This window comes from Heptranchias perlo, chromosome 11 (genome assembly GCF_035084215.1).
Source record: "Heptranchias perlo isolate sHepPer1 chromosome 11, sHepPer1.hap1, whole genome shotgun sequence".
In the NCBI taxonomy this organism is placed as follows: Eukaryota; Metazoa; Chordata; class Chondrichthyes; order Hexanchiformes; family Hexanchidae; genus Heptranchias; species Heptranchias perlo.
This window is the reverse complement of record NC_090335.1, coordinates 18,268,940-19,380,597: the sequence shown is the minus strand read 5'-3', so window position 1 is coordinate 19,380,597 and position 1,111,658 is coordinate 18,268,940. Positions and strand designations below refer to the sequence as shown.

Genomic DNA, 1,111,658 nt, shown 5'->3' with positions numbered 1-1,111,658 from the left:
TGCAGAGAGAGAGAAAAGCAGAGAGGGGGGGGGGGGGGGAAGAGAGAAAAGCAGAGAGAGAGAAAAGCAGTGAGAGGCAAAAGCAGAGAGAGAGAAAAGCAGAGAGAGCAGAAAAGCAGGAGAGAGAAAAGCATGAGAAGATGAGGAAATGCAGAGAGAGAGAAAGAGAGAGAGAGAAAGCAGAGAGAGAGAAAAGCAGAGAGAGAGAACATAAGCAGAGAGAGAGAAAGCACCTACGAGAGTGAAAGCAGAGGAGAGAAAGCAGAGAGAGAGAAAGCAGAGAGAGAGAAAGCAGAGCAGAGAGAAAGCAGAGAGAGAGAAAAGCAGAGAGAGAGAAAAGCAGAGAGAGAGAAAAGCAGAGAGAGAGAAAAGCAGAGAGAGAGAAAAGCAGAGAGAGAGAAAAGCAGAGAGAGAGAAAAGCAGAGAGAGAAAAGCAGAGAGAGAGAAAAGCAGAGAGAGAGAAAAGCAGAGAGAGAGAAAAGCAGAGAGAGAGAAAAGCAGAGAGAGAGAAAAGCAGAGAGAGAGAAAAGCAGAGAGAGAGAAAAGCAGAGAGAGAGAAAAGCAGAGAGAGAGAAAAGCAGAGAGAGAGAAAAGCAGAGAGAGAGAAAAGCAGAGAGAGAGAAAAGCAGAGAGAGAGAAAAGCAGAGAGAGAGAAAAGCAGAGAGAGAGAAAAGCAGAGAGAGAGAAAAGCAGAGAGAGAGAAAAGCAGAGAGAGAGAAAAGCAGAGAGAGAGAAAAGCAGAGAGAGAGAAAAGCAGAGAGAGAGAAAAGCAGAGAGAGAGAAAAGCAGAGAGAGAGAAAAGCAGAGAGAGAGAAAAGCAGAGAGAGAGAAAAGCAGAGAGAGAGAAAAGCAGAGAGAGAGAAAAGCAGAGAGAGAGAAAAGCAGAGAGAGAGAAAAGCAGAGAGAGAGAAAAGCAGAGAGAGAGAAAAGCAGAGAGAGAGAAAAGCAGAGAGAGAGAAAAGCAGAGAGAGAGAAAAGCAGAGAGAGAGAAAAGCAGAGAGAGAGAAAAGCAGAGAGAGAGAAAAGCAGAGAGAGAGAAAAGCAGAGAGAGAGAAAAGCAGAGAGAGAGAAAAGCAGAGAGAGAGAAAAGCAGAGAGAGAGAAAAGCAGAGAGAGAGAAAAGCAGAGAGAGAGAAAAGCAGAGAGAGAGAAAAGCAGAGAGAGAGAAAAGCAGAGAGAGAGAAAAGCAGAGAGAGAGAAAAGCAGAGAGAGAGAAAAGCAGAGAGAGAGAAAAGCAGAGAGAGAGAAAAGCAGAGAGAGAGAAAAGCAGAGAGAGAGAAAAGCAGAGAGAGAGAAAAGCAGAGAGAGAGAAAAGCAGAGAGAGAGAAAAGCAGAGAGAGAGAAAAGCAGAGAGAGAGAAAAGCAGAGAGAGAGAAAAGCAGAGAGAGAGAAAAGCAGAGAGAGAGAAAAGCAGAGAGAGAGAAAAGCAGAGAGAGAGAAAAGCAGAGAGAGAGAAAAGCAGAGAGAGAGAAAAGCAGAGAGAGAGAAAAGCAGAGAGAGAGAAAAGCAGAGAGAGAGAAAAGCAGAGAGAGAGAAAAGCAGAGAGAGAGAAAAGCAGAGAGAGAGAAAAGCAGAGAGAGAGAAAAGCAGAGAGAGAGAAAAGCAGAGAGAGAGAAAAGCAGAGAGAGAGAAAAGCAGAGAGAGAGAAAAGCAGAGAGAGAGAAAAGCAGAGAGAGAGAAAAGCAGAGAGAGAGAAAAGCAGAGAGAGAGAAAAGCAGAGAGAGAGAAAAGCAGAGAGAGAGAAAAGCAGAGAGAGAGAAAAGCAGAGAGAGAGAAAAGCAGAGAGAGAGAAAAGCAGAGAGAGAGAAAAGCAGAGAGAGAGAAAAGCAGAGAGAGAGAAAAGCAGAGAGAGAGAAAAGCAGAGAGAGAGAAAAGCAGAGAGAGAGAAAAGCAGAGAGAGAGAAAAGCAGAGAGAGAGAAAAGCAGAGAGAGAGAAAAGCAGAGAGAGAGAAAAGCAGAGAGAGAGAAAAGCAGAGAGAGAGAAAAGCAGAGAGAGAGAAAAGCAGAGAGAGAGAAAAGCAGAGAGAGAGAAAAGCAGAGAGAGAGAAAAGCAGAGAGAGAGAAAAGCAGAGAGAGAGAAAAGCAGAGAGAGAGAAAAGCAGAGAGAGAGAAAAGCAGAGAGAGAGAAAAGCAGAGAGAGAGAAAAGCAGAGAGAGAGAAAAGCAGAGAGAGAGAAAAGCAGAGAGAGAGAAAAGCAGAGAGAGAGAAAAGCAGAGAGAGAGAAAAGCAGAGAGAGAGAAAAGCAGAGAGAGAGAAAAGCAGAGAGAGAGAAAAGCAGAGAGAGAGAAAAGCAGAGAGAGAGAAAAGCAGAGAGAGAGAAAAGCAGAGAGAGAGAAAAGCAGAGAGAGAGAAAAGCAGAGAGAGAGAAAAGCAGAGAGAGAGAAAAGCAGAGAGAGAGAAAAGCAGAGAGAGAGAAAAGCAGAGAGAGAGAAAAGCAGAGAGAGAGAAAAGCAGAGAGAGAGAAAAGCAGAGAGAGAGAAAAGCAGAGAGAGAGAAAAGCAGAGAGAGAGAAAAGCAGAGAGAGAGAAAAGCAGAGAGAGAGAAAAGCAGAGAGAGAGAAAAGCAGAGAGAGAGAAAAGCAGAGAGAGAGAAAAGCAGAGAGAGAGAAAAGCAGAGAGAGAGAAAAGCAGAGAGAGAGAAAAGCAGAGAGAGAGAAAAGCAGAGAGAGAGAAAAGCAGAGAGAGAGAAAAGCAGAGAGAGAGAAAAGCAGAGAGAGAGAAAAGCAGAGAGAGAGAAAAGCAGAGAGAGAGAAAAGCAGAGAGAGAGAAAAGCAGAGAGAGAGAAAAGCAGAGAGAGAGAAAAGCAGAGAGAGAGAAAAGCAGAGAGAGAGAAAAGCAGAGAGAGAGAAAAGCAGAGAGAGAGAAAAGCAGAGAGAGAGAAAAGCAGAGAGAGAGAAAAGCAGAGAGAGAGAAAAGCAGAGAGAGAGAAAAGCAGAGAGAGAGAAAAGCAGAGAGAGAGAAAAGCAGAGAGAGAGAAAAGCAGAGAGAGAGAAAAGCAGAGAGAGAGAAAAGCAGAGAGAGAGAAAAGCAGAGAGAGAGAAAAGCAGAGAGAGAGAAAAGCAGAGAGAGAGAAAAGCAGAGAGAGAGAAAAGCAGAGAGAGAGAAAAGCAGAGAGAGAGAAAAGCAGAGAGAGAGAAAAGCAGAGAGAGAGAAAAGCAGAGAGAGAGAAAAGCAGAGAGAGAGAAAAGCAGAGAGAGAGAAAAGCAGAGAGAGAGAAAAGCAGAGAGAGAGAAAAGCAGAGAGAGAGAAAAGCAGAGAGAGAGAAAAGCAGAGAGAGAGAAAAGCAGAGAGAGAGAAAAGCAGAGAGAGAGAAAAGCAGAGAGAGAGAAAAGCAGAGAGAGAGAAAAGCAGAGAGAGAGAAAAGCAGAGAGAGAGAAAAGCAGAGAGAGAGAAAAGCAGAGAGAGAGAAAAGCAGAGAGAGAGAAAAGCAGAGAGAGAGAAAAGCAGAGAGAGAGAAAAGCAGAGAGAGAGAAAAGCAGAGAGAGAGAAAAGCAGAGAGAGAGAAAAGCAGAGAGAGAGAAAAGCAGAGAGAGAGAAAAGCAGAGAGAGAGAAAAGCAGAGAGAGAGAAAAGCAGAGAGAGAGAAAAGCAGAGAGAGAGAAAAGCAGAGAGAGAGAAAAGCAGAGAGAGAGAAAAGCAGAGAGAGAGAAAAGCAGAGAGAGAGAAAAGCAGAGAGAGAGAAAAGCAGAGAGAGAGAAAAGCAGAGAGAGAGAAAAGCAGAGAGAGAGAAAAGCAGAGAGAGAGAAAAGCAGAGAGAGAGAAAAGCAGAGAGAGAGAAAAGCAGAGAGAGAGAAAAGCAGAGAGAGAGAAAAGCAGAGAGAGAGAAAAGCAGAGAGAGAGAAAAGCAGAGAGAGAGAAAAGCAGAGAGAGAGAAAAGCAGAGAGAGAGAAAAGCAGAGAGAGAGAAAAGCAGAGAGAGAGAAAAGCAGAGAGAGAGAAAAGCAGAGAGAGAGAAAAGCAGAGAGAGAGAAAAGCAGAGAGAGAGAAAAGCAGAGAGAGAGAAAAGCAGAGAGAGAGAAAAGCAGAGAGAGAGAAAAGCAGAGAGAGAGAAAAGCAGAGAGAGAGAAAAGCAGAGAGAGAGAAAAGCAGAGAGAGAGAAAAGCAGAGAGAGAGAAAAGCAGAGAGAGAGAAAAGCAGAGAGAGAGAAAAGCAGAGAGAGAGAAAAGCAGAGAGAGAGAAAAGCAGAGAGAGAGAAAAGCAGAGAGAGAGAAAAGCAGAGAGAGAGAAAAGCAGAGAGAGAGAAAAGCAGAGAGAGAGAAAAGCAGAGAGAGAGAAAAGCAGAGAGAGAGAAAAGCAGAGAGAGAGAAAAGCAGAGAGAGAGAAAAGCAGAGAGAGAGAAAAGCAGAGAGAGAGAAAAGCAGAGAGAGAGAAAAGCAGAGAGAGAGAAAAGCAGAGAGAGAGAAAAGCAGAGAGAGAGAAAAGCAGAGAGAGAGAAAAGCAGAGAGAGAGAAAAGCAGAGAGAGAGAAAAGCAGAGAGAGAGAAAAGCAGAGAGAGAGAAAAGCAGAGAGAGAGAAAAGCAGAGAGAGAGAAAAGCAGAGAGAGAGAAAAGCAGAGAGAGAGAAAAGCAGAGAGAGAGAAAAGCAGAGAGAGAGAAAAGCAGAGAGAGAGAAAAGCAGAGAGAGAGAAAAGCAGAGAGAGAGAAAAGCAGAGAGAGAGAAAAGCAGAGAGAGAGAAAAGCAGAGAGAGAGAAAAGCAGAGAGAGAGAAAAGCAGAGAGAGAGAAAAGCAGAGAGAGAGAAAAGCAGAGAGAGAGAAAAGCAGAGAGAGAGAAAAGCAGAGAGAGAGAAAAGCAGAGAGAGAGAAAAGCAGAGAGAGAGAAAAGCAGAGAGAGAGAAAAGCAGAGAGAGAGAAAAGCAGAGAGAGAGAAAAGCAGAGAGAGAGAAAAGCAGAGAGAGAGAAAAGCAGAGAGAGAGAAAAGCAGAGAGAGAGAAAAGCAGAGAGAGAGAAAAGCAGAGAGAGAGAAAAGCAGAGAGAGAGAAAAGCAGAGAGAGAGAAAAGCAGAGAGAGAGAAAAGCAGAGAGAGAGAAAAGCAGAGAGAGAGAAAAGCAGAGAGAGAGAAAAGCAGAGAGAGAGAAAAGCAGAGAGAGAGAAAAGCAGAGAGAGAGAAAAGCAGAGAGAGAGAAAAGCAGAGAGAGAGAAAAGCAGAGAGAGAGAAAAGCAGAGAGAGAGAAAAGCAGAGAGAGAGAAAAGCAGAGAGAGAGAAAAGCAGAGAGAGAGAAAAGCAGAGAGAGAGAAAAGCAGAGAGAGAGAAAAGCAGAGAGAGAGAAAAGCAGAGAGAGAGAAAAGCAGAGAGAGAGAAAAGCAGAGAGAGAGAAAAGCAGAGAGAGAGAAAAGCAGAGAGAGAGAAAAGCAGAGAGAGAGAAAAGCAGAGAGAGAGAAAAGCAGAGAGAGAGAAAAGCAGAGAGAGAGAAAAGCAGAGAGAGAGAAAAGCAGAGAGAGAGAAAAGCAGAGAGAGAGAAAAGCAGAGAGAGAGAAAAGCAGAGAGAGAGAAAAGCAGAGAGAGAGAAAAGCAGAGAGAGAGAAAAGCAGAGAGAGAGAAAAGCAGAGAGAGAGAAAAGCAGAGAGAGAGAAAAGCAGAGAGAGAGAAAAGCAGAGAGAGAGAAAAGCAGAGAGAGAGAAAAGCAGAGAGAGAGAAAAGCAGAGAGAGAGAAAAGCAGAGAGAGAGAAAAGCAGAGAGAGAGAAAAGCAGAGAGAGAGAAAAGCAGAGAGAGAGAAAAGCAGAGAGAGAGAAAAGCAGAGAGAGAGAAAAGCAGAGAGAGAGAAAAGCAGAGAGAGAGAAAAGCAGAGAGAGAGAAAAGCAGAGAGAGAGAAAAGCAGAGAGAGAGAAAAGCAGAGAGAGAGAAAAGCAGAGAGAGAGAAAAGCAGAGAGAGAGAAAAGCAGAGAGAGAGAAAAGCAGAGAGAGAGAAAAGCAGAGAGAGAGAAAAGCAGAGAGAGAGAAAAGCAGAGAGAGAGAAAAGCAGAGAGAGAGAAAAGCAGAGAGAGAGAAAAGCAGAGAGAGAGAAAAGCAGAGAGAGAGAAAAGCAGAGAGAGAGAAAAGCAGAGAGAGAGAAAAGCAGAGAGAGAGAAAAGCAGAGAGAGAGAAAAGCAGAGAGAGAGAAAAGCAGAGAGAGAGAAAAGCAGAGAGAGAGAAAAGCAGAGAGAGAGAAAAGCAGAGAGAGAGAAAAGCAGAGAGAGAGAAAAGCAGAGAGAGAGAAAAGCAGAGAGAGAGAAAAGCAGAGAGAGAGAAAAGCAGAGAGAGAGAAAAGCAGAGAGAGAGAAAAGCAGAGAGAGAGAAAAGCAGAGAGAGAGAAAAGCAGAGAGAGAGAAAAGCAGAGAGAGAGAAAAGCAGAGAGAGAGAAAAGCAGAGAGAGAGAAAAGCAGAGAGAGAGAAAAGCAGAGAGAGAGAAAAGCAGAGAGAGAGAAAAGCAGAGAGAGAGAAAAGCAGAGAGAGAGAAAAGCAGAGAGAGAGAAAAGCAGAGAGAGAGAAAAGCAGAGAGAGAGAAAAGCAGAGAGAGAGAAAAGCAGAGAGAGAGAAAAGCAGAGAGAGAGAAAAGCAGAGAGAGAGAAAAGCAGAGAGAGAGAAAAGCAGAGAGAGAGAAAAGCAGAGAGAGAGAAAAGCAGAGAGAGAGAAAAGCAGAGAGAGAGAAAAGCAGAGAGAGAGAAAAGCAGAGAGAGAGAAAAGCAGAGAGAGAGAAAAGCAGAGAGAGAGAAAAGCAGAGAGAGAGAAAAGCAGAGAGAGAGAAAAGCAGAGAGAGAGAAAAGCAGAGAGAGAGAAAAGCAGAGAGAGAGAAAAGCAGAGAGAGAGAAAAGCAGAGAGAGAGAAAAGCAGAGAGAGAGAAAAGCAGAGAGAGAGAAAAGCAGAGAGAGAGAAAAGCAGAGAGAGAGAAAAGCAGAGAGAGAGAAAAGCAGAGAGAGAGAAAAGCAGAGAGAGAGAAAAGCAGAGAGAGAGAAAAGCAGAGAGAGAGAAAAGCAGAGAGAGAGAAAAGCAGAGAGAGAGAAAAGCAGAGAGAGAGAAAAGCAGAGAGAGAGAAAAGCAGAGAGAGAGAAAAGCAGAGAGAGAGAAAAGCAGAGAGAGAGAAAAGCAGAGAGAGAGAAAAGCAGAGAGAGAGAAAAGCAGAGAGAGAGAAAAGCAGAGAGAGAGAAAAGCAGAGAGAGAGAAAAGCAGAGAGAGAGAAAAGCAGAGAGAGAGAAAAGCAGAGAGAGAGAAAAGCAGAGAGAGAGAAAAGCAGAGAGAGAGAAAAGCAGAGAGAGAGAAAAGCAGAGAGAGAGAAAAGCAGAGAGAGAGAAAAGCAGAGAGAGAGAAAAGCAGAGAGAGAGAAAAGCAGAGAGAGAGAAAAGCAGAGAGAGAGAAAAGCAGAGAGAGAGAAAAGCAGAGAGAGAGAAAAGCAGAGAGAGAGAAAAGCAGAGAGAGAGAAAAGCAGAGAGAGAGAAAAGCAGAGAGAGAGAAAAGCAGAGAGAGAGAAAAGCAGAGAGAGAGAAAAGCAGAGAGAGAGAAAAGCAGAGAGAGAGAAAAGCAGAGAGAGAGAAAAGCAGAGAGAGAGAAAAGCAGAGAGAGAGAAAAGCAGAGAGAGAGAAAAGCAGAGAGAGAGAAAAGCAGAGAGAGAGAAAAGCAGAGAGAGAGAAAAGCAGAGAGAGAGAAAAGCAGAGAGAGAGAAAAGCAGAGAGAGAGAAAAGCAGAGAGAGAGAAAAGCAGAGAGAGAGAAAAGCAGAGAGAGAGAAAAGCAGAGAGAGAGAAAAGCAGAGAGAGAGAAAAGCAGAGAGAGAGAAAAGCAGAGAGAGAGAAAAGCAGAGAGAGAGAAAAGCAGAGAGAGAGAAAAGCAGAGAGAGAGAAAAGCAGAGAGAGAGAAAAGCAGAGAGAGAGAAAAGCAGAGAGAGAGAAAAGCAGAGAGAGAGAAAAGCAGAGAGAGAGAAAAGCAGAGAGAGAGAAAAGCAGAGAGAGAGAAAAGCAGAGAGAGAGAAAAGCAGAGAGAGAGAAAAGCAGAGAGAGAGAAAAGCAGAGAGAGAGAAAAGCAGAGAGAGAGAAAAGCAGAGAGAGAGAAAAGCAGAGAGAGAGAAAAGCAGAGAGAGAGAAAAGCAGAGAGAGAGAAAAGCAGAGAGAGAGAAAAGCAGAGAGAGAGAAAAGCAGAGAGAGAGAAAAGCAGAGAGAGAGAAAAGCAGAGAGAGAGAAAAGCAGAGAGAGAGAAAAGCAGAGAGAGGGAGAGAAAAGCAGAGAGAGGGAGAGAAAAGCAGAGAGAGGGAGAGAAAAGCAGAGAGAGGGAGAGAAAAGCAGAGAGAGGGAGAGAAAAGCAGAGAGAGGGAGAGAAAAGCAGAGAGAGGGAGAGAAAAGCAGAGAGAGGGAGAGATAAGCAGAGAGAGGGAGAGATAAGCAGAGAGAGGGAGAGATAAGCAGAGAGAGGGAGAGATAAGCAGAGAGAGGGAGAGATAAGCAGAGAGAGGGAGAGATAAGCAGAGAGAGGGAGAGATAAGCAGAGAGAGGGAGAGATAAGCAGAGAGAGGGAGAGATAAGCAGAGAGAGGGAGAGAAAAGCAGAGAGAGGGAGAGAAAAGCAGAGAGAGGGAGAGAAAAGCAGAGAGAGGGAGAGAAAAGCAGAGAGAGGGAGAGAAAAGCAGAGAGAGGGAGAGAAAAGCAGAGAGAGGGAGAGAAAAGCAGAGAGAGGGAGAGAAAAGCAGAGAGAGGGAGAGAAAAGCAGAGAGAGGGAGAGAAAAGCAGAGAGAGGGAGAGAAAAGCAGAGAGAGGGAGAGAAAAGCAGAGAGAGGGAGAGAAAAGCAGAGAGAGGGAGAGAAAAGCAGAGAGAGGGAGAGAAAAGCAGAGAGAGGGAGAGAAAAGCAGAGAGAGGGAGAGAAAAGCAGAGAGAGGGAGAGAAAAGCAGAGAGAGGGAGAGAAAAGCAGAGAGAGGGAGAGAAAAGCAGAGAGAGGGAGAGAAAAGCAGAGAGAGGGAGAGAAAAGCAGAGAGAGGGAGAGAAAAGCAGAGAGAGGGAGAGAAAAGCAGAGAGAGGGAGAGAAAAGCAGAGAGAGGGAGAGAAAAGCAGAGAGAGGGAGAGAAAAGCAGAGAGAGGGAGAGAAAAGCAGAGAGAGGGAGAGAAAAGCAGAGAGAGGGAGAGAAAAGCAGAGAGAGGGAGAGAAAAGCAGAGAGAGGGAGAGAAAAGCAGAGAGAGGGAGAGAAAAGCAGAGAGAGGGAGAGAAAAGCAGAGAGAGGGAGAGAAAAGCAGAGAGAGGGAGAGAAAAGCAGAGAGAGGGAGAGAAAAGCAGAGAGAGAGCATTTCTATCGTGTCTTTCATGACCAGACATCCCAAAGCCCTTTTCAGCCAATTACATTCTTTTGAAGTGTAGTCGCTGTTGTAATGTATGGAAGCGTGGCAGCCAATTTGCACACAGTTAGATGCCACAAGCAATGAAATAATGACCAGACATTCCGTTTTAATGATGTTGGTTGAGGGATAAATATTGGCCAGGACACCGGTGAGAACCTCCCTGCTCTTCTTCGAAAATGCCTTAGGATCTTTTGTGTTTAACTGCGGGGGCAGTTGGGACCTCGGTTTAACGTCTTATCCGAAAGATAACACCTTCAACAGTGCAGCACTCCCTCAGTACTGCACTGAAGTGTCAGCTCGGATTGTCCTCAAGTCAGTGGAGTGGGACTTGAATGTACAACCTTCTGACTCAGAGGAGAGTGCGCTATCACGGAGTCAAGGCTGTCACAGTAGGTGTCTTATCCTCATTGATCTGTGGCTTGCATTATTTAAAAATATACAAGGGCACAGAAACTGGTACAACTCATGAAAAGATTTTATAATCATTCTACAACAATACAGTTGAAGGATAATAGATTAACAAACTGCAGTTTGTTAGTGTTAGTGGTGGAGGCCGTAGGACAGCGGCTTTTCCTGAAAGATAAAAGAAAACCAAAAGTGCAGCTACAGTGGACTGGTAACTAGAGCCCTGGACTCATAATCCAGAGAATGGGAGTTCAAAACCCATCATGGCACTGTGAGAATCTTGAATTCAGTTTTCTTTTAAATCTGGAAATAAAAAGTTGGTATCAGTAAAAGTGACCATGAAGCTGTTGGATTGTCGTAAAAACCCAACTGGTTCACTAATGTCCTTTAGGGAAGGAAACCTGTCGTCCTTACCCGGTCTGGGCCAATATGTGACTCCAGTCTCATACCAACGTGGTTGACTCTTAACTGCTCTCTGAAGCAGCCTAGCAAGCTGTTCTGTTGTATCAAACTGCTTCAGTTCAAGAAGGCCCACCATCACCTTCTCAGGGCAACTAGGGATGGGCAATAAATCAAATGAAGAACAGAGCCGTCAAATTACAGTACCAGGTGAAGCTGGCAGGTGATGTAAAGTACAGAACCTTGGCTAGCAGGGCTCCAAGCAGTTGTTCCAACTGGTGGCTCTCAATTAAAATGAATTTTGTTACCAGACCAAAGTGTGTATTTTTTTTTAAAAATCATGTACCCATAATTTTTTAAGAGATTTTGACTTATTTTGTCAAAAACTAGATGAGCCATTTTTAACCGTGGAACCCGAATTTCTCAAAAACAATTCTGACCAGGATCATTTGGCCTGAAACTATGGAGCACACATTCACATTACCAGTAAGAAAATAGTGCTTCACAAAAATCTTACTGCAGTTACTGGACGTTGCCATTTTAAAAGTTTCTTTCTCCACGGATATGCCTAAAGAACTGGGGGAGGGGAACGGGGAGGAAATAAAGCAAACACCAGCCATAACCATGGATTCCGAAACTGTGGGAAGAAAATCATTTGGAAGGGAGCATAAAACAAAAGCTAGAAACCAGCTGAAAAGGAAACCAGATTAAGGGCTGTGACAGTTCCACTGAAACTAGTTGCAGTACTGGGACATTCCACCTAACAGTACAGTTCTGCAGTACTGTATGTTATCGTGTATGTATTTATGTATTTTCAGCTCTCTAGAAGTCAAACTATTCAGGTACTGTTGTAAACATTTCAGTGACTTGATCATCATCGTCGGTTGACTATGATTGGAGATCCTGTGATTGTCCTCCACACCTAAGGCGGGGACTTGAACCCTGGTGTTGTGTTTGGGATTGTCCACGGCTGCATCACCCCTTGCAGGCTGTGGATGCCCCTTGGCAAATTCAAGGATTAGCTCATCCGCCTTTCGATGGCATTTCCTCCATCAGACGGGTCCCACTCCCCTCCTCCAGGAGCTCGTCTGCCCGAAATTGGTGATGTGTCTGGAGGTGTCCAGGTTACTTAAACATCCTATACTCAGTGCTGACCAGTTACAGGCCTGCTGTCTGGAGGGAGGCAGCTCATGTGGAGCATAAACACTGGCATGGGCCTATTGGCCTGTTTCTGTGCTGTACATTCTATGTAATTCTATGCTGTCGTTACAGGTAGCAGATTTTAACTCCAGATAAATTACTATAATTTTCAGTCTTTTAATCAGCATGTATCAATATACGAGTACAGATAGATAAAGACAGGTTAGATAGTTCCTGGTGCTTAGTGATGGCAACCATCTATCTCAAAAGACGATGGTGTAAGTGCCAAAGCAGTCCAGTTACTTCGCCGTGTCACAACATCGTGACTGGACGAGGAGACCAGTTCTCGAACGATTGCCCTTGCCATAGACGGTGCAGTCGTAAATCACAGGCTCAGGAGCCGAAGCCCGCGCAGTACTTAGAATTGAACAAAATAATCATTTAATTCTGTATACAGATGTATACTGACCATGACATTTAGGATATGGGGCTGGAATTTTATAACAACATACACCTCACTTACCCTGGCCATCCTCTTTAAACACCAGCTCACGTTTTTCAGACTCATTTTCATTCTTACCACGTCGCCTGTTTTTACCTCCCTTACCTGGATTTAAAAATAAAAAGAGTTAGCCTGGGCGTGGAACTGTTAGTAAAGATTCTCACCTCACCGAGCACTCTTGGCTTTCCAGACAGATACATGAAGCTCAGCACAGACCCATTGAACTTCTAACTCAATACAGTTATTAACCAGTAACAAAGTTTACTTCAATACTGCGGTTAGTGAGGGTTTTTTTTTCTAACCTGTATAAACAAATATCCCAAGGCAGAGTCAAACCTTTAGTGATTGAAGGCTGTGACAATTCCAAGTCAGTGTAATTTACAAAATTGGCAAAACAACAGTGAGATTGGGAAAAGTTTTAATATTTTCAAATAGAGTATTCTATATTGCTGCTTCAAAGATGGTTTTAAAATGCAATCAAATCCTGGAATTAGTACGAAGAATATTTAATCAGCAAACCTCAACAATTTTCAAGGGAATCAAAATAGTATTCAGCTTTTTAAAAAATATATAAATGTAACACTTCACGTTTTGACTATTTTAATTGCATGACTACTTTATTGTCCTTCAGAACCAGTGAACCAGTTCCAGAATCTCTATAGAAACATTCGGCTCCTATTCTGAACCCACCTTCCCCCACCAAAGAGTTCAGATGAATTAATCTACACTGTTGTAGCCCAAAATATTTAAGTTTATTTGAGAGAGAAAAAGAAGTTTGGAAGATTTCACAGGTGACGACAGACAAGTTAGGGATTTAGGTATATATGTGGCAAACGTAGATTAAATCGTAGTATTTTTTTTTTTTAAAAAGTGTCCAAGAACATCCAGGCTTTTTTCTATAACTTTTCTGGACCATGGAGCCTCAACGTTTAAAGAAATGTTTCCATTAATTGGTGTATATTTTAAGTTACAATAGTAACAGATCTTAAATGTTCTAATTTAAAATGTATCCACCAGTAAGGCAACAGCACCAAAACAATCATTTCCAACCTCCAAACCCATGAAATTCTCAGATGTGGAGATGACGGTGATGGACTGGGGTGGACAAATGTAAGGAATCTTACAACACCAGGTTATAGTCACCACACTCACCTGAGGAAGGAGAAAGCCTCCGAAAGCTTGTGATTTTCAAATAAAACTGTTGAACTATAACCTGGTGTTAAAATTTCATGTAAGGAATCTTACAAGACAGAATAGCAAGTAAGAAATAAAATAACAAAAGAGAATCAAGTTGCCAGGACTTTGTGGTTAGATGCAGCCCACAAGCCATAGCTTGGGTACCACTGTCCTAAAATTCTCAATGGAGGGGGAGTGGGGGAAAAAGAGAAAGGTACACAAATTTGTAAAAGCAGAATGATTGTTGAAAAAAGCCCATCAAGAAAGGAAATGGTATTCTAGGAGATACAGACAAAAACTGGTATCAGTAAAAGTGACCATGAAGCTGTCGGATTGACATAAAAACCCAACTGGTTCAGGAATGTCCTTTAGGGAAGGAAACCTGCCGTCCTTACCCAGTCTGGTCTATATGTGACTTCAGTCTCACACAGACATGGTTGACTCTTAACTGCCCTCTGAAGTGGCCCAGCAAGCCACTTGTATCAAACTACCAGTAGCTCAAGGCTGCAGCAGCCCACCACCGCCTCAAGGGCACCTAGCGATGGGCAATAAATGCCAGCCTTGCCAGTGACACCCAGGCCCCGAGAATGAATCAATGTGGATGATGAATCTTTAGAAGGCATTTGTTAGGCCACAGTTGCGGAGTATTGTGCAGTTTTATAGGAAATATTGGAGCCATGAAGGTACAATGTAGATTTACTAAGGTGATAGGAGGGATGAGACTTGGAGAAACTAGGAGCAGAGAAGATTAAGAGGGAAATTTTCAAAATTATGAAAGGGAGTTTGAGGGCATAAATTCTGAAAGAATTCCACTGGTTAGTAACACTGGGCAGCACAATTCTATACTGTATTTCCTTCAAGAAATAATTGGAACATGAGTAGACTATTCAGTCCGTCAATCCATTCAATTATATCATGGTTGATCTGTATCTCAACTCCATCAACCTGCCTTGGTTCCGTATCCCTTAATACCATTATCTATCGATCTCAGTCTTTCAATTGACCCTGCATCCACAGCTTTTTTTGGGAGCGGGTGTTCCAGATTTCCACTACCCTTTGTGTGAAGAATTGCTTCCTCACATCACCCTTGAACAGCCGAGCTTTAATTTTAAGGTTATACTCACCAAAAGAAATAGTCTCTCTCTATCGACCTTATCAACTCCTTTGATCATCATAAACACCTCAATTACATCACCCTTTAATCTTCTAAACTCAAGGGAACAGCAAGTTTACACAACCTCCCCTCTTAAATTAACCCTTTTAGCCTCAGTATCACTCTGATGAATCTGCACTCCCTCCAAGGCCAACATTTCCTTCCTGAGGTGCGGTGTCCAGAACTGATCTCAGTTCTCCAGATGGGCTCTGACCAGAGCTCGGTACAGCTGGTACAGAATTTCCACCGCTTTTAATTCCAGTCCCCTCGAGATAGAGAGAGAACATTCCTTCAGCCTTTTTAATTATTTTTTGTACCTGTCCTGTGGTTTTTACTGATTTCTGTACTTTGATCCCTAAATCTCTCTGCTTATCCACATTTCCCAGCTCCTGGTCGTATAGAGCGAGAGATAAATTCGCACATTATAGGTGAAACGGTGATAAATATTCCGATTTATTTCTTTCGGACCTAAACCAAATCTCTGCTCTCAGGCTGTGGCTGGAGGCCGGGAGGAACTGGTCCGACACCCGGCCTTATAACCGCCAGCTGCGCACCGACACTTCCCAGTGAGGGGGGGGGGGGGGGGGGGAGGATCCAGGGCCTCACAACAGGGCCGGGAACCGCGAACAAATGGCCTCGGGGCGGGGCGGGGGGGGGGTTGGTCCGGGTCCGAGTCCGGGAGGAGGAGGAGGCCCGCGGCCGCCCCTCAAGAACTGCGTCTATCGCACGTGGAGGCGGATCTCAACTGGGCCCGGCCGCCTCCTCTCCCGCCGGACACAGGCCCGTCGAGTCCGGGGCTTGAGGGAGCCTGAACCGCGGCTTCCCCCCCACACACACCCCGCCCCGGGAGGGGAAGCGGACAACCCGAACACCGGCAGGCCAGGCCGGCCCGAGGGTGGGGTGGGGTGGCGGCGGCGGCGATCCCCGCTGGGCCTGAGGCCCGGGCCCCGCTCTCACCTTTATTCTTGGGCATGGTTGACGGTCTCGGGTCCGCACGCCGCTCGCCGCAGGTTCCGGCTGCTCCTGGTCCCGCACTGCGCACGCGCCGCCTTCGCGGGGGGGGGAAAAAAAAACTTTATTTAAAAAAAAGAGGAGGGACACGAACAGGGGGATGAGGCCGCTGGCCACGTGATCCGATGACGTCACGGACACTGCGCCAACGTCCGGCCAAAGGGGGCGGGGCGGCCGCTGCGTTCGGGGAGGGATCACGTGGCACACGCCGTATCCAATCGGAGACCGCGCTTACGGGAGAGGCGGAGCCGGTTTTAACCGTCATAAGCGTCACTCGGAGGGAACGCACGTCAGGCAGTGGAGCCGCTGTAATTGTCGATCCGCGGGAAATTAGTTCGACAGGTAATTCTTATTGGGAACACAGACCACTCATTGGGACACAGACCTCTCCCAAGAGCCTCTCATTGGGAACACAGACCTTTCCCAAGAGCCTTTCATTGGGAACACAGACCACTCATTGGGAACACAGACCTCTCCCAAGAGCCTCTCATTGGGAACACAGACCTTTCATTGGGAACACAGACCTTTCCCAAGAGCCTTTCATTGGGAACACAGACCACTCATTGGGAACACAGACCTTTCCCAAGAGCCTCTCATTGGGAACACAGACCTTTCACAAGAGCCTCTCATTGGGAACACAGACCTTTCCCAAGAGCCTCTCATTGGGAACACAGACCTTTCACAAGAGCCTCTCATTGGGAACACAGACCATTCATTGGGAACACAGACCTTTCCCAAGAGCCTCTCATTGGGAATACAGACCTTTCCCAAGAGCCTCTCATTGGGAACACAGACCTTTCATTGGGAACACAGACCTTTCCCAAGAGCCACTCGTTGGGAACACAGACCTTTCCCAAGAGCCTCTCATTGGGAACACAGACCTTTCACAAGTGCCACTCATTGGGAACACAGACCTTTCACAAGTGCCACTCATTGGGATCACAGACCTTTCACAAGAGCCTCTCATTGGGAACACAGACCTTTCACAAGTGCCACTCATTGGGATCACAGACCTTTCACAAGAGCCTCTCATTGGGAACACAGACCTTTCCCAAGTGCCACTCATTGGGAACACAGACCTTTCCCAAGTGCCACTCATTGGGAACACAGGCCTCTCCCAAGTGCCACTCATTGGGAACACAGACCTCTCCCAAGTGCCACTCATGGGGAACACAGACCTCTCCCAAGTGCCACTCATTGGGAATAGTGACCTCTTCTAAGAGCCACTCATTGGGAACACAGATGAAGGAATGGCGATATATGTCCAGGTTGGGATGATGTGTGACTTCGAGGAGAACCTGGAGGTGACCATGTTCTCATGCACCTACTGCCCTTGTCCTTCCAGGTGGTGGAAGAGAGTAATATCTGATACTCGCATAGGCTCCAGTCCCACCCTCCAAGTGATCTAATTGGCTGATACTGACAAGCTCCAATGCCAGAGAAAAACAAAGGCCTTGATTTTGACCCTCCCCCGACGGGCGGGATAGGGTCAGGCGAAGGGTTAAAATGACGGAAATCACGATCCAACCCACCACATTCTTGGTTGCCGCAATATTAATGGCGGCGAGTATCAGGACCAACAAGTGAACAAATGTAAATCGACGATGCAATTAGGACCCCAGTGTTAGTTGAACTAGTGCAGCACAGGATTCACGTGGGTTGGCAAGGTCTCCAGGGGAATGCTGGCGGGATTGGTTGCAACTTGACCAGTGTGGTGACGGTAAAGGAGGCCCGATCTGAATAAAGCTGCTGCACTCGCAAGTGGTCTCTCAGTTCATTGTGGACTGTGATTTTATGATAACTGTTTGCTTTGACTTGTGGTTTTGATACTCTTTGTTGGAAGAGATAGAATTTGATTATGGGTGCTGCTATAGCTGCACTCTATTGGAGTGAGGAGGAGGAGGAGGGTTAGGGGCTCCAGCAGCAAGGCCATGCTGAAGAAGGCATTGCAGTTGGGCAGCAGAGAGGACAGCAACAGTAGGGGCATGCTCGCAGAAGGCCTTCCCCACCTCACAAGATGTACAAACAGAGGCCATTGGGATGCTGAAGTTGAGGTTCAGGTGCCTTGACAGGTCCGGAGGCTCCCTGTAATACTCCCCAGCCTGAAGATCCAGATAGTTGTGGCAAGCTGCGTGCTGCATAATATCAGGCAGCAAAGGGGACTGGAGGTGCAGGAGGAGGAAGGCGCTCAGGACTCATCATTTGATGAGGGAGAGAATGGTGAGGATGAAGTTGGAGGACCTGACGCACGGCGTGCAGATCATCTTGCAGCCCAAGAAGCAAGGGATGCTCTCATAGCTCGTCGTTTCACTTAGACATCTGTAACATCCACCACTCTTACATGACTGCGCCCCCTTGCACACACAGTCATTCAATCCTTACATCCTCCAAACTGTCACCGTGAAAGTATTGCTCCAACTTCCACACCTATGACATAAAAACCAGGCACTGAAGTTGCCTTCAAATCATGGGGCACACAAGAATGGCAGAAGTGATAAAGATTTTAATGCACTCCACAATTCAAATAATAAAAAGCCAGTCATTGAAACACCCAAGTTTGAACCTTAAGTGATCTATCAAGCCGCACGTTTCCTACTTCTATGAAGTGCTACTCCAGTGGCTTGAACAGAGATGGTGTTAGGCTGCTGAGATGCTTGCGAACAATGACCTCTGGGTGCTCGAGCCCCTGAGGGCCCTGCCACTGACTGCTCCTCCAGTACTTCTGCGGGATTTCAGGCACCACGTTGGGTGTTAGTTGAGGGGGGTGGCAATGGATGAGATGTACATACATCCTTTAAGAGGTCTACACATACCTCCCCCTTCTCCCTCCCCGGGGGCAGCAGCACATCAGGTCTGGAAGCCTTGGAAGCCCCAATCTAGTCTGTCCACCAAACTAGTCTACAGTGGAACAGATGTTGGAGCCCAGAGTCTACATAGCGGCCGTACGAGCCTGTAGGCAGGCAACAACGGCTGGCAGCAGCAACTCCTGCTTTGAGCGCCTGGTTGCAATTTCCATTGGACTGGCCACACGCTCCATGATAGATTGCAGAGTTGAAAACCCCTGCGACATCACCCCACATATGGTGGAAGTGGACTCCTCAATCTTCCCTGCCATAGTGGACAGAGTGTCTGGCAGGACTGCCAACACCTCACACAATTGTTCCTGTGCCTCCAGTATTCTCCTTTTCATTGCTGGCCCCCTGGAGTTCTACATCTCCGTGCTGCTGAGCAGAGCTTGAAGAGGACGGCTCCCTCCAGCTTGTATTCTCCTGGGCTGTCCCTACCACTGCTATCTGCTCCTGCTCACTTGTGCTGAGACTCACCAGGTGCCGGACCAAATATCTGAGTAATGCGTCCACTCAAAGTGCTCTTATCTGTGCTGGTGCCTTCAACGCATATGGTGTGTGATGGTGCATCCTTGGGAGTGATGAGGTCCTCCAGGGGGGTCTTTATCCTTTGCGGGCAGGGGCTGGTGTTCTTCCTGCGAGGAAAGAAGAAGAAAGAAGAAAGAATGAAGATTTAGTAATGGTATTTAGAAGATCTCCATGCGCACATGAAGCACTGGTTGATGTGTTGAAGTCAGCTGAAGGTGAATTTTGATTACGGGAGATGAGAGGATGAAAGATTAATGCAGTCACCCTGCTCCTGTGGTCCGCCAACCTCACCATCACCAAAGCTCAGGGTGCTGGAGGTGCCATTTATCTCGAGTGCCTCCTCATCTGCAAGGGTCACTTCCACTATGTCTCGTAGTCCTCCGCCGGTCCTGGCTCTCTCCCTGGCATTCTGCGCTCTCTTTTCCTGCAAAGGAGCTAGGGCAGCCCTATGAGTGTGCAGTAAGGGTGTGTGCCTCCTCTGCATCTAGTGCACACAGTGAAAGTGAGAATCAAGCAGATGTAAAAAGAGTGGGGATGTCATGCGTTTGCGGAGATAGGCTGTAGTGTAAGTTGAGGTTTGCTGAGAGGAGGTGCAGGTCGCATATCAGAGGAGATGGGATGAGGATGGGCTTACTGGCAGCAGTGAAAAGAGGAAGCCGGCAGGTGAGCATGTGTAAGGAGTGAGGATGAGAGGTGGTGTAGTGCACCATTGTGATTGGTGGTGAGGAAAGTGGTTCAGGGGTGAAGGGTAGTGTGAATGGTGTAGGAGGGAGTGGAAGGTGGTGCATTGCAGGAGATGGATAAAGAAGGACATGTCCTGACCTTGTCAGGCCATTGAACCATTTCCTGCACTGAATCCATGTCCTGTGTGTCACGCTCCTGCTGATAACTTCCTCAGGCACCTCAATCTAGGCTCTCTTGGTTGTCACAGCAGCTTTCATTTTACCACTTGTGGGGAACAACACATCCCTCCTTGCCCTCACAGCACCCAGCATTACTTCCAGGGCTGCATCACTGAACCTGGGGGTCACCTTCCCTCTCTTGCCAGACTTCCTTCTAATAGTCAACGATTATTTCAGTGTTCAAAGTCCTCTCCCTCAGTCTCCCTTACCGAGGTGGACGGAACCTTAAACTAGTGGGTGGAAAATTGCGTCACGCGGGAGGGCGACACACCAGCAGAAGCAGCATTCCCTCGTTAAAATCGGCCAGCTTTACACTGCCACAACGCTGTGGGTTCGTCACCTGGTACACTCTTGCACGCCGCATTCCGGTCTCCGGGTTAATATCGGGACCAATGATTTTTTTCTTGTGAAATGCTGACAGGCTGACATTAGGGTTGAAATACTTAAGCTGTCACCTTTAGGAGTTGACGATTGCTACATATGAGTCTCATATCCATCTCACTTCAACAGTTCATCAGATCTGCTGCAACAGGGCAGCTTTGAAGTGGGGATACTGCTCACACTTTGTACTTCCTGGAAGCTCTGGAACTTCCACTGTAATACGTTAGGTCACTAATAGATGGCAGTGCTAATCCATTAACCTGCTAAAAGTCGTACTACTTAATCCAGAGACATAATGCTGACAGATACTTATCCAAATCACAGCACAGATTGTTGCCTCTGAAATTAGGCTCTTTTTAGGGACAAAAATAGTTTTTAGGGCAAATATTTCTAAGTTAATATAGTCTTTATTTGATACTATTTCTTAAGAAAAGTATTCAAATAATCTCTTTTGTCTTTAAATCTCAATTACTAATTTATTTCTACATATCACTTTTCCAAACTGTATATCTATTTATTTCCTCTCAATCCTGATGTCGGTCAGGCTGAATCTGTTTTTATTTTTACCATTTTTCTCAAATTGTGGGCAGGCGTCTGTGTACTTCATAGTGTTCAACGGCTGTGGTTGTGCCACATTCTGCAACAAGCCGTTTTCTGATATAAATACATCTGTGCTGTACTCAAACTATGCATTGCATTTTTCGACCTCTCTTCCCTTGGTCCTTTAGAGATGGTGCTTAATATTTGCATTGTACTGCTAAGAGTGTGAGGTGTGCAGAGCGAGCATTGATGCAACAGCTCAGACTTGACCACTGCTATTTTCTATTAATTAGAAGGAATTCAGGTTGCGGCCACATTACACAGTGGCATATAACACAATTTACTGTAACTCTTTAAAAAAAAGTCTTATTCAAAAAAATCCAAGTCCTAAGCAACATTTCAACTCTAATGTAGAATCACAGTTGCTTCACAACTAGTGAAGAGTCTGGTTTCATTGAGAAAGCAAGATGAAGAACCAAGGCATATTGTTCAAAATGTCATCAAGATTGGCAAGAGTGAAAGGGCCCATATCCCTCGATACCCATCTTACCCATGTAAAGATTCTATTTACATGGGTAAGATGGGTATAGAGGGATATGGGCCAAGTGCAGGCAATTGGGACTAGCTTCGTGGTATAAACTGGGCGACATGGACATGTTGGGCCGAAGGGCCTGTTTCCATGTTGTAACTTCTATGATTCTATGATTCTATAATGTAATTCAGAAACTATGTCAAGAAGTGATAAAGGTAATGCTGAGTTTGGGTTTTAAGAGCCTGAAGATTGCAAGACTGAGGGACTTCAGCAGTTCTACAGTTTTAAAGTCATGTGGAAAAATGACAGTAGGAGACTGTGCGATAACTTGACTAACTGCTGCCCCATCTCCATCTTCCCTTTCCTCTCCAACATCCTTGAAGGTGTTGTCACCTCCCAAATCCATGCCCATCTTTCCCGCAACTCTTGAACCCCTCCAATTAGGTTTCCGCCCCTGCCACAGAACTGAAACGGCCCTTATCAAAGTCACAAATGACATCCAATATGACTGTGACCATGGTAAACTATCCTTCATCATCCTTCTCAACCCGTCTACAGCCTTTGACACGGTTGACAGCAACATCCACCTCCAACACCTCCTCCGTCGTCCAGCTGGGTGGGACTGCCCTCGTCTGGTTCCATTCCTATCTATCACATGTCACTCCGCTTTTTAAGAAAGGAGAGAGAGGGAAACCGGGGAATTATAGACCAGTTAGCCTAACATCTGATCTGCGGAAAATGCTGGAGTCTATAATTAAGGATAGGGTGACTGAACACCTCGAGAATTTTCAGTTAATCAGAGAGAGCCAGCATGGATTTGTGAAAGGTAGGTCGTGCCTGACAGACCTGATTGAACTTTTTGAAGAGGTGACTAAAGTAGTGGACAGGGGAATGTCAATGGATGTTATTTATATGGACTTCCAGAAGGCATTTGATAAGGTCCCACATAAGAGACTGTTAGCTAAGATAGAAGCCCAAGGAATCGAGGGAAAAGTACGGACTTGGTTAGGAAGTTGGCTGAGCGAAAGGCGACAGAGAGTAGGGATAATGGGTAGGTACTCACATTGGCAGGATGTGACTAGTGGAGTCTCGCATGGATCTGTCTTGGGGCCTCAATTATTCACAATATTTATTAACGACTTAGATGAAGGCATAGAAAGCCTCATATCTAAGTTTGCCGATTACACAAAGATTGGTGACATTGTAGGCAGTGTAGATGAAAACATAAAATTACAAAGGGATATTGATAGATTAGGTGAATGGGCAAAACTGTGGCAAATGGAATTCAATGTAGTCAAATGTGAGGTCATCCACTTTGGATCAAAAAAGGATAGAACAGGGTACTTTCTAAATGGTAAAAAGTTAAAAACAGTGGATGTCCAAAGGGACTTAGGCGTTCAGGTACATAGATCATTGAAGTGTCATGAACAGGTGCAAAAATAATCAAGAAGGCAAATGGAATGTTGGCCTTTATATCTAGAGGACTGGAGTACAAGGGGGCAGAAGTTATGCTGCAGCTATACAAAACCCTGGTTAGACCGCACCTGGAGTACTGTGAGCAGTTCTGGGCACCGCACCTTCGGAAGGACATATTGGCCTTGGAGGGAGTGCAGCGTAGGTTTACTAGAATGATACCCGGACTTCAAGGGTTAAGTTACGAGGAGAGATTACACAAATTGGGGTTGTATTCTCTAGAGTTTCGAAGGTTAAGGAGTGATCTGATTGAAGTTTATAAGATATTAAGGGGAACGGATAGGGTGGATAGAGAGAAACTATTTCCGCTGGTTGGGGATTCTAGGAGTAGGGGGCACAGTCTAAAGATTAGAGCCAGACCTTTCAGGAGCGAGATTAGAAAACATTTCTACACACAAAGGGTGGTAGAAGTTTGGAACTCTCTTCCGCAAATGGCAATTAATACTAGCTCAATTGCTAAATTTAAATGTGAGATAGATAGCTTTTTGGCAACCAAAGGTATTAAGGGATATGGGCCAAAGGCAGGTATATTGAGTTAGATCACAGATCAGCCATGATCTTATCAAATGGCGGAGCAGGCACGAGGGGCTGAATGGCCTACTCCTGTTCCTATGTTCCTATCCATTCGTAGCCAGGGAATCACCTGCAATGGCTTCTCTACCTGCTCCCGCACCGTTACCTCTGGAGTCCCCCAAGGATCTATCCTTGGCCCCCTATTTCTCATTTACATGCTGCCCCTCGATGATATCATCCGAAAACACATCAGGTGCCACATGTACACTGACGCTGCCTAACTACCTCACCATGACCTCTTTCGACCCCTTTACTTTGACTCTCTGATATCACACTGCTTGTCTGACATCCAGTACTGGATAAGCAGAAAATTCCTCCAACTAAATATTGGAAAGACCAAAGCCATTGTCTTCAGTCCCCGCCACAAACTCCGTTCCCTAGTCACCAACTCCATCACTCTTGCTGGCCAGTCTTTGGCTAACCCAGACCACTTGCTACCTTGCTCTCCTATTTGACTGAGATGAGCTTCCGACCCCATATCCGCTCCATCACCAAGACTGTCTACTTCCACCTCTGTAACATCGGCCATCTCCACCCTGCCTCAGCTCATCTGCTGCTGAAACTCTCATCCATGCCTTTGTTACCTCCAGACTTGACTATTTCAATGCTCTCCTGGCTGGCCTCCCATAGGAGCAGGAGTAGGCCATTCAGCCCCTCGTGCCTGCTCCGCCATTTGATAAGATCATGGCTGATCTGTGATCTAACTCCATATACCTGCCTTTGGCCCATATCCCTTAATACCTTTGGTTGCCAAAAAGCTATCTATCTCAGATTTAAATTTAGCAATTGAGCTAGTATCAATTGCCGTTTGCGGAAGAGAGTTCCAAACTTCCACCACCCTTTATGTGTAGGATGACATCTTCCACCCTCCATAAACTTGAGCTCATCCAAAACTCTGCTGCCCGTACGGTAGCATAGTGGTTATGTTACTGGGCTAGTAATCCAGAGGCCTGGACTAAAATCCAGAGTCATGAGTTCAAATCCTGCCACGGCAGCTGGCGAATTTAAATTCAATTAATTAATTAAATTCAATTAATTAAATAAAAAAAATCTGGAATTAAAATACTAGTATCAGTAATGATGGCCATGAAACTACCGGATTGTCGTAAAAACCCATCTGGTTCACTAATGTCCTTTAGGGAATGGGGTTGACAATTGTAAACAATTTTACAACACCAAGTTATAGTCCAGCAATTTTATTTTAAATTCACAAGCTTTCGGAGGCTACCTCCTTCCTCAGGTGAACGATGTGGGAGGGAAGGAAGCCTGCCGCCCTTACCCGGTCTGGCCTATATGTGACTCCAGACCCACAGCAATGTGGTTGATTCTTAATTGCCCTCTGAAATGGCCTAGCAAGCCACTCAGTTGTAAAATCTCGCTACGAAAAGTCATAATAAGAATAAAACCGGACGGACCACCCGGCATCGGACCACTAGGCACCGGACACGACAACGGCAAAACACCAAGCCCAGTCGACCCTGCAAGGTCCTCCTTACTAACATCTGGGGACTTGTGTCAAAATTGGGAGAGCTGTCCCACAGACTAGTCAAGCAACAGCCTGACATAGCCATACTCACAGAATCATATCTTTCAGCCAACGTCCCAGACTCTTCCATCACCATCCCTGGGTATGTCCTGTCCCACCGGCAGGACAGACCCACCAGAGGTGGCGGTACAGTGATATACAGTCAGGAGGGAGTGGCCCTGGGAGTCCTCAACATTGACTCTGGACCCCATGAAATCTCATGGCATCAGGTCAAACATGGGCAAGGAAACCTCCTGCTGATTACCACCTACCGTCCTCCCTCAGCTGATGAATCAGTCCTCCTCCATGTTGAACACCACTTGGAGGAAGCACTGAGGGTAGCAAGGGCACAAAATGTACTCTGGGTGGGGGACTTCAATGTCCATCACCAAGAGTGGCTCGGTAGCACCACTACTGACCGAGCTGGCCGAGTCCTGAAGGACATAGCTGCTAGACTGGGCCTGTAGCAGGTGGTGAGAGAACCAACACGAGGTAAAAACTTACTTGACCTCGTCCTCACCAATCTACCTGTCGCAAATGCATCTGTCCATGACAGTATTGGTAGGAGTGACCACCGCACAGTCCTCGTGGAGATGAAATCCCGTCTTCGCACTGAGGACACCATCCAACGTGTTGTGTGGCACTACCACCGTGCTAAATGGGATAGATTCAGAACAGATCAAGCAGCTCAAAACTGGGCATCCATGAGGCGCTGTGGGCCATCAGCAGCAGCAGAATTGTATTCCAACACAATCTGTAACCTCATGGCCCGGCATATTCCTCACTCTACCATTACCAACAAGCCAGGGGATCAACCCTGGTTCAATGAGGAGTGTAGAAGAGCATGCCAGGAGCAGCACCAGGCGTACCTAAAAATGAGGTGCCAACCTGGTGAAGCTACAACTCAGGACTACATGCATGCTAAACAGCGGAAGCAACATGCTATAGACAGAGCTAAGCGATTCCACAACCAACGGATCAGATCAAAGCTCTTCAGTCCTGCCACATCCAGTCGTGAATGGTGGTGGACAATTAAACAACTAACGGGAGGAGGAGGCTCTGCAAACATCCCCATTCTCAATGATGGCGGAGTCCAGCACGTGAGTGCAAAAGACAAGGCTGAAGCGTTTGCAACCATCTTCAGCCAGAAGTGCCGAGTGGATAATCCATCTCAGCCTCCTCCCGATATCCCCACCATCATGGAAGCCAGTCTTCGGCCAATTCGATTCACTCCACGTGATATCAAGAAACGGCTGAGTGCACTGGATACAGCAAAGGCTATGGGCCCTGACAACATCCCAGCTGTAGTGCTGAAGACTTGTGCTCCAGAACTAGCTGCGCCTCTAGCCAAGCTGTTCCAGTACAGCTACAACACTGGCATCCACCCGACAATGTGGAAAATTGCCCAGGTATGTCCTGTCCACAAAAAGCAGGACAAATCCAATCCGGCCAATTACCGCCCCATCAGTCTACTCTCAATCATCAGCAAAGTGATGGAAGGTGTCGTCGACAGTGCCATCAAGCGGCACTTACTCACCAATAACCTGCTCACCGATGCTCAGTTTGGGTTCCGCCAGGACCACTCGGCTCCAGACCTCATTACAGCCTTGGTCCAAACATGGGCAAAAGAGCTGAATTCCAGAGGTGAGGTGAGAGTGACTGCCCTTGACATCAAGGCAGCATTTGACCGAGTGTGGCACCAAGGAGCCCTAGTAAAATTGAAGTCAATGGGAATCAGGGGGAAAACTCTCCAGTGGCTGGAGTCATACCTAGCACAAAGGAAGATGGTAGTGGTTGTTGGAGGCCAATCATCTCAGCCCCAGGGCATTGCTGCAGGAGTTCCTCAGGGCAGTGTCCTAGGCCCAACCATCTTCAGCTGCTTTATCAATGACCTTCCCTCCATCATAAGGTCAGAAATGGGGATGTTCGCTGATGACTGCACAGTGTTCAGTTCCATTCGCAACCCCTCAGATAATGAAGCAGTCTGAGCCTGCATGCAGCAAGACCTGGACAACATCCAGGCTTGGGCTAATACGTGGCAAGTAACATTCGCGCCAGATAAGTGCCAGGCAATGACCATCTCCAACAAGAGAGAATCTAACCACCTCCCCTTGACATTCAACGGCATTACCATCGCCGAATTCCCCACCATCAACATCCTGGGGGTCACCATTGACCAGAAACTTAACTGGACCAGCCATATAAATACTGTGGCTACGAGAGCAGGTCAGAGGCTGGGTATTCTGCGGCGAGTGACTCACCTCCTGACTCCCCAAAGCCTTTCCACCATCTACAAGGCACAAGTCAGGAGTGTGATGGAATACTCTCCACTTGCCTGGATGAGTGCAGCTCCAACAACACTCACGAAGCTCGACACCATCCAAGATAAAGCAGCCCGCTTGATTGGCACCCCATCCACCACCCTAAACATTCACTCCCTTCACCACCGGCGCACTGTGGCTGCAGTGTGCACCATCCACAGGATGCACTGCAGCAACTCGCCAAGGCTTCTTCGACAGCACCTCCCAAACCCGCGACCTCTACCACCTAGAAGGACAAGGGCAGCAGGCGCATGGGAACAACACCACCTGCACGTTCCCCTCCAAGTCACACACCATCCCGACTTGGAAATATATCGCCGTTCCTTCATTGTCGCTGGGTCAAAATCCTGGAACTCCCTTCCTAACAGCACTGTGGGAGAACCGTCACCACACGGACTGCAGCAGTTCAAGGCGGCGGCTCACCACCACCTTCTCGAGGGCAATTAGGGAGGGGCAATAAATGCCGGCCTTGCCAGCGACGCCCACATCCAGTGAACGAATAAAAAAAATAAACTCGCACCAAGCCCCATTCACCCATCACCCGTGCGTGCTGACCTACATTGGCTCCCAGTCTGGCGACGCCTCAATTTTAAAATTCTCATCCTTGTTTTCAAATCCCTCCAGGGCCTCACCCCTCCCTGTCTCTAAGCTTCTCCAGCCTGACACTCCTCTGAGCTCCTCCAATTCTGGCCTCTTGCGCATCCCCGATTTTAATTGCTCCACAATTGGCAGCCGTACCTTCAGCTGTCTGGGCCTCAACTCCGGAATTCCCTCCATCAACCTCTCCTCTAAGATGCTCCTTAAAGCCTACCTCTAACCCAAGCTTTTGGTCACCTGTCCTAATATCGCTATAGGGTTCAGCGTCAAATTTTGTTTGATAATGCTCCAGTGAAGTGCCTTAGGACATCTTGCTATGTTATAGGCACTATATTGTCGTAACACAGTAGGTGCAGAAAAGATAATGTGGCATATTTGAAGCAAAGAGAAAAAGAGCAGAAGCAATGTGATATTAATCAAATAAAGACCTTTGCGATGGAAAAAAGTTAGAGACTAGAGGTGCAAGAAGGATCACCTAACAGCTGACAAGCTTTTGCTTGAATCCCAGGAATGTGAGGAAGGTGTTAGGAGAGCCTCTCTGGATTCAAAAGAATTCAAAGCAAGTATTTAAAGAACTTGCGCTTTTGACGACCTCAGGAGATCCCACAGCATAATCTGCTTTAGTGATGTTGGTTGAAGGATAAATATTGATCAGGACACCAGGAGAACTTTCTATCTCCTCTTCTAATAGTACCACAGGGTCTTTTACCTGCACTCGAGGGGGCAGACGGGGCTTCGATTTAACGTTTCATCCAATGACGGCATCTCCGACCATGCGGTATTCCCTCAATACTGCACTGCAGTGTCAGCCTGGATGACGTGCTAAGTCGCTGGTCAAACTTAGGCTTTACAGGGAGGTAAAAAGTTGCTGAGGGAGAGAGGTGTTTGGCACAAAACCTCTTGGAGGCAGCCTTAGCAATGAAGATAATAGGAGTTTCATTTGAGGTCAAAGGAGATAGCGATGCCAAGAGTTTAGATCAAGAAGGACCAGGATTGATGCCATCAAAGGTAAGCAATAGCTGATCAGACAAGAGGGGCACAAAGAACCTATCTTTGAGGAACTGAAGGAAATAAAATTTTTATTGCTCTAATTGTTTAAATAGGAGAAACTATTTCTACTAGCAGGAGGGTTGGTAACCAGAGAGGACAGATTTAAGATAATTGGCAAAAGAACCAGGAGGGAGATGGAGACTTCTTTTTAAAATGCTGCAAGTTATGATGACCTGGAAGGGTGGTAGAAGCAGATTCAAAAGTAACTTTCAAAAGGGAATTAGATATATACCATAAAGGAAAAACTAGCAGGACAATAAGGAAAGAGCAGGGGAGTGGGACAAATTGGATAGCTCTTTCATAGACCAGCACAGACACAATGGGCTGAATGGCCTCCTTCAGTGCTGTAAGATTCTATGATTCTACAAGAACAACTGAAATGTATAAAGTAGTTGAGCTAGATTTTCCTTCCAAAGTAGGTTGAAATAATTCCACAAATTAGCACTTATTGATTAGTCAATCAAAAGAAAAGCTCTCAAGTTGCAAGTAAAATGACAGCACGATTTTAATAAGTTTGAAATTTTATTTTGTATAAATTTCAGTTTTTCATGATTACAAAAAATTGCCAGCCCATAAGGAGGAACACAAGTAATGATAGATTTCTGATTCCACTCCTAGTGACATCTGGAATAGGCCAGGTTAACATTAGAATTCAAATGAAAACATTCTGATTATGTACCAGAATGAGGCACAATTAAGTCAGTCAATCTCTTTCAGCATTGACTATTCTAAATCGATCCAGTTAAATGGCAGCATCGCCGAGGAAACACCAGCTGAATCCGACTTCAGACTGCTACCAAATTCACACTTTGGTAAAGACAATATAAAAAAAATTCTTGTACATCCACTTCAGTGCTGTGCCATGCTGTGGAGTCTGGTATAAAGTTTGATTTTATAGAAGTGTAGAAAAATATTACATCTGTGATACAGCTTCATTTTAAAAACTCACCAAGTAGATTTTGAATTTCAAAATAATTACATCCCTCATCTTTACACCTTCCCTTCGAGCTATAACTGGATGACAACACTTAATGAGCATTATTTGAATCTATTGCAATCTCATCCCATCAATTATGAGGAATCTATTAAAGGCTGCAATACCTTGAAACTATTATTTTATAAGGATGGAAAAGCTGAAGATATAATGGATACACAATAAAAAATTGATTTCTATTGCTCCTCACTGCGACTGAAATGCTGATGTGAAACCATTTGGAGAAATTTCAATGTTTTGTTTAATGCCACAGTGATTGGCAAAAATACGACCATTACCCTCACCGTATCATGCTAAGCTATATGTAATGAAAGATTTTACTTTATAAACATTCTCTCAAGTAAAAGTTCTCACAAATACGTGCCCTATTAGGTAGGCTGCCTTCTCAAGGATCTATGGATTACAGTATCACATTTGATAGTTGTTTAGCAATTGACCCAGGATGCAGGCAGCCTTTAGATGTCCCTCGGCTACCTAACAGTACTCAACAAAACTTTCAACCGTGGAATACTGATCAGATACGAGTGTGAAAATAACCATTGATGCAGACATACGAATAGAGGACTATGCGGAGACTATGTAAAGGTCATAACATTCAAAAATGGCACAAGGCTTACAGTGATAACATGTTTAGGATATACATTAACTCAAGTGCTCAACTTTTTAAAAAAAATCCCTAATTGCAACAAAAACATTCCAGGTGGACTTACACATTCCCAGTAGAAATTCAGTATGTTTCAGAGTGCTTTTCCTATTGCTAATTTACAAATACAAGTAATACAGTGTTCATTGTAATGCCAAGTTTCTATGCTTTTACCCAAATAACCTTTGTTCCCAAGTATAGTTCTGCTTCACATTCCATCCAAAATTTACAATATCCTGGTATCCAATTGTTCAAAGCAGGACTAGCAGAAGACAAAAAGCAGCATATAAAGATAACTGGGATAGTTTGCTCTCTGTTCTTTGAGATACATGTTAATGTCTAAGGCTGCTGTGAATCCAGTTTTCAGCAGAGGTCACTTTAAAGAGCAGTTGAGGTAAGTTTCTTAACGCCCCTTCGCTGGGCCAGGTTTGAGCAGGCGACTGGTTCTAGAACGGGCTGTAATGGTGTGCGGTTCAACGCAGAGTAAGTAGCAGCCATGGCCCCCTAGAAAAACACAGAGCCGTGAGTGAAGACAAAACACTAATTTACCAAGAGGTGCATCAATAGCAGCAAAGACTATTACACAGATCAATTCATCTCACTGATGTTTGTGGGAGCTTACTGTGCACAAATATGCTGTTGAGTTTGCCACACAAAACAGCAACTACACTTCAAAACAATTTCATTGGTTGTGAAGTGCTTTGAAACATCTTGAGGGCATGAAAGGCAATTATCTAAATGCAAGTTCTTTATTCCTTTATAGATACAACTATGACAACAGTATAAACCCCAACAGGGGTCATCTTAAAATGGTGAATGTTAGTGTCATTACATTATTAACTTTTCTCTCAATTAAAATATGGAAACAAATTGGTGTGTACAAAAACTAGCTGTTGGAAATACTAAAATTGTGACAGATATTCCACGACATAGTCTTAGATTTTTAAGCAATAGATAACAGAATGCAAAGTATGTGCTCAATTTCAAAAGTAGATGTTTGGGGGGGGGGAAAAAAAGAGGAGGAAGAGCGAGCAACGGGGGGAGGGAGGAGGAGGAGAAGCAAGAAACGCGGGGTGGGGGGAAGGAAAAGAGGGGAGGAAGGAGGAGAGAGCGCGCAAGCAAGCCAGCAAGGAATGGGGCAGAGATACAGGGACCAATAGTTCTATGAACAACTGATGAATTGCTGTATTCACCTTTACTAGATGAGGTGCATCCTGTCTGTTTAGGTGAAACTGTGGCAGTTTATCCCGATGGACAATCCAGGGGTGTCGGAAGACCTGGGCAGTGGACAGTCTTTGTTGTGGGTCTACATGAAGCATCTTTGATACAAGATCCTGTTGGATCAAAAGGAAAATTTATATGCTTTTAACATTAATAGGCAAGCGAATACTCTGTCCACTTCAGTGACTACCACACCAAAAGATAATCCTACCTCGACTGACTAATTAATAAGCTGCAGGAAGAAGCTACGAAAATTTTTGCTGCTCCTCAATCTCCGTACTGACACTGACCAAAGCCAAGCATGAGAGAATGGTGAAGACCTGATTGAGACACCACAGACCTGACTGCCTGACAAGAAAATGAGCTTCAGTTGGATCTGCATTAATGGAGATTTGTGAACAGTGAAAACTCACTAAACCTTACAATACATTTCTATTTTAAAGAAGTACTTGGGATAATCTAGATTTTTGAAGTATAAATGCACCAATTAAACTGGCAAATAACTTTATTTCGTGTAGACACTGCTGCCAACAATGGGAGAAAAACTAAGCTGTGATTCTGCGCAATTAAGGTGGAGAAACGATCTGACCAAGATGTAACAGAAAAGTGGCAGCCTGGGTTCAGTGAGTAGCTCTCTCGCCTGAGTCAGAAGGTCGTGGATTCAAGTCCCACTCCAAAGACTTGAGCACATAATCTCAGCTGACACTTCAGTGCAGTACTGAAGGAGTGCTGCACTGCTGGATGTGCTGTCTTTCACATGAAACATCTGCCCTCTCAAGTGGGAATAGAAGATCCCACTGCTTTATTTGAAAAGTATGGGAGTTTTTGCGGTGTGCTGGCCAACATTTATCCATCAACAAGCAGCAAGGAACAGATTACCTCATTACAATGTATTTCCCTACACTGCAACGGTGATCACACTTCAAAAGGAATGCATTGGCTGAAAAGCACTGTGGGACGTCATGAGGTTAGGAAAGGTACTATAGAAATGCAAGTTCATTCATCCGTATGGCACCAACTTCTAAGGGACAGGACCCTAAGTCTCTCTGCCCCCCACCCCCCCCATCAATCCCGGTAATGTTACTGATTTACTGTGGGGGGAAAAAAAAAATTAAACTGTTTATTACATTGGATTCTGGGATTTTTTTTGCAGTTGCAACAGGTATTCAATTCCGTGATCCCACCCATTTTTCCATAAAAAGCGAAACATTCAACTGGGTCAAAGTTGAGTAAACGGAGCAAGAATGTCAAATTCAGTTCTGGAACATTCCTGTACAAACTACCATACTTCAGTATCAAATAAAAACCTGCTGTTACACAGTCACATTTATTCAACCCATTCTCCTCCAAATTCTTACTTCTGCCACCTTAGTGAATCTGAGTTTTTGCTACATCCTTGGATACAGTACAGATTCAAGTGCTTGCAATAGACTTGCAAGCTTTGCCTCAAACTAAGTGTTATACTCAACTTACAGTAAGAAAATCAAATTGTCTGGTGCACTTACCTTAGCAACTTCAGAAACTGTATCCCAGTAACCTCCAGTCAGCTTGAACTTTCCACTACCTATTCTTGCCAATATTTCTTCAGGAGTGTCATCAAGACCATTAGCAAAGGGGGTGTAACTGAAACAAAATTCAACTTTTGGTCATTAAACCATAAAAATGCAGAATTCAAGATAATGACATCTGTAGACTAATCAGGAGTCACTGAAGGGATAATGACATCTATGGACAAATCAGGAGTCACTGAAGGGATAATGACATCTATGGACAACCAGGACACATGTAAATAGGTTTTGTTGAAATAAGTAGTACTAAAGATGTTGTGCGTGTTGGATGCAAGGGGTTGGGAAAACAAGAAAATACCTGTCATAAAATACCACCTTGGTTACTGAATGGTGAATGTTTAAGTAAATGTACACACATGAAGTACATTTACATGTATTGCATATGTGCACAAGGTCTTTTCTACTAAAATTAGTGGATATGGCTAAAACAGCACCGTCGTAGCCACACTTGTGGCTAGTCACTGATTTCTGTTGGACAACACTGGATTGGTATATATTTAAAGTAAGACATGCATATGAAGAATGAATCTTATTTAGACAAAAGAAACTTGCTCTATTACATTAAGATGCTACAAAAGTAGAAAAATATTGATTGCATGAACTCCACTATAATTTTATTTTTTAAGTTGCTATTCCCATTTTCTTACGTAACACGTGGCAAACTATACCCAAGCATGATTCACCACCTTCAGCATAGGGGAGAAAAGTCCAAGAGGAATGCCATTTAGTCATTTTCAATACTTTGATTAGTAACATCCTGGGGTAGTACACAAACTTACCCTGTGAGCATAGTGTAAAGGAGAATACCAAGACTCCAGATATCACAAGCTGCATCATATCCTTGCCGCTTTAAGACCTATAAAAGTATAATACATGGTCTGAAATAATGAAGTTATTAGTTTTACAATCCCTGTTGTATATAAAACCATAATAGGAGTACTGTGAGCAGTATTGGACTCCATATTATGGGAAGGATATTGATGTTTTAGAGGGGTACATCACAGATAAATAAGAATGCTGCCTGGTATGAGGAACTATAAGTATGAAGAAAGGTGTGACAAAGTGGGTCTTTTTTCATTAATCCAATGCAAATTATGGAGTGATATGTTGGTGTTTAAAATTATGAAAGGATGGGACAGGATAGATAGGAGAAGATTGTTTCTAGTAGTTAGGGGTCTACAATGAGGGGCCACAGATACAAGATTAAATGCAAGAGATTTAGAACAGAAATTTCTTTAGAGTTGGGAAGTTGTGGAATTCACTTCCAGGGTCAACGATTGAGGCAGAAACTATGTCACCATTCAATATCAGATTGGATAGGTGGATGAAAGAAAAGGGGTTGAAGGGATATGGGAACAGGATGGGTAAATGTGATTAGGAATATATGCTCGCATAGAGAACACACACTGGCACGGACTGGTTGGGCTGAATGGCCTGTTCCTGTGTTGTATGTATTATGTAATTCAGCAAAATAGCTAAGGCCAAAAATACTTGAGTTAACAATTCTAGTGAACAATGTATTAGCAATTACAACACTGAGCGAGAATAAAATTGCTAGAAAAATTGCTAGAACATAATTACTGGAGTGTTTTTTGACAGGCCAAACCACGCTCAGCCATTTCTTCTCAATCCTGCCCATCCCCCTCAATTTAGTACCCAATGTATTACTATAGTTAATAACTAATGAACCATTCTGACTCTAAGGTGAAGCTCGACCAAATGAACACATTTTATTAGCGAATTGCCTAAAAGTTCAAGGATTGGAATGGCAGCTCCACTGATCTTGTTAAGAAGCCAACTTAGATGCACTTTTGCCCTTATATAATGACATTGTAAGCCTTTCAACTTTTATATTCATCACAATGACATCAGAATTTCAGTTATACCCTCATAATATTGCAGAATTCCCTACTGCATATCTATAAATAAAAGTCTATTTCTCAGAGGCTCTCTCCATTGTGACCCTTTTGATCCCATAGGTTTGAGGAGAAGATTTATTATACAAGGATAGGTTAGTCAAATGTAAGCAGATGCAACAGCTTGACTTAGTTGACAGCATTATCACCTGAGTCAGTAGGATGGAAGTTCAACCCCTACTTCAGGATTTGAGCACATAATATAGGTGCCCATTTCTTTTTGATTACGCCTCTGAAGCGCCGTGGGCCATTTTTCTACATTAAAAGCGCTATACAAATGCAAGTTGTTGCAGTGCTGTTTGTAAATTTCTGACTTTCAGAAAGAGTAGTTAACTGAATCTATCTGCCAGTTCAGGTGGATGTTAAAGATTCCATGACAAAATGGCTCTCACATTTGTGGACATTACATTTCAAAGTAATTCCTTGTACATGAAGCACTTTTGGGAACATTTGAGACACAAAGTGATACAGCATACTGTTCTTTCACTCTTGGAATCCGAGCTTGAATGTCTTCTCTGTTGCCATTGGCCCCATATAAAATGATTTAGAGCCGTCTTCACCCAGTTCCTACAGGGCTTGGGGAATCACAGACAACCTCATTCAGGGCAACCACAAGAATGGCTGGTCTGGAAAACGTAAATGCCAATGATGCAATCAGGGCACTATTCTAAGGTTGTGGTTAAGGTAGATTGTTGGAGCAGAGTAGAGGTGGATTTACTTTGCAGCAAGCTGTGGTGAGACACTTAGGATTGCTTGATGCTGACACTGCATGAGTGTTCCAACCCCGATTAACATCCCTCCCCTTGAGCATAAAAATTCACTGGAAGAAAATTTAGGGTTTAGGGAAGGCAGCTGTTCAACAATTATTAGAAGTGATTTAAAAAAAATTCTTAATCCCCTCCCCATTTTATTGTGCTCTCTCTAACCAGGAAGGCTCAAAGTCTTTGCCAAAGCCAGTGAGGCCCCTTGCTTGGGATGACATGTCCTTCGTCTCTATAGGGAAGTGCCTGCTGTTCACTGGGAATCTCTACTAGCACAACTGAAATTGGTAGCTCAACATGAGTGGAAAGTGGAGACGTAAACCTGCATCTTACCATCCCCTGCCAAGCATTTGGTGTTCTGACACGCTGCGCCACCCCAATAAAGTGTGATCAGCATTAAACGTTTCATTGTTCCAAAGGGAACTTGAATTAAATGTTTTAGTAACGTTTCAGCAAAAGAAATAAAATAGGTCTCACCTCAGGAGCAACGAAATTAGCCGTGTAACATGGAGTCATGAGGAGGCCATTCTCAGCACGCAGCTGCTTGGCAAACCCAAAATCGCAGATACGAATCGATTCTGGATTGCCCGACTCGTCCACGTACAAGATGTTACTCGGTTTCAAGTCTCTATGCACCACCTACATGCATTAAAATACAATAACACAATCAGAGAAATTTTCCATTGCTTTCATTATTGATGCACACTCAATTAAATACTTCCTGAGAGTTACGCTGGTGCATTACCAAGATCTACACTAAAAATGTCTGAATATATATGGTATGGTCTCGAAGTTGGTAAATGCACTTTGAAGTGCATCAGAAAGATTTGAAGTTTGTCTCTGTTCTGTGCGGAGTCAGCGGATATCTGCTGAGTCAGCAATGGAAGCACTATAACTGCCCCGTGTCTCTAGGTTAGAGAATGGACTGGTCAGTGTCTCCAGGTTAGACCATAAGAGATAGGAGCAGGAGTAGGCCATTCGGCCCCTCGAGCCTGCTCCGCCATTCAATGAGATCATGGATGATCTGATTTTTACCTCAACTCCACTTTCCTGCCTTTTCCCAATATCCTTTGACTCCCTTGCTGATCAAAAATTTGTCTAACTCAGCCTTGAATGTATTCAATGACTCAGCCTCCACAGCTTTTTGGGGTAAAGAATTCCAAAGATTCACGACCCTCTGGGAGAAGAAATTCCTCCTCATTTCCGTCTTAAACTGGCAACCCCTTATTCTGAGACTATGTCCCCTAGTTTTAGATTCCCCCATGAGGGGTAACATCCTTAGCATCTACCCTATCGAGTCCCCTCAGAATCTTGTATGTTTCAATAAGATCTCGTCTCATTCTTCTAAACTCCAATGAGTATAGACCCAACCTGTTCAATCTTTCCTCATAAGACAACCCTTCCATACCCGGAATCAACCTAGTGAACCTTCTCTGAATTGCCTCCAATGCAAGTATGTCCTTCCTTAAAAATAAGGGCACTAGAACTGTATGCAGTACTCCAGGTGTGGTCTCACCAGCACCCTGTACAATTGTAGCATGACGTCCCTGCTTTTATACTCCATCCCCCGAGAAATAAAGGCCGATACTCCGTTTGCCTTCCGGATTACCTGCTGCACCTGTATGTTGACTTTTTGTGTTTCATGTACGAGGACACCCAGATCCCTCTGTACTGCAACATTTTGTAGTATTTCTCCATTCAAATAATATTTTGCTTTTTTTATTTTTCCTCCCAAAGTGGATGACTTCACATTTTCCCACTTTATATTCCATTTGCCAAATTTTTGCCTATTCGCTTCACCTGTCAATATCCGTTTGCAGACACTTTGTATCCTCATCGCAACTTGCTTTTCCACCTATCTTTGTATCAGCAGCAAATTTGGCCACAAGGCACACTGTTCCTTCATCCATGGATATATATTGTAAATAGTTGAGGCCACAGCACTGAGCCCTGCGGCACCCCACTAGTTACAGACTGCCATTTTGAAAATGAGCCTTTTATCCCGACTCTTTGTTTTCTGTTAGTTAACCAATCCTCTATCCATGCCAGTATATTACCCCCATCACCATGAGCTCTTATCTTGTGCAGTAACCTTATCAAATGCCTTTTGGAAATCCAAATATACTACATCCATTGGTTCCCCTTTATCCACCCTGCCAGTTACTTCCTCAAAGAACTCTGATAAATGTCAGACATGATTTCCCTTCATAAAACCATGTTGACGCTCCTTGATTGTATTATGAGTCTCTAAATGTCCTGCTACTACTTCCTTAATAATGGATTCTAGCATTTTCCCAATGACAGATGTTAGGCTAACTGGTCTATAGTTACCTGCTTTCTGTCTCACTCCCTTCTTGAATAGGGGCGTTACGTTTGCGGTTTTCCAATCCACTGGAACCTTTCCAGAATCTAGTGAATTCTGGAAGATTACAACCAATGCATCCACTATCTCTGTAGCCACTTCCTTTAAGACCCTCGGATGCAAGCCATCAGGTCCAGGGGACTTGTCAGCCTTAAGACCCATTAGTACTTTTTCTCTAGTCTTAGTGATTGTTTTTAGTTCCTCCCTCCCCTTTGCCCCTTGATTTTCTGCTATTATTGGTATATTATTAGTGTCTTCTACTGTGAAGACAGATACAAAATATCTGTTCCATTCCTCTGCCATTTCCTTGTTTTCCATTATTATTTCCCCAGTCTCATCCTCTAAGGGATTAATGTTTACTTTAGCTACCCTTTTCCTTTTTATATACCTGTAGAAGCTTTTACTGTCAGTTTTTATATTTCTTGCTAGTTTACTCTCAATTTATTTTCTCCCTTTATTATTCTGTTAGTCATCCTTTGCTGGTTTTTAAAGTTTTCCCAATCTTCGGGCTTACCAGTAATCTTTGACATGTTGTATGCTTTTTCTTTTAATTTAATACCATCCTTTACTTCCATAGCCATGGTTGGTTCACCCTTTTTGTGGAGTCTTTCCTCCTCACAGGGATATATTTTTGTTGCGAGTCATGAAATATCTTTTTAAATGTTTGCCACTGCTTATCCACCATCATACCATCTAATCTGTTTATCCAGTCCACTTTAGCCAATTCCGCCCTCATTCCTTTATAATTGCCCTTATTTAAGCTTAATACAGTAGTTTCAGACCCAAGATCCTCGCTCTCGAACTGGATGTGAAATTCTATCAAGGGAAGGTTGGAGAACGGACCGGTCAGCGTCTCCAGGTTGGAGAACGGACCGGTCAGCGTCTCCAGGTTGGAGAACGGACCGGTCAGCGTCTCCAGGTTGGAGAACGGACCGGTCAGCGTCTCCAGGTTGGAGAACGGACCGGTCAGCGTCTCCAGGTTGGAGAACGGACCGGTCAGCGTCTCCAGGTTGGAGAACGGACCGGTCAGCGTCTCCAGGTTGGAGAACGGACCGGTCAGCGTCTCCAGGTTGGAGAACGGACCGGTCAGCGTCTCCAGGTTGGAGAACGGACCGGTCAGCGTCTCCAGGTTGGAGAACGGACCGGTCAGCGTCTCCAGGTTGGAGAACGGACCGGTCAGCGTCTCCAGGTTGGAGAACGGACCGGTCAGCGTCTCCAGGTTGGAGAACGGACCGGTCAGCGTCTCCAGGTTGGAGAACGGACCGGTCAGCGTCTCCAGGTTGGAGAACGGACCGGTCAGCGTCTCCAGGTTGGAGAACGGACCGGTCAGCGTCTCCAGGTTGGAGAACGGACCGGTCAGCGTCTCCAGGTTGGAGAACGGACCGGTCAGCGTCTCCAGGTTGGAGAACGGACCGGTCAGCGTCTCCAGGTTGGAGAACGGACCGGTCAGCGTCTCCAGGTTGGAGAACGGACCGGTCAGCGTCTCCAGGTTGGAGAACGGACCGGTCAGCGTCTCCAGGTTGGAGAACGGACCGGTCAGCGTCTCCAGGTTGGAGAACGGACCGGTCAGCGTCTCCAGGTTGGAGAACGGACCGGTCAGCGTCTCCAGGTTGGAGAACGGACCGGTCAGCGTCTCCAGGTTGGAGAACGGACCGGTCAGCGTCTCCAGGTTGGAGAACGGACCGGTCAGCGTCTCCAGGTTGGAGAACGGACCGGTCAGCGTCTCCAGGTTGGAGAACGGACCGGTCAGCGTCTCCAGGTTGGAGAACGGACCGGTCAGCGTCTCCAGGTTGGAGAACGGACCGGTCAGCGTCTCCAGGTTGGAGAACGGACCGGTCAGCGTCTCCAGGTTGGAGAACGGACCGGTCAGCGTCTCCAGGTTGGAGAACGGACCGGTCAGCGTCTCCAGGTTGGAGAACGGACCGGTCAGCGTCTCCAGGTTGGAGAACGGACCGGTCAGCGTCTCCAGGTTGGAGAACGGACCGGTCAGCGTCTCCAGGTTGGAGAACGGACCGGTCAGCGTCTCCAGGTTGGAGAACGGACCGGTCAGCGTCTCCAGGTTGGAGAACGGACCGGTCAGCGTCTCCAGGTTGGAGAACGGACCGGTCAGCGTCTCCAGGTTGGAGAACGGACCGGTCAGCGTCTCCAGGTTGGAGAACGGACCGGTCAGCGTCTCCAGGTTGGAGAACGGACCGGTCAGCGTCTCCAGGTTGGAGAACGGACCGGTCAGCGTCTCCAGGTTGGAGAACGGACCGGTCAGCGTCTCCAGGTTGGAGAACGGACCGGTCAGCGTCTCCAGGTTGGAGAACGGACCGGTCAGCGTCTCCAGGTTGGAGAACGGACCGGTCAGCGTCTCCAGGTTGGAGAACGGACCGGTCAGCGTCTCCAGGTTGGAGAACGGACCGGTCAGCGTCTCCAGGTTGGAGAACGGACCGGTCAGCGTCTCCAGGTTGGAGAACGGACCGGTCAGCGTCTCCAGGTTGGAGAACGGACCGGTCAGCGTCTCCAGGTTGGAGAACGGACCGGTCAGCGTCTCCAGGTTGGAGAACGGACCGGTCAGCGTCTCCAGGTTGGAGAACGGACCGGTCAGCGTCTCCAGGTTGGAGAACGGACCGGTCAGCGTCTCCAGGTTGGAGAACGGACCGGTCAGCGTCTCCAGGTTGGAGAACGGACCGGTCAGCGTCTCCAGGTTGGAGAACGGACCGGTCAGCGTCTCCAGGTTGGAGAACGGACCGGTCAGCGTCTCCAGGTTGGAGAACGGACCGGTCAGCGTCTCCAGGTTGGAGAACGGACCGGTCAGCGTCTCCAGGTTGGAGAACGGACCGGTCAGCGTCTCCAGGTTGGAGAACGGACCGGTCAGCGTCTCCAGGTTGGAGAACGGACCGGTCAGCGTCTCCAGGTTGGAGAACGGACCGGTCAGCGTCTCCAGGTTGGAGAACGGACCGGTCAGCGTCTCCAGGTTGGAGAACGGACCGGTCAGCGTCTCCAGGTTGGAGAACGGACCGGTCAGCGTCTCCAGGTTGGAGAACGGACCGGTCAGCGTCTCCAGGTTGGAGAACGGACCGGTCAGCGTCTCCAGGTTGGAGAACGGACCGGTCAGCGTCTCCAGGTTGGAGAACGGACCGGTCAGCGTCTCCAGGTTGGAGAACGGACCGGTCAGCGTCTCCAGGTTGGAGAACGGACCGGTCAGCGTCTCCAGGTTGGAGAACGGACCGGTCAGCGTCTCCAGGTTGGAGAACGGACCGGTCAGCGTCTCCAGGTTGGAGAACGGACCGGTCAGCGTCTCCAGGTTGGAGAACGGACCGGTCAGCGTCTCCAGGTTGGAGAACGGACCGGTCAGCGTCTCCAGGTTGGAGAACGGACCGGTCAGCGTCTCCAGGTTGGAGAACGGACCGGTCAGCGTCTCCAGGTTGGAGAACGGACCGGTCAGCGTCTCCAGGTTGGAGAACGGACCGGTCAGCGTCTCCAGGTTGGAGAACGGACCGGTCAGCGTCTCCAGGTTGGAGAACGGACCGGTCAGCGTCTCCAGGTTGGAGAACGGACCGGTCAGCGTCTCCAGGTTGGAGAACGGACCGGTCAGCGTCTCCAGGTTGGAGAACGGACCGGTCAGCGTCTCCAGGTTGGAGAACGGACCGGTCAGCGTCTCCAGGTTGGAGAACGGACCGGTCAGCGTCTCCAGGTTGGAGAACGGACCGGTCAGCGTCTCCAGGTTGGAGAACGGACCGGTCAGCGTCTCCAGGTTGGAGAACGGACCGGTCAGCGTCTCCAGGTTGGAGAACGGACCGGTCAGCGTCTCCAGGTTGGAGAACGGACCGGTCAGCGTCTCCAGGTTGGAGAACGGACCGGTCAGCGTCTCCAGGTTGGAGAACGGACCGGTCAGCGTCTCCAGGTTGGAGAACGGACCGGTCAGCGTCTCCAGGTTGGAGAACGGACCGGTCAGCGTCTCCAGGTTGGAGAACGGACCGGTCAGCGTCTCCAGGTTGGAGAACGGACCGGTCAGCGTCTCCAGGTTGGAGAACGGACCGGTCAGCGTCTCCAGGTTGGAGAACGGACCGGTCAGCGTCTCCAGGTTGGAGAACGGACCGGTCAGCGTCTCCAGGTTGGAGAACGGACCGGTCAGCGTCTCCAGGTTGGAGAACGGACCGGTCAGCGTCTCCAGGTTGGAGAACGGACCGGTCAGCGTCTCCAGGTTGGAGAACGGACCGGTCAGCGTCTCCAGGTTGGAGAACGGACCGGTCAGCGTCTCCAGGTTGGAGAACGGACCGGTCAGCGTCTCCAGGTTGGAGAACGGACCGGTCAGCGTCTCCAGGTTGGAGAACGGACCGGTCAGCGTCTCCAGGTTGGAGAACGGACCGGTCAGCGTCTCCAGGTTGGAGAACGGACCGGTCAGCGTCTCCAGGTTGGAGAACGGACCGGTCAGCGTCTCCAGGTTGGAGAACGGACCGGTCAGCGTCTCCAGGTTGGAGAACGGACCGGTCAGCGTCTCCAGGTTGGAGAACGGACCGGTCAGCGTCTCCAGGTTGGAGAACGGACCGGTCAGCGTCTCCAGGTTGGAGAACGGACCGGTCAGCGTCTCCAGGTTGGAGAACGGACCGGTCAGCGTCTCCAGGTTGGAGAACGGACCGGTCAGCGTCTCCAGGTTGGAGAACGGACCGGTCAGCGTCTCCAGGTTGGAGAACGGACCGGTCAGCGTCTCCAGGTTGGAGAACGGACCGGTCAGCGTCTCCAGGTTGGAGAACGGACCGGTCAGCGTCTCCAGGTTGGAGAACGGACCGGTCAGCGTCTCCAGGTTGGAGAACGGACCGGTCAGCGTCTCCAGGTTGGAGAACGGACCGGTCAGCGTCTCCAGGTTGGAGAACGGACCGGTCAGCGTCTCCAGGTTGGAGAACGGACCGGTCAGCGTCTCCAGGTTGGAGAACGGACCGGTCAGCGTCTCCAGGTTGGAGAACGGACCGGTCAGCGTCTCCAGGTTGGAGAACGGACCGGTCAGCGTCTCCAGGTTGGAGAACGGACCGGTCAGCGTCTCCAGGTTGGAGAACGGACCGGTCAGCGTCTCCAGGTTGGAGAACGGACCGGTCAGCGTCTCCAGGTTGGAGAACGGACCGGTCAGCGTCTCCAGGTTGGAGAACGGACCGGTCAGCGTCTCCAGGTTGGAGAACGGACCGGTCAGCGTCTCCAGGTTGGAGAACGGACCGGTCAGCGTCTCCAGGTTGGAGAACGGACCGGTCAGCGTCTCCAGGTTGGAGAACGGACCGGTCAGCGTCTCCAGGTTGGAGAACGGACCGGTCAGCGTCTCCAGGTTGGAGAACGGACCGGTCAGCGTCTCCAGGTTGGAGAACGGACCGGTCAGCGTCTCCAGGTTGGAGAACGGACCGGTCAGCGTCTCCAGGTTGGAGAACGGACCGGTCAGCGTCTCCAGGTTGGAGAACGGACCGGTCAGCGTCTCCAGGTTGGAGAACGGACCGGTCAGCGTCTCCAGGTTGGAGAACGGACCGGTCAGCGTCTCCAGGTTGGAGAACGGACCGGTCAGCGTCTCCAGGTTGGAGAACGGACCGGTCAGCGTCTCCAGGTTGGAGAACGGACCGGTCAGCGTCTCCAGGTTGGAGAACGGACCGGTCAGCGTCTCCAGGTTGGAGAACGGACCGGTCAGCGTCTCCAGGTTGGAGAACGGACCGGTCAGCGTCTCCAGGTTGGAGAACGGACCGGTCAGCGTCTCCAGGTTGGAGAACGGACCGGTCAGCGTCTCCAGGTTGGAGAACGGACCGGTCAGCGTCTCCAGGTTGGAGAACGGACCGGTCAGCGTCTCCAGGTTGGAGAACGGACCGGTCAGCGTCTCCAGGTTGGAGAACGGACCGGTCAGCGTCTCCAGGTTGGAGAACGGACCGGTCAGCGTCTCCAGGTTGGAGAACGGACCGGTCAGCGTCTCCAGGTTGGAGAACGGACCGGTCAGCGTCTCCAGGTTGGAGAACGGACCGGTCAGCGTCTCCAGGTTGGAGAACGGACCGGTCAGCGTCTCCAGGTTGGAGAACGGACCGGTCAGCGTCTCCAGGTTGGAGAACGGACCGGTCAGCGTCTCCAGGTTGGAGAACGGACCGGTCAGCGTCTCCAGGTTGGAGAACGGACCGGTCAGCGTCTCCAGGTTGGAGAACGGACCGGTCAGCGTCTCCAGGTTGGAGAACGGACCGGTCAGCGTCTCCAGGTTGGAGAACGGACCGGTCAGCGTCTCCAGGTTGGAGAACGGACCGGTCAGCGTCTCCAGGTTGGAGAACGGACCGGTCAGCGTCTCCAGGTTGGAGAACGGACCGGTCAGCGTCTCCAGGTTGGAGAACGGACCGGTCAGCGTCTCCAGGTTGGAGAACGGACCGGTCAGCGTCTCCAGGTTGGAGAACGGACCGGTCAGCGTCTCCAGGTTGGAGAACGGACCGGTCAGCGTCTCCAGGTTGGAGAACGGACCGGTCAGCGTCTCCAGGTTGGAGAACGGACCGGTCAGCGTCTCCAGGTTGGAGAACGGACCGGTCAGCGTCTCCAGGTTGGAGAACGGACCGGTCAGCGTCTCCAGGTTGGAGAACGGACCGGTCAGCGTCTCCAGGTTGGAGAACGGACCGGTCAGCGTCTCCAGGTTGGAGAACGGACCGGTCAGCGTCTCCAGGTTGGAGAACGGACCGGTCAGCGTCTCCAGGTTGGAGAACGGACCGGTCAGCGTCTCCAGGTTGGAGAACGGACCGGTCAGCGTCTCCAGGTTGGAGAACGGACCGGTCAGCGTCTCCAGGTTGGAGAACGGACCGGTCAGCGTCTCCAGGTTGGAGAACGGACCGGTCAGCGTCTCCAGGTTGGAGAACGGACCGGTCAGCGTCTCCAGGTTGGAGAACGGACCGGTCAGCGTCTCCAGGTTGGAGAACGGACCGGTCAGCGTCTCCAGGTTGGAGAACGGACCGGTCAGCGTCTCCAGGTTGGAGAACGGACCGGTCAGCGTCTCCAGGTTGGAGAACGGACCGGTCAGCGTCTCCAGGTTGGAGAACGGACCGGTCAGCGTCTCCAGGTTGGAGAACGGACCGGTCAGCGTCTCCAGGTTGGAGAACGGACCGGTCAGCGTCTCCAGGTTGGAGAACGGACCGGTCAGCGTCTCCAGGTTGGAGAACGGACCGGTCAGCGTCTCCAGGTTGGAGAACGGACCGGTCAGCGTCTCCAGGTTGGAGAACGGACCGGTCAGCGTCTCCAGGTTGGAGAACGGACCGGTCAGCGTCTCCAGGTTGGAGAACGGACCGGTCAGCGTCTCCAGGTTGGAGAACGGACCGGTCAGCGTCTCCAGGTTGGAGAACGGACCGGTCAGCGTCTCCAGGTTGGAGAACGGACCGGTCAGCGTCTCCAGGTTGGAGAACGGACCGGTCAGCGTCTCCAGGTTGGAGAACGGACCGGTCAGCGTCTCCAGGTTGGAGAACGGACCGGTCAGCGTCTCCAGGTTGGAGAACGGACCGGTCAGCGTCTCCAGGTTGGAGAACGGACCGGTCAGCGTCTCCAGGTTGGAGAACGGACCGGTCAGCGTCTCCAGGTTGGAGAACGGACCGGTCAGCGTCTCCAGGTTGGAGAACGGACCGGTCAGCGTCTCCAGGTTGGAGAACGGACCGGTCAGCGTCTCCAGGTTGGAGAACGGACCGGTCAGCGTCTCCAGGTTGGAGAACGGACCGGTCAGCGTCTCCAGGTTGGAGAACGGACCGGTCAGCGTCTCCAGGTTGGAGAACGGACCGGTCAGCGTCTCCAGGTTGGAGAACGGACCGGTCAGCGTCTCCAGGTTGGAGAACGGACCGGTCAGCGTCTCCAGGTTGGAGAACGGACCGGTCAGCGTCTCCAGGTTGGAGAACGGACCGGAAAGAGAAAAATCTAACAGCCTCAGGGTCCCTGCTCCTGGAATCATGGAATGGCTCCAGCACAGGAGGCAGCCATTTGGCTCATTGAGCCCATGCTGGCTCTTTGCAAGAGCAATCCAGCTAGTCCCACTCCCCCATCCTTTCCCCGTAGCCCTGCAATTTTTTTCCTTCAAGCACTTATCCAATTCCCTTTTGAAAGCCACGATTGAATCCACCTCCACCACCTTTCAGACAGAGCATTCCAGATTATAACCACTCGCTGAGTAAAAAAGTTTTTCCTCATGTCGCCTTTGGTTCTTTTGCCAGTTACCTTAAATCCGTGTCCTCTGGTTCTCGACCCTTCTGCCAATGGGAACAGCTTCTATCTACTCTGCTTAGAGGTGTTCAAAATCATAAGGGGTCTATCAAATCTCCTCTCAACCTTCTCTGCTGTGAGAACAACACCAGCTTCCTCAGTCTATTCATATAACTGAAGTCCCTCATCCCTGGAACCATTCCAGTAAATCTTTTCTGCACCCACTCCAAGGCCTTCACATCCTTCCTAAAGGGTGGTGCCCAGAACTGGACACAATACTCCAGTTGTGGCCGAACCAGTGTTTTATAAAAGGTTCATTGCAACTTCCTGATGGCTATTTAGCACTTACCCTTGAAGTACACATTTGTGGACTTTAGGTGATGCTAGGATTGTGCTCAACTTTGATTAGTCCCATGGTTGAATAGGCTTTTGATGCTTACTGCCCAGGATATGTTAAGAATGGATACTTAGTGAGGGACTGGATAGCAGCCAATATGAGTAAAGGGAGACATTGGAGGGAGAAAAAAAAACAATTTCACACAGACTTCATCAGTTCCTTATGTGCTTTGCTTTTGTGCTAATTTGAAATTGATTTTGCAATTTCAATAGAAGTTATCCATCAAAATCTTGCTAGTAGATTTCTTCAAAACATTAATTTCTAGAGACTGGCTGACAGCAGTTTTCATTTTGGAACCTGAGTTTCAAGCCAACCTAGACCAATGAAATGAAAGTCTCCTTTCTCTACCGGCACTAAAGGGGTTTAAGTGAAATTAGTTTGGTGTCAATCAAATTCCTAGGAAGGTGAGTCATTATCACAACATTGTTCTTATTCAACACTAATTGGCAGTCATACTAAGCGACAAGGATGGGAACTGTGGAAGAAGCATTGCATCTGTGCAGTTGAGTGCGCGTGCTCTTCCCAATTTGAGGATTAAGACATTATTGGGGAAAAAATGCAGTTTTATTCTGCACCTATCCATGCTATACCTCATCTTTCAGTGCTTGATGTTGACACTGCAAAAAAATGTTCCATTCCCCAGCTGACATCATTCACCTTGAGAACAAAAACAAAATCTACAACTTATTGGCATATTAACAAAAACACATATACCCTGAAACTCTCAGCAGTTCATTTATATTAAACCATTCAATGTGGTGTCTTCATTTGCAGAAGAAGAACACTTCTTAAAACCATTTGTTTTAATCTCTGGTGTTCTCCCTCTGTGCTCTGTACATTCACTGGCTGAGAGAACAGGCTAGAAAATGTGATCCAGGTATCTGCCAATATCATTCCTTAACCAGGTACTGGAGCTGTGCTAGGTGACTGTCACTCAGCTTTTCTCCTCTATCCTTGTGCACAATTGCTTGGCCTCCATCTAACACCGCTCGGAACAGCACACAGGGGTCAAACATGATGTGGGGAAATTACAGATGCAAACTCGCTTCCACTCTACACTGTGTACAAAACCACCACAGGACTGGGACAAATCTGAGTGAAGAAGTCAGCAAAGCACTTAAATGTACATCGAAGAGCAGTCACAAATGAAGAGTGATTGCAATTTAAGGTAGCTTATTAAAATGTTAAATTTACTCTTATCTAATGAAGGGCAACGTGGCCATAACCCAAAAATGTGATCTAGGGTTGTGGAGCAGGTATAAGGTCAGAAATTAAGGAAATGCAACGCTCAATACTGGAATCAGGATAGATTACTCCACTTCCCAACAGATAATGGAGCAAGGGGTTTGAAGTTTACCTTGATGAATGTCAATTTTCATGTACAGCTGAAGATTCTATGCAGCTGCAGTACGTAAAGGAAGATCAAATTTGATGGAGTTGAACAATATGCATAATTTAAATTTGAGTTACTTTCCAGAGGATCTGAAGAGTGAACTGGCAGCAAGTACCACCAGCTACTGCCAATTGGGTTGCATTACTGTGGAGCATACAAAGGGAAAATTAATGAGGAAGCTGTTATGTAGTTCTCCAGCAGAAACCCCAGTGTACTTCATAAAGTTGGGCTCTGCAATTATTTCACTGACTGACTGAACAATTATTACTCAGTAAGGCAGGAGCTGTAAAGAAATGCATGGTTGCTAGCTTCCAAACTGGCTCTCCAATCTGTGGCAGATATTCTAGTGCTTGAATCATACCAGAGGGAGGTACATACAGTCCAAGATTCTCAGCTGCCATTTAGCAATGGGTTATAGATCGCTATCTTGAACCCAACCGAACATATACTTTTACCCTTGCTCTTCGACATTTGATTTCCTACACCAACTCCACCATTGCTCAAGTCCTTCCATTACATGACTGGATGTCAATGGACAGAAACTAATTTTTGAGCTACATTTCATGAACCTGTGACTTGATTCACTGTTACAATAATCTGCAACACATGATGTGCTTGGTAAACCAAAATCTTTATTTGGAGTGTATCCAGAGAAAACATCTCTTCCCATTTTTCAGGATTATTTTTCTGAGACATGGGTGTTTTGATTTGGATGGCTGTTTTGCCATACTTCATCTATGCAGGGAACAGTGGAAAGGAACCTCCACCTGGAGAAATAAAACAACGTTTTCTCCACAGCCATACAGACCCTACATAATCTGTCATGACTGGCCAAAGTTAGGAAATCGACCCATGTCCTCGCAAACAACCTCAGTGGCCGAGACCTCAAAACCTGAAATACTGGCTGTTATAGAAAATTCCACCAGATACTGGAAAGAATCAATTCAAAGCAGAATTCTCAGGACATAACAGGCCAATTTGAGGATACACAAATATTCTGTTCAAAGTAAATATTACTAAGAACCAGGTGGTGAGATATATGGCCCTTTTCCTCATCTTTCCTTAGATACGGGCACACTCAGATTTTCTTGAACATTTTCCGATTAATATATCACTTGCAATGAGCTCACTGTGTAAAACAATGGCCATCGACGTGTTATCATGTGGATAAGGTTAAGGCTTTCAGTACCACTAGAATCTCCATTCTCCTGTCATTGCAAAGGCAAAAACTTGTACTTCAGCCTATTCATATGGACAGAAAGATCTTGCACGACTGAAGTTTGCGTCAAAATCCAGCATTCAGAGGGGGACTGAGGATGTTTGAAGTTTTGTACAAAAAAAGGGGAACATCTCACATATTACCTCTACTTTATTGTGTCTTTGGAGCTCTTACTGATCCAGTATTGACTACTGTGGCATCCACCATGGCTATCCTTTTCCTACCAGTCAACACTCCCAAAGGTGAGGTACTGATGCTACATTTGTTGTGACGACTTGTTCTTCAGCACTAGATTCTACTACAGCAACCCTGACTCCAAGTGGCATTAGTGTTTTAGGGCAAGAGGCCAAGAAGGTGGACAGCATTTAAGGAATAAAATACTCAAGACCAGGAATCATACATATAATTTTAAAATGGCTAAATTCAAAAGGTATGAGGGAAGGACTAAAGGCAATAGATTGGGGTAAGTTACTCAGACACTTTAGTAGAGGACAAGTGGAACACCTTTCAAGGAATAATGCTGAACGTGCAGCATAAATAAATTCCTAAAACTAACTAGCTCACACTAAGCAAACGTGACCCTGAATGGATTAACAAGTAAAATGGAAGATGACTAAAAAATCCTGCAGGGAGCAAGGGGAAGGGCTTCACTGGGATGAATATAAAAAGATGCAGAAACACGTTAAAAGGATGATTAAGAGGGGCAAAGAATGACCTAGAAAAAAAACATAGCAGCACAAGCAAAACAAGTGAACAAAATCTCAGTAGAACAGCAGGAGGAAGAAGAGGTAAAAACCCTAACAGATACAGGCAAGCTTGAAATGGAGAATGAATACAAAATAGTAGATACAATTACTTCTTCCAAGTGTCTTCACCTATGCCCCACATTCTGGAATTCCCTCCCTAAACCCATCTGTCTCTAACTCCCTCTCTTCTTTTAAGACCCTATTTAAAACCCACCTCTGAGCAAGCTTTTGGTCACTTTGGCTTGGCATTTTTTTTTTAAGATTACACCTCAACTGCTTTGGGTTGTATTTGCTAGGTTAAAGGCGCTTTATAAATGTAAATTGCTCTTGTTGCATTCATAACAGAAAACACGAGCAACATGCTGTCCCCAAATGGAGTTGATCCAAGTAAAATAAAGGACTTCAATGTTAATGAGATGGAAGCCTAAACAGGCTAAAAGGGCGCAAAACAAATCTCCAAGGGTAGATGGTACTGGAGCTGGAGCAAATTTGAGAGGCACTGGCAATTATGACGGAGTTATTAGATACTGGAAACAGGCCAACTTGGTGCCCATATTAAAAGAAAGAGGGTAAAAGAGACAAGCACCTACAGATCCAGTTGTCTTACTTCCATTCAGTGTTAAATAATGGATTTGGTTATCAGGTGAAAACCTGAAGATTATCTGCTCAAAAATAATTGAGTCAGCAGCTGGCAACACAGCTTCAGATAGAGGAGATCCTACCTGACCTACTTCCTTGAGGAAGTGGGAACCCAAATAAACTGATAAGCCCTACGAAGTGGTGATCCTAGGCATGTGACAAAGTTCCACACAAAAGGCTAGTATTTAAAATTAAAGCTGTAGGGAGTCAGGATAAACGCTAGGAATGAATAAGAAATTGGATGAAGGGTAGAAAGCGAGTAATTGTTAGGAGTTATGTTGGGGTGCCCCAGGGATCGGTGTTTTTAATTTACATAATATTAGATTCAGAAACAATGCGAAGTGGTCAAATATGCAGATGGTGGATTCTGAGAATACAGCTCAGAAATTACAGAATGAGTTGGATATAATGTGTAAGCAGGCAAAAAATGGCACATGGAAATTTAATGTGGACAAGTGTAAAGTATCATAAATAAGAAAAAATAAACACATGTACTCCAGGAATGGTGTTGAATAGCCAAGGACAAAACTAAGAGACTTAAGCATTTCAGTAAACTTAATACTCAACAGTTCAACTACTGCATGGCAGCAATCAACAAAAGCCAACAGATGTTGGCAGTAGATAGCCAGAATAGTAGTCTACAAGTCAGAGGAACTTGTGACCAAACCGTACAGCACTCTGATCAGACTGATCAATGAGGTACAATGGTCACGAAAGGCAGTGTAGATAACAGTCAAGGGGCATCAAGAGGTGATCTTATAGAGGTATACAGGATAGTTAAAGGGAAGAAGGTAAATTCAGAATAATATAAATTGAATCAGAGTAGGGCATCCGAGCTAGTAAGAGGCAAATTTAGGACTGATCTCAGAAATTATTCGCACAGAAGAGAGATCAACATATGGAATCTACTTTGAGCAACAGCAAACTCTGAAATCTTTTAAGAAACAATTGGATGACAGGATTTTTCTGGACAGATTAATTCAGATGGATCAAATGCCTTCTTCATCCATAATCATCTTGTGACTCAAATGCCCTCTAAGAGTTTTGAGCTGATGCAACGCATCAGTGTACATTTGCCCCATCCCTAGGAACTGCATTTGAGCTGGATTCCAAAGGCTCTCTGCATGGAGTTTCAAGTACTGACATTGCATTTTCGAAGATCTTTTTCCAGCAAGTTAGTTTGGAATAGGTTTTGCACCTCAAAGTCAAAACATTGGGAGATAATTAATTGTAGTCAATCACTGGAAAGGACTTCTAGGAAGATGTTCCATTCTTGGATCTAGGTGCTGGCATCAACTGAAGTCAATACTGAATTAAAAACTTGATCCAACCAACAGGATGCCTCTTGATCAATAAGTACAGAGATAAAATGCGTGAATCCAGAAGACAATAATTATACAATAGTTTCAAACATTTCACAAACTTTTGAAGGTAGACTTTACAGAAGATTGGGGACAACTTTGAATGCGAGTAAAATCTCAAAGACCAAAACTGAAATATGAACGCCATTCCTGGTGTTCTCAAAATACAGCTGTTGCCAGTGGAAGAAAACCCAAGGTGTATTCCTTCAGAGCTACTGTACAGTAGGGCCTGAAGACATGGTTACATGGATGCAGTATGACACTACAATTGTTACTGAGACTAACCCTATAGATTCCCCCTCGGCAGAATGGAAGAACCTCTCCATTTGTATGACATAGTTGAATGAGTAATTTATGTCGTGCAGAGATTTCTTACATCAAAATGATAAAATCTGTAGAAAGATTAAACTTTAGTGGTCCCAACTACACAGTCAATCACATCTTTAGGAAGGAACATTCTAATATTAAAAATTAAAATTGGAATTTCCACACAGCAATACTTGACACTTCATCTGAATGAAAGTTATACTATCAGGCATTTGGATTCCAGCTTGATCAGTATAAAAGCTATGCACTGGAATGCCTCCTTCTCTGAATTTATTTTAAATTGTCAATCATGTTTAAATTCTGAAAGGGATCAATTTAGCTACAAAATTGTTCTCTTGAATTATCTAAAAATTAACATTTAAAAAAAGTCTGTCCATGATATTATTACAACACTAGCAGGCTTAAAAGAATGAACAGTATATTTTCTCTACTATTCTACTGCTAAAAGCAATATTGGAAATGTATTAAATTCTATTTACCCCCTGTCCATGCAGATAGTCCATAGTTTTTGTTATGGTGTACAGTACAGCACTGGCTTCGCGCTCAGAGAAGAACTTTTGTCTGAGAATCTTGTCCAGCAATTCTCCCCCTTTCATGAGTTCTGTCACTAGATACACAAATTTACCATCATGATAGACCTGTAGAAATGACAACAAAAAACATGAGATGTACAATCAATACAGAGCTAGAGCATTTACAGAATAAATATCCTTTCCACACTCACTATTTTTTGGAATACCGTGGAATGGTGAAAAATTGTGTTTTATTCATTGTTACTGATACATTACAATACTATCAAATAGCAGGATATACAAGAGTAACTCAGAAAATTGAGACGGCAGCATGGCTGAACTTAATGAAAATCTGCACTTACATCTTTCAAGGTAATGATATTGGGATGCTGCCCATAGCGAAGCAGAATGTCAATCTCCTCAGAAGGATCTCTCTTGCTTCTATCAATTATCTACAAAATAAACAAACATTATAGTTTTGTGCAGGTAAGGGTAAGCATTAATGTGTATACATCAACACCTAATTTACTAACTGAACATCAAACTGCTGCATACCATTACGCAAGTGTTTCCTGATGTCTGGTTTACCAGTTAATAGCTGATTTATAACATTTTCCAGAGGTTTGTGACATGTGATTTGCACAAAATTGCTTTGCCAGAAGTGATCTTTGAGTGTTACACAATTTGCATTTAAATGTATAAAAATCATAACCTATAAACACCACAGTGAAACAGTAATGCAATGGTATGACTGGAGCTATATTAGAGACAACAAAATTAACAGCATCAACATACCAGATTTCCCCCTTTCTGTAGGCTTCTTGATGCAATACACCAGATAACTCAAAACCACATAAGTGGTTGGAAGGTGACACTGCTTGCACTTAAGCATTCTTAAAAAAGAACAGGCATGCAATATGTCCACTGAGAACATGGGATGAGATTCCACAATGAAGCAACATGAAGCAGATCATTAGCCAATTCTTATACCTACTGAATTTCTAGAGATTTCCAACATTCTATTGAGTAAAGTGACAGACATTGTGCTAAATTCTTTTTGATCCTTTTACTGGGCATTTCCCAAAGTTTTGCTCAAGTCTTAATACTTTATAAACTTCGTATTGTTTTCATTATTATGAGAAAGTGGAACCTGTCCCGAACTCTGCCTCCTGCTCCTCACGTTAAATAGCCATGAAGGGAGTGGAAGAAAAGCCCATCAGCTTGCTCCTCTAATGTTTCAACTCAATCAGCCCAACATCTAACTGCATCTTGATCTCCCCTATCAAGTTTGATTCCAATACCTTACCTGGTAGGTCATTTCAAACATATCCTTTTAGTAAAGAAGTTTTCTAGGATCAGTTTTAACAACTTTTCACTAATTTAAATGCACGTCCTCTTGATTGACTGCCTCAACTAACCTTCACTAATATCCTGGGTTGACCTTATCGACCTCATTTAATACTCTCATACTTCGCTGAGATCCTCTCTTAAATTCTGCTCTTTTGCCCGAGAGCTTAAGCTTCTGTAATCTTTCATCATACCTTACTTCCACCTCTGCCCCAACCTCAGTCCATCTGCTACTGGAGCCCTTATTACTGTTGCCACTTCTGACTTGATTACTCAAGCTGGCTGGAATTGAAAACCCCCAGCCTCCATAAACTTCAGCATATCCAAAACTTTATGCTATGCAGCTGATGGTTGCTTTTCTATCTTCACAGATGGGCTTACGTGAAAGGTACTCTTCAGTCTGGAGTGGTCATTTACTATTGGATTCATCCTGAGTCGCACTTTACTTGTACGGTAAAAATAGTAAATGCATGAAAATAGGTGCTTACCTTGACAGCATAATCCATATTAGTAGATCTGTTTACACATCTCTTGCAGATTGAATAAGAACCCACACCAATGTCCTCTTTCAGGTCATAATTGTCTGCAAACTGAATACTGGTTCTGTGTAACTGCAAAAAAAAATGAAGCCAGTCACCAAACCTTTTTCAACAAATGTTGCTTTCTGCATCATGAAGTAAAACTGTCATGAAAGTTAAGGGCAATTTTTAAAAATTATTTGAAGAGCAGGATCTGTTAGTTATTTTATAACTATTCAGTTCATTTTAGCATGGGTCAGTTGAAAATACAACTTGATCATAATACAACGTGCTTAACTTCATCTTTATGTCACCTTCCACTGACCCTGGCCCTATGTATCCCCTACATTTGTCAGTTTGCCTTACTTACCTATTTGCTACTTAAAAAGAAATATTAAATGTGCTATACTTGAAGTGCCGTAACCTACAAGGCTACGGACCATGAGCTGGAAAGTGGGATTCGGCTGGATAGCTCTTTTTTGGCCGGCAAAGACACAATGGCCGAATGGCCTCCTTCTGTGCTGTAAATTTCTATGATTCTATAAATGCAACCTGCTGTAACAAATAATAAAAACCATAGGTGAAGAGGATTGCAATAGTCCAGAGAAGATAAGTGATTGAATTGACAGGACATGCAGAAGCAGATGCTATGGCCAGCAATCAGATCATCAGGATCATCTTCATAAAGAAGTTTAGAACAACCTAACCACGAGGAATGAGACTGGAGATCAACACAGGATAAAATGATGCTCAGAACACTTCTCAGAAGTGTCGACTATGGGAGACCAGAATGAGGTGGTCAAAATTCTGCCATATGAGCAGGACTGAGATGTAGGAACAGCACCAGTGTCCAGAGATAAAACAGGTAATCAGCTCAGGGACAAGACACCAGCAATGGATGTTATCTGTGGAGAAATTCTGACAGCAGACTAATACATGGTAGTGGACATACTCCAGAGGATGTGCAAAAAGGTACTGCAAGAAATAGAATGCCTGAAGAACAGACAAACGGCATCAGTGTCAAGGTTTCCAATAAAGACGAACTAACCAAGTATAACAGTGGGAGGGGGATTACCCTGTTCCACACTGCAAGTAAAGTAATGTCCTCTGCAGGGTAAAGGATCACGTGAACCAGAAATTGAGAGCAGAATATTTCAATCTTTGAAGTTGCAACATAGAAATCTTTGAAAATTATTGAACAGTATGTAGAAAGACAAAAATTGATCAACTTTTTTTCTAAGTCACGTGACAGTCTGCCTGCAAGATCTTGAGACATTATGGCATACCAGAAAGACTATAAACGTGATCAAATGCTGCCATACGAATGCCAGTCTCTGCTGGAGAATGTAGGAAGCTGGTGAACTGAAATCAGTATTCAGACAGGTGTGAGATGTCTTGGTTCCTGTTTAAGGCGCAGTATGAGTGGAAAGAACACGGGCCTTAAATAGGGAAAGAAATAAAATATGGACTACTAGGATTGCTCCAATGGTAGTGCATCACCTCGCAATTAAAAACAGATATACAAACTAAGACTACTCCAGGACAAAGGTCAGACCTTAAGGTCAGCAAGAACAAGTCCAAAGTGCTTAGAATCATGGTGCCACAGAGAAGTAGCAAACACTCCCATCGAGTTCGGTGATAAAATGGAAGCAGAGAAGAAGTAGATGGCTTTTTCTACTTTGGAGACATGGTTAACACCATTGGTGATGATGAGGACATCAAGACGACAATATGGAAGCAAGAATTTCCTTCAATCTGACATAGCAATCAAACATACACAAAAGGAAGATCAAGCTGAAAATGTTTCAATGCAATGTGTGAAGTTATTCATCTATACAGCTGAGAACTGGAGATTGGCAAAAGAAAGAAGTTAGATCAACCACCAACTGAAGGTACTTCCTGCATCAGATATGTCTTGAATAAAGAGCAATTGGCAAGAGAGTGATGAGACCTCTAACCTAACATGAAGAATGACTGCCAGAGCAAAATTAGACATGAGCACAAGCAGTGGCGCAAGACTGCCCTTGACATCAAGGCAGCATTTGACCGAATGTGGCACCAAGGAGCCCTAGTAAAATCGAAGTCAATGGGAATCAGGGGGAAAACTCTCCAGTGGCTGGAGTCATACCTAGCACAAAGGAAGATGGTAGTGGTTGTTGGAGGCCAATCATCTCAGCCCCAGGACATTGCTGCAGGAGTTCCTCGGGGCAATGTCCTAGGCCCAACCACCTTCAGCTGCTTCATCAATGACCTGCCCTCCATCATAAGGTCAGAAATGGGGATGTTCGCCGATGATTGCACAGTGTTCAGTTTCATTCGCAACCCCTCAAATAATGAAGCAGTCCATGCCAGCATGCAGCAAGACCTGGACAACATCCAGGCTTGGGCTGATAGGTGACAAGTAACATTCGCATCAGACAAGTGCCAGGCAATGACCATCTCCAACAAGAGAGTCTAACCACCTCCCCTTGTCATTCAACAGCATTACCATCGCCGAATCCCCCATCAACATCCTGGGGATCACCATTGACCAGAAACTTAACTGGACCAGCCACATAAATACTGTGGCTACAAGAGCAGGTCAGAGGCTGGGTATTCTGCAGCAAATGACTCACCTCCTGACTCCCCAAAGCCTTTCCACCATTTACAAGGCACAAGTCAGGAGTGTGATGGAATACTCTCGACTTGCCTGGATGAGTGCAGCTCCAACAACACAAGAAGCTTGACACCATCCAGGACAAAGCAGCCCGCTTGATTGGCACCCCATCCATCACCCTAAACATTCACTCCCTTCACCACTGGCGCACCGTGGCTGCAGCGTGTACCATCCACAGGATGCACTGCAGCAATTCGACAAGGCTTCTTCGACAGCACCTCCCAAACCAGTGACCTCTACCACCTAGAAGGACAAGGGCAGTGGGCACATGGGAACACCAATACCTGCACGTTCCTCTCTAAGTCACGCACCATCCCGACTTGGAAATGTATCGCCGTTCCTTCATTGTCGCTCAGTCAAAATCCTGGAACTCCCTAACAGCACTGTGGGAGAACCTTCACCACATGGACTGCAGCGGTTCAAGGCGGCAGCTCACCGCCACCTTCTCAAGGGCAATTGGGGATGGGCAATAAATGCTGGCCTTGCCAGTGATGCCCACATCCCATGAACAAATTAAAAAAACTGAACTCGATGGACCAATCTAATCACAGGCGTAACTATCAACTAGCTGAAAGAACTCAGTAAATGAGGAGTTAAGTAAAAAGCCTTTTTAAAGAAAGACTTGCATTTATATAGCACTTTTCACGACCGATGTCACAAAGTGCTTTACAGCCAATGAAGTACTTTTGAAGTGTAATCACTGTTGTAATGTAGGAAACGCAACAGATAATTTGCGCACAGCAAAGTCCCACAAACAGCAATGTGGGAATGACCAAATAATACCTTTTTTTAAAAAAACTGTTGGTTCAGGGATAAATACTAGACAGGACACAGAGGAGAACTCCCCAGCTCCTCTTCGAAACTGTGCCATGGGAATTTTTTTTTAGTCCACCTGGGTGGTAGGCAGAGCCTTGTTTAACACCTCATCTGAAAGACAGCACCTTCAACAATGCAGCACTGGAGTGTCAGCCTAGATTTTGTGCTCAAGTCTCTGGAGTGGGACTTGAACCCACAATCTTCTGACTCAGAAGCAAGAGTGCTATCACTCAGCCACGGCTAACACAGTTAACCCTTCCAGTTCCCATGAAGAGAACTTATGGCATTTCATTGTCTGCTTCCAGCTTCTGACAGACTACTCAAACAAGATGAAATTTGACCTTGTTGCTCCAGTAAAATGTTGCTTTCAAGGGTCAGGTGAAACTGCAGGTTGGTGAAGGCACAACAAAAATGGGAAAGTTTAACCAGTGAAATTAGTAAACTAAAAAAAAAGTTCAAATGCTGAATATTGATAGTAAATGTAAAATGACAAAATGTGATGAGACTGTCCAATATGTTTTTAGCACTTATTACTTGCAATAGTTTTGAAGGGTAAATATTACTGCAATAAAAATTTTTGATATCAGAGTAGCATTTGTACCATTGTTATGAATTTCAGTACCCGTGAGCTGAAATCTTATAGGCTAGTCCAGGGAGCGCAGAACTCTCTGCAGCACTTTCTCTATAGTTCAACACTGAAGACACCTTAAAGATTTCATATCACCAGTTTCAGAACTCGGCCACGGGCCAATTTAAAAAGATTGAAAATTCCCCTTTATAGTGCATCTTGCTGTGCAAGTTTACAAGGACTTGGTCATTACATTTTGTTGAAATTGGAACCCTAATCAAGTTTAACAATATTGGGTAAATGACAAATCACGTTTTGCCAGGAGTACTGCCTGCAGTCACCCTTGAAAATTAATTCTTTATGTGAAGCACTACCAGACATCTTGATGAGATATGGTGCTATATATAAAGTATTGCACCATTAGAAGTATTTACAAAAGCAGCTCCTCTGGTTTTAAAAAAATGGGTTTTATACTCCAAATATTTTACTTAGATTCAGCATCTTAGGCGAACTCTCGCTTTCAATGACCGATATCTAGATTATTTTTAAATTGAGCCTTGAAAGTGAATAAAAAAGCAGTATCATTGCGTTTTGCCTTACAGGCTGTACCCTGTGCCCTCATGCAATCATCCTCAAAGGCGGTAGAATAAACATTTCACTAGACTGCGCCTTAGGCTATAGAAACAGATTAAACAGTCAATGGATGTGAACAGCAGGCACTGTAGATTTATAGTAGTTACACGTTCCCTAAATATTAGCCTTTACGCGGTTAGTTGCTGATACCCCACAGAGTTTCTCCCTGGCCCATCTTTCTCTGACTGCTTCAGAGCAACTACTTTTTTTTTTAAAAAGCAAAAGCAGAGAAATAAATTTCTTTTAAATGACAAACGGAAATTTAAATATGCCTCAAATAGAAGTCGCGGCCAAACATACATACACATAAAATCCTTGTATTTGAATTCATTGGCCTGGCCCCTCCCTCAGGTACCTGATCAGATAATGTCTATATTCTGCAGCTTATACATCAAAACAAGCTGCCCATTATCTGTGATGGAACCAGTTTTTGCCACTGCATTAATGCCATGTCACAAAGAAGCCGATAACACGATAATAAAACAAAGTATGTTATTCCTGTGTATCACAATGTGGTTCCCGAAGAATTTCATGTGGAGCAGCAATTAGTGCTGAAAATGATTTATGGTCTCATCTCCCAATATGCAAGCAAAGGAGAACATAACTCTTACTTTTCAAAGACATTGAGTTAAGATATTAGTTTTCAATGAACCACCGGTGGCAAACTTCTATTAAACATGTATTTGTTTTTTACCTGTACAACTGGATGTATAGATGTTTGCATGGGCTGGGGTTCCTCCTCTGAGGTAATAGCCACAAAACTGAACCCACGAAAGAGTTGATGAGCATTGGCACTGGGTGGAATACCAGGGGAATCTAAACACAATGTTATAATTGTCAATAGGCTTCACATGGGTCATTTTCACCTCAATGTTACTAAAACTGCATCTAAATCAACACACATTTCACATGCTGCAGCTATTTACATCACAAGTTGGAAAGTTGTGGATCTTCAATTGGAGTAGTTGATCATCTATTGCTGGTTGGCTCTACCCTCGCCCCCCACAAGCAAATAAAAACAGCCACAGAACAAAAAGTAACAGTTTGAGTTTTTCATTCAACAGTCATGCAGTATGGAGCGTTCTTCACAAGTTGAACTAACAGGTTTAAAAAAATTGCTGAGGATTATGTAGTTATATTTACAATGAATTTTCACAATAGTTACCTTTTGGTGTTTTTGCTGTAAATTCTGGATCAAAATAGAAAGTATCCTCTGGTCTACCAATTGCAGGTTTGAAAGGTGGCTGTATTTCTCTTCTGCACAGTTTCTGAAATAAGTAGTAAATATATGTAGATTGGCCAACATGAACTTTGTAAGGAGTAATTTTGCAGAAGAATGGCACTAAAAAAAAATTCCAAAACTGGATTAAGATTGAAAAGGCTTCTTCCCAAAGTCTTCCTTTTCAGAATATAAAAAGGGAACATTGACAGCAATTAGCTTACTTTGAATATCAGAAAACATCAAAGAAATTCTGTACGTGCACCTAGAAGATTTATTTTGGAAAAATGTAGTTGTGTACAAAATAAATGTTTTCACATTAAACTTTAAAATAAAGACAATTCATTTTTTGAACTCCTGCCTGAAAAATGAGGCACGAAAAATAATTGCACAATACTTACATTCCAATCAATAGTGGAAAAGAAAGAATGTCTCTTAATTTCTTCAACACCATCTGGACCAGCTCCTGGCAATATAAGAGTATGGTTTAGTTGTGATCCTTCTCCCCTGCCCCATTCCTTCATAATAAAACAGCGCAGTTGGAGAATTTTCATTCTAAAAGTTAACTATATGAGGAAACAAGGGGCAAATTTTATTACAATATTTTCCTTTCTTCCTCACTAATGTTACCACCAAGTCACACTGATGCTATCAGGCATTGGCCCTTAATAAAGGAATCGCTACCCATCATGGCCATTCTTATTCAGTATCACAGGCCCTCAGAGAACGCGAGACCATTAAAGGTGGCAACATGCACAACCAGTTTCGCAGCATGTCAGTGGCAAATTTTGCCAGTCAGAACTGTCTGAAAAACCTTCTGCCATTTCTGCCACTAAATTGCTGTATTCCAATCAGGATAGTTCCTTGAAGGCAACTGCAAGATCTTTAGTCTCAATATCTGCCATCACTAATATATTTTTCAAAGAAGCTGTACTTTCGCCAAAATATTCAGCAGCTTCGAAATGCGCCACTTTGTTTTGCAGTGGCACTACCTTCAATAGTATAAGTGCTTTGTATGAAATCCCGATTATCCATGCTATTATTCACATTCTCACTTATCCATCAAAATTTTCACAGTGGGCTGGAGGCTGGATTAACATGACAAGACAGAAGCGAGGGGGAGCAGCGCACTGATCTGCAATGCAGGAGGAGCCGAGAAGTCCCTTGTATATGGCTCTCATTATGTCTTCCATTTTATTATTCTTGAGCTAACAAAACATTTGAAAAAGAGATAGAATGCAAGGAGAACCATGTCTGAAAAGAACTGGAGAGCTGTGACAGCTATTGGGAAGAATTGCTGCAGGAAATGGATGCAAGAACATGAAAGCCCATGAGAGGAAAACAATGATTAGAGTGGTGATAGGGGCACTACAATCAGCTTTTTCTGGCAATTTAAAAAGTTAATACAATTTGGAACCAAAGCTTAAATATTTTTTTAATAAGCAATCCAACATAACCGTGTTTTTTAAAAAAAACTTTTCATCTGAAATCTTAATTTGCACTACCTATTGTGACCACTGTGCAACAGTATGGCTTTACACCCTTTGAGGGAAATAGTTGCATTGAAAAATATATATCAAGATATCACCATAGACTGCCTGCACACTGTTGAATTATCATGCAGTAATAGTGTAAATACCTAGCCTGTTTCCAGGGCTGCGTTTGAAAAGCATTCGCAATAGACTTTGGGAGTCCGTACTTAAAAATTGTGGCATTCCCAATTTTGCTCTGCAAGAAATAACATAAGCAGTAAGAAACCTTACTTTGCAGAATAAAACATTTTGAAGTACAATTCTGTTGCCATTAAAAAAATAACAATTTACTGAATCAAATACACTGAATTATTTTATTACTTACTTCAGGATCATTGTCATAGTTTCCTTTCTGTCCTTCCCTTGAAAGGGCAAAGTGCCTGTAAGCATCTCAAACTAGAGAGAGAATTACAGAGTTTTACTCTAGCACCATTTTTGAATAAATTGAAGGAGCTAGAAATATTTGACCAATGTGATCTTTAAAGGAGCTATATACTATACATGCAGCATAAATCCTTTGACTGAAAGAATCACTAGCATGCTTATTCTAAGCATCTCTTGTAGCAGGGCTGCTTTTATTTTTTTTAAACTTTCTAAAATCAACATTTTTCATAAAAAACGTTACTGCTGTATTGAACGAACTGCACTGTGGAGCACCCAATCATGGAATATCCCAGCTATGCCCCAATACAAAAAGTAGCAGTCGTTGCAGCATTTGAGAGCTTAGAAAAATATACTCCCGAGACATGGACTGGTCAGGCTAGAGTTATTGCAATTACATGATTATAGCTCCTTTAAAATGATTCAGGTGTAAAAATCCATTTAAAATAAATCTGCAGAGCATCATATCCCAACAAAGTAGCTAGCCATTGGCACTAGCTCATAGGACTGGTCTAATGGAAGACATTGTTAAATCACAAAAATGGTTCGATGCCATCCAAGCCCTTTTCACTATCTCCATAAGTTTCCAAATGAAAAGATCCATCTGGTTGCTGGAGACATAAATCAGATCATCTACCGACTCTATGATTCCCCAAGATCCAACTGGCAGAAGGGTCAGATCTATTTCCTTCTACCATTTTTTCACTAAGGAAGGAGACAATATCTCTGGAAAAGGTAGATCTCTACCACCTTATTTCTTAATGGCATTTGAAATCCAAAATGAAGTACCAAAAGTTTCATCCAAGTGTAGCAAGCTGATTGAAACAAGATCAGGCACAAGAAAGTTCAACACCTTCAAACTGGAAGCAGATGGCAAAATTATAGGAACCATGGAGAGCTATTCTGGGTTAGAAACTACAGTAACATGATCTAAGGGGATTAATACCTCAAAGAGAGAAGCATTACAGTTAAGAGAGATCTGCCTAAAATAAGTAAGTGGAAAGCTCAAGGAGTTTTGGGATTGATAATTCAAAAGGGTCAGTGTCCATTGGAATCTTCAATGTGTAGAAAACCATGTGCCTATACTTTGGCAAAAATTGGCCAAAGTAGACCATTCAGCCTCTTGATCCTGTTCTGCCATTCAATTAGATCAGGGCTTATCAGTAGCTTAATTTCATTTATCCACCTTGTCTCCATATCCTTTAATACCCTTCCCTAACAAAAATCCATCAATCTCAGTTTTTAAATTTTCAATTAACCCAACCTTGACAGCTTTTTGGGAGTGTGTTTTCCAGATTTCCACTATCCTTTGTGTGAAGAGTGCTTTCTGACATCACAACTGAATGGCCTAGCTCTACTTTTAAGGTTATGCCCCCTTGTTCTGGACTCCCCAAAACAGGAAATCGTTTCTCTATTTATTTTTAATATTCGATCATGGGATGTGGGCGTCACTGGTGAGGCCAGCATTTATTGCCCATCCCTAACTGCCCTTGAGAAGGTGGTGGTGAGCCGCCTTCTTGAACCGCTACAGTCCGTGTGGTGAAGGTTCTCCCACAGTGCTGTTCGGTAGGGAGTTCCAGGATTTTGACCCAGCGACGATGAAGGAACGACGATATATTTCCAAGTTGGGATGGTGCATGACTTGGAGGGGAATGTGCAGGTGGTGTTGTTCCCATGTGCCTGCTGCCCTTGTCCTTCCAAGTGGTAGAAGTCGCGGGTTTGGGAGGTGCTGTCGAAGAAGCCTTGGCAAGTTGCTGCAGTGCATCCTGTGGATGGTACACACTGTAGCCACAGCGCGCCAGTGGTGAAGGGAGTGGATGTTTAGGGTGGTGATGAGGTGCCAATCAAGTGGGCTGCTTTTTGTCCTGGATGGTGTTGAGCTTCTTGAGTGTTGTTAGAGCTGCACTCATCCAGGCAACTGGAGAGTATTCCATCACACTCCTGACTTGTGCCTTGTAAATGGTGGAAAGGCTTTGGGGAGTCAGAAGGTGAGTCACTCGCTGCAGAATACCCAGCCTCTGACCTGCTCTTGTAGCCACAGTATTTATATGGCTGGTCCAGTTAAGTTTCTGGTCAATGGTGATCCCCAGGATGTTGGAGGGGGATTCGGCAATGGTAATGCTGTTGAATGTCAAGGGGAGATGGTCATTGCACGGCACTTGTCTGGCGCGAATGTTACTTGCCACTTATCAGCTCAAGCCTGGATGTTGTCCAGGTCTTGCTGCATGCGGGCACGGACTGTTTCATTATCTGAGGGGTTGCAAATGGAACTGTGCAATCATCAGCGATCATCCCCATTTCTGACCTTATGATGGAGGGAGGTTCATTGATGAAGCAGCTGAAGATGGTTGGGCCTAGGACATTGCCCTGAGGAACTTCTGCAGCACTGTCCTGGGGCTGAGATGATTGGCCTCCAACAACCACTACCATCTTCCTTTGTGCTAGGTATGACTCTAGCCACTGGAGAGTTTTCCCCGATTCTCACTGACTTCAATTTTATTCGGGCTCCTTGGTGCCACACTCGGTCAAATGCTGCCTCGATGTCAAGGGCAGTCACTCTCACCTCACCTCGAATTCAGCACTTTTATCTACCCTATCACATCCTTTAATCATCTCCAACACCTCAATGAGATCACCCCTTAATCACCTATACACAAGGGAATCCAAGCCTAGTCTATGCAACCTGTCCTTATAAATTAACCCTTTTAGCCCAGTATCATTCTGGTGACTCTGCACTGCATCCCCAAGGCCAATATATCCTTCCTACGGTGCACTGCCCAGAAATGAATGCCGCACTCCAAATGCAATTTAATCAGTGTTTTATACAACTGTAGCATAACTTCCACCCCTTTGTATTCCAGCCTCCTTGAGATAAAGGCTAATATTCCATTAGCCTTTCAAGTTATTTTTTGTACCTGCCCTGTGTCCACTAGTTTTTAAGTGAGTTTTGTACATGGACCCCTAAATCTCTCTGCTCCTCCACAGTTCCAAGCTTATTACCATTTCTGATCTACATAAGGTGCAAAGTGAATGACCTCAAACCTCCCCACATTGAACTCTGTCACAGTTTTGCCTACTCAATCTAGCAATGTCCCTTTGCAACTTTCTGCTTTTTCCCAGGCAGCCTGGGCATTGAATACTTGTCAGCATCAGTGCTGCTCGTTCAGGACCATATCTTGAGAATGACAGGAGGGACACCATCTGCACTCTGGAAGCACTTTGAAATCCTAGCAGTGCCAAAGGAAAACTTCAAGACCATATACCAACCAACCAAAAAACTTGATGCAGAGAATAAAAAACACAAAAATGATACAAACTTTGGAACAGAGAAGGAAGTAACTAGAAAAGGAAATATTCTCCAGAAAATAAGATTAATGTTGAGGACTTCTTGTAAATGTAAATTGGTTCCCAAAAAAATCCACAATGGAATGAAACACGCTTTCCACATTTCAGGGAGAACGACAGTGAATAATTTACAAGAAACACATTTCCATACAGCAAATAAATGAAGTCTCATGTGAACATATTAAAAAAGCTTACCATTAGAACACCAAAAGACCACCAGTCAGCACTCTGAGTGTGACCCCGTCGGTTGACTACCTCTGGCGCCATGTACTCCACAGTACCACAGAATGAGTAGGCTTTCTTCTCGTGATCAATAGACTCTTTGCTCAACCCAAAATCTAATTTTAAAAGAGTTTGCTTTAGAATTTGTGGCATTTCAATGGCCTGATTTGGACAATGTTTGTACAACGACTTTGTCACTTCTGATCTGAAATCAATAAATCTGCAATTTACAATTTATTCCAAGGGAAGACTACTGAACCCATGAAATTGACTTTACACAAAAAAGTAGGAAAGGGAATGAAAGCAGTGAGGTGTGTCTTAAATATAGGCATACTTGAACATTTGTAATTTTTTTTATATAAAAGGAATGGATTCTAAGCACAAAAACATAACAGGCAGATTTACAAGTCGTCAAAGGTATGGCATACTAGCACACAAGAGTGAAGAGCCATAATAATTCCAACTCTTGAGAAAGGAAAGAGGTAAAAGGGATGAGCACACTGAAGGAATTATTCCCAGTTTGATTTGGTTATTCCTCCACTAAAATCATATTTTGAGATTTGAATTTGAAGTTCCCAAAATTTTTTATCCAGTTTATCTAGTAAGAAAATATTACATGATGTTCAAAGATCTTTATTATCTTAGCTAATTAGCAGTCCTGCATATTAACCCTATAAGGATCACAGCGGCATTACCCCTAACTATCGTATAGATACATAGTGGGCATAAGGAAACACCCCAACCCAAGAGGACGCTTATGGGAGTGACTAGTACCGGTATATCCGAGAGAATATCCAAGGCAAAACCCTAAACTTGTAATAGACTACATTTAAAGGCCAATATCAACAGGAACTCCAGGGAATTCTGTACTCAAGCTAAGTTTAGTTCAAAAAGCATTTAGCTCATACATATGCTGACAAATCAGCAAGAATAATCATGCTCATTAGCCAGTAATGTATTGTCATTCATGAGTCTTAAATAACAACTTTCATTTTTATAGTGCTTTTAATATAGAAAAAAGTTCAAGCTACTTTACAGAAGCATCAAAAAGGAGATACTAACAGGGATGACCAAAAGCTTGGTCAAAGGTGAGTTTTAAGGAGGGTCTTAAAGGTGGAGGGGTTTAGGGAGGGTATTCCATAGCTCACACTACTAAATGCACAGCTGCCAATGGTGAGGTGAAGGGAGGGTGGGTGGGATACACAAGAGGCCAGAATCGGAGGAGAACACAGTTCAGGGGTGAGGGCTGGAGGAGGTTACAGAGATTGGGAGAGGTGAAACCACAAAGGGATTTAAACATGGAGGATGAGAATTTGATGGTTGAGGCATTGGGGGTCCAAGAGCCAATATAGCTCAGCAAGGACAAGGACGATGGGTGAGTTTTGGATGAGAAGTCTGTGGAAAGGGTGGGGGGTGGGCGAAGAAAGAGGGAAGGATGGGAGGCCAGCCAGGAGAGCATTAGATCAAGGGTCTTACCTTTGATATTCTCTCGGGTATAGTGGTGCTACAGTTACTCCCGTAAATAGCCTGAACATCTTATAGTTAGATATTAGGCAGTAAAGGCACACTTCTAAACATATTATACAGTAACCGGAGGAGTAACAATAGTATCCCCATCTGATCTGAATACTTGTGCCTTCCACGCATGTTTTCCTTCAATCTTTTCAAAGAAAACATCTGGAGAGTGGAGGCCAGATATGAATCATTAAGTTGTTTCACTTCATAGCAAGTGAATATTCAGAACAATTAAGATCAGACTCATTTAATTTAAATCAATACATCCTGTCTTTGCGTAATAATACAAAATATTGAACATGCTATACTTCCTCACTTCACTTAAACAAAATGCCTCCTAATCATTCTCCTTGAGAGTCTGGCCAAAGGTTGCCCGTGCAGCATTTTGAAGACATGAATGACTTTTCAGCCTTCACCATTTATGTCTGTCTTTTCATCAGCCCATGTTCAAAGCTAGAAGGGACCAGAATCTCCCAACACAATTAGCGCTAGGTGTTTATCGACTACTGACAGGTTAACAAATTATTTACACAGTCCATGGGGAAAACACCAGAGCTCATTAGCTTTTTAATCACCTACCATCTCAGTGCCATTTAAAATCTCATGCGAATAAGCTTTGCTTTAAAAACCAAAGATGTAAGAGTAACTTATCCTCCAAATTCTTTGTGGGAGATAAATGTTCAAAATATGACAGGCACTTTAGTGTTAAGTTTTATGTTGTATCCAGCCCACGCTCTATCTCAGTACAGAGAAGCAAAACTGACAATACCTGTATTAATAAATTTACTCACCTGTCAGTTTAATATGGCCTTCTTCATCCAGCAAAATACTGAAAGAACAATTACACTTGATTCCATGAAAGGTTTTTTAAAAAAAATTAATTTGAAATACAAAGAAACCTCAATAAGTTAACAATTTTGACAAGCTGCATTTCAGTAAAAATAACCACAGGCAAAACTAACTTCAATTGTTTATAAAGGTGCACAAAGAACCAAACAGAAGATATCCTGCACAGCATTTGAGTCATTAATTACACAGGTCGAAATTTATAAACAACTTACTTTTCTGGCTTTAGATCTCTGTAGATAATTCCCAGACTATGTAGATGATCTAAAGCAAGTGCCAATTCTGCAAGGTAAAACTTCACATCCTCTTCAGTGAACATAACCTTGAGAGAAAGCAGATATAATTTGGGTTGCACGGTAGAACAGATTCAAATAGTCAAGACTGTTTAAAATTGTACAAAATACAAGTATAAAAAAATGTGGAAATGTTTGGGACACAAAATCTAACCCTTCAGTGTGTTAAGGATTTTGTTAAAGTTTTGCCATAATCAACCTTCAACCTTATCTGCTTACCCAGATAAAAATGGCAAGTCAAGTCATTGCAGGATAGAATGTTTCTAACTGCAGATACCAGAGTAATTGTATAAAAACAAAGATGCTTGGGACCAACAACTTTCACTTACACAAGGCCTTTAAACCAAAAGGAAAAGTCCCAGAGTTTGAAACAAAAATAACCAAAACTGAAAAAGAGGGAGGAGAAGGTTTAGGAGTAGTGATTGAAAAGGAGATCATGAAGTTGGTTTTGAGGAGGTCTTTGAAGGAGGGAGAGGGAGGGATAGCAAGTTGTGGAATGTTGGGCAAAATGGCTGAAGGTTGTGCAGTCGAAAGTGGAGTGGATTAGGGTGGGGGGACGCAAAGTAGGCCTTGGTTGGAAGAGCAGTGGGCACATTAGGAACATAGGCCTGGATGGTTGCAGAGGTAGGAAGCAGTGAGTTCTGGAAGGGATTTGTAGGTGAGGACAGGGAATTTTGATATTGATGAGTGGGCAGATAGGGAGCCAAACACTGTTTGCAAACCCGGGGGTAATAGGAGAACAGAATTTTTTCTCCACCCCCCCCCCGCCCCACCCGTACATTCTTAGGATGTAGGCAATGCTGGAAAAAACACATTTATTGACCATCCTTAGTTGCCAAGTAATACTTCTACAATCCTGTGGTTTGCTAGGCCACCATGGCTCTAGGAATCAATACGTAATGTGGACTGCAGTCAATGAGAGGCCAGACGGGTAGGGGTAGGAGGTTCTCCTGCATTTTGCATCACAAAGTACTTGCAGGAACATATACAAACATAAATATTTAAATAGCACTACATATTGAGACACTTGGGGATATTTGTTGATAGGAGGCCACATAGGATTGAGCAAATTACATGCAGAGATGCTCATCACTGGGGTGGGCTATTATGCATAACATTGTGGGATTGTCAAGCATCATCTTGTCTCTCAAGACCCACTTATCCTTTGATCAGTGAGGGGAGATGGAAGAACACAGGACCATGTTTCCATTAATTCTTCTAAGTAGGCCTGGAGGCAGTAAAGACAGGAAGGCACTTATGCATTGAGGCCTTGCAGGATAAATTGTTATGAGGCATGAAACTTCTTGACCAGTTGCTGAAGCCCATGTCTTGTGAAAGAAGCTTGCCTGCTTTTTCCATACGAAAATGTCAGATAGCAAGGCCAGCTAGTCCATCTAGCCTGTCCCATACAGTTGTGATGCCTTATGCACCAGGTCAAGAGACTCCCTAGCCCCTAGGTACCATGTAGTCTCCTGGGAGAGGCAAAAAAAAAATCAAACATACTGCCAATTAGCGGGGGGAAACTGGAAAATTCCTCTCCGATTCCTCTTGGCGATTGAAACTAGTCTAGGAGACCACACTGAACATTCATGCTGTGTCTTGGATTCACTGGCCAAGTGCAACACTGGGAGATAGCAGTTACACTGTAATGTGGAGGGCCAACATTAGTTAACTTCAGACATATAACCCCTTTACAGACTACTTGTGCCAGCATTACGATAGGATATATCCAAATTCCAGCTGGTCTTTCCAACAAGGGGTTATAAACTGTACAAGGTTGGTAAAGAGGCCCTCACCTCTGTACTCAGTAGGGTTTGTTTTATCTCAGGTAATCCCCAAAAGTAGGCCACCCAGTAGTAGAGAATGGAGTTTGGGAAGCTGAACACACCATGCCACAACTGAATTATGTAAAAGGAGGCAGGGAGTACATTTACTGAACTCACTACTTCAAGCAGTTCCTTTGTCGAGTTGAGAGTTTCAGTGTTACTGTTACACTAAGCCTGAATAAATGCACTCAATGTATTTCAAAGCATAATATATTCATTGATTCTTTTGGTCAGTTTCTAGACTTGGTATACTCTGCCATTTTAGGTAAAAATACATTGCACAGCTAAAGTTCTTACCTCTTTGGATAGCCGCGTAAACAAGTCTCCTCCCCTGAGAAAATCCAACAGAAGGTAGAGCTTCCCTTCAGTCTGGAAAGCTTTGAAAACATTAATTTTTATGGGCATGAGTTAAAAGGAGTCAGCAGTGAAGATTACTCTGGTAATAAACTAGAATGGGTTCAAAGCGCTTCATACAATTTTTATACTAGTTAACGACCTGTGTTATCACTGATCTTATAAATGAATTGCACTTCAGTTTTGTCCTTATACAAGGTTTAATTTTAGGTTTTCCCCCTAACAGGTATCAACAGTGAACCATCAGAATAAACTTGAGGTTTAGATTTCAGCTCTGTAAACCTGGATGCTACCCCTTTTTTCTATTTACCTTTTGCATCATCAAGCTAACTTGCCATCATGTTTTTAGGTTTTCACTGTTGGTATTTTCTCAGATTCAGCATCACTGGCCACTCCGATAAGTATCCCCTACTTTTTCCTGCCCACTATCTAGGTGAGCAAAGGAGAGACCCAGGAATAGTAGAGAACCCTTACACTGTACACGAATTACTGGAATGCGTCACTTGCCCTCACACCATTCTCCTCTCCCCAAACAGTAGATTGAATATACACCATCAGAACAAGACTCAGGATATAAACCAACAGGCTAATGGTAAGTGAACAGCGAGTCATACATTTCACTATTTGACTTACAGCTTCAAATAATAAAGATGCCGCTCACCCACTCTATACACGGAGTGATATTGGTCTACGCCAGTAGTGCCAAATCGGGCTCATAGCGAATAGACAGCCCATTTTACATGCACTCCATTTTCTTTTCCATTGACTTCAATGGACGGCCAATTTGCTATGTGCCCGCCTTGTACTACTCGCGTGGATCGATTTCACCTCCATAGGCTTTAAAATAGCTCACTTCTTACATGTGAAACCAGCCTAGCTTCTCAGCTGGCCAGCACAATCTTAAACACAAAGTTTTTCTGCTAGTTGCAAAGCAGGCTATCTACTTGTGTGGCTCAGTTCCAAATCAGCTGATACATTTACCCACAAGCCATCAGTGCAGGTCCAGAGGAGACTGTTCATGTGTCAAGAACATGTTTGAATTGTAAGATGCATCGTTTGTAGTCTTAAAAATCAAAAGATTTGTACTGTACCTGAAAAAGCTAATTGATTTCTAACAAAATGAATAGTCTAGCTTGTGTGTAGACATGTATGCATATACCCTCTTCCCCCTCCAATTCTTCCTAAAAAGTGAAATATTTGCATTTATGTAGCGCTTCTCACGACGTCCTCAGGACGTCCCAGAGCGCTTTACAGCCAATGAAGTACTTTTGAAGTGTAGTCATTGTTGTAATGTCGGAAATGCGACGGCCAATTTGCACAGCAAGGTCCCACAAATAGCAATGTGATAATGACCAGATAATCTGTTTTTAATGATGTTCTTCTCCTCTCCTATGGATGCCAACCCTTGCTGAGATACAATTTCACCAGCATCTCCTCTGTACCTTCAAGTGTCATGCTTCATATATTGGAGTCTAGACAGCAGTCTTTTTGTCTTGGGCTGGGGGAAGGGAGGGACAGCAACATGTCACTTGAGCCTCACTTGAAATGGACTAAGGAGGCATTAAAGGACAGTGATGGGAGCAGGAGCCACTTCCTGAGGTGCAAACTGAAACTGATGCATCCCTAATGCTACCCTTGATCAGGAGAACAAATTCTACAAGCACACTTCTAAAAAAGGTATAGTATAGTCCATGCTCCACCAGACATACTTGACAATAAAACAACCAACCATTCATCCAGTGAAAACCCCTCCCCCCGCTTATATATTTGAAAGCTATTGTTCTGGAAGATGTCGGCAGAATATAAATAGCTTCTGTAACTGATAGCTGGTTATCGATCACAAAGGGACTCCCATCCATACTTACCAAGATTACTGTAATTTAAATTTGGTACCTTTACATAGACTTCTTGTTTTAAAGAAAAACAAACTCACCATAGTGTAATTTAACGATGAATGGATGATTCACTTCAACTAATATGTCACGTTCCATTTTAGTCCGAACTCGATCTCTTACTGAAAAGAAAGTACAAAATAATATAGAATGCAAGTTTATTAATGCAACTTACAAGGCTGATGGTGACAACAAATGTACACATCATATTAAATACGATTGATACCACTGAATGTTTATTCAGTCACTAAATTATCATTGCAGACAGAATACTATAAACATTAAACTTCAAAATACACAAGTGCAACACTTATACTTGAGCATTAAGGAAATTAACAACCCATCCTTTTTTAGATGTTGACAGCTACATTCTCCACATTTTCTCCTATTAATGCATAGACTTTGGTTGCTGGTGAAGTTTTCCACTGCTGTTGCAAAACTTGGTTTTCAACATACTGTGCTACAGCAGTGGGACATACTAGGAGTTGAGCAGTGTGCGACATATAAGTAGTGTTACTGTGAGGACACCCCACTGCTTAAATTCGGAAACAATCATCCCAGATATAAATTTCAGTCAGAATCTGGGGTGTGGCTGAAGTACAGCTCTATCAAAATGTCATGAGCTGGGCTGATTTATTCTGAATAAATGAGGCACTGGTTGTCAGAGACCAGTGCCACCAGCAATAAAGTTTTCCAGGAGAGAACTTTCAGATCACGTGAACTAAGAACTTCAGAGAGAACTACACAAGTTTGGGAGGAACTGGATTGAAATCCCATGGAGGTACCAAAGGTGGTGAAAAGGTCAACCACATTCATGAAATGTGAAATCAGAGGATGGCCTAAAGGGAAACATGGAAAACTACTATAGCCACCACGCAGACAAAGCTGGGCTTTAACCGCACAGTAACAAGATACTGAAGATCCTTCATCATTAAAGAGACGGGGGTGAGGTGTTTCAGTTCACAATTAAATTCTTCAAACAGTGCAAGTCCTATTTTACAGGCGGCTTTCTGGAAGCGAGAATGTCTACTAACAAAGGTGAAAAACCTTGGCTCCAACATTTCCCTCTAGCTTCCAGGCCAAATTTTCCATGGGGACCCAGCCAGGTTCCATTGTATATTGAGAAGTGCCCATTCTGTGAGGAGGGTGATCAAGGAGCCACTCAGCCATCAGATGTACAAGAACTAAAGTTTCCACGGTTAACGTAGAGTAAGGAACATAAGAACAGCAGTAGGCCATTCAGCCCCTCGAGCCTGCTCTGCCATTCAATTAGATCATGGCTGATTTGTACCTCAACTCCATATCCCTTGATACCCTTACCTAACAAAAATCTATCAATCTCAAGTCTTGAAAGCTTCAACTGGCACCACACCCATAGCCTATTTTTGGAGTGGAGGGGGTGGGGGGAATTCCAGATTTCTACTACCCTGCGTAGAAAAGTGCTTCCTGATTTCCCTGCTGAATGGCCTAGCTCTAATTTTAAGAATATGTCCCCTTGCTCTTGATTGCCCACCGGAGGAAACAGTTTCTCTGTATTTACCCCATTGAATCCTCGTATCATTTTAACCACGATCAGATCACCCCTAATTTAAAAAAAAATTTGTTCATGGGATGTGGGCATCGCTGGCAAGGCCAGCATTAATTGCCCATCCCTAACTGCCCTTGAGAAGGTGGTGCTGAGCCGCCTTCTTGAACAGCTGCAGTAGGTGAGGTGAAGGTTCTCCCACAGTGCTGTTAGGAAGGGAGTTCCAGGATTTTGACCCAGCGACGATGAAGGAATAGTGATATATTTCCAAGTCGGGACGACGTGGGACTTGAGGGGAACGTGCAGGTGGTGTTGTTCCCATGTGCCTGCTGCCCTTGTCCTTCTAGGTGGTAGAGGTCGCGGGTTTGGAAGGTGCTGTCGAAGAAGCATTGGCGAGTTGTTGCAGTGCATCCTGTGGATGGTACACACTGCAGCCATGGTGTGCCGGTGGTGGAGGGAGTGAATGTTTAGGGTGGTGGATGGGGTGCCAATCAATCGGGCTGCTTTGTCCTGGATGGTGTCAAGCTTCCTGAGTGTTGTTGGAGCTGCACTCATCCAGGCAAGTAGAGAGTATTCCGTCACACTCCTGACTTGTGCCTTGTAGATGGTGGAGAGGCTTTGGGGAGTCAGGAGGTGAGTCACTCGCCGCACAATACCCAGCCATTTGCAACCCCTCAGATAATGAAGCAGTCTGTGCCCGCATGCAGCAAGACCTGGACAACATCCAGGCTTGGGCCGATAAGTGGCAAGTAACATTCGCGCCAAACAAGTGCCAGGCAATGACCATCTCCAACAAGAGAGAGTAACCACCTCCCCATGACATTCAACGGCATTACCATTGCCGAATCCCCCATTATCAACACCCTGGGGGCTCACCATTGATCAGAAACTTAACTGGACCAGCCACTAGCCCTAAATCTTCTACACTCAACCATAATTATCACCCCTTCTGCTATGACTTTGTGTAGAACCTGCAGATCAGGTGAAGAGGAAGTACATAGTGAGAAGGAAAGTACATTGAGCCTCTGTACTGACTGCCCTACAATCTTTTAAGCTGAAGATTGTCTGGTGATTGAGAGGTACTGAAAACGCCCTGAACTACTTCTGAATGGTAAGAATGCTTGAAGTACATGAACAAAGTTAAGCGGCAAGGGGGTATACACGCGCACTCCGTATATGAGGTACATATTTGGCATGGTTGAGCACAGGACTGTAATTAAAATACCCGTGTGAACTTACAATAGTGCAACAGCATAATTTTCCTGAATTTAATAAATGAAGTTTAGTCACAAAAAAAACTTGATGGATCACAGCTGCTGTGCCACAATTAGAATCAGATTTCATAACCATCAGCTCACAGGCCTGTCGAATATTCACACAACTTAAGAAAATTAGCCGATCCCAACCGTTCCAGGCGATAGCATTCATTCATGCCCCAGTGAGCAGATTCTCTCCCTCCTCTTCCACTGATAAAATGCTGTCAACTTTGTAGGCCCCTAACACCCACTTTAAATATATCTTACTTCATGTCCACCAGTTTTATGTCATACTTTTTGTTCTTTCATTCTTCATTTTCTCCCTCCACATCTCCCCGCCTCCCCACCCCAGTTTCTATTCCATAGGCAATCCTCCTCTCTCTACCCCTTGCACCCCAAAAAAAATTAAGACTAAACAAACTATAAAAATCTCTGGAAACAGCACTACTTTGCTACACTAGCCATTCTTGAGTGTTATAGTATATATTTTCCCCCCATCTCTACTGGAGGGGCAGAGTACAGCTCCACAAACCGGGGTAATCAAATTCAAAGGACATCCTCTCCAAATAAAAAGTATTTTACCGATGAAGTCTTGTATAGGGGAGCTCCAGGGGAGAGGGTACTGTTAACATTTTTGGTTTTGTGTGTACTTTGCTGGCAGTTAGGTACAATTTATCCTGTGTGAGGTCTTATGCAGAGGCTGTGGGGTTCAATGTGAGCTTGTTGAAGCTTAGGCTAGAACCTTCTAATGCAAAATTAGACTAAAATACTGTAATTCACCCACTGCATAAATTGCAATCCATATGACTTCCTCTATTCAACAGTTAGCAGTAATTCAGCTTTACTGGAAGACCCATGCATATTCATAAAGCAGAATTGCAAATAATGCAAGTAGATGGAAAAATGTTACTGTCTATTCAAAGCAGGGTGGGGGGGGCTCACATCAGAATACTGAAGGCATTGTCAACATGGTAGCGCTGTACAATAAGGCCATTCACACTGAAAGACAATCTCTTGAAAAATCTCATTAAATATTTGAAGTAAATGAAATATTTACCTTTTAAGGTAGCCTTTTTAAGCACCTTCATAGCGTAAAGTTGTCCAGCATCGGAACCATGGGCCTTCCTAACCAGAAACACCTAAATATAACAAACAGCACATTTTATACAACAATTTGCATTTATAAAGTGCCTTTAACGTAGAAAAACATCCCAGGAGCTTCACAAACGTAATCAGACAAAAATTGACAGAGCCAAAGCAGGAGTCATTAGGAGAGGTAACCAAAAACTTGGTCAAAAAGGTAGGTTTTATGGAGGGTTGTACAGGACGGGAGAGATGTGGAGAAGTTTGGGAAGGGAATTCCAGAGCTTGGGGCCGCCAACAATGGGGCGATGGGAGTAGGGGAAGATACAATTACAAATGGAATAATGGATAAATTGTACATACACCTGTAAACAGTTTATTTGGATCAGTATATGATTTAGTGATTCAGTCAAGCTCAGGAACGAGTAGTAATGGTAAATTGCCTCCCCCCCATTAATGTTTATCCCTACAGAAGCTTTCATCAGTAAAATAGAATACTACATGATGCTAAGAGAACAAATACATTAAACACACAACATCACAGAATAATCCAAATAAATAGTTTGTGGAGACTAGTTCATGAGGGAAGTTAAAAGATCACCACAATCACACCAACTGCCTCACTGTTACCTATTAAATCTACTTACTTATGCCCAGGCAGCTGCAGCTGAGGGCCTTCTATCAATCACCAGGCAAATACTCCAGGAAGGAAGCACTTACCTTTCAGATCATGATCTACTTGAGCCAGAAATTCTATATATTCTATTTTCCAATGCATTTGGAAGCAGGGAGGCTGCAATAGCTGCACTGCCAATCATCAAAAGGTTAGGATACAACATTACGTTGTACAGATCAAATAGGCAGCCATTGACTGTAAAAAAGATCGCCACTGCGAATCCCAAAGGCAAAAGGGACTAGGATCAATGGTCCTCTATTGTGGGTTTAACCTGCAAACTGGACCAGATTATTTGAAAACTTGTCAGGTTTCTTGAAATCTCTGCAACACATCAAATGTTGTTGGGTTTCAATAAGTACTGTTGCATTGATGCACAGAACATGTAAAGAGTTTTGCACAGGCACTCTCAATTTTAGATATGTTCATAATTGACACTGAATCGGAGAATTTTGTGTCTAGATTCAAAGAGGAGGTAAGCTTATCTTCATACCGCACAAGATCAGTTAGGTTCAGTGGAAGTCATCATACCACGTCCATAAAGTTGTCACACACCATGGAATTCACTGGAGTGATTTGGGAAGATGGTGATATCAGATAGGATGGTGATATCAGATAGAGGACCAAATGCAAGAGTGGCATGTACAGCTCTGTTTTGGGTCAGTTAAAACAAGCTTGCTAGTTTTCTAGCTTTGACATTATATGAAGCTTACACTGAAATTAGGATTCAAGAGCACTTAGTTCCAGTAGAATTTTTCTATGCAATTTGAAGCTTTGTCACCTTATGCTGTACAGAATCAGTCCCTGTTCTTTCCCATTTTTCCTATAATAGTAATGTGGATCTAAAACTTTCACATCCACACTTAGTTTCTTGCTTTCTCTGCACATAAATATGCAAGATAATGTGGATGACCAAGGTCTAACCAAGGATTTATTTCCTTCAGTATTGAGCAAATAGAATTTCTGGACCTTAAGTTCATGGCCGTACTGTCTGCTGACTACATGCCAGCTTTTCTATGGCATAGTTTTATTTGTCATCAGTTTGTAGCAGATGACAAATGCCAGCTGTTCATACATTACTGCCTTATTGTTGAAGTAAGTGACAACCAAAGGGAGCTATTCGCCATTTGGATCATTGCTTCCATCCACTACAAAGCAAAAATGAATTTTCTCCAGATTAGTCGAGAGATTGAATGTTGTTTGTGAGGTCAAAGCTTCTCCAATGCCCCACATCCGCATGAGTTCAAGCAAACTATTTAGTGGTCTGGATTTTTAAAATTAGAACTGTTGCCCACCACTATCTGATGCTTTCAGTAGAAATTATGCTTTGTGATAAAACTGGCCCAAAATACCTCACCTTGAGTAACTTCAATGGCTTGGAGATGCTGGCAGAGTTAGAAACGTGAGTTGGGGCTGGACAAGTGAGCATGGTGCATGTGCGAGCCTCGGTGTCTTGTGCAGTCATTCATCCCACATCCAATGCCAAAATCATTGCTGCAGACGGTACATGTTAGGTCCAGACAAGATAGAATACTCCTGAAGGTCAATTTTCCAGATGCAGCAATATCTGAGTTCTTCGATGAAGTAACATAGGGCTGATGAAGGTAGTGCAGTTGATGTGTATATGGACCTTCAAAAGGCATTTGATAAAGTACCATATAATAGACTTGTTAGCAAAACTGAATCCCATGGAATTAAAGGGGCAGTGGCAGCGTGGATACAAAATTGGCTAAGGGACAGAAAGCAGAGAGTAGCGGTGAACGGTTGTTTTTCGGACTGGAGGGAAGTGTGCAGTGGTGTCCTCCAGGGGTCAGTATTAGGACCAATGCCTTTTTTAATATATACTAATGACCTGGACTTGGGTATACGAGGCATAATTTCAAAGTTTGCAGATGACACGAAACTCAAATGTAGTAAGTATTGAGGAAGATAGTAGCAGACTTCAGGAAGACAGACAGACTAGTGAAATGGGCAGACATATGGCAGATGAAATTTAATGCAGGGATGTGTGAAGTGATGCAGTTTGAGGCACAATAGAAATTAAATGGTACAGTTTTAAATCGGGTGCAGTAACAGAAGCCTGGGGCTGTACGTACATAAATCTTTGAAGATGGCAGGATAAGTTGAGAAGGCTGTTAAAAAAAAAACATACAGGATCCTTGGCTCTATAAACTATGCCTTTAAAGAGAGTACAAAAGCAAGGGAGTTATGCTAAACCTTTATAAAAACACTGGTTAGGCCTCAGCTGGAGTACTGTGTCCAATTCTGGGCACCACACTTTAGAAAGGATGTCAAAGTCTTCAAGAGGATGCAGAGGAGATTTACTGGAATGGTACCAGGGATGCAGGATTTCAGTTACGTGGAGAGACTATAGAAACTGGGGTTGTTCTCCTAACAGCAGAGAAAGTTAAGGGGAGGTTTAACAGTGTTCAAAATCGTGAAGAAGGTTTTGATAGAGTAAATAAGGAGAAATTGTTTCCAGTGGCAGAAGAGTCGGTAACCAGAGGGCACAGATTTACAGCAATTGGCAAAAGAACTAGAGGCGCGATGAGAATTTTTTTTTTAAAAACACAGCAAGTTATGATCTGGAATGCACTGTCTTAAAGGGTGGCAGAAGCAGATTCAATATTAACTTTCAAATGGGAATTGAATAAATACATGAAAAGCACAAATTTGCAGGGCTATGGGGAAGGGTCAGGGGAGTGGGACTAATTAGATAGCTCTTTCAAAGGGCCAGCGCAGGCACGATGGGCCGAATGGCCTCCTTCAGTGTTGTATTATTCCATGATTTGATCTTCAAGGAGATGTTTGTCACTTCAACACTTGATTTTTTAAAAATCGTTTTACATGTGTAATGCAACACACTGCACCATGCAGGGCTCAAATAGAACCAAAGCTGCTAGAATGCCGATAAACAAACTAGTCTCATTTTTTTTAAGCAATTAGTATTTTTCTGCGCTTACTTCAATTTCTATCTTTCTGGGTGTCTTCTTCCACTACATTCTGGGTGCCTTTCACTACAAGCATTTCTTCATTTCATTAGAAACTTTTTATTGAAAGTACTTGGATTCAAACTTTTCTTGGTTCAGGCCTTCACATTTTGGAAACTTAAACTGAAGATATTTTTTAATCATTTTTTTCATAATTCTTCAGTTTTTGCATTTTCTTTAAAACACTTGCTTCAAGGTAAACTCAGACTCTCAATTACTTCAGAATCTGAACAAAAGTTTAACATTTTTAAATTTCTGCAATTTATTATCACTCGTCACTGTCTCAAGCCAGACTGTGCACTGTAAATGTGCTTCCTTCTCAAGTTCAATAAGCCTGAGCATGAGCTCAAACAAACTTTTGAATAATTTAGCAGTCTATGGACTTTGTTTGGGAATTGTTGCCCTACTTGATCTGAAGCATTCAGTTGCAAATTATACACTGATAAAACTGGACCAAAATGCCTCATCCTTAGTAGCTTCAATGTCCTCAGAGATGCTGGCAGTTAGAAACTCTAGCTGGAGCTAGATAAGCAAGAACTGTGCATGTGCGAGCCTCTTGATAAAAATGTTGCTTTAGTCATTTGTATGGTATTTCAGCTGCACGGTGCAGCTCACACATCTGCTTTGACTACTCAAACATCTAGCAGTGAATACACAAGCCTCAGTTCAGCCAGAGAAAAGAAAAAAAAAGTCACAACACCTACAACTTGAGATTTGGGCTTGCAAGAATCCAGCAGTTTTTTTTGTCTTTGTGAGAAAGCTATTAAGAACCTCCTGGATGTAGGAGGACTGGAAAAATTACCATCCATACATTGTTCTATTCCTCCTCTGTAACCGAGTGCCTTAGGTCCAGCTCCCCACCACATGTTGCTGATCAGTTAGCAAGTAAAATTACAGGTTACAAAAAATAACTTGTGTTATGACAGCCTCAGTGATGATCATCTTCCCCAAGCCAATAAAAATTGCCAAATCATCAAATACTGAGAGGCAAACTGCAGGAAAATGCAACACTATGCTGAGGTCAACAAAAATTCAGATCAGTATTCATGATATAGATGTAAAACAATCAAGTTTATATTAGTTAATATTCTGATAATGATCAAGTATTTTCAGGTTATGCTGAGACATACCTTTCCAAATGACCCTTGTCCCAGAACTTTAAGTAACTCAAACTGTGAGGGGTCAGCCTTTTCACAGCCTTCTTTCACAAGGCACGTAATTGGTATCTCCTGTTCATTTTCTTCTTCTTGCTGGAGAGGGAAAAAAAAAAAATTCACCTTTATACCATATCAGATGCTCACGCAAAATCAATCAATGCGGCAAGTAAATGTCACACTGAAGTACTAAGAAAAAAGTATTGTCTGCAAAATGACAAGCTGCATGTATATAAATAGAAATAATTAAACTGGACACTTAATAGCAAGGTTTGCGAGTAAATTGCACCCTTTGTTAAAACACTAGTGATCTTGGCTCTGAAAATCTGTATGAAGTCTGCGGAACGAATCGTGAGTGAAGTGAAAACCAGCTTTAGTCAAGAATTTAGAGTCTCTCAATGATGTGCATTCTCTACACCCTGTAGGACCACAGCACAACTTGATACAATGAGGAAACCACATGCTGGGAACGCAAGCAAAAAATGATGTTGTAGATTATTGATGTCACACAGTGTCTTACCCAAGCCACATATACTCTCACAACCTGCACTAGTTTGCTTTGACCTGTGGCTAAACTGAAACAAACCAATTCTCCACCCCACAAGTCCATCAGATACGTGGAATTATGTTGTGCGGAGGATGAAGACTGAAAGTGGTCCTGTAGAATAGATTACCCATCTTTTCATTCCAGATCCTCTTCCACACCGCAGTAACAAATAAAGCAGAACAGATTTAGGAGGTGGCCCTCGTGTAGGAGCCACAACACCAGCTGTCAGGACCAATCTGCAGATAATGCCGTGATTAAATCTATGCTGTAATGTTTACTCAGTGTGACGACTGAATCATGTGGCAAGCTTGCCTATGTTACCTTCCCAGGAAGCAGTTGTGTGACAGGTGGAGTGTCTCTCAATCTGATTTCGGGTTTCTTCCTTGTAAGATGGTAGCAGGGCTGCACCCCACACCATTTGTCGTCTTGTTTTGTCACTTGTTTTCTTGGGTTCCTGCACTACAGGTAATGAACACTTGCCGGAACTGTCTTCATTACTCAGTGAGACACACACGATGGCTTTGTAAACATCAATACAATGGAAACATTCCAGTTCTGATGTGGCAGTGGATAAAATTATAGAACAATTTCTTGACCCAAATCAAACTGGGAAGAGACCTTACATAAGATCTCAACGAGTCCTGCACTACTAGACTGCTAAATCAAATAAGACAGCTGGAAAAATGCCCTCATCACCATCTACGAAAGAGACATATCTGAAGACTCTGAACAGTAGGTAAATTAGCTTGTGAGGAACTAACTTAAGTTCCCAACTCGGAATGACGAGGGCCTAACTGAACACAGCTTCCACGCAGCTTGCAAAATAAAAAAGCGCCAATCCAAAAATGATCCAAACAGAAGCGGGCCATAAAAAGGCTGAAATAGGGAACTGGGTGCCGCAGTGGGTTCAACACTGGTCGTTCACCTCAGACCTGGGTTCAAATTTAGTCCAGAGGTGGTATGAAAGTCTTCTGTCTGCTGGCCGTAAGGGTCCTACATAAAATGAGTTTGGACAGTCTCAATTCAGTTCTTCATGGGCATAAGCATAAAACTATCCCTAATTTGACACTGGTACAGGGTGGTTGGTGTGGGAAATGGAAAAAATGTCACACTAGTGCAGTAGTTCTTCTTGGGTTGGTGATGAGGTACACTATTAGGACAGTATCAAGGAAGTGTTAGCTTACATCTGGCTGTGCTAAAACTGACCAGGGAGTGCTTGATGTGGATACTGGGTGCATGCCCCAACATTAACATATCCCACCTCAGGGTGCAAAAAAAATTCTTAAAAAAAGCTCAAATTAATGCAACACAAAAAAGGGGATAGAATTGCAAATGTGATTATCCTTCCTGAATATGAACGTGTCGTTGACAGGTCCCAGAATCATACAAGAGCAGGCCAGAATGAAAAGCTGACTGCATTGTCACAATGAAATGATGCCTGCTGCATGGACTGGTTTGTTTTACGAAATAAATAATCTTTATGAAGCATGGTTACCATCTGTTTCCTGTTTTTGAGCTAATTTTGTATCTAGCAATCTATTTTGCCACTATTCCACTTTAGCTATTAACTTCCAGTGTGGAGCTGTCAAATTATTTTCCCTACAATTGACCTTAAACTGACTGGTCTTTAGTTTCCAGAAAGATTTCAACTCTAATAGGTACAAAATAATTTTCTGGCATCATATTGCTCAACTTACATTTGACTGCTCTTGAAGCTTTTATTCATTATCAAAACTCATTTCAAAATTATGCAAAGCATTGCAGTTTGCCCTAATCTTTGAAGATTATTTTTGTCCATTTTTTTCTCTTCAATTTTCTACCCGTCTCTACCTAGGATGCCAACTCATACAGGTGACGTACTGGGGGCTGCCAGCACCAAATTGGCCATTCTTCATAAGCAAGTCTAGGTCACAAGAATCAAACAATTCAACAATGGAGGGCATCACAGCAGAATCCAATTTTGTCCTTGCCTGAGCTCTCAGGCCCCATGAAAAGCACATAATTTCCCTACAATATTCTGCAAAATGCAACTCAATTCTGAGCCCAAATGGTGCAGGAGCCTTAAACCAATTCAAATAGCACTAAAAGGGTTGCAATGATAGTAATCGCACTCCTATATTCTGTAAATACACAAAAGAAATCTTGATCATAAAAATCACTCAGATAGAACCATTTTATGTCAATTCATGGGGTCCAGACAATTTATAAACTACTGAAGCTTTGCTCTTGCAGTTTGGTAATACTCCAACTACCTTTTATCCTATATTTAACACAGTAGAAAGGTTATCCTATAAGTAGGTGCGATTGTAAAGGGTTTGCTTTAGCCCAGAGTCTTTCAACTGTACCAGAGCACAGTAGCAATCCCAATAACCCTTACAATGATCTATTACTGTACATAGGCAGCAAATATAGATAAGTGTATGCAACAATCCAAAATAAGGAATATCTGTATGGTTTAGTGAGTGCACGCATCCTTGATGTATCAGTCAGGTAATGAGCCACACTAACCAGGAGGGTTTCAAGTTTTAGGTTTTGATCCTTAGTCTGTGTTCAGTTAGCTGATCTCAGCTAGGGCAGTGGATTAGATAGTCTGCCAGAAAATCCCACTCAGTTGATATGTGACTGGTTGGATAGGGCTTGTGTGAACAGTATGGAGTTTGGTTGTGATGTGAACGTGAAGGCCATATCCCCGAACACTCATCTGGAACCAAACCAGAGATCTTCTGGTCTATATGCCTTGCTGCTGTATGGTGGTGCTTTTATCCATTGGATTGTAAGGGGAGTCCTGGAATTCAACTGTCATCTAAATTATCATGATGTGGAGATGCCGGTGATGGACTGGGGTTGACAATTGTAAACAATTTTACAACACCAAGTTATAGTCCAGCAATTTTATTTTAAATTCACAAGCTTTCGGAGGCTTCCCCCTTCCTCAGGTGAACGATGTGAAAATTTTCACATCGTTCACCTGAGGAAGGGGGAAGCCTCCGAAAGCTTGTGAATTTAAAATAAAATTGCTGGACTATAACTTGGTGTTGTAAAATTGTTTACAAATCTAAATTATCCTTATGTTAAAGGCAAATCATGTTTAACTAACTTGATTGAGTTTTTTGATGAGGTAACAGAGGGTTGATGAGGGCAATGTGGTTGAGGTTGTGCATATGGACTTTCAAAAGGCACTTGATAAAGTGGCACAATAGGTTTGTCAGCAAAACTGAAGCCCATGGAATTAAAGGGGAAGTAGCAGCATGGATACAAAATTGTCTAAGTGACAGGAAACAGAGTAGTTGTGAACGGCTGTTTTTCGGACTGGAGGAAGGTATACAATGGTGTTCCCCAGGGGTCGGTATTAGGAACGCTGCTTTTTTTGATATATATTAATGACCTGGACGTACCGGGCACAATTTCAAAATATGCAGTTGAGAAAACTTGGAAGTGTATTAAACAGTGAGGAGGACAGTAATAACTTCAAGAGGACGTAGACAGGCTGGTGGAATGGGCGGTTACGTGGCAGATGAAATTTAATGCAGAGAAGTGCGAAGTGATACATTTTGGTAGGAGGAATGAGGAGGGGCAATATAAACTAAATGGTACAATTCTAAAGTGGGTGCAGGAATAGAGACCTGGGGGTATATGTGCACAAATCTTTGAAGGTGGCAGGACAGTTGAGGAAGCGGTTAAAAAAGCATACGGGATCCCGGGCTTTAAAAATAGAGGCCTAGAATAAAAAAGCAAGAAAGTTATGTTGAACCTTTATAAAACACTGGTTCGGCGACAACTGGAGAATTGTGTCCCATTCTGGGCACCGCACTTTAGGAAGGATGTGAGGGTCTTGCAGAGGGTGCAGAAAAGATTTACTAGAACAGTTCCAGGGATGAGGGACTTCAGTTTCGTGGATAGACTGGGGAAGCTGGAGTTGTTCTCCTTAGAGCAGAGAAGGTGGAGAAGAGATTTGATAGACGCGTTCAAAATCATGATAGGTTTAGATAAAGTAAATAAAGAGTAACTGTTCCTGTTGGTGGAAGGGTTGAGAACCAGAGGACACAGGTTTAAGGTGATTGGCAAAAGAACCAAAGGTGCCATGAGGAAATTTTTTTTTTAAAAACATAAATGCAGTGAGAAGTTATGTTCAGGAATGTGCTGCCTGAAAGGGTGGTGGAAGCAGATTCAATCGTGGCTTTCAAAAGGAATTGGATAAATACTTGAAGGAAAAAAATTTGAAGGGCTACAGGGATAGAGCAGGGGAACGGGGCTAACTGGACTGCTCTTACAAAGAGACAGCACGGGCTCGATGGGCCAAATGGCCTCCTTCTGTGCTGTAACCATTCTATGATTCTATAAACCCTGCCAGTGAGATGGCACTTTCCAAAGCAGACCAAATTGCCCAACTCATTTACTAAAGAGTCACCACTGCAATTGCAAGTTTCCGTAAAATGCCAATTGATATCACTGTAATGAGCAGAGAATGAATTAAATGAAATGTGTCAGCAAAAGGTCAGACACTGGAGGAAATTAAGAATGTGATGCAGCGCCATCCCTAATTTAAAAGGTCAGCAGGTGATTCATTTTCGAATGCATCATGCAATGGACCTGTGACAGGAAAGGATGCCAACTAATCTCACTACAGCCAGTAATATTTGCAAATGATACAGCTGTTAGCTGCAGAATAAAAATAAAACCTGCATGACGTCGTTATATCTCAGTCCAACAGTTAAACCTTACAGCAAACATAGGGAGATGGAAATGGAGAAAGTACATTACAACAATGGAGAATAGCATGCAAGGTCAGCTAAAGTTAGGAAGAGAAGAGCACAAGCGAAAAAAGGCAATGACCACAGACGACAACTCATCACAGCCATCCCCAGAGGCAAATCCCGAGCATCCTAGATAAAGACAGAAATGTCCAATGCTACAATAACCAACACATTACAAAAGGAAATGTCGTATATATTCTGCTCATGTCAGAGGAAAGAGAGTAGTAATATGATGGGTCAAAATTTGCTGTCAAAATAATGGCGAGGCTAATGGCGCTCACTGTAATATATGCATAAATGGTACAGCAACTTCAGGTGAGGAACAGAATATTCAGAGCTAACATCCAAAAGTTGCTATCTGAGTTGGGCCACTCTGCAGTTAGCTTCATGAAAAGACATCGACATGCATTGAATGTCATGAAGTTGCTATATCTGCGTGGTATTTACAAAATAAACCTGCCGCAGATATTTAGGGCTCGTAATTACTAGTGCAAGTACCGTTTTAAAAACGTAATAATTCTTAATTACTACCAATCACTGGCACTGAAAATGAACTATTGCAAGTGTGGATTCTCATTCCTTCAGGTTTAGAATTTTTCAGGGAGATTTTAAAAATGTCAAATTTTAAATTTAAATTTTTCTTCTTACTTTTCCTTTGTCTTTTTCTCTCCATCCAATCTCTCTTTCCCTCTATTTCTCTTTCTGTACCTGATTTGACATTGAATTCACCCCCTTTAATTCACCCTCCTTTTCAGTCTTTCCGCTGTTTATTTCCCAATCCTTCAATCTAATTGGTTAACGAGATATCCTGTTGGTCGCGCTGTTCACTCCGGTCCCAGATGCCGTTTCCCTCGCCGTGCCGTTTTAAGTTCGCACTTTCAGAAACTTTGTGGGCAAAATTTTTTTGAACTGAAGGGTGCAGGGTCAGGTCTAACAGCAGACGCCATTACATGCCCTGGCTACAGCAAAATCTGGCCTGATGAATACAGACTATAAACCTCACCTTACCAGTTGTACTTTCTAGAGTTTTGCTTTTAACGAGAGGTGTAAGTTTAATTTGACATTTGTTTGGCTTCTCAAATTTTCTTGATGGTAATAAATTCTACTGGTACTTTAGCCTAAACTAAATGGTCTGGCAGCATGGTATTTTTCTCCCTATGGTGAAGGACAGGGGAATGTGGTGAGGGGCAATCCATAAACAACCTCCAGTACAAATAACATTGTAAAAGTGTAATGGTTAATCTTACAGCATGACAACACACTTAATTTAAAAAGAGGGGTGCATGAATCTGCCTATGGGAACTGTCTTTTAAATAAAGTATGTTTGGAGACAGCCAATTGAATGGAATCATTCATTAAAGCTCCAGACACAGATGAGATAGTTTTATGTGGAAATTTGTACATCCTCAATGTGTTTTGTGGTACAAACTGCAGTTACTCAAGGTCAATCAAGAAGATTTAAACTGTATGAAGAGTTTCTTTTTAGAATTAGGTGACAAAATATATTAAAAAATCAAAACACCTTTATCAGATATAAAACAATTGATAGGAAACATTTCGTAAGTTGCCAGATACTAAAATTTTTTTTTTTTAAATGTTTCTTCCAACTGTAGAGGAACACCAGGAAACAAGGTAACGTAAACTACTAAACTTATGCATTGTGACTAATATTCAACTAGCTGATGGCTTAAGTGTAAAACCAATTGTTCTACCAAGATTACAATTTATACAGTTGGATTACAATTACATTTGAAAGTGTTGCCCTGGGTATGGGATGAGGATTGAAACAAATTTCTGAAAGGGTAACTTTGGTTCAATTTTAAAAGGAAAATCTTGTAGTTTGTTCCAATTCAGAATGTCATCAATTTATTCCAAAAATATGAAAGCAAATTATCCTCACAGCCTGCTCCATTTGTCTCTTGCACATGTTCGACAACTTTGGAAATTATGCTCCACCTTTGTCATGTTAACATCAGCAGAGAACGTTATTAGAATAAGTACGTAGGTGTGCATGGGGCTTGTGGGGGGGCGGGGGTTGCACAATGTTCTAGCAACACATGTAGCTAAAGTTTTTTTTTGGTGGGTGAAAATGGAAGAGATGTTTTACAATAAGATATGCATACAACACATTGGTGTTCCTTTCCTTCTAGGGATTTAACCTCTACTCTTGCATGGATGATTCAAAATGGACTTGGCATTGAGATAAATCCCAAGTGTAAACTTATCCTATTGCTGGTCATGACAAGTTCTGGGAAACTGATAAAAATGAAGCATTTTTGTCTGTTAGCTTATCAGTTGGTTTCTTTATTACTGGTCACAGTGCATAGCAGTTCAACTTTGGTTTCTGCACATTTCAGTGGGGCAAAGTCAATTAATGTGCATGAGCTCTGATTCCTGTTAGATAAAAGGGAGGTTAATATGTCAATTCTTTAAAGAGCCAAGCTTTTTACTCCAAAAGGTTCTGAACGACCAAACACCACGTTTGAATATTGCAAAATGGCAGCCAAGCAATGTAATTAAAGACACTAGTTTATTAATGTCTTTTGCTGTGATACGTTTTCACAAGATCTTGAAAATATACCAGTGAAGCCCTCGAACACAGATCGAAGCATCAACCCTCCTGACAGAAAGGGTGGCCTGTAGTTCTTTGATGGACAGCTGCATGGCCAGGAGCCTCTAACTAGGGGGCGGGGTTACTGGCAGTTGCCTGAGCCCAGTGTAAAGCCAACTTCACTAATATGATTCAATGGTAGTATTGTGCAGTGTATAAAATGAGCAATTGTTTTTCGGGGATTTAGTTATGTTGAAACGTTGTTCAGGCAAAGTGCGCCATTGCTTGGTTATATCATGAACAGCAAAGTTTGTAATTTAATGTAAATATATTGTTTTGCAATGAGTACTGTTCATTTATCCATTCTATGTTAAATAAATTGCCTATTTATAGACTGAGCCTCAGTTTGAAATGTAGCACATTCCAGTAAGCCAGCATACAGAGGCAAAGATCCTGTTTGATCCCTGGGCCTTGCTACTGTTTGCTTAAATAGCGGCCAGGTAGAAAGACGCTCCTGCTCATAGAGAACGCAAGGTCCGCTTAAGAGTGCAAGCAGTGACACTCAACCCAGGTAGAATATCTGGCATAAAACAATTTAATAGAAACAAATGTTCGGCCCAAATTCTATCTGCTATAGACATAACAAATGATGTGCCATCCACCAACAAATAGGGAGAATAAGCTGTCACTACCTCTAAGCATCACTATGTTGATATGCATATTGATTTTCTTCTTTGCAGAACTGTTAAGGTGGCTGTGTATCATTTATCTCATCTTGCCCTCTCTCCAGAGTAAAAAAAAGGATAGCTACCCAGCCTGCAAATTCCAAGATAGATAAACACAAGATAAACAGAAGAGCACATTAAAAATATAAGCACAAGGAGTGTGTGATGGAAAGCAAAAACTCTAGCCAGGTACAATTTGTTACAGTTTGTTATTGCACAAGGTTAAGTTTCTACAGGATATGTATTGAAAATATATATTTTTTTAAATCCTCTATCAGTTTTTTTTGCAACTCACATTAAGTTGATTTCCAGGGTAGAAAGAAAACATTTTAACATTGCTGTTAAGATGAAGTGTATTAAGCCCAATGTGCTATATTCAACGTTGGACATTGTTGCATTTCAGAAGCAGTACAGCAATGCCACTATAGGTTGACAATTGGATTTATACTAAAAGAAAAACTTGCACTTACATAGTGCCTTACCATGTTCTCAGGATGTGCCAAAGTGCGCTCTCTCTCTATATATATATATATATATATCTCATGAAAATCTTGCATATGCATACACTTCCTGTCCACAAACTTCATTTATCACAATTTTTTTGATCAATATTTAACATTGAAATTCTCTTTGTAATAATTTATAATTGAACTAAGAAAGCAGTTGTCCATATTCCCACCCCACTCCAACTTTTGTGGTGGAGCCTTCAGCTCCTACTTTTTGGAACCCCTTTCCCAAATCCTTCATCTCTCTTTCACCTCCCTCAGCTTTAGAACAACAACTTGCATTTATATAGCGCCTTTAATGTAGTAAAACATCTCAAGTCACTTCGCAGGAGCATTACCAAACAAAATTTGACACCAAGCCACAGAGGTGTAATGGGACAGGTGACCAAAAGCTTGGTCAAAGAGATAGGTTTTAAGGAGCATCTTAAAAAAGGAGGAAAGAGAGGCAGAGAGGTTTATGGAGGGAATTCCAGAGCTTAGGGCCTAGGCAGCTGAAGGCACGGCCGCCAGTGGTGGAGCAATTAAAATCAGGGATGCACAAGAGGCAAGAATTGGAGGAGCGCAAAGGTCTTGGAGGGTTGTAGGGCTGGAGGAGGGTACAGAGATAGGGAGGGGTGAGGCCATGAGGGATTTGTAAACAAGGATGAGAATTTAACAAAAAACCGAGGCCTTCCCAGACTGGGAGCTAATATAGGTCAGCAAGCTAAGGGGTGTTGGGAGAACAGGACCGGATATGGGCAGAGTTTTAGATGAGCTCAAGTTTATGGAGGGTGGAAGATGGGAGGCCAGCCAGGAGACCATTGGAATAGTCCATTCTAGAAGTAACAAAGGCATGGATGAGGGCTTCAGCGGCAGATGAGCTGAGGCAGAGGCGGAGACGGGCGATGTTACGGAAGTGGAAGTAGGCGGTCTTGGTGATTGAGCGGATGTGGTTGGAAGCTCATCTCAGGGTCAAATAGGACACTAAGGTGGCAAACACTCTGGTTCAGCCTCAGACAGTGGCCAGGGAGAGGGATGGAGCTTGTGGCTAGAAAATGGAGTTTGCGGCGGAGACCAAAGACAATGGCTTCGGTCTTCCCAATATTTAGTTGGAGGAAATTTTTGCTCATCCAGTGCCGGACAAGCAGTGTGGCAAATGAGAAACAGTGGAGGGGTCGAGGGAGGTGGTTGTGAGGTAGAGCTGGGTGTCGTTAGCGCACATGGTATCTGACGTGTTTTCGGATGATGTCACCGAGGGCATGAGAAAAAGGAGGGGGCCAAAGATAGATCCTTGGGGGACTCTGAGGTAACGGGAGCAGGAAGAGAAGATATTACGAGGATGCTACCGGGACTTGATGGTTTGACTTATAGGGAGAGGTTGGATAGACTGAGACTTTTTTCCCTGGAGAGTAGGAGATTAAGGGGTGATCTTATAGAAGTCTATAAAATAATGAGGGGCATAGATAAGGTAGATAGTCAAAATCTTTTCCCAAAGGTAGGGGAGTCTATAACGAGGGGACATAGATTTAAGGTGAGAGGGGAGAGATACAAAAGGGTCCAGAGGGGCAATTTTTTCACTCAAAGGGTGGTGAGTGTCTGGAACGAGCTGCCAGAGGCAGTAGTAGAGGCGGGTACAATTTTGTCTTTTAAAAAGCATTTGGACAGTTACATGGGTAAGATGGGTATAGAGGGATATGGGCCAAGTGCAGGCAATTGGGACTAGCTTAGTGGTATAAACTGGGCGACATGGACATGTTGGGCCGAAGGGCCTGTTTCCATGTTGTAAACTTCTATGATTCTATGATTCTATATTGCAGGTGATTTTCTGGCTACTACTGGATAGATAAGAATGGAACAAGGAAAGCACAGTTCCACCCAGTTGGACAACGGTAGAGACACGTTGGAGGAAGAGGATGTGGTCAACCGTGTCAAAGGCTGCAGACAGGTAGAGAAGGATGAGGAAGGATAGTTTACCTTCGTCGCAGCCACATAGGGAGTCATTTGTGACTTTGATAAGGGCCTTCTCAAAACACATCTTCAACTCGGCTTTCGTTCAGCTATCCTAAACCTTCTGCAAAGGGTGGACACTTGCTCCTCTTCTCCTGTGAGGCACTTTGGGAATTTTTCTACATTATAGTAATAAATAAATTTAAGCGGTAGCTTGATTCACCAGTTGCACCCTCATTTCCGAATCAGTAGGTTGTGGGTTCAAACACCAATTCAGGACTTGAGCACAATATACACTGATGCTTCTGTGCAGTACTGCATTGGTAGGGGTGCTGCCTTTCGAATGAAGTATTACATCGAGGTCCTGTCTGCCAGTTCAGATGGATGAAAAAGGTCCCGTGGAACTATTCAAAGAGCAGGAAGTTCTCCCAGTGCCCTGGCTAGCATTCGTTCCTCAACCAACACCATTACCATAGATTATCTGATCATTTAGTTCACTGAGTTCATTTAGTTTTCTGGAATGTTACGGTGTAGAAATTGGTGCTGCACTTGCCTACAAAACAATAGTGACTGCGCTTAAAAGTAATCCACTAGCTGTGATGCACCTTTGAGATGTCTTGAGGACATGAAAGGCCCTGTGTTCGCTGACCTACATTGTCTCCTAGTCCAGCAATTCTCATCCTTGTTTTTAAATCCCTTCATAGCCTTGCCCCTCCCATCTCTAACTTCATCCAGCCCTACAACCCTCAGAGTTCTCTGTGCTCCTCCAAATCTGGCCCCCTTGCATCGCCCCGATTTCCTTCACTTCACCATTGGCGGCCATGCCTTCAGCTGCCCAGGCCCTAAGCTCTGGAATTCCCTCCATAAGCCTCACTGCCTCTCTTTCCTCCCTTAAGGCGCTCTTTAAAACCTATCTCTTCAACCAAGCTTTTGGTCACCGGTCCTAATATCTCCTTATGTGGCTCGGTGTCAAATTTTCATAGAATTAGAAAATTTACGGCACAGAAGGAGGCCATTTGTCCCATCATGTCCGCGTTGGCCGAAAATGAGCCACTTTCCCAATGAGCCTAATCCCACTTTCCAGCACTTGGTCCTTAGCCTTGTAGGCCATGGCACTTCAGGTACACATCCAGGTACTTTTTAAAATGAGTTGAGGGTTTCTGCCTCTACCATCCGTTTAGGTAGTGAGTGCTAGGTCCCCATCACCCTCTGGGTGAAAATTTTTTCCTCTCAGCTCCCCTCTAACCCTTCCACCAATCATTTTAAATCTATGCCCCCTGGTTATTGACTTCTCTGCTAAGGGAAATAGGTCCTTCCTATCCATTCTATCTAGGCCCCTCATAATTTTGTACACCTCAATTAAATCATCCCCCCCAGCCTCCTCTGTTCCAAAGAGAACAACCCCAGCCTATCTAATCTTTCCTCAGCTAAAATTCTCCAGTCTTGGCACCATCTCCTCTGTACCCTCTCTCATGCAATTACATCCTTCCTGTAATGTAGTGACCAGAACTGTACACAGTACTCAAGGTGTGACCTAACCAGTGTTTTATACAGTTCCAGCATAACCTCCCTGCTCTGAAATTCTATGATGTGGAGATGCCGGTGATGGACTGGGGTTGACAATTGTAAACAATTTTACAACACCAAGTTATAGTCCAACAAATTTATTTTAAATTCCACAAGCTTTCGGAGGCTTCCTCCTTCGTCAGGTGAACGGTGTGGTGTTGTAAAATTGTTTACAACTGAAATTCTATGCCTTGGCTAATAAAGGAAAGTATTCCATATGCCTTCTTAACCACCTTATCTACTTGTCCTGCTACCTTCAGGGATCTGTGGACATGCACTCTAAGGTCCCTCACCTCCTCTACACCTTTCAGTATCCTCCCATTTATTGTGTACTCCTTTACCTTGTTTGCCCTCCCCAAATGCATTACCTCACACTTCTCTGGATTGAATTCCATTTGCCACTTTTCTGCCCACCTGGCCAGTCCATTGATATCTTCCTGCAGTCTACAGCTTTCCTCCTCACTATCAATCACACGGCCAATTTTTGTATCATCTGCAAACTTCTTAATCATGCCCCCTACATTTAAGCCTAAATCATTAATATACCACAAAAGGCAAGGAACCTAGTACTGAGCCCTGTGGAACCCCACTGGAAACAGCCTTCTAGTCACAAACACCCATTGACCATTACCCTTTGCTTCCTGCCACTGTACGATTTGTTATTGAACTTTTGTTCGATAACACTGTGAAGCGCTTTGGAACGTTTTACTACGTTAAAGGCGCTATATAAATGCAAGTTGTTATATAGTTCTTGCTGTATGACCTTTTGAAATGTTTTCATTAAAAGGACAGCTTCCTTTTAATCAAGAAAACTTGATATCATGGGCATCCCATCATGTGTTGTGCCATTTGAATGCAAAGATTTGCACAAGTGTCAGACTATTCACTTAACAAATTCAAGTACCAAACAGGAATGTAGCTACTATGTGCACTGCCTTCAAAGCCTACTGGGATCGCTGATTGGGAGCACAGTGCAGAGAGTATGCCTATTCAAAGAATGCCGATCCTCCAATACTGATCATCTTTCTTCTTCAGTTGGCAGCATTCACACAATGCTGGACATTGACTATGTAGAGCTCAGGATGAGGAGGCAAGTATGGGGTAGTTGGACAAGAGATATTGCTCAACACCAAAATGTCCAAGAGCCATGAAATGCAAGGCCAGTAGGGACTAAAACTTCAGCAATGGGTATGTAATGATATTGTACGGTCTACTTGAAAAATGCCCAGTATAATTTTGTCCCCAAACTTGGTTGGGTCTGGAGAAAGCATTTTCAGCTATACATCAGCAGGGTGAAGCACTGATTGGGGTGGGGGGGGAGGGGTAATACAAGGTTATGATTGGTAGCGTATTTGCTTAATTCCAAATTTGCAACCAATATTCCAAAATGTCCAGTAATAGTGAAGAGGGTTTTCAAAATTATTCTCGCTCCCGATTTTCTGTGACTGCTTGGAAATCAAGGGAAAGAGGGGTATGACGTACAAAAACAGGTTGCTAAAAGAGAAGACCAACAATCGCCACTTGGACTTGTACTTTGAGCAGGAACACGCACGTTGGTGATTTGATTGGGTACCCTGAGGTACGAGGAACAACTTGGTCTCAATTGCCACTCATACAGACTGCCAATTGGCTCAGGGTTTCAGCCACTGAACTATCCACCTCAGCCAAAATTTGTGCCGAGTCATACTCTATGGTTCAGGTACCAATGGACAAGTTGCATCATGTCTTGACAGGGGAATTGACAGTGGGCTCCACCCAGCTTGCTGATATACCAGAGAGAGTTATGTTGTCTAACCAGTAACGTGTCTACATTTCACAACAGCTTGATATGCCTTAGGGAGAATTGCACCCTACATAGCTCAAGTCTGTTAGGTTAGGTGCGCTTGCCTACAGTAAGTTGGCTCTGGGCCCACTCATATTGTTTATGGTTCTTTTCCATATAATAATCCATTACTAGTGTCAATTGAGGGGATAACGGCTGTACCAAGGTCCCGTCAAGGGCACTGTCTTTCCAGGCCACCACCACAGATTCAGAGCAGTGGCCTAGGTCTATTTCTATGATTGTTATCCTAATCACCAATAAGGAGTCACTATCAAAACGGGTTCAATTTCAGAGATTTCATGAAGCCGTGAGCATCCGAGACAAAGACAGCTGCTACCATCGGACCAAACTACAAAAGGATAGGACTCCTGGCATCCAAAAAAAAAAAATCTATATTCAACTTGAGGGTGAAACAGTAGATCAAAAGAAAGGAAAAGTAACATTCGCTTTGCAGAAAAAAGACAATTTGAGTAAGAGTTCAGGCTGAGGTCCAAGTATAGGATAATTCTCAAACTAAAAATTAAAATGTGGCTCCTTGAACACTAGCGACTAGAGTTGCTAATCTCAGCCAGGGTGGCAGTGGAAACCAGCTGCTATTCCCAACGGGAGGTGGAGAAAGTCACTGCAGGTTAGCTCTTGTACATCTGCTAGCAGCAGCACTGGCAGAGGCTTTAGTGGCCTCAATTAGTTAAAACCCTTCTGGTGCTTTCGGAGACTACAAAGGAGCAGGATGGAAATCTGTTCTCCTAGCCTTGAGTCACCTCAGTTACAAAACAAGGAGATCAGCACCTGGAAGATTTGATCTTTGATGGCCTTAGTCTTCTGTAAAGCTTTTTTTTTTAAAAGGTCTATCCATTTTTAATTAAAGAGAAACAGATAAAAGTAGTAATTTGCATTTCACCCACTCTTGAAAGCTATAAGGCTTGCATTGCGTCAGTCAAGTGGGAAATTTTATTTTGGGTAGCCTGGCTGATGCGTGAATCAACTAATCACTATGCTCAAGAGATCCAAACTTATCTACCAACAAATCTATACAAGTAGGGTTTCACTTTACCCAAAACAGAGTGCACACTCACTCCCTACAAGAACACAACTTGTTCAAGTCCAAAAAGCTTATTCACAGGTTAGAGACCCCAATTAAGTGTTTTCAGGGATAATGTTTAACCAGCTAAATCCTCTCATCTTAGTAGAACAGAGCAAGTGGTACACTTCTCGATACTTGTCCAACTAGGATCACCCTACCCATTAGGGCACCGGCCTGCAGCATTATCAGGAGCCATGTAAGGAGAATGCCAGCCTGCAGTGACAGAGCTACCCTTGAAGTTCCATTAATGAGCTAAGCAGGCTGGCCAGTCAACAATGAACAGTGCCCTGGCACAGGTACTGTATTACCTAGCCCGCCACATAGGATTGACCCAGTTCCAGGCTTCCAGAAAGCTGATATATTTCCCATAAACATATCAACCTGCCACCTCTTTCCGCCGCCACGGCTCCCACCCCATGGAAAAGAGTCATTAGCTGGTCACTGGACCACTAAAAACCTCAATATCCTTCCCACTGGTTGGTGGCCTATAGAAGCAGTGTAACGGCACCTCTATTGTTTCTTAACTCTAACCAAATAAATTCTGTCCTTGACCCCTCCAGGACATCCTCTCTCTCCAGCACTGCAATATTCTCCTTAATCAATACTGCCATCCCCCCTCCCTATCTTTCCTGAACACCTTGTATCCAGGAATATTTAGTACCCAATCCTGTCCTTTTCTGAGCCAGGTCTCCGTTATCACCACATCATATTCCCAAGTGGCTATTTGCACTTGCAGCTCACCAACCTTATTTGTCACACTCTGTGCGTTTACACACATGCACTCTAAACCTATCTTAGACCTTCTTGTATTCTCTCAGTCTGATCCCACCTAATATTGTACTATTTCTTACTCTAGTGCTATCTGTCTCTCCCAATTCTTTGTGCACCTTGTTTCTCCTTTCTAATGCTACATCCTGATGCCATTCTCCCTGCCTAGTTTAAACACTCCCCACAGCACTAGTGAACCTCCCCGCGAGGACATTGGTCCCAGCTCTGTTGAGGTGTGACCCGTCTGTCTTGAACAGGTCTCGCCTGCCCCAGAACTAGTTCCAATGCCCCTCTTGCACCATGTCTCTAGCCACATATTAACCTGCTTTACCTTCCTATTTCTGTACTCACTAGTGCATGGCACTGGGAGTAATCCGGAGATTACTACCTTTGAGGTCCTGCTTTTTAACGCCACTCACCCAGAAGACTCCTGCACACCCTGCCTCTTCCTACCTTTTCAGGTGGCCACCCATTTGCTATCCTGAACTGTCTGCAGCTGAGGAGTGACCACCTGGAACGTACGATCCAGGAAACCATCAGCCTCCCTTATGCTCTGCAGTGACTCCAGTTGCCCTTCAAGCTCAGAAACACTTAGTTTGCGCTCGAGTAACTGGAGGCATTCTCTGTATGTGGCCCTCCAGGACACATTAAGAGTCCTGAAGTTCCCACATGGCGCAAGAATTGCAGGCAATGGGTCTCAGCTGCCAGTCCATTACATTTAGATACTCGATTATTATTTACTTACCCTGATTAACCTACCCTTTCATTCCAGGGAATCTGAGAGCTCTTCCTCTCTGTTCACTGTGACATCACTGATGTCACTCACTCTGTTCTTAGTGAATGGGGCTCCTCCCCTGGTGCTCAGTGCCACTTCTCTCAACTCTGCTCCTGCTTTTGTACTGATACCTGGGGTTCCTCCCCTGGTGCTTTGTGCCACTTCTCGCAACTAAATTATCTATTTATTTATAGTTAATTACTTTTTAAGTCAATTTTTTTCACTTTTTAAAAAAAATGTAGCCTCTCCTCCCCCCACTACACCTAATTCCCATTCTCAACAAGTTCAAGTTCCCAATTGGCTCACGATCCACTCTGTTCCCGATGCCCGATCTTTGCTTCAGCCCTTGCAGATAGAAAACTTTTGTCTCATAGGTTGTTCCAGTCTTCACTTGGCAGTCAAATCAGTACTTTACTATGATGGTATACTGATCTAATTGGAGTCAGGGCAGATAAAGGGGCACCTGTGCCACCTGTCATGCCATCAAAATATGGATGAGCTAATTGATGAATTAGCCAACAGGCATCCACAAACTGCAAACCGCGATGCAGCTGCCGTACAGAACAAGTCGATGAAAGAGCAACCGTGGATAGTCCAAAACAACACCAGGGTTCAAGTCCCTGCCTTAAAGAGGTGTGGAGGACAGTCACAGGATCTCCGATGATAGTGGACCAACAACGATAATCAGGTATCAAAAAAGATGTAAAAATACAGCAAGCGATCAACCAAGGTTGCAACACAAACACAGCAGTCTGATAACATTGATGACATGGCAGAAGGAAAAAGATTACTGCAGCACAGTAATAATGGAAGGGTCAATGCCAACCACAAAAGCAGTGTCCGCAGAGTTGATCAATAAAATTTTGAAGCATTTTAAAATATTAGAACAAAGTGCATGTATAAAATTGCATCTGTTTTATCAATCTGAGCTGAAGTTTAAACAGATAACGCTGCAGGTTTCATGCCCAGAAAATAGGAACACACTTTAGCCAGGTTAGTTAAAACCAAACTTGCACTTCAGTTATTCACATCACAAAGATATACAAGAAACAGCTCAGACTGCCTATTAAGTATGATGTGGTGTCCTTGTGTAAGATAAATTTGTACCATTGCTTAAAACCACAATTCAAAGAGGCTGAAACTAACTTCATAACATCATATTAAAGTCCGGTTTAATACTTTTCTCCGCAGTTATGCCTAGTAAAAGGACTGCTCCAGAAATTAATATTGACATCTTAGTTTGGACAGATAACAGCAAAAATTGTTCTGGCTTCATTTCCATATTTCAACATGCAACTATTTTACGTAGCTGAAATTTCAACTGCATTGAAAGGCACAATCTTATCAGCCTTCAACTATACTCTGCTCAGTTTCCAAATAACCAAGCATCACGAGTAGAAGGTAATGTAAGCTCCTACAGACTACAGTGAATTTGAAGTCAAAACTGCCACTGGTGTCTTATGATGTCACAAGCAGCTTAATTTTTATCCATCTGGACGCTTACCAACTTGCTACCTTTGACATACACAGATTATATCAATGGGAGTGGCACCTTTTCATACTGAAAAATAATAGGCCAAGAAATACTTACTGACTGGAGTTAACTACTTGCATTTATATAGCACCGTTAACGTAGAAAAACATCCCAGGTGCGTATTCAGACAAAAATTTACACCAAACCAAAAGGAGGAGATATTAGCTCAGATGACTAAAAGCTTGGTCAAAGGGGTAGGTTTTAGGGAGAGTCTTAAAAGGAGGAGGGGTGGCAAAGTTTAGATAAGGAATTCCAGAGTTTGGGGCCTAAACAGCTGAAGGCACGACCGCCAATGGTGGACGAAAGGAGTGGGGGTGGGGGGTGATGCACAAGAGGACAGAGTTGGAGGAACACAGTTCTTGAGGATTGTAGGGCTGGAGAAGGTTAGAGATAGAGGGGATTAAGAAAAATGTGCAGATGCTAAGATTGCATCCTTTATATCTTTAAAGTGGTTGGAGAGAGATATAGGTTTAGGCTTAATAGCTGCAAACTCATTTTCTGGATTAGGGAGAGGAAGACGTCTTAATATTCTTTCTTCAGGTTTCTGTGCATTATTTCCCTGAATAAGATAAGCAAGTAACTGGTTTAGACATCTCAGTTTAGTGTTTACTGAACTAAGAACATGTAACGAGGGCCCTATAGTAAACTCACAGGATACGACCATATAATGAACATATGTAGCATAAAAGAATATTTAAGACTATTGTTTTGATGATTACCTTTGTTACCTCATGTTAGACTTGTCAAAACCACAATGTCCGATGCGTGTACAATATTAACTTAATATCTATGCTCATGTCTGATACAATTGTATAGAGAAGCAGACTGACCTTGGGACCTAGACATTATGACAGACATCTTTGTAGTTAGATAATTTAAAATATATATTTTTAAGCAACAACAGTCAGGTAAAACCTAAAGAAACAAAGATAAGTTGCAGTTAGAGCAAAATGTGGAACAGTCAGAGGATAGGGATAGAAGGCATGAACAGTGATGTTTTGATAAGAAATTGATTTGATCTAGGCAACACGAAGGTGCTCCATGTTGCAACCTACTCGGTCCCCAGGCTGTTGGTAACTTTCAAAAGGGAATTGGATAAATACTGGGAGGGAAAAAAATTTTACAGGGCTATGGGGAAAGAGCAGGGGATTGGGACTAATTGGACAGCTCTTTCAAAGTGCCGGCAGAGGAATGATTAGCCGAATGGCCTCCTCCTGTGCTGTACCTACACTACCTACTATGATACCTGGTATGTGTGGTTTTGCTACTCACTGGCTCATTGAATTTATTAACTGACAAAGCCTGAAGAAACTTGAAAAGAACTACAGATTCACATGTTCGCCAGAGGGGCGAAGCTAGTGAACTGACAATTCTTTCTATAAATTATGTTTATATGGTATAGATTTCAATTCTCAATGAATTTTTAAAAAGACACACCAAGTCATGACATTTTAAAGCACTGACTTACAAGATGATGAACTGCTTCGTCTTCTGACATGGGCTCATCCACCATTTGCTGCCCATCCTGCTGCAAAAGTTTAAAAGAAAAAAAAAGTTACAGGCTGTCAAGTAAGTTTAATTTTTTTATACTTCCACTACATGCAAAATAAATATTTTTTTTTAAATTTAAAGGTCAGAATTTTCTATCAAAAGCTAGTCCTATTGAAACTTACCAATCTGCTTCTGCTGGGAGAAAGAAGGGGGGAACCTTCACGGAAGGAGAACAGACTAAATGTGAAGAGTTTTATTTAGCAGAGAGATCTGATTCCACTATTTAGTCACAGGGACGTGAACTTTCATGGTAATTTTGTCAATCAGGAAACCAAAAATTGCTAAGATCCAATGTAAACAACCTTTTGACAATTGATTTAAAAGAAGTTCATTCATTGAAGTTCCATGTTTAAGCCACATTCAAATATACTAGAAATTAACTTAGAATAGAGGAATAGAAAGTATTGCATTTGAAGACAAATAATCCACTCTCCATTGGTTATACACCATTCACCGTGATTAACCTAAACCACAGTAATGTCTCAGAAGCTCTTGAAGGAAGTTGAGAACCTGACTCATAAGGCTTCACAATTTCAGTCTCTGAACCAGACAAATTCCTTCCATTTACAGCTGTGTAAGTCTGCAGAGGAAGATAGGAAATTTTGCAGTGATCTTCAGGTTCTACATATGCAGCTCTTTCAACAGCAAAATCCTCAGTCTGAGACTAGCCAAAGCTTTTCCATTTCTGAATTAAGGCCCTAGAATCTAACAAGACTATTACATTTTCTCAGGTGAGTGGAGTACTAATGCTGACATTAGGCTTGTTTAGTGTGTTGGTACTAATAATAGTGTGCCCTGGCCAATATTTATCCCTCAAACACCTAACAGATTACCTGGTCATTATCGCATTATTGTTTGTGGGACCTTGCTGTGCACAAATTGGCTGCCGAGTTTCCTACATTACAACAGTGACTACACTTCAAAAGTACTTTATTGGCTGTAAAAGAACTTTGGGATGTCCTGAGGTCATGAAAGGCACTATATAAATTCAAGTCTTTCTATTTAATGAATTATGGAAAAAATAGCACTTAAGCCAATAAACTTTAATGTCCTGTCAATGTGCTTTGTGAGCAACAGTCTAAATTCATCACCTCAAATTATTCCCACTAGTACCAGATCTGTAACCAACCTACTTCACTCTAGCATTATATGTGGTAACTCTATCCAGATATAACCAAAGTCTGGAAGGTCAGGAACTCTAATTGTACTGCTCGGTATTTTTTCATTTTTAAAGTATATTACAAGAAATATTTTATTTGTCTATAATGCTTCACTAAAATTTTAATTATTACACTACAGTATCACCCGATCTGAAATGAAGCTTTGGTAATCAGAGGGAATACTGTCAAGAGATAGAACAGTGCATAAAACCTCAAGATTAAAAGAAGTCCACTGACAAAAACAGACTTTGGAGGCTAGGTTTGTCTCCTACTGAGACAGTCTATCAACTGGTATGACCCCACATCATTATACATTTTCTAAGAATCCATTTGCAATGATATTTAAGGTCTGGACCTCATTGCTGGAAGAGCATAAAATCAGACAAACTGGGAAAAACTAGTGTTAGCCAAATAATCTACAGCCACAAAGCATTTTAAGCACACAGTTGATAACGACAGTGGTATCAACATTTGTCTCCAGGTGAACCCATCCTGAATTTGAAGAATCTGCAGCAAGTATCAAAGATTGATTATGATGCAACTGCTTGATTCAAATACTCAAGTGCAGAGGCAAGTTTTTTTTGGGGGGGCAACTCGCCAAGGCTTCTTCGACAGCACCTCCCAAACCCGCGACCAATACCACCTAGAAGGACAAGAGCAGCAGGTACATGGGAACAACACCACCTGCACGTTCCCCTCCAAGTCACACATCATACCGACTTGGAAATATATCGCCGTTCCTTCATTGTCGCTAGGTCAAAATCCTGGAACTCCCTTCCTAACAGCACTGTGGGAGAATCTTCACCACACGGACTGTAGCGGTTCAAGATGGCAGCTCACCACCACCTTCTCAAGGGCAATTAGGGATGGGCAATAAATGCCGGCCTCTCCAGCGACGCCCAAATCCCATGAACGAATGAAAAAAAACAGGGGGGGAGAAATGGGGAACACAGGAATATAGGAACAGGAGTAGGCCATTCAGCCCCTCGTGCCTGCTCCGCCATTTGATAAGATCATGGCTGATCTGTGATCTAACTCCATATACCTGCCTTTGGCCCATATCCCTTAATACCTTTGGTTGCCAAAAAGCTATCTATCTCACATTTAAATTTAGCTAGTATCAATTGCTGTTTGCAGAAGAGAGTTCCAAACTTCTACCATCCTTTGTGTGTAGAAATGTTTTCTAATCTCGCTCCTGAAAGGTCTGGCTCTAATTTTTAGACTGTGCCCCCTACTCCTAGAATCCCCAACCAGCGGAAATAGTTTCTCTCTATCCACCCTATCCGTTCCTCTTAATATCTTATAAACTTCAATCAGATCACCCCTTAATCTTCTAAACTCGAGAATACAACCCCAATTTGTGTAATCTCTCCTCGTAACTTAACCCTTGAAGTCCGGGTATCATTCTAGTAAAGGGAGCATTTTGCAGGGGCTGATCCAGATGAGGAAAGCTAGTGCTGGGGATTCAATACTTCCTTTCCTCCCGCAATATTCTTGGTGTTTTTGTGGGGTGGGGAGGAGAAAATGGAGAAGGGAGCACTGTACAGGTCAACTTTGCAGGGATTACAGTCTGGCCATTCCCATCAGCCCCAGAGACCGAAGGTTAGCGTGAATTTTTGCACTATTGAACCGTCTGTATGGCTCCTCAAATTCATTTTTTTTCTCACATTTGTTCTTGGCAACGCTGGAAAGACTGAATTTAATGCGAACCCCAAGTTGCCCAAAGGGCATTAGGAGTCAACTATACAGTATGGGACTAGAGTCACATGTAGGCCAGACTGGGTAGGCATGGCAGATTCCCTTTGTCGAAGGACATGAACGAACCAGTTGGGTTTTTATGACAATCCGACAGCTAGCATGGTTGCTTTATCTGATGCCAGCCGACAAACCACCAATGACAAATGAATCATTTCAAATGTCCAACTTGCCATGATGGAATTCAAATTCACTATCTCTGGGGTACTAGTACAGTACCATAACTGCTAGGCAACTATACCCATACAGTCTCCTTCTCGCCAGAAAGATGAGACTTCCATCCCATGGATCTGGGTCAGATTCAAACATGGGTTCCAGAGGTGAAAGAGCATTTTGTTAACCCTCTATGCCAAATTGTTAAAACTCACTAGTGCATATACAGCAATAGGCAGTTAACTGGGACAAAAGGGGTAAGGAGACTGGGGTTTTGCTCATTACTGCAGGAAACCATCTGTATTAAATGTCTAACTCCTGCACAGAGGGTGCAACACATTTACCTGTCCTTTTAGTTAAAATAAACTTTGTGGCAGTGAACTCCTGTGAAAAGCAAAACTGTGTAAATGCACTATGACTCTCAACAGGAATAAGACCTTGGAGGCAAATACAAGGTGGGATGTGGTTTAGAATGAGTGATAATGCAAACAGAAATGTTTCTTAGGACAAGGACCTGCCTTTTAAACCATCAGTATTTTTAAGTTGACCCAAGACACTGGAAATAAACTTAGTCCAGAATAAACAATAGGCTTAAAATCACTGAACTGCGGTTGCATTTCTGCGTCATGTCTAATCTTGCATTATTCCCATTTTCTTGGAAATTTTTAGTTTAGTGTGTCAGCACATTGGAAATTAGCACATTGGAAACTAGAACACGAACTGCATGAACACTGGGATTGGGAGCAGCAAGGTTGAGGGGTGATATAATCGAGGTATTTAAAATGAGTAAGGGGTTTGATAGAGTAGATAGAGAAATTATTTTCTCTGGTGGGGGAAATCCAGAACAAGAGGACATAATCTTAAAATTAGAGCTAGGCCATTTAGGAGTGAAATCAGGAAGCACTTTCACATGAAGGATAGTGGAAATCTGGAACACGCTCCCTCAAAAGGCTGTGGATGTTAGGTCAATTGAAATTTTCAAGATTGACACTGATTGATTGATTGATTGATTGATTTTTGATGGGTAAGAGGAGCAAGGCACATGGAACAAAGGTGTGTAAATAGAGTTGTGGTACAGATCAGTCATGATCTATTGAATGGCAGAACAGGCTTGAGGGTTTGAATGGCCTACTTCTGTTCCCATGTTTCTAAACCCAAGTGCTCCAGAGAAAGCTTTTGGTTAAAGGATCCTGAAGATCTCACTAACTGACCAGCACCTCCACTAGTCATTGGTCGACAGCCTCAGTGAAACATGTTGCAGTGAAATGAGAGAAATCTGTGATGGACAAAGCAGATTACACAAAATAAACAGGCAAGGCTGATTTTTAAAAAAAAATATGGACCCTCTCTCAAAGTGAAATTGTTCAGAGAACATGTTTACCGGATAAGAAACTTTCAGAGAGCCAACTAGTGTAGTTTTGTAACTAGGATTGTAGAAAAGCACACTGGTATGATTTTTTCATATTATGTCCACTTCAGTTGTAGCAAAATTATAGATTTTGTCTTTCCAAACTTGGCTTGCATCTAGAGAGCACTCTGAAGTGATGGAGTTATGAGCAGCATACAACTGTATTGGTTTAACTGTGCAAGCTATCTAGTCCCTAAGCTCTGGAATTCCTTCCTAAACCTCTCTGTCCTCCTCTAAGATGCTCCTTAAAAATCTGTGACCAACCTGTCCCAATATCTCCTTTTGTGGCTCGGTGTCAAATTTTGTCTGATAACACTCCCGTCAAGCGCTTTGGGAAGTTTTACTACGTTAAAGGCGCTATATAAATACAAGTTGTTATCTTCTTTTCCATACTGGCACCAATAAGTAAAGAACTTGCATTTATATAGCATCTTATGGCCTCAGAATGTCCCAAAATGTTTTATAGCCAATGAATTACTTTTGAAATGAAATCACCCATACAGGTAAACACAGCAGCCACTTTGTACACAAATTGCCACAGACAGCAATGAGATAAATGACCAGTTAATCAGTCTTTGATAGTGTTGTTTGAGGGATGATATTGGCCAGGAAGTAAGGAGAACTCCCCTGCTCTCCTCTAAATAGTGCAATGGGATCTTTTAAGTTCACCTGAACAGATAGATGGGGCCTTGGTTTACTGTCCCCTCCAAAAGATGGCACCGCTGATAATGTAGCACTCCAATGAAACATCAACCTAGATTACATGAAGTACTGGAGTGGGGCTTGAACTAAATAAGTCTACAAATACTGATGACTCACACTTCTCTCTTTGTGGTAAACCAAGATGATGTTTGTGAGGATACATCTCCTATGCCCTGGCCAAGACATCAACTTTACTAGTTTCTACCAGAATACACAGGTGATCCATGCAAGAAGCAATTCCAAGTATAAATACCTAAACACATCTTAAGTAACAAACTGACCCAATTCACTCTCAATTGAGATTTCGCTGGTTGAAATAAAAAATACCTTCAAGAGCTAGTGCTTTGCATGGCACACTAAGGGCAGTCAAAAAACATTATACATATATAAATTCAGCATACCTACTGGATCTCTAATTATATCCTAGAATTAAAAGCAACGACTCGGATACAAAACACTTTTGATTACTCCATCATTTAAAAGGGCACAGCTACATGGGAGATCTACAAACCATATATATCCTAATATCCACAGGAGGTTGAATGCTTGCTTTAATCTCTGTACAATTCAGGCCTCAATGATAAAACCAAACAATAATAAACCTCAAAAGATTAGACTCAATCCCACTGCAAACAATAATGATGCTACCAAGCCCCCACCCTGAAATGCAGTATGCACTGCCTGAAAGGGTGGTGGAAGTAGATTCAATAGTAACTTTCAAAAGGGAATTGGATATATACTGGAAGAAAAAAACTGCGTGGCTACGGGAAAGAGAAGAGGAGAGGGACTAATTGGATAGCTCTTTCAAATACCCGGCACAGGAACAATGGGCTGAATGGTTTCCTTCTGTGTGTATGATTCTAAGATGGTTAAGATGACCCTGCCAGAAATCATATCTACCATGACAAGCAAATTCCAGGCCTTTGTCTGAAATAAATCAAGACACATGCACAAAGTGCAGCATTGATGATTGTAATGATGGAGAAAGGAATAGAGGGTATGCTGATAGGGTTAGATGAAGGGTGGGAGGAGGCTCATGTGGGGAACAAACACCGGTATAAACCAGTTGGGCTGAATGGCCTGGTTCTGTGCTGTAAATTCTATGCAATTTAGCAGGCATTGGCTGAGCCGTAGCACTTGATTCAATGCACAGAAATGCAGATTGCTGCTGCTCCACAAAGCAAGTGTCCATTCCATGCCAGAACAAATATTACAGGAGTAGACATAAAATGTCTCCAGGGTAATGACTCACATCCATCTATCAATTTGATAAAAGGAACTGATTGATCTTCTAGCTATAAGCATTGACAATGACACAGTAACTGTGCCGATTGACAGCATTACACGTATAATTCACCTTTCCATTCTAGTCAGTACTAAAAGGTTTAGATATTAAAGGAAACTGATCTCTTCCCATCTCATCTTGTGGATGGGAAATGCAACTGCATTTAAAGATGAATGCCCTAGGAAGCCAACTTAGTTTTAGATGATTGTATATCTGAAGGCCTTTCATAACCAACAGGACTCTACTTTATTGTGCCAGTAAAAAGATCCAGAGTCAGCTTCCTCCCAATGGAGTGGTGGGACAATGGACTTCATTCCCTTCCCCTCTCACTGAACAGCCAAACTAAACTGTGCTGCGGTGGAAACAACCAAGTGGAAGCCAAGCAATTCTCCAAAGAAGAGAGGAAAAAACGACGGGCCTTGTACCAACTGCGAGCAACTCGGTCCTTCAGCAGAGCTGCTCTCAACCGGTCACTCCCAGCAGCTGGTTCAAAGCAGCTCTGCTGAAGGGCCGGGATGCTCACAGTTCACACATGGCTCAGTGAAACCTAGAGGAAATATGTAGAAAAGGTGGAGAAATCGGTTTAAAAATTGCCGAAGACTTAACATTACACTATCGGATGACACTATTCAACCCTGAGCTGAGTTATAACCCCATGTCCTAATCACAAAGACTGCCAACTTCCACCTCCATAACATCATCCACCCCCAACCCATCTGCTACTGAAATTCTCATCTATTCCTTTGGCAACTCCAGTCTCAACTAGTCCAATGTTCTCCTGGCCAGCCTCCCATTCTCCCTAAACTTCAGCTGATCCAAAACTCGACTACCTATATTCTATGCCTCACGAAGTCTTGCTCACCCATCACTCCTGTCCTCACTGACTTGCATTGGTTCCCGGTCCAACGCGTCAAATTCAAAATTATCATCCTTGCGGTTAAATCTCATCATGGGCTCGCTCACCCTCTGTGTAACCTCCTCCAGCCCTACAACCACCCAGCCCCGAACTCTCTGCTCCTCTGGACTCGTGTATTCCTCCTCCCCTTTGCTCCACTATTGGTGGACATGCCACCTGCTGCCTAGGCCCAACATTCTGGAATTCCCTCACTAAACTCCTCCACCTCCCTCTCCTACTTCCTTAAACCCACCACCCTGATCAAGCATTTGTCACCCCTCCTAATATTTCCTCCTTTAGCTAAGCATCCAAATTTTGATTACACCTCAAAGCACTTATGTTAAAGGTGCTATATGAATGCAAGTTGTTGTTTGTCTGCAGCAAGTGTGTTTACATAGTTGCCACCTACTGTTATTGATGTGCCATGGACCAAAGTCTGTGCTCCCACTGGCTGGCTAGCCTTCACCTTCCCCATGAACCTCTCTTCCAGCCCAACCAGACTTTTTTCATTCCTCCTGGTCCCTGACCGCAAACCCATCTAGAGACTTCCCACTCACTCCTTTGAGACAGATCATCCCCGACTCACCGCACCCTTCAGCCTTGCCTCTCACCCTAGTCTGCAGACAAACACACAGACTCTCCTGTATAATAAATATGCTTCCTGGGGCGAGGAAGAGGTTAAGCGTGTTGGGAATTATAATTTGTATTTTAAAAAACAGTTGTTCACATTGAGTCTGGGGTACACAGTCCTCCATGTTGGGCTCACCAAGCCCTGTCAGCAATCAAGGTGTCAACTGTGGCTCAGTGGTAACACTCCCACCTCAGTCAGAAAGTTGTTGGTTCAAGTCCCACTCCAGAGACTTGAGTACAAAATCTAGGCTGGCACTCCAGTGCAGTACTGAGGGAGTGCTGCACTGTAGGAGGTGCCGCCTTTCGGATGATACCTTTAGCTGAGGCCCTGTCTGTCCTCTCAGGTGGATGTGACATTATTTTGAAGATCAGGGGAGTTCTCCCCCATGTCCTGGCCAATATTTATCCCTCAAGCAACTCCACTAAAACAGATTATCACTTTGCTGTTTGTGGGAGCTTGCACCATGCAAATTGGCTGCTGCATTTCCTACATTACAACGGTGACTACACTAGCAGAGTCACAGACGAACAAGGTGAGCGTTATTAAAAAGGCATCAGCTATGAGAAACACTCCGCCAGAAATAGATGATCTTCCACTGGGGATAAAACAGATAGTGTTGCCTGAATAACCCCCCAGCAGAAAACAGCTGATCTTTTACTCAAGAATGAAGTAAACCAGCAGATTGGACTGCCTACTTTCAGTGGGAGCTCATGCTTGTACTTCCCACAGTTGGATCTGATGAATCTGAAAACAAAGAGCATTATTTGTGATTTGCTATTACTGATAACAGAGTTTAATCAACTGGCAACTGTATCTGAACCATTTATTGGTGGAATGTGCTTGTCCAATAGTTAACCAGAAAACATGTCAATTAAAGGAAAAAAATTTGAATTTTCAAGTGAGAATTCAACATTATATAATAAAAATTGCACAACTTACTTAAAGTTATCCTTCGGCTACTTTAATCAAGCAAGAGATGAAAAAGCCCAATAAAATAGAATTAAGAAAGATTTTAAAATCTATCACCCAAAGCAAGTGAAAAATAGAAAAATTAAGTTACAAAGCAATCACAGTATGTGGTGGAGGGGAGGCAAAATGTCATGACCCACAAAAACAATGCTGAATGTGGTTAGTAACATTTTAATGGGTTGGGTGCATAATTGGCAGATTTTCTTGGATCACCTAGGATAGAACGACCATCACTCATCAGGCACTAAGTCCCATCAAAATGTTTTAGTGCTCAGGAGTGACCAACAACTCTGTGATTTCTCTGTTCCCTCTAATCTATTCTTCTAAATAGCCCTCCTGACTATCTTTCCTTTTCTCTCCCATGGCCCCAACCCGCAAGCTTTTGGTTTGCACAACCAATCGCTATGTTCTGATTTATCGCATTCTCAACCTTGGTGCTGTCCTACACCATGAGGCTTGTGCCTTCACCTAGTTTACTCAATAACGTACTTCAGATAGTTATTCTCTGCGTCACAGAAACATATATTCATTGGTTTAATTTTTTTGCCAATGGAAGCATCATAGTTGACAGGAGTTTACAACAGATTGCCGCAACGAGACCATGTGACTTTATGAGCAGCAATTTTAGGGTTTATTTTACTGAATGATATGGATAACTACCAAAACTTACATATATGAAAAGGAATACTTGAACAATAAATGCAGTTTTAAAGTCAGAGTAGAACTTAATTGCAACAAAATGAAAGACAACAAGACTGAGGTAAGAGGACAAATCAAAAGGGGTCGTTATCATTGAAAGTTACTACTGAATAACCAGTGAAATGGGGTAAACTGCTCGTGACAAATGAACCCTCTACTACGTGGATCTGTTTAAATTTTGCATCAGGAACACATCCAATACGTCTATAGGATGCAAGTCATTCTAATGGATTAAAAACCTCCATCAAGGGTTTTTTTTCTATTCACTAAAAGTGAACCAATCAGATCACTGAAAAGAATCAGAACAATCTGGCAGCTATGACAATACCCTCATTTTATTTATCTTTCTTCCTCCAAATGTTAAGGCTCCCAACATACAAACTTTACTTCCTAATAGCTCCTCCTTTACTTTTCCTGGTTCTCCTCACCTTTTTTCTCCTGTTAGAAGTCTTAGCTCATGTTATAATCCCCCAAACATCCATTCTTACCCCAAGCTCTTTTACAGGGTTTTGCACACAACCGACCAAACAAACTCCTTGCACATCATCTCAATGCTACCTACAGGCAACATCGTGGCCCTTACTGGCATGTTCCATTTCTGCTTTCTTTTCAAACACTTCTGGTATGACTCCATATGCGAGTCAGAAAGTGGGGGGTGCGGCAAAATACTGTCACAGTCAGACTGACACCCCAAGACAAGAGAACAGCATGTCGTCTGGGGAGAAAAACAGCGAAGAAACAAACCAAGCAGAAAAATTTAAAGTACAAGACCATAAAGGGCAGGAGAAAGGGGAAGGTAAGAAGATAGAAACAAGGAAGGAGAACATAGGAATTGCGAGATGAAAAAAGTCGAAGGTCCATCTAGTTTGCCTTCTACCATCCTGGTAGTCATATGATAGAATGATAATTAAGGTGTTGACCATCATAGCAATCAATCTCTTAATTAGTCTATAACAGATCCAGACAGGACACAAGGAAAATCCCAGTGGTGGAGAGCTTTGGGAACCATCGGTCCAAAGTCACTTGTTCCTCCCAAGCATGCTACAGTTACCACATGTCATCTCAAATTACTGAGGGGGTGGAGTAGAGCAATAGGGAAATAAGTGGAAAAGTCAAGGGGAAGACTCCAAGACAGAGGAGAAAAGATGATGTGTGCTGAATGAGACACTAGAGTGTCAGCAAACATACAATGACATGATACAAGAGTTGCATCACCAGATACTTCAGTGCATCTGTGCAAGTGGGTGCATGTGTAGAAGGGAGAAGGGGAAAGAACTATGGTGGTTGCTTCCCTACACCAGCCCAGCTATATACTAAGTGAGCAGAGGAAGGAAGCTAGGGCATCAACCATCACTGCTGCAAGCTAGGTTCTCGCACTTCCATTGGTGACGGGCCCCAGACTGTAGCAATACACAGCATCTTCAAGTCACACAACAAAACATCTATCAGAATTACCCATTGGTCCCCACCAATGTCAAACAGGTTAGAGCAGGCAGTGTGCCCTGGAGATACCATCACCCTGGAGAGTTGACAATAAGCAGGCAAGATGGTTATCCAGAGGTGGTGGGTGTATGGAATTCGCTGCCCGATTTGGTGGTAGAGGCAGGGACCCTCAACTCTTAAAAAGTACCTGGACCTGTACCTAAAGTGCTGTAAGCTGCAGGGCTATGGACCGGGTGCTGGAAGGTGGGATTAGAATGAGCACCTGGTTGTTCTTCGAGCCGGCACGGACACAATGGGCCGAATGGCCCCCTTCTGTGCTATATCTTTTTTTAAAAAAAGTTCTGCACTCCATATTATAAAAATGATAGAGACATTGGAGAAGGTGCAAAAAAGACTCAAGGATGATACCAGAACTGAAAGGATATCCTTATCGGGAGAGGCTGAACAGGCCGCGGCTCTTCTCTAGAAAATGGAAGGCTGAGGGGTGACCTGATAGAGGTTTTTAAGATAATGAAAGGGTTTGCTAGGGTAGATGTAAAGAAAATGTTTCCACTTGTGGGGAATAATAAATAGTCACTAAAAAATCCAATCAGGAATTCAGGAGAAACTTCTTTACCCAGTGGTAAGAATGTGGAACACGCTACCACAGAGTAGTTGAGACAAATAGAATAGATGCATTTAAGGGGAAGCTAGATAACCATGAGGGAGAAAAAAAAAGATATGCTGATAGGGTTAGATAAAGTAGGGAGGAGGCTCGTGTGGAGCATAAACACAGGAATAGACCATTTGGGCCAAAGGCCTTTTTCTGTGCTGTAGACGCCAAAGTATCCACAACTGGCTTAATTCATAAAAAACACTTATTGTAATACTAATGTGCACTTATAAGTAGAAATTCAAACCATTTCTCAAGTCCTCAAAAGCCTACAACAGCACCTACAGGATGAACAGTGGCACTGGGCCATATAAACTGAACATGCTAGATGTAACTGGGCAATGATTTTATAATTTTCCCCCATAAATATTTGCCTTTTTGTCACCTATAACATGAACCCATCTTCTACTTTCAAATGCTAACTGTTTCTGGCATTCAGTTTATACTTTTCATTGTGTATCAATACATCACTCACATTCATATATTTTTTAAAATATCAATGCAAATTTTATACAGAAATGCTCCAAAGTTTTTAAGTATACCTCAGACTGTGGAGGACTGTTATGTTGTGTGGCAATACTAGCCTGACATCGGGTGTAGTCACGCAGTGTAGTGCCCCTGCTTAGGCCCTCAGTTGGTTTCTGGCTGTGGAGAAGTTTACATAGGGGAAACGATGTTGACTGTGAGGCAAGAAAATACATAGAGGAAAAACTTCATCTCTTGAAAAAGCTAGTGAACAATTAAAATTTTCAGGCAAAGTATATGCAGCAAGCTAGACTTTGCAAGATCTTCAGAATATTAAAAGGGAGTTATCACATTTTCTATCTGCAGGTTTTATGACAGTTCTGGTTTCTATTTATGCATAATCTTGGGTACTGTACATTAATGACAATAGAACAAAAATCAGTACCACTGGGGTTTTAAGAGAAACAATATCAGCCAACAAAACAATTCAATAGTGTCGTGATTTTGGGGGAAAGCTTTAATACTAAATTTAGTCATGCACTAAATTATACCTTCATCCATATCAATCCATTCCACAACTTTTAAAAAGTCAAACAGTGTATGCTACTCATGTTTTTTTTCTAAATAAAGCACATACATGATAGCAGTCAGTGAGTTTAAGGCAACAATTCATATTTAAGGTTGTGCCGACTTTCATTAAAATCTAAAACATAATTTCTGCAGTCCATAACATCAAGGTTACAAAATCGCTACCTTGCAACTGACTCTGAGCCATTATCCCATATTTTCCCATTAATGCAAAGAAAACATAAAAATTCTCACTTTGGCAATTGTTTTATTTTATATGTAATTTCTACTCTTTTTAATTGATACATAAACAGCACCAACTCCTTGACTCGTACTTAGAATCTGACTTGGCAGCAGCGTTTTATTGCTAGACCTCAAATCCCCTCCCCAAACAAGTACGGTTCCAACACAGTGCACCTCAGAATGATAGGTAAAGATTGTGCCTTAAGTTTCTACATGGAGTATTCCCAACCTCGGACATGCCATGCCAGGAGGCAAGAAAGCAAGTTGCACCACTCATTCTAAAAAAACTTCTAATGTTATCTGAAGAATGAGGCTGGTTATTTGTGCAGCCCTTTGGCTAATGAGAGATGTCAGCCACATAGATCAAATAGGTTAAAAGGAAGTTTTAAAAAGCTACAGAAGTTAATTGTTAGAATCAGATCTAAAGTTAACAAAAAAATAAAATGACCCAGCTTTTGATCAAACAGGGTCTGACATTTTAGATTTTGTAGCCAGTAGCAAATTGCAAAGATTCAGTTTTGCATCAGTTACTTGGTAAAAATAATTTTAAAAAAACATTTCAAAAGAAAGTTCTTAATGGCTTCTGTGTGATACTTTCCCTAAGAAATCCCATGACAAGAATAAAAAGATCAGTTGTCAAGCTTGGATTTAAACCCTGTCGAGTTGTTTCAACAGCAGTAGCTCATTTTTACTAAGCTGGGTAAAGGCACAATCATCAGAAATCACACTACGCCGAAGTGATCACTTTAAACTTCGCACATTTGGGGGGCAAAACACACACAATAAAATAGAGAACACATTTCAAGGGCTGAAACCTTGAAGCAAATTAGGTCATTAAAATGCCAAACTGAAAACATAGACCCTGGAACTTTTGATGTGCTTGACAGACTTGGTAATATCATGCACTTGGCTACGAGTCAGTGGTCAGTCAGCAGGACGGAGGTTGACCCCACGTCCTACTTAACCTCAGACCGGGGATCACTCGGTTACCAGTGCGGCCGAGTTATTAAAACCTCTTTCCCTGACCCCTGGGACAGACAAGACACACAAAACTACAAGGCGCTTAACCAAAACTACCCTTATAACAAATACCAAGATCTGGTCACGATTACAACCAGGTGAAACCAGACAGAAAAATAAATAAAAAGCTAACTTTGCAAAAAAAGAGGGGGGGCAGAAAGAGAGAGAGAAAGGAGGGCAGAAGGGGGGGAGGAAGAGAGAAAGGAGGGCGGAAGGGGGGGAGGAAGAGAGAAAGGAGGGCGGAAGGGGGGGAGGAAGAGAGAAAGGAGGGCGGAAGGGGGGGAGGAAGAGAGAAAGGAGGGCGGAAGGGGGGGAGGAAGAGAGAAAGGAGGGCGGAAGGGGGGGAGGAAGAGAGAAAGGAGGGCGGAAGGGGGGGGGGGGAGGAAGAGAGAAAGGAGGGCGGAAGGGGTCGGGGGGGGGGGGGGGAAGAAGAGAGAAAGGAGGGCGGAAGGGGGGAAAGAGAGAAAGGAGGGCGGAAGGGGTCGGAGGAGGGAAAAGAGAAAAGAGAAAAGAGGACGGAAGGGGTCGGAGGGGGGGAAAGAGAGAAAGGAGGGCAGGAATCGTCGGGGGGGGGGGGGGGGGAAGGAGAGAAAGGAGGGCAGAAGGGGTCGGAGGAGGGGATGGGGAAGAGAGAAAGGAGGGCAGAAGGGGTCGGGGGGGTAGAGAGAAAGGAGGGCAGAAGGGGTCGGGGGGTAGAGAGAAAGGAGGGCAGAAGGGGTCTGGGGGGGGTAGAGAGAAAGGAGGGCATAAGGGGTCGGGGGGGGGTAGAGAGAAAGGAGGGCAGAAGGGGTCGGGGGGGGGTAGAGAGAAAGGAGGGCAGAAGGGGTCGGGGGGGTAGAGAGAAAGTAGGGCAGAAGGGGTCGGGGGGGTAGAGAGAAAGGAGGGCAGAAGGGGTCGGGGGGGTAGAGAGAAAGGAGGGCAGAAGGGGTCGGGGGGGTAGAGAGAAAGGAGGGCAGAAGGGGTCGGGGGGGTAGAGAGAAAGGAGGGCAGAAGGGGTCGGGGGGGGTAGAGAGAAAGGAGGGCAGAAGGGGTCGGGGGGTAGAGAGAAAGGAGGGCAGAAGGGGTCGGGGGGGTAGAGAGAAAGGAGGGCAGAAGGGGTCGGGGGGGTAGAGAGAAAGGAGGGCAGAAGGGGTCGGGGGGGTAGAGAGAAAGGAGGGCAGAAGGGGTCGGGGGGGTAGAGAGAAAGGAGGGCAGAAGGGGTCGGGGGGGGGGTGGGGAGAGAGAAAGAGAAAGGAGGGGGAGAAAGAGAAAGGAGGGCAGAAGGGGTCGGAGGGGGGAGAAAGAGAGAAAGGAGGGCAGGAGTCGTCGGGGGGGGGGGGGGAGGAGAGAAAGGAGGGCAGAAGGGGTCGGAGGGGGGGATGGGGAAGAGAGAAAGGAGGGCAGAAGGGGTCGGGGGGGGGGGGGTAGAGAGAAAGGAGGGCAGAAGGGGTCGGGGGGGTAGAGAGAAAGGAGGGCAGAAGGGGTCGGGGGGGTAGAGAGAAAGGAGGGCAGAAGGGGTCGGGGGGGTAGAGAGAAAGGAGGGCAGAAGGGGTCGGGGGGGGTAGAGAGAAAGGAGGGCAGAAGGGGTCGGGGGGGTAGAGAGAAAGGAGGGCAGAAGGGGTCGGGGGGGTAGAGAGAAAGGAGGGCAGAAGGGGTCGGGGGGGGGGGGGGGGGAGAGAAAGAGAAAGGAGGGCAGAAGGGGTCGGGGGGGGGGGGGGAGAGAAAGAGAAAGGAGGGCAGAAGGGGTCGGGGGGGGGGGGGGGGGGGGGGAAGAAGAGAGAAAGGAGGGCGGAAGGGGGGAAAGAGAGAAAGGAGGGCGGAAGGGGGGAAAGAGAGAAAGGAGGGCGGAAGGGGTCGGAGGGGGGGGGGGGGGGAAGAGAGAAAGGAGGGCGGAAGGGGGGAAAGAGAGAAAGGAGGGCGGAAGGGGTCGGAGGAGGGAAAAGAGAAAAGAGGGCGGAAGGGGTCGGAGGGGGGGAAAGAGAAAAAGGAGGGCAGATGGGGTCGGAGGGGGGAGAAAGAGAGAAAGGAGGGCAGGAGTCGTCGGGGGGGGGGGGGGGGGGGGGGGGGAGAGAAAGGAGGGCAGAAGGGGTCGGAGGGGGGGATGGGGAAGAGAGAAAGGAGGGCAGAAGGGGTCGGAGGGGGGGATGGGGAAGAGAGAAAGGAGGGCAGAAGGGGTCGGGGGGGTAGAGAGAAAGGAGGGCAGAAGGGGTCGGGGGGTAGAGAGAAAGGAGGGCAGAAGGGGTCGGAGGGGGGAGGGGGGGGGGGGAAAGAAGAGAGAAAGGAGGGCGGAAGGGGGGAAAGAGAGAAAGGAGGGCGGGGGGGGGGGGGGAGAAGAGAGAAAGGAGGGCGGGGGGGGGGGGAGAAGAGAGAAAGGAGGGCGGGGGGGGGGGGGAGAAGAGAGAAAGGAGGGCGGGGGGGGGGGGGAGAAGAGAGAAAGGGGGGCGGGGGGGGGGGAGAAGAGAGAAAGGGGGGCGGGGGGGGGGAGAAGAGAGAAAGGAGGGCGGGGGGGGGGGAGAAGAGAGAAAGGGGGGGGGGGGGAGAAGAGAGAAAGGAGGGCGGGGGGGGGGGGAGAAGAGAGAAAGGAGGGCGGGGGGGGGGGGAGAAGAGAGAAAGGAGGGCGGGGGGGGGGGGAGAAGAGAGAAAGGAGGGCGGGGGGGGGGGGGAGAAGAGAGAAAGGAGGGCGGGGGGGGGGGGGGGGAGAAGAGAGAAAGGAGGGCGGAAGGGGTCGGGGGGGGGGAGAAGAGAGAAAGGAGGGCAGAAGGGGTCGGGGGGGTAGAGAGAAAGGAGGGCAGAAGGGGTCGGGGGTAAGAGAGAAAGGAGGGCAGAAGGGGTCGGGGGGGTAGGGAGAAAGGAGGGCAGAAGGGGTCGGGGGGGTAGGGAGAAAGGAGGGCAGAAGGGGTCGGGGGGTAGGGAGAAAGGAGGGCAGAAGGGGTCGGGGGGGGGGTAGAGAGAAAGGAGGGCAGAAGGGGTCGGGGGGGTAGAGAGAAAGGAGGGCAGAAGGGGTCGGGGGGGGGGTGGGGAGAGAGAAAGAGAAAGGAGGGGGAGAAAGAGAAAGGAGGGCAGAAGGGGTCGGAGGGCAGAAGGGGGGGGAAGAGAGAAGGGAGGGCAGAAGGGGGGGGGAAGAGAGAAGGGAGGGCAGAAGGGGGGGGAAGAGAGAAGGGAGGGCAGAAGGGGGGGGAAGAGAGAAGGGAGGGCAGAAGGGGGGGGAAGAGAGAAGGGAGGGCAGAAGGGGGGGGAAGAGAGAAGGGAGGGCAGAAGGGGGGGGAAGAGAGAAGGGAGGGCAGAAGGGGGGGGAAGAGAGAAGGGAGGGCAGAAGGGGGGGGAAGAGAGAAGGGAGGGCAGAAGGGGGGGGAAGAGAGAAGGGAGGGCAGAAGGGGGGGGGAAGAGAGAAGGGAGGGCAGAAGGGGGGGGAAGAGAGAAGGGAGGGCAGAAGGGGGGGGGAAGAGAGAAGGGAGGGCAGAAGGGAGGGCAGAAGGGGGGGAAGAGAGAAGGGAGGGCAGAAGGGGGGGGAAGAGAGAAAGGGGGGGTCGGGGAGGGGGTCGGGGAGGGAAGAGGGGGTCGGGGAGGGAAGAGGGGGTCGGGGAGGGAAGAGGGGGTCGGGGAGGGAAGAGGGGGTCGGGGAGGGAAGAGGGGGTCGGGGAGGGAAGAGGGGGTCGGGGAGGGAAGAGGGGGTCGGGGAGGGTAAGTCGGGCTCTCAGTGACTACGCTTACCTCACTCTCGTTCTCCACAGCCATTTTCTGCCAGGGGTCCACCAGCTGAGCGAGCGGCATCTTCACAGCCGGACCCGACCGCGCTCCCGTCAGCCTCGCACCCGGGGCCGCGCGGGGAGGGGGAGGAGGCTCGAACTCGCCGACCGGACTCGCGCGGAACAGGGTGGGTTCGCGCGCACCGACTTTTAGTCAGAAAGCAATGGGGCCGCGCTACCCGGGGCCTAGCCTGGCCTGGCCTTTTATCCCCGCCCCACGCGTTGCCTCTCCTGGGGCCCGGGTCTCGACCCGTCGCCCTCCCTCCCTTCTTCTCTTTACCCTTTTCTCGCCCCGACGCCGCTTCCGCTCTCAATATGGCGAATTGGAACAGCACTACCTGTGCGCCAGAGCGAGGCTCCGCGCGTCACCCTGACGACAGCCACCGAGGGGCGGGGCCAGCGGGGGACCTGGGCGGGGCTATCGTCATCTGCCAATCATCAGGACCACCAGGTGAATCGGACGCCAACTGGAAGGAATGTCGAACTGCAGCCGACTTCCGGAACACCTGGTTCACTGTTAAAACCTTCCTGGAAGGCAGCAGGGTTCACCCATTGTAAAAATGGACAGTTCTTGCCCCTGAGGAACATCCGCGACTTGGCAAGATCGATCATTCTGAGAGAGGGTGCAGAGGAGATTTACTAGAATGGCCCCAGGGATGAGGGTCTTCAGTTACATGGATAGACTGGAGAAGCTGGGATTGTTCTCCTTGGAACAGAGAAGGTTGAGAGGAGATTTGATAGAGGTGTTCAAAACCATGAGGGGTCTAGGCAGAGTAGATAGAGAGAAACTGTTCCCATTGGCGGAAGGGTCAAGAACCAGAAGACATAGATTTAAGGTGATTGGAAAAAGAACCAACGGTGACATGAGGAAAAACTTTGTTACACAGCGAGTGGTTAGGATCTGGAATGCACTGCCCAAGAGGGCTCTGGATGCAGATTCAATCATGGCTTTCAAAAGGGAACTGGATAAGTATTTGAAAGGAAAAAATTTGCAGGGGTACAGGGATAGGGCAGGGGAGTGGGATTAGCTGGATTGTACTTGCATAGAGCCAGCATGGACTCGATGGGCCGAATGGCCTCCTTCCGTGCTGTAACCTTCCTATAATTCGATATATCAGTGACATCATTATCCTCACCCCTCTCTACATATGTATGTGTGTATATATATTGTATGTTTCATATATATACATATGTATATATATTATGTTTATATATGTGTGTGTGCATATATATGTACAGACAGACACACACATATATATATACACACATATATAAAAGAAAGAACTTGCATTTATATAGCACCTTTCATGACCTTGGGATGCCCCAAAGTGCTTTACAGCCAATGAAGTACTTTTCAAGTGTAGTCACTGTTGTAACATAGGAAATGCAGCAGCCAATTTGCGCACAGCAAGGTCCCACAAACAGCAATGAGATAAATGACTAGGTAATCTGTTTTTAGTGATGTTGGTTGAGGGATAAATATTGGCCAGAACACCGGGGAGAACTCCCCTGCTCTTCTTCGTAATAGTGCCGTGGGATTGTTTACACCCATCTGATAGGGCAGACGGGGCCTCAATTTAACGCCTCATCCGAAAGACATCACCTCCGACAGTGCATCACTCCCTCAGTACTGCACTGAAATGTCCGCCTAGATTTTGTGCTCAACCCTGGAGTGGGACTTGAACCTTCTGACTCAGGCGAAAGTGCTACCACTGAGCCACGGCTGACACTTCCATATATATCCTGATATATATATATATATATGTATTGAGTTAATTATTATATATTTATATATGTGTGTGTATATATATGTGTGTGTGTTGTATGTATATGCGTGGCTGTATATTGTATGTATATGTATATATGTGTGTATGTTTATGTGTGTCTGTTATATATATTGTAAATGTGTATGTTTGTATATTGTATGTATTTGTATATATATATTTACATGTGTTTCTATATTGTATGTATATGTGTGTTTGCACGTGTGTATCTATAGTATGTTGTATATATACCCCGATCTGTATATATACTGAAGGACCCTGCAAGCTTTCGATGGGTGTCCTTGGAGTCTGCAAGTTAAAATTGTGGTCAGTCAGATTGGGGCGGGAGGCCAACGGGTAAGTCTCCAGCTACATTGTAACTGCTCCCCCTGCCCGGTTTCTACCAGGCAGGGGAAGAGGGGGATAGGGAGTTAAAATTCCCTTTTTTCACCAAGTTGATTGCTTTTTGTTCTTGTGTTGTTGAAAAAATAAAACAAAATTCTCATCATATAAAAATAAATTTGTAAAATAAGAAAAACACTCATAAGCTGCACCAGGGTGCTCTCACTTTTTCTACAATATATTCTAGTGCCAGTGTTTTAACTATGTATTTACAACGGATAAATGGAGTTGAGGTACAGATCAGCCATGATCTAATTGATTGATGGAACAGGCTCGACGGAGCTGAATGGCCTACTTCTGTTCCTATGTACTGAGAACAAATCTCTCTTGGCTCATATCAGGCTCAGCTGTGATGTTCCTTTAGCCTCCCGACACCATTGTCATGCTTGAACAACGGTCACTCGGGTGAGGTGCCATATGGCAGAACCATACTCAACACTTTTAGAAGAGGTTAATATTTGTAATATTTGTTAATATCTGCTGCCCGTATCCTAACTCGCACCAAGTACTGTTCACCCATTACTCCTGTGCTCACTGACCTACATTGGCTCCCGGTCCAGGAACGCCTCGATTTTAAAATTCTCATCCTTGTTTTCAAATCCCTCCATGGTCTCGCCCCTCCCTATCTCTGTAATCTCCTCCAGCCCTACAACCCTCCATGATCTCTGTGCTCCTCCAATTCTTGCCTCTTGTGCATCCCCGATTTTAAGCGCTCTACCATTGGCGGCTGTGCCTTCAGCCGTCTAGGCCCTAAGCTCTGGAATTCCCTCCCTAAACCTCTTTACCTCTCTCTCCTCCTTTAAGATGCTCTTTAAAACCTACCTCTTTGACAAAGCTTTTGGTCACCTGTCCTAATACCTCCTTATGTGGCTTGATGTGAAATTTTGTTTGATAACGCTCCTGTGAAGCGACTTGGAATGTTTTACTACATTAAAGGCGCCTCCTCCCCGCTTATGAAGGACCCGTGAACGGACGGGTGGTGATGCAAATGCATGAAGCTTCTCGTGACGATTCGGGATTATTCCTCTTAAATTTTTCTTCTGCGTCCTTGCCTTTCCGATTGACGTAACCGAATGTGTGTAGATTTTTTAAAATCAACCAGCGCTAAGACGAATGGTGCACGATTTTACCAAGTGCAATTCGGGATGTTACATCAGGAAAAGAAGAGCCCCTGATTTCATTGAAAGAACTGGCAGTAGGGTTAGCACAGGTTAGGGACAGAGTTCACACGGCAATCAATTCAGAACAACAGGGACTATAAGGAACAACTGATCTCAGAGGCAATCACTTGCAGTATGTATGGAGGGTCTTTTACTTAATCAGGTTCAAAAGTGGGTTGAATGATACAGAAAACAATTGGATCCCAAATTTTATATTAGACAAGCAAATCAAAATCTGGAGTTATGATCTGGAATGCGCTGCCTGAAAGGGCGGTGGAAGCAGATTCAATAATAACTTTCAAAAGGGGATTGGATAAATACTTGAAGGGGAAAAATTTGCAGGGATACGAGGAAAGGGCAGGGGGAGTGGGACTAATTGGGTAGCTCTTTCAAAGAGCCGGCACAGGCACAATGGGCTGAATGGCCTCCTTCTGTGCCATATGATTCTATTCTATATCAATGCAAGTTGTTGTTGTTGTTGAGAAAATTAGCCAGCAAAAGAATAATTAAAATCGTACAAGGCTAAATATTTCACGGTCCTGCACCCGGCATAAAGCTGTGTTGGATGAGAGCTCGTAGCAGAGAATCAGCTGCAGAGATCAGTGCTCCTGAGTCTCAGCACTCCTGGTGATTAACTATAATCATTGGACGACCAAAAATGTAGCAAATCAGGCACACTCTGGAAGTCCCCCCTCGCAAAACTCGCCCAAGAGTCACAAAAAAAAGAGAAAATTAAATTTTGAACTATTAAGTGAAACGAGCCAGTTGATCTGCAAATACAATCATGTTTAAGCTTGTAACGGAACTTTTAGTTATCAAACTGATTAAGAGGAAAGAAAGAACTTTCAGGATGATCCGAAACACATTTGCAACCACGTGTAACTTTTAAAATGCAGCCACTGTTGTTGAGCAACAGCCAATTTGTGCACTGCAAGATCTCGCAAACAGCAAATGAATGAACGAGCGGATGATATATTTTTGGTGGTGATGTCAGTTGAGGGATGAATGTTGGCCATGACACCGGCAGAACTCCCCTGCTTTTCTTCAAGTAGTGCTATGAGATTTTTTACATCAGGGTCTCCGGGTGTGTGTGGGGGGGGTCCGGATGGTTTGCCATCCGCTTCGGCCCCCGCACGCACAATACCCGCCACCAGTAAAAATCGGCTAAGATTTTTTTAAACAGGACAAAATGTCACCAAGTGTTTTAGTTGGGTCTTTACCTCGATGAATGCTTTTATGCTTCCTCGGTTGATTTTTCCATCACCTTGATAAAACGCTGTCTTGGATTAAGACTAGTGGAATACCACAGGATGTCAGTAATTTAATTATCATATCATTGATGCATTAAAACCTAATACCTTCCATATTGAGTCAATGCTCTGTTGTAACAATTTCATATCACAATGATAATCACTAGTAGAAAATGTATGGATAATTCTACAATTTGCAGTCACTATTCTTTAAGGAAGGAAATCTGCCAACCTTCCCAGTCTGGCCTATTAGTGACTCCAGTCCCATACCAATGTGATTGACTCTTAACGGCCCTCACCACCTTTAGGAACGGGCAATAAATTCCGGCCTTGCCAGCGGCCTGAACATCCGAAGAATGAATAATAATTGATTTTGCTAATATAGTACCATTTTGTTGGCAATACAGTATTTGTATCAACTAACAGATTTTCAACCTTATAATGTGTTAAATTTTGAGGACTGCTGTCGTCTGACGCAGAAAGATGAGTTGTCAGATAAAGTGTTTCCTGGCACATTGCAGTGGGGGACAGGATGTTGTTCTGACTGTATGAAAACAACTGAACCTGTGGCCATTTTCTTTTCAATTCTTCTTTATGATATTTACTGTGTATATCTTTTCAGCTTATCCTTTTCTTTTCTGCCATACCCTTTCATTTCTGTTTCTACTTTTATTATTTAGTTGAATTAATTTTTCTTTGCCCACCTTTATTTATTCAGTTTACTCTTTTATTTCTGTCCTTCGATGGGGAGAGACTGAAATGATTGTAAAATGATTCGGTTGGGACACCTCAGCCTCATCTTTGGTCTCCACGCTGTCTCTGGGTCAGGTGCAGTGATCAATGTAATATTATTACATATTCCTGCCATGGCAACAAGGTCAGTGAGTGGGGTGAGTCTAACATACAGCTGCAAGCGTTCTGAATTAGCACATTTTGAGGTTGGTAGTTCCGATGAACTCCTTTAATGTCTCCCAATTATGTTTATATTTCTGAAAAACTATGGGGATTATCATTTTCCAATTGACAATTTACTGTTTTGTGATATTAAAGGAAAGGAAAGATCTTGCAACTACATAACTCCTTTCATGACGTCCTAATGCACTTTGCCGTCAATTAAGTACTTTTGAAGTGTAATTACTGTTGTAATGTACAGAAACGCGGCAGCCAATTTGTGCACAGCATGATCCCACAAACAGTAACAAGATAAATGAACAGATTCAGGTATCGGTTGAGGGATGAATATTGTCAGGACACCGGGGAGAACTCATGTGGCTAATTGGGAATTCAGATGTGGCTAATGGCATTTCTGATTAGTAAATATAAAATGAGTGATAGATACCGTCGTTGTGCATGTGATCTCAATACTCATATTCACACGGCATATACATGTGAACTTTAAACTTTTTGGTGCGTTTGTTGGTGAAATGGTCAGATGAAAAGCAGAGTGTGCGAGTGTTTTATGATCGTTGTGAGTGCTTTACTTCCTTGGTCACTGAATGGTGGTAGATGTTTGTCAAGTAAATATACACATGTGAAAAGTACATCTACCTGAATTGTGTGTACGGTGTTTTCTACTAAAATTAGTGCATGCTGCTAAAACGGTGTCGACGTAACCACACCTGTGGCTAGTCAGTGATTTCTATTGGACAACACTGGACTCGGGGTTCTGGCTCTTTTTTAGGCCTGATGTATCACAAACAAATTCCTTTTGTTATATGCTTTATGAAGTTTTCTTCTACAGAAACCTTCACTCCTTCCATACCCTCAGAGCAGCTGACATTTCTCACTAATTTCTCAGTGGAACTCCTTGAAGGCTACAATATCACTACTTATTTTTTTTCTCATTGCACCTCACTGCACAGAACAACCCACATTGACTTTATTAACAGTCTCTTGGCAGAATTTATTTTTGGCTCTTGGGGACAGTTTTGACTTCCCCTTTTGCAAACCGCTTCCCCTCGTCCTTCACCACATCCTTGATGAGAATGTACATTTCCTCCAGAGGGAAACTTGCTTGAGGGTGGCTTGGAAGGAGAGAAGGGGAAAAGTCTATCCTCAGACATTTTTACTTCTATTTTTGATGTCACCATGTTTTCATGTTCAAAATGACAACCTTGTGTTATTTGCATTCATGATGGTTGACCGATTGTTGTAAAAAACCCAACTGGTTCACTCATGTCCTTCAGGGAACCTGCTGTCCTTACCTGGTCTGGCCAAATGCAACTCCAGTCCCACATCAAAGTGGCTGACTCTTAACTGCCCTGTAAAGTGGCCCAGGAAGCCACTTGGTTGTATCAAACCACTGCAAAGTTCATGGCAACTAGCAATGGGCAATAAATGCCAGACATTCCAAGCGATGCCCACATCCCGAGAATGAATAAGAAAAATAAGAAATGAATAAGAAAAAAAACTCATGATATTTATAACCTTTCACCAAGTTGAAAGTAACTAATTTGCAGTAAAACATAATCCCACGATATTAATGACTAATGATTATTGGGGGAACCTTATTTTTAAAAATTGGCCTCTTGGTTTCTAACATAACAGTGACAATGACCCCCTCCCTCACCATCACACAAAGAAGTATTATTTATATATACCACATGCAGTGGTTCAAGAAGAAAGGTCAACTAGGGATGTGCAACAAATGCTGACCTTGCCAGTGATGCCCACATCCTGTGAATAAATAAAAAACTAATAAATGGATGAGTACTACTATAGTATATTTTTCAGAAAGGGTCAAGGTGAACATTCATATTGGATTTTTATCACCTCTGTGTTGACAATAAAAAAAGAAAAGAAAGATGTTTAGTAATGTAATTCTCCACTGGCAACCAAAAATTCAGTAAACACCAGAAGCCTTCTAGAAAGAAAGAAAGAATGAAATTGCATTTATATAGATCTCAGGACACCCCAAAGCACTTCACAGCCAATGAAATATTTTTGAAGTGTATCCACTGTTGCAATTTAGGGAAACGCGGCAGCCAATTTGCACAGAGCAAGATCCCACAAACAGCAATGTGATAATGACCAAATAATCTTGTTTTTTTTAGTGATGTTGGTTGAGGGAGAAGTATTGGCCAGGATACCGGAAAGAATTCCACTTCTCTTCTTCAAAATAGTACCATGGGATCTTTTAGATTCACCTGAGATGGCAGACAGGGTCTCTGTTTGGCATCTCATCCGAAAGATGGCACCTCTGACAGTGCAGCACTCCCGCAGTACTGCACTGGAGCTTCAGCCTGGATTATGGGCTCAAGTCTCTGGAGTGGGACTTGAATCCACAATATTCTTACCCAGAGGCAAGAGTGCTACCACTGAGCCATGGCTGACACTACGTAATGGCTAGGTGGGAAAAAATTGTTGGAAAATCTGGTGTGTATTAAAAACATTTGTTACGGTCTGAACCAATAGGCCCGAGGCTTGCCCGAAATTGGGCCTCAGGCCTCATTATAATAATATGAGTCTGGAGTCACAACAGCTGCCGGCAGCTCACCCACTTTAATCCATCCAATTTGAGCCGCCTGCTTCGCTGGCAGTGGCCCTCAGGTAAAAATCCCAAGGAGGGAAAGGGTAAGTTGAACAGGAGGGTGGGAGCTGGGGACCAATTGCAGCCAACTGCGGCCCCCAGGAGTACCACTGAAGCAGAAGGAGCATTCCTGCTCCTCTTGGCTCCACATGAAAGTTTTAAAACACACATACCTTTTGTTGGGGGCCACTTGTTAGGCTGTATCCATGAATGCCTAAGTGGAATCAGGCCTAGTGCCGGTTCCATTTAGGGCAGCCCAATTTCAGGAAAGTGTCTCATTAACATATGGAAAGGACCTAATGTCATGGACGCCTGAAAAATCGCTCAACTCAACATGGGGTCGGACATATTTCAGACATTTTTATGGTGCGGGACATAGCCTATTGAAATCGGCCATTTTCGCCCCCATTTTTCACCCAGAAAACAGCGCAAGGAGGTTCAATTTGTACCCCAATCAATTATACAAAGGCTGCTCTGTCACCTTGTAAAAACCCAACTTCATCAGCGCTGTCAACCATTTCCTCAAAGGACACCAAATATTGGTTAGGATCTAAACTGAGCTCCGGGATGCACTTATGAAGCACTTATAAATAATTGAGAAATATTTACTAGCAAGTAGTGACTAGTTTTGCCTAGAGTACAATGCTCAGTCAGCATTTTATAAAGGGAAGCTGTGAAATATTTATGATTCCAATAGATCTGTTTTAAGAGCTTTAAATTTTAGTGGTCTATTTCAAATATTTTTTGCACCTTCATTTTAACACCAACAACAACTTGCATTTATATATCGCCTTTAACGTAGCAAAACGTCCCAAGGCGTTTCACAGGAGCTTAATCAGACAAAAATCAACACTGAGCCACATAAAGAGATATTAGGACAGGTGACCAAAAGCTTGGTCAAAGAGCTAGGTTTTAAGGAGTGCCTTAAAGGAGGAGAGAGAGGCAGAGAGGTTTAGGGAAGGAATTCCAGAACTTAGAGCATAGACAGCTGAAGGCATGGCCGCCAATGGTAAGGCGAAGGGAGTGGGTGATGGACAAGAGGCTCGAGTTGGAGGAACACAGAGTTTTCGGAGGGTTGCAGAGCTGGAGGAGGTTACAGAGATAGGGGCGAGGCCATGGAGGGAGGTGAACACGAGGATGAGAATTTTAAATTTGAGGCATTGCTGAGAAGACATCTTTGGCATGCATGGTGTCATTAAACATAATTGCTCATGTGATGTTTTCATTGCAATGGAGGAGATTAGTGCAAATGTGACCCTTAACTTTATTCAAAAACATTGGGTTGAATTTCCAGGCCTCCCACCACAGAAATGGGGTGGGCACTGACCTAGAGCCCTGTCGACGCCATCACTGTGGCAATGTTTACTGGGGTCTATCACTGGGCGGCGGGAATGCCTGCACCCTCCCACAACAACAACAACAACAACAACAACAACAACACGCCTTTATCCAGCACCTTTAATGTAGTAAAATGTCCCAAGGCGCTTCACAGGAACAATTATCAAACAATATTTGACACCAAGCCACATAAGGAGATATTAGGACAGGTAGGTTTTAAGGGGCATCCTAACGGAGGAGAGAGTGGCAGAGAGGCGGAGAGGTTTAGGGCCTAGTCAGCTGAAGGCACGGCCGCCAATGGTGGAGCGCTTAAAATCGGAGATGCGCAAGAGGCCAGAATTGGAGGAGTGCAGAGATCTCGGAGGGTTGTAGGGCTGGAGGAGATTATAGATATAGGGAGGGGCGAGGCCATGGAGGGATTTGAAAACAAAGATGAGAATTTTAAAATCGAGACGTTGCAGGACTGGGAGCCAATGTAGGGTAGCGAGCACAGGGGTGCTGGGTGAAAGGGACTTGGTGCGAGTTAGGATACAGGCAGCGGAGTTTTACTGAGCTCAAGTTTATAGAGGGTGGAGATGGGAGGCCAGCCAGGAGAGTATTGGGATAACCATGTCTAGAGGTAACAAAGACATGGATGAGGGTTTCAGCAGTAGATGAGCTGAGGCAAGGGCGGAGATGTGCAATGTTACGGAGGTGGCAGTAGACAGTCTTGGTGATTGAGCGGATATGTGGTTGGAAGGTCATCTCAGAGTACAATAGGATGCCAAGGTTGCGAACAGTCTGGTTCAGCCTCAGACAGTGGCCAGGGTGAGGGATGGAGTTGGTGGCTAAGGAACGGAGTTTGTGGTGGGGACCAAAGACAATGGCTTTGGTCTTCCCAATATTTAGTTGGAGGAAATTTCTGCCCATCCAGTACTGAACATCGGACAAGCAGTGTGACAAATGAGAGACAGTGGAGGAGTCGAGGGAGGTGGGTGAGGTAGAGCTGGGTGTCGTCAGCGTACATGTGGAATCTAACATTGTGTTTTCGGATGATGTCGCCGAGGGGCAGCATGTAGATGAGAAACAGGAGGGGGCCAAGGATACCCCCGGAGTCAGGCGGTAGGCTTGTTTAACGGCAACAGGACCCCATTTGCCATTTTTGGACTGAACTGGGCACTGCACAGCACTACGACCGGTATCCGCTGGCAGCCTGGGCGAGAGGAGCAGGAGTGCACCTCCAGATTCCACAAACCCAACCAGGGCCTCTGCCACTCAAGCTTCCCCATCCTTCCTCCAGACAGTGTTCTGGTGCTGATTTCTAAAACTGTACAATTGTAATAATATGAACATAATAAGACTGCAGTGTTCCTATCATTCCCACTACTGACGGGACTTTTGAAAAGATCAAAAATCAGTTTTTCAGACTGAAGGTTGTTTTAAAATTAGTTAAGTACATTTGTTTAATGTGTTCCTACATATTCAGTTGCCTTCAGGGACATACTCCCACCTTGACAAGAATGGAAAAAGGCTGGTAGGTGCTTGACTGCCTGAACTGAACATATGGTGGGTGTTATAATGAATGACTGTTCTGGTAACGTGGCTGACATGTGTTTGAATGAATCACTGATCTACAGCAAACGACGTGACTGGCAAATTGTTTGAATGAATCACTAATCTCCACTGATAACTTGGCTTTTAACGTTCTCTTGTACTTACAGATGCAACGTCTTCATTTATTAATTATTTCCACCAAACTATTCGCTTGCTGTTTGACGTGAAACATTCATAAATCATATAGAGCGCAACGTCACTTAGTTCCACATGACGTCATTGTGACAAAGAAGGACAGATGGCTCTTCGGGCATTTCTCCATCTCAAATCAAAAAAAGACTTACAGTGCCAGTTTTGAAAGAATAGTATCCACAGTTGTCTATTTGTTCATATTACTTAATGCTGCAATCCTTTGTTTTGTACAGTTGCCAAGTAATTTAGAATGTTATGACAATTATTAAATATTCTGCAGCCTTCCTCCACATCGAGTTTAGTCCCACCATTTTTCCTTCAAATCTTTCCTCCCCTACACTAGTTTTTGTTCGCATTTCCTTCCCTAATCTATTTGCTTCTAAGAGAGAATTCCAAACTGAATTGAGATCATTAAATGATCTGAATAAATGTAAATCTTGCCTGTTTAGGATAATTTCAAGTTAATACATCTCCGCCCTTTTTTTTCTAAAGAAATGAATGGCAGTCTATGGACTTGATGGTACAATGAGATAGAACATTAGTTTTTCAATTTAGCTGGGTTTGAATTTAGCTGGGTTTGAATCCAATCCAGACTGCTGTATAAATTTACCAAGGCTCCAGGCCAATTGGATTTTTACAATCCAAATCATGGTGAAAGAGTGGGATTAATTGGATAACTCTTTGAAACTATTTCCTCTGGTGGGGAAATCCAGAACAAGGGGGCACAGTCTTAAAATTAGAGTTGACCATTCAGGAGTAAAATCAGGAAGCACTTTTTCACATAAGGGGTAGTGAAAATCTGGAATTCTTTCCCCCAAAAGGCTGTGGATGCTGGGAGTCAAGACTGAGATCGATGGATTTTTGTTAGGTAAGGGTATCAAGGGATATGGAGCAAAGGCAGGTAAATGAAGTTGAAATACAGATCAGCCATGATCTAATTGAATGGCAGAAGAGGTTCGAGGGGCAGGATGGTCTACTCCTATTCCTATGTTCCTCGGAGCGTAGGTCCTATAATGTTAAGGAAGCTAGCTGCGATCTTTTTTTTAATTCGTTCATGGGATTTGGGCGTTGCTGGCGAGGCCGGCATTTAAAGCCCATCCCTAATTGCCCTAGAGAAGGTGGTGGTGAGCTGCCTTCTTGAACCGCTGCAGTCCGTGTGATGAAGGTTCTCCCACAATGCTGTTAGGAAGGGAGTTCCAGGATTTTGACCCAGCGACGATGAAGGAACGGCGATATATTTTCAAGTCGGGACGGTGTGTGACTTGGAGGGGAACGTGCAGGTGGTGTTGTTCCCATGTGCCTGCTGCCCTTGTCCTTCTGGGTGGTAGAGGTCGCAAGTTTGGGAGGTGCTGTCGAAGACGTCTTGGCGAGTTGCTGCAGTGCATCCTGCACATACTGCAGCCACTGTGCGTCAGTGGTGAAGGGAGTGAATGTTTAGGGTGGTGGATGGGGTGTCAATCAAGTGGGCTGCTTTGTCCTGGATGGTGTCGAGCTTCTTGAGTGTTGTTGGAGCTGCACTCATCCAGGCAATTGGAGAGTATTCCATCACACTCCTGACTTGTGCCTTGTAGATGGTGGAAAGGCTTTGGGGAGTCAGGAGGTGAGTCACTCACCGCAGAATACCCAGTCTCTGACCTGCTCTTGTAGCCACAGTATTTATATGGCTGGTCCAGTTAAGTTTCTGGTCAATTGTGACCCGCAGGATGTTGATGGTGGGGGATTCAGCGATGGTAATGCCGTTGAATGTCATGGGGAGGTGATTAGACTCCCACTGAGTGAGGGGCTGTGCTGGGAGTGCAATATCATTGAATTTACCTTCATAGGATATTATGCATTGTAGGCTTTTGTTTCTCGTTCTGATGTGGAGTTTGTATAGTCTGGTTCTTAGTATTGTCACATATATTTCTCTATTTTACAACAGTGACTACACATTCAAAAGTACTTCATTGGCTGTGAAGCACTTTGGGACGTCCTGATGTCATGAAAGGCGCTGTATAAATACAAGTTCTTCCTTAACAGCTTGTGTGAGAGATAGGAAAATAGATGAAAAAATACACAGCTGCATAATATTTTGCATTAATATTTTGTCATTTTCAGGATTATTCCTTATTAAAAATCATTCTAAACTTATTTGTCTGATGTCTTTCTTTTGTAAATCTTTTTTGCTGTTAATAATGTTTATTTTAGAATAATGTCGATCTTGCAAGGTACTCTGTCATCAAATCAAATCCCAGAGAAGGTGAGGTGGCATAGCAGGTCACAGAACCAGCCTGGAGTGCCGTGATACAGGGAGTAGGACAAGGGTTCAGTCCCCTGTCCGGTGAGTTCCTCAAGTCAGTAGTTTTACTATTGGGCAGGGGGCATTAAGCAGGCCTCACAAGGCGGGGGGGGGAGAATTTTCCATGGATTGCTGTAATGCACCTTCTGGGAGTAAGTTGCCAGGCTGTCTTCAGGTGATGCATAGGACGGGGAGATAAGAGAAGAGAAAATAATAGGAGAGTAAATACACACACGCGCGCAAACGCATATACACACATGTATACATACATACACTTATCGCAAGATAAGGTGGTTAAAAAGGCATACGGGATACTTTCCTTTATTAGCCGAGGCATAGAATATAAGAGCAGGGAGGTTATGCTAGAACTGTATAAAACATTGGTTAGGCCACAGCTTGAGTGCTGCGTACAGTTCTGGTCACCACATTACAGGAAAGATGTGATTGCACTAGAGAGGGTACGAGGATGTTGCCAGGGCTGGAGAATTTTAGTTTTAGAGAAAAGATTGGATATGCTGGGGTTGTTTTCTTTGGAACAAAGGAGGCTGAAGGGAAATTTAATTGAGGTATATAAAATTATGATGGGACTAGATAGACTGGACCTATTTCCTTTAGCAGAGGGGTCAGTGACCAGGGGGCATAGATTCAAAGTATTTGGTAGAAGGATTAGACAGGAGCTGAGGAGAAATTTTTTCACCCAGAGAGTGGTGGGGGTCTGGAACTCACTACCTGAAAGGGTGGTAGAGGCAGAAACCCTCATCACATTTAAAAAAGTACTTAGATGTGCACTTGAAGTGCCGTAACCTACAGGACTACGGACCAAGTGCTGGAAAGTGGGATTAAACTGAATTGCTCTTTTTTGGCCGGCACAAACATGATGGGCCGAATGGCTTCCTTCCGTGCCGTAACTTTCTATGATTCTATGATTCACACACAAACAACACACAGACACAAACAAACTCACATACACAAACAAACTCACGTACACAAACAAGCACAAACATACACACACAAACAAATACACACACAATAAACCTGAGAATGATAGCAGCGATGCTGCCTGACCTGCTGAGTGTTTCTAGTATTTTCTGTTTTTATCTGAGAATAAAGTATTCCACTAACTTGTCAAAACAACAAAGCAAACGCTAATAATTTACTTGTTACTTGTGCGGCAGTGAAAGAAGAGGGAGGAGCGGAAGTTAATTACAGCAAACAGCTAGATCCCTATAATAAATAGGGATATAAGAAAAACAACACGGGGCCTTTATACTGCACTGGAAATGGAAGTGAGGCTCATTAATGTGATTATTAACACCCGGTGACATCCAGAATAGCAGACAGGTACTGTTGTGTAAACACTGCTTCCATAAATGCGAACACAACTGCACACGAGTGATAAAGTTGTGTGTTCCTACACTTGATTTGTCAGCTGTACTATCAAGCTAATACTAAGTGGATGCATCAAAAGTGTGGGTGTTTGTGTATTTGTTTATTTTTACCACATCAATGCTTGTTTCTTTGAAGATGGAACAGTATCCAGTGTAGTCCTGTGCTATGACTCATCATTTTCCATCGAGTGTTTTCACATTGGTTGAAAAACCACTTTCATGATCTAAAAATATTGTGACTTGTGTATTATGGAATTTATTTGGACTCATAGGGGGTAATTTTAACTTTCAGCAATGGTGTAAAACGGGCACTATCGGATTGACTGCCCGTTATACACCTCTCTCGATTTTCCGTTCCATTGACTTTGTTTTACACCCCCGCCAAAAGTTAAATTTAACCACATAGGGGGCAAAATCTAACTTCAGCAGAGGTGCAAAACAGGCAGTAGCAAATTGACTGCCTGTTGCACACCCCTCTTACGATTTTCCTTTCCAGCAAAGGTTGGCATTCCCAAAGAGGCCTGGACCCTCAGGGAAAAGGTCAACTTTCCACCAGAGGAGACCGTTTCACTATGTTGGAAAATGCAACAGCTTCATGGTCACTTTTACTGATACCAGCTTTTTAAACTGAGTTCAAATTCTCAAACCAACATGGTGGGATTTGAACCCACCTTTTCTGGATTATTATTAGTCCAGTAACATAAACACTACGCTATGATACCCAAGTGCCTTGATAGCCCTAATAATTAATATAAAATCGGTTGTGGCTGCTGAACCAGGTACAGGAGCAGAGATTTGGTAGTCATTATGGAAGTGGAAAGCAGAAGAACAGCAAGGGCTGGATTTTCCTGGAAACTTGCATTGGAATAATTGCGTAATGCTGATTTTCGGTGCAGAAGATCAAAAAAATTAGAGTGCGAGTGACTTATTGATCTTTTTGCGCTGATTCCCCGAAACTCTCCGGCATTCATTAACATAACCCCGCCCCATGCGAAAGACCAGAGAACGCAAGATTCCTGCATTCATGCCAGTTCTGAATGGGCTGTAAATTACGCCTCAAAGTTTAAGCTCAGCAGGACCCAAAGTCATATTTCTGGTATTTTATGCTGATTTTGTTTTATATTACTTCTTCTCACTGAGACCTGCTCTGTATTTTCGGAATCTCTGAACACATTTTTTATGGCATCAGAACAATTTGCATTACAAACTGAAAAACTTCCACCATTGCATTTTCTTAAAGATGCTGAGCATGACATGCAGTACTGAGGAAGTGCTGCACTGTCGGAAGTGCCGTCTTTCAGATGAGACGTTAAACCAGGGGCCTGTCTGCCCTCACAGGTGGACGTAATAGATTCCATGGCACTATTTTGAAGAAGAGCAGGGGAGTTCTCCCAGGTGTCCTGGTCAATATTTAACCCTCAACCAACATCACTAAAAATACAGATGATCTGGTCATTTATGTCATTATTGTTTGTGGGAGTTTGACTGTGAAACGCTTTGGGATGTCCTGAGGTTGTGAAAAGCATTGTATAAATGCAAATCTGTTCTTTTCTTTTCCTTTCTGAATCATGGGTTTATTTTGGCAACTTGGTTGCCAACTGTCACCATCATCAAGGCAGCTTGCTCCACTGTACAGGCTACTGTTGGTGGCAAGCCAGCAATGTATCATCAAGAGATTTTGTTTCTACCTCCAGCACTGCCGCCAATAGCATTGTCAATACAAAAGGATTTCCATCGGAGTGGGAAGTGGCCATGGTGTTTTGGACACAGGCAGGTTGTGTGGTTGAAGTCCTCACGACTGCCCCCTGTAGTCCAGTAAAATAGTATTTAGATCGCGGGACTGCAGGATCTTCCATAGCTAATGAGGAATGGACTGTTGCCAGTGACTTTAATACAATAGATCGTTTAAATGTTTAAGAGCTCATCCCCCCTCAACTGGATAAAATAGCCGACCCACGGCGTCAACGGCAGCCATTTGCATCATCAACCTTGGAGTACCGGGAAGAACAAACTCTTCAGGTGGATCTCAGTGCTTCTGGGGGCTGTTCCTTTACGTTATAATATTCAAACATTCCAGTAAACAATAAACATTTCTGTCTCAATCACTTGACTGATTCTCTGAAAGTGGAACTGCATTATCACCACACAGGGAGGACAGAGCCTAGGCTCTGGCTTCTACAAATGTTGCTTTAACCTTCTAGCGAACAGTTGTAATGGCATGGATGGGCATTTATAGCCGTTCTTGCTCAATGCTTCTTATCAGCTTAAGTATATAATTTCACAAGTTAATTGAGAATGAGGAAGACCATTCGGCCCATTTTAACTCATCCATCTATTGGAGTGTCTAATTGGTTCTTAAGTGACTTTATAGTTTTTGCCTCCACTAATCTCTGTAGAAGTCAGTTCCAAATATTGATCACTTTTTGGGGGTAATTTTAAGTTCTTTTGCCGGGCGAGAAACAAGTGAGGGCGAATCGGCCACCCATTTTACACCTCACCCAACTTTGAGGTCAACGGAAAAAAAAATCAGGCGAGTTGTAAAACGGATGGCCAATTCGCTATCTTCGCCTGGCAATAAAAGTTAAAATTATCCCCATTTGTATCAAGATTTACTTTTTACTAGTTTGAACTCGTGTCCTAGAAACATTCCTTTGACTGTCAGTATCTGACCGTGTATCAGTCAGGCAACTGCTTTGATCCAGAGGCTGAATTACTGAATGCTAATGAATGCAATGCTGGCTTAGATGTTAATAAATTTATTCCTTTTTTATCCAATCCTGGAATTACAAAGAACCCTGTAACAATTTCAAACATGAATATTATTTAATGTACATTTGGCAATTATTTGGGAGGAAGCAACTAGAGATGACAGATAATCAGTGGAAGGGAGCAAACCTCCAATCTGTCAGCTTTCCATCCTCCTACCCATCTCCATCTTTTTGGGTCCCATTGCTCAGCCTGTACTACAGGCCGATGCTCTGTTCTCCTGGCTGGCGATATTGGGAATTAGTGTTGCTTCCACTCTCTCTTCAGCAAAGCATTGGTATTAGAAGGTATGGGTGATTAATATTGCGATGCTACTATTGGTAACACACAGGGGCTGATTAACACACAGAGCCCATGCCCAGGGGCCCCTTGGAAATATGGGGCTTACAAAAAAAAAGCACACAACCAGTGGCTCAGTTTCATTTATGAGGGCAGACTGAGGTATTCTTTCTAGGATTAATTTCTTCACTCATTCTTGGGGTGTGAGTGTCGCTGGTAAGGCCGGAATTTAATACCGATCCCTAGTTGCCTTGAGAAGAAGATGGTGGGCCTTCTCCCTGAACTGCTGCAGTCCGTGTGGTGGCATTTTGATACAACTGTGTGGCTTGCTAGGCCACTTCAGAGGGCAGTTAAGAGTCAACCACGTTGATGTGAGAACAGAGTCACATACAGGCCAGACTGGATAAGGATGACAGGTTTCCTTCTCTCAAGGACATTAGTGAATCAGTTTGGTTGTTATGACAATACGACAGCTTCATAGCCACTTTTACCGATACCAGCTTTTTATTTCCAGATTTTTTAATAAACTTAATTCAAATTTTCAAACTGCCATAGTGGGAATTGAACTCACATTCTCTGGATTACTAGTCCAGGAACATAAACAACACACTGCCGTACCAACCTAAAATGACACATCGAAAAATGATCATCTCTACAGTTTATGAACAATCCTATAATTTGCCTGTATGAAAACACTTTTGTTATGATGTTGGTCTGGATTAAATGCAACAGAACGTTTATAGGAAACCCTTAGTAACTCAAAGTTACTTAGTAAAAGGACATTAAGGACATTAGCTCACAACAGCTGCTTCCTGCCCAATGGAATCAGACACTCACCCCAATTAGTTTATCAGTGAGCAACTGAACCATACATAGAACCATATAGCACAGAAGGAGGCCATTTGGTCCATCATGTCTGTGCCGGCTCTTTGAAAGAGCTATCCAATTAGTCCCACTCCCTTGCCCATTTTAATGCCCATTGCCCTGCAAATTTCTCCTTTTCAAGTATTTATCCAATTCCCCTTTGAAAGTTATTATTGAATCTGCTTCCACCACCTTTTCAGGCAGTGCTTTCCAGATCACAGCAACTTGCTGCGTTAAAAAAATACAAACCAGAATGGATTGGTCTATAGTGAGTCAGCTGATCTCAGCTGAAAGGTGGTGGGGGTGCTATAATTGGTTTGAGCAACCGCGGATTAGAGAAAGGAAAATTGACCAGGATTCCTACTCCTGATCACTATCAAGTGACTCACTCCCATCATGCGCATGGACACTAGACGAGGACAGTAGCAAGGTGGTCTGTGATGCCCTCTGTAGTCAAATAGCCTGCTGACAGCATTAAAGCTCACACTTCAGCTAGGTTCTGATATAGCTGTAGCCCAATGAGGAGTCAATACCTTTGGGGGAGAGGAGCAGAAGGATGAAGGAGAACATTGGTGAGAATGAGAAAAATAAAACTAATACTTGAAAATATTTAGGTGAGCCCTACATTTATATCAGTGAAAATCTTCCAGATATCTGCAAGCATTTTTAATTTGCAGAGTAGAGTACAGCTTAGCTGCTCCTGTTTTATGACAGTAAACTTGTGGTGAGAGCTGGTGATCATCTCCCAGAATAATCTAAATGTTTCCTGCATGTCCTTGTTTTTTTTCCTTTTCATTGATTATCATCTCCTTTGTTCAGGAAGGATACCTGCATTAAAAGTTGGACCCTGTTCAGAAACTTCACAATGGATTGCCATCTACAAACAGATCTCAGCCTGAAGGGCATTCAGTTAGCACATGCCATGTGACGTACTGGTAGCTCCACTAACTGCGCTTTTTATTATCAAATTGTGAAATCAAATGGTCTAAATTACAATTCCAGAACTAGGGGAACATGACAGTTACTGTCTCCTGTATTGCATATAAACTTCAGAAAATAAATCCAGAGATTATTATTTGTCTTGTTTCCTCCTTGTTTTTGAAGATTGTGTAACATGACAACAGGGACAAGCAAGTAGCAACAGCAACATAGATAAATGTTTTACATAAGGGTTGCTAACAGCACAAGATGCCTGGGTGTGAGTTCAGAGACTTTCCATGGCCTAGCTCAGGGCAGCAGACAATGGCTAAACTCAAGGGTCCCAAAATCCAGCTGTTCGTAGAATCAGTGAATGCGTAAAATGAATATTATGGTAGCAGAATTTCACGTATCTGAGGTTATGCTGACTTCTTCCATTTTTTGCTTGCTGGATCCGAAGTTCTGCCTCAAAAGGAACAGGAGTAGGCTTTTCAGCCGCTTGAGCCTGCTCTGGGACCATTCAATTCGATCATGGCTGACCTGTACGTCAACCCCATTTACCTGCCTTAGCTCTATATAAGAACATAAGAAATAGGAGCAGGAGTAGGCCAATCAGCCCCTCGAGCCTGCTCCACCATTCAATAAGATCATGGCTGATCTGGTCCTAACCTCAAATCTAAAATCATGTCCAATTTCCTGCCCGCTCCCCGTAACCCCTAATTCCCTTTACTTCTAGGAAACTGTCTATTGATAGCCATTGATAGCCTTACCCAACAAAAATCTATCGATCTCAGTCTTGAAAGTTCCAACTGTTCCGGTATCCACAGCCTTTTTCCAGATTTCTACTACCCTTTGTGTGAAAAAGTGCTCCCTTATTTCCCTCCTTAACGACCTAGCTCTAATTTTATGATTGTGCACCCTCATTCTGGAGTCCCCCACCAGAAGAAATAATTTCTCTATCTACTTTATCAAATCACTTTATAATTTTAATCACCTCAATCAAATCACCCCTCAATCTTCCATACTCAAGGGAATACAAGCCAAGTTTATGCAACTTGTCCTCATAATTTAACCCTCTAAGCCCCGGTATCATTCTGATGAATCTGCGCTGCACCCCCTCTAAGGCCAATATATCCTTCCTGAGGTGCGGTGCCCAAAACTGAATGCAGTACTCCAGAAGGGGTCTATCCAGAGCTTTATACAACTGAAGCATAACTTCCACCCCTTTGAATTCCATTCATCTGGAGATAAAGGCTAACATTCCATAAGCCTTTTTGATTGGTTTTTGTACCTGCAGGGGGCGCAGTCAAAAAGGCCTGCAAGCTCACCATCAGCTGCAATCCTTAATGTAATGTACCTTAAGTGTGAGGGTAACTCACTCCCAGTGCACTGCATTTCCCATGGGGGAAGGCAAGTGAGAATGGGCTCAGGGCAGCGTCTGTTCTTTCCCCATGCTCACGGATCATTCGGTGCTGCTGTTGACGAGTAATGTCAGCCGCAAGTATGTTTAGGTGCCAGCCTTGGCTCAGTGATAGCCTGCTCATATCTGAGTCAGAAGGTTGTGGGTTCAAGTCCCCACTCTAGAGACATATGCACATAATCCAGGCTGATACTTCAATGCAGTATTTTCAGATGAGGTGTTAAACTGAGGCTCTATCTGCCTTTTCAGGTGGATGTAAAAGATCCCATGGCACTATTTGAAGAAAAGCCAGGGTGTCCTGGCCAATATTCATCCCTCAACCAAAAACAGATTATCTCATTGTGAAAGGTGCTGTATAGTTTACTTACTTATTTTGTTTGTGAGTTAAAAATGTGAACATGCAACTTAATCGAAAACTGTGCGTGTAACACAACCTGTTTAGGAGATGTTTTGATTATTCTGTGAGAGATTGAGATGTCTGCAATGCACAGTCTTTATAAATTCTACTGACGTTTATGCAGCCAGGAACGAGTATTGCAGAATTAAAGTCCATCCATTTTGTATTCATATGAGATATTGATCTTTTAGAGAAAATATTAAATATCCCCAAATTAATATCTTTTTGTGATAGCTTGACTATTTCATTTCTTGAATGTTAAAGGAGTAATATTGAATTGTTCTGTCACTTCATTTCATGAACTAGTACGCTTAACTCAGTCAGTTCTACTCCATCCCCCTCCCTCCAGGGCCAGGTGGAACGAGAGTGAGTCAATGGCACCTGTTCCATTCCCACGCACTCCCTGTGAAACAGGATCAGGCTGCGGGTGGTTGGGAATATGCGGCTGTAGTTTGCTTAGTCCACCCACACTCATAACAGCAGCCTTAGTGGGGTGACAGACGTCTTGATCCACTTTGTGACTAATTTAAAAAAAGAGAAAAATCATTTGGCAGACTGCTGGTGATAGAGTCACAACGAGGGGGGGTGGTGCACAGCTCCACTCGTTATAGCATCCACAGCTTTTGTGCACCATGTGTAATTTTTGTAGTAGTTGAGTAGTGGTTTTGATACAACTGAGTGGCTTGCTAGGCCACTCCAGTGGGCAGTTAAGGGTCAAAGACATTGGTGTGGGACTGGAGTCACATATAGGCCTGACCAGCAATTAAAGCCGGCGGGATGACAGTTAAAGAGCCAAATGTACCTCATTGAGGTAGTTAAGGCAATCTGTGATAGATTAAGTAGATAGAAAGATTTTTAACTTACCTGGGCGACTTGCCCACCGCTTCTGATTTACGCTTGGTGAAACCTACCTTTGAAACCTGCTCCGATGTCCGATGTCTCCCGCTCCAATGTCCCCCTCTTCACCCTCCTGATGTCGCCCTCTTCACCCTCCCGATCTTCCCCCGATGTCCCCCCCCCGATCTTCCCCCCCCCTCCGATCTTCCCTTCTCCCCCCCCCGATCTTCCCCTCTCCCCCCGATCTTCCCTTCTCCCCCCCGATCTTCCCCTCTCCCCCCCACCCCCGGTCTTCCCGTCCAGCGCCAGATCTTCCATTCTCTACCCCCCCCCTCCACCCCCGGTCTTCCGTTCCAGCACCGGATGATGTCTGGCTCTCTCTCTTTCTCGCTCCCTCCCACCTGCCTCGCGTTGCAGCTCCTGATGGCAGCCAGCCTGTCAATGAGGCTAGCTGCCCGGCGCGAAACCCGGTGAGGACGTTAACCAGTATCAATCAACGTGCGATCGCGTCGGAAACGGTAAGTTTGGTCCATGCGGGTTTGCCACGTGCCCAATCACCGCCACCGCCCCCCCCAGCTGCCATCCCCCCTCCCCGCTAATATCAGGGCTATGTTCTCTGGATTATTAGTCCATGTCTCGACATTACTTGTCCAGTAATATAACCACGACACTACCCAGTTGAACAATGAAACCGTAAACCTGTTTTTACAGAATGGTGTAACGGTTTTGTTAGATTTAGTGCCCGGAGAAATCGCCCCTCAATGTTAGCAGTCCTAAAATCAATAATTCCCAAATAAATTATATCACCTTCTAATCTGCACTGCTCAAAAAGATGATGGCCAGATTAAAATTGGAGACCAACAGTGATATCAGGTGGTGGTACGATCATCAGAACAGCAGGGATGCAGGAAACACTAGACTGGGTCAGATCCAGTCCAAGATCTGCATCAGAGGCTTGCAACTCTCCCATTACATAGAATCATAGAATCTAACAGTACAGAAGCAGTCCATTTGGCCCATCGTGCCTGTGCTGGCTCTTTGAAAGAGCTATCCAATTGGTACCACTCCCCTGCTCTTTCCCCATAGCTCTATAAATTTTTCCTTTTTAAAGTTACTATTCAATCTGCTCCAAATCTGCATTCCAGATCATAACAACTTGCTGCGTAAAAAAATTTCTTCTCATCTCTCCTGCTAGTGGAAACCGTTGCTCCGTATCTACTCTATCAAAACCACCCATAATTTTGAACACCTCTATGAAATCTCCCCTTTACCTTCTCTGCTCTTAAGAGAATAATCCAAGCTTCTCCAGTTTTTCCACATAACTAAAGTCCCTCAAAACTGGTACCATTCTGGTAAATCTCCGCTGCACTCTCTCCAAGACCTTGACATACTTCCTAAAGTGTGGTGCCCAGAATTAGACACAATGGGCCCGATATTAGAGGGTGGGTAACGCGCCCAGTGAAATCGGGGTGCTCCGCATGCAATTGCAGCTTGATTGAAGGTACTTACCTTTGCTTCCAGGTTTCCCGCTGGAAAGCTGCGTAGTGGGCAGACTGTGCATGAACAACATTGGCTGTCAGCTGGAGGAGCCCTATTTAAAGGGGCAGTCCTCCACTGATTGATGCTGCAGAAAATAGGAAAAATTACAGCATGGAGCAGCCCAGGGGGAAGGCTGCTCCCAGGTTTAATGATGCCTCACTCCAGGTATTATTGGATGGGGTGAGGAGGAGGGGGAGGACAGAGATCTTCCCCCCGGCTGGCAGGAGGAAGTGGCCTGCCTCTGCCACCAAGAAGGCCTGGCTCGAGGTGGCAGAGGAGGCCATCTGCACCACCAACATATCACCCACCTGCATACAGTGCAGGAGGCGCTTCAATGACCTAAGTAGGTCAGCCAAAGTGAGTACACTTACTCATTCCCCTACACTCCGTCTGCCACATCACAGCCCCCACCCTACATCTCCTTCTGCACTGCCAACATTACTCTATCACATCACTGCTCACACCCACTCAAAGCTCATCCTCATCTTACCTGCACTTACTCACCTCGCCAGTACTCATCCCACCACTACCACTCAACCCAATCCTCATACAATCTCATGGCTCTATCTCATACTCACCCTCTCATGCTTCTCTTTCACGGTCAGCCTCACTCAACCTGCCACTACCTGTGCTGCAGCCACAGGGCATGCATCACATATGTGCAGTAGGAAGCGTAAGGCAAATGTGTCGTGAGCATGAAGGGGATGCACAAGGGTGTTTGAGGGTTTGTCATGGTTTTTACTTATATTGAATTTCTGATCAACTCACATTACATATTATATTGTCACCACTACTGCCACGTCTTTGCGAATCTTGTCTGGTTTGTGCAATAATGTCCTTTCCTGAGGATCACTATGAAGACCCACACCTGATGCCACCCATTGTGTCACTGCAGACTGGGTGTAGGTGTACTTGCAGGGCTCTTTTGTGCAGACAACTGAGATGGCGGCGATGTCCCCGGTGGCACCCTGGAAGGATGCGAAGGAGAAGTTGTTGAGGGCAGTGGTGACTTTGACAGCGACAGGTAAGAAGATGGTGCTCAGGCCAGCAGGGAGCAGCTCGGCATGAAGGAGGCTGCAGATGTCCACAACTACATGTCGAGTGACTCTGAGCCTCCACGTGCACTGCTGCTCAGGTCCAGGAAGCTGAGCCTCGGTCTGTAGACCCTGTGGCGAGGGTAGTGCCTTCTGCGATGCATCTTTCTCTGCGGTTGCCCTCCCTCCTGCTGTGCAGGTGGATGTGTCACAGCACTGTGTTGTAGAGCTCCACGTGTCAGAAGTGGACGGCGTGGCCAGCGAGGCTGGTGATGCTGTTCATCCTCCAAGGAGGTCATGACTGCAGCTACGGTGGCCCCCATCTGGAAGATGTACATTTGAGGGGGTCCGCAAGGTAGGTAAATATGTCTGGACACCAGGGTAAGTGTGCAAGTTTGTGAATTTTATTGTTAGGAGGAGGGTGGTGGAGGCCAAACTTTGTCCAAAGTGACAGAGTGGCCTCCTGCAATAAGTGAGGGTCTCCCCCCCCACCTGTCAAATGGACCTTTGCAGCTGCCACAGGCTGATGGCTGCAACACGTCCATTTGAACTGGGAGTGTTTCCCCCAGTACGGGAAACAGTCCCAGTTGAGTTGAAAATCCCAGCCCTCCTAAAATATCAGGTCAATCAGGTCTGTAAACGACCTGAAGTACCTGGTTAATTACTTCAAGTGGCACCCCTCCAGCTTTAATTGCCGGCGGGAGTCCCACATGCGGGGGCTGCGCGTGCATGTCAGCGCGTCACTGGGGAACCCGGAAGTGGGCGGGTTGGAGCCGGGCTCCGGACCCGCTCCGGGAATCCCCGATTTTCGCAGCCCTCCCGCCACGAACGCGCCCGCTCGGGAGCGTGAAAATCGAGCCCAATATGGGTCAGGCTTGCTTCAGTGGTAGCACACTCACTTCTACATCAGAGGTCGTAGGTTCAAGCCCCACTCCAGGGACTTGAGCACATAATCCAGGCTGACACTTCAGTGCAGTACTGCACTGTCCAAGGTGCAGTCTTTCGGATGAAATGTTAAACTGAGGCCCCGTCTGCCCTCTCAGGTGGATGTAAAAGATCCCATGATGCTATTTGGAAGAAGAGCATGGGAGTTCTCCCAGTGTCCTGACCAATATTTATCCCTCAGCCAACATCACTAAAATAGACTATCTGGTCATTATCACATTGCTGTTTGTGGGACCTTATCGTATGCAAATTGATTGCCGTGTTTCCCTATATTACGATGTGGAGATGCCAGTGATGGACTGGGGTTGACAATTGTAAACAATTTTGCAACACCAAGTTATAGTCCAACGATTTTTATTTAAATATCGTTGGACTATAACTTGGTGTTGTAAAATTGTTTACAATTCCCTATATTACAACAGTGACTACACTTCAAAAGGTTGTAAAGCACTTTGGGACATCCTGAGGTTGTGAAAGGCGCTATATAAATGCAAGTTTTCTCTTTGCTTATGGGCCATAAAATGAGCACTCTCACCTTGGAGCTCGGTGCCAGGTATCCATTATTCTGTTTTGTTTGAAGCGCGTTGCGGCTGGAGCAGGAAGATCGTGAATTCAGGTACAAGATTACTGCGCTGACCCTCTCGAACAAACCGGCATATGAAAGCAGTTTGAAATGATACTTCTATGGCTGTTGTGTTAATTGGAATAGAAAAACTCCCGAGTGCACTGACGCTCCTGTCAAGATATGTTGACCGGGGGGGGGGAAGAGAAACAAAGGAGACTGATGGAAAAGATAAGGAGGAGCAAACTCAACACAGGAATCGGAGGGAAGGGAAAATGAGAGGATGGGAAATTAAAGGGGCAGACACCGTTTGCGTGAAAAAAGTAATCGGCAAACTTTTTTTTTGTTTGTTTACGAACAAGCGATATAATGAAATCGGATTGAAATCACCGGGGAGAGTTCAGTGATGCAAAAAAGATTTACAGCTTAAAATAGATGGCTGCTCGGAGTGGAGACAGTGTTTACGTTTGCCACCAGCGCCGGCTGGTTTGTGTGACAGCAGGTTTACTGTCGGTGGGGGCATTGGACATATAAAAGGACCATTAAACTTAGGAAGGCATTAGACACACGATACTGTGACTCATCCAGATATATAAAATGTATGGACCCGTGATCACCATGTGACAGCATATTTGTACCGTGACTTATTCAGATGTGTAAACTTTGCAAATGAAAATGTTCTTTAAAAAGACTGGAGGCATACTGTGGGTATTTGAATTCGCAGCTACATGGTATTGACACTGGAAAGTGATCCAGTTACATTAGCACAACGTTATAGAAGTAGTGATGGAGAACTTTGTGATAGTCTGTGCTCTATGATAGAAAGAAGGAAAGATGAAACGTAAGAAAGAAGGGAAGAAGGAAAGAACATAGGAATATAGGAACAGGAGTAGGCCATTCAGCCCCTCGTGCCTGCTCCGCCATTTGATAAGATCATGGCTGATCTGTGATCTAACTCAATATACCTGCCTTTGGCCCATATCCCTTAATACCTTTGGTTGCCAAAAAGCTATCTATCTCACATTTAAATTTAGCAATTGAGCTAGTATCAATTGCCATTTGCGGAAGAGAGTTCCAAACTTCTACCACCTTTTGTGTGAAGAAATGTTTTCTAATCTCACTCCTGAAAGGTCTGGCTCTAATTTTTAGACTGTGCCCCCAACTCCTAAAATCCCCAACCAACGGAAATAGTTTCTCTCTATCCACCCTATCCGTTCCCCTTAATATCTTATAAACTTCGATCAGATCACCGCTTAACCTTCGAAACTCCAGAGAATACAACCCAAATTTGTGTAATCTCTCCTCGTAACTTAACCCTTGAAGTCCGGGTATCTTTCTAGTAAACCTACGCTGCACTCCCTCCAAGGCGAATATGTCCTTCCGAAGGTGCGGTGCCCAGAACTGCTCACAGTACTCCAGCTGCGGTCTTACCAGGGTTTTGTATAGCTGCAGCATAACTTCTGCCCCCTTGTACTCCAGTCCTCTAGATATAAAGGCCAGCATTCCATTAGCCTTATTGATTATTTTCTGCACCTGTTCATGACACTTCAAAGATCTATGTACCTGAACCCTTAGGTCCCTTTGGACATCCACTGTTTTTAACTTTTTACCATTTAGAAAGTACCCTGGTCTATCCTTTTTTGATCCAAAGTGGATGACCTCACATTTGTCTACATTGAATTCCATTTGCCACAGTTTTGCCCATTCACCTAATCTATCAATATCGCTTTGTAATTTTATGTTTTCATCTACACTGCTTACAATGCCACCAATCTTTGTGTCATCGGCAAACTTAGATATGAGACTTCCTATGCCTTCATCTAAGTCGTTAATAAATATTGTGAATAATTGAGGCCCCAAGACAGATCCATGTGGGACTCCACTAGTCACATCCTGCCAATTTGAGTACCTTCCCATTATCCCTACTCTCTGTCGCCTTTCGCTCAGCCAACTTCCTAACCAAGTCCGTACTTTTCCCTCGATTCCATGGGCTTCTATCTTAGCTAACAGTCTCTTATGTGGGACCTTATCAAATGCCTTCTGGAAGTCCATATAAATAACATCCATTGACATTCCCCTGTCCACTACTTTAGTCACCTCTTCAAAAAATTCAATCAGGTTTGTCAGGCACGACCTACCTTTTACAAATCCATGCTGGCTCTCTCTGATTAACTGAAAATTCTCGAGGTGTTCAGTCACCCTATCCTTAATTATAGACTCCAGCATTTTCCCCACAACAGATATTAGGCTAACTGGTCTATAATTCCCTGGTTTCCCTCTCTCTCCTTTCTTAAAAAGCGGAGTGACATGTGCAATTTTCCAATCCAGTTCCTGAATCTAGAGAACTTTGAAAGATCATAGTTAGGGCATCTGCAATTTGCTCACTTACTTCCTTTAAAACCCTGGGATGGAAACCATCTGGTCCTGGGGATTTGTCACTCTTTAGTGCTATTATTTTCTTCATTACTGTTGCTTTACTTATATTAATTTTATCGCGTCCCTGTCCCCGATTCAATATTAGTTTTCTTGGGATTTCCAGCATGCTATCCTCTTTTTCTGCTGTAAATACTGACGCAAAGTAATCGTTCAACATGTCCGTCATTTCCCCATTGTCAATTACAATATCCACACTTTCAGTTTTTAAGGGGCCAGCACTGCTCCTGACCACCCTCTTTTTCCTAATGGAACTGTAAAAGTTCTTTGTATTGGTTTTGATATCCCTTGCAAGTTTCTTTTCATACTCTCTTTTTGTAGCTCTTACTATCTGTTTTGTGACCCTTTATTGATCTTTGTATCTTTCCCATTCGCCAGGATCTGTGCCATTTTTTGCCTTTTTGTATGGCCTTTCCTTATGTCTTATACTGTCCCTTACCTCTTTAGTTGTCCATGGCTGTTTTTTTGGCAAGCAGAGTTCTTGCCCCTCAGAGGTATAAACCGATTCTGTATCACGTTAAATGTTTCTTTAAACATTTCCCACTGATCATCAGTCATTTTACCCATTAACAGATTTGCCCAGTTTACTGTGGACAGTCTCTGTCTCATCCCATTGAAGTCGGCCTTACCCAAGTCTAGAATCTTAGCAGCTGACTCACTTCTTTCCCTTTCAAACACTACATTGAACTCGATCATGTTATGATCGCTATTGGATAGATGTTCACGTACAGTTAAGCCGTTAACTAAATCTGGTTCATTACTCATTACTAAATCTAGTATGGCTTGCCCCCTTGTTGCCTCTAGGACATACTGCTGTAGAAAACTATCCCAAATACACTCAAGAAATTCACTACCTTTCTGACAGTTGCTAGTCTGCTTTTCCCAATCTATGTGAAGGTTAAAGTCCCCCATTAAGACCACTATGCCTTTCTTACATGCTTGTCTAATCTCTGCATTTATACAATCTAGCACTTCAGAGCTGCTGCCAGGGGTCCTATACACAATTCCCACTATAGCCTTTGATCCTTTCCTATTTCTCAATTCAACCCATAAGGTCTCTGTTGGCTGCTTACCTCTCGTTATATCCTCCTTTATCATTGAAGTGATTTCATCTCTAATCATTAAGGCTACTCCTCCCCCTCTTCCATTTTCCCTGTCCCTCCTGTAGACCTGAAAACCCGGTATATTTCGTTCCCAATCCTGACCATCCTGCAGCCATGTCTCAGTAATAGCTATCATGTCATACCCTCCAATTTGAATTTGAACCTGTAGTTCATTTAATTTATTCCTTATACTCCGTGCATTTGTATATATGACTCTTAGTTGGCCACACATCCTAGCCTGACCTTCAGCTTTGATGCTGGGTTAATCGCCTTACACCTTCTAGTTTTCACTTTATCTGAGGTGTCTAAAGTACACTTTCTTTCTGCTGCTCTACGCTTTTCCCTTTCACTTGTTCTTGAACAACTGTTTGTACTACTTGTATTGTAAATTTCCCCTGGGTCTTCCCCTCTCTTGCTGCTCTCAACTTTACTCCCTTCTGAAAAGAAATAAGTAAGGAGGTTTGGAAAGAAAGAAGGAAGGAAGGAAAGAAGGACAGAAAGAAGGAAAAAAATGAAGTAAAGAAAGAAGGGAGGATTGAAAGAAAGAAGGAAGGAAAGAAAGAAGGGAGGAAAGAAAGAAGGGAGGAAAGAAAGAAGGGAGGAAAGAAAGAAGGGAGGAAAGAAAGATGGAAAAAAAGAAAGATGGAAAAAAAGAAAGATGGAAAAAAAGAAGATTGAAAAAAGGAAGGAGGAATGAACGAAGGAAAGAAATAAGATAAGAAAGAAAGATGATATTTTTACAGTGCATCTCAGGACCTCAGGATGTCCCTTGCAGGCAATGAAGTACTTTTGAAGTGTAGTCACTGTAATGTAATGAACAACTAATATGTTTTTAGTGATGTTGGTTGAGAGATAAACATTGACCAGGACACTGGGGAAAACTCCCCTTCTCTTCTTTGAATAGTGCCATGGGATCTTTTACGTCCACCTAGGAGTGCAGACAAGGCTTTGGTTTAACATCTCACCCGAAAGACGGCACCTGCGACAGCATGAAGCTTGTGAAATTTTGTGCAGTGCCTAAATTCCAGCTCCATTAGAATTAACAGCAAGTCTTTGAGTTTTGTTGAGGGTCATCGCAGGTCATGTGGTGAGCAGAAAAAACAAAAACCTAACAAAGTAAAAAGACCAATTGGAGTTTGGGATGACGATAAAACTAGGCAGTAATTCATTCAGTAAAACATTCCTTATCGTTTGCTCTGCCATCTGCAGCAGTGGCTTTTTTTCCCACTTCTGGAAGAAAACCCAGTATTTGACAAAGAGAGACAATTAAGAGAAGGAAGGGAACAGAAAGAACTACACATTCTGTTTCATTCTGCTGCATTTACAACCTGCTCAAACTCCTCTTTGGATCATGCATTCGTGGACTGTTCAATGGTTAATGTCAGGAATTCCACTCACTTGAAGCAACTCTTCCCATTATTAATCTTTTAAAAAACAATTTAAATATGTCTATTAAAATAGTACCGATTTTGCCTTTTACAAGTATCTAAAAATGGTCTGATTCTTAAATAATATTTAAATATGCTACTGCTCCAGGAGTAAGTTGTTTATCAGGTTAAGGTAAACTAATCTGGGCCATACACTTACACAAGAGGAATCTCTATCTCTGGATTCTTTCACTATCATATCTCTCCATTACATCAAAGAATATTTCCTCTCTGTTGTTCTCTGCGCACCCCTCCCCCCCCCCCCCCCCCCCCCCCCCGCCCCGGCCGCTGCTTGATGGGGTAGAATTTCTGAGATGGGCACACCCGGCTGGGAAAAAGTGATCACTGGGGCATCTACCTGTTATACTGTTGGGGTCTTAACTCTTGGGGTCTGTGCTCATGTTGAGATTCCACCCATACAGCTGGCTGCACCCGGGAGCTCGCGTTCTGGGAAATGAGGGTTCCTGCACTGATGCAGCTCTGTCACGGGGAACCTAAATAGGTTTGCAGTCATCCTATCAGATTTCAGTCCATTACCTACTATTACATGGCCATGCTGAATCTTTCCGCTCTTGAAAAACATCAATAATTCACATCCTCTTTTAAGCACTGCTTCAAATTTTCATGCCTCATGAGGTGACCTTGGCAATGTGACATGAGTAATAGGTTTGTCCTGTGCAATAAATACTGCAGCTTTCAATTGTCTATGTTTCAGGGGCCTATAGATAAATCCTATCAATCCAAGCAATAAACAGGCATTCGAAAGGCAATAGTCATTTTGTTCTGTCTTTAACTCAGCTTCCTCCTGTCACAGTATCTCAAAATGTTTGGAGAAGTAACTGCTCTCTGGGATCCCCCTGCATTTCAGTGGAAAATGTGACAATGTGCTGTGACTCTATTCCAGTGTCACAAAAAGCAAGAGAAAGATGTTAAGAGAATGCACAGCTTTAAAGGTCTGAATAAGTAACAAAAATGCTATTTGTCTATTTGCAAGCTTGTCAAATACAATAATCTGTAATCACTGTAATTATCTTTTGTCTTAATGTTTTAGTACCAACAGTGAGAGAGATATTTATTTCTAACTGCACCAAAGCCTTTTCAGCAATGCATCTGTTTACTTTATATTCTAATAAATGCTTATTATTGAAAGAAGGGATTAAAGACATAACTTCTCGAGGCTCTGTTCCTGGCAGTGGAATCTCACTAGGCAGAGAGTGCTATAGCAATACAGGGCTGTCTTGCTCCTGTCCAGACAGTCCCCACTACAGGAGAGAGACTTATAAAAATGACACCCTATTTATAATTAAGTCACTTATACTTACCTCAGTGTGGAGCCAGGAGGAGCAGGAGCACTCTTCCTGCCTCCACATTAATACTTGGGCCACTGCCAGCCCTTGCTTGCTTCCTCCTGATCGCCTTCTTCCCCCACCAAAGGACTTACCTGAAAACCGCTGCAGATGTCTGAGCTGTCTCCTGGCTGAAATTCGATAGACCCATACTGGCAAACTACATCGGAGCGCGCAGCTCACTGATCTGAAGATAATAAGCCCGAGGAAACAGATTGTAAGAGCTTCTACAAGTATGTAAAAAGGAAGAGGGTAGCAAAAGTCAATGTTGGTCCCTTAGAGGCTGAGACAGGAGAAATTACAACGGGGAATAAGGAAATGACAGGGACTTTAAACAAATATTTTGTATCTGTCTTCACAGTAGAAGACACAAAAAACATACCAGAAATAGTGGGCCATGGGGCAAATGAGAGTGAGGAACTTAAAAGAATTAATATTAGTAGAGAAAAAGTACTAAACAAACTAATGGGACTAAAAGCCAATAAATCTCTTGGACCTAATGGCCTACATCCTAGGGTTCTAAAAGAGGTGGCTGCAGAGACAGTGGATGCATTGATTGTGATCTTCCAAAATTCCCAACTTTCTAGAAAAGTCCTTGTGGATTGGAAGGTAGCAAATGTAACACCGCTATTTAAGGAAGGAGGGAGAGAGAAAACTGGGAACTCCAGGTCAGTTAGCCTGACATCAGTTGTCAGGAAAATGCCGGAATCCATTATTAAGGAAGTGGTAACAGGGCACTTAGAACATCATAATATGATTAGGCAGAGTCAACATGGTTTTATGAAAGGGAAATTGTGTTTAACAAATTTATTAGAGTTCTTTGAGGATGTAACTAGCAGGGTAGATAAAGGGGAACCAGTGGATGTAGTATATTTGGATTTTCAAAAGGCATTCGATAAGGTGCCACATAAAAGGCTGTTACATAAGGTAAGGCCTCATGGGGTTGGGCTAATATATTAGCATGGATAGAGGATTGGTTAAAGGACAGAAAACAGAGAGTAGGGATAAACGGGTCATTTTCAGGCTGGCAGGCTGTAAGTAATGGCGTGCCGCAAGAATCAGTGCTTGGGCCTCAGCTCAATCTATATTAATGATTTAGATAAAGGGACCAAGTGTAATGTATCCAAGTTTGCTGATGATACAAAGCTAGGTGGGAAAGTAAGCAATGAGGAGGACACAAAGGACATGATTTTGACCCCGAGCCGGGAAGGGGGTGGGGGGGGTCAAATTGCGGACGGGAAACCCGGAGGTACGGGTTTCCCGCATGTCCTTACGATTTTGACGTAAGGATGTCTTTTTTTTGTCAGTTTGCCATCCAACTGGCTGGCTGGCTGGCCTCAGTCAGACAGGAGACCAGCCAGGGAGAGGACGTGTTCAGGTAAGTCTTTGATTGTGTGGATGGGGGGGATGCATAGTGGCACGGGTGGGCATGGGTGAGTGTGGGTTGGCATGGGAGGCATGGGTGGGCACAGAGGCATGGGTGGGCACAGGTTAGCATGGGGTCATCAGTCATGGGGGGAGGGATCGGGGTCAGTCACGGGGGGGGTTTCGGGATCGGGGTCATTGCAGGGGTCCACGATCGTTGGGGGGGGAAGATCGGGGTCGGGGGTCCGTGATCATTGTGGGGGAGGATCGGCGATCGGGGTCGGGGGTCTGTGATCCGCGATCGGGGTCGGGGGTCCGCGATCGGGGATAGGGGGGGATCCGTGATCGTTGAGGGGGTCGCTGCAGGTAGGCTTGTTGGCCCTGGGGGAAGCACTCCTGCTCCTCCCGGCCCACAAGCTATGCCAGAAAGGCCTGTTAGTCTCGGGCCTTCTCGCCTTCTTTCTCTAGGTGTGAAAGAGAAGGCCCGGGTGTCCCAGCTCCCCGGTGTTGAAATCAGAAACTGTAGAAAAATGGAGGCCCGAAGCCTCCTTGAAAGGTTATAAGGCCCGACATGCCTCCTGGGAGCGGGTTGATCGCCCACCCCTCGTCCCGCCCCGGTGAAAACCGGAAATGGGCGGGTTGGAGGCGGGTCTGAAATAGTTGAAATTTTCAATGTCCCCCCGCCCCTAACCCACCTGTTTTTCACTGATAAAATCATGCCCAAAGAGTCTGCAAAGGTATAGAGACAGGTTAAGTGATTGGGCAAGAAGGTGGCAGATGGAGTATAATGTGGGGAAATGTGAGATTATTTACTTTGGTAGGAAGAATAGAAAAGCAGAATATTTTTTAAATGGTGAGAAACTATTAAATGTTGGTGTTCAGAGAGATCTGGGTATCCTCATACAAGAAACACAGAAAGATAGCATGCAGGTACAGCAAGCAACTAGGAAGACGAATGGAATGTTGGCATTTATTGCAAGGGGATTGGAGTACAAGAGTAAGGAGGTCTTGCTACAATTGTACAGGGCTGTGGTGAAACCACATCTGCAGTACTGTGTACAGTTTTGGTCTCCTTATCTAAGGAAGGATATACTTGCTTTAGAGGCAGTTCAACAAAGGTTCACTAGATTGATTCGTGGGATGAGAGGGTTGTCCTGTGATGAGAGAGATTGAATAAAATGGGCCTATATTCTCTGGAGTTTAGAAGAATGAGAGGTGATCTCATTGAAACATATAAGATTCTGAGGGGGCTTGACAGGATAGATTCTGAGAGAGAGGTTGTTTTCCCTGACTGGAGAGTCTAGAACTAGAGGACATACTCTCAGGATAAGAGGTCAGCCATTTAAGACTGAGATGAGGAAGTATTTCTCCACTCAGAGGGTTGTGAATCTTTGGAATTCTTTACCCCCGAGGGCTGTGGATACTCAGTTGTTGAGTATATTCAAGGCTGAGATCGATAGATTTTTGGACCCTAGGGGAATCAAGGGATATGGAGATTGGGCGGGAAAGTGGAGTTGAGGTCGAAGATCAGCCATGATCTTATTGAATCGTGGAGCAGGCTCAAGGGGCAGTATGATCTACTCCTGCTCCTATTGCTTATGCTCTTGTGTTCTTATCAATTTATGATAGTTCTTGGGTCTGCCTCTTCTGGTCCGCAATTCCAAGCGCTACCCGGTTTGTGCCTGAAAACGGATGCCAACAAATTTAGTCTCCGCTATACCAACATATGTACCTTATTGGGCCTGCAAGAATAAAATTGGAGGACGTGATGGACTGCCAAATAAAGTGATGTGTAATCTGCTTTAAATGTGCCTTTTGAATTCCTACATATCGATTCAATGATATGGTTGGGGCAATGGGTTGATTTATACGATAATACAAGAATAAAAGTACCCACCACATTTAATCTGAACAAACAAATACAATTCACTCCTATTGATGCTTATTGTTGTCACAACTTTGGAATAAATGTAAAGCAAACTTTTGGTCAAGAGGTTTTAGCTTTTCCTGATGATTCCTATCTCAAACTGTGTATATATTTTCCCAAAGAATCCTATCTCACAGGCTGTGCACCTATTTCGTAATGATTCCTATCTCACATCCTGTATATATTTCCTAATGGTGCCAATTCTACCTTGTGTATATATTTCCTAATGATTCCTATCCCACACTCTGTGTATATATTTCCTAATTTTTTCTATATCACACTCTGTGCATATATCTCCCTAATGATTCCCATCTCACACTATATATATATATATATATTCTAATGTTTCCTTTCTCACACTCTGTGTACATATTTACCTAATGATTCTCATCTCACACTGTCTACATCTTTACCTAATGATTCCTATCACACACTGTGTATATATTTCCTATATCACACACTGCATATATATTTCCTATATCACACACTGTGTATATATTACCCTAATAATTCCTTTCTAAAACCCTGTGTACACAATTTTCTACGGATCCCTATCTCACATTCATTGTATATATTTTTCTAATGATTCCTAACTCACACTGTGTATAGATTTCCTAATTTTTCCTGTCTCACACTCTGTGTATATTTCCCAAATGATTCATAACCCACACTGTCTACTAATTTCCTAATTTTTCCGATCTCACGCTCTGAGTACATATTTTCCAGCGATTATTAGTTCAAACTCTGCTTATATAATTCCCAAATAATTCCTATCTCACATTCTGTGCACATCTTTTCCTAATGATTGCTATCTCACACTCTCTGCTTATATGTCCCTAATGATTCTTATCTCAAACTGTGTAGATTTTTCCTAATGCTGCCTATCTCAAACTCAGTGTTCATATTTTCCTAATGATTATTTTCTCAAACTCTGCATAAATATTTCCCTAATAATTCCAATCTACAAATATATTTCTGTAATAATTCCCATCTCTCACTGTGTACATATTACCCTAATGATTCCTATCTCACACTCTATGAACACAGTTTCCTAATAATTCCTATCTCATACTCTGTTTATATATAGTCATTATGATTCCTATCTCACATTCATAGGATAATTTTCCTAATGATTCCTATCTCATACTTTGTGTATATATTTCATAACGATTCCTATCTCTCTCTGTACATATTTTCCTAATGATTCCTATCTCACACTCTGTGCTTATATTTCCCAAATGATTCCTGTCTCACACGGTGTATAGATTTCCTAATGATTATTTTTTCAAACACTGTGTATATATTTTCCTAAGGATTCCAAACTCACGCTCTGTAAATATTTCCCTAATGATTCTGATCTCACAGTCAATGTATATATTTCCCAAATGATTTCTATCTCATATTATGTGTATATATTTCATAATTTTTCCTATCTCACGCTTTGTGTACATATTTCCCTAATGATTCCTATCTCACACTGCGTATATATTTCCTATTTTTTCCTAAATCACACACTGTGTATATATTATCTTAATGATTCCTATCTAACCCTGTGTACATAATTTTCTAAGGATTCCTATCTCACATTCACTGTGTATATTTTCCTAATGATTCCTATCTGATACACTGTGCATATATTGCATAATGATTCCTATATCGCACTGTGTATAGATTTCCGAATTTTTCCTATTTCACACTCTGTATATATTACCCCAATGATTCCTATCTCGCACTCTGTGTCTTTATTTCCTAAGGTTTCATAACTCACACTCCGGCTCCGATATTAGTGGGGAGGTGGGATGGCAGCGGGGGGGGGGGGGGGGGGAATTGGGCGCATGGGTAATCTGCCCAACAAAATCTGTCCGTTCCCCACACAATTGCGGGTAAATTGGGGCCACTTAATGTGGCTTCCAGGTTTGGCGTCCAAAACCTGCGCAGCGGGCGGCCATGCTCACCCGCATCACAGGCTGTCACCAGGGTAAAGGCGGCTCCTAGATTCAGTGATGCCTCACTCCAGGTGCTACTGGATGGGGTGAGGAGGAGGAGGGATGTGTTCTACCCGGTGGACGGGAGGAGGTGGCCTGCCTCTGCCACCAAGAAGGCCTGGCTCGAGGCGGCAGAGGAGGTCACCAGCAGCAGCAACGTCTCCCACACATGGATCCAGTGCAGGAAACGCTTCAGTGACCTAACTAGGTCAGCCAAAGTGAGTACACTTACTCATTCTCCTACATTCTGTCTTCCACATCACCGTCCCCACCCCCCAACTCATTCTGTACTGCCAACACTACTCTATCACATCACTCCTCACACCTACTCAAAGCTCATCCTCAACTTACCTGCACTTCCTCACCACTTCCTCATCTCCCCAGTACTCACCCCACCACTACCACTCAACCCAATCCTCATACAACGTCATGGCTCTGTCTCATACTCACCCTCTGATGCATCTCTTTCACAGTCAGCCGCACCCAAACCAATGCATTCATTGGTTGGCCACGTCACCATCACTCACTCACGCGTCTGTATTTTCTCCCCTTATAGATGAGAGCCCAGAATGCTCGGGAGAGGACGAGGACTGGAGCAGGACCACAACAGATAGTCATCCTCACAGACGCGGAGCAGGAGGCGCTGGAGCTGAGCCACACCCTCGAGTGCCTGTCCATCGGGGACGCCGAGACTGGCACCCGACAAACGTCTGGTCACAGAACTTTAACATTCAGCACACACAATATCAATTGATGTTAACATGCCTTGCCAGCTTCAGCACCTCACCATCTGTCATCATGCTTAATATTGCCTTCTGTTCTCTTACAGGGCCTTCAGCGATTGCTGTGACGGCAGAGGGCGATTCCTCAGAGGACCTGCCGGCCTCTGAGGGGGCATCATCACATCTGAGTGAGCCATCCACCAGCGCAGATACTTGCACCTTGGTGGTTCCCCGTCCGCAGTTAGTTGGGGTCGCACATGGTGAGTTACCACACACGTGAGCACGAGCAGTCACTGGTGGCGGGGCAGCTGTGGAGAGTCTGTGTCGGTGGGAGCACTCTTCTCCAGGCTCTGCTCAGCTGGACACAGATGCTGAACCCTGGGGGCCATCCATTAAAAGGAGAATGATCGAGGGGCAGCAGCACATTTGCGAGGTGCTGGAACAGGTGCCACGCGCACTCTCCACAATCGCGCAGAGGACGGAGGAGTCCAACTCCTGCATGAGTGGAATGGTGGCACAGGTAAGGGAGGGAATCTCTGAGATACTATCACAGGGATGTGAGGGCATCTCTGAGATCATCTCCTATAAGGGGAGAAAGTATAGAAGCGTGAGTGAGTGATGGTGACGTGGCCAACCGATGAATGCATTGGTTTGGATGCGGCTGACCGTGAATGAGATGCATCAGAGGGTGAGTATGAGACAGAGCCATGACGTTGTATGAGGAGTGGTAGTGGTGGGGTGAACACCGGGGAATTGACGAAGTGGTGAGAAAGCGCGGGTAAGCACGGGAATGTCTGCAATGGAGAGAAGGCTAGCCTCCATGGAACTTCAAGCACGGCTCACAAATGAATCTATTTAGGCCCTGACAACAGACGTTGAGACTCAGGGTGAACAACATTCTGCAGCCATAAATAGGCAGGCAGATACACTAGCACTGGCTGTACAAGGCTTCACACATGTCCTCCAAACTGTCATCCAGCAGAGTGGTAGGAGTGTGTGGGCCTGGCCCAGGGGAGGGATGATGGCGAAAGGGGACATGGAAGTGGGGACGCCACTCAAAGCACCCCCATTGTCTCACCCGTGGCTGAGTCGGCCCCTGCACAGGTGCAGTTGGAGCAGGCCTTGGACTGGCACGGGCACCGAAACCTAGAGGGCATGAACAAGAGCAGCCTGCCACTACCTCTGCTGCAGCCACAGGGGAAGCATCACATAGAAGTAGTTGGAAGCAAAAGGCGATGGTTTTCTAAACACAAAGTGGATGCACAAGGGTGTTTGACGGTTGGTCATGTTTTTTATTTATATTTGCTTTTTGTTAAACGCACATTAAATATTATTATTGTCACCACCACTGCCACGTCTTGGCCATGCTTGACTGGCTTCTGTAATAAGGCCCTTTCATGAGGTTCACCATGAACGGCTACACTTGATGCCACCCATTGGGTCACTCTACAGTGGGCGTATGTGTAGTTACAAGACTGCTTTTTGCAGGCGGTGGGGTGGGGGGGATTTGCTGGTATGGCCGCTGCTCTATCCAGGTGGTGAGGACTGGACTCTTCACACTGTCTGATGTTAGGAGAACCATTCACATATCAGTGACTCCCTGGCCTCATGAACAGCCTGATGAGCCGCTGTTCTGCCCATGGTTTCCTCCTCCTCCTCCTCCTCCGCCTCCTCCTCCTCCTCATCCATGTGGGTGGCAGATGTGGATGGGGCCTCCTCCAGCGGCACTCCTCTCTCTTGTGCCATGTTGTGCAAGGCACAACACGTGACTATAATGTGTCCCACTCTGTCTGGTGCGTAGTGAAGCGCTCCCCCAGAATGATCAAGGCACCTGAAATGCATCTCGAGCAGCCCTATAACATGCTCAATTGTACACCTGGCAGCGTGATTGAGTGATGGTTGCATGGTGACCTGCTGCATCCATTGGTGTGGGTGGGGTTGAGCGTGAGGGAGATGCATGGGAGGGTGCATGTGCAACATAGCCATGATATTGTATGAGGATTGGGTTCGTGGTAGTGTTCGAATGGGGACAGGGGCAGTGAGTACGTGCAGGCAAGGTGAGGATGATAGTTGAGTGGATGTGAGGAGTGATGCGAGAGCATTGTGGTGGCAGTGCAGAAGGGGTTGTGTGGTGGTGGAGCTGATGTGGAAGACGGAGTGTGGGAGAATGCGTAAGTATACTCACTTTGGCTGACCTGGTTAGGTCATTAAATCTCTTCCTACACTGGACCCAGGTTCGTGGCACATTGCCGCTGCTGGTGACCTCCTCGGCCACCTCCAGCCAAGCCTTCTTCATGGTGGAGGGAGGGCACTTCCTCCCATCGGATGGGAAAAGGATTTCCCTCCTCCTCCCCACCCCATCCAGCAGCACCTGGAGTGAGGAGTCTGAAAATCTTGGGGCAGCCTTCCCTCTGGCCTGCTCCATGGTTCAGCATTGGTTGTTTGCTGCAGGAGAAGCATTGGTGGACTGCCCCTTTAAATAGGGCTCCTCCAGCTGACAGACCTTGCTGCGCATGCGCAGTCCGCCCACCGCGCAGCTTACCAGCGGGAAACCCGGAAGTACAGGTAAGTGTCTCCAATTAGCCTGCGATTCATTGCGGAGCACACTGATTTCACCGGGCGCGTTACCCACGCACCCATTCGACCCCCCGCTGAGAACCCACCGCCTTGCTAATATCGGGCCCAAAGTCTTGCAGCCAAAACTTTGTCTGAAGTGACAGAGTGCTCTGCTGCAATAAACGAGGTTTTCTCCCCACCTGTCAAATAATCATTTGCATCTCCCATTGGCTGCTTGCTGAAACACGTCTGCTCCAACAGGGAGTGTTTCCCACAGCACGGGAAACACGCTGAGGATCCTTCAAAATTGCACCCCTGCCAAAATGTCTACTCAATCAGGAATCTCAAGTACTTTAAATAACTCTAAAACTATGTAAATTATCATCCCGCCGGCTTTAATTGCCGGTGGGACTCCCGCTCCGGATTTCTACGATTTTAGGAGCCTCCCCGCCCCCAATGCACCTGCTCCGCCACCCGAAAATCGGCTCCTCTGTGTACATATTTTCCTAATGATTATTATTTCAAACTCTGCTTATATAATTCCCAAATAATTCCTTTCTCACACTCTGCACATCATTTCCTAAGGATTCCTAACTCACACTCTGTATCTATATTCCCCTAATGATTCCTACCTCATACTCTGTGTATGTATTTCATAATGATTTCTTTCCTGCACTCTGAGTACATATTTTCCTAATGATTGCCATCTCACACTCTATGCTAATATGTCCCTAATGTTTCTTATCTCAAACTGTGTAGATTTTTCCTAATGCTGCCTATCTCAAACTCAGTGTTCATATTTTCCTAATGATTATTATCTCACACTCTGTGTATATATTTCTCTAATGATTCCCATCTCACACTGTGTACATATTTCTCTAATGATTCCTATCTCAGTCTGTGAACACAGTTTCCAAATAATTCCTATCTTATACTCTATGTATATGTCTTCCTAATGATTACTGTCTCACATTTATTGGATAATTTTCCTAATGATTCCTATCGCACACTCTGTATATATATTTCTCTAATGATTCCAAACTCACACTGTGTATATATTTCCTTATTTTCCCTAGCTCACACTCAGTGTCAATATTTCACTAATGATTCCTAGCTCACATTCATTGTATATATTTTCCAAATGATTCCTATCTCATACACTGTGCATATATTTCATAACGATTTCTATCTCACACTGTGTAGATATTTACTAATGATGTCTATCTCAAACTCGGTGGTCATACTTTCCTAACGATTATTATCTCAAACTGCGTATATATATTTCCCTAATCATTCCTATTTCACATTCTGTGCATATATTTCCTTAATGATTCCCATCTCACATTGTGTGCATATTTTCCTAATGATTCCTATCTCACACTTTGTATATATATTTCCCTAATGATTCCGATCTCATATTGTGTATACATTTCCTCATGATTCCCGTCTTGCATTCTGTGTACATATTTTCGGAATGATTCCTCATGCAGCCTATCTCAATCTCAGTGTTCATATTTTCCAAGTGATTATCTCAAACTCTGTCTATATATTTCCCTAATAACTCCTATCTAACACTCTGTGTATATATATCCCTAATCATAGAGTCATTGAAATTAACAAAACAGAAGGAGGCCATTCGGACCAATGTGTTTGGGCCGACCGAAAACAAGCCACCCAGCCTAATCCCGCTTTCCAGCACTTGGCCCGTAGCCTTGTAGGTTATGGCACTTCAAGTGCATTATGATTCCTATCTCACACTGTGTATATATTTCTGAACTTTTCCTTTCTCACAGTCTGGGCTCGATTTTAGGATCGTGTTTCCGGCGGGTTCCCAGCGGGGTGGCCCCGAAAATCCCGATATCCGGTCACGTGACCGGATCGCGACGAAATCCCGGCCACTTCCGGGTACCGCGCTGACGTGCGGGGCTGCGCGCGCAAGCCCCGCTGGTGGGAATCCCGCAGGCAATTAAAGCCAGCGGGGTTCCACTTGAGAGTACTTACCTTGCTCGTTGTGGTCAGTTAATGAGCTGAAGCAGCTGTCAAAAGAGGAAGTGTGGGATTTTCGGTTCAAGGCAGTGAGTTTCCCACACTGGGGGAAACAGTCTCCCTCCAACCAGGCGTGTTGCAGCCAGCAGCCTGTGGCAGGTGCCAAGGTGCGGTCCACGGGGGAGAGCCCTCACCCACGCAGGAGGCCAGCGCGTCACATAGGGCAACCCCTGCCCTCCACCACCCCCCGCCAAGCCAGAGGACAGACCGACACGAAACTGCAGCCCCAGTCCGAGGAACCACACACCTACCCTGCACAACCCCTCAGACCAACACCTGCCAGTTGGGTGGTGTGTGGAGACCCTCGGAGGACGAAGAGCATGACCAGCACCAGCAGCCTCGCAGTCCACGCCGTCCGCCGCAGAGACGTGGATCCCCCCAACACGGTGTTGTTGCACGCCCACCTGCACAGCAGGAGGGAGGGCAACCGCAGAGAGAGACACGTCGCAGAGGGCACTACCCTCGCCACAGGGTCCACAGACCGAGGCGCAGCTCCCCGGACCTCTCCGACCAGCAGTGCAGAGGGAGGCGCAGATTCACTCGACATGTAGTCGTGGAGATCTGCAGCCTCTTTCATGCCGAGCTGCTCCTGGCTGGCCCCAGCACCAACTGCTTACCTGTCGCTGGCAAAGTCACCACTGCCCTCCACACCTTCTCCTCCGCATCCTTCCAGGGTGCAGCCGGCTACACCGCCGATGTCTCTCAGTCGTCTGCGTGGACGAGCCCTGCAAATACACCTGCACCTACTCTGCAGTAACACGATGGGTGGCATCAGTGGTGGGTCCTCATAGTGATACCCAGGAGCGGGCATTGTTGGACACAACGGACAGGATTTGCGGAGACATGGCAGTGGTGGTGTCAATATAATGTGTGCTGTTTGTTGCTCTGAAATTCAATATGGGTAACACCCATGACAAACCCTCAGACACCCTTGTGCACCCCCTTCATGCTGACGAGACGTTTGCCTTACACTGCCTACTGCACATATGTGATGCATGCCCTGTGGCTGCAGCACAGGTGGTGGCAGGTTGAGTGAGGCTGGCCGTGAGGGAGGTGCACGAGAGGGTGAGTATGGGATGGAGCAATGAGATTGTATGAGGATTGGGTTGCGTGTTAGTGGCAGGGTGAGTACTGGCGAGGTGAGTGGGTGGAGGTAAGATGAGGATGGGGTGTGAGTGGGTATGAAGGGTGATGTGACAGAATAGTGTTGGCGGTGCCGAAGGAGATGTGGGGTGGGGGCAGTGTTGTGGCAGACGGAGTGTAGGGGAAAGACTTCATGTTCTCACTGCGGCTGACCTACTGCGGTCATTGCAGCGCCTCCTGCACTGTATGCAGGTGGGCGATATGTTGGTGGCGCAGGTGACCCCCTCTGCCACCTCGAGCCAGGCCTTCTTGGTGGCAGAGGCAGACCGCTTCCTCCCGCCCGCCGGGTGGAAGATCTGTGTCCTCCCCCTCCTCCTCACCCCATCTGATGATAGCTGGGGTGAGGCATCATTAAACTGGGAGCAGCCTTCCCCCTGGGCTGCTCCATGCTGCAATTCGCCCCATTGGTTGCAGCATCTGTCAGTGGAGGACTGCCCCTTTAACTGGAGAGCCTCCAGCTGACAGATCGTACTGCGCATGCGCAGCCCGACCGACGCGCAGGCCAGCGCCGTGGACCCCGGAGGAGCAGGTAATTGATTCCTATTAGTGGGTTGCCTGCTACGATCGCGTGGGCAACCCACTAATTTCGCCGAGCGTGTTGACCACGCTCCCGGAGGACCACCCGCTGGGAACCCGCAGGCCTGCTAAATTCGAGCCCTCTGTGTCAATTTCACATTTTGTATATATTTCCTAATGATTCCTATCTCACACTGTGTACATATTTTCTGAATGACACCAATCTTACACGCTGTGTATATATTTCCCTAATGATTCCTATCTCACACTGTGCATATATTCCCATTTAACACTTTGTGTCAATATTTCCTAATGATTCCTAATGTGTTCGTATTTTCCTAACGATTATTATCTCACTCTCTGTGTATATATTTCTCTAATGACTCCTAATTCACACTGTGTACGTATTTCCTAATTTTTCCTATCTCACACTCTGTGTGTATATTTCTCTAATGATTATTATCTCAAACTCTGGGTATATATTTCCCTAATAATTCCTATCTTACACTGTGTACATATTTTCCAAAGGATTCCTAACTCACACACTGCGTAAATATTTCCCTAATGATTCCTATCTCAAACTGTGTATATATTTCCTAATTTTTCCTTTCACACACTCTGTGTACATACTTTCCTAAGGATTCCTAACTCACACACTGTAAATATTTCCCCAATGATTCCTATCTCACAGTCAATATATATATTTTCCTGATGATTCCTATTTCACATTTATTTTATATATTTCCCTAATGATTCCTATCTCATGCTCTGAGTACATATTTTCCAAATGATACCCATCTTACACAATGTGTTCATATTTTCCTAACGATTATTATCTCAAACTCCGTGTATACATTTCGCTAATTATTCCGATCTCACACTCTATGTATATATTTCCCTAATAATTCCTAACTCACACTGTGTACATATTTCCTAACATTTCCCATTTCACACTCTGTGTACATATTTCCTAATTTTTCCTATCTCATACTCTGTGTGTATATTTCCCTAATGATTGCTATCTCAAACTCTGCGTACATATATTCCAAATGATTATTATCTCAAACTCTGGGTATATATTTCCCTAATAATTCCTATCTTACACTGTGTACATATTTTCCTAAGGATTCCTAAATCACACACTGTGTACATATTTCCCTAATGATTCCTATCTGTAAGATTCTCAAAATTCACAGATCCCCCAAAACTCGGAGAAAAACCCTAAAGAAATTCACCTTTTCCCTGAGCATGGAGAAACTTTGGCCATTGACTGAAATCCTAAGATGGAAGGATAGGTGAGAGGTCACCAGACGAATCCACAACATACACATGGAATGTGGGAGAATTACTGCTTCAGTCATGTCTCTGTTTTAATGCAAAACCTACAGCAGGTGGTCGACACTCAGCACTAATTCGAAAGGCAGTCGGCCATTGACAGAGGTAACTGCTCCAGACATGGTGGGACCATGCCTTTGTTTTAAAGCAAAACCCAGCAACACCTAGGACGTTGAATACAAAAGGAAGCCTCGTGTGACAAGCTCTAAAAATCGGAATTAACAATGACCCATCGGGAGAAGCAATTGCAACATGATGAGGGACCATCAAAAAGCCATCAAAGATTCTTAAGGACTTTGTAATAACTGTTTAAACCGACATGAAGTGTTTTTTTTAAAAAGTGTCGAAGACCATTGTAAGAGAGGGTTATTAGAAGTGGAAACTCGAAACCCCTCTCTCGCTCTCTCTCTTTGGCTTGCTAGCGCTTGTGTGCTGCTGGTTTTGTTCTGCCTGTCTCTGGAAGGAAGAGCAGCTTCCAGCGAACAACAGCTCGGGAGGCGACAGTTCAACAAGGCGAGGGGGCAACAGGAAAGCAGCTCTAGAAGCAGGCCGACATACAAGAAGAAACCAGAGCAACAGCCCCAGTGACCATCAGACACCTCGCGGCGACAAGGGCCTTACGAAATAACCAACCGAATATTGCCACCAACCAACCGGGTAATATTGGGCCACCGCGACCAAAGAAAACCAACTCGGGAGAAAACCGAAGATCCGCAAAGTTTCCACTCTACAATCTATTTTCTGACTTACCTCTGGGTGAATTACTGTCAAGGATTCGTTTGGTGAGCATTATCTCTGGCCCTTTAGAGTCCAACCTAGCGAGTACAGTGGGATTGGGAGGGGTGAGGTATCTTTCTACTGTAATTTCCCTCGTGTGTACCAAAGTGTTCCCCATTTTATTAGAGTGTTAAGATTGTTGTGTTGTATTTTCTCTCTTGAATAAATGTCAAAGTTTCTTGCACCAAAACCAGTTGTCTGCTGCACTTTGTCACAACCCCCAAATAAGTCCAAGGTCTAGAACCCAGTGAGTGGGAGCGATTCGGACCGCTCAGAAGTCAGAGGTGAAGCTGACACACACCACCACCCCCTACATATCTCAAACTCTGGGTATATATTTCCCTAATAATTCCTATCTTACACTGTGTACATATTTTCCAAAGGATTCCTAACTCACACACTGCGTAAATATTTCCCTAATGATTCCTATCTCAAACTGTGTATATATTTCCTAATTTTTCCTTTCACACACTCTGTGTACATACTTTCCTAAGGATTCCTAACTCACACACTGTAAATATTTCCCCAATGATTCCTATCTCACAGTCAATATATATATTTTCCTGATGATTCCTATTTCACATTTATTTTATATATTTCCCTAATGATTCCTATCTCATGCTCTGAGTACATATTTTCCAAATGATACCCATCTTACACAATGTGTTCATATTTTCCTAACGATTATTATCTCAAACTCCGTGTATACATTTCGCTAATTATTCCGATCTCACACTCTATGTATATATTTCCCTAATAATTCCTAACTCACACTGTGTACATATTTCCTAACATTTCCCATTTCACACTCTGTGTACATATTTCCTAATTTTTCCTATCTCATACTCTGTGTGTATATTTCCCTAATGATTGCTATCTCAAACTCTGCGTACATATATTCCAAATGATTATTATCTCAAACTCTGGGTATATATTTCCCTAATAATTCCTATCTTACACTGTGTACATATTTTCCTAAGGATTCCTAAATCACACACTGTGTACATATTTCCCTAATGATTCCTATCTGTAAGATTCTCAAAATTCACAGATCCCCCAAAACTCGGAGAAAAACCCTAAAGAAATTCACCTTTTCCCTGAGCATGGAGAAACTTTGGCCATTGACTGAAATCCTAAGATGGAAGGATAGGTGAGAGGTCACCAGACGAATCCACAACATACACATGGAATGTGGGAGAATTACTGCTTCAGTCATGTCTCTGTTTTAATGCAAAACCTACAGCAGGTGGTCGACACTCAGCACTAATTCGAAAGGCAGTCGGCCATTGACAGAGGTAACTGCTCCAGACATGGTGGGACCATGCCTTTGTTTTAAAGCAAAACCCAGCAACACCTAGGACGTTGAATACAAAAGGAAGCCTCGTGTGACAAGCTCTAAAAATCGGAATTAACAATGACCCATCGGGAGAAGCAATTGCAACATGATGAGGGACCATCAAAAAGCCATCAAAGATTCTTAAGGACTTTGTAATAACTGTTTAAACCGACATGAAGTGTTTTTTTAAAAAGTGTCGAAGACCATTGTAAGAGAGGGTTATTAGAAGTGGAAACTCGAAACCCCTCTCTCGCTCTCTCTCTTTGGCTTGCTAGCGCTTGTGTGCTGCTGGTTTTGTTCTGCCTGTCTCTGGAAGGAAGAGCAGCTTCCAGCGAACAACAGCTCGGGAGGCGACAGTTCAACAAGGCGAGGGGGCAACAGGAAAGCAGCTCTAGAAGCAGGCCGACATACAAGAAGAAACCAGAGCAACAGCCCCAGTGACCATCAGACACCTCGCGGCGACAAGGGCCTTACGAAATAACCAACCGAATATTGCCACCAACCAACCGGGTAATATTGGGCCACCGCGACCAAAGAAAACCAACTCGGGAGAAAACCGAAGATCCGCAAAGTTTCCACTCTACAATCTATTTTCTGACTTACCTCTGGGTGAATTACTGTCAAGGATTCGTTTGGTGAGCATTATCTCTGGCCCTTTAGAGTCCAACCTAGCGAGTACAGTGGGATTGGGAGGGGTGAGGTATCTTTCTACTGTAATTTCCCTCGTGTGTACCAAAGTGTTCCCCATTTTATTAGAGTGTTAAGATTGTTGTGTTGTATTTTCTCTCTTGAATAAATGTCAAAGTTTCTTGCACCAAAACCAGTTGTCTGCTGCACTTTGTCACAACCCCCAAATAAGTCCAAGGTCTAGAACCCAGTGAGTGGGAGCGATTCGGACCGCTCAGAAGTCAGAGGTGAAGCTGACACACACCACCACCCCCTACATATCTCACAGTCAATGTATATATTTCACTAATGATTCCTATCTCACACTGTGTATAAGTTTCTTAATTTTTCATTTCACACTCTGTGTACATATTTATGTAATGATTCCTATCTCACACTGTGTAGATATTTCCTAATGATGCCTATCTAAAACTCTCTGTTCATATTTTCCTAACGATAATTATCTCAAACTCTATGTATATATTTCCCTAATAATTCCTATCTCAAACTCTATGTATATATTTCCCTAATAATTCCTATCTCAAACTCTGTGCATATATTTCCCTAATAATTCCCATCTCAAACTCTGTGTATATATTTCTCTAATAATTCCTATCTCACTCTGTGCATATATTTCCCTAATAATTCCCATCTCAAACTCTGTGTATATATTTCCCTAATAATTCCTATCTCACTCTGTGTATATATTTCCCTAATAATTCCTATCTCAAACTCTGTGTATATATTTCCCTAATAATTCCTATCTCACTCTGTGTATATATTTCCCTAATATTTCCTATCTCAAACTCTGTGTATATATTTCCCTAATAATTCCTATCTCAAACTCTGTGTATATATTTCTCTAATGATTCCTATCTCACATTGTGTATATATTTCTGAATTTTTCCTATCCCATATTCTGGGCTCAATTTTAAAAGGGTGGCGGGATGGCGATGGGGGTGCGGGGGGGGGTAGTCAATGGGCGCACGGTAAACTTGGATAATAAAAGCTTAACTTTCCCCATTAGACCGCGACTTAATTGGTGGCCATTAATCTTGTTTACGGGTTTGCCGTCTGAAAGTTGCGCAGTGGGCCGACTGCGCACCTGCATGACTGGCTGTCAGCTGCAGTGTCTAGGTTTAAAGGGCCATTGCTCCAATGGATTTTGCTGGATCAAAGAGCCAGAAGACCCAATGAAGCAGCACAGGGGCAAGGCTGCTCCAAGATTCAGTGATGCCTCACTTGAGGTGCTACTGTCCGGGGTGAGGAGGAGGAGAAGGGAACTATTTAACCCCGCCGACAGGAGGAAGCGCCCTGTCACTGTCACCAAGAAGGCTGGCTCGAGGTGGCGGAGGAGGTCACGAGCAACATCTCCCATACTTGGGTCCAGTGCAGGAAGTGTTTCAATGACCTAACTAGGTCAGCAAAAGTGAGTACACTTACTGATTCTCCTGCATTCCGTGTCGCACATCACCACCGCCGCCCCCCCCCCCCCCCCCCCGAAGTCATTCTGCACTGCCAAGTCTACTCCATCACATCACTCCTCGCACCCACTTAAGGCTCATCCTCAATTTAACTGCACTCCCTGGGCACTTCCTCACCTCCCATTTGTGACTCCACCACTACCATTCACCCCAATCCTGATCCAATGTGATGTCTCTGTCTGATTCTCACCCTCTGATGCACCTCTTTCACGGTCAGCCTCACCCAAACCAGTGCATTCATCGGCTGATCAATTCACCATCATTCACGCAACTGTACTTTCTCCTCTTGTAGGTGAAGAGAGTGCAAAATGCACGCGAGAGTACGAGGACTGGAGGAGGGCCACAACAAATAGTGGTCCTCACAGAAGTTGAGGAGGAGGCCCTGGGGATCAGCCACACCCTCGAATGCCTGACCCTTGGGGATGCCGAGATTGACACCCCACAAACATCTGGTGACACAACTTTTACATTCATCACACACAACATGAATTGATGTTAACAATGCTTGACATGTTGAACACCTCAGTAATCGCAACATCTGTGATGGTGCTTAATATCTCCTTCTGTTCTCTTACAGGCCCTTCAACGACCGCAGCGACGACAGAGGGCGACTCCTCAGAGGACCTGCCGGCCTCTGAGGGGGCACTGTCACATCTTAGTGAGCCATCCACCAGCGCAGATACTCACACCTCGTTGTTCCTAGTAGTCATTTAGTTGTGTTGGCACCTGGTGAGTCACCACACACAAGTGAGCATGAGCAGACACTGGTGGCAGAGGCAGCTGTGGAGAGTCCGCGTTAGTGGGCGCACTCATCTCCAGGCTCTGCTCAGCTGGACACAGATGCTGAACCCTGGGGGCCATCGTTTAAAAGGAGAATGATCGAGGGATAGCAGCACATTTGCGAGGTACTGGAACAGGTGCCACGCTCACTCTCCACAATAGCGCAGAGGATGGAGGAGTCCAACTTCTGCATTAGTGGAATGGTGGCACAGGTACGGGAGCCATCACGTCCCCTATCCTGATGGTGTCAGTTTGAGGGGGTACGAAAAGTTGGTAAATATGCGTAAACAGAACAATTCTGAGTGGAAATCAAGAATTCTCAGTCTAAACACAAAGATTTCCCAGCCAAAAGTTTGTCTGAGAGAACTGAGTGCCCTGCTGCAATAACTGACCTTTTATCCCCATCTGTCAAACAGGGATTTAAATGGCCAAATGGCTGCCGGCTAAAACAAGGCTCCTTCACCATGGCGTGTTTCACACAGCACGGGAAACACGCTGATGCAGCGTTGAAATCGTTTGCCAACATAATTAATTACATTCATGCAGATTTCAAGTTATTTAAGTGCTTGAGTTGTTGGTTTAAATATCTGGATGACTCTGGGTTGTACGCGTTCTTCAGTGTGTTGGAGCTGGGATTCCTGCCCGCTCCAGAAGATCCTGATTTTCTTTGCCCCCCCCCGCCCCCAACGCACCCGGACTTCTGTTTTAAAATTGAGCCCTCTGTGTGCATATTTACCTATTGATTCCTCTCTCACTCTGTGTATAAATTTCTCTAATGATTCCTATCTCACACTGTATACATATTTCCTAATACTTCCTATCTCACACTCTGTGTATATATTTCCTAATGATTCCTATCTCACACTCTGTGTACATAGAATCATAGAAGGTTACAGCACGGAAGGAGGCCTTTCGGCCCATCAAGTCCACGCTGGCTCTATGCATGAGCAATCCAGCTAGTCCCACTGCCCCACCCTATCCCCTTAGCCCTGCACATTTTTTTATTTCAAGTACTTATCCAGTTCCCTTTTGAAGGCCATGATTGAATCTGCCTCCATCATCTCCTCAGGCAGTGCATTCCAGATCCTAACCCACTCGCTGTGTAAAAAAGTTTTTCCTCATATCACCTTTGGTTCTTTTGCCAATCACCTTAAACCTATGCCCTCTGGTTCTTGGCCCTTCTGCCAATTGGAACAGTTTCTCTCTATCCACTCTGTCTAGACCCTTCATGATTTTGAATACCTCTATCAAATCTCCTCTCAACCTTCTCTGTTCCAAGGAGAATAATCCCAGCCTCTCCAGTCTATCCACGTAACTAAAGTCCCTCATCCCTGGAATCATTCTAGTAAATCTCCTCTGCACTCTCTCTAAGGCCTTCACATCCTTCCTAAAGCGCAGTGCCCAGAACAGGACACAATACTCCAGTTGTGGCCGAACCAGTGTTTTATAAAGGTTCATCATGACTTCCTTGCTTTTGTATTCTATTTATAAAGCCCAGGACCCCGTATGCTTTTTTAACCGCTTTCTCAACCTAGCCTGGCAACTTCAACGATTTATGCACATATACCCCCAGATCCCTCTGTTCTTCCATCCCTTTTAGAATTGTGCCCTCTAGTTTATATTGACTCTCCTCATTTTTCCTACTGAAATGCATCACTTCGCATTTTTCCGCGTTAAACTTCATCTGCCCATGCCACCAGAGTGTCTATATCCTCTCGAAGTCTATTGCTATCTTCCTCACTGTTCACTACCCTTCCAAGTTTTGTGTCATCTGCAAATTTTGAAATTGTGCCCTGTACTCCCAAGTCCAAGTCATTAATATATATTAAGAAAAGCAGTGGTCCCACCACCGACCCCTGGGGAACACCACTGCACACCTCCCTTCAGTCCGAAAAACAACCCTTCACCACTACTCCCTGTTTCCTGTCATTTAGCCAATTCTGTATCCATGTTGCTATTGCCCCCTTTATTCCATGGGCTGCAGTCTTAATAGCAAGTGGTCTACCATGCGGCACTTTATCAAACGCTTTTTGAAAATCCATATACACCACATCAACTGCATTGCCCTCATCTACCCTTTCTGTTACCTCATCAAAAAACTCTATGAGGTTGGTTAAACATGATTTGCCTTTAACAAATCCATGCTGGCTTTCCCTAATCAATCCACATCTGTCCAAGTGACTGTTAATTCTGTCCCGGATTATCGTTTCCAAAAGTTTCCCCACCACCGAGGTTGAACTGATTGGCCTATAGTTGCTGGGTTTATCTTTACACCCTTTTTTGAACAAGGGTGTAGCATTTGCAATTCTCCAGTCCTCTGGCACCATCCCCGTATCTAAGGATGTCTGGAAGATTATAGCCAGTACCTCTGCAATTTCCACCCTTACTTCCCTCAGCATCCTAGGGTGCATCTCATCCGGACCAGGTGACTTATCTATTTTAAGTACAGTTGGCCTTTCTAGTACCTCTTCTTTCTCAATTTTTAGCCCATCCAATATGTTAACTATATCTTCCTTTACCGAGACTCTAGCAGCATCTTCTTCCTTGGTAAAGACAGATGCAAAGTATTCATTTAGTACCTCAGCCATGCCCACTGACTCTATGAGCAGATCTCCTTTATGGACCCTAATCGGCTCCACCCCTCCTCTTACTACCTGTTTACTGTTAACATGTCTGTAGAAGACATTTGGATTCCCTTTTATGTTGGTCGCTAGTCTATTCTCATATTCTCTCTTTGCCCCTCTTATTTCCTTTTTCATTTCCCCTCTGAACTTTCTATATTCTGCCTGGTTCTCACTTGTGTTATCAACCTGACACCGGTCATACGCCGCTTTTTTCCGCTTCATCTTATTCTCTATCTCCTTTGTCATCCAGGGAGTTCTGGCTTTAGTTGCTCTACCTTTCTCCCTCGTTGGAATGTACCTTGTCAGTACCCAAATCATCTCCTCGTTAAAGGCTGCCCACTGTTTAATTACAGTTTTTGCCTGCCAATCTTTGATTCCAATTTATCAGGGCGAGATCTGTTCTCATCCCACTGAAATTGGCCCTCCTCCAATTGAGTATTTTTACTTTAGAGTTGACAGAGTCCTTTTCCATAGCTATTCTAAACCTTGTGATACTATGAACGCTGCTCCCTAAATGCTCCACTGACACTTGCTCCACTTGGCCCGCCTCATTCCCTAGAACCAAGTCCAGCAATGCGTCCTTCCTCGTTGGGCCGGAAAAGTACTGGCCGAGAAAGTTATCAAAAATTCTTCCCCCTCTTTGCTCCTTATATTACTACTATCCCAGTCTATATTAGGATAGAAAGAGGGATGAGGTCCTGCAGGCAGAGTTTAAGGAGTTAAGAAAGAGATTAAGAAGCAGGACATCAAAGGTAGTAATCTCCGGATTACTCCAGGTGCCAAGCGCTAGCGAGTATAGAAATAGTAGGATAGAGAAGATGAATGCGTGGCTGCCATATTTACGGAATGATTCCAATCTTACATGCTGTGTATATAATTCCCTAATGATTCCTATCTCACACTGTGTATATATTTCCTAACTTTTTCTTTCTCACACTCTGTTTACATATTTTCCTAATGATTCTTTTCTCACACTCTGTGTGTATATTTCCCTAATGATTCCTATCTCACACTGTGGGCTCGATTTTAAAACAAAAGTCCAGGTGCATTGGGGGTGGGGGGCAAAGAAAATCAGCTTTTCGAGGAGCAGGAAGAAATCCTGGCTCCAAGACGCCGAAGAATGACCCAGAGCCATCTGGGTGCGTGCGCCGTTTCCGAACCTGGAACTCCCGCCGGCAATTAAAGCCAGCAGGACGATATTTAAGGCAGCAATTGAACTATTTGAAATAGTTCAAAAATAAATAAATGCAATTTAGAATGAAGGCAAGTGATTTCAACGCTGCTTCAATGTGTTTCCTGTGCTATGTGAAACATGGCATTGGAAAGTAGTCGGATTTCAGCCGGCAGCCATTTGGACAGCCTATTTGACAGATGGGGATAAAAGGTCAGTTACTGCAGCAGGATACTCAGTTCTCTCAGACAAACTTTTGGCTGAGAGTTCTTTGTGTTTAGACTGAAAATTCTTGGTTTCCACTCAGAATTCTTCTGTTTACGCATATTTACCAACTTTTCGGCCCCCTCAAACTGACATCAGGATGGGGGGGCACAATGGCTGCATTCACTAGTACATCCGAGGAGGAAGCACATCACCATCCTCGCCAGGCACTTCCGGAACTTGTAGCTCCACAACAAAGTGCTGTGCCACAGGCACCTGCCCAAGGGCACAGAGGGGAACAGTCGCGAGACCTACTTTGCAGGAGGCACTACCCTTGTCAGAGGGCCTACAGACCGAGGCTCAGCTTCCTGGACCTCTCTGAGGAGCAGTGCATACGGAGGCGGAGAGTGAGTCACCAGGTGGTCGCAGACATCTGCAGCCTCATTCGTGCCGAGCTGCTCCCGGCTGGGCCTGGTGGCATCTTATTACCTGTCACTGTTAAAGTGACCACTGCCCTCAACTTCTTTGCCTCCGGATCATTCCAGGGTGCCACCGGGGACATCTCCGGGCTCTCTCAGTCATCTGCACACAAGTGCATAAGGTATGTCACCAATGGCTTGTTTTGCAGGGCCTCGCAATACGTCAACTTCCCCATGGATGACCTCAGCCAGACGGAGAGGGCAGTGGGATTCCACTCTGTGGCTGGCTTCCCCCATGTACAGGATGTAATCGATTGCACCCATACAGCAGTACGAGCACCTCCACACAAGCCAGGACTGTTCATCAACAGAAAGGGGTGTCACTCCATGAACACTCAGCTCGTTTGTGGCCACCGCAAAAGATTTCTTCATGTGTGTTGGCCAGATTCCCTGGCAGCTGCCACAATTCATTCATTCTGAGGGAATTCAACATCCTGGACCTCTTCCACGCACCAAGCAGCCTTAAGGGCTGAGTAATTGGGGACAAGGGATACCCTCTGCACACGTGGCTCATGACACCTCTGAGGAACCCCATCAGCGAGCAACAGCGTCGATACAACGACAGCCACATTGCCACCAGGTGTATAATTGAACATGCGATAGGACTGCTCAAGATGTGATTTCGGTGCCTCGATTGTTCTGGAGGAGCGCTTCAATACGCACCAGCGAGAGTGGGTAACATTATAGTAGTGTGCATGGCGCAGAAAAGGGTACCGGTTGAGGAGGCCACATACCCTCATCCGGCATCCACATCTACCATGAACATTGAGGAGGAGCAGCAGGAGGAGGAAGAGGAGGAAGAGGAGGAGGAGGAGGAGGATGAGCCCACGGGCAGAGCAGCGGCTCACCTGGCTGCTCGTGAGGCCAGGGAGTTACTCATATGTGAACAGTTCTCGTAAGATCAGAAAGTGAGAATAGTCCAGTCCTCACACCACCTGGAAAGAGCAGCGCCAACACCCACCCCCCCACCACCCTGCACCAAACAATCCTGCAACTACACATACACCCACTGTAAAATCACCCACTTGGTGGCCTCAAGACTCTCGTTCATGATGAAGCACATGAAAGGGCGCTATCACAAAGAGCAGTCAAGAATGGGCAAGATGTGGCATTAGTGGTAAGGCTGATAACATTTAATGTTTGTAAACAATTTTACAACACCAAGTTATAGTCCAGCAATTTTATTTTAAATTCACAAGCTTTCGGAGGCTTCCCCCTTCCTCAGGTGAACGATGAGGAAGGGGGAAGCCTCCGAAAGCTTGTGAATTTAAAATAAAATTGCTGGACTATAACTTGGTGTTGTAAAATTGTTTACAATTGTCAACCCCAGTCCATCACCGGCATCTCCACATCATGATCAACATTTAATGTGACTTTAACAAAAAAACAAATATAAATGAAAAACATGACAGTCTGTCAAACACCCTTGTGCATCCCCTTTGTGATTACAAACCCTTAGCCTTTCTCTTCCTACTACTTCTATGTGGTTCATCCCCTGTGGCTGCAGAAGAGGTAGTGGCAGGTTGCTCATGTCCATGTCCGGACAGCTTAGATGCTTTTGGCCTACGCCCTCTGGGTTTTGGAGCCTGTGAAGGCCCCGCCAAAGACTGCCCCGCCTGCACCTGTGCAGGGGCAGACTCGGCCAACTGGAGAGGAGGCAACATTGTGGGTACTGGTTGAGAGGTGGGCAATGGGTGAGACGTGGATATGCTTTGAGTGGCAGTCCCACTTCCATATCCCCTTTTGCCATCATCCCTCTCCTGGACCAGGCCCACATTTCTCCTACCACCCTGCAGGAGAATAGTTTGGAGGACATGTATGCCTTGTGAGCCCAGTTGTAAAGATTCTGTCTGCCTGTTTAAGGCGGCAGAATGTTGTTCACCCTGAGTATGAATGGCCGTTGTCAGGGCCTGAATGGACTCATTTGTGAGCCGTGCTTGAAGCTCAACGGAGGGTAGCCTTCTCTCCATTGCAGACATTCCCGCACTTACCTGCAACACTATCTCAGACATTTCCGCAGTTCCCTGTGATACTATCTCAGACATTTCAGCAGCTACGTGCGACACTATCTCAAGACAGTTGCTCACGTCCCTGTGACACTAACTCAGAGATCCCCTCCCGTAACTGTACCACCATTCCACTAATGCCGGAGTAGGATTCCTCCATCCTCTGCGCTATTGTGGAGAGTGCGCGTGGCACCTGTTCCAGCACCTCGCAAATGTGCTGCTGTCACTCGATCATTCTCCTTTTAAAGGATGGTCCCCGGGGTTCAGCATCTGCGTCCAGCTGAGCAGAGCCTGGAGAGGAGTGCACCCACTGACGCGGACTCTCCACAGCTGCCCCAGCCGCCAGTGTCTGCTCGTGTTCACTTGTGTGTGATGACTCATCAGGTGCCAACCCAACTAACTGACTACTACGACCCACTGAGGTGTGAGTATCTGCGCTGGTGGATGGCTCACTAATATGTGACGGTGTGCACTCAGAGGTCGGGAGCTCCTCTGAGGTATCGCCCTCTCCTGTCACTGTGGTCATTGAAGGGACTGTGAGAGAACAGAAGGCAATATTAAGCATCATCACAGATGTGTCATGTTGCGATGAGGTGTTCAACATGCCAAGCATTGTTAACATCAATTCATGTTGTGTGTGATGAATGTTAAAGTTGTGTCACCAGACGTTTGTGGGGTGCCAGTCTCGCCGTCCCTGACGGACAGGCACTTGAGGGTGCGGCTTTCGGACAGCAAACCCGGAAACAAGATTAATGGCCACCAATTATGTTGCGATCGCATGGGGAATGGTAAGTTTTTATTATTCGCGTTTGCTGCGTGCCCATTGACACCCCGCTGCCATCCGTCCGTCTTATTAAAATCGTGCCGTGTATATATTTCCTAACTTTTCCGATCTCACACTCTGTGTCAATATTTCCCTAATGATTCCTAATGTGTTCATATTTTCCTAACAATTATTATCTCAAACTCTGCGTATATATTTCCCTAATGATTCCCATTTCACACTCTATATATTTCCTAAATTTTCCTATCTCATACTCTGTATATACATTTCCCTAATGATTCCTATCTTACACTCTGTATCTATTTCCCTAATGATTCCCATCTCACACCGTGTACATATTTTCCATTGTTTCCTAGCCCACACTCTGTGTACATATTCTCCTAATGATTCCGATCTAACTCTCTGTGTATGATATTACCTGAATGATTCCTATCTCACACTGTGTATATATTTCCAAATTTTTCCTATCTCACACGCTCAGTATCTATTTCCCTAATCATTCCTGTCTCACACTGCTTATATATTTCCTAATTTTTCCTATCTCACACTCTGTGTACATATTTTTCTAAGGATTCCTATCTCACACTGTGCATATATTTCATAATGGTTTCTATCTCACATGCTGTGTACATTTTTTCCTAATGATTCCTATCTCACACTCTGTACTTATATTTCCCTAATGATTCCTGACTCACACTGTGTATATATTTCCTAATTTTTCCTGTCTCATACTCCGTGTATATATATCCCTAGTGATTCCTAACTTGCACTGTGCAGATATTTCCTAATTCTTCCTGTTTCACACTCTGTGTATATATTAATGATTACAATCTCACACTCTGTGCATATATTTCATAAGGATTCATAACTCACTCTGTGTACATATTTTCCTAATGATTCTTATCTCACGCTGTGAAGATATTTCCTAATGCTGCCTATCTCAAACTCTGATCATATTTTTCTAATGATTATTATCCTAAACTCTGCTTATGTATTTCCCGATTAATTCCAATTTGACACTCGGTGCACATATTTATCTAATGATTCCCATGTCACATTGTGTGCATATTTCCCTATTGATTCATATCTCACACTCTGTACATATATTTCCCTAATGATTCCTATCTCACACTCTGTACTGTGTATATATTTTGCAATTTTTTATTTCTCATGCTCTGTGTACATACTTTCCAAATGATTCCTATCTCACACTCTGCCTATATATTTCCCTAATGATTCCTATCTCACACTCTGTGTATATATTTCCCAAACGATTCCAAACTCACACACTGCAGATATTTCCGAATTTTTCCTAATTCACATACTGTGCACATATTTTTCGAAGGATTCCTAAATTACACTCTCTGTACATATATCCCTAATGATTCCTATCTCACACTGTCTACATATTTCCCTAATGATTCCTATCACACATTGTGTACATATTTCCCTAATGATTCCTATCACACATTGTGTACATATTTCCCTAATGATTCCTATCATGCATTGTGTATATATTTCCTAATTTTTCCTATCTCACACTCTGAAAATATGTACACAGAGTGTGGGATAACATGTTCATATTTTCCTAACGATTATTATTTCAAACTCTGCGTATATATTTCCTGAATAATTCCTGTCACACTCTGTCAATATTTCCCTAATGATTTCTATCTCACACTGTGTATATATATTTCCTAATTTTTCCTTTCACACACTCTGTGTACATATTTTTGTAATGATTCCTATCTCACACTCTGTAGATATTTCGTAATGATGCCTATCTAAAACTCTCTTTTCATATTTTCCAACTATTGTTATCTCACACTCTGTGCATTTCCCTAATAATTCCTATCTCACACTATGTGTATATATTGCTCTAATTCTCATCTCACACTGCGTACATATTTTCCTAATGAATCCTATCTCACACTCTATATATATTTCCCTAATGATTCCTATCTCATATTGTGTATATATTTCCTAATTTTTCCACCTCACACTCTGTGTGCATATTTACCTAATGATTCCTCTCTCACATTCTGTATATATATTTTTCTAATGATTCCTATCTCACACTGTGTATATATTTCCTAATTTATCCTATCTCACATAATGTGCATATATTACCCTAATGATTCCTATCTCAAACTCTGTGTACATATTTTCCTAATGATTCCTAACTCACACTGTGTAGATATTTCCTAATTTTTTCTTTTTAACACTCTGTGTATATATTTCTATCTATCAATGTGGACGTATTTTCCTAATAATTCCTATCTTACACTCTTTGTATATGTTTCCTGAATGATTCCTACCTCACATTCAGTGTATTTATTTCCCTAATGATTCCTGTCTCACACTGTGTATATATTTCCTAATTTTTCCTTTCTCACCAGACATTTGTGGGGTGCCAGTCTCGGCGTCTCCGACGGACAGGTACTCGAGGGTGTGGCTGATCTGCAGGACCTCCTCCTCCACATCTGTGAGGACCACTATTTGTTGTGGTCCCTCTCCAGTCCTCGCCCTCTCGCGTGCATTTGCGCTCTCTTCTAGAAGGGGAGAAAGTACAGATGTGTGAGTGAGTGATGGTGAAGTGGTCAGCCGATGAATGCACTGGTTTGGGTGTGTCTGACTGTGAAAGAGATGCATCAGAGGGTGAGTATCAGACAGAGACGTCACGTTGGATCAGGATTGGGGTGAGTCATAGTGGTGGGGTCACAAATGGGGAGGTGAGGAAGTGCTCAGGAAGTGAAAGTAATTTGATGATGAGCCTTAAGTTGGTGTGATGAGTGATGTGATGGAGTTGTCTTGGCAGTGCAGAATGAGTTAAGGGGGCGGGGAGTGATGTACAGCACGGAATACAGGAGAATCAATAAGTGTACTCAGTTTTGCTGATCTAGTGAGGCCATTGAAATGCTTCCTGCACTGGACCCAAGTGCGGGAGATGTTGCTGCTGCTGGTGACCTCCTCTGCCACCTCGAGCCAGGCTTTCTTGGTGGCAGAGGCAGGGCGCTTCCTCCTGTCGGCTGAGTAAAATAGTTCCCTCCTCCACCTCACCTCTGCCAGTAGCACCTGAAGTGAGGCATCGCCGAATCTTGGAGCATCCTTGCCCCTGTGCTGCTCCATAGTGTTTTTTTGGTCTTTGCCCCAGCAAAATCCATTGGAGCAATGGCCCTTAACATACAGACGGTCCAGCTGACAGCCTGTCATGCGGTGCACAGTCTGCCCACTGCGCAGCTTTCAGACAGCAAACCCGGACCCCACGTTCAGGGCCACCAATTGAGGCGGATCGCGTGAGGAACGGTAAGATTTTATTATCCAGGTTTACCGGGCGCCCATTGACCACCCCCCCACCCCACCCCACCATCCCACACTCTGTGTACATATTTTCGTAATGATACCTTTATCACACTCTGTGTATATTTATTTCCCAATTATTCCTATCTCAAACTCACTCTGTATATTTCCCGAATGATTCCTATCTCACACTCTGTGTACCTATTTTCCTAATGATCCTTATCACACACTGTGTATACTTCCCTCATGACGCCGATTTTTTTCTTATTCGTTCGTGGGATGTGGGCGTCGCTGGCGAGGCCGGCATTTATTGCCCATCCCTAATTGCCCTTGAGAAGGTGGTGGTGAGCCACCTTCTTGAACCGCTGCAGTCCGTGTGGTGAAGGTTCTCCCACAGTGCTGTTAGGAAGGGAGTGCCAGGATTTTGACCCAGCGACGATGAAGGAACGGCGATATATTTCCAAGTCAGGATGGTGTGTGACGTGGAGGGGAATGTGCAGGTGGTGTTGTTCCCATGTAGCTGCTGCTCTTGTCCTTCTAGGTGGTAGAGGTGCTGTCGAAGAAGCCTAGGCGAGTTGCTGCAGTGCATCCTGTGGATGGTACACACGGCAGCCACAGTGCGCCGGTGGTGAAGGGAGTGAATGTTTAGGGTGGTGGATGGGGTGCCAATCAAGCGGGCTGCTTTGTCCTGGATGGTTTCGAGCTTCTTGAGTGTTGTTGGAGCTGCACTCATCCAGGCAAGTGGAGAGTATTCCATCACACTCCTGACTTGTGCCTTGTAGATGGTGGAAAGGCTTTGGGGAGTCAGGAGGTGAGTCACTCGCTGCAGAATACCCAGCCTCTGACCTGCTCTTGTAGCCACAGTGTTTATATGGTTGGTCCAGTTAAGTTTCCGGTCAATGGTGACCCCCCAGGATGTTGATGGTGGGGGATTCGGCGATGGTAATGCTGTTGAATGTCAAGGGGAGGTGGTTAGACTCTCTTGTTGGAAATGGTCATTGCCTGGCACTTGTCTGGTGCGAATGTTACTTGCCACTTATCAGCCCAAGCCTGGATATTGTCCAGGTTTTGCTGCATGCGGGCTCGGACTGCTTCATTATCTGAGAGGTTGCAAATGGAACTGAACACTGCAATCATCAGTGAACATCCCCATTTCTGACCCTATGATGGAGGGAAGGTCATTGATGAAGCAGCTGAAAATGGTTGGGCCTAGGACACTGCCCTGAGGAACTCCTGCAGCAGTGTCCTGGGGCTGAGATGATTGGCCTCCAACAACCACTACCAACTCCCTTTGTGCTAGGTATGACTCCAGCCACTGGAGAGTTTTCCTCCTGATTCCCATTGATTTCAATTTTACTAGGGCTCCTTGGTGCCACACTTGGTCAAATGCTGCCTTGATTTAAAGGGCAGTCACTCTCACCTCACCTCTGGAATTCTGGTCTTTTGTCCATGTTTGGACCAAGGCTGTAATGAGGTCTGGAGCCGAGTGGTCCTGGCGGAACCCAAACTGAGCATCGGTGAGCAGGTTATTGGTGAGTAAGTGCCGCTTGATAGCACTGTCAACGATACCTTCCATCACTTTGCTGATGATTGAGAGTAGACTGATGGGGCGGTAATTGGCCGGATTGGATTTGTCCTGCTTTTTGTGGACAGGACATACCTGGGCAATTTTCCACATTGTTGGGTAGATGCCAGTGTTATAGCTGTACTGGAACAGTTTGGCTAGAGGCGCAGCTAGTTCTGGCGCACAAGTCTTCAGCACTACAGCCGGGATGTTGTCGGGGCCCATAGCCTTTGCTGTATCCAGTGCACTCAGCCGTTCCTTGATATCACGTGGAGTGAATCGAATTGGCTGAAGGCTGGCTTCTGTGATGGTGGGGATATCGGGAGGAGGCCGAGATGCATCATCCGCTCGGCACTTGTGGCTGAAGATGGTTGCAAACGCTTCAGCCTTGTCTTTTGCACTCACGTGCTGGACTCTGCCATCATTGAGAATGGGGATGTTTGCAGAGCCGCCTCCTCCCGTTAGTTGTTTAATTTTCCACCACCATTCGCAACTGGATGTGGCAGGACTGCAGAGGGGAAGATCGGGGTGGGGGGAGGAGAGGGGAAGATCGGTGGGGGGGAGGAGAGGGGAAGATCGGTGGGGGGGAGGAGAGGGGAAGATCGGGGGGGGGGAGGAGAGGGGAAGATCGGGGGGGGGGGAGGAGAGGGGAAGATCGGGGGGGGGGAGGAGAGGGGAAGATCGGGGGGGGGGAGGAGAGGGGAAGATCGGGGGGGGGGAGGAGAGGGGAAGATCGGGGGGGGGGAGGAGAGGGGAAGATCGGGGGGGGGGAGGAGAGGGGAAGATCGGGGGGGGGGAGGAGAGGGGAAGATCGGGGGGGGGGGGAGGAGAGGGGAAGATCGGGGGGGGGGAGGAGAGGGGAAGATCGGGGGGGGGGAGGAGAGGGGAAGATCGGGGGGGGGGAGGAGAGGGGAAGATCGGGGGGGGGGAGGAGAGGGGAAGATCGGGGGGGGGGAGGAGAGGGGAAGATCGGGGGGGGGGAGGAGAGGGGAAGATCGGGGGGGGGGAGGAGAGGGGAAGATCGGGGGGGGAGGAGAGGGGAAGATCGGGGGGGGGAGGAGAGGGGAAGATCGGGGGGGGGAGGAGAGGGGAAGATCGGGGGGGGGAGGAGAGGGGAAGATCGGGGGGGGAGGAGAGGGGAAGATCGGGGGGGGAGGAGAGGGGAAGATCGGGGGGGGGAGGAGAGGGGAAGATCGGGGGGGGGAGGAGAGGGGAAGATCGGGGGGGGAGGAGAGGGGAAGATCGGGGGGGGGAGGAGAGGGGAAGATCGGGGGGGGGAGGAGAGGGGAAGATCGGGGGGGGGAGGAGAGGGGAAGATCGGGGGGGGGAGGAGAGGGGAAGATCGGGGGGGGAGGAGAGGGGAAGATCGGGGGGGGAGGAGAGGGGAAGATCGGGGGGGGAGGAGAGGGGAAGATCGGGGGGGGGAGGAGAGGGGAAGATCGGGGGGGAGGAGAGGGGAAGATCGGGGGGGGAGGAGAGGGGAAGATCGGGGGGGGAGGAGAGGGGAAGATCGGGGGGGGAGGAGAGGGGAAGATCGGGGGGGGAGGAGAGGGGAAGATCGGGGGGGGGAGGAGAGGGGAAGATCGGGGGGGGGAGGAGAGGGGAAGATCGGGGGGGGGAGGAGAGGGGAAGATCGGGGGGGGAGGAGAGGGGAAGATCGGGGGGGGGAGGAGAGGGGAAGATCGGGGGGGGGGAGGAGAGGGGAAGATCGGCGGGTGGGGGGGAGAGGGGTGATCGGAGAGGGAGATATCGGGGGCTGAGAGGGACATCCGAGAGAGAGACATCGGACATCGGAGCAGGGTGGAAAGGTAGGTTGATTTTGTGTTTTAACTTTGTGCAATGGTTTGTTATTTAATTTATTTTGTTTCTTTTTGCCTGATCCGGCCTAGAAGCCGTTGGAAAGCCACCCAGGTAAGTTAAAAATCGTTCTAACTACCTAATATGTCACAAGTAAAGTGCCTTAAGTACCTCAATGAGGTACATTTAGTTCTTTAACTATCATCCCGCCAGCTTTAATTGCCAGCGGGACTTCTGGATTCGGGACGCCCGCGCGCACACAGGTGCGTCTGTGGGAAACGTGGAAGTCGGCGGGTTGGAGCCGGCTTTCGAACCCGCTCTGCATTTCTGCAATTTTCGCAGCCCCCCCCAACGTACCCGCAATTTACATTTAAAATCGAGCCCTGTGAATCTATTTTTCTAATGATTCCTACGTCACTCATTTCATACATTTCCTAATGATTCCTATCTCACATTCTGTATATATATTTTCCTAATGTTCCCAGCTCACTCTCTGTGTATATACTTTCATTCCCCTCCTTGTTGACACATTTAGTGTTAAATATTTTCAGGCAGTTGTAAGGACACGAACAAAGGATATTTGTGCTACTTATGCAACATTTTTGTAAATGTAGCAGTTATTTGATTTTATAAATTTCTCTTCGAAATACTTTCGTAATTTCTGCAGAGACTATGCAAATGTCCGGATCACATGTTCTTGTGTGGTCGCTGAATGCAAAGCAATTTTTATGTTCCCCCTGTCAACTGCAGATATTGTCATAGATCTGTTTTTATCAACTTTAGTGGGGAGTGGGTGTTTACTATATTTAAAAAGAAATTAAAGTAATAGTTTTTATCATACTTTCACTTCTGTGTGATGAGAGGGAGTGACATGATGGGGAACAGTGACAGTTCCAGTTGCCTTCACGTGAGGAAACCTCTGGCTTGCTTGTAACGTCATGACTCCTGCAATAGATCTGAATCGTGTGTTAAGATTAAGCTCTATTCTGCTTTCCATCATGTAACCTTCAGTTCTCATCACTGATGAAAGGTCATTCTGGGCACGTACAAATATTATCAATAAATAGTGCCTCAAGCTTTATCTCAAAACATTACTGCAGCCACAAGGCTGACTAAGGCACAATGGAAACATCAATACAAACCCAATTATTTCTGTGACATGCAGTAATGGAGTACAATCACAAAATAAGAATCAACTTAAGTAATGTGAGATAAATCAAATTTGATCTTGGGAAAGGAGTCTGACAGGAAAATGTACATAAAACCAAAATGTGCCTTAATACTGGGCATTTAGAAAAAATATTTTCCAACTGCTTCAATACAAGCTTAAATTTTCTGAGTTTCTCTGCAGCTGTCAATTTTCTCAACCATTCCTTCAACTCCATCTTTTAATAACTTTGTCCCCAGCAAACTTTTACTGTCTTCCCATCCCAGTTGCTCCCTGGAATGGCCTCCATTTTTCTCCCCTCGAGTCCAAGGGTCACAGCGTTGAATACACTGAACCAGACTGGTGTCAGCCTTGGCTCAGTGGTAGCACTTTTGCCTCTGAGTTAGAAAGTCGTGGGTTTAAGCCCCACTCCAGAGACTTGAGCACATAATCCAGACTGACACTCCAGTGCAGTACTGAGGGATTGCTGCACTGTTGGAGGTGCCGTCTTTCAGATGAGCCGTTAACCAATGTCCTGTCTGACCTCTCGGGTGAATGTAAAAGATCCCAGGGCACTATTTCAGAGAAGAACGGAGGAGTTCTTCCCAGTTTTCTTGCCAATACTTATCCCTTAACCAACACCATGAAAACAGATTACCTGGTGATTTATCTCACTGCTGTTTCTGGGACCTTGCTATGTGCAAGTTGACTGCCGTGTTTCCTACATGACAACAGTGACTATAATTCAAAAGTACTTCACTGGCTGTAAAGCGCATTGGGATGTCCTGAGGTCGTGAAAGGCGGCATATAAATGCAAGTTCTTTCCTTTCCTTCCTTTAGATCTGATGCACAACTGATTTAGCCATCCATCACCAGATGTGGCTGGATCACATCAAGTGCTATCAGGCCAAATCGTAGCCAGAGCATCTCCAGCAATGGCTTCTCTTCCCGCCTCCAAACAATACCTTTGCAGTCCCCCAATGTTCCATCTTTGGCACCTCCTCTTCCACATGCTGCCCTTTGGCACCATCATACAAAGTCATGGGGCATGATTTTGACTGCGAGCCAGGAAGGGGGCCGGGGGGGGGGGGTGCAAATTGCAGACAGGAAACCCAGAAGTACAGGTTTCCCGGGCATCCCTATGATTTTGACGTAAGGAAGTCTTTTTTTGTTTGTCGGTTTGCTGTCCGACTGACCGGCCTGATTTTTTTTTTATTCGTTCATGGGATGTGGACGTTGCTGGCAAGGCCAGCATTTATTGCCCATCCCTAATTGCCCTTGAGAAGGTGGTGGTGAGCCGCCTTCTTGAACTGCTGCAGTCCGTGTGGTGAAGGTTCTCCCACAATGCTGTTAGGAAGGGAGTTCCAGGATTTTGACCCAGCGATGATGAAAGAACAGCAATATATTTCCAAGTCGGGATGGTGTGTGACTTGGAGGGGAACGTGCAAGTGGTGTTGTTCCCATGTGCCTGCTGCTGTTGTCCTTCTAGGTGGTAGAGGTTGCAGGTTTGGGAGGTGCTGTCAAAGAAGCTTGGCGAGTTGCTGCAGTGCATCCTGTGGATGGTACACACTGCAGCCACTGTGCACCGGTGGTGAAGGGAGTGAATGTTTAGGGTGGTGGATGGGGTGCCAATCAAGCGGGCTGCTTTGTCCTGGATGGTTTCGAGCTTCTTGAATGTTGTTGGAGCTGCACTCATCCAGGCAAGTGGAGAGTATTCCATCACACTCCTGACTTGTGCCTTGTAGATGGTGGAAAGGCTTTGGGGTGTCTGGGGTCCGCGATCGGGGTTGGGGTTCCGCGATCATTGCGGGGGGGGGAATGGGGAATGAAATCAGAAATCAGAAACTGTGGGAAAATGGAGGCCTGAAGCCTTCTTGAAAGGTTTTAAGGCCCAACCCGCCTCCTGGGAGCGGGTTAGTCGCCCGCCCTTCCTTCTGCCCCGGCGAAAACCGGAAATGGGCGGGTTGAAGGTGGGTTTGAAATGGTTGCAACTTTCAATGCCCCCCCACCCTCAACCCACCTGTTTTTTTACTGTTAAAATAGTGCCTATGATGTCAGATTCCGTGTGTACACTCACAACATCCATCTCTACCTCCCCCTCCACCGCCTATGCGTCATCAGACTGCTTATCCAGCCACAATTTCCTCCAGCTAAGCCTTGGGAAAACCAAAGCCACTGTCTTCAGTTCTTGCCAGAAGGTCTGTACCCCTGCCATTGATTCTATTCCCCTCCCCGGCCACTGTCTCAGTCCTCCCTCAGTACTGCACTGGAGTGTCAGCCCAGATTATGTGCTCAAGTCTTTGGAGTGGGGCTTGAACCCATGACTTTCCGACTCAGCGGTGAGAGTGCCATCGCTGAGCCAAGGCTGATGTAAAGGATAGAAACAGTGCTTCAGAAGAACAGGGCGAGCTCTGCACTGTCTGAATATGAAGTCAATGCAGCAAACCTATCTGTGGAAGTGGAGAGTATAATAAAGGAGTATTTCATTGGTGTACAGCGGAAATACTTATCAAACAATTGCTAAAACATAAAAATTATTTATTATTAGCACCACTAAAGGCCCACAATCTAAATGCAAATTCATGTACCTTAAAGCAACAGTTTAATCAGAAGCAGAGAAATAGCAATGCAAAAGCAACTGCAAGGCATTGTAAATAGGGGCATTGAATACAAAAACAAGTAAGTTAAGCTGAACCTTTATAAATTAATGGTTAGGCCTCAGCTGGAATATAGTTTACAATTCTGGGCACCAAACATTAGGAAGGATGTCAAGGCCTTGGAGAGGGTGCAGAGGGTTTACCAGGATGATGGACTTCAGTTTTGTGGAGAGATTGGGTAAGCTGGGATTGTTCTCCTTAGAGCAGAGGATGTTAAGGGGAATCCTAATAGAGGATAGAGCAAGTAGGGAGAAACCGTTTTCTCTGGCAAGTGAGTTGGTAACCAGAAGTCATAGATTTAAAATAATTGGCAAAAGAACTAGAGGGGAAATGAGGAGAAATTTTTCCATACAGAGGTTTGTTAAGATCTGGAACGCATTACCTGAAATGGTACTATGGAAAGCAGTTTCCATAGGAGCTTTCAAAAGGCAATTGAATATGTACTTGAAGAGGACAAGTTTGCAGGGTTATGGGGAAAAAGCTGGGGTGTGGGACTAAATTGGACAGCTCTTTCAAAGAACTGGCACAGGCCTCCTTCTGTGCTGTAAGATTCTATGATTCTATAAGGCATCTTTTGACCATGAAGCTGTTGGACTGTCATAAAAACCCAACTGGTTCACTAATGTCCTTCAGGGAACGAAAGCTGCCATCCTTACCCGATCTGGTCTAAATGTGACTTCTTTCCCAGACCAATGTGGTTGACTTTTAACTACCATCTGGAGAAGCCCAGTAAGTCATTTGGTTGTATCAAACTGTTACACCTGCAGCAGTTCAAGAAGAAGGCCCACCACTACCTTCTCAAGGGCAACGAGGGATGGGCAATAAATGCTGGCCTTGCCAGCGATGCCCACATCCCAAGAATGCATAATAAAAAATAAATTGGAGGCCACTTGCAATATACCACTGTAAATCTCCAGATTACAGTTTCCAAGTTGTCGCTGACAAAAAACAGGAGCATCTTGTTATAAACTGGTAGTGGACTCACTACCCAGATCCCCAATATATTTCTGCTCCACCTTCAGCAGATAATTCTCCCGGGTCTGTTAGAAATATCAACTATTAGGTTGGAATACTTAAAAGTTGCCTCCAGGCAAAAAAACCATTACAGTAGACCTTTCTGGTTTGCAGGTAGGTTTAATGAGCAACAGATGATTGAGTTTGAATGCAAAACTAAAGCAATGTTTTATGCTTCAAGCTGCACGTAAAATGTATTACCTACTTATCTGTTACCGCCAATTCAATTTTCAGAAATCACCCTCATTTCCTGCGCAGAACACTCAATCGTTTGCCAGGGTTTCTAAAATAGTGCAGTCAGCTGATCCAGCTATGGGCGCTTAAACTAATCTTTTCCGCATTCAGTGCTATAAAGCACGTTGATATAAATTATGACGTCAGCCTAAGAATCTCCAATTTGTGCTTTCACTTAGTACCATTCCAGTTAATAATTACTTGCTACAATTTTATACCGGTAATTTGGCTTAAGTGCCAAGATGATGAATCTGCATAATTCCATTGAAATTACCATTTATTATTCATTCTTGGGATGTGGGCATCACTGGCAAGGCCGGCATTTATTGCCCATCCCTAGTTGCCCTGAGAAGGTGATTGTGGGCCATCTTCTTGAACCACTGCAGGTTACGATACAACTGAATGGCTTGCTAGGGCACTTCGGAGGGCAGTTAAGAGTCAACCACATTGGTGTGGGACTGGAGTCACATATAGTAGGCCAGACTGGGTAAGGACGGCAGGTTTCCTTCCCTGAAGGACATTAGTGAACCAGTTGGGTTTTTTACAACAATCCTACAGTTTCATGGTCACTTTTACTGATACCAGCTTTTTATTTCCAGATTTTTTTTTAAACTGAATTCAAATTCTCAAAACTGCTACGGTGGGATTTGAACTCACATTCTCTGGATTATTAGTCCAGTAATAAAACCACTACACTATCCCACCCATCTTAACTCCTTGTTGGCAGAAGATTACAAAGAGTGAGTGTTGAAAATAACATTCCTGTGGTTTAGCAGCAACTATTAATGGGTCATCCATAGTTACCACCATGAAGGCCTTCATTCCTACACACAATTCAGCTCAACTTTTTTAGACTTATAAGTGAAAGACTATATGGGGTAAATGATGGGTCCTTATGATTTTGTATGGTCATCAGGGTTGGGAGGTCATTGGGGGAGCCTTCGGGGTCAGGGGTCATCGGGGTCGGTGGTCATCAGGGGCTCAGTCGTGGGGGGGGGTCGGAGATTGTGAGGGGTGTTGGTGATTGTGGGGGGGGGGGTCGGAGATCATGGGGAGGGGTTGGTCAATCGCGTGTGTGGGATCGCGGCAGGTCATAGAGTCATAGAGTTATACGGCACGGATAGAGGCCCTTCGGCCCATCGTGTCCGCGCCGGCCATCAAGCCCTGTCTACTCTAATCCCAGTTGAACCTGGGGAAAACACTCTTGCTCCTCCTGGCCCACAAGCAGTGCAAAAAAGGCACTCACCTGTTGATCCGGGCCTTCTCACCTCCTCTTACATGGCAAGAATCACGAGGCCCAGGAATCCCAGCCCCCAGGAGTTAAAAATAAAAAACCTATTAAAATGGAGGCACGCAGCCTCCTTAAAAGATTTAATCAAAAGCAAAATACTGCGGATGCTGGAAATCTGGAATAAAAACAAAAAGTGCTGGAGAAGCTCAGCAAGTCAGGCAGCATCTGTGGAGAAAGAAACAGAGTTAATGTTTCAGGTCGAAGACCTTTCATCAGAACTGGAAGAAGTTAAAGAGTTGAAGTTTTTGAGCAAGTGCAGAGCCAGGGAAAGGGGGGGAGGGAGGGGAGGGGAGGAAAGAACAAAAGGGAAGGTCTGCCGGTCGCTTGCCATTTTAATTCCCCTTCCCACTCCCACTCTGACCTCTCTGTCCTCGGCTTCTTCACTGTTCCAATGAAGCTCAACATAAGCTCGAGGAACAGCACCTCATCTTTACAACTTTCTGGACTCAACATTGATTTCAATAACTTCAGATCATAACCACTGCTCCCATTTTTTCGTCAGCTAGTGCTGGTAATGGTTCTGCTGCTGCCATTTACAGCTACTCCTGATCAATCTTTTGTTTCTTAACCTGTCCCATTACCACCCTCCTTGCCTTGCACCATCATCCCTTTTTTCAATTAATCACTCGTGCCCTCTATCCTATCACAGAACCTTCCCTTTTGTCCTTTCCTCCCCTCCCCTCCCTCCCCCCATTTCCCTGGCTCTGTACTTGCTTAAAAACTTTAATTCTTTTAACATCTTCCAGTTCTGACGAAAGGTCTTCGACCTGAAACATTAACCCTGTTTCTTTCTCCACAGATGCTGCCTGACTTGCTGAGTTTCTCCAGCGTTTTCTGTTTTTAGTCCTTAAAAGATTTCACTGACCGACCCACCTCCTGAGAGCGGATTGGTTGCCCGCCCCTCGACCCGCATAATTAATATTCTCTCTCAATAAAACAACAGTATCCTCCACATTTTATAAAGATTGAGCACTTACGGATTTTCAAAATATGGAAAGCTCGATGATGCTATAAATGTGAACATCACTTATTTCCTCTCCCGCTCCTACACTTTGGTTTGTTACACACAGGCCAGGCAACGTCCAGAAAAAACAATCTGTAAGCCAATAGTCTGTGGAGGCATATTTAAGGAGTCTTTAAATCACAGAAACACAGACAGAAGGAAAAATGATAATACAATCAAATTTGGAATTCATCATACTACAATAACATGTTCAAATAAGCAGCTGAGAGGACTGAACCTAATATGGTATCCTTATTGGTACAAAGGCGTAGAATAATTAAGGCAGAAGGAATTAGTTCAGTAATTGCAGTTGCTGAATACATTTAGTTGATTTGGGAATTTTCTATGTAACGGAGCGGGTTAGTTCAAAAATGTCATTAAAGGGTCCCAGAATGCAGTTCGTGTTTAATTGAACAATTAGTTCCATTTGTTGCGAGTTTATCAGCCAGCAAATTGTTCCCCTGATGATTCACAAGCCAAGATGCGGATCAAAGCAGTGAGTCATTTACTGGCAAGGACACACGTCAGACAAATGAGCAATTTTATTCCTTATGCAATATTTCTGTAAGGAGCAGAACATAATTTTATGGCTGCACTTATACTTCTTTCTTGTAAGTTAATAACTGTTGCAAGATGTTGGGTTCCCCGGCGAAACAAATGGTTTAAATATATTTGTTATTGGGAAAAGAAAATGCTAGAAGACCTTTTTCACTTCATTTACTTCACTCATAAGAACATAAGAAATAGGAGCAGGAGTTGGCCATAGGGCTTCTCGAGCCTACTCCACCATTCAATGAGATCATGGCTGATCTTCGACCTCAACCACTTTCCTGCCCAAACCCCATATCCCTTGATTCTCTTAGAGTCCAAAAGTCTATCGATCTCAGCCTTGAATATACTCAACAACTGAGCATCCACAGCCCTCTGGGGTAGAGAATTCCAAAGATTCACAACCCTCTGAGTGAAGAAATTTCTCCTCATCTCGGTTCTAAATGGCCGACCCCTTATCCTGAGACTATACCCCCTAGTTCTAGACTCTCCAGACAGGGGAAACAGCCTCTCAGCATCTACCCTGTCAAGCCCTCTCAGGATTTCATATGTTTCAATGAGATCACCTCTCATTCTTCTAAACTCCAGAGAGTATAGGCCCATTCTATTCAGTCTCTCCTCATAGAACAACCCTCTCATCCCAGGAATCAATCTAGTGAATCTTTGTTGCACCGCCTCTAAGGCAATTATGTCCTTCCTTAGGTATGGAGAGCAACACAATACTCCAGGTGTGATCTCACCAAAGCCCTGTACAATTGCAGTAAGACTTCCTTACTCTTATACTCCAACCCCCCTGCAATAAAGGCCAACATACCATTTGCCTTCCTAATTGCTTGCTGTACCTGCACGTTAACTTTTTGTGTTTCGTGTACATGGACACCCAAATCCCTCTGAACACCAACATTTAATAGTTTCTCACCATTTAAAAAATATTCTATTTTTCTATTCTTCCTACCAAAGTGAATAACCTCACATTTCCCACATTACATTCCATCTGCCACGTTCTTGCCCACTGACTTAACCTGTCTATATCCCTTTGCGGATTCTTTGGTCACGATCTTAAAATGAAAGTGTGGGGGCGGGGGGGCATTTTTTGGAGTGGGCAGGAATCCTGGCTCCAACCCGCTGAAGAACACGCACGACCCAGAGTCATCTGAGTGCGCACGCCGTTCCTGAACCCGGAAATCAAGTAGTTAAAGTACTTGAAATGTCCATAAATCCAATTAACAATGAAGGCAAGCGATTTTAGCGCTGTCTCAACGGGTTTCCCGTGCTGTGTGAAACACGCCATGGGAAAGTAGTTGGGTTTCAGCCGGCAGCCATTTGGCCATTTAAATCCCTATTTGACAGATGGGGATAAAAGGTCAGTTATTGCAGCAAGGCACTCAGTTCTCTAAGACAAACTTTTAGCTGGGAGGTCTTTGTGTTTAGACAGAAAGTTCTTGATTCACACTCAGAATTCTTCTGTTTACACATATTTACCAACTTTTCGGAACCCCTCAAACTGACACCAACAGGATGAGGGGGTGCGATGGCTGCATTCACCAGTACATCTCAGGATGATCAACATCACCGTCGTCACCAGGCACGGCGGCACTTCTGCCACTTGTAGTTCCACAATACAGTGCTGCACCACAGGCACCCACACCAGAGCAGAGAGGGGAACAACAGAGGGACCGATGTCACAGGAGGCACTACCCTCGTGAGAGGGTCTAAAGACCGAAGCTCAGCTTCCTGGACCTCTCTGAGGAGCAGTGCCTATGGGCGCTGAGAGTGAGTTGCCAGGTGGTGGCTGACTTCTGCAGCCTCCTTCATGCTGAGCTGCTCCCAGCTGGGCCTGGCGGCATCTCATTACCTGTCGCAGTTAAAGTGACCATTGCCCTCAACTTCTTCGCCTCCGGATCATTCCAGGGTACCACCGGTGACATCGCCGGGGTCTCTCAGTCGTCTGCACACAAGTGCATAAGACAGGTCACCGATGGTTTGTTTCGCAGGGCCTCGCAATACGTCAACTTCCCCATGGACGACCTCAGCCAGACCAAAGGCAGTGCATTTCCACTCTGTGCCTGGTTTCCCACGTCTACAGGGTGCAATTGATTGCACGCACATAGCAATCTGAGCACCTCCACTCGAGCCAGGACTGTTCATCAACAGAAAGGGGTGTCACTCCCTCAATGCTCAGCTCGTTTGTGACCACTGAAAAAGATTCCTTCACGTGTGCGCCAGATTCGCTGGAAGCTGCCGTGATTCATTCATTCTGAGGGAATCCAACATCCCGCCCCTCTTCCACGCACCAAACAGCCTTAAGGGCTGGCTCCTCGAGGACAGGGGATACCCCCTACACACATGGCTGATGACACCTCTGAGGAACCCCATCAGTGAGCAACAGCGTCGATATGGTGACAGCCACATCGCCACCAGGGCTATAATTGAACATGCGATAGGACTGCTCAAGATGTAATTTCGGTGCCTCGATCATTCTGGGGGAGCGCTTCAATACGCACCAGCGAGAGTGGGACGCATTATCGTATTGCGTTGTGTCCTGCACAACATGGTGCAAAAGAGGGGGGTACCGGTTGATGAGGCCCCATGCCATCATTCACCATCCACATCTGCCACCAACACTGAGGAGGAGCAGCAGAAGGAGGTGGAGGAGGAGGAACCCACCGGCAGAGCTGCGGCTCACCTGGCTGCTTGTGAGGCCAGGGAGTCACTAAAATGTGAACACTTCTCATAAGGAGATCAGAAAGTGAGAATAGTCCAGTCGTCAGACAACCTGGAAAGAGCAGCGCCAACACCATCCTCCCCGCCGCCCCCGCAACTACACATACACCCACTGTAAAGTGACCCACTGGGTGGCATCAAGTGTCGCCGTTCCTGATGAAGTACATGAAAGGGCGCTATCACAAAAGGCAGTCAAGAATGGGCAAGACGTGGCAGTAGTGATTAGAATGATAACAGTTAATGTATCTTTATCAAAGACCAAATATAAATGAAAAACATGACATTCTGTCAAACACCGTTGTGCATACCCTTCGTGATCACAAAACCTTAGCCTTTCTTTTCCTACTACTTCTACGTGGCTGCAGCAGAGGTAGTGGCAGGTTGCTCATGTTCATGTCCTGTCTGTTTAGATGCTTTCGGCCTACGCCCTCTGGGTTTTGGAGCCCGTGATGGCCCGCCAAAGACTGCTCCACCTGCACCTGTGCAGGAGCAGACTCGGCCACCTGGAGATGAGGCAGCATTATGGGTTGACGGGTGAGACATGGGAGCGCTTTGAGTGGCGTCCCCACTTCCATGGCCCCTTTTGCCATCATCCCTCTCCTAGGCCAGGCCCACAACACTCCTGCTGGAAAACAGTTTGGAGGACATGTGTGATGCCTTGTAAACCCAGTTGTAAAGTTTCTGTCTGCCTGTTTAAGGCGGCAGAATATTGTTCACCCTGAGTCCAGACGGCCATTGTCAGGGCCTGAGGGGACACATTCGTGAGCTTGAAGCTCAATGGAGGTTAGCCTTCTCTCCATCGCAGATATTCCCGCACTTACCTGCGACACTATCTCAGAGATTCCCTCATGTACCTGTGCCATCATTCCACTAATGCAGGAGTTGGACTCCTCCATCCTCTGTGCTATTGTGGAGAGTATGCGGGGCACCTGTTCCAGTTCCTCGCAAATGCGCTGCTGTCCTTTGATTATTCTCCTTTTAAAAGATGTCCCCCTGTCAAGGACAGAATCTATTTGGTTAGAGTTAAGGAACAATAGGGGTGCCATTACACTAATTGGACTCCTGATGCTCAACAGTCCAGCTGCATGTGAGCTGGGTGTCCCTGGTAGAAGTTGCGGCCCAAGCTAGAAAAAAAAAGATTTCCTATACGTTGTAGTACCCGTTTATGCTGAGTGACTGTGCCCTTCTGTGATACCCTACGATGAACAGCCATCATTTATGCTGCAAATGGGCCGTTAATGAGCTTGGTGACCTGGCCCTTCCCGAATGTGACTAGCCAGGTGTGGAGTAAGCCTCAGTTCTTTGTTCTTGATAATTACAAGGCCCAGGGGCACCTGACGCACTACAGGCGTCCCTGGGCTGCATTATTAGTCTCAGAGTGCTGATTCAATATGTGTGCTCCAAAATTTCACTGTAGCTAAACCGGAAGCATTTACGATACGGATTCCCCGAACGTCACATGTCAGCCTGCACCAAGCTTGTAGCAATAGATATTTATGGGACTTAGGAGCAGCTAAATGGGAGGGAATGTTTTATCAAACAAACAACAAGTTCATCTTTGTCCTCTAATTCATGAAAGATTTTCGACAGTCCTAAAGGCAATGAAGTGAATGATATCGAAATGACAAGGTGTAGTGGCATAATCTGATGTTTATGGGGCAGAACTTGCTCCCGAAATAACAGAGGAGCTCGACAGGACTGCCAGTTTCTAATGGTGAATTGAAGGGGAGAATTTCCCGTGTTTGCATACGCTCAGTAAAATGCTAAAGTCGTGAACTTGCTCCTCGTGATGAGCGGGCGATATGACAGCTTCGAATTAAAGGGCCATCGCACGCTGCAATCAGGGAAATCATTGAAAAAGTGTAAGTGTGCTCATCTACCCAGCTGGAAAGTAACTAATTACGCCACCAAACAGGTGCGCTTAAAAATACCAGGTCTAAACTAACTTTTAAACGGCACAGATAGTCTTAATGACTGCCAAACAACTAAAAGCTAACTTTTAAAAATGTGGAGTCTCATATTATTCCTTATTTTAATAGTTTTTGGTCATTAAAAAAAATTCTAAAAATAAAAGAATTAAATTTTTTTTTTACTTTTCCCCTCTGTCTCTTTAATTTAATTCAGTTATTTCTTTGGCTTTTCATAAAAAAAAATTAAATTTTTATTTACAATGACATACAGAATAACAACTTTAAATGCAGCCTGAATCTGTGGGCGTGACTTCTCTTCCTCACAGATGTTGTGGGCATGACTTCTCTTCCTCACAGATGTTGTGGGTGTGTCTTCTATTCTCACAGACTGTTCCATACGCTTCAACTCACGCTGCTCAGAGGCTGAGTTAATAGCGCACAATTTTTTAAAAGTTCAAAATCAAGCAAGTCAACACCACAGAGCCCGCAATAAGTACTTTCGTTAATTTAATTTGCAGGAATATATTTATTGTAAATTTTTTAAAGAGCAGGGGGGTCGCACTTTGAACAGAATTCCATACATGGAATTGACAGCAAAGAAATAGGCCATTTGGTCCAACTGGTCTATGCTGGTGTTCATGCTCCACATGAGCCTCATCCCACCCTGCCTTCTCTCTCTATCCCTCTATTCTCCTCTCTCTATGCCTGAGACCTCTCCTTCAATGCTATCTGCTTCAACCACTCTATGTGGCAACAAGTTCCACATTCTCCCCAGTATCTGTGCAAAGAAATTCCTCCTAACTTCTTTATTTGATCTGTTAGTGGTTATTTCCTCTGGAACTTTCCTCCCTCTTGAAGTGGTTTAGAATTGATGTGTATTTGCCAACTCAGAAGTGAGCAGCAGAGAAAATCTGTCTTTTGCCAACTTGACTCATTCTATACAATTGGTCAGAACAAAGTCTGAAGTGTGAATATTTTTCTCCCTCTTTGTCCCGCCCTGAAGTCCTGAGCCTTTAATTACTTTAGGCCAGTTTTCAGGCTCCAAATGAGTGCAGGGAACCATCCCCATGCCTGTAGACAGAGGCCCGAGGATCGCGAGAAATTGGTCCTCGTCTACATAATCTCAGCGAGCTGTGGGCACCTGTCACACCTCCAAGGGCAGCTCGCCCAGGTAAATCCTGGGGGAGGACAGCAGGAGGGGAGGTCGATCGCGGCTGGTAACGGCCGTCAGGAGTTTTGTGGAGCCGCTAGGAACACTCCTGGCTCCACATCAATTAAAAAAATAATCTCAATTACCCTTTGCGGCTAGGCTGCATCCACGTCCAGAAAACTTGAGCGGAGCAGGTCCGATGACTGCTCCACTCAGGGCAGCCCAATTTTCCTGAGGGGTTCTAAAACAGACATTAGGTCCCTCATTAGCATATGCAAGGAGCCTAATGCCTGTTTTAAGAAACTGTCCCGGACGCTTGAAAATCATCCATAGCCAATTTTTCAGGCGTCCTGGGGTTAAAGGGCATCGCCCTGCGAATTGGTCATTTTTGCCCCCCAATTTCCATCGGACATGATGGTGACCAATTTCTACCCCTGGGTTCCCTTCACTTTGGTTTGCCACAGCAAAATTCCAAGGCACAATAGGTCCATCAGACATGTTTGTTGTCAGAAGCAAAGTTTCCTCCCAGTATCTCCAGGCTACATACTAGTCATCAAGTTTAGCAAAATGTTTGAGACCAGTCACAGCAGCGTGGAATCAGAGCTGGAGAGAAACCTTTTAGCTTTTATAACAGGTTTTTCACCAGTAGAAAGAAAGAATTGCATTTATATAGCGCCTTTCATGACCTCAGGACATCCCAAAAGCGTTTCACAGCCAATTAGGTATTTTTGGATTATAGTCACTGATATAATGTAGGCAACACGGCTGCAAATTTGCACATAGCAAGATCCCACAAGCAGCAATGAGATATATAGCCAGATAATCTGATTTTTAGTGATGTTGTTTGAGGGATAAATATTGGCTCAGGCACCAGGAGAACTTCGCTGCTCCTTTTCTAATAATGCCAAGGGATCTTTAACGTCCAACTGAGAGGGCAGATAGGGCCTCAATATAATGGCACCTCTGGCAGTGCAACACTCCTTTAATGCTGCACGACCTTCAACCCACGATCTTTTGACTCTGAGGTGAGAGTGCTACTGCTGAGCCAAGGCTGACACAATATGCTGATTGCTATTAGGTCTGACATGGGCCTATTATCCAAAGGGCCTACAGTTATGGCAAACAGTTATAGAGGGACAATCTAATCAACATAAGAGAGGGTTTTGTTCGTTTTATAAGTGCACATTGTCAAGGTCTTGAGATAGATGTGTGGCAGCCAATATCAACTGCCCATGTAGGACTCACGGAGGATCAGGAGATGGACAGTGGAACTTATGCTAGTAGGGCTCCTGATTGTGGTCCTAGCACACAGTTGCAGGAATCTGTAATATTGAGGATGGCTTTACTGTAGGAAATGATTTTGAAAGAATCTAGATTTCTTTTGCCCCTATAAATGGGGTATTGACATCTGCAGTACCTGGAAAATTATGTTTATGTTTTGGAAAGACAGCAAGTCGTGCATAAAAAGTCATTCATCTTTCATGACTAGTTTTGTTTCCAAAGTAAGATTTAAAAAAAATATCAGCAATCAAATTTTAATTTCTTAATTTGTCCATTTCAATCCTCCTTACATGGTACTTTGAGAGAGTGAGGGAAATTGAGGCAAAATAAACAGACACCTACCTCTCTCCGGACTGGGTGGGTTGTATTGTTTCTGTGCCATCAGCTGCTGACAGTAGGCCAAAACCTGGAACCGGATTTAGGAGTCTCTCTCCCCGTTAAGCCTCGGCAAGTACATTACTTTTTGGACTGAGCTAGTTTCCCATAGTGCCTCAACCCAAATTAACCATGTGAGGGTGACCCACTTGCCATTACCTCGATGACATGCAGTGTTGGATGCAGCTAGGAAGAAATCAAGGAGCTTGCCCATGTCTGGTGTTAATTGTATCCATATGATTTATATCAATTAGTGTTAATTGTATTCAGGTGGTGCATATCAATTGGGGATTCTCTTGTATCCATTTATATGAGAGCTGATCGATGGTGTGGAGTGGGTAATGTTGATCTCTGTAAATAAAGGGTTAGAAGCAACTGAAGGCCAGGCTCCAATAGTCTATCCTTCACCACCTGGCTATCCAGTTTACTACATCTGGGTCTAGGCTACCATTATGGAGAGTGCTAGAATTTACAGCGCTACAGCTACAAAGCCAAAAAAATGATTCAACAGATTTGGACGTCACTGCAACAAGCAGCCACATCAGTAAAAGGCAACAGAATTTCTCTTGGGGTGTCCATAATTGTTATGTTCGGACAGTGTTGTCCAATACATGAGCTACATGTGGCTAACTGGGAATCCAGATTGGCTAATTGCATTTCTGCTTAGTAAATAAACAATGAGTAATAGACACCATCGTTGGGCATGTGATCTCAATACTCATATTCGCACGGTGTATGTATGTGAACTTTAACCTTTTGTGCATTTGTTGGGAAAATGCTAAGATTAAAAGCAGAGTGTTTTTTGATTGTTGTGATGCTTTACTTCTTTGGTTACTGAATGGTGGTAGATGCTTGTTAAGTAAATACACACATGTGAAGTACATTTACCTGTATTGTGTGAGTGTGTGTAAGGCATTTTCTACTAAAATTAGTGCATGCGGCTGAAAGGGTGTCACCGTAGCCACACCTTTGGCTAGTCAGAGATTTCTATTGGACAACGGTGAGAACAACTACCAATAAAAAGTACAGGAATCCCAGTTATTTCTTGTTTTGATTACTGGGCATTCTGACAAATCATGATGTTTGAGTCTCCAAACCAAGCTACTGAGAGATCCTCTAGGGTTAAGAGTTTCTGTTTGCCTGATATAGAGTACACACTCTCTCCCCATAGGGACGCACCCCACTTAACTGAGGCTGAGAACTTAGTCCCAGATTGGCAACAGGTTTAAGAGCCTTCATCTGACCATTGGAGTACTGCTGGAATTTAATCAGCTAACTCCATACAGCTCTGGTAAGACTCCCACTGATTGACTAACAAGGACTAGCCTACCCAATGGAGCATTAGTTTGCATGGTTATCTGAAGGTGAATAGAAATAATCCCAGCCACTAATGACAGGTCTACCTGTCCAGCTCCTGTTAGTGAGCCAGGTAATGTGGTTAATCTTCAGCAGAGCCCTAAAGTACTGCACACCTCTCTGACTTAGACATTGGATTGTCAAGTATGTTGCAGATAGTTCCAATCTCTCAGTGGCAGGTATGTCATCTTAGAGTCAACTCAACCCCATAGAGACGTTGCATACCCTCCCAGAAATAATTTCTAGTTGGTCATTAGAGAAGGTTTGAGTGTGGGGACAGCAGAACAAGGCAGCTGATAGCTTTAAAAATTCCTGCCATTCCTATTCATTTACATGTAAACTTTAATGGAAAGAAGTGAACTGTATTATTTCCTCATTATGTTTATTACATTGGAATGGATTCTACAACGTGAACTTTAGGGAAGGAAACCTGACGCCCTTATCTTGTCTGGCCAATATATGACCTTCATTCAATGGGAGCTAGATTGCAGATAGCTTCCTTAACATTATAGGACCTATGCTCTGAGGAACATAGGAACATAGGAACAGGAGTAGGGCAGTCAGCTCCTTGAGTCTGTTCCGCCATTCTATTAGATCCTGGCTGACCTGTACGCTGACCCCATTTATCACCTTTTGCATCTTACCCAACAAAAATCTATCGATCTCAGTTTTAAAAGTTTCAATTGACCCCCAGCTTCCACAAAGCCTTTTGGGTGAGAGAGTTCCAGATTTCCACTACCTTTTGCTTGAAAATGACCTGGACTAATTTTAAGATTATGCCCTCTTGTTTCAGATTCCCCCATAAGAGGAAATAGTTTCTCTGGGCCCGAATTTAGCAGGCCTGCGGGTTCCCAGCGGGTGGTCCTCCGGGAGCGTGGTCAACACGCTCGGTGAAATTAGTGGGTTGCCCGCGCCATCGTAGCAGGCAACCCACTAATAGGAATCAATTACCTGCTCCTCCGGGGTCCACGGCGCTGGCCTGCGCGTCGGTCGGGCTGCGCATGCGCAGTACGATCTGTCAGCTGGAGGCTCTCTAGTTAAAGGGGCAGTCCTCCACTGACAGATGCTGCAACCAATGGGACAAATTGCAGCATGGAGCAGCCCAGGGGGAAGGCTGCTCCCAGTTTAATGATGCCTCACCCCAGGTATCATCAGATGGGGTGAGGAGGAGGGGGAGGACACAGATCTTCCCCCCGGCGGGCGGGAGGAAGCGGTCTGCCTCTGCCACCAAGAAGGCCTGGCTCGAGGTGGCAGAGGGGGTCACCTGCGCCACCAACATATCGCCCACCTGCATACAGTGCAGGAGGCGCTGCAATGACCGCAGTAGGTCAGCCAAAGTGAGAACACGAAGTCTTTCCCCTACACTCCGTCTGCCACAACACTGCCCCCACCCCACATCTCCTTCGGCACCGCCAACACTATTCTGTCACATCACCCTTCACACCCACTCACACCCCATCCTCATCTTACCTCCACCTACTCACCTCGCCAGTACTCACCCTGCCACTAACACGCAACCCAATCCTCATACAATCTCATTGCTCCATCCCATACTCACCCTCTCGTGCATCTCCCTCACGGCCAGCCTCACTCAACCTGCCACCACCTGTGCTGCAGCCATAGGGCATGCATCACATATGTGCAGTAGGCAGCGTAAGGCAAACGTCTCGTCAGCATGAAGGGGGTGCACAAGGGTGTCTGAGGGTTTGTCATGGGTGTTACCCATATTGAATTTCAGAGCAACAAACAGCACACATTATATTGACACCACCACTGCCATGTCTCCGCGAATCCTGTCCGTTGTGTCCAACAATGCCCGCTCCTGGGTATCACTATGAGGACCCACCACTGATGCCACCCATCGTGTTACTGCAGAGTAGGTGCAGGTGTATTTGCAGGGCTCGTCCGCGCAGACGACTGAGAGACATCGGCGGTGTAGCCGGCTGCACCCTGGAAGGATGCGGAGGAGAAGGTGTGGAGGGCAGTGGTGACTTTGACAGCGACAGGTAAGCAGTTGGTGCTGGGGCCAGCCAGGAGCAGCTCGGCATGAAAGACGCTGCAGATCTCCACGACTACATGTCGAGCGAATCTGCGCCTCCCTGTGCACTGCTGCTCGGAGAGGTCCGGGGAGCTGCGCCTCGGTCTGTGGACCCTGTGGCGAGGGTAGTGCCCTCTGCGACGCGTCTCTCTCTGCGGTAGCCCTCCCTCCTGCTGTGCAGGTGGGCGTGCAACAACACCGTGTTGGGGGGATCCACGTCTCTGCGGCGGACGGCGTGGACTGCGAGGCTGCTGGTGCTGGTCATGCTCTTCGTCCTCCGAGGGTCTCCACACACCACCCAACTGGCAGGTGTTGGTCTGAGGGGTTGTGCAGGGTAGGTGTGTGGTTCCTCGGTCTGGGGCTGCGGTTTCGTGTCGGTCTGTCCTCTGGCTTGGCGGGGGGTGGTGGAGGGCAGGGGTTGCCCTATGTGACGCGGTGGCCTCCTGCGTAGGTGAGGGCTCTCCCCCGTGGAGCGCACCTTGGCACCTGCCACAGGCTGCTGGCTGCAACACGCCTGGTTGGAGGGAGACTGTTTCCCCCAGTGTGGGAAACTCACTGCCTTGAACCGAAAATCCCACACTTCCTCTTTTGACAGCTGCTTCAGCTCATTAACTGACCACAACGAGCAAGGTAAGTACACTCAAGTGGAACCCCGCTGGCTTTAATTGCCTGCGGGATTCCCACCAGCGGGGCTTGCGCGCGCAGCCCCGCACGTCAGCGCGGTACCCGGAAGTGGCCGGGATTTCGTCACGATCCGGTCACATGACCGGATATCGGGATTTTCAGGGCCACCCCGCTGGGAACCCGCCGGAAACACGATCCTAAAATCGAGCCCTCTGTCTCTCCTACCAAACCAGGCACCATGCCATCAATTTACGCTCATGCATAATGTTACTGGACCAGTAATCCAGAGAACTGGAATTCAAATCCCACCATGGCAGTTTGAGCTGGTCTATATGTGACTCCAGTCCCACACTAAGGGTATGACTTTAGCCCCCAGGATTGGGTGAATTGGGGGCGGGGGCAGAGAAAATCAATGTTTTGGGAGCAGGCAGAAATCCCGCCTCCAACCTGTCCATTTTTGGGTTTAACCCAGGCAGATTTGTCTGCGTGTGCACAGCAGTCACCAGGAAGTCCCCCCCCCCCAACTTAAATCTGGAAGGCCGATAATTAAAGGGGCAAAATACCTCATTACGACACTTAAGGTACTTGATATTTTGTGTATTGGACACTTAAAATGATTTAAACCTTACCTGTTCGGGTTTCCCTTCGCTTCTGATTCACATCAGGTGAGAAGGGCCCGATCCATGAGGTGAGGGCCTTTATTGCACTGCCTGTGGGCCAGGAGGAGCAGGAATGCTTCATCCAGGCCAAACAAGCCTAACTGGCAGGATCGGACCCCTGCAATCAGCCAGCCCCCAACCCCCGATGTCAGACCCCCCCCCAACCCCCAATGTTCGATCCCCAATATCCGATCCCCCAACACTTGATGTCCAAACCCCGATGTCCCCTCTCCGATCTCTAACTTCTGATGTGACCTCTAACCCCCTGATCTCCAACTTCCCGATGTCTCCCCTCCGATGTCAAACCTGGGCCCCTGATGACCTCCCCAATCACCGTCGACCACCTTCCCGATGTTGTCCACGTCCTCCCCACCCCCTCTGACTTTCCCCAAGCCCCATGAGCTCTCTCTCTCTTCTTTCCCCCCCCCCCTCTGATTTGCTGTTCCTTTCACTGCCGACAGGCAGCCAGCCTGCCAATCTGGCTGTCTGGCGCGTGGGAAATCCGGAAACCATATTTAATGGCCTCCAATTAATTTGCGATCACGTGGAGAGAGTTAAGAATTTTTTCACCGGGTTTCCCACACGCCCATTGATCCCCCCGCTGAGGTCGGCTGCCATGATAAAATCATGCCCTGAGAGTCAACCACATTGGTGTGGGACTGGAGTCACATATAGGCCAGAAGGACAACAGATTTCCTTCCCTAAAGGACATTAGTGAACTGGTTGGGTTTTTACATACAGCAGCACTAGGTTCCCAGTTATCACACTATTGTATCTGTCACGTATATGTGTGCTTTTTTTAATTATAGCACTAATCCTTCAGCCCATATATTCAGTACACTGCAGAGGGAAAATGAACTGTTCCGTCACTTTTCAGGCTTTTATACACATTCCACAACAAACACTGCCCTCTGGTGGGTACAGTGCACACATCCAGTAACATTTATAATAACAGGGCCTTGTGCTCTTAAATAAAAGCAGAATATGCTGGCAGTACAGAAGGTCCTTTAAGCATCGAAAAAGAGCAAGTACAGGTAAATATTTCAGATGGAATTCCATTCATTAAACCGATGCCATATTTGCCCTCTCAGGTGGAGTTATAAGATCCCAAGGCACTATACGAAGAACAGCACCGGAGCTCTCCCCAGGACGTTAATCCCTCAACCAACATCAGTAAAACAGATGATCTGGTCATTTATCACATTGCTGTTTGTGGGACCTTGCTGTGTGCAAATTGGCTCCACGTTTTCCTACATTACAATAGTGATTACACTTCAAAAGTAATTTATTAGCAGTAAAGTGTTTTGGAATGTCCTGAGGATGTGAAAGGCGCTATATAAATGTACGCTTATTCTTTTACTGTCAGAACCCATGTAGGATGGCAAGAAGTGCTTTATAGGCTGATCAATATAAAGGATGGGAGGTGGGGAAGAACAAGTAACGGGCAAAGGTACAGATATGTTAACTACTTTTATAAAGAGGCAGCTAATGGAGCAGTGTAGGAGGCCAAAGATGGACCAATTGAAGCAGGGGGAGTTGAAACGGTGAACTACAGGCGAGTCAAGGTCATGCTTACGATAGATGTAGATATTCAGCAAAGCAATCCCCCTATCTGCCTTTCTTCTCCCCGTTTCAAAATCGATTACACCTTGTGCAGTCACGACTACCGGATTGACGGAACTACGTATAAATCAGTGTCTCATGAAGAAAGAGTGTTTGGGGACCTGCACAATGTTATGGGAAGGCAGGAATGGATAAGTGTTGCAAAAACGCTTACTTCACTGTATCTAGGCAGAAGTCTCAGAAACTTCTTTCCAAAACCTTTCATTGGAAATATGCACCCCTCCATCACTTTCACACCCCAACAATAACTTACATTTATATAGCGACTTTAGTGTAGTAAAACACCCCTAGGCGCTTCACAGGAGCTTTATCAAACAAAAATTGACATCGAGCCAAAGAAGGAGATATTAGGACAGGTGACCAAAAGCTTGGTCAAAGAGGTAGGTTTCAAGAAGCATCTTAAAGGAAGAGAGAGAGGTAGAGAGGTTTAGGGAGGGAATTCTAGAACTTAGGGCCTAGACAACTGAAGGCACGACCGCCAATGTCAGGGATGAACAAGAAGCCAGAATTGGAGGAGCACAGAGTTCTCGGAGGGTTGTAGGGCTGGAGGAGGTTACAGAGATAGGAAGGGGCGAGGCCATGGAGGGATTTGAACACAAGGATGAGAATTTTAAAATCGAGGCGTTGGTGGATGGGAGCCAATGTAGGTCAGCGAGCACAGGGGTGATGGGTCCCCTTGCAAGAACAGCAAAACCTCTGACCCACCATGTGCAACACAACAGTAGACTATATATAGTCTCAAATCTACCGTGCATTCATTGCACACCAGCTGTATTATGGATGGAAACCAAAGTTGAAACAAAAAAGCCTGTCACTGACCTGCAGCCTGAACTTTACAAACTGTCCTCAGAATCACCTCAGAAGGTCATAAGTAGCTACAATTATCTGGATTTGCCTTATAAGGATGGGCCAAGTTTGCAGGTAAACTCTACAATTGTGCAGCGGACTACCCATGATCAATGCTAACATGTAGCCGCTAATTAATATATATATTAAGGATTAAACATGAGAGTAATCTGTGTGTTATTGAACTGGAGTGTAACAATAATGAATTTAAGAGAGACAGAACCACCATAGTTTAAGCAGTAGTGTGACATTAACATCCTGTAACAGTCTGCTAACGATCTCTCCAAAGCAATTAAAAGTTGCCTCCAATACCCAGCACAAATCTCCCACCTGTTCCTTCCAAGCTACAAATATACCATCCTTATGCACGGTTCCTCCTCTCTGCATCCTTGCTGGGTTGAAATTAAGACCTGTCACTCTCTTCTATGTATTTTTCCAAATGATAGGTTGGTAGCTCTCTTTGAGTTGAAAGGTTGTGGATTTGAGCCTCACTATAGGATTTAAACACATAATCTAGGACAACAGTATTTTATTATATTATAAATCTAATTGTGAGGGGAACATAGTGCAGTGGACCAGAAAGCAACATGGCTGGTTTGACTTTATTTTCGAATGATTTGATTGGTTGGCTTCATGATGTAGATTTTTTCCCCTAATTGGCCTAGGTTTTATCTGGGTTTTTGCTTCTTCCAGAAGATCACATGGTTTTCAGGTGGGGTGGGGAGTGTATATATTGTGATGCACAAGTCATTGCAGTTATGTCTGATAGGCTGGATGGACCAGTCTCACAAGGGACAGGAAACAGAGAGTAATGGTGAATGGTTGTTTTTCGGACTGGAGGGAGGTATATCGTGGTGTTCCCCAGAGGTCGGTACTCGGACCACTGCTTTTCTTGATATATATTAATGACTTGGACTTGGGTGTACAGGGCACAATTTCAAAATTTGCAGATGACACAAAACTTGGAAAGGTAGTAAACAGTGAGAGGATAGTGATAGACTTCAAGAGGATATAGACAGGCTGGTGGCATGGGCGGACACGTGGCAGATGAAATTTAACACAGAAAAATACGAAGTGATACAGTTCGGTAGGAAGAACTAGGAGAGGCAATATAAACTAGAGGGCACGACTCTAAAAAGGGTACAGGAACAGAGCGATCTAGGGGTATAAGTGCACAAATCATTGAAGGTAGCAGGGCAGGTTGAGAAAACAGTTAAAAAAGCATATGGGATCCTGGGCTTTATAAATATAAAACACTGACCACAACTGGAGTATTGTGTCCAGTTCTGGGCACCGCAGTTCAGGAAAGATGTGAAGGCGTTAGAGAGGGTGCAGAAGAGATTTACTAGAATGATTCCAGGGATGAGGGACTTTAGTTATGTGGATAGACTGGAGAAGCTGGGGTTGTTCTCCTTGGAACAGAGAAGGTTGAGAGGAGATTTGATGGAGTATTCAAAATCATGAAGGGTCTAGACAGAGTAGATAGAGAGAAACTGTTCCCATTGGCGGAAGGGTCAAGAACCAGATGACATAGATTTAAGGTGATTGGCAAAAGAATCAAAGGTGACATGAGGAAAAACGTTTTTACACAGCGAGTGGTTATGATCTGGAATGCACTGCCTGAGGGGGTGATGGAGGCAGATTTAATCATGACCTTCAAAATGGAACTGGATCAGTACTTGAAAGGAAAGAAATTGCAGGGCTACGGGGAAAGGGTGGGGGAGTGGGACTGGCTGGATTTCTCTTGCATAGAGCCAGCGTGGACTTGATGGGCTGAATGGCCTCCTTCCGTGCTGTAACCTTTCTATGATTCTAAGTTATGTTAAACTTGTATGGAACCTTGGTTAGACCATGCTTAGAGTGCTATGTACAGTTCTGGTCTCCATATTACAAAAAGGATATGAAGGCACTGGAGAAGGTGCAAAAAAGATTTACAACAATGATACCAGAACTGAGAGGTTAGAACTATCAGGAATGACTGAACAGGCTGAGGCTGTTTTCTCTAGAAGAGAGAAGGGTTAGGGGTGACCAAATAAAGGTCTTTAAGATTATGAAGGATTTGATAGGGTAGACGTAGAGAAGATGTTTTCACTTGTGGGGGAGTCCAAAACTAGAGGCTATTAATATAAAATAGTCACTAATAAATCCAATAATTCAGGAGAAACTTCTTTACCCTGAGAGTGGTTAGAATTTGGAACTTGCTACCACATGGCGTAGTCGAGGCGAATAGCAAAGATGCTTTTAAGGGGAAGCTGGATAAGCACATGAGGGAGAAAGTTATAGAAGGATATGCAGATAGGGTTAGATGAAATAGGGTGGGAGGAGGCTCATGTGGAGCATAAACACTGGCACAGACCAGTTGGGCTGAAAGGATGTTTCTGTACTGTAAATTCTATGTAATTCTATGCAACTCAAGGAGCTGAAATTCCACTCAGCACTAGTCTGAGTGCATTGCTTAACATGCTCCTGTGTCGATTCTAAGTATGCTATTTTAATGAAGCTGTTAACCTGTTAAATGGGTCAACAGCTTTGTTAAAATAGTGCACATTGAAATTTTATGAGTGCATTAAGTAGTGCAATAAAATAATGCTCAGCAGAATGTCAGCCCCATTAAGTCGTCAATTATCTTAATTATTTCAGTTGTATGAATTGCTCTTTATATCATCGAATCATACAGCGCTGAAGGCCATTTGGCCCATCGTGCTTGTGCCGGCTCTTTGAAAGAGCTATCCAATTTGTCCCATTCCCCGCTCTTTCCCCATAGCCCTGCAAATTTTTCCTTTTCAAGTATATAGCCAATACCCTTTTAAAAGTTACTATCGAATCTGCTTCCACCACCCTTTCAGGCAGTGCATTCCAGATCATAACAATCACTGCCAAAAATAAATGTCTCCTCATCCCCCTGCCTGGTTCTTTTGCCATATAGAGTTTATATTTATTCAAAAGGATGTCCTGAGGGGTGCAGTGTTCTTTTTCACCCCAAGTTTCATAAGTGTAATACTGTATTTTGTGATTTGCAGCACTGTGCATGGTGATTCCTCTTTATAATCAGTTCCATTGCAGGTGGAATGTTCTTTATCATCATATGTTTGAAATGGTTTCTCAGTATTTGAAGTTCTTGTCATTTGTAGCTCTATAAATGTCACTATTTGTAATTATTACTGGCGTTCAATAAATCTTAACTGTTAGGGAGGATAATCCTTTACGCAATATTTGAATACTGTATGATTATTCCATCTACAGGCAGGATATCCAAATCCAAATCTAATTTTGGATAGTTTTGTTTGGAAGTGTATTGGGAATCAAAGTCCAAAATGGGCATATCCAAAGGTAAATCCCTGGCAATGTTTGGTGGTTCTTATTTGTTTAAAAAAAAAGCTACTTTTTTCAAGAAAGGAGATCTCGCAATAAATCAAGTTTACTTATGACAGATAAACGGCTTGGATAGAAAAGCTGAAAAGGAAATGGAACATAAGACAAAAATAAAAGTAAATGAATCAAAATGAGGAAAGCCAGCTGTCAAATCAGCCGGTGAAGACTCCTACAAGCTGTTAAAGGGAAGTGAAGGCTATTCACAGTCGACTTTCTTGCGTGCAATTTTTATTTTAATTAGTTAATGCATTTCTGTCAAATTGTTGTCTGTGTTTATTAACATGGTAATTAACTGAAATTAAATGCACGTGAGTTAAGGAGCAGAATAAAAACAGTGCTCAGAGTAAATGAAACCCCATGGAGTATTTGATCTTTTTTTTTATCATGAACATTAATTATTTGACATTTTACCTGCATAACTCTGATGACCTAAGAATATAAAATAAGGAACGAAAGCAATATGGCCATTCAGCTCATATTTCTGGATTTATCTTAGCTCTTGATTCATTTCACCAAGTATATTTTCTGCTCCCTTGCCTTATTAAGCCCAACCTTATATTTATATTTCCTTTCTAATTATGAACTTGTAATCCTTTACTATCTCCCCGAACAAATAGTATCAGCAGGAGTGGTGTTTGACTGGCGGGGTACCCCGTGCATAGGTTTGGTTTGGGGTCCTTACGTTTTGCTAGACAAACTGATCACTGGATCCACTCGGGGCCGCTGACTGACTCGGGGCCGCTGACTGGTTTGGGACCCCTGACTGGTTTGGGACCCCTGACTGACTCGGGACCCCTGACTGACTCGGGACCCCTGACTGACTCGGGACCCCTGACTGGTTCAGAACCCCTGACTGATTCGGGACCCCTGGCTGACTTGGGGCTCCTGACTGACTCGGGACCCCTGACTGACTCGAGACCCCTGACTGACTCGGGGCCCCTGACTGACTCGGGACCCCTGACTGGTTTGGGACCCCTGACTGACTCGGGGCCCCTGACTGGTTTGGGACCCCTGACTGACTCGGGGCCCCTGACTGGTTTGGGACCCCTGACTGACTCGGGGCCCCTGACTGGTTTGGGACCCCTGACTGGTTCGGAACCCCTGGCTGACTTGGGGCTCCTGACTGGCTCGGTGTCTCTGACTGGTTCAGGACCCCTGACTGACTGACTCGGGGCCCCTGACTGGTTCAGAACCCCTGACTGACTCGGGGCCCCTGACTGACTCGGGGCCCCTGATTGACTTGGGACCCCTGATTGACTTGGGCCCCTGACTGACTCGGGGCCCTGATTGACTCAGGACCCCTGACTGACTCGGGGCCCTGATTGACTCAGGACCCCTGACTGACTCGGGGCCCTGATTGACTCGGGGCCCTGATTGACTCAGGACCCCTGACTGACTCGGGGCCCCTGATTGACTTGGACCCCTGATTGACTCAGGACCCCTGACTGACTCGGGGCCCTGATTGACTCGGGACCCCTGACTGGTTTGGGACCCCTGACTGACTCGGGGCCCCTGACTGGTTTGGGACCCCCGACTGGCTCGGGGCCCCGACTGGCTCGGGATCCTGGGCAGTTGCGCTTGCGCGGCCCGAAAGCTGCCCCTGACTCCAACTGTTACGACTGGGATTTGCAGGAAAAATGGATGTCACAGGATTACAAAGGATGGTGTAGAAATAGCTGAAGGCCAAGTGATTGGACATTTAATGGGTCAAACCACTGGAGCAGCAATTAGAAAAGCAAACAGAATGCTGAATAACATTCCTAGGTCCGTTCAGTATAAGTTGAAAAATGTTGACTGAGAAATCAGATCATGCCTGATTCGGGACGCGGTCACGGTGCTGCGAGATGGTGGTGTTGGGCCTTCTTTTTGATCCGCTGCAGTCCGTGTGGTGAAGGTACTCCCACAATACTGTTAGGTAGGGAGTTCTTGGGTTTTGATCGGTGAGGCTGAAGGAACTGTGATATATTTCCAAGTCAGGATGGTGTGTGACCTGGCGGGGAATGTGAAGGCGGTGGTGTTCCCATGCACCTGCTGCCCTTGTCCTTCCAGGTGGTGGAGGTTGCAAGTTTGGGAGGTGCTGTTGAAGAAGCCTCGCGAGTTGCATCTCATAGACAGTACACACTGCAGCCACTGTGCACCGGTGGTGGAGGGGGAGGATGGGGTTATGCTAATAGATGAACTGCCGACCTGACGTAAAGGGTTGATGAGGGTAGAGCAGTTGATGTTGTGTATGTGGGCTTTCAAAAGGCATTTGATAAAGTACCACATAATAGACTTGTTAGAAAAATTAAAACCCATGGGATTAAAGGGACAGTGGCAGCGTGGATGCAAAATTGACCAAGGGAAAGAAACAGACTGGAGGGTTCGCTTTTAGGACCACTGCTCTTTTTGATATATATTAATGACCTGGACTTGGTTTTAGAGGGTATAATTTCAAAGTTTGCAGATGACACAAAACTCGGAAATGTAGTAAACAATGTGGAGGATAGTAACAAGCTTCAGGAGAACATAGACAGACTGGTGAAATGGGCAGACACATGGCAGAGAAGTGTGAAGTGATACATTTTGGTAGGAAGAACAAGGAGAGGCAATATAAACTAAATGGTACAATTTTAAAGGGAATACAGGAACAGAGAGATCTGGGGGTGTATGTACACAATTCTTTGAAGGTGGCAGGACAAGTTGAGAAGGCCATTAAAAAAGCAATCGGGATCCTTGGCTTTATAAATAGAGGCATAGAGTACAAAAGCAAGGAAATTATACTAAACCTTTATAAAACACTTGTTAGGCTTCAGCTGGAGCATTATGTTCAATTCTGAGCACCACACTTTAGGAAGGATGTCAAGGCCTTGGAGAGGGTGCAGAGGAGATCCTCTAGAATAGTACCAGGAATGAGGGACTTCAGTTATGTGGAGAGACTGGAGAAGCTGGGGTTGTTCTCCTTAGAGCAGATGGCATTTGATAGAGGTGTTCAAAATCATGAACGGTTTTGATAGAGTAAATAAGGAACAACTGTTTCCAGTGGCAGAAGAGTCGGTTACCAGAGGACACAGATTTAAGGTGATTGGCGAAAGAACCAGAGGCGACATGAGGAAACATTTTTTTAATGCAGAGAGTTGTTATGATCTGGATGCACTGCCTGAAAGAGTGGTGGAAACAGATTCAATAGTAATTTTCAAAAGGGAATTGGATAAATACTTGAAGGGAAAAAATTTACAGAGCTATGGGTAAAGAGCAGGGGTGTGGGACTAATTGGATGGCTCTTTCAAAGAGCCGGCACAGGCCGAATGGCCTCCATCTGTGCTGTACCATACTATGATACTAAGTGGACTGCTTTGTTGTGGATGGTGTCAAACCTCTTACGTGTTGTTGCACCTGCACTCATGCAGGCAAGTGGCGAGTATTCCAAACATACTCCTGACTCGTGCCTTGTAAGTGTTGGAGTGGCTTTAGGGAGTCAGTAGGTGAGCCACTTGCCACAGGATATCCGGCCTCTGACCTGCTCTAGTAACCATGGCATTTATGTGGCTGGTCCAGTTGAGTTTCTGGTCAATGGTGATCCCCAGGATGTTGATGGTAGGAGACTCGGAGATGGTAATGCCACTGAATGTCATGGGGACATGATTATGCTCTCTCTTTTTGGAGATGATCATTTCCTAACACTTGTATGGCGTGAATGTTACTTGCCACTTATCAGCCCAAGCCTGAATGTTGCCCAGGGTTTGCTGCTTGCAGAAATGGACTGTTTCATTATTATAAATACAGATTATCTATTATATCTGCATTTCTAGAAATATCTGATGCAATGTACAATTGTACTTCTTAATTGGTCCACAAGGTGGTATTGTCAAACAACGTCACTTAAGAACAGTATAAGCATTTGTTTTGATGGTATTTGTCTCATTAGAGGACATGATGTGAGCCCACAAAAGACAAGCGTGCTACTGGGTAGTGAATTAATGTTGAATTGAATCACCCCTGGATTTTTAAAAACGAATTTCAATGATACCAGGTTGTGTTCGAGGTTTTAATTTCTGAAATCATTTTAAATTTGTTTCTGAATTTCAGGCATAGACATGGAAAGAGAAATGGTTTTTCAACTCATTAAACCAAATCTACCTGCCCCCAAACGTGAATCAAGTAAAACTCTTATTTCCCAAATAGGCAGATTAAGGACAATCACAGAGTGTACTGTTAACTAGTGACACTAAGTGGGTGATTGTAACCCTACCAGCCTGGTAGAAACTGGGCGGGTGGGCAGTTAAAATCGCCCAGGTTACTTACAAAAGCTGACCATTTGGGATTTGAACCTGCTCAACTGAGCAGCCGGCAAGGATGCCCACCCAAAACCGGTGGGATCCTTTTTTAACATAGGCCTGATGATGTCATCAGGACTCGACTGGAATTTTAAGAGGTTTCGACAGTGGGGAAGGAGGATCTAGGACCAGAGGAGGGTCAAAAACATCAGTTTTTAACTTTTTTTTAGTACTTTCCTTGTGGGGCCCAGAAGAGCAGGAATGCTTCTCAGGACCCCGCAACGAAAGCTTACGCCTTCCATGCCTCGGTCTCTCCCCCTCCCTTCCTGATCGCGAGACCCCCGTGAGATGGCCCCGGCACCCGATCCCGCCACCTACCTGATCTCGGCGCATGGCCCATGGGCCGTTTGAGTTTAGGCTGAAACAGGCAGGAAGTCAGCTGCCGGGATTTAAATGAGGCCCGGGAGCTAAAATACCCCAGGCCTCATTTCTGGAGCAGCGGGTGATTTTCTAACTCACTCTGGTATTCACCCGTCCAAAACTGGCCTGGAGTTAAAAATGGACCATAAGAAAAATTGTATTTTGTTTTGTTCATATTGGGGAAGATTTCCTCTGTGCACTTGGTGTAATGAAATCATGTGATGCAGTTATGAAGAATGGGTTACATTTCCCTACACAGAGGAATTAAAAAGAAAATTATTCTTAGGATGTGGGCATCACTGGCAAGGCCGGCATTTATTGCCCATCCCTTGTTGCCCTGAGAAGGTGGTGGTGGGCCTTCTTCTTGAACCGCTGCAGTCTTTGTGTTGAAGATACTCCCACAGTGCTGTTAGTTAGGAAGTTTATTCTTTGTAGTGGTTTTATACAACTGAGTGGCTTGCTAGGCCACTTCAGAAAGTGTTAAGAGTCAACCACGTTGGTGTGGGACTGGAGTCACGTATAGGCCAAACCAGGTAAGGACGGCATGTTTCCTTCCCCAAAGGACATTAGTGAACAAGTTGGATTTTTACGACAGCCCGACTGCTTCAAGTTCACTTTTACTGATACCAGCTTTTTATTTCCAGATTTTTAAAACTGAATTCAAATTCTCAAACTGCCACGGTGGGATTTGACCTCACAGGATTATTAGTCCAGTAACATAAGCACGACCCTACTGCACCTGTATCTTTGCTGATTGAATATACCATGGGGCCCGGAGGAGCTTCCCACAAAAATAATTCCAAACTTACCTTGGTTGGGCCTCACCGGCTCCATCGCCCGTGGAACTGGGCGGAGTGTGTATGCTGCACAGTCCGACCAGTTCTGACCTAAATTGGCAATTGAGGCCCGAGGACTGCGATCTGCATATTAAAAGGGGCCCGCCGCCTGAGACAGGCGGGAGCTTCGGGCACCGAGTGGTAGACCCCTTTCACTATGTCTCCGGCCTCTTCGCCTGTGTTAACAGGGCGGTAAGACTACCAACCCCATTTTGAGGCCGTTACCGCCCTGTTAATGCCAGGTGATAGAAGTGAAAATTCACCCTAATGAGCTTTCACAGCAAAACCAAAAAGGTTTTATGACAGGGCCCACAGTACAGCATAAACTGTGTGCTTGGGTCCTGAGCTTTAACTAGGAGCCATCCGGTACCATATACAGTGACTACCAGAGATTGGCCTTGAATGGCATTAATGGGGTAAATTTTAACTGCGAGTTGGGAAGGGAGCGGGGAGGAAGATTTCCAGGTGTGAAACCTGGAAGGTAAGTGGGTGGGTCGCGATCGCAATCAATTGCACTTTTGGGTTCTGCGCCCAGTAGCCAGCCTGATTGACAGGCTGTTCGGGGGGCTGGGGAAGAGATCGGGGCTGGGGGGGGGGGGGGGCAGAAGAAGATCGGGGGGTGGGATCGAGGAACAGATCGGAGGTGGGGGGGGGGGGCAGGCAGAAGATCGGGTGGGGAGGCCGGGTAGAAGATCGGGGAGGGACTGAGGAAGAGATCGGGGGCCGAGGAAGAGATGGGGGGGGGGGGCCGAGGAAGAAATTGGGGGGGCCGAAGAAGAGATCGGGGGGCTGAGGAAGAAATCTGGGGGCTGGGAAGGAGATCTGAGGTCGCTAGAGGTTGGATGGAGAGTCAGAAGTAGGTGGGGGTCCACCATAGGGGGAGTCCACCATCGGTGGGGGGAGGGGTTGGCCGATCGCAGGCGTCTTGTCGGCCTGGTGAGCTTGTTGGGCCTGGATGAAGAACTCCTGCTCCTCTGGGCCCACAAGCAGTGCAATAAAGACACTCACCTCATGGATCCGACCCTTCCTGCCTGCTTTCACCTGACGTGAATGGGAAGCGATGGGAAACCTGAACGGGTAAGGTTAAATTTGTTTTATTATTCCGATACACAAAATATTAAGGGGGAAAATATTTGTTAAGGGTCCGTTTTGGGTGGTGGTAGTGCAATGCCCACTGCAGGCAGGATTCAAATTTGGACCCACCGGAACACTTACATGCAATCGGCCGGCGTTCCTTCCCAGGCCTTGAACCTGGAATCAATGCAATTCGCATTTTCCACCACCAGAGGGAGCTCAATCTCTTAAAGGGAGGATGTTTCTTAGAAATCTCTTAAAGGTTGCTGGTACCTGTTATTTGCTGAAAATAACAGTCTACTGTCTGCACGGAGTCTGATCAGACATTGCACATGTAAAACATAGATGCAGGTCCCATCCCTATGTTTACACACTGATGAGTTATGTTAAAACATTGAATAAAGGTTGCGCACTATTAAATCCCACATCCTCCAATCTGCACGCCAGACCTCACCAATCTGCCGATTTGAGTTTGTACCAGGCCTGTGAGAGTGCATGCACCAAGGTTCTCTGCTGATGCGCTAGAGGCCTTGGATGCAAGAGGTGGACAGAAGGAGGGACATCCTATATCCGCGGGGGGGGGAGCAAGAGGCCCTCCAGACATATACTAAAAAGACAGTGGGAGGCAGTGGGGGAACAAAGTCAATGCCAGGCGCACAGCATCGTGAACATGGATGCAGTGCCGGAAGAAGTTCAATGCTTTGACATGAGTGGTCAAGGTGAGTGAGGTCAACTGTCAAGTGGTGTCTCCTGACAACTGCACCATGTACTACACCCCCATCCCCCACATATCAACAAACTCTTTCCATCAGTACTCAACTCTTCCAATCAGATGCTTCCTCACACCCTTGCACATTACCACTGTTTCAAGCCGCCCATCCACAACTCACAGGCCATCCACACTGGCAGCTATTCAACCATGACAGGCACATTACCCAGACACACGTCCCGCTTTCTTGCAAGAGAAGGTGGTGCAAATCAAGAAGCAGCAAGTGGCTGTGGCATTTGGCCCCTTGAGCCTGTTCCACCAGTCAATGAGATCATGGTGGACCTGTGACCTAACTCGATTTTCCTGTCTTAGCCCCATATCCATTAATTCCCTTGGTTCACAGAAATCTATCAATCTCAGATTTAATATTCACAAGTGAGCTAGCATCAACTGCGGAATCGTTTGCGGAAGAGCATTCCAAACGTCTCCCATCCTTTGCGTGTAGAAGCATTTCCTAACTTCACTCCTGCACGTCCTGGCTCTAAATGTCAGGCTATGTCCCCGTGTCCTAGTATTCAAGTGTAAGAGACCTCCAAAAATAGTTACAAATGTCTTGGCAGCCAGAGGCAATAATCCAGCCACTAACCTGTAAATCCTGCATGGACCCTTTAAATAGCGCTGGGGGGGGAGGGGTGGTCCTCCAGGCACTCTAAGACATGTTCAGATGGTCGGGATTAAGACTGTGCGTTGAGTTGAGCGTTAAGTGCCAAAATGGTGTCTATCGCTTTAAATCAGCGTTGCACACTGATTGAAGCCATTTTCTCCCGACTTTACATGATTCTAGCATTCGTTATCTGCGTTTGCGCTAACTCCTATACCAAGATGGTGTCTGGCGCACGTCACGCAGGAAATATGCGTGCGCATCCAAGACGCCATCTTGGATGTTGGAGAGGTCGTGTAGCGCCGAAACAACGACCCAATTTAGCGCCCAAAGTGCCTCAAGTATCTCAATGAGGTACATTGCCCTTTTAAGTATTGGCTCGCTGGCTTTAAATGGGAGCGGGACTTCCTGGTGTCTGCTCTCCACACGCAGACAAACCTGCCTGGGTTAAACCTGGAAGTGGGCGTATTGGAGCCGCAGTGCGGTCCTGCTCTGAAAATGTAGGATTTTTACTCCCCACCCACCCCCAACCTACCTATTCTTGGGGGTTAAAATTTACCCTAATGTGTCAGATTGCTACCTGCTAATCGATTTTGACTGTCAGGCTATTGCATTAACAGCACATTGCTTCTGTTATCTCTTTAAGTAACATTTACTGCTAAAATGAGCTATTTGCTAACTTTGACTTTGGGTTTAGTACAACGACTAAATAAACATTTTTGTGGTGACTACTAAGTAGAGAGAGAATTCAAGGGCAAGTCGATCTGAGGTGTATAACCATTCGACAACATTTTGGCATCATGTATTAATGTGATGGAGTGAATTAGCACATTATCCTTTTACCTCTTGGACCTAGATCCAAAACTGGCTAAAGGGCTGAAAATCTGTGTCAACTATGATAGTAAACCTTCTCTTTGCTTTTGACAAAAAAAGCTGACTGAGGTTTGGAAATATGCCACAGTGGAGCCAATCCTCACAGAATAGAAGAACGTCTGTACTTTAAGATATCCCTGGATTTGGCTACAGATTTGGCTACCAATGACTTGTTTGTGGGATCTTGCTGTGCATGAATTGGTTGCCGCATCTTCCTACATTACAACAGTGACTATACTTCAAAAAATACTTCTTTGGCTGTAAAGCCTGAAGTCATGAAAGGCGCTATATAAATTCAAGTTTTTTTCTTTTTTATCAATGAACTTACAGAAGCACTAACTGCATGTAATATAAGAAAGATAGTGCAAAGTTTGGCCAGCTAATTCGCAAGGAACAATTTACGACCTTCTAAAAGCTAGGTGTAGAAATTGGTCCTTGTTGCACCCTTGTTCCTGGCAGGAAATGGGGGCATAAAGGAACAATTTGAGGGCGCAATATCCCATGGCTGATCTGCGCCTATGTTAAAAGCACCGACATAGTGGTAAAGGCATCCCGAGCGGTCAGCTGAAACAGACGTTAGGCCCCTGACATATGTAAATGATGGGGCCTGACGCTTGCTTTAGGCCATCTTGCAGAAATTGGTTTTGATTGAGCAAAAAACAGAAAAAACAGGATAAAAGAACAGGAAGGTCGTAGGATTCACCAGCCAACCTACTTGAAGAAGAAAAGGACGAGGACCTGCTGTTTGACTAATGTTGCTGAGTGGCTTTGGTTGCCTGCTATACATTGAAGTAGCAAACATTTAGAGCTTGACAAATATTAACACTTGTGATCTAAGTGTATATTGATTATATTTAATGTAAGACGTTTGACCTTATAAGAGGTCAAACTGTAGAAGATGAAGAAAGTGAAGATCTTGAAGAAGTGAAGAACCAGAGGACACAGATTTAAGATAATTGGCAAAAGAACCAGACATGAGGCGAAATTAAGTTTTATGCAGCAAATTGTTATGATCTGGAATGCAGTGCCTGAAAGGGTGGTGGAAGCAGATTCAAAGTAAATTTCAAAAGGGAATTAGATAAATACATGTAAAGGAAAAATTTGCAGGGCTATGGGGAAAGAATAGGGAGTGGAACTAATTGGATGGTTCTTTCAAAGAGCTGGCACAGGCACAATGGGCCAAATGGCCTCCTTCTGTGCTGTATCATTCTATGATCTCATTGCCTGATATAACAATATTAAAATAAGGCCTCTGTGTAAAGGTTTTAATGTTCCAATTCTATGTTTACTTCCCTGGTTGTTTCTCCACAATTTGTGAAACTTTAACTAGAGTATATGCTGTCATTGTCTTTGAATATGTATTATTAAACACCCACCTCTGCAGAAATTTCTTAAAACAAGTTCCCCTTTCTTTTTTTAACACAGCATTCATGTAAAAGCAGCATGTCTTCCTTGGCTGTGTTATTGTCGCAAAACATTATTTAATAGCAAGAATAAACTGGAAGGTATGCATTATTGATGAATAATGCAAATCGACATTGCTACATGTTGCTTACTGCATTGTCGCCCACTCTCATACCAATGCATTATTGATTAATGCTTTCATTTATGAATTCACTGTAAAAGTGAATTAATTTTTTGAACCCAAGGGATTTGCAACTCTTTAACATGTGATATGGTGCTCAGATGCTTGGCTACATTTTGATAGACGTGGTTTTGCGCCTCCTTCAGTCATTTCTGTTGGAGAAGCATGGGCTTAGGGGTGATTTGATCAAGGTTTATAAGATGATTAAGGGAATAGTTTGTGTTCAATTTGACAGTTTGTTCCAATTAAATAGCTCAGGGAGGACCAGGGGTCACAATTTTAAGTTACAGAAGGCCAGAAATAGGTTGGATGTCAGGAGGTGGTTCTTTTTCCTGAGAATAGCGGACCTCTGGAACAGGCTGCCAGCTCATACGGTGGACGCCAATTCGCTGAATTCCTTCAAGCGAGAGCTGGACCTGTTTCTGGGTGGGGCGGAGATCACCTCGTACAAGAGGTAGGAACTGCATAGAATTATCAGGGCCAGAGTGATCTCCTGGATTAGTTTTGATCGCCCAAGAGGTTCGGAAAAGAATTTCCCAGATTTCTTTTCCCAAATTGGCCTGGGCTTTTATTTGATTTTTCGCTTCTCTCAGGTGATCACATGGTTTTGAGTGGGGTGGGAAGTGTATATATTGTGATGCACAAGGTATCACGATTGTATGGGTCAGGCTGGATGGACCAGAGGCTCTTTTCCTGTTCATCATTGTTCGTGTGTAAAACTCTTGGATGTCTAAAGTGATTTGCAAACGATAGACCAGTATGGGCTGAACATTGCAATGCAGAGTAAAGGAGTGAACAGAAGATAGGTTTTGAACAAAAAAGTACCAGCCATAAAACAGGCTTTGCATCAGTACTGTACTTTTTAAAGCTCTGCAAGGACCTTTTTTGTTTCATTTGGGGCTGTGAACACTTGAGAGAACTTTTGAGAAAATGCTTCCTTTGTGTTCATCAGAGCAACAACGGGCCAGTTGGTGCTGTACACTTCATGTCCATCTTCCGTGAATCTTATTTACTACCTGTTATGCCTTGTCAGGCACAAGTCAACTTCATCCTGAAGGTCATTTACAGATAGTATGCACCTGCAAAAACTGAGTTTCGTAAATTTTATGAATTAGCACTCCTAGCGCACGGCCTTGCTCATAGGAGGGCAGAATGAATGGTCAGTGCTACCAGGTCAAAACACCCAACTTGTGGCCAGAATTTAGTTCTGTCGGAATTTTTGATATGCACTCCTATCGCATGAAGCTGTGTGTGGAAATGCTGAATAGTAAAATTTACCCCGTTGTTCATCCAGCAGCGTAGGTGTTGGTCTATTGTGCATTTGTACAATGCAGTGTGGGTGTTGGTCTATTGTGCATTAGTACAATGCAGTGTGGGTGTTGGTCTATTGTGCATTAGTACAATGCAGTGTGGGTGTTGGTCTATTATGCATTAGTACAATGCAGTGTGGGTGTTGGTCTATTGTGCATTAGTACAATGCAGTGTGGGTGTTGGTCTATTGTGCATTAGTACAATGCAGCGTGGGTGTTGGTCTATTGTACATTAGTACAATGCAGTGTGGGTGTTGGTCTATTGTGCATTAGTACAATGCAGTGTGGGTGTTGGTCTATTATGCATTAGTACAATGCAGTGTAAGCAGAGTTACATGCATCTTGCGAATCTCTAAGCCTCTCCGATAGGTCCTGACTGGGTTTGCAGTCCTCCTTTAGCTATTGCCTCCCTGGAAGTATGCCAGTGTAAATGTTAATTGGTACAATTATGTTGTGGAGCGAGACTGTGGCTCAGTGGTAGCAATCCGGCCTCTGAGTCTGAACGTTCGAGCCCCTATCCAGACAGTCCCGGCGAGTGGAGACTAGAACATGGTCTCTAAATACTGGGTTGACATCTGGAGGGGTACTCGCGTCTGGATGGAATGACCACTGGCTCAGGGATAATATTCCCGCCTCTGAATCATAAGGGTTGGATTCAGACCCCACTCCAAACTGTCCTTGGAAAGCGAAGATGGGAGCTGGATTGATGTCCGGAGGTGGGTACTTGCTTCTGATTGGTAGGTGGGGCTCTTTAGCCCTGGTTGCAGGATGAGATAAACAGTGAGGAAGGCAATGGGAAACTGCCTCGGCTCCTCTTCCCTAGCAAGTGGCTCAAGAATCTCATGTGTGAGACTTGAGTTAGGACCTGCCATAGGGCAGGACACAATGGATGGGACAGACAATTATGTTGATAGCAAAATATTGGAATGCTTTTGTAAAACAGTCGGCTAATTCGCTGTCCCCTGTTTTGCTCTACCGCGCAAGATGGATTTCAACCCCTCTGTTCTCACGGATACCCTGAAGTGAAGACTTTCATCCAGGAAGGTGAGGAAATTCAGCCAAAGATTGTGCAATGTGCAAATCTGCTATGGACACACTTAGAAGGCGAGAATATCAACAACAGAAGAAGAGGAGCACTGTTTCAGGAAAGTCAATCCACGACAGTAGGCAAATGGACAACAATGGCTGTGCAATACATGTGGTACAAAATGCAATGTTCTGAGCAAAATAAATATAAATTCTAATAGCTTTCAAAGCTTAACAGGCAGGTATGTTGAATACAACAGGTTTACCTACAGAGATCAAAAAACTAAGAGTGAACTAATCTACTAAGCGCCTTGGGACGTTTCACTACGTTAAAGGCGCTATATAAATGCAAGTTGTTGTCGTTATACATCTTTCATACAATTACATGAAATTTACAGCACAGAAACAGGCCATTTGACCCAACTGGTCTATGCCAGTATTTATGCTCTACACGAGCCTCATCCCATCTTACTTTGTCTAACCATAACAACATATCCTTCCATTCCTTTCTTCCTCGTGTACTTAACTAGGTTCCCTGTAAATGCAACTACGCTATTCACCTCAAATACTCCTAATGATAGCAAGTTTCATATTCTTTTCTTCTTCACCGAACATCTTTGCTTAGATAATTTCTCTGACCCGTTCCCATAATACTGTGGGAAATCTTTTAGCTGGTTACAACTGTTAGCAATGGTTAATTGATCAAATATTGGACAATATCCTTTCTAGAAAGCCAGACCTGTGCTCTGTCATATCACACTGCATCACATAGTTTCCTACTATTTATATTTTGTTCATTGCTTTCCTCCTAACTTTCTTTTCCAGTGAATTGTTTTCATCGGGGAGTTGTTACAGCATAAAAGGGACCATGATAAGTCAGCCAAGGCTGTTTTGAATGATTCTTTTTCTAAGAATTGTTTATAATTTATAAGTTGTGTGCAGCATTCCTGTTTTATGTATTAGTGTTGCACAACTGAGCAATTACTTTTTATTTTGGCACCAAACTCTTGAAGTGTTGCAGGATTTATTAATATCAGTCAGACCCCCAACATAATTGCACCAAAGGCATTTAGGAAATTACTTTATTGACAAGTCTTAAGTGCGTGCTCACTGCACAGACCATCACCTGCTGGAAACAGTGTGCGTAATGCCCACGATATTCTGTGCATTATTGCAGATACGTGTACCTAGCAGGTGAGGATCAATGCCAGGAAAATGCCCTTGTAAAATTTACCAGTTTATTTTTGTTAGTTGTTAAGCTATTGTGGACAGTAGCAATTTATTGCAAACTCAGTTGCCAAGGCACCATTTTGTTTCTGGTATGTTTCACTGAATTTTATTGCGGCTCTTTCTTCACTTTATTTCTCTGAAGTTGCTTGTTCCTTTAAAAACTTACAAATTTTGTCACTGTTGCGTATGGATTGTGTATTGTGTTGTGCCTGGTTAAGTACACCAAGCTGCTGCGAATATCCTGCGCTCCAAGGAACTGACCTTGCAAGAGAGCGTGTGGCCAGCACATTTGGATGAGATTGCATCACTCTCAGTGCCCGGTGAATGACATGCTGGGAGTGCACCGGAGTCGAAGGAGGGGGTGAGTTTTAAAGTGCCGGCAGCTCTTGAAGGGCTGCTGCTGTCCCATAGCTCTCCTCTTCCTGAAGTGAGGCAGAAATAGCAGCAGCAAGTGCACGTGGAGGTGCTGCTGGGGAAGATTCTTCAAAGAAAGGTGGTTCTTTTTGTTTGGAACTGACGACCACTCCAGTGAATGACAGCTGCCTGGATTGAGGCACCAAAAAGAGAAAATGCTCTCTCACGTATGCACAGAGTCTGGGAGCAGGTGAAGAAGAAATTTGATGGTGTCAGGAAAGTTGCCAGGGAAAGTGTACTCACATTTAGCTAATTTTATAATGCTCCCATGTATGGCATCTTAACAACACTTAAGTTTGGGGCAGCATCACAAAAGGACAAGACACAACACTCTAGCATCTGTTCATGTAGTTTCCAATGCCTAAGCACGCTTATGTGTTACCAGGGCGCTTTGTTTTGCTTCCATGGCAATGTGGTTGTTGTGTGGACCATTACACGGAGCAAGCAACACACACCAAGTGCTCTGCCAATATAAGGGGGTGATTTTAAACCCCAAGAATGGGTGGGTTGGGGGTGGGTGGGAATTAAAAATAATTGTTTTTTGGGTCGCGACCGCAACCCGGCTTTATTTCCGGGTTTAATGTCGGAGCGTAAAAGTACAGGCTTCCCACTGGGAGTGCAAAGTCTGAAAATTCTGCGGTTGTGACCCAAAAAAACAACTATTTTCAACTCCCACCCGTCCTCAACCCGCCCGTTCTTGGGGTTTAATATCACCCCCAAGGTATCTGCATGCTGCATGTTTACAGGCTCGCATAAGCTGGATGATGGTCTGGGCGCAACTTCTTTCACATTTCTCTTTCCAACCGATGCCCTGCCTGCAGGTGAAGGTTGCACATAAAAAGTAACAGCATGAGTAGATCAGGGTGGGGATCGTCTAACCTCCAACCCTGGAGATTCTTGGTATAGAGGCAATAGAAGGAGTGGGGAAGCGGTGTTCGGGGACCTCTCTACCTGAGGGCTAGTATCATCCTTTGTTTTTCATTCTTTAACTCCTTATTCACTCATCCATTCCCTCACACATATGCAAGTATTGCAGATAGCACACGGGAACGTGTTGCCAGGCAAGTTGTTTTTCAAGTAATGCCAACGTTCAAAAACATCTGCTGCTGCTGCTCCTGTAGGCTCCCAAGACAAGGATGTCGAAGAGTCCAATGTGTAGTCACTGCCAAACACCTTGCGCCACACACCCTTACACTTACATCACAGGTACAGCCACTCTAGGAGGGTCGGTTAGTGAGTTGGGGGAAGGAGCGTTTGAAGTGTAGAGCATGAAAGAGGAGAAGCAAGCGTAGGTGGCATTGAGGAGGCACAACCTCCTGGCCAAAGGGCCAGCTCAAGGGCCACTGCAGCTGCTGAGCCCAGAGGTTTGGACTTCACAGGGCCAGCCTACAACCAGCAGCCTACACCTCATTCCCTCCTTACACTGGGGCAATACTTAGAAGCATTTTATTAGGAAGAAGAAGACTTGCCCCATACACTGTCACAAAGGGGAAGCACTGAAATGGGTCCTGATGGTTCTTTTGATAAGAGGCATATAGGGAGAAATACTGTTGTATTCATGGGTCTGGATGTAGGGCTGGGCCCAGTTGAAGCAATGCATTAATTGGCAAGGGCATTGGGTACATAAGAATATAACTGTTGCACACTGAATGTTTCAGGCACTTCGCTAAATGTGCCGTCTATCAGAGCCTGTGCAACAACTGTTGCTGAGTGACTGGTTCTTTTAGCAGGCAAGTCTTCTGTCTTCTGGTTGGGGTTGGTCTTCTGTTGCTGATTGCTGTTGCTGATCTTCTCCTCACTGCTCTATTGCAAGGTCCCTCTGGAGCGAAAAGTTATGTAAGATGCAGCAGGCAACAATAGAAAGAAAGAACTTGCATTTAAATAGCGCTTTTCACAACTTCAGGACATCCCAAAGCACTTTAAAGCCAATTTAATAATTTTGAAGTGTCGTCATTGTTGTTATGTAGGAAACACAGCAGCCAATTTGCATACAGCAAGGTCCCGTAAACAGCACTGAGATACATGATTAGATCATCTGTTTTAGTGAGGTTGGTTGAAGGATAGATATTGGTTGGAACACTGGGAGAACTTTCTTGATCTTCTTTGAATCATGATTTAGGATCTTTTATGTCCATCTGAGAGGGTCTCACCTAGATTATGTGCTCAAGTCTCTGAAGTGAGGCTTGAACCCATAACCTTCTAACTCAGAGGCAAGAGTGCTACCACTGAGCCAAGGTGTTGTTACACCGTTGTGTAACAATAACTTTGGACATCTGAACTGCTTACATGGCAGCACACCCCTGATCTGTCCAGGCATCTGAAACTTTGCCAATGCTTTGCTCCATCAAGACCAACGTAGCAGTGCACACTTCATTATTGAGGCCGTTTTGTTGGGTGTCTTAATGGGATAAGCAACCATGGCTGAAAAATAGTGTTGGTCTCCCAGCAATCATTCATTCAAGTCTTCCTAGCGCTTGAAATAACAGTGGAGTCATGACAAGTAAAGGAATTGTGACTTCAACATACATTATTCTGGAGCAATGGTCAAAGTTTAGCCGCACATTCATGGAATGGAATCCCTACCTATTCATGAAAGGGCTGTAGGGGCCTTTACGGCCACATGTAGACAATGTACAAGAAACTTCCGTGGGGGCAACAGGCACTGATACCAGATGGAGTGCAGCTTTAAGAAGCTCCCAGTAAGTTTGGTACTGGTAAAACAACATAATAGCAATGAAGCAGTGAAATGGATGGAAACAAATGCAGCACCAATTGGCAACATGTCCGAAACAGTGAGTCAGTTTCAATAACAAAGACTCAAAGTGAGGGAAGGGAGAATCTGGAGTGCTGTTCAGGCAGCAGATTGCATGTCAGGACCTAACTAAACCGAGCGCAAAACAAGTGCTTCCAGGTTGCATTCTGGTTGCCACGTGCATAATGCAACCTGCGCCTCGGTGTTCCATAATGCAGGGCGCCAGCAACATTGTGTTGTTCCATCATGAATGCAGACATCACACTGTCAGCCCCTGCACAAATATATGTATCTTAATTTTAATATTTAATCATGAAGTCAAAAGAAAATAACTTTCATGTATACTGCGCCTTTCATGTCCTCAGGATGTCCCAAAGCACTTTACAGCCAATGAATTACTTTTGCAATGTGGTTACTGTTGTAATATAGACAAATGCAGCAGCTAATTAGCACAACAAAGGTCCCACAAACAGCAATGGGATAAATGGCCAGTTAATCTGTTTTGGTGGTATTAGTTGAGGGATAAGTGTTGGACAGGACACTGGAAGAACTCTCTGCTCCTCTTCGAAATAGGGCCATGGGATCTTATACATCGACCTGAGCAGGCAGATGGGGTCTCGGTTTAACATCGCATCCAAAAGATGGCACCTCCGATAGTGCAGCACTCCCTCAGTACAGGTGTGAGCCTGCATTTTATGCTCAAATCTCTAGAATAGGGTTTGAATCCACAACCTTCATAACTCAGAGGCGAGAGAGCTACACTGAGCCACAGCTGATACTTGTAGAGGTTCAAAAAAGAAGGCAAGATAGCTGGAGCTGTAACAACCCCACCCTGTTTCATTGTTTTTTTAAGAATTCAGATGTTCTTAATAATGCAGCCAAGCTTTGCATTTAATATAGAATTTAGCTCACAGCCAGCAGGGTATCAAGACTGTAGCTGGCAAGGGATGTTAATTTCTGCATTGTTGGTGACAAGAATTCAGTTGAACAAATTAGTATCAAAAAATCCTGATACTTGCCCAAGAACACTGAAGTTCCTGGCCTAGAAACTGAATCATGCAGCGCCTGTTTTTGCAGGCGAAGAAAGGGCACTAAAGGGTCCAATAAGGCATGTGACATTCATGCTGAGAGAACCATATTAGTAAGGGCACCCTGGAGTTGTCCAGGGCATATGCCTGAAACCAGATTTAGGCCAATTTCTTATTCAACTCCAGGGCCTAAGGTTGGTTTCAGACCACTTAACCAAACTGGATTACGCCTGACCTTGGTGTGCACCATGTCTAAAGCAACCAAACCAACTAATCTTAAAAGGACCGCTGGAGACTGCCACAGGTTATTGAAAAGAATTTTACTTTCCTGCATGCGGAGCCAGTAAAAGCAGGATTACTCCTCCTGGCGCCACATTGAAGCTGTGGGCTGCTGCCGGTCACCACTTGTCCCCTTTTATTCTCTAAAGTGGTTTTATTAAGGTCAGGCCAATGCTACAGATATTGAATAGGTAATCAGCATTTCTGCGACAAATAGTAGTCTGGTATTATTTAGTAGGAAAATCCACAACTACATGATAATTATTACACGAACTAAAGCAAGGGTGACAAACATACGGCCCACGATAGAGTTTAATTCAGCCCGTGGTGTCGTGCTTTGTGTTGCCATGTGTCCCTAAATTGGACACGAATCTCCTGGGTGCTGTTAAACTTCACGTCGCAGCAGCGCGCCCACCTCCCTGCTCCATGATGTCATCACCCCCCACCCAGGTACAAGGAGCTGGCACTCGCTTAGGAGTGAACGGAAGGTGAAGGGCAGACGGAGAAGGAGCGGGGCTGGGGAGACTGAGAATGGGACTCGGGGGTGGGGGTGGTGCTTGGGAAACTGAGATTAGGACATGGGTGGGGAGGGGGAGACTGAGATTGGGACTCAAGGGGGAAGGGGAGACTGAGATTGGGACTCGGGGGGGAGGGGGAGACTGAGATTGGGACTGGGGGGGAGGGGGAGACTGAGATTGGGACTCGGGGGGGAGGGGGAGACTGAGATTGGGACTCGGGGGGGAGGGGGAGACTGAGATTGGGACTCAGGGGGGAAGGGGAGACTGAGATTGGGACTGGGGGGGAGGGGGAGACTGAGATTGGGACTCAAGGGGGAAGGGGAGACTGAGATTGGGACTGGGGGGGAGGGGGAGACTGAGATTGGGACTCAGGGGGGAGGGGGAGACTGAGATTGAGACTCAGGGGGAGGGGGAGACTGAGATTGGGACTGGGGGGGAGGGGGAGACTGAGATTGGGACTGGGGGGAGGGGGAGACTGAGATAGGGACTCGGGAGGGAGGGGGAGATTGAGATTGAGACTCGGGGGGAGGGGGAGACTGAGATTGGGACTCAGGGGGGAGGGGGAGACTGAGATTGAGACTCAGGGGGGAGGGGGAGACTGAGATTGGGACTCAAGGGGGAAGGGGAGACTGAGATTGGGACTGGGGGGGAGGGGGAGACTGAGATTGGGACTCAAGGGGGAAGGGGAGACTGAGATTGGGACTGGGGGGGAGGGGGAGACTGAGATTGGGACTGGGGGGGAGGGGGAGACTGAGATTGGGACTCGGGGGGGAGGGGGAGACTGAGATTGGGACTTGGGGGGAGGGGGAGACTGAGATTGGGACTCGGGGAGGAGGGGGAGATTGAGATTGGGACTCGGGGGGAGGGGGAGATTGAGATTGGGACTCGGGGGGGAGGGGGAGATTGAGATTGGGACTCGGGGGGGAGGGGGAGATTGAGATTGGGACTTGGTGGGGAGGGGGAGACTGAGATTGGGACTCGGGGGGGAGGGGGAGACTGAGATTGGGACTCGGGGGGAGGGGGAGATTGAGATTGGGACTTGGGGGGGAGGGGGAGACTGAGATTGGGACTTGGGGGGAGGGGGAGACTGAGATTGGGACTCAAGGGGGAAGGGGAGACTGAGATTGGGACTGGGGGGGAGGGGGAGACTGAGATTGGGACTCAAGGGGGAAGGGGAGACTGAGATTGGGACTGGGGGGGAGGGGGAGACTGAGATTGGGACTGGGGGGAGGGGGAGACTGAGATTGGGACTCGGGGGGGAGGGGGAGACTGAGATTGGGACTTGGGGGGAGGGGGAGACTGAGATTGGGACTCGGGGAGGAGGGGGAGATTGAGATTGGGACTCGGGGGGAGGGGGAGATTGAGATTGGGACTCGGGGGGGAGGGGGAGATTGAGATTGGGACTTGGTGGGGAGGGGGAGACTGAGATTGGGACTCGGGGGGGAGGGGGAGATTGAGATTGGGACTTGGTGGGGAGGGGGAGACTGAGATTGGGACTCGGGGGGGAGGGGGAGACTGAGATTGGGACTCGGGGGGAGGGGGAGATTGAGATTGGGACTTGGGGGGGAGGGGGAGACTGAGATTGGGACTTGGGGGGAGGGGGAGACTGAGATTGGGACTCAAGGGGGAAGGGGAGACTGAGATTGGGACTGGGGGGGAGGGGGAGACTGAGATTGGGACTCAAGGGGGAAGGGGAGACTGAGATTGGGACTGGGGGGGAGGGGGAGACTGAGATTGGGACTGGGGGGAGGGGGAGACTGAGATTGGGACTCGGGGGGGAGGGGGAGACTGAGATTGGGACTTGGGGGGAGGGGGAGACTGAGATTGGGACTCGGGGAGGAGGGGGAGATTGAGATTGGGACTCGGGGGGAGGGGGAGATTGAGATTGGGACTCGGGGGGGAGGGGGAGATTGAGATTGGGACTCGGGGGGGAGGGGGAGATTGAGATTGGGACTTGGTGGGGAGGGGGAGACTGAGATTGGGACTCGGGGGGGAGGGGGAGACTGAGATTGGGACTCGGGGGGAGGGGGAGACTGAGATTGGGACTTGGGGGAGGGGGAGACTGAGATTGAGACTCAGGGGGGAGGGGGAGACTGAGATTGGGACTCAAGGGGGAAGGGGAGACTGAGATTGGGACTGAGGGGGAGGGGGAGACTGAGATTGAGACTCAGGGGGGAGGGGGAGACTGAGATTGGGACTCGGGAGGGAGGGGGAGATTGAGATTGAGACTCGGGGGGAGGGGGAGACTGAGATTGGGACTCGGGGGGAGGGGGAGACTGAGATTGAGACTCAGGGGGGAGGGGGAGACTGAGATTGGGACTCGGGGGGGAGGGGGAGACTGAGATTGGGACTTGGGGGGAGGGGGAGACTGAGATTGAGACTCAGGGGGGAGGGGGAGACTGAGATTGGGACTTGGGGGGAGGGGGAGACTGAGATTGAGACTCGGGGGAGGGGGAGACTGAGATTGGGACTCGGGGGGGGAGGGGGGAGATTGAGATTGGGATGGGGGAGGAGGGGGAGACTGAGATTGGGACTCGGGGGGAGGGGGAGACTGAGATTGGGACTTTGGGGGGAGGGGGAGATTGAGATTGGGACTTGGGGGGGAGGGGGAGACTGAGATTGGGACTTGGGGGGAGGGGGAGACTGAGATTGGACTCAGGGGGGAGGGGGAGACTGAGATTGGGACTCGGGGGGGAGGGGGAGACTGAGATTGGGACTTGGGGGGAGGGGGAGACTGAGATTGAGACTCAGGGGGGAGGGGGAGACTGAGATTGGGACTTGGGGGGAGGGGGAGACTGAGATTGAGACTCGGGGGAGGCGGAGACTGAGATTGGGACTCGGGGGGGGAGGGGGAGATTGAGATTGGGACGGAGGTGGGGGGGAGACTGAGATTGAGACTCAGGGGGGAGGGGGAGACTGAGATTGGGACTCGGGGGGAGGGGGAGATTGAGATTGGGACTTGTGGGGGAGGGGGAGACTGAGATTGGGACTTGGGGGGAGGGGGAGACTGACATTGAGACTCGAGGGGGAGACTGAGATTGGGACTCGGGGGGGAGGGGAGACTGAGATTGGGACTTGGGGGGAGGGGGAGACTGAGATTGAGACTCAGGGGGGAGGGGGAGACTGAGATTGGGACTTGGGGGGAGGGGGAGACTGAGATTGAGACTCGGGGGAGGGGGAGACTGAGATTGGGACTCGGGGGGGGAGGGGAGATTGAGATTGTAATGGGGCAGGAGGGGGAGACTGAGATTGGGACTCGGGGGGAGGGGGAGACTGAGATTGGGACTCGGGGGGGAGGGGGAGACTGAGATTGAGACTCAGGGGGGAGGGAGAGACTGAGATTGGGACTCGGGGGGGGAGGGGGAGACTGAGATTGGGACTTGGGGGGAGGGGGAGACTGAGATTGAGACACAGGGGGGAGGGGGAGACTGAGATTGGGACTTGGGGGGAGGGGGAGACTGAGATTGAGACTCGGGGGAGGCGGAGACTGAGATTGGGACTCGGGGGGGGAGGGGGAGATTGAGATTGGGACGGAGGTGGGGGGGAGACTGAGATTGAGACTCAGGGGGGAGGGGGAGACTGAGATTGGGACTTGGGGGGAGGGGGAGACTGAGATTGGGACTCAGGGGGGAGGGGGAGACTGAGATTGAGACTCGGGGGGAGGGGGAGACTGAGATTGGGACTCGGGGGGAGGGGGAGACTGAGATTGGGACTTGGGAGGGAGGGGGAGATTGAGATTGGGACTTGGGGGGGAGGGGGAGACTGAGATTTGGACTTGGGGGGAGGGGGAGACTGAGATTGGACTCAGGGGGGAGGGGAGACTGAGATTGGGACTCGGGGGGGGGGAGGGGAGACTGAGATTGGGACTTGGGGGGAGGGGGAGACTGAGATTGAGACTCAGGGGGGAGGGGGAGACTGAGATTGGGACTTGGGGGGAGGGGGAGACTGAGATTGAGACTCGGGGGAGGCGGAGACTGAGATTGGGACTCGGGGGGGGAGGGGGAGATTGAGATTGGGACGGAGGTAGGGGGGAGACTGAGATTGAGACTCAGGGGGCAGGGGGAGACTGAGATTGGGACTCGGGGGGGAGGGGGAGATTGAGATTGGGACTTGTGGGGGAGGGGGAGACTGAGAATGGGACTTGGGGGGAGGGGGAGACTGAGATTGAGACTCGAGGGGGAGACTGAGATTGGGACTCGGGGGGGAGGGGGAGACTGAGATTGGGACTTGGGGGGAGGGGGAGACTGAGATTGAGACTCAGGGGGGAGGGGGAGACTGAGATTGGGACTTGGGGGGAGGGGGAGACTGAGATTGAGACTTGGGGGAGGGGGAGACTGAGATTGGGACTCGGGGGGGGGGACGGGGAGATTGAGATTGGGATGGGGGAGGAGGGGGAGACTGAGATTGGGACTCGGGGGGAGGGGGAGACTGAGATTGGGACTCGGGGGGGAGGGGGAGATTGAGATTGGGACTTGGGGGGGAGGGGGAGACTGAGATTAGGACTTGGGGGGAGGGGGAGACTGAGATTGAGACTCAGGGGGGAGGGGGAGACTGAGATTGGGACTCGGGGGGGGAGGGGGAGACTGAGATTGGGACTTGGGGGGAGGGGGAGACTGAGATTGAGACACAGGGGGGAGGGGGAGACTGAGATTGGGACTTGGGGGGAGGGGGAGACTGAGATTGAGACTCGGGGGAGGCGGAGACTGAGATTGGGACTCGGGGGGGGGAGGGGGAGACTGAGATTGGGACTTGGGGGGAGGGGGAGACTGAGATTGAGACACGGGGGCAGGGGGAGACTGAGATTGGGACTTGGGGGGAGGGGGAGACTGAGATTGAGACTCGGGGGAGGCGGAGACTGAGATTGGGACTCGGGGGGGGAGGGGGAGATTGAGATTGGGACGGAGGTGGGGGGGAGACTGAGATTGAGACTCAGGGGGGAGGGGGAGACTGAGATTGGGACTTGGGGGGAGGGGGAGACTGAGATTGGGACTCAGGGGGGAGGGGGAGACTGAGATTGAGACTCGGGGGGAGGGGGAGACTGAGATTGGGACTCGGGGGGGAGGGGGAGACTGAGCTTGAGACTCAGGGGGAGGGGGAGACTGAGATTGGGACTCGGGTGGGGGAGGGGGAGATTGAGATTGGGACTCGGGGGGGAGGGGGAGACTGAGATTGAGACTCAGGGGGGAGGGGGAGACTGAGATTGGGACTTGGGGGGAGGGGGAGACTGAGATTGAGACTCGGGGGAGGCGGAGACTGAGATTGGGACTCGGGGGGGAGGGGGAGATTGAGATTGGGACGGAGGTGGGGGGGAGACTGAGATTGAGACTCAGGGGGGAGGGGGAGACTGAGATTGGGACTCGGGGGGGAGGGGGAGATTGAGATTGGGACTTGTGGGGGAGGGGGAGACTGAGATTGGGACTTGGGGGGAGGGGGAGACTGAGATTGAGACTCGAGGGGGAGACTGAGATTGGGACTCGGGGGGGAGGGGGAGACTGAGATTGGGACTTGGGGGGAGGGGGAGACTGAGATTGAGACTCAGGGGGGAGGGGGAGACTGAGATTGGGACTTGGGGGGAGGGGGAGACTGAGATTGAGACTTGGGGGAGGGGGAGACTGAGATTGGGACTCGGGGGGGGAGGGGGAGATTGAGATTGGGATGGGGGAGGAGGGGGAGACTGAGATTGGGACTCGGGGGGAGGGGGAGACTGAGATTGGGACTCGGGGGGGAGGGGGAGATTGAGATTGTGACTTGGGGGGGAGGGGGAGACTGAGATTGGGACTTGGGGGGAGGGGGAGACTGAGATTGAGACTCAGGGGGGAGGGGGAGACTGAGATTGGGACTCGGGGGGGGAGGGGGAGACTGAGATTGGGACTTGGGGGGAGGGGGAGACTGAGATTGAGACACAGGGGGGAGGGGGAGACTGAGATTGGGACTTGGGGGGAGGGGGAGACTGAGATTGAGACTCGGGGGAGGCGGAGACTGAGATTGAGACTCGGGGGGGGAGGGGGAGACTGAGATTGGGACTTGGGGGGAGGGGGAGACTGAGATTGAGACACGGGGGGAGGGGGAGACTGAGATTGGGACTTGGGGGGAGGGGGAGACTGAGATTGAGACTCGGGGGAGGCGGAGACTGAGATTGGGACTCGGGGGGGGGGGGGGAGATTGAGATTGGGACGGAGGTGGGGGGGAGACTGAGATTGAGACTCAGGGGGGAGGGGGAGACTGAGATTGGGACTTGGGGGGAGGGGGAGACTGAGATTGGGACTCAGGGGGGAGGGGGAGACTGAGATTGAGACTCGGGGGGAGGGGGAGACTGAGATTGGGACTCGGGGGGGAGGGGGAGACTGAGATTGAGACTCAGGGGGAGGGGGAGACTGAGATTGGGACTCGGGTGGGGGAGGGGGAGATTGAGATTGGGACTCGGGGGGGAGGGGGAGACTGAGATTGGGACTCGGGGGGGAGGGGGAGACTGAGATTGGGACTCGGGGGGAGGGGGAGACTGAGATTGGGACTCAGTGGGGGAGGGGGAGATTGAGATTGGGACTCGGGGGGGAGGGGGAGACTGAGATTGGGACTCGGGGGAGAAGGGGAGACTGAGATTGGAACTTGGGGTGGGGGGACTGGGGAGACTGAGATTGGGACTCAGGGGGTGGGGTGGGGTGACTGAGATTTGTTTTCCTGCTCCTCCACGTTCCACAGAAAGGGAAGTAAAAAAAACTTTCCTTACCAGTTCTTCTTTGCATAATTAAATTGATCCAATGCTGATTTCAGGAAGCTGCCAATGATGTCTAAAAGCAATGAGGTCTAATATGGCGGGTGGCACGCCGCTGGTGCAGATTAGGTGCAATACATTGTGCCCAGAAATTGATATACATTGAACCCGTTTTACCTCCAAACAACAGGCGAAACGTATACCATTTACTACTCCAATGTTTCCAAATAATTTTTGCTGAATGTGGCCCACGCCATCGGGATATCAGATCAGGCCCACCATGTAAATTAACTTTGACACCCCTGAACTAAATAATATATGAGCCGGGGTTTTTATTCATTTTAAAATTTATTTTCAGAATGTGGGCATCGCTGGCAAGGCCACATTTATTGCCCATTCCTAGTTACCCTGAGAAGGTGGTGGTGGGCCATCTTCGTGCACCATGACAGTTCATGTGGTGAAGGTGCTCCCACAGTGCTGTTAGGTAGGGACGTCCAGGATTTCGACCCAGCAACGATGAAGGAATGGTGCTATATGTCCAAGTCAGGATGGTGTGTGACTTGGAGTGGAACATGAAGGTGATGGTGTTGTCATGCAACTGCTGCCCTTGTCCTCCTATGGAGGTCACAGGTTTGAGAGGTGCTGCTGAAGGCCTAGGCAAGTCACTGCAGTGCATCCTGTAGAGGGTACAGACTGCAGCCATGGTACACGGTGGTGGATCTTTAGGCTAGTGGACGAAGTACCGATCATGCGGACTGCTTTGTCCTGGATGGTCAATGGTGACCCCCAGGATGTTGATGGTGGGGGATTCGGCGATGGCAATGCCATTGAATGTCAAGGGGAGGTGACTAGTGTTAATTGTATCTATGTGATTTATATCAATTAGTGTTAATTGTATTCAGGTGGTGCGTATCAATTGGGGACTCTCTTGTATTCATTTATGTGAGAGCTTTTCTAGGTAGTGGAGTGGGTAATATGGATTTCTGTGAATAAAGGCTTGGAAGCAACTGAAGACCAGGCTCTAGTATTGTATCCTTCACCACTTATCCAATTTATAACAATTAGGCTCTCTCTTGTTGGAGATGGTCATTGCCTGGCAATTGTGTGGCACGAATATTACTTGCCACTTATCAACCCAAGCCTGAATGTTGTCCAGGTCTTGCTGCATGCGGGCATGAACTGTTTCATTATCTGAGGAATTGACAATGCAGCTGAACACAGCCAATATCAGGTTACAGCCCCATTTCTGACCTTATGATGGAAGGAATGTCATTGATGAAACAGCTGAAGATAGTTGGGCCTTGGACGCTGCCCTGAGGAACGTCTGCAGCAATGTCCTGGGGCTGAGATGATCAGTTTCCAAAAACGACAACATCGTCCTTTCTGCCAGGTATGACTTCAGCCACTGGAGAGTTTGCCCCGGTCCCCGTTGACTTCAGTTTTACTAGGACTCCTTGGTGCCACACTCTGTCGAAAGTTGCCTTGATGTCAAGGGCAGTCACTCTCACCTCACCTCTGGAATTCAGCTCTTGTGTCCATGTTTGGACCAAGGTTGCAATAAAATCTTGAGCCGAGGCATCCTGGCAGAACTCAAACTGAGTGTCGTCGAGCAGGTTATTGATGACTAAGTGCCGCTTGATAGGACTGTTGACGACTCCTTCCATTACCTTGATGATAATTGGGAGTACATACGAACATACGAATTAAGAGCAGGAGTAGGCCATTCGGCCCCTCGAGCCTGCCCTGCCATTTGATAAGGTCATGGCTGATCTGATTGTGACCTCAACCCTACTTTCCTGTATACCGACTATAACCTTTGACTCCCTTGTTAATCAGGAATCTATCTAACTCAGCCTTAAAAATATTCAATGACCCTGCTCCACCGCTCTCTGGGGAAGGGAGTTCCACAGACTCACGATACTCTGAGAGAAAAAAATCCTCCTCATCTCTGTCTTAAATGGGAGAGCCCTTATTTTTAAACTGTGGCCCCTAGCTCTAGTCTCTCTCACAAGGGGAAACATCCTCTCAACATCTACCCCTTCAAGTCCCCTCAGGATATTATATGTTTCAGCAAGATCACCTCTCATTCTTCTAAACTCCAGTGTATACAGGCCCAACTTGTCCAACCTTTCCTCATAAGATAAGCCCCTCATCCCAGGAATCAGTCAAGTGAACCGTTTCTGAACTGCCTCTAAAGCAATGATGTCCTTTCTTAAATAAGGAGACCAAAACTGCACACAGTATTCTAGATGTGGTCTCACCAATGCCCTGTACAACTGTAGCAAAACATCTCTACTTTTATATTCCATTCCCCTTGCAATAAATGACAACATTCCATTTGTCTTCCTAATCACTTGCTGTACCTGCATACTAACTTTTTGTGATTCATGTACTAGGACACTCAGATCCCTCTGTGCCTCAGAGTTCTGCAATCTCTCTCCATTTAAATAATATACTGCTTTTCTATTCCTCCCATCAAAGTGGACAAGTTCACATTTTCCCACATTATACCCCATCTGCCAAATTTTTGTCCACTCACTTAACCTATCTATATCCCTTTGCAGACTCCTTATGTCCTCTTCGCAACTTACTTTCCTACCTACCTTTGTGTCATCAGCAAATTTAGCAACCATACATTCGGTCCCTTCATCCAAGTCATTGATATAGATTGTAAATAGTTGAGGCCCCAGCACTGATCCCTGTGGCACTCCACTCGTTACAACCTGAAAATGACCCATTTATACCTACTCTCTGTTTCCTGTTAGCTAACCAATCCTTTATCCATGCTAATATGTTACCCCCTACACCATGAGTTCTTATTTTGTGTTGTAGCCTTTGATGTGGCACCTTGTCAAAAGCCTTCTGGAAATCCAAGTACACCACATCCACAGGATCCCCTTTATCCACGTTGCTTGTTACTTCCTCAAAGAGCTCTAATAAATTAGTGAAACGTGATTTCCCTTTCACAACGCTGTGTTGACTCTGCCTGATTGCATTGAGATTTTCTAAGTGCCCTGCTATAACCTCCTTAATAATAGATTCTTGTGTTTTCCCTATGACAGATGTTAAGCTAACTGGCCTGTAGTTTCCTGTTTTCTGTATCTCTCCTTTCTTGAATAGAAGAGTTACATTTGCAATTTTCCAATCAGATGGGACCCTTCCAGAATCTAGGGAATTTTGGAAAATTAATACCAATGCATCTACTATTTCTGCAGCCACTTCTTTTAAGACCCTAGGATGAAGTCCTTCAGGACCTGGGGACTTGTCAGCTTTTGGTTCTAATATCTCTAGAGGACCAACGCTCACTTTACTTACTCTTTTCCTTTTTAAATACCTGTAGAAACTCTTACTATCTGTTTTTATATTTCTAGCTAGCTTTCTCTGATAGGAATGATAGGATGGTAATTGGCTGGGTTACATTTGTCCTGCTTTTGGAGGACAGGACATAACTGAGCAATTTTTCGATCTTCTGCTTTGTTCAAATTTTTCTTTCAATTCTGGACAAGGTTTATCAAATAACATATTGCTTCATAGTTCCTTCTACGTCCCCTACATGGTTGGTGGTTATGTCAGCTGAGGTTATTTTTAAATGGATTTCCAATAATAACTCGGTCTCAATGAGAAAAGGGATGCTCAATGGTGAGTTTTCTCATTGGAAGCAACTGTACTTGTGCAATCCTTGTGCATCTACCTAATAGCCAGGCCAAATCAGTTCTACGTGGTTGTTCTACTGCCATATATACAAATGACATCGTTTACATACTGCTGTATACATTTAGCTTTATAGCTGCAGACAACTTTCAACAAATGACTTTCTTATGTGATGGGACTGTCAGAAACATTCTCACATAAATACAGCAAGGGATTTCAGATACTGAGGCTTGTAAATAAAAACTCTTAAATGAGCTGCACGTATTCATTTTGAGCTAAGTAAATCTTTTTAAATTCACTGGAATGTTTGCCATTTGCATTTTCCAGTAATAGGAGAACGTTCTTCCTGCATTATTCTCGTTCCAGGTAAGGAAGCGATCCAGAGAAATCAATGCCTTGGTTTTGCATCTTACTGAAGTCACATGAAAATGACATGATAACCTTTTGCAAGACAATGATTATTTTTCTTCTTTTGCCAATTCTGGCAGTCTATCTTGTATTGACAACAAGGATATCTATCTGGAGATGTAATTCCAAAACCTTGGTCCTGGTAACTTCTGACAGTAATCTGGTCAACACACTTAGAATCATAGAATCTTGCAGTGCAGAGGAGATTTACCAGAATGGTACCAGGGATAAGGGACTTCAGTTATGTGGAGAGACTAGAAAAGCTGGGATTGTATTCATCTGAATCCGGATGACAAATATCTAAAGTTTTAGCTCTTTTAATTGTGGGTTACAGCTCCCCTGAAGAGGAGGTTTCATTATCTGAACTTTTATGTTTGTATAAATGTCTTTCCTCATTAATTACATGTACAATTCTTAATGCCAGAACATAGGCTGTAATTTCAATATAAAACTGATGCACTGCGAAGTAGTCCTGCATCCTTCACACTTACTTTTTGGAGCATTCTGGAGAAGTGTCAGAGCTTTATCCTTTATCCTCCAGCCATTGGTAGTAGTTAATTTATTAGATTAGTTGGATACTGTTGGCTAGGGGCTGCAGAAGGTGACCTGAGACGTCAGTTGCTGATACACACAGGCAGGAACGACTTTTGAACTGAAGTAACCTGGGTTCAGTCCTGGCCTCAGCTGGCTGGAACCGGTTTGAATTAACTAAGTTTTGTGAAAGACAAAGGAAATGTGATAAGACACAAGTCCTTATTTAGAAAAGGAGTAATGAGGTAATGCTACCTAAGTCCTTGGGATAGAGCCAATGAGGAGAAGACACAGGCAAAAAGCGAGTAGGTCTAAACCAAAGGGAGAGAGACAGCACAGCTTGAAGAGATAAGATTCGGAATAAGAATGAAGGATCTGGGGTGTGGAGCCAGAGCGAAGACTCCGGAGACCAACCATCGCGGAAGTGGAAGACCCTACGTCAGACGTAGAGACGACGTCAAAAGAGAGAGAGAACGGAACGCCTGGCCAGCGCAGCTCTTCTTTTCGGGTATTATCCTTTATATTCTGTGACAACTCAGGGAGTGTCAGAGAAACCTAGTGGGTGTGCGTTTAGATCTTAGTTTGGGTATAAAACTGTATAACCTGGTGTAAACTGCATGTCTATATCTAACCAGACATATAAGCTATATGTATATTTCTAACGGCGTGAATAAAGTGAATTGAGAGTTAAGAGAGAATTGACTCTTCTCCTCTGTGTACTAAGCCAGTAACCGTAACTGGTGACCTCCGGTCAACAATACAGTCTAACCTCCGTCTGTGGTACATTTCTTAGCGTCCCTTTAAAATTGTGTAATATCTCGTACTCATTCTAACTTGGCTTGTATTCCCTTGAGGTTAGAAGGTCGACGGGTGACCTAATCGAGGCAATTTCTGGCCAACTCTGGATATCTAAAATGGGGGAAGGGTCATTGTCCATTAGGGTTGTGAGCCTTGGAGGGCAAAGCATTATGTTGTTGAAGGACTTAAGTTTCTGTAGGAGTTCCTGGAAGGGACTCTGCAAATATTGAGGTGTCATTCTCACAGGGCCAAGTCATTATCAGCTGTTTGGTCTGGAAGTTGTGTACCTGCACCACAAAGGCTTTGGGACTTTGGTGCAGCTTGTCATGGTCTATATTATCTAGTCCCATTTTTAGTATTTCTGTTCGAAGAATTACCCTGTGAGAAAAATCCTTTCCGATTGACATTAAGATCAACAGAAACTCTTGCTTGGTGATAGAGTATAACAAAGGAAGCCACAACCTGTCGAGATTGAGAGGAAAACATTCCCTGCTTTTGAAATGTATGTTTCTCAAAGGCGTGATACATTCAACGTTAATATGACACTTTGAGACGATGAGGAAAACAATTGGTTCCTGGGTTACACTTCCGCTTCAAGCATTTTATAGAGTGTGAAACACACAGTCTGCAGTGTGCTACAAGGCAGCAATGCATCAAGGGATTAAGATAAGAATGTAAGGCAGCATAGAACGAGTAAAGGCTGTCAAGCTTATTCCATAGAAACATAGAAACATAGAAAATAGGAGCAAGAGTAGGCCATTCGGCCCTTGGGGTCTGCTCCGCCATTCAAAATGATCATGGCTGATTGTCCAACTCAGTACTCTGTTCCTGCTTTTTCCCCATATCCCTTGATCCCTTTAGCATTAAGAAATATATCTATCTCCTTCCTGAATACATCTAATGACTTGGCCTCCACTGCCTTCTGTGGTAGAGAATTCTCTCAATAAACCGTCCGCTTAACCATAGTGGGCTCTGCACCCCCTTCCCATTTGGGAGAGGGTCAGCACCAGAGCAGGAGAAAGACATGCCCCGTTTGTCAGCACCGTGCTTCTGAGGAATTTCCAAACCATCCATCAGTCAAAAGTCAAGTGGGTACACTGTTGTAGCGGTTATGTTACTGGACTAAAAATCCAGTAAACGTAAGTTCAAATCCTACCATGGCAGTTTGAGAATTTGACTTCAGTTTTAATAAAAACTGGAAAGAGAAAAGCTGGTTTCAGTAAAGGTGACAATGAACTGGCAGATTTTTGTAAAAACCCAACATTTACATATCAAACTTTCCAGCATTTTTCTAGACCAACAGCACTTCTTTCGTGTTGACATGCAAGCAATCAAAATGTCAAATCTTCGGCCTCAATGGCCCGTTCCCAACCTCCCTCAAACGGAGAGGCAAATGTGACGCTCTGAAATTCCATGGGATTTGGAACAGGATCAGGGTGTGGGCAGACTGTCAGGTGGAAGTCCCACATTGCCTCACTTCCAGCGGTGGAGCAGGCCTCCAGGTATTCCAGGTCCAATGCACTTTTCCACGTGACAAGTTTGGTTTCCGCTTCAGGCATAGTGCTCCATAGTCCACTTAATGCTGACACAAATAATATCATAGACTTGCCTTATGTCCAACAGAAAAGTGAAAAGTCCTCGGGAAAATCCTTCTGCTTCAGAGCAATGTTTACGTCCGGAGATACATAAATCTGACTGGTGAATTACATCCAGACTTCCAAGCAAGAAAATTGGAGAGCATCTTGGAAAAATTAGAGCTTAATCCAAATCGCCTTCCAAAGAAACAGCAGGATCAATGTGCATTTTATTAGTGGAAATGCTGCAATTTTATATTTATATCTGGAAATAATTGCCGAAACTATTTATTTACATTATTTGGAATTTTTTTCTTCACAAACTTCTTAAGTTACAGTTTGTTTTTAAGTAAAGGTGTAACAGCAATTAGTACTTTGCTTGTCTTGTAAACATACATAACAGGAAAGTGGCCTGGGTTAGAGATAAGTCAGCCTGTCTGAGTTTAGAGGATCAATTTGCTTCGAATTGAATCATTCAAGTTTCTCAGAGCTAAAGCCAAGCCTAAAACAACCTGCAATCCATCTTCAGCGGTGCCCACAGTATCCTGAATTGTCATATCCCTTCAGCTATAACCCAAATGGAGGAACACTGGGGTTAAAGTTCGTATGTCAGCGATTTGGACCTGTGATGGAGCCATTCATCATCAAAGGCAAAGAGGCTAGGAACCGGCAGGAATGCTGATGTTTCCACTGCTCACTATTTGTCAAGTTGAGCAAAAGGGTTTGAACCATTCATAGCAGAGTGGTGACTATCGCAATTCGGCACCTTTACAATCAGGAAATTAGCCTCTTGACTCCTCTAACCTTGGCTCAGTGGCAGCACTCTCACCTCTGAGTCAGATGGTTGTGGGTTCCAGTCCCACTCCAAAGACTTGAGCACAAATGCCAGGCTGACAACCCAGTGCCTAACTGAGGGAGTGCAGCACTGTCAGATGTGCCATCTTTTGGCTGAGACATCAAACCAAGGCCCTGTCTGCCCTCTCAGGTGGATGAAAAAGATCCTTGCATAAAAGCTGTTCATCGCTAACACCTTCCAGTTCTGATGAGAGGTCATCACAGTGTCAGCCATGGCTCAGTGGTAGCACTCTCACCTCTGAGTGACACTCCAGTGCAGATGGAGTGCGGCACTGTCAGGGTGCCGTCTTTCAGATGAGCTGTTAAACTAAGCCCCCGTTTGCCCTCTCAGCTGGACATAAAAGATCCCACAGCACCATTCAAAGAATAGCAGGAGAGTTCTCCTGGCCAATATTTATCCCTCAACCAACATCAGTATAACAGATTATCTGGTCATTATATCATTGCTGCCTGTGGGAGCTTGCTGTGCACAAATTGGCTGCTGCATTTCCTACATTAAAACAGTAACTACACTTCAAAAGTACTCAATTGGCTGTAAAGCGCTTTGGGACACACCTGAGGTCGTGAAAAGTGCTATATAAATGTAGATCCTTCTTCCATTTTTTTTTCTGTTGGGTCAAAGGATGCCGTGCAAATGGTGCCTGGCTGATGCTGTCAACTGTCTGGCACTTCTTCTGGTGTGTGTGTGTTGGCGGGGGGGGGAGAAGAGGGGGACTGGCTTGATGTGACTATGGCCTGAGAAACAGCAGCCTCACCTGTGCCTTTTTCAGCTAAGCTGCTGAACCATCCCTCATCGTAGGAGCGGCAGCAACGAGGCTTACGAAGCTTTGTGTAGAACTCGCCCAACCTGATCCTCCAGCATACTGAGGCCGTACAAGAGAACCTGTGGTACATTACAACTCAAATACCAGTAGTGTGAGATTTCATGAGAGACACTCCCGCTGTCCAAAGGATGTCCTGTTACTGGGGTTCTGCTGCAGAAATCTGACTGGTTGCCATATACTGTGCGCTGGGACTGCAGTTCCAACAGGCTGCTAGGCACGATGTGGACAGTGCACTCCTCTGCAGTCACTTGCAGGGTCTTTTGTACAAATGTGTTCAAATACCAACCTTTTTACAAGCAGGTGCAGTGAGGTCACCAATCCTAGCCTCTGTAGCTGAGGAAGGATGCAAAGATGGACCTGTGCCCAGCGGGCTCCTGCTCCTCCTCACTCCTGTTCTGTCATTCCCTTTGGTGCTCCCTACTTCAAACTCATTGGGGGTGAAATTGGTCTCGGGCGGTAGTGCTAAAACATGTGATGGCGAATCGACTTCCTGTTTTACACACTGCCCGATAGTCTTCTCCATTGAAGTCAATATCGGGCGGGGCTAACAAAAGAAATTAAGGATAGTATTAGATCCAAAGAGGAGTCATATAAAGTTGCCAGAAAAAGTAGCAAGCCTGAGGATTGGGAGCAGTTTAGAATTCAGCATAAAAGGGCCAAGAGATTGATTAAGAGGGGAAAAATAGAGTATGAGAGTAAACTTGCAAGGAACATAAAAGTGGACTGTAAAAGCTTCTACAAGTATGTAAAAAGAAAAAGATTAGTGAAGACAAATGTAGGTCCCTTACAGTCAGAAATGGTAGAATTTATAATGGGGAACAGGGAAATGGCAGAGCAATTAAACAAATACTTTGGTTCTGTTTTCATGGAAGAGGACACAAATAACTTCCCAGAAATGCTAGGGAACCAAGGGACTAGTGAGAAGGAGGAATTAAAGGAAATTAGTATTAGTAAAAAAATAGTGCTGGAGAAATTAATGGGACTGAAAGCTAATAAATCCCCAGGACCTGATAATCTGCATCCCAGAGTACTAAAAGAGGTAGCCATGGAAATAATGGATGCATTAGTTGTCATCTTCCAAAATTTCATAGATTATGGAACAGTTCCTGCAGATTGGAGGGTGGCAAATGTAACCCCACTATTTAAAAAAGGAGGGAGTGAGAAAACAGGGAGCTCTAGACCGGTTAGCCTAACATCAGTAGTAGGGAAAATGTTAGAGTCTATTGTAAAGGATGTGATAACAGGACACTTAGAAAATATCAATGGGATTAGACAAAGTCAACATGGATTTATGAAAAGGAAATCATGTTTGACAAACTTATTGGAGTTTTTTGAGGATGTAACTGGTAGAATAGATAAGGGAGAACCAGTGGATGTGGTGTATTTGGATTTTCAAAAGGCCTTTGATAAAGTCCCACATAAGAGGTTAGTACGCAAAATTAAAGAACATGGGATTGGCGGTAATATACTGGCATGGATTGAAAATTGGTTAACAGACAGGAAACAGAGAGTAGGAATAAATGGGTCTTTTTCGGGGTGGCAGGCAGTGACTAGTGGGGTACCGCAGGGATCAGTGCTTGGGCCCCAGCTTTTCACAATATATATCAATGATTTGGATGAAGGAACCAAATGTAATATTTCCAAGTTTGCTGACGACACAAAACTAGGTGGGAACATGAGTTGTGAGGGGGATGCAAAGAGGCTTCAAGGCGATTTGGACAAGTTGAGTGAGTGGGCAAATACATGGCAGATGCAGTATAATGTGGATAAATGTGAAGTTATCCACTTCGGAAGGAAAAACAGAAAGACAGAGTATTATTTAAATGGTGATAGATTGGGGACTGTTGATGTACAAAGGGACCTGGGTGTCCTTGTGCACCAGTCACTGAAAGCAAACATGCAGGTGCAGCAAGCAGTTAGGAAGGCAAATGGTATGTTGGCCTTAATTGCAAGAGGATTTGAGTATAGGAGCAAGGATGTCTTACTGCAGTTATACAGGGCCTTGGTGAGACCACACCTGGAGTATTGTGTGCAGTTTTGGTCTCCTTACCTAAGAAAGGATATACTTGCCACAGAGGGAGTGCAGCAAAGGTTCACCAGACTGATCCCTGGGATAGCAGGACTGTCGTGTGAGGAGAGATTGGGTCGACTCGGCCTGTATTTACTCGAGTTTAGAAGAATGAGAGGGAATCTCATTGAAACACGTACAATTCTGACAGGGCTAGACAGACTGGATGCAGGGAGGATGTTCCCGATGGCTGGGGGGTCCAGAATAAGGGGTCACAGTCTCAGGATACAGGGTAGGACATTTAGGACTGAGATGAGGAGAAATTTCTTCACTCAGAGGGTGGTGAACCTATGGAATTCTCTACCACAGAAGGCTGTGGAGACCAAGTTACTGAATATATTTAAGAAGGAGTTAGATAGATTTCTAGACACAAATGGCATCAAGGGGTATGGGGAGAGAGCGGGAATATGGTATTGAGATAGAGGATCAGCCATGATCATATTGAATGGCGGAGCAGGCTCGATGGGCCGAATGGCCTACTCCTGCTCCTATTTTCTATGTTTCTATGGGGCGTAAACGGGCAGCTCGTTCACGATCACCCATTTTGCATTGCCGCCCAAGAAACCAATCTCCCCCCCCACTGTCTAAATCTCCTGGCATGGATATAGCTGTACTGGTGCTAGGGATAGGTGGAGTGTACGATGCAGGGTGCTGTTGGATCTGGCTCCTTCCATTCCACTGCAGGATTTGGGCTGGTCCTTGACAGACTCCCATAGAAATGGAAGTCAAACATATGTTAAAATGATGACTACAAGACATCAATCAAACAGTGCTCACGTGGCAATGTCCTGTATGCCGTTGTGTTATGCTGCGAGTGTAGGGGAGTGAAATTGGAAATCCATTGGAAATGAAAATCGGGCGTGGTGTGAAACGGACTGCCGACTCGCTACGAGTGTGTTTCGCGTTACTGGCGAAGAGCAACTTCAACCCCTTTGCCTCCCGACACTCACGGGAACAGCATGCAGCACCTCTCCGCCTATTCTCAAAGGTCTTCTCCAGTCAGCCAAGTCTAAACATCACAGTCACATCGCTTCATCAGTTCAATTATCTGAAGAAAAGTTTAGAATTTGCTTTAGAATTAAGATTCCTTTGGAATGAGAAGAAATCTATTCACGATCCCAGCAAAGAATTCTAATCCACCTCTCCCATTGTACAGTAAGACCTGATTCAAGTATAACCCTAATTCAAGCATGACATTTCTTGGCAAATTGGCAGCAGTTTTATATTTATCAAAGTCCAATGGTATTTCCTCTTGAAGTTCCCATTTAACAAGACTGAACCTCTCACATAAATATACACAGACACTATCATTAAAACTGTGTCCTAAACTCTGTACTGGATTAACCCTGGGAGCACTGAAAGACCATTTCAGTGTTTTTAATATGTATTCTCAGCAATACAAAATGTTTATACATTTCCAGTTCTGAATATTATAAAGTACTAGTTGACCTCCAGTGTTATTGCAGATAGGGAGTCAAGATCAAGTGTAGCCTCAGGTGAACCAATGTTAAAAGAGGGTGAGGGATAATTGGACCAGCGTAAACAGGCAAAAGTCAATTCCCATTTTAAAGTTATATATTCTGTCCTTATTTTACATGTTGAATTTATGTAACTATTTACTGTTAAATAGCAAAACCTCCAGTAATTTGCAAAGCGGAGAAGTAGAGTTGGTCAGAGCATTGGAATTTCTATTTCCCCCTTTTTCTCTTCTTTGCTCTTTACCCCGTCTAGGCCCCTCTCTCCTGTCGTCATGCCTCCTTTAATTTCTCCCCTCTTGGGTACTCTGCCCCCCCAAATCCCTACCCCAACACTTCAGTACTCCTCGACCTTCCTACTCTCCTGCTGCAGTCCCAGGATTAACTCCCTCTTAGATATGCCTACAGCTTTCCTCTGTGCCTTTCTTGGCATCCTCCGAAGGGCTCATTGAGGGACTCGTCGCTGCCTCCTTACGAACAGCAACCCCAACTGCCCCATCCTACTTTCTCGCTGACCTTCCCACCCAGCGCACAAGCTGGGGGCTAATCTTGCCAATCTCATTCCCGTCCCACTCACCCCTCCCAGTGCTGACCCTGGTTACTCTACCAGTGGATCAGCTATCACCCCCCCTCTTCACATCTCCCTCCAGAATGTCCATTCACAAGGCCCTTGCCGTCCATGAGCTTATTGTGGATGATTGCAATGACATCATGGCCTTGACAGAAACCTGGCTAATGGGTTATGACACCTTCCCCCTTAATGAAGCCTCCCCACCTGGCTATGCATTCCACCACTTGCCCTGCCCTGATCGCTGCTGTGGTGGTGTGGCCCTTATCACCAAATCACACCCTGGTCTGTCCCCCTATTCCTCTGGCACCTTCTCCTCCCTTGAGCATTTCACCTTGTTCCGCCCCTCTCACCTCTCCTTTAAAATCCTTGTTCTCTTCCGCCCACCCAAGTACCGCGCCAAGTTTCTCACTGAGATATCTTCACTGCTTTCCTCCCTTAGCCTCTGCACCAAGCGACATCTCACCATCGATGATTTCAACCTCCATCGCAACTCATCATACCCTCTCTCCTCTCAGTTCACTGCTGTCCTATCCTCCCTTAATCTCTCCCTCCAAATAAATTCCCCTACCCATATTCACGGCCTCCCCCTCGACCTTGCCACCTCACATGGCCTCTCTACTCCCATTGTGTCAATCACGGATAAGGCCATCTCTGATCACTTCCTTGTATCCCTCTCCATCCACCTCCCCCTCCCCCCTCCCAAACCCACTTCCTTCTGTGTCCGCCCCTGGAAAAAACTCTCCGCCAAGTCACTTACAACGGCACTTTCAAATTCCCGACTGTCTAGCCTTTGGCCCTCCATTCAGCACGATATTTCAACAGCTACCGATCTGCTCAATCACACCCTCACCTCCACCTTTGATGCCTTCTCCCCATTAAAATCATTATTCTCTCTCACCCTGGTTATCCCCCCTGGAATGGCCCCCATCTCTGCTCCCTTAAGTCCAAGGGACACAGACTTGAATGTTTATGGTGGACAACTGGTTTAGCCATTCATTGCCAGCTCTGGCTGGACCACATAAAGCACTATCAGGTCCTGCTCTCCTCTGCCAAAACTGCTCACTATTCCAGAATCAACCCGGAATGCAAAGATAACCCCAGGTTTCTCTTCTCCACTACAAACCATCGTCTTAAACCCCTCTCCCCTGCCTCCTCCACCAGACTGATTCCTGGGATGACGGGATTGTCGTATGAGGAGAGATTAAGTAGACTAGGCCTGTATTCTCGAGAGTTTAGAAGAATGAGAGGTGATCTCATTGAAACATACAAAATTCTTACAGGGCTCAACAGGGTAGATGCAAGGAGGATGTTTCCCTTGGCTGGGGAGTCTAGAACCAGGGGTCACAGTCTCAGAATAAGGGGTAGGCCATTTAGGGCTGAGATGAGGAGAAATTTCTTCACTCAGAGGGTGGTGAATCTTTGGAATTCTCTACCCCAGAGGGCTGTGGAGGCTCAGACATTGAGTACATTAAAAACAGAGATCGATAGATTTCTAGATATTAAAGGCATCAAGGGATATGGGGATAGAGCAGGAAAATGGCGTTGAGATAGAAGATCAGCTACGATCTTGTTGAATGGCGGAGCAGGCTCGAGGGGTTGGATGGCCTACTCCTGCTCCTATTTCGTATGTTCACCCTCACCTCCAACAACAAGTTCGAGGAGCTCATGTAATTCTTTGTCACTAAGATTGGGACCTTTGGCTCAGCTGCCTCTGCCGCTTCCCTCCCTTCCCATAGCCCACCAATCCAAACTTCTGCTATGGTTCCCCTCTGCTCTCGCCCTGAACTCGCATCTTTCTCTAGTTTCTCCCCTATCTCCCCTCATGCCCGAGCTCATCTTGTCCATGAGGCCCACCTACTGCTCCCTTGACCCTATTCCCATCAAACTGCTGACCACCCAACTTCCCTTTCTTGGCATCCGTGTTAGCTGATATTATTAACAGTTCCCTCTCCTCAGGTACTGTCACCCTCCCCTTCAAATCTGCCGTCATCACACCACTCCTCAAAAAACCCACCCTTGACCCCTCTGTCCTTGCAAACCACTGCCCCTCTCCAGCCTTCCTTTCGTCTCCAAAGTCCTTGAATGTGTTGTTGCCTCCAAGTCCAAGCCAATCTTTCCCGCAACTCCAAGTTTGAATCCCTCCAATCAGGTTTCCGCCCCTGCCACAGTTCTGAAACAAGCCCCATCAAAGTCACAAATGACATCCTATGTGATTGTGACGATGCTTAACTATCCCCCCCATCCTTCTTGACCTGTCTACAGCCTTTGACACGGTTGACCACACCATGCTCCTCCAATGCCTCTCCTCCGTCACCCAGCTGGGTGGGACTGCATTCGCCTGGTTCCATTTTTATCTATCCAGTCGTAGCCAGAGAATTAGCTGCAATGGTTTCTCGTCCAGCTCCCAGCCTGTTATCTCTGGAGTCCCCCAAGGATCTATCCTTGGCCCCCTCCTATTTCTCATCTACATGCTGCCCCTCAGCGACATCATCCGAAAACAGAACGTCAGGTTCCACATGTATGCTGACGACCCCCAGCTCTACCTCACTACCACGTCTCACAACCCCTCCTTTGCCTCTGATTTGTCACACTGCTTGTCCAACATCCAGTACTGGATGAACAGAAATTTCCTCCAACTAAATATTGGGAAGACTGAAGCCATTGTCCTCGGTCCCCGCCACAAACGCTGTTTCCTGGCTACCGACTCCATCCCTCTCCCTGGTCACTGTCTGAGGCTGAACCAGACCGTTCACAACCTTGGAACCCTATTTGACCCTGAGATGAGCTTCCAACCACATATCCGCTCCATCACCAAGACCGCCTACTTCCACCTCCGTAACATCGCTCGTCTCCGCCCTGCCTCAGCTCATCTGCTGCTGAAATCTTCATCCATGCCTTTGTTACCTCTAGACTTGACTCTTCCAATGCTCTCCTGGCTGGCCTCCCATCTTCCACCCTCCATAAATTTGAGCTCAATAAAACTTTGCTGCCCATATCCTAACTCACACAAAGTCTAGTTCACTCGTCACTCCTGTGCTCTCTGACCTACTTTAGCTCCTGGTCTGGCAATACCTCGATTTTAAAATTCTCATACTTGGTTTCAAATCCCTCCATGGCCTCGCCCCTCCCTATCACTGTAACCTCCTCCAGCCCTACAACCCTCCAAGATCTCTGCGTTGCTCCAATGCAGGCCTCTTGCACATCCCTGATTTTAATTGCTCTACCATTGGCGGCCGTGCCTTCAGCTGCCTAGGCCCTAAGCTCTGGAATTCCCTCCCTAAACCTCTCTACCTCTCTCTCCTCCTTTATGATGCTCCTTAAAACCTAACCTCTCTAACCAAATTTTTGGTCACCTGTCCTAATATCTCCTTATGTGGCTTAGTGTCAAATTTTGTTCGATAACATTCCTGTGAAGCGCCTTGGGACATTTTACTACATTAAAGGCGCTATATAAATGCAAGTTGTTGCTATTCATCTGCAGTACAGGCTTAGGAATAGTAAAACTGAGGTGCTACAGCACCACCAATGGTAGGAGGGTGTAATTACAGTGTGACAACTTACATAGGCAGTTTCCATTATAAATGTGGACACGGGAATTTATAATGGAAAAGGTTGACACAACAGTGTAACAACAGGAAGCAAGGTTTTGTAGACACAGATGTAAGAGTTTTAATATATTTTACAATGGTGGTTCCATTCAGAGTGTCGGCAAAGAAAGAAATGGGCATATGTAGAGTATGAACATGCAGTGGTATCCAATCTGTGCTGCTAGGACTACCTGCCAGTCCAGGCCTTGAAGCCCAGGCAACTCAGCCCCATTTGTGCTTATATTTCATATTTGTTGGTTCTTGTTTGAATTTTGTGAGCCTTGGAAAGGGTTGTTTTGAGAATTGTTACCTCACCGATGGATTAATCCTAAATCAGAATACTAAGATCTATTATCAATTGAAACATGGATTTAGACTTGAAATGGGGTTCCCAAGATAAGCACCTACACAGCCCATAAAGACAAAAGCTTGGACACCTTGCATCAGCATAACCCATACCCACCATGGAATTATTGAACATTACAGCACAGAAGCAGACCTTTGAGCACATCAAACCTGCAGTATTAATCTTCTGCATATGAGCCACCTAGTCTAATAATTCCCCATTACCTGTAATATTCCATTCTTTCAAGTGACTGTTTAATTCCCGTTTTAAAAAAAAATGATGGCCTCTACTCCAACAATGGTTTGACGCAGAGAATCCCACATTTTAGCCAAAATGGTTCTAGGTTCCCCTTTAATTTTTGTTCCCCCTCTGAGAAAACTGAAATTTATTACATGACTTCTCATTTGAGTTCACAGTGAATACTGTATCACGATAGCTGGCAACTTTTTCTTCTAGTCAGAACATATTCGCTCTTTAAGGCTGAACCCGCTAAGCTTTCCAGTGATTAGCCAAGTTGACAAACAAATAAACTTCACATAAACAGTTCCACTCAGAAAGCCTTTAATTTACCCAGCCTAACAGAATTCTTCAGTTAAGTACAACCTGTTTAATTGAAATATTGCACATGTGAACACAATAACCAATGTGCTAAAAGTAGTATAGAGGAATTTCAACTTCTTATTATGTAAGAGTGCTGTCTTTTTAGCTTTAGGCCCTGAGTTTTGAATCTAATACAGAATAACAGGATAATCGTCAACCCTCTCTGTGAGCTGTAAAGGCCTGATGTGAAATAAGTTTCTGAGTCTGAATACAATTCCAAATGGTCACCAGTGAACGTAAGAAAACTGTCCATAATTCAATGGTAAATTGACTGACTTGTTCCAAGATGTCACAGGATAATTATTTGCGCTGCTCGGTAGCCCTTCTAGTGCTTTAAAAATGGCTTTAAAGAATTTCTATCCCTAGTATTTAATGTCCTTTTCTCTCTGCATTTCTGAAAGTTGTTAAAGCAAACAGAGTTTAACAAACAATCTGCTCAGGCACTGCACAATATGAAGTCATATTTCATGCCTACCAAGCCACTCAGTTGTATCAAACCCCTACAATGAATTGCAGCAGTTGAAGAAGAAGGCCCACCATCACCTTCTCTGGGCAACTAGGGATGGGTAATAAATGTCGGCCTTGCCAGCAATGGCCACGTCCCGAGAATGAATCGTTTTTTTAAATTGTGAGAGACCCAGCTTAGCTCCTTCCGCAGGCGAGCAGCCTCTAATGGTTACGGTATCTTATATATGTAGAGGTGGTTAATGGGAGAATCCCTGCCTGCCATAGTTGATGTGTCGTAGGTAGATCATTGGATGTTTTTAGGCTTTTGTGAGGTGGCCCAATGTATTGGAGGTCACACGTTCTTTGTTTCTTTCCATCTCTGTAATGTCCCTTGGATCTTGGATCTGCAATGTTGACTCGTTCTACCTTCTCCTCTTCTTCTGAATCTTGAGATTTCTCTTTCTCCTTCTCAGGGTTCTGCATCTAAAGATCCCACCACCTAGAAGGATAAGGGCAGCAAGTGCATGGGAACACCATCACCTCCAATTTGCCCTCTAAGTCACGCACCATCCCAACTTGGATATATATCGCCGTTGGGTCAAAATCTTGGAACTCCCTACCTAACAGCATTGTGGGTGCGCCTTCACCACTCACACTGCATTTGTGCAAGAAGGTAGCTCACCACCACCTTCTCAGGGCAACTAGGGATGGGCAATAAATGCTGATTTTGCCAGCGACACCCACATCCTGAGAATAAATAAAAAATAAATAAGCAGTCTTACACCCTGCAAAAAACATCTCCTCAGCTTGCCAACACTATAGCACTTCATTTTGAATTAGTCATTTTCATCCATCTCAAATCATGACCTTACTGGTTTCCTCTCTTACTCTTGCTGTGACAAATATTTTTTTCCTCTTTCCCTCTCCCCTCTCCATTGCAACTCTTTTTGTCTTCATACACCACACTTCCTCCACCCGTCCAAGTTTTCAATCATTAAATATCGGCAAAGCAAGTTTATCAATATGCTTTTATCTATCCATCTGGAGCGCCTGGGATTACTTTGTTTATAGGTTAGGGAGAGCCAAGGGTCATGGTTATAAGCCAGGTAGGGGAGAAGTACGTTGGATGTTAGGCAGTTCTCCTTTTCCCAGAGAATAGTGGACCTGTGGAACAGGCTGCTGGCTCGTGCGATGAAAATTCCTTCAAGCAAGAGCTGGATCTGTTTCTGGCTGGGGCGGAGATCACCTCAAACAAGAGATAGGTGCCCTGTGCTATAAGTCAGGGTCTATGTGAACTACTGGACTAGTTTTGACTGTTTAAAGGAGTTGGAGAGGAATTTTACAGCTTTTTATCCCTAGTTGGCCTGGGTTTTAATCTGGTTTCTCCCCTCTTCTAGGAGGTTAAATGGCCCCGGGTGGGTAGCGAGTTTCTGTATCATGATGTATGAGGCTGTATTGGACAGGTTGGGTGGACTAGGTGCTCTTTTCCTGTCTGACATTTTTGTAGATAGAACCATTCTACAATACAACTCCTACAGCTACCCCCATCTAAGGGGCAGCGGCACTAGTTAACTGATTTAAGATAATTGGCAAAAGAATCAGGGGGGAGATGAGGAGAAATGTTTTTATGCAGCCAGTTGTTATTATCTGGAATGCACCTCCAGAAAGGGTGGTGGAAGCTGAATCAATATTAACTTTCAAAAACTGAATTGCATACATACTTGAAGACGAAAAATTTGCAGGGCTACAAGGAAAGAGCAGGGGTGTGGGACGAATTGGTTAGCTCTTTCAAAGAGTCGGCACAGTCATGAAGGGCTGTAAGATTCTAATGTGGTTCCTTTAACTATCTAGCATAACACACTTGTTGTTGAAATAACATGAAAAATGAGAATCATTTTAAAATAGTATGAGGGCAGCGTCTCCCACCTTATTGGAACAGCTGGAATAATTGTACATTGTGGAACTAAAAGACAAGTTCCGACAATGGATAGGAGTAACCACCAATTTGTTAGTGTTAATCCTATCCAGGTGTTAATTAATTAAAGCAAATCCTATGACATATAAGGGCTCTCATTAAATTCCTTATTATTAGTACTAAAATTCTATGTATGACAGCACCAGGACAAGTCGTGCAGTATAATAAAGGTTTTCTGTTCTTTGATGACTCCGGTAAACAGGATGTGTGATTCTTTCTTTGGCGTCTAACACATGGTACAAATTCAGCGTCACTGATTGTGCAACTTTGTACAAACAATGATCTCATTATGGATTCAGTTGTTTTGTTATGAGAAAGCAAAACATTAGTTAGTGTGTATCTTTTCAACTTTTTTTTAACAATTAGAATGCTTTCATTGGCCAATTTTAGTCACATAGCTGCCCGTCACTGAATTAGTGAAGATTTTCCTGATATTTTTTGTCCATCAGTCATTGATAATTTGTTTAGTTTCTGTTGAATTGTGTCTGTTTCATTAACAAACTACTACATATTTGTGAAATGTTGTCTAAATTAAAACAAAACATAGGTTAATGCTTTCTGGAGTGTAGTTCCGGACCAAATAGAAGGACACATTTATATAGCACCTTTCAAGACCTCAGGATGTCCCAAAGTGCTTTACAGCCAGTGAAGTGCTTTTGAAGTGTAGTCACTGTTGTAATATAAGGAAACGTGGCAGCCAATTTGCGCACAGCAAGGCCCCACGAACAGCAGTGAGAATAATGACCAGATAATCTGTTTAAGTGATGTCGGTTGTGGGATAAATATTGGCTAGGACACTGGGAGAACTCTCCTGCACTTCTTCAAATAATACCTTGGGTTCTTTTACATCCACCTGAGAGAGAAGACAGGGCCTTGGTTTAACATTTCATCCAAATGATGGCACTTCCCACAGTGCAGCACTGGATTGTCAGACTAGATTATATGCTTAAGTCTCTGGAGTGGGGTTTGAACCCATGACCTTCTGACTTAGAGTTAAGAGTGCTACCACTGAGCCAAGGCTAACAGATGGTAGTAAGAAGATGTGTTTTGACAGGTGGACCTCATCAGCTCTAGAAATTGATTGGAAAAAAGGCAGACAACTTGGGGTTGATTTTCGTCCTCGCCCTAAGAGGTAATCTGGTGGAGCAGGTTGCCTGCCCTTTTATAGAACCGGCCCGATTTTCATTCCATTGAACGTTACCTCCATATCTCTACCGTATTAGCTATACTTCAAATCCCATGCAAACGGCTCAGGCCAGAAAAATTGAGCAAGCTCCTTCCCTCACAGTGACCGTACACTTCTGGTATTCTGTGCCTGGCCGGAGCCCAGCAGCACTCATACATCAATCTCTTGTAAACGTCATGCAGCCTGGATTGAAAAATAAATAATATTGGCCCTGATTTTAAGCTAACCCGTACAGTAGCAACAGGGTGGGTTCGGGTCGGATGCCCGTTTTACACCCCATCGAAGTCAAAGGAGAGTAAAATCTAGCAGGGTGTCACACGGGCATCCGACTGGAAACTGCCCCCCCCCCCCTCATTCTCATCGGGTGGGTTACGTTAAAATCAGGGCTAATTGACGAATGCTATATCAAAAAAGAGTTAATGGTGAACTGGGAGCAGACTTGGTGATGAACTAAGGTCAGCCAAGGACAAAATTACATTCAAAGGGGAACTTCTTCATGAAAACAGCTTGGGAACTCTTTTTTTATTTTGGCAGGAAGAACTAAACAGTGGAACATCATTTTTGTAATGATGATTAGTGAATGGGAAGTTTTGGTCACAATTCTGATCATAAGTATATATATTTTTGATATCTTTGTATATGAAATTGGCAGTCACTTTAAATTTTGTTCACTGCCACAGTTAACATTCGGATTGATATACGCAGGTCGCTGCAGATGAAATCTATGGCTTTCATATTCAATTAAAGGGCGTTCTTCCTAGGTGAGTACATATTGTTTGTAAAGCTGATCAACAGTAGACGTACTTCCATTTGATAACTGGCTTTGACCTGCAAATGGGTCTGTTAAGATTTTGAAAGATATGTTTTTGATTTCTTTTGTTCTCAGTTAAATTTCAAAGGATATTAGGCGCATATATACTCGGTGAGCATGCTCCTGGTTCACCAATTCTTTTGAGGCTATCAACGGCAAAGGAAAATAAGCAAAGAGTTATTGCTATAATATGTAAAGATACCTTAAGGCTTGTTAAGGTTACGGTTTGTTTATTGGTGTGTACAGTTTTGGTCTCCTTACCTAAGGAAGGATATACTTGCCTTAAAGGGGATGCAACGAAGATTCACCAGATTGATTCCTGGGATGAGAGGGTTGTTCTATGAGGAGAGATTGAGTAGAATGGGCCTATATTTTCTGGAGTTTAAAAGAATGAGAGATGATCTTATTGAAACATATAAAATTCTTAGAGGGCTTGATAGGGTAGATGCTGAGAGGCTGTTTCCCATGGCTGGAGAGTCTAGAACTAGGGGACATAGTCTCAAGATAAGGGGTCGGCCATTTAAGACCGAGATAAGGAAAAATCTCTTCACTCAAGAGGCCTGTGGCTGCTCAGTCATTGAGTATACTCAAGACTGAGATCGATGGACTTTTGGACACTATGGGAATCAAGGCAAATGGGGATAGGGCAGGAAAGTGGAGTTGAGGTAGAAGATAAGCCATGATCTTATTGAATGGCAGAGCAGGCTCGAAGGGCCAGATGGCCTACTCATGCTCCTATTTCTTATGTTGTTATAGAATCATTGAATCATAGAAATTTACGGCACAGAAGGAGAACATTCAGCCCATCGTGTCTGTGCCGGCCGAGAAAGAGCTATCCAGCCTAATCCCACTTTCCAGCTCTTGGTCCATAGCCTTGAAGGTTACAGCACTTCAAGTGCATATCCAAGGACTTCATAAATGCGATGAGGGTTTCTGCCTCTACCACCCTTTCAGGCAGTGAGTTCCAGAACCCCACAGCCCTCAGTTTGGGTTCCGCCAGGACCACTCGGCTCCAGACCTCATTACAGCCTTGGTCTAAACATGGACAAAAGAACTGAATTCCAGAGGTGAGGTGAGAGTGACTGCCCTTGACATCAAGGCAGCATTTGACCGAGTGTGGCACCAAGGAGCCCTAGTAAAATTGAAGTCAATGGGAATCAGGGGGAAAACTCTCCAGTGGCTGGAGTCATACCTAGCACAAAGGACGATGGTAGTGGTTGTTGGAGGCCAATCATCTCAGCCCCAGGACATTGCTGCAGGAGTTCCTCAGGGCAGTGTCCTAGGTCCAACCATCTTCAGCTGCTTCATCAATGACCTTCCCTCCATCATAAGGTCAGAAATGGGGATGTTCGCTGATGATTGCACAGTGTTCAGTTCCATACGCAGCCACTCAGATAATGAAGCAGTCTGTACCCGCATGCAGCAAGACCTGGACACCATCCAGGCTTTGGCTGATAAGTGGCAAGTAACATTCGCGCCAGAAAATGACCATCTCCAACAAGAGAGAGTCGAACCACCTCCCCTTGACATTCAATGGCGTTACCATCGTCGAATTCCCCTCCATCAACATCCTGGGGGTCACCATTGACCAGAAACTTAACTGGACCAGCCATATAAATACTGTGGCTACAAGAGCAGGTCAGAGGCTGGGTATTCTGTGGCGAGTGACTCACCTCCTGACTCCCCAAAGCATTTGCACCATCTACAAGGCACAGGTCAGGAATATGATGGAATACTCTCCACTTGTCTGGATGAGTGCAGCTCGAACAACACTCAAGAAGCTCAACACCATCCAGGACAAAGCAGCCCACTTGATTGGCACCCCATCCACCACCCTAAATGTTCACTCCCTTTACCACCGGCACACCATGGCTGCAGTGTGTACCATCCACAGGGTACACTGCAGCAACTCGCCAAAGCTTCTTCGAGAGCACCTCCCAAACCAGCGACCTCTACCACCTCGAAGGAAAGGGCAACAGGCACATGGGAACAACGTTCCCCTTCAAGTCACACACCATCCCGACTTGGAAATATATCGCCGTTCCTTCATCCTCGTTGGGTCAAAATCCTGGAACTCCCCACCTAACAGCACTGTGGGAGAACCTTCACCAGACGGACTGCAACGGTTCAAGAAGGCGGCTCACCACCACCTTCTCAAGGGCAATTAGGGATGGGCAATAAATGCTGGCCTTGCCAGCGACATCCACATCCCATGAACGATTAAAAAAACATTTCTCCTCAGCTCCCCTCTAAACCTTCTACCGGTTACTTTAAATCTAAGCCCTCTGGTTATTGACCTCTCTGCTAAGGGAAATAGGTTCTCCCTATCCACTCTATCTAGGCGCCTGATAATTTTACATACCTCAATTAAATCTCCCCTCAGTCTCTTCTGTTCCAAAGAAAACAACCCCAGCCTTTCCAATCTTTCCTCATAGCTAAAATTCTCCAGTCCTGGCAACATCCTCGTAAATCTCCTCTGTACCCTCTCTAGTACAATCACATCTTTCCTGTAATGTGGTGACCAGAACTGTACGCAGTATTCTAGCTGTGGCCTAACTAGTGTTTTTTACAGTTCTTGCATAACCTCCCTGCTCTTATATTCTATGCCTCGGCTAATAAAGGAAAATATCCTGTATGCCTTCTTAACCACTTTATCTACCCGTCCTGCTAGCGTCAGGGATCTGTGGACATGCACTCCAAGGTCCCTCTGTTCCTCTACACTTCTCAGTATCCTCCCATTTATTGTGTATTCCCTTGCCTTGTTTGCTCTCCCCAGATGCATTACTTCATACTTCTGCAGATTGAAATCCATTTGCCACTTTTCTGCCCACCTGACCAGTCCATTGATATCTTCCTGCAGTCTATAGCTTTCCTCCTCACTATCAACCACAAGGACAATTTTTGTATCGTCTGCAAACTTCTTAATCATGCCCCCTACATTTAAGTCGAAATCATTGATATATACTACAAAAAGCAAGGGACCTGGTACTGAGCCCTGTGGAACCCCATTGGAAACAGCCTTCCAGTCACAAAAACACCCGTCGACCATTACCCTTTGCTTCCTCCACTGAGCCAATTTTGGATCCAACTTGCCACTTTCCCTTGGATCCCATGGGTTTTTACTTTCCTGACTAGTCTGCCGTGTGGGGGAATGTACTCTGGGTGGGAGACTTCAAAGTCCATCACCAAGAGTGGCCCGGTAGCACCACTACTGACCGAGCTGGCCAAGTCCTGAAGGACATAGCTGCCAGACTGGGCCTGCGGCAGGTGGTGAGCGAACCAACACGAGGGAAAAACTTACTTGACCTCGTCCTCACCAATCTACCTGTCGCAAATGTATCTAACCATGACAGTATTGGTAGGAGTGACCACTGCACAGTCCTCGTGGACACGAAGTCCCGTCTTCGCACTGAGGATACCATCCAACATGTTGTGTGGCACTACCACCGTGCTAAATGGGATAGATTCAGAAAAGATCTAGCAGCTCAAAACTGGGCATCCATGAGGCACTGTGGGCCATCAGCAGCAGCAGAATTGTATTCCAGCACAATCTGTAACCTCATGGCCCGGCATATTCCTCACTCTACCATTACCAACAAGCCAGGGGATCAACCCTGGTTCAATGAGGAGTGTAGAAGAGCATGCCAGGAGCAGCACCAGGCGTACTGAAAAATGAGGTGGCAACCTGGTGAAGCTACAACTCAGGACTACATGCATGCTAAACAGCGGAAGCAACATGCTATAGACAGAGCTAAGCGATTCCACAACCAATGAATCAGATCAAAGCTCTGCAGTCCTGCCACATCCAGTCATGAATGGTGGTGGACAATTAAACAACTAACGGGAGGAGGAGGCTCTGCAAACATCCCCATCCTCAATGATGGCGGAGTCCAGCATGTGAGTGCAAAAGACAAGGCTGAAGCGTTTGCAACCATCTTCAGCCAGAAGTGCCGAGTGGATGATTCATCTCAGCCTCCTCCCGATATCCCCACCATCACAGAAGCCAGTCTTCAGCCAATTCGATTCACTCCACGTGATATCAAGAAACGGCTGAGTGCACTGGATACAGCAAAGGCTATGGGCCCCGACAACATCCCGGCTGTAGTGCTGAAGACTTGTGCTCCAGAATTAGCTGCGCCTCTAGCCAAGCTGTTCCAGTTCAGCGACAACGCTGGCATCTACCCGACAATGTGGAAAATTGCCCAGGTATGTCCTGTCCACAAAAAGCAGGACTAATCCAATCCGGCCAATTACCGCCCCATCAGTCTACTCTCAATCATCAGCAAAGTGCTGGAAGGTGTCGTCGACAGTGCTATCAAGTGGCACTTACTCACCAATAACCTGCTCACCGATGCTCAGTTTGGGTTCCGCCAGGACCACTCGGCTCCAGACCTCATTACAGCCTTGTTCCAAACATGGACAAAAGAGCTGAATTCCAGAGGTGAGGTGAGAGTGACTGCCCTTGACATCAAGGCAGCATTTGACCGAGTGTGGCACCAAGGAGCCCTAGTAAAATTGAAGTCAATGGAAATCAGGGGGAAAACTCTCCAGTGGCTGGAGTCATACCTAGCACAAAGGACGATGGTAGTGGTTGTTGGAGGCCAATCATCTCAGCCCCAGGACATTGCTGCAGGAGTTCCTCAGGGCAGTGTCCTAGGCCCAACCATCTTCAGCTGCTTCATCAATGACCTTCCCTCCATCATAAGGTCAGAAATGGGGATGTTCACTGATGATTGCACAGTGTTCAGTTCCATTCGCAACCCCTCAGATAATGAAGCAGTCTGAGCCCGCATGCAGCAAGACCTGGACAACATCCAGGCTTTGGCTGATAAGTGGCAAGTAACATTCGCACCAGACAAGTGCCAGGCAATGACCATCGCCAACAAGAGAGAGTCTAACCACCTCCCCTTGACATTCAATGGCATTACCATTGCCGAATCCCCCACCATCAACATCCTGGGGGTCACCAATGACCAGAAACTTAACTGGACCAGCCATATAAATACTGTGGCTACAAAAGCAGGTCAGAGGCTGGGTATTCTGTGGCGAGTGACTCACCTCTTGACTCCCCAAAGCCTTTCCACCATCTACAAGGCACAAGTCAGGAGTGTGATGGAATACTCTCCACTTGCCTGGATGAGTGCAGCTCCAACAACACTCAAGAAGCTCAACACCATCCAGGACAAAGCAGCCCGCTTGATTGGCACCCCATCCACCACCCTAAATATTCACTCCCTTCACCACCGGTGCACAGTGGCTGCAGTGTGTACCATCCACACAATGCATTGCAGCAACTCGCCAAGACTTTTTCGACAGCGCCTCCCAAACCGCGACCTCTACCACCTACAAGGACAAGAGCAGCATGCACATGGGAACACCACCACCTGCACGTTCTCCTCCAAGTCAGTCACGCACCATCCCGACTTGAAAATATATTGCCGTTCTTTCATCGTCGCTGGGTCAAAATCCTGACAGCACTGTGGGAGAAAAACTTTACCAGATGGACTGCAGCGGTTCAAGAAGGCGGCTCACCACCACCTTCTCAAGGGCAATTAGGGATGGGCAATAAATGCTGGCCTCACTAGCGATGCCCACATCCCATGTATGAATAAAAAAAATGTGGGACCTTGTCAAAAGCCTTGCTAAAATGCATGTAGACTATGTGAAATGCGCTACCCTCATCGACCCTCCGTGTTACCTCCTCAAAAGGTAATCAAGTTAGGCAGACACGACCTTTCCTTAACAAATCCTTGCTGACTGTCCGTGATTAATCCGTTCCTTTCTAAATGACGATTAATACTGTCCCTCAGAATTGTTTCCAATAATTTGCCCACTACCAAGTTTAGGCTGACTGGCCTGTAATTACTTGGTCTATCCCTTTCTCCCTTTTTAAACAATGGTACAACGTTAGCAGTCCTCCAAACCTCCAGCACCACGCCTGTAGCTAGAGAGGATTGGAAAATGATGGTCAGAGCCTCTGCCATTTCCTCCCTTGCTTCTCCTAACAGCCTAGGATACATTTCATCCGGGCCTGGTGATTTATCTACTTTTAAAGGTGCTAATCTCCTTAATACTTCCTCCCTCACTATGTTTATCTCATCCAATATTTCATACTCCTCCTCCTTAACTACAATGTCTGCATCGTCCCTCTCTTTTGTGAAGACAGATGCAACGTATTCATTTAAGAATCATACCCACATCTTCTGCCTCCACACACAGGATACCTTTTTGATCTCTAACAGGCCCTACTCTTTCCTTAGTTATCCTCTTGCTCTTTATGTATTTATAAAACATCTTTGGGTTTTCCTTGAGTTTATTTGCCAATATTTTTTCATGCCCTCTCTTTGCTTTCCTAATTTCTTTTTTAATTTCACCACTGCACTTTCCATACTCCTCGGCTTTCTGCAGTATTGAGCTCTCGGTGTCTGACATAAGCTTCCCTTTTTTGCCTTATCCTACCCTGTATGCTCCTTGACATTCAGGGGGCTCCAGATTTGGGAGTCCCACCATTTTTCTTTGTGGGAACATGTTTACTCTGAACCCCTTGAATCTCCCCCTTGAATGCCTCTCACCGCTCTGACAGTGATTTACCTTCAAGTAGCTATTTCCAGTCCACTTTTGCCAAATCAGATCTCAGCTTCGTAAAATTGGCCTTTCCCCAATTGAGAACTTTTACTCCTGGTCTATCTTTGTCCTTTTCCATAACTATGCTAATTCTGACTGAATCATGATCATTACCACAAAAATGCTCTCCCACTGATACTCCTTCCACCTGCCCAGTTTCATTCCCTAAAACTAAATTTAGAACTGCCCCGTTTCTTGTTGGGTTTGCTACATACTGGCTAAAAATGTTTTCCTGAATGTAATTTAAGAATTCTGCACCCTCTGTACCTAATTTCCTTTTTAATTTCACCTCTGCACTTTCTATACTCCTTTAGGCTTTCTGCAGTATTGAGCTCTCGGTGTCTGACATAAGCTTCCCTTTTTTGCATCATCCTACCCTGTATGCTCCTTGACATCCAGGGGGCTCCAGATTTTGGAATCCCACCCTCTTTATGTTTTTATGTTCCGTATTTGAGGAGCAGTTGATATGAAGACCGATTTTTCACCTCTGTGCTATACATGTGCCTGAAGTGCACTGCACCTGTGAAGGCCTCTCTGTGCCCGATTTTGCTTTCCGTTAGAACTGCCCAGGCACACACCTGGCACAGTGCTGAATGGCCTGCAGCTGCGATACTGTCTATTTTCACTAGGGCCTTCTGGCTGTTGCTGGAGAGCTGTAGTCCGAAGGCCCCAAGGACAGAATCCCAGAATCCTATTGGGCAACGTCAACAGCTATGCTGCTCCTCGCTGATCAGAGGAGGGTCTTGACACAAACTCCACCTCTGGCTTTTTTGGGGTGCCCCTGTGTTTGGGCCCCATTGATGCACATGAAAGAAATTGAGGCAGAGAGGCCACTAGCAGCCCCTTCCACCTCATTTCACCACCAATGCTGGGACCGTGCCTACTGCACACACTGACCCAGGCCCAAACATGGGGAAATGTATCGTAAATCTCAGGGCAACATAGAGGATGCAGAACATGACTTAGCAGATCTCTGATAGGACTATAGGAATTGTTAGATGAAAAACGACCGTGGTCCTTCCAGTTGGCCTTCTATCATCCTGCTTGTCACATGCTACAACATGATAATGGAGTTGTTGACTAATTATAGCAACCAATCTCTATCAATTAGCCGACAACAGACCCAGACATGAGTCGAGGAAAATCCCAGTGGTGGAGAACTTTGGGAACCATCGGTCCTAAGTCACCTGATCCTCCCAAGCATGCTACAGTTACCACATGTCATGTCTCAAATTACTCTCTCTTTTCTTCTTCACAATTCCAAGGAGCTAAGCATTTCCCAGTGATGGCAGCGAGGAAAATTGGCCCTGTATTTTATAAACTGTTGTAATCAGCTATATTTTCTCTTGGCAATGTTTATCTGTTTTTTTTAATAAACCTGTTTCATAGTTTATAGCTTAAGCCTTGTGGTCTGACAGAATATTTATCCTAATGTGTTCTGTAGTCTAGCAGAGCTAGGTCATTATCTCATTGCTGTTTGTGGGGCTTGCTGTGTGCGACTTGACTGCCGTTCAAGAAAATGGCCCTCCACCACCTTCTCAAGGGTAACAGGGGATGAATACAGTTCTTGTCAGCAACGCCCACATCCCGAGAATGACTAATAAAAAAAAGTGATGCAGATAATGTGTTCTAAAATAATATGAGGTGTTATGGCCTTGAAAGATGGGGTGTCACAAGGTTGTCAATTTTACATTGTATCTTGAAGGTGTGTCCTCCTGAGGTATGTGTACGCATGAGATGCAAAGAATGAGCCGAACGGTTGTGTGAGAACTTGGTATGGATGATGTGGAACAAGCAACACTTTGGGCCATCAATGAGATACATGTGCTCTGGGGAGGGGTCCTCAAAGTGTCAAAGTGGGCAACCTTCCTCAGACCCACCTCATGCAGCTACATTTAGCCATCACTTGTTCTGTGCTGTTAACTTGCCAGATTCCTCTAAATGTTCTGTTTTCTTATCCATCTAGGTCACAGGTCCTGGGAATATAGGAAATTGAAACAGGAGTAGGCCATTCGGCCCCTCGAGCCTGTTCTGTTCTGCAGGTAGAGAGCACAGCATTGAGCCTGGTTACCATCTGCTGCCAGGAATGGTGCCCTGATGTCCTCTGGGGAAGGGGCCATGAAGTAAAGTGGGCAACCCTCCCCACACCCACCTCATGCAGCTACATGTCCAATTAGTCATCCCTTGTCAGAGGGTGAGCTTCTGTGCCAATCTTTCACTGGCTCACAGAATATGTTCTGTGCCTTCAAAGTGGATTTCTGTTCACTTCTTTGATGTCCAGAACTTCTTCTCCCCATAGCCTTAGGCAAGGTCGACAAATATCCAAAATTCATTTTGAAACCTGATCAGGCTGAAATCTGCAAACCATCGTTACCAAACAACAAACAAATGCTGGGCGATTGCAGGACTATTTAGACACTTCCCCACAGCGAATAATTGATCAGTAGTCTTAAAGTTTAGCAGCTAAACATCACAACTGTCTATATTCCTGACTACAGGAGATCAATGAGTCAAGATTAAAACAAAAATTTCACCTTCTAAAAAGAGAAAAATAAAAGTGAAGTCAGATTTGCCTGAGAATGATTAGGAACATAGGAACAGGAGTAGGCCATTCAGCCCTTTGAGCCTGTTCAGGCATTCAATTAGATCATGGCTGATCTATACCTCAACTCCATTTTCCCGCCTTTGTTCCATATCCCTTGATAACTTTACCAACAAAAATCTATCGATCTCAGTCTTGAAATTTTCAATTGACCCAATATCCACAGCCTTTTCTGGGGGAGAGAGTTCCAGATTTCCACTACTCTTTCCCTCCTGAATGGCCTAGCTCTAATTTTAAGATTATACCCTCTTCTTCTGGATTCTCCCACCAGGGGAAATAGTTTGAAAGATTGTAAAAATGATTTCAATCCCTGCTGCAGCTGTTACTTCAATCTTGAGAAACATTGTGTAGATGGTGCCCACTGTTTATATTATTTAAAGAAAAAAGATTCACTTTGACACTTCTGCAGGTCATTGGTAAAATCCAAAGCACAGAATGTCCTTTGCAGCTTTGAAGGGTCAAAAATTTGACTTATTCCCTTAAAATAAAACTCAAAAGATTTAATGGCAATAAAAGTTTATCATGGTACACAGCTGCATCAGTTCTGCTCGATACACATAAATACTTGTTCATTCCAAACTAAGTTACTTCTGCTCATTTTAAATGTCAATGGGCTGATTCATTCACATCCCAGCAATCCAATTGGATGTGGTAGAGATTTAATGCTTGAAAATAAGGAAAGCTGGACCATTTTTTTCTCTAGAACAAGCTAACGATGAGGGAATTTCCCTTCTCTAAATCTTTCAGGAATTCTTACTGTTTATTATAAATTTCTCTCTTTTCTCTCAGTCTTTCTCTTCATACGAACATACGAAGTAAGAGCAGAAGTAGGCCATTCGGCCCCTCGAGCCTGCTCTGCCATTTGTTAAGATCATGGCTGATCTGACTGTAACCTCAACCCTACTTTCCTGTCTACCCACTATATCCTTTGACTCCCTTATTAATCAGGAATCTATCGAACTCAGCTTTAAAAATATTCAATGACCCTGCCTCCACCGCTCTCTGGGGAAGGGAGTTCCACAGACTCACGACCCACAGAGAAAGAAATTCTCCTCATCTCTGTCTTAAATGGGAGACCCCTTATTTTTAAACTGTGTCCACTAGTTCTAGTCTCTCCCACAAGGGGAAACATCCTCTCAGCATCTACTCCTTCTAGTCCCCTAAGGATATTATCTGTTTCAATAAGATCACCTCTCATTCTCCTAAACTCCAATGCATACAGCCCCAACTTGTCCAACCTTTCCTCATAAGATAACCCCTCATCCCAGGAATCAGTCGAGTGAACCTTCTCTGAACCGCCTCCAGAGCAATTATGTCCTTTCTTAAATAAGGAGACCAAAACTGCACACAGTATTCCAGATGTGGTCTCACCAATGCTCTGTACAGCTGTAGCAAAACATCTCTACTTTTATATTCCATTCCCCTTGCAATAAATGACAACATTCCATTTGCCTTCCTAATCACTTGCTGTACCTGCAAACTAACTTTTTGTGATTCATGTACTAGGACACCAAGATCCCTCTGTACCTCAGAGTTCTGCAATCTCTCTCCATTTAAATAATATACTGCTTTTCTATTCCTCCTATCAAAGTGGACAAGTTTACATTTTCCCACATTATACCCCATCTGCCAAATTTTTGTCCACTCACTTAACCTATCTATATCCCTTTGCGGACTCCTAGGCCCCGATTTTCGGATGGTGGAGCGGGTGCGTTGGGGGCGGGGGGTCTCCTAAAATTGTAGAAATCCGGAGCGGGTTTGGAGCCCGGCTCCAACCCACTGACCTCTGGGTTCCCCAGTGACGCATTTGGTTGCGCGCGCCTCCTGAATGTGGGAGCCCCACCGGCAATTAAAGCCGGCGGGATGATGATTTACATACTTGTACACATAGTTAAAGTACTTGAGCTATCTGATTGAGTAGACATTTTGGCAGGGATGCAATTTTGAAGGATCCTCAGCGTGTTTCCCGTGCTGTGGGAAACACTCCCTGTTGGAGCAGACGTGTTTCAGCCAGCAGCCAGTGGGAGATGCAAATGATTATTTGACAAGTGGGGAGAAAACCTCATTTATTGCAGCAGGGCACTCTGTCACTTCAGACAAAGTTTTGGCTGAAAGACCTTTGAGTTTTCACTCAAAATTCTTACTTTCCACCCAAAACTCTGCTGTGCAAACATATTTACCTACTTTGCGGACCCCCTCAAACTCACACCGTCAGGATGGGGGGCGCCATGGCTGCATTCATCACTTCATCCGAGGACGAGCAACATCACCAGCCTCGCTAGGCACGGCGTCCACCTCCTCCACGTGGAGCTCCACAACACAGTGCTGCGCCACAGGCACCTGCACAAGAGCACAGAGGGCAACAACAGAGAGAGCGACGTCGCAGGAGGCACTACCCTCACAACAGGGTCGACAGACCGAGGTTCAGCTTCCTGGACCTCTCTAAGAAGCAGTGCATACGGAGGCTCAGACTCAGTCGCCAGATAGTCGCAGATATCCGCAGCCTCCTTCATGCCGAGCTGCTCCCGGCTGGGCCGAGCAGCATCGCTTTACCTGCCGCTGTCAAAGTCACCATTGCCCTCAACTTCTTCGCCTCCAGCTAATTCCAGGGAGCCACTGGTGACATCGCCGGGGTCTCTCAGTTGTCTGCACACAAATGCATAAGGCAGGTCACCGGCGGCTTGCTTCGCAGGGCCTCGCACTACGTTAACTTCCCCATGGACGACCTCAGCCAGACGGAGAGGGCAGTGGGATTCCATGCTGTGGCTGGGTTCCCATGGCTGCAAGGTGTAATCGATTCCACCCATATAGCAATACAGACACCTCCACACGAGCCAGGACTGTTCATCAACAGGGAGGGCTATCACTCCATCAACACTCAGCTTGTTTGTGACCATCGCAAGAGATTCCTTCACGTGTGCACCAGATACCCTGGCAGCTGCCACGATTCCTTCATCGTCCGGGAGTCCAACATCCCGCCCCTCTTCCACGCACCGAACGCCCATAAGGGCTGGCTCCTCGGGGACAAGGGTTACCCCCTGCACACGTGGCTCATGACACCTCTGAGGAACCCCACCACCGAGCAACAGCTTCGATATAACGATAGCCACATCGCTACCAGGTCTACAATTGAGCATGTTATAGGGCTGCTCAAGATGCATTTCAGGTGCCTTGATCATTCTGGGGGAGTGCTTCAATACGCACCAGACAGAGTGGGACGCATTATAGTCATGTGTTGTGCCCTGCACAACATGGCACAACAGAGAGGGGTGTGGCTTGAGGAGGCCCCATCCACATCTGCCATCCACATTGAGGAGAAGGAGGAGGAGGAGGTGGAAGAGGAGGAGGAGGAGGAGGAGGCAGAGGCGGAGGAGGAGGAGGAGGAGGAGGAGGAACCCATGGGCAGAACAGCGGCTCATCAGGCTGCTCGAGAGGCCAGGGAGTCACTGATATGTGAACGGTTCTCCTAACATCAGACAGTGTGAAGAGTCCAATCCTCACTACTTGGACAGAGCAGCTGCCACACCAGCCACCCCCCCCAACTCCTGCAGAAAACAGTCCTGCAATTACATAAACGCCCACAGTAGAGTGACCCAATGGGTGGCATCAAGTGTGGGCGTTCATGGTGAACCTCATGAAAGGGCAATATTACGGAGCCCAGTCAAGAATGGCCAAGACGTGGCAGTGGTGGTGACAATAATAATATTTAATGTGCGTTTAACAAAAAGCAAATATAAATAAAAAACATGACCAATCGTCTAACACCTTTGTGCTTACAAAACTTTCGCCTTTTGCTTCCGACTACTTCTACGTGGTGCATCCCCTGTGGCTGCAGCAGAGGTAGTGGCAGATTGCTCCTGTTCATGCCCTGACCAATTAGATGCTTTGGGCCTACGCCCTCTGGGTTTTGGTGCCCGTGAGGGCCCCTCCAAAGACTGCTCCACCTGCACCTGTGCAGGGGCAGACTTGGCCACCTGGAGAGGAGGCACCATCGTGGGTACTGGTTGAGAGAGAGGGCAACGGGTGAGACAATGGGGGCGCTTTGAGTGGCATCCCCACTTCCATGTCCCCTTTCGCCATCATCCCTCCCCTAGGCCAGGCCCACACCGCTCCTACCACTCTGCTGGACGACAGTTTGGAGGACATGTGTGAAGCCTTGTAAGGCCAGTGCTAGTGTATCTGCCTGCCTGTTTAAGGCGGCAGAATGTTGTTCACCCTGAGTCCGAACGGCTGTTGTCAGGGCCTGAATGGAACTCATTTGTGAGCCATGCCTGAAGCTCCATGGAGGCCAGCCTTCCCTCCATCACAGACAGTCCCGTACTTATCCGCAACACTATCTCAGAGATGCCTTCACGTCCCTGTGACAGTATCTCAGAGTTGCCCTCCCGTACCTGTGCCACCATTCCACTCATGCAGGAGTTGGACTCCTCCATCCTCTGCGCGATTGTGGAGGGTGCGCGTGGCACCTGTTCCAGCACCTCGCAAATGTGCTGCTGCCTCTCGATCATTCTTGTTTTAAAGGATGGCCCCCAGGGTTCAGCATCTGTGTCCAGCTGAGCAGAGCATGGAGAGGAGTGCTCCCACTGACGCGGACTCTCCACAGCTGCCTCTGCCACCAGTGCCTGCTTATAATCACATGTGTGTGGTAACTCACCATGTGCGACCCCAACTAACTGCGGACGGGGACCCACTGAGGTGTGTGTATCTGTGCCGGTGGATGGCTCACTCAAATGTGACGGTGCACCATCAGAGACCGGCAGGTCCTCTGAGGAATAGCTTTCCGCCGTCACTGCGGTCGTTGAAGACCCTGTAAGAAAACAGAAGGCAATATTAAGCATGATGACAGATGTTGAGGTGCTGAAGCTGGCAAGGCATGTTAACATCAATTGATATTGTGTGTGCTGAATGTTAAAGTTCTGTCACCAGACGTTTGTCGGGTGCCAGTCTCGACGTCCCTGACGGATAGACACTCGAGGGTGCAGCTCAGCTCCAGCGCCTCCTGCTGTACGTCTGTGAGGATGACTATCTGTTGCAGCCCCCATCCTGTCCTCGTCCTCTCCCGTGCAATCTGGGCTCTCTTCTCCTATAAGGGGAGAAAGTAGAGACGCGTGAGTGAGTGATGGTGACGTGGCCAACCGCTGAATGCATTGGTTTGGGTGCGGCTGACCGTGAAAGAGATGCATCAGAGGGTGAGTATGAGACAGAGCCATGATATTGTGTGAGGATTGGGTTGAGTGGTAGTGGTGGGGTGAGTACTGGGGAGATGAGGAAGTGGTGAGGAAGTGCAGGTAAGTTCAGGATGAGCTTTGAATGGGTGTGAAGAGTGATGTGATGGAGTAGTGTTGGCAGTGCAGAATGAGTTGTGGGGTGGGGGCGGTGATGTGGAAGACGAAATGTAGGAGAATGAGTAAGTGTACTCACTTTGGCTGACCTAGTTAGGTCACTGAAGCGCTTCCTGCATTGGATCCAGGTGTGGGAGATGTTGCTGCTGCTGGTGACCTCCTCTGCCACCTCGAGCCAGGCCTTCTTGGTGGCAGAGGCAGGCCACTTCCTCCTATCCACCGGGTAGAACACATCCCTCCTCCTCCTCACCCCATCCAGTAGCACCTGGAGTGAGGCATCACTGAATCTAGGAGCAGCCTTTCCCCTGGGTTGCTCCAATGTGCTATTTTGGATGTTTGCTCCAGGAGCAGCCATTGGAAGACTGCCTGTTTAAATAGAGCTCCTCCAGCTGACAGCCTGTGATGCGGGTGCGCAGTCCGCCCGCTGCACAGGTTTCCGACACCAAACCCAGAAGCCACGTTAAGTGGCTCCAATTGACCCACGATCGCATAGGGAATGGACAGATTTTATTGGCCGGGTTACCCACGCGCCCAATTGCCCCCCCCTGCTGCCATCCCGCCTCCCTGCTAATATCGGGGCCCCTATGTCCTCTTCAAAACTTACTTTCCTACCTACCTTTGTGTTATCAGCAAATTTAGCAACCAAACATTCGGTCCCTTCATCCAAGTCATTGATATAGATTGTAAATAGTTGAGGCCACAGCACTGATCCCTGTGGCACTCCATTCATTACATCTTGCCAACCTGAAAATGACCCATTTATGCCTACTCTCTGTTTCCTGTTACCTAACCAATCCTTTATCCATGCTAATATGTTACCCCCTCCACCATGAGCTCTTATTTTGTGTAGTAGCCTTTGATGTGGCACCTTGTCAAATGCCTTCTGGAAATCCAAGTACACCACATCCACAGGATCCCCTTTATCCATGTTGCTTTTTACTTCTTCAAAGAGCTCTAATAAATTAGTCAAATACGATTTCCCTATCACAAAGCTGTGTTGACTCTGCCTGATTGCATTGAGATTTTCTAAGTGCCCTGCTATAACCTCCTTAATAATAGATTCTAGCATTTTCCCAATGACAGATGTTAAGCTAACTGGCCTGTAATTTCCTGCTTTCTGTCTCCCTCTCTTGAATAGAGGAGTTACATTCGCTATTTTCCAATCTGATTGGACCCTTCCAGAATCTAGGGAATTTTGGAAAATTAATACCAATGCATCTACTATCTCTGCAGCCACTTCTTTTAAGACCCTAGGAAAAAGTCCGTCAGGACCTGTGGACTTGTCAGCTTTTAGTTCTAATATTTTTTTCAGAACCCTTTCCCTGGTGATTGTAAATGTTTTACGTTCCTCTCTCCCTTTCACCTCTTGATTCACAATTATTTCTGGCATGTTATTTGTATCCTCTGCAGTGAAGACGGATGCAAAATATCTGTTCAATTCATCCGCCATTTCCTTATTCTCCATTATTAATTCCCCAGACTCTCTCTCTGGAGGACCAAAGCTCACTTTACTTACTCTTTTCCTTTTTAAATACCTGTAGAAACTCTTACTATCTGTTTTTATATTTCTAGCTAGCTTTCTCTCGTACTCTAATTTCTCCCTCCTTATTATTCTTTTCGTCATTCTTTGCTGTTTTTTATATTCTGTCCAATCTTCTGACCTGTCACTAATCTTCGCAGAATTGTATGCTTTTTCTTTCAATTTGATACGATCTTTAACTTCCTTAGTTCGCCATGGATGATACGTCCTTCCCCTGGAGTCTTTTTTTCTCACTGGAATGTATCTCTTTTTACACACTTTAAGTCATTTAGGCACCTGGTTCAATTAAGATGTAATTACATGTAACAACAACAACTTGCATTTATATAGTGCTCTTAATGTTGTAGAATGTCCCAAAGTGCTTCACAAAGGTGAAAGTAAACACTGTGAAATAAGAGGAGCAGATTAAGAAAGATAACCAAAGATGTGGACAAAGAGGTTTTTTTTTAAGCAGTGACAACTCTTGTGGTTGCCATATTTACAACTGACTTCACACAAAGGGTAGTGGAAATCTAAAACCATCTCCCCAAACGGCTGTGGATGCTGGGTCAATTGGAGCTTTCAAGACTGAGATTGATAGATTTTTGTTGGGTAAGGGTATCAAAGGATATGGAACAAAGGGAGGGAAATAGGGTTGAGGTACAGATCAGTCATTCATGATCTAATTGAATGGCGGAACAGGTTTGAGGGGCTGAATGGCCTACTCCTGTTCCTATGTTCCATTCAGCCTGTTTGAGTTACGCTCTTGCTCAGCGAGAGGATGCAACAGCACTCACTTGGCTACTTTTTATTGCAGCAACAAATAAAATGGAAATGAAGAGTAACTTCCACAGAAGATCAACTCTCTGCAGCTGGTTCACAAGGAAAAGAGAAGCCAATTTTATGGAGCAGCAAAGCAACTGGAATCCCTGGCCACCACTGCGGAAGAGAAGGAAATGAGTGTGATAATGACATAACCTTGCTCCGCTGATGTGAGATGGCAGGATAACACTAGACACGTGTTTCTCAGATCAGGCTGTAAATTTGATGTTAAATACTTCAACAGAATATAAGAGGCCGGACGAGGAAATGGAAAGGGCACTATAATGTCACATTTCTGTGGCAAATGAAAAAAAAAAGCTGCTAATAATGCAGCAGCTGATGGTGACATTTGAAATGAACTGCAGGCAGTTCTGAGAAAGACAGGGAAATGACATCTGTAATTGTGATAAACCAGAGCTGTTTCCCTTTAACTTTATCTTGGTTTTTAGCCATGAGTCTGGAGCTGGCAGTAAGAGCTATAAGGATTGCACACACATATTCTTGTGTGGAAATTTAAGTAGCATGACTAAGAGGAAACGATTGGTTAGTGGTCAAAATAAAGGGCCTCAGACTTTTAGTGAGTCTCAATGACAACTCTACCTGTTTCAAACATTATCATTGGTAATACATGGGTGACAACAACTTGCATTTATATAGTGCCTTTAATGTAGTAATGGGTCCCAAGACGTTCCACAGGAGCGTAATCAGACAAAAAGTGACGCCAAGCTGCATAAGGAGATATTAGAAGATGTGGCCAAAAGCTTGGTCAAAGAGGTAGGTTTTAAGGAGCGCCGTAAAGGAGGTGAGAGAGGTAGAGAGGTTTAGGGAGGAAATTCTACAGCTTAGGGCCTAGATAGCTGAAGGCACATCTGCCAATGATGGGGCGAAGAAAATAGGGGATGTACAGGAGGCCTGAATCGGAGGAACACAGAGCTTTCAGAGGGTCATAGAGCTGGAGGAGGCTACAGAGATAGGGAGGGGCGAGGTCATGGAGGGATTTGAACACAAGGATGAGAATTTTAAATTTGAGGTGTTGCTGGACCGGGAGCCAATGTAGGCCAATGCACACACAAAGGTGATGGGTGAACAGGACTTGGTGCGAGTTAGCATACAGGCAGCAGAGCTTTTGGGTAATTGCTAAATTCCTTCCTTATTCACAATATGAAGCTATCACAATTTACATAGAAAATACAATCAGATCTTTTAGAATTAGTCTGTAGGTCTATTTATATCTATTTTAGATATTAAAAATCTGACATCTGCACATACTTCCTGTAACATTTTTCTGCCAGATATACCCTTTTGTCATCATACTTGATCGGCTTAAAATATTGCAGCAGCAAGTCAAAACTGAAGAGATAGGGAACATTTGAATCAAAATCGAGGGAAGCAGTTGGAAAACTGTCAATGAGAAATATATCGTACTGTCTGTCTCCTCCTGATCTGTGATTCCTTGTGCTGATCTGCTTTTGCCTACATTGATCTCTCCCAATTTGTTTCTCCACAGTTTCTTCCACCTATTTAACAAAAATATTCTCAGGATGTGGGCGTCACTGGCAAGGCTGGCATTTGTTGCCCATCCCTCGTTGCCCTGGTATGGTGCTAGCAACTGAGTGGCTTGCTGGGTCACTTTAGAGTCAGGAAGCAACCAAGTTAGTGTGGGACTGGAGTTACATATAGGCCAGACCAGGTAAGGACGTCAAGGTTCCTTCCCCAAAAGGACATTAGTGAACTAGTTGGTTTTGTTGACAATTGGACAGCTCCATCGTCACTTTTACTGATATCAGTTTTTTATTCTTTTTAAACTCAATTCAAAATTCTCAAACTGCCTTGGTGAGATTCAAACTCATTCTACTGCATTATTCATCCAGGCCGCTGGATTACTTGTCCAGTAACATAACTACTACATTACCATACCCTTGATATTTGTGCCTCCCCTTATCTTTTATCATCTGTGTTCTTGTCTTTCTCTCTCCAGCATGTTTGACCCTGTATCTCTCACCCATTTTTGGTGTTGTATCTCTGTGTGTAGTGCCTGCCCCAGTCTGTTTCTGACCCAAATATGCCCTTATCTGTTTCTCCTACCATGTTTACCTCTACCCCCAGTGTCTGCCTCTGTGTGTGCCTGCCCAATATATTACCTTGTCCCTGTCTGTACCTTGATATGTTCCCCTGTTTTTATCTGTACCTTGTCTTCCCCCTATCTCATCCCACATTTTTCCTTGTGTGTCTCTCTCTGTCCTTATGTCTCGCTGTGTCTCCTACCCAAACTCTCCTTCCTCTCCCGCCCCACAGATACTCCTGCTCCTCCTCCATGACAGTGCTCTTGAGAAATCTTCTCCATGTACGTGTGTGTGTTGGGAAGGAGGGGGCAAAATTTCCTCAAGGTTTCACACTCCCACACACAGTCTGAACTCAGCTCAAAGCTGAAGGAGAAACAAAAATCGCTCCAAAGAGTTGCGCCGGAATTTCCTCGGGTGTATCTCCTGATCAGCTTCTTATAACTTCAGCAGAAACTGTGTTTATGCATGGCGTCTGGGGTTTCCGCCAATCTTCCGCCGAAGTTATGACGGTCAATCGTGAGATGCCCCCAGGAAATTCTCAGCGTTGTTGTCAGCTGCTGTAATCAACACTCAAACTTTCAGTGGTCTTCAAGCTCAAAGCTACTCACTTCCACCAGTCTCAGCTGACCTTGGGCAACAGCTGCACTTTACACTTTTTCCACTCTAACTTACCACTGGTGCATTGCAAGCATAAATCCAGGAAATTCAGGGCTGCAGCACCACTGGCCCTACATTTAAATATATTATAAATAGGTGCATGAATATTCAGCAGGTGGATCACAGGAAGGGTCAAATTGTGTTTGGAAATTCAGGTCGATCAATTTTAAGGGCGGAAAACTGTTGGAAACAGCTTCAGTCCCAAATTTGCTGTCCAGGAAAATGATGTGTCCTGATTTTCCACTGGAGAACTGCTGAACAAAATATGAAATTTCAGGGCCCCTGTCTGTCTGTCTCTCTTGCAAAGATGTTAGCAATTCAAATCTTTGCCTCACAGGCATCAGCAATTATACATTTACCTTTTCTAACTGTCAACATCATATTGGTGAGACAACGAGTTGGCTTCAAAATTCAAGTGACTTATTTTTAAAAGAAAATCAACATTAACATGAGGACGGCCCAGATTAATGCACTTTCTAAACTTTATAAAACATATAAAAAAGCCCAACAAGTGTATGATCAGTACAGTATCATCTCTCACACACACAGCTTCTTTATTGAAAAAATACACTCGATATAGACTCTACCTCAATAAAGCTTTTGAAATTTGTCCTTGAACTTTTCTTCAAATAATTTTGAAAAACTGCTAGAAGCCGAAGAAAAATATTTCATCAGTGCAGCTGCCTGAATGTTAGTGATGAATCCTGGGAAATTATCCATACTGCATATGCTCAGACTGCACAATCCAAATTCAGTTCACAATGCTCTGGACAAAAATACCAAGCACAAGTGTGAGGTAATCCACTTTGGTCCTAAGAAAGATAATTCGGAGTATTTTCTAAATGGTGAGAAACTAGGAACTGTGGAGGAGCAAAGAGATTTTGGAGTCCAAGTACACAAATCATTTAAAGCCAGTAGACTGGTAAAGAATGCAATCAAAAAGGCTAATGGAATGTTGGCCTTTATCTCAATGAGGCTGGAATACAAAGGGGAGAAAGTTATGCTTCAGTTGTACAGAGTCTTAGTCAGACCCCATCTGGAATACTGCATTCAGTTTTGGGAACTGCACCTCAGGAAGGATATATTGGCCTTAGAGGGCTTGCAGCACAGATTCAACAGAATGATACTGGTGTTTAGAGGGATTACCAGAGTTTGGAGCTAAGGTGGGTAAATGGAGTTGTAATGCAGATCAGCTGAGATCTAATTGAATGGCAGAGCATGCTTGAGGGGCTGAATGGCCTGCTCCTGTTCCTATGTTCCTATGTCCAGGCTTTTGGAAGAGTGTGAGTCGTCCAAGTAAAAACTTTAATGAAGGCTTTAAAAAACACAAATACAAATTCAATCGATATATGTAACCGTGTTATTGTAAAAAATGTAAATTTTTGATTTTTAAAAAATATTATTTAAAGCCTTATTTTGGACATTAGAATTTTTTGTTAGTTAGGAAAAAATGACGTATCAAAAATTTTAAGATGATAAATTTTCTGAAAGCATTTTAAGAGATTTGTGAGGAAAAGTTAAGACAGTGTCACAGTCAGCAGATTGTGCAATTACCAGGTAATGGGCGCTAAATTGAGCCGCCTAGTACCTGTTGTTTTGGTGTTATGCGACCTCCCGAAGTGCCAAAATGGCATCTTGGTTGCGCACGCACGTTTCCAATGTGATGTGCGCCGGACGCCATCTTGGTATAGGGTTAACGCAGGCGCAGAAATCGAACGCCGGAAGCATGTAAAGTAAGGAGAAAATGGAAACAATCAGTGTGCAATGCTGATTTAAAGTGATAAGAGACCGTTTTTGGACTTAACGCTCAAATCAACGCACAGCCTTAACCCCGACCATCTGAACATGTCTTGGAGTGCCTGGAGGACCCCCCACCAGCGCTATTTAAAGGGACCATGCAGGATTTACAGGTTAGTGGCTGGATTATAGCTTCTGGCTGCCGAGACATTTGTAACTGTTTTTGGAGGTGTCCTATACTTGAATACTAGGATGCGGGGACATAGCCTAACATTTAGAGCCAGGACATGCAGGAGTAAAGTTAGAAAATGCTTCTACATGCAAAGGGCGGTAGAAGTTTGGAACGCTCTTCTGCAAACGGCAGTTGATGCTAGCTCACTTGTGAATTCTAAATCTGAGATTGATAGATTTCTGCAAACCAAGGGTATTAAGGGATATGGGGATAAAGTGGGTATATGGAGTAAGGCCACAGGTCCACCATGATCTCACTGAATGGTGGAATAGGCTCGAGGGGCTAAATGCCACTGCCACTTGCTGCCTCCTGATATGCGCCACCTTCTCCTGCAAAAAGCGGGACGTGTGTTTAGGTGATATGCCTGTCATGGTCGAATAGCTGCCAGTTTGTGTGGCCTGAGAGTTGTGGGTGGGCAGCTTGTAACAGTGGTAATATATAAAGATGAGAGGGAGCACCTGATTGGAAGAGTTGAGTACTGATGGAAAGAGTTTGTTGGTATGTGGGTGATGGGGGGGGGGTGTAGTGCGTGGTGCAGTGGATGCGGCTGGTGTTGCACCAGGAGACGCCACTTGGCAGTTGACCTCACTCACCTTGACCACTCGTGTCAAAGCATTGAACTTCTTCCTGCAATGCACTCCATCACTTCATGATGTTGTGCGCCTGGCATTGCCTTCGTCACCCGCTGCTTCCCACTGCCTTTTGGGTATATGTCTGGAGGGCCTCTTGCCCCCCCCCCCCCCCCTTCCCCCGCAGATATAGGATGCTCTTCCTTCTGTCCACCTCTTGCACCAAGGCCTCTAGTGCATCAGCAGAGAACCTTGGTGCATGCACTCTCGTAGTCCTGGTACAATCTCAGATCGACAGGTTGGTGAGGTCTGGCATGCAGATTATAGGATGTGGGATTTAGTGGCGCGCACCTTTATTCAATGTTTTAACATAACTCATCAGTGTGTAAACATAGGGACGGGAGCTGCATCTGTGTTTTACATGTGCAATGTCTGATCTCCGTTCAGACTCCACACAGACAGTAGACTGTTATTTTCAGCAAATAAAAGGTGTCAGCAACCTTTAAGAGATTTCTAACAGACAGCCTGCCTTTAAGAGATTGGAGCTTCCCCTGCTGGTGGGAAGTGTGAATTGCATGGAATCCTCGTTCAACGCCGATTTCTAACGCTGCTTGAAGGTAAGTCCTCAGGCCCGACGAAAGTCTCATCCTGCCCGCGCAGGGGCCATTGGGCACGGGGTAATAGAAGATCGCGCTATTCCCTCCCAAAAACAGGCCCTATCCAATTTTTTCCCCCAATGTGTTTACATGGGTGGTTTCCATTATACATATAAAAAGTGACCATGAAGCAGTCGGATTGTCGTAAAAACTCAACTGGTTCACTAATGTCCACGAGGCAAGGAAATCTGCCGTCCTTGCCCAGTCTGGTCTATATGTGACTCCAGTCTCACACCAATGTGGATAACTCTTAACTGCCCTTTGAAGTGGCCTAGCAAGCCACTCAGTTGTAGGAAACCACTCAATGGTTCAAGAAGATGGCCCACCACAGTCTTTGGAACTCTCTTCCACAAAGGGCAGTTGATGCTAGCTCAATTGTTAATTTTGGATCTGAGATTGATAGATTTTTGTTACCAAAGGTATTAAGGGATATGGGGCTAAGGTGGGTATATGGAGTTAAGTCACAGATCAGCCATGATCTCGTTGAATGGCAGAACAGGCTCGAGGGGCTAAATGGCCTACTCCTATTCCTATGTTCTCAGGGTAACTAGGGATGGGCAATAAATTCCGGCCTTGCCATCCACTCCCACATCCTGAGAATGAATTAACAAAATGTGAGCATAGCAATGCATAATGGAAATAAAAGTCAACATACAAGTGTGACAAAAAGAGTGACAACAGGAAGTAAGGTTTTGCAGACAGGAATCATGTGCAGGTGTAAGATTTTTCATAAGATGTAGATTTAGACTGATACAGTATAGCTTTTGTTTGATATGGTACATATCAGGCAGTCTGTCATGGTACTCACAACCCCTCAGATAATGAAGCAGTCCGTGCCCACATGCAGCAAGACCTGGACAACATCCAGGCTTGGGCTGATAAGTGGCAAGTAACATTCACGCCAGACAAGTGCCAGGCAATGACCATCTCCAACAAGAGAGAGACTAACCACCTCCCCTTGACATTCAACGGCATTGCCATCGCCAAATCCCCCACTATCAACATCCTGGGGGTCACCATTGACCAAAGACTTAACTGGACCAGCCACATAAATACTGTGGCTACAAGAGCAGGTCAAAGGCTGGGTGTTCTGCGGCGAGTGACTCATCTCCTGATGGAATACTCTCCACTTGCCTGGATGAGTGCAGCTCCAACAACACTCAAGAAGCTCGACACCATCCAAGATAAAGCAGCCCGCTTGATTGGCACCCCATCCACCACACTAAACATTCACGTCCTTCACCACCAGCGCACCTTGACCATCCATAAGATGCATTGTGTACCATTCATAAGATGCATTGCAGCAACTCACCAAGGCTTCTTCGAAAGCACCTCCCAAACCCACAACCTCTACCACCTAGAAGGACAAGGGCAGCATGCTCTTGGGAACACCACCACCTGCACGCTACCCTCCAAGTCACACACCATCCTGACTTGGAAATATATTGCCGTTCCTTAATCGTCGCTGGGTCAAAATCCTGGAACTCCCTTCCTAACAGCACTGTGGGAGAACCTACACCACACGGACTGCAGCAGTTTGAGAAGGCGGCTCACCACCACCTTCTCAAGGGTAATTAGGGATGGGCAATAAATGCTGGCCTTGCCAGCAACGCCCACATCCCATGAACGAATAAAAAAAAACCTCCTCCAGGCCCATACTATCAATGGCCTCGTGGCCAATGCATGGCATCATTTGTGAAGCTTTAACATGGTCTCTGGCTTTGATCACCACTTATTGTTTTCCTGGCCCTCCAGCTCCATAGAAAGGTTGATTAGACATACGAGGGTGGTGAAATTGCTTTTTCAACCCACTCCATTCTTTTTCCATTTGAAGTCAACAGAAAAGAAATGGGGCGGGGTGAATTATGGGCTGCCGAGGAGCTATCGCCCATTTCATGCTTGCTCCCAAGGCCAAGTTCACCCCCATGACACCTTCATCAGTCATTTATATGTGTGACTACCTACACATTTATCAATTTCTTTGTAAGCAAAAACATTTTGTACTTCAATTTATTCTGCTGCAGTGCTTAATATTTCAGATTTAGTTATATAATCATTTGTAAACTGTATAGAACATTTCAATTCAGCAGCCAAATAAGCACTTTTCTTCTATATTTATGGAGACAATTTGTCCTAATCACATTGTAGTTTTCAATGAAAACAATATTTCATTCATAAATTCCACTCACTCACGATTGTAAATTCCACCATCAAATACGTTCTTCACGGTCTTTTTAAGGAAAAGGTTGAAATTTGACCTTGTGAGGAATATAAGGGGCAGGTTTGGCTTTTCTGAGATTGGGAGCAATTTAAGGCTGAGGAAGACCCTTCCTTATACTCCTTTCATCAATTTTCATAATGCTTCTGACCTATGAGAAGTTAGAAGCTATGGCAGTACACGATGAAATCAGGAATTGTTGTCTGGGACGTGTACTCCAACTCCAAGATTCATGAATGGGAAGCTCACTGAGTTTATCGCTCCGAAATGAGGAGTGATGTAAGGTGTTCCTTGTCACCCTCTCTTTGGGTGCCTTTATCAATGCTGTATTGGATGTCATCATAAAGGAAGATCTCGGAGTGACTGTTCCAGGCATTTCTGAAAGAATTGTGATGCTCCTTGACACAAATGATGTTGTATTGTTGGTAGACTCACCTGGTGATCTAATATGTTCCACCCTCTTCCTGAACAATGGGGCTAATGATTGGCATATGCTGCTAGGTGTTTCATAGTCCAGTGTTGTCCAATTGAAATTACTGACTAGTCACAGGTGTGGCTACTGGGACACCGTTCTAGCCACATGCACTAATTTTAGTAGAAAACACCTTATATACACATACACAATACAGGTACTTCATATATGTATATTTATTCAACAAATATCTACCACCATTCAGTAACCAAGGAAGTAAAGTACACACAACGATGAAAAAATACGTGCACACTCTGCTTTTCGTTTTACCATTTTACCAACAAACGCACAAAATAGTTAAAGTTCACATGCATACACCATATGAATATCAGTATTGAGATCACATGTCCCACAATGGTGTCTATTACACATTTTTTATTTACTATTCAGAAATGCAATTAGCCAATCTGGATTCCCAGTGTGGCTGGTGGCTAATATATTGGACAACATTGTTCTAAGCCACTAAAATCAGAGTATCCCTTTTAAAAAAAACATTTCCACTTTTATTCAGATGTAGATGGAATAAATATGAACATGGCAGGATAAATAAAATAAAGCAGGAAAATGGGGTTGCAACAGAGGTACGCAGTACCACACTAGAGGAGGGGTGAGCTAGAATACCCTCCCTGGTTATATTCCAGCGGCACGGGAAGCACTATGGTAGCAGGTGGATGACTGCTGTTATAGGGCTGCTACCGGTTTCTGTCCAGAGTGACTTATGGTTGACACTCATGTTTGCTTTTTCACTGAAATTACCAGACAGTGGAAAATATCTGCCATATTTCAGAAAATGCAATCACCAAAACTAAAATTCAACCAACTTCAATTTGCTAATTAACAGCAAACTAAGAAAATCATACTTTATGAATTTCCTGCTATGTTGCCCGTTGCTCCATCTTCCTGCAGGGTCTCCCATTGTATAGGTTTAGCCATGGGTTAGTGAAGGACACAAAGGGCTTCCCTTTATTACCAGTCTCTACAGCTGATCATGACTGATCCTAGACTGGGGTGGGTTATGAGTAAACTTAAGTGAAAAGTATTGTTTTTTGTAAAATATCCTCAGCTAAAAATGTATCTTTTTTGAAACACAAACAGAATGTAGCTGTGTTATTTTCTTCAGAAAATAGCATTTTCTGTATATGAGTAATTTGAGACATGACATGTAAGTGCAGCATACTTGGGAGGAACAGGTGACTTTGTATCTATGGTTTCCAAAGCTCTCCACCACTGAGGGTTTTCCTCGCCTCATGACTGGGTCTGTTATAGACTAACTGATAGAGATTGATTGCTACGATTAGTCAACAACTCTATTATCATTGTATCATGCAACTACCAGGATGGTAGAAGGAGAACTAGATGGACCTTGGTCTTATTTCGTCTAGCAATTCCTATGTTCCTATGTACTTTGGGAATTAAATGATTATAATTGAATTTTGATAAGATTTACTAACACTGATTTTCTGGTTTTGAAGTTCTAATACTTCTTGTCCTAAGATATTGATGGAACAACTAGGGTAAATTTGGCTAGGCTCCCCTCCTGACATGGAGTCTCGCTCGACAGGAATGCAGAACAGAGAATCAGACGTGGAGGTCAGCGCACCGCGAATCATCTGGAATTACCTCTTTGACTGATTCTGTGATCTATGCTCATGTCGAGGCATGGAGCCTCTCTTGAGGCAGGCATGGGTTGCTGAACTGAGCGTAGACATGAGTACGTCCAATTCCCCGAACCAGGCTCCCGTTGAACAGGTTCCACATTGGGAGCCTTGCCTTATTAAATTATATTGTTTAAAAATAAAACTTTCTTCGCTTACGGTAATTTGTTTCAAAGCATGATCGATTTCCTATCAAACACTATTTATAATCTATTTGGAGAATATTGGGAAAGGAATGACATCGACTTTAGGCTATATAATAAAAAGTAAACACCGAAGAAAGTTTGGAATTGGATCGTGCAGTGGGTGTTAGCGCATTGTCCTTTTGACTTTGAGGCCTGGGCTTCAATCCAGCCCAGAGTGATAGGACGAAAGGCTCTTCTCTGTGCCAGCTTTAAAGGTCCTGAGAGATCTAAGTTTGGGCAGCTTTTACCCAGTTCTGAATGGGCTCAAACCCATGGTGCAATGCTGGCCATAATTCAACACTAATTAGCACAACTAAGAAAGAAATAAAACAACATACTTACAAAAGATTTTCTTTCTGGTTTATAAGGCAAGAGCTGTTTTGTTTGGAAGCGCTCTCATTGACTTCATACCTCATTTTTAATTGGGGCTCATGCAATACTTTGGTTTACAAAGGATCATAGGCTCTGAGAAATGTGAAATCTGGGAATCCTGGAATCCGTTTTGTGAAATTGCTGAAAATGCTTCCAACATTTGTGTCATTAATGGGCCCTGTGTCTGTATAAATATTAAACAAGAGACTGCAGTGTGTTACATTTAAAAATATCAAGAATTTCACTTAAAAGCCATGGTATGTAGATTAAGAGATCTGCCATGATTGATCTATTCCTTTATTCCTCTTATTTATGTACGTATTCCTGCATAGTTTTTTGATTCTATCTGGCTCTTGGATGCCAGGGTCCCGAAATCCAAATTAAAAGATGACTAATAAAAAACCTGCTTATTCGTGCAGTGTAAGCGATATATTTAACCGGTGCTATACCTGAATTAAAAAAAAAAAACAGGTCGCAAATCTTCATGGCAATTTTGAGCACTTTAGAGCAACATAAGCAGAACCAAAACAAAATAATCAGAATTGCTTGATCCCCATGACAATGCTATGATTGGGAGGAGAAGTGCTTCACTGCTGGCGCTGGCTGGTGGGTGGAGGAGTACGATCGAGGAGTAAGATGAACTGACACAGTCAAGAGTGGGGGAGAGGGATATTCACTGAGTGCGGAGCCAACAGCAACCTTGGAGGACTGACAGTTTATAAAGATGTTATGATTTTGGCTGGAAGGAGATCTCTCCCATTGACAGCATAATCACATGACCCCTTTTGCTCATACAGTAATGCTTGGCAAATGATTTGCAGTTCTATTGTGGGTAAGCAAATCTTAGGACAACACTCTGAATAATATTACAGGGTCATTCGATACAATAACTCCTGCAGTTAGCAGGTGGAATGCCATCCATCTGTTTCTGGGATTTGGGTTTTGAGTCTAGCCTGGCCTATTTAAATGAAACATTTAATCTTGAGTGGAGAAAATGTCAACGCTCTAAATTTAATGAGTTGAGATAGATGTAAAACTTTCTACAAGTATGTAAGAAGAAAAAGATTAATGAAGACAAATGTCGGTCCCTTACAGTCAGAAATGGGAAAATTTATGATGGGGAACAAGGAAATGGCAGAGCAATTAAACAAATACTTTGGTTCTGTTTTTGTGGAAGAGGACACAAATAACTTCCCAGAAATGCTAGGGAACCAAGGGTTGAGTGAGAAGGAGGAATTAAAGGAAATTAGTATTAGTAAAAAAATAGTGCTGGAGAAATTAATGGGACTGAAAGCCGATAAATCCCCAGGGCCTGATAATCTGCATCCCAGAGTACTAGAAGAGGTAGCCATGGAAATAATGGACGCATTGGTTGTCATCGTACAAAATTCTACAGATTATGGAACAGTTCCTGCAGATTGGAGGGTGGCAAATGTAACCTCACTATTTAAAAAAGGAGGGAGTGAGAAAACAGGGAACTAAAGATCAGTTAGCCTAACACCAGTAGTAGGGAAAATGCTAGAGTCTATTATAAAGGATGTGATAACAGGACACTTAGAAAATATCAACGGGATTAGACAAAGACAACATGGATTTATGAAAGGGAAATCGTCTTTGACAAACCTATTGGAGTTTTTTGAGGATGTAACTGGTAGAATAGATAAGCGAGAACCAGTGGATGTGGTGTATTTGGATTTTCAGAAGGCCTTTGATAAAGTCCCACATAAGAGGTTAGTATGCAAAATTAAAGAACATGGGATTGGCGGTAATATACTGGCATGGATTGAAAATTGGTTAACAGACAGGAAACAGAGAGTAGGAATAAATGGGTCTTTTTCGGGGTGGCAGGCGGTGACTAGTGGGGTACCGCAGGGATCAGTGCTTGGGCCCCAGCTATTCACAATATATATCAATGATTTGGATGAGGAAACCAAATGTAATATTTCCAAGTTTGCTGATGACACAAAACTGGGTGGGATTGTGATGTTGTGAGGAGGTTGCAAAGAGGCTTCAAGGCGATTTAGACAAGTTGAGTGAATGGGCAAATACATGGCAGATGCAGTATAATGTGGATAAATGTGAAGTTATCCACTGCGGAAGGAAAAACAGAAAGGCAGAATATTATTTAAATGGTGATAGATTGGGAAATGTTGATATACAAAGAGACCTGGGTGTCCTTGTACGCCAGTCACTGAAAGCAAACATGCAGGTGCAGCGAGCAGTTAGGAAGGCAAATGGTATGTTGGCCTTCATTGCAAGGGGATTTGAGTACAGGAGCAAGGATATCTTACTGCAGTTATACAGGGTCTTGGTGAGACCACACCTGGAGCACTGTGTGCAGTTTTGGTCTCCTTACTTAAGAAAGGATATACTTGCCATAAAGGGAGTGCAGCGAAGGTTCACCAGACTGATCCCTGGGATGGCAGGACTGTCGTATGAGGGGAGATTGGGTCGACTAGGCCTGTATTCACTCGAGTTTAGAAGAATGAGGGAGGATCTCATTGAAACGTATAAAATTCTGACAGGGCTAGACAGACTGGATGCAGGGAGGATGTTTCCCCTGGATGGGGGGTCCAGAATGAGGGGTCACAGTCTCAGGATATGGGGTAGGACATTTAGGACTGAGATGAAGAGAAATTTCTTCACTCAGAGGGTGGTGAACTTGTGGAATTCTCTACCACAGAAGGCTGTGGAGGCCAAGTCACTGAATATATTTAAGAAGGAGCTAGATATATTTCTAGACACAAAAGGCATCAAGGGGTATGGGGAGAGAGCGGGAATATGGTATTGAGATAGAGGATCAGCCATGTTGAATGGCGCAGCACGCTCGAAGGGCCGAATGCCCTATTCCTGCTCCTATTCTCTACGTTTCTATTCTAATGGATATTTGCCCACTGTATAAAACTGTTCAGAATTTGGACCTAATCTAACAATCTCAGTTCGATGTAATATGGTGACATGAAAAATGAAAATAGTGGGTGCTCTTTTGACAGTCTGTGTGTAGCACCTTGTAGGGACTTTTATATTGATCATTTCGAAAGAGCTTGCACTGCTCAGCAGTTCAAGAAGAAGGCCCACCACCAGCACCACCTTCTCAGGGCAACTAGGGATGGGTGATCAATGCTGGCCATTGCAGCAGCGCCCACATTTCAAGAGTGAATTTTATAAAAATTGGCAGGTCGTTAAATATAAAGGAAGTATGAAGAAATCCTTTATTTACAAAGGCTTGTGTGTGTGAAGTTCTCTGGACACCCTTCTGTCTTAACACCATTCCTTTCAGGATAGGGAAGTACTTTTCTCAGAAAAAAAAAATTTCAATCACATAGTTTTTCCTAAAAAGGCTGTGGAATGGATTATTACAGAACACGTTGAGAATGAAGAATGGAACACTTTGCAGCTACTTCAATTGCTCTCATTGCATTTTTTTAAATAAAAAAATGGGCTGAAAAATCTCTTTATATATTGCAAAAATAATAACAGAAATCCACCTCCGTACAGCTGAGTCTTGACAGACATAATCCGGCTCGCCAACAAATGTTATGCTTGGATCAGGATTTGTGAGCTACAGATAAAAATATCCAATTTGCAGTTTCTTTGTACCACGGCCCACTTAATCAGTCAGCAGTAACTCAAAAACAAAATCAGAGTGCACTTAAACTAAAGGGGTAATTTTTATTGAGGCTCTGTGTCTAGCCTTGCAACACAAGAGATAGGCTGAAGATAGAACACCAAAGGACAGCTTCTATAATTCAGGCTCCAAACCAGGAACTTCACCTTGAAATATTACCCCTTCTATGTGTAATTTGCACAGAAGCGATTGGATTTCTTATTAAGTGCTGCTGTCCCTCGGTGAAATTTAGCACTGGATTAAAGAAAGAAACAAAGAACTTGCATTTATATAGTGCCTTTCACATCCTCAGGATGTCCCACAGTGCTTCACAGCCAATGAAGTACTTTTGAAGTGTAGTGATTGTTATAATGTAAGGAAACATGGCAGCCAATTTGTGCACAGCAAGGTTCCACAAACAGCAATGTGATAATGACCAGATAATCTGTTTTAGTGATGTTGGCTGAGGGATAAATATTGGCCAGGACACCAGGGTAAACTCCCCTGCTGTTCTTCATATAGTGCCATGGGATCTTTTATATCCACCTGAGAGGGCTGATGTTTCATCCGAAAGACGGTACCTCTGACAGTGCAGCGCTCCCTCAGTACTGCATTGAAGTGTCAGCCTAGATTATGTGCTCAAGTCTCTGGAGTGGGACTTGAATCCACGACCTACTGACTCAGAGGCCAGAGGGCTACCACTGAGACAAGGCCAACACTTATATATAAAGGGGGCACCCTCCATAAACTTGAGCTAATCTAAAACTCTGCTGTGGGTATCCTAACTTGCACCAAGTCCCATTCACCCATCTCCCCTGTGCTCGCTGACCTACATTGGCTCCTGGTCCGGCAACGCCTCGAATTTAAAATTCTCATCCTCGTTTTCAAATCCCTCTATGGCCTCGCCCCCTCCCTATCTCTGTAACCTCCATCAGCCCTACAACACTCCGAGATCTCTGCATTCCTCCAATTCAGGCCTCTTGCGCAGCCCCGATTTCCTTCGCTCCACCATTGTTGGCTGTGCCTTCAGCTGCCTAGGCCTTAGATCTGGAATTTCCTGCATAAACCCCTCCACCTCTCTCTCCTCCTTTAAGACGCTCCTTAAAACCTACATCTTTCACCAAGTTCCTGTACTAATACCTCCTTATATGGCTCGGTGTCAAATTTTGTTTGATTATGCTCCTGTGAAGCGCCTTGGGAGGTTTAACTACATTAAAGGTGCTATATAAATTCAAGTTGTTGTTGTTGTTGTTGTTGTTGTTGTTGTTGCAAAAAAATTGCTGCAGCCTTTACAAAGGTTGAGAATATTTTACATAGTCAGTTTGGGGCTAACAAGTGGCTGCTTAGCTGGGAGGTGTAGGCTGGAAACAATGACTGTGGGTAAGTGAGGGAGCACCGCAGTACCCAAAACCCCTAACCGATGACTGGCATGGTGGAGGATTGCCTATTTAGCACTCTCCTCAGAGGACGACAATGAAGCAAACTTGGCTGGAGGTGGCAGCCAGTGTCCATACTGTGCGCGTTACCTGCCTGCCCTGGGAATTGGCGTGGAATATGGAGGCTCACTTTAAGGGTGGTGCCAAAGTAAGACTACTCAACAGTATCACTTACCAGCTAGGGAGCCGATAATACCTGTTTCAAAGCACCGCCTGTCGTTCTGTTGCCCATTCTGGGTCCTCACAGCCGTAGCTTTAATTGCAGAAGGCGCAGACCCATACTCCAGCATGGGATACATTCACGCTCCAGTTTACAATTCAATGTCTCAACACTGCTCTTGGTAGCAATGATTCACCCTTGACACTTACCAGAAATATCTTTTCCCCTGATTTTGGAAAACCCAAGAAACATCTGTTTATATAACATCTAAAATAAGCCAGGAAAAATGACAAATAAATAAGCCCCCGATCTTAATCTAACCCACGAGGCAGTAACTGGAGCGTTGACTTATTACTGGAGCGTAAAATTGGGATGGGGTGTAAAATGGGCATCCGACCCAAACTTGCCCAGTGCTCACCAAATGTGTTAGGTTAAAATTCAGGGCTATAATGTGTGTCCCATTAGAGAAAAGTTTCATTGGGGTGTTTAACAACAACAGTTTGCATTTATACATTGCCTTTAATATAGAAAGACCTACCAAAGTGTATTACCGAGGTGTAATCAAAAAATAGACGCTGAGCCAAAGAAGGGGATATTAGACGAAAAGTTTAGTCAAAAACATGGGTCTTAAAGGAGGTGGAGAAGCGGGTAGGTTTAGAGAGGGAATTCCAGAGTGTTGGACATCAAACATCAGAATTCAGTGGGAGGGGAGATGAAAAGGACCATATCAGTATGCTGCATACTTGCTGAGTGAGCTTATTGCTCAAAAGAAGTAGAACTGATTAAAGTAAGTGTAAAGCCCGCCCGGAAGATCAAGACTAGTGAATTTTAAGCAGGATCTGGTCAAGTCGCCTGTTTGTCACTAATCGCACACCCAAATCCTGCCAATTGCAAAGATACTGTGGGTCTGTAAAATTCCCCCAGTCGAATGAAAGTGTCCTATCATGGGTGATGATATTCTCCACTGACAATTGATCAATTTCTCAATGCATTAACTAGTATCAATTTTAAAATATGTTGGCCTTTAATTTCAGACTCATTGGGCTCGATTTTCCCGGGAAATTGTGGGTCGTTGTGGGCGGGGGGGCTCCGAAAATGAGGGAAATCCCGTTTGGGTTCGGGGCCTGGCTCCAACCCGACATCTGAGTTCCCCACGGACGCACCTGTGTGCGCGCGGGCATCCCGAATCTGGAAGGCCCGCGGCAATTAAAGCCGGTGGGATGATAGTTAAAGAGCCAAATGTACCTCATTGAGGTACTTAAGGCACTTTACGTGTGACAGATTACGTGGTTAGAACGATTTTTAACTTACCTGCGGGCTTTCCCACGGCTTCTGATTCACGCCTGGATCAGGCAAAAAGAAACAAAATAAATTACATAAAAAACCATTGCACGCAGTTAAAACACAAAATCAACCTACCTTTCCACCTTGCTCCGATGTCCAATATCTCTCTCTCCGATCTCTCCTTCTTCACCCCCCGATGTCCCCTCTATTCCCTCTTCTTCACCCCCCGATGTTCCACCAATCTCCCCTTCTTCACCCCCTCGATGTCCCCTAGATCTCCCCTTCTTCACCACTCAAATCTTCTGTTCTCCCCCCTGATCTTCCCTCTCCCCCCGATCTTCGCCTCTCCCCTCCCTGATCTTCCCCTCTACCCCCCTGATCTTCCCCTCACCCCCCATCTTCCACTCTCCACCCCAATCTTCCCTTCTCCCCCCTGATCTTACCTTCTCCCCCCGATCTTCCCCTCTCCACCCCAATCTTCCCTTCTCCCCCCTGATCTTACCTTCTCCCCCCGATCTTCCCCTCTCCACCCCGATCTTCCCCTCTCCTCCCTGACCTTCCCCTCTCCCCCCCTGATCTTCCCCCTCCCCCCGTAATCTTCCCCTCTCCCCACCACGACCTTCCACTCTCCTCCCTGATCTTCCCCCTCCCCCCCGATCTTCCCCTCTCCCCCCCGATCTTCCCCCTCTCCCGATCTTCCCTTCTCCCCCTGATCTTCCCCTCTTCCCCCCAGATCTACCCCTTTCCCCCCCCGATCTTCCCCTCTCCTCCCCGACCTTCCCCCCTCCCCCCGATCTTCCCCTTTCCCCTCCCCGATCTTTCACTCTCCCCTCCGATCTTCCCCTCTCCCCCCCGATCTTCCCCTCTCCTCCCCGACCTTCCCCCCTCCCCCCGATCTTCCCCTTTCCCCTCCCCGATCTTTCACTCTCCCCTCCGATCTTCCCCTCTCCACCCCCGATCTTCCCCTCTCCCCTCCCTGATCTTCCACTCTCCTCCCTGATCTACCCCTCTCCCCACCGATCTTCCCCTCTCCCCCCCCGAACTTCCTCTCTCCACCCCCGATCTTCCCCTCTCCCTCGTGATTGTCCCCTCTCCCCTCCCTGATCTTCCACTCTCCCCCCCGATCATCCCCTCTCCCCTCCCCCATCTTCCACTCTCCTCCCCGATCTTCCCCTCTCCCCTTCCCGATCTTCCACTCTCCCCCCCCGATCTTCCCCTCTCCCCTCCCCCATCTTCCACTCTCCTCCCCGATCTTCCCCTCTCCCCTTCCCGATCTTCCCCTCTCCCCCCCGATCTTCCCCTCTCCCCTCCCCGATCTTCCATTCTCCTCCCCGATCTTCCCCTCTCCCCTTCCCGATCTTCCCCTCTCCCCCCATGGTCTTCCCCTTTCCCCTCTCCGATCTTCCACTCTCCTCCCCGATCTTCCCCTCTCCCCCCCGTTCTTCCCCTCTCCCCTCCCCGATCTTCCTCTCTCCCCTCCCGATCTTCCCCTCTCCCCTGGCGATCTTCCATTCTCCCCCCCCAACACCGATCTTCCGTTCCAGCGCCGGATGGTTCCATCAGGCTGGCTGCCGGGCGCAAAACCCGGAGAGCACGTTAATCACCATCGATTACGATGTGATCGTGTCAGAAACGGTAAGGTTTGTTTATTCGGTTTTGCCACGCGCACCTTCACCCCCCCACTGCCAACCCACCACCATTTCAAAATTGAGTCCTTTCTTTGTTCACTCTTTTTTTCATTCTGGGGATGTGGGCATCGCTGGCAAGGCCTGCATTCATTGCCCGTCCTGAGTTGCCTTTGTTAAACTGAGTGGCTTGCCAGCAAGCCAGGCTATTGCACAGGGCAGTTAAGAGTCAAACACGTTAGTGTGGGACTGGAGTCACATATTGGCCATATCAGATAAGGACGGCAAGTTTCCTTCCCTAAAGGACATTTTAATGAACCAGCTGGGTTTTTATGACAATCCGACAGCTTTGTGGTCACTTTAACTAATACGAAGTTAGTTTAATTTCAGACAATGCAGAATCATCAGATTCACTGGAGTTTCACAATCCAACACGTGTCCTTTGAACCGCTCTGTGACCTCTGACCTAAAGAGCTGTACCATCTTCTTTTACAAAGGAGGGAATGATTTTTTTGAGATGGTGGGCCCAAAATATAGCCTTTAGGCTGAGATGCCTGTTGAAAGGTTGCTGATCTTTGCAGATCACTTAACTTCATGCAGATGTTAAGGGGTATGGTAGTGTAGCGGTTGTGTTACTGAATTCGTAATCCAGAGGCCTGGACTAATAATCCAGAGGACGTGAGTCAGATTGTCAGATTGTTGTAAAAACCCAACTGGTTCACTAATGTCCTTTAGGGAAGAAAACCTGCCGTCCTTACCCAGTCTGGCCTATATGTGACTCCAGTCCCACACCAACATGGCTGACTCTTAACTGCCCTCTGATGTAGCCTAGTGAGTTGTATCAAATTGTGACAAAGAATAAACTGCAGCAGTTCAAAAAGGCCAGGGCAACTAGAGATGAGGTAATAAATGTGACATTGTCTTCTGGGGAGTGAATATTAATATACTAAAAAAAAATTTCTGCTGTCACCCCATCTCTTTCAATTCTGGATGTACCATTAATAACTTTGACTCTCTGTCGAGGCTGTATTATGTTTAGTGGGTGTGACACCACTGTGGCCCATTCATCACACTTTAATATTTTAAACACTAACAGATATCTCTCTTTCTATTGTCTGAAATGGTTCTTCACCTGTTTTTACCCGCCAATGGAACTAACGCAAGACTCAATGGCAAAAAGTCAAGTGGCTAATTTCTGGGCCAATAAGATTATTCATGGAGGTCACCATTGACCAGAAACTTAACTGGACCAGCCACATAAATACTGTGGCGATAACAGCAGGTCAGAGGCTGGGTATTCTGTGGCGAGTAACTCACCTCCTGACTCCCCAAAGCCTTTCCATCATCCACAAGGCACAAGTCAGGAGTGTGATGGAATACTTTTCACTTGCCTGGATGAGTGCAGCTCCAACAACACTCAAGAAGCTCGACACCATCCAGGATAAAGTAGCCCGCTTGATTGGCACCCCATCCATCAGCCTAAACATTCACTCCCTTCACCACCGGCGCACTGTGGCTGCAGTGTGTACCATCCACAGGATGCACTGCAGCAGCTCGCCAAGGCTTCTTCGACACCACCTCTCAAACCCGCGGCCTCTAACACCTAGAAGGACAAGGGCAGCAGGCACATGGGAACAACACCACCTGCACATTCCCCTCCAAGTCACACACCATCCCGACTTGGAAATATATCACCGTTCCTTCATTGTCGCTGGGTCAAAATCCTGGAACTCCCTTCCTAACAGCACTGCGGGAGAACCTTCACCACACGGACTGTAGTGGTTCAAGAAGGCAGCTCACCACCACCTTCTCAAGGGCAATTAGGGATGGGCAATAAATGCTGGCCTTGCCAGTGACGCCCACATCCCATGAACAAATAAAAAAAATTACATCAATTGAACTTGGATATGACTGCACAGCTCAATGTTGCTGTTAAACTGTGACACAGATCAAGGAGTGAGGTAGAGGGTGGTAATCGATGGAAATTGTGTAGCTTTCCAGCACATTAACCATCAAAAAACCTGTCAATAGCAACGCTTCTGATGAAGGATCTCCCCTGAAATATACACTTACCTATCGGATGCTGACGTGTGCTTGAAGCATTTTTGGTCTTCATTTAAGAACGAAATGCGGTTGTCAGTCTTGTAATTACAATAACTGAGGTGTCTTTCTGGAATGGAATCTGAATAAAGGCTAATTTGAGTATTTTTCAGTCATTCTGTTTTTAATTGAAAGGATAACATGGACAGCTGTTCAAACAGAACAGCTGGGTGTCTGTGTACCTATATTGTTGAGTAACTGGAACAATTAGTCATTATTCACTGTACCTATTATTGTTATTAGAAATGTCGACCCCAAATTTTTTCTGGTTCTGCTCAGCCGCCCTAAGTGTGGCGGGACAGGACTTCGGCCCAGTCGCCAGTTCTACTTCTTCAGGTTAAGAGCCCTTTAAATATTTTGCGCAGGTGCTTGTGTCATTTACAGCACAGCTAGGGCGTCTGCCTCAGGTTATTAATGGTACATCCAGGTTGCATAAATTTAGTTTGTACTCCCTTGAGTTTAGAAGGTTGAGGAGTGGTCTGCCGGATGATTTTTTAAAAAATGCAAAACACGCCCGCCCTTTTTTTAAACATGATTTTATGTTTCAACTCACCCCAGTCTCGCCCCGAAGTTCTTTGTAGTTTTAGACGATCGGTGCTGCTGGGATGCAAGCTCGTCATATGATGTATTTCCCTCAATTGCATGACATTGTTACACAGCCTCCCACAGAGGGGTGGGCCTGTTATTTACCTGTCCCCACTGTAAATGGAAATCTATTTACTTGGAGAAAGTGGTTGGCTACCCAGCATAACTGTGTCCCGATCAAGCTTATGCTCCCACCTGTTATGTCCGAAAAACATTCAACTTGGTGGGGTAATGTAATGGCTGCCTTCATTTCAGACTCTCTGGTACATTCTCTCTGGATATAACATTCAATGGCAGTCATTTGGTTCGGCCACAACTGCAGTATTGCACTTTAGGAAAGATGTGAAGGCCTTACAGTGGGTGCAGAAGAGATTTACCAGAATGATCCGAGGGCTGAGGGACTTTAGTTACGTGGATAGACTGGAGAAGCTGGGATTGTCCTTCTTGGAACAGAGAAGGTTGCGAGGAGATTTGATAGAGGTATTCAAAATCATGAAGGGTCTAGACAGAGTAGATAGAGAGAAACTGTTCCCATTGGCGGAAGGGTCAAGAACCAGAGGGCATAGATTTAAGGTGATTGACAAAAGAAACGAAGGTGACATGAGGAAAAACTTTTTTACACAGTGAGTGTTTAGGATCTGGAATGCACTGCCCGAGGGAATAGTGGAGGCAGATTCAATCATGGCCTTCAACAGGGAACTTGCTAAGTACTTGAAAAAAAAAAATTTGCAGGGCTACGGGGATAGGGCAGGGGAGTGGGTCCAGCTGGATTGCTCTTGCATAGAGCCGGCGCGGACTCGATGGGCCAAAAGGCCTCCTTCTCCAGACAATCAACGTAACTTAAGTCCCTCATTCCTGGAATCATTCTAGTAAATCTCCACTGCACTCTCTCTAAGGTTTTCACATCCTTCCTAAAGTGCGGTGCCCAGAACAGGACACAATATTCCAGTTGTGGTCGAACCAGTGTTTTACAAAGGTTCATCATAACTTCCTTGCTTTTGTACTCTATGCCTCTATTTATAAAGCCCAGGATCCCGTATGCTTTTTTGACCGCTTTCTCAACCTGTCCTGCCACCTTCAACGATTTGTGCACATATATCCCCAGATCTCTCTGTTCCTCCAGCCCTTTTAGAATTGTGCACTCTAGTTTATATTGCCTCTCCTCACTCTTCCTACCGAAATGCATCACCTCGCATTTTTCTGTGTTAAACTTCATTTGCCACGTGTTCGCCCATGCCACCAGCATGTCTATATCCTCTTGAAGTCTATCACTATCCTCCTCACTGTTCACTACCCTTCCAAGTTTTGTGTCATCTGCAAATTTTGAAATTGTGCCCTGTACACCCAAGTCCAAGTCATTAACATAGATCAAGAAAAGCAATGGTCCTAGTACCAACCCCTGAGGAACACCACTGTACACCTCCCTCCAGTCCGAAAAACAACTGTTCACTACTACTCTCTGTTTCCTATCATTTAGCCAATTCTGTATCCATGTTGCTATTGCCCCCTTTATTCCATGGGCCGCAATCTTAATAGCAAGCCTGCCGTGTGGCACTTTATCAAACGCCTTTTGAAAATCCATATCCACCACATCAACTGCATTGCCCTCATCTACCCTCTCTGCTACCTCATCAAAAAACTCTATCAAGTTGGTTAAACATGATTTGCCTTTAACAATTCCGTGCTAGCTTTCCCGAATCAATGCACACTCGTCCAAGTGACTGTTAACTCTGTCCCGGATTATCGTTTCCAAAAGTTTCCCCACCACCGAGGTTAAACTGACTGGCCTGTAGTTGCTGGGTTTATCCTTACACCCTTTTTTGAACAAGGATGTAACATTTGCAATTCTCCAGTCCTCTGACACCACCCCCATATCTAAGAATGTCTGGAAGATTATAGCCAGTACCTCCGTATGAAAGAAAGAGAGAACTTGCATTTATATAGTGCCTTTTATGATCTCAGGATGTCCCAAAGTACTTTACAGCCAATGAAATACTTTAGAAGTGTAGTCACAGTTGTAAGGAAGGGAAACTTGGCAGCCACTTTGCCAAAGGTCTCACAAGTAGCAATTAAATAAATGACAAGATAATCTGTTTTTTAAAATTATGATGGTTGAGGGATAAATATTGACCATGACACTGGGAGAACTCCCCTGCTCTTCTTCAAATAGTTGTAAACAATTTTACAACACCAAGTTATAGTCCAGCAATTTTATTTTAAATTCACAAGCTTTCGGAGGCTACCTCCTTCCTCAGGTGAACGATGTGGAACCATTCTTCAAATAGTGCTGTGGGATCTTTTACATCCACCTGAGAGGGCAGGGGTGCCTTGATTTAACATCTCATCTGAAAGACAGCACCTCCAACAATGCAGTACTGTCTCAGTACTGCACTGGAGTGTCAGCCTGGATTTTGTGCTCAGGTCTCTGGAGTGGGCCTTAAACCCATAGACCTTCTGACTCAGAGCTGAGAGTGCTACCGACTGAGCCATGGCTGACACCTAAAAATGAGCAACAACGGACCACACAACCCCCTCCCCCTGTAATTGGCAGGATGTGAACCTGCTTGGGGAAACTCCAATGGATTTCCAGCTCATTCAACCCCTCGAGCCTGCTCCTTCATTCAGTTGGCCAAACATCAGTAGTGAGGAAAATGCTAGAGTCTATTATAAAGGATGTGATATCAGAACACTTGGAAGGCATTAACGGGATTGGACAAAGTCAGCATGGGTTTATGAAAAGGGAATCATGCTTAACAAATCTACTGGAGTTTTTTGAGGAGGTAACCAGTAGAATCGATAGGGGAGAATCAGTGGATGTGGTGTATTTGGATTTTCAGAAGGCTTTTGATAAGGTCCCACACAAGAGGTTAGTGTGCAAAATTAAAGCACATGGGATTGGGAGGAATATACTGGCATGGATTGAGAATTGGTTGACAGACAGGAAACAGAGAGTAGGAATAAACAGGTCTTTTTCTGGGTGGCAGGCAGTGACTAGTGGGGTACCGCAGGGATCAGTGCTTGGGCCCCAGCTATTCACAATACATATCAATGATTTGGATGAGGGAACGGAATGTAACATTTCCAAGTTTGCAGACGACACAAAGCTGGGGTGGAATGTGAGCTGTGAGGAGGATGCAAAGAGGCTCCAATGTGATTTAGACAATTGGGTGAGTGGGCAAGAACATGGCAGATGCAGTATAACATGGATAAATGTGAGGTTATCCACTTTGGTTGTAAAAACAGAAAGGCAGATTATTATCTGAATGGTGATAGATTGGGAAAAGGGGAGGTGCAACGAGACCTGGGTGTCCTTGTACACCAGTCGCTGAAAGCGAGCATTCAGGTGCAGCAAGCAGTGAGGAAGGCAAATGGTATGTTGGCGTTCATTGCAAGAGGATTTGAGTACAGGAACAGGGATGTCTTACTGCAGTTGTACAGGGCCTTGGTGAGACCACATCGAGAGTAATGTGTGCAGTTCTGGTCTCCTTATCTGAGGAAGGATGTCCTTGCCGTGGAGGGAGTGCAACGAAGGTTTACCAGACTGATTCCTGGGATGGCAGGACTGACGTATGAGGAGAGATTGGGTCGACGAGGCCTATATTCACTAGAGTTTAGAAGAATGAGAGGTGATCTCATCGAAACATATGAAATTCTAACAGCACTAGACAGACTAGATGCAGGGAGGATGTTCCCGATGGCTGGGGAGTACAGAACCAAGGGTCACAGTCTCAGGATACGGGGTATGCCATTTAGAACCGAGATGAAGAGAAATTTCCTCACTCAGAGGGTGATGAACCTGTAGAATTCTCTACCACAGAAGGCAGTGGAGGCCAAGTCATTAGATGTATTAAAGAAGGAGATAGAGATATTTCTTAATGCTAAAGGGATCAAGGGATATGGGGAAAAAGTGGGAACAGGGTACTGAGTTAGACGATCAGCCATGATCATTTTGAATGGCGGAGCAGACCCGAAAGGCTGAATGGCCTACTCTTGCTCCTATTTTCTATGTTTCTATGTTTTAGATCATGGCTGATCTGTATCTCAACTCCATGGAACCACCTTTGTTCCATCTGGTTCACTAATGCCCTTCAGGGAAGGAAACCTGCCGTCCTCACCTGGTCTGGCCTATATGTGACTCCAGACCCACAGCAATGCGGTTGATTCTTAATTGCCCTCTGAAATGGCCTAACAAGCCACTCAGTTGTAAAATCTCGCTAAAAAAAGTCACAATAAGAATAAAACCGGACGGATCACCTGGCATCGGACCACTAGGCACCGGACACGACAAAGGCAAACAAAGCACAGTCGACCCTGCAATGTCCTCCTCACTAACATCTGGGGACTCGTGCCAAAATTTGGAGAGCTGTCCCACAGACTAGTCAAGCAGCAGCCTGACATAGCCATACTCACAGAATCATACCTTTCAACCAACGTCCCAGACTCTTCCATCACCATCCCTGGGTATGTCCTGTCCCACCGCAGGACAGACCTACCAGAGGTGGCGGTACAGTGATATACAGTCAGGAGGGACTGGCCCTGGGAGTCCTCAACATTGACTCCGGAACCCATGAAATCTCATGGCATCAGGTCAAACATGGGCAAGGAAACCTCCTGCTGATTACCACCTACCGCCCTCCCTCAGCTGATGAATCAGCCCTCCTCCATGTTGAACACCACTTGGAGGAAGCACTGAGGGTCGCAAGGGCACAGAATGTACTCTGGGTGGGGGACTTCAATGTCCATCACCAAGAGTGGCTCGGTAGCACCACTACTGATCGAGCTGGCCGAGTCCTAAAGGACATAGCTGCCAGACTGGGCCTGCGGCAGGTGGTGAGCGAACCAACACAAGGGAAAAACTTACTTGACCTCATCCTCACCAATCTACCTGTTGCAGATGCATCTGTCCATGACAGTATTGGTAGGAGTGACCACTGCACAGTCCTCGTGGAGACAAAATCCCGTCTTCGCACTGAGGACACCATGCCAACGTGTTGTGTGTCACTATCACCGTGCTAAATGGGATAGATTCAGAACAGATCTAGCAGCTCAAAACTGGGCATTCACGAGGCGCTGTGGGCCATCAGCAGCAGCAGAATTGTATTCCAGCACAATCTGTAACCTCATGGCCCGGCATATTCCTCACTCTACCATTACCAACAAGCCAGGGGATCAACCCTGGTTCAATGAGGAGTGTAGAAGAGCATGCCAGGAGCAGCACCAGGCCTAGCGAAAAATGAGGTGGCAACCTGGTGAAGCCACAACTCAGGACTACATGCATGCTAAACAGCAGAAGCAACATGCTATAGGCAGAGCTAAGTGATTCCACAACCAACGGATCAGATCAAAGCTCTGCAGTCCTGCCATATCCAGTCATGAATGGTGGTGGACAATTAAACAACTAACGGGAGGAGGAGGCTCTGCAAACATCCCCATTCTCAATGATGGCGGAGTCCAGCACGCGAGTGCAAAAGACAAGGCTGAAACGTTTGCAACCATCTTCAGCCAGAAGTGCCGAGTAGATGATCCATCTCGGCCTCCTCCCGATATCCCCACCATCACAGAAGCCAGTCTTCAGCCAATTCGATTCACTCCACGTGATATCAAGAAACGGCTGAGTGCACTGGATACAGCAAAGGCTATGGGCCCCGACAACATCCTGGCTGTAGTGCTGAAGACTTGTGTTCCAGAACTAGCTGTGCCACTAGCCAAGCTGTTCCAGTACAGCTACAACACTGGCATCCATCCGACAATGTGGAAAATTGCCCATGTATGCCCTGTCCACAAAAAGCAGGACAAATCCAATCCGGCCAATTACCGCCCCATCAGTCTACTCTCAATCATCAGCAAAGTGATGGAAGGTGTCGTCGACAGTGCTATCAAGCGGCACTTACTCACCAATAACCTGCTCACCAATGCTCAGTTTGTGTTCCGCCAGGACCACTCGGCTCCAGACCTCATTACAGCCTTGGTCCAAACATGGACAAAAGAGCTGAATTCCAGAGGTGATGTGAGAGTGACTGCCCTTGACATCAAGGCAGCATTTGACCGAGTGTGGCACCAAGGAGCCCTAGTAAAATTGAAGTCAATGGGAATCAGGGGGAAAACTCTCCAGTGGCTGGAGTCATACCTAGCACAAAGGAAGATGGTAGTGGTTGTTGGTGGTCAATCATCTCAGTCCCAGGACATTGTTGCAGGAGTTCCTCAGGGCAGTTTCGTAGGCCCAACCATCTTCAGCTGCTTCATCAATGACCTTCCCTCCATCATAAGGTCAGAAATGGGGATGTTCACTGATGATTGCACAGTGTTCAGTTCCATTCGCAACCCCTCAGATAATGAAGCAGTCCGAGCCCGCATGCAGCAAGACCTGGACAACATCCAGGCTTGGGCTTATAAGTGGCAAGTAACATTCGCACCAGACAAGTGCCAGGCAATGACCATCTCCAACAAGAGAGAGTCTAACCTTCTGCCCCTTGACATTCAACGGCATTACCATCGCCGAATCCCCCACCATCAACATCCTGGGGGTCACCATTGACCAGAAACTTAACTGGACCAGCCATATAAATACTGTGGCTACAAGAGCAGCACAGAGGCTGGGTATTCTGCAGCGAGTGACTCACCTCCTGACTCCCCAAAGCCTTTCCACCATCTACAAGGCACAAGTCAGGAGTGTGATGGAATACTCTCCACTTGCCTGGATGAGTGCAGCTCCAACAACACTCAAGAAGCTCAACACCATCCAGGACAAAGCAGCCCGCTTGATTGGCACCGCATCCACCACCCTAAACATTCACTTTCTTCACCACCGGCGCACCGTGGCTGCAGTGTGTACCATCCACACAATGCACTGCAGCAACTCGCCAAGGCTTCTTCGCCAGCACCTCCCAAACCCACGACCTCTACCACCTGGAAGGAGAAGAGCAGCAGGCACATGGGAACAACACCACCTGCACGTTCCCCTCCAAGTCACACACCATCCCGACTTGGAAATATATCGCCGTTCCTTCATCGTTGCTGGGTCAAAATCATGGAACTCCCTTCCTAACAGCACTGTGGGAGAACCTTCACCATACGGATTGCAGCGGTTCAAGAAGGCGGCTCACCACCGCCTTCTCAAGGGCAATTAGGGATGGGCAATAAATGCCGGCCTCGCCAGCGACGCCCACATCCCATGAATGAATTTTAAAAAAATCTCTTGATACCGTTACCTAACAAAAATCTTTCAATCTTAGTCTTGAAACCTTCAATTGACCCAGCATCCATAGCCTTTTGGAAGAGAGAGTTACAGATTTCTACTACCCATTGTGTGAAAAGTTGCTTCTTGATTTCATGCCTGAATGGCCTCGTTCTAATTTTGAGGTTATACCCTCCTTGTTCTCGATTCCTGCGGCAGAGGAAATAGTTTCTTCTGCATCTACCCTATCGTCACATGAACACAGGAGTGAGAGACTCGGGAATGCATTCATATTGCAATGGTGGGCATTTTTGCTTTGCACCAATTCTAAAGTTTAGTGTAAATCCGGAGTCAGAAGGACTTGCTTGAGGAAGGAGTCAGAGGTCAGACCCAAACTCCAGATTTACACCAAAAAACTTGTACTGATGCTGATCTATATTGTTAATACTCCAGCAGAAATATGTTCCACATGTCCATGCAAAATAACGAGCAGATAAATCAAGTGACTGTTGAGCTGTTTTCAACAACAATCAAAAGGTTTCACTATCAAACTACTGTATTTAAAACCCAGGGGAAGCCCTGAAACAGATTCGAATTTTCGTCTTAAGAAGTTTACATATTGAATAAATACAAGTAAAGTGCTTATTTCATTGTTTATTCAAATTTACAGCAGACAAAAATAGTTTTGTTCCATATTTCACATTTGGATAAAATTAAAGTGCATTCTCATAAAGACAGTGCAGTTACTGAAAAAAGAAGTCAAATAAACACTAGATAAAAGGTTAAATGGACACTGAAATATAAACAATGACATACTAGTTTCCACTTTCCACTGCTTTAGGACAATGATAACAAATTGCTTGTTAGTTTTGTTTATCAGCAACTTTCTCCTTCCTGTAGCACTCTCATAGGAAGCAAATATTTTTACATGGGTTTGACCCGATACATATTTCATTCTTAATTGTAGATGCAGATTAATGAGTGCACGCCGTGCAGTTATTGTACGTATTTCACACCCATTACTGTTGTTTTTAAACCGTGCTTTGATTTCCAAGTGAATATTTGGATTAGAATGCTAGCCTTGGCTCAGTAGTAGCGCTCTCGCCTCTGAGTCAGAAAGTCAGAGAATGTTTGGGAATATTTATTATTCAGTTGAGCTATTAGAGTTAGAAATATAAAGTAACCAAGAGACAAGAATGGAGATATCCTAGGACTGTGACTGCAATTGTACAATCTGAGGGATTGTTTAATGACTCAAAAGTACCAGTCCTCAAAGCTAAATATTCTGTAACACACATATCCCACAACAGTCGCTAATAAATCCAATAGGGAACTCAGGAGAAATCTCTTTACCCAAAGAGTGGTAAGAATGTGGAAAGCGCTACCACAAGAAGTAGTTGAGGCAAATAGCATAGGTGCATTTAAGGGGAAACTAGATAAGTACGAATGAGAAAGGAATAGAAGGTTATGCTGATAGGGGTAGATGAAGTAGGGAGGGAGGAGGCTCATGTGGAGCATAAACGCTGGCATAGACCAGTTGGGCCGAATGGCCTGTTTCTGTGCTGTATACTCAATGTAACAATGTAATGTAAGTTAGTAGTAGAATAGTTAAAGCAAAAAAATCACTAGCAATTAAGTCTTGTGTAAACAGGACTGAATCCAATGAATCATAAGTTAGGTTATAGAGAATTGGTTGGCAGAGTAGGAAAATAATCACTCCTAAGCTGACATTCCTGTGCAGTACTGACGGAGTGCTGCACTGTCGGAGGTGCCATCTTTCAGATGAGACGTTAAATCGAGGCCCTGTCTCAGGTGGATGTTGAAGATCCCTTGGCACTATTCGAAAAAAAGCAGGGGAATTCTCCTGGTGTTCTGGCCAGCATTTATCCCTGAACCAACACCTAAAACAGATGATCTGGCCATTTAATTAATTGCTGTTTTTGGGACCTTGCTGTATGCAAATTGGCTGCTGCATTCCCTACCTTACAACAGTGACTACTTCAAAAGTACTTCACTGGTTGTAAAATGCTTTGGGATGTCCTGAGGACTTTCTTTCTGTGTATAGTTCACATTCATGTACATTCTGATTACCAAAACATATTGTGCTTAATGTTCATTTATAAATATTTCATATTTTCATGACATAAAATTTCCATTGTCATAAATGTAAGTAATTGCTGAATGTTTCTAATAACGTTTACATGCCTGGTCAGGACCATTCACAATTCCTCAGTAAATGAAGCATTCCATGCCCGCATGCAGAAGACCTGGGCAACACTTGGCCGGCGCAAACATGATGGGCCGAATGGCCTCATGCTATGCTGCAAATTTTCTATGCTTCTTCTATGATTCTATGAACATCCAGGCTTGGGCTGATAAGTGGCAAGTAACATTCGCACCACACAAGTGCCACACAATGACCATCTCCAACAAGAGAGAGCCTAACCACCTCCCCTTGACATTCAATGGCATTACCATCACCAAGTCACCCATCATTAACATCCTGGGGGTCACCATTGACCAGAAACTCAACTGGACCAGCCACATAAATGCCATGGCTACTAGAGCAGGTAAGAGGCTGGGTATTCTGCAGTGAGTGGCTTGCCTCCTGACTCCCCAAAGCCTTTCCACCATCTACAAGGCACAAGTCAGGAGTGTGATGTAATACTTTCCACTTGCCTGGATGGGTGCAGCTCCAACAACACTCAAGAAGCTCGACACTATCCAGAACAAAGCAGTTTCTTCATCGGCATTCCATCCACTGGCTTAAACATTCACTTCCTGTACCATCAGTGTACCATGGCTGCAGTATATACTATCTACAGAATACAGTGCAGCAAGTCGGCAAGGTTTCTTTGACTGCAGCTCCCAAACCTGCGGCCTCTACCACCTAGAAGGACAAGGGCAGCAGGTGCATGGAAACACCATCACCACCAGGTTCCCCTCCAAGTCACACACCATATTGACTTGGATTTATATGACCGTTCCTTCATCATCGCTGGGTCAAAATCTTCACCACACGGACTACAGGGATTCAAGAAAGCGGCCACCACCACTTTCTCAAGGGCAACAAAGGATGAGCAATAAATGCTGGCCTTGCCAATGACAGCCACATTTCGAGAATGAATAAATTAAAAAAATTGATAAGACATACCCATTTAACTATTAAATGAATGATTATGAATGGTTTCTGACCCTTAAATTAATTTATCCTCATCTATTAGTGAAGCTTGACATCCAATTATTGGTTTAGGTACATTGCACTATAGACAGCATCAGACCTCCTTAGAAAGCAAGCCCGTTGTTTAAGATATTTTACCAGATTAAACTATATAGTATTGCTCAATTTTAATTTTGATCAAATCCAAATTTTGAAGAGTTAAATGTCAATGAAGAGGCAGAATAATTCTGATATGTGAAGGATAAAGAGAAATAATATTCGAAAAATCTAATAGAAATTTGAACTTCATGGCAAGAGGTATAGGCTGTGATGTTGGACATGGGCAGGGACGCAAAACAGGCAGTGTCACATCGATTGGCTGTTATAAGCAGGCAATGTCACATCGATCGCCTGTTATATGCAGGCGGTGTTGCATCGGTCGCCTGTTATACGCAGGAAGTGTTGCATCGGTCGCCTGTTATACTCAGGCGGTGTCGCATCAGTCGTCCGTTATACTCAGGCAGTATCACATCAGTGGCCTGTTATACTCAGGCGGTGTCGCATTGATTGCCTGTTATACTCAGGCGGTGTCACATCGGTCGCCTGTTATGTGCAGGCGGTGTTGCATCGATCTCCTGTCATACTCAGGCAGTGTCGCATCGATCGCCTGTTATACTCAGGCGATGTCGCATCGATTGCCTGTTATACTCAGGCAGTGTCGCATCGATCGCCTGTTATACTCAGGCGATGTCGCATCGATTGCCTGTTATACTCAGGCAGTGTCGCATCGATTGCCTGTTATACTCAGGTGATGTCGCATCGATTGCCTGTTATACTCAGGCAGTGTCGCATCGATCGCCTGTTATACTCAGGCGATGTCGCATCGATTGCCTGTTATACTCAGGCAGTGTCGCATCGATTGCCTGTTATACGCAGGTGGTGCCACATCGATCGCCTGTTATACACAGGTGGTGTCGCATCGGTTGCCTGTTATACGCAGGCGGTGTCACATCAATCGCCTGTTATGCTCAGGCGGTATCGCATCGATCACCTGTTATTCAGCCCGCCTAATATCCAGACCCATTGACTCAATAGAACAGAATATCAGGTGTATGGCTTAATGGTTGGCAGATGCGATTCTGCCTGCATTGCATCCCCGCCCATATCCAATTTCATCCCGTAGACTATCAAAACCAGGATGCTGCCTGGTATGAGGAAATATAAATACGAAGAAAGACTTGAAAAATTGGGGCTCTTTTTATCAGCATTTGATAGAAGTGTTTAAATCATGGCGGTATGGCATAGAGTAGATATAAACAGACCATTTCCAGTGATTGAGGGGTCTAGCACTAGGGGACAAATATATAAGACTAAATGTAAGAGATTTATGACAGATAGGAGGAGAAACTTTTTAAACAAAGGGTTGTGAGGCTGTGGAATGCACTACTGGAGTTAATGATTGAAGCAGAGACCATGTCAACATTTAAGAATAGGTTAGATAGGTGGTTGAAAGAAAAGGGGATAAAGCGTTATGGGAACAGGATGGAAACATGGGATTAGGATACTGCTCGTGTGGAGGATAAACACTGACACGGACTGGTTGGGCCGAACAGCCTGTTTCCTTGTTGTAATTTCTCTCTCACTCTATGTAATTCCTCATTTCAAACACGTCAAGCCTCAAGCAATGACCTTGAATAGGCCCCTTCTTCCCTTGTGGGATCCAATGAAGTGCACCAGATCCAGTCCCCAATGCACAAGGCAGTGTGGGGCAGCCAACTTCTGATTAAGATCGTAAGGCTCTAAGGCATTTACTGTAACAAACAGCCTTCGTATGTGCCATACTATTGGATTACAAATGATTTATTTTGAGAATGAAGCCTAGAAATCGTTCTTGGTGATATTGCTAGAGGAATGATTTAACCCATTTGTTTGACATTGCTTTATCCTATACCTCAATGGAAGGGTTTAAAACAAATAAGTTAAGAATTGCATTAAACTGCTGGATAGAATATCACAGAAATATCACCAACGGTAATGCTTAGGGTCAAAAAGTTTAGTGGTGAAGCAAGAAACAAGTATATTATTTTGTTAATAATAGATTACCACAGCTGTTCATGATTGACTATTATTAAAAGGTGGGCCAGCTCAGTGAGTTATATTCTCTCATATGAAAATATTTATGTATCTACGAAGCCTTCTGAGAAATAAAATTGTTTAAGAATCAAAATTTTCTGAGGCAGCATGCCCCAAAAGCCCCTCCCCAGAAATACGCCTGGTACAGGATTACAGTAAACCCATTTATACTATTGTAACAAACGAGAATGGCTCCTCCAAATACTGAGTATAATTACACATCTTAAAAAAAAAACAAAGGCATCTTCTTGGGTTGAAACATCTGCAAAGAAGGACATTCTTTAATTTTATAGATTTGCACTTTCTAACCTCCTTACTGATCTCAAGAGTAAAACAGACATAATGATTCCTATTTATGATGCACCATCATCCTGTCATTTAATCACTTCCGCTCTTCAGCCTATCACAGAGAGCCCTTTTGTTCTTTTCCTGCCCCCTTTTCTCTAGCTCTGTACTTGCTTAACAGCTGTTCATCTCCAACATCTTCCAGTTCTGATGAAAGGTCACTGCAGTGTCAGCTGTGGCTCAGTGGCAACACTCTCACTGCTGAGTAAGAAGGTTGTGTGTTCAAGACCCACTCCAGGAACTCGAGCACAAAATCTAGGCTGGCACTCCAGCACAAATGGAGTGAGGCATTGTCAGAGGTATCGTCTTTCAGGTGGGACATTAAACTGAGCCCCTGTTTGCTCTCTCAGCTAGACATTAAAGATCCCATGGTGCTATTTGAAGATAGAGCTGGGGTGTTCTCCCTGGTGTCCTGGCCAACATTTATCCCTCAACCAACATTTAAAAACAGATTGTCTGGTCATTATCACATTGCTGTTTGTGGGACCTTGCTGTGTGCAAATTGGCTGCTTGTGTTTGCTATATTCCAACAGTGACTACACTTTGGAAAGTACTTCACTGACTGTAAAGACCTTTGGGACCTCCTGATGTCATAAAAGTGCTATATGAATGGGAGTCTCTTTTCTTCTTTCATCGACCCGAAATATTGATCGTTTCTCTCTCCACACATGCCACCTGACCCGCTGAGTGTTTCCAGCATTTTCTGTTTTTATTTATTTCTGATTTCCAAGTATTTTGCTTTTGATCCCTATTTATTTATTTGTACTGGCTCGGCGCATGTGCGGCTCCGCGAGGGTTAACAGGGTGAAAAGTTTGCCAAGTTTTTAATGTGAGTGATGCGGATGTGAGTTAGAGGCGCTGGTTCAGACTCTGCCTCCTCTCCTTGTCGGTTTCAGTCCCAGCTCCGCCTGTGTGTGTCAATTTCACCAGTAGCCCCTTCATTCACCAGCGTCCGGGGGGCAAATTTCCTTCTAGGTTCTCCCAAGTTTGGCTCCTTCCAATGATGAGAGCGTCTCTCCGCCAACGCTTCGATCCGGAGTCCCAGTTGATGAGACCAAGTCGCCGTGCAATGTGAGTCCTCTCAAAGAACACAACACGGGGGAACATCAAACTTCACCAGCTGTCAAGTGGCGCACACGTCCCCCAGAGATGTCTACGCAAGGTTTGTATCAAGGTGGAGGTGCTGGTGGCGGTGGAGGAGGCGGTGGAGGATGGTTGAATACAGTTTTCTCTTGCTCCTCTCCATCGGCGAAAACCATATCCAAAAGAAAATTGCGCCAGACCAGAAGCTTGGACTCGGCGATCATCAGAGGCTACGGAACCGATGCGGAGCTGGCGGCGGATGATTTTGATGCCCTGCCGAATACCTACACGAGGTCCAAGTACATGAGTGTGACCAGCCCCTCGTCTCCTCGCAGTTCAGCCGAGAGTTTGGCCGGCTCTCGCTCGCTGAGATACAGGCAGTGCTCCCCCGGCAGTAACGCCACCAGCCCCCGAGCCCCTCTGGAGAAATCGCTTTCCACCAACTTCAGTTTCGATTACGATCTGAGGGGAGGTGTGAAAAGAACCGCCGCCTGGGACCTCTCCTTCCTCCCCAGGAACCAGCCTCAGAACCTGGCCAGCAATACCCTCTTCTCCCCAAGAAAGTGGCTGCAGAGGAAAGCACAGCAACCCGACAGCCAGTCCTACATAGTCTGGAGGTCAGAGGTAGGAATTACGAATTGAACTTTTATAAATACACCCATCCCGGCTACCCAGGAGGGATTGTATGTAAGAGGTTTAATGTATGTATCATTGGCAAAAAAGGACATTGAACCATAAGTAGCATTGACTTGCTAATGGGTCAGTTGAACTCTTGTTGGCTTCACTCTGGGTACTAATTATTATTTAAGCAATAACCTGCAGGTGAATCTATGTACTAGAGAATTGAGGATGGGTTAAACTGTCAATGGTGCACACTATCCTCAATATCTCTACACTGCAGATAAGATAATTGTTGCTATTCAATCATACCTGTAACATGTCAAAGACAATGAGTCTTTTGAGGAAGAAACTGCTGGTAGTTTTATGTTTTAAAGAGCAAACGTCACTCTCAGTCCACCTTTAATCATCAGTTGATAACTATTGCGACCAACTAATACTTGCTGTTTTTTTTACTAATTGCTCTATTAATGGTGATGACATCATCAGGAGACCTGAAATGGAGGGGATCCCCATTGACAGTGTGATGGAACTGTGTTAACAGGGGTGGATATTAACCCAGGGTGTTTTTGCAGTCTGTCATTTCAACAGTTTGTGCTGTCCAAGTACATGAGGCTCAATAAGGTCCTCCAAGCTGGTTCCCTCGTTGATGCCATGCATTCTCGCTGCTAAAATGAAACCCTGACAGCAACAGGTTGAACACAATGAAAAGGATGCCCAGTTAATCATGATTCTTTTCAGTAATTCATGTTAAATGTTTTTCTGATGGTGTTGAAATTGTGCTTATTTCACCTTAACTGTTGAAGGCGGGGCGGGGGAGTGTAGGGACCAGCCTGTAACTCATGCGGGGTGATTGGAAAGGATGATTGGAAGCCTATCTGAGCCTGACATTGTCCCTAGGGATGAATGAATCATGGTTACTGTACACGTTGACAATCAATGACATATGACATGCCTGGAGATCATTCATTTTGATTTTGCCAACAAGAAAACAATATATTCCTAGTGTAGTCTCTCAAACAAGAATGGGCTAATGCCAGTTGGTCATGCATTTTCGTGTGTAACATTTTTTTTGTACCAAAGTGTTTGGAATGCCTTAGTGATTGCTCAAACCTTTATTAGGTAACAACTTAATTCTACACATGCCATATCTTACTAAATGTATCCCATTATACTTTATCTTCTTTTGTAAATGCTTTTTGTGTGTCTCTTGAGTATAACTTACAGTTTTTTTTTGTGCTGGGGCTATGTGGGCTGCATGGAAGGATCCATTCTCAGTGTTTGCGTTCTCAGGCCTGCGCATTTCGAAGTACTTCAGGGCCATCAGTCAAACAGCAAGAGGTCTACGGATTGAAGAGCCAAAAATAAACAATGATTCTGTATTTAACGGAAATTCATTTATCATAGGAAAAATTTCAAATTGTAAAGTATATAATTGGTAAAAATAAATTCACGTTATTTGTGAATTAATATGAAATAGAATTGATCAGTTGATTATTTTAAGATATCAAAAACAGCAGTTGTAGTACAAAAACATTCCGATTTCCACTTTAACCTGTTCGGTGATGTGCTGTCTTTGTACTTTATTTTCCTGATTTCCCTGCTATTTGTACGAGTCTGTTTCGGCTACAGAGCGGCTACTGCAGTACTGTCAGTGGGGTTTCAATAAAATGTAAAGGTAACCATGAGAAATGTTCATGCTATGTCCATTCCGACTGTGAAAAACACCCAGCAGTCCGATTATAGGACTTGACCTTCAAAGCATTGTGTAAAGAGAGCATTTTGAGCTCTACAACACCAAAGAACTTGCATTTATATAGCACTTTTCACAACCTCAGGTTGTCCCAAAGCACTTTCCTGCCAATGAACTACTTTTGAAGTGTAGTAACTGTTGTAATGTAGGGAAATGGGGCAGACAATTTGCCCACAGCAAGGTTCCACAAACAGCAGTGAGATAAATGATCAGATAATCTGTTTGTAGGTGTTGGTTGAATGATAAATGTCAGCCAGGAGAACTTGATGCTCTTTGAATAGTACCATAGGATCCTTTACACCCACCTGAGAGGGCAGACAGAGCCTTGGTTTAATGTCTCATTTAAAGGCGACACCTCCGACAGTGCAACGCTCCCTCATGCTGCACTGGAATGTCAGCCTGGATTATGTGCGCAAGTTTCTGGAGTGGGGCTTCAACCCACAACCTTCTGACTCAGAGACAAGAATGCTACGACTGAACCATGGCTGACAAAGTACTGGTGGATACAACTCTGTCACTGGTGATGATAGTTGTGGGAACAATTTAAGGTGATCAAATAAGAGCATCGCACACCAATAAAAATTTATTGGCTTAAGTACAATTTTTCCTATTACATATATTGGTTTAATAAATCTGGTGTCATCATTGCAATTCATTTTTTAAAGTTTAAATAGGAGCAGAGAATTGCCAATGGATATAACACTGTCTGAAACACTCTTGCAACATAACTATAGGGCACTATCAGCATACTGTAACCAGGGTTTTAGTTACTTGCTTAAAGCTGTAGTTCCCTACCAATTAACATATAATAAATTTAAAATTCAACAGTACTGACCACGATAAGATGAACTGGAACATTTTTCACAGAAAGGGTGACAGACTTGCAGAATAAGCTACTCAGGGAGTGAACAGCATAAATGGGTTGGAGAGGCAATTGACACAGTCTGGAGAGAAGGGTTTGAGGGATATGGGGACATGATGGGTAAGTGAGAGTGATCTGTCAAAAAAAAGTGATGGATCTGTTGCACTTAATGACCTTTTCCTGTCTCTAAATATTCTTGTCCTGAAATTGCATCATAGGATAACATCACACAAATGCTTAACGCATGGATCCGAAATTCCTCTCTTTGTAATTTTAGTGGACGTGTTAATCCGTCTCAATAAATCAGTTAACGTCTTCGCTAAGCATTGTGAGATACTATCCTTGCATTTGTCTGAAATTCCTCTCTCCATTATTTTATTTATTTGTCTAAAATAAATAGGTCAACATCTTAGCTAAGACAATTGAAGAAGAAATTCAGACGGATGTATTAAATGTGCATATGATAGTAACCCATGGTGAAAGCTGAGGGCCTTTATATTCGCACATTCTAATCTTGAAACAAGAATGATATTTATATTTCATTCTGTTACAGATATGTTAAAAGTAAACTGTGACATCACTATAGGATTGTTCTGGAGTCTCTAGGAATTAAAGATTAATCTTCAGGATACTGCTGCGAGCAACCCAGGAGAAAAATCATCGGGGCATTAAAAATTGTGGTTTGAAAAAAATTTTCTTTGAACACTTTTGTTTATTAGTTATAAAAATATGTGACATGGGAAAAACAGCTGTTTGACTGACTGTCAAGAATCATCAAATTGGGTAATGAAGAGTCTATTCATTTTCCAACAGGCGTGGGAAGGCAGTGTGCTGCAAGTATAGGCATGTTGGACGATTAATGGTAGGAGCGTGGGGACGGGGCACTTGGAGGCAGGAGGTCATGTGATGACACCTCCTGGAATATGGCCAACTAGAGTTGCCAACCCTAAGTCAATAAGACATCAATTGAGTACATGCAGAGAACTGTGACTGCTTTTCGAACTTGGACTATACTGCAGAACTCGATCCCTCACCTGCTAATAGTAACGAGTTTGAACAGCATAGATGGAATCCCTGACAGCAGCCAGCGAGGTGTAATTTCCTACTTATTGTGTTGAAAAGTGTAGTTGTTTATATTTACTACAATCGCTGTAGGTTGCCAGCAATGATTTCATTCAGCTTTAAGTCCCATTATTGGTACATTTAGGACTGTAATTCAGATGTTAGAGTTGAAAGGGGGGAGCATCACTGCAGCTGACCCACATTGTACCTAATAGTGAAGTGGTTCATAGAATCTTACAGCACAGAAGGAGGCCATTTGGCCCACTGTGCCTGTGCCGGCTCTTTGAAAGAGCTATCCAATTAGTCCCACTCCCCTGCTCTTTCCCCGTAGCTCTGCATTCATTTTTTTTCAAGTATTTATCCAATTAACTTTCAAAAGGGATCATTGAATCTGCTTCCACCCCCTTTCAGGCAGTGCATTCCAGATCATTACAACTCACTGTGTAAAATAAATTCTCCTAATTTCCCTTCTGGTTCTTTTGCCAATTATCTTAAATCTGTGTCCTCTGGTTACCAACTGTCCTGATTGACCTTACCGGCAGATTCCATTTGCCATCATTGACATCTTGAACGCAAATATATTAAAAAAAAGAAACTGTAGGTATGGAAAACAATCATATTAAAAATTCTGAAATAATTATTGTGATTAATCAACAAGTTTCATTGATACAGTTGCTTTTAGCAGTGTTCAGCATCATTCCTACTGTAGGCAGAGCAGCATGTCCAATGTTACATTAATGTTATGGGCTGTACGTTGTGTACATGGGAAATGTCAAACTTCAATATTTTTACTTTCGCAGGGTACGGTAGTGTAGAGTTTATGTTACTGGTCTCGTGATCCAGAGAATGTGAGTTCAAATCTCACCGTGGAAGTTTGAGAATTTGAATTTAGTTTAAAAAGAAAATCTGGAAATAAAAAGCTGGTATCAGTAAAAGTGACCATGAAGCTGTCGGATTGTCATAAAAATCCAACTGGTTCACTACTGTCCATTAAGGAAGGGAATCTGTCATCCTTGCCCGGTCTGGCCTATATCTGATTCCAGTCCACACCAATGTGGTTGACCCTTAACAGCCCTCTGAAGTGGCCTAGCAAGCCACTCAGTTGTATCAGAAGGGCAACTAGCGATGGGCAATAAATGCCAGCCTTGCCAGCAAAGCCCACATCCTGTGAACTGATATGGAAAAAAAAGGTTTATATGGGCTTTTTAATGACAACATTTCACAGTGACCATGGGTAAGTTTCTCTTCAAAGGTCTCAGTCTTTGTCAGTGATGATATATTTCAAGTTCAATTCAGCTGCTGGGCCAGATGTCTTGAGCCAGAAAGCAAACACAGCTCATCTGTACATATGTTCTCACTGATGAGTAACAGGACGGAGAGGGCAGGAGAACCACTGGGAATGAATCCTTGTACACTGACCAACAACAGGAGAGCAAAGGGGAAACAAGGGAGCAATAGGAAAACAAGATAACATCATGGCCCACGCAGAATGTCTTTGAGTTGCACCCTCGAGCTTTCAATGTGAGAAGAAAGTTTCAGCACGTAACCCTTTTTCTACCGCTTCACTTTATGGAAGAGTATTCACTGAGCAAAGATGCTACACATCGCAAAGTTGTACAGCTCTACTTCATAAGTTGGTTTGAGTTTGGTTACAGTTAAGAAACAACAGAGATGCCATTACACTACTGGGTGTATTCTATAGGCCACCAACTAGTGGGAAGGATATAAAGGAGCAAATTTTCAGGGAAATTACAGAAAGGTGCAAGAGCCATAAAGTAGTAATAATGGGGTACTTCAATTGTCCTTATATAGATTGGGATAGAAATAGTGTAAAGGGCAGAGAGGGGGAAGAATTTCTGATGTGTGTTCAGGAGAACTTTCTTGATCTGTACGTTTCCGGCCCAACAAGGAAGGATCTGGTTCTGGGGAATGAGGTGGGTCAAGTGGAGCAAGTGTCAGTAGGGGAACATTTAGGGAACAGTGATCATAGTATCATAAGGTTTAGATTAACTATGGCAAAGGACAAGGAGCAATCTAGAGTAAAATTACTTAATTGGAGGAGGGCCAATTTCAGTGGGTTGAGAACGGATCTGGCCCGGGCAAATTGGAACCAAAGATTGGCAGACAAAACTGTAATGGAACAATGGGCGGCTTTTAAAGAGGAGATGGTTCGGGTACATTCCCACGAGGGGGAAAGGTAGGGCAAACAAAGCCAGAGCTCCCTGGGATGAAGAAAGAGATAGAGAGTAAGATGAAACAGAAAAAGGGTGTGTATGACAAATGTCAGGTTGATAATACAAGTGAGAACCAGGCTGAATATAGAAAGTTCAGAGGGAAAGTGAAAAAGGAAATAAGAGGGTAAAAGAGAGAGTATGAGAATAGATTGGTAACTAGTGTAAAAGGGAATCCAAAAGTCTTCTATAGGCGTATAATTAATAAATGGGTAGTAAGAGGAGGGGTGGGGCAGAGTAGAGACCAAAAAGGAGACCTACACATGAAGGCAGAGGGCATGGCTGAACTACTAAATTAATACTTTGCATCTGTCTTTACCAAGGAAGAAGATGCTGCCAAAGTCACAGGAAAAGAGGAGGTAGTTGAGATACTGGATGGGCTAAAAATTGATAAAGGAGATACTAGAAAGGCTGGCTGTACTTAAAGTAGATAAGTCACCAGGTCCGGATGGGAGGCATCCTAGGTTGCTGAGGGTGGAAATTGCGGAGGTACTGGCCATAATCTTCCAATCATCCCTAGATACGGGGAAGGTGCCAGATGACTGGAGAATTGCAAATGTTACACCTGGGTGTAAGGATAAACCCAGCAACTACAGGCCAGTCAGTTTAACCTCGGTGGTGGGGAAACTTTTAGAAACAATAATCTGGGACAAAATCAACAGTCACTTGGACAAGTGTGGATTAATTGAGGAAAGCCAGCACGGATTTGTTAAAGGCAAATCGTGTTTAACTAACTTGATTGAGTTTTTTGGTGAGGTAACAGAGGGTTGATGAGGGCAATGCGGTTGATGTGGTGTATGTGGACTTCCAAAAGGCGTTTGATTAAGTGCCACTTAATAGGCTTGTCTGCAGAGTTGAAGCCCTGGAATAAAAGGGGCAGTGGCAGCATGGATACGAAATTGGCTAAGGGACAGGAAACAGAGAGTAGTGGTGAACGGTTGTTTTTTGGACTGGAGGGAGGTATACAGTGGCGATCCCCAGGGGTCGGTACTAGGACCACTGCTTTTCTTGATCTATATTAATGACTTGGACTTGGGTGTACAGGGCACAATTTCAAAATTTGCAGATGACATAAAACTTGGAAGTGTAGTGAACAATGAGGAGGATAGTGATAGACTTCAAGAGGACATAGACAGGCTGGTAGAATGGGCGGACATGTGGCAGATTAAATTTAAAGCAGGAAAGTGTGAAGTGATACATTTTGGTAGGAAGAATGAGGAGAGGCAATATAAACTAAAGGGTACAATTCTAAAGGGGTGCAGGATCAGAGAGACCTGAGGGTATATGTGCACAAATCACTGAAGGTGACAGGGCAGGTTGAGAAATCGGTTAAAAAAGCATACAGGATTCTGGGCTTTATAAATAGAGGCATAGAGTACAAAGCAAGGAAGTTATGATGAACCTTTATAAAACACTGGTTCGGCCACAGCTGGAGCATTGTGTCCAATTTTGGGTACCGTACTTTAGGAAGGATGTGAACACCTTAGAGAGGGTGCAGAAAAGATTTACTAGAACGGTTCCAAGGATAAAGGACTTCAGTTACATGGATAGACTGGAGAAGCTGGGATTGTTCTCCTTAGAGCAGAGAAGGTTGAGAGGAGATTTGATAGAGGTGTTCAAAATCATGAGGGGTCTAGACAGAGTAGATACGGAGAAACTGTTCCCATTGACGGAAGGGTCAAGAACCAGAGACACAGATTTAAGGTAATTGGCAAAAGAACCAAAGGCGACATGAGGAAAAACTTTTTTACCCAGCCAGTTGTTATGATCTGGAATGCAATGCCTGAGGGGGTGGTGGAGGCAGATTCAATCATGGCTTTCAAAAGTACTTGAAGGAAAAAAATTTGCAAGACTACGGAGAAAGGTCGGGCGAGTGTATTGCTGTTACAGAGAGCCGGCACGGGCTCGACGGGCTGAATGGCCTCCTTCTGTTCCATTCTATGATTCTATAAGCGTGTTTCTAACTTCTGTAGACCAAACAGAAAGAGGAACCCCTCCACCATTGTGTTACTCAAAACCATTATGTTGGCTGGGAAACCTAGAGAGTTGTTTTAAAGCACTATTGTTTTTTTAGGACTTGGAGCAGATTGTAATCGGTGAATTTGGTCTCAAGACTGTAATTTTTCCCTTCGTCCCAAAACTCTGCATAGTTCAGTAATCCACAGTGTTACTTATCAGGCCAATATTTTGGTTATCATTGTGTTTTTAGCCGGGGCTGGAAATTCATCAGGAATCCATCAATTTACTTAGCCCAAAGCAATGCAAGACTCTCTATTTAATTTCAAAGTGTTTCAGTGCAGTTTCTAATATAGTGCTTTATAGAGTTAAATCCCAAGCTAAATCATTATACTGAGGGTTTGTTATTCTACCCATTTGCTGCTTAGTTTATTTCAATCCTTCTGTTGAATGAGGGGAAATTAAATTTGAAACTGTTTGATTAAATCTTGCTTTCTCTACTCTTCATCGTCGTTGGATCAAAATCCTGAAATCCCCTACTTAACAGTATTGTGAGTGCACCTTCACCACATGGACTGCAGCAGTTCAAGAAGAACGGCCACAACTACCTTCTCAGGGCAACTGGGCATGGGCAATAAATGCCTGCCTTGCCAGTGATGACCACATCCTGAAAATGAGGAAAAAATACTGGAATCAGAATTTGTCTTGCGAGGTGACACAGAATAGGCGGCAGTGAATCGACAGCTCATTTTGCACTCCGCCTAATTTTCTTTTCCATCAAAAGATTCGCTATTGCCCGTTTTGCGCTACCGCCATTGACAAATTTCTCCCTCACTGTATGATAGTGCATCAGAATATCTGTTATAGGAATGTAGGAATTGCTAGACAAAAATAGAACCAAGGTCCATCTAGTTCGACTTCTACCATCCTGGTAGTCGCATGATACAATGATAATGGAGTTGTTGACTAATCGCAGCAATCAATCTCTATCAATTAGTCTACAACAGACCCAGACAGGAGGTGAGAAAACCGAAGTGGTGGAAAGCTTTGGGAACCATTGGTCCAGTCACCTGTAGAATATTTACACACTGCAATATTACCTTTGTTTCTAAGGTTCCTCATCACTGTGACTACTTAGAATCCTATAGTAATCATGTACAGTGGCAGAGGTGAAGTCTAACTGCTCTGCTTATGACTGGGGAACTGATTCTTAAACCCAGAACTTACTGATATTAATAATAGTTTGCTCTTCACTGGCTGTACATACATGACATGCGAACATAGGAACAGGAATAAGCCATTCAGTCCCTCGAGCCTGCTTCGCCATTCAATTAGATCATGGCTGATCTGTACCTCAACACCATTTACCTGCCTTTTCTCCATATCCCTTGATACCTTTACCTAACAAAAATCTATCGATCTCAGTCTTGAAAGCTCCAATTGGTCCCCAGAATCCATAGCCTTTTGGGGGAGGGAATTCCAGATTTTTACTACCCATTGTGTGGTAATTTAACCCTCTAAGCCCCAGTATCATTCTGGTGAATCTGCACCACACCCCCTCCAAGGCCAATATATCCTTCCTGAGGTGTGGTGCCCAAAACTGAACACAATACTCCAGATGGGGTCTGACCAGGTCTCTATACAACTGAAGCATAACTTCCTCCTCTTTGTAATCCAGCCTCTTTAAAGGCCAGTGTTCCATTAGCCTTTTGATTGATTTTTGTATCTGTAAATTATTTGTTTACTTGGACTCCCAAATCTCTTTGCTCCTCTACAGTTCCCAGTTTCTCACCATTTAGAAAATACTCCGATTTATCTTTCTTAGGTCCAAAGTGGCCTCACACTTGCCCACATTAAACTTCATCATCCATAGTTTTTCCCACTCACTTAATCTATCTATGTCCCTTTGCAACTTTCTGCTCTCATCTACATTACTTACTGTCCCTCTTAATTTAGTGTCATCTGCAAACTTGGATGTACAACACTCTATTCCTTCAAATTCATTAATAAATATGGTGAAAAGTTGAGGCCCCAGAACAGATCCCTGGGGAACACCACTTGTCACATTCCGCCAATCTGAGTACAAACACTTTATCCCCACTCTCTGTCTCCTACCTCCCAACCAATTTCTAACCCAAGTCAAAAGGCTACCTCTGATTCCGTGCACTCTCATTTCTGCCAATCATCTTTTGTATGGAACCTTAGCGAATTTCTTTTCACAGTGTAGAATAACAACCATATTGTGTGTCAAGAAATCCGAAAAGACCAGGCCACTCGCAACCCGCCTTGGCAGAACCAGTACCCCGGAAAGCGATCTGCCTATTGGCTAACAACCGGGGTCCTACTCATTGCTGGGTGAACAGAGGCATTTGGAGCAAGGAAACTTACCTAAGGTTTCGGCTCACCCAGGAATCCTCTCTCTTAAGAGGTGAACACACTATCCACTATGTTACGGCAGCCCCGTGTTGCTGATATTAGCAGGTAAACGGTTTAACACATTTGTAAGATATTCCTCTGTCTGCTATTTTAGTGGAAGAGTTAAAAATAAACAAAATTGATTTAAAATAATGGATCGAGGAATGTCACATGAACGCATTAAACGATCATCCATTAATATTGCCAAAAGGCATGTCTAGGCTTTAGCTTCGGATCATGTGGTTCGTTTCACTGGGTAAGTGACATGTGAGCGGCAATCAAGGTCTCCAAATACTTCTGCTGTCGACTGTTAATGTTCAATCTTACAGCTATTATGAAATCCACAGCAAACCAAAGGGCTTCTCCCCATCTCCCAAAATTGGGACTGGCTGTGGGTTCTGCTAAAGAGAGTGCACGGTGAGACAGTGATAGTTGCAAGTGAAGGAAAGCCATAATTCCAACCTTCCAAAGAACTATTGACTCATCACACAAATCCATGTCCAATGTAAAATTAGGTGCTCTGTAGGTTTTTACGAAAACATCCTCTACGTTTTAGGCACCGATCGTGAATTTGCTAACTGGTGGTAAAATTGGTTGTGCCCTTTGTGACCAATATATTGGGTTTCAGAGTAAAATGCAACATAAGAACAGGAGTAGGCCATTCAGCTCCTCAACCCTGTTCCACCATTTAATTAGATTATGGCTGATCTGTACCTCAACTCCATTTACCCGTCTTTACTCCATGCCCCTTGATACCCATACCCAACAAAAATCTATCACTCTCAGTTTAAAAATTTCAATTGAGTCCCAGTATCCACAGCCTTTTAGGGCAAAGAGGTCCAGATTTCTGCTACCATTAGTGTGAAAAAGTGAAAGTAATCCAGACCTATTAGATGGGGCATGTTGTTGATTGTTCCCTGTTTTAAATACTGGAGATGAGTGCATGTTCAGGTCATCAATCTGATTTACAGTGTATAAAGCTGTTGCTGCAACACAAGTCACATGCTCTTCATAAGGCAGCTGAAAGTCTTGTTTCTTGGAATTTCTTTGCACGAGTCTGAAGCCGACCCCACACTTACATCCCAATCTTCCTCATCTCTCCGGACCATGCATTCTGTCAAAATTGCTCCTCACCCAGTCACTAGGAAACCCATTTACGTAGCTAAAGACCTCCATTAAATTTTTTTCTACCCCTCTGTGGGATGGCATCAGATAGCTGCTTGATGGCTCCTCACAGTAACGCAGCTGAGATCAGCAATGCACTGTGCGGAGGATCAAACCCAATGTTCATTTCTGGAGGAGGTCGGCCCTGGCGCTTGCACAGGAGAATGACAACTCGAGCCCAGGAAATACACTCCTATTGCCGGGGACATGTGCAACTGTTACACAGGAGAGGCAAGAAGAGACGAATGCTGGAAATCTAAAACGATAAACAGTAAATGCAGATCTGATAGCATCAGTTCCGCTGAGGAGTTGTCGCCCAAAACGTTTGCTTGCCTTTCTTATTGTGCACGAGATACTCAAGCTTTGTATATTTGCTGTACTATCTGAAGAAACAAATTAATACCAGCTCCTCCATTACAGCTACAGCTAGTCCTTCATCTTAAATACTGGCTTATTTACTCTTGTGAGCATACATCCTTTCTAGTTAACAGAGAATATATAGAGGGGGTCAACATGAATGCAAACAGTACTAAGCTAGATTACGAGTGAAATCAGGAAGCACTTTTTCACACAAAGGGTAGTGGAAATCTGGACCTCTTTCCCCTAAAAGGCTGTGGATGCTGGGGGTCAATTGAAATTTTTAAGACTGAGACTGATAGATTTTTGTTGGGTAAGGGTGTCAAGGGATATAGAGCAAATCCGGGTAAATGGAGTTGAGGTACAGGTCAACCATGATCTAATTGAATGGCGGAACAGGCCTGAGGGGCTGAATATTCCTAAGTATGAGCAAACTGCCCACATTTATCTGGTGTGTTTTTTAATACTTTCGTTGGTCTGACTGAGGCTGGGACCAGAGCTGAGAATTACTTGGCTTTTGACTTGAGAGTCCTTCAGTTTTTTGTTTCAACTGCAGAATCCCTGTATTTTTTTTTAAAAAAGGAATGAAAAAAATTTGGATGGACCCAGGCCAGTTATTTTCTGTCTGCCACAGATGCAGCGAGGAAGTAGCTATTTTAGTTCCTCAGTTCTGGCTGAGTCTTGGGTCAGTGTGGATTGAATGGAACTGCTGATGGTCTCTATGAAGTTTCACTCATCTCTTGTATTTATCGGGACCCGTGACTGGAAATTTCTGTTGTTTACATACTCATTCAAGTATCATGTAGGGCTAGTATAAATGTACATGACTGCAAGTCTTGTTAACAAAATATAAAAACAAACCTGCAATTGCTATCAAAATTTTCATCAGAATCCTTTGATAATATAAGGGGAGGGGGGCAGAGAGAGAAAATAGAATATTGGAATATTCTCTCCGAAACTGTTATAGAATACTTTTTTTGCAACAAAGAAAAGCCACAAGACCCAACAGAATGTGCTAGAAGCACAGGAAATTGATTAAATGTCCATCAAAGGGATACCCTGAGAGGCTTGGAGAAAAAATATTATAAGTTTTCCGCTATGAACTGCAAGATATTAATTTAAAAAGAAGTGGCTGTCTGTGATTTCCATATTCCTGCCTGCATTCTCCGAGTCCGTTGTAACCCAAGGTGACATGCAATGACGTGGGAACTATGAATTCTGAGTACTGAACAAGTCATTTTTTATGAGTGTACTTTCATCTCATAAAAAAAATATATGTGGTTACTGCCTATCAGGAGAGCTGTATATCTTTTGTATAATGTGAATTAATAATCAAATCAGTATTTGAGATGTGTGGGACTGAGCATTCAGTATTCTTGTATCAACATTCGAAATTTGGAAGTTGTATGCTGCTCCAAAAATGAGCATGAGGACTGGGCAATAGCTGAGGTAGGTCCTGAAATGAATTTTATTTCACTGAAAAAGTACAGTTAAGTGATATTTATTTTAAAAATGTTCTTCCTCTCTCTCTCTTAGTGGAGGTGGGTCATTCTGGGATATGACTCCTTAAGCACTGGCAAGCCTTTTGGTACCTTGTGTAGGTGACCAGAGTCTAGATAGTGCTGGTGGGCTATTGCACTGTGGGGGCATCACAGACATGTCTGATCGAATCCTAATCCAATGTGTGCACTGAGATTAGGTGAGGGATCAAACCGGGGTCATTCCCGGTGTACAGTGCGCAGACCTATTGAGACACTGCTATTTTTTAAAATAAGAATCTTAACGATTGGCTAGAAAATATGATTTTTCTGAGCCCTGCCTGGGGCGTTCTTTTAACACTTTCAACAACATGACCCTACTGAACAGTCCCACATTGGAGGGAGTGTTTCAACTAACATTTCATTTTAAATAGAAGGCATGCAAATTTAATATTAGACATGTTGATTTTGGATGGGTACAGTCGTGTAGTGGTTATGTTAGTGAACTAGTAATCCAGGGGCCTGGTCTAATAATCCAGAGAACAATAATTCAAATCCCACCATGGCAGTTTGAGAATTTTAATTCAGTTTAAAAAAAAATCTGGAAATAAAAAGCTGGTTTCAGTAAAAGTGACCATGAAGCTGTTGAATTGTTGTAAAAACCCAATTGGTTCACTAATGGCCTTTAGGGAAGGAAACCTGCCGTTAGCTGTGAAACTCTTTGGGATGTCCTGAGGTCATGAAAGACGCTATATAAATGCAAGTTCCTTCTCTCTATCCTTTCCTGAAGATGCCGATTATCCAAGTACTGATCCACAGACACAGGTAACCTTTCTTTCCCTTTCCCGAGTGTCCATTCTTCCCACGTGGGTTCATCCAATACAAGGGGAGTCATCCCTAGTATTTCTGCCTTGAGTTTATGATACATATCTACTCATATGTCTAATTGTATATGAAAACTCAACCCATGTTTATCATCTATTTCACTGTAACAGAACATTCCATTGGTAAAATACAATAACATTAGTGCTTTTCCTGGACTTCTAATAATTCACTCAAAATGTTTTGTTAGAAATGTTTGTGTAAATGTCCTGAGAAATGTTCTATTTCACAGTCAAACTATAAACTGTAATACTTATCTATACACAATCATGTAATGAAATACAGTTCTTCGGAATGTGAATTTACATCTATTGATTTCTAACATTCATGGTGTTAAGTTGATGCTTCCAGTGGAAAAGTATGGGCTAATAAATGAGAGTCAGCATGAATTTGTTAACCGAAAATCGTGTTTGACTAACTTGATTGAGTTCTTTGATGAAATAACGGAGAGGGTCGATGAGGTTAGTGTAGTTGATGTCTTGTACATGGATTTTCAAAAGGTATTTGACAAAGTACCACATAATAGACTTGTTAGCAAAATTAAAACCCATGGGATTAAAGGGACAGTGGCAGTGTGGATACAAAATTGGCTAAGGGACAGAAAGCAGAAAGTAGTGGTGAACGGTTGTTTTTCAGACTGGAGGCTAGTATACAGTGGTGTCCCCCTGGGGTCAGTATTAGGATCACTGCTCTTTTTGATATATTAATGACCTGGACTTGGGTATAGAGGGTATAATTTCAAAGTTTGCAGATGACACAAAATCCAGAAATGTATAAACAATGTGGAGGATAGTAACAGACTTCAGGAGGACATAGACAGATTGGTGAAATGGGCAGACACATGACAGATGAAACTTTATGCAGAGAAGTGTGAGGTGATGTATTTTGATAGTAAGAATGAGGAGAGGCAATATAAACTAAATGGTACAATTTTAAAGAGGGTGCAGGATCGGAAAGACCTGGGGGTGCACATACACAAATCTTTGAAGGTGGTACGACAAGTTGAGAAGGCTGTTAAAAAAGCATATGGGATCCTGGGCTTTATTAATAGAGGCATTGAGTACAAAAGCAAGGAAGTTATGCTTTCCTTTTATTTGTTCATGGGATGTGGGTATTGCTGGCAAGGCTAGCATTTATTGCCCATCCCTAATTGCCCTTGAGAAGGTGGTGGTGAGCTGCCTTCTTGAACCGCTGCAGTCCGTGTGGTGAAGGTTCTCCAACAGTGCTGTTAGGTAGGGAGTTCCAGGATTTTGACCCAGTGACGATGAAGGAACGGCTATGTATTTCCAATTCGGGATGGTGTGTGACTTGGAGGGGAACGTGCAGGTGATGTTATTCCCATGTGCCTGCTGCCCTTGTCCTTCCAGGTGGTGGAGGTCACAGGTTTGGGAGGTGCTATCAAAGAAGTCTTGGCGAGTTGCTGCAGTGCACCCTGTGGATGGTATACACTGCAGCCACAATGCTAAACTCTTATAAAACACTGGTTAATTCTGGGCACCACACTTTAGGAAGGATGTCAAGGCCCTAGAGAGGGTGCAGAAAAGATTTACTAGAATGGTGCCAGGGATGAGGGACTTCAGTTATGTGGAGAGAATGGAGAAGCTGGGGTTGTTCTCCTTGGAGCAGAGAAGGTTCTGAGGAGATTTGATAGAGGTGTTCAAAATCATGAACGGTTTTGATAGAGTAAATGAGGAGAAACTGTTTCCAATGGCAGAAGGGTTGGTAACCAGAGGGCACAGATTTAAGGTGATTGGCAAAAGAGCCAGAGGCGACATGAGGAAACATATTTTTACGCAGCGAGTTGTTATGATCTGGAATGCACTGCCTGGAAGGATGGTGGAGCAGATTCAATAATAACTTTTACTTGAGGGGAAAAAATTTACAGGGCTATGGGGAAAGAGCAGGGGAGTGGGTCTAATTGGATAGCTCTTTCAAAGAGCCGGCACAGGCACGATGGGCCAAATGGCCACCTCTTGTGCTGTACCTTCTATGTTACTATGAGACTATGATCTCAAAGGGAGGGAACAATAACAGAGAGAATGACTGAAAGAGAGCAACTTAAAGGAGAATCTGGAACAACCTGAGTCTGAGACTAGGGGGAAATATCAAGCAATTGCCGGGATGATAGAAGGAAAACGAAATGGACCTTGGTCTTTTTTTGTCATGCTATTCCTATATTCCTGTGTTTCTAAGTAGGAGTGACTTCAAGAAAGATGAATGTTATTGTTGCATTCAGCACTGATTCATGTCTGCACATGTTGCTAAATACACTGAGAACAGCTAAACTGTTACACAATTAATTTCAGGAATCTCCCAAGGAGATCAATTTTAAACAGAAGGGGCCATCTCTCCTGAAAATACTCCAGCTTTTCCTGTTGTGTGTCCATCTGCTAACATTTCTGAGGTAACTTAGATTGCTATGTCCTCTGAGGCTTTATTTGTTTCAACGGTTCATTGCTGTTTGTGGGACCTTGCTGTGCATAAATTAGCTTGACGTCCTGAGGTCATGTAAGGCGCTATATAAATGCAAGTTCTTTCTTTTCTATTTATGGTTACCCCAACTATGTTATCTAAGAAATTTCTTTGACAGCACCTCCCAAACCCGTGACCTCTATCACCTAGAAGGACAAGGCCAGCAGGTGCATGGGAACACCATCACCTCCAAGTCCTCCTCCAAGTCACACCACCGTCCTGACTTGGAACATATATCACCGTTTCTTCATCGTCGCTGGGTCAAAATTCTGGAACTCCCTACCTAACAGCATTGTAGGAGCAGCTTCACCACATGGACTGCAGCGGTTCAAGAAGAAGGCCCACCACCACCTTCTCAAGGGCAACTAGAGATGGGCAATAAATGGCGGCCTTGCCAGTGATGCACACATCCCAAGAATGAATAAATAAAAGAAAATAAAGCATACTGAGTTCTAATAATCCTCTGTGTGAAAAGAATTCTTCTAATCTCTCCCTTTGCTCTTTTAGTGATAATTCTGAGTCTGTGCCTCCTCAATATCGATTTGTCAACCAGTCGAAATAATCTCTCACCAGATACTCTCTGAAAACCTATCATAATTTTGAAAAACTCTATTAGATCCCCTTTAACCTTCTCTGTTCCAATGAAAAAAGCCCCAATTTTTGAAGCCTTTCTTCACAATTTTAATCTCTTATTCCGCTTATCATTTTAGTAAATCTTCTCTGTACCTTTTCCATGGTTCTAATATCCTTCCTATAATAGGATGCCTATAATGGCTTGCAATACTACAGATGAGGCCTCACCAGTGTCCTGTACAAATTCAACATGATTGTCTTGCTTCTATATTCGCTGCCTCCATGTATGAAACCCTGAATATTGTTTGCCCACCTTATGGCTTTTGAAACCTGCTTTAAATATAATAATACTCGTATTTAGGTAACACCAATTGCGGTAAAATCTCAAAGTACTTCACACAATTAATTACTTTTGCCCACATCCTGAGAATAAATCAAAAAGAAGTACACATATGCTGTTGTATGGCAATGTATGAAATAAACTGCAGGAGAAGCAACAACACTATCTCACTACATCAGTCCGCACTGGACCCAAAGCGCAGGAAGGACCTTATATTCCTGAAACCCACAATAGATCTAACATGCTCGTTCTAAGTCACTGGACAGAAAGACCTATCAACACAGACAACATTTGCTTAATAGGAGAACTCTGATATATGGGTTACTCCAGTTCCACTTCAAATGTCACAATTAAATTTTTGAATACCAAAATACTGTTGTACTGAAGATGTTTTCAATTTTTATAATGAGCAAATCTGATCTGTTTCCAAAGCAACTGAACAAATTCCAGCAAAATTGGAGAAATATATAAAACCACACAGCATTAATTCACTGGGAATATTCTTACAATCGAGTAAGATTTGTGATCCTGTAATATTCCAATTTACGAGATTTCACACAGGCTGAGTTTCTCTGCAATGGAAACAACTTCAGGAGTAAACCAGGAGGATTTTTTTTTGAAAATGCTAAATGTAGTTGACCATGTCCACAAAGATGGTCTTTAGAGATCAGACAGAAAGTATATTTATAGGGGTATGTTAATTGAGATTTTTATGAGGATATACACAATGCATGTTTCTTCAGAAGTCATGGTGTGGGAGGGGAGTTACTGTACTTACTGTTGATTTCAGTGTAAACAACCATCTAATCTTGATTTAAACAGACTGAAGTGGTCCTTTTTTTAATACACAAATTTTAATAAAGAAACCAACTCTATGATATTTTACAAGTCCCAGAGGGAATTATCTCCAGGCCATTTTGCGTGAGTGAGCTCATTTATCATGTTCTGGATGTCTCGAGGGAGTTAGAATGATGGGATGAGCTGTTCAGTTATAGATATGTGTCGGGGAGTGGCTTTGTTTGTTGGCCAAGAACTGTTACTGTCAGTGATCCGCAAATTAGAAGAGCTCGGACAACGTTATTAGTAACAGATGATAGCCCTTAATCCTTTGGTGATTGCATTAGTATATCTGTACCTGAATCCTACCAAAACAACATTTAGTTTATTGAACTATTCTTGGGAATTGAAGGAATTGTGCTGTGCCGTGCTGTGCTGTGCTTTCCAACTATCTGTTAGGATTCCTTTATTGTTTTGAAACCTTCTGTGTGTAGTGGTGTCATCAGCTGTACAATGATATTGGGGGTGAAGCTGGAAAAGGGCAGCGACGTAAAATAGGTGGAATAGCATCGGCCACCTGTTATACACTCTGCGTGATATTCAATTCCACTGACTCCAATAGAACTGAATATCCCACGTGTCGTAAAACGGTCAGCCAATGTCAGCCTGTTTTACGTCCCCACCCAGATCCAATTTCACCCCATTGTTGCATCACTGGTTATGTGTCTGAGTGAGCATTATATTACAAATGTAAGTTATTCCTGTATGTTGAGGATCGCTGAAGATGCAGATAAACAATTTTCTCCGAATTCTTCTGCACTAGCAGTCCCAGGAACTGAACTTGACTGCAAAGTTCCCCAAAAGAAACACTCTTACGGGTAAGTTACCCCGAGGACTGAGTGGGGAAAGTGAAATGTGTGGCATTGTAATGAACTCTACAGACCAGGAAGGTCCTCGGTTCAATTCTCGCCCTGTGTTTAGTTAGCTGAATTCAGGCGATGCACCAGTTGGGCGAATATTTCTGAGAAGTCCACACAAGTGCATTTTCACCTCTCCCATCACTCTCTGCTTGTGTCCCTCAAATCCAGTTTCTGACCCACCCACAGGATTGAGACTGCCCTGGTCACAGCCCTAAATGACATTATATGTGAGAGTGACCAAGGCTTGATGTCTCTCCATCACCTTTCTGTCACTTTTGATGCTGTTGATCACCTCGAGCTCCTTCAGTTGCTCTCCTCCATCATCCACTTCTGCGGCATCTGCTGTTTTGTGGTAACTGTATTAACTGCCTCAGCATAGTAGATACTTCTCCAACAGTTTCACCTCCTGTGCCTCCGCTGTGTCCCACAACACCATCCATGATCACTCCCTTTTCTTCATCTCCATGCTTCCCCTCAACGTCAACATTTGCTAGCATGGGGTCAGCTCCCACAAGTATCCTGTTGACATCCATCTCTCTCTCTCTCACTCTCTCTCTCTACCAGCACCTGTACCTGTTCCCTAGTCCACCTCTCCCTTCATAAAGCATTCTGAAGTATTCTTTTAGGGGAGGAGTGTTAAATAAATGTAAGCTGTCAAGGAAACATTTTTCACTAGATTAGCCCCTGCTCCCTGTGTGTGTGTGTATATATATATTTAAAATTATTAAGCAGTGCATATCCCACGAAACTTTTCCGACCCTGCAAACACGATGAAATTTGGCCAACAAAATCCCATGCAATATGGCCAATGATTGAACAGAGGAGGAGGGCTGGTTTCAGGCTACCACAATGCCATTATAAAAAGCACTATTTTTCGCTCTTGCAAGATGCTGTCTGGCCTGATCTGAATTTGTGTATTAAGCTTTGAATAATGTTCCATCTCGAAAAAAGTCTAGCAGTAAATGATCAGCAATTTTAAGACACAGGGGGGTGGGCGGTGAAATTCGACTTTGGCGGCAGCGCAAAACAGGCGCTAGCGAATCGGCCGCTCGTTTCAAGATATTGCCCGACTTGACTTCAATGGAAAAGAAAATCAGGCGGGGTGTAAAACGGGCAGCCGGTTTGCTATCGTCCGTTTCGTGATATCACTAAGGTCTAATTTCACCCCCATTGTGGCGTACTGGTGGGCAGCCACTTGATCTTAGTGGGGGTGACCGGAACAACGGATGCGGCCAATGACCCCAGTTGGGGCCAGTGCCGGCTTTAGGGGCAAGCATCCAGGGCAACTGATGGTGGGTGAGTCCCATTAGGTTGAGTAGTAGCGGATGGCATTCGAAGTGTGGGTAGGAGGCGGGAGGGAAAAGGCCCATGCCTCAGCCTTTTCCCCGGTGGGCCCCCACGAGTCTAATGCCAGTGCTGGGTGGGGGGGGGTAGAAGGAGCACTCTACATTTAGATGCAATTTCAGTGCTTTTCCAGGGTGTGAAATTATTATCATGACTTGTTAACCTCCGGTGGTGTTGCTCATGAATTTATCCTCTCCCTGTTGCTGCTGCTGGGATTTGTTTCTCTGAAATCTGATTGGTCAACGTTCTAGGATATAATTGCTTGAAGGGATAGTGGCCAATGATTTTGGAATATGATTGGTCAAAGAGGTCTCTACATTATTACACCACACAATCATGAAGGGTCAGACCTTTGTAGATAATTATTTTTTTTCTTTAGGAAGCAAGGGGGTTGAGAATAAGAACGGTCTTGTGTCCATGTTAGCTGAATGTTATACATTGTTAGTTGAATTGGATTGTGGCTTTGTTCCCAGTTAGACTGCAATAACATGGAACTTTCATTGATCTCATAGGGACTTGAGCACAAAATCTAGACTTCAGTGGAGCACTGAGGGAGTGCTGCACTGATGGAGGGGCCGTTTTCGGATGAGACATTAAACCGAGGCCCCATCTGCCCTCTCAGGGGGACGTAAAAGATCCCATGGTACTATTTCAAAGAAGAGAAGGGGAGTTCTCCCAGTTGTCCTGGCCAATATTCATCCCTCAACCAACAGCACTCATTTATGAAATGCAATTGCTTGTAGTAAAAAAAAATGTTTTCTAATATTAGTGATGCCGTTAAACTTGAGCCTTACAGCAAATTGACCCATTTTGGCAGACTCCAAGCTCTGTTGAGATTTGGTCCCTGTTCTGGTATTGTTTGTAATTGTTGGTATAAAATATGAAACTGGCATAGATTAGTATGTGACCCTGTTTGTCAAAGCAGATCTTATCCAGTTTATTGCCTGGAGCAGTTCTTTTAGTTTTTGTGTAGTCAAAGGCTTTTTCTTAATAAAGAAGTAATTCCATCACATCCACAGTTAAAGTGAGAATACCCTAGCTTGTGCTGTCAGAGTGCAGGTTCCCTATTTCTTAACAATTCTTGCTTATAGCAGGTCATGTGGCTAAATTCAAAAATTATTTTCAAGGTAGTGCCCCTGCTTTGAGCTGAATTAAACTGATTTCAGCTGGGGGCAGTGGTGGTCGTTTGGACTACAGCTGGCCTTAGTGGCCCTGATGTAGAGTGGGCAAAATTGGCCAGGTTTCCCCTTCCTAAATCCGCTGCTGGAAATGTCCAAGTGTGGCCATCAGGTGAGGCTAGGAAGGGGCTCAGCTGAGAACCCTGCTATAACTGAATATCGTGCTGATGATACACAGGCTGCCTGGTGTCAATGGAACTGTAGCAAAGTCAGAGGTCAACTTCTTCAGAACAGTAGAAAGTTGGTGGAAAAAAAGGAAATAAAAATAGTCAGCCTGAGGGGGAGGTTGGTCATGATCAAAGATGGGGAGAAGAATCCGGCAAACAGCAATGAGATAATGATATGTTTTTAATGATGTTGGCTGAGGTATAAATATTGGCCAGAACATCAGGGAGAATTCCCTTGCTCTTCTTCAAATAGTGCTTTGGGATCTTTTACATCTGCTTGAGAGGGCAGACAGGGCCACGGTTTAACATCTCATCCGAAAGACAGCATCTCCAACAGTGCAGTGCTCCCTCAGTACTGCACTGAAGTGTCAGCCTGGATTGTGTGTTCAAGTCTCTGTAGTGGAACATAAACCCACAACCTTCTGACTCAGAGGCGAGAATGCTACCGACTGAGCCACAGGACTGTACACAGTATTCTAAGTGCGGTCGCACCAATTAAGAACTATAAGAACTGATCTGATTCACTGCTCATGTCAGAGGGCCTGAATACCACAGAGTTGAAATGATTATCTATGAACCTGCTTCTGTTTAGATGTTCTAGCAGATCTTTCAGTGCTGACAGCCCATTCTAACACTATGGTTGGCTCTTGATTGATCTAGTGCATAAAACATTCCTGTACTCAATGTATATTCCATTACATACGAACATCCCAAAAGGTCACCACATTTTGACAGCAAATCCAAAGGCAGTCTTGGCATTCAGTATTTAAACAGCTACCTGCAATTCATCACTTATATAGCTTATATTAATATAAACTGTGGGTGATCATTGCACTTAGTGCCTCTAAATCTTTCAGATTTAGAGTACTTCACCGTTCCATTCGTATATTCTGGTTTGCATTGAGTTCTTAGTCAACTGGATGGTTGCTACAAACAGCACAACTGTGTACTCTGCTTTGCTGTTAAATTGGCTGTGCTCTCCAGTGTTAACACAAATGTGATATCACTTTTCCTTGGGACTATTTTCAATGATTGAGAGCTGCTCCATACGACCAAGTTTCACACCAGAGCTATCGTGAAGGCCAGGCAGTCATTGCCCCATCCCTAGTTGCCCTGAGAAGTGGTTGATGCAGTCCATGTGATGAGCGGCTTTCTAGGCCACTTCAGAGGGCAGTTAAGAGACAACCATGTTAGTGTGGGACTGGGTAAAGACAGCAGCTTTCCTTCCTTAATGGACATTAGTGAGCCAATTGGGTTTTTATCTGGTCATTTATTTCATTACTGTTTGTGGGACCTTGCTGTGCGGAAATTGGCTGTCGTGTTTCCTACATTACAACAGTGACTACACTTCAAAAGTACTTCATTTGTTGTAAAGCGCTTTGGGTCATCCTGAGGTCATTAAAGGCGTGATATGAATGCAAGTCTTTCTTTAATAGAGATGCTTGTCCGTAGTCATCTGACATCTCAGTTAGAGGCAAAAGTCATACAGTGTCCTTCTATATAAATGTCAGCAGTCTGCACCAGCATTTACCTGGTGCACAGTGCAGTTATTTACAAATTTGAAACATTTTTTAGGCAAATCCAGTAAATATTATCGGCCTGAATTTTTGTGTGAAGGCAGTCAGGGTTTTCTGGCAGTACTAAAATATTTACAGTTGCAGATATATTGCACTGGCACCTATTTAAAATATTTCAATATTTCACTGACAATACTGTTGTATCATAATGTTAAAAAAAACTGGCAGTGAAAAGAAGAGTGAGGGGCAGACAGAATCGAGGGATAGACAGTCCAGTATCGAGGGACAGAGACTCCAGTATCGAGGGACAGAGAGTCCAGTATCGAGGGACAGAGAGTCCGGTATCGAGGGACAGACAGTCCAGTATCGAGGGATAGAGACTCCAGTATCGAGGGACAGAGACTCCAGTATCGAGGGACAGAGAGTCCAGTATCGAGGGACAGAGAGTCCGTATCGAGGGACAGAGAGTCCAGTATCGAGGGACAGAGAGTCCGGTATCGAGGGACAGACAGTCCAGTATCGAGGGACAGAGAGTCCGGTATCGAGGGACAGAGAGTCCAGTATCGAGGGACAGAGAGTCCAGTATCGAGGGACAGAGAGTCCGGTATCGAGGGACAGAGAGTCCGGTATCGAGGGACAGAGAGTCCAGTATCGAGGGACAGAGAGTCCAGTATCGAGGGACAGAGAGTCCAGTATCGAGGTACAGACAGTCCAGTATCGAGGGACTGAGAATCCAGTATCGAAGAGCAGAGAGCCCAGCATCGAGGGACAAAGCATCCAGTATCGAGGGGCAGAGAGTCCAGTATCGAGGGGCAGAGAGCCCAGCATCGAGGGACAAAGCATCTAGTATCGAGGGGCAGAGGGTCCGGTATCGAGGGGCAGAGGGTCCGGTATCGAGGGGCAGAGAGTCCGGTATCGAGGGACAGAGAGTCCAGTATCAAGGGGCAGAGAGCCCAGCATCGAGGGACAAAGCATCTAGTATCGAGGGGCAGAGGGTCCGGTATCGAGGGGCAGAGGGTCCGCTATCGAGGGGCAGAGGGTCCGGTATCGAGGGGCAGAGGATCCGGTATTGAGGGGCAGAGGGACCGGTATCGAGGGGCAGAGGGTCCGGTATCGAGGGACTGACAATTCATTATCAAGGGGCAGAGAGTCCAGCCTTGAGGGACAGAGTACAGGTCGGTACCGACTTCAATCCTAGCTCTGTGTTGGGTTAGTTAACCGTACCTTCGATGGAAGTAAGGGCGATCACTAACATTAATATTAGTGACCCTAAAATTGGTTTATGATTCCCACTATCTGATGTTATTCCAGCGTATTGAAAGTCAGTGTGTGTGGGCATCGTGCGTAAACAGGATCAAACTTGGCTGTGAAACCTGTCTTTCCCTCGATCAAGTAGCCTGCAAACACTCTCTGTTTACTTCATGCATGAAGAATGGCTACTTTGGTAAAGTGCAGGAGAGCTGCCAACATGCATGGAGCTGTATCCTGGCATCAGTAACCAGCTCCAAGAGATCAGAGGTAAAAGAGAAAAAAACATGCAGAATAAAGCACGGGTTGGTAATTCTACTGCTCATTCCAGTTATCCTGTTTTTTAAAAATTCATTCTTGGGACGAGGGTGTCACTGGCAAGGCTGGATTTATTGCCCATCGCTAGTTGTCCTGAGAAGGGGTTGGTGGGCCGCCTTCTTGAACTGCTGCAGTCCATGTGATGAGTAGTTTGCTGGGCCACTTCAGAGAGCAGCTAACAGTCAACCACGTCGGTGTGGGATGGAGTTACATGTAAGCCAGACCGGGTAAGGACGGCAGGTTTCCTCCCTTACTGGATATTAGTGAACCAGTTGGGTTTTTACGACAATCTGACAGCTTCATGGTCACTTTTACTGATACCAGCTTTTTGTTTCCAGATTTTTTAAAACTGAATTCAGATTCACAAACTACAATGGTGGGATTTGAACTCATGTTCTCTAAATTATTAGTCGAAGCCTCTGGATTACTAGTCCAGTAACAAAACCACTATACCATCAGTAGAGGAGCCATTGGGAAAATGGCCCAAGACACCTAAAACCACCAAAAGATTTGAGAGCCAATATTTGAGAGCCACAGCAAAATTCAGGCATTCGAGTTGCTATTTACAACCTTAATAATTAGAGTAATAAATCAGTTTTGGTGGCAACTGCTTAATTTTTATCTCTTTGCATATCATTACAAAGTAAATAACCTGATTGCTGTATGACTTCAGGATTGCAGCAAGTTAAATACATAAGAAACTTAAATTTAATTCTGGCTTTCAACAAGTATATAAATAGAACACTGATGTTAACCAGACACTGGGACTGCTGTTATGTATTTAATCCAGATGTGTTATTACTGAGATTATAAAGGAATACCTGAAGAAATGTTGCCAGGCTAACATTTCAGCAGTGGCTCAGTGGTAGCACTCTTGCCTTTGAGTGAGAAGATTGTCCCACTCCAGAGACTTTAGCACAAAATCTAGGCTGACACTCCAGTGCAGTAACATGGGAGTGCTGCATTGTTGGAGGTGCTGTCTTTCGGATGAGCTATTAAACCAAGGCCCCTCTAATGTGGACTTAAAAAATCCCAAGGCACTATTTTGAAAAAGAGCAGGGGGGTTCTCCCTGGTGTTCTGACCAATTTTTATCCCTCAACTATCATTATTAAAACAGATTATCAGGTCATTAACATATTGCTGATTGTGGGACCTTGCTGTGTGCAAATTGGCTGCTGCGTTTCTCTATATTACAACAGTGACTACACTTCAAAAGTACTTAATTGGCTGTAAGCGCTTTGGGATGACCTGAGGTCACGAAAGGTGCTATATAAATGCAAGTTCTTGATTTCCTTTCAGAGAAAATTCCTGTTACATTGTGAGTGACGACCACTGGTCGCAACCTCAAAGTTTCACTTAAGAGTGACGTACAAATGAGGATCCATTCAGACTGCATGTCCCTGTGTGTGTCTCTCTCAGTCTTGCTACACTAGCCTATCTCTCTTTTTTTTAGTTACTGCTGTTCTCTCCTTTTCCATGTGTTGTTTGAGAGCTATAAGGAAAGTTCTAAACTAAGATATTTCATTACTTCGTAGGACAGGCTGCACAAACTGGGTTTGTATTCCCTTGAGTTTAGAAGGTTGAAGGCGTGATCTAATCGAGGTCTTTAAAATGATTAAGGGATTTGATAGGGTAGATACATAGAAACTGGGGTAGTTCTTGACTTTGTGCCATTATGTAAAACGGGTGATAACGAGTCAGCAGCCAGTTTTACATCGCTCCCCATTTTTATTTCTAGTGACTTCAACAGTAACAAAAATTAGAAGAGATGTAAAACGGGCTGCCGACTCGCTATCACCCCTTTTACACTATCGCACAAAGTCAAAATCTACCCCACTATATCCTCTGGTGGGGGAATCCAGAACAAGAGGACATAATCCTAGGCCTGGCGGAAACCAGACAGGGGATTAAGGGGGGCAGTGGCAGTTAAAATGGAGCAGAGTTTGTCAAATAATCAAATGGTAATTATGAACTTACTTCTAATGGACTCACAGAAAAATAAGCATTTGCTTCTAGATGAGTGTAGCTATTCGCTCATTACTGTTTTAGATATACAACCTTTATATTCACTCATTTCTTTATAGAACGAGAAGGAAAGAACTTTATATTTCCATAGAAACTTTATATTTCTATGGAACTTTTCATTACCTCAGGACATCCCAAAGTGCTTTACAGCCAATTAAGTACTTTTTGAAGTGTAGTCACTGTTGTAATATAGGAAAAGTGGCACCCAAATTGTGCACAGCAAGATCCCACAAACTGCAGTGTGATCATAACCAGCTAATCTGTTTTAATGATGTTGGTTGAGGGATAAATATTGGCCAGGACATTGATGAGAACTCCCCTGCTCTTCTTTGAATAGTGCCATAGGATCTTTTACGTCACCTGAGAGGGTAGACTGGGCCTTGGTTTAACGTCTCGTCAGAAAGACAGCACCTCCAACAGTGCAGCTGTTTGTATACATATCTTATATTGTATATGTGCCTGCATTATTTTGTCTGCACTTGCCTTTGTTAGGGTCCTGTACACCTCAGAAATGGAACACCTTGCTTCTCCACAGTTCTCCCTCCAATGTCCCAGTTGCAAAGTGCTAAAACTCCCTTAAATGAGGCAAGTGAACTTAAGACGACTCTGAGACCTAAACTCAATATGCAATGGGTTATTAACTTGCAAACAACTAGTGGCTGCGGCAGGAAACCGAGCGCCCTGGGGCTGCCTGCCCGCTCCGTGCCAGAAGGAAGGTAGGTTCTTCGGCTGAGGAAGGGGTGAGGGAGCCGGAGCGGCAGTGGCCGAGGCTGGGTTTGTGGAGCCTGGAGATGCACTCCTGCTCCTCCCAGCCCCACAAAAAAGGAAGAGGAACTCACCTTTCAAGTCCTCTTCGACCAGACCACCATCTGATGCTGGACGGAGCCTGGCCGCCCCACACTTTGGCCTGATCTGCCCAAAATGGCAATCGGAGTCCTATTGACGTCACAGGATCCCGATTCCCATTTTTAACGGGCCCGCTGCCTGACTCCAGGGGTCTCTCTGGCCGCCCAGCGGTAGACACCGGTCGACTTTGGCGCGGCCACAGAGACAGCAGCAATGGCATGGTACACCATTGCCGACCATTTTCCGACTGGTTTCGGTCCGAATTATCAGCCCTCGGTGCGTTCATTCACAATCCTTCTCTGTGCTTTTAGCAGAGGTGTTAACCCGTTTACTTTAACAGTGAAATAAAGGAGAGAGGAAATTGACACAAAGGTGTCAAGCATTCATGCGCTAATATCGCAGAGTAATTTAAGGGTCATAATCTTCTAATAGGAAGTCAAGTGCTCAACCACTTGGGTTTCCGGGATTGGTCGCCCGACATGTCCATCCTCACGACACTCCACTTTCCTGCGCCAATTGGAAAGCGATTAGATGCTTTGTTGCCTGGTTGGATGATTTTTGACTCTCAATCAAACAGCCTTTTTCCAACATTTCCAATGTTTTTATAACTAATAAACAAAAGTGTTCAAAGAAAATGAAAAAAAACACAAATGATTTTTCATGATTTTTCTCCTGGGGTTGCTTGCAGCAGTGTCCAGGAAATTAATCTTTAATTCCTGGAGACTCCAGGACAATCCCGGAGGGTTGGCAACCTTACCACAAGGTGCTTCTTTCTACTAATGGAATAATTCAGTCAGGGTGGTCTCTGTGGCAGTGGCCGAGCGTGTTATATTCATCAATTTCCATGGTATTCCTTGGTAAGTAGAGTGCCAGGGTTTTCCTCTAGGCCTTTTTCCCTTGTATTTTCAGTCAGTTTTTCATGGATATTATCCTGTTTACACCTAAATGTGAATTCACTATAAAAATAATGAAACAATCTCAGTGTTTTTCTTTCCCGTTCTCGTGTGTGCTTACAAGAATTTTAGATTATGCTGTAATATTTTTAACTTACCACTGACACTCACTTTGCTTCCCTCCTCTCGATCTCTTTAATCTGCTATTTTTCTTTTCTAACAGGTCAGACTTGCAGCAGTTTTTTGCGTTGCTGCAGTGCACTTTCATTTTCACACTGATGCACAAACTGCAGTATAACTGTGTTTGTTCTCCCCAGAGCAGAGAAGGTTAAGGGGAGATTTAATTGAAGTGTTCAAAATTATGAAGGGCTTTCATAAAGTAAATAAGGAGAAACCATTTCCACTGGCAGGAGGGTTGGTAACCAGAGGACACAGATTTAAGATAATTGGCAAAAGAACTAGAGGGGAGATGAGAAGAATTTTTTTACACAGCGAGTTGTAATGATCTGGAATGCACTGCCTGAAAGGGTGGTGGAAGCAGATTCAATAGTAACTTTCAAAAACGAATTGGATAAATACTTGAAAAGGAAAAAATTGCAGGGCTGTGGGGAAAGAGCAGGGAAGTGGGACTAATTGGATATCTCTTTCAAAGAGCCAGTACAGGATGGGCTGAATGGCCTCCTTCTGTGCTGTAAGATTCTATCTGACTGTGCTTGGACTCCTGTCAAGTAGTTTGAGTCCAACTCAAGGATCACCAGTATATGTCACTTGCAAGTAACTTTTCTATCCTTTCCCTCCACAACCAAAGAAAAAAGTTTTGCCAAACATTTTTTTTCTCTCTCCCTGAAAAAAACAATGACCCCTTTAAACAGTTGAGATTTTTAGAAGGGGAATTAGAACCAAATAAATTAGCTTCAATCTGTTGGGAAGAGTCGAACGAAAAGACAGACATTTCTGTGCTGCTCGAGGTGTTAAATCAATCCAAAAGGGTTGTTGTGGAGAATGTTGGGTGTATAATTAAAGCAAGGTTGTCTTTGTTCCAGCATAGTTTAGCCTGCTGCTGTGGCTGTGGGTCCAGACAATCTTCTACAGCTGGAAGGAAATCGAGCTTCAGGCTGACTCAACTCCAAGAGACAGCAACAGTTTCCAGATACAACAGAGAGAAAAATACACACATCCTTGCGTGTACCAAAAAATAAAAGCAATAGATTGCAGCAGATAATTTACTCGCAACTTGGTTTGATTAGGAAAAGTCATAATCAAAACTGGAAAGTCGAAGGTTCAGGCGGCAAGAATATGGATAAATAAAACCTTTTGTAAATGAAAAATTAAAATATACATAGATCAGGTTTGGAGTGTCTTGACTTTGTTTTCAAATGAATACTTTGGCTGTATTCCAGATTCTGTGGATTGTGAGGATTTGATCCCAGTTCTAGGGTGGTTTTGTTTTACAATTATATATTTGTGGAAGCTTTTAATGAGAAGCAGTGATCTTATTGAAGCTAGTTTATTTGTTGTTGTCGTTTGTGTGCACCGAGATGACTCAATCGGTTTGATTTGAGTTAATCCATTTTTTTTGCTACTTTACAAAGAAAAGGAATAAAATGTCACCAACAAATCTCTGGAAAATAAATGCTGTTGATATCTCTAATACTCAAGGGCTTTAACTACTTTCAGCGTTCAAAACATAAACGGTTTTGAAATGTTTAACATCTGTCAAAATGGATATCCTGTAGATTAAAAATGGAAACTGCGACAAATCAGTAGTAGAAAAATATATGTAAGGAAATGCAACAATCCTCAATCGACATTAATGAATAAACTTGAGATCTTCCACCGTGGTAGTGATTTAGTGCAGAAATCAGAGTTTAAAGGTACAGGCCCTTACTTTGTTATAGATTTCAACTACTTTATCTCATTTTGCTGCTATTCTTGTCTTTTTAAAAAATGTATTCTTGGGATGTAGGCATCCCTGGAAAGGCTGGCATTTTTTGCCCGTCCCTGGAAAGGCTGGCATTTATTGCCCATCCCTAGTCACCCGGTGAGGTGGTGGTGAGCCTTCTTCTTGATCCGCTGCAGTCCGTGTGGCGATGGTGCTCCCACAGTGCTGTTACGTCTGGTTTTTTCTCGTTATTCTTCGTAATGGTTTCATACAACGGAGAGGCTTGTTAGGGGTCAGTTAGGAGTCAACCACATTGGTGTGGGACTGGAGTCAGACCGGGTAAGGACGGCAGGTTTCCTTCCCTAAAGGACATTAGTGAACCAGTTGGGTTTTTACAATCTGACACTTCTACTGATACCAGCTTTTTACTTCCAGTTTTTTAAAACTGAAATCAAATTCTCAAACTGCCATGGTGGTATTTGAACTCACATTCTCTGAATTAGTACTCCAGGTCTCTGGATTACTAGTCCAGCAGCATAACCACTACAGCTAGGAGGGAGTAACCCATGAAACCTTCACAGTAAAAATTGCTTCACCTTGTTCAACAGGAAGTATACTTAGGCTATATAGAGTAAACTTGTTAGACTATTAGGCAGTGTATTTAAACCTTGAGGGGTGAAATTGTGTGAGGTAATTCTTCTCCCACAGTCCTGACACAGTCTGCGGGATTAAGTACTACCCAAATTTGAAGTTTATTTCAGTCGCCCCTCGCTCCAACATTGGAACACACAGACTAGTGTGCTGTGTTAAAACCTTTGGCTTGTCTCTGTAGGTGGTTTATTATGAAGTTCTTTACAATGATCTGCAGATGATAAGCTTTCCTAAGTCTATATTAATGATGAGTGCCCCAATGTGGCACGGCACACAAAAGGCTGGGATCCAGTACAATGTGAATATAGATATGAACGTCACTAACCACTGCTCCCTATTAGCAACCATGTAATTTATGTCAGTTAATTAGGAGTTTTTAAATTGGTGAAGAGACAAATTTCAAAGGGATATATCAGCAGCACATAGCTTGCATATCGTGGTAATAAATTAACCACAATCTGAATTTGTCAGTACAGCATTCACAGGAAACCTGCAGAGCTTAGAAGAGAGTAATTGCAGTAATTAGTTCCTGGCATTTTTGTTTGTAGTAGCATTTAACCCAATATGTTCTAAGGCTGAACATGATCCAGATTTTTCAAACTTGTTGCTCAATTGATATTCTCAAGTGTTTCTGTCATGGTTTTTAATGTAAACTAACATTACAAGATGCAAAAATCTGTGCATACTTTATTAAATGGAGTATGTTAACAGAGAAGCTGGTGACGTGTGTGTGTGTGTGTGTGTGTGTGTGTGTGTGTGGCAGTGTCTGTCCATCTACTTTCGTGTCAGTATGTTGTGTGTCAGTCAGGTGCTACTCGAATTTCTCCCCAATATTTTGTCATTGCTGAATATGGCAACTCGTGTGTGTGTGAGCCTCTGTGCACATGTGAGTGCATGCATGCGTGCGTGTGTGTACATGTATGTGCATGCATCATTGTGTCTGTATGTGTATAACCTCGTGTGGAAGTAGTTGATATAATAGGACCAACAATTGATATCTGGGCCAGAGTGTGGTACAACTTTCGTGTAACACTCTTTAAGGTAGCTATTTTCTACTACATGATAAAATTTACTTTATTGTTACTTACCATTCTTGCATACTATGGGGTAGATTTTTATCTTGCTGCCTGGGTGTAATGCTGGCGTTGCAAATCGGCCGCCCGTTATAGAAACTGCCCGATTTTTACTTGCCTTGAAATCCTGTATGAACTATCAAAAGCTGAACCACCCACTATTTAATAAAGTATGCACAGATTTTTGCATCTTGTAATGTTAGTTTACATTAAAAACCATGACAGAAACACTTGAAAATATCAATTGAGCAACAAGTTCTAAAAATCTGGATCATGTTCAGCCTCAGAACATATTGGGTTAAATGCTACTACAAACAAAAATGCCAGGAACTAATAACAGTTTTGGCACGTTGCAATAGATGAAGAATCAAATCTGTTGACTACCTTTTCAACACCGTTTGGGAGATACAGTTGGCTGTGCATTGCTTTTGGTATCTTTCCAGCTCCTGATGAGTTTTGGAGTTTCAGAGAAGACTTCATGAGGCACTTGAAAATCTGGAAGTAGTGTTGAGTTACATTTTAGTCCGTGGTACAGATGAAGGGATTATGATCTGAAACTAGAAGGCCTCATGAAGTGAATACATCAAAAAGTATCAAATTGAACGAGGAGAAAACGAAGATCAAGGAACGAGAAGTGAACAATCTAGGCCGTTGATTCTGAACGTGGTTTAAAATCAGGTCCGCTTAAAGATGAAGCTGTACTTATTATGCCTCTTCCCACCGATGAACAAGGTATACAGAAAGCTAATTAATTTTTAGGTCACGATTGTCCTCTCAAAAAATCATGTAGCTTCATTGCCAATATATTTCACACAAAATTCTTCAGATAGTTTTGATTTGCATGTAGTCTTTGCTGGATTTACTCGTCTTGACTCGATCGTGTGAGGCCCTCCATTAACAGATGATGCAATTTTCTGATGCAGGCATTTTGATGCTATTAATGACAAGTGTAGAAAATGGTTAAGTTGTTATAATGGAAGGTATAAAAAGGCAATCTTGCAGTGTGATACGTTTATGGTCCATTTGACTATTCCTAGAAAGAAAGACTTGCATTTATCTAGCATCTTAGGTCATTTCAAAGCACTTTACAACCAATGAAGTACTTCTGAAGTGTAGTCACTGTTGTAATATAGGAAACGTGGCAGCCAAATTATGCATAGCTAGGTCCCACCAACAGTACTGCACTGGAGTGTCAGCCTAGATTACGTGCTGAAGTTGCTGGAGTGGGTCTTAGAACCCACAATCTTCTGACTCAGAAATGAGATTGCTACTAACTGAGCCACAGCTGACACACAGCCTGTTTTGGATACCCTGCCTTAGCACAATGACTGAAATACTCAGAGTAGCAAGCCAGTTTCTTTCTGGACAGTTAACATCGCTGTCCTATTTGAACTTGAGCTGACCTTCCGACCCCATATCCTCTCTATCGCAGCAGCAACAACAACAACAGCAACAGCAACAACAACAACAACACACATTTATAAAGCACCTTTGACATAGTAAAAACATCCCAAGATGCTTTCAGAGGAGCGTTATCAAATAAAATTTGACACCGAGGCACGTGAAGAATTATTAGACAGGTGACCAAAAGCTTGGACAAAGAAGTAGGTTTTAAAATGCGACTTAAATGAGGGGTGAGAGGCATTGAGGCGGAGAGGATTAGGGGGGGGAATTCCAGAGCTTAGGGCCTGGACAGCTGAAGGCATGGCCGCCAGTGTTGGACGATGGAAGTCGGGGATGTGCAAGAAGCCAGAAATGGAGGAGTGCAGAGATCTCAGAGGGCTGTTGGGCTGGAGGAGGTTACAGAGATAGGGAGGGATGAGGCCATGGAGGGATTTGAACACAAGGATGGGAATTTTAAAACCGAGGCGTTGTCGGACTGGGAGCCAATGTAGGTCAGCACAGGGGTGATGGGTAAATGAGACTTGCGGTGATTTAGTATGCAAAGATCTTCTACTTCCACCTTTGTAACATCGCCCGTCTCTGCCCATCTGCTGCTGAAGCCCCCATCCATGCTTTTGTTACCTCCAGACTTGACCTTGGTGGATTGGAATCTAAAATTGGTAGGCAAAATAGTAATTGAACAATGGGAGGCCTTCAAGGAGGATATGGTTCGGGTACAGAGTAGACACATTCCCACGAGGGGAAAAGGAAAGGCATCCAAAGCTAGAGCTTTCTGGATGACTAAAGTTATAGAGATTAAAATGAAACATAGAAAAGAGGCTTATGCCAAATGTAAGGTTCATAATACAGTAGAGAACCAAGCTAAATACAGAAAGTACAGAGGAGATCTAAAAAAGGGAATAAGAGGGGCAAAGAAAGTATATGAGTATAGATTAGCGGGTAACATAAAAGGGAACTCAAAAGTTTTTTATAGACATATAAATAGTAAAAGGGAAGTCAAAAGAAGAGTGGGGCCAATTTGAGACAAAAAAGGGGATATTCTTGTTGGGGCAGAGGGCATGGCTGAGGCACTAAATGAATACTTTGCATCTGTCTTCACTAGAGCAGGGGATGCTGTCAGTGTAGCGGTAAAAGAGAAGGTAGGAGCGATATTGGATAGGATAAAAGAGGAGGTATTTGAAAGGTTGGCAGTACTCAAAGTAGAAAAGTCCCCAGGTCCTAGGTTACTGAGGGAAGTAAGGGTCGAAATTGTGGAGACCCTGGCCACAATCTTCCAATCCTCCTTAGATATGGGGGTGGTGCCAGAGGACTGGAGGATTGCAAATGTTACACCCCTGTTCAAAAAAGGGGAGAGGGATAAACCTGGCAATTACAGGTCAGTCAGCTTAATGTTGGTGGTGGGTAAACTTTTAGAGACAATAATCCGAGACAAAATTAATTGGCACTTGGAAAAGTATGGGCTAATAAATGAAAGTCAGCACGGATTTGTTAAAGGAAAATCGTGTTTGACTAACTTGATTGACTTCTTTGATGAAGTAACGGAGAGGGTTGATGAGGGTAATGCGGCTGATGTTGTGTATATGGGCTTTCAAAAAGCATTTGATAAATAGACTTGTAAGCAAAATTAAAGCCTATGGGATTAAAAGGACAGTGGCAGCGTGGATACAAAATTGGTGAAGGGACAGAAAGCAGAGAGTAGTTGTATAGTTCCCTTCAGTTTTTCAGACTGGAGGGAAGTATACAGTGGTGTTCCCCAGGGGTTGGTATCAAGACCACTGCTCTTTATGATATATACTAATGACATGGACTTGGGTCTATAGGGTATAATTTCAAAGTTTCCAGATGACACGAAACTCAGGAATGTAGTAAACAATGTGGAGAATAGTAACAGATTTCAGGGGGACATAGACAGACTGGTGAAATGGGCACGCACATGGAAGATGAAATTTAACACAGAGAAGTGTGAAGTGATACATTTCGGTAGTAAGAATAAGGAAAGACAATATAAACTAAATGGTACAATTTTAAAGGGAATACAGGAACAGACAGACCTGGGGGTGTATGTACACAAATCTTTGAAGGTGGCAGGACAAGTTGAGAAGGCTGTTAAAAAAGCATATGGGATCCTGGGCTTTATTAACAGAGGCATAGAGAACAAAAGCAAGGAAATTATGCTAAACCTTAATAAAACACTGATTAGGCTTCAGCTGGAGTATTGTGCTCAATTTTGGGCACCACACTTTAGGAAGGATGTCAAGGCCTTAGAGAGGGTGCATTCACTAGAATGGTACCAGGGTTGAGGAACCTCAGTTATGTGGAGAGACTGGAGAAGCTAAGGTTGTTCTCCTTACAGCAGAGAAGATTAAGGGGAGATTTAATAGAGGTGTTCAAAATCATGAACGGTTTTGATAGAGTAAATTAGGAGAAACTGTTTCCAGTGGCAGAAGAGTTAGTAACCAGAGGACATTGATTGAAGGTGATTGGCAAAAGAGCCAGAGGTGACATGAGGAAATATTTTTTTACGCAGCGAGTTATTATGATCTGGAATGCACTGTCTGAAAGGATAGTGAAAGCAGATTCAATAATAACTTTCAAAAGGGAATTGGATAAATACTTGAGGGGAAAAAATTTACAGGGCTATGGGGAAAGAGCACGGGAATGGGACTAATTGGATAGCTCTGTGCCAGCACAGGCATGATGGGCCAAATGGCCTCCTTCTGTGCTGTAACGTACTATGATAGTACGATACTATGACTATTTCAATGCTCTCCTGGCCATATACTTGAGCTCATCCAAAACTATCCTAACTCGCACCAAGTCCCGCTCACTAATCACCCCGTGCTCGGCCTACATTGGCTGCAGGTCCACCAATAGCCTTGCTTTTAAAATTCCCATCCTCGTGTTCAAACCCCTCTATAGTCTATCCCCTCCATGTCTCTGCAACTTCATCCAGTCCTACAACCTTCCAAGAACTCTGATACATTGAAGTCTTTTGAATTACAAATTAAAGGCCGGATATACTTCAGATTAACAATGTTCATTTAATAGACCATTACCAACCATTTATGACACTCGGAGCATATGCCCCCCATTCTAAAAGGAGCTGGCTTCTGTCAGATTTGTGCTGAGTCACTCTTCTCAGAAATGTCACCTGGCCGTAAACTGTTTAATTAACATATCCGAGAAAACACTGGGCTGGGAAAGGAAGCAACTTGTACAGGTATGGCAGAACTTGCCTTGAAGTAAAAAGCATTGAAAACAAATGTTTCTAAAAGAAAGAAAGTCTTGCATTCATATTGCGCCTTTCAGAATCTCAGGATGTCCCAAAGTGCTTTACAGCCAATGAAGCATCACTATTGTAATGTAGGAATCGCGGCAGCCAATTTGCACACAGCAAGATCCCACAAACAGCAATAAGATAAATAACCAGATTATCTGTTTTAGTGATGTTAGTTGAGGGATAAATATTGGCCAGGACACCAGGAGAACACCCTTGTTCTTTTTCCATTAGTGCCATGGGATCTTTTGCATCCACCTTAGAGGGCAGATGGGGCCTTGGTTTAATGTCTCATCCAACAGTGCAACACTCCTTCAGTGCTGATATTGAAGTGTCAGCCTGGATTATGTACTCAAATCTCTGAAGTGGGGCTTAGAACCCACAACCTTCTGACTTAGACAAGTCATGCTACCACAGAGCCACGGCTGACACCTAGTACAGGTGATCTTTTTGAAAAGGTACATTTATTGGGTCAGTTATAAATATTGACCAACAGGTGGAGAAGTTTAACATTTGCACACAGCTAAAATATACCCTTTAAATATCCCAGGCAGAAAACCTTCTGTTTTACAAGGGCTAATTCACCCACTTCAAATGTTAGGTTATTCAAGTACTTCTGAAATGAACTTATGATTACCAGGTTATTAATCCAGTCCTTTTACTGTTAAATAGCAGGGCCACCCATAAAGTTTTTAAACACTATGTTGTAAAAATGTAAAACAGAGCATTTATATCAGAGCCTTAATTACATTACAGTGAACCTGCTGGTACAGGCCTGGTACTGGAAGTTAGGTACAGTAGAATAAAATCTTCTTAATGGATACACCCTGTGGCAAGTAAAACATACTCTTTACATAAACACTGTAAGAAAACACTGTGGAATGAATGGGAAAATGCATTGGGAATGTGTGCAAATATTCTCTTTAAATGAACATTCCCATTAACTGGTACAGATATTTCCTGTGGGAGCACCCTTTGCATAGAGTGTAGCTTATATCCTGTCATCTTTTCTCCAACCATAGAACGTACCCTCAGTTGGAGTTCAGTGAGTGGAGCTGTATGCACATTTGTGTTTGCACGCGCAGAATTCAACTTTATTCACCTCAGCACAGCCGCTCTTAGAAATGTTCCTGATACAGTCTGTACCACCCGTACAACGGGAGTATTCATTTATACGTGGCTCTGGTTAGGCTCAATCTTTCTTTAATTCACTATCAGGATATATACGTCGCTGGCAAGGCTGGCATATGTTGCGCATCCCTAACTGCTCTGAGAAGGTGGTGGTGGCCCTTCTTCTTGAACCAAGGTGGCTCTTTTTGATTTATATTAATGACCTGGACTTGGAGTACAGGGTATAATTTCAAAGTTTGCAGATGACACAAAACTCAGAAATGTAGTAAACAACGTGGAGGATAGTAACAGATTTCAGGAGGTCATAGACAGATTGGTGAAATGGGCAGACACATGACAAATGAAATTTAATGTGGAGAAGTGTGAAGTGATACATTTTGGTAGGAAGAATGAGGAGAGGTGATATAAACTAAATGGTACAATTTTAAAGGAGGCGCAGGAACAGAGAGACCTGGAGGTACACATACACAAATCTTTGAAGATGGCAGGACAAGTTGAGAAGGCTGTTAAAAAAAGCATATGGGATCCTGGGCTTTATTAATAGAGGCATAGAGTACAAAAGCAAGGAAGGTCTGCTAACCCTTTATAAAACACTGGTTAGGCCTCAGATGAAATTTACAGGGAAAAAGGGAAAAAATTTACAGGGCTATGGGGAAAGAGCAGGGGAGTGGGGCTAATTGGATAGCTCTTTCAAAGAGCCAGCACAGGCATGATGGGCCAAATCGCCTCCTTCTGTGCTGTACCTACTATGATACTATGATACACTGGTAGCAGTTTGGTAGAACTGAGTATCCCCAAGGTCCTGAATATCTCCCTGTGTCTCAGAATGGGACACAGTATGCTCGATATGATCTGACCAGAAAACTGCACAGTTTAGCCATGACTTCCTCTAACTTGTATTCTACATTTTCACTTATTAATTTAGTATTCTACTTGCTTTGTTGATTACAGTGTTTTGATGTGTTAACCTCCTAGATCTCATTCACCTTCACCCATAGCTACTTGAGTATCATTCATGGAATATGTGCATCCCCTATTTTCTCTTTATCTACAGTCCTTGGCTCAGTGGTAACATGCTCACCTCTGGGTCAGAAGGTTGTGGGTTCAAGGCCCACTCCATCTCCATAGACTTGAGCACAAAATCTAGGCTGACACTCCAGTACAGTCCTGAGGGAGTGCTACACTGTTGGAGGTGCAGTCTTTTGGATGAGATGTTAAACCGAGGCCCCATCTGCTCTCTCAGGTGGACTTAAAAGGTCCCATGACAATATTTGAAGAAAAGCAGGAGAGTTCTCCCCATGGCCTGGCCAACATTTATCCCTCAACCAACATTAGCAACATAGATTATCTGGTCATTTATTTCATTGCTGTTTGAGGGACGTTGCCCTATCAAATCCCTTTATCATTTTAATCACCTCAATCAGGTCACCCCTCAACCTTCTAAACTCAAGGGAATAGAAACCAAGTTTATGCAACCTGTCCTCATAATTTAACCCTTTTAGCATTTCCTCCCCCCAGCATCACTCTCCAAATAAGTACCTGTTGCTTTCTACCCTTCAGTCAATTTCTTATCCATTCACACGATTCAGTTTCAGTTTGCTCTGTTTTCAGCTGAAGTAGCAACCTTTTGTGCGGAACTTTGTCAAAGCACCTTTGGAGAGAGAAATGCAGGTTTAACCTTTCTGGTCGATGACTTTTCGCCAGAACATTTTGGTTGAATGTGAATTAAAAATTGGTTTCAGTCATCTGTAGCTGGAAAAAGACCTCTTTTGTCTCTGTAACTATGGGTGGCTAATATACAAAGCTATCTTGATTCATCCACATTTTCAATGAACTGATCCCTCTTTGTTCGGGTTAGATAGTGTCACTGACAAAGAGGGTTCAGTTGATTGAAAATGTGGATGTACATTCTTTAGAACTGTTCAGACCACACCTGGAGTACTGCGTACAGTTTTGGTCTCCTTACCTAAGGAAGGATATAATTGCCTTAGAGGGGGGTGCAACGAAGGTTCACTAGATTGATTCCTGGAATCAGAGGGTTCTCCTATGAGGAGAATAGATCTATATTCTCTGGAGTTTAGAAGAATGAGAGGTCATTTCATTGAAACATATAAAATTCTTAGAGGGCTTGACAAGGGTAGATGCAGAGAGGCTGTTTCCCTTGGCTGGAGAGTCTAGAACTAGGGGTCATAGTCTCAAGATACGGGGTCGGCCATTTAGGACTGAGATGAGGAAAAATTTCTTCACTCAGAAGGTTGTGAATCTTTGGCCTTCTCTACCCCAGAGGGCTGTGGATGTTCAGTTGTTGAGTATATTCAAGGCTGAAATTAATAGATTTTTGGACACTAAGGGAATCAAGGGATATGGGGATAGGGCGGGAAAGTAAAGTTGAGGTCGAAGATCAGCCATGATCTTATTGAACGGCGGAGCAGGCTTGAGGGGCCGTTTGGCCTACTCCTGCTCCTATTTCTTATGTTCTTATGTATACTAGTAAGTAGTTAATTGGCAATAGGTAGAAGTACATTTTCACACTTGACCAATATGAAAATAGCCTCCAATTAACCTGGGTAATTTAAGTGTTTTGAAAAAAATTATGTTCATTTATTTTTAGCTAAGTGCCGCAATTTATTGCCAAAATGACTTCTAAATCCTTGAAGCACCTGCTAATGACCGGATACTTATTTATTCATGGGCCCTGCACTGTAAAATGGCCCCTCTAAGCAACAATCAGCACATGGAACAGGAACTGCAGCAAGGCCTCTACTTAGCTAAGGGCACGCTCCAAGTACAAGGTGAAAACCTCTGTGGGAATCGAAAATTCCCATCATGGTTTCCCCTGCGGTCTTAAACAGTGGGAAAGTTACTGGATTTGTTTTCACTGAGATATTTTTTGTCACTGTGCGGAATGATTTGGGAGCAAGATGAGAGAATGCTGGTGCGAAGGAATTGCAGAAAGATCTCAAAATGAGAGCCTCAGAAGGAGTGCTATATGCCAGCAAGGGAATGAGTTGAATTTGTTGCCAAAGGCAGAGCGGGATGGCAGGATTCATTCGGTGGTGAACTTGGATCTTAGTAAGCCGAAGGTGTCCCTTACAAGCTGTGCCTCCAACTACAGTGAAACCTGTAAATTAGAGACACCTAAGGGACTTGCATCAGGTGTCCTTATTTTCAAAATGTTCATTGTAAACCGGATGAGCCAAATATCCTGGGATTGGCTGTATCTCCTGCAGCGTTCCTTCTTTTTTTTGCCCTCACCTGGGATCGTGCCTAATTCTGGAGCCCTGCCAGTGGGATATGATTTAATTTCATTTTCTGTTCATTGGGTTTCCTTTATTGCCATTCCAGGGTCATTTTCCATTGAGGGAGGGATGTCCTGATCCTGGGATCTGCTAAGTTATTTGGGACTGTCAATAAGTGTCTGTTTTTTGCAGGTGTTCGTTTTTTGGGAGTGTCCATTAGTGCAGGTTTCACTGTATCTGGCAGTTAGCACAACACATTTACTGTTTCATGAGGACAGTGAGCCCTCTCTGGCATTGCCACGGGGTCACGGTGAAACAGCCCTGTCTGGATCTGCACACAGAGGCGTGGATACCAACTGGCAGGGGCTGGAGGTTGCCTACGGTATCTCTCCAGCTTATTGTCTCTGCAGCTGTCCTCCTTTCCTTCCTCCACATGACAAAGGGGGAAGCCTGAGGGACACCCCATTGGTTCCTGAGGCACAGTTTGCAACAATAAACTTATTTTTTAAAACATATACAGCTTATAGCAGGCGTGTTGGTGCTAACTCGATTTGCCCGCTATCCACGTTGGATGGTTTATATGAATCTTGATGAATTTTGTGATCGCAGCTCTGCATCATGTGTTAAATAACTTAGTTACTGAAATCTGCCTCACAATCTTTGATTTTTCCAATAAGAATCCCCTCGCGTCGAGACAATGATGATTGATCGTTCAAGATCACTCATTCTCTAATTCAAAGTTGTATATTAATGGACAGCATTGCAACGAATCCTTTCTGGAATCCTACATTCTCAAACTGACACCATGACCAAAAAAAAGATTTGTGGAAGTGCTGGTGTTTTATTCATCAGGTAACTCCTAATTCACTAACCAGTGTATGAACAGAATACTGCAAAGGTCCTAACTTGTAGCCAACACCAGTCAGAGGTGATTAAATATAACAGGTAATTTGCTCACTGAACACCTGTTTCTGTCCTAAATAGTCGGAGCACTTAACACGCTGTAAGCGCCAAATTTGTAATTAACAATAACGGAAATGGTTTGCATAATTTGCCCTATTTAAATGTGGGTAGTTTAAGTATTGAGGACTGTACTTAAAAAGAAAGTTACAGAAACATTAAAAATGATAAAAGACTCTTCAAAAACTTTTAAAAAATCTTTTAAATACTATTTTAAAGAAAATGCATCCTCGGATTGCTCTGGCTCCCTTGTGGCCTTCAGCTTCGAAAAGTCTCTGGCCCATGGCAAGTCGGCCAGATTTCCCTCAGACACTCTTTTCTGCTGGCTGCCAATGAGTGATGGGGAGGGAAAATGGGGTCTTGTAACAAACTCTGCTCATCTGCCACTATTTGCATGCGGTGGGGGTGATGATGCAGACAGCAATGACAGACACCCCCGGTGGGGCAGAGGAGAAACAGGTTCCAGACCTCGTTACAGCCTTGGTCAAAACATGGACAAAAAAAGCTGAATTCCAGAGGTGAGGTGACATCAAGGCAGCATTTGACTGAGTGTGGCATCAAGGAGCCCCAGTAAAATTGAAGTCAATGGGAATCAGGGGGAAAACTCTCCAGTGGCTGGAGTCATACCTAGCACAAAGGAAGATGGTAGTGGTTGTTGGAGGCCAGTCATCTCAGCCCCAGGACATTGCTGCAGGAGTTCCTCAGGGCAGTGTCCTAGGCCCAACCATCTTCAGCTGCTTCATCAATGACCTTCCCTCCATCATAAGGTCAGAGTGGGGATATTCGCTGATAATTGCAGAGTGTTCAGTTCCATTTGCAGCCCCTCAGATAATGAAGCAGTCCGTGCCCGCATGCAGTAAGACCTGGACAACATCCAGGTTTGGGCTGATAAGTGGCAAGTAACATTCACGCCAGACAAGTGCCAGGCAATGACCATCTCCAACAAGAAAGAGTCTAACCACCTCCCTATGACATTCAACGGCATTACCATTGCCGAATCCCCCACCATCAACATCCTGGGGGTCACCATTGACCAGAAACTTAACTGGACCGGCCACATAAATACTGTGGCTACAAGAGCAGGTCAGAGACTGGGTATTCTGTGGCGAGTGCCTCACCTCCTTACTCCCCAAAGCTTTTCCACCATCTACAAGGCACAAGTTAGGAGTATGATGGAATACTCTCCACTTGCCTGAGTGAGTGCAGCTCCAACAACACTCAAGAAGATCGACACCATCTAGGACAAAGCAGCCCACTTGATTGGCACCCCATCCACCACCTTAAACATTCACTCCCTCCACTACCGGCGCACTGTGGCTGCAGTGTGTACCATCGCCAAGGCTTCTTTGTCAGCTTATCCCAAACCCACAACCTTTACCACCTAGAAGGATAAGGGCAGCAGGCGCATGGGAACACCACCACCTGCACGTTCCCCTCCAAGTCACACACCATCCTGACTTGGAAATATATCACCGTTCCTTCATCGTCGTTGGGTCAAAATCCTTGAACTCCCTACCCAGCAGCACTGTGGGAGTACCTTCGCCACATGGACTGCAGCGGTTCAAAAAGGCGGCTCACCACCACCTTCTTAAGGGCAGTTAGGGATGGGCAATAAATGCTGGCCTCGCCAGCGCCGCCCACATCACATGAATGAATAATTTTTAAAAAGATGAATGATTTTGGGGCCATGGATCCGGTGTCAGGCATTACTGCCTGAATGTTCTGCTGACCATGCTGGGCATGGCCAAAAGTGGGTAGTAAAATATTAGAAAATCTAGACCCGAGTGGCTCACTAAGCTGGGATGCTCCATCTAGTTAACTTGTCAGGAATTTAGCTCCCAACTTTGGCAGGAGGACTCGTGTAACAATAGCCTGGGCGTCAGTGCCTTGGAAGGTCCTGTACAGCCACAGGACAATCTGAATCATATAAGCCATGTGTCAGCTATGGATCAATTGGCAGCATTCTTGCTTCTGTGTCAGAAAGTTGTGCGTTCGGTGGTGTTGATGATGATGTCAGTGGTGTTGATGATGATGACGGTGGTGTTGATGATGATGTCGGTGGTGTTGATGATGACGGTGGTGTTGACGATGATGACGGTGGTGATGATGATGACGGTGGTGTTGATGATGATGTCGGTGGTGTTGATGATGACGGTGGTGTTGACGATGATGACGGTGGTGTTGATGATGACGGTGGTGTTGACGATGATGACGGTGGTGTTGACGATGATGACGGTGGTGTTGACGATGATGACGGTGGTGTTGATGATGACGGTGGTGTTGACGATGATGACGGTGGTGTTGATGATGACGGTGGTGTTGGTGATGTTGTCGGTGGTGTTGATGATGACGGTGGTGTTGACGATGATGACGGTGTTGATGATGATGACGGTGGTGTTGATGATGATGACGGTGGTGTTGATGATGTCGGTGGTGTTGATGATGATGTCGGTGGTGTTGATGATGATGACGGTGGTGTTGATGATGATGTCGGTGGTGTTGATGATGACGGTGGTGTTGATGATGATGTCGGTGGTGTTGATGATGACGGTGGTGTTGATGATGATGTCGGTGGTGTTGATGATGACGGTGGTGTTGATGATGATGTCGGTGGTGTTGATGATGACGGTGGTGTTGACGATGATGACGGTGGTGATGATGATGACGGTGGTGTTGATGATGACGGTGGTATTGATGATGATGTCAGTGGTGTTGATGATGATGTCGGTGGTGTTGATGATGACGGTGGTGTTGACGATGATGACGGTGGTGTTGATGATGACGGTGGTGTTGATGACGATGGTGGTGTTGATGATGATGACGTTGGTGATGATGATGACGGTGGTGTTGATGATGATGTCGGTGGTGTTGATGATGATGTCGGTGGTGTTGATGATGATAGTGGCGTTGATGATGATGGTGGTGATGATGATGACGGTGGTGATGATGATGATGTTGGTGTTGATGATGATGTTGGTAGTGTTGATGATGACAATGGTGTTGATGATGATCAGGGTGATGATGATCAGAGTGATGATGATGAAGGTGGTGATGATGATGATGATGGTGATAATGGTGGTGTTGGGGTGATGATGATTTTGATAATGATGGTGATGAAGATAGTGATGATGATGGTGGTGATGATGATGATGGTGATGATGAAGATAATGTTGATGATGATTGTGGTGATGACGGTGGTGGTGATGATGATGCTGCTGCTGACGATGATGATGATGATGGTGATGTTAATGATGGTGATGATGATGGTGGTGGTAATGATGATGTTGAGGATGGTGATGGTGGTGGTGATGATGGTATTGGTGATGGTAATGATGGTGATGATGATGGTGGTGTTGATGATGATAACGATTGTGGTGGTGATGATGATAATGGTGATGACGATGGTGGTGGTGATGTTGTTGATGATGATGGTGATGATGATGGTCGTGGTGGTGGTGATGATGATGATGATAATGACAGCATTGTTGAAGATGATGGTGATGATGATGAAGATGATGCTGATGATGACGATGATAGTGATAATGGTGATGATGGTGATGGTGATAGTGTTGTTGATGATGGTGGTGATGATGATAGTGATGATGCTGATGATGATGGTGACGGTGGTGGTGGTAGTGATGATAGTGTTGTTGATGATGATGGTGGTGGTGATGATAGTGATGATGCTGATGATGGTGAAGGTGATGGTGGTGGTGGTGGTAGTGATGATAGTGTTGTTGATGATGATGGTGGTGATGATGATAGTGATGATGCTGATGATGATGGTGACGGTGGTGGTGGTAGTGATGATAGTGTTGTTGATGATGATGGTGGTGGTGATGATAGTGATGATGCTGATGATGATGGTGAAGGTGATGGTGGTGGTGGTGGTAGTGATGATAGTGTTGTTGATGATGATGGTGGTGATGATGATAGTGATGATGCTGATGATGATGGTGAAGGTGATGGTGGTGGTGGTGGTAGTGATGATAGTGTTGTTGATGATGATGGTGGTGATGATGATAGTGATGATGCTGATGATGATGGTGAAGGTGATGGTGGTGGTGGTGGTAGTGATGATAGTGTTGTTGATGATGATGGTGGTGGTGATGATAGTGATGATGCTGATGATGATGGTGAAGGTGATGGTGACGGTGGTGGTGGTAGTGATGATAGTGTTGTTGATGATGATGGTGGTGGTGATGATAGTGATGATGCTGATGATGATGGTGAAGGTGATGGTGACGGTGGTGGTGGTAGTGATGATAGTGTTGTTGATGATGATGATGAAGAAGAAATTGTAAACATATTTATGTAGCCAATTCTTTCTTCCAGTACTCAGTTAACTTTTAGCTGTAGGGTCGCTTTTGTGAAATCCCGCTCTCTGTTTAGCCTAGCCTGCACAGAGAATGCACATTAGAATTCGGGTGCATTCTCCCTGTGACTTTTGGCCCATTAACGAATAAAACATCTGTGACTTATGTGTAGTATTTTTTGTTGCATTGAAATGGACATGCAAAGGCTCTGTGTTGATGGGAGTCACTGATTACTTTTCTCTGAGGTTTATTAAAAGTTTTGCTTTCACTGTTTTCCTTGGATCAGAATAATATGAACCAGCAAGCATCATTTTTCTCCTGGAATAAAGCAAATATTTAGATTGACTGCTTATCACTTCAGGGCATAAATATCTAATGGAGGTTGAGATATTTCTCATCGATGCAGCTTATATCTACTTAAATGTATCTAACTACTCATTTAATCAAAAACAGCAAATCTCCTGCTACATTCTAAGCTGATCTGTACTGAGTGGTTGTTTAATGTCCAGGTTAACGGGAGGCAATGAAGTGGACCCCTCCTGTCTCTTTTTGATTATTTTTCATGTTTTTAATTTAACCTACAGTTCAGCTAGGGAGACAGCAATGATAATGTTGATAGTTTTGGGCACTCTGTGCTCAGATGCTAGGGAGAAAGAGAGTCAAAGAGAAAGAGAGAAAGAAAGAAGCTGCATTTATAAAGCGCCTTTCACAACTTCACAATGTCCCAAATCGTTTTACAGCCAGTGAAGTACTTTTGAATTGTAGTCACTGTTGTAATGTAGGAAACTGTTGCAACCAATTTGCGCCCAGCAATATCTCACAAACAACAATTAAATAAATGACTAGATCATCTGTTTTAGATATTAGTTGAGAGATAAATATTGCCTAGGACACCGGCAGAACTCCCCAGCTCTTCTTTGAATAGTGCCATGGGATCTCCTATGTACACCTGAGAGGGCTGATGGGTCCTCGGTGTGGTGTTTCATCTAAAAGACAGCACCTCTGACAGTGCAGCACTCCTTTAGCACTGCATTGAAGTGTTAGCTTAGATTATGTACTCAAGTCTCTGGAGTGGGGCTTGGGCGCACGACCTTGTGACTCTGAAGTGAGCATACTACCATTAAACCATGGCTGGGTCTAAATTCTCGAATTCCCTACCTAACACCGTTGTGGGAACACCATCACCACAACAGTTGAAGGTGAAGGACCACCGCCTTCCCAGGGTGATCATGAAGCTGTCAGATTGTCCTAAAACCCAATTGGTTCACTAATGTCCTTTAAGGAAGGAAACCTGCCGTCCTTACCCTGTCTGGCCTACAAGTGATTCCAGTCCCACACCAATGTGGTTGACTCTTCATTGCCCTCTGAAGTGGTCTAGAAAGCAGGCCTTTTCACCACCCCTTCTCAGGACAATTCAGGATGGGCAATAAATACCAGCCTTGCCAGTGACATCCACACCCCATGAATGAATAATAAAAAAGGTGAGGGATGAAAGTGCGAGTAAAGGTAGATTAAATCATTAAAAAGGCTAAACATGTTTCAAGCTTTAGAAATAGGGCCATAATGTACAAGAACAAACAAGCAATGATACATTTGTACCAGTCAATGGTTAGACAATTAGTACTGTGTGCAATTTTGGGCACCCGATTATAGAAAGGATGTTAAAGCCATAGAGAGCGTACAGCGTAGATTCACCAGAATGACAAGCAGGAATGGGAAAATATGGTTATGAGAAGAGACTTGAGATACTGGTGCTGTTTCTATTGCAGCAGAGAAGGCTAAGAAGAGATTTAATAGAGATCTTTAAAGTTATGAAGAGTTTTGATAGTGTTTATAGGGAAAGACTATTTTCTCGGGTTACAAAGCCAGTGACAAAGGGCCACCAATAAAGAGAGGAGAGGGGTTAGGAGAAATTTCTTTATGCGCAGGGTTACCATGACATGGAATGCTTTGCCACAGGGAGTGGTAAAAGCAGAGACTAGAACATATTTCAACTGTAAAGTGGACAAATATTTGACGCAGAGCAAGATACACGGCTATGGGGAGAAAGTAGGCCAGTGGGATTAGTTTTGCGATGCTTTAGGAGAAGAACCAACACAGACACGATGGGCTGAATGACCTTGTTAAATGGCCTTTAAACTTCTATGGTTCCAGGGATGTAATGATGGGGAATCAAATTCTTCCCATTTCAGACACCAATAGGGGAGAAATTGAATCCACCCAGTTGCTCCGAGTCTTCAATAGCCTAACTGGTGGCCCTTAAAGGGACCGCTGGAGATCGCTCCCAAAAGGTAAGGAACGTTTTTAATATTTTCATTTCTGTAGAGCCAGGAGGAGTAGGAGCACTCCTTCCCGACTCCACCAAAATACTGTGAGCTGCTGCCGGACCGGGCTCGCTCCCTCCCCTCCCCTCCCCTCCTCCGGTTCACCTCCCCATCTCCACTTGCCCATTGGTTTGGCATCAGAGCTGGCCGAAATTCCTAAGGCCCCGACTGGCTAACTGCATCTGGATGCTCAAATGGCATCCACAACTCACTGGTTCAATGCAAATGAAGCCCGAGGCCCGAGTGAAATTGGGCTCATGTCTTTGGGCGTGCGTTGGGATCGCACTGCCGATTCTGTGCCAGAAACTGGCACAAGTTGAGTTTCTCCAACACCCACCCCTCGCATTGTCAGTGACAAACATCCGCAGATATAGTACAGTGTGGCACAGGGTAAAGCATCCTCTGCTGAGACTCCAACAACTTAGCTTAGAAGAGCACCCACGTAGCATCTCTTCCACCTCCTGTGGCCTGGATAACAGACTGTCAATTGGTGCCAAATTAAGGGTATTTTGAGCTGTAGGCTCATGCTCTCTAGAAACTGGATTCAGACTGTTCAAACTACTGTCTAAACTCTTTGATATAGGATCCGTACACCCAGGAAAAAAAAGCAACTTCAATTTTGATTTTTTTTTTAGCATGTCAGAATATGAGAGAGTTATAGAGTCATAGAATGGTTATAGCACCGAAGGAGGCCATTCGGCCCATCGAGCCCATGCCGGCTCTCTGCAAGAGCAATCCAGCTAGTCCCACTCTCCCGCCTTTTATACCCGTAGCCCTGCAAATTTTTTCCCTTCAAGTACTCATCCAATTCCCTTTTGAAAGCCACGATTGAATCTGCCTCCACTACACCCTCAGGCAGTGCATTCCGGATCTTAACCATTCACTACGTAAAAAAGTTTTTCCTCTTGTCACCTTTGGTTCTTTTGCCAGTTATCTTAAATCCATGTCCTCTGGTTCTCGACCCTTCCACCAATTGGAACAGTTTCTCCCTATCTACTCTGTCTAGACCTTTCATGATTTTGAATACCTCTATCAAGACTCCTCTCAACCTCCTCTGCTCTAAGAAGAACAACCCCAGCTTCTCCAGTCTATTCACATAAATGAAGTCTTTTATCCCTGGAACCATTCTAGTAAATCTTTTCTGCACCATCTCCAAGGCCTTCACATCCTTTCTAAAGTGCGGTGCCCAGAATTGGACGCAATACTCCAGCTGTGGCCGAGCCAGTGTTTTATGAAGGTTCATCATAACCTCCTTGCTTTATGGCTCTATTATAAAGTCCAGGATCCCATATGCTTTTTAACCGCTCTCTCAACCTGTCCTGCCACCTTCAACGATTTGTGTACATATACCTCCAGGTCTATCTGTTCCTGCACCCATTTCAGAATTGCACCATTTAGTTTATATTTTCTCTCCTTGTTCTTCCAACCAAAATGTATCACTTCACACTACTCTGCATTAAGTTTCATCTGCCACTTGTCCACCCATTCCACCAGCCTGTCTATGTCCTCTTGAAGTCCATCACTATCCTCCTCACTGTTCACTACACTTCCAAGTTTTGTGTCATCTGCAAATTTTGAAATTGTGCCCTGTACACCCAAGTCCAAGTCATTAACATATATCAAGAAAAGCAATGGTCCTAGTACCGACCCCTGGGGAACACCACTGTACACCTTCCTCCAGTACGAAATACAACCGTTCAACACTACTCTGTGTTTCCTGTCCCTTAGCCAATTTCGGATTCATGCTGCCACTGCCCCTTTTGTTCCATGGGTTTCAACTTTGCTGACAAGCCTATTATGTGGCACTTTATCCATCGCCTTTTGGAAGTCCAAATACACATCAACTGCATTGCCCTCATCAACCTTCTCTGTCACCTCTTCAAAAAACTCAATCAAGTTACTTAAGCACAATTCGCCTTTAACAAATCTGTGCTGGCTTTCCTTTGTTAATCCACACTTGTCCAAGTGACTGTTAATTTTGTCCTGGATTATCATTCCTAAAAGTTTCCCCACCACCGAGGTTAAACTGACTGGCCTATAGTTGCTGGGTTTATCGTTACACCCTTTTTTGAACAAGGGTGTAACATTTGCAATTCTCCAATCCTCTGGTGCCACCCCCATATCTAAGGATGTTTGGAAGATTATGGCCAGTACCTCCGCAATTTCCACCCTTACTTCCCTCAGCAACCTAGGATGCATCCCATCCGGACCTGGTGACTTATATACTTTACATACAGCCAGCCTTTCTCGTACCACCTCTTTATCAATTTTTAGCCCATCCAGTATCTCAACTACCTCCTCTTTTACTGTGACTTGGGCAGCATCTTCTTCCTTGGCAAAGACGGATGCAAAGTATTCATTTAGTACCTCAGCCATGCCCTCTGCCTCCATACGTAGATCTCTATTTTGGTCCCTCATCGGCCCCATCCCTCCTTTTACTACCCATTTACTATTTATATGCCTGTAGAAGAATTTTGGTTCCATAGAAACATAGGGTGTAACTAGTAGAATAGATAGGGGAGAATCAGTGGATGTGGTGTATTTGGATTTTCAGAAGGCTTTTGATAAGGTCCCACACAAGAGGTTAGTGTGCAAAATTAAAGCACATGGGATTGGGAGGAATATAATGGCATGGATTGAGAATTGGTTGACAGGAAACAGAGAGTAGGAATAAATGGGTCTTTTTCCGGGTGGCAGGCAGTGACTAGTGGGGTGCCGCAGGGATCAGTGCTTGGGCCCCAACTATTCACAATATTTATCAGTGATTTGGATGAGGGAACTGAATGTAACATTTCCAAGTTTGCAGATGACACAAAGCTGGGGTGGAATGTGAGCTGTGAGGAGGATGCAAAGAGGCTCCAATGTGATTTAGACAAGTTGGGTGAGTGGGCAAGAACATGGTAGATGCAGTATAACGTGGATAAATATGAGGTTATCCACTTTGGTTGTAAAAACAGAAAGGCAGATTATTATCTGAATGGTGATAGATTGGGAAAAGGGGAGGTGCAACGAGACCTGGGTGTCCTTGTATACCAGTCGCTGAAAGCGAGCATTCAGGTGCAGCAAGCAGTGAGGAAGGCAAATGGTATGTTGGCCTTCATTGCAAGAGGATTTGAGTACAGGAGCAGGGCTGTCTTACTGCAGTTATACAGGGCCTTGGTGAGACCACATCTGGAGTATGTTAGTTGCCAGTCTATTCTCATACTCTCTCTTTGCCCCTCTTATTTCCTTTTTCACTTCACCTCTGAACTTTCTATATTCAGCCTGGTTCTCACTTGTATTATCAACCTGACATCTGGCATACACCCCCTTTCTTTGCTTCATCTTACTCTCTATCTCTTTTGTTATCCAGGGACCTCTGGCTTTGGTTGCCCTTCCTTTCTCCCTCGTGCAAATGTACCTAGACTGTACCCGACCCATCTCCTCTTTAAAGGCCTCCCATTGTTCGATTACAGTTTTGCCTGGCAATCTTTGGTTCCAATTTACCCAGGCCAGATCCGTTCTCAACCCACTGAAATTGGCCCTCCTCCAATTAACTATTTTTACTCTAGAGTGTGCCTTGTCCTTTTCCATAGCTAATCTAAACCTTATGATACTATGATCACTGTTCCCTAAGTCTTCCCCCACTGACACTTGCTCCATTGGACCCATCTCATTCCCCAGAACCAGATCCAGCAATGCCTCCTTCCACGTTGGGCCGGAAATATACTGATCGAGAAAGTTGTCCTGAACACACCAGAAATGCTTCCCCTTCTCTGCCCTCCCATTATCACTACTCTATGGATCTTGCATCTCTCTGTAATTTCCCTGCAAATTTGCTCCTTTTTTTATTCATTCATGGGATGTGGGCGTTGCTCACAAGGCCAGCATTTATTGCCCATCCCTAATTGCCCTTGAGAAGGTGGTGATGAGCCACCTTCTTGAACCGCTGCAGTCCGTGTGGTGAAGGTTCTCCCACAGTGCTGTTAGGTGGGGAGTTCCAGGATTTTGACCCAGCGACGATGAAGGAACGGCGATATATTTCCAAGTCAGGATGGTGTGTGACTTGAAGGGGAACGTGCAGGTGGTGGTGTTCCTACGTGCCTGCTGCCCTTGCCCTTCTAGGTGGTAGAGGTCGCGGGTTTGGGAGGTGCTGACAAAGAAGCCTTTGCACTAATTGGTGGCCTATAGAATACACCCAGTAGTTAAGTGCTCAGGACGTGTCAAGTGCTTTCTGGCCAACATACAATTTAAAAAAAAATTCATTCATGGGATATGGGCGTCATTAGCAAGGCCGGTATTTATTGCCCACCCTGAGTTGCTTTGGGAAGGTGGTGGTGGGCCGCCTTATTGAACCCCTGCAGTCCATGTCTTGAAGGTGCTCCTGCAATGCTGTTAAGTAGGGAGTTCCAGAATTTTGACCCAACGACGATGCCCAAGTCAGGATTGTGTGCGACTTGGAGGAGAACTTGGTGTTGATGGTGTTCCTATACACCAGTTGCACTTCTCCTTTGAGGTGCTGTAGGTTGTGTGTTTGGAAGAAGCTGCTGAAGGAGCCTTGGTGAGGATGTAAATAGAAGTATAAATATGCTAAGAGGCTGCCAAGGTTGCTTATGCATGGTATAGTCATAAGTGGGTTATGGTAAGTTTCAAGAATGGACTTGTTTCTCCTTTCATATGGCTAGCCTTGACAGATTCTACCTGCAACAGTTGGGGTATATTTTGTACTCCAAAAAAGGAGTTTTATTTAACATCTTCAGACACGGCCTATACTTGAAGGGGGGTAAATTCACAACTAATCTGCGGAGACAATATTTTAGTGAGCGAGTGGTCAATCTATGGAACATGCTCCCTAGGGAGATGGTGGAAGCAGATAGTATTGATTAATTCAAATGCACATTGGACAGATATCTTTCAGGAAATAACATTTTGGGACACAGTGTATGAGTAATTTGAGATGTGACTTGTGGTAAGTGTAACATGCTTGGGAGGAACAGGTGACTTTGGACCTATTGTTCCCAAAGCTCTCCACCACTGCTGGTTTTCCTCGCCTCATTTCTGGGTCTGTTGTAGACAAATTGATAGAGATTGATTGCTATGATTAGTCAATAACTCCATTATGGTTGCACCAGGATGGTAGAAGGCAAACTAAATGGACCTTGGTCTTTTTACGTCCAACAATTCCAATGTTTTTATGGTTTTAGTTTGCTCTGTGATGTTAAATCTGTTGAAATGGCACTTTTGTTTCCATGGGTATTTCTCTACATAAATATCAAACAAAGACACACAACATGAAATGGACAAGTGTAATCTTAGTGCAGTTGAGATGAGCTGCATGAACTCACTGTGAAAATGAGAAACACTGGCTGCTTGGAGAAGTACAAATACTCCATTAGTTGCCTCGGGCAGTTAGACATTCATACACTGCTGGAGGTCCCTGTGTTTGAAAAGAATAACCTGCTCATCACTGGCATCAGCAGCTACTTTGCTTTTGCTGGATGGCCTTTAAAGGTAGACGTTTGGCTCTTAATGGAAGCAGAAAGGAGTACCTAACCTGCTGGAACCTGGTGCAGTAGAATTTGCTAATGGCGATCAAGTCTAAGGTGAGTACAATATTCCCTTATCCAGTTGCTCCCATTTAGGCAAATATTGTCGAGTGTTCAGAGACCAAACAAGTGTTCCTTTAAAAGTTCCCATTAACAGGATGCCCATAATTGGCATATCCTGTTTTCTGGGTCCCATGCCAAAAGGGATATCTGCCAATAGAAAGTGAATGATCAGAAAGCAAAATTAATTTAACTACCTGAACAATATCTGACTCTCTTCTTCCTTTACACTTGAATATTATATAGAGAATAATCAACATCTTGCAGTAATTACAAATTTGTAATTTGATTGAGTGAGAGAATGGTTTAAAACTATCTCAACCACCAAGATTAGCTTTCTAATTGTTCTGTGATGGTTATAAGTAAGAATTTTTTGCCATTATTAATCACGACCTTCACTGCATTTTGTGTCTGAGAATAAACCTAATTTTATATTTTTTGCGCTGGGAGCACAAACACTATTTTTAAAATCTAAGGCAACAAAATAAGCTGCAAAAAGCAATTTGTAAATCAATGTCAGAAGGCAGTGACTTAGGGCCAAGTTAGGCTGGAAGAGACCAAATGCAACTTGACATTTTTTAGTAGTTGCAAAAGTGTTTTTGATGATGGCTGAAGTAAGTCTGTGTTTCTGGATGTGTAGGGTTGGCCTAGAGCCAGAATTTCTATTTACAGAGGCTTTTTTTTCATTAAAAAAAAAACATTTAAGTCTTCCATCAATGGAGGACCTCCAAACCTCTGGTATTTAGAGCCCAACCACTGCATATAGGTTTGATTGTAATGTATCGAGATGTTAAAACCAAGGCCCGATCTGCCTACTCAGGTGGATATAAAAGATCCCATGCAGCCATTCAAAGAAGGGGAGGCAAGTTCTCCCGGTGTCCTGGTCAACATTTATCTCTTAACCAAACCTATCAAAAACAGATTACTTATCACAGATGCTGTTTGTGGGACCTTGCTGTGTGTAAATTGGTTGCTGTGTTTGTCCACAAAACAGTGATTACACATCAAAAGTAATTCATAGGCTTTGGGACACACCGATATTTGTTTCCATTGAAGTCAATCGTGAGAGGTGTTTAATGAGTGGCCGAACTGATATCGCCCATTTTACACTATCACCCAAAGTCAAAATTGCCCCCAATCAATTCTTCCCCCTATATAAAGGAAAAATATGCAGAAACAGTTAAAAAAGATATAAAACTTTCTACCCTCCCTTTCTCTTGCTCACCCAATTGGAAATATTGTTACCACATCAATGACTCCCACCTTTGTCGAGATACTACAAACAGAAACATCTCCAGATCCAACGCATCTGTACCATAACAGAGTCACATTCAATCTGTCTTAAGATGCAAAACTTCAATGAGAAAATATTTTGCTCTGGTGAAATAAGTAAGGGAAAATATGTAATACTGTATTTAATAATAGAAATATACCAAATCCAAATGGATAATTCCTAAAATTTGATAACATCCATTGCACGGTTTCTACTACTACTTGGGTAAAGCCTGGCAGTTTGCAGAATTCAAGGGAATCCCCAAGATGACAACGTAGAATCCTAAAGCCATCCAGCAGATATGGCAGGGTCATTTTTTAAAAGGAACAGAAATGGTTTTTGATCCAGAGGTTAAGCTGTATTTAATTTTGTACCAAAAAATAACATTTCTGAATGTAAACACAACTCTATTAATGAGATCATGGGTCATATTTTGCTCTGCTCTCTAATGTTAGCAAAAATATATACAATTAAAAAGGGATAAAACACTAATGGATTATTTGACTGTGCTACGCACTGCTCTGGCTATTCCTACCCCTTCATAAAAAGGAATGCGGATGGTGAAGAGAGAGAGAAAAATATGATATTTGGTTATTAAGGCCTCAACCAACAAGGTATCAGCCTTGGCTCAGTGGTAGCACTATCACCTTGGAATTAGAGGTCATGAGTTTAAACCCCACTCTGGAGACTTGAGTACATATTCCAGGCTGGCACTTCAGGGCAGTACTGACGAAGTGCTGCACTGTCTGAGGTGCTGTGTTTTGGATGAGACATTAAACCGAGGTCCTGTCTGCCATCTTGGGTTGATGTAAAAGATCCCATGGCACTGAAGAGTTTTACCAGTGGAGTTCTGCTGATGTTCTGGCCAACATTTATCCCTCAACCAACACCCAAATCAGATTATCTGGTCACTTATGTCATTGCTGTTTGTGGGACCTTGCTTCGTGCAACTGACACTTCAGAAGTATTTCATTGGTTGTGAAGCACTTTGACACATCCTGAGGATGGGAAAGGCACTAGATAAATGCAAGTTATTATTTCTAATGATTATCTCATGTAGCAGTCCACGCTTGTTATCTTCTTTGGATAGTTGAGCGATTGTCCCAGGCTAGGTTGGTAAAATGGAATTTCAGACTTATTTGAAGATTGGATTTGAAATATTGTGCATTCCAAACTTGCATCAATGAACTTTAATTTTTACCAGCTACGTGACTCATCAGCTGCCAGAGAAGTGAGAATGGAGAATTTTTACACATGGGTCACAATTGACTACTTTTTTTCCTCCATTTCCTTCTAATAAAATCACAGTCTCAGGAATCATGTTTTCTCAATTGTAAATGGTTCATAAACTTTAACTAAATGCAGTCATTTCTCAAACAGAAGCCCTGGAATTTTTTTAATAGATGTTTTTATTGCAGCATCTGCCTAAATTAATAATAGCTTTTTGCACTAGGACTGAAGGAAGATCCTATCATTCACTCACTCACTGGGTCTCCACTCTCTGCTGGGGCTTAGCCCTTGTCTGCCATTCACTCCCTAGGCTTCTGCTGTTTAGCCTGTGAGCAATAACATAGACGATGTATTTAATTTAAGAGCAAACTGCAAATTAAAATCAGTATGGAAAACAGGAGGTATCTAAATCTGTTGTGGTTGTGTCTTAAGATATAAAACAAATACATTTGTACCACGACCAAAAATGCAAGGAGCACTTAATTGAAAGCATGGTAGTGCAGTGGTTACGTTACTGAGCTACTAATTCAGAGCCCTGGACTAATATTCCATGTGAATGTGGTTCAAATCCCACCATGGTAGTTATCAGCTGGAAATAAAAAGCTGGTATCAGTGAAGCTGTTGGACTGCTGGAAAATCCCAACTGGCTCATTAATATCCATTAGGGAAGGAAATCTGCTGTACTTACCTGGTCTAACCTATGTCTAACTCCAGTCTCACACCAATGTGGTTGACTTTTAACTGCCCCCTAAAGTGGTCAAGCAAGCCACTCAGTTGCATCAAAACTGTTACCAGCAGTTCAAGAAGGTGGCCTACCTCCACCTTTTCAGGGCAACTAGGGATGAGCAATCAATGCATCCTGAATAAAAAAAACTGAACGTTATTGGACTCTATGGGGTAGATCTTGACTTTGTGCGATAGTGTAAAACGGGTGCTTGTGAGTCAGCAGGCCGTTTTACATCTCTTTTTATTTCCATTGGCTTCAAGGCTTCCAGATTGACCAGATGTCATTAAATTTCATCTGAAGATAGTCACATTGGAGCATGTAATATTCGCAAAGGAGTGTTCACTGATGCAACAAAACTAGTGGATTATATCTTGATTTCATGTCTTTCAACATGTTCCCACAGTTTCATGCCAACAGATCCATCTTCCCAGAAGTTTTTATTTAGCCGGCTGCAAGACAAAGTTTTGGCCTATTTGTGTTTATAGATATCTGAATGTACGTGCAAATTGTATAAGGAGAGCACGGAAGGTCTGGCATATGTGATGGGCTTAATTTTTAGTCGTAAGGAAGGGAAAGACTTCACTGATATTTCATATCACACCATAACCTGCTTCATTCAACCACTTTGTTCCAGACTTTCCTAAATATTGTGTGATGTGCTTGCAGTCGTGTGTTCACATTGGCACATACAACTCCCCACCCTCGTGGTAGCGCGCATACACACACACACACACACACACACACACACGTGTCCATGGTGATGGATCAAGCTTTAATGTGCAACTAGACAATGAGAACTGAGACCAGGGATGCAGTTGATAAACGAAACAAGCACCAAAACTCTTCCCATCGTGAAAACAGTGGTTTTCCACACCAGTTCTGAAACTCAGATTTGATATCTACTTCATTCTGGGTGATTATCTTTGCCAAGTTGAGGTAAAGGGGCATTTGGGATGGAAATTTGACAATTTTAAAGCACAGCACCTATGGAGAGAAAGTGACAAGCATTTTAGGCAATAAACCTTCATCAGAACATGTTCTGACCAAGGGCAATACCTGAAGTGTTAACCTGTCACTTTCGCTCCACAGATACTGTTGTAATATAAGAAACTATTTATCACAGAAACAAGTTCAGAAGTAAAATTAACATAGAAACTTTTTGTATAAAATGTATACAATTCCAAAATGTACATGGAAGGAACAAAGTAAGGAGTGTTATAAATTGGATAGCCAGGTTGTGAAGGATAGACTATCAGTTGCTTCCAAGCTTTTATTCACAGAGCTCCACATTATCTGCACCACACCCTACATTAGCTCTCTTATAAATGGATGCGAGAATTCCTAATTGATACACACCACCTGAATACAATTAACACTAATTGATATAAAATACATGGATACAATTAACAAGGAGAACAATAAAATCAACCAAGACACTGCCTTTATGTACTTGTGGTCAGATAGCCAGCAGATGGATATGATTTAAAATTTTACCCTGTGTTTTGCAAAGGTTCCAGTTCTACCTATACATCTAAATTACTTCCATCAATTTCAGCTAGTTCCACACTTGTACAAAAATAATCATCCTGACTCTGATCATGCATCGAGATGGGGAGCTGTGTTGGAATTTCCTGAAGCAAGGGTACTTCTATTCCGATGAACTGAAACCACAAGATGCAGATAATAAATCGAACAAACACCAGAGCTTTTCTCCCCATCCGTTTTTTCATCTATCACTAGCTTGGCTGCTGTAAATATGTATTGGTTGTATACTGTGTTTTCGTGCAGTACAAGAGCTGAAATCCCCTCAAACAATTCAACAGTTGCAGTCTTCTGGGGGACAACAATTTCTGAAGGAATTTACTCCCAGACTCTATCCACAGTAGGAATTGGAACTGACACAAAGACCCTTTAATCAATACCTTGAAATTATTAATTTTGCTTTATTGCATAGAATTACATAGAAACTACAAATGGAAACAATCCGTTTGGCTCAACCAGTCCATGTTGGTGTTTATCCTCCACCAGCAGTATCCTAACTTCATGTGCCCGCCCTGTTCCCATATCCCTTTATCCCTCTTTCCTTCAACCACCTACCTAACCGATTCTTAAATGTTGACATGGTCACTGCATCAATCACTAACTCCATTAGTGCATTCCACAGCCTCACAACCTTCTGTGTGAAATCCCCCCTAAAATGTAAACCTACCTTTCTCTCTCATAAGCTGACTGGAGTACAGGGTATTTCTAGCATTTTCTATGTGTGTTTTTTTTCCAGATGTCTATGCATTGTTTTTGTTTCTTTTAACCTTTACTGATTGGATATGAGACTGGGTTCCATTTGACAGTTCCTGTTGTCATTATACACTGTTCAAGACGTCTAGAAGTAAAACCTTCCGGATTACGTGGGGATAGAAAAATAGGAACGTTGGTTAGGCTGTTGTCGACTCAGAAAAACTGAGCGGAGCATGCACGTGCCCACTTGATGAAGAATTTTGAGCGGGGTCCAAAAACAGGTGTAAGGACTATGATTTACATATTCTAGGCACCTAACGCCTGTTTCAGGCGGACGCCCTGGACACGGATATCGCCAACGTCCACTTTAGCAGCGGGTGCAGAGATCGGACGCGACCCAAAATTGATCCCCCAATGCAAATGTTCCATCCAAAAACCAGACACAATGAGGACCAATTTCTCCCCCAACATTTCTGTCAAATCTTTTTTTTCCCTTTTCACTGCAATGTTCTTTACATGACTTAAGGTAAAGCTGCTGCAAATCTTTTCTCCATCACTTGTCTTAATCATGAGACAGATAGTCATTGTTAGCTGGAACTCTCTTAGATGACTGCTCAAACTGATTTTTTTTTACTTCAATTAAGTATAAAACAGCAGGATTACAAGTTCACTAATGTCCTTTAGGGACTGAAACCTGCCGTCCTTACCTGGTCTGGCAATATGTGACTCCATTCCCGCACCAATGTGAAAAGCAAAATGCTGCGGATGCTGGAAATCTGAAATAAAAACAGAAAATGCTGGAAATACTCAGCAGGTCAGGCAGCATCTGTGGAGAAAGAAAAGGAGTTAATGTTTCCGGTCGCTGACCTTTCGTCAGAACCACACCAATGTGATTGACTCTTACATGCTCTTTGAAGTGGCCTAGCAAGCCACTCAGTTGTATCAAAAACTGCCACAAAGAATACTGCAGCAGTTCAAGAAGAAAGCCCACTACCAGCATTCCAGGGCAACTAGGGATGCACAATAAAGGTCACCCTTGCCAGTGATGCCACTCCTGAATTAATTTTTTTTTAAATGCTTCACAAAGGGGCATTAGTGAACCAGTTGGGATGTTACGATAATCCAACAGGTCATGGTCACTTTTACTGATACCAACTTTTTGATTTCCAGATTTTTAAAACTGAATTCAAATTCTCAAACTGCCATGGTGGGATTATGAACTCACATTCTGCTGGATTACTCCCCCAGTAACATAACCACTATGCTACCGTACCCCCAGTCATGTTATCTCATTTCCCATGACATGCTGTGGTCCAGTAGAGCGATATAGAGTCCTTTTCCCTTTTGCAATATAACTTTTAACACATTTGTGGTAATTCTGAATTTACACTGTTGCACCGACATTACATAGTGTGGGTGATCGTAAAAATCCTCCACGATTGCACTAGAAGTCAATGTCTCTTACTCAGGTGATATGGTGGATCAGTAGGGGTTTTTGCATCTCTAGTTCTTCACTTTGCGAAATCCGAAATCCGAATGTTAACAACAACAACTTGCATTTATATAGCGCCTCTAGCGTAGTAAAACGTCCCAAAGCGCTTCACAGGAACGTAATCAAACAAACATTTGACACCGAGCCACATAAGGAGATATTAGGACAAGTGACCAAAAGGTTGGTCAAAGTGGTAAGTTTTAAAGTGCGTCTTAAAGGAGGAGAGAGGTAGAGAGGCAGAGAGATTTAGGGACGGAATTCCAGACCTTAGGGCCTGACAGCTGAAGACGCGCTGCCAATGTTGGAGTGATAAAAACCGGTGATGTGCAAGAGGCCGGAATTGGAGGAGCGCAGAGATCTGGGAGCGTTGTAGGGCTGGAGGAGGTTACAGAGATAAGGTTTAAGATCCTTCTAGAACCTTTTGTGTACAGAGGTTGACTTGGAGAGCGTCATCACAGATTGGCCTGCAACATTTTCTAGCAGCCTAAAAATGAGCAACATTGGAAAAAGCCTATGAGCTTGTTGGCAGGGAATGGTGTGTGGTACAGAGAAGAGAAAGGAATGGAAATTAAAAATAATCAATCAACAAGAAAAAAACCTGCAAGTTCACAAAGTGAAATTTGAATAAGAGTATTTAACAGTATTTCCTGATTTCCCATTATTTAAAAATAGAGGAGATGAGACCTAATACCATCGCCAGATCAAGAAACAGATGTAATTTATGGGAACTCCTATATTTTAAAAAAATTTCCCAACTCTCTGAAATCCATCTCAGTCCTCCTGTTCCTGGTTGTTCCAAGAAATTGGGCACTTCCAAATCCTTCATTGCAGGGGGGGGGGAGGAAAATATATAATTATGGGAGGAAGAAACTGTCAAAATCTGATCACACCATTTCTGTTCAGGCTGATCCAGGGCCAAAATTTATTTGTGAGGGAGCAAACTTTAATTTCCTCTCAGCTCGCTGTAGGCTTCCTGCAAATATCTGAGAGCTCATTCTCAATGACCGCTAGGAAAGGTCAACAAGGAAATTGAGTTCCAGCAAATGTCAAGTTGAGAGAGTGACATTGCTACAAATTTTGGCACGCTCAGCCCTGTGAAGTACTGTCAGTTCCCTTCAAGTCAATTTGCTTAGTATCAACAAATCAATTAAAACAAGCTGTAATTCTTCATTTTCATCTGAAGGCTCCAACTTCAAACTAAAGGATGTTTATCCCATAGTGTTTTTCAGCACCAGGATCTATTTCTGTAAACAACTTTATAAATCCTAATTGTTTTAAATTTTATAATAAAAAATATAGATTATCATATTACATTAAATGCATGCTGGGATAGCATGGTAACCAAACTGTTTAAAGAATCCAAAATGGCTGCACTAGTGATTTTCAGGAGAGATTAAAATAGATTTTTCAAAAAACTGTTGCAAGCAAAGTCACTTTTTGACCCAAATTGTCCAAGCAGGGCTTTGACATAAAATAACAAACTATTACTGATGTTAATTATGGCATTTAGTTTGTTTAATGTCACAAATTAGTTGGTAACATAAATTTCAGAACTCTGGTTCCACTTCATTAGAAAAAATATTATATTACAAGAAAAATCGGTTACTGCTGTTGATTCCATGTAAGTTAATATCTGCTGGCAAAAATATTAACTGAAGGGAAGGGAATAGAAATTGATACATGAAAAGCATTTCCTTTCTATACTTAGCATACTCGTGTGTTAACCAAATAATTTTAGCTGTTAACTAAATGGATGCTTTGGTCTATTACACATTTTACCTAAGGCATAACCCAAGTTACCCAGTCGCTGTCTCTATAAATTATTGGATTATATAGTGCATTTCATGGCCTCAGGACGTCCCAAAGCGCATTACAACCAATGAAGTACTTTTGAAGTCTAGTCACTATTGTAATGCAGGATATGCAGCATACAAACAGCACTGAAAGTGATGACCTGATAATCTGTTTTAGGGTGTTGGTTGAGGGATAAATATTGTCCAGGACACCGGGGAGAACTCCCCTGCTCCTCTTCGCAATACTGTCAGGGTATCTTTTACATCCATCTGAAAGGGCTAATGAGGCCTTGGTTTAATGTCTCATCTGAAATCTGATGGCACCTCTGACAGTGCAGAACTCCCTCAGTAATGCAATGAAGTGTCAGCCTGGATTACGTACTCAAGTCTCTGGTATGGGGTTTTGGAGGTGCCTTCTTTCAGATGAGACATTAAACCGAGGCCACGTCAGCCCTTTCAGGTGGATGTAAAAGATCCCATGGCAGTATTGTGAAGGAGAGCAGGGTAGTTCTCCCCAGTGTCCTCGACAATATTTATCCCTCAACCAAAGTCACTAAAACAGATTATCTGGTCATTTTGTGGCACCTTGCTGTGCTCAAATTGGCTGCCGCATTTCGTACATTACAACAGTGACTGCACTTTAAAAAAGTACTTCATTGGCTGTAAAGCGCTTTGGGACGTCCTGAGGTCATGAAAGGTGTTATATAAATGGGAGTTCTTTCTTTTAACTGATTTTTCTGGGAAACTAAACGGCAACTTTAAGGGGGAAAAATGAAATTCTTCTAATCTCTAGACTTGCTTGAGGCTAGTTAATTTTGTACTCATATCCTTCTGGTCTAAATTTAGGCTGCAGTTATACTGCCGCTACCAGTGTCTGATTGGTATCTGAGGAATGTGGTGTGCAGTCTGTAGACCTGTGGGTCCCGTTGAGCTCTACAACAAAGAAACTCAGTGCAAACGAGCGTGAGGTGGGGACAGGGGGCCTCACAGAACCTGTTTGGGAATCAGATGGGAGCCTAACTTGAGTTATTCCATCATTTCTATGTTGATGTGCATCCAAAACCGCTTGCACTGAGTGGGAGCGTAATTGCACCCTTGGTTAATTTGCTTCCATCTATATTAATTGTGCATTTCACCATTATAAAGGACTGGATGTTGTCTCCACCTTATTACTGAAAACAAGAAAAGCTTTGTCAATCTCTCCATTACAAAAACTTTTAAGTTCCAGTCTTTACATGTCCCATCTTAATAAATTCCCTCTCTTTCCTCTCCCCTAATTAAAACAACATTCTGTTCTCCAGCATGTAACAAACGCCTAAGAAATCGGTGACGTGCAAGAATGGAATGAACATTATGCCAAGCACGATGCAATGTCTTTCTTTACACCATGATTAACTGTATCCTGACAAAATAAAATGTGCACAACAGCTTTAATGCAGAAGACATTAAAATATGTTGCATGGTACTCTTAAAGGAAGACAGTCCCTTCTGATTCAAAAACTTGAAAAAGTCAGGGGTGTGACATTCGTGCCAAAAAAAAAATCAGCTGACTTAAAAACAACCAGCCCTTGTGTCCAATGAGATACTCCTTTCAAACAAGGCAACAGTTTGTATCAATTGCAAACAGAGCATGAAGTAGAAGGTAATTTATATATGGCTAGTGGATAGGGCAGAAATACAGAAACACCGTGAAATGCAGAAAACAGGACTATTGAGTCTCGGCTCAAGTTGAACGATACACTGCGTCGCAGTAATTGGAGAGCTTGTTTAATGAATGGATGTGATGAATAGAATTTAGGTCCCAATTAGTACGATTGTGAAGCTTAAAGCACTGGTTCTGGTAATTAGCAACATCCCATTAATGAGCAAAAAATACACCACAGCTGACAATGGAAGAATTGTTTTCCAGAACATGTGCTCAGGTCAGGTATAAAAAGGAATAAAGATGAACAGCTCTCGAAGTACAATACTATCTCCATATTTAACCATCAATAGACACAGGCATCAAGTGAGAACATAAGTTAGGAACATAGAAACAGGACCCTTTTCTGCCATTCAATTCGATCATGGCTGATCTGGAGCTCAACTTCATTTACCCGACTTTGTTCCATATCCCTCGCTACCCTTACCCAACAAAAATCTATTAATCTCAGTCTTGGAAAATTTCAATTGACCCTCAAAGTTCACAGCCTTTTGGGGGAAGAGAGTTCCAGATTTCCACTACCCTTTGTGAAAAAGTGCTTCCTGATTTCATTCCTAAACGATTAGCTCTAATTTTAAGGTTATGCCTTCTTGTTTTGGATTCACCCACCAGAGGAAATAGTTTCTCTGTATCTACCCTATCAAATCTCTTTATCATTTTAAACAAACTTCTAAACTCAAGGGGATACAAGCCAAGTTTATGCAAACTGTCCTCATAATTTAACCCTTTAATGATTCTGGTGAATCTGCACTGTAACCCACCAAGGCCAATATATCCTTCTTGAGGTGCAGTGCCCAAAGCTGAATGCAGTACTCCAGATGTTGTCTGGCAAAGGCTCTGTACAACTGAGGCATAACTTCCTCCCCTTTGTATTCCAGCCCCCTTAAGATAAAGGCCAACATGCCATCGGCCTTTTTAATTGCTTTTTGTACCTGTGCACTAATGTATTTGTATGTTTATCCCACTCACACATGGTGCGTGCCATTCCCTATCAGAGGGGAACATTTGTGCTGGGACATTACATTGTTTTCTAACCTTCTTACCCTAGATTATTTCAGCTCTCATATCTTAAATCACTCTCATGGGTGAATTCCAATTCCTGATACTTTTGGAGAATATTTATCTTTGTCTCAAGGTAAGCTTTTTTGGTAATGTGCCCGGGAATGCAAACAGCAAACCCCATCTGGTAATTGCTTTTAGCTACGAAACATAAAAGACCCGATTTTAACTTGGAGCTGGAATCGGGCGGGCAGGCTGCGAACCGTCCTGATCTCGGCTGTGTTGAGTCCCGGGTGATTTTAACTGCCACACCTTAGCTGCACCCTCCCGGTCAGTTTCCCGCCCAAACCCGGTTGCAAACGATAGCTCGCCGGTGGGCGGGAGCAGAATGTCAGACGACACAAGGCTGCCACCAGGTACCAAAGGAACGGTCCCCGACACTCAGGTAAGTTGTGGGGAAGCAGTTTTGGGGGGGGTCCATGCGATTTGGGGGTGGGCGGGAGTCTGGGGCAGGGGAAGCCTACACATTGTGGGGCATCGAAGAGTAACAAAAAGCTCTTTTTTTAGAGCTAAAAGGTAGCCTAAGGAAGGAAGAGCAGGAGACTTCGCCCTGGTGTTCTGGCCAATATTTCTCCCTCAACCAACAACACTGAAACAGATTATCTGGTCATTTATTTCATTGCTGTTTGTGGGACCTTCTTGTGCGCAAACTGGCTGCTGCATTTCCTACTTTACAACAGTGACTACACTTCAAAAATAATTCATTGGCTGTGAGGTGCTTTGGGATGTCCTGAGGTCATGAAAGGCGCTACATAAATGCAAGTCTTTCTTTCCTTATATAATGGCTCATTTTTGACCCATGGGGTAAGTACTAGGAATTAAAAGATAAATTCTTAAGTAAATGTCAAATGTTTATTTCCCCCAGCCCCCACTAATTTATTATTACAAGAATCCTCTTTACTTTGGGGTGGAGGGGGTAGAATGGGTTTCATTGTCTTTTGCTCATTTGTAAAATTGGTGTTAATGAGTATGGTCTTTTATAGTCTGATTGCTGACTTTTTGTCCCAGTCTTAGGTGAATATTTGTGCCAGTAAAATGTCTGCAAATAAGACAACTCAATGATGGGGGGGTGGGGGGAGGGGTGAGAGAGAAGGACCATTTACAATTATTTACAATTTCTCATAGCTCGGAGGACTACGCAGTGCATCGGAGGAACAGTTCATTGCACTGTGTAGTGCTTGGATGTGGGCTCAAACCCTCAATCTTCTATATTCTGAGGTACAAAGCTCAGTTATGGAACTGTGGGATTGTACCAGTTGCTTATCCCATCACTGAGCAAAAATAATCAGGGGGCAAACCATCCTGAACTACCCCATGTGTTTCTTAGATGCCAGCTAGCGATGCCCAGTGGACTGTGTTGCTGCCGTCCTTTTCGGGAGCATGGCGCGAAGAGGTGCAAAAAGAGGAAGAAGAGAGGAGACTGTTAAGGAGGTTCCCGCCTTCTATTAAAACGTACTTACCCTACACTATAGTGCCCTTTAACAACATAAAGTGGGAATGAGGCAAGGTTATTCATCCCATTGAGATCGGCCTGGCACTTAGATCCATGTTCAGTACTCATTCAGATCATTTCCAACTGTTTCCCTTGCCTTGGCACCAAGCCTAGATCCTCAGCCTCGACTGCCTGCTGAGCCAGGAAATGCTCCACTGATGTTATCAGGACTAACTCCAGTAAATTAACGAATAACCTACGGTCTATACCATACAAAACATTGCAAAATATGTCACACAGCAAGTATTTTATTTCAGTGCATTCATTTTTCTGAACTGTAGAACCTCCTCTTAGTGAACTAAGATATGGTGAAACATTCCTGTCTTCCAATTCCATCATAAACTCCTGTTTTAATTCAATTATTACCCACTTAATTAAAATCTGGGTCTAAATCTTATATTATATAGGTCTTAAGGAGCAATAGATCTCTTCAAAGTTCAATGGAAACCAGGGTCATTGGATGGTTAGTCTTATGCTGAGTGAATCTCTAATTTACTTTTAAATGCATTAATTCTTGCTCAGCTATGGAAATAGGCATGTTGTCAGGATCACAGTGGCTATTTTGATAAGTGAGTTGGCTCCAAATCAGGCTCACAACCCATCACAGGTGTAGCATGCAGTAAATTCTAATTCAACAAGTAAACAGTGTGACAATGAAGGGATGGCTCGCATCCTTGGTGTCTACCTGCATTTTTCTTCCAACACACTCCTGGGCCATTGGAGGCTTCTCTGCTTTGCCAGATTTTCCATGCTTCCGTCCCCCCTCTGCTATTCTGCTGAAATATTCACACACCCTGGGTCTCAGATACATCTTTTATTTCTCCAATTTCTCTCATTATCATCCTTGTGTCGCCATTATCACTTCTGTCATTTAATCATCTTCTATCCTCCACATAATCACAGACCTCTCTCTTTTCCCTGGCTCTGTTCCTCCTTATAAACTGTTCATCTGTCACATCTTCTGGTTCAGATGAAAGTTCATGCTGCCTGACCCGTGGTGTGTTTCCAGCATTTTCTGTTTTAATATCCATATAAAAATTATAACTCAAACTGACACCACCAGTACAGTACTGAGGGAGTGCTGCACTGTTGGAAGTGCCATCTTTCGGATGAGACAATAAACCGAGGCCCCATCTGCCCTCTCAGGTGGACATAAAAGATCTCATGACACTATTCGACAAAGAGCAGGGAAATTCTCCTCAGTCTCCTGGCCAGTATTTATCCCTCAACCAACATCAGAAAAACAGATCATCTGGTCATTATCACATTGCTGTTTGTGGGACCTTGTTGTGTGCAAATTGGCTCCTGCATTTCCTACATTACAACAGTGACTACACTTCAAAAGTACTTTATTGGCTGTAAAGCGCTTTGGGATGTCCTGAGGTTGTGAAAGGCGCTATATAAATGCAAGTCTTTATTAAAAAAGATAAAAGTTGGTGCAGTTTCTGATTATTGCAGTCCTGCTTCAGCTAAAATGTGGGGGTCGTTTGTCCATCGCTGTAATAACGGCAAATTTACCGAAGCAATAGATCACATGACTGACCTGAGGTAAAAATATTACACATTATGCTGATACTGAAAGATACAGATCTCGCAGGCAGAGAGGCCAGATTTTCAACTTGGCGCCTAGGCGTAAAACTGGCGTTGCGGATCAATAGAAATGAAAATCGGGCAGTCTTTAAAATGGGCGGCCGATCCGCAACGCCAGTTTTACGCCCAGATGACGGGTTGAAAATCTAGCCCAATATCTGTAGTACTATTTACTCGATACTCGGAGTTTGGTATCATGTTCGACCCTCGCCTGAGCTGTAATCCCCACATCCTCTCTGTCATCAAAGACACTTACTTCCACCTCCACAACATTACCCACCTCCACTCCTACTTCAGCCGCTCTGCTGACGAAATGCTTATATATGCCTTTGTCACCTGAAGACTCGACGACTCTAATGCTCTCCTTGTTGGCCTTCCATCCTCCATAAGCTCCTATTTGTTGAAGCTTTGTTGCACATATCCTGTCATGCATCAACTCCCGCTTGTCCATCACCCCTGTCCTCCATTGGTTCCCTGTACCCCAATACATTCAATTCAAAATCCTTCCCCTCATCTATAAATCCCTCCATGACCTTGCCCCACCCTGTCCCTGCAATCCCTTCCTGTCCACTCCTATGACTGACTCTGGCCTATGGCTGTCTTGGTCTTACTCTCTAGAACTCCTTGACCCTCTCCATTTTAAAAACCTGCTCAAAACACATCTCTTCAACCAAACTTTCGGTTGTCCTTCCTAATCTCTTGCTTTCTGGTTCAGTATCAGTTTTCCTTATACTATATCTTGGGATTTTTCTTTACAATAAAAGCACTATATAAATCCAGTTAATGATGTTACTTAACAAAGTACAAAACTTGCTTAAGTTGGAAATAGATATTTGTTGTTCTTTGCCCAAAACCTTATTCTCAGTGACTTAGGCTAAATAAAATGGATAATTTTTGCCCAACATTCCACAGTAAATTTGCAGTATTTGCTTAAGATGCAAGTACATTTATTTATTTGTTTATTCCTTTCTCCTCCTTCTACTAAACCTTTTTATCAGTTATTTACATTACTGTAAGAGATGTTTGTCTCCCTCCCTCACTTCCCACAGAGGATTTATGGTTCTTGTTGAAACAGTCGTAGTTAAAGCAGTGCCCAATTTTTCCCACAGTGATCTCTCCAATGACTGGTACCTTGATCAGGAGTCATTCACTGAGGTCTGGGTTGGAATGACTGACTGACCGACTTCAATTGCATCATCCTGTGCTCACCATCAAAGTTCTTCCTGACTACCCCTATCTAGGCAATCATCAGCCCCGCTCAGTGACGCAAGAATAACCCCTCATCACAAAAACACCTTTAGCTCAGAATTTTTAACTGTATAATACATGAAAAAATGTTTATTTTTTGTTTTTGATGTTTTGTTTTCTACTGTAAAATTTCTGGCTAGATGTCATAGAATTTACAGCACAGAAACAGGCCTTTTGGCCCAACAGGTCCATGCCAGTGTTTATGCTCCACATGAGCCTCCTCCCACCTTGCTTCATCTAACCCTATCAGCATATCCTTCTATTCCTTTCTCCCTCATGTAATGATCTAGCTTCCCCTTTAATGCATCTTTGCTATTCGCCTCAGCCACTCCATGTGGTATCATGTTCCACATTCTAACCACTCTCTGGGTAAAGACATTTCTCCTGAATTCTTGGATTTATTCGTGACTATCTTATATTTAAGACCCCTAGTTTTGCACTCGCCCACAAGTGGAAACATCTTCTCTACGTCTACCCTATCAAACCCCTTTATAATTTTAAAGACCTCTATCAGGTCATCCCTCAGCCTTCTCTTCTGTAGGGAAAAGAGCTCCAACCTGTTTAGTCATTCCTGATAAGTATATCCTCTCAGTATCATTAAGGCCAGAGGATGGTAAAGTGCCCAGTAGAAAGATAAAGGTCTGATCCACGAGCTTGCATTGAGCTTCTAGCGGCTTAGAAGGCCAAGGACATGTCCTGTGATATGGGTGTTTGTGGTGTACTCTGGGCACTGTAGTTTCACAGGAGAAGGTTGAAGGTAAATGAGTGGTGCATCTTTCTCTCTCGCACAGAGAACTTGCCAGTAGGATCCAGAAAGCCATGTTGAATTTCCTAAGTGGAACTCAAGCCCCAGGTTCCTGAGAGAGGAGCAGATCTTTCTGGGGAAACTTCTAACATTACAGTTTTGTTTTGTTTATTATAAATGTTATTTTAACTGTACATACTCACCTCAATGGGAATCAACATGGTGATGGGAAGCCTGACTACATCTACTGGGATTGCTAACTTTGGTTGGACCGTATTTTGGGACGTTTGATCACATGACCTCAGGCTTCCAACGTCCCACTCCCCCTGCTCCTGCCAATGGTTGCCTGATATGTCAACCAGACATAAATGTTGGCTACAATAGCCACAATCCTCTGCGTCCCAGAAACTGCTCTATCCATCACCTGGTTTTACCACGTTGCATGTTGTGGCCCTACAGTTTGTTGTGGGGCTGGTGGAAGCAAAAAATGTCCTTATGATTTTTATCCCAAGTTGCTCGCAGGAGTGTCCGGGGAGAATAATCTTTAATTCCAGGATACTCCAGTACAATCCGGGAGGGTTGGCGACCTTAGTCTCTACACACCCAAACACAGTGCTTTTTAAGGAAAATCCTGGTTTAACTGTTGGTTTATGTGGCTAATTGGAAATCCAGATATAGCTAATTGCATTTCTGATTAGTAAATAAAATTGAGTAATCGGCCCCGTTGTTGGGCCTGTGATCTCAATACTCATATTCGAACAGCATCTGCATGTGAACTTTAACCTTTTTGTGCGTTTGATGGTAAAACGGTAGGACGAAAAGTAGAGTGTGTGAGTGTATTTTGATTGTTGTGAGTGCTTTACTTCTTTGGTTACTGAATGGCGGTAGATGTTTGTTAAGTAAATATACATGTGTGAAGTTTATTTACTTGTATTGTGTGAGTGTGTGTAAGGTGTTTTCTACTAAAACTAATGGATGTGGCTAAAACGGTGTCGCCATAGCCACACCTGTGGCTAGTCAGTGATTTCTTTTGGACAACACTGAGCTAAAGGGGAAAAATAGTGCATTTTAGAGGTGTATCTTTATGAAAACAAGACTGAGCAGCATTTTGTTTGGGCGGGAAGGGGGGGAAGAGAAGAGCCAGAAGGAACCTCATGGTAGTAATGCGATGATACAATTTCAGTACAAATTGCAGCATTGTGTGCAATCACAAACAAATGAAAAAATGTATTCCAAACTCATTTTTATGATGAAGACATTCTGCAGAAACAAAATTGCAATAAAATGGGATTCAAAGATCGGATATAATCGATTGCCTTTTACACCATCATTATCTCGCAATCTTTCACACGTGATCAGTTGGCGTTTGAGGCTTTGGGGTTGTGTTGTCGCAGTGACACTCGGGATACATTTTTTAGTTACCCCCACACATAATGTTGTTGATGCTTGACATATTTTTTCAATTTATGCTCAAGTTGTTTGTTGGATTTCTTCCACCATTATAGCATCTGTTTCTTTTGATTAAAGCAATGTGCAACTCCGTAGTGCGCTGACTGTGAAATGTTTTTCTGAACTCTGCCTCACGTGCTGTACAAAATTTGCTGTTTGGATGAATCTCTTGATAAAGTTTCTGGGATCCCTCTGGAGATTACCAAACAAAAAAGGTAAACTAGATACCGATCCCTTCGCTGTGCGATCTGTCCTCTCTCTTGCGTTGCGATCTGCCCCCTCCCCTCCCCTCGCCTTGCGATCCTCCCTTCCCCTCGCCATGCGTTCTTCCCCCTCCCCTCGCCTTGAGATCTTTACCCTCCCCTCGCCTTGCGATCCTCCCCCTCCCCTCACCATGCATTCTACCTCCTCCCCTCACTGTGCGATCTTCTTCCTCCTCTCACCATGCGTTCTCCCCTCTCCTCTTGCCTTGCGATCTTCTCCCTTCTCTCGCCATGCGTTCTTCCCCCTCCCCCTCGCCATGTATTCTGCCCCCTCCTCTTGCTTCGCGATCTGCCCCCTCCCCTCGCGATGCAGGCTAATAGTGCTGGGGGTTGTGCAAAGAGGAGGGGCAGACCACTCCGCTGTATTAACTGTCTGAGGAGCAGGCTGGGAGAGAGGGGACCAAGTTGCACTGATTTGGGTTGGCAGATGGCGATCGATTACTCAGGACACTGACAGTGTGAGAACGGTCAGTTCACAAGGTCTTGACTGAGACAACAGAAAGATCAATTATAGCAAACTCCACAAAATAATCGTTTCATTCTAGTGCTTACCACATCCTCTCTGATTTCACTTTTAAAACTGTACAGTCAAACAGAATATTTGTCGATTTAGGATTTCCTCAACTGTTTTTGCGATTCAAATTTATTTTTGCACATTCCATCATGTCCAGATTTTCTGGCAAATGGTAGTTTAGGTCTCAAGGCAAAAGCTTTTGATTTGCCTGACATTTTGAACAGTTTGTTCCATTTGTACCATGGGTGTAGTAAACACATGCTTGGAAAGCATGAGTGCGTGAGAGAAACACATCGTACTGGAAAAGACTTGGGGCTTCTCAGAGTGACTGCTTAAAATAGCAAGACTAATAAACAGAACGGCTGGATCATTTTACTGTTTGTTTCTTGGACTGGGATTCAATTTATCAACAACTACAACAGCCTGCATTTATATAGCGCCTAGGGTTCCAACTCTGGTTGGATGTATTGCTGGAGGTTTCTTTTTTTTAAAAAAACTGACAAAAAAAACATGACCTCGCACCTCCAACCCCTACACCCAGTCAAACAGATTCTTTTTCCCAATCTCCAATATTTTTATAACTAATAAATGAAAGTGTTCAAAGAAAATGAAAAAAAACACAATTTTTTTTGATGCCCCTATGATTTTTCTCCCGGGTTGCTCGTAGCATTGTCCAGGAGATTAATCTTTAAATCCTGAAGCGGGGGGTTGGCAACCCTAGTAACATGGTAAAACATCCCAAGGTGCATCACAGGAGCGATATCAGATGAAATCTGACACTGAGCCACATAAGGAGGTGTTAGGACGAGTGACCAAAAGCTTGGTCAAAGAGATAGGAGATAGAGTTGGAGCGATGGAACGGTTTAGGGAGGGAGTTCCAAAGTTTGGGGCTTAGACGGCTGAAGGTACGACCGCCTATGGTGGGGCGAAGGAAATCGGGGTTGCACAAGAGGCCAGAATTGGAGGAAAGCAGAGTTCTTGTACACCGTATACATTTTATTCATTATGTGTAGATTTTCTTTTGATTAACTATTACCGGTAGTACTATTACTGGTAGTAGTATATAGTGACACGAGTCTTTAGCCTCCTGTGTTTTTATTACCCTTATGTTCGCTGTATTATACTAAACAAGATGCCATACATCAGTGTCTATGTTTTGTGTAATTAACTCTAGGGACAGACATGAAGGCTGGGAAATTGATTTCGGCGCGTTTTGGCCTAAGGAAGCTGGAGGCCCGAGTTTAAATAAACATACAGTACACGTTAGTATCGGGATCCGCTCTTGCCCTCATATCGCAGAATGTCCACATTGAGTTTGCTGGTCTAAAATGAGATTTTCCTGGGCTCTGGAAATATATTGTTAATCTGTGGTTAACCATCAGTCCGGTTGACATACTCCAGGCTGACACTTATTCCTGTGCAGGACTGAGGGAGTGTTGCACTGTCAGATGACACATTAAATGTCTTTCGGGTGAGACGTTAAACTGAGGCCCCATCTGCCCCCTCAGGTGGACATAAAAGATCCCATGGCACTATTCAAAGAAAAGCAGGGGAGTTCTCCCCAGTGTCCTGGCCAATATTTATCCCTCAACCAACATCTAAAAACAGCTGATCTGGTCATTATCACATTGCTGATTGTGGGACTTTGCTGTGTGCAAATTGGCTGCTGCATTTCCTACATTACAACAGTGACTACACTTCAAAAGTACTTCATTGACTGTAAAGTGTTTTGGGACCCTCTTGAGGTCATGAAAGGCATTATATAAATGCAAATCTTTCTTTCTTTTACTCCTGCGCTAATGATCCCGTTAAGAAAAACAAAATAAAATGTAGTTATAAAGAGTGACTGATACCTGACAAAGAGTTTGAGAATTTCCTGAAAACTTTTGGCGTATCTATGGCGTAAGTGCGGCGTGGCATCATTTTTTTTCCTGAGGAAAACCGTAAGTAACTTATTTGCGCTGAAACATTGCTCGATCATTTGCGTCGCTTCCAAGATGCATCTGCTGAAACCCTCTGCCACTCATTTGCATAACTCCGCCCCCCCCCCCCCCCCCACAAAAGACCAGCTCTCGCAAGTATGCCAGTGCTGCGCTGGCATAGTTCCACGCCCCCAAAGTCACCTGTTAATGGCGCGAGTGTGCTTTTGTTTTACATTTTCCTTACTGAGACCTGCCTTATACCTAAACAAAGTGCTATCAGTCTCAGCACAACTAAAATTTTTTGGTCCCCCATGCATTCAGAAGGACTCAAGTATTCACTCGAGTTTAGAAGAATGAGAGGGGATCTCATTGAAACATAAAATTCTGACAGGACTAGACAGACTGGATGCAGGGAGGATGTTTCCCCTGGCTGGGGGGTCCAGAACGAGGGGTCTCAGGATACGGGGTAGGACATTTAGGACTGAGATGAGAAGAAATTTCTTCACTCAGAGGGTGGTGAACCTGTGGAATTCTCTACCATAGGCTGTGGAGGCCAAGTCACTGAATATATTTAAGAAGGAGTTAGATAGATTTCTAGACACAAAAGGCATCAAGGGGTATGGGGAGAGAGCGGGAATATGGTATTGAGATAGAAGATCAGCCATGATCATATTGAATGGCGGAGCAGGCTCGAAGGGCTGAATGGCCTACTCCTGGTCCTATTTTCTATGTTTCTATGACCAAGCAGCTGGAATAGCCTTCCCAATGGGCGTACCCTGTCCTCAGTATAATAATGGAAGATTAAGAGGAGTAGCAGAGGCAAATGGCTCTGAGAGCGAGGCACCAGGGCAGAAGATGGCAGCCCCCTCGCTATTACCCCCATTTGTGCTTGTTTTACACCGGTATTTATGCTCCCGCATAGTCTAATGAGCTCTGCAGGAAATTTTGGCGTAAGTTCCCATCGGCATGATGGAATTGACATAAGTTTCTGCATAATTTTGGCGTTAAGTGCGATCCAGGACATTTGGGACCATTAAATCAATATCAGAGCAAAAGCTTTGGTATTAAGGCTATGACATTGTCAGAATGACTCCAGCTGAGTACAGCTGTGTAGATCACTGTCCACGGTCAGGGTGGGCAAAAAAGTTGCTTGTCATCTACTTGCTATTAATTAGGCAAAAGCTTGGCCCAGTAGCACATTCAGCTCTGAGTTGGCAGGTTGTGAGTTCAAGTCCCACTTCAGAGACTTGAGTGATTAATCCCAGCTGACACTTTAGTGCAATACTGAAGGAATGCTGCATTGTCAGAAGCGCCGTCTTTCACATAAGATGATAAACCGAGGCCCCTTCTGTTCAGGTAAAAGAACTCACGGAACCATTTGAAGGGAGCAGATTCTTCTCCCAGTGTCCTGGCTAACAATCATCATTCAACCAAACTGCCAAAAACAGATTAATTGGTCTTCTATCTCATTTTGTGGGACCTTGCTGCGTGCAAATTGGTTGCCACGTTTTGCCTACAAAACAACGGTGAGTGCATTTCAAAAAGTACTTATTTGGATGTGAAGTGTTTTGGAACATCCTGAGCATGTGAGAGGTGCTATATTTCGTTCTTCCTGTGCTTTCTTCACATGTTACTCGCTAAAGAGCAAAATGGAGAATGGTAGTCCTATACATCAATCAGGATACTGCCAAGAGCTATATCAGGGTCTAATTAAGTTTGTATATCGGTGGAGATAAGAGTATATATGTTAATTCTTATTAAAATGTGAAGCTGCTTAGCCACAGCATCAAGCATATTTTGTTTTAATCTTCAGTAAGGTTCTTGTTGGCCACATTCCACAGCTAAGCACATTTTCCAGTAATCATCCCTTATTGCTCATTTTATACTTCTGTCCACATTTAGTAACTCATTTCCTTATATAGCTCAGTCAACTAAACCCTTGTTCACCAATCACCCAAAGCACATTGTTTGAAAGATGCAGTACAAGCATGTGTGCACTGCGTTTGAACCCACCCAGCTGCAGATCGCATTAGGCAAAGTCCCAGAAACAATTGGTGCTAAAATAAAGAAAATAATCCCTTCTCACGGTGCAACGCCCACTACCCAGAGATAAATGCCAACACATAATAAACCGAATAATTTTGTATCTATAATGCTCTTGAATCCGTTGAGGTTCACCCCAAAAAAAAGAGACAGAATGAAAAAATAACAGGCACGATTTTAAAAGGCTGGCGAGATGGCAGCAGGGGGATGGGGGGTGGACGTGTGCGCGGGTAACCCGAATATTAAAAACTTAACGTTCCCCACACCATCGCAACTTAATTGGTGGCCATTAATCTTGTTTCCAGGTTTGCCGTCCAAAAGCTGCGCAGCGGGGGACTGCGCACCCGCATCACCTGCTGTCAGCTGGACCATCTAGATTTAAAGGGCCATTGCTCCAATGGATTTTGCTGGAGCAAAGAGCAAGAAGACCCAATGGAGCAGCACAGGGGCAAGGCTACTCCAAGATTCAGCAACACCTCACTTGAGGTGCTACTGGCCGGGGTGAGGAGGAGGAGGGAACTATTTTACCCGGCAGACAGGAGGAAGCGCCCTGCCTCTGCCACCAAGAAAGCCTGGCTCGAGGTGGCAGAGGAGATCACCAGCAGCAGCAACATCTCCTGCACTTGAGCCCAGTGCAGGAAGTGTTTCAATGGCCTCACTAGGTCAGCAAAAGTGAGTACACTTACTGATTCGCCTGCATTCCGTGTCGCACATCACCCCAACCCCCCCTCACATCATTCTGCCCTGCCAAGACTACTCCATCACATCATTCCTCACACCCTCTTAAGGCTCATCTTCAACTTACCTTCACTTCCTGAGCACTTCCTCACCTCCCCATTTGTGACCCCACCACTACCATTCACCCCAATCCTGATCCAATGTGATGTCTCTGTCTGATACCCCCTCTGATGCACCTTCTTCATGGTCAGCCTCACCCAAAGTAATGCATTCATTGGCTGACCACTTCACCCTCACTCACACGTCTGAACTTTCTCCCCTTCTAGGAGGAGAGAGCACAAAATGCAGGCGAGAGGATGAGGACTGGAGAGGGGCCACAACAAATTGTGGTCCTCACAGAGGTGGAGGAAGAGGCCCTGGAGATCAGCCGCACCCTCAAATGCCTGTCCGTCAGGAATGCCGAGACTGGCACCCCACAAACTTTGGTGACACAACTTTAACATTCATCACACACAGCATGAATTGATGTTAACAATGCTTGGCATGTTGAACACCTCAGTATGTTCATCGCAACATGACACATCTGTGATGATGCTTAATATAGCCTTCTGTTCTCTTACAGGCCCTTCAACGACTGAAGTGATGGGAGAGGCCGATTCCTCAGAGGAGCTCCCAGCCTCTGAGGACGCACCATCACATCTTAGCGAGCCATCCACCAGTGCAGATACTCATACCTTGGTGGGTCCTAGCAGTCAGTTAGTTGGGTTGGCACCTGGTGAGTCACCACACACAAGTGAGCACACGTAAACACTAGTGGCAGGGGCAGCTGTGGAGAGCCTGCATCAGTGGGTGCACTCCTCTCCAGGCTCTGCTAAGCTGGATGCAGATGCTGAACCCCTGGGGCCATCTCCTTGAAAAAGAGAATGATCAAGGGATAACAGCACTTTTGAGAGATACTGGAACAGGTGCCACGCACACTCTCCACAATAATGCAGAGGATGGAGGAGTCCAACTCCTGCATTAGTGGAATGGTGGCACAGGTACATGAGGGAATCTCTGAGATAGTGTCGCAGGGACGTGAGGAACTGTCTGAGATAGTGTCGCAGGTAAATGGGGAAATGTCTGAGATAGGGTCACACGTAACTGCTGAAATATCTGAGATAGTATTGCAGGGACGTGAGGAACTGTCTGAGATAGTGTCGCAGGTAAATGGGAAAATGTCTGAGATAGGGTCACACGTAACTGCTGAAATATCTGAGATAGTGTCGCAGGTAAGTGTAGGAATGTCTGCGATGGAGAGAAGGCTAACTTCCATTGAGCTTCAAGCACGGTTCACAAATGAGCCCATTCAGGCCCTGACAATGGCTGTTCAGACTCACGGTGAACAACATTCTGCCGCCTTATACAGGTAGACAGAAACTTTACAACTGGCCTTACAAGGCATCATACATGTCCTCCAAACTGTTCTCCAGCAGGGTGGTAGGAGTGTTGTGGGCCTTGCTCAGGAGAGGGATAATGGCGAAAGGGGACATGGAAGTGGGGATGCCACTTAAAGCGCTCTCACGTCTCACTTGTTGCCCCCCCTCTCAACCAGTACCCGCAATGCTGCCTCCTCAGCAGGTGGCCGAGTCTGCCCCTGCACAGGTGCAGGTGGAGCAGTCTTTAGAGGGGCCCTCACAGGCTCCAAAAACCAGAGGGCATAGGCTGAAAGCATCTAATCAATCCGGGCATGGACATGAGCAACCTGCCACTACTTCTGCTGCAGCCACAGGGGATGCAACACGTAGAAGTAGTAGGAAGAGAAAGGCTAAGGGTGTTTGACAGACTGTCATGTTTTTCATTTGTATTTGGTTTTTGTTAAAGGCACATTAAATGTTAACATTCTCGTCACTACTGCCACGTCTTGCCCATTCTTGGCTGCCTTTTATGATAGCGCCCTTTCATGTGCTTCATCATGAAAGGCGAGACTTTACAGTGGGTGACTTTATAGTGGGTGTATTTGTAGTTGCAGGATTGTTTTGTGCAGGGGGTGGGGGCGGGTGTTGGCGCTGCTCTTTCCAGGTGGTGTGAGGACTGGATTATTCTCACTTTGTGATCTTATGAGAAGCGTTCACATATGAGTGACTCCTTAGCCTCAGGAGCAGCCAGGTGAGCTGCTCCCTACCAATGGGTTCGTCCTCCTTCTCCTCCTGCTGCTGCTCCTCAACGTTCATTGCAGATGTGGATGCTGGATGAGGGCATGGGGCCTCATCAACCGGTACCCCCCTCTGTTGCGCCATGTTGCGCAGCACACAACAGATGACTATAATTCGACCCACTCTCGCTGGTGCGTATTGAAGCGCTCCCCCAGAATGATTGAGGCACTGAAATCGCATCTTCAGTAGCCCTATCGCATGTTCAATTATAGACCTGGTGGCGATGTGGCTGTCATTGTATCGATGCCAGGTATGCAGGGGGTATCTCATGTCCCCAAGGAGCCAGCTCTTAAGGCTATTCGGTGCGTGGAAGAGGTCTGGGATGTTGGATTCCCTCAGAATGTACGAATCATGGCAGCTGCCAGGGAATCTCGCACACACGTGATGAAATCTTTTGCGGTGGTCACAAACGAGCTGAGCGTTGATGGTGTGATACCCCTTTTTGTTGATGAGCAGTCCTGGCTCGTATGGAGTCGGATTGCTATATGCGTGCAATCAATTGCACCCTGTACCCGTGGGAAGCCAGCCACAGAGTGGAATCCCACTGCCCTCTCCGTCTGGCTGAGGTCGTCTATGGGGAAGTTGATGTATTGCGAGGCCCTGCAAAACAAACCGTCGGTGACCTGATTTATGCACTTATGTGCAGACGACTGAGAGACCCCGGCGATGTCACCGATGGCACCCTGGAATGATCCGGAGGCGAAGAAGTTGAGGGCAGTGGTCACTTTAACAGCGACGGGTAATGAAATACCGCCAGACCCAGCCAGGAATAGCTTGGCATGAAGGAGGCTGCAGATGATTGTGACCACCTGGCGACTGACTCTCAGCCTCCGTATGCACTGCTCCTCAGAGAGGTCCAGGAAGCTCAGCCTCAGTCTGTAGACCCTCTGACGAGGGTAGTGCCTCCTGCGACGTCACTCTCTCTGTTGTTCCCCTCTCTGCTCTTGTGCGGGTGCCTGTGGCGCAGCACTGTATTGTGGAGCTACAAGTGGCGGAAATGCATGCGGTGCCTGTCGAGGATGGTGATGCTCCTCATCATCGGATGTACTGGCGAATGCAGCCATTGCGCCCTCCCATCTTGATGGTGTCAGTTTGAGGGGGTCCGAAAAGTTGGTAAATATGTGTAAACAGAACAATTCCGAGTGGAAACCAAGAACTTTCTGTTTAAACACAAAGAACTCCAAGCCAAAAGTTTGTCTGAGAGAACTGAGTGCCCTGCTGCAATAACTGACCTTTTATCCCCATCTGTCAAAGAGGGATTTAAATGGCCAAATGGCTGCCGGCTGAAACCCGACTACTTTCCCATGGCGTGTTTCACACAGCACAGGACACTCGTTGAGACAGCGTTGAAATCGCTTGCCTTCATTCTTAATTAGATTTATATACATTTCAAGTACTTTAAGCACTCGAATTGCTGCTTTAAACATCGCAATTAAAGCCGGCGGAAGTTCCGGGTTGGGGAACGGCGCGTGCACCCAGATGGCTCTGGGTCGTGCGCGTTCTTCGGCGTCTTGGAGCCGGGATTTCTGCCCACTCCTTTTTGTCCCCCCCCTCCCCCGCCCCCAACGCACCCGCACTTTTCTTTTAAAATCGTGCCCAACATGTCAGCTGGTCTAGTATTGTCCAGCAGCCCTGCTGAGCACAGCAGAAACAATGTGAAACGGTGAGAGACACGAGGTAAAAGACAGATCTTCTTTTATTTTTATTCATTCTCGGGATCTGGGTGTTGCTGGCAATTATTGCCCTATCCCTAGTTACCCTGAAAAAGTCATGGTGGACCTCCTTCTTAAACTACTGCAGTCCGAGTGGTACATCTTTGTGGCTTTCAAGGCCATTTCAGAACGCAGTTAAGAATCAACTACCTTGGTTTTGGACTGGAGTCACATATAGGCCAGACCGGCTAAGGACGATGGGTTTCCTTCCCTAAAGAGAGTTAGTGAATCAGTTAGATTTTTATGAAATCCAATAGCTTCATGATCACTTTTTATTTCCAGATTTTTTTTAAACTGAATTCAAATTCTCAAACTGCCTTGGTAGGATTCTCTGGATTATTAGTCCAGGGGCTCGATTTTCCCGGGAAATTGTAGGTGCACTGGGGGTGGGGAGGCCCTGAAAATCGCGGAAATCCCATTTGGGTTCGGAGCCCGGCTCCAACCCGCCGATGTCTGATTTCCCCATGGATGATTGTTAAAGAGCCAAATGTACCTCATTGAGGTACTTAAGGCACTTTACTTGTGACAGATTACATGGTTAGAATGATTTTTAACTTACCTGGGGGCTTTCCCACGGCTTCTGATTCACGCCTGGATCAGGCAAAAAGAAACAAAATAAATTACATAAAAAACCATTGCACGCAGTTAAAACACAAAATCAACCTACCTTTTCACCCTGCTCCGAGGTCTGCTGTCTCCCTCTCCAATCTCCCCTTCTTCACCCCCCGATGTCCCTAAATCTCCCCTTCTTCACCCCCCTGATGTCCCCCCGATCTTCCTCTCTCCCCCCCCCGATCTTCCTCTCTGCTCCCCCGATCTTCCGTACCAGCGCTGGATGACGTCTCACTCTCTCTCTTTCTCTCGTTCCCCCCCACCACCCCGTCGTATTGCAGCTCCTGATGGCAGCCAGCCTGTCAATCAGGCTGGCTGCTGGGCATGAAACCCGGAGAGCACGTTAATCACCATCAATTACGATGCGATCGTGTCGGAAACTGTAAGGTTTGTTTTTTCAGGTTTGCCACGTGCATCTTCACCGCCCTGCTGCCAACTCGCCACCATTTCAAAATTGAGCCCTAGGCCTCTGGATTACTAGTGCAGTAGCATAACCACTGCACTGCAGTACCTTCAGCAATAGTTTACCAGGAGATAATCTGCGTACCACTAATAACAGAATAAATTCGTCCGTAGATCAGGAAATACACTAAGCAAAGTTCTGACTATTTTTTGTTTATTGGTATTGCTATTTTAAGCATTCATTGCGATAAGCCTGTGTCTTTTACAGTTGGATTACATGTTTCTGTTGCCCAGTTGTCTTTTCCACACACGTTCACTAAAGCACAGTAGGAAAAAAAAAATGGAATAAACTGTTCAAATCTTCAGGAAAATCAAAAGCCGTTGCCCTGAGACCCAACCCTCTTTTTGTCTTAAATGAAAAGGAATGCGTGGAGTGAGCCCATGAGAGACAGTCAGCTATCGTTATTTGAGTGAGATGAAAGGAACTTTCACTGCACACGGCAGTGAGTTTTCGGTTCAATGCAAACACTGCAGCAGCAGAGCTCGGCCTTAACAGTGAGAACTGCGTAGCTTCCTGCAGTTAAAATCTGAGGCCCGTATTTCACATCCTATGTGAAGTTAGGGTTGATGGTAAATATTTAACCTGTCCAAGTGAAACAACACCGTAGAGACCGTCTTTAATTAAAGTTCATGGCTCTATCTAAAATAATCCCTTTTAAAGTTTTAATGAGGCACTATCCTGTTGTCCAAAGGTATGTTTGGTGTCAGCCTTAGCTCAGCAGTGGCACTTACGCCTCTGAGTCAGAAAGTCAATGTTGTAAAGCAGCAAGGTCTCACAAACAACAAAGAGATAAATGACCAGATCATCTTTTTTGAATGTTGGTTGAGGGATAAATATTGACCAGGACAGCGGGGAGGACTCCCTTGCTCTTCTTCGAAATAGTGCCGTGGGATCTTTTAAGTCCACCTGAGAGAGCAGACAGGGCCTCGGCTTAACGACTCATCTGAAAGACGGCACCTCCAATAGTGCAGCACTCCCTTAGATCTGCACTAGAGTGTCGGCCTGGATTATGGGCTCAAGTCTCTGGAGTGGGGCTGGAACCCACAACCTTCTGACTCAGAGGCAAGAGTTATTACTGAGCCATGGCTAATACCTAGATTTTAGTATTGGTTTTGTGGTGGTGCCACACCAGATTGTCCCTTGCACCATAGATACTAGTGAACTTGTAGGTATGTTGGCTTGTTGCTATGTCATTGTGCTGAATAAAAAGTGATTTATGACAGGCTTTATTTCCTCAGCTTGGTTTCTCTGATTTTGTTCCCAGTCTCAAGTATGAGGAAGGAACAGCCATTTAAGTTTGTACCATCGCATTTGGCCCTTACCTCACAGGAGCTCAAAGCATTGGAAATGAATGTAAATGAAATTCTAAATATAAATTGAATGGTGTGGCTCAGCGCTCAATGCAACAAAATGAAATACACCAACCTCACCATCGTGTGTTGGTCAGATCAAATTTAACCCTTTAATTGTACTCTTTTTTAAAAAAAAACTGTTTTTAGGATATGGGGAGCAAGACAATCGCTAGTTAGCCTGAGAAGTTGGTGGTGGGCCACCTACTTTGTAGCAGTTTGATACAACAGAGTTGCTTACTAGGCCACTTCAGAGGACAGTTAAGAGTCAACCACATTGGTGTTGGACTGGAGTCACATTTAGGCCAGACCGGGTAAGGACAACATGTTTCCTTCCCTAAAGGACGCGAGTGAACCAGTTGGGTTTTAGGACAATCCGACAGCTTCATGGTTACCCTGGGAAGGCGGTGGTCCTTCACCTTTAACCGCTGTGATGATGGTGTTCCCACAACGGTGTTAGGTAGGGAATTCGAGGATTCCAACCCAGCAACGATGAAGAAACAGCGACGTATGTCCAAGTAAGGATGGTGTGTGACTTGGAGGTGATGGTGTTCCCACAACATTGCTAGTTCTTGTCTTTCTCAGTGGTAGAGGTCACGGGAGCAGGAGGTGTTGTTGAAGTAACCTTGGTGAGTCGCTACAGTGCATCCCATCTCTCATACACAATACAGCCACAGTGCACAGATGGTGGATGGGATGATTCATATCCTCAAATGTACGTACGTAAATGATGTGCCACCTTAGCCACAACTACCACTGTGCAGATGGTGTAGAGTGGTCAGTTATTTTATATTCCGGAAAGCCCTGGCTGACTGCATTGACAGCAATGGCCCTCTACAACAACAACTTGCCTTTATCCAGCACCTTTATAAAAGTCTCAAGGCACTCCACAGGAGCATGATCAGACAATATTTAACATTGGGCCACATAAAGAGATATTAGGACAGGTGACCAAAAGCTTGGTCAAAGAGGTAGTTTGAAGAAGAGTCTTAAAGGAGGTGAGGGAGGTGGAGAGGTTTAGGGAGGGAAATCCACAGTTGAGGGCCTAGACAGCTGAAGGCACGGCCGCCAATGGTGGGGCAAAGAAAATCGGGGATGTACAGGTGGCCTGAATTGGAGGAACACAGAGTTCTCAGGGAAGGTTACTGAGATAGGGAGGGGGCAAGGCCATGGAGGGATTTGAACACAAGGATGAGAATTTTAAATTTGAAGTGTTGCTGGACCGGGAGCCATAGTAGGTCAACGAGCACATTAAATGTTACATTAAATGTCCCATTTGAACCATTTCCTATTAGGTTCTATTGAATTTCAGGAGTTCACTATCAAAGTGAACTTGGGACACGTTGTAAATTAAAACCGGCCTGGGAGATATTTTTCTTACATCAAAGGGTTCCGTCATTAAGACCGCTAGAAGGTGAATGATGCAGCCCGATTGCAGCAGAGGCTGAAATGCTGTGGCTTAGTCATTGATTTATATTTACATGGTCACCAAGTATGTGTCTGTATGCATAAGGGGTAAATCCAGGCCTTGCCTCTGAGCGCAGCTCTGAGTGACTAGGTTGGAATAATGTCAGACGTGATGGGATCTGGAATCACGGTTGATTTTTACTCCTGATCTGATAAGGGAGAGGGAGGGGATGAACTGGATCTAAGGATGATTGCCCTGATCAAGAGCATAATCTGACACAAGTGACCTGCCAGCAATTAGGAAAAATTCCTGCTGCTACTGTACAAAACAGTTTGGTCTCCATATTATAAAAAGGATATGGAGGCACTGGAGAAGGTGCAGAAATGATTTACAAGGATGATACCAGAACTGAGAGGTTATATCTATCAGGAAAGATTGAGTAGGCTGTGACTCTTTTCTCTAGAAAAGAGAAGACTGAGGGGTGATCTAATAGAGGCCTTTAAGATAATGAAAGGGTTTGATAGGGTAGACATAGAGTAAAAATTTTCACTTGTGGGGGAGACAAAAACTAGGGGCCATAAATATAAGATAGTCACTAATAAATCCAATAGGAATTCAGGAGAAACTTCTTTACCCAGAGAATGGTTAGAATGTGGAACTCGCGACGATAAGGAGTATTTGAGGCAAATAGCACAGGCGCATTTAAGGGGAAGCTAGATAAACACATGAGGGAGAAAGGAATAGAAGGATATGCTGATAGGGTTAGATGAAGAGAGGTGGGAGGAGGCTCGTATGGAGTATAAACACTGGCATAGACCAGTTGGGCCAAATGGCCTGTTTCTGTGCTGTAAATTCTACGTAATTCTATGTAGTTAAGGAGTGGATGATTCTCCGGGTGGTGTGCAGGGTGTTAAGTGTTTTAAGATATGGGCACTGGTTGTTAAAGGAATGTGGTTAATTGGAGAACATCGTTATTGCAGGTGAATCTTTCACAACACATAATCTGGCCGAAGGGATGTACATAGAGCCTGCAATAAAGTACAGTGATAAATTAGATGTTTTAAATGTACTTCATTTTGACCTTGCTGATGTATCCCCTTCTATCTTGCCGTTTACTTCTCTGTAAAGCATCGATAACTTTTTTTTTAGCTTACCTCGGAATGGTACCACTATTATTCCAATCGAAAATGTAAACCGCGCTAAAACCCTTCCACAATTGGACTGCCAAAAGCATAGAAGAAATGACCCTGGCAGTCGCATGTCAATTTGTTGATATATTTAAGTGCAAAGATTGACCCGACTGCATCTATGATGCGACTAATTAAATCTTTACATTTTGTCACTTGATTGGGTGGGGGGAGAAAAGCATTTGAAGTTGGATTCCAAACCATAGAGAGACCAAGTTCTTCCAGGTTACTCCCACCAGCACAATGGAAGGGGAAATCTGGGAGGCAGAGGGAATAAAGTACGTAAAACATTCACATTATTTGGAAGAAAAGATACAGAGAGTCTAGAATATTAACAAAAACATACAGTTAAAATAATAAATATAAAAGAGAAATATGGGGAGAGAGAGAAATGGGGAGAGAGAGAAATGGGGGAGAGAGAAATGGGAGAGTGTGAAATGGGGAGTGAACATTGGGGAGAGAGAGAAATGGGGCAGAGAGAGAGAATGGAAAGGGAGAAATGGGGGACAGAGATGGGTAGAGAGAGAAATAGGAGAGGAAGAAAAATGGGGAGAGAGAGGGGAGAGAGAGAAATGGGAGAGTGTAAAATGGGGAGTGAAAATTGGAGAGAGAGAGAAATGAGAGAGAGAGAGAAGTGGGAGAGAGAGAATGGAATGGGAGAAATTGGGTAGAGAGAGATGGGTAGAGAGAGAAACTGGGGGGGAGAGAGATGTGGAGAGAGGAAAATGGCAGAGAGAGTGAAATGGGAGAGTGTGAAATGGGGAGTGAAAATTGGGGAGAGAGACATGGGGAGAGAGAGAATGGAATGGGAGAAATTAGGTAGAGAGAGATGGGTAGGGAGAGAAACGGGGGGAGAGAGAGATGGGGAGAGAGAGAAACGGGGGGAGAGAGAGATGGGGAGAGAGAGATGGGGAGAGAGTGAAATGGGGAGTGAAAATTGGGGAGAGAAATGGGAGAGAGACAAATGGCCTTGCCAGTGATGCCCACATCTGGAGAATGAATAATAAAAAAAATTGCAACAAAGGGCATTATTCTTGTAGTTAGTGGAGAAAGAAAAACCTTTGTGTAAAAATAAATCACTACCTCAAAATTTAATTAGGCCAAATATTGGGAAACCAAAAAGGATGAGTTCTATACATATTAATTAACCAGCACATTAATTAATGTGACTGTCCTGGGTTTAATTAGCTATGACCAATCTATTTCACAAACAACAAGGCCATTTTGTGGTCGTTAATTATACATAATTAGATGATATTAAAAGTAATCCATATTGCTAGATAAAAGTCATCGTAATTATAAGATTCTCTGTGCTGATCCATTTTTATATTAAATTAAATTTATGAGATTTCTTTACTAATACACTATCCCTTTTGTTAGTCTGGGACACCTGCTACTCCACACATTGTTACATGGGGTTTACAGTGGAATTGGGCTTATTCGAAACCACTTATCCAAACTGACCAGCTAACCAAACTGGCTGGACCCTCCAGCAAATGTCCCTTAATTGAAAACGGCTTCCATATCTGGTCTAATGCCTCACTCACATTCCTGGATAGGATAACAGGACTAAGAGCTTGCCATCTGACAGGTGATCCTACTCCCACTTCTGACATCCAATCTCTCTCTCTCTCCCCCTACCGCATTAAAAGCTTCTTGTCCCTATTTTATCGATACCATATGGTGATTAATCTTTTTAAATTCCCTCTCTTGTTCTTTGTAAGTTGCAAATTCAACATCCCACATGCTCTTAGTCCTCTCTATATCCCCACCATGTCAAAACCAAGATGCATCTCCCACTCAAAGCTATGAAATTCTCAATTTTCCCTTTCTCCGCCAAACTACATGCTTTTTAAACCCAAACTTGGCGTCATTTCATTACTAAATCTTGACTTGCCTTGTCCTCCCTCCTACTCTTTTGAATATTTCTGATATCCGGCACTACAAACTATGGCTGTTAGGTTTCTATTCTCTGTATAATTATTTCATTGATTCCTTACCAGCCTCTGATCTGAATTAGTATAATTTAATGCTGCACAAAACTGATTAAGGAGCGGCTTAAAGGAGGAGAGAGAGGTAGAGAGGTTTAGGGAGGGAATTCCAGAGCTTAGGGCCTAGGTAGTTGAAAGCATGGCTGCCAATGGTGGAGCGATTAAAATTGGGGATTACAGAGATAGGGAGGGGCAAGGACATGGAGGGATTTGAAAACAAGCATGAGAATTTTAAATGAAAAGCAAAATACATGGTGCTGGAAATCTGAAATAAAAACAGAAAATGCTGGAGAAGCTCAGCAAGTCAGGCAGCATCTGTGGAGAAAGAAACAGAGTTAATGTTTCAGGTCGAAGACCTTTCGTCAGAACTGGAAGATGGTAAAGAGTTAAAATTTTTAAGCAAATACAGAGCCAGGGAAAGGGGGGGAGGGAGGGGAGGGGAGGAAAGAACAAAAGAGAAGGTCTGTGATAGGGTAGAGGGCACAAGTGATTAAATGACAAAAGGGATGATGGTGCAAGGCAAGGAAGGTGGTAATGGGACAGGTTAAGAAACAAAAGATTGATCATTAACTGACCGACAAAATGGGAGCAGTGGTTATGATCTGAAGTTATTGAAATCAATGTTGAGTCCAGAAGGTTGTAAAGTGCCGAAATGAAAGGCGAGGTGCTGTTCCTCGAGCTTACGTTGAGCTTCATTGGAACAATGTAAGAGGCCGAGGACAGAGAGGTCAGAGTGGGAGTGGAAAGGGGAATTAAAATGGCAAGCGACCGACAGGTCAGGGTCATGCTTGCAGACAGAGCGGAGGGGTTTAGCAAAGCGATCACCCAGTCTGCGTTTGGTCTCCCCAATGTAGAGGAGACCACATTGTGAGCAGCGGATACAGTATACTAAATTAAAGAAGTACAAGGAAACCACTGTTTCACCTGGAAGTAGTGTTTGGGGCTCTGGAAGGTGGGAAGGGAGGAGGTGAGGGGCAGGTGTTGCATCTCCTGCACTCGCATGGGAAGGTGCCGTGGAGAGGAGAGCGGGTGTTGGGGGTGATGGAAGAGTGGACTGGAGTGTCGCGAAGGGAGCGGTCCCTTTGGAATGCTGAAAGGGGAGGGGAGGGGAAGATGTGTTTGGTGGTGGGATCGCGCTGGAGGTGGCGGAAATGGCGGAGGATGATACGTTGAATCTCGAGCTTATGTTGAGCTTTATTAGAACAGTGTAAGAGGCCGAGGACAGAGAGGTCTGAGTGGGAATGGGAAGGGGAATTAAAATGGCTTTCTGTTTCCCTTCTCGTGATTGATCAGGTTTCTTCCAAAACTCGCTTTCATCGCCACATCTCTTTCCTCAGCAAATGTCTTGAGCTCCGACTTATTCCACGTGGTTTCCAACTTAAATACCACATTTCGGATCCACCCGTGATTACAGATATCTCCATGATTGTCAGCGATCCTCGAACCACTGCTCTTGCCACTTCCTGAGATCCACGATCAATGCCATGCGCCGCTGCATGCACACTCTCGACCTTTCTCTTCAGCAGCACCGACTCACTCGTTATCAGAGCTGTCCTGGTCCGCAGTTCCATTTCATCCTTCGCCTCATCCGGCGCTTTAACAAAAACTTTTTTTCTTCCTTTCAGGTGTCAAGGATCGCAAGCTTCAACAACTCTTAGATACCAACGCCCCTCCTGATCATTCATCCCCTTCACTTTCCTCTGACCCCATCCCTCCCTCCAATCTCACCCTTTGTCGTATTTTCACTATCTCCTCTGACCTCCCCCTTTCTGACCCTGAACCATCAGTCCACAGCAAAGGCCTCAGCTTCATCCCTTTATGCCTCCACCTCAATGAATTTCGAGCTCGATATGATGCTGAGCTCTTCTTCTGGTGCCTTCACCTCCACGCCCACTTCTTTGGCCAGGAGTCTTCCTCCCGCACAGCGGACCCTTTCTCCCGTCTTCAGAATTCTCGTTCCACCTGGACCCCTCCCTCTGGCCTCTTACCCTCTCTTGATCTTTTCATTGCAAAGTGCCGGTGTGACATCGGCCATCTCAATTTCTCTACTCCCCTCACTCACTCTAACCTACCTCCCTCTGAATGCGCAGCAATCCGTTCTCCCAGGTCCAACCCTGACATTGTCATTAAACCTGCTGACAAGGGCAGCGCTGTTATTGTGTGGCCTTGCGGAGGCTGAACGCCAACTCTCTGACACCACCTCCTACCTCCCCTTGGACCATAACCCCACCGCCGGACATCAAGCCATAGTTTCCCAGTCTGTCACTGACCTCATCTCCTCTGGAGATTTTCCCTCCATGGCCTCCAACCTCATAGTCCCCCAACCCTGCTTCTACCTCCTTCCCAAGTTCCACAAACACGACTGCCCTGGGCGACCCATTGTTTCAGCCTGTTCTTGCCCCACCGAACTTATTTCCTGCTATCTTGATTCTATTTTTTCTCCCCTTGTCCAGTCTCTTCCAACCTACATCTGCGGCTCTTCTGACGCCCTCCGCCACTTTAACAGTTTCCAGTTCCTCGGCCCTAACCGTCTCCTTTACACCATGGACGTCCAGTCCCTCTACACCTCCATCCCCCACCAGGACGACCTGCGGCCCTTCGCTTCTTCCTTGAACGGAGGCCCAACCAGTCCCCAGTCCCCATCCACCACCACCCTCCTCCGCCTGATAATGACCAGATAGTCTGTTTTTAGTGATGTTGGTTGATATTGGCCAGGACACCAGGAAGAACTCCTGTGCTCTTCTCCTAAATAGTGCCATGGGATCTTTTACGTCCACCTGAGAGACCAGACAGGGCCTTGTTCTAACATCTCATCTGAAAGATGGCACCTCTGACATTATAGCACTCCCTCAGTATTGCACTGGAGTGTCAGCCTGGATTATGTGCTCAAGTCACTGGAGTGGGTCTTAAACCCACGACCTTCTGATGCAGAGGTGAGAGTGTTACCAACTGAGCCACTGCTGACACCGTGGTAACAAATAAAATTGCATTGCCTGATAAAAAAGGCAATGTTAAAAGGTGCGGGGAGCAACCAGGAGAGCGGGATTACAGTTGGAGGCTCGTGTGGAGAAAAACACAAGGACAGATTTCAGGGGTCAAAGGGGATGTTTCTGTGATGTAACATTCTATGATGGTTCATTAGCTACACTGACATGCTCATTACCCACTTCATTCCTTCGGCTTGCTTTCTCCCTCTTTGTCACTCAGAACCGATTAGTTCCTTGGTTCACTTTTCCTTGTAGCCACCATTTTTTCCCCATTTTGTGTGCCTGGCCCTTGTAGCTTGTAACTATTTATCTCTTTGGAGTCAAAAGAGGAGCTTTCAGTTAGTTGTGGGCTGTTCTCAGAGGATATCATGTCCATATTCCCAAGGGAGCCTGTTGCATAGATTGACCACTCGCTCTATAAAATAATTTTGAATTTACCTCCCTTCAAGCGCAGGCCGTGTCCTTTGGTTCTACTATTCTGGAGAAGGTGAAAGAGCTTGTCATGGTCTACATTATCTAGTCCCTTTAGCATCCTAAAAACAGCATTCATATCACCTCTCAATTTTCTTTTTTCCAGTGAGAACATGCCCAAGAGTTTAAATAAAACTAGGTATAATTTACTTACACTAGAGTTGCCAACCCTGCCTAATTGTCCTGGAGGCTTCAGGAATTGAAGATTAATCTCCCAGAGAGTAAGTTGGGAGAAAAATCATAGCGGCATTGAAAAAAAATTTTTTTTTTTCATTTTCTTTGAACACTTTTATTTATTAGTTATAAAAATATTGGAGATGGAAAAAAAGGCTGTTCGACTGATAGTGAAGAATCATCCAGTCGGATAACAAAGAGTCTGTTCGCTTTCCAATTGGTGTAGAAGGTGGTGTGCTGTGAGGATGGACGTGTCGGGCGACCAATGACGGGAGCGTGGCGGTTGGAGGCGGGAGGTCATGTGATGAAACCTTCGGGAATACGTCCAACCAGAGTTGGCAACCTTAACTTACACTGATATCCCACATATTCTGGTTCCTATGCACTGGCCGACAGCAGCATAAAGTGTCACATAGCTAATTAGGCTCAGAACATCCTAGTTTAATAAACAGTTGGAAATGAATGCAGAAGAGGAGGTTGACGGTGATTTTGGTAACACAGTACAAACGCATGGATTGCCAACACCGTGTGATAGATTACAACTTATCGTTGTGTTTTTTGGAATATATTGTTAATCATATTGACAACACTTGCATATGAATATCAAACAGAACAATCTGCTTCCTGTACAGCACCACGTGGGAGGCTCCGTGTAACTATAACCCGATAACCTAGGTTTAGTACATCACTCAAAATAAGTACAGACATCCCCCGATGAATCTCCTGGACATATTTCACCTTTCCTAATCAGATTTCTCTTAAATAAGATAGGATTCCTCTATTTAGTTTCTGGCGTGGCCCTCAAAGCTGTCCTTTCTATAGACAGGAAATAAGGAAACCTGAGTACACGCCATCTAGTGGGCACATTTAGCAACTGCATGGCAGCACACTGAAGACATTATCTGGCTTCAATACTTTACACAGAAGATGTTGGTAATCTTCCAACAAGCCCCAGGCAAAAATTACATTCTACCAATCATCACTCTCGATGATCACGCGCTTCAGGCTGTGGACAGATTCACCTACCCGGGTAGCACCCCATCTAGAAAAGTCCATGTCGATACAGAAGCCTCTTACAGAATCGCCAAAGCTCCCCTAGTTTATGGCAAACTCCGTGAGTGGCTCTGGGACAAGAGAGGTCATTAGCCTGCAAACCAAGCTCAAAGATCACAGGGTTGCTGACCTGGACAACATATGCACACCACATTAAGAACTGAATCATAGGGTCACACTCTTGCCTCTGAGTCAGAAGATTGTGAGTTCAAGTCCCACTCCAAGGATTTGAGCAAATAATGCAGGCTGACATTCCACTGGATGAGACGTTAAACCGAGGCCCGTCTGCTCTCTCAGGTAGACATAAAAGATCCCAGGGTACTATTCGAAGAAGAGCAAGGGAGTTCTCCCCGTTGTCGTGGCCAATATTTATCCATCAACCAAAATCACTAAAATAGATTATCTGGTCATTATCACATTGCTGTTTGTGGGATCTTGCTGTGCACAAATTGGCTTTTGCGTTTCCTACATTACAACAGTGACTACACCGCAAAAGCACTTAATTGGCTGTAAAGAGCTTTGGGACATCCTGAGGTCATGAAAGGCACTATATAAATGCAAGTCTTTCTTTTGAATCACTTTCAACAAAGCTGCCTGAGAGGACTAATGAAGATTAGATGGCAAGACAAGATCCCTGACACTGAAGTTCTTAAAAGAGTATATTATTACGCAGCGTGCAAAATACAGCAACCTGATGGGGACCTTCTGTGACTTCATTGGCTTTGCAACGTGGAATGATAAAAGAAAAAAAAGAAAGACTTGCATTTATATAGCGCCTTTCACGACCTCAGGACATCCCAAAGCACTTTACAGCCAATGAAGTACTTTTGAAATGTGGTCACTATTGTAATGTAAGAAACATGGCAGCCAATTTGAGTACAGCAAGATCCCACAAACATGATAATGACCAGATAATTTTTTTTATTGATGATGGGTGAGTGATAAATTTTGGCCACTAACAACAATACTGTCATGATGTGGAGATGCCGGTGATGGACTGGGTTTGACAATTGTAAACAATTTTACAACACCAAGTTATAGTCCAACAAATTTATTTTAAATTCCACAAGCTTTCGGAGGCTTCCTCCTTCGTCAGGTGAACGGTGTGGAACATTTTTTACAACAATACTGTCAACTAAGGAACCACATAGGCCTCATTATTCCTGGAAAGTAGAACGGTTTGTTTAGTAGCTGCAGTTGACTGTAAGTTCTATTTGATTTTGGTATTTTTTTGTTCTCGGGAAGCGGGTAACACTGGCAAGGCCTCAAAAATGGCCTAACTCTAGTTGTTGGATCGTCTCCTTGAACAGCTGCAGTCTTTGTAGTTATAACGGTCCCACAGTGGTGTTAGGTAGGGAGTTTCAGGATACTTAGCCAGTGATGATGAAGGAACGGCGAGATACGTCCAAGTCAGGATGACGTGACTTGGAAGGCAACTTGGAGCTGATGATATTTCCACAATATTGCCGCTCTGCCTTCTCAGTAGTAGAGGTCGCAGGAGAGAGAGAGGCATTTTCAAAGTAATCTTGATTAATTGCTGCAGTGCATCCGTAGACCTGTAGCCAATTGTCCGCTGATGGTGGACATTGAGTCCGGTGACAAGGGCACCGATCAAGCAAACTGCTCTGTCCTGGATGGTGTTGAGTTTCTTGAGTGTTGTTGTACCAATCCAGGCGAGTGGTGAATATTTCATCACAGGGCAGTGTCCTAGGCCCAACCATCTTCAGCTGCTTCATCAATGACCTTCCCTCCATCATAAGGTCAGAAATGGGGATGTTCGCTGATGATTGCACAGTGTTCAGTTTCATTCGCAACCCCTCAGATAATGAAGCAGTCTGAGCCCGCATGCAGCAAGACCTGGACAACATCCAGGCTTGGGCTGATAAGTGGCAAGTAACATTCGCGCCAGACAAGTGCCAGGCAATGACTATTTCCAACAAGAGAGAGTCTAACTACCTCCCCTTGACATTCAACAGCATTACCATCGCCGAATCCCCCACCATCAACATCCTGGGGGTCACCATTGACCAGAAAATTAACTGGACCAGCCAGATAAATACCATGACTACAACAGCAGGTCAAAGGCTGGGTATTCTGCGGCGAGTTACTTACCTCCTGACTCCCCAAAGCCTTTCCACCATCTACAAGGCACAAGTCAGGAGTGCGATGGAATACTCTCAACTTGCCTGGATGAGTGCAGCTCCAACAACACTCAAGAAGCTCGACACCATCCAGGACAAAGCAGCCCGCTTGATTGGCACCCCATCCACCACCCTAAACATTCATGTCCTTCACCACTGGCGCACTATAGCTGCAGCGTGTACCATCTACAGGATGCACTGCAGCAACTCACCGGGGCTTCTTCGACAGCACCTCCCAAACCCGCGACCTCTACCACCTAAAAGGACAAGGGCAGCAGGCACATGGGAACAACACCACCTGCACGTTCCCCTCCAAGTCATACACCATCCTGACTTGGAAATATATTGCTGTTCCTTCATTGTCGCTGGGTCAAAATCCTGGAACTCCCTTCCTAACAGCACTGTGGGAGAACCTTCACCACACGGACTGCAGCGGTTCAAGAAGGCGGCTCACCACCACCTTTTCAAGGGCAATTAGGGATGGGCAATAAATGCTGGCCTTGCCAGCGATGCCCACATCCCATGAATGAATAAAAAAAAACACTCCTGACTTGAGCCTTGTAGATGTATATAGCTCCTTTCACAACCTCAGAACATCCCAAAGCGTTTTACAGTCAATTAAGTGCTTTTGAAGTGTAGTCTCTGCTGTAATATAGGAAACTCAACAGTCAATTGCGCACAATTATAAAAATTAATCTGTTTTTTAGTGATGTTGGTTGAAGAATAAATATTGGCCAGGACACCAGGGACACCTCACCTGCTCTTCTTCACCATAGTGCCATAGGATCTTTTACGTCCACCTGAGAGTATGGATGGGACCTCGGTTTAACGTCTTATCTGAAAGACGGCACCTCCGACAGTGTAGCACTCCCTCAGTACTGCACTGGAGTGACAGCCTAGATTTTGTGCTCAAGTCTCTGGAGTGGGGCTTGAACCCAAGACCTTCTGACTCAGAGGTGAGTAGAAATGCACTCTCTGAATAGTAGTCCTTGCAATTCTGGTACATACTATTAACAAATATTAACAAGAATTGAATTGAAAACAAAAAAAAACTTCCAGAAATAGAAATTGAAGTGATGTGATACCCCTTTAAAACCTTAGGATAGAACGCTGGCTGCAGCTCAGTGGGGCCACCATGTGTTTAAACACAGAGTTCTTCACTTCACTTGACATTTTATGGAATTTGACCACAGATAAAATACTATCTAAAATATGCACTGCTAAAAATGTACACAGTAAAAACAAAGTATAATTTCAGTATATAGCTTCAGTATCCAACTGGCACCAGGTTAAATTTCTAATCTAACTGCTGGATTTCCAAGAAGGAAGTTGACCAAAAAAATTACCGCTGATCGGTGTCTTAAAGCAGCTAATGTGCCTGGTGTGAAATCCTTGCTGTCAGCTGCACATGGGCATATACATAACTGCCATCAGCACGTAGTCTCATCGTGTTTGTGAATGAAGGAGGCCACGACAGCTGAGCTGATGATGACATTGTGTCACTGATCACAGCTGGCACAACAGGTTTTTTGGTTATCATCAATTATGAAATTGGAAATTCTCTCCCAAGGGTTGATGTAGTTGCCAAGTTCTTTTTATAGAAGACTGCCTGAGGCAATCAGCCTATCTAAAGTATCCCCGATGCTATCATAGAATCATAGAAAGGTTACAGCACAGAAGGAGGCCATTTGGCCCATCGAGTCCATGCCGGCTCAATGCAAGAGCAATCCAGCTAGTCCCACTCCCCCACCCTATCCCCGTAGCCCTGCAAATTTTTTTTACATTCAAGTGCTTATCCAATTCCCTTTTGAAGGCCATGATTGAATCTGCCTCCACCACCCCCTCAGGCAGTGCATTCCAGATCCAAACCACTTGGTGTGTAAAAAAGTTTTCCTCATGTCACCTTTGGTTCTTTTGCCAATCACCTTAAATCTATGCCCTCTGGTTCTTGACCCTTCCATCAATGGGACCAGTTTCTCTCTATCTACTCTGTCTAGACCCTTCATGATTTTGAATACCTCTATCAAATCTCCTTGCAACCTTCTCTGTTCCATGGAGAACGACCCCAGCATCTCCAGTCTATCCATGTAACTAAAGTCCCTCATTCCTGGAATCATTCTAGTAAATTTCTTCTGCACCCTCTCTAAGACTTCACATCTTTCCTCATGTACAGTGCCCAGAACTGGACACAATATTCCAGTTGTGGCCGAACCGGTGTTTTATAAGGGTTCATCATGACTTCCATACTTTTGTTCTCTATGCCTTTATTTATAAAGCCCAGGATCCCGTATGCTTTTTTAACCGCATTCTCAACCTGCCCTGCCATCTGCCACGTGTCCGCCCATGCCACCAGCCTCTCTATGTCCTCTTGAAGTCTATCACTGTCCTCCTCACTGTTTGCTACACTTCCAAGTTTTGTGTCATCTACAAATTTTGAAATTATACCCTGTACACCGAAGTCCAAGTCATTAATATATATCAAGAAAAGCAGTGGTCGTAGTACCGACCCCTGGGGACACCACTGTACACCTCCCTCCAGTCTGAAAAACAACCGTTCACCACTACTCTCTGTTTCCTGACACTTAGCCAATTCTGTATCCATGTTGCTACTGCCCCCTTTATTCCATGGGCTGCAATCTTGATGATAAGCCTACCATGTGGTACTTTATCAAACGCCTTTTGAAAGTCCATATACACCACATCAACTGCATTGCCCTCATCTACCCTCTCTGTTACCTCATCAAAAAACGGAATCATTTGCTGTAACAAAGCGGCAGTTGTAAGTACTTGGGCATTTACTTCAGCAGGCACAGTGTTTGGAAATGATATCCATGATAAAGTATCTGACACTCCTTTAGGAAACCTCAGTCTCAACTGACACACCAGGGCAGAGGTGCAAGATTGAGGCTCTGGTTTCAAACCCAGAGGTCCAATACGTTTTCTGGATGTCCATAAGTTTCAATACGATATGATGCATTTTGACTTTTGATAGGCATCATTCCACACTTTCAAATTATTCCTCTTCTGCTCCTCCTTGAGCCCCTTAAGAAAAGTAATAAAAACTGATCTGTTTGGGGCTCTTCTGGCCCTGGGCTCCTCTTTCCCTGCGGTCTTCACCTGGCGGGACAGTTACAGTGGCTTCACCACTCAAACCTTACAGTTAAAATTGCGGTTGGGTCCCAATGGTATCATCGGGACCTGACATGCATCAGTAAAGAAAGTCTCCCCGGCTTTTGCAGGTGTCCTTGCTGCTGCTTAGTGGAGCAGCGTTGAATTTCGGAATGGTGGGCGCCTGGATGCTTTCCAGCGGGTGTGTCTCCCAAGCAATTTTTATCTGCCCACCCATCTGGTTTCCTCTGGACATGTAGGGTTAAAATCGCGCCTCCATAGATTTCATATCTATTGATGCTTTTTGAAACTATCAGCAGTGTGTGAGAGTATGTCAGAATGTATATACATGGAAGACTATATCATGTACTCTGTAGAGAGCGAGAGAGAGAGAAATAGTGGCCGAGAAACTCCTCAGAGCTGCTCCCGCTCCGTCAACGTTGGGTAAATGGAGTTTCTGCCAAACCTCCAGTGAAGTATTGGTGGTGCAAGACACAGCTCCAGTGACTTTCCCCACCACTGCTTTTCAATTTATTAAATTAGTATTGGTACACTCTTATCAGGAAAATCAAAGCTGGCAAATAAAATATTATTTCGTTAACAATATTCTGGTTGTTGCTTCTGTAGTTTTGTTTTGATAGAAATGAACACCAGGATGAGGACGTTTTGTAAGGGATGGATTCCTCAAAAGTCACTTCCTCTCTTTGAAGTATGAATTTTCCAAAATAATTTGACAGGACGCCGGATCGATGTATGTACCAGGTTTTACATTTTCTCAGGAATATTTGGCCTTGAAATTGATTTCGGCCCCGTTTTCAGTCGTGGAATGGGCTGCTCCTCCTAACTCCTGTTAAGGGAAGTTCATAAAAAAACGTTGATTTTTGGTAGCGCTGGTTAGGCTGCGATGGAACCAAAAAGTCTGAGCTATGCAGGCCCGGATCCTGCTCTGCTCTGCGTTGACCAATTTCTCATCGGGGTCCTTAAACAGACATTAATCCAATTGATCAGTACCCCTTCCACCACTTTAAACATCCACTCCCTCCACCACCGGCATAGCGTTGCTGCAATGTGTACTATCTGCAACAACTCACCAAGGATTCTTCAGCAGCACCTCCCATCACATGACCTACACCACCTAGAAGGGCAGCGGGTGCATGAGAACACCATCACCTCCAAGTTCACTTGCAAGTCTCACACCATCCAGACTTGGAAATATATCGCCGTTCCTTCATTGTCATTGGGTCAAAATCCTGGAACTCCCTTCCTAACAGAACTGTGGGAGTAGCTTCACCACATGGTCTGCAGCAGTTTAAGCAGAAAGCCCACCAGCACTTTCTCAAGGGCAACTAGGGATGGGCAATAAATGCCAACCTTGCCAGCAATGCCCACATCCTGAGAATGAATTTTTTAAAAGTTAGCATATGCAAAGGACCTAATGCCTGTTTCAGGCAACTACCAGGGATGCCTGACTATCGCCCAAGCCAGTATGATCTTGGACCTATATTAGGCACCCAGGGAACGCAGGCTTTAGCCCCACAAAATTGGACCTTGTTGCCCCCGCTTCACGATCGAAAACGGTGCAACGAGGTCCAATTTCTACCCCATTGGCTATAGCCAACTAAATCCATCCAGTAACCATCCCCTAGGGAACAGTTTGATATACAATGCAATAAATATGGATAGGATTTTAAATGAGCTACTTAAGATAAGTGCCTGGAAAGTGTTATAAGATTGCAACACATAAGAGGGTCAAGAGCGAAACCTGAGCTTTTTTTTGTAGTTAATGTTTGTGTGTTCATCACACTGTGCAATGTCGATGCTTGATTGGACATCCACTACTGGAACTGAGCACTGCCAGATCAGGTGTGCCTCAGCCAACTACTTTGAGCCTTTGCCTGAATCGTAGGAGAGGACTTTCTACTGCAGCATTCTGACATTTTCATTTCCCACGTTGACCCAACATTTTGGCCTCTACATTCCTCCAGCTCTGGCATCTTGTGCATCCCCTACTTCCTTAACCCCACCATTGCCGACTGTGCCTTTAGCCGTCTAGGCCCTAAGCTCAGGAATTCCCTCCCTAAACCTCTTTACCTTTCACCTTATTCTCTTCCTTCAAGACTCTGCTTAAAACCTACCTCTTTGACCAAGCATTTGGTCACCTATCCTAATGTCTCTTTCTTTGGCTTGTTGTTAATTTTTTTCGGATAATGCCCCTGTAAAGCCTTGGGATATTTTACTATGTTAAGGACGCTATATAAATGCAAGTTGTTGTTATTGAGGTTGTAAATTAGTGCCTTCCCACTAAGAGTAGGGATGGGGCTGACCAAATTCATTTCTCATTGAGTTGCAGGCAGAAGAGTGCATTGGTCTTGGGTGGATTCAAAGCCAGGTCCCAAAGATGAAAGGGCAGTCTGCTAACCCATTACGCACACAACCTGTAAACCGAGGCAGAGATCATTAGGATGAGTTTTATTTTCAGTGGCAGATAACCATTGGCAGACTTCCATGACCGAACCATGTGATTTGATCATGAGCGATATTCTATTATTTGACTTGACCAGCAGTTGATAGAAGATTTGTTTTGCTGCATATCCCAGGGATATCAGGGTATATTTTCTGACCGGTCGGATCTTTCTTGTCGGCTTGACTGGAGCATGCTTCCCCATTTTGACGGTTTCCCCACTAGTCTCAAACTGCAAACAGTCTTCTAGCCAACTTTTTACACCCTCCACGCTCTCAAATCCAAAGAATGCCAAGGTGACATCCATAATGGCACTGAAGAACTTGATGTTATGGGCACTCCTCTGTTTCTGGTCTGTTCCCATCTGTTATGTGCCAATTTGTCCTGCACATGATGGTCCATCGCTTTGGGAGGGAAAAAGAGGAAGCCGGGAGCGAAAACTCAAAGCCAAGGTCACACATTTTAAGTATTTCCCTAGACGGCAAAGGTCAGGAAAATCAGACTCAATAACTTTGTCAATTTATGAAAATAACAAATGTCAGCTAAATTGAAGGATGGAGATAATTAGAGGAGTACTTTTGTGATCTTAACAATTAATTGCCTCAAAGAATATCTACTGGTTCATGTTACTGTATCAAAAATTTGTGCCTTTGGTCACTCAGCCTAACTCTCTCCATATCCCCTTTCCCCCTTCTGTTCGACATCTTCTGTTCTTGGCCCCTAATTGTAAAATGCTTTGAGAAATCTTCCTCCACAATTGCAAGACCAGAAGCCGCAGCAAGGCTGAAGATTTATGATCTCCAAGTTGAATGAAGGGAACAACTGCACTTCCATCTTTCACCCAAATAATAATTTTCATTTGGAATGAATGGAATCAGCATAATCACCAGGTGCGGTAGTGTAGTGTTTATGTTACTGGACTAATAATCCAGAGAACATGAGTTCAAATATCACCATGGCGGTTTGAAAATTTTAATTCAGGTTTTTAAAAATGCCTGGAAATAAATAGCTAGAATCTGTAAAATTGAAGATGAAGCTATCGAATTGTTGCAAAAACCCAACTGGTTCACTAATGTCCTTTAGGGAAGGAAACCTGTCGTCGTTACCCAGTCTGGTCTATATGTGACTCCAGTCCCACACCAACGTGGTTGACTCTTAAACTACCTCACTCAGTCGGGTCAACTCAGGTTGGGCAATAAATGCAGCCTTGCTGGCAATGCCCACATCCCGAGGATGAATAAAAAAAAATCTCCTTTAGCATTCAGATGAAAACCCAATCAAATGGGAACAGCTTCAACAGGAAATTTTCACTAAAATCAGATTATCTGGCCATTATCTCATTGCTGTTTGTGGGACCTTGCTGTGCAAATTAGCTGCTGCAATTCCTACATTACAACAGTGACTACATTTCAAAAGTACTTCATTGGCTGTAAAACACTTTGAGACGTCCTGAGGTTGTGAAAGGCGCTATATAAATATAAGTTCTTTCTTTCTAACTGTCTCAGTTACTGTAAACGAGCTTGTACTGTTACAAGCATGACGTTGACTAGATGTTTTAAGAGGCGCAGTGCTGCTATTCTCTTGAACGTGCAACACTGGGAATGTTCAAACTTGGTTATGTAATCTTGGGAAAAGTTACCACGTCCTGGAAATGAGGCTGTGAAATTAAGTGATTAATCTCCTTCTGCCACCATAAGCAGCCAGAGCCTCATGTGAAAGGGGATTAACTTTTGGTCATCCTTTACTTATATTTGTAATCCTTTTCGAGTTCAGTTTAAAGGGGCAGCATCTTCGTGAAAAAGACGTTTGACAAATGCTTTTTCATTTACTTATTTTTTTATTTGCAAACAACATAAATCATGCTGAGAACCATCGGTCTGTCACTTGCATGCAACCCCATGACAGAATATGCGCCTCTCTGCAAAGCACAGAGGAGGGTTTTCAGACATTTCCCTTACTGACATTGCTCCTTTAATACAAAGCATTGCCTAAGGTGCAATGTTCCTCTCATGTGGAACTTGATTTACAATAATTCTAATGAGATAATTCGCTTTTGTGTAAATCTTAATCATTTCGAATTAATAGCGATTAAAATCTTGGCAAAAATATTGAAAAGTAAAATTTGTGAATGTGTAAAACTTGTTTAGTGGTGCTTACAGAAATGCTATTCCTCAGTTGATACTGTTGGTGAAGTACCTATAATCTCTCAATCAAAAATATATGCTTTCAATAAAAAGATATTTTTATTATCAATCGTAAATTGATTGTTTTCAATCAGAGTTCTCCCTATCCTTCTGTCAGGGCCAACTGTCCCATTCAGTCCCACGCACCACACCAGCTCCATGTATCACTGAATTGAAATCATTAAGTTGATTTAATGATTTTAAACACATTAACGAGTTTGTACGTTTTCCTTTGTTCTCTATTTTAACAAAAGCATTAACCCATTCTTTTTAACCCCTGGGTGAGCAAACTTACCAAGTGGTGAAATTATAGCTGAGCAAAGAACCGAGAAAACTAGAGAACTTTACTCAGAGTTTGTAGAAATTGCAGAGATTTTAGAAATGGACAAATTTGGGGGAAATTCCATTGTTTACATTATGCCAAAAAAAGGAATAAAAAATTCCATGGGCAGCAAACCTGGAGTTTGCACCAGGATGATGTCCGCTGGGGCCCTCTAACATCAACCCCAACTAGAGTATGTGGGGTCAGTGGGGGGTGGGGGTTCTCCGCATTCCTCTGGAGACAGAGGGCACGGTGCCACTTGGGATGCTCCTTTGGTACCCGCCTGCTCCACATGCCAGGAACCTGGGGTACTGCTTACCCTTGGCGAAAGAACTGCCCAACACCGCTCACCCCTCCACAGCCCAACCTCTCTCCCATCTCCACAGCCTGAGATCTGTCCAAACCACACCCCCCACAGCCCAACCTTCCTAGCCCCCACTGCCCCCCGCACCCCCCCCCCCCCCCACATTTGCCTTCCTAATTGCTTGCTGTAAATGCATGTTAACTTTCTGTAATTTATGTACAAGGACATGCAAATCCCTCTGACTACCAACATTTCTTAGTCTCTCACATTTAAAAAAATATTCTGCTTTTCTATTCTTCCTACCATTTCACATTTCCCCACATTATACTCCATCTGCCACCTTCTCGTCCACTCACTTAACCTGTCTATATCCCTTTGTAGCATCATTGCCCCCACCTCACAGCTTACTTTCCCACCTAGCTTTCTATCATCAGCAAACTTGGATACGTTACACTCGGTCCCCTCATCTACTCACTGATATCGATTGTAAACAGTTGAGGCCCAAGCACTGATCCTTGCTGGACCCCACTAGTAACAACCTGCCAACCTGAAAATGACCCGTTTATTCTGTTTTCTGTCCGTTAACCAATCCTCAATCCATGCTAATATATTTTCCCCAATCCCATGAGCCGTAATCTTGTGGGTTTTCTTATTCATTCATGGGATATGGGCTTCGCTGGCAAGGCCAGCATTTATTGCCCAACCTTAATTGCCCTTGAGAAGGTGGTGGTGAGCTGCCTTCTTGAACCGCTGCAGTCCGTGTGGTGAAGGTTCTCCGACAATGCCGTTAGGTAGGGAGTTCCAGGATTTTGACCCAACAATGATGAAGGAATGGCGATATATTTCCAAATCAGGATGGTGTGTGACTTGGAGGGGTACGTGCAGGTGGTGGTGTTCCCATGTGCCTGCTGCCCTTATCCTTCTAGGTGGTAGAGGTCGTGGGTTGGGGAGGTGCTGTCGAAGAAGCCTTGGCGAGTTGCTGCAGTGCATCTTTTGGATGGTACATACTGCAGCTATGATGCACTGGTAGTAGAGGGAGTGAATGTTTAAGGTGGTGGATGGGGTGCCAATCAAGTGGGCTGCTTTGTCCTGGATGGTGTTGAACTTTTTGAGTGTTGTTGGAGCTGCATTCATCCAGGCAAGTGGACAGTGTTCCATCACACTCCTGACTTATAGAATCATAGAAAGGTTACAGCACAGAAGGAGGCCATTCAGCCCATCAAGTCCGTGCCAGCTCTATGCATGAGCGATCCAGCTAGTCCCACTCCCCCGCCCTATCCCCGTAGCCTTGCACATTTTTTTGTTTCAAATACTTATCCAGTTCCCTTTTGAAGACCATGATTGAATTTGCCTCTACCATTCCCCCACACAGTGCATTCCAGATCCTAACCACTCGCCGTATAAAAAAGCTTTTCCTAATGTCACCTTCAGTTCTTTTGCCAATCACCTTAAATCCATGCCCTCTGGTTCTTGACCGCCAATGGGAACAGTTTCTCTCTAGACTTGTGCCTATATATTTATGTGGCTGGTCCAGTTAAGTTTCTGGTCAATGGTGACCCCCAGGATGTTGATGGTGGGGGATTCGGCGATGGTAATGCCGTTGAATGTCAAGGGGAGATGGTTAGACTCTCTCTTGTTGGAGATGGTCATTGCCTGGCACTTGTCTGGCGCGAATGTGACTTGCCACTTATCAGCCCAAACCTTGATGTTGTCCAGGTCTTGCTGAATGCGGGCATGGACTGCTTAATTGTCGGAGGGTTTGCGAGTGGAACTGAACACTGTGCAATCATCAGCAAATATCCCCACTTCTGACCTTATGATGGAGGGAAGGTCATTGATGAAGCAGCTGAAGATGGTTGGGCCTAGGACACTGCCCTGAGGAACTCCTGCAGCAATGTCCTGGGGCTGAGATGATTGGCCTCCAACAACCACTACCATCTTCCTTTGTGCTAGGTATGACTCCAGCCACTGGAGTGTTTTCCCCTGATTCACATTGACTTCAGTTTACCTTGGTGCCACACTCGGTCAAATACTGCCTTGATGTCAAGGGTAGTCACTCTCACCTCACCTCTGGAATTCATCTCTTTTGTCCATGTTTGGACCAAGGCTGTAATGAGTTCTGGAGCTGAGTGGTCCTGGCGGAACCCAAACTGAACATCGGTGATCAGGCTGTTGGTGAGTAAGTGCTAATAGCAACCTCTTGTGTGGCACCTTATCAAATGCTTTTTGAAAATCCAAATATACTCCATCCACTGGTTCGCCCTTATCTACCCCTGCTGGTTGCACCCTCAAAAAACTTTAATATGATGCCCTTCATGACCTCAGGATGTCCCCAAATGCTTTACAGCCAACGGAGTACTTTTGAAGTAGCGTCATATTGTAATGTAGGGAAATGCGGCAGCCAGTTTTGCACACAGCAAGATCCCATAGATAGCAACGGGATCAATACCAGATAATGGGCGCTAAATTGGGCCGTGTAGTGCCTGTTGTTTCGACGCTTTTCCAGCGTGATGTGCGCCGGATGCCATCTTGGTATAGGAGTTAGTGCAGGTGCAGATAACGAACGCCGGAAGCATGTAAAGTAGGGAGAAAAAGACTACGGTCAGTGTGCAATGCTGATTGAACGTGATCGACACCATTTTGGGACTTAACGCTCAACTTAATGTACAGTCTTAACACCAACCATCTCAACGTGCTTTAGAGTGCCTGGAGGACCCCCCACCGGTGCTATTTAAAGGGACCATGCAGGATTTACAGGTTAGCAGCTGAATTATTGCTTTTGGCTGCTGACACATTTGTAACTGTTTTCGAACGTCTCCTAGACTTGAATACTAGGACACGGGGTCATAGCCTAACATTTAGAGCTAGGATGTGCAGGAGTGAAGTTAGGAAATGCTTCTGCACGCAAAGGGTGGGGCAAGTTTGGAACGCTCTTCTGCAAACGGCAGTTGATGCTAGCTCAATTGTAAATTCTAAATCTGAGATTGATAGATTTCTATGAACCAAGGGTATTAAGGGATATGGGGCTATGCCGGGTATATGGAGGAAGGTCACAGGTCCATCATGATCTCATTGAATGGCGGTACAGGCTCGAGGGTAAATGCCACAGCTACTTGTTGCCTCTTGATATGCGCCACCTTCTCCTGCAAGAAAGCGGGACGTGTGTCCGGGTGATGTGCCTGTCATGGTTGAATAGCTGCCAGTGTGGGTGGCCTGTGAGTTGTAGGTGGCCGGCTTGCAACAGTGGTAATGTGTAAGGGTGAGAGGAACATCTGATTGGAAGAGTTGAGTACTGATGGAAAGAGTTTGTTGGTAGGTGGGGGATGGGGGTGTAGTGCGTGGAGCAGTTGGTCGGAGACGCCACTTGACAGTTGACCTCACTCACCTTGACCACTCATGTCAAAGCATTGAACTTGATGTTCATGATGCTGTGCGCCTGGCATTGACTTCATCCCCCGCTGCCTCCCACTGCCTTTTGGATATATGTCTAGAGGGCCTCTTGCACCCCCCCCCCCCACCCCTCTGCAGATATAGGATGCCCCTCCTTCCGTCCAACCCTTGCACTAAGGTCTCTAGTGCATCAGCAGAGAACCTTGGTGCACGCACACTCGCAGGCCTGGTACCAACTCAGATCGGCAGATTGGTGAGGTCTGGCGTGCAGATTGGAGGATGTGGGATTTAGTAGTGTGCAACCTTTATTCAATGTTTTAACAAAACTCATCAGTGTGTAAACATAGTGATTTGGAACTGCATCTGTGTTTTACATGTGCGATGTCTGATCTCCGTTCAGACAGCAGAGTGTTATTTTCAGCAAATAACAGGTACCAGCTACCTTTAAGAGATTTCTAAGAAACAACCTCCCTTTACGAGATTGGGCTCCTCCTGCTGGTGGAAAGTGCGAATTGCATTGATTCCACGTGCAAGGCCCAGAATGGAATGCTGATTGCAGGTTAGTACTCAGGCCGGCTGAAACTCCAGTCTTGCCTGCGCAGGGGTCATTGGGCGCGGGGTAATAGTGCATCACGTTACCCGCGCCCAAATACGGCTCTTATTCAATTTTTCCCCCAATCTGTTTTACTGATGTTGGCTGAGGGATAAATATTGGCCAGGACATAGGAATATAGGAATTGCTAGACAAAAAAAGGTCCAAGTCTATCTAATTGGCCTTCTACCATCCTGGTAGTTGCATGATACAACAATAATGTTGTTGACTAATCATAACAATCAATCTCTATCAATTAATCTACAACAGGCCCAGGCATGTGGTGAGGAAAACCCCTAGTGGTGGAGAGCTTTGGGAACCATAGGTCCAAATGACACTGGGAGAAACCTCCTGCTTTTCTTCGAATAATGCCGTGGGATCTTTTACATCCACCTGAGAGGGCAGACGGGGCCTTGGTTTAGCATCTCATCCAAAAGACCGCACCTCCGACAGTGCAGCACTCACTCAGTACTGCACTTAAGTGTCAGCTTGGATTATGTCTAGGAGCTATGCTACATGGCACAGTAATCAGTCTTGGAGTTATAGCATTATCACTGTAATAGTCCTGGAGCTATACTACTTGGCACGGTATTAATCTTGGTGCGATACTACCTGGCACAGTAATAGATCTTAGAGCAATAGTAGTTGGCACAGTATTAATCTTGGCACTATACAGCTTGGCACTGGATTAAACTTGGCGCTACACTACTTGGCATAGCATTAATCTTGGCATTATACTATTTGGCACAGTATTAAACTTGGTGCTATACTCCTTGGCACAGTAATTAACCTTGGCGCTATACTACTTGGCACACTATTAATCTTGGCGCTAATCTACTTGGCACAGTATTAGTCTTGGTGCTATACTACTTGGCACAATATTAATCTTGGCGCTATACTACTTGGCACAGTATTAGTCTTGGTGCTATACTACTTGGCACAGTATTAATCCTGCGCTATATTACTTGGCACAGTATTAATCTTGGCACTATACTGCTTAGCACGGTATTATTCCTGGTGTTATACTACTTGGCACAGTATTAATCCTGGCACTATACTACTTGGCATGGTATTAATCCTGGTGCTATACTACTTGGCACAGTATTAATCCTGGTGTTATACTACATGGCACAGTATTAATCTTGGCATTATGCTACTTGGCACAGTATTAATCTTGGTGCTATACTATTTGGTACGGTATTAATCTTGCGCTATACTACTTGGCACAGTATTAATCTTGGCTTTATATTACATGGCACAATATTAATTTTGGTGCTATACTGCTTGGCACAGTATTAATCTTGGTGCGATGCTACTCGGCATGGTATTAATCTTGGTGCTATACTATTTGGCACAGTGTTAACCTTGTCGTTATGCTACTTGGCACAGTATTAATCTTGGCATTATACTACTTGGCACAGTATTAATCTTGGCATTATACTACTTGGCACAGTATTAATTTGGCGCTATTCTGCTTGGCACAGTATTAATCTTGGTGCTATGCTACTCAGCATGGCACTAATCTTGGTGCTATACTACTTGGCACAGTATTAATCTTGGCACTGTACTGCTTGGCACAGTATTAATCTTGGTGCTATGCTACTCAGCATGGTATTAATCTTGGTGCTATACTACTTGGCACAGTATTAATCTTGGCATTATGCTATTTGGCACAGTATTAATCTTGGCGCTATACTACTTGGCACAGTATTAATATTGGCATTATGCTATTTGGCACAGTATTAATCTTGGTGTTATATTACTCGGCACAGTATTAATCTTGGTGCTATGCTACTCAGCATGGTATTAATCTTGGTGCTATACTACTTGGTACAGTATTAATATTGGCATTATGTTACTTGGCACAGTATTAATCTTGGCACTGTACTGCTTGGCACAGTATTAATCTTGGTGCTATGCTACTCAGCATGGTATTAATCTTGGTGCTATACTACTTGGCACAGTATTAATCTTGGCATTATGCTATTTGGCACAGTATTAATCTTGGTGCTATACTACTTGGCACAGTATTAATCTTGGCATTATGCTATTTGGCACAGTATTAATCTTGGCGCTATACTACTTGGCACAGTATTAATATTGGCATTATGCTATTTGGCACAGTATTAATCTTGGTGTTATATTACTCGGCACAGTATTAATCTTGGTGCTATTACACATGGCACAGTATTAATCTTGGCACTATACTACTTGGCACGGTATTAATCTTGGTGCTATACTACTTGGCACAGTATTAATCTTGGCACCATACTTCTTGGCACAGTATTAATCTTGGCATTATACTACTTGGCATAGTATTAATCTTGGCACTATACTACTTGGCACAGTATTAATCTTGGCGCTATACTATTTGGCACAGTATTAATATTGGCATTATACTACTTGGTACAGTATTAATATTGGCTTTATATTACATGGCACAATATTAATTTTGGTGCTATACTGCTTGGCACAGTATTAATCTTGGTGCGATGCTACTCGGCATGGTATTAATCTTGGTGCTATACTATTTGGCACAGTATTAACCTTGTCATTATGCTACTTGGCACAGTATTAATCTTGGCATTATACTACTTGGCACAGTATTAATCTTGGCATTATACTACTTGGCACAGTATTAATTTGGCGCTATTCTACTTGGCACAGTATTAATCTTGGTGCTATGCTACTCAGCATGGTACTAATCTTGGTGCTATACTACTTGGCACAGTATTAATCTTGGCACTGCACTGCTTGGCACAGTATTAATCTTGGTGCTATGCTACTCAGCATGGTATTAATCTTGGTGCAATACTACTTGGCACAGTATTAATCTTGGCATTATGCTATTTGGCACAGTATTAATCTTGGCGCTATACTACTTGGCACAGTATTAATATTGGCATTATGCTATTTGGCACAGTATTAATCTTGGTGTTATATTACTCAGCACAGTATTAATCTTGGTGCTATGCTACTCAGCATGGTATTAATCTTGGTGCTATACTACTTGGTACAGTATTAATATTGGCATTATGTTACTTGGCACAGTATTAATCTTGGCACTGTACTCCTTGGCACAGTATTAATCTTGGTGCTATGCTACTCAGCATGGTATTAATCTTGGTGCTATACTACTTGGCACAGTATTAATCTTGGCATTATGCTATTTGGCACAGTATTAATCTTGGCGCTATACTACTTGGCACAGTATTAATATTGGCATTATGCTATTTGGCACAGTATTAATCTTGGTGTTATATTACACGGCACAGTATTAATCTTGGTGCCATGCTACTCAGCATGGTATTAATCTTGGTGCTATACTACTTGGCACAGTATTAATCTTGGCATTATGCTATTTGGCACAGTATTAATCTTGGCGCTATACTACTTGGCACAGTATTAATATTGGCATTATGCTATTTGGCACAGTATTAATCTTGGTGTTATATTACTCGGCACAGTATTAATCTTGGTGCTATTACACATGGCACAGTATTAATCTTGGCGTTATACTACTTATAGAGTCATAGAGTCATAGAGTCATAGAGTCATACAGCACGGATAGAGGCCCTTCGGCCCATCGTGTCCGCGCCGGCCATCAGCCCTGTCTACTCTAATCCCATATTCCAGCATTTGGTCCGTAGCCTTGTATGCTATGGCATTTCAAGTGCTCATCCAAATGTTTCTTGAATGTTGTGAGGGTTCCTGCCTCCACAACCCTTTCAGGCAGTGAGTTCCAGACTCCAACCACCCTCTGGGTGAAAAAGTTCTTTCTCAAATCCCCTCTAAACCTCCCGCCTTTTACCTTGAATCTATGTCCCCTTGTTATAGAACCCTCAACGAAGGGAAAAAGCTCCTTAGTATCCATCCTATCTGTGCCCCTCATAATTTTGTACACCTCAATCATGTCCCCCCTCAGCCTCCTCTGCTCCAAGGAAAACAAACCCAATCTTCCCAGTCTCTCTTCATAGCTGAAGCGCTCCAGCCCTGGTAACATCCTGGTGAATCTCCTCTGCACCCTCTCCAAAGCGATCACATCCTTCCTGTAGTGTGGCAACCAGAACTGCACACAGTACTCCAGCTGTGGCCTAACCAGTGTTTTATACAGCTCCATCATAACCTCCTTGCTCTTATATTCTATGCCTCGGCTAATAAAGGCAAGTATCCCATATGCCTTCTTTACCACCTTATCTACCTGTTCCGCCGCCTTCAGGGATCTGTGAACTTGCACACCAAGATCCCTCTGACCCTCTGTCTTGCCTAGGGTCCTCCCATTCATTGTGTATTCCCTTGCCTTGTTAGTCCCTCCAAAGTGCATCACCTCACACTTTTCCGGGTTAAATTCCATTTGCCACTGTTCCGCCCATCTGACCAACCCATCTATATCGTCCTGCAGACTGAGGCTATCCTCCTCGCTATTTACCACCCTACCAATCTTTGTATCATCAGCGAACTTACTGATCATACCTTTTACATTCATATCCAAGTCATTAATGTAGACCACAAACAGCAAGGGACCCAGCACCGATCCCTGTGGTACCCCACTGGCCACAGGCTTCCAGTCACAAAAACAACCTTCGACCATCACCCTCTGCCTTCTGCCACTAAGCCAGTTTTGTATCCAAAGTGCCAAGGCACCCTGGATTCCATGGGCTCGTACCTTCTTGACCAGTCTCCTGTGGGGGACTTTATCGAAGGCCTTACTGAAATCCATGTATACCACATCCACTGCGTTACCCTCATCCACACGCCTCGTCACCCCCTCAAAAAATTCAATCAAATTAGTCAGACTTGGCATGGTATTAATCTTGGCACTATACTACTTGGCACACTATTAATCTTGGCGCTATACTATTTGGCACAGTATTAATATTGGCATTATACTACTTGGTACAGTATTAATATTGGCATTATGTTACTTGGCACAGTATTAATCTTGGCGCTATACTACTTGGAACAGTATTAATCTTGGCGCTATACTACTTGGCACAGTATTAATCTTGGCGCTATACTACTTGGCACTGTATTAATCTTGGCGCTATACTACTTGGCACAGTATTAAGCTTGGCACTATACTACTTGGCACAGTATTAATCTTGGTGCTATACTACTTGGCACAGTATTAATCTTGGCGCTATACTACTTGGCACAGTATTAATCTTGGTACTATACTACTTGGCACAGTATTAATCTTGGCACTATACTACTTGGCACAGTATTAATCTTGGCGCTTTACTACTTGGCACAGTATTAATCTTGGCGCTATACTACTTGGCACAGTATTAATCTTGGCGCTATACTACTTGGCACAGTTTTAATCTTGGTGTTATACTATTTGGCACAGTATTAATATTGGCATTATACTACTTGGTACAGTATTAATATTGGCATTATGCTACTTGACACAGTATTAATCTTGGCACTATACTACTTGGCACAGTATTAATCTTGGTGTTATGCTACTTGGCACAGTATTAATCTTGGCACTATACTATTTGGCACAGTATTTAATCTTGGTGCTATACCACATGGCACAGTATTAATCTTGGTGTTTTAGTCCTTGTTATTACTGACAGAACCAGCATTCACTGATTGAAAGTTAAAACTAATTAAAGTTGTTGCATTGCCCAATATGGAGTCAGAGAATCGGTCTTAAATGCTGTTCCCTTAGTCTAGGTAGGCCAGACAAGGTAAATGTAGAGTAGAGAGAAAATATGTGTCTGCTATACACCCTCATTTATCACCATTACTCTTACGTTTAAATAGAATCCTGGTTAAAGCCTGGGTTTTTCTGCCACCTTCTCTTCCTTGAGCATCTCACCTTGTTCCACTCCTCTCACCTCCTTTAAAATCCTTGTCCGCTACTGCCAAATACCACTCCAAGTTTCTCACTGAGATATCTTCACTGCTTTCCTCCCTCAGCCTCTGCACCGAGTGACTTCTCATGCTCGGTGATTTCAACCTCCATCTCAACTCATCATACCCTCTCTCCTTTGCCCTCATATCCTCCCTTAATCTTTCCCTCCATATAAACTTCCCTACCCATATTCACGGCCACTCCCTCCACCTTTCCATCTCATATGGCCTCTCTACTCCCATTGTGTCAATCACGGATAAGGCCATCTCTGATCATTTCCTTGTAACCCTCTCCACCCACATCCCCCTTCCCCTCCCAATCCCACTTCCTTCTTTGTTTGCTCCTGGGGAAAACTCTTCCCCATGTCACTTACAACGGCACTTTCAAATTCCCGACTGTCTAGCCTTTGGCCCTCCATTCACCACGACATTTCAGCAGCTACCGATCTGCTCGATCACACCCTTACCTTCACCTTTGATGCCTTCTCCCCATTAAAATCATTACCCTCTCTCACCCTGGTCCTTCCCCCCGGTATGGCCTTCATCTCTGCTCCCTAAGTTGAAGGGATGCAGACTTGAACATTTATGGTGGACAACTGGTTTAGCCATCCATCCAGATCTGGCTGGACCACATAAAGCACTATCGGGTCCTGCTCTCCTCTGCCAAAACTGCTCACTATTCCAGAATCAACCTGGAATGCAAAGATAACCCCGGCTTCTCTTCACTACATACTGTCTTCTTAAACTCCTCTCCCCTGCCCCCTCCATCCTCATCTCCAACAAAAAATGCGAGGAGCTCATGGAATTCTTTGTCACTAAAATTGAGACCATCTGTTCAGTTGCCTCTGCTGCTTCCCTCCTTTCCCCTAGCCCACCAAGCCAAACTTCTCCTTATGTTCCCCCCTGCCTTAGCCCTGAACTTGCATCTTTCTCTAGTTTCTCTCCTATCTCCCCTCATGCCCTCTCCAAACTCATTTTGACCATGAGACCCATCTCCTGCTCCTTCGACTCTATTCCTACCAAACTGTAGACCACCTAACTTCCCTTCCTGGCCCCCATGTTAGCTGATATTGTTAACGGTTCCCTCTTCTCAGGTACTGTCCTCCTCCGCCAACACTTCCCCTCAAAAAACCCACCCTTGACCCCTCTGCCCTTGCAAACTACCGTCCCATCTCCAACCTCCCTTTCCTCTCCAAAGTCCTTGAACATGTTGTCGCCTCCCAAATCGGTGCCCATCTTATCCACAACTCCATGTTTGAATCCCTCCAATTAGTTTTCCGCCCCTGCCACAGTAGTAAAATGGCTCTTATCAAAGTCACAAATGACATCCTATGTAACTGTGACCATGGTAAACTATCCCTCCTCATCCTTCTCGATCTTTCTGCAGCCTTTGACATTGGCGGCCATGCCGTCAGTTGTCTAGGCCCTAAGCTCTGGAATTCCCTCCCTAAACCTCTCCGCCTCTCTACTTCCCACTCCTCCTTTAAGACTCTTAAAACCTACCTCTTCTGCCCTAAAATCTCCTTATATTGGCTCGGTGTCAAATTTTGTTTGATAACACTCCTGTGAAACGCCTTGGGATGTTCTACTATGTTAAAGGCGCTACCTAAATGCAAATTCTTGTTGTTGTTTGAGTGATACTGACAGCTGATGCCAAAGTTGTTCCTTTCTCCAGCACTGATACCTTTCATCTTGAGGAGATGTCACGTAGTCTAAGTATTTTAAAAAGCAAATACTACCAGTAAGAAGTGTGAAGCAAAAGTAAATCTGTGTTCAGCTCACATAGTAGCTGAATATCAGTCAGCAGGGATCTCGAAAACTCCTCGGCTCCCCTCTAGGCTTTCTGCATGTAAATTATTCACTTTATAAATCACCTCAATAGGTGAGGTCAATAATTCGGTAAGGAGCAATGGTGCAAAATTCGTCCATTACACAGTAAAATATTAAATCTTCTGCTTGTGGGAGAAATAGATTGTCCAAGGACGCAGTGCTGTTGGCCAACTTTTATTTGTGGAAACTGGCAGTTGTGAGCAATTTTAATAAAGAAAAGAGCATGTTTATCGACTCCAAAAAGCCATCATCCCACTCTTTTTCCTATATTTAGTGTAGCAGCTTTTGTAGATTCACATATGTGCTCAGTGATAGTGATCTGATGGCTGTGTTTCTGCACAACTACACTCTCGGGATATGATTTCCATTAACTGACCTTAGGAGGGAATGCCAGAAATGCTTTAATTACCAATGCCATTATTCACACAGTTACTAAGTGTACCAGAGAACTGTGGAAACTCTGTAAAGATTTACACACGATATACAAAGGGGCTGTCAGGAGAGTGAGAAGGACCAGATGGAGTTCATTGGGTTAGTACCAGCTTTCCTGCTCTTGCGATGAGGGGTGAAAATTCACACTGACATTTTGATTTGTGATAGTTCCAATCTTTGATTGATATTTAGACTTTTTTAAATAAAACTGTTGGGTAACCTGTGCTGATGCCCCTGTAGCGTTGGCTGATATGTTGTTCACAAGGATAGGAGTGTTACACCATGCAATGTACAATGTATTATTCTGCGACTGAGGTGGATCTGTGCCCTTTAAGGCTGTGAAGTCTAATTGCCATTAAATAAAATCAACAGGTCAATCAGAGGTTAATTATTGTTTAGTGAGGGAACTTTGCAGATCGAAAGTTTGTGTAAATTTCACGCTCCAGGTTGGAAGAACCCAGGATTAAATGACCGACATTATTTCTCTTTTTTTTTCAAGGTGGCTTTGCATCTTTATCCAAGTGCGAGGTCTGCAGTGACATGTACCACCAAGGATAACACACACACACACACACACACACACAAAACAGGATTGCCTGACTGTTCCCTGGTTATGACTTTGATTTACGGCCAATATATTATGTTCTTACACAGTTGATTTTCTTTTCACTTTGTAATCGATTGAAGTTGAATTTTCTGCGATGAATGCTCTGATTGAGGATTGTTATTCAGTGTCAATAGTGACTATAATTTTATCGATGTACGATCCCAGGGAGGCCCAGTTGTCCCTTGGAGTTTAGTGTCGTGAACATGTGCTTTGCCATTGGAGACTGCTTTGCTGCTTTGTCTTGTGCGTGTGTTTTTTAAGAACCTCATCAGCCTGTGAACAATCTAAAAGGAGCACTGTATAGTGGTTATGTTACTGGACTAGTAATCCAGTTCAAACGGGCATTCAAATCCCAACATTGCAACTTGAGAATTTGAATGCAGTTTAAAAATCTGGAAATAAAAACCTGATATAAACCCAACTGGTTCACTAATGTCCTTTAATGAAGGAAACTTGCTGTCCTTATCCGTTCTGGCCTATAAGTGACTCTAGTCCCAAACCAATGTGGTTGATTCTTAACTGCTCTCTGAAGTATCCTTGAAAGCCACTTCTCAGGGTAATTAAGGATGGATAATAAAGGCTGGCCTTGCCAGTGATGTGTTGCCCACATCCTGAGAATGAATAATTTTTTAAAAATCCTCTCCACCTGTTGGTCTGAAGTTCCCATTTAGTTTTTAGCAGACAGAATACCTGAGCCATTCTGGCTTCCTGTTTGGTGATGGCTGACTCCAGGTTCCACAGTAAAATTTGACATAACTAAAAAACTTTGGGCCAAATTTTGCTGAAAAAATGATGGTGTCTGAACAACACACGCCGTTATTAATGTGCAAATCAGCCAGCAACCTGTAGCAAGGAAGAGATACAGCGTGAAATGCGAATTGCCACAAATTGCTGGCCGATTTGCGTCGCTCTGCCGTTAGCTTCGAGAAAATGGCATCTCGTGCTTAACCTCCTCATGAGTTTTATGAAGTTGTTGCATCTGCACATTAATGGCCCATTAAACTCACCACGGAAAGTTAAGTCTAGGAATTAACAGCATATGTACCCCTTTAACGACATGATAATTGTTAATGACTGCCGATCAACCTCTCTTGGCCAGAAAGTGAACAATCATAAGTATAGAGTCTCATTCCTACAGGTTGTGAATTGCTTTAGGAGATTTTAAAAATGTCAAGTTTTTAAAAAAAATTCTTACTTTTTCTTTCTATCTCTTTTTTCTCTCTGTCTTAATCCAATCTTTCTTTCCCTCCCTTTATTTCTCTTTCTGTATCTGATTTGACACTGAATTCACCCACTCTAATCCACCCTCCTTCTCAGTCCTTCCTCTGTTAATTTTTCAATCCTTTAATCTCATTGGTCAAGGAGATACACTGTCGGTCCCATCGTTCACCAAGGTCCCAGATGGCCTGTTGCTCTCGCCATGCTGCTTTCAGCTCGCACTTCCAGCAACTTTGCGGGCAAAACATTTTAAAACTTAAACGTGCAAGAACAAGTCTAACTAACAGGGCACGCCGCGAGATGCCCCGCTCCAGCAAAATCTGGGCCTGTGAGTTTGTTTTTGATGCATCTTTTTTCCTGCAGATTATATTTTGACAGTATTGGTGAGACTATAGCAGTGTATTCTGAAGGCGGTTGAGCATCAGGAAGAACTTTTTGGTTCGAAAGTGAAGATGCTAATGATCTGTTTATTCTGTCATTTCATGCTTTCAACACAACACTGTCACTAAATGACAATTTCAGTTTCCTGTACCATCACCAATTTTTGTCGTGCCCAAAACCAAACAGGGTGCAGGATGGGGGCAGGCTAGTGGGAGGCGGGGGTCATGGTTTAAATTTTGACATTTCCTTTGCTACCGGTGAAATCTCTCTGAAATTGTTATTCCATAAAACAAACATAGAAAAAAAAGACTGTTACATAAAACTCAGACTTTTAGTTTACGGTTTTTGTTTTAGGAGATTTTTCAGATAGCCCACTCATTAGCTGGACTGTCTAGTATGAAAACTGAATGGGTGCCAATTCCTTGTGTCCTAAATTCCTTGCAAAGCAGACTATTGGTGATCTGCAGAGCCAATTTAAGGTAGGGCAACAAGCAGTCAAATTTACTTTTCCTGAAACCAGATACAGATAAAATTCATTGAAACACAACTTTGCATTTGTCTGCCACTGCTCAGCTGAATTAGAGATGTGCCAACTCAGATGTTGCTTGCGCAAGAATAGACCTTTTTATTTCCATTTTGAATCACTGGGGGTGAAATTGATCTTGGGCGGTAATTCAAAACGGCTGTTAGCGAATAAGTCGCCCATTTTACTCCCCATCCAATCTTCTTTCCCATTGACCTCCCATTAATCTATTATAAAGGATGTGATAACAGGACCCTTAGAAAATAATAATAGGATTTGGCAGAGTCAACATGGATTTATGAAAGGGAAATCATGTTTGACAAACCTATTGGAGTTCTTTAAGGATGTAACTAGTAGAATAAGGATGTAACTAGTAGAACTAGGGAACCAGTGGATGTGGTGTATTTGGATTTTCAGAAGGCTTTCGATAAGGTCCCACACAGGAGGTTGGTGAACAAAGTTAGAGCACATAGAATTGAGGGTAATATACTGGCATGGATTGAGAATTGGTTAACAGACAGAAAACAGAAAGTAGGAATAAATGGATGTTTTTCGAGATGGCAGACTGTGAGGGATCAGTGCTTGGGCCCCTGCTACTCACCAATGATTTGGATGAGGGGACCAAATGTAATATTTCCAAGTTTGCTGATGACACAAAACTAGGTGGGAATGTGAGTTGTGAGGAGGATGCAAAGCGGCTTCAAGGGGATATAGACAGGCTAAGTGAGTGGGCAAATACATGGTAGATGGAATATAATGTGGAAAAATGTGAAGTTATCCACTTTGGTAGGAAAAACAGAAATGCAAAGTATTTTTTAAATGGTGAGAGATTGGGAAATGTTGATGTTCAAAGGGACCTGGGAGTCACTGAAAGCTAACATGCAGGTGCAGCTAGCAATTAGGAAGGCAAATGATATGTTGGCCTTTATTACAAGAGGATTTGAGTACAGGAGTAAAGATGTCTTACTGCAATTATATAGGGCCTTGGTAAGACCACACCTGGAGTATCGTGTACAATTTTGGTCTCCTTACCTAAGAAAGGATATACTTGCCATAGAGGGAGTGCAATGAATGTTCACCAGACTGATTCCTGGGATGGCGGGATTGTCGTATGAGGAGAGATTGAGTCTGTATTCTCTAGAGTTTAGAAGAATGAGAGGTGATCTCATTGAAACATACAAAATTCTTACAGGGCTCGACAGGGTAGATGCAAAGAGGATGTTTCCCCTGGCTGGGGAGTCTAGAACCAGGGGTCACTGTCTCAGAATAAGGGGTAGGCCCATTTAGGACTGAGATGAGGAGAAATTTCTTCACTCAGAGGGTGGTGAATCTTTGGAATTCTCTACCCCAGAGGGCTGTGAAGGCTCAGTCATTGAGTACATTCAAAACAGAGATCGATAGATTTCTAGATATTAAAGGCATCAAGAGATATGGGGAATGGTGCAGGAAAACAGCGTTGAGGTAGAAGATCAGCCATGATCTGATTGAATGGCGGAGCAGGTTCGAGGGGCTGGATGGCCTACTCCAGCTCCCATTCCTTATGTTCTTATGTTCTTAAAGGCGGAGTGTAGAACGGGCGGCCGAATAGCTATCACCTGAGACCAATTTCACCACCACTTTAAAAAAAAAATGAGTCCTGGGGTAAGGGACATGAGGATGCAAGCACGATATGGAAGGGTGGAAACGGGCAAGATAGGAGGAAGATATTTACTCAAACCTACCTGTCAGTAAAAAAGTTAGTAGTTCTGGACTGACGGATGGATTAGAAGAATGGCACATTAGGGTAAATAGGCTGTTTTTATAATTGGCAAGACCAGAGATACCACGTTTAAGACTGAACTCGACCAAACTGAAGGTACTTTTTAAATGCTAACTGCAATGTGAGACTGATGTATTCGTAGGATTGTAGCCTGTTATTGGCTCATAGAGGAAGGGGGAAATAGTTAGAAAGAGAGAGCTTGTATTTATTTAGCGCCTTTCATTTCAGGATGTCCTAAAGAACTTTGCAGCCAAAGAATTACTTTTGAAGTGTAGTTACTGTTGTAATGTAGGGAAAGCTGCCATGATTCTCTACATTACAACAAGGTTCCACAAACAGCAATGAGGTAATGACCATATTATCTGTTTTCGGTGTTGGCTGAGGGATAAATATTGGCCAGAACTCCTCTGCTCTTTGAATAGTGCCATGGGATCTTTTACATCCATCTGAGAGGGCAGCTGGGGCCTCGGGTTAATGTCTCATCCAAAAACACTCCCTCAGCACTGCCCTGAAGTGTCAGCCTGGATTTTGTGCTCAAGTCTCTGGAGATTGGCTTGAACTCATTACTCTGAGCTAAGGCTGACACCTTTAAGTTTGAAATCTGAAGCAAAAGTCCTGGGAATTTTGATTTGGTCGCATGCCTGCTATTTAGTGGACTATTTGTTATACTGTATAGATTTTATGATGAGATTGAGCTGCAGGTGTAAGGTGAGAGGGGCAAGGTTTCCACACTAGCGTTGCTCATACATGCTGTTATACTTTGGGATGTCAACACCTCCCGTGATCAGAAACTGATACCTCCACACCTGCTGTGAATTGCAGCATATCCCACAGGATTAACAATTACCCTCTTACTCGTTTTTTTGGCAAGGAATGGCTATCATGCTTTCCTGTCCTCTCTACAAAACTGGAAGTTGCAACATTGTCAGACTGTATTGCTCAGACTAAAACCAATAATCACAATTATTTACAAGATTTATATTTCCTTGATTGTATTGGTTTGAATGCGCTACTGCCAGATCCAACAAGATCATACAATCACACAACGCAGAAGGAAGCCATTCGGCCAATCGTGCCTGTGCCGGCTCTTTGAAAGAGGAATCCAATTAGTCCCTCTTCCCTGCTCTTTCCCCATATCACTGCAAATTTTTCCTTTTCAAATATATATCCAATTTCCTTTTGAAAGTTACTATTTAATCTGTTTCCACCGCCCTTTCAGACAATGCATTCCAGATTATAACTACTCGCTGCGTAAAACAATTTCTCCTCACCTCCCCACTGGTTCTTTTGATAATTATCTTAAATCTGTGTCCTCTGGTTACTGACCCTCCTGCCAGTGGAAATAGTTTCTCTCTATCTGCTCTATCAAAATCCTTCATGATTTTGAACACCTCTATTAAATCACTCCTTAACCTTCTCTGCTCTAAGGAGAACAATCTTAGCTTCTCCAGTCTCTCCACATAACTGAAGTCCTTCATCCCTGGTACCATTCTAGTAAATCTCCTCTGCACCCTCTCTAAGGCCTTGACATCCTTCCTAAAGAGTGGTGGTCAGAACTGGACACAATTGGCAGAGTTTACTCTGTAACATTAATGGAGAACACAGAAGGCACAATGACGAAAGTTTGTTACAGAGCAGTCTCCTTCCATTTAAACTTTCTGAGTGTTGTGTATCCTGAACAAAATTTCTTCCTCATTCAACACCATCACACAACAGATTATCTGGTCACTTGCTGTTTGTGAGACCTCTTTGTGTGCAAGTTGGTTATACTGTTTATTTACAAACAACAATGACTGCACTCTAAAAGTTAAATCCATTGGTTTCAAAGCACTTTAAGATGCTGTATAAAGGCAAGTTTTTTCTTTATGTGCAATGCTCCAAGATCATTAGGAGATTTTTTACTTTATTGTCTGACTGTATTTTCCACACACTGACAGAAATGTAAAACACCAAAAGAAAGAATGGAACAACTAAACTATCTTTAATTTTGTTGGCATATGCTCACTTGTCATTCTTGGAAGTCACTGGCAAGGCCAGCATTTATTGCCCATCCCTAGTTGCCGTGAGAAGGTGGTGGTGGGCCTTCTTCTTGAACTACTGCAATTTGTTGTAGTGATTTGATATAACTGAGTGACTTGCTAGACCACTTCAGAGGGCAGTTAAGAGTCAACCATGTTGATGTGGGACTGGAGTCACATATAGGCCAGATTGGGTCAGGACAGCAGGTTTCCTTCCCTAAAGGGAAGTGGGGAAACCAATTGGATTTTTCCAACAATATCTTCATAGTCATTTTTACTGGTACCAATTTTTTATTTCCAATACAAATTCTCAAACTGCCACAGTGGGATTTGAACTTGCGTTCTCTGGAATAACAGAACCACTACGCCACCATACCACACCAGAGAAAAAAAATATTCTTGGTTATAATGTAACATTTTCAATTTACCAACTTACTGGATGTGTACATTGATGAAACCCTCATAAAATATTACAGTTGTTTTTGTAGAAACTGCATGTGTGCACACAAATGATGTTGGCACAAGTACATTTTTGTGGGGACTGTTTTCCGTGAGTATATACAGCAACGAGGTGTCAGGTAGGTTATACAACAGGTCTTTGAGTTGAACACAGGCAGGGAGACTGGTGGTGACAATGTTTTTGGACCATTCTCTACTCCTTCACAATTTACAATGGCAGGAAAGCAAATTTAATGGAGTACCGATTTTTTGAAAGGCACCATGATTTTTCTTGGCTTCATTGGGTTTATGTTGGCAAAAAGGAGCACAATAATCTGAACCTTTCATTCAGCTTCCATTTGCTACTATGAATGAGTTAGCACAGGTTATCTCTTATACACATTTTATGCTAAGACATGAAAAGATTTGCATCTAAAGTAATGTCTTACATTTCTACAGTATTTCAGATATGTTAAATAGCAAAGATTAATCTTCAATTTCTTTCCAGCCTTTAATCTAAGAGTGTTGAAATGATTTTGCTATCATTGCTTGATTAGTCTGAATGGAGCTAACAATCCCGAACCTAAACCTTGACTTTAACTCTCTGGCAAGAATAGTGCGGATGTAAAAGATTCCATGACACTATTTGAAGGAGAACAGAGGAGTTCTCCCTGGTATCCCAGCCAATATTTATCCCTTAACCAACATCACTAAAACAGATTATTTGGTTATCTGGCCATTGTCTCATTACTATTTGTGGGACTTTGCTGTGCGTAATTTGGCTGCCGCGTTTCCTACAGTACAACAGTGACTGCACTGCGTTGGCTGCAAAGTGCTTTGGGATGTTGTGAGGTGGTAAAAGGCGCTATATAAATGCAAGTTCATTCTTTCTTTCTTGTCAGAGGACCCAAATCTGTGTTTGTAGCCAATTAAGGAAATACCCAACATTTGCTCTGGTTAGGTTCTCTCATTGCGATTCTATAATTTCCTCCCAGACTCCTATCAATCACCGAAGCCAATTTGAGGACATTTTTCCTCATCTCAGTCCTAAATGGCCGACCCCTTATCCTGAGATTATGACCCCCAGTTCCAGACACTCCCACCAAGGGAATCAACCTCTCAGCAGCTACCCTGTCAAGCCCTCTAAGAAATTTAGACATTTCAATGAAATCATCTCTCATTCTTCCAAGCTCCAGAGAATACAGGCCCATTCTACCCAATCTCTCCTCATTGGACAACCCTCTCATCCCAGGAATCAATCTAGTGAACCTTCGTTGCGCCCCCTCTAAGTCAAGTACATCCTTCCTTAGGTAAGGAGACCAAAAGTGTACACAGTACTCTAGGTGTGGTCTCACCAAAGCCCTATATAATTGCAGCAAGACTTCCTTACTGTTACACTCCAACCCCCTTGCAATAAAGGCTAACATACTATTTGCCTTCCTAATTGCTTGCTGTACCTGCATGTTAACTTTCTGTGATTCCTGTACAAGAACACCCAAATCCCTCTGAATACCAACATTTACTAGTCTCTCATCTTTTAGAAAGTATTCTGCTTTTCTGTTCTTCCTACCAAAGTGGATGACTTCACATTTCCCCACATTATACTCCACTTGCCAACTTCTTGCCCAATCACTTAACCTGTCTATATCCCTTTGTAGCATCTCTACGTCCTCCTCACAACTTACTTTCTCACCTTGCTTTGTATTGTCGGCAGACTTGGATACATTACACTCGGTCCCCTCATCTAAGTCATTGATATAGATTGTAAACAGCTGAGGCCCAAGCACTGATCCTTGCGGCACCTCACTAGTTACAACCTGCCAACCTGAAAATGGCCCGTTTATTCCAATCTCTGTTTTCTGTCCATGAACCAATCCTCAATCCATGCTAATATATTACTCCAATCCCATGAATCCTAATCTTGTATAACAACCTCTTGTGTGGCACCTTATCGAATGCCTTTTGAAAATTCAAATATACTACGTCTACTGGTTCCCCCTTATCTACCCTGCTGGTTACATCCTCAAAAAATTTCCGTTTCATAAAACTGTGTTAACTCTGCCTAATCGTATTATGATTTTCTAAGTGCCCTGTTACCAGGTTTTTATGGATAGATTCTAGCATTTTCCCTATTACTGATGTTAGGCTAACTGGCTTATAAATCCTAGTTTTTTCTCTCCCTTCTTTCTTTAATAGTGGGTTACATTTGCTACCTTCCAATCCATGGGTACCGTTCTAGGATCTAGAGAATTCTGGAAGATCAAAACCAATTCATCTTCTATCTCTGCAGCCACCTCTTTTAAAACCCTAGGATGTAGGCCATCAGGTCCAGGGGATTTGTCAGCTTTTAGTCCCATTAATTTCTCCAGTACCTTTTCTTTACTAATATTAATTACTTTAAGTTCCTCACTCTCATTAGACCTTTGGTTCCCCATTATTTCCATTTTTTTGTGTCTTCTATTGACAGATACAAAATATTTGTTTAACATATCTGCCATTTCCTTATTCCCCATTATAATTTCTCCTGTCTCTGTCTCTAAGGGACCCATGTTTACTTTCGCTAATCTCTTCCTTTTTACATACTTGTAGAAGCTCTTACAATCTGTTTTTATATTTCTTGTTAGTTTACTCTCATATTCGATTTTCTCCCTCTTTATCAATTTCTTGGCCATCCTTTGCTGATTTCTAAAACCCTCCCAATCCTCAGGCTTGCTACTCTTTTTGGCAACATCGTAAGCCTCTTCTTTTAATCTAATACTATCCCTAACTTCTCTAGTTAGCCATATTTGGACCACTTTTCCCGTGGACTTTTTATTCCTCAAGGGAATGTATATTCATTGAGAATTATGAATTATTTCTTTAAATGTTTGCCATTGCTTATCTACCGTCATATCTTATAATCTAATTTCCCAATCTACTTTAGCTAACTCACCCCTCATACCGACATAATTGGCTTTGTTTAAATTTAAGACCCTAGTTTCAGACTTAACAACATCACTCTCAAACTCAATATGAAATTCTATCATATTATGATCACTCTACCCCAGAGGATCCTTTAAGATTACTAATTAACCCTGTCTCAATACTAGATTTAAAATAGCCTGTTCCCTAGTTGGTTCCTTGACATATTGTTCTAGAAAACTGTCTCGAATGCATTCCATGAACTCGCCCAGTCTATATGAAGATTAAAGTCCCCAACTTTATTGCATTACCCTTACATGCTCCTCTAATTTCCCGATTTGTACTATGTCCAACATTATAACTACTGTTAGGAGGCCTATAAACTACTCCCACCAGTGTTTTCTGCTTCTTGTTATTTCTTAGCTCTACCCATACTGATTCTACATCCTAATTTGTTGAGCTAAGATCCTTTCTCACAACTGTCTTTATCTCATTTATCATTATCAGGGCTTCCCCCCGCCTTTTCTATTTTGCCTATCTTTTCCAAAAGTTAAGCACTCTGGAATATTTAGTTCCCAACCTTGGTCACCCTGCAACTATGTCTCAGTAATTGCTATGATATCAAACCATTTATCTCTATTTGTGCCATTAATTCATAGAATCATAGAATGGTTACATCACAGGAGGAGGCCAATCGGCCCATTGGGCCCGTGCCGGCTCTTTGTAATAGCAATCCAGTTAGTCTAATTCCCCCGCTCTTACCTCATAGCGCTGCAAATTTTTTCCCTTCAAGTATTTATCCAATTCCTTTTTGAAAGCCACGATTGAATCTGCTTCTACCACCCTTTCAGGCGGTGCATTCCAGATCATAACAACTCACTGCGTAAAAAAGTTTTTCCTCATGTCATCTTTGGTTCTTTTGCCAATCACCTTAAATCTGTATCCTCTGGTTCTCGACACTTCCGCCAATGGGAACAGTTTCTCTTTATTTACTTTATCTAAACCCTTCACGATTTTGAACACTTCTATCAAATCTCCTCTCAACCTTCTCTGCTCTAAGGAGAACAACCCCAGCTTCTCCAGTCTATCCATTTAACTGAAGTCCTTCATCCCTGGAATCATTCTAGTAAATCTTTTCTGCACCCTCCCTAAGGCCTTCACATCCTTCCTAAAGTGCGGTGCCCGGAATTGGACACAATACTCCAGTTGTGGCCGGACAGTGTTTTATAAAGGTTCATCATAACCTCCTTGCTTTTGTACTCTATGCCTCTATTTATAAAGCCTAGGATCCCGTATGCTTTTTTAACCACTTTCTCAACCTGTCCTGCCATCTCCAAAGGTTTGTGCACATATACCTCCAGGTCTCTCTGTTCCTGCACCCCCTTTAGAATTGTACCATTTAGTTTATATTGCTAAATTGTGCAGTGTACAACCAAGCCCAGGTCATTAGTGTATATCAAAAAAAGCAGTGGTCCTAGTACCAACCCTAGTGGAACACTACTGTATACCTTCAGTGAAACAATGCTTCACCACTACTCTCTGTTTCCTGTCACTTAGCCAATTTCATATCCATGCTGCCACTGTCCCTTTTATTCAACGGGCTTCAATTTTGCTGACAAGCCTATTTTCTGGCACTTTATCAAACGCCTTTTGAAAGTCCATATACACAACATCAACCACATTGTCCTCATCAAACCTCTCTGTTACCTCTTCAAAAGACTCAATCAAGTTAGTTAAACATGTTTTGCCTTTAACAAACTCGTGCTGGCTTTCCTTTATTAATCTACACTTGTCCAAGTGACTATTAATTTTGTCCTGGATTATCGTTTATAAAAGCTTCCCCGCCACCGAGGTTAAACTGACTGGCCTGTAGTTGCTGGGTTAATCCTTACACCCTTTTTTGAACAAGGCTGCAACATTTGCAATTCTCCAGTCCTCTGGCACCACTCCCATATCTAAGGAGGATTGGAAGATTATGGCCAGTACCTCCGCAACTTCCACCCTTACTTCCCTCAGCAAACTAGGATGCATCCCATCCAGACTGGGTGACTTATCTACTTTAAGTTCAGCTAGCCTTTCTAGTACCTCCTCTTTATCAATTTTTAACCCATCCTGTATCTCAACTACCGCCCCTTTTACTCTGACTTTGGCAGCATCTTCATCCTTGGTAAAGACAGATGCAAAGTACTCATTTAGTACCTCAGCCATGCCCGTCCGCCTCCATGTGTAGATCTCCTTTTTGGTCCCTAAGTGGCCCCACCCCTCCTCTTACTATCCGTTTACTATTTACATCCCTATAGAAGACTTTTGGATTCCTTTTTATGTTAGCTGCCAGTCTATTCTCATATTCTCTTTGCCCCTCTTATTTCCTTTTTCATTTCTCTTCTGTACTTTTTATATTCAACCTGGTCCTTACTTGTATTATCAACCTGACATCTGACTTACGCCCCCTTTTTCTGCTTCATCTTACTCTCTATCTCTTTCGTCACCCAGGGAGGCTTTCGTTGTCCTATCTTTTCCCCTTGTGGGAATGTACCTAGACTGTACCTGAACTATTTCCTCTTTAAAGGCTGCCCATTGTTCGATTACAGTTTTGCTTGCTAATTTTTGATTCCAATTTACCCAGGCCAGATCCGTTCTCAACCCACTGAAATTGGCCCTCCTCCAATTAAGTATTTTTACTCTAGATTGCTCCTTGAGCTTTTCCATGACTAATCTAAACCTTATGATACTATGATCACTGTTCCCCAAATGCTCCCCCATTGACAGTTGCTCCACTTGACCCACCTCATTCCCCAGAACCAGATCCAGCAATGCCTCCTTCCTCATTTGGCCGGAAACGTACTGATCAAGAAAGTTCTCCTGAACGCACTTCAGAAATTCCTCCCCCTCTTTGCCCTTTACACTATTACCATCCCAGTCTATATTGGGATAATTGAAGTCCCCCATTATCATGTCTCTATAGTTCTTGCACCTTTCTGTAATTTCCCTGCAAATCTGCTCCTCTATATCCTTTCCACTTGTTGGTGGTCTGTAGAATACACCCAGTAGTGTAATGACACCTCTATTGTTTTTTTAACTCTTACCAAATAGATTTTGTTCTTGACCCCACACGGACATCCTCTCTCCCCAGCACTGCAATATTCTCCTTAATCAATACTGCACCCCACCTCTTTTTTTTTCTTCCCTATCTTTCCTGAACAACTTGTATCCAGGAATATTTAGTACCCAATCCTGCCCTTTTTTCAGCCAGGTGTGTAAACGCACCAAGCGTGGAAAATAAGTAGAATGGGCCTATACTCTCTGGAGTTTAGAAGGATGAGAGGTGATCTCATTAAAACATATAAGATTCTGAGGGGGCTTGACAGGGTAGATGGCTGAGAGGGTGTTTCCCCTGGCTGAAGAGTCCAGAACAAGTTTAAGTGGAACCCTTTCCAATGGAACAGCTCCCTCTTTTCCCAGTGCTGATACCAGTGCCCCATGAATTGAAACCCCTGCTTCCCACACCATTCCTTCAGCCACGCATTTAACCTTCTAATCTGTTTATTCCTATGCCAATTTGCACGTGGCTCAGGGAGAAATCCAGAGATTATTAACTTTGAGGTTTTGCTTTTTACTTTGTACCCTAGATCCTCAAACTCCCTCAACAGAACCTCATTCCTGTACAAGAACACCCAAATCCCTCTGAATACCAACATTTACTAGTCTCTCACCTTTTAGAAAGTATTCTGTCCTTAATCCTTGCACCGGGCAGGCAACTACAGGCCACTCAGTTTAACCTTGGTGGTGGGTAAACTTTTAGAAACGATAATCCGGGACAGAATTAGCAGTCACTTGGGTAAGTGTGGATTGATTAGGGAAAGCCAGCATGGATTTGTTAAAGGCAAATCGTGTTTAACTAACTTGATAGAGTTTTTTGATGAGGTAACAGAGAGGGTAGATGAGGGCAATGCAGCTGATGTAGTGTATATGGACTTTCAAAAGGTATTTGATAAAGTGCAGCATAATAGGCTTGTCATCAAGATTGAAGCCCATGGAATAAAAGGGGCAGTAGCAGCATAAGTAACAGGAAGCAGAGAATAGTGGTGAACGGTTGTTTTTCGGACTGGAGGGAGGTGTACAGTGGTGTTCCCTAGGTACTACGACCACTGCTTTTCTTGATATATATTAATGACTTGGATTTGGGTGTACAGGGCACAATTTCCAAATTTGCAGATGACACAAAACTTGTAAGTGTAGTGAACAGTGAGGAGGATAGTGATAGACTTCAAGAGGATATAGACAGGCTGGAGGCATGGGCGGACACATGGCAGATGAAATTTAACGCAGAAAAATGCGAGATGATACATTTCGGTAGAAAGAATGAGGAGAGGCAATATAAACTAGAGGGCACAATTCTAAAAGTGATACAGGAACGGAGCGATCTGGGGGTATATCTACACAAATCATTGAAGGATGGCAGGGCAGGTTGAGAAAGCGGTTAAAAAAGCATATCGGATCCTGGGCTTTATAAATAGAGGCATAGAGTACAAAAGTAAGGAAGTCATGATGAACCTTTATAAAACACAGGTTCAGCCACAGCTGGAGTATTGTGTCCAGTTCTGGGCACCGCACTTTAGGAAAGATGTGAAGGCCTTAGAGAGGGTGCAGAAGAGAGGAGGAGGAGGCTCTGTAAACATCCCCATCCTCAATGATGGCAGAGTCCAGCACGTGAGTGCAAAAGACAAGACTGAAGGGTTTGCAACCATCTTCAGCCAGAAGTGCCGAGTGGATGATCCATCTTGGCCTCCTCCCGACATCCCCTCCATCAGAGAAGCCAGTCTTCACCAATTCAGTTCACTCCACATGATATCAAGTAACGGCTACGTGCACTGGAGACAACAAAGGCTATGGGCCCCGACAACATCCCGGCTGTAGTGCTGAAGACTTGTGCTCCAGAACTAGCTATAACACTGGCATCTACTCGACAATGTGGAAAATTGCCCAGGTATGTCCTGTCCACAAAAAGCAGGACAAATCCAATCCAGTCAATGACTGTCTACTCTCAATCATTAGCATAGTGATGGAAAGTGTCGTCGACAGTCCTATCAAGCGGCACTTACTCACCAATAACCTGCTTACCGATGCTCAGTTTGGGTTCCGCCAGGACCACTCGGCTCCAGACCTCATTACAGCCTTGGTCCAAACATGGACAAAAGAGCTGAATTCCAGCGGTGAGGTGAGAGTGACTGCCCTTGACATCAAGGCAGCATTTGACTGAGTGTGGCTCCAAGTAGCCCTAGTAAAATTGAAGTCAATGGAAATCAGGGGGAAAACTCTCCAGTGGCTGGAGTCATACCTAGCACAAAGGAAGATGGTAGTGGTTGTTGAAGGCCAATCATCTCAGCCCCAGGACATTGCTGCAGGAGTTCCTCAGGGCAGTGTCCTCGGCTCAATCATCTTCAGCTGCTTCATCAATGACCTTCCCTCCATCATAAGGTCAGAAATGGGGATGTTCGCTGATGATTGCACAGTGTTCGCAACCCCTCAGATAATGAAGCAGTCCGTGCCCGCATGCAGCAAGACCTGGACAACATCCAGGCTTTGGTTGATAAATGGCAAGTAACATTCGCGCCAGACAAGTGCCAGGCAATGACCATCTCCAACAAGAGAGAATCTAACCACCTCCCCTTGACATTCAACGGCATTAACATTGCCGAATCCCCCACCATCAACATCCTGGGGGTCACCATTGACCAGAAGCTTAACTGGACCAGCCACATAAGTACTGTGGCTACAAGAGCAGGTCAGAGGCAGGTTATTCTGCAGTGAGTGATTCACCTCCTGACTCTCCAAAACCTTTCCACCATCTACAAGGCACAAGTCAGGATTGTGATGGAATACTCTCCGCTTGCCTGGAAGAGTACAGCTCCAACAACACTCAAGAAGCTCGACACCGTCCAGGACAAAGCAGCCCGCTTGATTGGCATCCCATCCTCTACGCTAAACATTCACTCCCTTCACCACCGGCGCACTGTGGCTGCAGTGTGTACCATCCACAGGATGCACTGCAGCAACTTGCCAAGGCTTCTTCGACAGCACCTCCCAAACCCGCAACCTCTACCACCTGGAAGAACAAGGGCAGCAGGCACATAGGAACAAAACCACCTGCACGTTTCCCTCCAAGTCACACACCATCCCGACTTGGAAATATATTGCCGTTCCGTCATCGTCGCTGGGTCAAAATCCTGGATCTCGCTTCCTAATAGCACTGTGGGAGAACCTTCACCAGACGGACTGCAGTGGTTCAAGAAGGTGGCTCACCACCACCTTCTCAAGGACAATTAGGGATGGGCAATAAATGCTGGCGTTGCCAGCGATGCCCACATTCCCATGAACGAATAAAAAAAAAGATTTACTAGAATGATGCCAGGGATGAGGGACTTTAGTTATGTGGATAGACTGGAGAAGCTGGGGTTTTTCTCCTTGGAACAGGGACGGTTGTGAGGAAATTTGATAGAGGTATTCAAAATCATGAAGGGTCTAGGCAGAGTAGATAGAGCGAAATTATTCCTATTGGCAGAAGGGTGAAGAACCAGTGGACATAGATTTAAGGTGATTGTCAAAAGAACCAAAGGTGACATGAGGAAAAGCTTTTTTATACAGCGAGTGGTTAGTCATAGAGTCATAGAGTCATAGAGTTATACAGCACGGATAGAGGCCCTTCGGCCCATCGTGTCCGCGCCGGGCATCAAGCCCTGTCTACTCTAATCCCATATTCCAGCATTTGGTCCGTAGCCTTGTATGCTATGGCATTTCAAGTGCTCATCCAAATGCTTCTTGAATGTTGTGAGAGTTCCTGCCTCCACAACCATTTCAGGCAGTGAGTTCCAGACTCCAACCACCCTCTGGGTGAAAAAGTTCTTTCTCAAATCCCCTCTAAACCTCCCGCCTTTTACCTTGAATCTATGCCCCCTTGTTATAGAACCCTCAACGAAGGGAAAAAGCTCCTTAGTATCCATCCTATCTGTGCCCCTCATAATTTTGTACACCTCAATCATGTCCCCCCTCAGCCTCCTCTGCTCCAAGGAAAACAAACCCAATCTTCCCAGTCTCTCATCATAGCTGAAGCGCTCCAGCCCTGGTAACATCCTGGTGAATCTCCTCTGCACCCTCTCCAAAGCGATCACATCCTTCCTGTAGTGTGGCGACCAGAACTGCACACTGTACTCCAGCTGTGGCCTAACCAGTGTTTTATACAGCTCCATCATAACCTCCTTGCTCTTATATTCTATGCCTCGGCTAATAAAGGCAAGTATCCCATATGCCTTCTTTACCACCTTATCTACCTGTTCCGCCGCCTTCAGGGATCTGTGAACTTGCAAACCAAGATCCCTCTGACCCTCTGTCTTGCCTAGGGTCCTCCCATTCATTGTGTATTCCCTTGCCTTGTTAGTCCCTCCAAAGTGCATCACCTCGCACTTTTCCGGGTTAAATTCCATTTGCCACTGTTCCGCCCATCTGACCAACCCATCTAGATCGTCCTGCAGACTGAGGCTATCCTCCTCGCTATTTACCACCCTACCAATTTTTGTATCATCAGCGAACTGACTGATCATACCTTTTACATTCATATCTAAGTCATTAATGTAGACCACAAACAGCAAGGGACCCAGCACCGATCCCTGTGGTACCCCACTGGCCACAGGCTTCCAGTCACAAAAACAACCTTCGACCATCACCCACTGCCTTCTGCCACTAAGCCAGTTTTGTATCCAAAGTGCCAAGGCACCCTGGATTCCATGGGCTCGTACCTTCTTGACCAGTCTCCTGTGCGGGACTTTATCGAAGGCCTTACTGAAATCCATGTATACCACATCCACTGCGTTACCCTCATCCACACGCCTAGTCACCCCCTCAAAAAATTCAATCAAATTAGTCAGACATGATCTTCCCTTGACAAAGCCATGTTGACTATCCCTGATTAATCCTTGCTTCTCCAAGTGGAGACTAATTTTGTCCTTCAGAATTTTTTCCAATAATTTTCCTACCACTGATGTTAGGCTCACTGGCCTGTAGTTCTCCGGTTTTTCCCTACTCCCCTTCTTGAATAATGGTACTACATTAGCGGTTCTCCAGTCCTCTGGCACATCCCCTGTGGCCAAAGAGGTTCTGAATATATGTGTTAGAGCCCCCGCAATCTCCTCCTTTGCCTCACACAGTAGCCTGGGATACATTTCGTCCGGGCCTGGGGATTTATCCATTTTTAGGCCTGCTAAAACCGCCAATACCTCCTCCCGCTCGATGTTAATATGTTTGAGTATATCACAGTCCCCCTGCCGTATTTCTATGTCTACATCGTCCTTCTCCATAGTGAAAACAGATGCAAAAAATTCATTTAGAACCCCTCCTACATCTGCCGGCTCCACACACAGATTGCCATTTTTGTCCCTAATGGGCCCTATTTTTTCCCTAGTCATCCTCTTACCCTTAATATACTTATAAAACATCTTAGGATTTTCCTTTATTTTGCTCGCCAGTGTTATTTCATGGCCCCTCCTTGATCTCCTAATTTCTTTTTTAAGTATCCCCTTGCACTTTTTGTACTCCTCTAGGGCTTCCTCCGTCTTTAGCCTTTTGTTTCTGCCAAAAGCCCTCCTTTTTTTCCTAATCCATTCTCGTATATCCCCTGACATCCAAGGTTCCCTGGAGTTCTTGGAACCACCCTTGACCTTTACGGGAACATGTTGCCATTGTATGGTCTCAATCTCCCTTCTGAAAGACTCCCATTGCTCCGATGCGGATTTTCCTACAAGCAGCTGATCCCAGTCCATTTTGGCCAGATCCTGCCTTATCCTATTAAAATCGGCCTTCCCCCAATTTAGAACCTTTATTTCCGGCCCCTCCCTGTCCTTTTCCATGACCACCTTAAATCTCACCGAATTATGGTCACTGTCACCAAAGTGCTCACCTACTAGCAATTCTTCCACTTGGCCGGCCACATTCCCTAGAATTAGGTCCAGTACCGCCCCCTCTCTTTGTAGGATCTGGAATCCACTGCCTGAGGGGGTGGTGGAGGCAGATTCAATCATGGCCTTCAAAAAGGAACTGGATAAGTACTTGAAAGGAAAAAAATTGCAGGACTACGGGGATAGGGTGCAGGAGTGGGAGTAGCTGGATTGCTCTTGCATAGAGCTGGCACGGACTCAATTGGCCGAAAGGCCTCCTTCCATGCTGTAACCTTTCTATGATTCTGTGTTTCTGATACAGCCTTAGGGACTCCCAGTCGCGGCTGCAGAGAACAGTGTCTATCCCCCTGACTATTCTATCCCCTACACTACCACATTCCATTTCGTTCCCCCCACTTCAATGGCCTCCTCTGCCACGGTGCCGTGGTCAATTTGCCCATCCTCCCTGCAGTCTTTGTTCTCATCCAGAGTACCTTGTATCTGGTGGACAAGGGCAAAGGCTGAGGCTCCTCCACCACTGCATCTGGGGTCCCCTTACCTGCCTGACTCGCAGTTACATCGTCCTGTCCCTGACCACTAACCAAATCTAAACCACTACCTATCCTAAGGGGCGTGACTGCCTCCTGACTCAAAATGTCCAGGTAACTCTCCTTTATTTCATATCCCTTGATACCCTTACCCAACAAAAATCTATCAATCTCAGTCTTGAAAATATCAATTGACCCTCACCATCCACAGCCTTTTGGGGAGAGAGAATTCCAGATTTCCACTATCCTTTGTTTGAAAAAGTGCTTCCTGATTTCACTCCTAAACGGCCTGGTTCTAATTTTAAGATTATGCGCCCTTGTTCTGGATTCACCCACCAGAGGAAATAATTTCTCTCTATTTACCCTATTGAATCCCTTAATCATTTTAAATACCTTGATTAGATCACCCCTCAACCTTCTAAATTTAAGGAATATAAGCTAATTTAACCCTTTAAGCCCTGGTATCATTCTGATGACTTTGCGCTGTACCCCTACCAAGGCCAATATATCTTTCCTGAGGTGCAGTGCCCAGTACTGAACTCAGTACTCCAGACGGAGTCTGACCAAGGCTCTGGATGACTGAAGCATCACTTCCAACATTCCACTCGCCTTTTTGCTTCCTTTTCTACCTGTGCACTAGCTTTTAGTGATTGGTGTACAAGGACACCTAAATTTTAGGCTCCTCCACAGCTCCTCACCATTAAGAAAACATTCCGATTTGTCTTTCTCAGATCCAAAGTGGATGCCTCACACCTCCCCATATCCTAACTCCCTCTGCCATAGTTTTGCCAACTCACTTAGTCTGTCTGTGTCTCTTTGTGACTTCCTCCTCCCATCCACAAAACTTACTGTGCCTCCTAACTTAGTGTCATCTGCAAACTTGGATGTACAACTCTCTATTCTTTCATTCTCCAACCCTGCTTTCCATTCGATCTGATCGGCTGATAAAGCTGCTTTTATCTTCTGAAACACCAGAAACCCGTCACATAGGTTAAAACATTGACTGTAAGCTTAAAATGCTCATAGCTGGCATGTTTTACTGTTCCTCGGTTAGTCACCAGGAGGTAAACAGCAGCTCTCCAGGTTGAGGACCAGACATACTTCCCGCTTCCTATGGGGAAAGCATTCTGTCGCTTTCTCCTGACATCCCAATCCAGAATCATTAACTGAGTGCCCAGCGATCCATGGGCACAAGCAAGCCCATATCTTACCACTTCACGGGCAAGCAGGGCTTACAGTGAAATATGAAGTAAAAGGAAATGGTTCCTTCTGCCAATCCCATTAATTTGTTAATCATAATCAATGGGAATTGATTTCCTGTCCATTTCTGACCCCTGCTCTCAGTAGCACTGATTAGAAGTATTTGGTGCTTTAGAAGGTAAGGTAGTGTCATGGTTATGTTATAGGACTAGTAATCCAAAGTAAAAGCAGAAAATGCTGGAAAAGCTCAGCAAGTGAGGCAGCATCTGTGGAGAAAGAAACAGAGTTAACGTTTCAGGTCAAAGACCTTTCATCAGAACTGGCAGTCGTCGCCAGTTCTGACGAAAGGTCTTCGACCTGAAACGTTTCTTTCTCCACAGACGCTGCCTCACTTGCTGAGGTTTTCTAGCATTTTCTATTTTTATTTCAGATTTCCAGCATCAGCAGTATTTTGCTTTTGAATTCAAATTCCACCATGGCAGTTTGAGGATTTGTATTGGAAATAAAACTGGTACCAATAAAAGTGACCATGAAATGGTTGAATTGTTGTAAAAACCCAACTGATTTACTAATGCCCTTCAGGGAATGAAACCTGCCGTCCTTACTCGGTCTGGCCTATATGTGACTCCAGTCCCACACCAACTCTTAACTCCCCTATGAAAGAGCCTAGCAAGCCACCTTCTCTGGTCAACTAGGGACAGGCAATCAACGCCGATTTTTGCCAGCGACGCCCACATCCCGAGAATGAATTAAGAAAATAACTGAAGCACAGAGGCCAGTGGAAAATCTTGTCAAAAGGAAAATCTGAATAGCCTAGGTCTCCTGGGTACTGAACAAAAGGCAGGCAGCCAGGAAGTGATGATTACGGGCTGAACGCTGCCAGTTGACTTAGTCTGTCCATATTAATAACCTTCTTTATTGCTGAAGTTCAGCACTTTCTTTGGAAGAGGTCAAAGAGTTCTCTACATTTGCTGAAAAGACGATGTACTCAATAAGCTAGTGGTTTGATTTAGACACTGCTCCCTCAGGTGCCTGGAAATTTAGTGTTGTGCTCTTTAAAACCAGAGCATATTCCTACATCGTTTTTCTCAAAGAGTGTTGTTTGAAAAATGAGACTGGTACATTCCATTGTCTAGTCGGAATCTTTTTCTGGGTTTTATACTTGTTTTGTGACTGCAAATAAATAATCCCAAGAGTGGCAGTATATTAAATAATAGCTGTGCAGCCAACATATATTGAAGACCACTGTACTACATAGTGTGACAGGATACAGAACAAAGTTGCATCTAACCAGATATCTACATGGCCACGCTTTTTTTGTAGGAGCACGTTAAGCGTTTACAGTATGTTTTGGGATGGTGAGGGAGTTAGCAAAAGCTATTAAAATGAAAATTACAATTATGTATAGTGAACAGTAGATTGTTGATGTCAAACTTGTGATAGAACTAATATGAAATACATGGTAAACTTTTACTGATGGTACCCTTAATGGCTCAGATGGTTAAATGCACTACCTGGTGTGGTGGAAAGCCATAAAGTCCAGGGAGATCCCAGGTTTGATTGTTAGTCTGTGCTGAGTTAGCCGATCTCGAATTAGAGGGCTGTACAATTAGCCTAGGGAACAAGCCTTTGGAGCACTGGTGGTATTCCTGTCTGTGAGAAGGTGAAGGTGAGTGGAGACGAGAATATGGTCTCCAAATACTGGGTCGCCATCCAACAGGGTACTCGCATCCAGACAGAGTGACCACTGGCTCAGGGGTAGCATTCCCACCTCTGAATCAGAAGGGATGGGTTTGGGCCCCACTCCAGACTGCCCCGGTGGGCAGAGACCGGAGCACCAGCACTGAATTGAAGTCCAGCGGGGGCATTATGTCTGATAGGCATGGGTACCCCCTCATCGTAAAGGATGGGTGGGGCAATTCAGCCTTGGTTGCAGCCCAACTAGGTGAAGATACATTCAAGGTTAAGAACCATGAGGAAGGCAAAGGGAAACCACCTCAGCTACTCTTCCATAATAAGTGGCTCAAGAATCTCATGCGTGAGATTTGAGTTAGGACCTGCCCTAGGGGAAGAACACTACAGACGAGTCAGATGTCAGAATTGTCCTGAATTCTCCTAGGCTAGTGAGGGGGGAGGGGGAAATCAGCCAGTTACATGCACCTGTTTGCTATCCTGCGATTCTTGCTGGAAGGTGTGTACATGTGGATATTGTGTGAGGACAACATCGTACTTGGCTGTGATGCTCTTCACAGTTGAATAACTTGCTGACAATCACAGTCTGGAATCATACATGAAGAATAGCCATTTCGGCAGTGCCTATGGCATGTAACCCCATCATCAGTCTGGGGAAAAACGGGAAAAAAATGATCATGAACATATATAGTTCCAAATTTCTATGCAACTGGAAAGTATGAGATCAGCATGTTGTATTTTATGCTTAAATCAGTGCTAGGCTTTAGTTAGATATATGTTTATCATATCCAAGGGTTATCCACGGCTCAGTGGTAGCACTCTTGCCTCTGAGTTCAAGTCCCACTACAGAAACTAGAGTACAAAATCCAGGATGACACTCCAATGCAGTACTGAGGGAATGCTACATTGTCAGAGCTGCTGTCTTTTGGATGAGACGTTAAATTGAGGCTACGTCTGCCCTCTCAGGTGGACGTAAAAGATCCCATGGCACCATTTTGAAGAAGAGCAGGGGCGTTCTACCCGGTGTCCTGGCCAATATTTATTCCTCAACCAACATCACCAAAACAGATTATCTGGTCATTATCACATTGCTGTTTGGGGGAATCTTGCTGTGCGCAAATTGGCTGCTGTGTTTCCTATGTTGTTACAGTGACTACACTTCAAAAGTACTTAATTAGTTGTGAAGTGCTTTGGGACATCCTGAGGTCATGAAAGGCGCTATATAAATGCATGTCTTTCTTTTTGTTTTCTTTCATCAAATGAATTATATTTTAAATGAAGAGCTACTGACTATCATGAGATTCCACAGATTACAACTGAACTTCCCAATAGATTTGTGTTTCTGCTTCTATTACGGGTTGTTGTTTTCGTATCTTCACACACTTCCCACGGAGAATAGTGTGAAGTAGTCGCAGACTGATTAAAAATCTGGCAGGTACCGTCCCCTTCCCTTTCAAATCCACCATCTTCAACCCCTCCTCAAAAAACCCATGCTTGACCCCTCTCTCCTTCCAAACTACCGCCCCCTCTCCAATCTCAATTTCCTCTCCAAAGTCCTTGAATGTGAACTCACCTCCCAAATCTGTGATCATCTTTTCTGTAACTCCATGTATAAATCTCTCCAATCAGGTTTCTGCATTTCCCTCTTTTGTCATCTCCAGAATCGACTATTCCAATGCTGCCATTCCATTCTCCACATTCTGTAAATTCCAGCTCATCCAAAATTCTGCTGCCCGTGTCCTATCCCCTTGTGTACCATAGCATAATTTAAGGACCAAATACCAAGCTAAATCTTAGACAAAAATGCTTCACTTTTTCACAAACATGTCTTAACTCAAATAAGTGAAATTTAATTTTTTAATTGGACTTGATTGTTCCAGTACGTGTCCAGTCTGTGTGCTCATTCCTGTAACTTTTTGTACAGTACGTAAAATATAACTGATCTAATTAGAGAACTTCAGTATTCCATTCCCATTATATACAAGTGTTGATCTGAATCTACTGCACAGAAACAGGCCAATCGGCCCAACTGGTTTATGCCAGTGTTTATACTCCAAATGAGCTTCCTCCCACTCGAATTACCTCTTCCCACCCTGCCCCCATATCTCTCTATTCACTTCTCTCTCATGTACGCAATGTAATAAGGAGCCAGAACTGATATTTCTTAACAAGTAAGCTGTACTTTTATTAAGTTGAGTCTTTGTATATCTTGGTTGAAACCCCCCCCACCCCTCGTCCACCCCTCCCTCATGCTCATCAGGCTAGTTTCCTGTTTAGATTGTGCTCAGTTTCCTTGTAAAGACTAAATCAAGCTGCGGTCATATTGTTAACTTTAAACAAATCCACCTCTTACACACGTAAACAGGTCAACCACAAACTACCTCTAGAATTGATTCACAAAAGATTGACTTGCATTGGCTTTGAGCTCATTGTCCCATTTATAACATCGTTAGCAAAGCAGCAAAGACATTTGACAAAAGGATCAGCTTTTTCTGAAGGGAGTTTCAGATAAAAGCCCGACTTTGTGCTGAGTGTTTTTAAAGTGAATAAGAGAAGCTTCTGTCATGTATACGATTCACCCATTAATCCGCAAGGTTCATTTCAACATTTGATCTCACAAGGTTATTTCAGATCTGAACTTGACGGCTTTGTCAATTACCATGGAAAATTAAACAGTGGCAATGTGGTTTATTCTGAAGTGACTTCGCCATTTTCCCTCCCATTTAGAATCTTTTGCAACATTGGATCAGTTTGCACTAGTCAGTAATAAATCAGCATGTTTAAAGTGTAATTGAGTCCAGTAAGGGGCCACATTCCTGAAGCTTGCGATCATTTCTACATAGGCTTGAGGTAGGAGGCAAAGCATGATCACAGATCCTTTCTTATTAACCAATGCAGACCCCTTCAATTCTATACCGTTCTACAGAGAGAATGAAAGACTTGCATTTATATAGCGCTTTACAGCCAATTAAGTACTTTTGAACTGTGGTCACTGTTGTAATGTAGGAAATGTGGCAGCCAATTTGCACACAGCAAGCTCCCACAAACAGCAATGTGATAATGACCAGATAATCTGTTTTAGTGATGTTGGTTGAGCGATAAATATTGACTAGGACACCAGGGAGAACTCCCCTGCTTTTCCCTTGAAATTGTGCCATGGGATCGTTTACGTCCACCTGAGAGGGCAGTCAGGGCTTCAGTTTAACGTCTCAGCTGAAGGATGACACCTCCAACAGTGTAGCACTCCCTCAGTACTGCACTGGAGTGTCAGCCTAGATTATGTGCTCAAGTCTCTGGAGTGGGAATTAAACCCATGACCTTCTGACTCAGAGGCGAGAGTGTAACCAACTGAGCCACGGCTGGCACTAATCTTTACACTGAAAGTGGTGTATTGCTGGAGCTACTGGTACAAATTCATATAAGTAAAATAAACCTTGTAAGTGTTGGAGCTCTAATTTGTGAGAAGACATGAATTGGCATCTTTTTTTTCATTTTTGGGATCTGGGCATCGTTGGCAAGGACGGCATTTATTGCCCTTCTCTAGTTGCCTTGAAGCAGTTTAATACAACTGAGTAGCTTGCTAGGTCAGTTCAGAGGGCAGTTAAGAGTCAACCATGTTAGTGTGGGACTGGAGTCACATATAGGCCGACCAGGTAAGAACAGCAGGTTTCCTTCCCCAAAGGACATTAGTGAACCAGTTGGGTTTTTATGACAATCCGATAGCTTCATGGTCACTTTTACTGACACCAGCTTTTTAATTCCAGATTTATTTAAACTGAATTCAAATTCTTAAACTGCCACGGTGGGATTTCAATTAACATTCTCTGGATTATCTGGACATACTCGGCATCCTATTTGACCCAGAGCTGAGCTTCCGACCATATATCCGCAACATCACTAAGACCATCTACTTCCACCTCTGTAATATCGCCCGTCTCCGTCCCTGCCTCAGCTCATTTGCTGATGAAACCCTTATCCATGCTTTTGTTACCTCCAGGCTCGTCTATTCCAATGCTCTCCTAACCGACCTCCTATCTTCCACCCTCCATAAACTTGAACTCATCCAAAACTCTGCTGCCGTATTCTAACTCGCACCAATTCCTGCTCACCCATCACCTCTGTGCTCGCTGACCTACATTGGCTCCCAGCTCACCAACGCCGCGATTTTAAAATTCTCATCCTTGTGTTCAAATCCCTCCATGGCCTCGCCTCTTCCCATCTATGTAAACTCTTCCAGCCCTACAATCCTTCGAGAACTCTGTGTCCTTCCTACTCTGGCCTTTTGTTCACCCCCCCCTCCCTTCGCACAACCATTGGTGGCCGTGTCTTGAGCCATCTAGGCCCTAAGCTCTCTAATTCCTTCTTTAAACCTCTCTACCTCTCTCTCCTCCTTTAAGACTCTACTTAAAACCTACCTCTTCGACCAAGCTTTTGGTCATCTATCCTAATCATAGAATCATAGAAGTTACAACATGGAAACAGGCCCTTCGGCCCAACATGTCCATGTCGCCCAGTTTATACCACTAAGCTAGTCCCAATTGCCTGCACTTGGCCCATATCCCTCTATACCCATCTTACCCATGTAACTGTCCAAATGCTTTTTAAAAGACAAAATTGTACCCGCCTCTACTACTGCCTCTGGCAGCTCGTTCCAGACACTCACCACCCTTTGAGTGAAAAAATTGCCCCTCTGGACCCTTTTGTATCTCTCCACTCTCACCTTAAATCTATGCCCCCTCATTATAGACTCCCCTACCTTTGGGAAAAGATTTTGACTATCTACCTTATCTATGCCCCTCATTATTTTATAGACTTCTATAAGATCACCCCTTAATCTCCTACTCTCCAGGGAAAAAAGTCCCAGTCTATCTAACCTCTCCCTATAAGTCAAACCATCAAGTCCCGGTAGCATCCTAGTAAATCTTTTCTGCACTCTTTCTAGTTTAATAATATCCATTCTATAATAGGGTGACCAGAACTGTACACAGTATTCCAAGTGTGGCCTCACCAATGTCTTGTACAACTTCAACAAGACATCCCAACTCCTGTATTCAATGTTCTGACCAATGAAACCAAGCATGCCGAATGTCTTCTTCACCACCCTATCCACCTGTGACTCCACTTTCAAGGAGCTATGAACCTGTACTCCTAGATCTCTTTGTTCTATAACTCTCCCCAACGCCCTACCATTAACGGAGTAGGTCCTGGCCCGATTCGATCTACCAAAATGCATCACCTCACATTTATCTAAATTAAACTCCATCTGCCATTCATCGGCCCACTGGCCCAATTTATCAAGATCCCGTTGCAATCCTAGATAACCTTCTTCACTGTCTACAATGCCACCAATCTTGGTGTCATCTACAAACTTACTAACCATGCCTCCTAAATTCTCATCCAAATCATTAATATAAATAACAAATAAAAGCGGACCCAGCACCGATCCCTGAGGCACACCGCTGGACACAGGCATCCAGTTTGAAAAACAACCCTCTACAACCACCCTCTGTCTTCTGTCGTCAAGCCAATTTTGTATCCAATTGGCTACCTCACCTTGGATCCCATGAGATTTAACCTTATGTAACAACCTACCATGCAGTACCTTGTCAAAGGCTTTGCTGAAGTCCATGTAGACCACGTCTACTGCACAGCCCTCATCTATCTTCTTGGTTACCCCTTCAAAAAACTCAATCAAATTTGTGAGACATGATTTTCCTCTCACAAAACCATGCTGACTGTTCCTAATCAGCCCCTGCCTCTCCAAATGCCTGTAGATCCTGTCTCTCAGAATACCCTCTAACAACTTACCCACTACAGATGTCAGGCTCACCGGTCTGTAGTTCCCAGGCTTTTCCCTGCCACCCTTCTTAAACAAAGGCACAACATTTGCTACCCTCCAATCTTCAGGCACCTCACCTGTAGCTGTCGATGATTCAAATATCTCTGCTAGGGCACCCGCAATTTCCTCCCTAACCTCCCATAACGTCCTGGGATACATTTCATCAGGTCCCGGAGATTTATCTACCTTGATGCGCGTTAAGACTTCCAGCACCTCCCTCTCTGTAATATGTACACTCCTCAAGACATCTCTATTTATTTCCCCAAGTTCCCTAACATCCATGCCTTTCTCAACCGTAAATACTGATGTGAAATATTCATTCAGGATCTCACCCATCTCTTGTGGTTCCGCACATAGATGATCTTGTTGATCCTTAATGTTTCCTTCTTTGGCTCAGTATTAAAGTTTTGTCTGATTATGCTCCTGTGAAGCATCTTGGGACATTCTCCAATGTTAAAGGTGCTATATAAATGCAAGTTGTTGTTGTTGGTTATTGTTTGTACGTATTGTATTCTCAGGATTTTGCTATGTCTCAGTGCTTTTATATAAATAAAAGTCCTTCCTTCCGTATTGTTAGCTTGTATATATTGATCTGACGGTGTGGCATTTTCCAACTTCCAAAGATGACCAGAGAACTTGGTGAACATCCCACACCATCTCCATTGGACGATGTACCACATTTAAGGAGAAATTATTAATCTTGGTCATGCAGGTTTGGAATCACAGGAAACTGTTGTCTTTTTGCAGTGAAGGCAGGACAGATGTATTGGTAGAAAGCCTGGACCATAACCATAATGGTGACTTGATGTGCATATGGCAAAGGTGGAATAAAGGGGCGCAGTCTTATCCAGCTGGGATCAGTTGTTCTTTCTCCAGCTTTTTGGACCTGTTGGAAACATCCGCTCAGAGACCTTGGAAGACCCCAGTTAAATTGTTCCAGAGAATATCACTATGTATGGACTCCTGCCACTGTTTACACGCAGTGTCTGCACCTGTTTATGCAATCTTGGAAAGCATCCAGATACTGGCTCTTGGTAACACAATCCTTAGCTTGTAAAAAAAAATAATGCGCAAGATAAACTCACAGTTCATGTTTGTTAACTTGTAACATCATTAATTCTCCTGCTGACATGTTGCTGCTGAATTGGCCAGCAGCAGCAGCAGCAGCAAGCACACACACTGTACTGCCAAGCAGGATAATCAGGATAATTAAACCTTTTGGATAGCACCTAGCACCAATGGCACATGTAGTTTTCATCCAGAGATACGTTGTTCAGTGTCGGTGCTTGAGAGCGATCCTGTATTTCACCTCTGGTGCAAGGATGCAGACGTTATTTGCAACAAGAAAGAAATAAAAAATTCCATTTATATAGTTCTTTTTATGACCTCAGGATGTCCCAAAGCGCTTTACAGCTAATGAAGTACTTTTGAAGTGCAGTCACTGTTGTAATGTAGGAAATACGGCAGCCAATTTGCCCACAGCTATCTTCCACAATCAGGATACCGGGGAGAACTCCCCTGCTCTCCTTCGAAATATTGCCGGTGATCTTTTACGTCCAACTGAGAGGACAGACGGGGCCTCGGTTTAACCTCTCATCCGAAAGATGGCACCTCCAACAGTGCAGCACTCTCTCAGTACTGGAGTGTCAGCCTAGATTTGTGCTCAAGTCTTTGGAGTGGGACTTGAACCCATAACCTTCTGACTCAAGAGGTGAGATTGCTACCAGTGAGCTACGGCTGACAGGGCAAACGGGGTTTTGTACTGAGCGTTAAAGCAAAGAAACTGGTGCCCCCAAGCGTGTTGTTTCCTCCCTCCTTCTACCGGCCATGGTAGCAAGTTACAGCGGAGATCTGACGGGAGGGGAGCTGCTTTTGTGGGAATAGTGGTCATAGGAACATAGGAATTGCTAGATGATAAAAGACCAAAGTCCATCTAATTTGCCTTCTACCATCCTGGTAGTCGCATGATACAATGATAATGGAGTTGTTGACTAATAACAATCAATTAATCTACAACACACCCAGACATGAGGTGAGGAAACCCCCAGTGGTGGAGAACTTTTGGAACCATAGGTCCAAAGTCACTTGTTCCTCCCAAGCATGTTACACTTACCACATGTCATGAATTATTAACATACTGATTAATAACATGAAGCATGTAAAAAGAAAAGGCCATTCAGCCCATCGGGCCTGTTCCTGCCACAATTCACAATCTGCTTATTAACGACTTTCTATTCCTACTTAAACCGCCAAGGGAAATATTGGCTACATTACACCCCGATGTTAAACAAAACTTCAGTGAGGAATATATAGCCATTCTTGCCTCACCAGTATTCAGCCCTAGCCTGATTTTGTCCATAGGCGACACCTTTCCTTGCCCCCATCCCACAGGACCCATCACCCTCTCTGCGTACCTGATCACCCCAGTCTATATTTAACTCTATAACCATCAATCCCCTTCCTGACCAGATATTTGTCCAGATTCTTCTTTAAGCTGTTAGCTGACACAGTATCAGTGGGTTTTGCTAGAAGTAATAAGAACACAACATTAAACTTACATAAAAGTCGCGATTCCTGTCAAAACAAAGCTTTCATTCAGCAGTTTCCCCAGCTCTACCTTTTCCGCTGTCACCCCTAAGTTGAAGATTCAGGACCAAAACCATGTTTTTGGGATGTCTGGTGAATTGAAGTAGTGCCAGGTATGTGTAGTCTCATAACCTTGTAACAAGCCAGAGGATAAAACTTTGGTCCCTGTTAATGAAAGCCAAGAATTTCCAACAGCCAATAAAAAAAGCTTTCCCTTAACACCAGTAACCATCATCATTCTGAGCACTGAGTTTTGCTCCACAGAATGACGTATGGAAGAGAATTAGTATGTTACCAGACCCAGGGGTTTTGCTGGAGAAATAAAATTCCTGATGGTCCTTGTAACAAGAACAGGCAGAAAAAACAAAGGGGGCTAAATTGGGTCATGTAGCGCCCATTCTATAGGCGCTACGCAGGCTCCTAAGCCACGAAAATGGCATCCGAGATACGCGTGCACACTTCCAGCGTGACGTGCACGTAAAGGCGTTTGCACATGCACACCTGACGAACGCAGGCAGCATGTAAAATACGGAGATTATAATGTAAATCAGTGTGTAATGCTGATTTAAAGGGACCGCTCCTATGTTAGAACTCCACGCTCTAGCCAACGCACGGTCTTAACCTTGCACAGCCGAACAGGTCTTAAATGGCATGGAGGGGCCCCTCATCAGCGCCAGTTAAAGGGATCATGCAGGAGTTACAGGTTAGTTGCTGGATTATTGCTTTTGGCTGCTGATGCATTTGTACCTGTTTTTGGAGGTCTCCTATACTTGAATACTAGGTCGAGGGGACATAGCCTAAAAATTAGAGCCAGGACTTCCAGGAGTGAAGTTAGGAAACATGCAAAGGGTGGTTGAAGACTGCAACTCTCTTCCGCAAACGGCAGTTGATGCTAACTCAAGTGTTAATTTTAAGTCTGTGATTGATAGATTTTTATTAGCCAAAGGTATTAAGGGATATGGGGCTAAGGCGGGTATATGGAATTAGGTCCCAGATCAGCCATAATCTCGTTGAATGGCGGAACAGGCTCAAGGGGCTAAATGGCCTACTCCTGTTCCTATCTTCCTATAATTCCATCATAAAGTTTCAAAACTCTACAGTGAGTGGGCTCGCTAGCTGACTCCCTAGCAAGGGCACTGGCGGAGTGGCAGGGGTGGGACAGGAATGCTGTCATCCTGAGAGAGGACAACAGGTTCATGTTCCATGGAGCCAATGCCACTTGCTGGCTCCGTTTATGCACCATCTTATCCTGCAAGAAAGCAAGAAGTGTGTCGGTGAGTGTCCTGCAAGATGTTTGGGTGATGTGGCTGTCATGGTGAATAGCTGCCGGTGTGTGTGACCTGTGAGTTGTGGGTGTGTGGCTTGCAACGGTGGTAATGTGTGAGGGTGAGAAGAAGCATTGGATTAGAAGAGTCACGTACTGATTGAAAGAGTTTGTTGGCAGGTGGGTGACGGGGGGTTAAGTGCGTGGGGCAGTGGATGAGGCTAGTGGTGCAGTTGGTAGGATATGCCACTTGACATTTGAACTCATTCACCTTGACCACTGTCAAAGCATTGAACTGCGTCCATGTTCGTGGTGTTATGCTCCTGGCATTGACTTTGTCCCATACTGCCTCCCACTGACTCGGAAGCATATGTCTGTCTTGCCACACCCCCCACCCCCCCCCCCCCCAATCCCCACGGATATAGAATGCCCCTCTTTCTCTCCACCTCTTGCACCAAGACCTCTAGTGCATCATCAGAGATCCTTGGTGCACGCTCTCCCACAGGCCCGGTACAAACTCAGCTCAGCTGAGTGGTGGGGTCTGGCGTGCAGATGTGGGATGTAGTGTTGAGCAACCTTTATTCAATGTTTTAAAATACATCAACAGATTTAAAGATAAGGACGGGACCTGCATCTGTGTTGTACGTGGGTGATTTCTGATCGCCATTCAGACTCCGTGGTGCCAGACACTCCCGATATCAGGGCTCCCTTCAGCCACTCAACAGCGCAGGTCGCACTGGCTGCACGCAGCAACCATAGAGATCACCAGGCAGCACATATGTTGCATGCTGCCTGCATCTCAACGACTGGGCACAGGTTAATTGCTCACCACGATCCCACTACCCGTTTTTGGGGATTAACCAATTTAACCCCCACATTGTCTTTCACTAAGTTATAAAACACCTGTGTGCATAACACATGGACCATTTACTGATGGTAAGGGTGGCCTGATAGTTCAAGTGATGAAAGTGCTTGAATCTCATTCAGATGGCGGTGAATTAAAGTTCCAAACTGACTTATAATTGAATCATAGAATCATAGAAAGGTTACAGCATGGAAGGAAGCCATTCAGCCCATTGAGTCCGTGCCGGGTCTCTGCAAGAGCAATCCAGCTAGTCCCACTCCCCAGCCCTATCCCCGTATCCTTGCAAGTTTTTTCCTTTCAAGTACTTATCCAGTTCTCTTTTGAAGGCCATGATTGAATCTGCCTCCACCACCCCCTGGGGCAGTGCATTCCAGATCCTAGCCACTCGCTGAATAAAAAAGTTTTTCCTCATGTCACCTTTGGTTCTTTTGCCAATCGCCTTAAATCTATGTTCTCTGGTTCTTGACCCTTCCACCAACGGGAACAGTTTCTCTCTATCTATTCTGTCTAGACGCTTCATGATTTTAAATACCTCGATCAAATCTCCTCTCAAACTTCCCTGTTCCATGGAAAACAACCCCAACTTCTCCAGTCTATCCTTTTTTTTTATTCGGTCATGGAATGTGGGCATCGCTGGCAAGGCCAACATTTATTGCCCAACCCTAATTGCCCTTGAGAAGGTGGTGGTGAGCTGCCTTCTTGAACCGCTGCAGTCCGTGTGGTGAAGGTTCTCCCACAATGCTGTTAGGTAGGGAGTTCCAGGATTTTGACCCAGCGACGATGAAGGAACGGTGATATATTTCCAAGTCGGGATGGTGTGTGACTTGAAGGGGAACATGCAGGTGGTGTTGTTCCCATGTGCCTGCTGCTCTTGTCCTTCTAGGTGGTAGAGGTCGCGGGTTTGGGAGGTGCTGTCAAAGAAGCCTTGGCGAGTTGTTGCAGTGCATCCTGTAGATGGAACACACTGCAGCCACTGTGCGCCAGTGGTGAAGGGAGTGAATGTTTAGCGTGGTGGATGGGGTGCCAATCAAGTGGGCTGCTTTGTCCTGGATGGTGTCGAGCTTCTTGAGTGTTGTTGGAGCTGCACTCATCCAGGCAAGTGGAGAGTATTCCATCACACTTCTGACTTGTGCCTTGTAGATGGTGGAAAGGCTTTGGGGAGTCAGAAGGTGAGTCACTTGCTGTAGAATACACAGCCTCTGACCTGCTCTTGCAGCCACAGTATTTATGTGGCTGGTCCAGTTAATTTTCTGGTCAATGGTGATCCCCAGGATGTTGATGGTGGGGGATTCGGCGATGGTAATGCCGTTGAATGTCAAAGGGAGGTGGTTAGATTCTCTCTTGTTGGAGATCGTCATTGCCAGGCACTTGTCTGGCGCGAATATTATATTGCCTCTGCTCGTTCTTCCTACCAAAATGTATCACTTTGCATTGTTAAATTTCATCTGCCACATGTCCGCCCTTTCCACCAGTCTGTCTATATCCTCTTGAAGTCTATCACTATCCTCCTCACTGTTCACTACAGTTCCAAGTTTTGTGTCATCTGCAAATTGGGAAATTGTGCCCTGTACACCCAAGTCCAAGTCATTAATATATTTCAAGAAAACTAGTTCTCCCAATACCGACCCCTGGGGAAGACCACTGTACACCTCCCTCCAATCCGAAAAACAACCATTCACCACTACTCTCTGCTTCCTGTTACTTGCCCAATTCTGTATCTATGCTGGTACCGCCCCTTTTATTCCATGGGCTTCAATCTTGATGACAAGCCTGTTACGCAGCACTTTATCAAACACCTTTTGAAAGTCCATATGCACCACATCAACCTCATTGCTCTCATCGACCCTCTCTGTTACCTCATCAAAAAACTCTATCAGGTTAGTTAAACACGATGTACCTTTAACAGATCCGTGCTGACTTTCCCTAATCAATCCCCCCTCTTCCAAATGACTGTTAATTCTGTCCCGGATTATCGTTTCTAAAAGTTTCCCCACCACTGAGGTTAAACTGACTGGCCTATAGTTGCTGGGTTTATCCTTACACCCTTTTTTGAACAAGGGTGTAACATTTGCAATTCTCCAATCCTCTGGCACCACCCCAGTATCTATGGATGTTTGGAAGATTATGGCCAGTACCTCCGCAATTTCCACGCTTACTTCCCTAAGCAACCTAGGATGCATCCCATCCGGACCGGGTGACTTATCTACTTTAAGTACAGCTAGCCTTTTTAGTACCTCTTCTTTATCAATTATTAGCCCATCCAGTATCTCAACTACATCTTCCTTTACCGAGACTCTAGCAGCATCTTCTTCCTTGGTAAAGACAGATGCAAAGTACTCATTTAGTACCTCGGCCATCCCCTCTGCCTCCATGCATAGATCTCCTTTTTGGTCCCTGATCGGTCCCACCCCTCTTCTTACTACCCGTTTACTGTTTATATGCCTATAGAAGACTTTTGGATCCCCTTTTATGTTTGTCGCCAGTCTATTCCCATACCCTCTCTTTGCCCCTCTTAATTCCTTTTTCACTTCCCCTCTGAACTTTCTACATTCAGCCTAGTTCTTGTAATTTCAACCTGACATCTGTCATATGCCCCTTTTTTCTGCTTCATCTTACTCTCTATCTCTTTTGTCATCCAGGGAGCTCTGGCTTTAATTACCCTACTGTTCTTCCTCTTGGGAATGTACCCAGCCCGTACCTGATCCATCTCTTTTTTAAAGACCGCGTATTGTACAATTACAGTTTTGCCTGCCAATCTTTGATTACAATTTACCCGGGCCAGATCTGTTCTCATCCCACTGAAATTGGCCCTCCTCCAATTGAGTATTTTTACTTTAGGGTGGCCCATGTCCTTTTCCATAGCTATTCTAAACCTTATGGTACTATGATCGCTATTCCCTAAACGTTCCCCCACTGACACTTGCTGCACCTGGCCCGCCTCATTCCCTAGAACCAAGCCCAGCAATGCCACCTGCCTTGTTGGGCTGGAAAAGTATTGGTCAAGAAAGTTATGCTGAACAACTTCAAAAATTCCTCCCTCTCTTTGCTCCTTATATTATTACTATCCCAGTCTATATTAGGATAGTTGAAGTCCCCCGTCATCACTACTTCATGGCTTTTGCACCTCTCTGTAATTTCCCAGCAAAATTGCTCCTCTATCTCCTTCCCACTGTTTGGTGGCCTATAGAATATGCCCAGTAGTGTAATGGCACCTCTATTGTTTCTTAACTCTAACCAAATAGATTCTGTCCTTGACCCTTCCAGGACATGCCCTCTCTCCAGCACTGAAATATTCTCCTTAATCAATACTGCCACCAACCCTCCTCCCTTCTTCCTTTCCCTATCTTTCCTGAACATCTTGTATCCAGGGATATTTAGTATCCAATCCTGCCCTTTTTTGAGGCAGGTCTCCGTTATTGCCACAAAATCATATTCACATGCGGCTAATTGCGCCTGCAGCTCACCAACCTTGTTTAACATGCTTTGTGCATTTACGCATATGCACTGCAAACCAGTTTTAGACTTTCTTGTACTCTCTCTTATTTCTCACTCACAGATGCTTGCTTTAATAGTAAAAGAAAATCTTAAAGGGACATTGTCTTCATGACAAAACAATGGTTTTATCCTGAAAATTACTGTTTGAGATATGTGCACAAATATTTTATTTTAAATGGGTGGAAGCTGGAGTTGAAATAGCAGAGAGAGCAATTCATCATCATTCGTCCTTTGATATTGAAGAAGACAAACCAGAATATCATCTCATTTTTTGCAGTGAGTTCTTTGGTGACTGATTTTTTTGTTGGGAACGAACGTCCACAGATTGAACATTGGATCACGGATACACCAGGTTGGGAATCTTGATTTTTCAAGCGAGACTTCCTCAGCTGGCATTTGCATTCAGCATCAGCGATGTGATGAGCCTCATAGTAGGAGCTGCCTTCATGGATTTTTCGCCATACTTTCTTATCTTGAGCAAGTTGTTTCCACATATGAAGGTCAATTTAGCAGTGTTCCAGTATAGCTTTTAAGTAGTCTTTATATCTCTTTTGCTGACCACCACAAAATCACATTACGCTAATATCATAAACAGTCATTTCTAAGTTACAGGGATAGATTGTAGGTGCAAGGCATGTTTCAATGGTAACACCATCGGCTCTGAGTCAGAAGGTTGTGGGTTCAAGTCCCACTCCAGAGACTTGAGAACAAAATTCAGGTTGACACTTCAGTGCAGTACTGAGAGGGCGCGGGGCTGTCGAAGGTGCCATCTTTCGGATCAGACGTTAAACCGAGGCCCTGCCTTCTCTGGTGGATGTAAAGGATCCCATGGCACTATTTCAAAGAAGAGCAGGGGAGTCCTGGGCCAACATCACTGAAAAACAGGTTGGAGCTCAGCCACTCAGGAGTGAAATCACTATTTCCACACAAAGGGTAGTGGAAATCCCGCACTCTCACCCCCAAAAGGCTGTGGATGCTGGGAGTTAATTGAAACTTTTAAGACTGAGATTGATAGACTTTTGTTAGGTAAGATTATCAAGAAATATGGAGTAAAGGCGGGTAAATGGAGTTGAGGTACAGCTCAGCCATGATCTAATTGAATGGTGGAACAAGCTCGAGGGACTGAATGGCCTACTCCTGTTCCTATTCTTGTGTCTGCTAAACGCTCAAGTTGGTGGGGTAATGTAATGGCTGCTTTTATTTCAGACTCTCTGGAACATTCTCTTTGGATATAACACTCAGCAAAAGAGGAGACCCTGATGTGCAATTGCCACAGTATGGTTGCTCCCATCAGGTGCCCTCTGGTGTTCCATGAACAATATGCAAGTACAATACATGTATACCTATGTTCCTATGAACCTGCCATCCAACTTTCATGTTGATACACACTTGACTCCATTATGCAGTGTAACTGCACCCCAAGACAGAGTTAAATTCTCTGCAAGTCCTTCTTCACTGTTTCATAGTCACCAGACTACACATTCCTATATAAATGAAGGAAAGAAGCACATAAAACTTTATGGGATATGTGAAACCTTGACTGCGTGACGGAATGGAATATGAACAGCTATAATTTTATAAGTTTGAAACTACAGTTACGATTACATAGAACTGCTTGTGGATTGGTTGTGGGCAACACTGACAGATAGAATTCTCCCAGCTAAAGGAAGTCTTGAACTCGTTCTGAAACTATGTGTTAGAGCAAAACTGAGATTGAAAATCCAGATCTGAGAATTCACTTTAAAATAAAAAATGTCCATACTGTGATTCTGTATGTGGTGAGTTCCCAATTTAGGCCACACCAATTGGAGGAGATGCAGAATGGAAATAAAGGATGAGTCAGTGGGTAAATAGAATCATAGAATGATAGAATGATACAGCTCAGTTGAAGGCCATTCAGCCTGTCATGCCTGTACTGGCTCTTTGAAAGATCCATATAATAAGTTCCACTCCCCTGCTCTTTCTCCATAGCTCTGCAAATGTGTCCCCTTCAAGTATTTATCCAATTCCCTTTTGAAAGTTATTATTGAATCTGCTTCCACCACCCCTTCAGGCAGTGCATTTCAGATCATAACAACTCTCTGTGTAAAATTGTATTCCTCATGTCGCCTCTGGTTCTTTTGCCAATTACCTTTGTCCTTTGGTTACTGATCCATCAGTCCCTGGAAACGGTTTCTCCTTATTTACTCTCTCAAAACCCTTCATGATTTTGAACCACTCTCTCAATTCTCCCCTTAACCTTCTCTGTTCTAAGAAAAACAAACCCAGTTTCTATCGTCTCTCCACGTAACTGAAGTCTTTTATCCTTGGTACCATTCCAGTGAATCTCCTCTGCACACTCTCTAGGGCCTTGATATCCTTCCTAAAGCCTGGTGCCCAGAATTGGCCACAATACTCCAGCTGGAGCCTAATCAGTGTTTTATAAGTTTTAGCATAACTTCCTTGCTCTTGTATTCTATGCCTTTACTTATGAAGTCAAGGATCCCGTAAGACTTTTTACCAGCCTTCTCAATTTGCCCTGCCACCTTCAAGGACTTGTGTACATGAACCCCCAGGTCTCTCTGTTCCTGCACCCCCTTCAAAATTATATAATTTAATTTATATTGCCTCTCCACATTCTTCCTACCAAAATTAATCATTTCACACTTCTCTGCATTAAATTTCATCTGCCACGTGTCTGCCCATTTCACTAGTCTATATCCTCCTGAAGTGTTACTATCCTCTTCACTGTTTACTACATTTCCGAGTTTCGTGTCATCCGCAAACTTTGAAATTATGCCCTGTATACCCAAACCTAGATCATTAATATATATCAAAAAGAGCAGTGGTCTCAACACCGACCGCTGGGGGACACCACTGTACACTTCCCTCCAGTCTGAAAAACAACCGTTCACCACTATTCTCTGCTTTCTGTCCCATCGCCAATTTCTTATCCATGCTGCCTCTGCCCCTTTAATCCTATGGGCTTCAATTTTGCTAACAAGTCTATTATGTGGTACTTTATCAAATGCCTTTTGAAAGTCCAGATACACAGCATCAACCCCATTACCTTTATCAATCCTCTCCATTACTTCATCAAAGAACTCAATCAAGTTAGTCAAACACAATGTTCCTTTAACAAATCCATGTGGCTTTCATTATTAACCCATATTTTCCAAGTGTCAATTAATTTTGTCCCGGATTACTGTCTCTAAAAGTTTCCCCACGGCCATCATTAGGCTGACTGGCCTGTTGTTGCCGGGTTTATCCCTCTCCCCTTTTCTGAACAGGGATTTAACATTCAAAATCCTCCAGTCCTCTGGCACCACTCCCATATCTAAAGAGGACTGGAAGATTGTGGCCAGAACTGCCACAATTTCTACCCTTACTTCCCTCAGTAACCTAGGATGCATCCCATCCAGACCAGGTGACTTTTCTACTTTGAGCACTGTCAACCTTTTAAGTACCTCCTCTTTATTTATTTTTATCTTATTCAATTTCTCTACCTCTTCCTTTACTATGGCGGCATCCTTTTCTTTAGTTAAGACAGGTGCAAAGTATTCATTTAGTACCGCAGCCACACCCTCTACCTCCACTAGAAGATCTCCTTTTTGGTCTCTAATCACTCCACCCTTCCTTTGACTACTCTTCTACTATTTATATGTTTATAAAAGACTTTTGGGTTCCCTTTATGTTACCCATTAATCTATTCTTATACACCATCTTTGCCCCCCCCCTTACTATCTTTTTCAGTTCTCCTCTGCTTGGTTCTCTGCTGAATTATGACATTTATCAAAAGCCTCCTTTTTCTGTTTCATTTTAATCTCTATATCCTTAGTCATCCAGGGAGCTCTAGCTTTGGATGTCCTTCCTTTCCCCCTCATGAGACTATGTCTAGACTGTAACCGAACTATCTCCTCTTTGAAGGCCTCCCATTATTCATTTACTGTTTTACCTGCCAATCTTTGATTCCAATCCACCTGGGCCAGATCCCTTTCCAACTCACTGAAATTAGCCCTCTTCCGGTTAAGTATTTTCATATTTGATTTTTCCTTGTCCTTTTTCATAACTACTCCAAATCTAATGATATTGTGATCACTGTTTCCTAAATGCTCCTCCCCCCCCCCCCCCCCACTGAAACATGCTCCACTTACCCCACTTGATTCCCCAGAAGCAGATCCAGCACTGTTTCCTTCCTCATTGGGTTAGAAACATACTGATCAAGAAAGTTCTCTTATACACATTTCAGGAATTCTTCCCCCTCTTTGCCCTTTACACTGTTATTTTCCATGTCCATATTGGGATAATTGAAGTCCTCCATTATCACCACTCCAAAGTTCTTGCATCTTTCTGCAATTTGCTTGCAAATTTGCTCCTCTATCTCCTTCCCACTATTTGGTGGTCTATAGTATATACCCAGCAGCATAATAGTTTCTCTATTGTTCCTTAATTCTAACCAATTAGATTTTGACTTTGAACTCCCAAGTACATCATCTCTTTCCAATGCTGTAACAGTATCTTTGATCAAAACTGCCACTCACCCTCCTTTCTTTCCTTCCTTATCTTTCCTGAATATATTGTAGTCAGGAATATTAGGTGCCCATTCCTCCCCTTGTTTGAACCATTGTAAACAATTTTACAACACCAAGTTATAGTCCAACAATTTTATTTGAAATTCACAAGCTTTCGGAGGCTTCCTCCTTCCTCAGGGGCCACAACATTCACCTGACGAAGGAGGAAGCCTCCGAAAGCTTGTGAATTTCAAATAAAATTGTTGGACTATAACTTGGTGTTGTAAAATTGTTTACAATTGTCAACCCCAGTCCATCACCGGCATCTCCACACCTTGTTTGAACCAGGTCTCCGTTATTTCCACTATATCATAATCCCATGTGGCTACTTTTTTCTGCAGCTCACCAAACTTATTTACCATGCTCTGTGCATTTTCGCACATGCACTCCAAACCCATCTTAGTCTGCTTTGCATTTCTCCCCTGTCTGATCTGTCCTATTTTTGAACTGCTTTTATTCTAATGCTGTTCATCTCTCCCAATCCTTTGTGCACCTTGTACCTTCTCTCTGATGCTTCATCCTGGTGCCTCTCCCCCTACCAAATTAGTTTAAACCCTTCCCCACAGCACTTGTTAACCGTCCTGCGAGGACATGTGTGGGCTGATGTGGTACCAAGCTATACAGAACTGGAAGGCCCAAGATTTCATTCCAGGATTGTACTGAACTTCCATCTGAGGCAGCAGCAGGCAACAGTTCACTTTCATGCCATGAGCTGGGGAGAAGATAAGTGCAGAAAATTAGGGTTCTTGATCCTGATTACAATCCAGTGACATCTGGTGGAAAGTGTATGGACATTGAGTGAAGAGGGGTTCAGACTTGGCAGTGATACCCTCCATGGTCAAACTGCCTGCCAACACTCAACTCCTGATGTCAAGAAGAGCTATTTGGATGAGGTGCCAGAACCCTTAAAACTGTATCCAACTATTATTCAGCATCTTCAGGAGAAGAAGAGAGAAAATTAATGGGAAGAAAAGAATGGAGGGAAAGTAATTCATCTGAGGGAGAAAGCAAAACTAGGTAAGGAGGTAACTGCATCTCTTGGTAGCCAGTTAGAATGTTTTTTTTTATTCGTTCACGGGATGTGGGCGTCGCTGGCAAGGCCGGCATTTATTGCCCATCCCTAATTGCCCTCGAGAAGGTGGTGGTGAGCCGCCTTCTTGAACCGCTGCAGTCCGTGTGGTGACGGTTCTCCCACTGTGCTGTTAGGAAGGGAGTTCCAGGATTTTGACCCAGCGACAATGAAGGAACGGCGATATATTTCCAAGTCGGGATGGTGTGTGACTTGGAGGGGAACGTGCAGGTGGTGTTGTTCCCATGCGCCTGCTGCCCTTGTCCTTCTAGGTGGTAGAGGTCGCGGGTTTGGGAGGTGCTGTCGAAGAAGCCTTGGCGAGTTGCTGCAGTGCATCCTGTGGATGGTGCACACTGCAGCCACAGTGCGCCGGTGGTGAAGGGAGTGAATGTTTAGGGTGGTGGATGGGGTGCCAATCAAGCGGGCTGCTAACATTGGCAGAGTCTCAGAAATATTTGCTCACCCTAAGAACCTAGAAATAATGTGGGGAGATCTATAGGCGGGGCATGGGGGAAGAGTAAATATGGTGACATTTTGGTTCAGTAGTAGCACTCTTGACTTCTGAGTCAGGTGTTTATGATCCAATCCCACACCACAATTTCAGCACATAATCCAGGCAACAATCCAGTGCTGGATTGTTGGAGGTGCCGTCGTTCGGATGAGATCTTAAATCGAGGTCGATCTGCCTGCTCGGGTGGATGAAAAAAAATTAATCGGCACTATTCGAAGAAGAGCAGGGAGTTTTCACTGTGTCCTGTCCAACATTTGTCCCTCTACTAACATTGCCAAAATAGAATAAACAGCCATTTATCACATTTGCTGCTTGTGGGATCTTGCTGTAATTTAAAATTAATTTTTGGGATGTAGGGGTCACTGGCAAGGCTGCCATTTACGGCCCATCACTAGTTGCCCTGAGAAGGTGGTGGTGGGTCTCCTTCTGGAAACACTGCAGTCCGTAATGGTGGTCTGTCCGATTTTATTCTTTGAAGTTGTTTTGATACAACTGAGTTGCTTGCTAGGCCAGTTAAGAGTCAACCACAGTGGGGTGGGACTGCAGTTACAGATAGGTCATGTGTAAACCAGTTGGGCTTTTAAAACAATCTGACAACTTTTTATTTCCAGATTTTTTTTGAAACTGAATTCAAATCCGGTAACATAACCACTACAGTACTGTGCCCTGTGTGCAAATAGGCTGCCATGTTTGCCTATGTTAACAATGACTACACTTCAAAAATAATTCATGAGCTGTGAGGAGCTTTGGGATGTCATGAAGGCACGATATAAATAAGTTCTTCCTTCTAAAAATGGAGAAAATACGAATTAAAAATAAAATACCATCACTCTTGAAGTGAAGTCTTCATTTGTAGAACAGTTTAGTTTGGGGTTGGTATGTTGAAAAATTGTGTGATAGTAGTGTAGTGGTGGTGGAAATGAAACAACGAATGGGAGGAGGAGGAGGCTCTGCAAACATCCCCATCATCCTCAATGATGGCGGAGTCCAGCACGTGAGTGCAAAAGGCAAGGCTGAAGAGTTTGCAACCATCTTCAGCCAGAAGTGCCAAGTGGATGATCCATCTCGGCCTCCTCCCGATATCCCCACCATCACAGAAGTCAGTCTTCAGCCAATTCGATTCACTCCACGTGATATCAAGAAATGGCTGAGTGCACTGGATACAGCAAAGGCTATGGGCCCCGACAACATCCTGACTGTAATGCTGAAGACTTGTGCTCCAGAACTAGCTGCGCCTCCAGCCAAGCTGTTCCAGTACAGCTACAGCACTGACAATTACCCGACAATGTGGAAAATTGCCCAGGTATGTCCTGTCCACAAAAAGCAGGACAAATCCAATCTGGCCAATTACCACTCCATCAGCCTACTCTCAATCATCAGTAAAGTGATGGAAGGTGTCGTCGACAGTGCTATCAAGTGGCAATTACTCACCAATAAACTGCTCACCGATGCTCAGTTTAGGTTCTGCCAGGACCACTTGGCCCCAGACTTCACTGCAGCCTTGGTTCAAACATGGACAAAGAGCTGAATTTCAGAGGTGAGGTGAGAGTGACTGCCCTTGACATCAAGGCAGCATTTGACCGAGTGTGGCATCAAGGAGCCCTAGTAAAATTGAAGTCAATGGGAATCAGGGGGAAAACTTTCCAGTGGCTGGAGTCATACCTAGCACAAAGGAAGATGGTAGTGGTTGTTGGAGGCCAATCATCTCAGCCCCAGGGCATCGCTGCAGGAGTTCCTCAGGGCAGTATCCTAGGCCCAACCATCTTCAGCTGCTTCATCAATGATCTTTCCTCTATCACAAGGTCAGAAGAGGGGATGTTCGCTGATGTTTGCAGTGTTGAGTTCCATTCGCAACCCCTCAGATAATGAAGCAGTCCGTACCCGCCTGCAGCAAGACAAGTGCCAGGCAATGACCATCTCCAACAAGAGAGGGTCTAAGCACCTCCCCTTGTCATTCAACGGCATTAACATCGCCGAATCCCCCACCATCAACATCCTGGGGGTCACCATTGACCAGAAACTTAACTGGACCAGCCACATAAATACCGTGGCTTCATGAGTAGGTCAGAGGTTGGGTATTCTGTGACCCCCCCAAAGCCTTTCCACCATCTACAAGGCACAAGTCAGGAGTGTGATGGAATACTCTCCACTTGCCTAGAGGAGTGCAGCTCCAACAACATTCAAGAAGCTCGACACCATCCAGGACAAGCAGCCCGCTTGATTGGCACTCCATCCACCACCTTAATCATTCACTCCCTCCACCACCAGCGCACTGTGGCTGCAGTGTGTACCATCCACATGATTCACTGCAGTAACTTGCCAAGGCTTCTTCGAGAGCACCTCCCAAACCCGCGACCTCTACCACCTAGAAGGATAAGGGCAGCAGGCACATGGGAACACCACCACCTGCACGTTCCCCTCCAAGTCACACACCATCCCAACTTGGAAATATATCGCCGTTCCTTCATCGTCGCTGGGTCAAAATCCTGGAACTCCCTTCCTAACAGCACTGTGGGAGAACCGTCACCACACGGACTGCAGCGGTTCAAGGCGGCGGCTCACCACCACCTTCTCAGGGCAATTAGGGATGGACAACAAATGCCAGCCTTGCCAGCGACACCCAAATCCCATGAATGAATAAAAAAAAGTGCAGTGGTTATGTTACTGGACAAATAATCCAGAGACAGTGAGTTCATATCCCACCAGGGCAGTTTGAGAATTTGAACTCAGTTTAAAAAATCTGGAAATAAAAAGTTGCAATCAGTAAAAATGACCCGGAAGCTGTTGAATTGTTGTAAAAACCCAACTGATTCATTAATGTCCTTTAGGGAAGGAAACCTGCAGTTCTTACCCTGTCTGACCTATATGTGATTCCAGGCCCACACCAATGTGGCTTATTCTGAAGTGGCCTAGTAAGCAGGCTCACCAGCACCTTTTCATGGCAACTAGGGATTGGGCAATAAATGCCGGCCTTGCCAGTGACGTCCACATCCAGAAAATGAATTTTAAAAAGTGTACTTATGATATTTGGGGCCAGGCTTCTGCGTTTTAATCAATGGGATTAAATGTATGAGACTGCCCAATGCCACATCTTGCAACAGACAGGCTTGTGCAGCCGTTTTATTTTGCCTGCTTTACTTTTACTGCTGGCAATGCCCAGGAAACCGGGGGTAGCGACGGGCAGTAATCAATGCTGGTGACCGTGCTGCTCTACATGGTTCTTACTGCCTGAATGCCAAAAAGAACGGAGGTAAATTAAAGAGACTCGGCATTTGATGTGCGGCGCATGGATTTATTGCAATGAACCAAACTCTTTCTCCTTATCAGCGAAAACAGCAAATTTAAAATACATCATATGCCAGCGCTCTGTGCAATCTGGTATTATAAAAATATTTGCACAGTTTATGCTCCAAATAGGTCATAGAATGTTCATAACTGCTCGCATTCAGCAGTGAGCGTGAACTAATTCAGGTGGACCTGTAGGTTGAATACCGACTGTCAGCACTTGTGTGGAAGTTTTTCGCAAACCTTTACATAAGAACATAAGAAATATGAGCAGGAGTAGGCCAATCGGCCCCTCGAGCCTGCTCCGCCATTCAATAAGATCATGGCTGATCTGATCCTAACCTCTAATTTAAATTCATGTCCAATTTCCTGCCCGCTCCCTGTAACCCCTAATTCCCTTTACTTCTAGGAAACTGTCTATTTCTGTTTTAAATTTATTTAATGATGTAGTTTCCACAGCTTCCTGGGGCAGCAAATTCCACAGACCTACTACCCTCTGAGTGAAGAAGTTTCTCCTCATCTCAGTTTTGAAAGAGCAGCCCCTTATTCTAAGATTATGCCCCCTAGTTCTAGTTTCACCCATCCTTGGGAACATCCTTACCGCATCCACCCGATCAAGCCCCTTCACAATCTTATATGTTTCAATAAGATCGCCTCTCATTCTTCTGAACTCCAATGAGTAGAGTCCCAATCTACTCAACCTCTCCTCATATGTCCGCCCCCTCATCCCCGGGATTAACCGAGTGAACCTTCTTTGTACTGCCTCGAGAGCAAGTATGTCTTTTCTTAAGTATGGACACCAAAACTGTATGCAGTATTCCAGGTGCGGTCTCACCAATACCTTATATAACTGCAGCAATACCTCCCTGTTTTTATATTCTATCCCCCTAGCAATAAAAGCCAACATTCCGTTGGCCTTCTTGATCACCTGCTGCACCTGCATACTAACTTTTTGATTTTCTTGCACTAGGACCCCCAGATCCCTTTGTACTGCAGTACTTTCCAGTTTCTCGCATTAAGATAATAACTTGCTCTCTGATTTTTCCTGCCAAAGTGCATAACCTCACATTTTCCAATATTGTATTGCATCTGCCAAATCTCCGCCCACTCACCAGGCCTGTCTATATCCCCTTGTAGGTTTTTTATGTCCTCCTCACTCTCTACTTTCCCTCCCATCTTTGTATCATCTGCAAACTTTGATATGTTACACTCGGTCCCCTCCTCCAAATCGTTAATATAGATTGTAAAGAGTTGGGGACCCAGCACCGACCCCTGCTGAACACCACTGGCTACTGGTTGCCAGTCCGAGAATGAACCATTTATCCCAACTCTATGCTTCCTGTTAGATAACTAATCCTCCACCCATGCCAGAATATTACCCCCAATCCAGTGAATCTTTATCTTGAGCAATAATCTTTTATGTGGCACCTTGTCGAATGCCTTCTGGAAGTCTAAATACACTACGTCCACTGGTTCCCCTTTATCCACCCTGTATATTATGTCCTCAAAGAACTCAAGCAAATTTGTCAGACATGACTTCCCCTTCATAAAGCCATGCTGACTTTGTCCTATTAAATTATGTTTATCCAAATGTTCCGCTACTGTCTCCTTAATAATAGACTCCAAAATTTTACCCACCACAGATGTTAGGCTAACTGGTCTATAATTTCCAGCCTTCTGCCTATTACCCTTTTTAAATAAGGGTGTTACATTAGCAGTTTTCCAATCTGCCGGGACCTTTGCCGAGTCCAGAGAATTTTGGAAAATTATTACCAAAGTATCCACAATCCCGACTGCCACTTCCCTCAAGACCCTAGGATGTAAGCCATTAGGTCCAGGTGATTTATCCGCCTGTTTGAGGAGAGGGGACAGACAAAAGGGCCATGCATCATTTTTATTTAAAGGTGCTATATAAATGCAAGTTGTTGTTGTTTATTTAGATGATGGTACGAACAAGTAACAGGGTGAAGTTTTTGGAATTTACTTACATCACTGCGCTGTGTGATTGTACGCAAATGATAAAAATTTTGCCTATCTGTTTTCCCCTCTTTGCTGCAAAGTGCTAACTCATACTGAAGATGGTTTCACAGGCACTGGCCGACCTCTAGAACCTCCCTCAAACTGGCTATCCTCTATTTGTGTGCCTAGATAGAGAGTGTCAGCAGGCTATTCAATTGTGTAGAGCAGCACATCTGAACTTGATACTGCCCTCCGCCAATGTGCAGGTGCCCACATTTTCTTGCATTGGATAGCAAATTGGAGGGGACAAGCACTGACAGATTTTTTCCAATCTCTAGATAAGGAATTTGTCTGAGATCAATACATTTTTGTTGGGTAAGGGTATCAAGGGAAATGGAGCTAAGGCGGGTAAATGGAGTTGAGGTACAGATCAGCCATGATCTAATTCAATAGCGAGGCAGGCTCAAGGGGCTGAATGGCTTATATTCCTAGGAGTGCTAAGACTAATTGTAGCACTATGGCCCTGGCTGAGATCATCTGTCTCGGCACGGAATGGAATTAATCCTGGACCTCTTGATCTGTGTAGATTATGGGGTGATCCTTTTACCCACTAGGCCACTTGGGAAGCTGACAAGAAGAGACTTGAATGATGGCTGGTGTGAGAATTGGAAATATCACGGCGATCCAATAAAAACATCAACTGGCATTTATATAGCGCCTTTAACGTAGTAAAAAGTCCCAAGGCGCTTCACAGGAGCGTTAACAAAATTTAACACAGAGCCACATAAGGAGATATTAGGACAGGTGACTAAAGCTTGATCAAAGAGGTAGGTTTTAAGGAGCAGCTTAAAGGAGGAGGCTTAGTGAGTAAAAGCATCACCCAATAATCTGCACAGATCAAGAGGTCCAGGACTAATCCCATTCCGTGCCGAGACAGCTGATCTCAGGAGGGACCTGATGGCTTGCATCCGAGGCCCTTAAAGGAAGTGGCTACAGAGATAGTGGATGCATTGGTTGTAATCTTCCAGAATTCACTAGATTCTGGAAAGGTCCCAGTGGATTGGAAAACCGCAAACATAACACCCCTATTCAAGAAGGCAGTGAGACAGAAAGCAGGTAACTATAGACCAGTTAGTCTGACATCTGTCATTGGGAAAATGATAGAATCCATTATTAAGGAAGTAGTGGCAGGACATTTAGAGACTCATAATACAATCAAGGAGAGTCAACATGGTTTTATGAGGGGGAAATGGTGTCTGACAAATTTATTAGTGTTCTTTGGGGAAGTAACGGGCAAAGTGGATAAAGGGGAACCAATGGATGCAGTGTATTTGGATTTCCAAAAGGCATTCAATAAGGTGCCACATAAGAGGTTACTGCACAAGATAAGAGCTCATGGTGTTGGGAGTAATATACTGGCATGGATAGAGGATTGGCTAACTAAGAGAAAACAAAGAGTCGGGATAAAAGGGTCATTTTCAAAATAGCAATCTGTAATGAGTGGGGTGCCGCAGGGATCAGTGCTGGAGCCTCAACCATTTACAATATATTTCAATGACCTAGATGAAGGAACAGTGTGCATTGTGGCCAAATTTGCTGATGATACAAAGATAGGTGGAAAAGCAAGTTGCGAGGAGGACACAAAGTGTCTGCAAAGGGATGTTGACAGGTTAAGCGAATGGGCAAAAATTTGGCAAATGGAATATAATGTGGGAAAATATGAAGTCATCCACTTTGGGAGGAAAAATAAAAAAGCAAAATATTATTTGAATGGAGAAATACTACAAAATGCTGCGGTACAGAGGGATCTGGGTGTCCTCGTATATGAAACACAAAAAATCAACATGCAGGTGCCAGCAGGTAATCTGGAAGGCAAACGGAATATTGGCCTTTATTTCTAGGGGGATGGAGTATAAAAGCAGGGAAGTCATGCTACAACTGTACAGGGTGCTGGTGAGACCACACCTGGAGTACTTTGTACAGTTCTGGTGCCCTTATTTAAGGAAGGATATACTTGCATTGGAGGCAGTTCAGAGAAGGTTCACTAGGTTGATTCTGGATATGGAAGGGTTGTCTTATGAGGAAAGATTGAACAGGTTGGGTCTATAGTCATTGGAGTTTAGAAGAATGAGAGGAGATCTTATTGAAACATATAAGATTCTGAAGGGACTCGATAGGGTAGATTCTAAGAGGATGTTACCCCTCATGGGGGAATCTAAATCAGAATAAGGGGTCGCTCGTTTAAGGCAGAAATGAGGAGAAATTTCTTCTCCCAGAGGATCGTGAATCTTTGGAATTCTTTACCCCAAAAAGCTGTGGAGGCTGAGTCATTGAATACATTCAAGGTTGAGTTAGACAATTTTTTAATCAGCAAGGGAGTCAAAGGATATGGGGAAGAGGGTGGGAAAGTGGAGTTGAGGTAAAAATCAGTTCAGCCATGAACTCACTAAATGGAGGAGCTGGCTCGAAGGGCCAAATGGCCTACTCCTGCTCCTATCTCTTATGGTCTTATGTTCTTATGCAGAAAGGCGGAGTGGTTTAGGGAGGGAATTCTAGAGCTTGGGGCCTGGACGGCTGAAGGTACGGCTGCCGAAGGAAATCAGGGATGCACAAGAGGGCAGAATTGCAGGAAGCCAGAGTTCTTGGAGGGTTGTAGGGCTGGGGGAGGTTACAGAAATAGGGAGAATACCCTTTTTCTAAGTTTGGCATTAAGACATATTGTGGAGCATAGCCGAGGGTGCACTGCTCTGTAGTTCTTTGGGTCACACTTGATTTGGGAGTGCTTGAGGTGGACAGAATAGGCCCCACAGTTGGAAAAACATTCCAATCACCTTGAGAAAAGCCTTTTAAAAAAATCGGCAATGAACAAAAAGAAAAACAGATAATTAAAGTGAGGAGTGGGAAGAAGAGAATTCTAGAAAAGTGACCTGTGTGTGTCAGTTGGGATGGAGGGAAGAAATTAAAAATATCCTCTGAAAAGCATTTTGTCTCCCACATTATAACACCTATAGAAGTGAACATAAAGAGATAATGTTTGATGAAATTCTACACTGACAGCTGCACTTCCCAGGCGAGTGGAGCTTTGGCCAGGCACATTCCTGAAGGGTGAAGTCACTTGCAAATGAGATGTTCTCCAGCTTGGTTGTTAACTTTTCATGGGGAGTGTGGCCCTGCACTTTATCAGCTCAGAAACCTCTTTGGTTTATTGGGTTTGGATGCTAAGAGACATGCATGTCTCATGACCGCAATTGATTTTAGAAATATTTCTCAATATACATTTTGATTTATGATTGCAGTCCTAACCAGTCTCAGTCATATATTGTATGCAGCTGATATCCTCTACCAATGGTGTAAGATTGACAGCAATATTCCATAGTGCTTTTGAAAGAGAAAGTGGAGCAATATGTAAGTCTGGGAATTATGCTGTGTGATATTAGTTTAAAAATATTGAACATGATTGCATTAAATTCCTTTGTCCACTATTTTAATAGAGGCATTAACCTGTTTAAAGTAATGGTGTGGAGATGCCGGTGATGGACTGGGGTTGACAATTGTAAACAATTTTACAACACCAAGTTATAGTCCAGCAATTTTATTTTAAAATAAAATTGCTGGACTATAACTTGGTGTTGTAAAATTGTTTACAATTGTTTAAAGTAAGCATGTTAATACCACTGGTAAACATGGTAAGTAGAGGAATTTAATATAAATAAATGTGCAGTGTTTATACGACAATTTTGCACAGTGCAATTTACAGGGCTGACGAAACACATGTCATCCTTTTCTTAAAGTACATGCTGCTATTTTAATTTTCCATACATTAAAATAATTTTACAATCATAGTCAAAGGATCCACCCACTCCTTTTTCTCATCTTTCACTCTTTTTACTGGGTATGGTCGTATGATACTTATGTTACCGGATTGGTGGGTGCTAGTTTAATGGTTATGTTACTGGACGAGTAATCCAAAGCCCTGGACTAATAATCAAGAGAACATGAGTTCAAATCCCACCATGGCAGTTTGGGAATTTGAATTTAAAAAAAATAAACCTGGAAATAAAAAGCTGGTATCAGCAATAGTAACCATGGAGCTGCCGGATTGTCGTAAAAACCCAACTGGTTCACTAATTTTCTTGAGGGAAGAAAACCTGCCGACCTTACCCAGTCTGGCCTATTTGTGACTCCAGTCCCACACCAATGTGGTTGACTCTTAACTGGCCCTAACAAGCCACTTAGTTGTATCAGGGCAACTAGGGTTGGCCAAGAAATTCTGGCCTTGCCATTGACGTCACATCCTGAGAATGAATAAAAAAAATCTACTTGCTGCTCACAGACATCACCAACAGACATGGGTTCAGCTTCCACATGTACACTTATGATCTCTCTACCACGTCTTTTGACCCCTTCACCCCCATTTTGTGCTGTCAGACTGCTTGTCCAACATTCAGTTCTGGATCAGTTGGAACTTCCTCCAACTAAACATTTGGAGGATTGAAGCCATCGTTCTCGACCCCCACCACAAACTCCGTACCCTTGCCACCGATTCCTTTCCCCTCCCTGCCAACTTTCTAGGAATAAACCAGACTATGCATATCTTCATCATCCTAGTCAGCCCTTAGCTGAGCTTCTGACCACACATCCTATCCATCGCCAAGAAGGCCTACTTCCACCTTCGTAACATTCGCCAGCTCCATCCCTATCTCAGTTCACCTGCCACTGAAACCCTTGTGACCTCTAGAAGCAATTACTCCAATGTGCTCCTGGCTGCCCGCTCGCCCTCCATAAACTTCAGCTCATCCAAAAATCTGCTGCCCGTATCCTATCCCGCAAAAAGTCCCGCTCATCAATCAGTCTTTGCTGACCTACATTGGCTCCTGGTCCTTCAATGCCTCAAATTTAAAATCCTTTTCCTTATGTTTAAATCCTTCCATGTCTTCACCCCTCCCTATCTCTGTAACCTCCCTGACCCCTGAACTCCCCATTCCTCTGACTCTGGCCTCTTGTGCATTTCCACTCCCTTCACCCCACCATTGGTGGCCCTGCCTACAGCCACCTAGATCTCATTCTTTGGAATTTACTCTATGCACCATTTCATCTCTCCAGACCCTTTTCCTCCTTGACAGTAGAATTTAACACCCACTTCTTTGACCAAGCTTTTAGTTATCCCTTCCAATCTCCCCCTCTTTGACTCAGCACCTGATTTCCTCACACCTCTGAGAAGTACCTTGGGAACTTTTTTTTTCATTAAAGGAGTTATATAAATGCAATTTGTTCTCATAGCACAAAGGTCAACTAACGGGAGGAGAAGGCTCTGTTTGGGTTCCACCAGGACTACTCGGCTCCAGACCTCATTACAGCCTTGGTCCAAACATGGACAAAATAGCTGAATTCCAGAGGTGAGGTGAGAGTGACTGCCCTTGACATCAGGGCAGCATTTGGCAGAGTGTGGCACCAAGGAGCCCTAGTAAAATTGAAGTAAATGGGAATCAGGGGGAAAACTTTCCAGTGGCTGGAGTCATACCTGGCACAAAGGGAGATTGTAGTGGTTGTTGGAGGCCAATCATCTCAGCCCCAGGCCATTGCTGCAGGAGTTCCTCAGGGCAGTGTCCTAGGCCCAACCACCTTCAGCTGCTTCATCAATGACCTTCCCTCCATCATAAGGTCAGAAATGGGGATGTTCGCTGATTATTGCACAGTGGTCAGTTCCATTCGCAACCCCTCAGATAATGAAGCAGTCCGTGCCTGCATGCAGCAAGACCTGGACAACATCCAGGCTTGGGCTGATAAGTGGCAAGTAACATTCACACCAGACAAGTGCCAGACAATGACCATCTCTAACAAGAGAGAGTCTAACCACCTCCCCTTGAAATTCAACGGCATAACCATTGCCGAATCCCCCACCATCAACATCCTGGGGGTCACCATTGACCAGAAGCTTAACTGGACCAGCAATATAAATACTGTGGCTACAAGAGCAGGTCAGAGGCTGGGTATTCTGCGACGAGTGACTCACCTCCTGACTCCCCAAAGCCTTTCCACCATCTACAAGGCACAAGTCAGGATTGTGATGGAATACTCTCCACTTGCCTGGATGAGTGCATCCAACAACACTCAAGAACCTCGACACCATGCAGGACAAAACAGCCCGCTTGATTGGCACCCCATCCACCACCCTAAACATTCACTCCCTTCACCACCGGCGCACTGTAGCTGCAGTGTGCACCATCCACAGGAAGCACTGTAGCAACTTGCCAAGGCTTCTTCAACAGCACCTCCCAAACCCGCGACCTCTACCACCTAGAAGGGTAAGGGTAGCAGGTACATGGGAACAAGACCACCTGCATGTTCCCCTCCAAGTCACACAACATCCCGACTTGGAAATATATCGCTGTTCCTTCATCGTTGCTGGGTCAAAATCCTGGAACTCCCTAATAGCACTGTGGCAGAACCTTCACCACACAGATTGCAGCGGTTCAAGAAGGCAGCTCACCACCACCTTCTCAAGGGCAATAAGGGATGGGCAAAAAATGCCGGCCTCGCCAGCGACGCCCACATCCCATGAGCGAATAAAAAAAAGATAAACTAGAAGAGCCTATTTTCAAATCTCGTAATTTTGCAACCATTCATGTATCATGATTTGAATTATTTAAGGTGTCAGCTGTGGTTCAGTGGTAGGACTCTCCCCTCTGAGTCAGAAGGTCATCAGTTCAGGTCCCACTCCAGAGACTTGAGCACATAATCCAAGCTGATACTTCAGTACAGTACTGAGGGAGTGTTGCAATGTTGGAGGTGCTGTCTTTTGGATGAGATGTTTAACCGAGGCCCCATCTGCCCTCTCAGGTGGACATAAAAGATCGCACGGCACTATTTAAGGAAGAGCAGGGGAGTTCTCTGAGTCCTGGCCAATATTCATCCCTCAACTAACATCATTAAAATAGATTATCTGGTTATTATTACATTGCTGTTTGTGGGATCTTGCTATGTGTAAATTGGCTGCCATGTTTCCTACATTACAACAATGACTACACTTCAAAAGTACTTCATTGGCTGTAAAGCACTTTGGGACATCCTGAGGTGGTGAAAGGCACTATATAAATGCAGGTCCTCTCAGGACCATGACATTAGATGTTGCTAGTAATCCAGCATACTGACGCCCAGCATGATTTTTCTGGTGGTCCAATGGCCTGTACACATATGGCAAATAAAAAGTTTAGACATTGATATTTTTCTGGTTAGTCATTTGCAGCTTCCACAAGTAACCACCTAGTTACATTGCTGAGGGTAGGGTTGTATGCAGTACGCCTGTGAAATCTAATTCAACTATAGAAGCATCAATGCAGGAGCCCCAAAAATATTGCAGGTCAGTTGAAAAGCATTAATTAGTAAAAAGAAATACATTTGTCTATCATGCTTTAGTGAGATATGTAAGGAAATTGGGATTTTTAGCTGAATTTTTGAAAATTAGCTTTGCAGAATAGTTTCTTATTTTAATTTTGATGCCAAGATGAATATGTTCACTTTTTAAATAGTACTTCTGTGATCACAAGAAGGTAGAGACAAGAGAAGACTATAACCCATTCAGTTTATAAGAAAAATAGTTTATAACCTGGACTGCCTCATCCTTCCCCCAAAGCTGAGAAGTGATGCATGACATAGAAGCCATAGGCCTTAAAGGGGCGGAGAAGAATACAAACTATGTGTGAAGGGGGAATTACTTCGGATCCAACTTATTATCACGTCTATATTACTCCAAAACTGATAGCATTTAAGAAAACAAAATGACCAAATAATCCCCAAAATAAATTTCAGATATACAATGGAGTGCAACCATGCGGAGAAATGAACCAAGTGCTTGAGACAGACTTTTTGGATGCTACGCTAAAAGTGGAGGAGTCTATAAGCTTCCTTAATCAGGAAATTCCTGTCTCCTGTCGCATGCATTCCCACAGGAATGTAGCAGTAGCTCGTCTGCACATTCAACATTCAAATTGAAGCCTCGAAAGGGTGGGGTGGGGGGGGGGGGTGGTGAGGAGGTGAAATTCCCCCCCTCCCTGTGATAATTTTATCGAAGAAGTCAGCATGAGTACAAAATGGGGTTTCCCTCATTGTACTCACACTGCCTTTCCCAGTAAAATTATTGACAGCAGGAATTTCACTCTATAGATAATGAAATATCTGTGACATGTTGAGCTAACTGCCAGGGGTGGGGTGATTGGGAGGAGAGATTTCCTCTGTTCACTATTTGTAGCACGACTTCGAGCACACATTTTATGAATTAGATCGCCTGACACAAGACTTCGCACAATGGGATGACACTTTGGGAATTCTGGTGCAAAGGTCAGCACGATTTTTCTCCACTCACAAATTCCCCGAATCTGTTCCTGTCGTGCAAAGCAGCGTCATTCTTAAAAGCCTAACCCATGATTTTGCTACAAAGGGAGAGCTGTGGAAATCCTTCTCCCAGTCATTATTATTTACTCCAACCGTTTGTCTTCTGCAGGACATTTTCTTTGAATTTACACCTGCCTCCTAAAGCTCAGATTTTACTTCACTATTGTAAGCTTGGTGTCACCTTTATTTGACTTACTTTCTTTAAGATTAATTCCTCCTTTTCGATCTTGTTTGATTACAAATGTTATGTGATGTGAATATTTACATATTAATGGCAGTGGGACGATCCAGCTCTGGCAGATTAATACTTGGAAAGTCCTTCTTGAAGTACATTTACCCCATGGGTCAACAACAACAACTGGCATTTATATAGCACCTTTAAAGTAGCAAAACATCCCAAAACGCTTCACAGGAGTGTTATCAAACAAAATTTGACACTGAGCCACATTAGTAGATATTAGGACAGGTGAGCAAAAGCTTTATTAAAGAGATAGGTTTTAAGGAGAGTCTTAAAGGAGGAGAGAGAGGTAGAGAGATGATGAGTTTTGGGGAGGGAATTCCAGAGCTTAGGGCCTAGGCAGCTGAAGGCATGGCCATCAACGGTGGAGCAATGAAAATCGGATATGCGCAAGAGGCCAGAATTGGAGGAGCTCAGAGATCTCGCAGGGTAGTAGGGCTGGAGGAGGTTACAGAGATAGGGAGGTTTTTGAAAACAAGGAAGAGAATTTTAAAATTGAGGCATTGCCGGTCTTGAAGCCAATGTAGGTCAGCGAGCACAGGGGTGATTGGTGAAGGAGACTACCCAAAATGACTTTGCCCATGGGATACTTATAACATGTGGACTAATTGCTGACCATGAGTGTGAAAAGGAGATCTAATAAATCAGTGTTTCCATTATAATATATTTACAAATAATTCTGACTTTCTAAAACCACCGTTCTACTTCCTCTTCTTTATAAATATAATGATTTCTAATCGGTTAATAGATAGGCTCAGTCCTCTTCCAGCCAATTTGAATGTTGCAATGTAAACAGGATGGTGTAGCATTCCACAGTGTCCCTGCTCACGCCACTGCTCTAATCATTTGGGGCGGGGGGGGGGGGAGGGTAGGGTATGATGAATGAGTTAATAAATACTGCTGAATCCTGATAGATAGCTTTGCCAGCAAATGTTGTTCTTGGATCAGGATTTCTGTAGGCGAGCTATAAATAGCTAATTTTCTAATCTTCATGCAATGACCAGTGTAATTATTTCAGAATTCAGTCAAAAAGAAAACACATATTTTATACAGAGTGATTAGACTTGTAAAATGTGCAGTTGTCTCTCTACACATTTTTGGCAGAATACTGTCAAGTCCTAGTGTTCTGAGTATAAGAAAATGAATAATTAGGAAGTATTTTCTGGACTGATCTAGATTGTGCGCTTCAAGGGAAAATTAATGGCAGTAAGTGTAAGAAATGATATCTACCATTCCTGTTACAATCCAAGTGTTCTCCAGATACTTGCTCGTCACAAAGGTCCACTTTTACAGGCAACCACACACTTCCTCTGAACTGAAACATGACCTTAAGTGTGAAGTATTCTGACGTGAAGAAAGAACTCGCATTTATCTAGTGCCTTTCATGACTTCAGGACATCCTAAAGTGTTTTACAGCCAATTAAGTACTTTTGAAGTGCAACAACAATAACAACTTGCATTTAATCAGAGACTTTAACATAGGAAAACGCCCCAAGGTGCTTCACAGGAGCGTAATCAAACAAACATTGACACTGAACCAAAGAAGGAGACATTAGGAACCGTGACCAAAAGCTTGGTCAACGACGTTGGTTTTAAGAAGGGTCTTAAAGGAGCAGAGAGGTGGAGAGGCAGAGAAGTTTAGGGAGGGAATTCCAGAGCTTAGGGCCTAGGCAACTGAAGGCACAGCAGCCAATGATGGGGTGAAGGAAGTGGGGGATGGAAAGAGGCCAGAGCTGGAGGAATGCAGAGTTCATGGAGTGTAATCACTGTTGTAACATAGGGAAATGCGGCACAGCACAGGTGCCACAAACAGCATTGAGATAATGACTAGATAATCTGTTTTGGTGATGTTGGTTGAGGGATAAATATTGACCAGGTCATCAATGGAAAAGAAAATCGGATGAGATGCAAAATGGTTTGCCGATTCGTTATTGCCTGTTTTACGCTACTGTCAAAGACCAATTTCACTCCCAGGGAATCCCCCAGCACCGCTAGCAGCTGGACCATTGAAGAGAACTTACATCCTAATTCAGGGAGTTCTCCGCCGCAGCTGGTATAAGGGATTCCGACTGAAGATATTGTCTTGCGTCAAAATAGGTGACTGCAAGTGCTGATTAAATAATGTTGTGATAGTCATGCCAACAACAAAGTGAACAATACCCCTTTTATTTTTGAAATGTACCCTGGAAACAGTGAGGCCAATTTTCCTGCCTGTAGTGCACTGTGTGCCCCAGTTTCCAGGGCGTTCAAAAGGGACGTTGGGTCTCCGTGACCTTTGGTGCTTGATGTGCATTTCCTGGGGTCAAGTGGACAAGGGAACGAAGCCTCCACCTGAAAAAGGAAGAGGCATTAGAATGGGATTTAAATGGTGTGATGGTGATATCACAGCATCTTCCAGTGTCGTTTTCCGGGCTAACAGGCAGACCTGTGAAATTGTCATAAGGAGACCACACCTACAGATTGGAGGATCATTAAAAGGGACAGCCAGCTACTTTCCCTTGGTTGTTATTTAGCTATTTGGACACTGGTCCATAGAGGAGACTCATTCTTCACAGCAGTACAGCTTCACTGTGTGAGTGCCAGGGATTTAGATACTGGCACAAACAACAGCCGCCCAAGCCAAATTCCCTTACATTTCTGTTTTTCAGTGGTTGAGGGATAAATATTGGCCAGGACACCAGGGCGAACTCCACTGCTTTTCTCAAAATAGTGCCATGGGATCTTTTATGACCACCCGAGGGGACAGACGGGGTCCTGGTTTAACGTCTCATCTGAAAGACGGCACCTTAGACAGTGCAGCACTCCCTCAGTACTGCACTGGAGTGTCAGCCTAGATTACGTGCTCAAATCTCTGGAGCGGGGCTTGAACCCATGAGACTATGACTCAGAGGTAAGAGCACCACCACTGAGCCACGGCTGACACTCATGAAGGTAACGGGCAAGTTCATGCGCGATAACATCATGAGGGAACATTATAACATCATCACTAAAACATACCGCTGAACTGTGCGTTTACTAGTCTCGATAGTGTAGCCAGGAAGACCTGGTGTAAAAAAAGGGTCTTCTTCACGATCAGACTAAAAACATCCAGCGAGTTTGAATTGACGTGGCCACTGGCTACGGGAGACCCACACTATGGAAGAAAGTTGCCAAAGAACAATACAAAAGTGGCTTTAATGCAAATCGAATCACAAAGGTACAACTGTGCCATTGTTTCAGAGCATCCCGGTACTTGGTGGTACAAGGTCAAACCAAGTTGTGTGACTGCATGAATGGCTGGAGTTATTTGTTTGCATATTAAATCAAATAGACCCACAGCAGTGCATTACAAATCATTTGAAACACTGAGGCTGTGAGGCCTGTGTCATTAGGAGTCTGTCAGTGGCCAAATGTCTTGTGGATTTACGACCAGCTTTCTTGTTGGCAGTCCTGCTCTCAGTTACTGCCATTGTGTTGATATAGACATAGTCACGGAGATCCTGTAATTACCCTCTGCCCACGGGTGGCACCGCAGGATTAAGTCTTCTGTGATGAAAGCCGATCCCTTTCTATATATGCATAGTACTTCATTTCCGTAAAGGATTAGGTAGCTGTGTTGGGTTAGTGCTATAAATGGCAATTAATCCACAGGCGTAATTAATTAATATTTTTAAAGTATATTCATTTTTAAATTCAAGGTTCTAAGCTCCTATTCAATCTTTTACCAAAATGTCCCTGTGTAGCTATAAACTGTGTCGTGTCAGCCGTGGCTCAATGATACCACTCTCGCCTCTGCATCAGAAAGTTCAAGCCCCACTCCAGAGACCTGAGCACATAATCTAGGCTGACACTCCAGTGCAGTACTGAGGGTAGTTCTCCCCGGTGTCCCGGCCAATATTTATCCCTCAACCAACATCACTGAAATAAAATTATCCGGTCATTATCACATTGCTGTTTCTGGGAACCAGCTGTGTGCAAATTAGCTACTGCATTTCCTATATTACAACAGTGACCGTACTTCAAAAAGTACTTCATTGGCTGTAAAGCAATTTGGGACATCCTGAGGTCATGAAAGGTGCTATATAAATGCAAGTCTTTATTTCTTTAACCATTTCGGCCCCAAAAATCTGTGGGCTTCCTCCAATCTCCCAACCATACCTCCAGCAGGAGACTGATGGAATCCACCGGAGATTGCTGCCGTTTTCAGGATTTATCAGCATACCTTAAAAGGGGGCAGGACCTCCGCCTGCCCGTAACAAGGCAAATACCAACAGGGCCGGAGCCAGGGGCCGGGAATTTTCCCACTTCCCTGGCTTGTTCGGGACTGGGCATAGTACTGGAGGCCAGTACACCAAGTGATGTGTGTAGTCTCGGTCTGCAGATGGATGTAAGTGGGCTCCACCAGGGGGGTTGGGAGGGGAGTCCAGGTCAGGCAAACAGCTTGGGCCCCTGAAGAAAGGTTACATTAAAAAAAATCTTAATTGGTCTCCTTACTCGGGGCGGTGGAGGGGGTTGCTGAAGGGACATGGCTTAGCTCAGGTCAGGGGAGGGGAGGGTGGGGGGAGAGAGAAGAGCCCCAGGTAACCAACTCCCAATGGCAGCAGGCACCTGATTGTCGCTGTACGGGGCAGGCAGCCTCCGGAGAGGTGCATGTGGTGCCACCTGCGCCCCGTGCAAATTAGGCACCTTCCTAGTGACCTGCAAACTCTGGCAGGGCCAGGGTCGGGGTTGAATGGCTGTTGCAATCTTGAATTTTCAGAGCCTTTGTACTTTTCCTGCATACTGTCAAAAATGACATCCAACTTAAAAAAAAGATAAATAACTAAATACTCAGTTACTATTCACCAACTTTCATCCAGGCCACAGGCAGCCCATTACTCCCACGTTGGAGTGCTCAGATCTAACTGGGAAAGGGGAGAGGCGGGCCAGTGGTATATGATGCAGGGTTGGGTTCCCTATGCTGAACAAGTTTTAGGCAGGATTTTCCTCTGCAGGCAGGAATGTCTGTGGTATCTGAGGAGACCTACCCGTAACTGATTCATTCCATTTGGCAAACTGTTGGACTAGGTTCATTGGTAAAACACCAGCTAATCCAGATGGGTATGTGTGGAATTGTGATACAGATCAGCTGTGATCTAATTGAATAATGGAACAGGCTAGCGGGGCTGAATGGCCTACTCCTGCTTCTATGATCCTAGAGACCCATTTGCGGGCTGTTTTTTTTGCCAGCAACGCCCACATCCTGTGAGTGAATTTAAAAAAAGGTGAGCTCTACTGCGTGGGGTGGGAGTACAGACAAGGGAAATGATCTGGACAACCCAAAGAAAGGGTAAGTTTTTCTATTTAAAAAAGTAGATCAGCCCCCTTGCACGGGGGGGACAACTATGGGATCTCGGGGAGTGTAGCCCTGGGCACCGGACCCTAGTAAAAATGCCTTAATACACTCACACAATACAGATAAATGTACTCCACGTGTATATTTACTTAACAAACGTCTAACACCATTCAATAGCCAAGGAGGTAAAGCACTCACAATGATCAAAAAACATTCACACTCTGCTTCTCGTCTTACCATTTTACCAACAAATGCACAATATGATTAAAGTTCACATGCGAATGTGAGTATTGAGATCACATGCCCAACGACAGTGTCTGTTACTCATTTTTTATTTACGAATCAGAAATGCAGTTAGCCACATCTGGATTCCCAATTAGCCACATGTGGCTTTTTTTTTATTCGTTCATGGGATGTGGGCGTCGCTGGCAAGGGCAGCATTTATTGCCCATCCCTAATTGCACTTGAGGAGGTGGTGGTGAGCCACCTTCTTGAACCGCTGCAGTCCGTGCGGTGAAGGTTCTCCCACAGTGCTGTTACGTAGGGAGTTCCAGGATTTTGACCCAGCGACGATGAAGGAATGGCGAATTATTTCCAAGTCGGGATGGTGTGCGACTTAGAGGGGAACGTGCAGGTGGTGTTGTTCCCATGTGCCTGCTGCCCTTGTCCTTCTAGGTGGTAGAGGTCGTGGGTCGAAAAAGCCTTGGCGAGTTGCTGCAGTGCATCCTGTGGTTGGTACACACTGTAGCCACGATGCACCGGTGGTGAAGGGAGTGAATGTTTAGTTTGGTGGATGGGGTACCAATCAAGCGGGCTGCTTTGTCCTGGATGGTGTCGAGCTTCTTGAGTGTTGTTGGAGCTGCACTCATCCAGGCAAGTGGAGAGTATTCCATCACACTCCTGACTTGTGCCTTGTAGATGGTGGAAAGGCTTTGGGGAGTCAGGAGGTGAGTCACTCACCGCAGAATACCCAGCCTCTGACCTGCTCTCGTAGCCACAGTATTTATATGGCTGGTCCAGTTAAGTTTCTGGTCAATGGTGACCCCCAGGATGTTGCTGGTGGGGGATTCAGTGATGGTAATGCCGTTGAATGTCAAGGGGAGGTGGTTAGACTCTCTCTTTTTGGAGATGGTCATTGTCTGGCACTTGTCTGGCGTGAATGTTACTTGGCACTTATTAGCCCAAGCCTGGATGTTGTCCAGGTCTTGCTGCATGTGGACACGGACTGCTTCATTATCTGGTAGTGACTATTGTGCTGGACAACATAGATCTAAGGCAAGGCAATATGGTTTTCCCAACCCCCACACTTCTTGTGGAATATCTGATTCCAATATATCCTAGCTGTCAACACAAAAGAGGTATTTTCACACAATATGAATGTAAACCCTTCAGAGCAGCTTGAACCATTTGTTCTATGAAAGAAAGCAAGTTACTTGTAGCTAGCCACACATGTTTGCAGCTTCTGTGGCTGCTATTGGAGATCAGTGGAAGTTGTCCCTTGTAAGCAGGTGCTTTCCGAAAGGCTATGGAATCCTCACTACATGATTTTGGGTTTGTAGCTATGAATGCTGCACGCATGTGTGTCATTGATTCTGCAGCCAGTGTTTATAAGCACTGTACAAACTGCTAGTCAGACCATCACTCTTAACTAACTTGACAATGTTAACCCGGGGCTAAAATATCTCAGAGAGCAGAATTGTCCCAGGTGTAATTCAGGAGACCAGAGTCTGATAATCGGTTCAAGCTCTAACATTCCATCATTGAAAGAAATATGAAAGGGTATGAAGGTTTTATAAAAGCGCAACAAAATGATGGGATCATTTTGTCTTTACATTACCAAATGCGTTCAGTACTGGGCACCGCACCTGAGGAAAGATATATTGGCCTTGGAGTGGGTATAACACAGATTAACCAGAATAATAGCAGGGTTTAAAGGGCTAAATTACGAGGACAGGTTGCATAAGCTTGGCTTTTATTCCTTTGAGTTTAGATGGTTGAGGGTTGATCTAATTGAGGTGTTTAAAATAATAAAAATATTCAACAGGGTAGTTACAGAGAAGCTATTTCCTCTTGTGAGGGAAATCCAGAATGAGGAAGCACAATCTTAAAATTAGAACCAGGCCATTCAGGAGTGAAATCAGGAAGCACATTTTCACACAAAGGACAGTGGAAATGTGGAATTCTTTCCCCCAAATGGCTGTGGATGCTGGGAGACAATTGAAATTTTCCAGACTGAAATTGATAGATTTTTGTTGGGTAAGAATATCTAGGGATATGGAGCCAAGGCGGGTAAATGGAGTGGAGGTGCAGATCAGCCATGATCTAATTGAATGGCGGGACAGGCTCGAGGAGCTGAATGGCCTCATCCTGTTCCTATATGCTCATGCAATGCAACAACAGGTTTTAATGTCAATTGTGTCATTGTGTTGCAGTGTGGTAGATATAGAGAAAAAAAAGTTGAAGACTATGACCCTTTACGTGATGACTGGTGATTATCATTTGCAGGTTTCTTGTAAGTTAATGGAGCATTGTTGTGATTTTTGGGGAGTTTACACTCAGACGAGTTCCAGGAGTTCCTACTGTGAAACATGAGTTTAAATGGCAACGGGCTGACGGAGAAAGTTTGCAATGTAGCATGCTTTATGTTAGTTTTTATAATAAATGTTATGCATAATACAATATTGCTGCAAATAATGGACCAGATTTTGCTCTGAGCAGCGGACAAACGGTGCCCACCATTCGATAGACTTGCACTTGCCCATAGACGTTTCATGGGCTTTTTTCACGGCAAGTTCCTCTCATGGGACCCTCAATCCAGCGCGGTGCCCTCTCCCGGGTATCTGGGACCTGTGTGAATAGGGCAAGCAGCTGTCTATCCCCTTAACCAATCAGATTGAATAATGTTAATAAGCCACGCAGAGTCAGAACCAGGAAGTCTAAGTTAGAATAGTGAATTCAATGTCAAATCAAGTACAGAAAGTGAAATAAAGAGAGTAAGAAATATTGAACTAAGAGCCAGAGATAAAAGAGACAGAAAGAAAGAGTAAAAAAAAATTTAAATTTTTTAAAAAAATGTCCAACAACAATTAAGATCTGAAGGAATGAGACTCCACAATTGTTAAAATAAACTTTCAGAGCGGTTGTTTGGCAGTCATTAAGACTTACCATGCAGTTAACAGGGTGCTTAGGCTTAAAAACTTGACGTACCTTTCTTTGGCGAGATTACTTTGTATCCATCAGGGCAGTGCATCTGAACGGAGAGTCAGACGGTGAAATCTCCTTCCCACAAGGCTTACAGAGGAGCAAGGTATCTGGTACAGCAACTTCCGGATTTCCATGTTTAACTATGCATGTGCAGTCGCCGAAAATTGCTCTACCACTTGCACTGAGATAGCGCTGAGTGCTGTGAGACTCACCGTTATTTTCAAAGCAAAATATTGATGAAGCAAATAACAATATCCCAGATTTTCCACTTCAGTGATGCTGGCGCACACTAGGAGCGGATTTCAGGAAATTCCACACTTCCATCCTGTAATTTTCCATCCATCATAAGTGGAAAATACAGGTAGCGGGAATCCGTGATTTCACTATAAACAATTAATCTCTAAAAGTATACGGTAAAACATTGTCTGCTTATGTTAATAAAACAAAAACCTTGATAAAATAAATAAATGCAAGAAAATATAGTAGTCTTGGGATACCAACTTATTATCAACATTCTGTAAATATTACATTTCAGATTCCATTTGGTTAACTAATTTTTCTTTTGCTTTTTCATTCTGCTTGAGTAAGAATGTCACTATTTTCTCTCACTGTCACTCCTCTCATCCATTGACCTGTTTTTCTATCTGATGATGTGTAAATTTTCTTGCTCAGGATGATTGACAGCTTTCCTTTGATCCTTCCATTTAGCGCCTTTCTTGATGTTACTGTCCTCTTCATCTGCCTTTGTCTCTCCTTCTTGATGGCTCCCTTTCTTGAAATATCTGGTCCCTCTTTTATTCTCTGTTTCTCAATCTCTTCTGTTATGTGTTATGGAAGAAGCTTCACTCCTAGGGGTAAATCTTGACATTGTGCCATATTGTAAAACGGGTGATAGCGAGTTGGCAGCCCATTTTGATTTCAGTGACTTCAATGGAAATAAAAATAGGGAGAGATGTAATGATTCGCTATCACCCATTTTACACTATTGCCCAAAGTCAAGATCTACCCCCTTGTTCTCAATCTCTGCTCAGTCTCTTCCACATTATCTCCCTTTCTTTATCTCTCCAGGTCATAAGATAAGAAAGCATTGAATGATGGAAAAGGATATTTTGTCCATTCAGCCTGCTCCTTCCACACAATATATGCAATCTACTGTCTCATGGACTCTACCCCACCTTTATAACTCCTGAGGGAAAGTTTTACATAGATGCATCATGATCTCCAAAGGTAATCAGGCAGTAATGTTACCTATATAGAACCCTGGTTAGACCACACTCGGGAATATTGTGTGCAGTTCTGGTTCCATACTACTAGGAACTGAGAGAATGAGGACTAGAAGAAGATCTGGAGGTAGAGGAGCTAGGAGAGTGGGGGGGATGGGAGAGACGCAGAGGGAGAGGGACTGAGGGAACAAAGACCAGAATGAGAGGAGCCGGAGGTAGAGGGGGAGGAGCTAGGAAAGTAGGGACCAGAGAGGAAATAGCTGGGAGAATGAGGACCAGAAACGAGGGAACTTGAGGCAGGAGAGGAGAAGGGCGAGCAGGTAGCAGAAGAGGAGCAGCTGAAGGCAGAGGGAGAGGAGCTGAGAGAGCAAGGATCAGAGCAAGGGGAGTTGGCAGAGGAGGATTTTTGGATGAAAAAAGATAAAGCATACAAGAACAGAGCTGAACGAGAAAGCCAAGACATGAATCAAAGGAAACAAATTCTTAGGTGAAGCAGAAAATTAAAGTATGGTGGGTTTCACTGATGCCTCCAAAGACAAAGCCATCCCTACTGACAATATACATGTTGTGGAGATGCCGGTGATGGACTGGGGTTTACAAATGTAAGGAATCTTACAACACCAGGTTATAGTCCAACAATTTTATTTTAAAATCACAAGCTTTCGGAGAACCTCTCATTCACTCACTCACCTGACGAAGGAGATAATCTCCGAAAGCTTGTGATTTAAAAATAAAATTGTTGGACTATAACCTGGTGTTGTAAGATTCCTTACAAATATAAATGTTGCCACAAAAGGCAGAGGCTGCCATCTATCCTGGCTGCAAACTCATTTTTTTTTTGCTTATTGGCCTCCTACATACCTTTCCAGGTCAATGGAGAAACTGTAACAGAGAGTAGAACTGCAACTTAAAAACAACATATTTGCATATGAGTGATTGCTATTATGTTGTTCTGGCATGGTGGAATCTGGCCCACAATATAAACAGGAGAGATTCCAAAACGCCTGGATCCTGAGCTATTACACAGCTTCTTTGAGCAGTGGTTCTGTTTTATAAATACCACGTTATTCTTTCTGTGACCCTTGCAGAGGGGTTGAGGGGCTGGGGGGCCGGGGGTGGGGAAGGGGGTGCTGTTCAACAGGTACTGGCAGCCCTTCAGTACCTTGCTCCAGCGTCCATTCGCAGACACGATGGGCCGAAGGGCCTCTATCCGTGCTCTATAACTCTATGGCCTGGACGGTGAATGTCAGCAGGCTATTCAATTACAAGAGGAAACCTGAGGAAAATCCAATCCTTTTTCGCCCAATATCCAAACATTTGCATTCCCAGCAGGTGTCAATAGATAACGATCAAGAGCAAGAACCATGGTTCCATTTTTGTAATCTCCCTGGCATGGGGCCACCAATTGTAATGCCCTCACTGTTGTCCTTTCTGAGATCAGCTAATGCAGCATGGACTGAACCGTTGGAAGTGCGAGCTACCCGTCTTATTTTGTGAAAAGTCTGCTTTCATTCACTGACCAGGTTCATATTTGATGAATGGCATTTGAGTTTTTTTTATTATTTATTCTCGGGATGTGGGCATCGCTGGCAAGGCAGACATTTATTGTCCATCCCTTGTTGCCTCAAGAAGGTGGCAGAGGGTCATCTTCTTGAACCCCTGTAAACTTTGTTTTAAAAGCTAAAGAAATAAAGGATTTATTTAACTGCAGTTAAATTTGTTGAAAGGCTTTGCACTTAGCTGTATTTCTATAGGTGGCACCCAATCTAATTTAGACCAGGGAAGGATGTTGGTCTCCTCTTACAGAAGGGGTCAAGAGTCAATTAAGTTCTGTCAATTGTTGTATACTTCATAATGGATAAGTCCAAGACTCAAAGCAGCCGTAGCTGAGCTCCTTAATTCAGCAGGATTTGCTTTAACAATCCTGGATTAAAAAGAACATTTTTGATTTAGGACAAGGGAACATATAAGCATAAAATAATCAAAAAAGAGACACAATAACAGTATTATATATAATATATTAAGACAGAAGATATATTTACTGGTGTAGTAGGGTAGTCATTACCTATTATGTCCTATTTGCCGAGCAAAAAGGGGAGGGAATGTGTAATTGAGAGATATGGTGAACGTCTGGCTGATCCAATACCTGCCCTACCCAAGGAATGGGAAGTGTTTTTTACAGGTATCTCTGGGTCATTCTACAAGGACAGTCTGGGCACTTTTTGAGTGAAGGAGGAAGAAAAGAAGAGGGTAACTGGGATGAGCCAGGGAAGAGAAAGAGCAGCCTCCCAAATTGCTGCGTCACTGGCCCAGATAGTTTATGGGATTACTAAAAGTGTTGATTTTTGGTATGTTGAGCTGCTCTTCTGAGACTTGACTTTCTGCTGCAGAGGATAAAGGGGATCATAGCATTGTGCTAGTCACTTCACCTACACCATCATATTTTAAACATATATTTGTTCTCAGGATGTGAGTGAGATTGGCACGGCTGCATTTACTGCCCATCCCTAAGTGCCCTCGAGTTGCTGCAGTCCTTGTTGCGATGGTACTCCCACAATTGTGTCAGGTAGGGAATTTCAGGATGTTGACCCAGTGATGGCGGTGCGTGACTTGGAGGTGATAGTGTTCCTATGACATTGGTGTTCTTATCCTTCTCAGTGGGAGAGATTGTGAGGGAGGGAGGTGCTATCAAAGTCACCTTGGTGAGTTGCTGCACTGCAGTCTGGAGATTGTACATACTGCACCTACAATGTGCTGGTCAGGGGGAAGTGGTTGGGTTTAAACCAGATGATCTGGTCATTTATTTCATTGCTGCTTGTGGGATCTTATTGCACACAAACTAGCTGTCACATTACAACAGTGACTATACAATAAAAGTACTTCCTTGGTTGTGAAGAACTTCCGGATGTCCTGAGGCCATGAAAGACACTATATAAAAACAAGCTCTCTTTTTGTCTTTGACGGTTTGCAGATCAAATGAGAGGAAATAGCATGTTTCAGAAACTAACCCTCTGCTGAAGTGCAGGTGGCATAGGCAGATGTTTCCTGACATGCTCAAGTAGCTGTGGCAGGGTCTATAGACCTGGATACTTGGTTGGTGGTGGGTGCATACAGGCCACCTCAGAGTCAATGGGACCTGACTCTGTACATTCCTGTGGAATTGTTCCTCATCCTTTAGCTTCCTTTGAGCAATAGGAATTCCCATAGCAACGCCCATCCTACCAGTGTAGGGTGTTTAGAAAATGTAAATCTCTTCAATGCTGGGAGGTTTAAAAAAAGGAAAATAAATCAATCAGAAATGTAAAAGTAGTCAAAAACATACACAAAAAAAGCAATGCACTAAGCTAAAAGCAAAAAAAGGAAGAAAAGTAAAAAGTACTACGACCTCACATTTATTCACAAACCAACTAAACACACCTTAAAGCAATTCACTCTCAAAGGCTCAGAATGGAGTTTGCAGATGTGGTCATCTTCTACAGGCCTTCAGCATTTCTGGATCAAACCACATAAAATGCCAAGTCGTTTGGATAACAGCAACAGCAACAACCACAACAATTTGCATTTATATAGAGCAAACCTCATTTCCATTGCTTTTGAGGGCATAATGGAGCTCTCATGTCTGTGAGAGCCTCCAACGATCCCAGACAGACCACTAAAAAACGGGTTGCACTATCCCGGCACGGGGTTGGTGCAAAGCCTATTCTGGGATTTTACCTTCATGTTTTATGATGGTTCCTACATACCATCGTAAAACATAGCCTTGAGTTCCCACGTTGTTTTTGTGTACATTTGTTTACTTCACATATCTTAAAAATTTAGGCAGCTCCCAGATACATCACTAATTATTTCAAAAATATAATTCCCTCACTGGACAGAAGACTGAATCATGTTTAAGAAAATTGTTAATAAGCGACAGTGTGAGATTGTAACACGGCATTTTCGTGCAGATCAGAAATGTTTTCTCAAACACTCTTAGACAAACATAGCACACTGAAGTATAATGTTCCCATCAGGTTATATTTCATAGGCACAAAGCACCCAATATATTGAGGCCTTCAGCAAAATAAATCCAATAATATGCTGCTAACACTGCAGACAGGAGTTTAACTTCCTGTGCTCAGTATTTTTAGTGCGCTGGTGAAAATAAATGGGTTAATGATTGTGTTAAAATAATACAAACAAGAATGTAATGGGAACAGCGCATGAAAAATTAAATCCCATAATGTTTTTTTATGGCAAAACTTTTATTTATGATTTCACACCCAGAACTTAGTGGCTGGAGGCATGACTGAGGCACAGGAAGATGTTTATGGTTGTTGGAGGCTAACCATCACTGCAGGTGTTTCTCAGGGAGGTGTCCTCAACCCAAACATCTGCGGCTGCTTCAACAATGACCTGCCCTTCACCATAAGGTCATGTCTGAGGCTGTTTTCTGACAATTCTACGGTGCTCTACTACAAGGAAGCAGCCGATGCTGGCCTACAGCAGAACCTGGATAACACTCAGGCTTGGTCTGACAAGTGGTGGGCAACATTTGCAGCAGATAAATGCCAAGCAATGATCATCTCCCAACATGAAAAGGCCCAGCAACCTCCCCCTAACCTTCAACTGCAACAACACCTTGGAGTTCCCTACCCCTGGGGGTCACCATTCACCAGTAGTTAACTAGACCAGCCATACCAATATCATGGCTATAACAACAAGACAGAGACCAGGTACTCTGGTGATGAATTGTTTAACTCCTGAACCCTCAAAGCCACTTCACCATATACAAGGCTCAAGTCAGGATTGTGATGGAATATGCACCACTCATCTGGATGCTTGCAGTTGCAAAAACACTCAGAATACTCAACACCATCCAGGACAGGAGAGTCCTCTTGAGTTCTGTGAATGGACTCAGTATTAAATTCCTGAGAATTTAAATCAACCCTCTTTGAAAGAGCTATCCACTCACTCATCTGCTTAATAGGTCAGGCCAGAAACAAAGCCTTTTGGAAATACTGTTGGCCTTGGCATCCCTTTTAGTAACAACTAGTTTCCGTCAACCTTCACAGTGGTAAATCTGTATATATAATCACTTCAAAAAAGGCATCCTAAGGTATAAACCAACCAACCGTAACCCAGATTAGGTTCTGATCACAATGACAAACAGAGATGGGCCACCAGCCCTTGAAGGTGACAACTCTTAGAACCATTCAGCACAGAAGGAGGCCATTCTGCCCATCGTTCCTGTGCCGGCTCTTTGAAAGAGTTATTCAATTAGTCCCACCCCCCTGCTCTTTCCCCACAGCCCTGCAAATTTTTCCTTTTCAAGTATATATCCAATTCCCTTTTGAAAGTTACTATTGAATCTGCTTCCTCCACCCTTTCAGGCAGTGCATTCCAGATCATAACAACTCGCTGTGTAAAAAAAGTTCTCCTCACCTCCCCTCTGGTTCTTTCGCCAATTATCTTAAATCTATGTCCTCTGTTTACCAACCCTCCTGCCAGTGGAAACAATCTTTAAATTGGCATTCTTCCCACAATTTTCTGGCCAGAGGCATGCATTTGTAGAATTTACCTAATAATAATAGCGATTTTATGGCTTGGCGATAAGTCAAATAGGTAGGGTTGAAATCAATCAAAAAGGAATAGCCATGTTGGGTCAAATGTCTTTTTCCTGTTCCAAAAAATGTACATGTAGATCCAATGTCCCATCACTGCACAGTTCAGCTTGTCTGGACATTAGCATGTAGCCTATAGATGTCTCCTCCAGTTCGCACACATTATGTGTGGATTCATGATGCAGGTATGTGTGCAGCTTGAAGGAATATATCAAGTGTTTAGATCAGCTACATTGACAATTATCAATAACACAGTATATCCTTTCTGATTTAGTGCTACTGCTCATGTCCATTAATCAGCTACAAATTTGCATTTGAAGTCTCCTAAATATGCAGTATTACTGACCTTCTCATGGGCTGATTTCAAAGTTAGCAAAATTTAAATCTGTCCTTTAACACTCCCCCCTCCCCCCCCCCTCCTCCATCATTACATGTGCTTTCCCTCTTTATGATGAAGTGCCACACATTCAGAAAATTTACAATTCAGTTAAAGTTGCTGTTATCTCCCAAGGCAGCAAGATCGTGCTTGCAGTGTGGGTCAGATCGTAACGTTACAGAGAACCAGTAACTTGCCCTGCACAGAGTTGCCAGTTTCAACTTGTGTGCTTCCTTCAAAAAATGTTTTTGCTACATTTGAAGGAAAATATTTTTTTTTGTGAGCCAAAGAATAGGTGAAATTTACCTTATTAAGTAGTTGGTACCCCTATTGCGGTTCACAACTCTTTGGCATGTTTTTGATTTTGATTATCGCTGAATTAAATGGATAAATGAGGATTAGTGTTATGTCAGACACAGCTGGCTGACATGAAAAGTTGTGTACAAAAACACAATAGATTGAAAAGCAGAGATGGAAATCATGGGTTCAAGTAAGCAGATAGGTAGTACGAATAATGTCATCTTCTGACCTGGTCGAGTTTTCAACTGCCAAAGTCCTGCTCATGAACTCCCTCCAATGACCCCTTCACCTCTTTACCTCTCTTTCCACCATTAAAGATCTTCTCAAGATGTATTTTTTTCTCCAAGCCTTCCATCACTAAATGTATACTATACTCTTTCCTCTGGCTTGGAGTTTCTGTCTTGCTACTACTCTGTAAAGTGCCTTGGTATGTTTTGTATGTTAAAGGCGATACATAAATGCAAATTATTCTTGTTGTATATGCATGCTACCTTCAAGGAAAATTAAAGTACAAAGACTTTTTTTGTAAAAAAATAACTATGCACTTGTTGGAAATTTGGGCCTATTGTAAATGCCTTCTCAGGTTCAGTGGCATTAGTCAGTCATGTAAGCAACTTACTTTTCTGGGAGTTGACTTACACTGCCCTACATCTTCTTGTATAATAGAATTATCTTGTGACTTGAACCAGTGACTTGATTCATACATGTATTTCTTTACTGTCTCCAAAGGCGGACTGAACAAATATTGATGAGATGAAGCTTGATAAAAAAATTGTAAGCTACTTTATTTCACAGCAAGTGAACATCCAGAGAAACAGTTATGATCAGATTCACTAGGTTCAATCGGTACAATTTTTCTTCATGTAATAATATAAAAATAATGAACATGTTCCATTTCCCTACATCACTGAGCCATCTTGCTTGATTTAAACAAACTAATTTCTAACTTGCCCTGCATTGTATCTTGATCGCAGCCTTTTTCTGTGCCTTACCGTTTCACTGCTTTCTGTTTCAAAGACCTAACTGTCTGCACAGCATCTTGTTTCAAAAGCCCTCCTAAGTATGTCTGCCTCTGTATTTTATCACTTGTTCCTCACAGCCGGAAAAGGAAGGTTACTAAGCGCCTGGGACCAGTTGCTCCCCAATACAATGGGTGTGAGGAGCTTATCTCTTACTGAGACAAGCTAACTAATTCCTTACTATTTATAATCTAATCGGGAAACAAATTTAAGTCGAGCTTATTAGCATCTTAACTACCTACTATGTCAGACCCATTTTTTAAAACTTGCATGAATACACTATGTTTTAAAACACAACATTTAAAGTAACCCTTTTCCTGTGGAAAAATAGTCAAAAATGACCAAATGTGACAGCACTCAAACAAGGAATGATTAATTTATTTGAGAATAAATTCTTTCTCCGTTGGTCTCCCCAGGCCACAATCAATTGTGGCCAAAATAGTTTTTGGGGGAATACATTCTCAAGATTGCATCAATGCCACTCTCAACCAGGTTACTAGGAGGAGCAACGGTCATAGATGACTCTTACTCTAATCGAGGTCTTTTAAATGATAAAGGGATTCAATAGGGTAGTTATAGAGAAACTATTTCCTCTGGTGGGGGAATCCAAAATGAGGAACGCAATCTTAAAATTAGACCGTGGCTATTTAAGTGTGAAACGAGGAAGCGCTTTTTCACACAATGGGGTAGTGGAAATCAGGAGCTCTCTCCTCCAACAGACTGTGGATGTTGGGTCAATTGAAATTTTCAAGAATGAGACTAATAGATTTTTGTTGGATAAGAGTATCAAGGTAAATGGAACCAAGGTGGGTAAATGGAGTTGAGGTACAGATCGGCCATGATCTAATTGAATGGTTGAACAGGCTTGAGGGGCTGAAAAGAACAGGAGTAGACCAATGTTCCCTCCCTGGAAGGTACCTGACCTTCTTTCACTCCGGTCCGCGCCGATGGGAGCCAAGATAAAGAACTCAGTGGTACGGTGATTTAAACCAGTATCCAATCCTTTAGCGCCAACTGGTGTTGCCATGCTTTCGCAAACTTTTTTTTAAGTGTTTGCGATTCACTCAAGAAATTTTAAAAATAAATTGCAGGATTAATTTCCCCAGTGAATCACAAACACAAAAAATCCCAGGTCCAAAAGAAAAGAAAAAGCTTGCATTTATATAGCACCTTTCACAACCTCAGGATGTCCCAAAGCTCTTTACAACTAATGAAGTACTTTTGAAATGTAGCCGCTGTTGTAATGTAGGAAACCCAGCAGCCAATTTGCGCACAGCAAGGTCCCACAAACAGAAATTAAATAAATGACCAGATAATCTGTTTTAGCTGTTGGTTGAGGGATAAATGTTGGCCAGGACACTGGGAGAATTCTTGTGCCCTTCTTCGAATAGGGCCATAGGATCTTTTACGTTCACCTCAGAGGGCAGACAGGGCCTCGGTTTAACATCTCATCTAAAAGTTGGCACCTCCGACAGTGCAACACTCCCTCCGTAGTGCACTGAAATGTCGGACTGGATTATGTGTTCATATCTCTGAAATGGGGCATGAACCCACGACCGTCTGACTCAGAGGCGTGAGTGTTACTGATGGCTAACACCTTGACTAGCAAATGAATTGCCTAAAATTGGGTACAAGCGAGCGAATCCCACGGGTTGGCAATGCTGGCTGCAAGAAGTATTGGATTGAAAAGGAAAGCAGAGTTCTCTTAGCAATGGCAGCCTGCTACATTGTAATCAACATCCTCCTTAAAGACAATTTAGTTCCACAACATTTATTACAAGTTGGTGAAAACTGCTGATGAATTGAGAGATTACTGCACTTATTTGAGCCACTCAGGACTGTCATGCTGCTCGATACTAGCAGCATAAAATGCAGAACTAACCAATTTCCACACCATTTTTCTAATTTTAGTACTTCGTACTTGTGTCTGCTTCTTTTTTGCTTAAAGTAGCGAGCGGCAGTAAATGTTTCACGGTGCGAAGGCACACGTGTGGACAAGTGCTGTACACATCTGAGTTTGAGGTTAGTGCGGTCTTCTGACTGGGAACAGCTGCTATTTTCCAGCTTGTGTCTGGTTTAACATCTTATTCGCTAAAAAGGGGTCAGGGCGATCCCTTTATCAGATTCAGATCATGAATGTGTCGGTGACTTGGGGCTGGCCGTCAGTTGAGAAACCCCCGCAAAGAGCCACCTGCATTGCACAGGGCTTATCATGAACTATCTTCCTGCAGTCTGGCCCGGGCTGTAGCCAGTGTTGAGCATATGCTGTTTCCAGTCTGACCTTAAACACACTGAAGTGGGGCTAGCAGTGAAAGATGATAATCGGCGTTGTTCACCATATAAGAAAAAATAAGGAGTAGGAGCATCTGCTAATACGACATAAATCTGGATTCTCCATTGCTGAAGTGTGAGAGAGCTGGGGACACTCTCATAATTGTTTGCTTCATGGACATTCATTCGAGTTCCATCACTTTGCTTTACAACTAACGACAAGAACTGGTGTATGCGGACAGTAAATGCATCAGCTATGGCAGACTCTGTATTTTTTGAGAAACAGATTATCTGTGTGGTAAGTGATTTTATTTTTATCCTCTTTTTAAAAAAATATAATCCTGTTTTCTTTTCCACACCCATCGGAATTGCTGGGAAGAACTCACAGCTATGTATGTTAGCTGACGTTTTGTCTTTTTATTTTTCATTTTAAAAAAAATTGATTCACTCCGTTTCATCGCAAGACTACCTACAAGTTGCCCCCCGCCCAACACAGTCTCTATTTGAGAATGTGAGTAGCATGTTTAAAAGCTCGTTACTCATTGCTGGATACAAGAATGACAGTATTAAAAAACGAATGTACACATGACCGTAGATCCCTTTAACGAGTTTCCTTGTGAAAGGGAACTGCAGAAATGGAGGAAACCCTATTAACTAATATTGCATGCCTGCTATTTCCTCTGTAGCAATGACAAGCACTGCAAACGTCTGACACCAAAATTTCTGAAACTGTTTGTATTTCCCGTGTGTTAAAAAAAATGCTAACAAGTCATACTTTGCTCTTTCGAACCATGGCAGGCTGGTTTGATGTTTCACAGAATCCCACCCCATCTTGGTATTGACGACCATAGGTTCATTTTAACAAACCCTTTCTGTGCAGTAAAGCTCCTTTAAATGATCGTGCTAGATCATGCACACTGCTGCCACTTCCTGTGGTATTACAGAGATTGTTTAACCTGTTTGCCTTCACCATTTAAATGTGAATTGTGACAATGAAGTATGGCAATTCTGAACGGATTTCCGTATTATTCACAAACTATTTCTCCGAGACTCTTTTCGCAAGAAGGTCGAGGAGAAAGATTTTCGACTCTCAAGTTAACAGATGTTTTGAGATGAGGACTGAGGGCTCCTTAAAGCAAAGATTATTTACACTATACGATCACAGGCCCAGTAAAGTTCACTAACATACCCGCATAACGACTGCTCCCTCATTAACAGCAAAGTATGTCAAAGTAAAAAAGTAAAAAAGCACTGAGAATGTCGCATTAGCTTAAACATCCACTCCCTCACCACTGGCACACGGTAGTTGCAGTGTATTCTATCGACAGGATGCACTTTAGCAACTCGAGGAGGCTTCTTGGACAGCACCTCCCAAACCTAGAAGGACAAGGGCAGAAGGTGCATGGGAACACCACCACCTCCAAGTTCCCCTCCAAGTCACACACCATCCCGACTTGGAAATATATCGCCATTCCTTTATCGTCGCTGGGTGAAAATCCTGGAACTCCCTTCCTAACAGCATTGTGGGAGTACTTTCACCACATGGACTGCAGCGGTTCAAGAAGAAAACCCACCACCACCTTCTCAAGTGCAGTTAGGGACGGGCAATAAATCCTGGTCTTGTTAGCGATGCCCATATCCCGAGAATGATTTAAAAAAGTCAAAACATCATAGGACATTCACTGTTTTGGAATACAGTATCATAAGAAGATAAGAAATAGGAGCAGGAGTAGGCCATTCAGTCCCTCGAGCCTGCTCCGTCATTCAATAAGATCGTGGTTGATCTTCGACCCCAACTCCACTTTCCCACCCGATCCCCATATCCCTTGATTCCCCTAGAGTCCAAAAATCGATCTATTTCAGCCTCGAATGTACTTAATGACTCAGCAGCCACAGCCCTCTGGGCTAGAGAATTCCAAAGATTCACAACCCTCTGCGTGAAGAAATTCCTCCTCATCTCAGTCTTAAATTGCTGACCCCTTATCCTGCGACTATGCCCACTAGTTCTAGAGTCTCCAGCCAGGGGAAACAACCTCTCAGCATCTACCCTGTCAAGCACCTCAGAATCTTATATGTTTCAATTAGATCACCTCTCATTCTTCTGAACTCCAGAGAGTATAGGCCCATTCTACTCAACCTCTCCTCATAGGACAACCCTCTCATCCCAGGAATCAATCTAGTGAAATTTTGTTGCACCGACTCCAAGGGAAGTATATCCTTCCTTAGATAAGGAGACCAGAACTGTACACAATACTCCAGATGAGGTCTCACCAAAACCCTGTACAACTGTGGTAAGAATTCTTTACTCTTGTACTCCAATCCCCTTGCAATAAAGGCCAACATGCCATTTGCCTTCCTGATTGCTTGCTGTACCTGCATGCTAACTTTGTGTGTTTCTTGTATGAGGACACCCAAATCTCTCTAAACACCAACATTTAATAGTTTTTCATCATTTAAAAAATATTCTGTTTCTCTATTCTTCCGACCAAAGTGAATAACCTCACATTTCACCACATTATACTCCATCTGCCAACTCCTTGCCCACTCACTTAACTTTTCTATATCCCTTTGCAGACTCTTTGTTTCCTCCTCACAGCTTACTTTCCCACCTAGCTTTGTATTGTCAGCAAACTTGGATACATTACAGTCGGTCCCTTCATCGAGGTCATTAATATAGATTGTAAACAGCTGAGGCCCAAGCACAGATCCTTGCGGCACCTCACTAGTCTATAGCCTGCCAACCTGAAAATAGCCCGTTTATCCCTACTCTCTGTTTTCTGTCCTTTAACCAATCCTCTATCCATGCTAATATATTACCCCCAACCCCATGAGCCCTTATTTTGGGTAACCTTTTATGTGGCACCTTATCAAATGCCTTTTGAAAATCCAAATATACTACATCCACTGGTTCCCCTTTATCTACCCTGCTAGTTACATCCTCAAAAAACTTTCCTTTTCAGAAAACCATGTTGACTCTGCCTAATCACACTATGATGTTCTAAGTGCCCTGTTACCACTTCCTTCATAACGGAGAGGGTCGATGAGAGCAATGTGGTTGATGTGGTATATATGGACTTTAAAAAGGCGTTTGATAAAGTGTCGCATAATAGGCTTGTCATCAAAGTTGAAGCCCATGGAATAAAGGGGGCAGTGGCAGCATGGATATGAAATTGGCTAAGTAACAGGAAACAGAGAGTAGTGGTGAACGGTTGTTTTTCATGCTGGAGGGAGGTGTACAGTGGCGTTCCCCGGTGGTCGGTACTAGGACCATTAATTTTTGATATAAATGACTTGGACTTGGGTGTACAAGGCACAATTTCAAAATTTGCAGTTGACACAAAACTTGGAAGGGTAGTGAACAGTGAGGAGGATAGTGATAGACTTCAAGAGGACATAGACAGGCTGGTGGAATGGGCAGACACATGGCAGATGAAATTCAACGTAGAAAGGTGTGAAGTGATACATTTCAGTAGGAAGAACAAGGAGAGGCAATATAAACTAAAGGGTACAATTCTAAAAAGGGTGCAGGGACAGAGAAGTCTGGGGGTATATGTGCACAAATCGTTGAAGGTGGCAAGCCAAATTGAGAAAGCAGTTAAGAAAGCGTACGGGATCCTGGGCTTTATAAATAGAGGCATAGAGTACAAAAGCAAGGAGGTTATGATGAACCTTTATAAAACACTGGTTCAGTCACAACTGGAGTATTGTGTCCGGTTCTGGATGCCGCAGTTTAGGAAGGATGTGAAGGTCTTAGAGAGGGTGCAGAAGAGATTTATAAGAATGATTCTAGGGATGAGGGACTTCAGTTACGTGGAGATACTGGAGAAGCTGGGGTTGTTCTCCTTACAGCAGAGACGATTAAGAGGAGATTTGATAGAGGTATTCAAAATCATGAAGGGTCTAGACAGAGTAGATGGAGAGAAACTGTTCCCATTGGCGGAAGTGTCAAGAACCAGAAGACATAGATTTAAGGTGATTGGCAAAAGAACCAAAGGTGACATGAGGAAAAACTTTTTTTACACAGCGAGTGGTTGTGATCTGGAATGCGCTGCCTGAAGGGGTGGTGGAGGCAGATTCAATTGTGGCTTTCACAAGGGAATTGGATAAGTAATTGAAGGGAAAAATATTGCAGGGCTACAGGGATAGGGCGGGGGAGTGGGTCTAGTTGGATTGCTCTTGCAGAGAGCCGGCACGGACTCGATGGGCCAAATCCTTCCGTGCTGTAACCATTGTATGAGTCTATGATTCTGTAATGGATTCCAGCATTTTCCCAATGACTGATGTCAGGCTAACTGGCCTGTAGTTCCCTATTTTTTCTCTCCCTCCTTTTTGAATAGTGGGGTCACATTTGTTAACTTCCAATCCGCTGGGACCATTCCAGAATCTAAGGAATTTTGGAAGATCACAACCAATACGTACACTCTCACTGCAGCCACCTCTTTTAGAACCCTCGGATGTAGGCTATCGGTTCCAGGGGATTTATCGGCTTTTAGTCCCACCAGTTTCTCCAGTACTTTGCCTCTACTGATATTAATTACTTTAAGTTCCTAACTCTCATTAGCGTTTTGGTTCCCTACTATTTCTGGTATGTTTTTTGTTTCTGCTACTGTGAAGACAGATACAAAATATTTGTTTAACGTCTCTGACATTTCCTTATTCCCCATTATAATTTCTCCTGTCTTAGCCTCTAAGGGACTAACGTTTACTTTTGCTACTCTCTTCCTTTTTACATACTTGTTAAAGCTCTTACAATCCGTTTTTATAATTCTTGCTAGTTTATTTTCATATTCTATTTTTTCCCCTTTTATCAATTTTTTTGGTCATCCTTTGCTGGTTTCTAAAACTCTCCCAATCCTCAGGCTTACTACTCTTTTTGGCAACATTATAGGCCTCTTCTTTTAATCTAATACTATACTTAACTTCTTTAGTTAGCCACGGATGATCCACTTTTCCCGTGGAGTTTTTGTTTCTCAATGGAATGTATATTTGTTGAGAATATTGAAATATTTCTTTAAATGTTTGCCATTGCTTATCTACCGTCATATCTTTTAATTTAATTTCCCAATCTACCATTGCCAACTCGCCCCTCATACCTATGTAATTGGCTTTATTTAAGTTTAATATTCTAGTTTCTGACTTACGTACGTCACTCTCAAACTCAATGGGTCACATCCAAATTAACCTGTTAGTGGCACAAGATACATTATAATGCTTTTACCAGATGTGATTCTGTGAGCATATTTTATAAGTGCTAAAAGGATTTTTTTTCTTCTGATAATTAACTGCTGGTAATGAGAAGAATGGGGTAAATCTCCCTCCTCGTGGTCAGTGATACTGGGGTTTGTTTTGATTGCATTCAGAGTTTACTGATGTGCTTTGCAAAACTGTGACAAATTTTAAAAAACACCTCTGTTGCCAGGGAGATGCTTGCTGATTTACAGTACATAAAATGAATTGAACCTATTCAAAAGAGCTTAACTGCAGGTTGCCATTCATGGACTGATCCCGAAATGTCTCTATTTTAATGCATTTGCATATACCGACATTCATCTGAATTGAAATCTACAGTAAATTTTCTAACCTCACCTATTCTCTGGTTACAATCATCCATCTAGTGTTTTACACGGACACTTTAACATTAGTGTGTGCCAACCCATTTCATCCTTGTAGTTTGGCTTTGCAGCTGAGTGGTTTTTGTGGTTGAGTTTTTGCTTTGAATTTTTGGTTGGGATTGGGGTTTGGGGTTGGACTAATGTGCACCAGGCCCTCCATCATTGCTAACATTTTGTTCCAAGGAATAATAAACCCATATTACCATGTCGGAGTGTCATCAAATGCTGATGCGCAGTTCTTCCATCACGTAATTGGTGCAACCACCAGAGTTCCAACATATCAGAGAACCATTTTTGTGAGCCTCACGAGATGTAATCAGATTAGCTGCTCCCTGTCCAGCGACACTAAATGCACGGAGCTGGTACTGCATGCCTTCGTGCACTGAAAACTCCATTAGAGGTTTTTGCATTGGGCTCCAATTGGTCTACAGAGAGCCTTGGTAGATAATGACTATGGGTTATGGTATGGGGAGGCGGGGAGTGAGCAGGACTGTGGCTGGAAAACCCAGAAGGCAGAGGTCCTGCCGAAATTAACGGCTCAACCTATTTTTAGCATTTTTTTTACTCTGTTTCCTGTGCGGCAGCCAGCTGGGGGCAGTCCCCAGGAACCGGAGGAGATCGGGGGTTGATGGGGGTGGGGGGCTCAGAGTGCTGCAGCGAGGAGTGAGAGATCATGGGGGAGGGGAGGAGATCACGGGGAGGGAGAGATTGTGAGGAGGGAGAGATCATGTGGTGGGGGGTTGGTGTCTGAAGATCACAGAGGATGGTTTCCCAATCGGTGGGGGTGGGGGGTTCTGAAGATCATGGGGCGGGGGAGGTCGGCCAATCGCAAGGGGAGGGAGAGATCATGGGGTCGGCCGATCGCTGGTGGGTCGACTGATCGCAGTGGGTGGAGAGATCACGGCAGAAGATTTGCTTCATGGGCTGGGGGATGCACTCCTGCACTTCCTGGCCCACAAACAGTGCTGCTGGATCTGTCAGCCCCCACCTCCCTTCAGATGTCGGGTTTCCCGAGCCCTGGGAAACCCAGCCAGCATCTATTAAATTCAAAAGGGTCCCAAAATCTGAGGAACGGAGGCTCATTTAAATATTATAATCACTGAGCCGCCTCTCCAGAGTGGGTTACTCGGACGCCCCCAAACCCGTCGCAGTTAATCCAGAAGTAGGCGCGTTGGGCTCGGGTTTCACATTTTTACCAATTTAGCCCCCCCCAACCCGACTTTCACCTGCCCGTCGTGGAGTGGGGGAGGGTTGAAATTCCCCTGTATAAATCAGGGAGATAAGCAAACAGAGATTGGTATAGTGCCATTCTTCCCAGACTGTACAACAAAGGTAAAAGGGGTAATAAATATATTCCTTAGCTTAAACAACAAAAACCTGCATTTATACAGCACCTTTAAAATGTCCCAAGGCGCTTCACAGGAGCGTTATCAAATGAAATTTGACACTGAGCCATATAAGGAGATATTAGGACAGGTGACCAAAAGCTTGGTCAAAGAGGTAGGTTTTAAGGAGCGACTTAAAACGAGGCAGAGAAGTTTAGGGAGGGAATTCCAGAGATTAGGGCCCAGGCAGCTGAAGGCACGGCTGCCAACGGTGGAGCGATGAAAATCGGGGATGCATAAGACGCAAGAAATGGTGGAGTGCAGAGATCTCTGAGGGTTGTAGGGCTGGAGGAGATTACAGAGATGGAGAGGGTGAGGCCATGGAGGGATTTGAAAACAAGCATGGGAATTTTAAAATTGAGACGTTGCCAAACCGGGATCCAATGTAGGCCAGCGAGCGCAGGGGTGATGGGTGAACAGGACTTAGTGTGTGTTAGGATACGGGCAGAAGAGCTTTGGATGAGTTGAAGTTTACAGAGGGTGCAAGGTGGGAGGCCAGCCAGAAGAGCATTGGAATAGTCGAGTCTAGAGGTAACAAAGGCATGGATGAGGGTTTCAAACTGGAGAGCTAATGGAATTAATTATTTACTTGCTCTACGCTCTCTCAAACCTACTTGATTAATTAAAACTGATGCTGTCACAGAGGTTGAATAACTTGCCAACATTCACTGGTCTTAAAATAGCAATTTGGGCGAGCTACTGGATGTTGGCTGGCACCCTTGGAATTATAGGGCAATTCTAGCATGGGATGGGCTCCCACTGTGGAGCTTCACTAGTTGGGTGGTCAGCAGTTTAGAGGAAATGTGGTCAAAGGAGCAGGAGGTGGATCTAATGGTCAAGTTGAGCTCGGAAAAGGCTCAGGGCTAGGGGGGCAAGGAGAAATGGGGTCAAAGAATAGAGACAGCTGACAGGATGGCCACAACCTTATATAAGGTATTGGTGAGACCGCACCTGGAATACTGCATACAGTTTTGGTGTCCATACTTAAGAAAAGACATACTTGCTCTCGAGGCAGTACAAAGAAGGTTCACTCGGTTAATCCCGGGGATGAGGGGGCGGACATATGAGGAGAGGTTGAGTAGATTGGGACTCTACTCATTGGAGTTCAGAAGAATGAGAGGCGATCTTATTGAAACATATAAGATTGTGAAGGAGCTTGATCGGGTGGATGCAGTAAGGATGTTCCCAAAGATGGGTGAAACTAGAACTAGGGGGCATAATCTTAGAATAAGGGGCTGCTCTTTCAAAACTGAGATGAGGAGAAACTTCTTCACTCAGAGGGTGGTCGGTCTGTGGAATTTGCTGCCCCAGGAAGCTGTGGAAGCAACATCATTAGATAAATTTAAAACAGAAATAGACAGTTTCCTAGAAGTAAAGGGAATTAGGGGTTATGGGGAGCGGGCAGGAAATTGGACATGAAGCTGAGTTCGGATCGGTCAATGCCCTGTGGGTGGCGGAGAGGGCCCAGGGGCTATGTGGCCGGGTCCTGCTCCGACTTCTTGTGTTCTTTAGATTTGTGGTTGGGATCAGATCAGCCATGATCTTATTGAATGGCGGAGCAGGCTCGAGGGGCCGATTGGCCTACTCCTGCTCCAATTTCTTATGTTCTTATGTTCTTATGTTCTTAGTCCATGAGCTCCTCGTGCTTGTTATTGGACGTGAGGGTGGATAGGACAGGGGAGACGGGTTTAAGGAGATGGTTGGTAGTGCAGAAAAGAAGCCGAGGAATATCTTTGATCTCCAGGATGACCCTGGAGTAATATGTGCTTCTGGCATGGAAGAACGTGTCTCGAAAGCGCTTAATATGGTCCTGCCAGATTCAGTGGTGGATGGTTAAAGCGGTTGTACGCCAGATGCACTCGAGTCTGTGCCCCTTGGACTTGAGGGAGCAAAAATAGGGGTCATACCAGGGGGATCGGCTGGGATGTGAGAACAAAAGTTTTGCTCGGGACATGGGAGAGGGATTAAGTAGATTGATGGCTGCGGAAGTGTTGTGGCAAATGGAGAGCCAAAGACTAGGCGGTTGGGATTTAGAAAATGTAGTTCTAACTGATTTGGAGGAAAGCATTTCCAGGCACTGACACAGAAATAAGTGCAATTGGCAGGCTGGTGAGGCATACAAGGAAGTGGTTGGAGATGGCCTTGTCTGTGATAGAAATCATGGGGGTAGAGAAACCACAGGAGATAGCAAGGTTGAGTGGCTGGCTGTGAGTTTGGATAGGAGAGTTTATATCAAGGGAGAGGATTAGGAATGACAGGAGGTCACTGAATTCAGAGAAGAGAGGGAAAGAGGACCTGAGATGAAGATTGAAATCACCAAGGATGAGGAGTCGCTCAGTTCAGAGGCTGAGGGAGGAAAGGTGAGAAATTATCATGGAAAAATATTCGCCAAACAAATTAAAAATGTTGGCAAATACAAATGCAGTAACATTGAAACAAAGTCATTATGCCATTTGTATGTGCGGTTTGATGATTTTCTTTCCCCCTTCCAATATTTTTCAATCTCTCCGGGGGATCTGAGTCTATTCTGGGGATATGGTTCGACAGGCACCCTCCCCCATATCTCCATTCCTCAAGTGTGTTCCTAGGCACTGAATCCTAGCAAGCTGCTCAACTGTGTGAAGCATCACAGCCAAGCCTCATCCTATCTGGACATTCACACACACACAATCTAGCAAGAAGCATTCAACAGCAACCTGATGTGGGAACCCTCACTGATTTTTTGGCTCTCTCGCTGAGGTGCATGGTCAATTGTGGTGCTAATACTGCAGTACCAGTTGAGATCAACTAATTTATTAAAGACTGGGTTCAATCTGGGATCTTCTTGCGCTGTGTGACTTACATGCACCAGGCAGTGCATTTACCACATGGGCACATGATGTTATTAATTACAAAAAATGGCACGCATCTCTTCTCGCTGCTCTCCCTCTCCATCCTCCTCTAAAGTCGCTTGAGGACAAGACAACAGAACAAGTATCTGACAGATGTCAGCCTTTAGCGAGAAACACATGTTTGTAAACGTGTTGTAAACTAAAACAAGGGTGCTTCCTGTGCCTTAATCACACATATGTTTGCTAAAGGCAGTTTGCAAAAAGCCTGCTTTATGCTGGTAGAGGGCAGGAGTAGGTGAGAGAGTGCATTTACTGGACCATCGGAATAGTGGCACTCCCACTCTCACCAGTCCGTTACTGGTCTTGGTCCATTATGAGGGGTTTTGATAAAGTAGATAGGGAGAAACTGTTTCAACTGGCAGGAGGGTCGATAACCAAAGGACACAGATTTAAAATAAATGGCAAAAGAAGGAGATGAGGAGAATTTTTTTTTACGCAGCGAGTTGTTAAGATCTGGAGTGCATTGCCTGAAAGGGTGGTGGAGGCAGATTCATTAGAAACTTTCAAAAGGGAATTGGATATATACTTGATCAGGAAAATTTTGCAGGCTATGGGGAAAGAGCAGGAGAGTGGGACTAATTGGATTGCTCTTTCAAAGAACCGGCACAGGCGCTGATGGGCTGAATGGCCGCCTGTGCTGTACGATTCTATGAGACTATTGTTAATAGCAAGCACTGAATTTCATGTCAGATCTTTACCAGCATTGCTGCTAACACAGATAACACTCAACATTTAGTTGTTATTGCCAGTACCAGTCCCAATGTGTCACAAGGCACTTGGCACTATATTTAGAGCTGTACCTCCAGACCCTTTATGTTCCTGGTATTGGTTTAACACCTGAGTTTCATTCAGAATACCGGTTAGATTTTTTTTCACAGACAACTAAAGATCAAATTCTCATTGAATTCTTACTAACATTAAAAATGTCTTCAACCTTTTGAAACTTAAATTAAGGGGAATTGCCCTTAATTCTTGCAGAGAAATTGCAGGTCCGGTGAGTTTATATTGGTACGCTCTGTTACTAAATCTGATCATTAAATTGCTTATAAAGTTGACATAATGATATGGAGACAACTCTTCTCCCCCTTCCTCTAAGTTCACACTGGCAGTTCCCCCCTCCTCAGATAGTGCTGGTACCCTTCTTTCAGCCTCGGCTCAATTGGTAGCACTCTCACCTGAGTCAGAAGGTTGTGGGTTCAATCTTCACTCCAAAGAGTTGAGCACATAATCCAGGCTGACCCTTCAGTGCTGAGGGAGTGCTGAACTGTCAGCGGTGCCATCTTTTGGATGAGACGTTAAACCTAGACCCCGTCAGTCCTCTCAGGCGGACGTAAAAGATCTCATGGCACTATTCGAAGAAGAGCAGGGGAGTTCTCTGTGCTAACCTGGTCAATATTTATCCCTAAACCAACACCTAAAACAGATTATCTGATCATTAATTTCATTGCTGTTTGTGGGATCTTATTGCGCAAATTGGCTGCCTCATTTCCTACATTACACAGTGCCTACACTTCAAAAGTATTTCATTGGGTGTAAAGCATTTTGGGAAAGGCGCTATATAAATGCAAGTTCTTCCCTTTCCCATAGTAATTTTTTCCACAGATCAGGCTGAGCTAAAACAATTCACTTCTGTGGATAAAGCACACATGCAATCCTAACCTAAACCATTTAGAACTTACTTTTATGTCATAGTGAGGCGCAAGAGTGCTGACCTTTGCTCTTCCCCGCTCCGTCTCCAGACCTCCTGTTACACAAATGTAACATTTTTTTCTGTATTCCACAGATAATCTGATACAGGTCTGGCTTGGTTACAGAACAAAGCATGTAATTCTTGCATAAAATGAAAGAAAGATTTGCATTTATATAGGGCATTAAATACCTCAGGATGTCCCAACGCACCTTACAGCCAGTGAAGTACTTTTGGAGTGTAGGCACTGTTGTAATGTAGAAAACGTGGCAGCCTATTTGCGAACAGCAAGGTTCCACAAACAGCAATGAGATAATGACCAGGTAATCTGTTTTAGTGATGTTGGTTGAGGGATAAATATTGGCCAGGACACTGGGGAGAACTCCCCTGCTTTTCTTCGAATAGTGTTGAATAGCATTCCTCTTTTTGCTCTTTAGAAGGTATGAAATTATCTGGAAACTCAGTTATTCTAAACTTATTAGAACCCTGGAAGTTAACATGTACAGCAGATCTAGTGGGATGCATTAGCATGCACGCAGTAGTAGCTTGGCTCAGTGGTAGCACTCCCCGCCGAGTCAGAAAGTCCACTTCAGGACTTCAGCACATAACCTAGGCTGACACTTCATCGCAGTACTGAGGGAAGTTCTGCATTGTGGAGGTGCCGTCTTTCACATGAAACGTTTAACCTAGGCTCTGTCTGCCTATTCAGTTGAATGTAAAAGATCTGATGGCACTATTGGAAGAAGAGCAGAGGAGTTTTCCCCGTGTTCGGCCAACATTAATCCCTCAACTAACATCATCAAAACAGATTAACTAGTCATCTATCTCATCTGCTGTTTGTTCTTCCTTACTGTGCGCAATTTAGCTGCTGAATCTACCTATGTAATAACAGTACTACACTTTGAAAAGTAGTTTACTGGCTGTGAAGCGCATTGGTACATACTGAGGATGGCAGTGGTGTTATATAAAAGTGAGTAAAGCTATCAGCGGTTCTAGAAGAAGGCTCATCGCCACCTTCTCAGGGCAACTACGGATAGGCAATAAATACCGGTCTTGACAGCGATACCCACATCCCAGGAATTAATAAAAATATACAACGAGAAAGGTGGGCAGTATTGTGCAAGTAGAAGAAAGCAGTCTTGGTAACAGAACGAATATGGGGAAAGAGGCCATGCTCGAGGACGAGCGGTATGTTATGGTAAGGACTAGATGGAGCCAAAAGTAGAGGCACGAAAGTGGGAATCATAGAGGGTGGTATCAGTCAGGTTACTTAGCTTAGACTGGGATCATTGAACCAAAGGAATCAACAAGATCATGCATCGGCTGCTGGCAGATCCAATAAAGGTCTTTTTCCTTGGATTAACTGGCTCTATAAATTTTCGGCTCACAGATAGTAATGCTGAGGGTAATACAAATATTATAGTAATAAAGCTACTCAAATATCAGGCATAGATAGATTACGGTAATAGAAACCCTAAATTACTGAAAAAATGCCAAAATAACAATCAGTTCCTACTCGATTTTGTATCAACTAAAAACCTTAATGTAAAACAGACTGAATTTCTCCCACTCCCAGTTCTCATTCCTCTCCCATTACTGAATTTGCCACCTCCCACTACAGCTGCCCTTGTAAGCAAGGTGACCCCGGCCCCCTTTTGCCGCTCTCGATTGGCTGGTTGCTGTTGGCTGACTGATTGCCGATGATGGCTAAGTGGCTGATTGGCAGGCTGGTTACCTGACTCGCTCCAGGTCTCCGTTCCTCACTCTGCAGGTGGTTGTTCCAGATCTTCACTCTAAATCCTGTTCTGCTGCTGTGCTATACTTGTCTGCTCTTTAGCAGGTCAAGTTCTATAATCAAGTGCCTTTCTCTAAACTTGTCCAACTTAAAAAAATCTAAAACCGTGTTGTCCATTATAAATTGCCAACCAGCCACAGGTGTGGCTACGGCAACACCGTTTTAACCATATGCACTGATTTTAGTAGAAAACGCCTTTCACACACTCACAGAACACAGGCAAATCTACTTCACGTGTGTATATTTAATTAACAAACATCCACCACCATTCAGTAACCAAGGAAGTAAAGCACTCACAACGATCAAAAAACACTCGCACACTCTGCTTTTCGTCTTACCACTTTGCCAACAAACGCACAAAAAGTTTAAAGTTTACATGCAAACATTTTGTGAATATGAGTGTTGAGCTCACATGCCCAACGACAGTGTCTATTACTCATTTTATATTTACTAATCAGCAAAGCAATTAGCCACATCTGGATTCCCAAATGGCCACATGTGGCTAGTGGCTAACATATTGGAGAACAGGGTCCTAAGAGGCAAATATGTGTAAACCGCTTATTAACCTGTTGCAGAAACTAAATAGTCCTGCCACAATATCTACATTCTCTTGCCGTAGAAATTGTCTTTATAATGTAGCAGAATTCTAGGGGTCTTGGTGGTAATCCAGGGTATTTAAGCAAACCTGCCCTGTTAGTATTAATAACTCTTCCAACTAATTGAATGATGATGTGAACAATTTTCATTGCAACTAAAATATTGGGGAAAAAACCCAGAAGTAACTAGAAAAATTAAAAAGGGTGTTGAAATTAAGTTATTTTTAACTGTTTACTTGAACTGGCACTTTCAGTAAGAATCTTTCTTTGGAGAGAGTTCTGACGTTGACACTTTTACATTGACTCTCATAGAATAAACAGCGCAAAAACAGGTCCAACTGGTCTATGCCGGTGAATATACTCCACTCGAGCCTCCTCCCACTCTAATGACCTCTTCCCACCCTGCCCCCATATCCCTCTATTCCCTTCTCCCTCTTGTATGCATCAAGCCTCCCTTTAAATGCATCAATATTATCTGCTTCAACCACAATTTATCCCATATTATTACTGTTGAAAGAAAGAAAGAACTTGCATTTATGTGGTAACTTTCATGACCTCAGGATGACCCAAAGCGCTTTACAGCCAATGAAGTATAGTCACTACAAAATGCTGCGGTTCAGAGGGATCTGGGTGTCCTCGTACAGGAAACACAAAAAGTCAACATACAGGTGCAGCAGCTAATCCGGAAGGCAAACGGAATATTGGCCTTTATTTCTAGGGGGATGGAGTATTAAAGCAGGGAAGTCATGCTAAAACTGTACAGGGTGCTGGTGAGACCACACCTGGAGTATTGCGTACGGTTCTGGTGCCCTTATTTAAGGAAGGACACACTTGCATTGGAGGCAGTTCAGAGAAGGTTCACTAGGTTGATTCCGGGTATGGAAGGGTTGTCTTATGAGGAAAGATTGAGGAAAAATTGGAGTTTAGAAGAATGAGAGGACATCTTATTGAAACATACAAGATTCTGAGGGGACTCGATAGGGTAGATGCTGAGAGGATGTTACCCCTCATGGGGGAATCTAAAACTAGGGGGCATAGTCTCAGAATAAGGGGTCGTCCGTTTAAGACGGGAATGAGGAGGAATTTCTTCTCCCAGAGGGTCGTGAATCTTTAGAATTCTTTACCCTAAAAAGCTGTGGAGGCTGAGTCATTGAATACATTCAAGGCTGAGTTGGACAAATTTTTGATTAGCAAGGGAGTCAGAGGATATGGGGAAAAGGCGGGAAAGTGGAGTTGAGGTAAAAATCAGATCAGCCATGATCTCATTGAATGGCGGAGCAGACTCGAGGGACCAAATGACCTACTTCTGCTCCTATCTCTTATGGTCTTATGGTCACTTATGTAATCTACGAAATGAGGCAGTCAATTTGTGCACAGCAAGTTCCCACAAACAGCAATGTGATAATGACCAGATAATCATTTAATGATGTTGGTTGAGGGATAGATATTGGCTAGGATACCGGGGATAACTCTTCTGCTCTTCTTCGAATATTGCCATGGGGTCTTTTATGTCCACCTGAGAGGGCAGACAGGGTCTCGGTTTAACTGCTTAGCCGAAAGACAGCACCTCCAGCAGTGCGGCACTCCCTCAATATTGCACTGAAGTGTCAGCCTGGATTATGTGCTCTCTGGAGTGGGGCTAGAACCCACAACCTTATTACTTTAGTGATGAATTCTTGCTAAGAACAATTATGTTTCAGAGCAAGGTTTTGTTTGAAACTCCTACTCCGATTAAGAGGCAGGAGGAATGAAGTATATATTGTTTATCTATTGGTTTTGGGTCATAATGACATGGTTTATAAGCTACAGTAATGATGTGGTTGAGCTGTGGTATTTCATGTTGTCAGTAAGGAAGGGAGTAGAAGCGGCTCCAGCAACTGATAAAAGTCAAACTGTTTCAGTTTAGAAGAAGTGAAAAACTAGAAAGTTACTTACATCTTCATTCTGAGGTCTTGCTACAAAATTAATTATGGGAACTCAATGGAAAGAGCAGGTTTAATATGTTGGTACCCTGTGCCAAATGGTGCAGGGCCTTTATCTAAATGTGCGCTCACTGTCACACCACTATCCCAGCTCAACTAATCTACTTAGATGTCTGTTGTGGCTCAGTGGTAGCACTCTTGTCTCTGAGTCAGAAGGTTGTGGGTTCAGGGACTTGAACTAGGCTGACACTCCAATGCAGTACTGAGAGAGTGCTGCACTGTCAGAGGTGCTGTCTTTCGGCTGAGACGTTAAACTGAGGTCCTCAGGTAATTGTAAAAGATCCCATGGCATTATTTCAAAGAAGAGCAGGGGAGTTCTTCCTGGTGTTCTGGCCAATATTTATCCCTCAACCAACACCTAAAAATGGATGATCTGATCACGATCACATTGCTGTTTGTGAGACCTTGCTATGTGCAAATCGGCTGCCGCGTTTCCTACATTGCATCTGTGATTACACTTCAAAAGTACTTCATTGGCTGCAAAGCACTTTGGGTTGTCCTGAGGTCATGAAAGGTGCTTTATAAATGCAAGCCTTTCTTTCTTTTTACTTATGTGGAAATGCATTTCTGTTCAGGAAAGTTGGAGGTGAGTGTCAGCTTATGGGGCTGGAGGGAAACCACTTACCCTTCCAAAAAAAAATAAAGTCAAAATAGGTTATGTGGACCTGTTGAGACAGCAAGTCAGAAACTGAAGCCATACTGGAACTATACTACAGGAGACACAAATAGGTGAGCATGTAACCAGCAGATCAAATACATTGCATAAACTTGGCTTGTATTCCCTTGAATTTCGAAGTATGAGGGGTGATCTAATAGAGGTATTTAAGATGATAACGGCATCTGATAGGGTAAATACAGAGAAACTATTTCCACTGGTCGGGATATCCAGAACAAGATGGCACACCCTTAAAATTAGAGCTAGGATATTCAGGAGTGATGTCGGGAAGCACTTCTATACAAAGGGTAGATGAAATCTAAAACTCTCTCCCTCAAAAAGATGTTGAGGTTGGTCAATTGAAAATTTCAAAACTGAGATTGATAGATTTTTGTTAAGCAAGGGTATTAAGGGATACGGAACAAAGGCGAATAAATGGAGTTAAGATACAGATCAGCCATGATCTAATTGAATGGCGGAACAGGCTCGCGGGGCTGAATGAGCTATTCCTGTTTCTATGTTCATATATGTAAGTGCATGTAAAATGTCCAAATTTGTTTTATTTTTCCTTCTCAACATTTGACATAATTTTCTGAGAAGCAACAAATAATTGGACTGGAAAATCCAAATGCAGATGCCGGTAGCAAGAGTGAAGTTCTTCACATATGGAGACTATTGTGCTTTTAAAAGGAACAGTTGTATGTGAAGCTAAAGTGTGCTGAGTGGGTCTAAATTTGTACATCAGCAAATAAATCCAAAATAATCTGTAAAGATTTCCTTTGGGTTTGCCGCTTAACCTTAAAATCAGACACAATAGATCGTACAGATCAGAGATGCATACACTAGGCAGTAGAGGGAAAATCAGTCAACAAGCAAAACTTCACAGAAGGTTCAGGTATCTCTGATCAAAGAGAGATTTGCTGATTTTTAATTCTCTTTCCCTGCACTGGTCCAAAACAAGCTACTTAATCCTTGAAAAAGGTAGGGTTCTGAATTAAGAACATTAGAACATAAGAAATAGGAGCATACGGCCCCTCAAACCTGCTCCGCCATTCAGTAAGATCATGGCTGATCTTCTACCTTAACTCCACTTTCCTGCCCTATCCCCATATCCATTGATTCCCTTAGTATCCAAAAATCTGTGAATCTCAGTCTTAAATGTACTCAATGACTGAATGTCCACAGCCCTCTGGGGTAGAGAATTCCAAAGAACTCCCTCTGAGTGAAGAAATGTTTTCTCATCTCGGTCCTAAATGGCCGACTCCTTATCTTGAGACTATGACCCCTAGTTCTAGATTCTCCATCCAGGGGAAACAGGCTCTCAGCATCTACCCTGTCAAGCCCTCTAAGAATTCTATATGTTTCAATGAGATCACCTCTCATTTTTCTAAACTCCAGAGAATACAGGCCCATTCCACTCAATCTCTCCTCACAGGACAATCCTCTCATCCCAGGAATCAATCCAGTGAACCTTCGTTGCACCCCCTCTAAGGCAAGTATATCCTTCCTTAGGTAAGGAGACCAAAACTGTACACCGTGCTCCAGGTGTGGTCTCACCAGAGCAAGGCCCCCTTACTCTTATACTCCAACCCACTTGCAATAAAGACTAACATAATATTTGCCTTCCTAATTGCTTGCTGTACCTGCATGTTAACTTTCTTTGATTTGTATACAAGGACACCCAAATCTCAAGGGCAATTAGGGATGGGTAATAAATGCTGGCCTTGCCAGCAACACCCACATCCCATGAATGAATAAAATAAATCCCTCTGGCTACCACCATTTCTTAGTTTCTTACTTCTAAAAAAAATTCTGCTTTTCTATTCCTCTTACCAAAGTGGATAATTTCACATTTCCCCACATTATATTCCATCTGCCACCGTCCCGCCCACTCACTTAACCTGTCTCTATCCTCTTTGCGTCCTCCTGACAACTTACTTTCCCTCCTGGCTTTGTATCGTCAGCAAACTTGGATACATTATACTCAGTCCCCTCATCTAAGTCACTGTATTGTAAACAGCTGAGGCCCAAGCACTGATCCTTGCGGCACCCCACTAGATACAACCTGCTAACCAGAAAATGACCCGTTTATTCCTACTCTCTATTTTCTGTCCGTTATCCAATCCTCAATCCATGCTAATATATTACCCCCAATCCCATGAGCTCTAATCTTGTGTAACAATGTCTTGTGTGGCACCTTGCAGAATGCCTCTTGAAAGTCCAAATATACCACATCCACTGGTTCCCCTGCTAGTTTCACCCTCAAAAAACTCTAATAGATTTGTCAAACACGATTTCCCTTTCAGAAAACCGTGTTGACTCTGCCTAATCACATTATGATTTTCTAAGTGCCCTGTTACTACGTCCTTAATAATAGATTCCAGCATTTTCCCGACTACTGATGTTAGGCTAACTGGCCTATAGTTCCCCGTTTTCTCTCTCCCTCCTTTCTTCAGTAGTGGGGTTACATTTGTTACCTTCCAATCCATGGTGACTGTTCCAGAATTCAGGGAATTCTGGAAGATCAAAAACAAGGCATCCACTATCTCTGCAGCCACCCCTTTTAAAACCCTAGGATGTAGGCCATCAGGTCCAGGGGATTTGTCGGCTTTTAGTCCCATTAAGTTCTCCAGTACTTTATCTTTACTAATATTAATTATTTTAAGTTCCTCACTCTCATCAGATCCTTGATTCCCCACTATTTCCGGTATTTCATAAACAGAAACTAGTATCAGTAATGGTGGCCATAAAACTACTGGATTGTCGTAAAAACCCATCTGGTTCACTAATGTCCTTTAGGGAAGGAAACCTGCCGTCCTTACCTGGGTCTGGCCTATATGTGACTCCAGACCTATAGCAATGTTGTTGGTTCTTAATTGCCCTCTGAAATGGCCGAGCAAGCCACTCAGTTGTGCAATCTCGCTACGAAAAGTCATAATAAGAATAAAACCGGAAGGACACAACAAAGGCAAACCAAGCCCAGTCGACCCTGCAAAGTCCTCCTCACTAACATCTGGGGACTTGTGCCAAAATTGGGAGAGCTGTCCCACAGACTAGTCAAACAACAGCCTGACATAGCCATACTCACAGAATCACACCTTTCAGCCAACATCTCAGACTCTTCCATCACCATCCCTTGGTACGTCCAATCCCACCGACAGCACAGACCCACCAGAGGTGGTGGTACAGTGATATACAGTCAGGAGGGAGTGGCCCTGGGAGTCCTCAACATTGACTCCAGACTCCATGAAATCTCATGGCATCAGGTCAAACATGAGCAAGGAAACCTCCTGCTGATTACCACCTACCACCCTTCCTCAGCTGATGAATCAGTCCTCCTCCATGTTGAACACCACTTGGAGGAAGCACTGACGGTAGCAAGGGCACAGAATGTACTCTGAGTGCGGGACTTCAATGTCCATCACCAAGAGTGGCTTGATAGCACCACTACTGACCGAGCTGACCGAGTCCTGAAGGACATAGCTGCCAGACTGAGCCTACGGCAGGTGGTGAGCGAACCCACATGAGGGAAAAACCTACTTGACCTCGTCCTCACCAATCTACCTGTCGCAGATGCTTCTGTCCATGACAGTATTGGTAGGAGTGACCACAGCACAATCCTTGTGGAGACAAAGTCCCGTCTTCACACTGAGGACACCATCCAACGTGTTGTGTGGCACTACCACCATACTAAATGGGATAGATTCAGAACAGATCTAGCAGCTCAAAACTGGGCATCCATGAGGCACTGTGGGCCATCAGCAGCAGCAGAATTGTATTCCAGCACAATCTCTAACCTCATGGCCCGGCATATTCCTCACTCTACCATTACCAACAAGCCAGGGGATCAACCTTGGTTCAATGAGGAGTGCAGAAGAGCATGCCAGGAGCAGCGCCAGGCATACCTAAAAAAGAGGTGCCAACCTGGTGAAGCTACAACACAGGACTACATGCATGCTAAACAGCAGAAGCAAAATGCTATAGACAGTGCTAAGTGATTCCACAACCAACGGATCAGATCAAAGCTCTGCAGACCTGCCAAGTCGAGTCATGAATGGTGGTGGACAATTAAACAACTAATGGGAGGAGGAGGCGCTGTAAACATCCCCATTCTCAATGATGGCAGAGTCCAGCACATGAGTGCAAAAGACAAGGCTGAAGCGTTTGCAACCATCTTCAGTCAGAAGTGCCGAGTGGATGATCCATCTCGGCCTCCTCCCGATATCCCCACCATCACAGAAGTCAGTCTTCAGCCAATTCGATTCACTCCACGTGATATCAAGAAACGGCTGAGTGCGCTGGATACAACAAAGGCTATGGGCCCCGACAACATCCGAGCTGTAGTGCTGAAGTCTTGTGCTCCAGAACTAGCCACGCCTCTAGCCAAAGTCTTCCAGTACAGCTACAATACTGGCATCTACCCGACAATGTGGACAATTGCCCAGGTATGTCCTGTCCACAAAAAGCAGGACAAATCCAATCCGGCCAATTACCGCCCCATCAGTCTACTCTCAATCATCAGCAAAGTGATGGAAGGTGTCGTCGACAGTGCTATCAAGCGGCACTTACTCACCAATAACCTGCTCACCGATGCTCAGTTTGGGTTCAGCCAGGACCACTCTGCTCCAGACCTTATTACAGCCTTGATCCAAACATGGACAAAAGAGCTGAATTCCAGAGGTGAGGTGAGAGTGACTGCCCTTGACATCAAGGCAGCATTTGACCGATTGTGGCACCAAGGAGCCCTAGTAAAATTGAAGTCAATGGGAATCACGGGCAAAACTCTCCAGTGGCTGGAGTTGTATCTTGCACAAAGGAAGATGGTAATAGTTGTTAGAGGCCAATCATCTCAGCCTCAGGGCATTGCTGCAGGAGTTCCTCAGGGCCGTGTCCTAGGCCCAACCATCTTCAGCTGCTTTGTCAATGACCTTCCCTGCATCTTTAGGTCAGAAATGGGGATGTTTGCTGATGATTGCACAGTGTTCAGTTCCATTTGCAACCCCTCAGATAATGAAGCAGTCCAAGCCCGCATGCAGCAAGACCTGGACAACATCCAGGCTTGGGCTGATAAGTGGCAAGCAATATTCGCGCCAGACAAGTGCCAGACAATGACCATCTCCAACAGGAGAGAGTCTAACCACCTCCCCTTGACATTCAGCAGCATTAACATCACCGAATCCCCCACCATTAACATCCTGGGGATCACCATTGACCAGAAACTTAACTGGACCAGCCATATAAATACTGTGGCTACAAGAGCAGATCAGAGGCTGTGTATTCTGCGGCGAGTGACTCAATTCCTGACTCTTCACCACACCGACTGCCGCAGTTCAAGAAGACGGCTCACCACCATCTTCTCAAGGGCAATTAGGGATGGGCAATAAATGCCAGCCTCGCCAGCGACGCCCACGTCCCATGAACGAATAAAAAAAAACTCCCCAAAGCCTTTCCATCATCTACAAAGCACAAGTCAGGAGTGCGATGGAATACTCTCCACTTGCCTGGATGAGTGCAGCTCCAACAACACTCAAGAAGCTCGGCATTATCCAGGACAAAGCAGCCCACTTGATTGGCACCCCATCCACTACCCTAAACATTCACTGCCTTCACCACCGGCGCACTGTGGCTGCAGTGTGTACCATCCACAGGATGCACTGCAGCAACTCATCAAAGCTTCTTCGACAGCAACTCCCAAAATTGCGACCTCTACCACCTACCAAGGACAAGGCAGCAGGCACATGGGAACAACACCATCTCCATGTTCCCCTCCAAGTGTCACATTATCCCGACTTGGAAATATATCACCGTTCCTTCATCGTCGCTGGGTCAAAATCCTGGAACTCCTACCTAACAGCACTGTGGGAGAATCTTCACCAGACGGACTGCAGTGGTTTAAGAAGGTTGCTCACCACCACCTTCTCAAGGGCAATTAGGGATGGGCAATAAATGCTGGCCTTGCCAGCGATGCCCACATCCCATGAACGAATAAAAAAATGTTTTTTTGTGTCTTCCCCATTATAATTTCTCCTGTCTCTGCCTCTCAGGGACCCACGTTTACTTTCGCTAATCTCTTCCTTTCTACTTACTTGTAGAAGCTCTTACAATCCGTTTTTGTATTTCTTGCTAGTTTACTCTCAGATTCAATTTTCTCCCTCTATCAATTTCTGAGTTATCCTTTGCTGATTTCTAAAATTCTCCCAATCCTCAGGCTTACTACTCCTTTTCGAAACAATGTAAGCCTCTTCTCTTAATCTAATACTACCTGGAGTACTGCGTACAGTTTTGGTCTCCTTATCTAAGGAAGGATATACTTGCCTTAGAGGCGGTGCAATGAAGATTCATTAGATTAATTCCTGGGATGAGAGGGTTGTCCTATGAAGAAAGGTTGAGTAGAATGGGCCTATAGTCTCTGGAGTTTAGAAGAATTAGGGATAATCTCATTGAAACTTATAAGATTATGAGGGGTCTTGACAGGGTAGATGCTGAGAGGTTGTTTCCCATGGCTGGAGAGTCTAGAACTAGGGGGCATAGTGTCAGGATAAGGGGACTGCCATTTAAGACTGAGATGAGGAGGAACTTCTTCACTCAGAGGGTTGTGAATCTTTAGAATTCTCTACCCCAGAGGGCTCTGGATGCTGAGTCGTTGAATGTATTCAAGGCTGAGATAGACTGATTTTTGGACTCTAGGGGAATCAAGGGATATGGGGATCGGGCAGGAAAGTGGAGTTGAGGTCGAAGATCAGCCATGATCTGATTGAATGGGGGAGCAGACTCGATGGGTCTTGTGGCCTACCCCTGCTCCTATTTCTTATGTTCTTATGTTAATACTATCCTTAACTTCTCTAGTTACCCACGGTTGGATCATTTTTCCAGTGGAGTTTTTATTCCTCAAGGGAATGTATACTCGTTGAGAATTATGAATTAGAAATTGTAGCCAAAGTTTAAGAGATTGCAAGAACATTGTTATGCCAATTTCCTCATGGTTAACAGTGACATACTGCGAAGTGATTTAACGCAGAGAGATCTGAAGCTCATTCATCTGCGAAAGAAAATCTGCTCTGATCTTTGCCGATAAAAAGTAACCATAATTCACTAGCTTTATATCAGGATCTTGGCAAAAGTCTTCTCGTCCTTCACGACGTGAATTGCTTTAGCCATATGACGTAGAGGGCCTGATTTTCTTCTAAGAAGCATTTACCTAACTACTGTGTCCCTTAAAATGCAAATAGGCACTTTTACAAATTATGACAGCAATTGAATGTTGTATTTATTCCTTTCCACCAGTCCCGGTAGACGTTAGCAGTTCAGCTAAAGGGAGGGACATAGAAGACACAATCAAGGTAGTCTACCACATGAAACAATCTGCCGATCTAGTTCATGGCAGTCTACCCCATCAAATAATCTGCCGATCTTGTTCATGGCAGTCTAACCCACCAAACATCCTGCTGATCTAGTTCACAACAGTCTAGCCCGTCAAACATCCTGCTGATCTAAATCAAGGCAGTCTTTAATGCCATTCAAGGGCATTACCATCGCCGAATCCCCAACCATCAACATCCTGGGGGTCACCATTGACCAGAAACTTAACTGGACCAGCCACTTAAATACTGTGGCTACAAGAGCAGGTCAGAGGCTGGGTATTCTGCGACGAGTGACTCACCTCCTGACTCCCCAAAGCCTTTCCACCATCTACAAGGCACAAGTCAGGAGTGTGATGGAATACTCTCCACTTGCTGGATGAGTGCAGCTCCAATAACATTCAAGAAGCTCGACACCATCCAGGACAAAGCAGCCCGCTTGATTGATACCCCTTCCACCACCCTAAACATTCACTCCCTTCACCACCAGTGCACGTGGCTGCAGTGTGTACCATCCACAGGATGCACTTGCTTCTTCGACAGCACCTCCCACACCCGTGACCTCTACCACCTAGAAGGACAAGGGCAGCAGGCACATGGGAACAACACCACCTGCGCGTTCCCCACCAAGTCACACACCATCCCGACTTGGAAATATATCGCCGTTCCTTCATTGTTGCTGGGTTAAAACCCTGGAACTCCCTTCCTAACAGCACTGTGGGGGAACCTTCACCACACGGACTGCAACGGTTCAAGAAGGCGGCTCACCACCACCTTCTCAAGGGCAATTAGGGATGGGCAATAAATGCTGGCCTCGCCAGCGACGCCCACATCCCATGAACTAATAAAAAAAAGTCTACCCCATGAAACAATCTGCCAGTCTAGTTCACAGCAGATCTAGTTCATGGCCGTCTACCACATCAGTCATCCTGTCGATCTACTTCACGGCAGTCTACCCCATCAAACAATCTGCCAGTATTGTTCCCTCTTTAAGTTTTGAACACATTGGCACAAACAAAGCACGTGCAGAAATTTGCTTTAAAAATAGGTCTCACCTATACACTGCACCTCCTTAATAGTTTAGTGTCAACAATTTTTGTTGTAAAAATATGGACTTGCCTTCCTGTCCACACAGGAGTTCGGGAGACTGCAACATTTTTCTGTAGTTTTTATTGAAAGCTTTATTCAAAAAACAAGTTCTAAAAATAACCACGAACACAATAGCACCGTTTCTCCCACCCACTCCGTGCATCTGGTTTTGATTCCTCTCCTGCCTGTTCCAGATCTGATTACCCATTGTTCATTTGCCCTGGAAAAATGGACATCACCAAACCAAACTGTGCAGAGGCTCAATGACCCAGAATGCTCTCTAGCTTTATCAACGAGTTTATCTTAAATCAGTTAAACTGAAAATTAATTTTAAAAAGAACAGACGCTGCTTTTTTTTTTGTCGTGCAGTCTGTTTCCTTGTTGATCTCAGTGATGGTGTTTATAAACATGAAAGACTGCATGTGCTCGAACAAGTACCTAGAAGATCCAAAGTTTCATGCTACCACCCATAGGGCAATCCGACACACTGATCCAGTGTGGGAACTGTTATAATTGAGCAGTTATTGTTTTCTGGTTAGACAGATATTTTGCAAAATATGGTCCCAACTGAATATGAAATCATAATTTGAAGTTCAAATAGCATATATGTCCCAATGACATAATGCATTAGAAACTTTATGGTTCTATTCAGCAGGACTGCAAAGGAAGGCCAGCATCTACAGGACAAAGACTTAAAGAAGCACCATAACTCTTGCCAGGAGTTTTTGGTTCCTTGAACAACCCGCAACAGCCTGCTCTGAAAAGTTGGCTTTGGTTGGGGGGGCGGGGGGGCGTGCTTCCTTGACCATTGGAGAGGTTTGAATTTCAGGTCGAGATTTGATGATGCAGTTTTTAATTTTTTCAATTAAACATAGTCAAGTTTTTCTCTTCAGACATATTCAGTAATGCAAATTACACGTGGTGTTGCAGGTGACATCATCTATGTTACATGTAAACAAGTACCATAAAATTCATTGACGACTATTTTCCAGTGCCAATGATACTGCTGTGGAAAAAAAACCGTGGCTTACTCTTTGAGTTCATCTATACGGTGATTTCAAACTTAGAATTTTCACCGAATCTCCCAGCTGGTTTTCATCCTCTCTAGGCTGACTTACCCACCGCATCTGTTTGGGTGAGGACTTACTAGAATTTAACAAATGCACTTGCTCATCCAGTTTACGCTTAGGAAACCATATGGCCTTGAAATTACACCGTGCAATACTAAAATGCTCATCTGAAATTCCTTTCTCCACTATTTCAGTGGAGGCATTAACACATTTATTTTAAACAGGTTAAAGTCTCTGTTAAAATAGGGCAGAATTTCAGGTGGAATTGTACACTATTATCTCACATCTTCAAGGCCTTAGTGTTTAGATTCTCAGGGCCAATGGTTATAATTAAGTGGAATGTTTAGTAATGGAGGGAAGGAGCTAATAACTTTCTGCCAGATCGTATATTAATATTCTCCTTTCTAAAGAACACACCAATTTTATTAGGGGCCAGTAATGCAGCCACGCCTGCAGGGATTCCAGCTGATCTCACCCCACAATGTAAGGTCAAATAATTAAAATATTTAGATGGCAGTCAGTGTACAGCACATGAAGTACGGGGAGAGTGCGAAGGTCAAGGGGTTGAGTTATCGGATGCCAGCAGCTGTTAAAGGGCTGCTGGCTGCCTTTAGAAATGTTTCAACTTGGTTTGGCAAAACAGTGGCCTAAATCAAAGATGCTGGTAAGATATTGAAAGCCATGGGGTAAGAGGTCCTGCATCGAAGGGTGGACCTACTTGGAGGACCTATGTAATAATGCAGACCATCTACTGTCTTGCAAGCCTACCTTGAAACCCTGGTTGGAAATGGACACTGAACATCTGGAGAACTGTTCAGGCACATTATGAGGCTAGCCCCTAATTTACATATGAATTGGAGCCTTAATGAGCCTTGTGCACAGAATCTTTGCAAGCTTTTAATGCCAACAACCCAATGGACTTGCACTATGGGACGCTATGCAGATTTGGCACTGAGTAGACCTTGGGGTTCAGCACCGAATATTGAGGGGTGCTTGAGCCTAATGTAATGTAATAATTTGGGCGTCGCAGGTTATATTATCCGCCCCATAGTTAATCGCATTTCACACTCAGCATGTTTTCTCCTTCTGTGAAACACTACTATTCACGGTGTCAAAGTTAAATACATTAATGCAGTTTCTAAGTTAATTTGATCATTTTCCCTGCCTGTTATGGTCATTTTGCTCTTTATGAGCTTTGGTTCACACAGTTGGAATAGATATGAAGGTATATTTTTCAATGGAAGCTTTTTAACGCTGGAGTTAAAATAACGTCCATCAAAAAATATACCCTATAGATTATCCAAGTACTTTTCATTATTTTTTAATTTCATTTTTAGTTGTATTTTTTTCAAGTAATTATGGTGACATATGAATGAACTATATCAACATAGATTTTTTTTTACAAAAGGTGGCAGGCAGAGGGCATTGGGTGGCACTATATCTCTAATATCTGGGTACAAACTGAGCTCGGGCTGAAGAAATTAATGTCTAATTACCAAAGGGAACATAAAAATTAGGAGTAGGTCATATGGCCCTTCGAGCCTGCTCTGCCATTCAATAAGATCATGGCTGATCTTTGACCTCAACTCCACTTTCCTGCCCTATTCCCATATTCCTTGATTCCCTTAGTGCCAAAATATCCATCAATCTCAGTCTTGAATATACTTGAATGAACCTAAGTTAAATGAGTTTGGGCATTCTTAACCGAGTTGCACGTGGTAATTGGTCTACAGTATGAAAACCGTCTGTAGATTAGAAACCTCACTGAGAGCTGTCATATGGACACCCAGTAAACAGAAATGGAAAAAAATCATATTAATGCAATAGGGCGGCTCTTTTTAAATTGGGGCAAAGGCATGTTGTTGTAGAATCATAGAATTTCACTGCACAGGAGGAGGCCATTTGGCCCATCGTGCAGGTGCTGGCTCTTTGAAAGAGCTATCCAATTAATCCCACTCCCCTGCTTAATAGGTCAGGCCAGAAACAAAGCCTTTTAGAAATACTGTTGGCCTGGGCATCTCTTTTAGTGATTGCGCCAATCACAAGACAATGAGTTTCCTTCATTTCTCATAGTGGCAAATCTGCATATATAATCAAAAACGGCATCCTGAGGTATAAACAACCAACTGTGACCCAGATTAGGTTCTGACTACAGTAACAAACAGAGATGGGCCACCAGCCCTTGAAGGTGACAACTCTTAGAATCATACAGCACAAAAGGAGGCCATTCGGCCCATTGTGCCTGTGCCGGGTCTTTGAAAGAGCTTTCCAATTAGTCCCACTCCCCTGCTCTTTCCCCAAAGCTTTGCAAAATTTTCCTTTTCAAATATACATCCAATTCCCTTTTGAAAGTTACTATTGAATCTGCTTCTACCACCCTTTCAGGCAATGCATTACAGTTCATAACAACTCGCTGTGTTTAAAAAAAAAAATTCTCCCCATCTCCCCTCTGGTTCTTTTGCCAATTATCTTAAATTTGTGTCCTCTGGTTACTGACCCTTCTGCCAGTGGAAACAGTTTCTCCTTATTTACCCTCTCAAAACCCTTCATGATTTTGAACACCTCTATTAAATCTCCCCTTAACTTTCTCTGCTCTAAGAAGAACAACCCCAGCTTCTCTAGCCTCTCCATATATTGTTGGGTTACATCAGAAGGAAGCTTTACTCAGGATATCAGTTTGCTATACCTGATCGTGGCAATATTCAGTACTAAATGCAATTTTAAGATAATCTGAAGACTCAGAGTAATTGTATTAATGGATCAAAAGTCCTTACCATTTTCTATCAGAATTTATATTTATGTTTTGGGAATACTAACATTCATAGGAAATTATACCTCCTATTTTCTGAACAGGAAACTGTACTATTTTCTAATTTATTTAGTTCACATGTACTGTAGCTCGTAACTATGGAGTAACTAACAACCATTTAACAAATTAATTAGGTAGCCATTATGTAAAAAGCTGTAGGTTAAGGATGATAGTAATGGAACATTTTTGGCAGTTACCATGGATTCTGTGATTGTTATCATGTTTAGACTCTCAAGCTGTTAATATTGTTTTCCCCCCCCTCCCACTTTTGTTTCTCTCTCCCACGCTCTCAAAAAATATTGCAGTGTTATATCCATGTCACCTCAAACATGGTTATCTTGGCATCCGTAGTGGAGGAAAAAAAAATCTGAACATTATCCTTACAGTGTCAACCTTCTTTAACAGCTCAATGTATCACTTCAAAAACGGATGGGGGAAAATTTACTAGATATGATTCGCATTCATTGGTTGCCTTCTTTATGCAAATATGATAGGTGCAAACACACTTTACATTGATGCAATAAGTGCCAGTATCAAAATTGAGAAAGGAGATTTGGATTCAGTAGATGGAAACATTTCCATTGCTAAAAAAGTAGAGTTTCCCGATTGAGTGGGAGAACTTTGTTACACTGCGTCTCTGCATTAGCACTGCTTTGTGTTTTTTTTTAAATGCTCCTATGAGGGCAGGACCTTTTGGAAACTTTATCTTTTCCTGTGCCAAGTTCAACAAAGCAGATGAAAGGCTGGGCAGGCCAGAGTGACAAGATTACAGATAATTTGAAAAATGCTTTTGAGTAGCCTGGAGTTGATGCTTTGCTCTGGGTCATTAGCTTTAGTGCGTGTGTGGTGGGACCAAAGAACTCAATATTTCCTCCTAATTGGCCTGAGTTTTTATCTGTTTATTTGTCTCTCATAGGAGATTACATGGCTTTCGGTGGGGTGGGAAGTGTATACATTGTGATACATTGCCATTGCAGTTGTGTGGGACAGGCTGGATGAACCAATGGGTCCATCCAGCCTGGCCCATGTTAGCCTTCATTTCATGCAGGCTGAAATACAAAGGGATATATATTATGCTACAGTTGTATAAAGCTTTGGTTAGATTGCATCTGGAGTACTGCATTCAGTTCTGGGCATCGGACGTCAAGAAAGATATGTTGACCTTGCAGAGGGTGCTGTACATATTCACCAGAATAATACCAGGGCTTAGAGGGTAAAATTATGAGGACAGGTTGCATAGACTAGGCTTGTATTCCCTCGAGTATAGAAGATTAAGGCTCGATCAAATTGAAGTATTTAAAATAATTAAAGGATTTGATAAGGTAAATAGAGAGAAACTATTTCCTCTGGTGGGAGAGTCCAGAACAAGGGGGCATAACCTTAAAATTAGAGCTAGGCCTTTCAGGGGTGATGTCAAGAAGCATTTCTTCACACAAGGGGTAGTGGAAATCTAGAACTCTTTTCCCCAAAAAGCTGTTGAGGATAGGTCAATTGAAAATTTCAGAACTGAGATTGATAGATTTTTGTTGGGTAAGGGTATCAAGGGATATGGAATGGAGGCAGGTAAGTGGAGTTATGACATAGATCAGCCATGACTTAATTAAATGGCGGAACAGGCTTGAGGGTCTGAATGCTCTAATCCTGTTCCTATATTCCCGTCTCACTGGATCTCTGCCCATTCTGCACCATGTACAAGCTTCTGGCCAAGTAGATGAGAGGTCATTTTGATATGCTAATATATGAAATTACACACTTGATACTCTCCCTGGGAATGCACGGTGCCTCGAATTTCCCCCCGAATTTCTAATTTCGGGGGCAGACATCTTCTGGGCATTTAATGTAGAACCTGCTGTTTTTCCAGAAGAATATCTGAAAATTGCACTTTTCTTTTCATTTGTGCTGGGTCGTATTTTATGTGTTATTTTTTGTTGGGGTTTCTTTTACAGCACAATCGGCTGCCACATTTTTGATTGCTTATTCCAGCCATCATTCCACTCTTTTCATGATGTTCGAAGGATGAGGGTTACTGGATTTACCCTACAGAAGCAGCACCACTATGATTGCATTCTTTACTTCTTCTATGACCTCTGTCAGCCTTGACTTAGTGGTAACACTCTCGCCTCTGAGTCAGAAGGTCGTGGGTTCCAGCCCCACTCCACAGGCTTGAGCCCACAATCCAGGCTGACACTTCAGTGCAGTACTGAGGGAGTGCTGCACTGTCGGAGGTGCCGTCTTTTGGATGAGACATTAAATCGAGGCCCCGTCTGCCCTCTCAAGTGGATGTAAAAGATCCATGACACTATTTCAAAGAAGTGAGGGAGTTCTCACCAGTAACCTGGCCAATATTTATCCCAAAACCTATTTATCACTAAAACAGATTATCTGGTCATGTATCTCATTGCTGTTTGTGGGACCTTGCTGTGCGCAAATTGGCTGCCGCATTTTCATACTGTGGAGATGCCGGTGATGGACTGGGGTTGACAATTGTAAACAATTTTACAACACCAAGTTATAGTCCAACAATTTTATTTGAAATTCACAAGCTTTCGGAGGAGGAAGGAGGAAGCCTCTGAAAGCTTGTGAATTTCAAATAAAATTGTTGGACTATAACTTGGTGTTGTAAAATTGTTTACAATTTTGCATTTCCATACAACAGTGACCATATTGCACAAGTACTTAATTGGTTGTAAAGCACTTTGGGATGTCCTGAGGTTGTGAAAGGTGCTAATATTTACAATCCTTTCCCTTTATGCTAAGAAAACCCTGACATGGTTGGCATGAAAGTGCAAAAAAAATCAATACCTTCTAATTAATTTGTAAGTGTCGCTGGCTATTCCCCTGTACTCCCCCACTCACGGTGAGCTCCTACAGGCAGATTCAATCCCGCTGGGAGCTCACTGTGAATATGTGGTGAGGTCGATCTTGGCTAATCCAAGAGTGGTCCGGTATCATTTTGGTGAGCACTGTACTTGACGCTTTGAAGTCTTGCTGCTTCAGTGGTGGGATTGGCAAATCTTCCGTATCTGGCCCACGCTTGGCATGATTTCAGTGCTGCTGGATGCACGCTTTAACCGTAAATATTCAGGAGAGCCCAACAGCACGATTTGCGAGAGCAGGATAAGTTGTGAACACATTTCTCTATGCTTGTACGACATGCATTTCAGGTACAGCAACTTAACATAAAACTGAATATAATAGCATTTGAAAGGTCTTTTTTAAGGTCAGGTTGGATATCAATCTTCCCATGTTACAAGACAAACCAACAATACTGAACTTACCCCTCAGCTGAATTATTTATTTAGTTATTAGCTCAGGAGTATTTGGTATTCAGGTTCCACAGAATTGGAATTTCAGATTCTGCATTATTATGTGTATGAAGATGGTTTGATAAAGTTCTGATATGACCCTCTGTCTCCCTGATACCAGCACCAGTAGAGATCTACTCCTTGCATTTCTCCCCTAGTGTATCTTTCACACAACTGAGATATCAGGGTGCCAGCTCAGCATTATTTAAGAACATTATGCAAAACAAAGCATCTCTATTTGTGTATTTTCTTTGTAAGCTGTGTTCTATGCCCTTCCTCGTTCATTTGCTATTTGTGGGAACGTGCTGTATGCACTTTGGTTGTCACAGTTGCCTACATATAGTGTTGCAAGCTCTGGTTGGAGGCATTCCTGGAGGTTTGACCACATGCCATCTGACCATGTTATGCCTGATCACATGATATCTGATCACATGATATCTACAGATGTTATTGCATTTACCTTATAACGGTTGGGTCCCCTGTAGTTGAGTATCTCTGCTCATGGTTTCGGGCCAGCAGCTGTTGGGCAAGAAGTTCCGAGAACCAGGAGGCCACCTGCCAGCGAAACCGAGGGCGGGGAAAGAGGGGGAACCGAGGGCGGGGAAAGAGGGGGAACCGAGGGCGGGGAAAGAGGGGGAACCGAGGGCGGGGAAAGAGGGGGAACCGAGGGCGAGGGAAAGGGGGGAACCGAGGGCGAGGGAAAGGGGGGGAACCGAGGGCGGGGAAAGAGGGGGAACCGAGGGCAAGGGAAAGGGGGGGAACCGAGGGCGGGGAAAGAGGGGGAACCGAGGGCGGGGAAAGAGGGGGAACCGAGGGCGAGGAAAGAGGGGGAACCGAGGGCGGGGAAAGAGGGGGAACAGAGGGCGAGGGAGCGATTTGCAGAGGGAAACCAGAGGTAGGAGGAACTTTGATTCCACCACTAACTAATGGCAACTCACTGAAATTGCACTGATAACTAATAGTGATACTGGTAACTTTCAGATTCCCCTCATAACCAACAGTAATACAATAATTCACTGATACTCTATATGTAACTGGTAGTAATAGGTGTAATGCCCCAAAATATTATAACCCACTGATATTCACCCTGAAACTATAGTCAGAAATCCCCTGCACTGCACAAGGTGCGGTCAGGCTCCACAGTTGATGCCACTTTTAATAGACCCCGTCTCTGACCCCCTCAGGCAGATGTAAAAGATCCCATGGCACTATTCGAAGAAGAGCAGAGGAGTTCTCCCAGTGTCCTGGCCAACATTTATTCCTCAACTCACATCACTAAAACAGATCATCTGGTCATGTATCTCATTGCTGTTTGCGGGACCTTGCTGTGCGCAAATTGGCTGCTGCGTTTCCTACATTACAACAATGACTGCACTTAGAAATACTTAATTGGCTGTGAAGTGCTTTGGGACATTCTGAAGTCTTAAAAGTCACTATAGAAATGCAAGTTCTTTCCTTTCCTTCCTTGTCTTTGAAGAGAGGCAGTAGAGTCAAGGTAGCAGAAACAACCTGTGCCCTGGTTGTTAGTACAGGTAGCAGAGAGAGTTTATCCTTTTTATGCTAAGATAAGATTCCTCGAAGTGAGCTAGTGGAACACGTTGTTTGCTTTTGTATAATAATAGGAGGCGATCAGAAATTGTACAGTTTGTAAAACTGTATGATTTGTCTACCATGGGAGAAAAACAGTTTACAAATAGAATCAAACAACGCTTGCCTAGTCTTATCTTGGACCAACTACGGAGAGATTAAAGAAGTTCACATACTTAAGACACGAAGATCTGATCCAGATCACAAGAGAGTTTCATTGATACCCTCCCGGGTCCCACTTCCGATCCAGGGCAGTGGAAATCAACTTCTGTAAGAAAGCGAGCATCCAGACTGCTTAGGGCCTGACTCACTTCCTTGAACCTGTATAGATACCTGCGGCAGACCTGATTTTGTGACTCCTAGCTACACTATCAGATTTACCTGTATTCACTTAGCTCTTGCTTTGTGTCTCATATCAAGGCTTTATGCGTTTCCACTCACAGGGATATACCCATTTATTGTAGGAAGGATAAAAGTAACCCAAAGTATACCACAACAGATTGTCGTAAAAACCCAACTGGTTCACTAATGTCCTTTAGGGAAGGAAATTTGCTGTCTTTATCCGATTTGGCCTATATGTGATTCCAGTCCCGCACTAATGTGGTTGACTCTTAATGGCCCTCTGAAGTGGTCTAGCAAACCACTCGGTTATATCAAACCATTACAAAGATAACGGCAGTGGTCAAGAAGGGGGCCCAGCACCTCCTTCTCAGGGCAACTAGGGATGGGCAATAATTGCTGGCCTTGCCAGTGATGCCCATATCCCGAGAATGAATAACAAAAAAAACCTCTTGCCTGCATTACTACTGCTAATGTGGCATTGTAGCTACTCCACTGCGTACTCAGAGCATTGGTTTCTTTAAGTTTAGGGACAAACCATAAAATCTTATAGCACAGAAGGAGGTCATTTGGCTCATTGTGCTTGTGCCAGCTCTTTGAAAGAGCTATCCAATTAGTCCCACTCCCCTGCTCTTTCCCTATAGCCCTGCAAATTTATCCTTTTCAAGTATATATCCAGTTCCCTTTGAAAGTTATTATTGAATCTGCTTCCACTGCCCTTTCAGACAGTGCATTCCAGATCATAACAACTCACTGAGTAAAAGAATTCTCCTCATCTCCCCTCTGGTTCTGTTGTCAATTATCTTAAATCTGTGTCCTCTGGTTATCGACCTTCTTGCCACTGGAAACAGTTTTTCCCTATCTACTCTATCAAAACCTATCATAATTATGAACACCTCTATTAAATCTCCCCTACTCTAAGGAGAATAATCCTAGCTTCTCTAGTCTCTCCACATAACTAAAATCCTTCATCCTTGGTACTACTCGAGTAAATCTCCTCTGTACCCTCTCCAAGGCCTTGACACCCTTCCTAAAATGCGGTGTGCTGAATTGAGCACAGTTCTCCAGCTGAGGCCTAACCAGTAATCTATAATGGTTTAGCATAACTTCCTTGCTTTTGTACTCTATGGGGGGAGTTTTAAACCCCCCTCCCTTCCCCATGACGGGTGGGGGGGGGGGTAAAATCGACAAATTCGTGAAACCCGACCTCAACACGCCTGTTTCCGTTTTAACTGCGGCAGATATCGGGGCGTCCGAGTAACTCGCTCTGGAGAGATGGGTCCATGATTATAATATGTAAATGAGGTTCCTTTCCTGAGATTTTGGCAGTGATTTGAAATTAATGTCTCCTGCATAGTTTCCTGGAGTTCAGGAAATGCATCAGTAAATTGGAGACGAGATTGAACGGCACTTCATGGGGATGGTTAAAGGTCAGGTGTCCCGATATGAATAAAGACACAGTGCTCACAGCTGCTTTCATAGTTCCCTCTGGGAAACGGTTTGGTGAGAGTACTTGTTGTGAGAGACTTATTTGTACAGTTTGGAGCTGTTCACACAGAGAACATCAGGGTGGATGGTGCCTTGGCTGCTTTTGATAGTCTTCCTCATCTGAAGTCCAATCAGCATCAGCGGCAGAAAGGAAGTTTGTGGAGGGAACTGTAGATGGACAACAGAGAGGGGAGCAACAGAGGGGTTGAGTTCGCAGGAGGCACTATGCACCTAACAGGATCTACAGACAGAGGCTCAGCTTCCTTGACCTCTCAGAAGAGCAGTGTTCTGAAGGCTGAGATTGTCAGGTGGTCGCAGACATCTGCAAGCCTCCACATCATTCCTACCTCTCTGCGGGAGAGCAGCTTGGATCAGATCAGTGACGCCTTGTAAGGCCACGGCTAATGTATCTGTCATCCTGTATAAAGTGGCAGAAATGTTGGCATCCATAGTCTGCATGGCCATTGTCAGGGCCTGCAGGGACTGATGAGATCACCACGATTGAAGTTCCGCAGAGGAGGCCATTCTATCTGTGGAAGACATCCTCACAAAGGCCTGCGACATCAATCCACAAATGCTTGAACGGGTCTCCTCCATATCCTCTCTGCTATTGTGGAGAGCAGTGCACCCTCCGACATGGACTCTCCACAGCAGTCCCTACCACCACTGCCTGCTCGTGCTCAATTTTGAACTGTGACTCACCAGGTGAGATCTCACTTAACTAACAGGACCCACCGAATAGCTCGTATCTGCACTGGTGCCTGGTAAGCATGTGTCCTGTGATGGTGCACCCTCAGAAGGAATTAGCTCCTCTGAGGAAACGTCATCCGGTCTGGTCACGGACTGCTATTCTTCGTATGATGACCCGGGAGGAGAGAGGAGACGGATATGATCTAGTCATGGGAATGTAAAATGTCGAAATTCAGCATGATTAAGGTGATCCTATTTCACTCGGGGCTGAAATGAAGTCACCATGACTGAGATATGAGATGTGGGTCGGAGATATTTAATGCTGTCACCATGCAGCAGCGAGGTATGAGTCTCGCCATCTCTGATACTCGGACCCTGATATCCCATTTATCTCCAGGGCCTCCTGCTTTGCAGATGTCAACTGTGTCCTGTGACAGACCACCTCCAGTCCTCTTCCTCTCCCTTGTATTTTGTGCTCTTTTCTCCTGCAAGGGGGCACGACAGACCTATGAGTGTCTGTAAGGCATGTGTGCATCCGATGGATGCAGTGCGTTCGGTGAGGGTGACTATCAGGAAGATGCATCACGAGTGGCACTGGCATGCAATTGAGGAAGTGTTGACAGTGCCATTTGAGGACATGTGGTAGAATCGAGTGAGCTGACTGAGGCTGTATCGCATTACATAAGGATTGGGGTGAGTGGCAGTGGTGGATGGAGAAAAGGGGAGGTGGGGAAGTGCATAGAAACGGAACGATGTGTGCTGCTGAAACTTAAGTGGCTGTGAGAAGTGATGTGGTGGAGTACGCTTGACAAGACAGAGTTGGGGGGGGGGGAGGATTGCACTACAGGATGTAGGTGAATCTGCAACTGTGCTCACCTTTCCTGACCTGGTTAGGTCATTAAATCACTTCCTGTGCTGGATCCAGGTACAAAGCACTATACTCCTGCTGCTGACCTCCTCAGCCACCTCTAGCCATGCCATCTTCATCACAGCAGCAGGTTTCTTCTTGCCATTGCTGAGGAATAGGAGCTCCTAACCCTCGATGCACCCAGCAGTACATCAAGTGACGCTTCACTGAGCCGGGGCACAGCCTTTGCTCTTCCTGACTCCATCTTTACATTTTTCTCTTACTCCTTAGTGTTCCCAACTCCTCTAAATTGCATCTTTGCACTGGCCCTTTAAATAGTCGAGGTGAAATCGTGTCATGCGAGTGCTCATCACGCCTGCTCAAGTGCAGTGGAAACGTGAAACCCGGAAGTAAAATGACAGTGAGGCATCCCTATTAAAATGAGACTTCCCCACGTATCCCATGATCTTCCGTGTTTCGGGCCGGTTGTCGCCCCCGCCATTCAGATCCCACTTCTGCATTAACAACGATCCCCATGCCTCTTTTTATAAGGACAAGGATCCCGTATGCTTTTTTTAAACAGCCTTATCAACTCATCCTGCCACCAAACCATCTGGATTTATTTCCAATTTTGATTCAATTTCAGTTTTATTTGGAGCTCATTCCTGGTTCTAACATAAAGGTAATGTTTGATATTTCTGTCATCTTATCAAATGGTGGAGGCCATGAACATTAAAACAATCCTACTCCATAGCCGAACAGCCATGTATTATTCTCAGTTGACGTGACAGTGGGGAAAGACTTCTACTGCAAAGCTGTAAACAATATTTATAAATGGTATTAAGAATATGTTACACAAAACACAAGGGAGCAATCTTTCAATGTTTTTGAACAAGCACAGCAGATTTCCAAAGCACTTTTGGATGAAGTATGCGACCCTTCTCAAATACTAGCTCTGCCCCCTCTTTCAATTACTTCACTTAACTCGTTTCCCATCATTGCTCAGATCTATTTCACCCCTGTGACACACCTTGGGACATTTTGCTATGTTATTTAGGTGTCACCAGGTTCCTCCATTGCGAAGGGCATCGAGCCAAACCGGATCCTGGCATCACTTGATACATGCACGTGTATACACACACACACACACACACACACACACGTGTACACACACAAACACACACACACGTTCCAGCAGGCATTACTGGATATTATTCAGGCCTGTGAACCCTAGTTACCCTTTCTCCTTCCGAGCCTAGGGTGCTGAGACCAATTGGACCACCTCTACTGTCTCCCTGAGTGAGACCAACAGAGACATGGGATTGTACTGAAAGCTTTGTGGCCTGCACAGACTGATCAGTGCATTTGCCATTGAGCTGCTGTGTTTTCCAATGACAATGACAGCAGTGATATCTGGTAACCAAGTTATGAGTCTGTGGGATGGGGCCTATGTATATTTAAATACCACATATGCGAGGCACTGTTAATGCAGAATTATTTCGTTATGTTTTGTTGGGTGTTGGAGTTGCTCTGCAATTATGCACTTTTCAAATAACTATTGGCTGTAAAATCAGATAGAAACATTCAACAGTATTTGTAGAGAACTTACTCCTCATTATGGCTTTTACTGCTTATAAAATTTCAATATATTGCAAATTACAAACAGATCTGTCCTTTTACTTAGCGCTCCAAGAGCCTGTAAACATCTGTGTCCACTATGCCTGCAGACCAAACTCAACACTGCAGCTTCTCCAAGAGAAGGATAATCAACTACAAAGCCGACCACTATGCTAAGCATGCTGGGATACATGCCTACAGCATCATTTGATACTGAGAATGTTTTTCTTAAATTCCATTGAGTCAGTTGTAAAGAATGTTTTGATTTATATAGCAGATGATTTTTGCCACCAAGGAGTTGAACACTGATGAATAGTTTTGAAATCAATTCAACTGTTAGCTTCCCGTAACAAGTAGCAAATGCACTGTTCAGCTCTGTTAACCAACTCATATATAAGGGATCTGGTATTGCCTTTCCTTGATGCCCATACAACATTACATAGCGTTCTTGTGGACAACTTTGAAAAGGGTAAGCAGAAAGTTGATTTTATTTAAATTCCCTTGGTGATGGGTGTACAGTTTACAGGTGACAATTGGTCGGAAATGTCAACTATTTTGCTTTAGCTAGTTTTGTTTATTTATCAATGTAAACCGCTAATTTGTAAAGGCAACATCTACAATGTACCACATACCGGCTGAAGCGAGCAGGGTATAAATGCGAAGTGAAGTGCGTTGTCTCATATTCAGAAGTTCCAGTCTTCCTTGAACTTCCAGGATTGTTCCCAAATTTGTCCCTATTGAAGGTACAAAGATTTGCCTTTCAAAAGTAAATAGTCAAAAGTAAAAAAGTCAATGGTAAAAAAAATCTTGCATATCTAAAATTCTGGCTGTAATTGGGGAGGATTGTATGCATAGAAACATATCTTGTGTATGGTCCTGGATGGAGCATCTTGAATATTAGTGATAGGTGGAGAAATAGACTTTCCCGGTGTCCCTGAAACATAGAGGGTGAAATTGGATATTGGAAGGGACGCAAAACAGGCGGTGTCACATCGATCGCCTGTTACATGGAGGCGGTGTCGCATCGATCGCCTGTTACATGTAGGCGATGTCGCATCGATCGCCTGTTACATGCAGGCGGTGTCGCATCGATCGCCTGTTATATGCAGGCGGTGTCACATCGGTCGCCTGTTACATGGAGGCGGTGTCGCATCGATCGCCTGTTATACTCAGGCGGTGTTGCATCGATCGCTTATATGCAGGCGGTGTCGCATCGATCGCTTTTATACTCAGGCGGTGTCGCATCGATCGCCTGTTATACTCAGGCGGTGTTGCATCGATCGCCTGTTATACGCCCCGCCTGATTTCCAGACCTATTGGCTTCAATAGAGCTGAATATCGGGTGTGTGGTATGACAGTCAGCCAGATGCGCTTCCGCCTGTTTTGCGTCCCGGCCCAGACCCAATTTCACCTCCTCAGTCTTTGAAAGTCGGGTGTTCGTTTCATGATGAGTGTTCACTGTCTACAATGTATTATCCACAAAGCTGCTGGACATGAATAATGAATGTTGTGAACTAGAATCTAGAGAACAAGTGCAATCAGATTTTCAACTTGCCCTGGGGGCGTAAAACTGGCGTTGTGAATCGGCCGCCTGTTGCAGAAGCCACCCTGATTTTCATTCTTATAACGGGTGGCTAATCTGCAATACTAGTTTTACAGCCGGGTGAAAGTAGAAAATTTACCTGTTTATTCACAAAATTTTCTGATTAAAGCAAAAATCAAAAGCTGGTTATTTTTTATCGTACCAAACATGAGTGCCCAGCGGGATTGGTGAATTGACCCCATAAAAGACATCCACGATGCCCATAGATGCAGTGTGTATCTGTCCTGTGGCCCTATTTAACTTATAGGAAAACAACTAATCAACAGCAAACTTCACGAATAGAGACAAATTTAATCTATTTCCAGAAAAAAATTGACTGAATTGGGTTGTTTTATGCGTCCTAGAAAAATATAAACCTGTACCAAATGTAACTTGCTTAAAATAAACTGATAGAATCCTTGGTTTAGATGTGGATTTCAACACACTAGACAGTAAATCTTCAGTGTGGGAATAGCAACTATAGCACAGGGTTCCAAAGAAGCCAGCCATATTTCATTAAAACCAGATATTTGCAGGCTAAGCGGGCCAAGATATTTAGAACTTGTATTCCTGAGCTGGGGGAGTGTGTGGGCCACTTCAGGGGGAGCAGGAATGAATCAGAGGAAGAGATTTTATTATAACTAAAAAAACACAAATTATCTTCCTGAGGAAATATTGAAAGTAGTACAAAAGAAGAAATGAGGAGCAGTGGGGATGAGGTGCTGGGAGCTCAGGATGAGTGGGGGTGAAAACAGGCGATAGCTTCAATGGAAAAGAAAATAAGGTGGGGGATAAAATGAGTGGCTGGTTCACTATCGCCCATTTTGCGCTACCGTCCAAGACCAATTTCACCCGCATTTAAGTTTCAGAACATCGGGAAAATGCTGGAATCCATTATTAAGGAAGTGGTAACGGGGCACTTAAAAAAAATCACAATAGGATTAGGCAGAGTCAACACGGTTTTATGAACAGGAAATTGTGTTTGACAAATTGATCAGAGTTTTTTGAGAATGTAACTAGCAGGGTAGATAAATGGGAACCAGTGGATGTAGTATATTTAGATTTTCAAAAGGCATTCGATAAGGTGCCACATAAAAGGTTGTTACATAAGGTAAGGGCTCATGGGGTTGGGGGTAATATATTAGCATGGATAGAGTATTGGTTAAAGGACAGAAAACAGAGTAGGGATAAACGGGTCATTCTCAGGTTGGCAGGCCCTGTAACTAGTGGGGTGCCTCAAGGATCAATGCTTGGGCCTCAGCTATTTACAATCTATATTAATGACTTAGATGAAGGGACCAAGTGTAATTATCCAGGTTTGCTGACGATACAAAGCTAGGTGGGAAAGTAAGCTGTGAGGGGGACACAAAGAGTCTGCAACGGGATTTAGACAGGTTAAGTGAATGGGCAAGAAGCTGGCGGATGGAGTATAATGTGGGGAAATGTGAGGTTATTCACTTTGGTAAGAAGAATAGAAGAACAGAATATTTTTTAAATGGCGAGAAACTATTAAATGTTGGTGTCCAGAGAGACTTTGTGTCCTCGTACAAGAAACACAAAATGTTAGTATGCAGGTACAGCAGGCAATTAGGAAAGCAAATGGCATGTTGGCCATTATTGCAAGGGGGTTTGAGTACAAGACTAAGGAAGTCTTACTACAGGCTTTAGTGAGACCTCACCTGGAGTACTGTGTACAGTTTTGGTCTCCTTATCTAAGGAAGGATATACTTGCCTTGGAGGCGATGCAACGAAGGTTCACTAGATTAATTCCTGGGATGAGAGGGTTGTCCTATGAAGAGAGGTTGAGTAGTTTGGGCCTATACTCTTAGGAGTTTAGAAGAATGAGAGGTGATCTCATTGAAACATGTAAGATTATGAGGGGGCTTGACAGGGTAGATGCTGAGAGATTGTTTCCCCTGGCTGGAGAGTCTAGAACTAGTGGTCATAGTCTCAGGATAAGGGGATCGGCCATTCAAGACTGAGATGAGGAGGAATTTCTTCACTCAGAGGGTTGTGAATCTTTGGAATTCTCTACCCCAGAGGGCTGTGGATGCTGATTCATTATCTATCTCAGCCTTGAATATATTCAGATTTTTGCACTGTAGGGGAATCAAGGGATGTGGGGATCGGGCAGGAAAGTGGAGTTGAGGTCGAAGATCAGCCATGATCTGATTGAATGGCAGAGCAGGATCGAGGAGCCGAATGGCCTTCCCCTGCTCCTATTTCTTATGTTCTTAGAACCCCATTGTTGAGAATGGCAAGCCGACAATGATACCAAACAGGAATTCAACCATTACATGGTCGGAGTTAAAAAAAACCTATTATATCAAAAATTGTGCGTCTGTGTGTCTAATATTGCACGTGTGTGACACTACACAGCAATTGGATCCACCCAAGAATAAATAAAGTCATTTTTATTTTACACTTTGATTTTCTATTTTTCTATTTTTATTTTAATTATTTTTAGATTCCTTTCCCTTTTTTTCAGTAAAACCCAACTTGATCCCACTACAAGGCAGAACCAAGACACAAGCCCACTCTTAAGCCATAATTGCTAGTTGACCTGCTGGCTGGGGACGGGTCAGGCGAGATTCTGTCTGACAGCAAGGGATGAGTGTTGATTTTTGCATCAAAAAACTGCGGAGAAATAAAATATCAATGTCAGTTACCAGTAAAAAGGGAATTGTGTGTAAATTTGGATGTCTGGAAAGTTAACCCTCCTCTTAGAGTAGCCCATGGGTCTTTTTTTTGCCTGGAAGGTTGGAGAGGTTGCCTTATGCAATGGTGGCCTTATATGCAAGTTCAGCAGAAGTAGTAGCAAATTAAACAAGACACACAAGAGGAGCAACAAACATCCTATTTGCCCTGAGACGATGGCAGTGGGCCGCAGTTTGATACAGCTGAGTGACTTGCTAGGCCACTTCAGAGGGCAGTTAAGAATCAACCACGTTGGTATGGGACTGGAGTCACATATAGGCCTGACCAGGTAAGGACGACAGGTTTTCTTCCCTAAAGGACATTAGTGAACCAGTTCGGTTTTTTTGCAACAAACCAACAGTTTCATGGTCATTTTTGCTGGTGCCAGCTTTTTGATTCCTGGGTTTTTTTTAAAACAGAATTCGGATTCTCAAATTGCTAGGTTTGGATTGGAGCTCACGTTCTTTGGATTATCAGTCCAGGCCTTTGGATTGCTTGGAAAAGAAAGAGTAGAGATTTTCATAATATGCCAGTCCCACACCAACGTGAAGTGGCCGAGCAACCCATTCAGTTGAATCAAACCACTACCAGTAGTTCAAGAAGGCGGCCCACCACCACCTTCTCAGGGCAGCTATGGCCAGGCAATAAATGTTAAAACCAGCTTATCCTCCACAATCTTTTGCACTTGCTAACCGGTGAATCAACTCAGTTCCACCTCTTGTGATTGACAAACTTTTGACATGTATGTTCTGTTGATCTCAGTGGAGCAGTGCCCTCAGTTGGTTGGATGTTTGGGAAGGTAAGCAGCAGGGGCGGGGGATGGAGGGGTGAAGAGGTGGCGTTGAACCATTTGTAGATGTGGCTTCTAATCAAGCAGCCAATGATTTGTACTCTTAGCTGTGCCATGATTAGAGGTGGTCACACAAGCTTAATTTATTCTGTTTCAGATAATTGCACTATTTCAAAGAAGAGCAGGGAGGTTTTCCCCAGTGTCCTGGCCAATATTTATCCCTCAAACAACATCACTAAAACAGATTATCTGGTCATTATCCCATTGCTGTTTGTGGGACCTTAATGTGTGCATATTGGCTGCCGTATTTTCTACATTACAACAGCACTTCAAAGAGTACTTCATTAGCTGTGACGCTCTGAGGTTGTGGAAGGCGCTATATAAATGCAAGTCTTTCTTTCCGTTTGATGCACAAATACCAGTAAACTAAGTAGTGGCAACAGTGTATGTTAAAGAATGCAGGTGACATTCAACTGTACGTCGACAAGCGGCAATCGCTAGCTTGTCTCCCACAGAATAACGATGAATCAGAAGATCTGTGCAAATAAAGTGAAAAATTTGCATTTGCAAAGCAGGATTTTTTGAAAAGCAGCCTATAATACTTTGCAGTGCTCACCTGCACTTTAACGTTGTGCTTACTGCCTGGTACATGCTGCATCTTCCATTCTCATATCACGCGCATAGGCCATCTTAATCTCAATATGTTATCACTCAATCAAGCACAAAATGGATTTGAGCAGAGTCACAATACACCGTTTATTCGCTTCCACTAGGTTGTTGAATATGGGAAGTCGTACAATACCTGTGACATTTTGGGTTGTCTCTCTATTTCCTGCTTATTTAAAAGATCGGTTTTATTGTCAATTTAAAAACCCTGATTTTTATTTTTGGTGTAAAAAAAGATGGAAATTAGTGAGGAAAAACAATTGGCCTCCAAAACCCAGGTAAATTCAGAGAAAAAAAATTATTTTGAACATCACTAACAGACAGACAAGGAGGACCAGGCAGGTAGTGCAGGAGTCCACTGACTATATTCAGGTGACAATTGTAAACAATTTTACAACACCAAGTTATAGTCCAACAATTTTATTTGAAATTCACAAGCTTTCGGAGGCTTCCTCCTTCCTCAGGTGAATGTTGTGGTGTTGTAAAATTGTTTACAATTGTCAACCCCAGTCCATCACCGGCATCTCCACATATATTCAGGTGAGGGAGAGGGTTCCTCTGGGGAGTGCAGTCAGAGCCAAGTCCACAGCACCATGGATGGCTCAGCTGTAAAGGGTGCAGAGGGGGGGGGGGAAGAGAAAGGTCAGGAGAGCGATAGTGATAGGAGATTCAATAGTTAGGGGAACAGACAGGCGTTTCTGTGGCCGCAGACATGATTCCAGGATAGTATGTTGCCTCCCTGATACCAGGGTCAAGGATGTCACTGAGCGGCTGCAGAACATTCTGAAGGAGGAGGGTGAACAGCCAGAGGTCGTGGTCCATATCGGTACCAACAATGTAGGTAGAAAGAGGCATGAGGTCCTGCAGGCAGATTTTAGAGAGCTAGCAAAGAAATTAATAAGCAGGACCTCAAAGGTAATAATCTCGAGATTACTCCCGGTGCCACGGGTTAGTGGGTTAGTGAGTACAGAAATAGGGGGATAGAGCAGATGAATGCGTGGCTGGAGAGATGGTGCAGGAGGGAGCGCTTTAGATTCCTAGGGCATTGGGATCAGTTCTGGGGGAGGTGGGACCTGTACAGGCCGGATGGGTTACACCTCAACAGAGCTGGGACCATTGTCCATGCGGGGAGGTTCACTAGTGCTATGGGGGAGGTTTTAAACTAATTTGGCGGGGGATAGGCACCAGGATGTAGCATTGGAAAGGAGAAACGAGCACAAAGGATTGGGAGAGACAGATAGCACTAGAGTAAGAAATAGTACGGTATTAGGTGGGATCAGACTAAGAGAGAATACAAGAAGGTCTAAGATAGGTTTACGGTGCATTTGTGCAAATGCACAAAGCTTGTTAAATAAGATTGCTGAGCTGCCGGCGCAATTAGCCACATGGGAATATGATGTCATGGTGATAATGGAGACCTGGCTAAATAAAGGGCAGGATTGGGTACTAAATATTACTGGATACAAGGTGTTCAGGAAAGATAGGGAAGGAAAGAAAGGAGCTGGGTGGCAGTATTGATTAAGGATAATATTGCAGTACTGGAGAGAGAGGATGTCATAGAGTTATACAGCATGGATAGAGGCCCTTCGGCCCATCGTGTCCTGGAGGGGTCAAGGACAGAATCTATTTGGCTAGAGCTAAGAAACAATAGAGGTGCCATTACACTACAGGGTGTACTCTACAGACCACCAACTAATGGGAAGGATATAGAGGAGCAAATTTGCAGGGAAATTACAGAGAGGTGCAAGAGCCGTAGAGTAGTGATAATGGGGTACTTCAACTATCCTAATATAATGTGGAGATGCCGGTGATGGACTTCACCTGACGAAGGAGCAAAGCTCCGGAAGCTTGTGATTTCAAATAAAGCTGTTGGACTATAACCCGGTGTTGTGTGACTCCTTACATTTATCCTAATATAGACTGGGATAGCAATAGTGTAAAGGGCAAAAAGGGGGAGGCAGTTCTGAAGTGTGTTCAGGAGAACTTTCTTGACCAATAAATTTCTGGCCCAACGAGGAAGGAGGCATTGCTGGATCTGAGTTCTAGGTAATGAGGTGGGCCAACTGGAGCAAGTGCCAGTGGGGGAACATTTGGGGAACAGTGATCATAGTATCATGCGGTTTAGATTAGCTATGGAGAAAGACAAGGAGCAATCTAGAGTAAAAATACTCATTTGGAGGAGGGCCAATTTTAGTGGGATGAGAACGGATCTGGTCTGAATAAATTGGATTCAAAGATTGGCAGGCAAAACTGTAATCGAACAATTGACGGTCTTTAAAGAGGAGATGGTTCAGGTACAGTCTAGGCACAATCCCACAAGGGGGAAATGTAGAGCAACTAAAGCCAGAGCTCCCTGGATGATGAAAGAGATAGAGTAAGATGAAGCAGAAAAAAGGGGCGTATGATAGATGTCAGGTTAATAATACAAGTGAGAACCAGGCTGAATATAGTAAGTTCAGAGGGGAAGTGAAAAAGGAAATAAGAGGGGCAAAGAGAGAATATGGGAATAGACTGGTGGCTAACATAAAAAGGAATCCAAAAGTCTTTTATAGGCATATAAACAGTAAACTGGTAATAAGAGAAGGGGTGGGACCAATTAGGGACCAAAAAGGAGATCTACGCATGGAGGCAGAGGGGATGGCTGAGGTACTAAATGAGTACTTTGCATCTGTCTTTACCAAGGAAGAAGATGCTGCCAAGGTCACAGTAAAAGAAGAGGTAGTTGAGATACTGGATGGGCTAAAAATTGATAAAGAGGAGGTATTAGAAAGGCTAGCTGTACTTAAAGTAGATAAGTCACCCGGATCTGGATGGGATGCATCCTCGGTTGCTGAGGGAAGGAAGGGTGGAAATTGCGGAGGTACTGGCCACAATCTTCCACTTATCCTTAGATATGGGGGTGGTGCCAGAGGACTGGAGAATTGCAAATATTACACCCTTGTTCAAAAAAGGGTATAAGGATAAACCCGACAACTACAGGCCAGTCAGTTTAACCTCGGTGGTAGGGAAACTTTTAGAAATGATAATCCGGGACAAAGTTAATAGTCACTTGGACAAGTGTGGATTAATTAAGGAAAGCCAGCACGGATTTGTTAAAGGCAAATCGTGTTTAACTAACTTGATGAGTTTTTTGATGAGGTAACAGAGAGGGTCGATGAGGGCAATGCAGTTGATGTGGTGTATATGGACTTCCAAAAGGTGTTTGATAAAGTGCCACATAATAGGCTTGTCATCAAAGTTGAAACCCATGGAATAAAAGGGGCAGTGGCAGCATGGATACAAAATTGGCTAAGTGACAGGAAACAGAGAGTAATGGTGAATGGTTGTTTTTTGGACTGGAGGAAGGTATACAGTGGTGTTCCCCAGGGGTTGGTACTAGGACCACTGCTTTTCTTGATATATGTTAATGACTTGGACATGGGTGTACAGGGCACAATTTCAAAATTTGCAGATGACACAAAACTTGGAAGTGTAGTGAACAGTGAGGAGGATAGTGATAGACTTCAAGAGGATATAGACAGGCTGGTAGAATGGGTGGACATGTGGCAGATGAAATTTAATGCAGAAAAGTGCAAAGTGATACATTTCAGTAGGAAGAACGAGGAGAGGCAATACAAACTAAAGGGTACAATTCTAAAAGGGGTACAGGAACAGAGAGATCTGGGAGTATATGTGCACAAATTGTTGATCGTGGGAGGGCAGGTTGAGAAAACGGTTAAAAAAGCATACGGGATTCTGGGCTTTATAAATAGAGGCATAGAGTACAAAAGTAAGGAAGTCATGATGAACCTTTATAAAACACTGTTTCGACCACAACTGGAGTATTGTGTCCAGTTCTGGGCACCACACTTTCGGAAGGATGTGGAGGCCTTAGAGAGGGTGCAGAAGAGATTTACTAGAATGATTCCAGAGATGATAGACTGGAGAAGCTGGGGTTGTTCTCCTTGGAACAGAGAAGGTTGAGAGGAGATTTGATAGAAGTATTTAAAATCATGAAGGGTCTAGACAAAGTAGATAGAGAGAAACTGTTACCATTGGCGGAAGAGTCAAGAACCAGAGGACATAGATTTAAGGTGATTGGCAAAAGAACCAAAGGCGACAGGAGGAAAAGCATTTTTACACAGCGAGTGGTTAAGATCTGGAATGCACTGCCTGAAGGAATGGTGGAGGCAGATTCAATCGTGGCTTTCAAAAGGAAATTGGATAAGTACTTGAAGGGAAAAAATTTGCAGGTCTGCGGGGGAGTGGGACTAGCTGGATTGCTCTTAGAGAGCCTGCATGGATTCGATGGGCCGAATGGCCTCCTTCTGTGCTGTAACCATTCTATGATTCCATGATAAAACTCGACAAGTAAGGAACTTTAAAAAAATGTTGTCAAGCTAAAGGACAACCCACAATTATTTACACAGCTCACAGACACCACTTTAGTGGGGCTTGTTAGACTCTTGCTTAACACCTAAATATATATATTTTTTTAAAAGTGAAATTGAAGAACCTGATCCCAAAAATCCACATAGGCCTGGGAATTAGGCCAGGTCCCAGATATGCCAGATCCCAGGCCTCTGCTGCCAGTTTCCAAGGAGGCCTATTTGGGCTGGACCCTCTACCTCCACAAACATGGCCCCTTAAATCAGAGGGAGGCGGGATGAACTCTCAGGCCGGGTGTATCAGCCCCAGGCTGCATGGCCTGCTCAGCAATAGGCTTGGAACCTACCTGTGGGTCCAGGCCCAGGCCCCCTTTACAAGGCTCTTTCAAAATTACAGTACAGACTGCAGCTGGTGACGACCCACCAAGTGGTTGTTTACCACCACTTGTCGTACCCCTCCTGCTCTGACAGGCACCCAAGATGCACCCATAGCAGCACAAGCATTCACTGGTTGAATTAGGGGTTTCGGCGAAATCAGCAAAGGAGCAACTTAACACTTACGCTGGGATCTGAGGTCCACAGGTTTTCAGGGCCCTTCTGTTTATTGTTGTTGTCCTATCCACTGACCCGTCACTACGATGGTGAAAATTGTTGGAGATTATGCACAGGGGAAATGTTGCGATCTTGCTTTTGGTAAACAATGCCTTGGGTGTGTGACTGACCTAAGTCAGTCTTTGATTGATGACCTCCATCTTCAGGGGACAATCGGTGTGGTAACTGTGCTAGTGCTCTGCTGTCCTTGTTTTGGTGCTGTATGAAGAAGATGCTTTTTAAGCAGGACCTAACAGTGATCCAGGTACCCTTAAAAAATTAATCCAAATTGCACACAGCTTTTATTTTCTTTCCTGCCAAAAATCAGCTCCAAAGATGCTTGTGCGGAGAGAGTCTTTAAATTAGTGGTAGCATTCCCACCTCTGAGTCAGAAGGTGAAGGGTTTGAGTCCCACTCCAGACAGCCCCAGTAAGTGGAGACTAGAATATGGTCTCTAAATACCGGGTCGACAACCAGCAGGATATTTATGTCTGGACGGAATGACCGCTGGTTCAGTGGTCGTATCTCCGCCTCTGAGTCAGAAGGTTTGAGTTCGGGCTGCACTCCAGACAGCTCCGGAGCGCCGGCCCTGAATATTGGGTTGATGTCCAGCGGGAGTACTTGCGTCTGATGTGTGTTGGCGGTCCCCCCTCCATCATAAAGGGTAGGTGGGGCTCTTTAACCTTAGTTGCAGCCGAACTAGGGGAAGGTACTCTGAAACTAAAAACCGTCAGGAAACCACCTCAGTTACTCTTCCCAAATAAGTGGCACAATAATCTTGGATATGAATCTCACGACTGAGATCGAGAAATTTTTGTTGGGTAAGGATATCGTGGGATATGGATCAAAGGCAGGTAAATGGAATTGAGGTACAGACCAGCCATGATCTATCTGAATGGCCCAAGGGGCTGAATGGCCGACTCCTGTTCCTATGATCCTACGTGAGACTTCAGTTAGAACCTGCCCTATGACATCAAGATGGCATTTACTACATGCACTGTGTTTGCTGACATCATGGGCTCGCTTTTTGCACCCCGAGCGGGTGCGTTCGTGGCGAGGGGCTTCCGAAAATCGGGGATTCCCGGGGCTGGTCCGGAGCCCGGCTCCAACCCGCCCACTTCTAGGTTCCCCAGTCACGCGCTTACATGCGCGCGCAGCCCCCGCATGCGGGACTCCCGCCGGCAATTAAAACCGGTGGGATGCCATTTAAAGTAATCAACTAGGTACTTCAGGAGGGCTGGGATTTTCAATTCAACTGGGACTGTGGCAGCTGCAAAGGTCCATTTGACAGGTGGGGGAGGGGGAGACCCTCACACATTGCAGGAGGCCACTCTGTCACTTTGGACAAAGTTTGGCCTCCACCATCCTCCTCCTAACAATAAAATTCACAAACTTGCACACTTAACCCGGTGTCCAGACACATTTACCTACCTTGCGGACCCCCTCAAATGTACATCTTGCGGATGGGGGCTGCCGTGTCGACAGTCATGACCTCCTCGGAGGACGAGCAGCATCACCAGCCTCGCCGGCCACGCCGTCCACCTCTGACACGTGGAGCTCCACAACACAGTGCTGTGACACATCCACCTGCACAGCAGGAGGGAGGGCAACGGCAGAGAGAGATGCGTCGCAGAAGGCACTACCCTCGCCACAGGGTCTACAGACCGAGGCTCAGCTTCCTGGACCTCTCTGAGCAGCAGTGCACATGGAGGCTCAGAGTCACTTGACATGTAGTCGTGGACATCTGCAGCCTCTTTCATGCCAAGCTGCTCCCAGCTGGCCCGAACACCATCTTCTTACCTGTCGCTGTCAAAGTCACCACTGCCCTCAACAACTTCTCCTTCGTATCCTTCCAGGGTGCCACCAGGGACATCGCCGACGTCTCTCAGTCGTCTGCACAAAACAGCCCTGCAAATACACCTACACCCACTCTGCAGTGACACGATGGGTGGCATCAGTTGTGGGTCTTCACAGTGATCCTCAGGAAAGGACATTATTGCACAAACCAGACAAAATTCGCAAAGACGTGGCAGTAGTGGTGACAATATAATGTGTAATGTGAGTTGATCAGAAATTAACCATAAGTAAAAACCATGACAAACCCTCAAACACCCTTGTGCATCCCCTTCATGCTCACGACACGTTTGCCTTACGTTACCTACTGCACATATGTGATGCATGCTCTGTGGCTGCAGCACAGATAGTGGCAGGTTGAATGAGGCTGACCGTGAAAGAGATGTATGAGAGGGTGAGTATGAGATAGAGCCATGAGATTGTATGAGGATTGGGTTGAGTGGTAGTGGTGGGATGAGTACTGGCGAGGTGAGTAAGTGCAGGTAAGATGAGGATGAGATTTGAATGGGTGTGAGGAGTGATGTGATAGAGTAGTGTTGGCAGTGCAGAAGGAGATGTGGGGTGGGGGCGGTGATGTGGCAGACGGAATGTGGGGGAATGAGTAAGTGTACTCACTTCGGCTGACCTACTTAGGTCATTGAAGCGCCTCCTGCACTGTATGCAGGTGCGCGATATGTTGGTGGTGCTGGTGACCTCCTCTGCCACCTCGAGCCAGGCCTTCTTGGTGGCAGAGGCAGGCCGCTTCCTCCCGCCTGCCGGGGAGAAGATCTCTGTCCTCCCCCTCCTCCTCACCCCATCCAGTAAGACCTGGAGTTAAACCTGGGAGCAGCCTTCCCCCTGGGCTGCTCCATGCTGTAATTTTGGCAGCATCAGTCAGTGGAGGACTGCCCCTTTAAATAAGGCTACTCCAGCTCCAGCGCGAAACCCGGAAGCAAAGGTAAGTGGCTTCAATCAAGCTGCGATTGCGTGCGGAGCACCCCGACTTCACTGGGTGCGTTACCCACGCGCCCAGTTGACCCCCCGCTGCCAACCCGCTGCCCTCCGAATATCGGGCCCCATAGTTGTAATGTGGCCATATCCTCAGACAGGATTTTCGTAAGAAAAGAATGGGACATTTTGGGCCGTTTTCCCTCAATTTGGGAGGAAATCGTTTTCATTTTAACCCTGGTTCAATGAGGAGTGTAGAAGAGCACGTCAGGAGCAGCACCAGGCGTACCTAAAAATGAGGTGCCAACCTGGTGAAGCTACAACTCACGACGACATGCATGCTAAACAGCGGAAGCAACATGCTATAGACAGAGCTAAGCGATTCCACAACCAACGGATCAGATAAAAGCTCTGCAGTCCTGCCACATCCAGTCGTGAATGGTGGTGGACAATTAAACAACTAACGGGAGGAGGAGGCTCTGCAAACATCCCCATCCTCAATGATGGCGGAGTCCAGCACGTGAGTGCAAAAGACAAGGCTGAAACGTTTGCAACCATCTTCAGCCAGAAGTGTCGAGTGGACGATCCATCTCGGCTTCCTCCCGATATCCCCACCATCACAGAAGCCAGTCTTCAGCCAATTCAATTCACTCCACGTGATATCAAGAAATGGCTGAGAGCAAAGGCTATGGGCCCCGACAACATCCCAGCTGTAGTGCTGAAGACTTATGCTCCAGAACTAGCTGCGCCTCTAGCCAAGCTGTTCCAGTACAGCTACAACACTGGCATCTACCCAACAATGTGGAAAACTGCCCAGGTATGTCCTGTCCACAAAAAGAAGGACAAATCCAATCCGGCCAATTACCGCCCCATCAGTCTACTCTCAATCATCAGCAAAGTGATGGAAGGTGTCGTCGACAGTGCTATCAAGCGGCACTTACTCACCAATAACCTGCTCACTGATGCTCAGTTTGGGTTCCACCAGGACCACTCGGCTCCAGACCTCATTACAGCCTTGGTCCAAACATGGACAAAAGAGCTGAATTCCAGTGGTGAGGTGAGAGTGACTGCCCTTGACATCAAGGCAGCATTTGACTGAGTGTTGCACCAAGGAGCCCTAGTAAAATTGAAGTCAATGGGAATCAAGGGGAAAACTCTCCAGTGGCTGGAGCCATACCAAGCACAAAGGAAGATGGTAGTGGTTGTTGGAGGCCAATCATCTCAGCCCCAGGGCATTCATGCAGGAGTTCCTCAAGGCAGTGTCCAAGGCCCAACCATCTTCAGCTGCTTCATCAATGACCTTCCCTCCATCATAAGGTCAGAAATGGGGATGTTCGCTGATGATTGCACAGTGTTCAGTTCCATTCGCAACCCCTCAAATAATGAAGCAATCCAAGCCCGCATGCAGCAAGACCTGGACAACATCTAGGCGTGGGCTGATAAGTGGCAAGTAACATTCGCACCAGATAAGTGCCAGGCAATGACCATCTCCAACAAGAGAGAGTCTAACCACCTCCCCTTGATATTCAACGGCATTACCATCGCCGAATCCCCCACCATTAACATCCTGGGGGTCACCATTGACCAGAAACTTAACTGGACCAGCCACATAAATACTTTGGCTACAAGAGCAGGTCAGAGGCTGGGTATTCTGCGGCGAGTGACTCACCTCCTGACTCCCCAAAGCCTTTCCACCATCTGCAGGGCACAAGTCAGGAGTGTGATGGAATACTCTTCACTTGCTTGGATGAGTGCAGCTCCAACAACACTCAAGAAGCTCGACACCATCCAGGACAAAGCAGCCCGCTTGATTGGCACCCCATCCACCATGCTAAACATTCACTCCCTTCACCACCGGTGCACAGTGGCTGCAGTGTGCACCATCCACAGGATGCACTGCAGCAACTCACCAAGGCTTCTTCGACAGCACCTCCCAAACCCACGACCTCTACCATCTAGAAGGACAAGAGCAGCAGGCACATGGGAACAACACCACCTGCATGTTCCCCTCCAAGTCACACACCATCCTGACTTGGAAATATATCGCCGTTCCTCATCGTCGCTGGGTGAAAGTCCTGGAATTCCCTTCCTAACAGCACTGTGGGAGAACCGTCACCATACGGACTGCAGCGGTTCAAGAAGGCAGCTCACCACCACCTTCTCAAGGGCAATTAGGGATGGGCAATAAATGCTGGCCTCGCCAGCGACGCCCACATCCCATGAACGAATTTTAAAAAATTTACCACCCCAAAAAACCCCCCCTGCAAATTGGTAAAAACTGATTTTAAAGGTCCTTAAAAATGTTTCAAAGCTGCACAAACTGCCATCAGAAATAATACAATTTTCTTTAGAATTGATGTGATTTTTTTTACCAAAGATGGTTACGTTTTTTTTCTCTCTCCTGTTAATTGTAATAGATTGTTGTCAGACAGTAACCCAGCCCTTTGGTGCAGTGTAATATTCTCTTTTGAGGCTGTGGTATTTGCCTGGCTCACTCCTGCTGGTCTGTGTAATTGGAAGATGGCTACATTTTCCATCAGTTGTATGTGTTGAACTGAAGGTAACCGCAATTATACACTTTCAATCAACAGAAAGCCTAGTTAAGGAGAGCAGCTGTGGGCCTTCAGTAAAATATGTGAGGTCTTACTCCTAGTCCTGAAGAGATTAATAGTGGTCTCTGGCTGCAGGTTGTTGACTAATTAAGGATACTTTTATTTCTGGCCGATGTAAATTGATTGAAGTTGAGGCCAATTTTTCTTCCATTAAATTCAGATTTACAGATAGCCAAAACACAATAAAATCTAATCTACTGTTAACAAGACGGACCGAAAACTTACTTCAAAATCTTTGACTTGTAAATGACATTTGGTTATGTTTTAATTGTGATACAACTCATAAGCTCGTATTGTAACTGTGGTCGAAATGCTCTAATATGATCAGTGCTTCCCCCAGTACAGTGATCTGTCTTCACAAAAGAAAAGGATGTTGCCAATGTCACAGTAAAGGAGGAGTTGTAGAGAAATTGAATAGGATAAAAATATATAAAGAGGAGGTACTTAAAAGGTTGGCAGTGCTCAAAGTAGAAAAGTCTGGATGGGATACATTATAGGCTGCTTGGGGCTCAGGCAACAATCTTTCAATCCTCTTTACATATAGGAGAGGTGCCAGAGGACTGGACGGTTGCAAATGTGACAACCCTATTCAAAATATGGGAAAGGAATAAACCTCGTAACTACAAGCCAGTCAGCCTAATTTTGGTGGTGGGGGAACTTTGAGACCATAATCCAGGACAGAATTAATTTTCACTTGGAAAAACATGGGTTAATTAACGATAGCCAACACGGATTTGTTAAAGGCAAATCGTGTCTGACAAATTTGATTGAAATAATGGAACAGATTGATGAGGGTAGTGCAGTTGATGTTGACAGTACATGGACTTTCAGAAAGCGTTCAATAAAGTGCCACATAATAGACTTGTTAGCAAAATTGAAGCCCATGGGATTAAAGGGGCAGTGGCAGTGTGCATACAAAATTGGCTAAGAGAAAGAAAGCAGAGAATAGTGGTGAACGGTTGTTTCTCAGACTGGAGGGAAGTATACAGTGGTGTCCCCAGGACCACAGCTCTTTTGGATATATATTAATGACCTGGACTTGGGTATAGGGGGCACAATTTCAAAGTTGCAGATGACACAAAACTTGGAAGTATAGTAAACAGTGAGGACGATAGTAATAGACCCCAAGAGGACATAGACAGACTGGTGGAATGGACAGACACATGGCAGATGAAATTTAATGCAGATAAGTGGGAAGTGATGCATTTCTATGGTTCTATTATTTGGGAGGAACAATCAGGAGAGGCAATATAAATAAACGATACAATTTTGAATGGGGTGCAGGAACAGAGAGACCTGGGGGTTCACGTACACAAATCTTTGAAGGTGGCCAGAGAAGTTGATAAAGCTTAAAAAAGCATATGGGATCCTGGGCTTTTAAATAGAGGCATAGAGGACAAAAGCAAAGAATTCATTTTAAACCTTTATAAATCATTGGTTAGGCTTCAGCTAGAGTATTGTGCCCAATGTCAAAGGATGTCAAGGCCTTGGAGAGGGTGCAAAGGAAATTTACCAGAATGACACCAGGGATGAGCAACTTCAGTTATGTGGAGAGACTGGAGAAGCTGGGATTGTTCTCCTTAGAGCAGAGAAGGTTAAGGGGAGATTTAAGAAGTGTTCCAAATTATGAGGGGCGTTGCTAGAATAAATAAGTCAAAACTATTTCCGCTGGCAAGAGGGTGGGTAACCAGAGGACACAGATTTATGATAATTGGCAAAAGAATGAGAGGGGAGATGAGGAGAAATTATTTTACACAGCAAATTGTTGTAACCTGGAATGCATTTCCGGAGAGGGTGGTGGAAGCAGATTGAATAGTAACTTTCCAAAAGGAATTAGATATATACTTCAAAAGGAATAGTTTACAGGGAAATGGGGAAATACCAGGGGATTGGGGCTAATTGGATAGCTTTCTCAAAGAGTCGGCACAGGCATGATGGGCCGAATGGCCTCCTCTGTGCTGTAAGATTCTATGATACTGGCAAGGGAAAGCAAGGCCATGAGAGACAGAGTTAAATTACAAATGACAAAAAGGTACTAAAAGTGACTATAAAAGAATACAAACAAATCCAACGGCCTCATGTATGGATGTGCTTTAATAAGGACTGATAAAGTAATTTCTCGCGGTTTGTGCATTATGACTGAGATACGGGTCTATGTACTTTTCTGTCTCTTCCTTGTGCTGGAGCATATCAGAAGCTGGATGTCAGCAGGAATGTCAGTTTGGACCAGTACTTTGGATTCTGCAGAGGTTTCCAGTAAGGGCTCGCTGCCACGTTTCTGTGTATGCGTGACCAAAAATAAGTGCAGAATCCATTTTTGTTTTACTTATATTTGAAGCATTGTATGAGATCATGGAGTGTCACCAACTCCTGTTAGGCTAGCGAGACTGCCACCCAAAGCGTGGACAGACTGTTGTTGCACATTCCAACTCTACCCCTCAGTTTAATTCACTCCTTTGTACATGCACGGACCAATGGCAGAATAATATTGCCATTAGCATGTCCTGTCAGTACAGCTCACGTGTTAGCTGTACCCTATAGCAAATATATGACAAATAAATAATTTTCAAATAAAGTGCACTCCAGAAGGATGAGGGCACGGTCATAGAGTAAGAAACGTTTTAAAAGAAGTAGCATTTTAAGACTAGAATTTTAAAAAATTTTTGCTCATTTTCCTGTAGCACGTTTTATTTGGGAAGGAGGAACACTTTAGATTAAAGTACGCTCCCATTTTGATCTCTTTCAGTAATCCTTTTACACTCTTATACATGAGGAGCCTTATATGAATGCGAGTTGCTTTTGCTTCTAACGTCTGTACTGATAAAACTTATGTTTAGCTGAGCAAAAATAGAATCTTACAAAGATGTAATGTTTGATGTATGAATTTGTAGTATACAGTGAGTAATTTTAAATTTCAGCATTTTAAAATCTAGCTGCTGTGTTTTATTGCAGCTTTAATTGTGCAGTATTGTTATTCATCTTTTTCTCTCCCTCTCCTTCCTCTCGGTTGGTTGAGGTTCCTTAGCCCTTTCTTGGATGCATCTATTCCCTGTTGGCTCACAGAGCTAATAATCATCAGTGATGAAAATACAAGACCTTTTCAGGATAAGCCCTCAGTCTTTCAACATATTGCTGGCAGGTTTTTGACATTTGAAAACTAAAGATTACGCTGGTGCTTATAAATATTTATCTGATTGTTAGAGGTTTGCATTCCCTGTGGGCTGTGCAAGAAATGTTTGCGCCAGTAAAATGAAAACCAAATTACAAAGACTTTGACAAGGCAAGGGGAGGAATGTGTTGATTAGATTGCCAGGGAACTGGATCTTATATTACAATTACACCTCTGTAAACTAGTGCACCTTTATGAAGGGAGATAAAACTTATTGCACAGAAGCCATTCTCTATAAAGTTCCTTTTGAGAGTCATACGGAAATTGGACTAAATTAAGAGAAGCTCTTTTCTTTATACTCTATTAAAGTCTTGACTTTATCGTGGGAACAAAATACAAGGCAGAACAGTTTTGTGCTATTTTCACTGCGATAATGTCATGCCTAACTGGCGCAATGATGTTTTTGCAAAGCAGTGGCATGTTTTGACGTAAAACATCAGATGTATGCCAGATACTTCAACAAAGACAGTGCAAGTTTAAAAGCCCTGTTTCACCTGCCCTCTTGTTCCCCAGCAGATCATAATAAACAGTGGAAAATGTGGGGTCTGTACCTTGTAACAGCTTCAGCTGGCAGTGGAGGAGCTTGTTTGCAGATTGAAGATAGACAGTCGGCTAGTTAGATTTTGGTTCTGACCAGCTGACTGGATGGTACAGGTTTTCTTTTCCCAAACAGTTGGCCAGGTATTCTCACAAGCCATGCCAGATTAGGACGTTACAGAGTACAGCCACTATGAAGAATGGTGGTGAAAGACGGGAGGCTGCCATCAATTTTACGTAAATATAGGTTAGAGCTACCGTCTGTAGCTAAGAGGAAATGACTGCAGTGGCTGTCTGAAGCTATGTTTGCTGCACCAATGATGGAAGACTTGCCTGGCTATCTCTATGTTAACTATTCTCTCTATCCTCCAGTATCTACGACTGCAGAAAGAATCTAGGAAACACAGACGTTCAGGCAGACTGAAGGAAGCAACAACGTACATAGGGCAATGTATGATGTGCGGTGTTGTGGCTATTTTACTTCTCAATCATGAGTCAGTTTCTTCAGCACAATTTACTAGAAGGGGTCTGAGGCATTTAATTTATACCAGGGAAGCTGACCGTTAAGAAAAGAACGAATTTGCATTTATATAGAGCCTTTCATGACCTCAGGTCTTCCCAAAGCAAATTACAACTGATGAAGTACTTCTGAAGTGCAGTCACTGTTGTAATGCAGCCAATTTGCACACAGCAAGATCCCAGAAACAGCAATATGATAATGACCAGACAATCTGTTTTAGTGATGTTAATTGAGGGCTAAATATTGGCCAGGAAACCAGGGAGAACTCCCCTGCTCTTCTTCAAATAGCACCATTAGAACTTTTACGTCTACCTGAGAGGGGCCTCGGTTTAACGTCTGTTCCGAAAGTTGGCACCTCACACGGTGCAGCACTTCCTCAGCATAGCACTGGAGTGTCAGCTTAGATTTTATGCTCAAGTCTCTGGGGTGGGACTTGAACCCATGACCTTCTGACTCAGAGGCGAGAGTGTTACCAACTGAACTCAGCTGTAGGATACTGTAGCTGTTTCTCACCCCATACGTGACATGCTGTCACAATGTAGATAAGGGTCATCTTTGCCCTCTTTGATAGGTGATGTCTACAACCTGGATAATCAGCGAAGCTACTGATATTTCTGAGTCCTTCAGAAATCTGACATGGAGGTTAAGAATTGTACAATTATTAAGAATGTGGATTTTTTTTCAGGGAAGGTAGAGGGAGCACCTTAAGGAATAATTTTGCAAGATTGCATTCCTGCCATGGAGTTACGCTGGATGAAGCTGAAGGTGCAGAATTGGCCCAGTTATACTGTTATCGCCTCATCCTCAACCTGCACTTCTGTCTAGTGAAACTCCATGCTAGGGACTTCTCTTACTCTGAATTTGCTTGTCAGCCTTGGTTCAGTGGTGTCACTCTCGTCTCTGAGTTAGAAGGTTGTGGGTTCAAGCCCCACTCCAGAGACTTGAGCACATAATCCAGGCTGTCACTGCAGTGCAGTACTGAGGGAGTTCTGCACTTTCGGAGGTGCGTCTTTCGGATGAGACGTTACACCAAGGCCCCGTCTGCGCTCTCAGGTGGACGTAAAAGATCCCATGGCACTATTTCGAAGAAGAGTTCTCCATGGTGTCCTGGCCAATATTTATCCCTCCACAAAACATCACTAAAACAGATTATCTGGTTATTTATCTCAACGTTGTTTGTGGGATCTTGCAGTGCACAAACTGGCTGCCATGCTTCCCTGCATTACAACAGTGACTACACTTTAAAAGTACTTAATTGGCTGTAAAGCACTTTGGGACATTCTAAGGCTGTGAAAGGCGTTATATATATTCTATCTTCTTTCTCTACTTCCTGTGATCAGTAGTGCGATCAAGTCCCCTTGATCGGCACCCCATTAAACATCCGCTCCTTCCGCCACCGGCATACCATGGCTGCAGTGTGTACTGTCTACAGGATGCACTGCAGCAAGTCGCCAAGATTTGTTCGATAGCACCTCCCAAACCAGTGACCTACATCACCTAGAAGGACAAGGGCAGCAGGTGCATTGGAACACCATCAGCTCCAAGTGACACGGCATTCTGACTTGGACATATCTTGCCGTTCCTTCATAGTCACTGGATCAAAATCCTGGAATGCCCTACCCAACAGCAGTGGGAGTACCATCACCATAAGGACTGCAGCGGTTCAAGAAGAAGGCTCATCACCATCTTCTCAAGGGCAGCTAGAGATGGACAATATATGTTGGCCTTGCCAGCAATGCCCACATCCCAAGAATGAATGTAAAAAAAATCAGCAAAAATGCCTCGAGTTTACACTGCAACAAATGCACAGCTAACTGCAGTGCAGACTTACTCCCAACAGTCAACATACCTGCATTTGAGTAGAGCCTTTAGATCAGGTGACCCAAAAACTCTCAGCATTGCAACAAACATTCCTTAATTACGGCTGAAATTCATGAATACCATTTTATATTGGACTCCAATTATTACATTTTGCAGCACATTTTTTTTGCAGCATATTATTTCTTCCAACCAAGGGCTCCGATTAATCCTTGGAAATTGTATATCTAGCTGGTAATGGGTAGTGTGTTACTGGGTGGAGCAACGCTTGTAATATGCTTTTAGCATACAGAGGTTTGCTGTTGTGACATGAAGTGAAATATAATCTGATATCAGTTCAATTGAAGTCATGTACCTGACTCCTATCCAGCGACCCATGCTGGAAAGTGCAATCATAAGGTGAGAAACTTGGAAACAAGAGTAGGCCATTCAGTCCCTCAAGCCTGATCCACCATTCAATTAAATCATGGCTGATCTATATCTTAGCTCCATCTACCCGCTTTGGTTCTATATCCTTAATACCCTTGCCTATCAAAAATCTATCAGTCTCAGTTTTGAAACTTTCAATTGACGTAGCCTCAACAGCTTTTATGGGGAGAGAATTCCAGATTTCCACTAACCTTTGTGTCATCAAGTCCCCTTGATCGGCACCCCATTAAACATCCACTCCCTCCGCCACTGGCATACCGTGGCTGCAGTGTGTACTGTCTACAGGATGCACTGCAGCAAGTCGCTAAGACTTGTTTGACAGCACCTCCCAAACCAGTGACCTACATCACCTAGAAGGACAAGGGCAGCAGGTGCATTGGAACACCATCACCTCCATGTCACATGGCATTCCTGACATCACCCCTGAACGACCTGGCTCTAAGTTTAAGATTATGCCCCCTTGTTCTTGACTCCCCCACCAGAGGAACTAGTTTCTCTCTATCTACCCTATCAACTCCTTTAATCATCTTAAACACCTCAATTAGATCACCCCTCAATCTTCTATACTCAAGGGAATACAAGCCTGGTCTATGTCCTCATATTTAGGACAGGAGCAACCTCAGCTGTGATTGTCTTGCAGTCAAACAGCTCACTGAAATTCGTTGTCCAGGCTCACACACGTAGGATGGCCACTTGGATAAGTAATGGCTGCCGACTGTGAGCTATATTCCAGGATGGGTCACCACCTTAATGGAGAAGCATCTTGTGAAAGCAATGATCTACTTATCTAAATAGCACTTCCAAGGCAGTAAATTAATTAATAGGCTCTGATAATATCCTAAACTGTGAAGCTGATAACACACCCAATCTGCAGCAACAGATTCCCCTTGGCATTAGGCAGGTGTCTTCAATCCTCATTTCTTCTTCAATGACAGCTTCCCTGACGAGACCTTCCAGCTGCAGACTCGGTCCAATGATTTCTTGCTCTTCAAAGCTTCAACAGACTCTTCAAATGGCTGCTCCAGACTTTGTGTTGTTGCTGATACTCCACAGCCTCCAAAAATAGCAGCTTCCCTCACCTCACCTTTGACCTGAGATCTGAAATCTGAGGTGGAGATCATTGGTCTATTACTTGGCAGACGCCACCAAACTTCCAGGACAGATAGTCCGATTAAGTTACCCTCCTGACAAATAAGCTCACAATCATGTACTTCAAGCATTTATCATGCTCTTGTGGAATTATGATAATAACATCTGTTCAGTAATCTCATGAAGGTACTAGAAAACCTGGCAAACTTTCAAAACACCTTTAGGAACAATGTTGTTCTGACAACAATTTTTCAATGTGGCCAGAACAGAGCTTTTAAAGGCAAAGCCTAGTTCGGGTACAGTCTAATCAAGTCAATCAGGAGTAAGTTTCTTACCCAATACAATAGCCAATTGAAATTCCCTGGATAAGAACATAAGAAATAGGAGCAGGAGTAGGCCATATGGCCCCTCGAGCCTGCTCCGACATTCAATCAGACCATGGCTGATCTTCAACCTCAACTCCACTTTCCTGCCCGATCCCCGTTTCCCTTGATTCTCCTAGAGTCCAAAAATCTATCTATCTCAGCCTTGAATATACTCAACAACCCAGTATCCACAGCCCTCTGGGGTAGAGAATTCCAAAGTTTCACAACCTTCTGAGTGGCCGACCCCTTATCCTGCGACAATGCCTTCTAGTTCTGGACTCTAGACAAGTTGGTGACTTGCTTTGCATGTTACACTGAATAATGAACCTGTACGCCCCTCATCACTTGTGGGTGAGACAAGAACAAGTGGGCATAAATATAAGATGGCCACCAACGGATCAAATAAGGAATTTAGCAGAAATTTCCTTACACAGAGAGGGTGACAATGTGAAACCCGTAGCCACATGTAATGGTTGAATCAAATAGCAGTGATGCATTTAAAGGGAGGCTTGAGGCAGAAGGGAATAGAGGGATACGGCGGCAGGGTGGGAAGAGGTCATTATAGTGGGAGAAATCTCATTTGGAGTATAAACCCAATTGGGCCAAATGGCCTGTTTTTGTGCTGTACATTCTATCTAATTCAACAGCATCATCCAACTAAGACAGCTAGTGACAATAACAAGAATCAGATTCCAGGTAAAGGTTAACTAAATAGGATAAATACATAGTCCACAAGATTGCACAATAAATTTAGAGAAATGGCTCCTTTCTATAAAGCACAAGTATAATATTTTTCTGATATACTATGATTTCTGATAATAAGGCACATTTTTATGGTGGCCTCACAACATTTTCAACAATTCTATTATCTAATACTGCTCAAGATAGCCTTAATGGTGGAGGGCTACTCTTAAGTTGTTAAAATCCTTAAACTCCCCTTCTCACCTAGATTTAGGCTGATGATGCAAATAACATAGCAAAGGTGTTATAAATTGGATAGCCAAGTGGTGAAGGATAGAATACTAGAATCTGCTCTTCAGTTGCTTCCAAGACTTTATTCACAGAGATCCCCCTACACACACACACCACACCCTAGATAAGCTCTCATATAAAAAGGATACAAGAGAATCCCTAATTGACACACACCACCCAAATACAATTAACAGTAATTGATATAAACAACATGATACAATTAACAAGTGAGGTCAATTAATTGATTGGATTTTCCTAAATCGATAACACTCAAATTTTGAATATGGCCACATTTTATACATCTTTGAAGCGAGGTACCGGTGAGAAGCAATTTGGTATTATTTTAATCGCTCCACCATTGGCGGCCATGCATTCAGCTGCCATGGCCCTAAGCTCTGGAATTCCCTCCCTAAACCTTTCCGCCTCTCTACCACTCTCCCCTCCTTTAAGAGGCTCCTTAAAACCTACCTCTTTGACTAAGACCTGTCCTAATGTCTCCTTATGTGGCTTATGTCAAATTTTGTTTGAAAATCACTCCTGTGAAGCGCCTTGGGACATTTTACTACGTTAAAGGCGTTATATAAATGCAAGTTGTTGTTATTAACTGAAAGCCCCCCCATGAAATGACTCACTGTAGAACGTATTAATTGTGTTCAGCCCAATCTATGGAATTAAATAAAATCTGGAATAAAAAAAAAGCTAGTGTCAGTAATGGTGATCATGAAACTACCAGATTGTTGTAAAAAACCCATCTGGTTCACTAAGGTCCTTTAGGGAAGGAAACCTGTCGTCCTTACCAGATCTGGCCTATATGTGACTCCAGACCCACAGCAATGTGGTTGATTCTTAATTGCCCTCTGAAATGGCCTGGCAAGCCACTCATTTGTACAATCTCGCTACAAAAAGTCATAATAAGAATGAAACCGGACAGACTACCTGGCATCGGACCACTAGGCACCGGACACGTCAAAGGCAAAGGCAAACTAAGCCCTGACGACACTGCAAAGTACCCCTCACTAACATCTGGGGACTTGTGCCAAAATTGGGAGAGCTGTCCCACAGACTCGTCAAGCAACAGCCTGACGTAGCCATACTCACAGAATCATACCTTATAGCCAACGTCACAGACTCCTCCGTCACCATCCCTGGGTATGTCCTGTCCCACCGACAGGACAAACCCAGCAGAGGTGGCGGCAGAGTGATATACTGTCAGGAGGGAGTGGCCCTGGTAGTCCTCAACATTGACTCTGAAACCCATGACGTGTCATGGCATCGGGTCAAACATGGGCAAGGAAACCACCTGCTGATTACCACGTACTGCCCTCCCTCAGCTGATGAATCAGTCCTCCTCCATGTTGAGCACCACTTGGACGAAGTACTGAGAGTAGAAGGGCACAGAATGTACTCTGGGTGGGGGACTTCAATGTAGCACCACTACTGACTAAACTGGCCGAGTCCTGAAGGACATTGCTGCCAGGCTGGGCCTGTGGCAGGTGGTGAAGGAACCAACACGAGGGAAAAACCTACTTGACCTCGTCCTCACCAATCTACCTGTCATGGATGTATCTGTCCATGACAGTATTGGTAGGAGTGATCACCGTACAGTCCTTGTGGAGACGAAATCCTGTCTTCACACTGAGGACACCATCCAACGTGATGCATGGCAATACCACTGTGCTAAATGGGATAGATTCAGAACAGATCTAGCTGCTCAAAACTGGGTAGCCATGAGGCGCTGTGGGCCACCGCAATCTGTAACCTCATGGCCCGGCATATCCCTCATTCTTCCCATGTAAGAGAACACCACCACCTGCACGTTCCCCTCCAAGTCACACACCATCCCTACTTGGACATATATCGCCGTTCCTTTATCATCGCTGGGTCAAAATCCTGGAACTCCCTACCTAACAGCACTGTGGGAGTACCTTCACCACACGGACTGCAAGTTCAAGAAGTTCGAGAAGGCGGCTCACCACCACCTTCTCAAGGGCAATTAGGGATGGGCAATAAATGCCGGCCTTGCCAACGACGCCCACATCCCATGTATGAATTTTAAAAATTGCAAGTCTGGAGTTCCAGTTCTCATAAATGACATACAGATGAGAGCGTGCACTAGCAATTTCCTGTACACTTCTCTTTAGAATGCAGACCATGCAGTTTTAATTATTGTCATTCTGACTTTTAAAAATTCATTTATTATGAATTTTCAATGGGGAAATTTGAAAAAAGAAATAATGGATTACACATGATTGCAAATTACTGTACTAATATTATTAAGGGCTGTGCAGATATCTAATTTTAAAGAGTAAATATTTGAAGATTTTGACATGGATTTTGTAATTGCAAACAGGACATACCCTGAAGCTTTCTTCTAATTCTTTCTAAATTTCCTTCCCATCATATCTTGTCCAGTGCATTTCTTCATAGTTCTGGCAACAAGTGTGACATGTTCACCCATCTGCACTTGGTTAATGCAGAAGCATCCAAAAATGCAAATCATATTTAATCTTTCAAGTACTGACATTCCTTTGTAACTTGCACTGACTTTATGTTGTGTTCCTAGAGGATAGTCGATGGCTCACAGCAACACAGAATGCAGTAACTGCATTGAAAGATTCTGATGAAAAGTTGCCAAGTGTGAAACTCTGAGTAGTTTGCATCGTCTGATTTCAGAGAGTATTTGCTACTCTCCGTCTCCACTCATAATAATAATAATATGTATATCATGTAATATATTCACATCTCCTGTGGCATTGCTAACAGCAAATTAAGAGGTTTTGTAACAACAGGGGGTGTTGTGGCAAGTTGTCTGACCAGGAAAGTTGATTTATCAGCGCTGGGTGTGGCCCTGGGACTACTGGCCCTGGCCCTGTGGTGTGACAGCTCAGGGATAGGGTCTCTCAGTCTAACACTATTTTGAAGGGGGGAGGGGGGAGGGGGTCAGGATCTGTGCGAGGGTCCCAGAATTCCAGGAACATTAGAGAGAGAGGTGTTAGGAATAATGGGGAAGATCCTGAGATTTGGCATCACTGGGAGAGGGATCCTGGATCTGAGGGGCACTGGAGAGGGAGGGTTCCGCATCATTGAGTATTGAGGAGGGAGTTTTGGAGTGCCCAGAGTCGGGCAGTGTTAGGGATTTCTGGGATCTTGCTTCCCCCTCCCTCCCCCATACTGCAAGATGCAGAAGACTTGTAGGGAAGGGGTCCAGGGGAATGGGACTCAAACTGCTGTTGGCCCTTTTCAAACGATCAGGCCCCAACCTCCCCATGCTTCAGCATCTTCCCCTGACCCTTACATAGCCCCTTTTTATGCTCTCCAGGTATCCTCCTCACCACTTTTCCCCATCATCAGCCAATTCCTATCTTTATGTTACTGCCTTAAATTCTGTGCTTCTTAAAATTAACAGATGGGAAATCACGAGCTGGTGTGTACAATTTCCTGACACGCACTCTGAGAATGCGCCAGGTGTACAGAGGCAGAACATATAGTGAGCTTGCTGATTTATACTGATAGTGAGCTTGCTAATTTATACTATTAGTGAGCATGCTAATTTATACAGTCTTAAGTAAACAAATTCTCATAAAAAACAAAATATTAGAAAGAAAGAACTTGCAATTATATAGCACCGTTCACAACCGTGGGACGTTCCAAAGTGTTTCACAGCCATTGAAGTACTAATGTAGGGAAATGTGGCAGCCAATTTGTGCACAGCAAGGACCCACAAACAGTAATGAGATAAATGACCAGATAATCTGTTTTAGTGATGTTGGTTGAGGGGTAAATATTGGCCAGGATACCGGGGAGGACTCTCCTTCGAAGTAGTGCCATGAGATCTTTTATGTCCACCTGAAAGGGCAGACAGAGGGCATGGGTTTTATGTCTCATTCGAAAGACAGCACCTCTGACAGTGCAGCACTCCCTCAGTACTGCCTAGATTGTGTGCTCATGGTCTCTGGATTGAGACGTGAACCCAAGACCTTTTGACTTAGAGGTGAAAGTGCTACCACTGAGCCACAGCTGACACTTTTGGTTCCATTTCAGGATACTAGTTATGTACATATACTCCTAAGAGCATTCCAGCAGGCCAGTTTAGCCAAGAAACATCTTAATAAAAGAAAAACACTTAATTAGGCTTCTCAGGGAAATATAAATAAATCAAGGTACACTAAGTAAATCCATATAACCACCCTAATTAACATTTAACCAACTGATTAATGTTTACGCAACTGATTTGCACTGGTTCCATACCACAGAAATTTTACATCATTATATTCAAATTACAGCTAATCATCATTACATTTAATTCAATAAGATTCAAAATCTGTACAAATATTTACTTCAAATGTTGTATGATCAGTGTGTAAAGTACAAAAGTCTTACTTGGTATTCTTGGCTAACTTGCCTGTTGCGTTATTATGCGGATCATATTATTTTCTTCCCAATGGTCTGGTATAACTAGGAAATGCAGGGCCATTTACTCAAGGTTTGAGTATATTAAAAGGGGATTATCATTATTTTGTCCTTTCAAATTTCTTGTTCTTTTCCGCCCTCTTCTCCAGTTCTGACCCTGACCCATGCAGGGTTTAGTTACACAGGCGCCAGCTACTCTGCACGACCTCACCAAAGTGATCATTTTTCAGGTGCAAGCCTACACAGTAATGTGTTTAATTCTGACTGTGTGCTACTTTTAGGGGGCCCATTAACCCAGGTTAACATCTGCATTAAAATAATGCAAACAGGAATTTGTGAGAATGTATTAATGGGCCCACTAAAAATAGCACACAGAAGCAACTAAAGCCATAAGTGTTAATATTCATCTATAGAAGACATCATGTTCACTCCATACTTTTCCTTGTCCAATGTCCCCACACACACACACACACACACAAACCCTTTTCAGCAGGAGTCACTGAAAAGCAAATCAGGAGCAGGGACTCTGGCTGAATTTTTTCCTTCGATTAGCTTGGAAGTGCTAAGGCCAATTGTAATTTTCCGACCACTGCCAGGCTGAGATTACCTAACTCAACACAGACTGAGGATTGAACTTGGGACTTTGTTTATATGGCATGGTGTCACACGGAGCAATGCATTTCACAGGAGAGCTACCAGGGCAGTCCAGAGTGTGGTTTTCATTGAACAACATCTCCATGTCCTATGGTTATAAAAAAATTAGGAAAAAAGTTTACCCAACAAATTTTCATGGGGCAGTGTGCCTTTAACTCAAGTGCTGTGACCCTAAAATGCTGTTGTAGAGGCAGATTTGGTTTTTTTGTCATTGGACAGCCATAGTGACATGTTGAAATACTTGTAATTATAAAAAGAAAGACTTGCATTTATATAGCACCTTTCACAACCTCAGGATGTGTCAAAGTGCTTTACAACCAATGAAGTACTTTTGAAGTGTGGACACTGATGTAATGTAGGAAAATGCGGTAGTCAAATTGCGCACAGCAAGGTCCCACAGACAGCAATGAGATAAATGGCCAGATAATCTGTTTTTTAGTGATGTTGGTTTAGGGATAGATATTGACCAGAACTCTTCTGCTCTTCTTTGAATATAAAAGTCATAAATGACATCCTATGTGACCATGACTGTGACCATGATAAACTATCCCACCACATCCTTCTCGACCTGTCTGCAGCTTTTGACATGGTTGACCACACCATCCTCCTCCAGTGCCTCACCTCCCTTGTCCAGCTGGGTGGGACTGCACTCGCCTGGTTCCATTCTTAATTATCCAGTTATAGCCAGAGAATCACTTGCAATGGCTTCTCTTCCTCCTCCCTCACCGTTACCTCTGGAGTCCCCCATGGATTATCCTTGGCCCCCTCCTACTTCTCATCTACATGCTGCCCCTCGGCAACATCATCCGAAAAAATAACATCAGGTTCCACATGTACGCTGGCAACACCCAACTCTACCTCACCACCAACTCCCTCGACCCCTCCACTGCCTCTGATTTGTCACACTGCTTGTCCGACATCCAGTATTGGATGAGCAAAAATTTCCTCCAACTAAATATTGGGAAAACCGAAGCCACTTTCTTCGGTCCCCGCCACGAACTCCGTTCCCTAGCCACCGACTCCATCCCTCTCCCTGGCCACTTTCTGAGGCTGAACCAGACCGTTCGCAACCTTGGCATCCTATTTGACCCTGAGATGAGCTTCTGACCTCCTATCCGCTCCATCACCAAGACCGCCTACTTCCACCTCCATAACATCATCCGTCTTCCCCCCGCCTCAGCTTATCTGCTACTGAAACCCTCATCCATGTCTTTGTTATCTCTGGATTTGACTATTCCAATGCTCTCCTGGACAGCCTTCCATCTTCCACCCTCCATAAACGTGAGCTCATCTAAAAGTCTGCTGCCCGTATCCTAACTCGCACCAAATCCAGTTCACCTATCATCCCTGTGCTCGCTAATCTGGCAACGCTTCGATTTTAAAATTCTCATCCTTGTTTTCAAATCCCTCCATGGCCTTGCCCCTCCAGCCCTAAAACCGCTGAGATCTCTGTGCTACTCCAATTCTTGCCTCTTGCACAGCCCCGATTTTAATCGCTCCACCATTGGTGGCCGAGGCTTCAGCTGCCTCTGGAATTCCCTCCCTAAACCTCTCCACTTCTCTACTTTTCTCTGCTCCTTTAAGATGCTTCTTACATCCTACCTCTTTGACTAAACTTTTGGTCACTTGTCCTAATATCTCCTTATGTGGCTTGGTGTCAAATTTTGTTTTATAATCACTCCTGTGACGCGCCCTGGGACTACGTTACTACGTTAAAGGCGCTATATAAATACAAGTTGTTGTTGTTGTAGTGTAATGGGATCTTTTACATCCACCTAAGAGGGCAGACGGGGCCTCAGTTTAAGTACGGAAAGACGGTTGCACCACATATTTATCCTTTGTCTTTCTATGACGTGTATGAGGCTGCATATCCTAATTCAGTGCTCTTGCATTGTTGATCTACACAACATCCAAAAACAGAACAGGAAGTTGTGGCAAACAGAAACAGGAAGTTGAGCCCAAATACTGAAAATGAAATTTCAGTGTTAGCCTTCATTATGGTAGTAATCTTTTCAGTGACTGATGTCATTCGCCTTTTATAAAACTGCAAGAAATGTTCATTATGTTGCATGGCACTGTATAAGATATTAACACTGAGCACATTACCAAAATAAACCCTAAGATATTGGGTTTTAGGCAAAAATATTACATTTATACTGAAAAAGGATAACCAGTAATACAGATAACATTTAGAAGTTTGTCTTTTAATGAGTCCCTAATTTTTGATTTAACCCTCATCTAACATAGGAGCTTTCCTTTTATTTTATACAAGCAACATTCAAAAAAGCATTTTTGATAAATAAAATTTGAGTTTACTAATAATATTGCAAGAATGACATTGTCATTGTGCACAATGGAATGAGTTTTAAAATGATATACATGTAATTTTAAAACATTCCTTTTTGTAATTGCTTTTCAAAAATATCTCAATGAAGCAGATAATTCACATTCTCATAATCTAACTTTCTCAGCATTACCGGGTAATCTGGCTGTTTCAGGAAGGTACCTCTACTACTGACTTCTCTTACATGTTGATGATGCATCTCTAAACAAAATATTTCTGTTATAAGCAGGAGTTCACTTAAACATTGACGTATATCTAAATGGAAGCTTGAAAGCTACTTATGTGAACTCCTGGGTATGACACCCAGTCACTCCAAATATTGGTTTTAAGAAAGAACTTGTATTTACGTAGCGCCTTTCACGACCTCAGGATGTCCCAGAGTACTTTACAGCCGATGAAGTACTTTTCAAGTGCAGTCACTGTTGTAATGTAGGAAACATTGCAGCCGATTTGCACACAGCAAGGCCCCACAAACAGAAATATGATAATGACCGGATAATCTTCTTTTTAAAAAGTGATGTCGGGTGAGGGATAAATATTGGCCAGGACACTGGGGAGAACGCCCCTTCTCTTCTTCAAATGGTGCCATGGGATCTTTTACATCCACCTGAGTGTGCAGACGGACCCTCAGTTTAATGTCTCATCCGAAAGACTGCACCTCCGAGAGTGCAGCACTCCCCTCAGTACTGCACTAAAGTGTCAGCCTGGATTATGTGCTCAAGTCTCTAGAGTGGGACTTGAACCCACAACCTTCTGACTCAGAGGCGAGAGTACCTCTTGGCCCATCACCCAAGTTTCTCAGTTGAAAGAAGAAAGTGGAATGACAATTAATCCTATCTGTATGACATTGCCTTCTTGTGTTTTTAATAAAAACAACAGGGATTCCATAAATGAGAAAAATTGCAGAATGAATGTGATAACTTGTCTCAAATAAGTATAATCTCTCAACTCCAGGCTGAATTATTTTTGTAAACAATTATCTCTTTAGTAATATAGTGACCTATATACTGGGCTACAGGAGAAATGTGGCTTAATCTCAAACTGGTCTAAGTGGAGCAGTTGATCACTAGTGCAAACACAAAGTGAAAAATATCCGTTAAAGTTCTAATCACAAAGTTTAATATTTTTTCAATCTCATTGGCTGTTCGGCATTATCATTCTGGTATGGTTATTCTCTTTACAAAAGGTGGAAGTTGTACTGAAAACTCTTGAATGATGAGTCCATCTTGTAAAATTCCCTCTATATTAGGACTATCAGTAATGCTGTTGCTCCAAACCCATAGTCTTGTGTTGCCTTTAGGCCATCTTCCAGAAATAAATACTTGGTCTAAAGACAGTACTGTATTTTCTTGATGTTTTGCCTTCTGTTTTCGCTTCAAAAACTTTGCTGGAATAATAATACACTAAATTGGACCAGTGACTATCAGGTTACTTCATTATTTTAAATCACGTATATACAGGGAATGAAAGGAAAACTAGTGTGATGTAATTGTTTTTTTCCTGATTCCATGTAATTTTTCCTCCCTCCTTTACTAAAGGCATTAGCTCCTTGGTAAGGTATGGTTGCACAACAGCAGCCCAAGTGATTAATTATCCATGTGTAAGCCTTGACAAGGACCGTTGATGGGCTATTTGACTGCAGGGAGCATTACAATCAAGTGTCACATGGAGACATGTCCAGCAGATGTCGCTGCACAGCAAGAGTGGGAATGCTGGTTGATTTCCTGTCCCTGGTCCAACAGATGCTGAGGCCAATCGTTTGGCTCTAGCATTGTCCCAACTGAGAACAACAAACTCACCACAGATCAAAGCTGACATCTTCCTGGTCTGTATGACTCAGCTATTTACTGGATAAACTCACTGAGCCATCATATGTGATTATAATTGGGTGTTTGATGGATGGCTACAATGATTGACTCAGCAGGTTGGAATAATTTCAACAAGGGGTCATGCCTTGTGTGGCATTTCCAGCTGAGAGAGGTGGGTGGGTCAGCCTTCGCTAAGATTAACACTTCATTATTGCTGCAGTTCTAATGACAGAGAAAATGCTGCGTATGAAAATTGCATTAATCTCAGCCTTTAATGCACTGCATGGTAGCAGGACACTACAGAGAATAGCAGACTTAGCTGTTGCCTGCTGTCAATACAACACATGAGCATTTCACAGATGGATGTCTATGCATTTTTCTCTGTTGGGGAATTTCTGTTCGAGTTGCCATGGAGTGTTTTGTTTTGTTTTCAACCTGGTTTTCCCCAGCTGACTAATTCTGGCCCCATGAGCGCTGTCTATAGTATTGTGGGTTCTTTTAAATCAGAATCAGAAACATAGAATAAGGCACAAGTGAATTTTAAATAAGATGAAGATGTTTCACTTCGCAACACATTCAGCTGTGTGCTTGTCTAATGCCAAGTCGTTAATGTCTGAAGTAATTCACAGAATCTTATATCACAGAAGGAGGCCATTGGGCCCAAGGACTGTCCAATTAGTCCCACTCCACTGCTCTTTCCCCATAGCCCGGCAAATTTTTCCTTTTCAAGTATATATCCAATTCCCTTTTGAAAGTTACTCTTTGAATCTGCTTCCACTGCCCTTTCAGGCAGTGCATTACAGCTCATAACTCGCTGCGTAAAAAAAATGTCCTCATCTTCCCACTGGTTCTCTTACCAATTACCTTAAATCTGTGTCCTCTGGTTACTGACCCTCCTGCCAGCGGAAACAGTTTCTCCCTATCTTCTCTATGAAAACCCCTCATAATTTTGAACAATTCTATTAAATCTCCTCTTAACCTTTTCTGCTCTAAGGAGAATAACCCCAGCTTCTCTAGTCTCTCCACACCCTGCTCTCGAGTACTCCAGAACATCCATAAAGTATTAGCATAGTCCTTTACTTACCACCTTCAAGCCTGAATAGTTATTCTTCAGATGTAAGCCTAGATACTGAGCACGGATAGGCTATTCCACCATGTGGGCATCACAGTTGAGCCCAAGCTTATTATCATCTTACATCTTGATCCCTGCAATTTTCCGCAAGTTTCAGGGAATATTGCTTCCACTTCTAACCCAAGGGCAGTGAAACTATTTACAGTACATTATAAGCTAATGATTAGCATCAATTGAGGATCTATGACAATTTAAGTCTTGATCGCTCAATTCCACGCTGACTATCACATTTACCACTGGCCCACTAGGGACAGTGCATTTTTGCACACCACCATTATAATAAATATATTAAATAGAATATAAGCCCAGGGATATAAATTTACTCAGGTACAGGGAGGCCCACTGGTTCAGATGGTTGAGTACTTGGCTTCCAACCAGAAAGTCACAAAATGGAGGCTCACTTAAAACCTATTTAAACGTGTTTGGCTATACAAAACATACTTTGCAATCTCTAATGGCACTCCACAGCTTTTTAATGATCAGTACTTAAGCCAGCATGCATAGTTTTCAAGGAACTAATGAAGTATGCCAAACAAATGCAAACATCAACAGAGATGCCTTCAATCTACAGCTTCTATGATCTTTACAATAATAAATGGTTTACATGGGTTCACCATTCCATTCAGCGAGGTTGCCAAGCAACTACACACACCTCTACTAAAAGAATTTTGAACATTGAATAAACTGTATTGCACTTGTGTCAGCCAAGGCTCCGTCAGTCAGTGTCGCCTCTGAGTCAGAAGATTGTGAGTTCAAGTAGTTCCCTTGGGTCAGAATAGAATCAGAGTGGCATGTTACATGCCATAATATAATAATAAATAGTACATGTTGCCCATGTTATTTTCTAGTTACTCATCACTTTCTAAACAGAAAAAAGAACTTGCATTTTATATAGTGCCTTTCGTGACGTCAGGATGCCCTAAAGCACTTTACACCAACTAAGTACTTTTTGAAGCGCGGTCACTGTTGTAATGTAGGAAACGCGGCAGCCGATTTGCGCACAGAATGGTCCCACAAACAGCAATGAGATAATGACCAGATAATCTGTTTTAGTGATACTGGTTGAAGGAGAAATGTTGGCCAAGACACCGGGGAGAACTCTCCTGCTCTTCTTCAAATAGCGCCATGGGATCTTTTACGTCCACTTGAGAGGGCAGATGGGGCCTTGGTTTAACATCTCATCCGAAAGACGGCACTTCCACAGCACAGCACTCCCTCAATACTGCATTGGAGTGTCAGCCTAGATTCTGTGTTAAAGTCCCTGGAGTGGGACTTGAACCCAAACTTTCGGACTCAGAGGAGAGAATGCTACCACTGAGCCAAGGCTAGCACTTAAATATTCACTGGATATGTCATGATCATCAGTTGGTCAGTATGGATTTTATTGCATATCAAATGAAGTGGAATACATCGTACATTAGCATCCCTTAATAAAGCTTCTATTGGTTAAAAAGTCTCAAAATAGATGAAAAGCATATATGATCGATAAAGAGATAGAGGGTGAAAAAAGAAATGAGCAAACTGAAATGATTTCAATGCTGCAATGTTATTGAGATATTCAGGCAATAAACTACTTCAACCTTGTCATCACAATTCACAATTTAATTTGAACCCTGTGATGATATCACTGCCTTGCAATTGCTGTAAGGGATCCAATATTCTCTCTACATTATATGGAAGTTTTTTGCCATCCAAATAAATTGGATATTCCGTTATCTTGTTATTTTGCATTAACACAATAATAGCAGCAGCAACACCCTAATAGCAACAGCAAAGAATATAATCCTTTCCCTTAATATTTACATGGAACTATTGATGGGTAGCAGAGATTGCAGTCAGTGATTCAGATTCAGGGCCCATGTAACGGGTTAACCTCTTGAACTTGTGGAGTACGATGTCTTCTGTAGCTGTCAATTGGATTCCTGTCCGGTGATCCACTTACCTGTTATTCTCTATACAATGTAGTCATAATAACTGAGATCACTCTCGACCAATGCATACTTCATCCAAGGCTGGAATGTACCAAACCACCTTCCCAATCTTGAAATAAGGCAGGACTTTACTTTTGTACACATGTATCATTATGGGCCTTGTGTAGTATATTTGTCACTGTTTGTGACTGAATAAATATTAACCTGTCCCAAGTTGTTCCGTATATTTTAAATTTATGCAGTGTGATGCTGAAAGCAAGACTATTACGGTAATAAATCTGCTCAAACAATAGGACCAGCTTTATTAGTGTAAAATAAAAACGTTTAACACTTTTATTTTGCTCACATTATTTTCTTTTTTTAAAAATTCATTCTTGGGATGTAGGTGTCGCTGGCAAGGCGTCATTTATTGCCCCATGCCTAGTTGCCTCGAGAAGGTGGTAGCGGTTTGTTACAACCAAGTGGCTTGCGAGGCCACTTCGGAGGGCAGTTAAAATTCATCCACCTTGGTGTGGGATTGGAGTCACATGTAGGCCAGACCGGGTAAGGATGCCCCCATTCTTAGCCTGTTGCTACTCACAGTTAAGAATAAATAAAGAATAGCCATCCAATTATTAGAATATAACTCTTGTTTGCAGTGCTGTCTGTTGCTGATTATATGGCAAATCCTAAAACCGGTGCTGAGTTTTACATGACTAATGACATGGTTCCATAATTTGTTTGACATCTTGTCTTCACCATGAACTTTGGTAATGTGTCACAGTAATGGGAATGTCCGGGGGCTTCATCGTTTATTTATTGTTAAACAGCACAAATAAAAAATATCTATTAACAATGAAAATACTGATATGACGGGCTTAATTTTAGCACCCGCTATCGGGTGCGTTCCTGGCGGGGGGGGGGGGGGGGGCTCCGAAAATCGGGGAATCCCGGAGCGGGTCCGGAGCCCGGCTCCAACCCACCCACTTCCGGGTTCCCCACAGACGCGCCGGCGTGCGCGCGCAGCCCCCGCAGGTGGGAATCCCGCAGGCAATTAAAGCCAGCGGGGTGCCACTTAAAAGTATTTACTTTGCTATTTCAGGTCATTAACTGACCTGATTAGGGGAATATGTGAGGAGGGGTGGGATTTTATAGACAACTGGGACTGTTTCCCATACTGGGGGAAACACTCCCAGTTCAAATGGACGTGTTGCAGCTGTCAGCCTGTGGCAGCTGCAAAGGTCCATTTGACAGGTGGCGGGGGGGAGACCCTCACTCATTGCAGGAGGCCACTCTGTCACTTGGGACAAAGTTTGGCCTCCACCACCCTCCTCCTGACAATCAAATTCACCAACTTGCACACTTACCCCGGGGTCCAGAGACATGTACCTACCTTGCAGACCCCCTCAGATGTACATCTTCCGGATGGGAGCCGCCGTAGCTGCAGTCATGCCCTCCTCGGAGGGCGAACAGCATCACCAGCCTCGCCGGCCACGCCGTCCACCTCTGACATGTGGAGCTCCACAACACAGTGCTGTGACACATCCACCTGCACAGCAGGAGGGAGGGCTACCGCAGAGAGAGATGCGTCGCAGAGGGAACTACCCTCGCCACAGGGTCCACAGACCGAGGCTCAGCTTCCTGGACCTCTCTGAGCAGCAGTGCACACGAAGGCTCAGAGTCACTCGACATGTAGTCGTGGACATCTGCAGCCTCCTTCATGCAGAGCTGCTCCCGGTTGGCCCGAGCACCATCTTCTTACCTGTCGCTGTCAAAGTCACCACTGCCCTCAACAATTTCTCCTCCGCATCCTTCCAGGGTGCCACCGGGGACATCGCCGACGTCTCCACAAAAGAGCCCTGCAAATACACCTACACCACTCTGCAGTGACACAATGGGTGTAATCAGTTGTGGGTCTTCATTGTGATCCTCAGGAAAGGACATTATTGCACAAACCAGACAAAATTCGCAAAGACATGGCAGTAGTGGTGCCAATATAATATGTAATGTGAGTTGGTCAGAAATTCAATATAAGTAAAAACCATGACAAACCCTCAAACACCCTTGTGCATCTCCTTCATGCTCACGACACGTTTGCCTTACGCTGCCTACTGCACATATGTGACGCATGCCCTGTGGCTGCAGCACAGGTAGTGGCAGGTTGAGTGAGGCTGACTGTGAAAGAGATGCACGAGAGGGTGAGTATGAGATAGAGCCATGAGATTGTATGAGGATTGGGTTGAGTGGTAGTGGCGGGATGAGTACTGGCGAGGTGAGTAAGTGCAGGTAAGATGAGGATGAGCTTTGAGTGGGTATGAGGGGTGATGTGATAGAGTAGTGTTGGCAGTGCAGAAGGAGATGTGGGGTGGGGGCGGTGATGTGGCAGATGGAGTGTAGGGGAATGAGTAAGTGTACTCACTTTGGCTAACCTACTGAGGTCATTGGAGCGCCTCCTGCACTGTATGCAGGTGGGCGATATGTTGATGGTGCAGGTGACCTCCTCTGACACCTTGAGCCAGGCCTTTCTGGTGGCAGAGGCAGGCCGCTTCCTCCCGCCCGCCGGGGGGATGATCTCTGTCCTCCCCCTCCTCCTCACCCCATCTAATGATACCTGGAGTGAGGCATCATTAAACTGGGAGCAGCCTTCCCCCTGGGCTGCTCCATGCTGTAATTTTTTCTATTTGTTGCAGCATCTGTCAGTGGAGGACTGCCCCTTTAAATAGAGCTCCTCCAGCTGACAGACCTTACTGCACATGTGCAGTCCGCCCGACGCGCAGATCAGCAGTGGGGAACCCGGAAGAGCAGGTAAGTGGATCCAATTAGGCTGCGATCGCGCGGGGGGCAGACTAATTTCACCGGGCGCGTTACCCACGCGCCCAATAGCCCCCCCGCCACGAACCTGCAGCCCTGGTAATCTCCATGGCTGTCAGTATAATGTATTTCTATACCTTGTGGATTTGATTCCCTTGATTATAGAAGATTCAGGGGTGATCTAATTGAGGTGTTTAAAATTATTAAGGGATTAAATAGGGTAGACACAGATAAACTATTTCCTCTGGTGGGGAAATCCAGATGGCACAGTCTTAAAATTAGAGCTAGGCCACTTAGGAGTGAAATCAGGATGCATTCTTTCACACAAAGGGTAGTGGAAAACTCCCCCAAAAAGGCTGTGAATACTGGGTCATTTGAAATTTTCAAGACTGAGATCGATAGATTTTTGTTAAGTAAGGGTGTCAAGGGATATGGAGCAATGGCAGGTAAATGGAATTGAGGTACAGATCAATCATGATCAATAAAATGGTAGAACAGGTTCAAGGGGCTGAATGGCTTCCTCCTGTTCCTACATTTCTATGTGATTTTGTTGCTCATAATTTGTATGGTTAGGGTGTAACTGAACAAGTGTTTATTTACACCTTGTGACACTTATGTTTCTATGTGGAAAATCAGAGTGTCAGTGTACACCTGTAAAGAAAGAAGGATTTGGCTTCCTTACAACACATTATTCAATCATGTCAATCATGTTGAGGTATATCATACCATCCCTTGTGCACAATGCTACATTGGTAAAAGCAGGTTTGATAAACATTTTTTTCCCCTGACCAAAACAGGTACCCCTTTAAGCATGTTTTTTTAATATTCTGAAAATTGGACCTTTGTGACCAATCTTGCACTTTCCCCCCCCCCCCGCCCCTGAAATAGTCAGAGCTTCCCACAGCTTCACCTCAACTGAAAGAGCAAGAAAACATTGAATACCAAAGCCCAGCTGAAAGGGTGATTTATCATCCTGAGTAGCTGGCTCACTTTGCGAGGAATGTTGTTTTGCAACCCTTGACTTGGAGGAACGGAATAGTCAGCATTAGATAAACCAGCAAGCTCCCAACACGCACTCAAATCACCTAACAATGTGAGTAAGTCTGCCTTTTTGCAACGTGCGACAGGCATATTGATTGAGTGTACGACACCTTCAAATCATCTCCCTAAAGATGTGTCAGAGCTTATGTCGAAGTAAATATGTGTGTTAAAGTAGGTCTATTATAGACTGTAGGACTTAAGGTTACCCAAGGGTGACATGGCATTCATAGCATGCTGTCTTCATTAGGTCTCATGTTTAGTGAATGAAAGAGGGGGAGGAAGATACATTCTACATACACAAGGGATGTTAAGTACTCCTATGGCTGTCTGTTAGATTGTTTTGTTTATAAGAAAATTGTCCTTTCAGTTAATGCTCCAGGTCAAATGGTTCTGCGAGCCAGTGCGTGTCCTTTGAGCATGTAGAAGGTATTATAGGCCAATCAGCCAAAACATTGTGGGTTTGCAAAATAATTTTGGCTTGATGTTGACCTGAAAATGTTTGGTGTGTCTTCAGTGCAAAAGTGCCCAAATTGAATTTAGACAAACGATATGAGTGCACTTTCAGGAGATAATCTTGTACTACTTCAACTTTGCACTGATCACTGAGAACATAAGCTAAGAAGGGCGAGAAGAGTCCTTCAACTGCAACAGTGTGATCTCGCACACTGACCATCCACCACTTGGTTATGCTGTCTCTTGGCAGAGGCAAAAAAAACTGCGGCCAATACAGGAAAATTCCTTTCCAACTCCATAAGGCAATCAAACAAGTGCCAGAGATTGTGGTTGCCCAGGAATCATATCTTCTGTAATTAACCACTTTCTCCGTATAACTGGAAAGGTCCCCCTTCTTCCCAAGAACTTGTCAAGTTCCCTTATAACGGACTGTAGCGACTCTGTACTCACTGCTCATCTTGGCAGTTTGTTCTGGTGGGCGATGGCTTTCTGGCGAAGGAGTATTTTCTGGCATCTAATCTAACTGCTTGCTGAACCTCTAGTCCTATCATCTCTTTCCATTTCAAAGAACCCATCTGATTGGACTTTATCCAAACCCTTTATCATTTTAAAAGCTTCAAATCATTTCCCCTCAGCCATAAGCATACACCTCTCCAAAGTAAATAATCCTAACACTCGGACCCTATCCACCATTTCCTTAAGCACTCTTGAGTAAAAGCCGTCGGGTCCTATAGCACTATTATTCTTGAGCGTATTAAATTTATTTATTCATCCTTTTAATGTTGAAGAGCCAACTGTTCCATTGACTGTTCTTTAACATCAAGATTTAACCCACATTTGAATACCAATATGTTTCTACACGGAACTGATTTCCCCGAGCCAGAGATTGGTGCACAGCCAACATTATAAGTCACGCCTGACAGCTCAGTATTGCTGTAACAAGCATCTGCCTCTGTTTCCAGTACAAGAGTGCCCAGTGTGCACAAACAAAAATGCACTTGAAGTTGTGTGACATTCTTAGTCATCTCAAATTGCTCAGCATTACCACCAGCAGTAACTGGCTGGTAATAGGAACAGGAGTAGTCCATTCGGTCCCTCTAACTTATTCCGCCATTCAATCAGATCATGGCTGATCTGTACCTCAACTCCATTTACCCACCATTGACCCATATCCCTTGATTCCCTTACCCAACAAAAAAACAAAAATCTATCGATCTCAGTCTTGAAAGCTTCAATTGACTCAGCATCCACAGCCTTTTGGGAGAAGAGAGTTCCAGATTTCCAATGCCCTTTGTGTGAGGAAGTACTTCCTGATTTTGCTTCTGAATGGCCTGGCTTTAATTTTAAGATAATAACCTATGGAAAAAAATCTACAGGTTTCAAGCAGAAGGCGGCACAGCTACATCACAATAGTGACTACACTTCAAAAGTACTCAATTGGCTGCAAAGCGCTTTGGGACGTCCCGAGATCGTGAAAAGCAAGTCCTTCCTTTTTTAGCTTACAAATGCGACTGAAAGAAAGAAAATTCAGGGTGGTACGGGGCAGAAGAGAAAGATATCATTTAAAGTTTTGGACTGATAGTCAGTAATCAAGATTTACCAGAGCTGATGGACAACATCAGCAAGGAAGGGATTACCAGAGTACGGCTTTGTTGCTAATGCTTTTCCTCAGAAAACAAGCTGAGGCCTTACATGTAATAGGTTGAGGATTCATACATGCCACCATCCACATTCTACTCAGGCAGTCAGGGTTCTGCACCCAGCATCTGCCAGTCTGCATTTGTGGATGATGTTGAGCAGGGATTGAAACGTCACTTGCTCTGCAGAAGGTTTGAATTTTGCCACTGTGCACATTTTTTAAAAATTCGTTCATGGGATGTGGGCATCGCTGGCAAGGCCAGCATTTATTGCCCATCCCTAATTGCCCTTGAGAAGGTGGTGATGAGCCACCTTCTTGAACCGCTGCAGTCCGTGTGGTGAAGGTTCTCCCACAGTGCTGTTAGGTAGGGAGTTCCAGGATTTTGACCCAGCGATGATGAAGGAACGGCGATATATTTCCAAGTCGGGAATGGTGTGTGACTTGGAGGGGAATGTGCAGGTGGTGTTGTTCCCATGTGCCTGCTGCCCTTGTCCTTCTAGGTGGTAGAGGTCGCGGGTTTGCGAGGTGCTGTCGAAGAAGCCTTGGCTTCTTTGGAACGCACCTTCTTTGCCACCTTCTGGGACTTCTACACTCGACTGAATAGGTTGAAGTGGGGATCAGGATTGAACTCTCCACTGTGGCTTGGCTCTAGCTAAAGCAGGGGGCTACAGAAAGAAAGAACTTGCATTTATATGGCACCTTTCATGACCTCAAGACGTCCCAAGGCACTTTAAAGTCAATGAAGTACTTTTTGAAGTGCAGTTACTGTTGTAATGTAGCAAACACAGCAGCCAATTTGCACACAGCATGATCCTACAAAGAGCAATGAAATAAATGACCAGATAATCTGTTTTTAGGTGTTGATTGAGGGATAAATATTGGCCAGGACACCAGGGAGAATTCCCCTGCTCTTGTTCAAATGGTGCCATGGGGGATCTTTTACATCCACTTGAGAGGGCAGATGGGGCCTCAGTTTGAAAGACAATGTCTCTGACAATTCAGCACTCCCTCAATAACGCACTGAAACATCAGCCTGGATTATGTGTTCAAGTTTCTGGAGTAGGAACATAGAATTAGGAGTAGGCCATTCAGCCCCTCGAGTCTGTTCTGCCATTCAATGAGATCATGGCTTATCTGTATCCTAACTCCATCCACCTATCTTGGCTCCATACCCCTTAATACCTTTGGTGAGCAAAAATCTATTGATCTCAGATTTAAAATTATTAGCTGAGCTAGCATCTAATCCTTTTTCTTGGAGAGAGTTCCACACTTCTACTACTCTTTGCATTAAGAAGTGTTTCCTAATTTCTCTCCTGAATGGCCTGGCTCTGATTTTAAGGTTATGTCCCCTTGTCCTAGACTCCCCCACCAGCAGAGAAAAATTCTCTCTATCTACCCTATTAATTCCTTTCAAAATCCTAAAAACCTCAATTCAATTCCCTCTTAACATTCTATATTCCAGGGAATACAGCCTAGTTTATGTAATCTCTCCTCATAATCTAACCCTTGGAGCCCTGGTAACATTCTGGTGAATCTGCGCTGCTCTCCTTCCGAGGCCAATATATCCTTGCTAAGATGCGGCCCCCAGAACTGTACACAGTACTCCAGATGTGGTCTAACCAGGGCTTTGTATAGCTGTTGCAAAACTTCCTCCTCTTTATATTCTAGCCCTCTAATTATAAAGGCTAACATTCCATTAGCCTGTTTGATTATTTTTTGTACCTGACTACTACATTTTAGTGAAGTATGTACATGGACCTCTAGATCTCTTTGAATGTCCACCATTCCTAGCTTTTCACCATTTAAAAAATACTCGGATCTATCTTTTTTTGGTCCAAAACAGATGACCTCACACTTACCTGCGTTGAAATCCATCTGCCACAGTTTTGCCCACTCACTTAATCTATCACTGTTTCTTCATAATTTCATGCCCCCTGCTACATTGCTTACTATGCCACCAATCTTCATATCATCGACAAATTTGGATATACGACACTCTATTGTGCTATCCAAGTCATTAATAAATAGTGAATTTAATAGGGTCTTGAATCCACGGCCTTCTGACTCAGAGGAGAGCGTCCTACCACTGAACCACGGCTGACACATATAGCTTAAAAGTTATTAGGCTGATGTGAACTTATCAAGCTTTGGTACCAAGGGAAAGTTGCAAATTATCTAAAAATACCTATGTGCATATAAGGTTTGACTGTGTGGTCTCAGTGCACCTGTTGTTGGTGTGGAGTGGATGCCTGCCTCAGCTGCTGGGATTGGAATATGATGCCAGGCGGGTCGAAGGCAAAGAGAAGCCAGGGCAGTGGTAAGATTTCTCTGGATTAAAAAAAAACTAATTCTTGGGATGTGGGCATTGCTAGCAACGCCGGCATTTATTGCCCATCCCTAGTTGCCCTGAGGTGGTGATGGTGGGCTTTCTTCTTGAACTGCTGGTAGTGGTTTGATACAACCCAGTGGCTTGCTAGGTCACTTCAGAGGGCAGTTAAAATTCAATCATGTTGGCGTGTAACTGTAGTCACAGATAGTCCGACCAGATAAGTATGGCAGGTTTCCTTCCCTAAAAGACATCACTGAACCAGATGGGTTTTTACAACAATCCGACAGCTTCATGGTCACTTTTACTGGTACCAGCTTTTTATTTCCAAATTTTAAAAAAAATCAAATTCTCCAACTGCCAAGGTGGGATTGAACTCACGTGTTCAAGGTGGCAGAAGGGGACTGAGAGAGTGGTTGGCAGTCCCCTGTGCCACCTAGTTGTGGATTGCCAGTGCAGAAAGCATTCCTCAGGCACCGGTGTAGCATAAGCTGGGACTGGCTACTTCTTGCTAAGGGGACCAGTCAAAGCCGGAGGAGGAATATAACCTACTCCCTGGGCTGTGCGCACAGATGAAGCGGTGGGGAGAGGAAGGTTGGAATTCTGCTTGTATGCTCCTGCCCCGGAACTAGAGGGAGACACCTCCCTCTCTCTTCCTCCCCCCCCCCCCCCCCCACATAGTGCAACTACTCCTAGGCGACGAGCGCAGACAGAGCAGTAGGGAGAGAAAGGAGAGTCCCCAAATGCATACTTCGTCTGTCCACTCCTTTCGGTGAAGTTTCATAGAATGGTTACAGCACAGGAGGCGGCCATTCGGCCCATCGAGCCTATGCCGGCTCTTTGTAAGAGCAATCCAGTTAGCAACATATATAATTTTTAAAAATTGCTTATATTTAAGGGAACTAATTCATTTTTTAAAAAACTTTTAGGCTAACTTGATATTTTAGAAAGTATCGGTATTTAATTAAACTATCTAAGAATTGTAACAGAAAATTTGGAAGACAGCAATAGATCAGATACGTATATTTTAAAATTCCCATTCTTCAGAGAAACAATTTTTTAAACCATTAAAAGTTAATAGGTAGATTAAATTCATTACTTTTTAATATGTCTGATTAATTATTTACACATAATAATGCTATATCTATCTAGGAGAATTAGTGAGGGAGGTTCCACAGGGAGTGGGACAATGGATTTGCTAATCCATTGTAAACTCCAAAATGAAAGGAAATGCATCAAGAAAGTGTCAAAAATTCAGAAGGGTGGGGGATAAATCTTCTCCTTTCAACACTCTGATCTCCTCTCAGGCTTTTAAATATATTCATTAGTTTTTCCCTCTAGTACAAATGCAAAGCAATGTTTGGTACACTAACAGATTAAGTTACAAGAAGCCCATGACCCACTGAACTTTTATTCATTTTAACACGTAACTTATACTCGGGGCTGTTTTTGAGTCGTCTGCTTTTATTTTAAGGCTGCACCTGCATTTTCAAAGCTGTTGATCAGCTTTTTCCAGGTTGGGGCAGTCTCCTTAGCCCTAGTCTTACGTAGCTCAAAATCCTCTCTTCTGGCACAAGCCAAGAAGGACAAAATCTAGAATTGTGGCTTCAGTTCAAATGGGCATAATACAAGACTTTCACATACTCACCATTATGCTTCATTAAAATTCCAGTCACAACACTGAATATATAAAAAATTATATATAGATTTAAAAAAAGAGACAGATATACGTAAGAACAACAAATGACTGGCACTGTACAAAGTAATGATTTAATTTGTTTCCAATGATATAATAAACGATGAGAGCCAAGCCCGAGTGGTTTCTGAACATTAGCAAACTTTTGCCTTGAACTCACTGCCAGACATTTGTTCTTCTTTATATTGTAGATAGCTTAATGTTTATTTTAAAATGGTTCCTGTGGGGTGCCGCCGGGACCATAGAAATGTCATCCATTGAAAGCAACTGCCCAAGAATGAATAATGATGGTTGGAAGATTAGACAGATATTCTGGAGTTTCCCCTCAGGAAATTAAAAGCAAGTTGAGTGGTGACCATGGTAGGGCAGATTACACATGGTCCTTGGAGGGAGCAGGCTTGATGGGCCAAATGGCCTTTTAACAACAGTGCAAGAATACTTGGAATAAGAAAAGGTTCTTCAAGTCCTCTCTTTTTTCTCATGACACATTGCATTGAAATCATGCTGAATGATATTAATAACAAATGTACTAAATGTTCATATGAAATTCCCTTGACCATCATTTTAACCAAGACACTAACCCACATATAAACAAAATGGTTGGATGTCCTCATTAAAATAGCAAAGCCAACTTTAGCCAGATATCGCACAGCACAATTTTAATCCAAGACTTTCTACCTTCTCACAGTAACAATTTGCAGGAGGTTATTGGGTCAGAATTTGCTGGCAAAATAATAGCGAGTTTAATGCAGACGCCATTATTCATGTGTAAATTATTCAGTAATTTGTGGTGAGAAAGAGATAAAATATGAATCGAGCTCACAGCAGAAAGTTAGGTCTTGTACTTAACAGTGTAAGTTCCTTTTTAATGATGAGATTTATGTTCCTGCAATGCCAATTAACCTCTCTGTCTGAGAAAGGGAACAATTTTCTTAAAAGCTTTGACGGTAGATTTTCCTCATCAGTTATGCCCAATAAATGTTTGCAAAATCAGTATAGCTGATCAGAGATATAAGCGGAGATTAATTACATTAGGTCTCCACCCATTTATCAATGACTTAGGATGAAGGAAATGTGTCCAAAGTTGCAGATGATTAGTAAAGTGGGACCAGTTGAAAAAGAAGAATGTCAACGCGCACAAATTCAAAAGGATCTCGACAGGCTCGATCAGCGAGCAGAAAAATTACAGATGCAATTTAATACAGAGAAATGCAAGGTTATGAGATTTGGCAGAGGGAAGGTTGGTGTGGATTATCTGCTAGATGGCAATCCAATGTTCCCAGGCTGTTTTTAAAAAAAGCAAACAGAATGTTGAGATGCACAGCAGGGAGTATAATGTATAAATCCAGAGAGGTCATTTTAAAACTGTATTTGGCCCTGGTGAGACCATAGCTGGAGTAGTGTGTGCAGTTTTGGTCTCCCTATTTCAAAAAGGATATTGAGTTATGGGAGGGGGGACAGAGAAGTCTACACGGTTGATCCCAGAAATTAATTGAATGATACGCGAGGAAAGATTGACTACCCTTGATCTTTTCTCTGTTGAAAAGAGAAGACCGAGGTGGGGATCTGGTAGAAGTGTTTAAAATTATGAAACATTTGGACAAATTGGATCCAACTAAGCTTTTCTGCCGTGTACAGGATTTAAGCACAAGGGGTCATATTTACAAATTAAGGACAAGAGAAAATAGGAAATGCAAGAGGTGCTTTTTTTTTTACTAAACAGGTGGTAAGTATGGTAAGGTGGATCAAAAACCTTAATAAGTTTCAAGAAGGAAGTAGAAAGGTTCTTGTCAACAAATGGGATTCACTGTTATTAGAACTGCGCCAAGGGAATGCTGTGAGTAGGTGGGCTAGATGGACCAAAGGTCTTCTCTTGCCTGAAACTGTTACTTAATTACTTAGGAGGTTTTTTGCAAGTGATTTGGGAATCTCATATTTTTGGAACCTCCAGACTATTGGTGCAATGGGTTACCACATTGGAATCCTCCTTTACTAATGTTTCCCCCTTTGCTTATGTTTTTTAGAGAATTAAAAACAAGGAACAATGGAGGGATGCCTGGCAGTTCAATAGTTCCCTACATTTCAACAGTGACTACACTTTTTGAAGTGTAACAGTGTTAAATGGCTGTAAAGTGCTTTGGGATATCCTGGGCTTTGGAATCTAAATATAAATGCAAATCTTTCTTTCTGTTTGGCGAACTGTACTATATTTACCCCCTAAGCCATCAGCAGTTTACAGACATTTTAAAATGGAGGTGATGTAAATTCTGTACATAATGCAAGGATTTTAATTTATCTCGTGAAGTGGCACTACTTCACAAATTTTGCTTGGGGACAATAAAAGAGTGAGAAGTAAAGGGTTCATTTTGTGCCATAGGTTATTTGTACAACAGTGCATTTTGATAGTATATACATCGTTGTGATGTAAGCATATGGGAGAACAAAGATTTGCCAAATACTTTCAATGAAGACAGGGCCTCTTCAGTTAATGGTTCTCAAAATAAGGTTCAACCTTTGGTTATGTTTGTGTTTATTGTAGAATCCTCAGCCAATTACTTGTCAGTGGGCCTGTTGTTTTTCATGTACTAATAACATCAGTGTAGATTAGAGAAAATGATAGTGTCCATTTTATTTTGGGATGATAAGCTACAATGTTAATGAGATTCCACAAACCCTCCCACTTAGTGGCTATCTTTTGGAATCTATGCCTGTCATGTGCTGCTCCTTAATATTTACTTCTATCAATGCTGCCGTGCTCCCACTTGCTCAAACTTACAAAACTGAGGAAGCAAGGAACGGGATGGGACTTCTCAACAGCTTTGGCTAGTGATTGGACACAGCTGATAGTGGATTCTTTTCCTGGCGAAAGAGGGAGCTGTTCCGTTGGGATGGGTTCCACTTAAATTGGGCTGGGACCAGTATCCCAGCAAATCGAATAACTAGCACTGTAGATAGGGCTTTAATCTAAAAAAGTTGGGGGGGGGTTGCGGTCAGGTCAGGTGAGGGGAAATTTAGAAATCTAATGAGAAAAGTCAAGGCAACAAATCAGTGTAGTGATTTGGGTAAAGATAAGCAGAGTGGCAGGAAGGGACAGAGAGTTTACCAATAGTAGAGCATCATCAAGTAAGGTCAAAGCAGGAAAAAATGGTAGAAAGTCAAAATTAAAGGCTCTTTATCTGAATGCACGGAGCATTCGTAACAAGATAGATGAATTAGTTGCAAAGTGACCATGGAGAGTCTAAAACTAGAGGGCATGGTTGCAGGATAAGGGGTCGGCTTAAAACTGAGATGAGGAGGAATTTCTTCACTCAGAGGGTTGTGAATCTTTGGAATTCTCTACCCCAGAGGGCAGTGGATGCTGAATCATTGAATATATTCAAGGCTGAGATAGGTAGATTTTTGGACTCTAGGGGAAATCAAGGGATATGGGGATAGGGCAGGAAAGTGGAGTCGAGGTTGAAGATCAGCCATGATCTGATTGAATGGTGCAGCAGGCTCGAGGGGCCATATGGCCTACTCCTGGTCCTATTCCTTATGTTCTTATGCTCAATGTAGGTCATGAGCAGGAAGCTTCGAGAAAATCTGACCAGTTCCTAAATTGCGGAAAATACAATCTTACTGGAAGAAAATTACATCCTCCTAGCATGCGTTGTGGAAAATGAAGGACACTTCAAAATGATAATGCTCAATTTAACTCAATTTTCACTGTGCAGTAGGCGTCATCGCATCACCCAGAAATAAAGTATGGGTTGGATTTTGCAGCCAAAATTAACAGCTAGTTTAATGGCGCTCTCCATTATTAATGTGTAAGTTGTCCAGCAACTTGTAACAGGGAAGAGAAAGCCCGTGAATTGCGAATCACCCCAGGTTGCTGCACGATTTGCACCCTTAGCCTTGTGAAAATGGCAGCTCACCCTCAACCTCCCCGTGAGTTTCAAGAAATTGCTGCATTTGTGCACTAATTTCCAATTAAACTTGCAACAGAAAGTTAGGGCTTGTATTTAACAGCATAAGGACCCTTTTGATGAGGAGATTTATATTCCTGCAATGCCACTCAAACTCTCTGGCCCAGAAAGGGAGCAATTGAAACTGTGGAGTATCATTCCTGCAGGCAGTAAACTGCAGAGATTTTCAAAATGTAAAATTTAAATTTAAAAAAAAATTCTTACTTTTCCTTTGTCTCTTTTTTCTCGCTTTCTTAATCCAATCTTTCTTTCCCTCTCTGTTTCTCTTTCTATATCTGATTTGACTCTAATTCACCCTATTTCCTTCTCCCTCATTCCTCTGTTTCTTTCTTAATCCTTAACTCGCATTTGTTAAGGAGATAGACTGTTGGTCCCGTCGTTCACTAAGGTCCCAGATGCCCCATTGACCTCGCCGTGCCGTTATCACCAGCAATTTGCAGCACAAAGATTTTCGAGCTGAAGGGTGAGGGGAAAAATCTAACCAATGGGGCACACCGCGAAATGCTCTGCTCCAGCAAATTCTGGGACAAAACGAGTGCAAACACAGACAGTCACTTGATAGCTGCCCTACCAGCTGAGAAAATTCTTGCACACTACAGAGCAGCAACTCAGCATAGCGAAGCTTGATGAAACATCTGTAAATAAACAGTGATACTCCATCCAACTTTTTTTTTTAAAAACAGAGGAAAGTCAACAGAGGCAAACTTCAAACAAACAATCCAGAATTCCAGCAGTATGCTACTATAATAACAGTCCTTGATGGCAAGATGTGCACCAACTAAAAGCACACAATGCGTGAGTTGCAGCAATCAAATAATTTCGGTTTAAACACAGCAGAGTGGTAGACTCATTCCGCTGTATTAAATTCAGATGCAGAAGAAAAATACTCCCAGCGAAAACTGCGAGAGCAAAGGAGGGAGCAAATTTCTACCTAAAATTTATGGGTGCTTTCCAACCTTTCTGTGATGGAGAAAAGGTTATGTTTTGCTTAGAGGCAAATTTTAATCTTTCCCATCTGAAGTTTAAAATTTCTGCACAAAACCTCCCCCCCCACCTCAAAAACATCTGCCAAAACCAAGGAGAAAAATCAAAAATATCATCTCTTCTTAAATGGTCTCAGGATAGAGGACTAGGGGCGTTCACCGATACTCTCCCTTATGCACACGCACTCTGTTCTCATTTACTATCCATTCCCTCACCTCTCTATCCTTTCATATCTGACCAGAGGTTATGCACCTACCCACAAGACGACTTAAAAGTGAGGGAATACCATCATTGAGCCACTCTCACTGATATCCTACCTGATGGCTTAGAGTTGCATTGGTGGAGGCCTGAGAGCATTTCATCCATACACTCAGCTACAGTTAGTTGTGGCTCCAGGAACTCTTAAGTAGGGAGTGTGACCAGAAAATGCTTAAGCTTTGATGTAACTGCTTATGATGGCATCCAAACCCCTGGAGTTGGTTATGGAAAGAAAGACTTGCATTTCTATAGTGTCTTTCATGACCTCAGGATGTCCCAAAGCGCTTTACAACCAATGAAGTACTTTTTGTAGTGCAGTCACTGTTGTAATGTAGGGAAACGCAGCAGCCAATTTGCACACAGCCAGGACTACAAAGAGCAACGTGATAATGACCAGATAGTCCATTTAAGTGTTGTTGGTTGGGGGATAAATATTGGTCAGGAACTGGGGATAGCTCCCTTGCTGTTCTTCAAAATAGCGCCATGGGATCTTTCTTGTCCACCTGAGGGGGCAGAGGGGGCCCCAGTTTAACGTCTCATCTGAAAAACGGCATCTCCGACAGTGCAGCACTCCCTTATTACAGCACCGGCGTGTCAGCCTAGATTATGTGCTCAAGTCTCTGGAGTGAGACTTGAACCCACGACTTTCTGACTCAGAGGCGAAAGTGATACCATCGAACCATGACTGACACTGTAATGGCATTGTAACTCAATTTCAGACACCTATTATTGCTTGTAGCGTACATTCATGGGGTTCAAGTGATACCAAAAGTGTAGGATCTAGTGACAGCAATTTTTTGTGCTTTGCATTACTGTATTTAAAAATCCTCTGTAATGAATTATGGAGTCAACAGTTTCAATGCAGTGCAATATCATTGTGACACAGCAATGTAATAAGAACATAAGAAATAGGAGCAGGAGTAGGCCACATGGCCCCTGGAGCCTGTTCCACCATTCAATAAGATCATGGCTAATCTTCTACCTCACCTCCACTTTCCTGCCCTATCCCCATATCCCTTGATTCCCTTAGTGTCCAAATATCCATCAATCTCAGTCTTGAAAATACTCAACGACTGAGCATCCACAGCCTTCTGGGGTAGAGAATTCCAAAGATTCACAACCCTCTATCCTAAATGGCCACCCCCTTATCTTGAGACCATGACACCTAGTTCTAGACTCTCCAGCCAAGGGAATCAGCCTCTCAGCGTCTACCCTATCAAGCCCTCTAAGAATTTTATACGTTTCAATGAGATCATCTCTCATTCTTCTCCTCATAGAACAACCTTCTCATCCCACAAATCAACCTAGTGAACCTTCGTTGCACCCTCTCTAAGACAAGTATATCCGTTCTTAGGTAAGGAGACCAAAACTGTACACAATATTCCAGGTGTGGTCTCACCAGAGCCCAAAATAATTGCAGCAAAACCTCCTTACTCTTATACTCCAACCCCCTTGCAATAAAGGCTAACATACCATTTGCCTTCCTAATTGCTTGCTGTTCCTGCATGTTAACTTTCTGTCATTTATGTATAAGGACAACTAAACCCCTCTAACAACATTTCCTAGTCTCTCACCTTTTAAAAAATATTCTGCTTTTCTATTCTTCCAACCAAAGTGAATAATTTCATATTTCCCCACATTATACTCCATCTGCCACCTTCTTGCCCACTCATTTAACCTGTCTATATCCCTTTGCAGCCTCTTTGCGCCTCCTCGCAGCTTACTTTCCCACCTAGCTTTGTATCGTCAACAAACTTGGATACATTACAGTCGGTCCCCTCATCCAAGTCATTTGATATAAATTGTAAACAGCTGAAGCCCAAGCATTGGTCCTTGCGGCATCCCACTAGTTACAACCTGCCAACCCGAAAATGATCCGTTTATTCCTACTCTCTGTTTTCTGTCCGTTAACCAATCCTCAATCCACACTAATATATTACCTGCAATCCCATGAGTCCTAATCTTGAGTAACAACCTCTTGTGTGGCACCTTATAGAATGCCTTTTGAAAATCCAAATATACTGCATCCACTGGTTACACCTTATCTGCCCTGCTAGTTACACCCTCAAAAAAATCTAATAGATTTGTCAAACATGATTTTCCTTTCATAAAACCATGTTGACTCTGCCTAATCATATTATGATTTTCTAAGTGCCCTGTTATTACATCCTTAATAATAAATTCTAGCATTTTCCCTGCTACTGATGTCAGGCTAACTGGCCTGTAGTTCCCTGTTTTCTCTCACCATTCTTCAATAACGGGGTTACATTTGCTAACTTCCAATCCGCTGGGACCGTTCTAGAATCTAAGGAATTCTGGAAGATCAAAACCAATGCATCCACTATCTCTGAGCCACCTTTTTTAAAACCCTGGACTGTAGGACATTACGTCTAGGTGACTTGTCAGCTTTGAGTCCCATTAATTTCTCCAGTACTTTTTCTTTACTAATCTTAATTACTTTAAGTTCCTCACTCTCATTAGACCCTTGGTTCCCCACTATTTCCGGTATTTTTTTTTCTGTCTTCTACTGTGAAGACAGATACAAAATATTTGTTTAAAGTCTCTGCCATTTCCTTATTCCCCATTATAATTTCTCCTGCCTCTGCCTCTCAGGGACCCACGCTTACTTTCGCTAATCTCTTCCTTTTTACATACTTGTAGAAGCTCTTACAATTTGTTTTTATATTTCTTGCCAATTTACCCTCATATTCAATTTTCTCCCTCTATCAATTTTTGGTCATCTTTTGCTGATTTCTAAAATCCTCCCAATCCTCAGGCTTACTACTGTTTTTGGCAACATTGTAAGCCTCTTCTTTTAATCTAACACTATCCTTAACTTCTCTAGTTAGCCATGATTTGATCACTTCTCCAGTGGAGTTTTTAATTCCTCAGAGGAACGTATATTCGTTGATAATTGGGAATCCAGATGCAGTTAACTGCATTTCTGATTAGTAAATAATAAATATATAACAGACATCACCAATGGGCATGTGACCTCGATACTCACATTCGCACGGTGTATGCATGTGAACTTTAATCTCTTTATGCTTTTGTTGGTAAAATGGGAAGCGTAGTTTGCGAGTGTTTTTTGATCATTGAGTGCTTTATTTCCTTGTTTACTGAATGGTGGTACGCGTTTGTTGAGTAAATATACATGTGTAAAATACATTTACTTGTATTGTGTGTGTGTAAAATTAGTGAATGTGGCTAAAACAATGTCGTTGCAGCCACACCTGTGGCTAGGCAACAATTTCTATTGGTCAACACTGATCTGACATACATCTAGTCACCAAACATTTGGGCCCCAATGTTTACGGGGAGGCTGGGGATCCAGGGAAAAATACGGAAATGCTGGCAACATGTGTTAATTGTATCCATGTGACTTACATCAATTAGTGTTAATTGTATTTAGGTGGCGCGTATCAATTGGGAATTCTCTTGTATCCATTGATAAAAGACCTGATCTAGGGTGTGGGGTGGGTGTAACGTGGAGCTCTGTGAATAAAGGCTTGGAAGCATCTGAAGACTAGGATCTTGTATTCTATCCTTCACCACCTGGCTATCCAATTTAAAACAACGCGGTGTTCCTGTCTAATTTAATGGCAGGACTTTATTATCATTTTTTTTTAATGTCGTTTGCCTCCCGGCACCCAGCCAGATTGACAGTCTGGAGACAGTCCCTGGCAACCAGGAAACATCGCAAGTTGGTGGGGGGGGGAAGGAGCGGTCGGACAGCAATCGCGAGGGAGGGGGGACTGGGGGTCATCGCGGGTTTGGAGGGGGGCGGTCGGCCGATAGTGACGGAAAATTTGCTTTTGGGGCCGGGGGTGTGTGAGAGCACTCCTGCTCCTCCTGGCCCACAGCATTGCTATAAAAAGCACTTACTTGCTGGATCTGCCATCTGCCGCCTCTCTTTAGCTGCTAGGTTTCCCGAGCTCTGGGAAACCCGGCTGGCCAGCGTTAGATTCAAATGGCTGCCAAAATCTGAGGAATGGAGCCCCATTTACATATTATAATGATGGACCCGCCTCTCCAAAGCGAGTTACTCGGACGCCCCCGAACCTGCCGCGGTTAAACAAGAAGTAGGTGCGTTTGCAGCAGGTTGGGGTCGGGTTTCGCCTATTTGCCGATTTAACCACCCCTCGACCTTCTCCCATCAGTCATGGGGGGATTAAAATTCCCCCCTTTGGTGTTCTATTGCATTGTTATTTTTTTCAAACAGCCATTAATAGAAAAGTGGAGAAGACTTATAGCAGCTCGGTGGAAGTTCTGTGATAGGGGATGCTGCGTCAAAATTCTATAAAGATTTCCATTATATCCAAGAATGATTATATATGACTTATTTGCCCAACCCAACCTCACAGGATTTCATTGTATATTTTGGAATCATGACTGGGTGAGGGAAAAACCTACTAAGTATTGATACAAACAAAGTCAACTGGAAGAGAAATGATCAAAACTATGGAAGTGTAACCAAGTCAGAATGATTTATAGGAAACTGGTGATTGAGATTAGATTTGTCAAAAAGCAATGAATTACATTTTGTGCAGTTGGCTGCCATATGTCAAAGATGAAGTTTTTTCTTTGGTATAAGTTGTACGGGGAAGGCATAGTTTTGTCTAGACAGAACGATCTTGGTTTCTGTGAAGTTGTAAGAGATGTTTGAATAACAGAAATGCGTGGATGCGCTCTAGTGAATTTGTACCATTTCCAGAAATGGCCTTGGGTCTTTTGAGTGATTTCCACTTTGTACAGGTTCTGACCTTTGTTTTTTTTTGAGAAAGTGCATTATCATTAAGATTCCTGTCAAAAGCATCATTTATAGTGTTGTCTAGGAACAAGAAGGGCCAATATTTTAAATCCATGGCACAGAGCGAGAACCCATCATAAACTTTTCAACAGCAATTTTCTGTCACATTTGAATAACTACAAGCATGCTAAACAACGGAAGCAATATGCTATAGACCGAGCTAAGCGATTCCACAACCAACGGATCAGATCAAAGCTATGCAGTCCTGCCACATCCAGTCGTGAATGATGGTGGACAATTAAACAATTAACAGAGGAGGAGGCTCTGTAAACATCCCCATCCTCAATGATGGCGGAGTCCAGCACGTGAGTGCAAAAGGCAAGGCTGAAGCGTTTACAACCACCTTCAGCCAGAAGTGCCAAGTGGATGATCCATCTCGGCCTCCTCCCGATATCCCCACCATCACAGAAGCCAGTCTTCAGCCAATGCGATTCACTCCACGTGATATCAAGAAACGGCTGAGTGCACTGGATAGAGCAAAGACTATGGGCCCCGACAACATCCCAGCTGTAGTGCTGAAGACTTGTGCTCCAGAAATAGCTGTGCCTCTAGCCAAGCTGTTCCAGTTCAGCTACAACACTGGCATCTACCCGACAATGTGGAAAATTGCCCAGGTATGTCCTGTCCACAAAAAGCAGGACAAATCCAATCCGGCCAATTACCGCCCCATCAGTCTACACTCCATCATCAGCAAAGTGATGGAAGGTGTCGTTGACAGTGCTGTCAAGTGGCACTTACTCACCAATAACCTGCTCACCGATGCTCAGTTTGGGTTCCACCAGGACCACTCGGCTCCAGACCTCATTACAGCCTTGGTCCAAACATGGACAAAAGAGCTGAATTCCAGCGGTGAGGTGAGAGTGACTGCCCTTGACACCAAGGCAGCATTTGACTGAGTGTGGGACCAAGGAGCCCTAGTAAAATTGAAGTCAATGGGAATCAGGGGGAAAACTCTCCAGTGGCTGGAGTCATACCAAGCACAAAGGAAGATGGTAGTGGTTGTTGGAGGCCAATCATCTCATTCCCAGGACATTGTTGCAGGAGTTCCTCAGGGCAGTGTCCTAGGCCCAACCATCTTCAACTGCTTCATCAATGACCTTCCCTCCATCATAAGGTCAGAAACGGGGATGTTCGCTGATGATTGCACAGTGTTCAGTTCCATTCGCAACCCTTCAAATAATGAAGCAGTCCGAGTCCACATGCAGCAAGACCTGGACAACATCCAGGCTTGGGCTGATAAGTGGCAACTAAAATTCGCACCAGGCAAGTGTCAGGCAATGACCATCTCCAACAAGAGAGAGTCTAATCACCTCCCCTTGACATTCAATGGCATTACCATCGCCGAATCCCCCACCATCAACATCCTGGGGGTCACCATTGACCAGAAACTTAACTGGACCAGCCATATAAATACTGTGGCTACAAGAGCAGGTCAGAGGCTGGGTATTCTGTGGCGAGTGACTCACCTCCTGACTCCCCAAAGCCTTTCCACCATCTACAAGGCACAAGTCAGAAGTGTGATGGAATACTCTCCACTTGCCTGGATGAGTGCAGCTCCAACAACACTCAAGAAGCTCGACACCATCCAGGACAAAGCAGCCCGCTTGATTGGCACCCCATCCACCACCCTAAACATTCACTCCCTTTACCACTGGTGCACAGCGGCTGCAGTATGTACCATCCACAGGATGCACTGTAGCAACTTGCCAAGGCTTCTTCGACAGCACCTCCCAAACCCGCAATCTCTACCATCTAGAAGGCACATGGGAACACGACCACCTGCACGTTTCCCTCCAAGTCACACACCATCCTGCCTTGGAAATATATCGCCGTTCCTGCATCGTCGCTGGGTCAAAATCCTGGAACTCCCTTCCTAACAGCACTGTGGGAGAACCTTCACCACACGGGCTGCAGCGGTTCAAGGCGGCGGCTCACCACCACCTTCTCAAGGGCAATTAGGGATGGGCAATAAATGCTGGCCTCCCCAGCGACGCCCACATCGCATGAACGAATAAAAAAAAATTATATAATCTTATGATGGAAGCTTCTAGATTGATGATCACATCATTTCTTAGTGTGGAGAAGGCAATTGGCAGAGATGAATTGGAACAACCTTGTAAATCTAGACCAGCTGGTCTTTTCCTGCTCATCATTTTCGTATGTTCGTAACCTGGCTTGCTGTCCTGCAGTTCTCAGTGACAAGCTAAAGAACCAGCCTCTCAGCTACAACATGGAGAGCGATAAGGAAAGGCCTAATTGGCAAAAGAGGGGAAAGAAACAAGGCAAATGATTATTAACTAAAATATTAGTACTACTAAAAATGTTGTGGTGAATTTTCAACCAATGTGTAAATGCTGAACAAGATTAAAATGAATTAATCTGACCTTGGTCTGATCTAATACATAAATAGGGTATAGGTTGAGACATATATGCACTAGGTGATTATTATGGAAGGGGTAGTTGATTGAGATGTGGCAGAGTTCACAGTGGAAGTCTTGCTTTCCAAACTAGACAGATGAAACCAGAATGAAAGCTATGCTTATTTCTCTCTCAGATGCAGTGTACTTAATATGAAAAACAAGGCAAGATTAGTGGGTGAAGTGGAGTGAGAATGAGTGATTTTATAAAAGATTGAATCCCAGTTTTTTTTTTAAAGTTTTGTTCCAGTTGAACATAATGTTCCAAACATTTTCATAATTACGTGGCCTTGCCTGATTCCCAATACAAAGTGTCACTGGGTTACAGACCAATCAAAAGTGCCCTATGCAGACCACAGGGAGACACTGACAATGATTGAAGTGTTGCCCTGTGGTTGCATTTTCAACCATTCAGCATTCCGCAACCCGGCTTCCCTTTTGGGTTTAATGTGGGTGCGTAAAAGTACAGCCTTCCCACTAGGAATGCAAAGTCCGAAAATTTTGCGGTTGCGACCCAAAAAAACAACTATTTTCAACTCCCACCCGTTCCCAGCCCACCTGTTCTTGGGGGTTAAACTCACTCCCATAGTCAGTGTTTTAATGTAGGAAACATGGCAACCAATTTGCACACAGCAAGGTCCCACAACTAACAATGTGATAATGACCAGAAAATCTGTTTTAGTGATGCTGGTTGAGGGATAAATATTGGCCATGACACCACGGAGAATACCCCTGCTCTTCTTCAAATAGTGACATGGGATCTTTTACGTCCATCCCAAGGGGCAGACAGGGCCTCGGTTTAACGTCTCATCCAAAGACAGCGCCTCTGACAGTGTCGCACACCCCTCAGTAGTGCATTGGAGGTGCTAGCCCAGATTATGTACTAAGTTCTCTGGAGTGGTACTTGAACACACAATCTTCTGATTGGAGGCAAGAATGCTACCACTGAGCCATGGCTGGCACAGGGTCAAGTCTGAAGAAAGTACTCCAAATTTGAATGCAAGTGAGTCCCGTGCTATTGTAAAACTATGAAAGGAGACTGGTTTCTGTACAAATGCTTTCTCACAGATGACAACCAGCAAAATTATATCCTGTTAAAGCTGATTATAAAAAACATAATGAACAGCTTGTGCAACTGAAGCTCATGGCCTTTAAATTCAATTGCGCTGCGCTCGTTTTACAGGCATAAAATGGGCGCCTAAGATTCCAATATGGCAGGTGGCATATGTGCACTCATTCAGTGCTGGAAATGCGCCACCCGCCATATTGCATCGGGCCCTTCTGTAGGTGTCAAGAGCGCATGCTAGAAGTACGTAAAACTCTCATTATAATACTTAATTGAAGGACCTATGTTTATTGTAGGATTCCTTTGTGAAATTGGTCTGCCCCAGCGCCCGACTCGCTGCGTAATAAGCTCTCCCAGCGACTCGTGGCGCTAACAGGCAACAAGGACCCTGCAGGATCGCTATTTAAAGAGCTCATCCATTTCATACAGATTAGTTGCTGCTTTGTCTTCTTAGGCTGCTGGTTAATTGGCTTTTTTCTCCATTCAACTACTGAATTCTGACTTTTTGCTGGTGTTGGACTGCTTTTGTCTGCCTTGAAAACAGGTTTATTGCAGTTATGGGTGGTCTGGTAGGTCTGTCTTTGAGGCTGGAGGATGAGGCGGAGCAACAAAGAAGACAGGAGAATATCTGGAACAGTAGGGAGAAGAGTGCACTGTGCAAGAGGCCATACCCACAGTGGGTCTTTAGGGAGAACTTTTCCTACCTCAACTTCACTGAGGAGCATTGTTTGAGGCATCTACGCATCACCAAGAAGTCTACCATCGAATTAAGTCATCTGCTGAAGCCACAAACCAGGGCATGGACAACACTGCCTGTGGCTGTCAAGGTTACCAGGGCCCTTAACTTTTGTGCAACGGGCTCCTTCCAGGCTGCTGCAGGTGACATCAGCAATAACTTCCAGTTTGTTGTCCACTGCTGCATCAGGGAGGTCACCGAGGCTGTCTACACCAGCAGCAACGGTTACATCGTTTTCCCAATGGACAGAGAGAAGCAGTGAGGGAGCACTAGGCTTCACTCACATTGCAGGCTTTCCCAGGTCCACGGTGCCATAGATTGCACAGACATTGCCTTGCGTGCTCCTCTTCACGATCCTGGCATCTTCCTCAATAGATAGGGATTTCACTTTGTGCAGCTGGTTTGTGACCACAGGCAGTGCCTCATGCAAGTCTGTATCCGGTTTCCTGGCAGCAGTCATGATGCTTTCATTCTGCACCGGTCCTCTGCTGCTTTTATTCCAACCAGGCCATCTGATCACAGGGTGGGTGCTGGGTGACAAGGGCTATCTCTTCCAGACATGGCTTGTGACTCCTGTCAGGAACCTGCACACAGCCGCTGGTCTACGAGAGCCATGGTGTCACCAGAAACATAATCAAGTAGACTGTTGGAACGCTCAAGCAATGCTTCCTCTGCCTGGACCGTCTGGGAGGAGCTTTTCAGTACAGCCCAGACTGTGTTTCCAGACACATAACTTTGCCATATTGAGGGACCAGCCCATACCACCACTTGGGCAGCAAGAGGTGGAGGAGGAGGAGAAGGAAAAGCAAACACTAAGAGGAGAACGAGCAGGAGCAGCATTGACCATCAATGCCTCTAGTTGCCAGAGCTCTCAGAGAGCAGCTCATCCAAGAGCGCTTCACATGAGCCATCCCTTCCATCCCCAACACACCCCAACAGTCCTGCAATCCTAATCACCACCGTACTTACTACCACTTTCTGATTGTAGTGAAGTGAGGGAAAGACCCATGAGGCTGAACTGAAGGAAGACAAATATTAACACCGAGTTCAGAATAAAAAATTACTCCAACAACTCTATTCTATACATGTGTAATAGTTAACAGGAACAATTAAGAATCATCCCTGTGCAACCCCATAAAGCCTGTCTTGTGTGCTTGTTTATCTATTCCAGTGGCTACAGCTTGGGAGATGGAAGGCTGCTGAGCTTCCATTGAGGACACTTCAGATGGCCGTAGTGGCCAACCTCACACAGCTCTGGACTTCGAGGGCCTGGCTACAGACTACAGCATCTCGGCATGGGCTGCACCATTCTGGCCCAGCTGGGTGGGTAGCCCCCAGAAGGGCACTGGCAGAGTGGGTGTCGGGGGCACAGTCATGCTGTCATCCTGAAAGAGGACAGCAGATGCTTCTCCCACGGTGTCAAGGACACTCTCCTGCGACTGCACCTCAGCACTCTGTTCTCACGCAGAGCCGTAAGAGTGCAGCAGTGATGTGATGCTCTGGAAGCCCCCGTCAACACTGGCCCCAGAACCAAAATGGGGGACCACAAAAATACCGTTGGCCACTGCCTGCCTGTGCTTGCCCCCTCCACGTCTGCTGACCACCTGAAATTCCTAAGGCTCTGATTGACGAGCTGCATTGAGATGCCTGGTTAATGTTCGCAATTTGCCAGTTTTACGCTGGTGAGGCCAGAGGACTCATTTCGATTGAGCCTCAGGCTGACGTCTTTAGGAGCACGTAATAATCACTACTTCGATTCACTGCCCCAGTTTCTCCCCCATAATCTCTCGAGTTGCCTAGTACTTACGGTATCAAATTTTGATGTATTATTTTTCTTTAGTCTGAATTTTATTTATATTTCAATACACATCAGCTGGTGATGAAATGAAAAAAAAAATCAAATATAGCCAAGTACATCATGGTATTGTAAATATGCCTTTCTGTGGATGAAGATTGAATGTTCAAGGCATAAGGAATATAGAAAAACTGGTTGGAGTTGTGGTTCTCTAATTATCTCTTGCTCTGTTCATCGCAGTCTATCTCATTGAATATTGACACCAAAAAATCCCCAAACCACTCAAAATGGTGATCAGTTTTCCCATCCAGAAGGTGCAATGTTCTTCTACAAGAATGCACTTTTATTTTTGGATTACTGTGGTTTACAATACTAATGGGGACTATTATGCTCGATACCAATGGGATATTTGCTTTCCTTGCAGCCTCTACAACTTGGAATGCCCAATTAATCTTGGACTACAGGCAGTTTTGTGGTGTGGATTTGTGCCCATTAGGAACTGTGGAGACTCTGTAATCTAATTTAATTTAATTTCATGTAGATTCCTTACAGCTGCTAGAGATTCATGCAATTAATATTGGATTCAAAGCCAAGTTTTAGAGGTGAAAGAAAAGTTTGCTAATTCACTGCAGGGCACAGTTGTAAAAACAAAACAAAATAAAAAACAAAGAAGAAAGAATAGAGACAGGCAAACAGATTTAAATATTTTGCTAATATATTTTTGGTATACAATTATTACTTTGATAAAGTTACTCCTGACATTTTTATTTCTGTTATATTAGTGTTTGTTTTAAGTTGCAGAGTATGTCCCAGCCAATATTTATCCCTCAACCAATATCATTAAAACAGATTATCTGGTCATTTATCTCATTGCTGTTTGTGGCACCTTGCTGTGGGCAAATTGACTGCCATTTCTCCTACATTACAACAGTGACTACACTTCAAAAGTACTTCATTAGTTGTAGGACACTTTGGGATGTCCTGAGGTTGTGAAATGCGCTTTAGAAATGCAAGTCTGGTTTTCTTTATAGTCTAAAGAGTTTTTATGATCGGCCAACAGAGTATGGGCCAGAAATTGCGCTAAGCGGCGAACACGTCGTCCGCCACTAGTAAGCAACTAACTCACCCACAAACCTTTTGGGGTCTTATGGATGTTAACTTGCTTTAATTGAGAGCTGCAAGAAGTGCCAGCGGTTGTTCGTGGGCTTCTCTGAGCGGCGAGAGGTGGACAGGATCTCCATGTCCCCTCCAATAAGCTTGAAGCAAGCCACGCTGTGAGAACCAGGAAGTGAAGTTTGTTCACAAACCGCACAGAGTAAGAGCCAGGAAGTGTCAGATAAGGTTAGTAAATGTACTATAAAATCAAATAGAGCAAGCAAAATAAAGAGAGGGTAAGATTAAAAGTTTGAGATAAAAGAGACAAAGTAAAAAGATAAACATTTTTAATTTTAACTTTTTTTTAAATGTCCAAAAACTATTAAAATCGGGAGTAATGAGATTCCACTTTTATTTAAAGTTAATTTTCAGTGCCAGAGAGGTTGTTTGACAGTCATTAATACTTACCACACTGTTAAAAGTTAGTTTAGACCTGATATAACTCAGCCTATCTTTTTTCTGGCGAGATTAGTTACTTTCCAGCTGGGCAGGAGAGCAAGTTCACGCTGGCCCTTTGATTCCTTTAACGTGAAGCTGTCAGATCTGCAGAGAATCAGGAAGAGCAAGTTCCGGATTTCCACATTTGACTGCACATGTGTGATCGCCGGAACTTGCTCTTCGATTTGCCCTTTAATGACAGCGAGCATTGTTAGGCTCACCATTATTTTACGAGCAATTTCTGACCCATTGTGTTTTCCCCAAACATGTTAGCATGAGAGTTATTTTATTTATTCATAGAATCATAGAAGTTTACAACATGGAAACAGGCCCTTCGGCCCAACATGTCCATGTCGCCCAGTTTATACCACTAAGCTAGTCCCAATTGCCTGCACTTGGCCCATATCCCTCTATACCCATCTTACCCATGTAACTGTCCAAATGCTTTTTAAAAGACAAAATTGTACCCGCCTCTAGCAGCTCGTTCCAGACACTCACCACCCTTTGAGTGAAAAAATTGCCCCTCTGGACCCTTTTGTATCTCTCCCCTCTCACCTTAAATCTATGTCCCCTCGTTATAGACTCCCCTACCATTGGGAAAAGATTTTGACTATCTACCTTATCTATGCCCCTCATTATTTTATAGACTTCTATAAGATCACCCCGAAACCTCCTACTCTCCAGGGAAAAAAGTCTCAGTCTATCCAACCTCTCCCTATAAGTCAAACCATCAAGTCCCGGTAGCATCCTAGTAAATCTTTTCTGCACTCTTTCTAGTTTAATAATATCCTTTCTATAATAGGGTGACCAGAACTGTACACAGTATTCCAAGTGTGCCCTTACTAATGTCTTGTACAACTTCAACAAGACATCCCAACTCCTGTATTCAATGTTCTGACCAATGAAACCAAGCATGCTGAATGCCTTCTTCACCACCCTATCCACCTGTGACTCCACTTTCAAGGAGCTATGAACCTGTACTCCTAGATCTCTTTGTTCTATAACTCTCCCCAACGCCCTACCATTAACGGAGTAGGTCCTGGCCCGATTCGATCTACCAAAATGCATCACCTCACATTTATCTAAATTAAACTCCATCTGCCATTCATCGGCCCACTGGCCCAATTTATCAAGATCCCGTTGCAATCCTAGACAACCTTCTTCACTGTCCACAATGCCACCAATCTTGGTGTCATCTACAAACTTATTAACCATGCCTCCTAAATTCTCATCCAAATCATTAATATAAATAACAAACAACGGCGGACCCAGCACCGATCCCTGAGGCACACCGCTGGTCACAGGCCTCCAGTTTGAAAAACAACCCTCTACAACCACCCTCTGTCTTCTGTCGTCAATCCAATTTTGTATCCAATTGGCTACCTCACCTTGGATCCCATGAGATTTAACCTTATGTAACAACCTACCATGCGATACCTTGTCAAAGGCTTTGCTAAAGTCCATGTAGACCACGTCTACTGCACAGCCCTCATCTATCTTCTTGGTTACCCCTTCAAAAAACTCAATCAAATTCGTGAGACATGATTTTCCTCTCACAAAACCATGCTGACTGTTCCTAATCAGTCCCTGCCTCTCCAAATGCCTGTAGATCCTGTCTCTCAGAATACCCTCTAACAACTTACCCACTACAGATGTCAGGCTCACCGGTATGTAGTTCCCAGGCTTTTCCCTGCCGCCCTTCTTAAACAAAAGCACAACATTTGCTACCCTCCAATCTTCAGGCACCTCACCTGTAGCTGTCGATGATTCAGATATCTCTGCTAGGGGACCTGCAATTTCCTCCCTAACCTCCCATAACGTCCTGGGATACATTTCATCAGGTCCCGGAGATTTATCTACCTTGATGCGCGTTAAGACTTCCAGCACCTCCCTCTCTGTAATATGTACACTCCTCAAGACATCACTATTTATTTCCCCAAGTTCCCTAACATCCATGCCTTTCTCAACCGTAAATACCGATGTGAAATATTCATTTAGGATCTCACCCATCTCTTGTGGTTCCGCACATAGATGACCTTTTTGATCCTTAAGATCTTATTAATCCTTAAGATTTTATTAAAAATTTTCCATTTCCATATTTTTGCTGTCTTATTTTACCACATAAGTTTGATATTGTGTATGTATATTCCCACCAGCCCTATTAAAGAAATACTTTCTCAATGTAAGCATTTGGGGAGGTAAGCGAGCCAGAAGAACTGTGCAACGCCTTTATCATAATAACAGTTTACAAATGATGCGATGATGGCTTTTGATGAGATTTGCATGATTGCATTGTGTGTCTGTGAGCAAATGAATAAAGGTTTGCCAAGTACGGAAGTATGATATCATAGCTAGTCCTGAAGCATGGCTTAAAGATGGGCAGGAATGGAGCTCAACATTGCTGGTTACAGGGTTTTCAGACAAGTTAGAAAGGGGTATAAAAAAGGTGGAAGGGTAGGGTGGTGGCAATATTGGTTGAAGAAACAATTACAGCTGTGAGGAGGGATGATATGTTAGAAAGATCATCAAATGAGGCCATGTGGGTTGAAATGAAAAAGAAAAAAGGGGCAACCGCACTGCTGGGCTGATCTCCAAATAGTCAGAGGGAGATGGACGAGCAAATATGTAGGCAAATTTCCGAGAATTGCAAAAACAATAGGTCAGTAATAGTCGAGGATTTCAACTCCCTAATATTAACTGGGATACAATGAGTGTAAAAGGTATAGAGGGCACAGAATTCTTAAAATGCATTCAGGAGAATTTTTTTTAGCCAGTACGTAGCAAGCCCAACAAGAGAGGGGCAGTTCTGGACTTAGTTTAAGGGAAAGAAGCTGGGCAGGTGGAAGGCGTATCAGTGGGAGAGCATTTTGGTGGTAGTGATCATAATTCAGTTGAATTTAGCGTAGTTATGGAAAAGGACAAAGATGGACCAGGAGTAAAAGTTCTCAATTGGGGAAAGGCCAATTTTATTAAGCTGAGATGTGATTTGGCAAAAGTGGACTGGAAACAGTTACTTGAGGATAAATCAGTATCAGACCAGTGGGAGGCATTCAAGGAGAAGACAGTGAGGGTTCAGAGCAAATATGTTCCCATAAAGAAAAAGGGTGGGACTCCCAAATATAGAGCCCCTTAGATGTCAAGGAGCATACAGGGTAGGTTAAGGCAAAAAAAAGGGAAGCTTATGTCAGATACTGAGAGCTCAACACTGCAGAAAGCCTAAAGGAGTACAGAAAGTGCAAGGGTGAAATTAAAAAGAAAATCAGGAAAGCAAAGAGAGGGCATTAAAAGATATCAGCAAGTAAATTCAAGGAAAACCCAAAGATGTTTTATAAATACATGAAGAGCAAGAGGATAACTAAGGAAGGAAAAGGGCCTATTAGAGACTAAAAGGGTAACCAGCGTGTGGAGACGGAAGATGTGGGTATGGTTCTTAAATGAATACTTTGCATCTGTCTTCACAAAAGAGGGGGACAATGCAGATATTATAGTTAAGGAGGACGAGTATGAAGTATTGGATGGGATAAGCATTGTGAGGTGGGGGGGGGTGCAGAAGTATTATGGGGATTAGCATCTTTGAGATAAATCGCCACACCCAGATGAAATGTATCCCAGGCTTTTAAAAGAAGCAAGGGAGGAAATAGCGGAGGCTCTAACCATCACTTTCCAATCTTCTCTGGCTACAGGCACAGTGCTGGAGGACGGCTAATGTTGTACCGTTTAAAAAAGGAGAAAGGGATAAACCGAGTAATTACAGGCCAGTCAGCCTAACCTCGGTGGTGGGCAAATTATTGGAAATAATTCTGAAAGACAGTATTAATCGTCATTTAGAAAAGCACAGATTAATCAAGGACAGTCAGCGTGGATTTGTTAAGGGAAGGTCATGTCTGATTTACTTGATTTAATTTTTTGAGGAGGTAACTAGGAGGGTCGATGAGGGTAGCGCGTTTGATGTAGTCTACATGGATTTTACCAAGGCTTTTGATAAGGTCCCACGTGGCAGACTGCTCAGGAAAGTAAGAACCCATGGGATCCAAAGGAAAGTGCCAAATTGGATCCAAAATTGGCTCAGTGGCAGGAAGCAAAGGGTAACGGTCGACGGGTGTTTTTGTGACTGGAAGGCTGTTTCCAGTGGGATTCCGAAGGACCCAGTACTAGGTCCCTTGTTTTTGGCAGTATATATCAATGATTTAGACTTAAATGTAGGGGGCATGATTAAGAAGTTTGCAGATGATACAAAAATTGGCTGTGTGGTTGATAGTGAGGAGGAAAGCTGTCGACTGCAGGAAGATATCAATGGACTGGTCAGGTGGGCACAAAAGTAGCAAATGGAATTCAATCCAGAGAAGTGTGAGGTAAGCATTTGGGCAGGGCAAACAAGACAAAGGAACAGAAAATAAATGGGAGGATACTGAGAGATGTGGAGGAACAGAGGGTCCTTGGAGTGCATGTCCACAGATCCCTGAAGGTAGCAGGATGGGTAGATTAGGTGGTTAAGAAGGCATACAGGATACTTTCCTTTATTAGCCAAGGCATAGGATATAAGAGCAGGGAGGTTATGCTAGAACTATATAAAACATTGGTTAGGCCACAGCTAGAGTACTGCATGCAGTTCTGGTCACCACATTAAAGAAAGGATGTAATTGCACTAGAGAGGGTACAGAAGAGATTTAAGAGGATGTTATGAGGACTGGAGAATTTTAACTATGAGAAAAGATTGGATAAGCTAGGATTGTTTTCTTTGAAACAGAGGAGAAATTTAATTAAGGTGTATAAAATTATGAGGGGCCTAGATAGAGTGGATAGGAAGGACCTATTTCCCTTAGCAGAGGGGTCAATAACCAGGGGACATAGATTTAAAATAATTGGTAGAAGAATTAAAGGGGTGTCAAGGAGAAATGTCTTCACCCAGAGGGTGGTGGGGGTCTGGAACTCACTGACTGAAAGGGTGGTAGAGGCAGAAACCTTCATCACATTTAAAATTACTTGGATATGCACTTGAAGTGCTGTAACCTACAGGGCTATGGACCAAGTGCTGGAAAATGTGATTAGGCTGGATGGCATTTTTTCGGCCGGCACAGACACGATGGGCCGAACAGCCTCCTTCTGTGCCATAAATTTCTATGATTCTAAACCTTTTTTTTTTCTCTCGTGAAACTGGAACTCCTATGAAGTTGCATGACAGATCTTTTCTTGGGGGAAGGGAGGGAAATCACCCCAAGTGATGCAACGATGATGCGTTGGAAAGCAGTTTACATTGTTTGCAAAACGACATGTCAATCAAAAAGCTTTGCCATACACTTGTCCCATGAGGACAGTACCCCTTTAAAAATGGTACAGCTTTTGGGGTGGTTTTCAAATTTCAGGGGATGACCCATAGGTTAAGTTTGGGCTGTTGCTTTCTGCCAAATAAATGCGAATATTACTGAGTAATTAATGGCAGCGCACCATATATGATGACATAAGCAGTGGTGTTGATGTTTTTCTCAACTTGATTGGTTGCTGATGTATTGCAGTAATAGAATACAGATGTGGATGAGGTGCTCGTCATAATTCTGAACTGGGAGTCAACGACTACTCATTTGTTGTTTCTCGCAAAAATGTTTGAGGCTTAATGGATAGAGTAACCCTTTCAGTCTTTGAACGAGATGCTTCCTGACCTGCAGGAACCAATACTGTAAATCAGCAGATGAGATGTCTTTAATTTATTTATTTTTGCCAGAGGGCTTTCAAAAACCTCATTTGTCTGGTGCTGGAGACGATTACAATAGCGAAGGGGTGTTTCCCCTTCATCCTCGCCAGAGTTTCATTAGTGAAGCTGTGAACATCCTAGCTTGGAAACACACACTGTATTGGCCAACAAGAAAAGCCTATGATGCAGTGTATGATACCAACTCATATGTGACTACAGCCAAACGTCACTATAAAATACATGTTAGCAAAAGATTTAGGGTGCCTATAAAATGATATGAATACAAACTGAATGGTGAATTTGACTAGTTTTAAATTAACCCTTTAAATAAAAACAAATCTCTTGGTTCAAAAAATGTCAAGCTGAGAAAGAATAGGCAGACATTAAGAGTGACACAATGGGGTAGAATTTCAACTTGGCGTAAACTGGCATTGTGAATTGGCTGCTCGACCAATCTGCATTGCCAGTTTTATGCCTGGGCACCAAGTTAAAAATCTACCCCAATGTCCTCATTGCAACTAAACCCCCTCTCCAGTGCTGCTAAATATCTATCTCCTACTGGCACATCTTGCATTATCATCTTGATGTGCATCCTCAGCTTTGAAAGTGCTACGAGATACAAAATACATAGGTAAAGGAATACATTTTTAATAGGGACCACTCATTTATGGTTTTCACAGAATAATGGGCAGAGTCAGCAGAATTTGATGCCCAAAGCACCAGTAAAAATCCCAGAACATCATACATTATAAACAGAATCGATTGCCTTGATATTATGTCCTACATGGCATAACATCTAGTGTTATAAAAAAGCAGATCCTCCAAATGATCATAAGCAATGACACACGAGATCTGCTAGTGTAAAACTAAATGTATATCTAATCCAGAAATCCAGAACTAGCCTCTAGCCAAGCAGTTCCAGTACAGCTACAACACTGGCATCCACCCGACAATGTAGAAAATTGCCCAGGTATGTCCTGTCCACAAAAAACAGGACAAATGCAATCCGGCCAATTACCACTCTATCAGTCTACTCTCAAACATCAGCAAAGTGATGGAAGGTGCTATCAAGCGGCACTTACTCACGAATAACCTGCTCACCGATGCTCAGTTTGGGTTCCACCAGGACCACTCGGCTCCAGACCTCATTACAGCCTTGGTCCAAATATGGACAAAAGAACTGAATTCCAGCGGTGAGGTGAGAGTGACTGCCCTTGACATTAAGACAGCATTTGACCGAGTGTGGCGCCAAGGAGCCCAAGTAAAATTGAAGTCAGTGGGAATCAGGGGGAAAACTCTCCAGTGGCTGGAGTCATACCTCGCACAAAGGAAAATGGTAGTGGTTGTTGGAGGCCAATCATCTCAGCCTCAGGACATTGCTGCAGGAGTCCCTCAGGGCTGTGTCCGAGCCCCAACCATCTTCAGCTGGTTCATCAATGACCTTCCCTCCACCATAAGGTCAGAAATGGGGATGTTCGAAATGTCAGAAATGAGGAACTCCTGCAGCAATGTCCTGGGGCTGAGATGATTGGCCTCCAACAACCACTACCATCTTCCTTTGTGCTAGGTACGACTCCAGCCACTGGAGAGTTTTCCCCCGATTCCCACTGACTTCAATTTTACTAGGGGCTTCTTGGTGCCACACTCGGTCAACTGCTGCCTTGATGTCAAGGGTTGACGATTGCACAGTGTTCAGTTCCATTGGCAACCCACTCAGATAATGAAGCAGTCCGTGCCCGCATGCAGCAAGACCTGGACAACATCCATGCTTGGGCTGATAAGTGGCAAGTAACATTCATGCCAGACAATGACCGTCTCCATCAAGAGAGAGTCTAACCACCTCCCCTTGACATTCACAGCATTACCATTGCTGAATCCCCCACCATCAACATCCTGGGGGTCACCATTGACCAGAAACTTAACTGGACCAGCCACATAAATACTGTGGCTACAAGAGCAGGTCAGAGGCTGGGTATTCTGTGGCGAGTGACTCACCTCCTGACTCCCCAAAGTCTTTCCACCATCTACAAGGCACAAGTCAGCAGAATGATGGAATACTCTCCACTTGCCTGGATGAGTGCAGTCCAACAACACTCAAGAAGCTCGACACCATCCAGGACAAAGCAGCCCGCTTGATTGGCACCCCATCCACCACCCTAAACATTCACTCCCTTCACCACCAGCGCACCGTGGCTACAGTGTGTACCATCTGCAGGATGCACCGCAGCAACTCGCCAAGGCTTCTTCGACAGCACCTCCCAAACCCGCGACCTGTACCATCTAGAAGGACAAGGGCAGCAGGCACATGGGAACACCACCATCTGCACGTTCCCCTCCAAGTCACACACCATCCCGACTTGGAAATATATCCCTGTTCCTTCACTGGGTCAAAATCCTGGAACTCCCTACCTAACAGCACTGTGGGAGAACCTTCACCACACGGACTGCAGTGGTTCAAGAAGGAGGCTCACCACCAGCTTTTCAAGGCAATTAAGGAATGGGCAATAAATGCTGGCCTTGCCAGCGACGCCCACATCCCATGAACGAATGAAAAAAATGTAAATCAGGTAGTAAGTATTATCATTCAAATGGATGCAATTGGAGATTATTTGCAGATAGCTCTGAATTTTTCTAACAAACAGACACAGATTCTGTGCACACTGAAGTTGCACTAAACTCAGACCACAGACAATATCCTCAGGAGATATGATTGCTGGACTATTTGCATAAATTGTATGTGGTTTTCATATACAAATTATTGTCGTTGAAGATTAAAATACCGGCTAAGTGGACTTCATTCCATATTTACCACAGAGTCAATTTTACAGTCATTCAAGATGCTGAAGATTTCCGTTCCCTCATCAAGATGTATTCTTCAGATATTATCTGCCCTCGGCTTGGTTCCTAGACAGCTCTGCCTTCCTATCTCACATAATGGATGTCCTTTTTCCCTCTTCTAGTTTGGTGCTGAGCTGCTGCCAACTCAATGATGAGAATCTCCGTTACTGCTCGCCCCCTCCATCCACCTCCCAAATACACTAACTCTTCTAGTGGTAGAGTTCCATAGCTAGTTGCAGCACTCTAGTACCTTGAATGGCCATTTATATGTGCACCTGGACAGTGAATGTTGGCAGCCTATTCAACTGTGGAGAGCATCACAGCTGAGCCCGATTCTGTTGTCCACCTAACATTGAAATGCTTTCACTTTCCAGAAGCTGTGGTGTCCCATGATAATGGCTGAATTCCCACCCTTCCCAGTCCAGGAGCATTGACTTCAATTTTTTAAAAATTCATTCTTGGGATGTGGGCATTGCTAGCAAGGCCAGCATTTATTGCCCATCCCTAGTTGTCCTTGAGAAGGTGGTAGTGGGCCTTCTTGAACCGCTGCAGTCCACGTGGTGAAAGTACACTCACAGTGCTGTTAGGTAGGGAGTTCCAGGATTTTGACATAGCGACCATAAAGGAACAGCGATGAATGTTCCAAATCAGGATGGTGTGTGACTTAGAGGTGAACTTGGAGATGATGGTGTTCCCATGCGTTTGCTGCCCTTAGTTCTTCTAGGTGGTAGAGGTCACAGATATGGGAGGTGCTGTCGAAGAAGCCTTCGCAAGTTGCTGCAGTGCATCCTGTAAATAGTACACACTGCAGCAACAGCGTACCGAGTGAAGGGAGTGGATGTTTAAGATGGTGGATGGGCTGCTGATCAAGCGGACAGCTTTGTTCTGGTTGGCGTTGAGCTTCTTGAGTGTTGTTGCGGCTGCACTCATTCAGGCAAGTGGAGAGTGTTCCATCACACTGCTGCTTTGTAGAGTCCCAATTGCTGCCAACGTTAAGTTCAGCGAACTCAGCATAGATTAGACATCAAACTGGAGACCTTCTGGCCTGCACAGTTAAGTACCACACATTTGGCCACTAAGTCAGCAGAGGAGCTCCCCCTGTTGATATTTAAGTACCATAATACTTGCAAGTTCTCCAGGTCAGATCCTACAACAGTCAATGGACATCCAACTCTGAAAAGCTTCGTTATGTTGAACATTTTTATCATTTACAGGTCATCGAAGAAAGAAAAGATATATAGGTGGGATGGAAGTAAACAAGCTATTTAAAATAGGACTAGAGCACACAAGTACAAAATTCACAATCCTTCAGCAAAGTTAGAAATTAGATAAAAGAAAATTCCCTCCACAGAATAGTGTACATATGGAACAGACTCCTATTCAAGGGAGTTGATTCAGGGTCGGCTGTCACCTTTAAAAATAACTGGGATTGATATCTTTTGAGAAGGGGAAATGATGGATTGTGGAGTGTAACAAATTCACAGGTCTAAAATAGATAATCTCTTAGGCTTGGCATCACTGATCACTGCGTTAAGTGGACCACCTGTCCCCTCCTACGATCTGGAGTTCACTTTACTGCTCAATATCTAGTTAGATGATCGTATGATCTGGGAATCATAACATTAGATTCCTTGTGTGTACTGGATATTATGATCTCTCACATGCTGCCATGTGCATTCCGTTTTTCCTGAAAACACTCTAGTAAGATGAGGATGACTGTAAACCAACAAACTGGCTTATTCTGCGTAAAATATATGAATGAACAAAATAAATTTTTTCTGTGAGATACATCTAATCGCTACCACTTCTTACGACATTAAAAAAACACACATACCAACCCATTATGGGCTAAACTCACACACACACGTTTGTAGTCTCTGAACTAACTGGCACTAACCTTTTCTGTTCAGTACCTCAGTGGGGTCTGTCAGCTTCCTTGACTGACTAGAGAGCAACAGGTCTTGCATCCAGACTGCCTTAAAATGACTTCTCCAGACGGAGGTCTCTATCTTTTGTGTGTGTATGAAAACTCTATTTTGATTTAATTTGAACTAATGTTGCTAACGTAAAGGACCATTAGGTGATTTGGGTGGGATGTCCATGACAATATAGTTGTGCGTGGGCTCTGAACGGAATGGGCTTGATGAGCCAAATGGCCTTTCCTCCATCTGAACATGTTCTAATATGCACTGGGACAAGATTACACGACAGATACTATAAATGAAATGACAAAGCCACCGCGTTAACATTCATATCATTGTATGTATCCTTTTGATTCATACGTTACCTCTTCAATGGAACCCTTTCCCTGAAACAGTGCACCTTCTACATAGACATTCAAATGCAGAAGCACTACTGAATAAGCATTGCAGGAGCATACCTTAGGCCATGGAAAATTTGAGAGTTGTCCATTAGGGTCCAGCACAATTTCTTATGATCCCACCTGCAACCAGGGTCAAAATTGTGAGACACCTGTCCTTGTTACAATTGCCTCTGGCTTCAGCCTAGTGTTGTGCCACAGCACAAACAAAGATAAATTTACACGTTAGTAAATGGATCTGTAAAATATTTTAGTCGATGACAATGCCCATTAAATAATTATTGTAACAGTCTATCATTGGGCATTGTAGACTAATGTGTTAACAATGGGAATGTTCTGAATCCATACAGTGGTAAAATAAATAGAACCAATTCAGCATGAGTGTGAGAAGTGATGCATGTTCGTTTAAAAATCATAACTGATCTCAAAATAAACAGGGTTAGGCGAGAACAAATTCAGATAAGTGGATAGGATAAATGACAAGCAGCAACTTTGGCTATATAAGGACATCAATGATGATTATTTGGACGTATCAAACACTTACAACAATAAAGAGATGAAGGGAACAGCTCTATGAAGCAGAATGCATGCACTGTTTTCATTGCTGTTGGCCATACACATGTTGGAATACTGCCCGTTTGCTGTAGGTAGGATTAACTAGTATTGTGAGCTTGTTGCTGCTGAGAAATGCATATAGTCTGGTGGAAGGCATATGACACTTCTTACACATACCTCACGGTATATAGATCCTGCCTGACTGAAGTGGTTACCATAGATATTGTAACAGCAACACCACCACTGCCTGTATTTTCTGTCTGAATGTATAACTGGTTTATTTAACAGCAGCTCATCTCATACAGTAAACAAACCAATGCAAGAATCAATGTAGTGACTGCATTGTCTTCTTAGCTGTTGGTGCAGTATTGATTCCTTACAAATCTAGCATGAAGGTGCAGGATCTGTCAACATTGATTATGAAGGATGCAAAATTGTTTTGTTCAGCTTTTTTTTAAAAAAAAAGTATTACTGAGGGCTACTGAGATTACAGGCAGATTATTTGAGCACTGCATGTCACAGCTTACAACAACTTGCATTTATATAGTGCCTTTTAACATAGTAAAGCTTAATGCAGACACACACCTTTGGGTCCAAGCTCACATTATTTGCTGATCCAATTATGGTAACTTCAGTGAAAGACTCAAAACAACAAACCTTTGTGAAGGGCATTTTCTTCACAGAGAAGTGTTTGACGGACCAACTGTGCTTGGAGAGAGATTGGAGCTGTACTTTGTTTTCATTAAGATAACATCTGCTGCAAATGACGCATTTTGACCCAATTTTCTTCATGATACTGCATGCAATAAAGTGAAGCTACTGATGCTTTAACATCATAAGCTGGCTAGACTATTTGGTTCCTTCGACCCACCATTGGCGGCTGTGCCTTTAGCCGTCTAGGCCCTGAGCTCTGGAATTCCCTCCCTAAACCTCTCCACTTCTCTCTCCTCCTTTAAGACATTCCTTAAAACCTATCTCTTTGACCAAACTTTTGGTCACCTGTCTTAATGTCTCCTTCTTCGGTTCAGTGTCAATTTTTTGTTTGATAACGCTCCTGTGAAGCTTTGGGATGTTTTACTACATTAAAGGCATGATATAAATACAAGTTGTTGTTACACTGGTAACAAAGAGATATATTCTAAATGGAGCCTTCCATGTGGCCTGTGGAGTCCATTTGTAAAACTATCTTCCTGATACACTTATGCTTATAGACAAGGAAATGTTCTCAAAGAGATGTATTTGAATGACAGCAGATATATCTTGTAGAAAATATGCTGACATGAAAATTCTGACATAAAATATGTTGCTGAATGCAACAACTAAGAAGTTTTTTCTTGACAACATGCATTTTAAAGTTGAGAGTTGTCACTAACTCAAACTAATGTGATGTGATTGTAAACTACTTATGGTGACTAGCATTGTTAAAGCAATTGTAAACAATTTTACAACACCAAGTTATAGTCCAACGATTTTATTTGAAATCTACAAGCTTTCGGAGGCTTCCTCCTTCCTCAGGTAAATGTCAGGAACTCCTCGAAGCCTACACATTTATAAATCACAGAACAATACATGGTGATTACAGACAGCCTTTGCAACTGCCCGTTGCCAAGGCAATCACCGTGTTCAGACAGAGAGGTGTTACCGACAGAACCCCCGAATATACATTCAACAAAAAAAAAACAGGAAAAAAGAGAGGCAGAAACATCCGGAAGGCAGAGAAAGCCAGCAAATGACCCGTTATATTAAAAACAGATAGCTTTTGTTCGCTGGTGGGCTTACGTGTAGCGTGACATGAACCAAAGATCCCGGTTGAGGCTGTCCTCATGGGTGCGGAACTTGGCTATCAATTTCTGCTCGACGATTTTTTGCGTTGTCGTGTGTCTCGAAGGCCGCCTTGGAGTACACTTATCCGAAGGTCGGTGGCTGAATGTCTCTGACTGCTGAAGTGTTCCCCGACTGGGAGGGAACCCTCCTGTCTGGCGATTGTTGCGCGGTGTCAGTTCATCCGTTTGTTACCAGTGTAACAACAACAACGGATGAACGGACACCGCGCAACAATCGCCAGACAGGAGGGTTCCCTCCCAGTTGGGGAACGCTTCAGCAGTCAGGGACATTCAGCCACCGACCTTCGGGTAAGCGTACTCCAAGGCGGCCTTCGAGACACACGACAACGCAAAATCGTCGAGCAGAAATTGATAGCCAAGTTCCGCACCCATGAGGACGGCCTCAACCGGGATCTTGGGTTCATGTCACATTACACGTAAGCCCACCAGCGAACAAAAGCTATCTGTTTTTAATATAACGGGTCATTTGCTGGCTTTCTCTGCCTTCCGGATGTTTCTGCCTCTCTCTGTTTTTTTTCCTGTTTGTTTTTTTTGTTGAATGTATATTCGGGGGTTCTGTAGGTAATACCTCTCTGTCTGAACACGGTGATTACCTTGGCCACGGGCAGTTGCAAAGGCTGTCTGTAATCACCATGTATTGTTCTGTGATTTATAAATGCGTAGGCTTCGAGGAGTTCCTGACAAATAAAATCGTTGGACTATAACTTGGTGTTGTAAAATTGTTTACAATTGTCAACCCCAGTCCATCACCGGCATCTCCACATCATTGTTAAAGCAGTGAGAGTAATGTTTTGCTTCTATGATATTGCTTAGAAAGTATTCACAATTCATTTGGAATAGCTGTAAGGATCCTTGTAATTTGTGTGAGAGGTTTTTGAACAGTTTGAATGGGAGACGGTGGGGTGGGGGGGGGGGTGGGGAGGGAGGAGGGAGAAGAGAATCGTCCTTTGATGTAGCTCATCTTTTCATCCAGTTTTTTTTCCACAATCCACTGGTAGTGCTATTTCAGTTTGAAAGCTATCTGACATAATGCCCAAAGTAACCACATCAAAGAACTAACTCCTTCAAATCCAAATCATTTGCTCATCCATAGTGGGAAAGTCTAACTGCAACAAGCATATCAAAAACATTTTGTTGGCTGGATTGTTCAGGAGATGTAATGTGGAAATAAATATGCTGATGAAACATCAGGTTTTGATTAGGGCTAGGGGTATGACGTCAGAACCATTCTCATGCAGTCAATGTTTAGTCAGGCAAGCCCAATCAGATCTTATATCATTATTTGTAATAAACTAAACCATAACTGCTCATTGGGAAGCAGATGTAACCTTGTCTGTTGCACCAGACGTAGTTGTGTGGATATTGTTGGCTCAGTTTTCTTCCCATAACCATTGCGTGTTGGCAGATTGTTGTCAGTATTTGCACCTGATACAATTAAAGAGTTTGTACAAGCCTTTCTGAAATCTTTATTTCCAGCTACCTTGTAGGCGTAGCACTAGATGACTAGTACCATAGCATTTGGGGAGAGGAATGCTCTCTGGTGCTCAGAATGTTTATTTCAGTCCCCTATCTTTCATGGGTATAATGCACAAGTTTCTCCTGTAATAGTATTATGCGAATTAGGTGAAGACTAACATCTGAGGGGTGTCACGCAGGGGGCATCAAGCAGGTGATGTAATAGATCTGTTGGTATCACCCTGTTAAAGTTGCCCCGATAAGGTGGTGGTGGGCCTTATTCTTGAACCGCTGCAGTCCGTGTGATGAAGGTGGTCTGACAGTGCGGTTAGGTAGGGAGTTCCAGAATTTTAACCCAGCGACGATGAAGGAAAGGTGATATATGTCCAAGTCGGGATGGCGTGTGACTTGGGAGAGGATCTTGAAGGAGACTTTCCCACTATGGATGAGCAAATGATTTGGATTTGAAGGAGTTAGTTCTTTGATGTGGTTACTTTGGGCATTATGTCAGATAGCTTTCAAACTGAAATAGCACTACCAGTGGATTGTGGAAAAAAATCTGGATGAAAAGTAGAGCTACATCAAAGGACGATTCTCTTCTCCCTCCTCCCTCCCCTCCCCACCCCCCCCCCCACCCCACCCCACCGTCTCCCATTCAAACTGTTCAAAAACCTCTCACACAAATTACAAGGATCCTTACAGCTATTCCAAATGAATTGTGAATACTTTCTAAGCAATATCATAGAAGCAAAACATTACTCTCACTGCTTTAACAATGATGTGGAGATGCTGGTGATGGACTGGGGTTGACAATTGTAAACAATTTTACAACACCAAGTTATAGTCCAACAATTTTATTTGTCAGGAACTCCTCGAAGCCTACGCATTTATAAATCACAGAACAATACATGGTGATGCTGCCCTTGACCTTCTAGGTGGTAGAGGCCACGGGTTTGGGAGGTCCTGTCAAGGAAAGCTTGGCGGTTTGCTGCAGTGCATCTTATAGATAGTACACACTACAGTCACGGTGCGGTGATGGTAGAGGGAGTTGAATGCCTGACTACAATTCTCATTGGAGTATCCCATGTTTAATTTTGTAATATTTTTATACCTGATCTCATGTAACGACTAGATTACCAGTGTGGAGTTTCACCTACCAGGAGCACATATTGGGAAGTCAGGGTGTGGATATCAACGCATGCTGCAGGATTGTTGGCTGAGAGCACAACCTCAAAATCTTACCCCGATATCTCCATTATATACAACTGGATTTCTGGAAACTCAATTAAAACAAAATCAACCCATAAGTACATGACCCCATTACAAGGTCACCTCACCAACTAGGTAATCGCCTGGCAAGTCATGTGACTGTGAAAGTTTAAGCCGTGAGGGATATCACAACAAAATTCACGACCGCCTTAGAACAGGAAATACAGACACAGTTGGGTAGGTTTTGAGGCCTTCTGCCCCGGCAGAAATGGGGCAAGGGTGCACCCCGAAAATGGTGGGGGATGACATGCCACACCGCTCCCGCAGTTATTCCCCCGGGTCAACCGCTGAGTCAGGCGGTAGACCCATTCAAATTGCAAAATCGGTGTCCTACACACGTACTTGGAATGCCTTTTGCCGTTTTAGGAGAGCACTGGGCAGGGCGTACACTCCATCCAGTATCGGCTGGCGTTCCTACAGACCTAGACCATTCCAGCTCCAAGACCTTCCCCCCCACCCCCCCCCCCCCCCCGACCCCACCCTGAGATTGGCTCATTGCCCCCCCCCCCCCACGGACCTAGACGCCGGCTGGGACGCCTGTTCTCTCCCACCCCCCCCCACTCCGCCCCGCCTCCTCCCCAACCCACAGAACAGATTTTATTTGCATTGACCTGAATACACAATGAACTCAAAAACAAATAAATCCCCTCTGTAGACTTAAAAAGGCACAATTGAGATATCTAGTTGAAAAATTTGGAATTACAGTCAAAAAGAACTAATGATTAAAAGAACACTGCACTGCGCAGACGCAGAATGAACCTACAGAAAGCTACATCAAAAGAAGATCTGAGAGGAAAGCCACAAGCTCTGTACTGCAAGTTGAGGGGGCTAATTTTTACGTTGAGTGCAGGCGGAAATCTGATGGTTGCAGATTGACCTCCATTTGTAAAACTCGCCTGATTTTTCTTTTCATTGAAGAAAAAGTCGACATAAAAAAATGCAACAGAAGTGTGACAACAGGAGGTTGAGTTGTGCAGAGAGAAAGTACGATTTTTAATAAGTTATGGGTATACTCCTAGAAAGGAGTAGGCAAACCAATCAAATTGCTCAAAACACTTTTTAAAAAAAAAATTCCATCTACCATTTTCCACCCCCTCAACATCTTAACTACATCCAGGTAAAAGTGCAATTCATACAATTTAATACAGCTAACAAAACAAAATGTTTTAAAAAAAACACGAAAGCCATAAAATTGCCCAACTCCTGTCAAAATGGATTTGAAAGATTCAGCCTTCTGAGACCTCGATCATAGGCCGGGGGCTGGAGTTTGTGGTCCAGCCCAAACTGTTGCACATCACTGCCAACCTGTCAAACTCTGTCCCTTGGCAATACTGGCCTGTACTGGCATACCCCAAGTTGGTGTGCTCATTGCTCATCATTCCAGGCCTTTCAGGGCCTGCTGGCTTGTGTGTTTGTTTTTCAATACTAAATATGCTTTGTGTTGTATTTGTCATAAACAGTTGCTGAAAACAGAATTCAAGACAGCAACTGGGTCCAAGAACAAGTGGGGAAGGTGTGGGCAAAGACATGAATGGGTCAGAGGCTTTGCTAAAGATCAAGGACAGGTTGAGGCACTGGTTCTCGGCCGACTACTGCAAATCTCAGGAATACCCCCAATACTGCCAGATCTGGGATCACCACCTGTTCCACCAGATCCCTCCCATGACCCATCCCCTACTGCCAGACTCTAGTACCCCAGGCAATGCTGGCCAGACCCTGAGACCCAGTCCCTCCTCATTGCTACCAGACTCTACAACCTCCACAATGCTGCCAAACTCTGGCAACCTTCTCCCCAGTTCTTCCAGATGCCAGGAATCTCATCACTGCTGTCAGGATCCGTGCAGCTATAGACCAGGACTCCTACCCCAGGGGCAATATGGGAAGGGAGAAATAAGTCTTTTCATGTGCAATGCCAAGCGAGATCAGCTAAATTAAAATACATTTTCTGTTCCTTGGTATAATGCTCCTGTCATTATAAAATAATATATTCTGTGATACACTATGAATGTCACAAGAGATCCACTAGCATTAATGAGATAACGCACCATGTGTTTGTGTATAATGCTCCTGTATATGTAGATTACAGTACACTGTTTCTTGGTGTAACACTCTTATATGTACAATTTATAGAGTCATAGAGTCATAGAGTTATACAGCACGGATAGAGGCCCTTCGGCCCATCGTGTCCGCGCCGGCCATCAGCCCTGTCTACTCTAATCCCATATTCCAGCATTTGGTCCGTAGCCTTGTATGCTATGGCATTTCAAGTGCTCATCCAAATGCTTCTTGAATGTTGTGAGGGTTCCTGCCTCCACAACCCTTTCAGACAGTGAGTTCCAGACTCCAACCACCCTCTGGGTGAAAAAGTTCTTTCTCAAATCCCCTCTAAACCTCCCACCTTTTACCTTGAATCTATGTCCCCTTGTTATAGAACCCTCAACGAAGGGAAAAAGCTCCTTAGTATCCATCCTATCTGTGCCCCTCATAATTTTGTACACCTCAATCATGTCCCCCCTCAGCCTCCTCTGCTCCAAGGAAAACAAACCCAATCTTCCCAGTCTCTCTTCATAGCTGAAGCGCTCCAGCCCTGGTAACATCCTGGTGAATCTCCTCTGCACCCTCTCCAAAGCGATCACATCCTTCCTGTAGTGTGGCGACCAGAACTGCACACAGTACTCCAGCTGTGGCCTAACCAGTGTTTTATACAGCTCCATCATAACCTCCTTGCTCTTATATTCTATGCCTCGGCTAATAAAGGCAAGTATCCCATATGCCTTCTTTACCACCTTATCTACCTGTTCCGCCGCCTTCAGGGATCTGTGAACTTGCACACCAAGATCCCTCTGACCCTCTGTCTTGCCTAGGGTCCTCCCATTCATTGTGTATTCCCTTGCCTTGTTAGTCCCTCCAAAGTGCATCACCTCGCACTTTTCCGGGTTAAATTCCATTTGCCACTGTTCCGCCCATCTGACCAACCCATCTATATCGTCCTGCAGACTGAGGCTATCCTGCTCACTATTTACCACCCTACCAATCTTTGTATCATCAGCGAACTTACTGATCATACCTTTTACATTCATATCCAAGTCATTAATGTAGACCACAAACAGCAAGGGACCCAGCACCGATCCCTGTGGTACCCCACTGGCCACAGGCTTCCAGTCACAAAAACAACCTTCGACCATCACCCTCTGCCTTCTGCCACTAAGCCAGTTTTGTATCCAAAGTGCCAAGGCACCCTGGATTCCATGGGCTCGTACCTTCTTGACCAGTCTCCTGTGGGGGACTTTATCGAAGGCCTTACTGAAATCCATGTATACCACATCCACTGCGTTACCCTCATCCATGTGCAAATTTCATGACTGATAGATTCAAATTTTATATTCATAAAACAGCAAATCAGGATTAAACAGATGCAGGATCTATGAATTAACATGAAACAAGTGGGTAGATAAACTTCCAATGAGAAATTACTGACGATATATAAAAAACGAATCAAGTATGAGCAGTGAACAAAAGCTACCAATAAAACAAATAACTGAACCAATCAAACTGCTCCAAAAGTTGTGTGAAATTGGTTTGAGTCAACTTGAATTTTCTCTGGTGAAAATTTACTGGTTTTAAAAAAATGGTTATAACATATGAATAAATCATTCTGAATAAAAATGCTTATTCTTATACAAAGAGCTGTCTGGAGCTGTAAATTCCTGGAAAACATTTTCTTGGAGAGGTCTACTCCCGTGTCACAAGCCTGGGGCTTATTTTGGCATTCTGGGCTAGAGCTTGCATTATTGGTTTGGCTTTGCTTTGCTTATAGGTTTGTTTTTCTCTGCAAATGCCTTGATTTCTTCTGATGGGACTGCAACCCCATGTCAATCACAGTAGCTCCTTAATCACTTCGGCTCCAAATGCAGTTTGGGATCCTTTCCTGGGGGTAAACCTTGACTTTGTGCGATAGTGTAAAACGGGTGATAGCAAGTGGGCAGCCCATTTTACATCACTCCCCATTTTTGAAGTCAATTGACTTCAGTAATTGGGAGATGTAAAACAGGCTGTAAAAATCGCTATCACCCGTTTTACGAGTCTAAAGTACATTTGTACCATGCGCCAGCACTTCCTGTTTGTAAGCTCCATGCTCTTAAATTCCAGTAATGGAAAAGCCCGGAGTCTTGTGAATTTTTTGTCCCTGCATAAAAACTTCAAAACAACTTAAATCCTGAACTTTTAGACTTTTTCTGAAAGGTAATTGCTATATAAGGGCTGTTTGTTATGATATTTAGGTGTAGTAAAGCAGTTATGTGTTTGTAACTCATCCAAACTTTCTGCATCAGGTTTGCGCTATCAGCCAAACAGCAACAAATCACAACTGAAGAGTTAACATACCGATCAGCAAGTAACGAGCAAGAATTGAAAACATCAGTTCGGAAACGAACAAAACTATTAATCAAAAATGGGCAGTCAACAACAACTACCAATAAAAAGGATTATTAACCAAATGAATGGCTTTTATAACAAAGTGTCACAGTCTGTTATGGATGCAAAACAATTTTAAAAGAAAGCCGGTCATTGATCTGGTCTGAAATTAACAAGCAATTACATTTACCGGATCATTGACTTCGGTGGTTTATAACCTATATTCACCTACTGTTTACTCACAGCATAGCATATAGGGGTTTCTTGAGAATAGAAAAATAATGGATTATTGAAGTTTTATTTAACATTTAGGATGACAGAGGGATAATATTTAGTGATGTGTTTTTTTGGGTTGCTTTCTGAGAGCGTTCCCTTTACTGGCAAGCCAGTTGGAGTGACAGGCCACCATGAAACGTATCATATGACCTGCTCAGGAATAGAAGCCATTATATTCTAAATCTCTTGAGCTACTGGATGATGTGAAAGGGCTACAGATGCTTCACTGCTGGACATTATCCAGTTCTTCAGATCCATCTCGCCAATCCCCACAGGACAGGAGCATACCAATTACTCCTCTGTAAACAAAGGATCCTTCTCTAGTGGCATTCTTTGTCCAGATGTGGAACACAAGCGTTTCAAGAGACACTTTCACTGCATGTCTATAACATTTATCTTGGTCTTTATAAATAAAGCTAATAAATGTTAAATATTAGGACTTGTTTCAGAAACAAAAGAGGAGGATTGAAAAAAATTATAAAGATGCAAAGATTTTTTCAGTAAGTGGATTGGGGTCTTTCAGAATACTAGATCATTGTAAATATTTGTCTTGATTTCACTAGTAGAAAACTAACTACATCACCTTTTTCAGAACAAAGTAAAACAAATGTATGCTCAGTCATTTGGTCGACATCCAACAGCTTCTCACTATAATTCCATAATATATTGTGTGATCAACATAGTTCAGGGTCACTCATCAAAACCAAATCACAAAATATTCTTGTTGCAACACACTTCACATTACATGCTTTCTAGATAGTTTCTCATACACCGTCTTTATATTTTATGGAGAAAAATTGAATTTAGTTTTATTTATGAAATACTGAAGTGTTGTGATAAATTTCTGACATACCCATGAGTAAAGTCACTTTGAAGGGAGTTAAAAGATATGGGGTGTAAAAAGAAGGGTCTGTTGATCTGTTCACTGCTCAATTATTATACACCAGCTGCTATTGCCTGCCCTCTGAAAGGGAATAGAAGCAATGTAATGGGTGTTTTCTTCTATCTGTCCATTTATAAATAGAATATGTGGGGGAATCTTTAGTGGATGACAACAACCAACAACTAGAATTTACACAGAATCTTTAATGTATGGTACATCCCAAGATGCATCACCGGTGGGCATGGGAAATGGAAATGAATACCAAGTCAGGAAGAGAGATTTGGAGAGATGGTGGAAAGCTTGGTCGGAGATGGATATTGAGAAGGTTCTTAAAGATAGAGAGAGGTGGAGGGGTCTAGTATGGGAGTTTCAGAGAGTAAGACCAAGGCGATTACCACCAATGGTGGAATCAAAGGAACGGAGCGTTCAGTAGGATTTTTGGGGCTGCAGGATCTTCTAGAGATAGAGTGGAGCAAGACCGCAAGGGATTTATAGACAAGGGGGTCGATGTTCACTACCTTCGCCTATGTTAACAGGACGGTAAAGGCCTCAAAATGGAGTCAGCACCCTTACCGTTTCGTTAACACCAGCTCTGCGGCCGGCATCATTTCGTGAGTGGCCTACAACCGGGTGTCCAAAGCATCCACCTGATTCAGGCAATTCCTTTTAATATGGAAATTAGAATCCTATGACATAAATAGGACCCCGATTGCCATTTTAGATCGGAACTGATCTGAGCCTGCGTAGTGCACATTCCAACCAGTTCCATGGGCGATGGAACCGAAGAGGCCTGGCCAAATTATTTTTGTGGGTTTCGGAGGAGCACCCTCCGAGATCTCCCCCCGCCCCCCGCCCCCATCCCGTAACTTACATGCTGGTGGCCTCAATCCGGCAAGCTGCATCAAGATGCCTGTTTAGTGCCCTGCAGCTCACCGGCCAAATTTAGATGAGGGCCCAGCCCTCACAATGGTGGAGGCTTCTTTGCCACTGGAACGGGCGGCCAACCAGTGCACTCCGCCGGTCAGCTGCCCAAAAATCAAAATCGACCCCAAGGACTTTGAATTTGATATAAAAGATTTCCCGGTGTACTATGTGTCACAAAATTGAAAACCTGTTTGCAAAGAATGTTATGATTTAGTTACACATAGCGTACTGAGGAAATCATCCCAAGTATTGGTTGGATTTACTGCCAAGCCACATTCCTAGTGCACCAGAAAAAAGGACTTGAAGGAAAATGGCATGGAAAGACAAGCAATGCATCATGAGAGGGGCAAATTTCAAATCTCCCATATTTCAGTGCTCATAATTTAGAGATTCTGTACAAGGTCTGTAGCATATGGGAAAAAAATGATATGCATTAAAAGGGGCACTTCCATCACACAAAAGTATCTGACAGCTGCCTGTAAACACACAATGCAATATTATCTAACAGAAGTGAGACAATGACCCATCTGACATCAGCACAATCAAAACGACTCATTGCTATAGGAACAGAAGAAGGCCATTCAGCCCCTCGAGCCTGTTCTGCCATTCAGTTAGTTTGTGTCTGATCTGTACTTCAACTCCATCTACCCGTCTTTGCTCCATATCTCTTGACACACTTACCTAATAAAAATCTGTTGATCTCAGTCTTGAAAATCTCAATTGACGCCCAGCATCCACAGTCTTTTTTTTTGGGGGCGGGGGGACAATTCCAGATTTCCTTTGTGTGTAAAAGTGCTTCCTGATTTCACTCCTGAATGGCCTAGCTCTAATTTTAAGATTATGACCCCTTGTTCTGGATTCAACCACCAGAGGAAATAGTTTCTCTGAATTTGCCCTATCGAATTCCTTTGTCATTTCAAACACCTCAGTTATATCATCCCTCAACATTCTGAGCTACAGGGAATACAAGCCCAAGTTTGTGCAATCTGCCCTTGTAATTTAACCCTTTAAACCGTGATATCATTGTGGTGAATCTGCACAGTACACCCTCCAACACATCCTAATCTGGTAGAGTAGGAGCAGAAACTCTGGTTATTTTTCCCCCTTCCTAGTCCAGCAATTTTACAACCACCCTGACTCAGATCAGCTGACTCACCCCTGAGTGGGGATTGAACCTGGGCCCTTTCTGGTCTGTGTAGCTCAGCCACTGACTGGACAAACTCATTGAGCTATCTACTGCCTCGCTGAACCAAAATAGATATTTCCCTTTGAAACACATGTCCTTGCATTGTGCCAATTATTGTTAAGACCTCTCAGCAGCTTCTAATTTACTTGCATTAATATAACTTTACAGGCATAAAACTACACAGTGCTAATATCAGCAGTGCATTAGCCTGAACTTCAGGTATAAAGTACCTGTGCTGGTATGAAGTGGAAGTGTACAGCATGTTGCAGTATTAAGAGTCAGTGGTAATAAAATATCAATAGTCATGATGTGCACGATATGATGAGCAAAAGATGCTAACAGAAGAGATGAGTTGGTTGAGAGAAATACTGAGAGTATCCAGGATACAAAGAATCAAGAATGATATAATAAGAACATGGCTTTGACAAGAAACAAGGTTTATACATAAGATCAGAGAAAGACAACGTGATGGTTAGGCAGGTTTCAAGAATGGAAACAGCTAGAATACCTTTCGTGGCTCTATATACAGAGGTACATGGAAGAAGCAGCTTAGGAAAACCAAGGAAGCACTGGATAGACAATGTCAAAAGTGACTTGCCACAGAAAGGGATACAGATGACTGAAGTGGCCAGGCTAGTTCAGAACCAACAACAATGGAGTGAATTAATTCAGCCCCATCGTCGCTGCTGAGTTGTCAGATGGGAATTTAGTGGTAGTGGTAGTCATGAAATGGAGGATCAAGTTTATGTAACATCCAATATTTTCACTGTTTTGTCTGCTTTGCAGTGCGTGGAAGACATGTTAATTTAAAACATGGTTTTTTTAATATCTGCTCAGTACAATATTTTATGGACACATCCAGCCCCGTTCTCCTTGCTCACTTGGCACAGAAAGAAATGGAGTGAGAGGGCCCAGCTTCGACTGATATGATGAAAAGCTTTTGCTGAAAAGTGGCAAAGGATTCAACACATATTGTATTTGCAGTTCTGACAAATATCGTATTGCATCATTCCTTTCACATTTTCACCACGCATACCAACATTTTTATTGCGGCTAAGTAGTCATTATCCTTGTTGGCTTATGGGATTAAATAATCAACCCGCGTTACAATTCACTGTGTAGAACAAAAACACTGCTATCTTAAGAGGAGCGTATTGTAAGGAATATAGTGCCAGTCTTGGCTCGGTGGTAATACTCTTGCCCCTAAATCATAAGGTTATGGGTTCAAGCCCCACTCGAGAGATTTGAGCACATAGGCTGACACTCCAGTGCAGTACTGAGGGAGTGCTGCACTATTGGTCTTTCAGATGAGACGTTAAACCGAGGCCCCGGTCTGCCCTGTCAGGTGGATGTAAAAGATCTCATGGCACTATTTTGAAGAAGAGCAGTGGAGCTTTCCCCGGTGTTCTAGTCAACATTTATCCCTCAACCAACACCTAAAACACATGATCTGATCATTTATTTTGTTGCTGTTTGTGGGACCTTGTACATAAATAGGCTGCCGCTTTTCCCAACATTACAATAGCGACTACACTTCAAAAGTACTTCATTGGCTGTAAAGCAGTTTGGGGCATCCTGAGGTCGTGAAAGGCGCTATATAAATACAAGTTCTTTCCTCTTTCTATTACTTGTCAATAATTGTTCTTAAGACTTAAAAGGGACTCTCAGTTGTTAAATGTGATTGTTTATACAATTTTTAGTAACACTTTCCCCCCCATTTCCATTTGCAGAGACATTCTGCTCCTTCATTCTTAACCCCTGTTCACATTTGGGCATTTCATTCCCTCGCACCCAGTTCATGTTGGTGCTCTTCTCCATTTACTGAGTCTTCTCCCTTTTGTTCTTCTTCTGCATAATTTCCAGCTGATGCTCTTGTCTCCATCCAGCTCAATTCAAATGCATTATTCATCCCTTCAGCTCAAACTTGCACTCAAGTCCCACTTCCCTCTGGAAATACTGGCAATGTTCTCTCCCTCCCTTCAGTTCAATGTGGCACTCATATTTCTCTCTTCCCCTCAATTCAAACGGGCACTCTTTCCCCTTCCCCTCAATTCAAACTGGTGCTCTTGTCCCCTCACAATGGAACTCTTATTCTCTCTCCTCACTTCCAAGTTCATTACGGTATTCTTCTCACCTCACTCTTCAGCACGACCTCTGGCTCCAACTGTTTCTTCACACCCTCTCTCCCTCCCCTCCACCGCCGCCCCCCCCCCCCCATCCTCCAGTCATCAGCGCTGCTCACGGTTCCTACTTGCTGCTGTTCCAGAGCATTAAATGCTGATGTGCACTGATCTTGAGAGAGAATTACTGCCTACAGGATGCAGTGACATGGAATTTCTTGAAGCAGGGTTTAGGAGTTGGCAGTGCTGCTGAAAAGATTGGAGCTGTGAGAAGCACAATGTTAAGTGGATGAGCAGATACTGCCCTGAAAATGCTGACTGATTGACATTATGAAAATCTGTATATGGATGGCTAGGGCAGTGTGCAGTTTATCCATCTCTATTTATATTTGTCAGGGATCTCTCATTAGGAGTGATAAGAATTCATTTTTGTTTCAAAATACAATCTTCTTTAAAAAAAACACATACTTTACATAAGAGTAAACTGACCTGTATATATTTACATGGGGTTGTAATCTATAATTTTTGCTGATCATAAATGTCACTCCTAGTACTCCCATGATGTTGACAGTTGACAACCAACACCAGAACCAGAACCAGATTATCTGGTCATTATCACGTTGCTGTTTGTGGGATTTTGCTGTGCGCAAATTGGCTGCCACGTTTCCCTACATTACAACAGTGGCTGCACGTCAAAAAAGTATTTCATTCACTGTAAAGCGCTTTGGGATGTCCTGAGTTAGTGAAAGGTTCTATATAAATGCAAGTCTTTCTTTTTTTCTTTCTAGTTCTACTTTATATATTACTATGCAACATTACTGCCAGGATGGGCCAACAAATATCAACACTGCTACACAACTTTTAAAGGAAGAGTGTGGGCTATAGCTTAGTAATTTTGATCCTTACCACAGGTTTAGGAGTTAATCTATGTTTCAAGTAATATACTTGAGATCAAGCAGCACCACTAATCTAAAGTAATGGCTCGAGTCCAGGAACAGAAATTGGATCAAGTCAAGTTCAGGATAATGCTTACTTACAGTTGAGTGATTTGAATCCTATGTCACAACCCATTGACATTAGTTTAGATGGGTTTAAAGAGTTTGTGTGTGTGTCAGAGAGAGAGAGAGAAACACCCATAACTTTATGGACTTAAAAGGGGAGGGGTACACTGCCATTAGGGATTTCTAACTTGTAAGCCAGAATTTTTGCTTTGAAACAAACCACCCACTCAGTACTATCTGGAACTTAACAGTTTGGCACAGTTTATGCTGTTTCTAAAATGTATAAACAGTGTTGTCTTCACATCAAACTTTAAAAACTCTTAAAAATGCCATTATTGAAAACAATTATGGAAAAGTTGCACTCCATTACCATGGTAGATACAGCCACCACCTCTGGTAATACTCCAGGGTGTTCTTGGCTCATACAGTAATCGCGCACCCTTTCACCCTCTCAGTGGGATAGCAATGTTCCTTTAATTAAGGAACTTGGCTGAAATGTCACCATTGACCTTTCAAAGAATTAAGTGGTAGTATGTCCAATAAAAGTGAGTAAATTAAATGCCCTATAAAGGACACATCAAAGTGGATGCCCTTTGTGTGGGATTTGTAATCTTCAATTACAGAAGATTAAGGTTGGTTTATGCTGCTTAAAGCAAACTTCTGTTGTACGTCCAAGCTTGTTGTCTGCAGATTAATTTTCATTTATGTATCTACAATAAAACTATAGCTACATAGACTTTAAACATCATATTCTTCTTGTACCATATCCATCTCTGACTTCTGTCTACTTTGTGTTTTTTAAAAAAAACCCTGATAAAGTTCCAAGAATATTTCCAATTCCCAAGGTTGCTGACTGCACGTTTTGCAATCTTTTTCACTATTGAGTCAGACCAGTTTCGACGATGGCAAAAACTGTTACCTTTACCTAGTACTTTTTGTGTTCTTTCAGAAAAAGTTTTTCAAACTGTTCAGTTCCAATAAAATGACACCTTCCCTTTCCCTCAGTTTTGTTGACCCAAAAGAACAAAGGCCAGATTCATCTCCCAACAATCACAGTACAATTTTTTAAAAATTCGTTCATGGGATGTGGGCGTCGCTGGCGAGGCCGGCATTTATTGCCCATCCCTAATTGCCCTTGAGAAGGTGGTCGTGAGCCGCCTTCTTGAACTGCTGCAGTTCGTGTGGTAACGGTTCTCCCACAGTGCTGTTAGGAAGGGAGTTCCAGGATTTTGACCCAGCGACGATGAAGGAACGGCGATATATTTCCAAGTCGGGATGGTGTGTGACTTGGAGGGGAACGTGCAGGTGGTGTTGTTCCCATGTACCTGCTGCTCTTGTCCTTCTAGTTGGTAGAGGTCGCGGGTTTGGGAGGTGCTGTCAAAGAAGCCTTGGCGAGTTGCTGCAGTGCATCCTGTGGATGGTGCACACTGCAGCCACAGTGCGCCGGTGGAGAAGGGAGTGAATGTTTAGGGTGGTGGAAGGGGTGCCAATCAAGCGGGCTGCTTTATCTTGGATGGTGTCGAGCTTTTTGAGCGTTGTTGGAGCTGCACTCATCCAAGCAAGAGTATTCCATCACACTCCTGACTTGTGCCTTGTAGATGGTGGAAAGGCTTTGGGGAGTCAGGAGGTGAGTCATTTGTCGCAGAATACCCAGCCTCTGACCTGCTCTCGTAGCCACAGTATTTATATGGCTGGTCCAGTTAAGTTTCTGGTCAATGGTGACCCCCAGGATGTTGATGGTGAGGGATTCGGCGATGGTAATGCCGTTGGATGTCAAGGGGAGGTGGTTAGACTCTCTCTTTTTGGAGATGGTCATTGCCTGGCACTTATCTGGTGCGAATGTTACTTGCCACTTATCAGCCCAAGCCTAGATGTTGTCCAGGTCTTGCTGCATGCGGGCTTGGATTGCTTCATTATTTGAGGGGTTGCGAATGGAACTGAACACTGTGCAATCATCAGCGAACATCCCCATTTCTGACCTTATGATGGAGGGAAGGTCATTGATGAAACAGCTGAAGATGGTTGGGCCTAGGACACTGCCTTGAGGAACTCCTGCAGCAATGTCCTGGGGCTGAGATGATTGGCTTCCAACAACCACTACCATCTTCCTTTGTGCTAGGTATGACTCCAGCCACTGGAGAGTTTTCCCCCTGATTCTCATTGACTTCAATTTTACTAGGGCTCCTTGGTGCCACACTCGGTCAAGGGCAGTCACTCTCACCTCACCTCTGGAATTCAGCTCTTTTGTCCATGTTTGGACCAAGGCTGTAATGAGGTCTGGAGCCGAGTGGTCCTGGCGGAACCCAAACTGAGCATCGGTGAGCAGGTTATTGGTGAGTAAGTACCGCTTGATAGCACTGTCGACGACACCTTCCATCACTTTGCTGATGATGGAGTGTAGACTGATGGGGCGGCAATTGGCCAGATTGGATTTGTCCTGCTTTTTGTGGACAGGACATACCTGGGCAATTTTCCACATTGTCGGGTAGATGCCAGTGTTGTAGCTGAACTGGAACAGCTTGGCTCGAGGCGCAGCTAGTTCTGGAGCACAAGTCTTCAGCACTACAGCTGGGATGTTGTCGGGGCCCATAGCCTTTGCTGTATCCAGTGCACTCAGCCGTTTCTTGATATCATGTGGAGTGAATCGAACTGGCTGAAGACTGGCTTCTATGATGGTGGGGATCTCGGGAGGAGGCCGAGATGGATCATCCACTCGGCACTTCTGGCTGAAGATGGTTGCAAACGCTTCAGCCTTGTCTTTTGCACTCACGTGCTGCACTCCGCCATCATTGCGGATGGGGATGTTTGCAGAATCTTCTCCTCCCGTTAGTTGTTTAATTGTCCACCACCATTCACGACTGGATGTGGCAGGACTGCAGAGCTTTGATCTGATCCGTTGGTTGTGGAATCGCTTGGCTGTGTCTATAGCATGTTGCTTCCGCTGTTTTGCACGCATGTAGTCCTGAGTTGTAGCTTCACCAGCTTGGCACCTAATTTTTATGTACGCCTGGTGCTGCTCCTGGCATGCTCTTCTGCACTCCTCATTGAACCAGGGTTGATCCCCTGGCTTGTTGGTAATGGTAGAGTGAGGAATATGCCGGGCCATGAGGTTACAGATTGTGCTGGAATACAATTCTGCTGCTGCTGGCCCACAATGCCTCATGGATGCCCAGTTTTGAGTTGCTAGATCTGTTCTGAATCTATCCCATTTAGCACAGTGGTAGTGCCACACAACACGTTGGATGGTGTCCTCAGTGCCAAGACGGGACTTCATCTCCACGAGGACTGTGCGGTGGTTACTCCTACCAATACTGTCAAGGACAGATGCATTTGCGACAGGTAGATTGGTGAGGACGAGTTCCAGTAAGTTTTTCCCTCGTGTTGGTTCGCTCACCACCTGCCGCAGGCCAGCTCTGGTGCTTCCAAGCCACATTGAAGTCCCCCACCGAGAGTACATTCTGTGCCCTTGCTACCCTCAGTGCTTCCTCCAAGTGGTGCTCAACATGGAGGACTGATTCATCAGCTGAGGGAGGGCGGTAGGTGGTAATCAGCAGGAGGTTTCTTTGCCCACGTTTGACCTGATGCCATGAGATTTCATGGGGACCAGAGTCAATGTTGAGGACTCCCAGGGCCTCTCCCTCCTGACTGTATATCACTATACCGCCACCTCTGGTGGGTCTGTCCTGCCGGTGGGACAGGACATACCCAGGGATGGTGATGGAAGAGTCTGGGACGTTGGCTGAAAGGTATGACTATGTCAGGCTGTTGCTTGACTAGTCTGTGGGACAGCTTTCCCAATTTTGGCACAAGTTCCCAGATGTTAGTAAGGAGGACTTTGCAGGGTCGACTGGGCTTGGTTTTTTGCCGTTGTTGTGTCCGGTGCCTCGTTGTCCATCCGGTTTTATTCTTATTATGACTTTTCGTAGCGCGATTTTACAACTGATTGGCTTGCTGGGCCATTTCAGAGGGCAATTAAGAATCATCCACATTGCTGTGGGTCTGGAGTCACATATAGGCCAGACCGGGTAAGGACGGCAGGTTTCCTTCCCTAAAGGACATTAGTGAACCAGATGGGTTTTTACGACAATCCGGTAGTTTCATGGCCACCATTACTGATACTGGTATTTTAATTCCAGATTTTTAATTAATTAATTGAATTTAAATTCGCCAGCTGCCATAGCGGGATTTGAACTCATGACTTCAGATTTTAGTCCAGGCCTCTGGATTACTGGTCCAGTAACATAACCACTATGCTACCGTACCCATGTACCAGAAAGCAGAAATGCAAACGAGAATAAGATTTAGTTATGAATTAGGGAGCATTATATCACAATACTATGTAAATTTCAGTAATCCCATTAAAAATTCACAGACGTTTTCCTTCTGAATAAGATCTGGAAAAACAAAGCTATGTCCCTTCCGCATAGCACCCGCGCCTACGAAAGCACCACGCCAACCTCAAATATCTCTCCTTTCACTCTTTCCCTTCATCCAATTTCACAAACACACAGGTGCTCACAACTTCCTCACAATCACCTCTGCCTGCACAACTTACACCTTTCTCACACTGCCCCTTTACTGTGCATTTACACAGCATTTCTTATTTGAATCTTTTCATCAAGAATCTTTACTCATGGCTCCCCTTCCACCTCATATGCCATTTCCCAGTATCTCTGTAACTGATTGCTGGGAGAATAGCCTGGTTGATTTGCCTTAATTTCAAAGAATTTCTGTTGTCGTCCACACCACAGATATAGCAAAGGAGAAAATTAGCGTGTCTCTGGTGTGACCGACATTGCTGCGAGTGTATCGTGTTGCAGCTGGTGATTAAATAAACAAATCAAAAAAACGATGCAATTCGTTTTGTTCTGTCATCCTTCAGGGGTAATTAAATCTACAGGTTGTCAGGCGTGGCTCAGTGGTAGCACTCTCGCCTCGGAGTCAGAAGGTCATAGGTTCAAGCCCCACTCCGGACTCTTGAGCACATAATCCAGGCTCATACTCCCAGTGCAGCACTGAGGGAGTGCTGTACTGTCAGAGGTGCTGTTTTTCAGATGAGTCGTTAAACCAAGATCCTGTCCGCCCTTGCAGGAGGATATAAAAGATGCTACGGCACTATTAGAAGAGGAGTGGAGGCTTCCCTTCATGTCCTGGCCAACATTCCTCCCTTAACACACAAATTAACGGGTCATTGCTGTTTGTGGGACCTTGCTGAATGCAAACTGGCTGCTGCATTTCCCACATTGCATCAGTGACTGCACTTCAAAAAGTACTTAATTGTCTGTAAAGCACTTTGGGATGTCCTAAAGTCATGAAAGGTGCTATATAAATGCAAGTTCTTTCTTCTTTCTATTAGTTGATTGAAATTGATCATGGGTAGTCCAGTGTCTGGAGTGCGATTTCTAATATTTGACATGTATTCTTTATAAGGTTGACATAAGTAAGTTACTACCAATAATCACACAGCTGTGATCAGTTCCTTTTGATACAAACATTGCCATGAAATTCTCACCAAAACCTTTAAGTAAAAAAACTCAAATATAAAACTACACGTTAAGATTAAACAATTAGGAAACTTTCCAGAGAGTCTGGTTGGCTCCTTTTTAAAATTATTATTCATTGTTGGGATGTAGGCATCGCTGGCAAGGCCAGCATTTATTGCCTATCCTTAGTTGCTCATACAACTGAGTGGCTTGCTAGGTCACTTCAGAGGGCAGTTAAGAGTCAACCGCGTTGGTGTGGACTGGAGTCGCATATAGGTTAGACTGGGTAAGGATGGCTTTTATGACAATCCAACAGCTTCATGGCCGTTTTTACTGATATCAGTTTTTTAAAATTAAAACTGAATTCAAATTTTCAAACTGCAATTGTGTGTTAGGCAGAAATAGCCACTGCTATTTTTTATTCATTCCTTTGGAAATACTTGACTTACAGCATGGAGTCGGGGAGTGGAAAAGTTGGAGGGGAGTGGCTTGGGGGGAGGGTGGGTAGAGAGGAACAGAGCAGTCAGACAGAGAGCATTACAAGGCTCAGCAGCTGAGCGTTGGGGCTGGGGGAAATTAAATGAAAAAAATGTAAATTTAAAACAAGCTTGGCGATCACAGAGTTGAACTCATCAATCCAACGGCCACTGTGATCCCGAAGGTCACAGAAACAATTCGTGGAGGCAAATCCAGGCTGAGAAATATTGCAAATTAAAGCTGAATAAATGTCTAATCTTGAATAAAATTAAATAGTATTCTGAAAAAAAAACTACACACAATTTCTTTGGATTTTCAACTGGAAGAACAACTAGAGGGCCCAAATTTTAAACGAGAGATAATTAGAAATGCATATTAAAAGTAAATAAAATGTGCAAAGTTCATTACCAATTTTATTCATCTTTTTCTTAAATTTTAATGTGAGAAAAAGCCATGAAGTTTTTGGATTGGAGGAGAAGATTGCCATAAACAAATGGTTAGTCGTTAATGGATTTGAAGCTTCTTGCTGACCTGGCAATGCTACAAGCACCTATTAGTGGAAATGGGTCATGTGGTGATCAATCACGCACCCCAAACCAAATCAGCTCAGTAAAAGATTGCGTTCACCTCTGCTCAAGTTTTTTTTAATAATGAATGAAAAATAAATTTGTGTTAAGGGCTCCCTTTCTGGCCTCCCTATTTTCTCTCGTCCTTTTCTAAATGCATTCTGAAGTTTGATTCCATTGGCATCAACCATCCTCTGACACCTTCTCCAAGTGGCTATTCTTCGTATGAGTCAAGAGAATGAATATTGGCCGACTATTCAACAATGGAGGGCAAGACAGCTGAGCCTTTTCAGCAAGGGTCACTGAATAGCATGGGGACAGTGAGCCTCTAAAATGCCACCTGACATTTAACTAACCCAGCACAGACTGGGAATCAAACCAGGGATGTTTATTGAGCCATAAACTCAATTTTAAAAAGATTTTTTTTCTTCCTTTCATTCATGAGTGAGTGAGTGGGCATTCTGATCCCAATCTACTGCCAGTGCTACTATGAACCCAGTTGCTAAAAGATCCACAGGACTGGCCTAGAATAACCCTCCTTTTAATTTTGATTCTCTTTGTTTGTTGCCTCCTCACAGTGGCATGGCTACTATTGGTAATCTAACACACAAGGTGGGGGTACTCTGTGGAACTACCACTATGCCACTCAGAAAAGCATTATTTATTCCTATGCAACAATTTTGTGCCACCTCAACTGTGGTGGTAAATGCTTTGCCAGGACAATTTCTGTAAAATATAATCATATATTGGAATGGACCTTTGCCTTACACCTTCATGTAAATATAGGTAATCCTGTTGGAAACCTAGTAAGTATAGATGATCCTGTTAGAATTAATATATAAATCATGGTAACTTAGCAAATATAGGTAATTCTGGTAGAATGAATGTAATCATGGTAACTTAGAATTAGGGTGCATGTGGCTGGCAAGAAAGTGAGGAAAACCACTCCTTATATCGGAGGCAGTGGGTTAAAACAAGTGTAAAAGGGGGACAAAAGGCCAAGTAGTGTGGTGTGAGGAGAAAGAACAAGAGCCAAGGTCTGCACACCTCCCGGGGGAGCAGGTAATATCACTTTCTCATTTTCTCTGTAACTGTTGCTCAAATCTCAAATAGATCATCCGTGATCTAAATTGAATCGTTAAATTGAATCATTCCGTGATTCAATAAACCATACTTTACTGCAATCCCCCTCCAAAATTTTCTTACAATCAGACCAACACAAAACTGGTTATAAACAAAATTGTAAGATGTAACGGAAAGAAACACAAAATAGGCTTTGCGACAGCACTTGAGGCTTCAGAAACATGGCTTGTGCTGAGATGCAGTCCTTCCCAAGATTCATTAAATGGCCACCAACACACACAGGCAGTGTCACATAGTTTCCTAAGAAGGAGCCAGAGTTCAGGACAAACTAAGTCAGCATTTGTGCTGACCTACTTGAACTTGTGAGTTCTAAGCTGGTGGTAACACTCCCAAATCCATCAAACTCAGGGGAAATTTGAGGGAATTTGTGGAACTGAGTATCACAGTGACCGTGACCAATATTTACTTTCCAGCTGTGAAGCTGGATTTGCTGGGAATTTACAGTTGTTCTGAATTAGATGAGCTATTTTTTTTTAAAAAGCAAGATAATACTGGCCACTTATAGTTAGAATGCACATAATGATGTCACTTTATGAGCCAAATTTGTTTTCTGTTATACTCTTGACTCTTGCTGGGATACAGTTTCAAGGACACTGACTAGCCTCTTGTACCTTACAAAAGTGGCCATTCTTCATGCATAAACTTAGACAGAACGTCTGCACGCTACTGAACCATAAGAGTCATCACAACCATGCCTAATCCTGTCCTTACTAGTCATTCACATGCTTGCACCTTCGAATGGAGGTTAGTGAAAATTATTGAGGATGGGAAAATATGGTCTTTTTTATTTATTAATTCTTGGGATGTGGGCATCATTGACAAGGCCAGCAGATATTGCCCATCCCTAGTTGCCCTAAGGTAGTGGTGGGCCTTCTTCATGAACCTCTGCAAATTTTTTAAAATTTTTTTTTATTCGTTCATGGGATGTGGGCGTCGCTGGCAAGGCCGACATTTATTGCCCATCCCTAATTGCCCTCGAGAAGGTGGTGGTGAGCCGCCTTCTTGAACCGCTGCAATCCGTGTGGTGACGGTTTTGATACAACCAAGTGTCTTGCTAGGCCACTTCAGAGGGCAGTTAAGAGTCAACCACGTTGGTGTGAAGATCCATTTGTGTTTTGTTAGAGTGTGGACTTGAATTTAAAGTATACAATCTGATTTCATGTAAATTGAGAAATCAGTTGAATAAATTTTATGGAAACATGATTTTTAAAAAGTTCATGACAACCTTGCTTTAATTTTTTGCAAATTGTAGAGAAATAAAAATGGAAATAATCTATTTTTCACAGGTATAACATCACAATGACAAACTGACTTTTAGCACTATAAAAACTCGTTAATGTTATGTTTTCAGAAGTTAAAAGTCCTATAAATAGCATGTGCCGTAGAAAGTTACAATATATGCTTAATTTATGGTCTGTTACACAAGTTATTCTCTTCATAATGGAGGACCATATCAAACTAACCCCAATAACTAGCCTTATATATTGTCTATTTGCTGTATAAAACCTTGGCATGATTGTACTAGAACCATCATCAGCAACTCCACAATCAAACATTCTGGGGGTGATTTTAAACTCGAAGAGTGAGTGGAAGTTGAAAATAGTTTTTTTTTGGGGTCGCAATCGCAAAATTTTTGGACATTGCATTCCCAGTGGGAAGTCTGTACTTTTACGCGCCGATGTTAAACCCAGAAATAAAGCTGAGTTGCGGTCGTGACCCAAAAATCCCAACTATTTTCAACTCCTACCCCCCCCCCCCAGCCCACCTGTTCTTGGGGTTTAAAATCATCCCCTTTGTGTTGCCATGCCAGTATGACAAATGTAAAGGCTTGATCAGTCACCAAGGATGCATGTGTCGTACTTGAGGAATCATGAGGGAAAGGATTCTCTCTTCCTTGGTTTAGAAAGCCAAGATCATTAGTGCACTAGGCCTCTCCCCAATGAGCAACTCACTGAAACTGCATGCATACTGCCTTTACTACTCCCTCTCCCAATTGAAACTATTTACATCTGGGTGCCCAAAAGCAAGTGGAAGTTTTCAGTGTGAAGCTAAGCGTGGTTTCCAACTGAGCAAACGGATTAATAATTCATTACGATTTTAACAAAAGAGCTGAAGCAGAGGGGAGGAGAGGCTCGGCAGCTTCAAAGGTTACATTTTGCCTGAAAACACAAAGATTGAAATAATTGGGTCTTAAAAGGCAATTCATGTCTTATTAGCAATTCCAAAAGGGTGCAGCCATTGGTTACAAACTAATACTGTGAATATAGGTGGTCGAGACCAGTTCGCTTTCATCTGAGAGATGAACACCAAACCATCTGCTCCTTTCCCGGTTTGCTTTATCGTAAGATTTTTTTTTCTCGGCAAGTGCAGAGCGTCCTTCCTTACAGCACTCCGTTCTCAACAAGAAATAAAATGATTTATTTTCCCTGGATATTCGGTCAAATTCTGGCTGGCTTCTGCCAGGAAGATTCACTTTTAAAGTTGAGCAAATGACTGGAAAATGGAAATGGTGTGTTGCAGGGTAAGTACCACAAATGGTGAAACTCTCAGCAGCAATGGCCTTTATCGTAGATACTGTTAAACCATCTTTGAAGTTGTACTGGTATATTCTTATTTCCATTAGGTAGGTAACACTTAAGTGGAAACCGTGAAACAGATGATATTCAATTACAGGACTGTTATGGAAAGTTTTAAGCCGAGCCATATTTTTTTGTCAGGAGCTAGAGTTTTGAATGTTTCAGAATATTAAAAGTATTATACCCGACTACAATGAGACCACAACAGTGGCCTAGTGATATGGTTATCATTTTGCAAAGTGGCAGCAGTGTGCATTACTGATTGTATTGAAAGCTTAGATAGAGGAAACTGTCAAGAGTGTTTTGATGAAGGAGGAAAGACAGTAACTTGGAGCGAGCTGATTATGGATTTCAGCAATATCAGCCCTTGTCCACCTCGTTTTGTTTTCGTTCTGAGAGAGCATGTGTCCTAATGCAATGTTTGACTTAATAGGAACGCTACAACTGTTATTTGTGAAGTGATTGAATGCTAAATAACGTTGGAATTGTGGTTTTGTTGAGAGTAGCATTAAATGATCAATTCCCTTTCACGTTTAAACTTTCTTCCTTGTTGTTCAGAGAATTGCTTTAAGCTTAAGCTTAATTGACAAGAACTGGTTCTGCTCTGTCTGAATTGTAGTGGAGTTCAGCCTTTCTCTCAGATTCTCCAAGCAATAATAAGATTTTAGCTGTAGCCTATGATTGCCAACAGTTGTCACCGTCAGACTTTTGCATCAGCCGTGGCTCAATCGGTAGAACTCTCGCCCGAGTCAGAAGGTTGTGGGTTCAAGTTCCACCCCAGAGACTTGAGCACATAATCCAGGCTGACACTCCAGTGCAGTATTGAGGGAATGCTGCTCTGTCTGAGGTGCCATGTTTTGGATGAAACGTTAAACTAAGGCCCTGTCTGCCCCCTCGGGTGGACATGAAAGATCCCATGACACTATTCAAAGAAGAGCAGGAGAGTTTTCCCCGGTGTCCTGGCCAATATGTATCCCTCAACCAATATCACTAAGACAGATTATCTGGTCATTATCACATTGCTGTTTGTGGGACCTAGCTGCATTTCCTACATTACAACAGTGACTACACTTCAAAAGTACTGCATAGATTGTAAAGCGCATTGGGACGTCCTGAGGTCGTTAAAGGCGCTGTATAAATGCCACTCTTTTTTCTTTCTAACTTATCTTAACCAGTGATATTATTACTTGGGGGTCACTGCCTTTGCTTGGTTTTAGGTAGGTCTTTGGCTTATTTCCCCTCCTGTGTTGGTCTACTGTTCCATTCAGGGAGATAATTGGAGCAGGAGCTTGTGTTGAGAGATGGGCACCAATCCACTCCTCATAACTTTTATCCTCTGAGAACCAGACTTTAGAAGACATGCTACATGTGAATGTACAAATAATTCTCGGTTCCAGTCAACTTATTTTTAAATGAACAGAACATTTCTCCAACGCCTAACCAAAAATATGAATTTAATTATTTCATAAGTTAGAAGTTTCAAATTAAAATTTTCTATTTACAGAGACCAATGATTAGTTGCTTTCTGGAGATCATTATTGATGTCACAATGATTGTTGTTATTAGCTAAAATAGATGGGAAAGTTTTTGATTCAGAGCTTTTAGTAAAAAATGCTGAAGATTACTTGAAAAGGAAAAAAATTGCAGAGCGATGGGGAAAGAGTAGGGGAGTGGGACTAATTGTATAGCTCTATCAAAGAGCTGGCACAGGCACAATGAGCCAAATGGCCCCCTTCTGTGCTGTATGGTTCTATGATTAGACATTTTCTACGTATTAACAGTAATTTTGTACCAATAAAAAATGAGCTCAACAAGTGAAATGTTTCCTGGCTAGCGAGGTATTTTAACCAGCAGTGTGATGCCATGATCTGCTGACAAAAGTCTATTTAATGTTCTTGCCAAAGTTCACTCAGCAAATGGAAAATATCCACTTTGAAACTTATTTTTTGCTATGTAAATGAACATAAGAACATAAGAAACAGGAGCATGAGTAGGCCATCCGGCCCCTCGAGCCTGCTCCGCCATTCAACAAGATCATGGCTGATCTTCTACCTCAACATCATTTTCCTGCACTATCCCCATATCCCTTGATGCCTTTAATATCTAGAATCTGATCGATCTCTGTTTTGAATGTACTCAATGACTGAGCCTCCACAACCTTTTGGGGTAGAGAATTCCAAAGATTCATCACCCTCTGAGTGAAGAAATTTCTCCTCATCTCAGTCCTAAATGGCCTACCCCTTATTCTGAGACTGTGACCCCTGGTTCTAGACTCCCCAGCCAGGGGAAACATCCTCCCTGCATCAATCCTGTAAGAATTTTGTATGTTTCAATGAGATCACCTCTCATTCTTCTAAACTCTAGAGAATATAGGCCTAGTCTACTCGATCTCTCATCATACAACAATCCCGCCATCCCAGGAATCAGTCTGGTGAACGTTCATTGCACTCCCTCTATGGCAAGTATATCCTTTCTTAGGTAAGGAGACCAAAATTGTACACAATACTCCAGGTGTGGTCTCACCAAGGCCCTATATAATTGCAGTAAGACATCTTTACTCCTGTACTCAAATCCTCTTGTAATAAAGGCCAACATACCATTTGCCTTCCTAATTGCTTGCTGCACTTGCATGTTAGCTTTCAGTGATTTGTGTACAAGGACACCCAGGTCCCTTTGAACATCAACACTTCCCAATCTCTCACCATTTAAAAAATACTCTGCATTTCTGTTTTTCCTACCAAAGTGGATAACTTCACATTTTTCCACATTATATTCCATCTGCCATGTTCTTGCCCACTCACTTAGCCTATCTATATCCCCTTGAAGCCTCGTTGCATCCTCCTTACAACTCACATTCCCACCTAGTTTTGTGTCATCAACAAACTTGGAAATATTACATTTGGTTCCCTCATCCAAATCATTGATATGTATTGTGAGTAGCTGGGGCCCAAGCACCAATCCCTACGGTACCCCACTAGTCTCAGTCTGCCAACCTGAAAAAGACCCGTTTATTCCTACTCTCTGTTTTCTGTCTGTTAACCAATTCTCAATCCATGCCGGTATATTTCCCTCAATTCTATGTGCTCTAACTTTGTTCACCAACCTTCCATATGGGATCTTAACGAAAGCCTTCTGAAAATCCAAATACACCACATCCACTGGTTCTATTCTACTAGTTACATCCTTAAAGAACTCCAATAGGTTTGTCAAACATGATTTCCCTTTCATAAATCCATGTTGACTCTGCCAAATCCTGTTATTATTTTCTAAATGTCCTATTATTACATCCTTTATAATGGATTCTAGCATTTTCCCTACTACTGATGTCAGGCTAACAGATCTGTAGTTCCCTGTTTTCTCTCTCCCTCCTTTCTTAAATAGTGGGGTTACATTTGCTACCCTCCAACCTGCAGGAACTATTCCAGAATCTATAGCATTTTGGAAGATGACAACCAATGCATCCACTATCTCTATAGCACCTCTTTAAAAACCCTGGGATGTAGATCATCACGTCCTTGGGATTTATCAACTTTCAATCCCATTATTTTATCTAGTACTATTTTTTTTTACTAATGCTAATTTCTTTCAGTTCCTCATTCTCGGCAGACCCTTGGTTCTCTAGTATTTCTGGGAGGTTTTTTGTGTCTTCTTCTGTGAAGACATGATGTGGAGACAAAATCACAAAATTCACAAAATCTGTGAAGACAGACACAAAGCATTTGTTTAAATTCTCTGCCATTTCCTTATTCCTCATTATAAATTCTCCCCTCTCTGTCTGTAAGGATCCCACATTTGCCTTCACCAGTCTTTTCCTTTTTACATACCTATAGAAGCTTTTACAATCTGTTTTTATGTTTCTCGCTAGTTTACTCTCATTCTATTTTCCCTTTCTTTATCAATTTCTTGGTCCTCCTTTGCTGAATTCTAAAATGCTCCCAATCCTCAGGCTTACTGCTTTTTCTGGCAACTTTATATGCCTCTTCCTTTGATTTAATACTATCTTTCATTTCTCTTGTTAGCCACGGTTGGACCACTTTTCCTGTTGGGTTTTTGTGCCTTAAAAGGAATATATATTTGTTGCAAATTAAATATGAATTCTTTAAATGTTAGCCATTGTCTGTCTACTGTCATATCTTTTAATGTAGTTCCCCAATCGACCAAAGCCAACTTGCGCCTCGTACCTTCGTAGTTTCCTTTGTTTAGATTTAAGAACCTAGTTTCGGATTGAACTACATCACTTTCAAGCTTAATGAAGAATTCTATCATATTATGGTCACTCTTCCCTAAGGGCTCTTTTACAACAAGATATTTAATTAACCCTTTCTCATTGCACAATACTAGATCTAAAATAGCCTGTTCCCTGGTTGGTTCCAGGAATTTGTCCTCCACAGTATTAGTGCTAATTTGGTTTGCCCAATCTATATGTAGATTAAAGTCCCCCATGATTACTGTATAATCCTTGTTACATGCACTTCTAATTTCCTGCTTTATACCGTGCCCTACATTACCACTAATGTTTGGTGGCCTGTAAACAACTCCCACCAGTGTATTCTGCCCTTCGTTGTTTCTTAACTCCACCCAAACTGATTCTACATCTTGATCTTCTGAGCCAAGATCTTTTCTCACTGTTGTACTGATTTCATCCTTTATTAACACCGCTACCCCACCTCCTTTTCCTTTTTGCCTGTCCTTCCTAAATGTTGAACATCCTTGAATGTTCAGTTCCCAGCCTTGGTCACCCTGCAGCCACGTCTCTGTAATGGCAATTAGATCATACCCATTTACTTCTATTTGGGCCGTCAATTCTTCTACCTTGTTGCAAATGCTGGGTGCATTCAGATAAAGTGCCTTCAATTTTACCTTTTTAACATTTTTTCCTCTTTTGAACTTTTTTGCTGCTGGCCTTTGTTTCCGCTGTCTTCCAATCTCACTTACTACTTTTCTGCCTTCCACTTCCAGCTTTGTTACTTTCCCTTCTGAATCTCCTCTCGGGTTCCCATCCCCCTGCCAAGTTAGTTTAAACCCTCCGCAGTGGTGGAGTCAGCCTTGGCTCAGTGGTACTATTCCCCCCTGCGTTGGAAGGTTATGGGTTTGAGCCCCACTCCAGACAGCCCCAGAGAGTGGAGAGACCTCCACAGTCTCTGAATACTGGGTTGACATCCTGCAGGGTACTCATGTCCGATGGGAGTGGGGTGTTGACCCCCCCCCCCCCCCCAATCACATCTATCCAGTCCCCACTAGCTCAAGCTACCAACCTGACCATCTAAAAAAAGGGTCTTCATTGTGGAAACAACCGAGAGCACAATCTGCTGGATGTAAAAGCAGAGGAAGAAATGAGATGCTACTAGGCACAGAAAAGAAAGAAGAAGTAGCAGTGAGGTGGTAGAAACATACCAGTACTCAGAATGAGATGGTGGACATGTTTTAATGCACAGAAACTAAAACCTGGGCACCTGCAATTTAAATTTAATACCAACAGGGATTTAGACCTGGTCAAACTCATTTTACCCAGCCATAGGGGGAAATCTTCATCATCGTCTCGATCTGTGATTATACTGAATCCTATATCTCTGGTGGAAAGACAGTGCTGCTTTATCATGTCCTTGAGAGATAATCATCACACTTGAAGCTGCAATGTTCCACAAACATACACACCACTTATGTTCTAAAAAGAGCTGACTTAGCACGAACAGATTGTAATCAAAAACCTAGCTGTTTTTTTTCCTCCCTAGCCCAGGGATGCTGAGGACAATTGTAGAATCTCTGCGACTGCCCTGGCTGGATCAGTTAACTCAGTGCAGACAGCAGATCAAACCTAGGACCTTCCTGGTTTGCACGTCTCAGTTCTACACTGAGCAACTGAAACCATTGAGACGTTTATAATATTTTAAAAAAATACTTCTGGTTTGATTCTAACGTAGCTTGGATAAGATAGATTAGAATTAAATTGTGGGACAGCAAATTATGTGAGAGAGCTGTCACATTTTTAATGAGATTAGTTTGGAAGTTATCCATTTTTGATAAGAGATCAAGAACTTGAAATACAGGTTTTGCAGAGTTATGGTGCTATAATCCACCCTTCGTTCCTGGTTCCCGTCGGTTACAGGGTTTGGGACTGTAGGTGAGAGATTAGAAGTCACCACAATGTGTACACAAAACATATGTGCCTGATCTTGATCGCTACTGTAAAGAAACAAATCTCCAAAAATCATTGTGCTGGGCTAGGAAGCAATCCCTCAGGTAAGTCGCTTTAGCTCCGTCTTTTATATATATAGAAAATATCAAATCACCAGTATTGATTGAACTGCTAAATGAGAACAACTTGCATTTATATAGTGCCTTTAACGTAGTAAAACATCTGAAGGCGCTTCACAGGAGTGAAATCAGAAAAGAATTGACACCGAGCCACATAAGTTATTAGGACAGGTGACCAAAAGCTTGGTTAAAGAGGTAGGTTTCAAGAAGTATCTTAAAGGAGGAGCGAGGTGGAGAGGCAGAGACGTTTAAGAAGGGAGTTCAAGAACTTGGTGGGGGGGGGGGTATGGTAGCATAGTAGTTATGTTACTGGACTAGTATTCCAGAGGCCTGGACTAATAATCATGAGTTCAAATCCCGCCACGGCAGCTGGGGAATTTAATTTCAATTAATTAAATAAAATCTGGAATCGAAAAAAAACTAGTATCAGTAATGGTGGCCATGAAACTACTGGATTGTCGTAAAAACCCATCTGGTTCACTAATGCCCTTTAGGGAAGGAAACCTGCCGTCCTTACCCGGTCTGGCCTATATGTGACTCCAGACCCACAGCAATGTGGTTGATTCTTAATTGCCCTCTGAAATGGCCTAGCAAGCCACTCAGTTGTAAAATCTCGCTAAAAAAAGTCATAATAAGAATAAAACCGGATGGACCACCCGGCATCGGACACGACAAAGGCAAACCAAGCCCAGTCGACCCTGCAAAGCCCTCCTCAAGAACATCTGGGGACTTGTGCCAAAATTGGGAGAGCTGTCCCACAGACCAGTCAAGCAACAGCCTGACATAGCCATTTTCACAGAATCATACCTTTCAGCCAATGTCCAAGACTCTTCCATCACCATCCCTGTGGTGGCGGTACAGTGATAAACAGTTAGAACGGAGTGGCCCTGGGAGATTTCAACATTGACTCCAGACCCCATGAAAACTCATGGCATCAGGTCAAACATGGGCAAGGAAACCTCCTGCTGATTACCACCTACCGCCCTCCCTCAGCTGATGAATCAGTCCTCCTCCATATTGAGTACCACTTGGAGGAAGCACTGAGGGTAGCAAGGGCACAGAATGTACTCTGGGTGGGGGAGTTCAATGTCCATCACCAAGAGTGGCTGCCCGTGCCCTGATGGACATAGCTGCCAGACTGGGCTTGAGGCAGATGGTGAGCGAACCAACACGAGGGAAAAACCTACTTGACCTCGTCCTCACCAATCTACCTGTCGCAGATGCATCTGTCCATGTCAGTATTGGTAGGAGTGACCACTGCACAGTCCTTGTGGAGACAAAGTCCCGTCTTCGCACTGAGGACACCATCCAACGTGTTGTGTGGCACCATCACCGTGCTAAATGGGATAGATTCAGAACAGATCTAGCAGCTCAAAACTGGGCATCCATGAGGCGCTGTGGGCCATCAGCAGCAGCAGAATTGTATTCCAGTGCAATCTGTAACCTCATGTTCCGATATATTCCTCAATCTACCATTACCAACAAGCCAGGGGATCAACCCAGGTTCAATGAGGAGTGTAGAAGAGCATGCCAGGGGCAGCACCAGGCGTGCCTTAAAATGAGGTGCCAACCAGGTGAAGCAACGATGAAGGAACTGTGATATATTTCCAAGTCGGAATGGTGTGTGACTTGGAGGGGAACGTGCAGGTGGTGCTGTTCGCATATACCTGCTGCTCTTGTCCTTCTAGGTGGTTGAGGTCACGGGTTTGGGAGGTGCTGTCGAAGAAGCCTCGGCAAGTTGCTGCAGTGCATCATGTGGATGGTACACACTGCAGCCACAGTGCGCCGGTGGTGAAGGGAGTGAATGTTTAGGGTGGTGGATGGGGTGCCAATCAAGCGGGCTGCTTTGTTCTGGATGGTGTCGAGCTTCTTGAGTGTTGTTGGAGCTGCACTCACCCAAGCAAGTGGAGAGTATTCCATCACACTCCTGACTTGTGCCTTGTAGATGGTGGAAAGGCTTTGGGGAGTCAGGAGGTGAGTTACTTGCCGCAGAATACCCAGCCTCTGACCTGCTCTTGTAGCCACAGTATTTATATGGCTGGACCATATTCTGGCATGGGTGGAGGATTGGTTATCTAACAGGAAGCAGAGAGTTGGGATAAATGGTTCATTCTCGGACTGGCAACCAGTGGCCAGTGATGTTCCGCAGGGGTCGGTGCTGGGTCCCCAACTCTTTACAATCTATATTAACGATTTGGAGGAGGGGACTGAGTGTAACATATCAAAGTTTGCAGATGATACAAAGATGGGAGGGAAAGTGGAGAGTGAGGAGGACATAAAAAACCTACAGGGGGATATAGACAGGCTGGGTGAGTGGGCGGAGATTTGGCAGATGCAATACAATATTGGAAAATATGAGGTCATGCACTTTGGCAGGAAAAATCAGAGAGCAAGTTATTATCTTAAAGGCGAGAAACTGGAACGTACTGCAGTACAAAGGGATTTGGGGGTCCTAGTGCAAGAAAATCAAAAAGTTAGTATGCAGGTGATCAAGAAGGCCAACGGAATGTTGGCTTTTATTGCTAGGGGGATAGAATATAAAAACAGGGAGGTATTGCTGCAGTTATATAGGGTATTGGTGAGACCGCACCTGGAATACTGCATACAGTTTTCGTATCTATACTTAAGAAAAGATATGCTTGCTCTTGAGGCATTACAAAGAAGGTTCACTCGGTTAATCCCGGGGATGAGGGGGCGGACATATGAGGAGAGGTTGAGTAGATTGGGACTCTACTCATTGGAGTTCAGAAGAATGAGAGGCGATCTTATTGAAACATATAAGATTGTGAAGGGGCTTGATCGGGTGGATGCGGTAAGGATGTTCCCAAGGATGGGTGAAACTAGAACTAGGGGGCATAATCTTAGAATAAGGGGCTGCTCTTTCAAAACTGAGTTGAGGAGAAACGTCTTCACTCAGAGGGTAGTAGGTCTGTGAAATTTGCAGCCCCAGGAAGCTGTGGAAGCTACATCATTAAATAAATTTAAAACAGAAATCGACAGTTTCCGAGAAGTAAAGGGAATTAGGGGTTATGGGGAGTGGGCAGGAAATTGGACATGAATTTAGATTTGAGGTTAGGATCAGATCAGCCATGATCTTATTGAATGGCGGAGCAGGCTCAAGGGGCCGATTGGCCTACTCCTGCTCCTATTTCTTATGTTCTTATGACCAGTTAAGTTTCTGGTCAATGGTGACCCCCAGGATGTTGATGGTGGGGGATTCAGCGATGGTTATGCCGTTGAATGTCAAGGGGAGGTGGTTAGACTCTCTCTTATTGGAGATGGTCATTGCCTGGCACTTGTCTGGCGTGAATGTTACTTGCCACTTATCAGCCCAAGCCTGGATGTTGTCCAGGTCTTGCTGCATGCGGGCACGGACTGCTTCATTATTTGAGGGGTTGTGAATGGAACTGAACACTGTGCAATCATCAGCGAACATCCCCATTTCTGACCTTATGATGGAGGGAAGGTCATTGATGAAGCAGCTGAAGATGGTTGGGCCTTGGACACTGCCCTGAGGAACTCCTGCAGCAATGCCCTGGGGCTGAGATGATTGGCCTCCAACAACCACTACCATCTTCCTTTGTGCTTGGTATGACTCCAGCCACTGGAGAGTTTTCCCCCTGATTCCCATTGACTTCAATTTTACTTGGGCTTCTTGGTGCCACACTCGGTCAAATGCTGCCTTGATGTCAAGGGCAGTCACTCTCACCTCACCTCTGGAATTCAGCTCTTTTGTCCATGTTTGGACCAAGGCTGTAATGAGGTCTGGAGCAGAGTGGTCCTGGCTGAACCCAAACTGAGCATCGGTGAGCAGGTTGTTGGTGAGTAAGTGCCGCTTGATAGCACTGTCGACGACACCTTCCATCACTTTGCTGATGATTGAGAGTAGACTGATGGGGCGGTAATTGGCCGGATTGGATTTGTCCTGCTTTTTGTGGACAGGACATACCTGAGCAATTTTCCACATTGTCGGGTAGATGCCAGTGTTGTAGCTGTACTGGAACAGCTTGGCTAGAGGCGCAGCTAGTTCTGGAGCACAAGTCTTCAGCACTACAGCTGGGATGTTGTCGGGGCCCATCGCCTTTGCTGTATCCAGTGCACTTAGCTGTTTCTTGATATCACGTGAAGTGAATCGAATTGGCCGAAGACTGGCTTTTGTGATGGTGGGGATATCGGGTGGAGGCCGCGGCACTTCTGGCTGAAGATGGTTGCAAACATTTCCGCCTTGTCTTTTGCACTCACGTACAGGACTCTACCATCATTGAGGATGGGGATGTTTGCAGAGTCTCCTCCTCCCGTTAGTTGTTTAATTGTCCACCACCATTCACGACTGGATGTGGCAGGACTGCAGAGCTTTGATCTGATCCGTTGGTTGTGGAATCGCTTAGCTCTGTCTATAGCATGTTGCTTCCGCTGTTTAGCATGTAGTCCCGAGTTGTAGCTTCACCAGGTTGGCACCTCATTTTTCGGTAGGCCTGGTGCTGCTCCTGGAATGCTCTTCTGCACTCTCCATTTGAACTTTGGGACTAAGGCAGGACCTTTAGCTTGCACCTAACTCTGGCTATTATCGGACTTAGAATTACTTGTGTTGACACTGGGTGTTTACAGTGGAAAAAATGTCCTGTTCTTCAGCACAAACATCACAACTTAAAAAACGTGAGCTCCATCCAACTAGTTTCCTTCATTAACTTTTTAATGCATCAGCTGTGGCTCAGTGGTAGCACTTTTGCCCAAGTCAGTGGCTCAAAATCCATTCTGGAGACTTGAGCACAAAATCTAGGCTGTACTGAGGGAGTGCTGCAATGTTGGAGGTGCCGTTTTTCGGATGAAACGTTAAACCGACTGCCTTCTCAGGTGGATGTAAAAGTTACCATAGCACTAATTGAAGAAGAGCAGGGGAGTTCGCCCGTGTGTCCTGGCTAATATTTATCCCTCAACCAACATCTAAAAATGGAGTATCTGGTAATTTATCTAATTGCTGTTTGTGGGACCATGCTGTGCGCAAATTGGCTGCCACGCTTCCTACATTACAACAGTGACTACGCTTCAAAAAGTACTTCATTGGCTGTAAAACGATTTGGGACCACCCGAGGTTGTGAAAGGAGTAATAATAAAAATGTATATTTCTTTCTTTCTGAAAGAGATTTGAAACTGTTGTGCAGTTAAATATTCTATTCTATACATCTACCAAGTTTTACTAAACCCATTCAATTCCATCTGATAAGTAGATATTTGGAATCATTTTTGGGCCATGTTTCCTAAGCAGTGCGTTTTTAAAAAAATGCTTCTCAGCTGCAGTGTTCTACAATCTTTTAATTTTTGATTAGAACCTCCCATGCCCATTCAACAACAAGCAATGGAATTAGGAAGGTATGTATTGGTTTGCAAAGATGGATCTAATGAGCTGAATGAAAGAGTGGATTATTGATCTGCGATGAGTCAGCAGCTGTTGAAACAGAGGATATAACAATAAGTGGGAGTTGGCAGAAGCAATATGGATGAAAATTAATGTTAAGGACAACAAAATAATACTCGGCAACTGCTGTTGGTGAATATATGGATCCGAAGTTGCTTGCATCAGTAAGGGAGAGTGCAAGGAAATTCCATTATAGAGAATTTTGGTGCTGCAGAGATAAAGTAGACAGACCAGAGGCAGCCAGAAGTAACAAAAATGCAGACAATATTATACAGGTAATAAATGTTTATTCACACAGTGTAACGTGTGCAGAGTATTGGGATGGAAGATGATATTTAGAAGTCCAGTAGAATCAATTAGTATCCTGGGCTGAGTATGTTTGGGTGTTGGTGATCATTGTATAGTTGGATTTGATAATGGCAATGAAGACTTAGGCCAAATATAAAACAGCTGTGAATCATTTAGAAGAGCAAACTTTGGAGAGGGGTTATGAGGAGATTTAATTTGGAAGCTGAACTAGACCATAAAATGAGAAGAGGAAATGGAATTTTAATGATTACTCAAAAGGAATGTGAGAGATAGGTATATCCCTACGAGAAGGAGAAAAGTAATATCATCAAGACTGCAGTGGTTAGTAGGGTGTATGGATTGGTTACCATTTTTAAAAAGTCATGATAACAAAAATGAATATTGAAGAGGCAAGAGGGCAATAGAGCGTGGATGAAAGAAATGAGCAAGAGGGATCCAAATGCAAGTGGTCGATGAAGTGTTAAAAATCAGATAGATCCTTTAAGAGATAAATTAAGCAGAAACATTATGAAAGATCAGAAAATGGCAGCAGTGTTTAATTCTTCACTTAAGTATTCATAAATGAAGGCTGTAGATAGATTCCAGATTTGTCAAATTACTTTGGGAATCAATAGCATGTGCATTATAAAGAAATTCAAGGAATGCTGCAAAGTATTTCATAAGAAGGCAAAAAGTAGGTTGTTAATGGAAATTAGTGGAAAATGCTTAGATCAGATAAAATGCATCATACAATCTTCAAAGAAATGAACTTGAGAGTATGTGAGGCTATGGTTATCATTTTAGGAATTCCCCAAACACAGGGATGTGCTCAAAGGTGAAGAAACAAATGATATCCTGATATTCATAATTGGGAAATTATTGACCAGTTGGTCTAACACTATAGTGAAGAATCTCATTCAATGGGTTGTTATAATGTTTACTTGAAGAGCATAGAGGCCATAAGGAATTGCAAGTATGGATTCAGGAGCAACAGATCATTGCTCACAGGTTTACTGGGATTTCTTTTTGAAGTAGTAACTATATTCCAGGGTTGGATTTTCAGAAGGATAGTAATAAAATGATTCATGCAAGCTTTTTAGAAGAAGATTAGTGGGTATCAGAATTAATGGTGAATTAGCTAGCTGAATTGAAAACTGTCAGCAATAAGAATCACATGAAAATAAATGGAAGCAGCTCTGACTTGCAGGTAGTTCAACAAGAGCCTGTTCATAAATTATACAAGGGGTACTTTTAGTATAATAGCATAAAATGTCCTGATTACATCACGCTACGAGACCCAGTAATGAATGCAAAAGAGATTAATAATGTTCAAAACAGTTTGGACAAATTCAACAGCTAACCAAAGGATTGGGTTGATGTAATGCACATGGGAACAAGAAACGCAAGCTATGTCTTTTTAAAAATTATTAATTCTCAGAATGTGGGTGTCACTGGCAATGCCGGCATTTATTGCCCACCTTCTTAGAGCCACTAGGGATGATGGTTGGTCTTTTTGATTCAACTGAGTGGCTTCCTAGGCCACTTCAGAGGGAAGTTAAGAGCCAACCAAATTGGTGTTGGACTGGAGTCACATACAGGCCAGACCAGGCAAGAACGGCAGGTTTCCTTCCCGAAAGGGCATCAGTAAATCAGTTGGGTTTTTACAACAATCTGACAACTTCACGGTCACTTTTACTGATACCAGCTCTTTATTTCCAGATTTTTAAAAACTGAATTCAGCTGAATTCTCAAAATGCCATGATGGGATTTGAGCTCACGTTCTTTAGATTAGTAATCCAGGCTGCTAGGACACTAGTCCAGTAACATAACCACTACACTACATATTGAATAGGTGCCTATCAGCAAAGGAGGAAAAGGATTTGGGTGTGTAATTTGATTCTTCAGTAAAAAGTATCAAATCATTGTGAAACTGTCATCTGATTACAAGTAAAACAGGATATCTGTACAAATCACTGGAAAGGCCACATTTGGAATATTGCATGTAGTTTTGTTTTCCCTACCTATCCCTTTTTAAAAATAACATTGTTGCATTAGACAAAGTTCAGAGAGAGACAAGAATGATTTTTGGATTAAGCGCTCCAAGTTATAAAGAGAGCAATGGAAGTCCAAATTAGTTTTCATTCCTGAAAGCGAATTGAGAGGGTGCATGATCGGGGTATTAAAACTGATAAGCATGAATAATGTAGATGTAAATAGACTATTTAACTTGGCTTGTGAACACAGGACTAGAGGACACGAGTATAAAATTAACAGGCAAGACTGGAGATTAATGAGATTTCTTTTCCCACGGAACAGTAGATACATGGAGTAGATTCCCAGGAAACACAGTTAATGTTATCTTTATTAATTGCTTTTAATTGGCTCCTGGTCCAGCAATGCCTCAAATTTAAAATTCTCATCCTTGCATTCAAATGCCTCCATGGCCTCGTCCTTCCCCAGTAACCTCCTCCAGTCCTACAACTCTCCGAGAACTCTGCGTTCCTCCAATTCTAGCCTCTTGCTTATCCCTGATTTCCTTCACCCATCCATCGGCAGCAGTGCCTTCAGCTGCTGAGCCCGAAGCTCTGGAATTCCTTACTTAAACCTCTCCTCCTCTATCCTCGTTTAAGTCGCTCCTTAAAACCTACGTCTTTGACCAAACTTTTGACCACCTGCCCGAATATCTCTTTATATGTCTCGGTGCCAAAGTTTGTCTGTCAACCCTCCTGTGAAGCACCTTGGAACGTTTTACTACGTTAAAGGTGTTATATAAATGCAAGTTGTTGTAAGAATAGGATGGAAGGCGATAAGCATTGACTTGAAAGATTAAATATTGAGAAGAGTAGTTTTTGTACTTCTAAGACAATGGAATAGAACTGGTTGAGGTCACAGTAATATTCTGGGGTTTTTCTCTATTCCCTTCGTGGCGCAGGGAGACACATCATGGAGCTTTATTATCTTTGTTTGGTTGCTACTATCAAAGATGAGTGGGATGGGCACATTGTGCACGGCCTGCAGAGGGAGAGAGTTTGATGGAACAAATGGATTATCTTTATTTCTTGCGTTTCCATCCTCCAAGGAAGGGGGAAATCTGACTTTTTCTTCTTTCTGGTTTCTAGCTATTTTAAGTCAGAACATCACTCAGAGTAACTGCAGACGTGAAGCTTCTGTGAGTCACAGTGACACTGAGCAACTAGCATGTGACCACAAAGCAGCAGTCTGTCTGCTTCTATCATTTATTCATAGGAGATTGCTGTGACAGTAATTCTTCATAAGCTGCTTCATACTGGCATAAATGTCCTAGAAATTAAGATCTCAATCAGGAGCATGAAAATTTTTTTTAGGGGGAGGATAAAGCAATTAAAAAACTTCAGGCTTTTTTGCATAAAGATCACAATTCAAGTACTTTTTAATTCTTCACTGCATAAAATAAAAGCACAAGACATTTTTGACGCATTACACAGCTGCTGTGAAGCTGAACACATTTACAGGACAGGTTTTATTTTGGTTTAACAACTGAATTCTAGAAGTCTGAAACAAAACAGAAAGTGTTGTCAATGTTGGTCAGCATCTGCTCAGAGAAACAAAGGATAACAATTGAGTGAGGTCCTTCGTCAAAAGAAAGGTCAAGATTAGCATTCTGACAAAGGATTACACACGAGCCATTTTAGCTATCATTCTCCACAAACTGATTGACCTGTTGTGCATGTTCTGCTTGTACTCTTTTCCACCACCACGCCCCCCACCCCTCCCTCCCTCCTTATTTGAAAATCTTGATTGTAGTACAATGAATTTATCAGGTGGTCTTGGAAGTGAAATGTCTCAGCAATATCTGATACGCATTGTCAAGTTCTGCCGATCTGGAAATCAAGTGGACTCTGGAGTGAATGTGGTCGACTAGTGCAAGATCTGCCTTCTGAGAAAACAAGTTATCATTACAAGCCTCAGGGCTGTCCCTCAATCACCTCTGCCTCCCAAAATTTGATGGGTTTATTCAGTTCTTAGCCCAAACAAGCATTTCAGAATTTAAACTTCACTCTGCATGTTCTTTTTTTTTGCCTCCTCCGCCTTGATTTTTCACTTCTCTGGTCCTTTGTCACTACAGTCTCCTCCAGCTGAAAGTCTGCATCAGTCTGTACTATAGATGCTCCAGTGACCACTACGAATGGTATGTCATGACTAGCCAGCAGGAAGGGTAAAAGTCGATGGATGTCTTTGCGAACGGAAATCCATTTCCAGAGGTGTGCCACAGGGCTCAGTGTTGGGTCCCTTGCTGTTTGGCAAATTTGCAGACGACACAAAAATTCGCCATGTAGTTGATAGTGAAGAGGATAGCTGTAGACTCCAAGAAGATATCAATGGGTTGGTGGAGTGGGCGGAAAAGTGGCAAATGGAGTTCAACCCGGAGAAGTGTGAGGTAATGCACTTAAGGAGGGCAAACACTAAACGGGAATATGCAGTAAACGGGAATATATTGAGAGGGGTAGAGGAAGTGAGAGACCTTGGAGTGCATTTGCACAGGTCCCTGAAGGTGGCAGTACTGGTAGATAAGGTTGTGAAGAAGGCATACGGAATGCTCTCCGTTATTAGCCGAGCTATAGAATACAAAAGCAGGGATGTATAAAACGCTGGTAAGGCCACAGCTGGAGTATTGTGCGCAGTTCTGGTCACCACATTACAGGAAGGACGTAATTGCTCTGGAGTGAGTGCAGCGAAGATTTGCAAGAACGTTGCCAGGGCTTGAAAATTGCAGCAACGAGGAGAGATTGGATAGGCTGGGGTTGTTTTCCTTGGAGCAGAGGAGGCTGAGGGGAGACTAGATTGAGGTGTACTAAATTTTGAGGGGCCCAGATAGAGTAGACAGGAGGTACCTGTTTCCCCTAGAGGAGAGTTTAAGAACTAGAGGACATAGATTTAGCTGATTGGTGGAAGGATTAGAGGGGACATGAGGAAAAACTTTTTTTACATAGAGGGTGGTGGGTGTATGGAATTCGCTGCCTGAATTGGTGGTAGAGGCAGGGACCCTCAACTCTTTTAAAAAGTACCTGGACCTGCACCTAAAGTGCTGTGAGCTGCAGGGCTACGGACCGGGTGCTGGAAGGTGGGATTAGAATGGGCACCTGGTTGTTCTTCGAGCCGGCACGGACACAATGGGCCGTGCTGTATCGTTTCTATGGTTCTAAGTGTGAGCAAGACAAGCTGAAGAAGTAATCTCCACTCAAGGAGATCAAATGCATTGTGGCAAATTGTGCTTTCATTTACTTTATTTGTGGCGCAGTGTTGTCCAGATGTGGCTAATTGCAGTTCTGATTAGTAACTAAAAAAACACAAGTCAAAGACAGTCATTGGGCATGTGACCTCAATACTCGTATTCACAAGGCGTTTGCATGTGAAATTTAGCCTTTTGTCCGTTTGTTGGTAAAATGGCAAGACGAGAAGCAGAGTGTGCGAGTGTTTTTTGATCATTTTGAGTGCTTTACTTCCTTAGTCACTGAATGGTAGTAGATGTTTGTTAAGTAAATATATACACACATGAAATACACACTCACACAATGCAGATAAATGTAAGGTGTATTCTACTAAAATTAGTGCATGTGGTTAAAATGGTTTCGCCGTAGCCACACCTGTGGCTAGACAGTGACCTCCATTGGACAACACTGGAATAGGGAGGTGATGCCCACATTTATTGAAAAAAGAATCAAATGGTTCAAAAAGTTTGATAATCAAATCCCTTTAAAGGAATACTATTCCATAGTTCATGCTGTTGGTGTTATTATCGCAAAAATTTCAATTAAATCGCCAAGATAATGAGTTAGAAATTAAAAAGTAAGCTTGGGCAGTACATATTCTATCAGTATCACTCCTGCCATCTCCATCTCGCCCAGCTGAGCAGACTGCAGCTGCATGTTTGTACATTACCCGATTACCATTCTATAGGCACTGGGCGATGGCTTCACTGTCACAACTCTCATTCCATGTGACCCATGTTTCTTTATAAACAAACACATACAATTGAATTACTTGTACACAAAGTAACAGGAAAGGGGGGGGGGGGGGTACCAATAGTTCTTCCACCTCCAACCCCATTCAAATTTGTCAAATATTTCATAAAGACACTACCCCTTTAAAAAGATGTGCTACAGCAGCATGGATATAAATAGAAATACTGAGGTACCGTGTGGTGTGTCAGATTATGTGTACCTATATTTAAAAAATTTCAAAAATAATTTAAAAAGTGATGCCGCTTTAGAGCTTTGCTGTGCATTTCAAATAAGCCTGTGCTAATATAGTAGATAGGAAGACAGGGGAAGCAGGAAAGAAGCTTCAGTGTCAAGAGGCTGTGAAGTCAATGACTGTCATTGTAAAAGAATTATATATTTAAACTGATTTGAGATGAAAGCCGTGCAATAGGACCATCTCTCAGGTCTAGGAATGAACTTTGCAATGGAGGGATTATTATGTACTTTATACATGGGGGTATGGTAGTGTAGTGGTTGTATTACTGGACTAATAATCCAGAAAATATGAGTTCAAATCCCACCCTGGCAGTTTGAGAATTTGAATTCAGTTTTTAAAAAAAAATCTGGAAATAAATAACTGGTCGTTAAAAACCCAACTCATTCACTAATTCCCTAAATTAGGGAAGCAAACCTGCCATCCCTACCCAGTCTGGCCTATATGTGACTCCAGTCCCACACACACACACACACACACACACACACGAGGCCACTTTTAATTGCCCACCAAAGTGGCCTAGCAAGACACTCAGTTCTATCAAACCCTCAGCGGTTCAAGAAGAGGCCACCACCACCTTCTCAAGGACATCTAGGGATGGGCTATAAATCCCAGCCTTGTCAACGATGACGCTCACATCCCGAGAATAAATTAATTAAAAAGAATACAACAAGTCAGTGAATGGCAAACGCAAACAAACCATCAGTTTGAAAGGGATGGTGTCAGGGGCTCTTCGAATAGCTCAGCTGGTTAAAGTAGGAAGTACTTCAAACCAACAGGGATCCAGGAATGCTCAATGGCCTGTGCTGAATCAGCATTTCTCAGCCAGAAGAGCATTAGAGGCACTCTAATTAGAGAGCAATTGGCCTCAAGGAAAGGTAGTCATAGCTACTGAAATATACCCAGTCATCCATGATTCCTCTTATCTAAAGCTAGAGGCCAAAACACACAGAAAACATGTCTTTTAAAAAAAATAATAAACTTTATTGATCTCCAGCTCAACAAAAGCATCCATTTCACTTTATCTCCACCTAGTGGCAGTGTCTAGTATTTGTACGGTACAACAACAACAAACATGAATTTATATAGCACCTTTAACATAATAAAACATCCCAAGGCACTTCACAGGAGCAATTATCAATCAAAATTCAAACCAAGCCACATTAGGAGATATTAGGACAGGTGTCCAAAATCTTGGATAAAGGGATAGATTTTAAGGAGCGTCTTAAAAAGGAAGAATCTAATGTAACTTTTCTGTATTTTAACTCAAGTATATCCCCAAATAATTGTTATTCAGAACTATATTACATGTCAATTCCTGCGCCTGATTGCTATCCAGTGACTACTTCTGGAAGAACATACATATATACAATTGGGATGCCTCACAGTCAAATAGGTTCAAGAAAGAAAAATAAAGAAAAAAAGAGAAAAAAAAAAGAATTGCATTTATATAGCGCCTTTTACAACCTCAGGATATCCCAAAGCACTTTACAGCCAATGAAGTACTTTTGAAGTGTAGTCACTGTTGTAATGTAGGAAACACAGCAGCCAATTTGCACACAGCAAGGTCCCACAAACAGCAATGTGATAGTGACCAGATAATCTGTTTTAGTGATATTGATTAAGGGATAAATATTGGCCAGGAGAACTCCCCTGATCATCTTTGAAATAGGATCTTTTACGCCCATCTGAGGGGGCAGATGGGGACTCGGTTTAATGTCTCATCCAAAAGTCGGTACCTTCAACAGTGGAGCACTCCCTCAGTACTGCACTGGAGTGTCAGCCTAGATTTTGTGCTCAAGTCTCTGGAGTGGGGCTTGAGCCCATGACCTACTGATGCAGAAGCAAGAGTGCTACCACAGAGCTATGGCTGACATAAGCCCTCATATGAAGAGTGGCCATTTGGGAAAAATACAGAGTATCTAGAAATATACCCCATTGAAGAACCACAACCAATTAACACCTTAAGGAGAGGGCAAAAGAACGTGGAATAACTGTCACAAAAATGCCAGAAAGAAAAAAAAAATTTAAAAGTGATGTCGTTGCTTCAAATTGAAGTAAATAGGTTGTTTCAATATCAAATCAAAAGTTTTCTTTATGGTGCATTCGTCCTTCAAAATAGCAATAATTTAGCATACCACAATCACAGAAAAACAGAAGTGTTGTCATCAAGAATTCCTGTCAGGTATTAGCTGACTGTATTGCAATACCATTGACTAATCCACCACATATCTTGAGGTTTTCCCCCCACCCCCAAAAAAAACTTGTTACTTGATTTATAACTCACATCACACAGCGTTCTAGCCAAGACAGCAACTATTGGTCCTGTTCCCAGGTCTTCTGCCAGTGCTGCTTATAGCTGACCAATTCCTACAACAGTGACTACACTTAAAAAGTACTTCATTGGTTGTAAAGCGTTTTGGGATGCCCTGAGGTTGTGAAAGGCGCTATATAAATGCAGGTCTTTATTTCTTTCAATTGGTAGGTAGCTAGCTAAGAGTTCATTTACACTACAATAGTGTTAGTGCAAAATGGTTTAGTTTCACACCAACACTGAAGTTGTAGTGTAAATCCATAGTGTAACAAGTTGAAGCAGGTACAGGGCCCAGTGGTCAATTAGACACGCAGACTAGAACTTAATGGTTAACACAAGTGAAGATTATTCACCTATGCTAGTTATGCCTTTAAGTACAGCGGTGAACAAAACAGTAACAGGAATTACTTTCCAGCATACACTGTCTCACCCTCCATCCTCCTTTCTTTAACTGAGCTATTTCCCTGCCTTTTATCCTTCCAAGCTGAGTCATTCCTGATTAAAGGCAATTAAGGTCAACAATTTCTTAAAGCTATACCACCTTGCCTTGGTCATGCTGACATTTTATACAACTTCTCAAAACTGTACCCCTGTCGCAGATACAGAGCTCTCAAAAGCCCATGGCTTACATATCGTCCCTCTCTTACAATAGTTCAGACCTGAACTGACTCTGGAACAAAGTGGTGTGGAACTCCCTCCTCCAGGGAATCTTGGAGTCATGTTGGCCTCAATTCCTGATTTATACCACAACTTTCGTATCTGTGCAAAATGGTTTTGCTTTGCACAGACAATGTTGTTGAAGTGTAAATGCACCCAAAGAGAGGTCTGTATTGATTTTCACCATCGTTCTCCCTCCCTCTCTGCTTCTTCTGCACATGCAACCAACATTTATATTGCAGCATCATTAAAAATGAGAGAATTCGGCTCAAAAGTGGAAGATATTCTTACTTTAGTAAGCAAAAATTCTGTAGTAAGTTTTATGGTACAGTACAGTAAATCTCATTTAAAATTAACTAACGACAGTAATGGGATTCAGTACAAGAGCAGCACAACGATGTTATCCCTACCAAAATGCGTTGCATGAAAGAGAAGCAAGAGGTGCTCACTACAGTGATGATTAAGTGTGATACCAGAGCAGTACGAGGTTCAGTATGTTACTTATTCAAATATTGCAAGATATGACTAAAGCAAATTTTAGTCCTGTTGTCAATATTATTTTTTAAATGCAGCACTTATTTTTTAAAAATATGTACACACTTCAGTCCTCCAAAGAGCAGGGGAAATCAAATATATGGATTACCCATGATATACTGCTACTATACATTGTAGTATGATACCAACAGTTTTTTTAAAAATGAGTTTTAATTGTATTTTGATTTTGGTTTAAGGGCATAACAAGTAAGCTCGATCCTATCTTCATCTGTCTGCATTTTCCAGCAGGAGCCACTGGTTAGTGATCAGAAGTGGGGAATCAGGCTGATTTCCTCTCTCCATATCACAGGGATATGAGGGCCAGTTGGAGCAATACAGCTGCTGCTGTGGCTGAAATACAATGGTACAATAGACCTTAGAGTCAGAAGGTCATGGGTTCAAATCCCATTCCAGAGACTTGAGCACATAATTCAGGCTAACACTTCAGTGCAATACTGAGGAAGCGCTGCACTGTCAGAGGTGCTGTCTTTTGGATGAGATGTTAAACCGAGGCCCAGTCTGTTCTCTCGGGTAGACGTAAAAGATCCCATGGTACTATTTTGAAGAGCAGGGGCGTTCTCCCGGTGTCCTGGCCAATATTTATCCCTCACCCAACACCTAAAACAGATTATCTGGTCATCATTGCTGTTTGTGGGTTAGTTGAGCTAGGGTTGCCAACCCTCCAGGATTGTCTTGGGGTCTCCAGGAATCAACGGATTGATCTCCCAGACACTGCTGCGAGCAACCCGGGAGAAAAATCACAGGAGCTTTAATAAAAAAGTTGTTTTTTCATTTCCTTTGAATAGTTTTGTTTCTTAGTTATAAAAATATTGGAGATGGGAAAATGCTGTTCAACTGGGCGAGGCGTTTGGAGGTGGGAAGCCATGTGATGAAACCTCCAGGAATACATCCAACCAGAGTTGAGAACCCCAAGTTGCGTTAGCCTGGGCACGTCCTTCATGCGCCTGATAATAAAATTCCCAAAGCTGTCTTCTACGGGAAGCTACAATCCAGATACCGCAATGGAGGTGGGCAGCTTCAAAGGCACACTAAACCCAACCTTGAAATCTTGCAATATTAACCCCAATACCTAGGAAGCTACAGCCTCCGACAGACCATGATGATGTCACGTCTGTTGGGCGGGTTTGAATGAACTTGGGACTGCGAGATCCGGCTGTCAAGCACCAGGTATGCAAGGCAACTCATCTACCCACTTCACCTGGCTTCCAATGCAATATGTGCATCCGTATATGTGTATCCAGGATCGAGCTCTTCTCCCATCAGCGCAAGCTTTGAGCAAACATGGACGTATACTTTGAGATCAGAGAGGAACTTGAATAGATATACGATATAGATATACAATTCGATCACGAGAACTCAGGTAAACACATACCGTAAAAAAAAACCTGGATTATTAATATTAAGCTTATTAGGCCATCACCAAAATGGATGACAATATACCCTTAAGATACTGAATTTCATTCCTGTGTGGATCAGTCTCAATAGATGAAGTTTGCACACATGACATTCACCTCTACTGTGTTTCAGCCAAAACTGATACTGTGAGCACATAAATTGTGCACTTCATAATGTCACCGCCTTTGCTAATTTTGACAAAGTAAATACGAATACACAAGTTGTTGAAGTATTGGGGGGGGGGGGGGGGGCGGGAAGAAGAGGGAGAAAAAGAACAGTCGAGGAGGAGAGAAACATTAAACTGAATATCAGCAACACTACAGGCAACTTTTGGAGAGCTACGTTTTAACTTTGCAGGCTTTTATTTTGGCAGGGATCAAAACTGGCAGCGTCCCTCAATTTGCATCAGTTTTTTTTTCTGCTTAGCACGAAATAAGCGCTCTTCCTGTTGTCAGCATTCCCACCCAATGCCCCTCAGTGGACAACCCAGCTCATGCCTCGCAAACTTTTCCCGTCCCTGGTCTAAATATTGCACTGCAGCCTCCTTAAGCACACGGAAAGCTTTGGGTATGAAGAGATTTTTGTTTTTTTTAATGATTATTTGCGCGTACCTTTAAAGGGAAGAGAATAACATCACCTCAGTAATGTGCTTCCCTGTTGTTTGGAGAGATGTTACTCGATGCCTCCTCGGACGTCTTTTGGAGTATTCCTAATAAGGAAACTTTCTGGAAATAACAGTCCAGCTGAGAAGAGTTGGGGGAAACAACAGTGTTCACTGGACCTTACTTTGCTAACTTCGCAGAACTACAGCCAAGTTTTCATTCCTTTAAAAAGTACATATCGGGAGAGGGGGTGGGGGGGGGCAAGTCTACTTGCACATCTTGCCTGCTTCAGATGGAGCTGTAAATATATGAGGACAAAGGTGGACACAGAAGTTTTGTTCGGCTGAACAGATCGACCGAGTTAAAAGAAAAAAAAAACTTTTTGAAGAAAAAGGGCGCCGAGGAGTTTGATTGGCAACAGCTGTGCGCGCGCCACGAGATGACAACTGGCCTTTCTCTTTAATTATATAAAGAGTTAAAGCGCCCATCTCCTCTTCAACCAACTTGGCCCGTAAGAGTCCACTTGTGACTATTACTGACACATTGAGCGGCGCACTTTGATGGGTAAGCGAGGGAGGAGGAGAGAGAGAGAAATGTCCACTACCTGATGTTAGAAATGCCTGTGGAGTTTTGTTTTCCATCAGTCTGTGTAAAGTTGTGCAGTGTGAAGCAGTGGCCCCTTCCTCCTGTGGTTTGTGTATGTGGTTCCTTAAAGAGTAAGGGAGTACTAATCTGCTATTGTTCCTAGTCTTGGATTTGTTTACACTGGGTGGTTAAGCATAGATGTTTACTATGGTGCAGAACACAAGTGGCTCTTGATCTCTTAAAGGGATAAATACCTTTTTAAGAGCGTGTTCTTTTTAGTTGGGTTCGGCTTTTCGAGAGGGGGGGCGGGGGAGAGATGTGTGGCAAAGTCTTCATTCTTTGCAATGCTACAATTACATGAAATTCTGTTGAAATCCATCACTGTGTGCTAGTTGGTATAGGATGTCACTGGTGAAAATGGCTACATACATTTTCAACTTTTTTTTTTAATGACGGCTTAATGGGCACAAACTTGGATTGTTGGCATAGGGTCAGTGGGGAAACAAAATTAGTACTTAAAGGTGTTGACATCATTGCTTACTGAAGTTTAATCCCCACTACTGTTCAATCAGATACCAGGAAATGCACTGAGGTTAGGTCATGGCTAATTAATCTTGCAAATGTTGTGTTTTTCTCTGTCTCTATATATTTATCTTGCTCTTGCTTTCTCTTTATCTCTGTGTATCCATCTTTCTCATTTTCACCATTAATCTTATCCATATAACTAAATGGATCTTTCCTTCTCTTACCTTCAGTGTTGCTAATGGTATTGTTTAAATGGGACTGGTTTACATTTTTTTCAGAGGGCTATGGGAAAAAAAAAAGTCGTTCCTAGCCCACTAAAGTGATGAGTTAACTTCTGTTCAGTAATGTTTGTCCTAGAGTGATGTTGCCATGACAATGTGCCTTCAAAGATGCTTAATTATGTTTCTACCCAGAGTAGTCTGCATTAACATGGTGGGTGGCCTGGTGATGCCCATGACTGCTGATCACTCCTGCAACCACAAATTATTTTATCTTTACAGTAAAACATGAGGGGGGGAAAAAAAATTTCAAGAGAGAATTGAAATATACTTGAAAAGGGGAAATTTGCAGGGCTGTGGGGAAAGAGCAGGGGAGTGGGATCTAATTGGATAGCTTTTTCAAAGAGCCGGCACAGGCATGATGGGCTTAATGGCCTCCTTCTGTGCTATATCATTTACGATTCTGAATGCGCATTGCAAAATATTGCACCACCTAATATCTGTAACTGTGAATTTTCGATAACATCCAACATGTCAGTCTTTGAATTGAACATTTTCAGCAGATTGTTCCTAGCTGCTCGAGGAACTGAGACTGATTAGAAACCTTTCAGTGATAAGATTCCTTTTAAATGTTTTGTTTTAATTTTTGTTCTTGGTATCTCTTTGCTAATTGTGTAACTACACACAATGGCATGATTAACTCAACTCCGTACTTACTGTTTGTACTTGAAAACTGTCGTACAATTGTACTGTGACTGAACTATCCACGTGTAACTGCTACATTCCAGTAAAATGAAAAGTTTCATTTTTTTCTCTCTTTAAGAAGTACAAACCATTTCACACATCTCCACCAAAGTATATATTCAGGGGGAAAAGTTATTTTCTTCCTCTGAATTTCTTCCCTCTTCAACTTGAAGGTGCCGGCTCTCACTGGGGTCCGATTGTCCGGCATGTGCCGGCTCGTACGGTATATACTGACTCTCTGCACACCTTCAAGAGGGATATGGACTGGTACTTGACTGGGGCAGAGATCACGTCGTAAGTGGATTAATCATTAACATACGCACAGTCAGTGTGATCTCCTGGACTCATTTCGATCGCCAGAGAGGAATTTTCCAGATTTTCTCTTCCCTTTATTGGATCTGAGTTTTTTACTGTTTTTTGCCTATACCATGGTATTACATGGAAGTGTCTCGTCATGACGCTGCAGGTGCCTTGAGTACGGAACAGGCTTGATGGGCCTGCTGGTCTTTTCCTGCCTGTCATTTTCGTATGTTCATCAGCCAATACGGACACAGCAACACATTTCAACGTGACTTATGTTGTGTATTTGTAACCAAACAAACATTTGCCTGCATTTTTGCAAGTTATGCCCCTTAGTAGTATTGGTGTTTAAGAAAGCTAGATCATCAAAATGGTTGCATTTTGTGTTCATTTAAAATAAGGGATCTCCCTCTGGCGCACAGTGTCCATGTTGACCGCTCCCAGGTGTGGCATGGTGCAGGTAATTTATAGAGTAAAGCTTTCTTTACTCTTCTCCAGCATATTTGACCCAACCTCAGAATAACACCAGTGGGTTTTTCTTTCGCTTTCTCAATCCTGCTGTCCTTATGCCCACCATGAGCATCATAAATTTGTGCCATATTGTTTTGTTCTGTAGGTCCATATGTAGTAGAAACTCAGTTGAGACCCTTACATAGAGAGATGGCTTTCATCCCATCTTATCCGCCTCTTCTGGAATTTGAGTCCCAGAAATGAAAAGACAATATGCTAACTTGCTACACTACCCAGTAAAATTTGATATTGTATACATTGACGGTATATGGGTCTTTGTGACGGCATCATCATTAAACATCAAGGTTATAATTGTTTCACTGCATGCCTAGTGGGGTCACTTGGGTTGTGCACAATTCCACTGGGATAAAGCTACGAGTTGAAATAGGCTGACGCATGTCAGGCTAGTCCCAATTCCTAATGGTTCAGAGGTGCCAATGAGATGATGGATTGCTTGTAAAACTCAGCGTTTCTCCCTGTGGAAGCTTGTTGCGTTAAGTAAGTGGGAATGTGGGTCACTCTGCTGAAATGTTTAGTTCTTCAGTTCTTAGATACACTGTATGTACTTAGGCCCAAATGTGCATTGCTGGAGAAGAGTAAAGAATGCTTTACTCTATAAATGACCTGTGCCTTGCCTCACCTGGGAGCGGTCAACATGGACATTGTGCGCCAGAATTGTTCTCACCTTCTAACCTTTCATCTAAACTATTAGTTAAACATCGCTATTCATTGCTAGTACTACAGTCTAGCCACTCAATTTGTAATACTGCAAAGCTCCTATTTGAGCTGTTTTATAATTTAACTCCAGTATAATTGTAGCTAATTTCATGTCCTATTTTTAATATTCCAGGGTAAATCCCTGTGGATTGGGTATATACTTGAAAAGGAAAAATTTGCAGAGCTGTGGGGAAAGAGCGCGTGAGTGGGACTAATTGGCTAGCTCTTGCAAAGAGTCGGTAAAGGCACGATGGGCCAAACAGCCTCCTTCTGTGCTCTATGATTCTATGAATTCCCCGGTCCACCAATCGTAATGTTTGTTCCCTTCACTGGGGGAGAGCCATGTCTCCATGGGGCTATAGTTAATGTTGCCCTTGAAGGGTTGGACTGATGCAGCTAACTTTCCCCACTGCCCCTAAATGGAATGCTGCAATAGGGCCAACAAAAACATGCCCGTTGAAGGGAATTGTGTTGAACATCAGCCTAGGCTAGGGTTAAAACATGAGCTTTCTGAACGAGTTTTTTCAATTCATCCGTGGGATATTGGCGTCACTGGCAAGGCCAGCATTTGTTGCCCATCCCAAGGTGGTGGTGAGCGACTTTCTTGAACTGTTGCAGTCCGTATGGCAAAGGTACTCCCACAGTGCTGTTAGGAAGGGAGTTCCAGGATTTTGACTCTGCGATGATGAAGGAACGGCGATGTATGCCCAAGTCAGGATGATGTTCCCATGCGACTGCTGCCTTTGTCCTTCTAGCTGGTGGAGGTCGTAGGTTTGGGAGGTGCTGTCGAAGAAGCCTTAGTGAGTTGCTGCAGTGCATCCTGTAGATAGTACACAACACAGCAATGGTGTGCCAGTGGAGGAGGCAGTGTTTCAGTTGGTGGGCGGGCTGCCGATCAAGCGGACTGCTTTGACTTGGATAATGTCGAGCTTCTTGAGTGTTGTGTGACAATCTATTGAGAACCCTACAATAATACTTGGAGAGGACTCTTGTATAGATTAAACTTACCCAGTCTGATATTAATAAACATCTAAAGTACATTCAGTGCAGGTCAACCAGTGGGATATCTGCAGAATCCAAGAATACAGCAGTGTGGTCTGGTTACTGATAAATAATCTTGAAATCTTGCTGTTGTCTATTAATTAAAGATGATTATTGTATACATTTACTAAAAATCCTGTTGAATTGCACCGGCTTCATGTATATTTAACTCCCAGATATGAAATTTTACTGACTCATTGCTACTTTGAATAAAACAAAGTAAAATCTAAATTGTTAAGCTGTGTATTCTATCCAGAAGGGTATTTTGTTCAAAGTAAAGCAATTTTCAGGAATAAAACAGTTTGGTGATGCACTGTGGTGTATGGTTGATCTGTACACTGTCCTTTGACCTTAAGGACCTAGTTTGAATCCAGCTCAGATTGTTGCGATTAAAGATCTTCTGAGGGCCATAAAGGTCCTACAGGAAGGGAATCTGGCCAATGTCAACTCTGCTACTAGTGGGCATGAGTGAATAAGTCAAAAATAGTTTGCCACTAAATTGGAATTCTCACTCGGTGAGGCTACAGGGATTGTTGAAAACGGCACATTAATGAAATAGTGTTAAAGCAATGCATAGAAGCTATAAACTTTTCTTAATTTGAAATATTCTTTGGGAAAGGTCTTCCTACATGTTCTTATTTGACGCAAGTGCACTACTTGACTGTTCAATGCAGAGAATAATAACATGGCTCGCGTAAAGACACTGTTAGAGATTTTGTGCACTCAAAACCAGGATTATGGTGTCTACTATTTGCATATCCAGCTTTTCAAATGACATCATGCAGTAACCTAAGATATGCTTTTGAATGTATTTGCTGCATTGGCGAGCGAGAGTATGCAGTTGCTATTAGTTTTCCCTCCCTGAGTTTTTTTTTCATTTGCAACTCTTCGCAGCAACTGCAGCATTAAGCTAGAGTGGAGCAAATTCAATCTGAACCATTGCAGTTGTACTAAAGAAGCACTTTGCGTGTTTTCACTCAATTGTCACCACCACCCAAGCTCTTAGCCATGCCTTTGTCACCTTCCCAGTACCCTCCTTGCCAGCCTCCCTCCACAAACTCTAACTCATCCAAAACTCCACTGCCTGTATCCTAACCCACACTAAGTCCAAGTCACCTATAAACCCTGAAATTGCTAGCACTCTTTTCTCCCATGCATCTAACTTAAACTCTGGTCCTGTTCCGCATATCCCTCTGTGGCCTTGCCCCACTTGATTTTGCCAACCTCTTCCACCTTTGTTTGCTGTCCCACATTTTCTGGCCTTCTGTATATTTCCTTTCCCCACCCCCCCTGCAAGTCCTCTGTTATACCATTTAACCATCCTGTCCCCACTCTCTGGAACTCCCTACCTAAACCTTTCCACTTCTATACTGGCCCCACCACTTCTATCGTCCATGCTTATCACGGGCAGCTGCCTACGTCGGGCAAATAGCGCTGACCATTTTCCATTTCAACTGAAGTCAATTACAAAGGGGCCACTTATAACCCATTAAGCACTGCCTATTCAAAAGTGCCACTGTATTGCAAAAATGTTTGCGATGGTGTATTCACCCTATTATCCAGTCTGCCTCAGAATTAATTCCAGGAAAGTGATTTGAAGTTGCCTGAAGTCTCCACTTTCCGACTGCCTCCCATAGTTGTTAACGGTGCGAACAGTTGATGGAGACCTCAGGCTGCTTCAATTAGCTGGTTTTACAGTCCACCGTGTATAGTGGCAAATTTGTGTTAGTACGAATGCGCCCGCTATATGCAGCGGGGACTGTACCTCTTTCTCCATCATAAAAAGCTTTCTCAGTCTATCTCTTAGACCAAGCTTTTGGTCACCTCTCCTAACTCTCCCACAATGGCTCAGTGGCTATTTCCTATTTTCCTCAATGTAGTGCCTTGTGGTGCCATGTTCTATGTTAAAGGCGCTGTATAGCTGCAAGCTGTTGTTGTTTTTGTCAAACTAGGCATAGCTTTACGAGTACAAAGCCTGGTACACCTGAGTACCATTTGGACAATTTACTTCTCCTTTAAAGGACTATTATCGCTGCACTGGGGAGTCTTCTGAAAGGTTTGTCTCCAAGACATGAGCACTGTCTGGAGAGTTTATTCTGATCATGTATCATTCATAAAATATATTATGTGCAGGATAACATCCAGCTTGCAGTGTGCTTTGAGGCAGTAACATATAAGTGGATGAGATTAAATAAATTAAAAGATTTAATTGTAACCCTGAGATGTGTGTTACTACCTTGAGCCACACTCCAGAGTTGTTCTTTATAAAATATACAAACAGTATATTTTCATTTGATAAACATAAATATTTTATTTACTGAGATGAGTGAGAATACTGAATCTCAAATCATTAATAGTATTAAAGTTTCAACTTTTGGAATTATTCAGATGATCTGTTTGAGTTTTGGTTTTGTGTTCATGAAATAATCTGAACTTTTTCATGAGGATATTGCCTTGTAAGCATTCCCAGGTATCTGATTCTCTCCATGTAATATTCCAGACTGCGTGCTATTCAACAAATACCATACCCTTGCCTGCTGTCATTTGTTTTAACTCTAATTTAACCAGTTTTCACCACCCCAACCTTTTTGTAATTTTCTTTCTCTTTGTTTAATTTTGTTGTGTTTCTCCCCTCCTCTCCTGAAACATTGATGGAGTACAGTTCCATGGGCACTGGTCATCTTTGGGACCTGGTCCAAATAGTTAGTGTTCATGTGTCCTGGCCAATATTTATCCCTCAACCAACATCAGTAATACAGATTATCTGGTCATTATCACATTGCTCTTTGTGGGTACTGTTTGTGCAAATTGGCTATAAAAGAGGTTTGGGATGTCCTGAGGTCTTGAAAGGCGCTATATAAATGCAAGTCTTTCAGAATCCTTCACTACAATTTCTGGTGTTCTATGTCAATGACCAAACTCTAGCCTGTAGAATGATTTGGCTAAATTCAGATTCCACCATGTAATAAATGCCCCCACAACAACATTTAATACACCGCAAAATTAGAATGTCATGTGCTTGTAGTCTTTGTTAACTAATCGGGAGAGGTGCCACAGTAGTAATGTGTCGCCAGTCAAGTTACTGCACACTCTCTTGTGTGCGTGCTATAATCAGACAATACCTGCCCTTTAACAAAACAAATAATGACATATTCAGCTAAAAATAACCAGTGTGGATTTTGGTGTCGTTTAACTTGGAACATGGGGGAGAAAGGGTGTGGCCAGTCAGAGAAGCTGTCCTCCCATATATTTGTTACATCGAGTTTACAGCACAGAAACGGGTCATTCAGCTTAACTGGTCTCTGCCAGCATTTATGTTTCACACGAGTCTCCTCCCGCCCCTCTTCATCTAACCCTATCAGCATACCCTTCAATTCCTTTCTCCCTCATGTGCTTATCTAGCTTCCCCTTAAATGCATCTATCCTATTCGCCTCAACTACTCTTTGTGCTGCTAACAATTTCTGAACGGTACTGTTTTCTTTTGTTAAAAAGTACCCGCCTAGCATTTTATTCAAATGTTTTATCTCCTGTTGGGAGGGCTGTCTGTGAGATGACTAATGGAATGAAGTTGAGTCTGAAAGACAACTTCTCACAACATCCTGTTACCAATTTAAAAAACTTCTGAAACAAAATGTTTTTTTAAAAAAACTAATAACCAACCAACTGTTGGTTGGTTCTGCAAATATTAATTATGGAAACCCCTTAACAAATTAAGAAAAGCATTATAATTATGTTTTATATAAAAGTTAGTTTTGTGGCTGAACCTTGTTTATTGTCCGTAAATACACAATATAACACAGAACTGAGATCCTGGTACTGGTAATTATTTGTTTTCCATTTCTTTGACGACAACTCTGTAAAATTTGAATAGCTGAGATGTTTTGTTGACATTATTTTGCATTGTCGTCTTCAGCCTGTGGTAATTTCTAACACAAATTTAAGGGTCATTTTAACCTTAACCGCCCGGCGGGAAATTGAAGGGGAATCTGATCGTCTGCACACTTTACACCCCGCATGATTCCCTTTGAAGTCAATGGAAAGTAAGATCGGGCGGCCGATCAGATTGTGTCAGATTCCCGCCGGCTGAGTTAGGTTTAAAAGCACCCCCTTTATATCAGCTCTAGTATTGCAACTGTGCATTTACTGAAATCATCTATATTTAGTGATCTACGGTCTATCAGAATGTTTTCTGTCCCCACGCCTCTAGTTTTTCTACTTTCTTCTCTGTTAATTTTTTTGAACCCTTTTAATAGGCAGCCGTGATAATCAATCACAATCCCCTAAAACAGCCACCTTGCCCACTCACCTGTTTATTTACCCTATTGAAAAAAAATTGTTCACATAATATGCAAAAAAAATTCACAGTACCTTCTGCCCATTCCACTTTCCAATCACCCCATCAAGTTCAACTCCCCCCCCCCCCCCCCCCCCTGCCAATCCCCTCCACTCCTACTCCTCACAAAACGTGGTACATCCTGCTGGGCCTCGTTGTTCTTTGTCACTGGGCACACACTACCAAACAGCATTCGGCCTTATACGCACACACGTCTCAAAATACTTGTCAAGTTTGTTCCCAAAGTGTACGCACCTCATTACCATATTATTTGAATATTATCTGTAAGGCTGGGCGCTCTGAATGCTGAGTAAAGAATTAAAAACTTGTATTTATATAGTGCTTTTCACAACCTCAGGGCATCCCAACTTGCTTTACAGCTAATGAAGTTATTTTGAAGTATAGTCACTGTTGTAATGTAGGAAACGCGGCAGCTAATTTGCGCACAGCAAGCTCCCACACACAATGAAATAATGACCAGATAATCTTAGGTGGTGTTTGAGGTTTAATTATTGACCAGGACACTGGGGCGAGCTCCCTTGCACTTCAAATTAATGCCGTGGGATCTTTTACATTCACCTTAGGGGGCAGACATGGCCTCTGTTTAATGTCTCATCTGAAAGAAGGCACCTCCGACAGTACAGCACTCCCTCAGTACTGCACAGGAGTGTCAGCCTAGATTTTGTGCTCAAGTCTCTGGAGTGGGACCCTTTTTATAGCAGGTATGGATTCATGCTCAAGTGCTACCTCGCTTGGTTGGCGGTCTGAACTGTGTTGAGCGGAAGTCGTGCTATCTTCCAGCAGGAAGGAGGGAGAACTGGAATGGAGGGTCATGCCGGCTTGTCCTTGCATCTACTTATGGCCAGCTAGTCCCTCGAGGGGCACAACAAGATCCTGGACTCAGGCCATGGGCAGGTGCCCTCTTCGATGCAGAGGTTCAGGTGAATGAAGAATGGGGGTGAAATTACAAAACAAAAGGTTACCCCCAAAAATCCCCTTGTTGAGCAGAAAAGTGGTAATTTATTCCCAATTTTGTGTTCATTTTTCCAACTGTAGGTGAATACTATGTGGGTGTATGCTTTACTGTCAAAGTGTCAACTATGACAATTGGCAGTCTCTTATGGTGCTGGATGGCAAATATGACCCAAAACTCTGAGCTGGTTGCAATAACCACATTCTCAAGTTGACTCGGTCGGCAGAGAGTCCTCTTCAAGCCATTACCTGGGCCTTACTCACAGATGGGGTCTGGATGCATGCTGTGATACTTACACAAAACAGCTGTACTGCTGCAGGCAACTGATTGTTGGCAGAAGGTCTCCAAATTAAAAGCAAGCTGCCATCACAATAACCCCCTGAGAGCGGGTTTCAATTCCCATTTGTGAAGGCTCATCTTAAGTTTGATTCCAAGAAGGTGCCATTAAGAGCGGAGAGGTGATGCTACACCCTTGTAGTTCACTCGGTACAGAGGCGCGATGATGTCACGACAGCGAGAGTAATGGGATGTCTGAAAGTTTATAAATAGAAGTTTCTTTGACTTGGCAAACCCTCAAAAAAAAAGTCAGACAGAACGACCCATTTAAATAGCTTTAGTCTATAAGACCAGTAGAAAAAGAAACCATTGCCCAGTCTTCATTTGTTGCTCTCTGAGACACTGCCAGATGGAGCATTAGTGGCTTGAAAACCCCAAGAATGCACCATCATGAAGAACCCAGTAATAGGCAGCCTACAACAGTTTGATAATCCTATTAGTTAGAAACTGACAATGATGACCAGGAACGTAGGAATTACTAGATGAGAAGAGACCAAAGACCATCTAGTTTGCCTTCTATCATCCTGGTGGTTGGAAGGTACAATAATTACAGATTTAAGCCATTGACCTGATCAAATCTGCAGTTAGGGATGAGCATTGAACCAGATATTTTACCTGACGTTAATCCATTGAGCCATTGCTCCATAGTTCAAGCATAACCACATCTGGCCTTGTTCTGGTGAGCCTGTTTCTGAGGCTGAGCAACATTACTTCCAGAGAGGATTTCCAGCCATACATGGCTAACCAGAATTTTGCTTTACTATCTTCAGGATTAGTGATTAAAGTATTGGGAATTTTTAACCAGGTTGGACAAATCCCTCAATTCACAAATACCATCTTCTTCAGTATTGTCTCTGCATTATATTTTGGTTAAATGATATGAAGATGTGGATGCATGTGATGAAGGATTAGGCTCAGCAGTGATGTGTGTTTTCCATTCCCTCTTTTCACCTCCTCCCAGTGTGCCAACATTCACTGTATAGGCTTGTACATAAAGAATAGCTACTTGGGTTAGGTACTTGAGAGTGGCTGGAACTTCACTCAAGCATGAAACGTCATGTTTCATGTTTCAGGTGTGAAGAGTGATGTGCTAGAGTAGTGTTGGCAGTGCAGAAGGAGTTGTGGGGTGGGGGTAGTGATGTGGAAGATGGAGTGTAGGAGAATGAGTAAGTGTACTCACTTTGGTTGACCTAGTTAGGTCATTGAAGCGCTTCCTGCACTGGATCCGTGTGTGGGAGACGTTGCTGCTGCTGGTGACCTCCTCTGCCGCCTCGAGCCAGGCCTTGGTGGCAAAGACAGGCCACTTCCTCCCGTCCGCTGGGTAGAAAATATCCCTCCTCCTCCTCACCCCACCCAGTAGGACCTGGAGTGAGGCATCGGTAAATCTGGGAGCAGCCTTTCCCCTGGTCTGCTCCATTCTGTACTTTTGGTTGTTTGCTTCAGGAGCAGCATTGGAGGATTGCCCCTTTAAATAGGGCTCCTCCAGCTGACAGCCTGTGATGCGGGTGTGCAATCCGCCCGCTGCGCAGGTTGACGACGGGAAACTGGGAGCTACAGTAAGTGCCTTCAATTTACCCGTGATCGTGTGGGGAACGGACCGATTTCATTGGGTGGGTTACCCAGTCTCTTTCCCCCACCCCCCCCCCCCAACCCTGGCTGCCATCCCGCCTCCCTGGTAATATCGGGGCCATGATTTTGGTTACCCAGCCAGCATGACTTTGAGATATTTATACACTGCACGGCCACCTGTGACATGTCATCAGTTTAGTTCATCTATACAGGGGCAAAAAAAAGTTTTGAAGTACTGTGGTGTCAGCTGCGAAAAGCAGCCATTTTTAAAAGATATTCATTCTCGGGATGTGGGTGTCACTAGCAAGCTCGGCATTTGTTGCGCTTCAGAAGGTGGTGTTGGGCCGCCGCCTTAAACCACTGCAGTCCATGCAGTGAAGGGAGTTCCAGGATTTTGACCCAGCGATGATAAAGAAACGGCAACATATGTCCAAGTTGGGATGGTGCGTTGGAGACATAAAAAGTATCAGCCTTGGCTCAGTTGGTGCCATTGTTGCCTCTGAGTCAGAGGGTCTTGGGTTCAAGCCCCACTCCACAGACTTGAGCATATGATCTAGGCTGATACTTCAATGCAGTACTGAAGGAGTGCTGCACTGTCAGAGGTGCTGTCTTTCAGATGAGATCTTAAACCAAGGTGGATCCAAAAGATCCCACGGCACTATTCAAAGAAGAGCAGGTGAGTTCTCCCCAGTGTCCTGGCTAATATTTATCCCTCAAACAACATTGCTGAAACAGATTATCTGGTCATTATCATGTTGCTGTTTGTGGGACCTTGCTGTGTGCAATTTGGCTGCTGCATTTCCTACATTACAACAGTGACTACAGTTCAAAAGTACTTGGCTGTGAAGCACTTTGGGACATCTTGAGGTGATGCAAGGCGCTATGTAAATGCAAGTTCGTTCCTTTCCCTATCATGAGTAACCTTTTGTCGCTGACTAATGATAGTACTTGTGCTGTAGGAAAGCTAGAAATGCTAATTTAAGAGACAACTTTAGTAAGCCAGTTTCAGAAAATCAGTCTTGTACTGATTTATTTTGTGCCCAGTAAAAAATTGAAAAGCACCAATTTCCTAGAATTCTGTGTAATTTCAATTTGCAGAAAGCTGTGTGACATTATCCATTATGGAGAGAAGGCTGGTAACAATCTCTGCAGCAGTCAATAGCTGGCCTCACTAAATACCAGTCATCTGGAAACTTTTTTTTTTCCCCGTACAGATGAAATTATATAAAACTGCATTATTCCAGGAATTAGATATCGCTAGAGTGCACTAATTATTGGCTAAAAGTTCTTTGGCACACAACTGTACTTTAGGTATGTCTTTTGCAGTTATGCATGTTAATTCGTAACGATTATCTTTGTATATGCTGAACTGTTACAAGGTATTTTGGCCATGTAGACTTTATTCTTGGAAAGAGCTTGGAATGGTATGTTCCACCATTATCAATTGCTGTAGGAAGTGTGTGCTTAAAGAAGGAAAGACTTGCATTTATATAGCGCCTTTCACGACCTCAGGATGTCCCAAAGTGGTTTACAGCCAAAGAAGTACTGTTGAAGTGTAGTCACATTTATCATGCATTGTATTGCACAAGGTAGTTTTATATTGTGGTTTTAGTCATATTTCAGCCTCAGCAGGTAGAACGTGGTGCTGCAATAATTGTGCAGCCTCTGCGTACAGACTTGGGATGTGGGCTTCACTGGCTAGGCCGGTATTTCTAGTTGCCCTGAGGTGGTGGTGGTCAGCCGCCTTCTTGATAGCAGTTTGATACAACTGAGTAGTTTGCTGGGCCTCTTCAGAGGGAAGTTTAGAGTCAACCACGTTGGTGTGGGACTGGAGTCACATATAGGCCAAACTGGGTAAAGATGGCAGGTTTTCTTCACTAAAGGACATTAGTGAACCAATTGGGTTTTTACAACAATCTGACAGTTTTATAGTCACTTTTATTGATACCAACTTTCCATTTCCAGATTTTTTTTTAAAAGCTGAATTCAAATTCTGAAATTGTCATGGTGGAATTTGAACACACTGTCTCAACTGAGGTATATAAATGCAAATCCTTTCTTAGTATTATCTGACAGTAAGCTACACTTTCATATACGGCTGCCTTAACATTTCCCATGTTAAAAGAAATGTCCAAGGGGCTGACTGAAACCTTGCCCGCCCAACAGGAATGAGGCAGATGGGCGGTTAAAATGACAATTGCCGCTTCCCCCTCCATTCCTGATGCGCTCCCGCCCATCGCCATTTCAACAGCTGGGTTTTTGGAGTGTCGGGGCTGCCCGACAGGCGGGCAGGGGCCTCGTGAATATGTAAAACCTCAGGGTCCGATGATGTCATTCGGTTTTGGCATCTGCATAATTCCAACCTGGAGCTAAAATCCAGGATCATGTTTCTTTTGTTCCCATTGAAGGTCTGGTGCCGACATTCACATTACCAAGTAGAAAGGGGAACGGCTGTACTAAGCAATAAGAAAGGTATGTCAAAAATGGAAGAAATCAAAGCACCCAAAGGCTCTTAATACAATGACTCAATCTGCATGAAAAATGCCGATGTCAGTTTTTCAAGCAGTCTGTTTCAACTCATGCCAACTTGTTAGTACTGAATCATTAGAATCTTACAGCATAGAAGGAGGCCTTTCGGCCCATCGTGCCTGTGCTGGCTCTTTGAAAGAGCTATCCAATTAGTCCCACTCCCCCCCCGCACTATCCTCGTAGCCCTGCAATCTTTGTTACAAGGAAATTCATCCTTTTTCTCCAGGATTGGAGGTTGTTAGTATTAACCAGTTATTTATCCCATTGTTGGTTGCGTGTGAACTTAGTTTTAAGATGATCTGATGATTTCTGAGAGTCACCGTTACTGGTATATTTATTTAGTGTTTGTCGTCACATTTACAAAAAAAGTGAGCTGCAAATAAGTTTTTGTTTTAAGGTTTAAAAACAGAAAATGTTTGAAATTCATAGCAGGTTGATTAGCATTTAAAAGAGAAAAGATGGATTAATGTTTAGGTGTTCTCCTTCATCAGAATGATTCCGCTTTGAGGATTTTGACTCTCCCTTATCCTTCCTGAAGCTACTTAAATTATTTAAATTCACAAATTAAGATTATGCATCTAGGTTCATATTCCCAAATGAATGAATGTTTCATGAATTCTATGGCTTTTAATGGATACCTTCCCACCTTTATTGGACGGGTTGGGGGGGGGTGGGTGTTGGTGGCAGGGTAGGCGGAGAATTTCACATCCATTTCAGAAGCTACGGAGGATTCTGCAATTTTATTGCCCATTCTCTGGAGGTTGGAAGGCATGATAGGACAAGTTATTTTATTTCTCTTGGACAGCAAAGAAGGCCTACGACCTGATTGTGGCCCCTTTTTAACAAGATATAAGTATGTGTCATTTGAATGAAATTTTTCACTTCACTTGACTTGTGCTCTGGCCTGAGTGTCACTTGTATGTGTCCACAATTAGTTCATTCACACGCCCACTCGCTGCCCTTTAAATTAGGATAACTGCTGGGCATAATTATGTCATGGGATTATTGAAAGAGCTAAAGTTGCTTTATTAAAGCCATGCCAATGTATTCATAGGAGAGGCACATTGATAACCCTGTCTACCTTATTAAGTCACGTGAATGTGTGACTGTATGATGCACATTGCAGAACCGCAAACCACTGTCCCTTTAACCAATTACCTGATCACTATGTGCTGAAAACCCTGCTTGCCAGCAGATTACCATCCCTGAGATTTCCTGCTTGTATTTCATGCATCTCTGTTTCAAAGCAGAATTTTTCCTGCTCATTGAGAAAATCTACCTTCTGCTCCTGTTAAGTAAAAATGTTGTTTTTTATTTATCGAAAAGTTACTGATGTAGGGGCAAAGTTCTAAAAGGAAATTAACGTCTCTGGGTGAAATCCATCCTGCCAATAATTTTAGCAACAGGTCGACATGAATACAAACAGGAAATCCTTATGGGGAAAACATGTCCCCACTGCATGGACAGTCAGTTAGGGATCTGCAACAGTGAGAAATTAAATAGCAAAGAAATTAGTGTTAGTAGAATAACTTTTAATTCTGGCTGATTTCTGCAGCAAGACGGACGTTCTTAACAAATGCTCTTTAAACAAAGTAGCTCGCTGTAGGACAGTATTGTCCAATACGTTAGCCACTAGCTGCATCTAGCTAATTGGGAATTCAGATGTGGCTAATGCATTTCTGATTAGTAAATAAAAAATGAGTGATAGGCACAGTCATTGGGCATATGATCCCAATACTGATATTAGCACAGTGTTTGCTTGTGAACTTTCACCTTTTTGTGTGTTTGTTGGTAAAATGGTAAGACGAGAAGCAGAGTGTGCGAGTGTTTTTTTGATCATTGAGTGCTTCACTTCCTTGGTTACTGAATGGTGGTAGATGTTAAGTAAATATACACGTGTGAAGTACATTTACCTCTATTGTGTGAGTGTGTGTAGGGTGTCTTCGACTAAAATTAGTGCAAGTGGCCAAAACGGTGTTGCTGTAGCCACACCTGTGGCTAGTCAGTGATTTTTATTGGACAACACTGCTGTATGGGTCTTTTATTAATGAAGTGGAGTGACTACAGAAATTTTGACTGAGGCTTCTAGCTCAGGCAAAAGTTGAGGGATAGTCTGATCATTGTTCTTCTAATGTATTGATTTTGTAGACGTTCCTTTGCTCCAATAACCATCATTGATTTTGTATCGGTTTCATTATCTTAACTAGAGATATTCCCTTAACAATCAATGTGTCAGTTAGGCACCCAGTTTGATCCAGACTGCTGTATTCAGGATGCTGCAGATTCTACAAATGAAAATTATTATGGTTGAATTCTCTTTCCCTTCCCCAAGTATGATCACAGTTATTAAAATGGACATGACGCTATTGTGAGTGACTAATGAACACGTGTGCACAATATTGCTGTTTCCCCTTTTGAACACCAAGAAAGGAAACTGACTATTCAAACTGTATGTTAATAGCCTGAAGTAAATGGGTGTACATTTTAATGGGTATTTTCAATGTTGTCCATGGGAAGCCTAATTGTGCATTGATCCTATGCACAGCCTACCTACATCAAAAAATGCCCTTGCCAATCTCAAAGTAAATGCTGCTGTACATACTGCTGATTACATTGAGCTGTTTATGGTGCTGGGTATGGTAATGATTCATCTTCTAACCATTTGCAGCACCTCTGTGGTCTTTTTTCTTGTGCTAATTGGGAACAGCGTAAGATGAAAGTACCATTCTGGCAGCAAACCCGTTTGCCCTTTGTCCTAAGAAGCAAATTAGTTTGCCTCCAGCCAACAGAAGGTCGGATTCCTTGTTGTCCAGTGGTTATGAAATATGGCCCTTGCTGTAATCCAGAGATTCTGATGTGGATCAACTTATGGAAAAAAAAATTGGAAAAAGCAATAGGGAATTAACGAGGCAAGAAAAATCATTAACCCAGGGAACCAACATCCTTAATGTGCCATGATGGGAAACAATAGATAGCTCTCTGGACCGCAAGAAGTGGGGAGATTTATGTGCGGACATTTTCTGCTAGCCCTTTGTCATGCATCACCATAATCAGCCTTTGGCTCAGTGGTAGCATTCCCGCCTCTGAATCAGAAGGTTCAGGGGTCAAACCCTACTCCAGACAGTCCTGGCGAGTGGAGACCGGAGCTCCGGCTCTGAATTCTGGGTTGACATCCAGCAGGCTACTCGTGTCCAGTGGATATGAGTGGCCCCCACCTTCCCCCATCGTATCGGTTGTGGGAGCCCATAAAACCCTCCTGCCAAATAGGGCTAACCATCCTATCAGCTGGTATAAAGGTGGTTACGGCCATGGAAGGAACCTTCATGTCGTGACCTGTCGGACAGTTAATCAGCCTGCAAATCCTTCGACTTCTTCACACTGTTCTCCAAGGGGAAGAGTGCGAAGATATGATGCCAACAACAACTGAATCAATGTTTTTATTAAAACACAAACATGGATGCTAAGATGAGTATTCAAATTATATTTTTGGTTTAAAAGCTGTTTAGGGCAAAATGAAAGCATGCAGTTTCTTTCAGTAGGCTTTTCAGGATTTGATTTGCTTCATTTCATTTGAAAAATGTGCGTTAATGCACCATCACTATATTCATTGGCGTCTCCCTGAGGTTTCAAGATTGAGTTACGAAGTGATGTGCTGATAACTGCTCGCATCATTAATCATTACTTTCTATTTGACCATGACCTATTTATTCAGGAATTTTAGTCACATTTATTCAGTACTTGCTGTCTGCGCTGAATGTTCCCTGTGCTGCGAGTGATGAAGGCATATGATTAAAGTACACAATGGGATTCAATAATTTACTGGAAAATAAACCAATTAATATTTGGTTCACGCTGTCCATTGATTGGTTTTGAGATTTCTTTTTGAGTTTTTAAGATATATTTTGAGACAAACTAATACTTCATTTTGTGGATAACTCCCTTGGCAGAAGACTGTTCTGTGATTCTGTGATACAAAGCTGGTATTATGAGTCCAGTGTAGACGCGGGCTGCCTAATATACATTTCATAAAATGGTTTGTTTGTTTTTCTTATTTTCTCCCTTGGAAAATAGTGCGAAGTAGCGGAAGGATTCGCAGGCTGATTAACAGTCTGAGAGGCCACGAAGTGAACATTCCTTCCATGGCTGTAATCATCTTTATACCAGCCGATATGATGGTTAGTCCTAATATGGTGGGAGGGTTTTATGGGCTCCCCAATCCATGCGATGATACAGGGTAGGGGGGAACCACCCATCAGATGTGAGTATCCCCGCTGGATATCAACCCAGAATTCAGAGCCGTAGCTCCGGTCTCCACTTGCCGGGAATGTCTGGAGTGGAGTATCAAACCCTGCACCTTCTGACTCTGAGGCAGGAATGCTACTACTGAGCCAAAGGCCATAAAATGGAATCTAAATTTTCTCTTTTTTTATTACTACGACCGCAACCTTGAAGAAAAGGGTGTATTAAATTACAACAACTAGTATGACATACTGACACAAGCAAGAACAATTTAAAGGCTGTTATCTGTGGGTTTTACGCTTGCTTGCAGTACACAATATATCCTGCAATTTTGAGAATTAAAAAAAAAAGCGCCTTTGTCCTAAATATCCACTGCAGACACACCATCAATATTCAGTTCCAGCATGTGGTTTTAACATAGACTAGATAGCTGGGTAAAGCTACAAGTAATTAAAATGAAGCCTGAGCGGGTTTTAGTGTCATCCCAACCCCGAGATCAATTACAGCCTTGCATTTCTGCCAGTCATCTGTTCTCCTATATTTGGTGGTACTGTATTGTTCTTCAGCTGTTCAGTGAATTTCACCAGTGATATAGGCGATACAACAACATCAACTTGTGTTTTATATAGCACCTTTTAACATGAGAGAATGTCCCAAGGAGCATTACAGAAGCATAATCAGACAAAAATTGACACCGAACTAAAAGCTTGGTCAAAGAGGAGAGTCTTAAAGAAAGAGAGAGAGATGGGGAGGGTTAGGGAAGTTAACATGGAAGGATTGATGTCAGACCTGGAGGTTTACAGTCTCACATGATTGGCACTATGGTATGATCAAGATTTATGTGAAAGAATGCAGTAAAATTTAAGTAGTGCATACTATAATTTGATATTTCGCTGCAAACACGACACAGTTTTGCTTCCAGTGACTGTGACAAAAGTAACTACTGTAAAGATGAAAACTCTTTCTATTAAAAATGCTGTATCAACAGATGCAGGCATCAACATACTTTATTACGGACAGAAAATAATCTTAAAACGATTCAGACCTACACTGCTAACTTCCAGTCTGAAACTGATGAGCAGATTGCAATCTGCAAAGTTCCCTGACCACCTAAACAACAATTAAATTCTGAATGATCTGAGTATCTGTTTTTCTGAAACATTTGTCCTTTGTGACCTTAAAGGACACTCCCTCCTTTTATATATTTTGTGGTATAACACTTCTGTCCTTTCAAAACTGACTTGCAGATTTCCCATACATTGTACATAGCAATAGTATTAAAAGTGGCATACCTAGCCTCTGAGTCAGAAGGTCATGGGTTCAAGTCCCACTCTAGAGACTTGAGCGTATAATCCAGGCTGACACTCCAGTGCAATACTGAGGGAGTGCTGCGCTGTCGGAGGCGTGGTCTTCCAGATGAGAAGTTAAACCGAGGATCTGTCTGCCCCCTCAGGTGGACGGAAACAATCCCGTGGCACTATTCAAAGAAGAGCATGGGAGTTCTCTCCAGTATCCCGGCCAATATTTATCCCTCAACCACCGCCTAAAACAAATGATCTGCTCATTTATTCATAGCTGTTGTGGGACCTTGCTATTTCCAAATTGGCTGCCATGTTTCCTACATTACAACAGTGATAACACTTCAAAAGTACTTCAATGGCTGTAAAGCACTTTGGGATGACTTGAGGTCGTTAAAGGTGTTGATCTTACAAAACAGCTCTAATGTGAGCAGCACTGTGGGATATTTGTTGCTAAAATGATACAGCAGTGAATGGAGATGTTACACTCTCTGGGATCTTCAGTCTTCTAAATCACCTCGCCTTCATGTGGATTGAGAATAGTGAATCAGAGAATGATCTCATTCCATGATCACCAAATGAGATTTAATACTAAGGGCTCACCTGAGACCAATGCAAGTACAGTTCATATATTGTGTAAGTTTCAGCTATTGACTACTTGTCTTTTTGCTTCTTTATATTTCACCAAGAAACTTTTTAACCCATATGCGTTTGGTCTGTTATTTCTGGTTTTAGTAATGAGAGAATGTAGTGCTCAGCGTACACATTCTCCAGGGAATGAGATACTACATTAAGGAGTTAATTGTTAAACCTGCACACACTAACCCACAAAGGCTGGAGAATAAAGGCACAGATCTTGAATTACAGGAGAATCTGTGGGTGTAAATCTTCAGTCATATGTGATCACATACTCGAGGGGTTCAGATAACATTTATATATCGTGAGATTGAAATGTGATTGTCACCTCCAGCCAAAAGTCCATCACAACAGTTGCCCTCCTTATGATTGCCCCTGTTTGAGTTGAAGTTTTTTTTTATTGGTAGTTTTGTGTAACAAGGGAGCCAGTTTTATAGCTTTTTTTAAAGCAAAGCAAATGTTCTATTTGTTTGCCATGTGCAAAAAAAGAACATTTCTCTTGACCACGTGTTCGGTTTCAGAATGACCACTCTAAGGACCATTCAGCTCTTTGCTCAAACTGATGACTTGTTCATTTGGGGGGGAAAAAAAACCTGGAAATCTGATAAGATATGTCAGCACATTGTTTCTACATGCAGGCGGAAAGAAACGTTTCCTGTAATTATAGCAATCTCCAAAACCTTTTCAAAGTGGTTTATTATGATTAGAAATGTTGCTAATCTTGACTAATGTCGTGTCAGCCCAGTGCTAGTATACAGGTACACACCATAAAGGTCCTGTGTGTATATTAAAAAAAGTGTCATCAAATTCTAAGACTCAAAATTAATTAAAATCTACTCAAAATCCTGGTTACTTAGGGGGAAAAAAGGGAACGAAGAGCTGGATATGCTGTGCTGTGCTCTGTTCTTTTTATGAGATCCCTTTACTAATGATCCCTTTCTAACAACAGGGTGACTTTACCTGGAACAGCATGTCTGGCCGCAGTGTTCGACTGAAGCCAGTCCCCATTCAAAGTCTCTCGGAGCTGGAGAGAGTACGGCTTCAGGAAGTGGCTTTTTACCGGCTGCAGCAGGACTATGAATTGGGCTGCCAGGTTACAATTCCAAAAGGTAAGATGTTGCAGATAGTTTCTCAAAGATCGCAACTCACTTTTTATCTTAACTTTTCACAGCCTGTCACCTTGGAACTACTTTGCTCAGTTTTCAGGCAAAGTAACTAAGAAGTTTTGTTACATATCTTGTCAGCAACAGATGATAGTAGGCCCTATAAGTAGGGTTGCCAACCCTCCAAGATTGTCCTGGAGTCTCCAGGAATTCAAGATTAATCTCCCGGATGCTGCTGCAAGCAAACCCGGAGAAAAATCATAGTGACGTTTTAAAAAAAAATGTTTTTTCTTTGAACACTTTTTATTAATTATAAAGTTATTGGAGATAGAGAAATAAAGGCTGTTTGGCTGACCGCTACGAATCATCCAATTGGGTAAGGAAGAGTCTGTTTGCTTTCCAATTGGACTGGGAACCCGAAGGAAGGACTTTTAATCAGCCTACGAATCCTTCCACTACTTTGCAAAATTCTCCAAGGGAAGAGCGTGAAGATACAAAAACAACAAGCCTTTTACACCCTATACATTTATCATTGCCTAGTGACCCTGGATGGTCAGTTTACATGGGCATTATTAAGAATTGATGTCCTGCACACTAGAACAATTGGGAAAGGGCATGGAGGACGTCTCTGCTCCCAACTTAATGTTTAATTTAAACTCACTCCAGTTTCAGGTACTTCTTACTTTGGCAATCCCCACCCCTGGAAGTGCATACAATGCGTAAAGTGCGTGGAGATCTGACATAACGGATATCGGCCCACTTTGACCGTTCAGGTTCACCAGGTTTATGCCTTTACACTAAAACAACAACAACTTGCATTAATACAGTGCCTTTAACTTAGTAAAACGTCTCAAGGCATTTCACAGGAGTGTTCTCAGACAAAATTTGACACCAAGCCACGTAAAGAAATATTGAGAGGAGACTAAAAGCTTGATCAAAGAGATGGGTTTTAAGGAGCATCTTAAAGGAGAAGAGAGGTGGAGAGGTTTATGGAGGGAATTCCAGAATGTAAGGTCGAGGCAGCTGAAAGCACGGCCGCCAATGGTGGGGCGATGGAAATCGGGGGGTGAGCAAGAGGTCAGAATTGGACGAGCACAGAGATCTCGGAGGGTTGTAGGGCTGAAGGAGGTTACAGAAATAGGAAGGGGTGAGGCATGAAGGGATTTGAACACAAGGATGAGAATTTTAAAATCGCGGCGTTACATGACTGAGAGCTAGTGTAGGTCAGCAAGCACAAAGGGATAGATGAACAGGACTTGGTGCAAGTTCGGACATGTCAGCTCATTTAAGACTCTGCTGCCCGTTTATGGAGGGTGGAAGGTGCTGAGGCCGGCCAAGAGAGCAAGTTTGGAATACCTAAATGGAAAATCAAGGCTACCATCACTGGATGGTGAATTACAACAATGAAAAACTTGCATTATATAGCAATCCTCGCATGCGGTAAGATGTCAGAGTCAGAGTTATACAGCACGGATAGAGGCCCGTCGTGTCCGCGCCGGCCATCAAGCCCTGTCTACTCTAATCCCATATTCCAGCATTTGGTCCGTAGCCTTGTATGCTATGGCATTTCAAGTGCTCTGAATGCTTTACAATAAAAGGAGGAAAGAGATTGTGTGAGGTAACTTTTTTTTATTCATTCATGGGATGTGGGCATCGCTGGCAAGGCCAGCATTTATTGCCTGTCCCTAATTGCTCTTGAGAAGGTGATGGTGAACCACCTTCTTGAACTGCTGCAGTTCGTGTGGTGAAGGCTCTCCCACAGTGCTGTTAGGTAGGGACTTCCAGGATTTTGACTCAGCAACGATGAAGGAACAGAGATATATTTCCAAGTCAGGATGGTGTGTGACTTGGAGGGGAACGTGCAGGTGGTGTTCCCATGTACCTGCTGCCTTTGTCCTTTTAGATGGTAGAGGTCGCGGGTTTGGGAGGTGCTGTCGAAGAAGCCTTGGCGAGTTGCTGCAGTGCATCCTGTGGATGGTACACTGCAGCCACTGTGCACTGGTGGTGGAGGCAGTGAATGTTTAGGGTGGTGGATGGGGTGCCAATCAAGCGGGCTGCTTTGTCCTGGATGGTGTCGAGCTTCTTGAGTGTTGTTGGAGCTGCACTCATCCAGGCAAGTGGAGACTATTCCATCACACTCCTGACTTGTGCCTTGTAGATGGTGGAAAGGCTTTGGGGAGTCAGGAGGTGAGTCACTCGCCGCAGAATACCCAGCTTCTGACCTGCTCTCGTAGCCAAGGTATTTATGTGGCTGGTCCAGTTAAGTTTCTGGTCAATGGTGACCCCCAGGATGTTGATGTTGGGGGATTCGGCGATGATGATGCTGTTGATTATCAGGGGAGGTGGTTAAACTCTCTTGTTGGAGATGGTCATTGCCTGACACTGGTCTGGTGCAAATGTTACTTGCTACTTATCAGCCCGTCGAGGTCTTGCTGCATGTGGGTATGGACTGCTTCATCTGAGGGGTTGCGAATGGAACTGAACACTGTGCAATCATCAGCGAACATCCCCATTTCTGACCTTACGATGGAGGGAAGGTCGTTGATGAAGCAGCTGAAGATGGTTGGACCTAGGACACTGCCCTGAGGAACTCCCGCAGCGATGTCCTGGGGCTGAGATGATTGGCCTCCAACAACCACTACCATCTTCCTTTGTGCTCGGTATGACTCCAGCCACTGGAGAGTTTTCCCCCTGATTCTCATCGACTTCAATTTTACGATGGCCCCTTGGTGCCACACTTGGTCAAATGTTGCCTTGATGTCAAGGGCAGTCACTCTCCCCTCACCTCACTGTTTATGGAAACTGCTGTGTAACTGTGAAGACTAATTAAGATGTTGGGTGGGGTGAGGGGAAGAAGTGCCCCAAACAGTAACTTCAAAGTGGATAGATATCAAAGAATCAGAAGAAGGGTGGGATTGCACATCCACAGGTTAATGGGACGCAGTGGCCTCAGTCAGCAATACTTGCGCAGGCTCATGAGGGATGTAGGAGAACAGCATTGAGAAAAGCTCATTCAGACTAACCAGTTTACCTTTAGCAGTATGGAGCCTACAAACATCTTTGTTGCCCTTCTATTTCATGGCCCAACCTAACCATTTATCAACTTTTTTCCACCCCAACCTGTATCCTTGAACCCTGTGCTGTACCAGTAATAAGTCCAACTCCTTTTGCGTGCTTTAAATAAGTTGATATTTACTGCACTATGTGGCAGTCTGTTCTGTAAGTTGACAAGTTTAAGCATGAAGAAGTTATTCTTCCCCACCTCCCAATTGTTCTTCTATTATCCCTTCTCTCCCTCTTGAAAGTGCTGATTTATGCAGTGGAATAGTTCCACTGGTGCTGGAAGTGCTCCAGTGCCCTGCCTGAGCAGCCGTTCTTTATGTGTGAGTGTGGACAATGAGTGTTGGCAGGCAGTAGTGGGTGTTGCAGCCAAATCAACCCTGTCCTCGCCCAATATCCACACATGCCAACCAGCAGAGCCCACTAGGAATGCTGCAGACAATTTTCAATCCCCAGCATTACTGTGGCAGGTACCAGCCAACTATCAGAGTTTCAACTCTGCCGGTTGGTGTCAGCTTGTTAGCATTTAGAATGATACAGCACAGAAGGAGGCCATTCGGCCCATCGTATCTGTGCCGTATGTTGGAAAGAGCTATCCAATTAGTCCCACTCTGCTGCTCTTTCCCTATAGCCCTGCAAATTTTTCTTTTTCAAGTATATATCCAATTCCCTTTTTTTTGACTGGATCAGAAGACATATTTTAAATCCGTTAAAACAGCAGGCAGAGAAGTGTCATACAGTTGTTTTAAATGTTTGCTAACATCACAAACAACCTCGTGTGTTGAAAATGTTGCAAATGTAGGTGGATTCAGCAAATAATAGAGCAAAGTACAGATTAACGTTTTGGTGCGACCTTTTATCAGAATTTAATACTTAACCTTTTGTTCCGATGATATTAACTCGCCCTTATTTCTCCTGAAGCTACATAAAAATAATTTCTTTAAAGTCGTTGAATCTGTATGCTATCAATCTAGGTAATCGTCTGCCTGCCTATGGGCGCCATGTGATATGGAGTTATACTATGATGAGATGCGATGAGGAGCCAGTTTTGTTTTATGGGTGCCTTTGGTTGGGATTATTGTAGGCGTGTGATGTCATCATTTCGTATCTTCACACTCTTCCCTCGGAGAACAGTGGGAGGATTCACAGGCTGATTAATAGTCTGACAGGCTACCAGCTGATAGGATGGTTACTCCTATGTGGCGGGAGGGTTTTATGGGGGGCCCACAGGTATCCCTCTGGATGTCAGCCCAGAATTCAGAGCCGGAGCTCCGGTCTCCACTCACCGGGACTGTCTGGAATGGGGTTTGAACCCATAACCTTCTGACTCGGGTGGGAATGCTACCACTGAGCCAAAGGCTCACTCTAGTGTGTGTTGTGAAAGGCTAAATTTCTCCGTCCTCTGTCCCAAGAACCTTCTAGAAAATGAATCTCACGCCTTCAGGACTCTCCTGTCACTTCATTGTTTTCCAAAACCACTGCTGATGCAAATTGTGTTTTTGTGTACAGTACTTCAGTTTTTTTTCCCCCCTCTGCAATAAAAATAATAAACTGCAGGCATACCATGTCCCACTGCACTTTTAATCCATCTCCTTGTTTCCGTGTGTCACAAGGCCTATACAGCAGATGATGGAGTGTGCATGAAGGGGTGATTCATGGGGGTTGGGATGTAGGATGAGGAATGGCCTTGGACTCTTGCTGTCCTCATGGAGCCAGGAGGCAATGTTCTGTGAAACAACCTGCAAAGGAGAAAAGGAAGGAAGGAAGGAAGGAAGGAAGGAAGGAAGGAGAGATGAGATGGAAAAATAATTTTCTGTAAGATTGATAGGGTGAAGCTTGCTTAAATGCAGCTTCACTGTGTAACTTCACATGATATGAACTGCCTACGAGGAAAGGGGTAAGGAAGTGTTCAACTGTGGGTGATAAAGATCAGTATTGTTACATTTGAGTGATGGTGTGAAGTACTTACCTGAAAGCGTGATCGTTATAGAGAATTGTGAACATGTCAGGGAAAGACTGACCAATGCTTCCAAAAAAAAAAGCTGCTGGCCCTTATCGCACACACTCGATACGGTAGTTAGGGAGAAACTATTTCCTCTGAGGGGCAGAAGCTTAATTAGAACTGGGCCGTTCAGGAGTGAAATCAGGAAACACTTCTTCACACAAAGGGTAGTGGAAATCTGCTATGCTCTCTCGCTCGCTCTCTTTCTCGCTCGTATGTAACAAATATGTACAAGCAGAGTTACTTGATGGTTTTTTGTGTGTTTTTGTTTTAATTGAATAAGGCTGTTGGTGTCATAAATAGTTAAAGCAATGATGCTATTTTTCTGGGTTCTTTTCCTGCTGTGTGCCCAGGGAGCACTCTCAACAACACTCATTGCATGCATGGGATTCGCTTGTGGCTGTGTATCATCTGCTAATTACCGCTTGTTTAAATACATGTGTTTTGTTTAAAGTCAAATGAACAAAACAAACTATTAAACTCATTCACTGCCTTCTTTGAAATAATAGAAAGAAGACAAGAAGAACTTGCATTTATATAGCACCTTTCACGACCTCAGGATGTCCCAAAGTGCTTTACAGCCAATGAGGTACTTTTGATGTGCAGCCATTGTTGAAATGTAGGAAACGCGGCAGCCAATTTGCACACAAAGAGCAATGAGATAAATGACAATCACTAACCTGTTTTAGGTGTTGGTTGAGGGATAAATATTGGCCAGAACACCAGGGAGAATTCCCCTGTTCTACGAAATAGTGCTGTGGGATCTTTTATGCCCACCTGAGGGGACAGACAGGGCCTCGGTTTAACATCTCATCTGAAAGACACAGTGCAACACTCCCCCAGTACTTCTTTCAGTGCTGCTCACAATGCGGTCTCCTCTACATTGGGGAGACCAAACACAGATTGTGCGATCGCTTTGCTGAACACCTCCACTCTGTTCGCAAACGTGACCCTGACCTGTCTGTCGCTTGCCATTTTAATTCCCTGTCCCACTCCCACTCTGACCTCTCTGTCCTCGGCCTGTTACACCTTCCAATGAAGCTCAATGTAAGCTCGAGGAACAGCACCTCATAATTCGTTTAGGCACTTTACAACCTTCCGGACTCCACATTGATTTCAATAACTTCAGATCATAACCACTGCTCTCATTTTTTCGGACAGCAAGGGCTGGTAATGATTCTGCTGCTGCCATTTACAGCTACTCCTGACCAATCTTTTTTGTTTCTTAACCTGTCCTGTTACCACCTTCCTTACCTTGCACCATCATCCCTTTTTGTCATTTAATCATTCATGCCCTCTACCCTTTTTTGTTCTTTCCTCCCCTCCCCTCCCTCCTGGCTCTGTACTTGCTTAAAAACTTTAAGCCTTGAACATCTTCCAGTTCTGACGAAAGGTCTTTGACCTGAAACGTTAACTCTGTTTCTTTCTCCACAGATGCTGCCTCACTGGCTGAGCTTCTCCAGCATTTTCTGTTTTTACTCCCTCCGTACTACACTGAAGTGCCAGCCTAGATTATGTGCTCAAACCATAATCTTCACTTTTACCTGTTGTTCACTAACTCTCTGCTGAGTTTTGTTCACTCCTATAACAAACTTATCATCCACTTTCTAGTTCTGATGAAGGGTCAGTGCTGGAAAAGTTTTCAAATGCTAATGATCCACTGTGTATCTCCAGGATTTTCTAGTATTATTATTTGAACAAAATCATAACTTAATCTTAAACCCAGAAAATGAGTGTTCTCAGTGTTATTCTCAAAATAATAATATGCTCAGTAAATTTTATAAAGATACAACCATAAAACAAGGATGATTTGATATCATCACTCTCTCATCCAATCTTTCAATTGTCTTGCATGTCCTGCCTGCACCAACACCACTCGGCAGGGTCCAAGTGAAAAAAACAAAATAGTTGAGTACCTACTCCCGATTGCCCCCCACCCCCCCCCGGCCCAAATCCCAGGAGCTACCTGAGGGTTTCTGCCAGCGATGCAGCGTCCCACAAATTTAAATCCACTTCATGTCTAATATAAATGAGGCCCGAGGCCCAATTTCGAGGATGACTCTGGCCTACCCATTTCACAGGGATCGTTCCCTGGGCCCAGTTCACGACGGCAGGCTGATCCCATCCAATTTCACCCCCATAAGTGTTTGTTTATTTAACCAGTAATTTTACTGAACACATCAAACTGCAATTATGTTTTTAATTGTGAATAAAGGTGTAATACATTATAATTATTGAGGGTAGTTGTGGGACTATAATGAGCTCCTAGTATATACTGCGAAACCGTAATGGAAAACCTTTTAGATTGGAACATTATGGCTCTTACAGCAGCCCCATCCAATCTGTGCAAGTTTAAAAAAAGATATTTGGAGCTCTCTTTGAAAACTCAACAAAGTGCCTCTTTTAAACTGCCTTGCGAGGGAGTGAGGAAGAAATGATTCACGCTTATTTTTAAAGTGATGGCAGATTACACTCATAATTTCCCCGCTTGGGGTTTTCCAAAAAACTATGGCTCTGCAACTATTATTTCCAATTTTATTTATGACACTGAGACAGTTTTGTCTTTTTTCCCCCTTCTATTCAGTGTTGTGCACCAATCTTTGGCTGAGTGAACGGGCTCAGGCAGCACTCAGACGAAGATAACGCACATGGGTGATTGGTTGTTCAGAGCTTTATGACAGCATGTTGGATTGACTTGTTTCTGATTTATTCCACTCCCTGATGGCCAAACAGAGATTGGGAATTGAATAAGTGAAGAAAAGCAAGTGGGAGTCTGTATTCTTACTCAACTAGTAGATTTGTTTGACCAATCTGTGCTGCATAGTATTTAACTTTGATTTTCACATTTTACTTACGGTGTCCTATTTGACCCTGAGCTGAGCTTCCAACCTCTCCCCTTCCTATGCCTCTGTAACCTCGTCCAGCCCTACAACCCTCCAAGAACTCTGTGTTCCTCCAAGTGGATGGCTGCTTCTGCATCCCCTCCCCTCCCTTAACCCCACCATTAGTGGCCATGTTTTCAGCTGCCTAGGCCCTAAGCTCTGGAATTCCCTCCCTCTATCCTCTTAAGATGCTTCTTAAAACCTACCTCTTTGACCAAGCTTTGGTCACCTGTCGTAATGTTTCTTTCTTTGGCTCAGTGTCAATTTTTGTATGAGACGTTTTACTATGTTAATGGTGCTATATAAATGCAAGTTGTTGTTGTTGTTCTGGTAATATTTGATTGTTTTTGATGATCTTGGGAAGGTGATATTTTTGATATTAAAGCCAACATGGATGATTTATTCTGTAAATCAATGGTGGTGGCAGCAAGCTTACCCCATTTGCATGACCACATGCTGGCCAGACATTGATAAATGGGCTAATTACTGTCAGTTACTGCTGCTAACTAAAGCCAAAGATCACCTAAGTTAAGGGTGTACTATACTGAAGTAAAGAATTGAAGATGACGATAATTTATTTCCATATTCTTGCTAAAATGCTTCATTGATTGAAGTCCAATATGAACACGAAAGGGTATTTGTAATAACTTTGTATATATTTGAAATAAAACCAGAAAATTGACATAGACTGCATGTAACTCAGCATCTGTGACGATGACTATGATGATGGTTGGTCCATCATTGTCGATGGTGACAGCCTATGATTAATCTCCAATTTAACAGGTTGTTGGTTCTCATATGACTGACTGACTGACTGTAAAGTCCGATTTTCTCAACGAATGTTTTCCCACACACAGGACACCATAGGGCCGATTTTCGGATGGTGGAATGGGTGCATTGGGGGCTCCTAAAATCGTAGAAATCCAGAGCGGGTTCAGAGCCCGGCTCCAACCCGCTGACCTCTGGGTTCCCCAGTGACGCGTTCGGGTGCGCACGGGCCCCCCCGAATGCAGGAGTCCCACCGGCAGTTAAAGCCAGCGGGATGATCACTTACATAGTTTGCCAGATAGTTAAGGTACTTGAGATACCTGATTGAGTAGACATTTTGGCTGGGGTGCAATTTTGAAAGATCCTCAGCGTGTTTCCCGTGCTGTGGGAAACACTCCCTGTTGCAACCAACTTGTTTCAGCCAGCAGCCAGTGGGAGATGCAAATGCTTATTTGACAGGTGGGGAGAAAACCTCATTTATTGCAGCAGGGCACTCTGTCACTTCAGACAAAGTTTTCGCTGCAACACCTTTGTGTTTCCACTCAAAATCCTTACTTTCCACCCAAAACTCTGCTGTGCAAACGTATTTACCTACTTTGCGGACCCCCTCAAACTCTCACCGTCAGGATGGGGGACGCCATGGCTGCATTCACCACTTAATCCGAGGACTAGCAATGTCACCAACCTCACCAGGCACTGCGTCCACCTCCGCCATGTTGAGCTCCACAACACAGTGCTGCGCCACAGGCACCTGCACAAGAGCACGGTGGGCAACAACAGAGAGAGCGACGTCACAGGAGGCACTGCCCTCACCACAGTGTCTACAGACCGAGGCTCAGCTTCCTGGACCACTCTGAGGAGCAGTGCATACAGAGGCTGAGTCAGTCGCCAGGTAGTCGCAGACATCTGCAGCCTCCTTCATGCCGAGCTGCTCCCGGCTGGGCCGAGCATCATCTCCTTACTTGTCACTGTCAAGGTCACCACTGACCTCAACTTCTTCGCTTCCGGATCATTCCAGGGTGCCACCGGGGACATCGCTGGTGTCTCTTAGTCGTCTGCACACAAGTGCATAAGGCAGGTCACTGACTGCTTGTTTCGCAGGGCCTCGCACTACGTCAACTTCCCCATGGACGACCTCAGCCAGACGGAGAGGGCAGTGGGATTCCACGCTGTGGCTGGCTTCCCACGGGTTCAGGGTGTAATCGATTGCACCCATATAGCAATACGAGCCCCTCCACACAAGCCAGGACTGTTCATCAACAGAAAGGGCTATCACTCCATCAACGCTCAGCTTGTTTGTGACCACCGCAAGAGATTCCTTCACATGTGCGCCAGATTCCCTGGCAGCTGCCACGATTCCTTCATCCTCCGGGAGTCCAACATCCCGCCCCTCTTCCATGCACCGAACACCCGCAAGGACTGGCTCCTCGGGGACAAGGGATACCCACTGCACAAGTGCTCATTTCACCTCTGAGGAACCCCACCACCGAGCAACAGCTTCGATATAACGACAGCCACATCGCGACCAGGTCTACAATTGAGCATGCTATAGGGCTGCTCAAGATGCATTTCAGGTGCCTTGATCATTCTGGGGGAGCGCTTCAATACGCACCAGAGTGGGACGCATTATAGTCGTGTGTTGTGTCCTGCACAACAAGGCACAACAGAGAGGGGTGCCGCTTGAGGAGGCCCCATCCACATCTGCCACCCACATTGAGGAGGAGGAGGGGAAGGAGGAGGAACAGGAACCACCACCACCAACATACACCCACTGTAGTGACCCAATGGGTGGCATCAAATGTGGGCGTTCATGGTGAACTTCATGAAAGGGCCTTATTACAGAATCCAGTCAAGCATGGCCAAGACGTGGCAGGAGTGGTGACAATAATAATATTTAATGTGTGATTAACAAAAAGCAAATATAAATAAAAAACATGACCAACCGTCAAACACCCTTGTGCATCCCCTTTGTGCTTACAAAACCTTCGCCTTTCACATCCAACTACTTCTAAATCATGCGTTCGCTGTGGCTGCAGCAGAGGTAGTGGCAGGTTGCTCTTCATGCCCTGACTGATTAGATGCTTTGGGCCTAAGCCCTCTGGGTTTTGGTGCCTTTGAGGGCCCCTTCAAAGATTGCTCCACCTGCACCTGTGCAGGGGCAGACTCGGCCACCTGGAGATGAGGCAGCATTGTGGGTACTGGTTGAGAGGGGGGGGCAACGGGTGAGATGTGGGGGCACTTTGAGTGGCATCCCCACTTCCATGTCCCCTTTCGTCATCATCCCTCCCCTGGGCCAGGCCCACATCACTCCTACCACTCTGCTGCATGACAGTTTGGAGGACACGTGTGAAGCCTTGTAAGGCCTGTGCTAGAGTATCAGAATGTTGTTCACCCCGAGTCCGAACGCCATTGTCAGGGCCTGAATGGACTCATTTGTGAATCGTGCTTGAAGCTCCGTGGAGGCTAGCCTTCCCTCCATCGCCGACATTCCCGTACTTGCCTGCAACACTATCTGAGATGCTCTCACGTCCCTGTGGCAATATCTGAGATTCCCTCCCTTACTTGTGCCACCATACCACTCCTGCAGGAGTTGGACTCCTCCATCCTCTGCGCGATTGTGGAGAGTGCACGTGGCACCTGTTCCAGAACCTCGCAAATGTGCTGCTGCCCCTCGATTATTCTCCTTTTAAAAGATGGCCCCCAGCATCTGTGTCCAGCTGAGCAGAGCCTGGAGAGGGATGCTCCCACCGACGCGGACTCTCCACAGCTGCCCCTGCCACCAGTGTCTGCTCGTGCTCATGTATGTGGTGACTCACCATGTGCCAACCCAACTAACTGCGGACTGGGGCCCACCGAGGTGTGTGCATTTACGGTGGTGGATGGCTTGCTCAGATGTGATGGTGCACACTCTGAGGAATCGGCTTCTACCGTCACAGCAGTCTTTGAAGGTCCTGTAAGAGAACAGAAGGCAATAATAAGCATGATCACAGATGTTGAGGTGCTGAAGATGGCAAGGCATGTTAACATCAATTCGTGTTGTGTGTGCTGAATGTTAAAGTTCTGCCACCAGACGTTTGTCGGGTGCCAGTCTTGGCATCCCCGATGGACAGGCGCTCGTGGGTGCGGCTCAGCTCCAGCGCCTCCTGCTCTGCGTCTGTGAGGACGACTATCTTTTGCAGATGCCCTCTGGTCCTCGCCCTCTCCCGTGCATTCTGGGCTCTCCTCCCCTATAAAGGGAGAAAGTAGAGACGCGCGAGTGAATGAGATAGAGCTGTGACATTGTATGAGGATTGGGTTGAGTGGTAATGATGGGGTGAGTAATGGGGAGGTGAGGAAGTGCAGTAAGTTGAGGATGAGCTTTGAGTGGGTGTGGGAAGTGATGTAATAGAGTAGTGTTGGCAGTGCAGAATGAGTTGGGGGGTGGGGGCGTTGATATGGAAGACTGAATGTAGGAGAACAAGTAAGTGTACTCACTTTGGTTGACCTAATTAGGTCATTGAAGCGTTTCCTGCATTGGATCCAGGTGCGGGAGATGCTGCTGCTGCTGGTGACCTCCTCTGCCACCTCGAGCCAGGCCGCCTTGGTGGCAGAGGCAGGCCACTTCCTCCCGTCCGCCGGGTAGAACACATCCCTCCTCCTCCTCACCCCATCCAGTAGCACCTGGAGTGAGGCATTGCTAAATCTAGGAGCATCCACTGAAGGACTGCCCCTTTAAATAGAGCTCCTCCAGCTGACAGCCTGTGATGCAGGTGCGCAGTCCGCCCGCTACACAGGTTTCGGACGCCAAACCCAGAAGCCACGTTAAGTGGCTCCAATTTACCCGCGATTGCGTGGGGAATGGACAGATTTTATAGGGTGGGTTACCCAATCGCCACCCCCCACCCTGCTGCCATCACGCCTCCCAGCTAATATCGAGGGCCCATATGTCAGATTGACCCGAGTGATCTTTCCTCGATGTCCTTTTGGGCTCTCTTTTCGGCTAGCTGGATACAACTTGCTTCAAGCTTTGTCAGGCCATCATGAGTCATCTTTTGCCACTTGTTCCTTTCACAAACATCATGCTTCCACATGTCAGTTGAGATACCACATTATTTTAAGTTGGTCTTTAGGCAATCCTTATATCTTTTGAACTGATCACCACGAGAGCATTTACCAAGCTTCAGCTCACTGTAGAATACTTTTTTGGGTAGCCCAGTATCAGGCATTCGGACTAAGTGACCAGCCCATCTTAGCTGCACCTTTACTATCATTACCTTTTATGCCTTGCGTATTTGCTGTCCTGAGTACCTTAGTGTCTGGAATCTTGTGCCACCATCAAATTTTCATGATCTTTCTGAGGCAACTTAGGTGGAAATGATTGAGTTTTCTGATGTGGCAACTGTAAGTGGTTCAGCTATCGCGCACACAAAGTAAGGGTGTTTTAACTATTGTCTTGTGGACCTTAAGCTTTGTTGACCATTTAATGCCCCTTTTATCCCATAACCTCACACACAGCCTTCTAAAAGCGCTACTGGCTTTAAATAATCTGTGGTTCACCTCTTCATCTAGGACCACATCACGTAACATGGTGCTTCCTAGGTAGGTGAACCTATCCACTTCAGACAGCATGTGACCTTCAATGGTACTGTTGGGTGGGATATAAGGTTTTCCAGGAATAAGCTGATATATAACTTCCATCTTCTTCAGAATATTACTGAGGCCAAATTTCTTACAAGCATCCAAGAAATGGTCCCCGATGACTTGGATGCCCTCATCTGTATGGGCAACAAGGGCGGTCATCAGCATTCAAGAGATCTCAAACAAGTTCTTCAGAGGTTCTAGTTTTTGTACTCCGCATCTGTAAAGAATTTTTGAAAAAAAGTTCTTAATTGAGGGGTCACACCTGAATATCATAACTTTTATTTTTCCATTTCTCTTTTTAAAGATGTTGACTGACCTGTGTATTTCTAGCTTTTTCTGTTTTTTAGGATTTAAAAAAAGAACCAGAGGGGAGAGGAGTTTTTGTTTTAACGCAGCAAGTTGTTCTGATCTGAAATGGACTGTCTGAAGGGGTGGTGGAAGCAGATTCAATAGTAACTTTCAAAAGGGAATTGGATAAATACTTGAGAAGGAAAAATTTGCAGGGCTGTGGTAAAAGTTGGGGAGTGGGACTAATTGGATAGCTCTTTCAAAGAGCTGGAAGTAGCACGATGGGCCGAATGGCCTCCTTCTGTACCGTGAGATTCTATGATTCTAAATGCTAACAAGGTGATATATAAAGGTTGACCGGCAGGTTGAGACTCCGATAGTTGGCTGGTACGGGTAAACTTAACTCAGCTACAGTGGTGCTGGGAATTGAAAGTTTCAGATTTCCAGCATTTGCAGTTTTTCCTATTTTTTTTATTTTATTTAGTTTTGAGGGTAGTTTAAAATACTTGGCAATAAAGTTGGGAGTAGATATCTATCACTGATATATAGGTCCTGTATTTCTACACTTACAACTATTATAAAAGAAAATATATAATCAGCAAGAAATAGTGTCTTATTTAGTATTAACTGTGGTGTACAAAAGCAGTGAAAGCAGTTAAACTGCTTTTTGTGTCTCAAGGAATTGTGATTTATCTGTTTAAAATTCATTGAAAAAATGTTACCACTTGTGGTATAATTTTCATAGTGTTGTGGTAATAAATATTTCTCAACACTTTAGCCTCATGTTATCATCTGTGGTATGTCGTTTTCAAGTGTGCAAATAATGTAAACTTAGTCATAACCTGTTTCCTCACAGCTGTGGGATGAATAACCAGTTTGGTCAATTCGCACATTATTATTTGAGGTTTGAAACTCTGCGGGCTGTGCACTTGTCACTACTATTGAGAGAGGATCTGGAATGCTATGATTTGAGGAGGAATTAACTGGGCTCAAGCTGTTCTCATTGAACCAGAAAAATTTACAGTACAGAAGGAAGCCATTCGAATCATCTGCCCTAGGTCTTTGCTGGAGCAATCCAAAACTAATCCCACTGCCCCGCTCACTCCACATAGTCGTCTTCTAATCCAAAGCTAGTCCCATTGTTCTGCTTACTCCCCATAGCCCTGCATCAATCCAAAACTAATCCCACTGTCTCGCTCACTCCCCATACCCCTTAATCAATCCGAGACTAATCCAATTCCACCCCCCACCCCCCACAACCCCAACCATAGTCTTGTATCAATCCTAAACTAATCCCACTGCCCCGCTCTCCCCATAGTCCTGTCAGGCATCTGATGACCTCCTAGATCCTCTGGGCTCCAGTTGCAGACCTTCTGTGGCCTAGGGACCCCACATTGAAATTAACCATGGTGGGCATTAAATGAATGGGCATCTAACTGCTGTGGGCCTGACCTGGGAATGCTTGATACTGTCACTGACGATGGAGAAAGTGTTCCATTCTTTTACACAGATATAGCTCATAATGAGCACAGGCGAAAAGAATTGGAAGCTGGCATAAGTCGTCATCTTTATTACACTAATTTTGGATTGTCAAAAATTCAGGCTTCATCATAAAACCTTATGGTGCTCATGATGCCAGGCTTTTTTTTGTGCGTTGAAGTTTCTTTTCAATTTCTAACAGCAACAGACCAGACAAGAAGACTATACAAAATCATAAATGAACAGTTGACAGAGGCTGTTAAAGTGGAATATGTTGAGAAGAAGATGGAAGTATGAAGAAATAAAAGAATGGCCAATGAATCCCAGGTTATCTGGTCATTTATCTCATTGTTGTTTGTGGGACCTTGCTGTGTGCAAATTGGCTGTTGCAATTCTCTATATTGCAACAGTGATCACACTTCAAAAGGCAAGTTTCCTAAATTTAAGTTTTAGTGCACAAGATTTCTATTTCGATTGAACTTATTTCAACTAGGACATTCACTATTGCAATATGATATACAGTCTATTCCTGTTAATTTGAAGTCCATTTTTTTAACATGACATGTTAGGTGTCAGCCTTGGCTCAGTAGTTGCACTCTGTCGTCTGAGTCAGAAGGTTGTGGGTTCGAGCCCCACGCCACAGACTTGAGCATATGATCTAGGCTGACATTTCAGCGCGGTACTGAGGAGTTGCCATCATTCGGATGAAACTATAAACTGAGGCCCCATCCGCCCCTTCGGGTGGCTGTAAAAGATCCCCTGGCACTATTTCAAAGAGGAGCAGGGGAGTTTTCCCAGTGTCCTGAGCCAATATTTATCCCTCAAGCAACATCACCAAAACAGATTATTTGGTCATTTATCACATTGCTGTTTGTGGGATGTTCCTGTGCACAATTTGGCTGCTGCATTTCCCTATGTTATAACAGTGACTACGCTACAGAAGTACTTAATTGGTTGTAAAGCACTTTGGGACATCCTGAGGTCATGAGCGACGCTATATAAATGCAGGTTCTTTTTTATTTAAAATTTTTTTTTTACACATAATACATAGTCTACCACATTATCTTCATCAGCTTTATTCCAGTGTTAGATTAGAATGATAACTCCTACTCCCATGGGCCATTCTGCCAAACTGTTTCATCCCGAGCCAGCTGGTGACTTATGTAAGAAAGCTGGAATAACAGTGACATTTCTCAAATATTAGTGACCACTTACTGTCAGTACCAGGCGCAGATCCAGTAATTTCACTGAACCTGTTTGTATTTTCATGTTTTGTTGGTTTATTTTTATTAAAGATTTCCATTAGATGGCCATGAATTTCCTGCATTTTTGCGCCCAGGGACACACTTCGTAACCGAGGCACAAGTCAATTATGCGGCCTAAAAAATTGCAGAATTTTGAGCGTAATTGAGTTTCACATACAACGGCATAACTTAACATCGGCAGAATGGGCGCGTTTTCAGGTCTACCTTTCGGGTTGCACCCACAGAGGAAATTCCAGGCTGATATTTCTGTTATGGAAAAGAAAATCTGGAGAGGTGTATAGCAGGCAGCCGATCCAATATCGCCAGTTCCACACTTAAGCTTAAAATTGCCCCCCCAATCTCCAGGCCCATCAAAGTAAAGTAGAATGTTCTATTGTGTGATTCTTGCAGTGACATGGGAACTTCAACTAGGCCTTTGTTGCATGCTACTCTGCAATCTATCCTATTTGCAACCCGAGGCTCGAGCATAAATATACAGCTCATCAGATCCAGAAAGGTGTGATTGAAGCAAGTATTTCCTGCGTTTTATGTATCGGTGGATCGGGTGGAGAATTCCTTTGTTACTGTCTCCATTTTTTACTCCCCAAGTTTATTATGATTTAAATACGTTGTATTTGGCTCTGCCAATTTCTGATTTTTTTTTCTCTCAACTCTCTTAAAGTCTGTGTTTACACTGTTGCTGCTAGACCCAGCTTTCCGTTCATTTCTTTTAAGTCAGTGCAGAGTGATTGCGATATGAGTATTTATTTGTCTGATCCTGCAGTTTGTAAGGTCATAGACTTTGAGATATTGATGGGGCTCTGAGAATGTGGAATGCACTAGTACCGGGGGTTGTAGATGTAGAATCCACTGAGGTGTTTAAAAAGGAAATGAAAGAACTTGCAATTATATAGTGCCTTTCACGACCTCAGGACATCCCAAAGCACTTTACAGCCAATAAAGTACTTTTGAAGTGTAGTCACTGTTGTAATGTAGGGAAACGCAGCAGCCAATTTGCACGCAGCAAGGTCCCACAAATAGCAATGAGATAATGATCAGATAATCTGTTCTTCGTGATGTTGGCTGAGGGTTAAAATTGTCGCTAGGACACCGAGGCGAACGCCCCTGCTTTTCTTCAGTACTTCACTGAAGTATCAGCCTGGATTATGTGCTCAAGACCCTGGAGTGGGGCTTGAACCCACAACCTTCTGACTCGGAGGCAAGAATGCTACCACTGAGCCAAGGCAGACGAGATGGGTACAAACCTGGCAAATAAAGATATTAAAGAACATGAAGAAGGGGAAGGGACTTGGGATTTAAAAAATTGGATTACCAATGGTAGAAAAAATGGTAGAGCAGACTCAATGAACTGAATAGTCTGCTCTTCTTTCTATGTTCTTATGTGACTGGTTGGATCCAGGATCTCTTAAAATTTTCAATTTGAAATGATGTACATTTTCCAGCTGCTGGTGAAAACAAAGCATATTGGCCTCAATATTAACCTGTCCACGACGGGCGGGTTAAAAATGAAAAAATGGGGAACACGACCCCCACCCGCCATCTACGTGCCTGCCGCCATTTTCACTGCAGCAGGTTTCGTAGCGTGCTAGAGTCCCGCTGTGGAGTGGTGGGACACTTCATCAATATATTTAAATCAGACTCCCACACTGCCGGGCAGGAAATGAAAGAAAAAATGAGAATGACGTCCTGCCGTTAAATTCAGCAGGACTTCCACTTCCCCGGCCTCGACGTGATCCCCGGCTGTTTTCGCCCTCCCTGCCTCCCCATAAATATCGGGGCTATTGAGCCAAATTGAAAATGGAAAAACAAAACATTTGCAAATGCTAGAAACCTAGCAGGTTTCGAGTAGAACCGCAAGAAGAGTTCTACTCCGTTTTCTGAATACACGTTTTCTTTTGCGCAACACCTTGCTCAAGGATTTTTTAAAAAAAAAAGTTATTTAAATATTGCAGGGTAGAATTTGAAGTATGCGCAGAATGTAAGAATGTTTCACTTTTGTATTTCTTCACCCCTGTCTGAACAACACCAAATCAGAGAGTATGCAGGCAACCCGCTCCCAAGCCTCTGCCAATGCATCGCTTCTCTTTATCACACAGTAGGAGGTACACAAAAATGGCCCAGCGGAATTCGCTGTCTCCTCTCCCCGCTAAAAGTCGACTGGGATGCGCTTGTTCTACCCTTGCTAAAGATTGAGAACTCGCTATTTGGGACAGTGCCAGTACCAGTTCATATACTGATAATGGAGTAAATCTACCATACCATTGAAAGGGTTAATTAGTTATTGTGTATCAGGGCAGAAGGTTCATATCAGTGCTACATCCTGCTGTGATATTTAAGAGAACCCAACCCTCTTAAAATGCTGGTAATTCAGCACAGTACTAGCTAAATACAATCCTGATGTTTCTGTCAACACGCTCTGCTTCTTTCCAGAGTAATTCAGCAGGGAATTGTAAATTTTTCACAAGTGCAGTGATGCACATTCTTAAGCTTGACCAAAAAATGACTCATCAGCAAATAGTTTTCCATTCCAGAAGGTTCAAGTTAGGGAATAGAGCCCTTCACTCCTCTCTTAAAGGCTTTGCCTTGTGTTGACGTCTGATTACATGGGCAATAGCAGTCCTCTGGGTACCTTGCCCAGGTGGTTATCCTTCTTGTGCCAGTCTCGATAATGAGTGTCAGCAGCCTATTTGAAAAAAGGAAATACCACTGCGGACTCTGATCCCACTGTCATGCGATGTCTCTGCATGCACATTTTCTGATGGGCCGTTTGATAGTAATTGAGAACAGGAACCTGGCTAATTTATTTCACTCTTGCTCTTTCTACCCTGAGATCTCTGAATCCAATTGGCCTGGTTGAGACCAGCTAACTTGCCACAGACCAGGGATCCAACTCAGGATCTTTTTAGGTCTGTACAGCTTAGTGGCTAGATTGAATGTGTGAAAACTTTCTGATAACCTGACTATAGAAAGGTCCACTTATTCTTTGAAGGGATAAATGGGTTATTTGTTCTGAGAGAGTGTGTTTAGCAAATGTTCAGTTTGTTCAAAAAATCCATAAAATAATTCATCATTTATGTGCCTTTCAATTCACTAATTCTGCTTTAAAATCTTCAGCTTCAAGAATTTTCAAAAGTTATTTTTACTAATACCATGCATGTGTTTTGAAAACCCTGTTGAAGTCATTGGAAAGCACTCTTCATAACTAGCTGACATTAAACATCATGTGCTATAATGAGACAAAACTGCAAAAAGGCCATTTTTAGTTTAATATTGGAAGAGATTCATCTTCCAACTGGACCTTCACCTAATGCCAATTGACAGGGCGTGATACAGTATTTCATGGGAGCCTTAACCAATACCATAATGAATCATGCCCATGATGGCAGTCTTGCATTCCGAAGATGGCAGTGATTAATTAGTGATAATTAAATAAAAGTCTTGTCATTTCTCTGATGGCATTCTTTTAATGTGATTGTTAGCCTCACAATTATATACATACTGGGTGTATATGTTTGAGAAAGGCAGATTTATTGTCTTCCTCAGCCAACAATTATACTGGATTATAAACACTTGCAAAGATCAAGCACTCTATCTACTTTTTCCAGGACTGAGCTGTGCTGCATTGATGTGGAATAAAATATTTACCGCACTGACTGTAGTATGTGTAACCTCTTTAGTATAGTTACAAATGCAGTAACTAATTCAGAGAAGGTTCAATCGACTGATTCCTGGGATGAGGGGGTTATCTTATGAGGAAAGGTTGGACAAGTTGGGCCTGTATACACTGGAGTTTGGAAGAATGAGAGGTGATCTTATTGAAACATATAAGATCCTGAGGGGATGTTTCCCCTTGTGGTAGAGACTAGAACTAGGGGTCACAGTTTAAAAATAAGGGGTCTCCCATTTAAGACTGAGATGAGGAGAAATTTTTTCTCTGCGGGTCGTGAGTCTGTGGAACTCCCTTCCCCAGAGAGCGGTGGAGGCAGGGTCATTGAATATTTTTAAGGCTGAGTTAGATAGATTCCTGATTAATAAGGGTGTCAAAGGTTATAGTCGGTAGATGGGAAAGTAGGGTTGAGGTCACCATCAGATCAGCCATGATCTTATCAAATGGCAGAGCAGGTTCCCGGGGCCAAATGGCCTACTCCTGCTCTTAATTCGTATGTTAGCATGCACAAGTATGTGCTTACAAGTACGTCCTGCACCTATACAGTAACAGGTTAGCGATCAACTTCTGCTGGTTTAATCATGACTTGGCCTTGCCCCTTGTAATTGGTTTCATGCTTCAGTGAAGGTATGTAGAGCTTATCATTAATTGAGCGTAGTAATAGTTTGCAGGAATTAACAGTTAAATCTTGTTTTCTCATGTAAGCTATTAAGCAAGAAAACCATTCAGCCCATCAAACCTGCTCACTGCACAGTCTGTACATGGCTATCTCAATCTTGGACCCTCCCTCTTTCTCCCCCCCCCCCCCCCCCCACCCCTGCCTCAAAAAACAAAAGACAGCAAAACTTGCTAAATCAGAAATTCTAAATTTTCTTCACCCAGTTTTACTCCCAAGCATTCACTGGCCAAAGGGGATAAGTGGGTGGAATCTGCTCCTGGGTATCTACTATGTGAGAGCAGTCTGAGGTAATGGTCCCTGTAATTTTGTTTTTTGCACTATCCTATTGGAAACACTATTCTCTCCTTTCTGTTTTCCTCAACTGTGCAGCCATGTGGAGAATCGTCAAGCATGAACCATGTTCTATTGTATAGGATGTACGTCAAGTATTTGGCACATAGTTAGTTGCTGCTAAGTTACTATCTTTTAAGCTTAAAAAAAATCTGGAAGTAAAAAAGTGACCATGAAGTGGTTGGATTGTTGTAATGCCCTTTAGGGAAGGAAACCTGCAGTCCTTACTCGGTCTGTACTATGTGACTCCAGCCCCACATCAACGTGGTTGACTCTTAAATGCCCTCTGAAGTGGCTTAGCAAGGCACTCAGTTCAGGGCAGCTAGGGATGGGCAATAAGTCCTGTCGAAGTCAGTGACATTCACATCCTGAGAATGAATAATAAAAAAAAAGGTCCCAAGGTGCCATTGGACGAGATATTTGGAGGGTTGACTATAAATCCTATTACAGCGTTACTTGTTGGAATCACAGGGAAAACAATTTCATAGGACTTTTCAATGGACATGCCGATTTCTAATAATCTATTTGGTGGCATTGAATACGGGGAGTCCAGTCAATGGCCTATTATGTAATTGAAAGTAGATAAGACTGAAGGTGTTTTTGGTTGTTATTAAATTAGTTGGATAAAAGCTATTGATAAGGATGAAATAATGAAAATCAGTGGTTGTAGCTACCAGGATTTTGCTCTCTCTAGTTTTGTTTGTTCTCTTAGAATATTTAGTGTACTGTTAGCTGGGAACCTTCAGGAATTAGGGAGTTTTTGAGAGGTGAGAAGTGACTTGTTAAAATTTCTTTGCAGCCTTGAGAAAGTAAACAGCATGTGCAGATCAGGCCCTTCTGAGGTCTGGACCATAGAATCATCGAATCACAGCACAGAAGGAGGCCATTCGGCCCATTGTGCCTCTGCCGGCTCTTTGAAGCAGCTATCCAATTAGTCCCACTCCCCTGCTCTTCCCCCGTAGCCCTGCAAATTTTTCCTTTTCAAGTATATATCTAATTCCCTTTTGAAAGTTACTATTGAATCTGCTTCCTCCACCCTTTCAGGCCGTGCATTCCAGGTCACAGTAACTTGCTACGTAAAGAAAAAAAAATCTCCTCATCTCTTTTTTTTCCCCAAATATCTTAAATTCGTGTTCTCTGATTACCGACCCTCCTTCCAGTGGAAACAGATTCTCCCCATCTACTCTATCAAAACCTGTCATAATTTTGAACACCTTGATTAAATCTCCCCTTAACCTTCTCTTCTCTAAGGAGAATAATCCCAGCTTCTCTAGTCTCTCCACGTAACTGAAGACCCTCATCTCTGGTACCATTCTGATAAATCTTCTCTGCACCCTCTCCAGGGCCTTGACATCCTCACATCATGGGAGACTCTGTTCTTTAAAAAAAAACAGAAGAAATGCTCTGCCTCTAGTTACAGTCACAATGTTTTCGTTCGCTTAACAGTTTTGTAGTGCCCTCTTAGCTGCCAAGCAACGTTAGCATGCTGGGGCGATCAGGTCCTTGTGAGCTCAGAATTGCAGCAGACACCAGGTTTAAAAAAAAACAACCAAAAGTGACCAAATAGGGAATAACCGAGGATGTATCTTTGAAAATAGACCTATATCGCTGAGTTTAAGCAGGAAACATGTTCTAATGCTGAGAGACTTATTGGTTGAGAATTGTAGAATGTAACTTTTTTGGAAGGGGGTAAAAATCAAAATAATTAAAAATAGATTTAAAATCTGAATAATAATGAAATTTAAATAGACTCCAAACTTTCTGTGCTACTTATCTCGTTGATAGGAAAAGAAAGATGGCAGACAGAGGAACAGAGGGGGAAAGGCTCTGCAGCAGCACCCCATGCAACTGCAGCAGTCAGATAGCATCTCAGTACGTCACATAACATTGAAAAATCCTATTAGGGCAGATGTCACAGACAAAAGGTTTACTTAGGATTTTTCAATCGAATGCTGGTGGAACATACACGTATATGCATATATTCTATCTATCTATTATAATTATATTGTAATAGATATAGATAATTATAATGAAAGGATTGAAGAAGTAGACACAGTTGATTGAGGACATGCTGGATTAAAACAGTTTTGCGTTTGGAGAAGTGATCAAATTATTTTTGGAATCACAACTGTGGGACAGACTGTGACAAAAATTAAATATTCTTGCCTAGTTTTGGTTTTGGTAGCTGTACCTTTTTTAAATCCAGTCACAATGCATGAAGAGTTTTAAAGCCAGCTGCATCTAAATTCTGTGTTCCCTGCCTAAATTATTACAAATATTGAGGTATGTTAGGTTTTCCCAAAGTTACAGGCTTGAGAGAGGATCAGTGCCACATCATTCAAACATAAGTGAACTAATCACACATTATTTAAGTGTATAACTGACCGTTCTTTTTTAAATTGAGTTGTTAGCTAATATAAATCCAGGAAATCCTGGCTACTATTTTCAGGGGTATTTAAGTAAGTTGAGTGGATCAAATCGGATAGAATTGGTTTGCAACCTTCAAGAGCTAGGTCGGACCAGTGTAGCTCCCACAGTAGTGAGCAAATAGAAGAAGAAAAGAATCACTGTGTATAAAATGTTAATTTAAATGAATAGAAATTGAGCATCGATTATTGTGAATGTTTTTCTTCTCCAGGAGCTGGATAGTGTTTCTACAGTAAATATGGGGCATATCACTGTTGTTTCTTTACACTTGTTTATCTTTTAAATGCATTTCCTTGATTGTCAAAGCATGAAACATGGTCTTGATGTTGTAATGCTTTTCATAGACTGGAGATAATCCTGTAAAGGCGCAGGATAATTACAGTAGCACAAATCATTTGTTTTTTAAATTTGCTCTTGGGATGTGGGCATCGCTGGCAAAGATGGCATTTATTGCCCATCCCTAGTTGCCCTTCAGAAGGTGGTGGTTGGCCACTGCCTTGAACAGCTGTAGTCCGTGTGAAGGTACTCCTACAATGCTGTTAGTTGTGGGGTCAAAATCCTGGGACTCCCCAACAGTGAAGGAATGACAATATATGTCCAAGTCAGGATACTTGGAGAAGAACTTGGAGATGATGGTGTTCCCATGCACCTGCTGCCCTTGTCCTGTCTAGATGGTGGAGGTCGTGGGTTTGGAAGGTGCTGTCGAAGAAGCCTTGGCAAGTCGTTGCATTGTATCCCGTGGATAGTATACACTGCAGCCATGGCGTGCCCGTTGTGGAAGGTGTGGTTGATTTAAAACCAAAATTAGAAGGATAGCCCTGTTTCATTATCCTGGCCACATTACAATAACTTACATGGATATCGGGGCTAGTGAACATATTCTTGAGGTCACACCTATGACAGCAATCTTAAAATATGGAAGCCAAAAAATCTAGAGTAAAGATGGAAGAAAAGACCCCAAAACTTTGTACAGATCTTTTTAAATTTTTGAATTTATTTTTAAACTTAACATGTTATGTATCTTGTATCATGCGAGACTTAAATATTTTCTGGAGTTTGGCATTAAATTTCATGTACACTGATAGCAATCATTATTTCAATGAACAAATCCTTTGTTTTGTTACTTTATTTACAGATGGACAAAAACGGAAGAAATCATTGAGACGGAAATTGGACTCACTGGGCAAGGAAAAGAATAAAGACAAAGGTGAGCAATCAATGTATTAGAAGTGACTGAAGATTTAAAAAGTCTCCTGGAAACAGAGAGGGTTCAATGCTTGAAAACCAACATCTTTGTAAACATCGGCACTTCAGAACAAAAAAGCAAACCTTACCTATGGTAGCGATGTAAAAATAATCATCTCTATTTTCTGCAGTTGGTTTCTGTTATATGTAGTTGTTATGATCTGGAATGCACTGCTTGAAAGGGTGGTGGAAGCAGATTCAATAGTAATTTTCAAAAGGGAATTGGGTAAATACTTGAAGGGGAGAAATTTACAGGGATATGGGGAAAGAGCAAGGGAATGGGATTAATTGGAAAGCTCGTCCAAAGAGCCGGCACAGGCAAGATGGGCTGACTGGCTTTCTCCTGTGCTCTATGATTCGATGGCTCCTGTGGCGGAGGGAGAAAGTTGTTGGTCAGTCTATGGGTAGTGTGTGCTTTTCTGAGAGTTTTGCTTCTTCGTGTATATACACAGGTGGGTGAGAAAGCAATATGGTTAATGAAAGATTTGGGATTTTGTGAGATGAGTTCAGATAGTCAAGTGTTGAAATATTTTTGATTGGTTCATAGTTCCCAGAAACAGAAATCAATCATGATCTTTTAGCCTGTGGACATTTTCTGACATACCCTTGATGCAAAACTTTTATACATAGATTTTTGCAACTTTGCACCTTTAAATTCCATAAAATATAATTTTAAGAACACAAGAGATTTGCTTTTTGTTTATGACTCCTATTTCTGTGTACATTGACTTTGTAAATAATGGCTTGCAAGGGCAGCCCTAAAGTTTTAGGATATAGCGGAGGGCACAGATGCGTTGTGTATCAGTGTGCTGGGAGTGTGTAAGGTTACAGAATAACCTTGCATCAAAAATTGAACTCATGGACCCCTGCAACCACTAATCAACCTGTTTTTCTTTGTTTTCATGAAGTCTCCCTTTAGCGCCCTTAACGTAGTAAAATGTCTCCAGGCGCTTCACAAGAGCATTATCAGACAAAATTTGACACCGAGCCACATAAGGAGATATTAGGACAGGTGACCAAAAGCTTGCTCAAAGATATAGGTTTTAAGGTGCGTGTTAAAGGGGGAGAGAGAGGTTCAGGGAGGGAATTCCAGGGCTTGGGGCCTAGGCAGCTGAAGGTACGGCCGCAAATGGTGAGGAGAAGAAAATCAGGCATGCGCAAGAGGCCAGAATTGGAGGAGTGCAGAGATCTCGGAGGGATGTGAGGTTGGAGGAGGTTATAGAGATAGGGAGGGGCGAGGCCATGATGGGATTTGAAAACTAGGATTAGAATTTTAAATTGAATTTTAAAAATTTAAGAATCAGTGTGATCCATGACTCCGTAGCGAACTTCAGCAGACGTATAGTGAGTTTGAACTCTGGATGAAGTTTATCTGGAAAGCATTGAATACCAGCTCCAAGGAGGAGGCAAGAGTTAATCCACAGTCAGACCATGTTGGTCCTTCTTGAGTTCCTTAGCAAGCTTGTGGTACAACCTCCAATTCTATTCATACAGGATTTGTTTTTTTACTTAGGAGTTGGATTTTCTCTGTTTTCATGTTAATTTGAAATAGCCCTACCTAAACAAAGATTTCAAGGGGTAGGAGATAACACATGCTCTTGTATAAATATTGCACTTTTGAAACTGTCAAAGGGCACTTTACATTACCATGTGTGATAATATCAAACTAGTTGCTCTGGTTGCAACAGGGTAAATGATGTAGCTTTTCAAGTATTTTCTAAACCAGGAAGTCCTGTTGATACAAGCCCTTTAAATGAGTCTTGCTAATGAATCCTAATTTGAATAGTTACTCAAATTAATAACCTGTCACAAGAAACGTGAATTTATGTGTAATAGCTCTGTTACACACATCAGATTGGAAATGAATCAGACAAATTTGACAGGCAAAGGTTTTTTATATGCTCTGTCCCAAGAAAAAAAATGCCCTTTTTGATTTTATGGTTTTTCAGCAGTGATGATGAATGCCCTAGTCGATTTTAAAAATTAGGAAAAAAACGTACAGCCATCGAGGCATCTGGTGCCAGAATAGAAGATCGAACATTATCAGGTGAAGCTCCCAGCACCAGAGACCCAACAATCATATCCATAGTGGTGCTTTCATACAGAGGGCTTCATAGGGTGCAGAATAAACTGGATGTTGAGCAGGGCAGAGAAAGGGGCAACAGGAAGATTTTTGCAGTGAACAAGTGGTCAAAGATCAGGGTTGTTAGAAGACTTTTTAAAAAGCAAAGATGGAGGAGGTAATGTGGAGAGATTTAGGGAGAGAGTTCCAGAGGGTAGGGATGTAGTGGCTGAAAGATCAGTCATCAATAGTGCAGCAGAAGGAGTAATCCAGTGTCGATGGAGTGTAGGTCCATGTAGGAATGCATCGCTGAAAGAGATCCTTTGAGGTAGGATGGGGTAAGGGCATAGAGGGATCTGAAAATGAGAACCAGGAACTTGAAGTCAAATATCTTGAAACATGGGGAGGCAATGCAGATCAGTAAGGATTGGGGTGATGAGAGGGTGATTTAGTGCAGGTTGCAGTATTCTGAATGAGGTGACCATGCTTGAGTTACTGAAAGTGTTTTGCATGCCTTAAGAATAAGAAAATGTAATAACAAGGGATATGTCAGGCCCTTGACAAATGTTAAATGAGACAAATAATTAAAGGAGTGACCCTGTGCTTCAGCTGTTAAGTGTTGACGTGTTTGTGGCTAGGACTCCCCGCTAGGTCAAGAGAGTAAAACAGTCTGCCAACCAATTAGTGTGACAAGATTGACCAGGGACTGTTCTGATGATGAGTGCCACCACGGAAAGTTCAGTAACACCAGCTCCTTGTACTTTACGTCTTACCAGTTAATACATAAAGATCTGAGACCATACTCAGTGAACACTCTACAGGCCTGTATTAAGGAGACCTGATGAGTCATTCTACTTGAGAACAGTGGGATTTGTACTTTCTTAATCTATTTCCTCTTAATACGCATAAGCTCAAGTAATTTATTGACTAAAATTTATTTAATAAATTTTTTGAAAAATGACAACTCATTGAGTTAATGGTTAAGGGGGAAATATTCTAACATTAACCATGGGATGCACAGTAATTAGTCCTGTGGAATATAAGGTAATGTAATGTTATCACCATATGAAGTCTCAAGTGACATCATTATCTCTAGAAAGATCCTTCACACATCTGCAGGAACATAATAGTTTTGTTGATTAATCCTGTTACTCACTCTGCTGGCATCACATTAAGAATAGCATTTGGCATGCTCTGAGGACAGCTATAGAATAGAATGAAAGAGCAGTTTCATATTATTACAATGTGGAGAGTTGCTTTAGTTCCAATGGAAATGGTATCACAAGATTTTCATTTTTTTTGCCTGACTACGTAATTTTTTTTCAAGTCTCAGTGAGACACATCTGGTTCAGATCATGATTTGTCTCACCCTTTCATCTCTGGCTCAGGCCACGATTTTTTTAATTGATTCCTGGGATATTGGCGTCACGAGCAAGGCTGGCATTTATTGCCCATCCCTAGTGCTGTCACAAATCTGAAGTAACAACAAGTTAAGTTATTGAGGTTGATGTGATAGTGGTTTTTAGAGAGAGCTGAGAGAAATCTGGAATTCTGTTTCCCCCAAAAGGCTGTGCTTGCTGGGTCAGTTGAAATTTTCAAGACTATGATCGATAGATTTTTGTCAGGTAAGGTATCAAGCGATGTGGAGCAAAGGCAGGTTAATGGAGTTGAGCCACAGATCAGCCATGAATAGTGGAGCAGGCTCAAGGGGCTGAATGGATTACTCCTGTTCTTAATTTACATCCGTGGTGATGCAAATATTATTGTATGAAGCAGCTTAATCTTGCCCCAGTTTGGCTAAACTGCCTCTACTTCAATCCACCAAAGATGGCAGCTTGGGAGAATGCAATGTGCACTTTGTTCAAGCCTCATTGTAGATTATTGCTGTTGTAAAAGTAGTCATTTCATTTTTATGTATTGATTATAATGAGTGATGTTAATTGCAGTTTATTTTTGTCAGGTAAGGGTATCGAGATATGGAGCTAAGGCAGATAGAGTTGAGGTACAGATCAGCCATGATCTAATTGAATGGCAGAACAGGATTGAGGGGCTGAATGGTCTACTCCTGTTACTATGCAGAAATTGGAATCTCTTCTTCATATCAATGCCAGAGGCATTACGTTGTTTGTACGCCTTTCTCTCTGCCATTCCTTCTCTCAGCTCTCTCTTAAAAACCACTAACACAACCTCAATAAATTAAATTGTTGTTGCTTCAGAATTTGTATTTTCTTTTTCCCTTTTTTGTTTTGTAGTCAGTTAAAAGTTATCTTTGGAATTGGAAGAATTTATTTTTATTTTGGTCAGCTAAGTGTTTGACTCTCATGAAAACCCTTCTTGTAAGACCTTGTAAAATCAGTTTTTATTACCAATGTAAAAACCTTGTTTGGGGGCAGGGGGCATGTGTTTTCTAGTTTTTATTTTTAGCATATGAAAACAGAGCCAAAAAAACCCAGTATAAATTCAGAGAAAATCAGTTTTTATTTTGAACATCACTAAACCTCAAGATAACTAGCCAGCGACTAACAGTTAAGCTAAATTACAACCCACAATTATTTACACAGCTCACACGCACCACTTTTATTGGTTTCATTAGAAGTTCTAAAACTAATGCAGTAATACTTCCCACGGCTAGAAAATGTTGCTGAGCTATTTTAGCAGTGAAGTACATATAAAGTATCTGTGAATGAACTGTGTGCTGCAAAAATGTTGACTGAGCTCATCACCATTGTGAAGCACAAATAGTTTTAAAGTCTGACTGAAATATGAAATAGCTAATGCTAAAATTTAAGTTTGCAGTATGTGCTATGAACAGTATACTGCAATCATTGTATGCAGTGTACCCATTTTGTTTCAGTGGTGGAGCACTGGGGGAACAGTGATCGCAATATCAAAATGTTTTCACCCAGAGGGTGGTGGGGGTCTGGAACTCACTGCCTGAGAGGATGGTAGAGGCAGAAACCTTCAACTCATTTTTTAAAAAAAAGTACCTGGATGTGCACCTGAGGAGCCGTGACCTGCAGGGCTATGGACCAAATGCGGGAAAGTGGGATTAGGCTGGGTGGCTCGTTTCTCAGCCGGCGCGGACACGCAGGGTCGAATGGCCTGTGTAGTAAATTTTCTATGATTCTACGTTTCTATGATTGTCTATCATTATGTTTAGAATAGTTATGGAAAGGACAAGGAACAATCAAATGTGAAAATACTTCAGTGGAGGAGGGCTAAATTCAGTGAGTTAAAAAGGCGTCTTGTCCAGGTGGATTTGAATCAAAAATTGGTAGGCAAAACAGTAATTGAACAATGGGAGGCCTTCAAGCAGGAGATGATTTGGGTACAGAATAGACATTTGCCCACGAGAGGGAAAGGAAGGTCATCGAAAGCTAGAGCTCTCTGGATGACTAAAGATATAGAGATTAAAATGAAAGAGAGTATGAGAATAGATTAGTGGCTAACATAAAAGGAGACCCAAAAGTCTTTTATAAACATACATAAATAGTAAAAGGAAAGTCAAAGGAAGGGTGGGACCAATTAGGGACAAAAAAGGAGATCTTGTGGAGGTAGAGGGTATGGCTGAGGTACTAAATGAATACTTTGCGTCGGTCTTCACTGGGAAGCAGGAGTAGGCCATAAGGCCCCTCGAGATTGCTCCGCCATTCAGTTAAATCATGGCTGATCTTCTACCTCAACTTCAATTTCCCGCCCTATCCCCATATCCCTTGGTTCACTTAGTGTCCAAATAGTCATCAATCTCCGTCTTGACTATACTCAACGACTGAGCATTCACAGCCCTCTGGGGTAAAGAATTCCAAAGATTCACAACCCTCTAAGTGAAGAGCCTTTTCCTCATCTCTGTCCTAAATGGCTGCCCCCTTATCTTGAGACTATGACACCTAGTTCTAAACTCTCCAGCCAAGGGAATCAGCCTCTCAGCATCTACCCTATCAAGCCCTTTAAGAATTTTATACATTTCAATGAGATCACTTCTAATTCTTCTGAACTCCAGAGAATATAGGCCCATTCGACTCAATCTGTCCTCATAGGACAACCATCTAACCCAGAAATCAATCTAGTAAACCTTTGTTGCATCCCCATTAAGGCAAGTATATCCTTCCTTAGGTAAGGAGACCAAAACTGTACACATTATTCCAGGTGTGGTCTCACCAGAGCCCTATATAATTGCAGCAAGACCTCCTTACTCTTATACTCCAACCTCCTTGCAATAAAGGCCAACATACCATTTGCCTTCCTAATTGCTTGCTGTACCTGCATGTTAACTTTCTGTGATTCATGTACAAGGACACCCAAATCCCTCTGACTACCAACATTTCTTTGTCTCTGACCTTTAAAAAATATTCTGCTTTTCTATTCTTCCTACCATTTCACATTTCTCCACATTTTACTCCATCTGCCACCTTCTCGCCCACTCACTTAACCTGTATATATCTCTTTGCAGCCTCTTTGCGTCCTCCTCCCAGCTTACTTTCTCATCTAGCTTTGTATCATCAGCAAACCTGAATACATTACACTCGGTCCTCTCATCTAAGTCATTGATATATATTGTAAATAGCTGAGGCCCAAGCACTGATCCTTGTGGCACCCCACTAGTTACAACCTACCAACCAGAAAATGACCCGCTTATTCCTACTTCTCTCTTTCCTGTCCATTAACCAATCCTCAATCCCATGAGCCCTAATCTTGTGTAAGAACCTTTTGTGTAATACCTTACAGAATGTGTTTTGAAAATCCAAATATACTACATCCACTAGTTACACCTTATCTACCCTGCTAGTTACACCCTCAAAAAACTCTAATAGATTTGTCAAACATGATTTTCCTTTCATAAAACCGTGTCGACTCTCCCTAATCATATTATGATTTTCTAGATGCCCTGTTACTATGTCCTTAATAATGGATTCTAGCATTTTCTCTACTATTATTGTCAGGCTAACTGACCTATAGTTCTCTGTTTTTTCTCTCTCCCTCCTTTCTGGAATAGCAGGGATTGTTCTAGAATCTAGAGAATTCTGGAAGATCAAAACCAATGCATCCACTCTCTCTGCAGCTATCTCTTTTAAAACCCTAGGGTGTAGGCCATCAGGTCCAGGGGATTTGGCAGCTTTCAGTCCCATTAATTTCTCCAGTACTTTTTTCTTTTACTAATATTAATTACTTGAAGTTCCTCACTCTCATTAGACCCTTGGTTCCCCATTATTTCTGGTATGTTTTTTGTGTCTTCTACTGAGAAGAAAGATACAAAATATTTGTTTAACATCTCTGCCATTTCTTTATTCCCCATTATAATTTCTCCTGTCTGCCTCTAAGGGCCCCCCTCCATCCTGCACCACTGAATCCGGGATCCCCTTACCTGCCTGACTTGCAGTCACATCCTCTTGTCCCTGACCACTAACCAAATCTAAACCACAACCTAACCTAAGGGGTGTGACTGCCTCTTGAGTCAAAGTGTCCAGGTAACTCTCCCCCTCCCTGATGCATCGCAATATCTGCACCTCGGTCTCCAGCTCAACAACTCTGAGCTGAAGTTCCTTGAGTTGCAGACACTTACTGCAGATGTGGTTGCCTGGGATCATGCTGCTCTCCACAAACTCCCACATGCTGCAGTTACAACACACCACCTGCACTGCCATCTCTATCTAACCTTGTTTTATTTATTTACTTAAAGTTTTTATGTAATTAATTCACTTGGTTTATTTTTAGTTTTTTAAACTAATTTATCTTGTTGAAGTTGTTAATTTATTAAAGTATTAGCAAGTTATAGGTTCCTAGTTTAAACCACTCCCCCAGCTTAGAGAGCAAAAAAATGTATTAATCATCAACCTGATGTCACTCTTTCGAACTTCTGCCTTTGTTTGAGTTGGTCTCAGCTTTATGTGCTCTGCTCTCGGTCACTGGTCCTGCTCTTGGGCCTCCGCTCCTTTTATCCCCACTAACCAATAAACTTATTGACATACCCTTGGCGCTGCTCCTTGTCTTGTGACATCACTTTTGACTTTTCTTGTTTGATTCCTCGTGCTTTGGTTCCTTTATGCTCTGCTCAGTCTTAGTCTAGTTTATAGTTCTTTGGTTTAAATCACTTAACACCTCCTTTTCCCCCCCACACTCTCACTCACCAAATTCCCAGTTGAATGTCCTCACTCTTTAACGCTTCACTCTGTTAGAGGTTCACGCTTAGTCTCTCCTAACCTCTGTACTCAAGATAGTAGCAAAATTGGATAGGATAAAAATAGGTAAAGAGGAGGTACTTAAAAGATTGGCAGTAGTCAAAGTAGATAAGTCACCCGGTCCAGATGGGATGCATCCTAGGTTACTGAGGGAAGTAAGAGTGGAAATTGCAGAGGCTCCGGCCACAATCTTCCAATCCTCCTTAGGTATGGGGACGGTGCCAGAGGACTGGAGGATTGCAAATGTTACACCCCTGTTCAAAAAAGGGAAGAGGGATAAACCTGGCAATTACAGGCCAGTCAGCCTAACGTCAGTGGTGGGGAAACTCTTTTAGAGACAATAATCTGGGACAAAATTAATTGGTACTTGGAAAGCTTGGGCTAATAAATGAAAGTCAGCATGGATTTGTTAAAGGCAAATAGTGATTGACTAACTTGATTGAGTTCTTTAATAAAGTAACAGAGAGGGTTGATGGGGATAGTGCGGTTGATGTTTTGTATATGGATTTTCAAAAGGCATTTGATAAAGTACCACATAATAGACTTGAAAGCAAAATTAAAGCCCATGATTTATTCCTGGGACTAGATTAACTCCTGGGAATTAACATGTAGGAACAGCAAACAATTAGGAAGGCAAATGGTATGTTAACCTTTATTGCAAGGGGGTTGGAGTATAAGAGTAAGGAGGTTTTGTTGCAATTATTTAGGGCTCTGGTGAGATCACACCTGGAATACTGTGTACAGTTTTGGTCTCCTTACCTCAGGAAGGATGTACTTGCCTTAATGGGGGTGCAAAGAAGGTTCACCAGATTGATTCGTGGGATGAGAGAGTTGTTCTGCCAGTAGAGATTGAGTAGAATGGGCCTATATTCTCTGGAGTTTAGAAGAATGAGAGGTGATCTCATTGAAACATATAAGATTCTGAGGGGGCTTCACAGGGTGGAGGCTGAGAGGTTGTTTCCTCTGGCTGGAGAGTCTAGAACTAGAGGCCATAGTTGCAGGATAAGGGGTCAACCATTTAAGATTGAGATGAAGAAGAATTTCTTCACTCAGAGGGTTGTGAATCTTTGGAATTCTCTACTCCAGAAGGCTGTGGATGCTGAGTTGTTGAATATATTCAATGCTCAGATAGATAAATTTTTGGACTCTAGGGGAATCAAGGGATGTGGGGATCGGGCAGGAAGGTGGAGTTGAAGTAGAAGATCAGCCATGATCTTATTGAGTGGTGGAGCAGGCTCGAGGGGCCGTATGGCCTACTCCTGCTCCTATGTCTTATGTTCTTATGGGATTAAAGAGACAGTGGCAGCGTGGATACAAAATTGGCTAAGCAACAGAAAGCAGAGTAGTGGTAAATGGTTGTTTTTCAGACGGGAGGGAAGTATACAACACTGTTCCTCAGGGGTCGGTATTAGGACCACTGCTCTTGATATATATTAATGACCTGGACTTGGGTATAGAGGGTATAATTTCAAAGTTTGCAGATGACACGAAACTCAGAAATGTAGTAAACAATGTGGAGGATAATAATAGACATCAGGATGACATAGACGGACTGGTGAAATGGGTAGACACATGGCAGATAAAATTTAATGCAGAGAAGTGTGAAGTGATCCAATTTGGTGGGAAGAATGAGGAGAGACAATATAAATTAAATGGTACAATTTTAAAGGGAGTGCAGGAATAGTGTCCTGGGGGTGTATGTACACAAATCTTTGAAGTTGGCAGGTCAAGTTGAGAAGGCTGTCAAAAAAGCATATGGGATCCTGGGCTTTATTAATAGTGGCATGGAGTACAAAAGCAAGGAAGTTATGCTAAACCTTTATAAAACAGTGGTTTGGCCACAGCTGGAGGATTATGTTTTTTTTTTATTCGTTCATGGGATGTGGGCGTCGCTGGCGAGGCCGGCATTTATTGCCCATCCCAAATTGCCCTTGAGAAGGTGGTGGTGAGCCGCCTTCTTGATCCGCTACAGTCCGTGTGGTGAAGATTCTCCCACAGTGCTGTTAGGAAGGGAGTTCCAGGATTTTGACCCAGCAACGATGAAGGAACGGCGATATATTTCCAAGTCGGGATGGTGTGTGACTTGGAGGGGAACGTGCAGGTGGTGTTCCCATGTGCCTGCTGCTCTTGTCCTTCTAGGTGGTAGAGGTCGTGGGTTTGGGAGGTGCTGTCGAAGAAGCCTTGGCAAGTTGCTGCAGTGCATCCTGTGGATGGTACACACTGCAGCCACTGTGCGCCGGTGGTGAAGGGAGTGAATGTTTAGGGTGGTGGATGGTGTGCCAATCAAGCGGGCTGCTTTGTCCTGGATGGTGTCGAGCTTCTTGAGTGTTGTTGGAGCTGCACTCATCCAGGCAAGTGGAGAGTATTCCATCACACTCCTGACTTGTGCCTTGTAGATGGTGGAAAGGCTTTGGGGAGTCAGGAGGTGAGTCACTCGTCATAGAATACCCAGCCTCTGACCTGCTCTCGTCGCCACAGTATTTATATGGCTGGTCCAGTTAAGTTTCTGGTCAATGGTGACCCGCAGGATGTTGATGGTGGGGGATTCGGCGATGGTAATGCCATTCAATGTCCAGGGGAGGTGGTTAGACTCTCTCTTGTTGGAGATGGTCATTGCCTGGCACTTGTCTGGCGCGAATGTTACTTGCCACTTATGAGCCCAAGCCTGGATGTTGTCCAGGTTTTGCTGCATGCGGGCTCGGACTGCTTCATTATCTGAGGGGTTGCAAATGGAACTGAACACTCTGCAATCATCAGCGAACATCCCCATTTCTGACCTTTATGATGGAGGGAAGGTCATTGATGAAGCAGCTGAAGATGGTTGGGCCTAGGACACTGCCTTGAGGAACTCCTGCAGCAATGTCCTGGGGCTGAGATGATTGGCCTCCAACAACCATTACCATCTTCCTTTGTGCTAGGTATGACTCCAGCCACTGGAGAGTTTTCCCCCTGATTCCCATTGACTTCAATTTTACTAGGGCTCCTTCATGCCACACTAGCTCAAATGCTGCCTTGATGTCAAGGGCAGTCACTCTCGCCTCACCTCTGGAATTCAGCTCTTATGTCCGTGTTTGGACCAAGGCTGTAATGAGGTCTGGAGCCGAGTGATCCTGGCGGAACCCATACTGAGCATCAGTGAGCAGGTTATTGGTGAGTAAGTGCCGCTTGATAGCACTGTCGACGACACCATCCATCACTTTGCTGATGATTGAGAGTAGACTGATGGGGCGGTAATTGGCTGGATTGGATTTGTCCTGCTTTTTGTGCTGTTTAGTTCTGGGCACTACATTTAGGAAGGATGTCAAGGCCTTCAAGAGAGTTCAGAGGAGTTTTACCAGAATGGTACCAGGGATGAGAAATTTCAGTTATGTGGAGAGACTGGAGAAGCTGGGTTTGTTCTACTGAGAAGGTTTGATAGGGAGATTTGATAGAGGTGTTCAAAATCATGAACTGTTTTGATAAAGTAAATAAGGAGAAACTGTTCCCAGTGGCAGAAGGGTCAGTAATCAGAGGACGCAGATTTAAGGTGATCGGCGAAAGAGCCAGAGGGGACATGAAGAAACTTTTTTTTTTACACAGTGAGTTGTAATGATCTGGAATGCACTGCCTGAAAGGGTGGTGGAAACAGATTCAATAGTAACTTTCAAAAGGGAATTAGATAAATACTTGAAGGGGAAAAAAATTACAGGGCTATGGGTAAAGAGCAGGGGAATGGGATTAATTGGATAGCTCTTTCAAAGAGCCGGCACAGGCATGATGGGCTGAATGGCCTCCTCCTGTGCTGTATCTACTATGACATTATGAAAGACTTGCATTTATACAGCACCTTTCATGACCTTCAGATGTCCTAAGTGCTGTACAGTTAGTTAAGTACTCTTTGAAGTGTGATCTCTGTTGTAATGCAGCAGCCAATTTGCAAACAGCAATGTGAAAATGACTAGATAAACTGTTTTGGTCATGTTGGTTGAGGGATAAATATTAGCCAAGACATCGGGGAAAAGTCTCTTCGAATAGCGCCAGGATCTTTGGTGCCCATCTGGGAGGTCAGACTGAGCCTCGGTTTAATATCTCGTCTGAAAGATCACACATTCGACAGTGCAGCACTCCCTCAGTATTTCACTGAAGTGTCAGCCTAGATTATGTGCTCAAGTCTCTGGAGTGGGCCTTGAACCCGTAACTTTCTGACTCAGAGATGGGAGTGCTACCACGGAGCTGTACTCTTTTATCAAGGCCGTTCAACATCATCCTGACATCACAGATTCAATGTGTGCATGCCTATGGATCTGTTTTTTTTGGTAAGAAAACAATGGGAGTTTTTGGGCCATTTTCTCAAATCCGGGAGAAAATAGTTTTTTTTAGCAATTTTTACCTCCACAAAAAAATTTCAGTGGTAATTGTTTTAAAAATTATTTTAAAGGCTCCTTCCCATCAAAGGCATGTTTGAGTCTCTAAGCTAGGTACTGAGAAATCTCTACGGTTTACAAACTTTCAGTTTGGCCAAATATAAAGTGCACACATTCCCTGTAAGGACATACCGCATGAATCAAGTCCAGAGACCTTACCTGCAGGTTTGGCAAAGTGTGCTTTGGGGTACTGTGGGAGATTAACCAGGTAAAACAGTGCTGCCTACCAATGGAAAGCACTAGTAAGATTCTCACTCCTTCTCCAGCCTACTGGTTAGGATATTATTTTTGCAGAATTTTTCAGAGCCCAGTAGGAAAAGTCCCAACTTCCAGTGACAGGACTACCCCTCCCAGGTTTCACTGATCAGCAGTGCATTGGAGTATGCAGACCTGCCTGACTTGGGTATGGGATTAAGACGTCTGGCATAGAAGGTTGCATTTCCATGGTGGAGGGGGTACAGTGCAGATGCACCAGAATGATACCGGGGCTTAAAGGGTTAAATTATGAGGTGAGATTGCATAAACTTGGTTTGTATTGACTTGAGTTTAGAAGGCTGAGGGGTGATCTAATTGTGGTGTTTAAAATGATAAAAGGGTATGATAGGGTAGATACAGAAAAACTATTTCCTCTGGTGGGGGAATCCAGAAAAAGGAGGCACAATCTTGAAATTAGAGCCAAGTCATTCAGGAGAAAAATAAAGCAGCAGTTTTGCATACACAATAGTTAGTAGAAATCTGGACCTCTCTTTCCTCCCCCACCCCCCCCTCCCCAAAAAGGCTGTGGATGCTGGGTCAGTTGAAATTTTCAAGACTGAAATCGATAGATTTTTGTTGGGTAAGGGTTTCAAGAGATATGGATCAAAGACAAGTAGATGGGGTACAAATCAACCATAATCTAATTGAATAGCAGAACAGGCTTGAGGGGCTAAATGGCCTACTCCTGTTCTTATGTCATCTTGGAACCACCTTCATCCCAAATCACTGGGTGGTCATTTTGAAGATACATAGAATCATAGCATGGAAGGAGGCCATTTGGCCCATCGAGTCCGTGTTGGCTCTCTGAAAGAGCAATCCAGCTAGTCCCATTCCCCTGCCCTATCCCCGTGGCCCTGCAAATTTTTCCCTTCAAGTACTTATTCCAGTTCTCTTTTGAAAGCCACGATTGAATCTGCCTCCACCAGCCCCTCAAGCAGTGCATTCCAGATCACAACCACTTGCTGTGTAAAAAAAAAGTTTTTCCTCCTGTCACCTTTGGTTCTTTTGCCAATCACCTTAAATCTATGTCCTCTGGTTCTTGATCCCTCTGCCAGTGGGAAGAGTATCTCTGTCTAGACCCTTCATGATTTTGAATACCTCTATCAAATCTCCTCTCAACTTTCTGTGTTCCAAGGAGAACAACCCCAGCTTCTCCAGCCTATCCACGTAACTGAAGTCCCTCATCCCTGGAATCATTCTAGTAAATCTCTTCTGCACCCTCTATAAGGCCTTCACATCCTTGCTAAAGTGTGTTGCCCAGAACTGGGCACAATACTCCAGTTGTGGCTGAAGCAGTATTTTATAAAGGTTCATTATAACCTGCTCGCTTTTGTACTCTATGCCTCTATTTATAAAGCCCAGTTTTCTTAACCGCTTTCTCAACCTGCCCTGCCACCTTCAATGATTTGTGCACATATACCCCAAGATCTCTCTGTTCCTGCACCCCTTTTAGAATTGTGCCCTCTAGTTTATATTGCGTCTTATTCTGCCAACCAAAATGTATCACTTCACACTTTTCTGCATTGAATTTTATCTGCCACATGTCTGCCCTTTCCACCAGCTATGTCTATGTCCTGTTGAAGTCCATCACTATCCTCCTCACTGTTTACTACCCTTCCAAATTTTGTCATCTGCAAATTTTGAAATTGTGCCCTGTACATCCAAATCCAAGTCATATATCAAAAAAATCAATGGTCCTAGTACCGACCCCTGGGGAACACCACTGTACACCTCCCTCCAGTCTGAAAAGCAACCATTCACCACTACTCTCTTTCCTATTACTTCGCCAATTTTATATCCATGCTGCCACTGCCCCCTTTTTTCCATGGGCTTCAACTTTTGATGACAAGCCTGTTAAACGCCTTTTGGAAGTCCATATATACCACATCAACCGCATTGCCCTCATCGATCCTTAAAATAATGAAACTTAATCAGGTTTCATACAAGAGTCCACTGATCATTTCTGTTTTGTGCAGAGATGAGCAGGCGTAACTTTGCATTGGCATCAGTAAAGTACTGAAATATAGATGTACATCAATGTGCACTGTAAGATGTGGGTGGTATTGGAGGAGAAGCATTGTTTATATTACTGAAATTTGTGCATTTTATGTGCAGCTTTCATTGAACCTTGATTGGGGTGAATTTTAACTTCCAAGAATGGGTGGGTTGGCTGTGGGCGTGAGGTCAAAATGACAGAAATCGGAAGCGGGACCGCATCCCGGCTTCAACGCACCCACTTCTGGGTTTAACCCAGGCACGCCACCGAAACAGGAAGTCCCATCCCCACTTAAAGCTGACGGGCTAGTTATTAAAGGTGAAATGTAGGTAATTTAATCACTTGAGGTACTTAATCTCTTGTGGATTCTGCAACAGAAATTGATTTAACTTCTCCTGCATGTGTTTCCCATGGCTTCTGAAAGACGCCATTGAAACGGAAGCGAGATGCAGCAGAAGCTCATTTGGACCTTTTAAACCTGTGATTGAGACATCTCAATAAAAGGGCAGGTATTGCAGCTGGTCACTCCGTTCACTCAGGTAATCGTTTGGCTGAGAATTCACCATGACCGCACGCACGCACACACTGCACAGCTGCCCAATGGATGTCTCCATGTTTTGGCATTGATCATGAAGCAAATGAAAGGTCCACGTGAAAGGCTGGAGGCAATAATTTAGAAGACTTGGAAGTGGTGATAATGAATAAATTTTATGTGCTAACATAAAATGAAATATAAATTACAACATAACATTTGTTCCGACACCCTTGTGCATACCCTTGGTGAACAACAGTTGCTTAAACTTACGGGTTTCTACTGCTTCTACGTGGTGTATCCCCTGTGGCTTCAGCAGAGGTAGAGGTAGGCTGCTCAAATCCCTGCCCCTGGCTGCTGAGATTCTTCTGACTTATGACCTCGGAGTTTTGGAGCCTGTGATGGCCCCGCCAAAGACTGCTCCACCTGTACAGGGGCAGACTCTGCCATCGGGAGAGGAGGCAGCATTGCGAGTACTGGTTTTGGCAAGGGGTGGGGAGCAACTTCCATCCCCTGTTTTGCCATCATCCCTCTCCTGGGCCAGTGCCACATCACTCCTACCACTTTGCTGGAATGCAGCTTGGTGAGGATCAGTGATGCATTGTAAGGCCACGGATAAGGTGTCTGTCATCCTGTTGAAGGAGGCAGACATCTCCTGCACGGCAGTGGTCATGGCCTGCATAGACTCATTTGTGAGCCGTGCTTGAAGCTCAATGGAGGTGGCCACTCTCTCCAGTGCAGGCATTCAAGCACTTACTTTAGGCATCACTCCACTAATGCTGGAGTTGGACTCCCCCATCCTCTCAGCTATTATGGAGCGGGTGCTTGGCACATTTTCCAGTGCCCCACAAAAGTGCAACTGTACCTCAATCATTCTCCTTCTCAACGATTGCCCCCAGGGTTCAGCATCTGTGTTTGGCTGAGCAGAGCTTGGAGAGGAGTGCGCCTTCCGACGCGGACTCTCCACAGCTGCCCCTGCCTCCAGTTTCTGCTCATGCTCTCTTGTGACTTGTGAATCACCAGGTGACAACCCAACTATATCTGTCTTAACAGGACCCACCGAAGTGCGAGTACCTGCGCTGTGCATGGATGCATATCCTGTGATGATGCACCCTCAGAAGGAATGCTGTCCTCTGGGGAATTGACATCATCCATATCAGCAGAATCTTTTTGTAGGTGTGAAGGCCCTGGAAGACAAAATAAAGTGAAATGACGTAGTTTTGGCACAATAACAATCTTGTCAATCTCCATAATCAAGTTTCTCATACTTAAGGCATCGATTAAATAAAGTCAGCGTCTTTGCGAAATATGTTCTATTCTGTCACCGGCCATATGTGAGCTTCCAGTATCTCCATCTCTGATCGAGAGGACCGCAGATGTGCCACTTATCTCCATTGACTCGGCTTCAGTTAATTCCACGATCTGAGGAGGTCCACCACCTCGACCTCTCTCTTGCCTTTAGCGCTCCCTTCTCCTCCTGGGGGCAACCGAACAGACCTGTGAGTGGCTGAAGGTGCCATGTTCACCTGATGGATGCAGTGCATTGGGGAGGATGACTATCAGACAGATGCATCAGAGGTTAACTGTCAGATGTATCACATTGCATAAGGATTGGGATGAAAGACAGTGTTGGGTTCATAAATGGGGAGGTGAACAAGTGCATTGAAAGCGAAGGATGGTTGCTGGTGGCACTTAAGTGGGTGTGAGGAGTCTTGTGATGGAGTATGCTTGCCAAGGCAGAGTGATGGAGGGGGGCTGTTGTACACACCAGGATGTGGGTTAATATGCAAATGTACTCACTTTTCCAGAGCTGCTCAGGTCATTGAATCGCTTCCTGCACTGCAGCAAGACCTGGGCACCATGCTCTTGCTTGTTACCTCTTGTGCTACCTTCAGCCAAGCCTTTTTGGTGACAGAGCCATGTTTCTTCCTGCCATTCCTTGGAAAAATAACCTCCCTCCTGGCTCTCACTGCAGCCAGTAGTACATCTAGGGAGGCATCACTAAATCTAGGCATTTCCTTTAATGGATTCCATTACTTCTTTCTCCTTCAAAATCCACTGTTGAACTGGCCATTTAAATAATGACGTTCCGATCACGTCATCCGGATGTGCAGTATGCTCGCAGCACAGCTTGGAGACATGAAACCCAGAAGCAAAGATAATTTATTGCGATTGCAGATTTAAACGTGCTCCCTTTCATTCCGTGTTCCCTTTGCACAAATCCACCCACCCGCTGAGTTCCTATCTCGATGTTAAAATCCAGGCCGATGTCTCTTGCATCAAGTCTGAGAGGTATTGCTTTGCCTTTTACTTTTTTATAACGGCAGAGCTTTGTGTAATAAGAATGATGTTGTGACAGATGGGCTATAATGAGGTGTGTGAACCTTTTAGTAAGACAATAATAAATTTATTTTAGCAGTAACATGTGTCAGTGTAAGTGCGAATTAAGATGTAAATGCAATTGGTAATTGCAAATAGAAACCTGAACACTGCACCTTTTTACACATTTGTAACTCAGGTTATAATTGTAGACAAACTACAGGATTGGAGAATACTTACAATTGTAGAACCTTCCGTCATTGATGTCCATTGTCTTTCATTTATTGCTTACCCTGATTGCCTCATGGCAATTGTACGAAGTCATGAGAAAGAAAGTGAATAATGGTATCACGTAGCAGGTGATGTCATTGTATTATATGTTGCTAACAACACTCTCAAAGCTTTGCCTAGCAACCAGCTATGTCCATCACTGGGGAGTGGTGATGCCACTTTAAAACATGGAAAACTGGGCAAGTTGTATTGTCTGCAGCACAAATGAATTTACAGTACAGTTGGTGATGTTGGGAGGGCTCCATTTTATTGGTGTGTTGGAACTTTGTTAGCAGGAATATGTTTATGCTATGGAGTGTGGTTTTTATTAGTTGGTAATAGTTGACATTTGAAACTAAGCCCACAATTACTTAACAATGCTCATTTATCAGTTCAATAACAGTAGAAGGAGAATTTCTGATGAGAGCAATTCCTTATATATGCATTTTTTTCTTTCAAATTTAGACGTTTTGATCCTTTTTGTGGTCATCATTAAAGTAATGTTAGTACAGTATTGAGGAAATCCAGACCGATCGAATCTCTCTCATTTGGAGTGAGGCAGGAAGTACTCCTCTTTTTGCTTTGAACCAAATATAATTGTTAACGTAACTCAGCAATGAGAATTCTCCAACTGTTTTTTCTGAAATAATCACTGGCAAGTATCGAAATATGCTACTTTTGGTTTACTGCATGAAACGCTATACTCCTTTCAGATGTTCAGTTTTCTGTATTGGCTTAAATTCCACACAGACTATCCAACACCCTTCACGAGAAGTGTAAGTGTTAACTTGTAGTTTTGAAAATGGAGGTGAAGAATATGGAGGGCTGTGCATGTCTGGTGATTTTCCTGTACAGAATTTCGAATGTAAAGTAATTGTGGTTTACAGGTTTTGTTGCCTGACTACACCTGCTCTATCTGGGAAATTTGTATAAATATAAATTTTTACTTAAGGCGCATAAGTGTGGCCAAAAATTGAGGAAAATTTTAAACTAGAAACCCTAGATGTGGTCTATTTTGTTGTACCGTAAAGCGGAGAGAGCAGGACCCGCGAGAGACCATAAAGCGGAGAGAGAGAGCGAGACTTGCGAGAGACCGTAAAGTGGAGAGAGACCATAAAGCAGGGCGAGAGCGGGACCAGAGAGAGACCATAAAGCAGGGCGAGAGCGGGACCAGAGAGAGACCATAAAGCAGGGCGAGAGCGGGACCAGAGAGAGACCATAAAGCGGAGCGAGAGTGGGGCCAGAGAGAGACCATAAAGCGGAGCGAGAGCGAGACCAGAGAGAGACCATAAAGCGGAGCGAGAGCGGGACCAGAGAGAGACCATAAAGCGGAGTGAGAGTGGGACCAGAGAGAGACCATAAAGCAGAGCGAGAGTGGGACCAGAGAGAGACCATAAAGCAGAGCGAGAGTGGGACCAGAGAGAGACCATAAAGCAGAGCGAGAGCGGGACCAGAGAGAGACCATAAAGCAGAGCGAGAGTGGGACCAGAGAGAGACCATAAAGCAGAGCGAGAGTGGGACCAGAGAGAGACCATAAAGCAGAGCGAGAGTGGGACCAGAGAGAGACCATAAAGCAGAGCGAGAGTGGGACCAGAGAGAGACCATAGAGTGGGACCAGAGAGAGACCATAAAGCAGAGCGAGAGTGGGACCAGAGAGAGACCATAAAGCAGAGCGAGAGTGGGACCAGAGAGAGACCATAAAGCAGAGCGAGAGTGGGGCCAGAGAGAGACCATAAAGCGGAGCGAGAGCGGGACCAGAGAGAGACCATAGAGTGGGGCCAGAGAGAGACCATAAAGCGGAGCGAGAGCGGGACCAGAGAGAGACCATAAAGCGGAGCGAGAGCGGGACCAGAGAGAGACCATAAAGCGGAGCGAGAGCGGGACCAGAGAGAGACCATAAAGCGGAGCGAGAGTGGGGCCAGAGAGAGACCATAAAGCGGAGCGAGAGCGGGACCAGAGAGAGACCATAGAGTGGGGCCAGAGAGAGACCATAAAGCGTATTGAGATTGGGGCCAGAGAGAGACCATAAAGCGGAGCGAGAGCGGGACCAGAGAGAGACCATAAAGCGGAGCAGGAGCGAGATCCACGAAAGACCATAAAGCGGAGTGAGAGCGTTGCGTTAGGAGCAGACCGAAAAATCACAATACAAGCAGAAGCGACGGGGGTAAGTTACCGGTAAGTATTCAGTTGATTAGTTAGTGCTTTTAGCAATGGTTAGACTTTCAGTATTTAAACAGTTAAATAGCCTTTAAGCTAAAAAATCAGTTTTAAATAACTGTTAGCTAACATGGCAGGACAGCTGGGGCCCGTCTCATACATACTCTGTGCCACGTGGGAACCCCAGAACACTTTGTGTGTCCTGAGAAACCACATGTGCAGGAAGTGCTGCCAACTGCTCGAGTTCGAGCTCTGAGTTTCTGAGCTTGAGGGGGCGGCTGGCGTCACTACAGTGCATAAGAGAAGCTGAGAGTTTTGTGGATAGTACATTTCAGGAGGTGGTTACCCCACAGCTACAGAGAGTTCAGGAGGAGAGAGAGTGGTGACCCCCAGACAGACTAGGAGGAACAGGCAGGCAGTGCAGGAGTCCCCTGGGAGTGTGGCCCTCACAAACCAAGAATTCAGTGTTGAATACCAGTGAGGGTGATGACTTCTCGGGGGAGTGCAGTCAGGAGCAAATCCACGGCACCGTGGGAGACTCTGCTGCACAGGGGGGCAAAAGAAATGCAGTTGTTATAGGGGATTCGATAGTCCGAGGAATAGACAGGTGTTTCTGCAACTGCCGACGTGGCTCTTGCATGGTGTGTTGCCTCCAGGGTAAAGGACACCACTGAACCGGTGCAGAACATTTTGAGGGGGGAAGGCGAACAGCCAGAAGCCATGGTCCTTGTGGAAACCAATGTCGTAGGAAGGAAAGGGGTTGACTACCTGCAGTCAGTTTCAGGAGCTAGGGAGGAAGTTAAAAAGCAGGACCTCAAACATCATAATCTCTTGAATACTCCCAGTGCCCCGTGCTAATGAGGTATAAGAATAGCAGGATAAGATAGGTTAATGCGTGGCTGGAGAAATGGTGCAGGAGGGAGGGCTTCAGATTTCTGGCGCATTCGGACCAGTTCTGGGGCAGGAGGGACTTCTAAATGCAGGTCAGAGGCTGGGTATTCTGCGACGAGTGACTCACCTCCTGACTCCCCAAAGCCTTTCCACCATCTACAAGGCACAAGTCAGGAATGTGATGGAATACTCTCCACTTGCCTGGACGAGTGCAGCTCCAACAACACTCAAGAAGCTCGACACCATCCAGGACAAAGCAGCCCGCTTGATTGGCACCCCATCCACCACCCTAAACATTCACTCCCTTCACCACCGGCGCACAGTGGCTGCAGTATGTACCATCTACAACATACACTGCAGCAACTCGCCAAGGCTTCTTCGACAGCACCTCCCAAACCTGCGACCTCTACCATCTAGAAGGACAAGGCCAATGTCATAGGAAGGAAACACCACCACCTGCACGTTCCCCTCCAAGTCACACACCATCCCGACTTGGAAATTTATCACTGTTCGTCATCGCGGGGTCAAAATCCTGGAATTCCCTTCCTAACAGCACTGTGGGAGAACCTTCACCACACAGACTGCAGCGGTTCAAGGAGGTGATTCATCACCACCTTCTCGAGGGCAATTAGGGATGGGCAACAAATGCTGGCCTCGACAACGATGCCTACATCCCATGAATGAATTTAAAAAGAAGTTGCACCTCAACAGAGCTGGGACCAGTTAACTAGTTAAATGTTAACTAGTGCTGTGGGGGAGGGTTTAAACTAACTTGGCAAGGGGATGGGCACCAGAATAAAACATGAGAAAAGAGAAACAAAGTACACAGAGGACTTGGAGGGACAAATAACACCAGAATAAAGAACAGTTCAGAAATCAGAAATGGGAGGGATGAAGCAGATGAGATTGGAGTATATGTGCATAATTGCATGTAGCATGGTAAATAAGGTTGGTGAGCTGTAGGCTCAAGTCGCCACATGGGACTATGATATAGTGGCAATAACAGAGACCTGGCTCAAAGAAGGGGAGGACTGGGAACTTAATATTCCTGGCTACAAGGTATTCAGGAAAGAAAGGAGGGGAATGGCAGTATTAATCAATGAAACTGTTCTAGCCCTGGAAAGAGCTGTTGTAGTTGAGGGGTCAAAGACAGGATCTATTTGATTAGTATTAAGGAACAATAGAGGACCTATTACACTACTGGGTGTATACTATAGGCCACCAAATAGTGGGAAGGAGATAATGGAGCAAATTTGCAGGTAAATTACAAAAAGATGCAAGAAGTTATAGAATAGTGATAATTGGGGACTTCAATGATCCAAATATAGACTGTGATAGTAACAGTATAAAGGGCAAAGAGGGGGGGGAATCCCTGAAATATATACAAGGGAACTTTTTTGATCAGTGTTTCCAGCCCAACGAGGAACAAAGCAGCACTGGGTCTAGTTCTGGGGAATGAAGTGGGGCATGTGGAGCATATTTCAGTGAGGGAGTATTTGGGGAACAGTGATCATAATATCATTAGGTTTAGAATAGATATGGAAAAGGACAAGGAACAATCAAGTGTAAAGAAACTAAACTGGAGGAAGGCTAGTTTCAGTGAGTTTAAAAGGAATCTTGCCCTGGTGGGTTGGAATCAAAAATTGGTAGGCAAAACAGTAATTGAACAATGGGAGACCTTCAAGGAGGAGTTGGTTCGGGTACAGAGTAGGGAAAGGAAGGAGCTCCCTGGATGACTAAAATATAGAGATTAAATATAGAGATTAAAATTAAACCATAAAAGGAGGCTTATGACAAATGTAAGGTTCTTAATACAGTAGAGAACCAGGCTGAATACAGAAAGTACAGAGGAAATCTAAAATAAGGGAATAAGAGGGGCAAAGAGAGAGTACAAGAATAGATTAGTGGCTAACATAAACGGGAACCCAAATATCTTTTGTAAACAGGTAAATAGTAAAAAAAAAGTCAAAGGAAGGGTGAGGCAGATTAGGGACAAAAAAGGAGATCTCTCTGTGGAGGCTGAGGGCATAGCTGAGTTTCTAAATGAATACTTTGCATCAGTCTTCACTTGAGAAGGGGATGCTGCTAATGTAGCAGTAAAGGAGGAGGCAGTAGTGATGCTGGATAGGATAAAAATAGATAGAGAAGATACTTAAAAGGTTGGCAGTACTCAAAGTGGAAATGTCACCCGGTCTAGATGAGAGGAAGGAAATAAGGGTAGAAATTGCAGAGACTCTGGCCACAATCTTTCAATCTCCTTAGATATGGGGGCAGTGCCAGAGGACTGGAGGATTGTAAATGTTCAAAAAAGGGGAGAATGACAAATCCAGCAATTACAGGCCAGTCAGCCGAAGATCGGTGGTGGGGAAACTTTTAGAGACAATAATTCGGGACAAAATTAATTGGCACTTGGAAAAGTATGGGCTAATAAATGAAAGTCAGCATGGATTTGTTAAAGGAAAATCATGTTTGACTAACTTAATTGAGTTCTTTGAAGTAACGGAGAGGGTTGATGAGGGTAGTATGGTTGATGTTGTGTATATGGACTTTCAAAAGGCAAGTGGTAAGTACCATAATAAACTTGTTAGCAAAATTAAAGCCCATGAGATTAAAGGGACAGTGGCAGCATGGATACAAAATTGGCTAAGGGATAGAAAGTAGTGGTGAATCGTTGGTTGTTTTTCAGACTGGAGGGAAGTATACAGTGGTGTTCACCAAGGGTCAGTATTAGGACCACTGCTCTTTTTGATATATATTAATGATCTGGACTTGGGTATAATTTCAACATTTTCAGATGATGTGAAACTTCAAAATGTAGTAAACAATGTGGAGGATAGTAACAGACTTCAGGAGGACATAGACTGGTGAAATGGGCAGACACATAGCAGATGAAATTTAATGCAGAGAAGTGTGAAGTGATACAGTTTGGTAGGAAGAATGAGGAAAGGCAATATAAACTAAATTTTAAAGGGAGCACAGGAATAGAAAGACCTGGGGGAGTATGTACATAAATCTTTGAAGTTGGCAGGACAAGTTGAGAAGGCTGTTAAAAAAGCATATGGGATCCTGGGCTTTATTAATAGGGGCATAGAGTACAGAAGTAAGTAAGTTATGCTAAGCCTTTTTAAAACACTGGTTAAGCCTCCGCTGGAGTATTTGTTCAATTCTGGGCACCACACTTTAGGACGGATATCAAGGCCTTGGAGAGGGTGCAGAGGAGATTTTCTGGAATCGTATGAGGGATGAGGGACTTCAGTTATGTGGAGAGACTGGAGAAGCTGGCATTGTTCTCCTTAGCACAGAGAAGGTTAAGGGGAGATTTGATAGAGGTGTCCAAAATCATGAACGGTTTTGATGAGGTAAATAAGGAGAAACTGTTTCCAGTGGCAGGAGGGTTGGTAACCAGAAGACACACATTCTGGTGATTAGCAAAAGAACCAGAGGCGCCATGAGGACACATTATTTTACGCAGCGAGTTATAATGATCTGGAATGTACTGCTTGTAGGGATTCATTACTAACTTTCAAAAGGAATTGGATAAATACTTGAAGGGGAAAAAAATTACAGGGCTATGGGGAAAGAGCAGGGGAGTGGGACTAATTGGATCTCTTTCAGAGCTGGCACAGGCACGATGGGCCGAATGGGCTGCTTTCTGTGCTGTAACATACTATGATAATATCTAACTCACAAAAGTAAACTGCTCCACACCTTCTAGTAGGTTTACAGTCAGTCTTGCATTGATCACAAACCCCGCGCCTAAAATTTTTCCAAATTGATGGCTCAGAATGGAACTTTTTGTTATCCAAAGTCACTATCAGCCACTCTCAAATTAGGTATAGTATGGGCCAGATGCAAAGCAAAGCTTGCTCTGCTCTGTCCCAATAATGTGTAGAAACCCAAACACCAGAAGGAGACCCTTACTGCATCGGGGAATATTGATGTTTCAGTAAGGCCTCTTGTGGACAATTATGGTCACTTTTTTATGTGGAGTTACTCTGCTTTGGATTTAAACACTAAAACCATAATTGAAACAGCACAAATATTTTTTGTACAATATTTACAATTCAGGAGTGGGGAGGGAGGAAACTCTCATCTCATCTGAGCTGGATCTGAACCCAAGTCCAAGAGGTAAAAGGTCAGAATTGTGAATCACTGCTGTGATCAGTCTCCTGGGAATGGACTACATACTATGCTATATGCTATATATGAGCTGAGGGAACATTAGTGAACATTGCCCACAAACATTCTCACCATCCCTGTGAGTTAACATGAATTTATAATTCACTGGTTAGGCCTTAGTTGGAGTACTGTGCCCAATTCGTGTTACCACACTTTAGGAAGGATGTCAAGGTCTCAGAGGGTGCAGAGGAGATTTACCAGAATCGTACCAGGGATGAGGAACTTCAGTTATGTGGAAAGACTAGAGAAGCTGGGGTTGCTCACCTTAGAGCAGAGATGATTAAGGGTAGATTTAATAGAGGTGTTCAAAATTATGAAGGGTTGAGGGATAAATATTGCCCAGGACACCGGGGGAAAACTCCTTTGCTCTTCTTCGAATACTGCCGTGGGATTTTTTACACCCACCTGAGAGGTCTTAATTGGTTTAATGTTTCATCTGAAAGACGGCACCTCCGACACTACCTCAGTACTGCACTGGAGTGTCAGCCTAGATTATGTGCTCGAGTCACTGGAGTGGCGCACAAACCCACAATCTTCTGACTCAGACCAGAGTGCTACCACTGAGCCAAGGCTGACACCTATGTGAGCCGCATAATCCATTAGTGTTAACTGTATTTGAATTGCTTTTTAGGGCCTAGCTCATCTTAGCCCAAGTCCTCCACCCATCTAACACTGCTCTAGCCTCTAGTGCCTTGCATCCTCTGCTGGTTTTTGTGCTAAGGGCCTCCAGCCCTCTTCTCATCTCTGATGCATCGGGTCCCCACCATCTCTCTGCCACATGTCCAAGGGCCTGGTGTCCTGTTCTGACCTCCAATGATGAGGCCCCCTGCTAGTTATGTAATTTTTAAAAAAAATAGCCATGAGAAAATCAACAGAGTTGGCAGGTTGTCTTTATACATTGCTGTGGTTAAAGTTCTTGGCAGAGCTATTAGAAGGGCTGCATTCAGCAATTCACATTAAATTCTTCTGTGCAAGTGTCTTGTGATCCCTCCCCTCGCCACAAAAAAAACTAAAAGCATACAGATGTTGCAAGTCTTCACTGTTTTAGTTTTGGTGGGACATAAAGTGGAACAATTTATGTGTTTGTGACCCAATTACATTGTACAAGGTTTCCTCTCAAATTCTTCTCCCTTCTCGTCCTTGTCCTCTCCCCAGCACCATTCTCTGCCAGGCTTGTTCCAACAGTGTGGCCACTTCCTCTAGGCTCTGGCCGCACATGATTCTTTTTCTCTTCCTCATCCCTTATCTACTCGCCCCAGCCAGGCCTCTGTTCTGGCCTCTTATTATGCTCCATGTTCCCCACGGCATCTAACCTCCCCCAACTCCTGATATTCCTTACCTTCCCCACTCACCCTACACTGCTCGACCTCCCCACATCCGGTCTCTCCTGGCCTTCAGTGTCACGGTCATTCCTCTGACCCTGCTCTGCCCAAAGGCAGCACTTGGTCTTGACTCCCGGTATGTAACGTTACAGTAGACCAACTGGCAAAACAAAAATTGTCGTAACTACTAAATTGAAGCACAATGATGGGAGTTTTTCTTGATGTCCTTTGAGGCTGGGAGAAACTTTGTAGAACTTTTCTATTGGAGACCCAATGTAGAGTTCATGCAAGAGAGGATGGTATCTGGTCTTGTGAAAGAATGGGCATAATGAGTGGAATAGTTTTTTCTTGTTCCATAGTTTCTATCCTTATCAATTGCCATCATGTTTTTATGTGCTGAACATGTTGCTGTGTGGAGGATATTCCTGATGAGCAGCATGATGAGATAAATATTCCTACAATTTAGGCTGACTGTATCTTCACCAGTGAGTATCAATCACGTGGGTTATGGCGAGTCACTCGGATGCAAATGTTGATCGACACCCCATCCACTAGCATAAACATCCATCCCCTCTGCCATTGGTGCACCGTAGATGTAGTGTGTTTTATCTACAGAGTGCCTTGCAGCAACTCGCCAAGGCTTCTTCGGCAGCACCTCCCAAACCCGTGACCTCCGCCACCTAGAATGACGAGCACAGCAGGTGCGTGGGAACACGATCACCTCTAGATTCCCGTGCAAGTCACACACCGTCCCAACTTGGACGTAAATCACTGTTCCTTCATCGTCGCTGGGTCAAAATCCTAGAACTCCCTACCTAACAGCATTGTGGGAGCACCTTCAACATATGGACTGCAGCGGTTCAAGAAGAAAGCCCACCACCACCACCTTGAGGGCAGCTAGGGATGAGTAATAAATGCCGACCTTGCCAGCAATGCCCTCATCTGAAAATTTTTTTTAAAATTCCAATTACCATGAACAACATATTTTACTTTTCTTTATCGATTGGTGAAAATTAAAAGGAACTATGTGCATTAAATGGTGCAGTGACATAAATCACAGGAAAAATGTCTTTGTATATAAAAGTCGTGTTTAAAAACTCAGTTTTACCCAAGTAATGGTGTCATGAAAGTAACACATAAATGTTGAAGGTCTTCTCTCTCTTTCATCCCAAATCAGGCCAATGCATTTTTTTTTTCCCTGAAGATAGTGACCCATTAATAACTTTTGTAGTCAACGGCAATTATTTGAAGCTGTTTTGAAATGGTCTATTGCCATTGTGGTTGGTGTACAAGTGGAAATGTGAATTTGTGCCCACTGGCATTCTTCCATACAAATGCTATATTCTGCAACTCGCTGAACTCAAATTGACTAAAAACTACAGAACCTAGCCATGCGTGAATGTTCCCATGCGTTGAAGGTATTGATATGAATGTGTTGGCTCATCCCTTGCGTGTGAACTTAGTTAAAGAACCAACGATTTTTCCATTAATAACTAAGAGCAGAGATCTTCTAGCTGACCTATTAATAGACTAGTGTGAAACACTGCACTTTAACATTAGAAAACCAAACCCACCCCTTGGGAATAGCGATCATTATCGTCAAACAGTAAATAATCCTTCGCTATGCTCAGTGGGTAGAACTTTGTTTTTAGCAAGACTGTTATATTCAGCTTTTGATGGCGTTGGAACTGAGTGCATGGGATGTCAGAAAACATTTTTACACAATTCCACAGACAGTGAATTGTTGCACATGCTTGATTTTAAATAAACATTTTATTTTTCATGAAAATGCGCTTTGCAAAACTAATTTTATTTTGGGGTGGATTCTGCTGGAGACATCATTACACCCAGTGAAAGATCTTGTTCGCACAAAAGACCCTGCTAATAATTAACACTATTACACACTTGATTTTGCTGCTAATGATGCACGTCTAATAAGAGTAAAGATGGAAATGGGACGGATTGAATGAAGTGTGATTTTATAACAAAATATGTAAACATCACTTTGAACAGCTTAATAGTGGAATCTCCATATTAATCCCTTTTGGTAAAGATCCCCTTGTCTATTCTATGTATTGTCAAAGCTCTGAATCATCTTTGCCATTTTTATAGAAGGATGTGGCGAAACGGTAGAAGACCTAATTTGCATCAGTTTTTTCACTTGCAAGCGTGATAAGTGATGACAAAGCATATTTGTGTTTCTCTGTGGTCCGCAGACTGCCAGAAATGGTTTTGTTGCTTCCTTTTGTAAAGAGTCATGTGTTTGTTACCAACTTGTTTAAATTAACCACATACTTCGATCCCTGTCTCATAATGGAGAACTTCCTTTGCTTACTGGCTTCATTTAATAGAAAACGGGAAATTTAGTCATAGTTTCGCAAGGATTAGCTAACTCAGAAACTGTGAGGTAATTTCCAGTTCTGAACACTCATGCCCTATTTTTGCTTTTGCTTTTCCTCATACACCATTACTTCACTTATTGTATATTGAGGTAGAACACTGTGCTGGTAGATATTTAGTCTGAAGACCCCCAAGTTTGTATTCAAAAGTTCTTAAACCCATGCAAATCTTTCAAGTTTCTTTGTGTAGTTTAACAACTGTAAAGGGCTGCAGTCTTGGTTAGGTGTTTAGGCAGATTCCAAGGAAATTTAGAAACTATAAGGGGGAAAAAAGAACAGATTGGGATTACTGCATTTATAAGTTGTGCAGCCATATTTAGAGGGCATATAATGCGTGTGAAAGTACAACTTCCACAACTGTTATTATAGCATAGAAAGATCATTGTACTTTTAATTCAGGAATGCTATGAATGACTAAGTAATTTTTTTTTTATTCGTTCATGGAATCTGGGCATCGCTGGCGAGGCCGGCATTTATTGCCCATCCCTAATTGCCCTTGAGAAAATGGTGGGAGCCGCCGCCTTGAACCACTGCAGTCTGTGTGGTGAAGGTTCTCCCACAGTGCTGTTAGGAAGGGAGTTCCAGGATTTTGACCCAGCGACGATGAAGGAACGGCGATATATTTCCATGTCGGGATGGTGTGTGACTTGGAGGGGAACATGCAGGTGGTGGTGTTCCCATGTGCCTACTGCTCTTGTCCTTCTAGGTGGTAGAGGTCGCGGGTTTGGGAGGTGCTGTCGAAGAAGTCTTGGCGAGTTGCTGCAGTGTGTCCTGTGGATGGTACACACTGCAGCCACAGTGCGCCGGTGGTGAAGGGAGTGAATGTTTAGGGTGGTGGATGGGGTGCCAATCAAGCGGGCTGCTTTGTCCTGGATGGTGTCGAGCTTCTTGAGTGTTGGAGGTGTACTCATCCAGGCAAGTGGAGAATATTCCATCACACTCCTGATTTGTGCCTTGTAGATGGTGGAAAGGCTTTGGGGAGTCAGGAGATGAGTCACTCGCCGCAGAATACCCAGCCTCTGACCTGCTTTTGTAGCCACAGTATTTATATGGTTGGTCCAGTTAAGTTTCTGATCAGTGGTGACCCCCAGGATGTTGATGTTGGGGGATTCGGCGATGGTAGTGCCGTTGAATGTCAAGGGGAGGTGGTTAGACTCTCTCTTGTTGGAGATGGTCATTGCCTGGCACTTGTCTGGCGCGAATGTTACTTGCCACTTATGAGCCTAAGCCTGGATGTTGTCCAGGTCTTGCTGCATGCGGGCTCGGACTGCTTTATTATTTGAGGGGTTCGTTTTTTGTGTCGTCTTAAATTCTACTTTTCAACGTTCAAGAAACTATTTTTGAAGGTTTTGATCCAAGATTCTGTCATAGTTGCATCGTGTTAAAAGTGCATGTGCATCCCCTTTAATTGTGAGGCAAATCATTTTATTTATTGCGCAGCGTGCTGCAAAGGTGGAGTCTGAGTCTTAGCATTTTACCCGGTTACTGACTAGTATTAAGGTGGTACAACATCTGTGGCCAGTGCTCCCAAAAAGATTCATAGATTGCAAGCAGCATGCTTATTAAACATCATAAATATTGTCCATTGGGAGGAAATGATCACACGATTAGTGCTAAATCATGCAAGGCCATTCCTTCCCCCATCACGGATGACCTTATTGGCATGAAGTCAAACTACCATAGTTTCAAAAGTTGTTTTTTTTTGCATACCTTTGCCCTTTATAACATTCACAAATCAATGTCTCCATAAAAAAACTATTTGGTAAACTTTTTTCTTGGGGATGGGGAGCATTTTAGAAAGACCATGCATCAATCTTATCACTCTAGCATACGGGGGACACGAAGGCATGTTTTGATATGATTGATGCCATTTACGGTGTTGTGCGATTATAGACCAGTGAGACAAGTTGTGCCAAATAATTTTCAGGAGGGTGTTGTCTTTTTAAATTAGAGATGTAAAAAGAAAAGGGTTGCTGTCTCTGTTGCTGTTGGCCTTGGATGAATTGTATCCAGGGACACGACAAACCAGGACTCCCTATAACTACTCCATTGCACAAAAGTTGAAGGCAATAATGACTTCACAGCCACTGTTTTAGTGCGTAGTGGATGGTTGATTATCTCTGCAAATCTTGTGGCAAACCTCAGTCACAAACTCCCTCTTAAGCCTGAGCTTCAACAGTCACTGATCCTCTGTCTTGCCCAGGTTGAGATGTGGTAGATCTGCTCCGTGGAGCAGTTTGTTCTGGGCTCATGCGCCTGCTGTGCACTCCGGGTTCCCTGGCTGGCTGCTTCTATGAACCCTGCTGCAGAGAGAGAGAGAGAGCCAGTGATGTCTGCTTGACCTGTGCTGTGTAGTAGTAAAACTTAGTATTACTCTATTCTGCCAGAATGCTGCACTGATGCTTGTAATCATCCTCTGTACGGTGAACACCAGTTATAACCTGGCGTTCCATGTTCTTTTTCTTTTATATTCTCTCCACCACCCCCCCCCTCCCCCCAGTGCTATAACTCTACACGGGTTTCTCATAATTGACTTTTAACAAGAAAAATGTTGTTTAACAAAAAAATGAAAATTTTCCCAACCTATATTTGGATAGGAGCAATCCTTAAGTTGTGATAAGAACAGATGAACAGTCCATTAGTGCTTTCTACTGGGATTGTACCACTATTCATCTTGTCTACTTTTTTTGCATTGAGAGGAAATATAGCACAAATAAGTATTAATCTAAGCCAGGAACATTATAGATTAAGGAATGGCTGTATGAAAGAAAGACTTGCATTTATATAGCACCTATCACAACCTCAGGATGTCCCAACACAATTTACAGCCAATGAAGTACTTTTTGAAGTGTAGTCACTGTTGTAATGTAGGAAATGCGGCAGCTAATTTGTGCACAGCAAGCTCCCACAAACAGCAATGTGATAATGACCAGATCATCTGTTTTTAGTGATGTTGGTTGAGGAATAAATATTGGCCAGGACACCGGGGAGAACTCCCCTGCTCTTCAAAATAGAGGCTTGGGATCTTTTATTCCACCTGAGAGGGCAAACAGGGTTTCGGATTAATTTCTCATCTGAAAGACAAGAAACCTTTTATGCTAAACCTTTATAAATCACTGGTTAGGCCCCAGCTGGAGTATTGTGTCCAATTCTGGGCACCACAATTTAGGAAGGATGTCGTAGAATCATAGAATGATACAGCACAGGAGGCCATTAGGCCCATCGTGTCTGTGCTGGCTATTTGAAAGAACTATCCAATTAGTCCCATAGCCCTGCAAAACTTTCGCCAACAAATACTTATCCAACTATCTTTTGAAACCTGCCATCCTTACCCGGTCTGGCCTATATGTGAGTCCAATCCCACACCAATGTGGTTGACTCTTAACTGCCCTCTGAAGTGGCCCAGTTGTGCCAAACCGCTACAGCAGACTGCAGGGGTTCAAGGAGACGGCCCACCACCACCTTTTCAGGGCGACTGGAGATGGGCAATAAATGTTGGCCTTGCCAGCAATGCCCACATTCTGAGAATTAATATTTTTATAAAAAGCTTTTCCCCCTGTGTGGCACATAGAGGGAAAATTGCAAAATAGTACATGGGTGAAAATTGGGATCACTTGCACCTGATTTTTGTGCCACTTTTACCCTTGTAAACGCCCTGGAGGAAATGTAGCCCATTCTGCTGGAGTTAATCATTAAGATCCATCATAAATATGGAAACAAACCTCAGCAGCAGCAAGTGATGACTAGGCATGTGAAGCTTGTTTAAAACACAGCTCTGACCTAATGAATTATGAAGCACAATGTGACCCTTTCAGTGTGATTTAATAAACAGCATTGTAGAGGATTAGAATATATCTTCTTACCAACAGTGGAATTACCAACAAAAAGAATTCTTTTTAATTCTAAGGTGAACGCACTGGTACGTGAAATGAGAAATTTGCAAGGTACTTTTGTACCATGCTGCTGTTGTAGTTTAACTATTTGTAGAAGGTCGTTCTTGCTAAAACCGCAGAAAGTCAGAATGAATGTCACATGTAAAGGGACATTTGAATAAAGTGGAACACTCCACTCTCAATTAGAGTGTTCCATTCTATTCAAAATATCCCTTTTACACACTGGTGGATAAGGAGGACTGAGTTGCCATGAGGGAAACTTCTTTATTGCATTTGTCCCATTCCTTGATCACATAGTTCTTTTAGTTTTTCTATTTCATGCATCACACATCAGTGTCATTCTGGTATATATGCAAATTTCTGTGTCACACATGGACTCAATTGGTTGAATTTACATACCAAAGAGCAACAAATCACCACTGAAGAGGTAGGGGATGTGTGTATCAAAAGTGAGGAACGTGGCTGGAAAAGTTACCAATAAGGATCTACAAAGGAAGTATGAAACAACAAATCATGTCATCAAAACCTACCGGTAAAGGAAAGAAGTTTAACTAATTAAACAGCTGTAAAATTTTATTTTGAAAATCCATTTGGCTGCCGTCTTGTTTTCTCTAAAAACTAGGCCTACCGGTCACTTAAGGGAGCCACTGACATCATTGAACCCTAGGAGGTATCTGCAGCAGACCTGAATTCGTAACAGCCGCACTATATTATAATTCTTCCTCTAGCATATGTAATCTGACCGTTAAACTCATTTTATCTCCGATCTATGTAATATCCCTACATTTTTCTTTTGCCAACATTGCTGGTGTTCTGGTTTCTGTTACTTGACTTATATGCGTGTATAAGATAACCACTCACCAGGGTGGAGCTCAGACCCACTCAGTATTTTAAGATTTTTTTTCATCTGTCTCAAATGTGACATCTTATGTGTGATGTCTGGGAATAAGAACATAGTAAGCTAAATCTCTAAATTTGCAGATGATGCTAAAGCAAGATGCAGTGCAAATAATGAGTAACAGTGCAACACAAGTGAGAAGCATTTGGATTTTTTACACATCTGGGCCAGTAGGTGATAGATGCCGTTCAATGTGGACAAGTGTAAAATAATTAGAATGGGAGCAGGAAGTTCTAAGTTTCAGGGTTTTTATGACCATTTCCCCCTAAACATAGGAAAGCTTTATTCCTCTTAAGAGGTTGTGGGTTCAAGTCTCGCTCCAGAGACTTGAGCACATAATACAGGCTGTCACTCCAGTGCATTACTAAGGGAGTGCTGCACTGTCGGAGGTGCTGTCTTTTGAATGAGACATTAAACCGAGGCCCTGTCCACCCTCTCGGGTGGATGTAAAAGATCCCATGCACTATTACAAAGAGCAGGGGAGTTCTCCTTAGAGTCCTGGGTAATATTTATCCCTCAACCAACAATAGTGAAACAGATTCTTTTTTAAAATCTGATTGCTGTTTGTGGGACCTGGCTGTGTGCAAATTGACTGCCACAGTGACTACACTTCAAAAGTACTTAATTGGCTGTAAAGCCCTTTGGGACGTCCTGAGGTCGTGAAAGGCGATATATAAATGCAAGTACCTACTTTCAATTAAAATATCCTCTTCGGACCAAAATTGATTTTTATATATTTAAGATAAATTTTATGCATCTCTAGGAACATAGGAACAGGAGTAGGCCATTCAGCCCCTCGTGCCTGCTCCACCATTTGATAAGATCATGGCTGATCTGTGATCGAACTCCATATACCTGCCTTTGGCCCATATCCCTTAATACCTTTGGTTGCCAAAAAGCTATCTATCTCAGATTTAAATTTAGCAATTGAGCTAGTATCAATTGCCGTTTGCGGAAGAGAGTTCCAAACTTCTACCACCCTTTGTGTGTAGAAATGTTTTCTAATCTCACTCCTGAAAGGTCTGGCTCTAATTTTTAGACTGTGCCCCCACTCCTAAAATCCCCAACCAGCGGAAATAGTTTCTCTCTATCCACCCTATCCGTTCCCCTTAATATCTTATAAACTTCGATCAGATCACCCCTTAACCTTCTAAACCCGAGAGAATACAACCCCAATTTGTGTAATCTCTCCTCGTAACTTAACCCTTGAAGTCCGGGTATCATTCTAGTAAACCTACGCTGCACTCCCTCCAAGGCCAATATGTCCTTCCGAAGGTGCGGTGCCCAGAACTGCTCACAGTACTCCAGGTGCGGTCTAACCAGGGTTTTGTATAGCTGCAGCATAACTTCTGCCCCCTTGTACTCTAGTCCTCTAGATATGAAGGCCAGCATTCCATTAGCCTTCTTGATTATTTTCTGCACCTGTTCATGACACTTCAATGATCTATGTACCTGAACCCCCTAAGTCCCTTTGGACATCCACTGTTTTTAACTTTTTATCATTTAGAAAGTAGACTACTTTCAAAATTCCATAAGTTTTTGTAATGATATTAGCATCAGTCTAGCCAACTGCGAAGACGTTTTTTGGCAGTGTGTTTCAAATTCCAGCTTGATGGATGTTTTATTTAGCTGGTACCTTTTTTAACCACAATATATGCGCCTTTGTTAAGTGACAAATGAATTGCCAGTATTGTTTTATAGATTATTGTTTCACAGTAGGGGATGTATACTATGATTGCTCCATAATTCATTGAAAATCCTTGTCAACTCCCACAATTTTTAAAAGGTGGCCAAGAAACCTGAGCAAAAATGTTCTTGGGTCAACTCACTGGCTCCGCTCAAGAGCAACTGAAAGGACACAAATAGATGAGACCATATGTGCAGCCGTATCGTGCAAATTGTTGAGCACTAGATGCCAGTGGTGGACTTTTATCAACACTATTATAATGTATTTATCAAGTGTTATAGAGAAAATTGACAGTGGAGAATATTTGCCGTGTCTTGACAGCACAGATCACTCTTAGCAAGATGTTCTATCGGTTGCAGATTTTTGATGCAATTTCCAGAAGTTATTTCTTGCGCGCCTTTTGAGGTGTAAAATTCAATTCAATTCGACTTAAATGGAAAGGAAATTCTTGTGGGGTGTGTAACGGGCGTCAAATCTCCAAACCTGCAATTCACGGGAGTGTCATGCGTGTAACGGGTGCCTTCACACAGGCAAGATACTTCGTTAATTTCCATATGAAAAATGGGCAGCAGCACAAGAGAGCCTTGTACTCTTGGGTCTCGATTTTTGGACGTCCGAGCTGGCGGGTTCGTGGCCGGGGGGATCCGAGAATCGGGGATTTCCGGGGCGGGTCTGGAGCCCGGCTCCAACCCGCCCACTTCCAGGTTCACAGGGACACGCTGAGATCCGCGCGCAGCTCCCACGGGATCCCACTTAAGGCAATTAATTACATAATTCAGATCGTTAGCAGACCTGATTTTAGGAGGGGTGGGATTTTCATCTCAACTGAGCGTGTTTCCCCTACTGGGGGAAACACTCCCAGTTGAAATGGACGTTTTGCAGCCACCAGCCTGTGGCAGCTGCAAAGGTCCATTTGACAGGTGGGGGGGGGGAGACCCTCACTCATTGCAGGAGGCCACTCTGTCACTTTGGACAAAGTTTGGCCTCCACTACCCTCCTCCTAACACTAAAATTCACCAACTTGCAACCTCAAACCGGTGTGCAGGCACATTTACCTATCTTGCGGACCCCCTCAAACATACATCTTCCGGATGGGGGCCGCCATAGCTGCAGTCATGACCTCCTCGGAGGACGAACAGCATCACCAGCCTCGCCGACCATGCCGTCCACCTCTGACACGTGGAGCTCCACCTGCACAGAAGAAGGGAGGGCAACCGCAGAGAGAGAAGCGTCGCAGAGGGCACCACCCTCGCCACAGGGTCCACAGACTGAGGATCAGCTTCCTGGACCTCTCTGAGGAGCAGTGCATTCGGAGGCTCAGAGTCAGCCGCCAGGTAATCAAGGACATCTGCAGCCTCCTTCATGCCGAGCTGCTCCTGGCTGGCCCGAGCACCATCTTCTTACCTGTCGCTGTCAAAGTCACCACTGCCCTCAACAACTTCTCCTCCGCATCCTTCCAGGGTGCCACCGGGGACATCGCCGACGTCTGTCAGTCGTCTGCACAAAAGAGCCCTGCAAATACACCTACACCCACTCTGCAGTGACACAATGGGTGGCATTAGTTGTGGGTCTTCATAGTGATCCTCAGGAAAGGGCATTATTGCACAAACAAGATAAGATTTGCAAAGACGTGGCAGTGGTGGTGACAATCGATTATGCAATGTGAGTTGATCAGAAATCAAATATAAGTAAAAACCATGACAAACCCTCAAACACCCTTGTGCATCCCCTTCATGCTCACGACACGTTTGCCTTACACCTCCTACTGCACATATGTGATGCATGCCCTGTGGCTGCAGCACAGTTAGTGGCAGGTTGGGTGAGGCTGACCATGAAAGAGATGCATGAAAGGGTGAGTATGATATAGAGCCATGAGATTGTATGAGGATTGGGTTGAGTGGTAGTGGTGGGATGAATACTGCCGAGGTGAGTAAGTGCAGGTAAGATGAGGATGCGGTTCGAGTTGGGTGTGAGGAGTGATGTGATAGTGAGTAGTGGTGGCGGTGCAGAAGATGTGGGGTGAGGGCGGTTATGTGGCAGACGGAGTGTAGGGGAATGAGTAAGTGTGCTCACTTCGGCTGACCTACTTAGGTCATTGAAGCGCCTCCTGCACTATGCAGATGCTTGATATGTTGGTGCTGGTGACCTCCTCTGCAACCTCGAGCCAGGCCTTCGTGGTGGCAGAGGCAGGCCACTTCCTCCCGTCCGCCGGGGAAAAGATCTCTGTCCTCCCCCTCCTCCTCACCCCATCCAGTAGGACCTTGAGTGAGGCACTATTAAACCTGGGAGCAGCCTTCCCCCTGGGCTGCTCCATGCTGTAATTTTGGCTCCCTTCTGCAGCATCAGTCAGTGGAGGACAGCCCCTTTAAATAGAGCTCCTCCAGCTGACAGCCAATGATTACTACCTACCGCCCTCCCTCAGCTGATGAATCAGTCCTCCTCCATGTTGAACACCACTTGGAGGAAGCACTGAGGGTAGCAAGGGCACAGAATGTACTCTGGGTGGGGGACTTCAATGTCCATCACCAAGAGTGGCTCGGTAGCACCACTACTGACCGAGCTGGCCGAGTCCTGAAGGACATAGCTGCCAGACAGGGCCTGCGGCAGGTGGTGAACGAACCAACACGAGGGAAAAACTTACTTGACCTCGTCCTCACCAATCTACCTGTCGCAAATGCATCTGTCCATGACAGTATCGGTAGGAGTGACCACCGCACAGTCCTCGTGGAGACGAAGTCCCGTCTTCGCACTGAGGACACCATCCAACGTGTTGTGTGGCACTACCACCGTGCTAAATGGGATAGATTCAGAACAGATCTAGCAGCTCAAAACTGGGCATCCATGAGGCGCTGTGGGCCATCAGCAGCAGCAGAATTGTATTCCAGCACAATCTGTAAGCTCATGGCCCGGCATATTCCTCACTCTACCATTACCAACAAGCCAGGGGATCAACCCTGGTTCAATGAGGAGTGTAGAAGAGCGTGCCAGGAGCAGCACCAGGCGTACCTAAAAATGAGGTGCCAACCTGGTGAAGCTACAACTCAGGACTACATGCATGCTAATCAGGAGAAGCAACATGCTATAGACAGAGCTAAGCGATTCCACAACCAACAGATCAGATCAAAGCTCTGCAGTCCTGCCACATCCAGTCGTGAATGGTGGTGGACAATTAAACAACTAACTGGAGGAGGAGGCTCTGCAAACATCCCCATCCTCAATGATGGCGGAGTTCAGCCCGTGAGTGCAAAAGACAAGCCTGAAGCGTTTGCAACCATCCTCAGCCAGATGTGCCGAGTGGATGATCCTTCTCGGCCTCCTCCCGATATCCCCACCATCACAGAAGCCAGAATTCAGCCAATTCGATTCACTCCATGTGATATCAAGAAATGGCTGAGTGCACTGGATACAGCAAAGGCTATCCCAGCTGTAGTGCTGAAGACTTATGCTCCAGAACGAGCTGCGCCTCGAGCCAAGCTGTTCCAGTACAGCTACAACACTGGCATCTACCCCACAATGTGGAAAATTGCCCAGGTGTGTCCTATCCACAAAAAGCAGGACAAATCCAATCCGGCCAATTACCGCCCCATCAGTCTACTCTCCTCATCAGCAAAGTGATGGAAGGTGTCGTCGACAGTGCTATCAAGCGGCACTTACTCACCAATAACCTGCTCACCGATGCTCAGTTTGGGTTCCGCCAGGACCACTCGGCTCCAGACCTCATTACAGCCTTGGTCCAAACATGGACAAAAGAGCTGAATTCCAGAGGTGAGGTGAGAGTGACTGCTCTTTAAATCAAGGCAGCATTTGACCAAGTGTGGCACCAAGGAGCCCTAGTAAAATTGAAGTCAATGGGAATCAGGGGGAAAATTCTCCAGTGGCTGGAGTCATACCCAGCACAAAGGAAGATGGTAGTGGTTGTTGGAGGCCAATCATCTCAGCCCCAGGACACTGCTGCAGGAGTTCCTCAGGGCTGTGTCCTAGGCCCAACCATCTTCAACTGCTTCATCAATGACCTTCCCTCCATCATAAGGTCAGAAATGGGAATGTTCCCTGATGATTGCACAGTGTTCAGTTCCATTCGTAACCCCTCAGATAATGAAGCAGTCCGTGCCCGCATGCAGCAAGACCTGGACAACATCCAGGCTTGGGCTCATAAGTGGCAAGTAACATTCGTGCCAGAAAAGTGCCAGGCAATGACCATCTCCAACAAGAGAGAGTCTAATCACCTCCCCTTGACATTCAACGGCACTACCATCGCCGAATCCCCCACCATCAACATCCTGGGGGTCACCATTGACCAGAAACTTAACTGGACCAGCCATATAAATACTGTGGCTACAAGAGCAGGTCAGAGGCTGGGTATTCTGCGGCGAGTGACTCACCTCCTGACTCCCCAAAGCCTTTCCACCATCTACAAGGCATAAGTCAGGAGTGTGATGGAATACTCTCCACTTGCCTGGATGAGTGCAGCTCCAACAACACAAGAAGCTTGACACCATCCAGGACAAAACAGCCCGCTTGATTGGCACCCCATCCACCACCCTAAACATTCACTCCCTTCACCACCGGCGCACAGTGGCTGCAGTGTGCACCATCCACAGGATGCACTGCAGCAACTCGCCAAGGCTTCTTCGACAGTACCTCCCAAACCCGCGACCTCTACCACCTCGAAGGACAAGAGCAGCAGGCACATGGGAACAAGACCACCTGCACGTTCCCCTCCAAGTCACACACCATCCTGACTTGGAAATATATCGTCGTTCCTTCATCGTCGCTGGGTCAAAATCCTGGAACTCCCTTCCTGACAGTACTGTGGGAGAACCTTCACCACACGGACTGCAGCGGTTCAAGAAGGCAGCTCAGCACCACCTTCTTGATGGCAATTAGGGATGGGCAATAAATGCTGGCCTCGCCAGCGAATCCCACATCCCATGAACGAATAAGAAAAAAGTCTGCCCGCTGCGCAGCTTTCCAGCGCGAAAGCCAATTAGGCTGCGATCGCGTGTGGAGCACTCCAATTTCACTGGGCGCGTTACCCACGTGCCCAGTCGATCCCTGCTGCCAACCTGCCTCCCTCCTAATATCGAGCCCTTGACCACCTGGCTGGATTTTGCAATGTGTTAGGCATTATCAATGGCACTCATGAAGGTATAGAGGCAGAAGGGTTTAGGGATGGCATTTCGGAGAGACGGACCTAAGCTGCTGAAGGCATGGCCACCAATGGTGGGATAGTGGTAGATGCAGAAGAGGCTGGACTCAAAGGATTCGAGATTTTTGGGGATAACTCTGGAGGATTTTACAGAGATGGAGAGGGGCAAGACCCTGGATAATATCCTTGTTACAAAGAGAAAAGTTTTCTATTCCATCAATGTGCAGATGGTGTGTGACCTCAGGAAGAGAATCATGCATGTAAATGCTGGCTACTCTGCTCTCATGCTTGATGATGCCACCATTATTTGAAGGGTCAGGAAGACTGGATGGCTATTAGGTGACCAAGGCCCTGACTAATGTCCTGACTAATTATCGCTTTGAGAAACATACACACAAGAGATGCAACCATACCTTAGTGGAGAACCTTCACCACACGGACTGCAGCGGTTCAAGAAGGCGGCTCACCACCACCTTCTCGAGGGCAATTAGGGAGGAGCAATAAAATGCCGGCCTTGCCAGCGATGCCCACATCCCATGAATGAATAAAAAAAATACCATCAGGATACTGAAGCACAAGTTCTGATGTATTGATGGATCTGAGTTCTCGAATGCAGTCCAGCCAAGATTCCCAAGATTGTTTTGTGTGTTTCACTAAACTTCGCCCTACAAATGTCAGGATTTTTGACAATTGGACAAAAGTGCTAGGAATTGTGTATTAGACCCAGACAAGCCAGTTTATGGAAAGATGCCTGAAACTTGAGACAGTGGGAGTCCATTTGGACATTCCAGTGGATTACTTTGCCCATTGTGGCAGGATGGTATTTGCTACATCAGGTTGAGATAATAACATTAATTAACGCCTCCTACATAGGAAATTGGGTGTTACAAATTTAGTGCGCCCAATATCATCTTGGGTACACTCTCACCAGAGGCCTGAGTGCCTACTTTTTAACGAAGTTGTTGTTTTCATATCTTCACGCCCTTCCCTTGGAGAACAGTGTGAAGTAGTGGAAGGATTCTTGGGCTGATTAACAGTCTATCAGACTGCGACGTGAACACTCTTCCCATGGCCTTAACCATCTTTACCAGCACAATAGGGTGATTAGTTATACACTGCGGGAGGGTTTTATGGGCTCCCACAACCCATACGATGGGGGGGTGCACCCAGACCCGGCGGATGCGAGTATCCTGCTGCACATCAACCCAGAATTCAGAGCTGGAGCTCCGGTCTCCACTCACTAGGACTGTCTGGAGTGGGGTTCGAACCCTGCACCGTCTGACTCGAGGTGGGAATGCTACCACTGAGCCAAAGACTCTCCTTTTACAGAAGTTGACTCTCCCTGAGCTGTATCTACTTGTGCAGTTGCGGGATCCAGGGGTGTAATGAAAACCACCTTGTAATCTGAATGGTATTTGCATGCCTTCCACAAGGGTACTGCTTCAATCTCTACGAAAGTAGACCGAATTATCACCGCAAGAGGTGAAATGTGATTTGAATTGTAAGCTACTTTGTTCCATAGTAATTAAAACACATAGAACAATGTATCAAGTGACTCCCATCAATCTCAATCAGTCCAATTTCTGTCCACATACTTTATTAATTTTTTTTTAACATCGTAATTGATGTGATTTTTCTAATTAAAAAAAACTGACTATGTCTTCTTTCTTTTTTATCCCAACAGAATTTGCACCACATGCCTTTGCTATGCCATTGTCCCAAGTGATCGTCAATGATCGAGCACACAAACAAAAGCAGGATGCTCTGAAAGAAGAGCAGAAAGACATTTCAGACCTGGTGACATCAATCTTACCATTTGGAACCAGAAGACAGAACAAAGAACTCTCAAGCAGCAATTCATCTCTCAGCTCAACCTCAGAAACTCTAAATGAACCAACATCACCAAATACTCCTGAAGCTGCCCCACGTGTGAGAAGACGGGTAATATACATTGAGCTTACTAACCGCATTGTCAAAGTTTGTCCTGTATATCGTTATAAAAATCTTCCACTCTTCTGTCCCACAGATATTTATTTATATGTTATTGTTTCTTTGACATTGATGTGTACAAGAATTTTAATCTTTGCTATGTCAGATTATTATTTAATTATATGCTTTGACTAAACTCTTTGCAGACATACTAGAGTGCAGCAAAAGGGAGTGAGGAATACCCAAGATCTGAAAATTTATATAGGTACTTTCTCTTTCAGAGAGTGAGAGGTTTCCCATAATAATAATAACTGATAATTATCACTTGAAAAAGACTGAAAGTGAAGCCTGGGAACTTGCAAGGCTATATTTTGTTTATGGTTGTCAAATCTGGTCACTGCTAAGCACATAACCAATGATACCAAATGATTAGCATGGTGCAACCAGAAAGGAGAGACAGCTCATTTATTCTTAATGATTACTTGTTATTAGTATGGATAGATTCTGGATTATAAAAAGTTCCTGTACTTAACTGCACATTATCTTTTGAGATGATGATGTTACAGTTTATGTTTGAATATGCTTACAAACGGGAGCTGACTGCCAGTAGCTGCATTGATGCCGCATAAAACACATTTGTAATTCAAAACTAATCTACGGAAACATTATTTCAGTGAGCGAGTTGTCAATCTATGGGACCAGCTCCTTTAGGAAGGTGGTGGAAGCAGATAGTATTGATTCATTTAAATACAAATTAGATAGACTTCCTTAAGAAAATAACATTTTGGGACACATTAATGAGTAATTTGAGACATGGGGCTTCATTTTAGCACCCGCTATCGGGTGCGTTCCTGGCGGGGGGGGGGGGCTCCGAAAATCGGGGAATCCCGGAGCGGGTCCGGAGCCCGGCTACAACCCGCCCACTTCTGGGTTCCCCGCAGACTCGCCGATGTGCGCGCGCAGCCCCCGCATGTGGGACTCCCGCGGGCAATTAAAGCCAGCGGGGTGCCACTTGAGACTATTTACCTTGCTATTTCAGGTCATTTACAGACCTGATTAAGGGAATATGTGAGGAGGGGTGGGATTTTAGAGACAACTGGGACTGTTTCCCAAACTGGGGAAAACACTCCCAGTTGAAATGGACGTGTTGCAGCTGTCAGCCTGTGGCAGCTGCAAAGGTCCATTTGACAGGTGGCGGGAGGGAGACCCTCACTCATTGCAGGAGGCCACTCTGTCACTTGGGACAAAGTTTGGCCTCCACCACCCTCCTCCTGACAAGAAAATTCACCAACTTGCACAATTACCCCGGGGTCCAGAAACAAGTACCTACCTTGCGGACCCCCTCAGATGTACATCTTCCGGATGGGGGCCGCCATAGCGGCAGTCATGACCTCCTCGGAGGGCGAAGAGCATCACCAGCCTCGCCGGCCACGCCGTCCGCCTCTGACACGTGGAGCTCCACAAGAGTGCTGTGACACATCCACCTGCACAGCAGGAGGGAGGGCAACCGCAGAGAGAGGTGTGTCGCAGAGGGCACTACCCTCGCCACAGGGTCCACAGACCGAGGCTCAGCTCCCTGGACCTCTCTGAGCAGCAGTGCACACGGAGGCTCAGAGTCACTCGACATGTAGTCGTGGACATCTGCAGCCTCCTTCATGCCGAGCTGCTCCCAGTTGGCCTGAGCACCATCTTCTTACCTGTCACTGTCAAAGTCACCACTGCCCTCAACAACTTCTCCTCCGCATCCTTCCAGGGTGCCATCGGGGACATCGCCGACGTCTCTCAGCCGTCTGCACAAAAGAGCCCTGCAAATAGACCTATACCCACTTTGCAGTGACACAATGGGTGTCATCAGTTGTGGGTCATCATTGTGATCCTCAGGAAAGGCATTATTGCACAAACCAGACAAGATTCACAAAGACGTGGCAGTAGTGGTGCCAATATAATATGTAATGTGAGTTGGTCAGAAATTCAATATAAGTAAAAAACCATGACAAACCCTCAAACACCCTTGTGCATCCCCTTCATGCTCACGACACGTTTGCCTTACGCTTCCTGCTACACATATGTGATGCATGCCCTGTGGCTGCAGCACAGGTAGTGGCAGGTTGAGTGAGGCTGACCGTGAAAGAGATGCATCAGAGGGTGAGTATGAGATTGTATGAGGATTGGGTTGAGTGGTAGTGGCGGGATGAGTACTGGTGAGGTGAGTAAGTGCAGGTAAGATGAGGATGAGCTTTGAGTGGGTATGAGGGGTGATGTGACAGAGTAGCGTTGGCAATGCAAAGGAGATGTGGGGTGGGGGCAGTGATGTGGCAGACGGAGTGTAGGGGAATGAGTAAGTGTACTCACTTTGGCTGACCTACTTAGGTCATTGCAGCGCCTCCCGCAATGTATGCAGGTGGGCGATATGTTGGTGGTGCAGGTGACCTCCTCTGCCACCTTGAGCCAGGCCTTTCTGGTGGCAGAGGCAGGCCGCTTCCTCCCGCCCGGCGGGGGGGAAAATCTCTGTCCTCCACCTCCTCCTCACCCCATCTAATGATACCTGGAGTGAGGCATCATTAAACTGGGAGCAGCCTTCCCCCTGGGCTGCTTGCTGTATTTTTTCCTATTTGTTGCAGCATCTGTCAGTGGAGGACTGCCCCTTTAAATAGGGCTCCTCCGGCTGACAGACCTTACTGCACATGTGCAGTCCACCCGACACGCAGATCAGCAGTGGGGAACCCGGAAGACCAGGTAAGTGGATCCAATTAGGCTGCAATCGCGCGGGGGGCAGACTGATTTCGCCGGGTGCGTTACCCATGCGCCCAATAGCCTCCCTGCCGCGAACCCGCAGCCCTGGTAACATCGAGCTCATGATGTGGCAAGTGTAGCACGTGACTTTGGGCCTTTGTTTCCCATAGCTCTTCACAATTGGGGGTTTTCCTCGCCTCATGTCTGGGTCTGTAGTAGACCAATTGATAGAGATTGTTTGCTATGATTAGTCAACAATTCCATTATCTTTGTATCATGTGACCACCAGGATGGTAGAAGGCGAACTGGATGGACCTTGGTCTTTTTTTGTCAGAATGCCTACTGGAGACATCTGAAATTAGATAACGATCTGGGACGATAGGAGATTTGTTATGGGTAACCGTTTCAGTGGCGACTGATTTCCTCTTGGGCGAACTCATTAACATACTAACCACTCTCTGGCCCAACAGCTCGAGGACTTTGCTGTACTCACCAAACAACCTACTCAGTTTGGGTTCTGCCAGGACCACTCGGCTCCAGTCCTCATTACAGCCTTGGTCTACTCTCCTCATCAGCAAAGTGATGGAAGGTGTCGTCGACAGTGCTATCAAGCGGCACTTACTCACCAATAACCTGCTCACCGATGCTCAGTTTGGGTTCCGCCAGGACCACTCGGCTCCAGACCTCATTACAGCCTTGGTCCAAACATGGACAAAAGAGCTGAATTCCAGAGGTGAGGTGAGAGTGACTGCCCTTGACATCAAGGCAGCATTTGACCGAGTGTGGCACCAAGGAGCCCTAGTAAAATTGAAGTCAATGGGAATCAGGGGGAAAACTCTCCAGTGGCTGGAGTCATACCCAGCACAAAGGAAGATGGTAGTGGTTGTTGGAGGCCAATCATCTCAGCCCCAGGACACTGCTGCAGGCGTTCCTCAGGGCTGTGTCCTAGGCCCAACCATCTTCAACTGCTTCATCAATGACCTTCCCTCCATCATAAGGTCAGAAATGGGAATGTTCCCTGATGATTGCACAGTGTTCAGTTCCATTCGTAACCCCTCAGATAATGAAGCAGTCCGTGCCCGCATGCAGCAAGACACGGACAACATCCAGGCTTGGGCTCATAAGTGGCAAGTAACATTCGTGCCAGACAAGTGCCAGGCAATGACCATCTCCAACAAGAGAGAGAGTCTAACCACCTCCCCTTGACATTGAATGGCATTACCATCGCCGAATCCCCCACCATCAACATCCTGGGGGTCACCATTGACCAGAAACTTAACTGGACCAGCCATATAAATACTGTGGCTACAAGAGCAGGTCAGAGGCTGGGTATTCTGCGGCAAGCGACTCACCTCCTGACTCCCCAAAGCCTTTCCACCATCTACAAGGCACAAGTCAGAATTGTGATGGAATACTCTTCACTTGCCTGGATGAGTGCAGCTCCAACAACACAAGAAGCTCGACACCATCCAGGACAAAGCAGCCCGCTTGATTGGCACCCCATCCATCACCCTAAACATTCACTCTCTTCACCGGTGCACTGTGGCTGCAGTGTGTACCATCCATCGGATGCACTGCAGCAACTTGCCAAGGCTTTTTCGACAGCACCTCCCAAACCCATGACCTTTACCACTTAGAAGGACAAGAGCAGCAGGCACATGGGAACAACACCACCTGCACATTCCCCTCCAAGTCACACACCATCCCGACTTGGAAATATCTCGCCGTTCCTTCATCGTCGCTGGGTCAAAATCCTGGAACTCCCTTTCTAACAGCATTGTGGGAGAACCTTCACCACACAGACTGCAGTGGTTCAAGAAGGTGGCTCACCACCACCTTCTCAAGGGCAATTAGGGATGGGCAATAAATGCCGACCTCGCCAGCGCCGCCCACATCCCATGAACGAATATAAAAAAATTTAAACCTCTAATATAAATCGTATCCAAATCTTTTCCATGGAAAAATGGTGGAAAATTCCAAACCACCGTACCCACTAACCAGAAAAATGTGTAATAGTTTATATTTTTTACGAGGAAGGATAGAAATTGAGTTGAAATTAGGTGAAGTTTTTAATAGCTGTTATCTAGTACATTCATTTGCTGATTGTAAAATAAGGTAACTTAATGATTCATATCTGGCCTTGTCTCTCTAAAATGTTAATCAGTCCTCCTCTTAAAGACCAACATCTTGCTCATTGGGAAGGGAACCTTTTTTTCTAGTCAGTAAAGAAAGAGCTTACATTTATACAGGGCATTTCATGATTTCAGGACGTCCCAAAGCACTTTACAGCCAATTAATTATTTTTGAAGTGGAGTCACTGTTATAATGTAAAAAACATGGCAGCCAATTTGCGCACAGCAAGGTCCCACAAACAGCAATGAAACAAATGACCGTATAATCTGTTTTTTAGTGATGTTGGTTGAGAGTTAAATGTTGGCCAGGGCACCGGGAGAACTCTCCTGCTCGTCTTCGAATAGTGCGATGGGATCTTTTTACGTACATCCGAGGTGGTTTTTCTCATCCAAAAGACAACACCTCAGACAGTGCAGCACTCCGTCAGTACTGCACTGGAGTGTCAGTCTGGATTATGTGCAAAAGTCTCTGGAGTGGGGCTTGAACCAATGACCTTCTGACTCAGAAGCAAGAGTCAGATACCACTGAGCCACGGCTAACACCTAGGCTGATGGTTGGGGTTTCTTTTGTGTTCATTTGTGGCTGTGACGTAATATTTATTTGAGCTATTTGTTTTTCTTCTGGATTGCCTTTCATACTGTTGTCAATGTATAGTGTAAAAAGCACACAGCAACCTGATAGTGATCGTCATGATTTCAATCTCCATCGATGTACATTAAGCATTGTCTGGAAACAGTGTCAGCTCAGTGGTGTCCTGGCCGAGATTTATCCCTCAACCAACAAAACCCAGATTATCTGATCATTATCACATTACTGTTTGTGGGATCTTGCTGTGTGCAAATTGGCTGCCACGTTTCCCTACATTACAAAAGTGAAGACACCTCAAAAGTACTTCATTGACTGTAAAGCACTTTGGAATGTCCTAAGGTTGTGAAAGGTGCAAATATAAATCCAAGTTCTTTATTTTACTGAAGGGAGCTAATTTGTACTTTACACCTAACAGCGACACTGCAATATCTTGTGCATTAGCTTTGCAGCAGGATTTCCAAGGCTTCGCTCATTATTTATTTTCATCTTATTCCTAGCATTGTTCAAGTCAGCCAAGTAATTTTGGCTGTGATTGAGAAAAAATGTTCTCGGATGCCAGTTAACTTTGCATACTGGACAGATCGCCAGGACCTGGAAGGCAGGATTTTGATTTTGAGGATAGCTTTTTAAGTTAATGGACAATCAAGTGTAATTAGTTTGATTTATTGTCACAGCTCAATGAGGGCACTTCTGTAACATGACTGTGCTTAGGAGAGTGTACAGTGCTGAACATAGTTTACAGTCAAACTTCGACAATCGCACACCACAAAAGTGGAAAAAAGGGATGAAGTGATTTGAATCAGCAGTCATTTATAAAATAACCAGAATATCATCAAAGTCGATTTGATTTGGAGATATCCAGCCACACTACCAAGGACCTGGCATCATTTCTTCGCTGAGTTTGACTTCAGAGTGTCTTGTGAATTTTTTTTTAAAAAAGCAACTTACAACTTGCAACAAAAATTAAACAGGGTCTCTTAACCCACAGTTGCCAGCTACAGATGTGAGCACTAAAGGCAGCTTGTACTCTCCTCCAGCGATTCCACTGGCAGCGACACTGAGTTCACTGTCGTGGAGCTGGCAAAGTTTGATCATCTTCAGCTGCTTCATCATAAGGTCAGAAATGGGGATGTTTGCTGATGATTGCACAGTGTACAGTTCCATTCGCAGCTCCTCAGATAATGAAGCAGTCCGTGCCCGCATGCAGCAAGACCTGGACAACATCCAGGCTTGGGCTGATAAGTGGCAAGTAACATTCGTGCCAGACAAGTGCCAGGCAATGATCATCTCCAACAAGAGAGAGTCTAACCACCTCCCCTTGACATTCAATGGCCTTACCATCGCCGAATCCCCCACCATCAACATCCTGGGGGTCACCATTGACCAGAAACTTAACTGGACCAGCCACATAAATACTGTGGCTACAAGAGCAGGTCAGAGGCTGGGTATTATGTGGCGAGTGACTCACCTCCTGACTCCCCAAAGCCTTTCCACCATCTACAAGGCACAAGTCAGGAGTGTGATGAAATACTCTCCACTTGCCTGGATGAGTGCAGCTCCAACAACACTCAAGAAGCTCGACACCATCCAGGACAAAGCAGCCCGCTGGATTGGCACCCCGTCCACCACCCTAAACATTCGCTCCCTTCACCACTTGCGCACCGTGGCTGCAGTGTGTACCATCCACAGAATGCACTGCAGCAGGAGTCTATATACTGCCCTTCAAAGGGGTGATGTGCGGCCGATTTTCTAGGCCACAGTGTCCAGTAAACTCCCTGGGGAAGAGGGATGGAAATCAGAGCTGAGACCCCAATATGCGGTTGAACAAGCCCATGTCTGAATCTCTTCACTACTTGACATATTTTTGTTGAGATGACCCTGGACAAATGCCTCCTTAATGTGATATTGTCTGGGAGTTTGATCTCCAATATGCAACTTGCAAGCAGGACCTGACGCTGATCCACAAGCGAGGAAGCTTGTAAACTATTAACTGCACTCACACCCTTTGCGCACAATTTTTACCAAATTTCAACAATCTCCTAACCTTGCTGCATTGACAAAAGTCTTAATTGAGAGGTCAAAGGTCACTGGGGTTGGAAATATTACACTCTGTCCTTCTAGATCAATTCGCTCCTTGACCTGACTTCTTTCTTCTTTGTTTTTCTCCCAGGGTGGAATGTCTGTGGATTCCATCACCGATTTGGATGACGATCAGTCTCGATTATTGGAAGCTTTACAGCTTTCACTCCCCACTGAAGTGCCAAGCAAGAAAGAGAAGCAAAGAGACAAAAAACTAAGCCTTAATCCTATCTATCGCCAGGTTCCTAGATTAGTGGACAGCTGCTGCCAGCACCTAGAAAAATATGGTAAATATTACTCTAGTAACCATTCCCAATGTACTATCTAAGAGGAGTACAAGGTAAGTAGAATTTTGTATAATCGGAGGTAAACTTAAAATAACTTGCAAGACAATTAAAAATCCTCTATCGAAAATACATTAGGGAGCTACGAGAAGAAATCAATGCCAATACAAGATATTAAATGGCACAGATAAAGTTAATCTGGACCACTGCTTTAAGGTATGCCAGGATACCAGAACAAAGTGGCACAGATTCAAACTGGTCAAGAGGAAGTTTAGGACATGTGTCAGGAATAATTAGTTGATGCAAAGAATGATCGACATTTGGGTCGAGTAGGGTAGTGGAGGTGAAAACCTCAAGACTCATTGAAGAGTCAGATAATGTGATGAGAGAAATGAAAGTCCATTATTCTGGAAGGATAAGCCAAGCCTTCTTCATCTGTGTTGTGAGACATTGCACAACAGTGAAATCATGGAGTACTTTTTTACACAAAGGGTAGTGGAAATCTGGAGCTCCCACCCCCAAAAGGCTGCAGATGCTGGATCAGTTGAAATTTTCAAGACTGAGATTGATAGATTTTTGTTGGGTAAGAGGATCAAGAGATATGGATTAAAGATGGTTAAATGGAGTTGAGGTGAATGGAATGCCAGAACCAGCTCGAGGGGCTAAATGGAGTACTCCTGTTCCTAGCACATGAGTGCAAGAGACAAGACTGATATGTTTGCAAGCATCTTCAGCCACAAGCACCGAGTGAATGATCCCGTTCAGCCCACCCCAAGGTCCCCACTATCATAGATGCCAATGTCCAGTCAATTCAGTTCACTCAACATCGCATTAAGAAACGACTGAGTGCATTGAACGCAGCTATGGGCTCGGACTGCAATCTGACCATAGTGCTGTAGATCTGCATGCCAGAACTAACTGATCCCTCATCAACCTTTCCATACAGCTTTGACAACTGGCATCTGTCTAACCATGTGAAAAATTGTGCAAGTGTTTCATATCCACAAAACACAAGATATATCTAATCTGCCTAGCAGCCTCCTCCCAATCATTGACGAAAGGAGTCATTAATAGTGCCATCAAATAACGCTTACTCAACAGTAATCTCCTCACTGATGCTCAGGTTCTGTCACAACCACTCGGCTCCAGACCCCATCATGGCCTTAACCCGTACATGGATGCAAGAGCTGAATATCAAGAGAGGTGACAGTAGCTGCCCTCAACATCAAGGCAACATTCGACCAAGTATGCGACAAGGAGCCGTGGCAAAATCGAGGTCAATGGGGATCAAAGAGAAAATTGTCCAGTGGCTGGAGTTATATTTAACACAGGAAGGTGGGCCAATCAGCACTACCCCTGGACATCACTGCAGAAGTTCCTCAGAGAAGTAGCTTCAGCCCAACCATATTCAGCTGCTTCATTAATGACCACCTTTCCATCATAAGGTCAGAAGTTGGGTTTTTTGGAGCCCATGACAGCCCACAGTAAGGTTTGGACAACATCCAGTCTTGGGCTCACAAGTGGCCTGTAATAGCTGTGCCCTTTAAATGCCATCACTGAGTCCCCAGCCATCAATATCTTGAAGGGGGTCACCATTGACTAGAAGCTTAACTGGACCAGCCATATCAACGCCATGGTTACAAAATCAGGGGAAAGATTGGATACTCTGTGACGAGTGGTTCACCTCCTGACCTCTCGAAGCCTTTCCAAAATCTAGAAGGCTCAAGTCAGGAGTGTGACGGAATACTCACCACTCACCTGGATAGGTACAGCCGCAGCAACGTTCAAGAAATTTGACACCATTAAGGGGAGAGCAATTTGCTTGATTGACCCCCAAGCCACTGTACACAAAATCTACTCAATCGATGACACCATCACACTGCATCTGCAGTATCTACACTCTACTGGATGCACTGCAACAACCCACCAAGATTACTTCAAAAGTACCTCCCTTCCCTGTGACCTCTACCAGCAGGAAGGCCAAGAGTATCAATGTTGTGGAAATACCAGAACCTCAGAGTTCCCCTCCTAGTCACACACCACCTTGACTTGGACATATATTGCTGTTCCTTCATTGTCTCTGGGTCAATATCCTGAAATTTCCTACCTAACACCATCGTGGGAGCACTATCACCACAAGAGCTGCAGTAGTTCATCGTTACCTTTTGAGGCAACTAGGGATTGGCAATGAATCCAGCCTTGCCTGCATCACCCACATCCTAAGAACAAATTAAAATGGAATGATCTTCGCAAATACCTGAACTTTGGGGTCTTTCAAGGCCAAAGACAAAACCTAAAATTTCTTCCAACCTAATATCTTGAAAATATGTTGATGTGTTTTCTCTTCAGTTATGGGTCTGATGAACAGGGCACCATTTTTCAGTCTGTGTATATACCTGTTAAATATTTTTCTTGCCATAAAGCTGTGCAAGGCCATGATGTACACTGTATAATTATTTCTTGATGTTGCTGCAGGTCTTCAAACAGTAGGAATATTCAGAGTTGGAAGTTCAAAGAAAAGGGTAAGACAGGTAAGACAAACCTATTTATTTTTCACAGGTCATTAAGGGACATTCTGGAAATAAATCAGGGTAGTTCCATCTTTTCATATACATGATTTAATCTGCCTGCAGAAACAAAGACTACATTTCTGAAATTCCTCCTCATGACACTCTGTAATATAATATGTGTGGCAGGCTTTGTATTAATTTAAGTAGATAAATAATCCATAAATCTTTCAGTTTTAAGAAAACAAGTTGTTTCAAAATATTTTGAAACAGCAAGCCCATAAAGTAAGTATGAGTGGTACAGAGCTGTCATTCTGGCTGGAAGTTTGTTGCTGTACAGACTGCTCAAATCGTCTGGCTTATTTGGGTGCATATTGTCTGCAGTGCCATAGGGAAGCATAGTGTCCCATTAGGTAGTTGAGAATCTAAAACATTGAATTAACTTGGAGGGAGGGGGAATGCACCGTTACAAACTTTCATAATGTTAAAGTAAAATTCTTTCTCCTTCCTTTCTCTGCTCTTCAGAGTTGCTTGCTACAACAACAACAACTTGCATTTATATACCACCTTTAACGTAGGAAAACGTCCCAAGGTGCTTCACAGGAGTGTTATCAAACACATATCCAATGCGGCAGAATTGAACCTCAAGTATTTTGTTCCAATAATGTTCCAATTTAATCTTGGTAAATTGTTTCTTGTAGTCTGTTTATTGGTATTTGTACATAATGGCTCCTCCCTTTGGTGGATACTTAGAAATGCCAGATGGAATTTGTACATGAAAATGATTTTCTGTGTCTAGATGTTGACTTGCAGCATATCTTGATGCAATTTATAAATTGCTTCATTGCAATTTGTAATGATTGTTGTATGAAAACATATTGATAGATACAAAATTCCAAGTTTTCCTTCATTACCATGATACAATCTTTACCTATCTCTGTTCCACATTTGAAGCAGGATCTAACATGGTAACATAAGAATATCTAGACGAACAAAGAGCAAGGTCCAACTAGTTTGCTTTTTACCATCTTGGTAGTCACATGATACAATGTTCCATAGATTGACCATTCGCTAACTGAAATAATGTTTCCACAGATTAGTTTTGAATTTACCCCCTTCAAGCGCAGGCCGTGTCTTCTGGTTCTACTGTTTTGGTCAAGGTGAAACTGCTCATCATGGTCCCTTTAGAATCTTAATCTTTTTTTCCAGTGAGAACATGCCCAATTTACATAATCGTTCCTCATAATCGAATCCCTCCATCCCGTCAATCATTCTGGTTGCTCTCTTCTGTACCCTCTCAATCATTGCAATATCCTTTTTGTACTGTGGCGACCAGAACTGTACACGGTATTCTAAGTGCAGTCACACCAATGATTTATAAAGTGGCAGGATTACCTCACTATTACGGCTCAATATTGACCTTTTTAATACATCCCAACAACTGATTTACTTTACTCACTGCTGCTGATCATTGTTGTGATAGTTTCAATTTATTGTCTATCAGGACCCCCAGATCTCTCTTATTTTCCATGCACATTATTTTCTTTCCATTTTACTAATAGCCCCTGCCTGGATTTTTGTCCCCATGTGAAGCACTTTGCATTTTTCCATATTAAATTTCATTTGCCACCTGTCTGTCCAATTCTCAAATATATTCAAATCATCGTGTAGCTTATCTTGTTCAGCTTTGGAGTCTACCACCTTTGTTAATTGTATCCATATGATTTATGTCAATTAGTGTTAATTGTATTCAGGTGGTGCATATCAATTGGGGACTCTTGTATCCATTTATATGAGAGTTTATCTAGGGTGTGGTGTGGGTAATGTGGATCTCTATGAATAAAGGCGTGGAAGCAACTGAAGATCAGGCTCTAGTATTCTATCCTTCACCACATGGCTATCCAATTTATTACACTTTCATTAGCTTTGTATTATCTGCAAATTAGGCATTGTGCTTGTAACTCCTCGGTCATTTTTGAAGATATTAAATTAAAGAGGTCCCAAAACACACCCCTGTTGGACCCCACTTCTAACATTCTCCCAGGCTGATGACCCTCTGTGTTCTCTTGATCAACCAATTATGTATCTATTGTAAAATATTTTCATTGATTCCCACTTTCTTTATTTTCAGTACCAGCCTTTCCAGAGGAACTGTATCAAAGGCTTTACTGAAATCCAAGTACTCCACACATCCACTGCCTTACCCCTATCAAGCTTCTTTGTCACACCCTCAAAAAAAACTAATAAGTTAGATTGACAAGACCTCCCCTTCATGAACCCATAATGACTATCTTTTAATTCTAATCCAGATACTCCATGTTCTTATAAGAAGGGTTTCCATAACTTTACCCACCAAACTCACTAGTCTGTAGTTTCCTAGGTCATTTTTGCCTGTTTTTAAAAAAATAGGAGTAACATCTTCCTTTCTCAAATACCCAGGCACCTTTCTGGTATTCAGTGATTTCTGGAAAATTTGTGCCAGAGTTCCTGCAATTTCCTCCCTTATTTCCTTAAAGATTCCCAGCTGCATCTTATCTGTGTCCCTTGGGATTTATTTACCTTAAGTTTGCACAGTTGTTCAGCAACCATGCTGGTAGTAATGTGAATAGTGCTACAACTCATCTCTGCAACACCCTCTCATTCTCTTTCCAGATCTAATAACTTATCTATCCCCTCCTCAGTAAAGACTGAGGCAAAAAACTTATGTAGCACTTTTGCAGCCTTTGTAGCATCAGTTGTCATCCCTCGCTCAATCCCACTTCCAGTGGCCCCACTCCATCCCTCGTTTTTCTTTTCCTTGGAATATAACTAAAAAACTTTATTATTATCATTCACTTGTCTTGCCATATTCAATTCGAAATTTTTCTTTGCCATTTTGATACCCTTTTTACACTCCAGGCGTGCCTTTTGGTATTGAATCGTCCTTCATTCTGGCCATTTTCCTTCATGGTCTTAAATGCTTTTTTTTTCTTCTTTAAGTTGCTTGGTAGTCCTGTTCAACCAGGCAGGAGTGCCTTTAAGCTTGGTACTTTTGCTTTGCTTGGGTACACATTGGTCCATTGGATTCAGAGTTACCTCCTTGAAGGAACTCCATAGTTCCTTCATTCTCCTCGACACATTCAAACCTTCCAGGCCCACTCTGACAGCACGTCTCAAGTGCATAAAGTTGGTGCTCTTAGAATTTAGCAATTTTGTTTGGGTTTTAATTATCTCTAATAATGTAACCTGATGTAAATTACGAAGAGTTGAGGTCAAAATTTACTTATGAACAGTTTTTATGTTTGCATTTTTACGACATAGTGGTTTGTTTTGGTTTTGTTGTGGGTTTGGTCTGTTCCCAGTTTAGAGGTTCTTAATGGTTGACAGTTTGGTTTATGTTTTAGCATAGGACTGAAAACTGTTGAGTATCATCAGATGACTATTCCTGAAGTGATACTTAAAGAACTGTTTTCCTTAATTGGCATTGTTGGTGGTATGTTTGCCGAAATGCTACTAGCATAATGCACACTCCCAACATTCAACCAAATGCAGAAGAATCTTGACTGGTTCCTCAGAGACCGATCTGGCTCCAGCTAGAGAACTCTTCTTGGTCCAATGGGATGTATTTCTTGCATCTCTCCTGCTACAATAGGACAGACAAGCATGTAGCTTTCATTTATTGGTGGGTTTTCAGACAAAGCAGCTGATATGCAACAGCTGTAGGCCATTATCCTACTGTTGATGTTAAGCCTCTTAGCATTGTGATTGCCTGAATGCTGCAAAGAAATTGCGTGAACTTCAAAGGAAAAAATGTGGTTTAATTCCACCAGAAATGCTCTAATATTCAGTTTTCAATTCATTGTGCTGTTAAATCAAATGCCAATAGATAGAGCCACATAAGCAAGAACGTCCATGGGTATCCGCAGAGATTGTAGGGTAGAAATTGGATCTCGTTACACCCATTTTATATGCGTAAAACAGGCACAATGAGGATCAATTTCGGGGACCAATGTCCTGTGCCCAGAAGATGTCTGACTCAATGTTTTGGTCGTGCCATTTATCAGGTAGGGTTCCCAAACTTCCCGCTTATGGTGGGTGCCTCCTGAAATCGTTGCATCTTCTCCCGAGCGCTGGCTCTAGCACCCCAGGAAATCAGGGTTTTAAATTTCCCACCGCAGTGCGCGTCCTGCTACATAACGTCACTGGAGCCACCAAACCGGTGACATCACCTGGTCAACGCCACAGAGAGCCGTGACCGGCTGGTGTGCTGGGAACAGTCAGGAGGGGGCTGCAGGGTCTGGAATCGGGGAGGGGGAGATGGGGGCTTGGCATGGGAGATTGAGACTGGGAATGGAAGTTCGGGGGATGATGGAGAATCATAGAAAGTTACGGCACAGAAGGAGGCCATACGGTCTATCGTGTCTGTGCCAGCCGAAAAAGAGCTATCCAGATTAATCCCAATTTCCAGCCCTTGGTCTGTAGCCCTGTAGGTCACGGCACTTCAAGTGCACATCCAAGTACTTTTTAAATACGATGAGGGTTTCTGCCTCTACCACCCTTTCAGGCAGTGAGTTCCAGACCCCTACTACCCTCTGGGTGAAAAAAATTCTCCTTACCTCCCCTCTAATCCTTCTGCCAATTACTTTAAATCTATGCCCCCTGGTTATTGACCCTCTGCTAAGGGAAAAAATAGATCCTCCCTATCCACACTATCTAGGCCCCTTGTAATTTTATATACCTCAATTAAATCTCCCCTCAGCCTCCTTTGTTCCAAAGAAAACAACCCCAGCCTATCCAATTTTTTCTCATAGCTAAAATTCTCCAGCCCTGGCAACATCCTCGTAAATCTCCTCTGTACCCTCTCTAGTGCAATCACATCTTTCCTGTAATGTGGAGACCAGAACTGCACTGTACTCAAGCTGTGGCCTAACCAATGTTTTATACAGTTTTAGCGTAACCTCCCTGCTCTTATATTCTATGCCTCAGCTAATAAAGGAAAGTATCCCTTTTGCCTTTCTAACCACCTTATATCCCTGTCCTGCTACCTTCAGGGATCTGTGGACATGCACTCCAAGGTCCCTTTGTTCCTCTATACCTCTCAGTATCCTCCCATTTATTGTGTAATCCCTTGCCTTGTTTGCCCTCCCCAAAAGCATTACCTCACACTTCTCTGTATTGAATTCCATTTGCTACTTTTCTGTCCACCTGACCAGTCCATTGATATCTTCCTGCAGTCTACAGCTTTCCTCCTCACTATCAACCACACGGACAATTTTTGTATCATCTGCAAACTTCTTGATCAAGCCCCCCACATTCAAGTCCAAATCATTAACATATATCACAAAAAGCAAAGGACCTAGTACTGAGCCTTGCGGAACCCCACTGGAAACAGCCTTCCAGTCCCAAAAACACGCATCAACCCTTACCCTTTGCTTCCTGCCACTGAGCCAATTTTGGATCCAACTAGTCACTTTCCCTTGGATCCCCTGGGTTTTTACTTTATTGACCAGTCTGCTATGTGGAACCTTGTCAAAAGCCTTGATAAAATCCATATACACTACATCAAATGCGTTACCGTCATCGACCCTCCTCGTTATTGCCTCAAAAAATTAAATCAAGTTAGTCAGACATGACCTTCCCATAACAAAACCATGCTGACTGTACTTGATTAACCCGTACCTTTCTAAAAGGCGATTTATGCTGTCCCTCAGAATTGATTCCAATAATTTGTCCACTACCGTGGTTAGACTGACTGGCCTATAATTACTCGGTCTATCTCTTTCTCCCTTTATAAACTATGGTACAACGTTATCAGTCCTCCAATCATCCGGCACCATGCCTGTAGCCAGGGAGGATTGGAAAATGATGGTTAGAGCCTCCTCTCTTTCCTCCCTTGCTTCTCTTAACAGCCTGGGATACATTTCATCCGGGCCTGGCGATTTATCTACTTTCAAAGATGCTAAACCCCTTAATACGTCCTCTCTCACTATGTTTATCCTATCCAATACCTCTTCCTCTTCCTCTTCCTTCTTTTCCTTTATACTTTCACCCCTGCACTTTCCATTCTCCTCTAGGCTTTCTGCAGTATTGAGCTCTCGGTGTCTGACATAAGCTTCCCTCTTCTGCCTTTTCTTACCCTGTGTGCTCCTTGTCACCCAGGAGGCTGTTGATTTGGCAGTCCCACCCTTTTTCTTCGTGGGAACATGTTTACTCTGAACCCCTTGAATACCTCCCACTGCTCTGACACTGATTTACCTTCAAGTAGCTGTTTCCAGTCCACTTTTGCTAAATCACTTCTCAGCTTAGTAAAATTGGCCTTTCCCCAATTTAGAACTTTTACTCCTGGTCTATCTTTGTCCTTTTCCATAACTATGCTAAATCTAACTGAATTATGATCACTACCACCAAAGTGCTCTCCCACTGATACTCCTTCCACCTGCCCAGCTTCATTTGCTAAAACTAAATCCAGAACTGCCCCCCCCCCCCCCCCCCCCCCACCCCTGTTCACCTGAGGAAGGAGGAAGCCTCCGAAAGCTTGTGAATTTAAAATAAAATTGCTGGACTATAACTTGGTGTTGTAAAATTGTTTACAATTGTCATCCCCCCCCCCCCCACCTTGTTGGACTTGCTACATACTGGCTAAAAAGGTTCTCCTGAATGCAATTTAAGAATTCTGCGCCCTCTATACCTTTTGCACTGATTATATCCCAGTTAATATTAGGGTAGTTGAAATCCCCCACTATTACTGCCCGATTTTGCACTTCTCAGAAATTTGCCTATGGGGAAAGGGAGCTCTGGGGGGAAGAGATAGAGATGGGAATCAGGGGTCCGGGTGGGTGGGGTGGGGGAGTAGAGAGAGAGACTGGAGAACGGGGGCTCGGGGGGCAGAGATGGAGACTGGGTAATGGGGGCGCGGGGGGAGAGTGGGGAAAGGAGGCTTGCGAGGCTGAGATGGAGACTGGGGAAGACTGGGGAAAGGAGGCTTGGAGGGCAGATAGAGAATGATGAAGGGGGGCTCGGGGGGCAGAGAGAAACTGGGGAAGGGGGGCTCGGGGGGCAGAGATGGAGACGGGAATGGAAACTTGGGAGAGGGAGAGAGATGGAGACTGGTGAAAGGGGGCTCGGGGAGAGAGAGATCGGGGAATGGGAGCTCAAGGGGGAGAGAGAGAGACTGGGGAATGGGGGCTTGGGGAAGAGATGAAGAATCGGAGAGAGGGAGACTGAGAATGAGGGGGTCAGGGGACAAGAGGAGTGGGGATCAGAGGATTGCGGGTTATATGGGGGAGAGTGGGGTGAACACGGGGACTAGCGTTTCCTGCAGAGCCGGGAACAGCAGCAGCAACATGGTGAGTGGGAGCGGCACTGAGAGAGAAGCAGCCAGTAAAGGGATAAGTTAAACCTGGAGGCCTTCCTGTGGGAAATTGTGAGATTGTTCACAATGGTGGGCAAATGTGGAATTAGAGAATGAAAACCAAGGATTCTCACTGGAAGAACCAAGGGGGTAGGGAGGAGAAAGGTTCTTCAACTGAAGGTTAATAGACCGTGGGATCCTTTACCATAATGTGGCTTTTAAGGTACAGGCTAAAACTTAATTTAAAAGGGAAGGGGATAAATATTTAAAAAGGAGGAATGTAAAAGGATCTGGGGGGAATGGGGTTACAGGAGAGAGCACCATCATTGGGGGCCGAATGGCCTCCTCCTTGTGCTGTAATTTCTATAATTCTATGAAAACTCCTTTATTGAGTGAATGCATTGAAAACAAACATTCAGCAAGTAACTGATCTTTCCATTTCTTTCAAATCCCATTTATAACGGAGCAGCTGGACTCTGTACAAATAAGCAATCATCCGCACTATCTAATTGTAATTTCATTTTTACTTATTGCATTTAAAATTCACTAAATTCTACAAACAGCTCAATCAACTGTAATAATGAGCATTTCTTAGTGTCTTTGTTTATCTCTGCAATGTAACCTTTCTTTTAGGGTTTACCAACTAATCAGAGCCAAAAATCAATTAAAATTGCTGCAGTTGTTATTCCCTCATCCAACTCTGGTTTTGTGGAAACTGCAATTCAAATATGAAGAGGCTCTCTTCCTCTGTCCAACAAAAAAAATCTAAAACTCCTGCCGCACAAGTAACCTCAATCCAGCAGAGCATTGATTTCATGGTCCAAATGGACCGTACCAATCTCATAAAAGCCTCAGTTTAACTCTTGACATTGAGCTTTTTGCATGCGTTGTAACCCTGATCTTAATAAACGATATATAACTCCAGGAAAATTACTTCAAACTAAATTGGAAGTGTAGGACAAGGGGACACCAGTTCAAACTATTAACAGGCAAATTAAGGACTGAAATCAGGAAGTTTTTTTTTCAAGCAGAGTGATCAATACATGGAATGGACTCTTGGATTGAGTAGTGAAGGTGGAAACCCTTGGAGTTGATGACTGAGCAATTGGATGCCAGAATGGCAGAACTGTAGGGTCTCTCTGGATGGGTGGCCTAAGGTGGACTGAATGGCCTTTCTCTTTTTAATTATCATGTGGGGGTAAAATTCAACTTTGGCGGGTTCGCAAAACGAGCGGTAGCGGGTTGGCCGGCAGTTATATGCCGTGAGAAAGCACTGACGTAGCAGGCGAGCATTAAATACCAGAGCATTCTGACTAAGAATGTGACCATAGAGGGCACTGCAATGGTGAAGTAGATAGTCAGACGACCAACAATGCCAGTGGGGATGGGAGGGATGGGGTGGGTGAGGGGGTGGAGAGTCGAGAGGTCATGACCCCTCCCCAATCATATTAAGATCAGCCAACGTGGCTTTGGAGGACCGTCTCCATTTCGCTGCAGGAACCCCTGTCACCCATCTTCGGCCTTCAAGTTTGCATGGTTCCCGGCTCGGCCTGTCGACTAGGTAGGTCGGCATTCCCTGGTTCCCAGCTCTGTCCCATTCTTGCCAAGTCAGACAAATCTCGTTCAATCTTAACCCCCACCCCCCCCCCCCCACCCCATAAGTCGGTCAAACCTAGCTCCCCCATTGCATAACACGCGTGGCGTTAAAGGCTCACAAGTTCCAACAAAAAGCAAGACTTTATATAGGGCCTTTCATGACCTCAGGATGTCATTTACAGCCAGTGAAGTACTTTTTGAAGTGTAGTTACTGTTGTAATTTAGGAAACATGGCAGCCAATTTGTGCACAGCAAGGCCCCACAAACAGCAATGTGATAATGACCAGATAATCTGTTTTATTGATGTTGATTGAGCGATAAATATTGGCCAGGACAGTGGGGAGAGCTCCCCTGCACTTCTTCAAAATAGTGCCATGGGATCGTTTACGTCCACCTGAGAGGGCAGATGGGGCCTTGGTTTAGTGTCTTATCCAAAAAACGGTACCTCCGTCAGTGCAGCACTCCCTCAGTAGTGAACTGAAGTGTTAGCCTAAATTTTGTGCTCAAGTCTCTAGAGTGGGCCTTGATCCAATAAGCTTCTGACTCGGAGGCAAGCGTGCTACCACTGATCCAATAAGCTTCTGACTCGGAGGCAAGCGTGCTACCACTGAGCTACAGCTGACACCACAGGTACCACTAGGCAGTGGATAGAGTCAACTACTTGGGCATACCAAAGAAAGGCATCTGAAGAAGCTCAGGCTTACTAACAAGGTTGTAACTGAGGTGGATCACCAAGAAGACCTGAGAAGCGTCATCCATCTGAACTGTTACCATTGGCAGCAAAAGTTTCTGTTGCCCTCAATTTTTGAGCCACAAGGATTTTCCAAGCGTTCCGCAGTCAGCCGCGTTCCATGTATCATTCCATTAAGGTAGTAACCAATATGCACATCGCTACATTTACCCCGCCTTCCCCCCCAGCAGGAACCAGCAGCAGAACAGCCATTGCAGGCAGGAAGGTAGTTGCAAGATGGTCCCATTGGCCAATTCTTGTAGTGAGCCCTGTAACTGGCACTTTGATTTCTTTAGCAATCATGGGATGACTACTTGCAGAAAATTTTGGCAAGCATGTCTGTTTTGTCTCGCTCTTCGGCTCGGTTTCAATTTTTGTCCGATTACACTCCTGTGAAGCGCCTTGGAACATTCTACTACGTTAAAGATGCTATTGAAAAGGTATTGTGCCATGTGCTATATTGTGCCACCTCCGTTATAGCATTTGGGCTGATAGCCTCTTAAAACTGCATCAACACTTATTGTTGACATCATGTTTTCCAAATATAGATTTTACATTTGTGTCTAAATTTACCTTGGAGGTCTTTCCTTGTCTTGCAGTTGCGAGAGGAATTTGATCGTGGTGCAGAAGTTGTCCTCGATGAGGAGCACAGTGTTCATGATGTTGGGGCCTTGCTGAAGGAATTTTTGAGGGATATACCAGATCCTCTGCTCACTAGAGAGCTCTACACACCATTCATCAGTACACTTTGTAAGAGGATGATATATTCTTCCTTTATTACTCTTTACATTATAAAGACATATTTTGCTAAATGGGTTAAGTAATGTGTATTTTACTTTCCATGTACCTTGGAATGAGCTTTTGGCTCAGTGGTAATATTCCTGCCTCTGAGTCAGAAGGTGCAGGGTTCAAACCCCACTCCAGACAGAATTCAGAGCTATGACCTGGACTTGGATAAACAGGGTATAATTTCAAAGTTTGCAGATGACACGAAACTCAGAAATGTAGTAAACAATGTGGAGGATAGTAACGGACTTCAGGAGGACATAGACAGACTGGTGAAATGGGCAGACACATGGCAGTTGAAATTTAATGCTGTGAAGTGATACATTTTGGTAGGAAGAATGAGGAGAGGCAATATAAACTAAATGGTACAATTTGAAAGGGAGCACAGGAATCGAGAGACCTGGGGGTGTATGTACACAAATCTTTGAAGGTGTCAGGACAAATCAGAAGGCTGTTTTTTTTTTAAAAAAGCATATGCAATTCTGCATTTTATAAATAGAGGCATAGAGTACAAAAGCAAGGAAGTTGTGCTAAACCTTTATAAAACATTGGTTAGGCCTCAGCTGGAGTGTTGTGTTCAATGCTGGGCACCACACTTTTGTCAGAACGTCGAGGCCTTAGAAAGGGTGCAGAAGAGATTTACTAGAATGGTACCAAGGATGAGGGACTTCAGTTATGTGGAGAGACTGGAGAAGCTAGGGTTGTTCTCCTTAGAACAAAAAAATTTAAGGGGAGATTTGATAGAAGTGTTTGAAATCATGAACGGTTTTGATAAGGAGAAACTGTTTCTAGTGGCAGAAGGGTTGGTAACCAGAGGACACCAACCCTTGACATGAGGAAACATTTTTTATGCAGTGATTCGTAATGTTCTGGAATGCACTGCCTGAAAGGGTGATGGAAATAGATTCATTACTAACTTTCAAAAGAGAATTGGATAAACACTTGAAGGGGAAAAAAATTGCAGAGCTGTGGGGAAAGAGCAGGGGAGTGGGACTAATTGGATAGCTCTTTCAAAGAACTGGCGCAGGCACGATGGGCCAAATGGCCTCCTGTGCTCAACCTACTAGGATACTAAAATACTATGACATCCATTTGAGAAACCAACTAGAGAACAGGCGATCCTAGACTGGGTATTGTGCAATGAGAAAGGATTAATTAACAATCTTGTTGTGCGGGGTCCCCAAGGGAAGAGTGACCATAACATGATAGAATTCCTCATTAAGATGGAGCGTGATGTAGTTGAATCCGAAACTAAGGTCCTGAATCTAAATAAAGGAAATTACAAAAGTATGAGGTGCGAGTTGGCTATGATAGATTGGGAAACTTTACTAAAAGGGATGACAGTGGATAGGCAATGGCTAATATTTAAAGAACGTGTGCAGGAATTACAACAATTATTCATTCCTGTCTGGCGCAAAAAAAGAACAGGAAAGGTGGCTCAACCGTGGCTTACAAAAGTAATTAGGGATAGTATTAGATCCAAAGAGGAGACATATAAAATTGCCAGAAAAAGGCAAGCCTGAGGATTGGGAGCAGTTTAGAATTCAGCAAAGGAGGACAAAGAGATTGATTAAGAGGGGGAAAATAGAGTATGAGAGTAAACTAGCAGGGAACATAAAAACTGACTGTAAAAGCTTCTTTAAATATGTCAAGAGAAAAAGATTAGTGAAGACAAATGTAGGTCCCTTACAGTCAGAAATGGGGGAAGTTATAATGGGGAACAAAGAAATGGCGGAACAATTAAACACATACTTTGAGTCTGTCTTCACAAAGGGGGACACAAATAACCTCCCAGAAATGTTAGGGAACCAAGAGTCTAGTGAGAGGAAGGAACTGAAGGAAACCAGTAATAGTAAAAAAAAACAGTGCTCGGGAAATTAATGGGGCTAAAGGCTGACAAATCCCCAGGGCCTGATAATCCACAATACATAAGAACATAAGAAATAGGAGCAGGAGTAGGCCAATCGGCCCCTCGAGCCTGCTCCGCCATTCAATAAGATCATGGCTGATCTGATCCTAACCTCAAATCTAAATTCATGTCCAATTTCCTGCTCGCTCCCCGTAACCCCTAATTCCCTTTACTTCTAGGAAACTGTCTATTTCTGTTTTAAATTTGTTTAATGATGTAGTTTCCACAGCTTCCTGGGGCAGCAAATTCCACAGACCTACCACCCTCTGAGTGAAGAAGTTTCTCCTCATCTCAGTTTTGAAAGAGCATCCCCTAGTTCTAGTTTCACCCATCCTTGGGAACATCCTTACCGCATCCACCCGATCAAGCCCCTTCACAATCTTATATGTTTCAATAAGATCGCCTCTCATTCTTCTGAACTCCAATGAGTAGAGTCCCAATCTACTCAACCTCTCCTCATATGTCCGCCCCCTCATCCCCGGGATTAACCGAGTGAACCTTCTTTGTACTGCCTCGAGAGCAAGTATGTCTTTTCTTAAGTATGGACACCAAAACTGTATGCAGTATTCCAGGTGCGGTCTCACCAATACCTTATATAACTGCAGCAATACCTCCCTGTTTTTATATTCTATCCCCCTAGCAATAAAAGCCAACATTCCATTGGCCTTCTTGATCACCTGCTGCACCTGCATACTAACTTTTTCATTTTCTTGCACTAGGACCCCCAGATCCCTTTGTACTGCAGTACTTTCCAGTTTCTTGCCATTGAGATAATAACTTGCTCTCTGATTTTTCCTGCCAAAGTGCATAACCTCACATTTTCCAATATTGTATTGCATCTGCCAAATCTCCGCCCACTCACCCAGCCTGTCTATATCCCCTTGTAGGTTTTTTTATGTCCTCCTCACTCTCTACTTTCCCTCCCATCTTTGTATCATCTGCAAACTTTGATATGTTACGCTCGGTCCCCTCCTCCAAATCGTTAATATAGATTGTAAAGAGTTGGGGACCCAGCACCGACCCCTGCGGAACACCACTGGCCACTGGTTGCCAGTCCGAGAATGAACCATTTATCCCAACTCTCTGCTTCCTGTTAGATAACCAATCCTCCACCCATGCCAGAATATTACCCCCAATCCAGTGATTCTTTATCTTGAGCAATAATCTTTTATGTGGCACCTTGTCGAATGCCTTCTGGAAGCCTAAATACACTACGTCCACTGGTTCCCCTTTATCCACCCTGTACGTTATGTCCTCAAAGAACTCAAGCAAATTTGTCAGACATGACTTCCCCTTCGTAAAGCCATGCTGACTTTGACATCTGAGTACTAAAGGAAGTGGTCCTGGAAATAGTGGATGCATTGGTGATCATCTTCCAAAATTCGATAGACTCTGGAACAGTTCCTACAGATTGGAGGGTGGCAAATGTAACCCCACTATTTAAAAAAGGAGGGAGAGAAAAAACAGGGAATTACAGACCAGTTAGCCTAACATCAGTAGTGGGGGAAAATGCTGGAGTCTATTATAAAAGATGTGATAACAGAATACTTGGAGGGCATTAATGGGATTGGACAAAGTCAGCATGGGTTTATGAAAGGGAAATCATGCTTAACAAATCTACTGGAGTTTTTTGAGGAGGTAACTAGTAGAATAGATAGGGGAGAACCAGTGGATGTGGTGTATTTGGATTTTCAGAAGGCTTTTGATAAGGTCCCACGCAAGAGGTTAGTGTGCAAAATTAAAGCACATGGGATTGGGAGGAATATACTGGCATGGATTGAGAATTGATTGACAGACAGGAAACAGAGAGTAGGAATAAACGGATCTTTTTCCGGGTGGCAGACAGTGACTAGTGGGGTGTACCGCAAGGATCAGTGCTTGGGCCCCAGCTATTCACAATATATATCAATGATTTGGATGAGGGAACTAAATGTAACATTTCCAAGTTTGCAGACAACACAAAGCTGGGGTGGAATGTGAGCTGTGAGGAGGATGCAAAGAGGCTCCAATGTGATTTAGACAAGTTGGGTGAGTGGGCAAGAACATGGCAGATACAGAATAATGTGGATAAATGTGAGGTTATCCACTTTGGTTGTAAAAACAGAAAGGCAGATTATTATCTGAATGGTGATAGATTGGGAAAAGGGGAGGTGCAACGAGACCTGGGTGTCCTTGTACACCTGTCGTTGAAAGCGAGCATTCAGGTGCAGCAAGCAGTTAGGAAGGCAAATGGTATGTTGGCCTTCATTGCAAGAAGATTTGAGTACAGAAGCAGTGATGTCTTACTGCAGTTGTACAGGGCCTTGGTGAGACCACATCTGGAGTATTGTGTTCAGTTTTGGTCTCCTTATCTGAGGACGGATGTCCTTGCCATGGAGGGAGTGCGACCAAGGTTTACCAGACTGATTCCTGGGATGGCAGTACTGACATATGAGGAGAGATTTGGTCGACTAGGCCTATATTCACTTGAGTTTAGAAGAATGAGAGGTGATCTCATTGAAACATATGAAATTCTAACAGCACTAGACAGACTAGATGCAGGGAGGATGTTCCCGATGGCTGGGGAATCCATAACCAGGGGTCACAGTCTCAGGATACGGCGTATGCCATTTAGAACTGAGATGAGGAGAAATTTCTTCACTGAGGGTGGTGAACCTTTGGAATTCTGTACCACAGAAGGCAGTGGAGGCCAAGTTAGATGTATTCAAGAAGGAGATAGATATATTTCTTAATGCTAAAGGGATCAAGGGATATGGGGAAAAAGCGGGAACAGGGTACTGAGTTAGACGATCAACCATGATCATTTTGAATGGTGGAGCAGGCCCACTCTTGCTCCTATTTTGTGTGTTTCTATCCATACTCGTGTCCAGAGGTGTGGGTAGCCCCCTCCTTGTCACATGGGTCATGAGAGCCCATTAAATCTTCCCACCTTATAGGACTAACCACCTTATTGGCTGGTATAAAGATGGTTACGGCTATGGAAGGAGCTTTCACGTCAGACTCTTCATCAGCCTGTGAATCCTTCCACTACTTCACACTATTCTCCAGGGGAAGAGTCTGAAGATATGAAACAACCATGTACCTTTCAGCTCCAATGTAACAATCTTCTTTATTGTCCTTCCTTCTTTCTCGCTTCACTGTAGAGTACAAGTCTGTTGAGAAAGTTTTTTTTTAAATAGCAAAAGCAACAGAATGAGAAGTACAGACTCCTTCAAACTTCTCTGTTACAGATTATGGCATCATTAGAACCATTCAATTGAATTGAAGCCAGTCTTCTAACTCACTGCCAACCATCTATTATTTTGTGTATGTGTGAAATCATAGATAAAAACATATGTACACAAGGAAAATAAAACGGGATAACAGCAGGCTGCTTAAGTTGAAGAACTAGCAGCAGCACAGGTGGAGTGGAATGAATGGCCACCTTCTGTGCTGTAATTCCTATCGTTCTATGAATCAAATGGTTTCCGCAACCTAAGCCAGCTTCATGGTGACTTTTACTGATACCAATATTTTATTTTCATATTTTAAAAAAAAAACTGAATTCACATTCTCAAACTGCCACGGTGGGATTTAAACTTGTGTTCTCTGCAATTGACTGCAGTTTGTTAATCCAAAGAACCCAGGCAGCTCTACCCCCTGCCTGCTTAATTGAAGCTCGTGTTTTTTTTTAAGTGCACTCACATTCACATTTTTAAAAGTTGCAACTACACAAAAGGTACAAATTGCAACAGGGTGCACGTCCCTAAAAGACCGAAGCCCCGTTTTTAACCTAACCCGCCCGGTGGGAACTGATCGGACGCCTGTTTTACGCTCCATTCGGGTGCGGTGTAAAACCGGAATCCGAAATGAACCCGAGGTTGGGGGGGTGGGGGTTAGGTTAAAATCGGGGCTCGTATTGTCAGATCTGTGTAAGTGCGCAGCACTGGCTCTACACGTTTAGCTTGCTGTTACAGGTGACCTCAACCAAATTGCAGATTTTATGGGTATATAATGCTGTTGGTCCTATGAAGCTTGGGTCATTTATACCACTCGAGGTTAAAAGCATCTATTAGCAGAGATATTACTTACAAAAGGTGAATATGTTCACTTACTTTCTTGAAGACCCCAGCATTATCCTGTTCCTCTCATTTTTGATGTTACTGCTGTGGTGATCCCTGTTGGATCCCTCCTATTTCTTATGTTGTTTCAGCAGATCTGTTTTCCCTTTCCACATCCTTTTTTGCTGCTTATGAGCCTTGTCCTCTATTGTCTTGGTCGTACATTGTCTTTCTGGCTGACTTGAGCAGCCTGCTTTATTCCAGTTCCTAATCTGTGTGTGAGAGAGAGAGAGAGAGAGAACAACAAATGAAGGGAACGAGAGACAGAATCAAGGAAACAGAACAAGGGAAGGAGAGAGATAGAAACAAGGCAGAGGTAGGAGGAGGAGAGACAGATAAAAAGGAAGAGGAGATGAGAGAGCAGGGAAAGAGTAGGGAAGGAGGAGATGGAGGGAAAAAGAAAGTATGAGCAAGGAACTTGAGAGAGAGAGAGAGAGAGACCTCAAGAGAAACAGCAATGTTAGAGAAAAGTGAAATGGGGCTGAGGGAAATAATTTTTTTCCAGACTTAATGTACCGATATCCTTGGGGGGAAAGAGGGCTGCCTTTTTTTTTGGTAGATTTGACCAGCTGCTAAAAATAAAAATTGAAAAATTTTGAATTAGAATGTTCTGCTTATATTTGTTGTAAAGGATGATGTGTCGGGTGAGTTGAGTTTGATAATATAAAAATAAAATATGACTTTGTTCCAGAGCTTCAGGATTTTCTCCTATAAAATTAGGCTTGCCCACCCAACTTCTAGGGATGATGGGTCTACAGAGACAGCTCCTAAAATGCAAAATTACAAAGGGAGAGCAGAACACACAAGTCACTCTCTTACAACAAAAAAAAATGAGTGGAAATGCCTTAAGTCAATACTATAACTTCTACTCTCACTTCCAGTACTACCAACTTGCTCCTCTGCCCTCATACTACCACTGCAAATTACCAAAATTGATTAGAACATATATTTTTGTACATAAATGTGGTTCCTGACCACTTTAAAACTTCATTTAGTCCCCAACCACCTCTTTGATGTGAAGCCACAAATTAACAAGTCCACTTGCAAGGAATCTGAGAAGTGGTCTGCGTGAGATTACTATCCCAAGGCAAATGGTTCCCTCCATCAGACTTTAGTAAAGAGAATCCAAAGCATACTGCTTATTTCCAACAACTTAAAATAGTAAAACCAGTGTTGTGCATAGTGAGATGCTGGATACAATTTTTATTTCAATTGAGATTGAGTTATAAAATAGTAATATCAGAATCACTTTCCTTTCATTTTTCATTTCACACTATGGCTCAGTGACGTTGACTAATGCTGGAACTCTCTTTACTTTCATCTTCTTAGTACTGGAGCAGGACGAACAGCTCAGTGCCTTGCAGCTTCTCATTTACCTCCTGCCTCCCTGTAACTGTGACACGCTCCACAGACTCGTGGAGTTCCTTGCCATCGTAGCAGGTCATGCTGAAGACACCCTGGATAAAGATGGACAGGAGGTAGGGTAACATCGACTTTAGTGGCTTCAGAATTCCATTGAGCACAGTGTTCTGCGTCAATGCTGAGTTGCCACCTTGGTACCAGTCCTGTTGACATTTAACTAATCCTGCAAATGTATTTTGAAAATACTCCCTCATCTTTCCCTCCCTACCCTCCTTCTACCTTCCCTTCCTCTCCCTTCCCTCTTCCTCTCAATCATGCTGCCTGGAACTGAGATGTGTATATATTTCCTCCTGGATCCCATTCAGTTGAATTGATAGATGAGCACAAATAAAAAAAATTCTAGTTTAAATTTAATTTGATCCAAACTTCTGGAAATGTCAAAGTAAAACTTATAAATGTTTAATTTATTTCATAGTTAACAGTGAAATTGTTGTAGTTAACAATGACAGCAGACTCTTTAATTCCATTAGGTTGGCAACAAGGAATGGTCCAAATTTATTGTCATTATTATCCTAGTAACATGCCTTACCAGAGTTTGGCAGCAGTCCCAACTTGTTCTAAAAGAATTTGAAGTTTAAACTTGCTAACCCTGGAAGAGTATGTAATATAATAAACAGCCACATATGTATATTTGAAGTTTTCTTTCAAGAAAAAAAGAAACCGTTTTAGTAATTGAGCATAGGAATCCAAACCAGTGGTCTGATTTTGAATCAGAGTTTTGACTGATTCAAGGGGGTAATTTTAACCCCCAAGAACAGGTGGGTTGGGGGCAGGGGGGGGAAGGTAAGAATTGTTAAAATTTAAAACCCACCTCCAACCCGCCCACTTCTGGTTTTAACGGAGAGGGGTCGGCAACCAACCCGCTCTAAGGGGGGTGGGTTGGTCAGTAAAATCTTTTAAGGAAGCTGCGTGCCTCCATTTTAATAGGCTTTTTATTTTTAACTCCTGGGGGCTGGGATTCCTGGGCCTCGTGATTCTCGCCACATTAGAGGAGGTGAGAAGGCCCGGATCAACAGGTGAGTGCCTTTATTGCACTGCTTGTGGGCCAGGAGGAGCAGGAGTGTTTGCCCCAGGTTCAACTAGCATACCCGCCGTGATCCCACATGTATAATCTGCTAAAATTTTTTTAAACATTCCACCCCCCCCCCCCCCCCCCGCCCCACTCCGATCCAGGAGATGTAATAACTAGTCAGTGACTAGCAAGTTGTGGTTAGGTTTGGATCTATAAAAACCCAAGCCCCGAATTTTAACTCTTGGGTGGGAGTGCGACGGGCGGGGTGGGGGGGGGGGGCGAGAGGGAAACCCCCCTGAAGTTGGCAGTGGGAGGCCGGGGCAATATTAGCTCCCGGGCCTCATTATCATCCTCCAGGATGGACTCCTGCCCAAACCCATTGGGGAATGACAAGCAGGTCAGTGGGTGGGAGCAGAAATTCCGCCAGCAAGTGGCCGCCACTGGGGACCCATGGGAACAGTCCCCAGAGCAATGTAAATATTGGGGGTCTGGAGGTGATCGCAACTGGGGGAGGGGGAGGGAGGCAGGGCAGGCCCGAGGATTCCCAGTGGGGCCCATAGGAGCACTCCTGACCCACAAGGAAACCTTTAAAAAAAATACGGTCATTGGATCCTGACATTTAAATATTAATGAGTTCCCTGCAACCGGGATCTGGAGGGTTAAAATGGTGGCAAGCGGGAACACCTAGTTAGTGGTGGGGGGGGGGGGGGGTGGTAGTGCAGGGAGGGGAGGTGGGAAATTGTCATTTTAACCAGCCGCCCCATTCCCGCCAGGCAGGCAGGGTTGAAATCGGGCCCTCCAGATTCTGCGTTAATCAATTCGCTGCACTGGTTAAACTGCATTTCCTACTTCCATCCTGCTTTGTTTCTTTTAGGTGACTGGGAACAAAATGACTTCACTTAATCTTGCCACAATCTTTGGCCCCAACCTCCTCCATAAACAGAAGAGCTCAGAGAAGGAATTCAGTGTCCAAAGCTCAGCTCGGGCCGAGGAGAATGCTGCCGTTATCAGTGTTGTTCAGAAGATCATTGAAAGCTATGAGACACTATTCATGGTGAGTGGACATCTCTGTTTATCAAACACTAGGTGCTGTCTTGTATTTCACATAGGTGTGGTCATTGTTGTGTTCCAAACTGCCACAATTTGTATTTCAAACTCAATTGACTGTCACTACAATTTTTTTTTTGACAGCTAAGATTAAAGTGTAACGATCTCCAAGAACCAGTATAAAAGAAAATTTCCAAAAGCGTAACCTTTCCTTGATGGCCAACATGCCAGTGCTTCATTTTTTGCTAAAAAAACAGAAAATGCCGGGAACACTCGGGTCAGGCAGCATCTGTGGAGAGAGGAAGGTAGGGTTAATGTTTCAGGTTGGTGACCTTTCTGCGAAGGGTCATAGTTGTGAAACATTAACCCTATCTGCCTCTCTCCACAGAGGGTTCTGATGAAGGGTTATGGACCTGAAACATTAACCCTACGTTTCTCTCTCCACAGATACCACCCATTGAGTGTTTCCAGCATTTTCTGTTTTTATTTCAGATCTCCACATTTGCAGTATTTTGCTTTTTGATGTATTTTAGTGGTTTCTTTAATTCTTTATTGGCGATAATGCAAAATAAAGAGTTGGCTTTAATCATATGATCGCCAAGGATCACCCTCCGTTTGTAATGTGGCCTGAAAAGCAGGTAGAACCAAATTTCAACTGTAGAGGGGTGAGGGAGCCTCATTGTTTTGCAACATTGGACAGTGTTTCCCTGTACCTTCTGCCTCACATTTGTATGGTGGTAAAGTGGCAACGAGTAAACTTGTAGCATGTTTAAGTTATTGTGCTGCTGTTGTCATTAGTGTGTTAAAGTAAACAAGGGGATGCTGCTTGCCTATGTGCCTCATTTTACCTGAGGAAGGAGGAAGCCTCCGAAAGCTTGTGAAGTTAAAATAAAATTGCTGGACTATAACTTGGTGTTGTAAAATTGTTTACAATTGTCAACCCCAGTCCATCACCGGCATCTCCACATCATGCCTATGTGCAGCTGTTTTTCAACGTCATTGATGCATATGCATATTGCAGTGCTTTTCACGCAAGCATAACTTGTGTATTGGGTGCCAGTTGTCATGTGAGTGGTTCAGATCTACATTCTTGGGTTCAGCCACAACCAGCCAGACTGCAAAATCACTGGGGGAAAAGCGAGCATAGAAGTTATTGATATGGGGACCATACAGCACATGAGAAACCAAAGTAGCACCAGCAGTGGCTCCCAACTCGAATGATGGTGTCAGGAATTCAATGAGTGGCAAAAGCAGGGAGCGATTGTCTAGCCAAGACCTTGGAGCAAACCTGCCAGCACAGAAGCAGTAGGGTCGATTTTTAACCCGGGCAGGCAGTTAAAATCGCCTGTGGGTCTTACTCGCCACGGCCCCCCTCTCTTCCTTCTTCTCTTCTGAGCAGGAGGGTACGACACCCACCGGAAACCAGCGGGATCCTTCTTTAAATGTGCAGATCATGCTCTGTCTGATGACTTCATCATCTGGGCCTGACTGCTGTTTTAACCAGAGGCCCGCACAGGGAAGCGGTTGTAACTTTCCCGCCAACCAACCTTAGCGGGAAGAGGAGTCTGGTCAGAAGAGGCCCAAAAAGTAAGTGGTTTTACATTTTTTTTTGACTTTCCTAAACATAAGGAAAGTTTAGACCTCGCCTGCCCTCTGTTTCACTCCTCCCGATTGCGAGGCCCTCCTGAAACCCCTTCCCCCCCTGACTTACCTGAGTGCCAGGGACCGTTTCTCCAGTCCAGTTAGGTTAAAACCAGGGCTATAAAAGTCACTTCCATGGCTCGGGGTGCTTCCTGTTGACATTGCTTGCTGCAGACTGCAGCTGATAATTCAACACCTCATGGTTGTAACGCACAGAAGAAAAGGTCTCTCCCACGCAGAGGTAGTCATGAAATCATATTAAAATACTGTGAGTTTCTAAATATAGTGAATGCCGATGACTAGTATGGTTTTAAAACAGGTGGTATCCCTCTGAGTTAAGGCCAGACAGTTAGAGATTTTTTTTTTGTGTTAATATTTATTTTATCTAATCCACACTGCATGTTCACCCCTTCTTCCTCCCGTGGTGAATATTTCGTGGGAACACAGCCCGTGAATTCCTTTGTAATGAATCTCTGCTGACTCTGGAGTAGCCAGTCAGAGCTCTGTTTTGTTTCCAAGCTCCTTGGCTCTGAGGGGGCCACAGTCCGTATTATTGTTTTGACATTTGTGCTAAGCCCTAGCAAAGAAACATCTGGCTTGTTTTAGGGGCAATTTAACATAGTGCGATGCAGAGGAAAGTGGTTGCCAACCATTTGCACCCGCTAAGAGGATATGACCTGCATGGGCTGACTAAAATACATGACTTGGCCTTGGGAACAGTTGTGCAGTATGGTCCACCCTAAGAAGTGTGAGAAGGGCAGCGTGCACAGAAAGACTGGCAGATCTCAAGTGCTTCAGTGTGGGCCATTTGTTGCAGCATTTCTGGGGTTTTTTTTGTGGCCAGCTCAGGGTTTAAACATTATTTTGTTGTCAAATTTAAAAGAAAGCCATTTGTTTTTAATGCCTGTTTTGTAGTTCTTTCTTCAAGGCTTTCTAGCATGGCCATTTTCTAACAGAAGCCATTGTACAATATGGAAACGGAAGTAAACCATTCATCCCACCCAACCTGCTCCCCCATTCAGTTAGATCATGGCTGATCTGTATCTCAACTTCATTTACCCAACTTACCCAACTAAACTCTGTCGATCTCAGTCTTGAAAGCTCCAATTGTCCTAGCATTCACAACCTTTTGGGAGAGAGAATTCTAGATTTGTACTACCCTTTATAAGAAAGACAGAAAGAACTAACTTGCATTTATATAGCGCTTTTCACGACCTCAGGACATCCCAAAGCCAAAGTACTTTTGAAGTGTAGTCGCTGTTGTAATGTAGGAAACATTGCAGCCAATTTGCGCACAGCAAGATCCCACAAACAGCAATGTGATAATGACCAGATCATCTGTTTGTGATATTGGTTGAGTGATAAATATTGGCCAGAACACTGTGGAGAACTCCCCTGTTCTTCTTCAAATAGTGTCATGGGATCTTTTACATCCACCTGAGAGAGCAGACGGGGCCTGGGTTTAACTTCCCATCCAAAAGACGGTACCTCCGACAGTGCAGCAATCCCTCAGTTCTAAGTGTCAGCCTAGATTATGTACTGCCTAAACTTATAGTTCTTATTTTAGTAAATTAACCCAAAAGTGTGGACTCTACCCTACATCCTGTCATACTAGAATTTCTTAGAAACACTGGCGAATATGAGTTAAGAAAAAAAGGTAGCTAAAGATAGCAGATTTTTTTATTGGGGTGGGGTGGCGGGAATGAGTTCTTTACGCTGGTCTTTTCACAGTTTCACGAGACGGCCCGAGACCACAGGTAAGTGCCTAGAAAGGCACAGCTTGTGGGCCCGGAGGGGCAGGAGTGCTTCCCCCAGGCCCAACAAACCTACCTGCACCGATCACCCCCAGCCTCCCGATCGCGGACCCCCGATCCCGCCCCCTCCCGTGACTGACCGCCGATCCCATTCCCCCATGACTCATGACCCCCGTGCCCCCCCACCATCCCCTCCATGCAAACAAAGACTTACCTGCAGACGTCCTCTCCCTGGCTGGTCTCCCACCCGACTGAGACCAGCCTGTCAATCAGACCGGTCAGTCGGACAAGAAACCGACAAAAAAAATAAAAGACGTCCTTACGTCAAAATTGTAAGGACGTCCTGGAAACTCGTACTAATGGGTTTCCCAACCTCAAATTAACCCCCCCCCCCCCCCCCCACCTCCATCCCCTTCCCGGCTCCGTTTCAAAATTGAGCCCATGATCTTAGACATGAAAGTACAATGGATTCAATTCCATTGAACCACTCTGTCCTCCGATCAGCCACATTTTAGTATTTTTTTTTAAAACTAGGGGAGAAGGAAAACTCTCCAGGAACCTCTCATCAGAACTTTGGACATCAGATAGGTTTGGATGAAGAAGGCTTTCAGCCCATTTGATTTCATTCTGTCAAAATTCCAACCCTCTTCCTATTGCAGCTGTTTCTTAAATGATACTCGTTACCTGGCCCCCACCAAATTTCCTGGCAACCTGTAAGAGACTACTGTTGGAAGTGGGATTCAGAGCACGCCTGTACAAATGGAGAGAATTCACCAAACTTTCTGAGTAAAGTTTGTGGCCTGGAGTTTCCGCTAGACCAGATTGCGCCCGACGCGGAACTAGTTTTGCCAAGGTGAAATTACGGGCAAGTTTCAGTGCAAATTCATTAGCATAAGCCTGAACTTGAAATCTCCCATAAATCAGTGTAATCAAACGTAATTGTTTTGTGATTGAAATGGCCAATGGGGCCTCAAGGTGCTATGGTGGGGTAGTGTAAAAGGTAAGGAGAAAGATTTCCCCTTCCGAGTGAGTCTGCAGACCACAAGATAAGTTCTGTTTAAACTAATTGATGATTTCTGCAGCCGCAGGGCAGGCCTGAGGCTTCAATTGACTGCTCGTCAGGTGTTTGATGCGGGATTAGTGTGACTATGGGTGCCTATGCGCCTGAGAATCTGCCGCCTACCTTCCCCAAATGACCGCAGTCGGTGGAAGCTTGCCTTCCCAACCTGGGAGTGTGGCCAGTGTTGTGGGCTGGAATTGATTGAGCAAAGGGACTGTCGAACTAGCATAAAAGATCATGAATACTTGAGCGTAAAGTAGTTATGGGTGCAACTTACTTGCACTTAAAATTCCACAAACTTTTGCGCTATTTAATTTGATGCTGCCCAGATTAAGCTGTTACCTGGGCGGAAATCATGCAGAAGCTCCAGGCCTGTATTTCTTGGATTTGGTATCTTTTAGCCTACGGGCATTTAGCCTGCCAAGTCATTTAGATTTATGTTCAGGAAGTGCTTAGATCATTTTTTTTTATCTCCCTCTCAGTTTAGCCCCAAGCCTATAATCCTCTACTTCCTCATAAATCAGGAATCTGTCTGGTTCTCTTTTAAATGTTGCAGTGGAGTCAGCGGCCCAGAAATTCGGGCGAGCCGACTGTCTCTGCGCAAACCAATCTTGGAGAGGGGGCCTCAACAGGTGTTAGACCCTTTATTTGCATATGCAAAGGAGCTAACCCCTGGTTCAAGCATTGGTATATTTATTGTCCTTGCCCAATATGGTGCGCAACACATACCCAGCTGGAAATGTGCCTGTGCTTCCTGCCCGCCATACTGGGGCCTTAATAGTCTGAGTGGCACCCGAAAAAGGACTCCTCCGTCGGTGTCCAGGGCATGTGTCTGAAACAGGCCATAAGTCCTTTGCATATACAAATCAGGGCCTAACACTTAGTTCAGGCCTCCTTTGCAAAATTGGATTGCGAATTACTATGGTCAGTTTCTTCAGGCGCTTAGAAGCTAAACCAGCTGTCCTTAATGGGATCACTGAAGGCTGCTATCAGAAAGGAAGTTTCAACTTTTGTACTTGCCATTATTGTGAAGCCGGGAGGAGCAGGCTCCTCATAAAATCCACCAGCCACTGCCTGCCACCGTTTGTGCCCCCAGCCCCTGCCAACCTCACCAGGGCCGTTCAACATGCGTTGCAGCAGGATCGCGCCCTGATTTCTAGGCCTCAGTCTGTTGAAGCCAGGTAGATTCCATCTGCATATTTGAAGGGCATGGAGATTGTTGGAGGCAGATCATTAAAAAGGGAACTCGCTAAAATGATGACCAGGGGAGGAAAAAGTAGCAGTTAACGATTACTATCATTCTATAATATCTCCAGGGATTTTCTTTCCCTCGAAATGGTCAAGAGATTTGCTGTTAGCAGTTACATAGCAGCTGGCTGAAAGGCTGTAGTTATGGTACTTCAACACCTTGTCTTGGTGGTGGCTTGGTTTGTACTGTACTGGCAAGAGCAAGTTTGGGTTGGTACCAGGACCCTATATTGCACTTTTGAGCTAGGGTTACAAACATTAAAATGTGAAACTAATTTTAATGTGTAGCACAATGGAGGTAAAAGCCTCAAAGCATTGTAAAACACAGCTTTGCAGCCACAAAATTATTGCAGATTCAGTCGATGTACGTTTGCAATATAATAAGCAACAAATATGTGCAGTTTCTTGTACAAATCAGCGTGATGTTAATGGAGAGATTACACAGCATGATCCCAAAATGTCACTGTCAGTGGTGCAAAATAAACTAATACCAGCTGGTAGCAGGAAAGATAATAACAGTTTCCAATATTGTACAGACAGACTTGGCAAATCACATTCTTAAAACTCAACTCATTGTGATAATAGGAATAAGTTGTTTGTTTTAGTTTTATCCTTCTTGAGTCCCAAACCATACAATGTACACTTTCCTGGGTAGGAAACCATTTCCCCAGGCATCAAGTAATGCTGTTCTGTGACTGGTCACTTGGAGAGGGAAGAGAGTTTATCTCCAGACTCAATCATTCCAATGGTCTCTTGGCCGGCCTCCCATCTTGTTTTACCCGCTCGTAAACTTGAGCTCATCCAACACTCTGCTGCCCATATCCTAACTCGCACCAAGTCCCATTCACCCATCGCGCCCATGCTCTCTGACCTATATTTGGCTCCCAGTCTACCAATGCCTCAAATTTAAAATTCTTATCCTTGTGTTCAAATCCCTCCATGGCCTCACCCCTCCCTCTCTCTGTAACCTCCTTCAGCCATACACCCTCAGAAAATGCTGGGTTCCTCCAATTCTGGCCTCTTGTGCATTCTCCACTTCCTTCGCCCCACCATAGGCGACCATGCCTTCAGCACTCTGGGTCCTAAGCTCTGGAATTCCCTCCCTAAACCTCTCCACCTCTCCAACTCTCTCCTCCTTTAAGACCCTACTTAAAACCTACCTCTTTGACCAAGCTTTTGGTCACTTGTCCTAATATCTCATTCTTTGGCTTGGTGTTAATTTTTTGTTTGACTATCCTCCTGTGAGGTGCCTTGGGACGTTTTACTACATGAAAGGCACTATAAATGCAAGTTGTTGTTGAGAGTAACGTCCCATTGCTTACGGTGCTTTCGTACCTTTTGGGAGCTAACTGTGAGAGGAACCCTGGGCAGGAATCCATGTCCTATGAGTATCTCTTTTTAAACAGGAATGCAGAGCTTTCCTTTGAAGAATGTTATTTTCTGAAAATGATTGGTAATGAATTGAAAGAGTATTTACCTCTTTTGTCAATTCTTCCAAAGGAACATAGGAGTAGGTCATTCAGCTCATCGAGCCTGTTCCGCCATTCAATCAGATCATAGCTAATCTGTATCTTGACTCCATTTACTCACCTTGATCCCTTCGAACCTTAATTAACAAAAATCTATTGACCTCAGTTTTGAGATTTTCAATTGATCTATCCTCAACGGCTTTTTAGGGGGTTTTCCACTACCCTTAGTGTGAAGAAGTGCTTCCCCGAATGGCCGAGCTCTCTTTTTAAGATTATACCCCCTTGTTCTGGACTTCCCCACCAGAGGAAATAGTTTCTATCTACCCCATCAAATCCTTTCCTTTTTTAAATTCCCTCCTCCTCGCGCTCTATCTTTTTCAGCTTCATTCATGCATACGTGAACATTTTGTCCCTTGACATTAGCCTAGAGCATGCTTCCACTTTGTGCTAAAGAGTAGGCGATCCTTTTAATTTGGCTCGTTCTGCAGTGATAGATCTTTTTGGAACTGTTTTCTGCGCCAACTCAACTACAGGCACATGGACAGGGTCCTTATAAAAGAAAACAATTCACTGGCCTGACAAAAGTGCAAGAAAAAACTTTTTGCTCCTCAGCAATAAGCAGCCCGTGCTTGGACTTCTGAGTTTTGTAAACATTTTGTGCAGTTTTTTTCTTTTTTTAAAAAAAAAGCTTGCGTGTAGATGTTGCAAGTTAGTTTGGAATAAATACTGCAGTTCATTTCTTGTAGAAAGCAGTTTGGCGGGACATTCTAGCCCTTTATTTCAGCTGAGAAAAAGCTATTCCAGTAAAAAAAAATACTGGTTGGTCAGTTAAAAGGTGTTCTAATTAGAGAGCCCTGGTTTCTAGTTTTCTGGGTGTTTAGTTAAGGATGTCCTGAGTATAATTAAATTTTCCCAGTGCTCTATTAAATGAATTGCTTTTGTACATTTCTTCATTGGATACATGAGGCAATGTTGCACTTTTAACTAAAGACTAGAAAATTGCCACCTCATACTATAGAAACTTACTATTAGCAGCTTAGTAAACATTTTGAAGCCCTGTTTGTGGACCATCTCAATCAAACCTACATTAGATTTGCTAAATGTAGATTAAAAAAAGATTTTTAAAAAAAACATTTCGATGACTTTCTTTAGAGAATGAAACTGCTGAGCAAATTGGATTGTTGGTGCAATCATTTTAGGAAGATTGGCTATGACGGTTTCTCATCCTGATATATTTTAATATTTGTCACAGAAAAATGGTATGAGGTACTGTATTTATGACAGCAGAAGACTTAAAGGTCATTACCAAATTTCATGAGAAACATTAAGCTAGCAGATCCGCAGAGAGGGATGAAAGTTGATGCTAAATAGTTCTGAATGTCCTGACCCAGAAATCAGGATGTGATTTGACTTAAGTACTTTATGCAGAAAACATTGTGAAATAATTAGGGACTCATCAAATGTCAAAGAAAAGATGTGGGATGCTTGTGAAGGCACAAACATGGATTCTTCAGTAGAACAAGTAGAGGTTCAGATGAGCTGACTTTTTATAACAAGGGCTGTTGTTGGGGAAAACTTTTCAACCTTTCTTTGCACCCAGTTTACAGCATCAAGCCCTCCCAATGAAGTACTTTTGAAGTGTAATTACTGTTGTAATGTAGGAAATGCGACAGCCAATATGCGCACAGCAGGGTCCTAGAAACAGAAATGTGATAATGACCAAATTATTTGTTTTAGTGACGTTGGTTGAAGGAGGAATATTAATCAGGACACTGAGGAGAACACCCCTGCTCTTGTTCAAATGGTGCCATGGGATCTTTTATGTCCACCTAAAAGGACAGACGGGGCCTTGGTTTAACCTCTCATCCAACATCTCTGACAGTGCAGCACTCCCTCAGTACTGCACTGGGGTGTCAGCCTGGATTATGTGATCAAGTCTCAGGAGTGGGACTTGAACCCACAACCTTCTGACTCAGAAGCGAAAGTACTACCACTTAGCCACACCGTACAGGTGAAATGCAGAATAAAGCTTCATCTTCTCTGCCTAGACAATATGCCATATCTCTATCCTCAGCAGACCACCCTCTGCTGCGCTGGTATAGCATTTGTCACACTGCTTCTTCTCTGTGAGATTTCTGATTTTAATACAAATTGTCATGTTTGTGCTATGGTCTCATTCTTGATCAGAACTTTTGTTGGGACTCCCCAAGCTAATTTTACTTTTCCATTGGAGAGTTGAGATAATTCATCCCATTGGTCCAGATTGGTTTAGATCGAGGTTTGAGGCTGAAAGGGCAGTTTGCTAATTTACATTTTTAACTAGAACCTCTCGGTTGCATTACAAACACTGTAGAAGCTAATACAATGGGTAATACGCAATACTCACTATACCATTCTGCATCAGACTAGCCCAAATGATACAAGCATACCCTGCTTGCTTGGTTATTCCTAATGGACCCTTTGCAGAAACATTCGAACCTCCTATGCAAGTACAATTCCTTTAATAAATCATAGAGCTATTTGGCTAATTAGCTTATTGAACAATGACACTGGTCATAGCTTAACCGCTGTAGCTAGAGAAAACAATACTCAGTCTATTCTAGCAACTTCAAGAACATTCCCTTGAACAATCTATCATGACCAAAATATAACAACTCCCATGAATTCCAACTGCATTTGCAATAGACTTTGTCAGTTAGAAATAGAGATGTGTAACCAGTTTAGCCGCTGCCCACACAAGAAGTATTACTATGTGGAAAATTAATGGTCATTGCAGGTGACATGCCCCTAAAAGGCTGTGGATGCTGGGACAATTGGAGCTTTCAAGACTGACAGCGATAGATTTTTGCCAGGTATGGGTATCAAGGGATGTGGAGCTCAGACTGGGAAACGGAGTTAAGGTACAGATCAGCCATGATCTAATTGAATGGCAGGCTGGAGGGGCTGAATGGGCTACTCCTATTCTTATGTCCACCTGTAACATCACTTTAGAGTGTGCAGTGCCTAAACCGAGCTTCAATCTCCGTATGCTCTCTATCAGCAAGATTCTTACTTCCACCTTCACAATATTACTTGCCTCTGCCCCAACCTCACCCGTCCCCTGGCTCCTGAAACCCTTATCCATACTCTTGTTACGATAATGTGGATGTTTTGATACTAACTAGCAACCCAGAGGTCGCAAGTTTAAATTCCACCATGACAGGTTGAAAAATTGAATTCCATAAATCTGGTAATTTATAGATTGGGAACCAAAACCCCAACTGGTTCACAAATGTCCTCCTTCAGGGAAGGGGAACTAGCCATCCCCACCCGTCTGGTCTACACATGACTCCAATCCTACAATATGTGATTGACTCTTAAGTCCCTCTTAAGCCACTCAGTTATAAAACAATTGCTACGGAACACAATCGTAAGACAGACCTTATGGCAATGGCACAGGCTTCAAATCCGGATAAGACTCATGCAATCCCAGCCCAGTCGACCCCGCAAAGTCCTCCTCACTAACATCTGGGGATTAGTGTCCAAGTTGGCAGAGCTGTCCCGCAAACTAGTCAAGAACAACTTGACATATTCATATTCAAAAATCATATCTATCAGTCAACATCCCAGAGTTCTCCATCGCCATCCTTGGATGTATCCCCTGTCCCACTGGCAGGATAATCCCACCAGAAGTGGTAAATAGTCGGGTGGGCTTGGCCCCAAGTATCTTCAACATTGATACCGGACTGCATGAAGTCTCATGGCTCCATGAACTCTCAAGTCTTATGGCTTCAGGGCAAATGAGGCCAAGGAAACCTTGTATTTATTGTCACCTACCCATTTTGAACAGCACTTAGAGGAAGCACTGAGAGAAGTAAAGGCAGAGACTGTACTCTAGGAGGGGGACTTCAGTGTCACCAATGACCTGAGTCCCAAAGGACACAGCTGCCAGATTGGGCCTGCATCAGGTGGTCAAGGAACCAACACGAAGGAATAATCTTACTTGACCTCTTCCTCACCAATCTACCTGTCATAGATACATCTGTCCATAATAACATTGGCAGAAATGACCACTGTGCAATCCTTTTGAAGACAAAGGGGAAAAATTGGATAGGGCCTGTTTTTGGGCGGGAGTAACATGATCTGCTGTTGTCCTGTCTGTGGGGCACGGGGGCGAGATTTTTATCAGGCCTCAGGACTTACCTGCAATCTGCGTTGGAAATCAGCGTTGAACGAGGATTCCGTACAATTTGCACTTCCCACCAGCAGGGGGAAGCTCCAATCTCTTAAAGGCAGGCTGTCTGTTAGACATCTCTTAAAGGTAGCTGGGGGCTACCTGTTATTTGCTGAATATAACAGCCTGCTGTCTGCACGGAGTCTGAACAGAGATCAGACATTTTTACATACTGATAAGTTATGTTAAAACATTGAATAAAGGTTGCGCACCACTAAATCCCACATCCTCCAATCTGCATGCCAGACTTCACCAATCTGCCGATCTGAGACTCTCTGCACCAAGGTTTTCCACTGATGCACCAGATGTTTTGGTGCAAGAGGTGAACAGAAGGAGGGACAGCCTATATCCGGAGGCGGGGGGGGGGGGGGGGGCAGGGAGGGGATGGTGGTGGTGGTGGTGGGGAGCAAGAGGTCCTCCAGACGTATACCCAAAAGGTAGTAGGAGATGAAGTCAATGCCGGCTGCACAGCATCATGAACATGGATGCAGAACAGGAAGATGTTCAGTGCTTTGACATGAGTGGTCAAGATGATTGAGGTCAACTGTCAAGTGGCGTCTCCTACCAACTACACCACTAGCCGCATCCATTGCTCCACGCACTACACCCCCCATCACCCACATACCAACAAACTCTTTCCATCAGTACTCAACCCTCTCACCCTTGCAAGCCACCCACCCACAACTCACAGGCCACAAACACTGGCAGCTATTCAACCATGATAGGCTCATCACCCAGACACACGACCCACTTTCTTGAGGAGAAGCTGGCACATATCAGGAGGCAGCAAATGGTGATGGCATTTTGCCCCTTGAGCCTGTTCCACCATTTGATCAGATCAGGGTGGATCTGTGACCTAATTTGATATACCAGCCTCAGCCCCATATCCCTTAATACTCTTGGTTCACAGAAATCTATCAATCTCAAATTTAGAATTCTCAATTGAGCTAGCATTAACTGCCGTTTGCAGAAGACCGTTCCAAACTTCTCCCACCCTTTGCGCGTAGAAGCATTTCCTAACTTCACTCCTGCACGTCCTGGCTATAAATGTTAGGCTATGTCCCTGCGTCCTAGTCTTCGAGTGTAGCAGAGCTCCAAAAACAGTTACAAATGTCTCGGCATCCAGAAGCAATAATCAAGCCACTAACCTTTAAGGTCCCTTTAAATAGTGCCGTTGGGGGGTCCTCCAGGCACTCTAAGACACGTTCAGATGGTCGGGGTTAAGACTGTGCGTTGAGTTGAGCGTTAAGTCCCAAAATGGTGTCTATCACTTTAAATCAGTGTTGTACACTGAAGCCATTTTCTCCCTATTTTACATGATTCCAGCGTTCGTTATCTGCGCCTGCACTAACTCCGATAACAAAATGGCGTCTGGCGCACATCACACTGGAAACGTGCGTGCGTGCGCAGCCAAGACACCATCTTGGATGTCGAAGCGGCTGTGTCGCGCCTAAACAACAAGCGCTACACGGCCCAATTTAGCACCCAAAGTCTTGTCTTCGCAATGAGAACACCCTTCATTACGTAATATGGCACTACCATTGTGCTAAGTGGAACAAACTAAGGACAGATCTAGCAGCCCAAAACTCTGCATCTATGAGATACTGTGGGCCATCAGTGACAGTAAAATTATATACCACTGCAATCTCATCGCCCAGTACATCCTTCATTCCTGCATCACCATCAAGCCAGGAGACCAACTCTAGTTCAATAGTAAGTGTAGAATAGCATGCCAGGCACCAATCTAATAAAGATACATCACAGCTGCATGCTATACACCTAAAACAGCAAGCTATAAACAGAGTTAGCAGTGCCACAATCAAAGAGTAGCTGATCTCGACAGCAAGACAGCATTCAACCAAGTATTGCACCCAGGCACCCTTGCAAAACTGAGGACACTGGGGATCAAGGGGAAAGCTCTTTAGTAGCTGGAGTCATACCTGGCACAAAGGAAGATGGTTCTGGTTGTTGGAGACCAATCATTTCTCAAAAGTGGCCTTGGCCCAACCATCTTCAGCTGCTTCGTCTATGACCTTCCCTCTATCATAAGATCAGGAGTGGGGCTGTTTGCTGATAATTCTACAGTGTTCAGCTGCATTCACAACTCCTCTAATAATGAAGCAGCCCATGCCAGCCCACAGCAGGATCTGGATACCATCCAGACTTGGGATGACAAGTGGCATGTAACATTCATCCGACAAAGGTGCAAGGCAATGACCATCTCTAATAAGAAATGGCCCAACTGCCTTCCTCTGATCTTCAACGGCACCACCATGTCCGAGTCTCCTACCATCAATGTCCAGGGGGGTCATCGTTCACCGGAAGCTTAACTGCACAGTCACATGGCTACAAGAGCAGGACAGAGACTGGGTACTTGGCAATGAGATGCTCACCTCCTAACATCTCAAAAGCCTCTCCATTATGTACAAAGCTCAAGCCATGAGTGTGATGAAGTATTCATCACTTGTTTGCATTGGTGCAATTGCAACACCACTCAAAGCTAAACACCATCCAGGACAGAGCAATTCGCTTGACTTGACACCCTGCCTCAGGATTCATTATCTACCCTCTCCACAACTGGTGCACAGTGGCTGCGTTTAACAACCAATTAATGCACAGCAGCAACTCACCAAGCTTACTTCATCAGCACTTGCCAGGGCTGCAACCTCTACCACCAAGAAAGGTGAGTAGCAAGATCATGGGAACACCATCACCTCCAAGTTCCCCTCCAAATCATACACCATCCTGACCTTCTGCTATTTCAGCAGAGGTTTTAACCCATTTGTTTTAAACTGGTTAAAGCCTCTGCTGAGATAACAGAGAAATGAATTTCAGGTGAACTTGTGAAGTGTTTATAGCATACTTTCAAGGACCATAATGTTTCAATTACACAAACTGCATTACTGGTATCATTACATCACAAGACATTGTCATAACAAAAAATGTCATTTCTCTCTACTCAAAAAAAACTTGCAAAATGTTCTTATAAAGACCGTTTCCATTTACAGTGGCTTCATAATTCAGGTATAGGGATACTGTGGCACAGTAATCTCAATTTTCCTAAGGAATGTCCTAGATATTTCTGGGATTTTCTGTGTTATTGACTCAGATAATTGTAGATAAAAAGAACAGAAAATGCTGGAGAAGCTCAGCAAGTGAGGCAGCATCTGTGGAGAAAGAAATGGAGTTAATGTCTCAGGTCGAAGACCTTTCGTCAGAACAGATAATTGTAGGCTTTGTTTAAAGAGCAGAATCTATCCCCACCCAGCCCACTCAAATAGCTTCACTTTTTAAAAAAAAACACAACAACTTGGCAAGGTCTGTGAAAATGTTGTATTTATACACTGGCTTCCTCCTAGTAAAAGGCATCCAAACTTTTCATTTAAAATGCTTGCTTCTCTGGATCTGGAGGCTACAAAGTTTTTAAAACCAGTAAAACATAATTGTTCGCAAGTTTCATAACTTGTAGGGATCAGTAAACAAAATAAACAGGCCGCTGAGGTATAGGAACTGGGTACATTGCAGCTTCTGTACGTGGGGCTATCGAACATAAATGAATAGTTGGTTAGCTGGTAAGGGAGAAATAAGAAAGAACTTGCGTTTATATAACGTCTTTCATAACCTCAGAACATCCCAAAGCGTTTTACAGCCAATGAAGTGCTTTTGAAGTGTAGTCACTTTTGTAATGTAGGAAATGTGGCAGCCAATTTTCACACAGCAAGGTCCCACAAACAGCATTGATATAATGACTAGATAATCTGTTTTTAGGTGTTTGTTGAGGGATAAATATTGGCCAGGACACCGGGGAGAACTCCCCTGCTCTTCTTCGAAATAGTGTCATGGGATCTTTTACATCTACCTGAGAGGGCAGATGGAGTCTCTGTTTAATATCTCATCTGAAAGAAGGCACCTGTGATAGTGCAGCACTCCCTCAGCATTGCACTGAGGTGTCAACCTAGATTGTGCACTCAAGTCCCGGGAGTGGGACTTGAACCCACAACCTCTGACTCAGTGCTACCACTGAGCATACCACCATGTGGTTGGTATTTTTCCCTAACAATTCCTTTTTTAATCAAATCCCCAAAGTAGTTACCAGCCAGCTTGTTTGCAGGCTCTTCCCTTCCTCGCCCCCCCCGCCCCTTCCCAAGTTATTGATTGTTATGTTGATTCTAAAAAAAAAACTGGTGTAAGAACCCAAAAATCCTCTGCCCTTCTTCATGTCCCATAGCACAAGGCCCCATTCCCTGGCCAAGAGGTCATGCAGACAATCTGAGCTCAAGCTTCTGAGCTGAGCTCCTATAGCTCTATTATCTAGTTGCTATATGAGCCTGGATAAATAATTCTACATGTCTAAAAGTATTAGAGTGTAATTTTTTTTTAACAAATTCATTACATGGTGTAAGTATGCAGTGTTTCATGTTAAATTCAGAATACATCCCGTGTCTGTAATGTGAGATTGTCATTCTTTCTCAGGTTCCCCCGGAGCTACAGAATGAGGTGCTGATGAGCTTGCTAGAGACAGATCCAGATGTTGTTGACTACTTGCTGCGGAGGAAAGCTTCACAGTCATCGTGAGTAACTCTTGCCACTGTGGGTTCTTTTTCAAGTCATGGTGCTGTCTTTCACCCTAGGCTAATACATTTCTTTCTACTGACCCCTGCTGTTCATGTAGGATATGAGCAAAGTAGACAAGAGAATGCACAACCAAGGGCTTGATGGCAGCAGTAGTCCCTCAATGTGTGGTACAAAATCCTTCAGAAAACAGCAAAAGGAATCTCGTTTTACAAAATTTAAATGTTTGCATGTATTTGCCCTGATTTACAAAAATCTGGATATAATCTAGAATACGGTGCCCTGATTTGGGAAACTTCAAAACATATTGGGCCAAATCTTGCTGGTGCGGAGCATCTCGTGGTGTGCGCCGTTGATTAGACTATTTCCTGTACCCTTCAGCTCATAACTCGCTGAAAGTGCAAGCTGATAAAGTTGTGGCGAGGGAAACAGGGCATCAGTGAACGACAGAACCAGCAGTGTATCTCCGTAACCAATGAGATTTAAGGATTGAGAAAGAAATGGAGGAACGACTGAGAAGGAAGGTGAATTAGTCAAATTATGTACAGATAAAGAAATAGAGGGGGAAAGAAGGATTGGATTAAGAGAGAGAGAAAAAGACAGCAAGAAAAAGTGTAAAATGTGATTTAATTTAGGGTTGTAAGGAGAAGACAGCGTTAGCTGAAAAAGTAGAAATTGTGAATTTTTTTCTTTTTTTTGCATGAACTTTTATTTTTAAAACCAATGAAGTACTTTTGTAGTGTAGTCACTGTTGTAATGTAGGAAACACAGCAGCCAATTTACACACAGCAAGCCCCCACAAACAGCAATGAGCTAATGACCAGACCATCTGTTTTGAGGTTGAGGGATAAACATTGGCCAGGACACTGGGGAGTGCTTTTCTTCGAAATAGTGCTGTGGGATTTTTTTATATCCACCTGAATGGGCAGACGGGGCCTCAGTTTAACATCTCATCCGAAAGACGGCACCTTCAACAGTGCAGCGCTCCTTCGGTACTGCACTGAGATGTCAGCCTAGATTATGTGCTCAAGTCTCTGGAATGGGACTTGAATCCACAACCTTCTGACTCAGAACCTAGAGTGCAACCATGAAGCCACGGCTGACACCTGGGGGAATGTGTTGGTATCAAGTTGTTAGATCAGATTCATTCATTCTCGGGATATGGGCTTCACTGCCCAGGCTGGCATTTAGTGCTCATCTCTAGTTGATAGTGGTTTTGATACAACTGAGTGGCTTGCTAGACGACTTCAGAGGGCAGTTAAGAGTCTATCGCATTGGTTTGCCACTGGTGTCACATGTAGGCCAGCCCGGGTGAGGACTGCAGGTTTCCTTTAGAATGATTACCCTAGACATAGCATGGTTACTTAGTTATGGAATGGTCACTTGATCTTGTGGTTAATTTGCCTGAACTCCAACCTCAGAGGAGCACCTCCTATTGAATGAATGTGACATATTGTTTCATTGCCCACATCGATCATCCTGTGGTCGCTGAGTAAGATTGACAATTTAGGGCCAATTTGAATTGGATTGGGGAATTTTTGTGCTATCAATCTGTACCCACTAGGAACGATCCAAACTCATGATACATACAACCCTTTACAGCCAGCTGACAGAGAATACTTTCATCCCATCAGTGTACTCTGGATTGGAACCCAAAAAAAGTGGAAACGAAAACCTTAGATTCATTCAAGGTAGATTCCAAATCCACAAATCATTTAAAGACAGATACGAAAAGGAATCAAAAAGGCTAATGGAATGCTGGCCTTTATCTCAGGGGACCTGGAATACAAAGGGGAGCAAGTTGTGTTTCAGTTGTACAGATCCTTGGTCAGATCCGATCTGGAGTATTGCGTTCAGTTTTGGGGACCGCTCCTCAGGAAGGATATATTGGTCTTGGAGGGGGTGCAGTACAGATTCACTAGAAATATACCAGGGCTTAGAGCATTAAATTATGAAGACAGGTTTTTTTTTTTATTCGTTCACGGGATGTGGGCGTCGCTGGCAAGGCCGGCATTTATTGCCCATCCCTAATTGCCCTTGAGAAGGTGGTGGTGAGCCGCCTTCTTGAACCGCTGCAGTCCGTGTGGTGACGGTTCTCCCACAGTGCTGTTAGGAAGGATTTTGACCCAGCGACAATGAAGGAACGGCGATATATTTCCAAGTCGGGATGGTGTGTGACTTGGAGGGGAACGTGCAGGTGGTGTTGTTCCCATGCGCCTGCTGCCCTTGTCCTTCTAGGTGGTAGAGGTCGCGGGTTTGGGAGGTGCTGTCGAAGAAGCCTTGGCGAGTTGCTGCAGTGCATCCTGTGGATGGTGCACACTGCAGCCACAGTGCGCCGGTGGTGAAGGGAGTGAATGTTTAGGGTGGTGGATGGGGTGCCAATCAAGCGGGCTGCTTTATCTTGGATGGTGTCGAGCTTCTTGAGTGTTGTTGGAGCTGCACTCATCCAGGCAAGTGGAGAGTATTCCATCACACTCCTGCATCAACCTGGCTTGTATACCCTTGAGTATAGAAGAGTTTAGAAGGTTGAGGGGTGATCTGATCGAGGTGTTTAGAATGTTAAAAGGATTTGATAGGGTAGACACAGAGAAACAATTTCCTCTGGTGGGGAATCAAGAATGAGGGGATATAATCTTAAAATTAGAGCTGGGCCATTTAGGAGGGAAATCAGAATGTACTTTTTCACACAGTAGTAGTAATCTAGAATTCTCTCCCCCAAAAGACGCTGGGGGATAATTGGAGCTTTCAAGGCTGAGATCAATAGATTATTGTCAGGTAAGGGTGTCAAGGGAAGTGGAGTTGAGGTACAGATCAGCCATGATCTAATTGAATGATGGAGCAGGTTCAAGGGGTTGAATGGCCTACTCCTGTTCCTATGATGTGAATGGAAGGTCGGACATAAGTTTGTTTTTCTGGATGACCTTAGATTGGGCCTCCCTCCTTGTAAGATTAGACTTTGAATTGCAGTTTGTGATTCCTCAATTATAAAGGAGAGGATAGAAATGACTGCTTCAGTAATTAATTTGGAGATTTGAATTATAACAGGCTAAAATGAACATTATCTTTTATGACTGGAACATTATTAGTTGACAGAATGTATTTAGAAAATTTGTAACAGTGGATTAACAGCTCTGACCTTTCACCTCAGGGATTTGAGTTGAAATTCAGCCCAGAATGATGGAGTGAAAGTTTGCTCTCTGACGATTGTAATAGTCCCAAGTGAAATGGAATCACCCGAATTCTTAGTGTGTAAGAGGAAACGGGCCACAATTCTGGACTAATTATGTATGACAGGTTGCGGTTAATTCAGTAAAGGCAAAGCCAAGCAAGCTTTTCTGTGAATTTATTGATTGTGCTATAGCTGAGCTGGAAGTACTTGATAGACGTGAAAAGTGCAAAAGAATTCAAGTTCTTAACACTGACATACCTCATCCCGATGAGTGCAAAAACAAAAAAAATTGCTGTTAAAGAAAGAAAGATAGAACTTGCATTTAGATAGCGCCTTTCACTACCCCAGGATGTCCCAAACTAGTGGATTAGCTTTGAAGTATAGTCACAGACAGCAATTTGATAATGACCAGATACTCTATTAGGTGTTGGTTGAGGAATAAATATTTCCAGGACATCGGGGAGAATCATAGAAAGGTTACAGCATGGAAGGAGGCCATCCAGCCCATCGAGTCCACGCTGGCTCAATGCAAGAGCAATCCAGCTAGTCCCACTCCCCCACCTTATCCCCGTAGCCCTGCAAATTTTTTACTTTCAAGTACATACCAAGTTCGCTTTTGAAGGCCATGATTGAATCTGCCTCCACCACCCCCTCGGGCAGTGCATTCCAGATCATAACCACTCGCTGTGTAAAAAAATATTTTTCCTCATGTCACCTTTGGTTCTTTTGCCAATCGCCTTAAATCTATGTCCTCTGGTTCTTGACCCTTCCACCAATGAGAACAGTTTCTCTCTATCTACTCTGTCTAGACCCTTCCTGATTTTGAATACCTCTATCAAATCTCCTCGCAACCGCCTCTGTTCCAAGGAGAACAACCCCAGCTTCTCCAGTCTATCCATGTAACCAAAGTCCCTCATCCCTGGAATCATACAAGTAAATCTCTTCTGCGCCCTCTCGAAGGCCTTCACATCTTTCCTAAAGTGCGGTGCCCAGAACTGGATACAGTATTCTAACTGTGGCCGAACCAGTGTTTTATAAAGGTTCATCCTGATTTCCTTACATTTGTACTCTATTGCATCTATTTATAAAGCCCAGGATCCTGTATGCTTTATTAACTGCTTTCTCAACCTGCCCTGCCACCTTCAACAATTTGTGCACATATAACCCCAGATCTCTCTGTTCCTTTACCCCTTTAAGAATTGTGCCCTTCAGTTTATATTACCTCTCTTAGTTCTTCCTACCGAAATGTATCACCTCGCGTTTTTCTGTGTTAAATTTCATCTGCCACATGTCCGCCCATACCACCAGCCTGTCTATTTCCTCTTGAGGTCTATCACTATCCTTCTCATTGTTTACTACCCTTCCAAGTTTTGTGACATCTGCAAATGTTGAAATTGTGCCCTGTACACCCAAGTCCAAGTCATTAATATATATCAAGAAAAGCAGTGGTCCTAGCACCCACCCCTAGGGAACACCTCTGTACACCTCCCTCCAGTCCGAAAAACAACCCTTCACCACTACTCTCTGTTTCCTGTCCCTTAGCCATTTCTGTATCCATGTTGCTACTGCCCCCTTTATTCCAGGCGCTGCAATCTTGATGACAAGCCGATGACAATGCGGCACTTTATCAAAAGCCTTTTGAAAGTCCATATACACCACATCAACCGCATTGCCCTCATCTATGCTCTCTGTTACCTGATCAAAAAACTCTATCAGGTTAGTTAAACACGATTTGCCTTTAACAAATCAGTGCTGGCTTTCCCTTATCAATCCACACTCGTCCAAGTGATTGTTAATTCTGTCCCGGATTATCGTTTCTAAAAGTTTCCCCACCACTGACGTTAAACTGCCTGGCCTATAATTGCTGGGTTTATCCTTACAACTTTTTTGAACAAGGGTGTAACATTTGCAATTCTCCAGTCCTCTGGCACCGCCCCCGTATCTAAGGATGTTTGGAAGATTATGGCCAGTACCTCCGCAATTTCCACCCTTACTTCCCTCAGCAACCTAGGCTGCACTTATCTACTTTAAGTACAGCTAGCCTTTCTAGCACCTCTTCTTTATCAATTTTTAGCCCATCCAGTATCTCAACTATCTATTCCTTTACTGAGACTCTGGCAGCATCTTCTTCCTTGGTAAAGTCAGATGCAAAGTATTCATTTAGTACCTCGGCCATGCCCTTTGCATCCATGAGTAGATCTCCTTTATGGTCCCTAATCGGCCCCACCCCTCCTCTTACTACCAGTTTACTGTTTACATGCCTGTAGAAGACTTTTGGATTATCTTTTATGTTGGCTGCCAGTCTATTCTCATACTCTCTCTTTGCCCGTTGTATTTCCTTTTTCACTTCCCCTCTGAACTTTCTATATTCTGCCTGGTTCTCACTTGTGTTATCAACCTGACATCTGTCATACGCCCCTTTTTTCCTTTTCATTTTACTCTCTATCTCTTGTCATCCAGGGAGCTCTGGCTTTAGTTGTCCTACCGTTCTTCCTCGTAGGAATGTACCTGTACTGTATCCGAACCATCTCCTCCTTAAAATCTCCTCAATTACGGTTTTGCCTGCCAATCTTTGATTCCAATTTACCCGGGCCAGATCTGTTCTCATCCCACTGAAATTAGCCCTCCTCCAATTGAGTATTTTTACTTTAGAGTGGTCTGTTTCCTTATGCATCGCTATTCTATACCTTGTGATACTATGATCGCTGCTCCCTAAATGCTCCCCCAGTGACACTTGTTCCACTTGGCCCGCCTCATTCCCTAGATTCAAATGCAGCAATGCCTCCTTCCTCGTTGGGCTGGAAACGTACTGGTCAAGAAAGTTATCCTGAACACATTTCTTTGCCCCTTATATTATTATCCCAGTCTATATTAGGATTGTTGAAGTCCCCTGTTATCACTACTCTATATCCTTTGCACCTCTCTGTAATTTCCCTGCAAATGTGCTCCTCTATATCCTTCCCACTAGTTGGTGGCCTATAGAATATACCCAGTACTGTAATGGCACTTCTATTGTTTCTTAACTCTAACCAAATAGATTCTGTCCATGACCCCTCCAGGACATCCTTTCTCTCCATCATTGCAATATTCTCCTTAATCAATACTGCCACCAACAACCATCCCCCCCCCTTTCTTTCTTTCCCTATCTTTCCTGAACACCTTGTATCCAGGAATATTTAGTACCCAATCCTGCCCTTTTTTTGAGCCAAGTCGTTATCGCCATGACATCGTATTCCCATGTGGTTACTTGCGCCTGCGGCTCACCAACCTTGTTTACCACGCTCCCCTGCTCTTCATCGAATTGTGCCATGAGGTCTTTTATGTCCACCTGAGAGGGCAGACGGGGCCTCGGTTTAAGGTCTCATCCAAAAGCCGGCACCTCCGACACTGCAGTCCTCAGTACAGCACTGCAGTGTCAGCCTGGATTATGTGCACAAGTCTCTGGAATGAGGCTTGAACCCTACTGACTCAGAGGCGAGAGTGCTACCACTGAGCCAAGGCTGACTTCTTGGTTAGCTGTTTAACTTAGCAATGTGCTTTGAGGTCACATAATGAACACGTGACACATAGTTTGATGAGTTTTAATTAGCTAAATTCTGATGTGATCATCTTTAACAGGAGTCCAGATCTGACGAGGGCAGAGGTCTCCTATTCTTTGGGAGGACGACACTCATCTACTGACTCCAACAAGATCTCAAGTGGAGAAGTCTCACCCTATGACAATAACTCTCCAGTACTCTCAGACAGGCTGTTAGTGCAGAGGCCAGACGACCTAAGCCCTGGTTCTGAGAAACTCTATAAAGTTCCTGAACAATATGCTTTAGTTGGACACTTAAAATCCAAATCTAGGGATAGCTCTCCAGTTTCATGGCCTGAAAAAGGTAAGGCTCGTACAATATGTGCACAATATGTCCTTTTGTCCGCTCTTTGAAGTACTCATAGCAATAAGTATGACAGTAGAGATCGTGACAAAATTAAGCATTTTTTGTCTTAAGATTTAGCTTGGTACTGGCTTCCTTAATTCTGTCGTGGTACATAAGGGTTTAAAAACCAGCTTCACTTACAGAAACCATAACCCGGCGTGACTTAACGCAACTGTTGCAATGATTGGTTTTTGCGAGACAGATGCCCGAGGGAGGGGCCAAGCCGTCCAGTTAAAATGAGAGATTTGTTTAATTATGTGTTTGATTGGTAGTTCTTCCTGAGTTTAACAAAAATTGTTATTTAAATTCGCTTTGTCCCACTCACTTTTTCAAGGCACTTCTCAGTCTGTTTTTTTTTTCAAATCAGACAGCCTTGGATAGTCAGGCCTTACATAGATGGCAAGAAAAGGAAAAAGATCACTACATAAGAATATTATTTATATGATCATTTAGCTCAGCCATTACAAACTTTTTTTTAACTACATGAGGAGCTAAAAAAGCTAGTGTAAAAATATATATTTTGTTACTTTATCTTTTACTGTTTAATAAATGTTAATAAACCCTAAGTCATAGGCCAGCATAGTGTTGTTTTAGTGTCTTCCAAAAGTAATGAGGATCATGTGATTAAAATCAGTAGCTTAAATAGACCATCTCTGTGCATTTTCTAGGCAAGCTATGAATTTCCCTAGATATTTGGGCAAGGAAAATCAGGCAACTTCTATAAAGGGCGGCCAATCCTTAACGCCAATTTTACGCCCAGGCAACAAGTTGAAAATCTACCCCAATGTGTTACCATAGCCAGTCCATTCAACACAGATGCACCTGCCTATTCTGTCACACAATGACCCAGAAATTGCAGGAAAAATAACGACAAGTTCTCGGCGCCCGCCATTATTAGTGCGTAAAATAACGAGCAATTTGTGGCGAGGGAGAGATACGGCGTGAGTTGCAAATCGCCACAAATTGTTGCACGATCTGCGCCGCTCCACTGATGGCCTTGCAAAAACGGGGTCTCGCCTTCAATCTCCCATGAATGTCAAGAAATTGCTGGATTTGCGCCGTATATACAATTAATCTCACCACAACCATTTAGGGCTGGTAGTTCATGTCGCAAGGACACTGTTAATGACGTGATTTATGGTCCTGACATGCCACGCATCTTTGGAAGCCCAGAAAAGGAACAATAAAACTGTGGAGTAAAATGTTCCTAGAGGTATTTTTAAAATTTTTTCGTACTTTTCCTTTCTGGATCTTTTTTTTCTCTCTCTCTTAATCCACTCTCTTTCCATCTCTTTATTTCTCTTTCTGTATCTAATTTGACTCTAATTCACCCTATTTCCTTCAGTTGTTCACTCTTTTTCTTTCTCTATCCTTAAGTGTCATAGGTTAAGGAGATAGACCATTGGACCCGACGTTCATGACCTCCCAGATGCCACGTTGACATTGCCGCCTTGTTATTAATTCGCATTTCCAGCAATTTGCGGCTCAAAAATATGATCAGAAGGGTGTGGTAAAAATCCAATTCATGGCCCTCACCGCGAGATGCACCGTTCCAGCAATTTCTGGGCCATCCTGTTCATACCAAGCTGATATGTCAGATCAGTGGGCTTTCATGCATCATGCACTACATTCCACAGTAGATTCAGAGTATTATAATTTAAACTGCTATTTTTTTTTAAAATTCTCTACACAGAACCTCATGAGACTGCTGTAAAGCAACAGAATAGGTTGAATCACTATAGCCTCAGCTCATATATTGTAATTTGATTGTAAATATCAGCAAACTTTTATACTTTATGCATTATTTGAAGGACACTCTGATTTATCCCACCAGTCAATTTTTCTAGTTTGAGTCGGGCACAGACCAGAACTCAATGGTGCCGTGCCTGTTTTTCAGGCGTGAAACGGGTACCTAAGCATCCAATATGGCGGGCTATGCACGCATGCTCATTGAGCGTTGGAAGTGTGCTGATTGCCATATTGGTGAAGGCAGAATAAGAGGTGTCCAGGGAACCCCCTATACATAATTGGGCTGCCCTGAATGCAGGCTGCGCTGCACCAGCTGCATTCAAGAAAACGTGGTTTATATGTGGTCTAATCAGTGGTCCTTAAATGCCGCCACCAAAAACGTACGTTTTTAAAAAAAAACAATACTCACTTGAATGTAGAGCCACGAGGCGCAGGAGTACTCCTCCCGGCTCCACTGCTGTGCCGAAGACAGTTACTGGCTGTCTATCGCCCCCCCTCCCCCCCACAACCCAGAACTGAGGGCCGCTGCTGGTACCGTAGTGGTCCAAAAATGAAATCGTCTTCGCCGCCAAGCTGCCTGAGGACGCCCATCAGGCATCTGCAATTCACCGGCCTCATGTAAATGAGGCCCTCGGCCCAATATCAGGTGCACCTGGAGCCTACCCATTCCTTGCGCCTAGTTCACACTGGCTGTTTCTAGGTACAAGTGTTACTAATAATTAGTCCATCATGTTCTGACCACAGCCCATTTGTAATTATTAAAGTGAAATTTATATGGTTAATAATATGAGCCAAGAAATGATCAATATTATTTGAAGGGCAAAGTGAAGTCTAGTGAAACAAACGCTGTTATGTAAACCTAGAGCCATCTCACTGGGAACCCACTGTTGTAATCATTAGCCTAAGTATAGAGGCCACGGGTCACCCATGCCATCTTACATAGCAATGAGATGTTCTCCTTTGCACCGGTCGGGGCAAACTTGGTGTTAAGATTTGCTGGCCATCAGCCTGCTTGTCCTTCGCATCCCGTTATGTCAGCCAATTTAAATATCCCATGCTTCAAGGAGTCGCCCCATTAGTCGCCACAGCAAAGGCAGCTAGGGCGCGCTTATTGCTACAACTACAGCCTGGGAGACTTCGACCACTCTGAATGTGGCAATCATGGGGAATCAGGCAAGTGGGGAGAGGCAGATAAGAGCATCAAGGGGGAAAATGGGGCGATCAGGCAGGGGAACAGGAAAAGCAAATACAGGGTACCTCAGTTTTGGTTCCCCCATTTGTTTCACCTAAGTTGGCATCTATGCAGGTGGGCCTCAGGATCATACCATTACAAACAGGGTGATGAGGCAGTGGAAGGTGTATAATTAGATCTTCACCAATCTTCCTCAATTCTAAGATCAATAGTAGCTGTTTTGATTATCATAGTGACTTGGCACATTATGACAAAAAGATTATGGTTAATTTCCACAGGACCATTGTGCTCCAAACGTGGTCAAATCAAAATCAACTGCAGTCTGAGGGAAAAACAATTGGGGGAAAAAATAAAAATCAGCCTAACTTGGGAACAAATATGCTGATAAACTATTTCTCAGCATTCCCTCTAAATTGGGGGTTTTGATAGAGTAAATAAGTAGAAACTGTTTCCAGTGGCAGGAGGGTCGGTAACCAGAGGACACGGATTTAAGATAATTGGCAAAAGAACCAGAGAGGGGATGAGGAGAAATTTTTTTAGGCGGCGAGTTGTTATGATCTGGAATGCACTGCCTGAAAGGGTGGTGGAAGCAGATTCAAAGGTAACTTTCAAAAGGGAGTAGGATAAATACTTGAAAAGGAAAAATTTGCAGGGCCACAGGGAAAGAGCGGGGGAGTGGGACTAATCTGATATCACTTTCAAAGGTCCGGCACAGGCACGATGGGCCAAATGGCCTCCTTCTGTGCTGTATGATTCTATGATTCCCAATCCTCTGACTGTGGCCATGTTAGGGATATAGGGTTAATCCTGTGCTTGCAGGGAGCACAGTTCTGAGATAAGGCTACAACACTGTAGACCCGAATTGTTTTTGACCTGTGCTCCCTGCTGGAAAAATGGAATTGGGCCTTTTTAGCCATGTTTGGATGGCTGTATCATTCATTGGCATTGAATCTTCAAGAAACAACGGTTCTGCAAAATATTTGAGAAAACCATAACATCTCACGTTGTTTTTCATGTTCATGTCAATTTATGTTCTGCAGTGTTTGTCAGTTAATGTGATTTAATTATAAAACCATGCACAAATCGCTTGGCAGTAATTATTGTGTACCTCTTTGGAGAGAAAACTAATCCAAACATTTCTGGGTACACTGATTAAATGTCCCACAGAGATTGTAATAAATTAGAGTATGTTGAGGAAGCTTGGAGGACATTTCTGAATTTGATCATTTACAATATATGAAATGGCCAGTAATATAATCTTCCAAACTGGTCAGCAATGTAGCATTATTCAGTGCTCAAATATGTGCATGTCACTGTTTTTCCTTGTGCTCTGGTTTTCTTCTGCTACAGTTTTTTTTTAATCGCCTTTTTGTTGCTACATGCCAGTGTTAGTCCTTGTGGTCTGGCTTTCTTCTGGTGCCAGCCTTGGTAGCTCTCTTGCCTCTGAGTCAGAAGGTTGTGGGTTCAAGTCCCACTCCAGAGACTTGAGCACATAATCTAGGCTGACGCTTAAGTGCAGTACCGAGGGAATACTGCACTTTGGAGGTACCGTATTTCAGATGAGACATTAAACCTAAGCCCTGTCTGCCCTCTCAGGTGGACGTAAAAAATCCCATGGCACTATTCGAAGAAGAGCAGGGGAGTTCTCCCCGCTGTCCTGGCCAGTATTTATACCTCAACCAACATTACTAAAACAGATGATCTGGTCATTATCTCATTGCCGTTCGTGGGAGCTTGCTGTGCGCAATACTTCATTGGCTGTAAAGTGCTTTGGGACATCCTGAGGTTATGAAAGGTGCTATAGAAATGTTTCCTTTCTTGTTACAATAATGTTCTCAGCGTTTTAAGCAGACTATATCCTTTTAGTTGCTGGTCCACACACATTGATATCAAAACACAAAAGTAGGAGGTTTGGCAAACAGTGATATAGACAGGTTAGCAAATGAGCAGAGAGGATGAACAAAGACATCTAGGGATTCATGTACATAATTTCCTGGATGTGTGAATGCAGTAAATAAATCCAGGAGAAAGGCCAATAGAACTTTGAGTTTAATAAATAATGGCATAGAGTAAAGAAGGCCACAGTTGGAGTACTGGAAGCAGTTTTGGTCATCCCATTAAAGAAAGGACAGTAAAACCAAAGAAAGTGTACAGTGTAGATTCACCAAATAGTCCCAGTATCTCAAGTCTCTCCTCTTTTGAGGAGAGACTTGAGATTCTGGGACTATTTCCACTAGAGCAGAAAAAGCTAGGAGGAGATTTAATAGAGGTTTTTAAAATAATGAAGCATTTTTGAGTGATTAAGGAAAGCATCTTGCCTCTGATGGGAGAGTAGGTGATGAGGGGATCATCAATTCAAAACTTTCACTGAAAGTGAATATTTAGTAGAACTGTACTTAGAGAATTGTTGGAGACTTGTCACAGGGAGTGGTTGAGGCAGAGACCATTACATCTTCTAATGGAAGATTGGATAAATATTTGAATCGGAGGAAGATACAAGGCTATGGGGAAAGTGAGGGGCAGTGGGCTTAACTTTAAATTGCTCGAGCAAAGAGCTTGCACAGACAGGATGGTTGATTGGCCTCCATCTGTGCTATAAACTACTACAGCTCCAGGCAACTTCCGAACTAGCCAATAACAAAAATTCTAAATTTTCCATGATTAAATTGCTGTCTTACAACATTCCATACAAACATAATTTAATTAAAGGATGAAACCAGTAATATCAGGCCAAATCATGAGTGATTCCCTTCAGTGTTTAAACTAGAAACCTCCTGGAGTAGCTGATATCTATGTATTTGATGTTTTAGTAATCACTTTCCATATGTGAGGAAAAGCTGAGAGACAACTTGTAGGATATAAGCTGTTCTCTGTTAAGAAGCTACTCATTGTATAGGCCACACTATATCCACAACAATCTAAAAAGAATTTTCCTTATGTCTATTGTCCATTGAAAAGTCAGTACAAAAATTTGAGTTTAGTTTTCAATCATTCAGCCAACATTGACCAGCAGGAATTTATGTTCTGGCGCTGTCAGTGTAACCCTGCCCAAGAATGCCAAGCCAGCTCTTCAAAACCTGCCCATTTTCTTCCCCTGTCCCTCCACTCTTGAAGACATTTGCTCTGTGCTAGGATATGTTTTATAAGTGTCAGTTGCCCTCTGGTGGCTGCTGTTCACCTGAGACATGACAGTAGCTATTCGAGCAAGGGAGCATCACATTTTCAGCAAGGGTTGCCAGCGAGCAATTAGGAGTGGGAGCCAGCTTGGACATTTTTTTTCTTTCTCATCTCCCCCAATCCAGGTGTACGATGGCGTGGTGGTTATTTTGCTGCACTAGTAATCCAGAGGCTTGGACTGATAATCCAGAGAATGTGAGTTCAAATCTCACGATGGCAGTTTGAGAATTTGAATTCAGTTTTTAAAAAAAAATCTGGAAATAAAACAGTAAAAGTGACTATGATGCTGTCAGGTTTTTGTAAAAACCCAACTGCTTCACTAATGTCCTTTGGGGAAGGGAACCTGCCGTCCTTACTCGGTCTGGCTTATATGTGACTCCAGCCCCACACCAATGTGGTTGATTCTTAACTGTCTGAAGTGGCCGAGCAAGCCTCTCAGTCGCCACCATCTTCTCAGGGCAACTCTGGAGAATGAATTAAGAATTAAATGTTGTACTGACGTCAATTGCAGTGTCCCCTACTGCTGCACTAATTCAGATCAGCTAACTCAGCATAGACTGAGGCCCACCTGGTCTGTTACTTAGCTACTCTCTGGATAAACTCAGAGCCATTAAGAGGAGCTCTTTCCGGAGGCTTTGGTCAATTGTGGTTTGTGTCCTTCCTTCACCGGATGTTGGATTCTTTTTGAGAATGAGTAAGCTCAAAACTGTATGCAACTCAGATGATGATAATGAAGCAATTTTCTACCTAAGTAATATCAAAGCACATTATTCGATTTAAATAAGATTGGTAAATATTTTGTCCAATGTGAGATGGAGTTACTGTTGTAAATTGGTATATTTAGTACCTTCCTATGTGTAGTCCATAAGTAGCGTGAGGGAACAATGCTAGAAAGCCGGATATAGCCACATTCAAAGTAAGCAAAAGAGCTCAATTAAAACTGTAGGACTGGAACTCACCCAGTGACTCAGCTGGTTCAGATGGTGATCAGCTTAGCCGTACAGACCAGGAAGAAGCCAGGTTAACTTCCAATCCACGTTATAAGATGATCTCAGCAAAAGAGACAGCAAGATTGCTACAACTGGTTTTAATGCTTAAACTGGTCTCCATAGCTATAGGTTATACCTACTTCCACCTCCGTAATGTCGCCCGTCTCCACCCTTGCCTCAGCTCATCTGCTGCTGAAACCCTTGTCCGTGCTTTTGTCACCTCCAGACTCGACTTTTCAATGCTCTCCTGGCCGGCCTCCCACCTTCCACCCTCCATAAACTTCAGCTCATCCAAAACTCTGCTGCCCGTATCCTAACTCGCCCTGAGTCCCGCTCACCCATCACCCCTGTGCTCGCTGACCTACATTGGCTCCCAGTAAGGGAATGCCTCAAATTTAAAATTCTCATTCTTATGTTCAAATCTCTCCATGGCTTTACCCCTCCCTATCTTTGTAACCTCTTCTAGCCCTACAACCCTCCAAGATCTCTGCACTCCTCCAATTCTTGCCTCCTGTGCATCCCCGATTTTCATCGCTCCACCATTAGCGGCCAGCCCTTCAGCTGCCTACGCCCCAACCTTTGGAATTCCCTCCCTAAACCTCTTCTCTCTACCTCTCTCACCTCTTTTACGATGCTCCTTAAAACCTACCTCTTTGACCAAGCTTTTGGTCATCTGTCCTAGTATCTCCTATGTGGCTCGGTGTCAAATTTTGTCTGATAACACTCCTGTGAAGTGCCTTGGGACATTTCACTACGTCAACGGCACTGGATAAATGCAAGTTGTTGTTGTTGTTAGGGAGGGGAATATTGGCCAGGGCTCATGCCCTTCATAACTGTCCAATGGCCCTGCTGAACATATGTTGCATTTGGACGTCAAGTGAGGACAGGATCAGGCTTGCCTGTGATTTCGCCTTAGTTGAGTAGCCTGTTGACACTCAATCTATAGGCTTGTGGATCTGTAGCCCAGCAAACAGCCAACAGCTTCAAGAGGCAAAGGGAGAACATTGGTTGGAAAAAGGAGGAAGAAAAATCTACGGTTATAGAATCATAGAATCATAGAAGTTTACAACATGGAAACAGGCCCACTAAGCTAGTCCCAATTGCCTGCACTTGGCCCATATCCCTCTATACCCATCTTACCCATGTAACTGTCCAAATGCTTTTTAAAAGACAAAATTGTACCCGCCTCTACTACTGCCTCTGGCAGCTCGTTTCAGACACTCACCACCCTTTGAGTGAAAAAATTGCCCCTCTGGACCCTTTTGTTTCTCTCCCCTCTCACCTTAAATCTATGTCCCCTCGTTATAGACTCCCCTACCTTTAGGAAAAGATTTTGACTATCTACCTTATCTATGCCCCTCATTATTTTATAGACTTCGAAAAGATCACCCGAAACCTCCTACTCTCCAGGGAAAAAAGTCTCAGTCTATCCAACCTCTCCCTATAAGTCGAACCATCAAGTCCCGTAGCATCCTAGTAAATCTTTTCTGCACTCTTTCTAGTTTAATAATATCCTTTCTATAATAGGGTGACCAGAACTGTACACAGTATTCCAAGTGTGGCCTTACTAATGTCTTGTACAACTTCAACAAGACATCCCAACTCCTGTATTCAATGTTCTGACCAATGAAACCAAGCATGCTGAATGCCTTCTTCACCAACCTATCCACCTGTGACTCCACTTTCAAGGAGCTATGAACCTGTACTCCTAGATCTCTTTGTTCTATAACTCTCCCCAACGCCCTACCATTAACGGAGTAGGTCCTGGCCCGATTCGATCTACCAAAATGCATCACCTCACATTTATCTAAATTAAACTCCACCTGCCATTCATCGGCCCACTGGCCCAATTTATCAAGATCCCTTTGCAATCCTAGATAACCTTCTTCACTGTCCACAATGCCACCAATCTTGGTGTCATCTGCAAACTTACTAACCATGCCTCCTAAATTCTCATCCAAATCATTAATAAAAATAACAAATAACAGCAGACCCAGCACCGATCCCTGAGGCACACCGCTGGTCACAGGCCTCCAGTTTGAAAAACAACCCTCTACAACCACCCTCTGTCTTCTGTCGTCAATCCAATTTTGTATCCAATTGGCTACCTCACCTTGTATCCCATGAGATTTAACCTTATGTAACAACCTACCATGCGGTACCTTGTCAAAGGCTTTGCTAAAGTCCATGTAGACCACGTCAACTGCACAGCCCTCATCTATCTTCTTGGTTACCCCTTCAAAAAACTCAATCAAATTTGTGAGACATGATTTTCCTCTCACAAAACCATGCTGACTGTTCCTAATCAGTCCCTGCCTCTCCAAATGCCTGTAGATCCTGTCTCTCAGAATACCCTCTAACAACTTACCCACTACAGATGTCAGGCTCACCGGTCTGTAGTTCCCAGGCTTTTCCCTGCCGCCCTTCATAAACAAAGGCACAACATTTCCTACCCTCCAATCTTCAGGCACCTCACCTGTAGCTGTCGATGATTCAAATATCTCTGCTAGAGGACCCGCAATTTCCTCCCTAACCTCCCATAACGTCCTGGGATACATTTCATCAGGTCCCGGAGATTTATCTACCTTGATGCGCGTTAAGACTTCCAGCACCTCCCTCTCTGTAATATGTACACTCCTCAAGACATCACTATTTATTTCCCCAAGTTCCCTAACATCCATGCCTTTCTCAACCGTAAATACCGATGTGAAATATTCATTTAGGATCTCACCCATCTCTTGTGGTTCCGCACATAGATGACCTTGTTGATCATTAAGAGGCCCTACTCTCTCCCTAGTTACTCTTTTGCCCTTTATGTATTTGTAGAAGCTCTTTGGATTCTCCTTTGCCTTATCTGCCAAAGCAATCTCATGTCCCCTTTTTGCCCTCCTGATTTCTCTCTTAACTCTACTCTGGCAATCTCTATACTCTTCAAGGGATCCACTTGATCCCAGCTGCCTATGCATGTCATATGCCTCCTTCTTCTTTTTGACTAGGGCCACAATCTCCCGTGTCATCCAAGGTTCCCTACTTCTACCAGCCTTGCCCTTCACTTTATAAGGAATGTGCTTACCCTGAACCCTGGTTAACACACTTTTGAAAGCCTCCCACTTACCAGACGTCCCTTTGCCTGCCAACAGACTCTCCCAATCAACTTCTGAAAGTTCCTGTCTAATACCATCAAAATTGGCCTTTCCCCAATTTAGAATTTTAACTTCTGGGCCAGACCTATCATTCTCCATAGCTATCTTAAAACTAATGGAATTATGATCACTGGTCCCAAAGTGATCCCTCACTAACACTTCTAATGGAAGATGGAACTTGAATTCCTATAGTTTTTTTCCGTCCCTGGTCTTCACTTGGTAACTGCCCAGAGTGGAAGATCACAGCGTAGGGAATCGCGGTTGCAGAGCTGCACCTCATCACTTCATACTGCAGTTTAAAAATGTTCAAGAACAAGCCATAGTCAGGGAATATGACCCTTAATGATAAGGTATCATATAAGATTAATTTTGGAGTATATGCTTTTAAGAAAACCGTTGCAATAGGAATTATATCTGATGAATGAATTGATCCCATAACTAACAGCTGAGCTAGCACTAGCACTACAAATAAGACGTAATTCATAATGGTCTCTTGTTTAAATCACAAGTTAAGTAAGAGATTAAAATTATATAATGATGTGAAGACTGCAGATTGGCTCTGGTAAAGTCACTAAGAAGTTTTTCCTGTTGTGCTGTCTGTTCTCAGTTACATTATTTCTATGAAAAATGAAATATATTTCATGGAAATAATGTCTGCTTGTACAGTATAGGTTTAACTTTAACTGTTAAGTATTATTTTCTTAATTAGAAAACAGAAGTCTTTTCTGTCTTAACTAATAGAAGGTGCTTCGGGCAGGTGGAATAATGGGGTAATTTTGACTTTGTGCGATAGTGTGAAATGGGTAATAGTGAGTCGGCAGCCTGTTTTATGTCCCCCCCGATTGACTTCCATGGCAATAAAAATGGGGAGAGCTGTAAAACAGGCTGCCGATTGGCTATCACCCATTACACTATCACACAAAGTCAAAATTACCCTTCTGGTGTGTGAAGGAATATTGATAGTCAATTTTATCTTCCTAGATATTTAAAGTAATTTCCATGCTAAAATTCACTTGTATACCTATTAGCTTTTGTTTTGTAAATAGGTTAATTTAAGCAGTTCTGTGTCTTTCCTTCCCTCTCTTTTAGATAAAAGCACAACCTCAGAAGAACACACTAATATTTGGGGAACTTGGCATTCCACATTGAAATGTGGGTTTAGAGATGAAGGGATTACAGGTACAACAAACATTTATAGTAATCTTTTGATTCTTTTCAGTTTTTAACCTCTTCGAGGGCTCTGCCCACTCTGCATCCTTCTGAAGCTGAAAAGCAGGACAATTATGACCATGATTACAATTTAGACCACACCATGGCTGCCCAGTGGGAGGTACAATATTTTAAAAATTCATTCTCGTGATGTGGGCGTTGCTGGTAAGGCCGGCATTTATTGCCCATCCCTAGTTGGTCCTAGAAGGTGGTGGCGGGCCACCTTCTTGAACTGCTGCAGTGGTTTGAGACAACTAGGCCACTTCAGAGGCCATTATGAGTCAACCATGATGATGAGAGACTGGAGGTACATAAAGGCCAGACTGGGTAAGGACGGCAGGTCTCTATCCCTAAAGTAACTTTAACTGACTTCAGGAAACAATGTCCTATTTTACTTCCCTAAGATATAATACATTGCTTCAATGTAGTTCCCCATCTGAAATAGTGACAAAACTCACAATGGGAGGGGGGGTTGGTACAATTTTGACTTTGGGCGATGGCGTAAAATGGGCAATATTGGCTCAGCCACCCGGTAAACATGTCTCATGATTTTAAGTTCCATTGACTTCAGACAGGGATTTGGTGGAAAGATGGGCATGGATTTGGCAGGCAACAACACATTCAAGGACTTTTGAGGGGGAAGGCAGCTGGGAGATGGGTCAGTAGTTTGCAAGGACAGAGGACATGTACAATGAGCTATATAGGTAATTTGTTCTGTATAATATGTACTTGTTCTTCTGTTCCACAATAGAAAAAATATGAGTATTATTGTTCAGGAGGGGGAAGAATACATGCTAGTAAGGATCCATCCTAAATGTGCATATTCAGTAGCTTATAACAGGTACTAACTTTTAAAAGACTCGAGAGGTGAAATTTACTAATGTGTAATTTTTTTAAACCAATAATCATTTAAAATTATTCTGTAGTATCCTATTAGGTTATATAGCACATAATAATATAAGTTGTAGGATTTATGAGTTCTCTTATAATGCTTCACATGATTTGCCTGAAAATCTCACTGCAATCTTGGACTCCAAAGGCCCAAGACACATCTGCAAGTATTTTCAAATTCATGATCCTTTATTGCAGTCATAAGGTTGATTTTTTTTTACTACTTCAGAACATCAGGGACCTAATATTAGCAGCTTTCTCCTGCACCATAGAATCATACAGCACAGGAGACCATTCGTCCCATTGTCCCTGTGCCAGCTCTTTGAAAGCTATCCAATTAGACCCACTCGCCCGCTCTTTCCTGATAGCCCTGCAAATTTTTCCTTTTGAAGTATTTATCCTATTCCCTATTGAAAGTTACTATTGAATCTTCCACCACCCTTCAGGCAGTGCATTCCAGATCATACCAACTCGTTGCGTAAAAAAGAATTCTCCTCATCTCACCTCTGGTTCTTTTGCCAATTATCTTCTGGTCGCCGACCCTCCTAGCCAGCGGAAACAATTTCTCCTTATTTACTCATAACCAGTAATAATTTCGAACACCTCTATTAAATCTCCCCTTAACCTTCTCTGCTCTAAGGTGATCAATCCCAAGCTTCTCTAGTCTCTCCACGTAACTGAAGTATAGTATGTTGGTCTCGTTGTTAATGAATAACAAGGAAGGTGCCATTAAAACAAATTTAAGGCACAAATATTTCTGAATTTTCCAAATGCCATTTTCCCTCACAATTCCACGCTGAATTTCTTTAGGTACCGTAGTATTGGAAGATAGAAATGTTAACTCAAATTCTACTGTTTCTTATTCCTTCTCGCCTAGGTTCGTATGGGGACATTTACGAAAGCAATGCATTACGGCAAAGACAGTGTTCTCTTTCACAGGGGAACCTCACAGCGGACTGGCCTGTAGCTCAGGCCCCGTCCACCTTGTCTCTGGACAATACAAAGCAGCCTGTGCGAAGAACTCATACAACTGCGGGTGCCCCTGAATGCAGGCCTCATGCTCCAGTGAGCCGTGTTTGCAGTAGCCCTCAAGTGGCAGGAAGTAAGAAACATGTGCAGCTGAGCATGGAATCCTTGTGCCACAGACGTTCCACGGGAAGTGCAGAAGAAATTCCTCAAAAAACCTCAGAAACCTCTTTCTTACAGAAGAAACCATGGCTGACCCATTTTAGGCCCGGCGACATCAATAGAAATGAGACTCGACCCCCTCCTCCATACCCCGGTCTGTTGAGGCAAAGTTCTCCAACTTCTAGTAAAGCTGGTATACATCAAGAACAAGCCCTGTCAAGACTTCAAAAGACTCAGCAAAATTCAACTCCAGAAGCAGAAGTAAAGGCGACGTCGACCGAGCAATCAACGGCGAAGCCTGAGCAGCAGGCCTCAGTTTCCTGCAATGACGAGAATAGAAGCTGGACCAGTCAGACAGACAGTCAAAACAATAAGAACAACTTGGCAGAGCCTGACTGGGTGGAATGGCAGAGAGAACGATGGCAAATCTGGGAGCTCCTGTCTGCAGACAATGCAGATTCACTACCAGAAACTCTAGTATGATATCATGAACTGCTCACAAGTAGGCTTTGTTTAGATGTCATTCTAATAATTTTTATTTTAAAGAAACAAATCGAAATTCATCCTATCATTTACACAAAACATATTTTTATATTTGTGCGATATTTTAACTTTCTTTTACTTTTCAGGGTGTAAAACAACACAGTCTTTAACTTTCTTGTACAAAGCCAGAGTGTCTGTCAGCACCTAAAGCGCAAGCATAGGACAATACATTTGAATGTTGCTGTATGCATAAACTATACATGAAATATATAAATATCTATTCTGTGTTGTAATTTCCATTGATTTGTATTTATACGTATGTGTTAGGATCATTGTACATTCTGTAAGAGGTTATGCTCAGAACCATACTTGGAGAAAAAAAACATTTGGACTGCTCATACATCATTGCACTTATTTTGTTGCTATCATGACTAATAGTAGCGTCAGCAGCTTTATGTTGCGTACCGGCTAGTGTCCCTGTTGTCTTCTTATAAAGAATCTGAATGTGTAGGTTACAAACCCTTCTTGCCACTGACAAAATGAAATAACCACTGCAGTATCACGTTTTTAACTACTGTCAACTTTCTTTTGTAGGATTTTTTTTTTTTGCGTCTACATTTTCCACTCTCAAATTCCAACCGGCACTCCCGTGAATAAGTAACCTAGTTACTGTACTGCCGGTTACCATTGCTGTGTCGATATTCACAGGTTTTGTAAGTAACTCCATTTCCCGTCCCTCCCTTTTCTCAAAACCCGAAAAAATAGAATCTGTAGCGAAAGAGAATACAGCGTCACAATCGCTACATGGTAGTGTCAGTTCTGTTATCAACATGTGTGATCAGTGCAAGATTGATTACTGTGCAAGGCAATCAATCTCCAGCCACTACACTAGGTCAAACTGAAATATTATTGCCATGTAGGGATTGCAATGTCATATAGTTTAAAGCGTGGGGAAAAGACAGGTTAAGTATTTTTCATGTATTCAAATGAGGGATTTGCATACAGTGTACCTTAACACAAGACTAAGATATATTTTAGTTTTAAACAACAATTGTGCCAAAGTAATATGTCACGAGTTCAGACAATTTCGTATGTTTTATTTTCAGAAAAAAAATGTTTATTTTATCAAGTGATGTTTTAACTAGCCCGAAGGCTCTGTCAGCAGCTGGCCACCGTTGTGTTCACATGTAAAATGTTCTGCCAGTCAAAAGCAAATACATATATTACGTAGAGACAGTTATGATCTAGCGCAGTACATTGTCTTAAACCGGTAAATATGACTGGTCCTATATTGTCATCTTAAGTCTTACATGTGCCATAAAGATCGAATTAAAAAAAAACATGAAGAAGCAAGAATGATTTCAGAGTATTTATAGAGTACAGGGAACCTTGCAGATTATGTGGGTGAAATTCGTCTTCATCAACAATGCAGAACGGGCGATAGCGCATTAGCAGCCCGTTTGACACCCGCCCGATTTTCTTTTCCATTGAAGTCACCCTTTATGTGCCTGAAATAATAATAAGCATAAAGTCGTCGGTGTGAAAGTACAGAGGAGGCCTCTTATAAGATAAGCATCAACATGATTTGAAGCCAAGTGGATGACTAACCGTATGGTCTTAGCAGTATGGTCATAATGGAAAGTCAAGAGCATAAACATAGCCTATTGCCCTCTTTGTTAGGAGGAGCGCTATTTACTTTCCACAAGTAATTTTTCAGTTTTGAGTTTGGTCCCATCTTCCACCCTCCATAAACCTGAGCTCATTCAATACACTGCTGTCCGTATCCTATGTCATACCAAGCCCCGTTCACCCATCAACCCTGTGCTTGCTGACCTACAATGGTTCCCGATCCACCAACGCTTTGATTTTAAAATTCTCATCCTCTTGTTCAAATCCCTCCATGGCCTCACAACACATTTGGCGAATGTTTACAAGCAACTGTGCCAGAGTGATTTTGGAACTTCATCAATGCCGATTCCTATGCTCAGATAGACCAGTGACCGTGATGAAGAGATGCTCACCACTCTGAGAAAGTGCCCATCTCCAATGTGAGGTGAAGACACCCCCTCAGCAAAGGTACCACTTCACAAAGTAGGGTATCTCTGTAACCTCCTCCGGCCCTATACCCCTCCAAGAACTGTGCGTTCCTCCAACTCTGGCCTCTTGTACATTCCCCACTCACTTTGCCCCACCATTGGCGGCTGTGCCTTCAGCCGTCTAGGACCTAAGCTCTGGAATTCCCTCCCCAAGCCTCTCCAGCTCTCCTTTAAGACCCTCCTTAAAACCTACCTATTTGACCAACCTTTTAGTCACCGGTCCTTTGGGTCGGTGTCAACTTTTGTCTAATTATACTCCTGTGAAGCACTTTGGATCATTTTACTATGTTAAAGGTGCTATACAAATGCAAGTTGTTTTTGCACATGACACTGGAAGATAGTCTGGATAGTTTGGAGGATTCCATCATTTACATGTGCTCCGATCTCCCACAAGTGATATTATGAAGCATTAACTGTCTGCATGATAGTTGTCATCAGCATGTGGTAACACAAGCAGCATTTGCAGTGGAGGCTTCCCTTCTGAAGAGTTGGACCATCTCTCCTGAATGTTGTGGAGTCTTTGGAGTCAATGGATGATCATGGCCAGCTTCAACACATTTGGCGAATATTTAGAAGCAACTGTGATAGGGTGATTTTGGAACTTCATCGTTGCCCACTCCTACGCTCAGATAGACCAGTGACTGTGATGAAGAGATGCTCACCACTCAGAGAGTGCCCACCTCCAATGTGAGGTGAAAGCGTCCCCTCAGCAGAGGTGCCATTTCACAAAGTAGGATTTTTTTAAAAAATTCAGCCGAGAATTCTTTTGGCCCTGAGTCTTTGCCAGACTGCAAAGTTTTGATTGCTTTTCGGATTTTGTTGATGAGATTGTCTGCAGGTATCGAGTAGCCAGTGTTCACGAAGACATTGCTGAGTTTGCTGATCTCAACAGGTGGGTAGGTACTGTCCATCAGGTCCTGGTTAAGGTCTGTCCCAAGTCTGCAGTGGGGCAGTGCTGTTGTATGCATTGAGCATGTAATTAGCTGACTATCTTTCAAAAACCCACCCTCAATCCATCGTTATCTGCAACTATTGCCACATTTCCCTTTCCTCAAATGTGTCAACATTACCTAAGTCCACATCCATTTTTCTTGGAACTTCCGGTTTGAATCCATTCAGCTGAACTTCTGCCCTTCTCAAAGTGCCAAAATGCCTGGCTAAAATTACCAACAACATGCTCAGTGACCGTGACTGTGATGCGTTATCCCAGTTGTCCTCCTCCAGTTTTTAGACAAGGTGAGCCACACCATCCTCCTTCATTGCCTCACCTCCATTGCCCAACTCTGTGGAACTGCCCTTGTGTGACTTTATACTTGCCTGATCAAATGCAGCTTGCACATTTCTTCTTGTCCTGCCCCTATAATATCACCTCCAGAATTCCCCAAGGATCTATCCTCATCCCTGTCTACAAGCTTCCCCTCAACATCATCATCAGCAGGCGTAGGATATGTTTTTGTATGTACGCTGATGACACTCGGCTCAATCTCTCCGGCACCTCCCTCAACTCTACAACTACCTCTGGGCTGTCAGACTATCTGTCTGACAGCAAGTCATAGATGAGCCATAGTCACTTCCTACAACTTAATGTTGGAAAGAACATAAGAACATAAGAAATAGGAGCAGGAGTAGGCCATATGGCTCCTCAAGCCTGCTCCGCCATTCAATCGGATCATGGCTGATCTTTGAACTCAACTCCACTTTCCTGCCCAATCCCCATATCCCTTGATTCCCTTAGTGTCCAAAAATCTATCGATCTCAGCCTTGAATTTACTCAATGACTGAGCATCCACAGCCCTCTGGGGTAGAGAATTCCAAGGATTCACCACCCTCTGAGTGAAAAAATTCCTCCTCATTTCAGTCCTAAATGGCCAGCTCCTTATCCTGAGACTATGCCCCCTAGTTCTCGACTCTCCAGCCAGGGGAAACAACTTCTCAGCATCTACTCTGTCAAGCCCTCTAAGAATTTTATACATTTCAATGAGATCACCTCTCATTCTTCTAAACCTCAGAGAATATAGGCCCATTTTACTCAATTTCTCCTCAAAGGACAATCCTCTCATCTCGGGAATCAATCTAGTAAACCTTTGTTGCACCACCTCTAAGGCAAGTCTATCCTTCCTTAGATAAGGAGACCAAAACTGCACACAGTACTCCAGGTGTGGTCTCACCAAAGCCCTGTACAATTCTAGCACGACTTCCTTACTCTTGTGCTCCAACCCCCTTCCAATAAAGGCCGACATATCATTTGCCTTCCTAATTGCTTGCGTTACCAGCATGTTAACTTTGTGTTTTGTGTATAAAGACACCCAAATCTCTCTCAACACCAACATTTAATAGTTTCTCACCATTTAAAAAAAATTCTGTTTTTCTATTCTTCCTACCAAAAAGAATGACCTCACATTTCCCCACATTATACTCCATCGGCCACCTTCTTGCCCACACACTTAACCTGTCTATATCCCTTTGCCGACATTTTGGGCTCAATTTCAAATAGAAGTCCGGGGGCGGGGGGGGGCAACGAAATTCGGGAAAATCCGGAGTGGGTAAGGTAGCCGGCTCCAACCAGCTGACTTCTGCGTTTCACACAGACGCATCTGGGCGTGCACGCTTCAGGAATCTGAAAGTCCCACCGGTAATTAAAGCCGACGGGCTGATATTTAAAGCAGTCATTAAAATAGTTAAACTTGTTAAAGTACTTAATTTTATGGTGATTGAGGCAGGGAAAGGATTTTCATTCTGCCTCGGCGTGTTTTCCCCGTGCTGTGTGAAGCACACCATGTTCAAGGAGACGTGTTTCATCCGGCAGCCATTTGGACATTTAAATCCCTGTTTGACAGATGGGGATAAAAGGTCAGTTATTGCAGCAGGGCACTCAGTTCTCTCAGACAAACTTTTGGCTGGGAAATCTTTGTGTTTAGACTGAAAATTCTTCATTTCCACTCAGAATTCTTCTGTTTACACATATTTACCAACTTTCCGGACACCCTCAAACAGACACCATCAGGATGGGGGGGGGGGGTGGGGGGGCGCGATGGCTCCCGTACCTGTGCCACCATTCCATGCACACAGGAGTTGGACTCCTCCATCCTCTGCGCTATTGTGGAGAGCGTGCGTGACTCCCGTTCCGGCACCTCGCAAATGTGCTGCTGTCCCTCGATCATTCTTTTAAAGGATGGTCCCTGGGGTTCAGCGTCTGCGTCCAGCTGAGCAGAGCCTGGAGATGAGTGCGCCCACCGACGCGGACTCTCCACAGCTGCCCCTGCCACCAGTGTCTGCTCATGCTCACTAGTGTGTGGTGACTCACCAGGTGCCAACACAACTAAATGACTACTAGGACCCACCGAGGTGTGAGTATCTGTGCTGGTGGATGGCTCGCTAAGATGTGACGGTGGGCCCTCAGAGACCTGGAGGTCTTCTGAGGAATCGCCCTCTGTCGTCGCTGCGGTCGTTGAATGACCTGTAAGAGAATAGAAGGTAATGTTAAGCATCATCAGATGTGACATGTTGCGATGAGCATACTGAGGTGTTCAACATGCCAAGCATTTTTAATATCAATTCGTGTGTGATAAATGTTAAAGTTGTAACACCAGATATTTGTGGGGTGCTAGTCTCGGTGTCCCCCATGAACAGGCACTCGAAGATGCGGCTGATCTGCAGGGCCTGCTCCTCCGTGTCTCTGAGGACCACTATTTGTGGAGGCCCCCCTCCAGTCCTTGCACTCTCGCATGCATTCTGAGCTCTCTCCACTTAGAAGGGGAGAAAGTTCAGACGTGTGAATGAGTGATGGTGGAGTGGCCAACCGATGAACGCATTGGTTTGGGTGAGGCTGACCATGAAAGAGGTGCATCAGAGGGTCAGTAAGGGACAGAAACATCACATTGGATCAGGATTGGGGTGAATGGTAGTGGTAGGGTCACAAATGGGAAAGTCAGGAAGTGCAGGTAATTTGCGGATGAGCCTCAAGTGGGTGTGAGAAGTGATGTGATAGAGTAGTCTTGGCAGTGCAGAATGAGTTTGGGGGGTGGGGGATGATGTGGAACATGGAACGCAGGAGAATCAGTAAGTGTATTCACTTTTGCTGACCTAGTTAGATCAGTGAAACGCTTCCTGCACTGGACCCAGGTGCGGGAGATGCTGCTGCTGGTGATCTCCTCTGCCACCTCGAGACAGGCTTTCTTGGTAGCAGAGGCAGGGCACTTCCTCCTGTCAGCCGGGTAAAAAATTTCCCTCCTCCTCACCCCAGCCAGTAGCACCTGGAATGAGGCATCATTAAATCTTGGAGCAGCCTTGCCCCTGTGCTGCTCCATATTATGTGTTCTTGGTCTTTGCTCCAGCAAAAGCCATTGGAGCAATGGCCCTTTTAATGTAGACACTCCAGCTAATAGCCTGCCATGTGGATGCGCAGTCCGCCCACTGCACAGCTTTCGGACGGCAAACCCGGAAGCCACGTTAGGGGCCACCAATTAACTCGCGATCACGTGGGGAACGGTAAGTTTTTATTATACGGGTTTGCCACGCGCCCATTGACCTCCGTTGCCGTCCCGCCGCCCTTTGAAAATTGAGCCCTTCGTGTCCTCCTCACAGCTTACTTTCCCACCTACCTTTGTATCGTCAGCAAACTTGGATACATTACACTTGGTCCCTTCATCTAAATCATTAATATAGATTGTAAATAGCCGAGGCCCATGCACTGATTCTTGCAGCACCCCACTAATTATAGCCTGCCAACCCGAAAATGACCCGTTTATCCCTTCTCTCTGTTTTCTGTCCATTAACCAATCCTCTATCCATACTAATATATTAACCCCAATTCCATGAGCCCTTATCTTGTGTAACAACCTTTTGTGTGGTACCTTATCGAATGCCTTTTGAAAATCCAAATATACTACATCCATTGGTTCCCCTTTATCTACCCTGCTAGTTACATCCTCAAAAAACTAATAGATTTGTCGAACATGATTTCCCTTTCATAAAACCATGTTGACTCTGCCTAATCATGTTATGATCTAAGTGCCCTGTTACCACTTCCTTAATACTGGATTCCAGCATTTTCCCGACGACTGATGTCAGGCTAACTGGTCTGTAGTTCCCTGTTTTCCCTTTCCCTCCTTTCTTGAATAGCGTTGTTACATTTGCTACCTTCCAATCCACAGGGACCATTCTAGAATCTAGGGAACTTTGGAAGATCACAATCAATACATCCACTATCTCTGCAGCCACCTCTTTTAGAACCCTAGGATGTAGGCCATCAGGTCCAGGTGATTTGTTGGTTTTTAATCCCATTAATTTCTCCAGTACTTTTTCTTTACTAATATTAATTACATAGGTATGAGGGGTGAGTTGGCTAAGTTAGATTGAGAAATTAGATTAAAAGGTATGACAGTAGATAAGCAATGGCAAACATCACCGGGAAGACCAAAACCATCATTTTCAACCCCCACCATAAACACTTGTTCCCTTACCACTAACTCCATCACCCTCCCTGGCCACTCAGCGGGGTGAATTTTCACTTTAACCACCAAACGGCAGAAAACGAGCGGTAGCGGATCAGCCGTCCGTTTGACACCAGGCCCGATCGATTTTCATTTCCACTGCAGTCGAAAGGAAACTGAAATTGGGCGGTGTGAGAAACGGCATCCGATCCTCTATCGCCCATATCCACCCGATCCTCTATCGCCCATATCCACCCGATCCTCTATCGCCCATATCCACCCGATCCTCTATCGCCCATATCCACCCGATCCTCTATCGCCCATATCCACCCGATCCTCTATCGCCCATATCCACCCGATCCTCTATCGCCCATATCCACCCGATCCTCTATCGCCCATATCCACCCGATCCTCTATCGCCCATATCCACCCGATCCTCTATCGCCCATATCCACCCGATCCTCTATCGCCCATATCCACCCGATCCCCTATCGCCCATATCCATCCGATCCCCTATCGCCCATATCCACCCGATCCCCTATCGCCCATATCCACCCGATCCCCTATCGCCCATATCCACCCGATCCTCTATCGCCCATATCCACCCGATCCCCTATCGCCCATATCCACCCGATCCCCTATCGCCCATATCCACCCGATCCCCTATCGCCCATATCCATCCGATCCCCTATCGCCCATATCCACCCGATCCCCTATCGCCCATATCCACCCGATCCTCTATCGCCCATATCCACCCGATCCCCTATCGCCCATATCCACCCGATCCCCTATCGCCCATATCCACCCCATCCCCTATTGCCCATATCCACCCGATCCTCTATCGCCCATATCCATCCGATCCCCTATCGCCCATATCCACCCGATCCCCTATCGCCCATATCCACCCGATCCCCTATCGCCCATATCCATCCGATCCCCTATCGCCCATATCCACCCGATCCTCTATCGCCCATATCCATCCGATCCCATATCCACCCGATCCTCTATCGCCCATATCCATCCGATCCCCTATCGCCCATATCCACCCGATCCTCTATCGCCCATATCCACCCGATCCTCTATCGCCCATATCCACCCGATCCTCTATCGCCCATATCCACCCGATCCTCTATCGCTCATATCCACCCGATCCCCTATCGCCCATATCCATCCGATCCTCTATCGCCCATATCCACCCGATCCTCTATCGCCCATATCCACCCGATCCTCTATCGCCCATATCCACCCGATCCTCTATCGCCCATATCCATCCGATCCCCTATCGCCCATATCCATCCGATCCCCTATCGCCCATATCCATCCGATCCCCTATCGCCCATATCCATCCGATCCTCTATCGCCCATATCCACCCGATCCTCTATCGTCCATATCCACCCGATCCTCTATTGCCCATATCCACCCGATCCTCTATCGCCCATATCCACCCGATCCCCTATCGCCCATATCCATCCGATCCTCTATCGCCCATATCCATCCGATCCTCTATCGCCCATATCCATCCGATCCTCTATCGCCCATATCCATCCGATCCTCTATCGCCCATATCCACCCGATCCTCTATCGCCCATATCCACCCGATCCTCTATCGCCCATATCCACCCGATCCTCTATCGCCCATATCCACCCGATCCTCTATCGCCCATATCCACCCGATCCCCTATCGCCCATATCCACCCGATCCTCTATCGCCCATATCCACCCGATCCTCTATCGCCCATATCCATCCGATCCTCTATCGCCCATATCCATCCGATCCTCTATCGCCCATATCCACCCGATCCTCTATCGCCCATATCCACCCGATCCTCTATCGCCCATATCCACCCGATCCTCTATCGCCCATATCCACCCGATCCTCTATCGCCCATATCCACCCGATCCCCTATCGCCCATATCCACCCGATCCTCTATCGCCCATATCCACCCGATCCTCTATCGCCCATATCCATCCGATCCTCTATCGCCCATATCCATCCGATCCTCTATCGCCCATATCCATCCGATCCTCTATCGCCCATATCCCATCCGATACTCTATCGCCCATATCCCATCCAATCCTCTATCGCCCATGTCCACCCGATCCTCTATCGCCCATATCCCGCCCAGAGGTCAAAGTGATAATTAACCATAATCGTGCTCAGCACTGTGAAATCCTGGCATTCTGCTCGACCTAGAACTGAATTTCTAACCACACATCCTGTCCCTCACCAAGACCAGTTATTTGCACCTCTGCGACTTTGCTTACCTCTGCCAGCTCTCAACCCCTCCATTGCTGAAGCCTTTTTTGCCAGCTCTGAAACCCCTGCTGACCCCCATCCTCCATAGACTACAACTTGTCCAAAATTGCAGCCACCCATATTCTGGCCTGCAGTAAGTCCCATTTGCCCAGGAGAAAGTGGACATTTGCCAACATAGCAGGAGCCAACTGTGCAGTGGAGTTCAGCCCAGTAGGTGACAACAACAGATGGGTGTGGGCACTATGTGTCTGGAACAGATTAACTTAAATGTGATGAATTAAAGTGGCAGAGCCTCACAAGCTGGGACACAGGGCGCAGTCCAGCAGAGGCACAGGGCGCAATCCAGCAGAGGCACGGGACGTAGTCCAACAGAGTCCTAATGGCAAATGAGTACTGGAAACTGGGGGAATGTGCAATGTGATCTTCAGCAGGAAGCTTGAATTTATTGATAGACCTAAAATATCCCCACCAAAAGGGTAGAGGGTCTTAAGGGTGTCTGGAGTGGAGCTTGAACTCAACCCTTTTGTCTCAGAAGCAGAAACACTGCCCCTGAGCCACTGGTCAGATGTGAGTACCCCACTGGATGTCAACCCAGTATTTAGAGATCATATTCTAATCTCCACTAGCCAGGGCTTTCTGGCGTTGGGCTTGAAACCTTCACCTTCCGACACAGAGGTGGGAATACTACCACTAAGCCATAAGCTTATTCCCTGCACCTGGGGGGTTGGGGGGGGGCGTGGGTACAGCTGAAAATCCCCCTTCCAGGATTCGCCCAGTATGGACAACTCTGATGGTTTATAGGAGAAGTAGAAGTCAAACTCAGGGTACCTCTAGTTGTATAGGCAGGGTATCGTGACAACCAATTCCTGAGTCTCTTACTTGCCAGTAGAGGGTGCTGATACCTTGTTCAGAAGCCCTACTGAAATATGTTTTCTATTACTTATACAGTATTTTAAAGCTGTGTCATTCCCTTGTTCATCTATCTGCTTGTTGCTGTCAAGTTAATTTTACAAACCCTCGGATTTATAGATCGGGTTGTCAGTATGACAACAAAGACACACTGCTTAAAATAAGAAAATGTTTTAAGAATATATTTAGAATTCCAGAAATTTAAACATTTCTGTAACTAACAATAGAAATATAATGAATACTATGGCCTCAACATACATTTTTAAAGACATTCATATTAAGATTTCACAGGAGAAAATTTAAAGTTTACGTCAAAGGTACAGTACAGTAAGTATGTAATGTACTCTGTAGTAACTAAGATAACTAACCTGAAGTACTTATTTTACATTAATCGTTGCTGAAAAACAGCCTCTTAACGGGGCTGATTCAGCGATCCCAACTCAAATTGAGCCAGATCTGACCTCCCCGATTCAGCATGCTCACCGATATCATTGAATATGCTACTTGTTATGTTTGTGAGCTGCTCAGAGAGCACTGTGATTGGTACGGGACAAGATATCCACAAGAGGCTGCTGCTCCCACTTCAAGCCAGCTGTTTTTTTTAATGGAAGGTGGGCAAAGGAATGAACTTTCCCCTCCTTGGTGACAGTCTGATTTTCTGCCGGAAGAGGAGCAGCAGAGGATTTGGGGATGAGGGGAACCCACAATGTGCAGCAAGCATGGTAGGAGGTGGCTCATCGAGTCAATAGTGTCTCCCATGTCCGTAGGTCATGGGAGCAGATAAGGAGAAGGCTTCTCTGGCTTGAAGGTAAGTCTGAGCACAGTTTGTCAATTCCAGGTCGATGGCTGTATGTAGCATGTAAGCCACAAGCACTGTGCTTCAAACACGGTGAAGCAGATTGGGAAGAAGTTCTCTGATCTTTGTGGCCGGCAATTAGATATTCTTCTAACATCTTTTGCATTTAGTCTTGCTGACAGCTCCTATTTCACTTGCTACAAGTAAATTGCTCATCATAGGAATTCTTTTGGGTGTTCCAATGTCAGGCCTAGATTTGGAGGAGGAAAAGCAGTTTTTGTGTGGGAGAGTTGCTCACTCTCATCCCTGGAGCCAAGTGTTTTGACCTAGGCACAGCTACCTGGATACCTCCGAAGAGACCTGGCTTTATTGCTTCACGAGAAAGGTTGTCACTGAGTTATGCCATCTCCTTGAACACGTTTTGTACGATCGCTGAAGATCAATTTCACCCACCCCTGTTATATCATTTCTTTATTAAGAAATGAAGATGCAAGTTACCCATGTTTGATACTTTACCATCCAAGTTATACATAGCTATTCCATGGTTTATTAGGATATGTTCAGAGTGGAGGTATGACTGGGTGTGTTCAGAGCGGGGGTACTGTAGGGTGTGTTCAGAGCGGGGGTACTGTGGGGTGTGTTCAGAGCGGGGGTACTGTAGGGTGTGTTCAGAGCGGGGGTACTGTAGGGTGTGTTCAGAGCGGGGGTACTGTAGGGTGTGTTCAGAGCGGGGGTACTGTAGGGTGTGTTCAGAGCGGGGGTACTGTAGGGTGTGTTCAGAGCGGGGGTACTGTAGGGTGTGTTCAGAGCGGGGGTACTGTAGGGTGTGTTCAGAGCGGGGGTACTGTAGGGTGTGTTCAGAGCGGGGGTACTGTAGGGTGTGTTCAGAGCGGGGGTACTGTAGGGTGTGTTCAGAGCGGGGGTACTGTAGGGTGTGTTCAGAGCGGGGGTACTGTAGGGTGTGTTCAGAGCGGGGGTACTGTAGGGTGTGTTCAGAGCGGGGGTACTGTAGGGTGTGTTCAGAGCGGGGGTACTGTAGGGTGTGTTCAGAGCGGGGGTACTGTAGGGTGTGTTCAGAGCGGGGGTACTGTAGGGTGTGTTCAGAGCGGGGGTACTGTAGGGTGTGTTCAGAGCGGGGGTACTGTAGGCTCTATTGATTACACTTCCTCCCACCTCGCATCTGTCCTGACAATACCACCTTCCATACCAGTGCTTCCGATATGTCTTCCTTTTTCCTCAACCAAGGATTCCCCTCCACTGTAGTTGATAGGGCCCTTGTCCTATTTCTTGCACTTCTGCCCTAAACCCTTCCCTTCTCTTCCAAAACCATGATAGGGTCCCCCTTGTCTCCATCTTCCAACCCACCAGCCTCCACATTCAACGTAACATCCTTTGCCATTTCCATCACCTCCAGCGCAATCCCACCACCAAACATATCTTCCCCTCCCCTCCCCTTTCTGCATTCTGAAGGGACCACTCTCTCCACAACACCCTGGTCCACTCTTCCATCACCTCCCCACTGCACCTTCCCGTGCGAGCGCAGGAGATGCAACACCTGCCCCTTCACCTCCTCCCTTCCCACTGTCCAGGGCCCCAAACACTCCTTCCAGGTGAAACAGTGGTTTCCTTGTACTTCTTTAATTTAGTATACTGTATCCGCTGCACACAATGTGGTCTCCTCTACATTGGGGAGACCAAACGCAGACTGAGTGATCGCTTTGCTGAACCCCTCCGCTCTGTCTGCGAGTGTGACCCTGACCTGTCGGTTGCTTGCCAATTTAATTCCCCTTCCCACTCCCACTCTGACCTCTCTGTCCTCGGCCTCTTACACTGTTCCAATGAAGCTCAACGTAAGCTCGAGGAACAGCACCTCATCTTTTGTTTAGGCATTTTACAACCTTCCAGACTCAAAATTGATTTCAATAACTTCAGATCATAACCACTGCTCCCATTTTTTCGGACAGCAGGTGCTGGTAATGGTTCTGCTGCTGCCATTTACAGCTACTCCTGATCAATCTTTTGTTTCTTAACCTGTCCCATTACCATCTTCCTTGCCTTGCACCATTATCCCTTTTTTCATTTAATCACTCCTGCCCTCTCTACCCTATCACTCTTTTGTTCTTTCTCCCCCTCCCCTCCCTTCCCCACCTTTCTCTGGCTCTGTACTTGCTCAAAAAACTTTAACTCTTTTAACATCTTCCAGTTCTGACGAAAGATCTTCGACCTGAAACGTTGGGGCCGATTTTCAGATGATCGGAGCAGGTTCGGAGCCAGGCTCCAACCAGCTGACTTCCGGGTTTCCCAGTGACGCGTTCGGGTGCGCGGGCCGCCTGAACGCAGGAGTCCCACCGGCAAATAAAGCCTGCGGGATGATCATTTGCATAGTTTGACAGATAGTTAAAGTACTTGAGATACCTGATTGAGTAGACATTTTGGCTAGGGTGCAATTTTGAAGGATCCTCAGTGTGTTTCCCGTGCTGTGGGAAACACTCCCTGTTGGAGCAGACGTGTTTCAGCCAGCAGCCAGTGGGAGATGCAAATGATTATTTGACAGGTGGGGAGAAAACCTCATTTATTGCAGCAGGGCACTCTGTCACTTCAGACAAAGTTTTGGCTGCAACACCTTTGTGTTTTCACTCAAAATCCTTACTTTCCACCCAAAACTCTGCTGTGCAAACATATTTACCTACTTTGTGGACCCCTTCAAACTCACACCGTCAGGATGGGGGAGGCGCCATGGCTGCATTCACCACTTTATCCGAGGACAAGCAACATCACCAGCCCCGCCAGGCATGCCGTCCACCTCCGCCACTTGGAGCTCCACAACACAGTGCTGCGCCACAGGCACCTGCACAAGAGCACGGAGGGCAACAACAGAGAGAGTGACATCGCAGGAGGCACTGCCCTCGCCACAGGGTCTACAGGCCGAGGCTCAGCTTCCTGGACCTCTCTGAGGAGCAATGCATACGGAAGCTCAGACTCAGTCGCCAGGTAGTCGCAGACATCTGCAGCCTCCTTCATGCCAAGCTGCTCCGGGCTGGGCTGAGCAGCATTTCCTTACCGGTCGCTGTCAAAGTCACCACTGACCTCAACTTCATTGCCTCCGGATCATTCCAGGGTGCTACCGGGGACATCGCCGGGGTCTCTCACTCGTCTGCACACAAGTGCATAAGGCAGGTCACCGACGGCTTATTTCGCAGGGCTTCACACTATATCAACTTCCCCATGGACAACCTCAGCCAGATGGAGAGGGCGGTGGGATTCAACGCTGTAGCTGGCTTCCCACGGGTTCGGGTATAATCGATTGCACCCATATAGCAATACGAGCACCTCCACATGAGCCAGGACTGTTCATCAACAGAAAGGGCTATCACTCCATCAACACTCAGCTCATCCATGACCACCGCAAAAGATTCCTTCACATGTGCGCCAGATACCCTGGCAGCTGCCACAATTCCTTCATCCTCCGGGAGTCCAACATCCCGCCCCTCTTCCACGCGCCGAACACCCGCAAGGGCTGGCTCCTTGGGGACAAGGGTTACCCCCTGCACACGTGGCTGACACCTCTGAGGAACCCCACCACTGAGCAACAGTGTTGATATAACGACAGCCACATCACCACCAGGTCTACAATTGAGCATGTTATAGGGCTGCTCAAGATGCACTTCAGGTGCCTTGATCATTCTGGGGAAGCGTTTCAATACGCACCAGACAGAGTGGGACGCATTTTAGTCGTGTGTTGTGCCCTGCACAACATGGCACAACGGAAAGGGGTGCCACTTGAGGAAGTCCCATCCACATCTGCCACCCACATTCAGTAGGAGGTGGAGGAGGAGCAGGAGCAACCCATGAGCAGAGCAGCGGCTCACCTGGCTGCTTGTGAGGCCAGGGAGTCACTGATATGTGAACAGTTGTCCTAACATCAGACAGTGTGAAGAGTCCAGTCCTCACCACGTGGATAGAGCAGCGCCCACACCAGCAAAACCCCCCCCCCACCCCACCGCCCGCAAAAAACAGTCCTGCAACTACACATACGCCCACTGTAGAGTGACCCAATGGGTGGCATCAGTGTGGCCGTTCATGGTGAACCTCATGAAAGGGCCTTATTACAGAAGCCAGTCAAGCATGGCCAAGACGTGGCAGTGGTGGTGACAATAATAATATTTAATGTGCGTTTAGCAAAAAGCAAATATAAATAAAAAACATGACCAATCGTCAAACACCCTTGTGCATCCCCTTTGTGCTTACAAAACCTTTGCCTTTCGCTTCCGACTACTTCTACATGGTGCATCCCCTGTGGCTGCAGCAGAGGTAGTGGCAGGTTGCTCTTGTTCATGCCCTGACCGATTAGATGCTTTGGGCCTACGCCCTCTGTGTTTCGGTGCCCATGAGGGCCCCTCCAAAGATTGCTCCACCTGCACCTGTGCAGGGGCAGACTCGGCCACCTGGAGATGAGGCAGCATTGCGGGTACTGGTTGAGAGGGAGGCAACGGGTGAAACATGGGGGCGCTTTGAGTGGCGTCCCCACTTCCATGTCCCCTTTTGCCATCATCCCTCCCCTGCGCCAGGCCCACACCCTCCTACCACTCAGCTGGACAACAGTTTGGAGGACATGTGTGAAGCCTTGTAAGGCCAGTGCTAGTGTATCTGCCTGCCTGTTTAAGGCAGCAGAATGTTGTTCACCGTGAGTCCGAACGGCTGTTGTCAGGGCCTTAATGGACTCATTTGTGAGCCATGCTTGAAGCTCCACGGAGGCTAGCTTTCCATCCATCGCAGACATTCCCGCACTTACCTGTGCCACTATTCCACTCATGCAGGAGTTGGACTCCTCCGTCCTCTGCGCGATTGTGGAGAGTGCGCGTGGCACCTGTTCCAGCACCTCGCAAATGTGCTGCTCCCCCTCGATCATTCTCCTTTTAAAGGATGGCCCCCAGGGTTCAGCATCTGTGTCCAGCTGAGCAGAGCCTGGAGACGAGTGCTCCCACCGACACGGACTCTCCACAGCTGCCGCTGCTACCAGTGTCTGCTCGTGCTCACATGTGTGGTAACTCACCATGTGCGACCCCAACTGCGGACGGGGACCCACCGAGGTGTGACAGGTCCTCTGAGGAATCGCCCTCCGCCGTCACAGCGGTCACTGAAGGCCCTGCAAGAGAACAGAAGGCAATAATAAGCATGATCACAGATGTTGAGGTACTGAAGGTGGCAAGACATGTTAACATCAATTGATATTGTGTGTGCTGAATGTTAAAGTTCTGTCACCAGACATTTGTCGGGTGCCAGTCTCGACGTCCACAATGGACAGGCACTCGAGGGTGCGGCTTAGTTCCAGCGCCTCCTGCTCTGCCTCAGTGAGGATGACTATCTGTTACGGACCCCCTCTGGTCCTCGCCCTCTCCCGTGCATTCTGGGCTCTCTTCTATAAGGGGAGGAAGTACAGACGCATGAGTGAGTGATGGTGACATAGCCAAGCAATGAATGCATTGGTTTAGATGCGGCTGACCATGAAAGAGATGCATCAGAGGGTGAGTATGAGACAGAGCCGTGACATTGTATGAGGATTGGGTTGAGTGGTAGTGGTGGGGTGACTAATGGGGAGGTGAGGAACTGCAGGTAAGTTGAGGATGAGCCTGAAGTGGGTGTGAAGAGTGATGTGATAGAGTAGTGTTGGCAGTGCAGAATGAGTTGGGGGGTGGGGGCGGTGATGTGGAAGATGGAATGTAGGGGAATGAGTAAGTGTACTCACTTTGGTTGACCTAGTGAGGTCATTGAAGTACTTCCTGCACTGGATCCAGGGGTGGGAGATGTTGCTGCTGCTGGTGACCTCCTCTGCCACCTCGAGCCAGGCCTTCTTGTTGGCAGAGGCAGGCCACTTCGTCCTGTCCGTCGGGCGGAAGACATCCCTCCTCCTCCTCACCCCATCCAGTAGCACCTGGAGTGAGGCATCGCTAAGTCTAAGAGCCACCTTTCCCCTGGGCTGCTCCATTGTGCTATTTGTGTTTTTGGTCCAGGAGCAGCCACTGGAGGACTGCCCCTTTAAATAGAGCTCCTCCAGCTGACAGCCTGTGATGCGGGTGCGCAGTCCGCCCGCTGCGCAGGTTTCTGACGGCAAACCTGGAAGCCACGTTAAGTGGCTCCAATTGAGCCGCGATCGCATGGGGGATGGACAGATTTTATTTAGCGTGTTACCCACGCGCCCTATCGCGCCCTCATTGCCATCCCGCCTCCCCGCTAATATCAGGGCCAGGCTGTTTCTTTCTCCACAGATGCTGCCTGACTTGCTGAGCTTCTCCAGGATTTTTTGTTTTTTATCCAGATTTTCAGCAACCGCAGTATTTTGCTTTTAGTACGATAGGGTATGTTCAGAGTATGGGTACTATAGGGTATGTTCAGAGTGGGGGTACTATAGGGTACGTTCAGAATGGGGGTACTATAGGGTACGTTCAGAGTATGGGTACTGTAGGGTATGTTCAGAGAGGGGGTACTATAGGGTATGTTCAGAGAGGGGGTACTATAGGGTACGTTCAGAGAGGGGGTACTATAGGGTATGTTCAGAGTATGGGTACTATAGGGTATGTTCAGAGTATGGGTACTATAGGGTATGTTCAGAGTGGGGGTACTATAGGGTATGTTCAGAGTATGGGTACTATAGGGTACGTTCAGAGTGGGGGTACTATAGGGTACGTTCAGAGAGGGGTACTATAGGGTACGTTCAGAGTGGGGGTACTATAGGGTACATTCAGAGTATGGGTACTGTAGGGTATGTTCAGAGAGGGGGTACTATAGGGTATGTTCAGAGTATGGGTACTATAGGGTATGTTCAGAGTGGGGGTACTATAGGGTATGTTCAGAGTATGGGTACTATAGGGTATGTTCAGAGTGGGGGTACTATAGGGTACGTTCAGAGAGGGGTACTATAGGGTACGTTCAGAGTGGGGGTACTATAGGGTACATTCAGAGTATGGGTACTGTAGGGTATGTTCAGAGAGGGGGTACTATAGGGTATGTTCAGAGAGGGGGTACTATAGGGTACGTTCAGAGAGGGGGTATTATAAGGTATGTTCAGAGAGGGGGTACTATAGGTTATGCTCTGATTTGTGGTACTATAGAGTATGTTCAGAGTGGGGGTACTTTAGGGTACGTTCAGTGTGGGGTTACTATAGGGTACGTTCAGTGTGGGGGTACTATAGGGTAAGTTCAGCGATGCAGGTAATTAGAAGGCTAAAATCTGAATATTTCCCTATTCCATAACTTAGCAATAGCAAATAATTCTAGGTAAGTGGATGTGTTGCATCTCCAGGCAGTACTCTTAACCTTGCGTTCATTGCAATAATTCATTCCATTTTTGTACAGTTACCCTTGGACTCACCAAGGTCAAAGACTGTCGGACAATGAACTTTGTGACGGGCACTTCTGCCCACTACAGACTGGGCTCAATTAATGCTTAACTTTTTTGAGTTATGTTGAGTGGACTTGCATAATAAACTCTTTAACCTTAATTAGGAATTAACTAAAAAGGTATGACTTCTTTCAGGAAAGTGCAATATTCCGATACATAATTCAAGCACAATGGTAACCATTCCCAGACATAAAGGTGCTAATGACTTGTGTATGATTAACATGAATTGCAACAACAGAATTGAACTCCCTATTCTGAATCTATTGTCACTGTGCAGTTAATTATACGGTATGATTTCCGTATTAGTGACAAAGTATTAAAAGCACGATGGAACATATTGTACCTGTCGAGATTCCCAGGACATATTGCAAATTATTTTGAACGCTAATCATTTTATGTCCAAGATAAACACAGCTGCTAAAAGGGACACTGACAATCAGCAGACAGTGTTTGTATGGGGAGGTTGAACAAAAAAACTACATAGGATTTACAGCACAGAAACAGGCCATGCCAGTGTTCATGTTCCACACGAGCCTTCCCCCACCTTACTTCATCTAACCCAATCAACAAGTCACTCTATTCCTTTCTCCCTCATGTAATTATCTAGTTTCCCCTTAAATGCATCTATGCTATTCCCCTGAACCACTCCATGCGGTAACGAGTTCCACATTCTAACCACTCTCTGAGTAAAGAATTTTCTACTGAATTCCTTATTGGATTTACTAGTGACTATCTTATATTTACGGCCCCTAGTTTTGGACTTCACCACAAGTGGACACATCTTCTCTATATTTACCTTTCATAATTTTAAAGACCTCTGTTAGGTCACCTCTCAGTCTTCTCTTTTCCAGCCCCTAGCCTGTTCCTGATAGTTGTACCCTCTCAGTTCTGGTATTACCATTGTAAATCTTTTTTGCACTTTCTCCAGTGCTCCTATATCCTTTTTGTAATATGGAGACCTGAATTGTGCACAAAACCCCAAGTGTGGTCTAACCAAGGTTCTATATAAGTTTAACATAACTTCAATGCTTTTGAATTCTATTCCTCTAGAAATGAATCCCAGGGCTTTGTTTGCACCTTTTATGTCTTTGTTAACCTAAATTTGCTGCTTTTAATGATTTGTGAATCTGTACTCCTAGATTCCTTTGCGCCTCTGTCCCATTTAGTCTCTTATTTTTCAAGAAGTAGGTAGCCTCCTTATTCCTCCTATCAAAATGCACCACTGCACATTTATCTGTATTGAAAATAATTTTCCATTTGCATGTCCATTCAAAACTTTGGGTGTGAACGAGAAAAGTCAGGTGTTCTCATTGAAGATGATGCATTTCGACTTATTTTCAAGAAATTTCAGCTGAGTTTTTGGCTGCATGTTGGAACTCTTTAATCCCATTTCCCTAATTTATGTTGTTTTAACATTTTCTTAAAAAAAAAGTCTGTCCAACATTTTCTTTTAGGTTGCCTCCTTAAATTGTTGCATTCTACTCCAGGAAGTAGCACTTCTGCTCTCGTTTTTAAAAGTGAAATCCCAGGATTTAATTAGCTCCTCAAAGTTTGATCTCCTTTCTGAGGATAAATCTCATTTCGCAAAATTAGGGATTTTATATAATTATCCATTGTGTTAAAGTAAAAGAGAAAAATAACTCTTTACAATACACATGCATGGTTTATGCCTTTATTTGAGACAAGTGATATTTACAGGGATATAACTGTTAAGAAGCTGTGGGGTTGGCAAAATAAACCATTGCCTAAGCCCCAGCACTTTTCTAGTGTTGACAATGAGGCCTGGATTTAGAAATGTAAATTCACGGCCGGTAAGATTCAGTTGTTTGCATGTGAAATAATAAATATAGCCAGCGACAAGCCAGGTTGGGTCCTGTGGAAGAGTATGGGAGTGAAGTATTGTACAAATAAACCAAACAAAGGTTGACAGCTGTATGGTTGACTTGACTTGACATCGCCCTGCTCAACACAGGAATCCTGTTGATTACCAGACAGGGTAAGGCATTGCTGTTATGTGAACATATATCAAAAAATGACTTAACTGGCAGAGATAATTTAAAAAGACATGTTTCGAGTCTAATTCGTAACGTCCTTGCACCATTAGATGGTGTATATGTATAGTGGTTGGTGCAGGCAGTTGTTAACAAAGAATTAAATGTATATAACTTGGCCAATTCTATCATATCAAAAAGGAACACCAGGACTCAGGTAACATGCAGCTTCAGCTGTGGCAAGTAGGCTTAAGGGGAGCAGGAGGCAACCACATATGGCTTTTTGGCTAGCAATACCATCCACCATTGGTGAAACCTCCTTGTGATTTGAACGGGCAGTTTGATCAAGAGGAGTGCAAAACTCTGGATGCACAGGCATGCTGTCAATAGCAGTTCTAAATATAAATGAAGCATCAAAATATATTGCTTCCATTTTGGCGCAATCCCAAATATAGCAACAGCGCCTGCCAGGTAGATGTCAGCATGCACATTGTTTCATATATTGATGATCGACTACACTGGAGAACAGAACGCCATTCAACTCAGGATACACTGGTGCAGGACTATTGTTAATGATGGCAAGCTTCCAGCCTTTCTATACTATGTACAGTGGGATCCAATGACTGAAACTACACAACATGCACTTTCTGTCACTTTTGGATTGTCACACCTTTTTCGTCCAGCTCAAGCTCTTTTCAGTAAATTACTGTTCAATTGTGCTCCACCTTTCTAAAGTTTGAGTACAAATGAATAGAACTCTAATGAATATATGCAGAATCAATAGTTTCTATGGTGATACATGTTTTACAAACCAAAATGTATCTACATTAAAAAAAAACTTATTTTGATAAATATTTAAACTACAATTATTTAAAAATAAATCCATGAAGAAGATGTTGTCATTTGTTCTGGTAGACCAGATTTACTCCCGTTCATCTTGCTTTGCATGCTGGGAGTTGTGGTCTCCTCATGGATATCCAGACATAGTTCCCAGCATACCAAACAGACCTTTAGTGTCTCTCTCCCAGACTTATCTTTTTCTTTCTTTATTTTCAATGCAAACCTAATTAGGTAATGGGAACTAGTTCTCAAATGTTCTCTTGCCTAAGGGTTGTTTACTTGTCCTGCTTTGTTATCCAAAAAGACTTACAATTATAGAACGCCTTTCACAATCTCAGGATGTCCTAAAGCGCTTTATAGCCAATGAAGTACTTTTGAAGTGTGATCACTGTTGTAATGTAGGAAATGCTGCAGCCAATTTGTGCACAGCAAGGTCCTACAAACAGCAATGAGATAAATGACCAGATCACCTGTTTCAATGATGTTGGTTGAGGGATAAATATTGGTCAGGACATTGGGAAGAACTCCTCTGCTCTTCGTTGAATAGTGCCATGGATCCTTTACATCCACCTGAGAGGGCAGACCGGGCCTTGGTTTAACATCGCATCCGATGTTAGAGGATCGGTGTTGTCTACATAGCCACTCTGGCTTACAAACTCTCATGGTCCTGTTACAGTTTTGTTACAGAATCTGTTTCTAGTAAAGGGATAATTAGACTGCTGGTGAGATCAGTTACAATTGAAAAGTTACTGGACACAGTTAATATAAAGAAAAATCTGATTAACCTTTTCCTTACACTGAACCTTTTACGCACCAACATTAAACCCGGAAATTAAGCAGGGTTGCGGTCGCGACCCAAAAAACAACTATTTTCAACTCCCACCCGCCCTGTTCTTGGGGTTTAAAATCACCCCCTCAGAGTGGGACTTGAACCTACGACCTTCTGATTCAGAGGCGAGCGTGCGACCACTGAGCCACGGCTGACACCTAAATATCAATGGGTGAGTACCTCACCAGAGACACAGCCTCGGAACATTTACCCCATAGGGTTAGGGTTCCCAATTTTCGGCGGGAGTTTCCCAAAATCGGCAGTTCGTCTCCCGAGCACTGCCGCTGGCAACTCGGGAGAAAGGTTAGCCTACCTTTTGTTGCACGTTATTTTATTTTAGATGGAGAGATGCAAAGGTGGCCAATCAGCTGTTCCCCACCCCTATGCCTGCTTGCTGCACTTCCAGAGTTCTGGACGTTTGTATTGGAGGGAGTTGCTGCCTGGGTGTGCCAAGTACAGCACGTAGTGGAACTGCTGTGGATCGGAGGATGAAAGACTGTAAGCAATTCGAATTTGTGTCTAAACACATGCAATTGTTTGAAATGAATCGCTGACTTATTCAACATTTAATTTGTTTCGCGCAGATATACCTTGCCTTATAAAACCATGTCATGATGTGGAGATGCCGGTGATGGACTGGGGTTGACAATTGTAAACAATTTTACAACACCAAGTTATAGTCCAGCAATTTTATTTTAAATTCACAAGCTTTCGGAGACTTCCTCCTTCCTCAGGTAAATGTTTCAGGAGCTCCTTGAAGCCTACGCATTTATACATATAGAACAATACATGGTGTTTACAGACTGCCCCTGCACCATGTATTGTTCTATATGTATAAATGCGTAGGCTTCAAGGAGCTCCTGAAACATTTACCTGAGGAAGGAGGAAGTCTCCGAAAGTTTGTGAATTTAAAATAAAATTGCTGGACTATAACTTGGTGTTGTAAAATTGTTTACAATTATAAAACCATGTAGCAGTTCCTTTTTGGAGTATCACTTGCCAGGGTTTCAAATTGAATTTACATTTTATGAATGTAACATTACAGGTACAAAGATAAAAGGTGCTGCAGGACTTTTTTTACCCATGAAAAGCGATGAGCTTAATTGTTTCGGGAACCGGGGGCCATGGGAGTCGGGAATTGGGGGGCTTTGGGAGTGGGGGTAGCTCAGAAGTTGGGATTCGGGGAGAGAGGGAGACAGGGGGTTGGGGAATAGGGGATCAGGGAGAGAAGGAGAATGTGAAATGGGGTCTCAGGAGAGAAAAGGAGACTGATGGATGGGGGTTCAGGGGAAGAGAATGGGATTGAGGGTGGGGTGGGGGGGAAGAGAGGGAGAGTGGTGGCCGGGGTGGGTGATTGGGGCTTGAGCAGGAGTGGGGGGCAGAGAGGGAGTCTGGGGAATGGGTTGGGTGTGGGGATCAATATTTTCTGCCGTACTGAGGGCAGCAGCAATGCGATGAGTGGGAGCAGCACCATGAGAGGAGCAGCCAGTAAACTGGTGAGTGAAACCTGGGGACTGACCAGACCTTGTGCAGTGCAGGGGGATTCTGGCTGTAGTTTCAGGGTAAGTAGCAGTGGGTTAAAGGATCACTATTAGTGACAGGTGGGATATTGGGGAATTACACCTATTGCTACCAGTTATATGTAGACAATCAGTGAATAATTATATTACTGTTGGTTATGAGGGAAATCTGAGTTTTACCAGTATTACTATCAGTTTCAATGAGTTACTATTAGTCATCGGTAAAATCAAAGTTCCATCTACCTCTGGGGCCCCCTGCGAATTGCTCCCTGGCCTCGATTTCCCCTTTTCCCCGGCCTCGGTTTCCCCTTTTCACCTGCTCACGAGTGGCCTCCTGGTTCTTGCAACTTGTCGCCCAACAGCTGCTGACGCAAAACTACAACCAAAGATACTCAACTACAGGGGACCCAACTGTTAGAAGGTAAATGCCATAACATTTGCAGATGTCATGTGATCAGATGTCACGTGATCAGATGCCACGTGATCAAACCTCCTGGAAAGCCTCCAACCAGAGTTGACAACCCTACACAGGGTCCATGAAACAGTGAGGTGCAGGATCAGATCTACGATTCTCCCCAGAATCAGATCCTGTTCTCAGACAAGATATGGGAGGAAATGACCAAGGTTAGTTGCTTCCCCATAGGTAATCAGAGGTGGGAAGATAACCATCAGTACCATAATGCTTTGCCAGATTTGGAACACGGAGAAAGAGATAAAGCACCATGACGATTCAAATATTTGCTTTTAGTTTTTGTGTTTAACTGACTTGGGGCTTGTCAGCCACTTCCTCACATGAAGTGGGTGAAGAGGGATGAGAGGAGGGCCGTGCAGAGCATAAACGCTGGCATAGACCAGTTGGGCCGAATGGCCTGTTTCTGTGCTGTAGACTCAATGTAACAAGGTAACTTCCTGAAGGTGGCGCTATAGTAAAACATACTAGACTTAGTCTCATCACAAAACCTCAACTTGTACACTAAAACCAGGCAATGCATTGACATGCATGAACATGTGGAATTACTCCACCAACAGGCTCTGGTTCTGCAGACTATTTTTCCAGCTGCCATGAAACAGGTGTTGTTGAGTTGACGGATGAATGTGAATGAAGCAAAGACTGTTTTACTGTTGTACATAGGAACTATGGATGGGCCACAAAGCTGAATCCTCAAACCAAATCCAGATCTGAATATGGAACAAATTCCAATATCTGTAAATTCCCAGTCTAGTTTTTTCTTATTCATTCTTGGGATGTGGGTCTCTCTGGTTAGGCTGGCATTTATTGCCCATCCCTCATTGCCCATAGCAGTTTGATACAACTGAGTGGCTTGCTAGGTCACTTTGGAAGGCAGTTAAGAGTCAACCACATTGGTGTGGAACTGGAGTCACATATAGACCAGACTGGGTAAGGACAGCAGGCTTCCTTCTCTTAAAGGACATTAGTGAATGAGTTGGGTTTTTATGACAATCCAACAGCTTCATGGTCACTATAACTGATACCAGATTTTTATTTCAAACTGAATTCATAATTTTCAAACTGACATGGTGGGATTTGAACTCACATTCTCTAGATTATTGATCCAGGTCTCTGGATTACTAGTCGAGCATCATAACCGCTGCACTCCGTACCCTGTTTAGGCCATTTATACTTCAATTGTATGTCCTTTCCATGGACATGCATCATGTTTAAGAGCCTCCAAACCAGATTATTGGGAAATTCACATAAAAAGTTCCTTTTTTTTTTAAAAGAAAGGGTTTCACTCATAAATAAACAGCCAATTTGTCAGTCCTTCCCCTCATGCCTGATACCATTTCTAAATCAGGACAAAGCTCTAGAGTCGATAAAGGATGTTTGAAATTAACTCGAGTAACTTGGCTGTTTTTAAATAAAACTGTGATTGAATTTGTTTACATTTTGAGTTTGCTGGTTGGGTATAGCGAGGAGAGGGAGGAAGAGGGGAGGGGAGGGGAGGGGAATGGTATATTGTATTTGCATATTGTTAGTTGAACACTTGAGTGCCCCCTGATGGGAGTAATCACACTACAGCAATTACACTCCAGGATCTTCTCTGCTATTGAATGCTGTATCCAGAGGGAATGTTCCAGAGAGTCTGAAATAAAAGCAGTCATTACATTACCCCACCAAATTGAGTGTTTATCGGACATAACCGGTGGGACAGATGAGGTGTTTTCTGGTGGTGTAGTGAGATTGATGTGTCAAAGTTCTAAAATGCTAGTGAGGAGAGGAGAGGAGGGAGAAGTGGGAAATGCTACCAAATTCCCTGACAATTGAGGAATACTTTCTAACCTTACATGTTGGAATTCTTTTCTATTCAGAAAAACAGAATTTTGGGTTAATCTAAGGTGTTGCAGAGCCTATGAAGGATTTACAGGACACCTCATCATTCTGATGGTGTGCACGTTTAAGCCACATATAGAAATGTCTGGGAAGTATTCAAAGAAGTTTTTGGTACATTACAAAACCAGTACACGTTCCGAAAAGGCAAAAGCACCATTTATGCAGTTAAGTAACCATGGTCAAAAAATGAAGTAAGAGACGGACGGTATCGAGCTAAAAGAAAAGGGTTTCCACAAATACAAGGAAAAGTGGAAACCCAGCAGACTGGGAAAGCAACAAAGGATTCCAAAGAAACAAATAAGAGGTGCAAAAAGGGGAGTATGGAAAAAAAACTTGCAAGAGATATCAAAGTTAATAGTAAAAGTTTTTTATAAATATATTAAGAGAAAGAGAATGGAGAATAGTGTGCAGTAGTTTCAAGCTGACAGGCCGTGATGTAAACATTCCTTCCATGGCTGTAACCACCTTTATATCAGCCAATAGGATGGTTAGTCCTTTACGGTGGGAGGGTTTTACGGGCACCCACAACCCATATGATGAGGGGGGTCCATCCACACCCACCAGACACGAGTATCCTGCTGGATGTCAATCCAGGATTCAGAGCCAGAGCTCCAGTCTCCACTCGCCGGGACTGTCTGGAGTGGGGTTTGAACCCTGCACCTTCTGACTCGGAGGTGGGAATGCAGCCATCCATGGAGAGAACCTACCAGCTCGAGTTTCAGGTGTGGTCCTCATTTAAGTAACATTTTAAAGCCAAACAAATAAAAATGAATAAAAGATCTTTCAGTCACCCAGGTCTGCAGAAAATTTCACACAAAAACAATGACATTTATTTTTCACACCTCTGCGAGTTAATTGAAGCAGAGATTCCTTCTGTCTCACTTTCTCTTTCAGTCTCCTCATCTGTCTCAAAGGAGAAGACAGCTGCCGGCTCAAAGCACTTACAATTCTCCACAGTCAAGCTGCCTCCCAAATACCAGACAGGTTAAAAGTCACACAGGGTTTTACCTCACCAAATCAATCAGCAAAACTTACCAGGATCCCAAGTTCCCAACACAGATGGTCGGGTGACTCTCACCATGGGGTAGAATTCAGCCCTTGTCGTGCCTATTCTATGGGCGTAAAATGGGTGCATTGAGGGCCAATTTTGGGACTAACTAAAGGACGCCCGACCAGATATAGGGTTGGGCCTTTTCTGAGGCTTCTCTGGCGGCTGCCTAAAACAGGCCTTAGGCTACTTACGTATGTAAATAAGGGGCTTAACACATGTATCAGTGCCCCTCTGGGAAATTGGACATCGTCGGGCGGAGAAGGAGTCGGGCCTGCTCCGCTAACGACCCTACAGCCGCCGTCACCAAAAGGTAATTTTAAAAATAAACTTTTCCCCGACTCCACAGCGTCCCAGTTGCCACCCCCGCCGCCCCCCTCCTCCACCCATTACCGCTCCACCCACCCCCCCACCCCCGAGACTAAACCTTCAGGTGGCTCAATCAGGAGAACTTACCACGATCCCAGGTGCCCAACACAGATGGTCAGGTGAGCGACCCGATATTCATTTTGTTCAAACCAGCGAACTGCCTGTGGAGGCGTAACAGGTGCCAGCAGCTCCCCCAAATAATGAGACCCCAGGTGCAATTTCAGCCGGCCTCAGGCCTCCCAGACATAATTGAATTTCGACCACCGTGTGTCTAGTTCTGTCACTAATGGCAGGAAAAGTGGCAACAATGGGAATTAGGAATCTGAATCAACGAGCGGAAAATTGAGTTTCCCAAGGAAAACCAGAAGAGACAAACTTTGAATGGCATTGTTTTACCATTCTCCCCAGGTTCAAGACTGTATTCGAAGGTCAACATTATTAATTTAGTAGCAGAGGCACAGGGATTTTGAAGGTCGTTACTGGGCATAGATGTGAAGAGGTTTAGCCGTGTTTGCCTGTTAAAGTTGGACTTTAACAAGTGCGAGGAGCACATGGACTTCGTTGTCACTAAGATTGAGACCATCCGTTCAGTTGCCTCTGCCGCTTCCCTCCCTTCCCCATGCCCGCCAAGCCAAACTTCTCCTAATGTTCCCCCCCACCCCCCACCGCCCTAGCCCTGAACTCGCATCGTTCTCTAGTTTCTCTCCTATCTCCCCTAATGCCCTCTCCAAGCTAATCTTGACCATGAGACCAACCTCCTGCTCCCTCAACCCTATTCCCAACAAACTGGTGACCACCCAACTTCCCTTCCTGGCCCCCAGATTAGCTGATATTGTTAATGGTTCGCTCTCCTCAGGTACTGTCCCCCCCTTCAAATCTACCGTCATCACCCACCTCTTTAAAAACCCACCCTTGACCCCTCTGTCCTTGCAAACTACCCCCTCATCTCCAACCTCCCTTTCCTCTCCAAAGTCCCTGAATGTGTTGTCGCCTCCCAAATCCGTGCCTATCTTTTCCGCAACTCCATGTCAGAATCCCTCCAATCAGGTTTCTGCCCCTGCCACAGTACTGAAACAGCCCTTATCAAAGTCACAAATGTGACTGTGACTGTGGTAAACTATCCCCCCTCATCCTTCTTGACCTGTCTACAGCATTTGACACGGTTGATCACTTCATTCTCCTTCACCGCCTCTCCTCCATCATCCAACTGGGTGGACTGCACTCGCCAGGTTCCAGTCGTAACCAGAGAATCACCTGCAATGGCTTCTCTTCCTGCTCCTGCACCGTTACCTGTGGAGTCCTCCGAGGATCTATCCTTGGCCCCCTCCTATTTCTCATCTACATGCTGCCCCTTGGCAATATCATCCAAAAGCATGTCAGATTCCACATGTACGCTGACAATACCCAGCTCTACCTCAAATGGTATGTTGGCCTTTCTTGCAAGGGGGTTGGAGTACAGGAGTAAGGAAGTCTTGCTACAATTGTACAGGGCTTTGGTGAGACATCACCTGGAGCACTGTGTACAGTTTTGATCTCCTTATCTAAGGAAGGATATACTTGCCTTAGAGGCGGTGCAACAAAAGTTCACTAGATTAATTCCTGGGATGAGAGGGTTGTCTTATGAGGAGAGGTTGAGTAGAATGGGCCTATATTGTCTGGAGTTTAGAAGAGTGAGAGGTGATCTCATTGAAACATATAAGATTATGAAAGGGCTTGACAGAGTAGATATTGAGAGGTTGTTTCCCCTGGTTGGAGAGTCTAGGACTAGAGGGCATAGTCGTAGGATAAGGGGTCGGCCATTAAAGACTGAGATGAGGAGGAATTTCTTCACCCAAAGGGTTGTGAATCTTTGAAATTTTTTACCCCGGAGGGCTGTGGATGCTGAGTCGTTGAATATATTCAAGGCTGAGATAGATAGATTTTTGGACTTTAGGGGAATCAAGGGATATGGGGATCGGGCAGGAAAGTGGAGTTGAGGTCGAAGATCAGCCATGATCTGATTGAATGGCGGAGCAGGCTCGAGGGGCCATGTGGCCTACTCCTGCTCCGATTTCTTAAGTTCTTATGTTATGTTCTCACCACCACCTCTCTTGACTCCTCCACTGTTTCTCATTTGTCACACTGCTTGTCTGACATCCAGTAATGGATGAGCAGAAATTTCCTTCAACTAAATACTGGGAAGACCAATGCCATTGTCTTTGGCCCCACCACAAACTCCATTCCCTCGCCACCGACTCCATCCTTCTCCCTGGTCACTGTCTGAGGCTGAACCAGACCGTTCGCAACCTTGGCATCCTACTTGACACTGAGATAAGCTTCTGACCACATACCTGCTCCATCACCAAGACTGTCTACTTCCACCTCCACAATATCATCGATCTCCGCTCTTGCCTCAGCTCATCTGCTGCTGAAACCCTCATCCATGCCTTTGTTACCTCTAGACTCGACTATTTAAATGCTCTTCTGCTCAGCCTCCCATCTTCCACCCTCCATAAACTTGAGCTCATCCAAAACTCTGCTGCCCGTGTCCTAACTCACACCAAGTCCTGTTCACCCATCACCCCTGTGCTCTCTAACCTATTTTGGCTCCCGATCTGGCAGCCGGTGGTCAGAAGCTTATCTCAGGGTCAAGTAGGATGCCAAGGTTGCGAACGGTCTGGTTCAGCCTCAGACAGTGACCAGGGAGAAGGATGGAGTCGGTGGCGAGGGAATGGAGTTTGCGGTGGGGCCAAAGACAATGGCATTGGTCTTCCCAGTATTTAGTTGAAGGAAATTTCTGCTCATCCATTACTGGATGTCAGACAAGCAGTGTGACAAATGAGAAACAGTGGAGGAGTCAAGAGAGGTGGTGGTGAGAACATAACATAAGAACTTAAGAAATCGGAGCAGGAGTAGGCCATGTGGCCCCTTGAGCCTGCTCCGCCATTCAATCAGATCATGGCTGATCTTCGACCTCAACTCCACTTTCCTGCCCGATCCCCATATTCCTTGATTCCCCTAAAGTCCAAAAATCTATCTATCTCATCCTTGAATATATTCAACGACTCAGCATCCACAACCCTCCGGAGTAAAAAATTTCAAAGATTCACAACCCTTTGGGTGAAGAAATTCCTCCTCATCTCAGTCTTTAATGGCCGACCCCTTATCCTACGACTATGCCCTCTAGTCCTAGACTCTCCAACCAGGGGAAACAACCTCTCAATATCTACTCTGTCAAGCCCTTTCATAATCTTATATGTTTCAATGAGATCGATTTTAAAATTCTCATCCTTGTTTTCAAATCCCTCCATGACCTCGCCCCTCCCTATATCTATCATCTCCTCCAGCCCTACAACCCTCCGAGATCTCTGCGCTCCTCCAATTCTGGCCTCTTGCGCATCTCCGATTTTAATCGCTCCACCATTGGCGGCCGTGCCTTCAGCATCCTAAGCCCTAAGCTCTGGAATTCCCTCCAAAGCTTTAGGTCACCTGTCCTAATATCTCTATGTGACTCGGTGTCAGATTTTGTTTGATAACACTCCTGTGAAGTGCCTTGGGACGTTTTATTACCTTAATGGCTCTACATAAATGCTGTGTTGTTGTTGTTTGTTGTTGCTGCTAATGCTCAGCTGATGTATGAACTTCAATCTAGCAACATTTAGAACAGACTGATAAATTACATACAGCATATCCAAGCAATCTGCTGGTGGGTCACTGAGATGCTTTGGGCTAGAAATTGGACACGCGCCCAAAAAAGGCAGCAAGACAAGCAGAGCCATCACCACACGCGGCCCGTGCCAAATTTGGCACCCCGGCATCATCTGCATTTAACCAGCGCACTGCGGATGATAATCGAGCGGTTTGGAGGTCACCGGTTTGAGCTGGCTGTGACGCTGGCAGTGGTCCTCTGGTGGGTCCTGGGAGGGTGGAGGGTGGAGGGGGCGGGGTGCGAGTGCAGGCCAGCAGTAGCCCACAATAGTGCTGTGGAGTCAGGTGGAGGACTGCTGCTCCTCTTGGCTCCACGTTCAGGCAAGTAAAACATACCTCCTCTTCTGTTTTTAAGGACTGCTGGTTAGACCGTCATAGACCTGGAAGAACTGTGCGGAAGAACAGATGTGAGACTACTGATTACTTAAAATCAGAAAATAGGAAGCGCAGACTTAAATATAGTTTAATTTGCATTTTCTTTTGGATCCATATATAGACAAAAATATCCAGAGTGTTACTCCCAATCGTAAATGAGTGCAATATTGCATCTCTTATGGTCTGATCCTTGCTTCTTAAATACTTTCTATATATAGTTTTATGGTGATGAAGGAAGGCCCCACATAGATATGAACTTTGAAATAAAAAGCTCTTAATGATACAATGAAGTGTGCACATCCATTACCAGCATAGCATTCCAACATACCATTACACCCATTAGATAAAAGATCAAAGCAATGGTGCAAGTAGAGCACTGCTTCTTAAATTTGTGGCAGGTTTATTAGATACCAACTATCCGCTGTTGAAATGGTCTCAGTACAAAATCCAATGTCTGTATTCTGGGCTGAGCACTGAAATGGCCTTAGTCTGAATTGTTCAGAATTCTTTTAAATTTGTGACCAAAATCATGAAAATAGATTGATCTTCAGGGCCTGAATTTTGTTATTCATGTTAATTTGTATGGGAAAGTGTATTGGCAATAGTACCCTATTTCTCAGAGTAACATCACATTTTGCACCAGTTCACACTATCGCTGCTAATGCTGATTATCAGAGTAATTAAAAGCTAAATGAGCTCATAATGATGTTACAGAGTAATTAGGGAAGGCCAATTATCTGCCTCTCGAAAGGCAGAGCTTGAAATGGACCAGGCCCAGGCCCAGGCCCAGGGGACAAATTTTAAACAGACTAGGTAGGAAATTGGAAAGTGAGTTCCAGTTTCATTTTACAGGTTTGGTGGTGTTAACAAAGGGACCAGTGACTTCTATTAGAATTCAATCCTGAAAAATAAAACACGGTGAAGTCTGTGTGACTTTTTTTTCAAAGAACACATTCATAGAATTTTACAGCACAGAAACAGGCCATTTGGCCCAAATGGTCTATGCCGGGGTTTATGCTCCACACGAGCCTCATCCTACCCTTCTTCATCTAACCCCATGAACATAGCCTTCTAGTGAATATAAAAAGTTTTACAATTTACCACTTTATCTTCTCTGTTAGTGACTGTTCAGTGTTGCTTGTTGTGGGACTACAGATTAGAGAGGTCAGAGCTGAGAGTCGATATGAGGTATGACACAGAGTTCTGTGCTGTGAGGCAGGTTTTTTTCACAGTGACCAAACCACCCCCCAGTTTTGCAAAGGCAAAAAATAAATCAAGACTGCTTCCGCCCATGACACATGCGTGCCTAAGCAGCAGTGGGAGGTATTGGTCTCACCGGGTTTTGCAAGGCCAGTAACTGCTCTGAACTTTAAGAAGCTTCCTATGTCTGGGATACAAGTGTAGGGAAAGAAAGACTTGTATTTATATAGCATCTTTCACAACCTCAGGATGTGCCAAAAGGCTTAACAGCCAATGAATTACTTTTCAAGTGTAGTCACTGTTGTAATATAGGAAACGCGGCAGCTAATTTGCGCACAGTAAGGTCCCACAAACAGCAATTTCATAATGACCAGATAATCTAGTCTTGCTGATGTTGGTTGAGGGATAAATATTGGCCAGGACACTGGGAGAACTCCCCTGCTCTTCTTCGAAATAATGTCACGGGATCTTTTACATCCACCTGACAGGGCAGACAGGGCCTCGGTTTAACATCTCATCCGAAAGACGGCACCTCCGACAGCGCAGTGCTCCCTCGGTACTGCACTGGAGTGTCGGCCTGGATCACGTGCTCAAGTCTCTGGAGTGAGACTCAGTGGTGAGAGTGCTACCATTGAGCTGCAGCTGACACCTTGATGGTAGTTTCTTGAGCGCTCGCACAGTGGGAGTACCTACACAGTGAGACTCTACAGCCTAATCACTGGAAGAAGAGAAGAGTTTCTGCCTAAGAGATAAACCGTCCACCTTCACACAGGATGGGTTAAAAAATAATTACCAACCGAAGGGTTTAATTTCTTCCGTCTGCTATTTTTAGTGCTCTTTTTAACATGTTGGCGTTCAGTTCCTGTTTGTGCTATTTTAACAAAATTGTTAATCTGTTTAAAGTTAGTGTGCTAAAAGTAGGATACAAAGGAAATTAAAACCCCAATAGGGCCCTGGGCAGGTCCTGAAATGGTCTTTCTGCACTTGGCCCCAATACTTGTGGTCTGGTTTTAGTAGCTCCAACCCCGATTTTAAAGCCCCTCGTGCCTGACGAGAACGGGGCGTGCGGGGGGGTTCAAATGTCGGCATCGCGGCGCTCATCGTATCCGCGCTGCACGCGCGCCATTTTAGCAGGCACGTTTCGGTCAGCGTGCAAGGCCTTCGGCTCAGGCGAACGAGGTCCTCATTAAGGTCCAGAAGTCAGGGTCTGTTGATATCCTGGGACGTCCTGAGGTTGTGAAAGACACTATATAAATGCAAGTCTTTCTTTGCCTACACTTGTACCCCAGACATAGGGAGCCTCTTAAAGTTAAGAGCAGTTACTGGCCTTGCAAAACCCGGAGAGACCAGTACCTCCCACTGCTGGCTCAGGCATGCGTTTGACACGGGCGGAAGCAGCCTTGATTTATTTTTTAACGTGACGCCATGTTAGCACCCAGTGCTGGCTCTGCCAATGGAATCCGGCGCCACGGGGGCAGCAGGCCAAGAGGGTAAGTTCATTTAAAGTATTTTTTTAAAGATTTCCTCATTGGACCAGGGTTGCTGGAGTGCGTCTTTGGGGCCTGCAAGGAATCTTTGGGCTTCCTTTGGCCCAGGCTTCCTGGGATCACTTGGACCCCCACCCACTCCCTTCACTTACCTTTTCCTTGGGCCCTCAGTGGGGGCTGCCTGTCCCGCTCACCTGCTCCCTTCCACTGCCTCCACGTCATTCACTCCAGGTCCGGGTGGGTCTTGGGCCTAACTGGCCCAAGTGGCCGAAGCCTCACACCAGCCCCATGCTCGCCCTTCAATTCAATCATTTGGGTAGATTCCTGGACTGAATTTCTCCACCTGATGCTTTCCTTGTACCCTTTTTATCCAGGAGGTGATAACTCCTGCAGCAACAGAGGTCCATGTCACTGTTAGTCCTCCACCACCTTACCCAAATAGCCATTGTTGATGTGTGAGGCTAAGTAAACAAAGAAGTTGCCTCTAGATAGCACCTTAACGCATCTTCTGGATGTTCAAATGGGCTTATGAATTTTGGAAATGCAAGCCCGGCAGTGAATGCATGCACAGCAAGCTCCCACAAATGGGAAATGTGATAATTGACTCAGTCTGCTTTTGGTGGTGTTGGATGAGAAAGGAATGCTGGCCAGGACACCCTGAGAATTCCTTCCTCTATTTCGAATGATGCCACCTGATGAGGAAGAGGCTGCCTTGGCTTAACATCTGATGCAGCAGTCCCTCAGAGGCAACAGTGCTGAGTTCAGGAGGGAGAACGTAGGCCGACAAACACTAGACGTGCTTATGGATAACTGGGAGATCTCCCTTGCTCTTCTTCGCATAGTGCAATGGGATTGTTTACTGAGATAGCAGACGAGGCCTCGGTTTAACATCTCATTCGAAAGACGATATCTCCGACAGTGCATCACTCCCTCAGTACTGCACTGGAGTGTCAGCGTGGATTATGTGCTCAAGTCTCTGGAGTTTGCTATCTCGGAACAGCCAACCTCTTACGGGTATCTTCGATTGAATTTGACAGGAGGGTTGGGATTGAGAGTCTCTAGGGCATGGGGTTGCCTACAGGTACGATTGAATTGTAGATTATGTGCTGTTTAAAGTACGTTCCAAAGCCATTAAACATGTTTTGTTAATTTTAGCAGTTGACAGGCCATTTATAATATCTGTATGGTTAAAAAAAAGTTAACAAGCTTAATGACGTCCCTTACATTTCAATGGCATTGCAGCTGTGATTCGATATGCTGCAATATGCCGCTGATTTGACCTCTGTGACCTATGATATCATCTCTTTAGCAAAGACCAGTCTTACAGGATAGAACAGCTACTCAGAAAGGTTCAAGGAGGGATGGGCAAGACTAAGATAACTAGGGTCCATTGGGGAGTCCCAGTAAAGGGGCAAGTGGAGGAAGTATCTATAAAACACACAGAAATTATTATATGCATTTTAAATGATGTAACGTAAATAAATTAAGTGACAGATTCAGGGGAATAAAACAGAGAATCGTCATTTGCTCTTTTAGTGATTCCACAACCAACAAGATGCTGTTCGGGTTATAATGAAGGACATAATCATAACATTCTGCCTCAACATACTGCATCCAACTTGCTGAATCTTGTGGAAAATTTCAAAATATTTGCTTTTTTTGACCAACAACAAAAAAATACCGAATTCCCCCATCAGATTATTTGATCTCATCCCTAATAAGGCCCACGGAAAGTGGCATCATACTTTGAAAATCAGAGATTTAACCTGACTCTTCATACGGAAACGTGCAGGCTCCTTGAGGCTGTGGATTCCTGAATTTTAAAACATTTCTCAGGCCATTTTTTTCCACAGGGAAAACCGTTTCAGTGGTGTGCTTGAGGGAGGGGATGTCTAGTTTGGTTTGAGGGAGGGGATGTCTAGTTTGGTTTGAGGGAGGGGATGTCAAGTTTGGTTTGAGGGAGGGGATGTCTAGTTTGGTTTGAGGGAGGGGATGTCTAGTTTGGTTTGAGGGAGGGGATGTCTAGTTTGGTTTGAGGGAGGGGATGTCTAGTTTGGTTTGAGGGAGGGGATGTCTAGTTTGGTTTGAGGGAGGGGATGTCTAGTTTGGTTTGAGGGAGGGGATGTCTAGTTTGGTTTGAGGGAGGGGATGTCTAGTTTGGTTTGAGGGAGGGGATGTCTAGTTTGGTTTGAGGGAGGGGATGTCTAGTTTGGTTTGAGGGAGGGGATGTCTAGTTTGGTTTGAGGGAGGGGATGTCTAGTTTGGTTTGAGGGAGGGGATGTCTAGTTTGGCTTGAGGGAGGGGATGTCTAGTTTGGCTTGAGGGAGGGGATGTCTAGTTTGGTTTGAGGGAGGGGATGTCTAGTTTGGTTTGAGGGAGGGGATGTCTAGTTTGGTTTGAGGGAGGGGATGTCGAGTTTGGTTTGAGGGAGGGGATGTCTAGTTTGGTTTGAGGGAGGGGATGTCTAGTTTGGTTTGAGGGAGGGGATGTCAAGTTTGGCTTGAGGGAGGGGATGTCTAGTTTGGCTTGAGGGAGGGGATGTCTAGTTTGGTTTGAGGGAGGGGATGTCTAGTTTGGTTTGAGGGAGGGGATGTCAAGTTTGGCTTGAGGGAGGGGATGTCTAGTTTGGTTTGAGGGAGGGGATGTCTAGTTTGGTTTGAGGGAGGGGATGTCTAGTTTGGTTTGAGGGAGGGGATGTCTAATTTGGTTTGAGGGAGGGGATGTCTAGTTTGGTTTGAGGGAGGGGATGTCTAGTTTGGTTTGAGGGAGGGGATGTTTAGTTTGGTTTGAGGGAGGGGATGTCTAGTTTGGTTTGAGGGAGGGGATGTCTAGTTTGGTTTGAGGGAGGGGATGTCTAGTTTGGTTTGAGGGAGGGGATGTCTAGTTTGGTTTGAGGGAGGGGATGTCTAGTTTGGTTTGAGGGAGGGGATGTCTAGTTTGGTTTGATGGAGGGGATGTCTAGTTTGGTTTGAGGGAGGGGATGTCTAGTTTGGTTTGAGGGAGGGGATGTCTAGTTTGGTTTGAGGGAGGGGATGTCTAGTTTGGTTTGAGGGAGGGGATGTCTAGTTTGGTTTGAGCGAGGGGATGTCTAGTTTGGTTTGAGGGAGGGGATGTCTAGTTTGGTTTGAGGGAGGGGATGTCTAGTTTGGCTTGAGGGAGGGGATGTCTAGTTTGGTTTGAGGGAGGGGATGTCTAGTTTGGTTTGAGGGAGGGGATGTCTAGTTTGGCTTGAGGGAGGGGATGTCTAGTTTGGTTTGAGGGAGGGGATGTCTAGTTTGGTTTGAGGGAGGGGATGTCTAGTTTGGTTTGAGGGAGGGGATGTCCAGTTTGGTTTGAGGGAGGGGATGTCTAGTTTGGTTTGAGGGAGGGGATGTCTAGTTTGGTTTGAGGGAGGGGATGTCTAGTTTGCTTGAGGGAGGGGATGTCTAGTTTGGTTTGAGGGAGGGGATGTCTAGTTTGGTTTGAGGGAGGGGATGTCTAGTTTGGCTTGAGGGAGGGGATGTCTAGTTTGGTTTGAGGGAGGGGATGTCTAGTTTGGTTTGAGGGAGGGGATGTCTAGTTTGGTTTGAGGGAGGGGATGTCTAGTTTGGCTTGAGGGAGGGGGTGTCTAGTTTGGCTTGAGGGAGGGGATGTCTAGTTTGGTTTGAGGGAGGGGATGTCTAGTTTGGTTTGAGGGAGGGGATGTCTAGTTTGGTTTGAGGGAGGGGATGTCTAGTTTGGTTTGAGGGAGGGGTTGTCGAGTTTGGTTTGAGGGAGGGGATGTCTAGTTTGGTTTGAGGGAGGGGATGTCTAGTTTGGTTTGAGGGAGGGGATGTCTAGTTTGGTTTGAGGGAGGGGATGTCTGGTTTGGCTTGAGGGAGGGGATGTCTAGTTTGGCTTGAGGGAGGGGATGTCTAGTTTGGTTTGAGGGAGGGGATGTCTAGTTTGGTTTGAGGGAGGGGATGTCTAGTTTGGTTTGAGGGAGGGGATGTCTAGTTTGGTTTGAGGGAGGGGATGTCTAGTTTGGTTTGAGGGAGGGGATGTCTAGTTTGGTTTGAGGGAGGGGATGTCAAGTTTGGCTTGAGGGAGGGGATGTCTAGTTTGGCTTGAGGGAGGGGATGTCTAGTTTGGTTTGAGGGAGGGGATGTCTAGTTTGGTTTGAGGGAGGGGATGTCAAGTTTGGCTTGAGGGAGGGGATGTCTAGTTTGGTTTGAGGGAGGGGATGTCTAGTTTGGTTTGAGGGAGGGGATGTCTAGTTTGGTTTGAGGGAGGGAATGTCTAATTTGGTTTGAGGGAGGGGATGTCTAGTTTGATTTGAGGGAGGGGATGTCTAGTTTGGTTTGAGGGAGGGGATGTTTAGTTTGGTTTGAGGGAGGGGATGTCTAGTTTGGTTTGAGGGAGGGGATGTCCAGTTTGGTTTGAGGGAGGGGATGTCTAGTTTGTTTTGAGGGAGGGGATGTCTAGTTTGGTTTGAGGGAGGGGATGTCTAGTTTGGTTTGAGGGAGGGGATGTCTAGTTTGGTTTGAGGGAGGGGATGTCTAGTTTGGTTTGATGGAGGGGATGTCTAGTTTGGTTTGAGGGAGGGGTTGTCTAGTTTGGTTTGAGGGAGGGGATGTCTAGTTTGGTTTGAGGGAGGGGATGTCTAGTTTGGTTTGAGGGAGGGGATGTCTAGTTTGGTTTGAGGGAGGGGATGTCTAGTTTGGTTTGAGGGAGGGGATGTCTAGTTTGGCTTGAGGGAGGGGATGTCTAGTTTGGCTTGAGGGAGGGGATGTCTAGTTTGGTTTGAGGGAGGGGATGTCTAGTTTGGTTTGAGGGAGGGGATGTCTAGTTTGGTTTGAGGGAGGGGATGTCGAGTTTGGTTTGAGGGAGGGGATGTCTAGTTTGGTTTGAGGGAGGGGATGTCTAGTTTGGTTTGAGGGAGGGGATGTCAAGTTTGGCTTGAGGGAGGGGATGTCTAGTTTGGCTTGAGGGAGGGGATGTCTAGTTTGGTTTGAGGGAGGGGATGTCTAGTTTGGTTTGAGGGAGGGGATGTCAAGTTTGGCTTGAGGGAGGGGATGTCTAGTTTGGTTTGAGGGAGGGGATGTCTAGTTTGGTTTGAGGGAGGGGATGTCTAGTTTGGTTTGAGGGAGGGGATGTCTAATTTGGTTTGAGGGAGGGGATGTCTAGTTTGGTTTGAGGGAGGGGATGTCTAGTTTGGTTTGAGGGAGGGGATGTTTAGTTTGGTTTGAGGGAGGGGATGTCTAGTTTGGTTTGAGGGAGGGGATGTCTAGTTTGGTTTGAGGGAGGGGATGTCTAGTTTGGTTTGAGGGAGGGGATGTCTAGTTTGGTTTGAGGGAGGGGATGTCTAGTTTGGTTTGAGGGAGGGGCTGTCTAGTTTGGTTTGATGGAGGGGATGTCTAGTTTGGTTTGAGGGAGGGGATGTCTAGTTTGGTTTGAGGGAGGGGATGTCTAGTTTGGTTTGAGGGAGGGGATGTCTAGTTTGGTTTGAGGGAGGGGATGTCTAGTTTGGTTTGAGCGAGGGGATGTCTAGTTTGGTTTGAGGGAGGGGATGTCTAGTTTGGTTTGAGGGAGGGGATGTCTAGTTTGGCTTGAGGGAGGGGATGTCTAGTTTGGTTTGAGGGAGGGGATGTCTAGTTTGGTTTGAGGGAGGGGATGTCTAGTTTGGCTTGAGGGAGGGGATGTCTAGTTTGGTTTGAGGGAGGGGATGTCTAGTTTGGTTTGAGGGAGGGGATGTCTAGTTTGGTTTGAGGGAGGGGATGTCCAGTTTGGTTTGAGGGAGGGGATGTCTAGTTTGGTTTGAGGGAGGGGATGTCTAGTTTGGTTTGAGGGAGGGGATGTCTAGTTTGCTTGAGGGAGGGGATGTCTAGTTTGGTTTGAGGGAGGGGATGTCTAGTTTGGTTTGAGGGAGGGGATGTCTAGTTTGGCTTGAGGGAGGGGATGTCTAGTTTGGTTTGAGGGAGGGGATGTCTAGTTTGGTTTGAGGGAGGGGATGTCTAGTTTGGTTTGAGGGAGGGGATGTCTAGTTTGGCTTGAGGGAGGGGGTGTCTAGTTTGGCTTGAGGGAGGGGATGTCTAGTTTGGTTTGAGGGAGGGGATGTCTAGTTTGGTTTGAGGGAGGGGATGTCTAGTTTGGTTTGAGGGAGGGGATGTCTAGTTTGGTTTGAGGGAGGGGTTGTCGAGTTTGGTTTGAGGGAGGGGATGTCTAGTTTGGTTTGAGGGAGGGGATGTCTAGTTTGGTTTGAGGGAGGGGATGTCTAGTTTGGTTTGAGGGAGGGGATGTCTGGTTTGGCTTGAGGGAGGGGATGTCTAGTTTGGCTTGAGGGAGGGGATGTCTAGTTTGGTTTGAGGGAGGGGATGTCTAGTTTGGTTTGAGGGAGGGGATGTCTAGTTTGGTTTGAGGGAGGGGATGTCTAGTTTGGTTTGAGGGAGGGGATGTCTAGTTTGGTTTGAGGGAGGGGATGTCTAGTTTGGTTTGAGGGAGGGGATGTCAAGTTTGGCTTGAGGGAGGGGATGTCTAGTTTGGCTTGAGGGAGGGGATGTCTAGTTTGGTTTGAGGGAGGGGATGTCTAGTTTGGTTTGAGGGAGGGGATGTCAAGTTTGGCTTGAGGGAGGGGATGTCTAGTTTGGTTTGAGGGAGGGGATGTCTAGTTTGGTTTGAGGGAGGGGATGTCTAGTTTGGTTTGAGGGAGGGAATGTCTAATTTGGTTTGAGGGAGGGGATGTCTAGTTTGATTTGAGGGAGGGGATGTCTAGTTTGGTTTGAGGGAGGGGATGTTTAGTTTGGTTTGAGGGAGGGGATGTCTAGTTTGGTTTGAGGGAGGGGATGTCCAGTTTGGTTTGAGGGAGGGGATGTCTAGTTTGTTTTGAGGGAGGGGATGTCTAGTTTGGTTTGAGGGAGGGGATGTCTAGTTTGGTTTGAGGGAGGGGATGTCTAGTTTGGTTTGAGGGAGGGGATGTCTAGTTTGGTTTGATGGAGGGGATGTCTAGTTTGGTTTGAGGGAGGGGTTGTCTAGTTTGGTTTGAGGGAGGGGATGTCTAGTTTGGTTTGAGGGAGGGGATGTCTAGTTTGGTTTGAGGGAGGGGATGTCTAGTTTGGTTTGAGGGAGGGGATGTCTAGTTTGGTTTGAGGGAGGGGATGTCTAGTTTGGTTTGAGGGAGGGGATGTCTAGTTTGGCTTGAGGGAGGGGATGTCTAGATTGGTTTGAGGGAGGGGATGTCTAGTTTGGTTTGAGGGAGGGGATGTCTAGTTTGGCTTGTGGGAGGGGATGTCTAGTTTGGTTTGAGGGAGGGGATGTCTAGTTTGGTTTGAGGGAGGGGATGTCTAGTTTGGTTTGAGGGAGGGGATGTCTAGTTTGGTTTGAGGGAGGGGATGTCTAGTTTGGTTTGAGGGAGGGGATGTCTAGTTTGGTTTGAGGGAGGGGCTGTCTAGTTTGCTTGAGGGAGGGGATGTCTAGTTTGGTTTGAGGGAGGTGATGTCTAGTTTGGTTTGAGGGAGGGGATGTCTAGTTTGGCTTGAGGGAGGGGATGTCTAGTTTGGTTTGAGGGAGGGGATGTCTAGTTTGGTTTGAGGGAGGGGATGTCTAGTTTGGTTTGAGGGAGGGGATGTCTAGTTTGGCTTGAGGGAGGGGATGTCTAGTTTGGCTTGAGGGAGGGGATGTCTAGTTTGGTTTGAGGGAGGGGATGTCTAGTTTGGTTTGAGGGAGGGGATGTCTAGTTTGGTTTGAGGGAGGTGATGTCTAGTTTGGTTTGAGGGAGGGGTTGTCTAGTTTGGTTTGAGGGAGGGGATGTCTAGTTTGGTTTGAGGGAGGGGATGTCTAGTTTGGTTTGAGGGAGGGGATGTCTAGTTTGGTTTGAGGGAGGGGATGTCTAGTTTGGCTTGAGGGAGGGGATGTCTAGTTTGGCTTGAGGGAGGGGATGTCTAGTTTGGTTTGAGGGAGGGGATGTCTAGTTTGGTTTGAGGGAGGGGATGTCTAGTTTGGTTTGAGGGAGGGGATGTCTAGTTTGGTTTGAGGGAGGGGATGTCTAGTTTGGTTTGAGGGAGGGGATGTCTAGTTTGGTTTGAGGGAGGGGATGTCTAGTTTGGCTTGAGGGAGGGGATGTCTAGTTTGGCTTGAGGGAGGGAATGTCTAGTTTGGTTTGAGGGAGGGGATGTCTAGTTTGGTTTGAGGGAGGGGATGTCTAGTTTGGTTTGAGGGAGGGGATGTCTAGTTTGGTTTGAGGGAGGGGATGTCTAGTTTGGTTTGAGGGAGGGGATGTCTAGTTTGGTTTGAGGGAGGGGATGTCTAGTTTGGTTTGAGGGAGGGGATGTCAAGTTTGGCTTGAGGGAGGGGATGTCTAGTTTGGTTTGAGGGAGGGGATGTCTAGTTTGGTTTGAGGGAGGGGATGTCTAGTTTGGTTTGAGGGAGGGGATATCTAGTTTGGTTTGAGGGAGGGGATGTCTAGTTTGGTTTGAGGGAGGGGATGTCTAGTTTGGTTTGAGGGAGGGGATGTCTAGTTTGGTTTGATGGAGGGGATGTCTAGTTTGGTTTGAGGGAGGGGATGTCTAGTTTGGTTTGAGGGAGGGGATGTCTAGTTTGGTTTGAGGGAGGGGATGTCTAGTTTGGTTTGAGGGAGGGGATGTCTAGTTTGGTTTGAGGGAGGGGATGTCTAGTTTGGTTTGAGGGAGGGGATGTCTAGTTTGGTTTGAGGGAGGGGATGTCTAGTTTGGCTTGAGGGAGGGGATGTCTAGTTTGGTTTGAGGGAGGGGATGTCTAGTTTGGTTTGAGGGAGGGGATGTCTAGTTTGGCTTGAGGGAGGGGATGTCTAGTTTGGTTTGAGGGAGGGGATGTCTAGTTTGGTTTGAGGGAGGGGATGTCTAGTTTGGTTTGAGGGAGGGGATATCCAGTTTGGTTTGAGGGAGGGGATGTCTAGTTTGGTTTGAGGGAGGGGATGTCTAGTTTGGTTTGAGGGAGGGGATGTCTAGTTTGCTTGAGGGAGGGGATGTCTAGTTTGGTTTGAGGGAGGGGATGTCTAGTTTGGTTTGAGGGAGGGGATGTCTAGTTTGGCTTGAGGGAGGGGATGTCTAGTTTGGTTTGAGGGAGGGGATGTCTAGTTTGGTTTGAGGGAGGGGATGTCTAGTTTGGTTTGAGGGAGGGGATGTCTAGTTTGGCTTGAGGGAGGGGATGTCTAGTTTGGCTTGAGGGAGGGGATGTCTAGTTTGGTTTGAGGGAGGGGATGTCTAGTTTGGTTTGAGGGAGGGGATGTCTAGTTTGGTTTGAGGGAGGGGATGTCTAGTTTGGTTTGAGGGAGGGGTTGTCGAGTTTGGTTTGAGGGAGGGGATGTCTAGTTTGGTTTGAGGGAGGGGATGTCTAGTTTGGTTTGAGGGAGGGGATGTCTAGTTTGGTTTGAGGGAGGGGATGTCTGGTTTGGCTTGAGGGAGGGGATGTCTAGTTTGGCTTGAGGGAGGGGATGTCTAGTTTGGTTTGAGGGAGGGGATGTCTCGTTTGGTTTGAGGGAGGGGATGTCTAGTTTGGTTTGAGGGAGGGGATGTCTAGTTTGGTTTGAGGGAGGGGATGTCTAGTTTGGTTTGAGGGAGGGGATGTCTAGTTTGGTTTGAGGGAGGGGATGTCAAGTTTGGCTTGAGGGAGGGGATGTCTAGTTTGGCTTGAGGGAGGGGATGTCTAGTTTGGTTTGAGGGAGGGGATGTCTAGTTTGGTTTGAGGGAGGGGATGTCAAGTTTGGCTTGAGGGAGGGGATGTCTAGTTTGGTTTGAGGGAGGGGATGTCTAGTTTGGTTTGAGGGAGGGGATGTCTAGTTTGGTTTGAGGGAGGGAATGTCTAATTTGGTTTGAGGGAGGGGATGTCTAGTTTGATTTGAGGGAGGGGATGTCTAGTTTGGTTTGAGGGAGGGGATGTTTAGTTTGGTTTGAGGGAGGGGATGTCTAGTTTGGTTTGAGGGAGGGGATGTCCAGTTTGGTTTGAGGGAGGGGATGTCTAGTTTGTTTTGAGGGAGGGGATGTCTAGTTTGGTTTGAGGGAGGGGATGTCTAGTTTGGTTTGAGGGAGGGGATGTCTAGTTTGGTTTGAGGGAGGGGATGTCTAGTTTGGTTTGATGGAGGGGATGTCTAGTTTGGTTTGAGGGAGGGGATGTCTAGTTTGGTTTGAGGGAGGGGATGTCTAGTTTGGTTTGAGGGAGGGGATGTCTAGTTTGGTTTGAGGGAGGGGATGTCTAGTTTGGTTTGAGGGAGGGGATGTCTAGTTTGGTTTGAGGGAGGGGATGTCTAGTTTGGTTTGAGGGAGGGGATGTCTAGTTTGGCTTGAGGGAGGGGATGTCTAGTTTGGTTTGAGGGAGGGGATGTCTAGTTTGGTTTGAGGGAGGGGATGTCTAGTTTGGCTTGTGGGAGGGGATGTCTAGTTTGGTTTGAGGGAGGGGATGTCTAGTTTGGTTTGAGGGAGGGGATGTCTAGTTTGGTTTGAGGGAGGGGATGTCTAGTTTGGTTTGAGGGAGGGGATGTCTAGTTTGGTTTGAGCGAGGGGATGTCTAGTTTGGTTTGAGGGAGGGGATGTCTAGTTTGCTTGAGGGAGGGGATGTCTAGTTTGGTTTGAGGGAGGTGATGTCTAGTTTGGTTTGAGGGAGGGGATGTCTAGTTTGGCTTGAGGGAGGGGATGTCTAGTTTGGTTTGAGGGAGGGGATGTCTAGTTTGGTTTGAGGGAGGGGATGTCTAGTTTGGTTTGAGGGAGGGGATGTCTAGTTTGGCTTGAGGGAGGGGATGTCTAGTTTGGCTTGAGGGAGGGGATGTCTAGTTTGGTTTGAGGGAGGGGATGTCTAGTTTGGTTTGAGGGAGGGGATGTCTAGTTTGGTTTGAGGGAGGTGATGTCTAGTTTGGTTTGAGGGAGGGGTTGTCTAGTTTGGTTTGAGGGAGGGGATGTCTAGTTTGGTTTGAGGGAGGGGATGTCTAGTTTGGTTTGAGGGAGGGGATGTCTAGTTTGGTTTGAGGGAGGGGATGTCTAGTTTGGCTTGAGGGAGGGGATGTCTAGTTTGGCTTGAGGGAGGGGATGTCTAGTTTGGTTTGAGGGAGGGGATGTCTAGTTTGGTTTGAGGGAGGGGATGTCTAGTTTGGTTTGAGGGAGGGGATGTCTAGTTTGGTTTGAGGGAGGGGATGTCTAGTTTGGTTTGAGGGAGGGGATGTCTAGTTTGGTTTGAGGGAGGGGATGTCTAGTTTGGCTTGAGGGAGGGGATGTCTAGTTTGGCTTGAGGGAGGGAATGTCTCGTTTGGTTTGAGGGAGGGGATGTCTAGTTTGGTTTGAGGGAGGGGATGTCTAGTTTGGTTTGAGGGAGGGGATGTCTAGTTTGGTTTGAGGGAGGGGATGTCTAGTTTGGTTTGAGGGAGGGGATGTCTAGTTTGGTTTGAGGGAGGGGATGTCTAGTTTGGTTTGAGGGAGGGGATGTCAAGTTTGGCTTGAGGGAGGGGATGTCTAGTTTGGTTTGAGGGAGGGGATGTCTAGTTTGGTTTGAGGGAGGGGATGTCTAGTTTGGTTTGAGGGAGGGGATATCTAGTTTGGTTTGAGGGAGGGGATGTCTAGTTTGGTTTGAGGGAGGGGATGTCGAGTTTGGTTTGAGGGAGGGGATGTCTAGTTTGGTTTGAGGGAGGGGATGTCTAGTTTGGTTTGAGGGAGGGGATGTTTAGTTTGGTTTGAGGGAGGGGATGTCTAGTTTGGTTTGAGGGAGGGGATGTCCAGTTTGGTTTGAGGGAGGGGATGTCTAGTTTGGTTTGAGGGAGGGGATGTCTAGTTTGGTTTGAGGGAGGGGATGTCTAGTTTGGTTTGAGGGAGGGGATGTCTAGTTTGGTTTGAGGGAGGGGATGTCTAGTTTGGTTTGATGGAGGGGATGTCTAGTTTGGTTTGAGGGAGGGGATGTCTAGTTTGGTTTGAGGGAGGGGATGTCTAGTTTGGTTTGAGGGAGGGGATGTCTAGTTTGGTTTGAGGGAGGGGATGTCTAGTTTGGCTTGAGGGAGGGGATGTCTAGTTTGGTTTGAGGGAGGGGATGTCTAGTTTGGTTTGAGGGAGGGGATGTCTAGTTTGGCTTGAGGGAGGGGATGTCTAGTTTGGTTTGAGGGAGGGGATGTCTAGTTTGGTTTGAGGGAGGGGATGTCTAGTTTGGTTTGAGGGAGGGGATGTCCAGTTTGGTTTGAGGGAGGGGATGTCTAGTTTGGTTTGAGTAGAGGGGATGTCTAGTTTGGTTTGAGGGAGGGGATGTCTAGTTTGCTTGAGGGAGGGGATGTCTAGTTTGGTTTGAGGGAGGGGATGTCTAGTTTGGTTTGAGGGAGGGGATGTCTAGTTTGGCTTGAGGGAGGGGATGTCTAGTTTGGTTTGAGGGAGGGGATGTCTAGTTTGGTTTGAGGGAGGGGATGTCTAGTTTGGTTTGAGGGAGGGGATGTCTAGTTTGGCTTGAGGGAGGGGATGTCTAGTTTGGCTTGAGGGAGGGGATGTCTAGTTTGGTTTGAGGGAGGGGATGTCTAGTTTGGTTTGAGGGAGGGGATGTCTAGTTTGGTTTGAGGGAGGGGATGTCTAGTTTGGTTTGAGGGAGGGGTTGTCGAGTTTGGTTTGAGGGAGGGGATGTCTAGTTTGGTTTGAGGGAGGGGATGTCTAGTTTGGTTTGAGGGAGGGGATGTCTAGTTTGGTTTGAGGGAGGGGATGTCTGGTTTGGCTTGAGGGAGGGGATGTCTAGTTTGGCTTGAGGGAGGGGATGTCTAGTTTGGTTTGAGGGAGGGGATGTCTAGTTTGGTTTGAGGGAGGGGATGTCTAGTTTGGTTTGAGGGAGGGGATGTCTAGTTTGGTTTGAGGGAGGGGATGTCTAGTTTGGTTTGAGGGAGGGGATGTCTAGTTTGGTTTGAGGGAGGGGATGTCAAGTTTGGCTTGAGGGAGGGGATGTCTAGTTTGGCTTGAGGGAGGGGATGTCTAGTTTGGTTTGAGGGAGGGGATGTCTAGTTTGGTTTGAGGGAGGGGATGTCAAGTTTGGCTTGAGGGAGGGGATGTCTAGTTTGGTTTGAGGGAGGGGATGTCTAGTTTGGTTTGAGGGAGGGGATGTCTAGTTTGGTTTGAGGGAGGGAATGTCTAATTTGGTTTGAGGGAGGGGATGTCTAGTTTGATTTGAGGGAGGGGATGTCTAGTTTGGTTTGAGGGAGGGGATGTTTAGTTTGGTTTGAGGGAGGGGATGTCTAGTTTGGTTTGAGGGAGGGGATGTCCAGTTTGGTTTGAGGGAGGGGATGTCTAGTTTGTTTTGAGGGAGGGGATGTCTAGTTTGGTTTGAGGGAGGGGATGTCTAGTTTGGTTTGAGGGAGGGGATGTCTAGTTTGGTTTGAGGGAGGGGATGTCTAGTTTGGTTTGATGGAGGGGATGTCTAGTTTGGTTTGAGCGAGGGGATGTCTAGTTTGGTTTGAGGGAGGGGATGTCTAGTTTGGTTTGAGGGAGGGGATGTCTAGTTTGGTTTGAGGGAGGGGATGTCTAGTTTGGTTTGAGGGAGGGGATGTCTAGTTTGGTTTGAGGGAGGGGATGTCTAGTTTGGTTTGAGGGAGGGGATGTCTAGTTTGGCTTGAGGGAGGGGATGTCTAGTTTGGTTTGAGGGAGGGGATGTCTAGTTTGGTTTGAGGGAGGGGATGTCTAGTTTGGCTTGTGGGAGGGGATGTCTAGTTTGGTTTGAGGGAGGGGATGTCTAGTTTGGTTTGAGGGAGGGGATGTCTAGTTTGGTTTGAGGGAGGGGATGTCTAGTTTGGTTTGAGGGAGGGGATGTCTAGTTTGGTTTGAGGGAGGGGATGTCTAGTTTGGTTTGAGGGAGGGGATGTCTAGTTTGCTTGAGGGAGGGGATGTCTAGTTTGGTTTGAGGGAGGTGATGTCTAGTTTGGTTTGAGGGAGGGGATGTCTAGTTTGGCTTGAGGGAGGGGATGTCTAGTTTGGTTTGAGGGAGGGGATGTCTAGTTTGGTTTGAGGGAGGGGATGTCTAGTTTGGTTTGAGGGAGGGGATGTCTAGTTTGGCTTGAGGGAGGGGATGTCTAGTTTGGCTTGAGGGAGGGGATGTCTAGTTTGGTTTGAGGGAGGGGATGTCTAGTTTGGTTTGAGGGAGGGGATGTCTAGTTTGGTTTGAGGGAGGTGATGTCTAGTTTGGTTTGAGGGAGGGGTTGTCTAGTTTGGTTTGAGGGAGGGGATGTCTAGTTTGGTTTGAGGGAGGGGATGTCTAGTTTGGTTTGAGGGAGGGGATGTCTAGTTTGGTTTGAGGGAGGGGATGTCTAGTTTGGCTTGAGGGAGGGGATGTCTAGTTTGGCTTGAGGGAGGGGATGTCTAGTTTGGTTTGAGGGAGGGGATGTCTAGTTTGGTTTGAGGGAGGGGATGTCTAGTTTGGTTTGAGGGAGGGGATGTCTAGTTTGGTTTGAGGGAGGGGATGTCTAGTTTGGTTTGAGGGAGGGGATGTCTAGTTTGGTTTGAGGGAGGGGATGTCTAGTTTGGCTTGAGGGAGGGGATGTCTAGTTTGGCTTGAGGGAGGGAATGTCTAGTTTGGTTTGAGGGAGGGGATGTCCAGTTTGGTTTGAGGGAGGGGATGTCTAGTTTGGTTTGAGGGAGGGATGTCTAGTTTGGTTTGAGGGAGGGGATGTCTAGTTTGGTTTGAGGGAGGGGATGTCTAGTTTGGTTTGAGGGAGGGGATGTCTAGTTTGGCTTGAGGGAGGGGATGTCTAGTTTGGTTTGAGGGAGGGGATGTCTAGTTTGGTTTGAGGGAGGGGATGTCTAGTTTGGTTTGAGGGAGGGGATATCTAGTTTGGTTTGAGGGAGGGGATGTCTAGTTTGGTTTGAGGGAGGGGATGTCGAGTTTGGTTTGAGGGAGGGGATGTCTAGTTTGGTTTGAGGGAGGGGATGTCTAGTTTGGTTTGAGGGAGGGGATGTCTAGTTTGGTTTGAGGGAGGGGATGTCTAGTTTGGTTTGAGGGAGGGGATGTCTAGTTTGGTTTGAGGGAGGGGATGTCTAGTTTGGTTTGAGGGAGGGGATGTCTAGTTTGGTTTGAGGGAGGGGATGTCTAGTTTGGTTTGAGGGAGGGGATGTCTAGTTTGGTTTGAGGGAGGGGATGTCTAGTTTGGTTTGAGGGAGGGGATGTCTAGTTTGGTTTGAGGGAGGGGATGTCTAGTTTGGTTTGAGGGAGCGGATGTCTAGTTTGGTTTGAGGGAGGGGATGTCTAGTTTGGTTTGAGGGAGGGGATGTCTAGTTTGGCTTGAGGGTGGGGATGTCTAGTTTGGTTTGAGGGAGGGGATGTCTAGTTTGGTTTGAGGGAGGGGATGTCTAGTTTGGTTTGAGGGAGGGGATATCTAGTTTGGTTTGAGGGAGGGGATGTCTAGTTTGGTTTGAGGGAGGGGATGTCTAGTTTGGTTTGAGGGAGGGGATGTCTAGTTTGGTTTGAGGGAGGGGATGTCTAGTTTGGTTTGAGGGAGGGGATGTCTAGTTTGGTTTGAGGGAGGGGATGTCTGGTTTGGTTTGAGGGAGGGGATGTCTAGTTTGGTTTGAGGGAGGGGATGTCTAGTTTGGTTTGAGGGAGGGGATGTCTAGTTTGGATTGAGGGAGGGGATGTCTAGTTTGGTTTGAGGGAGGGGATGTCTAGTTTGGTTTGAGGGAGGGGATGTCTAGTTTGGTTTGAGGGAGGGGATGTCTAGTTTGGTTTGAGGGAGGGGATGTCTAGTTTGGTTTGAGGGAGGGGATGTCTAGTTTGGCTTGAGGGAGGTGATGTCTAGTTTGGTTTGAGGGAGGGGATGTCTAGTTTGGTTTGAGGGAGGGGATGTCTAGTTTGGCTTGAGGGAGGGGATGTCTAGTTTGGTTTGAGGGTGGGGATGTCTAGTTTGGTTTGAGGGAGGGGATGTCTAGTTTGGTTTGAGGGAGGGGATGTCTAGTTTGGCTTGAGGGAGGGGATTTCCAGTTTGGTTTGAGGGATGGGATGTCTAGTTTGGCTTGAGGGAGGGGATGTCTAGTTTGGTTTGAGGGAGGGGATGTCTAGTTTGGTTTGAGGGAGCGGATGTCTAGTTTGGTTTGAGGGAGGGGATGTCTAGTTTGGTTTGAGGGAGGGGATGTCTAGTTTGGCTTGAGGGAGGGGATGTCTAGTTTGGTTTGAGGGAGGGGATGTCTAGTTTGGTTTGAGGGAGGGGATGTCTAGTTTGGTTTGAGGGAGGGGATGTCTAGTTTGGTTTGAGGGAGGGGATGTCTAGTTTGGTTTGAGGGAGGGGATGTCTAGTTTGGTTTGAGGGAGGGGATGTCTAGTTTGGTTTGAGGGAGGGGATGTCTAGTTTGGTTTGAGGGAGGGGATGTCTAGTTTGGTTTGAGGGAGGTGATGTCTAGTTTGGTTTCAGGGAGGGGATGTCTAGTTTGGTTTGAGGGAGGGGATGTCTAGTTTGTTTTGCGGGAGGAGATGTCTCGTTTGGTTTGAGGGAGGGGATGTCTAGTTTGGTTTGAGGGAGGGGATGTCTAGTTTGATTTGAGGGAGGGGATGTCTAGTTTGGTTTGAGGGAGGGGATGTCTAGTTTGGTTTGAGGGAGGGGATGTCTAGTTTGGTTTGAGGGAGGGGATGTCTAGTTTGGCTTGAGGGAGGGGATGTCTAGTTTGGTTTGAGGGAGGGGATGTCTAGTTTGGTTTGAGGGAGGGGATGTCTAGTTTGGCTTGAGGGAGGGGATGTCTAGTTTGGTTTGAGGGTGGGGATGTCTAGTTTGGTTTGAGGGAGGGGATGTCTAGTTTGGTTTGAGGGAGGGGATGTCTAGTTTGGCTTGAGGGAGGGGATGTCTAGTTTGGTTTGAGGGATGGGATGTCTAGTTTGGTTTGAGGGAGGGGATGTCTAGTTTGGTTTGAGGGAGGGGATGTCTAGTTTGGTTTGAGGGAGGGGATGTCTAGTTTGGTTTGAGGGAGGGGCTGTCTAGTTTGGTTTGAGGGAGGGGATGTCTAGTTTGGTTTGAGGGAGGGGATGTCTAGTTTGGTTTGAGGGAGGGGATGTCTAGTTTGCTTGAGGGAGGGGATGTCTAGTTTGGTTTGAGGGAGGGGATGTCTAGTTTGGTTTGAGGGAGGGGATGTCTAGTTTGGCTTGAGGGAGGGGATGTCTAGTTTGTTTTGAGGGAGGGGATGTCTAGTTTGGTTTGAGGGAGGGGATGTCTAGTTTGGTTTGAGGGAGGGGTTGTCTAGTTTGGCTTGAGGGAGGGGATGTCTAGTTTGGCTTGAGGGAGGGGATGTCTAGTTTGGTTTGAGGGAGGGGATGTCTAGTTTGGTTTGAGGGAGGGGATGTCTAGTTTGGTTTGAGGGAGGGGATGTCTAGTTTGGTTTGAGGGAGGGGATGTCTAGTTTGTTTTGAGGGAGGGGTTGTCTAGTTTGGTTTGAGGGAGGGGATGTCTAGTTTGGTTTGAGGGAGGGGATGTCTAGTTTGGCTTGTGGGAGGGGATGTCCAGTTTGGCTTGAGGGAGGGGATGTCTAGTTTGGTTTGAGGGAGGGGATGTCTAGTTTGGATTGAGGGAGGGGATGTCTAGTTTGGTTTGAGGGAGGGGATGTCTAGTTTGGTTTGAGGGAGGGGATGTCTAGTTTGGTTTGAGGGAGGGGATGTCTAGTTTGGTTTGAGGGAGGGGGTGTCTAGTTTGGCTTGAGGGAGGGGATGTCTAGTTTGGTTTGAGGGAGGGGATGTCTAGTTTGGTTTGAGGGTGGGGATGTCTATTTTGATTTGAGGGAGGGAATGTCTAGTTTGGTTTGAGGGAGGGATGTCTAGTTTGGTTTGAGGGAGGGGATGTCTAGTTTGGTTTGAGGGAGGGGATGTCTAGTTTGGTTTGAGGGAGGTGATGTCTAGTTTTGTTTGAGGGAGGGGATGTCTAGTTTGGTTTGAGGGAGGGGATATCTAGTTTGGTTTGAGGGAGGGGATGTCTAGTTTGGTTTGAGGGAGGGGATGTCTAGTTTGGTTTGAGGGAGGGGATGTCTAGTTTGGCTTGAGCGAGGGGATGTCTAGTTTGGTTTGAGGGAGGGGATGTCTAGTTTGGTTTGAGGGAGGGGATGTCTAGTTTGGTTTGAGGGAGGGGATGTCTCGTTTGGCTTGAGGGAGGGGATGTCTAGTTTGGTTTGAGGGAGGGGATGTCTAGTTTGGTTTGAGGGAGGGGATGTCTAGTTTGGTTTGAGGGAGGGGATGTCTAGTTTGGTTTGAGGGAGGGGATGTCTAGTTTGGTTTGAGGGAGGGGATGTCTAGTTTGGTTTGAGGGAGGGGATGTCTAGTTTGGTTTGAGGGAGGGGATGTCTAGTTTGGTTTGAGGGAGGGGATGTCCAGTTTGGTTTGAGGGAGGGGATGTCTAGTTTGGTTTGAGGGAGGGGATGTCTAGTTTGGTTTGAGGGAGGGGATGTCTAGTTTGGTTTGAGGGAGGGGATGTCTAGTTTGGTTTGAGGGAGGGGATGTCTAGTTTGGTTTGAGGGAGGGGATGTCTAGTTTGGTTTGAGGGAGGGGATGTCTAGTTTGGTTTGAGGGAGGGGATGTCTAGTTTGGTTTGAGGGATGGGATGTCTAGTTTGGTTTGAGGGAGGGGATGTCTAGTTTGGTTTGAGGGAGGGGATGTCTAGTTTGGTTTGAGGGAGGGGATGTCTAGTTTGGTTTGAGGGAGGGGATGTCTAGTTTGGTTTGAGGGAGGGGATGTCTAGTTTGGTTTGAGGGAGGGGATGTCTAGTTTGGTTTGAGGGAGGGGATGTCTAGTTTGGTTTGAGGGAGGGGATGTCTAGTTTGGTTTGAGGGAGGGGATGTCTACTTTGGTTTGATGGAGGGGATGTCTAGTTTGGTTTGAGGGAGGGGATGTCTAGTTTGGTTTGAGGGAGGGGATGTCTAGTTTGGTTTGAGGGAGGGGATGTCTAGTTTGGCTTGAGGGAGGGGATGTCTAGTTTGGTTTTGAGGGAGGGGATGTCTAGTTTGGTTTGAGGGAGGGGATGTCTAGTTTGGCTTGAGGGAGGGGATGTCTAGTTTGGTTTGAGGGAGGGGATGTCTAGTTTGGTTTGAGGGAGGGGATGTCTAGTTTGGTTTGAGGGAGGGGATGTCTAGTTTGGCTTGAGGGAGGTGATGTCTAGTTTGGTTTGAGGGAGGGGATGTCTAGTTTGGTTTGAGGGAGGGGATGTCTAGTTTGGCTTGAGGGAGGGGATGTCTAGTTTGGTTTGAGGGTGGGGATGTCTAGTTTGGTTTGAGGGAGGGGATGTCTAGTTTGGTTTGAGGGAGGGGATGTCTAGTTTGGCTTGAGGGAGGGGATTTCCAGTTTGGTTTGAGGGATGGGATGTCTAGTTTGGCTTGAGGGAGGGGATGTCTAGTTTGGTTTGAGGGAGGGGATGTCTAGTTTGGTTTGAGGGAGGGGATGTCTAGTTTGGTTTGAGGGAGGGGATGTCTAGTTTGGTTTGAGGGAGGGGATGTCTAGTTTGGTTTGAGGGAGGGGATGTCTAGTTTGGTTTGAGGGAGGGGATGTCTAGTTTGGTTTGAGGGAGGGGATGTCTAGTTTGGTTTGAGGGAGGGGATGTCTAGTTTGGTTTGAGGGAGGGGATGTCTAGTTTGGTTTGAGGGAGGGGATGTCTAGTTTGGTTTCAGGGAGGGGATGTCTAGTTTGGTTTGAGGGAGGGGATGTCTAGTTTGTTTTGAGGGAGGAGATGTCTAGTTTGGTTTGAGGGAGGGGATGTCTAGTTTGGTTTGAGGGAGGGGATGTCTAGTTTGGTTTGAGGGAGGGGATGTCTAGTTTGGTTTGAGGGAGGGGATGTCTAGTTTGGTTTGAGGGAGGGGATGTCTAGTTTGGTTTGAGGGAGGGGATGTCTAGTTTGGCTTGAGGGAGGGGATGTCTAGTTTGGTTTGAGGGAGGGGATGTCTAGTTTGGTTTGAGGGAGGGGATGTCTAGTTTGGCTTGAGGGAGGGGATGTCTAGTTTGGTTTGAGGGTGGGGATGTCTAGTTTGGTTTGAGGGAGGGGATGTCTAGTTTGGTTTGAGGGAGGGGATGTCTAGTTTGGCTTGAGGGAGGGGATGTCTAGTTTGGTTTGAGGGATGGGATGTCTAGTTTGGTTTGAGGGAGGGGATGTCTAGTTTGGTTTGAGGGAGGGGATGTCTAGTTTGGTTTGAGGGAGGGGATGTCTAGTTTGGTTTGAGGGAGGGGATGTCTAGTTTGGTTTGAGGGAGGGGATGTCTAGTTTGGTTTGAGGGAGGGGATGTCTAGTTTGGTTTGAGGGAGGGGATGTCTAGTTTGCTTGAGGGAGGGGATGTCTAGTTTGGTTTGAGGGAGGGGATGTCTAGTTTGGTTTGAGGGAGGGGATGTCTAGTTTGGCTTGAGGGAGGGGATGTCTAGTTTGTTTTGAGGGAGGGGATGTCTAGTTTGGTTTGAGGGAGGGGATGTCTAGTTTGGTTTGAGGGAGGGGATGTCTAGTTTGGCTTGAGGGAGGGGATGTCTAGTTTGGCTTGAGGGAGGGGATGTCTAGTTTGGTTTGAGGGAGGGGATGTCTAGTTTGGTTTGAGGGAGGGGATGTCTAGTTTGGTTTGAGGGAGGGGATGTCTAGTTTGGTTTGAGGGAGGGGATGTCTAGTTTGGTTTGAGGGAGGGGTTGTCTAGTTTGGTTTGAGGGAGGGGATGTCTAGTTTGGTTTGAGGGAGGGGATGTCTAGTTTGGCTTGTGGGAGGGGATGTCCAGTTTGGCTTGAGGGAGGGGATGTCTAGTTTGGTTTGAGGGAGGGGATGTCTAGTTTGGTTTGAGGGAGGGGATGTCTAGTTTGGTTTGAGGGAGGGGATGTCTAGTTTGGTTTGAGGGAGGGGATGTCTAGTTTGGTTTGAGGGAGGGGATGTCTAGTTTGGTTTGAGGGAGGGGGTGTCTAGTTTGGCTTGAGGGAGGGGATGTCTAGTTTGGTTTGAGGGAGGGGATGTCTAGTTTGGTTTGAGGGAGGGGATGTCTAGTTTGGTTTGAGGGAGGGGATATCTAGTTTGGTTTGAGGGAGGGGATGTCTAGTTTGGTTTGAGGGAGGGGATGTCTAGTTTGGTTTGAGGGAGGGGATGTCTAGTTTGGCTTGAGCGAGGGGATGTCTAGTTTGGTTTGAGGGAGGGGATGTCTAGTTTGGTTTGAGGGAGGGGATGTCTAGTTTGGTTTGAGGGAGGGGATGTCTCGTTTGGCTTGAGGGAGGGGATGTCTAGTTTGGTTTGAGGGAGGGGATGTCTAGTTTGGTTTGAGGGAGGGGATGTCTAGTTTGGTTTGAGGGAGGGGATGTCTAGTTTGGTTTGAGGGAGGGGATGTCTAGTTTGGTTTGAGGGAGGGGATGTCTAGTTTGGTTTGAGGGAGGGGATGTCTAGTTTGGTTTGAGGGAGGGGATGTCTAGTTTGGTTTGAGGGAGGGGATGTCTAGTTTGGTTTGAGGGAGGGGATGTCTAGTTTGGTTTGAGGGAGGGGATGTCTAGTTTGGTTTGAGGGAGGGGATGTCTAGTTTGGTTTGAGGGAGGGGATGTCTAGTTTGGATTGAGGGAGGGGATGTCTAGTTTGGTTTGAGGGAGGGGATGTCTAGTTTGGTTTGAGGGAGGGGATGTCTAGTTTGGTTTGAGGGAGGGGATGTCTAGTTTGGTTTGAGGGATGGGATGTCTAGTTTGGTTTGAGGGAGGGGATGTCTAGTTTGGTTTGAGGGAGGGGATGTCTAGTTTGGCTTGAGGGAGGGGATGTCTAGTTTGGTTTGAGGGAGGGGATGTCTAGTTTGGCTTGAGGGAGGGGATGTCTAGTTTGGTTTTGAGGGAGGGGATGTCTAGTTTGGTTTGAGGGAGGGGATGTCTAGTTTGGCTTGAGGGAGGGGATGTCTAGTTTGGTTTGAGGGAGGGGATGTCTAGTTTGGTTTGAGGGAGGGGATGTCTAGTTTGTTTTGAAGGAGGGGATGTCTACTTTGGCTTGAGGGAGGGGATGTCTAGTTTGGTTTGAGTGATGGGATGTCTAGTTTGGTTTGAGGGAGGGGATGTCTAGTTTGGTTTGAGGGAGGAGATGTCTAGTTTGGTTTGAGGGAGGGGATGTCTAGTTTGGTTTGAGGGAGGGGATGTCTAGTTTGGTTTGAGGGAGGGGATGTCTAGTTTGGTTTGAGGGAGGGGATGTCTAGTTTGGTTTGAGGGAGGGGATGTCTAGTTTGGTTTGAGGGAGGGGATGTCTAGTTTGGATTGAGGGAGGGGATGTCTAGTTTGGTTTGAGGGAGGGGATGTCTAGTTTGGTTTGAGGGAGGGGATGTCTAGTTTGGTTTGAGGGAGGGGATGTCTAGTTTGGTTTGAGGGATGGGATGTCTAGTTTGGTTTGAGGGAGGGGATGTCTAGTTTGGTTTGAGGGAGGGGATGTCTAGTTTGGCTTGAGGGAGGGGATGTCTAGTTTGGTTTGAGGGAGGGGATGTCTAGTTTGGCTTGAGGGAGGGGATGTCTAGTTTGGTTTTGAGGGAGGGGATGTCTAGTTTGGTTTGAGGGAGGGGATGTCTAGTTTGGCTTGAGGGAGGGGATGTCTAGTTTGGTTTGAGGGAGGGGATGTCTAGTTTGGTTTGAGGGAGGGGATGTCTAGTTTGTTTTGAAGGAGGGGATGTCTACTTTGGCTTGAGGGAGGGGATGTCTAGTTTGGTTTGAGTGATGGGATGTCTAGTTTGGTTTGAGGGAGGGGATGTCTAGTTTGGTTTGAGGGAGGAGATGTCTAGTTTGGTTTGAGGGAGGGGATGTCTAGTTTGGTTTGAGGGAGGGGATGTCTAGTTTGGTTTGAGGGAGGGGATGTCTAGTTTGGTTTGAGGGAGGGGATGTCTAGTTTGGTTTGAGGGAGGGGATGTCTAGTTTGGCTTGAGGGAGGGGATGTCTAGTTTGGTTTGAGGGAGGGGATGTCTAGTTTGGCTTGAGGGAGGGGATGTCTAGTTTGGTTTTGAGGGAGGGGATGTCTAGTTTGGTTTGAGGGAGGGGATGTCTAGTTTGGTTTGAGGGAGGGGATGTCTAGTTTGGCTTGAGGGAGGGGATGTCTCGTTTGGCTTGAGGGAGGGGATGTCTAGTTTGGTTTGAGGGAGGGGATGTCTAATTTGGTTTGAGGGAGGGGATGTCTAGTTTGGTTTGAGGGAGGGGATGTCTAGTTTGGTTTGAGGGAGGGGTTGTCTAGTTTGGTTTGAGGGAGGGGATGTCTAGTTTTGTTTGAGGGAGGGGATGTCTAGTTTGGCTTGAGGGAGGGGATGTCTAGTTTGGCTTGAGGGAGGGGATGTCTAGTTTGGTTTGAGGGAGGGGATGTCTAGTTTGGTTTGAGGGAGGGGATGTCTAGTTTGGCTTGAGGGAGGGGATGTCTAGTTTGGTTTGAGGGAGGGGATGTCTAGTTTGGTTTGAGGGAGGGGATGTCTAGTTTGGTTTGAGGGAGGGGATGTCTAGTTTGGTTTGAGGGAGGGGATGTCTAGTTTGGTTTGAGGGAGGGGATGTCTAGTTTGGCTTGAGGGAGGGGATGTCTAGTTTGGTTTGAGGGAGGGGATGTCTAGTTTGGTTTGAGGGAGGGGATGTCTCGTTTGGTTTGAGGGAGGGGATGTCTAGTTTGGTTTGAGGGAGTGGATGTCTAGTTTGGCTTGAGGGAGGGGATGTCTAGTTTGGTTTGAGGGAGGGGATGTCTAATTTGGTTTGAGGGAGGGGATGTCTAGTTTCGTTTGAGGGAGGGGATGTCTAGTTTGGTTTGAGGGAGGGGATGTTTAGTTTGGTTTGAGGGAGGGGTTGTCTAGTTTGGTTTGAGCGAGGGGATGTCTAGTTTTGTTTGAGGGAGGGGATGTCTAGTTTGGCTTGAGGGAGGGGATGTCTAGTTTGGCTTGAGGGAGGGGATGTCTAGTTTGGTTTGAGGGAGGGGATGTCTAGTTTGGTTTGAGGGAGGGGATGTCTAGTTTGGTTTGAGGGAGGGGATGTCTAGTTTGGTTTGAGGGAGGGGATGTCTAGTTTGGTTTGAGGGAGAGGATGTCTAGTTTGTTTTGAGGGAGGGGTTGTCTAGTTTGGTTTGAGGGAGGGGATGTCTAGTTTGGTTTGAGGGAGGGGATGTCTAGTTTGGTTTGAGGGAGGGGATGTCTAGTTTGGTTTGAGGGAGGGGATGTCTAGTTTGGTTTGAGGGAGGGGATGTCTAGTTTGGTTTGAGGGAGGGGATGTCTAGTTTGGTTTGAGGGAGGGGATGTCTAGTTTGGTTTGAGGGAGGGGATGTCTAGTTTGGTTTGAGGGAGGGGATGTCTAGTTTGGTTTGAGGGATGGGATGTCTAGTTTGGTTTGAGGGAGGGGATGTCTAGTTTGGTTTGAGGGAGGGGATGTCTAGTTTGGTTTGAGGGAGTGGATGTCTAGTTTGGCTTGAGGGAGGGGATGTCTAGTTTGGTTTGAGGGAGGGGATATCTAGTTTGGTTTGAGGGAGGGGATGTCTAGTTTGGTTTGAGGGAGGGGATGTCTAGTTTGGCTTGAGGGAGGGGATGTCTAGTTTGGTTTGAGGGAGGGGATGTCTAGTTTGGTTTGAGGGAGGGGATGTCTAGTTTGGTTTGAGGGAGGGGATGTCTAGTTTGGTTTGAGGGAGGGGATGTCTAGTTTGGTTTGAGGGAGGGGATGTCTAGTTTGGCTTGAGGGAGGGGATGTCTAGTTTGGTTTGAGGGAGGGGATGTCTAGTTTGGTTTGAGGGAGGGGATGTCTAGTTTGGCTTGAGGGAGGGGATGTCTAGTTTGGTTTGAGGGAGGGGATGTCTAGTTTGGCTTGAGGGAGGGGATGTCTAGTTTGGTTTGAGGGAGGGGATGTCTAGATAGGTTTGAGGGAGGGGATGTCTAGTTTGGTTTGAGGGAGGGGATGTCTAGTTTGGTTTGCTTCGCAACATAAATTCTTTTTTTAAAATTTGGTTTTACCTCATTCTAAAATGGTATCAGTCGATTTTTCTACCAAGTTTCCCAAGGTTACACCTTTTGTTTTTTGATGGGGTGGCTGGGGATTTTCCTTTTTTTAAATTAGAGATCCCATGTTTGCACAATAGAATATGCAAAATATGGGACCCCTACAGCTTAGAAGGAGGCCATTCGGCCCATCGTGCCTGTGCCGGCTCTTTGAAAGGCTATCCAAATGAGGCCTTTAAGGGAGGTCCTTCTATTGCACTGCACTCCGCACCATGGAGGAGGGCTGTTTGGATCGATGTCTAACCTGCATTGGGACCCACTTGAGGCAGCCTCACTTATATCCGGCAGGTTGGACCATTTTTTGAGGTGGTGAGTAATGTGTACTGGATCCCCAGCTTTGTACACGGAGAATGACATCAGGGTTTAGAAGGTTAAATTATGAGGGCAGGTTGCATAAACTTTGCTTGTATTCCCAAGAATACAGAAGTTTGAGGGGTGACCTGATCGAGGCGTTTAAAATGATAATGGGATTTGATAGGGTAGATAGAGAGAAACTATTTCATCTGATGAGGGAGTCAAGAACAAGGGGTCATAATCTTAAAATTAGCGCTAGGCCATTCAGGAGTGAAATCAGGAATCCCATTGTTCACACAAAGGGTAGTAGAAATCTGGAACTCTCTCCCTCAAAAGGTTGTGGATGCTGAGACAATTGGAATTTTCAAGACTGAGATCGATAGATTTTTGTTAGCTAAATGTATCAAGGGATATGGAGCAAAGGCAGGCAATGGAGTTGAGGTACGGGTCAGCCATGATCTGATTGAATAGCGGAACTGACTCAAGGGGCTGAATGGCCTACTCCTGTTCCTATGTTCTTATGTATATTTGTGCAGGTGTTTTCCACAGTAGAGCTGGATACGTTGGCTGTTATGAGGTGCTAGGTCGAAGCTGTATAGTTGGCTTGCCTGACTGCTCCGGCTGGGCACCTGGTGGAGCTGAAGAAGATATTTTACAATGCTTGCTGTAAGAGATCCCTTCAAACATAGCTACACAGGGCAAGACAATTGTGGAGCATTACACTGCAATATCGTGCCATGTGCAGTGTGGACCTGAGTGTGAGGGAATGAATGAGTGGGTGAAAGAGAGATTAGTAACAAAAAGCAAAGAATACCAGCCATGGCTTTGTGGGAGGTCTCCGAATCCAACTTCTCCCACTTCTTCTATTGTCTCCATGCCCATAATCTTGCTGGCTCTTTCTTCATAAGAAGTCAAGGGCAAAGATATCAATGAGCTCCTCTTCCTGTCTCCAAAGCTGCTTCCTGTCGGGAGAAGGGATTGAGGGATATGGTGAGTAGGTGGGTAGACATGGTTAGGATCTGTCAAGGGTATGGTGATGTTGTGGTTGTGTTACTAGTAGTCCAGAGGCCTAGACTAATAATCCAGAGAATGTGAGTTTATATCCTACTACTGCAGTTTGAGAATTTGAATTCATTGATTGAAATTTTATAAAAGATTTTTTTAAAATCTGGATATAAAAAGATGGTATCAATAAAAGTGACCATGATGCTGTCGGATTCTCGTAAAAACCCCACTGGTTCACTAATGTCCTTTAGGGAAGGAAACCTGCCGTCCTTACCTGGTCTGGCCTATGTGTGACTCCAGTCCCATACCAACATAGTTGGCTCTTAACTGCCATCTGAAATGGCCAAGAAAGCCACTCACTAGCCGTTCAAGAAGAAGGCCCACCACCACCTTCTCAGGGCAACTAAAGATGGGCAATAAATGCCGGCCTTGCCAGCGGCATCCACATCCTGAGAATGAATTGAGAAAAGGGTGAGACTTATTGGGCCTTACCTGTGCTAAAAATTCTTCTGTTCTAGGGGTTGGGTTTAGTTCAAACAAACAAACTAGGAAACCTTGCTAATAAGGTTATGACATGTCAATGAAAAATAACTGAATCATGTAAGTAGCAAATTAAAACTGAATTATAAATGTTTTGATAATCCTTGGAATATACTGTTCAAAGAGGATTTTGTTTGAATTCGGACTTGTGGAACCTCCACCCAAAAGCAGATCGTATTCCGTTGTTTTTCTACAATCGTATGTCACGGATTGGACTTCTGGATGTTTGACAGAATCGGCCTCTTCTGTCGACTCCAAGGGCTCGTGAGCACCTCATCACAAATAATGACACCTTGTCCAGAGAATAAAATGTCTGTCAGTAACCTGGATTAGTCCTACAGATTCTTTGCTGTCACAGCCTTACGAGCAGCACTGAAGGTGATGAGGTTTCTTGCAGTAGTGGGAGCTATAATTTGACAGAACCTCTGATTAGTTACAATTACCGTAAACGCATACAGCTTAGTACTAAGCCACTGCTGCACTGTTCTTTTGACTGTAGTCGGGTAACACCATTTAATGAGAAACTGATGTTTGTTAACGGTCCATGGCAATCTAAAATCCTTCTGGCCTCTGAGTCAAGTCCCACTCCAGAGACTTGAGCGCATGATCCAGGCTGAGACTCCAATGCAGCACTGAGGGAGCGCTGCACTGTTGGAAGTGCCATCTTTCAGATGAGACGTTAAATTGAGGCCCTGTCTGCCCTCTCAGGTGGGCGTAAAAGATTCCATGGCCCTATTTCGGAGATGAGCAGGGGAGTTCTCCCCGGTGTCCTGGCCAATATTTATCCCTCAACCAATATCATCAAAAAACAAATTATTTGGTCAATATCTCTGCTATTTCTGGGAGCTTGCTGTGCGCATATCGGCTGCCGTGTTTCCTATATTACAACAGTGACTACGCTTCAAAAGTATTTCATTGGCTGTAAAGTGCTTTGGCACATCCTGAGGACATGAAAGGAGCTATATAAATGCAAGTTTTATCTTTCTCTAATTTTTTTTTCAAAGTAATTGCATCAGACCCAAAGAACATTCAGCTAAGAGCATCTAGGGAGCGTTCTTATCGAAACCTGTCCTAATCTCATTGCTTTGGCATGCCAATGTACCAGGTAAAATGGAAGCAAGAAAGAAATGTAGTCTGTCACAATGTGGGACAACAGGAACAAGAGAACTGAAGAAGAGTATAACCTCACCCTCAGACTGCTTTAGATGACCTGTCTTAAAGTAACATCAATTGGGAGTAAAAGCCTAATGGACTGGACTGCTGATGGCTCAGTTAGTAAAGGCACATCATAGTGTTGAACTGAGCACTACACTCCAGTAAGGTCCCAGGTAGTATCCCTCAACTGTGCTGAGTGAGCTGATCTTGGTTGGGGAGCGGTCAGGATTATAAAACAAGCCTCAGTGCCCCTAAACTAGGAAATACAGTCCAATTTCCTCCTGCTGTTTGCTATTATCTGTGTGAGAATAGCATGCACAGGAATGTAGCACAAGTGTGCTAAACACTCACATGCTAGCTTTGGCGATTAGAATTTCCCCCCATGTACTTTTCTAATTATTAGGCTTTTCATTGTACGAGAAAACCCGATTGCTCTTCTGCTATTCCACAAAGTAATCTTTAATCTTTTTTTTCCTTTTGCCTGAGGGCCGCTATTTTGTTGTCACGAAGGACTCCACCCAGTAACCAGCTAAGATCTGAGTCAAAACTCAACTAATCCAGCTGGATTTTAGCATTGGGGAGTGTGAGGTTGTGTGAGACCTCAGGAATGTAATTACCAGACTACTCAAAAGATGAATGTGTGTATTTTTGGATGGAAAATTCGAATACTCCCTGAAGAATTATTTTCTACCTGTGGTGTCTCTGTTCCAACTTTAGTCAGCGTGCAAAATTCTGCAAAAATTCTGGTACAGTTTCCCTCCGAGCGGAGGCTGAAGATGATGAGCCAGATTTTGCTCTAAAACTAATGGTGTGCCTAACAGGGCTCAGTGTTATTTCAGGGCAAACGGTAGAGCAACTTCTGATGCCTCCACGTACGCAGTTAAACGTGGAAATCCAGAAGTTGCCCTGCTCGTCCAGATACTTTGCGGGAAAGGGATCTCACTGACTGGCTCCCCTGCCTAATGGCTGCAACAGCGTAAAGTTCCTTTTCTGCCCTGATGGAAACAAAGTAATCTTGCCAGAAAAAGGTATGTCCAGTTTTTTAAGCGTAATCAAAATTTTAATGCGTGGTAAATTTTAATGACTGCCAAACCACCTCTCTGACACTGAAAATTTAATTTTACAACTGTGGAGTCTCGTTCCTTCACATTTTAATTGTCGCTGGACATTTTTTTAAAAATTAAAATTTTAAATTTTTTTTTAACTTTTTCTTTGTATCTTTTTTCTTTGTCTTTTAATTCGAAATTTCTTACCCTCTCTTTATTTCTCATTCTGTACCTGATTTGACATTGAATTCACTATTCTAACTTACACTTTCTGATTCTGTGTCTGTGCTGCTTATTAACATTATTCTAAATTGGGGAAAGGCCAATTTTGATGGTATTAGACAGGAACTTTCAGAAGTTGATTGGGAGAGTCTGTTGGCAGGCAAAGGGACGTCTGGTAAGTGGGAGGCTTTCAAAAGTGTGTTAACCAGGGTTCAGGGTAAGCACATTCCTTATAAAGTGAAGGGCAAGGCTGGTAGAAGTAGGGAACCTTGGATGACTCGGGAGATTGAGGCCCTAGTCAAAAAGAAGAAGGAGGCATATGACATGCATAGGCAGCTGGGATCAAGTGGATCCCTTGAAGAGTATAGAGATTGCCGGAGTAGAGTTAAGAGAGAAATCAGGAGGGCAAAAAGGGGACATGAGATTGCTTTGGCAGATAAGGCAAAGGAGAATCCAAAGAGCTTCTACAAATACATAAAGGGCAAAAGAGTAACTAGGGAGAGAGTAGGGCCTCTTAACGATCAACAAGGTCATCTATGTGCGGAACCACAAGAGATGGGTGAGATCCTGAATGAATATTTCACATTGGTATTTACTGTTGAGAAAGGCATGGATGTTAGGGAACTTGGGGAAATAAATAGTGATGTCTTGAGGAGTGTACATATTACAGAGAGGGAGGTGCTGGAAGTCTTAACGCGCATCAAGGTAGATAAATCTCCGGGACCTGATGAAATGTATCCCAGGACGTTATGGGAGGTTAGGGAGGAAATTGCGGGTCCCCTAGCAGAGATATTTGAATCATCGACAGCTACAGGTGAGGTGCCTGAAGATTGGAGGGTAGCAAATGTTGTGCCTTTGTTTAAGAAGGGCGGCAGGGAAAAGCCTGGGAACTACAGACCGGTGAGCCTGTCATCTGTAGTGGGTAAGTTGTTAGAGGGTATTCTGAGGGACAGGATCTACAGGCATTTGGAGAGGCAGGGACTAATTAGGAACAGTCAGCATGGTTTTGTGAGAGGAAAATCATGTCTCACAAATTTGATTGAGTTTTTTGAAGGGGTAACCAAGAAGATAGATGAGGGCTGTGCAGTAGACGTGGTCTACATGGACTTCAGCAAAGCCTTTGACAAGGTACCGCATGGTAGGTTGTTACATAAGGTTAAATCTCATGGGATCCAAGGTGAGGTAGCCAATTGGATACAAAATTGGCTTGACGACAGAAGACAGAGGGTGGTTGTAGAGGGTTGTTTTTCAAACTGGATGCCTGTGTCCAGCGGTGTGCCTCAGGGATCGGTGCTGGGTCCGCTGTTATTTGTTATTTATATTAATGATTTGGATGAGAATTTAGGAGGCATGGTTAGTAAGTTTGCAGATGACACCAAGATTGGTGGCATTGTGGACAGTGAAGAAGGTTATCTAGGATTGCAACGGGATCTTGATAAATTGGGCCAGTGGGCCGATGAATGGCAGATGGAGTTTAATTTAGATAAATGTGAGGTGATGCATTTTGGTAGATCGAATCGGGCCAGGACCTACTCCGTTAATGGTAGGGCGTTGGGGAGAGTTATAGAACAAAGAGATCTAGGAGTACAGGTTCATAGCTCCTTGAAAGTGGAGTCACAGGTGGATAGGGTGGTGAAGAAGGCATTCGGCATGCTTGGTTTAATTGGTCAGAACATTGAATACAGGAGTTGGGATGTCTTGTTGAAGTTGTACAGGGCATTGGTGAGGCCACACTTGGAATACTGTGTACAGTTCTGGTCACCCTATTATAGAATGGATATTATTAAACTAGAAAGAGTGCAGAAAAGATTTACTAGGATGCTGCCGGGACTTGATGGTTTGACTTATAGGGAGAGGTTAGACAGACTGGGACTTTTTTCCCTGGAGAGTAGGAGGTTTCGGGGTGATCTTATAGAAGTCCATAAAATAATGAGGGGCATAGATAAGGTAGATAGTCAAAATCTTTTCCCAAAGGTAGGGGAGTCTATAACGAGGGGGCATAGATTTAAGGTGAGAGGGGAGAGATACAAAAGGGTCCAGAGGGGCAATTTTTTCACTCAAAGGGTGGTGAGTGTCTGGAACGAGCTGCCAGAGGCAGTAGTAGAGGCGGGTACAATTTTGTCTTTTAAAAAGCATTTGGACAGTTACATGGGTAAGATGGGTATAGAGGGATATGGGCCAAGTGCAGGAAATTGGGACTAGCTTAGTGGTATAAACTGGGCGACATGGACATGTTGGGCCAAAGGGCCTGTTTCCATGTTGTAACTTCTATGATTCTATGATTCTATGATTATTCAATCTGATTGGTTAAGAGGATGGACAGATGTTTGCCCCATTCACACAGGTCCCAGGTACCCAGGAGAGGGCACCGCGCTGGATTGAGGGCCCCATGAGAGGAACTTGTTGTGAAAAAAGCCCATGAAAAGTTTATAGGAAAGTCCAAGTCTAATGAGTGGCGGGGCACCATTAGTTTGTCGCTCAGAGCAAAATCCAGTCCATTATGTCACCTCTGTAAACTGAGTTCAAAGCTAGCCCAGACTGACTAGATGAAAGTTTCTATTGGGCGTAAGGATTTTAATGGAAATTAGTTTGGGCCAACTCAATACACACCCCCGGGAGTGTAAGTTTACAGTATAAAAGCACTAATAGCTCAGCAGTAGTTCGTACTAACCGGGCAATGATTGCGATTCTAGGGAATACAAACATTGGTACAGAGGGTGAGCTCTTCCAGGGACATTGTTTGGGTAATGTAGGGCCAGATCTGTACATTGGGTAAAGTAGGGCCAGATCTGTACATTGGGTAATGTAGGACCAGATCTGTACATTGGGTAATGTAGGGCCAGATCTGTACATTGGGTAATGTAGGACCAGATCTGTACATTGGGTAATGTAGGGCCAGATCTGTACATTGGGTAATGTAGGACCAGATCTGTACATTGGGTAATGTAGGACCAGATCTGTACATTGTTTGGGTAATGTAGGACCAGATCTGTACATTGGGTAAAGTAGGGCCAGATCTGTACATTGGGTAATGTAGGACCAGATCTGTACATTGGGTAATGTAGGACCAGATCTGTACATTGGGTAATGTAGGACCAGATCTGTACATTGGGTAAAGTAGGGCCAGATCTGTACATTGGGTAAAGTAGGGCCAGATCTGTACATTGGGTAAAGTAGGGCCAGATCTGTACATTGGGTAATGTAGGACCAGATCTGTACATTGGGTAAAGTAGGGCCAGATCTGTACATTGGGTAATGTAGGGCCAGATCTGTACATTGGGTAATGTAGGGTCAGACCTGTACATTGTTTGGGTAATGTAGGGCCAGATCTGTACATTGGGTAATGTAGGACCAGATCTGTACATTGGGTAATGTAGGGCCAGATCTGTACATTGTTTGGGTAATGTAGGGCCAGATCTGTACATTGGGTAATGTAGGACCAGATCTGTACATTGGGTAATGTAGGGCCAGATCTGTACATTGTTTGGGTAATGTAGGGCCAGATCTGTACATTGGGTAATGTAGGGCCAGACCTGTACATTGGGTAATGTGGGGCCAGATCTGTACATTGTTTGGGTAATGTAGGGCCAGATCTGTACATTGTTTGGGTAATGTAGGGCCAGGTCTGTACATTGTTTAGATAATGTAGGGCCAGATCTGTACATTGTTTGGGTAATGTAGGGCCAGATCTGTACATTGTTCAGTGTATGCTGCCGTAGCTCAGTGGTCAGCCCTCTTGCCTTTGCGTTAGAAGATTGTGGCTTTAAACTTGAGCTCATCCAAAACTCTGCTGCTGTATCCGAACTCACACCAAGTCCTGCTCACCCCCCACCCCTGTGCTCGCTGACCTACATTGGCTCCTGGTATGGCAACGCCTCAATTTTAAAATTCTCATTCTAGTTTTCAAATCCCTCCATGTCCTTGCCCCTCCCTAGCTCTGTAACCTCCTCCAGCCCTACTACCCTCCGAGATTTCTGCGCTCCTTCAATTCTGGCCTCTTGCACATCCCCGATTTCCTTCGCTCCACCATTGACGGCTGTGCCCTCAGCTGCCTGGGCCCTAAGCTCTGGAATTTTCTTCCTAAACCTCTCCGCCTCCCTACCTCTCTCTCCTCCTTCAAGACGTTCCTTAAAACCTACCTCTTTGACCAAACTTTTAGTCCACGGTCCTAATATCTCCTTCTGTGGCTCAGTATCAAGTATTGTTTAATGACGTTCCTGTGAAGTGCCTTGGGACGTTTTACTATGTTAAAGGTGCTATATAAATGCAAGTTGTTGTTACTGGTCAAGTCCTACTCCAGAGACTTGAGCACATAATTTAGGCTGACGTTTCAGTACAGCAGTGAGGGAGTGCCGCATTTCAATCAGATACCCGTGACGAGAGCCTTGGATGACTTGAAAGTCGGCGAAAATATAAAATGGCATTGGATGGGAGCGGAGCGACCTTGGGTAAGTGGACTCACCCGATCGTAACCCCCGCCCGGTGGTGGGGGGTTATAATCGACCCCTCTGAGCCTGGCAAACTTTTTCGGTAATCTACTCCTGGGGGCTCTGAACGTTGAACAGCGCATTGATCCACTCTTTCACCTCCTCCCCTGGAGTCTGCGTAGCTGTGGTGTGGGATGGATTGACCTTAGCATCAAATATTAGCTCTCCCTCAGCCCATTTTGTGAACCCTAACCCTAACCCTAATGCATCACTGGATGACACCACACCATTGTTTTCCTGCTACAGCAGGAAATAAATCCCCTTTAAACAGCAGCAGCACCTTATATTCCACCCTGCCCCCTCCATCTGGTGAGGTCCTGGTTGGTGGCCCAAACCAGGTCAGGAACCCCCTCTGCATCTCTAATTGGGACCAACCCCAGAAATGTTGCATTAGTTCTGGGCATCACAGTTCAGGAAGGATATATTGGCCTTGGAGGGGGTGCAGCGCAGATTCACCAGAATAATACTGGGGCTAAAAGAGTTCAATTATGAGGACAGGCTGCATAGACTAGGCTTGTATTCCCTTGAGTTTTCAGAAGTCCCGTCCAGCTGGACCATACCCCACCACCTGTCCCATGTGGAGAAGTTCCTGAGGAGGTACCCTTTCGACCACAAGGCCGTCAGACAGTGGTCGGCATGGAACGTTCTGGGGATCCTGCAGAGAAAAGAGAGGGTGGATCAGATCGGGCAGTTCCCCGACCAGACGGTCAAAGCCATTTGGCAGAACGTCTCGTTGCTGGAACTGACCAACAGGCACCAGGATATAGCCTGGATGGTGGTGAGACTCCAGAGCGGTATTTCCTGCATGCACGGAATCTCAGCGCCCCACGAGCTGCCCTCGAGGCTGCAGCGGGGAGGAGACCGTCGTCCATCTCCTAGTGGACTGCTCCTTCACGCAGAAGGTTTGGAGAGAGATGCGTTGGTATCTGTCCCGGTTCATCCCCAACGGCTCAGTAACACAGGACGCCGCGCTCTACGGGCTATTCCCCAGAACGCACACCGAGACAGATATCAACTGCTGCTGGAAGACCATCATCTCGGTGAAGGAGGCCATTGGTCTGCCTGAAACCTGCTGGTCTTCCAGCTGAAGGAGCTGTCCACGACCGAGTGTTGCCCACTGGCACACTTCAAGGTCCAGGAGTATGTGCTGCGGGACACACTAAAGTGAGGTGCGGCCTAAGCAAAGGCTCAATGGGGAAAAGCCACTGGGTAAGGCCATCCCACCTTGTATTGTATGGCATGTATTAGAAGATATGTACTGTGTTTTAAATTATAATAATGGAATCGTATTGTGTATGATTTGTATTGTATTGTAATTGTGATATTTACATTGAACTTTTAATTTAATACATTTAAATTTTATGAAATAAAATATATTTTGAATTTTTTTTTAATTCCCTTGAGTGTAGAAGATTAAGGGGTGATCTAATTGAGGTGTTTAAGATGATTAAAGGATTTGATAGGGTAGATCAAGAGAAACTACTTCATCTGGTGGGGGAGTCCAGAACGATTTCCTCTGGTGGAGGGTATAACCTTAAAATTAGAGTTCGGCCATTCAGGGGTGATGTCAGGAAGCATTTCTTCACACAAAGGGTAGTAGAAATCTGGAACTTTCAGAAAACAAAATCTGTTCCCCCAAAAATGCCTGGCTTTCTGACCATACAAGGTTTATAGAATCAGTGGATTATAGGAACATAGGAATATAGGAACAGGAGTAGGCCATTCAGCCCCTCGTGCCTGCTCCGCCATTTGATAAGATCATGGCTGATCTGTGATCTAACTCCATATACCTGCCTTTGGCCCATATCCCTTAATACCTTTGGTTGCCAAAAAGCTACCTATCTCAGATTTAAATTTAGCAATTGAGCTAGTGTCAATTGCCGTTTGCGGAAGAGAGTTCCAAACTTCTACCACCCTTTGTGTGTAGAAATGTTTTCTAATCTCGCTCCTGAAAGGTCTGGCTCTAATTTTTAGACTGTGCCCCCTACTCCTAGAATCCCCAACCAGCGGAAATAGTTTCTCTCTATCCACCCTATCTGTTCCCCTTAATATCTTATAAACTTTGATCAGATCACCCCTTAACCTTCAAAACTCTAGAGAATACAACCCCAATTTGTGTAATCTCTCCTCGTAACTTAACCCTTGAAGTCCGGGTATCATTCTAGTAAACCTACGCTGCACTCCCCCCAAGGCCAATATGTCCTTCCGAAGGTGCGGTGCCCAGAACTGCTCACAGTACTCCAGGTGCGGTCTAACCAGGGTTTTGTATAGCTGCAGCATAACTTCTGCCCCCTTGTACTCTAGTCCACCAGATAGAAAGGCCAGCATTCCATTAGCCTTCTTGATTATTTTCTGCATCTGTTCATAACACTTCAATGATCTATGTACCTGAACCCCTATCATACAGCACAGAAGGAGGCCATTTGTCCCATCGTGCATGTGCCGGCTCTTTAAAAGAGCTATCCAATTAGTGCCACTCCTCTGCCCTTTCCCCATAGCCCTGCAAATGATTCCTTTTCAGTTATATATCCAATTCCCTTTTGAAAGTCACTATTGAATCTGCTTCCACCACTCTTTCAGGCAGTGCATTCCAGATCATAACTCGCTGCTTAAAAAAATTCTCTTCATCTCGCCCCTGTTTTTTTGTCGATTATCTTAAACCCGTGTCCTCTGGTTACCAACCCTCCTGCCAGTGGAAACAGTTTCTCCTTATTTACTCTATCGAGCCCGGTTTGCAAATTTTTTTTTCCTTTTCCTTCTGTACAAGTCAGTCACCATGCTCCCTAACGTCTATCAACCCCTGCTCCTTAAAGAACACAAAACAGGTACACAACTGGCCTTTGATGGGCACAATCAGCCCTGAACTTTACACAGTGGTTTTAATTATGTGGCTTGGAGGGAAATACAGTGGAGATTATTGTTAGGCAAATGTTAGTGTCTGCTAAGTGTTACCTTTATTGCAGCTAATCTATCAGAGTGTTTAAATCACCCTTAGGAGATTAAATATTTCTGGACGTTTTTAAACCCATTTACGTGAAAAGTTTCAACTAATTGAAAATATGGAGCGGGAAGGCTCATTTCCTTTGGAATGTAACTTTTATAAGAAGGGATTCTACAAGGTACTTGCTGCCTGGCAAACGTGCTCAGCGAGGGATCCCCAGCTCTGCGTCATCATAGTTTCTCTTCAGTGGAATCGCTGCATTAAAATGAATGTCTGTGGGAGGGGGTTGAATATTAGGTCTGATTACAAAATCTTTTTAAAAATTAATTCCTGGGATGTGGACATCGCTGGCAAGATCGGCATTTATTGCCAATCCCTCGTTGCCCTTAAGCAGATGGTGGTGAGCCGTCTTCTTGAACCGCTGCAGACCGTGTGGTGACGGTTCTCCCACAGTGCTGTTAGGTAGAGAGTTCCAGGATTTTGACCCAGCGACGATGAAGGAACAATGATATATGTCCAAGTCGGGATGGTGTGTGATTTGGTGAGGAACTTGGAGGTGGTGTTGTTCCCATGCACATGCTGCCCTTGTCCTTCCAGGTGGTGGAGGTCGCGGGTTTGGGAGGTGCTGCTGAAGAAACCTCGGTGAGATGCTGCAGTGCATCCTGTAGGTAGTACACACTGCATCCACAGAACGCCGATAGGACAAGGAGTGGACGTTTAAGCCAGTGGATGGGCTGCTGATCAAGCAAATTGCTTTGCCCTGGATAAACACAAACAGAAGTACATAAATATGTGCCTAGTCAATGTTGTTACCCTTTAATACCACAGGATAAGTATTCCTCTGCTCACTGCAGGGCCTATTCCACAATCGGGTGCTCCGAGGGAGGAGTGAAATGTAAGTTGGTAAATCATCGGCCTGTAGCCCAGGATTTCCCATCCATCCGATGCCAACTTGTAACTTCCTGTGAGTGTCGCTTCTCGCTGGGAGGGGCTGATGGTGGAATCAGCCCTATAAGTGCAACATTGTCCTTGAATGTTCTGGTGAGGACTTCCCTCTGTCCGGTATTCTCAGTGAATGGGTTATTTTTAAAACGTATTTACAATTTTGCTAGAACTACTTACTGAACAGCGAAAATCTTCATAAAGGCGTCGCTACACACAGTGACCCGAGAAGCTCTGTATGTTTAACTGGAGGTCGACTGCGATACCTGGTAATGGCAGAGGAGCAGTGCATGAGGAGGCTGAGACCCAGCAGGGAGTTTGTGACTCAGGTGTGTCACTTGGTTCACAAAGAACTGCATGGACTGTAACCACTTACAATGAACGAACTTCAACTTTAAGGATACAAGGCTCCTCTAGCCTACCTCCTGCGTCAAATTAAGGAATTAGCACTGGCCGGTGGCTGGATAGCCAACTGGCTAAAGGGCATAATCTGAATCTAGAATGAATATTGATCAGACCTATGACATTTTCTCAGGATGCTGTGGGATTGTTTCTTGCAGAGGCAGCATCGATGTGGAGAAAGAAAGAACTTGCATTTATATAGCACCTTTCACAGCCACCCAACGAACTTCACAGCCAATGAAGTACTTTTGAAGGGTCGTCACTGTTGTAATGTAGGAAACACGGCAGCTGATTTGAATACAGCAAGCTGCCACAAACAGCAATGAGATAAATGACCAGATGTGTTATTAGGGATGTTGGTTGAGGGATAAATGTTGGCCAGGACACCGGGGAGAACTCCCCTGCTCTTCTTCGAAATAGTGCTGTGGGATCTTTTATGTCCAGCTGAGACGGCAGACAAGGGCCTCGGTTTAACGTCTCATCCAAAAGTCGACACCTCTGACAGTAATGGAGAGAGTCATGGAATTTGACCCCCAAAGCATTGGTAAAAATCTCTTTAATAAATTCAGTCACTGTATATCAGTGGCCTAGATATTATCCTGTATACACCATAAAAATACCATCATTGTTATAAAACGACCCAACCTCATGATGCAGGCCTGCTGGTATCTATAGAAACTGTTTGATCGATACATTCTAACTCTGTGCTGTACAGGAAGTTGACCGTGGAATATCATGCCATTCCCATACAAAGCTCGTTTTTGCCCTTTCTTCACAACAAATTGTGCTGGAAATAAATGTATACAGACTGGACTTTGTTACATCATTTACCGGCCGACAAAATTGTTTTAGCTGAACTGCGGGCCGCTCACATCTTTTAATAAGCATTTAGTGAGATCGGCAGGAGCTAGCCTTGCTGCTTGAATGACCTCTTTCTTTCTTCCTTTCACCCCGGAGTCCCTCCGCTCCCTGTCTCAGGAATGCTGGAAACGTGCGGTATGCATGTTTCATCTGAGCTGGGTTTTACAAGCAGTTGCTCCTGTGACCCAGAGCCACTGGAGATGATTATAAAGGGAGCTGGCTTTTCTCTCCTCCGTGCCTTGTTGGCTTTTGTTCTTCTAATGCTACGGCTTGTTTATTTTGTACGATCGTTCTAATCCTTGTAGGCAGCTTTACTTTTGCAATCGCTTTCGGAGTTGGTGTGCTAAACTGGCTAATGCATAATTTACATGTAATGGGAATGACTGAAAGCCCTAATACACCCCAGAGAATTCTTGGAGAGTTTACAAAAGTGCTATTGAATTTCTCTCAGAGGCTGCAATTAGTGAAAAGAGGCATGCGTTCCGTCAAAAGCGACTAATGATTACAGTGCAGAATCGACAGATTATTCCTGTCACTGCACTTTAGGACTTAATGGCCTAGAAATTGGATGGCATTGCGCCCGTTCTACAGGTGCAAAATGGACGCCTAAGGGTCCAATATGGTGGGCGTCATGTGAGCACTCATTCTGCACCAGATGTGCGCTGCCTGCCATATTGGTTAGGGCTCCTCTGTAGGCGTCTGGGGGCGTGCACTGGCATCAGGCCCAATGCATATGCAAATTTGGGGGGGGGGGGGCAACACCTCCCCCACCGCCATCTGAGGACCTCCCACCAGTGTCCGAGCCAGCTGATCTTGGTGCCCCCCACAACCAGTGAGCTGCCTCTGGGGCCGCGACTGGTGCCCCCAGCTCGCCAGTAATAAAAAAAACTAGGCGACCGGCCAATTTGCCCCGGTCCTGCTACTGATTCAGGAGCAATCTCATTTCTGGGCCAATATCCCCTTTGGTTTTGGTACTTGTTTCTTGGATGGTGGACTTCCCTGGTTATCTGAGGAATATAAGAATCTTGAGTTATATTTAATATATGATGCTTTAAGGACCACAGACACTGAATTTTCAGGATGGAGCCAGTGATGGTTGTGGAGGGGGAGGGGTAATAATAATTTGGTGTCTGCCAGCTGTGAGGGGAGGGGAAAGACATGGGCCTGATTTGGGAGATGGGGGTTGTTCTCAGCCTCGCAGCACTGCTTTGTAACTTTCTAAGAGAACCCTGTAAACACTGACTTTGGTGTTTTGGATGTGTATGTCCCCGTCTGTCTCTTTGTCCCTGTTTCTCGCATCTATTAAGTGTCAGCCGTGGCTCAGTTGGTAGCACTCTCGCCGCTGAGTCAGAAGGTCATGGGTTCAAGTCCCACCCCAGAGACTTGAGCACAAAATCTAGGCTGGCAGTGCAGTACTGAGGGAATGCTGCTCTGTTGGAGGTGCTGTCTTTTGGATAAGACATTAAACCAAGGCCCTGTCTGCCCTCTCAGGCAGATGTAAAAGATCCCACAGCACTATTTGAAGAAGAGCATGGGAGTTCTTCCAGGTGTCCTGGCCAATATTTATCCCTCAACCAACATCACTAAAACAATTGATCTGGTCATTTATCTCCTTGCTGTTTGTGGGATCTTGCTGTGTGTAAACTGGCTACTGCGTTTCCCTACAATAGTGACTATACTTCAAAAAGTACTTCATTGGCCATAAAGCACCTTGTGAGGCCGTGAAAGACGCTGTAGAATGCAAGTTCTTTCTTTTCATTGCCAGCTGCTTGAGAGAGAAACAATTGATTACTGGGAAATAATAGTCAGCATGTGTCACATGGATAAGTGGGAATGATTACAAAGTGAGTCACCCCGTCAAGGGGTTCAGATGACATCGTAAAGCAATCATATTCAGAATACAGCTGGGCATTGATTTGGAGCCCATCTCTCTTTCATCTGTGGTGGTTGGCTGATTTTCTATTCGGTGTGCTCTGGGCCTCTGATCATAGGCGGGCTGCCTGTGGGATGTTGGTCATGATGGGATTCAGTGCGTGATTGCTCTTGCTCACCAGCAAGATGAGGCAGGGTTCTCCCACATAGTCAGCGAAACAGGAGGATTTAATAGAACTGTTGGTCCTATCCTTTGTCTTTTCCCTCTTCGTCCAGGCAAGTGCTCCTCCTCTGAAGGGTAACTGCTCATTGTGGCCTGATTGAAACCAGGAGCTCGCTGTGTGAGGACTGATGGGCACAGAACCCGTGCCCAACACAGCCTGCTGCAGCTTGCTGTATTATGGGCCCTCCTTATTAGGGATTGTGAGCCTTAACAAAAAGGTAATCGGTAACATTGTTACAAACTGCACCACAGTTGTTTCATAATAAGAACCACCTTTTAAATAAAAGATTATTCTTTGGTTCAAGTGATCTATAACTATCATCTGAGCCCTGGGATCAGATTACTGGCTTGAAATTCCTTCCATACGTCTGTTATTTGTGTAATGTATGCTTTGGAATTAATGGGGGTGGGGCTGGTTATCATGACAGATGCTGGCCAGTATGCTTTGTGTAGTTGATGTGTGATGTAGTTCACACTGAAGGATTAATGATTGCAAAGTAATCACTGCATATTTATTGAGTGATAACCAAATCTTATTAACCGGAGATGTGCAGTGAGCCTTTGGCTCAGTGGTAGCATTCCTGCCTCTGAGTCAGAAACCCCACTCCAGACAGTCCCAGTGGGTGGAGACTGGAGCTCTGACTCTGAATTCTGGGTTGATATCCAGTGGGATACTCATGTTCGATGGGTGGGTGTGGGTGCCCCCCCCCCCCATCATCGTATAGGTTGTGGGAGCCCATAAAACCCTCCCACTATATAGGACTAGCCATCCTATCAGTTGATAAAGATGGTTATGGCCATGGAAGATACATTCACGTCACTGTTTATCAGCCCTGTAAATCCTCCCACTGCTCTCCAAGGGAAGAATGTGAAGATATGACAAAAACAGGAGATATCACAGTTCACCATATATTGCATCAAAATAATGTGAGCTCACTACAATACGGGTAGCTTCTCCATCATCATGAGGCTTAAATTGATAAAGCAATGCAGTAAAAGGACTGTTTAACTTGTAAAAGAGAATAAACGGGTTTACCAGAAGATAGCAAGCAAATATACATGGACATGCTGCAGTGTAATCTTACACTTGCATCAACCAGGCTGCTTAGAAAACTGAACCAGAAAAAAATCTTTTCAAAGGCAGTTTTTATCTTGAAACAACTGTAGCATTTTTGCCTTAAGAATGGAGTTTTTGTGTGCAGGCTGAGTGTTTTTAAATAAGATAGCAATGAAATGAAAAAATCTATTACAACAGCTAGAAAGATAACAACAGCACAAAGTTGATCCAATTGGCATAAACTAAGGACAAATAAAATGATCCAAAGTTTCCTTCCCCATTTTTAATAGTGATTTTTAAGTTGCACTTTTAGTTACTTTTATTTTGCGTACATGTGTGCATTTGCAAAAAACTGAATTAAAGGCAACTGATATACCCTTTGATATATCACTGTTATCTCGTTCCCACTTAAGAAGGCATGGAATCAGAAAAGATCCATCAATGCCCCCCATTCCACAAACCATTTGCAATTTGCCGGATCATGGACTCTAACCCACCAATTAAACTGCCAGAAGGAAAACTCATTGCAAATACTTTGTGATCACTTAAGGTAATCAAGGAATATTGAAGAAAGTTCATCCATCCCACATCTCCGAAACTTGCCCCAGCTTGCTACCTTCCACAAAAAGATGTCCATTCTCCCTCCTCCTATTTCTCCCAGTGCAAGAATGATCATTTTATCTTCTCAGCCTGTATCTCTCCACACTGGGAAGGGGATGGCCGAGGTACTAAATTAGTACTTTGCATCTGTCTTTACCAAGGAAGAAGATGCTGCCAGTAAAAGAGGAGGTAATTGAGATACTGGATGGGCTAAAAATTGATAAAGTGGTGGTACTAGAAAGGCTGGCTGTTAAAGTAGATAAGTCACCGGGTTTGGACGGGGTGCATCCTAGGTTGCTGAGGGAAGTAAGGGTGGAAATTGCGGAGGTACTGGCCATAATCTTCCAAACATCCTTAGATACGGGGGTGGTGCCAGAGGACTGGAGAATTGCAAATGTTACACCCTTGTTCAAAAAAGGGTGTAAGGATAAACCCAGCAACTACAGGCCAGTCAGTTTAACCTCGGTGGTGGGGAAACTTTTAGAAATGATAATCCAGGACAAAATTAACAGTCGCTTGGACAAGTGTGGATTAATTAAGGAAAGTCAGCACGGATTTGGTAAAGGCAAGTCGTGTTTAACTAACTTGATTGAGTTTTTTGATGAGGTAACACAGAGGGCAATGCGGTTGATGTGGTGTATGTGGACTTCCAAAAGATGTTTGATAAAGTGCCACATAATAGACTTGTCAGCAAAGTTGTAGCCTACGGAATAAAACGGGCTGTGGCAGCATGGATACAAAATTGGCTAAGGGACAGGAAAGAGAGAGTAGTGGTGAGCGGTTGTTTTTTGAACTGGAGGGAGGTGTACAGTGGTGTTCCCAGGGGTCAGTACTAGCACCACTGCTTTTCTTGATATATATTAATGACTTGGACTTGGGTGTACAAATCTGCAGATGACACAAAGCTTGGAAGTGTAGTGAACAGTGAGGAGGACAGTGATAGACTTCAAGAGGACATAGACAGGCTGGTGGAATGGGTGGACACATGGCAGATGAAATTTAACGCAGAGAAGTGCAAAGTGATACATTTTGGTAGGAAGAACGAGGAGAGGCAATATAAACTAAAGGGTACAATTCTAAAGGGGGTGCAGGAACAGAGAGATCTGGGGGTATATGTGCACAGGTCGTTGAAGGTGGCAGGGCAGGTTGAGAAAGCGGTTAAAAAGCATACGGGATCCTGGGCTTTATAAATAGAGGCATAGAGCACAAAAGTAAGGAAGTTATGATGAACCTTTATAAAACACTGGTTCGGCCACAGCTGGAGTATTGTGTCCAATTCTGGGCATCGCATTTTAGGAAGGATGTGGAGGCCTTGGAGAGGGTGCAGAAGAGATTTACTAGAATGGTTCCAGGGATGAGAAACTTCAGTTATGTGGAGAGACTGGAGAAGCTGGGGTTGTCGTCCTTCCAGCAGAGAAGGTTGAGAGGAGATTTGATAGAGGTATTCAAAATCATGAGGGGTCTAGACAGAGTGGATAGAGAGGAACTGTTCCCATTGGCGGAAGGGTCAAGAACCAGAGGACATAGATTTAAGGTGATTGGCAAAAGAACCAAAGGCGACATGAGGAACAACTTTTTTACACAGTGAGTGGTTAAGGTCTGAAATGCACAATCATGGCTTTCAAAAGGAAATTGGATAATTACTTGAAGGGAAAAAATTTGCAGGGCTACGGGGAAAGGGCGGGGGAGTGGGACCAACTGGATTGGTCTCGTAGAGAGCCGGCATGGGCTCGACGGGCCGAATGGCCTCCTTCTGTGTTGTAACCATTTCTATGATATTATCTCCCATCCATTCTTAACCAGATATTTAACCACCTCTGTTTTGAGGGAGTGATTAGACTCCAGCCTCAGTTGGTAGCAGGAACAGATGATCTAAACTTCTGCCGCAGCATATTATCTAAATCATGACTAGCTTTCTAAACTTAAAACATAAAGATAGTTCTCTCCTGCCAGTGGGTTCTGATCTAGTGCCCCATCTGGTCCTCATAAAAAGCTGGAAGCTATGGAAGTACATGGCCAAATCTAGGATTTTATCCAGGATGTGTACTCTAGCTCAAGGTCTGTGTATAGATAAGAAACTCACTGAACCTGTCTCTCTTGATTGAGGATTGAAGGAAGGTTGTCCATTATCTTCATCAATCAAACATTGGACGGCAGCATAAGGGATGACGTCATTGCATCTATTCTGGGCTCTTTTGCAGATGATATTGTGTTGTTGGGAGACTCACCTAAGGAATCAATGCACTCTAGTCAGCATCTTGAATAATAGACTAACTAGTGGCATGACTTTGCACCAGTCAAAAGGGAATCTCAATGGTATTCTTTGGAAGGGGCAACTGTTGACTCATATTGGTACCTGGGGTCCTGATGGATGCCAATTTCAGCCCGGACATAATTGTCAACAACAACAACAACAACAACAACAACAACAACAACAACAACAACAACAACAGCAACAACTCCTCACTTTTATATAGAGCCTTTAATGTAGTAAAATGTCCCAAGTTGTATCACAGGAGGGTTAAAAGAAAAGAAAATTGACATTGAGCCAAAGAAGGAGACATTAGGACAGGTGACCAAAAGCTTGGTCAAAGTGATAGAGTGCCTTAAAGGAGGAGAGGTTTAGGGAGGGAATCCCAGAGCTTAAGGCCTAGATAGGTGAAGGTATGGCCGCCAATGGTGGGGTGAAGGAAGTCGTGGATGCACAAGAGGCCTGAATTGGATGAGCGCAGAGTTCTCGAAGGTAGTAGAGCTGGAGGAGGTTACAGAGATAGGGAGGGGCGAGGCCATGGAGGAATTTGAACACGAGGATGAGAATTTTAAAATCGAGGCATTCAGGGACCAGGAGCCGATATAAGTCAGCGAGCACAGGGGTGATGGGTGAATGGGACTTGGTGTGAGTTAGGATACGGGCAGCAGAGTTTCAAACTGCACTGAGAAGGGGCATCACTTCAATCATTCTTACCTTTCTTCAAAGTCCCATTGGTAAGACCATCCCAAAGACCATGATAGGGTCCCCTTTGTCCTCACCTTCCACCCCGTCAGCCTCCACATTCAATGTATCATCCTCCGCCATTTCCGCCACCTCCAGCACGATGCCACCACCAAACACATCGTCCCCCCCCCCTCCTCTTTCAGCATTCCGGAGGGACCGCTCCCTCTTCCATCAACCCTAACACCCGCTCTCCTCCCCACGACACCTTCCCGTGCGAGCGCAGGAGATGCAACACCTGCCCTTTCACCCCCTCCCTTTCCACCGTCCAGGCCCCCAAACACTCCTTCCAGGTGAATTTAGTATACTGTATTCGCTGCTCACAATACGGTCTCCTCTACATTGGGGAGACCAAACGCAGATTGGATGATCGCTTTGCTGAACACCTCCGCTCTGTCTGCGAGAGTGACCTTGACCTACCGGTCGTTTGCCATTTTAATTCCCTGTCCCACTCCTACTCTGACCTCTCTGTCCTCGGCCTCTTACACTGTTCCAATGAAGCTCAACGTAAGCTCGAGGAACAGCACCTCATCTTTCGTTTAGGCACTTTACAACCTTCCAGACTCAACATTGATTTCAATAACTTCAGATCATAAACACTGCTCCCCATTTTTTCGGTCAGCTAGTGCTGGTAATGGTTCTGATGTTGCCATTTACAGCTCCTCTAGACCAATCTTTTGTTTCTTAACCTGTCCCATTACCACCCTCCTTGCCTTGCACCATCATCCCTTTTGTCACTCCTGCCCTCTACCCTATCACAGACCTTCCCTTTTGTTCTTTCCTTCCATTCCTTCCTTCACCACCCGCCCCCCCTTTCCCTGGCCCTGTACTTGCTTAAAAACGGTTTAATCTTCAACATCTTCCAGTTCTGATGAAGGGCCATTGACCTGAAATGTTAACTCTGTTTCTTTCTCCACAGATGCTGCCTGATTTGCTGAGCTTCTCCAGCATTTCTGTTTTTATTTCTGATTTCCAGCATCCGCAGTATTTTGCTTTTGCTGGTGTTGATAAAATGGATTGTGGGTCTCGGGCTCAATAATCATAGTTTTTTTTTTAAAGTGTTAGAGTTGAGTTGTACTTTCTCCGTAATGAAGGCTGAGGTCCAAGTGTGTAACATTTTAATGGTGATGTAAGAGAGTCGGAGGATAGCAGCTTGCCACATAATTAAAAATAAAGCTGCTGACAGCTTTCCCAAATTCCGGACATTTCACCAGGAGCAGCTGGTGTCAAAGAACCTCAATTTGAAGCAAGTCGTGTAGGTTGATTTGGAAGCCATGAACTACATTGAAACTTGTGCGCTGCATTGCGGGCGATTCACAAATCCAGATTAAAGGGCCCTGATTTTAACTGCCCCAACCTGGCAGAAACCGGGCGGGGGCAGTTAAAATAATGCCAGTCCCTTATCCTCTCTGATCCCGTTGCCTTCCTGCCAAGCAGGACACTCACAGGAAGGAAACGGGGTCCTACTTTAAATATGCAGATCAGGTCCTGATGCAATTTTAGTTGCAGGCCTGAGCGGGGGAAGCAGTGATGGCTTCCCTGTCAGGTAAACCTGTCAGGAGTCAGATCCTGTTACAGAAGAGGCCCAGAAGGTAAGTTTTAAAGTTTTATTTTAGGACTCCTTGTGGGCTCCTCTGGGCCTCACAAAGAAGCCCAGGGGCTCCATTGCACCGCTATCCCCCTCCCGATCGTGGCCAGAGCCACCCCCCTCACTGACTGCTGGGACACTTCCTACGGGTCCCTGGCTGCGGCCTCCTGCCATCAGTTGCCCACTCCCGCCGGCCGGCCAAGGTGATCAATCTGTTGGGTGTCGGGCGAGTCTCTGGAAAGATATATTCAAATGAGGCCCTGCCATTAAGATCGCTACCGGGCTCTCCTGCACCCAGCCCACCCCCATCCCTGTAAAAATCATGGCCAAGAACTCCATGACACAAGTCTCCCTGGTAACGTCAAAGCACATCCTGAATGATAGATCCTCAGTGGGTTTTCTCATTGGCCTTTCTAGCAGATATGTTGCTGTACCTGAAACAATTAAATATGGAATTTGTTATCTGGATTTCTACAGAGTTGCATTTCCCCTCAGAAACAAATTGAAGTTGATTCAGGTTCTGTTGCGGAGATGCGAACTGATGCGTTGCTCAGCCCATGATTGAGGTTTGGAAATAGTACAGTCCCCATCGCATAGAGCAGGTACGTTCGTGCTAATGCGGTTTGGCCGTTACATGCGGTGGACGGTAAAACCACAATAGTGCAAACAGCTGATTGAAGCTGCCCGAAGTCTCCATCAGCTGTTCGCACTGTTAACAACCATGGGAGGCAGTCGGAAAGTGCAGACTTCGAGCAGCTGATTGAAGCTGCCTTGAAGATCTGACTTTTCCTGAAATCAGCGGAGATTTTAACTCAGTAAGTACTGAACTGCATGAAATAGTTGGTGATCTCAATATGTTTCAAGCTGCACCTTTGCGATTGACGCCTATGGTGATGACAAAGGGTTAGCACCTTTTGCCCGATGTAGGCGTCTGCACCGTGATAACGGTGGACGGTGTCAGTGGCGGGGATTGCAGTGGGCCACAGACCAACATAAACCAACCGATCTGCAAGCATTACATAACCCTTCTCCTGGGTCCTCAACGTGGTTTACTAGAACAATTGAAAGATTGGGAGTTGAAAAGGCCTAAGGTTAGAGCTCTGGCCGATTGATCCATGATTGCATGGAGTCCCCAGCTGTCACCAATGACGCAGCTTCTCAGCAGGAAATGATTGGGTTGCATGAAGACGGCAGACTGAATCCAATTATAAAAAGAGAACACTTGAATGTTGGAGAGCTGTGCCACATGAGAAGGAGCCAAACATCTGATGTCCCCATTCGCCTCTACCTGTAGACAAATTTCTCTCTCTCTACACTTCAGCACGTAGAATCAAAATGTAGATCGGTTCTGATTGACGCTCCTTAGCTCTGAGTTGTCATGTTCACACATAACTGAGAACAAGCAAATAGTGAGAAACAGTGCAATAGGTCACAATGACTTTCTTGACTGACTATATCTGGTGTACGGTAAGCAGATTATTGCTGTAGTTTGTTATTTACTATCAGAAATTGTTGAATTTTATTTCTTTTTACCAATCCTTACCAGCAGATCTCCCATGGCATTGCGCCCAGTAAATAAAGCGTGACATCTGAAGTGTGACATCTGAAGGCTGATGGCTAAAGTGTGACAGGAAGTAAGTGTGACACTTACAGGAAGTGCATACTATACACAACACTTTTAGTGTGTCTTAAATTAATAACCTTCTCTTAAGAAAATGGTGACTGCAATTTTGTTGTAATAACTCTTTTCAATAACAAATTGCATTTATATAGCACCTTTAACATAGAAAAACGTTCCCAAGGTGCTTCACAGTAGTGTAATCAAACAAAAATTGACACTGAGCCAAAGATGAAAATATTAAGACAACAATAGGCTGGGCTGAAAATCCCCATTGTAGTATATAACTAGTAGTAGATTTTATTTTAAGACATTTTTACCACAATGGAGTGCCATTGCCTGCCAGATGTATTATTCTTGCACTGATTACCGGTGCTCCTGAACATAAATGCACTGACTTCTATAGTTGACAGCAGTGGAGATCCACTTCTGATGACACAGTCTCAGGATCTGAGGGGTATCCAAAAAGGGTCTGAACGTCAGTGACTTTGGAAACCAGGCGGGGGGGGGGGGGCAATTAAAATGCGCGGGGAGACTTATCCACTCCTTTCCCGTCCCGACCTGACCAACTGCAATTTTAAAGAGGTGGTGTCCTCTTTAAACATGCAGATCGGGCTCCAGTGACATCTTCTGGGTTCCACATTCACACTATTTGGGGGAAAAATATAGGTAGGAGTGAAATTTAGCTACATCGTTAAATAAATTAGCTACGTCATTAAATAAATTTAAAACAGAAATAGACAGTTTCCTAGAAGTAAAGGGAATTAGGGGTTATGGGGAGCGGGTAGGAAATTGGACATGAATTTAGATTTGAGGTTAGGATCAGATCAGCCATGATCTTATTGAATGGTGGAGCAGGCTCGAGGGGCCGATTGGCCTACTCCTGCTCCTATTTCTTATGTTCTTATGTTCTTAAATCTTAGTAATAACATTCTTAATGACACTAAGCTACGTGGCCAGACAGGAAGTATTAGGGCAAGAAGATCTAGAGCAATTAAGCAAAGGGTTAAGGAAAGAGAGGGGGGTTATAATGTGAATATAAATGTAAAGTCAGGTCCACTGGAAAGGAAATGGGAAACATATGCATAATGGATGGGTCTCATTTTGTAAAAGTGGATAAGAGAGAAAGGTTTGGGTGTGATGACTGACCATTCATTGAAAGTGTCCAGTCAATATGAAGCTGCTATCAATGCGGTCAATCATGGAGTGGAATTCAGCTTAAGGCCTTTTGATTGTGAGAAGGCCCATGGTTAAATAAATCAATTTTACTTCTTGAGATTCCAGGAATGTAACTTGTAGTTGGGAATCTGTACTGAAAATGAAAGTTGATTCAATATTGCCCACAGAACAGCATCAGGTAAACACCACAAGAGGCGCAAAGGGGATTGGGCACAAAAGGTTTTATTCTGGAGCTGTTCCTTGTTACTATATCTCTTGTGGAACTTGGGATTTTATCACCTCCTAAAATTCCGTTAAACAAAGGGTACAGTGATTAGGAACAGGCAAAAATAAATGGCGATGCTCTTTGTGGCCCTGGTGGTGTTTGTTTGCCAGTGTTATGTGGGCATTGATTGGCCTTGTTCTACATTATTCTTTTGATATAGCCAATATTAAGCATGGTATTACAAAGTATCACAACAGTAAAAAGGCCAGTCAGAAAGGAATTTGGAGTTCTAAGAGTTAAAAATAAAATAGGTCAAATATTACAGGAATATTTTCTGGAAGGATTCATGCCTTTAAACATTGTAGCGGTAATTTCTCAGTCTTTAACTTTTCTGGTTCAATTTTTGTCTTCATAAATCTAGTTATTAATTTAAGACGTATTAAAAGTATTGGGTTTAGCATGCACCTCCTGTAAGTATCACATCTGTTTCCTGTCCTGCTTCTCACCACTGCTTAGAAATTCTTTCATGACAATATTCGGTGCCCCACAAATTTTCTCCCCGGTCTTCTTCAGTGTCTGAGGATATATCCCATCATATACCAAGTACCTGTCATTCTTACTGCAGTATCCTCTAGGAATCTACAAAAACTGACCAGCAAGTTAGTATTATTCTGCTTAATTTTTTTCTTCCTCCCCAATAAAATGCTTTGAGACATTTTCTGGGGTAGAAATTGGACCTCATTGCGCCTGTTTTATGGTGTCCTGGCCAATATTTAGCTCTCACCAACATCACTAAAACAGATTATCTGGTCATTAGCACATTGCTGTTTGTGGGATCTTGCTGTGCAGAAATTGGCTGCCGCATTTCCTACATTACAACAGTGATTACATTTCAAAAAGTACTTCATTGGCTGTAAAACACTTTGGGACATCCTGAGGTGGTGAAAGGCGCTATATAAATGCAAGTCTTTCAAATCTTTCTTTTTTCTTTCTACCCCTCCATATAAAAGACACATTCTAACTGAAGGTTCCTGTTGCTTTTGTAATGTGGAGTCGTTAAGCTGCAAAAATCAATTTCCATCTCCATACAATGTTCTCCAGTCAATGATTTATCCAAACAGTGTTCTATATTTTCTCCAGGAGGACATTCTAATGACAGGTTAGAAAATAGAATAAAATTGCACATTTGCCAGAAGTGAATGCAGCTTCAATATATTAGAACATGCCAGCACATAAACCCATTTACCATCCAAATGTACATTAAACTTGGCTTGTATTCCCTGGAGGTTAGAAGGTTGAGGGGTGATCTGATCGAGGTGTTTAAAATGATCAGGGGATTCGATAGGGTAGATATAGAGAAGCTATTTCCTCTGATGGGGGATTCCAGAACAAGGGGGCACAGACTTAAAATTAGAGCTCGACCATATAGAGAGAAATCAGGAAGCACTTTTCCCCACAAAGGGTAGTGGAAATCTGGAACTCCCTCCCCCAAAAGGCTGTGGATGCTGGGATCAGTTGAGATTTTCAAGACTGAGATGAACAGATTTTTTGCTGAGTAAGGGTATTATGGGATATGGAGCAAAGACAGGGTAAATGGAGTTGAAATAAAAATCAGCCATGAATGGCGGAACAGGCCTGAGGGGCTGGAAAGCCTGCTCCTGATCCTAATGTTCCTATGATTCCTCCACCAGAGCTTACAGGAAATCCCCTTACTGCAGAATGAGTTGAAGGAAGTGTTGATATTTCTTGAAGAGTGAGGTGAGAATGGGTGTTTCACTATTAAAGGACACCCCTCCATTGTAAATGTTAAATTCCTGAGCAATATGCTAAGCACCATTTAAAGGGAACTTATTTTACTTTCATGATAAAACACTATCAATTCTTATTAGACGTCTAAGTTTTCCACAGCATTGAGTTACCAAGAAATCTCAGTCAAGCATTAGTAAGAATTTTCCACCTTGGTTCAGTTGGTAGCACTCTCACTTCTGAGTCAAAAAGTGGAGGGCTCAAGCTCCACACCAGAGACTTGAGCCCATAATCCAGGCTGACACCTCAGTGCAGTACTGAGGGAGTGCTGCACTGTCGGAGGTGCCGTCTTTTGGATGAGACATTAAATCGAGGCCCCGTCTGCCCTCTCAGGTGGATGTAAAAGATCCCATGGCAGTATTCTAAGAAGAGCAGAGCAGAGGAGTTCTCCCCGGCATCCTGGGTAATATTCATGCTCGACCAACATGCCTGTCTTTAGAAAGTGACAATAAATGGTGATCTTACTCCATGTGATTAGAACTATAAGGAGCAGAATTTGCAGCTCGTGCTATTTTAAGAAAGTTATTAAGACCAAAACAAAGAATTATAAAAATTAGATGGCCCCAGTCTATACTTCTATATATATGTCTCTACTACCACCAATCACAATCACAACCAAATATTTATTTTGCTAGTTTTTGGAGGAGTAATTTGCTAAGAACGATAGTCTCCAAAACACATTCCTACGCACCATCATTCTACACTTTTATCATTCCTTTAGTGTTTGGTCTGTGATCACGCATAGATCTGTCTCCTGATACACATTATATAATAATGCACCATCACATTTGTAAACCTACTTGTTATTTCTGATCTTCTAGCTGTAGAGTTAGAGGGCTGATTCTTCCATTAAGAGACCCTTCAAGATCTGACGTAAACATGGTTATGAAGATGCTCATTCTGAAATTTCATGTAGAAAATTATTTTCGGATCAGTGGTTATTCCAAACTATGGGTGTGGCAGAAGAAGGCACTGAAATAGAGAGAGAGAAAGAGAGAGAGAGTTGGACTGAGAGAGCAAGAGAGAGAGAGCAAGATGGACTGAGAGAGAGGCACAGAGAGAGAGAGAGAGAGAGAAATGGACAGGAAGACAGAGAGAGAGAGAGAGAGAGAGAAACAGCCAGGGAACCATAGAGAGAGCGAGAGAGATGAACTGAGAGAGAGCCAGATACGGACAGAGAAAGAAAGTGGGAGAGAGGCCAAGAGAGAGGGAGACAGAGAGAAAGAGAAACAAGCAGGGAGACAGAGAGAGAGAGAGATGGACCGAGAGAGAGAGACGGACAGGGAGACAGAGAGAGAGTGAAGACAGGGAGAGAGAATAGTCCCAAAGTAGACTTCTTGAACTATTTGCAGTTTTTCTGTTGATAAAACTGATTGAAACCATGCTGATGATTCAAATTGATCCAATTGCTCAAGTATTTCCTTAGGTAAAAGGAAACATTATCAAATCTGTGCTTGTTGCTAATGGCAATACTTTTATTTTGCTTAGTACCAGCTGGATCTATTACTGTGGACCCGTGTACCCTCAGAACTGAATTGAAACTCTTTGAAGTACAAAAACGTGCGTGTATGAAGGTGCTGATGGATAGTTTTTTAAAACTCAATTTATCATCCAATCCCTGGTGCAACTCTGCACGAATCACTCTTGACTCACAAAGCTACCTCCATAAGGGTCCAGAAGAGAGGCTGGTATTTCACTCAAGAAGAGAAACATCTTGAAGAACATCAGTACTGTAATAGAAAGTAAAGTCACTGTGAAGCCTCTGCTCAGGGGTCCAAGAGATAGACATTTCAAATAAGCTTAACTGAAGTGGACTCAACCATGTCAGCCTTGGCCCAGTGGTTGCCTCTGAGTCAGGAGGTCATGGGTTCAAGTCCCACTCTAGAGACTTGAGCACAAAGTCTACGCTGATGCTCCCGTGCAGTACTGAGGCAGTGCTGCATTGTCGGAGGTGCTGTCTGTTGGATGAGATGTTAAACTTAGGCCCCGTCTGCCCTCTCGGGTGGATGTTAAAGATCCCATGGCACTATTTTGTGGAAGAGCAGGGTAGTTCTCCCTGGTATCCTGGCTGATATTTATCTCTTAAACAACAAAATTAAACAGATTATCTGATCATTATCTCATTGCTGTTTGTGAGACCTTGCCATGTGCAAATTGGCTGCTTCATTTCCTACATTACAACAGTGGCAACACTTCAATAGTACTTCATTGGTTGTAAATCACTTTGGGACATCCTGAGGTCTTGAAAAGAGCTATATAAATGCAAGTTTCTTTTCTTTTTTCTTTCATTTCAACCACCTGACCAGTGAGGGTAGAATCCTTGATTGCCATAGTTATTTTCTTCTGCTTAATCTGAACCCATCCTGTGTTAAAAAAAGAAAAAAAGTCTTGCATTTATATAGCGCCTTTCACTACCTCAGGAGGTTTTTAAAAATCTGGAATTAAAAAGTTGCTTTCAGTAAAAGTGACCATGAAACTGTTTGATTGTCATAAAAACACAACTGGTTCACTAATGTCCTTTAGGGAAGGAAACCTGTCGTCCTTACCTGGTCTGGCCTATATGTGACTCCAGACCCACAGCAACGTGGTTGACTCTTAACTGCCCTCTGAAATGGCCTAGCAAGCCACTCAGTTGTATCCAACTGCTACAAAAGAAGAATAAGAGTTAAATGGTACTAAAATAACGTTGATTGGAAAACCTGGGCTTCTAGTGTGGAAGTGTTCCATTACTTGATCTTGACAAGGAGAAAAAAATCGCCAAAAAAAATGGAATGATATTTTAGAATGATGAATTTTAGGACATGCTATACCAATCTCTGAACAGGCAATTTAAAATAATCAGCAGCATATTCCAATATGTAGCAATATGATGGGGCTTTGCATGCGGCTGGACTGCAATACATCATCCCTAGTAACGACATTTAGAGAGATGTTCGACATCTTGCCTCTAAAATCAACACAATGACTTACTCACTCTGCAAATGGAATTAAGTATAGATCAGGATTTATCATCCTTTAAGGTATGAACTCTTGGGTTTTCAGAAATAATTTAGAAAAGCTTCTCTCTTCAGACTACTGAAGGTCCATCTGGTTTTGCTTTAGGTCTGCCACAAGGAGCTGGTCTCCATTACCGAGTACATCTGAGAGTGCTTCCCCATAAAACTACTTAGATAAGTTAAGGAGAGAAAGACACAAATCAAGCATCCAAGTTTCACAGAGGGGATGAGGGGCTCCTCTCTCTCAGGGGTGTTAAATACCTGAGGGCAGAGTTTATGAATTTGCACTCATAATGCCAAGTCTCACACACTGGGTGCAAAGATTGGGAATTACAGCTAGGATGTCTATCAACATGGTAGATTATCACATTTGAGACGAAAGGTGATGGGTTCGAGCCACAGTTCAAACAGCGAGTGGAGGCTAGAGTTTGAGTCTCTGGGTTGACATCCAGCGGGATACTCGCGTCCGATGGGAATGGAGTGGTGACCCCCTCCCCCAAAGCATCTAACCGGTCTTCCAGGTAGGGATTTGAGAGTCAGGCTAATGACCTGTCCATGTAAAAAGAGACTTAGTTACAACAACAACTTATAGAATCATAGAATCATAGAAAATAGGAGCATGAATAGGCCATTCGGCCCTTCGGGCCTGCTCCGCCATTCAAAATGATCATGGCTGATCGTCTAACTCAGTACCCTGTTCCCGCTTTTCCCCCATATCCCTTGATCCCTTTAGCATTAAGAAATATATCTATCTCCTTCTTGAATATATTTAATGACTTGGCCTCCACTGCCTTATGTGGTAGAGAATTCCACAGGTTCACCACCCTCATTTGCATTTATATAGCGCCTATAACACAGTAAAGCATCCCAAGGTACTTCACGGGAGCGTAATCAGACACAAATTGACACTGAGCTGAAGAAGTAGACATTAGGACAGGTGACCAAAAGCTTGGCCAAAGAGGTAAGTATTAAGGAACGTCTTAAAGGAGGAGAGAGCGGTAGAGAGGCAGAGAAGTTTAGGAAGGGAATTCCAAAGCTTAGGACCTAGACTGTTGAAGGCACGGCCGCCAATGGTGGGGCGAAGGAAGTGAGGGATGCACAAGAGGCCAGAGTTGGAGGAGCGCAAAGTTCTCGGGGGGTTTTAGGGCTGGAGGAGTTACAGAGATAGGGAGGGGGCGAGGCCATGGAGGGATTTGAACATAAGGACGAGAATTTTAAATTCGGGGCGTTGCCAGACCGGGAGCCAATGTAGGTCAGCGAGCACAGGGGTGATGGTCGAACATGACTTGGTGCGAGTTAGTACATGAGGAGCAGAGTTTTGGATGAGCTCAAGTTTATGGGAGGTGAAAGGTGGGAGGCCAGCCAGGAAATCATTGGAATAGTCGCGTCTGGAGGTAACAAAAGCATGGATGAGGGTTCCAGCAGCAAGTGAGCTGAGGCAGGGGCGGAGACAGGACGGAAACAACCCAGAGCGCGATCTGCTGAATGTAAAAGCCGTGGAAGAAATGGGTTTCCTCATGTGCCACTAGGCTCAGAAGAGAAAGTAGAAGAAAATCGTGTTGGCCCACTGATCTCCCCTGAATTCTCACTACGTGCTCCCAGCACGAGTTCATAGAATCCGCCCTCCAAGGTTCCTGTTACATTACAGCTCTACGCTGACCCAACCATTATCATTCATTAAATGAGGCAGCGCCATTGCTTCTAGACACCCATTTTGTTTTCATCAGCACCTCAGGAGACATGAGGCAAATTATGGGACAGCTGCAAACTGCTGCCGGATAAGGAAGCTGCCGTCAAATCCGTCCATCTCTTTTTTTTTAATCTCCTTCCCATCGCCATCTTGGGGTCTCCCTACGTTGAGAAAATGAGCATGGGAAATAAGGCTGTAGCAAGACAATTCACCCAGTTAGTGAACAAAGGAGTGTGCAATAATATAAATAATGGCACACTGACACATATAGGAAATAGGATCAAAGGAACAGTAGGCCATTCAACCCCTCAAGACTGTTCAGCCATTCAATTAGATCATGGCTGATCTGTACCTCAAATCCATTTACCTGCCCTAGTTCCATATCCCTTAATACCCTTACCCAACAAAAATCTATCGATCTCAGTTTTGAAATTTTCAATTGACTCAACCTCGACAGTTTTTTGGGGGAGTGTGTTCCAGATTTCCACTACCCTTTGTGTGAAGAAATGCTTCCTGACATCAAGCCAGGAAGGTGTAAAGTTCGATCCCTGGTCTGTGCTGAGTTAAGCTGATTTTAGTTAAACTGAGGTGATTGAGCTACATTCACAAGGACTAGGGCAGCAGGTACATGGGAACACTATCACCTCCCAGTGCCCCTCCAAGTCACACGCCATCCCGGCTTGGAAATATATCGCCGTTCCTGCATCGTCGCTGGGTCAAAATCCTGAAACTCCCTACCTAACAGCACTGTGGGAGAACCTTCACCACATGGACTGTAGCGGTTCAAGAAGAGGGTCTACCATCACCTTCTCAAGGGGAAACCAGTGATCGGCAATAAAAGGGGAGAGGGTAACCACTGCTGAGTACTACCCAGTGACCCCTTGATGGAAAGTGTGACTGTCAATATGGACACCATTTGGCATGACTACATGGATACTAAGGAGCTTTTTCCCTTCGTTGAGGGTTCTATAACAAGGGGACATTGATTCAAGGTAAAAGGCGGGAGGTTTAGAGGGGATTTGAGAAAGAACTTTTTCACCCAGAGGGTGGTTGGAGTCTGGAACTCACTGCCTGAAAGGGTTGTGGAGGCAGGAACCCTCACAACATTCAAGAAGCATTTGGATGAGCACTTGAAATGCCATAGCATACAAGGCTACGGACCAAATGCTGGAATATGGGATTAGAGTAGACAGGGCTTGATGGCCGGCGCGGACACGATGGGCCGAAGGGCCTCTATCCGTGCTGTATGACTCTCTATGACGCTATGACTGTGATGCCCCATGCAGTCAAATAGCCCGGACTCACTGTCCAGCATCATACATGACTTGATGACAGGGTAGTGTAATGTAGTCGTTATGTCACTGGACTAATAATCCAAAGAACATCAGTTCAAATTCCACGATGGCAGTTTGAGAATTTAAACCCAGATTTTAAAAATCTGGAAATAAAAAACTGCTGTCAGTAAAAGTAACCATGAAGCAGTCGGTTTGTGGTAAAACCCCAACTGGTTCACTGATGTCCTTTAGGGAAGGAAGCCCACCGTCCTTTCCCAGTCTGGCCTATATGTGACTCCAGTCCTACACTAACATGGTTGACTCTTAACTGCCCTCTGAACTGGCCTAGCAAATCACTCTGTTGTATCCAAGCTAGGCAGCTAGGACAGGCAATAAATGCCGGCCATGCCAACGATTCCCACATTCCGAGAATGAATGTTAAAAAAACGACTTGCGTGTGGTACCGGAGATCTACCAACACAATCCAGGGACATTCCACACCTACAAGTGATGAAGGAAGAGAATTGAGGAACGATCAAAAAATGTAGTTTGACCAAACAAAATTTAGATATGGGTGGTGCTCAATATTACCATTCTCAAGGATGTCTCCAGTTTATTCACCATCTCCCTCAATTGAAAAGCAGGGATATACAAAGGCTGTTGACTCATTGCATTCTGAGAAAGTACAGATGAGCAAGTCACGCAGTTGAACTTGTTTATTTTCGTTAATCCGGGGCATTCATCTTGCCTTTACAGTGAGCACTCTTTATTGTGTAGGTGTTATCCTGTTGGAGCTTGCTAGCTCCTTAAGTGCCTTAATATTTCTTTTTCTCTTGACAGTCCTTTAAGTGCTTAAAGATTCACCTGATGACCTTGCGAGGTTAAGCAAATAGCAGCCTGCAAATTCCAACCCATAAATAAATTAGCCCAGCCATGACTTGCTGGCTAAGTAAACTGTGTGACTCACTGGCCTATACACAGGTGTGTAACATATTTTAGCAACTTTGAAGTCAAGTTTAAATAGATAATTGTCCCGAGGTGACATAAAATATAAAATATCACCTTCACACGTCAGGTAATTTTTACATTTTCTTGTTTTTTTGAGGCCTTAATCATTTTTTTTTGTCATTTGGAGGAGAAAAAAATTAGATTAAAAGTATTGATTTATCCAGTGGGGGACCTAGGTTTGGTGGAGTGGGGAGATTGAACTCGAGATTTGGTCGACTTGGTGGAAGGACACCGAGCTGGGGAACTGGGGAACGTTGATTGCCTGGTCCGAAGGCCGAGCCAGGAACCCGCACAGGCTCGCAGGTCGAATCCGGAGGCCGAGACCAGTTCCTGGGAGCGAAATGGAGGCAGTTCTCCAAAGCTGCATTGGCCGACCTCGAAATGATGGGACGGGGTCACGGCCTTTGCTGCTCCTTTTACTCAGCTCTGCCCAAAGTCCTTCTTTACACTCCACACCTGGATTTCTCAATGGACGTACCTTTATGTTGACATTATGAAGAGGAGGAGGAGGATGAACCGATGGACGAGGTTCTCAGAGTCAGACATCACTGAAAGCACACGTATACACTCAAATCATTGGGAACTATGGATAAAAGGGTCTTACTTAGGCATCTGCACAGCACGAGGAGGGTGCATAAGAAGGAGAGCAGCTGCAAAATGAGAGTGAGCAGCCAGCTGCCGGAGCAAGGAGAGCACAACCGAGAGACCAGAACTTGCAATAAATAAAGGTTGACTCACTTCACACCTGCCTGTTGTCCACCCACACATCCTCGCAGAGTCTCTCACTTTTCCAGAATTATGCCAACGCTCTTCATAAAAACAAATCCTACATTTCCCCGCCATTATCCAAAACTCAAAAGTTGAAAGCACACACATGAATTCACAACTCTACGCGATCGACAATATTCACTTAGAGGTGCCAACAAAATCTGTGCTCCCTTTTGTGGGGTTCAAAACTCCTTTAACAAAAGACATTTGAAGGAAAGGGTTAACTGTACCCCTTTTAAACAAAGACATTTGAAAACCTGCAAACACAGTAATGTGGCAAACTGTGTTCTCGCAAATCCTGTTTTTCCCTCACTGACGCTGATGGTATTGGAGAAGTCTGAGTTTCTGGATCGAAGATATTGTACTGCAGATAGATATCTCGATTATTAAATAAATAAGCTAGATGGATAATATTGAGCTTAAAGCATTGTCAGGCTTTCAAAACACAGGTTTTTGGAAGCACAAGCTTTTCAACACAGCAGGGGGTAATGTAAGAAAAGGCAACAAAGACAAACATCAAAGGCTTCGGATCAGGAAAGCAATGATAGGTGTGAAAAAAGCATAGGCCTCTCATTCCTATCTGGTAATCTGTTCAAAAGAACTGGGATTTGTAAAACATCAAATAATATTGCACCCAGCATATGGTCAAATGATATAAGGAATGGATTTGAAGCCAATGAAGCAATCAAAATTGGAGAAGTCAGCACCATTAAGACTGTCTGGGTGTAGAAATGTAAGGGGGCTGTCTCTACATGAAAGGCCATAAACAGAGACAGTAAAGGGGCCTTTTACATTCCATGGTTCGAGCACATGGTCTTTTCAACATCAAAGGATCGCCAGTCACATGATCAAAGCCTAAACTGTCAATCATTGAAGTATGTTAATGATTGAGGCATGGCCACAGGGAGCGATTGGACAAAAAGAATGACCCTCCCCAATCCTACGTCCTATTGGTAAAACAATATAAAAAGAAGACTTTGAGAGAAGAACAGTCTCTCTTCTTCACCACCCAGCAGTCACATGGAACTCACACTGCGGTTGAACATCCACCACCCTAAACATTCACTCCCTTCACCACCGGCACACCGTGGCTGCAGTGTGTACCATCCACAGGATGCACTGCAGCAACTCGCCAAGGCTTCTTCGACAGCACCTCCCAAACCCGCGACAACACCACCTGCACGTTCCCCTCCAAGTCACACACCATCCTGACTTGGAAATATATCGCCGTTCCTTCATCGTCGCTGGGTCAAAATCCTGGAACTCCCTTCCTAACAGCACTGTGGGAGAACCTTCACCACACGGACTGCAGCGGTTCAAGAAGGCGGCTCACCACCACCTTCTCAAGGGTAATTAGGGATGGGCAATAAATTCTGGCCTTGCCAACGATGCCCACATCCCATGAACAAATAAAAAAAACGACATCATGCAACAAGAAGAGGACCTTGAGTTCTGAAGAGCTGATCAACCTTCAGGCTTGATGAGTAAAATCCTTGGTTTAAAGGTTGTATCTGTATAAATGATTTGCCTGATGTGTGTATGAATTGTTAAGTCATCACATAATAACATTGCAAATTATTCAGTGTATAACAGGATTTTATAGAGCAAAGTCATATGTGTGGTGTGATTTTGCTTCATGAATGCTTGTATGAATGATAACATCATTAAATATTTACTTTTGATTAATGAAAGTACCGTGAGTGAGGGTGACTTTCTTTGCTTGACTGTTCGTCCAGTGTCCAAGAATCACACAAAATAAGAAATTCCCTACACTTTCTACAACTAATTCTCAACACCAGGACTACCCTTTGTGCCAACTACCTTAGTCACTCTAGTTCCTAGTCTACTGCTCCTATGAGTGGCATGCGTTTGAATGGGTGGTGGCTGGAGCCTTAGAGACTTGAGGTGACTCTCCTCTCAGAGTGGCTGCTGTCCCAGAGGACCAGCTTCGGGCAGCCTGGCACTTGCAGTGTCAAGGGGTGCTGGACCCATGTCCGAAGCTCCCTCATGTCATCATCGGAGGAGGCCTTAAGGAAGCGAGATCACTGTCACTCTGTGCCCACGCCTTGCAGCCCATTGGTGCTGGGCACCAGCTCAGAGGTGTTCACCGTCGGTGTCATCACAGATCTAATGATCCAGTGAGGTCTTGGAAGACCTGTGAATATACCCTGTTCAAAGCATCTACTAAAGCATTGGTAACTGCCGCTCCGGAAGCCACCAATGTCCTTAGAAGATTTTCCTGGAGTCTTAACGCTGCAAGTATTACTCGGGCAGTCACAGTCTCCAGGGTGTACACCAGGTCGCTAGAAACATCCTGCCACGTGTTGCAGATCCAGGTAGTGGACTCTTCCTACTCACCTGTCCCTGAGATCTGGGTCCCTGAGATCTGGGTCCCTGAGATCTGGGTCCCTCGGCTCCTCAGCCCAAGGCAGTGGTTTCATAGAGTCATAGAGTCATACAGCACGGATAGAGGCCCTTCGGCCCATCGTGTCCGCGCCGGCCATCAGCCCTGTCTACTCTAATCCCATATTCCAGCATTTGGTCCGTAGCCTTGTATGCTATGGCATTTCAAGTGCTCATCCAAATGCTTCTTGAATGTTGTGAGGGTTCCTGCCTCCACAACCCTTTCAGGCAGTGAGTTCCAGACTCCAACCACCCTCTGGGTGAAAAAGTTCTTTCTCAAATCCCCTCTAAACCTCCCGCCTTTTACCTTGAATCTATGTCCCCTTGTTATAGAACCCTCAACGAATGGAAAAAGCTCCTTAGTATCCATCCTATCTGTGCCCCTCATAATTTTGTACACCTCAATCATGTCCCCCCTCAGCCTCCTCTGCTCCAAGGAAAACAAACCCAATCTTCCCAGTCTCTCTTCATAGCTGAAGCGCTCCAGCCCTGGTAACATCCTGGTGAATCTCCTCTGCACCCTCTCCAAAGCGATCACATCCTTCCTGTAGTGTGGCGACCAGAACTGCACACAGTACTCCAGCTGCGGCCTAACCAGTGTTTTATACAGCTCCATCATAACCTCCTTGCTCTTATATTCTATGCCTCGGCTAATAAAGGCAAGTATCCCATATGCCTTCTTTACCACCTTATCTACCTGTTCCGCCGCCTTCAGGGATCTGTGAACTTGCACACCAAGATCCCTCTGACCCTCTGTCTTGCCTAGGGTCCTCCCATTCATTGTATATTCCCTTGCCTTGTTAGTCCCTCCAAAGTGCATCACCTCGCACTTTTCCGGGTTAAATTCCATTTGCCACTGTTCCACCCATCTGACCAACCCATCTATATCGTCCTGCAGACTGAGGCTATCCTCCTCGCTATTTACCACCCTACCAATCTTTGTATCATCAGCGAACTTACTGATCATACCTTTTACATTCATATCCAAGTCATTAATGTCGACCACAAACAGCAAGGGACCCAGCACCGATCCCTGTGGTACCCCACTGGCCACAGGCTTCCAGTCACAAAAACAACCTTCGACCATCACCCTCTGCCTTCTGCCACTAAGCCAGTTTTGTATCCAAAGTGCCAAGGCACCCTGGATTCCATGGGCTCGTACCTTCTTGACCAGTCTCCTGTGGGGGACTTTATCGAAGGCCTTACTGAAATCCATGTATACCACATCCACTGCGTTACCCTCATCCACACGCCTAGTCACCCCCTTCTGTGGGAGAGTGGCATTCATTTCTCTTCCACTCTCAGGTTCTCATTCTCACTAGTGCTTAGTGACTCACCCGGTGACGACCCTTCCGACTGTCTAACTAATTCCTTGTGAATGGGTGTCTCTGTGTTGAAGCTTGCACAGGTAAGATGCCAGAATGGAGTTGGTGAGAACATGACAACAGCTGTTCTAGAGGATCTAGAAGTACGCAGGCTGTCATCAGAGTAGCTGGCCTCTTCTTTCAAGATATTTTCTATGATATGAAAGACAAAAGAGCTGGTTTAGCTGTGACATTTGGCCTTGAAGAAATAGGCAAGTGAGTGTAAGGGCATTGAAAACACAAGAAGCTGAAACTACATTTAATGAGCCTTGTCCAGCCTTTACCAACCTTCATTTGCCAGCTCACCACCAACCTCATCTTCTCCTCCAGGCTCTCCTGTCCACCTGTCTGTTGAATCTAACGCCTCCCTTTTCCTGCAGACTCAGGGGGTTCAGTGATGGTGCTCCTCCCTCGGCTGTCCTTCTGTGGCGCTGGTTGGAGGCCCTTTTTTCCATTGGAGAGACAGAAGACAATGTTACAGATCAGAGAGTGTCATGGAGACTTTCCTCATATGAGGTCATGCATGCCATGATGATGAGAGGCTTCAACTAGTCTTCAAGGACACTTCTTTAAAAGAAATGTCCTTGAAGACTAGTTGAAGCTCTTGTGGCAGGCAAAGTGAGTTGAGCATTGTTTTGAGTAAAGAAGGTGCTTGAGTGAAGAGGTTGCCCTTATCCGAAGTGAGTTTCCCGGACATCCAGGTGCGGAGAGAGAAAGAGTATGAGTGGTAAGGAGGTGAATGAAGCTGTATGGGTGGATTGGCACCAGAGCGTTAACTTACCTTGGACACCCTTGTGAGGTCATTGAATCTCTTCCTGCACTGTGTGGAGGTTCTTGGGGTGGTGGAAGTTGCATTGACTGGCTCTGCTATCTCCCTGCAGACAGCCTGCACCAATCTCCTATGGGGCCCCCTACACTCAGTGCCCTTTAGACGGTCCCTCCTGGCCCTCACTTCTGCCAGCAACACCTCCAGTGACACATCGGAAAACCTGGGCTGGGGGGGTGGGCCTTCCAACTGTTGACACTCTTGGTGTTGCTGCTCCTTCTGCCACCTTTCTGGGAAGTGACATTGGCCTTTAACCGGCTGCAGCCTTTTAAAGGGCTGCACTAGAACTGTACTGTTCTCCCTCCCAGCGGTAGTAAACCAGTGAAGAGAAAAATCCACACTATAATGTAGGATTTGAGTGGTGTTCTGGAGTTTCTCGTTATTTCTTTTCATGGACCTTTTGGATGGGCAACAGTACAGAACCTTCTCTAAGGAGACTATTGGGCCCACAATAGGGTGGATGAACAACTTGTACAGGTCCATGGAAGGTACCTGATAGGCCAATTGGACTTTTCTTTGCCGGTGCTTTCTTACATTCTTAATTTACCAACCAGTGCTGTAAGGTTTAGAGAGGAAATTGTCATATATCCCTGTCTCCCTTAAATGGAGGCATTATAGGATATTGTTATATATTCTATTACCCTTAACTGGAGGCATTATAGGATATTGTTATATATCCTTTATCTCTAATACAAGTTTGAGGACTAGGAAACATTGAAAGTGTCTGGTTAATACTAAAAACAATGTAAAAACATATCTATATTTTTGCAAGTGTCATTTAAATTATGCTTTAATTTTTAATTATACACCCCTCCCCCTTTGGAACTGATATTTTACCCTGTTTTTATCCTTAAAATGATACAAATTTAAAGGAGCTACAGGAACAGAAGGCGGCAGTACAAGTTGAGAAGGCTGTTAAAAAAGCATATGGGATCCTTGGCTTTATAAACAGAGGCATAGAGTACAAAAGCAAGGAAGTTATTCTAAACCTTTATAAAACACTGGTTGGGCCCCAGCTGGAGTATTGTGTCCAATTCTGGGCACCACATTTTAGAAAAGATATCAAAGTCTTAGAGAGGGTGCAAAGGAGATTTACTAGAATGGTACCAGGGATGGGGGACTTCAGTTACGTGGAGAGACTAGAGAAGCTGGGATTGCTCTCCTTAGAGCAGAGAAGGTTAAGGGGTGATTTAATAGAGGTGTTCAAAATCATGAAGGATAATATAGAGTAAATAAAGAGAAACTGTTTCCAGTGGCAGAAGGGTCGATAACCAGAGGACACAGATTTAAGGTAATTGGCAAAAGAACCAGAGGGGAGATGAAGAGAATTTTTCTACGCAGCGAGTTGTTATGATCTGGAATACACTGACTGAAAGGTCGGTGGAAGCAGATTCAATAATAACTTCCAAAAGGAAATTGGATAAATACTGGAAGGGGAACATTTTTGCAGGGCTATGGGGAAAGTGCAGGGGAATGGGACTAAATTGGATAGCTCTTTCAAAGAGCCGGCACATGGCAAGATGGGCCAAATGGCCTTCTTCTCTGCTGTATCATTCTATGATTCTTTTTTCTTTAAACATTGATTTCCCCCCCCCCTCTTGTTGGTAATTAGAGTCTTGACAGTAATTGGACTGTGAGTTTGACCTACAGAGGAGAGAAAAAAAATCTTTTTAAACACAATAAATAGGGGAAACTCCAGTCCCTTCAGTGGAGCAGTCAAGCCTCAGTTTTTTAAATGGAAGCATAATTGAATAGCAATAATAAAGTTAGGGTTGCACAATAGAATGAGATTGAAAATGTCTGTTTGACTGATTGCTTCAATAAAGCAGCTGGCCCTCAGCTCTGTGATACTGTACTCCCTTCAGTCCACGACAGCCGAATCCATGAGGTACGTGAAATCCTTACTTCACATAGTGATGTGCCGCTTCTGGAAGAAATGCTTGGCCCTACAGTAATATAAAGTCGTCACCTTTGCTAGCCAGCTAAAGTATCCCCAGACTATGGCAAGTAAACATTCGAAAACTGCAAGGTCACTAGTCAGAAACACCACTTTCTAATTAAAATGGCTACTGCCGTGATGAATGGGACCCACTGCAAAAATATTATAACGATCATTTTTTATTGCTAATGTGTTGGAATAGGTTATATTGGATTTTAAAGAAAAAAAAGACTGTAATCCTATTACAGGTGCATAGGTCAGGATAGAACCTTCTTAGAATTGGACTGTAGATTACAGTGATGGCTATGCATTTGTGAATTCTTTATTGCATAATGCTATTTTGAAACACTCTAAAATGTTTCTTTCTGAGGCTCTCCACAAACAGTCATTTTCGGAAGTGATTCCACCATGAAGGGAAAGTTGTAGCAGATCAGCAAAAGCTACAGCCGGGAAATGGCACCACGGGATACAAAACACTTCTATTGGCCCCCAGCATCCACAGCCTTTATGGATAGTGTGGAAAACCATTGCACCAACAAAATGGGGCACCGAGCCACATGAAATGGTGGGAAAACCAACTCATAGATGAGAATGTGCTCTTCTATACCTTTCATAAATGATATGAGAAACCTCAAAGTGGATTGGAGGCACTAATCCGACACAACTTTGCTCCCAGGCTTTATGACATTGTCTGAATCTTAGGATTGGATTGCTTCCTTGCTATTTATGGAGAGGTATCGATTCTTCTTAATGTATCCCTGGAAATGAAACCCTTCAAACTACAGTTCATTGCTTTTACACAAAACAGATGAAATGGAAGTTTTTGGGGAAATCTAAATATCCCAGTATAAAAGCAAATACATTTATGGGATCTATAAACAGCAATGTTAATTCTGATCTCGTAACCCATCCTTTATATTGGTTTGATGTCCATCAACTTCTAGTACAGTGAACTCTTTATCAAATGACACAACAACGTCATTCTGATGTGGGGGAAAAACTACACAGTGTACACTCAAAATGCAAATGTATATAACTCTTTTCTGGAATGATTGAGTTCTCTTTGCATTTTCCGTTCAATGCTACAATAAAACTTTCCTTCAATCTCATTGAGTGGCCTCTATATTGAAATGCTTGAGTAAAAAGCAAAGCAAAGGATTAAAGAAAGTGCTTTGCTTCCCCCCCCCCCCATTCTAAAATTCAATTCGAAGACTGTACTGTCTAAATCTCATTTTGTAGCTGACTTTTGCTCAGTGCTTTCTTTGTCTTTTCCCTCTGTTTAATTGCATCATCCAACTTACAGAATGACTGTTTTATATTAGAAGGAGCAAATGGCCCACGGTTTGATTTTCAAGCACTGTATAGGTAGCACTTATTGAATCTGAAGAATGTTGTTAGCTAGCACAAAGCTTTCTTTAGAGACTATAAACTGGCCTGTGGTTTTATTGCAGGGCTGAAGTACTGGTACTGTATGTTAAATAGAGTAGAAAATTCCCATGTCTGCAATTCTGAAGCAAGTACATTTCTGATCTCAGAAAGGTTAATTAACAGGTTCCAATTCCCCATTTTTAAAATTCATTCACAGGATGTGGGCATCGCTGGCAAGGCCGGAGTTTATTGTCCATCCCTAGTCGCCCTGCAAAGTTGATGTAACGGTTTAATACAACTGAATGGCTTGCTAGGCCACTTTAGAGAGCAATTAAGAATCAACCACGTTTGTGTGGGACTGGAGTTACATATAGGCCAGACTGAGTAAGGACAGCAGGTTTCCTTCCCTGAAGAACATTAGTGAACCAGTTTGTTTTTTATGATAATCCAACAACAACAACTTGTATTTATATAGCACCTTTAATGTGGTAAAACATCTAAAGGCACTTCACAGGAGCATAATCAGACAAAATTCGACACCGAGCCACATAAGGAGATATTAGGACAGGTGACCAAAAGCTTGGTCAAAGAGGTAGGTTTTAAGGAGTGTCTTAAAGGAGGAGAGAGTGGTAGAGAGGTTTAGGGAGGGAATTCCAGAGCTTAGGGCCTAGACAGCTGGAGGCACGGCCGCCAATGGTAAAGTGATTAAAATCGGGGATATACAAGTGGCAAGAATTGGAGGAGCGCAGAGATCGAGGAGGGTTTTAAGGCTGGAGGAGGTTAGAGAGATAGGGAGGGGCGAGGATGAGAATTTTAAAATCGAGGCATTCCTGGACCGGGAGTCAATGTAGGTCAGTGAGCTCAGGGGTGATGGGTGAACGGGACTTGGTGCAAGTTAGGATACGGGCAGCAGAGTTTTGGATGAGGTCAAGTTTATGGAGGGTGGAAGATGGGAGGCCGGCCAGGAGAGCATTGGAATAGTCAACTCTAGAGGTAACAAAGGCATGGATGAGGGTTTCAGCAGCAGATGAGCTGAGGCAGGGGCGGAGACAGGCGATGTTACGGAGGTGGAAGTAGGTGGTCTTGGTGATGGAGCGGATATGTGGTCGGAAGCTCATCTCAGGGTCAAATAGGATGCCAAGGTTGTGAACAGTCTGGTTCAGCCTCAGACAGGGAGAGGGATGGCGTCGGTGGCTGGGCAACAGAGTTTGCAGCGGGTCCAAAGACAATGGCTTCAGTCTTCCCAACATTTAGTTGGATGATGTCGCCGAGGGGCAGCATGGAGGGGGCCAAGGATAGATCCTTGGGGAACTCCAGAGGTAACGGTGTGGGAGTGGGAAGAGAAACCACTGTAGGTGATTCTCTGGCTATGACTGGATAGATAAGAATGGAACCAGGTGAGCACAGTCCCACCCAGTTGGACGACAGAGGAGAGGCATTGGAGGAGCATGGTGTGGTCAGCTGTGTCAAAGGCTGCAGACAGGTCAAGAAGGATGAGGAGGGATAGTTTACCATAGTCACAGTTACATAGGATGTCGTTTGTGACTTTGATAAGTGCTGTTTCAGTACTGTGGCAGGGGTGGAAACCTGATTGGAGAGATTCAAACATGGAGTTGCAGGAAAGATGGGATTTGGCAAGCTACAACACGTTCAAGGACTTTGGAGAGGAACAGTACAACTTCATGGGTCATTTATTCCTGATACTAACTTTTTATTTCCAGATTTTTTTTAACTGAATTCAAACTGCCATGGTGGGATCTGAACTCATGTTCTCTAGATTATTAGTCCTGTAACATAATCACTACACTACCTACTGTACCTGTACAGACCGTTTCCCCAGCACCCTACTTGAAGGCACAGGTGGTGAATTTCCTTGGTGATGATCTCGCTCTGCTGCCATAAATTTGCCGAGGTTTCCGCCGCATTTCTGGAAAAAGTACGGAGATGGAACGGGAGCAGATCTGAGGAAATTCATGGCCTTGCTTTCAATTTGGAGCAGGAATTGACCACAAAAAGATAAAAGAAAGAACTTGCAGTCATACAACACCTTTAACAACCTCAGGTCGTCCCAAAGTGCTTTACAGCCAGTAAAGTACTATTGAAGTGTAGTCACCATTGTAAAGTAGGGAAACGCGGCAGCCGACTTGCACACAGCAAGGTTCCACAAACAGCAATGACTTAAATGATCAGATCATCTGTTTTAGTGATGTTGGTTGAGGGATAAATATTGGCCAAGACATCAGGGAGAACACCCCTGCTCTTCTTCAAATAGTGCCATAGGATACTTTACATCGACCCGAGAGAGCCTCAGTTTAAAATCTCATTTGAAAAATAGCACCTCCAACAGCGCAGCACTCCCTCAATATGGCACTGGAGTGTTAGCCTAGATTTTGTGTTCACGTCTCTGGAGTGGGACTTGAACCCACAACCTCAGAGAGCTACCAACTGAGCCACGGCTGACAGGCTAATAAGTGGCCAACTGCTAACAAAACTTCTTGTCCTATTGACGAAACACTATATAGAACACTGCAGATTACAGTAATCATCCAAAAATAGGTGTAGACGGCCAAATAAAAAACATTTTCCTTCATCATAAATCATAAATTGGTCAGCCGTTCTGTGTGAGCCTTGAACTATTAGACAATTCAGTTGCAGACTGTTAATATGCTTAACGAAAGGTGAAATGCTATATTGTTTACAAATGACTCCACCTTACGGACAGGACTCCTGATTATTAGGTACCTCATAACCAGGATATTATAACTTTAATGAGGTATTGATTTGAGTTGATAGAATGGTTTGCTGTACAAAGATGAACATAATTAAAAATGACTGATCCAGATGCCCCGAATCAATATATTTGTAATTTTTTAAATCAATCAAGATGGATGAACTGTTGGAAATAAAGTTTGGTGTGTTATACAAATACTAAAACCAGCCGTACAATATCCGGTTGGACAGTTGGGGCTGGATTTTCTTTTCATTTGGATAAACAGGAGAATGACCGTTTTTCACCATGATTTACAAGCTGTTGATGAAATTATGGGAAAGTGCGGGTTTGAATTATGGTCACTGTTGTAATGTAAGAAATGCGGCAGTCAATTTGTGCACAGCAAGCTCCCACAAACAGCAATGGGATAAATGAGCAGATAATCTGTTTTTTTTAGTGATGTTGGTTGAGGGACTTGAGCACATAATTCAGGCTGACACTCCAGTGCAGTACTGAGGGAGTGGTGCACTGTTGGAGGTGCCATCTTTCAGATGAGAGGTTAAACCGAGGCCTCATCTGCCCTCTCAGGTGGACATAAAAGGCCCATAACACTATTTGAAGACGAGCAGGAGAGTTCTACCCGATGTCCTGGCCAATATCCCTCAACCAACATCACTAAAACATATCTGGTTATTATCACATTGCTGTTTGTGGAACCTTGCCGTGTTTTCTACATTGTAACAGTGACTGCACTTCAAAAAGTACATAATTGGCTATAAAGCGCTTTGGGACGTTCTGAGGTCATGAAAGGTGCTATATAAATGCAAGTTCTCCCTTTACGTAAAGGAATACTGAAGGACAACAGCCCACCATAGCTGAATCTTTTAATACTTGTATGAATAATACAGCCTGATACTTTTTTTAAATTCACCAGCTGCCGTCTTTACATCGTGTTGAAACAAACACAATTGTTGTTTTGTCCCTTAACCTCAGGCCCTGTTTGACACTTGTATTTCTTAAACTTCCACCTATTTCAGGTTGATTATCCATTTATCTTCGTGCTGAGTTTAATTTCATCTACCCACAGCTAAAAGGAGATTCTTTGGCTACTTCAAAGACCAGTCTGTTAGTGACTTAATTCCTAATCCCATCCCCCCCACCTCTCCCCACTCAACAGGGGTTTCATTAAGTTTGAAAGTCAGAGGAGAGTCATTTGGGAAAAGTAACAGGAGAGACAGTACAAAGGGCTGGAAGGAAGGTATGCACATAGCAAATATTCCTGAAACCTGAGGATAAAGTTACTTCAGCACTAACCAGTAAGTAATCAGTGATTGGTGGAAAGCTAGACCAGGCAGTTCTCTGGCTGTTGGTTTCTAATGACCCCCTGAATGAGTACTTCATGTACTACGATGTGGAGATGCCGGTGATGGACTGGGGTTGACAATTGTAAACAATTTTACAACACCAAGTTATAGTCCAGCAATTTTATTTTAAATTCACAAGCTTTCGGAGATTTTCTCCTTCCTCAGGCAAATGTTTCAAGGACTAATTCATGTACTACAGCTCTGATGGGCACATACCAAACATAATAGTTGGTTCCAGTAACCTTTTCATTCAGCTTAGAATCTTTTTTTTTTGGATTGACGACATTTTTTTGCCCATTTACGAGGTAGCCTTGTATCTCCGACAGAAACCTGAAAGGAAATGCCTTTAATTACCGTTGCTTTCAAAATGTTTTTAATTAAAGCTAGCTTTATCAGCACCTTATGTTATGCAGTTTGCTTTGACCAGAGAGAGATCTTGTCGGCTCACACAGGGTGTGTTATGTGAGATTTAGTCAAGCTACTATTAAGTCTGAGTCACATTTCACCGCGTAAGGCAGGGTTTGAACAACCTGTACCCTTCCCAAGAATTTGAATTGATTTCAACTCGTCTGTGGCACTTTATTTCTCACACATTCCATGATGTACAAGACCATGATTCACCAGACTTAACTATCTATCCTCAGTCATTTCTATAAACTATTGGAAGAATGTCGGGAGCTAAGCTCACTGATTAACGAGGGTTCTCAGTTCTGCCAGAAAATCTAATGCTTATTATTATTAAATGCATTCTCAGGAATGAAATTTACTACTCCATCCCCTCGCTCTCCACTGTGCCTACTTTTTGCCTTTGGCAGTCATCTTTGTCTAACATTCAGGGTATGGAGGTTCACAGAAGTCAAACATTTACAATGGGCCGGAACTTGCTGCGAAAGTAAGAGTGAGGCTAACAGTGCTCACCGTTATTTACGCGCAAATCGGACAGCAAGTGCACATGCACCATTAAATGTGAAAATCCAGATGTTGCTGTCCGAGATGCACTGCCACTCAATGAGCTGCGTGAAAATGGCATCTCGCCGTCTGGTTCCCCATTCAAATTTATTGAACGGTGTGAAGTTCCTGTACTAACGTGGTAGATACGGACTAAACTCGCCAACAAAAGTTAGGGCTTGTCCATTCCAGTCTAAGTTTCCTTTTAACGGCGTGGTGAGTCTTAATTACTGCCAAACAACCTCTCTGACACTTAAAATTAACTTTTACAAGTGTGGAGTCTCATTACTTCAGCTTTTAATTATTGTTGGAGATTTAAAAAAATTAAATTAAATTTTAATTTTACTTTTTCTTTCTGTCTCCTTTATCTCTCTCTCTTAATCCAATCTTTCTTACCCTCTCTTTATTTCGTTTTCTGTACCTGATTTGATCTTGAATTCACTATTCTAACTTACACTTCCTGGTTCAGACTCTGCACGGCTCATTAACGATTCTTCAGTCTGATTGGGTTAAGGAGATACACAGTTGCTTGCCCTGTTCACACAGGTCCCAGATGCCCTGTAGGGGGCGCCGCGCTGTTTGGATCTCTAATTTACAGCAACTTGCTGTGCAAAACCCCATCGAACGTCTACGGACAAGTGCAAGTCTAATGAACGCTGCCGTCTGTTCAATTCTCACAGCAAAATCCGGAATCCTTTCCAAATCATTGTGATTGGTGAAAGATGTTTCATAATTATATATATAAAATCAACCAGACCTAGCACAATACCTGCTGTTGTGATTCCCTGAACTAAACATAAGGTAAGTTCCTGGGCTTCCTTCCAACCGCAAACAGTACACCCCACTAAGGTAATAACAGCTGAACGCCCTCAACGGTGAACTAGATGGACCTTGGTTTAGGGTATATTGCACCTTGCATACTGCACACTGTAACTTGTACAGGGTATATTGCACCTTACATACTGCACACTGTAACTTGTACAGGGTATATTGCACCTTGCATACTGTACACTGTAACTTGTACAGGGTATATTGCACCCTGCATACTGTACACTGTACCTTGTACTCGGTATATTGCACCTTGCATACTGCGCACTCTACTGTATATAGGGTATATTGTACCTTGCATATTGTACACTATACCTTGTACAGGGTATAGTGCACCTTGCATAATCTACACTCTATCTTGTACTGGTATTTTGCACCTTGCATACTGTACACTCTACCTTGTACCAGGTATATTGCACCTTGCATACTGTACACTGTACCTTATATAGGGTATAGCGCACCTTGCGTATTGTATACTGTACTTTGTATAGGGTATATTGCACCTTGCATACTGTACACTCTACCTTGTACTGGGCATATTGCACCTTGCATACTATACCTTGTATAGAGTGTATTGCATCTTGCATACTGTACACTGTACCTTATATAGAGTATATAATACCTTGCATACTGTACACTCTACCTTATACACTATAAATGCATTGCATGGTAATATTCTGTAACCAAAGAACAAGTACAATAAAAATATTCTAAAATTGACGTATTGTTGACAGACATTGGATAATATTTCAGCTTGTCTGACATAAAAAAAAGTGCTTGAACTGTACAACCAAAATTTCAGGCGAGGACCCTTCATTAGAACTGGACAAACGAAGGAAAGCGAGTCTTTGCAGCGCAGGTCAAAACAAAGAGGAGAGGTGGTGGAAACAGATAAACACCAAGAGTGGATCATCCAATATCTATTATAAGCTCACTGACTCCCACAGCTATCTTGATTACACTTCCTCCCGCCCCGCTTCCTGTAGCGACTCTATTCCCTTCTCCCAGTTTCTCCATCTCTGTCGCATCTGTTCTGACGATACCACCTTCCACACCAGTGCTTCATATTTTTTTTTTTATTCGTTCACGGGATGTGGGCGTCGCTGGCGAGGCCAGCATTTATTGCCCATCCCTAATTGCCCTTGAGAAGGTGGTGGTGAGCCGCCTTCTTGAACCGCTGCAGTCCCTGTGGTGACGGTTCTCCCACAGTGCTGTTAGGAAGGGAGTTCCAGGATTTTGACCCAGCGACAATGAAGGAACGGCGATATATTTCCAAGTCGGGATGGTGTGTGACTTGGAGAGGAACGTGCAGGTGGTGTTGTTCCCATGTGCCTGCTGCTCTTGACCTTCTAGGTGGTAGAGGTCGCGGGTTTGGGAGGTGCTGTCGAAGAAGCCTTGGCGAGTTGCTGCAGTGCATCCTGTGGATGGTACACACTGCAGCCACAGTGCGTCGGTGGTGAAGGGAGTGAATGTTTAGGGTGGTGGATGGGGTGCCAATCAAGCGGGCTGCTTTATCTTGGATGGTGTCGAGCTTCTTGAGTGTTGTTGGAGCTGCACTCATCCAAGCAAGTGGAGAGTATTCCATCACACTCCTGACTTGTGCCTTGTAGATGGTGGAAAGGCTTTGGGGAGTCAGGAGGTGAGTCACTCGTCGCAGAATACCCAGCCTCTGACCTGCTCTCGTAGCCACAGTATTTATATGGCTGGTCCAGTTAAGTTTCTGGTCAATGGTGACCCCCAGGATGTTGATGGTGGGGGATTCGGTGATGGTAATGCCGTTGAATGTCAGGGGGAGGTGGTTAGACTCTCTCTTGTTGGAGATGGTCATTGCCTGGCACTTATCTGGCGCGAATGTTACTTGCCACTTATGAGCCCAAGCCTGGATGTTGTTCAGGTGTTGCTGCATGCGGGCTTGGACTGCTTCATTATTTGAGGGGTTGCGAATGGAACTGAACACTGTGCAGTCATCAGCGAACATCCCCATTTCTGACCTTATGATGGAGGGAAGGTCATTGATGAAGCAGCTGAAGATGGTTGGGCCTAGGACACTGCCCTGAGGAACTCCTGCAGCAATGTCCTGGGGCTGAGATGATTGGCCTCCAACAACCACTACCATCTTTCTTTGTGTTAGGTATGACTCCAGCCACTGGAGAGTTTTCCCCCTGATTCCCATTGACTTCAATTTTACTAGGGCTCCTTGGTGCCACACTTGGTCAAATGCTGCCTTGATGTCAAGGGCAGTCACTCTCACCTCACCTCTGGAATTCAGCTCTTTTGTTCATGTTTGGACCAAGGCTGTAATGAGGTCTGGAGCCGAGTGGTCCTGGCGGAACCCAAACTGTGCATCGGTGAGCAGGTTATTGGTGAGTAAGTGCCGCTTGATAGCACTGTCGATGACACCTTCCATCACTTTGCTGATGATTGAGAGTAGACTGATGGGGCGGTAATTGGCCGGATTGGATTTGTCCTGCTTTTTGTGGACAGGACATACCTGGGCAATTTTCCACATTGTCGGGTAGATGCCAGTGTTGTAGCTGTACTGGAACAGCTTGGCTAGAGGCGCAGCTAGTTCTGGAGCACAAGTCTTCAGCACTACAGCTGGGATGTTGTCGGGGCCCATAGCCTTTGCTGTATCCAGTGCACTCAGCCGTTTCTTGATATCACGTGGAGTGAATCGAATTGGCCGAAGACTGGCTTCAGTGATGGTGGGGATATCAGGAGGAGGCCGAGATGGATCATCCACTCGGCACTTCTGGCTGAAGATGGTTGCAAACACTTCAGCCTTGTCTTTTGCACTCACGTGCTAGACTCCGCCATCATTGAGGATGGGGATGTTTGCAAAGCCTCCTCCTCCCGTTATGTCTTCCTTTTTCCTCAACCGAGGATTCCCCTCCACTCTAGTTGACAGGGCCCTCGATCATGTCCGTCCTATTTCCCGCACTTCTGCCCTCACCCCTCCCCTCCCAGAACAATGATGGGGTCCCCCTTGTCCTCACCTTCCACCCCACCAGCCTCCACATTCAATGAATCATCCACTGCCATTTCCGCCACCTCCAGTGCAATCCCACCACCAAACACATCTTCCCCTCCCCTCCCCTTTCAGCATTCCGAAGGGTCCGCTCCCTCCGCGACACCCTGTTCCATCACCCCCAACACCCACTCTCCTCCCCACGGAACCTTTCCGTGCAAGCACGGGAGATGCAACACCTGCCCCTTCACCTCCTCCCTACCCACCGCCCAGGGCCCCAAGCCCTCCTTCCAGGTGAAACAGTGGTTTCCTTGTACTTCTTTAATTTAGTATACTGTATTCGCTGCTCACAATGTGGTCTCCTCTACATTGGGGAGACCAAACGCAGACTGGGTGATCGCTTTGCTGAACCCCTCCGCTCTGTCTGCGAGCGTGACCCTGACCTGTCGGTTACTTGCCAATTTAATTCCCCTTTCCACTCCCACTCTGACCTCTCTGTCCTCGGCCTCTTACATTGTTCCAATGAAGCTCAACGTAAGCTCGAGGAACAGCACCTCATCTTTCGTTTAGGCACTTTACAACCTTCCAGACTCAACATTGATTTCAATAACTTCAGATCATCACCACTGCTCCCATTTTTTCGGTCAGCTAGTGCTGGAAACGGTTCTGCTGCTGCCATTTACAGCTACTCCTGTTCAATGTTTTGTTTCTTAACCTGTCCCATTACCATCATCCCTTTTGAAAATTTAATCTCTTGTGCCCTCTACCCTATCACAGACCTTCCCTTTTGTCCTTTCCTGCCCTCCCCCCGCCCCCCCACCCCCCCCACCGTCCCTGGCTCTGTACTTGCTTAAAAACTTTAACTCTTTAACATCTTCCAGTTCTGACGAAAGGTCTTCGACCTGAAACGTTAACTCTGTTTCTTTCTCCACCGACGCTGCCTGACTTGCTGAGCTTCTCCAGCATTTTCTGTTTTTATATTAGCAAGTCAAAAGGTAAGTAAGAGCTCCAAAATGGAAAGGAACAAAGTGCAACATCGGAACATAAGAACAGGGTGAGGCCATTCAGCCCCTCGAGCCTGTTCCGCCATTCAATCAGATCATGGCTGATCTGCACCTCAACTCCACTTACTCACCTTTGATCCATATCCCTTGATAGCCTCACCCAACAAAAATCTATCAATCTCAGTCTTTCAACGGGAATTTGAATGGGACAAATTGACAGGAAAAATGGGATGGATAGCTGAGATCTGCAGTTGCAAAAGTCAATGTTCAAACCGGAGGGCTGTAGAAAGCCAAGGAGGAATACCCAAGAGAGCTCTTGACGTTTGCATGAGCTTGGGTGGAGCAATTTAAGAGGTCAAAGATGGAAAGGTCGAAGTGGGAATAGAAGGGAGGTAGGTCACAGGAAGATCAGGATCAGGAGTGTGAACAGAACAAAGAGGTGTGGCAAAGCAGTAATCTAATCGGTGTTTAGTCTCTCCAGCATAGACCAGGTCTGCTCTTAACAGGAAGCATAGTGCTGATAGTTGAAAATTGCTTTTCAAGATATGTTGGTCAGTATATTGCATAGAGTTACATGGAATGTACAGCACAGAAACAGGCCATTCGGCCCAACTGGTCTATGCTGCCGTTTATGCTCCATATGAGCCCTCTTCATCTAACCCTATCAGCATATCTTTCTATTCCTTTCTCCCTCATATGCTTATCCAGCTTCCCCTTAAATGCCTCTATGCTATTCGCCTCAACCACTCCATGTGGTAGCGAGTTCTACATTCTCATCACTCTCTGGGTAAAGAAGTTTCTCCTGAATTCCTTACTGGAGTTATAGGTGACTATCTTATATTTATGGCCTCTAGTTTTGGACTCTCTTACAAGTGGAGACAACTTCTCCACATCTACCGTATCAAACCCCTTCATAATAGCATGAGTGCTTCTCTCCGTACAGAAGCATCACTTGGACTGTCCATATGTAGGCTGATCTAGTTGAAAGACAGCAATATGTAAATGCGCCATCTGTTGTGGGACTGGTGAAATTTGACCAGAGAATTCCCAAGTTCAATTACTGATATACATCAAGTAGCTGATGTCAGCTAGGGCCAGGGAGACGAAAACAAACAAAAAAATCAGCCGGGGTAAAACTTCTCCCACCTATGGATGTTGGGTGAGGATCGTTTTGGTCGTGACCGCCCCCATGCCCGAATAGCCGGCTGCCATTTACTGGCCAGGCCCGCATGAAGCATGGCCAAAGTATCGAGGAGCCACCAGTGCCCATGGGCCTGCAGCCTAGCATGAGTTAGTGCTCTCAGGAGAGGAAATTGAGGGGGGGGGGGAAATTGGATGGGAGGAGATTGGGCAGGTGGAACTACACAATCGCTGAGATTGGCCAGGTGCGCTTATATACACTTGTGCACACACACAAATGCAAACACGGATATGATGATCATCATACATGGCTTTCATCCCTACCAGAGCTCCCAGAGGTTTCAACCACTTATCTATCTCTGAGAATGCCCATTCATTTTTAGGCTCGCACCTACATTTTGTGCATTGTCTCTGTACTTCTTTAATTGTCCTTTATCCTGGGCTTGTTCAGATCTAGCATCGTTAATGGCAGTAATCCAGGGGCCCCAACCTTCTGTGTATTTCTTACATCCTTACATTTCTAGGATCCTGGTTGCACTTCCTTAATTATCCATTATTGTGGACTGGGTCCACATTGTTCCTCAATGATGCTTGACAGTAGACAACACGCCAAAAATACTAAATACAAATGGAAACACAAACATACTGGGGTAAAACACCCTTCATGCACGACATAAAGGAAAGAACTTGCATTAATACAGCGCCTCTCACGACCTCCAGGTGTCCCAAAGCGCTTTACAGCCAATGAAGCCCTGCAAACTTTCCTTTTCAAGCACACATCCAATTCCCTTTTGAAAGTTACTGTTGAATCTGCTTCCACCATCCTTTCAGGCAGTGCATTCCAGATCACAACAATAAGTTGCGTTAAAAAAAATTCTCCTCATCAAAATCATGAAGGGTTTAGATAAAGTAAATAAAGAGAAACTGTTCCCATTGGCGGAAGGGTCAAGAACCAGAGAACACAGATTTTAAGTGATTGGCAAAGGTGACATGAGGAAAAACAGCAAGTAGTTATGATCTGGAATGCGCTGCCTGAAAGGGTGGTGGAAGCAGATTCAATCGTGGCTTTCAAAAGGGAATTGGATAAATACTTGAAGGGAAAAATTTTCAGGGCTACAGGGAAAGAGCGGGGAATGGGACTAACTGGAATGCTCTTACAAAGAGCTGTCACGGGCTCGATGGGCCCAATGGCCTCCTCCTGTGCTGTAACCTTTCTATCATTCTATGATCCTTTCTAAGATCCCCTCCCTGGATCTTTTGCCAATTATCTTAAATCTGTGTCCTTTGGTTACCGACCCTCCTGCCAGTGGAAACAATTTGTCCTTATTTACTCTATCAAAACCCCTCAAAATTTTGCACACCTATAATAAATCTCCCCTTAACCTTCTTTGCTCTAAGGAGAACCACCCCAGATTCTCCAGTCTCTCCACATAACTGAAGTCCTGTTTCCCTGGTACCATTCTAGTAAATCTTTGCTGCACCCTCTCCAAGGCCATGATGCCCTCATGCACTTAAACAGTGTTAAAAATTGGTTCTTTTTATCCTAGTTCTAACAAAACCCAGGATTAAGAGCATGCAGTGAGACACAAATTTTCAGCCACCACCTAAATTTTCAGCAGGATTGCTGGCGCAGACTGTTTGAGCATCCAAACCAGTCTGAAACCTTCCCTCTATTGAGGTGGAGAACACCACTTTAACCATTTACCTGGCAGGCAAAATGAGTTGTCTCTGGAACCCTTCCACATGTGCAACGTTGAACCGAAGAAGTTTCTGAGCCTGGGCTTGCTTGTGAGCGGTGCCATCGAGCGATTAAAGAGTTAGTGATTTTCAATCTTCTTTTGTGCTGTAATTATCTAGTTTCAAATGTAGATACAGATGTCAGTCATAAGGTCCATAACATCATTGAGAAATCTGTGGCCATAACGCTTGTTCCCTCAAGTTTTTCCAGCAGCTTATCATTTTGGTAACTACACTTCCAAAGTACTTCATTGGCTGTAAAGCACTTTGGGAAGTCCTGAGGTCGTGAAAGGCGCTATATAAATGCAAATTCTTTCTTTCTTTCTTTCCTTCTTTCGTCCCTTCCTTCGCTTCTTATCTATAAGAATTTTGAAATGTTCTCATTTTATGTGGTTTCTACACACGCTGTGAATCCAGTCGAAACCACCAGTGATGAAAATGATTGCCTCTGATCAAGACTGCGTCTTTCATGAAACACGTGACGTCGTATTTCAAAGCTTCAAGTTGCTCCCAATTCTATAGGAACAGCGTCACCCCAGTGTCCAGAATTAGCACGGTTACGAGAAAGGTCACACGTTACACAGCTCCTCTCCTCTCTGGCATGCTGGCATATCTAGAGTTAAAGTGGTAGATTCAAAGCAGCCACCCTCCACGGGAATGTGAGTCATGTTTACCTATATAAGGAAAACTGTCAGACTGAGGCCAGCCTTGTTCGCTTAACTAAGAGACATATACACACACACAACACACACACACACACACCCTGAAGAGAGTGGGAGTGATCTACAGTCTGGACAACAGCACGACTTCCTTAGCAAGAGTTCCTGAAGTGTCTTTAACACAGTGAGGACCAGGCAAGGCTGCATGAGAGGGAGTGTGTGAGAGAAAGAGAGGGAGAGACAGATCTATTTTGGAACTATCAGCCCTGCATTCTTAGATTTCAGGGAGCTGCAGCTTCTGACAAAATGGAGAGTCAGGTAAGTAAAGTTTGATGGGAAACCAGGTTGAACTTAAAGGAAAGTTCAAAAAGTGGTTAAATTTTGTTTGACGATCAAGAAACCAGTCATATATAATATTATTTATACATTTATATTATACCACAAACTTTTGTGTTACCTCTTCTCTCTTTTACTTATACTGCATGTTACTTGATGTGAAAACCGTATTCTTGCAGGAAGACAGCCTGTGTCTGAGGGTTATCCAGAGTAGAAATACCTAAGCGTGTGATTATAGCCTTGGTGTGTAGCACTTTTGTAATCTTTGACAAATCCCAGATGCACAGCTTTGTCCTAGCAAGGGTGAATGGGCCAGAGGTGGGGGGGTGGTGGGGGGGGCATGTGGAAGAAGAGGCACCGTTCTTGTAATGAAGGGATAATCTCGATAGCAGAGGCAGAGTTGCTGTCTGCGGGCTGCATAGTGATCACTAATGGGGATGTGTTGATTCATGGTGAAGGTACCATGTCTGAACAGGATCTCTGTGTTTCCTGGCAGGGCCAGCTTCTCGGCTGGAGAGTGCAGAGAGGTTTAACGCTGCTCTCGGAATCTGATGGCGTTTATTTTATTTTTTGCGGACAATTCATTTTTAAAATTTGACCGTCTGCAGCCAAAGTCTTTCAATAGTGCTGGTTAACGGAGTCCCAGTTAAGGGTCACATACAAACCGATACATGCAGTGTGCCTCGACGGTGAAAGTGCTTAGTAAGGGATTTAATGAGCGCCAAATTATGAATGGTTTTGTTTGCCTGGAAGGCCCTTTATTTGTTTGAGCTGCATTTAATCTTAATGATGTCTCAATTACTTGTGCCTGAAAGTAATTATCAATATGAAGGTAGAAACCTCCTTTGAAAAGATACCTCCTTGTACAGTACAGTAATTATTTAAGTCATTTTTGTTCAACTTTGCTTCATAATGTTTGACGTTACTCTGCTAGCGAACACCTTTTGGGGTTTACACAGCGTGGAGGGTCACTGCTTCACTGCCACAGTCAGTACGCTGGCGTCTGCAGTGTAAAATATTTAGTATCAGCTCATGCACTGGTGTTAGGCCTGCTTCGAGTTTGACTTGACAGTGAATAACTTTTGTTTTTGCTTCAACGAGCACTTTGTACTGGGAGCCGTCTAAATCATTGTTCAGGTGCTGACCAACCAAAGCACAAAAGTAGCTTTTCTTCTCCTCAAACAGCACCCTCCCCTCACTCAGGTGCCCCTCTCCTCCCTCTAGCTCAGGTATCCCTCCCCCTCACTCAGGTACCCCTCCCTTCACTCAGGTACCCCTCCCCCTCACTCAGGTACCACTCCCCCTCTTTCAGGTACCCCTCCCCTCACTCAGGTACCCCTCTCCTCCCTCCAACTCAGGTACCCCTCCCCCTCACTAAGGTACCACTCCCACTCCCCCTTCAGGTGCCCCTTCTCTAAATTACTGAAGAATGCTTGTAACCAACAGTCCCAAGATACCGCAAACATCAAGAGGCTTTTCAGTACTGTTTGATTTGAATGTCAGCTGGCTGAGTCTGACTCTTGAGGATCAGTCAAGGGAGCCTTGCAAATATAACGGTCTGGTTTCCTGAAGCCTTGGGAGCTTGCTCGAACCAAGAAAGAGTTATCATCCATGGGAATCTCAGTCTCCTAAATTTGTCAGCATGGGTATTTCTGTTAACCGGCACAATGTGTAATAGAAAACATTTTAGGATTTCTTTCACTCACTCGTTACAAAATGGGGTTGTAATTAGGAACTAGATCAAGTTTCACCAGCAATTCCTCTGAAGCAGATCATTCCAGTTGTATCGGGGAAACTACGTGTTGAGAAGTTGATTGAGGTAATGACCGTTTAGGATTGATTAATTTTAATAAAAACAATTCTGTTCAAAGTTGTCACAGATTTTAAGATGAATGATATACCCAAGTACTGCCAAACTCATACAGAAGGTGGACACTGTATGTATAGTCATGGTTCATGACTTGGTAATGGGACTATATTTCATCCCTACTGGAATAACAAATCAAATTAGATAAACATGTAAAAATGTGCCAACTTGCTCAGGGTACTGGATGGAAACTATATACATGTGTATTAAGTGCAACTCTGGTGATTAAATTCATGGTGTAGTAATGCACTGTGCCATGGAGTAGCAGGACATTGTATGGTGCCCATCATTCTCTACACAGCCAGCGTCTGATCTTACTTGGGCAGTCAGTGGAGGCTTAAATAGCTGAAGGAGAGGAAATTGGGGCGTGAGCCCTGAAATTTCAATTGGCCCCCAGCATCCATAGCCTTTTGAGGGAGAGAGTTCCAGAATTACACTACACTTAGTGTGGAAAAAAATGCTTCCTGATTTCACTCTTAAATGGCCTAGCTCTGATTTTAAGATTGTGTCACCTTCTTTTGAATTCCTCCACCAGAAAGAAAAAGAAAGACTTGCATTTATATCGTGCCTTTCATGACCTCAGGACGTCTCAAAGTGGTTTACAGGCGCAGAATGCTAGGGTGTGCGCCATTTCCCCGAAGTACTAGTTGCCTCCTCCTGAGCATTGTAGCCATCTTGTTTTTAAAAAAGAAGTTGGCACAATAGGGTAAATTCACACGGGCACTTCTCAACTGCTTTCGAACTGGACTGGCACTAATTCTCCCCGGTGTCCTGGCCAACATTTATCCCTCAACCAACATCACTAAAAAAACAGATTATCTGGTATGAACCCACTGCAGTTTGGGGGTTCTTGCTGTGTGCAAATTGGCTGCCGTGTTTCCTGTATTACAACAATGACTACACTTCAAAAGTACTTCGTTGGCTGTAAAGCACTTTGGGACAGCCTGAGGTCATGAAAGCCACTATGTAAATGCAAGCCTTTCTTTTTTTTGAACAATTTGAAGACCCTTATCTATAAACTGGCCCATTCTGTGCTTGATCCTCAGTATTCCAGTACATGAACACCAGTGCTGGATTGATGCACTGAGAGATCTTTACACACGTTTGCTGAAAGACTGATTCAGGGTTATCACTGCCGGTCTACTTTTACTGGCTGCCTAGATCCACATTAATTGTAGTGCATTCTGACTCCAAGGAGATGCATTGAATAAATCTATGGCCCAGAATTTCCTCAAAACTGCTCCCACTCTGCCTCCCTAACTTTGTTGGAAGTGAGTCAGAAACCCTGATTACGCACGTAAACAGGGTTACCGTTGCACTTGTGCTGAAGTTACGGTAGCGGAGCGGGAGTGGGTCCGAGGAAATCCTCGGCCTACGTGTGCTTTAAGGAAGGGAGAAAAACATTTCGCTCTCAATTAATTTGCACCGAGTGCAAACAATTAAATGAATTAACATTCATAAAAATGTCACACTTCAACAAAACCACTGACAAAGCGGTAACCAAAAATGTAATGCTATTTAATAATTTCTTGTTGCTATAGCAACAAATGCTACCAGCCAAAAGAAAGAAAACCCACGAAGGCATGGGAGTGACAAACTGAAGGAGAAGGTTTAGGAATACACCCATCTTGCTTCCATTGCATTACTACTCTGGCTCAGTGACACTGGTACAACCAATTGGCTCAGATTGCAAACAAGCTCAATGATAGTCCGAACACTTCCATTAGTTAGTAATGCACTTGGATGGAGCCTGTAACCTGTGCCATCGGCAGCAGGTTGATGTATAGTTAACTATAGATCATGCAACTGTGCAACTCATCTGTGGCTCAGTTGGTAGCATATTGCCTCTGAATCAGAAGATTGTAGGTTTAAGTCCCACTCCAGAGGCTTAAGCACATAGTCCAGTGCTGAGCCAGTTCTCTCAAACCTCACTTGAAGGGACTGTTGGAAACAAAAGCATTCTAAACCCACATCACGCAGCATTAGGGCGCTTAACACTCCGTTTACCCCCTCAGCAGCACTACAAAGGAATATCATGCACCTTTAAATCCGTCTTGGTAATCTCCTTACCAATTATTTTATAGTAATGCAATTTTCCGCCATTTATTTCCTTCTCTAGTCTTCCTGGGACACCCATGACCTTCAAGAGCAAAGTTCAGGAGGTCAGTCAGCTTGCTGACCTCTGCCTGCAGGAGATTATATAGTATTAACCTCACAATGGGCCCCTCACATTCTTTAATCAGTGCCAGTGCTTTTAGTTGTTAGATTTATATTCATATAATTGAGAGTGTATATTTACTATTAAAATTTACCTTAGAAATATTTAGGAATCTCCTGGTATTTCCATTAAGTATGAAATAGTTTACCTTAGGAACCAATTTTTAATATTGGTATTTAGTAAAATAAACTCCTTCAGAATCACTGTCATCTCTGGTACCTGTAGTCTCATCCTTGTGTTCAAATCCTTCCATGGCCTCGCCCCTCCCTATCTCTGTAACCTCCTCCAGCCCTGCAACCCTCCAAGATCTCTACATTCCTCCAATTCTGGTCTCGTGCACATCCCCAATTTGAATCGCTCCACCTTCAGATGCCTAGGCCCTAAGCTCTGGAATTCCCTCCCGAAACCTCTCTGCCTCTCTACCTCTCCCTCCTCCTTTAAGACGCTCCTTAAAACCTATCTCTTTGACCAAGCTTTTGATCACCCGTCCTAATATCTCCATATGTGGCTCGGTGTCAAGTTATGTTTGACTATGCTCCTGTGAAATACCGAGTGTTAAGTGCCCTCATTTTACTCCGTTAACGGCGTTATATAAATGCAAGTTGTTGTTGTTGCAGTCAGATCTGATCTGCATTTTGACATTTGCAGTACAATCTGAGGTTCAATTCTAGAGACTGGTAATCTAAATTTTTATGGCCCCATCACAGGAATAGGGAAGATGGGGGAGCGGGAAGGAGCTCTCGGCCCTCCTGCACTCCTTCCACACTTGATTTCTTGTCAGAAGCTTGCTGTTGTCCGTATTTGGTAAATCACAATGCCCCTTTAAAAGCTGCCGCAGTACTTTAAGTGCTGCAGAAGCATGTGGTTTTCAAATTGGTGAGCTTCCAATCGCAGGTTCTTCTCATGTCCAGAGCTTATCCACGTCACTTAAATGACACCGACTCTGGGAGTACGTGTGGGCTAAGTGTGCTAAGAGTCAGGCAGGTACAATTCTCACATCCACTACTTTCAGTTGTGTTTGCCTCTGATGGGAAATTCTAGGCTACTGAGTGCTATACTTATATATCATTTAACAAGTAAACTTTAAACCTACAGTTCCTTTAGGGAAGGAAACCTGCCATCCCTACCTAGTCTGATCTATAGGTAACTCCAGTTCCTCACCAACATCGTTGACTCTTAACTGCCTTCTGAAGAGGCCCAGTAAGCAACTCGGTCACATCAAATGGCTCACAGGCTGCAGCGGTTCAAGAAGAAGACCCACCATGGCCGTCTCAGGGCAACTAGGGATGGGCAATAAATGTCGGCCTTGCCAACGACGCCCACATCCCGAGAATGAATTTTAAAAAGCATTGATTGTCTTGTTGCTAATTATCAAGGTGGCAGATGCAGTCTAACGTGGATAAATGTGAAGTTATCCACTTCGGAGGGAAAAACCGAAAGGCAGAGTATTATTTAAATGCTGATAGATTAGGAAATGTTGATGTACAAAGGGACCTGGGTGTCCTTGTACACCGGTCACTGAAAGCAAACATGCAGGTGCAGCAAGCAGTTAGGAAGGCAAATAGTATGTTGGCCTTCATTGCAAGAGGATTTGAATACAGGAGCAAGGATGTCTTACTGCAGTTATACAGGGCCTTGGTGAGACCACACCTGGAGTATTGTGTGCAGTTTTGATCTCCTTACCTAAGAAAGAATATACTTGCCATAGAGGGAGTGCAGCGAAGGTTCACCACACTGATCCCTGGGATGGCAGGACTGTCGTATAAGGAGAGATTGGGTTGACTAGGCCTGTATTCACTAGAGTTTAGAAGAATGAGAGGGGATCTCATTGAAACATGTAAAATTTTGACAGGGCGAGACAGACTGGATACAGGGAGGATGTTCCCCTGGCTGGGGGGTCCAGAACGAGGGGTCACATTATCAGGATATGGGGTAGGACATTTAGGACTGAGATGTGGAGAAATTTCTTCACTCAGAGGGTGGTGAACCTGTGGAATTCTCTACCACAGAAGGCTGTGGAGGCCAAGTCACTGAATATATTTAAGAAGGAGATAAATAGATTTCTAGACACAAAAGGCATCAAGGGTATGGGGAGAGAGCAGGAATATGGTATTGAGATAGAGGATCAGCCATGATCATATTGAATGGCAGAGCAGGCTTGACGGGCCGAATGGCCTACTCCTGCTCCTATTTTCTATGTTTCTATGTTTCTTTAGTACACAAGCAATCACATTTAATTAATGGTCGATGCGCCTTGCGATCCGCGATCTAAGGATTCCTAATTTGTCGACATTGCCCAATAAATACAATCACCCGTCCCCGGGCTTACAGCACAATGTATCAGCCTCAGGGAACAGATTCCAAAAATTACTTTAGCATTTCTGTTTAAAAATTCAAAGAATTTGCCTCAGGAAAAGAAACCAAATTACCTCAGAGTTATGGCAACTAAATGAAGTCCACCTTACATCGTGGAGTAAAACAGAAAATAGTTTTTTTTAATTGAGTCGCGGGATGTGGGCGTCGCTGGCAAGGCCGGCATTTATTGTTCATCCCTAATTGCCCTTGAGAAGGAGATAGTGGTCCTTCTCCTTGAACTGCTGGTAGTGGTTTGATGCAACTGAATGGCTTGCTAGGTCACTTCAGAGGGCAGTTAAAAGTCAACCAAGTTTCACCTGTAATGCAGTTTGAACCCACTGATAAAATTGTTGCCTTGCATTATCAACCGGTTCTCTATTTTATTACATTTAAAGGCCTGTTGTCTTCGTGAAAGAGCATTTAAGAAACACTCTCAGTTGTTTCTAAACGCATGAGGCATAAACACTTGTCGCATCGTCATGATCAAACGAATGTATAGCTCTTCTAGCTTCTCACTCTCACAACAGGAAAAAAAAATGTTTGCCCAACACTTTTCATGAGGCCACTGCCCCTTTAATGGCAGCACTGAAATGAGCAAAATGTCCTTAATAGGGAAGCTTTGACTGATGGGAAATGGGTGGTAAAATGAACATGCATCGATAACAGTTATATCCTGCCCAATAGTATTTTCGGAGTGCAGCATGAGCCCCTTTACTTTCCAAAACACCTATGATTTTTTGTGTTAAGGCACAAAGGCCTGTGATATAATTAATTTGGCTGCAGCTTGCTGGGTGTGACCCCTGCGCAGATATTCCTTAAAAGTTTCCTGACGAAAACAGCTGCTGGGATCTCTTGCAGAGTAAAAACAGAAATTGAACATGTCCCGGCCTATGATGCCCAGATAGCTTTTGTCCGTTTATCCTCAAAAAAATGTGTTGCTTCCGATAGTCAAGCCACATTTAACTCGCACCCTTCACTTGCTGGCTGTTTGAAATGCTAGGGGCTTGCTGTCAATCATAGTGATATCTGAGGATGCATTTATATAGCACCTTTCACAACCTCAGAATGTCGTAAAGTGCTTCACAGCCAATGAGATAAATGACCAGATCACCTGCCTAAGTGATATTGGTTGTGGGTTAAAGGTTGGCCAAGACACCGGGAGAACGACCCTGCTCTTCTTCGAATAGTGCCAAGGGATCTTTTACCTCTACCTGAGAGGGCAGACGGGGCCTCAGTTTAACATCTCATCCAAAAGATGGCACCTCCTACAATGCAGCACTCCCTCAGTACTGCACTGGAGTGTCAGTCTGGATTATATGCTCAAGTTTCATGGAGTGGGGTTATGAACCCACAACCTTCTAGTGTTCTAAGAGGCGAGAGTGCTACCTACTGAGCCATGGCTGACATCACATAGCTGCTTTATGGGTACATGCTCACAGTTGCCATTGCGATTGACACTCTGCTTGAATCTGTCAACACTTTATGGTTCCTGTCAGTAAGGGTTTGAACTTAAGAGGCTGAAAAGCTTTCTGCGCTTTTTTACTTGCAATGTTGCTTGTGTCATGGAGACATGGTCCGAATCACAAAAATGAAATTCACAGCGTCATTTGAATCAGAACGTGAATAAAAATGGCATGAGGCTCTTCTACACTTTGTATCAACTCGAGACAGCAGTACTTCCTTTCTTAAAGAGCCCTGCACTATATAACGTTGGCAAAACTCTTTGGGAGTCAGATTGGTCTTGGGCAGTAGTGCAAAAAAACGGGAGACTGGGAATTAGCAGATGGTTTTACATCTCGCCCGATAGTCTTTTACCATTGAAGTCAACATCGGGCGTGGTGAAAGACAGGCTGCGATTCGCGAGCGCCCGTTTTACACTATTGCCCAAGACCAATTCAACCCCCGTGGTTCCTCCTTCTCTCTGTGTGTTTACACTCGCAACATCAGTGACAGAATATTGTTGTTCCATAACCAATCACTGTTGCCACTCAGATTTTTTTGTCTTAGTTTCATTTTAAAAAAGATCCCCAATTCTGCCATAAAACGCTTGGGAAATCTCAATCAAAATTCTGTAGGGGTATTGAAGGGATGATTTTTTAAAGTCATTTTGAGAGGGCAGTGAGCTAAAGGGCTCATTTCATCATGATGGTATCACATGCCAGTGATGCATGATATAATTGACGTCAAATTGTATTGTTGTATCATGTGACTGAACTGATGGGTCTCACCCAGATTAGTAAAGTGAAAGGACGGCCCAACATGGTACTGAGCCCTTCAAACCAGGAGAAATCCAAATTAACTTCCCGGGGGACGCTGCTTTAGTTGATCTCCAGCTGGGAGGATATAGTTACCCTCAGCGTTCCTGGGCTAGGAAGAAGAAACAGCCACCAAGCTTCCCGCTCTTGGTCTTTATCACATGGTCTTTGCTGGAATGTGCATACCTATGGATGTTAAGGACAAGATCAGTTGGTCACGGGCCATTCAAATATAGAATCATAGCATCTGACTGCAGAGAAGGAGGCCATTCAGCCCATTGTGCCTGTGCTGGCTCTTTGAAAGAGCTATCCAATTAGTCCCACTCCCCTGCTCTTTTCCCATAGCCCTGCAAATTTTTCCATTTCAAGTATTTATCTAATTCCCTTTTGAAAGTTACTATTGAATCTGCTTCCATCACCCTTTCAGCCAGTGCATTCCAGATCATAAAAATATAGGGTTGTCAAATCTCCCGGATCGTCCTGGAATCTCCAGGAATTAAAGATTAATCTCCTGGACATTGCTGCGAGCAAACCCGGGAGAAAAATCATAGAATCATTAAAAAAATGGTGGTTTTTCTCATTTTCTTTGAACATTTTTGTTTATTAGCCAAAAAAATATTGGCAACGGGAGGGGACAGTCAAAAATCGTCCAATCAGGTCACGAAGAGTCTGTTCACTTTCCAATTGGCGTGGGAAGGCGGAGTGTGGCCAGGACGGAGGTGTCGGGCGACCAATGGCAGAAGCCTGGGGATGGGGCGGTGGGACGCCATATTTCGAAAGCTGCTGGAACGTGTCCAATCAGATTTGGCAGCCCTCTTCGAATAGCAGGCTGACACTCACTATCTAGACACGCCTATGGAGAATGATCACTTGGGGTGAGACACTGTAGATCTGCCAGTGTCCGTGGAAGAGTCAGCAACGTCAGGACAATGGGGACGCAAAATGGAAAGCGGAGGGGAGGGAGAAATTTCCAAAACATATCGTGCAGACAATGACTCTTTAATGTAGTGTGAGACAGTACGTATCTGTCTGGTATGATGTTTGGGCTGTTAGAGCACCTTTCACAGCATGTCACATTAGAACTTAGCATAACGCTCTCCTGTTTTGGTTTGGAGAACACAATCAGATCTTGGCACTCTGCTGTGTATTCAAAACACTCCTGAGCTGAGGTGCCAACTTCCATTGTTTGGCAAAGTCCATTTTCCCCTTTTGTAAAACTGTTTGGAGACTGTTGAGTATATCTTGGTGATTTACGTCTGACTCTCCCTCTCAATGCCACACGATAATAACTTCGACAGTAACCCACGTGATTACAGCAGGGTTGTGAAGGGCTTCTTGCTTGCTTCTGATATCATCTCCTGATGCACAGCTGTCTATAGATTCAGTAGCCAGAGGCGAACCGCAGTCTGTATAAACAGCTCTGAACTCTTTACATCAGAACTAGGATTAATCAGCTGCAGAGTAAAGGGGGCCGTTGTCTTGTATAAAGATGTCAATACAATTGAGCTTTGAGAGCGACTACTAATGTTGTTTCAGAATTTTTATTTGCGTTAAGTACAGCACTCAACTAATAAATGCTGACTTACATTACATAAAGGATGTTGGACAACTGACAGTGTTCATTGAATGTCAGAAAACATGAGAATGTCCTGAGCTCTGGAATTCCCTGCATAAATCTCTCCGCCTCTCTACTTCTCTCTCCTCCTTTAAGACGCTCCTTAAAACCTACTTCTTTGACCAAGCTTTTGGTCACCTGTCCTAATATCTCTTTATGCAGCTTGGTGTCAAATTTTGTTTGATAACGCTCCTGTGAAGCGCCTTGGGACATTTTACTACGTTAAAGGCGCCATATAAATGCAAGTTGCTGTTTTAAGTGGCTCCCAACCATCGGGAGACCCTGAAGTTTAACTACTTCCTTAAACTCGCTACCAACTTTTCGTTTTTCTTTACGAGACATTGTTTATTTTTTAAATCAATGTTTTGACTGTTACGCGGTGGGCCATTGTGCACAGACATGTATAAATGGGTAATAAATTAAAAAACACATGATATCAGAATAGATCTTCAGCTCCCAGGTTATATTACAGAATTATTTATTGCTGCCCATCAGTAGGTTACCGTGAAATTTATGTTGTGTATTACAATCAGCAAGTATGGGTGTTACAGTAGCTCAAGGTGTTTCAATGGAGTGATAGGACCCAGGTTCCACACACAAAGAATGAACTTGCATTAATATAGGGCCATTCATGTCCTCAGGATGTTCCAAAACGTTTTACAGCCAATTAATTATTTTTTAAGTTTAGTCACTGTTGTTATGTAGGGAAACGTGAGAGCCCATTTGTGCACAGCAAGGACCCACATACAGCAATGTGATAATGACCTGATTATCTGTTTTTGGTGCTGTTGGTAGAGGGATGAAAATTGGCCAGGATATGGAGAACTCCCCTGCTTGAATACTGAAGTGGGATCTTTTACATCTACTCTGAACACATAGACGGGGCCTCAATTTAACGCCTCGTTCAAAAGACGGCACCTCCAATAGCGTAGCACTCTCTCAGTGCTGCACTGGAGCGCTGGCCTAGATCATGTGCTCAAGTCTCTAGAATGGGCCTTGAACCTACAACCTCTGACTCAGAGGCAAGAGTATAACCGACCGAGTCACGGGTAACTGGAGGTATATCTTGGTCATGCTGTCAGGAAGAGAGAAAATTGGAGAGAATCGATCGGCCATACTCTTGTACACACCCCCTGTTAATCGGCTTAACAGCAATATCTTGATTTCTTCTTCTCTCTTCTGTGCCTAGTGGCACTTGAGGCAGCCCTTTTCTTCCAACACTCTGGGTCATTTCTGTGCCCCTTTTTATGTGGACAGGTCGTTAGCCTGACCAGGGGGGACCGACTAAATGCAATGGGGGATGGGGAGAGGTCATCATTCCACTCCCATCGGACACTAGTATCCCACTGGATGTCAACCCAGTATTCAGAGATGGGACCTCTCATCTCTGCTCGCTGGGGCTATCTTGAATGGTGCTCAAACTCTTCACCTTCTGACTCAGAGGTGGGAATTTTACCACTAAGCCATGACTTGATCTGTAACATTATCAAGTTAAAAATTAAAGTAGGGGTAAGAAGGGAAGTGAGGCAGAAACTTTGCAACCAAAGAGTTATAGACTTGTCAATTAAGTTATTGGGGAAGACTATAGAAGTTTTGTGGCACAGAAGGAGACAATTCAGCCTATTGTATTGGTGTTGGCTCTTTGCTGGAGAAATCTAAAATGAATCCCACTGGTCTTCTTTCTCCCCATTGCCTTGTGTCTTCCACTACTTAAAATGCTTATCTGCTCTTTCTTTAAAAATGCAGTGGTCTCTCTCTAAACTTCCCTCAGTGGCAAAGCATTCCATGCTCCAACAAATCTCTGCGTAAACAAGTTTCTCATAATCTCTCTCATCACTCTCCTAGTGACAGTTTAAAAGTGATGACTACTTGTGACTCTCCATCCAGAGGAAAGTCTTTCTCTAATCATGCTATCAAAACCCTTCAGAATTTTGAAAAAAACCTCTCTGAAATCCTTTTCTAATTTGAAAATGTCAGAACTGAGATTGATAGATTTTTGTTAGGCAAAGGTATTAAGGGTTACGGTACTAAGGTGGGTAGATGGAGTTAAGATACAGATCAGCCATGATCTAATTGAATGGCGGAACAGGCTTGAGGGGCTGAATGGCCTACTCCTGTTCCTGTGTTCCTATGATTAGTCTTCTCTGCTCCTGTGGAAATAGACGCAGTACAATTGAGTTTTGGAGAGGGAAAAGATTGAGGGATGGGGTGGGGTTGAGATCAAACAGGGACAAGTTTGTTAAGCCTTAGGGTCATTTCCCGTTCCCAAAGACACTGGAGGTGAATTTCCACTGGGGTTCTCTTGCCCATCCATATTTACGTTGTTCTTTCTGGGGTTTTCCGTGGTTCTTACAACAAATATACAATGGATGAGAGGGAGAATCCCACAGAAACTCACCTCGCCTACGTTCTCCTGAACTTAGCCCAGCGAAATAAGACATGGCCCGGAGACAAAATCAAATTGTGTCAATGATTTACGTCCCGCCCCGTCACTACTGACGAATTAAGATTGACTTTACAGGTTTGACACTGTTAAACTGATGAAGCTTGAAACTACGTGAGCTAGAAATTGGGCCGTCCAGCACCCTTTGTTTCAGCGCTATGCAGCCTTTCGAAGTGCCAAGATGGAGTCTTGGCTGCGCACACACGTTTCGAGCATGACATGTGCCGGAGGCCATCTTGTATAAGTATTAGCGCATTCGCAGAGAGTGAATGCCAGCAGCATGTAAAGTAAGGAGAATATGGATACAGTGTGCAACGCTGATTTAAAGTGATAGACATCATTTTGGGACTTGATGCTCCTCTCAACGCACAGTCTTAACCGCAACCATCTGAACGTGTCTTAGAGTGCCTGGAGGATCTGCCCCACCAGTGCTATTTAAAGGGGCCATGCAGGATTTACAGGTTAGTTGCGGGATTGTTGCTTTTGGTTGCTGATGCATTTGTAACTGTTTTTGGAGGTCTCCTGGACTTGAATACTAGGACGAGGGAACATAGCCTTACATTTAGAGCCAGGACGCGCAGGAGTGAAGTTAGGAAATGCTTCTACACGCGAAGGGCAGTAGAAGTTTGGAACGCTCTTCTGCAAACAGCAGTTGATGCTAACTCACTTGTGAATTTTAAATCTGAGATTGATAGATTTCTGTGAACCAAGGGTATTAAGGGATATGGAGCAAAGGAGGGTGCATGGAGTTAGGTCACAGGTCAACCATGACCTCATTGAATGACAGAACAGGCTTGAGGGGCTAAATGTCACTGCCACTTGCTGCCTTCTGTTATGCGCCACCTTCTCCTGCAAGAAAGCGGGACATGTATCTGGGCGATGTGCCTGTCATGGTCGAATAGCTGGCAGTGTGTGTGGCCTGTGACTTGTGGGTGGGCGGCTTGCAACATTGATAATGAATAAGGGTGTGAGGAACGACCTGATTGGAAGAGTTGAGTACTGATGGAAAGAGTTTGTTGGCATGTGGGTGATGGGAGGTGTAGTGTGTGGAGCAGTGGATACAGATAGTGGTGTAGTTGGTAGGAGATGTCACTTGACAATTGACCTCATTCACCTTGACCACTCGTGTCAAAGCATTGAACTTCTTCCTGCACTGCATCCATGATCGTGGTGCTATGGGCCTGGCATTGACTTCGTCCCCTACTGCCTCCCATTGCCTTCTGAGCATATGTCTGGAGGGCCTCTTGCCCTCCCCTCTCCTCACCCCCCCGTGGATATAGGATATCCCTCCTTCAGTCCACCTTTTGCACCAAGGCCTCTAGTGCATTAGCAGAGAACCTTGGCGCATGCACTCTCGCAGGCCTGGTACAAACTCAGATCGGCTGATTGGTGAGGTCTGGTTTGCGGATTGGAGGATGTGAGATTTAGTGGTGCTCAACCTTTATTCAATTTTTTAACATAACTCATCAGTTTGTAAACATAGGGACGGGACCTGCATCTGTGTTTTACGTGTGTGATGTCTGATCTTCATTCAGAATCCGTGCAGACAGTAGGCTGTTATTTTCATCAAATAACAGGTAATGGCGACCTTTAAGAGATTTTAAGAGACATCCTCCCTTTAAGAGATTCAGGCTCCCCCTGCTGGTGGAAAGTACACATTTCCTTGAATCCTTATGTCAGGCTGCTTTTTAACATTGCTGTTAGGTAAGTACTCAGGCCGGACTAATGTCTCGTCCTGCCTGTGCAGGAAGCACCGGACGCGGGTTAGTCTTGGATCGTGCTGCCCACCCCCGATTATTGGTCTTGTCCAATTTAACCCCCCTTCTTTCAATTGGAACCATCTGCAGCTCACACTACTGCTTCTCATTTACATCATTCGATTCAGAAACTCAATACAAATTGATGAAATTTGCCGATGACACCAAACTCCTTGGGGGTTAAATTCGGTAACCCCCAAATCCGGGCGTGGGGTTCGTGGTGCGTGATTAACCTGCGTCCAGTCATTCTGATGCAGGCAGCACGTGAGATTCGTGCTGTCTGGTCATTTACCTGATTCCGGCACAAGCAGCCAGGACTAGCTGCGCTGTTGAATGACTTCTCACCAGCAGGGTCTCCAATATCGCCTGAGTGCCTCGCACCTCTTAAAGGCAGCCTGCACCTCTTATGTGCAAAATATAAGATACAGGTCCACATAGAGTCTGAACGGAGATCAGACATCGCACACGTAAAACACAGATGCAGGTCCCATCCCTATGTTTACAAACTGATGAATTATGTTAAAACATTGAATAAAGGCTGAGCACTACTAAACCCCACATCCTCCAATCTGCACACCAGACCTCACCAATCTGCCGATCTGAGTTTGTACCAGGCCTGTGAGAGTGCATGCACCAAGGTTCTCTGATGATGCACTAGAGGCCTTGGTGCAAGAGGTGGACAGAAGGAGACGCATTCTATATCTGCAGGGGGTGGGGGGTGGGTGGGGCAAGAGGCCCTCCAGACATATGATCAAGGGGCAGTGGGAGGCAGTAGGGGACGAAGTCAATGCCAGGCCCATAGCACCACGAACATGGATGCAGTGCAGGAAGAAGTTCAATGCTTTGACACGAGTGGTCAAGGTGAGTGAGATCAACTGTCAAGTGGCGTCTCCTACCAACTGCACCACTAGCCACATCCACTGCTCCACACACTACACCCCCCATCACCCAACTACCAACAAACTCTTTCAATCAGTACTCAACTCTTCCAATCAGATGCTTCCTCTCATCCATACACATTATCACCGTTGTAAGCCGCACACCCACAACTCAAAGGTCATACACACTGGCAGCTATTCAACCATGACAGGCACATCACCCATACATCCTGCAGGACACTCACCAACACACATCCCGCTTTCTTGCAGGAGAAGGTGGCGCATAACAGGAGGCAGAAAGTGACAGTGACATTTAGCCCCTTGAGCCTGTTCCACCATTCAGTGAGATCATGGTTGACCTGTGACCTAACTCCATATACCCACCTTAACCCCATATCCCTTAATACCTTTGGTTAACAAAAATCTATCAATTTCAGATTTAAAATGAACAATTGAGATAGCATCAACTTCCATTTGCAGAAGAACGTTCCAAACTTCTACCACCCTTTGCTTGTAGAAGCATTCCCTAACTTCACTCCTGCAAGTCCTGGCTCTAATTTTTAGGCTATGTCCCCTTGACCTAGTATTCAAGTATAGGAGACCTCCAAAAACAGGTACAAATACATCAGCAGCCACAAGCAATAATCCAGCAACTAATCTGTAACTGCTGCATGATCCCTTTAAATAGCACTAGTGGGGGACCTCCAGGCCGTCTACGACATATTCAGCTGTTCGTGGTCAGCTGGAACATTGAGTTCCAAAATGGTATCTATTCCTTTAAATCAGCGTTGTCCACTGATCTAACGCATATTCTCCTTACATTACACAGTACCTGCATTCGTTACCTGCCCCAGCGCAAACGCCTTTACCAAGATGGCGTCCGGCGCACGTACATGCGCATTTTGGATACCATTTTGGGACCTTAGGAGGCCACCACATGGCCCAATTTATAGCCCTTTGTTTTCAAATCCCTCCATGGCCTCACACCTCCTTATCTCTATAACCTCTTCCAGCCCTACAACCCTCCGAGTTCTCTGCGCACCTCCAATTCTGGCCTCTTATGCATCCCCAACTTCCTTCTCCTCACCTTTGGCAGCTGTGCCTTCAGCTATCTAGGCCCTAAGTTCTGGAATTCCCTCCTTAAGCCTCTTTACCTCTCTCTCCACCTTTAAGACCCTCCTTAAAACCTACCTCTTTGACCAAGCTTTTGGTCACCTGTCATAATATTTCCTTATGTGACTCGGTGTCAAATTTTGTTTGATAATGCCCCTGTGAAGCATCTTGGGACATTTTACTATGTTAAAGGAGCTATATAAATGCAAGTTGTTGTTATTGTTGTAATGGACTCGAAGTGGGCTGCCCAAATCTAGTGGAGGAGCTAAACCAAATATGTGAGTGGACTGAAAAATGGCAAGTGAAATTTAATGCAGACAAAGATAAAAGAGTGCACATAGGAAGGAAAAATGGGCAATGTGCATACTTCATGAATGGTGTTGAAATAGACTTAGTGGTCTTAGTAGACTCAACGTTCAACATGGCCAAACGATGCAGGGGAGCAATCATCAATCACTAGAATATTGAACTACATGGTTGAAACAGCGGAATGCAAGTTGAAGGAAGTCATGATCAAACTGTACAGGGCTTTGGTCATACTGCACCTTGAGTACTGTCTCCAGTTCTGCTCATGGAAGAACAAGGGAGACATTTAGGCCCTGCAGGTAGTTCAAAGTTCAGGCATGAGGCAGATCCCTAGGGTCAGGGGTCTGACTTATGAGGAACGACTCGAGAGACCTGAATGACTTGAAAGAAGGCATCTGAGATAGAGGTATATAAGATAGTAAATGGTATGGAGAAAGTTAATCTGAAATACTATTTTAAACAGTGGGAGCAGGACAAGGGAACACAGGTTCAAACTTGTAAAAGGTAACTAGGATTGATGTCAGGAGGTTTGCGTTAACGCAGAGAATGATCAACATTTGGAATGGAGAGTGTTTGAGGCGAAAACTGGGAATCGTTTAAGAAACAACTGGATAAAGTAATGTTGGGGGGGGGATTTATTCTGGATGGATGAATTCAAATGGGCCAAATGACTTTCCTCATCCCTAAGTATCTTGTGATATGGAACGATGAACCCTACCCGTCGTCCGGGCAACATGACACTACAGCAGACGGCCTGCACGCTGATTTCGAAGCAGGTATAGCCCATTCCAAGACCAAAAAGAAAACACTAATTTGCCTTTACTGCTGGCGACCTTTTCTAATTCATTATCTGGTAAAATTTACAACCCCAGCTTTAATTCCTTAAGTGCCAATTCAAAGTTTCAGTTCAAAGGCCACAATATTTAGTGGAACTCACCATTTACTGCATTTCAGTGAGTGACTGAGTGTGTGGGGCAGAGGATGCAGCATTGAAACCTTAACATTATTAATGCACTTAAAGGCATTTCCTCCTCAGTATTTATCACCTGTCACCTGCAAAATTATATCATTTATATTAAAACAAATCTTTTAGCAGGGGTTGAGTGTACTTTATCTTCATTTTGAAAGCACTGTCTTCCTTGCACAGCCCTGTGTGACAGGGTGTCTCCCAAGAAAACAGTCAGAAATGGGAGCATTTACATTAGAGAAAGGACATATACTTAGTCATTAGCCCCGATTTTAAACCTAGCCTGCCCGGTGAGAATGGGGCGAGTTCGGGTTCAGATGCCTGATTTACACCCCGCCCGATTTTCAGCTCCATTTGAAGTCAATGATGCGTATAATCGGCTGATTGTAAAACAGGCCCCATTCCCGCTGGGCGAGTTAGGTTAAAATCAGGGCTTCAATTCCTATCCTAGAACAAGAACTTGCATTTATATAGCACATTTAACATAGAAAAAGATCGTGCAGAAAACGGGTGCAAAGCATACCAATCTGTGCAGTGCCTTATTTTAGGCGTCCCTGGCGGGTGAGGGATGCTTCATTCTCCTAGGACTCCCTCTCCCTCTTAGCTACCAGAACCTCTCATCCCCCAATATTCCCAGATCCCATCAACCCCCAAAGACTGCCAGACTCTAGCACCTCCCACCCCTCCGCATTACCCTTGGACCCCATCTTAGTCCTTCTTCACCCCAGGACTCTCCTCTCCAGGACTTTTCATTTGCCCCCAGATCCTGGAATGTCCTCCAAGTCCTCAAAGCCTCTATAATGCCCTCCCAGTACTCCCAGACCCTGGAACCTCCCTATCTATTGTCCCCAGAGCCCCTTTCTGCAATGCTCCTAGACCCTGCCATGTTCTTCCCATGTTTCCAGATCCTGGCACCCCCCTCATAGTAGTGCTAGACCTTGAGAGCCTATGCAAGTGCTACAAAATTCCAAACCTCTTTCTGATTCCTCCCAGATCTCAGTTGATAAATCAATGTTCCTGAGAACACTACGTGACATAACACCACTGTTTTTATAAAACCTCTGAGTCCCCATGAGCAGCAATACGAGGCATCAACTAGAAATAATTCATATCTTTAAAGACTCTGTGCTTATGTTGCCATAATCTACTTGTATCATTGAGGTAAAGGAAGGAATAATATCACAATTGTGCAGGCTAACTGCAGGTAACAGTTTGCTTCTGACTTGCATTGTTTCTTTCAGCTGTCAGTAGTATTCCGATAAGCTAACTTGATAGTCTTGAGTAAAGAGAAATAGACTCCAATCTTCCACACACAAGATTTCCTCCAGCTTGCGTTCAAACACAAAAGCAAACAAATGGCAATTGTTTGAGTATCAATAGTGGAACAAAGGTGCATTCATAACAGGTGCACAGCACATAATGGATGGGACAAACTGTATTCCTAAGCAATCTGATGCGCCAATCAATTCCCTGTGTGGTGGAGGTCAATAGTTCAAGCATTGGTCTCGTAGGAAAAGCACTTTTGTGTTTTCAGTGAGTGTTGTTTCTGCTCGGAATTTTCCTGGGAAGTTTCAGTGTAACTACGGCCTAAGGGCGGAGTCACACCATTCTTTTCCGAGGAAATTCCGACGTAGCCAATTGGTGCTGAAACATCGCTACACGCAAATTTTATCGATTATTTGTGGCGCTCCCACTTGGTTCAATAGCATAGCTCCACCCCCCACCCCCCTCCCCCACCCCGCAGGCAAAACACCAGAGGAGGCGAGTTTCCTGCATTTACTCCAGTTCTGAACAGGCTGTAAATTTACATCCAGATTGTCAGTGCCTGAAGTCACTATTTCTGTGTTTCATAGCAATTTAATTTTTTAAAAATTATTTCTCCTTTCTGAGACTGCGTTGTATTTTCTATATCTTAGTTCTTTTATGGCATCAGAATCTGTTACATTAAAACAAGGAAAAATTCCACAATCGCATTTTCTTAACCGTGCTGTGCATAAATGACAGTTTGATGGTTTCACACATTAATTTTCATAACATCAATAAGATAAAGAGGGATTTACAAAAGGAAGATGGCCGATGTTCTGCGCTTCCCTCGGGCCCCGATTGTTTATGATGATTTCTGCTTGTTTTACGCCAATCTTTCCACCATTTGCTAATGCGATTTGGGGATAAGTCCCATTGTCAAGATCGGCATAGAAACCAGCATGATTTCTGTGTGAGTGCGATCCAGGAAATTCCCGGCCTATATCCCAGAACTAAATGGAATAATGGCCTTAAAGGTGCCATATATTATAAATGAGGCCATTTAAACTCAAAGAATGCATTCTTAAACAACCATAGCAATCTTGATTTTTTTTTCTGGTATCAGCAAAGTGACCATGAAGCTGTTGGATTGTCGTAAAAACCCAACAGGTTCACAAACGTCCTTTAGGGAAGGAAGCCTACTGTAACTACCTGGCCTGACCTGTATGTGACTCCAATCCCACACCAATGTGGTTGACTCTTAACCGCCCTCTAAAGTGGCCAAAGAAGCCACTCAGTTGTATCAAACAGCTATAAAGAATAAGAACATGCAGTGGTTCAAGGAGAAGGCCCATCACCGCCTTCTCAGGGCAACTAGGGATGGGCAATAAATGCTGAATTTTGAAGAAGTCCCATATCAAGCAGTGCATTAACCATTGAGCCATGGGGGAGCTAAAATAAGCTTCTTCAAACTCATTTTATTTCATACAGTGACTATTGATTCAAAATTGTGTAATAGAATTTGCTGGTTTTGGCATTTGGACCTGTATTGATTGAAACATAGAATTATACACAACCAAAGTGACATTAAACTCTCACTTACACAGAAAAAAGTCCCAAATATTTTCCCAGTGTTGAAAACGGAACAGTTTGATTTGTTGTGAAGTAGTGAATCAGTTCAACTCTGCATTACTGCCTTGACAGGTTATGGAATAAGGCCCATTGTGCAGGTAACCACGAAGACTAAAAGGCTTTGAGGACAGAGTACAAAGTGTTTTATTTTGATGTGTGAAAAAAGAATATTAATAGCACTTTGTTATCAAAAATCACAATATACAAAGGTAACAGAGTCAGAATGTAGGAATATAGGAACATAGGAACAGGAGTAGGCCATTCAGCCCCTTGAGCCTGTTCCGCCATTCAATTAGATCAGGGCTGATCTGTACCTCAATTCCATTTACCCGCCTTGGTTCCATAACCCTTAATACCCTAACAAAAATCTATCAATCTCAGTTTTGAAATTTTCAATTGACCCCCAGCCTCAATAGCTTTTTGGGGGCAGAGAGTTCCAGATTTCCACCACCCTTTGTGTGAAGAAGTGCTTCCTGACATCACCCCTGAATGGCCTAGCTCTAATTTTAAGGCTATCGCCGTTTTGATCAAAGATGGCTGCTGCTTTTGCCTACATAACAGTGACTATAGGGGTGAAATAAATTAGGTGATAGCAAAACGGGTGATAGCAAATTGGCAGCCCCTTTACACCCCTGTAAAACCGGCTGCCGATTCATTATTGCATGAAAATAATTGCCATCTCTATCTGCTAATCCTGAATATAATGATTATTCTCCAGCCTATTCAAGCTGCTCAACCTATTTTTCAGTGGAGTCAACCAGTTTGCGAATGACAGCCAAATTGAGTGCAGTGCCCGTAATGCTAACCAAAGGGATCTGAGCATCCTGCACCAATGGGCACAGAGGTTGAGTTCAACGCTGACAAGTATAAAGTCATGAGATTGGGTAGAAGTTACAATGTAGTTAAGTGGCAACATGCTTTAGGCAGCAGAGCAGGAAAGAAATCAAGGGGTTTTGGTGGACACGTCATTAAAGTTTTCGGTTCAGTGTTCAAAGGTGGTGAAGAAAGTTGGGATATATAAATCTAAGGAGGCGATATTGAAGTTATATCAGGCCTTGGTGAGACCATGTCTGGAATTATGTGTTCAGTTTTGGCCTCCAACTACAGAGAAGATGTAGAACTTGGAGGAGTCCAGAGGAGGACTTTGAGGCTGATTCCTGAGAGAATCATAGAATCATAGAAACTAAAAGTTTCCCCACCACTGAGGTTAAACTGACTGACCTATAGTTGCTGGGTATATCCTTACACCCATTTTATGAACGATGGTGTAACATTTGCAATTCTCCAGTCCTCTGGCACCACCCCAGTATCTAAGGATGTTTGGAAGATTATGGCCAGTACTTCTGCAATTTTCACCCTTACTTCCCTCAGCAACCTAGGATGCACCCCATCTGGACCGGGTGACTTATCTACTTTAAGTACAGCCAGCCTTTTTAGTACCTCCTCTTTATCAATTTTTAGCCCATCCAGTATCTCAACTATATCGTCCTTTACTGAGACTCTGGCAGCATCTTCTTTGGTAAAGACAGATGCAAAGTATCCATTTAGTACCTCGGCCATCCCCTCTGCCTCCATGAGTAGGCCTCCATTATGGTCCCTAATCGGCCCCACCCCTCCTCTTACTACCCGGTTACTGTTTACATGCCTGTAGAAGACTTTTGGATTCCCTTTTATGTTGGCCACCAGTCTATTCTCATACTCTCTCTTTCCCTCTCTTATTTTCTTTTTCACTTCCCCTCTGAACTTTCTATATTCTGCCTGGTTTTCACTTGTGTTATCAACCTGATATCTGTCAAACGCCCCTTTTTTCCGTTTCATCTTACTCACTATCTCTTTTACCGTGCAGGGAGCTCTGGCTTTAGTTGCCCTACCTTTCTGCCTCGTGGGAATGTACCTAGACTGCACCCCAACCATCTCCTCTTTAAAGGCCGCGCACTGTTCAATTACAGTTTTGCCTGCCAATCTTTGATTCCAATCTACCCGGCCCAGATTTGTTCTCATCCCATTGAAATTGGTCCTCCTCCAATTGAATATTTTTACCTTAGAGTGGTCCGTGTGCTTTTGCATCGCTATTCTAGACCTTATGATACTATGATCGCTGCTCGCTAAATGCTCCCCCACTGACATTTGCTCCGTTTGGCCCACCTCATTCCCTAGAACCAAGTCCAGCAATGTGTCCTTCCTCGTTGGACCAGAAACGTACTGGTTAAGAAAGTTATCCTGAACACATTTCAAAAATCCCTCCCCCTCTTTGAGAGGGCTCAGTTATGGGGACAAAATATCTATCTTGGGGCTTTGCTCCCTGGAGAAGATGAGAATGATGGGGTAGGGAGGGGAGGGGTGGTTGACCAAGATTTTTAAGATTTTCAGAGGTATGGAAGAATTTAGATCCAGAAAATGTTCTCCTGTCTGGTACAGGGTTTGGTGACTAGAGGACACAGTTTAAAGTTAATGGTGTCAAAATAACATCGCAGATTTTTTCTTCAAGAAGAGAATGATGGAATTGTGCAATAGATTAGCAGCAGGGGTGGTGAGTTCATGTTAGGGAAGGGATGTAAGGCTATTAGTTCCAGAACTAGGGTAAGGAAATTGAAAGTTTTGGAAGGCAGATAAGGTGAACGAATTGTCTTCTGTCTAAAACATTACTACAATTGCACTCCAAATTAAATGTGATCTTCTCATATTCATATCATGCAGCAAGAAAGCTCAAACCCTTTAGCTGCTCCTTGCTGCCTATTGTGCTCGCAGTGTAAATAAAGGCTTGGCGGAGTTAGCTTTTCATCTGCTCTGTGTTTCCAGGCAACAAGGGACTTAATGTGACTCAACTGCCATCTGTAGTCTGTGCTGTCTTGTATAGACGGGATTTATATTGTCTGAGACTTGTAATTTAAATAGAACAGACCCAGAATCGACACCTGTATGAAGCAGTCACTAAGTCAAAGACTGCATGAGTCAGGGGTGTTTACTTTGGAGAGGATATGATTGAGGTTTTTAAAACGATGAAAGGATTGGATGCAGTCCAATTAGATGGGTTGTTTGAAATGGATAGGGATAGTGGGGCTAGAGGTCAAGTCTATAAAAGCTGTTGGCACCACGTTAGGTTAGATGCCAGGAAGTATTTATTTTAGCAGTCCTTGCCCACTGGAACAAGCTACCATGAGGTGGTCAATAAATAAAGCTGCTATAGTTCTTTAAAAGAGAAGTTCCTGAGAGAAGGAATATAGGAACAGGAATATGCCATTCAGCCCCTCAAGCCTGTTCCATCATTCAATTATAAACAATTTTACAACACCAAGTTATAGTCCAGCAATTTTATTTTAAATTCACAAGCTTTCGGAGGCTTCCCCCTTTGTCAGGTGAACGATTTTCACAATTGAATGATGTGGAGATGCCAGTCCATCACCGGCATCTCCACATCATTCAATTAGATCATGGCTGATCTGCACCTCAACTCATTTACCCACCTTTGCTCCATCCCCCTTGATATCCTTACCTAACAAAAATCTATCAATCTCAGTCATGAAAGTGTCGATTGACTCAGCATCCACAGCCTTTTGGGGTAGAGAATTCCAGATTTCCGCTATCCTTTGGGTGAAAAAATGCTTCCTGGTTTTGTTCCTGAATGGCCTAGCTCTAATCTTAATATTAGGCCGCCCTCGTCTGGATTCCCGCACCAGAGGAAATAACTTCTCTGTATCTACCCTATCAAATCATTATTTTAAACACCTCGTTCAGATCACCCCTCAATCTTCCAAACTCAAGGGAATACAAGCCAAGTTTATACAACCTGAATTCATAATTTAACCTTTTTAACCTCGGTATCATTCTGGTGAATCTGCACTGCACCCCCTCCAAGGCCAATATATCCTTCCTGAGGGGTAGTGCCCAGAAGTAAAGAAGAGGAAGTTGGTTCTGGGTTCGGGGATGTTTGCATTATTGCAGGTGGGTGCCCGTGCTGTTTATGCTCTCAATGGGACAGCCACCTCAGGTGAAGAGGGAGAGGGGTTTTGCTGTGCACACAAGATGCACTGCAGCAACTCGCCAAGGCTTCTTCGACAGCACCTCCCAAACCCGCGACCTCTACCACCTAGAAGGACAAGAGCCACAGGTACATGGGAACAACACCACCTGCACGTTCCCCTCCAAGTCACACACCATCCCGACTTGGAAATATATCGCCGTTCCTTCATCACCGCTGGGTTAAAATCCTGGAACTCCCTTCCTAACAGCACTGTGGGAGAACCTTCACCACACGGACTGTAGCGGTTCAAGAAGATGGCTCACCACCACCTTCTCAAGGGCAATTAGGGATGGGCAATAAATGCCGGCCTTGCCAGCGATGCCCACATCCCGTGAACGAATAAAACAAAAGGCCGGTTTCCATGCTTCAATTGATCGCTCTGTAATCAATTGCATTGCCACAGCTGGCCTTTTAAAATTGAAATCCCCCCCCTCACAGGCCCTTAGCAATGTGTTGTTCTAGGGATGTACAGTGTTACCAAGGTGCAATTAAAAGGAAACAGAGTCGCATAATGGGGGATCTCCCTCATTACACATCGTCAGACTACGTTTGCTCATACATGGGTCGGAGTGGTACGCATCAACCACTTCTGGCAGAACTTTTGAGGGACAGATAAAAGGGGTGGGGCCAGATCCTGCCCCCATCTGCCCAGCTTCCTTCATTTTCGTACCACTACACCTCAGTTACACAGTATAACGAGACAACCATTTAAAAAAATGGACAAAAATGTACAACGTTTTCTCATTATCCATCCCAACAAGTCAATGAAAATAAAAGTGGGGAGAGATGTAAAACGAGCTGCCGACTTGCTATCGCCCGTTTTACACTATCGCACAAGTCAAAATGACCCCCAAGTATTTTAATGATATACATTTGTGGAAGATATGGATGAACTCCTATAGCTCCAGTGAAGTGCGTGTGAGCTGATTTATCTGGTTTCCCTCCATCCAGACCAAAAACATAATACAAAACAATAGTCTTTTAAAAATATATACTATCGTTCTTCAATGTAATCCTCACGCAAAATATCTTTTATCTCTCTCTTACAGAAGCAATTTTAAAAAAAATAAAGCACATCCAATACAAATTTATATTTTTGGGAGACTGTTGCTTCCTGAAGGGAATATAGTCAGGCAGGAATGCAATTTTTGCAGCAGAGTACCATTTTCTTTATAGCTCCAGCCTACGCCCTTTTTTGGATAACGATAATTTCTATTTGTGGTTATGCAATCTTGGGGAAGGTATTTATCTGCTGAGAGCATCAGATGCTTCCAAACTAATTAAAAAAGAACCTTATACATACGGAACAGGAATCCCAGGATCAAGTGAGTACTCTTCTACAGCATAGTGGTTTTACAGTCAAACAGAGGCAATCGCAGGAGGATTATTCTGGGAAGAAATAATACTGCTTTGTAATTAGCTCTCAGGTAAGTGCTTGCTTAACGTCTTATATTTTCTTTTTTGAGAGATGTCACGGTTGCTTGGGAGAGTTTGTTAATTATCGATCCTCAATAAGAAGGTGGGAGGGGGGAGGGGAAGCTCACCAAACCTGAATGGGCAAAGTGTTTTAGGTTGGTATTCTTTGACGACAGGACGGAGGTTGGAAGGAGAGCTGAGCCTCAAGGGCTGTGAGATCAGAACAGGGCCCAACGTGGGTGAGTGCTGGAGGCTGATGTAACTCTACTTTCTTTGAAATATTCTGAAAGACTCAGGCAAAGGTGAGACAGCAAGCCAGAGGCGATTTAGAATACTGGAATGCTCCATTGGTTCAACCTAGCCCTCTCCCTGGCCCCAGTGCAGAGAATCTCAGTTATGTTCTGTCCGTTGACTTCCAATATTTGTCTGTCATTTTGATGTTAATTAGCGTATAAATTTGTTCCAGTTCCTTTTGAATTTGACCTGCTTTTGTACACATTTAATTTGCAAAATGCGGCACAGATGAGGGGGTTCAGTGACTGGTGACGGGCGATAAAGCTTGCAGTCTCACACACACACACACACACACACAAATATACACACAAACATAAACACACACACACAAATACTCACACACACACACAAATATACACACAAATATAAACACACACACACAAATACACACACACACACACAAATATACACACAAACATAAACACACACACACAAATACACACACACACACACAAATATATACACAAACATAAACACACACACACAAATACACACACACAAACACACACATACACACACACACATACAAATACACAAACATACACAAACACATAAATACATAAACACACACAAACACCCATACACACAAACACACACACAAATACACACATATACACACACACATACATACACACACATACACACACACAAACACACACACAAATGTTAATAGTTAAACGTAGGCTTGTGCTGATTAATGGGTAATGGGATTTGACAGCTTTTGTTAACCAGCAGTCTAGTCATACTTGTAATGTTTTACTGATGGCCAAACAATCAGCGTGGTGATAACATTACAGTGATGACAGATGAAGAGTGGGTAATATTGCTTTATGTTGGGTGAAAAGACCATAGGCATGGTTGCTTATTAAAAAATGTCAATCATAATTTCGGTCATCGTTCAACCTGTGTTAAGTTTCTGTTTATTTAGCAGACTGAGGATTAATACTGGCACGAAGCAGAGCTGGGGGGTGGGGGAGGGCACTATCATCTCCTGCCAATTATCATCACACATCCTCTCCTCCCACACAGACTCCCAGTCACTAGGCATTTATGGAATAACAGATCACCAGCTGCACTGCATCGTGGTGTTAAGCGTTGGAAGGATGAGAGCACAGATCAAGTCCTTCTGATCGGCACCTATGCTCGGTCCCAGTCCAATATCTTTATCATTCATTCTCGGGATGTGGGCATCACTGGCAAGGCTCAGCATTTATTGCCCATCCCTAGTTGCCCTTGAGAAGGTGGTGGTGGCCTCTTCTTGAACCACTGCTGTCCATGTGGTGAAGGTACTTCCACAATGCTGTTAGGTAGGGAGTTCCAGGATTTTGACCCAGGAAGGAACGACAATATATGTCCAAGTCGGGATGGTGTGTGACTCGGAGGGGAACTCGGAGGTGGTGGTGTTCCCATACACCTGCTGGCCTTGTTTTTCTAGGTGGTGGTTTGGGAGGTGCTGTCGAAGAAGCCTTGGCAACTTGCTGTAGTGCATCCTGTGGATAGTGCACACTGCAGCCACGGTACGTCGGTGGTGAAGGAAGCGGACATTTAAGGAGGTGGGTGGGCTGCCGATCAGACGGATTGCATTGTCCTGGATGGTGTCGAGCTTCTTGAGTGTTGTTGCAGCTGCACTCATCTAGGCAAGTGGAGAGTATTCCATCACACTCCTGACTTGTGCCATCCAGGTGGTGGAGAGGATTTGGGGAGTCAGGAGGTGAGCCATTTATTGACCTTCAATCACACAATTTGAATTAATCTCCTGCTTTACCTGGTTTCCTGCAAGTTCTGGGATTCAGTGTCTGGATTCAAACAGTTTGAGACTTCTGCACTGCTGCTGGTACAGCCAAGAGCCTGATTGGCTGCCACCCTGTCGCACCCCATCTCTCTGAAGGCATTCCCAATCAGAACTAACTTGTCAACTAAGGTTTCTTTCCCCATTTGTTTTTCCCCCTTTTTTTCTCCCCTTCTCCTCTTATGACACCAAAGGGTAGATTTTAACTATCAGGCGGTCAGTTGGCCACCCAAGCCCTCTGGCAGAAGGACCAGTCCATTCTGAGGGTGGGGCCTCATCATTGTGCTCAAAATCCATTGACTGCCAATCCCTTTTATTGGTGGTGGGGACGGGGGAGGGCGGGTGAAGGTCCAATGGCTGTGCATATTTTTTGTTCCAATGACAGCGTATTGAAATGGCAGAATAACATTTTGATATTCAGAGGATATGATTTTCTTAAAGGGTAAGTTTAGTCTGCTGAATTGTCCCACAATCCTAAATATCATAAAGGGATACATCTGTACACTTATCAGTGTGTTTTGGACCACTTTGGCTAACTTATTTTATGCTTTAACTGCTGGTTAGGGACACGTAGAAGCAAACTTGATTTGGAGAACTTCCCCTCGTGACAAGCTTGAGGTTCCCACTCTACTCATGTCATGACGGGATACAGTGGATTGTGAGCAAAACTTCACTCATTCATGAAAGCACATAAGGGAGAGTTCTACATCCGTCTTTCCGATGAGATGTTAAACTGAGGTCCTATCTGCCCCCTCAGGTGGTTGTAAAAGATTCCATGGCACTATTCAAACAAGAACAGGGGAGTTCTCCCCAGTGTCCTGGCCAATATTTATCCCTCAACCAACATCACTAAAACAGATTATCTGGTCATTGTCACATTGCTGTTTGTGGGATCTTGCTGTGCACAAATTGGCTGCCGTGTTTCCTACATTACAACAGTGACTACACTTCAAAAAGTACTTCATTGGCTGTGAAGCGCTTTGGGATGCCCTGAGGCTGTGAAAGGCATTATATAAATGCAAATCTTTCTTTCTTTTCTTTACACAAAATATCTGCTCCCGGACAGCTTCTATCCAGCACTTTGAAATCAGAGTAACAAGAGATGCTGAAAAGACAGCTTTCATGTTTTACAACGGAGGAACATTGGAACAGGAATCGGCCATTTAGCCCCTCGAGCCTGCTCTACCATTCAATTAGATCATGGCAGATGTGTACCTCAACTCTACCCCTCTTTGCCCTGTATCCCTTGATACCCTTACCTAACAAAAAGCTATCAATCTTAGTCTCGAAATTTCCAATTGTCCCAGCATCCACAGTGTTTTGAGGGCAGAATTCCAGATTTCTACTACCCCTTGTGTGAATACAGTTCTATCGGGAAACATAAGGAAAGGCCTTGATGGGCCTTAAACTGGAAGGCTCCTTTCAGCATACTTAGAGGTTTTGGAATAGATCAATGAATAGATAAAGACAATCATTTTTAACTCCTTCAATACTTAAAGGCACCATTAAACACTGTTCCTTGTTGTACCTGTTCTGCAGATTCCTGGTGTGACATGTCTCCATAGTCATTGAAGGAGTTAATTGTTTTGCAATACTGGAATTAATGTGTGTTTTTTTTAAGAAAGCAGGAGCCTAAAAGTAGGTTTCAGTCATTCAATTCTTTGAAATGTTACATCTGCAAACCATCATTGTCAGATCAAAGTGCTGCTCTCATCTCAGGGCCCAGGTCACTCGAGTCAGGATCCATTAGCTATTTATAATTAAATATATGTGGAAACCCAGGATGAAGACCCAAGGTCACTGGTCACATCAGACTTGCTCTCAGGATCAGTTTGTCCTCATGACGTTCTCGCATTCAGCACAATTGTGGAGTGTCTTCTCCTGTTCTCGTCAAAACAGATTACCTTATCACTGGGCAAGAGTCCACAATTGCCATCAGCATGCAGTTGTTACACACTTGACTTCATAAACACCTTGACACTGAGGCATCTGAATGAAGGTTATGCAAAGGTTACCATTGATCCTCTCCCCGCTAATCACCAAGGGTGAGTTAATAGAGGATAGAGGACATTCCAAAGCGCTTTACAGCCAATGGAGTACTTTTGAAGAATAGTCATTGTTGTAATGTAGGAAACTGGGCAACCAATTTGCGCACAGCAAAATCCACAAACAGCAATGAGATAATGACCAGATAATCTGTTTTAATTATGCTGATTGAGGGATAAATATGGGCCAGGACCCTGGAAGAACTCCCCTGCTCTTTTTCTAAACCATATGATCTTTTACATCCACCAGACCTGATTTAACATCTCATCCAAAAGACAGCATCACTGATGCCATCTTTGAGATGAGATGTTAAATCAAGTGTACTCCCTCAGTACTGCACTGAAGTGTCAGTCAAGATTATGTGCTCAAGTTTCTGGAGTGGGTCTTGAACCCACAACCTTTTGCTTCAGGAGGCAAGAGTGCTGCCAACTGAGCCATGCCTAACACAAGCACAACTTCTTTATGTACGTGAGGTAATCTTTGATTATGTTCAACAACACCAAGTTGAGACTCATTGCTACAATTAGGAGCAAGAGGTATTGTTTGGAGAAGTCACTTGCCAGGGATCCATTAGTTACAAATGGCATATTCCTCAGACCAGGTGCAACAAAGAACAATGTTTAATGGTGCTGTTAGTAGTCCTGTCAACACAATGTTCCTCTTCAGCTTCACTCATCAAAGTTGACTGCACCTTAGGGTGTGATAGTTTGAAACTACAAAATGTCTTTTTTGTTTTTTTCACTTTTCTTTACATCCTCCTCCTTCATTCTCTGTGCTCCAGATCCAAATTTGCATTCCCTATCCCTGAGCCTGTTGAAATCACCAGTAGAGGAATTCTTTTTCTCTGTCTGTCTCTCTCTCTCTTTCTCTATATTCCTCTCTCTCTCTCTTTACAGCAGATGTCACTGCGTAGCAGTCAGGAGTTGGAGCCACAGCAAATTTTGGCCCTTTATAGAACAGAGGCAATAAGGCCAATTCCAGCAACCCGACTGCGACTGTGCCTGAGATCAGATCACTCAGCACGGACCAGGAATCGAACCTGGGACCTTTTACTCTGTTGATATATTTCTTCTGTAGAAATGATCTGTCTGTCAGGATTAGACTTTTTTTGGATGGAAAGAATACCAGATGCTGGGTGGCTGTCAGTGCATTACGTGGCAGAAATCCAAGGGAGAGGGTTCAAATGATATCACAGGCTGTAAGGGAAAAGCTGAAGCAGATGAGTTCACTGCGTGTAAAGCACTGAACGACATCTGGTATTAGACAATAACAACAACAATTTGCATTTATATGGGGCTCCTCACAAAGAAACAGATAGAACTAGTATCTATACTGCACCATACGTTCTCAGGATATCTCAAAGTGCTTCATGACTAATGAGTTACTTTTGAAGTGTGGTCACTGTCTTGTGATGTGGAACATGAAGTATGTCAGTGCACAACCCATGATACATGACCTCTCAGAACAGTGAGTTTGTCCTGTATGATCTTGAGGTGTATTTGTTTGGGAAACAAGACTTTGCAGTGTATTGGGTTTACAATATAGGATGTCACAGTGTATTGGGTTTGTGATATAGGATGTCACAGTGTATTGGGTTTACAATATAGGATGTCACAGTGTATTGGGTTTGTGATATAGGATGTCACAGTGTATTGGGTTTACAATATAGGATGTCACAGTGTATTGGGTTTACAATATAGGATGTCACAGTGTATTGGGTTTACAATATAGGATGTCACAGTGTATTGAGTTTATGATATAGGATGTCACAGTGTATTGGGTTTGTGATATAGGATGTCACAGTGTATTGGGTTTACAATATAGGGTGTCACAGTGTATTGAGTTTATGATATAGGATGTCACAGTGTATTGAGTTTATGATATAGGATGTCACAGTGTATTGGGTTTGTGATATAGGATGTCACAGTGTATTGGGTTTGTGATATAGGATGTCACAGTGTATTGAGTTTATGATATAGGATGTCACAGTGTATTGAGTTTATGATATAGGATGTCACAGTGTATTGGGTTTGTGATATAGGATGTCACAGTGTATTGGGTTTGTGATATAGGATGTCACAGTGTATTGGGTTTGTGATATAGGATGTCACAGTGTATTGAGTTTATGATATAGGATGTCACAGTGTATTGAGTTTATGATATAGGATGTCACAGTGTACTGGGTTTACAATATAGGATGTCACAGTGTATTGAGTTTACAATATAGGATGTCACAGTGTATTGGGTTTGTGATATAGGGTGTCACAGTGTACTGGGTTTACAATATAGGATGTCACAGTGTATTGAGTTTATGATATAGGATGTCACAGTGTATTGGGTTTGTGATATAGGATGTCACAGTGTACTGGGTTTACAATATAGGGTGTCACAGTGTATTGAGTTTATGATATAGGATGTCACAGTGTATTGAGTTTATGATATAGGATGTCACAGTGTATTGGGTTTGTGATATAGGATGTCACAGTGTATTGGGTTTGTGATATAGGATGTCACAGTGTATTGAGTTTATGATATAGGATGTCACAGTGTATTGAGTTTGTGATATAGGATGTCACAGTGTATTGGGTTTGTGATATAGGATGTCACAGTGTATTGAGTTTATGATATAGGATGTCACAGTGTATTGAGTTTATGATATAGGATGTCACAGTGTATTGGGTTTGTGATATAGGATGTCACAGTGTATTGGGTTTGTGATATAGGATGTCACAGTGTACTGGGTTTACAATATAGGATGTCACAGTGTATTGAGTTTATGATATAGGATGTCACAGTGTATTGAGTTTATGATATAGGATGTCACAGTGTATTGAGTTTATGATATAGGATGTCACAGTGTATTGGGTTTGTGATATAGGATGTCACAGTGTATTGGGTTTGTGATATAGGATGTCACAGTGTATTGGGTTTGTGATATAGGATGTCACAGTGTATTGGGTTTGTGATATAGGATGTCACAGGGTATTGGGTTTGTGATATAGGATGTCACAGTGTATTGGGTTTGTGATATAGGATGTCACAGGGTATTGGGTTTGTGATATAGGATGTCACAGTGTATTGGGTTTGTGATATAGGATGTCACATGGTATTAGGTTTGTGATATAGGATGTCACAGTGTATATTGTTTGTGATATAGGATGTCACTGCATATTGCGTTTGTGATATAGGGTGTCACAGTGTATTAGGTTTGTGATATAGGGTGTCACAGTGTATTGAGTTTGTGATATATTATGTCACAATGTGTTGGGTTTAGGGTATAGGATGTCACAGTGTATTCAGTTTGTGATATAGGATGTCACAGTGTATTCAGTTTGTGATATAGGATGTCACAGTGTATTGGGTTTGTGATATAGGATGTCACAGGGTATTGGGTTTGTGATATAGGATGTCAATGTATTGGGTTTGTACTATTGGAAATCACAGTGTATTGAGTTTGTGCTATAGGACTACACAGTATATTAGAGCTGTGATGTAGAACCTCACAAGATATGGATTTTTCTGGATGGTAAATGTTTATCTTCACTGCCTGGGCTGTAACCCAGCGACGCTGGTCGATCGCCCTTTATAGGAACCGGCTGATTTTCATTCCACTGATTTCAATGGAATGCCAGATTACAGCCCAGACTGTGAGGAGCAAATTCTATCCCACTGTCTCCTTAACAGAATGGGCATTTATTAAAGGCCCTTTGCATCTTGCAACATTAATTCCCTTAACATAAATAGATTATAGAAATCAAAAGCAGTTTGCTGTTTATCTCCATGTGCAGCATCTGCCCAAACTGACTCAGTAATTTCCCTTATGTCATAGCAAATTAATAGTAAATTACGGTGGGAGCATTACCTTTGCCTGAAGCTATTGTTATTAGATGATATCACTGAGCACAAAGCAGACATATGTCTGTTCATTCCTGTAAATATGTCATATGAAGTACTGTAACCCCTCATATGTGGTAATAGACAATATTTGGTGGTGTCAATAACTGATGTACAAGTCCTGTTCACCCATCACCTACATTGGCTCTTGGTCTCTGAATGCCCTGATTTTAAAATTCTCATCCCAGTGTTCAAATCCCTTCATGGCCTCACCCCTCCCTATCTCTGTAAACTCCTCCAGCCCTACAACCCTCCGAGAACATTGCATTCCTCCAACTCTGGCCTCCTGTCCATCTCCCATTTCCTTCACTCCACCATTGGCGGCCGTGCCTTCAGCTGTCTGTGGGATCTTGCTGTGCTCAAATTGTCTGCCACATTTCTCTCTGTTATAATAGTGACCACATTTCAAAACTGGCTATAAAATGTGATGGGACATCCTGAGGACATGAAAGGCGCTATGTAAATGCAATTTCTTTCGTAGGGAAGGGCCTGGAACAACACAGTTTTAGCAAATATTGTTATATGGATTCAAAAAAGAAACATAACATAAAAGTGACCATGAAGCTGTTGGATTGTCGTAAAAACCCAACTGGTTTGCTAAAGTCCTTTAAGGTGGGAAACCTTCCATCCTTACCTTGTCTGGGCCTATATGTGACTCCAGTCCCACACAGCGTGGTTGACTCTTAACTACCTTCTAAAGTGGCCTAGCAAATCACTCAGTTGTATCAAAAACCGTTACCAGGGGTTCAAGGAGAAGGCCCACCACCACCTTCTCAGGGTAGCTAGGGACGGGCAATAAATGTCGGCCTTGCCAGCAACGGCCACATCCCAAGAATGAATTAAAAAAAAAATACCTTCCTGTTGGCGGGCAGTGTGTCCGGCAAGCTGTGGAAGCTCCCCATCCCCCACTGAGAGGGAAAACCAAATGACATAACTTACTCCCCCATACCCTCTCGGAGCCACATACAGGGTGGTGTTGGCAGAGGAGCAGGTGACCCCTGCCCATTCTCTCACCTCGCGACACGTTCTTTATTTCAGCTTGTGAGGTGGAAGGGCAGCGGAATGAGTGAAGAAGAGGTTAATAAAAATAAATTTAAAATACTGCAACATGAATTAAATTGATTCGACAATAGTGAGCATAAAAGTTTTAAAGTTTTAGGAATGCAGTCGGCATTAAATGTTGTCAGCAAACAATTTCTTAAGAGTTTGAAATTTAAAATGCTTTTTTATATTTAGGAGGGAGAATGAAATGTGACAAATGAAACAAGAATTTCACCGTAACTCCATATATTGAGCTGTATTTCAGGTTAATCTGATTTGTCCTTAAATTTTTAGTGTGTTATGTAAAGGCTCTTATTACTGCCTGCTAGATGTGTGGCACCATTTATAATTTACAGCTTCTGTATGTAAATTTAATGCTCCAATATGTTACAGAGGTAAAGTGATTTATTTCAGTCTGGCTGAGTGTGTGTTTTAAGGTTAGAGTTCTGTCAGGAATTTTAGATAAAAGTCGTAAAGTGTAAAAGCAGATCTCAAGCGATTTATGAACAGCATTCGAACATCGGGTGTGTCATTGATTTCGAAGGGATTCCTCCCGATCTTTAGGCTTTATAACGCATATTGGTGTAGAAATTCCTCTGGCCCCGCTTTTGGAGCTACACAGGCAGCTCACACCCCAGCCACGAGGCCTGAGGCAGGCCTGAAATTAGGCCTCAGGCCTCATTAACATTAGTTCAATGGCCTGTCGTGCCTCCGCAGGAAACTTGCCCATCTGAAGAAGATGAATTTCGGGTCGCCTGCCTCACTAGCAGTGGCCTGAAGGTAAGTTTGGGGGGAGGAGGGGAGGGGGGCTGAAGCGGCAACGGGTCGCGGGGCCGATCACGAGAGCTGTGGAGTCGGGCGGTGCACACCTGCGCCTCCTGGTTCCATAGCAACGAATTCTGATTTCGAAGGCAGCCTCTGGGGCCACTGAAAAATCCTGAGCGGGGTAGGCCCAGCCCCTGATCTTCTGATTGGCAACCAATTTTGGCGAGGGGACCTGAAATGGACTTTAGGCCCCTCATGCCCAAAGTTCTCACACAGGCTCCTGGCCTGCACCAGGAGTTCAAGAGTGGAAAATTCACCCTACGGTGCCTGCTTTTTTTTCTCTTTTAAACTTCGACTGGGTCAAATAAATGTTCTGTGGAAGTGAAGTCTGCAAGCATTCAAGGTCTTTTTTCTCCTAGCTGCTCTCAGACAGGATGATAACATTGACAAGTGGTCGTTCGTCACAAGTGACCCGGGCGGTAACTGTCAGTGTGCAGTGGAGACAAATGAGTCCTCCTTTGCTTCAGGATGAATGACCCACCATTTATTAGCAAGGCTCTGAGATCGCCAAGGAATTTCCGGGAATCTCCTGTTCCGATACTGCAACATTCCTAGTTAGTCACAAACTCTGATGAGGAGAAAGCAGGATTTTTATTTTTTTGGAATAAAGGTCACTTTGTTAAAAACTGTACGTTTGACTTTGCGAATCGCCAAGAAGCCTGGAGCGACACCAGGGCGTATCGCCAGTTCAAAGCCCTAGGGTCAGCGCGCTCTGTGTGATTGGCCATCCATTCATTTCAATGGATGGAAAATTAAAAGAAAGAAAGACTTGCATTTATATAGCACCTTTCACAACCTCAGGACTTCCCAAAGCACTTTACAGCCAATGAAATACTTTTGAAGTGTAATCACTGTTGTAATGTAGGAAACGCGGCAGCCAATTTATATACAGCAAGATCCCACAAACAACAATGGGATAAATGACCAGATAATCTGTTTTAAATGATGTTGGCTGAGGGATAAATATTGGCTACGACACTGGGGAGAATTCCCCTGCTCTTCTTCAAAATAGCACCATGGGGCTTTTTACATCCGCCTGAGAGAGCAGACAGAGCCTCAGTTTAATGTTTCATCTGAAAGAGGGCATCTCACACAGTGCAGCGCTCCCTCAGTTCTACACTGGAGTGTCAGCCTAGATTTTGCACTCAAGTCTCCTGGAGTGAGGCTTAGAACCCACAACCTCCTGACTCAGAGGGGAGAGCGCTACCAACTGAGCCACGGCTGACACACAGGGGCAGCCCTCACTTCCGTGCCTGATAGGTGCCCCATCGTGCAAAGCTCTGGGCCAAGAGTGCTAGGGGTGAAATTAGTCCTGGGCGATAGGTGGTGCAAAAAGGGTGATAGGGAATCGGCCGCCCACCTGATCATACGTCAATGGAAAAGAAAGTCGGGTGGAGTGTAAAACTGGCTGCTGATTCGCTGTCGTCTGATTTGTCCTACCGACCGCCCAAGATCAATTTCATCCCCGCAATTCTCAAATGTAGCAAATGTTCTCTCTGTTGTTTTCATTCATAAATATTGTTGAATAATTCCCTACTGTCAAACACCACTGATATGGCTTTTAAATTACTTCTATGTCTATGGTGGGGGGGGGGAATTTTAACCCCCAAGGACAGGTGGGTTGGGGGAGGGTGGGAAGGTTAAAATTGTAAAATTCTCAAACCCGACGCCAACCAGCCACCAACGCACCCACTTCCGGTTTTAATGGGAGGCGCATTTAGCTGGTTGCGAGTAACCTGCTCACTAGAGGCAGGTCGATGATTATCAGATGCTGATGAGGCACATTTGAAGTCATTTCAACAGGGATTTGAATTTAACGCCTCCAGCACGGGTTTCCCAGGGCGGGAAACTCGCCAGTGAAATGAAGACGCGATTGATTGGTACTTCATGGGGGTGTTTAAAGTTCTGACTGCATGATACGAATGAAGGCTCAGCGTTTACAACAGCTTTCTCAGTTCCCTCTGGCAAATGTTTTGCAGAGAGTTCTTGTGATCAAAACGTGTTACAGAAGTTTGGAGGCTTTCAAACGGACTACACCAGGATGGGGGGATGCCATAGATGTTTAAAATAGGACATCGGACGAGGAAGACAATCACCATCCATGGCAACAGAGTTGTGCAGTGGTGGGATCTGCAGGTGCACAAGAGAGAGATGCACAACACAGGAAATGGAAAACATAAAACTGGAGAGCAGAGCAGGGAACAGCAGAGAGGAGAGCAGAGCAGGGAACAGCAGAGAGGAGAGCAGAGCGGGGAACAGCAGAGAGGAGAGCAACAAAGGGGCCGAGGTTGCAGGAGGCACTACCCACGTGAGAGGATCTATAGACAGAGGCTGACCTTCCTTGACCTATCTGAAGAGCAGTACTTCCACAGGCTCAGATTGAGCCGGCAAGTGGTCGCAAACATCTGCAGCCTCCTTCAAGATGAGTTGCTCCCTGCTGGACCTGGTGGCCATGCATTGACTGTCGCTGTAAAAGTCATCACTGCCCGCAATTTCTTTGCCTCTGGCTCCTTCTAGTGCGCCACCGGAGACACCTTGAGGGTCTCTCAGTCAACTGCACATAACTGTATATGGCAGGTGACAGATGGGTTGTTTGCCAGGGCGTCGACTTATGTCAACTTCCCCTGTGACGACAATAACAAGAATGAGCGGGTAGTCGGTTTCACCTCTCTGGTTGGCTTCCCACAGGTACAGGGTGGCATCGATTGAACACACATAGCAATCCGAGGACCTTCACATGAACCAGGAGTATTTATCAACCGCACGAGATTTCACTCCATCAGTGCACAGCCGGTGTGCGACCACCACAAGAGGTTCATGCAGGTGTGCGTCAGATTCCCTGGGAGCTGCCATGATGCTTTTATACTGCGGCAGTCCAACATTCCAAACCAATTCCTACCAGGAGACAGACCTAAGGGCTGGCTCGTCGGAGAGAAAGGGGTACCCCCTTCAAACATGGCTCATGACCCCTGTGATGGACCCCAACGATGAGGCGCAAGAGCGCGATAACAAGAGCCACATGACCCCCAGGTCTGTCACCGAGCAGGCCGTCGGCGCGTTGACGATGCGCTTCAGGTGCCTGGATAGGTCTGCAGGCGCCCTTCAGTACTCGCCAGCGAGGGTCTCCAGAACCATTGTGGTGTTCTGTGTCCTGCACAACATTGCGCAGCAGAGAGGAGTAGAGGTGGAGGGCGACCAAGGCGCTCGTCAGTCATCCTCTGATGACGGGAACGTTGAACAAGGCGAGGAGGAGGAGGAGGAGGACGAGGACGATGATGGGGCACCCGTCACCTGACCCTGACCCGCCACGTATGTTGCTGCCCGGGATGCCAGGGATGCCCTGATAGCGTGAAGGCTCAGCAAGTAACTGACACTGGAAAAAATAGGAGATGAAATCCTCCAGCTCACTCCCACCACCACCCCCCCAAACCTTGCACAAAGCAGTCCAACAACAACAACAACTTGCATTTATACAGCACCTTTAACGTAGTAAAATGTCCCAAGGCGCTTCACAGGAGTGTAATCAAACAAAATTTGACACCAAGCCACATAAGGAGATATTAGGACAGGTAACCAAAAGCTTGGTCAAAGAGGCAGGTTTTAAGGAACGACTTAAAGGAGGAGAGAGAGGTGGAGATGTTCCGGGAGGGAATTCCAGAGCTTAGGGCCTAGGCAGCTGAGGGCACGGCCGTCAATGGTGGAGCGATTAAAATCAGGGATGCGCAAGAGGCAAGAATTGGAGGAGCACAGAGATCTCGGAGGGCTGTAGGGCTGGAGGAGGTTTCAGAGATGGGGGGGGGGGGGTGAGGCCACGGAGGGATTGGAAAACAAGGTTTGAGAATTTTAAAATCGAGCCATTCCTGGACCGGGAGCCAATGTAGGTCAGCAAGCACAGGGGTGGGAGGGTGAATGAAACTTGGTGTGAGTTAGGTTATGGGCAGCAGAATTTTGGATGAGCTCAAGTTAATGCAGGGTGGAAGATAAGAGGCCAGCAAGGAGAACATTGGAATAGTCGAGTCTGGAGGTAACAAAGGCATGGATGAGGGTTTCATCGGCAGATGTGCTGAGGCAGAGGTGGAGACGGATGATGTTATGGAGGTGGAAGTAGGCAGTCTTGGTGATTGAGCAGGTATGTGGTCGGAAGCTCATCTCAGGGTCATACAGGACGCCAAGGTTGTGAATGGTCTGGTTCAGCCTCAGACAGTGGCCGGGGAGAGGGATGGAGTCAGTGGCTAGGAAACAAAATTTGTGGCAATATTTAGTTGGAGAAAATTTTTGCTCATCCAGTACTGGATGTTGGACAAGCAATGTGACAAATCAGAGGCAGTGGAGGGGTCGAGAGAGGTGGTAGTGAGGTAGAGCTGGGGGTCGTCAGCATACATGTGGAACCTGATGTTGCATTTTCGGATGATGTTGCCAAGGGGCTGCATGTAGATGAGAAATGGGAGGGGGCCAAGGATAGATCCTTGGGGGACTCCAGAGGTAACGGAGCGGGAGCTGGTAGAGAAGCCATTGCAGGTGATTCTCTGGTTACGACTGGATGGATAAGAATGGAACCAGGCGAGTGCAGCCCACCCAGCTGGACGCGGAGGAGAGGCGTTGGAGGAGGATGGTGTGGTCAACCGTGTCAAAGGTTGCAGACAGGTCAAGAAGGATGAGAAGGGATAGTTTACCATCGTCACAGTCACATAGGATGTCATTTGTGACTTTGACAAGGGCCATTTCAGTACTGTGGCAGGGACGGAAACCTGATTGGAGGGATTCAAACATGGAGTTGCACACATTTGGGAGGCGACAACACGTTCAGGGACTTTGGAGAGGAATGGGAGGCTGGAGATGGGGCAGTTGTTTGCAAGGACAGAGGGGTCATGTTTAGGTTTTTTGAGGAAAGAGATGATGCCGGCAGATTTGAAGGGGAGGGGGATAGTACCTTAGGAGAGGGAACTGTTAACAATATCAGCTAACGTGGGGGTCAGGAAGGGAAGTTGGGTGGTCAGCAGTTTGGTGGGAATAGAGTCCAAGGAGCAGGAGGTGAATCTCACGGTCAAGATGAGCTTGGGGAGTGCATGAGAGGAGACAGGAGAGAGTGAGTAGTGGTTTTAATGAGGACAAGGGCATCAAAGGTGGAGGTGAGGGTGTGATTGAGCAGATCGGTAGCTGCAGAAATGTCATCGTGAATGGAGGGCCAAAGGCTAGACAGTTGGGAATTTGAAAGTACCGTTGTAAGTGACTTGGGGGAGAGTTTATTCCAGGGACGAGCACAGAAGAAAGTGGGATTGGGAGGGGGAAGGGGGATGTGGGTGGAGAGGGATACAAGGAAGTGATCAGAGATGGCCTTATCCGCGATTAACACAATGGGAGTAGAGAGGGCACGTAAGATGGCAAGATTGAAGGGGTGGCCGTGAATATGGGTAGGGGAGTTTATATGGAGGGAGAGATTAAGGGAGGATAGGAAGGCAGTGAACTCAGAGGAGAGAGAGCATGATGAGTTGAGATGGAGGTTGAAATCACCGAGGATGAGAAGTCACTCGGTGCAGAGGCTGAGGGAGGAAAGCAGTGAAGATATCTCAGTGAGAAACTTGGTGTGGTATTTGGGTGGGCATACACACATTGCACCTCCAGCAATGGGTCCCGTCATATATTGACATTCATCATGGAGCAACCGAAAGGGCCAGTTGGCACTCGGGACGGAATAATGGGCAAAACGGGGAAGTGGTGCTATTCAATAAATGTTATATGTCATTATAAAAAAAGGAAACTTAACATAACATTTTGTCAAACGCCCATGTGCATACCCTTTGTGAATTACAATAGCTTGTAATTCTACCTCCTACTGCTTCTACGCAGTGCATCCCCTGTGGCTTCAGCAGAGGTAGAGACAGGCTGCTCAGATCCCTGCTCTGACTGCTGAGATGCTCAGCCTACGACCTCTGGGTTTTTGAGCCCCTGAGGGCCCCGCCAAAGACTGCTCCACCTGCACCTGTGCAGGGGCAGACTCGGCCACCTGGAGAGGAGGCAGCATGTCGGGTACTGGCTGAGGGGGGGGGACAATGGCTTTGAGTGGAATTCCCACTTCCATGTCCTATTTTGCCATCATCCCTCTCTTGGCTCAGCGGCACATCACTTCCACCACTCTGCTGGGGAGCAGTTTGGTGCAGATCAGTGTCGAGTTGTAAGGCCACGGATAAAGTATCTGATTTCCTGTTTAAGGTGGCAGACTTCTCCTGCACGGCCATGGTCACGGCCTGCATAGACTCATCTGTGACCTGTGCTTGAAGCTCCAAGGAGGCAGCCACTCTCTCCATGGCAGACATACTCACAATTACCTGCGATACCAATCCACTACTGTTGGAGTTGGACTCTTCCTTCCTCTTCGCTATACTGGAGAGTGCGCGTGGCACGTCTGCCAGTACCTCGCAAAGTTGCTGCTGTACCTCTATCATTCTCATTCTCAACGATGGCCCCTGGGGTTCAGCATCTGTGTCCAGCTGAGCAGAGCTTGGAGAGGACTCTCCACAGCTGTCCCTGCCACCAGTTTCTGCTTGTGCTCACTTGTGAATTGTGAATCACAAGGTGACAATCCAACTAACTGTCTAACAGGACCCACTGAAGTGCAAGTATTTGCACTGGTGCTGTACGTCCTGCGTCGGTGCACCCTCAGAAGGAATGAGGTCCTTTGAGGAATCGTCATCTGGCATGTTCATCGACTGTGAAGGGCCTTGAAGGCAAAGGAAACAGATATGAATTAGTCCTGGCAAAGTAACAATCTTGACAATTACCGCACTCAGGCTTCTCATAGTTCAGTCATTGATGAAATAAAGTCAGCATGTGTGTCAGAGATATTTTTAATTCTGTCACCAGGCATCTGTGAGTTCCCAGTCTCTCCATCTCTGATTGGCAGGGACGCAGATGTGCCACTTATCGCCATGGCATCCTCCTCTGCATCTGTGAGCTGTACAATTTATGGCGGGCCACCACCAGTCCGCTCCCTCTCCCTTGCATTTTGTCCTCTCTTCTCCTACAAGGGGCGAAAGAACAGACCTGTGAGTGACTGAAGGTCACGTATTCACCCAATGTGGATTGGGTGAGGGTGACTGTCAGACAGATGCATCACATTGCATAAATATCGGGGGTGAGTAGCAGCGGTGGATGGATAAATGGGGAGGTGAGGAAGTGCATAGAAAGTGAAGGATGGGTGCTGCTGAAACTTAAGTGGGTGTGAGGAGTGACTTGATGGAGTACGCTTGGCAAGACAGAGTGAGAGGGGGATGCTGTACACCACAGGATGTAGGTGGATTAGCAACTGTACTCACTTTTCCTGACCTGGTTAGGTCATTAAACCACTTCCTGCACTGCATTCAAGTCCGGGACACAATGGTCCTGCTGCTCACTTCCTCAGCCACCTCCAAACACGCCTTCTTGGTGAGAGCAGCAGGTTCTTCCTCCCGTTGCTGGGAAAATTATCTCCCTCCTGCTTCTGACTGCACCCAGCAGTAAGTCAAGGGAAGTGTCATTAAATCCGAGTGCTGGCCTTGCTCGTCCTGAGTCCATCTTCACCAACTCTCACCGTCATCTTCCAAAACCTCCTAGCTCCTCCAAATTCCATTTTTGCATTGGCCCTTTAAATAATCGATTTGAGACAGTGTCACGTGGGCCGCGTCACGCCCGCTGTCGCAGCTTGGAAACGCGAAGCTCAGAAGGAAAAATTTAATTCGGCAATCAAGTTAAAATCGGACATTCTGACGCGCTAAATGTTCTTTCAGGTTTTGTGTACGCAATTCCCTTCCACCTAGCCCGGCTCAGAACCTGCCTTTGCGTTAATACGGGTCCTATAGGTTCGAAGCTAGATCCTGGGCATTACCACCCCTTCCCCCCCCTCACATCCCCGTACACTCATCATTCTCCGTCGTTCAGATGAGGTGGTGATGCAACATCAGAACAGCTCCACAGCGCTCTGTGGGGGCAAGAGCAGGGGAGTGGGACTAATTGGATAGCTCTTTCAAAGAGCCAGAACAGACACGATGGGCTGAATGGCCTCCTTCTGTGCTGTATGATTTTATTGCTGACATTATTCGTTTGCCATTGCATCCCTCCCTTGGGTGCTCCTCTCTGGATAGTTTTCCCTCCCTGTACGGGCTCCATCACAGGGTTGCCAATTTTGATTTCCTGTATTCCTGGAGGTTTCATCATATGACCTGCTGCCTTCAATTACCCTGCCCCCACCCTCCCTCCATTGGTCACGCAGCACGTCCATCCTCGCAGAGCACCGCCTTCCCCAGCCAATTTGAAAGCCAATTGGATGATTCTTGACTGTCAGTCAAAACAACCTTTCCTCTCACCTTCAATAATTTTATAACTAATAAACGAAAGTGTTCAAAGGAAATGAAGAAAACCACGCCATTTTTTCAATAATCCTATGATTTTTCTCCTGGTGTGGCTTGCAGCAGTGTCCTGGAGATTAATCTTCGATTCCTGGAGACTCCAGGACAATCCTGGAGGGTTGGCAACCCTACTCCAGCAGAGAGAGAGCGGCCTGCGGTAAAAGGCTGGTATTTAAACTCCTAACAGAGATGCCAACGGCCCTCTGTCTGTGCCTCAGCGCTATCTTGAGACCCCCCCCCGGAGCTACGTCGCAACTCCTGTCGAGAATTGCAACCGTCGGCAACGCTTTCAACAGAGTAGTGGGATGGTCCCGGTCCCAGTGCTGGTCTCCTCCCCCACTACATGGTGATGGCACAATTACAACCCAGAAGGGCTGGAAGGAACATTGGAGAGTTGCCCTCCTCACAGACAGTCAGATGCTTCAGAAGTGACCATAGGATTCAGGGAACAAGCTGCCCATTGCTTCCTGGGATGACATGAGTTACGGGGAGAGAGAGGAGAAAAACAAAATTACTTAGAAAACAGACTTTAAAAAGGAATAAATAAATTATACCCCCCCACCTTATGTCTCAAAATCTTGACCATCTGCTTGGAGATAGAGCACTATCCTCTCCGCTCCTTTGACATAAGCATTTCTAAGAGTGGTTCAAAATGCAGCAGAATGGTCATTAACACCAGTTGGAGTGTTTGGCAAAATGCCTTCGCAGGGCTGAGTTGTTTGGCCCCCTTTATATTTTTTTGCTACACAATGCAACCAACTGAAAGATTAATTCCAAACTGATCTGGCAGGCGGCACGTCGAATTGAAGGCCAGAAAGTTGTCAAAAGCCGTGACAGAAATATTGCCAGCCGTGTAACCCGGGGAACAATGGAACACTGCAGGTGGCAAACAAGCAGACGGCCTTACACATTCTCAACCCTTTCAGGACCCAGCTCTTCCCCCTTTAAATGCATAACAATAGAACAGTTTACATGGAGGTGGTGGGTTGAGGTCGAGGGTGGTAGGGCATCTGTGCACCCAACATGTTTAATATTTGTTGATTAGAAAGAAAGAACTCGCATTTATATAGCGCCTTTAATGACCTCAGGATGTCCAAAGCGCTTTACAGCCAATGATGTACTTTCGAAGCGTAGTCACTGCTGTAATGTCAGAAACGTGGCAGTCATTTTATGCACAGCAAGATCCCATAAACAGCAATGAGATAATGACCAGATCATCTGTTTTTTAGTGGTTAGAATATGGAACTCGCTACCACAAGGAGTAGTTGAAGTGAAAAGCATAGATGCCATTAAGCTAGATAAACATATGAGGGACAAAGGAATAGATCCTCTCCCTCTCGATTGCCGGGGACCGCCCCCAAGGATCCCAGGCTGCGGCCTCCTCCCGCTAGTTTTCCTGTTCAGCAGCCAGCCAGCCCGTCAATTTGGCTTGCTGCCGGGCGGGAAACAGAAGTGAAAAATTATAATGAGGTCCTGCCGTTAAATTCGGCGGGACCTCCGCATCCCCGGCCTTGCCGGGTTTCCCCTGCACTACCGCGCTGCCCCGTTCACTCCCCGCCTGCCTGTAAATATCAGGCCCATTGTGTTCTTGTCTACCTGGTCATTGGTATGATAACTTACAGCAGTTAATGTTTTCAGTTCTGTGACTAGTTCTTGAGTAAACCTGCTTGTATGGTTGCATTGCATTTGGCAATTTTTAAAAAATATATATTTTCGGGATGTGGGCATCGCTGGCAAGGCGGGCATTTATCACTTATTCCTAGTTGTGGTGAGCCTTCTTCCTGAACTGCTGTAGTCCATGTGGTGAAGGTGCTCCCACAATGCTGTTAGGTAGGGAGTTCCAGGATATTGATTTAGTGACAGTGAAGGTGTGACATCTGAATAGCCAGGCGGTGGAGGATTGAATACTGGAACCAAGCCTTCTATTGTTTCACAAGCTTTTATTTACTGAGGTGCATATCACGCACCATGAACCCCTTCACTAAAAGCTCCCCCTTCCCAAGCTTGCTCCCTTATTAATGACCCTAAGAGAATTCCCAATTGCTACATGCACCTGAACACAAAATTCACATCAATTGGTACAAAGCACATGTCTATAATTAACAAAGGAACGGCGATATATGTCCAAGTCAGGATGGTGTGTGACTTGGAGGTGATGGTGTTCCCATACACCTGCTGCTCTTGTCCTTCTAGGCGGTGGAGGTCGCGGATTTGGGAGGTGCTGTCGAAGAAGCCTTGGTGAGCTTCTCTAGTGCATCCTGTAGATAGTACACACTGCAGCCACGGTTCCGCCGGTGGTGAAGGGAGTGGGTGTTTCAGCCAGTGACTTTAGACATTGAAGTAGTAAGACTAGCTACAATTGCTCTCCGAGCCACTGGGGAAGGCGGCAGAAAATAATCATCCAGTGTTGCTATTTTTTGATAGTTATCCAGTGACTCCTGCACGTGTGTTGATCGAATTCAGCCCTGGTGATCCCTACTTTTGAATTGCCGACTACTATCCACTGTGCTTGCTGCCCTACATTGAACTCTGGCCTCTTCTGCATCTCCCACTTCCTTCGCTCCACCATTGGCGGCCGTGCCTTCAGCTGTCCAGGCCCTAAGCTCTGGAATTCTCTCCCTAAATCTCTCCACCTCTCTCTCCTCCACTAAGAGGCTGCTTAAAAGCTATCCCTTTGACCAAGCATTTATTCACCTATCCTAATATCTCCTTCTTTGGCTCGGTGTTAATATTTGCCTGATAAAGCTCCTGTGAGGTGCCTTGGGACGTTTTACTATGTTAAACGTGCTATAAAAATGCAAATTGTTGTTGTCCAGGGTCATATTTGAAGAACGGGTCCTTGGTCACGATATTGAGGGGCTGGCAGTACCTTTTTGAACTGTAACTGTCGGAATCACCACAATCAGGAGAGATGGGGAGAGAAAAAAAGGGGGCAAAACTAGCACAGCATGTTAGCCAATGCATGGAAGCTTCATCTAAATACAACAACAACAAATTGCATTTATGTAGTGCTGTTAAAGTAGTAAAACATCCCAAGACGCTTCACAGGAGCGTAGTCAGACAAAAAATTTATGCTGAGCCATATAAGGAGATATTAGGGCAGGAAAACTTGGTCAAAGAGGTAGGTTTTAAGGAGCGTCTTAAAGGAGGATAGAGAGGCGGAGAGGTTTAAGGAGGGAACTCCAGAGCTTAGGGCCTAGACAGCTGAAGGCACGGCCGCCAATGGTGGAACGATGGAAATCGGAGATGCTCAAGAGGCCACACCTGGGGGAGGGTGGAGATCTCGGAAGGATAGAGGGCTGGGGAGGCCATAGAGGGATTTGAACAGGAGGATGAGAATTTTAAATTTAAGGCATTGCCGGACCGGGAGCCAATGTAGGTCAGCGAGCAGAGGGGTGATAGGTGAATGGGACTTAGTGCAAGTTAGAATACATGCAGCAGAGATTTGGATGAGCTCAAGTTTACAGAGGGTGGAAGATGGGAGGTCGGTCAGGAGAGCATTACATCACGAAATACATCCATTTCGTGGAGAAACAGGGACCTGATCAATCTTCTCCGATTTTCTCGGGAGTAAGAAATTGCAAGGGTACTCGATAGTATGCCAGTTAACTGGGAATGCCTTGGGTTTGATCCATGGCTGGTCTCAGCTATGAGGTGGTAGCGTGTGCTACAATTGGCCTCAGCACCCTTGGGTGAGGGAGGCGAGAAATCAAACAGGGTTCTGATTCCTCCTCCTGATTGTGACTTCAGCTGGAAAGTGTATCCGTGTCGACAATGGGGGTATGAATTCACTTTGGGTGGTGGTGTGCAATGGGTGATAGCGAATCGACAGCCTGTTATACTCCCTGCCCGATCTTCCTTACCATTAATTTTACCCCCAACGGTCCCAAAAGTGGCTGTGGAGGCCCATGCCTTCGACGGCTACTTGAGTAAGATGTCGGAGGGTCAACATCTTCCCTGGGGTTGCCCTTCAGCCTGAATCTGTACCCTCTAGAAAGGAGGAGAAAAAACGTCTCAACTCGCAAGCTTCTGTTTAAGCCAGCCTTTCATCCCTCCCGCCAACGCCATGTGGAGATACTTATCTTTTTCTGCCGATGTTGAAATATTTAATGTGAGACCAATATGAACGGAAGTATCCAATCACTAGCCCACTCCATTTAAATGAAGTATCTTCTTCTTACGGAGAACCAGATATTTGAAGTGTATTTTTGCCCTCCGATTGCTTGTTACCTTCCTGCATTTACTGGGGCTACGCCCCCTGTGCTCGGCCTGAATGGTGTTAACCCAGATGAAAAATTGATGCTGCTCACAGAGCATGCCTTGTAATTTGTTCCATATCCATATAGGATATTCATGCTGAACAAACAACACTTTCACAGCATGCTGCATAAGCCTCACATCCTGCACGGGTCAAAGGTTGCTAACCGAATTATATGCTGCTTGACATCAGTGTATTTTTTTTTAATTAAAGGAGTTAGACGCCATAATTATAATAACAAAAAGATTAGTAGTTTGATGCCCAGACCATGCCTGAACAATCTTTTTTTTTAATATATCTTTTCTTGTTCGTTCTTCACAAGAAACAGATAATTTTATGAACTCGTCAGTTAGAAGCCTGTACACTCCAAGCACATAAGCTGTTCCTCCTACACCTGGTCTGACACTGCTCGAACTTTAACTTCTCCCTTCTTTTTCCACCAATTTTCTACCCCCCTTCCTGTCTCTCCCCCCACCCCCCCCAACTTCTCTGCAGGCATTGAGTCTTGCTGGGGTATAGCCCCAGACTGCCACTTGCCCTCCCAAGTCACCATAGCCGAGCCTAGCCTTGGATAGAGAGTGTTAGATGACCTCTCAAAGGCTGACACTCCCCTCCCCTGTGACTGCCACATATGGAATCTCCCAGCATACATCACTGGATAGCAATTGCAAGCAAGGGCCCTGGCCTATTTTTTCCCCCTCAGTGATCTGGAGGCACTGAGGGTATTTGTAGCTGTCTTGCTTGAGATCAGCTGACACACTCCAAACAAGGAATCAAACCTGGCACCTTCTGGGTGTTTCTCGTCATCAGGTGTCAGCCTTGGCTTCGTGGCAGCACTCTGGCCTTTGAGTCAGAAGGTTATAGGTTCAAGTCCTGACTCCAGAGACTTGAGCACAAAATCTAGGCTAACATTTCAGTGTGGTACTGAGGGAGTGCTGCACTGTTGGAGGTGATGTCTTTGGGATGAGATGTTAAACCAAGGCCCTGCCTGCCCTCTCAGATGGATGTAAAAGATCCCAAGGCACAATTTGAAGAAAAGCAGGGGAGTTCTCCTAGTGTCCTGGCCAATATTTATCCCTCAACCAACATCACTAAAACTGAATTTCTGGTCATTATCACGTTGCTGTTTGTGGGACCTTGCTGTGCGCAAATTGGCTGCTGTGTTTCCTACATTACAACAGTGACTACACTTCAAAAGTACTTCATTGGCTGTAAGGTGCTTTGGGACGTCCTGAGGTAGTGAAAGACGCGATATAAATGCAAGTCTTTCTTTCTTATGCTTAAAACATGGTTTATCAGGTTGTTGCATAAATGTATCTTGCTGCTCGAAAATGCTTTGGAAAAGTATTCTTTCAGTTAAAGAAAACCTTTGGTTGGGCCACATTTGGAACATATAGCTCCTTTAAGTTAAAGAAGCTTAAAAGATATGCTTCATTGATAACCTAACAGAGTGTGGAATAAAATTCAACAGCCATGACCTCGCCTCATTAACATGTGCGTAACATGGCTGTTGATACAAGAATTCTCCGTTACACTTGACGAGAAACATTCTGGACCCTGAAGTGTTTGGCAACATTCCAGTTTCACTACTGACCAATATTTTTTCTCAATTATCACTATTTGTTTGATTTTGTGTTGCTTGTCTGCCCCATATTACAATGCACAATGCAAATCTGTGCACCGCAGCAGAACGGATTATTTCATTGGTGGTTAGACAGGGTACAAGAAATTTAAAAGAGCTTCCCATTTCCTAGTTGCAAAGCTTGAAAATGCACTCTTCTTTCATTTGTTCTTGGACTGTGGGCATCGCTGGTAAGGACGGCATTTATTGCCCTGAGAAGGTGGTTTTGGGCCTTCTTCTCGAACGGCTGCAGTCCATGTGGTGATGGTGATCCCAAGAGCGTACCAGGTAAGCAATTCCAGGATTTGTAACCCAGTGACAATGAAGGAACGGTGCCGTATGTCCAAGTCAGGATGATCAGGGGAGCTTGTAAGTGAGGGTGTTCCCATGACATTGATGAATACTATTTGGAACCCTTGATTCTAATGGAGTTTGAAAACAATTTTTACTCTTTTTTTTTGGCGGGGGGATGTTTCTTTTTGTGTTCATCAAGGCCCCCTAGTGTGCAACTAATATATGGAAGTGCCATGCGTACCACCTTGAAAGGAGAGAGGACCTTATAGAGGTATATAAGGTACTTAGTGGAATAGCACTTTTAACAAGTTAAACCACACAAGGAATGATTAATATCTGGAATGGTTCTCCATGTAGGGTGATGGTCTTTGACAACATAGTGTGATACTGGGATGGGGAGATCGTGGTTCTATGCAGGGATAAGGTAGATGAGCTGAATGAAAATCAGCAGTATTTATTTTATGTGTGTAACACGTGGCCTTATTAACCAAATCCTTAACTGGTGCAAATTGTAAGAGGAAATGGCAAACCTGTTTATCAAATTAAGATTATGGCAGTCAATTCCACCCCCCTCCCCTCCGCCAGCTCCATTTAAAGAACAGCAACAGCTTGAGTTTATATATCCTCTCCAACTAAGGAGAATGGCCCAAAGCGCTTCACCAAGGTGGGTTTTTTCATTCGTTCATGGGATGTGGGCGTCGCTGGCGAGGCCGGCATTTATTGCCCATCCCTAATTGCCCTTGAGAAGGTGGTGGTGAGCCGCCTTCTTGAACCGCTGCAGTCCGTGTGGTGAAGGTTCTCACACAGTGCTGTTAGGAAGGGAGTTCCAGGATTTTGACCCAGCGACGATGAAGGAACGGCGATATATTTCCAAGTCAAGCTGGTGTGTGACTTGGAGGGGAACGTGCAGATGGTGTTGTTCCCATGTGCCTGTTGCCCTTGTCCTTCTAGTTGGTAGAGGTTGCAGGTTTGGGAGGTGCTGTCGAAGAAGCCTTGGCGACTTGCTGCAGTGCATCTTGTAGATGGTACACACTGCGCCGGTGGTGAAGGGAGTGAATGTTTAGGGTGGTGGATGGGGTGCCAAGCAAGCAGGCTGCTTTGTCCTGGATGGTGTCGAGCTTCTTGAGTGTTGTTGGAGCTGCACTCATCCAGGCAATTGGAGAGTATTCCATCACACTCCTGACTTGTGCCTTGTAGATGGTGGAAAGGCTTTGGGGAATCAGGAGGTGAGTCACTCGTCACAGAATACTCAGCCTCTGACCTGCTCTTGTGGCCACAGTATTTATGTTCTGGTCAATGGTGACCCCCAGGATGTTGATGGTGGGGGATTCGGTGATGGTAATGCCGTTGAATGTCAAGGGGAGGTGGTAAGACTCTCTCTTGTTGGAGATGGTCATTGCCTGGCACTTGTCTGGCGCGAATGTTACTTGCCACTTATGAGCCCAAGCCTGGATGTTGTCCAGGTCTTGCTGCATGTGGGCACGGACTGCTTCATTTTCTGAGGGGTTGTGAATGGAACTGACCACTGTGCAATCATCAGCGAACATCCCCACATCTGACCTTATGATGGAGGGAAGGTCATTGATGAAGCAGCTAAAGGTGGTTGGGCCTAGGACACTGCCCTAAGGAACTCCTGCAGCAATGTCCTGGGCTGAGATGATTGGCCTCGAACAACCACTACCATCTTCCTTTGTGCTAGGTATGACTCTAGCCACTGGAGAGTTTTCCCCCTGATTCCCATTGACTTCAATTTTACTAGGGCTCCTTGGTGCCACACTCGGTCAAATGCTGCCTTGATGTCAAGGGCAGTCACTCTCACCTCACCTCTGGAATTCAGCTCTTTTGTCAATGTTTGGACCATGGCTGTAATGAGATTCTGAGCCGAGTGGTCCTGGCGGAACCCAAACTGAGCATCGGTGAGTAAGGGGAAAAAAATAGATGCTGAGCCAAATAAGGAGATATTAGGAGAGGTGACATAAAGGTTGGTCAAAGAGGTCGGTTTTAAGGAGGGTCTAAAAGAAGGAGAGGGAGGCGGAGAAGTAGGCGGAGAAGTAGGCGAGGCAGAGGGGCTTAGATGGGAATTCCAGAGCATGGGGCCTAGATAACTGACAGCATGGCTGCCAATGGTATGACGAAGGGAGGGGGAAGCTGAAGGTAGGGACAGAACTAATGATGTGGGATTATGAGGAATATTTGTCTGGTGATGCAGGTTCCTAGGAAATATTATGACCACTGTTCAATGATTTATGTAAACAATTTTACAACACCAAGTTATAGTCCAGCAATTTTATTTTAAATTCACAAGCTTTCGGAGATTTTCTCCTTCCTCAGGCAAATTTTCTCCTTCCTCAGAAAATCTCCGAAAGCTTGTGAATTTAAAATAAAATTGCTGGACTATAACTTGGTGTTGTAAAATTGTTTACAATTGTCAACCCCAGTCCATCACCGGCATCTCCACACAATGATTTATGGAGCAACTAACCAAGAAAATTGCCATTTCTGACCAGAAAGACATTTCTTTCTGAAATGACTGGGGATGCTATTGGGGGTTGCTGAAAGAGCTATGAGCTCCACGTACTTCTTAATACTCCTCAGAAAGCCCTAGCCGACCTTTGGACCCAATTTCCAGTTAAAAACGCCCTTCGCCTTGAGTTAATAAGTGCAAGAAATCTCCTCCCAGTCTGGATCGCTGAATCTTGCTCAGCAAAAAACAGACCAGGGACTGTCGCCACACACAAGGTTAGTTGTTTAGCTTTGACCCACAAAATCCAACCCCAGGGTTGTCACACATCTCCCGGCAAGTCCCTGACTGGAGGAAGCAAACCCTTTGAGTATTCCGTGTTCCGTCTAGTTTTCCAGAATAGGCTTCTCTTTTATCCTCCAACATCTTTAATCTTCCACCTATTTCTGACACTGAACATGGCAATTGGAAAGATTGCACAAATCATTGAGGATTTCTTCAATCTGCAATACATCCCAATTTAACTGAAGGCGATTTAAAGGAACATTCCCCTTTCCTTCTTCAAAACAAAAAGGAATACTTGAGAATGTGCCTCGCTTTCTAAAATCACGTGTTCTAGTTATCCACAGGATTTCCTGTTATTTACAGGAAACCTGTGTACAGAGGCAGGAAGTAAAATACAAAATTAAGGAAAATAACCAAGGACTTAAAGGAAAGATTAACAGGTGAAGTTTGATCATGATCTTGAAAGGCTGAAGTTATAAATATTACTCGGATCAAACTTTTCCTCACATGCACTTTGTTAAAAGCAAATCAAAACATGAATGGAAACCGTTTGGTTTGTTACCATGCTTTTTCTGGTTGTTTTTCCCATATTTATGCGGAGAGGAAAATACAGGGGAACCCCGCCCCCCCCCCCAAAAAATCTAACATTTGGGGGGGTCTGTGCAATGTTACAAGAGCAGAGTCTTTTGCGGTGAGAGGAGACAAGAGAAAAAGGGCATGTGTCTTTTCCGTCAGGTCGACATCAAACATCATGACGCAAATTGATAAAAACATTTACGTCAGTGTGTTGGCCGTTTGCAAGCAAGAGAAGGCCTGGCAAAGGGCTTTTGTTCAGGAAACTGGTGTCCCTCGGAGAAGTACAGCCCGTGAGCATCAGGTCAATCATTCACTCTGTTGAGCTCAGTTGCTTCAGTAATTGTCCATCTAATATATGCCTAATACCCAACATATTGTAGCTGTATGGAAACGATCCTGATTTACAATGTAACGATTCGAGTCGCTGCCTGATGAGTTCTGAATGGATTCCTTAGTTGTTTTGAGAGGAAGTCTGAAACAGAGGCTGCACTGGGAATTTGTTGTAGGTTGGGAAGCATTTTTGCAGGAATGTGTGAGCCCAAACTCCACATATCAAAGTAGGAATTTTTAAGAACAGGATGAGATGCTTGGTCGGCAGCCCATCCACTAGACTAAACATCCTCCACCGTTCAGTAACCAAAGAAGTAAAGCGCTCAAAACGATTAAAAAACACTCGCACACTCTGTTTATCATCTTACCATTTTACCAACAAATGCACATAAAGGTTCACAAGCATACGCTGTGTGAATATGAGTATTGAGATCACATGCCCAACGACAGCGTCTATTCCTCATTTTTTATTTACTAATCAGAAATGCAATTAGCCACATCTGGATTCCCAATTAGCCACACCTGGATTCCCAATTAGGCACATGTGGCTAGTGGCTATGTATTGGGCAACCCTGAATTAAAAGGAGTGACAGGGCAGGCAGTCTTCAGTACAAAATAGAGAGAGAGGTTTATTGGTGCTTATGATAAGAAATGGGATTGGAATGAGTTTTAAAAAAATTGAGAGTAAAACGGTTCTTGGCTAAATGTGATTCTGATCCACTGAGATCCCCCTTTTTTTATTGGCTAAGAGTAGGATACAATGGGGGCTGACCACACTGAAATATTTGATTTTACCAGTAAACAGGCCCAGTTAACTTTTCAAGCCCATTCGCCTTCCATTGAGTCAACACAACTGGCCATCAATGAAGCCTCTTTTCTTTGTTCCAGTCACAACAATAAAATGTTCTAACAGGTGTTAGCAAATGACAGGCATAGTAAAGCATTCCAGAACAGAAAGTTGTTCTATTAGAAGAAAAGTGGGATCCTTTTTATAATCCATAGTAACTGTAAGACTGTTACTTTGCCCTGTCATTTATCTGGTTATAAACTGTTATGTGCAATAGGTGTTTACTTACACTATGCACTAAGTAAAACTATTTCTGGACAGGCTAGTTGGTAACATTAGGAATGTTACCAATACAATATGCTGCACATGCAAACAGACAAGTATTCATTCATTTCATCTATCTATCTAGTTCTATTGTGTTGCGGACTCTGTTACAGGTCACTTGCCATATTGATGTGTTGCGGTTGGGTGATCTGTAGCAGAAATGAAGTTTTCAGCTAATGTGAACCAGGCAAAAAGTCAAGAAATCAAGGTCAGCTGGTGCAAACAGGGGCAACACTTCTCTGAAAAACTGATTGACATGTCCTTTCGCACCCTCTTTGCTTTGCAGGGGTGTCACCTGTTATAAAGGGCCAAGACCAGTTACTTGAGATCCGTCCAACTCACCACCATGGTTTTCTTCTAATCCTTATTTACGGTATTGCTTTAGATGAATTCCAAATTGCAAAGAAATCCTTGAAAGTGAGGGAATACTGAACTGCACATGTTGCCACAGAAAGCCACACACCACCCACATCGTAACCAGAACTTGAGGGGATCAATTAACAAGAGAAGGGAGTCACTATAAATTCTTATTTACTTAACCACTTCAAAAGCTGCAGTTTGCGTTTCAAAGTTACCTCCACTTCCTTGTGGGTCCAACAGGGAAGCCTCTAGCTGCTCCCAACTGGGAATGCAAAAGATCGGCTTGCACTGTCGAGAGCAAATTTAATACTGTGGAACTGCTGCATGATAAATCCGGAAGTTTTCTCAGAGATCACAGACGTTTGTAAAACATTTGTGGAAATTGTGTAGAGCAGAAGCATAGACAAGCCACAGACAGACAAGTGGCTTCAGACCGAACAATAGCGGAAAAGCTATGAGAGCTTACTTGTAAGTTTAATTCATTCTAGGCAAAGGTTTTTTTTTGTTTAAACAAAGTAAGCGTTTGACTGCTCACAGGACCCAAAGTCGTACATGGTAGGTTCCATCCTATGACCAGCCAGTCGGACTGGTGCCAAAGATGGCCGGCTTCCAAATTTCCCTCCCTCCCTCCCTGGGAAATCATTTCCCCTCGGCCTGTGCCTGTTGCCTTCCTCCAGATGGCCTTGCTGAGAACAGGAACTCATGGCATACAGAATTGTGGGTGAGATCAGTCTGCCCTAACGCCCCGTGCATCACTGAATGACCTCTGCATAAAATGTACATGTGGAATACCATTCATATACAATTAACCTTTATTAAGTTTTGGTGTGCTGAATTGCAATCATATCTTTGTATCATTTTTTTTATAGAGATATGAACGATTCAGCTTTCTCAGTTTCTCTACATGCTGCGTTCTCTCTGTTTTTGTTTTACTTCTCTCCGTTCTTGTAAGGTCTCCGCTCCCTGTATTTTAGAACAACTCCGCACCCCTCCACCTCTCCCCATTCTGCCCATCACGCCCAACCAAGAAGGCGGTCAGGTGTCTGCTATCAAACTTTCAGCCAGTTCCATCCTACGACCAGCCAGTAGGACTTGTGAAGTGGTACGAACATATGAAATTGATGGGTAGGAAAAGACCAGTTGGTCCATCAAGCCTGCCCCTCACCACAATGCTGGAGCGCTGTGACTAAATACTTCATCCACTACTCCAATACTCTGGAAAATTCTTCTCCAACCTCCTCAGGTGATCAAAACCAGTCCAGGAGATCACATGGAACAAGTGTTAAGTAGGCACTTACCTTCTATATGATGCGATCTCTGCCCAATTGTACATCCAAATTTTCCTCCTTCCCTGGGGTATCACTTCCCCTCGGCCTGTCGCCTTCCTCCAGGTGACCTGGCTGAGATCAGGAACTCATGGTGTACAGAATTGTGGTGAGAACCGCCTACCCTACTATCCCATTGCAATACTGAGCGACCGCTGCACTCCTTTCACGACAGTCTGAGTTTTAGCAAGTTAACATTCTTGAACTTGCCAGCTGGCTGTGGCTCAGTTGGTAGTACTCTTGCCTCTGAGTCACAAGATCATGTGTACAGGTCCCACTCTGGAGACATGAGAACACAATCCAGGCTAACACTGCAGTGCAGTGCTAAGGGCGTGTTGCACTGTTGGAAGTGACATCTTTCAGATGAGACGTTAAACCGAGGTCCTGTTTGCCCTCTCAGGTGAATGTAAAAGATTCCATGGCACTGTTTTGAAGAAGAGCAGCGGAGTCCTCCCTGGTGTCCTGGCCAATATTTATCCCTCAACCAACATCACTAAAACAGATGATGTGGTCATTATCTCATTGCTGTTTGTGGGACCATGCTGTGCGCAAATTGGCTTCCACGTTTCCTACATTACAACAGTGACTACACTTCAAAGAGTACTTAATTGGCTGTGAAGTGCTTTGGGATGTCCTGAGGTCATGAAAAGTACCATTTAAACAAAACCATATAAACTTTCTTTTTCATGATTAATGGGTTCATATCTACAATTGCTAACATGTTCTAACTAATTACATTTTTGAAGAAACTTTACATAGAACTGAAGGCTTTGTTTCTTGTGCACTTTACTTGTCCTCGAGGCATGCAATGGAAGTTCTGAACAATCATTTTTCATGTGCACAGAGGCCCTTTTAAAATTATTTAAAGATCTTATTAATTTAGCATACATTCGAAATTTTAATGATCTTGGCAAAGTTAATTTTTAGACTGACAATTGGTGAAGAGGGGCTAAACGGATTAAATTATGAGGACAGGTTGCATAGACTAGGCTTGTATTCCCTCGAATACAGAAGATTACGGGGCGATCTAATTGAGGTGTTTAAAACGATTAAAGAATTTGATAGGGTAGATAGAGAGAAACTATTTCCTGTGGTGGGGAGTCCAGAGCAAGGGGGCATAACCTTAAAATTAGAGCTAGACCGTTCAGGGGTGACGTCAGGAAGAAGTTCTTGACACAAAGGGTAGTGGAAATCTGGAACTCTCTCCCCCAAAAAGCATTAAGGGTTACAGAACCAAGGCTGGTAAATGGAATAAAGCACATATCAGCCATGATCTAATTGAATGTCGGAACAGGCTCGAGGGGCTGAATGGCCGAAGCCTGTTCCTATATTCGTATTTTCTTATGTTCCTATGACTGAACTGGACAAGCCCGTCCATCTTGTACTTTTTTTTAAAATACTTTTTATTTTCATCAGGATGCCTTTTTCTAAAGTCCAATAAGGATGCATTGGGTTGCCCAGTGTTACCAACTAAACAGACATGTTCAAATGTGCCCCCATTTTTTATTTTAAGGGGCACAACTAATAAAAGAACTTAACCATAAAAAAGAACAAAAGGAAACTCATAACACAAAATGATAATATTATTCACGGCGTCCACAAAACACACCAGCAGTCCTTGCGGGGCCCACCGGTTGCGGAAGGCCTCAAGTTCCTGCGCAGTGGAACATTTCTGCTTTTGGTACATCTTGTCACCATCAAGCAGTCTCGGGTCAGTCAGATGCAGAATAAAGCTTCCTCTAATCTGCATCTGCAACCTGCTTTTATCTTCACCTCAGAAGCAAGCACCTGCTGCACCATTTTCCACATCAGTCATCTTCAAGGCATCCCTTGGTCCATTAGTCCATTTAATCCTGTGGACTTGTAATGACGTGGAACTGGGTTGAGACTGCCCATTCATGTAGGACTCTTGCAGCTGTTGGAGAGAGAAGCCATTCACCCTATCAGCCCACAGGTTAAATATAGAATCATAGAATAAGACTGCACAGAAGGAGGACATTCGGCCCATCGTGCCTGTGCCAGCTCTTTGAAAGAGCTATCCAATTAGGCCCACTCCCCTGCTCTTTCCCCATAGCCCTGTAAATTTTTCCACGTCAAGTATTTATCCAATTCCCTTTTGAAAGTTACTATTGAATCTGCTTTCGCCACCCCTTATGGCAGTGCATTCCATTCATAACAACTCGTTGCATAAAAACCTTTTTCCTCATGTCGCCTCTGGTTCTTTTATTGCCTTAAATCTGTGTCCTCTGGTTACTGACTCTTCTGCCACTGGAAACAGTTTCTTCTTATTTACTCTATCAAAACCCTTCATGATTTTGAACACCTCTATCAAACCTCCCCTTAACCTTCTCTGCTGTACAGAGAACTACCCCAGTTTCTCCAGTCTCCCCACATAACTGAAGTCTTTCATCCCTGGTACCATTCTGGTAAATCTCCTCTACACCCTCTCTAAGGCTTTGACATCCTTTCTAAAGTGTGGTGCTCAGAATTGGACACAATACCAGCTGGAGCCTAACCAGTGTTTTATAAAGGTTTAGCATAATTTCCATGCTTTTGTACTCTATGCCTCTATTTATAAAACCAAGGATCCCATATTCCTTTTTAACAGCCTTCTCAACTTGTCCTGTCACCTTCAAAGACTTGTGTACATACACCCCCAGGTCTCTCTGTTCCTGCACCCCCTTTAAAATGATACCATTTAGTTTATATTGCCTCCCTTCATTCTTCCTACCAAAGTGAATCACTTCACACTTATCATAGAATCATTGAAAGGTTACAGCACAGAAGGAGGCCATTCGGGCCATCGAGTCCATGCCGGCTCTATGCAAGAGCAATCCAGATAGTCCCACTCGCCCGCCCTATCCCAGTAGCCCTGCAATTTTTTTCCTTTCAAGTACTTATCCAGTTCCCTGTTGAAAGCCACAATTTAATCTGCCTCCACCACCCCCTCGGGCAGTGCATTCCAGATCATAACCACTTGCCAAGTAAAAATGTTTTTCCTCATGTCACCATTGGTTCTTTTTCCAATCACCTTAAATCTATGTCCTCTGGTTCTTGACCCTTCCAACAATGAGAACAGTTTCTCTCTATCTCTTCTGTCTAGGCCCTTCATGATTTTGAATACCTCTATCAAATCTCCTCACAACCTTCTCTGCTCCAAGGAGAACAACCCCAGCTTCTCTCGTCTATCCAGGTAACTAAAGTCCCTCATCCCTGGAATCATTCTAATAAATTTCTTCTGCACCCCCTCTAAGGCCTTCACATCTTTCCTAAAGTGCAGTGCCCAGATCTGTACACAATACTCCAGTTGTGGTCGAACCAGTGTTTTATAAAGGTTCATCATGACTTCCTTGCTTTTATACTCTATGCCTCTATTTATAAAGCCCAGGATCCTGTATGTTTTTTTAAACCGTTTTCTCAAACTGCCCTGCCACCATCAATGATTTGTGCACATATACCCCCAGATCTCTCTGTTCTTGTATCCCTTTTAAAATTGTGCCCTCTAGTTAAAATTGCCTCTCCTCGTTCTTCCTACCAAAATGTATCACTTTGCATTTTTCTACATTAAATTTCATCTGCCACGTGTCCGCCCATTTCACCAGCCTGTCTATGTCCTCTTGAAGTCTATCATTATCCTCCTCACTGTTCACTACACTTCCAAGTTTTGTGTCATCTGCAAATTTTGAAATTGTGCCCTGTACACCCAGGTCCAAGTCATTAATATATACCAAGAAAAGCAGTGGTCCCAGTACCGACCCCTGGGGAACACCTTCCTCCAGTCCAAAAAACAACTGTTCACCACTACTCTCTGCTTCTTGTTACTTAGCCAATTTTGTATCCATGCTGCTACTGCCCCTCTTAATTGCCCTCACTTCTTTGCATTAAATTTCATCGGCCATGTGTCTGTCCATTTCACCAGTCTGTCTATGTCCTCCTGAAGTCTGTAACTATCCTCCTCACTATTTAATACATTTCCGAGTTTCATGTCATCTGCAAACTTTGAAATTATGCCCTGTATACCCAAACCTAGATCATTAATATATATCAAAAAGAGTAGTGGTCCCAACACCGACCCCTGGGGGACACCACTGTACACTTCCCTCCAGTCTGAAAAACAACCGTTCACCACTACTCTCTGCTTTCTGTCCCTTAGCCAATTTCACAGTGTGCCACTGTCCCACCCAGTCCTAGTTCAGGCATATTTTTCCTTGCAAGAGATGCTGTCATTCTCTAATTTTTGAATCGCAGTGAAATAATAGGAAGAAATAATTGTCAGTTCAATTTAAAAATTTGCTATTATTTCTATTATACTGCAGCAATGATATTACAATGCTTAATATGGAAACACAATTAAAGGAACACTACAAATGCGAAGTAATATATCCTTACTGCACAGGATAATCCCCAAATCAATCAACGGCATAATGGAGTACAAGGATCGATCTTACTGCAGGTTTTTGCATCCTCTCAAGCTGCTTGTGTCAATTATTCCTTGGTGTGTGTGATCTCCTGTTGATTTTCCACTCAGTGCCACGATGTATATGTTGGTTTTTACAGTAATTTCCACGTATTGGTGGAATGTTGGTTACGGCCTGTGTTCTTTGGAGTATGGAGGTTTCCTTTAAGTGATTTTGATGGGGAGTTAAACAATGTTGTTGATACATAAAATAATAAATGTCATCATGGTTTTTTTTAAAGAAAGTGCTATCTGCTCATATTCAGTTAACATCGAAATGAAAATCTAAACCATTACAGTCACATCACGAGAGATCATTGCTGAGAGCTGTGTTCATGAAAATGTCGCAACAAGTGATTCGCTGATGTTTTCAGAATGTAATTTTTGATTCCAGCACAACAACAACAACAACAACTTAAATTTATATAGCGCCTTGAGCGTAATAAAATGTCCCAAAGTACTTCTCAGGAGCATTATCAAATAAAATTTGACACCGAGCTTCATAAGGAGGTATTAGGACAGATGATGGTCAAAGAGGTAGGCTTTAAGGAGTGTCTTAAAGGAGGAGAGAGAGGTGGAGAGGTTTAGGGAGGGAATTCCAGAGCTTAGGGCCTAGACAGCTGAAGGCACAGCTGCCAATGGTTGGACGAAGGAAGTGGGGAATACATAAGAGGCCAGAGTTGGAGAAACACAATTTCTCAGAGTGTAGATCAGAGATAGGGAGGGGGCGAGGCCATGGAAGGATGAGAATTTTAAAATTGAGGCATTGATGGAACCAGTGCCAATGTGGGTCAGGGGGATCAGAAAATATAGAATAGGGAAATAGTAGAGGAAATAATGTTGTACCATGGGTCTAGGTAGAACATCATGGCACGTCACAATATTTGATCACGACTGACCGCAGCATATAGGTCGTTGCCAACCAATGCTCACCCCCTCCCAATCTCATGTCCCCTCCCCGTCCCAACCCGTACCGAACACACCATGGGCCCAATGCCAACTTTCCTCCTCTTTGCGACTGGTGCACTGCCTCCTTGGGTGAGACTGGCACTCTCAGTTCACCAGTCTCTTCCCCATGATGTGAGAGGACCAATCTCACATGTTTTTTTTGCGCATCAGTGGTGGTGATTGCTGGGTTCGGGTGTGAACCAATTTCAATCCCGATGTCTTCTCACTGAATATATTTAAGAAGGAGATAGATAGATTTCTAGACATAAAAGGCATCAAGGGGTATGGGGAGAGAGCGGGAATATGATATTGAGATAAAGGATCTGCCATGATCATATTGAATGACGGAGCAGGCTCGAAGGGATGAATGGCCTACTCCTGCTCCTATTTTCTATGTTTCTATGTTTCCCAGGCTATCTCTGACCTTTCAGCTTGAAAGCAAAAAACTAAAGAACAAGAGAAAAATGAGAGACTCCAGGACATACATAGGTACAAGATCTAACCTTTAATATAATGGAATCATACAATCTCACAGCACAAAAGGAGGCCATTCCACCCATCGTGCCTGTGCTGGCTCTTTGAAAGAGCTATCCAATTAGTCCCGCTCCCCCTGCTCTTTCCCCATAGCCCTGTACATTTTTCCTTTTCAAGTATTTATCCAATTCCTTTTGAAAGTTACTATTGAATCTGCTTCCACTACCCTCTCAGGCAGTACATTCCAGATCATAAAACTCGCTGCGTAAAAATATACCCCTCACCTCCCCACTCTGGTTCTTTTGTCAATTATCTCAAACAGAAATTATCCTCGTCAATTTTTACACCTAACAAAACAGGCTTCCGTTAGAAATATCGAAAAATAAACCCAATGATGTTGACAGAATGTGCATCCCCTGCGTCAATGTGGAATACATTACGGGGCCACTTTTGTGATCTCTTTTCCAACACTAGTATCCTGTCAAACTAAAATCTTAGTATTTAACGCTCAGAGTATCATTTGCATTCTTTTGAAAATGGATCATTTCTATAGTATACGCCCATAGGAACTTTCTGTAAATTCCCACATCATAAAGAGGAATCAGGGAAACACATAAGAGCTGTCGAATATTTTTTAACAAACATTTTGGGGACAGTGAAAGGTTTCCTAGTATTGAAATGCTTCTTGAGTACCCACAGAGGGAGTAATGCAGTGAAATTTTAAACAAGAGCTCTTAAGAAGTAAACAGACTGCAAAGCTTTTCTCTGAAGGGTCTAATTGAGTTGTTGACAGATGTAGTTAGTACCGGGATACCAGAAAGTCGTCACTTTGCAAACTAATCTGATACAATGAAACTGCTGTATATCGTGGGATAAGGAAGCCAGCTGGTTTAGAACTGTGCCAACATAGAGACCAGTTGGACTCTGGCCAAAACAAAACTCCATCTAACAGGTCATGTTTTTCAATCGGGCCTTCACACATTCAGGTGCTGATGGATTGTACCAACAATCTATCGCACCCATTGAAAGATGAGTGGTAATCTTTGCCCTCCAAAGAGATTCAAAAATTATCTGCACCCTTCAAAACCTCCATCAACTGACTGCTGCAAGCTGTTCCTTGCTGAATTATTGATTTGGATCTTCACCACCACCTTCTCAAGGGCAATTAGGGATGGGCAATAAATGCCGGCCTTGCCAGCGACGCCCAAATCCCATGAACGAATTTTTAAAAAATGGACCTGTCCTGACAGGGAAATAAAGAGAGTGACTGGGTTCTTTGGAAATCTGACCCTGTTATTTTGTTATTGCCTACCAACCCACCACATTTGACGAAGCTGCCACTCCAGTTCAGTTCAGGGTAAGGGGAATATTTTCGCAATCCATTTAAAGAATATTACATTCTGTACTCATTCAGGTGAAGGATGAGAGTTCTGTCGTCAAACATTCTCCAGTCAGTTTAGAGGCAAAAGAGAGCTCCCATTTCATTACCCCAATGACATGCCACGGCTCCAGTACCAGCTCAGTAATCCCAACTGCACCAGTCTGACATTTCCATTTCCCACCTCGTGTCTTGTCCACGTGAAATCACCCAACTAGTACCTAGCAGTGCCAAATTATGGGCACTTTGGTGTCTGCTGAGCACTAGATTGGGAGTATCAATGCTTGTCTTTCGGATGAGACGTTAAACCAAGGCCCCATCTGCCCTCTCAGGTGGATGGTACTATTCGAAGAAGAGCAGGGGAGTTCCCCCTGGTGTCCTGGCCAATATTTATCCCTCAACCAACATCACTGAAACAGATTAACTGGTCATTATCTCATTGCTGTTTGTGGGACCTTGCTGTGCGCAAATTGGCTGCTGAATTTCTTACATTACAAGAGTGACTACACTTCTAAAGTATTTCATTGGCTGTAAAGCGCTTCGGGACATCCTACGGTTGTGAAGGGTGCTATATAAATGCAATTCTTTCTTTCTTGTTTCACTTACGATTGCTTTGCCACTGATATGTTCTAGTCAAACAGATCAGGAAAAAAAAAATGTGCACTTCAGTGATTTGGAACTGCTGACTTGAGATTTCTTGACCTATAAAGTGACACCTTCATCTGGTAGCAAGTACGGTAGCTTAAATAAAAACAGAAAATGCTGGAAATACTCAGCGAGTCAGGCAGCATCTGCAGAGAAAGTTACAGATGAGCCTTCGTAAGAAGTTGAAGATTAAACAGTTTTTAAGCAAGTACAGAGCCAAGGGGAGGGGTGGGGAAGGAAGTGGGGGGGAGGAAAGAACAAAAAGGAAGGTCTATGACAAGGTGGAGGGCAGGAGTGATTAAATAACAAAAGGGATGATATTGCAAGGCAAGGAGGGTGGTAATAGGACAAGTAAAGAAACAAAAGATGGGACTAGAGGGGGTTTAAATGACAACATCAGAACCGTTACCAGCACCTGCTACCAAAAAAATGGGAGCAGTGTTTATGATCTGAAATTATTGAAATCAATGTTGAGTCTGGAAGGTTGTAAAATGCCTAAACGAAAGATGAGGTGCTGTTCCTCGAGCTTACGTTGAGCTTCATTGGAACAATGTAAGAGGCGAGGACAGAGAGGTCAGAGTAGGAGTGGAAAGGGGAATTAAAATGGCAAGTAACCGGCAGGTCAGGGTCATGCTCGCAGACAGAGCGGAGAGGTTCAGCAAAGCGATCACCCAGTCTGCGTTTGTTCTCCCCAATGTAGAGGAGACCGCATTGTGAGCAGCGGATACAGTATACTAAATTAAAGAAGTACAAGTAAGTCGCTGTTTCACCTGGAAGGAGTGTTTGGGGCCCTGGATGGTGGGAAGGGAGGAGGTGAAGGGGTAGGTGTTGCATCTCCTGTGCTTGCACGGGAAGGTGCCATGGGGAGGAGAGCGGGTGATGGGGGTGATGGAACAGGGTGTCGCGGAGGGAGTGGTCCCATCGGAATGCTGAAAGGGAAGGGGAGGGGAAGATATGTTTGGTGGTGGGATCGCGCTGGAGGTGGCGGAAATGGCGGCGGATGATACATTGAATGTGGAGGCTGCTGGGGTGGAAGGTGGAGACAAGGGGGATCCTATCATTGTTCTGGGAGGGGAGGGGTGAGGGCAGAAGTGCGGGAAATGGGACGGAAACGGTCGAGATCCCTGTCAACTCCAGTGGAGGGGAATCCTCGGTTGAGGAAAAAGGAAGACATATCGGAAGCATTGGTGTGGAAGGTGGCATCATCAGAACAAATGCGACAGAGGCAGGGAAACTGGGAGAATGGAATAGAGTCCTTAAAGGAAGTGGGGTGGGAGAAAGTGTAATCAAGGTAGCTGTGGGAGTCAGTGGGCTTATAGTAGATATTGGTTGACAGCCTATCCCCAGGAATGGAGATAGAGAAGTCGAGGAAGGGAAGAGCCGGAGATGGACCATGTGAAGGTGAAGGGAAGGGTGGAAAGTGGAAGCAAAGTTGCTGAAATTTTCCAGTTCGGGGTGAGAGTAGGAAATGGCACCGATACAGTCATCAATATACCGGAAAAAGAGGTGAGGGAGGGGACCTGAGTAGAACTGGAACAAAGAATGTTCCACGTATCCCACAAAAAGGCAGGCATATATTGAATTTGCTTAAAAACTGTTTAATCTTCAACTTCTTACAAAAGGTTATCGACCTGAAACTTTAACTCTGTTCCTTTCTCCGCAGACGCTGCCTGACTTGCTGAGTATTTCCAGCATTTTCTGTTTTTATTTCAGATTTCCAGCATCTGCGGTATTTTGCTTTTGATGTATGCTAGCTTAGTGGTTATGTTACTGGACTAACAAGCCAGACAGCATTGAATTCAAATCCTGCCGTGGCAGTTTGAGAATTTGAATTCAGTTTTAAAAATCTGGAAATAAAAAGCTGGTATCAGTAAAAGTGACCATGAAGCTGTTATAGAATCATAGACTCTTACAGCACAGAAGGAGGCCATTCGGCCCATCGTGCCTGCATGGCTCTTTGAAAGTGCTATCCAATTAGTCCCAATCCCCTGTTCTTTCCCCATAGCCCTGAAAATTATTCCTTTTCAAGTATATCAAATATATCCAATTCCCTTTTTAAAAGTTACTACTGCATCTGCTTCTACTACCCTTTCACCTAGATCGTAACAACTCGCTGCGTAAAAAAACATTCTCATCCTCTCCCCTCTGGTTCTTTTGCCAATTATCTGAAATCTGTGTCCTCTGGTTACCGACCCTTCTGCCAGGGGAAACAATTTCTCCATATTTACTCTATCAAAACCCTTCATAATTTTGAACACCTCTATTAAATCTCCCCTTACCCTTCTCTGCTGGAAGGAGAACAATCCCAGCTTCTCCACATAACCTCGTCCCTGGTATAATTCTGGTAAATCTCCTCTGCACCCTCTCCAAGGCTTTGACATCCTTCCTAAAGTGTCGTGCCCAGATTTGGACACACAGGCCTTCATTTTTATAGGGTGGGGGGAGGGGGGGAACATTGCACCAGGGCACCCACAGAGTTCGGGGACGTGGATGCCCTGTTAATGGCAGGGCCTCACTTAAATAAAATTTCCTTGAGTCCTGCCCGACACCCAGTCAGATTCACTACCCAGCCGATGGGCGAGTGCGGGAATTTGGCAGCAGGAAGCCGCAACCTTGGACCCGTGGGAACGGTTCTCCCAAAGTGCTTCACAGCCAATGAAGTACATTTGAAGTGTAGTCACTGTTGTAACTTGGGGAAATGTAAGGAAACCTGCAGTAGGTCACTAAAGTCTCCTTATCTGCTGTCACCGGCCAGATAGTGGAACCTTTCAGGTGAAGGGATCCTTTCACAGTTAAACTTACTCGACACCTGGGTGAGAGCTGGCATTAGGGCAATGCAGTGAGCCAGAAGACTTGTTGCTCTACCCTCAGGTAAAGCTGTCTGAACTCTGGGGCAGAGGCCCAGCACTGTACATCCCGTCTGTAACTCTGGTGCTGCGTCTGCGCACTGCGCAAGTTCAGGCAGCTTTCTAACTCTTCTGTTCATGAAATTCTACGCAGTGTAAAGAAGACCATCTCACCAGCAGGTAGTTGTGTCTTTGAACAGCTTAGGCCCAGGCTCAGGCTGAGAACATAAACAAGGGGTTAAGGGACTCAGTCAAGTACATAAGCAGAGATTAGTTGCTTTATGACTGGAGATATTGGTTTCACCAAGATAAGAAACACATCACTGATTTTTGTGTAATGAGCTGAATAATAGAAGCGAGTGATTAGATTCCAACTATGACTTTATTGTAAATAAGGATTCCAATCATTTGCAGGATTAGTGAATTGTAATTTTTCACTATATATGCAGGTTCTGCCTTTCCATTTATTTCCATTGTCGGTGTGGCTCAGTTGGTAGCACTCTTGCCTCTGGGTTGTGCCTTGAGTACATGATCTAGGCTGGTATTTCAGTGCAGTACTGAAGGAGTTCTACACTGTCGGAGGTTTGGAGTATTTGGATGAGATGTTAAACTCAGGAGAGGCAAATGATTCCATGAGACTTGTTGAAGAAGACTAAGGAGTTCTCTGGCCATAGGAACAGTAGTCGGCCATTCAGCCCCTCTATCTTGTTCCTCCATTCAATTAGATCATGGCTGATCTGTACCTCAACAGCATTTTAGAGTCATAGAGTCATAGAGTCATAGAGTTATACAGCACGGATAGAGGCCCTTCGGCCCATCGTGTTCGCGCCGGCCATCAGCCCTGTCTACTCTAATCCCATATTCCAGCATTTGGTCCGTAGCCTTGTATGCTATGGCATTTCAAGTGCTCATCCAAATGCTTCTTGAATGTTGTGAGGGTTCCTGCCTCCACAACCCTTTCAGGCAGTGAGTTCCAGACTCCAACCACCCTCTGGGTGAAAAAGTTATTTCTCAAATCCCCTCTAAACCTCCCGCCTTTTACCTTGAATCTATGTCCCCTTGTTATAGAACCCTCAACGAAGGGAAAAAGCTCCTTAGTATCCATCCTATCTGTGCCCCTCATAATTTTGTACACCTCAATCATGTCCCCCCTCAGCCTCCTCTGCTCCAAGGAAAACAAACCCAATCTTCCCAGTCTCTCTTCATAGCTGAAGCGCTCCAGCCCTGGTAACATCCTGGTGAATCTCCTCTGCACCCTCTCCAAAGCGATCACATCCTTCCTGTAGTGCGGCGACCAGAACTGCACACAGTACTCCAGCTGTGGCCTAACCAGTGTTTTATACAGCTCCATCATAACCTCCTTGCTCTTATATTCTATGCCTCGGCTAATAAAGGCAAGTATCCCATATGCCTTCTTTACCACCTTATCTACCTGTTCCGCCGCCTTCAGGGATCTGTGAACTTGCACACCAAGATCCCTCTGCAGCGGTTCAAGAAGGCGGCTCACCACCACCTTCTCGAGGGCAATTAGGGATGGGCAATAAATGCCGGCCTTGCCAGCGACGCCCACATCCCGTGAACTAATAAAAAAAAATTTTTTTTAAAAAACCCTCTGTCTTGCCTAGGGTCCTCCCATTCATTGTGTATTCCCTTGCCTTGTTAGTCCCTCCAAAGTGCATCATCTCGCACTTTTCCGGGTTAAATTCCATTTGCCACTGTTCCGCCCATCTGACCAACCCATCTATATCGTCCTGCAGACTGAGGCTATCCTCCTCGCTATTTACCACCCTACCAATCTTTGTATCATCAGCGAACTTACTGATCATACCTTTTACATTCATATCCAAGTCATTAATGTAGACCACAAACAGCAAGGGACCCAGCACCGATCCCTGTGGTACCCCACTGGCCACAGGCTTCCAGTCACAAAAACAACCTTCGACCATCACCCTCTGCCTTCTGCCACTAAGCCAGTTTTGTATCCAAAGTGCCAAGGCACCCTGGATTCCATGGGCTCGTACCTTCTTGACCAGTCTCCTGTGGGGGACTTTATCGAAGGCCTTACTGAAATCCATGTATACCACATCCACTGCGTTACCCTCATCCACACGCCTAGTCACCCCCTCAAAAAATTCAATCAAATTAGTCAGACATGATCTTCCCTTGACAAAGCCATGTTGACTTTCCCTGATTAATCCTTGCTTCTCCAAGTGGAGACTAATTTTGTCCTTCAGAATTTTTTCCAATAATTTTCCTACCACTGATGTTAGGCTCACTGGCCTGTAGTTCCCCGGTTTTTCCCTACTCCCCTTCTTGAATAATGGTATTACATTAGCGGTTCTCCAGTCCTCTGGCACATCCCCTGTGGCCAGAGAGGTTCTGAATATATGTGTCAGAGCCCCCGCAATCTCCTCCTTTGCCTCACACAGTAGCCTGGGATACATTTCGTCCGGGCCTGGGGATTTATCCATTTTTAGGCCTGCTAAAACCGCCAATACCTCCTCCCGCTCGATGTTAATATGTTCGAGTATATCACAGTCCCCCTGCCGTATTTCTATGTCTACATCGTCCTTCTCCATAGTGAAAACAGATGCAAAAAATTCATTTAGGACCCCTCCTACATCTGCCGGCTCCACACACAGATTGCCATTTTTGTCCCTAATGGGCCCTATTTTTTCCCTAGTCATCCTCTTACCCTTAATATACTTATAAAACATCTTAGGATTTTCCTTTATTTTGCTCGCCAGTGTTATTTCATGGCCCCTCCTTGATCTCCTAATTTCTTTTTTAAGTATCCCCCTGCACTTTTTGTACTCCTCTAGGGCTTCCTCCGTCTTTAAACTTTTGTATCTGCCAAAAGCCCTCCTTTTTTTCCTAATCCATTCTCGTATATCCCCTGACATCCAAGGTTCCCTGGAGTTCTTGGAACCACCCTTGACCTTTACGGGAACATGTTGCCATTGTATGGTCTCAATCTCCCTTCTGAAAGACTCCCATTGCTCCGATGCGGATTTTCCTACAAGCAGCTGATCCCAGTCCATTTTGGCCAGATCCTGCCTTATCCTATTAAAATCGGCCTTCCCCCAATTTAGAACCTTTATTTCCGGCCCCTCCCTGTCCTTTTCCATGACCACCTTAAATCTCACCGAATTATGGTCACTGTCACCAAAGTGCTCACCTACTAGCACTTCTTCCACTTGGCCGGCCACATTCCCTAGAATTAGGTCCAGTACCGCCCCCTCTCTTGTAGGACTTTCTACATGCTGGCTCAAAAAGCTCTCCTGGATGCACGTTAAGAATTTTGTACTCTCTAAGCCTTTTACACTCTGAGTATCCCAGTTAATATTGGGGAAGTTGAAATCCCCCACTATTATTACCCTATTATTTGCACAATTTTCTGAGATTTGCCTACATATCTGTTCCTCTATCTCCCCCTGACTGTTTGGGGGCCTATAGTACACTCCCATCAAAGTGCTTGCCCCCTTTTTGTTTTTAAGCTCCACCCATAAGGCCTCATTAGAGGAACCTGCTAATATATCATCCCTCCTTATGGCAGTAATTGATTCTTTAATTAATATTGCGACCCCCCCTCCTCTTATACCTCCCCCTCTGTCTCGCCTGAAGATTCTGTACCCCGGAATATTGAGCTGCCAGTCTTGCCCCTCCCTCAACCATTTTCCCGCCTTTGCTACAAAGCCCTTGATATCCTTACCTAACAAAAATCTACCGATCTCAGTCTTAAAATTTTCAATTGACCCCCAGCATCCCCAACCCTTTGGGGGAGAGAGCTCCAGATTTACACCGCCCTTTATGTGAAAAAGTGCTTCCTGATTTCACACCCGAATGGCCTAACTCTAATTTTAAGATTAAGGCCCCTTGTTCTGGATTCCACCACCAGAGGAAATAGTTTCTCTGTATCTACTCTATCGAATCCCTTTATAATTTTAAATAGCTCGATAGATCACCCTCAATCCTCTGCACTCAAGGGAATATATGATGTGGAGATGCCGGTGATGAACTGGGGTGTACAAATGTAAGGAATCTTACAACACCAGGTTATAGTCCAACAGTTTTGGGACTATAACCTGGTGTTGTAAGATTCCTGTTGGACTATAACCTGGTGTTGTAAGATTCCTGTTGGACTATAACCTGGTGTTGTAAGATTCCTTACAAGGGAATAAAAGCCAACTTTATGCTAACCTGTCCTCATAATTTAACCCTTTTAGCTCCGGTATCATTCTGGTGAATCTGGTGCCCAGAACATTCCCCCTTCAACCAACACCACAAAAACAGATTACCTGGACATTCATTCATTTGTTGTTTGTGGGACATTGCTGTGCACAAATTGGCTGCTGCATTTCCTACATTATAACAAAAGTAATTAATTGCCTGTAAAGTGGTTTGGGACATCCTGAGGAAGTTTTTTTTTCTCTCACTCTGTTGTGGGCCTGCATCTTTACAAGTGGCCACTTATTTAAGTCTTCTCTACTGATAACACTGATGAGGTCAAAATAATGGCATCTTGGTGAGGTAGACAGGCGGTAGAGCATGTCAGAAATGTTTATCTATGACGACCAGGTCTGTTTCTTTCCTTGCTATATACAGATCCTATATTTAGCTGCAGTCCTGTGAGCTGAGTTGGGGGCTTGTAAATAGCCAAGTCAAAGTTGGGATGGATTCTGTTACCAGCACATAAACACAACAAGAAGGACCATCAGAGTTTCAGTGCGATGAGAATTCCAGTCAGAAAGATCCTGTTTTCTCTCGTCGCTGACAGCAGTAGGTGTACCAGGACTAGTTAATGAATTCTTGCAGTAACCATTTAATTTCTTAAAAAATCCTGCATCCATTCTCATTTATTAAACCAAAGACAGCAAGCTTGATTTTTGACGTATTTTTTGTGCCACCAGTAATGTGCCAAAGGGGCAGGTTGATGCTGAGGCCTCTAAATGTCCTAAATTAAAAAGGTTTTGCAATGTTATATAAAGAATACCATTCAATTGAAGTGAAATGTCATGGCCATTTTGATGTGTATTGTAGTTGCATATTGTTAACTGAACACTAGACGACCCCACTGATGGGAGTAAACACAATGCAGCAATTACACTCCAGGGTCTCTTCTTATATTGTGTTGTGAAATCTAAAGAGAATGTTCCAGAGTCTGAAATAAAAGCGGCGAGGATATTACCACACCAACTTGAGTGTTTTTTGGACATAGCATATTTAAGCTCAAGGCAAATCAATTCAAGCAGTTCAATCACAATTGATTTCTTTAACCTCTTTCCAATTTTTTTCCTCTTCCTCCCCACCTGTCCTGAAGGCATTGATTCCTTGCTGGGAAATGGGTCCCACATGTACCAGTCACCCTCCTTGCCCACATGGCTATAACCTATGTGTGAACCTCGATGGTGAGTGTTGGCAAACTCTTCGACCATCTGGGCATCGCACATGAGCTTGACCCTGTCCAACCACTGTCCACAAACCTGCATTTCTAGCCAGGGCTGTCAGATAGTGATGAGAAGTAGGAATCTTTTGAACTTTTCCACTCCCCTCCCTCAGGACACTGAGTCCAATTGTAGTGTTCTCACTGTCTGCCCTGGCTGAGATCAGCTAATTCAGTACAGACTGGGGACAAGCCTGGAATCTTCCTGGTCTATTATTGCTCAGCTATTCACGAAGTAAACTCACTGAGCCTTTGGGGTATCTAATTTTTTTTAAATTCCAAATCACTTTCCTTTTCTCCCTTCCTCTCCTTGAGGCACAGATTGCTCCTGGGGTGCAGTTCAACGATCCTCTGGTAACTTGAAAAATGGCCATTCTTGATATGTGAGTCTAGATGTTGAGTATCACTATGCTATTCAACTGCCGATGGCATCACATCCGAGCTGACTCCTATTTGCATTCACCCAATATCCATATGCACGGACTCTCCAGCAGGGGTCTCTGGAGCGGGAGTCCTGCTGACTTCTCCTAACATGGGATGCTGAGCATTGAGACTAATTCTACCATAACTACTGTACCATCACCTGACTCAGCACGGACTGGGAATCAAACCTTGCACCTTGGGGTACAGTAGTGTAGTGGTTATGTTACAGACTAGTAATCTAGAAAATGTGAGTTAAAATCCCAACAGGGCAGTTTGAGAATTTGAATTCAGTTTTAAGTAAAAAATCTGGAAATATAAAGCTGGCATCATCTAACAGGGACAACGAAGCTGTCGGATTGCTGTAAAAACCCAATTGGCTCACTAATGACCTTTAAGGAAGGAAACTTGACGTCCTTACCCAGTCTGGTGTATGTGTAACTCCAGTCCCACACCAAGGCGGTTGATTCTTAAAACTGCCCTCTGAAGTGGCCCAGCTGTATCAAACTGTTATAAAGAATCACCACATGGACAGCAGCGGTTCAAGAATGGCCATTCCAAGAATGAAGGGGATAAACACACTTGGCAGGAGCTACAACTGATATTTTAAAAAGAAAAGATAAACACACTCCTCGTTATGCCATTGTACAATGCAACACAATCAAATTCCATTGATAAATGACGTGGGTGGCAGGATGGTGCCGATTGGCATGCCAACTCAGAGTGGTTGGACGGGCACTTGTACAGCCAGTTCCCTGCGTACCCAAGCTCTGGTCTTGGGTCGTCCCACCTTAATGAGATGCCATGTAGGTAGAACCCCAGTGGGATTGAGGCAAAATCAGAAAGGGAAGGGGAATGGATTAACCTAAAAAAAAGGAGTTAGAGGAATAAAATTAGGATTAGGAATAAGTAAATAAAAGTTTTCAAAATGTTTCTTGAGGAATAGAATTGAAAAGCAGGGAAGTTATATTAAACTTGTACAGAACCTTGTTTAGACCACACTTGGAGCTCTATGAACAGTTCTGGTCTCCATACTACAAAAAAAGATATGGAAGCACTGGAGAAGGTGCAAAAAAGATTTACAAGGATGATACCAGAACTGAGAGGTTATAACTATCAGGAAAGACTGAACAGACTGGGAAAAGAAAAGGCTGAGGGGCTTGATAGGGTAGACGTAGAGAAGATGTTTTCAATTTTGGGGAGTCCAAAATTAGAGGTCATAAATATAAGATAGTCACTAAGAAATCCAATAAGGAATTCTGGAAAAATGTATTTACCCAGAGAATGGTTAGAATGTGGAACTTGCTACCACATGGAGTGGTTGAGGCAAATAGCATAGATGCATTTAAGGGGAAGCTAGATAAGTACATGAAGGAGAAAGGAATAGAAGGATATTCCCTAGATTCTAGAACAGTCCCAATGGATTGGAAGGTAACAAATGTAACAACACTATTCAAGAAAGGAGGGAGAAAGAAAACAGGGAACTGCAGGCCAGCTAACCTGACATCAGTCATCGAGAAAATGCTGGAATCCATTATTAAGGAAATGGTAACAGTGCACTTAGAAAATCATAATGGCGGAGCAGGCTCAAGGGGCCGTATGACCTACTCCTGCTCCTATTTCTTATGTTCTTATGGATATGCAAATTGGGTGAGATGAAGTAAGGAGGGAGGAGACTCGTCTGGAGCACAAACACCGGCATAGACCAGTTGGGCCGAATGGCCTGTTTCTCTCCTGTTGAATCTATCTAATTCCATGTAAAAAAAAAACAGAGAATGGAATAAGCAGGCTATGGTGTGAGCACTTGGTTAATTAATTATGTTTTACATATAAAGGAAAAAGAGATAATAGAGACAGACTTGTTGGAGATGTGAACTGACATTTCTTGCTGGTAGTTCAATTGATAATGATAGTTTCAGTACAGCGTTGATTAAATATTTAAAGGAGAAGCTGATTCTAGGTATCTGTTTTATTAATGGGAAATATTAGCCTACAGACCACTCTTGTGTTTAACTTTAAAGAAAAGCTTTAGTTTTTACAGCCACTGCAAGGAGGTGAGCTGTGCTTTTCCATTCCATTCTAGCCCAGACTGGAGCAGGGGCCTCTGAGGCAACAGAAGGCAAAAGAGACACTAAGTAGCGCATCTGGTTAGATAATCGCTGCCAGTGTGTTCTGTGCAAACCGCATCTGAGCTGTCTCTTATTTCTTACAGTTCCTGTTGAGTATTTGCTATGTTTTAGTAAATATTCTTGGCAAGTGCAATCCCCTGGAGTTACTCTCTCCTAAATTGCCTGGCGTGATCCTGAGCACACAAGGAATTATAACGCAGCATTAGCAACAGCGTTAAGTGAGATTATAAAATAGAACTGCTGACTGGATTTGCTGTCTTGATTTGTAGTATTTCAGAACGATCTTTCATTCTCCTCACCCAGCTGGAAGTTGGGAAATTTATATCAGTGGCTCAGTTCTTGCCATGAACAGTAAGGAGTCACCTGAATAACTTTACCTTAATCAGTGCTGACGGAGCGAACCTTTGGCTCAGTGGTAGCATTCCCGCCTCTGAGTCAGAAGGTGCTGGGTTCAAAACCCCACTCCGGTCAGTCCTAGCAAGTGGAGACTCAAACTTCAAGCTCTGAATTCTGGGTTGATGTCCAACTGGTGTCTGGTCGGTGTGGGTGGCCTCCCCCCTCATCACATGGGTTGTGGGAGCCCATAAAACCCTCCCACTGTATAGGACATAGAAAGCAGGAGCAGGCCATTCGGCCCTTCGAGCCTGCTCTGCCATTCAATATGATCATGGCTGATCCTCTATCTCAATATCATATTCCTGCTCCCTCCCCACACCCCTTGAGGCCTTTTGTGTCTAGAAATCTATCTATCTCCTTCTTAAATATATTCAGTGACTTGACGTCCACAGCCTTCCGTGGTAAAGAATTCCACAGGTTCACCACCCTCTGAGTGAAGAAATTTCTCCTCATCTCAGTCCTAAATGTCCTACCCCATATCCTGAGACTGTGACTCCTTGTTCTGGACCCCACCCCCCAGCCAGGGGAAACATCCAGTCTGTCTAGCCCTGTCAGAATTTTATATGTTTCAGTGAGATCCCCTCTCATTCTTCTAAACTCGAGTGAATACAGGCCGAGTCGACCCAATCTCTCCTCATACGACAATCCCGCCATCCCAGGAATCAGTCTGGTGAACCTTCGCTGCACTCCCTCTATGGCAAGTATATCCTTTCTTAGGTAAGGAGACCAAAAATGCACACAATACTCCAGGTGTGGTCTCACCAAAGCCCTGTATAACTGCAGTAAGACATCCTTGCTCCTGTACTCAAATCCCCTTGCAATGAAGGCCAATATTTGCCTTCCTAGCTGGACTATCAGGACTAATCATCCTGTCGGCTGGTATAAAGATGGTTATGGTCATGAAAGGAGTGTTCATGTTGCAGACTGTTAATCAGCCTGCAAATCCTTTCATTACTTCATAATATTCTCCAAAGGGAATAATAATTTTAATAATCGCAAACGATTATCTGGTCATTATCTCATTGCTGTTTGTGGGTGCTTCCTTTGCAAAAATTGGCTGCCGCATTTCCTACATTACAAGAGACTACACTTTAAAAGTACTTCATTGGCTGTAAAGCACTTTGGGATGTACCGAGGTCATGAAAGGCGCTGTATAATACAAATCTTTCTCTATTTCTGCATGAGATGGTAGTTCGTACGTTCCTCTCATTTCTGAGACTTGACTTCAAGTTCAGCCCAGAGTGATGGGATGGAAGTTTCCTCTTTCTTCATTCGCTGTAAGGAATTTACATGAATTTAATTTGGTCACTTTCAACGTGGTTCTTAGCAAGAGGTGGATCACAGCACACGGGCCCTGTGGTTGGGCAGTACAGACGAAACCTTGGCTGCTACTGGCATGTATTATACTGCCCTGAGTCTGCTTCATTCTGATACAACTACTGTAACAACTTGCATTTATATAGAAACTTTAATGGAGGAATAACTTCCCAAGTTGCTTCACGGAGCGGTAAGGAAAAAATGGACATCGAGCCAAAGAGGGAGATATTAGAAGGGTTGATCAAAACCTAGATAAAGAGCTGGGTTTTAAATTGGGTATTAAAGATGGAGAGCCAAGCGAAGAGATGAAGAAGATTAGGTAAGGAATTCCAGAGTGTGGGGTCCAGGTGGCTGAAGGCACATCCACTAATGGTGGGGGACGAAGGAAGAGAGGGCTGCACAAGAGGCTGGAGTCAGAGGATCGGAAAGTTTGAGGGGTAGGGTTGTAGGTGTGGAGAAGGTTACAGAGATATGCAGGGGTGTGGCCATGCAAAATATTTAAACATGAGCATTATAATTTTAAATTTGAGACGTTCAGAGTCTGGGAACCAATAGAGGTCAGTGAGGTCAGGGGTGATGGGCGAGTAGGACTTGGTGCGGGACAGGATACAGATAGCAGAGTTTTGTCTGAGTTGAAGCTTATGGAGGGTGGAGCATGGGATGCCGGCCAGGAGAACACTGGAATAGTGGAGGCGGACAAGGTTACGGAGGTGGGAGTAGACGGTCTTTGCGATGGAGAGGATATAGGGTCAGAAGCTTATCTCATAGTTGAATAGGGTGCCAAGGTTGAGAATGGTCTGGTTCAGCCTGAGGCAGTGGGGATCAAGTCAATGACAAAGGTATGGATTTAGTGATGGGGACTGAAGATGATAACTTCAGTCTTCCCAATGTTTAGGAATATAGGAACAGGAGTAGACCATTCAGTCCCTCGAGCCTGTTCCACCATTCTATTAGATTGTAGCTGATCTGTACCTCAACTCCATTTACCCACCTTTGTTTCATATCCCTTGTTACCCTTACCTGAGAAAAAAATTAGCAATCTCAGTCTTGAAAATTTCACCTTTAGGAAGGATGTCAAGGTACTGGGAGGGTGCAGAGAAGATTTACCAGAATGATACCAGGGATAAGCAACTTCAGTTATGTGGAGAGACTAGAAAAGCTGGGATTGCTCAGATGTGTTCAAAATGTTAAGGGATTTAGATAGAGTAAGTAAGGAACTGTTTCCACAGGCTGGAGGGTCAGTAACCAGAGGGCACAGATTTAAGATAATTGGCAAAAAAAAAGAGGTGAGGAGAATTCTGTTACTCAGCAAGTTGTTGTGATCTGGAATGCACTGCCTGAAAGGGTGGTGGAAGCAGATTTAATAGTAACTTTCAAAAGGGAATTGAATACTTGAAAAGCAAAAATTTGCAGGGCTATGAAGAAAAGAGCGGGTGAGCGGGACTAATTGGATAGCTCTTTTAAAGAGCTGGCACAGGCACGATGGGCCAAATGGCCTCCTTTTGTGCTGTAAGTTTCTATTATTCTATGAATGGTCGGGCAGGAACAGCCCTTCTAACTTTCCCTTGCACCCCGTAAGAGGAGACACTTGACTCTGCGTGATGTCCCCTCACACAGCACAGCTGTGATAAGAAGCTCAGAGAAAGGGTCTTGACCCTCCATCACTTTGCTTCTTGCTGCTGTGCATTGGTTCTTTAAAACCATAGGTCCACCGTGCCATCTGTTAGGATTTGATTTAAAGCTGCTTTGGTCATCGAAAGCAATAATCCCTCCACTTCTTCCCTCTGGGAGAGGAGTGATTCATATGGATGTACCTGCTGAGGCACAGGGTGGATAGCAGCTGTGATTTTGAGAGAGATGGAGCCATTGACTTCAGAAAACATGTCATTCTGGCTCAGCTGCCTATGTGCTGAAAGCTATTTGGAGTGATCCATCATTCGCCTCTCCTGGGGGGAGGAGAGTATGTGACTCTCTGTTTATCTGTTTGGCTTTGTGCATGTTGTAGATGGTGTTTGTAGAACGAGGGGAGTGGAAGATTGGAAACCTGAGAATGACAGTGCAGTGGGAGTGCCGACAGTCTTGAAACAACATACTTCAACCAGAGGCTTCTTGCCGATCAAAGAGACTGAAGTGGAATCTGAGAGGTTGTGTTCTGAGAATGCGACAGACTATTTGATATATCTTGCTATCAGAGCCAAACCAATAGTTCGCAACCATTGAGATTGCCAATTATGATTTGTTAGAGGCTGGATATTCAATAAAGACGTCATGTTCTCATTTGATAGGAGAAAACAAACCTTTCACTCATTAACTCAAATTCTACACATGTACGAAAAGCAATTTTAAAATTCCAAAAGCCTAACTTGTGAACAATTGGACATTGTGCACTAGGAATTTGCCATTAAGCACCAACCACCATTATATTAGCAAATAATTGTTTATAGTTCAGCAGTGCCTGAGAACATGAATATTTAATTACTGTGCGGCCTGATTCTCGCACACTCATTGGAGAAGTATGACGTTTTCAATCGTTCAGAAGTTGGTAAGAGGCCCTCTGTAATTATCCTAATTTTTGTAGGTTGCATACATTCCAATCCTCTTCACATTGAGCTCTGCGGGTTAATATGACCATTCTAGGCCCCAAGGGTCTCAGGGAAATACTTCCTAAAAAATCTCAATAACATTTAATTTTAAACATAATAGGGGGTGGGGAAATGGGCCCATGTTTTGGGCGAAAAGGAAGTGTTGGGGGGACTGATTTTGGGGCCCGATGTCCCCTGGAAGTGCATCGGCTGCCAAATTGAAAGCCGGTACAAGGCGCTTGCCTGAAACAGGTGTTAGGTGTCTTGAATATGCAAATAAGGATCCTAACATTTATTTTAGGACCCCCGCTTGAAATTCATTGTTGATCCAAATCTTCAACTAAGGCCTAACCAAGGGTTTTTAATAGGACCGCTGGAGGCCATCCACGAAAGGATAAGAGAACTATTTTAGAGTTTTGTTTCTGTCGAGTTGGGAGGAGCAGGAGTGCTTCTCTTGGCTCCTCTCCACCCTGTCAAGGACATGCCTGTGGGCTGAATTTGCTAAGGCCCTGACCGGTGAACTGAATCGGCAGGTCCGATTGAGGTCCACGGTGTGCCAGTTTTATGAGCGTGCCCCATTTTGAGCGGGGCTCGAGCCAATGTTTTTAGGCGTGCGTTTGCTTCCCACGCCCATTTCCGTGCCGGTTTCCGACACTACTCCAATTCCTTGGCCAAAATCTCTGAGCCAGAATGCTGTGATATCACCAAAACGGTCAAGTACAGGTGGGAGATGCCATGCTCAAATTACACACTGCCCTGGTCAGACTCCACCTTGAGTACTGCATAGGGTTTTGGTTGTGGAGGAAGGATGGAGACATTTATGTCCTGGATACAATGCACAGAAGAGCAAAAAGGATGAAAGACTACGAGGAAAGATTAGAAAACCTTGGACACTTCAGTCCTCAAAGGAGATGACTATGAAGGGACCTCACAGGATCCTCAAATTTTACAGCACAGTAGAAGGACATTTGGCCTGCTACAAATTTCAGCTCGGCACTATTGTCTTGGGATCAGCATCAGCAATATTCCCCATAAGTGGACCCCACATCCCCTATGGCCAGGAGCTTACCTTACTACCCAATACCTAGTCACATGCTAGCATTACCCAGAAGTCGCAAAAATAAAACCCCTCATTGTGTGTAGCGGACACTGTAATCCTGTGTACAGTTTTGGTCTCCTTACCTAAACAAGGATATACTTGTCTTAGAGGGAGTGCAATGAAGGTTCACTAGATTGATTCCTGGGATGAAAGGGTTGTCCCATGAGGAGAGATTGAGTGAAATGGGCCTATATTCTCTGGAGAATAGAAGAATGAGAAGTGATCTCATTGAAATGTATAAAATTCTTCAAGGGCTTGACAGGGTAGATGCTGAGAGGCTGTTTCCCTTGGCTGGAGGGTATGGAAATAGAGTCATAGACTCAAGATAAGAGGTTGACCATTTAGGACAGAGATGAGGAAACATTTCTTCATTCAGAGGGTTGTGAATCTTTGAAATTCTCTACCCCAGAGGGCTGTGGATGTTCAGTTGTTGGGTACATTCAAGACCGATATCGATAGATTTTTGGACACTAAGGGAATCAAGGGATACGGGGATAGGGCAGGAAAGTAAAGTTGATGTACAAGGTCAGCCATGATCTTATTGAATGGTGGAGAAGGCTCGAGGGGTCCAATGGCCTATTCCTGCTCCTATTTCTTATGTTCTTATCCTGCACGTGCATTTCTCCTATCTTCTGAAAGGCAACATGATATACTCTCTTGTGAGATGAGGCCATTTGTAAACCTGCAAACTGCTTTATTTTATATGCCTCATTACAGCCTTGGTCCAAACATGGACAAAAGAGCTGAATTCCAGAGGTGAGGTGAGAGTGACTGCCCTTGACATCAAGGCAGCATTTGACTGAGTGTGGCACCAAGGAGCCCTAGTAAAATTGAAGTCAATGGGAATCAGGGGGAAAACTCTCCAGTGGCTGGAGTCATACCTAGCACAGAGGAACATGGTAGTGGTTGTTGGAGGCCAATCATCTCAGCCCCAGGACATTGCTGCAGGAGTTCCTCAGGGCAGTGTCCTAGACCCAACCATCTTCAGCTGCTTCATCAATGACCTTCCCTTCATCATAAGGTCAGAAATGGGGATGTTCGCTGATGACTGCACAGTGTTCAGTTCCACTTGCAACCCCTCAGATAATGAAGCAGTCCATGCCCGCATGCAACAAAACCTGGACAACATCCAGGCTTGAGCTGATAAGTGGCAAGTAACATTTGCGCCAGACAAGTGCCAGGCAATGACCACCTCCAACAAGAGAGAGTCTAACCACCTCCCCTTGACATTCAACGGCATTACCATCATCGAATCCCCCACCATCAACATCCTGGGGGTCACCATTGACCAGAAACTTAACTGGACCAGCCATATAAATACTGTGGCTACAAGAGCAGGTCAGAGGCTGGGTATTCTGCGACGAGTGACTCACCTCCTGACTCCCCAAAGCCTTTCCACCATCTACAAGGCACAAGTCAGGAGTGTGATGGAATACACACCATTTGCCTGGATGAGTGCAGCTCCAACAACACTCAAGAAGCTCGACACCATCCAGGACAAAGCAGCCTGCTTGATTGGCACCCCATTCACCACCCTAAACATTCACTCCCTTCACCACCGTGCACAGTGGCTGCAGTGTGTACCAACAACAAGATGCACTGCAGCAACTCGCCAAGGCTTCTTCGACAGCACCTCCCAAACCCGTGACCTCTACCACCTAGAAGGACAAGGGCAGCAGGCACATGGGAACAACACCACCTGCACGTTCCCCTCCAAGTCATACACTATCCTGACTTGGAAATATATCGCCGTTCCTTCATCGTCGCTGGGTCAAAATCCTGGAACTCCCTTCCTAACAGCACTGTGGGAGAACCTTCACCACACAGACTGCAGCGGTTCAAGAAGGCGGCTCACCACCACCTTCTCAAGGGCAATTAGGGATGGGCAATAAATGCTGGCCTTGCCAGCGATGCCCACATCCCATGAATGAATAAAAAAAATATACGAATGAAGAGAACAGTTTTCAATTAAATTTAATCTAATGTCTATCATTCCTTGTAACATCAAAAATAACAAATTTTGTCAACTTATCTCCTGATACAAGCCTACATTCACTTTTGCAAGCCAGTATTCACTGGACTAATTGGCTGTAAAGTTAGGAAGAAGAAGATTATTTGCTTCTGTAACTGTCTCCACTCCAAATTCTACAGATCATTTTTTTCTCTGTCTCAGAAACCAAAGTCTTGACCTCTAACCCGTCCCCAGCTCACCGTGTCCGGGGAGTGGCCAATTGAGCTGCCAATCAAACTAGTCACCGCCCTCTCATGTGTGTGGGCGTCTGAGGCAGCTGCTCTCCTGCTGCCCCTTGCTGGGCTCAAGAAGAAAGACGCCATTCCATTGTGTGAGGTGAAAAATGTCACTGGATTGAATTAATGAACCACATTGTCTCAAGCTGATGTGGTATGCAAGAAACACCATTTCTGCAGAGTTTTAATTAATTCCCTTGTGAGCTAAATTTAACTTCTTAGCATCTAATATAAACGAATCTGAAATCAGAACTAGGCCAAATAGTCAAATATCCAAAATGAGACAGGCAAATTGGGGGTGATTTTAACCCCCAAGAACGGGCGGATTGGGGGCGGGTGGGAGTTGAAAATAGTTGTTTTTTTGGGTCACAACCGCAAAATTTTCAGACTTTGCGTTCCCGGTGGGAAGTCTGTACTTTTCCGCGCTGACGTTAAACCCGGAAATAAAGCTGGGTTGCGGTCGCGACCCACAAAACAACTATTTTCAACTCCCACCCGCCCCCAACCCACCTGTTCTTGGGGGTTAAAATCACCCCCATTATGTTTGTACTGGTTCCCTGAAGAAATTATCCACCTAATCTCATTTCCTTGCCCTTTCCCCAAATATTCATCCACTTCCTTTTTAAAATCTATTATGGATTCTGCTTCCATCCCTGTTTCCGGTATTCCATGTTCTAACAACCCTCTATGTGTAAAGAAAAATGTGAAAACCTCTATCCGATGTCCTGCCTTCTCTTTTCTAATGAAAAGAGCCCCTGTTTATCTGGTCAGTCCTCATAACTAAAGCCTCTCATCCCTCATGTGATCCTAGTATATCTCTTCCATATCCTCTCCATGGCCTTGACATCTTTCCAAAAATAGGGTCCCCCAAACCAGATCCAATATTCTAACTGTGGCCTCGTCAATGACTTGGATAGATTCAGTGTAGTAAACAGTATTGCCACAAACTGAACTCAAACTTTAGTTTCAGTTTTAAAAGTTTGCAAAGACTCACTGGAAGATTCTGAGCAAATGTTCTGTTCTCAGGCTGCCTGGCTCTCTTAATGGACAAGTGGTGAATTATTTAAATTGACAGCAACTTCTCACTACATCTTCCTTCTTTTGATCTGAGGAAAGAACAACATCCTAACTCAACTTGGGGCAGACTGCCTCAGGTCTGGCTTATGTATTGTCAGACATGGCTCAGTGGCAGCACTCTCACCTCAGAGTCAGAAGATCATGGGTTCAAGCCTCCCTCCAGAGATTTGTGCACATAATCCAGGCTGACCCTCCAGTGCAGTACTGAGGGAACACTTTACTGTCAGATGAGACGTTAAACTGAAGCCCCGTCTGCCCTCTTAGGTGGATGTAAAAGATCCCATGGCACTATTCAAAGAAGAGCAGGGGAGTTCTCCCTGGTGTCCTGGCAAATATTTATCCCTCAACCAACATCACTAAAACAGATGATCTGGTCATTATCTCATTTTTTGTTTGTGGGACCTTGTGTGCTAATTGGATGTCACATTTCCTGCATTAAAAAAGTGACTACACTTCAAATTTAAAAAGTACTTAATTGGCTATAAAGTGCTTTGGGACATTGTGAAAGGCACAATATAAATTCAAGTCTTTCCTTTTTAAAATTTTGTGTTGTTAGTTATAGTCATAGAATCATACAGCGCAGAAGGAGGCCATTCGGCCCATTGAGTCTGTGCCGGCTCTTTGAAAAAGCTATCCAATTAGTCCCACTCCCCCACTCTTTCCCCATAGCCCTGCAATTTTTTTTCTTTTTAGGTATGTATCCACTTCTGTTTTGAAAGTTATTATTGAATCTGCTTCCACCGCCCTTTCAGGCAGTGCATTCCAGATCATCACAACTCGCTGCGGAAAAAAAATCACAACTTACCCCCTGGATTTTTTGCTAATTATCTTAAATATGTATATTTAAACAATTAATTATTGTTTTTACAGCAAATTGGTTTTCTCACAGTCCCGCCACCAAAAGTTCTCTCTTTGGGCTTTGATATTTGTGCTGTTCGTATTGGCAACACAACACATATACCTGGAAGGAGAACTCCACCACGAGATGACAAGTGAGCAATCGTTCCTTCAGGCTCAGCTTCATTTGGCAACTCAAAGCCTGCAAAACTAGATCCGACCCACCCTTCTTTCAAAGACTCGCAGATGCACCCAATCCCTGAGGATAGTGTCATTGGCCGCCTTTGTGATATACAATCTGGAAATCTGGCCCTTCCTTTCACAGCGGAAGGATTTGTGGCCTGCAGGAGCACTTCTGGGCCCCTCAAGAAAAATAAATAAAACTGACCTGTTTGGGCCTCTTCTGGCCCAGTGCTCCTCTTCCCCCTTGGCTTCTCCACTCAGGCCAGCAGTTAAAATTGCAGTCGAGTCTAGGTGATGTCATACATATGTAAAGAAGGACCCTGCCGGCTTTGGGCGGCTGCCTTTGTCGCTGAGCAGGTTAAAATGTGGAACCGCGGCAGCTTTGCAGTGGGTTAGTAACCGAGGCAATTTTAACTGCCCACCAGCCCGGTTTCCACCGATTGGCTAGGGTTAAAATCACCCCTCATAGCATACATTCAGTTTTCAGTGAAGGTGAATTCCTTTCTATTTTCTCACTAAGTAGCTATTCGAGTTCATGTGTCAAATTTATATGAGGTGTTTTATAGAGTTTCCCCAGCAACTGAAGTTGCCCTTATTTTGGACAGATATTTTAAATGATCTCATTTAAAACATACACACCTACTTGTAATTATGACAGAATACTCAAATGAGCAACTGCAGAATGTAGCATTTGGTTCACTTGATAACTCATCTCTGGAATGAATTTTGTATTTCACAGTTCTACATTGAGTGCCCTCTATATCGATCCGTACATTAAAACACGGTTACCAGGAATTTTCAGTGGCTGCTATTTCATTTATTTAACTATCTAATCCATCTAAGAGGGACTATTACGAGGGCTTCTGCAACCTTCGGTCCACAACATGTAGTAACTCTGCCCATCAATGTTAGAAAAGCCTTAGTTCAGTGGATAGCACTTTGCCTCTGAGTTAAATGGTTGTGGGTTCCAGCCCCACTCCAGAGACTTGAGCCCATAATCCAGGCTGATACTCAGTACTGAGGGATTGCTGCACTGTCAGAGGTGCCATCTTTTGGATAAGATGTTAAACTGAGGCCCCAAACACCCTCTCAGGTGGACGTAAAAGATTCCATGGCACTATTTTGAAGAAGAGCAGGGGAGTTCTCCCCGGTGTCCTGGCCAATATTTATCCCTCAACCAACATCACTAAAACAGATGATCTGGTCATTATCACATTGTTGTTTGAGGGACCTTGCTGTGCACAAGTTGGCTCCTGGGGTAAACGGGATCATCCTCCATTGCCCATACCAGGTGTTTCAACGCAGCATCGGACAACCTGGGTGCCCTCTCTGGACCTCTTGCAGCCATTTTTTGCACTTGTGAACTGTCCCTGAAGATTCCCTGCTGTCTGCAGCCACAGTGCGCCTCCCCTTTAAGAGGTACTGGCTGCCTTTAAGTGACGTCAATGAAGCCTGATTTCCACCCCAGCTCCCCCCTGCCTGAAACAGGCGTGCAGCCAATAAGTAGTGCAGGTGGCTTCACGCCCGGCTCATGATAATGATCTGTCTCCATGAATTTCACATTGTCCTTTCACCCACATGACCAGCGGCCCCACCCCCCTGGTTTTCACCCCGCGTTACCAACACTCCACAACACGGTGAAATGCATCCATTATATAGTGAATCACCAGGCAGCCATACTGGAAATAGAGGTCCAGTAAATTGTTAGATTATTACAGTGAGAATATTATACAGAGTGAAATTATTAGAGAAAATAGGAATAGAGTGAGATTATTGTAGTTTGGGACATCCTGAGGTTGTGAAAAGCGCCATATAAATGCAAATTCTTTCATCAGTGCCCAGAGCAGGAAGTCCGGCCTATTTGTCCCTCCATAACTGGGGGCCACTGAGACCAACTGTAGCCAGCTGAGATCAGCCAACTCCGTACAAACTGGTAATCAAACCTGGGACCTTCCTGGTATGCGAGGACTATTCTACTCACCTGATAGGTCTAGTGAGTCAATAGGGGAGCATTTCTCATCTTTAAACTGCTGTCTTTTGATGCCCATACGAACCACAGGAGTCAATGATTAACTATTTGAAACCCTTATACAGGTCAGTAAGTGGTAAAGCCTTTTCAAGGTGAACCATCGTTTGTTTTATACATTGCTGATCCATCTTTGCACTTGTGTCAAAGGTACTATATCATATTGGAGCTTTTTTTTTATATGACATCAATTCTCATTGTTTGATTTTAAAAGACACTGGTCACAGGGTGTACTACTGATGAGGAGTGAATTAGGGGGCAGGAGTTGGTGATGTCAGGACCTTAATTGTCTCTTTGGAGACTCATTCATCAATCTGTCACCATTGGGTTACAGTCCCGGGGCCCCTGGTGAATGAATACATGTCCCGACTTGATTTGGAAACGAGTTTTCTCAGTCACTGTGTGCGAGGCTAGCATTTTCACCTCCGCACAGTCTTTCAGGCCTTAGGTGAGAAAGAGAGAGTGAGGATTTGTAGTTTAATGAACGGAATGGAGACAACAATCAGCCAGTGTCAGAATATGATTTTATTCACCGTTTGCTTCTCGACTGGGAGAGGTGCGCCTTTCTAGCAGACTGATTAGCTTTTTGCCTCGCAACCTGAGTGTTAACCCATACTGACCAGATAGGTTATGTTTTCAAAAGCTCTCTGAAGATTTAATGAGCAGTGGCCTAATTCCAACAGAACCTAGGGAGACTCCTGTCTGCTGAAATCATTTAGTGGTGCACGCTCTCTCTGTCTCTCTCACACGCATTCTCTCTTGAGAATAAGAGAGAGAGAGAGATTAGAATGTAGTCGTAGAACACAGTGTGATGACCACAGAACTATAGCCTTCAGTTCCTAAGGTTCTTGACAGCAGATTGGTTTGTCCCTTTACTGCAGGGTGCCTGGAACAGTGCTCAGATTAAAAGCCGGTAAGATGTTTGTCTGAAAGATCACTGTGTGATATATAAAGTCCAATGCCTTCTTGTTTCAGTTCTGTGAAAGATCCAAGTAGCTTTGACTATTGTGTCTCCCTTGCTCAGTCGCCTGGATATAATGTTTACTGGTAAAGGCTTTGCTTTTCCGGAAGGTTTGCTTTTGATGAGATTTCGCAATCCAGGAATTTCATAATAAGAAATCCGTAATGATGGGGGCAAAAAATAAAGTACATATATTAGATGATAAAACTAGGAATAAGAGGCAACAGGAAATAGGTTTGCATTGTCTACTAAAATGCCTAATTTGCAGTTTGATGAAGAAAAGGTAAAGGAGTTGTTTGAAACCGCATTATAGGAGGTGTTTCATCTTGGTTAAATACTTCCTACTGTACTTTTAATGGGAGTCTTCCATGTGGTTTTGTGGCCTGTATTTGTTTTCTTTGATTTAACTCCACTGTGAAAGGATGATAGTAAGAACAAAGGTATCGTTCACATTTTAGAAGGCAGTGCTGGCTTTTAATCATTTGAATCCTAAATGCATCCCACCTTATAGTGGAAGATGAATAAATCTGTCATACTTTGATATAGTGTGATATAAGTATAAATATCTCCTAATGGATTTTGTATTAATACTTCTGTGGGTTCTTTACACAACGATAGGTATGTATAATGCTCACTAAATAACTGCACCTCATCATAACAACATTGAAAAATTGTTAATCATCTTAAAGATGATCATTATCATTGTTCTGAGAGATTGTGCTTGTGTATTAATATACAAAAGTTATTTATCAATGGAGGGTAGGGAATGAATCACTTTAACTCTATCTATTGAACGACTCTTTCTAGCACCTTTCACATTTTATTTACTGGACAGATTTATTTCCTGGATTACGGAGAGAGTCTTTGTCCATTTAAAGGCACTGTGGTGGAGCGTTTTGAAATAGTCAGGAAGACCCTCTTGAGTCCCTTGCGAGTTCAGTGCCATGTCAAGTTGATGGTGCTACGACACTATAAGCTGAGCTCTCCTCACGCACCCGTACATCAGCAAGTCTCGAAGAAATCTGTTCCTTTGACGTTAAACAAACATCCGTTTTCGTTATTAAAATCAAGCTCCCATGTGAGGAAATATGAGCCCAAAACTGCCCAAAAGCTGCATCGGCTTGAGTTAATTTGTTGACGGTATCTGCATTTAGAGAAACGCAGAACCTTGGCTTCAGGTTGGCCTATCCCTTTAAGACAACATTTTTAAAAAAAAGAAGTACTGCCCACCTGCCGAGGGAGAGCGACAAACAGAAGGGGTCATTTTCCAACTTCACGCTGTCAGTTGGCAGCCTCCCTTGTCGAGAAGGCATATTGGAAATTCGGGCACATGCTGTTGATAATTTTCCAACCATTGTGGTCAGGCAATTTATGCAGCACTTGCTCGTGTTCCTGATAAAAGCTTCCAATAGCAGAAAGTCAGAAAGTTACCACTATTGTGTAAAAACGGAACAACCGTGGTGCTGTTTAGTGTTCAATGAGAGATATATCTTTTTCTGCAAGTTCAGTGGGGAGCAGATTAGCTTATCCTGTGGAAACAGTGGGGGCAATTTTAACCCCTAAGAACAGGTGGGCTGGGGGTGAGTGGGCAGTCAAAATTGTAGATTTCATCAGCGGGATTGCAACCTGGCTCCAACGTGCCCACTTTTGGGTTTAACTCAGTCGGGTTTAAATGCACGCACGCAGCCGAAACCGGAAGTCGTGTCCCCTGTTAATGCTGGTGGGCAGATCGTTAAAGGGGCAATTTACCTACTGGAAATACTTAAAGTAGGTAATTTTTTGTGGATTCTGAACCTGAAACTAATTTTGCCTTACCTGCACGGGTTTCCCATGGCTTCTGAAGGAGGCGAGATGCGTGCAGAAGTTGATTTGGGCCTTTAAACCTGTGATTGACACATCTCAAGAAAAGCTATGAGATTGTAGCTGGTCTCTCAGCTCTCTCAGGCAAACTTTTGACTGAGAGTTGTTTGTGTTGGGTCTCTATTCACTCTTCCAGCCATCACTCAATTAAATTAAATATACAGAAAATAATAAATTGTTAACATCCTGAATCAATCTTGAGTATGTACACAAGCTTAGATTTTTAAGAATGATGACAAAATCTGAAATATTGGAATATTCTGCTGTCAAGTTACTTGAAAGAATCATAACATTTTATAAAAATTTGGCTCTTTTGCTAATATAAATTATAGCAATCCAAATATTTTTCCAATTCACATCCATTCTTTGCCTTTGTGTGTTCCATCTCTTCCCTTCTTCTGGGTTTCTCCCTCTCTCCATCTTTGGCAATAAGCTTTCCATAGATATTTATTACAAGCTCGGACTCCCACAACTATTTGGATTGTATTTCTTCCCACCTCACTTCCAGCAAATACTTCATCCCTTTCTCTAATTTGGTCCTTCTCTGTCATATCTGCTCTAATAAATCTATTTTCAACACCAGAGTTCCTAAAGGTCCTTTTTTTCCTGAGCTAAGTCTTCCCTCAGCAGTGGTTGACAGGTCCTTTGATTGAATTCACCACATTTCCCATATGCAACAGAAAATAACTGCCTGGGACATCCGTTATGCTTTTCATCTTTTAATGCTAATGCGAGTGCTGGTGCTGTTAGGAAGTTCAAAATATGAATGCTTCTTAGATTGCACTGAGCATCAAAGCACTTCTCTCCTGTTCACCCTGGTGTATGTTCCTAATTCCTGGCCTGAATCTGGAGTTAGTACCTCATGCCCTCCTCCCCGTGCAGCCTCAATGCAGACTGACATGGATAATAGAAACCGATGGATAATTGAATCACCACAAATTTTTATCCTACATAGCAATACCCTGGTGATGGGGAGGGATGCAGACAATACAAAGTAAAAAAAATATAGTATTTATTTAACAAGAAAAGGACACAGAATACAAATAACTAATGAAATATGAGCAGGCTGCACAATAACCTAACATCTCATGTTTGTCCGTGAGAATTCTTGTCGATAATTGGGCAGGCAGATAACTGAAAATCCACTGTAGTGTCTTTTCCAACTCTGTTTGCTTGTCTGACCAAAGCAGAATTCTGAATCCAATCTAAACTTTATGGACATCTAACATTTTTTTTTGGTCAGTAATCTACATCAAATTGGATGACACTAAATTTTCATTTTGCTTCCTTTTAATTTTTTCCCAACTGGAACCTAGAGATAAGGAAGCTTTTTTCCCTCCAAATCCAGAACAAATGCACAGTTAAACAGTGGGTTTTCTGTTCGAGGTTGTGCACAAATTAGTATCAACCAAATAAGTTACATAGTCTGCTGCCAGACACAGACTGAGAACTTACTAGAAGCAGTGTTACTCAGTAACTTTCCAGCACCTCGTTTTATTTCACTGAATTCTAGAAAATAAAACTAAGAGATATGAAAAAAAATCCCAATAAACCAGCATTCACCCCGAGACCCCCCTGATGGCCGATCCCTCTCCTCCCCCCCTCCACCACCCCCGGCGTTCTCAGACATACCTGGCATCCGTTCCCCGGCTGCTTTCCCTCCCGACAGGCAGCCAGCCTGTCAGTGTGGCTGGCTGGCTGTCATGCGGGAAACCCGAAAGTCAAATTAATTGCCTTCAATTGAGTTGCGATCGCAGATTCCAGCCCACTAACTTGACTTCTGGATTTCCCACGCGATAAACTTATCCACGCGCTTAGTTCCCGGCTCTGTGCCAAAATCATGCCCAGTGTGTACGTTTTAATCACATGCAAACCAAAATGGCCGTGTTTGTTACCCATAATCCTCAAAGTGAGTGAAATCACTCTATAACCTGATAGAACAGTTCCGTTTCCAGAAAGGAGGATTGGTGAGCTACACTGTCATTACAACTATGCTTCACACCTGCTTATTGTTCAGAGGATCCAAATATTGGACCAAAAACTTGTATTTATATAGCGCCTTTAATGTAGTAAAATGTCCCAGAGCGCTTCACAGGAGGGTAATCAGACAAAATAAATTGGCACTGAGGTGATTAAAATCTTGGTCAAAGAGGTAGGTATTAAGGAGCGTCTTAAAGAAGGAGAGAGAGGTAGAGAGGTGGAGAGGTTTAGGAAGGGAATTCCTGATCTTAGGGCCTAGACGGCTGAAGGCACAACTGCCAATGATGCGGCAAAGGAACTCTGGGATGCACAAGGGGCAAGAATTGGAGGAACGCAGAGTTCTCGGAGGGTTGTAGGGCTGGAGGAGGTTACAGAGATAGAGAGGGACGAGGCCATGAAGAGATTTGAAAATAAGGATGAGAATTTTAAAATCAAGGCATTCCCGGACCTGCAGCCAATGTTGGTCAGCGAGCACAGGCGTGATGGGTGAACGGGACTTGGTATGAGTTAGGATATGGGCAGCAGAGTTTTGGATGAACTCAAGTTTATGGAGGGTGGAAGATGGGAGGCCGGCCAGAAGAGCATTGGAATAGTCCTGTCTAGAGGTAACAACGGCATGGATGAGGGTTTCAGCTGCAGATGAGCTGAGGCAGGGGCAGAGACGGGCGATGTTATGGAGGTGGAACGTGGTCTTGGTGATTGAGCGGATATGTGGTCGGAAGCTCCTCTCAGGGTCAAATAGGATGCCAAGGTTGCGAACGGTCTGGTTCACCCTCAGACAGTGGTCAGGGAGAGGGATGGAGTCGGTGGCTAGGGAATGGAGTTTGCAGCCAGGACCAAAGACAATGACTTCAGTCTTCCTGATATTTAGTTGGAGGAAATTTTTGCTCATCTAGTACTGGATGTCGGACAAGCAGTGCAAGAAATAAGAGAGAGTGGAGGAGTCGAGAGAGGTGGTTGTGAGATAGAGCTGGGTGCCGTCAGCATACATGTGGAAAGCTCTGGATATACCCCATTTAGAGTATTGCATTCAGTTCTGGGCATTGTACCTCAGGAAGGATATATTGGCCTTGGAGGGGGTGCAGCGCAGATTCACCAGAATAATACCGGGGCGAAAAGGGTTAAATTATGAGAATAGTTTGCTTAGACTAGGCTTGTATTCCCTTGTGTATAGAATATTAAGAGGTGGTGTAATTGAGGTGTTCAAGATGATTAAAGGAGTTGGTAGGGTAAATAGAGAGAAACTATTTCCTCTGGTGGGGGAGTCCGGAACAAAGAGGTATAATCCTAAAATGAGAGCTAGGCTGTTCAGGGGTGGGATCAGGGGGCACTTCTTCACACAAAGGGTAGTGGAAATCAGGAACTCTCTCCCCCAAAAAGCTGTTGAGGTTGGGGGTCAATTGACAATTTCAAAACTGAGATTGATAGATTTTTGTTAGGCAAGGGTAGTAAGTGATACAGAACAAAGGCGGGTAAATCGAGTTAAGATACAAATCAGCCATGATCTAATTGAATGGCGGAACAGGTTCAAGGGGCTGCATGACCGACTCCTGTTCCTATTTTCCATTTCCTTGGCGCCTACATCGAAGAGAAGCAAAACCTAAAATGAATGGAACTGCACATTATTAATATCCTAACTGTAGCAGGGTTTGACTCATTCAGACAGCTATTACAGTCCTTAGGGATCCTAATTGTTAAAACAATTTCCTCTCAAACAGATTTTTACTGCACAATGATGGGAATGAGTCATATAGGATAATGACTGGCTGACAGTAATTCAGCAGGATTAAACCTCAAACTATTTACAACTGGTAACAGATCCTACAATTAAATAATTGTTTTAAACTTGCTGGCCTGGAGTTTCCACCTTGAGCGCAATTTGTGCCCAAAAATCGTGCTGGCGCATTTTACACCGAGTTTCCGCTAAAATGCATGAACATAATCACACAAGTAAAATCTGCCATGAATCAGTGCAATTCGGCAGCTTAACAGCATAATTGTTTATTTAATATTTTTGCAATAAAAAATGTTCATTGACGCATTTAAGAGATTTATTTAAGAGTGGTAACCTGGTGCAGTTTTATTAATACGGCTGAACATGGATTTATCACAAAAATAAAGCATTTTTAAGAAAGATCTGCAGTCCTCCACCTAGGAGTAGCCTGGTTTTAAATCACTGAAAATGACTCAACAAACTATACTGAAGCATTTACTATTTTCATTGGTGTACACTAGTCAGTTTCTTAGTAATTTAACATTTTTAAATATTTAAAAACATTTAAACCATGCCTACTAGTGCTTGTGCACCTAAGAAAACTAGCTTAATTTTAAAACCCTCCTTGAATGTCTGCAGGCCGCCACAATCGGCAGAAGCTCACCATGCTCGTTGTTTTGAGTAGGGGGGGTGCGTAGCCAGTTTTGTGGGTGGGGCCGGCTTCTGTGAAATTTTTTTTAGCCAGCGCCAAGCATAAATCGAAATTCCGTGATGTTTTGCACTGATTCGGCTAGATTGCACTGAAAAAGCCAGCTCAATCTAACGAGATCTCTGGGCCACTGTCCTTCTTTCTACTGAAGGAGTGCTGCATTGTCGGAGGTGCCGTCTTTTGGATGAGATGTTAAACCGAAGCCATATTTCGAAGAACAGCAGGTGAGTTCTGGCCAAAATTTATCCCTCAACCAACATCATTAAAACAGATGATCTGGTCATTATCAGATTGCTGTTTGTGGAACCTTGCTGTGCGCAAATTGATTGCTGCGTTTCCTACATTACAACAGTGACTACACTTCTAAAATACTTCATTGGCTGTAAAACACTTTGGGACATCCTGAAAGGCACTATATAAATGCAAGTTCTTTCTTTCTTTCTTTCTGTGTACGTTTATAAGTTTGCAGAAGGTCATCAACACCTCTCAACAGATCACTCACCTTCACCTCAGTGATATGGGTCACGACTGATCAGATAAATGATCAAGAGTATTCTTGAAGCACAGCACACATTTGTTAGTAATACAGTCAAATCAAATTTGATAAATTTATCATTGGAATTAAATTTAAATGGATTTTAATATTCACTATCACAGTCTCCTAACCTCGGTATTGAAGTAAAACGACATTTTAAAAGGATAGATTAAAAGTTCACTGAAGGCCAATTTACTCTGTCAATGTTTTCACAAGAGTAGGATTTTTTTAAAGCAGTGAGTTGTTATGATCTGGAATGCACTACCTGAAAAGGTGGTGGAAGCAGATTCAATAGTAACTTTCAAAAGGGAATTGGATAAATACTTGAAGAAAAGGAAAAATTTGCAGGGCTATAGGGGAAAGAGCAGGGGAATGGGACTAATTGGGAAGCCCTTTCAAAGAGCTGGCACAGACACGATGGGCCGAATTGCCTCCTTCTGTGCTATAAGATTCTATGATACTATAGCGCAGTGCCCTTCTGGGAGGTATAAGGAAGAATTTAGACCTGTCTAGATTTGACAAAATGTTTAGAAGAAAGACTTACATTCATATAGCGCCTTTCATGACCTCAGGGTGTCCCAAAGTGCTTCACAGCCAATTAAATACTTTTTTTGGAGTGTAGTCACAGTTGTAATGTAGGAATCACAGCTGCCAAATGCTCACAGCAATCTCCCACTATCAGCAATGAGATAATGACCAGTCAATCTGTTTTTTAAGTGGTGTTGTTAAGCGATAAATATTGGCCAGGACACCAGGGAGAACTCTCCTGCTCTTCTTTGAACAGTACCATGGGATGTTTTACTCCACCTGAGGGCCGACGGGGCCTTGGTTGAACGTCTCAAGTGAAAGACGGCACCTCCGACAGCGTAGCCTCCCTTAGTATTGCATTTGGGTGTCAACCTCTGTGAAGTGGGAACATATATATTATATATCATAAGGTCTTTGATAAGGTAACGCATTGTAGACTCAGGACTAAGGGCAGAGCATGTGGAGTCAGTGGACAAGTATCAGAATGGACAGCAAGCTGGCTACAAAACAGACAACAGAGTAGGGGTTAAAGGTAGTTACTCAGACTGGCAAAAGATGGGATGTTCAACGGGGTTCAGTGTAATTATAAAAAATATATATACTTTTAAATCTATCAACATTGGTATTCTATTTTAGATGAAATAGTTTAAAAATAAATTGTAGTCCCTTGTAAATGACGCTGCAGATGTTAGGTCATCCCTCAGGAAATGGTTTGAAATTCACATCACAGTGTTCTTGTTGGGGAACCGGGTCAGTTTGAAGGTAACCTAATTGAGTTCATCATTAAAGACTGCACCTCACAGCTGCTGCCTCGATACACACCAGACAGAGAGTGAGCAAAAGGGGCTCGGTGATAAATACAGGTCCACGGTGACACTCCAGTGCTCGAGCCCTACTAGTTCAAGCCCGTTGTACTGGTATTACCGAAACTGTGGGGTGGACTTTAACTCGTAACAGGTTTCCAACAGGAGGAAGGGACGAGAGGATGGGATGAAGGGAGGGAGGAAGGAAGAATGGAAGGAAGGAAATAACTTGCATTTTTATAGCGCCTTTCATGACCTCAGGACATCCCAAAACACTTTACAGCCAATTAAGTACTTTTTGAAGGGTAGTTATTGTTGTAATGTAGGAAACATGGCAGCCAATTTGCACACAAGCATCAATGAGATAATGACCAGCTAATCTGTTTTTAGCAATGTTGGTTGAGAGATAAATATTGGCCAGGACACCGGGGAGAACTCCCCTGCTCTTCTACGAATAGTGTCATGGGATCTTTTACGTCCACCTGAGAGAGCAGACGGGTTTAATGTTTCACCTGAAAGTCTGCAACTCTGACAGTTAACCGCTCCGACGAGCTCATTCGCCGCTATCCAGCGGAAGGAGGACACCGGGGTGAGTTTCACCGCTGGGCTTCATTTAAATATCACCAGTTCACTTTCTGCCTGGAAAATTCCTGTGTTGTTACACAAACGGCGGCGCTTTTATGGTTTTTCATTTCCTTGCATGAGAACTTCCTTAACTTATTTATTTTTGCATTAAATATAATTACAAGATTGTAAAGCTAGTTAATCCAGGACACCTCTCTACTTTTGTCTCTCACTTTTTCACATATTCAACATATATGGGGTCTGATTGGTCTTTGGCAGTAGTGCCATGGAAAAGTAAACCAGGTCAGGGGTAAAATGGCTGCTGATTTGTTATTGCCCATTTTGTGCTACGGCTGAAGATCAGTTATTTCCATTATTTCCGTCTATCTTTGAAACTTTTCTTTCTTCCCCGACTTCTTCTATCTCTCTTTTGTCTCCCAATGTCTCTCTGACCTCTTCCATTTCCTTGTGCATTCCCTCACTTCTCCCTATTTATCTCCCCTCGATTTTTCTCCTTCATTCACTCTTGGCTTCCTACATTTACACTCTTTCCATTTCTCTATCTCCCCTTTCCTCTTTTTCTCCACTTTCTCTCTCCCCTCTTTGCTCCCGCTCCCTTTGCTCTTCCTTTCCCCTTTCACCCTTTCCCCTCCACTCCTTTTCCCTTCTCCCAGCTCCCTTTCCCACCTTGACCCTTTCCCCCCCCCCCCCCCCCAATCCATTCCCCTCTCCTTCGCTCCCCTTGAGTATCAGTCTTTGCTCAATTGGTAACACTGTCGCCTCTGAGTCAGATAGATGGTGGGTTCAAGTCCCACTCCAGAGTCTTGAGCACATAATCCAGGCTGATACTTCATTACAGTACCGAGACAGCGCTGCACTGTTGGAGGTACTGTCTTTTGGATGAGACGTTAAACCGAGGCCCAGTCTGCCCTCTCGGATGGTCGTAAAAGATCCCAAGACACTATTCAAAGAAGAGCAGGGAAGTTCTCCTGGTGTCCTGGCCAACATTTATCCCGCAACCAACACCTAAACCAGATTATCTGGTCATTGCTGTTTGCGAGACCTTGCTGTGTGCAAATTAACTGGTGCATTTCCTATATTACAACAGTGACTACACTTCAAAGGTGAAGCACTGAGGTTGTGAAAGGCGCTATATAAATGCAAGACTTTTCTTTCTTTCTCCCCCCCCTCCACTCCAACCAACATCTCTTCCATCACTCTATCTCTCCTTCTCCTATTACCACAGCTTTTTTTATCGAGACGAGTCTCTCCACACGCATAGAATCTTGAGCTGGCATTATGCAATGTCACTTGTTCCTTTATTTATTTTTCTCACTGTTGAATTAGTTTCCTGTTGCCTGGTAAGAAGCTGGATAATTAAAATTGCACAGACCAAGAGCTGCGACTAAACTGTGAACGGATTTCTAATGTTTGTAATGTATGTGTGAGGATGGCAGAATTATTTGTCACTGTTCCGGCAATAAATGGCCCTCAGCTGCTAAATCATAATAGACACACGGTTTGCTCATTTACTTTTGTCAACATAAAGCCAGATAGTCAGAAAAAACAATTAGTGCAGATTCACCGAACATCTCAATTATCTGAATATACCCGAGATGCAACAGTAATTGCCAAGCCCAGAGGCAGTTAACATTGTGTGTGGTGTCAGCTAGGGAGACAGTGAACTTTCCACATCTTTTACGCTGGCTGATTTGACTAATTGGTATAGGCAGGGTAGTTAATTAAGATCCCGTCGACCTACCAAAATGCACCTGAGGCACTACCGCACTATAATGACCAGCTAATCAGTGTTGGCGTTGGAGAACATGTTTTCTCTGGCTGGTGATTATTCCTACACAATTGATAACGCACCCAAACACGCAGAAATAGAAAACAGCAGGAGCGCAAAATAAAAGGGGCGGTAAATTATTAAAGTACTTTGTCCTGCACCAGTGACCAGGAGAAGGGAGGAAGATTACAAGAGTCCCAGGGAGGTTGAATAATGGACAAAAATACCAACCCACCCACTGGCAAAATAGTGCTTTGTGTACTTTATACAACCCCCACCCTGCTGCCGCCATGGTCCAGGAACTGAATAAACTGGATGAGTTCCATTAAATATGTACGAGGAACTGCAGGAAAGCAATCGCAAGTGCCTATTGGGTGCTCTTTAATCCCCTTTCTTCCTGGGATGTGAGATAAAAGTTCACCGACGTTAATGCAAAGACCAACCTACTCCCAGCCGCACAGCTATCAACCTGCTCCATAGTCAGTTGCAAACTTATGATTAAATTGTCCCAATTTAGTGATATCAAATGGGGTACACACTCTCCTGACTAAAACATTCATTTATCTCGGTGTCTCTATATATATATATATATATATATTCAGCATGACTGCCTTTGTGTTTGGTAAGAATGGCTTGTGTTTATACAGCACTGATTGTGTCTCCCTCAGGATGTCCCAAAGGACTTCACGTACAATGGATGACTTTAAAGTGCAGTCGCTGTTGTTATTCAGTAAAGCCACGTTGTTGGTTCATGGGGTCTCCGTCAAAGGGTACAGCACGGGGGGGGTCCTGAACACTTGTAATGGACTTTGCACAGGAAGAGGTGGTGGAATTGAAGAATTTTAAAACAAGAGGGTACAACACTATAGCACAGTGCTGTCCAATACATTAGCCACCAGCCGCATGTGACTAATTGGGAATCCAGATGTGGCTAATTGACCCCGTCGTTGGGCATGTGATCTCAATATTCATATTCGCACAGTGTATGCATGTGAACTTTAACCTTTTTGTGCGTTTGTTGGTAAAATGATAAGACGAAAAACAGAGTGTGCGAGTGTTTTTTGATCATTGTGAGTGCTTTACTTCTTTGGTTACTGAATGGTGGTAGATGTTTGTTAAGTAAATATACACGTGTGAAGTACATTATCCTGTATTGTGTGAGTGTGTGTAAGGTGTTTTCGACTAAAATCAGTGCATGTGGTTAAAACAGTGTCACCGTCGCCACACCTGTGTCTAGTCAGTGATTTCTATTGGACAACACTGCTGTAGCACTGATTCTCTGGCCTACACTCTCTCCGAGTGGTAGTTCCTGTGAGTGTGGGACCAGTAAATTTACACATTAGGAAGAGGAAGAGGCCATTCAGCCCCTCGAGTCTGCTCCACCATTCAATTAGATCATGGCTGATCTGCACCTCAACTACATTTACCCGCCTTTGCTCCGTATCCCTTGATACCTTTACCCAACAAAAATCTATCAATCTCAGTCTTGAAAATGTGAAGTAATCCAGCATCCACTGCCTTTTGGGGAGAGAGTTCCAGATTTCTACTACCCTTTGTGTGAAAAAATTGCTTCTTGACATCACCTCTGAACGGCCTTGCTCTAATTTTAAGGTTATGCCCCTTTGTTCTCGATTCCCCCACCAGAGGAAATACTTTCGCTGTATCTACACTCTCAAATCCTTTTAACATTTTAAACAACTCGATCAGATCATCCCTCAACCTTCTATACTCAAGGGAATGCAAGCCAAGTATTATTAATACTCTTTTTTTAATATAGCAGGAATGAAGCTGCCCGAGGACAATTGAACTAATATAACTCATACTGTTGGTCCCTCAAAGACTCAATGACACAATTATTAAACAGCAAAAAAAAGATCAGGAGCACTGTCATTTTCACCAGGACAATATTGCACAGACAGGCAGTGGAGATTTATGTCATTGCATTGTGTGTTTGCAAAGAAGAGGATAGAGCTTGTCGAATACTTTCCATGAAGATACATAGAATTATGTAGAATTTACAGCATAGAAACAGGACATTCAGTCCAACTGGTCCATGTCAATATTTATGCTCCACATGAGCCTCCTCCCTCTCTGCTTCATCTAACCCTATCAGCATATCCTTCTATTCCTTTCTCCCTCATGTACTTATCTAGCTTCCCCTTAACTGCATCTTTGCTATTCGCCTCAAACACTCCATGTGGTTGCATGTTCCACATCCTAACCACTCTGTGGGTAAATACATTTCTCCTGAATTCTTTATTGGATTTATTAGTTGTAAACAATTTTACAACACCAAGTTATAGTCCAACGATTTTTATTTGAAATCTACAAGCTTTCGGAGGCTTCCTCCTTCCTCAGGTAAATGTTCAGGAGCACCTTGAAGCCTACGCATTTATAATCACAGAACAATACATGGTGTTTACAGACTGCCCCTGCAACTGCCCGTTGCCAAGGCAATCACCGTGTTCAGACAGAGAGGTGTCACCTACAGAACCCCCGAATACACATTCAACAAAAAAACAAACAGGAAAAAAAGCAGAGAGAGAGAGAGGCAGAAACATCCGGAAGGCAGAGAAAGCCAGCAAATGACCCATTATATTAAAAACAGATAGCTTTTGTTCGCTGGTGGGGTAACGTGTAGCGTGACATGAACCCAAGATCCCGGTTGAGGCCGTCCTCATGGGTGCGGAACTTGGCTATCAATTTCTGCTCGACGATTTTGCGTTGTCGTGTGTCTCGAAGGCCGCCTTGGAGAACGCTTACCCAAAGATCGGTGGCTGAATGTCCCTGACTGCTGAAGTGTTCCCCGACTGGGAGGGAACCCTCCTGTCTGGCGATTGTTGCGCGGTGTCCGTTCATCCGTTGTCACAGTGTCTGCATGGTCTCACCAATGTACCATGCTCCGGGGCATCCTTTCCTGCAGCGTATGAGGTAGACAACGTTGGCCGAGTCACAGGAGTATGAACCATGCACCTGGTGGGTGGTGTCCTCTCGTGTGATGGTGGTATCTGTGTCGATGATCTGGCATGTCTTGCAGAGGTTACCGTGGCAGGGTTATGTGGTGTCGTGGACGCTGTTCTCCTGAAAGCTGGGTAATTTGCTGCGAACGATAGTCTGTTTGAGGTTGGGTGGCTGTTTAAAGGTGAGTAGTGGAGGTGTGGAGATGGCCATAGCGAGGTGTTCGTCGTCATTGATGACATGTTGAAGGCTGCGGAGAACATGGCGTAGTTTCTCCGCTCCGGGGAAGTACTGGACGACGAAGGGTACTCTGTTGGTTGCGTCCCGTGTTAGTCTTCTGAGGAAGTCTATGCGATTTTTCGCTGTGGCCCGTCGGAACTGTCGATCGGTGAGTCGAGCGTCATATCCCGTTCTTACCAGGGCGTCTTTCAGAGTCTGTAGGTGTCCATCGCGTTCCTCCTCGTCTGAGCAGACCCTGTGTATTCGCAGGGCCTGTCCATAGGGGATGGCCTCTTTGACGTGGTTAGGGTGGAAGCTGGAAAAGTGGAGCATCGTGAGGTTGTCCGTGGGCTTGCGGTAGAGTGAGGTGCTGAGGTGCCCGTCTTTGATGGAGATTCGTGTGTCCAAGAAAGAAACTGATTCTGAGGAGTAGTCCATGGTGAGCTTAATGGTGGGATGGAACTTGTTGATGTTATCGTGTAGTCTCTTTAGTGATTCTTCGCCGTGGGTCCATAGAAAGAAAATGTCGTCGATGTATCTGGTGTATAGCGTTGGTTGGAGGTCCTGTGCAGTGAAGAAGTCCTGCTCGAACTTGTGCATGAAAATGTTGGCGTATTGGGGTGCAAATTTGGTCCCCATGGCTGTTCCGTGTGTTTGGGTAAAGAACTGGTTATCGAAGGTGAAGACATTGTGATCCAGGATGAAGCGGATGAGTTGTAGGATGGCGTCCGGAGATTGGCTGTTGTTGGTGTTGAGTATTGATGCTGTCGCAGCGATGCCGTCATTGTGGGGGATACTGGTGTAGAGTGCCGAGACGTCCATCGTGGTGAGAAGTGTTCCTGGTTCAACTGGTCCGTGGGTACTGAGTTTTTGTAGGAAGTCTGTAGTGTCGCGTCAGAAGCTGGGGGTTCCCTGTACGATGGGTTTCAGGATGCCCTCGATGTATCCAGAGAGGTTCTCACACAGGGTTCCGTTGCCTGATACGATAGGACGTCCGGGTGTGTTGGCTTTGTGTATCTTTGGGAGGCAGTAGAAGTCTCCCACGTGGGGAGAACGTGGGATGAGAGTGCGTAGGATGCTTTGAAGGTCTGGATCGACGGTCTTGATCAGTTTGTTGAGCTGGTGGGTGTGTTCTTTGGTCGGATCCGCGGGTAACCGTCTGTAGTGTTCCTGGTTGTCCAGTTGTCGGTATGCTTCTTTGCAATAGTCCATTCTGTTCTGTATGACAATGGCTCCTCCTTTGTCCGCTGGTTTGATGACGATGTTGCGGTTGGTCTTGAGAGCGTTGATGGCGTTGCGTTGTGCTCGGGTGACATTCTGGACTGTCTTCTGAGTGCGCCTGATGAATCTGGCATTATATCTTATATTTATGGCCCCTAGTTTTGGTCTCCCTCACAAGTGAAAATATTTTCTCTATATCTACCCTATCAAACCATTTCATAATTTTAAAGAGCTCTATCAGGTCACACTACCCGTTTAAAATAATAACATACTAGTTCCCAGGTTATTGGCAAACACATGCAGCAGACTGCCTGAGGCAGCATTCAGGCTGGCACGAGTAGGCTGGCCCATTAGCAAAACAAAATAGGAATTTTAACTAACTTTCAGCTTTTGTCTGCATCGGGACAAATAAATTTCAAAGGTGACGATCACTGAAACATGGCTTTAACTGAAAGAGTGAATGCTTTCAAATTTCCCTAATTAGTTCGCTCTGTTTTAGATTGCTCGCTCTCGGCAGCTGGGAACTCCTACAGAGATAAATTGGACTCGAGATGTTTTGCACCTGATGTTTGCACTCTCCATGGTTATAAATTAATCATGGGCTATTGACAGGGACTTTGAAGAGCACACACTGTCCATATTGCTGAACCAAGCAGATTTCACTAACTACAAAATAAAGTACCCGAGTGACAAAATAATGGCTGTTAAAATGGGGATTAAATCAGTTTGTTTTCACACAGATGCTTTGGCTTGTAAATATTTCATATTTTGAAGCATGTTGGAAGTGCAATTCATAGTTCATAACAGCATGTTATCCCTGTTCTCCATTTTCAGCAGGTTAAAGAAAGAACTTGCATTTATATAGCTCCTTTCACAACCTCAGGACGTCCCAAAGCACTTTACAGCCAATGAAGTACTTTTCAAGTGTAGTCACTGTTGTAATATAGGGAAATACAACAGCCAATTTGTACACAGAAAGGTCCCAAAAACAATGAGCAATGAGATAGTGAGCAGACAATCTGTTTTAATGATATTGGTTGAGGGACAAATATTGGCCAGGATACCAGAGAGAACTCCCCTGTTCTTCTTCTAATAGTGCCATGGGATCTTTTCTGTCCAGCCGAGAGGGTAGATGGGGCCTCGTCATATCTGAAAGACAGTGCAGCACTCCCTCAGTACTGCATTGAAGTGCCAGCCTAGTGTTCAAATCTCTAGAGTGGGCCTTGAAACCACCCTAGGTTTGTCAACTTTAGTTGGACGTATTTCTGGAGGTTTCATCACATGACTTCCTGTCCCCAACTGCCTCGCCCCCACACTCCCATGATTGGCCACCTGACACGTCCATCCTCGCGGTGCCCCGCATTTCCCCTGTCAATTGGAAAACGAACAGGCTCTTTGTTACCCGATTGGATGACTCTTGACTGTCGGTCAAACATCGCCAATATTTTTATAAATTAGAAAAAAAAGTGCTCGTAGAAAATTAAAAATAAACAGAATTCTTTTTTAACGCCCCGATGATTTTTCTCCTGGATTGCTTGCAGCGGTGTTCTAGAGATTAACCTTTAATTCCTGGAGACTCAAGGACGATCCTGGAGGTTTGGCAACCTTATTTCAGCCTTCTGACTCGGAGATGAGAGTACTACCACTGAGATAAGGCTGACACCTTAATAATAGCTGCCCTTTAATATAACACTTTTTTATGAATTTAATATCTTAGATCAATGAGATTGAAGAACATGAATCGAATTTGAATCAGAGTTCCAGGGATGATGGGCCTCACAACCTTTTGTTTCCCCTTCTAAAAATTCTTTGTTTATTGCTGACCCTCTCCCGATTCCTCATTCACGGAACAAATTGAAAGCAATTTTTGAAAAGCTCTGCCTTCTCCGATATTGTACCCCGGGGTCAGTCCTGCCACTTTTAAAGGTCAGTATTAATTCTGTGAGTAAGCAAAAAATAAAAAACTGCCGGGAGGGGAGTGGGGGAAACATGCGACCAGGGAACGTGCGAGAATTCAAGCCAAGGTGAGGTTGAAAGAGACAGATTACTTCACGGAATCGTTAAGCGAGTTAAATAGTTAATGAAATGTGCATCAAGCTGAAAGTTCAGAAACTTGCTTAGAGTGCTAAGGGAGATTGTATCATTGAAGGACATCTGTGAAATATCTTCTAGTCAAGATGTATTCAGTCGGATTGTCAGGTTTCCAAAGGTTACATTCCTGCAGTGAAAGCATGACGTCGAATCCTTTAACTTTAATTTGTCAACATGGCTCATTTAAAGATGCAAAATATTTTAAAAATACTCTTTATTACAGGTGCCCTACGGTTGCCTTTTACTAGATTATAGATAGGCCTACGGCAGGCTTCTGACCAGCTGCAAACCAGATGACTTGTTTTTGCTTAGCTTCAAAACCTTTTATTGTTTTGTCTCGCAAACAGTGCGGGGGGGAGGGGGAGGGTGGCAATTTTAACCTTACCTGCCCAGCGGAAACTGGGTTTGGGTGAGGCAGTTAAAATTGCTCGGGTTGCTTACCCGCACTGAGACGCTGGGAGCTCAGGGTTCCTGAATTTAACCTGCCCCGTCGAGCAGGAGGCATGGACACCTGCCCAAATCCGGCGGGGTCCTTCGTTTGCGTCTGCCTGTCGGATCCTGATGACATCAGTTATAACTCAGGCCTGGGTGGGAAGCCCAGCGGGGAAAGAGGGGCCGGAGACAGAGACAGAAGAGGCCCAGACAGGGCAGTTTTATTTACTCTCCTTTTGAGGGCAGGAGCAACTCCCGACCCCACGAGGAAAGCTTAGGCCTCCCCTTTCCGCCGACTCGCCCTCACCACTTCCCGATCGAGGAAGCCTCCCCCACCCCCCCCACTTCGCGGGACGACCCCGGCAGCTGATCCCGCAACCCACCTGGTCTCAATGGGTGAACTCCAGACCGTGCGATGTTCTGCCAACTTCCCGGCTAGAACGGGTGGGGAGTCGGCCAGTGAGGTTTTAAGGAAAACCTAGGGGTTGCCAACTCATACTGATACTCACCTAGGGGTTGCCAACTCATACTGATACTCACCTAGGGGTTGCCAACCCTCCAGGACTATCCTGGAGTCTCCAGGAATTCAGGATTAATCTCCAGGGCACTGCTGAGTGCAAACCTGAAGAAAAATTATAGGGATGTTAAATAAAAGTGATTTTTCTTTAAATTTTCTTTGAACACCTTCATTTATTAGTTATAAAAATATTGGAGAGGGGATAAAGGCTGTTTGACCGACAGTCAAGAATCATCCAATTGGGTAACGAAGAGTCTGTTTGCCTTCCAATTGGAGTGGCAAAGCGTTAAAAGGCGACGATGGGCTTTTTAGCTGATCGATGGCGGAAGTGTGGGGGCGGGGCGGTTGGAGGGAGGTGGTCACGTGATGAAACCTCCAGGAATATGTCCATCCAGAGTTGGCAACTCTACACTCACTGCCACGCCAACAACTGGCCTACAGTTAGACTCACTTGTGTATTTTTCTTTGGCGAGTCAGGTGTCCACACCATAATCCAAGAGTCTACAAATCAAACTGCTGCTAGAACTCCTTTATGACTGATAATGAGTCCATACGCTTTCTCCCTGTAGGGACACACACCCCCTTATCTAAAGCCCAGAGTATGTAGGTGCTCGTTGGCTAAAGCCAAGGATTAGGAACCCTCAAATACGTACTTAGGCACCAACAAAGTGCACTGCTAAGCTTCCTGCCCCTTGACCAGATAGGACTTTGCTACTCATTAGACCATTGTGTTGTTGGGTTATCTGGAGCCTAGTCCATTACTGCCCAATAGAAATTGCTGACGAGCCACAGTTGGTGAGTTGCTGCAGTGCATCCTGTAGACGGTACACACTGCAGTCATAGTGCGCCGGTAATGGAGGGGGTGGCTGTTTAAACTGGTGGATGGGCTGCTGATCAAGTGGACTGCTTTGCTCTGCAATGGTGTTAAGCTTTCTTGGTGCTGTTGCGCCCATCTAGGATGCTCGACTATAGTGAGCATCACAATCAAGTCAGATTCTGATTAGCCAACGTTCTCTCTCTCACTCACACGCACATACATACTTCCCAATAGGAGTCACCAAATATTTTGGCCGATTTATTTTATCTCCTTTCTCTATCCGAGGGGCACTGAGGTTGATTGTAACACCACAGGTACTCCTCTGGATGAAATTAGCAAACTCTGCACAGACGAGAAATCAAATCAGGGACCTTTCATGGTCCGTACGGCTCTGTTCCAGTGGAACTGCACTCTCATTGCTGGTGGAGCAATAATAGAATGTCACAGCCAGACACGAACAGAACCAGAAACAGAAGTGGCGAGTCCGCTGGCAGTTCATGGGAACCAAGGAAAAAGCAGAGTGACCCCGCCCCCACCCCCGCCGACATTTATAACAAGGGCAGCTAACCGGTTCATCCCTGCTCTTTATTCACTTAAAGGCACCTTTTGTGGTGTAAATGGAAACAGCTCTCGAGTTTGGAAGAAGCAAAGAGCACTTTGTGCGGTGTGAATAGTAGCCCATACCTTATAGGAACATTATAGGCCATTCATTCCCTCGAGCCTGCTCCATCATTCAATTAGATCATGGCTGATCTGTATCTCAGCTCCATTTACCTGCCTTTGCTCCATATCTCTACATACCTTTACCTAACAAAAATCAATCAATCTCAGTCTTGAAAGCTCAAATTGACCCCCAGCATCCAATGTCTTTTGGGGGAGAGAGTTCCAGATTTCCACTGCCCTTTGGATGAAACAATGCTTCCTGATTTCACTGCTAAATGGCCCAGCTCTCATTTTAAGATGATGTCCCCTTGTTCTTGATTCCTCCACCAGAGGAAATAGTTCCTCCATATCTACCCTATCGAATCCTTTTTTCATTCGAAACACCACAGTTAGATCACCCCTTAATCTTATATCCTCGAGGGAATACAAGCCAAGTTTATGCAAACTGTTCTCTTAATTTAACCCTTTTAGCCCCAGTATCATTCTAATGAATCTGCGCTGTACCCCCTCCAAGGCCAATATTTCCTTTCTGAGGTGCAGGGCCCAAAACTGAATGCAGTACTCCAGATGGGGTCTGACCAAGGCTCTGTACAACTGAAGCATAACTTCCTCCCCTTTGTAACCCAGCCTCCTTGAGATAAAGGCCAACCTTCCATTAGCCTTTTTGATATCACGGTATCCTTCCCTGTTAAGGACTATGTTGGAATTGCAGATTCTATGCTATAATGGAACTGAATCTACTCCTGACTGTTGTGATACATGCATTGTTTCACACCTTCATGTTACCTGTGTGACGCTTCCCTAATTGAGTAGCAAGTCTGGGAACATTAGCTAGCAACAATTTCCTGCCTCTAAATCCTCTCTAGGGGAGGAATAGATTTATAGCACTGTCGAGTTTTAGTTTGCTGAATGAACAGGAACCACATACAGTTAGCATGACAAAGGTCAGTAACCAGTGCTCACAGCTGGTAAACACCCTTCAACCTCATTGACAGGCAATTTAAACTCATGGGTGAGTTACTTAAATTGCGTTTATATTGTGGCCCAGCTTTTGGGAGGACTGTCCTGACCTGTCACACTTAACAGCAGAGAGGGCACCTGGTCAGCCTCACTTAGAGTCAACCGGGATCTTGGGTTCATGTCACGCTACACGTTACCCCACCAGCGAACAAATGTTATCTGTTTTTAATATAATGGGTCATTTGCTGGCTTTCTCTGCCTTCCGGATGTTTCTGCCTCTCTCTGTTTTTTTTCCTGTTTGTTTTTTTGTTGAATGTGTATTCGGGGGTTCTGCAGGTGACACCTCTCTGTCTGAACACGGTGATTGCCTTGGCAACGGGCAGTTGCAGGGGCATTCTGTAAACACCATGTATTGTTCTATATGTATAAATGCGTAGGCTTCGAGGAGCTCCTGAACATTTACCTGAGGAAGGAGGAAGCCTCCGAAAGCTTGTGAATTTAAAATAAAATTGCTGGACTATAACTTGGTGTTGTAAAATTGTTTACAATTGTCAACCCCAGTCCATCACCGGCATCTCCACATCATCACTTAGAGTCGCCAACCCTCCAGGATTGTCCTGGAGTCTCCAGGAATTAAAGATTATTCTCCTGTACACTGCTGCTGGCAACCTGGGAGAAAAATCATAGGGACGTATTTTTTTTTCCGTTTTCTTTGAACACTTTAACTTATTAGTTATAAAGGTATTGGAGATGGAGAAAAAGGCTGTTTGACAGTCAAGAATCATGCAATCAGGTAACGAGGAGTCTGATCGTTTTCCAATTGGTGCGAGAAGGCAAAGCGTCATGAGGATAGACGTGTCAGGAGGCTAATGGTCGGGAGCCTCGGGTGGGCGGGGAGGGGGAGGGCGACAGGCGGTTGGAGGCAGGAGGTCATGTGATGAAACCGCCTGGACTATGTCCAACCAGGGTTTGCATCCCTAGGGAGCACTATGGGGCTCTGTGATCTCGCGTATCCACAGGCTGACCTTGACGTTTTGGGCAGCGCGCATGCACAACGAGCTGACCTCACAACATCACGCCACGTCAGAACAAAGCTGCGATGTTGTAGCCAGAACAGCACATTTCAACGGCCCCAGGGCAATGGTGGCAGTCGGGGGTACTCAATAAGGCCGCTGGTCTTAAATTTAAAAATCCAGTAAGCTTATCTTCAAGTTGCCGCCGTTCGCTTGAGGCCGACACTACGGGAGTTGAGGAACAATATAAAAGGAGATTTAGTATGAATGCAGCACTCATGAAATAGAACAACTATGATTCTGCACATGTACATCAGTCATACAGTAAAAATCCCAGTAATAGATCATCTTATAGAGTTAACTTTCTCCCTGAAACTAGCCAGGTCTGAAAAAGGGAGGCTTAAGTGTGAGCCATGGTTCAGTGGTAGCACTCTCGACTCTGAGTCAGAAGGTTCAAGGCCCACTCCAAAGACTTTGAGCACATAATCCAGGTTGACACTCCAGTGCAGTACTGAGAAAGTGCTCCATCCCATTCAAAGAAGATCACGGGAGTTCTCCCTGATGTCCTGGCCAATATTTATCCCTCAACCAACATCACTAAAACAGATGATCTGGTCATTATCTCATTTCTGTTTGTGGGACCTTGCTGTCCACAAATTGGCTGCCGCGTTTCCTACATTACAACAGTGACTTCACTTTAAAAGTACTTCATTGGCTGTAAAACACTTTGGGATGCCCTGAGTTTGTGAAAGGCATTATATGAAAGCAATAAAAAACAATCTGGAAAAGTCCTCTCCATCCCCCTATAATAAAGAAGAATTCACATCAATGGGTGATGTAAGGATAAAATGTGCTACTGGAACTAGCAGCTCTGAGTGTAAAAATACAACTGCTTAAAATGCCACGATACAAATTGGAAAAGTTCACAGTGCAGCCTTCACTCAACATCCTGGACCTTGAGCAGAGATAGCAAACGAGCATTGCTCCAGGAATTTAACCTGTCTGCAGGTACGGTAGCATAGTGGTTATGTTACTGGACTAGTAATCCAGAGGCCTGGACTAAAAGTCATGAGTTCAAATCCCACCACAGCAGCTGGTGAATTTTAATTCAATTAATTAAATAAAAATCTGGAATTAAAATACTAGTAACAGTAATAATGGCCATGAAACTACTGGATTGTTGTAAAAACCCACCTGGTTCACTAATGTCCTTTAGGGAAGGAAACCTGCTGTCCTTACCCAGTCTGGCCTAAATGTGACTCCAGACCCACAGCAATGTGGTTGATTCTTAATTGCCCTCTGAAATGGCCTAGCAAGCCACTCAGTTGTAAAATCTTGCTACAAAAAGTCATAATAAGAATAAAACCAGACGGACCACTAGGCCTAACAGCACTGTAGGAGAACCATCACCACACAGACTGCAGCAGTTCAAGAAGGCAGCTCACCACCACCTTCTCGAGGGCAATTAGGGATGGGCAATAAATGCTGGCCTCGCCAGCGACGCCCACATCCCGTGAACGAATAAAAAAAAACTTCCCCAACAATGGCATCTATTTTTAAAAAAGACTTCTATGAGCAATTCTGCCCTGGGTGCAAAATTGGCGATTAAGTGGTAACTGTCTAAGTATTATCTATATATTTTTCTCCCAAGGGTGGATTGAAGGTCACCTCCTCAGAAATGCAATCTCAGTTAGAGGCCGAAAGCAATTAGCAACCTTTCTACAAGAACAAACTGTGGCAAATGGACAGCTCCTCCTTAAAGGGCCATTTTCTTCAGGGGGGGAGGGTGGCGGGAGAGAAAGGTCTGTTAAACCTAATTTGAAAGGGAGCCATGTGTAACTCTTGGTACAATTAGATCTCGCGGCACACAGTGATTACAAAGAATTACATCGAATTTTACAACACAGAAACAGGCCATTCAGCCCAACTGGTCTGTGCTAGTGTTTATGCTGCACACAAGCTTTCTCCCACCCTACTTCATCTAAGCCTATCAGCATATTCTTCTATTCCTTTCTCTCTCATGTATTTATCTAGCTTCCCTATAAATGCATCTATGCTATTTGCCTCAATCACTCCATGTGGTAGCAGGCTCCACATTCTCACTGAGTTTTGAACCAATTTACGTCATCATATGGTTAGCGGCCGAAAACTTAATGCAGTCACGTGACCTTCCTTCATCCACTGGTTTAGTCCCAGCACTAACCCATTTATTTTAAATGAGTTACAGCTCAGCTAAACTAGTGGCCAGAGGGATGTCCTATGAATTCATCCGCTAGTGCTACCACTCGTAATCTCTAGTTAAAGACAGAAACTATTGACACGATATATGACTGGCAAGAGAAAAATGTGGTTAAGGTTTTGTGCACGACACGTCATTAAACCTCTAGCACCTTCTATATTGTTTCCAGATTTCCCATTTCATGTTGTTTTTTCTTTTTCACTCGTCACAAAGTTTGTCAATTTTTTTTGAATACAGTAGTATTCCGGAAGTTCTCCTCTTCTCCAGTACTTCAGTGTAGTACTGAGGGAGAGCTGCATTGTCAGAGGTACCGTCTTTCAGATGAGACGTTAAATCAAGGCCCCGTCTGCCCTCCCAGGTGGACGTAAGAGATCCCATGGCAATATTTCGAAGAAGAGTAGAGGAGTTCTCCCAGTGTTCTGGCCAATATTTATCCTTCAGCCAACATCACTAAAACAGATTATCTGGTCATTATCACATTGCTGTTTGTGGGATCTTGCTGTGCACGAATTGGTTGCCGCGTTTCCTACATTACAACAGTGACTACACTTCAAAAGTACTTCATTGGCTTTAAAGCGCTTTGCGACGTCCTGAGGTGGTGAAATGTGCTATAAATTTACAAGTCTTTCTTTTCTTTAAGCATCTTGGGACGAATAACTACGTTAAAGGTGCTATATAAATGCAAGTTGTTCTTTTTTCTCTTGCTGTAATTTTGGCAGGAGATCAACGGAACCCCCAAACACCTACACGGTTTCTTCAATGGTTCCGCCAATCTCCTGCCAAAGTTACAGAGATGATGTGGAGATGCCGGTGATGGACTGGGGTGGACAAATGTAAGGAATCTTACAACACCAGTTTATAGTCCAACAGTTTTATTTGAAAATCACAAGCTTTCGGAAATTATCTCCTTCGTCAGGTGAGTGAGTGAAAGGTTCTCAAATCGCATATGCGATTTGAGAACCTTTCACTCACTCACCTGACGAAGGAGATAATCTCCGAAAGCTTGTGATTTTCAAATAAAACTGTTGGACTATAACCTGGTGTAAAGTTACACAGAGAGAGAGAGAGACTGGGAGAACTCCCATGAAATGTCCAGACCTGTGCACCTTTCAAACAAAAAGTTTTTTTTCCCCACTCAAAAGTACAGTGGTGTAGTGGTTATGTTATTGTCCAGTTGTAAATCACACCCCGCTGTGTGTTCCCGAAGGGAATTTCTGCGACCGTTAATGTTTCAGTCTTACTCAGCTCAGTGCTGCACAGCACCAGTGAGACAACACCGTCCCACTTCCATTAGGTCAGATCCTTGTCCTTCCTGCTCCCAGCTTCCCAGTTAATGTGGCAGAAGGATGGAATTCCTGGTATTCCACCTGCAAGTGGATGCACAACAAGGGGCCACAATCTTAACATTAGAGCTAGGCCATTCAAGGAGTGAAATCAGGAAATTGCTACTTCTTCACACAAAGGGTAGTGGAACTCACTCGCCCAAAAGCCTGTGGATGCTGGGGGTCAATTGAAATCTTCAAGACTGACATCAATGTTGGGCAAGGGTATCAAGGGATAGGGAACAAAGGTAGATAAATGGAGTTGAGGTCAGATCAGCCATGATCTAATTGAATGGCGGAACAGGCTCGAGGGGCTGAATGGCCTACTCTTGTTCCTCTGTTTCTACGCTCATGTTTTAATAGGAGATCACCTTGTACTCTAAGACTCAATTTAAATAGAAGCGATGCCCTTTTAATTGGAGGCTACCTTGTAGTGGAATGGCCAATCCTAATTTTCTCCTATTGGATTAACTCCTATTTTCTGCGTTATTTCTGAGGCACATCGAAACAACTGGACGTGATGATCTTTTTCCAGTCTCGGGCACTTGTACAAGCTCCTCAAAGTAGTAAAACAAATCATTTTGAGGAGCAGAATTGCGTGAGGGTCAAAACACTGGCTGTCAAACACTGGAAACAAATGAGCGATTGTGGCTTTAGCACCAGCATGTGAAACTACTTACGGGGTCAAGGAAAGGACCACAAACCACTCCGACAGAATCAAGTACAACAGACAGACGGGCTAGACGTGGAACCTTGACGTGATAATGGCCTGTAACCAAAACGTTTGCCATCCTTTGCTTGGTACAGTAAATAAACAGAGGCTGCGTCTGTGTGGGCTGATGGATGACAGGTCCTAATTTTTCCCCCAGGCTTGGAGATGTGAATGGGGACATTTCACAATTTGCCAGGCCTCGCCCAAAAAGTTTCACCTTTTCTTAATGCCTGAACCTGGGACGATCACCTTTTTTTTTCCGAGAGAGAAACTCTCCATAAATAAGAATAAAGTGCAGCCTTTACCACTTGTGATCTCGGTTGAGCGCAGGCTCTGGCCTAGAAATTTCAGCCCGGATTGTATCAGATTGGCCTTGGCGTTGAGTACACGGGCGAATAATGAGGCCAGCGGCAAATCCACGGCACATCGATCCGCCAGCCTCATTAGTTTACCACCGGCACCAGCCGCGGTTTCACACTGATCCCGAGAGCAAGCGAGATTGCGAAGAGGGTCTGGGAGGGGGAGGTTATAGCGAGGAGGGTGGGGGGTGAGTGCTTTCCAGCAATGACTGGCAGATTTGGTGCTTTACCCGGCTCTGAAATACAGGTAAATTTTTTTTTAAAATCGAACTTACACCTTCCTTCAGGACGGCCGGTTTAGCTGCCAAGCAAGTGAAGAAAACAGCCTTGTAGGCACAGTGCGTACTGCGGTCAGTCGCAATCCAATTGGTTGGCTGTAAAGCGCTTTGGGACGTCCTGAGGTCATGAAAGGTGCTGCAGAAATGCTATTTTTTTCTTTCTTTCTTTCTAATGTTATGAAAGATTGTATCCTCCGACTCCACATGAGTAACTCCACTGGAGATGTGCAGGTAATATATTAGAGTTTTTGAGAATAGCACCCACTTCCTGTAAGTTTCACATTTACTTCCTGTCACACCTCCGACAGTGCAGCGCTCTCCTCACTACTGTACTGAAGTGTCAGTCTAGATTATGTGCTCAAGTCTCTGGAGTAAGGCTTGAACCCACAACCTTCTGAAAAATTATTTCATCTGCCATGTGTCCATCACACTAAAAAAGGTCTTATTGGTTCAAATTTTCCAGGATCCAATCAAAAAAACTTCTATTTACTGTAGACATCGCTCACAAACTTCATTCCAATATGTTCAGTGGCTTTATTCCAGCATTCCCCTCTTCTTTCAACAGCTTAACTGCCAAATCACTATGAGTATTGCCAGAAGATATCTACTAATATATTTTGTTAATTTTCTTTTATCAATTCGCTATTAATGAGATTTTAAATTAGAAGCAGCAGAACTGATCAGTGCTGTGACTGTTACATTGCTAATGACACCATGATGGTCCTCTCTGTTAATGCTTTATGTCGGATCATAAGCCTGTCAGGTTTAGGGAATGTTTTGAAGGGTGAGGGGTGATCTAATTGAGGTGTTTAAAATGATAAAGGGATTCAATAGGGTAGATGGAGAGAAACTATTTCCTCTGGTGGGAGAATCCAGAACAAGGGGGCACAATCTCAAAATTAGAGCCAGGACATTCAAGAGTGATGTCAGGAAGCATTTTGTCACACGAAGGGTGATAGAGATCTGGAACTTTCTCCCCAAAAGGCTGTAGATGCTGGGACAATTGGAGCTTTCAAGACTAAGATCGGTAGATTTTAATAGGCATATGGAGCAAAGACAGAGTAGAAGTACAGATCTGCCATGATCTAATAGAATGGCAGAACAGGCTCGAGGGGCTGAATGGCCTACTCCTGCTCCTATGTTCCTATGAAGACTAAGCATTGAGATCTTGAGGGATGTATATGGGGGCGGAGGTTGTACTCAAATCATTTAAACACGTTTGACCTACATCAGCATCAATTTTATAAACACTGACAAATTAGGGAAGGGTTGAAGGATTCCTCTGATCTCACAAAGTTGGAAAGTGTCATGAGAAGAGAGGTAGATAAACCTCATTCTGCAGCGAAAGCGTCCACCTTATTCAGTAAAGTAGCAGATGGGATAGTTGAAGAGGTCCAGGGAACATGGGAAGATGGCCTGGGAATAGAAGGTGCGAGTAAATTACAATGTGACTGCGGGTAACAGAGTGAGAAAGGGATGAATCCACCTGAGAGCATTGAGCTGGTGTTACGATACCGCAAGTAGAGTTTTGAGTGTGAGGTGTCTGAAAAAGCATAAGTGCTGGAGGTGTGGTACAGATAATGGAGGGGTGATGTATATAATTTGAAATCTTTTGAAATCTTACACGGGCAGCAGACATGGATACAAGGGTCTGACATTATGGCATTGGCACTAGATCGCAGAATGATTCTCTCCTTGTTGACAGGAGTGAGGGAGCTAGTCTTTGGCTCAGTGGTAGCATTCCTGCTTCTGAGTCAGAAGGTTCAGGCTTCAAACTCCACTCCAGACAGGCCTGGCAAGTGGTGACTGGAGATCCAGCTCTGAATTCTGGATTGATAGGGTGTCTGGTGGGTGTGGGTGGTCCCCCCTCAGAGTATGGGTAGTGGAAGCCCATAAAGCCTTCCTGGCCATATAGGACTAACCATCCTAGCAGCTGGTGTAAAGGTGGTTACAGCCATGGAAGGAGTGGTCACATCACAGCCTGTCAGACTGAATTGTTCCACTACTTCACACTGTTCTCTCAGGGTCTGAAGATATGGAAACAACAGTCAGCTTCACAGCAGGAGAGTAAATTAAAAATATTCATTTGTTTTTTATGGAGAAGTTATTGGGCAGGGGGTCATGAAAACCCTTGGGGCAAAGGAAGCTGGATAGGCACCTCAAGGGGAATAAGGTAATGAGGTTAGGTGTGAGTGGCCCCAGTGAGCACTCGCACCTAACCTCATTAGGTTTTCTCTCGGTATGTTTATTTCCTGGTATGTTGACAGGGGAGCACATTGAGGGATCCTGAATCTTACAGCTCTTTAAATTAATCTTGTCTAAGCTAGAAAGGGTGGCTGGTTTTACCTTTACGCCATTGTCATTTCCAGTGTTATTCACACAGGGAATCCACAAAACAAACAAAAACTTTTTCCCCCTCACGGTAAGAATTACGATTCCCAGCAGGGATAATCCTTGACCTTTTTAAAACATGATGTGGAGATGCCGGTGATGGACTGGGGTTGACAATTGTAAACAATTTTACAACACCAAGTTATAGTCCAGCAATTTTATTTTAAATTCACAAGCTTTCGGAGATTTCCTCCTTCCTCAGGCAATTTCCTCCTTCCTCATTTGCCTGAGGAAGGAGGAAATCTCCGAAAGCTTGTGAATTTAAAATAAAATTGCTGGACTATAACTTGGTGTTGTAAAATTGTTTTTAAAACATGGAAACACCTTGTTGGTTCAGTGACTGGGGCATAACTGTACAGATGAGAAATGCAGTCCTTGCTCTGGGCAGCTATAGGCGTTCAGCAATTGGACTAGGGAAGGGGATACAGCGCTGGTCTTCCTGCTCGACATTGCTACGCTGTCATTCCCGCTGGAAAGTGCACATTTGTGGACGTTGGGCGAAGGCAGGATCGAGCTTGGTTGTGATGCCTTCACAGAGGAATAGGCCGAAAAAGAAATGCTATTGGTATGATTAAAATTTGCAGTGAGGTCCTCAAATGAAAGGGTTCACTGGACACTAAAGGAATGTGCATCCCAGTGGAGGGAGTTTTACACAGAGCCGTTGAGAATCCACAGATTTAATTTTGCCACTTTGGTTTTGAAAGATGGCAGCTCCGGCAGTGTAGCACTCCCTCAGCAGAAGAGGAAGAATTTGAATTTATATAGCGCCTTTCATGACGTTCCAAAGTCCTTCACAACCAATTAAGTACTTTTGAAGTGTAGTCATTGTTGTAATGTAGGAAATTATGACATGTCAAAATTACAAAATGTTGAAGGTGCTTTTTGGCAGCATCTCCCAAACCTTGACCTCCATCAACTAGAAGGACAAGGGCAGCTGGTGTATGGGAACAACACCACCTGCACGTTCCCCTCCAAGTTACACACCATCCCAACTAGGAAATATATCGCTGTTCCTTCATCGTCGCTGGCTTAAAATCCTGGAACTCCCTACCTAACAGCATTTTGGGAGAACCTTCACCTCAAGGACTGCAGCGGTTCAAGAAGAAGGCCCACTACCACCTTCTCAAGGGCAATTAGGGGTAAGCACACCAACATCCCAAGAATTAATTTTTAAAAATGCAGCAGCCAATTTGCACACAGCAAGGCCCAATAAATAGCAATCATGCTATCACTAATGAGTTTTAGTGACAGTGGTTGAGGAGTAAATATTAGCAGGACACCGGGAGAATTCCACTGCTCTTCTTCAAATAGTGTCATGGGATGTTTTACATCTACCTGAGAGGGCAGGTGGGGCCTTGATTTAATGTCTTATCCAAAAGACAGCACCTCCGACAGTGCAGCACTCCCTCAGTACTGCACTGAAGAGTCACTCTGGATTATGACCTTCTGACTCAGAGGAGAGCATGCTACCAGTGAGCCATGGCTAACATCAAATATATCATAGGAACAAATGATGGGAATGTATCATTAAATATATCACATCTGTTGTTAGGCTTAAACCTTGATACCGTAATGGAAAAAGGTCACAGTAACCACCACCCCCCCCCATCCCCCTGCACAAAGAATGAGCTCGCTCCCCAAGTGCACTATAAAACCTCAGTTTCCTTGTTTTCCCATTAAATATTGTCATGATTCCACTAAAACATTTTAGTATTTTGTTTAAATCAGGCCCAGATTATTCTAATGATGAGTCAGGCCCATTTATTTTAGTAAATCCTGTTCAACTTTTGTAATGATGTGGAGATGCCGGTGATGGACTGGGGTGGACAAATGTAAGGAATCTTACAACACCAGGTTATAGTCCAACAAATTTATTTTAAAATCACGAGCTTTCGGAGATTATCTCCTTCGTCAGATGAATGAATGAAAAGGTTCTCAAATCGCATATCTTATACTTTGTTGGGACAGCATCACACCAATCAAAAGGTGTCGTTGTTATTCAAACAGGCCAGTCACGGAGAACAGCACGTCCCAGTACACTCGATATACATTGTGTCTATTACACAGGCAGGCAGAAAGAAACTCAAAATGGCAGAGAGAGAGAGAGAGAGAGAATTTTAAAAAACATATAAATTTTTTTCCCCCTTTTTTTTTGCTGGTGGGGTTACGTGTAGCGTGACATGAACCCAAGATCCCGGTTGAGGCCGTCCTCATGGGTGCGGAACTTGGCTATCAACTTTTGCTCGATGATTTTGCGTTGTCGTGTGTCTCGAAGGCCGCCTTGGAGAACGCTTACCCGAAGATCGGTGGCTGAATGTCCTTGACTGCTAAAGTGTTCCCTGACTGGGAGGGAACCCTCCTGTTTGGCGATTGTTGCGCGGTGTCCGTTCATCCGTTGTCGCAGCGTCTGCATGGTCTCGCCAATGTACCATGCTCCGGGGCATCCTTTCCTGCAACGTATGAGGTAAACAACGTTGGCCGAGTCACAGGAGTATGAACCATGTACCTGGTGGGTGGTGTCCTCTCGTGTGATGGTGGTAACCATGTTCTCCGCAGCCTTCAACATGTCATCGATGACGACGAACACCTCGCTAAGGCCATCCCCACGCCTCCACTGCTCGCCTTTAAACAGCCACCCAACCTCAAACAGACCATCGTTCGCAGCAAGTTACCCAGTTTTCAGGAGAACAGCGTCCACGACACCACACAACCCTGCCACGGCAACCTCTGCAAGACTTGCCAGATCATCGACACGGATACCACCATCACACGAGAGGACACCACCCACCAGGTACATGGTTCATACTCCTGTGACTCGGCCAACGTTGTCTACCTCATACGTTGCAGGAAAGGATGCCCCGGAGCATGGTACATTGGCGAGACCATGCAGACGCTGCGACAACGGATGAACGGACACCGCGCAACAATCGCCAAACAGGAGGGTTCCCTCCCAGTCGGGGAACACTTTAGCAGTCAAGGACATTCAGCCACCGATCTTCGGGTAAGCGTTCTCCAAGGCAGCCTTCGAGACACACGACAACGCAAAATCGTCGAGCAGAAGTTGATAGCCAAGTTCCGCACCCATGAGGACGGCCTCAACCGGGATCTTGGGTTCATGTCACGCTACACGTAACCCCACCAGCAAAAAAAAAGGGGGAAAAGATTTATATGTTTTTTAAAATTCTCTCTCTCTCTGCCATTTTGAGTTTCTTTCTGCCTGCCTGTGTAATAGACACAATGTATATCGAGTGTACTGGGACGTGCTGTTCTCCGTGACTGGCCTGTTTGAATAACAACGACACCTTTTGATTGGTGTGATGCTGTCCCAACAAAGTATAAGATATGCGATTTGAGAACCTTTTCATTCATTCATCTGACGAAGGAGATAATCTCCGAAAGCTCGTGATTTTAAAATAAATTTGTTGGACTATAACCTGGTGTTGTAAGATTCCTTACAACTTTTGTAAAGCATTTATGTCAAAAAAGGTGTTAGAGAAAACTATAGAATTGAAACTGGTGGCAGTATGTTCATCACCAAGGATGTTTTATTGATTTATGGGATGCTGAATATTAACAGTCCGTTAAGTGATTTAGAACCTTAGGCTTTTAGATATTTCGAGACAGTCACAGATCTGAAGAAAGGTTTACTTTATGATCTGCTGCTCACCCATTGTTGAGGGATGAAGTGAATTTGAACGTTTGTGGTGTCAGCTGTGGCTCAGTGGTAGCCTCTGAGTCAGAAAGTTATGGGTTCAATCCCCACTCCAGGAGACTTGAGCACATTATCTAGGCTGACAAGCAGTGCTGTGATGTCTTTCAGATGAGATGTTAAACTGAGGCCCCGCCTGCCCTCTCAGGAGAACATAAAAGATCCCATGGCACTATTTGAAGAAGAGCAGGTGAGTTCTCCCTGGTGTCCTGGCCAATATTTATCCCTCAACCAACATCACTAAAACAGATTATCTGGTTGTTATCTCATTGCTGTTTATAGGACCTTGCTCTGCGCAAATTGGCTGCTGCGTTTCCCACATTACAACAGTGACTACACTTCAAAAAAAAACTTAATTGGCTGTAAAGTGCTTTGGGAAGTCCTGAGGTCATGAAAGGTGCTATATAAATGCAAGTCTTTCTTTTTTTTTACAAGTGGAAGTGGCTGTAGTGTATTCATCCAGACACCAGAGGGGGAACTAGGGTTTTGTCTGTGGAACAAGTAAGCATGCTGATATTGTAAGAACCAAGGATTAACGTTTTGACAAGGAAGGTGCTTTAAGATTATTAATGAGTGGCTTGTGGATAATTTAGGAGTAATGAATGAGGAGTTCAGGAGGTGTGAATATGATTAATTAACTCCACTACGGTATGCTGAAATCAAGGACCTTTCTGGCGATTAAAATGAGGTGTTTAGAAACATAAACATGACAGCAGTGTGTGGGTCCCACCAGTGTAAACAATGCATTCATGGCTTTCACACCAGTTATCTAAGCAGCGAAGTGTTGTACAGATCACACCCCAAACATGGAGGTTGGAACTTGAAGCTGCGACTTATACATTAGATTTTATGGTATGTATACTTCTCCTATTTCTGAGGGAGCTGGAAGTCTATGTTGCTGTAGTTTCACTTTCTTGGTGGGTTCTAAAGAGACAGTGTTGTAGCTGTTCCCCCATTGGCTGAGGGGGAGGGGGAGGGGGAGGGGGGAAGTAAGTGCAACATTCTGTGGGCTAAAAGAAAAAGAGACTTTCATTTTTTTTGCTCCTTATCACATCTCGAGTATGTCACATGCAACTAATTACTTTTGAGGTGCACGATTTGTATCCACATTGCACATTATATGACTGAACACTAGAGGGCCTCTCTGATGGGAGCAATTGTAGCAATTACACTCCAGGTGTCCTCTTCTATCCAGAGAGAATGTTGCAGGAAGTCTGAGATAAAAGCAGCCATTACATTACCACACCAGACTGAGTGTTTATCGGACATTGCAGCATGGTCACTATTATGTAGGATAGTATGGCAGTCAATTTGTACACAAGATCCCCACAAGCAGCAATGAGATGAGTGGTGGTGGGAGGACTGTCAGCTGAGACACTGGGAGAATTCCGTGCTCTTCTTTAATGAGTGCCATGGGGTCATTAACATTTATCTGAATGCAAAGACATGGCCTCCATTTAACATCTCATCTGCAGGATGGCACCTCTGACAACGGTAGGCTGCTTTGTCCTTTGACAGCCAGCGTAAGTAAGATGCTGAAATAGGTTAAAGTAACATTAAAGTAGTAGAGTTGGCCTGGATAATGGAGATGGTTTTTTGTAAAGGAAATTACCTGGAGTAACAATACATTCTCCATTTACTCAAATCAATACTGATGGTTTTTAAGGTCAAGGCAATAATTTAATTTGTATGATGCATTTTCATGTCTCTGGTGAGGGGAGTGATTGTGTTGGGGGCTGTGAACAGTCTATACAATTTTCATCAGTCCCTAACCTAACAGAACACTGTTTTACAAGAGTTCAAACATTTTAAGCTTCACCTTGAAGCCTCTAATTACAGCTCAGACGGTTTAAACTCTTCCAAAACCTGATTCTCAAGCTCTCTGTCTGCTGCTGTTAAACAGACAGTTTACTTGTAACACATTTAATCTGGTTTACAAGTCTGAAATTCCTGATGGCCATGCCCCTTTAATAGGTTCGTAGTGCAGGTTATCTCTGGGAAATCATTCAAACTCATTAGAGATAAATGGGGGGAGTTTTAACCTATGCTGCTGGGCGAGAAACTGGTGAGTTCAGATCGGTTGCCTGTTTTAGACCTTGCCTGACTTTGCTCTCCGTTGACATCAATGCTGTCACGTGGACAGACATGGCAGGCCCATGACCAGCAATGAGATAAATGACCAGATCATCTGTTTTCAGCTGATGCTTGAGCAATAAATGTTGGCCAGGACACTGGTGGAACTCTCGCTTTTCTGTGAATCAGGCCCTAGATCTTTTATGTCCAGCTGGACAAGCAGCTGGGGATTTGATTTTACCTCTCATCCAAAAGGAGAGCAGGGTTGAAATTGGCCTTGGGTGGTAGTTTTGAACACAGCCCAGTTTTCTTTTGCTATTGAAGTCAATGGAAAATCGGATGAGGTGTAAAATGGGCTGCCGGTTCACTATTGCCCATTTTGCATTACCGCCAATGATCAATTTCACCCTCCCCCAGCACCTCTGACAATGCAGCAGGCCCTCAGGATTTTGCGCTGAAGTCTCTAGAGTGGGGCTTGCACCTACAACCGTCAGACTCCGAGGTAAGAGTGCTACCACTGGGCCACAGCTTAAGCCTAAGTCTAAGGCTAATAGCCTTTAAAAGTATCTACCATGAAGCACCCAGTGACCCTTTGGGAACAGTTTAGTTATGTTTCTAAGTATTCCCTCATACTTAGTTTGGAAGAAATAGCTGTGGAACATTTATACATAGGTCACATATGGTCTTAATCTGCATTTGTCTTTCTTTTTATCTCCCTGATATCTGTCCTCCCTCATCCTTTATTTCTTTTCTAAAGAGGGATTTTTGATCTCTGGCAGCATTTAGATAAACATTTCTCTTTACATATTCCAGCCTTTGACCCTGGAAATTAAATTTTGTTCCAAATCAAATAATCCTCCGCCTCTCATTTTGAGTCTATCAACTCTTATCATGCTTCTACAAGAACTTTTACTGAAGAAACAAACAGTTAGATTGAATTCAAAGTTGGCATGTAGGTGGCAGCCTTTGCTCAATGGTAGGCCTCTTGAGTCAGAAGGTTGTGGGTTCAAGTCCCACTCCAGAGAGTTCAGACACTTCAGTATAGTACTGAGGGAGTGCTGCACTGTCGGAGGTGCCGTCTTTTGGGTGAGACGTTAAACTGAGGCCCTGTCTGCCCCCTCAGGTGGACGTAAAAACTCTCGTGGCATTATTTCAAAGAAGAGCAGGAGATTTCTCCCTGGTGTTCTGGATAATATTTATCCCTCAAACAACATCATTAAAAATAGGTTATCTGGTCATTATCACATTGCTGTTTGTGGGACCTTACTGTGCTCAAATTGGTTATTGTGTTTCCTACATTACAACAGTGACCATACTTCAAAAGTACGTCATTGGCTGTAACAGTGCTCTGGGGCGTCCTGAGGTTGTGAAAGGTGCGATAGAAATGCAAGTCCTTCTTTATTTCCTTTATGTAAGTGTTGGAGAGTTGCCAAAGCCAGCAATTAAGGTAGCACTATATCAAGTCCTGCTACCCGTACATCCTGGAGTTACAGCGTTTATTCAGAGATAGACTGGCTCTCTGCTGATGTAACCTTTCCTGTTGAACAGAGATTGAATCAGTCCCAACGGCCCTTTACCTCTTCCCTTCACAGTTCCACAAAATCTTGGGGGTTGATTTTATCTCCCCCTCCCCCGTGTTTGCGGAGGAAGTTGGGGGGGGGGGTGGGGTGGTTAAAATGGTGGCAGGGCTCTTCCCACTCTTTTCCTGGCCCGATCTGACCGTCTGCAATTTTAAAATCATGCGGCGAGGACACGGGTCCCAAGTCAGTCAGATCCTCTTCAAATATGCAGATTGAGCTCTGATGATGTAATCGTGGCCCCGATCTGCCATTTCAACCTGATGCCTGAGCGGGGCAACAGTGGTGGCTTCCCCACCTGGCCAAACCTACTGGGAGCTGGATCGAGGGCCTGAAGAGTTCCCAGTAAGGTAAGTTTATTCGTTTCCTTGTGGGCTAGGTGGAGCTGGAATTCTCCTCCAGGCCCCACAAGGAAACCTTGGGCCTTCCCTGTTCCAGGCTTTCCCATTTCCCTCCTGTCCCCAGAGGTGGCCTCCTGCCACCCCATTTCAAGAGCCGGGCTGCTGCTTCCATTCAAGTTCCCGGCCATTTCAGTTGGGATCTCGGCAAGCAGCATGCTAATGAGTTGGTCTGAGCATACAGAATCAAATTAAGTGTTCTTGGGGCCAAGAGCATTAAAGGCCCCCTCCGCACTCCCCACCCCCGATCTATTAAAACCTATCCCATCGGAGAAGCCTGGGCTGCTGCTTTCTGGCGCTGGGACTCGCAGGCTTTCACGGGCTTCTTCTTGCTCCAATGGGATCGGTGGGTGCGGAGGTTGAGTTATAACAGGCGAGCTCCCATGGCAGAGGCCCTGTATTTAGCTGGGGCACTTTGCTATAGGCCCCATGCATTAATGTGTCCTCTGGGAGCATGAGTTTCTCTGCAATAGAGGCTGAGGAGCTGAGGGATATAAATCTGAGGCACTACAGCACCACCACTGGCAGGAAGGTGCAATTACAGCGTGACACGTTTACATAGGCAGTTTCCATTGATAACGTGAACATAGAAATTTATAATGGGAAAAACTAATGTAAAAGTGTGACAAAACATGACGACAGGTTTTGTGGACAGGAAATGTGCATGCAACATTCTTAATACACTGTAGATGTGGTGGTTAAACCTTATAATGAGTGAAATATTCCTCCCTCATCTGAATCGCACTTTATCACTCAATACATGCAGTGCCTTCGATCTCTCGCCCCCATTTGGGTTTTAAAACATTGTCAGTTCATTCACGCACACTGCGATGCATGGAGCAGCTAAAGTGAATGCAAATGCTTAGGTGCATACTCGTGCATATGTTAAAAGGGAAAAACCTGGGCTTGGAACTATCTGCGGTAAGAGGAGTACAGTTCCCTCTACCACTGGGCTAGGGGAGAGGAAAATCAGCCATTGGCCTGACTCTTGATCACCACCTAGTGATTCCTGGTGGAAATAGCATGGCCTCGATATTAATGGGAGGGCGGGTAGGGTGTGGGGGAGCCCTGAGTCCTGTATTGGGCAACAAACCCGACAAGGCTGGGGACGTGAAGGCCCTTACGATCTTAACAGCAGGGCCTCACTTAAATAAAAATCTGCAGACTCCCGCCTGGAACCCGGCCAGATTGACTGGCCGAAGGAAGAAGGGATTTAGCGGCAGGAGGTCGCAGCCAGAGACCCCTGGGGACGGTTCCCAGCAGCCAGTGGAAGGCGGGCTGTTCATGAGATCAGGGATCAGGGGTTCCAGCCAGACTGGGGTGGAAGTCGGGGCTGGGGAGACCCTTGAGGGGTCTTGGGGTGGGGTGGTGGGGAGCACTCCTGCTCCTCCTGGCCTACAAGGTGTTCTAAAAGGAGCAGATCTTTAATAGTTATCTTGGCCTTAAAATCGGGGCCCATGTATCTGGATATGGAATAAAAGCAGGATTGAGCTTGGATGTTTCGAACTGCCCTCTTCCACTGTCGAATAATTTGAAGTTTGAAAGTTTAAAAAAACCCTGTGTTCTTTTTCCAGCAACATAAACAGCACAGTTACACTGGACTACATGAGGTAATGTTATTAAATCGGAGCATAAACAAGGCCTTGAAGCTATTTCCTCTATTAACTCGATCTGTCTTTAGTGAGTCGGACAGCGATTTGCTCTCTCCAGGAGAAGATAGCTGTGGAATCTCATCTCTTACCAATTTAAGAAAAAATTCTCTTGTCTGATTTCAATGACCTAACAGGAGAAGCAGGATTGGAATCTAGCCTCCAGCGCTTTCATAATTAACCACAATAGAGATACAACTGTTGACTGTGCTAGGATTGAAAGGAAATTCCAAACTCGCTCCATGTTTATCCACAGACCCGGTTCCAGTATGTAGTGCTCAGCACAAATTCACTGTCCTTTGGTCTGAACTGTAAGAATCAATTTCGAAGTGGATGTTTCATTGACAGTAAAGGCTTGCTAGGCCACTTTAGAGGGCAGTCAAACATGTTGATGTGGGCAGCAGGCTTCCTTCCCGAAAGGACAGCAGTGAACCACTTGGCTTTTGAACGACAATCTGACAGCCACGCAGTGCAGGGCTGATGGAAATATATCCTAGTATGAATCAGTGTCCATGGGACTGTACCCCAGTATGAATCAGTGTCCGTGACACTGTACCTAGGTTTGAATCAGTGCCCAAAGGACTGTACCCCAGTATGAATCAGTGCCCATAGAACTGTACCTATGTTTGAATCAGTGCCCAAAGGACTGTACCCCAGTATGAATCAGTGCCCAGAACACTGTACCCCAGTTTGAATCAGTGCCCATAGGACTGTACCTAGGTTTGAATCAGTGCCCAAAGGACTGTACCCCAGTATGAATCAGTGCCCATAGGACTGTACCCCAGTGTGAATCAGTGCCCATAGAACTGTACCCCAGTATGAATCAGTGCCCATAGGACTGTACCCCAGTTTGAATCAGTGCCCATAGGACTGTACCCCAGTATGAATCAGTGCCCATAGGACTGTACCCCAGTATGAATCAGTGCCCATAACACTGTACCCCAGTATGAATCAGTGACCATGGGAATGTACCCCAGTTTGAATCAGTGCCCATAGGACTGTACCCCAGTATGAATCAGTGCCCAAAGGACTGTACCCCAGTATGAATCAGTGCCCATAGAACTGTACCGAGGTTTGAATCAGTGCCCATAGGACTGTACCCCAGTATGAATCAATGCCCAAGGGACTGTACCCCAGTTTGAATGCGTGCCCATAGTACTGTACCGCAGTATGAATCCATGCCCATAGGATTGTACTTATGCATGAATCAGTGTCCATGGCACTATACCCCAGTATGAACCAGTTGTGATCGAATTGCACCCCAGTATAAATCAGTGCCCAGAAACACTACCAATGAATCAGTGCCCATGGGACTGTACCCCACTATGAATCAGTGCGCATGGGACTGTACCCCAGTGTGAATCAGCGCCCATGTGACTGTATGCCAGTATGAATCTGTGTCCATGGGACTGTACCTCAGTTTGAATAAGGTCCCATGAGACTGTACCCCATTAGGAACCAGTACCCATGGGACGGTACCCCACTATGAATCAGTGCCCATGGGGACTGATCCCCAGTATGAAGCAGTGCCCATGTGGACTGTACACCAGTATGAATCAGTGCCCATAGGACTGTACCCCAGTATGAATCAGTGCCCATGAGACTGTACCCCAATATCAATCAGTGACCATGTGGACTGTACACCAGTATGAATCAGTGCCCGTAGGACTGTACCCCAGTATGAATCAGTGCCCATCGGATGGTACCCCAGTGTGAACCAGTGCCCAATGGACAGTACTGTGGCATGAAACAGTGGCCATGGGACTGCACACCACGATGAATCAGTGCCCATGGGACCATACCCCAGTATGAACCAGTTGTGATAGAACTGCACCCTAGCATAAATCATTGTACAGACAAACTGTGCCCATGAATCAGTACCCATGGGACTGTACCCCACTATGAATCATTGCCCATAGGACTGTACCCCAGTATGAATCAGTGCCCATGGGTCTGTATCCCATCATGAATCAGTGCCCATAGGACTGTACCCCAGTATGAATCAGTGCCCATGGGACTGTACCCCAGTATGAATCAGTGCCCATAGGACTGTATCCCAGTATGAACCAGTGCCCATAGGACAGTACACTGGCATGAATCAGTTCCCATGGGACTGTACCCCAGTATGAATCAGTGCCCATCGGACAGTACCCCAGTGTGAACCAGTGCCCATTGGACAGTACTGTGGTATGAAACAGTGGCCATGAGACTGCACCCCACTATAAATCAGTGCCCATGGGACCATACCCCAGTATGAACCAGTTGTGATAGAACTGCACCCTAGCATAAATCATTGCACAGACAAACTGTACCCATGAATCAGTGCCCATAGGACTGTACCCCACTATGAATCAGTGCCCATAGGACTGTACCCCAGTATGAATCAGTGCCCATAGGACTGTACCCCAGTATGAATCAGTGCCCATGGGTCTGTATCACATCATGAATCAGTGCCCATGGGACTGTACCCCAGTATGAATCAGTGCCCATAGGACTGTACCCCAGTATGAATCAGTGCCCATAGGACTCTACCCCAGTATGAATCAGTGCCCATGGGACTGTACCCCAGTATGAATCAGTGCCCATAGAACTGTACCCCAGTATGAAACAGTGCCCATGAGATGGTACCCCAGCATGAACCAGTGCCCATAGGACATTACCCTGGTATGAACCAATGGCCATCGGACTGTACCCCATTATGAACCAGTGCCCATTGGACAGTACTGTGGTATGAAACAGTGGCCATCGGACTGCACCCCACTATAAATCAGTGCCCATGGGACTGTGACCCAGGATGAATCAGTATCCATGGGGCTGTACCCCAGTTTGAATCAGTGCCCATTGGACTGTACCCCAGTTTGAATCAGTGCCCATAGGGCTGTACCCCAGTATGAATCAATGCCCATGGGACTGTACCCCAGTATGAATCAGTGCCCATAGGACTGTACCCCAGTATGAATCAGTGCCCATGGGACTGTACCCCAGTATGAATCAGTGCCCATAGGACTGTACCTATGTATGAATCAGTGGCCATGGCACTAAACCCCAATATGAATCAGTTGTGATCGAATTGCACTCCAGCATAAACGAGTGCCCAGAAAAACTATACCCATGAATCAGTGCCCATAGGACTGTACCTCAGTGTGAATCAGTGCCCATGGGACTGTATGCCAGTATGAAACTGTGTCCGTGGGACTGTACCTCAGTTTGAATAAGTTCCCATGGGACTCTTCCCCAGTCTGAATCAGTGCCCATGGGACTGTGACCCAGGATGAATCAGTATCCATGGGGCTGTACCCCAGTTTGAATCAGTGCCCATTGGACTGTACCCCAGTGTGAACCAGTGCCCATTGGACAGTACTGTGATATGAAACAGTGGCCATGGGACTGCACCCCACTATGAATCAGTTCCCATAGGACTGTGACCCAGGATGAATCAGTACCCATAGGACTGTACCCCAGTTTGAATCAGTGCCCATAGAACTGTACCTAGGTTTGAATCAGTGCCCATAGGACTGTACCCCAGTATGAATCAGTGCCCAAGGGACTGTACCCCAGTTTGAATGCGTGCCCATAGTACTGTACCGCAGTATGAATCCGTGCCCATAGGATTGTACTTATGCATGAATCAGTGTCCATGGCACTATAACCCAGTATGAACCATTTGTGATCGAATTGCACCCCAGTATAAATCAGTGCCCAGAAAAACTGTACCAATGAATCAGTGCCCATGGGACTGTACCCGACTATGAATCAGTGCGCATGGGACTGTACCCCAGTTTGAATAAGGTCCCATGAGACTGTACCCCATTAGGAACCAGTGCCCATGGGACAGTACCCCACTATGAATCAGTGCCCATGGGGACTGATCCCCAGTATGAAGCAGTGCCCATGTGGACTGTACACCAGTATGAATCAGTGCCCATGAGACTGTACCCCAATATCAATCAGTGCCCATGGGGACTGTACCCCAGCATAAGTCAGTGCCCATGGCACTGTACCCCAGTTTGAATCAGTGTCCGTAGGACTGTACCCCAGTATGAATCAGTGCCCATGGGACTGTGAGCCAGGATGAATCAGTATCCATGGGGCTGGACCCCAGTTTGAATCAGTGCCCATAGGGCTGTACCCCAGTATCAATCAATGCCCATGGGACTGTACCCCAGTATGAATCAGTGCCCGTAGGACTGTACCCCAGTGTGAACCAGTGCCCATTGGACAGTACTGTGGTATGAAGCAGTGGCCATGGGACTGCACCCCACTATGAATCAGTGCCCATGGGACCATACCCCAGTATGAACCAGTTGTGATAGAACTGCACTGTAGCATAAATCATTGCACAGACAAACTGTACCCATGAATCAGTACCCATGGGACTGTACCACACTATGAATCAGTGCCCATAGGACTGTACCCCAGTATGAATCAGTGCCCATGGGTCTGTACCCCACCATGAATCAGTGCCCATGGGACTGTACCCCACCATGAATCAGTGCCCATGGGACTGTACCCCACCGTGAATCAGTGCCTATGGGACTGTACAGCAGTATGAATCAGTGCCCAAGGGGACTGCACCCCAGTATAAAACAGTGCCCATAGGACAGTACCCTGGCATGAATCAGTGGCCATGGGACTGTACCCCACTATTAATTAGTACCTTTGGGACTGTACCCCAGTATGAATCAGTGCCCATGGCACTGTACCCCAGTTTAAATCAGTGCCCATAGGACTGTACCCCAGTATGAATCAGTGCCCATCGGACAGTACCCCAGTGTGAACTAGTGCCCATTGGACAGTACTGTGGTATGAAACAGTGGCCATGAGACTGCACCCCACGATGAATCAGTGCCCATGGGACCATACCCCAGTATGAACGAGTTGTGATAGAACTGTACCCTAGCATAAATCATTGCACAGACAAACTGTACCCATGAATCAGTACCCATGGGACTGTACCACACTATGAATCATTGTCCATGGGACTGTACCCCAGTGTGAATCAGTGCCCATGGGACTGTACACCACTATGAATCAGTGCCCATGGGGACTGTACCCCAGTATGAATCAGTGTCCATGGGACTGTACTCCAGTGTGAATCAGTGCCCATGGGACTGTACCCCAGTGTGAATCAGTGCCCATGGGACTGTACCCCACTATGAATCAGTGCCCATGGGGACTGTAGCCCAGTTTGAATGCGTGCCATGGGACTGCACCCCAGTATGAACCAGTGCCCATGGGACTGTACCCCAGTATGAATCAGTGCCCGCAGCACTTTAGCCCAGTATGAATCAGTGCCCATGGCACTGTACCCCAGTTTAAATCAGTGCCCATCGGACAGTACCCCAGTGTGAACCAGTGCCCATTGGACAGTACTGTGGTATGAAACAGTGGCCATGAGACTGCACCCCACTATGAATCAGTGCCCATGGGATCGTACCCCAGTATGAACCAGTTGTGATAGAACTGTACCCTAGCATAAATCATTGCACAGACAAACTGTACCCATGAATCAGTACCCATGGGACTGTACCCCACTATGAATCAGTGCCCATGGGTCTGTATCCCATCATGAATCAGTGCCCATGGGACTGTACCCCACCATGAATCAGGTCCCATGGGGCTGTACCCCACCATGAATCAGGTCCCATGGGACTGTACCCCAGTTTGAATGCGTGCCCATAGTACTGTACCGCAGCATGAATCCGTGCCCATAGGATTGTACCTATGCATGAATCAGTGTCCATGGCACTATATCCCAGTATGAACCAGATATGATCGAATTGCACTCCAGCATAAATCAGTGTCCAGAAAAACTGTACCAATGAATCAGTGCCCATAGGACTGTACCCCAGTATGAATCAGTGCCCATGGGTCTGTATCCCATCATGAATCAGTGCCCATGGGACTGTACCCCACCATGAATCAGTGCCCATGGGACTGTACCCCACCATGAATCAGGTCCCATGGGACTGTACCCCAGTTTGAATGCGTGCCCATAGTACTGTACCGCAGTATGAATCCGTGCCCATAGGATTGTACCTATGCATGAATCAGTGTCCATGGCATTATACCCCAGTATGAACCAGATATGATCGAATTGCACTCCAGCATAAATCAGTGCCCCGAAAAACTGTACCAATGAATCAGTGCCCATGGGACTGTACCCCACTATGAATCAGTGCACATAGGACTGTACCCCAGTATGAATCAGTGCCCATGGGACTGTACCCCAGTGTGAATCAGTGCCCATGGGACTGTACCCCACTATGAATCAGTGCCCATGTGACTGTACCCCAGTATGAATCTGTGTCCATGGGACTGTACCTCAGTTTGAATAAGTTCCCATGGGACTATACCCCACTATGAATCAGTGTCCATGGGACTGTACCCCACTATGAATCAGTGCCCATGTGACTGTACCCCAGTATGAATCTGTGTCCATGGGACTGTACCTCAGTTTGAATAAGTTCCCATGGGACTATACCCCAGTGTGAATCAGTGCCCATGGGACTGGACCCCAGTGTGAATCAGTGCCCATGGGACTGTACCCCACAATGAATCAGTGCCCATGGGGACTGTACCCCAGTTTGAATGCGTGCCCATGGGACTGTACCCCAGTATGAACCAGTGCCCATGGGACTGTACCCCAGTATGAATCAGTGCCCATAGAACTGTACCCCAGTATGAAGCAGTGCCCATGTGGACTGTACACCAGTATGAATCAGTGCCCATGAGACTGTACCCCAATATCAATCAGTGCCCATGGGGACTGTACCCCAGCATAAGTCAGTGCCCATAGCACTGTACCCCAGTTTGAATCAGTGTCCGTAGGACTGTACCCCAGTATGAATCAGTGCCCATGGGACTGTGAGCCAGGATGAATCAGTATCCATGGGGCTGTACCCCAGTTTGAATCAGTGCCCATTGGACTGTACCCCAGTTTGAATCAGTGCCCATAGGGCTGTACCCCAGTATGAATCAATGCCCATGGGACTGTACCCCAGTATGAATCAGTGCCCGTAGGACTGTACCCCAGTGTGAACCAGTGCCCATTGGACAGTACTGTGGTATGAAGCAGTGGCCATGGGACTGCACCCCACTATGAATCAGTGCCCATGGGACCATACCCCAGTATGAACCAGTTGTGACAGAACTGCACTGTAGCATAAATCATTGCACAGACAAACTGTACCCATGAATCAGTACCCATGGGACTGTACCACACTATGAATCAGTGCCCATGGGACTGTACCCCATCGTGAATCAGTGCCTATGGGACTGTACAGCAGTATGAATCAGTGCCCAAGGGGACTGCACCCCAGTATAAAACAGTGCCCATAGGACAGTACCCTGGCATGAATCAGTGGCCATGGGACTGTACCCCACTATTAATTAGTACCTTTGGGACTGTACCCCAGTATGAATCATTGCCCATAGGACTGTACCCTAGTATGAAACAGTGCCCATAGGACTGTACCCCAGTATGAAACAGTGCCCATGGGACTATACCTTGGCATGAATGAGTACCCATGGCACTGTCCCCCAGTATGAATCAGTGTCCATGGCACCATACCCCAGTATGAACCAATTGTGATAGAACTGCACCCTAGCATAAATCCAGAAAATCTGTACCCATGAATCAATGCCCATGGGACTGTACCCCAGCATGAATCAGTGCCCATATGACTGTACCCCAGTATGAATCAGTGGCCGTAGGGCTGTACACCAGTATGGATCAGTGCCCATAGTACTGTGCCCCAGTATAAAACAGTGCCCATAGGAATGAACCCCACTATGAATCAGTGCCCATAAGACTGTAACCCAGCATGAATCAGTGCACATGAGACTGTACCCCAGTATGAATCAGTGCCCATTGGACAGTACTGTGGTATGAAACAGTGGCCATGAGACTGCACCCCACGATGAATCAGTGCCCATGGGACCATACCCCAGTATGAACCAGTTGTGATAGAACTGTACCCGAGCATAAATCATTGCACAGACAAACTGTACCCATGAATCAGTACCCATGGGACTGTACCACACTATGAATCATTGTCCATGGGACTGTACCCCAGTGTGAATCAGTGCCCATGGGACTGTACACCACTATGAATCAGTGCCCATGGGGACTGTACCCCAGTATGAATCAGTGTCCATGGGACTGTACTCCAGTGTGAATCAGTGCCCATGGGACTGTACCCCAGTGTGAATCAGTGCCCATGGGACTGTACCCCACTATGAATCAGTGCCCATGGGGACTGTACCCCAGTTTGAATGCGTGCCCATGGGACTGTACCCCAGTATGAACCAGTGCCCATGGGACTGTACCCCAGTATGAATCAGTGCCCGCAGCACTTTAGCCCAGTATGAATCAGTGCCCATGGCACTGTACCCCAGTTTAAATCAGTGCCCATCGGACAGTACCCCAGTGTGAACCAGTGCCCATTGAACAGTACTGTGGTATGAAACAGTGGCCATGAGACTGCACCCCACTATGAATCAGTGCCCATGGGATCGTACCCCAGTATGAACCAGTTGTGATAGAACTGTACCCTAGCATAAATCATTGCACAGACAAATTGTACCCATGAATCAGTACCCATGGGACTGTACCCCACTATGAATCAGTGCCCATAGGACTGTACCCCAGTATGAATCAGTGCCCATGGGTCTGTATCCCATCATGAATCAGTGCCCATGGGACTGTACCCCACCATGAATCAGTGCCCATGGGACTGTACCCCACCATGAATCAGGTCCCATGGGGCTGTACCCCACCATGAATCAGGTCCCATGGGACTGTACCCCAGTTTGAATGCGTGCCCATAGTACTGTACCGCAGCATGAATCCGTGCCCATAGGATTGTACCTATGCATGAATCAGTGTCCATGGCACTATATCCCAGTATGAACCAGATATGATCGAATTGCACTCCAGCATAAATCAGTGCCCAGAAAAACTGTACCAATGAATCAGTGCCCATGGGACTGTACCCCACTATGAATCAGTGCCCATAGGACTGTACCCCAGTATGAATCAGTGCCCATGGGTCTGTATCCCATCATGAATCAGTGCCCATGGGACTGTACCCCACCATGAATCAGTGCCCATGGGACTGTACCCCACCATGAATCAGGTCCCATGGGACTGTACCGCAGTATGAATCCGTGCCCATAGGATTGTACCTATGCATGAATCAGTGTCCATGGCATTATACCCCAGTATGAACCAGATATGATCGAATTGCACTCCAGCATAAATCAGTGCCCCGAAAAACTGTACCAATGAATCAGTGCCCATGGGACTGTACCCCACTATGAATCAGTGCACATAGGACTGTACCCCAGTGTGAATCAGTGCCCATGGGACTGTACCCCACTATGAATCAGTGCCCATGTGACTGTACCCCAGTATGAATCAGTGTCCATGGGACTCTACTCCAGTGTGAATCAGTGCCCATGGGACTGTACCCCAGTGTGAATCAGTGCCCATGGGACTGTACCCCACAATGAATCAGTGCCCATGGGACTGTACCCCAGTTTGAATGCGTGCCCATGGGACTGTACCCCAGTATGAACCAGTGCCCATGGGACTGTACCCCAGTATGAATCAGTGCCCGTAGCACTTTAGCCCAGTATGAATCAGTGCCCATGGCACTGTACCCCAGTTTAAATCAGTGCCCATCGGACAGTACCCCAGTGTGAACCAGTGCCTATTGGACAGTACTGTGGTATGAAACAGTGGCCATGAGACTGCACCCCACTATGAATCAGTGCCCATGGGATCGTACCCCAGTATGAACCAGTTGTGATAGAACTGTACCCTAGCATAAATCATTGCACAGACAAACTGTACCCATGAATCAGTACCCATGGGACTGTACCCCACTATGAATCAGTGCCCATAGGACTGTACCCCAGTATGAATCAGTGCCCATGGGTCTGTATCCCATCATGAATCAGTGCCCATGGGACTGTACCCCACCATGAATCAGTGCCCATGGGACTGTACCCCACCATGAATCAGGTCCCATGGGGCTGTACCCCACCATGAATCAGGTCCCATGGGACTGTACCCCAGTTTGAATGCGTGCCCATAGTACTGTACCGCAGTATGAATCCGTGCCCATAGGATTGTACCTATGCATGAATCAGTGTCCATGGCACTATATCCCAGTATGAACCAGATATGATCGAATTGCACTCCAGCATTAATCAGTGCCCAGAAAAACTGTACCAATGAATCAGTGCCCATGGGACTGTACCCCACTATGAATCAGTGCACATAGGACTGTACCCCAGTATGGATCAGTGCCCATAGGACTGTACCCCAGTGTGAATCAGTGCCCATGGGACTGTACACCACTATGAATCAGTGCCCATGGGGACTGTACCCCAGTATGAATCAGTGTCCATGGGACTGTACTCCAGTGTGAATCAGTGCCCATGAGATTGTACCCCACTATGAATCAGTGCCCATGGGGACTGTAGCCCAGTTTGAATGCGTGCCCATGGGACTGTACCCCAGTATGAACCAGTGCCCATGGGACTGTACCCCAGTATGAATCAGTGCCCGCAGCACTTTAGCCCAGTATGAATCAGTGCCCATGGCACTGTACCCCAGTTTAAATCAGTGCCCATCGGACAGTACCCCAGTGTGAACCAGTGCCCATTGGACAGTACTGTGGTATGAAACAGTGGCCATGAGACTGCACCCCACTATGAATCAGTGCCCATGGGATCGTACCCCAGTATGAACCAGTTGTGATAGAACTGTACCCTAGCATAAATCATTGCACAGACAAACTGTACCCATGAATCAGTACCCATGGGACTGTACCCCACTATGAATCAGTGCCCATAGGACTGTACCCCAGTATGAATCAGTGCCCATGGGTCTGTATCCCATCATGAATCAGTGCCCATGGGACTGTTCCCCACCATGAATCAGTGCCCATGGGACTGTACCCCACCATGAATCAGGTCCCATGGGACTCTACCCCACCATGAATCAGGTCCCATGGGACTGTACCCCAGTTTGAATGCGTGCCCATAGTACTGTACCGCAGCATGAATCCGTGCTCATAGGATTGTACCTATGCATGAATCAGTGTCCATGGCACTATATCCCAGTATGAACCAGATATGATCGAATTGCACTCCAGCATAAATCAGTGCCCAGAAAAACTGTACCAATGAATCAGTGTCCATGGGACTGTACCCAAGTATGAATCAGTGCACGTAGGACTGTACCCCAGTATGAATCAGTGCCCGAAGGACTGTACCCCAGTGTGAATCAGTGCCCATGGGACTGTACACCACTATGAATCAGTGCCCATGGGCCTGTACCCCTGTATGAATCTGTGTCCATGGGACTGTACCTCAGTTTGAATAAGTTCCCATGGGACTATACCCCAGTATGAATCAGTGTCCATGGGACTGTACTCCAGTGTGAATCAGTGCCCATGGGACTGTACCCCAGTGTGAATCAGTGCCCATGGGACTGTACCCCACTATGAATCAGTGCCCACGGGACTGTACCCCAGTATGAATCTGCGTCCATGGGACTGTACCTCAGTTTGAATAAATTTCCATGGGACTGTACTCCAGTGTGAATCAGTGCCCATGGGACTGTACCCCAGTATGAAACAGTGCCCATGGGACTGTACCCCACTATGAATCAGTGACCATGGGGACTGTACCCCAGTTTGAAAGCGTGCCCATGGGACTGTACCCCACTGTGAATCAGTGCACATGGGACTGTACACCACAATGAATCAGTGCCCATGGGACTGTACCCCAGTATGAATCTGTGCCCATGGGACTGTACCTCAGTTTGAATAAGTTCCCATGGGACTGTACCCCAGTGTGAATCAGTGCCCATGGGACTGTACCCCACTATGAATCAGTGCCCAAGGGACTGTACCCCAGTATGAATCTGCATCCATGGGACTGTACCTCAGTTTGAATAAGTTCCCATGGGACGATACCCCGTATGAATCATTGTCCATGGGACTGTACCCCACTATGAATCAGTGCCCATGGGGACTTTACCCCAGTATGAAGCAGTGCCCATGGGGACTGTACACCAGTATGAATCAGTGCCCATGGGATGGTACCCCACTATGAATCAGTGCCCATGGGGACTTTACCCCAGTATGAAGCAGTGCCCATGGGGACTGTACACCACTATGAATCAGTGCCCATGGGGACTTTACCCCAGTATGAAGCAGTGCCCATGGGGACTGTACACCAGTATGAATCAGTGCCCATAGGACTGTACCCCAGTATGAATCAGTGCCCATGGGTCTGTATCCCATCATGAATCAGTGCCCATGGGACTGTACCCCACCATGAATCAGTGCCCATGGGACTGTACCCCACCATGAATCAGGTCCCATGGGGCTGTACCCCACCATGAATCAGGTCCCATGGGACTGTACCTCAGTTTGAATGCGTGCCCAAAGTACTGTACCGCAGCATGAATCCGTGCCCATAGGATTGTACCTATGCATGAATCAGTGTCCATGGCACTATATCCCAGTATGAACCAGATATGATCGAATTGCACTCCAGCATAAATCAGTGCCCAGAAAAACTGTACCAATGAATCAGTGCCCATGGGACTGTACCCCACTATGAATCAGTGCACATAGGACTGTACCCCAGTGTGAATCAGTGCCCATGGGACTGTACACCACTATGAATCAGTGCCCATGGGGACTGTACCCCAGTATGAATCAGTGTCCATGGGACTGTACTCCAGTGTGAATCAGTGCCCATGGGACTGTACCCCAGTGTGAATCAGTGCCCATGGGACTGTACCCCACTATGAATCAGTGCCCATGGGGACTGTAGCCCAGTTTGAATGCGTGCCCATGGGACTGTACCCCAGTATGAACCAGTGCCCATGGGACTGTACCCCAGTATGAATCAGTGCCCGCAGCACTTTAGCCCAGTATGAATCAGTGCCCATGGCACTGTACCCCAGTTTAAATCAGTGCCCATCGGACAGTACCCCAGTGTGAACCAGTGCCCATTGGACAGTACTGTGGTATGAAACAGTGGCCATGAGACTGCACCCCACTATGAATCAGTGCCCATGGGATCGTACCCCAGTATGAACCAGTTGTGATAGAACTGTACCCTAGCATAAATCATTGCACAGACAAACTGTACCCATGAATCAGTACCCATGGGACTGTACCCCACTATGAATCAGTGCCCATAGGACTGTACCCCAGTATGAATCAGTGCCCATGGGTCTGTATCCCATCATGAATCAGTGCCCATGGGACTGTACCCCACCATGAATCAGTGCCCATGGGACTGTACCCCACCATGAATCAGGTCCCATGGGGCTGTACCCCACCATGAATCAGGTCCCATGGGACTGTACGCCAGTTTGAATGCGTGCCCATAGTACTGTACCGCAGCATGAATCCGTGCCCATAGGATTGTACCTATGCATGAATCAGAGTCCATGGCACTATATCCCAGTATGAACCAGATATGATCGAATTGCACTCCAGCATAAATCAGTGCCCAGAAAAACTGTACCAATGAATCAGTGCCCATGGGACTGTACCCCACTATGAATCAGTGCACATAGGACTGTACCCCAGTATGAATCAGTGCCCATAGGACTGTACCCCAGTGTGAATCAGTGCCCATGGGACTGTACACCACTATGAATCAGTGCCCATGGGCCTGTACCCCAGTATGAATCTGTGTCCATGGGACTGTACCTCAGTTTGAATAAGTTCCCATGGGACTATACCCCAGTATGAATCAGTGTCCATGGGACTGTACTCCAGTGTGAATCAGTGCCCATGGGACTGTACCCCACTATGAATCAGTGCCCATGGGACTGTACCCCAGTATGAATCTGCGTCCATGGGACTGTACCTCAGTTTGAATAAATTCCCATGGGACTGTACCCCAGTGTGAATCAGTGCCCATGGGACTGCACCCCAGTATGAAACAGTGCCCATGGGACTGTACCCCACTATGAATCAGTGCCCATGGGGACTGTACCCCAGTTTGAAAGCGTGCCCATGGGACTGTACCTCAGTTTGAATAAGTTCCCATGGGACTGTACCCCAGTGTGAATCAGTGCCCATGGGACTGTACCCCACTATGAATCAGTGCCCAAGGGACTGTACCCCAGTATGAATCTGCATCCATGGGACTGTACCTCAGTTTGAATAAGTTCCCATGGGACTATACCCCGTATGAATCATTGTCCATGGGACTGTACCCCAGTATGAACCAGTGCCCATGGGGAATGTACCCCAGTATGAAGCAGTGCCCATGGGGACTGTACACCAGTATGAATCAGTGCCCATGGGATGGTACCCCAGTATAAATCAGTGCCCATGTGGACTGTACCCCAGTATGAACCAGTTCCCATGGGACTGTACCCCAGTATGAATCAGTGCCCATCGGACGGTACCCCAGTGTGAACCAGTTGTGATAGAACTGCACCCTAGCATAAATCATTGCACAGACAAAATGTACCCATGAATCAGTACCCATGGGACTGCACCCCACTATGAATCAGTGCCCATAGGACTGTAACCCAGTATGAATCAGTGCCCAGGCGACTGCACCCCAGTGTGAATCAGTGCCCATGGGTCTGTATCCCATCATGAATCAGTGCCCATGGGACTGTACCCCAGTATGAATCAGTGCCCATGGGACGGTACCCCAGTATGGACCAGTGCACATAGGACAGTACACTGGCATAAATCAGTGGCCATGGGACTGTACCCCACTATGAATCAGTGCCTATGGGACTGTACCGCAGTATGAATTAGTGCCCATGGGACTGTACCGCAGTATGAATCACTGCCCAAGGGGACTGCACCCCAGTATAAATCAGTGCCCATAGGACAGTACCCTGGCATGAATCAGTGGCCATGGGACTGTACCCCACTATTAATTAGTACCTTTGGGACTGTACCCCAGTATGAATCAGTGCCCATAGGACTGCACCCTAGTATGAAACAGTGCCCATTGGACTGTACCCCAGTATGAAACAGTGCCCATGGGACTCTACCCCACTATGAATCAGTGCCCATGGGACTATACCTTGGCATGCATGAGTACTCATGGCACTGTACCCCAGTATGAATCAGTGTCCATGGCACCATACCCCAGGATGAACCAATTGTGATAGAACTGCACCGTAACATAAATCCAGAAAAATTGTACCCATGAATCAGTGCCCATATGACTGTACCCCAGTATGAATCAGTGCCCATATGACTGTACCCCAGTATGAATCAGTGCAAATGGGACTGTACCCCATTGTGAAACAGTGCCCATGGGAATGTACCCCAGTATGAATCAGTGCCCATGGGACTGTACCCCAGTTTGAATCAATGCCCAGGGAACTGATCTGCAGTATGAATCAGTATCCATCGGACTATACCCCAGTATCAACCAGTGCCCATAGGACAGTACCGTGGCATGAATCAGTGGCCATGGGACTGTACCCCACTATGAATCAGTGCCCAGAGGACACTACTCTGGTATGAATCAGTACTCTTGGACTGTACCCCACTATGAATCAGTGCCTATGGGACTGTACCCTAGTATAAATCAGTGCCCATAGGACTGTACCCCACCATGAATCAGTGCCGATAGGACTGTACCCCACCATGAATCAGGTCCCATGGGACTGTACCCCAGTATGAAACTGAGCCCATGGGACTGTACCCCAGTATGAAACTGAGCCCATGGGACTGTACTCCAGTATGAATCAGTGCCCATGGGACTGTACCCCAGTATGAATCTGCATCCATGGGACTGTACGCCAGTTTGATTCAGTGCCCATGGGACTGTCCTGCAGTATGAATCAGTGCCCAAGGGGGCTGCACCCCAGTATAAATCAGTGCCCATAGGACTGTACCCCAGTATCAATCAGTGCCCATAGGACAGTACCCTGTCATGAATCAGTGGTCGTGGGACTGTACCCCACTATTAATTAGTGCCGTTGTGACTGTACCCCAGTGTGAAGCAGTGCCCATGGGACTGTACCTCAGTATGAATCAGCACCTATGGGACTACACCCCAGCATGAATCAGTGCCCATTGGACTGTACCCCAGTATGAATCAGTGCCCATAGGGTTGTGCACCAGTATGGGTCAGTGCCCATAGTACTGTACCCCAGTACAAAACAGTGCCCATAGGAATGAACCCCACTATGATTCAGTGCCCATAAGACTGCACCCGAGTATGAATCAGTGCCTATAGGACTGTACCCCAGTGTGAATCAGTGCACATGGGACTGTACACCACTATGAATCAGTGCCCATGGGACTGTACCCCAGTATGAATCTGTGCCCATGGGACTGTACCTCAGTTTGAATAAGTTCCCATGGGACTATACCCCAGTATGAAACTGTGCCCATGGGACTGTACCTCAGTTTGAATAAGTTCCCATGGGACTATACCCCAGTATGAATCAGTGTCCATGGGACTGTACCCCAGTGTGAATCAGTGCCCATGGGACTGTACCCCAGTGTGAATCAGTGCCCATGGGACTGTACCCCACTATGAATCAGTGCCCAAGGGACTGTACCCCAGTATGAATCTGCATACATGGGACTGTACCTCAGTTTGAATAAGTTCCCATGGGACTATACCCCGTATGAATCATTGTCCATGGGACTGTACCCCAGTATGAATCAGTGCCCATGGGACTGTACCCCACTATGAATCAGTGCCCATGGGGACTGTACCCCAGTATGAAGCAGTGCCCATGGGGACTGTATCCCAGTATGAATCAGTGCCCATGTGGACTGTACCCCAGTATGAATCAGTGCCCATCGGACGGTACCCCAGTGTGAACCAGTTGTGATAGAACTGCACCCTAGCATAAATCATTGCACAGACAAACTGTACCCATGAATCAGTACCCATGGGACTGCACCCCACTATGAATCAGTGCCCACAGGACTGTAACCCAGTATGAATCAGTGGCCAGGCGACTGTACCCCAGTGTGAATCAGTGCCCATGGGTCTGTATCCCATCATGAATCAGTGCCCATGGGACTGTACGCCACCATGAATCAGTGCCCATAGGACTGTACCCCAGTATGAATCAGTGCCCATGGGACGGTACCCCAGTATGGACCAGTGCACATAGGACAGTACACTGGCATAAATCAGTGGCCATGGGACTGTACCCCACTATGAATCAGTGCCTATGGGACTGTATCGCAGTATGAATTAGTGCCCATGGGACTGTACCGCAGTATGAATCACTGCCCAAGGGGACTGCACCCCAGTATAAATCAGTGCCCATAGGACAGTACCCTGGCATGAATCAGTGGCCATGGGACTGTACCCCACTATTAATTAGTACCTTTGGGACTGTACCCCAGTATGAATCAGTGCCCATAGGACTGCACCCTAGTATGAAACAGTGCCCATTGGACTGTACCCCAGTATGAAACAGTGCCCATGGGACTGTACCCCACTATGAATCAGTGCCCATGGGACTATACCTTGGCATACATGAGTACTCATGGCACTGTGCCCCAGTATGAATCAGTGTCCATGGCACCATACCCCAGGATGAACCAATTGTGATAGAACTGCACCGTAACATAAATCCAGAAAAATTGTACCCATGAATCAATGCCCATGGGACTGTACCCCAGCATGAATCAGTGCCCATATGACTGTACCCCAGTATGAATCAGTGCCCATAGGGCTGTGCACCAGTATAGATCAGTGCCCATAGTACTGTATCCCAGTACAAAACAGTGCCCATAGGAATGAACCCCACTATGAATCAGTGCCCATAAGACTGTACCCCAGAATGAATCAGTGCCCATGGGACTGCACCCGAGTATGAATCAGTGCCTATAGGACTGTACCCCAGTATGGATCAGTGCAAATGGGACTGTACCCCATTGTGAAACAGTGCCCATAGGAATGTACCCCAGTATGAATCAGTGCCCATGGGACTGTACCCCAGTTTGAATCAATGCCCAGGGAACTGATGTGCAGTATGAATCAGTATCCATCGGACTATACCCCAGTATGAACCAGTGCCCATAGGACAGTACCGTGGCATGAATCAGTGGCCATGGGACTGTACCCCAGTATGAATCAGTGCCCAGAGGACTGTACCCCACTATGAATCAGTGCCTCTAGGACTGTACCCCACCTTGAATCAGGTCCCATGGGACTGTACCCCAGTATGAAACTGAGCCAATGGTACTGTACTCCAGTATGAATCAGTGCCCATGGGACTGTACTCCAGTATGAATCTGCATCCATGGGACTGTACCCCAGTTTGATTCAGTGCCCATAGGACTTTGTCCCAGTATGAATCAGTGTTCCAGGGGACTGCACCCTAGTATGAACCAGTGCCTATAGGACAGTACCCTGGCATGAATCAATAGCCATGGGACTGTACCCCACTATGAATCAGTGCCCATGGGACTGTCCTGCAGTATGAATCAGTGCCCAAGGGGGCTGCACCCCAGTATAAATCAGTGCCCATAGGACTGTACCCCAGTATCAATCAGTGCCGATAGGACAGTACCCTGTCATGAATCAGTGGTCGTGAGACTGTACCCCACTATTAATTAGTGCCGTTGTGACTGTACCCCAGTGTGAATCAGTGCCCATGGGACTGTACCTCAGTATGAATCAGCGCCTATGGGACTACACCCCAGCATGAATCAGTGCCCATTGGACTGTACCCCAGTATGAATCAGTGCCCATGGGACTATACCCTGGCATGAATCAGTACCCATGGCACTGTACCCCAATATGAATCAGTGTCCATGGCACTAAAACCCAGTATGGTCCAGTTGTGATCGAATTGCACCCTAGCATAAATCAGTGCCCAGAAAAACTGTACCACTGAATCAGTACCGATGGGACTGTACCCCACTATGAATCTGTGCCTATGGGGACTGTACCCCAGTATGAATCAGTGCCCATAGGACTTTACCCCAGTATGAATCAGTGCCCATGGCATGGTACCCCAGTATGAATCAGTGCCCACGTGGACTGTACCCCAGTATGAACCAGTGCCCATGGGACTGTACCCCAGTATGAATCAGTGCCCGTAGGACTTTAGCCCAGTATGAATCAGTGCCCATCGGACTGTACCCCAGTGTGAACCAGTGCCCATTGGACAGTACTGTGGTATGAAACAGTGGCCATGGAACTGTACCCCACTATGAATCAGTGCCCATGGGACCATACCCCAGTATGAACCAGTTGTGATAGAACTGCACCCTAGCATAAATCATTGCACAGACAAAATGTACCCATGAATCAGTACCCATGGGACTGTACCCCAGTATGAATCAGTGCCCATGCGACTGTACCCCAGTGTGAATCAGTGCCCATGGGTCTGTATCCCATCATGAATCAGTGCCCATGGGACTGTACCCCACCATGAATCAGTGCCCATAGGACTGTACCCCAGTATGAATCAGTGCCCATAGGACTGTACCCCTGTATGAATCAGTGCCCATGGGACTGTACCCCAGTATGAATCAGTGCCCATGGGACTGTACCCCAGTATGGACCAGTGCACATAGGACAGTACACTGGCATGAATCAGTGGCCATTGGACTGTTCCCCACTATGAATCAGTGCCCAAGGGGACTGCACCCCAGTATGAATTAGTGCCCATGGGACTGTACCCCAGTATAAATCAGTGCCCATAGGACAGTACCCTGTCATGAATCAGTGGCCATGGGACTGTACCCCATTATTAATTAGTACCTTTGGGACTGTACCCCAGTATGAATCAGTGCCCATAGGACTGTACCCTAGTATGAAACAGTGCCCATAGGACTGTACCCCTGTATGAAACAGTACCCATGGGACTGTACCCTAGTATAAAACAGTGCCCATAGGACTGTACCCCAGTATGAATGAGTACCCATGGCACTGTACCCCAGTATGAATGAGTACCCATGGCACTGTACCCCAGTATGAATCAGTGTCCATGGCACCATACCCCAGTATGAACCAATTGTGATAGAACTGCACCCTAATATAAATCCAGAAAAATTGTACCCATGAATCAATGCCCATGGGACTGTACCCCAGTATGAATCAGTGCCTATAGGACTGTACCCCAGTACAAAACAGTGCCCATAGGAATGAACCCCACTATGATTCAGTGCCCATAAGACTGTACCCCAGAATGAATCAGTGCCCATGGGACTGCACCCGAGTATGAATCAGTGCCCATGGGGACTGTACCACAGTTTGAATCAATGCCCAGGGAACTGATGTGCAGTATGAATCAGTATCCATCGGACTATACCCCAGTATGAACCAGTGCCCATAGGACAGTACCGTGGCATGAATCAGTGCCCATGGGGACTGTACCCTAGTATGAATCAGTGCCCATGGGACTGTACCTCAGTATGAATCAGTGCCCATGGGACTGTACCCCAGTATGAGCCAGTGCCCATAGGACAGTACCCTAGCATGAATCAGTGGCCATGGGACTGTACCCCATTATGAATCAGTGCCCAGAGGACACTATTCTGGTATGAATCAGTACTCGTGGGACTGTACCCCACTATGAATCAGCGCCTATGGGACTGTACCCCACCATGAATCAGGACCCATGGGACTGTACCCCAGTATGAAACAGTGCCCATGGGACTGTACTCCAGTTTGAATCAGTACCCATAGGACTGTACCTAAGTTTGAACCAGTGCCCATAGGACTGCATTCCAGTATGAATCAGTGCCCATGGGACTGTACCACAGTTTGATTCAGTGCCCATAGGACTTTGCCCCAGTATGAATCAGTGTCCAGGGGACTGCACCCTAGTATGAACCAGTGCCTATAGGACAGTACCCTGGCATGAATCAGTAGCCATGGGACTGTACCCCACTATGAATCAGTGCCCATGGGACTGTCCTGCAGTATGAATCAGTGCCCAAGGGGGCTGCACCCCAGTATAAATCAGTGCCCATAGGACTGCACCCCAGTATAAATCAGTGCCCATAGGACAGTACCCTGTCATGAATCAGTGGTCGTGGGACTGTACCCCACTATTAATTAGTGCCGTTGTGACTGTACCCCAGTGTGAATCAGTGCCAATGGGACTGTACCCCAGTATGAATCAGTGTCCATGGGACCGTACACTAGTATGAATCAGTGCCCAGAGGACTGTACCCCAGTTTAATCAGTGCCCATCGGATTGTCCCCCAGTATGAATCAGTGCCCATAGGATTGTACTTAGGTTTGAATCAGTGCCAATAGGACTGTACCCCAGTTGGAATCAGTGCCCATAGGACTGTACCCCAGTATGAATCAGTGCCCATGGGACTGTCCCTCAGAATGAATCAGTGCCCATTGGACTGTACCCCAGTATGAATCAGTGCCCATGGGACTATACCCTGGCATGAATCAGTGCCCATAGGACTGCACCCGAGTATGAATCAGTGCCTATAGGACTGTACCCCAGTATGAATCAGTGCAAATGGGACTGTACCCCATTGTGAATCAGTGCCCGTAGGAATGTACCCCAGTATGAATCAGTGCCCATGGGGACTGTACCACAGTTTGAATCAATGCCCAGGGGACTGATCTGCAGTATGAATCAGTATCCATCGGACTATACCCCAGTATGAACCAGTGCGCATAGGACAGTACCGTGGCATGAATCAGTGCCCATGGGGACTGTACCCCAGTATGAATCAGTGCCCATGGGACTGTACCTCAGTATGAATCAGTGACAATGGGACTGTCCCTCAGAATGAATCAGTGCCCATTGGACTGTACCCCAGTATGAATCAGTGCCCATGGGACTATACCCTGGCATGAATCAGTACCCATGGCACTGTACCCCAGTATGAATCAGTGTCCATGGCACTATACCCCAGTATGATCCAGTTGTGATCGAACTGCACCCGAGCATAAACCAGTGCCCAGAAAAACTGTACCACTGAATCAGTACTGATGGGACTGTACCCCAGCATGAATCAGTGCCCATTGGACTGTACCCTGGTATGAATCAGTGCCCATGGGACTACACCCTGGCATATATCAGTACCCATAGGACTGTACACCAGTATGAATCAGTGTCCATAGGACAGTACCCTAGCATGAATCAGTGGCCATGGGACTGTACCCCACTATGAATCAGTGACCATGACTGTACCCCAGTATGAATCAGTGCCCAGAGGAATGTACCCCAGTTTGAATCATTGTCCATAGGTTTGTCCCCCAGTATGAATCAGTGCCCATAGGATTGTACTTAGGTTTGCATCAGTGCCAATAAGACTGTACCCCAGTTGGAATCAGTGCCCATAGGACTGTACCCCAGTATGAATCAGTGCCCATAGGACTGTACCCCAATATGAATCAGTGCCCATGGGACTGTACCCCAGTATGAATCAGTGACCATGACTGTACCCCAGTATGAATCAGTGCCCATAGGACTGTACCCCAGTATGAACCAGTGTCCATGGGACTGTACCCCAGTATGAACCAGTGCCCATAGGACAGTACCCTAGCATGAATCGGTGGCCATGGGACTGTACCCTACTATGAATCAGTGCCTACGAGACTGTACCCCGGTATGAATCAGTGCCCATGAGACTGTACCCCAGTATGAATCAGTGCCCATGGGACAGTACTCTGGTATGAATCAGTACCCGTGGGACTGTACCCCACTATGAATCAGTGCCTATGGGACTGTACCCCAGTATGAATCAGTGTCCGTGGGACCGTACACTAGTATGAATCAGTGCCCAGAGGACTGTACCCCAGTTTAATCAGTGCCCATCGGATTGTCCCCCAGTATGAATCAGTGCCCATGGGATTGTACTTAGGTTTGAATCAGTGCCAATAGGACTGTACCCCAGTATGAATCAGTGCCCATGGGACTGTACCCCAGTATGAATTAGTACCCATGGGACTGTACCCCAGTATGAATCAGTGCCCATAGGACTGTACCCCAGTATGAATCAATGCCCATAGGACTGTACCCCAGTATGAATCAGTGCCCATGGGACAGTACCCCACCATGATTCAGTGCCCATGGGACTGTACCCACCATGAATCAGTGCCCATAGGACTGTACCACAGTTTGAATCAGTGCCCATAGGACTGCAACCCAGTATGAATCAGTGCCCATCGAACTGTACCCCTGTATGAATCAGTGCCCATAAGACTGTACCCCAGATTGAATCAGTGCCCGTAGGACTGTATTGCAATATGAATCAGTGCCCATGGGACTGTATCCCAGTTTGAATCAATGCCCATAGGACTTTGCCCCAGTATGAATCAGTGCCCATGGGGCTGTACCCCACCATGAATCAGTGCCCATGGGACTGTACCCACCATGAATCAGTGCCCATAGGACTGTACCCCAGTTTGAATCAGTGCCCATAGGACTGCATCCCAGTATGAATCAGTGCCCATGGGGCTGTACCCCTGTATGAATCAGTGCCCATAGGACTGTACCCCATTTTGAATCAGTGTCCATAGGACTGTATTGCAATATGAATCAGTGCCCATGGGACTGTACCCCAATTTGAATCAGTGCCCATAGGCCAGTAGCCTGGCATGAATCATTGGCCATGGGATTGTACCCCACTATGAATCAGTGCCTATGGGACTGTACCCCAGTATGAACCAATGGCCATCGGACAGTACCCTAGCATGAATCAGTGCCTATGAGACTGTACCCCAGTATGAATCAGTGCCCATGGGACAGTACTCTGGTATGAATCAGTACCCGTGGGACTGTACCCCACTATGAATCAGTGCCTATGGGACTGTACCCCAGTATGAATCAGTGTCCGTGGGACCGTACACTAGTATGAATCAGTGCCCAGAGGACTGTACCCCAGTTTAATCAGTGCCCATCGGATTGTCCCCCAGTATGAATCAGTGCCCATAGGATTGTACTTAGGTTTGAATCAGTGCCAATAGGACTGTACCCCAGTTGGAATCAGTGCCCATAGGACTGTACCCCAGTATGAATCAGTGCCCATAGGACTGTACCCCAGTATGAATCAGTGCCCATGGGACTGTACCCCAGTATGAATCAGTGCCCATTGGACGGTACCCCAGTGTGAATCAGTGCCAATGGGTCCATACCCCAGTATGAATGAGTACCAATAGGAACTTCACCCTTGTATGAAACACTGCCCATGGGACTGTACTCTGGTATGAAACAGTGTCCATGGGACTGTACTCTGGTATGAAACAGTGTCCATGGGACTGTACTCTGGTATGAAACAGTGTCCATGGGACTGTACTCTGGTATGAAACAGTGTCCCTGGGACTGTACTCTGGTATGAAACACTGCCCATGGGACTGTACTCTGGTATGAAACAGTGTCCATGGGACTGTACTCTAATATGAAACACTGCCCATGGGACTGTACTCTGGTATGAAACACTGCCCATGGGACTGTACTCTGGTATGAAACAGTGTCCATGGGACTGTACTCTGGTATGAAACAGTGTCCATGGGACTGTACTCTGGTATGAAACAGTGTCCATGGGACTGTACTCTAATATGAAACACTGCCCATGGGACTGTACTCTGGTATGAAACACTGTCCATGGGACTGTACTCTGGTATGAAACAGTGTCCATGGGACTGTACTCTGGTATGAAACAGTGTCCATGGGACTGTACTCTGGTATGAAACAGTGTCCATGGGACTGTACTCTGGTATGAAACAGTGTCCATGGGACTGTACTCTGGTATGAAACAGTGTCCATGGGACTGTACTCTGGTATGAAACAGTGTCCATGGGACTGTACTCTAATATGAAACACTGTCCATGGGACTGTACTCTAATATGAAACACTGTCCATGGGACTGTACTCTGGTATGAAACAGTGTCCCTGGGACTGTACTCTAATATGAAACACTGTCCATGGGACTGTACTCTGGTATGAAACAGTGTCCATGGGACTGTACTCTGGTCTGAAACACTGCCCATGGGACTGTACTCTGGTATGAAACACTGCCCATGGGACTGTACTCTGGTATGAAACAGTGCCCATGGGACTGTACTCTGGTATGAAACACTGCCCATGGGACTGTACTCTGGTATGAAACACTGCCCATGGGACTGTACTCTGGTATGAAACACTGTCCATGGGACTGTACTCTAATATGAAACAGTGTCCATGGGACTGTACTCTGGTATGAAACAGTGTCCATGGGACTGTACTCTGGTATGAAACAGTGTCCATGGGACTGTACTCTGGTATGAAACAGTGTCCATGGGACTGTACTCTGGTATGAAACAGTGTCCATGGGACTGTACTCTAATATGAAACAGTGTCCATGGGACTGTACTCTGGTATGAAACACTGCCCATGGGACTGTACTCTAATATGAAACACTGCCCATGGGACTGTACTCTAATATGAAACACTGCCCATGGGACTGTACTCTAATATGAAACAGTGCCCATGGGACTGTACTCTGGTATGAAACAGTGTCCATGGGACTGTACTCTAATATGAAACAGTGTCCATGGGACTGTACTCTAATATGAAACAGTGTCCATGGGACTGTACTCTGGTATGAAACAGTGTCCATGGGACTGTACTCTAATATGAAACAGTGTCCATGGGACTGTACTCTGGTATGAAACAGTGTCCATGGGACTGTACTCTGGTATGAAACAGTGTCCATGGGACTGTACTCTAATATGAAACACTGCCCATGGGACTGTACTCTGGTATGAAACAGTGTCCATGGGACTGTACTCTGGTATGAAACACTGCCCATGGGACTGTACTCTGGTATGAAACAGTGCCCATGGGACTGTACTCTAATATGAAACAGTGTCCATGGGACTGTACTCTGGTATGAAACAGTGTCCATGGGACTGTACTCTAATATGAAACAGTGTCCATGGGACTGTACTCTAATATGAAACACTGCCCATGGGACTGTACTCTGGTATGAAACAGTGTCCATGGGACTGTACTCTAATATGAAACACTGCCCATGGGACTGTACTCTGGTATGAAACACTGCCCATGGGACTGTACTCTGGTATGAAACAGTGTCCATGGGACTGTACTCTGGTATGAAACAGTGTCCATGGGACTGTACTCTGGTATGAAACAGTGTCCATGGGACTGTACTCTGGTATGAAACAGTGTCCCTGGGACTGTACTCTGGTATGAAACAGTGTCCATGGGACTGTACTCTAATATGAAACACTGCCCATGGGACTGTACTCTGGTATGAAACACTGCCCATGGGACTGTACTCTGGTATGAAACACTGCCCATGGGACTGTACTCTGGTATGAAACAGTGTCCATGGGACTGTACTCTGGTATGAAACAGTGTCCATGGGACTGTACTCTGGTATGAAACACTGCCCATGGGACTGTACTCTGGTATGAAACACTGCCCATGGGACTGTACTCTGGTATGAAACAGTGTCCATGGGACTGTACTCTGGTATGAAACAGTGTCCATGGGACTGTACTCTGGTATGAAACAGTGTCCATGGGACTGTACTCTGGTATGAAACAGTGTATATGGGACTGTACTCTGGTATGAAACAGTGTCCCTGGGACTGTACTCTGGTATGAAACAGTGTCCATGGGACTGTACCATGAATCAGTCCTTTCAGGTGAGGAGAGGAGAAATGAGGGAGAAAGAAATTAAAATATGCAGAACTGCCCTGCTAGCACTTGCATGACATCACTTCCTTCCTTCAAAGGCAGATTAGAAATGGTCTATTTACATCGGTTATGCCCTACCTGCTCAAGAACTTAGTAGTTATTTGAGCAGATAACTCTGATTGACAGTATAATGAGCCAATCAAATGGCAAGTTAAGATCAGCAGGGTCATGACTGCTTGTCTTTGCAAACCCATAAATTAGCCCATAACCTAAAGGATTTCTTCCTTCGTAAACCTGAATGCCGAATGCCTGCACCTATTCGACTGGTTTTGCCAGGTCAAGTTTTCTAGATGACGCTCAATTATTAAAATGACTGGGGTTCTGATTGATGAGTGTCAGTGGTAGCACTCTTGCCTCTGAGTCAGACGGTCCCACTCTAGAGACTTGAGCACATATTCCAGGCTGATAATTCAGTGAAGTATTGAGGGAGTGCTATTTCAAAAAGAGTATGAGAATAGACTGACAACTAACATAAAAGGGAATCCAAAATTCTTCTATAGGCATATAAATAGTAAACGGGTAGTAAGAGGAGGGGTGGGGCCGATTAGGGACCAAAAAGGAGACCTAAGCACGGGGGCAGAGGGCATGGCTGAGATACTAAATGAGTACTTTGCATCTGTCTTTGCCAAGGAAGAAGATGCTGCCAAAATCACAGTAAAGGAGGAGGTAGTTGAGATACTGGATGGGCAAAAATTGATAAAGAGGAGGTACTAGAAAGGCTGGCTGTACGTAAAGTAGATAAGTCACTGGGTCCGGATAGGATGCATCCTAGGTTGCTGAGGGAAGTAAGGGTGGAAATTGCAGAGGTACTGGCCATAATCTTCCAAACATCCTTGGATACGGAGGATGGTGCCAGAGGACTGGAGAATTGCAAATGTTGCAGCCTTGTTCAAAAAGGGTGTAAGAATAAACAGGCCAGTCAGTTTAACCTCGGTGGTGGGGAAACTTTTAGAAATGATAATCTGGGACAAAATTAATAGTCACTTGGACAAGTGTGGATTATTTAAGGAAAGCCAGCACAGATTTGTTAAAGGCAAATCATGGTTAACTAACTTGATTGAGTTTTTTGATGAGGTAACAGAGAGGGTCGATGAGGGCAATGCGGTTGATGTGGTGTATATGGACTTCCAAAAGGCGTCTGATTAAGTGCCACATAATAGGCTTGTCAGCAAAGTTGAAGCCCTGGAATAAAAGGAGCAGTGGCAGCATAGATATGAAATTGGCCAAGTGGCAGGAAACAGAGAGTAGTGGCAAACGGTTGTTTTTTGGACTGGAGGGAGGTGTACAGTGGTGTTCCCCAGGGGTCGGTACTAGGACCATTGCTTTTCTTGATATATATTAATGACTTGGACTCGGGTATACAGGGCACAATTTCAAAATTAACAGATGACACAAAACTTGGAACTGTAGTGAACAGTGAGGAGGATAGTGATAGACTTCAAGAGGACATAGACAGATTGGTGGAATGGGCGGACAAGTGACAGATGAAATTTAACGCAGAGAAATGTGAAGTCATACATTTTGGTAGGAAGAACAAGTAGAGGCAATATAAACTAAAGGGTACAATTCTAAATGGGGTGCAGGAACAGAGAGATCTGGGAGTTTATGTGCACAATTTGCTGAAAGTGGCAGGGCAGGTTGAGAAAGTAGCTAAAAAAGCAGACAGGATCCTGGGCTTCATAAATAGAGGCATAGAGTACAAAAGCAAGGAAGTTATGATGAACCTTTATAAAACACTGGTTCAGCCACAACTGGAGTATTGTGTCCAACTCTGGGCACCGCACATGAGGAAAGATGTGAAGGCCTTAGAGAGGGTGCAGAACAGATTTACTGGAATGATTCCAGGGATGAGGGACTTCAGGTTTGTGGATAGACTGGAGAAGCTGGTGTTCTTCTTAAAGCAGATAAGGTTGAGAGGAGATTTAATAGAGATGTTTAAAAAGGGAGTGAGGGATAGACCGAGTAATTACAGGCCAGTCAGTCTAACCTCGGTGGTGGGCAAATTATTGGAATCACTTCTGAGGGACAGCATAAATCGTCACTTAGAAAGGCACGGAGTAATCAAGGACAGTCAGCGTGGATTTGTTAAGGGAAGGTCGTGTCTGACTAACTTGGTTGAATTTTTTGAGGCGGTGACAAGGGGGGTCGATGAGGGTAGTGCATTTGATGTAGTCTACATAGATTTTAGCAATGCCTTTGACAAGGTCCCACATGGCAGACTGGTCAAAAAAGTACAAGCCCATGGGATCCAAGGGAATGTGGCAAGTTGGATCCAAAATTGACTTAGTGGCAGGAAGCAAAGGATAATGGTCGACGAGTGTTTTTGTGACTTGAAGGCTGTTTCCAGTGGGGTTCCGCAGGGCTCAGTACTAGGTCCCTTGCTTTTTGTGATATATATTAATGATTTGGACTTAAATGTGGGGGGCTTGATTAAGAAATTTGCAGATGATACAAAAATTGGCCATGTGGTTGATAGTGAGGAGGAAAGCTGTTGACCTTGGTTAGAGTTAAGAAATAAAAGAGGTGTCATTACACTACTGGGTGTATTTTATAGGCCACCAACTAGTGGGAAGGATATAGAGGAGCAAATTTGCAGGGAAATTACAGAGAGGTGCAAAAGCTATAGAATAGTGATAACTGGGGACTTCAACTATCCTAATATAGACTGGGATAACAATAATAATATAAGGAGCACAGAGGGGAAGACTTTTTAAAAATGTATCCAGGATAACTTTCTTAACCAGTACATTTCCAGCCCGACGAGGAAGGAGGCATTGCTGGACTTGGTTCTAGGAAATGAGGCAGGCCAAGTGGAGCAAGTGTCAGTGGGAGAGCATTTAGGCCGCAGCGATCATAGTATCATAAGATTTAGAATAGCTATGGAAAAGGACACAGACCTCTCTAAAGTAAAAATACTCAATTGGAGGAGGGCCAATTTCAATGGGATGAGAACAGATCTAGGCCGGGTAGATTGGAATCAAAGACTGGCAGGCAAAACTGTAATTGAACAGTGGGCAGCCATTAAAGAGGAGATGGTTCAGGTACAGTCTAGGCACATTCCCACAAGGCAGAAAGGTAGGGCAACTAAAGCCAGAGCTCCCTGCACGGTAAAAGAGATAGTGAGTAAGATGAAACGGAAAAAAGGGGCGCACGACAGATGTCAGGTTGATAACACAAGTGAGAACCAGGCAGAATATAGAAAGTTCAGAGGGGAAGTGAAAAAGGAAATAAGAGGGACAAAGAGAGTGTATGAGAATAGACAGACGGCCAACATAAAAGAGAATCCAAAAGTCTGCTACAGGCATGTAAAAAGTAAATGGGTAGTAAGAGGAGGGGTGGGGCCGATTAGGGACCATAAAGGAGATCTGCTCATGGTGGCAGAGGGGATGGCCGAAGTACTAAATGAATACTTTGCATCTGTCTTTACCAAAGAAGAAGATGCTGCCAGAGTCTCAGTAAAGGACGATATAGTTGAGATACTGAATGGGCTAAAAATTGATAAAGAAGAGGTACTAAGAAGGCTGGCTGTACTTAAAGTAGATAAATCTGGATGGGATGCATCCTAGGCTGCTGAGGGAAGTAAGGGTGGAAATTGCAGAGGTACTGGCCATAATCTTCCAAACATCTGTAGATATGGGGGTGGTGCCAGAGGACTGGAGAACTGCAAATGTTACACCCTTGTTCAAAAAAGAGTGTAAGGATAAACCCAGCAATTATAGGCCAGTCAGTTTAACCTCAGTGGTGGGGAATCTTTTAGAAATGGTAATCCGGGACAGAATTAACAGTCACTTGGACGAGGGATTAAGGAAAGCCAGCACAGATTTGTTAAAGGCAAATCGTGTTTAACTAACCTGATAGAGATTTTTGATGGGGTAACAGAGAGGGTAGATGAAGGCAAAGCAGTTGATGTGGTGTGTATGGATTTTCAAAAGGTGTTTGATAAAGTGCTGCACAGTAGGCTTATCATCAAGATTGCGGCCCATAGAATAAAGGGGGCAGTAGCAACATGGATACAGAATTGGCTAAGGGAGAGGAAACAGAGAGTAATGATGAATGATTGTTTTTTGGACTGGAGGGAGGTGTACAGTGGTGTTCCCCAGGGGTCAGTGCTGGGACCACTGCTTTTCTTGATATATATTAATGACTTAGACTAGGGTTTACAGGGCACAATTTCAAAATTTGCAGATGACACAAAACTCGGAAGGGTAGTAAACAGTGAGGAGGATAGTGATAGACTTCAAGAGCCTATAGACAGGCTGATGGCATGGGGGACATGTGGCAGATGAAATTTAATGCAGAAAAATGCGAACTGATACATTTCAGTAGGAAGAATGAAGAGAGGCAATATAAACTAGAGGGCACAAATCTAAAAGGGGAACAGGAACTTAGAGATCTGGGGGTATATGTGCACAAATCATTGAAGGTGGCAGGGCAGGTTGAGAAAGCAGTTAAAAAAGCACACGGGATCCTGGGCTTTATAAATAGAGGCATAGACTACAAAAGTATGGAAATCATGATGAACCTTTATAAAACACTTGTTCGGCCACAACTGGAGTATTGTGTCCAGTTCTGGGCACCGCACTTCAGGAAAGATGTGAAGGCCTTAGAAAGGGTGCAGAAGATATTTACTGGAATGATTCCAGGGATGAGGGACTTTAGTTACGTGGATAGACTGGAGAAGCTGGGGTTGTTCTCCTTGGAACAGAGACGGTTGCGAGGAGATTTGATAGAGGTGTTCAAAATCATGAAGCGTCTAGACAGAGTAGATAGAGAGAATCTGTTCACATTGGCGGAAGGGTCAAGAACCAGAGGACATAGATTTAAGATGATTGGCAAAAGAACCAAAGTTGTCATGAGGAAGATCTTTTTTACACAGCGAGTGGTTAGGATCTGGAATGCCCTGTCTGAGGGGGTGGTGGAGATAGATTCAATCGTGGCCTTCAAAAGGGAACTGGATAAGTACTTGAAAGGAAAAGATTTGCAGGGCTACGGGGAAAGGGCGGACGAGTGGGGCTAGTTGGATTGCTCCTGCATAGAGCTGGTGTGGACTCAATGGGCCGAATGGCCTCCTTCCATGCTGTAACCTTTCTATGATTCTATGATTCTATGACTGCAGGAAGATATCAAGACTGATCAGGTGGGCAGAAAAGTGGCAAATGGAATTCAATCCAGAGATGTGTGAGGTAATGCATTTGGGGAGGGCAAACAAGGCAAGGGAGTACACAATAAATGGGAGGATACTGAAAGGTGTAGAGGAAGTGAGGGACCTTGGAGTGCATGTTCACAGATCCCTGAAGGTATCAGGACAGATAGATAAGGTGGTTAAGAAGGCATAAGGAATACTTTCCTTTATTAGCCGAGGCATAGAATTTAAGAGCAGGTAGGTTATGCTGGAACTGTATAAAACACTGGTTAGGCCACAGCTTGAGTACTGTCTACAGTTCTGGTCACTACATTACAGGAAAGATGTATTTGCACTAGAGAGGGTGCAGAGGAGCTTTCCGAGGATGTTGCCAGGACTGGAGAATTTTAGCTATGAGAAAAGATTGGATAGGTGGAGTTGTTCTCTTTGGAACAGAGGAGGCTGAGGAGTGATTTAATTGAGGTGTACAAAATTACGAGGGGCCTAGATAGAGTGAATAGGTAGGACCTATTTCCCTTAGCAGAGAGGTCAATAACCAGGGGGCATAGATTTAAAGTGATTGGTAGAAGGATTAGAGGAGAGCTGAGGAAAAGAAAATTCACCCAGAGGGTGGTGGGGGTCTGGAACTCATTGCCTGAAAGGGTGGTAGAGGCAGAAACCCTCAACTCATTTAAAAAGTACCTGGATGTGCACCTGAAGTGCTGTAACCCACAAGGCTACGGACCAAGTTTTATTTTTATTCGTTCATGGGATGTGGGCGTCGCTGGCAAGGCCATCATTTATTGCCCATCCCTAATTGCCCTCGAGAAGGTGGTGGTGAGCCGCCTTCTTGAACCGCTGCAGTCCGTGTGGTGACGGTTCTCCCACAGTGCTGTTAGGAAGGGAGTCCCAGGATTTTGACCCAGCGACGATGAAGGAACGGCGATATATTTCCAAGTCAGGATGGTGTGTGACTTGGAGGGGAACGTGCAAGTGGTGTTGTTCCCATGTGCCTGCTGCCCTTGTCCTTCTAGGTGGTAGAGGTCGCGGATTTGGGAGATGCTGGAAACTGGCTAATTTTCGGTTGATGCAGACACGGTGGGCCGAATGGCCTCCTTCTGTGCCATAAATTTTCTATGATTCTTTGAAAATCATGAGGGTCTAGACAAAGTAGATAGAGAGAAACTGTTCCCACTGGCAGAAGGGTCCAGAACCAGAGGACACAGATTTAAGGTAATTGGCAAAAGATCCAACGGTGACATGAGGAAAAACTTTTTTACGCAGCGAGTGGATATGATCTGGAATGCACTGCCTGAAAGGGTGGTGGAGGCGGATTCAATCATGGCTTTCAAAAGGGAATTGGATAAGTACTTGACGGGCAGAATGGCCTCCTTCTGTGCTGTAACCATTTTATGATTCTGGAAGAGCTGGGGGTTCTCCCCGGTGGCCTGGCCAACATTTATACCTAAAACCAACATCACTGAACAACATCTGGTCATTATATCATTGCTGGTTGTGGGATCTTGCTGTGCGTGAATTGGCTGCCCCGTTTCCTATGTTACAACAGTGGCTACACTTCAAAAGTACTTCATTGGCTGTTAAGCACTTTGGGAGATCCTGATGTCGTGGATGCCACTGTATGAATACAAGTCTTTCAGTTTCTTTTAATGATGAAATTAGGATCCCAAGCATAAACTGAACTAATGTTTGTCTTTTTTTTGAGGATGGTGGCGGTTAACAATTGAAAACTAGTGATCTCATTAACGTTGAGGCAGACTGTGATGTAAGGGACACCCCTGTGATTTAGTTCCTCCCCACAGTGTGAGGGGTGTGATTTAGTTCCTCTCCACAGTGTGAGGGGTGTGATTTAGTTCCTCTCCTCAGTGTGAGGGGTGTGATTTAGTTCCTCTCCTCAGTGTGAGGGGTGTGATTTAGTTCCTCTCCTCAGTGTGAGGGGTGTGATTTAGTTCCTCCCCACAGTGTGAGGGGTGTGATTTAGTTCCTCTCCACAGTGTGAGGGATGTGATTTAGTTCCTCTCCACAGTGTGAGGGGTGTGATTTAGTTCCTCTCCACAGTGTGAGGGGTGTGATTTAGTTCCTCCCCACAGTGTGAGGGGTGTGATTTAGTTCCTCTCCACAGTGAGGGGTGTGATTTAGTTCCTCCCCACAGTGTGAGGGGTGTGATTTAGTTCCTCTCCTCAGTGTGAGGGATGTGATTTAGTTCCTCCCCACAGTGTGAGGGGTGTGATTTAGTTCCTCTCCACAGTGTGAGGGGTGTGATTTAGTTCCTCTCCACAGTGAGGGGTGTGATTTAGTTCCTCTCCTCAGTGTGAGGGGTGTGATTTAGTTCCTCTCCTCAGTGTGAGGGGTGTGATTTAGTTCCTCTCCTCAGTGTGAGGGGTGTGATTTAGTTCCTCTCCACAGTGTGAGGGGTGTGATTTAGTTCCTCTCCTCAGTGTGAGGGGTGTGATTTAGTTCCTCTCCTCAGTGTGAGGGGTGTGATTTAGTTCCTCTCCACAGTGTGAGGGGTGTGATTTAGTTCCTCCCCACAGTGTGAGGGGTGTGATTTAGTTCCTCTCCTCAGTGTGAGGGGTGTGATTTAGTTCCTCCCCACAGTGTGAGGGGTGTGATTTAGTTCCTCTCCTCAGTGTGAGGGGTGTGATTTAGTTCCTCCCCACAGTGTGAGGGGTGTGATTTAGTTCCTCCCCACAGTGTGAAGGGTGTGATTTAGTTCCTCTCCTCAGTGTGAGGGGTGTGATTTAGTTCCTCTCCTCAGTGTGAGGGGTGTGATTTAGTTCCTCTCCTCAGTGTGAGGGGTGTGATTTAGTTCCTCTCCACAGTGTGAGGGGTGTGATTTAGTTCCTCTCCTCAGTGTGAGGGGTGTGATTTAGTTCCTCTCCTCAGTGTGAGGGGTGTGATTTAGTTCCTCTCCTCAGTGTGAGGGGTGTGATTTAGTTCCTCTCCTCAGTGTGAGGGGTGTGATTTAGTTCCTCCCCACAGTGTGAGGGGTGTGATTTAGTTCCTCTCCTCAGTGTGAGGGGTGTGATTTAGTTCCTCTCCTCAGTGTGAGGGGTGTGATTTAGTTCCTCTCCTCAGTGTGAGGGGTGTGATTTAGTTCCTCTCCTCAGTGTGAGGGGTGTGATTTAGTTCCTCCCCACAGTGTGAGGGGTGTGATTTAGTTCCTCTCCTCAGTGTGAGGGGTGTGATTTAGTTCCTCTCCTCAGTGTGAGGGGTGTGATTTAGTTCCTCCCCACAGTGTGAGGGGTGTGATTTAGTTCCTCTCCTCAGTGTGAGGGGTGTGATTTAGTTCCTCTCCACAGTGTGAGGGGTGTGATTTAGTTCCTCTCCACAGTGTGAGGGGTGTGATTTAGTTCCTCTCCACAGTGTGAGGGGTGTGATTTAGTTCCTCTCCACAGTGAGGGGTGTGATTTAGTTCCTCTCCTCAGTGTGAGGGGTGTGATTTAGTTCCTCTCCACAGTGAGGGGTGTGATTTAGTTCCTCTCCACAGTGTGAGGGGTGTGATTTAGTTCCTCTCCTCAGTGTGAGGGGTGTGATTTAGTTCCTCTCCTCAGTGTGAGGGGTGTGATTTAGTTCCTCTCCTCAGTGTGAGGGGTGTGATTTAGTTCCTCTCCACAGTGTGAGGGGTGTGATTTAGTTCCTCTCCACAGTGTGAGGGGTGTGATTTAGTTCCTCTCAGTGTGAGGGGTGTGATTTAGTTCCTCTCCTCAGTGTGAGGGGTGTGATTTAGTTCCTCTCCACAGTGTGAGGGGTGTGATTTAGTTCCTCTCCTCAGTGTGAGGGGTGTGATTTAGTTCCTCTCCACAGTGAGGGGTGTGATTTAGTTCCTCTCCTCAGTGTGAGGGGTGTGATTTAGTTCCTCTCCTCAGTGTGAGGGGTGTGATTTAGTTCCTCTCCTCAGTGTGAGGGGTGTGATTTAGTTCCTCTCCTCAGTGTGAGGGGTGTGATTTAGTTCCTCTCCACAGTGTGAGGGGTGTGATTTAGTTCCTCTCCTCAGTGTGAGGGATGTGATTTAGTTCCTCTCCACAGTGTGAGGGGTGTGATTTAGTTCCTCTCCTCAGTGTGAGGGGTGTGATTTAGTTCCTCTCCTCAGTGTGAGGGGTGTGATTTAGTTCCTCTCCACAGTGTGAGGGGTGTGATTTAGTTCCTCTCCTCAGTGTGAGGGATGTGATTTAGTTCCTCTCCACAGTGTGAGGGGTGTGATTTAGTTCCTCTCCACAGTGTGAGGGGTGTGATTTAGTTCCTCTCCTCAGTGTGAGGGGTGTGATTTAGTTCCTCTCCACAGTGTGAGGGGTGTGATTTAGTTCCTCTCCACAGTGAGGGGTGTGATTTAGTTCCTCTCCTCAGTGTGAGGAGTGTGATTTAGTTCCTCTCCTCAGTGTGAGGGGTGTGATTTAGTTCCTCTCCTCAGTGTGAGGGGTGTGATTTAGTTCCTCTCCACAGTGTGAGGGGTGTGATTTAGTTCCTCTCCTCAGTGTGAGGGGTGTGATTTAGTTCCTCTCCACAGTGTGAGGGGTGTGATTTAGTTCCTCTCCACAGTGTGAGGGGTGTGATTTAGTTCCTCTCCTCAGTGTGAGGGGTGTGATTTAGTTCCTCTCCACAGTGTGAGGGGTGTGATTTAGTTCCTCTCAGTGTGAGGGGTGTGATTTAGTTCCTCTCCTCAGTGTGAGGGGTGTGATTTAGTTCCTCTCCACAGTGTGAGGGGTGTGATTTAGTTCCTCTCCTCAGTGTGAGGGGTGTGATTTAGTTCCTCTCCACAGTGAGGGGTGTGATTTAGTTCCTCTCCTCAGTGTGAGGGGTGTGATTTAGTTCCTCTCCACAGTGAGGGGTGTGATTTAGTTCCTCTCCTCAGTGTGAGGGGTGTGATTTAGTTCCTCTCCACAGTGTGAGGGGTGTGATTTAGTTCCTCTCCTCAGTGTGAGGGGTGTGATTTAGTTCCTCTCCTCAGTGTGAGGGGTGTGATTTAGTTCCTCTCCTCAGTGTGAGGGGTGTGATTTAGTTCCTCCCCACAGTGTGAGGGGTGTGATTTAGTTCCTCTCCACAGTGTGAGGGGTGTGATTTAGTTCCTCTCCACAGTGAGGGGTGTGATTTAGTTCCTCTCCACAGTGTGAGGGGTGTGATTTAGTTCCTCTCCACAGTGAGGGGTGTGATTTAGTTCCTCTCCACAGTGAGGGGTGTGATTTAGTTCCTCTCCTCAGTGTGAGGGGTGTGATTTAGTTCCTCTCCTCAGTGTGAGGGGTGTGATTTAGTTCCTCTCCTCAGTGTGAGGGGTGTGATTTAGTTCCTCTCCTCAGTGTGAGGGGTGTGATTTAGTTCCTCTCCTCAGTGTGAGGGGTGTGATTTAGTTCCTCTCCTCAGTGTGAGGGGTGTGATTTAGTTCCTCTCCACAGTGTGAGGGGTGTGATTTAGTTCCTCTCCTCAGTGTGAGGGGTGTGATTTAGTTCCTCTCCACAGTGTGAGGGGTGTGATTTAGTTCCTCCCCACAGTGTGAGGGGTGTGATTTAGTTCCTCTCCACAGTGTGAGGGGTGTGATTTAGTTCCTCTCCTCAGTGTGAGGGGTGTGATTTAGTTCCTCTCCTCAGTGTGAGGGGTGTGATTTAGTTCCTCTCCTCAGTGTGAGGGGTGTGATTTAGTTCCTCTCCACAGTGTGAGGGGTGTGATTTAGTTCCTCTCCACAGTGTGAGGGGTGTGATTTAGTTCCTCTCCACAGTGTGAGGGGTGTGATTTAGTTCCTCTCCACAGTGTGAGGGGTGTGATTTAGTTCCTCTCCACAGTGAGGGATGTGATTTAGTTCCTCTCCACAGTGTGAGGGGTGTGATTTAGTTCCTCTCCACAGTGTGAGGGGTGTGATTTAGTTCCTCTCCACAGTGTGAGGGGTGTGATTTAGTTCCTCTCCTCAGTGTGAGGGGTGTGATTTAGTTCCTCTCCACAGTGTGAGGGGTGTGATTTAGTTCCTCTCCTCAGTGTGAGGGGTGTGATTTAGTTCCTCTCCACAGTGTGAGGGGTGTGATTTAGTTCCTCTCCACAGTGTGAGGGGTGTGATTTAGTTCCTCTCCTCAGTGTGCGGGGTGTGATTTAGTTCCTCTCCTCAGTGTGAGGGGTGTGATTTAGTTCCTCCCCACAGTGTGAGGGGTGTGATTTAGTTCCTCTCCACAGTGTGAGGGGTGTGTTTTAGTTCCTCTCCTCAGTGTGAGGGGTGTGATTTAGTTCCTCTCCTCAGTGTGAGGGGTGTGATTTAGTTCCTCTCCTCAGTGTGAGGGGTGTGATTTAGTTCCTCTCCACAGTGTGAGGGGTGTGATTTAGTTCCTCTCCACAGTGAGGGGTGTGATTTAGTTCCTCTCCTCAGTGTGAGGGGTGTGATTTAGTTCCTCTCCACAGTGTGAGGGGTGTGATTTAGTTCCTCTCCTCAGTGTGAGGGGTGTGATTTAGTTCCTCTCCTCAGTGTGAGGGGTGTGATTTAGTTCCTCTCCACAGTGTGAGGGGTGTGATTTAGTTCCTCTCCACAGTGAGGGGTGTGATTTAGTTCCTCTCCTCAGTGTGAGGGGTGTGATTTAGTTCCTCTCCTCAGTGTGAGGGGTGTGATTTAGTTCCTCTCCTCAGTGTGAGGGGTGTGATTTCGTTCCTCTCCACAGTGAGGGGTGTGATTTAGTTCCTCTCCACAGTGTGAGGGGTGTGATTTAGTTCCTCTCCTCAGTGTGAGGGGTGTGATTTAGTTCCTCTCCTCAGTGTGAGGGGTGTGATTTAGTTCCTCTCCTCAGTGTGAGGGGTGTGATTTAGTTCCTCTCCTCAGTGTGAGGGGTGTGATTTAGTTCCTCTCCTCAGTGTGAGGGGTGTGATTTAGTTCCTCTCCTCAGTGTGAGGGGTGTGATTTAGTTCCTCTCCTCAGTGTGAGGGGTGTGATTTAGTTGCTCTCCACAGTGTGAGGGGTGTGATTTAGTTCCTCTCCACAGTGTGAGGGGTGTGATTTAGTTCCTCTCCTCAGTGTGAGGGGTGTGATTTAGTTCCTCTCCTCAGTGTGAGGGGTGTGATTTAGTTCCTCTCCTCAGTGTGAGGGATGTGATTTAGTTCCTCTCCTCAGTGTGAGGGGTGTGATTTAGTTCCTCCCCACAGTGTGAGGGGTGTGATTTAGTTCCTCTCCACAGTGTGAGGGGTGTGATTTAGTTCCTCTCCTCAGTGTGAGGGGTGTGATTTAGTTCCTCTCCTCAGTGTGAGGGGTGTGATTTAGTTCCTCTCCTCAGTGTGAGGGGTGTGATTTAGTTCCTCTCCTCAGTGTGAGGGGTGTGATTTAGTTCCTCTCCTCAGTGTGAGGGGTGTGATTTAGTTCCTCCCCACAGTGTGAGGGGTGTGATTTAGTTCCTCTCCTCAGTGTGAGGGGTGTGATTTAGTTCCTCTCCTCAGTGTGAGGGGTGTGATTTAGTTCCTCTCCTCAGTGTGAGGGGTGTGATTTAGTTCCTCTCCACAGTGTGAGGGGTGTGATTTAGTTCCTCTCCACAGTGAGGGGTGTGATTTCGTTCCTCTCCTCAGTGTGAGGGGTGTGATTTAGTTCCTCTCCACAGTGTGAGGGGTGTGATTTAGTTCCTCTCCTCAGTGTGAGGGGTGTGATTTAGTTCCTCTCCTCAGTGTGAGGGGTGTGATTTAGTTCCTCTCCACAGTGTGAGGGGTGTGATTTAGTTCCTCTCCACAGTGAGGGGTGTGATTTAGTTCCTCTCCTCAGTGTGAGGGGTGTGATTTAGTTCCTCTCCTCAGTGTGAGGGGTGTGATTTAGTTCCTCTCCTCAGTGTGAGGGGTGTGATTTCGTTCCTCTCCACAGTGAGGGGTGTGATTTAGTTCCTCTCCACAGTGTGAGGGGTGTGATTTAGTTCCTCTCCTCAGTGTGAGGGGTGTGATTTAGTTCCTCTCCTCAGTGTGAGGGGTGTGATTTAGTTCCTCTCCTCAGTGTGAGGGGTGTGATTTAGTTCCTCTCCTCAGTGTGAGGGGTGTGATTTAGTTCCTCTCCTCAGTGTGAGGGGTGTGATTTAGTTCCTCTCCTCAGTGTGAGGGGTGTGATTTAGTTCCTCTCCTCAGTGTGAGGGGTGTGATTTAGTTCCTCTCCACAGTGTGAGGGGTGTGATTTAGTTCCTCTCCACAGTGTGAGGGGTGTGATTTAGTTCCTCTCCTCAGTGTGAGGGGTGTGATTTAGTTCCTCTCCTCAGTGTGAGGGGTGTGATTTAGTTCCTCTCCTCAGTGTGAGGGATGTGATTTAGTTCCTCTCCTCAGTGTGAGGGGTGTGATTTAGTTCCTCTCCTCAGTGTGAGGGGTGTGATTTAGTTCCTCTCCTCAGTGTGAGGGGTGTGATTTAGTTCCTCTCCACAGTGTGAGGGGTGTGATTTAGTTCCTCTCCACAGTGTGAGGGGTGTGATTTAGTTCCTCTCCACAGTGAGGGGTGTGATTTAGTTCCTCTCCACAGTGTGAGGGGTGTGATTTAGTTCCTCTCCACAGTGTGAGGGGTGTGATTTAGTTCCTCTCCTCAGTGTGAGGGGTGTGATTTAGTTCCTCCCCACAGTGTGAGGGGTGTGATTTAGTTCCTCTCCTCAGTGTGAGGGGTGTGATTTAGTTCCTCTCCTCAGTGTGAGGGGTGTGATTTAGTTCCTCTCAGTGTGAGGGGTGTGATTTAGTTCCTCTCCTCAGTGTGAGGGGTGTGATTTAGTTCCTCCTCCACAGTGTGAGGGGTGTGATTTAGTTCCTCTCCTCAGTGTGAGGGGTGTGATTTAGTTCCTCTCCACAGTGTGAGGGGTGTGATTTAGTTCCTCTCCTCAGTGTGAGGGGTGTGATTTAGTTCCTCTCCACAGTGAGGGGTGTGATTTAGTTCCTCTCCTCAGTGTGAGGGGTGTGATTTAGTTCCTCTCCACAGTGTGAGGGGTGTGATTTAGTTCCTCTCCACAGTGTGAGGGGTGTGATTTAGTTCCTCTCCTCAGTGTGAGGGGTGTGATTTAGTTCCTCTCCTCAGTGTGAGGGGTGTGATTTAGTTCCTCTCCACAGTGTGAGGGGTGTGATTTAGTTCCTCCCCACAGTGTGAGGGGTGTGATTTAGTTCCTCTCCTCAGTGTGAGGGGTGTGATTTAGTTCCTCTCCACAGTGTGAGGGGTGTGATTTAGTTCCTCTCCTCAGTGTGAGGGGTGTGATTTAGTTCCTCTCCTCAGTGTGAGGGGTGTGATTTAGTTCCTCTCCACAGTGTGAGGGGTGTGATTTAGTTCCTCTCCACAGTGTGAGGGGTGTGATTTAGTTCCTCTCCTCAAGTGTGAGGGGTGTGATTTAGTTCCTCTCCTCAGTGTGAGGGGTGTGATTTAGTTCCTCTCCACAGTGTGAGGGGTGTGATTTAGTTCCTCTCCACAGTGTGAGGGGTGTGATTTAGTTCCTCCCCACAGTGTGAGGGGTGTGATTTAGTTCCTCTCCTCAGTGTGAGGGGTGGGATTTAGTTCCTCCTCACAGTGTGAGGGGTGTGATTTAGTTCCTCTCCTCAGTGTGAGGGGTGTGATTTAGTTCCTCTCCACAGTGTGAGGGGTGTGATTTAGTTCCTCCCCACAGTGTGAGGGGTGTGATTTAGTTCCTCTCCTCAGTGTGAGGGGTGTGATTTAGTTCCTCTCCACAGTGAGGGGTGTGATTTAGTTCCTCTCCACAGTGTGAGGGGTGTGATTTAGTTCCTCTCCACAGTGTGAGGGGTGTGATTTAGTTCCTCTCCTCAGTGTGAGGGGTGTGATTTAGTTCCTCTCCTCAGTGTGAGGGGTGTGATTTAGTTCCTCTCCACAGTGTGAGGGGTGTGATTTAGTTCCTCTCCTCAGTGTGAGGGGTGTGATTTAGTTCCTCTCCACAGTGTGAGGGGTGTGATTTAGTTCCTCTCCTCAGTGTGAGGGGTGTGATTTAGTTCCTCTCCTCAGTGTGAGGGGTGTGATTTAGTTCCTCTCCTCAGTGTGAGGGGTGTGATTTAGTTCCTCTCCACAGTGTGAGGGGTGTGATTTAGTTCCTCTCAGTGTGAGGGGTGTGATTTAGTTCCTCTCCTCAGTGTGAGGGGTGTGATTTAGTTCCTCCCCACAGTGTGAGGGGTGTGATTTAGTTCCTCTCCTCAGTGTGAGGGGTGTGATTTAGTTCCTCTCCACAGTGTGAGGGGTGTGATTTAGTTCCTCTCCACAGTGAGGGGTGTGATTTAGTTCCTCTCCTCAGTGTGAGGGGTGTGATTTAGTTCCTCTCCTCAGTGTGAGGGGTGTGATTTAGTTCCTCTCCACAGTGTGAGGGGTGTGATTTAGTTCCTCTCCACAGTGAGGGGTGTGATTTAGTTCCTCTCCTCAGTGTGAGGGGTGTGATTTAGTTCCTCTCCTCAGTGTGAGGGGTGTGATTTAGTTCCTCTCCACAGTGAGGGGTGTGATTTAGTTCCTCTCCTCAGTGTGAGGGGTGTGATTTAGTTCCTCTCCACAGTGTGAGGGGTGTGATTTAGTTCCTCTCCTCAGTGTGAGGGGTGTGATTTAGTTCCTCTCCTCAGTGTGAGGGGTGTGATTTAGTTCCTCTCCTCAGTGTGAGGGGTGTGATTTAGTTCCTCTCCACAGTGTGAGGGGTGTGATTTAGTTCCTCTCCTCAGTGTGAGGGGTGTGATTTAGTTCCTCTCCACAGTGTGAGGGGTGTGATTTAGTTCCTCTCCTCAGTGTGAGGGGTGTGATTTAGTTCCTCTCCACAGTGAGGGGTGTGATTTAGTTCCTCTCCTCAGTGTGAGGGGTGTGATTTAGTTCCTCTCCACAGTGTGAGGGGTGTGATTTAGTTCCTCTCCTCAGTGTGAGGGATGTGATTTAGTTCCTCTCCTCAGTGTGAGGGGTGTGATTTAGTTCCTCTCCACAGTGTGAGGGGTGTGATTTAGTTCCTCTCCTCAGTGTGAGGGGTGTGATTTAGTTCCTCTCCTCAGTGTGAGGGGTGTGATTTAGTTCCTCTCCTCAGTGTGAGGGGTGTGATTTAGTTCCTCTCCTCAGTGTGAGGGGTGTGATTTAGTTCCTCTCCACAGTGTGAGGGGTGTGATTTAGTTCCTCTCCTCAGTGTGAGGGATGTGATTTAGTTCCTCTCCACAGTGTGAGGGGTGTGATTTAGTTCCTCTCCACAGTGAGGGGTGTGATTTAGTTCCTCTCCACAGTGTGAGGGGTGTGATTTAGTTCCTCTCCACAGTGTGAGGGGTGTGATTTAGTTCCTCTCCACAGTGTGAGGGGTGTGATTTAGTTCCTCTCCTCAGTGTGAGGGGTGTGATTTAGTTCCTCTCCTCAGTGTGAGGGGTGTGATTTAGTTCCTCTCCTCAGTGTGAGGGGTGTGATTTAGTTCCTCTCCTCAGTGTGAGGGGTGTGATTTAGTTCCTCTCCTCAGTGTGAGGGGTGTGATTTAGTTCCTCTCCTCAGTGTGAGGGGTGTGATTTAGTTCCTCTCCTCAGTGTGAGGGGTGTGATTTAGTTCCTCTCCTCAGTGTGAGGGGTGTGATTTAGTTCCTCTCCACAGTGTGAGGGGTGTGATTTAGTTCCTCTCCTCAGTGTGAGGGGTGTGATTTAGTTCCTCTCCTCAGTGTGAGGGGTGTGATTTAGTTCCTCTCCTCAGTGTGAGGGGTGTGATTTAGTTCCTCTCCACAGTGTGAGGGGTGTGATTTAGTTCCTCTCCTCAGTGTGAGGGATGTGATTTAGTTCCTCTCCACAGTGTGAGGGGTGTGATTTAGTTCCTCTCAGTGTGAGGGGTGTGATTTAGTTCCTCTCCTCAGTGTGAGGGGTGTGATTTAGTTCCTCTCCACAGTGTGAGGGGTGTGATTTAGTTCCTCTCCTCAGTGTGAGGGGTGTGATTTAGTTCCTCTCCTCAGTGTGAGGGGTGTGATTTAGTTCCTCTCCTCAGTGTGAGGGGTGTGATTTAGTTCCTCTCCACAGTGAGGGGTGTGATTTAGTTCCTCTCCACAGTGTGAGGGGTGTGATTTAGTTCCTCTCCTCAGTGTGAGGGGTGTGATTTAGTTCCTCTCCTCAGTGTGAGGGGTGTGATTTAGTTCCTCTCCTCAGTGTGAGGGGTGTGATTTAGTTCCTCTCCTCAGTGTGAGGGGTGTGATTTAGTTCCTCTCCTCAGTGTGAGGGGTGTGATTTAGTTCCTCCCCACAGTGTGAGGGGTGTGATTTAGTTCCTCTCCACAGTGTGAGGGGTGTGATTTAGTTCCTCTCCACAGTGAGGGGTGTGATTTAGTTCCTCTCCACAGTGTGAGGGGTGTGATTTAGTTCCTCTCCACAGTGAGGGGTGTGATTTAGTTCCTCCCCACAGTGTGAGGGGTGTGATTTAGTTCCTCTCCACAGTGTGAGGGGTGTGATTTAGTTCCTCTCCTCAGTGTGAGGGGTGTGATTTAGTTCCTCTCCTCAGTGTGAGGAGTGTGATTTAGTTCCTCTCCTCAGTGTGAGGGGTGTGATTTAGTTCCTCTCCACAGTGTGAGGGGTGTGATTTAGTTCCTCTCCACAGTGTGAGGGGTGTGATTTAGTTCCTCTCCTCAGTGTGAGGGGTGTGATTTAGTTCCTCTCCACAGTGAGGGGTGTGATTTAGTTCCTCTCCACAGTGTGAGGGGTGTGATTTAGTTCCTCTCCTCAGTGTGAGGGGTGTGATTTAGTTCCTCTCCTCAGTGTGAGGGGTGTGATTTAGTTCCTCTCCTCAGTGTGAGGGGTGTGATTTAGTTCCTCTCCTCAGTGTGAGGGGTGTGATTTAGTTCCTCTCCTCAGTGTGAGGGGTGTGATTTAGTTCCTCTCCTCAGTGTGAGGGGTGTGATTTAGTTCCTCTCCTCAGTGTGAGGGGTGTGATTTAGTTCCTCTCCTCAGTGTGAGGGATGTGATTTAGTTCCTCTCCTCAGTGTGAGGGGTGTGATTTAGTTCCTCTCCTCAGTGTGAGGGGTGTGATTTAGTTCCTCTCCTCAGTGTGAGGGGTGTGATTTAGTTCCTCTCCTCAGTGTGAGGGGTGTGATTTAGTTCCTCTCCTCAGTGTGAGGGGTGTGATTTAGTTCCTCTCCCACAGTGTGAGGGGTGTGATTTAGTTCCTCTCCACAGTGTGAGGGGTGTGATTTAGTTCCTCTCCACAGTGTGAGGGGTGTGATTTAGTTCCTCTCCACAGTGTGAGGGGTGTGATTTAGTTCCTCTCCTCAGTGTGAGGGGTGTGATTTAGTTCCTCTCCTCAGTGTGAGGGGTGTGATTTAGTTCCTCTCCACAGTGTGAGGGGTGTGATTTAGTTCCTCTCCTCAGTGTGAGGGGTGTGATTTAGTTCCTCTCCTCAGTGTGCGGGGTGTGATTTAGTTCCTCTCCTCAGTGTGAGGGGTGTGATTTAGTTCCTCTCCACAGTGTGAGGGGTGTGATTTAGTTCCTCTCCACAGTGTGAGGGGTGTGATTTAGTTCCTCTCCTCAGTGTGCGGGGTGTGATTTAGTTCCTCTCCTCAGTGTGAGGGGTGTGATTTAGTTCCTCTCCTCAGTGTGAGGGGTGTGATTTAGTTCCTCTCCACAGTGTGAGGGGTGTGATTTAGTTCCTCTCCTCAGTGTGAGGGGTGTGATTTAGTTCCTCTCCACAGTGTGAGGGGTGTGATTTAGTTCCTCTCCTCAGTGTGAGGGGTGTGATTTAGTTCCTCTCCTCAGTGTGAGGGGTGTGATTTAGTTCCTCTCCTCAGTGTGAGGGGTGTGATTTAGTTCCTCTCCTCAGTGTGAGGGGTGTGATTTAGTTCCTCTCCTCAGTGTGAGGGGTGTGATTTAGTTCCTCTCCTCAGTGTGAGGGGTGTGATTTAGTTCCTCTCCTCAGTGTGAGGGGTGTGATTTAGTTCCTCTCCACAGTGAGGGGTGTGATTTAGTTCCTCTCCACAGTGTGAGGGGTGTGATTTAGTTCCTCTCCTCAGTGTGAGGGGTGTGATTTAGTTCCTCTCCTCAGTGTGAGGGGTGTGATTTAGTTCCTCTCCTCAGTGTGAGGGGTGTGATTTAGTTCCTCTCCTCAGTGTGAGGGGTGTGATTTAGTTCCTCTCCTCAGTGTGAGGGGTGTGATTTAGTTCCTCTCCACAGTGTGAGGGGTGTGATTTAGTTCCTCTCCACAGTGTGAGGGGTGTGATTTAGTTCCTCTCCTCAGTGTGAGGGGTGTGATTTAGTTCCTCTCCTCAGTGTGAGGGGTGTGATTTAGTTCCTCTCCTCAGTGTGAGGGGTGTGATTTAGTTCCTCTCCTCAGTGTGAGGGGTGTGATTTAGTTCCTCTCCTCAGTGTGAGGGGATGTGATTTAGTTCCTCTCCTCAGTGTGAGGGGTGTGATTTAGTTCCTCTCCTCAGTGTGAGGGGTGTGATTTAGTTCCTCTCCTCAGTGTGAGGGGTGTGATTTAGTTCCTCTCCACAGTGTGAGGGGTGTGATTTAGTTCCTCTCCACAGTGTGAGGGGTGTGATTTAGTTCCTCTCCACAGTGAGGGGTGTGATTTAGTTCCTCTCCACAGA

General features: G+C 44.5%; 2 protein-coding genes across 9 annotated transcripts; one reads left to right on the top strand and one right to left on the bottom strand.

The window, feature by feature from the left end:
* Positions 1-28,844: 28,844 nt before the first annotated feature.
* Positions 28,845-119,428, bottom strand: LOC137327144 (ribosomal protein S6 kinase alpha-3). Of its 5 annotated transcripts, none has more exons than XM_067992641.1 (23): positions 119,051-119,428; positions 113,608-113,745; positions 101,231-101,290; positions 81,181-81,300; positions 76,362-76,443; positions 72,565-72,645; positions 70,575-70,654; positions 68,374-68,480; positions 68,104-68,141; positions 65,771-65,913; positions 62,175-62,245; positions 61,957-62,045; positions 60,719-60,783; positions 60,264-60,366; positions 59,793-59,914; positions 54,396-54,518; positions 52,923-53,012; positions 52,528-52,686; positions 35,922-36,083; positions 33,547-33,623; positions 32,705-32,822; positions 31,172-31,312; positions 28,845-30,482 (listed from the first exon to the last, which is right to left on the bottom strand). In XM_067992641.1, exons 1-23 carry the CDS (start codon positions 119,108-119,110, stop codon positions 30,357-30,359), a joined length of 2,355 nt encoding a protein of 784 aa, XP_067848742.1. In that variant the 5' UTR covers positions 119,111-119,428; the 3' UTR covers positions 28,845-30,356. The 5 variants fall into 5 exon arrangements, with proteins under 5 accessions (XP_067848742.1, XP_067848743.1, XP_067848746.1 ...); XM_067992642.1 differs by having other exon boundaries at positions 101,231-101,287; XM_067992645.1 differs by having other exon boundaries at positions 113,608-113,710; positions 119,051-119,427.
* Positions 119,429-309,798: 190,370 nt separating this feature from the next.
* On the top strand, positions 309,799-824,387 carry LOC137327145 (rho GTPase-activating protein 6). Of its 4 annotated transcripts, none has more exons than XM_067992647.1 (13): positions 309,799-310,639; positions 688,383-688,542; positions 713,139-713,210; positions 755,521-755,777; positions 763,390-763,585; positions 766,058-766,113; positions 776,345-776,495; positions 783,870-784,018; positions 785,849-786,028; positions 801,880-801,977; positions 808,766-809,028; positions 820,410-820,499; positions 822,298-824,387. In XM_067992647.1, exons 1-13 carry the CDS (start codon positions 310,082-310,084, stop codon positions 823,029-823,031), a joined length of 2,964 nt encoding a protein of 987 aa, XP_067848748.1. In that variant the 5' UTR covers positions 309,799-310,081; the 3' UTR covers positions 823,032-824,387. The 4 variants fall into 4 exon arrangements, with proteins under 4 accessions (XP_067848748.1, XP_067848749.1, XP_067848751.1 ...); XM_067992648.1 differs by lacking the exon at positions 309,799-310,639 and adding an exon at positions 502,460-502,808; XM_067992650.1 differs by lacking the exon at positions 309,799-310,639 and adding an exon at positions 649,327-649,403.
* The last annotated feature ends 287,271 nt before the right edge of the window (positions 824,388-1,111,658 follow it).

Coding starts and splice junctions, on each gene's coding strand:
- LOC137327144 (XM_067992641.1), bottom strand. CDS start 119,110: ATGCCGCTCGCTCAGCTGGTGGACCCCTGGCAGAAAATGGCTGTGGAG. Junction 36,084..52,527: donor ACTATCTGCATGGACAGGGG/GTAAATAGAATT, acceptor TAATGCATGTAG/GTGGTGCATAGAGACTTGAA. Junction 31,313..32,704: donor CAGTTTCTGAAGTTGCTAAG/GTAAGTGCACCA, acceptor TTGATCCAACAG/GATCTTGTATCAAAGATGCT.
- LOC137327145 (XM_067992647.1), top strand. CDS start 310,082: ATGTCTACGCAAGGTTTGTATCAAGGTGGAGGTGCTGGTGGCGGTGGA. Junction 786,029..801,879: donor GCTATGAGACACTATTCATG/GTGAGTGGACAT, acceptor ATTCTTTCTCAG/GTTCCCCCGGAGCTACAGAA. Junction 820,500..822,297: donor TAGAGATGAAGGGATTACAG/GTACAACAAACA, acceptor CTTCTCGCCTAG/GTTCGTATGGGGACATTTAC.